This window comes from Thermobia domestica, chromosome 16 (genome assembly GCF_964235325.1).
Source record: "Thermobia domestica chromosome 16, izTheDome1.hap1.1, whole genome shotgun sequence".
In the NCBI taxonomy this organism is placed as follows: domain Eukaryota; kingdom Metazoa; phylum Arthropoda; class Insecta; order Zygentoma; family Lepismatidae; genus Thermobia; species Thermobia domestica.
The window spans coordinates 38,379,264-39,268,167 of NC_137469.1; the positions used below are offsets into that span (position 1 = coordinate 38,379,264).

Below are 888,904 nucleotides of genomic sequence, written 5' to 3' on the forward strand. Positions count from 1 at the left end.
TAGCCCACTAAGATTTTAATTTAAAGTCAGAGTAATAGGATCTCCTATATACGGTTGGCGTAATATGGCATCTTAATGCAGTGTCGCTTTTCTGGTTACTTTAATATGCCAAGTCAGGGAGAGAAAGAAGTAAGTCAACAGTCTTGACTAAACCATGAGAAAAAAAAAATAAATAAAATTATCACAGATGATGGTAGCTTCAGCCTGCATTTAGAAAAAAGTATTTTCTTCTTCTACATTTAGCATTGACATTGACATACGATTTATCTAACAACACAAGGTTGATATAATTAATGGAATCGAGGCCTTCTACAAGGATATTGCCCTTCTGAAAGACATCAAATTGTTCTGTCAAACACTACTGGTGCACTGACCTTGTGCCATCATAGAGGCACGAACGGTATCAGTTCTTAATGCGACAACAGGGAAAATAACTATAAATCCATTATTTTAAATCGCATCTTGACTGACATTTCCTTATTATAACGTTTGGAAAGGAAACTATCACACTCACAATTTGTAAGTTTAGATAGACTGATGATTTGTGCTTTCTTTATCATCTTTGCTTTCGCATTATGGCGCCTAGGCATTGAATGCACTCATCTCAGTTAAAGGTAACATTAAGGTAAGCGTGCAGTTTTAGATACGGATCCATAGTATAAGTAGTAGTAGGAATGGATTATCAGCCCCTCAGGGGTTGGTTGGATTTTGTTCTTGACATGAAATGGGCAAATTAAAGACTCGCTCAAATTTTTCTGTAGATTTTACAATCTATGGATAATATAGGTAAGAATGTTATATACTCTTTCGTCTTACGCGGACTCGTTGTACTACCGCTTGTTCGCTGTTAAATTTCGTATCAGTTTCGCCCTTCCATTGCATGGAATTCCGATGAAACTGAATTAATTAGCCAGAGTTGCCAACCTCCTTTAAAATTATCGTATATTATAAAAAGTTATTGTATACTCGTTATGTACATGATACTTGAAGAAACAAATATAATGCTACAAGGTGTCCAATATACAATGCAACCCGGAGTTTGGGATAGTAGAACATTTGAACCTGAAAGGGTACACAAATAATGGTTATACGAAAATGAAGCCTTGTTCATGCATATATTTTTAAACTAATGAGCAATGATTGAAGTACACTAGGAACCACACAGTGTTGCCAGATGTAACCGGAGTTTTTTGTTTTACAAGTCACTTAAATTAACTCATAACTCATATGTATTCATAATTTTCAGTTTGTATAGTTGGAGTAGCTTGGAAACTATGGAATGAAAAAAAAAAAAAGAAATTTTCATTTCCACCGATAATTATTCGGATAAGGCCTCTGTACGGGGTTACTAGGGAAAACATGGTTTTCATAAATTAACATTCTGAATTGGAAACAGTGCTGATGTTTCAGTGCATCAAAAGGTGTGTTAAGGATTTGTCTACATTATGCAATTCCTGAAAACAATGAAAAAGAATCGGCGTTACTGTCTTCCCCATTTTTAAATATCTTGATTAATACTAACGTAAACAAAAACATTTCCATCCCTTCTAAACGTAATTAAATCTAAAGAGTGGATGCAGGGTTGCCATTTGCCAATTCTCAAATTGTTATTGATTTATTTTAGCTGAAATGACTATTAAGAAAACTCAGTGGGTGGGTGTGTTCTATAATTATTTAATACGCATCTACAATTTATTTGTACATTTAAAAACTGCGAAAAACTATGCGTTCTAAAATTATCGTATATAGACCCTACACCTATTATCACAAAGGCATTATCGTATGTAGCATTAAGGCTTAGATTATCGTGTATCACGATAAATTATATTATGACTACATCTGACTACATCTCTACATCTGTACATCATCTGTACTACATTTGACTACACCTGTATGTAATTAGTCCAGTGCTGATGTCGTCACCGCAATGACAGCCGCGGAAAGGTTGTTCTAACGCAATCCAGGTTCTTTGCTGCGAAAGTAAATGCATAATGCGAGAAAAAAGATCTCAGTTTCCAATGTATGGTATGAACATTTAATAATGAGTAGTCTCTTGAAACGTTACTTAAAATTAAAGCTAACAATTCTTGTTGAGAATAACATATATCATGAAGTTTCTAAGTACATCTATATTACGGTCCAAAATATACATCAACGTACAGTACATATAGCATAAGAAGTGAGTTTCGTTTCATAGCCTGAAGTTACGGTAGACTTTCAAACTATGGAGATTCAATACTCAAATTTGAAGTAGTACGTCTATAACTACTTGTTGCAATAGAGTAATAACATCAAAGATATATCATGCTCCTCGGACGCTGAATCCATATCAAAAAGTCATTACTTGCTGTACTTTATTGTTTTGTTTATAATGATAAAAAGTGAAACCGGAAATGGCTAATTTGAACCACTTCCGGATTCAATAGAGGTTTAAGGGAGAGGCGAAACCTATTTTTGGAAAGCTGAATCGATTGCAAAAACTGCATATAGATATCTCTTACAGTTTTTGGTCTAGAAGTGTTAGAAAACTTGAGGAAGAGCTGACACAGGGTTCTTACTTATTTAGCGAACACGAATTCCCTTACTTTTACAGGCTTTTCAGATCTATATATAATGTAAACAAGTGAGTTTCCTTTCCATACTCAAACTTAAGTAGTACATCAATAACTTCTGGTTGCAATAGACTAATAAGATTAAAGAAAAAAACCTGTTCTTTGGACGCTGAATAAATATCAAAAAGCCATTACTCACTATCTCTTACTCCCTTTGCTCTATTGCGTTGAAACCGGAAATCGTTAATTTGAACCACTTCTGGTTTGAATAAAGGACTAAGGAAGGTGATAGAACGTATTCTTGTGAAGCTGAATCGATTGCTAAAAAACCGCTTCTCGATATCTCTCACCATTTTCCTTCACGCAAATTAGTATTGAAACCTCAAAGAGTAGTAAATAACCACTCCCTCTATCCGTAGAGTATTAGGTTTTATGGTGATATGTTCTCTTGACACCCTTAATCGATTGCAGAAAACCACTTGTTTCTATTTAGCACCATTTTTGTTTTATGATTATGTGTGATGAAACCGAAAATGGTTAATTTGAACCACTTATGGCTTGAATAGAATATTAACGGCGGAAATGGAATCTATATCTGGGACACTGAATTGATTGGAGATAACTGGATCCCAATATCTCTTATCGTTTTGCTCTGTAAAAATTAGTAGGCTATTGAAACCGGAAGATATAGTAAAATTGAACAACTTTTGGTTTTGGTAGAGTGTTGGAAATAGTCATGGAATTTTGTTTTCAGACGCTGAATCATCTGCAAAATTAATCGCTTCTCGCTATCTGTTACCGTTTTCGTTATGCAACAGCGAACATTGAAACCGGAAATGGTTAATTTGAACCACTACTGGTTTGAAAAGAGGGTTAATGTAGAAGATAAAACTTATTCTTGGGACAATTAATCCATTGCAAAAAACGTTTCTCAAAATCGCTAACCGTTCTTGCTCTATGGAAATCAGTATTGAAAAAGGAAGTAGTATGTAAATTTGAACTACTCCCAGTTTTGGTATGGTGTTGTGGGTCGTGATTATATGCTATCTTGAGACCGTGAATTTAATGCAAAATACTGCTTGTGAGTATCTATTACCATTTTTGTTCTATTGCGATAAGTGTTCAAACCAAAATTAAAATCACTTCTGGTTTTGGTAAAATGTTGCACATAGTCCTTGTATAATGCCTTATGACGCAGAATCGTTTGCAAAAACCTACTTTTCGCTCTCTCTTAGTTTTCGTTCTTTGGGGATAAACATTGAAACCAGAAACGAATAATTTGAATAACTTCTGGTTTGAATAGAGGAATTAGAACTTATTCTTATGATGCTGAATTGATTGAAAAGAAAATACATCTCGATATCTCCATTTTGTATACAGCTCACTGAACCTTTTCCAACGGTTGTGTTCTAGACTTCCACTTCCCAGTTGCTTAATTCCCGTGTCAGAAATATGTGTACTTCTACCTCATTTCCCGCCTACGGAAATAGATACTTCTCTGAGAGTAGTATTCGATTTTCGGTGAGCAAACTCGGTCGAGAAAAGTGTGAAAGCTTTTTCAGGACAGCCATCCTGAGTAAGGTTTTCCTGGTTTTTTTCTCATTCATACCAGGCAAATGTCGGGATGGTATCTAATATACAGGCCTCAGGCCGCTTCTTTTCTTCCCTTTCCTTGGATAATGTGACCATCGAGGGACGTCATCCCTCATACCTGACGGACTAACATGGTCATAGATGACAAAAATCCATGGGCCTTATGCAGAGTCGTTTTGACGTCTGATTAACACCATACTACGGGGTTGACTAACGGATGGTTATCAAAATTGTAATCAGAGTCTCTCATTAGAACGTAGTATTGGACGAAGTTAATCACATGTGACTAATTAATCTAGAGCAGAGACTAATCTTTTACCCACGGTTTAGTGTGCGACACAACATTTCATATTTCGTAATTCATGTATTTTCATTTTTACAGATTACGCATGCGCTCATCTACTTTTCCGTAGTTGGCACATTTATTTTACTCACCGATACATTGGGGTTCTATAAGTTAATCATACCCAAATCATCATTTTAGTTGTACTCAAAGTTGACTAGTCTGTTACTAACCCTCGATTAACGATTTCTCTCTGAATACCGCCCCATAAATCTAATCCCCAATCCCTAATCTGACAGTAATAGTAGTTCATCTCCCATGCTTTAGTGCTTGATGATTCCACAGTATGCAAAATAGTACACAACACCATTAAGCATTTTTGTGACTAAAGCAAATGGTCCTTGAGAATGTGAATATGTTTTAGTATCAGTCAAGTCGCTATATTATCTACTTCCGGTCATGATTAACTAACTAACTCTATGGCCTATGGAACCCGGAGGTTCAGTGCCGCGTTCACAAAAGCTCTCCACTGACTTCTATTCTTAGCTAATTGGATCCAGTTTCTACTTTGTATTCCTATCTCTGCGAGATCCATCTTAATATTATCCTCCCATCTGCGCCTAGGTCTTCCTAATGGTCGTTTTCCTATGAGTCTACCAGTCAAGACTTTGAAAGCGTTTCTACCTTCTTCCATTCTAGCTACATGACCTGTCCACCTAAGTCTCCTAGACTTGACGACCCTAACAATGTTGGGTAAACCGTATAAACTATGTAGTTCCTCGTTATGGAGCTTCCGCCATTCCCCATTCTCGTTCCTCTTGGGTCCGAATATTCTTCTCAGGATCCTGTTCTCAAATACTTTCAGTCTATGTTCTTCCCTCAGAGTAAGCGACCATGTTTCACAACCATACAGAACAACAGGCATGATTATCGTTTTATATATTTTAAGCTTCAAATTCCTCGACAGAATTCGCGACGACAAGAGATTTTGAACCGAATAGTAACACGAATTCCCTGCTTTTAGTCGACATTTAATTTCTTCGTGAATATGATTTTCGTCTGTTAATATTGATCCTAAATATTTGAAAGTATTCACTTTATCAAAAGTATTATTTAATATTTTAACGCCTCCACAATTTGCCGTATTACGGTCCCGACGCACTTCCATGTATTTAGTTTTCTCTGCATTTACTTCTAAACCCATGTCCCTGCAAGCGTTTAATAATATCTCTGCATTTATTTCTACTGTTCTCCTATCATCCCCTATTAAATTTATATCATCAGCATATGCCATAACCTGGTGAATACCGTTCAACTCTAGGCCCTGGTTGCTATCTTTGATTTTCCTTATGGCGTATTCCAGCACAAAGTTAAATAATAATGGCGACAACGCATCTCCTTGTTTCAGGCCATTTTCGACGTGGAAGCTCGTGGACAAAAATTTTCCTACCCGGACTTTACTTTGGGATTCACTTAAACATATCTTAATTAATCTAATTAGCTTTCTCGGTATTCCAAGCTCTGTAAGAACGTTGTATAATGTTTCTCTCCTAACCGAGTCGTAAGCCTTTCTAAAATCAATAAATAGTTGATGTACCAGGGAATTGTATTCCCACTTCTTTTCGAGTATTTGGCGAATGGTAAATATTTGGTCGATAGTTGATCGATTTCGTCTAAATCCGCACTGATAATCTCCAATAATTTCATCTGCGTATGGGGTCAATCTTGCTAACAGAATATTTGAAAGGATTTTATAGGATGTTGACAGAAGAGAAATGCCTCGATAATTATTACAGTCAGTTTTGTCGCCTTTCTTGTGAATTGGAACAATGATTGATTCTTTCCACTCTTGTGGCAATTCTTCCTTGTTCCAGATAAGGAGAATGAGTTTGTGTATCTTGTTCCACAATTTTTCGCCTCCAGCTAAAATTAACTCAGCCGGAATTTCATCTACACCCGGAGATTTGTGTTTCTTTAATTTCTTTATAGCGGCTTCCACTTCTATTCGATTGGGTTCTGGAATATACGGTTCTGCGGTGTGTATCTCCTTTTCTCCACGCACATTAGTTTTTGGCTGCGTGTTCAGCAAATCGTCAAAGAAATCTTTCCATCTATTTAAGAGGCTATCCGTATCAGTGAGAACTGTTCCGTCAGATTTCTTTAATATATAAGCACGAGGTTGATAGCCTCCGGTCATCAATGTCACTTCTATTTTCAAATTTGATGTGCTTGCAAAAACTATTGACTAAAACATATAATACTCTGTTACTACGAGTAATATGCAGAGAGGTAAACACTTGTGTAAAAAGAAAGAAAAATGAAAAGAAATAGTGTACAAAACAATAAATTTATTTCTGACTAGGACAGTACATTATTTGTTATGTTAATTCATTGTTGACTAGAATTTTATACAACTTACTTAAGTATTCAAATCATATATAAAAATTTCAGAAATATAATTAACATATTTAATTAAGAAATCATATAAATTGTACAAAACAGATAAAAATAACATTAATGTTTATCTATACAATAATGGAGGGACGGATGGATATCAAATGACGATGCCTGTTTTTTTTTTTTTTAATCCTTCACACATCCGTTGGGCCTTCAAGTCCTATCGACTTGTTTTGCTACAATAATCGATTCGAATAAACCAATTTCGACTTGAGAGCCACAGTTCACCATTTTCATCAGTGCCCAAAATTAAAATAGTATGATACAGTAAAATATTACACACAAAAATTGTATGTTGAACTGTAGTAAAATATTTTGATATAACTACAATTAATCACTGACAAGTTCGTTGTCAATACAAATTATTAAATTTTAACTATGTGCGGCACACGAGGTAAATTTGTTCATACAAAATAACTCTTAATGTTGAACAGCTGAAAATGAAATTCACTATTTCAAGTAACGTGAAAATAGAACGATACACGATGCAGCACCTGATGCCCTGTTTTAACTATATTTGCGGACTACAGATACGCCAAGGTTTGTGTAATTCTCACTTACTTAACCTGTACGAGTAACCTCTGAAGTGGATTATAATATGCTTTGTATGTGAAGTGCCTAAACAAAGCGCAGTAAGAACTGAATCCTTCGCAAAATTAATTGTCAGTCGTTTATGTGAATTTATAATGAGAAAAGTGTAGATTGAGATATAGGATGTAGATGGTAGCAAAAATTCGTGCGTCGGTGGAAAAGAGGATTGACCATTGAGGATGAACCTCAAAGTGGTCGCAATGTATCTGACAGACGAGAAGAATTGGGAGTAAGGGTGCAAAATGGATTATTATAAAAGACGATTAATTCACTACGATGCTTTGAAAAATTGAAAGTTTAGGTATCATCCCATAGAGCTCTTTATGTTCTACTCAGAGCTACTTTCAATTTCAACCCGTTTGACTCTATTTTAAAGTTTGATTCGGTCAAGATAGAAAACACATAGAACTTTGACAAACATTTCTGTGCTTCTGTTTTATGTTAGGGGAACCGATCCTGTTTCTTTCGTTCTTTCTTTCTTTTTTCTTGATGGGTTAGTTGTTTTTGATAGTATTTCTATAATCAAAATTTAGAAAAAGGAAAATGTTGAATCTCAACTTGAAGAACATTTTTGATTTGGTTATGTAGAAGTAAAAATTTTGATCTTGGTTTTCTATAAGTTTGGATCGGTTAAGCTGGAAAATTTTGATGGGAATCGTCGTGTGAGAACCAGAGGAACGTAACTCCAAAAATGTTGTTCTCGTTTTCTTCATGTTTTGACATAATTTTGAAAGCCCCACTCGGTGTAAATGGAACGTAACGCCATCTGTTCTCCTTGTCGATCATCTGTTGTAATGTAGCTTAATTAGCTACCATCTTATTAAAAACACATCTTTCTAAGAAAATAACATTTTTGTCCACTAGCCTGTAAACCTACGAAAATGGAGTTACGTTTCTCTGATTCTCATGCGACGGAATGATAAGGAACATTGAATCTAATAGAAAAGGCGATATTTCGCAATGAATTTGAACATAAATAAACAAACACTAGCATAGAAATAGTTGGCTCTGGACGAAGATATTTCGGTAATAGGTAGAAGAGTTGATCGTATTGGCTTTGAAAAATGAGATGACTCCTATTACGGACTGTGAACTGAAAATTAATTTGATTATAGAAAACTTGAGGAAAGATTGTGAATATTATGGTAGATAGATAAACTAAATATATATATAAAAAAGACTAAAACCATCGTGATAGGTACGAAGAAACTGTGGCAAATATACACAGTGCTCAATAGAATTAAATGGAAAAAATGACTATTTTTTAGTATTTATCAGTGTTGTTAATGAAGGTTTGAAATAGACCTAATGAACGGAAAATAAAAGCAAGAATAGTAATTGTGAAAGATAACTTTAGGAAGAAGACATATGTTTTATTTGGGTCACTGAATGTAAAGATGAGAAAAAGCTTATTAAATGTTTCATATGGAGTATATATTATACTATAAGAAGCAGAAATATAGACATCATAAGAAAGAAATGAAACAGAATTAGATGCTTTTGGAATGCAGCTCTGTTGTAAAATCTTCGATAGACTCACTTTTTCCACATTAGTGCATAACTATCCGTAAATAACTGACAAACGCAAGATGAACTGTAGTCCTGTTTGAAACTAGTAACGATTTATGATAAAGTTACACTTAACATGCAGCCATTAGCATCTCTACCTCACCTCTGTAAGTGTTATTTTCACCATAACTTCGGAATAAGGAAGTAATTTCAATATTTTCTCTCGAAAGATTAATTCTCCACATAAATCAATACGTAGGCCAATACAACAAAGATGGCTCACCATTCCTAAATCTGTCATTTCAGATCTAAATTATTAGCGAGAAAATATAGTAAGAAAAGATATAGGGCTATAGAGAAAACTAGCTAAGTTGAATGGAAAACTATTAAAAGAAGTGTTAGAAATGGTAAGGAAGAAAAGTGCAATATTGGAGGCAATTAACATTAATTAGACTAAAAAGAAACTTATTAGGACATTGTTTGGGATGAAATTGTATCCTAAGGAATGTAATAGAAGTAAGGTAGAAGAGAAAGGAAGAAGAAAAGGTTATACGAAAACGACTAATTTCAACCTGAAGAACAAAACATTCGTAGAAGAGTATAGTGCAGAGTAGCTTCTCAGTTCGCACAGAGTAACCTACCAGTAACGACAACATGTTTATAATGATAATGATTACTTAGTTCAATAAAATATATTCACACGTACGCCTATGTCAACACTTATTCAAAATTTTTCCTCATTTACGATACGAACTTTTGTTACAACCCAATATATTACTGCAGAACCATATTTTACTGTTTTATACCTAGAATTACACCTCAGTTTAAAGGTATAGTTAAAGAACAAAGGATATTACATTTTCTCTTCTACAATTTTGCTTTGACCCGATGTTGCCTTTCAGTTTGATACATATTGTGTATAAATTAAGGAAAATCGTAATATTACCACCTTAAAAACATGTATCCATGACTATTTTATGGTAGTTTATACACTGTAAGCCTTATATTTTACGGGTCGACAGCTTCATAGTAATTCTTTCGACACCAACATGTTGGTACATAATAACAATAATTATCATACAGTTGTTCTACTACCACCAATCGCATTGTCACGTAAAATAAGTTTATAAAGCAAGAAATTCTTTACACAAAAAAGTAAAAAAAAAATGTCCTCAGTGTCTGCTTTTTAAACGTGGCAAGCACTTGCCAATTTGTATTGTCTTACCAAACTATTCTTAATAATTATACTTATACACACACGCACATAAAAATATTTCATTTTTTCACTGCACAATTCCAAAAGAGAAAAACGAAATGATATCACTGAAAAAGATTCGATAGTTCAAGCTCTTTGGGAAGTTCGAGGTAGTCTTTGTCTGACCAGTCTTCATCGATACCACCTGACTTCTCAGAGATTTTAGGATTGAGATCTGTAGATAGAGGATGCCCATCTGATCCGATGCTTAAATATTTCACTAAATCGTCGGGAAGAGGGGAGTTTTTGGGCAACGCATTTTGTGGTAAAAATAGATCTTCTATTGTAAATAAACTTCTTCCAAATTTGAAGTTCTGCAAAAGAAAATTGAACATTTAAAATTTAAGCATAGTGTAAAATCTTCACAATGAAACTGTCTTTGGGGAAATATGTGTTTATTTAAAAAAAAACTCATATTTTTTCTCTTAAACATAATTCTATTTATAATAGCAAAACATGTCAATTCCTAATAGCAAACTAATAAGCTAATAGATGTCGCTAGTATGTAGGCAATTCGCAGCTTTAAAACTATTGTGACGATTTAATTACAGCTTAAGAAAACTGCATTGTGTAAAATTCGCTCTTCAAAGTTTTCGTATTTTTGTAAGTATCTACTCTGAATCTCTTATATTTTGACGCCGTGAGACCAGAAGTACATCTGACTAAAGTATAAAGTTTGACGACAGTTGAACAGAGATCTGAGACGTACGCACATGATACGTCTCATTATTGAAATTCAAACGAAGGAAAGACAATTTCATATACGAGGAGCGTTCTATATTGATTCACACTTCATTTTGTTTACACTTATAAGAACCTTTATGCCTCGGCAAATACATCCACTTTCTCAACATTGTTTCCATTGACCCTTATCCGGGCAAGCTATTTTTGTAACGTAGACTGCAACTGGGGCTTGACCAACTCTATTAGCTTACCAACTCGATATGTTCATAACTTTAACTTCGACTAAAGATATAAGAATTCAGAATTTTATGGCATCGAAATATTTATGGTTATTAAGAAATTCGAAGAAAAATATGAAGGTACTGGGCCTGGGAGGCCCCGGTTGCCCGGATAAGGGTTAAGAACTACACACTTGCGCCACCGATGTTTCAACTTCTCTATGTCCTCTGCTCACCATTTTTTCAGAATCTGTCGCACCCACGTCCGGGCACCGTCTTGCACTTCATGGACGTCGGCGAAATGATGTCTACGCAGCAGTTTCTTCAATGGGCCGAATAGGTAGTAATCGGAAGGGGCCAAGTCAGGACAATAAGGTGGTGTTTATATTTTGCAACACGAAAGAATACTTACAAGTTACGATTATGTTTATAGGTATTGGCTTAACTTTAGAGGTGTCTACTAGTGTCTACAAAAAGCACTTAAATCATTAAAAATGTTAGGTTGGTTAGGTTAGCTTTCACTTAGCTTTAGAGTGCCCCTCCAGTTAAAAAAAAATCCTCTTCATCATTCTTATATAATTCAGTAACGTTTAACGCAGAAATATCACATTCAACGCATCGATTCGCCATGCAATACGACAACCATGTTCCTCAAGTTTCGAAACTTTTCGCGTCTTGCAAATAGTACCAACTTGAGGTGGGGGATTCAGGGGTGGGGGCGATCGGGTCGATCCACCGCCCCCCCAGAAGTCGGTCCTGGATCCGCCCCTGCCAAGTTCTACATATAATTTCTCGTATCAAACATAACTTTACTCCCAATCTTACATACATAAAGATCACATAAGAACTCCAAATCACCATTTCTTATTTCCTTTCTCCTGTAAGTTTTCCAAATTTTTTAGTAAAAACGGAGGAACACTACTGTAGTTAACCGTAGGTATTGGTAACTATTTGAACATTTATGACAATGATGTAAATAAGAATCTACTTACCTCTGGCAAACAATGATGTTTGAGGCAGAAGTAGTCATACTTGCCATCGTTATGACACCACGTTCCATCTGGAAAGTATGGGTCCACTCCAAGATCATTCAATTCTATTCTTGGCGTGTAAAAGCTTTTCGTGTCTTTTCGTCGACAAAAGATGGCACACGACATCCACAATCGACCTTCAGAAAAAACAGAACATTTATTACAAAAATATTTCTTTTTTATGTTTATCACTTTATTTTACTAAAATTGTTTTCTTTTCTTTTCTCTCTCTCTTTTTTTTTTTTTTTCAAAATACAACTTAAAATGTGAGCACTTTCGGCTTAAATTCAGAACATCTACTCGTGAAAATATGAATGTGGATCTCATTAGTAGATAGGGGCCGAAAACTGTTCAAATGATATGAATATTATAAACCGTGACTTCGATATAATGTTTCTATTTTCTCACTAAAAATAATATAGGAATAATTTAGTTTCAGAGCATAGGGTATATCCGCTGTATTTTGTGAGTTTCGAACGGGAGTCATACAACAGCAAAACAATGAAATGAAATGAAAAGATTATGTCCTTCAGGCTAATGGGGCGTTTACACTTGGTCGATTTAGTCGCACGGCTAAATCGACTCGTAGCATTTGCGACTAAATCGAAGCAACTAGGCCGAATCAGATCGATGGATGTGTTCAATTGTTTCAACCGAAGTTGAATGCTGCTTGTCGACTCGCTCTCCTCTGGTGGATTCGAAATCTACTGGCAATTTTAAAGATGTTCAAGCAAGCAGTAATTGGTACAATTTGCGGTGTTATAGCAGAAGAAAATAGAACGTCTTTCAATTCAGTTGCCAGTCGATTAGTCGCCTTCGATCAACAAGCGATTAGATTGAAGTCCCGTTTACACGGTCAAATAAGTTGAAAGTGACGTCAATTCAACTAAATCGAACGCAAATCGACTAAGTGTAAACGCCCCATAATGGGTCGTTTACACTTGGTCGATTTAGTCGCACGGCTAAATCGACTCGTTGCATTTGCGACTAAATCGAAGCAACTAGGCCGAATCAGGTCGATGGATGTGTTCAATTGTTTCAACCGAAATTGAATGCTGCTTGTCGACTCGCTCTCCTCTGGTCGATTCGAAATCGACTGGCAATTTTAAAGATGTCCATGCAAGCAGTAATTGGTACAATTTGCGGTGTTATAGCAGAAGAAAATAGAACGTCTTTCAATTCAGTTGCCAGTCGATTAGTCACCTTCGATCAACAAGCGATTAAATTGAAGTCCAGTTTACACGGTCGATTAAGTTGAAAGTGACGTCAATTCAACTGAATCGAACGCAAATCGACTAAGTGTAAACGCCCCATAAGGGAGATGGATGATTAGTGCAAGTGAATGATGATGATTGAAAAAATGTTGGAATGAGAATGTAAGAGGAAACTGGAATACCCCGAGAAAACTCACGGACATGATGTTGTCCAGCACAGACTTCCTTACCCGTGGAACGAATCAGGAACGACAAGTAAGCACTCTATAACTGATCCACCATGCCAATAACATTTAAAAAGTTGATGAAACACGAATAAATTAATCTACATTAATGAGTTCATTTTCCTCTATCCAGTAGATACAGCCGTTAGCTTTGTATGCATCCAATTTCGTTAATTATGATAAGGCGGATTATATTCATAGTCTTGTATATGTTTATATTCTCATGTTGCCGTGGAAACAGGCATGTGAACCCCTGATTTGCTGAACGTCTGGGGTTGAGACTAAGAACATCGATGGTAATTTTAATTAGAGACAGCCGGACAGAAGTTCTGTTTCCGTAAATATTTTGCAATTTTGTTGCTTTTAGCAGGAATAAGGTACGTTACACACCTAAAGTTTAATTAGTAAAATCCAAAAACAAGTATTGAACTGAAATTATCAAAGGAAATCCACTAAATAAAACATTTGGGAAGTGAGCAGATAGGCTATTATTTCAGCAGCGACATAACTCGTTTCATATCTCTGCTAAGTAGTAAATCTTGTACAGTATTGTAAGCTGAAACATTATTTTGGTTTAAAGATTCTTCAAATTAAGATAAAACTAAATGTAACGTTTTGGGCGTTTTAATAGTCCAGTTTAAATTACATTTCTTAGGCAGAAGTTTAATTTTGAGAGCATAGATATAGTAAAATGACTGCATTTCCGAACATTGTACAATATTTTACTACGTATCCAAGAGCCCTATTACCTTAGGCCACTTGGTTGCGCCACCGGTTGTGGAACCAGTGGACGGAGGACATGGCGGAGCATTGAAGTATACAGAGCCTATTACACTAAAGCAACTGGTGGCGGTACCGACTTTTTGGTGGCACCACCAGTTGCAGGTTCAAGAGTTGTTTGATCGTCGGCGCTCGCTCTGTGACTCATCAGACCGCAATACATTGTCATTCTATTTAGTGTAGGTTGTTTCTTTTTATTCGCAAGAAAATGGCAACTGACAATGAAGGTGGTGGCGGAAATGCAGTGAAGAAAACCAGAGGAGAAGACAAAATGCAGGAATTAAGCAAACCGATAGACAATAAAGTGAACACTGAGGATTTTGTTTGTGCAATTGAAAAATATCCTGGAATTTGGGACAGCACAATCGACGACTAGAGCAACAGAAATATTAAATTAAATGCGTGGAAATCAATTATGGAGTTATTCATACCAGATTTTGAAGCAAGGAGAAGCATTCTTTCACTCATTGAGGACATTTCATTTTTTCATGAAAATATTCGTCTTGTTTTGGTTGCACCGCTGGTAGACGATACGCGAGAGTGTAGTGTAGCCACCAATTGCACCATCAGTGGCGCAACCAGTGGCCTAATGTAATAGTGAACTAATCATTAATACTTTGGTAGAATGAAACAGTGTTGGTGAATAAAAATGTAATTTTGTTTCTTTTCAACTTAATGTCCTCAAATTTTTACAATTCCTTCAAACCAATTTTGTTTCGCAGAATAATACATATTATTCCACATAGTCTCAACAGACAAACATTAGGGATGCGCACGAGACGAGTCGAGACACGGCTCTTCCAATAGAGAAATATACATTTTTCGAGTCGAGACATCACTTTTACAGCACATTTTCGAGTTGAGACAGCCACAAATCTTGTCTCGTGCGCATCCCTATCAAACATCAATGGAATAAATACAGTTTAATGGATACTTTTATTTTATTTAGACTGTTCTTTGCTGATGTTTACAAAACTAATTCGAACAAATATTTAGATTACTTTCCTATTTTGATTTTTGTTACAAATACATGCACGGAGCCCGGAAAAGATGGTTACGTGTTGAAACAATTGTTATAAATATTACAATTATATATATGAAATATGGGTTATAGAATATGAATACTAAAGGAAATGTCTATTTATGTATGGGTCAATATTAAAGTAGTGATGTATGTTATTATACATATAGAAAGCACGTAAAGCTATTACCATTTTTTTAAAATTTGAAATGATATTAACATTGGATGAACATAAAATAAGGATTTAATATTTCATAAACTATTCGTGTAAAATCACAATCTTGTATGACAATTTGAAAATTTATTTTATTGAAAATTTGATAATTACGTAACTACTGAAAAACGATTGCAGCTACATCTATTAAGAAAATTGCAAATTAATTCAGATCAGTTGTCACTAGGAGTTCATTGCAAATTTTCTTTTTCTTTTAAAATGCTCATGTGTAATTTGCTGTGAATAGAGATTAACCTCGTAATTACTATACAATTTTATTTCCGTATTTAGCTAAATAATTTTCTTCCATGTTTTGAAATTGTTTCGTAAGAAATCTTCAGTGTGTTTTCGATTATGAGAAAATAGTTTTTTTTTTCATTAGTAACAGCAATAGGGTTCTCATGTGTACAAAGACAAACGTGGAACGTATCTTCTGAATTATAATTTGACAGATTTATGGTAAGATTTGTCGTTGCCAAACAATAATAAACATTTTTTTTTTAATTTTAAATAGAATTTTGTTTTAGCATTTTTAGAGACATATTTCCTAACAGCTGCTACAATGGTGGCCCTATATCAGTGGTTCTCAACCTGATTCCTATCACAATCCCCATTGTATCACATCTTACCAGCGACCCTCTTATAATTTCTGGTTTGTAATAAGCTTGTGTGAAAGTTTCAATATTGCGGAGATCTCATGATATACACCTTTTTCTACAATAATAGAATTTCATTTCTTACATATAGTGGATAGAGTAACTTCCCAAAAACGAATGGATTAAAACCAAAATTTGGTCAGTTCATTTATATTACAAATATCGAATCTGATCCGTTATACTGTTTCAAAATGGAAGGCCCTTTGAAAATTTTAAAACTTCGTAACTCCCTTAAATTCGAGTCATACGATAATAAAGTTATTTCTAATTTGTTTTTTTTTTTAAATTTAAAACAGTTGCTAAAAAATTGAGTATTTTAAATGACTTGATAATGTGCGTCAGGAACATTGAACCGGACATCCAGCACCAGTGAAATCACTCAGTTAGCTCATTATCTTTCAAGTTTAATTATATTTCAATATGCAATTGGATTTTTCTGGTGTTTCAATATGCAGTTCTCATTATTTTCATATCCTACCTGTTCCATTTAAATTGATTTTTAAATAACTCTGCACCTGTTGAAATTGTTTAGAAAACCTACTTTTTGTTGTTCTTACCAGTATGTATAAAAATAAAAATATGCTTATCAGAACAAAATTCAAAATAATATTTAAAAATATTTTCCGGTATTAGATTCTAATTATATTTGTCTCTTCCGCTTATCTTCGCGCTCCCAATTGAACCCTCTTGTGATCCCCGTAGGGGTCGCGACTCCCAGATTGAGAAACCCTGCCCAATATTAAATATCCAATTTACATGAATTATTATACATTTGTTATTATCGGCAAATGTACGTTTTAAGTAAGTACAAGTTTCAACCCTTTACTGGCCGGCTAGCTCATACTTTTTTGTGATACAGTGTAAATGTTGTAATAGAAAATTTATTCGCTATTAAATTCAATCAGGAGAAAATCTACGCCTTAAAATTTAGACTATTCTTAACAGTGTGGAGCATCTACACCATCTTAATTTTTTTTAACATTGATTTAAATGGGGAATTATTTTCTTTTTCTTCCTTAAATGAACTAGATTTTTAATGGTTTTTGTTTTACTGATTTCTTCTTCAAAACTATTTAAACGCCTCCTACTTCGTGAAAATGAAATTTTGTTTTCCATATTTTTTATTTAATAATCGAGTTTAGGGGCCTTAAACACTGTACTTACTGTTTGCTAGTTCATATTTCGTGACAAGTTTGACTTGACGTGACAATTTTTGGCACTGAGAGAGGGTTATATGGTATGTGTTCGAAATGACCACATCGCAGTAGTGGACGCCAGACTTGTAGCTGTTCGTAGTCGATTGGATCTTCGTAGTCGACTGCACATATTTAACTATTCAGTCGGCTTCGACTTTACTGCAAATGCGAGCAATTGCTCGAAATGTTGGTGGCGGTGTTTCAAACTCTTTGTGCCAATGTCATACCTCGTGAATGTTCTTGTACTACCATTTCAGTACAATCTTGCGTTCAACAAACAATAAGCGAACCTCAGCCATTGTTGATGCTCGACTGTTTTCTGCTGTACTGGCTAATATGACTGACTCGTTCCACCAACAACCAGCCGCGCATCCACAGCATAAATTGCCAGCTCCACCAACCAGTACAAATTTAATGCCATAGACTACACTACGCATTAGATTAGTGGGAGTAAGTGTTTTTGATTAGAAATTATTTAATTACAAATAGTGAGTATATATTGGGATCCCTCTGTATATAATACAAATTCATTTTTTAAAAAAGGAAGAGGCATTAAACTAAGCTTAAAAAAGAAATAAGCAAAATCACATAATTAAACTTCCAGTTCAGTGTAAAGAAAACACAATAATAATAATAATAATAATAATAATAATAATAATAATAATAATAATAATAATAATAATAATAATAATAATAATAATAATATAAATCGAAAAATTAAAAAATAAAGGAAGCGTAAGTATTCAAGTCATTTAACATACTAAATATCGAATCGCTAGTCTGAAAAGTTTAGAAATCAGAATATAAACAACTAATTATGTTTACATTTTAAAAACTTGAATTCCTCACCTTGTTCATAAGGAGCTTGCAGTCCTGCAGCGTCCGGGTCTAGATCTTTGAGCAATTTGCTGAATCCTTTGCACTTTTCTGTTGCAAAATCTTCGACAGTCTTCCTTTTGCCCTTTTTACATAACTACCCTCAAACAAAGAAAATGGAGAACAGGATGAAATATAACTCAAGTTGAAACCAGTGGCAGTATGTGATCACCTTATACTATTATATTGAATGATAACATAGTTTCAAGCTAAGTTAATTTGCACAACATTTTACAGAAGAAAAAAAAAAGCTTCACTTTCTTTACTTTTAGTAACGAACCAAATTTCTTACCTCCCTTTTACGTGATCTTTACAGATAATTTCAGAACGAAGGATTAATTTGAGACATAAGCGTGCACAATCACTGGTGGTTTGATTCAAGGGGCAAACCATCTGTAGCGTAACTTAGGCTCACAAATTGCGCCGTTACGGCGTGTGGGGGCGGGGGGAGGAAAACCCAGAAGGCGTACTTTGCTCTTAGGGGTATGTTCTTTTTGGGCGATTCTCTTAAAAGTGACTCAGGAAACGTCCTTTATATTTCATAAATGAATTCATAATTAAATTTTTCGTAATAGCTACATATGGCATAAGCAACAAGAGAAGACTGTTAAGTGCCATTTTCTAACTTTCAAGTAAACTGAAAAAGAACGCTCAAGATCCCCATGCAATTGAATGACGGATACCAAACAAACTTCTCCTGCTGTATGCAGTAGAAATTCCGAACTTAAACTACCTACATACTGTTCTGTGGTCCGATCCCGACCCATTCCACCTAATAACCCAATTTCTCCAGAAGTAGCGCTTACCATTGCTTTTCTCCGAGTCGCTCATATAATTCAATTCAACAAGTCAGATCGAGAAAGTTTAGTGCGATAGTCTTTTATTTATTTCCTGAAGTGCCATTTTACACTAAAATATTGAACATTAAGTACAAAAACAAATTGTGAAAGGCAGCCAGTCAGAGATACTATATTAAAGGTACTATCTTCGTACGTACTGGTGGCACTGAAGAAATCTCGAAAATCTATAGACATAATGCCTGGCTTAGAGACTTGAAGCAGGGTAACCCGATAGGAAAGCGCTAATACTAATAACTACTTATCTACTCGAGTTCAATACTTATAAATGGTTCACTTGATTGATTAATTTATTTATGTATTTTGAATTCGTGTAAATTACCAAACGTCCTTAATTTTATCCATATCAACCATTATACTGGAGTGGAAAAAAAAAATCATTCATCTACATAGTGAGATGCACCAGTTGATGTAAATAGGTGCATATTATATTTTTTGTGTATTTTTCTCACAATGTACAGTTAAAACTAAACAAATAAATACTTTTACTTTCAAAATAACAATAATGTTTTTTTTCTGACTAAGTTAACCATTCTTACTCAATAAATTCATTGTCTCTAACCCTTCTAAAAGAGCATCCATATATACGGGGTGATTATAATTAAAGCCCCTCTTTCAAAATGCTCTAAAAAGAATTACTGGTCAAATTTGAACTGAATATATTTGAAGAAGGGGCAAACGGTATGACATAAGAAATAAACAGTTCCAATGGTGGACAACATATTGAACATGTCATGCGCAAGTCTACCGATAATTAATAGGGGTTTTCATTGTTGCTTTTTATGCGGTTTTTAGCCCAAGGGCAATTAAAAGTCGAATCATTATGGGCTTTTTATGTGGTATTTGGCCGAAGGATAATTAAAAACCAATTTTTCCCATCCAATGTAGTACGACCTTAAAGGAATGCCATGGTCGATGGGCTTTCCACTAACAGTGCCACAACTGTTGAATAAGTTAGAAATAATTTTTTCCGTCACAAAACCGAAACTATCATGCACATTGAACAGTACAGTTGGTTTAATGTGCAACACATGCTAAAGCCGTCGTATTTCCATTCAATATGTAGCCGAATCCACTTTCGTTATGCCGCTTACAGCACCATCTATTGATATATTTTGGAACTTTTTTCTTATGCTATATCGTTTCTCCCTTCTTCAAGTATATGCAGTTCAAGTTTGAAATCATTCGGACCAGTGGTTCTTTCTTTTAGAGCATTTTGAAAGCGGAACTTTAATTATAGTCACCCTGTACATACCTAGGTATATTCACAATCATAGGCAGAGCCAGGATTTTGGTAATGTGGGTGCAGGCTGGGAAGGCATAGTAAGCAATATCAACATGATACGCAATAAAAATTTTTATGTGCATACTTAAAGAAAGTTCATACAAGGATACACGTGTATGTGAGTTATGGGTTTATCAAGGAAATATCAAAATTTTTAAGTGCACAAGGTACTTCTTTTGCAATGGCATCAATTATAAGGATATTCTTATGTTGAATGGAACTATGACTTTAAATTGTTCGATGACATATTCAATATCTATGGTTGCTGAAATCGACTTTTCAACAAAAAGCATCATTATGGAGTTAAATCTCTGTTGAAGCATAGTCGATCTTAGTTTGGACTTGACATAATTAATCTTGGAGAAACTCCGTTCGCATGAGCAAGTAGTAACCGGAATCACTGAAAATTTTCTCATCATTATGAAGAAATTCATATTCACCCTTTCTCTTCCGGATTCTTGCAACCACTTTAGCCAATCAAAAACTGTACATGGAGGATTGTTTAAGCGCCTTTCTCTGTACTATTGTACCTTAAGATCTCAAAAATAATCCCTAAGTTTTAATTAAAAAAAAAAAAAGAAAAACTAGAAAGCTCTGTATGACAGCAAGTAACTTATGAGAGACTTAAGAAGTCCCTCACATATAACCAAACATAGGAAACAATAAATATACGAAATAGAAAGGATTATTGTAGAAAATCTGAAAATCCCAGTTAATGTGGGTGCAGCTGCACCCACTGCACCCACTCTGGCGCCGCCTATGTTCACAATAATATTTACCTTTTCATCTTTACACAAAATGACATCATAGCTAGGTCCATCACATCCTTCGTCCGTGTTTACTGGTTTCGGGTTATCACATGTTCGACTTCTTGGTTGGTAGCCTGGAATAAGGTTTTTAACTTTTGAATAATCATAACGGTTGCGATTTTTCTTAATCTTTAAAACGAATCTACGTGTTTCATTACCCAATATGTTATATATATATATAGGAAGTATACGCATGTATACGCATATAACACAACTCAAAAAAGGGATATATCCAGTGCGTATTGGAAAAGGATGGGTGTCAGAATTCCTTTGAAATGCTCAAGTTTACACTTAATAAAATGGAATTTTAAGTTATTTTAAATTTTATTTTCTGCTTAAACTTCTTATTATTGATTTAGACGATCATACATCGATTTTATTTTATTTATATTTTTGCATAAACAATCCAATATATTTCAATAAAAAAAATCGTGTAGACCTTAATCTGGAGAACTACATATAATGTAGTCAAACCAAAATTATCAGTGAACTCAGTATGATGTACCTATTCCGTAGAAAATACGAAAACTCGATTTAGGGGTCATTCAAAAATTTTGTGATCCCCGATCCAAAAGCTAATTATTGACCAAAATCGCAATCTTTTGATCCATTTTTGGTTCTCCTAAAATTCTTGTTTATTTATTTGGTACTGCCAGAACCAAGATTATTTATTTGTTATAGTTCCGAATTAGGACGATCTTTAAAGAAATAATACAAATAAGTAATTATGTGTAGGCGAATAATAGCTATTTTAAAATGTAATAATCTTGTATATTTTCAAATCAAGTAGTAAATGGTGGCGTTTTTCAGGTTACTTTTGTAAAAAAAAAAAAAAAAAAAAATCGTTACAAGATAAGGGAAGAACACATACAATAATGTCTAATGTCTTAATTGTTGTAAGCATTGACCCTACCAGGGGAGCCGCCGCTCCCAAATGGCCATTGTCTTTAAAGGTAGACAGTCTACATCAGCCATTGGGTTTGGTAATGTACGGTTCATCTCTCTCGTAAGAAGACGTAGTCCCGTATTGTTTGGACGACCCTACCGAAGGAAGGGTGTGGGTGTCCCTTCTAATGGTGGCTTACACGTACCATTGGGATTCGGACAGGTAGCTTTGCTACAACGTGTACGTGGTACCTAAACACGTTAAAGATAGGTAGCCCTGTATTGTTTGGGCGCGCCTACCAGGGGAGACACAGCTCCTCGGGGCTTGGGGAGACACGGCTCCCAAATGACAATGTCTGCCTTGAGCAAACGATCTACATCAGTCATTGGCTCTGGTAATGTACGGTGTACCTCTACCGTAATTAGAGGAAGTCCCGTATTGTTCGGACGACCCTACCGGGAGGGGAGTGTTGGATTCCTGCCTGCAGTGGGACCAAACGGAGGTGGGAGAGGGGCCAATCCCAAGAATCTGGGTAACGGTTCTGATCCTGCCAAAGGGAGGAAAGACTGTGGGATTGGGCCGGCACCAAACTCAAATGGTGACTCAACACGTACCATTGTGTCCGGGATGAGATACGGGAGTATCTCGACGTGTGCGTGGTACCTCTACACGACAAGGCGGTTGCCAGTTGAACGATAGAGGTAGGCAGGGCCGGGATTGAACAAGCCCCCTCGGGCATTGCCTGGGGCCCCGGAATTGGGTTGGACTCTGCCGGGCTGTGGTCATACCGTGGGATTCGGTAGCTTGTGGGAGCCAATCCCAGGAATCTGGGTAACGGTGAACACGGGAGGGAGATAAGCTTGCCTTATAACGCTCGGGCGCCATGCCTGCAGAGCATGGTAGGACTGACTCGCTAGCAGTCTGCCTCAACCAGTAGGTTAACTGGTAGACACTCAGGACTTGGTCTGGCCGCGCAGTGGGCGTATCCCACTCCCTCAGTGAATGGGGGTTACACACTTAGGTGTCAGGGTTAAGGGACAAATCTTGACGGTGCAGGAGCAACAATAGCGTATATTGTGGAACTACGGGCGGGGTGCATTACATTCTTGCGGAACCCGTCCATTAAATAGACCGAACGGTCGCGGGCATGCTCTCCATGCATGCAGTTAAGCGTGGCATAGTAGACCACTAGCTCACAATGTTGTAAGCATATAGCAATAAAAGATTAATTTTTATCAAAGTTATTTTCCTCAAGAACCAATTGTGCTTGGAAAAGAATTTCACCACTCAGCTAGATATACTGGGATTCAGAATTTTGTTTTTTTATTGTCTGGAGCGACATTCGCTTCAGCCAACTCAATTGTTACTGTATAGAAAGAGAAACCAAAGCAACTTAATAATAAACAGAATGTTCGTTTTTCTTCAACGTACCTCGTGACTTCTCAATACAACCTGAGAAGCATTTATCAGGTTTCCACTCACTCCAACCTCCTTTCACCACTTTGTCTGGCTTCTTCTTCTTCATTATTACACAGTCACCTCCCTGGCACCACTGACAAAACAAGGAATATAATAAGTGAATGCTTTTATATATATAAATTAATGAAGGTTTTTACAACGTAGATACTAGGTTAACGTGTTAGCTGTTCATGAGCATTTCTAGTATTTTATAATAAATAAGTATGAACTATATCGGGTTTTCTAAAAATGGCGCCCACGGACTACAGAGCATTATTCTACAAGTTAAAATAAAGTGAAAAATATATAGGGTGTTTCGAAACAACACCGACAACATTTGAGAGGTGATTACTGACACTAAAGATGAAACAAAAAGTATAGACCAACCAGAGTGCACAAATGATTCCTCTCGGAGTTATAGGTTGCCGAAAACATGAAATAATGAACTTTAAAGGTCCATATCTCCATTACCATGGTACCTACCATAGTCGGGTCAAGACTTCACTTACAAAATAGTATGTGCCCTATCCAAATATTCATGTTTCAGAATCCTGCGGTATTTCCGCAACGATGTTTATAGAGGCAATTGGTGAGTATTTCGAATTATATGCCCATAGCCAAACTGTCTTTATAAAACTTGTTGTGTGAGTGCCGCAGAATTCTGAAACATGTATTTTTGGATAATCCACCTATTAGTTCCTAAGTGAAGTTTTGATCCAACGACGGTAGGTCACATAGTTTTGGAGCTATGGACCTTTAAAGTTCATTTTTTAATATTTTTGGGAGCCTATAACTCCGAAAGGAAGCATTTGTGCACCCAGATTGGTCTATATTTTTATCTTATATTAGTGTCAGGAATCATCTCCCAAACGTTGTCGGTGTTGTTTTGAAGCACCCTGTATATAATTGCATACTTTTCGGGTCCTTGTTTGGAGACGCGAATTGCACTATGTGACAACGTCGCAAATAAAAGAACCACAGAGAACATCTACGATTCTATCAAATAGGTACATCGATTCTTTCCAGATGACAGTTAAAGTCGATATTTTAAGTTGACACTAATACTACTTATTACCATAGCAATTGATGTAACTTCCTGATAGATTCATAGAGCAATGCTAATGGTTCCTAGTTAATATGCGACATTATCACATAGTGAAATTTTGATTTCCTATAGCGGCTGAAGGAGGCCCTGAAGGGTATGCCATTATATAGAATTTTCGCTTTATGTTGACCTGAAGAATAGTGTTCTATTGATCGTGGGCGGCATTTTTAGAACAGCCGATATATTCGGTAGAAACCGGAATAATGTATTAAAAGTTAATTTAAAAAATAAAATTTAACTTCCCGTGACGTTACAGTCGAAACTAGAATTGTTATCATTAGGAAAAAGTAAACTTTCGGCAGCTCTAATGTCTTAAATTGCTGACAAGGAACACAAGAGTTTCCAGCTTATAATTCCATTTCGTTCTTTTTCTTAATTTAGGTCCCAAAACATAACTTTAAATACCATATTTCATTTTAAACGTTTTAAAATTAAATCTTGCTTCTATCACTCTCTCCCAGAGCTTAACTGCATGGCTCGTAAGTTTTATTCCTCTGTATTGCCACATTCTTGCACATTCTGCTTTGTTTTTAAAATGTGGTACAATGTAGCTGCTTCTCCATTCGTTTGGCATATTTCCATTATCCCATTAGAAAGTCGAATAAATCACTGAATTCCTTCTTCACGTAAACCTTTTCATGTTTCGATAGGGAGATTATCCAGTTCTGGAGATTTAGTACGGATACTTTTCATCTTTTTCATGGCAGTTTCTACCTCTACCATGGTCACAGGCCAAACCAGTCCCTGATTCGTGGATAGACTTTCGCCTTTTTCCTCAAATTTTCTACATTGAGAAGTTCGTGGAAATACTCCTTGCACCTCTTCTTTATCCTCTCCTCATTATTTTCGTCTTTGATGCAGCATACATGCACATAATTTTTCTTTCTTACCTTCGAAAGTTTGTGTATCATCTTTTCTCCCCGTTTGTTTCCAGGTTGTCGGACAACTCATCATAAACGTTGACTTTAGCTACACTAACTGCCTTCTTTGCGTTTTTCTTCGTTTCTCTGTAATCCATCAGATCTAGTTGATTGTCAGAGTCCTGCCATTTTTTTTTGTATCGTTCCTTTTTCTTCTTCACAGCTGTGTGAACTTCTTTTTTCCACCACCAATTTTCCTTATCAATGAGGCCTCGTCCTTTTGTTTGCCTCACATCTTTTCTTGCTGTTTGCCCGAGTGCTACTGATACTTAGGTCCACTCCTCTTCAACGAGCAATTCTTCTTCCTTTATTTGCAATACTTGGGATGTGGTGATTTCCTCTCGGATCTTTTCGGCACTTGTCGCATCTTATTTTCAGCACTTCGTTCGAACAGGAACATTTTGTCGTTTTCTTCCCACTTCCTCTTTGATGAAGATATCGAATACTACAAGGTAGTGTTGCTCCGTTAGACTGTCACCTGGTATTGCTGTGCAGTCCTTTGCATCATGTAGGTTTTGTCTCCTCCATAAGATAAAGTCGATCTAAGACCTTGCGGTGCCACTCTTATATGTAGTAAAGTGTTCTTCGTTCTTCTTGTAGAAGGTATTCAGGATAGCCAGATCGTATGCTTGTGCCACTTGTATTATGTTTTAGTCTTATTTCTGTTTTCCAATTCATATATCCTCCATGAATTCTTTCACATCCTGATCTTGATCGTCCTACATGCCCATTTAGATCTCCTGCTAGAACAAGCTTATCACGTAATGAACAATTCTGCAAAGTATTATCTAGTTCCATCCAAAATTTTTGCTTTGTCTCTTCATCATACCCAACTTGTGGCGCATTGCCGCTCATTATTAGGGCCCGGAAGTTGAGGAAAAATCCTCTTTTTAACGAGAGCCTGAAGACAAGGCTTAACATATGTTCATTTTGGGTCATTTCAGGCTAGAAAATGATGGATTGTATTTGTCCTTTTTTTTTTTTTGTCTTTTTCGGCATTTTTATTGGTCTTTTTAAAGTTTTTCATATGCCTTAACGGTTTTTTTCTCTTCACCTTTCGACAATAAATTTACTGGCGATTAACTCGAATCAGCACCATCTCTTAAACATCTTTTCTTTAGTAAAGAAAATTCCAATGATAAGACATTCTTCAGACAGATTCAACTACTAGACTGGTAAGACCTGATCTGCAACATTCACAAGTCAGATAAGGAGGCCTAACAATGTCCTCCAGCAAAAGAGGAGCTGAAGTTTTCTTATTTTAGTTTGTACTTCAGTTTGTGGAAGAAGGATGGACCCAGTGCTTAAAGTGACATCAGATGGGGTGACGGTATGGAACAAATATGACCACTTAGAGCAGTAATTTTGACAGAACCCTAAAGAGCATCTCTACTCCTGACAGTTTTGCACCATTTTTGACATGAAGTCTATAGAACTGGAGACAGAGAGAGAGAAAGAGAGAGAGAGAGAGAGAGAATGAGGACTAATATGTAAATGTTTTACTCCTCACTATCATCAGCCTAACAGAAATAAATATTTATAAAATTAGTATTCAATGAATATCGTTCTTCCGTTGTATTCCATTGTATTGTATACGTATTCCATTCAATAATATGGAAACTTTTAATATTGCTAATCATCATAATATTGGATAAATAATTACCAGCACATAATGCAAATCTAGTGAACAGAAACATGTTTTGTGCAGCCGGTTTACCATAAAATAAAATTTTTTAAAAAATGCAATCCACTGTTGTGACAGCGATACGCCAACACTTTAATACAATTTCAACTTCAGAGCTTGGTGACAACTTACACAGCCAAACAGGCCCGAAACCACCTACAGAGGTTTGGGGGGCTATGAGCATGTTAGAGAGGCCAAGTCATCAAAAATGATCTTAAAAATATCTAAATTGTGTTTTTTGTATTAAAGTGTAGAGGGACCACGAAAAGTTTAGGGGGGCCAGGCCCAGGCCGTATCCAAGGCGGTCTAGGGGGGCCGTCTCCCCTAAATTTTTACTGGCCCCTCCTAAAATTTTCACGGTAAATTTACAAGTGAACTATAATATGATGATGAATTATAATGTGGTTGTACCGCACCCCCCAAACTTCGACTGCCCACCCCCTAAATTTTTGGGGTGGCTACGGGCTTGGTCAGGCCCCCCTAGCCCCTCTCTAGTTACTGGCCTGCAGCCAAGAGTATACGAGACAATTAACCAACTGAATGAACTTAAAAGGAAAATTTTTGAATATCCAAATATAAAACTATAAAAGGTAAGAGGCTTGTAAGGCTTAGGTTTACCATTGTTGAACCAGAATTTAAACTTCCGCCGTCAAATTGATTATTGTGCAATAGTGATTACGAAGTGGGTGGGGGAAGCTGAGGCGGTATGCTTTCCAAAGTTTTTGCTTGAGCATATGAGGGGCGTAACTAACGACAAACCTTGCCGTGTGGAAGGGCTCACAGGTACCGGGGGCCCATAAAGAGTAAGAGAAAGATGGAAAGAGAGGCTCAAGAATTAGAAAAACAACTTTTTCTATGGGGCTCAAATACACGTATTAATGCTTGCCCCCCAGAAAAAAATTAAATTACAGCGCTGCTATCTCTTCTCCTGGCGTGTAAGATACAGGTTAGATTTCTGGCGGAGGCCTGTAGAAAAAAGGTTTTCTACCGTAAATTTGATGAAGACAAAACAAAGAAACAAACTGAGTACTCAAACTTTGCAAGGACTGCTGCAAACAAAAAGGCTCTCTTCCAACACCTCATGCTGTGGATTCCCTGTGGATCACTTTCCTACCGGTGGGGTGCTGACTGCCACGGGTGCTGACTGCCACAGCCAATTATTGGTGCTGATTGCCACGACTGGCGCTGATTGTCAATACCAAGGTGCTGATTGAGACGATGCCGTGCTGACTGCCACGAGCCTAAGAGAAAGTTGCTAGACGTAACATTACCGGACGCCAAGAAGCATGAAAGAAACGTGATGAACCTTAGGATCGTGTTGTTCAGACCAACTCCTACCAAAGGTAAGCAGGTCTCTGTATGTACACTCATGTCCAAAATTATTGTCGCATGACTATAAATATGTTGTTCTAGTAATATAATTTGATAACGAATTCGCCCGGTATTTCTTATAATGTTAATATGTATATAATCGGCAAAGACAAGTATGTGGTAAATTTCATGTCAAAAGACCAGTAAATAAGAACAATGAAAGGATCATTATGATTTTCGTATTTATAATTTTTTTCCTATGAAATTTACCACAAATATACATTTCCTGATTATACACATAGTATCAGTATTAAAAGTACTCTGCAGAATCATTATCAAATTATATTCTTACAAGAAGACAGTTATAGATATGCGACAATAAGTTTGGTCATGAATGTACTTTCAGTTTTGTCAGGGAGCGATGCGTACAAAATTGGTACGATTTATATGTTCTCACTTGAACTCCCTATGTCAGTATAAACTGTTTCGAGCAGCTCTTGAAAGTTCCATCAAAAAAGCACTACTGGCTGGGATGTCCCCCACAAGAGAAGTTCAGGAGAAAGCACTCGCCTGCAGAGAAACTAAGCATGCCATTTTTTGAAGCCCCAATTCATGCTGATTACAACAAGCTAATAAAATTCCTGTACGGTTGAGAACGGTTCAAGATATTCAACTTGGAAGTTTATATGAGAAAATGAGGATATGCGCATTTATACACGTTAAGTACAACATAATTAGTAACGATTATTGACATACGAATTGAAAGCTATCGGAAGTAACAGAAAAAAAAGTGTTTCGAAATAACTAACGGGTTTGTTAGATACAATTAGTCATTACATTGTTCACAATAATCATAGGTTAGAGATGAAAATTGATCACTGTTGTTCTTCTGTTTTATGAAGAAATGACGCAGGCAAAAGACTCCCTTGCACCATAAACATTTTAAATGTGCCATTTCGTTGCATCCGTCGAGGGAACAGTTCACAGAACCAAAACAAAAACCAAATTCGATAAGTGAGTCAAAAGTTATAGGCCTATAATTTGTTCGTAACCTGCCTTGTAGAACGCAAACTGAAACAATCCAATATATCGCGATGATCGGAAGTGATTCGTATGGACACGAACTTTATTTGATTGTTTCGTTGGTATATTATAACGTCCGGATGAAGAAGTTTCATACTATGTACAAATCTCCTGCCATAATCTTTGATTGATCGGAATCAAAACATCAAATGGTTGCACAAATCATGTGCAATTCTTTGGTATCTTCTCAACCATTACGTCTTTGCCATCCGTCATGCAACTTGTCTGTGAATAGACCCCAGTGATCAAGCAATAGCAAGTTCAAACCATCAGGCTTCGCCATGGGAGAGAATACTTAACTTGTTGAAACGTGCATCCACTCATTTTCTCATATAAACTTCCAAGCTCAGTATTTCGAACAGTTCTCAACGTACAGGAGTTTTATTACCTGTTGTAATCAGCATGAATTGGTCCTTCAAATGACATGCTTATTTCTCTGCAGGCGAGTGCTTTCTCCCGAACTTCCCTTGTCAGCTGGCTTCAGACCATCATATCCATTAAATAATATAATAAAACAATTAATATAAACAATGAAATGTGCAAATTGTACATATAACAGAAAAGACAATCCTTTTATAAATATCCAAGTGTATGTCGTTCCACTTAGTGAGCAACTTTGTAACTTATAGGATGCCACATAAATTTGCTGTGATGATTACTAAATTAATCCCTAATTAATCCCTACTAAATTAATTAATAATCATAAATTTAGTATGAGGGAATAATTCCTCTCTTTCCAAATACAGTTTCTCCCAGGCTCGTGGCAGTCAGCACCTTCATATTTGCAATCAGCGACAGTCGTGGCAATCAGCACCGATAATTGGCTGTGGCAGTCAGTACCCGTGGCAATCAGCACCTATCCCTCCTACCAGCAACATGTATGCAGATGAAGAAGATTAGTTTTTATTTTTAAGGATAATCATTGATGGTTTACTGTTGTAGTCTTGTAAAAAAAAAATAATCTTCCTAATTAACATCTTTAGATAGTAAGTTGTGTCTCCTGGATTTTGGATTTAAAAAATCCTGATTTTTCAAAAAATTGGTTGGCAATATTGCTACTGATCTTCTGAATAGATACGTAGCAAAATAAAAGCTAGTTTTTACAATATTGTTTCAGTTCTTGTTAATATGAAAATCTTACAAGAATTCTACTATTCTAAGAAATACAAAAAGGAAAGGAAAAAGAGAAGGAAATGGGATTGGACCCGGTGCCAAAATGATATACGAGTTTGCAGTCCTTCATTCTACTCATTCATCCATAAGGCTTCCTTGGATGAGCTTCCTATTTTTTACCATACGTTCAGATTTTTAAGAATTTTCTAGCTATAGTGCATTGCTTTAAGCCTCAAAAGAAGAGTTTTCGTTTGTTTCTATATTTATGTACGAAATCTTGGTCAGAAGTTAATGTATGTTTGACAGACATTCTAGACACCAGATTTGAACCAACATATTTAACATTTTAGTTCCTTCACTCCTCCCTTCCGTCCCTTATCTATCTCCTTTAAGGGAAATTCTGAATTTCCCTTCACTTCTACAATAATCCCTCGAAGTTACGATTGCCACGGTTCACCCAATCGAGCTTAATTTTGTTTTCTCGCTTATATTTTTATAATATTTCAATATTTTTGGTGGCGCGAGGGACATTTTCTTACAAGGAATGCTTTCTATCATTTTCATTTACTAATCACTCAACTTTAGCCAAAGACGAAAAAAAATGTAACAAACGCGAAAATTGTGTATTACAATATACGCGCAAGATTTAGTGTGCATGGGTGTATATCATTGAAAAAAAATTCTTATCTTTCAGTGGGTATATAAAGATTCTCCAATGAGCATAGTACGAGCCAATCACTTGAGGGAGCCCCTGAAAATGTCCTCCTCTCCATCCTCGCGCCACGTTAGATCTGTGGATCAATTATCGCCGCTACTGCCCTACCTTCTATTAGATTTATGTGTATGGCAAGAAAACCGCATTATTTTAGTGTGCAGGTTTCCAGGCTACTTCCGTAATAAGCTTTCTCGGATTGAGCGTCTCCTTTCTACAGCTAACCCAACTAACGCTTAAGTTGTTTGAAACTTTCTTATAAAAATATCCCCTCATAACCAGTGATAGAGTGGATCAATGGATTGTAGGTCAAGATTTGTCGGTGGGTCATGGGTCAACAGAACGTGACCCACTGCGATCCACCGTGACTCACTGACCAACTCTCACCTACTACGGCACACCGACTCACTCTGCTCAGTGCATTGTAGACAGCATCTTCTGAACACTGGTCAATTTGTTTACGTTTTACTTTCAAGGCCTCCATTTCTCTTCCCTTTTCATTTGTTTCTATTTACTTACCTGAGAAGATATATATCTAAGTGAAGAGGCACTTTTGGGTATTGATATTTATAATTGTAATAATAGTAATAGGAATTACTACTTGGCTTTCCCGAAGCAGCCTATGCGTTTTAGAGAAGCTGACTACTGCATAAAATATTTTTTTGAATCACCTGTAATATATGAATTATTATATAGAAAAATGAATGTTACTATGTTTGCGTGATCATCACGGCCAAATGTCAAAGCCAAATGAAATGACTTTTGGTATGTAGGTACACCCTAATACCAACTGGGATGTTATCATATCGCTTTCATTATAATACATATCCTAAGAGACTGGGAGTCCGAATTTTTTCGAAAAATTGAACATCTCAGGAGCCGTTCAACTTAAGGAGCTGTAGTTCAGTATATTTCGCAGCCTTGTTTTATTGCAAGTGTGAACTCCTTAATCGGTGGACAGAAGGGTGTGGATAATGGACCAAAGTTGATGATAATGAGTTTTGGTGGGTGGTCAGAGAGAGTGGGTCGTGTTGCGTCCTGGGTTACGGTGGGTGGTCGGTCAGTAGGACAAGTTGTATTTAACACACGCCATTTCTGATCAAAATATACGGGAATGATGAGCCACTTAAAAAAATTGTTGCATGAATAATACAAGGCTTTACGTTTTTAATTAATAATATAAAGCTTATTAATACCTTAGTTCTACCAAGTAATTATCCTTTGCCCTAGAATTAGGAGTGGTTTAGGCAGTTGCTAAATGTCTAAAAATGCCTAGACTGAAGAATACTTAAGTTTCTTCATTTCATATGCAGACTCTTCTTGGTTGTCATTAATACTTTCGTGACTTATATTGTTTTTATACTGACTTGAGCGTTTGGCTTCTTGCTACAAGACTCCTTGTGCCGCAGGAATAGGAATTATGTAATATGCTCAAATGAACGGCCAGTTGCATGATCTTGTAATCCAGCTGCCTTAGAGGAAATATAATGCAATGGGGAATGGTCTTTATACAAAGCGTTGATCTTAGATGATGGACCGGATTCAATCCCAAGTCGTGGTTCTGAATTCATGACAATGGTGGGTTCTGTCCTTCATAATCCCGGTGTTGCATAGCGATGCATACACAGAAACTCGAATGGAATTAAATGAACATTCCAGCTTCGTATCCCACGTTTATACCCTTTAGGCTAAAGGAGATTGGTGATTAAGGGAAGTGAATGAAGGTATAACTGATGGAATTCCAATGTCGGGTAAACGGGAGAATCCGGAGATCTCGTGTCACCAAGGATCGAACTAGGGAACCCCTTGCACTAGATATTAGCCCTCTACCACTGTACCAACATGCTTCCCTCTCCTCCACACACATATTTTTCATTTATAAAAAGGTAAAATACTCATTTTTCAGTTTCCATATACGTGGAATCCCTTATCCTAATTTCTAAGCTATCCCTTGACTTCGAAGTCACTAACTTCTTCTTTCTCGTAGAATCAAATTACTTAGGAACAAACTGACAACGTTAACCATTCTGTATTTCTCTAATACTCCGCCTAACCCCGCTCGGCAATAGTTATAAAATTTTCCCTCAAGCAGAATACTCATACACAAACATATGTATACATTCATATTGTTGTATTGACCTGTCTTCAATATGTAAATATTTTTAGTTTATTCTTTATGTTATGTCTAATATAGGATATTGTAAAGCATTGTTGATAGAATTAGAGTTTCAATTCTTTTGTTAACTGTTATCGTTACTAAGAGCTTGAAAATTCAGTGCAGCGCTATTGATCTTTGTTAACACACGTACGTTGACACTTGTCTCTAAAAAGAAAGCGATGACTGATTGGAAGAAAACTTCTTTTCTTGCAAAATTCGAGCAATCGTTTCCTTATATTGACGATGCACCCTTGACAATTAGCTGCGAGCGAAGATGTAGAGAATACCAAAGCTACGACAGCAACGGCAACTTAATATATACCTACCGCTTTGATGAAGAAGTTGTAAGACCATCGTTCATATATACTGTAACTGGTTTCGCTGTTTTCTGGTTCTCGCTTGAAGAGATGAAGTTTAAGGGAATCCTTCCGTACGTTAGTGTGAGAACCGATTTACGTACATTTCGTGAGCTACATAAGGATCCCTCAATGCAGAGAATAGATTCCGATCTGTCTTCCACCTCATTGAGCGACACACAGAGTGGCTCCACTTGGTATTTAAAAATAGAAAATGATGAAGGAGAAGAACAGAAATTTGACATATTTCAGTTTACGAAGCTTGTATTTGCAGGGATTCATACACACAATTCCCTTACTACCATTGGATCAGATGATCATATTAACGAACTATCGGAAGATGATTTGAGTGACATCCCGGAATCTGAATTTGACGGAATAATCTTCAACTCCAGTACAGAGAGCTTAAAACCACACCAGAAGAGACCATGGTGGAAAAGACTGTTGTGTTGCTGTAGTGGTGGTTGTCATTAAGGAAACGCTTGTTATACGATGAGAGCCGTCCAGAAGAACTAGAGACGCCTCCAATAGGGGAGAATCTTTGGCAATTGTTAACTACGCCGACAGCAGTAATAATAGAATCCCCTTTATCAAAGATCAGATTGCACTGTTAATCATTTTGGAAGATGAAAAAAGAAGAAAATTATGAATATAGCTGCCGTGCCTTGGCTCACATAACGGACTTTAGGTGAAATGGAAAATATTTACAAAACTTTTCGGCTACTTGTAGACCTATATACAACAATAATTCAGCTCAGTATGTGTAAGAATTTGACTGGAAAGTTAACTTGATGAGATTGGATTCAACAGTTCTCTTAGAAATTACTGAACCAACCGAATAACCTATGCTTAATATGAAATACTACTTTCTTTACTAATGAGGCTACCACAAGTGGACCATAATATGTATTATGTTAAGTTTTAATTGTATAGCAGTTTTCCTGTATAATATTGTTGTGTAAAGAAGTGTTAAACTTCTGTCATTGTTTGATGTATTTAAGGAAGACTTTGTAAATCCATATCCAGATGATTCAAATGAATTGTAAACACATGTGGATGCCCAGGAAATGAAGAAAGTTCTTTAGTTTTGGAAAAGAAAGCGGAGTTTCGAAGAAGAATCTGAAAGAGGGCCAAGAATAGGATGAGAACTGGTTGAAAATACGAGAATCGTAACAGCGTTGAAAAGAATGAAGCTGGAAAAGCATGCTGATAAACAGTTTAAAAGAATTATTGAAGTACCATATATTTTCTTTCGTATGTTTAGATAAACACTGAAACGAAAAACGAATAACAAATTAATAATTGTTTTCCGTAACTGCAACCATATTAGATGGAATAATCTGCGATAAATTTGTCATTTTTATTTTGGATTTTAAAAAGTATTAAAAAACCATACGTTGCATTAACTTGACTTATTATTCATAATGCTTTTGAAATAATGAAATACTGTATCAATTCATTGTATAACAGTGGTTCCCAACCGAGGGTTCTCAATCTTTGTTTAGGGGCCGCGGTGGCTCAGTGGTATAGCATTCACCTCTGGTGCATGGGGTCCTTGGTTCGATCCCAGTTCGCGCCAAGTAGAATTTGAGGTGCACAAACACTGTGTGCGTGGGTTTCTTCTGAATTCTCCTGTTTCCTCCCACTTTCTTCATTCCACCATTTCATTCATTTCTCATCATCACCGTCTCCTTTAGCCTAGCCGGCATACCCGTGGAACGTAATATTCAAAGATTTCATTTCAATCTGTGTTTACAATGTTAACAAGATGTCAGTAAAATTTGATAAAATTTTTAATGACGAATGGCGGACATAGGTTTTGATATGCAGCCAGCCCTCACTTAAATAGATAGTTCAAGAGCTTTGCGCAATTCGAAATTTACGTAAATCTAATTTCTTTTATCATAACCATTTTCGTAAACAAGTATGAAAAATCGACAAATTACGCCAAATTAGCAGTTGTTCCTGTCTCACTCACTAGATTGCTCACAAGATAAAATTTATAAATTTAATTCTATTTCTTATTTCAGATGTAAGTGCCATTCGTAAGCTTTATTATATTGGCAACTTCTTACGTAACTGAATTTGCATATATCGAATTTACAACTCGTGGACTGACTGTACATGTCGGTGAGTGGTATACACAAGAATAGGTATCTTCTTTACAAAGATTTATTGTCTACAGTATGGTGCACAATCGACAGATACAGTGCGCCGCAACTGCTCACAGTGTGAGATTCACACAGACTCCTAAACATGTACTCCAGCTATTAATTTCAGCAGTTACGCTTCTAAAGGAAACGCTGCTCCTGCTTGCACAAGGGAGCGTTTCAGGGACGGAATATCATGTATTACCTCAAGCATATCTTGGCCTCTAATTTTGATCACGGATCATAGTCCAAGAGATTGAGACGAGGGCTCCCATCCCGTCCTTAGACCACTGTGAAAAAGTTGGCAACATGGGTCGACTTGGGAAACGGAGATGAATCCTGTTGAATCCTGTTGTAAAGAAGATGTGATTGAGGGTTTTTATAGAGAAATAAAACATTCCGATTAATTTTTGCTTCAAAATGATTAAAGCTTTCCTACTTATAATTTTTTTTTTCAATTTTTCTATAAACGACATTTTTTTTTCGATTCATGAAAAATTGTTTCACTTGTTCCTACATACTACTGGAAATTTTCTGAGCCATGAAAATTGTCAGATTCTTTAAACAATCTTCCATTTTTAACATTTCTAAACATGAAGTTTTATACATCGTTGCACAAAACCGTTATGATACCACTTGCAGAAGTGAGAGAAGCTGTGAAATAGGCTTTGACTCAAGTTACACCTGCAATGCTCCGCAAAATGTCATATAGCACTTGGCGGTGTATTATTTTTTGTCATGAGAATAACGGTAGACAGACTGATCCTTTGGACACTTCATGTTTCCTATCGCAATAAAAATTTCTCGAAAGCATTGTTGTTCATGTCATTAGCGCGCCATAGACGCACGCACTTGCATTACCAACATGTATGAAAGGTTTCTTTCATCATGCATCTTGAAAGAATTTTTTGCCCACACACGTACCAACGTGCTGTCCAACATACTGAAAGTAGTTTGAGAAATGTGGAGGACGAGGAAACGCGTGCTTTTTCTTTCTGCAACTGCACGACCTTGGCATGCGACGGAGGAGAGACTCACGTGATTTCTTCCGCTGTCGTGATTGGCGGACCTAAATATAAAACAGCCACCTTGCATGAACGAGCCCATACACGGTAAACATGCACGCAGAACGGCAAAAACATCAAACATGTTTTCAGAAGATTTTGAAAACTTTTAACATGAATGAACGAGGCCATACACGATCAACTTGCCTGTGGTTTTATCATTTTTCATACAAGTCGGGCTGTTTCTTCAGGCATGTGTTTACGTGTATGGGCTGCTATTCAGTTCTTTCCGTTAGTTTTTACGTACGTTTAGTGGTTTATGTTACTTATTTTCAGGGGTAACAGGAATTTGTGGCCACCCTGTATAAGTCTCGTATTACACCTCACAACTCATGTGGTGTTAATGTCGTACACAATACATTCGCTTAAGTATTCATAGATTTTATCCTGGACTCAGTGTTCGTAGGTTTCTTTAAAAAAAATTCCCTTGACTGACACAAAATTTTCCCTTTTCTTATCAAATTTTCCCTAGTTTGTTGAGTGTCCAATACTAGGGATGGCCACAAAGTTCCGGTTCCGGCGGAACCGGTTCCGTAAGGAACCGGTTCTCGGAGATCTGGATTTCAGAACCGGTTCTGGAACCGGTTCCGGGCCTGGATCCGAAAACCCGGTTCCAGAACCGGATCTTAGGAACCGGTTCCAGACCTGGATCCGAAAACCCGGTTCCAGAACCGGATCTTAAGAACCGGTTCCAGATCTGGATCTGAAAACCCGGTTCCAGAACCGGATCTTAAGAACCGGTTCCAGATCTGGATCTGAAAACCCGGTTCCAGAACCGGATCTTAGGGACCGGTTCCAGACCTGGATCCGAAAGCCTCCAAAGACCCGTAAAGGAGGCACAAAGTTCACCTTCAAAAATAATGCAAAGAGGACCATGCGCTTGTGCCTTCCCCGCCCAGACCCGCTTGTGCCCCCAGAAAAAAAATTTTGGTCCACCAGTGGGTGTTTAGCCAAATGAGTTGGCCAGTTTGCCTGTTTAGCCAATGAGTTTGCTAGTTACCCAGTTTATTTAGCCAAATGAGACAAGCTGCCACCGCCTGAGGGCCTGCCTGTCGCTTCCACCATTTCATCTAGCATACTGTTCACAGCTTGCCAGCAGCTCGCGTTTAGGTAGGGATGGTAACAAAGTTTCGGTTCCAGCGAAACCGGTTCCGCGAGGAACCGGTTCTGTTTTCAGAACCGGTTCCAGACCTGGATCCGAAGAACCGGTTCCAGACCTGGATCCGAAGAACCGGTTCTAGATCTGGATCCGAAGAACCGGTTCGAGACCTGGATCCGAAAAACCGGTTCCGGAACCGGATCTTCTAGAACCGGATCCGTTCAGACCCGAAAACCGGTTCCACCAAGAACCGGTTCTGGCCATCCCTATCCAATACCTATGACAGAAGATGTGACAAGATTAATTTAGCTATTTTAAATGAAGTGCCAACCACATTGGTTTTATTCATTTGCTTTTTGCTTCTATTTTTTTTTAGTTTACTTTTCATTCACCTTTTTAAAAACAATAGTATACACACAAGACACCCAGCCAACAAAATGAAATGAAATCTTTTTATGCAGCCAATCAGTTTAACGTTCCACGATTATGTATTTAGGCTAAGGGAGACGATGATGGAAGAATGAAAAAGTGGGAGGAAACGGGAGTACCTCAAGAAAATCCACGGACACGATGTTGTTTACCACAAGCTTACTTGATCGGGTATCGAACCACGGACCCCACGCAGCAGAAGTAAGCGCTCTACCACTGGGCCACCGTGCCAACAATGCTACAATGCTACACTGAATGCAAATTATGCTACTTTCAGCACTACAAAATATTGCTGCTGTAATGGTTTATTTCTGAAAAATAAAGAAAACATTAAGCAATCAGTCAGCTAGTGAATTTCCCTAGATTTTTCATGTTTTATAGAAAAATTTCCTTTTTTCCCTTTTTGTTAAATTTACCTATGAAATTTCCCTAGATTAGTGAAAGTTACCTCAAACTATGAACACTGAGTGGAATTCGAATATTCAGTTAAGCATGATCTGTTAAGGGAATAATAATCTAGTTCATCAAAGGAAGTGGGCCAAAGAAATTTAGTTTAAATTGTTCATTTTACTATAAATGTCAACTAATAAGGCAAAATGAAACTTAGCTTTAATATCTCTTCAACGAATAATTATTTTAAGCACACTTAATTACTATTTTCCGGTGTCTTTGTGCTAAATAATCAAAATTAACAACTAATTATTCCGAAACAAAATATTTTAAGGAAATCTTACTGTTTAATAAACATTGTACGTGCTTTTATAAAGGATCATTCTTTTAAAACTCGCGGATTTCATTTGAGTCAAGAATTTCTAACTGAAGTCCGATTTTCATGCGGTTTGTGGCAAACGATCAAGAAAGGATGGACGATTTATGGAACTATATTTACTGGTTTAAATTCATCCGAGTTAATATCGAGATATAAACAACAGTGTGTGGAAGGTGAAGCAAGATAGGCTATTAGTTTTGGAAAGTGTAGTCATAGAGGGTCAATGCAGTGACAAAAATTTGAAAAAAGTAGTTTTCCAAATTTTGCAGTTATCTATACCTTATAGATATGTTGGCTTTAAAAAAAGCTAAAAACGCCATTCTTTGAAAAATAATTACGACGGTCAATATACATAATTCTCTGCTCAATTGTCGCTCAGTGGAAGCGTATGTCTCACATAATCTCTGAGTTATCAGTTTTTCCTGTTTTTCTCGAAACCTTTTATGGAGGAGATGGCGGATTTAGAAATTATACGCCTCATATGTAATGCTCATCGTTACTATTTCAACGAGCAACAATGGAGCATACGAAACCATCGTAACCACTATTCGAAGTAGGGTATTTTTGGCGTTTTAAACGTTAGCATATCAAATTTTTGTCACTATATTGACCCTCTATGTCTGCACTTTCTAAACAAAACTAATATCTTGCATCACCTTCCACGCTTTTGTTTTAAACTATGCAATATCTATATCGAATTTTTTTTTTGTTGTTTCAATTTTAATAATTATGATTTGACATATCATCTGCAGTACCTCTCAGATCTTGATTCAACTGTCGTCAATTTAATGTTATAAGCAGGAGTACCTCTCTTGCAGCGCGGTAAAGTTCTCGTCCTCGTGCCAAAATAAAGGATCACAGTAGATGCTTACAAATATCCGGGATGTTCGCAACTTTTCAGCAGTACTGTATATGTTCATATGCTTTTTCGTCTCGTTTTCAAGGTTTTGTAGGCACTCTCGTCTCGTCTCATCTCGTTTCTAGTATCTAGTATTTAATGATTCTTTCCAATCTCCTGTCAATTTTCAAAAGCTTATTTTGGTCTCGTCTCGTGGTGAACACTTATTTTCTTATAATTGTAAACTCAGAAGCCCAGACAATGTGAAAAGAATAATTTTGAACACCACTTATCCAAGCTTTGCAATTATTGTATAATGTTTAAAAAATGACCAAAGCATATACAGTAGAGCGTCGATTATCCGAACGTCGGTCAACCGAACGACCGCTTAACCGAACTGTGTACTCGCTCGCACCTGTTACTCTCCCACCCTACCGTCCATCATTCCCCTCACTCTCAAACCAAGTTTCCCACAGTAGTCGCCGCACTGAGCCACCGCTGGCGGAACATTGCTTCTAATGGGGCCTTCATAAGGCGCTGCTGACCGGCCAAGCCGCCAGTCGCGGTGTTTCAACAATCAGCACACTTCTGTCGGTTTGGCACTGGCTGTAGAAGTAGCGGCAGTATCAAAGCTGTTCACAGCAACAGCTGCGCCAGCTTAGAGTTGAGGCGTGCCGCTCCGCGCAGTTTGAAGGATTGCGCGCCCCCAAGAAGAGCTTCTCACGGTGCAAACAGTAACCTTCTGTTCTCTGTTACGACCACATATGTGCTTTCAGATATCTGTAATGAAAAAAGTACGTGACTTAGCTGCTCGTAAGCATGTAGGCTTGCTTAGACAGACCAAAATAAAGGATTTTTTAAACGTTAATTTTGTGTACTGTGTGTATTGTTCACGCAAAATGCGTATGTAATATGTACATATTTTTGTTTAATAAACTGTACCACATACTATATATTCCTACTAAAGTTGCCTTTGTACGTTACTTTGTAATACTTAAAGAGATGCCTGTTTTTATGAATAAATTTACTGTACAGTACTTCTTTTTGGCAAATAAACATGTACAGTTCGATTATCCGAACAAACCAGTTTCCGAACACCCATGTCCCCCAATTACTTCGGATAATCGACGCTCTATTGTATTATTTATTAAAAAGTATATGCTTTGGTCAGAATTCGTTTTTAACTTTATACAAATAATTTTGTATTTTAAAAAATGCCATGTTCGGCAGCCATGTTCGGATTCAGGTTAAACATTTTAGTCAGGTGGTACGGTAGTTAGAATTTTTTTTAGGGAATTGCTCGCACAAATGTTGAGAAAAATCAAGCGCATAAATCCTGTCACTTGAATAGGGTGATAGGAACCTGTTATGTACTTTCGAAGCAGCAGCAACGAAATCCTTGATACTACAAACATATTTGTCGACTTAATGCTAGCGTCGTACTTATTACTATGTGTAAAATATGTTTTTTCTACACGCAAAATTACAATTTAGATATGTTATTTTTACCGGTATGCCATACCGGCTGATTTTCTAACTTTGGGATGCATAACCGGCTCACTTTAAGCACTGGATGGACCGTTAACCTACCAAAAACTTGTATTTCTCGAGCATTATATTCATTAAAAATGTAATTTTAATTAAATTCGGTTTTATTTTTACGTTTTTTTCCTTCTTTAGATATCTTTAGGTCCTTCTTTAGATATCTTTAGGTCTTTTTAAAGGTCCTTTGTAGGCAATTTTTTAGGTCTTCAACTTCCGAGCCCTACTCATTATATTCAGAGTTTTCCCTTCTCCTAGCACTATAACAATTCTGTCGATTACTCTCTTCACGTCCACAAATTCCTCCTTCATATTCTTATCCAAGACAATTCCAAAGTTATTCTTTCTGTTGTCCCCGTATATATAACCTTGTATTCATTTCCTCTTTTCTTTGATTTTGAACCCTTCCATTTAGTCTCTTGGATGCATGTTACGCTCACTCTTCTTCTTGCCAGCGTCTCCGATAACTCATAGCTCCTACCTGTCAAAGTTCCAGCATGCCGCGTTCCTATTCTGCTCTTCTGCTGCTTTTGAACTATCTTCTTTAGCCCCCTCCGTCCATTCTTAGAGGTTAGCCCTTGCTCACTTCTCACGGTCTTAAGGCTATGGCGCTTCAAGGATGCGTTTTCGTTTACCACCCGCTGCGAACGCAACACAGTTGGCTACTCGATAATTTTACTTTCGCCAGAGTTATAAATCATACTGTGAGCCAGTCAGGATTTCCAGGTCTTTTTTTTTTATTATTATTATTACCAGCGCCGGAAGGGTAGAATCAGAATAACCTGCTTTAGTTAGTTTCTTGTGACAAGATATAAAGGTTATTGGAGAAGTATTGCTCTTAGCTGCAATTTCTTCTTATGTAAAGAAAAAGACACTGAGGCAAATGCCGCTATGAGGTGCATCCTATTAATAGGCAAAATCTACTGCACGTCGAATTTCATACAGTGCATAATATACTAAGAAGAAAAGAGAAGAAATTTTTCTAACATTTTCTCATGTCGTGTACTACATTTGATGAATTGCTGCGCTCCATTAAAGATGGAATAACGAAAAAAGATTCCAACATGAGAGCAGCTATACCAGCACAAGAAAGGCTTGCATTGACGCTAAGGTAAGTAAAACATGGCCTGGCCTGGCAACACGTCTTTCCTTTTATTCCTTCCTTTAGACATCTCTTGCTGATTCCGAAACAGCAATCGGTCTATTGTTCCGAAACGCACCAAATATGCTCGAGCCTACGAATTCTGCGCGTTTTTATTGCTTTCGCGTTTGTGATTAGCCATCCACATTTAAATACATGGTCAGCGTATTCCATGCGCACGCATGAGACATAAAAACGCGACGCATCGAGTAACTGTAGATTGGCCCGCGTGTCGCTTCTGGGGTACGCCCTAGCCTTTTTCTCACTCACATTCGCTTCTCAATCCATGTTTGATTTGGCAAATGTTTCACAAACCGGGTGCCTACCTGGCATCAACTCCCAACCTGGAGGACCAGGATCTTCTGTCGTGGTTTTCTCCTCTAATTTGAAAGTACTATTTCTACTTTTAAAATTTACCAGACTATGTTAAAATTATCACTAAAAGTAAATCAAATATAAACCTACCGAGTAAGAGAACAATCTACGAAAAACAACTAAAAAGCAGAACAGAATAAATATCAAAATGTATAAGAAGAAAATGAATAAAAATATCAGTAACAGATAAATCTACCTACAGGGGAGAAAATCTCAAACATAAGTCCTCAAAGTACGTTAACCACTCAAATCGCACGAATAGTTAGTAGAAAATGTATGTTTACAGATCTCTTCGAGTGACATTTGTTGGAATTCAACAAGACTCTTCAGCGGAAAACAGATCTTTACTTTGTTATGACGACTGTTCAAAATCTATGAATTCAATCACCTTCAAAGAATAGATTTTCTCCAATGAGTTAAGTGTTTCGACGAAAAGTATTCTTTCAATAAATTAAACAATTGAATAATGATTTTTAAAGCTTGTAGAAATGTCATCGCGGAACTCGGTACATTACATAAGTAAAAATAGCAACGAATTTAGGTTCCTATTCAATGTTTTTTCTGTCTCATCCACTTCCTGACTCACTTCTACATCTAGCTTAAGCCTTTCGATTAAAGGTATATAAAATAACAGGTAGCCCCAGTTCGCGTTTAGCGTTCTGATTGGCTCCCTGTCTATGTGGGCTCAAAACATTGCGATCTTCACATGTAGAAATGTAGTGTGTCTGTAGTTTTATTTTTTATTTAAGTCGTTACTTCAGATTTCTATTATACAACGGTTATATGCTACACGTATGGGTATACTAATACAGAAGTGAGAAAAAATAACCCGAAGTAACCTTTCACAGGTAAAAAAATACCAATCATAAGATATGTATGGCTGTGACGTATGGTTTCACGATTTTAGTGGGATGGGCATATATCCTCTATTATATAACATCCTTGGCGATACCTCCACGTGACATCATCGACCGCAAAGTATCCTGGGCAAAATGAGAGTAGAAAGGCTAAATCGAGAGTCCCCTGTTTCGATCTCTCAATTTATTGCTCTGAATGTATAAGAATAACACAACTTTTCAATTGTTTTACCTTTGTTACTGGTGTTGTCATGGTTAATACCGTAAATGCTTCCTACATGTGTCTAGTACAATATTAATAAACTCTAAGCACTTTGGTTAGAACGCCTTCCACTTATAATTTTTTCTTTAAACAGACAGAATGAAATTCATTTGCTGAGTTCTAAGTAATATTTCAACAATCAAGCATGGATTACGAAGAGACACAGGATGAAAATTCGCAGGAAATCCAAAATATTCTTCAGCGTATGAATAGCGAGGACGTCACGATGCAGGCTGCAGCTGTACAAGATACTCTCGACTATCTGGTGATCAGTCGAAGACCCACCTGGATGATCATAAAATCAGGAATTCTGGAGAAATGTATTGAGTTCTTAAGGGACTTCCAGACTCCAGTGCTGCAGTTATCGGCATGCAAGGTTATATCCTTTGTAGCAGGCGGAACACCCGAAGAATCAAAGTCTGTGGTGGAGTTAGGAGCTGTTCCGGCACTTGTTGATCTTCTGAGGTCTCCGGCTCATCTTGTAGTGAACCAAGCTGTATGGACGTTGACGCTGGTGGCAGAGAGTGGACCTGAGACCAGAGACTTGGTATTGAAAAAGGAAACATTGCCGAAGATCCTGGACATTATTAACACAAATGCACCACGAACGGTATTGATCAATATTATGCAATCCATTACAACCCTACTTGATCATAAAAATTTCACACAACCACTAGAAATTTTGATAGAGTGTATTCCGGTTATCAAGATACTTCTCAATATGGAAGACGATGTCATACTTCATGGGGCATGTCGTTTGCTATCGCACCTCACTTTTGATACCAGTGGCGAATTGACCCCTGAGAAGTGCCAGCGAGTTCAGGCAGTGATCGACGCAGAATTACATTATCAGGTATTAAATCTCCTCTCTAGGCCAGAGGTCAACATAATCGTTGCTGCTCTAGAAGCAGTAAACAATCTAATCACCAGCAGTCACGAACAGAGGGAACAGATTCTTAAACTTGGACTAATATATTTTCTTCCTCAACTGTTGCGTCACGCGGAGAAGAAAGTGACGAGAGAGGCTGCTCGGTTGGTATCCAACATCTGCGCCGGATCTAAGGATGAAATCCAAATGCTAATAAATTCAGATGCTTTCAAGGCCTTATACGAACAATTGAAGAAGCAAGATGAAGGCGATGAGACAACGAAGAACGTAGTCGCCTGGGCAGTGCTCAACATAGCTTACTACGGATCTCAAAAACAGGTCAGAAAGCTGTGCAAGTACTTCGTGAAGTCCGACAACTATCGAGCTCTGAAGCCGCTGTGCAACTTGTTCCTTGTTAAAGAATTGGACATTTTGAAAATGGTTATTAAGAGTTTTAAGAATCTTCTGTCCGCTGCCAAGGGTTTGCATTCCAACGATATCTTAGTGAGCCACATGGACTATTATAACATTGAGAAAAGTATTCGAGATCTCGTAAATCATAAAAATGATGAGATTGCAGCGGAAGCGCGCTCGCTGTTTGTGGAATATTTTGAGAAAATATATGGGTCATGGAATTGAAACTTCCATTAGATTTACTAATGGATAGTTAAAGTGTAACGTTAGATAGCATCTTATATTCTCTTTGACTTGGTTTTGAAGAAAGATGGATACAATTTGCGAAAAATAAATTATATTGTGGAAGAAGCTCCTTAAGTTACTTTACTACGGTAATTACCCCTTGATGGTTCTGGCTCTTGACAATATAGGAAGCCAGAATGCCTCATATTGGAGAGATATTAATTTACGTGTACTACAAGGAACTATCTGCGTAATGAAACCATAATAATACAGTTCCTCCATACGTGGAACCTTTAATCCTAATTGTCAACCTCCACTCCAGCTCTTAATTTCCAGTGCCATAGCCCTATTTGAACTACAAAGGAAAGCTGCTGACCATCCTAACCCTACTTTACTGGCTTAGTACTTCACCCTAGCAGCGTTAGGATCTTCATGATCATCATAGGTATTCTGCCATTATTGGCAGGTCACTTGCTGCAACTGAAAAGCTCCCATGCTCCACGGTCTTCTGCTAACCTCTTCGTCTTCACGTATGATTTTTCTGTGCTGATATCGTCCACTAATTGTAATCTCCTTCGCCTTCTTCCTCTCTTTCTTGCCACCATACCCTCTAGCACGTCTCTCATAATATAGTTCCTTCTTATCCAATCTTCCAACCAGCTTTTCTTCCTCTTCTTAATAATATCTATTTTTTTCTTTTCTCCCCTACCATTTCTAACACCCTCAAATTCGTTTTCCGTTCGAGCTCCATTCTTCTCCATACCCACACTTCGAAAGCTTTCAGTCGTTTCTCATCATTTTTGCGTAATGTCCATGTTTCTGCCCCATACAGTACAATACTCCACACGAAGCATTTTATGAGTCTTTTTTCTCAACTCTTTATTCAAGGTCCCACAAAATAGTATTTTCTTCCTTCTAAAAGTTTCTTTCGTCATTCATATCCCTGCTTGTATCTCACATTCACATGTCATATCATTACTAGTAATACTACCCAGGTAACAAAAACCAGTGTTAGGGTAAGTGGGCTAAACCCTGCCTTCGTGCAGATCATTTGGGCAAACTACAATAGATTCTTTTTGAGCTATATGTCTTCTCGATAGAAGTGAAGATTGACTAAACGAATATGTGAAATTTTGCTTTCTCTAGTTCTCGAACACTAACAAAACAAGTAAATTTTTACTCGTAGTCCATCTACGGTACAATCATTGTTATCACCAACAATGATTATACTACTATCCAATGGCGTATTTAGGGGGGGGGCTTCCGGGCTTAAGCCACCCCCGAAATCTTACTTACTATAGTAAAGTATATGAAATAACTTGCAGAATTTTTACATTTTCAGGCAAAGCCCCCCCCCGAAAGTTAGCAAAGCCCCTCCCGAAACAAAATCGTAAATACGCCACTGCTACTATCCTTTCTACTATCCTTTTGATCGCCTACTAATGCGATTTCTTTTCAAACAACATACTAAACATTTTTTTTTTTTTTTGCCATTTTTACTGTTTCCTGTGTGAAGTGACCCATAGTTATGTGTACTTCGGTCATAATTTGTTAAATTTAATTATAATCATTTAATCAGTTTATTTTCATTTCTTCAAGTAAAATATATTAGAATTATTGAAATCAGCAGTTCAATTAAAACAAAATATTTTATCTGTTATATATTCACAGATAGTTTAAGCAAACATGCATATCCTCATTGCAAAAGCAATAAACATAAGACTAGTTTCCCTTCCTGCTTTCGTGCATTCCCTTCCGCCTTGTTCATTGATTGCAAGAGTCATTGTTTTCGGATTAAACAAAACCATAGAGGATACGTTCACAAGAGGTGTTCATCATGAAAATTCGATAGAGGTTACATCGAGTAAAGAAGCACACTATACCATTAAAGACGGTCTACCTCCATATCTTTTGAGATATTGTTCTGCGGGTTCACTACCACAGACACAGTTTGGCAGAACGCCTGATTTGTTAAGCAGAGATGGAAAGCAACGCTCATCGCAGATTTGATTCAACGCTCCTAACACATTGACAACTAGCTTCAATTTCTCCAGTTACCATCCAGAGAGTGGAAGACGCCGGAAAGAAACATTCGTCATTCCAGACAAGGACGACGCCAGTCACTCAGAAGTTACTCACGCTAGTGCTCATCCTTTATACTTATAATCTAATCCTTACTCTTTTCGCCTCACCTTTCAAACTAGTTTTATTTATTTATTTTTTACAAAATTGAATCTTTTGAATTTTATTTACATTCAAACATAATCCTTAACTTTTAAGTTCCGTGCAGGACATCAGTTTCCATGCTCATGTTTTACATCCCTAAGTTTAATGTTTAGTAGTTGTAACCTGAGTTATTAACTGATGTTCCCACCACGGCACACCAGTTTCTCTGTTGTTCTCTTGCTTTTACGAATACTTCCTAATTAATACTCCGTTCCACAGCCAGCTCAATTTTCTTCATTCTGCTTCATAGCCTTATTTTGAAGACTTCTATTCGTTTTAAGAACTTTCAGTAAGATTTCAAGCATAAGTTGAGGATGCTTGCTGAGAGAGTAGAGATAGATAGAGTAGTCTCAGATAAGCGAGGTTTAAGATACTTCGAGACGATATTCAAGATCCATTTTCTGAATAAAGAATCGAAAATTTTAGTATTGAAAATTGTTCTCTTTAGGAGCCGAAGTTCTGAAAGGGCTGAAACAAATTTTCGATTAATTGCAATTAAAAGTTTATGTGTTACACTTCTTACTTTGAACTTAAACGAATACAACATAAAGTTTCTCTGTGTTAGGAGTCGGATAATTTGTATATTATAGAAATTGTTGCCTTTCCCCATTAGAAGCTGAGTTGTCGAAACATGTATTCTCGTGGTTTTAATTAAAAGTTTAAATACCGAATTAGACTCCTCTAACTTGAGTAAATCGTCACATTTAGCAGTTTCACAATAAAGAAGCGAGATTTGTAAGATAGAAATTACCCTCTTTTCGTTATTTAAGCGAAAATGTTTACAAGGATAGTTTCCTTTTTATATCTCCAAATACAAATCATGCGATTTTGTTGATGTCTCACAAACAAATGTTTCATAAATAACCCTCATTTATCATTTAAAAGTTTAAAAAAAGTATTTTACTTTTGAAGTTGGCTTTTTCTTTACTTTTCCGAAAGCATAATTTTGTTCGAATTTCATAAATAATTTTGTTCCATTGTAGTAATAACTTCAGTATAACACATGGAGGTGCGGTGGCTCAGTGGTAGACCGTTCACCTCTGATGCGTGGGGTTCCTGATTCGATTCAGATCGCGCCAAGTAGTGGAGAAACACCATGTCGGGTTCTTCCGTTTTCTCTCAATTTCTTCACGCTACCACTGCATTCATTTCTCATCATCACCGTCTCCTTTAGCCTAGCCGGTATAAACGTGGGACGTAAAACAAAGATTTCATTTCATTTTTGCAGCGTAACACAATTTAGTGTAATAAAAAAGCGAGTAAGTTCAATATGATGGTCCGTACTTTTTATTACCACACATAAAGGCGAAATCAAACAAATGAGCTTCCGAAAATATTCTTTATTTGCCTATGAAGGTTTATTGGCACATTTCTTACAACCTGTGATCCTAATTATGCTCAGTGACAAAACCCATGTTTCAAATAATAATAATAATAATAATAATAATAATAATAATAATAATAATAATAATAATAATAATAATAATAATAATGTGTATGTAGTTTATGCATGATGATTTATTAATGCTTCACATTCTGAACTTACGGTTTGCTTTTAGTATATAAAAGTACAGCCCACTAAAAAATCCTGCCCCCAACTGACTTCAAAAAAGCACTAAAAATAAAAAATAGAAAGCCCTAAAAACAGCAACTTTTTTATTATTTTATGCTTTTCAGTGCTTTTCTCAATCGGTTCATTTAAAAAAAAGTTCTTATTCTCTTGCACTGGTTCTTTTAGTCCAAGATAATAAGACATCGAACGTTCCAATTGTGGGGAAAAGTCTTACAAAAATAGACCTTCATCATAAAATACTTCTAAAAAAAATAGATACTTAATTATAGCGACGTACCTTACCATTCCCACAGGAAGTACCTTCTAGCGCAGGGCCAGCAAAGTAAAACCCTGAACGATGTGGTGTCTTGCATTTAAGATTCTGACAAATACTCTGTGAAAAATTTAGAAGATTGAATTAGTTTCCACAATACATACTACATACAGTATATTTATTAAAATATATGGTATAGCTGACTTTTCGATTACGTGTTGTTTGTCACGGTGTAGTTCGCCACGACTCGATTTTGGTGTTGTTTGCCACGGTATTGTTCTCTCTGATTTATCTTATATCATAAACGTGATGATTTATAGAAAATCGACTCAGAAGTTGAGGGTTGCCAGAAGACTATATTATAACAATCAAATCTATTATATTTATAAACAGAATACATACAATACTAACGATCCCAAAAACGTTATTGAAATACTGCTCTTATTCCTAACCCTAGTTTTGAGTATTCATTAAACATTTCTCTCCAAAGGAAATTTTGGGAGTGTTTTAGTTTATTCTCAAAATTTAAATTATATATTGAATTTTCCATTTCTGACTTTGACTGTAAGCCATTTTAGTGGATTTATATTTTTGGTCGTTTGACATTAGACAGCACTCGATTGCTTATTAATTTATGTTTTAATGAGTTTGTTTAGGCTGATTCTTTTGAGATATATTTATATTTAAGCATAGTTTGAAAAAATTCAGGATACTGTTACGCGTTTATAGTAATGCCAGGAAATATCTCCATTTTATCAGTCTGAAGTGTGATCTTCCGTTTACATTTATTTTTATTGAGGTTTTCTACATATATTTGCTTGGTGTTGTTTCATACTATCTCATGCTCTCTGGTCAGATTTCAGCTCTCGCGAAATGGGCTTTGTGGTGGGCAAACATCGTGTGCGTGAATTTTCTCGGGGTTCTTCTGTTTTGCTCCCACTTTCTTCAATACACTATTTTTTATTCGTTCTCATCATCATCATCATCGTATCCTTTTGCTTACACAGCATAATCGTGAGACGTAAAACGGAAATATTTCATTTCACTTTTCTTAAGGATAATAACATCTAGTTCTTTAGTCGCGTAGCATAACGAAAAACAGAACAATATGTAACAGGAGATGATATTAAGAAATCGATTAAAAGAGAAAATGCATTTATAGAACTATCAATTTACTAAGCTATTGTGATATTAATGATATTTTATGTTCATTTGTTTGGAGCTTAATGTTCTCTTTCAGCAGTGAGTCTAATGAGATCTCTCTCGTTCCAAAAGCGAGAACACTTTACCACTAGTCCCAGGAAATCAAAAACGAAAGTGTCTGGCAACCCTTCTTTTTACTTCAAGTGTGTGTGTGTATCTTTACGATAATCAGATCTGATAAGATCAGAATGCAAAGATTGTGGCAAAATCGTGGCAAACAACACGAAAATAGAGTCGTGGCAAACAACACGCCACCGACTTTTCTACTTCAATAATGATTTTAGTGGCTGGAACAGCATCTAAACCATAGGATGCACATGAACCCTTAAAATAGGAAGAAAATCCCAGGCAGTGACGCGACGGTAACTAGTATCTGGTAAAACCTATGTTACAATCACAGTTTGACAAAAGCTGCATAATCTGAACTTTGTTATCGGGTTGTGGTTTCGAAACCTCTAGTCACTGCCGCCAACGAGGTAACGCGAAAAATACGGTGCTGAGAAAATAAAATACTGTGTATGAAACGTTGATGGCTGGAAGAGAAAAATATGTCCCCGATCTTTGCTCTTTCCAACAACAGGCCTGGTTCTTGTATGGTGAACACTCAAAAATCGGTTTTCTCCAAACTGCCTGGCTGCGGGTCTGTGTCGATGTCCGATTCCATACGTATTCCATTAGTCCGATTAGTCTCAAAGGACGAATTACAGTAAGTACGCATTATGTAGACAGTTTACGTAACAAGGTACATCCTCTTAAATCGCGTTTCCATTTTACATGAATCTTGTAGCTGTCATAAAATAATCTTGCAACCCGATCTTTCTATTTACTGTTTGTAGCATTCCAGCTACATGGAAATAGAGATTTGTATTGACTGGAATTTTTTAAAAAAATGTAATCCTTGTTTGAACGCAAAATTTGTATTAATAATATCTAATCAAATATTATTGATATTTAAGGTAATTAAATTCAATTATGAAGTATCTGCGTTATATATGGGCCTACAGTAACGTTTATTTAACGTTTATGTGGTATCAGACGTTTTGAAAGAAAATGTTTCTTTTTTTAAAAAAATGAGAGAGAGAAAAGATATAACGAGCGATAATAACGTGAGAGAGAATTTCCAATCCTGTATGGCAAGTCTTGCTTTCGAAGCAGCTGCCTCCTGAGGCTGATTTGCTGTTTTGCCTCCGCTGGTGGAGTTGGACTTGTGTGTGCTTGTTCACCGTGTGTTTTCTCATAGCTTGCATGGCGCGTGTCATAGTTGAATGCAGAGTTAAAAGTGGAGAGAAAAGTGGCCAAAGGTGAAGTGAGTGTATTGAAATGCTTTCAGTGAACATAATTGAGTTCTTTGTTAGTAATTGTGATCTCAGAGAATTTTGTTCCCTTGTGGAAAGTATTATTCTTGAAATTTAACGGAGTTAAACCGGCATCGAGGAGACTGTGCTTGAGTGGGCCTTGGTGGTCAGACAAAGGTGCCCATTAAAGTGACTCCAATCTGCTCCATTTTGTGATTATATTGTTTGGATTTCAATGTTTTGTAATTTTTAAAGCAATCTTTTCCGCCTTTTCCTCAAAATAAAAAAAAATCAATTATACTCACTTCGTCTCGGGCCCAATTTGGCAGAAAGTCAGTACTAGACCATAGGACATAAGCTGTTCCAAGCAGAGGGAAGTAATATTATCTGCAAAGGTAAAATATTACTGGAGCTAAATTGCGTTTCGCTTAATCCTGGTAAGTTCGCAGTTAATTAGTAGTTTGTACATATGGGTTTAGTTGGTTACGTAGTGTCATTAATGAGCTGGAAATGGGTTAATATAACTTGCATTCAATCGCTGACATGTATTCGGGTAATTTCCAGAGTATAAGCGTATTATTTTTAGAGTTTTTGCGAGAAATTGAAAAATCCCCCCCCCCCCAGAATTTTCGACTCACCTCACTAGTAATGCTTAAATGGTGTTTTGAATGGAAATTCTTGGTATGATTGTCCAGTATTCAATGAGTTACCTTTTCTGATGTTAATTTCTTTGATCATAGCTTAGCGTTTAATGCAAACTCTTTCTCACGTCATTATTAGACTCGGAATCAAAGTTTTTTTTTTTGGGTATAATGAAACTGGTCTTCAGAAATGCTATTTGCAATGTTTTGAATAGGCAGAATTGATGAGGCAATTAAGAGGGTTGAAATTATAAATACATATATGTGAATTTAAGAAATTGAATGGGTCAGATTGATTGAACTGGATTCGAAATTTTGGTCCTAAATCGTACTAAGCTGGAATTGATTTCTTTAATTTGCGGTTATATTAGTATAATCTGTGATAAGGACCTCGGGCAAATTTTTACTTTGACTCCAACTGTGACTTCAACCGATTCATGTGATCCGGTTCCCGGAGCAGTTTAGGAATCATTCCTAAACTGCTCCCGGAACCGGATCACATGAATCGATTACAATTACTAACACAGTGAAAGTAATGTACGATGTTAAGAATTATACTATAAGTACAAGGGCCACAATGTTACTATACGATGTTAAGAATTATACTATAAGTACAAGGGCCACAATGTTACTAAACATCAATTCAGGTGAAGCGGTGACTATGAATTTTGAGATCTAAATGGGGGGCTACCGCCCCCAAACCCCCCGCTCAAGTACCATAAAAACATCCAAAATAATAATAAATAATCACACCACTACTATAAAGCTAAGATAATTAGGGAAAAATTAAAAAAAAACACTCGTCTCTAATCATAAATCAGTGCATGACAAAGAAAAAAAATTACATCTCAACAAGACAATAGGACAAGCAGCAGCAAACCAAATACTTTGCCTAATACTCAAATGCTAAATAAATCAAGAATAAAAATAATATGAATTAAAAAAAGAAAACACTCACCATTTCGCCATAGGAGAACACTCATGAATAATGAACTCATAACTGCTGATTCCACACACGAAAAAATAAGATACCAAGAACACATGCACAATACTCAACATTACTGAAAAATGTTCCTTTCCGCACACACGTCGTTTTATTAAACCGAGGACACTTGCTATTATTACAAACAAGAAACCAATAAACGTCCACTTTTACAATACGTCGAAAATATCTTCACTTTACACCACAACTATGATAGGTTTTCTCTAACTCAATTCAACCAATTCAATTACGCGCTTCTCGCATGCCACAAACAGCAGCACACACATACATGCACACAGAACATGTGACTACTAACCAACTACCATATGACTACACAGACACCTAGTGGGAAAAATATGAACTAAGACGTCACACCAAAGGCACGAACAGGCACAAACAGTTCCAGGAAGTAACTGAACCTATAAGAACCGATTAAAGTCACAGTTGGAGTCAAAGTAAAGACTTACCGGACCTCGTTTTGCACAATAAGAAATTGTATTTAAAAATGTCTCGCGGACAACATTAAGAGGTAGAGTACCGAATACTGCAGAGCCATTGAGAAAAAATCAGAAAAGAACTAATATATTTTAGAATATATTTCCTTGCATTTTAAAACATTTAAATGGTTTGAATTTCTTTAATTTGTAATATTGATCAATTAAGATATTTTTTGCTCAAGAAAAAATAATTTTTATCTGAATAGGTGCAAAATATTAAACATTCTTTTTCCTAGAGTCTTTGCTAGTATTGCGAATTGCTCTTAGCTTAAAAATATTGAGAGAAATCTATAAATTCAAGGTTCAATCTGACAGTACTAGATATTTTTAATATAAAGAAAATTTGCGTAATTGCTCTGAAATGTAATTTCATAGTTTGAATTTTTTTCTGGATATTTTAATCGTGTTGGTGAATATCTGTTCTTCAAACGCTTGAGCAAATATTCACCTATACTTATTGTAATAAAATTTGTTATTTGAAAACTGAATTTTGGTTGGTTATTTTTGTTATTGTTTATCCTTATCCCAGAGTGAATACTGGATAATCACAGTCTAGTCACAGGTTAATCAGGTGATCTTGAGCCGCGCGAATCCATCTACCGTAGTCCCTTCTTCGGTGGAGTTCGGGGTTGGTTTAGAATTTTCTTCTTTTTTTTTTTTGTTAAATCAACCTCTGACTCCTGGGGAATGGGGCGTTACAATGACAAAACAGCAAATCAAATTTAATTTTTATTTTGTTATTTTCTGGTTACGTTAAATTTAGAAAATTTTCACTTGTTAATTATATATTGTAGTTTCATAAATATTTGTAACCTCCACCTCCGGTTAAATAACTGATGGTTGTGTTTTGTAGTAATATTATTGGAAATTTGAACAGTATTAATCATTATTTATATTTTAAAAAGTTTCTAGAATTAAATTTTGAAATTTCGATTGGATTAGTAGTTCTTGTATGGGTTGTTTCCATTTGGTCACTGGTAGCTTGTAGATTTTAGTGGTAATTTGGTTGTATGTTAATTATAAGCGAAATCATTTTGTTTATTTTGGTATTGATATTATCTTATCAGCATTGTATCTCAAGGATGGATAATCGAAATTATGAAAGAGAATACGTTAGTATTGATATGCCTATTGATATCTCAGGATTTGTAACCATGGATAGGACTGGCCAGGTAGATTTAGATCAGCATTCGAGCCTTGGTTATGCTAATATGTCTTTTATACCTCCGACTCAAGGAAGCTTTTATATTCGTCATAGGCCTTCGCTAGTTCAGAATAATGAGGGAATGCGTGGAACAAATGATTCGACTTTTGGATTTAGTAGGCAAGCGAATTCCAGTTTAAGTAATGATGGACGGGATTGTCGGCAGGTGACTTTTTCGGAAAGTTTGAATGGACCACCTTTAGGAAATCATATAGGGTGTCCAGAAAGTAATATCGAGGCTCGGAATCCTGAACTTAGTAATAGGTATTTGAATTTGGGTCAATACTATCAAAGAGTTTCAAGGATCAGGAATTCAACCCCTAGGGTAGTTAATACTAGGAATGAGCAACAACCTTATATCAACTATGCTAATTTGAATTACCCAGAATGTTATAATCGTGATTCAGGAAATGCATCAGCAAATTTTGTTTCTCAGGTAGAGAATAAGCTCATGATTAAACATACTTTTAGTAAAACCTCTGAATATTTAGAGAATAAATTTAGAAATTTTAAGAAATTAGATGGAAATGATAGTATTCAGATGTTTGAGGTTATGGTTAGCATCGAAGAAATTTTATTAGATACTAGTTATTCTTTGGGAATGATACTAACAGCTTTGATTTCGCGATGTGAAGGTACAGTCTTGAAAATAATTTTGTCTGCCTTACATGATAACATTGGTTGGGAAGAGTTACGATATTCTCTGTTGACAAAGTTTGTGACACCAGTATGTATTCATACGTTAATATCCGAACGTGTTTATAGGAGGCAGAAATTGAGTGAATTGATTAACAATTATGTTCGATCAGTCATGGTTGCTATGAATGTGTTAGGAATGAGGGCACCTGAGATTGAATTAGTTAATATAATCCTGAGCGGAATGAATCCGAATCAGAGACATAGAATGTTAAATGCGTATATTCCTGTTGATAGAAGAGAACTTTTGGAAATAGCTGATCAGTTCGTCCTGATTAATAAAAATCAAATTGATTATAATAAACAATCGGGTTATATCAAAAATAAATCAAATGTTGTTCTTTCTAGTAGTAATGCTAGAACTAATCGATTGTATGGTAATGAGAAAGATAATTTTAAGGAACATCCTAATAAAAATAATTCGAAATCGAATCAAATGGGGATCGGGTCTCGAAATTCGATATCTTCAGAGTCTCATTCGAATAAGCCGAATTATTTCACAGGGGAGAAACCCAGGCCCAGGGGAAATATTCCGTCAGAACTAAGTGGCACTATAGCATCCTTTGTTATTGGGAAAGTTAATAGTCAATTGACTGATATTTGCGTAGACGGCGGATCAAGTTTCAATTTGGTGACTGAAGATCTTGTGCGTCGTTGTGGGGCTGAACATTTTGTGAAGGAAGCGGATGATAGAACAGTGAATGCTCCGTCTGGGTTGACTTTTTCAACTAATAGGGAAGTGTTACTTAACATCAACCTGTCCGGACATTTCGAGCGAGTTAATTTTCGTGTAGTGAAACAACTTCCATGTGACAGTTTGTTGGGCACTCCTTTCCTGCGTGAATCCAAATCAGTGATCGATTATGTGAACAATCGAATAATGTTGAATAATGGAAAAAAGGTAATTCGCTTGAACTATCGTCGTATGATAAACGATAAAAGGAAGTGGTTGCGATCAGTTGATCAAGGTGACCAGCCCGAAACTCGGAACGATGGTGCTTCGAACTTAGTCTTGTTTTCTGGGCAAAACTCCGGTATGGCTTCGATATTTATTAAGGAGGATGTAAATTATTTGGGAATTGCTAGCAAGGGAATACAGTGTGAATTGGAATGTGAACAACTAGAAACTGAGATATTAAAAATTGAACATCCTTCAGCCTCTCAGTTGTTGAATTTGCGGACAGTGGTTGAGTGTGAACTTGGAAGAAGAGGTGTTCAGGGTCCTGATTTGTTGCCTCGGTCAGTGGATACTGGATTTAAGGATATTGCTTTCGGAGATATTTCGTCGCATCGAGAACTACCTTGGACTTTGATGGAAAATTTAAACAGAAATAGGGATCATCGTAGTTCTGGAAAGATTCCTGTTGATTTGGCATTTATCACAGATAAAATTGAAACTAAAAATTTTGTTTTGAATTCGGATGAAGTGGCAGGTCCTGAAAGTCATGTGGAATGTCCTGTTGGAGGAAATAGTAGTTCTTTCGTGGCAACAACTAATTTGCAGGATGAAGTACCGGTGGAAGAGTGTCGAGCGGATTCTGGTTTTCCTGGTGTTCCCAAAAGACAACGTAGAAGAAAGCGAAAGAAGAAACAGAGTGATTCCAGAGTTGAACCTTTGTCACATGAAGATGATAGCAAACCAGATGTTGAAATTCCTGTTAAAGATGGATCCAAGAAGACTGTTGGAAACTCTTCAGATGCTAAAATGCATGTATCGTCATCAAAAGGGGAAGTGGATAGAAAACTTCAGATTACCGATTCAGAAGCATCTGATGTGGATATGGAACAGTCAGAGAACTTCAAAAAATTAATAAGCCAGAATAGGAAATATTTGCCTCCGGATAACTCATGTTTTAATAAAAATTTGAAATCGGCAATACAGGTGAAAAACCTTGATAACACACAGGTGGAAAAACCGGTGATTCCTAATGAGTCCTGGAGATGTCGGGATTCGGAGACCTTAGCTTTTATTGATTCGTTAAAGGAGAAATACTCCGATGTAATATCGGATCGAATTGGTTGTATTAAGGATTTCGTAGGTAGGCTATATTTAAGTGAAAATAAGCCATTTAAGCAAACACCATTTCCCATCACCACGAAATAAAGAAAAAGAATTTGATCAGCAAATTCAAACTTTGATCCAGCAAGGCATATTGGTGGAAGTTGACCACAGCAATTATGCCAGTAGTTGTTTTCTAGTAAAAAACAAGAATAATACGTTTAGAATTGTGGGGAATTATGTAAAGGCCAACGAATTGATTGTGAATGATGGTTATCCGTCTCCACATTTAGAATCTTGTTTAGCAGGCCTTGCCGATAAAGCAATTCACAGTAAACTGGACCTCCGTAAAGCTTATAACCAAATATATTTGGATGAAAAGTCACGTGAAATAACAACCATCGTTACCCCCAAAGGGTGTTACCAGTATACTCGAGTTCCGGTCGGAATAAAGACTGGTAGTAATATTCTGGCTAGGGCAATGAATAAAGTATTGGGAGATCTAGAGTCAGAAGGAGTAAGTTTTTTTTTGATGACGTCCTAATTTCTTCAAGGTCACTTGAAGAACATAGGAGGGTCTTGGAAAAGGTTTTTGAAAGATTTAGAAAATATAATATAACGATATCTCCTGATAAATGCTTGTTGTTTTATAACAAAATTAATTACCTTGGATATGTTATAAGTGGTGATCAAATGGAGATAGATCCTGCAAGGGTTTCTGCTATTCGTAATATTCCACCTCCGAGAAATAGAAGAGGGCTGATGAAAATCCTAGGACTTTTTAGTTATTATTCGAAGTTCGCTCCTGAGATGCAAGAGATTATGGGACCCTTGAGTTCTCTTAAATCTGTTAATAACAAATTTGTTTGGACAACCGAACATCAGTGTGTCTTGGAGAAATTGAAAAATACACTTATTGAAAATGTAGTTTTAAAGATACCAGACTTGAGTAAGCGTTTTGTTGTTAACATCGATGGGTCTGGGAAGAGCATCGCGGGATGCATTTCCCAAGAAAACAGCAACGGGGAAATCCAACCAATCGCGTTTTACAGTAAGAAACTCTCAGAAGCCGATAAACACAGATCTATTTACGAGATCGAGTTTATAAGCTTGGTAAAAACCATATCCAGGTTCAGGCATTATTTAGTCAAGGAATTTGATATTCTTACTGACAATAAAGCCTTGACATGGATCTTAAATAATTCAAAGCGTCTCATGAAATATGGACCGTTTGTTGAAACATTATGTCAATTTGATTTTAGGATCAAGCACATAAGATCAGGGGAAAATTTGGTTGCAGACATACTTACACGGGTCTATGATCCTTACGAATTTAACATCATGGATAGTCCAGTTGGTTTGGCTACATTTTCCAACAATATGAAGCTTTCCAACCTGTGGCGGTTACCTTTGGTGAAGGAACCTATAGAAGCTCTTCAGAGGGAAGATCCAGAGTTAAATGAAATAATTGACAAGTTGGAGAAAGGTGAAGCTTGCCCAGGATATGTTTTGAATAAGAAGATCTTAATGAAGCGGACAAATTCAGCCATAAATCCTTTTAAGATTGTTATTCCTAGAGATTTAAGAAGACTCTTGATTGAATATCATCATGACGATGAGTTGGTTGGTGGACATTCGGGAACTTACAAAACATTGAAGAAGCTGATGAAAAGATATACTTGGAATAATATGGTGCGAGATGTGAATGAATACGTGAGATCGTGTCAGAATTGTCAATTATCGAAGGAGGATAACAGGAAGAAAATGGGTCATCTAATATCGGAATTCAGCAAGCGTGTTAATTCACACTGGATGTTCGATATCATTGGGGCCTTGCCAACTTCAAAAGGATATAAATTTATATTAATTGGAGTCGATAACGCTAGTCGTTTCGTCATTCTTGAGAAATCGAGGACAATTAGTTCCAGGATCATAGCCAATAAGTTACAAAACGTTTTCACCAGATTTGGTTTCCCAGAGGCAATTTCTACCGATAACGGATCAGTCTTCGTATCGGAATACTTTAGTAAGTTTTTATTTGGGCTCGGGATTAAGCACATCCGATTAAGTCCGTATCACCCAGAAGGGAATCCGGCTGAGAGATTCATAAAAACCCTTCGCTTCGTTGTTATTTTTCGAGTAAACAACATCTTTGGTCATCCTTGGTCCCAGATCTGCAATATACTCTCAACATCAGTGAACATGCTGGTTTGAAGATGTGTCCCATCGAGATTTTTTATGGACGTCCTAATTATACACCTCTTGAGATACGATGGAACATCGCAGAATCAGATTATGGTGGTAAATCTTCAGTTGACTTGTGGACTGCAGCCATAAGTAACATGGAGAAAAGCTGGGAGAGAAGACGGAAGCTAATGATGCAACGAAGACGAGAAGTTACTTTGAATGTTGGTGACAAGGTATTAATAAAGACCCATATTAAGTCATCTCTGAGAGATAAAATCACCAAATCCCTGAGTCTGAAGTGGAATGGTCCTTTCGTAATTAAAAGATTTTTAACCCCAAATACGTTGCTGGTTTCTAACGAAGAGGATACTCAAGATTCATATCGTAAGTCTCACGTTTCTGAGGTTAAGTTGTTCCGGGAGCGTAGAAATTAAAATTTCTCTCTGTAAAATTCAATAATCCAATCGAAACATCAAAATTAAAAATAAGTACCATATTAGAGAATTTATAAATTAATATTTCTAATTAAATTTGTGTTGGTTCTAAAAATTGAATTAAATTATTGAAAATTCTATATTTATTAATATTCGTTCATTTTAACGATTGCTATGGCCATGGTAATCCAAATTCGCTTTTATTTGTTAAACCTAGGTAATTAAATGCAAATATTATTGTAAAAATATTTATAAAGTTAAAACTGAATACTTTAGATTTCAGATCTTATTTACTGTATTAAGGTTTATCTATATTATTGTTATAAATTTGTATTGTTTAATTAATGGTGATTCTTTGTATTTTTTTAGGAAAAAAATCCTTGCGCTGGATTTTTTTGTTGGACGGTGGAGGATGTAGCATTCCAGCTACATGGAAATAGAGATTTGTATTGACTGGAATTTTTTAAAAAAATGTAATCCTTGTTTGAACGCAAAATTTGTATTAATAATATCTAATCAAATATTATTGATATTTAAGGTAATTAAATTCAATTATGAAGTATCTGCGTTATATATGGGCCTACAGTAACGTTTATTTAACGTTTATGTGGTATCAGACGTTTTGAAAGAAAATGTTTCTTTTTTTAAAAAAATGAGAGAGAGAAAAGATATAACGAGCGATAATAACGTGAGAGAGAATTTCCAATCCTGTATGGCAAGTCTTGCTTTCGAAGCAGCTGCCTCCTGAGGCTGATTTGCTGTTTTGCCTCCGCTGGTGGAGTTGGACTTGTGTGTGCTTGTTCACCGTGTGTTTTCTCATAGCTTGCATGGCGCGTGTCATAGTTGAATGCAGAGTTAAAAGTGGAGAGAAAAGTGGCCAAAGGTGAAGTGAGTGTATTGAAATGCTTTCAGTGAACATAATTGAGTTCTTTGTTAGTAATTGTGATCTCAGAGAATTTTGTTCCCTTGTGGAAAGTATTATTCTTGAAATTTAACGGAGCTAAACCGGCATCGAGGAGACTGTGCTTGAGTGGGCCTTGGTGGTCAGACAAAGGTGCCCATTAAAGTGACTCCAATCTGCTCCATTTTGTGATTATATTGTTTGGATTTCAATGTTTTGTAATTTTTAAAGCAATCTTTTCCGCCTTTTCCTCAAAATAAAAAAAAAATCAATTATACTCACTTCGTCTCGGGCCCAATTTGGCAGAAAGTCAGTACTAGACCATAGGACATAAGCTGTTCCAAGCAGAGGGAAGTAATATTATCTGCAAAGGTAAAATATTACTGGAGCTAAATTGCGTTTCGCTTAATCCTGGTAAGTTCGCAGTTAATTAGTAGTTTGTACATATGGGTTTAGTTGGTTACGTAGTGTCATTAATGAGCTGGAAATGGGTTAATATAACTTGCATTCAATCGCTGACATGTATTCGGGTAATTTCCAGAGTATAAGCGTATTATTTTTAGAGTTTTTGCGAGAAATTGAAAAATCCCCCCCCCCCAGAATTTTCGACTCACCTCACTAGTAATGCTTAAATGGTGTTTTGAATGGAAATTCTTGGTATGATTGTCCAGTATTCAATGAGTTACCTTTTCTGATGTTAATTTCTTTGATCATAGCTTAGCGTTTAATGCAAACTCTTTCTCACGTCATTATTAGACTCGGAATCAGTTTTTTTAGGTATAATGAAACTGGTCTTCAGAAATGCTATTTGCAATGTTTTGAATAGGCAGAATTGATGAGGCAATTAAGAGGGTTGAAATTATAAATACATATATGTGAATTTAAGAAATTGAATGGGTCAGATTGATTGAACTGGATTCGAAATTTTGGTCCTAAATCGTACTAAGCTGGAATTGATTTCTTTAATTTGCGGTTATATTAGTATAATCTGTGATAAGGACCTCGTTTTGCACAATAAGAAATTGTATTTAAAAAAAAATGTCTCGCGGACAACATTAAGAGGTAGAGTACCGAATACTGCAGAGCCATTGAGAAAAAATCAGAAAAGAACTAATATATTTTAGAATATATTTCCTTGCATTTTAAAACATTTAAATGGTTTGAATTTCTTTAATTTGTAATATTGATCAATTAAGATATTTTTTGCTCAAGAAAAAATAATTTTTATCTGAATAGGTGCAAAATATTAAACATTCTTTTTTCCTAGAGTCTTTGCTAGTATTGCGAATTGCTCTTAGCTTAAAAATATTGAGAGAAATCTATAAATTCAAGGTTCAATCTGACAGTACTAGATATTTTTAATATAAAGAAAATTTGCGTAATTGCTCTGAAATTTAATTTCATAGTTTGAATTTTTTCTGGATATTTTAATCGTGTTGGTGAATATCAGTTCTTCAAACGCTTGAGCAAATATTCACCTATACTTATTGTAATAAAATTTGTTATTTGAAAACTGAATTTTGGTTGGTTATTTTTGTTATTGTTTATCCTTATCCCAGAGTGAATACTGAATAATCACAGTCTAGTCACAGGTTAATCAGGTGATCTTGAGCCGCGCGAATCCACCTACCGTAGTCCCTTCTTCGGTGGAGTTCGGGGTTGGTTTAGAATTTTCTTCTTTTTTTTTTGTTAAATCAACCTCTGACTCCTGGGGAATGGGGCGTTACATGTTTACACATTATAATTTTCTGAAAGTAAGAAAGATTTCTGCACCCATGCAGCACTACACTCTAGTGAACAAATAGTGAACCTCCTCATTAAAAACGCGTATTTTGACGCGCTTCCCCTTCTGTCCAAAAGATACCGTTGTTTCGGAAGCGGCGAAACTTTTTTTCTTTATGCCAGTGGAAGGGCGATAGCAGGTAGCAAGCAAGACGATCTAGAAAGTTGCACATGGTTTAACTCCTTGCAAGATGAAAAAGAATGTTGTATGTACCTTTCAAGACTATGTTTACATTGAGAAATATTATAGGGTTTCAAGATTCTTTTTATAACAGCTACAAGATTCATGTAAAATGGAAACGTTGTATCTTTAATTTAGTAGTCGGGACAGAAATACTATCTTTACAAGCACTAGCCACAGAATTAAAAGAAGAAGGAATAAGAAAAAATCTAAGTAATATTTGTAGAGTGAGCAATATTTGTAGACTGATAAGGGTATAGGTACTCTCAATCATATTATATTCGAATGTAGTTACTTACAAAAACAGAGATTTATTTTTCTTCAAAAATTAAATTACTTTCTTCGAATGGGTCCATTTTCATACAAAAACATATTGGCAACTTACAATTGGAAAACAATACGAACCATGATGCAATTCATTATCTATAACGGGATAAATTTATTTAAAAAAATACTTAGAAAAATAAATTTTATAGACTAAAATTGTAAGAATGAATATAAAAAAATCATGTTAAATTAAATAATAAAAAAAACAACCTGGCGCTGAAAAAAACTATGAAGAAGGCACTTAAAAGTATGATCCGAAATATTCCTTCATCCGAAGAAAACAGTAATTTAAGTAGAAACAACTGAGGATTGCCTAACAATCTCAACACTTTATAGCCTATTAAAACTTTAAATAAGTTAGAGGCAACTACTGTAACAGTATTAATAGTGAAGAAGAAAGAAAGAAAGAGCAATATTTTTTTAGTAGTACGTTGTTATCAAGAACATGTTTATAATATATAATTGTGTGAAACGCTATTATAATTAGACGTGTAATTTTGAATTATGAAATAAAACAAGTTATCATCATAAAGTACGGAGTTCTGTGAATTCGAGAGAGGTATATGTTTCTTTAAATTATCTTAAATATGAGTAGTGTATAAAATATATGCGAATATATGTACAAACTGAGGTATTGTGTGTGGTTATACTCTGGTGCATACTTATGTTTCCCTTTTCCAAGATGAGACGATGAGTTAATATACACAGGCAGACCTATTTATGTGCGATTTGAGCAACATAAGAATAAACTTCAACACTTACCTTGGTCCACTCAGTTCCCCAACTTGAACATTTTTAAACATGTATGGCTAATTTTAGGGCAGAGAATCCACTATGAATTTCCTGCTCCATTATTGCTTTTGAAAGAGACTGCTACAATGCATACTTCCATGACTCTTCTGGAAGCGATTCGTGAGTCATTTGCCTTATTTTCGCAATGAATACAAGCTATTCACAGACTAAAGCTGGTCAAATACCTTATTAATCAACTAAGTTTCATATCATCAAGGGACTTTTATTATTTTGGTAACTTACGATAAAATATGGATTTGACGCAGTACAATTATTCAACTTATTATATAGTATTACTAGGTGCAGTATAGTTTATTGACATCCCAGATTTCTTGTATTGAACTTGGCCACCAAGTTTTCTTTGTCTATTTTTATGAAAAGCATTAATTTCACTCAATTTTCTTAATTTTATATTGCAGTTTGCTTCTACTGTAATTACAAAACTGGTTTCAAACTTTACAGTAAATCTTTATCGGTTTATGTATAGTTATTATTATTGGTATTTCTTTTTTTTTATGTGAAGAATATTTACCAAATACACAATAAGTCACATGATGAAAGCTTACGAAGATTATCTAGGCAAAGAGCAAAACTTTGATGTTTTATTTTAATGTGAAGGATGTTTACTAAATACACAATAAGTCACATGATAAAAGCTTATAAAGATTATCTAGACAAAGGGCAACACTTAGTGTATCATTTTAATGCAAAGGCTGTTTACTAAATACACGATAAGTCACATGATAAAAGTTTACGAAGGCTATGTAGATAAAGGGCCAGAAATGTGAAGGATGTTTGCTAAATACTCAATATGTCAAATAGTAAAAACAACTTACGTTGAGATTTCCTGGATCCATTAATGTAGCATCTCTATCTCTTAATAGAATTTCACACTGCTTTTTGGCACTCCACGTTTGTCCTGGAGTGCCTTGATATTTTGAGTGGTCTTTATCTTTGGTAGGAGGTTTTGGTTTATCGGTCAAACATTTGGCCCAACTACGAAAGAAAGGAGAAAAATTCTGTTTCAGTACAAATTAACAATGTAAAACTATGTCATTCATGAGAACTCAATGTCGGCCTTTTTGAAGAATTCTTAACCCAAATTTAAGCCGAGACTTGCAAAGTACAAATAACAAGATAATCACATTTTTAAACAATCTTCAAAGAAATTAATCACTTGCCTTCATTTCAGTATTTTTCATGTAATCTTCGTAAATTACAAGTTTCCTTACAAAGACTTGGAACAAAGGCTTTAAAAAGACGAAGAAATATTACTACGTATGTTTCCTTGAATCCCACCTAGAACTTAGGTTTAGAGGTTTGCTTTTGAAGATGATTCTTATTAAAAGTGTCAACAGATTATTGAATTGATTCTACAAATCTATGTAAAAAAATACCTACTTAGTTGTAGTTCCAGAAATGATTGTAAATCTCATAAAATCGATCAAATCATTGATAGAATAATAGTACAACATTGGTTTTGGAAATAGGGACCTGAGATTTGGTTTTCTACTTTTTTCCAACAGGTGTAGAAAATTAGTACTAGATCATGATTTTAAAACCACTAGATACGTATATACAAAGCTGTTATAATGCCACTGATAAGAAATAAACCATTCCTTTATTATACCACACATTTATGTTCATGCAGGGTGCCCGAAAGTTCTTATGTACTGAAAGTATCGCTATTCTCAAATGATATTTTGCAGGCATATACTTATGCACGTTTACATAACAAAGACCTTTTAGGATATAGGATCTATCTATCTACCTACCTACCTACCTATCTACCTATCTATCATTATATACATATATACACATCATTACTTACATAGAAACATACGTTTATATTACTCAGTGATTTCACGGACACCCTATATTAAAGCCAAAAATTAAATTTATTATTAATAATACTCTTCATCTGCAATAGAGAAAAGATGGAAGGAAAGCGTGGAATAGAAAGAAGAAGAACACAACTGATTGATGATTTGAAAAATTAATCAAAAATATTGGGAATTAAAAGAGGAAGTTGAAGATCCAGAAAAGTGAACATACAGCAGAATACTTAATAATAATAATAATAATAATAATAATAATAATAATAATAATAATAATAATAATTCACCAATTATGAATAATTATTACAGTTTTAAGAGAAAAGTGGTGATAGCTTCTCAATAGCTCACCACTGGTGTGAAAGATTGTGGTTCAGTGTGAGCTAGAGGTGAGTATCATCGTATCCTAACCATGAGATGAAAATTTTTCTCGTTAATCAGCAAAATCCACCAGATACGATGGAAAAAACTCTAAAATTGGCAACCCTGCATAACTATAATCTAATAATTTATAATCTGTACTTACTTCATCTTCTTCACAGCATCTGCACTGCAACTGGACCATTGAGTTTCTCCATTCGTTCCTCGGGAGGGCGACATGATATAACCTTCTTTGGGACAACTGTTACGAGTGCTATCATGGTGCATTCCTAGGCTGTAAACAAATAAACAAACATACGTATTACACGACCGAATTATAGTTTAGAGATGCGAATAATTATAAATTTTAGCTGTCATAAATGAGGTATTTACAATGGTGCTGCTCAACCGGTTCGCACCAGTTCGCTAGAACCGGTTGTTAAAATATTTCGAGTTCGCAGAACCGTTTGTTATATCCAGGTATAACAGTAAATTTTAGTTTGCTTATCTTACATATGATCTCTCAAACAATATCTGAAACGCATAGATATCAACAATTGTCGATCCGTTGCTGGATTAAAATCTTCCCAGTACTTATTGACAACCATTATCTAACTTGGATAATTCGTTTCCAAGATATTTGCAGTGCCACCAAATTTCGTCACACCACCTTGTATTAGGTTGCTGTGTAGGTCTCTACTTGCTACTTGTGGTATCTACTAACAATCTTGCTTTTGTTTACCTTGTACTGTTTGTTTCCTAAGAGAGTTATATTTATCCATCTCTATTTTCTCTCTCTCTGGTTAAATATATAGATACAGAACCGATTGTTAAAAAAAAATAGAATAACACCACTGGGTATTTACAATGGGAACTCTTTTAAAATTAGAAAATAGACTTTAAAAACCAGAGCAATAGCTTATATACGAGGTTTTTACATAGAGTACAACCACTGTGGCATCACGGTATTTCTTAACGAGGTATTGGTGAAAACTTCGTTATCATAAACATTAAACGGATTTCTGTATACACAGTTTGCTATCATAGAAGTTCTTCACTTATTAAAGAAAAGAGAGAAATCATTAACGTCGATCTGTTATAGACTATACAGTAAAATCTTAAATGAACTAGAGTACAACTAACGACTCCCCGTCCCACAAAGGATTGCGCCCAACCCTACTAAGCTTATCATTCTACAACCTAAATTTATGTTCTGCTCTCCAAAAGTACATTTCTCTACCAACTTTACCATTTTACTGTTTGATTATACGCATTACAACTAAATTTTCAATGTAATTATATCTCTATTTTCCATCTCTATTTTCGATGAAAAATTATAACTCCGCAAATATTCTCGTGGGCACAATCTTCACCCGGAAATTCACCTGTTGGCACCCCAGTGACTACAACTGAGGTATATTATAAAAATTAGAGAGGGGAAAGTTTAAACTCCTGTTTAGAATAGCAGCACTTATCCAGATGTAAGATAATTTACAATTTTTCATTCTTGTTTTTCTTTGGAAATATAATGGGATTATATACGATTTTATTCAAGGATCTTATAAGATAGAGGATCCGCCCTTACAACAAAATCTTGAAGCCATACGTCACAGTTTCGCCATCCCTACTCTGCCCACTCCGCCCAATAAGGTCGCAATGTTTTGAGCCAACAATCATGGCGGAAACGAAAGTAGTCAATTAGAAGATGGCGGAAACGGGAGTAGCCAATCAGACGTGCGATGCTCGGTTATTTTGTGGCTTCATTGATTTAACAAGATGAAGATACATATGGGCAGATCCTCAATTTTATATCCTTGATTTTATTTACATTTTTCTTGTTTGTTCTTGACATTTTCTATTATTCTTTATAATCCAAACCCACTTCTAAAAAGGGGACATGATGACTCAGTAGTAGTGCTCATCTCTAGCGTGAAGGGTTTCTAGTTCGATCCCATGTTATGTAATTTTGTGATGGATAACACTGTGTCTGTGAGGTTTCTCGGGATTTTTTCCTCTCATATTCTTACTGCACTAATTACTTCATAATAATTCATTTACTCATCCCTCTCCTTTAGCTTAAAGGGCATAATCCTGGGTGTTTAAAAATATTATTTCATTATTTTTCCGGCCGGTAAAGGGATATACTACTCATATATATATATATATATATATATATATATATATATATATATATATATATATATATCTTGTAATATTCGGACAACAACAAATATCGTGTCACTTACTTGTGTCCAATTTCATGAGCCAGAATATAGACTGAAGTAAAGCCAGCTGATGGATATGGTTTCCCAAAGCTGTTTGTGGTTCCAAGTTCTGCTATGACGCAAGAGTATTTGTCAAAACAGACGCCACCCACAGTAGCTAGACCTGAAAGTAAATATAATTACCTTAAATAATCTTTTTCGATGCACTAATATTAAGGTATTGCATGTTGTTAAATTTCGAAAGGCATAGTGATGTATTATCATGATTATCATAGTAAACATAAGTGATCTACCATATTGTTTATGATATTAGTAACTTTAATATTGTTTATAATAGTACAACATTTTCATACTGTTTATGATTTTAGAAACTTTCATGATGTTTACGATATTACAAACATTATTATTGTTTATATCACAAAGCTTTCATATTGTTTATGATATTACACACTTTAATATTGTTTATGATATTAACTAACTAACTAACTAACTAACTCTATGGCCTATGGAACCCGGAGGTTCAATGCCGCGTTCACAAAAGCTCTCCACTGACTTCTATCCTTAGCTAACTGCATCCAGTTTCTACTTTGTATTCCTATCTCTGCGAGATCCATCTTAATATTGTCCTTCTATCTGCGCCTAGGTCTTCCTAATGGTCGTTTTCCGATTGGACTTCCAGTCAAGACTTTGAAATTGTTTCTACTTTCTTCCATTCTAGCTACATGACCTGCCCACCTAAGCCTCCTAGACTTGACGACCCTAACAATGTTGGGTAAACCATATAAATTATGTAGTTCCTCGTTATGAAGTTTCCGCTATTCCCCATTCCCGTTCCTCTTGGGTCCGAATATACGTCTCAGGATCTTGTTCTCAAATACTTTCAGTCTATGTTCTTCCCTCAGAGTGACCATGTTTCGCAGCCATACAGAACAACAGGCATGATTATCGTTTTGTATATTTTAAGCTTCAAATTTCTCGACAGAATTCGCGACGACAAGAGATTTTGAACCGAATAGTAACACGAATTCCCTGCTTTTAGTCGACATTTAATTTATCCGTGAATATGATTTTCCTCTGTTAATATTGATTCTAGATATTTGAAACTAACCACTTTATCAAAAGTATTATTTAATATTTTAACGCATCCATAATTTGCTGTATTCCGGTCACGACGCACTTCCATGTATTTAGTTTTCTCTGCATTTACTTCTAAACCCATGTCCCTGCAAGCGTTTAATAAGATCTCTGCATTTCTTTCTATTGTTCTCCTATCATCCCCTATTAAATTTACATCATCAGCATATGCCATAACCTGGTGAATACCGTTCAACTCTAGGCCCTGGTTGCTATCTTTGATTTTCCTTATAGCGTATTCCAGAGCGAAGTTAAATAATAATGGCGACAACGCATCTCCTTGTTTCAGGCCATTTTCAACATGAAAACTCGTGGACAAAAATTTTCCTACCCGGACTTTACTTTGGGATTCATTTAAACATATCTTAATTAATCTAATTAGCTTTCTCGGTATTCCAAAATCTGTAAGAACGGTTTATGATATTACAAACATTAATATTGTTTACATTTTAAAACTTTCATATTGTTTATAATATTACAAATTAATATACCTTAAATTACAAAAAAAATCATATTCTTTATGATATTACAAACGCTAAGATTGTTTACATTACAAAACTTTCATATTTTTTATAATATTACAAAGTTTAATATTTACATTATTATGAAATGTTCATGTTGTGTATGATAGTATAAAACTTTCATATTTTTCTTTATGAGATAACCTTTAACATTCTTGCTTATGGTATTACAAAATTTTAATATTGTTTATAAAATGCAATCTTTTTTCTTACTCGTCCTCTTTCACCTTCTCTCATACCTTCTGTCATATTCAAAGGAAGGTAATTACTTCTCAAACAATGCTCAAATTATTCTTTTTAGTCCTTTAATACCTATAATTTCCTATATTTTTGTATTTGTTCACCTTCTTTTTGTTGTCTCATTCCATCCACATAATTTTCTTTATTATTCACCATATTAACATTTAGATTGCCTGTCATTTTCCGTCATTTGTGTAATGACCACGTTTCTGCTAGTTTACTAAAATACTCAACATGGAACAGTTTGTGTCCTTTCCTTCGTAACTATTCAATGAGCTACAAAATATATATATTTTTTTATTTCTTCCTAAAAGTTTCATTCATCATTCATACCCAGGAAAGCGAACAGCAATGGAGGAAACAAGACATTGGTTGCACGCGCAACACACCCAGACACAAGTGGGTATCGTTGGCCCGCGATCATGCAGATGGCGCCATCGCAGCTCCTGCGCAAAGCGGAGACGAGTCTCTCTGTCCGAGCGTGCTAGCTATGGAGAGAAGGCGCGTTTTGACGCCGTGGTCAAAGGAAGAAGTGTGAGCGGTTGTCCGCTATGAATGAGCACATGGCGTATCGGGAGCAGAAATCCATAACCGCCTCGTGAAAGTCTATTTGCCTCTCTCTTGCAACTCTTGGGTGAGAGCGCATTGCCCATCCGTCATTCAGTCCTGATCTCGCACCCAGTGACTTCCATCTGTTTCCGGCTTTGAAGAAGGCTCTCGGTGGCAGGCGCTTTCGAAGCAATAATACTGAAGTCATAGAAGTTGTTCGACGCTTCTTCCGTATGCAGAGCCGTGACTTTTTCCTGGAAGGATTTTTGAAGCTTGTAGACCGATATGACATATGTCTCAATGTATGTAGTACTTATGTGGAAAAATAAAAGTACGTCTAATCTTTAATGCCACATGTTATTTTTGGTCTTGCATCCCCACCTTTCTCCACAGTCGCCGAGGAAACTTATTTTTGAACTCCCCTCGTATTTTATTAATAATTTCTATTCAGCAATATATTATTATTGCAACATCAGTAATGCAAAAACAATCAATGCATGCAAAACAAAACTGAAATTTCTGAGGGCTATTTTTCAAAGCTAGTAATACTAAGATTAAACTGGACTAGTAATACTTGTTCGGACATTTGTGATATGAGTGTAAATATACAAGTGTATGCTTCTTGAACCTACAAAAGCAAAATACTAGCTTAAAGTCAGTGAACAAGTCCATGAGCCTGATTTCTTCAATATTTTTGTTCATGTAGTTGCTTTATCTTTGTTTGACAAATTCCTTAAAAAAAAAACGCTCCAAGCAAAGTATCTTCTTACACTCTTTCATGTACAAAATAGTCAAATTTGTTTCTACTTCCGAATGAATTGAAACAGAACCAAAGGAACAGTAATTACAGAAAATAGTCCAACCAGCAGCATGTCATACAAGTACTTGGGGCTTCCTATATACTTATCAAATGACTCGCAGATTTGATCACATGACTAGTGGAGAAACTGCCCTACTCACAAATTCTTGTAGAATTTTTGAGAAAGAGAAATTTTAAGTACTGGTGAAATTTATGTTTGTAGCTTGAAATTTGTGAGATAGTACAATTAGTTTTGAGAAGTGTGTCCCTGTACTGAAGAAGAAGGGATTGCTGTTGAGTTTTAAGCACCGAAGTCTTTCTTTCTCTTTAATGGGTTCTGATCCTTACAGACTACTTCTTTCTAATCATTGTCTCTTTAATCTTTTGAATATTTACATAAATTGACCCTAAATAGAAAGTTGTAAGTATATATATATGTAAGTAAAACTATAAAGTTACTACATACCCATTGTAACTCCACTCCTTCGGCCATTTTCATACGCGTAGAAATCCAAACTGTGAAATAGAAGTGAAAACGAGATTAGAATATATTAATTTTATTTGTTGATTTAGATCTACAAACTTACTACCTTTCTAAGTCAAAAATGTTTTAAAATAATACAGTGGTTTTACTATATGATTTAATTTTGTCACCTTACATTAATCTATCTTTCATTATTTCTGAACCCGACCCGACCCGGTCGGGTCAGTCGGGTCAGCTCGGGTGGGGTTGTCGGGTCAGGCTACTCGGGTCGGGTTGTCGGGTCGGGTCAATCAGGTCAGCTCGGGTCGGGTTGTCCGGTCGCGTTATTCGGGTCGGGTTGTCGGGTCAGCTCGGGTCGGGTTATCGGGTCGGGTCAACCGGGTTCGAGTTATCGGGTCGGGTCAGTCGGGTCAGCTCACTTTGGTCAACTGAGTTTAGGTTGAGCTTAAACTCGGCTGGAGTCGAAAGCTGCTGTTTTTCACTAGCTGCCTAATTAAAAATAGCAATTTTCAATTGATTTTATAGAAGCCATAAATCTATTTTGAACACTTGCAGCTAGTGTTTTTATGGTAAATGCTTATTTTTGTACTTGTGTGTACTTTAATTTGTAAATGTGGAAGATTGATTTTACCAATCGACTGTAATATTAATATCTACGCCAATATGGAGTCTGGATTTAGAACAAAACTAGAAGTTGTTTAACACGTTGCTGCCAAGGGTGAATTTTGTTGTTCACCAGTAGAGTGCCAAGCGTACTTACTTACATTATTCTTGTTTTGTTCATATTTTTTAAACATAATATTAATATTGAAACATAATCTAAGCCATGGTAGTGAATCCGCGTGCATAAAAGTTGGGGGTCCGATCGGACCTACGTGTGTAGGGTCTATATTTTGTTTATGGGCAAGGGGATAAATTACAGTTGAACTGGCAACTCTGTTAGAAAGTTATTTGTTTATTACTACATGTGTGGATATATTCATCTTGCTTTTAGTGCTAATAAGTAATATCTTTGTGCAATGAAAAACGAAGAAATATGCGCAGAACTCGATCTCATTAGTAATAGCAGTGTAGTGATCTAGACTTTTCTGAAAATTCAGCAAATGACAGGGACACTGACATCTTGTGAAAATAAATTAGAATAAATAATGAATCCATTTTTAAACTTTTTAACATGTCACTGAAAAAGCAAAACATAGGTCCAATCGGAACTACAAAAGCAACAAATGCTTGTTACTTGGTATTTAGCGCCCCTAGCGGCGTTAATAATCAATATCAAAGACCAAAACCTACATGTGTAATAAAAACACTACAGTTCAATAACAGTAGAGACAGGATTTAACAATACAAGTACTCTAACGTCAATTCGACGAATTAGAAATTGTGGGTCCGATCGGACCTACAAGAACATTTTCTTAGATCACTCCATTAAGTCCGATCGGACCCACATGGCAGCTAACGTGTTAAGCAAGGCTAAAAGAAAGATTGGATATGGACGACCAAGCCCAAGCACGGCTGCGGTGGCTCAGTGGTAGAGAGTTCATCTCTGGTGCATGGTGTCCATCATTCGATCCCAGCTTTTGCTAAGTAGGCTTTGTGGTGGAGAAACGCCGTGTAGTGGGTTTTCTCGGGGTTCTGTTTCATCCCACTTTCTTCATTCCACCATTTCATTCATTTCTCATGGTCACCGTATCCCTTAGCCTCGGTGCAGAATCGAGGGACCTTAAACTGAATATTTCATTTTATTTCACCAAGCTCAAGGACATCGATACAAGAACAAGATAAAGATTGGATATGCAAGACGAATTGCATAGTAATCTTGCTCTTGGCCTTGTTTTGGTGATCACCAAGTAGCGATGAGCATATTTTCTTGCTTTCCGTATAGTATGAAAGACCATAATCAAAATCACACTTGGTCTTCATTTGTACCGATGAGGCGAGCATTCTTGGCTCTTGTATAGCATGAAAGACCACCAAAACTACGAAATGCAGGACCAAGACTTGACTGCAAGACAAAGAATAAGACGCAGTATTGATGACCAAGACCCAGGGAGTGAATTGTTTGAATTTCATTTGTTGGACTGAAAGTGATGAAATAAAATTAGTACTTTGTAATTAAATATCATACTGTATTTTTAAATTTTAAATTACAAAATTCATATTATGTATCTTCTTACGTGCAACTATATATAATGTAAAATAAGTTTTAATTACCAAGAAAGAAAAATCAAAGTGGCACGGGTCCCGGAATCATAAGAACCTATTTTGGAATGAAAGTTGAAGGCTTGGAAAAAATCACAGGTGTTCTCCCGTTTCCTCAACCCTTATCATTGTAGTTAAACGATTTCCTTTTGTCTCCGCCAAGAGACTCTTGCTATTGCCTTCCGAGAAGACCTCCTGCCACCCAAGCAGGTGAGAACACTGACCTTGAATAAAAATTTCGTCCCATAGAACTAAAGCAAGAAAAAAAATAAACTTCTCCCACGTCGGACATTGGTATCAGTTATAAAAAGAAATAACCAAACCTCAAAAGTGCCAAATATTCATTAAGATGCATATACAAATTCACCGCTTGATCTAGCTAGTGGTTAACGTGTAAGACTTCGGTACACGTGGTCCGGGTTTAATTCCCAATGGGAGTGCATTTTGGCGTTCACCCAGTGTCGTGACCATAGTGCTCTCAAACGGATCGGGTTGACCCGACTCGGATCGGGTCAGCTCGGGTCGGGTCGGGTCAATCGGGTCAGCTCGGGTCGGGTTGTCGGGTCAGGTCAATGAGGTCGGATCACGGTTCGGGTCAGTCGGGTCGGGTCAGTCAATTCGGGTCACGGGTCGGGTCAGTCGGGTCGGGTCAGTCAATTCGGGTCACGGGTCGGGTCGGGTCGGTCTTCAACCCGACCCGACCCGACCCGTTGAGAGCACTAATTGTAAGATTGGAAGCATACCTAGCAGCAACGCAAATGCACGGAGAATTTACATACAACGCCGCTAATCTACTTCACAACCGTTACGTCACAGGTGTATTAATAGTTTATATCCTTGCACTAGTGAAGGATATAAAATATTTACAGACCTAATATAGATACAGATTAAATATAGAGAATTGAAAAACTGGATGCCCCAGGAAAAGGGAAAAGGAAAAGGAAAAGACCCAAGATGAGGTGGAAGAACAAGATACAAGATGATTTGAAAGACAAATGATTTCAGAGAATAGAGGACGCTCAGATTAGAGGAGAGTGGGGGAAGAAAATTAAGACTAGAATGCCGATCACAAATCAACATGGGAAAAGGCACAGACAAATAAGATTAAATATTTACGGAAATACAGTTTTGGATTCAGTAATTTGTAGAGTATTCATTCTTTATTCCTCGAGGATAATTCATATAATTATGCATTATTCGAATATTCGAATGAGAACATATAATTTATGATATTCGAATAATTTTAACAACACTACTGCAGAGCAAACCAAAAACACAAACGCCATCACAAACGTAACAATACTTAAGGCATGTGATTTCTATCCTAAACCATAATATGTAAAATAAAGGTATTCTTGGAATATTAGCTGCATGTTTAATTGTTAGTCTAATTATTGTGACAATAATTATATTTATCATTTTAAATTTTATTTTCAGCAATAATAAAAATCTAAGCATTTCATTAATTGATATTTTAGAAAGTGAAAAAAAAACTTTTTCTTATAGATTAGACTTTTTCAATTATATTATTAATATATCTATACCAAAGTCTCAAACTTAAGAATTTGAAAATAAAACGGTAGTTCTCTGAGGAACAGGACATCAATTAAATCAGATTGCTGAATATAAAGGTTAACAGTTTCATGGTCAGTACCCACTTTGAATTAGAGAAATTCACAATCTACTTCAATTGAGAGAAGCTTTTCTAAGCTAAATTAGATTTCCAATTTTTAATCGATTGTGTCTAATAGAAGAATATCTATCTAGTTCTAGTTATTTTTCTTTTGGGAGATTTATAAAGAAAATCTCAGCCTTATAGCCCAGTGGACTGCTTCACTAAATTAGTTTTAATTGTTTTTTAAAACGTAGATTTGTATAAAATGGCGCATTCCGACATGGACGAATTCGCCTGTTCTAAGTAGATTTGTTTTCACATAATTTGTAAAATTACTTGCGGGCTAGAGGCTCAGGACATATAAAAAAGATGTAATGATATATAAAAATTGTAAAGAAACTAAATTTTGTCAAAATTTAAAATTGTACAAACACAATTGCACAATTGAAGGAGCATAATACTCCGGGTGTAAAGATGTCCGTCGCCATCTTGTTCTCTCTCTCCCCGAAGAATATCTTAAGGCTCACTTAAAATTAAGCAAAGAGACAGTGAGTGTCATAGGTAACTAGATTGTCATTCTTAGCATTGTTTATTTTTCATTATTGAAATATTTTTTGTATTATTGTATATTATCATACATACATTCTATATAATGTAATATACATGATATTGATAAATAGAATTTGATTTCAGCTTGAAAGAATCTATGTAAAAATATTAATCGTTAGAAAATAAGATACTTAGAATAATATTTCTGTTTCATTATTTATGTTAAAAACAAGTTTAAAATAAAGCATAATTGTCAAATAATATGCCGCAATGTGAGTTGCTCTAGTAATGTATAAAGCTTACCCTGAAATATAGAGCCCCATATCCCAGTGGTCAGGGTTCGAGTCTCCTGCAGGGTTATGTTTGGAATGATAGGCACAAAAAGAGTCAAGTAGCTTTGATCGTTCTCCATCGTAGTGAGGTAGATCCGATGGTTGTTGTTTGAATATTTCCAATCTAACTAACGCCAAGTCTATTTGTTGACCTAAGCTTGGATGATGGTAAAGGGCTTGAACCTGGAAAAAGAAATTACCACAATTCTAAGATTACTATTTTATCACCAATTAATTCCAATGAAAGGAAAGATGAAGCGACAACATTTATAGTATTAATTTACATCTATTGGATTTCCATCCTAGGACCATAAGATGTTTCTCCAAAATGTAAGTGACTGAAGAAGGTTTTAGCTTGGGTATCCGTTATGTATACAAGATTAGAAAATATTTGAGCTTAGATATCCATAAATTAGTATATAGTGGACCATATCAAATAATTAAATCCCTAGTTTAGGACACCCAAAACTTAATTGAACAGAAGCAAAACCAATCTAGCCAGTGGACGTCTGAATGACATCCTGTGGAAACCCAGATGATAGTTTATGTCCCGGAAATAAGACTTCCCGTAGGACATTTCTGGGTTCTTTCCAGGATAATCACAGGACGAGGTTTAGAATTACATTTGGAGAATGTTTACATTTTGTAGCGTGTTAAAATCAATGTTTATAGATCAGTAGTATATAGATGGCATATAGATCAGTAGAATTGTTGCATCCAAATTTATTATATCCATTCTTAATGCTACTTTAAGATAATTAATTACGTTGTTTTGTTTGTGACATTATTTAGAACTCAATGATTGTCCAACATCTAGTCTTACATTATCCGTGGTTTCTCCGACAATTTTAACTTTGTTTATGGTTAAAATTGGGGAAATAGCTATTGTAAAATGAAATGAAATTTTTGAGTTTTACGTCACACGGTTACGCCGGTTAGGCTAAAGGAGACGGTTATGATGAGAGATGAATGAAATGGTGGAATGAAGAAAGTGTGAGGAAACGGGAGAACCCCAAGAAAACCTACGCACATGGTGTATGTTCACCACAAAGTTCACTTGGCGGGAGCAGGGTTTGAACCCGGGACCCCAAGCACCAGAGGTGAATGCTGTACCACTGAGCCGCCGCGGCCCCAAAATAGCTATTGTGAACGTTATATAAAAACCAGTGTTGAATTCAAACTTTTGCCCCAAGAATAGCACTCAGAGAAGTCTTTCAAAAACATATCAGTACATCAGTTACCTAGGATTTTCTCCACAAGCACATATATTCATTCTTCATTTTGTGAGGGGACGCATCTTGGCTTCAAAGCTAATTTCTTTTTGCGGCTACAATTGAAATTGTTACAGACGACATAGAGAGGAAATATTTTTTGTGAAATAAACACTCAGCTACGAAATATTCAACATTATCCATTCCTCGCAGCTACTTCTACAAAAATCCATAAATCTCAGGAGAGCGTGTCCAAATCACAGAACTCTTCAGCACAAGAATATAGATACCAGCAAAAGACTAACAATATGAAAGAGCGATACTTAATAACATGGCCTATAAACCGTTGATGATAGTTAATCCAGCAACCAGCAAAATAAAATAAATGTTCAGCGATCAATTTATTTGTATAAATAAAAATGAAATTAACAATATTTGACATTGAATTCTTACTAGACCATTTTACCATTTTGATTATGGTGACCCTTGTCTAACTTATGATTTTAGAACATTTTTGGAAAATGATGGAGAAGAGGCGAAGAGGGTGACAAAAATAATCGAGAACGACCGATATTAGTATCCAATCCATAGTTTTCAGAGTTGCTGAGATGAATAGTGACACTTGAGATGGTATTTAATATCAATCTCTCATCGACATGGTGGAGGGATAGAGGGGAAGTGGGTGACAAAAGTAATCTAAATCAATCGATATTAGTGGCTAATCCATAGTGCTCGGGGTCGTAGATATGAATTGTAACACTGCAAATCTGTTTAAGTCCAAATTCATTCCTCATATGTGTTCTAAAGAGGAAGAGGTTCAAATCCTTTTCATGAACTTATTTTCCCGGTTCGAGAAACGAACATTTCAGCTAATTTAGCACAATTTTCCCTTCAATCTAGGGAAGGATTTATGTTGTTATTGCCCCACAACACTCGTAGAACCTGAACCTATCCACGTCAGTCATATTCCCGATTTAGAAGTAGAACATACCTTCACAGGTGAATTCGGGGCACAAGGAAGCTACATCGCGCCTGAATTACTAAACATGCTTACATACAACACTTCAATTATTTCATTAAACTTATCTGATTGCAGTGTCATAAGCTAATTTCTATTTCGTTGTGTCACTTAGAATAAAAAATTATGGTTATTTTAGTAAAAATAATACTTGAATTACTTCGGGAAAAATAGATGAGTCAGTACGCCAGCCGCAAATCTACACATATCTTTGTTTATGATCATTTATGGGGCGTTTACACTTAGTCGATTTGCGTTCGATTCAGTTGAATTGACGTCACTTTCAACTTAATCGACCGTGTAAACGGGAATTCAACTTAATCGCCTGTTGATCGAAAGCGACTAATCGACTGGCAACTGAACTGAAAGACGTTCTATTTTCTGTGGTTGAAATAATTGAACACATCCATCGATCTGATTCGGCCTAGTTGCTTCGATTTAGTGGCAAATGCAGCGAGTCGATTTAGTCGTGCGACTAAATCGACCAAGTGTAAACGCCCCATTAGAAGTAAGACGGGACAGTGTGGCCCATCTTCATGTAGGCTTTGGAGTGAAGTTGGTTTCTGCAGCATCCTTTCTAGGCTTGTTTTAGGTATTTAGTATTCATTGGACACTTTTCTTGTTGATGTTGATGATAACAGTATGAAACAATTCGGATCAACTGTTATATTCTCAGTATATATTCTCTGGTCTGTTCAAATCTTTTATTTAATTTCGTAATACATTAGTGAGATGGCTGTGCGATATTTAGAAAAACAATCCACAAACATTTTAGTATCACTGGACATGATAATTTTCCACTACATTTGCAGTACAAAAACACGCTGTTTTGAAAATAGTTTATTCATTGTTTCTTAAGTAACTTTTCACTAACAACAGGGCTCGCATAATCTATATCGACTCGCACAAAAGTCTCATATCACTGATGATAATATCAACTGGAAACTGCTGCTCTAGTCAATTAGTTGCTAGTCAAAACAGAATTTAATAACTGTTAGTGCCAACTGACTTTCAGGCCATATGGTGTTTTATTGTATGAATGATATATAATAGAACCTACTTACTCCGTTAAGATACGCAAGAAGCATATCTCTGAGTTGATTATCATCGTTTTTGAAGTAAGGTGAAAACATCTTGTAGCCTGCCTCGTCGAAGAACATGGCTAATTCAACTGTAGGACTAGATGTCGCTCTTGTCTGCCTTTCAAATATGTCGTTATCTTGAAGCTAAAATTTAAAAGAAAAAAAGGCAAAATCACAAAATTAAATACCCTTCCAAATATTAAACTATGTACAACACATAAATCAATATCTTTCCATTACTGTTGCCACTATTTTAAGCACAAACAAACTTTCTCAGTTAGATACTCAGTTTTATTTTGCAATATTATGAAACTATTATAATATTTTATAACATTATACTATTAGTGTGTAGTGATACGTTTATCTCAAACAGAATTACGGTACTAAAACGGTATAAGAGCTGAAAAATAATCCCAAAGATTTAATATACTGTCATATGTAGAAATTACAAGACGAAGTATGAGAAAATTTAAATTCATACCACAGATTCGTTACATGACTACACAATACTGGGTAGAGTTTCAGAGCTGCACAGCACATCTGACCTTTAGTACGGTGTGGAGCCTCAATGGGCTACAATCAGGGCCATGCGTGAGCTCCTTCGTGGCTAAGCGGTTAGCATACGCGCCTTTGGCATGGGAGACCCGGGTTCGATTCCCGGCGGGAGCTCATGTGGTTCGGATTCCACCTTAATAAGTAGGTTCACGTCTCATATAGACTCGCTGCTGAACGGGACGTTAAAATCACCTCACCTCACGTTCGATTACTCCTGCGAAATCACCTATCATGCTGTTTGTATGTGCGTCCACAAGATGTCAACACTGTCTGTTGGAGGATCGTGTTTAACAAGAACAGGCTGATAAACTGTGCACGTATCTATCTCAGTTGTTAGACCGTGAAAATCAGAGAAGTAGCAGTATCTAAAGCAGTGGCGGATCTAGAAGGTAAAAACTGGGGGGGGGGGCAGCTAGTACCCAGACTATTATAGGTATATATAAACTTTCAAAAATAAATAATAGCTTAAATTATTTTGTCACTGAAAAACTGGGGGCCTAGGCCTCCCCGGCCCTGGCCTAAATTCGCCACTGGTCTATCGTTCCTCGAAGAAGATTTGCATATGGGATATTATCTGGGATACATGTGATCAGACAATGTGATGTCGGAGTTGTCTGAAGGATTGGTATGTATGACCTGTCTCTAGAACATAACAGGTATAGCAGTTAATGGCTTGGTTGCCTTTAATCCTAACAGTCAAGCTTATCTCCTCGGAGCAATAAATCGAGATGCTGTTGAGTCCATACATAAAGCTACTCAGCTGAAATTGTACTGGTTAGTACTCATATCTTGCAATACAAATCTTGTGAGTTTAGGAGTTGAGATGCATTTCTGTTTCCATCTTGGTGCTTCAATCTTCACAAACAATATTGTTATTAAAACCATTATAGTCACTTCTAGTTTCAAGAAAAGAAGAATCTGGGCAAAATAAATTCAATAAAATGCAATTTAAATGCCCAGATGAAAATTTTAACGCGCAGAAGCTGTAGCGCTGCCAAACGGCGAGACATCATCTGCAAACGAAAGCACCCGAAATCTGCTAAAGAATAGTTAAACTCATGTAGGATCCAACTTCCCATTTTTCGTAAGTTGGTGAAGGCATTTGTGAATAGTGTCTTGTACTGAAATTAAATGTTTCTTCCAATGCCTTACACGTTTGGTCATTACCGGCCTAATGACTGCCTTGTGTAACCTGTTGACTTTGGTTCGTGGACGCTCCGTGCGGTGCGTTCTGGAAAGATTAAATATTGTTCTTAAAGTTGATAAACTACCGTTATATTTCGTTCATTTACAACAACACTCCCGAATGCTTGCGATTAGACAAGTGTAGGTTGTTTTACATTGGTTTGCGGGGACCCAGTCTGCCGTGTCGTGACAAAACGCTGTAACTTTGGCGGAGCAGTTTTGCGAAAAAGAGCCGTAAAGTTTTCATCCGAAAATGTGATCTGTATCGTGTAGAACCAGTTTATATTGACTTTGGAAACACGTGGTTACATGTAATGTTACGTAAATGCATGTTGTGTGATTAAATTTGGTGAAAATTGATTTGTTGACCATTATTGCCTAGTTACACTAGTTTACACGATACAGATCACATTTTCGGATGAAAACTTTACGGCTCTTTTTCGCAAAACTGCTGCGCCAAAGTTACAGCGTTTTGTCACGACACGGCAGCAGTGTGCATATACTGTTTCAGTTTCTCTCTCGTCATTACAGTTTCGTATTGCAGTCATGTCTCATTTCCCGCAACACTTTTGTCCAGTAAATCATCCCCTTCAGCGGATAGTGTTCCAAAACTTCAAGATCGCATACATTCACTGAGAACTGAAGCGCTTGGAGGATAAAGGTGGTATGTAACAAATTGAATATGATGGGAAAATTGACTTTTACAACTTTGTCCATTAACATTCCACCTTCATCGTTTCTAAATATCTGCACTAGGACGAGGACTCACCAAATAATGTGTTAGGTAGCATGAGTAGCATATAACACGTGCATGAACAGCCAGAATGCAACGTTTCGAAAAATGTAACATAACACCTTTATCCTCCAAGCGCTTCAATTATGCTATCAGTGAGCAAATTTGAATCTGTGCATACAAAGCTCCTTTCAGTCAAGTATCATAGTCCCAATATGATAAAGATCTGATCTTGAAATTTCAGAGAATTCAAAAGACAGTATCGAAATCGTGAGTTTACGTCTTTTACGGTCCACATGGATTCATGCATTAAACAAAGTCATCTGACAGCACAGGCTTCCTCTTTCGATCGCCCTCGTCGTATAAGCTGATGCATTCTTCTTTAAACTTTCTGCATTACTTGCACACAAGCATGATTCCTAAAGGTATCACCACAAATTGTATTCATTCTACGACGAATTATACTCTTCCCATTGGATAAAGGAGATTACATAACCCTAGTTCCCCCTGGCAGAAGTTTTGATTATATATGAGATGTTTCCCACGCGTCCTACTTCGCAATGATGAATGGCAAAGTCTGTCTAGCTAGCAGGGATGAAGAACGACCAGTGAAAAGCACTGCCTTATCTTCATCACATGTGGATCTCCTCTGGCAACATAGAGTTTGAAATAAAATAGCTCTTGTGTTAGGACCAAAAGTCAGTATTGCATGATCAGCACAAGTACTGTCACCGCCAAATAAAGAGACTATTCTCGATTTATTCGAAGAGTGAACGCAAAATTGTCAGACTATCAAATTCACGTAGACTTAAGATGTAAATGGGGGCCGCGGTGGCTCAGTGGTAGAGCGTTCACCTCTGGTGCTAGGGGTTTCGGGTTCAAACCCTGCTCCCGCCAAGTGAACTTTGTGGTGGACAAACACCGTGTGCGTGGGTTTTTTCGGGGTTCTCCCGTTTCCTCCCACTTTCTTCATTCCACCATTTCATTCATTACTCATTATCACCGTCTCCTTTAGCCTAACCGGCATAACCGTGGGACGTAAAACTCAAAATTTCATTTCATTTCATTTTAAGATGTAAACGTCTTCTTCAAAGTACAATATATTTCATTTCATTTCATTTCATTTCATTTATTTGCCTGTTTCATTAGCTTACAAAGCATGAGAAATTCTCATGTAAGCATTACAGTTGTCAGAAAGAAAGAAAAAAAAAACATACAATATTATCAAGTACCAGAAGTATACATCATGCAATCTTTCTAAAAATACAAAAGCACATAATTAGGTAACTGTTTCTACCACACCAGGCATGTACTCACGGGTAAGTATCTGTTTCCAACTCTTCGGTTAATGAGTCATTTAAATATTCTTTAATTGTATAATAGCACTTCTCAGTGAGTAGATTATATAAAGTTTTACCAAGAATGGAAACATTGGTCATATTTTTCAAGTACAGAGGAAGTTTATTATACAATCTGACACAATTCATGTACACGGTTTTGCTTATATTAGCATATTTTTGATGCATCACAAATATGTCACTACCTTGTCTTGTATTATGGCTATGAACATTTTTATTAAAGATAAAAAGATGCTTGTTTTTCACAGTAAAAAGAATAGATTTATAAATGTATAAGCTGGGGAGTGTTAAAATTTTTGCTTCTATGAAAACCTTTTTACATGACGATTTTGTGGGTAACCCAAAAATTATTCTAATCGCTTTCTTTTGCAATCGGAAAGTGCTTAAACTATTTTCAGCAGATCCCCAGTGTATTATGCCGAAGTTAATTAATGAATTAAACTTGGCGTAGTAAAAGCTAAGAAGTGCTTCTCTCGATACAGTACCTTGAAGTTTGTATAAGGCAAAACACACGCTACTTAGTTTCTTGTTTAAAGTGGAGATATGAGCAGACCATGAAAGATCATCACTTATGATTACACCTAAAAGCTTTGTTATGCAAGAATATTGGAGTAAGTTAGAAGATATTTTTATTCTAGGTGATATACGCGGTTTTCCTGGAAAATGAAAATGTAAGAGGATCGATTTATCATGATTTATAATTAACCTATTCGCTGTTATCCATTTTACTAATTTGTCCGTAAAAATGTCAGATTTCCTCTCAACTTCTTCTATTGATTTTCCTGATATTATCATACTGATGTCATCAGCATATAGAATACATTTCGCTGGATGCATAAATTCTAACAAGTCATTTATATATATCAAGAAGAGAATAGGACCCAAAATGGAACCTTGAGGAACACCTCTGACTACAGTTGATAAAGACGAACAAGTTGTTTGAAACCCATCTGCAGTTAATTTTGATATTTGTACCGCTTGTTGCCTACTGGATAAATAAGAGAGAAACCAGTTGTGAGCTACTCCTCTAATACCATAAGCATACAACTTGCTTAAAAGAATAGCATGATCAATTGTATCAAAAGCTTTGGATAAGTCGATGAATAGGCCAACAACATATTTACTGTTTTTTAATTCAAGAGCTATATTGGACATGTAATCAAACAAGGCTGTTTCAATACTTTTCTTATTTTGGAAGCCATGTTGTGATGGTGATAGTAAGTTACATGACTTCAAAAAATTGCAGAGTCGTGACTTCATCACATATTCAAAAATTTTTGAAAACGTGGAAAGAATGGAGACTGGGCGATAATTTCTTACATCATGCATACTCCCCTTTTTATGGAGAGGAATTACTTTTGCCACTTTTAACACTGATGGAAAACATCCTTTCTCAAGAGATAGGTTAACTAAATAACAGAGATGATTTACAATGAAAGGAAAACAAAATTTAATAACAGTCACTGGAACTTCATCAAAACCAGAAGATCCCGAATTAGACATCTTACTCAATATTTTCCGTAACTCCTCTACTGTTGCTGGAATTAAAAAGATGGTATGTGAATGCATTTGCAATTTCATCGAGTCGTCATAACTCGCTTGTATGGGGTCAGGTAATGGTACACTATCTAGAAAATAATCATTGAAGACATCTGCAATCCGCTTAGGTTCTTTAATAATTTCGTCCCCAACTTTAACATACTCAAAGTCGCTCTTTTTGTTGTTTGTTCTACCATTTAGGATTTTCCACATAGTTTTAGCTTTATTAGTAGAATTAAGTATTGTGGAGCTATTTGATAGTAATTTAGCTGTTTTAATTACTCTTCTGTATATTTTCCTGTACTTAAAAATATAATTTCGAAAGCTGTGAGGAAGTGATGTATTTATTTTGAGTAATCTATTATATCTAAATAGGTTACTTTTAGAAATTTTAATGCCTTTAGTTAACCACGATTTAGTGGACGACGTCCGGATTTTACGAGTAACTTTTGGAAACGCCATATTGAAGTAATGTAAGAAAGTTTCAAAGAAGTATTTAAACTTATATTCAGTGTTAGACATATTGTATATGCCATTCCAAGACTCGTGAGAAAGCAAGAAATTTAGATATTCCATATTATGACTGGAGAAAATTCTCTTTGTAACTGTGTATACTTTAGACTTAAGAACAGTGGTATTGTTTAAAGTGATTTTTAAAATAATCGCATCATGATCAGAGAAACCGGGATCAAATACTTCAAGATTATAGGCAAATTGATTTTTACTAATGATGAACTGATCTAGCGCACTTTTATTATGACGTGTCGGTACATCCACTAGCGCTTGGAGATTGTACACATTCAGCAGATCTCGTAGATCGGATTTCTTTTTTGCTTCCACTATCCAATTTACATTAATATCACCACAGATGATCATTTTTTCAAAGTCTTTTCGTATGAAGTCCAAAAGACTTTCGAGTTTCTTTAAGAAAACAGTAAATATGCCGGATGGCGACCTATAAATGCATATAATACAAATGTTAACACTTGGTAATTTAATGGCTACAGCTTCAAAGTCAAATTCACAGGTAAATTTTGTAATATCTATTTCAGAAGCTTTTAAACTGTTGTGAACAAATATGCATACACCTCCACGTTCGTGTGAAACACGAGAGAATTTAGTGATAAGATTAAAGTTTTCAAAATTGACCTCCTTAATAAGTGTATCATTTAGCCAGTGTTCACCAAGACAAATAACCTTACATTCTTTCAAATCATCAGCTAAAAGTACATCAAAGTATTCGAGTTTATTCTGGATCCCTTGTACATTCTGATGAAAAATACTTATTGTATTAGCTATCTTGGATTCGGATTTTCCATCTGGTGTGCTAAAAAAGTTACATTTCTTACGTTATTTTGTCCGGCTGCAAACGATACTGTATTATCATTGCTAAGACCTGTACGGGGGAAAGTAAGAGGAATGGGATCCCTGTTCCTGTTCTGAGCCTTAATCATATTACTTAAGTTTTCACATACATGACGCTTTCCTAGATTATTCAAATGTAAACCATGATGGGTGTGAAATTCTCGTGGAAGACTACTTACATCTAATAACTGTACATTTTTAAATCGACTACAAACTTTACTAATGATGCTATTTGTTTTATGTACTTCTGAGTTAACACAAGAACTCTTCAATAGATCATGCCGGTGTGGCAGATTAACTACTATTACATTTGTATGAGTAAGAGTGCTGAGTGTAGTCTTCAAAACACGGACAGCATCTTCAGACTCATTTTTTGACACATCATTAGTGCCTCCTATAAGTACAACAGTATCAGTATCTGAGAATGATTTCTGGTCCACACATGAATTTACAACGTTATTTAGTTTTGCACCAGGCTTAACAATACCTACTACGTTCATATCATCACACTCCTGCATTAATCTGGAAGCAAGACCACGACCGTGACTATCTCCAACAATGAACACCTTCCCTTGCACTTTTTTTACCCGATTTACTGAAATTGAGTTTCCATTTTCAACACCAAAACATGACTTACTGCTTGAATCCTGTGACGGAAATCTTGGGCGATCCTGCTGGTTTAAACGATCTACACGTCGCACTTGAATAGGCCTATTTCCTAGGCTAACTTGCTTTACACTATCACACTGGCCACTTAACTCACTGAATCTGTTTTTTGTTTCAATATTATAATCGTATTGTAGACCTGATACTTTATTACCCAGTAGTTTACCCTTAGTATTTGAGTTGCACACAGTGTCGTGTCTCTCTGCAGCTTTGACACTCCATTGGCAATTTGCTCTTGCACTTGCGTTGTGGATAGGGCTACAAATGATTTTCGGAGGGCTAGAATTTCCACTATATTGTGATTTCCAACCGGAAAAAGATGGTATCTTCGCGCTGTTATTAGGTTCACTAGTAGCATTTGGGACTTCGGCCGTAATTCTTACGATGTCGCTCCAGGTCTTTCTATTTTGCCTTGTACTTAACGATTCTTGACCCAATTGTTGAATTTTATCTTGGCGTTGTAGTTGCTGGATATCTTGCGCTAAGAGTTCGACAACTTTACGTAATGAATGTAGTTCCTCAAGAAGATTTGAAACAAACTCAGCTGAAATTGATACCTCACTGAGTTGATTGTCATTTGTTTTTTCACAGCTGCTACACGACATGCAAGACCAGCTTAAAATATTGGAATTTTTGTCAACTGCACTGCACTTGCCAAAATGAAAGAACTCCTTGCATCTTTCACACTTTATGCCGTTTTTCAATACTCTTTTACATTTACCACATTTAGTATTAACTGTAAAATTACCTGACATATGGGACCCATTTATACTGTCCAACACACTGTCCGCCATTGCGATAGGCATATATATTAGAATTGTAACAATATAGCTCCAACTTAAATTGAAAGAGCTCTTACAGACAACCCCATCACCATTGATCAATTGGTACATAATGAGTACAAAAGTTTCCGAAACCGTGGAAAATTGAACTATGGAACTAAATATCTCGAAAACTAGTAACTGTACAATTATACTGCGACTTGATTGAATTCACATTTGACCTTGAGAGTTGCTTTCGCGGCAGCCAATCAGATTACTGCAAGGTTGTTAATCCTTATGTAGTTGAGTTCTACTTCGCTAGATATGTGGTATGTTCTTAGCGACACGGAAGACTTCAACGTGTCTTAGTATTCGCTTGCTGAAGTCAATTTGTTGCTGAAAGTTTGACAAAACCGCGTCACACTCTCATTTGCTTATCCCAAGTGTCAATTCGGATGTTGCATGTATAAGGTGGTACATTTTCTTCGTAGATTTGTAATCGTTTAAATAAAAAAGAAACCATATTTCAGACATTCGGTGGCGTTGCAAGGGATTTCATCCAAATGGGTACTGTACTTTTAGAAACGGAGAGTAAGAACAAGCTCGAATGGGTCGAGTAGCTACCGGAAAGCAATAACACATTTATGACAGATCTCTATATCAAACATTTTTGTAAGATGGCAGAGAATTTATGTAGACTATAATTATGCATAATTGCATACCGCTAAGGGTAATAGCCTGTAAGTTCCAAGAGAAATTCTATTTAATGGCTACAAACTATTAAAGAATATAATTCTCCAGTCAATTTACAATGATACACTATGTAACCCAAGCGTTTTAGAGTAAAATTGCGTAAATAACAGCCAAAAAGCAGCATTTGCTTACAAAAGGAGACAACTGTGCCCTGCTGGCTCACTTTTACCGTAGAGTGCTCGTTTCTTGTGTTCAAAAACTTCGACGCTGGACTGTGCCATGGAAATACTGTACTGAACAAATATAACATATTCGAAGGATTTCTTGCATGCCTTCCACTGTCACTTACTTTCTTTATTCCATCTTGTGTCATTATCATTCAATTTCTCTCAGTTCATATCGCCTAAAGGTATAAAGTGGGATGTTAACCGATTTTTTTTTAATTCAAATTATTTTTGAAGTTCATCTCTTAATAAGGATAAAAAGAAACAAGTTTTTAAAATTATTATTAGCCTACATATTTTTTATGAACATATCGACACAAAGAAAGCAGATTTAATATGTGAGGTCATCCTATTCAATTGAACAAATTAACTATAGTTAACAGAGATGAAGGGGGGGATGCAACAGCATACGCAGAAGGGAGGTTCAAGCACCCAATTTCGTACAATTGCGGATGTTTGAATACATATTTTAAAAATATAGTAAATGCTTATTTTTGCCTAATATCTTGTTGAAAGGTGGAAGGTTAAAGACCTAAACTCCTCCCTTGCAGAGGGCAGCGAAGGCTTAGTGGTAGAGCGTTTGTTTGTCTCTGGTGCATAGGGTCCTTGCTTCGATCCCAGCTCGCGCCAAGTGAACTGTGTGGTGGACAAACACCGTGTACGTGGTTTTTTCGGAGTTCTCCCGTTTCCTCCCATGTTCTTCATTCCATTATTTTCTTCATTTCTCATCATCACCGTTCCTTTAACCTAGTCGGCATAATTGTGGGACGTAAAACTGAAAATTTCATTTTATTTCATTTTCCTCTCTTGCAAACGCCACTGGAAGCATATGACTATTCTCACAATAATCTTATCCCCATGAGCTTCGAAATGCACAGATTAAAGTTTTTTTCTTCATTGCAAATAGTTTTGACGTTAAAGTGTAAGTCTACTTTTATTGTGAGTCTACTTTTAATACACAAAAGCAAACTGAAAGGAAGGAATTGGTCTTACCTCATCTAAAAGATAGTCAATAGGCTCAGCAAGAAGAACTGAAAAATGAAGAAAAAAAATTAATTAACTAAAATATGAATATTAGTAATTGGAAAAGCCATACAATTGTTTCAAGTACAGTAAAACCTTTGAATAACAGACATCGACGGGATATGGTACTTTGCTGTCAGTTACAAAGAGGTTAAACAAACGTACATTATTCATAGCTGATGTGTTCATTGTACAGTCATTCATTAGTTGTAAATGTAGATATAGGCTAATGTCGAAATTCTGTATTCAAGTGCTCAAATTACTGGGGGAATTAGAACAAAAAGTATAAAGAAATAAAAGTGCCGCTCCAGGATATAATTATATGAGGTACAAACTACAGGGTTAGCGTAAATGATTCACCGGTTTCAAAGCACTGTTTATTTACAAGTATACGACGGGCGATGCATGAAAAGATACATGCACTCACCAAGTTCCTGGTGCACACTACAAATATTTAATGTGTGCACCCTTGATCACTCGGCACACATCCAAACGGTAATCCAGTTCCGTCCATACGTACATTCTAGCATGTTTCCGTCCGTGTCAGCCATAGCAGTAGTGATGCATTTCTGCAGTTCTTGCAGAATTACTGGTATTGGGGGTACATAAACTTTGTCCTTAACATAACTTTGTTCATAACCAACATCGAAATTTCGTATCTATCATATTGTGATACATATTCCTTGATTTACTTATTATTTAGTATTCAGATCAAGTAGAAACACTGTTAAGAATACTCCTGTATTCGAGGAAGTCGATTTAAAAAGTTGTCATGCTAATATATATATATATATAAAAGGATGGCTTGAAACAACAAACGGGGGAGAATGGCAGAGCAGACCCAGTTAGTGTTCTGCACTCTGCTCGGTCTCGTGGCTAAACGTTTACGTTACACGAAATACATTCACCTTTAGCTTCAAGATATATGCAACTTGCAAAAAAGAATGGATCCTGAAGAGTATGTAAGATTCACAACTAGAATGTACTTTACTATTAGAAGATTGGAAAAGTTCTAGTCAGGCATAAGGTCAGCGAACCATGATGAAGAATATGAAAAGTATTCGTGGGGCTATTCATGGACAAGGAATGTTTGAAAGCGTGCTTATGAGATGGACATACTAACCCTACAAAAAATTTGCGAAGAAATGAAAAAGTGTTCTGACAGAAGTCCGGCTACATCCAAACAACACATTGGCACGAGACAAACCCGTATAGAAAGAGATGACAAGCAGAGATATGGACAAGATGAAAAATTGGCTGTCGACACATCCTCCTTTTCCGGTGATTGATGTGGTTATGTCACTCAGTTCTGGTGTCGTGGGCAGTGTAAAAAAGTCAATTGCCACATGTCGCAAGAGTTATGGATAGCAACAGTTTCCAGAATTGTTGGTGGAAATTTCAGGTCTTTGAAACTAAAAGAGAGGAAAATAGTGACATTAACATTTGAAGTCAACTTTTTGAAAATAGGGTACAATAAAATGACTATTGACCCAATGACATTTCTCTAGGAATTTGCATTTACAAGCAAACACCGAAAGATTTATTAAAGTATTTTTTTTTATATGAGCTGACTCCTTACTTACTACCCCTTTTTTCAGACGACAGGGTGCGTAAGGGTACAAAATCATCCTTATATTCAAGATTTAGAACATTGCTAAACACAATCAAAGTTCCACTCAATCGAACTGTAGTGGTAGACAATGGTTTCCTTTTCCACGAAATTTGTAAAACATACGTCAAATTCATTCGTGATCTTTATGAAGCAAACGTTACGGTATCTTTGATAAGCATCCACTTTATCTTGAGGTGAGAGATATTAAGAGTACTGAAAGGTTCAGAAAATGTCAGGTGAATACATCAAATATAGCAAACGAAAACAACAAACTTCGTTTTATTTCACTACTAAAGAAGGCGGTAATTCAAGATAATGTAACTGTGAAACAAGGAATTGAATGTTGATGTGCTTATTGAACCATCTGCTACAACCCTCGCTGCAGAGTATAATTCTGTGGGGGTCATCGAGGAGGACATTGATTTGCTAATTTTCTTGACAAGTTTGGCTACTAAAGATCTGTTTCTCCTCGTTTATTTTCGAAAACCTGAAATAAAGGATGCTCCTGACAAATTGTTTTCCACACCATCTACAATGAGATTGTATATATCTAATCTATAAATTACTTCCATTTTCTTGTAGTTATTTTGGGCAACGGCGCTTAAAAGTGCACAATTTGTAGATAAGAAGAAGAAGAAAAATGTAGAATATTTGTTGATTTTATATAGATAATCATGTAATGTCAGTTGTTGAAAAGAAGATAGGTATTTGTCTATTGTTGCTATGGCAACATAATAAATATACATAAAATAAGAAGAATTAAAGTCAGAACCATTAAGTTGTTTAATCGTATTTACCAATTTTTGTGATTCGAACTGTGGGCTATAAATGTAACGAATTCAAATATAAAATATAACGTTACACATCCTAAAACTTCTCAGCACCTGAAAATCTACTTCTTCACGTTCTGAGTAAGTGTAATAACACATCATCCTTGTATTGATAGCAAAACCAAGTTCTGCACTTTGTCCCATAGCAAACCAGCATTGTATGAACTCATAGGTATCTTCAGAGATCTTAACATCAGTTCATGGATCGTATAGACACAATCTAATGATCCCTAATATGGTAAAAGTTCAATAAAACAATGTAATATTTTTTATCACTTGAACTACAGATATGATCAGTGTCATGCAATTTCATATATCCCTCGAGAAGTCGCGCTGAAAAAGTAACGCGAGTAGTCGCGCGCGGTCAAAAGGACCGCACGAACATAATGTGTTGCAAATATCGTTTTACACATTTTTCGTTTCTTAGAAACGTAATTTTGTAGATTTTCTGATTAAGAGGGAATAACATTTTTATTATTATAATAAATTTTACAGTAATAACTATTAGAGGAACCTACAACTAGACATGGACTGTTTTTTTTTATTTCTTATTTGGAATTAAATGTTTTCTCGTTATATATTTATTTAGATAGATAGCTACGCACTGGTTTTATTGAAAATTCTAAATCTAATGATGATCTTTTGTTTTTGTCAACTCTGGTTCGTCTAAAATTAGAAATGCAATAGTAAATTAGTAAAAAATATAATATATAAACGTAACACTAAAACAAAGCTTCACAGCGCATTTTACATTCAATTACAGCTCACTCGTAGCTAATCGGTTAGCATACAAGCCTTTGGCGTGGGACTTCTGGGTTCGATTCCCAGTGGGAGCTCATGTGGTTCGGATCCCACGTTAATCAGTAACGTTTTTGGATCCCACGTCTTGCATAGCCTTGATGCTGAAAACAGCGCTAAATTGAAATCAAATCAAATTTACATTGAATTATTATACGGTCCTCTTATTTTGAAACTTCTCCTATACAGCACTACATTGAATTATTTTTGGTTATCTTCAAATTAACACTATTCTACACCTCGTCGTTGCTTATTTCGTCCTCTTCTGCTCTGACTACATTCGGGGAATCGCTGGTCATTTCTGGGTTTAAGATCTTCAGATTCGCTCGCAGACTCCTCACTTCACCTTTCGTGTTCCCTCATATATAGGCTATACACACTTGTTAGCTGTGTCGACCTCTCTTCCGTCTATTAAAATAATATTTATGTTTATAAAGCTTAAAACATCTCGAAAGCAAAGGTTACGTGCAGAGTGGAACACTGAGAAGAAACATTACACGGTTAGTCGCGCGCAGTGGAAAGCACCGCAGAATCACTAAACAATGACTTGTAGTTAAACTAAACAGCGGATAACGGAGTGATTGAGCAGGAATGTTCGGGAAGGTGAGGGGGGAGATTAGCTAGACGGAGAAGTCTGTCGGACAAACAGAATGGACACACGATCGAAGTTAATTTCCCTGCGGTGCTTTTGACCGCGGCGCGACTACTCGAAGGATATCTAATGTTTTGCAAGAAGGGGTTGTAACATATTCACACAGATTAAGAATATGAGTCTACCATATAATACTTATAAATACAGTTTTTAATATCTTCTAATACCATCGGAGATGTATTTTATCCATGCATTTAGAATTTTATTTTGCAGCTTTATGTAGAGATTGACAAGAGTGGTATATAAATGTAATAACTGTACATATGTGTTATACATCAAATTGAGTCCTTATGACTTAAATACTGTTATTCTGATACCGACTTTCCATTTTTACGAGGTTGGTACACATAAGGGAAATTGTTTCGTACCCACCGGGAAGTGTAGAAGACTGAAAGTGCGACAGAGGGCAAATCAGAGAAGTGAAACTGTGTGAGGGCGTCGAAGGGACTGGAGCGGGTGCTATTTACAATAAGTGTAATTTAAAATACCTTAAGAAGTGTATCTAGGTATTGCAAGCGAAGGCAGGATGCTAGCACGTAGAAATGGAAGTGCTATTGAAATCAAGATGACTTAAAATGCATAAAGAAGTATTAGAGAGTTTATATTCTGTGCAATTAGTTCTCTACAGTAAGTTATATGTAATGACGCTTACGATAATTATGCTATTTTTATCTTATTACTTTACTTAAAAGAGTGGCACCTACCTTATATGTTGGTCTTTCTATGCGAAATACTATATTTTATCTGTAAATTTTTCTATCACTAACCTTAATTTTTAAAACCTGTATCAACTAAATACGTAACGCAACTTCATTAACAAAACATACGAAACATTTTTGTCTCTGCATTCTAATACATTACATCTTTCATTTAAAAACTAATAAAGCTTTACATGATGTTGAGAGGACAAAAAAAAAAAAAAAAAAAAAATATTGAGTGCGTCGTGTCTTCATTCTTTAAAAATCCAAATTATTTAAAAGCAAATTCATTTTGTAAATTCTGATTCTTCAAGAACTGAAAAAGAATTCCCCTGCATACGATAAGAAAAGTATTTTTTTTAAACAAATAAAGATGAAACGAGATCTGTTGTTAGTTTATTTTAGTTTTTATGAATGTTTAGCTGATTCATTAAAATATTTTATTTTCCAAAATATATCCTTAGTTATGGCGTTTTCAGTAACCCAAGACAAGCCTCTATTCTTCCGCCTTTATAAATAATAGAAATCCTCACTTACCTTCATCATCGGAGAAGCTGTTGGGCAAAAATGGCGCCCTCATTAACAAATGGGGTGAAGTATTATGAGATGGAGCCAGGAGCGAAGTTAATCTTGGTGTCAAAGGACGAATTTCAAAGGTGTCATTTTGGAGCATAAGAAATCCATGCTGTTAAAATGTAGAAAAGTAAAACATGTAATAAATACACTATATTTATATATGAGTATATAGAATACATAGTGTTAATGTAGATGTGTCGTAAATTTAGGAGATTCATTTTACTAAATTAAAAAGGTTCTAATATAAACGGGTGGAAAAAAATGCTTCCTTGCAGAGTTATAAACTGCCGAAAATGTGAAACGTTACGTTTTAAAAATTCCCTGACTTGAATACCATGGCACCTACCGCCAGTGATTTCAAGAATTGCACAGGAACTGACACGTGGTCTTTCTAAATATCAATGTTTTACAATGCTCTGGTAGTCATGCTATGAGTACTCAATTAGTATTCAAGTGTTTCCCCCCTCAGAGCCGTAGCTAGAGATTTCGGCGCCCGGGATGAAATAGAATTTGGCGACCCCTACACTCAGCTTACCAAGCTTTTCTTCTTTTTATACATATAAGACAACCAGCTTTTGTTGTTATGCTGCGCTGAATTTTTATCTAGCTGTTTGGATAGACTATTGCAACAGCCAAAAGTGATAATTATGTATTCTTTTACAAACAAGAGCTGTTCTCAAGAAGCTTATCATCATCAAAATACCGAACACGTATTTCAGAGTTTGACCTTTCTGATTTTGAAAACGCTCCTGCGTAGACTATGTCATTACTCGGCACCTTGTACATCAATCACCTCAATAACTTTTTAAGGGAATAAGTAAAAACTCGTTGTGACTCTTATTTAAATGTTTGGATTCCGATCGAAGCGAGCAAGAAAAGTTTTAACAAATCTATTTCTTTGCAAACTGACAATATTGGTTTAATAGGGCGCCAATATCTTTTCGGGGCGATGCGTCGTTTACTCATTTCCAACACTTTTTCTTTCTTGTTGCTTGTTCGGCGCCCTTTAGGTGTCAGTACCCGGGGCAACCGCCCGCTCGCCCCCTCTAGCTAAGGCTCTGTTCCATCTACGCCAGCGTACTTTATACAATTTGTGATATCGGGACAGGGGATTGTGGAATATTGATATTTAAATAGACCTCACACTAATTCCTGTGTAATTCCCTGAATGATTTGCTATAGGGCTCATATTTTTCAAGCCAGAAGATTTTAGAACATGTTTCAAATTTTCGGCGGCTTATAACTTTGAAAGGAGGTGTTTTGTGACCCATGCTTATTAGAACTTTTTTCTTTCATCTAATAATATAACTTTTTATTTCACCTTTCATCTAAAGTCTCCAAAATTTATGGAGATCGGCTACGTAGAAATTTGAAGTAGCCACCAACTACCCCTACAAAAATTGTTGCGGAAGTACCATAGGATTCTGAAACATGGATTTTTGGATAGGGCATATACTAGTTTCTAAGTGAAGAATTGACCCAACTACGGTATGTTCCATAGTTTTAGAGATATGTACTTTGAAATTTCATTTTTCCATGTTTTCGGCAGCCTATAACTCCGAAAAGAAACATTTGTGCACCAAGGTTGGTCTATATTTTTTGTCTTATCTTGATAGGAATCACCTCCCAAACGTTGTCGGTATTGTTTTGAAATACCCTGTATATTTAAAATCAATTCTTCAATCATGACTACATGACTTCTTTTAAGGTATGTGTAAAACAATATTGTCATATTAGATTGAAATAAAGAATTATTTTCCTTACCGATAAATTTTCAGAATCACACATACTATGATCTTTGATCTTCAATATCCTTTTTAAAAAATATACCTTTAATTATCGTACCGTCGTAATAATGAAGATAGTGTCTTTTTTTTATATGTGCATATAGTGAATAATTTAATTGTTTGATTTCTCTATAATTCATTGTACAGGGAAAAACAAACCTCATACATAAATTAAGTCTTATCATTTACATATATACTTTTAGGACAATAAAAACTACACACACACACACACACTGCAGGGGTAAAATTGCATCTGAAAAGGTAGGGGAACGGTAGGTAGCGGCATGATGCCACACCGTTCCCCCTGCCTATCTTTGAACATTGTATTTTTTTTAGAAACTGGGGGGACGTTGCACATATTTTTTCGAGTTGGGAGACGGCGTCCCCCATATTCCCCCGCACTTTTACCCCTGTATATATATATACGACGATATAGTCCTTATCTGGTGGTACGAAACGGTTTACATCAAACGTGGAATACCGTTTTTTGTTTTTTAACACTCGTATAACATGTTCGGTATACCCCAGGGGCAGCAGGTTGGGGGCCACTAGTACTTACATCTATCTATAATCACCTTCTTGAGTAATACCTACTTTAATCAGATTCGTTAATTCTTACTTGGCGCTTAGATTGGAGTTTAGTGTGTCTTTTTAGCACCGAGGTTATATAAGACGTGAACCTACAGCTTAACGTGGGATCCAATGAGATCCACTTAGTATTTTAAAAAGCGTTTCCAATAATATGTTTTGATGAATTTCTTCGGCAGCGACTTCAAGATTATAAAATGAGCATAGACTACTATCGTTTAGTTTAAGTATAACTTTCTCAAGAATTTTCGCCTCAAAATTTGTTTCCAAAGATTACTTGTAACACCTGAAACTCAGAAACGACTTTTCTTTATATGCATTTATTTCCACGAGTAGAACCACCACTTCCCAAACTGTACCAGAAATCTCTAAAGGTTCTCACCATTGTTCGTTCCCTACACAAACTGACAGCGGCAACGCTGGTGTCATCACGGTGTAGATAGTGACACACAGGTACAGGCGTTTGAAGGTGTTCTTCTACTTTTCCTATTCGTCGAATGACTTTTAAATTTGGAGACACTAAATGACGATTGGGCTGTAAACGAAGTTGAACTGGCCTGAAAAACAGGAAAAAAAAAATAATAATTATGTTCTATTTCATAAAGTTGATCTTTACATACCCTCATAAATAAATATTTGATTCTCCAAACGGAAAATTGCAAAATGTTTGAACTGTTTATTTCGAGAAGATAAAGATAATCGAATTAATAGAAAGTATTCATAACTTCTTTCTTACACAAGAACCAAATAATACTAGTTTAGCACCATACATACGACAAGCGAACAAAGGATTTTTATTTAGGTCCTGCAACTCTGAGAGCTGTTGCGCCAGAAGTTAGGAACTTCCAAAAGAAAGTTACTAACTTTCATCTTTAGCGGTTAGACTCTGTCAACTCGCTACTAGTTTTAGTTTTTGTTTGTTGTATGGATAATTTACCTCCTTACCCTTGAGTGATTTCAACCACAAAACTAGATGTAAAGCATAAGAAATACACATGTATCATGTATAACAAACATCAGATTTATATAGCCATTTTAAGATATTCCAAGAAACCCAAATGTTTCTAACCGAAAGCGTTGAAATCTTCTACTCAAGAAATGACTGATGAAAATATATATGTATCGAGTGTACCGTTATATGAATGTAAGGCATCGATTCTTCGAGAAGAGGATAGACGGAGAATGGAAGATTTTGAAATGTGGTGATATAGAAGTATGTTGAAGAATGGGTGGTTAACGTAATAACCGAAAGACTGCTGGAAATGGTAGAACAAGAAAGGAGAATGCTGAGAAATATTTCCAAAAGAAGAGATAGGATCAGGGTCAGCGCGAGGGGGGGTCGAGCAGTGCCACCGCCCAGGGCGGCAACTCTAATGGGCGGCAAAATTTGAAAAAAGAAAAGAATATTATCAAAATATAATGCTTCGTTATAGGCCCACATGAAAAAAATAAAATTGTGTTCAACTGAGAATGTAATTGAACTTACTTCACTCACATTCATGAAATTCAGAACATTCCCTTCATTTTCAGTTACCAAACTACTAGCCACAGGTATCTCATTCAATATTTCCCTTGCCGTCTTTCTGCTACAGAGCAAATGACAATAATTGTTCGTTGTGTACAAATTACACACAATAATGGAGAATGCCTCGCAAAAATTTGGTAACACTTTCTTAGTTTCGTACCGATAAAAGACACCACTTGTCTAGGACTGACAGAAGAAATAATTAAACAGCTAAAGGAAATAAACATTTCTATCGAAGACATGAGGGGCAAAGGATATGACAATGATTCCAATATGAAAGGCAAACATTCAGGTATTCAGAAGAGAATTTTAGAAATGAATTCCCGAGTCTTCTATGTTCCTTGCAGTAGTCATTCACTAAACATTGTCGTTAACGATGCAGCCACAGCATCTTAGTACGCCGTTTCATTCATTCATTTATTTATTTATTGTTTGTATAGTTAAAAGTTTGACATATTTTGCGTCAGTTCAACGTTGGACCATACTAAAGGAGCATATTAGTAGTCTCACTTTAAAACCATTAAGCACCACAAAGTAGGTGAGCCGAATTGATGCTCTGACTCTACTTACGTTATATATCAAATAGGGGAGGCTTATGATGCCTTACATCAAATAAGTAACAACAATAGAACAGATAGAATAGTCACCCACTATGCTCTGTGTATAGTAAACCAGCTCCGTGACTTATACTTTCCTTTGCTCACTTGATATCCGGTATGACTTTTTAAACCACGTAAACATAGTAAGCAAAAGTCTCCAAAGCATTCATTCTCATGTGTTGGATGCAGTCGGGTTTATCGAAAATATATCTGAATATTTTGAAAGAGGCAAAAATGATGCAAAGTTTCATTCCTACTTAGTTTATGCTATGGAGTTAGCATCAGCATTGTATATAGATGATCCACGAATAGGTACTACAATCTAAGCTCGACGTCGAAAGAAGAGAGTGTTTCAGTACGAGGCAGAGGATGAAGCAATCGAAGATCCACAAACAAGATACAAGATCGATTTTTATTACAAAGTTCTAGACGTGATTGTGTTAGCTTTAAGAGAGATGTTCGAGCAACTTAAACATCACAGCGAGTATTTCGATTTTCTTTACGATATAAGTAATCTTAAAGATATTATGCTACCTGAATTTTTGTGTGAAAATTTTACTAAACTTGCCAGCATTTTTTAACACACGAAGAATCGAAAGATATTAATCCCAGTGTTTTGGAAGACGAACTAAAAGCGCTATATGCTATAATTAAGCCTAAGTTCACCAAAAGAGATTTAAAGATTAATTAAATGAAATAAAATCTGAGTTTTACCTCCCATGGTTATGCCGGTGAGGCTAAAGGAGGCGGTGAAGATGAGAAATGAATGAAATGGTGGAATGAAGAAAGTGGGAGGAAACGGGAGAACACCGAGAAAACCCATGAGCACGGTTTGTCCACCACAAAGTTCACACGGCGCGAGCTGGGATCGCACCAGGGACCCGAAGCACCTGAGGTGAACGCTCTACCACTGAGCCACCGCACCGAGGTAGTTCAATTTTTTGTTTCCATTTCATACATGTTTTTAAATAGAGCATCTTACTTTTTCGTGACACTTGAACGTCTTCTGTCAAAATAAGGTTTGACACGTAGCCAAGGGGGGGCTCCGGTGGGTCCGGACCCCCCTCCCTTCGAGACTAGAAATGAAAAAAAAATTAAGAAAGGATGAAACAAAATGAAATGAGAAAAAGAAGGATCAGCGTTAAAAATAAAGAAGCTACAGCAAACTTTTGGTTACTCTTTCTTTTGAGGAGATTTGTATTACTTGCAATACATGGTGGCGAGGTGAGCGAGATAACCTAGAAGAGTCAGGGAATTTGAAATTTCTAGAAAAGTTACGGAATTCTCAGAATTTCTGCTACTTGTCCGAGAGATTTCAAGCTTCCGAAAGCATAGTGCCGTTGTGTAAGAGCGTGGACATTTTTTATCATAATTTTTCGTCATCGCATCCTTGCAGTATCAAACATGTTATTTCAAAAACAATTTTCTACTGCTCCTTTAACCTGTCATTTGGAACAGACAGTAGTTGACGGAATAATAAAAACAAAAATTTATGTAGAAAAAGTTGTTAACAGTTGATTCAACAATGAAAGGAACGCAGATATTGTAAAATGTTTTACAAGACATTATTGTGAATGTACTTTTCACAATAGTTGAGGCCATAATGAAAGGAAAATTGTTATATTTGAATAAAGAGAGGAAGGACGTAAATATTGTAAAATCTTTTTGAATACGTTTTCTTATTATTTTACTCGAGATTTCTTCATAGTTTTGTTATTAAAATACTTACCACATATCCTCATTTAATTGTCCTAACTAACCAATATTTGTTAATAGTAAAGTAGTTTAGATTGATGGAGGTTTTGGGCCTTCACAATTTCATTTCTCCCCCCCCCCCCCCGTTGCGAAATCCTGGCTAAACGACTTAATATATGTTACAGTAAAATAGTTTAGAATGATCTAGCCCCTGGTGTGTGATGACCACAGTATTTCATGTTTCGGACCCCCCCCATCACGAAATCCTGGCTACGTGCCTGAGGGGCGGCATGTGAAAGTTTCGCCCAGGGCGGCAAAACTGCTAGCGTCGGACCTGGATAGGATGATTGGATACATTGTAAAACATTAAGAACTCATGCTATTAACTATGAGGGAGTTGGGGGTGGAAGAAGAAAATACCTCGCGGAATGTCACAATTGAAATATATATGGACCAAATAATAGATCAAAAGAGGAAAAGTGAGAAGACACATCAAATTATTCGAAAGATATCTGACCCGAAGAGAAGAGGAAGAAGTTTATCCTAAAGTTTTTTTTTTTTTTTTAAGTTGAGGTGAATTCACCCTTACCCTCGACTAATTTTAACTTATTGAAATAGACTTCATTGGCAAATCTCAAAGACAGCACAAGCCATTTTCCAAGAAAAGTCATGGCTAAACTAACAAGAAGGAGAAAATGGAATAAACTGGCAAGCCAAAGCCACGATAAAAGCAGAAAGCATGCATCATGATTCATGAAAATCTGATAGCTTCTAGGCAAGGTATAGCTTAACATGCAATTATTCTCGAAACTTATCATGAAGTTTAGTTTTCAAAGTTAGGGGAATAAATTAACTCTTTCGTTGCTGATCGATTTTGACCTCAAGCAGTGGGGATGATTGGGAAGCTTGAAAGGAAACATATGACATATTTCATCATAATGGAACAACCTTTTCATGAAAATTTATTGGAAGGTATACTTAATATATGCATTTTTAAAAGACTTCTGATTAATGTTAATCACAAATAATAAAGATAAATCTGAAACGAAACCGACATTATGCTTCATAAAAACTGGTTCTTTTCCAAAATTTAGTGGAATGTAATTTTAAAATTGGGGTAAATTCAGTCTCTCGTTCATAAATCTTTCTCCCTTTCTTCTCGAATTGGCAAACTAAACGATTGAACTGATGTCCTAATTGGCAATGCGATGCTACGCCACTGCCAGGCTACCCCTTCTAGGGAAATAAATGTACAAAGCTGGAGATAGAACTGAGAATTCAATACGTAATATTTGGATAAATATTAATGTCAATTGAATATAAGGTAGAGACCAAAACTTGCAGAGAGTGCCCCAAAAGTAGGTTTACAGACCTGCACCTATCAAGTATGGCATTTTAATTGGTTAAGATAGTGAATTTATTTGCTTTGGTTTGTTCCGAGCTTAAGGTATAAGTGAAAACAAATTCAGAATAGAGAAGGAAGAAACCAAGTCAATACCTGTATGGATAATAATAAGTAAATAATGTAAAATCTCATGACCGATCAGTACAGGAGTGAATACCTACTTTTGGGCCACTCTGTATATTCCCTGGCACAGTCGATCTTAATTAATTTAATAATCCACACTTAAAAAGTCTGCAAAGTAGTCCTTAGTAGGTTTAATAATCCCCAGTTACAATTGCCAGAGTTTACCTGCGTTGATTTAATATCCCACATTTAAAAGCGGCGGAATCGCTCTTAGTTGATTGAATAATCCACACTTACAATCGGTAGAGTCGAACTTATTGATTTAATAATTCACATTTATAATCGGCAGAATCGGCCTTCGTGGATTTAATAGCCTACAATTACAATAGGCAGGGTCTCGACCTTAGTTGAATTGATAATAATCCACTTAGAAACGGCAGACCTTAGTCGATTCAATAATCCAGAACTTGAAATCGACAGGGTTTACCTCACTTCACTTGAATATATACAGTTAAAATCAGGAAAGTCAACCTTAGTCGATTTAATAATTCGCATTTAAAATAGATAGTGTCGACCTTAATCAATTGAATAACCGAACTTAAAATCAGCAGAGTCGATTTTAGTTGATCTAATTTTTACAACTTTCTTACTTCGCTCTTTCAGCTCAAATCGTAAATGTTTGACGCTGAGATGTTATGCTCCCTTTAAATAGCAGGAATATTAAATTGCCCGAATGTGTTAAGATTATGTGAATTCAAGGTTTCAATCGTTTGTATTAGTCCGAAACGGAAGGAATAGAAAGCATAAGAATAACGAGATTGAATAGGTTGAAAGAATAATGCCTATCTCTTCTAGAAATAAAATTCATAAGTAACTCACTGACCGTCCAAACGCTTGGAAGTCGTATCTCAGTTCTTCTGTGCTGGAGTCTGTATCCAAACCACCTTCATCCGGCAGTACAATGAATGGATCGTTCAGGAATATAACTTCGTAATCAGGAATGATTAAAGAGGTATCTATTCCAAAATAGTAGTTTAATTCATCCAATGTCATTAGCTCATGAAGCATCTGAAAATAGAAATACAGTTATTAACTAGCTATACAGGAAGAAGTCAATCTTGCATTCTGGAAATGTGTAATATACTAGTGTACCACTTCCGTAGGTACGTAAATCAAGTTACAGTATAATAATCAGACTATCTATTAGATACATACATTACAATACATATAGACATAGGCGCCAATATTTATTTATTTTTTTAATGGATGCTCACGCTTCGGCACTTATAAAGTAAATTTTAAAAAGCATATATTCTAATTCTTTTAACTGACACAATAGATCGAACTGCATAATTTATACAGTTTACCAACATTGATTAGAGTCATTAAGTCTAGGAGGCTCAGGTGGGTAGGTCATGTTGCCAGAATGGAAGAAAGTAGGAACAGTTTCAAACTTTTAACTAGGAAATTCAATTGGAAAACGATCATTAGGGTGATCTAGGTCCAGAAGGGAGAACAATATTAAGATGACAGAAATAGGAACACAAAGTAGAAACTATATCCAGTTGGCTAAGGATAAAAGTCAACGAAGAGATTTCGTTGAACGCGGCGTTGAACCTCCGGGTTTCATAGGCCATAGGATTAGTTAGATACAATAGATCAGCGATTCCCAAAGTGAGGGACTCTACTGAAAAAGATTCTTCCCTAAGTTCACCCTCACTTTTTAAAATTTAAGTATATAATTTAAAGACAGGGAAAAGAATATTAAAAATGTAAAAGCGAGGTAGTATTTACAAAGTGCTATTGAAAGTAGAAACAGTTTGCAAATCTTTTCTTGCAGACCGGAAATTTCGGTGCGCAATTTAAAACGTTATAATTGCTGGAGCAGCTAAATGTACACGCTATACGAAAGGACTTGGAAACAATCACTAATTCGTAAACTAGTGTTTTGTATACAGGTAAGCAAGAAAGATCTATTGCTTTTTTCACCCACCAACTTCGACCGTCGATGTCACCTAAAACGTATCTGGAAGATCAAAAATAGTCCCAATCAGCATCAACCTTCTGCCAACGTTTTGGAAGGCCATGGATTTCATCGCGATAGAACTTGGTAGAACGTGAAGCGGAGAATGTATAAAGTGAATTTTGCACCTCTACTAGGGATTTGAACTTGTGTCCTCTAAGGTGATTGTCCAAGGAATGGAATAAGTGATAATCAGATGGTGCAATGCTCGGAGAGTATGACGGATGCAATAGTGTTTCCCATCCAAGGCATAGAACGGTGCTCCTGGTCATTCAAGCCACGTGGGCTTATCGTTGTCCCTTTGCGATTCAGAAGTGCTGGCTCCAGAGTTTTGAGTTTTTCTTGATCACGACTTAACTACTGGCAGTACACAGTTGCATTGATGCTCTGATCAGCTGGTAGCAGTTCTCGATGCACGATGCCGCGATCAGTCCACCAAACACATAGGAGGACCTTCTTCTGGTGCAGCGCTCGTTTTGGTTGTTTTGAAACCACTTCATGGGATGCTAAGCAATGATGACGGTGCCGTCGAGCTTCGTATAGGACCCAGTTCTCATCACATGTCAAAACCCTGTCCAGAAATGGCTTCTTCCTCAGACGAGACAGCAAAGGAACACAGGTGTCGGCTCGCGTTGCCTACTGGCCAGGAGACAAATCATGTGGGACACATCGACCCAACTTGTAGTGCTTCCCAAGTTGATGGAGGTGCTGCCGAATAGTTTCTCCACTCACACTGGATTATAATCCCAGTTCCTCACATGTCTGGCCACAGTTCGCCTCAACTGTTGCCTGAAGCTCTTAATTTTGTATGTGTTAGTCTTTCGGCATGTGGTGCGTCTTGGAGTGATTCGTCACCGTCCTTAAACTTGTTAAACGAACCATGCATTGTCCACGTAATCACGACACCCTCAACAAAGGTCTGATATATCTTCCGCCCCGCTGCAGCGGCGTTTGACCCCAGTTTGAACTCGTACAGCATACACCCCTTTACAGCACTCTGTGGACGTCCCATGTTCACTCTATCCTTACTAGTGTCATAAAGGCCTGTAAAAAACCGGAAATTTCGAGTAAAGATCCAGTTTTTTACCGTTTTTTCCCGAGCTTGGAAAAAACCGGAAAAAATTGAAAAATTGAAATTTTCGAATATTTTACTACATTATGCTTTTAAAATGAAAACTATTTTATATTTACTAGTTTACAGTTAAGATCATTAAGTACTTACGTTTCTTGAATTAAAATAGGGAAATTTTGTGGCAACAAATATATTTGTACCACTCCTTTAAAGTTAGTGACAAATATTTTAAAGAATTTAACATGTGATACTTCCGTTCGTTATTAGATCTATTAAAGACTAGCACAATACCCATTAGGGTGGGCCGAAAAAAACTTTTTTTTTCGGAATTTCGATTCGCCGGGTTGCGGAAAGGTTGTCTCGTGTTAGTGGTAGTCAACACACCAAATTTGGATTTTTTTGGTCAACCCCTTCCTCTGCCTCATGGGATTTGAATATTTTTATAGCTGCGGCTATGCAACCCGCACGACATACGGAGAAAATTGTGGTGCACAGCCATTTTTGTTTTAATTTTCGTTTGGCCGGGTTGCGTAAAAGTTGCCTCGTGTTAGTAGTAGTCTACACAGAAAATTCGGATTTTTTTGGTCAACCCCTTCCTTTGCCTCATGGGGCTTGAATATTTTATAGCTGCAGCTATGCAACCCGCACGACACTACGAAGAAAAATGTGCTGCACAGCTATAACCTTTGGTTCTCTTCACACTAGAGCATTCTGAGGCTGAATATAAAACGGAAGAGAAAAGTGAGATGCGATATTTTACCTATGTGGTTAAAAATTATAATCAATTAGACGAAATATATGTTTCAATTTATGTTCTTCATATATAATGTGAAAAATATGTAGTCAACCTTACATTGCAGCTTTTTTTCACGAATATCGTGAACAATTTCTTTTAGACCTGTTTATATTATTATTAAAAAATTTTAAACAAGTAATCTGATATCAAGTAATTTTGAAATCGACTATGCTATAATAGAAAATATATTACCTACAACTCTGTACACGACTATAGTAATAATACGTAAAGCATTGTTTTATATAAGTCGGAAACATTGTAATTTTATACACAGTCCAGCGGCCTGTGTGTTTCGGCGCTGGTCTGACCTGACAAAATAGTGTTAAAAGATATGAGTAATGATCAGCAATACCTTTTGGACATTTGTCGAACCGTTTCAGAAGGTTTGTATCCGCCAGACCTTCTGAAGGAAAAACCTGGACCAATTGTCCTGTCCCGATGGTTGATGATAGCTTCTCGCATTCTCCGATTATACGTATATTTGCACCGAGGATCCCGAAGAAGCATTTTGTTGGCTTGCACAGTATGTCAGCAAAGTATTTACACAAGTTTGGTGTGAAACAAAGTGAAATTCTTCTCTCTCTCACCAACGGGACGCGACACTTGCGGCTACTCGCTCGATCTGCATCCTTTCTTCCAGAGGAATTAAAGAAGAACTCTGTATATTGTGATTAGCTGCAGCGCTTACTTTGCCCATCCGGAAAACTTGTTGTTGGCAATGACCACCGACAGGAACCAGAACATCCAAGTTTTAGGATGAAAAAGATTAAAAGAAAGTATTGACAAAGAAAGAGATCAAGTTTTTCGTGAAATTATTCCGAAAGTAAACTTAGACGCAAGTAAATATGATCTATTGTTTCTCAACGGACATCACCAAGCCACAATTAACAATAGAATTTTCTTCGAACTAGATAAAAGGAAATATTAGTACGGTGGCTACAGCTTCTGAGGAAATTAGATGTTTTCCGTGCCATACAAGTGGTGGAGAGGATGATAAAACTAGTTACAGAAGCGTCAGTATTAGTGTGTGGAGCGGATTGAAAAAAAGGCTTTATGGCAAAATTAGAGTCTCGAAGAAAAAAAATGCAAAAATTGAACTTCCAGCAGGACTATCAAATGTAAATGAGCCAAAAAACGGAAGCAAGTGAGTGGGTGGGTGGAACTCGATTTGCAGCCACCTCCTTGTGGTGTGTTTTGAGGAGTTTCGGGGTGTATGTGCCAAGACGAGCTAAGAGATAAAAGAAAAGGTTTATCAACAATTTTTCATGACCTATATTCATAATTTGTTTTTGGAAACATCAATACAATTTCTTTGTCTAATTGATTATAATTTTTAACCACATAGGAACAATATTGCATCTCACTTTTATCTTGCGTTTTATTAAGATACAAAAATAATATAATGACAGTGTATTACAATTATACAAAAACACAAAAGAGTTTTATTGGCAGTCAGCAAAATTATTCAACTCTCTCCCGAAAGCACTTAGAGATGTCGAAGTGAGTACTTTTAGAAGTAAACTCAAATCACTCTTATTAGATAATCCAATATATGATATAGAAGAGTTTTACGAAATTACAAAGCAGTTAAAGTAAAAAATAACATAGTATTGAAGAACTATGAGAAAAATGAATTGACATGTATAATAGTTATGTATTGCATTGTGTTGAAATCATTATTCTTTGTATTGATTAGAGTTAAATCGAGAATTTATATATATTATATTATGTATTACAATTATATCTTTATATATTTCTTTTCTTCTGTAAAATTCTGTATGCATTTTTTTGAACATTTTGTAAATATTCTGTGTACATTTTAATCTGTAACTTTAAGATCTGACGATTGTAATGCTTTGGATGTCCTCTGAAGATTCTGCAATAAAGAGGATATGAATGTGAATATGAATATTCAACCTCAGAATGCTTTAGTGTGAAAAAGAACCAAAGGTTATAGCTGTGCAGCACAATTTTCTTCGTAGAGTCGTGAGGGTTGCATAGCTACAGCTATAAAAATATTTTAGTTCCATGAGGCAAAGGAAGGGGTTGAGCAAAAAAATCCAAATTTGGTGTGTTGACTACCACTAACACAAGGCAACTTTTCCGCAACCCGGCGAATCAAAATTCCCCCCAAATTTTTTTTTGGCCCACCCTAATACCCATTTTTCACACGGGGATAATAGGTTTTATTTTTAGTATAAAGGGCACCAAAACTGTCACCAATGAACTTAGAGACCCCAAAAACTATGAATTCGACACTAGTATCGGTCATTTAAAATTACTTTTACATGTCACCCTCCCCCTTTAGGAGTACTAATGGGGGCTGAATTTGGATTTAAACGGCATCGGAAGTGTCACTGTTCATCTCAGCCACCCCGAAAACTATACATTGGAAACTAATATCGGCTATTTTCGATCATTTTTATATATCCACCCCTTCTCCCTCCCACAAGTTGCGGCGCTGAATTTGGATTTTAACAGCATCGGAAGTGTTAATGTTCATTTCAGGACCCCCAAAACCATTGATTCAACACTAATATCAGTCATTTTCCATCATTTATATATACGTGATCGCCTCTCCTCTGTCCACCAAATTACAAGGATGAATTTTGATTTAAACTGCATCGGAAGTTACTGTTCATTTCAGCGACCAACAAAAACTATGGATTCGACACAAATATCGGTAATTTTCGGTCATATTTATATATATATCTCCCCGGCCCCAGGTTGTGGAGATAAATTTAGACTTAAACGGCATCGGAAATGTCACTTCTCATCTCAAAGACATAGAAATTGTGGATTCGACACTAATATCTATCATATATATATATATATATCGGGTATCCTAGAAATGGCGCCCACGGACCACAGAGCACTATTCTACAGGGCAAAATAAAGCGAAAAATGTTATATGATGGTTTGCCCTCCTGAGTCTCCTTTAGCTGCTATGGGGAATCAAAATTTCACAATGTGGCACGTCGCACATTAACTTGGATCCACTAGCATCACTTTATAAATACATCAAGCAGTTAAATCGATTGCTACACTTACAAGTGATGCTAGTATCAATGTATATCAATTTTAGCTGCCATCTAGAAACAATCAATGCAACTATTTGATAGATTAGTAGATCTATTTTATACTTCTTTATTTGCGACGTTGCCACATAGTGCAATTCGTGTCTCCAGAGAAGGACCTGAAAGGTACATAAGTATATACATTTTTTGCTTTATTATGACTTCTAGAATAGTGCTCATATATATATATATCCCCTTCCCAATTTGCGGTGATAAATTTGGATTTAAACAACATCAAAAGTGTCACTCTTCACCTGAGCAAGCCCGAAAATTATGGATTCGACACTGATATCGGCTATTTTCAATCATTTTTATATAGTATCTCTGCATCCCCGTTCACTAAGTTGCGGGCCTGAATTTTTATTTAGACAGCATCTGAAGTGTTACTGTTCATCTCAGAAACCCCGAAAACTATGGATTTGACACTAATATCGGTCATTTTTGATCATTATATATATATATATATATATATATATATATATATATATATATATATATATATATATATATATATATATATATATATATATCTTCCCTCCCTTTCCCCCAAGTTGCACTGTTGAATTTGAATTTAAGCTTCATGAGAAATGTTACTGTTCATCTCAGCAACACCGAAAACTATTGGGTCGATACTAAGATCGGTAATTTTCAATATATATCCGCACTTGCTTCCTCCAAGTTGCAACTTCAAAGTGAAATGGTAAAATCCATTATAGGCTCGACCCTAATCTATGTTCAAATTTTTTGTCGAGACCAGTCTAGTGGTTCAAGAGTTGTTAAGTTACAAATATAGTCACTTTCATTTTTACATACATGGATAATTTGTCGCACTAGAAAACAGGTATTTGTTTACATACAAAATTTTGTGCACTCCGCATCAAAAAATTGCGACAGCTAACGTTGTGCAGTTAGGCCACCCAATATACACCTTCTTATCCCATAATCGTGTCAGGTAAAGAGACCCCCTCTCTCTTCTCCTTTCTTCTCTCCCACACTAAAATTAGCTAACATGAACCCAATTCTAATTTCAAACTATACAAGTATAGTTTCTATAAAATGAAATAACAAAACCTATACAAAACAAGATTCACAAGTTGATGTAGAGAGAAAATGAAACACACACAATGAAAAATTGAAACCAATGGATGTCTATTACACAGAGATTCAGAAATGAGGCAGAAAGAGAGAGAGAGAGAGAGAGAGAGAGGAGAGGAGAGGAGAGAAAAAGAAAAAAGGGAAAACAGATAAACTGTGGAGTTCAAACATAGTATACATTATAAAGTTCCGTTTTCACAAATCCAACAGTAATATAGAAATAACGTTTGTTTTAACATATTTTTTCAGAACTATTTGAATTTATAGAGAATGCTTTAAACATTCATTATGTCAATTTTATAATGGATAGCATACTCAATTTCAAATAGAATTGTACATCTCCGACACACATCTACGATCGTCAAAACTTTAACACACATGCTTTGTTTCCGCGTGGCTGGATTGCAAATTCGGTAGTGGTTCATGGACGTTCTGACCCAAAATATATTCTAATATACCCAGTAGTTATATACTCCATTTCAGACTACTAATGCAAACAGAAAAAAAAGAAACGAAACGAAAAGAAAAAGAAAGAAAGAAAGAAAAAAAAATGAAGAGTGCTATTTCACTGCTAAATTTCTATCAGAAATACCCTATATTAAAAGTCCAAAGTGTATCGTAATGAAAAGTTACAAATGTTGGAAAGGAAAAGTTTATGTTCCCCATATATGTAGCATGTTTCAAATTTCAACGTGAATAAAACACATTGAATTATAGGATGGGAACAAATTGTTTGTGGAACTAGTATAAATAAAATTCTGTTTTCAAATAACCAAAGAGGTTGCCATTTTCTATTTTTTCCCGAAATTAATCTGTTCCGAACATCCAGCATCACTTTCATCTCCTCCGGATATAACGTAATTTGCACAGATAGAATGAACACGTTAAGAGCTCAAACGGATCATCGTGTCAGTCGGATGATGTTGGTTAAGTTATAGACCACCACTGGGTCGAGGATTCAAATTCGTAGTGACCCGGTAATTCGACGGAGACTCGGTAATCCAGAGGATAAAAAAGAGATTTTACTTATTCCCTTGCGTTTAAACAGTATTTCTGAGATGACCAGGACTGGAGATGTTATCCCCAGAGCACGAAAAACACTACGCCGATGTTTCCAGTTAATTAGATTTTCCAGACCAGGTATATCGGGCTCTTGCTCCGTTTTAACTTTGGAACATGAAGTGTGTGAGTGTGTGAGAGGGAGAGAGAGAGAGAAGTGAAAGATGCAAAGACAGGATAGGGAAACGTCAAGAAAGAGAGGGGGACGAATATAAATATGAAACATACTTATCATTGCAGTTTATGAGTAGAACGCACACACTGTTTACGCGACGTATCGCCAGTGATGCCTTGTATGTTCTCCATCAGAAGATGAATCTCTGTTTGCAGCCATTATTTTATGCGAAAAAATAATACTAGCTTATGGGGAAACCAACCAAGATTTTCCATTTGGAAGTCTGGCACGTTACCACTACACCAGCGATTACTTTAGCCAAACTTTGTTTAACAAATGATGTAATGTTTCTTTCTGAGAACGATAAAACGAAAGTGTAGACTGCAGATCAATGATGTCTTTGGAATGGCTTGGTAATTCCCTTGCCCGTTCCCAACTAACATTCGTAAATCGTTTCTATCATGATACAGGTGTTTGCTTCCACATTCTTATTTATTGCTTGTCCACTTTCACTCAACTATTCGTGATACAACATAAAAGTATTTAAACAACTTGAACGTGAGTACTCAGCTTAAAGGCATAAGAAACAGAAATAAAATCAATAATTAAATGAAAATACAGAATAATAATAATAATAATAATAATTAAAAAAAGGAGACAGCGAAAAGTTCATTGCAGAACAACTTCCAAAAATCGGCTAAAATAGTGCCGATCGCGATCTGGAGAATAAAGCTTGCGACGTGTACGTCTCAAAAAATCAAAATAAGTGCACGCATCCAGAAAGGTTACATAGCGCTGGAAATAAGCAAGAGTACTGGCTACAAGAAAGAGCACGGCCCGCTGTTTAGCTTGGGGGAAAAAACGAAAATCAGGGAAGAACATATGCTCCACCGTAAACTGAGAGGGCGGACGACGAGTGATACGTCCCACTAGTTCCTGAAAAGCGTGCCAGACAGGAGGGGCTCCAGCACATTAAGTGTAGCGATGAGCCTGAGTGTCCTCTTGGTTGCATGTAGCACACAACGCATCAGGAACGCGTTGAATCGCGAACAAACGCGCGCGTGTAGGGGTAAGCTGGTGTACAACCTGAAACCAAAGGACTTGCATGTACGAAGGTAGTACAGGATTCGAGAGATTGGCCCACACTTGCTGCCATCCGACAGAGGGAAAAAGCTGAACGACGCGCAGTTTCGTTTGAGGATATGTTAACATGGCAAGAGCACAATAAACGAGCGTGCATTGTGTGTCCTCGGATTGAGGATCACCCCGGAATACGTCCAATAACGGATGAAAGTCCGGACATACGCCGGACACTGGGCTGGGAAATGAATGAGAGGTGGATTCATTGGATGTTCATAATTCGGCCAGAAACAGCTAAACCAGTGATTAGTGAAAGAACCAGTTGAGGAGAGCGCGGAATAGGAGTCTGACATGAATAAAGTTTGGCATTTTAAGCGAATGTTGACCAAGCCTAACCCACCCATAGAACGTGGCAGATAAAGTGCGGTACGCGGAAGACGGAAATAAAATCCACGCCAGATATGCCAAAGGAACAGAGATTCAAAACGTTTGGCACATATCTCCGGTAAGGGAAAAACGCGCGCTCGATACCACAGCTTGGGTGCAACATAAATATTGATAAAGTGGATACGGTGGAGTAAATGAAGTCGACGAAACCGCTGGGAATAAAACAAACGGCGGGCTTGTGTTAAAAGAGGTGCCCAAATCTCATCATAGTGGAGAGTGGGGTGGGACGTGAAAGGTATGCCTATAATAGTTAAGGAAGAGACATGCGGTAAATTTGGGGAACCTAGAGTGTTCGCAGGTAACTGAAAGTCATTAAATTGTAACACATGAGTTTTCCGGTCATTGTAGTGAAGACCTGCGCAAAGAGAATAGCGCTGTAGAACAGGAAAGACTCTCTGCAAGGACGCAGAATCCACTCCAGTAATGGTTAAATCATCAGCGTAACCGAAAATATTTTGGCTGTGAAAAAGGTCCCGAGGGGGATAAGGTGGCCAAACGGTAAAGAAGCGGGTCTAAAACTAAGGCAAACAATATAGTGCTGAAACAACACCCTTGACGCAAACCACGCTGTAACGAAATGGGTGAAGATAAATGGCCATTAATTTGAAGACGGGAATTCGCCGTAGCATACAGATTCACTATTACCTGGCAGAAAGCTGAAGGAAAGCCCCAGGCGTCAAGCGTTAGGCGGAGAAAGTGATGATCTACGCTATCGTAAGCTTTGGCCAAATCAACTGCGAGGGCTCCTGCAGGAACCTGACGAAAATGAAAATATGCAAAAAGATCCCGGAGAGAACGAAGAGTGTATTGAATGTTATGAGTCTTGTGTAGCGCCGCCTGGAACGGACTAATTAATCGTTGAATAATAGGAGGAACTCTAGCTGTTAGAACCTTCGTAAATAATTTCAGGTCGACTGGTAATAAGGAAATGGGCCGGTAATCGGAAACCTCACGTGCAGTAGGCGATTTCGGGAGAAGCACCACTATAGCTGTATTGTGCGCAAAAGGGGCACCCGAGAGCAACGAATTAAAGAGTGAAACAAGAGTCACGCGGAGAAAAGGCCAATAACGCTTATAAAAGGAAAAATTCAAACCGTCGACCCCTGGGGAACTACGGCCTTTGGCACGCCGGAGAACAGAAAAGATCTCTTCCTCTGTGATAGGACGCATCAAGTCATGACCGTCACTCTCTGACAGCGTGTGAGGGATTGCTGATAAAAATTCAGGGGCGGAAGTGTAATCCTTTGTTTTTGCGCTCGCAAACTCGGTGTAGTACCGAGTAAATTCTTGTAACATGTTGAGCGAATCAGTCGTGATATTGCCATCCGCCATAACAAGGGATTCGATGAAAGTGGCACGCCGTTGACGCAGCAAAAGATCGACATGATACAAGGAAGATGTTTCCTCCGGAAAACAATGATATAAGTCCTCTGAAAAATATGCCTGAAGCGAGGCATGAGAATCTATCTGTCGCATCCGGCGTTTAAGATCATTGATACTGGCCTGATTGACAAGGGGCGGTGGTGCCGCCCAAAGGTCATAGAGCGCACGGTAGAAAAAATCGTATAACTGACGATCCTGTTGACGTACAAATTTACCACGCCATTGAAAAAAACTACGTATTTTGGATTTGCAATATTGAGTCCACCATGCTCCTACCGTTGGATAATATCGTTGCATTTTACACCAGTACTCAAAACGCGAAGTAAAAGCGTCTACCACTTCCTCTCGTGACATCACATCATTGTTGATGTTCCAATAGGAAGGGCCACGTGGGGCAGGAAGAGAAAACGGTAACTTAAAAGCTACTTCTACCGCTGCATTAGTAGACAGCGGGACGGGAATAGTTAAAACATGTAACACTGCTTTACATAAAGGGTCCGTTACATATGCCCTGTCTAAGCGACTGCGAGTGGTAGAACAGGTAAATGTCATGGCGTGCTTAGAATTAGAGGTGATCAGCGCATCATGTAACTTGAGAGCGCGTACCAGCTCAACTAAGGCATGACACAGAGGGGAAGGGGTGAGAGAGTCACGAGGATCAATCACCGCATTAAAATCCCCCACCACAATACAGTGTTGAACGCCTGGAGGAATTAAAGACGGAATAGTTGTGGCAAAAAACTCTTCCCTTTCTCGTATTTTGAGATATCCAGAAAAAGCATAGATACAGAGGAAGCACATATCTTGAATATAACAGCGAATTGCCCTACCATCAGGGGACAACATTATTCTATCGTAGGTTAAGCCTTTCCTCACTAAAATAGCAACACCAGTAGAAGATTCACAATTAATAATAGCATGATAATCAGTAAGAAAGTCAAATGAATGGAAAGTCAGTTCTGTTAAACAACATACATCCGGGCGACGCCCCTCGATAAATTGCTTGAGTAGTGCTATATTTTGCGCTGAACTAATCCGATTAATATTTAACGTAAGAAGGGTGAAAGAGTTTATCATTGGCATACTCACATTCAAAAAGAAAAAATATACAAAAAAGTACTTACGTAAAGAACCCGGAGGTACACTGTTATAGAAATAAATCAAATATATAACGAAAAACTAGCCCGTTAATAGAGAACAAACTAGGAAAATAAACACAATACCAAGACAAGCCATAACAGGAGACCACGAGTCGCACACAAAACTTCGTTGTCGGAAATTGAAATAAACACACTTTTGCACTCACTACAACTCGGAATCAGAAATTGCCTTCTCTTTCGAGCGGGTATCACGTGATATTGGCTGTTTCGTTCCTTGAGAGGCAGACAGAGAAGCAGTCAGCTCCTTTTTCTTCGTAACTGACCTTGACACTCTTCTTCTTTTTGCTGCGAGGCAGGATCTGGTTCCACAGAAACAACACTTGCTAGTAAAGGGGGGGTAAGAAAGGTATCAGTGCCAGATGATAAAGATTCACTCGTAATCAAAGAAGCGTCTTGATTCGCAGAAATAACAACTGCACGCGGATCTTCCAGTGGTGGCTCGGGAGGGAGCAGCGAAGGCACCGTCATTTGTGGAGATTCCCGCTCTGACGTCGATTTCGTTGATAACTCTGGAGCAACTGAACGTCGGGGTAACTCAGGGAACTCAGAAGTATCGGCGAGACTATTGACCCCCGCGGGGCCAGGGCCGGAGACCAAGGGGGCTTCAGCCACACGCTCCAAGGATCCAGATGACTGCAGGGTACGCGGCACCTTGCCTAATTCAGTCATATTCACAGGGCCCAGGGTGGGTTTCACGCCCACTGGGTTTTTTCTTTAAAGGACACCTGGAGATGGTATGAAATTCACTCTGGCAAAAAAAAAAAAAAACACGTAATCGGTTGCCCGTCATACGAAACACTCACTTTGTTACCCTGCACTATTAAACGGGATGGGATATGTTTATTGAGTTCCATATGGATGATACGGACACCACTATCAATAACAGTAGGGAATGGAGCAGCCAAAAATTGCCGTTCTACACGTCGTACTGTACCATATACATGGAAATGGTCTTCTAATACTTGGAGTGGTGCTTCCAGCAGAAAATCATAAACACGCACCATTTTCACTGGGTTCTCGGCCGGCAAGATCCTCACAATACTCGAATTTCCATCAGCGTGGTGAAATAGCACAGACTCCGGAACGATCGACGCAAACTGTTCATAGTCGTTGACACTCTTGAACTTAATATAAATGCTATAAGACTCTTCATGAAGTTGAAGAGCACAAATTTGCTCGAAGAGACGAGGAAAAGTCTTATTTAACCATTGGTAGACCTGGCTCGAATTGGGGCGTGAACTACGATAACGCTTGTCAAACATAAATTTATATTGCAAGTCCTTTTTATATGACATTGTACTATCTCGGGAACAAACACTAATTACACTGTAATCACTAAAATGGTCACTAACAGTCCAATTTAGGCCACAGAAAACGACCTAACACACAGCGCAAAGGTGTAGGAAAAGAAACTTATTACGTCACACTCCGGAGACTCTGCGATGTGCGTTGCTCGAAGGCTCGAGAAAACTGTTGCACTATCATGCCATCTAAAATTACAAGCCAAATATTAATTACTTTAGCCCTGATCTTTGGAACTAACCGGCTTCTTCCTGTAACGTTATTTGCACCAAAATGCACAACGAAATTGATTTATTCGACGACTTAGAGAGAAATATGTGCCCACTAATAAAGGAAAAACATACAATCGAGGAAAAAATAGAGAAATAAAACATATTTTGCAGTAATTTCGCCGTGCGAGTTCAAAAGTACTCAAATAATAATAATAATAATAACCTATATTATAAAATTAAAAATAACTATGTTTGTGGCTCCTAATCTCTTGAATCACCCGACCGATCTCCATCAAATTTTCAACATTGATAAGGTTCGGGCCTGGGAAGCTTTTTTTATCATTTTATTTTAACGGTAAAACTTAGGGGAAGGAGAAGAGGAAGAGGGTTGATATATAAAAATGAATAAAACGTAATAACTCTCTACCAAACCGATCGTAACCAGACCGATCTCTATCAAACTTTCAACATAGATAAGGTTCAGATCTTTGACCACTTTTATCAGTTCAGTTTGACGGTGAAACGTAGGTGCCGGAGAGAGGGAGGTATATATGTAAGAAAATGAAAATAAAAGTGACTGTCTTTGTGACTTCATCACTCTTGAACCACCCGACCGATCTCGATTAAATTTTTAACATAGATGAGGTTCGGGCCTAAGATGGTATTTATCTATTTACTTTGACGATATAACTTAGGGGTGAGGAGAGGGAGGAGTTAGAACCGGTCGGAATATCGTGAGTTAGAACATATTTTGTAATGTAAAAGCTATTAGCTGGCAGAATAGTTTGAACCGGATCATTTGTTAGGAAACGGTTCAGTATATTGAAAACTCGACGAACACGTATCCCATCATTTTGAAGGGCACACTTTTTAAGGATAAAAGTTTGCCCCAGGGTTCCCCGCAGAGTCCCAGACGGTTTCAAATGGCAAGAGGATTAAGTAACATATCATTTGAAAGGTGTTCTGAAATAAGAGAAGATGGAGCAAGTCTCCACTCTCTACCACAACCCTATGCAAAAAGGTGTCGGGTCAAAATGCAAACAAAAACGTAATTGAAAAGTCCATGGCCACCCCTATAAATCGGAAATGGTGAAGCAAATGTGAAAATAGAAAAGTATGTGTGGCATTATTTTCAAAGTACAACGATTTAAAGTAAAACCGTCTTGTCCCAGGGTCCCCCGCAGACAAGGGCGCCGATCCTGGGAGCCCGAGGCCCCCCCAAAGCTCATTTGGGCCCCCCTACTGTATTTGTGAATATACAATATTTGGCATAATTTGAGTGCAATTCGTCTTAAAATCTTTATATATATGTACCTTCTGCATCTGAATGGACCCCCCAAATTTACAGAGAAATCGACGCCCTTGCCCGCAGGGTACCAGGTGCGGTCCAACTCAAAGTTTTCAAGTTGCGAGTAGGGTTAAGTAGCACTTCGTTTGAAAGCTGTTGTTAAATGAAAGATGGGACAGGTCTTGACTCTCTACGATAACTCTGTGCAAAATGACAGAGGTTCAAATTGTAAACACAAACTTAATTGAAAAGTCTGTCGCCAGCTTAAAACATGTCGAAACGATATGCACTCCAAACTACTAAAGCTAGGAAAACCAAATTTGGCATGAATGTTGATCAGTGGGCGTATATGACGAAAAGATACGAAATGTTCAAAAACGCGACATCTTGAGTTCAAAATGCCCCACTATGTACCACATGCATGTCCAGCTCAAACCACTGGCGCTAGAGAAGCGAAATGTGGTATTTACGTTTATTGTCAATAGTAGATATCCACAAAAAGTTAGACGTATAATCTGTAATCCAATATGGTCGCCATCGTAAAAAATGAGTTTGTATATGAATGCTGACAATTATGTTGCATCTGACAATCACAGCTGACACTTATATTGCGTCTTCATTCATTCGATCCGTTGAAATAAGGAGATCTACGATTGCCACCAGGCGGTAGCTCTAACTGCCGCAGCAGATGATTCGGAGCATCATAGAACGGAGACTACTATTGTTTTTTTTTTAATTTATTTATTTACCATTTCTATTATTTCTTATTTCTTTGTTATTCTTACTTTCATTTTCTATCCTGTTTTCATCATACATAAATTAGTCTGCATTGTGAACTCATCTTCTTTCGTTTCACAACAGGTTTCAAATGATGCGCTACTTAACCCCACTTGCCTTCGAAACTTTTGAGTTGGACCCCACTTGGGACCCTGTTGGGGCTCTAGGACAAGATGTTTTCACTTTAAATCCTTGTATTTTGAAAATAATGCCACACGTGTTTTTCAGTTTTCACATTTGTCTCACCGCTTCTGATTTACAGAGGTGACCATAAACTTTTCGATTAAGTTTTTGTTTACATTTTGACCCGCCGTCATTTTGCGTAGGGTTGTCGTATAGAGTGGAGACTTGCTCCATCATTTTTCTATTTCACAACAGCTTTCAAAAACGATGTGCTTGACCTCCTTTCCATTTGAAACCTTTGAGTTAGGGCCCGGCTGAGATTCTGCGGGGGACCGTGGGGCAAACTTTTTTTTACCTTCAAAAGTGTGCTCTTGAAAATGATGGGATACATGTTCTCGAGTTTTCCACCTACGCAACCGTTTACGAACAAATGACCCGGTTCAAACTATTCTGCCGGCTAATAGCTTTTACATTACAAAATATGTTCTAACTCACGATATCACAACCGGTGGAAAGTTTAACTTTGGAATTCGTCTAGTTATAACATATCAAATTCAAACACACTTGTCTTGTTCGGATCTCAGCGGAGCCAGCGTGACCTTCTCTTGTGAGTGACTGATAAAAATCAAAAAACACACAATCACATCCGACATTCAAGATTCAAACTTAAATACATATTCCTAATAAAAAAAATGCTGAATTATAAATTGTTGAATTATTACGCCGAAATAGCACCAAAGAAAACCGGAAATGGTAATTACATATCAGATGAAAATCCTAACTTACGTTTAATGATGCTGGGTATGTACAAGTAACTATCTTTATTCAACTGAAAATATTACAAATGAAGGGTAAAGGGGGAAAGAAGGAATGTCACAAAACTACATTTTCGAGAAAGCGGCTTTTTAATATTGAAAACCGTGTACAAAATGAATAGGGCTAAATTACACGAACGATCACAATAAAGTTAAAGGTTATTTATTGTCCATTCGTTATTATACGCAGTGAAACAGTACCAAGAGTCACCAACAGATAGGCCAAAGCACTAGATAAAGCACACACACACGGACATTCCTTGTTTTGTTCCCTTACCTTTCAAACTCAGTATCATTGTAATTCTCAAACAAATTTACTCCTAGTCTGGTTTATTCTGATTGCTTGCCAAATTCCATCATTAACGTCATCTTCAGCCGAATCATTACCAAACACTACATGCCTCAACCCCCTCACCATAGTTCTGTCTGACAGCAATTCACACTTTACTCCCAGATTTTGAATTTACTTAACCAAATTTCGGCGGTGTAAATGTTATCCCTAGAGTAGTCTATTCACTCGGAGTAATCACGCCAGCAAACACAATTGTGTCCTTTTCCCGATTAAGTGCATATTTACTTCAGAGTAACAGCTTAATCTAGTTGAGAAAATCTTTGAAATGAAATCTTTTAGTTTAATATCCTTTAGACTAAGGGACAATGATCAAAGCAAGTGAATGAAGATGAAAGATTTGTTGGGATCAGAAAGTGGAAGGAACTGGGAGTACCCCGAGGAAACACACGGACTCGATGTTAATCTACAGTAGTTTGGAAAAACTCGTCCCTTGAGTATTAAATTCCATTCTACTATCGTAATACTAAATCGGAGAGTGAATTTGATTATTATTTTACATTTTATTTCTCTTCTTTTTTATTTGCTCGGTTTTTCTTTTAACCTCTTTTTACTTTTGTTCGTGACCAAAAACGAGTGAAACATGTCTCCCTTTTTGGCTACTCCACTGGAATATATAGATTTCGGGGTTGCAGGAATGGAAAGTGACACTCCTCAAGTCATTTAAATCCATCAGTAGGAACAGAGGTAGCGGGGACCAACATTTATGAGAAAAATTAAATTAAATCTTTGAGTTTTACGTCTCACGCTTAAGCCGGTTAGGCTAAAGGAGACGGTGATGATAATTAATGAATAAAATGGTGGAATGAAGAAAGTGAGAGGAAACGGGAGGACCCCGAGAAAACCCACGCACACGGTGTTTGTCCACAACAAAGTTCACTTGGCAGGGGCTGGGATAGAACCCGGGCCCCAAGCACCAGAGGTGAACGCTCTACCACTGAGCCACCGCGGCCCCGAGAAAAACTTCACGATCACTTTAAGAACTTCACGATCTTGTCAACTCGAGATTTAAAATTTTTATTTAAAATTAACAGAACCGTATCCCTGCATTTTTGAATATCCCCATTTTAAAGAGTTAAAGCCATCTTAACTCTAGAATGTCTGGAGTAAATTCAACCAGATAACATATGATTTACGATCTGGAAAAAATACTGTGACGGTAAGACACCCCTCCCTACCATCCCTAGGAGATGGGCAGAGTGACGAGAAAAATAATCCAAAGTGACCGACATTTGTGTTGAACCCATGATTTTTGGGGTCGCTGAGAAGAATAGTGACAGTCATGATGTGATTTAAGTCCAAGTTTAGCCTCCATCGGCCCTAAGGCTAAGAGAGGGTGAAAAATAAAATGTTCAAAATAGGGTGTCTACTGAAGTTGACGTGAATATTTCCAGTGTTCTGCTAGAAACAATTGCAATACATTCTGGTGAACTAGAAAAAGAAAAGGTCAGTGCCACACACGATTGTGTACTGTGGCATTTAACAGTCTGTAAAATATGCAGGAGTGCAAATTGGTTTTGAGATCGAAATTCGTGACTTTAGTGACTTTAAATATGAAAGTACTGACTTTGAAACGAAAAAAAAAACCGAGAAAACTGTGTCTCCAATATTTACTCTAACACTTTTTTAGTAGCGAATATAAGTTACACACTATCATGCATATATATTGTCCATTGGCCATCATATTCCCCACTGAATAGCTGTAAACACGTGCTAAACTCATTATATTATAGGTATTGTGATCCTAAGGAAAAGCCTCAACAGGCACAACCAGCCATCACTGACCATTTGGCCACTACAGGGCCGTATTTTTTTTAAAAAAGCAGAAAGTAACGATATTCTGGATTTCGGTGGAATCGCTTGAAACCGTGATAGGTTGTAGATATTGTGATCCTGAGAAAAAGTCTCAATGGACACAACCACCAATCACTGACCGTTTCCACTACAAGGCCACTTTTTTTGATAACAGCAGAAGATAACGGTATTCTGGATTTCGGTGGAATTGCTTGAAACTGTCATATGTTGTCGATATTATCATCCTAAGAAAAGCCTCAAAGGCACAACCACGGATCACTGACTGGCTAATACAGGGCCACATTTTTGAAAACAGCAGAAGGTAACGAGATTCTGGGTTTTGGATGGAATTGCGTGAAACTGAAAATTTTTAGATCTTATCCTATCCCACAATCCGGAAAAGGAATTGGAAGAGTAGCGGTCAACACTACTTGAGCATAGATAACATTCCAATGTTCATCTTGCGGGACAAAGGAAAGTTCTGAAAAAATCTATACAAAATGACCAGCCCAGTTCGAACCTCCCGTTGCGAACAAATTCTCTACCAACTGACCTACCGTTGCTCGGTAGCCACAAATTAACACTTTTTCTCAGGATCACGACATCTACAACATGTCACTGTTTCATTCATTTTCACCGAAATCCAAAATATCGTTATACCTGTCTGTTTTCAAAAATCTAGATCTGTAACGGCCAAATGGTCAATAATTAATGGTTGTGCCGATTAAGACTTTTTCTCAAAGTTTCATTAATTTTCACCAAAATCCAGAACATAGTTCCACTCGGCTATTTTCAATCAAAGTAGCCCTGTGGTGACCAAACGGTGGTTGTAGCCATTGAGACTTTTTCTCAGGATCACAATATCTACAACATATCATGATTTCATTCATTTTTACTGAAATCCAGAATATTGGTATCTTGGGCGGCTTTCAAATAAGTGACCTCGTAGAGGCCAAACGATCAATGATGGGTGGTGTGGCCATTGAGACTTTTTCTCAGGAACACAGTATCTACAACATATCACGGTTTCAAGCAATTCCACCTAAATCCAACTTCCACAAGGATTGTGCGGTGTCCTTTCTTATCTCGTCTCGAAACGTCATAAAAATTATAATTTTTCTCGTCTTAAATTTCAATATGTAATTCTCGTCTCGATAATTTCGAGACGAAACAAGAAATTTCGAAGATCTCGAGGATAACACTAAATAAGTTGCATGTTTTTCATGTGTTTCAATTAAATTGAGAAATATCTGTGTGTCTTATCTTTGGAGATTTCTTTTTATTATATGCTAATAGTCATATTGTGGAATCTAAAACTATTACGGAATAAATTTAATGTATACTGTAGAATTCCTATGTCTGGCAAATTTCCTAGTTCCGGTTCAATTTTGTAAAACTTGCTTTTTACAATCTTAAAAAGTATCCTCTCAATATGTCTTTGAACTTGTGGAAATTTTCTTCTAAATTATCACCGTTCCTTTACTAGTAATAACTAAGTTGATCTCTTAATGCAGAAAATTTACTGATTTTGGCTCTATCCTTCCAATATGCTTGAAAAATTTTACACCTTGGAGTTACAAACTGCATCTCGGAAAGCGTATATCTGTTTCTATTAGAGGAGATTTGTTTGTCTTGTCTCGTGGAAGGGCTGCACGTAAGTGGAGGATACTCCGACAAATACTTGTGGGCGGGAACGTAAATAAATCTCTCCCTCTGTTGTTTTTAAGTTCTCTAGCATCAATTGTGAATTTCTTTCGACTTTGGAATCCCCGAAAGCAATAACAAATAATCAGGACTTTTCTCTAAACTAAAATAAAATTGAATTTGAGAAATTGGTGCTGATTAAGAATCTGAGGCCATCAATTGTAAAATTTACAGGAGCAATATGTAATGCTATTTCAAAAGACCAATGCATAAGTATGAAAACTTAATGAGTACCTTACCTCTAACATGTGTTATAATATGGAAAACCGTAATTCAAAGTGTATACTATCGTATTTACCACGTAATACCACATACGGAAGTCATGATGAAGCTAACACCTTTGGCAGGGTGTTATTAAACCATATGAAGTTCCCCCTCTCCTCGCTTTTGCACATATCATATCTTTGCTACGCCCCTGTGCTGTCTCGATTGGATAAATTTTTTCCCTTTTTATAGGCCACCTAGCACAGGTCGGTTATTGGTTTCTGCACAATTGTTTTTATGGCATATGCCAGCGCGCCATATTTGTACCTATCACGGTTAAGCCTTCCTAAGGTGATCCTGCACCCAGGAATGAATCCTCTCCCATAGGAAGAGACGTTTTAAGGTCTTAAGAGAACATTTTGTCGGGAAAGAACTAAGTATGTCATAATATTATGTATTGTCCCAGGTTCCTAACCTGCACCAAGAAATTTTTGATTTAGCGACTGGTTACAAGAATAAGTTTAGTCCATTGATAATACAGGAATTTAGTGACCTTCGATTCGAATTATTACTTGGCTACTTTCATAAAAACGGAATTAGCAACAGTGCTGTCTATCGTTTGAACTTTTGAGGGTGTCTCACAGAAAATTTGTCGGAAGACCCAAGAAATATACGGGGGGCCCAGCTCATAGGCACCTCTAATTGTGGACCTCACAGAGCCTGGCCCCTGTTTAATCTACTAAACCGTTCGAAATATCAAGTTAAATTTTATTAGATGTAAAACAAACAAAGAGAAAGTTTCTCTGTTACTTCTTTTCAAACATTTGCTCTGGCTACACTACTGGAGCTTGATGCAAAGGCGCCGACTTTCCAAACTTTATGTGGGTGCATATCAATGGCGGGGCGTGTCAGCCTATATGCTTTCAGGGAAGTTTGATTGATTTAGTTTAGATAAGTGATAAAGTAAAATATGCCGGTACCATAAGGGTAATTTGGGGCTGCCCTAGCTTAGTCGGTAACACGGTTGACTTAAACGCAAGAGAAACGGGTTCAAACTAAAACTCTTGTGGGTGCGCCGCACCCACAAGATTATTTGTGTGGGTGCCAGAGCCCCGGAGTCCCGAAGCACCCATGTAATCGGCGCGGATGACTTGAAGAATTATTTTCTCCAAGAAAATCCATATTACCCTCCTAATAATAGGTGTTCTAAAAGATAATATTTTAGAGATATAGAAATACTTAGTCAGGGAAAAAATGGATTGTTTCAATCCACGATGGTACATAATTGCACCCAATTTTCTGCGCTTCTATAATTTAGAAGAAATTTTAATATTGCATAAGATACTGTTGAAATTATGAAAAGCAAAAACAAGTTTTAAACAAGACTATTTTCAGCGTGTTAATGAATATTTTCCCTTATCTTTCATTCCAGTTTGAGCCAATGTGCACTTAACTGTATTTGGAGTAAACAATATATAAATGGTAGCGGTTAACTTTTTAGAAAAACAAAACAAAACTGATTATCACTCGTCTGAAAAGTACTATAATCAATGACGAACACAACAAGAAGAAGAAAAGTCATTATAAAAATTTAATTTTAGGTTAAGCAGTGTACTTACATCAGCCACCGAGTTGTAATTATTTGTTTGTTGGATGAAAGCACATAAACTTCCGCTGAGGATTGCAAAGAAGAGAGCACACTGAGCCACCATTGTTACAAACTAAACACTAAACCTGAGGGTCACGTTATATACCGCCATGTTGGTACACCTGCTCTTGAAAATGTGTAAGTGACGCGCGCCATGAACTTGGCACCTGCCACTTAGGACATCGAACTTGGTAATTCTTCACTTTGTTTTCCGAACAACATTGCTAATTGATAAGACAACGGGAAGGCGGCGCTTAGAACGAAAATTCACACATCATCCCCCCTCCCTTCTTCGCTCATTCTGGATTTTGTACATTTATTTTTTCCCTTCGTATTCTTGGTGTTTTTTTTTTCTTAAAGCCAACAGGAAAAATTGGCATTGTGTTCAGAATTGCCATCTTTCTCGTAAAAATAACTAGTGATCAGGGCGCAAATCTTGAATGAACTTAAAAACATGACTTCAATTTGCTAACTAGCACAACCTTAGAATATTAGCTATCAACGGTTTAATGAGTTGAATATCCAAGCCATCTTTATTATTGAAAATGAAATGAAAATATCCCACGATTATGCCCATTAGCCTAAGGGAGACGATGGTTAAGGCTAATGAATGATGATGGAAGAATTGGTGGAATGAGAGTGTAGAAGGAAACGGGAATACCTTGAGAAAACTCACGGATACGATGTTGTTTATCACAAACTTCTATGGCCGAAGATCGAAGCAGGGACCTCACGCACCAGAAGCAAGCGCTCTATCACTGATCCACCATGCCCCATTATTATTATTATTATTATTATTATTATTATTATTATTATTATTATTATTATTATTATTATTATTATTATTATTATTATTATTAATAATAATAATAATAATAATAATAATAATAATAATAATAATAATAATAAATTGCGTTTTATGGGGCTTATATGCAGTAAGGATGATCTACGTAAGTGATTTGATGTTACATGAGATTATATTTGCAACGATTATACTACTATCTCGCTAGCTTATTTTTGCATTAATATTCAGAATGGAATCTTTCGTGCTTTGGTAACTGCGAAAGTTTCAATGATATCCTCATAATCCCAAGTCGATGCTGTTTGATGATCGACAGAAAGAGCTGCCAGATTTGTAAGTCGTCTGTGGCTCAAAGTGGAAAACGAGTACGATTTTATCAGCTTTATTTTACTGAAGGGTCGTTCACATGATGTGACAGACAGAGGCAATGTATGAAAATTTCAAGTTCAGTTGTCAAATTCTTATAGGCTTCAAACCCGATGGAAGACACTATTTCGGGATGCCTTGTGGAGAAAAGTCCAGCTGACTTTTAGCTTCCTGTGCAAATCTTACAAGAAATCCTTCCCAACTGTAAAATAGATACTGCATTATCTGAAAATACAGTAGATAGCACTTCCGAAGGTATATAATATGATCCAAAGTTGTAGATGCCAATGGACATAAATGACGAAATTAGGGATGGCCACATTTTTTCGAAAAATACTTTTTCGAAAACAAAAAACGAAAAACGAAAATTTTTCGAAAAATAAAAAAAATTTCGAAAAACGAGAAACGAAAATTTTTCGAAAAACAAAAAAATTTTCGAAAAACGAGAAACGAAAAATTTTTCGAAAAAATGAAAAAAATTCGCAAAAAGGAAAAACTAAAAATTTTTCGAAAAAACGAAAACCTAAAAATTTTCCGAAAACGAAAAGCAAAAAATTATTCAAAAAACGAAAAGCAAAAATTTTTTCGAAAAAACAAAAAACGAAATTTTTTTCGAAAAACGAAAAGTGAAATTTCCGAAAATCGAAAAACAGATTTTTCGAAGAGGCCATCCCTAGATGAAATTATGGCACTATAATGATTTTTTGAAAAGTGAACCCTTACATTAGTAAAATTTTAAGATGCGGATGGAGACATTCAGTTGAAAAATGTACAAGCTTTTCCAGGCAGATTACGCGTTTCTCTCGACGGTCTTTTACGAGTTACGCAATCATTATGATTAGATACGCGCTGATTCGTATTACTTTTTTCTTTCTTTCTAACATAATTTCCGTTTCTATCACAACCTTCCCCAACTTTGAAATTCTCTTTTCCAGATTAGTAGTTTTAGTTATTTCTAATTCAATTTGTTGCTCGTGATTCGCTAAAGTTTCAGAATGATTCTATAAAGTATCCCTTGTTCTACCAGAAGATTTCTTCCCATTTTGATCTACGTTCATTAACTTATTACCGATCTCTACATTAGATGTCTTAACTTCATCTAATTCTAGTAATTTTACCTAATAAATTTAAATTAAGTAATGTTAAATTTATTTACAACGTAAATTCATTATAAGAAACATTTTTAACTACGGTTAAAGAAGAGAAAAGTAAAATTTGTTGACTAAAAGTGTACTTTGTTTCAAAGAAAATAGACAAACTAATTTCCCTAATTAAATAAAATCAATGAGTTAAGAATTAAAAATTACGTGGACACTCAACATCCTTAAATTCTCAGTTAAAAATAAAATCTCTTCTCTGGTAAGTATTTTCAGGATATTAGTAGGTTTCAGAACCAAGGGAGCATACGAAGGATTACTGATAAAACATTCATCTTCTGTGTGAAGAGTCTTACTTCGATCCCAGATCATTTGATGGGTATCATTGCGTTTGTGGATTTTCTTAGGGTTCTTTCATCGCCCTCACACTTTCTCATTCTACAAATTTTTGTATTTTCCTTCATTTTCATTTATCTTTCATCTCATTTTACCTACAGGACATAAACGTGAGAACAATCCATTTTGTTTTCATCACAGCAAAGTCGTTTCTAGGACTTAATATTAGAGCCAAAACCCCTACCCCGAAAATTTCAAGTTTATTTATTTGTTTTTAATATTCGAGGCTCAGACCGGTAGCCAGCCCAAAAATGTAGGGGGGCCCGATCCAAAAATATTATAGTTCATCACCATATTATAGTTCATTTACAAGCCTACCGTGAAAATTTTTGGGGGGCCCGCAAAAATTTAGGGGGGCCGGCCCCCTAGACCCCCCTGGATACGGGCCTGTCGAGGCTAGGACCACGTAATAGCCACTAAACAAGAGATGAAGCCAAATTCAAGTTTATATTGCATAACATGGAATGTATTACTTTTCTAAAAAGAGTTCTTAATTTTTTATGGTACACCCAATCAATCCCAATTTTTTAAGGAATTTTGGTAATCAAAAACTACTTTATCCCCTGTATTTATCCTGACTATCCGTATATCCATCCATCTGGAAGACAAAAATCTCAAGAATTACATTATTCATTACCATCAATTTTAGGTGTCGAGTTCGTTCATGAACGTAGAGTTAGGGCTCGAGTTCGATGTTGAGTTAGAGTTAAGAGTTAGTTCATGGATAAGAGTAAAGAGTTAAGTTCGATATAGAGTTAGGAGTCGAGTTAGGCGTTCGTTCATGGATGTAGAGTTAGGGCTCGAGTTCGATGTTGAGTTAGTTAGGATGTAGAGTTAAGAGTTAGTTCATGGATATAGAGTTAAGAGTTAAGTTCGATGTAGAGTTAGGAGTCGAGTTACGAGTTCGTACATGGATGAAGAGTTGGGAGTCGAGTTCGATGTAGAGTTACAGGGTTGATCAAAAAATACGGTGAATGTAATTGCATAGTGCCATCTATCGATGTTATATCGATTTCAACTTGTAACCCGGTAGCCTAAACCTTTGGTACAATTAGTATTGAGTTTGAACGAATTGTGAAATGTTAATTGGCTTCCAGAGGCAAAAGAGTAAGAACGTGTTTACAGTGTTTGTCGGGCGCCAACATTAAGTTTTGTTCTAAACTGCAACAAAAGTGCCAAAGAAGCTCACGAAATGTCAAAATCAGTGTATGGCGGCGAAGTGGTGATATTGAATACTGTTTCCAACTGGATGAGCGATTTAAAAGTGGCAAGGAATCGATTGTAAATGAGCAACGATCGAGACGTCCTTCGACTACAAAACAGATTAAAACATGCAAACAGTGGCTCAAATGATTTGTTCAAACAGGCGAATGACTAGTCGAGAGCTTTCCGAAGAACTAAACGCGTATGGGTTGGTGAAAAGCATTTTAACCGCCGATTAAATGGGCAAATGGCTTCCGTCTTTACCACGGAAACGTGACGTGCCACACTTTGCTTTTGATCCGCGAGTTTTTGAGCGGAAAGTGTGTGCCTGTCCGTCCACACTTACCTTATTCACCAGATTTAGTATTATGCAACGTCTAGCTCTTGCCAAAAATTAAAACCATGCTTAAAGGAAAACGTTTTGACATCATTCGTGACATTGAGAGGACCACGACAGAGCAGCTGAACGCTCTTCCAAAAGAAGCCTTCCAGTCACGGATTCAACGTTGAGATAAGTGCATTGCAACCCAAGGACTGGATTTTGAAGGAGATTGAATCAAATTCTATGTATATTTATTACTTTGTTTTTAATAAAATTATTCACCGTACTTTTTGATCACACTTCGTAGGAGTTCGTTCATGGGTGTAGAGTTAGGAGTCGTCGATGTTCAGTTAGAGTTAAAGTCGGGATGTAGAGTAAGGAGTCGAGTTAGGAGTTCGTTCATGGGTGTAGAGTTAGGAGTCGTCGATGTTCAGTTAGAGTTAAAGTCGGGATGTAGAGTAAGGACTCGAGTTAGGAGTTCGTTCATGGGTGTAGAGTTAGGAGTCGTCGATGTTCAGTTAGAGTTGAAGTCGGGATGTAGAGTAAGGAGTAGAGTTAGGAGTTCGTTCATGGGTGTAGAGTTAGGAGTCGTCGATGTTCAGTTAGAGTTAAAGTCGGGATGTAGAGTAAGGACTCGAGTTAGGAGTTCGTTCATGGGTGTAGAGTTAGGAGTCGTCGATGTTCAGTTAGAGTTAAAGTCGGGATGTAGAGTAAGGAGTCGAGTTAGGAGTTCGTTCATGGGTGTAGAATTAGGAGTCGTCGATGTTCAGTTAGAGTTAAAGTCGGGATGTAGAGTAAGGACTCGAGTTAGGAGTTCGTTCATGGGTGTAGAGTTAGGAGTCGTCGATGTTCAGTTAGAGTTAAAGTCGGGATGTAGAGTAAGGAGTCGAGTTAGGAGTTCGTTCATGGGTGTAGAGTTAGGAGTCGTCAATGTTCAGTTAGAATTAGGATGTAGAGTAAGGAATGGAGTTAGGAATTCGTTCATGGATGCAGAGTTAGGAGTCGAGTTTGATGTTGAAAATGAAATGAAATTTGTCGTTTCACGATTACGCCAGCTAGGCTAAAGGAGATGGTGATGATGAGAAATGAATGCAATAGTGGAATGAATAAAGTGGGAGGATTGGGAGAACCTTGAGAAAATCCACGTACACGTGTTTGTCCACCACAAAGTTCACTTGGCGCGAGCTGGTATCGAACCAGAGTTCCCAAGCGCCAGAGGTGAACGCTCAACCACTGAGTCACCGAAGCCCCACAGTTAGAAATGAAATTAAATGAAATCTTTGATTTTTCGTCCCATGGTTATGCCAAAGAAGACGATGACGATGAGAAATAAGTGAAATGGTGGATTGAAGAAAGTCGGAGAAAACAGGGGAACACCGAGGAAACCCACGAGCATGGTGTTTGTCCATCACAAAGTTCAGTTGGTGCGAGCTGGAATCGAACCAGGGACCCCAAGCACCAGAGGTGAACGCTCTACCACTGAGACACCGCTGCCCCTGCCCCACACTTATAGTTAGGATTTAGAGTTAGAAGTAGAGTTAGGAGTTTATTCACGGATTTAGAGTTAGGAATCGACTTCGATGTGGAGTTAGAGTTACAGTTAGGATTTAGATTTAGAAATTAGAGTTATAAGTTTGTTCATGGATATAAAGTTAAGAGTCGAGTTCGATGTGGAGTTAGAGTTACAGTTGCAGTTAGGTTGTAGAGTTATGAGTCGAGATCGTTCATTTAGATTACATTCAAGAAATGAGTGATAGAAATCAATCATTTTCGATTTTAACGTTGAACACTAAGATGGAAACCAGGGGCGGATCCAGGATGGACTTCTGCGGGAGGGCGGGGGGTTGTAAAACTGCTACTTACTCGTAGAGCTACTTTTAAGAGCTCCAAACTCTAGGATGAGTTTTATTTATATATAAAATAAGAAAGTTTGCTCTTCTGGGGGGATCGCCCCGATCGCCTCCCCTGGATCCACCCCTGTCGAAAACGGTTATAGATAGCAAGAGGTAGTTTCCTATAATCTATTAAGCGTCTCAAGGATACATTTTATCTCCATCCTTAACTCTCTACTAATACGGGAAGTGATGGAAATCCTGTACAACTTCTGGTTCCAATGTGAATTGAGAAAAACATATACAAATACATACAAATATATGACAAGTCAAATTCCTTTGCGTGGTGTACGCATGATACTACTACTTTGTTTCTAGCTGTGTCAACCTTTATTTACAGCCAAACTGTTCATGCCTCTCTGTAAACTGTTTTCTGTTGCACTTTAAAAACGCCAAACTAGTAAGATTTGTATAAGTTTAGTTAAAATATTTGAATGGTTTGCAAGCCTGCCTGAGCTTGAACACAAAATATAGAATAGAGTATGTAGGATTCGAAGAAGGAAAATTCATATCCGCAGCCAACATTAAACGATGCCGAAATTTCTGTGCAATGTCAAATAAAAACGGCGTGAAGCAAAAAGTAGGAAGAAGAATGTAATATTAATGAAGTGATAATAAATGTAAAATACTATGTCACTAGCAGGTAGTTCCTTTCCAATATTCCGTTTCCATTAACTATTTAGCATTTTTTTCAAAGCTTTTCTTTTTCCGCTACAACAGAACAAGGAATTTGGTAGAATACCGGTAAAACCCATCTAGCCTATTTATATGTAAACAAAAGAAAAATTGCTTTCTCTTCCGTTTTTCTTCTTCTTAGTAACCGTTTTTTTTCTGTTGGTATTTCCTGACGTGTAAGACAGTCTAAAGTGTATTTTTTAAAATCTTTTCTTGAATGGAAATAATTCTTGTCCTAAAGTAAATGAACAGTTTGTGAGTCAGTGTACCGTACTTTTAAGAGAGAATCATGAATCATAGTAAGACCTCGAAATTGTACTCATACTTACACGGATCTACCCAAAAGCGACTAGAGCAGCGTTTCCCAACCGGTGTGCCGCGGTACACTGGTGTGCAGTGAATGGGCCGCTGGTGTGCCGCGAGGAATCGAAACAATTATTAATTTTATAGCAATCAAATTGCAAAAGGTAGGGAAAAATGTATATTTGTATTTCACATTGCTATGAAACTCTACTGTGAATCTACAATTTTAAGTTTCATACCGGGTTACTGTTCTGTACATTTCTAATGTTGAAAAAAAAATGGTTATCATTGTTATGACCATTATTGCTTCTTTATTGTTGCAGACTATTTCCTAACTTAAAAATTTAAAATATCATTCAATCCTTTCGACAAAGTACCTACATTTGTGTTTTAAAAGTAAATGAGATTTGTTTGTTCGTTCGTTATTTAGTGATCTTCCTTCTTAGTAAAAGGTTGGATACAGTTTTTAAAAAGAAAGCGTATTTTTAAAAACTTGAGTCTAATATTTCATTGCAATTGTTTTCTATTTTTAAATTAGAATGAAAAATAAGCATAATGATTTATCACGAAAAAAAAACAATGATCGAGCTTTCTTCTCTGTGAGTAGGAGACCAATAATCATAGAAAAAATACCAGTTTTATATTTACAAGTAATAATATCTATAAGTGTGCCGTGAGAATCCAAGTAACACCCGTACTGTGCCGCAAGTTGAAAAAGATTGGGAAACGCTGGACTAGAGCCTTTTTAAAATCTGATTGGAAAAAGGACAAAGAAAATTAACTATATTAATTGGAAAACTCAAATAAGCAAATTTTTGGTATAGCGGAACAGGACAGAATAATAATGAATGTAATTAAAAAGAGAAAGAGAAACCAGGACAATTTCATATGTTATAATGAAATATGTGGGTCAAAGAAGAAGAGGAAGGGGGAATGGCATAGTAAACAGAAACCATTAAATCAGATAGTTGATGCACCAAGTACACTGTAAAAAATGAGGTGTTGAAACAACACAAAATGAGTACCACTTTAGCGTGTTACTTGTGTGTTAATTCAGCACCAAACACATCGTCTTCCGAGCATATCAGAAATAACTCGTTACTACCTGAGATAATTTGCATTGATAATTATCGTTTAATACGAGCAAAGCTTTGCGAAATACAGTATACTTGGCACTTATGCCAAGTAACGAATAATGTTTTATGTTTTTTGTAATCAGTCACAATAATATTGTAAATATGTGAATCGTCTGACAATAGTTACATAGGCAACAGTTCTTCTATCTTCTGGTCACAAGTGGCAACAGTTGTCAGCAGTAGGCAACAGTTCTTCCATCTTCTGTTCTGTCCATCTGCTGTTTACAAGATACAAGAATAACAGATAAATAAAACAGATGGAAGCATTGCTATCTGTGAAACAGTTGTCAGATGATTCGCAGATTTACAACAATATTATTGTGACCGGTTACAGAAAACATACAATGTTATTAGTTACTTGCCATAAATGCGAAATATATTTCGCAAAGCTTTGCTTATACCAAACAATAAAAAACAATGCAAATACTTACAGCCAGTAAGGAGGTATTTGATATGCTCTGAAGGCGATTGTTTGGTGTTGATTCCTATTCACCAAGCAGGTTTTCGCCCATCATACTCTATATATGATCAACTCCTTCACCTCACCAGTCTCATCGTAAATCATTATAACTCTGTTAAACCATCCTGCCTACTTCTGTTCGACCTTGAAAAAGCCTTTGATAAAGTTTGAAAAAGCCTGTCACTTCTTCATAAGTTTGCGGTTGGTACGCACACATTGAAGCTGTAGTACAAACACAAAATACATAAATACCTTAAGAAAAATATTGTCCATCGCTAGCCACCACTTTCGCCCATCTGTCAGGCAATGTACGGATTCCGTGGCGAAAGAAGTCCTCATCCTTGGAAGCGATCCAGTCAGAGACCCATGTTTCGATATCTTCTGAAGAAGTAAACCGCTGTCCAATCAAATCGTTGTTCATGCAATCGAACAAGTAGTAGTCCGAAGGAGCAACGTCTGGTGAATACGGCGGGTGGGGTAAAACTTCCCATCCGACATTTTCTAAATAGGTTTTGACCGGTTTTGCGACATGTGGGCGAGCGTTATCATGTTGAACAATAAGTTTATCATGTCTGTTCTCCCATTCTGGTCGTGTTCTGGCCAGAGCTTGCTTCAAACGCATTAATTGTCGTCGATAACGTTCTCCATTCATAGTTTCACCCGGTTGCAGCAGCTCATAGTACACCACACCTTTCATATCCCACCATATGCACAGCATAACCTTTGCACAGTGAATATCTCGTTTTGGTTGTGATGGACCTGGTTCACCTGGTTTCACCCAGGCCTTTTTTCGTTTAGGGTTCTCGTAATGGATCCACTTCTCATCACCCGTAATAATTCGATGCAGAAACCCCTTTCTGCTCTGTCGTTGAAACAGCAATTCGCAAATGGTTTTTCGTCTTTCAACGTCTCTGTCTTTCAATTCATGTGGAACCCAATGTGACATCTTTTGAATCATTCCCATGGCTTTCAAGCGTTTGGAGACTGTTGTTTGATCAACGCCTAATGCTGCTGCAAGTTGTTCCTGCGTTTGACACGAATCCTGCTCGAGCAATGCTGTCAATTGTTCGTCTTGAAATTTTTTTGGCTGTCCAGCTCGCTCTTGGTCTGCCAAGCCGAAATCACCACTTCTAAACCGTGCAAACCACTTCTGACACGTTCGCTCAGCTAGAGCATGGTCACCATACACTTCCACCAAAATACGATGACTTTCAGTCGCACTTTTCTGCATGTTAAAGTAATGCAGCAGGACACCCCGCAAAAACACTTTATCAGGCACAAATTGCGCCATGTTCACTTAACTACAAACTGGTGTTGTTGACGCTTTAATCCACTGCCCTATACTACGAACGATACGCGATGACAGGGGTTTGCAACACATGTGTGGATACACGGAACTGTGGGACGCTCCGTTCGTTGCGCCATCTCTTGTCCACCCGCACGAATTAATTCCTAGACCAAATATATCTATCTTTTTTATCTATTTTCTGTGGTTACTTTATTCCTATTCTTCATATTTTCATCAGTTTATTTAGGTTCATTTCATTCTTAACGTAACAACTCATCATTTAATTAATATATAATTGTTTACCTTAAAGCAATTTTATGATTATGATCGCAAAGATCATAATGTCCAGGTTTGTGATAATAAAAAAAAATAATAAATATACAAAATCACTTAGCCCATGAATCTGCTAATCCTTGAGCCGTATCACATAAACTCATCCACCTAGAAGAGGGTGTAGCCCTCTAAGAGGATGCTAGCCTCTGGCTAGCAAGAAAAGAAAAAAAAACTTGGTGTTGAATTAACACATAAGTAACATGCAGAAGTGGTAGTTATTTTGTGTTGTGTCAACACCTCATTTTTTGCTGTGTATATTTTAGAGAATTATAACAATATTATGGCGATTCTTTTAGGGATTTAGGATTTAGATTTTTGGGCTTTAGGCATTTACGGCCATGTTAATCCGTCATGTATGAGGGATGACGTCCCTAGGCGGGCACACTATCCAGGAAAAGGGAAGGAAGGAAGCGGCCTGGAACCTTTAAGTTAGGTACCACCCCGACATTTACCTGGTGCGAATGAGGAAAACCCAGAAAAATCTCATTCAGGAGAATTTTCATTCTCATTCACATCTCATTAAGCTCTTTACACCTTTTCGACCGAATGCAGGGGTGCCCACAAGGGGGGGCTATGACGCAAACTGCGTCATTGAAATATTTGGGGGGTTAAAATCTATATAAATATGTTTGAGAGGGTGTAAAAATTAATCGAAAAGATTTTTTTTCATGGAAGAACCCCTACGGATAGGCAATTGAGGGGGGGGTGCGTCATGGACATGAGGGGGTGGGCACCCCTGCCGAATGCCATGACCAGGAATCGAACCCGGGATCGCTCGCACCGAATACGATAGCGGTAGCAACTGCACTACGCGGGGTCACATTTTTTACATGCAATACCCTGGAAATTTCCAGTGAAATATCTTACATATTAAGACCCTCACTGTAAACATTTTACACATTGTTGAGCAAAAGTTAAGGACGTAAGTAACTTTCGCATGCTGTGTCACTTCGAAGTAGCATAGATTGGTGAAACTTGCACTATACTTAAAAATTAGTGCTACAGTATGATATAGGAAACAACAAACAGAAATACATGATTAGAATAACAAAAACAGAACCTCTATACAGAGAGAATAACTTACACTGAAGGCATTGCTTTTCATGATGACTCTTTAGACATTCCTCTAGAAATGTGAAATGATCCTTATAAGGATGTATGATGACCACGTATAGTGATGCTTGCTTTGCAATGTGCTCCAATGTGCTATTTTGTACCCAACGCTGCTCACAAGGTTGGTAATGAGTTTTTGTGGTACGTATGGACTTCAATTCCTCCACCAGCGCTGTTGGTAACTGCTGCATGATCCTTGGTACATCTGGACTTTCTGCAAGACATCTTCCCATGACATCCCGTAGCTGGATGGGATGCAAGACGGGAGGATGGACAGGCCGATCTATTCGCTGAATATTCTCTCGTTTCAAGAGCTAAATAATCTGATTTGTTCAAGGCGTCACGCATTATCATCCATAAAGACCAAGTCAAAACGTAATCTAATTATTTAATTCTTTTTAACTGTTTTTCGTACGAGGGACCTATTCCATAATGGTTAGCGTCAACACAACGCAAAATCTGCATTTTAGTTTGCGATACTAATCATCGCAGTTATAATGAATTTTTGCAAATTTTAAGTTGCATGCGCTGCGCAATTTTTGCGAAGGCTGGTAATACGGAGTGAGTCCCTGGGAGTCATATAAAAGCAGAACTACCAACGTTAGACCTACTACAAAAATTAATACGTATTTTTTTACTCTTACGAAATTTAATTTACGATTTTACAAAATAACATTGCAATAATATGAGGCGAGGAAATAATTATTTCTCGAAGAGATGTTATTTCTATGACATGAGTAGCGGATGAACTTTGACGAGAGTGGGATTTCCTCTCATTCTCCCGTTAATTCAAACACTGATAATGTTCGCTTCTTCTTTCTTGGTATCCAGTCATGCATTACTTCGGTTCATAAATTTACCTTCCAACATATCATCTTCTTATATGGCCGCCTTTCTCATTCCTTGTACACCGAAAATTCGCAATTTTAATACTAAAGATACGGATATGATTCCCGGTTCGGAGTATATGTGATTTTAATATTCTTCCCATCTGATATACTGTACATAAACACCATATATATTCGTAGCTTCTTTGCTGAAAAGAGACGTTAAACTTTCAAATCAACCAATCACCTTTCAGAATGGTGGGAAAGTGTAGCCACATGGATGGAGATAATGAGAACCCTACCCCCCTAACTGGGTTTGTCTATGTTTCTTAGACTTGTTTAATATTTACAGGAAAACTAATAATATTTAAAATATAACGTAATAGAGAAGCGTTTTTAAAAGAGCATTTTATACCACATCAACACGTTAAAATAAGTAGAACAACTAAAATTAATTAACAATTTTGTACTCTAATTTGCTTAACTAAATGCACTTGAGTTTCACCTCTCTTAGTTTTAAAAATAATTTAGACATATATACACGCAAAAAATTGTCTTTCCTAAAAGAAATATTGTTTTCTTATAAATAACTTACTCGTATATTTCCTTCAACTTATGTTTCTACCTTTACTATAAAGTACTATGTTTCAAAACCAATACTGGAATAATAATAATAATAATAATAATAATAATAATAATAATAATATATATATATATATATATATATATATATATATATATATATATATATATATATATATATTATTATTATTATTATTGTTATTATATTATTATTATTATTATTATTATTATTTTATTTTATTTTATTTTATTTTATTTTAAGTGCTATGAACAGCTCATAGGCAAAAATACAGCACTATACAGCACCATTATATAATCATTTTAAACAGACCAGAAAATGTATAATATAGAAAGACTATTAGATCAGGTTAAGGCCTTTGTCAGAAGGTTAAGGTATTAAAATTATAAGGTTCAAACTGATATGTAAAACAATTTTTTTTAAAAAAAGCAGTCAATTTCATAATATACGATTAAAAGAACTATGCAAATTAGTCTCATTTAACTACCATTTAAAAGAATGAAACATTACTTAAAATTGCACATCTAACATGCAAAAATCTTGGTCATTTATTGTCATATTTTAATGTAAAAGACTGGTTCTTTCGATAAAAGTTTATAACTAGAGACCGAATGTTTAGGCATTAAAACCCTGGAAAATAGACAGTCAAATAGGCACTTAAAATTTTTAAAAAAATTAAAATTTCAAAAATTTTAATTTTTTCTAAGAAATGCTCTGATATTTCTCCTAACAAATGTTCATTTTAAATTGTACAACATTGTCATCCTTCTTAGTATTTCATGTTTTGAATTTAATGCAACCAATGTCGATCGATTCCTAACACTATAAATTGGCACTCTTATTCCTATGTTTTCTTAGTAATATTCGCTACTATATTTGTTATCCAACACCATTTGAATAAATAATTTATCCATAACTTTCCTCCTTTCCGACAGGGCTTGAAGTTCCCAAAATTTTAAGTAAGTATTTAATTTTTAGCAATTTTAAGTAATAATAATAATAATAATAATAATAATAATAATAATAATAATAATAATAATAATAATAATAATAATAATAATAATAATAACGCTGCATGTGTATAATATGAATGAATGTATATATGTATGGTGAGTTCTTAATGTTTTCGTATTCCCATAGAAGACTTTTAGTGTGTGAAAAACCTAGGCCTCCTGAAAATGTCATGTGCTTTCCTTAGAACAAGTTGGTGGTACAACAGTGGAAAGATGGGAATGGAATATTCAGGCCTAGAAAAGACTTAGACCGTCATGATATGTTTATTTACATCCTACTTCTGTCTTCGTTTTAGTTAGTAATAGTAATAGTAAAGTATTATAACAGAAACATGTAAATAACCGTTTTCTGTTACAACTGTTTGTGTATTCTCTTACATTTTACAAGGTTATGAGGCCTTGTACTGAAAAGATTTTTTATTACCTGTTTTTTTAAGTCTGAGGAAAACAGAGAAGTTAAGAATTCAAGGTAAACCTAACATTTTTAAATAAAGGAAAGATTAGCGAAAGTGTTATAACGGTTGTCACCGCCTGCTACAAAATTAGCACCTTAATACCTACTTGCAAAATTTTCTTTTCTTTCTTTTTTATTATTTTTTTATACGTGCTGGTTTTCTACATGAAAAGTTCCTTTCGTGCTAAAATAAATATCTATATATTAAAATGCTTCATATGTTTGTGGTCAAGAAAAGTGTATATTTTTGTGCACGTTTATATATTTGTGTCCAATCCTCTCTACAGCGAGTTGTTAGGAACCATAGGCTCTAGAAAAATGCCGCTTTCACTGATCGATTTCAAATTTTGTATAGATTGTTTAGTTCTAATTCAATATGTTTTTAAAAATGGCCCTTATTTCTTTATTATATCTTTTGGGGGCATACTAGAAGTATTAAAATTTTAAAAAATAAAGCATCATATCCTACGAGTTATACATCCCAACAACATATATTTGTATATGGGGTTAGTATATCTCTTTGGCGTTTGTTTCATGGCTAAATGATAATGAAAAACGAAGGATAATCATTTCTCCACTCCAAGCTGAATCTTTATTGTTTGGAGTGTTATGCCCAAGGAACACTATATATCACGGCATTATAATTAATTATGAGTGTGTAATGTATCTGCTTATTACATACTGCATCCAAGAAGAAAGGAAACACTGATCTTACATGAATTAGAAACTCGAACCGGAAGTAGGCTCCAATCTTGCAAACTGTGCGAGATATTGAAAAAAATCTCCCCTTTAGGTACCCCTTGCCGATTTTTATAAGGACGTGTTTTGCTTGTATCTATAAAGGGACACGTACGGATGTTGTGAGGAATGACAATGACATTCATGCTCATATAAATTGTGCGCTGTGTAGAGAGAGCAGGTTCAGCTGGTAAGTAAAAAAAAAAAAAAAAAAAGCGAAAGTTCCCATTTAAATTTTAATGAAATTGTAATTTAACGAAAACTCCAAGATTTTAATTAAAACAAGAGCAGTGTGTGATCTTTCAAGTATATTAGGAATTACTCTTAACAGCTAATACTGTTTACTTTCAAGAACGGAACCTTATACAATCAAGAAGTTCTGAATATTTTCTCTCAATTGTCTGTATCGTGCCTCCATGTTTGAAAGTAATCAAGTGTATATTTTTAACGTATAAGTTGAGACTAATCCAGGGGCTACATTACATACGAGTTTGCTTCTAACCAACGCAAAATTTACATTCCAGTTTGCGATAATCGGCATTACTTATTGATTTTATGAGCTATGTGGTTAGTATCGCGAATTCGGCATGGGAGACCCAGGTTAAACTACCGGCAGGTGTTCATGCGATTCAGATCCCACGTTAAGCTGTAGGTCCATTATTCATATGACGCTAAAACTCGGCATCCATCCATTAATTATTGATTTTGTGAATTTGCTTTATCACGACATAACGCAAACTTTACGTTTTCCATTTATCTAATCTCCGCAAGTTTTTTTTTTCTTTTTTGTTAGCGAAAGATCCAATATATTTCAATCAAAAATTTCACGTCCACGTTAAACAGTACCCTACAATCAACAATAATTCTCATTTCGATTGGTGTCAAAAAATCTGATACAAAATTTATAAATTGTAATGCAAATTTAAGTTTATTTCCCAAATTGCAAAATCTAAAAAACAAAGCTTTATATATATATATATATATATATATATATATATATATATATATAGATAGATAGATAGATAGATAGATAGATAGATAGATAGATAGATAGATAGATAAATATAGATAGATATAGATATATAGATATATAGATATAGATATAGATAGATATATAGATAGAGATAGAGAGATAGGTATGTATATATAGGATTTGTGACGTAAAAAGCAGAAAATTTTACCCCTCTTCTCTCCTTAGAATACGCATTTTCATCAAAGCAACAATATATAAACACAGTTCGAAGTAGGTACTAACTGTATTCAAAATTCATTTTAAACAGTTTAGCCGTTTTCCCGTGGTATACCTAGGTATTTGGTCTAGGAATTAATTCGTGCGGGTGGACAAGAGATGACGCAACGAACGGAGCGTCCCACAGTTCCGTGTATCCACACATGTGTTGCAAACCCCTGTCATCGCGTATCGTTCGTAGTATAGGGCAGTGGATTAAAGCGTCAACAACACCAGTTTGTAGTTAAATGAACATGGCGCAATTTGTGCCTGATAAAGTGTTTTTGCGGGGTGTCCTGCTGCATTACTTTAACATGCAGAAAAGTGCGACTGAAAGTCATCGTATTTTGGTGGAAGTGTATGGTGACCATGCTCTAGCTGAGCAAACGTGTCAGAAGTGGTTTGCACGGTTTAGAAGTGGTGATTTCGGCTTGGCAGACCAAGAGCGAGCTGGACAGCCAAAAAAATTTCAAGACGAACAATTGACAGCATTGCTCGAGCAGGATTCGTCTCAAACGCAGGAACAACTTGCAGCAGCATTAGACGTTGATCAAACAACAGTCTCCAAACACTTGAAAGCCATGGGAATGATTCAAAAGATTTCACATTGCGTTCCACATGAATTGAAAGACAGAGACATTGAAAGACGAAAAACCATTTGCGAATTGCTGCTTCAACGACAGAGCAGAAAGGGGTTTCTGCATCGAATTATTACGGGTGATGAGAAGTGGATCCATTACGAGAACCCTAAACGAAAAAAGGCCTGGGTGAAACCAAGTGAACCAGGTCCATCACAACCAAAACGAGATATTCACTGTGCAAAGGTTATGCTGTGCATATGGTAGGATATGAAAGGTGTGGTGTACTATGAGCTGCTGCAACCGGGTGAAACTATGAATGGAGAACGTTATCGACGACAATTAATGCGTTTGAAGCAAGCTCTGGCCAGAACACGACCAGAATGGGAGAACAGACATTATAAACTTATTGTTCAACATGATAACGCTCGCCCACATGTCGCAAAACCGGTCAAAACCTATTTAGAAAATGTCGGATGGGAAGTTTTACCCCACCCGCCGTATTCACCAGACGTTGCTCCTTCGGACTACTACTTGTTCGATTGCATGAACAACGATTTGATTGGACAGTGGTTTACTTCTTCAGAAGATATCGAAACATGGGTCTCTGACTGGATCGCTTCCAAGGATGAGGACTTCTTTCGCCACGGAATCCGTACATTGCCTGACAGATGGGCGAAAGTGGTGGCTAGCGATGGACAATATTTTTCTTAAGGTATTTATGTATTTTGTGTTTGTACTACAGCTTCAACGTGTGCGTACCAACCGCACGAATTAATTCCTAGACCAAATAATTACAAACAAGATCCCTTACAATTTTAAATAACTTTGACCGTTCCAATATTAAAGGTGCAGTTTTTTGATCTTTTTTGTCTGTTTAAAAGATGCATGGAAATTCCATCAGGATATGATGGATGAAACAGTGAAGTCTGTTAATATTTCGTTGTAAAAGGGTTCTTGTTCCTCAGTTAGATTTCTACATCACAAAGCCAACATAGAGAGTATAGGAGCTACACCCAAGCATTAAAAAATTCAATTATACTTTCTGTATTGTCTGTATCAACCTGTGCTCTTCACATTGCAGTTATCAAGCCAATATTATTCCGTGCAAAGCTATCTAGAACGCAACAGGTGAGTCAAGGTTGGTGAACTTGACAATTATCATTCGAACCCTCTTCCCCTTTAAACACATTATTTATTCTCCACGCTGTCTGCAGAGGATAAGGCATGTTTATATAATTACCCGCTTCTAAACTCAGCAGGGTAATGTTGATAGTATTGTGTAACAGAGAATTGTATACGTCAGAATAATATGATTAATTTTTACGAAGTTTCGTCAGTAGGTAAATGTCAGGATTAGGATCCAGACACATCCTTTGAGTTTGATACTTGCAAGGTATTGACGTTGATGTATATGAGAATATGATTTATTGTTGTTTATAGCAGTTCATGCAGGGGGGGGGCGGTTTTGAAAATCAGTAGTGGTGCTTTACTACGCAGTCCACAAAGCGAGGGATCTGGAGTATGGAATACATTAGGGGCACACCCACAGGCAGGCGCGGATCCAAGGGGGCTATAGGGGCTATAGCCCCCCTTGATGCTCCGGTATATAGTGGATAAAATGGGCTTCAATCCTGCTTTACACTGGATAATGCTGCAAACTATGGTTTAGCCCCTCCCTTGATCATATCCTGGATCCGCCACTGCCCACAGGAGTCTACCGTGTCCGGACCTCCCAAAAACTTCCTAACTCAACTTACATTTGTACACTTTCTTAATAAAACTATATTTGTTTTACATGGAAATGATTAATGTAGCATGAACATTTGATCTTACACTTCATCTATACTCTTTCTCTTGTAAAAAACTATCTAGATACATAACTTTTTTCTGAAAACATAGGTGGAAGTATTTTACAATTAGTTATCGGGTACAGAATAATATCCTTTCAATATTACATAGATGGAGTGGCAAGTAGTACTGGATACTCCCAAAGCTCGGAACCCTCCAACAAAAATTTTGGGTACGGGCCCGTAATACACCCAAAATTAACGGGGTCCGGGGTCTGCCAGGGAAAAATCATGAAAATTGATGCTCCTGAAAATGTAGTTCTAGGTATTTTTAAAAAAATGAAAATAAAGATATTTTTGTTTATTTTTTTCCCCACAGTGTAAAGTATTATTGAATAAGAGCTTGCAGTGAGGGCGTAATCAGCGAGGGTTTAGATTTCTAACCTGCCTTCCAGTGTTCGAAGTGGAAAAAAGCAGAGGCGGTATGTTTTATTGCGATTTTTCTCGGCTATCTAAATATTGAAATACAGTGAGGGAATGTAACCTAAAAGATTGCGTTTCTATTTACATAATGACTAAAAATCATCGGAGAGTTTCTCTGTAGTTACGGGGGGGAGGCGGAGTACATGGAGAGACTTTGATCCTCCGGCAACAACTCTCTGAAAAAATTTTAAAAATATCCCCTTATGTTGTATTATGGAGAATTATACACGAAAGTTCTCAAAAACCGAGTTTTTATATTAACAATTTCCTACGGGAAAACTGCAGGAACCCCCACTCGACTGAGGGGTATTCCAAACCTCCGGAAGATCCTCCCTTTACAGCAGACAAACCCTAACTTCGCCCATGCTCAAAACGCGACATACATACGCATTAAGACAAGAAGCCACACACATACACAAGAAAGAAGCAATTCAATACGGCATAACAAAATATAGACTAGATTAACTTTTTAAAGACACCTCATTTTAAACACAAAAGTTTGGAAAAGGATGAAAAATATGTCGGTGTTGTCAACCTAGAAATTATTTCTACATAAGAAATAAAAGCTATTCATCAATTACTGTCTCATCTACTCTCCAGTGACGGTATATCTTGATCACTGGAAAACCAGAGGCGGTATGGCATACCACCGCATACCGTTTCACTTCGACCACTACTCCCTTCCATAGTTATCATCAGGCTATTGTGAACTGCAACCTTTGGATTTACAGAATTCGAAAGGGCAGATAGCAAATAAAGGTAATTAATAGAACAAAATTTAAACCTATATTTTTATGTGATGATAAGATATTCAATGCAGCGAGTCGAAATTTCTCTTTTCACATTTTTCTTCTCCTCTTCTCTCGTTTTTTTTTTCTTTCTTCTCTTTTGCATGTGGATGCTGAGTACCACCACAAAAATTCTAGATGGTACTCGAGCACCAAGCATTCCCGGAGTAGTTCTTGCAAGCAGTCTGGTTTAACCACTATGTAAAATTAATTCCTTAATTATGTTTTTAAAAATTAATCATAGTGTTTATGCTCCATTGTTTAATTAACGATTTTTCTATGTTTTATAACACTTAGTGCGTGTTGTGTCATGTCAATTTTATGTATACATTTAACCCGAGACAGCCCAAGGAGTGCTTCGGAGGCACCCTGGTCAACTTGTAATGCCATTTTTCTTAATATGTATTTCATGTCGTGTCCTGCGCTCTAGAATTCTCCTATCTCTTTGAAATACACCCTCTGATTGCGTTTCCTAAGCTCTTTTTTTTTTTTTACCTCAGAAAAAATAGGGTTATTTTTTATACTAACGTAAAGGCCCAAGGGGTGCCTCTGAGGCTCGTATTGAAATATGTACTTTTCTAATTATTTGATACTGTTCATTGTTTATTACCATTGACAAATGATTTCATAGCAAAGTAGTGACTAGCCTTTCCTATTATTGACGGAAAATACAAATGATCGCAGTGGGTTCAGGTAGCTTGTATATGCAGCAGGGATTTTCAGAGGCACCTCTTGGGCCTTTTAAGTGTAAAATTAGCATGGGCTTTCTCGGGTTAAATTTGTAAATTTTTCAACCGTACGTGACAAATTACCAGTATTCTGTAAAGGACAGAAGATATAAAATCAACAAATTCACTCGAAAGTGATCCGTAATTGAACACTAATATATATTAATTAATTTCTCTTGACTGAGTAATATTAATTGTTTAACTTTAAATTTATAATTTTCTATTATTTTTAATCATTATTGATATTTTAACATCCACATAATATTATAGTAATGATACAAAGAAAAAGGCTAAATAGTGATTTAAATCGTTCCAAATTATAGGGGAGTTAAATAACACTTTTATTTTTACGTAACAAATTCACCAATTTGCGTGAATTCGTCGGTATTTTTTTTTCAGTAAACGTTTGTTATAGAGATTTACTTACCTGTATTATTATAATATAAGAGTATTATAACATTCCAAATCCTAGTGTTTCAAAATTTTAGTTTAGAAATAAGGAGAGAACACAATACAGGAAGTAATCATTAGTTTCAGCGAAAATAAATTAAAATAAATAAGAAAAAAAGAGTTCGAAAGTCAACGTAGTGTTCACTATTATGAAAATAGCTGCATGATTTCAGGGAACTACGAAATGTACCTCTCCCCCTGGGGGGGGGCATTAACCTGGGTTGCCAGTATTTTCGCAGTACTTTCACCTCTCGTTTATTCAGAGATTTTTTTTTTTAAATCATCACTGCCTGCAAATGATAAGTTCTGTCCATACTACCTGAAGCGGTCGAATTCTGTAGCGTACGCAAGAAGGGTTCTTGCGTTAAACCCCCCCCCCCCCCATCTTGAGCGAGATAGCATGCAAAAATCAAAGATTTAGCACATTGAGATATACTGTATAAAGAAACACCTAAAATGATATGAATTTGGGAGCTTCAACAATTTCCCCCATGATGAAATTCTGCGTACGCTATAGCTAACCCAATTTATTTATTTATTGTTGCGTTCAAAGGAAAATTTCAAACAAATTTCAAGATTTTTAATGAAATTTCTTTAAAAAGAGATCAATCAAAAATTGCTGATATTTTCTTCTGAAAATCTATCAGCGTCACCTATCGTAGGTCACCGTCAGGGGTGTCCGGGCCGCGGTGGCTAAGTGCAGCGTCCACCTCTGCTGCTTGGGGTCCTTGGTTCAATCCCAGCTCGCATCAAATGAGCTTGTGGTGGAGAAACAACATGTGGTCAGTTTTCTCGGGGCTCTTACGTCTCCTCCCACCTTCTTCATCCTACCATTTCATTCATTTCTCATCACCACCGTCTCCTTTAGCCTAGCTGGCATAACCGTGGGACGTAAAACTTAAAGGTTTAATTTTTCACCATCAGAAGACCAACTGTATAATGCGCAACAATCACATTAAGATGAAATATGAGATACCCTTTGCAGGGTAATCGATGATCCATATTGAGGTTAAGAAAGAATCCAGAGCAAGGTCGTACACCAAGAAGGAAGCCAGCCAGAAGTAAAGAAGGAAGTGTGAGAACAGCTATGCGCTTTTAGCAGATGCAATATATGATACGTATGCCCTACATATCCAACTGTTCAACCATTTACTATAGTGGTAAATGGTAAATTTACTTCCTAGTGATATTTTTTTCACTTACTTCTTACTTGAAGTTGGGCTATATAATCTTCTTCAGACAAGGAACTGCTTATGCATGTAGGCACACACAAGCACAATATTGCTTTCTACATCGGTTTCTTTGATGTTTTCACAAGAATTTCCGTTCTCACAAAATAGTTAAATAACTTATTTTTCTCTGCATAAATGTCATTTTACATAATGCAATTTACATGACCAAGAATATTGCAAGTTAATTCTTTCTCCCTTTGGGTTAATGCAAAGAAGTAATGATTATCATTAAAAAAAAAGTGACTAACGTTAATTTCTGTTGAGTTCGCAGTGAAGTGACTTACTCACACACTTCACATTTCTGTCAACTTCTTTGTTTCGTTTTAAAAGAGAGTTGACTATATTACTATTTGAACATATGTGTAAGGTTGGATTTTAAGTCTAGTATTGATATAATACTTAAGCATAGGGAATAGAAATTTAGACAACCAAAACGTTATTAATAATTTCTTTGCTGGAAGCTCGTGTGCTTTGAATCTTAAGTTATTCTACAGAATTTTCAAAATTGAGAAGGTAGGTGAGGCGATCTCTGGAAGTTATACCTACGGTATGGCAATAGTTAAAGTAGACTCACCATAGCATCGCCTGAAATTCAGATTTTGGGATATTATTATTATTATTATTATTATTATTATTATTATTATTATTATTATTATTATTATTATTATTATTATTATTATTATTATTATTATTATTATTATTATTATTATTATTATTAACTGATTGCAAAATAAATTTTTCTCCTGTCCAGACGAGCATACCTCTGACTGCAGTTTAGCCCTTTCAGCTCTGATTCTTTTGTTTACTCTCCGATTTTATTTTTGTCTTATTATTATTTTTGACTTAAGAAATGAAATACAACCGTCAATTTGTTTGCGGGTGTCATATTTAGAGAATTATGGACGAAACATTTTGCATACACTAGCTTTGAAATACGTATGTATAATACAAAAATTCCATTAATCGAAAACATCACTGTGATCTACATAGTTTAGAAACTCAAAACGCATCACTAAAACAGAAGGAGAATTTATTGCAAATAGTTTGTTTCGCCAAGAATAAAATAGCGTATGTGGCTGAGCTTTGTCCATCGTGATAGCCCCTGCAAGTACTCTACAAGAAATGTGCGTTGCTTCCTGACAACAGATGAAACAGGCACGTAGCCAAGGGGCGGGGGGTCTGGACCCATTCCTTCGAGACCAGAGATGAAAAAAAGAAGGATGGAACAAAATAAAATGAGAAAAAGATCAGCGTTAAAATGAAAAAAAAAAAAAAAAACTACAGGAAGCTTTTGTTTACTCTTTCTTATGAGGAGATTTGTATTACAGTAGGACGTCGATAATCCGAAGATTGTCCCTAGAAGCTTTTTACATTTTGTCTTAGTACTAGCGATAAACAAACAATAGGGTTGTCCGTCGGCGTTGTGTGAAATCAGTGTTTTTACAAAAGCTCATTAATATGTAATTGTTTGTCATGCATATTTTTATTTTTATTTTCCCTTAGGCCTAAACAGATTAAGTTTTACGTGTGAGTTACAAGAACTGTGTAATTTAGTGTACGAGCAGGTTCTTCAGAAACATTAAAAGTAAGTAGCCTTACGTACGGTATTGTAATTACTGTATGTACTGTATAACCACTGTATCAATGAAAGAGCATACCGTACAGTATATTTAAGCCTAAATAGCATTTTCTTGGTTATTTTAGAAAATCCGAACAATTTGAAAATCCAAACAACCTGTGGTTCCAATTAGCTCGGATTTTCGACTTCTTACTGTACTTGCAATACATGGTGGCGAGGTGAGCGAGATATCCTGGAAGAGTCAGGGAATTAGAAATTTCTAGAAAAGTTACGGAATTCTCAGAATTTCTGCTACTAGTCAGGGAGAATTCAAGCTTCCGAAAGCATAGTGCCGTTATGTAACAGTTATGGAAATTTTTAAACTTAAGTTTTCTTCATCGCATCCTTGCAGTATCAAACATGCTATTTCAAAAACAATTTTGTACTCATCCTTTAACAGGTCATTTGGAACCGACAGTAGTTGACGGAATAATAAAAACAAAAAATTGTGTGTTAAGAAAGTTCTGTTAGCATTTGATTCAGCAGAGAAAGGAACGCAGATATTGTAAAATATTTTGCAAGACATTATTGAGTATGCACGTTTCATAATAGTGAATATGTACTTTTTATAAGTTGAGGTCATAATGAAAGGAAAATTGTTATATTGAATAAACAGAGAAAGGACGTAAATATTATAAAATCTTTTTCAGTACTTTTTTTATTCTTTTACTCGAGATTTCTTCATAGTTTGTTATTAAAATACTTACCAACACATCCTCATTTTATTGTCCTAACAAACCAATATATGTTGATAGTAAAGTAGTTTATATTGATCAAGCTTCTGGACCTTCAGAATTTCATGTCACGCCCCTCCGCCCCGTTAAGAAATCTTGGCTAAACGAACCAATATATGTTCCAGTTAAATAGTCTAGAATGATCGAGCCCCTGGTGTGATGACCACAGTATTTCATGTCACGGACTCCCCCCCTTCACGAAATTCTGTCTACGTGCCTGGATGAAAGCACCAGAGAAATAGCGGAAAGTGATTTAGAAAGTTCAAAGAATACTGACATGAAAACCCAGCTATTTTGAATCCTCCACAGTAATAATATTAATCTTAAAATATGATGTACACAAATGTTACCACCAGGTCCGAAAGGGTTAATTGATTCTGGGACAAAACGTTGAAGAAATGTCACTGATAGTACCCATAAATTTACCTCATTGTACTCATTTAGTTCAGAATCTTTCTGTAGAAACCGGTGGAAAGAGGGTAGAATGGTAATTGCTCTCACATGGTTTTTCAGTGCTATAACCAACTTGTTTCCTGCAGCCGACTGGTTAGTAAGCGTTCCTTTGACAAACATGATCAAACATGATACATGATTGATTTCTGTTAGGGGTATCGAATTTAAAGGATTTCTTCTAACAGTAAGTGAAAAGTCATTAAGGACCCTAAAACGAAAAGGAAAGGGGGCACCTGGTTTCGCCGTCATTGCCCATGTGACCTCCCTCTTAAAGAACTCTGGTGCCACCACTGACCGGCGTTTCTCACATAACGAAACTAAAATCTATTTGTTGGTCCAATTTTGTATAAGTAACTAATTCTATGGCCTATGGAACCCGATGGTGCAATGCCGAGTTCATGTACATATTTTATGTATTGTAAGGATAAGAAATTTTGTAATCAGTGACGTACGCAAGGAGGGCTCCATTTCCCCCTCGACCAACACATTATGCAAAAATAAATATATACCTATCTATGCAAATACCTAAATTGATAGGAATTTGGAAGCCTGAAGTTCTACCCCCTCAATCTTCATGAATTTCTACGTACGTCGCTGTTTGCAATTACAAATTAACCTTGTTTCTTAGAAAGTAAAGTAACATTAACACATTTCTAAAATATTACTTTGCTTACTAAGAATATTATATATTACATTAAGTATGTTATGAGTACATAATCATATCAGTGAGTTGCCGCCTTATTGACACTCAAAAAAAAAAAAAAAAAAAAAAAAAGTTGTGATCGTAACCAGAGACGTCCTCAAAGGGCGGGTTTTCGGTGTTCGGACACCTCCCCCGAAATCAGGGTTGGCAAAAACCATGTTTTTCTTTCGAAAAAAAAAACTGTTTTTTTTTTTTTTTTTGTTTTTTTGTTTAAACCCGGTTTTTACGGTTTAAACCAGGTTTTTGGTTTAAATGATTTGCTATATGTGTTTATATTACATATGGACAGAAATAAGTTTGTTTCGCCTTGGTGTTATTATGCAACAACGGGGTTATGCTGGAAGGAGTCACATAAGCTTAAAGCGGAATCCAAACCGCTTCTCAGCTTACATCCGGGAGAAATTGTCCTCCATTTGAACTCGACACCGGGACTAGTTGACCTCAAATACGATGAGTCTGCCGACTCACTCACGAAGCACTCCTGATGAAAATACGTTGTACTGGTCCTTACACACTTGTAATATAATCATCAAGAGTCATTTCAGAAGGACAAAAAGATAAACAGTTGCACAAATGAAACCATTATATATAAGTCAGGAAACTCTCGCCTTAGCCATTGGAAAAATCCCGTTATTGCTTGGTATGTAAAATTTTAAGGTAAACGTATCATAATCAGTAAGTTAAAACTGAGGGATGAAACTACAGATTTAGTATGTAGATATCATTCAATAAAATTAAAACTGAAAGTCCAATCCAAGCTAATGTTGGAAGCTACGTAGGTAGTCGATAAATTTTACCAATTTCTATCAATATATTTAAGCAACCTTGGTTTCTTTATAAAACAACAGACATTCAAGCAAGGAGAAATATACAATTTGGTGTCGTTTCGTATGTTTAGGCTTAATATCCTTATGTAATACAGAGGTTATCAAGGCTTTCGCTTAAAGTGTCACCCGAATCGCTACTTGGTTTACACTTGAAAAAAAAAAAAAGGATGAGGTTCGACCGAGAATTGAAAATGGGGCGCCTGATTACAAAATGAAAATGAGATAAAACTAATGCAGATGATTTGATATGTGGAAACGTCATCATGAAGTTCACAAGATTTAAAGCATTTTTCGTACATTTTTTAATAGTTTAAACCAGTTTTTTTTTTTTTTAACACCCAGCTGGTTTAAACCCTGCCAGGAATCCCCACTTTTCGGTAAATTTAGTCTAATTTTAGGAATAATTTTACAAATTTATCCTCATATTTCGTGGGACTTTAAACTGAAAGAATGCATTTCATTTTCATTTGTATCCTCGTACTAGCGTCAATTAGCCGCTTCACTGGGTTAAAATACGAAAAATTAGTAATATGTTTTGTTACTCAGTCACTTTTTAGCAGAGCTCATCCGTGGCTAAGCGGTTAGCGTACGCGCCTTTGGCGTGGGAGACCCGGGTTCGATTCCCGGCGGGAGCTCATGTGGTTCGGAATCCACGTTAATCAGTAGGTCCACGTCTCATATAGCCTCGCTGCTGAAAGGGACGCTAAACTAAAATCAACTCAACTCAACTCACTTTTTAGCATTACTGAAGCGATCTCTGATATCAGTCATTTTCGATCATTTTCTCCTCCCCCAAGCTGCGGGGCTGAATTTGGATTTCAAAGGCATCGGAAGTGTCACTATTCATCTCAGCGACCTCAAAAACTATGGATTAGGCACTAATATCGGCCATTTTCGATCATTTTTATATCTTCCCCTCATCTTCCCCTAAAATGCGGGACTGAATTTGGATTTCAAGGGTATTGGAAGTGTCACTGTTCATCTCAACGACCACGAAAACTATGAATTCGACACTAACATAGGTCATTTTTGATCAATTTTTATATCTTCCCCTTCCTCCCCTAAGTTACACAAAGTGAAATCATAAAAACTATTCCAGGCCCGAACCTCATTTATGTTGAAAATTTGATGGAGATGGATAGGATGGTTCAAGAGTTATTAAGTCACAAACATGGTCACTTTCATTTTTATTTATATAGATTTAATTTGGACTTCCCCCTAAAAACAAATTCCTGTGTACGTCCCTGATTGTAAGTATATGTAGGGACTAGATAGTGCTCTTTTGTAGTGTGGATATATTGTAGACACGGAGTTAAAATATCATTATTTTGAAATCTGTTTTATAGATCTGGATATCAATACGTCATAATGTTTATTTTTAAAAATAAACTTACAGTGTGTGTGTGTTTTCACTAAGAACAAAGGAATGAAAGCATCCGAAGAATAAAGATACATAAAAGATGATATAATCAAGAGTGAAAAGAAAGGAAGGAGAAAGATTAAAATAAATCCGGCAACATGTGGCGTGGCAGAGTAAAGTTGAAATGTTGATATAGCCAAAAACGAAACTTTTTTTTTCTTTCTTTAACATAGTCACAGCTGTGTTGGCATGTTTAAACTAACACAGAGCGACCACATAAGCCCCTTAGAGCAACATACTACAAAAAAAAAGCATATATGTAACTCTAAGTAGCTATTGGCTTCTTTAAAACATTCCCTTCGCTCTAAAAAAAAACTACCATATCATCAACCCCTTCCACGCGTGTATCAAGACATGACACATTAGTCTTTCGTTCCTTTTTTTTTTGTGCGCCTTCTGAAAGATGAAAAAAACACTTACAAGGAAGATACGAAGAAGAAGGGAAGACAGTAGATCCTTCTATGTTCTGTAATTGATCCGCCCCCAAGTTTTCTCTCAAGAAATTAAATTCTTTTCCTTGTTTTATGGTATAACCCTCTCTCTGCTCTGCTCGTTATAAAGTAGAAGCGATTTCGTCATAGCAACCATAACAGCTTGTTGATGTGTGATGTATTCCTTCGAGAACAGATGAAATAGAGAGAGAGTGTGTGTTCAGTATAAAGTGATCTTAAAAACACTTGAAAGCAAAATAGTTAGTTAAGAAAATTGCATCATCATTAATGCATTTTTAAAAGAAAGTTTTTTTCGTTTCAAATTAACAACAAAACAAAGTAAACACGTTTGTTAATATGAATGATACATACACAAATGGAACTGAATCACCTACTACTACTTGTGCGGACTTAGAATACCACACAAGCACAATCGTTGCGCCGGCCATTTTATTTGTTTACATTGGTGTTGCTATTGGATGTGGTGTTATAGGGAATTTACTAATATTAGCCTCTATATTGTGTGGAAGATTAATTGGCAATACGGGTCCGCCATATCCTTTAATAATGAACGTTGCAGCAGTGGATTTGTTAACACTAACTCATCTTGCCCCTTTTGAAATATGGACCATCGCCGAGGAAGGTGTCTGGAGATTCCATATGGGATATTGTAGACTCTTTCTTGGACTGGACATGTTGTTAAGCACGGTGAATGTGTACGGTTTAGCAGCAATCAGTTTACACAATGGCCGATCTCCTGTGATGCTAGTGCTAATACTAATGTGGCTTTTAGGCGTTTCTTTAAGTATACCAGTGTTTATGTTTGCCGGAAGTGTTATGTACAGATCAAAAGTGCCTTTGTGTTCTTTACTGTTTCCACCATCTGATTCCCAATACAACCAAACACTACTAGTGAAGTTAAGTGGTGCTATATTTAATGTGTGTATTCCTGTGCTGTTATTAATATCCGGAACTGTTGTGGCTACGTTAAAACTGTGCGGTGCATCGCATCACTTACAACCACCAGTGCGTGATGCACTAAAGTTAACTCTTGTACTTGCCTTATCGTACGCGATTCTATCTCTGCATCGATCTATTTTTTCAATTTTATATGTGTTTCTTAACACATCTGAAGCACCGTATTTCCATGTGACGCCATTTGTAAGTGTGACGTCTCAATTGGCCACGCTGATATTCTCGATGCTTCATTACATTGCATGCTGTGTTCGTCCATTGTTTTACTATTTTATCAGCGCAGACATAAAAGCTGCTGTTAAGCTCATTGTATTCAAGTTAATAGCACATTGCTGTTGCTCAAAAAGTAAACAAAATTCTTAGAAATAACGGATAATGACAATGACTTCACGTATGAAGTTCAGCATTATATAATAAATATGAAAATCACTGATAATAAATTAGTTACTTGTTTTTTTAAAAAAAATAAATTATAGAAAAGAAATGTACTAAAACTCTATATATGTTGTGTAGTCTTACAGTAATGTCTTCTAGAAATAACCGTATGTTAACTTATTAGCTGACCAGCTGAAATGTCCCTTCTTCGCATGGGGAAAAAAGTGGAACAGTAACGGATCTAAAAGTTAAAAACTGGGAGAAGGAGCCAGAACCCAGACTACCATAGATATATAATGAGTTTACTATAAACTTTCAAAAATGTATAAATACTGTATTAGCTTCAATTATTTTTGTCACTCAAAACCTGAGAGGGCTTAGGCCCCCAGGCCCCTGACTAGATGCGCCATTGTTGTCCAAGTATTTAAACACCATCCTCCGTTAGGGTACACATTTCAATGAAAGTATAATAATAAGAACTCTATTTTCGGGGATTTAAGTTTGATCTCCTCCACCCACTTAGCATACACTTTTTTTTTTTCATCAAAGTGACTCGATAAAATTCCAATTTAAGGTAGATACTAACGGTTAAAAATTTATTTCCAGCAGGTCAGCCGACTTTTTGTGACGTGAAAGCGAACAACAAATAACGTTAAATTCAATACGGCGAAAAAATATATATAAAAAATGAGAAATTTCGCTCTCCCTTAAAATGAGAAATTTCAAAAATTGTTGAACACGTGCCCGCTTATTTTTAATGAATATTATATATATATATATATATATATATATATATATATATATATATATATATATATAGTTTCGTGCATAGGCGCCGACTTGAAGAAAATCGAGGGCGGGGCAAACGGTCATCGTATTCAGCTGTTTTCTATCAACTGCTTGGTGAAGGCCCCCTTTCCTCCCCCATATCTCGGTCCTTTACTGCGCTGCGAAATTCACGACCCAAGTCAAATTCGTTTAAAGCCATTAAAACAAATTCAAGTTCAAAATTTGAGAACTTCACTGGATCTTTGCGAACCACATTGATCTTTATTTTTCATATCAGTGCTGCCAGAGTGTTGGTTGAAGCCTCAGTGCTCTATTAAAAGCACCGTTTTGAAAACGGCATTTTCTATCGGATAAGAAGGCTTTTCCTAATATTGAATTAAAGCCATGACGAAGTTTATGATAGAAATTATTGCTGCTCTTTGCTAATTCTTCCTCGACTGGATTTTATTGAATGGGCGAGGACCCCACTTATAAATATTGTGGGGGGACCAAAAGTGTCCTTTCGCCCCAAAGTCGGCGTCTATGGTTTCGTGCTCATTCCTTGAAGGACTCGTGAGATGTTCTATTTTGCGCATAAATGTTGACTTTTGCATATCCCCATAAGGATATGCCCTCAAATCAAAGTGACATGATGTGAACCTATCTCAAGATAGGTAGTAACTATGATCTAATATTCTTTTTCAAATTGTTCAGCCGTTTTCCTGTGAGGCAATCACCAAACGTCTCTTTTAATGTGTCGAAAAACAAAAGTAAGTAAAATACCCCCTTCGCTCCTTAAGACAGAAGATTTTAGAAACTCTAGGATACGAGTCCGTTTATTTGTAATGGAGTATTTGTACCGAGTTTCACCGTCCTACTGTGTGCGCAAGGAAAGGTGGCTTCTGACAGTTGGGTAGAGCACGTGAAGTACTGGAGACACTGTTGCCAGAAGCTTCGTAACAGAGACAGCAGCTCTGGCGACAAACATAAGACATTTAACAAGTCGTCTTAACTACCGACAACAGCGCGGTCAGTGACCTTCGTTGCCTAGCAACAGCGTGAAAGAATACCGCTGTGATGGGCGATCCATTCTCCCTTTCGTTTTGTTTACGTGTGCTGCTATTATCTGTCAGAGGCCGCCTTTCAGTAACTCGATAATAATTTGATGGACTCATGAAATACTAAAATTTCCTCATAAATTGTGGCACCCTGCTTCCCTCACTTAGAATAGTCATTTTAATGAAATTGAAATTATGGAATCCTACGTTAAGCCATGGTACACTAACGTACCAAAAAATTATCAAAATCGGTACGGCGATCTAGGAGAAGTTAGCCCCCAAACATCGTTAAGTTCATTTTTACGTGCTTTTCTTTTTTTTAACTTACAGTTGTTCAACCCTGTCCTCAAATTCTGAAACATTAATTTAACTCATTTCCCTTTGTCATGCAAAATTGTCATTTTATACAGCGACGTACAATACATGTTTCCACTGCTACTTATACATATTTCTAAATATTTGCTTAATTACTGTAATTATGTTATAAATAATTGCTCTCCAATAAATATATCCTGTTCTGTTATACAACCAAAAGTGCTCTGGAGTTGGCACGTATAGTATAACATCCAGAGGATCGTAAATTACGTTTCAGATCGTGAAAGTACGACAGAGTTTAAGAACTAATTGAAATGAAATGAATTATTTCAGTGTAACGTTCCACGATTATGTCCCTTTTTCAGGCTGAGACGATGTTTAAGGCAATGATGATCGAAGAATTGGTGGAATGAGGAAGTGGAAGGAAACGGGATTATCCCGGGAAAACCCACGTACACGATGTTGTCCACCACAAACTTACTTGGCTGGGGATCGAACCAGAGACCCAACGCACCAGAGGTAAGCAGGCTGTCACTGAGCCACCGTGCTCTGGCTGATAGGTCTCTTTCAAGTTTTAATAATTCTCTACAGTAATCTAAGTAAACCACTCAATATTGTAGAAGAAATTAAACATTAATATGAAATATGACTGGGGTTGCCGATTCTGGAAAATGAAATTGAAGATACCCTCTCACAAATTGCCTATATCATATCAATCATATCATATCATATCATATCATATCATATCATATCATATCATATCATATCATATCATATCATATATCATATCATATCATATCATATCATATCATATCATATCATATCATATCATATCATATCATATCATATCATATCATATTATATCATATCATATATCATATCATATCATATCATATCATATCATATCATATCATATCATATCATATCATATCATATATCATATCATATCATATCATATCATATCATATCATATCATATCATATCATATCATATCACATATTGCCTATATCATAGGTGTGTCTTAATCAAATTAGCAGATATACCGCCGGTCCCACTGGTAAGATACCGGCTGGTTGGCAGCCTTACACGTGACAGAAAATTATTGAGTGGGATATGTCCTTCCTCCTCCTCTAACGATACCCGTGGTTTAGAGGACCTATTTTGCTTAATATGACTTTCACGTCCTGCAGTGATGACAATTACTCGCCGAACACCCTGTATATTTCACATAAATTCTAACTGCTTCAGCTGAATGTATACTTAAAAATCTCTAAATGTCTGATATTTTTTCTCTCCAACTATATGATCCTACATGCGAATCTTTAATTTTTGTATATTCGTTTTATGAATTTTAATATTCAACAAAATTATTGTTCGAAAAATTTATTCGGAAACTAATTTATTTTTCTAATAATTTATCGATTAATCGAATTATTATTTCAATATATACTTGCTCGAGTAACGAATAATTATTCGATATAATTACTACATCACATGAAGGAATAATTATTTCAGCAATGCACAACTTTTTAATATTTATTCGAATAACGAATGATTTATTTTTAATAATTACTAAATAAAGAAATAATTATTGGAATAATCTTAACAGCAGTAGTACAAATATCTGTAATAAATAAGCATTTCTTCCAAAGGATTTTTGAATCTAAAAGCTTCCGAAAAGACAGTTACAAATTAGTAATAAGCTATTTAGTTAATTCAGCTATTATTAGTGCTAATAGATCACTGAATACTCCTGTGTACATCAGTTAATCTGATGCATTGGCATGCATAAATGACAATCTTTGTTTATGTAGATTGCTCGTGTTGTGTGCTTTTTTTGTTACGCTTTGTGTAAAAACCTTTCTTTATTCTTTGTATTAGCAACATGCTGCTTGCTGTGTTTAGAGTGGGTCGCAACGAATATGTAAATTGCATACGATGTACGAATATTGTTTCTTTTTCATTATTTCTCGTTTCTCTTCCTATATATGATTGTGTACGTTATGCACATACATACTGTTCACTGGTGCCATTAGCTTTCATATCTTGGGTGGGACATGCTACATTTCACATGTGCAAGTTATGTTTTAACTGCACTTCATGGTTTCGTTTGGTTTAATTTGATAAAAAGAAATTTAAGGATTTATGGTAAACACAAGCATTCAAGACAAATTGTCATTTATAAGCATACAAATACACAGGGGCGATGCATTAGCGACACTATTATAACTCCCAAGGAATATGTAAATTAGAGTATTGGCGGACAAGTTGTTTCTAAGTATTCTATAATTGTCATCTTACGTATGACTTGTACCGATAATTTATTACGCCATTACTGACTACTCTGTATTACAAAGATCTAGGTATTAATATCTAATATTAAGAGCATATATATGGTAAGGATGGGGCAGATGGACGGTGGGGGCAGACCGACAGGAGTTAAGAAATATAGTAATAGGAAACATGCTAACCTGGCAACAGTGAGTCTAGTCGTGCGTGGTGTTTGGTTATAGTTCGTGCTTCATATCGCAGGAGTAGAATTCACTGAATATCGTGTGTATACAGCACTATTGCGAAGAAATTGGCAACAATTGCACAGAGGCAAGTGTCCCAAAACGTGATTTCTAAAAACTCGACTTCAGAAATTAAATATTTGGCAACGAAGGAAAGTTGCTAAACATTCGCGGAAGGAGCAGCAGACAATAGATGGATAGTCACACGCACCACTAGAGTAAATGAATGTTGCGTGCCATCTATTGAGTAGGATCAGAAATATTTCAAACCAATGTGTGTGCGGGGCAGACGGACACTCAATTAGCGGGGCAAACGGACAGTGACCTAAATGGTTAGTATGAAGTAGAAAAACAATATTTCTGTGTATGTATATTTCTTATTAGTACTACCATTTTTTCCAAAGATGGTACGTTATCGATCTCGCACAACTGACAGATGAAAATAGGAAAATGAGTCCATAGCCGCTGCTGTTAGAGCCGTACGTGAAGACAAGATGGCTCTGTCAACTGCAGCGACAACTTACAGTGTCCCTCGTAATACACTACGACGACGCGTAACGTCATCACACATAATGCGAAAGTTTGGAAATCATACTCATTCTCAGTACAGCACAAAATGAATAGGAAAAGCGTCTACTTGCCTTGGACGAAATGGGATTCAGGTTAACTACGCGAATTACGAAAGTTGGCGTACAACTTTGCTGTTGAGAACAAATAAAAACACATATTCAATAATGATGCAAAAATGGCTGGTAAAGATTAGGAGCATGGTTTCGTACAACGCCACAAAACACTTCGTGCGCTTTTAGCGCAATCATTGTCCTATGCTACAGCTAGAAATTTAACTCGTGGAAATGATATGTCGAGGGAGAAGACTGGGTAATGTGTACAGTTTTTTTTTTTTTCTGGTTCCACGTAGAATGCGATACAAATGGTCGTGATGCATACTTTGTATGCATTCATTGTAACAGTGTTAGTGGTTTCTAAACTGTAACTGTAACTGTCCGTTTGCCCCACCCCATGGGGCATATGGACATCTTGCACCCTTGTATACTAATTGTTCAATTTATCCTTGACTAATTGACAAACTGATTTCTTTGTTATATCTTTACTTTGCAGAAAGTTTACTGGTTTGTAAGAAAAATCTTGAGTTCTCTTCGGCCATTCGTATTCATACAAGCAACAGAAAACTGCTTAGCATGTCCGTTTGCCCCGTCTGCATATCTCCTCTTTGTCCTCCGATAGTTCCGCAACAATTTTTATAGATGTAGTTTGTGAGTACTTCAAATGATATGCCCGTAGCCAAACTCCCTCTATAAAAGTTGTTGCGTGAGTACTTTAGGATTCTAAAACATGTGTTTTTGGATAGCGCACATATTAGTTCCTAAGTGAAGTCTTGACCCGACTACGGTAGGTCCCATAGTTTTGGAGCTATGGACCTCTAAAGTACATATCTTCATGTTTTTGACAGCCTATTTAACTCCGAAAGGAAGCATTTGAACACCCAGATTGGTCTATACTTTTTGTCTTATCATGGTGTCAGGAATCACCTCCCAAATGTTGTCGGTGTTATTTTGAAACACCTTGTATATCAATATTGGAAAAAGATTCTAATGACTTTCGTGAACATTGGTGGAAACTAGTTTTTGGGTATGAGAAAGTGATTTACCGAGGTTTCATCGTTGGGAAAATTCGCACTTAAGTGTCTCCGGAAAATAAAATATTTATTTTCTGGTGAGGGATGGACTCCATTATATCTTAGAAACGAATCTATAATTCCCATGACATACATTTTCTGATTGCATTTTAAAGCAAGTCGCACAAAGAGGGTAGTAACGATAGCAATATGAAGAGAGCTTCAATTATATAGTCGTAATGACTAGTCATGAAATGAAGAAAAACGGAGAATTAGCTCTTACAGACAGTAGCATCATTTCAGATTTGGCTTGGGGGGAGGGCCAAGACTACTTGATATAAGTAAAATGTCGCGTTTTTCACTGACTTAATACTATTCTATTGATAAAATCTACATAAATTTCAAACTCGGGGAGGGGGAAAATGCCCCTCCCACCCCCTAAATGAACCCCTGCCTACAGAATGTATAAAATAGACCTTGAAATCTTAAAAAAAAAGTTATTTGAATTTTGTGGTCTGACACTTTATGTGCCATAGTGCAAACTGGTTAACATTGTTATTGAAACAATTAGAGTATGGTCATATAATGCGTTCATGAGAATATCCTCGATTTACGACAGAATTATCAGTCTGTGAAAAAACAATAATACTCAAATTTAATTCAAAACTCTACTGTAATTTGCAAAAGTGCTCATACGTAACATACCGTATATAATTTAGTACTGATTAAGAATATTCCGTCACACAAATGGATATTTTACTCTTAAAATAAGTGAGTGCATATGAAAGGGGCTTGCATAGGATATTAAATTCCACTGTCGGAGGAATTTTTCATAATGTAGCAAACCGATACGTACCTCATGTAAGTATTTTATGTTTACAAATGTGTATCGACAGCCAAGGGCGTCAATCAGGGGGGGGGACAAGGTGGGGCGCTCGTCCCCTAAGAGGAAATTGTACTTGGAAATATCGAAAACCCAATAGAATTTTTACATTAGTTACAGCAAAATCTGAAACTATATTTGAAACGTCGCGGTTGCTTATACTTGCCCCCATTCCCCTTGGAAACCACAACATGGGCGTTCTTGTCGACAGTCACGAATGTACAACCGCGAGCGCCATATTGAGTACACTGTTGGACAATGCATGAAGGGAAATATAGTTGTGGAAATGTTTGGTTGCTGAAAAGTTTAGATGACGGCGCTGTTCAACCAATAACATGTCAGCTTTCAAAATATTACAGTAAATGAGAAAAAAAATAACAAATCTATATGATGTTATTCACAAATATCAAACGAAACTTAAAAAGAAATTTGGTAATCAAACTATCGGCAGAGGATGATCATGATTATTATTATTATTATTATTATTATTATTATTATTATTATTATTATTATTATTATTATTAATAATAATAATAATAATAATAATAATAATAATAATAATAATAATAATAATAATAATAATAATAATAGTATTAGTATTAGTATTATTGTAAGGAGGCTATTCCGAATCAAGCCTTCTTCCTTTGCCTTGGCTCACATTGCAAGTACGTGAAGAAATTTTGTATGTTAGGTGGGTTAATGTATGTAAGGGAAAATGTGAAATGTCAATCCCGTAACAAAGATAGGGCGATACTGAAACGCAGCAAAAGAATGGATCAATTATTGTGGATTTGTGAGAGAACAACGATAGAAAAGAAGAATAGGAAAAGATTGTAAGAAGGTGCAAGGAAAGAACAAAGTATTAGATGTATATACAACTCTTGGTTCTCAAGAAACAAGCTAACAATTTTTGAAAAATTAATATTAACATGCGAACTATTTAAAGAAACCGTAACACAAAGGATAGAAGAGGAATACAATACAATTTTTCCCACAATAATAGATTAGAAGCAGTTTGTTTAAGAAGTGTTGGTGGAATACATTTGTGACAACAGCAAGAAAGATGATGGGAAGGGGAAAACAATTGACATAGACGAAAGTAAGTTTGTCAGAAGAAAGTACAACGTGGGAAGAGTGATGGAGGGGCAGTAGGTTTTTAAGAGATGTGGAACGAGAGTCTGGAAAATCCGTTTTTATTCCAGTTGACAATAGACAAGAAAAAACATCAGTATCTACAATAGAACACTGGATAGAGAAAGTACAATTATTGCAAGCGACTGTTGGACAGGATATAGAAACGTATCCAGTAGAGGATACACACATTTTATAGAACATAAACATACGTAGAACATAGCTAAAACAAACGTAGAATGTATTCAATATGGTGTATTTAAATGTATTAGTTATTTGCGATTATTTCTAGTAATCTTTCGATTTCCTATATTTTTACAAAAGGTGATAGACTTGAATCATGTAATAAAGAGCCCTTAATAAAAGTATTTGTGCGGAAGAGGGCTGAAAAGAATTCTTCAGGAAGTCCCTGAAATTAAAGTTCTGTTACTGAGTTAGAAACATCTCTCTCAAATAAGGAATATTAAGGAGTGTATTTTCTCTACTGGCACTGCTTTTCCTTCAGTTCCTGACAATCTAATAGTCACTCATTGGTTGTATTGGTTGACACACACTTCAATACAATACAACCAAGTACAGCTCTTTCATTTTCCTGGTAAAATCACAGTAGATTATTAACACGTTACAGCATGCAGACATTAACACATTACGAAGAGAAACAGACAGAGCGAGGGAAAAGTTTTACAAAAGAAAATGCGAGGACATAGAAGAATTAGAAAGAGTTGGGAAATATGAGAAAATGTACAAGGAGGTGAAATCTATGGAATTTCGGAGGAAACAAGGGAGTATTATGATGGCAGTAGAAAATAAGAATGGGAAGGTAGTCAGCGAGAGAAATGAGGTCATAGGAAGGTGGAAAGAATACGTTGAAGACTTATATGAGAGTAGCTGATAGACCGTGTAGCCTAAATGTTGAAGTGGAAAATGAAGTAGGCGAGGATGATAAAGGATTTAGTATTCTTCGGAATGAGTTTGAAAAGGCTATATCCGAGATTAGGAATGGAAAGGTAACAGGAATAGATAACATACCAATTGAATTCATTAAAAATATAGGAGACAAGGGAAAGAAAGAATTGTGGCGACTATGCAATGAAATATATGAAACAGGAGAATGGCCAAGAGACTTTCTGAAAACGATCATGATACCGATGGCTAAGAAATCGAACCCAAAGAGATGTGAGGATTATAGAACTATTAGTCTCATATCTCATGCAGCTAAAATTCTGCTCCGAATACTGAACAGAAGGTTATATGGAAGAACAAATAAAGATGTTGAGGAAGAGCAGTTCGGGTTCAGAAGAGGCAAGGGCACAAGAGATGCTATTGGATTATTAAGGGTGATCGGTGAAAGGTTTATAGAAAAAGGGAAAGAGGTGTATGTTGTATTTATTGATCTAGAAAAGGCTTTTGACCGCGTGAATTGGGAATTGTTGTTGGGAGTTCTAACAAAGATAGGGTTGGAATGGAAAGATAGAAGACTCATAAGAAACTTATACATGAACCAACAAGTAAGTGTTAGGATAGGGGAAGAACTGATGGAAGAGAGTGCAATTGGAAGGGGAGTTCGACAAGGATGCTGCCTCTCGCCAACACTATTTAATGTCTATCTAGAAGAAATAGTGAAAAAGAGCCTACATGATGATGATGGCATTTCGGTAGGAGGTAGAATGATTAGATGTATAAGATTTGCAGACGATATGGCGCTTGTTGCGGAATCTGAAAAGAAAATCAATAAAATGTTAGAAAAAATGAGAAAGGGCTTTGAGGAAGATGGGATGAAAATAAATATTAGAAAGACAAAAGCCATGGTGATTGGAACGAAGGGGTCTGTGTCAAATATAAAAGTAGGGGGGGAGAAAATAGAACAAGTGAATAGTTTTCGATACCTGGGTAGTGTTCTTAGTAATGACATGAAATGCGAACGTGAAATAAAAGCAAGGATAGGAATGGCGAAAGAAGCCTTTAAAAGAAAGAAAAGTCTGTTTTGTGGGACCTTGAACAAAGAGTTGAGAAAAAGACTCATAAAATGCTTCGTGTGGAGCAGTAGCGTACCCAGGAATTTATTTCGGGGGGGGTTCAAATTAATATGAAGCTATTTTATATTAAAATTGCTAAAATTGCCCCTAAAATTAGTCTAAATTTTTAAAAAGTCGAAATTTCGGGGGGGGTCCGGACCCCCGTGTCCCCCCCTTCCGTACGTCCCTGGTGTGGAGTGTTGTATTGTATGGGGCGGAAACGTGGACATTACGTAAAGGTGACGAAAATCGACTGGAAGCCTTCGAAATGTGGGTGTGGGTCGAGCGGAAAACGAATGAGAGAGTGTTAGAAATGATGGGTGAGAAAAGAACACTTTTAGATATTATTAGGAAGAGGAAGAGGAAGAGGAAGGTTGGGACATTGCCTAAGAAGAGATTGTATCATGAGGGACGTCTTAGAGGGTATGGTGGCGGGAAAGAGAGGGAGGGGGCGAAAGAGACTACAATTAATGGATGATATTAAAACAGAAAGATCATACGCGAAGACGAAAAGGTTAGCGGAGGACCGAGGAGCATGGAAGCTTCTCAGCTGCAGCAAGTGACCTGCCAATAAAGGCAGAATACCTATGATGATGATGACAGCATGCAGAGAAAGAATAGTGCATGGGAAATAACGACCTCTCCTGACTCACATTTAAGTAGTTGTCAAGGCATGGTGACTACTATTCTTACTTATTGAGTAAAAATACCTTTAAAAAATACCTTTAGAGTAAACGAGCAAAACGCAACTGTGCACCTATTGTACAAATTATTATTATTTTAATGGTAAAAAATATATATATATAAACATTACTTTTATACGTTATTCATACACAGATACATGTTACAGTAAACATTGGAAATGACCTTCACATGCATCTTAACACACATTGACTGGAAGACCAATCGGAAAATGACCATTAGGAAGACCTAGGCGCAGATTGGAGGACAATATTGATATGGATTTCGCAGAGATAGAGACAAAGTAGAAACTGGATCCAGTTGGCTAAGGATAGAAGTCAGTGGAGAGCTTTTGTGAATGTGGCATTGAACCTCCGGGATTCATAGGTCATAGGGTTAGTTTTAGAATTAACTAGTTAGCCTAACGTTCACGGATATTGTTTTGCAGAGGATGAAGTTCAAACTCATGTCTTCTCGTGTATACAGTAAGTGACCATATGAACAATGAGAGTAGTCATTAGCGTGAAGATGATCCATCAATAATTTATTATTTACTATTACATCCGCGTTTGTAAACTAAATACGAGAACGGAATGGTTAAGGTCCGCCAAGAATCGGATAACGAAATTAAATATTTTTTTCTTTAAAATGAACTGAAATTTTAATTGTCATTTCACTGATTTCTTCTTTACGTCTAGTAAAATGTTCCTTGCTTTTTTATTATATTTGGATTATTTATAAATTTAATATTTACTTAAATTAATTTTCATTATTAAATATTGAAAGTACAGGATGTATCAAAAAAGACTGCAATTTTGAAAACTCATGTTGATTTATTTATTTAGCTTACACCCATAGTTTTGGTGTCATTTTGTAGCAAAATACATTTTTTTTACCGTATACCTAAAGAGGTTTAATGTGGCTTCGATTGCTAATGTGGTAATCGGCTCCATCTGAAGTCGATTACCTGCAACATGTTAGCTGTGACTTGTTCAATTCTGAGGTAGATCCTGGCTCTGAGCTCTGGTAGAAAAGTCGGTGAGGGTGGAACAAACACGATGAACCCTCGAGAAGAAATCAAGAGCTATCAGATCCGGTGAACGTGGGGGGGGGGGAGGCGGGGCCATGCAATTGACCCACTTCAGCCGATCCACTTATCTGGACCAGTAAAGGCAGGCATCTTTGTTCCAACTGCCGCCAAGTGCTTGCAGTGGCTTGTTTCTGAACTAGTGTACTACATCAGTCAAGACTTGATGTGTTTTGCTACAAAATGACACCAAAACCGTGTCTGTAAGATAAATTAATAAACCGATATAAGTTTTCAAAGTTGTAAAGTCCGTTTGGATACACCCTGTATATGTTACAAAATTTAACTTTTAAAAAACTAAGGAAAATTTGAATACATTTCAAGAAGAAAACAATAAGATCAAACCATTAAAATTCCAGCTTATTTCAAAGAAAACAGAAAAATAATTCTTCACATAAATCAATGAGCTAAAAAAGCAAAGATGGCGCAGGTATTCCACACCGTTAAGTATAGATTTCATTATAGTAATCTAATCTTAACGACAAGACATTATATACTACGATGACATTTTTTTTTAAAAAAAATGCCAAAAATATTCCCTCATTCTAGCATGTACGTGGCAACCAATTGGTCATTACTTATTAACATATAAAGGGAAAACATAAATAAAACCAACTAATATTAAAAAAAATACAACAAATAAATTCGTAAAAAAATTGGGAAAAAGTAGGTAACGTAATGCGTACAAGATCTTCGAGAAAGAATGGTGGGGTTTTTGAAGTGCCTGCTAGCATATCGTATATTTTAATCACGCTCGAACCTAGCTATAGGAGCTAAATAAACGGTTCTGCTTGGTTCAAAGTATCCGTTTCTCGCCACGTGTAGCATATATATATATAGCATAAATCAAACGCCATACGCTGTAGGTTCTAGTTGTCGAGCATGCTACTGAACGGGGCTAGTAATAAAAATTGGTTTTGGCGTGGGTTCAAACCCGGCCCAAGGAAAGTTTTTTTTTAATTTTCATAACACTTTTATCATTGAAATAAGATGAAAAAAATACTTACTTGCTCTTGTACGTAATATACAATGCATAAAAAGTGATTTACTTACGTTACGAAACATAGCTGAGTAAGCGTCAGCGAGCGAAGGGGGTCAGAAGCCCCAAGGGGCTCGTTTTATTCCACCTTTGCCCCATGATAATACCACGTGACATTACGTCATGATTGAATGGTACAACTTCAATGTAAATCTAACCTCACTCACTTCCTTATCACGTGAAAAAAAATATGCGTGCTGCTATGTAGGAATGATACCACTTGAGTTGTTGAATGATACACTGTTACGTTAAACAACTCAAACAATTTATTCAGTGCAAAAATAAATATAGTGCTACCAGAATCCTCTATACTGTGAAAATTTAATTAAAATGTGTTTACATGTCAGTATATTTCTATCCATATCAGTATATTTCTATGTATGCACCATTTACAGCACAACAAATGTTCAAGCGAAAATCAATTTCATTCACAGTGTTAAAATCGATAATGTGAACCATATGAAAGCAGGAATCAACGAGGAAATTCGCATTGTTACCAAATACAGGGTGCTTCAAAAAACAGGAAATTTTGAAATTTAAATAATTTCACGAAAACAAATTTTTAAGAAAACTCATTTAATAGTAAAAATAATGCCATTTTTAGAATACACAAAAAGAAATCACAAGTTTACAAATCAGGGGATCAGGGAAGCCATTGAATGCCACCATTTTTCGAAATTGCATATTCCCCCAAACAATTGGCGTACAGCAGGAATCAATATTCGTGCTGTGTGGGACGTTGATCTATCTTGTTGAAACCAGGCTGTGTGAATAATGTGTGGAAGTCTCTGTAGTTGCTTTACAACAAAGGTTGCAAGTATGGCGACGTAAGGATTCGATTTGACTGTAATCGCATGGCCATTCTCGTCCTCAAAGCAATAAGGGTCCATCACACCGTATGATGACATAGCACACCGTATAGTAACTTTGTTGCTGAGCAATGGATGCTGGTGTAACTCCATAGGATTGTCTTATGTTCGTGGCGCCCAAAATTAAAATGGCGGCGGAATTCTCTATTTGCTCCCTATACACTGCCATTGTTCTTGTAAAACGTTTTGATCGCGAAAGTACGTTGCGCACCACTCCAAGCATTCATGATAACTAAATGGCAGGGTGTCGTTGACAGGCTGGTGTATGTTTTCAGTGTTACCAAATGTTCACTGTTGCCAACACAACTTTCAAAATTTCTCGTTTTTTTGAGTCACTCTATATATTCTCGATAGGATCTGGTCTGAAATTTACTATCTTCTGGTCGTGTGTCGTGTTGCGAGTGGTGTACACATAGAATTGCTATCTAAACGCACTTTAATTAATTTTTCACAATATAACGGACTCTGGTAGCACTGCATTTGTTTTTGTACTGAATAAACTATTTTAGTTGTCAAGTAAACCTGTATATTCAACCACCCGAGTGCCAACACTTGGCTTCACGAAACCCCACCATTTTTTCTCAAAGACCCTTTATTAATCTCAATTTGTGTATATAAGAGTAAAATGTTAAAAAACTTTCTATTAAAAGATAAAGTAAAAAAATGAAAACAAATAAAATATAAAAACATATGTTATTGACAACGAAATATACACTATTACTCAACAAAAGAAATTCAACTATACAAAGGTAATTTTATTGTGAATATCTTTGATAACAGTTACAGCAATGCACAAATGCTGAAACATGAAACAAGGTTAACATACGTTTTATTTTTTCATTTTCCTTTAATTTGTTTTTTCGAGTTTATTTCCTTCTTCTTCTTCTTCTTTTTTATTTTATTCCCTTGTACTACAACAGACAAAGAACCAAATCAGAAGTAACAGTGCATAATTTGAACACAGAAAGAATACAAAAATTTACTCACTTTATTATTTTTTTCACGCATTCAGAAGCAAATAGATAAAGAAGTTTGTATTTATTGTGAATTTGTTTCTCAATATTCAACCCTTGTATGCATACATCTTGTAACCCTTGTACATGTTTTTTTTCTTTATGTCTTGTATGTATTGTCATTGTTTGTTTTGTAAATGTATAGTGTATTTGTAAAATGGGTGCGTACTGGTATGCATATAAATGAATGGAATTAAATTGTATCTGCTGTGTATGCGTTCATTCTTTTGTTACTAAGTTTTGTTTTAGTATCAAACAACAACGAATCACCGAGAAATCTACATACCAAATAATCTATTCATTTTCGTTTTTCTTTTTTTTCTTTTTTTTTTCCTTTAGTATATCAACATCCATTCTTATTTTAATTAGGTTATAGTTTCTTTCAAGATTATAGGGACAGTAGATTAAAATTCTTTTAGAAAACGTTCCTCATGTATTATTAGCACGGTATGTAAAGCAAAAACCGCAATGCAATCAATGCATTCACAATTATAGATAATACGTATAGCTATATATATCTTTTTGAAACTTCTTTTCTTTAAGAATTCATTATTGTCTAGTCTAAAATTGTATTAAATTTGTTGAAAAATCAAGAGTTTTTTTAAAAGAATACTTAAATGAATTATTTACAAACAAACACACAGCCTTTTTTGTTACTCTCTTCTTCATGGCAAAGAAGAAACACAAATCTTAGTTCAAATGCAACAAATTAAACAAAGATATTTATAAAATTCTTGTGTAAATTTAAATGTTAATTATAGATTCATATGTATACGGTTAAAATATCTTGTAAAATGCGAATTAACTTTATTTCTAAACTGTTTCTACCATACAGTTTACATCTCTAACTTTCAATATGATCATTATTCTTTGTGATATATCGTGCAAATTGATTTTCCAGACTCAATTAGGTCAATATTTTGATAGCACCTTCTTGCAGCAAGACGGCACAACCTACAACCTACTACTGATGTAAGATGGTTTCTGAATGTCTTTTCAGACAAGTGGATCGGTAGGGCTGGACCTATTGCTTCATTATCGCATCCGCCTGATCCGAGATACATGAATCTCACGTTTAAGCAAGGTTCTTTCAGTAGCAGTGACATCCTATAGATGAGTTTAGGATAAGTTCAGAATTAAAAAAGGCAGTCAGGTAATCTTCAAGTAACAAGTAACGGATATTTTCAATAAATTGAAAAGTTTGAGTGGAGAGCACCGACTGCAGAATTCAGAGAGTATTTGGCTGTTTTGGAAAATGGACTGAGTGGCGTAGTTGTTAACACATCGGCACGGTAAGCCGGAGATCACGGATTCGAGTCTCGGTCCAGTCCAATAATTTTGCCCACTCTTTGTAAGTTAAGGAATTGAAAAGTAGTTTACCCAAAGGAGAGCAAGTGAAATGTTAGACATGTGAACTGTATTGCAGTGAAACTTTAGAAATAAAGTTTGAATGTGAAAAATGAATATTTATATGATGGATCTTCCCGCTCTTTGTAAATTAAGGAATTGAAAAGTAGCTTACCAAAAGGAGAGCAAGTGAAATGTTAGACATGTGAACTGTATTGCAGTGAAACTTTAGAAATAAAGTTTGAATGTGAAAAATGAATATTTATATGATGGATTCTTTGACATTTAAAATTGCACAAGAACTTAATATTTACCCTTATTAAACAAAATAATGACAATATGCTGACTTAGATGTACCAAAAACAAGGAACAGATCACATCAAAGCAGAATATTGATTACTGTACCATAAAAACATCAGTTTAACTTTTTTTTTTTCGTTTTTACACTGGAAGAATGTAAATAAATCGAAATGTTATTGTTCATGTTAATAACTACTAGAAATTGTTTCTTTAAAATCCTTTTTTTAAAAAAAGAAAAGAAATGGCATGTTGTCTTCAAAATGTAAATATAAAAATACTGTTACTTAAAACATATTATTATTATTATTATTATTATATAAATAGCAGAAGATTTACCATTTAAAAATTGGCAATTAAATGAAGCAATAACCTACGCTATTTAACTATACAAACGTTAGTACTTTGTTTATTGTCAAGGCCCATTACACACTCGAGTTTAACAAGCATTCTTCTTTTACTTCATTTATTAGGAAACAAAAGTAACTTAAAAAAAAATAAAACAAATAAATTTGTAAATGTGTGAGAATTCTGATTGGTTTGAAATCGATTTATTGAAATGTCTACGCTTGGTCCTATTCAAGGCTTTAATATAATGTTGATTTCCTGCAATTTAGACACTCAAAATACTTTTATCCCTTTCTCTGATTTTGTTTACATAAAGAAGATAGAAATAACTAAATAAAAATTAAGTAATTTCATATTTCAGTCTTTCATGCTCATAGGCAAAAATAGTAGAAAACAATACTTAAATATAGATATATATATATTTTTTACGACTTATTTAAAATGTTTTTAAATGGGTTAAAGACAAAATTAGAATCAAGCATATCCACATTAGTGTCAAAATTGTAATAAAAAGTTCACAATAAAATAAAAAATTAATAATTGTATAAACAAAATAAAAATATATTATTTGTCTATTGTTGGATTAATATCATACTCTCCCTGCAGTCACTTTTTATAGGATTTCTTTTTCGTTACTACAGTTCGATCTAGTATTTTTTTTTAAACTGCAAGTACTACCCTATAAAATTCTTAGTACATTAAGCTATCAATTCCTAGTTAAAACTTGGCAATAAATTCAAATTACATACATTTACAATTCATTTTTAATGAATTAATTATATTTTTTTTCTTTCTTACTGTTTTTTTAAATATATCCACTGGCACAGTCCCAAAACTTCAAATTTGTAAAAGTTTGTTTGAAGACATTGCGACAAAGCTTATCTGAATATGATACCAAAATAAAGTATTTAAAACCTGTGCCAACCCACTCTACATCATCTTCATTCTATTGCTTACTACATATTTAAACGCTACTGATTTTTTTTTTTCTGATTTGAATGGAAGACTCATATACGCGTTTGAAATCGCAGTTATCATATACGTATATATACACCCTTTAACAAGAGGTATATATATATATTCACTTTCACCAATTAAGGCAACCAATGCAGTTGGTTATAGATATATATGTGTGTATGTATATATATATTTATATGTGTGTGAATAATATTTATCTTCTTTTAACCATACTACGCACCATCACATTTTTTTTAAACTTTCGTATTTTTTCTACTTGGTCGTCTCACATCTTTTGCACTTTGTTTAAACTTGTCTTCATAGCATGTCGTAAGTTGAAATACTTGACAAGTTGAATATGATAACCATTTAAACTTAGGATGAGGAAGTTGCGTTCCTATTTTTATGCTTTCTTGTTAATTCGTACCTTCAGCACAACACAAGGATGTTCTTGCTGGCTTCTTCCTTTTCTTCTTCAAACACAACACAACACTTTCTTTTTTTTTAAATGTAATTTTAGTCTTTCTGTTATTTAAAAAGTATATTAAGGTTTATATATTCCTTTGGCTCTGTAAACTAATATATATATATATATAATGTGTGTGTGTATTTTTTTCACACATTCACCCACCCACCCACATACACACATGCTTCATTTGTCAATTAAGAGATATTTTTTTGTAGTTTTGTTTTCAAAATCATCCTGAGTCTTCAAGACCTACAGGAATTGTTCAGCACCATATTTACCCATCTCCAAGTCTTAATGTACACTACATACAAGTCCACACATATTTAGAAGAAAAGCTATAATTATTTTGCTTGCTTGCACAGTACCACAAAATATAAAGAAAAAAGTGTATTGTTTTCAGATTACGAAGGATAAAAAAACATTATTTTTTACCGCAAGTCATCATATTTATGCATTAAGAAAAAAGTACTCACATATAGTGAAACACATATGTGCTGGACTAATATTTATTTTAATGGAAGAAAATGTAATTCATATCAGACATACAGTAATTTTTTAATATACTTTTGTTTAAGTAGTATTGTGTTTTAATTATATGTGAAGTAAGTGTGTGTGTGTGTGCACGAAACCACAGAGGTATGTATGCATTTAAACTTTTACATTCGTACGTCATGATATACCGAAACACATTCATGCTTTCCTTTTTTTAACACACCCAAAAGCGTAAACATTATAGTAACATTCATACAAATAATAGAACTGTGAAGGTCTATTATGTATACAATATTAGAATTATCACGGTATTGTATTGTGGTTTATATTTTTACACACACGCACACAAAAGCACGAAAGTTATGAGTCGAAATGTTTCTGTAAAATCGAGATGCTTTGGTTCTTAATTTTGATAACGAGGATATTGTGTTTAGTTTTGGCACCATACAAAAAAAATACATATGTAGACGAAACGTAATAAATTACAAATACTTAAATTATTGTTAAATTTCTTGAAGTAAAATTACTGGTTTAATAAATTAGGCGAACAATATAATGAGGACTACTACTATATACATTCTAATTTATGATATGGAATAGTTAATCTCACTACTCAGATTTCTCTTTATATGTTTGGAATGATATTCATAAATAGAAGTTCTAAGATAACGTTATTTTTCGTAGCAAATTGATTATTGTGTTAGGATATTTAACAAATGATATGGCCATATTTCGCAGTGTTGGTTTCCACTTTGAAGAATATTTAATTTTTGAAGAATACTTATTTTTATATCTTCAAAAAATGTACAATTTTAATTAGTGATATGTGCACGGGTTTATCAACATAGAATGATAATTGAAATAATGAAAAAAAAAACATTCTTGGAGTTGAGTAGATATGGAATTTATAGAAACTTACACTAACATTAGTTTCAAACAGAAATAAACAAATGAATACCAGAAACTTAAGAATTAGTAAGTTTTTTTTTAATATTTATAGTAGTTTTTTAACTCCAGATATGTAAAGATTTTCTAAAATTTTTATACTTGTACCATATGTGTGTGCTGATGAACATTTAAGAGGTACATATAGAGAATTAATATCTAATATTTACTTCTCATCTCAATGCCTTTCAGACAAAGCTTTGTAATCCCTGATAAAATTAAAATTGTCTATTGTTCTTTACGTTTTTTTTCATATTCTTCTAAATTACTAGTATTTACGTTGCCCTGTATCAATGTTTAAAATACACTAATTGTCAAGAATTATTTGGACACATGAATATCGAACACTAGCAAGTACAATTTTCATAACTTGCTTACAAAGACTTCTATATTTATATTTATATTTATATATATATATATTCATATATACATATATGTTCAAGTATATGTGTATATACCAATGTGTATTTACAAGAGCACAAATCAACATTGTAAAACAATATATTTTATATTTATATATATTTATATACAAAATACAACTGATTATCTGGTCTTACTCAGGCTTTTAACATCTTACGTACTTTTCTACAATACATCAAACCGTATCAATTAAAAGAAACGCGATGACAAATCTCTAACAGTTTTTATACAAATTGAAGTATAAACTCAATGATCACTTCTGAGCATATCTTAGATTTTTGAAATTCCCTTCCCTATTATGATTATTGTTTCGGTTACTTTTACGCTTAAAAATACCATGAACTTGTGGGTACTTTTTGATGGTATTTATATATATATATATATCTCAATATATGCAAACAACTTGAACATGATAAGTATTTCCCACAACGTCAAGATATGTATACCTTTCGATATGGTATTACAATATGTATTTGTTTTCTTTTCTTTCCACTTATTATTTATTATATTCGGTTGGGAAAGTTTTGACACAAAAGCAGCACTTCCATTTAACAGACGTCATAGTAAACAAAAATTTTCATTTTTTTAAAAAGAAAAACAAAGCAAAAGTAGGAAAAATGCAGCACAAAGTACATGCTTTCATCTGAAAAATAACCAGCATTTTTTTGTAAAAAAAAGAAAGCAAAATTTCGCTCAGCAACTTACTCACTTACACACACATACACACACACAAACAAACAATCTACAAGATAATATTTTTTTTTTGCAATATCACACAACAATGCCATGGCAAATATTTCTTCCTTTTCTGTTTGTTTTCATAATTGAAAAAACAAAAAAAGAGATTAGTGTCTTCTTCGTATCATTCTGTTAAACTTTTTTCTTTAACTATTACAAGAAAAAGTTCCACACACACACATCTTAACCACATAATAGGATACTGTGCACAGCTAGCTTTCACGGACACCCACTGGGATGATAAGGAGAGAGGCACGACAAATATTTTTGGGAACACCAACAAGCTCATAACGAGAAAAAGGATTTAATGTCCTTTCTGTTTTGATACTTTTTTTAAATATATATATATAGAAAAAGAGTCAAAGTATGTTTTATAGTCACAATTATTAGTTTTTTGCGTAGAACTGCAATTCTTTGCTATTTTTTTAAAAAAAGTTTCAAATTCTGTTGTTGTTTTGTTTTATTTTCAAATACGGCTTGGTGCTTGTATCATTTTTGTTTATTCATTTTTTTTCTAATTGGAAACACACCTCATCTTCATTCCATCTATTTGAGTTTATGGTTTTCCTAGTTTAAAATAAAACTGAGATAATTTCAGAAGTAAGTTTTGGTCTATTTCTCTTCCACCAATCTATGTTAAATCCATCAATCTTATTTTCTTGTTGTTCGCTCACAAATAAACGTGGTATTCCTGTTGTACATTCCGTTTGCGCTCATCTCTATATATATTTATCGTATGTTATACGAGTGTAAATGTCTTTGTTACTTTGTGTATGTATTGTGTGTGTATGTGTGTGTGCGTGTGTGTATACTCCTATATACAAGCAAGCGTTTGCCGTCCATGTTCTTTTTTTTCGTTTAAAAAAAAAACTCATTTGTTTTACTTCTTTTTCAATCTTTCCCCTATTTATTGTCCTATCGTTTTTCTCTCTCTACTTGTTTTCTGTTTTCGTTTTAATTCCTTTCTGCTATGATTTTGCTTCGCTTTTTACCTTTCTCCATTGAAATTTGTGTCTATATGCCTGATCACGAAAAATGTGCTCCGTTAAACAACCACAAAGATATACTGAACACTAGCAACCAACTAGATATTTCTATTGTTCCACATCGTGCACATTGTTTGATCTTGATTTCCTGCAAAATAAACAAATAGGATTTTGTAAATAAATATCAAAAGTACAATAATATAAAGAAAATACACAATCATTGTAAAAGATGCCCTCACACTAAGTTAGTAATTTATTTTTTACGTTTGGAAGTTATCGGATGCATATTTATTATTAGAAAAACATGAATTTTACCTTACATTCTGGATATGAGAATATATTTCAGAACTTCTATTGTCCCTTTTTCAATTCATATAGAACTTATGGAATATTTTAGTGGACAGTGTAGTGGTACAAGATGAATTGAAAAAGGAACCAAAGAAGTCCTGAAACAATATATCGTTATGACTCTCATGCAACGTAGGGGAGGCGCGGTGGCTCAGTGGTAGAGCGTTCACCTCTGGTGCTTGGGGTCCCGGGTTCGATCCCAGCCCCCGCCAAGTGAACTTTGTGGTGGACAAACACCGTGCTCGTGGGTTTTCTCGGGGTTCTCCCGTTTCCTCCCACTTTCTTCATTCCACCATTTCACTCATCTCTCATTATCACCGTCTCCTTTAGCCTAACCGGCATAACCGTGGGACGTTAAACTTAAAGATTTCATTTCATTTCTCATGCAACGTAAGAGTATTTTTTCGAAAAAAAAAACTATGTTTTTTGCATGGCTTTTATGCCTGGGAAATTTTGAAGTTTTTAAAAATATTTCAACTCTATTGAAGAAGTAACGGTACGTTGTAACTTTCATTTTCCATTGTGACTTTTTAAATAGCATTATTATTTAATTTTAATAACTGTATGTTAAAACTATTTTGTTTATTACAAACCACATACAACTATTATTTAAAACAATAGTTCACAGCATTCTAACACAACATGATACATAATCAAATGCAGTTGAGTTCGTTCCTCAAGTCGCTGCCTTAACTTAGATTTTGGGGGAAATGTTATTTTGGCAAAACTGTAATTTCTATAGGTGGCAACACTGTAATTTCTATGGGTCGCAACACTAAAAATTCTTCAAGTTCATATTTTCTGTTGTAGAATAACATTATCTATGATTGTAGTAAGTTGTATTTCATTATCCCCTTTCACTTATGAAAATGAAGCAAAAGAAAAATGGAAAATTTTGTATTATTTTCAGTATCTCAGGTCTATCTTTATTTTCATATTTTTAGTAAGTGACATTTCATCGTGTTACTATCCTGTGATTGCATTTAAGATGAGAAGTCATTAGAAAACTTCCTTATTTTATTTCATTACAGCTTCTTCCAATCTTATTAGTTTTATACAAAAGTGTTCATATCTCTTCTGCCACATTTGAAGTAGCTCTTCCTTACCTCTGGATGATAATTCATGCACTTGGGAGGCCGCCTTCTGTACATACTCTCCCTGGGCTTTTGACATTGTGTTGAAGAATTGTAGTCCACCTCTTGAGGAACAATGCTTAATACTTTGCTGCCACAAGGACACAAAGTATCCACCACTAACAGGATTAAATTAGTATGTGGGATTTTCTGTACACTGAATGGCCTGTTGAAGAAAGAAAAAAAAAATCATACATCATTCTCAATCAAAATTATATAACTGATAAACATAGCGTCCTTAACTAGTTTGGTGATTCTATCAGACAATACATGACTTGTACATAACGAAACGTGTGTTTAATTAAAAAAGAAAAGAAAGAATCATGTATAATCTATATTTTTAAAAAATGAAAGTGACTTTATTTGTAATTGAATAACTCTTGAACTGCCCGACCGATCTCGATCAAATTTTCAACATAGATGAGGTTCGGAATTGGGATTATTTTTATTCATTTCACTTTGACGGTGCAACTTAGGGGAGAGGGAAGAGGGGATATATAAAAATGATCGAAAATGACCGATATTAACGTCGAGTCCATAGTTTTCGAGATCACTGAGATGAACAGTAACACTTCCGATGCCGTTTAAATCCAAATTCAGTCCCGCAACTTGGGGCAAGAGGAGGGTGGAGATATTTAAAAATTATCGAAAATGACCGATATTAGTGCCAAATTCATAGTTTTCGGGGTCGCTGAGATGAACAATGACACTTCCGTTGCCGTTTAAATCCAAGTTCAGCCCCGCAACTTGGGGGAGGGGGAGATATATAAAAATGATCGATATCAGAGAGCGCTGAAGCTATAGTAAAAAGAGACTGACTAACGAAACATATTACTAATTTTTCTTATTTTAAGCCAGTGAAGCTGGTAATTGACTCTAGTTAGCTATAAAACCTGAATTAAACAGAGCTTACCGCACTCAGAAACGAAGAGCTTTTATGCCTTAGAACAGCAGAAAATTTTATGTGCCGAAAATACAGTATTTCATGTTCCTTTTTTTAGTTTTAGGTTATTTTTACTTCCTAATAATTGTATTCGTAAATTTAATTTCCTGTAAAGAGGATAGGTGCTAATGTGCAATAGTTTCTTTGTTGAAGTTAAGCTCTCCTTTTCTGAACCGAGGCGATATGAGACGTGAATCTACAATTTGTGAAATCCAAACCACCATAATATGTTCAAATGTTCTCTCCAACCGTTAACCAAACTCGGAAGTTCATTTATCAAAGATGCACACGCTAGCTACTAGAACAGTGAGATGGGCTAAATGCATAATAGAAACGATATACTTATATGTCAATAACTAGAGGGATTTAGCATATGATCATTGCGTTTTCTCAGACTTTAATTCTGATTTTAGTCTCAATAAAATTATTCGAAGAACAGTCATTTTTTATTTATCTCTAAAATTTTGTGCAATCTTTATAGATATAGACTTACATTTAGCGTACATGAAATACGAACTAACAAACAATAGTAGTAAAGTATTTATGTTACACAACTTATGCATAACAAAATGATACTGGTTATTTGATTTTTTCTGTTCCATAGTTAATACATTATTGCACACAATCGATATACAGCATCTTGTATTAATCGGAAATTTGTCTGCAACAGAAATTAGTTACAGTATCTTAGGATTTAGTTAGGCATACTTTTACTGTGCAGATCTTATTTAAGCATTTTCTTGTATAATAGATGTTAATATTTAAGGGAAATATTAACATCTATTATACAAGATAATGCTCCTCAAAAAAATATTGTAATATTACTGAAGTTAATTGGTAAAAGGTAAATGATATTTTATTAATCTTGATATTAATATTATGTAGATTTTCATATTTTAAATGGACTTAAATAAAACTCAATTTACACTCTGGTGTTGTAAGGTCGTTCACATATGTAGAGCAATTAAGGAAGTCTCGTAACAACTCAAAACTATGTCTGGATAAAAACATTCATTTTAACAGGAAATATAACTTAAGTTATGTAGCAATGTGTCAACTCAATAACAAACACTTCCTACTTCGAGTCATGAAGAAATTCTTATAAATGTAATTGTAAGCGGAAGAATTGAGGCTACGGAAAACTAGGAAGAAAAGATAGGTTAACAAAAAGAGTAGTGAACTCGAGGGATCTTTGAAGTGACCATCACAGAAGAAGATTCGATCTATTAATTCTTCTACGATTAAATCTTGGTGAGTACATGCTGGTTACGATATCGATAATACACTTCTGTTATTCGACTTCATACCAATTTCACTCATATCAAAGTTTTAACTCCTAATTTAATATGACAGTCATTATTAATTTTGTCATAAGGCCACAGCACCAGTTTCGGGTAATTATCTAGTCTGATGTCTCTAGTTTTATTTATCCAATTAAGACATTACTATCTTAACAAATTAATGCTCTATCTAAATAAAATGGTTGAGTTTATTATGAGATTATACTTTAAATTGCCCTCATGCTAACATTTTCATTATTATATAAGTTAAGTATGGATGTAACTTCGTATGTCGACGTTCGATCCAATAAGTTGGCATACGTTAATATTGTACACATACTGCAAATTTCGTTGAATAAAGAAAAATGTTCTTTTCGATCATTCCGACAGCGTTATTTGGCCGTCATTATTAAGATGAAAGATCCATGAAATTATCTTAAAAGAGCTAAAATTAGGATCCTATGAAGAGTTAATCAGAAGAATAACTATCATAAAATAAACTGAATACAATGTAGCGCTGAAAAAAAATGTAAATGCATTATGAGAAGAGAATGGAAATATTGCCAACTTAAAAAAAAAAAAAACTTTGTGAAAAAAGATTCTTGAAATTTCAGCAAGATGATAAGTTGGCAACATTTCGTTTGGTTTCTTCCTCTCGCTATGATATACGTATAGCACTTGATACATGATGCTTGTATGACACATATCAAAGGAAAGAAAGCAGTTTTTTCATCCATTACTATGTCAAGAACCCTGTATTTTATCCATGAAAAGCATAAAATAAGAGAAATATGAATCCTAGACATTGTGCAAAGGAATACAGTATTAAACTGATTATTATTTGTCTCTCATAGTACTTCAGTAATAAGAAGTGAAAATCTAATAAAAGCAGCTTTATTAACAAAAGGAAATATTACTACTACTACTACTACTACTACTACTACTACTACTACTACTACTACTACTACTACTATTACTACTATTACTACTACTACTACTACTACTACTACTACTACTACAACTACTACTACTACTACTACTACTACTACTACTACTACTACTACTAATACTACTAATACTAATACTAATACTAATAATAATAATAATAATAATAATAATAATAATAATAATAATAATAATAGTCTCTACAAAATTATAAATGTTTTGAAGATAAGTTTTTTCACTTAAAGACATACAAGCAATTTCTATGATAGTACCGAGTGATTTAATCGTAAACTTTACTAACATTGAAAAAAACTGAAGAAGGAAAAACCATGAACTCGGTTTTCTTTCTGTTGAGCGGAAGTTAATGCATAATAACATGAAATTAAAACTTAGAACAAATCAATAAAAATATTCGGAATTTTTTTTAGAGAACAAAGTGTCTTTATATAAATATTTTTTTACTTATATTAGCGAATTAAATTTAAATTATTAAGTTGTGTCATCTTTGTTACTCAAACAACGATTGTGCTTTCACCTGCAAGCGGTTCAGGATTAGGCCAATGAAGATAAGGTCCATTCCATAAAAGCTATTTTGGCTAATTGGTACACGTCTCACGTACTAGTCACCGACTTTCGTCGCACCTATTTCTGTTTACTTCAAATGCCAAATTGTCCGTATAATGAAGACTATATATCTTCTCGCTGAGTATTCGGCACGTTCTTGTAGAACGTTGGGAATTCTGAGGCATTAGAAAACGTTTTAGGACTACCTGAACGGTTTTAGACGATATCACTGTTTATAGTGACCAAATTCTCGTTTTTCCGTCCCATTAGCATTCTCGGGAAAGGGGGGGGGGAGAGGTAAAATAACGACATGTAAAAATATTTGAAACAACCGATATAAGTGTTGAATTCATAATTTTTGGGGTCCCTAGTTGAGTGGTGATAGTTTTAGTGTCCTTTAAGTTTAGGCTCAGCTCTCAGTGAGGGTAAGATCCTCGATCACACCCGGGGCGAGCAAAAGGAGTAACTTATAAAACTGATCAAAAATTACCAATATTAGTGTGGAATTCATAGTTTTGGGGTCGCTGAAGTGAATCGTGGCATTCTGTATGCCGTTTAAGTCCGAGTTCAGCCTCCAACAGCACCCCAGGGTGAAAAAGTGACATGTAAAATAATCGAAAACGACCGATATTAGTATGAAATCACTCGTTTTCGAGGGCGATAATTTAATTGGTGATATTCCCAATGTCATTTAAGTTCAAGTTTATCCCTCAGTAGTGGTAATAACCCTAGAGTGTGTAGGAAGGGGGAACGTGTAAAAATAGTTAAAAAAAAGATCGATATCAGTGTCTAATTCATAGGTTTTAGGATCTCTGAGATGAATAGTGACAGTTTCGATATCGTTTAAGTTCACATTAAGCTCTCATTAGTACCTCTAGGGGTTTGTGAAGTAGGTAATATGTACAAATAATCGAAAATGACTGATATTAGTGTCAAATACCTAGTGTTCCGGATTGCTGAGATGAGTAGTCACATACTGTATACGTTAAAGTCCAAATTCAGGAACTATTAGTACTGGGATGAGAAAGAGTGAAAAATAAAATGTCTAAGATGACCAAGATTACTGTCCACTCTATCGGAGTTCATCGTCGAGTACTAAGTTTTCCAGGTCTTTATGTTTTTAGGTGTCAATCCCAATGATATATATAAGCTTTAGTTTAGACAAGAACGGTCATATGTCAGCTAGCTTGGAAATTTGCAGGGGCGACGCCGAAGGCGTTGTCAGTCGTTATTTGTTCCACTTAATTCTTTATTTTGTGATAGGAGCAACGCTGTCGGCGTTGCCCTTTGTTATTTATTCTACCCAGTTCTTTATTTTCTGAGCGGGGCAACGCTCAAGGTGTGGCTCATACATCTATATATATAATGATGTGTATGTATGTATGCATGTTCCACGATAACTCTGAAACGTATAAAGTTATTTCAACCAAACTTAGTACACGTAGTATTTCCAATCTGAAAAAAAAAAAAAAAAATATGTGGAGTAAGATACCCTTAGGTCTACTAGGGGTTAGGGTAGAAAGAGGTAATATGTAAAAGTAATTGAAAACGACATACATACATTAATATTGAATTCATAGTTTGCGGAATCGCTATGATGAACTGTGATTCTGACGCTCTCGATGCTGTATTCAAGCCGCATCAGCATAGTAGGTTAGAAGGGGGTGAAAAATAAAATATTCAAAATGACCGAGAATGGTGTCGAATCCATAGTTTTCGGGGGCAGGAAAAGGACTGACTCATTTGAATTTTTTTGGAACATAGTTAGTATCTACCTCTAGATGGGATTTTTTTTTTCATGCAACTTTAAAGTTCGTATTCTACATGGATAAAGTATTTCAAAATTTATGCCATAAGTAGAGTATCTTACGGATTAATATCATTAGTTTCATTGATACGCGTATCCTAAGGGGAAAAGGATTTGAATATTTCCCATACATCTTTTCTCCCCGTGCAAAGAACGGGTATTTTAGCTAGTATATGTACGTTGTCGTATGTATACACTACCGCTCAAAAGTTTTCGAACACCCCAGATTTTTGTAAGCATCTACTGTGATCCTATTATTTTGCCACGAGAACTTTATTGTCTTGCATCAGATGTACTCCTGCCTAAAGCATAGAATTTGACGACAGTTGAAGCGAGGTCTGAGAGGTACTGCAGACAACATGTCGAATTATAATTCTTAAAACTGAGGCAAAAAAAAAAAGGATATTTCATATATAAATATTACATACCATATACACAACTGTTCAAGTGCGAGGCAACAAATTAGTTTTGTTGATCGATATAGCAACAGTGGGGAAATGCAGTAACAGAAATTTGAAACAAAAATCAGTTTTCCAAATTTTGCAGTTCTCTATACCTTATGGATATGCTGACTTAAAAAAGCTAAAAATGCCATTCTTTGAAAAATATTTACGACGGTCAATATACATCATTTTTTGCTCAACTGTCGCTCAGTGGAAGCGTGTATGTAATGCTCGTCGTTACCATTTCAACGAGCAACAATGGAACCTACGAAACTATCGTAAACACTTTTCAAAGTATGGTATTTCTGGCGTTTTAAACATTAATATTCAACAAGGTATAAAGAACTGCAAAATTTGGAAAACTAAATTCTCTTTCTAATTTTTGTCACTGCATTGACTCTCTATGTTTACACTTTCCAAACAAAACGAATACCTTGCCTCACCTTCCACACTTTTGTTTATACTATGCAATATCTATATCAAATTGTCTTTTTTGGTTTCAATTTTAGGAATTATAATTTAATATATCTGCAGTTCTTCTCAGACCTCGATTTAACTGTCGTCAAATTTGATGCTATAGCCAGAAGAACCTCTGATGCAGGGTGGTAAAGTTTTCGTGCCAAAATAACAGTATCATAGTAGATGGTTACAAAAATCTGGGGTGTTCGAAAACTATGATTGATATTAGTTGTTTGCAACAGGAATAGTGAAGAAAAAATAATATCGAATAAAAATAATGCACAAAAAAATTATATATATATATATATATATATATATATATATATATATATATATATAAACTTTTAGAAACATCTTAAAAACCTTGGGGGGAGGTATGGAAAATTGACCTATTAACCTTCTCCTCCTACTACATGGTAGTGAAACAGATACTTTCTCCGAAATCCGGTGTTGCCAAGAAATTCTAGCTAGCTGACAATTCTCGACCAGAAGAGTGCGTATTCCTCTCTGTCACTAGAGATAGGTTTTGGCGAAAAAGAAGAAAAAAGTAGCGTAGAAACTCCTAATGGTTTGTGTTGTTTTGTTATTTGACACTTTGAGTGGATTTTTTTTTTTTTTTTTTGAGAGGAACAAAATTCGAACTGGACGGCAGCTCTCGGCAAAAATAGGGGGTGAGCAAAAGCTGATCTTCTCCGTCACATGAATAAGGAATGGAATGTCTTAAATGTTTTGTCGAAGAAAAAAGCAGTCTGGAAACTCCGAGTGCTTGATGTTGCTTTGTTATTTGAAACTTTCAACCTGATTTCAACAGAATATTTCTTTTTCCATTGAGAAGGAATGATCTATATATGCAGGCAAGTTGGTCAGTGTTTGTTTATTTCCCCCTTCTTTATATAGAAAGAAAGAACCCACATGTGTAAGCCATTAGTCACAGTGTAATGGGGACCAAAGCTATGGCAACGTCGTTGAACATAAGTTAAGTTACAATGTCACTAGTAAGAGGATATGATTGTTCGGACAGTTCCGATTACCACCCACTAAGGTTTTTAAGGCTCTGCCAGTTCTATATATATATATATATATATGATCCATCTTTCTGTATATCACCACGTAGGTAATATTAAGTCACACTTCCCAATATATCTTGCCTAGTACCCCTTTGTAAGCCCTAGAGATCCCGCTCACTGGTTAATACAGTATATTCTCTTATTACATGAGATTTTACGTTCGATTTCTGAGTATTTTTTTCCTCTTCTTTACTTCATATGATAAAATCTCTCAGTGTCATCTCTCCATTTTCTGGCTTCTCACACTCTTGCCTTAAAGAGGCATCTCCAGTTCGAGAACCCTGTACCAATTGAATATCAAGGGCTTCGTATCGAATATACTGCTATAATTATAATTTGGAATTATATTACTAGATCTTTTGCATGACAATTATTTACACGCCGAACGTTGGATCTTACTTATGAATCTAAAAAGTATACAAATAAACACATAAATAAGCAAAAATATACACACTTAATAATTTCTGTGTAAGAAAGTAATTATTCAGATATACCTTTCACATCCTGTAATGTGGCAGTTCGTTAGTTTTCCTTTCAACGGATTGAACGTTCCGCTAGTATTCAGCCTATCAGGTTGAAGAATGTACAAATCAACCTTCTTGTCGCAGGGTCGCATTTGGCTCTTGCTAATTGGAGTAGGTTCAGTGGCTGTAAACGAAGGTCCTTCATCTGGTGCTACGTACTGGTTGGTTTCGTAATCATCTGAATATCCTGTAGCTGAAAAGTATATAAATAATGCACAATTATTATAATTTTCAACTTCAATTAGTGACGGAACTTAAATTTCACTGCCTTTATACACCAATTCTTTGCAGAGTCTCACGTAAAAAAAATATAATTAATTCCCTTTCCCAATATTTATCAGGATTTCTGGAAGTAATTGCACATTTTGTGTTTCATTAGAACACGGAAGATCGAAAATTAGCCACAAATTGCTAAAAATGAGCACAAAGGGATACTTTTTATGTGGTTAGAGCTCCTACATTATGTATCATTATCACAGTACTTGTAAAAACTTGAAGTTCAAATATTTAGCTTGAGGTTTCTCTTAATGATTCTCTGATTTAAAAAAAAAAAAAAAAAAAAAAAAAAAATGCTGTTCAGGAATCTGCGAACGGTCCACTTATTTCGTAAGTCTTTTCATGACTGCAGGAATACCACTGCTGGTTGTTCCACTAATAATAATAATAATAATAATAATAATAATAATAATAATAATAATAATAATAATATCAGACGCTAAGTTGATTTGGTTGTACATTGCCCTGTCCGTCTCAGTGGGCGTATTTACTGTTGGGTAGGCCTCCAAAATTTGGATAGTTATGATATTGTAATATCTTTAGCTTTCAACATTGAATAATACATGTGGAATGTGGTATTGTGTGTTCATTTCAACATGTAGATTTGAAATATGTAATAATCTGACACAGTGCCATTAAAAAAAACATTGTTTTTGTTAGGTTGGCAACACTGCTAATCTGGTTATACTGCAGAGTGTAGCAAACAAATTCCCCTTTTTTTATACTTGCTTCATACAAAATTACAGACAAGTGATTAATGAAAATGAATGATTATGACCTGATGGAATAGGAATGGGAAGGGAAACGGGAGAACCTAAACAAAACCTACAAACTGCACCACAAACTTATGAGGTCTGAAATTTGAGTTGGGTTGAGTCGATTTTAATTTAGCGTCCCTTTCAGCAGCGAGGCTATATGAGACGTCGACCTACTGATTAACATGGAATCCGAACCACATGAGCTCCTGCCGGAAATCGAACCCGGGTCTCCCTCACCAAAGGTGCGTACGCTAACCGCTTAGCCTGGAATTTGACCAGGGATCCCTAACAGAAGAAGTAAGTACATATTTTTTCTTTATTACGTATTGTGTGTATTTTTTCTTGCTCTCTTTTTCGTTGTGTGTGTTTGTGTATTCTTTATTAGTAAATGTATTTGCATTATAAATTGCAACATGCTAACTACTGGAAGTTCAGACAACAAATAAATAAATAAACAAGGCAGACCATAAGTAATGAGGAGTTAAAAATTAAAATGTATTCACTTTGTATTTCACTAAATATAATTTATTCACTTCTTTTGGAGCAAAATAAATCACCAAGATACAAATTAATGTTTTCATGTATCTAACAATTTATTTGCGGCAGGTAATTACAACAGTGTTACAAAGTGCCTTTCTTCATTCATTTTCCTACTCTTTTTTCACATAGTAGCACATCTTACTGAACAAGGGTGTAGTAAATTGTGAGAAAACACTAACAACTTTTAGTGTTACCTCCTAACCAACCCATCATGAGTTTAACTGCACGAACTCTTTTCTAGAATCTCTAGACAAAAAGTCTGGAGGTGTCAAGTACAATAATCAGATAATGTAACTTAATTCACTGCTAGATTGAATACTAACAGAGCATAATAGCACTGTAAAACGATGGTGACTCATTTATTGTAATTGTTTAGTCAAAGTTTACCAATTAGATATAGCTGGAAGAGATACATCCAAATGATGATCACCTCTCTGCACTGATATGTAATATTAAATATGGTCTGTACATATCATTAAATCTCCACTATTGTATTTAATCTTATAAGAACATCAAAATATGATTTAAAAATGATATAAACATACCATCCTCATCATCTTGCGCTTTTGCCCAGTTTGGGTCCCACAGTTGATATAAATTCGTTTGTATCATAATCCATGCAATTTTCCCAAGGATCCAATGAAATAACCACTGAATTTGATGGAGAGGCTAGAAATATATAAATACAATTTATACATATAGAATGATGTAGAAACATTTTGCCACCAGTAGGATCAACATTCTTTAAATTCGTTTGACTCTTGTTAAACTAACAGAATGCTACAAAAATCTAAACGACTTCAAAAATTAAATGCAACAAAAATGTAAGCTAAACAAGAAAACTCATTAGAACGAATTCAATAAGTTGGTGAAGTCATTGGTTAATATGTAGCAACGATTATCTTATAATAAAATAATATTTGCTCTTTATTTATTCGTAAATAAAGTCACAAGTTTTACAAATATAACGCAATGATATTCAAATGTTGCAAGTAAAATCTTACCTTAACTTTCTAACAATATTGATAGTAATAACTTTCCTTTTAACTAATGGAAATTGTTACTAACATTATCACACAAATTTTTGTTGTATTCTTTATTTAAAATTGTTTCCTACAATTCTTTCTCCAGTTTGCATTTTTTTTCAATCGAATGTTTGTTTTGTAAAAATAACATGTTTATTTGTCACTCTTTTATTTCTAGGCTTTTCTAAATTTAAATAACGAAAGGACAGTAAATTTATATATATATATATATATATATATATATATATATATATATATATATATATAAACAAAAATGAAGTAGTAATCTAAATTCTAATCATTTTAATGACACGCTCAGAAATTCGAATTATCATTCTATTTACAAGTTTATGCAATTTCTGAAAACTATTTGCACTGTCAAACATTCGAATTCTGTCTGGAATCTTGATTACGGAGGATAAAAACAGGAGAAAGCAAAATTAAAACATCAGGAAAAAATAAGGAATAAACTTACCAAGGTGGAGCAGTGCTAGCGACACTTTGTCAAAAGCAAAGATCATATGTCAAATGATGGAAGCGTGGGTTCCAATATGGCGAGGTTAAATTTCACTTTCTTTTGTTTATTAGTGTTAATTAGTATTGGTATTTTTATTGTTACTCTAGCTGTATCGTGTACAAACTTTGTAATTACTGCTTCCCATTCATCATGTAACCATCCCCTATTTTTTTTTTTTTTTTTTTTAATGTATAAACAAATTTTCAAAAATGAGTCTTTTTACTTCATTTCTATCCCCAAGAAAATTTTTTAATCTTCTATTCTGTGTAAGGTTTCTTCTAAATGTTTCGACAGAGCCAATACCGGAGTTTGCGATTTAGCATCCCTAACATGTTCCTTCACACAGAGTTTGAGGTTTCTTTTCGTCTTGTCTATGTAACTGTCATGGCAACTACATTTTATTTCATTGATATCTGATTTATAATTGGAATCTGTGTAAATTGTGTAACTTTCTTCTCTAAGATTTTGGAGGGTTTCAAAGCTGTACAGAAAACTATGTAAAACTCTTCTTGGTACTACAGAAATTCGAACAATTGTTTAAGGTAGACTTCAAATATACTCCCAACCCCAATAAACCTTCGACAGGCGAATTTATTTCATCTGTCGAGACGACATTCCAAGTGTTAAGACCAGAATGAGAGCGAAAAGTTTAGATATCATTGTGTTGCCGCAATACATCTCGGCTTAAACATTCTTAGTGCCAGTAAAGAACAAAAAGAAAAAATATTCTAGGCTTATGACGCAGTTTAGGAAATAGTTGACATAGCATAAGAACTGGTGTATAAAGGCTAACAAAGGCAACAAATACAGTAATTATATCAAGGAAAATGTACAAGAAGATGATTTTAGAGGAAGTAGGAGATATTAAATTAGAATCTAACAATTTGAAAAAAGTGGTGATTTACACCAATAGAATCATTGTCAAGTTACATATTTTAGCTGATGCAGCTGGTAAAGCTCTAAACATTTATGACCCTGGACAGTGTTCGAAGTGGAAAAAAGCAGAGGCGGTATGTTTTATTAGGATTTTGACTCGACATACCACCTATCTAAATGTTGAAATGCAGTGAGAGTATATTGGCTAAATGATCGCATTTCTATTTACATATTGACTAAAAACCATTGGAGACTTCTTTGTAGTTACGGGAAAGGGGAGGGGCATGGAAGGACTTTGATCTCCGTCAACAACTTTCTGGAAAAAAAATCCCCTTATGTCGTATTATAGAGAATCACACACGAAAATGCTCAAAAACCAAGTTTTTATATTAACAATTTCCTACGGGGAAAACTCCCGGACCCACCACTTGACTGAGGGGTATTCCAAACCCCCGGAGATCAACCCTCCACAGTAGACAACCTCTAAATCTGCCCATGCTCATAAAACACAACATTTATATGCATTAAAGCAAGAAGACGCACACATACATAAGAAAGAAACAATTCAATATGGCACATCAAAATATAAACTACATGAACTTCTTTGAAAACACCTTACTTTAAAAATAAAAGGTAGGGAAAAAATAACAAAAATGTCGGTGTTGTTAACTTAGATATAATTTCTACATAAGAAATAAAATCTTTTTACGTGCAAAGCTATTCGTCAATTACTGTGTATAAAAATGGATTTATTAAAGGTATTTATCACCTACTCTCCAGTGACGGTATGTCTTGATCACTGAAAAACCAAACGCGGTATGCCTTCATCACTGAAAAACCAGAGACGGTATGGCATACCACCGCATACCGTCTCAATTCGACCACTGACCCCGGAATATCCATAATTTATATCTTACCAAACATTTACGAAGCCGATTTTCCTGTCAGATTTATTATTCAAAGACAGCGCTAGCCCACGTACAAATTAGCTAAATGGTTAATCAGTTATTTCATTCCTCTTACACATTGTATTAAGAATATTTATGAAGTGGAACAACAAATTTGTAACCCCAACCATATTAAAATGGGCACATGTAATCAATATGCACCCATCCATTCCTTTAAAGTTGTATAGGGGGCGCGGTGGCTCAGTGGTAGAGCGTTCACCTCTGGTGCTTGGGGTCCCGGGTTCGATCCCAGCCCCCGCCAAGTGAACTTTGTGGTGGACAAACACCGTGCTCGTGGGTTTTCTCGGGGTTCTCCCGTTTCCTCCCACTTTCTTCATTCCACCATTTCACACATCTCTCATTATCACCGTCTCCTTTAGCCTAACCGGCATAACCGTGGGACGTAAAACTCAAAGATTTCATTTCATTTTTTCCTTTAAAGTTGGTGCACAAACTGTAACAGTCGTTTTATACAGCAAAAATCTTAGTTTCATTGAAGCAAACGAAATACTCAGGCTCCTTGAAAGTTGCTTAGTATGTAATGTTTTCTCTTTTGAACGTAATATTTACAACCGAGTTAAAGATTTAGCTATGGGGAATCCATTATCACCTTTATTAACCAATTTGGTACTCCAAGGGTTTGAAAGTAAGATATAGAAAGAACAGGTGTTGGGTACGGTACGCTATTACAGATACGTGGACGACGTACTTTTCTTGTACAAAGATAACACACAGCTTTATTTTTCATTTTTAAAAAAATGAACAGTATATATAGTAATTTGAGATTTATGGCAGAAAATGAAATGGAAGGCAAACTTACTTATTTAGATATCAATGCAAGGAGACACAACCTTAAGTTAGTTACTAGTATCCATCATAAGCCCAGAGCCGGTACTCAATACAGAAGTATACTCATTATAAATCTGCGCATTATGCATTGATTAAAGTAAATTTTTGGAAGTAAATCTGACTTATAGATAGAAATTTATCATTTGTTGAAGCTTAGTAGTGTGAAATGGTAGCCAGTTGCATTATTAATAAATTGTTATATCCAGATTAGAAGGAGTTCACTTTTCAATAGGTCAAAATGAAAATCAATGACCCAAAATGGCTGGGTTTACCTATTTTTCCAGATTGACAACAGCAGAAGAGTTTTTCACCTCACATTTTCCTTACAGATTTGAGGCCTTCCAAAACCTTAGAGAAGAACATCACCCAAATTAACAGGTTGACTGATTACTGATACTGATTTGAGGGCACTGGTCCCACGAGGCCAATACAATTTCCTCTTACCTTTGGCTCGATTATGGATAGTTATATCACATTTTTGTCGCGATATTTTGTTTCTCTCGAAAATGGCCAATGGGAGGTAAGCACCATATGTGATGTTCATGGCCTCTCACAGTAATTTGTGACAATGAGCATCATATATGGTGCTCATGGCCCCACACAGAAATAAGATGAGCACTACATATGATGCTCATGGCAGTCAACCTGTTAAGAGCTATTACACAGGTCCCAATGATAAATCAGATATCTATGAAATACAATGCAGTTGCCATGACAGTTGCATAAGTAAGATCAGGACGAAAAGAAACCTCCAAGTTCGTGTGAAGGGATACGTTAAGGATACTAAATTGGAAACTGGTGTCAGGTCTTTCGAAACATTAGAAGAAACCTTACACAGGATAGAAGATTTTAAAAAAATATTGGGAGTTAAAAGTGAAACAGAAAGAGTCGTTTCTGAAAATATGCTTATTTATTAACAAATGATGAAATAAATTTAGATCGGGCATGGCTATATGATGAATGGGAAGCAGTTATTACAAAATTTGTACAGCATTGCCATAGCAATAAATATATCAACATGAGTTGGCAACTTTCCACCAATTAACAAAAGAATGCGCAACCCACCATATTGCAACCCGCGTTTCCAGCATTTGATGTTTAATCTTTGGCTTTAACAAACTATCGCTAGCACTGCTCTACCCTGGTAGCTCCTTTCTTTCATTTTCATGATGTTTTAATTTTTCTTTCTCCTGTTTTTATCTTCATTGACGAAGACTCTAGGGGAGAGTTGAAAACTCGGAAGCGCAAGTTGTATTCAGGAATTGCATAAACACGTAAGTAGAGTGATAGTAATCTAAAATTAAACAATATCAAATGGAACTTAAAAGTATGAAAACAAAGAATTGAAAAATCAAACAAATTTAATGTTATAATAAAAGTATTCGATTATGTTGTTTCCTAAAGATAAGATAAAAGTGTAAAACAAATGAAAAAAGAAACACGTTTAGTGAATAGATACAATGTAAAACCTCGACGAAATGATCGGTAATATTTTTATCATTTGAGTATACAGATAAATATATTTTTGGGATATTTGAAAATAAATGTATAATAAAATTTGTTTTTTATTTATAAAAGTTCTTTCATCATTAAGAATAAAAAGATAAGAATTAATTGCATTGCTATTTTAGAATTGTACCACTATCTCTGATGGAACTATTCAATTATCCATTAGTTTGATAAGTTTAATTTGCATATCTAGAATACTAATTTCTTAATTAGAAAAAAATACTTTTTAATACTAATTTCAGTAGTAATTACATAATTTAATATTAAGCCAATGGACCTCTCCGAAAAAGCTGCTCTTCTATTAAAAAAGTACATATTATTCAATATATAATCGTGGAAATATAATTTACTATATTTTAAGATAACAATATTATACGTTATTACTTACAGTAACCATGAATCCAGTATCACTGTACGGCGATTTTGAATCAACACAAGCACCTTGATAATCAAAAACAAGTACTTTCTTGTAAATTCTATCTTGTACTAAGGAGTCCATTATTGTACCGTCAATCTGACCAAAAAATTTTCCTGTGTGGTCAGCGTTTTCAGAAATTATTATAAATCCATTATTGTCAAGCACATAACAGTCTAATTCATCGGAAGCACAAGTTTTCTTACAGCCTGTTCGGTCATCGCACTGGAACAAACAAAATTATGATAATATAATTACAGTGTACGTACACAGATAACATCAATAATCTCAGAGCTTCATTTGATGCAATGAATAATGTATTCGTAGCTTAATTGTGCTCAGTTCATTCACTATTTACTAAATTTACGCTAAGATAGACTAAAGAATTAGATACTCGTAAAATATGAATTTTAGGTTATTTTTCTTTCTCAGTATACATTGTCTATTATATGCAAACACAGATTCTAAAATGCTGGAACTGGAAGTATTTATAATCCCTGATAATAATTATTAGTTGTAATGTTGTTAAATAAGAGTTAGCTTCAAGCAACAAATTAGAATCTTAAAATCCACAAACTGTAGTTGCGAATTATGGCAAACGATTTGAGAATCTCTAAGATAAACTGCTCTCTCTCCGCTGTGAAGCTGTAAACAGTAGATAATTGCGGTTTATCGTTAATTTTCATTCTGTTTCTAGAATGTGTCGAGGTCTTCACGCCTCTAACAAACTCAACTCAGTAGCAAATTGAAGATAGAATATGTGTGCAAAAGTATAAAAAGAATGGCATCCCGCAGATATCATGAGAAAAATAGCTATTACTACAAGATGGCACCAGCTCGTATCTGCTCGCTAGCAAGAAGAAATCTTCAAATAACGCATCTGAAAGTTTGGTATCAGAACCCAAGTCCGTTGGAACAAAAATCTCCACTCACGAACCAGACATAAATAGATATTAAATAACGACAATGACAAAAAACGTTAAATTTCTATATGCCCATATACTGTATAGCATTATGTACCCTGTATTCAAAAGAATATTACAATGCACAACTGAAAAATAATAATTATTATTAACAAGAATTTACATTAGTTGAGTTTAAAATGAAGTTAATAATATAATTTTGCAGAAATGCCTAATTCTTCCCGGATGATGCATTTCTCCTACGTATCAGATGATTGTCATCTCTATAAGATTCCCAGATAAGCACTTTAATTCTCCCTTGTTTAGGTTAGATTAGGGTTTGCAGGAAAGTATACTAGATAGATATATACCATACATTTAACATATTTTAGCATGCTTTTTGTATTGTATTTAGGTATTTGCATTCTCCCAATATGTTTTCAGTAAAAAAAAATCCTTTCCATATTTTGTATTATAATATACATTTATTCACTTGGATGTATGTATACTCTTTTACAAGCCTACTGCTAATATTAATTAATTTTAGGACTATGGTATAATTTTACAACAATATAAAAATATTTATAGAAAGTGATATAAAAGTGTATGTGCAACTTCTTTCTATTTTTTGCCTTACACAAAGGTATTTTGGTGCGTATAATTCGAGGGTCATTTGAAAAGTTTTTGGAATGAGGTGCACGACAGTACTGATTTACCTATTGAAAACTGTTTATTCTTCACCATATAATATCCTTTAATATTATCACTCCTGATCCAATGATGTCCTAAGTAATTCTGATGGAGATAAATCTGGTGAATAAGGTGAATGTGGCAGCAAATCATGAATGAAGTCATTGATTTTGACCATTACAATGACATCAGTCTGGAGAAGAGTGTTCTGATACAAGATAAATTTCTTGTTTGATAAATCCGGCCTTTTTTCGTCACTGTTTTCCTTATTGCCAGTTGGTTCAAAAACTTTGCATACTATTCAGTGATGGTTTTACCAAGTAGAAGATAGTCAATAAGGGGCATAACTTTTGCCTTAAAAAAATTGAAGTCATGATATTGACTGAACTTTTCAGCACACATTATCTTCTTTAGAGATGAATAATCATGACGTTTCTATTGTTTTGACTACTGTTTAGTTTGTAGAGTGTAGAAATATACCCACTTTTTATTGGTGGTTATGAACTGACACGTAAGATTCACATTTTGATTCGTTTCTTGTCAAGTATCAACAGTTGCTTAACTACCTTGGACATAAGTATCAGTAGACCTGCCTCTGCAGCTTGGAGAATATCTTATTATTCGTGAATTATTTCGATGATCTCTGTGATCTTTGTTCCCATTACATCCGTCTCTAATCTTAAAATATTTAATTAGTTCGTATTGATGTTATTCACTTCTAAAATAAATATGGAAACCCTTGCAGACAGTTCCTTCATTCATAATCCATCCTTGGGTCAAAATGTTAAATACCTTTTCACTTGAAATGGCTGCAATATCATTTTCTATTAGTCGACGGTCCTTGAGTACCAAATCGTGCCCTTTTTCAATACTCTCTCTGGTGCAGAGACTTATTTGGTCTTCTTCTTTGCGGATCATCTTCCAGACTTTTACGACTGGGTTTAAATATCAGATGTCTATTTGGCAAAAATTGAAAATGGCCTAACCGAGTCTTCTAGAGTACTTGTCATATTATCAGAGCCAGATTTCCATGTTTTGCGCCCATGGCGCCTAGCGAAATTGCCGCCCCTAACCACACCAATCGCACCCCTCTCCAAAACTTCCGTTCTCCTGGATCTACGTCTTAAAATGTTACTTTTACGTTTGCTACTAAATTGTAATTATTACTGTTACTAATTATTACTATTACTAGTTATTACTGTTCTTATTTCTTATTACTCATTTTAAGTAATATATTTTAATTCCTATATCTGGCCAGCATTTGGAGAAAGATTCATTAAAACTTACCTGGCTTCTGCCTAACCTATTCAACATTACATGGTGTGAAAGACGGCAAATTATACAACAATCTTAAATGATATAAAGAGTTATATTATTGTACCTAAAAATTTACAAAATGACGTTTCTGAAACTTTTGTGGGTCAAAACTGTTTACGTCTTGCTTTGACATTGGCAAAATCATTAATAACGTCATCAAAATCAAGTTTAAAAGTCAAGTCATTTCCGATGGCTAAAACACCTAGATGAACCAGTCTCTTCTGAGAAAAAGTAGATCTCAAATAGTTTTTGATTCTTGACAGTGTGAAAAATGATCTTTAAGCTGCACAATTAGTTCCTGGTGTACAGCTAATGTAGGCCATACTGCTTCAAACCGAGCGAAATAGCTCTGTTTGTAGAGCGTTGGGTTCGCATTCGGAAGGTCGTGGGTTTGATCGTCACCGCCGACCATTCTAACTGGGATTTTCCCTATTTCTTTTCCTCGTTGTTATATATCCAGTGTAAAATGGCCTCCGGGCTGGCTGTATCTGATATTTGTTAAATAAATAAATAAATAAATACACGCCAATTTGTGAAAGTACGAGTGTCGAGCTGCCTACAGTCACCCTGTCCACCGACAACTGATCAAACCACCATAATAACCAACTGACTTATGACAATAAGTGCTATCTAATTGCTGCTACAATATTATTGTAGTCACGGCCATTTAAAAAAATGGCTTTCGATTATTTTATTGAGTCGTTGAAATGTGTATTTTCAATAGTTTTATCATTTTAAAGTACTTTTTAAAAATTGTCGCCCTGGTCCCGGGCCCGTATGGCCCATGCCTAAATCCAGCCCTGCATATTATTATGTATTCTGTTGCCTTCATACTCCTCTCCATCAAACATTTAATGAACGCTGAGTGTTTATCATTTTATTTAAACACACATGCACTGCAGTTTAACGTCAACAAGCACCTATAATTTCGGGTGTTCTTTACTAATCCAAAAAATAATCTACGGTTATCGTAACAGAAGATCTACATAATAATAACGTACTTGTTTTGAGCTGGTGCTGCCATCCGTAGGAATTCCTAGTAATTTTCAAATGACCCTTCGTTATCAAATAGTATAACTAGTCAAAGTATAGTGCCTTGAAATTAAACCTTCAGTTTACACGACCAATATGTCAATTGCCTTTCCTCATAGGTTGGAAAAACTTCTGAAATACACAATTATTTTGTGTTTTGTTTAGTAGATTGCTCAAATTCATTTAATAGACTATTCACCTTAATGTTCGTGACAGATCTTTCCGTGTATTGGAAAGGTGAATTTAAAATCTTCGCCTCTTTGCGAGTAAAGACGCAGTATCAGATTTCTTCAAAATATGTATCGTTATTCATATTTGAGTACTATCACGATGACAAACTTTTATAACTCAGTTTCAGGTAACTATAGTGATACATTAGTTTCAAGACGCCTTTTATGTTCCAAGTTGTTGGCGAAATACTTTAACTGATAACAAGGGTTATTAGTGAGAAATCTTTGTGTTATTAATTCTTTATTAACTTACCGCTGAAGTTTTGTTCACAAAATGTGAGAACAATGCTGAGTGTAAAAGTTGGATTCCTACAACTCCAACAGGGGCTTGGTATCCATTATGATCCACAAAAATAGCATGAGTTGCTGTTACTAAGGTATTTTTCCTATTACCTGAAACAGAAACAACACGTGAATTATATGCCTAAATTAAAATGTGCAGTGGTTAATCATTATTATTACAAACGCTTTTTTCTTTAATTTTTTTGATATAGTATTCTGTCTACGTTAGTAAAATCATGATCTAGTATTACTTTTATGCTTTGAATCTAGTGAAAGTTTCGCTAATTCAGTTGTAAACTAATTATTAAGAAATTAAGACATAAAATAATAATTGTTATTATTCTTTGTAATAACAATTTTTTAAGGTAGTGGCAGAAGAATGTCTTGAGATGAGGAAGGAAAACTGATCTCGATACACCGACTTGCTTCGATTGATTGACTTTGGACTACTTTCTTAATACCGTTGGAGGGAATTGAAGAAACAAACAAACAAACAACAAGGAAAAAAGAACCACTTTAACACAGAGTATAACAATAACAATAATGAATATTTTGTACAAACTATACGTTAGAAACAAACATATTCATAAGAATATAACGTATAAATCCATCATTTTAAATTGTTTCCTCCAATGTTTCGAAGAAAAACACCACAAGAACTTACTGAAAACAATTCTAAAGTTAGAATAAACAACGTGCGTCTGTACATTAATTGTGTCGGTATTTAGTAGACATGTTGAATATCTACACTACAACATTACAATATTTTGTATATACTACAAAATTTTTTAGAAAATGTTTTTTGTTTCGTTGTTATCATTAAACAATGTGTCTCTATAGATTAATTATGTTATCAGCTGATAAATATGTTGAATATATGTCTCTATATGCTATATGCTATACAGACATATATATTTATGTCTCTATTGTAACGTTTTGTAGAATATGTTCTTTGTTTCGTTGTTATCATTAAACATTGCGTCTCTATAGATTAATTATGTTATTAGCTGATAAATATGTTGAATATATGTCTCTATATGCTATATGCTATAAAGACTATATATATATATATATATATATATATATATATATATATATATATATATATTAGGGTGGTCCTTAATTTTCGATTTCCGAATTTCTTTGCTCCCAACCCCTAAATTGGTTCCATGTCGGACCAAATTAATCTGTGAAAAAAATGGGCTCAATCGAAGAATATTTAACCGACCCCCAAGCGACCTAAACATCTGAATGCATTTACAATGTATAGTATATGGCAAAAGTTTGTAATAAACTCTTGTAACTTAAAAATGGCTGAGGGAAAAGAATCATATCTTGGATAGAGGTTGTAGAAGTAGATCTATATCTGATACTGAGACGTAGTTTTTGAGACGTAGTTTTTGACGACAAGCAGACGTCTGCCTTTATTTTCCACTTATCTCTGAACATGTAATAATTATCAACTATGGAAAATAAAAGCTGCGAAGTAATAAAACTTAATATTCTGTGAGTTTATATCTCTGTACGGGCTGCAGATTTATAAAATTGTTGAATAGTTTCCCTTATTTGAATTAAACTATACAGTAAAGAAAGAAATGCACATGCCCATCTACTTGGAAAGAAGATGTGAACTTTCAACGTCGGTTGATTATATTGAAAAACATTGTGGTGGTGAATGATGTTGCAGAGAGAGGTGTGAAACTGATACAAGAATACGGGAACATTTTAACAAAGGACGAAAAAAAGAAACAATACATATTGCAGATAGTCATTGAACACAGAAAAACGTATCCAGATGCTACAAAAATTGGCTTAATGATGCAGTAGAATTTGGCTAGTTATCCACAGCCTTCAGCTTTCTTTTATTATCATTTTAAACATTCATTATATTATTTATGTAATTTCATTTCGTGTAAATAATTTCAGTATAGGCTGGTGTGTATTTCGACGGGATCTAATTATATAACAACATGTATAATTATTTCCTTGTTACATGTATTTAATAGTTTATTCATATTTCAGTAACCTATGAAGAAAAAAGCAATATTGAAAGATAATAAACTATTATTTCAAAGCTAAAAAGAATTAAATGACCAGAGATAAGTTGAAAATATAGGAAGATATGTTTTTGTAATGAAAGGTTACCCAAAAACGATGTCACAAAACATAATTTCCATTTAAAATTTTGGGTCCGAATACAAAATTGCGGACTTCAAAATGGCCGCCATCACGCTATTTCTCAGGGTCATATGTGGATTACTTCCAATCCCTGTATCCAAGATTTGGTCCCTTTCCCTTCAGCCGCTTTAAAGTAAGAAGGGTTTATTCCAGACTTTTCCTATATATTAACATATTGGATATGCATTCAAACTTTAGGTGGTCGCTTGGGGGTCGGTTAAATATTCTTCGATTGAGCCCATTTTTTTCATGGATAAATTGGGTCCGACATGGAACCAATTTAGGGGTTGGGAGCAAAGAAATTCGTAAAAATTTTTTTTGCCATGTAATTAAGGACCACCCTAATATATATAATAACAAAAAATATTTTAAAATAATTTAATATCCTCTATTTGTAATTACCATATTTCTCTCAGTTTCTTTAAGCATTTATACTAAAGCTTACATCAAGACAGTTAAGACAATTTTCTTTAGAGTTGAGTTCAGAGTTTGATGCCCACTTACTTGCCCCTTAACATATCTATTGATTAAGTGATTTAAATAAAAAATATTAAAACAAAAACTGGTTGCAATAATTATTCAACACTAATTTTAGTGTTCAGATTAATCACTACAAAAAAAGAAAGTCTAATTAACTGCAAAATATATAGTTTTAAATTTATGGGACTGAAAAAGAGAATGTTTCTAAAAAAGAGAGAAGTTTTAGAATTTCTAAACAATGTTCATTCTGTAGAAATGGGTTTCGTTTGTTGTTATCTAAGTTCATTGTGAAGGGAGTTCATATTACCACTGCTAAATATTTTAAATCTTTTTTTTTTTTTTTTAGTTCTAGCATTTGTTTATTTGGAGAGCCATGGACATGAAACAGTGAAGATGGATCATAAAACTCCCGTAACTTTTTAATACGTTTAAATATTTTAGTTTTGTCTGGGCAATGGGAAGTTTGAAGTATGAATGAAGATTACGAGAGCGTTTACTAGTAACTGTTGTACATTGACTAATCTTCAAGTAGCGCTAGCTTTACTAACATTCGATCCTCACAATAGGGTAGCAATATACTTCAACTTAGGCCTTATAAAAACAATTAAAGTATTTTACTTAAATTTGGAGTTGAAATATTCCATATTTTACTGAAGATGTGAACAAAAAAGGTTTGTTTCGGTAAGACATATTGGATATGTAATAGTTACTAATACGGACACTAAAGTTTAGTGTAGAATTTATCGAGATGTTGGGGTATTTTAAATTTTTATGTAACTATTTTAAATTTTTATGTAACTATATTCTCTGATTATTTAATTTGATGAACTTGCTGCTTATTGGTAATCTATCAGCTTCTAAAATATATGCTATGGAAGGGAACATACTAGCTTCTAATTTGCTAATGAGAAAAACTAAACCAAACTCTTAGAACAACAGCCCTTAGAGGGTCAGGCCCTACCAGCCGACTTCTGGCACCCATGCCTTTGGGGTGATCTGTGATCAGCGCAACTACTCTTCTTGCCGTTAACACTGCCTTTCAAGACTAAACTTTATTACGTTCTACTTTTAAGTAGTTCCGTGTTTGTCCTCACGATGCTAGGTGCACGCCGCAATGCCAACACAATCTGATGAGTACGAACTGTCACTCATTTTTACCTCTGACTAGACCTACACTTCATGACTTCTCTGAGCTTACAAAAAGTGGTATTTCGGGATGGCTAGGACATTGACTTAGTTTGTTAATAAGTAAGTATATTATAATTTTAAAGGTGAATAAATAACAAACCATCACTCATGTGCAATACATATTGACAGAAAAGTGTCAATCAGTGTAACATCTCTAAACTTGTTAAATAATTTAGGACTCAGTATGAAGATAAGACCCTTGTTATTAAAAGACAATTAGCGTCTCAATTGATATTTTTCTGCAACTTTTGCACTCACTTTCAGTTAAAGAAGTTTAAAACCAAAATAGTAACATATTATGATTTATTTTTTAAAGAATATGTGTCAATAATGTCAAATACTTGTCAAATGTTAGGCTCATTATCAGTACTACGTACCAGTTTTTAACAAAGTGAATATCTTCTTTCTATTAACACTAAAAAGTCAAAATCAATTAAACTACAAGGCTCATTCAATAAGTAACCGGAAAAGTTGTATAAAAATCTAAAATATAACTGTGATTGTTATATGTTTGTTGTTTTGTAGCGGCATCCTTGAGCTGTTCATCGCTGAGGCTGGCACACATGCGTTGCGCATGGAACACTGAGAAACAGTTACACAAGGTGCCGACACGCTTAAATGATTGCTCTAAGCTGAGACAGCAAAGTATCGTTAGATTTCTGTTGAGTGAAGGTGTAAGATGAATAGAAATTGATCGCCGCGTGGCAGTTCAATATGGCGATAAATGTATTAATTGAAGACAAGTTTATGAGTGGTGTTGAAAATTCTCCGGTTCCAGGTCACTCTTTCTCCGCAGTCACGGGAAGCAACATTGCTAAACTGGAAGATCTGATACTTTAAAAGCACAGTATCACTGTATGTAAAATTATTTCACAAATGGAGGTAAGTGAAGATCTTCCTCCATGTGTGAACTGAAGTTTAACAAATGAGTTTCTAATGGTGTGCTTTTAGTCCATGACAATGCGAGATCACACACTGCCAGTGTCAAGGACCTACGATTTGAGTTCTTACTCTATCTTCCATCTCCGATCTCGCACTCTTTTATTTATTTAAAAATGCACTAACTGAAGAAGGTTCTAAAATGGCAATAAAGTCCAGTCAGTGATACACGAATGATTACCCACATGTCCAAAAGATTTTTTTTTTCATGTGGATAGCGTATACTTTTCAAGCGCTGGCGCAGATCCATTAAACTAGGGATGTTCTATGTTAAAAATAATAATGTAGCTATTTTGGTTCTTGTAATATGATCTGATATTTCCGGTTATTTATTAATGAGCGCTGTATTTACTTACTTTATGTCAAAAATAAACTACTACATAACTAAGGTATTTCCTTACCAGCATCAAAATCTACTGAGAATACAAAACTTTGTGGATCAACAGTATATTGGTCAACAGCCCTCTTGTACCATACTTCATCAATTGCTCGCTTGTTCACTTCACTGAAGTGCCTACGAAAGTAAATATTTAAATATTATTTGAACATAGTACATTTCAAAATGAATGAATCTGATCTTATTATCTACTATAAACATCCACTAACATTTAAAAATAAACATGAGGCATATGCGTAAAGTAAGGTTACAATCTCTGTAAGTGGACAAATCATATTTCTGTGCGTAAGTTGGCTACGCTCGCTTTCACTGGTAACCTTCCGCTTCCTTCCCGTGGCTGTTTATCATTACTACGTGGAGTCTATTGCGAATAAAACGTGTTTATAATGGTGTCGACAATTCAGAATCCCATCAAATATAAAGTGCGGTTCGTCATACGTTTTCTTTGGATACAAGGATGTGTCCAATTCATGAAGTACTTTTTATCGTCTATGGAAATATTGTGAGTGGACAGCGTCTAGCTGGACAATATTTCCACGACGATGAAAAGGTCAAAAATGAAGTTGAAACCTGGTTCCAGGAGCAGGCGCTAAAATTTATTCACAAATGCCAATATCCCTTACAATGACTGAGCCGATTAAGAATCCCACTTAATATTTCAACGATAATGTTTATATTTTTCCATCCGTGTATATCAGGCTTAAGAATAAATTTGCTTCTCAATTATACATCCATTCCAAAAGAAAGAAAAAGAAGGAGAAATAATTTATAATGTTAAACTGATTCATGTTGATTGTGTGAATTTATATTTTAAGCAAGGATCTTATAAAAAAGAGGATCACAGTTTCGCCACCCCTACTCTGCCCACTCCGCCCAATAGGATCGCAATGTTTTGAGCCAATAATCATGGCGGAAACGAAAGTATCCAATCAGACAATGGCAGAAACGAGAGTAGCCAATCAGACGTGCCGATGCTCGGTTGTTTTTTGGCTTCATCGATTTAATAGGATGAAGATACATATGGGCAGATCCTCTATTTATAACATCCTTGATTTCAAGCTTGTAATTTTCTTTTCCCATAATAACGATTCGCTTTTGTTTATGGTTGCTTAGCAACCAAATCAAGAAGAGCTGTTTATTGAATGTAGTGTACTCAATATCGAATCTTATAAAAGAGTAGAAACTTGTGTGAGTTCAAATAATCTATTTAAAACTAATATATGAAATTTTGAACACTCTGGCATATGTTTTCTTTGCATTTATTGTTTAAACAATTTTTAAAACGATAAAAGGGCAAAATAGCGAACTGAGTAAACTATTAAGGTTATAATATGAAGTGCACTCCATCATATGTTTTCTCCAGACACAAGGTACAGTCAGTTAAGTAAGAGCGTGTTCGGGTTTACGCACAGAAATATTTATTCAAAATCTTTTTTAAATACATGAGTACATTCTATAAGATTAGAACAAAGATGCAATCCTGTCAAAAGGTTGTCCAATCACCATCAGTGTCGATGATTGCCTGACATCTGCGAGGCATGCTTTCGACCAAGCTCACGGCGTATTCATTGGGCAAGGACTCCCAAATGCGACGAATTTCTCGCATTAGTTGCTTCAAGGTAAATAATTTTCTTTACTTGATGGTTAAATTGGTATGGTATGGCAAATAAAACTAAATTGGAAGCATAGTTCATAAATACCTGGGTACATTTAACAGGATATGACGTTGCACAAATGTGCTCAAATCTAAATACGAACAATATGGAAATGAAATTATAAGTTTGAAAGGTATTGATTGACTCCAAGTCAGGTACTACCTTCCAATTAATAAAAATGTTACGTTTTAACACAGGAGTGGCTTCGATCCTGTACACTTACTTTTCTTGTAGGAACATTACAGTTGAGGCAAACGAGTTTTCTTTTATTTGGCATCGAGAGAGAAAGAAAGAGAGAAGTCGTGGTTGTAGACGTGAGAGAGACTACATGAATTCTCCATTATTTAGTACTCATTAAGATCTTAAAAACTAGGTTTAATCCTGAATGCAGAAGTACGTAGCTATCCATTTACTATTCTCTAATCCACAAGATGGGCAGATTTGTTAGGAACGTTTAGGTTTTAGAGAATTCCATTTAGGATAGGTTTTTGTGTTTTATTTATGGTTCCTTCAAGTTTTAGTAAAAAAGAATGTCATTCGAGTCATAAAACCGATTAGCTTGTTCTATTTTTCGAAACATAACTTCATATTCATTTTGTGCATGTATTTACGTACATATTTTCAAGGCGATATGCTCACTATCTTGTATCTTGTCTTTGTGTGTATATTTTATTTTAATTTGACTACATCTTTCTCCTTCTACTATAATATGTTCAAAAGTCTTATACATTATTACACGTAAAGCATAAAGTAAAGCGTAAAGCATCATATAGAGAATTAATATTTTATAGTGATTTTTATTATGAACCAATTTTTAGAACATTCATTTTATTTTGTGAAATGAACTTAAAAGAAGTACATTTAGTTTTCATTGTTGCATTTACATTCATTTTTCTTTACAATAGTCTCTTTGTTAACGTTTGAACCTCATCTGTGGGAACCAAAGCGATAATATACTCTTATAGCCTTTGTTTATACGTCGTAATAATGTTTGAGCCAATGAGAGTGGATGTGCAGACGAAATTAATAAAATTTTGTATGAAATGAGGGTTTCGACAGTACTTTTTACGCTTGGGTTCTAGATCCATGGACGGTGCTTCGTCTGAGAAGCTGGAAGAACGACATGTCATTGCAGAAGATGGCCGATAAATAGAAGGAAAATATATTTTTCTTTTACTTTTTTCATTTAACCTAGATACCGTGATGTAAACATGTCGATGTGTACGTATTAAATAGAGAAAATACAGTAATTGAATCATATATGTAATTTCTTCAGTATTTTCCTCGGTGCTTGTTATGTGTATAGACCTTGTATACTAGGTTTTATATTATGTTCTTTACAACGATATCAAGTTACTGAGGTTATGCTTTCAATATAACTCTTAGTATTGTGGTTTATTGCGGTTGTTTGTAGTTAGGTTGGAACAAAACTTCTATATTTTGAATCACATCACAATTTGCATTGTGACTGCGTTTGTGTGCAGATAGCTTTATATGCATTTAGGTTGTTATTGGCGAAACTGTCAATGCACAGGCACTGAAAGGATCTCAAGTTCGATTCCCGAGAACTTGCTTATTACGTTCGTTTCTTTTGCCATCCGCAGTAACCATAATATTTTTATTCTAATTGATATTATATCAAATCTCGTACTTAAATGTCTTATTTAATAAGAACTCAAGCAACTTTTGTAAAATTTTTATTATTTACTCAGAAAATTCTCTTTTAAAAAATCATAGATGTTTTGAAATATTTACTTACGGTACTTGAGGATTCCTTTTGAATTCCGATGTACCTGGATGATCTTGCCACCTGAGAAGTCCACTTCGAGTTGCAACGAACGTAAGAGTATGACCAAAGAAATCATACCCATGACTGAAAATAAAATTCTTTAATTAATTACTTGAAAAGGAATTATGATTTATGAGGTCTATGCAATCATTTTTAACCGATTTTTTTTAATTTCGAATATAAATTTTCGTTTTATAGGGTGGAAAGAAAATAACCTGAAAAATTAAAAAAAATATATATATATATTAGTATGATCAATAATAATTGCATTAGTAAAACATTTATGATACTTCAAAGATAAAATACATCTTGGATCCTGAGATTAAGAAAAAAATAAATATGTACTTAGTCCTTCTATTGTAATAATGACAATTAGCCAAACTACAATCTACTAATATATGTTCACAAAAGAACAAAAAAAAAAAAAATCTTCTCTATGTAGAATCTACTATTTTAAATATAGTATGCACACGATGAAAAATCTATTGAAAATAAAGCTTTATGAAGATAATGAATTGAGAAGTAAGAAAGTACCTGTTGAAAAAGACATTTTATTCCAGTTAATAGTAAAATATTCTGTCCAGTAAATAGTTGTGTTCTAGCACCAAATTATTACAGAAATACATAAGGTAAAGTATTACTATTATTATACGAACTGTAACACCATAAGATTTGGAACGAATGCCTAGTGCTTGATTGGAATCATGTATGTACAGTAATTGTGTTTATCCACACTTTTATGAATGTGTACGTATATATTAAGCTGATTGAGTTGTTTACTTTCTTGCTATTGAAATTAATTGAATCAGTAGTTTTGAAAAGATCATAAGTCAGAAAATGACAATTTTGCTTTAATTCAACTTTTTATTATTTTTTATTTTGTAAAACCGATTGCTCACAAATTGTTCATTTCATACAATGATAAGAAACCTCTACTTTCTCAAACAGATGTCGATCATTTCATATCTATCAGAATTTTCAAAAATTAAGTTTTTTTTTTTCGATATTCTCAAAACTTTACTTTTCTGACTCATGACCTTTTTAAAACTACTGATTCAATTGGAATCTGCGTGTAAATCTTAGAATAAAGAATAAGTGGATATTTAGACTAGAATGTCAACATCTAATTTTGTATGAAAATCGGTGAAACTAGTAGTGAAATGTGGATCTCTTGCAAGTGGTATATGGTGAGAATGCTTTAAAAAATGTCAGGTATCATCGTGTGATAAGAAAATCAAAGATTAACCAGAAAATCTTAGAAAAGAAACCACAAAAGTGAAAAGCTTACAAAGTTTGACACTGTCTGAGTATGCGATTATGGTTGATGAATCGTAAAATCGAGAACCAATTTTAACTGAAGAATCAGATATGCTAAAATTTCTGCATAGTATGTGCCCCAACCCTACGCCACACTGCAACTACGATGAGTAAGTTTCTGGTAAATATAAAAACCCCGTTTAAACTTGTAAATACATGTATAAAAATGCTATCTGGAAGGCGATAATAGCCAGTAATGTGTAACCCCAAACGTAAGTTTTTAACAAGCTGTTTCTGGAATTGAACAATATCACCTCGTATTATTTATGTTGCACAACATAAATCAATTGAAATCTGATTGTAAAATACACAGAAAAAGTACTTAAATAAAGCTCAAAGTATAATTTTCAACTCCATTTATTTTATATCAATAGACAAAACATGAGGATGGAACAATGAACTCCTACCAAAATTAAACCAGGAATTATGAGCATAATAGGACAAATTTATTAGTGATGTAATCAAGACTGTGGAAGATAGAAACATAAATTAGTTGTGAATAAAACCAGTCTTTTTTTGGGGAATGAAATTAAGTTTTCTAAAGATCAGAAATTGCCTTGCTACAGTGCAAAAGAAGGGAATTTATGGATTTTGGGACAAGACGTTAATAGCAATATACAATTTATAATAGTTAGAAAGTAAACGAGATTCACAGAGATTGTTTACGTTACTCAAGCTTCGTGAGAACTTTTTGCTTTTAATGATTATATATTTATTTCTACAAGATTTTGAAGATGATTTTTCAAGACAATGTGTTAAACATTCTCTGCATGAAATAAAGTTTCATATATATATATATATATATATATATATATATATATATATATATATATATATATATATAGAGAGAGAGAGAGAGAGAGAGAGAGATAAAATAGCCTATCTTTTCTTGTGTTATAATGCTTCGTTACTCCCTATTAGCGTTCTTTGGTTGGAATTACCATATTTTAATTTGTGAAAAATGTAAAAATTTAGATAAATTGTATATTTTTGTAAAACAAAAATTGAAGGTAATAAAATATTGTCTACGAACATTCACTGATACAGTCGATTCGATTGAAAATCAAAATTTCTAAGAAGAAAGAAAAAAAACTCTGCATCCTGTTTCTCATTAAAATGGTGAAGGGCAACAGATAAAAGAAAAAATGTTATTTTTTAAAGAAAAGTGAGACAGGGAAATGATTTTTCAATTTTTGCATAACTCTTGGATTTAGATCCTGTCTATTTGTGATAAAATACTAAGAAAATGTAAACTCAAAGTTGTCAGGGTATTTTGTATATTGGGTTGTTTATTATGAATATTGAAAACAACTTAAGACTTTAAAAGTAAGTAACTTTTATATAAGAAACTGAAAAACTAAGGATAAAACATTTCTTAAGCGATAAATGAATATTAATTATGTAAAAACTATAGTATAGTTTGAAGTACCTGAATACTGTTGGCTCCACCTACAATATGAAAAACTAAAACAACTTTGTATGTTTGGAACTAAAATCAAGTATATAGCAAAATTTTTATTAGAAACAGATATGCAAATAGGTGACTAGTGTTTTAATTTAACTAAGTTTTATAGTGCAAATATTCATTTTGATACAAATCGTTGAACTATGACGTGTATAATCCGAGAACTTCTTTCTTGTAATAGTTTATAAAGAAGAAAATAATTAGCCGCAAACAAACAAATCAATAAACTTTACAAGCATATTTTTTCGTTAATGATTTGCTTTGGTGCACTGAAAATAACAAAAATACAATATCAGAGGAAAAGATTACAACAATAGCATGTATTTATTTCTTTTGTCTTATTTCATTCGCAATGCAAAAATACTATTTTATTTGGCACTAGCTACAAATTAGAAGAAGAAGAAGAAATGTTATGAAAAATGTCATGAATAATCTTGATGTGTACATGTTTTATTTTTCTGTCGCTAAATCTAAATGTTTATTTACTCGTCATTAGGACAGTAATCCGGTTGTTATTGTAACAGTTTTCGTTACCAGGGATTTGTTTATAAGTAATTGTCAATATATGTAAGAACGTTTAAAACAACATAAAGATGATGTAAGAATGAAGAGAGACACTAATGCCATTTACAAACACGTCGATGAAACAGGGCACGAAATAAACTGGGAAGGAGCGAAAATATTGGAATATGAAGGGAGACAACTGGTTAGAAAATGGAAAGAAGCGAAGAGGATAAAAGAATTTTACGATAAAGCTATGAACTGGAATAGTGGTGTGAGTATTAATGAAGAGTGGGAGGACATTTTGAAAAGAGAAGAAAGAAGAAAGAAGAACGGTAGAATATAAGGAAAATATAGGGTTAAAATTTATTTATGTTTTTTTTTTTTTTCAATAATCAGGTAGTTAATTAGTATTCAATATTCAGGTAGAAAATATCAATATTTAGGTAGTTAATTAGTATTTATTTGAGTTAATATATGTTAAAAGAAATATAAAGATTTGTTAACAATGTATTATGTCTGTTAAGAATTTAAAATTATCACAACAATGGACATATATATTGAATTTTAATGAAAAGTAATTCCTAATTGGTAGAAATAACAAATGATGTCATGTTATTTATGATTTCAGTTGGAGTAGTAGTCTGAAGAAGGAAGTGATATACTTCCGAAACTGTAACATTTATAGTTGATTTATAATAAAGATTATAGACAGTCTTGTAAGAAAGTGTGTTTAGTTTGTGTATATAATTCAAGAAGCCATATAATATAGAAAGTGTATTAAATTGCTGTAAAGCAATTAATAATTATTTTGAAATATAGTGCTTTCTAAGTGATCAAAAACTAGTGTGTAATCCTTGTATTATAATCGTAGTAAATAGGAACAAATATTTTATATGAGTATACACTACGATAAATCTTTAAATAAGTAAATATTCGAATTGAGGTTATAAGATAAGGAACAAAGTAGCCAGAAGCAAAGTGACAAAGTACAACAAAGTAGCTTCAGATGAACTTTTCCATTTTGTGAATATCTTTATTAATAAAGCAAAATCTTAGCAATTTCTATTAAATAGAGAAAGTATTAATTTAAATAAATCATTGGCAATGTAGAATTAGAACAGCAAGTACAGGTATCTATAGGTTCAATTTTCCATTTACTTGAGTTGCTAAAAAAAATCTTGATTCCAGTATATAACTAATTAATAAAGTAAAGAAATTAGTTAAAAACAACGTTCACATCATCGCTTGTAGGCAAGTACTTTCCTGGTAATATTAAAATAGTCTAACTAGAATCAAAAATTGAAAAGTAATGTTTCAGTGAATCTTTAAGTAATGTAAATTGGCAATCATGAATCCAAATACGCATCTTGGTAGTGATGAAAATTATTAATGTAAAATTCATTAAAAGCAAATAAAGTTAATAAAGTACCTGCAAGAAAAAAGTTCATTATCATTTTCTAAATCTAATAATATAGTTCTACAAAGTTTTCAATGCGCTAAAAAATAAAGGAAAATAAGGATGTAAGTAAAAAAGCTGATTAAGTACATTTTTCCGGATAGCTATAAAATATAAGGAAAGATCAAAGATTAGTTATCTAAGATTTGCATGTTGATTGTTAAAGAAAACAGTATGTTAGTGGAAAATAGTTATAAATTATACAAAAGAAAATTAAAGAAATTAATACTAAGTTTACAAATCTTAAATACATAGACATTTGAATTAGCTTTAAACTATTTGTTAAAATCATTGTAATTATTCAGTTATATCTTTTTAACTTTCTTTTAAATGTACAGTTTAGTGCAAACATTATTTCTCCACCTCTGGAAACTAAAAGGTTCTCTGATCATAATATAAAAAATAGATTTTAAAAAATGCGTATGTGATATTGATTTGCATAGAGAAAGTTAGATACATCGTAAAGATGTTCTATGATGCCTGAAAATCGTGTTTACTGAGCATTGAAATAAGCTGCATTACACTTTCATCAGAGATATTATATATATATATATATATATATATATATATATATAATTTTCAAAGTAAAATGTTTTCAAAATCATTCGATAAAAGTTTAAAATTTTATTTTCGCTGTGGATTTATTTTAATATCTTCTTCAAAAAATTTTAATATTTCTGGAAGTTTAATAGAACATATTTATTTATTGATTTATTTTACTTCTCAATTTCTTCTTAGGAACATTAGGTGTTAGTTTACTATCGTAGATATATATACATAAAGTAAATTAATTTTCTGAATAATTCTAATTTTCTGGATATTGAAAATGGGTATAATGTCTAATCATCTCTCATTCATAACATTTGGTTATTTTATTTATAATATTTATAAAAATTACTATGTAATACTTGTTTACGTGAAATTTGAGCTTCGAGAAACTTGCCTTATAGTTTCATCAAAAAATAATGTTTTTTCATATATATAATCATTTTTAATGTAAAATTATTTAAAATTGTTTGACCAACATTCTAGCCTAATTGTATCAGTGCCCTAGGCACTGGCCTACGGGTATTTGTTGATCACCGAAATGAAACAGTGCTGGGTCTGGTCAGTCTAGCCGGATGGGTAATCGATTTAAAAAATCAGATAAATTTGTGTATACTGCGTTCACCCAGCATCGTGAAGATAATTGGTAGCTACCTAAAAGAGAGGTGAAGGATTCCCACCAGAAATGTAACAACAAGGCGTCGATACATGCCATTTACTGACAATACATCTCGCAATTCCAAATTGTCAGTTGATCGGCCTATGCCATTTGGAACTTCATAAAAGGGTTTTGTAATTTTTAACTATCAAATTAAGACTTTTCAATTAATATCGTCATGATCTCACATTATATGTATGTACAGCCTGGGAAAAGAAAAATAACATATATATATATATATATAGGGGCGGATCCAGGATATGATCAAGGGAGGGGCTAAACCATAATTTGCTGTTTTATCCAGTGTAAAGCAGGATTGAAGCCCATTTTATCCAGTGTATATCTGAGCGTCAAGGGGGGGTGCTATAGCCCCTATAGCCCCCCTTGGATCCGCCACTGTATATATATATATGTTATTTTTTCTTGTCGACGAATGTATAATTTTTTTAGTATTCGTTATAAGAAATTAAATTCTTAACTAACACATTTTAAAAATGCATTTGAAAATAAAATAACACCTTCCCAAATATAATAGGAGAATCAGAAATAATGTTTTTGTCTTTTAACGATTTTTATTTTGTTTTAACTTCTTTAAATTTGATTTTTTTTTGTAAGTTATCTTGAAATTGTTCATAATTTCGCACTGATTGACTTCAAACCATCTCTTGATCGAATATAATTAAATAAATCCGTTTTCTTTTATATAAACCTTTATTCTAACACCATGCATATATAAAGATACCGTATTAACAATAAGAAATAAACTGTTGACTAAAACCTTTTTTTTTTCATACACAAACTTAATTTCAACAATGTACTTTACCTCCTTAACAAAGCCAGCAGCGTGGCTATTGGGCTTTATTGCATAGAACAAGAATTTTAATTAGTGAAAAAATCGAGGTTAAGTGCATTAGATAGAACATGAGTTAAAAAACGTATTCAGATAACTTAGAGATATATTAACTGATCTCCAGCAATATTAAAAAAGAAGAAACTTAGAGAAAAAAATAATAAAAAATCTTTGGTGCATAAACTATAGCTAAAAAAATATTTTGAAAAGTTTATCGAAGGAACACTAGTAAAAAACAGGTATCGAAGTCAAAACTTCAAAAGTTTACATTCTCTAACTACTTAACTACAATGCTATGTCAGTAAAATACTATTATTTAATACCGTAAAATACATTGCACTCTTTGTTTCTACGGAATTTACTTTTAATATTATATCAGTTAGATAATAGTGTAGTCAGAAAAATAAACAGAACTTTTCACTCTTTATTTTTTTTTTTCTTTATAGTCCGGTAATAGTAAATCATCACAAAACAGAGAACATTTTTTATATTAAGAAAAAATTGGTTACTTACCAATAAATCCTTCCGTGGGGAAACTAAACACTCTCCACACGTATCGGAACAACGAGCTAGTTCCGTCTTCAGGGGTAAGGTAACAAAGATAAAAATGTATTAGAGGGAAAAAAAGATGTAGAAAAAAGAATAATACCAGAGAATGAACAAATATAACGTAAATGATGCTAAAATACCACGAGCAGACTACAGTACGAAAGAATGAGCTGAGTTGAAGGAAGCATGATGTCTATGTTACATCACTATTGCCAAATTTAAAATATACATCAAAGGTAGGTAACCAGATTTTTATCAATATTGCCGAAATCCAAATTTAAGATCGGTTTATATTTATGAATAAAGAATGATTCTTCAATCTCCCGTTGTTTCTTTGTTCTTGCTGCTAAACCTATCACATTAACCTGCTTTATATTGTGTGTATTTTGTTTTAAGTGAAGCGCCAATCCCAACATGCCCTCTTCTTGTGACATTTTTGAATATCTAAGAGAAGTAATAAGAACATATTAGACAATCAAAAAAGTCACAAGAAGAGGGCATGTCGGGGTTGGCACTTCACTTAAAACAACAAACACACAATATAAAGTAGGTTAATGTGATATGTTTAGCAAAAACAAAGAAACAACGGGAGATTAAAGAATCATTCTTTATTCATAAATAGAAACCGACTTTAAATCTAGATTTTGATAATATTGATAGAATCTGGTTACTTACCTTTGATGTATATTTTAAATTTGGTAATAGTGACGTAACATAGGCATCGCGTTTCCTTCAACTCAGCTCATTCTTTCGCACTATGCTCTGCTCGTGGTATTTTAGCATCCTTTGCGTTATATTTATTCTGTAGTATGTATTCCTCTTTCCACACACACTTTCTTTTCTCTCATCCGTCTTTGTCCTTGTCCCTTACCATTGGAGACGGGACTAGCTTGTTGTTCCGACACGTGTGGAAAGTAGTTTCACCACGGGAAGATTTGTTGGTAAGTAACCAATTTTTTTGTTAATTTGAATCATCCTCTCATGCGCCTACATAATAATTTTACATTTTTAATACTTTATCACACTAATTATTATAATGTCTTTCACAAAACGATGACTATATTGTTACCGAATCCTATAATTATGATATTCACACTTGTTCGTGCGTAGCCAAAAGGCACAGAATTCCTGGTGTTAACCCAGTATCATGAGGTAATTGGAGAGTACTTGAATTTAAGAGCAAGTGCACTTCAGCCTAAAAAGCGCACAAATAACACAGACACACATACACAAAATAAAAAGTTCCGTGTACCGAACCCCAGGATATGGATTCGATGTATTTTGTTATGAAGAATCCAAATTTTGAAATACATCGAATCCAAAATACATTCATACACTGCATCGAATGTAAAATACATCGAATCCATACCCTGGGGTTCACTACACAGAACTTTTTTTTCCTGTTACGTGTAGCCTCCCTATCCAAAATCGCTCAATTTTTCGCTCATAACAAAAAATTTACAGGGTCAATCGTCCTGGGGTTTCGAAATTTGGATTTTGTGTAACAAAATACATCGAATCCATACCCTGGGGTCCAGTGCACAGAATTTTTTTTCCTTTGTATTGCTGAGTTACGTATAGCCTCCCTATTCAAAATCACTAATTTTTTCGCCCATAACAAAAAATTGACAGGGTCAATCGTCCTGGGATTTCGAAATTTGGATTTTGTGTAACAAAATACATCGAATCCATACCCTGGGGTCCAGTGCACAGAATTTTTTTTCCTTTGTATTGCTGAGTTACGTATAGCCTCCCTATTCAAAATCACTAATTTTTCGCCCATAACAAAAAATTGACAGGGTCAATCGTCCTGGGATTTCGAAATTTGGATTTTGTGTAACAAAATACATCGAATCCATACCCTGGGGTCCAGTGCACAGAATTTTTTTCCCTTTGTATTGCTGAGTTACGTATAGCCTCCCTATTCAAAATCACTAATTTTTTCGCCCATAACAAAAAATTGACAGGGTCAATCGTCCTGGGATTTCGAAATTTGGATTTTGTGTAACAAAATACATCGAATCCATACCCTGGGGTCCAGTGCACAGAATTTTTTTCCTTTGTATTGCTGAGTTACGTATAGCCTCCCTATTCAAAATCACTAATTTTTTCGCCCATAACAAAAAATTGACAGGGTCAATCGTCCTGGGATTTCGAAATTTGGATTTTGTGTAACAAAATACATCGAATCCATACCCTGGGGTCCAGTGCACAGAATTTTTTTCCTTTGTATTGCTGAGTTACGTATAGCCTCCCTATTCAAAATCACTAATTTTTCGCCCATAACAAAAAATTGACAGGGTCAATCGTCCTGGGATTTCGAAATTTGGATTTTGTGTAACAAAATACATCGAATCCATACCCTGGGGTCCAGTGCACAGAATTTTTTTTCCTTTGTATTGCTGAGTTACGTATAGCCTCCCTATTCAAAATCACTAATTTTTCGCCCATAACAAAAAATTGACAGGGTCAATCGTCCTGGGATTTCGAAATTTGGATTTTGTGTAACAAAATACATCGAATCCATACCCTGGGGTCCAGTGCACAGAATTTTTTTCCTTTGTATTGCTGAGTTACGTATAGCCTCCCTATTCAAAATCACTAATTTTTTCGCCCATAACAAAAAATTGACAGGGTCAATCGTCCTGGGATTTCGAAATTTGGATTTTGTGTAACAAAATACATCGAATCCATACCCTGGGGTCCAGTGCACAGAATTTTTTTCCTTTCTATTGCTGAGTTACGTATAGCCTCCCTATTCAAAATCACTAATTTTTCGCCCATAACAAAAAATTGACAGGGTCAATCGTCCTGGGATTTCGAAATTTGGATTTTGTGTAACAAAATACATCGAATCCATACCCTGGGGTCCAGTGCACAGAATTTTTTTCCCTTTGTATTGCTGAGTTACGTATAGCCTCCCTATTCAAAATCACTAATTTTTCGCCCATAACAAAAAATTGACAGGGTCAATCGTCCTGGGATTTCGAAATTTGGATTTTGTGTAACAAAATACATCGAATCCATACCCTGGGGTCCAGTGCACAGAATTTTTTTTCCTTTGTATTGCTGAGTTACGTATAGCCTCCCTATTCAAAATCACTAATTTTTTCGCCCATAACAAAAAATTGACAGGGTCAATCGTCCTGGGATTTCGAAATTTGGATTTTGTGTAACAAAATACATCGAATCCATACCCTGGGGTCCAGTGCACAGAATTTTTTTCCTTTGTATTGCTGAGTTACGTATAGCCTCCCTATTCAAAATCACTAATTTTTCGCCCATAACAAAAAATTGACAGGGTCAATCGTCCTGGGATTTCGAAATTTGGATTTTGTGTAACAAAATACATCGAATCCATACCCTGGGGTCCAGTGCACAGAATTTTTTTCCTTTGTATTGCTGAGTTACGTATAGCCTCCCTATTCAAAATCACTAATTTTTTCGCCCATAACAAAAAATTGACAGGGTCAATCGTCCTGGGATTTCGAAATTTGGATTTTGTGTAACAAAATACATCGAATCCATACCCTGGGGTCCAGTGCACAGAATTTTTTCCTTTGTATTGCTGAGTTACGTATAGCCTCCCAATTCAAAATCACTAATTTTTTCGCCCATAACAAAAAATTGACAGGGTCAATCGTCCTGGGATTTCGAAATTTGGATTTTGTGTAACAAAATACATCGAATCCATACCCTGGGGTCCAGTGCACAGAATTTTTTTCCTTTGTATTGCTGAGTTACGTATAGCCTCCCTATTCAAAATCACTAATTTTTTCGCCCATAACAAAAAATTGACAGGGTCAATCGTCCTGGGATTTCGAAATTTGGATTTTGTGTAACAAAATACATCGAATCCATACCCTGGGGTCCAGTGCACAGAATTTTTTCCTTTGTATTGCTGAGTTACGTATAGCCTCCCAATTCAAAATCACTAATTTTTTCGCCCATAACAAAAAATTGACAGGGTCAATCGTCCTGGGATTTCGAAATTTGGATTTTGTGTAACAAAATACATCGAATCCATACCCTGGGGTCCAGTGCAAAGAATTTTTTTCCTTTCTATTGCTGAGTTACGTATAGCCTCCCTATTCAAAATCACTAATTTTTTCGCCCATAACAAAAAATTGACAGGGTCAATCGTCCTGGGATTTCGAAATTTGGATTTTGTGTAACAAAATACATCGAATCCATACCCTGGGGTCCAGTGCACAGAATTTTTTTCCTTTGTATTGCTGAGTTACGTATAGCCTCCCTATTCAAAATCACTAATTTTTTCGCCCATAACAAAAAATTGACAGGGTCAATCGTCCTGGGATTTCGAAATTTGGATTTTGTGTAACAAAATACATCGAATCCATACCCTGGGGTCCAGTGCACAGAATTTTTTTCCTTTGTATTGCTGAGTTACGTATAGCCTCCCTATTCAAAATCACTAATTTTTTCGCCCATAACAAAAAATTGACAGGGTCAATCGTCCTGGGATTTCGAAATTTGGATTTTGTGTAACAAAATACATCGAATCCATACCCTGGGGTCCAGTGCACAGAATTTTTTTCCTTTGTATTGCTGAGTTACGTATAGCCTCCCTATTCAAAATCACTAATTTTTCGCCCATAACAAAAAATTGACAGGGTCAATCGTCCTGGGATTTCGAAATTTGGATTTTGTGTAACAAAATACATCGAATCCATACCCTGGGGTCCAGTGCACAGAATTTTTTTCCTTTGTATTGCTGAGTTACGTATAGCCTCCCAATTCAAAATCACTAATTTTTTCGCCCATAACAAAAAATTGACAGGGTCAATCGTCCTGGGATTTCGAAATTTGGATTTTGTGTAACAAAATACATCGAATCCATACCCTGGGGTCCAGTGCACAGAATTTTTTTCCTTTGTATTGCTGAGTTACGTATAGCCTCCCTATTCAAAATCACTAATTTTTTCGCCCATAACAAAAAATTGACAGGGTCAATCGTCCTGGGATTTCGAAATTTGGATTTTGTGTAACAAAATACATCGAATCCATACCCTGGGGTCCAGTGCACAGAATTTTTTTCCTTTGTATTGCTGAGTTACGTATAGCCTCCCAATTCAAAATCACTAATTTTTTCGCCCATAACAAAAAATTGACAGGGTCAATCGTCCTGGGATTTCGAAATTTGGATTTTGTGTAACAAAATACATCGAATCCATACCCTGGGGTCCAGTGCACAGAATTTTTTTCCTTTGTATTGCTGAGTTACGTATAGCCTCCCTATTCAAAATCACTAATTTTTTCGCCCATAACAAAAAATTGACAGGGTCAATCGTCCTGGGATTTCGAAATTTGGATTTTGTGTAACAAAATACATCGAATCCATACCCTGGGGTCCAGTGCACAGAATTTTTTTCCTTTCTATTGCTGAGTTACGTATAGCCTCCCTATTCAAAATCACTAATTTTTCGCCCATAACAAAAAATTGACAGGGTCAATCGTCCTGGGATTTCGAAATTTGGATTTTGTGTAACAAAATACATCGAATCCATACCCTGGGGTCCAGTGCACAGAATTTTTTTCCCTTTGTATTGCTGAGTTACGTATAGCCTCCCTATTCAAAATCACTAATTTTTCGCCCATAACAAAAAATTGACAGGGTCAATCGTCCTGGGATTTCGAAATTTGGATTTTGTGTAACAAAATACATCGAATCCATACCCTGGGGTCCAGTGCACAGAATTTTTTTTCCTTTGTATTGCTGAGTTACGTATAGCCTCCCTATTCAAAATCACTAATTTTTTCGCCCATAACAAAAAATTGACAGGGTCAATCGTCCTGGGATTTCGAAATTTGGATTTTGTGTAACAAAATACATCGAATCCATACCCTGGGGTCCAGTGCACAGAATTTTTTTCCTTTGTATTGCTGAGTTACGTATAGCCTCCCTATTCAAAATCACTAATTTTTCGCCCATAACAAAAAATTGACAGGGTCAATCGTCCTGGGATTTCGAAATTTGGATTTTGTGTAACAAAATACATCGAATCCATACCCTGGGGTCCAGTGCACAGAATTTTTTTCCTTTGTATTGCTGAGTTACGTATAGCCTCCCTATTCAAAATCACTAATTTTTTCGCCCATAACAAAAAATTGACAGGGTCAATCGTCCTGGGATTTCGAAATTTGGATTTTGTGTAACAAAATACATCGAATCCATACCCTGGGGTCCAGTGCACAGAATTTTTTCCTTTGTATTGCTGAGTTACGTATAGCCTCCCAATTCAAAATCACTAATTTTTTCGCCCATAACAAAAAATTGACAGGGTCAATCGTCCTGGGATTTCGAAATTTGGATTTTGTGTAACAAAATACATCGAATCCATACCCTGGGGTCCAGTGCACAGAATTTTTTTCCTTTGTATTGCTGAGTTACGTATAGCCTCCCTATTCAAAATCACTAATTTTTTCGCCCATAACAAAAAATTGACAGGGTCAATCGTCCTGGGATTTCGAAATTTGGATTTTGTGTAACAAAATACATCGAATCCATACCCTGGGGTCCAGTGCACAGAATTTTTTCCTTTGTATTGCTGAGTTACGTATAGCCTCCCAATTCAAAATCACTAATTTTTTCGCCCATAACAAAAAATTGACAGGGTCAATCGTCCTGGGATTTCGAAATTTGGATTTTGTGTAACAAAATACATCGAATCCATACCCTGGGGTCCAGTGCACAGAATTTTTTTCCTTTCTATTGCTGAGTTACGTATAGCCTCCCTATTCAAAATCACTAATTTTTTCGCCCATAACAAAAAATTGACAGGGTCAATCGTCCTGGGATTTCGAAATTTGGATTTTGTGTAACAAAATACATCGAATCCATACCCTGGGGTCCAGTGCACAGAATTTTTTTCCTTTGTATTGCTGAGTTACGTATAGCCTCCCTATTCAAAATCACTAATTTTTTCGCCCATAACAAAAAATTGACAGGGTCAATCGTCCTGGGATTTCGAAATTTGGATTTTGTGTAACAAAATACATCGAATCCATACCCTGGGGTCCAGTGCACAGAATTTTTTTCCTTTGTATTGCTGAGTTACGTATAGCCTCCCTATTCAAAATCACTAATTTTTTCGCCCATAACAAAAAATTGACAGGGTCAATCGTCCTGGGATTTCGAAATTTGGATTTTGTGTAACAAAATACATCGAATCCATACCCTGGGGTCCAGTGCACAGAATTTTTTTCCTTTGTATTGCTGAGTTACGTATAGCCTCCCTATTCAAAATCACTAATTTTTCGCCCATAACAAAAAATTGACAGGGTCAATCGTCCTGGGATTTCGAAATTTGGATTTTGTGTAACAAAATACATCGAATCCATACCCTGGGGTCCAGTGCACAGAATTTTTTTCCTTTGTATTGCTGAGTTACGTATAGCCTCCCAATTCAAAATCACTAATTTTTTCGCCCATAACAAAAAATTGACAGGGTCAATCGTCCTGGGATTTCGAAATTTGGATTTTGTGTAACAAAATACATCGAATCCATACCCTGGGGTCCAGTGCACAGAATTTTTTTCCTTTGTATTGCTGAGTTACGTATAGCCTCCCTATTCAAAATCACTAATTTTTTCGCCCATAACAAAAAATTGACAGGGTCAATCGTCCTGGGATTTCGAAATTTGGATTTTGTGTAACAAAATACATCGAATCCATACCCTGGGGTCCAGTGCACAGAATTTTTTTCCTTTGTATTGCTGAGTTACGTATAGCCTCCCAATTCAAAATCACTAATTTTTTCGCCCATAACAAAAAATTGACAGGGTCAATCGTCCTGGGATTTCGAAATTTGGATTTTGTGTAACAAAATACATCGAATCCATACCCTGGGGTCCAGTGCACAGAATTTTTTTCCTTTGTATTGCTGAGTTACGTATAGCCTCCCTATTCAAAATCACTAATTTTTTCGCCCATAACAAAAAATTGACAGGGTCAATCGTCCTGGGATTTCGAAATTTGGATTTTGTGTAACAAAATACATCGAATCCATACCCTGGGGTCCAGTGCACAGAATTTTTTTCCTTTGTATTGCTGAGTTACGTATAGCCTCCCTATTCAAAATCACTAATTTTTTCGCCCATAACAAAAAATTGACAGGGTCAATCGTCCTGGGATTTCGAAATTTGGATTTTGTGTAACAAAATACATCGAATCCATACCCTGGGGTCCAGTGCACAGAATTTTTTTCCTTTGTATTGCTGAGTTACGTATAGCCTCCCTATTCAAAATCACTAATTTTTTCGCCCATAACAAAAAATTGACAGGGTCAATCGTCCTGGGATTTCGAAATTTGGATTTTGTGTAACAAAATACATCGAATCCATACCCTGGGGTCCAGTGCACAGATTTTTTTTCCTTTGTATTGCTGAGTTACGTATAGCCTCCCTATTCAAAATCACTAATTTTTTCGCCCATAACAAAAAATTGACAGGGTCAATCGTCCTGGGATTTCGAAATTTGGATTTTGTGTAACAAAATACATCGAATCCATACCCTGGGGTCCAGTGCACAGAATTTTTTTCCTTTGTATTGCTGAGTTACGTATAGCCTCCCTATTCAAAATCACTAATTTTTTCGCCCATAACAAAAAATTGACAGGGTCAATCGTCCTGGGATTTCGAAATTTGGATTTTGTGTAACAAAATACATCGAATCCATACCCTGGGGTCCAGTGCACAGAATTTTTTTCCTTTGTATTGCTGAGTTACGTATAGCCTCCCTATTCAAAATCACTAATTTTTCGCCCATAACAAAAAATTGACAGGGTCAATCGTCCTGGGATTTCGAAATTTGGATTTTGTGTAACAAAATACATCGAATCCATACCCTGGGGTCCAGTGCACAGATTTTTTTTTCCTTTGTATTGCTGAGTTACGTATAGCCTCCCTATTCAAAATCACTAATTTTTTCGCCCATAACAAAAAATTGACAGGGTCAATCGTCCTGGGATTTCGAAATTTGGATTTTGTGTAACAAAATACATCGAATCCATACCCTGGGGTCCAGTGCACAGATTTTTTTTTTCTTTGTATTGCTGAGTTACGTATAGCCTCCCTATTCAAAATCACTAATTTTTTCGCCCATAACAAAAAATTGACAGGGTCAATCGTCCTGGGATTTCGAAATTTGGATTTTGTGTAACAAAATACATCGAATCCATACCCTGGGGTCTTGTGCACAGAAATTATTATTATTATTATTATTATTATTATTATTATTATTATTATTATTATTATTATTATTATTATTATTATTATTATTATTATTATTATTATTTGTGACTGTGTAATTAATCTGGTAATTAATGCGCTCATCAACATCACCTAAACAGAATCTGTGCCATCTGGGGAAGCCTTTCATAGACTAAAATGCCAGAAAATTTAATTTGAGTTTACTATTGACCATACACAAGAAAAAATCACACTAAACTTATCAATTGAGTTTCAACATATGATACTTGAAAAGAAAACTATTGTTGTGTAGAATTTATTTGTTTCAGGCTTTATTTTCGTATTATATATGTATCGATAAAGAGTGTAAAGTTGAATGATCTTACTTATAAATTGCTTTTCTATAAAATTGTAATAGAGTTATACTGAAACTTATAATTAGGTAGGATGATCCACGACTCTGCAACTTTGCCAATGAAAATAAAATAAATTAATACTATGAATTATTAATAATTATGCATATCGAAGGCATTATCTGTTGACGTGTTTTCGAGAAGACCAAGATACAATTGAATCAGTTATTATGAGAAAGTCATGAGCTCATGAATTTGATTTTGAGAATTGGGAGATAAAAATTTTGTTTTGTTTAATTTTTTATAGTTTCCTTGTTTCTCTTTATAAATGTATAAAACTAGAAACTTATTAGTTAAGAATATTTCTAGACATTCATGTCAAAGAAAAACAATTTTGGTAAAGAATTGAATAATGTAATTAGAATAATGCAAAACTGAATTCATTACTCTTCTATAACTGATTCAATTTTTAAAATCAATTCATTAACATAGACTACACTATAAATTTTCAGTATGTAAATTCTTCTGCTTTAACGCAGGTATTTTTATATGTTCCATGTTGGAACTTTATTCATTTCTACATAGATATAATTATTTCATTCTTTACATATCCACATTCACACATGTTTACACGCTTTCGTAGCCATTTTTATATATGGTAATAATTACCATAAAAGCAGCAGAAACATGTTGAGAGTCAATGGGATTGAATTTTAGCTTACAACTTATAGAATTAATACTTAAATTAAAGTTATAAAGCAAATTGCTGGCAATTTGCATCACGTAACTTTCGAGTGATAAATCATAATTTGGTAATCGAATTTTATAAGTGAGGTGCATAGAGATAACCCACAAAATAATACATGAGCATATCAAAGTAATTTCTCTGAAATCGGAAGTTAGTAATTAATTAGGTAAAAAAGTTTGAACAAAAAACATCATTTGCACAAAATTGGATAAAGTGTTTCAAACAGACGATACTTCCATGAACTGACTCGGAACAAAATTGAAAATCAGGTCTCTTGGTTTAGAATATGTTAATATTAACCCACAGGTAAACATTGCTTCAACAAGTTTCAGAGACATCTTATGAGAAAATACGTTTATTATCGTATTTCAAAAATATTTTACAGTAAGTATATTTCGGAAGTAAGTTTATTTCGACATCATAAATCCTCTTTCCTTAATATAAATATATACCAAGAAACAATCATAATAGTAATGATAAGCACTTTGTTTTTTATACAAAACACTATTAAAATGTATTAGTGGTGTCACCAAAATATTTTAGTTGGAGTGGCTTTGGCTATAGTAATTCAATATTAATGTTAACTTATTACGTTTCTATATATATGAAAATTCCTTTTTAAAGTAATTTATTAAAATATGATTGTCTATTGGTTTTAATAAATATTATTGTTAAACAGATTTGATCAAAAATATCGCCGCCTCTTAATGCAAGAAGTAATTTTATTTGAGAACAGTAGCAAGAGAATTGATATTTATCTTTCTCAATTTGTAAATTTATCCTCTAACAATAGATTAATACTTTCAAAATTAAAGTTCAAAATCAAATTCTTCCATTAGGAACTTCATTTATAAGTAAATACCAAGAGAAGACGACTATTTGAATCCATATTTGTGTAACTAAAAGACAGATGTTCTCTCCAAGTTACAGTAAACTAGAATCAGATCGGTTCACTCAGTTTGAAGTTACTGAAGAAAGAAATTCTATAGTTGGTTATTCATTTTTGCTGGTAACTTTAAATAAATATCATGATTTGTAGGCAAATAGGGTGGTGTTCACTATGTACAGATTCTTAAGCCTCTCTAACAGAGTTTGGTGACTCCACTGAATTGTATTAAAATTTTGTAATTTATATTGTGCAACATTTAAGCTAATTGTTTGTAATGTTCAAACTTTTTTCCTTTTTACTTGAGTTCCTACTTTACCTTCTCCAGTGTGCTAAAAAATAATGATTTTTGTTATTAGTGTGCACTTACCTTTGTATCCTGTATGCTGTATTAGTTTGTTCATAATTTTTAACTTTTATATAAGCCTATGTTCTACTACTTGCACTAACTATTACAAACAAACTTAGTAATAATTTATTTCTCCAGATAATTCAGTGAAAATTGTTATATATTGAGCGGCTCGGTGGGGAGATAAGTGCTATAAATGTCACTTTCGGCGAAATTGAGTTATTAGGTGGAATGAGTTCAAATCGGATCACAGAACAGTATATTGGTAGTTTAAGTTTGGAAATGTACCCACAGAAAGGCAGAAACTTTATTGGCATGTGTCATTGCATTGCATTGCACGGGAATGTTGAATTTTCTTTTCCAGTTTACTTGAACTTAAAAAATGTCGCTTACTATGTAAGTTCGGAAATGTACCCACAGATGGCAGAGGAAACTTTATTGGCATGTATCATTGCATTGCATAGCACGGGAATGTTGAAATTTCTTTCCGAGTTTACTCGAAACTTAAAAAATGTCACTTACCAATTAAGTTCGGAAATGTACTCATTGATGGCAGAGGAAACTTTATTGGCATGTATTATTGCATTGCATTTCTGATTCGAATGTTGAACTTTCTTTTCCAGTTTACTCGAAACTTTAAAAATGTCGTTTACCACTACCTTCCCCCGAACCACTCATTATATCTACCTCATTTTGATAGGGCCTTTAAATATAAAATCTTATTTATAATTATATGTGGGATGTAGAATTTAGAGTGATATTTAGAAGCATGGAAGTTGTTTCTCTAGATCGAAAATTACTTTTTGCATAAATCATAAGGAAAATAGCAACCAGTGATCATGCTACTCCTATTTTTCCTGACTTACATTCACCTGAAGTGTATGGAGAACTATCACCAGTGCCTTGGAGAGGAAAGTTAAATATATACTTTATCAAGTCTACAAAGATAAATAAATCATAGTGGCTCTTCAGTGATTATTATTTCAATAAAGTATACTGTGCTTTAACTTGCCTATTTATTCCATTACTAATTAAGAGAAGTGATGTTGTTATCTGAGGGATCCACACTAAGATAGGGATGAGACCCAGGTGGCTCAGTTGTAAAGCGCTCACTTCTGGTGCGTGATGTCCCTGATTCGATTCTAGTTCTTGCCAAGTGGGATTTATGAACAAACACCGTGTGCGAGGGTTTTCTCGGTCTTTCTCCCGTTTACTCGTACTTTTTTTCATTCCACCATTTCGTTCATTATCATCAACATTCCCTCCCTTAGCCTCTGAGCATAAACATGGGACGGTGTAAACTAAAAAACTGCAACATGATTTTAGATTTATTTATAATAACTAAGAAATCAAGAGATCATTAATAGCGCGAGAAAAATCGAAGGAATACTTGTTTGAATATTATTTGCTTACTCTTTCACACGTTTATCTTACTAGTGAAAACACTATTCCCTTATGCGTTTTTAGTTTATTTACTCCTCTTTATTATTATTTACTGTTAGTGGTTACATGATTTACGGTGTTACATGAATAATAACTGATACAGTTGTTATATGGTTATATGTTTTCCAAACACTGCAAAATATAACGTGATTATGCAAGTATAAAATATTTTATTTGTCTTTTCCCTTATGTAGCAAGAAATTAAACTGTGATACTTTATGTTACTTTAAGTTAAAATATATTAAGTATTATAGATATAAAATTATAATCTTCTGAAGTTTTGTATGTGATATTGAAAATAGTAAAACATGTACAATGATGTGTACATCTTTTACTGGTACTCTAGTTCACGTGACTAAATAGGCAGATATTACACTTACATGTAACAGAAGTTTCAAACAAATCTGAAATTAAAAAAAAATAAAAAAAAAAATGAAACAATATGAAGTCTATATAAGTTAAATTTGTTCGGAAATGAAGTCTCAAATTTCCTTTTCAACGTAAGATAAATTGATTATTTTGGTTTATAAAACAAGTCTTTTTATCCGGGGAAAATCTTATAATCGATCAGGCTTTCTCGCCGCAAGATTTTCAAAATTGTGGAAGGAGGCGTTGAGTGAACTCTGAAGAGGTGAGTCTACAGTCTAGACTGTAGAAAAATTGGGTACTTGGGCACTTTCCTACTTTTTACAACTAAGAGCACAGTCTATTCTACAGAAAACAATCCAGATTACAGCGCCATCTATCCAATGCCGTCCAAAACTTTAAACTAGTTTTCTTGTGCACTACCATTTAATAATAACTAGGTACACTGAAGACTTATGTTGTTTGAACGGATATACGATATATATATATATATATATATATATATATACTTTTTCAAATAAGTGCATAATACATCGAACTTTATAAGGCAGTGTTTCTTGTTACTCACTCAAAGGCACCGAAATTATCGAATGTAGCAGCTGTAAAATCGATTAAAAAGACAAAGTCATTCGTGCAGAGCGGGGTAAATGGGTTTAAAAGAATTAGAAATGTAAATGACTTGCCAAGAGGATCAGTTCCTGCCATGACGGAGAAGTAAAACAAAATGTCTTTGATTTTATAAATAACATTCTAATCTAATTACAAAAGTCTCAGTTTTTGTTTTAAAAGTGGAAATTAGATATTGCAATAAATACTGCCAGACTACTTAAACGAAATATCTACAATTTAGAAACCTCTTTTAATCAGAAAAATATGCTGAAAATGCATAAACATGCAATAATTTGGATTGTAATTGAGACAATGTAGTTTTGATGGATAAAATGTTTTATCTGGGTATATTTTTCCCTCACAAGAGTTAACATCCGGGTCAACATTTGAGTAATATGGTACAGCGTACCATGAAGCTCCCGACAGAAGTCTACCTAATATGATAAAGCTAGACAACCTAATATATGATAAAAGTATAGAAGCAATTACTGTCTTACGTTAAATGTTTTGATCTGTTTGACATGAGATTACCATTTTAAATTTCTGATTATAGAACTCATCACTGATCCCATAGACGGTCCTTGCTGATATTTAGTTTGTGAAGTGCTAACTTGACTTTGGTCGTGCTTCACTTCCTGAATTGAGAGAATGCAGGAATTTGTTTGAATTGTGTTCAGAGTTAAAAGGGAAAAATCATTCGTGTTCCTCTAAATACTTGTTCAATCAATTGAGAAAGGGGAAATCACACATATAAAGAGATTGAACAATGACCTGACTAAAGTCCAGAAGGTACAACGTCGTTGCCTTCCCGCGCTTGGATCTGCTCGTCACGGGGATGTGGTAAGAGGATAGCCAATCATATTCCTTGCGATAAATAAGTTAAGCAAATCTGAAGGATGGTGATTGGCTATCCTCTTACCACACCCCCAGTGACGAGCAGGTTCAAGCGCGGGAAGGCAACGACGTTATACTTTCTGGACTCTAAAGATACACTAAAAAACATCATAATTAATACCTAAAATTTTAACTTGACTGAAAAAAAATGTCTCTCGGAATTACGAAGGGGAAATATTATTCTTATAAATTATATTCTTCCCCCAAAAGGAAAATTACTTTGGTAAAAAAAAAAAATTATAATTAATTGATTTATTTCGATTCAGATTTTTTGAAACTTCTGGAAGATAATTATAATAATAAAATTCTTATTATATAGTAACCATTAAATTAAATTGAGAAACAGATAAAGTAAAATAGTAGATAATTTAAGTATGTATACTTAGTTCCTAAGTAACAAAATAGGAAATGAACTTCTATATTTAGAAATATTTTGAATTTATATTTTCAGTTACAACGCGAATTAGATTTTAACATTACATTTGTGCATATAAAATAAGGTATAAACAAAAAGAGAAAAAATTAAAAATATGTCTTAACTTACATTACATTTTGTCACATTCTTTACTGCTTTGTCATGTAATTAATTTATAATAAAGATTATAGACAGCCTTGTAAGAAAGTTGTATTTAGTTTGTGCTTTGTCACGTACATACAAGTGAATATTACAAACAAATGACACACGACCGACACGATTGATTTTATAATCCTCCTAGTACTGTATTTTCTGATTTTTGTTAGAAATTATTTTAACTAGTTTATGAGAACTTCACTGCTTAAAGCTCCAGATTTAACTTGACCGCAAACTTCCTTAGATGGTATCTTTCCCGTAATCTCCTAGCTATGTCTCTTCCTTGGCTGTCTGAATATATACTTATTGTTGTCCTTCTCTCTAAAGTTTACATTTTGTATCTGACCTGGCTTTTCCTCTGCTTGTTTCTACTAGACTATTATAATTGTCAAATTTTGGGATTTGCGAATTGACTACTTTAGTTACGGTATCAATATACACACTACTTTTGTCCTTGTTCTTACTGTTTTTCTGCAACATTGTTTTGTTTATGTACTTGCTTTGTTTTCCTGATGTGTAATTTGTTGTAGAGAGTGGTTCAACAGTATTATTCACTTGTAAGGTTGCCTCTTTGTAGACTTAGAAAAAAACTGTCACTGAGGAGTTGAGACCAAAATCATATCCACAAAGAAATTGAATGTCAGCTGAAAGGAGGGAATTCGTGTTATTCTTCAGTTCAAAATCTTTTGTTGTCGCAATTTTAGTCAAGGAATTTGGAGCTTAAAATATATAAAATGATAATCATGCCTGTTGTGCTGTATGGTTGCGAAACATGGTCACTTACTTTGAGGGAAGAACGCAGACTGAAAGTATTTGAGAATAAAATCCTGAGACGTATATTCGGACCCAAGAGGAATCGGAACGGGGAATGGCGCAAACTTCATAACGAGGAAGTGAATAATTTATTTGTACCGTTTATTAAACATTGTTAGGTTCATCTAGTCTAGGAGGCTCTGGTGGGCAGGTCATGTAGCCAGAATGAAAGAAAGTAGGAACGCTTTCAAAGGTTTTACTGGAAATCCATTAGGAAGATCTAGGCGCAGATGGAAGAATAATATTAAGATGGATCTCGCAGAAATAGGAATACAAAGTAGAAACTGGACCCAGTTGGCTAAGGACAGAAGTCAGCGGAGAGCTTTTGTGAAAGCAGCTTCGAACATTCGGGTTTCATAGGCACATAGGCCACAGAGTTAGTTAGTTAGTTATGAGAAATTGTAATGCCTGTTAGATTGGTTAACAAATAAGGCTTTATTAGATTGGTTAACAAATAATAAATGAGTTATAATATTTAATAATCAAAGGTTCTTAAATATTCCTTGTTCTCTCTCATCCCCTTCAATTGGCTTTAAGATTTGTAACTACCTAGTATTAAGATATGATTCTTGTGAACAGTGCCCTCAGCAACTTTTTATTTTTCCTGATATTTTTCTCTTTCCCTGTGAGGAAGGATCAACAAAATTACAACAAAGTTTTCTGTTATTTGTATTTGTGTGATAATGCTAATTTTTGGTAAGTAAAATTTATTTACCTACATCCTTTCCTTTGTTTACCAAATATATAAATATATTAATACTTGTATTATTGAATTAATGTATTTAAAGAATAATATAAAGAATGACAAAATGTATGACTGGATTGGGATTCGAACTGGGACTAAATTCACACCTATAAAGGATTTATTGTGATATAAAATTGTCTATTTCCTCCACTTATCATTCAAAGAATATTAACAAGACAAATTGCATGAATGAAAATTTTCCTGCGGTACAACTATAATAGTTACGTAAAAAGTTTTACCAAACAGTATTTCTGTCGAAGTTCATTTCCTGTAACTTATTATATCAATGATAATAAAATGCTGGAGACCAGTTTTTTTTTAAGATATTAAGGAAGTAAAAGAAATAAATGTGTCGTCATGCACTGCATGCAGTTGTAAAACTAAGCCATAAGTATAGTGCTCAGAAAATAATTAATTAAATAAATGCGTGTGAAAAAAAAAAAAATGCTGAGTCTTATATATATAGAAATATATGTATAATAAAAGTAAGAAATACTGTATTTCTTTTTCGCAAGAATAGATGAAAAATATTTCTTGCTGTTTTATACATATATTATGAGAATTATGAATTTACCTCTTATTTTCTTTAACCGAGACTGTAACATTGTCTAGTCCTTTTGTGACATAAGCGTCAAAGACCAAGGATTGCAAAAGACTTTTATCACCTAGAAAAAAAGAAAATAAAGAATGCTGTTAGAATTTTTTGTCACTATAGCAAATAAATGTAATATATATTTTTATACACTATAACGCTTGATGATTTTTATCACATGATTCTTTAAAATTCTGATAAAAGAATCGGAAAAATGTCTTCATGTGGAAGATCTTACGAACACACAAACAATTTAAAGTTTGGTCCTGTATTCTATCCATTTTTCATACTTTTATTTTTGTACATGAAAATTGTTTATCATATGATTACTTCTAAAGTAAAATATATTTTGTTTATAATTAATGTGGTTACCTTTGAAATAAATACTTATCTCACGTGATTGAGACAGAATTGTGAATATAGTTTAATCATATATTATAATCATTTTTCATTCTTTTATTTTTGAAAATGCGAACTGTTTCTATATAATTATTTCTATAGTATTGTGATTTTTTAATATTGTGTAACTTAATATGTGCATCACTTTCTTTTATAGTAAAGAAGAAATTTCATACTTTATATCTTTCAATATTTACCTTTTTAATCCTTAAACAAGATGTTAATTACATTTTGATATGTTCTAAATCTAAAAGCAATATAGTATACTATATACACAGTTTTCAGATATTAATAATACTGTATATATACACACAGATGTATATTCACTTTACAACTTAAATTTGCGAATATACACCACTTAAACAAGCTAACACTTCTTAAAACAATCTTTCATATCCCTTCTAATCTCTAACGGACTACTATTATTGTGAACTGAATTAGAATGAATAAATCCTAGATACAATAAAAATGTTTGTTTTATTGATATTTTTTGAAGAGAATACCCTTTATAGAAGTTTAATCACACGTTAATTTTGCTTCAGTTAAGAAATAATCAAGAAAGTAAACATATTTGTCTGTATAATATTATACAACAAGGATACATTCATTTCATTATGTATACATTTTCCCTCCATTCTTTGGTTGGAGACAATTACGCAATAAGACAGCTTAAGTATATTAAGACTTTCAATTACACTGTATAAGTCGTTAGTGGTTCGACGAAACTATTTGTAGGTTTCTACAATTTTTAGGACTATCATAGATAATTTTTAACTAAAAATACAGCATACTTGGTGTTTACACTCAGTTATTGATATTTTATTTAATTCTTTCATAGGTTACTTAAAGATGTAAGAAGTAACTGTCATTTATTATCAAGTCTAGATTTAAAAACAGTTGAAAATCTACCTGTCACGTATAAGTTATACTTCTTAAATAAGGAGTCCCTTTGGGAATTCCTAGAAAAATCTCACTTCTTTCTTCAATGTCTATTTAAATCTTTTACATATTTTTATATGTTTATGATTTATATCATGTTACTAACATACATATACAGGATTAACAAAAAGGTACGGCAAAATTTCAGGGATGAATTCCTTATGGGTAGACAAGCAAAAAAGTTCATATGACCATATGTCAGGAAATGTATCGTTACAGAGTTACGGCCATTGAGCCGTCTGATGCTGTGAAATAGCCACATTCAGGTCGCCCTTTAATGTGATTCAATTTAAACCTCAATAGCTCACCCCCTAATTAAGATAGGAAGGCAATTTTGGTATCAATGTGTTCCTGAAGGATGAAGCTTTCCGCCGATATGTATTTCATGTTTGTGGATGCTATCATGGTGGACGGGGAGGGAAACTACCTGTTTGTTTTTTTTTTCATCACGCAGTTACCCTCCCCCGTTCACCGTGGTACCCTCCACATACATGAAATACATATCAGTCTAAAGCTTCATCCTTCAGAAATACATTGACACCAAAATTACCTTTCTAGCTTAATTACGGGGTGAGCGATTGAGGTTTAAATTGAATCACATTAAGGGGCGACCAGAATGTAACTATTTCACAGCATCAGACTGCTCAATGCTCGTAACTCTGTAACGATGAGTTTCCTAACATATAGTCAAATTAACTTTTTTGCTTGTCTACCCATAAAGAATCTACCCCTGAAATTTTGCCGTACCTTTTTGTTACACCCTGTATATGATTGAAAATAGTCAATGAATAAATGTACATATATGTAAAATCAAGTTTCAATTCGAAACAGAAATTCTTCAAAGTGTGAAAATGTATTAAACACTAATCTTATTTTTCATGCCAATCATAAAATACCAATAAATAAAACGCTTAATTAAGATAATATTTTAAATGAATATTCACTTATTAGTTTTTATGATGCTTTTGAAACAAGAATAAATGAAATAAAGAAAGTTAGATCCTATAGAATTTAGTTGTACTTACAGTAATAAGAATCCTTGTCCATTTTCTTTTTGTCATTGTGCACTACAAAAAGAAAAAAAAGTGATCAATATTTGCTTTACACTCAACCGTTTAGCAAAATATTTTTAATCAGTATTTTTTTTAAAAATCCAAATAAAATGTCATTATTATATTAATAGTACGTATGAGTAGTGTTTGGTCAATAAAGAGATAGTTAACCTTTCACTTGCCATTAGCGTATTACAACGTTTTGAATCAACACGGGATTTTTAAGTTCTTTGAAGAAAGACGAATTGAAGTTAAAATTACATAAGGAAATCCTGCATAAGTCCGTGCACGTGCAGATAGTGATTTCACAGAAGTAAATTGCCTCGGAGGCTTCGTCTTCACATTTCTTTACGGTAGTGCCTGGCAGTACCAACATTGCGGTACAGGAAAACGTAAAGACGAAGTCTCTGGGAAAATTTATTTCTGTGAAATGCCTATAAGTGGGGCTGATTCATGCAGATTTTTCTTTAAAATTTAATTCTGGCTCCTGTTCCTTCAGAAACCTGAAGAATCCCGTGTAGCTTCAAAACATTGTGACGTTGTTGTTAGTTCCAGAAATACAGAAATAAAAGTACAAGAATAATTATACATTTGTCAAGAAAATATTTTAGTATTTGAATTTACTTAAACAAACTAATTGGTTGTAGTGCAACTGCGTGTATAAAAATAATGTTTAATAATTAACTCGTTGTCTTTCTTTCGTACCTTATTTCTTGGTAGAAACTATTTCCTTCTAACACTACAGAAAATCAACTGCTTCTTGCAGTTGTTGGGCGATGAGAAACAGAGATAAGTTATATTATTTTTATAAATGGAGGTTAATGATAATGTATAAAGAAGTCGCTTAAATATAATTACATTAGTTACATAATCAAATACTCATACGATAATAAGATATTATTGTACCTTTGTTTAATTAAAATGTTGAAGTGGCTTGAAAAGTCATTTATGAGCTACGTTGTTTTGACCTTCGTAATAGCTCTGGGTGAAGCAGTGTTATCAGCAGGGTTAGAATTTTTAGGTGCGCACTTTTGTTTTCGTTTAGAGTGAAAATGAATTCTACCAAAGCTTTCGAGGTGCCAAACATTGCTTGCGGCTGGAGATAGAAAACTTTCTAGCACCTTGTTTTCAGTTTTGGGTCTTTTACCCGTTTATCTTCTTATCTGCCCCCAATCTTTCTTTCTCTTCTTTCCTCTTCTTTTACTGTTACGCTTTAAAATTTTATTCTAAATTTACCAGTCATCTGGATAAAGAAAAAAGTGCAAGAGTTTGTTGCTGCCCACAAGGACGGAAAGAAGGTAAAATCAGATCCTTGTAATCTTACTGGATAGCAATTAACACAACACTATACCGGTGTCGAATTGAAAAATCTTACCAAAAAGACAAGCAGAACTTCAACACAAATGTGTAGAATATTCCAAAGCAAATCAACGAAAGGTACAACAAACAAAATTCTCTCAACTCAACAAAAAGTGCAAGGACAAAAGCGTTGTACAGTTCCAAATATAGACAACTGTGTAAATTGTGATACAAAGGAGAAAATAATAAAAGTGTTATTAATGAACATCAACTATCTTCAAATTAAAGTGAAATAAAAAAAAAATTAAAGATGACCAAAGCTCTCTCACCTGATACCACACCCTGGACGGAAGTTATAAAACAAAGCACAAAAGTATGATGCCACCCACCCTCAGAGACAGTTTTTTTTAAGTCTACAAAGAGGCAACCTTACAAGTAAGCAATACTGTTGAACCACTATCTACAACAAACCACATATCAGGAAAACAAAACAAGTATATTAACAAAACAATGTCGCAGAAAAGAAATGAAATGAAATCTTTAAGTTTTACATCCCACGCTTATGCCGGTTAGGCTAAAGAAGACGGCGATGATGAGAGATGAGTGAAATGGTGGAATGAAGAAAGTGGGAGGAAACGGGAGAACCCCGAGAAAACCCACGAGCGCGATGTTTGTCCACCACAAAGTCCACACGGCGCGAGCTGGAATCGAACCAGGGATCCCAAGCATCGGAGGTGAACACTCTACCACTGAGTCACAGCGTCCCCCTCGCAGAAAAACAGTAAGAACAAGAGCAAAGGTAGTGTACATCTTGATACCCTAACTATAGTAGGCAATTCTCAAATCCCCAAAATTGACAAGTATAATAGTCTAGTAGAAACAAAGAGAAAGGTACATCAGATACAAAATGTAAAATCCAAGGAGAAGCCACTGCAATAAGTATATATTCAGACAGCTAAGGAAGAGACATAGCTAGAAGATTACGAGAAGGTATACCATCTATGGAAGTTTGTGGTCAAGTTAAACTTGGATCTTTAACCAGAAAAGTCCTAAAAAGTGTTTAGAATGTGAGTGGAAGTGTCGAAATTGCATTATCAATATGATGCAAACGACGTTGGCAATAACAATGCACAAGCAGTTATTTCTGAAATGCAAAGGTCATTTGAAGGCACCTCAAATTTTAAGTTTATTGTGGATACCTCATCGTCATGATTTAATGGGTAACACTTGTATGAAGCTTTGTAAACTTTGTATGGAATTTCAAAATTGTATATATCTTGGTTATAAGAAAGTTAAACAGAGAGAGCTATACTACTTTTGGGTTACACCTAAATAGTAAAGGGAAAAACCAACTATTGTTGTTAATTAAGGATATCATTCTAACTAAGATGTCTTCGCAAATAGTCGAACAAAAACCTATTCCTCTATTTGTGTTAGAGCAGGGAAACTAGTTGAGTGTTCTAAATTTGACGAATACATCGATCTGATTCAGAATATCTCGACTACAATTAAGGAACAATAGATTTGTAAGAGAAGAATATCAAGATTGTGGTTCATTTATTTAGTCACTAAGAAACTGTGACTAAGATGGAATAAACATGAAAACAATTGTGGAAAGCGTACAAGTTGTTTAAGAGGAGGAGAGAGTTTAAAAGAAGAATTCAGAACTAGAGAAGATGGTGTTGGAAATTACAATCGAGTGTGTTGAAAAACAAAGGGTCGAATCGCGTTCATGTATTGGAAAAACATATTAAGATAGTAATTGTAGATATTAAGCTATAAAGACTAAGATAAAGTATATTTCGAGCAGTTCAGTTTTTGGAGGAAAAGATATACATTTTGAGTCTCAGTAATATTACAGTAGGATGATTGTCATTTAGAGGTCCGCTCAAAAGGACATAACTCACAACTGACTTCTCAAACTACTTCAAATTCTAACTTACTAATTCTCTAATTTAACAATACCGCAGACCGTTAAGTAAGTTACATTTTATTTTCTTCTTCTATGAAATCTCTGTTACATTAACCCTAACTCCTATTTATCACAATAACATAGCATTGTATTTCCATCTCACTACTCTACAAGGACACTGAAACTATTTAGTTCAAGTTTCACGTTAAAATATTATCTTGAAAATAAGATATATGAGAATAAATTATATTTGGCATTTTTGTTAACGCTTTCAAGTCTTTGAGAGCTTACAAAACTATTTCTCAATATCTACCCAGTCAACATACGAATATTTTAAACTTTTTGTTTGTAATGCGTTTTCAAAAATGTCCTGGTACTCTTAAGTATTAAGCCATACCTAATAAATTTAATGTTCATATTGCGCACCTCCATTTTTAATAGAAATCCTGAGTAGAAATTTATTTTAGAATTTTGTTTTATCTTTGAAGCTAGTAAGCAATTTATAGAACCTACGTATATAGCAATTAAGACCCTTACTCATTGTCTGGGATCTCGGTCTTTGAGACATCCACTTCCATCCGGGCTTTTGAGTTCTCCCAATAAAATGAAGAACTTGTTCCTCTGGGGTTTTGAAATTGTGCTCAGATTCATAATTGTATTCGCAATACACCCTGAAATGAGAAGAACAATAAAAATTTGATTATACAATAAAAGAAAACGATATTAAAATTATGAGACTTTTTTTTATGAGTTCACTTAATGTAAACTAATCACCATGGACTAGAATTTTCGTAATTACGATAACACACTAAAATACTATTTACTGTAAATCGTTGTTTACATGGGCGTAGTGTGGTGTAGTGAAACCTTTCTATGTTGGAGACCGTTGGTTTCATTGAGAACTTGCCAACTTAGGCAAAAATTATATTTTAACATGGAAACCAGTGGCGGCTAATGTTTGTGTTGCACCGTTGCGCAACGACCAAAATTTTTCAAGAAAAAAATATTAGCAGTAGTAGTAAAGAGGTGAAGAATTTTCTTTCTATTACTCCTTTACATACCTTAAATAACATTTTTTACTTCTATAACTGTAAAATCCATTAATCCGTTTTAAAAAGCAGAAAACAATCCGTCAGAGAATGTCTAACTTAAGTTGCGTTGCAGCCAGCATACAACGACCAGATTTCTACAACACGAACATTGGAGCGAATGCTAAGTCTCTTTTCCCCTATCTCAGGAGTTAAAGACCCTGGTCGTTGCAGTGCTCATGCAACGCGGGACGGTTTTCAGTGAACGAGAAAAGAAGACACTTCGCATTAGATAAGATTTTTGAATATTATTTCATTCTCAATTAACAAGTGGCATTCATTTTTATGGATTCATAATTATATTTAAATTATGGAATTGTGCTGAAGAAAACCAGTATAATAATACAAATTAGTTTTTTTTAAATAAGGTGATCGCAGAATTACAAAATAAGAAAGAAAATATGTAGTAGTGCAGAACACAAATGAAAGTAAACACGCATTTGTAATTTAATTATTAGTTTATATAGATAATGAAGGCTTTTTGTACGGTAATTTGTGAACCAAATAATAATAATAAGTCAATATATAGTATTATATTTCAAGAATTATTATGATTCATTCATTTCTGAAGACAACGAAATTCGTTGAACAACAACCTGGGTGCTTTTGCTTCTGACAAGAATTGCAGAAATTCTAGTAATCCTTAGAACCTGAGTTGATGTAATGAAAAATAATAGGAATACCAGACTTAAGCGAGTTGTAATAGAAAATTTGCTGCAATCAAAAGGAGGAGAATATATTTTCTATTTAAATGAGTAATTAGATAAAATGTTCTAATTTTTAAGTTTTATTGCCATAATTATATTTATTTTCACATATCACATAGTATGTGCGTCTAAATTTATACTGATTAGTTAATGAATCCAGTTTCTATCTTCTGTCTCTGATCATTCGTACTGCAACACTCTAGATCAGCATCCACCAGCCGCCACTGACGGAAACGATGATAGATTATAATTCTCCTCAACAATTGCCGCTAGTGTTTAATCATTAGAACCCTGGGTACTGGTGCCAAAGAAGTGTGTAAGGAGTTGGAGTAGAATTACACTCTTCACTAGCACAGTTTTTCTTTCTCATAAAGTAAGATGAGCCAAGCCGGGAGGACAAGATTTCATTCCATTCCTGAATTGCACTAGTTATTAGTTCCGGGAGTGCATGTGGCATTTCAGCCAAAACCTGAACTTGGCAGGGCAAGGATTGTAGCCCTTTCCTGCTTTTCAGGGAGCTCTCAGGTCTGGGTTGCTCTCTGCCGGGCTGATCATACCGTAAACTTCGGCACTTTGCGGTGTCGAGACGTCTCCTAGCACCGAAAGAGAGCGTGATCTTGTCTTAAACGCTCCGTAGCCTACACTGGATAAGCCGGTAAACTTCCTTTATCTACGGAAGGTTCTGTCATTAATAGGTATAACTAATAGATGGACTTTGCTCCATTGCAATAATTAACGTATCACATTACCCTTCCTCGGAAGGCTCTGTAGTAACTTGTCAGGCTTTTGAAAAAAGCAGTTATTGCCCACAACAATTATTGCCTAGATTAAAGTGCTGAGGAGCTGACTTTTAAGGTGGCATACATACCCATTTCATCATGTGGAAACAGATTCTACACTATAGACTGTAACATAGCTACAGGTATGTCTAAAGTCCTAATTTAATTACTGAATACTGTTGTACTTCCAAACTGTGCTATGCATAAGTATAGGAAGTCTTACAGAACGGCTATGTCCGTCTATCTGTCAACAGGTATCAGAACAAAAACGGTAAGAGTTATCGAGAAGCTGTTTTCTTGAATAGATAGGTCCAAAAAATGGCTTCTGTTTCCTCCATTAACCCCCTATTCAAACCAGAAGTAATAGAAATTTAGCATTTCCGGTTTCAACATTCTTCGCAATAGAACAAAAACAGTAACAGATAATGATAAGTTGTATTTTTGGAATCGTTGCAGTATCCGAAGAAAAGATGCTATCTCTTTACTAGAACCAGAAATGGTAGAAATTCACTACTACTTCCGGTTCCAATATTGATTTCCGTAGAACTAAAACAGTAAGAGAGAGCAAGTAATGTTTTTTTTTTTTTTTATATATATATGTGTTCAGGGTCCAAGAAACAGGTTCTATTTTTGACCCTATTCCACTATTGCGACTAGAAGTTTTAGATATACTACTTTCAGTTTTAATATAGTTTGAAGTCTACCGTAGTTTTATACTATGAAACGATACTCAATTGTTTTGCACTTCATAAATAACGTATATATAAATATTACCTGGTATTTATTTTAATTTACCACTCGTACACTTTTATTATAACTTTGAAAATTGAATATGTTCATTTCACACAAAATACAACGTACGTTTTTTTCATTTCTTCTGCTTAGGACAATAAGTGCAGGAATATACTTTGCAAACCTATTTCAGTAGAAACTACTGTAAGTGTTATCCAAAGAAAACTGCTTTAATGTGAAACAATCAAAGAACAACCATCCTCAATAAGTGTGTTCAACTATTTGAAGTAATTATCAGTTGTGTTGGTAAGAAAGAAAAAAAAAGAACCTTAATTGGGAATTGTGCCTCTATGTTTGTACACTTAACAACATTAAATATTAAAAATAAATAATTGAACCCCATCTCTATACTATATCTTTTGCAGAAATAACTTTCCTTGATATTCTTCCGACACATTGACTTTGAGTTTATTAATCCTCTGAAGTATAACAATAGTGAAAAGTATCTAAGAAATAGAAAAATATGTTTGTTTTCATTGAACATTTGACTTCTATGTCCAATGCTGTGAGAATCGGTAGATAAAATGGGGTGCGTAGTGGCTGAGTGGTAGAGCGTTCACCCCCGGTACTTGGGATCCCTGGTTCAATCCCAGCTTGCGTCGTGTGGACTTTGTGGTGGACAAACACCGTGCTCGTGGTTTTTTTCGGGGCTCTCCCGTTTCCTCCCACTTTCTTCATTCCACCATTTCATTCATTTCTCATGATCACCGTCTCTTTTAGCCTAACCGGTATAACCATGGGACGTAAAACTCAAAGATTTTTCGATAGATAAAAGATAGAGATAAATTTAATATGGAAACTATAGGAATAAAATTATCTTATTGCGTTCCAATTACAAAATAAATAGATGAACAAGTGTTAGAGTAACGTGTATTAGTTATCTTATAGGTAATTGTAAGTTCCACAAAAATAAGGTAGGTTCAGTAGGTTTTACGGTATTCGAAGTTCATAGCAAATCTCAATTAATACGCGATTTTTGTAATTCCTCTGGTTACCACCAATCACGCACATATCTCGACATATATATCAAAAATCATACATTTGCCGCTTGCGGATGTTGCAGCTATATTTGGTAAGAGGAACTAAATATGCCACTGTGACTTTGTTCATAATGTAAACAAAGTATTACTTGCAATATGAATATATTTATCCTAAATTAAGTCATACTGTCTGCGAGCAGTTTTATAAGATAAAGTGAAAGGTCAGATATAGCTTTGTACAGTGCATCTTCAGATTTACTATGGTACTTTTCTGATTTTACCAAATATTTTCGGGTTTCAAATAGTTGCATCATTTTTTTTAAAAAAAAAAGCAATATCTATTATGTATATCTGGTGTAATGTGAAGGTGATTTGAAATATCAAAGAAATAGGTGAAATCAGTGGACTTCGTTTTTATTTAGTTTCAGAAAACATGAAGTTTGGGGGAAAATAATATAGATTTTTGAAGAAAATAACAATAAATACTTGCAAAAATTAAAAAAAAAATTAAAAAATCTAAGTCTTTTCTAATAATAAAATAAGGTGCGTCGTAATCACTTAACACTCTATATATTTGTATATTAAAGTATCATATGATTGTTAAAATTATTACTTAGAAGAAATTGTCGATTGAATATTTTTAAATCTTAACACTGTTATTTATACTCAAATTTATTTTTATTTACACATCGGGTGGGCACAATAAATTAGCAAAGAATTAGAAAAAATAAATAACATACCACAAATGTATTACTTCAAAACAAATTTATTTTTATATATGGATACATAAACGTAGTCATTATTCTTTATATTGTTAAAAAGGAATTTCCATTTATTGCAAGAAGAAACTCGATTCGACTTCGAAGTTTTGAGCACATTTTAATTAAGTTTTCTTTATTCATGAACATCATAATATTTTCAGTTTTAGCTTTAATATCCTCTCCATTGAAATGAGATTATTTAACAACATCTCCTTCACAAACGCTACATCTTCTCTCGGGCAAATTCCTCTCATCGGAGAAGAAAATCAGAAGTTTAATTTATTTGGGATGTTCTTATTGTGATAGGTTTTTTTTTCTTTCTTTCAAAGTTCCCTACCTTTGCGGTATCATAAACTGGCTTATTTTATGAGCATACGATTTGTATCTTATATCTTCAGCCACAACAATGCAAATTGAATGCTCAGTTCTCTTGCTATGGAGCGCATTGGCTTTGCAGGATCTTTATTGATCATTTTCATTGATAATTTTTATTGACTCTGTGGACGATTTTTGAAGTTGTGCGATCCTTGTATATCTTATGCTTTTCTTTGTTGATGCGGTAACATCAGAATCAGCATCGCACACGTTCTTCAAGTTGCAAACTGTACGTTAAAGAATATTATTGAAGTTAGCAATTTACCCTGCACTCAATCATTAAAATTACTGTTCCATTAAGATTGCGTTCCTTCCACATGACAATTTCCATCAGTATTTAACACTTATATCTGAACAAAATAACGTTTAATCATAATTTTAGAAACATTATTTATGAAAATTAATAAGAACAATGTAAAGTAATTAATAAGAAACATGTAAAAAAGGAGATGCAAAGTTATTTACCAATTTGTCGCGCGCATCCTGTGTTTATTTATAATTTCAAAACACTAGATACAAAATTCCACTACAGTCATAAATATAAATAATTTATAATAATTATATAATGAAATAAATATAGCAAATGTTAGTAGGACTCACCAATCAGGATGAACAGTCCAATTTGTTCCTTTGAAGTAATCTGTGACTGCATGAAAGCATTAATAATAACAATATTAATAAAAAATACTCATAGTAGTATATTATTCTCATTATAAAATTGTTATTTATAAAATATATCATTCAAAGACAGAAATGTGTTCCTAAAATATCATAATAAATGAATGAATACATATACACTCATTTCTCGTTTCAACAAATAAAAAAGAAGAACATCAATCCGATATTGTCTATTGCCTGAAAGTTCCGACATCCCATAATTCCATTACGAAAGAAAGAGAAATAATACAGTACTACGCTTTTAATTAAGTATGCCCTCGTTCTGACAGAGTAAAATACCAATACATTATAAATATGCACTATAATACAGTAAGTCCAAAGTGACGGTCCGCCAACTAGCAGTCGGCTCCCGAAACAGTGGCTAGTATCCAATGTTGTCACAATTCCATTCGTAGAAAGTAAGATTTTCAAATTGAATCGACTGCTCTAGACTTTGTTGCTTCCGGTTTCCTTAAGACCGAGAGATGAGTGTTGTTAAGGTTAAAAGATTGTGATTGGAACGAAGGGATCGGTGTCAAATATAGAAGAAGAAGGGGAGAAAATAGAACATGTGGCTAGTTTTTGATGTCTGTTAGTATTATTTGTAATGATATGAAATGTGAATGTGAAATAAAAGCAAGGATAGGAATGGTGAAAGAAGCCTTTAGGAGAAAGAAAGGTCTATTTTTGTAGGGTCTTAAATAAAAAGTTGAGCAAAAAGCTCATAAAATGCTCTTTAAACATGGACATTACGCAAAAATGATGAAAACGACTGGAAGCTTTCGAAATGTGGGTGTGGAGAGGAATGGAGAGAATTAGCTGAGTCAAGCGGGAAACGAATGAGAGGGTCTTAGAAATAGTGGGGGGAAAAGAAAATTTAAAATATTATTAAGAAGAGGAAGAGAAACTGGTTGGGTCATTGGATAAGAAGGGACTGTATCATGAGGGACGTGCTAAGGGGTATGGTGGCAGGAAAGAGAGGGAGGGGACGGAGACTACAATTAATGGATGATACTAAAACTGAAAAATAGTACGTGAAGACGAAAAGGTTAGTGCAAGACAGTGGAGCATGGAAGCTTCTCAGTTGCTGCAAATGACTTGCCAATAATGGCAGAATACATATGATGATAATGATTTAGTAGTGTAAGATACATATATACAGTGGCGTAGGGAAGGGGGGACCCAGAGAGGCCGCTTCTTCCCCCCAAAGAGGTCCGAAAATGTACTTTGGTACTTTGATGTTTGTAATTTTTATATATTTTTATGTTTATATATTTTTTGTTTGTAATTTTTCTATATGTACCTATAACCGCACTTGCCCTCCCCCCAACACACATCCTGGCTACGCTACTGCATATATACGAGCGTAAACTCCTACTTCCTATTATAGTGACTGTAAAAGGTTTCTTATGAGGTTTAATTTCCTTAACTTTTGCTGTCTTTTCCTCTTTTTTTAATGATAATCGACTACAACCAAAAGCAGAAGTGTAATCAAGAGGGAACGGCATCCACTTTTTCACTCTTTTTTTTAAAAAAGCAAACTTAGTATTTCTCAATTTCCTCCGTTATTTATTAACCCTTTAAGACACCTCATTTTTATTTGTATGTTCAGTGACCATTTATTAGTTTTAGTTTTACAAAATATCTATGACTATAACTACAAAAAATTACTATAAACATATGAAAATATAGATAGAAAATTTAAAAAAAAAGTAAGCATTCTGTTCATAGTATGTATCTCACCAAGGAATTCCCTTTATCTTCTTTAGCTAAAATCTATCCAAAATGTTTCCTATTTGTCTGTCTCATGACTACATTTCTGATTGAGAACTTTCATATTGTGATAGCTAGTAAAATATTGTATTATTTCTTCTCCCTCAAACCCACTTACAATATCTAGTTAATGAACTATAAATAATTCTGCGACATTAATAACAAACTAGATAAATCTTGACAACGTTATTTTGAATGACATAGCCAAATTTATTTTGGCAAGTGTTTTCTTCAGTATACAATACCTAGATATGATATGAAACATTAGGCTTAAATGACCATATGACTATGATACCCACATCACAGACTCCCTCTCCGCTTTCTCTCAATTCATCGTAATGGAAACATATCGTCGCATGAGAACGAGAAGAACGTAACTCCATTTTCGTAGTTCTACAGGCGAGAAGACAAAAATATTACTTTCTTAGAAAGATGTGTTTTTAATAAGATGGTAATTGAGCTTCATTACAACAGATGATCGACAAAGAGAACAGATGGCGTTACGTTCCATTTACACCAAGTGGGGCTTTAAAATTTATGTCCAAACATGAAGATAATAAAACCCGCATTTTTGGAGTTACGTTCCACTGGTTCTCATACGACGATATAATCCAAATACTGTTATCAGTAAACAGCAATAGCATCAGACTTCGTAACTATCTGTCAAAGTCATCAAGATCAGTCATTTCGAACTAAGTGCTCTGTTACGTCATGGTCTGTTGCTTCCTTTTCAGTAAACGACCTAGAGAGGGGAAGGAACTGGCAACTAACTTCACGTTGCTTAAAGACGTGGTGATGGCAGGCAAAGAAAAAGAATCGATAGCAAAGTTAATTGTTTTTGTAGGCATACTACGCGTGGATTTATGATTACGAATACACTACCAATACTTCCAGTATTCTCCTATCTTTCCCCCCACCTTTTCTTTTCTTATTGTGCTTTCCTCTGTTTTTATCATATTATAAAAGAACATTCTTACATCATACATTTGCTAGTCAGAAATGACTGATCTAGATCTCTAAGCATCATCAGGTGAACAAAAACTTTAAAAATTTCGAGTTTAAATATTAAAAAAAAAAAAAAAAAAAAAAATCTAAAGCTAACAATTGAGGAAATTCAGTCATACCTTCATCATCTGTCTGTTTTATTTCAAGCTCTTTCCTGGCTTCGTACAGGCCATAGTTATCTGGTATTGCGATCCCCAGAGAAAAGGGAGTGCCTTCTATTTGATGGAAGAAGTATTTATGTCTCCTAGTTACTACCCGTTTCTGAAAGAGAAAAGAAAGTGTACGAAAAAAAGTATTATTAAACAAGAAATACAATTTTTCTCTCTGATGGACCAAGTGAGAAATTAAATAATTTTACACTATTTATTTTTTTATGGCAAGTGCACAAGAGCAGAACAGGGAGGGGCAAACATATGGCTAGAGGGACAGAAAGTCGAAGACGTTAAGACGTTTGTCTATTTAGGAAGTCTAATATCCTCGGACGGAAGAAGTGAAAAAGACGTAAGTACAAGAATAGCGCAGTCTAAACAAGCATTCAATTGGAAAAGAAGACTGCTAACATCAGGAAATGTGTCGTTGAACGTTCGAAAACTATTTGAGGCGTTCAGAAGCCAAACCGATTAACTCCATTTTTTTTGTTATTTTTTAATTCTACACATTTTTACTTGGAAAAGGTGCATTATTTTCAGAGACAAAATCGATTAACTCCAAAGTGTAACAATTTGCCCCTAGAATGCGTAAACGTTCTGACCACTCTCATTTAAATACATTGTACCTAAGTTACTAAAATGCTCACTACTGAAAAGTCTCGTTTGGTGGAGTTAATCGGTTTGACATCTGAACATCTAATTTATTAAGACTGGTATGGAGCGTGGAGCTTTACGGATCAGAGACGTGGACATTGAGAAAAGCTGAAATATCCAAGCTGGAGTCATTTGAAATGTGATATTGGCGCAGAATGCTGAGCATATCATGGACCAAAAGTAAAAGGAATAAAGACGTACTAAAGGAAGCTAATGAAGGACGACATCATGAAGATAATAGGAAAAAGAAGAAACAGCATGCTTGGCCATCTTATTCGGCACTGCGATTGGATCACCGTGCTGATAGAGGGAAAGGCAGAAGGAAAACCAGGAAGAGGAAGACCAAGGATAGAATATCTAGATGCAGTTACGAAGAAGAGACCTTATCAAAGTACAAAACAGCTCTCCCAAGGGAGAAAAAATTAAAATTTCGTGTTGCCTACCAATCTATGGTTGAGGTGAGAAAGAGGAGACTGACTATCATTATAAACATAATGGCTGAAATTTTATGCACTCAAGTATACAATAGAACCACTCAGTGATCAAATAAGATGCTTATCGCATTTCTTTATTAATGAATAACCCTTCTCATGGATGTAAGGTGGAAAGTTTATCTCACAGAGATGTCTTAATAATAAACAGAAACATCTCAGTCTTGAGTCACGCTGATCGTAATAATAAATAATCACTCGCTACCTGCGCTATGGGATATTAAACTGTGCAGATTTGCCTATTAGAACTATTATAATATCTTAATTGCAACTAAAAACTGTATTGTTTCAATTTTATTATTTCAAAATAGCACAAGAACTGCAACTATACTTAGGTTTGAGCATTAATTTGATGAGCAAACTCGAAAAATAAATAAATTAAATAAAATGGTTAAATGTAACAAATTAGACCTTTTAATTAAGCACGATTTTAATCTATAGTGAACAGCGAGCGGGACAATTAGTTAGAATAATTACTAAATATTAAAAGTGGTCATAGAAAACTAATTATTGATCTAACAATAATGAATACAGTATCATATAGTAGGAAAGAAAAGATACTATAAGTACTTTCGCTATATATCTCATCTGATAGACAGAAGAAGACGTAAGGAGAAAAGTGAAAATATACTAAACAATGGAGAAATAGATATGTGAAATGTCCAGTGACTTCTCTGTTCTGTAATTTTTCTTTTATTTTCTCCCTACTTCCCCAACTATCTGATAAAGCACTTAGCGAAAGAGCTTATAGCGTACGATATCTTAGTATTGTGTGATAGTAGTCCTTATTTTATTTCACTAGAAAAATATTGTTCACAAAGGATAGTACGAATATCGTTTGCCTCGTATATATGTCGTGCGCGATCAATGAAACTCGTCTAACTTTTACTAAACTTGGCATGATAGAAGAAAAGCTATGAAATGACTATGTGGTTAGCATACGTGCCTTTGGCGTGGGAGACTCGGGTTCGATTCCCGACAGGAGGTCATGTGGTTCGGATTCCGTGTTAATCAGTAGGTCACGTCTCATATAGCTTCGCTGCTGAAAAGGACGTTAAACTCAAAATCAATTCAAGAACTTGACGAATTTGGATCAAAATACACACAGGTCTTTGGTTTCCCAAGTTACGAGGCATGAAAGTTGGGGTTGGGACTTAGTCAGATTTTCACGAAAAAATCTCTAATTATTATTTAGAACGAAAATAAATGGAACAAACCTAGAACTACCATATGAGAGTAAAAATTTCCGTCCACATACATTTTTCAAAATTCCTCGATTTGTCTGCATTTTCTAAGCTCAAATGTATTATTAATTCATTTCGGACATTTTAAATGTAAAAATATATTTGACTATTTGTATTCAAAGAAGGAATTGTCTAAAAGAAACGAGATTAGATCTACTGTAAAATATGAACAAAGAATTCTCACATACTTATTTGTATTTTACAGTAAATCTGATCTCTTTGGCAATTCCATCCTTGGATGCAAAGTCAACAATATGATCCTCTGTAAGCACTCTTGTTAAATAATTTCATTTCAATTGTTTCGTCATTCATTTCAATATATTTTTCACAATGTTTCATAAGCGAACTTGAAAATAAAAGATAAAAATTATCATTATTGTGTTGAAAGTTAATGTTCATGAAACGACTTAGCAAGATGAAAGTGTGACCGCATTTTTTTTTTTTCAGAATATGGTAACCCGAAAATAATATCTTAATCGTTAATTCAAGGTATAAGAAGTATATGATGAGACGGACGGTTGATTAGCTATGTTGCAAAATACAGATTTCTTATAAAAAAAATCAATGAAGAACAAATTGTTTCTTCGAGTAAGAAACTTACTAATTTCTTCTATTTTTTTGGTTACTAATTACTTTTTTATTTCCACCGCTTGCGATCTCCTTGTACAGTAAGGGACACTTCTGGATGGTACACCCATATGGAAATTTACGGCAAAAGTGTACCATCCAGAAGTGTCCCTTATTGTACCAACTAATATTTTAAAATATGATGCATCATACTAGAAATTGCTAATCCCTTTTAAATTGTTTTCAAAATAAGAGAAAATACAAAAGAATGTCAAAAAATTTTAATAGAAAACAATTACTTACAAAACTTTAGCTAAGTAAGCCACAGTGTCGTGCTTTCAAGACACTGCTTATCATCCTATATATAAATTTTCTAGTTCACTGGCAAATTACTCCCCATGTCGATCACCAATATCTCGAAGCTACTGTACCCTTTGTTTTATATTACTTTGTAAATAGGTGAGACCGGCGACAAAACTAATATAGTAGAACTACAAAAGTGTTTTATAAAAAAGTTGCCAAAAAAAAAAAAAAAAAAAAAAAAAAACTTCAGTGAAAAGCAAAGTATGGTTTGCAGTTGTGGTTTTGTCTACTGTAAATACATTTCTTTAATCATATTCTTTCTTTCCCGATGTTTTCTAGCTGATTAAAAAACGCCAGTTTGCAAATTTTGTAAATGTTAAGAAAAAGGATGTACCGGTATTTTGTTAATGAGTTTTAAACGATGGTTAAATGAAATAACTATAACATTTTCATTTTATATCACTTTACTATATCATTTTATATCATAATTTTATATAAGTTTCTGCTACCTTCAGCAATTATTCGTCTTTTATTTTAAATATTAATAGTCTTCATGATAGTTTTATTTTAGTGCAACAATGTTTCAGATTGTTAAAAGTTAGAATAATGTTGGTTGTAATAATAGTGAGCAGAAAGTCACTTAGAAAGGCATTACTCGCTTTAAGAAGAAGACGTCTGTGAAGTCTTTCAGTGATTGGTTTAAATTGGAATTTGGGATTAATTTTTTCAGAGTGGAACAAGATGGCGTCAGGTTAGGATGGATAGTGTTTAGTATCAAAATGATTTTTCTAAATTTTTACAAGCGCTATCTCAATTAATTTAATATTTATGAGTTTTTATTTGCTACAAATGATTCATATAAATATTAATAATTACATAAATATAAACTTAAACATTACTATATAATAATGTAACTTACGGATGAACTTTCTAGAAGTTCACCATACTAGAACATGTTGAATTTCGCATACTGAACATTTAGACACTTAAAAGTTAGATACAATTAATATGGGAAAAATGCTCAATTTAAAATATTTAACTAAGGATAATTTTTTCTTTGTCTTCCCTGATGATAACAAATGATAAAGCGACAAATGATAACTAATGTACAGTATTATGATTTGTTATGAGGATTACGATTTGTTACTAATATACGAGGATGGAAGAACATAGTACTTTTCACTATGAACTGAAAGATTTTTAAGTTGTGACAACTCATAAAGTTGAGATTTGCTTGCCTTTACTTATCATGTTTTGTCATCCTCATATAAATTTATGAGAAATGCAGATTATGACAATATGACTTCCAATGAGCGAAAAGAAAGGATTGGAATATATATATGTCTACAATTTCTAATCATACAAATATAAGTTGAAAACAAGAATCAGTGACATAAGCATCTGGGATTTACTGTCTACTAGCTGTTCTTAGGTGGAATGGAGGAACAGAGTATTGTTTTTAGGAAACTGAGGTTGATTCACGTACATTGAGCTGAATTTGAATGTGGCACTTAACTAGGAAATGTCGTGTTTCCACTAGGGATGGCCACAAAGTTCCGGTTCCGGCGGAGGTACCGGTCCTCGGAGATCCGGTTTTCAGAACCGGTTCAACCCGGTTCCAGAACCGGATCTTAGAAACCGGTTCCAGACCTGGATCCGAAAACCCGGTTCCAGAACCGGATCCGAAAGCCCCCAAAGACCCGTAAAGGAGGCACAAAGTTCACCTTCAAAAAAAATGCAAAGAGGACCATGCGCATGTGCCTTCCCCGCCCAGACCTGCTTGTGCCCCCAGAAAAAAAATTTTGGTCCACCAGTGGGTGTTTAGCCAAATGAGTTGGCCAGTTTGCCTGTTTATTTAGCCAAATGAGACAAGCGGCCACCGCCTGGGCGCCTGCCTGTCGCTTCCACCATTTCATCTAGCACACTGTTCACAGCCTGCCAGCTGCTCGGGTTTAGTGTAGGGATGGTCACAAAGTTTCGGTTCCAGCGGAACCGGTTCCGCGAGGAACCGATTCTTGGAGATCCGGTTTTCAGAACCGGTTCCAGACCTGGACCCGAAGAACCGGTTTCAGACCTGGATCCGAAGAACCGGTTCCAGGCCTGGATCCGAAGAAAACTGTTCCGGAACCGAATCTTCTAGAACCGGATCCGTTCAGACCCGAAAACCGGTTCTGGCCTCAACTGACTATTGCCCGACATGTGAGTTTCCATTGCAGGAAGCTGTGTTGCAGTTGGACTACAGGTATTGTATCCCACTCCTCCTTACAGGCTTTCTACAGGCTGGTGATGTGCGGGAGAGGCACCACTTGAGGAGTCCGAAAGCACAATCCATTGTACTGGTATCTAGATTCTTGACAGGGATATCAAATAACTGAATTGTTGAAATTCCAGTTTCCTGTTCCATGCGGCGATAGAATTCCAGCGATGATCTCGCCGTGTTGCTGGATGCCTTGTCTTTGATGCAGTTCAGTCTGGTTCACGTCTTGTCCATACAATGCTGGGATTTCATACTGGTACATTAGTCAGGACATGAGTCTGTAGCATGCAGCACTGATTTTGACGTTTCGCTCCACCTTTCGGAGACAGTTTGTCCCTGCACGAGAAACTTACCACGTTCATGAACTCTTTTAGAAAACAGTTTTAGCTGATCACGTCGGTGTGGTGGGCCCAGGACATTGTGCCCAATATTTCCGTACAATACGATTCACAGTGGCACGATCAACACGAATATTGTGCACTTGACACATTTCTACGACGCGCAACGCCGTGAACTTAGCGTTGGAAAAGGTCACAAGAAAAGCCTCCAAGAATCTGTTCAGTTTGGGTGGCATCAGACTACATTCGACCACACTGCCTTACTAAGTGACTAACGAGATACTGTTGCTTGTCTCGTGGTAATCTCACGTTGATGGGTTACGCATGCGCAGTAGAGTTGCACATTGACTTCAGCTCAATATAAATGAATTAACCTTTTTATAATGATGTTGTTGGGTTGGAGAATGAACCAGAATAATACACGAATAGACGTTAGATAAGAGAACACAAAGTAATATTAAAACGAAAGGTAGGATTCTAAGGAAGGGAATTTTGACAGATGTAGTCTTGTTAATAATAATAATAATAATAATAATAATAATAATAATAATAATAATAATAATAATAATAATAATAATAATAATAATAATAATAATAATAAACAGATACCCATCTCTCTTTAAAAAGCCCTGTACTCTAACCCTGAGAAGTCCTGTACTTGGAATTAAATCAAACAAATGTGTGTGGTTTATTTGACAGATTAAAGTGTTTATTTCAAGCCTAAGTATTAGAATTTCTTACATACGATTGTCGGAACATGTTCCTTTAAATCAAATTGGGTGGCCTTATTTTTTTGAACAAGACTATGTAAAGCTAGAGGATGTTGTTGGAATGAGAGAGCAAATTATGTACAAGAAGTAGTAAAATGATTAGGTATTCAATTTGGATTTATTTTATAGTATTCTATATTTATATATTTAAAATTATATGTTATTACTATTTTCTATATTTAAAAGTACAGATATTTTTGAAGGATTGTCTTAAATCAAGCCATATCATTTAGAGATGTAAATTCTTATCAAAATTGTATTAAATAACATTTTGGTCTCTTACATACTTTATTACAATTGTTAGTTAAACTCAGAAGAAAATATAATGTAGCATTAATTCCTAGTCATGATAATGTCTTTACCGATGCCTTAAGATGTTATTGCAAATTATTTCCTACTGGGCTCCATTGTAACAGAATACATATGGTCAATAAAGCAATAATATATTTACAACACATCATGACTTCTTCGTGATTCAATTTTTAATTTGATTTAGAATAGTATCACTTTGTATTTCAAGTTCACAAATGTAAAAGTGATCGAACACAATTTAACAATTATTGAAATTTATTCATTTCTCTCCTGAAGTAATCACTATAAGACAATCGTAATTTATTGCAGTATTTAAACTTACCATATCATCACAGTGTACTTTGACATTCAGCTCTGCTTCACCCTCTTTCTGATCTATCATATCGTGTCGTAGCTGAAAAAGATAAGCATAATTCATAATTCATATAAGGATCAACAGACTTAAATATTCATACTTAAAATACAAATTATTTTCGCCCTATAATAAAATATTTGATTACATTTTACGAAATAATGTAATTTTCTTGTCTTTTATGAATATTATATACACATTTCCATAAATTTAGAGGTAAAAAAGTGTCAAATTCCCTTGATTAGGCGCAACCTGTGTTACAAACAATGGATATTAAAATATACTTTTTAACGGAAATTTTCAAGTTCCGGAATGCAGCATTTAGAAAATTTTTAGATATTCTGTGAGAGGTTATGAACTATGTTGTCTGTTAAGGTCTTCGTTTTCTTGTTACCCTAGATACTGTGCGAGTTTTTGAACGAAGTGCAATTTTCATAGGGTTATTTAAAAAACCAGTAAAACATTCTGTAGCCGGTCTAGAGATATGGAATACGAGGCATAAATACACAATAGATCAAAAAGAGCCAAAAGTAGAGGGAGGAGCGTTGAAAAGGGCATAGTACCTACATTTTGTCTTGGCCTTGGAAACAGATCCATTCAGCTGTGCGATATTTTCTATTTGGAATTTTAACTTGCTCAGAATTTTGTCCAGTTTTGTCCATTTTTGTCCAACAAAGAAAACATTTTGTATCTTTCAAATTAACAAAGTAGTACCAGTTCAAAATTTGATCCACTTCGATCACCTGTAATGCGACATCTTCAGAATCGAATTTTAACTAGTTCAGAATTTTGTACATTTTTGTATCATCAAGATAAAATTTGGTACCCTTCAAATAAACGGGAAAGGGCCGTTTCAAAATTTAGCCACTTCGATCTCCTGTAATACGACATCTTTAAATTCAAATTTTAACTAGCTCAGAATTTTGTCCAACTTTTGTACAGTTTTGTCAAACGAAGAAAATATTTTGTACCATTCAAATAATGAGGAAGGGTCATTTCAAAATTTAGCCACTTCGATCAACTGTAGTGCGATATCTTCAAATTTGAGTTTGAACTAGCTTATAGTTTTGTCCAACTTCTGAAGATGTCACACTACAGGTGATCGAAGTAGCTAAATTTTGAAATGGACCTCCCTAGTTAATTTGAATGTTACAAAACTTTTTTCTTGGTGGTACAAAAATGTACAAAATTAGTACAAGACTCTGAGCTAGTTAAAATTCAAATTTGAAGATGTTGCACTACAGGGCCAAATTTGTAAATGGCCCTCCCTCGTTTATTTGAATAGTACAACATTTTTTCTTGGTGGTAAGAAAATTGGACAAAATTCTGAGTTAGTTAAAATTTGAAACTTCAAAATGTTGCACTACAACTAAATGCATCCCCCAAATTTTGAATATTACAAAAAAAAATCCTTTGATAATTTGAATATTACAAAAAAATTTGCTTGGTGGTACAAAAATGTCCAAAAATAGTACAAAATTCTATGGTAGTTAAAATCGAATATGAATAAATTGCACTACAGATGATCGAAGTGGCTAAATCTTGAAATGGCTCTCCCTCACTTATTTGAATGGTACAAATTTTTTCTTGGTAATACAAAAATGTACAGAAATTGGACAAAACTCTAAGCTAGTTAAAATTCGAATTTGAAGATGTCGCACCACAGGTGAACCAAGTGGCCACATTTGTAAATGGCTCTCCCTCGTTTATTTGAATAGTACATTTTTTTTCTTGGTGGTAAGAAAAGGTACAAAATTTTGAGTTAGTTAAAATTCAAATTTGAAAATGTCGCACTACAGGGCCAAATTTGTAATGCCCCTTCCCCGTTTATTTGAATAGTACATTTTTTCTTGGTGGTAAGAAAATTGGGTACAAAAATTGGACAAAATTCTGAGTTAGTTAAAATTTGAAATTTCAAAATGTTGCACTACAACTAAATGCACTCCCCAAATTTTGAAGTGGCCCTCCTTTGATAATTTGAATATTACAAAAAAAATTTGATTGGTTGTACAAAAATGTCCAAAAATAGTACAAAATTCTATGGTAGTTAAAATTCGAATTTGAAGATGTCGCATTACAGGTGATCGAAGTGGCCCTCCTTTTTAATTTGAATGGTACCAAATTTTTCTTAGACAAAATTCTGAGCTAGTTAAAATTTGAATTTGAAGACATCGCAGTACAACTAAATGGATCCCTTGGAAACGTATGTAGGCTTTTCTTTTCTTCAGTTTCATGTGTACTAATTTGTAGCATAAAATAAAAGCTGTAATTGAATACGGTATGTACAACTGTTTATTTTATTTCATTATGTCTATTATATGTACATTATCATAGATCTATCTTCGTTAACCTTAAAATCTTTGACGGAAATTTTTGTGAGTCCTGCTCAATTTTGGTGCTAGGCAGGTTTTACTGTATGCTTGTGCCCGAAATGTTTATTTACTTTACTGAGTATATTTATTCTTTATTTACAGATACTTGGCGCATTCTAATCTTTTATATTTGTATATAACATTGTAATATACGAATTCTAATTTTACATTCTGAGCTGTTTGTACGCGAAGAAGCCAAATGTATACAAGGAACCGTGGACGCCTGCATAGCTGAAAACATTAAAAGCAAACTTGCGTTTATCAATACTCATTTCAGTTTATTTTCAAAGATCATAACGAGATTAGAAGAGTGATGATTAGGACTTCGTAGTGCATTTGAGCTGTTTGATTCAATAACGAAACAGACTCCGACAAGACCAATCGGGCAAAGATGCACAGTCAATAAACGCGAAAAATTCTGGCGTAAAATTCTTGTCTAATGTAAATAAAGTGTTTCTGGGAACAACGACGCATGAATTTCCAGATTCATCGGCAAGTAACTTTGCTTCTTTGAAATACTGTCCCTTAACGACCTATTACACGGAAGGAACATTTTCGATGTTCTAAAATGTTTTGACTGACAAATGCAGGATGTTGCCAGAAAATACCGAAAACTACATAGGTGTATTGTAGCATTAATGCATCGTAGTTATACACCAAATATACGTAGTTCAAGTAATACAATTTTTTTCTCTAAAGATAATAAAATTTCTCATTTAACTTTAGTTTTTGATTGGTGCATATTTACTCTTTTTAGTGCATATTCGCATATTTTCAGTGCATATTTTCATGACTTTTAGCGCATATTCTGCCGTTTTTTAGTGCATATCTGTCCGAAGTCTAATATATGTATATATATATTTCAGAAGCCTGCGGTACTTCCGCAACAATTTTTATAGAAATAGTTGGTGGATACTTCAAATTATATGCCCGTAGCGAAACTCCTTCTATAAAAATTGTTGCGTGAGCACCTTAGGATCCTGAAACATGTATTTTTGTATTGCGCACATATTAGTTCCTAAACGAAGTCTTGACCGGACTACGGTAGATCCCATAGTTTTGGAGCTGTGGACCTTTAAAAGTTCATTTTTTCATGTTTTCGGCACCCTATAACTCCGAAAGGAAGCATTTGTGCACCCAGGTTGGTCTATACTTTTTGTCTTATCTTGGTGTCAGGAATCTTCTCCCAAACGTTATCGGTGTTGTTTTGAAACACCCTGTATTGAACTAATTTCGAAAACTTAATACTCCTTCACTATAGTTTCTAAATTAACTGAAACAAAAACTTCCGTTGTTAAATGGTATCTCCATGTGTATGAGCAACACAATACCAAACCTTTGAATTGAGTGGCTATTGCATGTTCTTTTTGTGTACCTAATCTCTGTTTTGATCTCTAATAAAAGTATTAGTTACTTAAAAAAAGTAACCCAAAACTTATCTCTAGAAAAATGAGTTACCTAAAAATTAAAATCTCAAAAGCTATATTTAAAACCCGATCAGGAGATGATGATATTTTGTTTAAGTACTCCTTAATAGCTCCGTATTAGAGAAACTATGTTTAAATTTGAAAACAGGATAGCTTATAAAAATACATTTAAAATATGTCTTAAAATATATTTTATTCTACTTTATCCTTTCAAATTTCATGTTTCTCCACAGGAACCTAAAACTACTACATTACCCTTCTACACGCAAATATAATTTTTGCAGTATTTTCTACTGTTATCACAACCTATTTTATTTTACAAATTACTCTTGGACTTGCTTTAATCATTAATACTCTGTATTAATATCAATGGTTCTTAGGCAACTCAATACTATATCGCACCCACAACAAAGGTATAGCAACAAAATTATTGTCTGTGACTGATTTCCCTTTCATCTAATAGTCTGATTGCCATGCACTAAGAAATAAGCTTTATTTGCTCATTAACAAAATAACGTAGTACCATACTTTTACTTCGTCAACAAGGGATATATATGTGGATCCCAAGTTACACTATCGGTCTCATATTATAATTTCGTCGTTAAAAGAAACTTTAAACTTCAATAATAATAATAATAATAATAATAATAATAATAATAATAATAATAATAATAATAATAATAATAATAATAATAATAATAATAATAATATTGTGCTCTTATTTCCAAATTACTTCTAGATAGTGCTAGTCATAAAGCACCTCCCTAAAAACTGCAATACTTATTTATACAGAGCGTTCAAAAAGTCTCTATACACCTGAATTGTCACATATTCAAAGCAACGAGAAAATTATTTTACTCAAAATTTATTATATTTTATGGCATAAAAGCACTATGTACAGGGCGTAGCATATACACACACATTTTAACACACATTTTCACAGCAAATGTTGGAAGTGTCCCCCATGAGCCTCCAAACATGCTTGCACACGATTTTGATCAACTGAACATCTATATACACAACTGTTTAGAGTGAGTTTGGTGTTTTTTTTTTTACCAACAGTGTAATTACTATTAATTATTAAAAATGCATTTTAAAACATTATGAAGCATCAAATAAACTTTGCAGCACTCATTTAGACGCATTGTTTGTTTGTTTATGTTTGTGGTGTGTGTGTGTATGTATGTGTGTGTGTGTGAGTGTAGGTGTGAAGTAATACTTACATGCAATAGGAGGGTATTATTTTCTCTAGGACCTCCATCACTGTCCACCAATTCTACTTCCGTTATATCAACGCTATTGTAGTTTGGCTTGAGGGATTCCTGGAACTAATGAAGGAAATATTGTTTTATTACATTTTCATGTCAAAAATTACAAAAAAACTCACTTTTACTACTATTAATGGTGTAACTAACTTTCGTATAATAACTTAGTTTAGAGCTATTATATTCAACAGTGTTTCTACGGAAAACTTTGTTCCTAGTCTACAGAGGCTAGGGAAGATTACCTACAGTGTATCAAATACTAAAATTAGTGAGTCCATGTTGATAAATTTGATCTCGGAAATGAGCGTAATGATCATGAAATGTAGTACATCTACTTTTCAGATACGACAAAATAATTTAACTAGATCTTGATCTTGGGGAAATATAAATTAGATGAATGGAGTGGAGGATTATGGAATGATGATAAGTTTATGGAATGAAGTGGATTTACTGTTTTTGGACGATACATACTGTTCTTAATAGAGATTTCTGTGCCAATTTTTAGATACTCCTTTCTAGTAATTTTTATCGATACTTCATATTTTCCTTTGCTTATGTATGCTTTTGGAGTATAATCTACATAATACATGTGTTGAAACAACATAAAAATTAGTAACTTATGTTCATTGTTCTGCTACTTATGATCAGAGTTTGAAGGCCGGTGTTTTAGATTCGTACCGCAAAGATCGGTATTCAATACATTACACTTCTATCGAAACTCACCTGTTTATTATTCTTGATAGAAACCAATAGCATTACTGATATGTTTTGCATTATTATTGTACAATCAGGGACAAAAGTTCTTTCCATTTGATGAAATTAATTTCATAAATAACTGGAGAATGGAAGGATAATTTGAGTACTGTTTTCAGTAAAATAAAAAGAATGCAGTTTTTTGTAAGTTACCATCACCGTTATTCTCAAAATACCAGCTATATTACCGTTATTCCCAAAATAAATTTTACCAAGCGGAAAGAATTTTTGTTGCCGACTGTACATTCACTTTAATCACTTCATTTAAAATGCACCGGCTTAAATGTTTGTCGGCAATGTCTACTAATGATAATTGTGTTGGTATTATTTCTAATAACGCCTTATTCCACGTACATTCCCCATATCATTAAGTCTTCTTTGCGTGAGAAAATGATTTTTTTTCATACAAGTATTACAACATCATGTTGTTTTTCTTGCTTTCTTATCCAATAGCAAACCAAAAAATATCCATAATTTTTCTCGGTATCTTTTAATTTTATACATTTGTAATTTTTTTTAAAAAAAATGATATAAGTAGATCTAGTCAAATGGATCACACACACGGATAATGCTAAAGCAAATGGTCAAACAAATCCCAGCATGAATTGGTTGATTGTTGTCAAATACAAGAACTCAATTCTCGAAAAGTAGCGAACACCTTTTCCATTTAGTTAGTTATCACAGTTTTGATATGAAAACTAGTCTTGTCATTGTCACAAACAAGTTTCTTATCATTGAAGGTGAAAACAAGTTGTTTTATATTATTTTTTAACAGGTGTAGAGGTAAAATCAAGAAATAAAAATAAAAGAGCTAGTTTCACTGGAATTGCAAACTGATATATTGAGATTGAAGCTCGATATTGAACTCTATAAAAAGGATTTCCTCTGCAGGTGTGTTTGCTTTATTATTTTAAGAAAGAAAGAAAAAACAAACACAACGAGGTTGTATTTGTGGTGTTTAGGTCTTTCTGAGTGCAAGTGCACTTTCCTTTCCTTCGCTGTTCATGAAGAGGTAGCATACTTAAAATCATGGCTTTTAAGATTTATTCTTTCTGGAGAAAGTAAGGGGGGGGGGCATTGCACAGTGCAGCAAATTACCTAGGGCCAGCCCTGCTATCAATGATAAATAGCATAATGTAGAAACAACAAACAGAAAATTATTACATAATAATAATAATATTCGCTCCTATTTAAGTTATATTAAATTTTTATTTTGTTTCCTGTTAATTATTTTATATAATCCTGCAACTATTAAAAGTGAAACTCAAGTATTTTGAGAAAAAATCATTACACTGTAACTTAACAATCAATGCTCATAAGTTTTAAATAATACGAAAAAGGAAGAGATGATTAAAAAGAAAATAGAAAGTAAGTATACTTACTTTGCCCTGTGATTTACTGATCTGCATGAAAATAGATAGTAAATAGAACAGATATTAGTAATTGGAACTAGTGTTTTTTACTGTTGTGTAAAAGGCAATTATATAAGCATTTTTATGTTACTTTGTCTATTGCTTTAACTATAAACAGAAAAAAATAATAATTTGTTTCAGATTAGCAGAACGTACTTAATAGAATCATGGAGATAAAAAAAAAGAAAAGAAAAAGAAAAAAAACAAAAGTTAGACTGGAAACACTCTGTATGAGGGTCAGAAGAGGAATGAAGAAAATAAACAATGAGAAATTGTAAACCAATGAGGAAATGCAAATAAAAAAATGAGATGGAATCAAATATTAGGACAAACAGAAAGAAAGGTAGGAAGGAAACTAGTTGGTAGACTTACTAGTAATACTACCCCAAGAATATATATTTACCTTATGTAATGATTGTTCTTCTCCTATTATCAAAACGCTGGTAATAAGACACTCAATTTCTCAACAATAGTACTATTTTCTTCATCAGTAGTGATTTTAAGCAAACATATATCGTTAATTTGAAATATTGGCAACTTTGAGAGATATATAGAAAGAGTGAAACTTCGGAGTATATATAAAAAAAAAAGAAAGAAAGAAAGAAAAGCTATTTGCAAATAGCCGTCTCCACTGGTCTAGTTGCTAACGCACGAAGTTCCGGGCTCGATTCTCGGTGGGACAGCATTGACCGCTTTACAGTGACTCAGATTCCACCGTAAACTGTAGGTCCACCTCTCATATAGTCTCGATGCTGAAAGGTATGCTAAACTTCTATAAATAAACAAAAACAAAAAAGAAAGCTCTAATATATTGTTTCTGTTGCAAATTTGTTTTCTTTGTTTCTTTGTAGTTCAATATCTTACCTTTGAATATATCTCTCAGAGTGACAATTGATCCAAATTATTCATATATGTTTTCTTAAAATTATTCTTGATAAAGGAAGTAACAGAGTTTCGGAAAACTTAAAGTGTGTTTTATTACCTGTGTTCTCACAACGGAAGAAAGGATTATTATAAGCTATGTATGTATATTTTTCGTTAGGATACTGTTTTAATCACTAACTGGTTCATACTGGCTTTGCTACTTTAAATAACTTACATTAAAAATACAAATCACTGAGAAAAGCAACGTTTATTTAAAAAAATAATAAATATGTGACAGTTTTGCGACTAACAGAACATATTGGCTTCATCAAACGCTGTGCAAACTGTCACACATTTATTATTTTTAAAATAAACGTTGCTTTTCCCAGCGATTTGCATTTATAGTGTATGTTTGTAATGAAAAGTATTGAGAATGGTATGATGAAATAAAAAAAAAGCGTTGTAAAAACTAGAGAAAGAAGGTACTAATTAATTCTGATAATTAAATGAGGTGATTCTTATGCCAAAACTAGGGTAGCAGAAGAAAATAGTGCATAGCAATTTAGAATAGCAGTTATAACTAATTATGGGATTACTGGAAGTAACATATATGCAAATATATCTTAAATATCATATATATTCAACAGCCAACCATTATGACCATCCGTCCTTTCTTTTAACGAAGTCGCTGGGCTGGCCTAAGAGGCACGGGGCATAGCAGAACTACTTGACAGATAATAACGGGGACAATACTCGATCAGTCAGTGTGATGCTTATGTGTAGAATGAGGAAGGCCGGCGATATATCAGAATTTGATAGGGCAAGATTGTGGGGCCCGCTAGGAACAAGCATCTGGAAAACAGAGAAAGCCTTATGTTAGAGTACCTATGGGCGTCAAAAATCTTAATCAACCCCTGCCTTCCAGCAGGATAATCACACCTTCAACTCCTTGTCACAAGGCGTACGTTATGCTACAGTGATCCGAGGAGCACAGTAGTGAATTTCAATTGCTACAATGGCCCCAAATTCACCCAGTTTTAACCCAATTGTACCTCTTTGGGGGTCATTGAAAGTCAGGTCCAAGTTCATCGACCCTGTTCGCGGAATTTCAGAAATTAAGTGCCTTGTGAATTCAGATGTAGTGCGCAATGCATCTAGCCACCTACCAAAGTCTCATTGCTTTCAAAACGCATTGCTGCTGTTCTGTGAGCCGAAGACAGATATATAAAGCAAATATTAGGTAACTGATGATAATGTTCTGACTGGTCAGTGTGTGTGTGTGTAAAAAAAAAATCTAATAGTAAATGCTACTCTTGTACAATTAATTTTATAAGAGAAACATTCAATGTGAGAAAGGACCAACCTACATTTCAGTTATTAAAGAAATATGATGAACGGCAGCAATTCAAAATAATTTCTTTATATAAATTATTTTCGTTATTGAATAAAGATTGCAAATTACTTACCTAGATGTGCTAAAATTGATTTTCCAGTCAATATTTCGACTGCTTTGCTGCAACCTTCCACAGCCTGCAACCTTCCTATGAATAAACCTTTATTGAGACCAAAATCCCTTTCATATCCTAAAGTAACTTTTTCTCTTTAAACAGAGTAATGTGGTCTAAACATCGTTGAGGTTATTTATAGATCATTCAAGAACAAAAAGAATCTTTTAGATTAAATAAAACTGTACAAATATTCGAAAATGTAAGAAACACTACTAAGCTTACATTGTCGTCATTACCATTAGAAAATAAATTTATAGGTGTATCTTATATTTTCGGATGTTTGTACAATTTTTAATCTAAGTGATTCAATGTATTCTTGAGAGGTCCATAAACAAACTCACCGTTGTTAAAACCACGCTACTCTACTTAGGTCAGTACTTCAGGATATGGAGGAGCGTTTGGTTTCAATCCATATCTGTACATAGACAAGCAAGGGATGACTGCAGCAGGGCAACAGAAATATGTCAGGAAAATCAGTTTAAGCGCATTTAGACAATGAATTTATAATTTTTATTTATTAAAGCTACGCTTCCCAATTGATATTTTGTTTCTAGTATATTCCAAAATTTGGCCCAAAATTAGCATTGTCCTTTGCTTTCCAAACATTTTGAAAACTGTGAAAATAAAACTAAGAATCTATAGAAACTACAGTATGTCTTGTTAATGATATTGTAATGGAATATCAAAACATCTTGAATAACGATTCTGTTTTGGCTAATTTCTACAGGAGGTATTGTAACATTCCTACAAATATTTGATTGTAACTTGTTCTTCTTTTCGTCCATTTGTTCTCTTTTCTTCCATTAAAAAAATTTTTTCATTTTCATCAAGGTGAACTATCATTTTCTGCAAGGGAAGCAAGCAAGATGAATATTTTTGCCATCCAAAGAGAAAAAATTGGAACTAGACCTCTAGCCGAATATGTCTCCAGCTTAATATGTGCTAACCACCCACTACCCAATCCTTCTTATACCAGGTACGTATATTTTCTTTTGAGGCTAGTGGTGAGCCTTCATATCATATGAAAGTATGTTACTCTGGTTCTCATTTAGATGAGGTTCTATTCCTAGCCTAGTCACACATATTTTAGATTTAGATTTCATGCACCATTGGAAGATAGGGAATAAAAGAAAATGGATTTTTTCCTTCATTCATCAATATATATGAGCATAACGTTTTTATTTCCTGTTTTCCAAAAGATAAACTAAGTAAATGATGTAGTTAATAATAGTATAACAACTTTTCAATATTTGTATTACTATTTGCTCTGTTGGTTGGTCACATTCTATGTTTATTCTATTCAAAAGAAGTCTTATTTCAATTATGTTCACAACTAATAGTACTAAATTTGTCCATTATCACATAAAGGAAATATCAAAGTATTTTACACTGCTTTGTAAATAACGGACAGTGTTGTGATAATCCGCAAGGTTCTGTCAAAAATATAGTTGCGGAAAAAAGTTAACATGAAGCATATAACGGATGATGCATTAAATAATTACATGACTGCAAAACGTCACGATATTTTGGTTTAAAGAAAAAGTCAGGGGAAGAATACTCCTGAAAGCCGAGTGTCGACAATCTCTCAAATTAATTTGGAAATCGAAATAAAACGGAACTTTTAGTAGTATTATTATAAGTCATGGCACAATATAAGCCGTTTCTCGTTAATTTATTTATTTCGGATGTGAAGTCTTTCCTACTTTACTTATAAGAATTTTAACATACATTGAATACAGGGTGTATCAAAATGGACTTTATAACTTTGAAAACTCATATTGATTTATTTATGTAGCTTACAGACATGGTTTTGGTGTCTTCGTGGCAAAATACATCAAGTTTTTTTTTCACCTTATACCCGCGGTCAAGAAGTTTGCCGCCGTTGATTTTGTAGGACTGTTCACAAAGCTTTGTCTCACTTGCTCTACAACGTCTTTAGATGTAACGGGACGACTTGAAGATTTGTTGTGTCTAACCGAATGTTTTATTGAATATCTAGTTTCAATAAAACATTTATGCCACTGATAAATAGTAGGCCTACTGGGAGGATCTTTACCATACTTCGTACGAAATTACGTTGCAAGTTGTCCCAGACTTGCATTTTCAAACCAAAACACACCGCTAGCACGCTCGAGACCAGTAAAGGCAGCCATCTTTACTACAATTGCCGCTAGCGCTTGCGGTGGCTTGTTTCTGAATTAGTGTACTACGTGAGTCAAAACTTGATGTATTTTGCTACAAAATGACACCAAAACCATGTCTCTAAGATAAATGAATAAATTAATATGAGTTTTCAAAGTTGTAAAGTCCTTTTTGATACACCCTGTATAAATTTCAGTTTCCTTCTTTTAATTTTTTTTTTTTTTTAATGGATCTTAGTTTTGATATTTTAGATGGTATTCCTTACATTTCCAGATGACAAGAAAGTGAAAGATGATTGGTTGAATATAACTTCGGGCTTTTCACTTTCTCTTATTCAATGCTTCAGATTTCTATTACAATTGAAATGTACTTACCAGTGGTCGGAGGTCCGGATGATAAAGGACGTGGCCATTGTTATTTATTATAAAAGAATATCCGTTGACTCCAAGCTGTAAAAAAACAAAGAGAAATGATCATTACTTAATTTTGAAATATGTACTTCAAATGTTCATTTTTAAGCAAATTACATTTCGCAAGATAAACGTAAAGTGATAGCATTGCATTAAGAAACGCTAAACTTAATTAAAATGTGAATATGAACCCATAGAGAAGATAGTTGTATTTCTATGTTTGGCTGTTTGTATTTTGATGATCCATTAGTAATGACTAATAGATTAAGGAATAATAGTGTAATAGCCTTACGATGATGACATAATAGTTCAGTCTAACAAGTGGTAGAGTAGATAGATTGTATATAATTGCACGACGTTGTATACACCACTACACTATTTCACCTTCGTATGGCTATATATGTTTACAAGATTAAAACAACAATCCTGAATAAAATGCTAGGATGGATGCAAGACGGGAAAATGTAAAATATAGTTATCTTAAACTTTGTGAATTTTCCTACAACAGTTGTTGGAATTGGGCAATTGTTAAATGTGTAAATGTCATTAATCTATAGTAAGTATATATTTCATAATTAGTAGTAGTGAAGACTTATGTGTTAATTTATGATAGGGCGTCTAGAGTTTATGGGTAATTAACTAGAAGATTAAAGTTAATAGGCATTATAAAAGACTTATGTTTGCACTCCCAATTCGTAAGATCTTTGTGAGTGATACTTAGGAATACATCACAATAATGATAGTTGTCATGCTGAATTCTACCAAGGTAAAAATTTACTGTCACGAAACTTGAATAGAGACCGATGAATGGGAGACTCTTCAATTAAATATCAATATGACTATATAGCTGAATTATGCCAAATATTCTTTGATCTTGCGATTTCAGAAAGACAATATCGACGTGGGCAGAAGAGAACCCACTTTTGTATCAAGAAGAGATTCATAAACCCAGAAAACAAAACTTTTCCTGGACCTATTTTTTTCTGCTATAAGCTCAAACTCAACACAAATATTTTCTTAATAAATAAGATACAACACAGTTCTGTGATGTGAACAATACTGGCATGTGAATGGTTTTTGTCAAAGAGTTATTTGAGTAATAATGCCAAAACATTTAACAAGGAAATACCATAATTTTAAGAAATACTCAAGAAACAGAATGATGTAGAGTGAGGATATTAATAAACGTTAACTTGCCAGAAACATAACTACCTCAAATAAACAAGGAGCGGGTAATAAGTTTAATTCATAGAATAATGTTTGGAAGTTGTTACGTAAGCGTGTTTTTTTTTCAATTTAAGAAAATCTTAGAACACTTTAATACCTAAGGAATCAATAGACAACTTGTCCCTTAAGTAAAATGTAGCATATTTTAAAATGTATCTATGTAAAGATATTGAAGTTTACAATCCAACTCAGATAATTACTGGGGAAAATATATTGTAAAGATTAGTGAGTGTAGTTTTCAACTAACTTGTGTAAGACACAGTGTATATTATATTGTATTTCTACTGAGTGCATTTAAGTCAACAATTTGTAGTTCAGGATGAAAATTAATTTACATTTAAGTTCTTCTTCTTTCTGTTATTAGTTCCAATTAATTAGAGAATTGAGCCTCTCGGGGGAACATAATGGTAAACGCCACTTTTAACGAAATTGAGTTATTAGGTAGAATAGGTTGGAATTGAACCACAGAATAGTATGTAGGTAGTTTAATTTCGCATATGTACCTGCAGATGGTAGAAGAAGTTTGTTTGCTATGTGCCATTGCGTTAAAGTGCATGGGAACGTTGATCTTTTTTCCCCAGTTTTCTCGAGTTAGAAAATGTGACATACCATTATGTTCCCCCTAGTGTCTCTATTAGTAATTAATTACAGAAGTTAATAGTAATTAAAATAATTTCTTCCCTGACTATTAAATTTTAATGAAATTTCTTAATTCAGTGTAATGTAAGCATATCTCTAACTTATCATCTCTAACTTTTCGTTATCAGTTTCAAGTTCAACACTCATTTCCTGAATTTCCAGGCCTATGACAATATTTATCATACATTCAGTTTATGATAAACAAGTCTTATCATTACTTATGATAAATATATTTTGAGTTTATGATAAACAATTCTGTTATTTATGATAAACATTCTGAGTTTGTGATAAATAATTGAAAATATTAAATGGATGTTTAAGTGTGACCCGATACCCATTGTAAATTTATTTTTTTATATGTTTTTCAACTTACCTTGTATGGTGGTACCAATTTTTTTATATGTTTTATTGGCACGTCAGTACCAACCACACCAAGCAATTCGGCCATTCTTTCATCATTCTGAAGTAAAAGAAGAAAAGATGTTAATGAAAGCATAGTAACATTTTTATTTATTTAAACAAGATAGTTGCGTTTCACATTGTAGACTTCTAAATTTACGAATTCAGTTTTGAAACTAGAAGTGTTTTACTACTTCTAGCTTCAATAGATGAGATAAAGTGGAGGTTGAACCTATTCTAGGGACGTAGTATCCATAAATAATAAGAATTCTGCCATCTCTTGCTGTCTTTGTTCTATAGCGGTTTAATATTGAAACCAGAAGTGCTTCATCCATGACTTCTGGTTTCAATAGAGGAGACGAAGATGGAGGCAGTGATACCAATATAAAACGTTATTAAATCCCATTTCTAGAGGCAGAATTTCCCATTTTGCTTTTTAATTTCTCATGTTATACTAATTACAAAATTGAAAGAAAAAGTAAAATGAGAGAGAGAGAGAGAGAGAGAGAGAGAGAGAGAGAGAGAGAGAGAGAGAACTTGAATATATGAAAAATGAAGTTATTGTATGTCACTCATTTTCTTCAATATATGCATGAACTATTCATAAACTTCGGACTTCCACATTTATCAAATAGTTTATGAATAAGTATTTTCCTTAATTGAAAAAGTAAATTGAAAAAACAATGAGGCAAACAAGTACAATTTATTGTCAGGATTTATTACTCACACTATGCTTCAGTCATTTTGTATGGAACGTTTTCCAACTTGGTTGTTTCTTATTTCGCATTTTACTTCTTTTTCGTAAATTATTTCCTTTCGAAAAATACCAGAGCATTATTTAACTTTCCTATTATCTTCTGGTCTTATGGACATTTTGTTAAGGTACTTCTGCACTAGTACGCCTTTTCCGGTATTTAAAAAAAAAAAAAAAAAAACCTTATCTCATGTTTATTGAGGACTCATTACAGTAATCTACTTCCCATCCATGAGACTTTTATTGTTGTCGATGAAGTATATATACGAAAAATTCCATATGTGTTGCCAAGTGCAACAAGAATTCTCTTTGTGTCTTTTTCAAGAAATTAATGTAAAAAATTTCCACAAAATGGGATTTTTCCCACGGGTTAGCATCACTGGATAGAGGTTGAACCTATTCTAGAGACGCCGTATTCATAAATAGTAACAATCCTGCCATCTTTTGCTATCTTTGTTTGTTTGAAACTAGAAGTGGTACATTTGTAGCACTTCTGATTTTCAGTAGTCTCTAGCAGAAATATAACCTGTTGTTGGTAATTGAATCTAAAAAGAAAACATTCTCACCATTTGTTGCCTTCTTTGCTTTATGGGGCTCCAATTTCAAGAGTGTGGAAATCTTTACTACTTCCGTTTCAACAGAGATAAAGGCCGAAATAAAAAAGAAAAGAAACAAAGAAAAGAAAAGAAAGAAAAAACAAATTCTCACTTCTTTTATATATATTTGTCGTCGGACAGAGGATAGAAGCGTTCTCTAAGACTTCCTACAGTTATGTATACAATAGTTTGGAAATCTCAAAGCCAATCAAGTGAAGAAGGCACTATATGGAGTCGAAGAACATTCTCAACATATTGTCAAAATATCCACTGTCTACATGTCGGTATACAATACTCTGCAAAACTGAAATTCACATATAGTGGTTGATATAGTTTACTGTAGCATATTAAGCTTTTCATATCTTAAGCATTGATGAAGAGATGGAACGCTAATTTACGTTTTTCTTTCTTTCTTTTCTTTCTTTCTTTCTTTCTTTCTTTTTCTTTCTTTCTTTTTCTTTCTTTCTTTCTTTTCTTTCTTTCTTTCTTTTTTTTTTTTTTTTTGAAAATCTGTGCTTAGTTTAAATGCGGTAATGTATATATGAGATTTAAAACATTTACGCTTCCTTTTTTTTAATTCAAAATTTAGAATCAGAACAAATTTTACGTGACTGTAGAAGACGTAAATTACGTTTCACTTTTATATGAAAATGAAATCTTTGGGTTTTACGTCCCACGGATATGCCGGTTAGGCTAAAGAAGACGGTGATGATGAGTTGAGTTGATTTTGATTTTGAGTTTAACGTCCCTTTCAGCAGCGAGGCTATATGAGACGAGACCTACTGATTAACGTGGAATCCGAACCACATGAACTCCCGCCGGGAATCGAACTCGGGTCTCCTACGCCAAAGGCGCGTATGCTAACCGTCTTAGCTACGAAGGAGCTCTGGTGATGAGGAGAAATAAGTAAAATGGTGGAATGAAGAAAGCCCGTGGAAATACACGCACACGGTATTTGTCCACCACAAAATTCACTTGGCACGAGCTGGGGTTGAACCAGGGACCCCAAACACCAGAGGTGAACGCTCTACCACTGAGCAACCACGGCCCTGCCACTCTTATATGAGGATCTTATTCTCTTTCACAATGTCTGATATATTACTGTCAGTATTTTTGACTAAAGAAGTAATATTATGGCTTTATTGTAATTAAGCATTGACATTTAATTCATATTCTTAAGACTTAAGCTGATAGTTTAACTTATTTTTGATATTAATATCTTCATGTAACTGTGAGCAAAAACATAAATACAGTACTACTGAAATACTACTGACCTCTGTTAAAATTTTTGTGGCACCAGATAATTCCCACGGAAACAAACCTACCTCTTACGTTAGAATGTTTTAAAAAATATATACAAGTTTTCAAAATAGAAATTTTATCTCTTCCATTAAAGACTGAAAATAATTTCCCCAAATTTCCTTTACAAAACGGATTTATTTATCGTTATTAGTGTTCTGAAATAAGGCATACGATGAAGACATTTACAGAGAAGTCCAAACATTATTAATACTCCCTTTTTCCGAATTTAATCATCTTTAAGTTTTGTATGCATATCGGAGAATAAAATGTCCCATCTTATTTGTGAAATGAGTACTTTGATCAGCTAATATATATACAGGGTTTTTCAAAACAACACCGACAACGTTTGGGAAGTGATTCCTGACACCAAGATAAGACAAAAAGTATACACCAACCTGGGTGCACAAATGCTTCCTTTCAGAGTTATAGTCTGCCGAAAATATATATAAACTTTAAAGTCTATAGTTCCAATACTATGGGACCTACCGTAGTCGGGTCAAGACTTCACTTAGGAACTAGTATGTGTCCTATCCAAATATCCAAGTTTCACAATCCTGCGGTACTTACACAACAATTTTAATAGAGGAGTTGGTAATTACTTCAAATTATATTCCCGTAGCCAAATTCCCTCTATAAAAATGGTCACGTGAGTACCTTAAGAATCTGAGAAACGTATTTTTGAATAGTGCACATACTAGTTCCTAAGTGAAGTTTTCACCCGAACTACGGTAGGTTCCATAGGTTTGGAGCTATCGGCCTTTAAAGATCATTTTCTCTTGTTTTCGGCAGCCAATAACTCCGAAATGACGGATTTCTGAACCCAGATTGGTCTATACTTTTTGTCTTACCCTGGTGTCAGGAACCACCTACCAAACGTTGTCGGTGTTGTTTTGAAACACAATGTATACATAACATATATAATTATTGCTAGAACTGAGTACATGAAAACGAAGAATCAAATTGTAGGGGGTACCTTTTCAAAAGTAAACGAAACACAACTTTATACATTTTAATGTAAATGTTTACCCACCCTGAGGACAAAAGGAAAGGAAAAAATAAAACTTATTTACACATAGAGACACATAAGAAGAATATTTGAAAAACTGTAAAAATTCCAAACTTAAGAGACACTGTCTTTGTCTTGTGAAAGGGGTAAAGGTTTCTGTTTAACGAGGTATATTGATGAGTATTTTCCTGTTTAGTCTCGGGAATCTTGATAACACCTCCCCCCAAAAAATAAACTAAATTACCTTACGTGCATTAGTATGTTTCGTAGAAAATTTTGATTTACCTGCTCAGAGAAGTTTCTTCTATCGAATACAGGTGTAGACACGGATGTCATAAGCTGATACTCTGGGTCATACTGATTTCTTGAATGAATCCCCTAGAAAAAAGAAACATATTTGGCATGACAAATTTTTTATTAGAGGAGAAGTCGATAATAATAATAATAATAATAATAATAATAATAATAATAATAATAATAATAATAATAATAATAATAATAATAATAATAATAATAATAATAATAATAATAATTTATTAGGCTACTGTATTTTACATTAAAATCGTTATTACTCACATAATTATGAATATTGTTTTACCTATTAAATGTAAACTAACCACTGGCGTGTAATCTAAGCCTACTCCAACCAGGGCGGATCCAGGGGAGGTAATCGCCCCCCAGAAGAAGAAACTTTCTTATTTTATATATAAATAAAAGCCATCCCAGAGTTTGGAGCTCTTAAAAGTAGCTCTAAGTAGCAGTATTACAATCCCTCCAGAAGTCCGTCCTGGATTCTCTCCTGACTTCAACGACATCTCTTAGCGACCAGCAGAACTGTATTCAGTCTTGTAACAAACACATAGCCAGTGCGTAGCCTCAACTGGTGTATCAGAAGTTCTCTGGACTTGTTGGTCGTTACATCTTTTATTCACATGACTACTCAGTTTGCCTCACGATGCTGAATGGAAGCCGAAAATTGGGTACACGGGCCGGAAATCGACCCCAGGATCACGCGAATGTGAGTCCAACGCTCTAACATTGTTTAACTTTTGAGATGGTTGATTTCCACTACCTCCATGAACGAATTCGATTTCAGGTTTTTGACTCTCTACGTCCTGGACAGATTGATGATAGTTCTTGATATTGTTTGTCTCCCGAACGGACGCACGGACAGACAGAGTACATATATAAAGGAGTTTTCGTAAATTAAACCCCTTTAATAAATTAGCTTTTATGCCCATAAAACTTCCATTGGTACACATGTATTAACATATCTGTCATTTACATTGAACCTTTGGGTCATTGTTGAGCTATTTTACCAAAAGCTTCATAGACTGAAGATGCCCATGAAACTTCTATTAATACAGCTGCATTAACATATGTGTCTCTTATATTGATTTATTGGTAATTTTATGGATATTTTACCAAAAGCTTCGTAGCCGGAGATGCCCATGAAGCTTCTATTGGGACAACTGCATTAACGTATATGTCGTATTCATCAAACTCTTTGGACCCCTATGAAGCTTCCATCGGTACCGCTGTATTAACGTATCTGTGTCTTGTCTTGTCTTCTTCACCAATTATCGGTGTTTTTAATAGGAGCATCAGCTTTATTAGCCAAGTATGCTAAAAATGTGTGTAAATTGAAATGTTTTTATTGTTATTGTATCTAATTTTGCAAATGACATAAGCCGCCATTTGCATTTTTCTGGTCGACTTCCTAGTCGTATTTCCTGTTACATATAGTATTAAATATGTTTTTAAGTATAAATTGTTAGTCATGTAAGATATGGGTAAATAGAGAAACAATTAGTCTTATCCAGGTAATAATTGAAATGTCTTAGTTAGGTATAAATATGGTCAAAATCGGGAAAGAGTTTCAGCAGGAAGAAGAGGGCCCGTTACCCAGAAGATCGGGGTGAAAATATTGGATAAAGTGAAATATAGATGAAATGAATGCGTGTAAAGTAATTGTAAATGGTATAAATGTTTTCGTGCTTAAACGTGATGTGTGTAGATGATGAATATTTTTCACTTTAACCACTTCCTCTTCAGCAGCTCACTATCGGAGGTGTTCACACTTTCATAGTCACCGCGGAACTCCTAGAGTCAAGTCGGCCCTGTCACTAAAGTTGCCTTTTGCCTAACGTATCTGTGGCTTACAGTATATTGAACTATTCTGACATTTTAAAGAAAATAAGTTAATAAAAAAATAAAAATTTAAAAAATAGACCCGAGATTTGCCAAGAAGCATTTGAGAGTCTTAATTTGAGAATCTAATTTGTGTCTTAATCTCTATTGGCTGTATCCACTTCTGTCTCTCTTAAGCCCTTCGAGGAAGTTTAATAGTTTGAATGAATGTATTCATGTAACGAAGCTATATAACTACTCACTTCTTGAATAAATTTGCATGATATTCCTAATCCTAATTTTCAATTTATTTCTTCACCTCAGCTTCCTAACATAGAATCCCATAGCCGTTTAGAACAGGGAAAAGATCTGATCCGTAATAAACCAACGTATTGGTTTAGTTTCCTCGCGTAGCTTTTTCTACATGCAACCACACAGCTACACAATTGTGTGATATATTGTCTGGTAGCATTAAAAAGTAAATACAGTTCGTATATTGTTAACGATATCACATTCCTTATATCCTACTGTTTTGAATCTTATAATTTACTTTTTCCTAGTATCTTTCAATTAAATATACTGTGTGTAGGCATATTTAGTTTTTTTTAAAAAAAGCAAATTAAACTAAATAAATTGTATAATAAACTAATAATACTACATACTCTGATATCTGCATAAACTGGTGTCCATTGGATTGGATGGTCATTTTGGTACATCACCATGGGTCGGGCCATTACATAGATGTAGTTGAGCACGGCTTCTCTGGCCTCATCTGGGCTGTTCACTTGAATGTAATACCCTATAATAAACATGAGATAATTAGACTTACGTAATGCAATAAATTACATAGATAACTTAATAAAATAGTCAACGTAGTTTAGATTATATTTGAAAAAGACTGATAATGTAAGATATATGTATATATTTTTGACTGAATCCCATTTTAATGAAGTACCATCTACTGCCAATTTTCTTGCAGAAAAACTTTGACCAACGAGGCAAAATCAAAAAGTGAGGGGCTCTACTAGACACTATTTGTTAAAGGACGTGGTCTGCACAGAAGTGGCATAATCGCAATTTAATTTACCTTAGTTCCTGAAATCATTTTTGAGGGAACTGACATAAGTTCACGTCTAATGCCTAAGAGCTATATTCCAACAAACAACTGAACGTTTCACGGGAACTGAAGATGGTCGTAGAGGAGATCAATTTTCCTGCCCACCCTCTAACTACGAGCCTCTTAATGTACTTTCAGAAAAACCTGTAGCTATCGTATATTTTTTTATTACTCCCTTTAGTATGATGTTCACGAATAATATGTTACTTATCCCGCATGCACGACCTACCCTACGTTATTGCATTCAATGAATGTCTGTGCGACCACTCCTATACTTCATGAGTGCATAATCTGTCTATTTAGGAAGGAGATAACGAACCCGCATAATATGGGTGGAGTTTTCCAGACTGGCGTTAAACTATGTAGCACAATGCTAGCTTTTATAATTCACTAAGTCAAATACACGTCACTTTTTAATTATTTGATACCACAACTTTCCTATGAATGTGTTCCAAACGTTTAGGAAAATTTACCCATTTACTTTGCACCATTCACGCACAACGTAGGGAACATATTTCTTATAGAACAGTTTCTATCGAGCCAGAATTTAACTGATGATTCTATTTGCAAAGTTACTAATTTTCCGTTCGTTACAACTTGCCACTCACTTTCCTTCTCCCCCATCTGGGCCCCCGCGCGAACTACAGTACCACGCGATCTCTCTTGACTTTGCCCTCTTTCAGTTTAATGTCCCACGTTTATGCCCTTAAGGCTAAGGGAGACGGATGATAAAGGTAAGTGAATGTTGATGGAAGAATTAGTGGAATGAGATTGTGGGAGGAAACAGGAGTACATACTTAGAAAATCTACGGACACGATCTTGTTCACCACAAACTTAATTGGCTGGGGATCAAACAAGAGATCTCACGCACCAGAGGTTAACGCTCTACCACTGAGTCAACGTGCCTCGTCCAACTTTGCCCTATGATACAAACAGTACATATACAATATACAATGATACAACATACAATGATGCATAGATTTACAAATTTAAAAAATATGTGTAAAGACGTACAATTTTTATTGGTTTCAGATCTTTCGTATTCTTTTTCATATCCTAGGGTGGAGACAGTCCAAAGAAATCCAGATTTTCATTTTACGTATAAATAAGATAAAGAGTTAGTTATTTAGTCATTTACGTATCCATGTACTTTTATTATTATTATTATTATTATTATTATTATTATTATTTTGTAAATAGAAAAATGAAATCTTTGAGTTTTACGTCCCACGGTTATGCCGGTTAGGCTAAAGGAGACGGTGATTATGAGAAATGAATGAAAGGGTGGAATGAAGAAAGTAGGAGGAAACGGGAGAATCCCGAGAAAACCCACGCACACGGTGTTTGTCCACCACAAAGTTCACTTGGCGGGGGCTGGGATCGAACCCGGGACCCCAAGCACCAGAGGTGAACGCTCTACCACTGAGCCACCGCGGCCCCATTTTGTAAATAGAATGTGTAAAAGTGCCAAGTAGGAGGGCGATCGCATTTTCTTCCGTCTTCCCGCTCTCATATGAACGTACATGTCTGTTCCTAACACAATCAGTCCTGCTGTACACTATGAGATAAATCCTAGGGAATATCTTAGGACAAATGTTATGGCATTTCACGTACGAAATCCTACCCTGTTTGTGCCATACACGTGAAGATTTTTCCTGTTTCAATCCTCCGAAGACGTGTCAGGTCTCACAACGCATACTCGGCCATCAATATTTTCCAATGCCTTCTGCCTTGCATGTCCGTTATGATGATAGAGCATTGAAATGCACTATTAAGTGCGCAAATAGCATCTTCGCTAGCGGGGAGAAAACAAATTTGTTTTCACTTTCTCTCATCTGATGTTGCTTAAATCGAAATCTTACGAATTTTCTTTCCAAAATAGAGCGTGCTCTAAACAAAAGAAATCTCATTGGATCTGGTTCAGAACATCGGAAATGACATGCGATATGATGCCATACACGTTGAGATTTTGACTCTAGCGAAATCGTAAGATATTTCCTAGGATTTATCTCATAGTGTATAGCAGGTCTTACTTGCAAATACTAGGTTAAAAAAAAGTAACGGAAATACGGAAACGTAAAAAGGTAAGACGATTCTTTTCTTCTCTTCCTTTTTTTAAAAGAAGAAAGAAAAAGAAGGCTAAGTATTCAAATCGCATGCAAAGAATTCATAATAATAAAACAATCCTGCAAAGAAGTAAGTTTTTATTCTTCTATCGCTGACAATATAATTATCGGCTACTACTGCGTTTATGACTACAGAGTCAGAATACAAAAGTATATAATCTTGCGCAATGTTGATATCTCTATCGTGAGAAAGCTCAATATATTCCTGCCCATCCCTATTACAACACGCGTACCTCAGGTACCTCAGCTATTACGTAACAGGTTATATATATATATATATATATATATATATATATATATATATATATATATATATATATATATATATATATGTAATCGACGACCTCGATGAAACAGTAGGAATTTAAATCTCTCTAAAAACTTATCACAGTATTCACACTTGCATGATAACGATAATATTAACAACTAACTTGAGTAATGTATATACATTTTCTCTATGAATAAGTATTTCCTTAAGTTTGTAACACAGATATACAATTAAATATTGCGGTTCCAGTTCGTTTAACCCTTCGGGGATCCGGGGCTTTTGGGGTATTTTTTAGACTTTCAGTCAAGCAGCTACAGCATCGTCACTATTTATCCTAGGATCATGGTTCATACCTCATTCTCTTCAGAATGAAGCTAGCTTTCAAATGGTACCACTTGCATGCCCATATCATATACCAGAAGAGGGAAAATTGATGTCAAAGGGAAAATTTCGGAGGGAATTTTTTCACACTTTGGGCTCCTCTGGAGCGGCCCTGTGTGAACGTAGAGATCTAAAAAAAATTGATAAATAGTACTTGGTAGACTCAATGTGTGTGCCAATTTTCAAGTTTCTATCCTGAATACTAAGGGCGGAAGAAATTTTATCAAGAATCCCCACAATGCCCCAAATTACCGCAAAGACCATGATCTCAGGTAAAAAAAAATTCCTGAGACATCCCTAATTACCCTAGAATCATGTTTCGCCAATCATTCTCTTCAGAATAGAACTGCCTTTCAGACGGTATGACTCACGTGTCTCCATCATGTACCTAAGGCGGGAAAATCCCGAAGAAAGGGATTTTTTGGTCAAAATATTAATTTTTTCAACCTTTGCCCCTCTGAACCCCCTGTTTTAACGCAGAAATCTGAAAAAAAATGGTAAATAGTACTCGGTGGACTCAATGTTTGTGCACAATTTCAATCTTCTACGTGCAAAAATAAGCCCACCAAAAAAATACCGAAAATGTCCAATATTCCCAAATTATGTTGGCCTGTAGAACAGTGCTCTGTGGTCCGTGGGCGCCATTTTTAGAACACCCGATATATATATAATTACGTTAGGTAATGTTTGCAATAATAATTTAAAGCAGACCTCCTTAAATTTTCATTGTTACCCCCAGACTATGCCAATACTGGAGTATAAGATAATGCAATTTACAACAATTTTAACATTCGCCTCGTATATTTTATGTTCCTTAAAAATGACATTTTCGGCATAATTTTTATGAGTTTGGAGAGTGAGAGTAAAAGAAAGCCCTCCAGTACCATGCATCATCAAAACATTAAACAATGATTATGAAATTATAAACTTTGTAATCTCGCACCAGAAATCGAACCTGGGCCTCGTGCAGCAAAGGTGCGCTCCATTTAATACTTTGTTTAATAAACGATGATACAATCAACAAATTTTGTTTTCGAAAGCAGTCTTTACAGGCGGTTGGAACTTCCAACTCTTCCATTAGAGTTTAGCCCTTTCAGCACAGAGGAAATTGTTAGGCATTGTTGTGTTGTAGTAGTCCTCATTCCGCTTCCAACCCACATACAAGCAAATATACTCAATGAACAGAAGAATTTATTCTTGGAAGCAAGTTGACGTTTATATAACTCAATCTCATTAGATAACGATGAGGTGGTTCCAGGAATATTAACAAACGAAATATCGAAATTCCATACCACTTCTAACCCTGTTGTGTTGAGATTTCTTTTTCCTACAGTTTATATATTCCACGTTATATAGGCCTATTTATTGGTTTGCATAAAAGTATAGCTTTGAAGTCATCCATGATTTTACACTTGGTTTTATGATATCTTCAATTGAAACCGGAAGTCAAACAAAAAGTAATTGATGTAGGCGGTATGACAGTCTTCATTATTTAAGTATTCACTGTGTAGATTCTCAAAAGAATCCACGTGGTTGGAGGACTCATATTTTCATAAAACATTATGATATTCCTGGAATATTCCATGCTATTTGTGTGGTTAAGGTGAATATATATACTATGGGGCCAACCGTAGTCGGGTCAAGACTTCACTTAGGAACTAGTATGTGTCATATTCAAATATCCTTGTTTCAGAATCCTGCAGTACTTCCACAACAGTTTTTATAGAGGTCGTTGGTGAATATTTCAAATTTTATATCCGTAGCTAAACACTCTCTATAAAATTGTTGCGTGAATATCGCAGAACTCTGAAATATATATTTTTTGATAGCACACAGATTAATTCCTAAGTGAAGTGTTGACCCGACTACTATAGATCCAATAGTAGTGAAGCTATGGACCTTAAAAGTTCGTTTTTTCATGTTTTCGGCAGTCTATAATTCCAAAATGACGGATTTCTACTCCCAGGTTGCTTTATACTTTTTCTTTTATCATTGTGTCAGGAAACATCTCCCAAAAGTTGTCGGTGTTGTTTTGAAACACCCTATATATATATATATATATATATATATATATATATATATATATATATATATATATATATATGGGTGATTCCACGAAAAAGGGAAATTTTCTGTCACGGGCATTTCTTCATACTACTACTAGAAAGAATCACCTCATTTTTATTTTGTTTGGTAGTAACCGTCACAAAGTAGGTATGCCATGTATAACAGTTTGCAAATATAACACGAAACATACGTAAAAAATTAATTATTACCCAGATTTCTCAACTCCATGGGCTGTCACAGACTACAGTTGACTGATTTTAATGAATAAATTACAACTGAAGTCGCAAATCAAACATCATTTAATAGTAATTAAATGGAAGAGAACATTTCAATCTTTCGGTTTTATGGAAAGTAAACCTTTATAACGATTATTTTCGAAAGCTTGACTATGCTTCGTTTCTGTCACCTCTATTTCGTCTCAACTCCATGGCATGAGAAAAAATTGTCATTGCTCTCAACAGATAGCATGATCGTCCACATTGGCAACATCCACAAGAAGACAAGGCAGACATGTTTGACTGAAGAACAGAAAAAGTTGTGTGCATGTGTTAAAAACTATAGGAAAAATATTTTTGTGTGTGGAAAGGAGGTGCGTATATTAATTGATACTCAACACCATGGTATTTATTACTGAATGTATTTGTATGGTATATACCTACTTTCCCTTGAGAAACCTACGCCTTAACGTAGAAAATTCGTACACAATTACTCACATGTACTGGTTAAAAAGAGGGCCGGTAAAGATAAATTATATTCGATTCTCTACTCCATGGTGCTCAACTCCATGTCTATCTGAAAACTAAGGAATCCACGGTGTTGAGACAAGTTCACGGAGTTGATAATCCTATAGTGTTGTTATGCTCATGCTCTTCCAAATATTTGTTCTTTCAACATAATGATTGAATTAAAGCTTGTTTATGGTCTAGTGACTAGTACGCTCGCCTTTCGTGCGTGGTTCTGGGTTTGTTTCCCGGTGGAAGCTAAAAAATTAATGGTGTTTACTTCGCACAGTGAGGCAATTGAAAAACTCATTTGAGTAGAGATGTACTGAAACCTGATCGCGCAGACCATCACAACGGCCGTAGGAACCGACACGCTGACCACGTGTCATTCACACTTAAAGGCCGGCTGGTGGGTCCTAGCCCATTTAAGGAGAGTTTCGCGGAAGTTCAGATTTGGGGCTGTCAGGTAGCCGGAGGTAAAACTTCAGTCAAGTCGAGATGGATGGTGTCTGTTTTTAACCTATTGACGTCTCAATCTATAAGTATTATGCGCACCAACAAAAAGCTTTTAAAGAAGCAATAAGAAAAATATTTTTGTGCATGGAAAGCAGATGCGTATATTAATTGATATTGGTTTATTTCCTCTCTTGATTGATTGATATTGGATTATTTCTTCTTAACTAATTTGTAACTTTTTCCAACTCATTATTGTCACACATGAGTCTCAATAGAAGTTTATTAAAAATTCCGAAAAAATATATTCGGTACGTACAACTTGGTACGCAGGCGTTTAACGAAAAAAAAAAACATCAAAATCTTTCAATATCAATGTATTTCTTATATTTCTAAATGTTTCTTGTGTAATAGTCTATAAGAAATAACATAGAACGGCAATGTACGGCCAGTCAATTTTATGACGCGGATCGGGAGGAATTTCTCCTGGCCCACTAAACCTGACGTTCAAAAAGTGTTGGCAGTTGACATTCTGTGTAGATTAGAACAGCCCTTCCCTGTTTCCTCAAGACATTTCCTTCATTGGAGTGGAAAATGTGGGTTACTTAACAAAGAACATCGAATTATCCAAAGAAAACTGAGAAATGATGAGTGCCTTACACTATCATTTAGTGTTCATTATACAGGGTGTTTCAAAACATCACCGACAACGTTTGGGAGGTGATTCCTAACACCAAGATAAGACAAAAAGTATAGACCAATCTGGGTGCACAAATGCTGCCGAAAACATGAAAAAATGAACTTTAAAAGTCCATAGCATAAAACTATGGGACCTACCGTAGTCGGGTCAAGACTTCACTTAGGAACTAGTATGTGCGCTATCCAAATATCCATGTTTTAGAATCCTGCGGTACTTCCACAACAACTTTTATAGAAGTAGTTGGTGAATACTTCAGATTATATGCCCGTAGCCAAACTCCCTCTATAAAAATTGCTTCGTGAGTACCTCAGGATTCTGAAACACATTTCTGGATAGTGCACATATTAGTTCCTAAGTGAAGTCGTGACCCGACTACGGCAGATCTCATAGTTTTGGAGCTATGAACCTTTAAAATTCAATTTTTTTTAAAAATGTTTTCAGCAGCCTATAACTCCGAAAGGAAGCAAGTGTGCACCCAGGTTGTCTATACTTTTCGTCTTACCTTGGTGTCAGGAATCAGTTCCCAAACGATGTGTGTATTGTTTTGAAACACCTTGTATATATACCAAATATACAAATAGACTTACCAAATGTTGAAAAAGTATTGCACTTTCGACGTGTTGACCTGATCACACAGAGAAGACAGACGGTTTACATAAGCTCAGAAAACAAATGAAGTAGACAATAGACAGGTTTAGTGACTACTTCATTTGTTTCGTAAGCTTATGTAAAACGTCTATCCTTCCATACGATAGTCAACATATTGAAAGCGCAATAATTTTTCAATATTTGATAACTGTATGTGTATTTCTTTTTTTCTTATTGTACGTCACTTTGGAACCTTCATTAGATATATTTTCATATGTTTGCAGTATTTTCTGGAGTATTTTTGTATAACAAATTATGATACGTGTCATCTAGTTTGTTAGAATTTTATTCAATATAAGGAGAATAATTCTAACTTACAAAAATTATTGGAAAATTATTTCAATTTTTATGTAAATTATAAGATTAATCACTTATAAACCAAAACTTATCACCCAGATGTATCATGTTTCTCAACTCCACAGCAATTTTCAACTCCGTGTTAACTAATCTCAACTCCGTGTCCTATGGTCTCAGCTCCGTGGGTGCTGAAAAGTTTATTATTTTTTATTTACTACACCAATAAGGATTCAGCGCTGCTGAACACCTAATTTACATGTACTTAGTAGTAGTAAGTGCATCTGAAATTTTTTTCAAAATAGGCGACCTTCAACGGAACAAAAATTTTCCAATTTCCCATATATATATATATATATATATATTGCTGTCATTGGAACATCCTTTACTTTTGGGTAGTACCTTTATGACTAGGAATGTTGGAACCTCCTATTATTTTTGAAAACTCTACCATATAATTTTCAAAGATTTTCTTACATTCAAAATTCAGAAGATTCAATACAATATTTATGCTACTTGAACTTAGTATCTTGAAAAAAAGCAATGCAGCCAGATGAAAAAAAAAAAAAAAGAAAAGAAAATGATTAAAGAACTATTGTACCTTTGTTGTTACATGCGATTGACTTCATTTCATCAGAGTTCGTTCCGTCTCGTCCTACCAAATACGTGAACACACGAACAGGAATATGAGGCATGTTGTGTTGTCGAAATATTTCTTGAAACGCTGATGGAGGACCGTCGGTTATAAGCATGATGGCTTGATTACATTGGGATCCCTGGCCGGTACGATTGTACTGAAAAAAGACAAGAAAAAGTGATACAATAGATAAGGTTTTTTTTAATTTTTTTATTTTATTATTTTTACAAGTGAATATGTAAATGCATGATTGTGCTGTTAAAGTCCTGGTATACTAAAAATAATAGAAAATTTACCATTTTTCTTTTGCTCGTTTTTCGTAAGTAAAAGGATATAGTATAATGAAATGTAACCTACCATAATCATAGACAATGTTATTCTTCAACAGAAAATATGAACCTTAAGAATTTTTAGTATTACCGTCCATAGTACTTACAGTGTTGCCAGAATAACAGCGACTAGGGGAACAAACTCAACTACATTTAGTTACGTACCATGTTGACTTGGAATCATGTGTAATACTTTTTAAATAGGTCTAATAGTTGTATTTAGTTTGTAATAAACAAAATAGTTTAACATACAGTTATTAGAATTAAATAACAATGTTATTAGTTCACAGGATACAAAAACAACATGATACGTAATCAAATGCAATTGAGTTAGTTCTTTTAGCCTTTGCCTTAACTTGGATTTTTTTGGGGAAAATGTTATTGTGTCAACACTGTAATTTTTGTAGATGGCAACACTGAAAATTCTTGAGGTTCATATTTTCTGTTGTAGAATAACATTATCTATGATTGTGGTAAGTTGCATTTCATTTATTTCCTTTCACTTAAAAAAATAAAACCGAAACATGTCAGGCTCTTAAGAGGATGGGGTTTATAGCTTAAAACTTTGCCTTGCACACCGTCACTGATTCTGTTACCTTGCTAGTGTTACAATGAAAAGTTTATAATATATGTGTATTTCAGTTTCAGTTTCATATTAATAGATGGCGTTGTTTTATAGCATCAAAATTTAGGTTTCGAAAATTACGCATGTGGATTTATATTCAGTTGCATAATTTTGTTCCGGTCAATGAGGTCTATCGGTTGGTGTGTCATTTTTGGACATTCCCCCCCCCTTCCCCGTTGAACACTAATAAGATTGCAGAATTTTAATAACTTATTCATATTCAGATTGTTAGTAAATATTGTGCTACATATTAAAAGAGTACGAATCAATATATCATTCGCCAATATGTGTTAAAAGTACATCGCTATAGTGTATTCCATGTTAGTAAAATCGCTCGGGAATCGTTGCGTGACCGAAAGAAATCAATCCACATAATAAAGGCGTTATTTCCATACTTTTTTTTTATTTATTTTTTTTCTTTCAGCAGAAGAAGAATGTAACTTCGTGCTATCTGTACTTACAAAGCATTTTCGTTTTTTTTTTTTTTTTTTTTTTTTTTTTTTTTTTTTTTTTTTAAAGCTAAAGCGGAAAGATGCATGAATCCATCTGACGACACGGAAGCTTTCACGTTCAAATAACTGATTCATTTCGTCTTCTTTTTGATATTTACTGAATATGGCACAGGAAATAGTCTTTGAGAAATACACAAGATGTGGCGGTGAATCTTTTTTTTTTCTTTTGAAACTTGTGGCTCTTTCATTTCTTATATGTCTTAAAAGTTTGCGAAGTGGAGGAATTTCTCATGGTTCACAGACCCTGTATAGAAGTGCATGTACTGAAGAGGGAGAGGTCTGGATAAGAAGCTTTGACAATGTACCAAATTATCTGAGTTTTTAACTTTTCTTTTTAATTAGTGGCAAATAAGTAACCCAAGATTTGTTATATGCATATCTAAACATATACGAATATATATAGGGTGAGCCAAAAGTCTTTGAAGAGCTTTACATTTTGGAACTTAAGAGGAAAGTGTGAGATCTGTTGATGGAAGATGGTAGTAGAGGGTAGATCTAGGATACGTGGCTACTATGGCCATCATCATGAAACCTGCCATCGTGAATGGAAGTTCGAAATTTCAAATGGGATGTTGAGTATGTCGCAATTCAAGTAATACTGGAGTGAGCTCAGGAATGCAAAGATCCAACTGTTTCTTTTATATCTTGTATGGTTTGTACATTACGAACCCTAAAATTTGAAAATAATCTACGCGTAGCAGTACCATAATACAGCACATGTTCTATATGCTGGCCATCCTGTCTATTGTAGAACTGAAATCTTTTAAGTTTTACGTCCCACGGTTATGCCGGTTAGGCTAAAGGAGACGGTGATGATGAGAGATGAATGAAATGGTGGAATGGAGAAAGTGGGAGGAAACGGGAGAACCCCGAGAAAACCCACGCACACGGTGTTTGTCTACCACAAAGTTTACTTGGCGAGAGCAGGGTTTGAACCCGGGACCCCAAGCACCAGAGTTGAACGCTCTACCACTGAGCTACCGCGGCCCCACTATTGAAAAACTGAGTGGTCGTATCCACTCCTACTACACACGCAACAGAATTCAGGTGAAATGTGGTTACACGCATGCATTACCTTATGCATGCGCATGCACGCACACATGTGTGATTTCCTTATAACGCGTGATTTCTCAGAATACACCATCTGCTTCAAATTAAAGGTATGAGGTCAGGGGATTTGAGTAGCCAATTCACTGTATCATGGCGATCATTCCATTTGTCAGGGAGTTGTGCATCGAACCACTGACGGGTACTAACGCCATAGTAGGGAGGGGCAGCATCTTGTTGAAAATAAGAATAAAAGTTGCCGTTTGGGTTCGGAAGGGAAGGAAACGTATGTTCCTACAGAACGGTCAGGTACTGTTGCACCGTTAAAATAGTGTCAATGAAAACTTCATCAACTATGCGGGTGTCCGACATGCCACTCGCAGGACTATGTTCCTTATTCCAATTAACCTGGCTGAGATTACTGTCATACTAATACCACAATTAGTAGGTATTTTCCAATTGATTTCCCCATTCAAATAGAAACAGGTCTTGTCGCTGAAGAGTATGTCAGTGTAAACGAAGGATCAAATTTAAGTTTGTAGGTCACGTGTAGAACTCTACCCATCGACCTGGATAATCCTTTATTTAGTTTACGTTGCATGTGCAGCTTTTAAGGAAGGATGCCAACGATTAGTATGTAATATCTGGAGTATGTAGGACACCACTTTTCAGTGATAGACGAGGAATACTGTGTTCTTGAGTCTTCACAAACGTTACATTCTTATCTACTTCACGTCTATTTTGCTTTTTCTTTCTTTTCTTTGTCAATGATCGGAACTTGATTTGAAACATATTTCTAGTTTTGTTAGTGATTTCTAACAAGAGAAACTATGTGGAAATATTACTTCCCTAATATATACATCTACAGTATATGAGGACATATACAGGGTGGGCCATTTATCTTGATACATCTTTGTAACTTTTAAACTAATAGAAAAAAAAATTGAAGTTTTGTACCGTGCAAATATCGACAATGAGACATTGTTTGATATATTCTGTAATATCACCAGATTAACAATGTTGCCAACTCAAAGTTAACTTTTTCAAATGGCACTAAGTCAGGTTATTAAGTCAGGCACTAAGTCAGGTATATTTAAAATCTACATGTTAAACAAAAACTTATCAGTGTTACTAACTAAGGACACTACAACATCCCAAACATCCATTTTGTGGGCCTTTATAACAATAATAACGCAAGTGAGACATACGGAGCAGTCCACGTTCAAAGTACTTTACTATGTAACACTGTGATCATGATATGACAAGTTTCGAATAAATAGGAAAAAAGATATAAGTGACTGAAAATTTTACTTTTTTTTAAAAAAAAATGCTTTATTTCGAAGAATCGTTTGGATAAGTACCTTATCCAATTGCATAGATGACTTTAAATGTTATATGGAGATCAAAATGTCATTTAGAGCAACTTGATATTTCAAACTATTTAGGAGAATGGTAAATACTGGCAAAGTTTGCAACACTGCTTAAATTATGTAATTCTGAGAAAGTGTTGCAATTATACCTACCGAAAACTATTGTTGGAATGTTATATAAAAATTAAAAATTGTTTTGAAAAAAATGTCCCACAAATAAACCGTTTTAAGCCATATATATCAACTTTAACCGTTTTTTTCCTATCTCCGGAATGGTTTGAGGTATAAATTGCTGTAAGCGGCATTATGATTTTATGTCAATTGAAAACCATCTAAGCAATTGAAAGCCAGCTATACACTACGAGATAAATCCTAGGAAATATCTTAGGATTTATCTTACGAAAAATGTTACGACATAACTCGTAGGAAATCCTACCCTTTTGTGCCATACACGTGAAGATTTTTTCCTGTTTCATATTCTCCGAAGTAGTGTTAGGTCTCAAAACGTATACTCGGTCAGCAATGTTATGGTGTGCCTTCTGCCTTGCGCGTTTGTTGTGATAGAGCGATGACTTTGTATTATATAAAAATGTATGCTCCTCGCATGCACTAATAAGTGTGCAAATAGCATCTTTGCTGGCGAGGAGAAAACAAATTTGTTTTCACTTTCTCTCACCTGTTGTCGCTTCAATCGAAATCTTATGAATTTTCTTTCCGAAATAGAGCGTGCTCTAAACCAGAGAAATCTCATAGGATCGTTCAGAACATAGGAAATAACATTCGACCTGATGCCATACACGTTGAGATTTTGACTCTAGGAAAAAGCGTAAGATACAGTATTTCCTAGGATTTATCTCATAGTGTGTAGCAGGTCTAAGGATCCTACTTCTTTATCCACTTTCTTGAAATAAAATCCTTTAGAAAACGTCAAATTTTCAATTTCTTCAATTCCTTTCATTTTGTTTCTACCTGTTCGAAATACGTGAGATGACCATAGTATTTGATAATAAGGTAGTTTGGATCTGCGTTACTGTCTGTGTCAGTTCCATTATTACTGTTGTAGAGCCTTCCAAAATTTAGTAATTTTTCGATGTTTTTGATACTGTAGCATTCTTGGTTTGCAGGTGTGGAATTGTAAGCTTTAGTTTTACATGTAGATTTGAAATATATAATAACCTAACGTAGTGTTATTTGAAAAAAATAAAAATTTATGTTGAGTTGACAACACTGTTAGTCTGATGGTATCACAGAGTATTTCAAACAATATCCCTCTATTGATATCTATGAGTTATGAAATTTCATTGTGTTGTATCTATTAGTTTAAAAAAAATTAGCAAGGCTTATCAAGATAAATGAACCACCCAGTATATACGAAGTGTGTTCAAAAAGTATTGAATCTAGTTGGCAACAATACATTTATTGATTTGGAAATCCGAAACACTAATCCTTTTCAAAATAGTCTCCTTGGTAATGCACACACTTCTCCTAGCGCTTCCGCCTTTATTGGAAACACTTCAGGAACGCCCAATGTTGAGCAACCGTGCCGTCGCATTTCGCATGACGTCTTCTCTTTAATCAAATCGGGTCGCTTTTAGTGGCATTTTCAGCTTGGGAAATAACCAAAAGTTACACGAAGCCCTGTTGCGTGAATAGAGAGCCTGACGACACACAGGAATGTTCTTTTGGATATGAAAGCCTGAATCAAATTTCGCGGACGCTCTTCTCATGCCCAAATTCTCGCTCAAAATTGAATGTACTGATCCGATCGAATGGTTTCCGCTGGGCATCGCCAAGCTTTTGGAAAAATCTGATACAATATCGCTGCTCAAATTTTACAAAATCTGTTTCTATTTTTTTTTTTTTTTTTTTTTTAAAAGAAAGATCCGACGATCGCTCACTACACTTTTTCACTCGTTGGCAGAAAGAAATTCGTGACTGCGCAAGTGTCCTCTCTACGTCTACACTGAAGTAAGTCTCCCGCGCTTCATTGGTTTACACGAGAAAAAAAATTAGGTCCCATACTTTTTGAACACACCTCGTATACATCTATTAATACATTACAATCTATTCTTGTCGTCCCGCCACAATACTACGTCTAAATACGTGTTCACAACTTCTCCCCTTTTTGCTTTCAGTGATTACAGTATCAGATGATAACCGGAAGGGGGAAGAAGAAATGTCCATTTCTAACGAGATTGTTGCATGTTTTAGTGCATAGTCCGTTGACGCAATAACTTAGAGCCATTCAACCTTTTATGTTTTCGTAACTTTTTCCTTCTTTTTGCTTGGAAAACTACAGTCAAGCATAAAATAGTGAACAGCTCTGAACTTGTTTGCGATCTATTATTTAGAGAACATATGAAGGGTAAGGGGAAAAAAGGAGGAATGTCACAAAACTGGATTTTCGAGAAAACGGCGTTTTTATACTTTAAACCGCGTAATAAAGAATAGGGTAGTCAAATCTTTTGCCCCGTGTTACATGGACATTTCGACCTTAAGGCATGCATGGCATATACTGTCAAATAGTACTAAGAGTCACCAACAGATACGACAAAGCACCCAATAAAGCGCAGACATGGACATTCCTTTTTTTTTTTCCCTTACCCTTCATATGAAACAAATTGACGAATTTCTAATTTTAATTGAGATCGTACTTAATACTGTGTAATTTGATCAAACACGAATTATGGTGTAATAAGGGATTGAGAAACTTTTCTTTTGTTTTGAAGATCACATTGACAATGTCCACTGCACAAGAAAGCTATATAATGATAGTTTTGAATAGACCTAGTTTTTGTAATTATTTTATAGTCAAATACTATCTAGGATCAATAGTAACAGATCAAAATCATATCCACGAAGAAATTAAATGTCGACTGAAAGCAGGGAATTCATATTATTATTCTGTTCAATTTTTTTTGTCGTCTCGAATTCTGCCTGAATGCATAAAACGATAATCATGCCTATTGTGCTGTATGGTTGCGAAACATAGTCGCTTTCTCTGAGGAAAGAATGCAGACTGAATGTATTTGAGAATAGAATTCCGAGAGGAATATTCGGACCCAAGAGGAACGGGAATGGGAAATGGCGGAAACTTCATAACGAGGAAGTACATAATTTATACGGTTTACCAAAAATTGATAAGGTCATAGGCTCAGGTGGGCAGGTCATAGCCAGAATGAAAGAAAGCCGGAACGCTTTCAAAGTTTCGACTGGGAATTCAATCGGAAAATGTCCATTAGCAAGACCTAGGAATAAAAAGTAGAAACTGGATCCAGTTGGTTAAGGACAGAAGTCAATGTGTTCAAGTTTTGTGAATGCAGCATTGAACAGATCTAGAGAAAAACAAAATCTTTAGGTTACATAAATCATTCCTTTGTCAAAGAAACACAGTTGTGTTAAGACAGTGTTCAAATACCGGTCGAGTTGCCTTAATTGGACAAATCAGGCGCGCACTCAGAATTTTTTGGGAGGATCCAAACTTTGGGCAGGGGTGTAATACTACAATACACTATGACTATATGTTATTAAAATGATGCTATTCTGCACCCGAAAAGACTATAACTATTGTTAATTATTGTCATCTATATGTACTCTCAACGAAAATATTAGAACTAAATTGCTTTCATAAGAAAAGGAAGGGTAGAAAGTAAAGTGTAAGATCAAATATTTATACTACATCAATCATTTCCCTGCTAAACAAGTCTATTTTTATTAAGGAAGTATGCAAATGCATACCAAATTATGAAGTTTTTTTTTGGGGGGGGGAGGTATGGACCCGGTGAAACCCCAGCGTAGATGAGCCTCTGGACGCGATTCAGACCGGTTGAACGCCCTGTGAGTGCACCTCTACTACAGACAGAAGCAAGTATATTATTTCAAAAGAGTTTTGGATGGTCCGAACCCAGTGAAACCTTCTCTGTTGCGCTCCTGCGTCACACTTTACACTGTCTGACTGAAAAGTTCGACGTCAATGAAGCAGTGCAAATTACCAGCAATCCTACACATTCCTGATAATATAGTACAATTAGCGTTCACAGAAGTTTTTGAACATGACTGTGAACATTGACTGAAACAAAGGTAGATGAATCTTGTCTGATTTTTGTAAAGATTGGACAGGATTGATGATAAGAAAAAAAAAGTACATAAATTTCTTAATAAGCCATAAACATGCAATGAACGTTTATTGCTCAAAATCACGAAACTTGCGTTCAAATTGAGGCAGTATGCTTCATTATGCACTTTCTTGTCCTTTTTTTCCCTCAAACATAAAAGCACGCCTTTGCACCTTTGGTCAGCTTTTAAAACTCTATAATATTTAGCGTTTAACGAGATAAAGATAGGCTAAAGAATCTGAAGAGAAGATCAATAAGATGTTAGAAAACATGAAGAAGGGCTGTGGAGAATATGGGGTGAAAATAAATATTAGAAAAACAAAAGCCATTGTGATTGGAATGATGGGGACGGTGTCAAAAATAGAAGCAGAAGAGAAGAAAATAAAATAGGTGACTAGTTTATGATACCTCAGTAGTATTATTAGTGATGATATGAAGTGTGAACGTGAAATAAAAGCAAGGATAGGAATGGCGAAAGAAGCCTTTAGGAGGAAGAAAATACTATTTTATGGGACCTTGAATAAAGACTTAAGAAAAAGACTTATAAAATACTTGGTGTGAAGTATTGTACTGGATTCGGCAGAAGCATGAACATTACGCGAAAAAAAAAAATGAAAAAAGGATAGAAGCTTTCAAAATGTGGGTGTCGAGGAGAATGGAAAGAATTAGCTGGGTCCATCGGAAAACGAATGAGAGGGTGTTAGAAATGTTGGGGGAAGAAAAGAACAATTTCATATATTATTAAGAAGAGGAAGAGAAACTGGTTGGGACATTGGCTAAGAAGGAACTATATCATGAGGGACGTGCTAGAGGGTATGGTGGCAGGAAAGAGAGGGAGAGGGGTGAAGGAGACTACAATTAATGGATTATATCAAAACAGAGAAATCGTACGTGAAGAAGAGATTAGCGGAAGACCGTGGAGCATGGAAGCTTCTCAGTTGCAGCAAATGACCTGCCAAAAAGCACCATCTGCATCAAAAAGTACCACCTAAAATACCGAATAAACGAGAAACGCTAGCGATATACGGTATGCGGTAAACAGCAATATCAAATGGAGCTTGTCAAATGGAGGTATGGTGTGGTGCGAAAAACATCGATAAATGAGGCGTCAAGAACGAAGTGATTTTTTTGTAATGGAACAATAGACAGAAACATAAATAATATGAAGTGATACAAGCGGAGAAATACAATGCCGTTTGTCTCATGCTTCTACTGCACATACTAACGGAGATATGATCATGGAAATAGTTGTAAAAACAGAATGACAAGTGGCTAGCTTGACGCCAGTACTTCGGTAGTATGGTATCTGAGGTGTTTGACAGAATTCTAAATTTGGGAGAAGAAGGGTAAATTTGTGGGCCAAGAATGGTAAATTTGGGGGAGAACGGTAAATTTAGGAGAAAAAGGTGGATCAAGAATGATAAATTTGGAGTAAATTTATGGGTCAAGAATCGTAAATATCGGGAAGAATGGTAAATTTGGGAAGACAAGGATAAATTTGTAGGTCAAAAATGGTAAATTTGGGTGGAGAAGGGTAAATTTGTGGGTCAAGAATGATAAATTTGGGGGGAGAATGGTAAATTTGAGAGGAGAAGAGTAAATTTCTGGATCAAGAATGGTAATTGTGGAAGAGGGGTAAATTTGTGGGTCAAGAATGGTAAATTTGGGGGAGAATGGTAAATTTGAGAAGGAACATGGTAGATTTGGGGCTAAAATTGTAAATTGGGGGAGAGAATGGCAAATTTGAGTAGTAGAATAGTACATTTGGGAAGAAAGAATGGTAAATTTGGAGGAAGAAGGGAAAACTTGTGAGCAATAGAGAATTTTGGTGGTTGCGTCCAAACCCATGGGGATATGGGCACCCTTGCCACTAAAACATCAATCTTAAGAAAAAAGAAAGAACACAGAAGACTCACCTTACTCAAAATTTCAAATGCAGCAATCAGACCGGAGGAAAAATTGGCTATATTTTCAGGTTTCATAGAATTCAATGCATTCTTCAGTTCTCTAATATTTTCAGCATTGGCCTACAATAGAAAGAAACAATAACTATTACTTTAATAATCATATTTATATTGGCATAAGTATTAGCAATTAGCATTTTCTTGTTTCACATTGCTCACAAGGAAAGACCATGAACCTGTCAACGGGACTTCCTAATCAAACCTAGTCCATTCGATAAACATCACAAAGATATGTTCATACACAAAAAATTAGGTGCCATGGACAACAGAGTAAGTCCCTGGGGCCCATTGACCCTGTTACTATAAAGAAAATTGTAGTCTCGCTCAAAATATTGTCACTTTTTTTTCTTTTTTTTTTAAAGAAAGGAATGTCGCCCTACTCAGTAGCCTCCCTAAAACCATTTCCTCTTTCATTTAGGACTGTCACTCTACTCACTAGTCCTACTCAAACCTTTTCACTTTTTAAGAGGAATATTGTCCTATTCCGTAGCCACATTCGAAAAAGCTTTCACTTTCTATAAGAAATGTCGTTGTACTCAGTAGTCTTACTCAAACCTTTTCAACTTTTTCAAAAGAATATTGCCCTATTCATTACCTTCACTGAAGTTGTTTCCTATTTCTTTAAGTAAAATCACCCTGCTCAGTAGTCTCATTAAAGCCGTTTCCTCTTTCTTCAAGCAATATCACTCTGCAGGGTGGCCTCAAAGTCCCGTTACTCTTGGGTAAATACTAATGTAAGTTTTCCCGTTACCTCTTGATAAATGCTAATATAAGTTTTCCCGTTAAACCTTTATAAATGCTAATGTAAGTTTTCCCGTTACCTCTTGATAAATACTAATGTAAGTTTTCCCGTTAAACCTTTATAAATGCTAATGTAAAGTTTTGCATTGTTTCAGATTGTGTGAACGATGGCTGGTACTTCCAGTTACAGTATTGAAGAACGTATTATTGAAAGTTGTTGGTTGAATGAGAGAAACCACACAGGTCAGACACTGGTAGAAGTACGTGCAGACTTTCAGACAAGATTTCAACGAGATCCTTCCCGGAAACAAACACTTTCACGATGGTTTCACACACAAAGCTTTCACTCAAGTTACACTTGCAATCCTTCTCAAAATGTCTCACAGAACCTGGCGGCAAATTATCCTTGGTCATGAGAATGACTAATCCTTTGGACACTTAATGTTGCCTATCTCAATAAAACTTCTCGAAAGCATTGTTGTTCATGTCATTCAGTTCTTTCCGTGTAGTTATTTACGTACGTTTAGTGGTTTATGTTACTTATTTTTTTAAGGGGTAACGGAACTTTGTGGCCACCCTGTACTCAATAGCCTCACTCAAACCATCTCCTCTTTCTTTACAGAATGCTGCCCTACTTAGTACCTTCACTCAAATCGCTTACGTTTTCTTTAAGAAATACAACCCTACTCAGTAGCTTCATTTAAAGCGTTGACTCCTTCTTTAAGGAATGCCGTTCTACGCAGTAGATTTACTCAAACCGTTTCCTCTTTATTAGCGGAGTGTCGTTCTATTCAGTAATCTTACTCAAACATTTTCACCCTTTAAGGAATATAGTCATTTAAATAGCCTCACTCAAACCATTTCCTCTTTCTTTACAAAATGTTGTCTTACTGAGTGTGCCCACTCAAAACTTTTCGTCTTTATTTAAAGAATGTCACTCTACTCAATAGCCTCACTAAAACCATTTCCTCTTTCTTTAAGGATTGTCATTTTACTCAATATTCTTACTCAAGCCTTTTCTACTTTTAAAGAGGGAATATTGCCTTATTCAATAGCCTCACTCGAATCATTCCTATAAGGAATGCCGATGTACTTAGTAGTCTTACTCAAAGTATTTCCACTTTTTAAAAGGAATATTATTTATTCTATTTCGTAGCCACACACAAACCGTTTCTTCTTTCTTTAAAAGACGTCACTCTAATCTATAGTCATTCTCAAACCATTTCCTCTATCTTTAAGCAACGTCAACCTAGCAAATAACCTTACTCAAACTGTTTTCCCTTTTTTTAAAGAATATCGCTTATACTCAGTGGTTTTAGTCATACCTTTTCCGCTTTTTTTAAACAGGAATATTGTCCTATTCAATAGCCTCATTCAAATCGTTTCATCTTTCTTTAAGGATTGTTGTCCTACAGTAGCCTCACTCAAACAGCTTCCTCTTTGTTTAAGGAATCCCGTTCTACTCAGTAGTCTTCCTTAAATAGTTTTCTCTTTCTTAAATGATGTTTTCCTAATCACTAGCCTTACTCAGACTGTTTTCGTTTTTTAAAATAATGCTGCCCTACTTATTAACCTTATCGAAACCATTTCTTCTTTCTTAAGAAATATCGTCCTATACATTAGCCTTGCTCAAACCGTTTCCTCTCTTTTCGGAGGAATACCGCCCTTATAAGCAGCCTCCACTCAAACCGTCTCCTCTTTTTCAATAGAATATCGTTATATTCAGTAGCCTCTCTGGAAAAACAGGATTGTACTTCAAAAGCAGTTATGTTTTCTCGTTTGATAATAACCTGGTTTAACAACTCTGAAGTGAAAGATATTTGACAGAATGCATTCTATGCCAAACAGAGTTAAAGAACCTATCAAATCAAAAGCTGCTCACGCTTCATACCAAATTTAGCATTATAAATATACTAATGAACAAAAAACATGTTTCTGAATCTGTGCTCACATTAATTTACACTCTACCGTTCCATCATTCACTCTGTTTATTTAAAATGCAGCTTCTACCTCTGTACGTACCTGAACTAATGATTCCTTAAAACATGGAACTAGTTCCTCCGTGACATCCGTGAATTTGTAGATGTTAACGAAGTCATTATTTCCCAGAGTATCCAGAATATTATAAACAATGGCTTTGGCAATTTCCTTTCGTGGCCCTGTCATAGAGCCTGAGGTATCCACTAAAATCACAACATCCTTTGGACTCGTTGCAGCTTCAATGTACCAGGAACTAGTGCGGAAGTCATATAATTGCTGTTTCATGTCGTTTTGAGGCCATTTTATTGCTGTAAGAAAATAACGAAACACATTAAGTTTTCAATGTGGTTTTATTTAATTGTCTAGTCTCAAACGTAGTATATTTCTAATTTCATGCAAGCTATACGACAAAATGTTATTAAAAATAAGAAATTAGACATGTCATTATGTACAAGATGGTTCAAAAACTATTAAGCGATTTACATTTGGCGCCACGCCGACATCTTTGTAAGTGGGGCGGTGAAACATCATTGAGTAAAGCCGATTGAAGCCTTTAGTCATCATACAGTGTTGGTCAAAAGAGCATCGAGTTTTTGTTTAGAAACGTTTAAAAATAACGATTCCGTTACAGTAACGCATTGAGTTTTCGACGACATTTTGACACTGGAAGAAGTGAAAAGATTCTGACGCGTCAAACAATATTGCATTGCATCATATAATACAATTGAGGTCTAATGTATCCATTGTCAACAAGAAACCTCGTGGTCGCCCTCGAATAGACCGAGCACCAAAAGACGTACGCTGAGTGGCACAGTCTTTTAAGCAGAATTCTCATTGTTCTTCTCATCACCATTCACCTTATACTTAACTCCTAGAACCATTAGACGCATCTTACATAAGGAATTAAAGTCCCATTCATTTAAGATTTAAATAATGCAACAACTTTTTTCCTTGTGATTTGAATCAGTGGAGTGAATTTGCAGGAAATTCTTGCAAATAATAATAATAATAACCCGGCGTGATTCCTGGATCACCTGATAATGTAAGACGACGAACGATGAGGACTGCGCTGCAAAGTTTGTGTCACTCTGCTTACGTTTACTGGCGCTCGCACAGTTCGAGGGCTATTAAATGACTTCTTGTTCACAACGGATGCACTAGATTCCAATTTTGTCATCCAATTCAATATCGTTTGGCGGAGTCTTTCCATTCCTTTCAATATCAAAATGTTGTTGGAAAGCTCGCTGCGTTACAGTAGCAGAGTTGTTGTTTATGAAGAACGTTTCCACAGCAAAAGCTCGATGCTTCTCCGACCAGCGCTGCAATATGATGACCAACGCTTCGCTCAGCGTTGAGTGTTTCGCCGGTCGTCAAATTTAAATCGTCTAATTATTTGTTGAGTTGAGTTGATTTTGGGTTAAACGTCCCGTTCAGTAGCGAGGCTATATGAGACGTGGACCTACTGATTAACGTAGAATCCGAACCACATGAGCTCCCGCCGGGAATTGAACCCGGGTCTCCCACGCCAAAGGCATATACGCTAACGAGGGAGCTCGCCAAATTATTTGTGCCCTACCTTGTATGTCCTTACTGTGAATGTTGCAGTCACCATTCATTTCACCTTAAATACAAGTGGCAAGTTGGTTAAATACAGTTAATGGTTGTTTAAGTCAAACAGTCTGTAAAATTATCATGATTTGCTAACCTAAATAACTGGTCCTATTGTAATCAATGATTTTTCTTAGACGATAAGCATTGTAAAATGTTGGGGACTTATATCAGGCCTTTTCACAATAAAATTTGCCATAAATTTCAGGCACAGCTAGATTTAAATCAGTGAAGAAAGGTGAACGATAGCCAACAAAACCGGTAAATGTTCACATATACTTAATATCCGTACTAATCAGTGGTCGAAGTGAGACGATATTCGGTGGTATGCCATACTGCCTCTGGTTTCTGAATGATGAAGGCATACCATCTCTGGTTTTTCGGTGATCAAGACATACCGTCACTGGAGAGTAGATGCTAAATACCTTTAATAAATCCATTTTTATTCACAGTAATTGACGAATAACTTTGCACATAAAAAGATTTTATTTCTTCTATAGAAATAATTTCTAAGTTGACAACACCGACATTTTTGTTACCTTTTCCCTACCTTTTGTTTTGAAAGTAAAGTGTCCTCAAAGAAGTTCATCTAATGTATATTTTGATGTGCCACACGATTTCTCGTACAAATTTCAAACAACAGATTTCAAATTTTTAGAGAAGGAACTTCATAACCTACCGAAGGCAACACTCCGTGCCGATTTGTTGTTTACAATTTCCTTCATTGTTGAAACAGTATATGGTTAAAGATTTGGATATTCAATTTCAAAAATTGTCATTTCAACAATGAAGAAAATTCTAAATAAAATAATCGTCTCGGATTGTTGCCTTCAATAGGTTATGAAGTTCCTTCTCTAAAAATTTGAAGTCTCTAGGCTGAAATTTGTAAGAGAAATCGTGAATTTTCGGGAAAGGTAAAAAATACATGAGAGAGAGACGAAGACTAGTCAAAAACTTGTCTCTTTAAACCAACTCTAACGCATACAAATGTCGTGTTTTGAGCATGGGCGGATTTAGGGGCTGTCGGCTGTAGGGCGGATCTTCTGAGAGGATTTGTAATATCCCTCAGTCGAGTGGGGGTCCGAGAGTTTTCCCGCAGGAAATTGTTAATATAAAAACTCGGTTTTTGAACATTTTCGTGTATAATTTTCTATAATACAACATAAAGGGATATTTATTATTTTTTAAAAGAAAATTGTTGGTAGGGGATCAAAGTTTCTCCATGCCTACCCCGCGTAACTACAGAGACGATCTCCAATGGTTTTCAGTTATTTTGCAAATAGAAATGCAATTTTTTAGGCAACATACACTCACTGTATTTCAATATTTAGATAGCTGGTATGTCGAGTCAAAATCATAATAAAAAATACCGCCTCTGATTTTTTTCCATTTTGAAAACTGGTAATGATTACTTACAGACAACTAGCATATCTTAATGAAGTATCATTAAATGCAGGATAAATAAATGTTTATTATTTTCATATCTTTACTTCAGTAGTTGTGATAAATATGGAAGATTATCTTATGTCCTTTCATATTTATAGTACAGTGTATACGGAAGAGTTGTTTCTTTAAGTGCTGGTTAAATTCTCAACAATACACACCAATCCGCTGCACAACATATAGGAGAACAGTTACGTGATAAGTGTGTTCATTTATCTTTTAAGGTTGGTTCAAAAGGACAAGTTTCGCCGATCGATGTCACTACAGTCTTCGTATCCCTTTCCTGTATTTCTTACCTTTCACGAAAATTCACGATTTCTCTTACACATTTCAAGATACAGACTTCAAAGATTTAGAGAAGGAACTTCATAACCTATCGAAGGCAACAATCCATGCCGATTTTTTATTTAGAATTTTTCATTGTTGAAACAGTTTATTGTTAAAGATTTGGATATTCAGTTTCAACAATTAAGCCATTTCAACAATGAAAAAAATTCTAAATAAAAAATCGGCATGGATTGTTGCCTTCGATAGGTTATAAAGTTCCTTCTCTAAAAATTTGAAGTCTGTAGCTTGAAATTTGTAAGAGAAATCGTGAATTTTCGTGCAAGATAAAAAAAAAAAAATGCATGAGGGAAATATGAAGACTGTAGTGACACCTATCGGCAAAACTTGTCCCTTTAAATCAACCTTAAGAAAAGCTTTTGATATCGTAAATAACAAAATATTACTGAAATGATATCTTTTAAATTTGCGTCTCACGCTTGTGCCTTGTATGCTAAACGAATGAATTACGAAAGAGAATGATGATGAAATAATTGTTGGAATGAAAATGTGGGAGGAAACGGGGAAAACCTCTAGAAAACCCATTGATAGGATGTTGTTCACCACGAACTCACATGATCTGGGATCGAAAAAGAAATTCCTAGCACCAGAGGTGCGTACTCTACTACTTAGCCACTGTACATGTTCAGTTGAACTGAGTTGAGTGACTATATCAGGCGTGGATCTACTGATTAATGAGAAATCTGAACCACATGAACTCCCGTCGGGAATTGAGCCCGGGTCTGCCATACCAGAGGCGCATACACTAACTGCTTAGCCACGTAGGAGCTCTGTACATGTTCAGGAGGATATTTTTCAAGCATATTTCAAAATGGCTGACATATCACTACTCGCTACTACATAATTCATTTACACTAGTGCTACAATATTTTATTAAATACTTCAATTCTGCGCATCAATATAAAAATATATGTTGTTTGTCTGGGAATGTCTATGATTTTAATTACTGTGACGATAAGTGAGAGGGCAATATAAATAGTATCCCCCAAGAGACGAGAAACCATATTAAATTCGAGACGAGACAAAGCGAGAATTTCATCGTGAGTCGTGAGCAACACTAGTTCACTCAGGACTCAGATCTCAAATCCTGTTTTAGTACTACATGATTCATGGTATAAAAGCTATAAATTGATGTGATTGGGCGAACATAGTGATTTAAGATTGAAATTTCTGGACTTTCGGCATCTATGGACATGTTAGCCCGTCACGTATGAGGGATGACGTCCCTCGGCGAGCACAGAATCCGGGTAAAGGGAAGGAAGAAAGAATTGGGGGAGGAAAGAAGCGGCCTGGGACATAAGTTTGGTACCACCCCGGCATTTCCCTGGTGTGAATGAGGAAAACCAAGGAAAATTCATTCAGGATGACTGACCTGAAAAAAACTTTTTATATTTTTTCGATCGAGTGCCCCCAATGAAAATCGAACTCGGGACCGCTCGCGCCAAAGGCAAGAGAGTTAGCAACCACAAGCGAAAATAATAAGAATAATCACTTATCAACGTTTTAAAGATACGCAAATCCTTATGTAATATACTCCAATAATAAATAAAGCAAAAAAAAAAAAAGTGGATTATTTTACAAAATGAGACGAGGAAAGCTTTCTGACAATCGAGACGAGACGAGAAAGAATTCTCTAAGTATAGAAATGAGACGAGACTTCTATAAAATTTGTGAGTATGACACGAGAAAATCTTATTTCCCATCTCATAGGCCAGTGGTTCTCAAACTTTCCGATAACGCGGACCCTCTGTTCATTCGGAAAGTGATTTATGGACCCCCTTGCAATGCTATCTGAAATTTCACATGGTATTAAAAAATTTACTAATTAGAATTACCACTGACTAGAAAAGGATCAAGAAAAATAATGCAATAAGTAATTTATTCTAAAGATTCATGATTGTTTCCTAGTGAACAAAATTTCCATTGAAAATAGAGTAACTTTCAAGACTTAAAACCAATGTCTTTCTTTTTAAGGAAATCGACTTGATAAACATGTTTTCAAATGTTGGGTCACTCATGTGAAGAAAGGTTTTTATTTTCATAATTGCATTGAAATCTGGAATAAGTTTAGTGTTGCCACGAGACGAGACGAGACGAGACTTCAGACTGTTTCGTCTCGTGCAAAGCATGTCTCGTCTCGTGTCTCGTCTCGAAAAAATGTGCTCGTCCCGCCTCGTGTCTTGTCTCGAGAGGTTCTGTCCCGTCTCGTCCCGTCTCCTTTGTCTCGTCTTGTCTCGTAAAAATATAGCAGCATACCATGGGAACGAAAGTAAAATGTAGCAGGCTGCACCAAACTAATCAAGATACAACTAACAAGGGAAGAGAGGGAGATTATATATCGAAGTGGAAGATGGTTTATACACCAATCGAAAGCACTAATGACGCCTATTACAAAACTGTAATAAAAATTTTCCGAATGCATATACTGTGCGAGTTATATGAATATACAGGGTGTCCAGAAAATCCATTTCCACCCCTTGAAATCGCAAACGATGAGACAGATGCTAAAACTGGAAAACACGTTTTTGATCATTATAAAAGTACAATGTATCAAAGCAAACATTGTTGTCCCAGGGCCACCCGCAGAGTCCCAGGCGGGATCCAACTCAAAAATTACAAAAGGTAAGGGGGTCAAGTAGTATATCGTTCGAAACTTCTTAGGAAATGAAAGAAGACGAACAAGTCCCAACTCTGTAAAATTACCCTGTGCAAAATGGCGGCCGGTCAAACTGTCAGCAAAAACGTCATTGTAGAGTCTATGGCCACCCTCCAAAGAAAGAAAAAAAACTGAAACGGTAAGACAGATGTCAAAAAAGAAAAAGATTTGTGTCATCTTTTCAAAAGTACAATGATTGAAAGTAAAAATGTTTGTCCCAGGGTCCTCCACAAGGTTCCAGACGGGGTCCTACTCAAAATTTTCAAATGGCAAATATGGTCAAATAAAGCTGTTGAGAAATAAAAGAACACCGAACAAGTCTCGATCCTCTAAAATTACCCTGTGTAAAATGGCGGCCGGTCAAAATGTACATCTTCATTTCGATTTTCTGAGCACGTTCACTTTCCATTTTGCAATCGGCACTTGTTTTCATTCTGAGACATTTGTACGTATTTACTCTTCCTGGTGCAAGGAATTCTTTCGTTTGAATCATTTTATAATTGATAAACCAGATAACGAGCATAAGTACCACTGTTGTGCAGTCATAAACATAAATAAGTAGAGGTAAGAGTCTTTACTTCTGATGGCTCCAACCTCTACTTATTTATGTTCGTGGAAGTACATTATATGTTAACTAGTCAGTTCTATACTCAAAGATGTCAAATGTTGTCGTTTCTTTTCTTTATGTCTTAATTTGCTTTTATTTTATTATTTTTTTTCTTTATTTAGATATTATTGGGCTCAAAGAGCAGAATCTCACAGTAGGGGCATTTCCTTCCTTTCCGTTGAGTACAAGAATTAAAGTGAAAAAAACTAAAACCCGGTTACAGAAAGAACAACTAAAATGCAAGATGTTTGCACAGTATTATCGTAGAGCGTCCATACTTGTTCTTTCTACTTTCATTTAATAACAGCTTTAAACGATGTGCTACTTGACCTCCCTTGCCATTTGAACAATTTGAACATGACCCCGCCTGGGACATTGTGGAGGACCCAGAGACAAATATTTTTACTTCCAATCATTGTACTTTTGAAATGATGACACACATGTTTTCCTGTTTTGACATCTGCCTCACCATTTCAGGATTTTTTTGGGGGTGGCCATCGACTTTACAATGACGTTTTTGCTGACAGTTTGACCGGCCGCCATTTTGCACAAGGTAATTTTAGAGTATTGAGACTTGTTCCGTCTTCTTTCATTTCCCAAGAAGTTTCGAACGATATGCTACTTGACCCCCTTACCTTTTGTAATATTTGAGTTGGACCCCGCCCAGTACATTGCGGGTGGCCTTGTGACAAGAATTTTTGCTTTGATACGTTGTACTTTTGAAATGATCAAACACATGTTTTCCAATTTTGGCATCTGTCTTATCGTTTGCGATTTCAAGGGGTGGTAACGGATTATCTGGACACTCTATATATCCATATAACTCGCATAGTATATGCATTCGGAAAATTTTTATTACAGTTTTGTAATAAGCGTCATTAGTGCTTCCTATTGGTATATAAACCATCTTCCACTTCGATATATAATCTCCCTCTCTTCCCTTGTAAGTTACAAGTATTACCCAGAACACACAAGACAAGAAATGTCACGGTAGCTACACCGTGAAGCCTTCACCTCTGGTGTATGTGGTAGCTGGTTCGATCTCGGTTAGTGCCATGTGAGCTTTGTGGTGGACAAACATTGAATGTGTGTGGGGACCGCGGTGGCTCAGTGGTAGAGCGTTCACCTCTGGTGCTTGGGGTCTCGGGTTCGATCCCAGCCCCGCCAAGTGAACTTTGTGGTGGACAAACACCGTGTGCGTGGGTTTTCTCGGGGTTTTCCCGTTTCCTCCCACTTTCTTCATTCCACCATTTCATTCATTACTCATCATCACTGTCTCCTTTAGCCTAACCGGCATAACCATGGGACGTAAAACTCAAAGATTTCATTTCATTTTTCGAATGTGTGTGTTTTCTCGAAGTTGTCTAGTATCCTACCACTTCCTTCATTCCACTAATTTTCCCATCATCATCCATTCGGCCAAGTTGCCTAAAGGTCTTAAAAATAAATTCAAATAAGCTCACAAGGCAAGAACAAATAGTTTACAAGATAATATATCTCTGCTGTTAGTTGTCTGAGGCTTCTTTTTCTTTTCATTCTAAAACATTGAAATTTGTTTCACCAGTTTCAATACACGAATATACAGTAAATTGCTCATAGGTACGTCGAAGATGAAGACACTAATGTTAAATAATGTTTACACGACAAGCAAAGTTCGATGTCAAGGTGTCATCATCCCCGACACTATCGTATACTATCAGCCCACTTGCTTTATAGTATCTGTATATATATATATATATATATATATATATATATATATATATATATATATATATATATATATATATATACAGAGAGAGAGAGAGAGAGAGATATGGAAAGATATAGATAAATAGAGAGATAGATATGTGTGTACACTTTGATTTCATATATTCCAGCCTTTAGGTTTCACAGTGTTAACCCATAACAATCCAAAAACTACTTTCCATTTTAGCATATTTAGATTTGTTGCAATTATTAAAAAAAAAAAAAGCTCGGAACCAAATAATTTTATTGAGTAATGGAAAGTATTTGATTGAAATTTTATATGTTACTGCACACTAAGCTCTACTTAAAGTGCCATAGTAATGGGAGCTGAACGACACATCGGACGAAAGAGTGCTTGGGGCCAGTCTTCACCTCCATGGTTCAAATCTGTTCCCATAACTGCGGGGTGTGTGCTACTATGTGGTGCTTGCCCCGTTTGTGTAACAAACTCATGACAGTACACCCAGATTAGCTAATGGCTAAAAAAAAAAGTTGATTTCTGGGTGGCCATTTTGGATTAAAGTTCCTTATACTGTCGGGATCTATTCGCAATCATACAACGTACATCTTCATACCAAGCCGAGCGGTCTGTGGCGATAGACCATCGGCTTGAAGGCCCCGGGTTGAGTCCCGGAAGGGTCATGTGTATGGATTTTAACAACATTTGTTTTTTCGTACCGTCTGGAACAAGGAAGAATTGCCACAAGAGTGGAAAGAGTCAATCATTGTTCCAATTCACAAGAAAGGCGACAAAACTGACTGTAATAATTATCGAGGCATTTCTCTTCTGTCAACATCCTATAAAATCCTTTCAAATATTCTGTTAGCAAGATTGACCCCATACGCAGATGAAATTATTGGAGATTATCAGTGCGGATTTAGACGAAATCGATCAACTAACGACCAAATATTTACCATTCGCCAAATACTCGAAAAGAAGTGGGAATACAATACCCCGGTACATCAACTATTTATTGATTTTAGAAAGGCTTACGACTCGGTTAGGAGAGAAACATTATACAACGTTCTTACAGAGCTTGGAATACCGAGAAAGCTAATTAGATTAATTAAGATATGTTTAAGGGAAGCCCAAAGTAAAGTCCGTGTAGGAAAATGTTTGTCCACGAGCTTCCACGTCGAAAATGGCCTGAAACAAGGAGATGCGTTGTCGCCATTATTATTTAACTTTGTGCTGGAATACGCAATAAGGAAAATCAAAGATAGCAACCAGGGCCTAGAGTTGAACGGCATTCACCAGGTTATGGCATATGCTGATGATGTAAATTTAATAGGGGATGATAGGAGAACAGTAGAAATAAATGCAGAGATATTATTAAACGCTTGCAGGGACATGGGTTTAGAAGTAAATGCAGAGAAAACTAAATACATGGAAGTGCGTCGGGACCGTAATACGGCAAATTGTGGAGGCGTTAAAATATTAAATAATACTTTTGATAAAATGGATACTTTCAAATATTTAGGATCAATATTAACAGACGAAAATCATATTCACGAAGAAATTAAATGTCGACTAAAAGCAGGGAATTCGTGTTACTATTCGGCTCAAAATCTCTTGTCGTCGCGAATTCTGTCGAGGAATTTGAAGCTTAAAATATATAAAACGATAATCATGCCTGTTGTTCTGTATGGTTGCGAAACATGGTCGCTTACTCTGAGGGAAGAACATAGACTGAAAGTATTTGAGAACAGGATCCTGAGAAGAATATTCGGACCCAAGAGGAACGAGAATGGGGAATGGCGGAAGCTTCATAACGAGGAACTACATAGTTTATACGGTTTACCCAACATTGTTAGGGTCGTCAAGTCTAGGAGGCTTAGGTGGGCAGGTCATGTAGCTAGAATGGAAGAAAGTAGAAACGCTTTCAAAGTCTTGACTGGTAGACCCATAGGAAAACGACCATTAGGAAGACCTAGGCGCAGATGGGAGGATAATATTAAGATGGATCTCGCAGAGATAGGAATACAAAGTAGAAACTGGATCCAATTAGCTAAGGATAGAAGTCAGTGGAGAGCTTTTGTGAACGCGGCACTGAACCTCCGGGTTCCATAGGCCATAGAGTTAGTTAGTTAGTTAGTCAGGGGGGGAATCGTACGGGATAAAAGGATTTCAGTCTGAAAAAATGGAGAGAATATCCTCCCCAGGATACTTTCATGGGAGTAAGGAATTAGTAAAAATATAGGATATACATTTTATAGCAGATTTAAAAATATGGTTTGGGTATCCTATTTCTTTTCTGTTAATTATATTCTTCAATGTTCGAATTTTGATCATTCTCATGATATTTTCTGCTTTCAACGGAGTTCCATGAATATTATACCAAATGTTCTTTACACTTATCAAGTTCGAGACGTTTAGTGCACCTGTAAGAAACAATTTCTGAAGATAATTCAGGTCCTAATGAATATTATTCACTAGGAAAGGGAAGTATTCCCCTCCTCTCGAAGCAGAGGGCAATTTCGCACTCTGGTCAGATCAAACATTTCCGCGTAACAAAACGAAGGTCCCCCTGTAAAACTTCTTTACCTAAAGTGTTATTATTAGTATCATAAATTTGCTAAAAGCAAACAATTTGAAGGGTTCGTCGATAATATCTTTGCTTCTTTTGTCATCCGCCCGCCTTCCAAACGAAGAAGTGAATTTTATAACATGACTGCTGTATAATAAGCGAGCGATTCGTAAAATGGTAAAAGTGTGTTTTTGTGTGTGTGTGTGTATGTGAGTGTGTGTGTGTGTGAGAGAGAGGGAGAGAGAGAGAGAGAGAGGGGGGAGAGAGAGAGAGAGAGAAGACAAAATTTTAGTTGCAAGATGACATACTTCAATTGCCGTTTTCGGTTCATATAGCAAAAAGAATACCGCCACCAGAGAATAAAGACAAGTGTAGACCTTACCCAGTTTTCAAATTGAATAGATGGTGGTGGTAGTTCGGTTTCTTGACCTTGTAAAAATCTTTCCTGTCTTTGATTTGTTTGTCATCATTCCAGCCAGAAATGAAAAAAAAAAAGAGAATTCCTCAGTTTACAGCAAGGGGAATTGGGGACAAGACATTAAGGATGATATTCCTGGAAGCTCATGTATCACGATTGTTTCATTCAATAGACAGAGGACACTTTTCTATGAAGGCTTTTCAACATGTTTTCTCACAAAGGGGATTTTCCTTTTGCAATCTATATGACCAATAGCAATTTCAATCTTGGCCATTCCCGCCAGCGTTTTCATTTTCGAGACGGGACAAGCAGTCTGTCTCGTCTCGTGTCTCGTCTAAGAGGGTTCTGTCCCGAAATGTCTCGTCTCGTGGCAACACTAAATAAGTTTTTGTTACCATCAATCTTAGGTGCGATTCCACATTAAGACGATTTCGCTTTAGGGTTTTATTTAATACTGCAAAGAGCAGAAAGGTCTGGTCACATAATTAATTGGTAGGGAAAGGCATCAAATGTTGCAATGTCTTTTTAGACAACTCTTCATACTCACAGTGCATATGCAACAAAAAGCTACAAAGTTCATCTTCTTTGAATACGTTTTTCCATGAAGTATCGCAGGGTAGTTCCAACAGCTGTTCTTGTTTTGTGTTACAGAAATTAATACCTTGCATGTCATAAATTGCTACATTAGTGAAAGGATTTCAATCCAACCATTAACAGGTTGTGGGACAGGGAAATATTATCGACAACTTGCAATTAATGCTTTCAAGTGTCCTACAAGTGATTTGTGCACTTCAGCAGAGAGTTTTCCACCTGACGAATCACTGAAATCCTGGAGCACTGGAAATGATGAATATTTATTTATTTTTACTCTTACTGCCCACAGTTGCAGTTTCTTAATCTTAAAAATACTTCTTGCATAATAGTTGTGAGTTCCATTTTATTACATCACATTTCAAATTTAGGCGTCGCGGACCCCCTAGCTAGGTTCCGCGGATCCCTGGGGGTCCGCGGACTCTACTTTGGGAACCAAAGCAACATGAAATATAAAAAGAAGATTCTTGTAAATGAAGTGAAATGAAATCTCTCAGTCTAACGTTCCATAATTATGCCTTTCAGGCTAAAGGAGACAATGATTAAAGCTAGTGAACGATGATGGAAGAATTGGTGGAATGAGAATATTGGAGGAAACAGGATTTTGGATTTAGATTTCTGGGCTTTCGGAATCTATGGTCATGTTAGCCTGTCATGTATGAGGGATGCCGTCCCTCGACGATCACGCTATCCGAGGAAAATGAAGGAAGAAATGATTAGGGAAGGAAGGAAGCGGTCTGGGACCTAAATATTTGTATTAGGTGCCATTTCGGCATTTGCCTGGTGTGAATGAGGAAAACCTTACTCAGGATGTCTGGCGTAAAAAAGGTTTTTTACATTTTTTTCGACCGAGTGTCTCCACCGGAAATCGAACCCGGAACCCCTCGCACCAAAGGCAATTACGCTACACGGAGCCACTTCGGAGGAAGACGGAATGCCACGGACACGATGTTGTCCACCACGAATTTACTTGGCCGGGGATCGAATAATGGACCCCATGGATCAGAGGTAAGCGTTCTACCATTAAACCACCGTGTCCTCCCTTGTAGAAATGTGATAGTGGGGGAATTTCCCCTCTGAATATATGAATCAATAATATAATTTTCCAATGACCAATTTCAACTTTTACTTATAGGCCACCTTTTGAACAATCTTGTCCCTCTGCACCCCCGCTCATGTGGTTCGGATTCCACGTTAATCAGCCCCCGCCAAGTGAACTTTGTGGTGGACAAACACCATGCTCGAGGGTTTTCTCGGGGTTCTCCCGTTTCCTCCCACATTCTTCATTCCACCATTTCACTCATTTCTCATCATCACCGTATTCTCTTTAGCCTAACCGGCATAACTGTGGGACGTTAAACTTAAAGATTTCATTTTCATTTTTTCCTTTAGCCTAACCGGCATAACCGTGGGACGTACAACTTAAAGATTTCATTTCATTTCATTTTTTCCACGTTAATCAGTAGGTCCACGTCTATATAGCCTCGTTGCCGAACGGGACGTTAAACTCAAAATCAACTCAACTCAACCCTCTCGACCCTCAGAAAAGCTTGAATTGACGCTGTTGATAGATGAATTGGCTTCGCACAGGATGTGATCAAATCATTCTTTCGGCGATAAACCTTCAAAATTGATTGGGCTTCTTGCTTTAACCAACATTTTTCCAGAAGCAAAACTCTAGGAACATATAGATACTGTCAGTGTATTTTTTTTACAAATTGTAGTGCTTCAATTCACTGTTGGTGATTCTTCGCGTTTTTACGTGTTATTGGAAAAAATGGGTGATAAAAGGACCTCTTAATTCCTATGTTGATTCAAAAACTTCAAAAAACGTGTAAAAGACAATAAAGGTCGATGTACGAAACAAAAAAATCCGACATTTTTCTTCCTATCTGAAACTTTCTCTATCCGTTACCTTTTCTTTGTTAAAAAAAAAAAAAAGAAAGAAAGCATTATATTCGCATTGCAGATCTCAATGTGTTATTAGTGTTTCATGCAGAGTTATCGTCAGTCAATTGGTGGCAGCCAATTACGAGCGTCGATATTGCAGTTGAAATATTTTGGAACGTTGCCAGTTTGTACGCTAAGCGAGTTCTACTCCCTCTATTAGCGCTAGGGGGCAGGAAGTGGCATATATTATTCTTTTTTTTTAAAAAAAAAAAAAACTTTGCTTTCCACACTGAACGTGTTTTCATCAATACCCCACTTATCCCATACCTTACCTAAACCATGTAATTTCTTTCACAAAATCATGTCTAAGCACGCTATTTCTGATATGATTATGTTTCAAACTATTGTAATTTCACGTTACTGAGAAAGAAAGTGATGAAAGCAAAAGAAGAGAGATTAATATCTATGTACGGAAAAAGAAAGCATTCCTTTCGTTTTCTTTGTTTCAAGGGATTGAGATTATACATCTTGATTTTGTATACCTGTCTATTTATTTGGTTTCCAAGCATCCTTGGTTCTTTCCCGTGGTCTAGTGCAGTGGTTCTCAACCTAATTTCTATTCATGACCCCCCATTTCTTCACATTATCTTGCAGCGACCCTCTTATAATTTCTGGTTTGTAATAAGTGTGTGTGGGATTTTTAACACACCTATTGCGGAGATCTCACAATATCCATCTCTTTCTATAATAGTAGAATCCATTTCTTGTATATACTACTGGATACAGAAACTTCTCTAAAAGCGAATGGATTAAAACCAAATTTGATCAGTTCATCATATTACAAATATCAAAACCGATCCGTTTTACTGTTTCAAACTGGAGGCTGTTTGAAAGTTTTAGAACTTCATATCTCCCTTAACTTTGAGTCATATGATTGAAAAAGAGTGATTTCTAGTTTTGGTTTTTAAAAAAAATGTGGGACAGTTGTTAAGATAGTTATTGACTATCTTAATTTTCGAGAGGCCACCACTTTGAGTTACCTCATGTTGTTGTGAATTTGATACATTGTTGCGTATGTGTTCCAAATGACCAAAACCTGTTAAAAGTAGGGATGGGCAAAACCGGTTTTTATAAAAACCGAAAACCGGTTTCTATAAAAACCGAAACCCGAAAAACCAACATTTCGGTTTTCTCCAAAACCGGTTCGGTTTTTCGCCGAAACCGGTTTCGGTTTTTCTCCAAAACCTGTTCGGTTTTCACCGAAACTGTTTTCGGTGAAAACTTTTCGAAAACACATAAAACTATTTATGTGGAAATGGATTCGGTTTCCGGAGAACAACGAAACACCATTCTGGTCAGAAATAGAACAAATTTTGGAAAAAAAACGGAATCGGTTTTGAAGAAAACCGAAACCGGACCAGGTAAAATAACCGAACCGGTTTTGGAGAAAACCGATAACCGGTTTTGGTGAAAAACCGAACCGGTTTTGAAGAAAACCGAAACCGGTTTCGGTGAAAAACCGAAAACCGTTTTTTGAAAATTTTCAAAAACCGGTTTCGGTTTTCTCAAAAACCGAAAACCGGTTTTTGTGCCCACCACTAGTTAAAAGCAACTTGTTTACATTTAAATTTTAAAAAAAAAGAAAAAACAAAATGCCACACTAAAAATCTACCTTCATTGTAGCGAGCTTGCTAGAAAAAAGACTATTCACTCACACCCACATACGTGTACAATTCTCCAAAGAACACAAAAGGATCCTAAACAAAGCAATTCCTTTTATTGCCGACAGAATAATTTGTCCATTGTTGATTTTTCAATATGCAGGTTTTGTTGCATTTGTATTTTTCTGGTATTTCGTACCTGTTTTGTTTAAATTGATTTTTCAACAATTCTGCATCTATTGAAAATGTTTAGTAGACCTATTTTTTGTTCTTAATAGTATGTATAAGAAAAAGTATGCTAATCAGAACAAAATTCAAAATAATACTTAAAAATATTTTCCGGTATTAGATTCTAATTATATTTATCTCTTCAGCTTATCTTCGCGACCCGCATGAAACCCTCTCGCGGTCGCGGCCCCAGGTTGAGAAACCTCGGTGTAGTAGGTAATGCCTTTGGTGCACAAGATCAAGGGTTCGATTCCTGGTGGGAGGGCATTGTACGCATTCGAGTTCTAGCATAAACTGTACGACCACGTCCCATATAGCCTTGCTTCTGAAAAAGGGCGCAAAACTTCAGTGAACAAATAAACAGACAATGTAAGCATTTTTTAACCCTTTATTGGGCAATGTTGCTCTCAAGCAACATCGAATTCTATTGCGTTATCCGCACGAATTATAACTTCAGTGATCATTTAATTGTCATTATTGCTTTCATACAATATTCATATACATGATTTGCGGGTAGCTTGTTTAGATATTTCTAATCTTCGTCAACAGGGGGCAGTCAAATTCTATCTCCTATTCTATTTCCGCGAAAGTTCTTGTCTTCATTTTCTTTATTTGTGGTTTCTTGATCTGTAGGAAAATATTTCAACGAAACTGTTGGTAATTACTGAGAGTATACTTATAATATTTTACCATAATAGGGGATTGCTGCTTAGTAGCTACACATAACACCTATTTTATGACAATGTTGCTTTGAAATAAACACCCTGTATTTTGTAATCAAAGTACAAAAATACTTTAAAAATTACTAAATTATGATCTAGAAGACATGGTTCAAGCATAAAAGCAAACTAAATATTTTAATGGTAATGCTATCAATGTTTGCCCATTAAAATTCTTAAATGTAGCCAATAAAGTACAACATTCCCCGTTTTTCTTTTTTGGTAGAGATGTGATAAAATTCTTCGATTGAACTACTAGCAGTAATGACGATCCTGCTGATCCGGCTTTAGGCTCCCTCTATTTATGAAACTCGATACATATTGAGCTTGCATTTTAGTTCTGCGGGAGAGTCCTACAGCCTGTTTCGCCGCCACTGAATTGGACACATACTTATGGAAGTCGTAAAGTAAGGTATGAGAAGCATTTAAAATACATATAAAGTGGGAAGACTGTCTTAAGGGATGAGCCCGATAGTTATTTGGCCGGAAGCCCCAAGAGCAGAATTACATACATCACGTGTAAAATTTAGGTAAAGGGGGTTCCAGCACACTGGCTTCCCCGGGAGGCGGGCTGTGAAGACGGTTCTGTCAAGTGGTTCCGCCCCATGGAAACGAAATGGATGGAAATTTGGCCAGATCGTTTGGTCATTGTTTAATCATGATTGATCGCCAACAATCAGCGTTTGATCACTAGGCGTAGTGACGTAAATGAGGAATTAACAAGTTATCCTGTTCACCTCCAGGAAATCAAAATTAATGGGAATTGGACCAGATCATTTGATCGTTGTTTTAGCAATTTGATCACTGACGGTCAGTGTTTAATCGCCACGCATAAAGACATAATAGTTTCATACTATTTTTGGGCTAATATGCTAATCTTATTAGCCCCCACGTAAGCAGATTCGTTGAAATTATGCCAGATAGTTTGATTGGTTTGATCCCGTCTGATTGCCAATATACAGTACGTATTTGATAGTCAGGCATAGTGACGTAATAAGATATCTGTTATTGCAAAATAGCAGAAAGCAAAATTGATTGGAATTTGAGAGATCATTTGATCGTTGTTCGTTCACTACGCATAATGACTTAATACGAATATCTTGTAGGGATCTGACAAGTTGATTTGTTGAGCCTCATGGAATCAAATTTAAAGGAAATTGGGTCAGATCGTTTGATCGCGATTCATCTTCGACAATCAGGGTTTGATCGACATGCATAGTGGGGTAATATGCATATTTTTTGTAGGTGGCTATTCCATTAGACTTCCAATGGAATTATAATCGATCAGAATTGGAGTCAGATCGTTTGACAGCAAAAATGAGTGTTTGATTGCGACGCATAGTGACGTCATACGTATATTAATCGCAAGTAGGCAGGATCATTTAATTGTTATTTGTTCATCGCATTTAATCGCCTATACAATCAGTGACTAAAACCAATCGAGAATGAGTAGCGAATTTAGCCCTGTTTATGAAAGGGGTTAGTCAGTGTTCGAAGTGGAAAAAAATGGCAAAGGCGGTATGTTTCATTACGATTTTGACTCGACATACCTTCTATCTAAATGTTGAAATGCAGTGAGGGTATACTGCCTAAAAGATTGCATTTCTATTTACATAATGACTGAAAACCATTGGAGAGCTTGTCTGTATTAACGGGGGGGGGGGGGGGGATATGTAGAGACTTTGATCGCCCGCCAACAACTTTATAGAGAAAAATAATAAAAATATCCCCTTATGTTGTATTATAGAGAATTATGCACGAAAATGGTCAAAAACCGAATGAGGATATTAACAATTTCCTGTGGGAAAACTCCAGGTCTCTCACTCGACTGTAGGGTATTCCAAACCCTCGGAAGGTCCGGCCCCACAGCAGACAACCCCTAAATCTGCTCATGCTCAAAACATGGCATTTGTGTGTATTAAGACAAGAATACACAAACATTCATAAGAAAGAAACAATTCAATATGGTACATCAAAATATAAACTAGATGAACTTCTTTGAAGACGCTTCATCTTAAAAACAAAAGGTAGGAAAAAGATAACAAAAATGTAGGTGTTGTCAAGTTAGAAATTATTTCTACATAAGAAATAAAATCTTTTTACGTACAAAAGCAATTCGTCAATTACTGTGTATAAAAATGAATTTATTAAAAGTATTTAGTATCTATTTTCCAGTGACGGTATACTTTAATAATTGAAAAACCATAGACGGTATTCCTTCAAAGATGAAAACCCTGAGGCGGTATGGCATACCACCGGATACCGTCTCACTTCGACCACTGGGGTTAGTGCTTCCCTGAATAAATATAATATGTTCCGTGAAGATTCGCTTTTTTTAAAAGTGTAGGCTTTTAATTCAATGTGAGCATATATTTTTTTAGAGCCTTCACAATAATTCCTACCACTTGATTTAAAATCAATCAAGTATTTGAAAGTTAACGTACATTTTTCCACCTTCTGTTTGAAAATGTGCTGTATTATTATTTTCATTTTAAAAAATATTCAAGTTTGACATAATATAGTGTATAAATAATGTTGCCCATAAGATTCGAGAGATTTCGATCAAACGATAAACGACAACCAAATGATCTAGCCCAATTTCGCTCAAGTTTACTTGCATAGGAGGTTAACAGGTTAACCTATTAGGCCCCCCCTACAAAATTATGCGTATTATGTCACTACACGTAGCGATCAAACACTAATTATTGACGATCAAACGCGATCAAACAATCTTACCCAATTCCGATCAATTTTGGTTCCAGGAGGGAGAGGCTAAAGGGAGCATAGACACACACACACTTGCATGACCAATTTGCATGAAAGATTTGTTTCATCATGCATGTTGGAAGAATGTTTTGCTCACACACGTAGTAACTTGATGACCTTGGCATTACGGAAGAAAGTGTCACGTGATTTCTTCCGCTGTCGTGATTGGCGGAACTAAATATAAAACAACCAATCACGCAAGTTCACAGAAGAGCTTGGAAACTTTCAACATGCATAAACAAGCCCATACACGATCAACTTGCCTGTGGTTTTATTAATTTTTCATGCAAGTTGGACGGTTTCTTCATGTATGTGTGTGCGTGTATGGGTCCTATAACAGATCACCGGTCTTATCGAGATCTTTATCTGTTCATACCTTACGGAACATTTTCAAGTGAATGAAATATGAATTTACTTGCTGACAATTGAAAGCTTAAACTTTATAAGTTCAACAAGAATTAGTGAAAAAGTTTCTACTACATGAGTTTTAAAGATATGTGCTATGTGCATGTCCTGGGGATTTCATATCCCTAAAGTTGCATTACATTACACGTAGGATCAGTGGCGCAAATCTATTCTCATTGGAGGGGGGGGGGGTTGAACGGGTAAGACCGTTTCCATAATCTATTTTTTTAAGCGATGTTCAAAATATTTATGAATTTGAAAAGCAATGTTGTGGAGGATCAGGGGAGCAGAGTTGTCTCCAACATTGGGAGGTGGGCAGATTTGAGGCTTATTCTGGGGGGGACATCGATTTCATCTCACTTTCCTTTGTGGCAATCGGACACAAATCATCACATTCCCCCCCCCCCAAAAAAAAACACTTTCAAATTAGATTATTGGGGGACAGTCACCCCAGTTCCAAGATTGGAAGTAACATATTCCCTCATCTCCCCGATATTTGCGCCAGTGCGTAAGATTCAAATACTATTTCCCATTTCACCTAAAATGGCGGATGTAATTTAATTTTTACAGTGAATGACAGCTGATAAAGCGATAGGCAAAATGAGAAGTATGTGAATTGACGAATGACTTGTTTCTGAGAAACAGAAGTTCGCAGATGTATGTATAACACAGTGTCTTGCTCTGGAAGCCACTAATAAAGTATTTATTTTGAATAATTTATGGCTAATTTATGGTGTAAGAACAATTTCATTTGTAAGTGGATTTGGTGATTAAAGAAGATTAATTGAGTATATAATAAAGATTATACACGAATATTGAAGTTGACAGCTTGTGTTTAAGTTAGTTTGCAATGTAAAGAAGAAACTGTTTCCGTTATGTAAACGCACATGTTGAATTAAGAGATAAAAAGAATACTGGACAACGTGTTATTTTCGTTATCACGCCATTTTAACAAGCAATTTCCTTCAAGCTTCCGCTGAAAGCAAGAAAATCTCTTTCGTTTTCTTCCCCTTGTTGCATATTCTTTTATTCTAATGCACAACACAACACATATGCGAGTGTGTGTGTGCATTTATTAAAAACAAAAAGTAAGTCTCCAATAAAGAACGAAGTTTTTCGCGTTTTGCGTGCAACATAGGGTTGCCAACTGACCGGTTTTTCCACCGACCTGGCCGAAAATATTGCTGTTATTTTGTTTAAAACCAGTAACCGAACCGAAACAAACTTCTTACCAGCCCCTTTATGACCGATTTTTTCAAATTTGCATCTAGTTCGAATTATCTATCTATCTATTAACATGCTACGAACACTACAAAAACGGTTCGTTCGTTCGTTCATAGCTAGTCATAATGACTAGCACCCTTTTAGAGAGTTATGCACTCTCTTAGGGAAGACAAAAACGGCTGAACTCCAACGTCTAACTTTGGATTTCAAACTTTCGATTTATGGTTATTTGTGATTTCAGGTTTTAAAAAGACAATATTTTAAAGTGCGTGTACTTTAAATCAATTATTTCAACACATCTTTTTTTATATATATATAGTTTATGTTTTAAAACTATTGTTCAAAGCCTCTGTATTTTAATAAGCCTTCTCCAAAATCAATGCAAATGAGTTGTGCTGCCATCTTTGGAGTTTATTTAAACTATGTGGTATATATGTTTGTGGTCAATCCTTTCGACAATGAGATCTCGGAAACTACAAGGTCTAGAAAGATGATGTTTTCACTGATCGATTGCAAATTTTGCCTAGATTGTCTAGTTCTAATTGAATATTTTAAAAAACTTGACCATTATTTCTTTATTACATTTTTACGGGTACACTGGAAGTGTTGAAATTAAAGAAAAAACTAAAGCATCACATCCTACGCATTATACATTCCAACACTACATAACTGTATACAGGAGTTGCATATTTCTCAGGCGTTTGTTTCATGGCCAAATTAGAATAAAAAAATGATGGATAACCATTTCTCCAGTCTGAAATGAATCTTTATTGTTTGGAGGTTTTGCCCAATGAACACCATATATCACTGACATGATAATTAATTGTGTTTGTAATGTATTTGCTTATTACATACTGCATGCAAGAAGAAAGAAAACACTGATCATACATGAATTAAATCCTCAATCGGAAATAGGCTCAAATCTTGCAAACGGTGCGAGATATTGAAAAAGTAATCGAAAAAATGTTCCCTTTACTGTATCTCTTGCCTATTTTTATCAAGACGTCTTTCACTTATGTCTGTAAAGGAATATATACAGACAGATGTGTGGAATAACAAGGAAATTCATGCTTATATGTGAATGATGCGCTGTGTAGAGAGCGCAGGTTCAGCTAGTAGATTTAAAAAGTAACTTTCATTCTGTAAATCCAAAACTGTCACCTTTCACCATCTATCAACGATTAATATATTTTGTTCATCTGTTTAAATAATTTTAAAGAGATGACACGGAATGTTGTATCATCGAAATTTTGAAATTTACTTGTAAGAAATGTTACACATTTATTGAGAATGAAAAAGGACTTCTTAAAGCAATTTTCTGTAGTTAAAGTATAAGTTTAAAATTTCATTTTTCCAAATGCAAAATTGTCACGTAAAGATTAATATACTTTCGTTAATCTGTTTCGATAATTTTAAAGTAAAGATGAATATACTTGTGTTAATCTGTTTCTATAATTTAAAAGAAGTGGTAGATATGGGTAAATACAATAAAATGCTCAATACCGATTTCAGTTTCTCATTTATAGCACAATGTATCTAATAAGCTTATTAGTGAATACACTAAGGATATGCAGAATACGAGCGCTAATGCATTTTTTCTACGATAGTACGTTTCCTTCCTATGGATGGGTTCGAACAGAGATACTTCACACTTAGACTATATCATAGGGTTATTTTGAGGAGGGTGTCGTTTTTTCATTTTCCAGAGTTGGCAACCCTAGTGTTGCATGAAAAAAGAGTCTTAGACCTGTCACTTTGGTGTATTACCTCCCCCCTTATACCACGAAATATACTCTACATGCAGAACATACGTACACTTCTGTAGCTTTTATAACCTATTCTTTCTCAATGTTATTTTTTACCTCCCATTGCACCAGCTTTAATTTTCAAGCTGATGCGTTTCAGTTAAACCATGAAATTACTGGTGTGGCAAAACGAAAAATATGATTTGTGCTACATCAAAGATGTGGACACACGCAATTCAGGCAACACGTTTACTAATGCATTTTGCTATAAACTATATAACCATTAGTACGGCATGAAAAGAGCAGTTTGATATGATCATATGATACCATCGATTTATTAATGTATACGGCGACTGGCTTATTTTCCCACTTTATGCACGGCGGTTGCAGTTCATATCTCATGAATACTGGACAGTTCTGAGATCGTTACAAAAGATGATATGTGCACTTTGATGTTATATATGCGATAAATATTTGCCATGAATATTATCAAAACACTTTAGTGTATGTATATACTAAAGGTGTAAACTAAATGTAAGGCAAATTTTCAGGAGGTGTTTTGTTAAATATAACGTGATTATTGACGCCACTAGATTCAAATAAGTAAGAGCTATCTATAAACGTTTTTTAAAAATCTAAGGAGACTAAAATTTTACCATTGATGTAAATACACAGTGCGGCAATTTGAAATTGAGACTAGAGCTCTAGAAAGAAAAAAGAGAGAGCTCACATAGAAAGTTTTAAAGTACGACCCTCCTATATCTACATCTTTACGTCCTGTCCGTCAGTGCATAGAAGTCCTTTTGTGGATTGCTGTTGAAAACTCTTGTCGTAGCCCTCTTGATAGCAGTTACGTCATCAAGATACGAACCCTTAATTGCAGGCTTAATTTAGGAAATAGAAAGTAATCGCACGAAGCCAGATCTGGTGAATAGAGAGGGTGGGACAATATACAAATTACCTTTTGGAACAAAAAGTCTTGCACAATCACTGCCTTGTGACTTGTGGCATTGTTATGGAGCAGACGCCACTGAACTTCCCGATACTTGAGCCTCCCACTTGAGATACGTTGCAAAATTCGCATTAATACTTCAAGGTAAAATGAGACATTAACAATTAGTACTGTAAACTCAAATTCCTTATGCACAATGCCCTTACTATCGTATAAAGAACAAAGAGCAAAAGCTTGATTTTGGATCTTAATTGGCACAGTTTTCTTTTTTTCTTTTCTTTTTTCTTTCTTTCTTTCTTTCTTTCTTTTTCTTTTTTCTTTTTTTTTTGGCTTGTGGAGAGTTAGGAGACTTCCACTCTGGACTCTTGACGTTTTATCGACGGGTTATACTGAAAGACCCATGTCTCATTCCCAATAAAAATATTCAGGAGTAGGGCCGGATTTCCCAATAGACCCGGTAGGCCCGGGCCTATGGGCGCAAGCTCCTAGGGGGCGCACGGCCGAGAAAAAAGAATAAAAAATATCTAGAAATAAAAATAAATAGCCATAACTTAACATTTTTTGAATTGATTAAAAAAAATGATTTAAAAAATTGCATCGTGGAGTGGTGTTTAAGCAATTAACGTATACGAGGCCTGATATAATTTTTTAATAAAGGTTTTTAGGAAAGTAACTTTAACCAGACTAGGGGTCGGAAAAAATTATTGGGCCTAGGGGCGCCAAAATGCTAAATCCGGCCCTGTTCAGGAGGAAGTTAGGGTCCTTATTGGCCGTAGCGATCAGTTCTTTGCAATGATCAATCCTGTCTCTTTGTTGGTCACTTGTTAAGGAATGAAGCACGAAACGAGAACAGACCTTCCTCTTGTTGAGATCGTGAGTTATTATTTGCCGCACAGTATTTTTATCTACGTGAAACTCCTCAGCAAGGATTCGCAATATCGCATTTATGTCTTCTGTGATCAGTGTCCTCACTTTCTCCACAAATTCCTGTGTTCTCACTGTTCTTGCTGCAGCCAGATATTCGTCATCTTCACTTGACTAATGTTCCTTCTTGAAACGCCTGTGCTATTCAAATACATGCGCACGGAACAAACATGTGCCCCCATACATTTGTTGCAACATTTAATAGGTTACTGTAGCAGTCTTACCCAGACGCGCACAAAACTTAATGTTCACTCTTTGTTCCATGTTAATCTTACGATGCAATTTAACAATACCCATCTACACTCACCATGCCCACACACGTAACTGTCAGTCAAGATTCATGTACTTTATTTAAGTTACTAATGAAACATTTCTCCTTTCTTTGCACCAGAGTTCACTTGTACAGCTTCTGAGCTACATGTTGAGAAAAAGAAATCAGCCTCGATTTCAAACTGCCGCACTGCATATTAATAATAATAACATGACAAATTATCTTAATTTCTCTTGCTGAATATAAATTGTGTTAAAAGTAAATAAGACATGGAAGTTCATTTAACGTGAAAACTAAACTACAGATGTTTTCACCTGAGGAATTGAACCTAGGTCTTCCCACTAAAAGTGACCATCTTGTAGATGTTGTTTATAAGATTCGTTTACAAAAGTTAAAATATTTTGTATAAATTACTGTATTTTTGCATTATTTGCTGTTAATACCTGTACAATAAATTATAATATAGTGATGAAATGTCGCATTTCCAACCAAAAATGTTAATGTAAAAGATTTTTAAATGTTAGATCAGTTATTGTAAGTAAAACAAGTTTTATACCTTGTGAAAGATTACTATTTTAAAATGTGCTTTAAATACTAATAAATAAAGAAAAAAATTAAACGAATAGTTTTCTAAGAATTTTTTAAAAAATGAAAAATACTCCATCTACTGGGAAAAAAATGGATTTAAAATCCATCCGCAGGGAGCTAATTCAGGAATGCTCAGAAACTGATTAAATCTTTCAGAACCAAGGGCGCCGATCCTGGGGGGCTGCGGGCCCAGGCTCCCCAAAGCTCATGTGACCCCCCTATTGTATTTATGAATATACAATATTTGGTATAATTTGAGTGCAATTTGTCTTAAAATCTTCATACATATACCTTCTGCATCTGAATGCCCCCCCCCCCAAATTTACAGAGAAATCGGCGCCCTTGTTCAGAACCTAGAAAACTCATTTCATTACCTTTATTTGACCGTAATTTGTTCAAGGTAATCACCTACCCCATAAGCATAGAAAATAATTAAACCTGAAATTTTCCAGCTTTATGCCCTACGCTTATAGGCCTATTCTTTAGACTGATTAATGAAAGTAAATGTTATGGAATGATAATGCGGGAGGAAATGGGAGAATCCCGTGGAAAACCCACGTACACGATGCTATTTATTACAAGTTCACTTGGTTTATAAAACTCTTAGCATCAGATGTAAAGGCTATCGTATATTCAAAGCGACTTAGTCTTATGAAGGATTCACATAATGGTAATGGCGATCAATATCAAACGATTTCCGGTAAACGTTGGGATTCATTTTTTTAACTAAAGTTTCTTTAAAGGACTTTTATCGTCTATTAACAATCAATTTTATTAGGGAAGATATTTTGAAAAGAAACTTTTTTTCATTTTATCAACATCAGCTAAATCATGTAGTCGTAGCTCGTGCCAAGTGAACTTTGTGGTGGACAAACACCGTGTGTGTGGGTTTCCTCGGGGTTCTCCCGTTTCCTCCCACTGTCTTCATTCCACCATTTCATTCATTTCTCATCATCACCGTCTCCTTGAGCCTAGCTGGCATAAGCTTGGGACGTAAAACTCAAAGATTTCATTTCATTTTTCATGTACTCGTACTTTTTAAAATGTAAATTATTTGTTTTTTTTTTCTCAAATATTAACATTACGTTTATATTTCACAGATGTTTTTTTCACTATCATTTCACGTTCTTTTGAATCAAAACCTTTTTCCGTCGTACTTTTGTCTAATCAAATACTGTAATTTCTCCTCTTACTCAATTTGAACACAAGGACCGCGGTGGCTCAGTGGTAGTGCATTCACCTCCTGTGCTTGGGATCCCTGGTTCGATCCCAGCTCGCGGCGTGTGGACTTTATGGTGGACAAACACCGTGCTCATGGGTTTTCTCGGGGTTCTTTCGTTTCCTCCCACTTTATTCATTCCACCATTTCGTTCATTTGTCATTATCACCGTCTCCTTTAGCCTAACCGGCATAACCGTGGGACGTAAAACTAAAGATTTCATTTCATTTTTCAATTTGAACACATTCCATCTTCGTGGCAGTTGGGAACAACCAATTAGAATGCTTGCTTCCATTCCTATACGAACTAAGTGTGATTGGCAATTATGCTTTCCCACAGTAATGATTTCAAGGGGATCCCGGGGAGGGGTAATTTCCCCCGAAGTCACGAAATATCACCCTGGGGGCTATATCTTCTGTCGCCCTCAATGTTGATTCCCAATATTTTTACAGTACAATTTCTCAAGGGCGCCGATCCTGGGGGCCCGGGCCCCCCAAACCTCATGTGGGCCCCCTATTGTATTTCTTAATATACAATATTTGGCATAATTTGATTGCAATTTGTCTTAAAATCTTCATATATATACCTTCTGCATCTGAATGGACCCCCCCTAAATTTACAGAGAAATCGGCGCCCTTGCTATTTCTCACCTTGAGTGTATTGAAATTCCACTCTGGAGAAAATTCTGAGGAGAGAGTCATATATGGCCACAAATTTGAAGTAAATATTGTATATTACTACACATTGTAGAGAGAAATGGCGAATGGTATATGAAACTTGAAGCTTCATTTTATCCATTTGCAATAAGATTCATGAGACCGAGCTTACGTCATAAGCGAAGATGGCGCTGGACATCCAGCAGCTGGAAGTTACACCGTAGATGATTGCATATTAGAATGATCTTGAGGCCGTGAGACTGACGGACGTGATTTTAACTTAACAGAGCTGACGGCGACTGTTGGAAAGTGGAGAAAAAGTTTACAACACGAAATATTCCGAAAAAAGAAATACTTTCTGGTAGGCCTAGCAATAGCAGCGACGCTGCAGTATTGCCAACTACTGACTATACATAGATGTAAACGGAAGAAACCTGAGTCAACAAAGTGAGGCTGGTTGTTATGGTTTTACATTGTTCCTTATAGACATAATAGTGTCGTCACACGACGCGATCGAATGTGTAGCCATATTTCTGACTCATCCTGTAGATTCGGACGCCTAGTAGATTCGGCAACTCACCTTAGTGACCAATTGCAAAGTAACTCACTTGGTTTTATATTTTGCTGAGGACTGTACGAGATCCATTGTATTAATATTGGATCAAAGCAGTTATGCAACACGAAAATATACATTTTGGGATTACTTGCAATATTGGAAAAAATATGAAAATGGCAAAAAGTAATTATTTCGGGCCATTTAAAACCTTTCGTACAATTATCCTACCTTTTTAAAGTAACTACTAAAACCGCATTGCTTTGTTATTATGTTAATATTTATATGAAAACATACAGAGAAGAACAAAGAGAGATGACATTATGTCATCTAGGACTGGATACTTTTTGTTTAGTTTGAAATGGTTCATTAACGATATACGAAGATTATTGGTTTAAGTCGTAGCTCTGTAATTTGTGATCTCTTCAATGAGTGAAATGTTATTTGATTGCAGTTTATACGTAGTTAGAAGACTAGAAAGTTAAGAATTGATGGTTATGGCTTCCCACGAGATTCAAAGACGCAAATATAAATAAATAAATAACAAAGGTCCTGCAGGACTGCAAATGGAGTCACGTATTCTTTGAACTTATGTTTCACTAGCTACTCTTCCGGAAGTACGTGGAATATTTTACGGCTGAACAAGTCGTGAAAGATCGAGTTTTCTTTTTACTTTAACATAAGCTTCACTTCAATGAAGAAATTCAATACATTCTGTACATTACACGTTGCCATATTACCCGATTTTAGCGGGTACCACCCGATTTTCAGGTCCTATATTCGTCCCCCGCTTAATCATCCCTTAATCACGAAAAACCATCCGCTTTTTTGGATTGGAGGAAATACATGATACAATATGAAAGACGTATCATGAGTAGAATTTTATGATAATATTTCATGCAATCGACATTTTTTTAAAAGAAAGTTGAAAAGAGTGAAAAATATGTTTAAAAAAAGTGGCATAATCATACACATTTTGGTTCAATCCATGAATACTAATGTATGATGTCATGGTTGCATATTTCTTTGATGACCATTCTGTCCAGTTCAGCTGAACAAGTCTATGTTTCTACCTAGTCTATGTGTTCACCTATTCTTTATATACCCAGAAATGATTGCAAATTGAATTACGGTATTCTTAGCATTTTGTTTAGATTAGATTCATTATTAATATTTTTCTTTCAAAATGTTTATGCTGTATTTCATATATTGTCAAACCGTGATAATTTTGTATGTTAGTACGATTTCAAGTAGAAATCTTTCAAAAGTAATTAGAAATTTTATACGAGATGGACCAAGACTCCTAAATACTGTATGTTTTACCTTTCATATGATAAAATTTTAGAAATTATTTTGTGTTTCTTGGAGAGAAAACCGTATGAACAATATCTGCCATATATGATTTTTTTTTTTTTTTGAAAACTTGCCATACAGATATCTTACAATTATAGATATCTTACAGTAGTACTTTACAATTCGAGACTCACATTTTTGAATTCAGTAGAACATTAAAGGCAAAAACTAAATTTGCTTTACTTTAGTTTCGTTATAAAAGTATATTGGAAGTGTCACTTAATAAAGAAATAACTTTGAAAAATAGTATGAAGGAACCCAGATCAGTATTTGTAATACACAAGCTCACATCAGTACTTACGGTTTAGAATCCCGCGCTTTTCTAATTTTAAAATATGGCAACCCTACACTTTGTCCCGGAGGAACCTATGCTATAAACAGTGGCGGCTAGTGAGGGAAGTCACAGTGGTAAAAATTACATGTTATCGCTATAAGCTAAAGCCACCACGTGCCTCTGGTGCGTGGGGTCGCTGATTCGATCCCCGACCAAGTAAATTTGTGGTGGAGAACATCGTGCTCGTGAGTTTTCTCGGGGTACTCCGTTTCCTCCCACTTTCTCATTCTACCAATTCTTCCATTATCATTCCCTTGCTTTAATCATCATCTCCCTTAGCCTAATGACATAAACATGGGACGTAAAACTCAAAGATTTTATTTCATTTTTCGCTTTAGATTGCAGATAATTACTACATAGCTTGGAAGAATGTTTGGAATGATAATTCTGTGCTAGCACATAGTTTCTGCTTCAAATCCACGTTCCTCATAGAATTCCAGGCCTCATTTAAGAGTCCCTATCACTGCGAAATTAAAATACCGCTAATTTTACAGTAATTATGTGATATCTTCGAATAGATAAAAGATAATCGAAAAGTGGATCAAGACCACCATAGACGATGTTATTTTACATGAGGTACCGTTATCACGAGTCACCTAGTAGCTTTCCGTTTGTAGTTATTTAGAAACGCGAAAATAAGTGTCAATTTTCTAAATGGCTGGAAATCGAAATAAAAGCAGATAAATGAGTTATGATAACGGTATCTCACGCAGAATAATATTGTCTAGGGAGGTCTTGTTCCACTTTTCGATTATCTTTTATCTATTGAAAGATATCACATAATTACTGTAAAATTAGCGGTATTTTAATTTCGCAGTGATGAGGCATCTTAAACGTTGTGTACAGGCGCAGGCGCGCACCCCAGAAATTTTTGTTATGAGGAGTCCAAGCTTTTTCTTGGGGGGGGGGGGGTCCAATACTACAAGATAACTACACAGTATATCTATGTAGTATTCAACGTATATTATTCTGAATCCGAAAAGGCGATAAGTAATTGTAAAATACTTCCACTTATATTTTCAACGAAAAGGAGATAGAACTAGATTGTGTTTATAAGAGAAAGAGTACAGATGAAGTGTAAGATCAAATTAGATTCGTCGGTCCAGAGTGCCTTCATCCATTGTTCATCGTTCCAACCTTTATTTTATTTTATTTTTTGGCCCAGAAATATCTTTTTGTAATGTTTCCTGGTCGATGGAATGATTTCTTTACCGCAATCCTACTCCCAAGTCCATGGATCTGGAGGTGCTGGGGGAGAGGTTCTATTTAATACCAATTGGAAATGACTCTTCCATATGTCTATTGGTACTTCTATTCTGTTTACTTGTTTTTCCCAGTGAACTTGTCTTTAAGAGAAGTTGTTAGTGTTGGACGATCAGTGCGTTTCCGTGTAATATTTACACCATTTTGTGACTATCTTTCAAGAGTCCGATGCACTGCTCCGCTCGGTTGCTGAGCGACTTTTTGCAGAGGCTATTGAGCACGTGCTTTGACTTTTAGTTAACAGTTTGTCTTCCGCATGTTGTATAGTGGAAACTGTAGGACCGGATTAAGAGTATTCATCCCGGCGAAATTAAAATACCGCTAATTTTACAGTAATTATGTGATATCTTCAAATAGATAAAAGATAATCGAAATGTGGAACAAGAGCGCCCTAAACAATATTATTTTACATGAGAAACCGTTATCAGGACTCACTTATCTGCTTTCGATTTCGAGCCATTTTGAAAATCGGCATTTATTTTCGCGTTTCTAAACAGCTGAAAACGGAAAGCCACTAGGTGACTTGTGATAACGGTACCTCACGCAAAATAATATTGTCTAGGGCGCTCTTGTTCCATTTTTAATTATCTTTCATCTATTTGAAGATATCACATAATTACTGTAAACTTAGCGGTATTTTAATTTCGCCGGGATGAAGACTCTTAACGTTCCTACTGTACTTTCACAGGCGAAGTCAGCAGGGGCCATATATTTTTTCAAGTCTCGGGCCTCCAGATGGATTAATCCGGCCCTGGGAAACTCGAAGCTGAAGGAAATACGTAAACAAAACAAAAGTTCCTTTTTTTTTTTTTTTTTTTTTTTTGGAATCAAGGTTCGAATTATCAAGGTGGCCATAACAAAAGTTCGAGATATCGAGATACCGTGTTCCTCATGTAAAGTGACTATATAACCTCTATAAACTCGAAATTTTATTCATTCAACTTCTAGTACTCGAACTTGTGCAAGTTCCTTAAATAAGATGAGTAGTAAAAATATTGTATATGTATTGTTTTGGAAGGGGCTTTCATGTCTAGACATGAGTAAAAGACAATACGTGAGCAACAATGACAGGACTACCAACAATGACAATTACGTAAAATCATAGATTCATAGCTTCGAGTTATCTAGGTCATATCAAGAGAAAATTTCTGATTTAAAATATAGAAGCAAAATCAATTTCGATTAAGAAAGGTTTTTAATTAGAAGCCACTGGCTTAGGCATTTAAATACATTGCATAATTGCTGATAGCAAATGTGGTAAGTATTCCGCCAAAATTCCTTAGTATGAGTAGCGTATGGCGGAAAATATGTCCAAAAATGACACCAATCAATATATCTCAATGAGCTCAATAAAATGACAAGCATTAGTATAAATAGTCATGAGTAGTTTTTAAGAAAATCGAAGAAAAGCTAATTTTTGTAAACCTAAAATTTAATGTTGTACGACAACCACGCCATCTATTAAGATGAAACTACTCCTAGAGCCTTACGAAGGTTTTTATCGTGATACACGAAAGACGGCAATACACAATATGGTTAATAATAGGGATGGCCAATTCCGGAATTTTTACTTTCCGGAATTCGTAAAGTAAAATCGATAAATTCCGGAATTCGGAAAAGTCCGGTTTTCGGAAGAATTCCGGATTTCAGAAAAATTCGGAAAAAATCCGATTTCGGGAAAGTGAAATTTCCGATTCTGGAAAATAAATTTTCCGGAATCCAGATTCCGGAAAATTTTGGCCATCCCTAGTTAATAATATGTAACCCAAAATTGTTATTAACTTTTAAACTTTAATCTAAAACATTATTCAAGGATGACACATGTATTAACCGATACATCACATTGAGCTGAACCAAAATCACATTTTTAAGGAGAAATCCTCATGCGTAATTTTTGAGAAAATTGAGATAAACGTCTTTAAAGGCGCTAAAAAATGTATGTTCTTCGTTGCCATATGAAACAGATTATTTATTTATTTATTTACTGTATGTGTAAAAATATACTATTAACTAGCAGATTTATCTATTTTATTTGTCTTCTCCTAACGATGACACACATATTCCTAACTATGACAAACATATTCCTAACGATGATACACATATTCCTAATGATAACACACATATTCCTAACGGTGACACACATATTCTTAACAATGATACGCAAATTCCTAACGATGACACATATTCCTAACGATAACACACACATTCCTAACGATGCGAAACATATTCCTAACGATGACACACATATTCCTAACGATGACATATATATTCCTAACAGTGGCACACATACTGCTAGCGGTGACACACATACTTCTAACAATTACAATGGAAACAATCCCCAAATATGTCAAATGTCGAAGGAAATACAATAATTGTTATCATTAGTTAGTTGTGACGTAAAGAAAGGACCAATATAAGTAAGATATCTTTACTATAGTTTCTCACTATGCACATGCTGTTTACCTATTATGAAGTAAGTATGGTCTTTAATCCAATCTATTCAGTGACAGTTCTTTTAGGTACTTTGTAATAGCTAGGACATGAGGGCATTAGCAGGTCAAGAAAAGTCATTTAGAAGGGACGGATCACCTATTGGACAATTAATGACATTAAAATACGGAGTTATACATCAAGTCAGAGTAAAATAGTGCAATATTTTATATATAGACCTATAGAAAGGTCGGTCGCCCCCTACAGCCTTCTCTATGAATCAGCCAGTGCATGAAAGGGTTTTTCTCTTCATCATTTTCTGTCAATTTTTCCCATTTTTCATATGTGGTCTCAGATTTTAATGAGTTTTTCCAGGACGATCTCTATTCCAACTGTTCCTCCAGATTTTTCTTTCTGGTGTCATCTTTGATCCCCTCCTATTTACGTTGTCTTCTTCGTCGTTTCTCGATTTCCATAATCATTACTTTTCTTAGCACGTTCTTTTTGTCCATTTCTCAGAATATGATCAAATTATATCAGCCGTCTCCTTTGCATCATTTTCTTAATTTTACCGTGGGTATATCGCTTATTCATTCAATCCCCTTTCCTCATTAAAAGTCTACCGTCTATCATTATGAATATTGCATTTGTACATGTATCATGTACTGTACTGCCTATTTTGACATATAAATCAGCGACATGAGCACTAATAAAATCAAACATTCACAGCACGTATGCTACACAACGAATCATATCGTAAAGATAGGAAAAGATGAATTAAAAAGATGTCAGGAGTGACGAATATTATCGTGAAAATAAAGTCATTGAAATAGTAATGGGCCGGACGTGTTAGAAGAAGAAATTATGATCCTTGGTCGCATACTAAGAGACAATAAAAATGGGCTTGGAAATTCCCTCATCCTCATACAAGATGGTAACAATTCAAGAAACACTTTTTAGTAAGAGAATTACCTGTGATAAATGATTATGGAGAAGAGTTGGTGAGATCTTCATCCAGCAATGGTTATATATATATATATATATATATATATATATATATATATATATATATATATATAATCTTAATGCAACATCTCAAAGTTTCATGTGGTTTGGATCCCACGTTAAGTTGTAGGTCCATGTGTTGTAGCCTCAAGTTTTAATAGAATATATAGAAAACATAACATTATATAATAAAATGATAGTGTTGTAGTAAGCATACATAGCGTTGTATTGACATGATTTACAATTTAACTAAGTTTTGCTCGAAAAATTAAAAAAAATGTGGCAGAAGGCTTATTCTAATCATTGCTCGAGCATTTGAGGGATTGAACCTAAATCAAGATTTAAACCTGAGAACATACACTTCAAAATCAAGCACGCTGACCATAAGGTTTTTCTGAAACAAAATCACGTATGTACACTGACCGACCGGAATATTATGACAACCTACCAAATATTTGGTATGTCCACCTTTGGCTCGCAGGACACCAGCAATGCGGATCGACATGGAAACAATGAATCTTGGTAGATGGCTGGAGGTATGGCGTACCATATCTGCACACACAAGTAATTTAATTCCTGTTCATTTCGTGAAGGGGGCGATGAGTTCGGATCTGACGTTCAATGACACTACATCGGTGTTCGATTGGGTTAAGATCGGGCGAGTTTGGGGGCCATTGTAGCAATTGAAATTCACCACTGGACTCCTCGAACCACTACAGCACAATATCGGCCTTTTGACAAAGTCCGTTGCCCTACTGGAAGCATTTATAACTGGAAGCATGACCAACATGAATGGGTACGTGAGCAGCAATGATCTGAAAAGAGCAAGGAACCATCATGGTGTTCTTCACACGCACTACCGAGCACATGAATGATCAGGTGAAAGTTCCCGAAATCATATTCAAGCATCACCGGCCTGTCATCGTCCTACTGTGAATGTCTCAAGTGGCTGTTCTGAAAGATGACGAACTCGAACAGGGCCATCGATCTTATGAAGGTAGTATCATGATTCATCGGACGGTACAACGTTGTGCCATTGTTCGGCGGTCCAATGACGATGAGCATGTGCCCATTGCAGTCGTTATCAATGATGTGTGTTTAACATTGGTACATGTGTGAGACGTGGCTGCGAAGGTTCATATCTTACAGTACACAGTGAAATGTGTGCTGAGACACATTCGTGCTTTTTCCATTGTTAAAATCCGTTGTTAACTGTATCACAATTTGCGCTCTATCCTATTGAACCAACCTTGATAGTCTATGACATTAGACATCTTTCATGAAGTTTGGACATCCCATTTCTTGTGGTTTGGTGTTGTTTTTACCGTCATTTTTTCACTTTCGGCAGACACTAACCACGGCAGCTTGCAAACGTCCAACAACTCGCTCTGTTTTCGGGATGGTCATTTCTGGCCGTCTTGCGTCTTGCCATCACATTCTGGCTCTTAGCAAATTCTGATATATCGCAGTCCTTCCCCATTTTCCACGTACTAGCATCACATTGTCTGATTGAATGAAATCCATATTACCTTCTGCTGTGCACCATGACTTACGTCAGCCCAAAGAAATCGTTTTAAAACTAACGAGTGGTCATGCGTTTTGGCTGGTCATTGTATTACTACTTAGGTTTGAGTAACGATTGCCCATCATTTCATCCAGATATAAGTAGATAATCGTGATATTATCAAATAAATTTGTTTCCAACTCTGTTATTCAACAGTTAATTAAATGGAATTTGAATACAGTTTCCTTATCTGATTACGACAAGGTAATATCTCTGTTTGAAAAAAAATCTGTTTTAATTCTTGAAAGTCGAATTCAATTCGCGTTGAAAAACTTGTTCGCATCAGCTTTTAAACAACCCCGTCCACATACAATTACCAGTAGACGGGGAAATCACTTGCTTCCTTCCCTCTTCTGCAATTTTCACTGAATCAATCGCAGAGGGTCATTTTGAAAGATTGATCGCCAGTTTATGCAGTGTGTGTGTGTGTGTGTGTGTGTGTTATTAACACCATTTTGTTTCAGATACGTACTACAACAGTTTCAGTTCAATTGCTTGAAAGAAATGTGTTTCGATTAATCGATTGTTTTACAGCATTCCGTTAGTATCGACAACATTGATTTCCTAATCTCTCCTTTTAGTAATATGTTTTTCCGTTATGGCTACGTTGTATGTACACTATTTTGGCAGCTTTCACCATTGACAGATCATCTTTATATCGGAAAGATGAAATTATCTAAAAAAATATTACTAAACCTCGAAACTTGGTATAATACAGGAATTGTTATATATATATATATATATATATATATATATATATATATATATATATATATATATATATATATATATATATATATATATATATATATATATATATATATATATGTATATATATATATGAAATTCTAGGTTTATATGTTCGTGGTCAAGAAAAATGTATATGTTTGTCTCCAATACTTTCGACAATGACATCTCGAAAACCACAAGTGCTAGAAACGAGCCAATTTCGCTGGTCGATTCAAAATTCTGTGTAAATTGTCCAGTTCTAATTGAACATAAAAAAAAAAAAAAAAAAAACATGGCAGTCCTTTCTGAATTACATTTTTAGGGAGTACACTGGAAGTGTTGAACTTTTAAAAATGTAAAGCATCATATCTTACGAGTTACATTCCAACATCACATATTTGTATACAGAAGTTGCATATCTCTCAGGCATTTGTTTCATAGCCAAATGATAATGAAAAACGAAGGATAACCATTTCTACAGTTTAAGATGAATCTTTGTGCTTGGAGAGTTGTGCTCAATGAACACCATATACCACTGACATAATTAATTGTGTATGTAATGTATTTGCTTATTACATACTGTGTACAAGAAGAAAGAAAACACTGATCATACATGAATTAGAAACTCCAACTGGAAGGAGGCTCAAATCTTGCAAACGGTGCGAGATTTTGAAAGAAAATAATCGAAAAAATCTCCCCTTTGTAGTACCCCTCAGTGTTGGGTAAGTTACTTTAAAAATGTAACGCGTTACAAGTGACTTTACTTTCTTTTAAAATGTAACGCGTTAGTAACGCGTTACTTGCCCCAAAAAAGTAATTGTTACTTTACTTCGAAAGTAACGCGTTACTTTTAGGCCCGAAACTTTAAAAATCTGAAAAAAAAATATGTTTTCAATTTTCCGTACTACTACTACACTACTACTACTACTACTACTACTACTACTACTATTATTATTATTATTATTATTATTATTATTATTATTATTATTATTATTATTATTATTATTATTATTATTATTATTATTGCACGTTCTGCATCGCTTTATGTAAATGCAAGGACAAATTTTTACTTGATATATGAACATTTATATAATGTAACATTGATAAAATGCCATACTGCGTTACTCGTAGGGATGGACACGAGCGAGTTCGAGCGAGTTTTCTTTGAAACTCGATCCGACTAGGAACATACATCTTTGAGCTTGACCTGAGAACTCAACTCGAAAAATTTCCTCCAATTCGACTCGAATTAGGGTCGAGTTTCGAGTCGAGTTGAGCCAAATCCGGTGTGCAGTTTCGAGTACATTCTTCAAGTATATTACATAGACAGTATAATTATTATCAATGACACTACTACAACTTTTATTATTATTATTATTATTATTATTATTATTTATTATAACAAGACTGTATATAAAAATGAAAGATAAGCGGTTTGTATTTGAATACTAAAAAAACTAGTTGATTGCCAACCTCGGTAATCGTGAGGTCTAGGAGTCAAAGACATTGTTCAACACGAGCTTCTGAATTTGGGTTGAGAGTCTAGGTTGAGTATTCGAGCTCGAGCCAAACACTGTTAAAAGTTATAGGGCACTGGCCAAATATCTTCAAAACTGCTCGGCCCGGATTTAGAATTGTCAAAGACTCGAGCAGCTCTGCTCACAGCTCATTCACTACCCGAACCGAGAAGTGAGCTGAGCCAACAGCTCACCCAACCGACTCGGCTAGAGCCCTCGGCTCAGTTGAGCCGAACCGAGCAGATGGCTCATCCCTACCAAGCCAGCTCGAGCCGATGGTTCACCCCAAGTGAGCCGGCTCGAGCCATCTTCTCAGTTGAGCCGAGCCGAGCTGAGCTTGTTATTAAAAAATCTCTTGTGGTTCACGAGACGAGCTGCAAACAGTGTCTCGTCTCGTGAGCAACACTAAAAGTATTCCATATTACTGTTTAGCTTACATTTCTCATGGCTTTCGTTTTCCAGTGTAATCAGGCCATGATTTCAAGACGAGTTAAGACGAACGAGCCATTTATCAAACTCGACTGGACTTGAAACACGACGCGAAAAACTGAATCAACTCGGAACTCGACTCGAGGATATTACCTTTCACTTGACTCGAAACTCGACTTGAATTCGAGTCGAGTCTAGTTTTAGCTTGACTCGTACTCATCCCAATGCGTTAGAAAAAAATGGTTGCTTATTATTATTATGCTAAACTAATTATATAATAATAACAATGTTGTTATGTAAAATTAAAAATACAGAATATAGAGAAACATTACACTACAACTAATAAAATGAGAACACATGAACTGGGAGTGAACCAAAACTTGCTAGTAACTCTAAAATCGATACATGCTTTTTAAAGCAAGTTTCAAACTCTATAATCAACGGGACTTTAGGATAAGCAAACTGATCTGAGAGAACTCCAATATTACATACCGTCAGCCAGTGTTGGGTAAGTTACTTGTAAAAATGTAACGCGTTACAAGTTACTTTACTTTCTCTTAAAATGTAACGCGTTACTTGCCTCAAAAAAGTAACTGTTACTTTACTTCGAAAGTAACGCGTTACTTTTAGATCCGAAACTTTGAATATATGAAAAACTCTTATTAATTCATTTTTCCGTACGACTATTACTACCGCTATTATTATTATTATTATTATTATTATTATTATTATTATTATTATTATTATTATTATTATTATTATTATTATTATTATTATTATTATTATTATAACTATTGTAGCAACACTGTGTATAAACATGAATGATAGGCGGTTTATATCTGAATACTAAAAAAGTAGTTGATTGCCAACCTCGGTAGCCGTGAAGTCTAGGAGTCAAGGACATTGTTCACGAGCTTCTGAATTTGGGTTGAGAGTCTAAGTTGAGAATTCGGGTTCGAGCCAAACATTGTTAGGAGTTTATAGGGCACTGGCCAAATATCTTCAAAACTGCTCGGCCCGTGTTTAGAATTGCCAAGGACTCGAGCAGCTCGGCTCACAGCTCATTCACTATCGACCCAAACCGAGAAGTGAGCCGAGGCAACAACTCACCCAACCGAGTCGGCTAGAGCCCTTCTCTCAGTTGAGTCGAACCGAGCAGATGGCTCATCCCAACCAAGCCAGCTCGAGCCGATGGTTCACCCCAAGCGAGCCGGCTCGAATCATCGGCTCAGTTAAGCCGAGCCGAGCTAAGCTTGTTTTAAAAAATCTCTTGTAGTCTCGCTATCGAGACGAGATGAGATGCGAGCAGTGTCCCCTCTCGTGAGCAACACTAAAAGTATTACATATTACTACTTAGCTTACATTTCTCATGGCTTTCGCTTTCCAGTGTAATCAGGCCATGATTTCAAAACGAGTTAAAACGAGCGAGCCATTTATAAAACTCGACTCGACTCGAAACTCAACGCCAAAAACAGTGAATCGGCTCGGAAATCGACTCGAGAATATTACTTTTGACTCGACTCAAAACTCGACTTGGATTCGAGTCGTTTTAGCTTGACTCGTGCCCGTCCCTATGCGTTAGAAAAAATTGCTTATTATTATTCTGCTAAACTAATTATATAATAATAGCAATGTTGTTATGTAAAATTAAAAATACAGAATATAGAGAAACATTACACTACAACTGACAAAATGAGAACACATGAACTGGGAGTGAATCAAAACTTGCCAATAACTCTAAAATCGATACATGCTTTTTAAAGCTAGTTGTTCCAAACTCTATAATCAACGGGACTTTAGAATACGCAAACTGATCTAAAATAACTCTAATATTACATACCATCAACATTACATCAATAAAGTAGACCTGCTCATCAGGACACAGTTTATTCATATTAACCCCTTACTGTATGTCGTTAATTATGGTACCCAAGTTGTTGATAAATATTTCCCGCCGGGGCATCACCTTCAAATTCTGTTCACCATCATCTTCAGCTTTTAAGAAAAAGTATTCTTTCAAATGTTCAAACGATAAAATATTTTCGTTCTCCATCTTTATAAAAACAACGTCAATCAAAGTAAAATAGACTACCATTGCACTCGTAGTTCACTCACTGAATGTATTGATTTAAAGCTGTCAAAATCTTCCAAGTGCTTGCAATCAGTACATGTGATTTTCCTGAGGCTGTCCTCATCTTCCAAAAAGAGCAAGTGACACTATATTTTGTTATATAAATAAACAAATCAAATTGTATCTACGAATGTGTTTGCAAGCCTACAACATAAAGTTCGTAAGGCGAAACGGGAAAATGTACATCGAGATTTCCCGTTCCGTCTTACATTAAGATGAAAAGTGATAACAGGTTTTATATGCAAATTTCATTGCTAGAGGTCATAAGGCGAAACGGGAAAAGGCGAACATTGTTCCATTCTGAGAAATTCACTTCACAGGAAAGAAACATTTGTTTCCGAAAAATATATATATATTGTAGTTACTCATCCGAAATGTAACGCTAAAAAAGTAACGCAAACTAGGTACGTTACTTAAAAATTTGTAACGCGTTACCGTTACAGTTACTTTGGAAAAAATGTAACGCGTTACTAGGAAACGTTACTTAAAAAGTAACGCGTTACTTGCGTTACGTTATTTCCCAAGACTGCCGTCAGCAAACTATTTTCTAGTAATAAAGTAGGCCTGCTCATCAGAACACAGTTTATTCACATTAATCCCTTACTGTAAATCGTTAATTATGGCACCCTAGCTGTTGACAAATATTTTCCGCCGGCGCACTTCAGACACTTTACTTTTGAATTCTGTCCACCATATCCTCAGCTCTTAAGAAAAAAGTATTCTTTCAAATGTTTGAACGGTAAAATATTTTCGTTCTCCATCTGTATAAAAGCAACACCAATCAAAGTAAAATAGGCTACCGGTATCATTGCACTCCTAGTTCACTCACTGAATGTATTGATTTGGAGCTGTCAAAATCTACGACAAAATCTTCCAGGTGCTTGCAATCAGTACACGTGATTTCTCTAAGGCTGTACTCATCTTCAAAAAACAGCAAGTGGCACTACGAACTTATCTGTTTCTCTGTGTGTCTATGACTGTCGGTCACTGACATATGTAGTTCATGCTCGACTGTTTCATTCTGAGAAATTCACTTACAGGAAAGAAACACTTGTTTCCGAAAAACATACACATATATTGTAGTTACTCATCCGAAATGTAACGCGAAAAAAGTAACGCAAAGTAAGTACGTTACTTAAAAATTTGTAACGCGTTACCGTTACAGTTACTTTGGAAAAAAGTGAAACGCGTTACTAGGAAACGTTACTTAAAAAGTAACGCGTTACTTGCGTTACGTTACTTCCCAAGACTGGTACCCCTTGCCGATTTTTAAAAACCCTTTTTGAAATGACGGTACTTAAAAGTCCAACGATTACCTAAAGTAATAATATATTACATAACGAACACAATAATGTCTTCAGCCCAACTAAACTCACAAGTTTCTCTTCACGGCGCATTATATGATGCACCCCAGGTGGCAGTAGTATTCGGTAAAACTATTTGTCGCGGCAACAGTCGAGAATTGGCGGGAATGCTGTTGTGAAGTACGCATTTTACAGAAACTGAACATCACTTCGTGTTTTCGTCATTGTTGTGAATAGATTATTGCAGGTATGAGCCTCGTAAGTTTTATTTCGTTCTTAGAAGCATTTAATAATAAGATGAAATAGTCATGGTTATCGAAAAGTAAGAAGTTGATATTTTACGTGGGAAGGTTGATATTTTACTTACAAAGGGTAGGAAAATAGTAATAAAGCGTGGAAGACCAAGACACGATTCGCATATATATATATATCTACATCTCCACCAAATGCTCCAGTGAAGAGAAGAAAGACTGGATTTTCAGTGAGTAATAATATTAGGTTAGAAACTCTTGGAGCCCACTCGGGGCAGTATATGTCCAGAAAAAGAGGCCGGTGTAAATTTTGTCACCAAGAATATCGAGTCAAGACCACACTCACAGTACACATTATGTAAGGTATTTCTCTGTCAAAACGAAAAAAAAAAAAAACTTTATTCGAATTCCACCACGTGTAAACAATTAAAAAAACATTCTTTTGGTAATAATAGACTTTCTTTATTAGTCAATGAAGAGAAAAAAACCTTATCTCTAATATTGCAGTATTTCATCTATATTTTCTTCGAATTTGTTATGCCTGAAAGATACTTTATTTTATTGGGAATAAAAGAAATGTAAGATTATTTACTTGTAAACAAGACTCTATTAATGTTCTCACGAATGTTTACTGTAACACTTTTGTGAATAAAATAGGTAAAATTACGTAAAAATATATTTGTAAAGTAACCTGCTTTGAGGCAAATGCACGCAAATCATTTTGACAAATTTTGTGGAAATAAAAGGTAATGCTTTTCAGAAATTTGCAAATTTAGAGTATTATTCATTAAAATCTGACGAAACTTTTAAGTGTGTACGTGGTTCCCATAATGTACAAAAACAGGTAAAACACTGATTTCAATTATTATCCTGTTTAAGTATGCTATTTATGTTTCAAATATGGTAAAATAAAAATTTTCGGCACAAAAACAAAATTCAGGTCTTAAAAAGAGTTAAATCAATACGTATTTCATTTGTGTCTGTAAAGGCAGGTGTAAAAGTGAGTGGTATTGTGCGGGGGGGGGGACGCTGTCCTCCCACCTCCAAAAATATGTACGGCGTCCCCCCAGTTCCTAAAAAAAATAACAATGGGCAAAGATAGGCAGGGGCGGCAAGACGTAATCCTGCTACAAACCGTCCCCCTATCTTTTCAGATCCACTTTTATCTCCGTGTAAAGGGACATACACAGATATTGTGAGGTTGATAATGAGATTCATGCTCATATGTGAATGATGCGCTGTGTAGAAAGCGCAAGTTCAGCTAGTTTCTGCAGTTCACCGATTCAAATATTAACAAGTCTCGTTAAAACTAAAGAAAAAAAAAGAATCTAATACTCAAGGTTTGACGTTTTTAATGTAATTCTTCAGATATTAATTTTCTTGCAAAAGCTAATTCATAAATGTTCATAGTAAATAGGATTATTATATTTCGGGTTTCTAAACCTAGGGATGGACTCTTAGGAGGGTCCGAGGAGAGGTAAAAAAAAAAAAGGTAAAGTAATAACAATCTAGTGGGGGAAAATGTTTTTAAAGAAAATCTAGGTTCCTGAAAAAAAAATGGTTTGTTTTATTGTAACAAGAAATTCCTTTTCTGTGTGTTTCTCTTAACTAGGACTAAGCGGTTAGCATACGCGCCTTTGGCGTGGGAGACCCGGGTTCGATTCCCGGCGGGAGCTCATGTGGTTCGGATTCCACGTTAATCAGTAGGTCCACGTCTCATATAGCCTCGCTGCTGAAAGGGACGCTAAACTAAAATCAACTCAACTCTCTTAACTAGGAGGCGTAATATTGAACTAAGGAAGTTGGTCAAGTACTATATATGAAGCATTGGACTGTATGGTTCAGAGACTTGTACATTAAGGAAGTTAGAGAAGAAATATTTAGAGAGCTTCAAAATGTGGTGTTGGAGGAAGATGGAGAAGATAAAATGGACAGAGAGAGTAACAAGTGAAGGACTTTTGAAATTGATAGAAAAGGACGCTTCTAGCTATTATCCTATTTAGGAACGCCAATTGAATTGTACACTTATTATATATATATATATATATATATATATATATATATATATATATATATATATATATATATCGTGGCGGATAATTTGCAGCTTTATCCTGTGTAAAGCAGGATTGAAGCCCATTTTACCCAGTGTATATCTGAGCGTCAAGGGGGCTATACCGCCTATAGCCCCCATTGGTTCCACGCATAACACACAATTACAATTTATAATATAAGTTAATACATACCCGGATATTGCCGAAGAAATCCAGTGGCACTCCCAAAATACTGCCAAGATAGTGACGGATCCATATCATAGTTGTTCTCAAACAAAGGGTCCAGGAATCCCGACCACTTGATAGCATTTTTGACTTTAGGATCTACAAGAAATACAGAGAAGAACAATTAATTTTAATTATTGAAAAGAATAAGAAAAATACATATAGAGAAATTTTAATTGTCCCTGAAATAACTTATTAGAGAATCTAGTTAAATTAAACAAGTAAATTTATTAAAATTTGTGTATCAATTAAGTTCATAAGCTGACTAGCTAAGTGTCCCGTGCGTGTGCCCGCTCGGGATAGTGAATAATTTTAGATGTTGATTTAGCATCGTGAGGTAATCGGCGAAGCTAATTGAATTAAGAAGTAGTGCATTCTGGTCTACAAAGCCAGAAATGGCAGTCGATGTATTGACAGCACATCTCCCAAATACAAGTCATTTGGCCATCCATAGCCCTTCATAAACAATAACACCAAGGTTTGATTCTACTTTATTAATTAATTTTTTTTAAAAAAAAGTGATAGTAACTCATTCCGAATATGTTTTCTACTAAGTATTTAGTTCCCCTAATGAAGCAAAAGTTGCACTGCTAAAAACACAGCACTGAAGAGATTAAAGAAAGAAATCAATCTAGGACTAAATTAAGCTCAAATAAAGGGCAGAACAGTGTTTTAAAAAGTTCAAAACTAGTTAGTCTCCTACTAAAAATAGCCTATATTTATGTTAGTGAAGCTGATCAAACCTCAGAAATTGTTGATTATACCCCATCAAACGATGATGAAACGATTGACATGAAAATAAATTTAAATTCAGCGTGAAGGAGTGGGTGGGTGGATAACGCAGGTCTTCCTACTACAATTTTTGACACTCCGTCTGTATACGATATCTACAGTATATACAGCATTTCAGCTAATATATAGGGTGTTTCAAAACAACACCAACAACGTTTGGGGGTGATTCCTGACACGAAGATAAGATAAAAAGTGTAGACTGACTTGGATGCACAAATGCTTCCTTTCGAAATTATAGGATGCCGAAAATATGAAAAAATGAACTTTAAAGGTTCATAGCTCCCAAACTATGGAATCTACTGTAAAAATGAAATGAAATGAAATCTTTGAGTTTTACGTCCCACGGTTATGCCGGTTAGGCTAAAGGAGACGGTGATGATGAGTAATGAATGAAATGGTGGAATGAAGAAAGTGGGAGGAAACGGGAGAACCCCGAGAAAACCCACGCACACGGTGTTTGTCCACCACAAAGTTCACTTGGCGGGGGCTGGGATCGAACCCGGGACCCCAAGCACCAGAGGAATCTACTGTAGTTGGGCCAAAACTTCACTTAGGAAGTAAAATGTGCGCTATCCAAAAATGTGTGTGTCAGAATCCTAAGATACTCACGAAGCAATTTTTATAGACGGAGTTTGGTTACGGGCATATAATTTGAGTTGAGTTGATTTTAGTTTAGCGCCCCTTTCAGCAGCGAGGCTATATGAGACGTGGACCTACTGATTAACGTGGAATCCGAACCACACGAGCTCCCGCCGGGAATCGAACCCGAGTTTCCCACGGCAAAGGCGCGTACGCTAACCGCTTAGCCACGAGGGTGTCCCCATATAATTTGAAGTACTCTCCAATTACCTCTATGCAAATTGTTGCGGAAGTACCGCAGGATTGTGAAACTTTTATGTTTGGATAGAACACATACTAGTTCCTAAGTGAAGTCTTGACCCGACTACGGTAGGTCACATAGTTTTGGAGTTATGGGCCTTTAAAGTTCATTTTTCATCTTTTCGGCAGCCTATAACTTCAAAAGGAAGCATTTGTGCACCCATGTTGGTCTATATTTTTTGTATTATCTTGGTATCAGGAATCACCTCCCAAACGTTGTCGGTGTTGTTTTGAAATTCCCTGTATATATATATTCCTTCCCAGCTTTTAACCTTTTAATTGGCAAGCATTGATAGCATTACCATTAAAATATTTAGTTTGTTTTAATGGTTGAAACGTCTTCTTGATCATAATTTCGTAATTTAAAAAAATATTTTTGTACTTTGGTTGTAAAATACAGGATGTGTGTTTCAAAGCAACACTGCCATAAAATAGGTCTTATGTGTTGCTACTGAGTAGCATTGACCTATTATGGTAAAATATCATAAGAATATTTTCAGTAATGAGTAGCAGTTTCGTTGAAATATCTTCCTACAGAGCAAGAAACCACAAATAAAATAATAATAATAATAATAATAATAATAATAATAATAATAATAATAATAATAATAATAATAATAATAATAATAATAATAATAATAATAATAATAATAATAATAAAGAACTTTCGCGGAAAGTAGGAGATAAGCTTCTACAGTACTAAATTTGACTGTCCCCTGTTGCCAAAGATTAGAAATATCTAAATAAGCGACCCGCAAATCATGTATATGAATATTGTATGAAAGCAATAATGGCAAGAATGCGATGTTGCTTGTAACCAACAGTGCCAAATAAAGGATTAAATAGATTATTCAGACATGCTACACTTGAGAAAGGACCCGTCAATTCTCTACAGCATTTGATCAATGGTAATCTGCCAATGTATAAACACAGTTCGTTCCTGTAGCATATGGTTAAATCCTTGTTAGAAACATAAACTTTGATTTGTGCTGACACAATCTGATATGAAATGAGGCCCTGATGATTTTGTGGTTTGGAACTCACACAGGTGTTGTTGCTATGTAGCAATGGCCAGAAGAAATGTGTTTTATTTAGCGGAAAAATTTGCTCCAAATCGAAAAATTGCATGATTTAAGACGGGAAATTTGATATTATGAAACTGACAACAATGTATTACAGTTCTGCCATATCGTTAACAAACACTGATCTTTTCGTAACGATTATGATTTGTTTTAATTCCTGCAGTCAGGCCCGTATCCATGGGGGGGGGGCAAGAGGGGGCCGGTCCCCCCTAAATTTTGGCTGACCCCCATAAAATTTCACGGTAGGCTTGCAAATGAACTATAATATGGTGATGAAGTATAATATGATTGGGTCGGGCCCCCCTAACTTCTACCGCCCCCCCTAAATTTTTGGGCTGGCTACGGGCCTGCCTGCAGTGTAATAGGGCTTCATGTCTAGCTTTATTTCTCGTACAACACTTTCGGTTGCTTATTACTGTAATAATAATACTACTACTAATATAAATATACAAATACATATACATACAAGCTTATAATCATGTATTAATAATATTAATACTGTCTCTTTAGTTTACTATTCATAGAACCAGTTAAATGATTTGGATATCACCACTGCTTAGATTCGAAACAATTAACTTAATCTAACCTATCACTCAAGATAACCTAACATTATCTAACCTAAGCTAACCTACTAGGGAAATGTTCTGAATACAAATATTGAAATTAGTTTTTTTTTCTAAAATTGGAAAGAATCCCTGAAATTAAAGACTCGGAGAAATTCTTGTAAACGTAAGGAAAAGTAAATACGAGTGGCATTAGGTCACTCTATGCAGATACTGTACTCATCAAAAATAATTCGTAACTTGCATGATCCATTAACCAACGATGTTGAACTGATTCTACCAGCCTCTGAAAGTTACAAAACTGGTCCTTATTTTATGTTTTGTCCTTGTAAATTAACCTCAAAAGTAAATCTTTTTTTTATTGTATTGTTCTAACCGAACAAAGAACAAGTAAAAAACAAAGGGGGGAATAGAATGGTAAAGTTCTTTCTTGTTGTGGTGTCTGGCGGGTTGCTTGCGTGACTGAATGCTGTAGAGTCAACAAAGATTAGCGCGAAACACGCGCGCAATGATGGTTGGCCACAAACGGCTGTAACACGACATCAGCTTGTCTTCAAAGATAAAACGAGGAAGAATGAGTAGTGGGGGGAGATTAGTGGAAGAATCGTCTGTCTGTATTTTATTTGAACAGAACGCGAGATTTCACCAAGCATGGTCTTGTTCCTGGCAGAATTAAAAGAAAAATCAGCGATGTAAACATATTATATGGTTTACAAATGTCATAGAAGCTTAACAATACCACATTTTAAGTATTTTCGTAGTTCGTTTTCAACTTGCGTAGTAATTACTTTATTGTGTTATAGAACTTTTTCAATCTACTTCAATTGTTTGTTTTACCAACACTGGTGCGAATCCCCGGGGAATGAAGGGGGTCATGTCCACCCCAATTTTGGAACTGGGGGACAGTCCCCCCAATAATCCGATTTGAAACATGCTGTTTTGAGAAGAAATGTGATGATTTGTGTCTGACTGCCACACACAAAGGAAAGTGAGATGAAATTGATGTCCCTTGCTGTATAATATACAACACGTTCACTTCAGAAATCAGATTCATCTCCCGTAATATGAGTCTCATCTCCTCTTCAAGAATAAGCCTCAAATCTGCTCTCCCTCCAATGTTGAAGACAAGTCTGATCCCTTGATCTCCACAGCATTGTTTTTTAACTTCGTAAATATTTTGAACATCACTTTAAAAAAATATCGGAACAATCTTAGCCCCCCCACCCATGTTGAAGACAGATTTGCGCCACTGTTCACCAACAGTTATTAAACGATGTTAGATGTAACATCTCAATATGTAACAATTGTTAGACGTTTCATAGACGTTTGTTGTTAAGTAATCAGTGGCGTATTTAGGGGGGCTTCCGGGCTTAAGTCCCCCCCGAAATCTTACTTACTATAGTAAAGTATATGAAATATCTTGCAGAATTTTCATATTTCCAGGCAAAGCCCCCCCGAAAGCTAGCAAAGCCCCTCCCGAAACAAAATCGTAAATACGCCACTGTAAGTAATTCATTAGATTCATCAACCCTGGAAGTATATACATACACACTGAGGTCTGTAGAACCCTTTTAAATTTATATTGTGAATTAATTTTACCAGACTGATGAAAGGAAAGGAAGATCTCATTCGAGTGGAGGCGTGCTACGTAAATATGGTAACTTCCAGGCCAACGTGCCGATTGTAGGAAACAGTACACACTTAACGTAGAGAGTTGTCTGTAGAACATGTACACTCATGTCCAAAATGATTGTCGCATATCTATAACTGTTTGTTTGTAAGAATATAATTTGATAATGATTTTGCAGGGAACTTTTAATACTGATACTATGTGTATAATCGGGAAATGTATATTTGTGGTAAATTTCATAGGAAAAGAATTATAAATACGAAAATTAGAATGAGTAAAATAAAATGTTGCTAAATGGACAAGAAATTTTTATTTTCGTTCTATTGTTCCTATTTACTGCTCTTTTGAGATGAAATTTGACACATTCATGTCTTTGCCGATTATACACATACTAACATTGTAAGAAATACCGGGCGAATTCGTTATCAAATTATATTCCTACAATAACATATTCGTAGACACGCGACAATAATTTTGGACATGAGTGTACCTACCCAAGATTGTAGAGAATAGGCTACCATGTGGATACTGCACGACAAATGAACTGTAGGCATAACAGGATGCTAGGTTTAAGAGAAAAAACTTATTGGTGGGAGCTGGGATCGAATCAGGGACCCCACGCGCCAGAGATGCTCACTCTATCACTGAGCCACTGCAGCTCACAATTTGGGAATTAAGGAAGAGTAGTTCTAAGCTAATAATTTATTTTTCGAAAGAGAGAATTATCAAAAACTTTCTAAGGGAAGTCAGTGCTGTAAGAAGTATAATCCGCGTCTAAAAAAACCACTAATATTTGTAATAAATTTAGTACTGTGTCTCCTACGACACAATCAATCGGCAATCAGTAAACACAAAACGTTTATCTCTGTGCCAAAGTCAATCTCACAATCACAGTGGGGAACAGGACGTTTACGTAACAGTAACGGAGGGAAGGAGTGGGACATAGGCAACTGTCTGTAGGCTAATTACGTCAAAGACATTTCACTTACCACCATGGGCGGCGATTAGAGGAAGCAAAAGGGGGCAGTTGCCCCCGCACTTTTTTGAAGTAACCCATTAATGTATATAGTTTCATTTAGAAAAGTAAGTTTTTGTATGTATTTACTAGCTCATAGAAAAAATTGGTGCCATATATTTGCCGTTCCGTGAGTATGTATTGGTTGTCATTCCCGTGGAGTAAAGAAAACTACAGGAATTGCGTTTTAATTGCCACAGAAAATAACCCCAAAATTAACTTATTGAAGCACAACAATTTCAACATACTTTCACTTCTTACAAGGGCTCGATATATTAATCAGCCGCTTTGAAACTAATTCAGAGAGCATTTCGCGAAAAAAAAAAAAAGTCTTTCACAAGTTATTTTTTAATTGCACAAATATTGACAGTTCCTAAAATGTATTTTCTTCTTTCTAAAGTAAGGGGAAAAAGCGTAATAAGAAACAACTTCTATCTTTTTCATTGTTTTGTAGCGCAATATATGAGTAAAGTGGTGTGTTAGGGGTGTACGAGTGTATATACAATTAAATTTAGTGAATTCAACATAATTCTAGGTTTTAGTGTTATTTTGTATAACTGGAGTATGGAGTGATTATAAGTATTGTTGTGTTTTGATGTGCTCCAAGAAAGTGAAAACTGCACCAAATGGCAATGAACATGTTTCGGGAAGTTGCAGAAGCAAATATTTCTTTAATAGCATGTGTGGAATTAAAAATTAAGTTGTTCATTAGTCCCTGTTTCAATATGACTTTTGCAAAACAAGCATCATTATTTATTACTATGATTAATATTATCCTTTCTATTTATTTGTTTTGCAAATTTGTTATTCAATAATTTGATCTCACAGTTTTCCAGACAGAATTTAAGATGTTCATGAGCAAGGAATGAAATGTCTTCTTGCACTTTCGTTGTTTAAGAGTACAAAGGGTTACTACCTACTGGCGTTGCTCTTGCTCTTGTCAATTTACTTAATAAAATATGAAATACTATATACGGTATTTTAACTGAAAAAGATAGTATCCTCTTAGTTATACAATCTTTCGTCAAACAAAATATTAGAAACAAGCAGGGAAACTAACATTTATATGCAAATATTCAGATCATGTCTTGCCCCCACCCCGCACTTTTAACGTCAAACCGCCGCCACTGCTTACCACAATATAAGGTTTACAACAAGTACTATGTTTCAACTGTTGTATACTATAGTGTTACGTATGCATTCTCCATACATACATCCTATTCATGCATACACAATATGTAACCACAGAAAAGTGATAAAATCTAGCATGCAGGTGCATGTTGTGATACCCTTCCCATAAGTGGTATTGGATACGGATAACATAAGATTCATATTGGTTTAAGCAAAAATCCCATGTTGTCAGTATATAACCATAATTTCCACCAAGACCGTAGACAACATTTTTGTCAGTGTGAGATCGAGACTTAATGTAAATTCAGCTTCCCAAAATATTGTTCATATATGTTAAATTTCTATTTTGTAACGAGCGTGTGTGCTTACATATGTTTTCTGCAATACAGTTAAGTTTATTTGGGATCGAGTTCAAATGATAGGCCTGCTATCTTCTACGCTAAAAGACTGCCTATTTAGTACCTTCCTACACTAAGATACGGTATGTTCCAGTCACACAGCTTAATTAAACACTTCCAAAATCTTATGTAAAATCGTCCAAGTTTTCTGGGGCGTGCCAAACTCCTGTGTGTACTGTGTATACCAACAAATAAGTGCGTATTTGCAAGATAAAATTGAAGCTTTTGTGTCTTCGAACGACACATTTAGTTACCGTGTGCCTCCACTACAATGGAATGCCGATGCGAATTTTGTAGCATGTCTGTAATGAATGAGATTGCCTCTACTGCTTTCGACTTTCTAATCGTGCAGACGACAGTGGCGGATCCAGGGGGGTGATCGGAGCGATCGCCCCCCCCCTTAGAAGAGGAAACTTTTCTTAGTTTTATATATAAATAAAACCCATCCCAGAGTTTGGAGCCCTTAAAAGTAGCTCTAAGTATAAGTATTACAACTAGGTCTGTAGCCAGCCCAAAAATGTAGGGGAGGCCCGACTGAAGTTAGGGGGGGGGGGGCATTCAACCATATTATAGTTCATCACCATTTTATAGTTCATTCGCCAGTCTACCGTGAAAATTTTAGGGGGGCAGCCAAAATTTAGGAGGGCCGGCCCCCTAGACCCCCTGGGTACGGGCCTGATTGCAACCCACCGCCCCCCAGAAATCCGTCCTGGATCCGCCCCTGGCAGACGAATGAGGAAAACGCAAATGCGAACAATCCTCTGAAATGTTACGAACGGAGCATCATCTGCAGTGGAATTGACGAAGTTTCCAGGATAGATATGGCTAGGTAAAGTAGTGTATTAAAAAAATAAGAATGAAAATTAAATGAAAAAAAAATTCAGTTTAGCGTCCCACGATTATGCCCTTTAGGCTAAGGGAGGCGGATGATTAAGGCAAGTGAATGATAGTAGAAAAATTGGTGGAATGAGATTGTGGGAGGAAACGGGTTTACCCCGTGAAAATTCATGAACACGAATGTTGTCCACCACAAATTTACTTGGGAAAGAAAAAGAAAGAAAAGTACACCAACTTAGGTTAATTATTTCGGATCTAAATCGATAAAGTATACACCATGAGTCGTTATAAAATGTACTCATAAAAATATACTTAATATATACGTTATTGTCCATGTAGGTCACAAAGACTGAGTTTAGACAAACTGTTTGTTGAAATATTTTTTTTCTATTGGCTTCGTTCCAGTATTTAATTTTTTTTCAGAACAATACCTCCCCCCCAGAAAAAAATTTCGGGAGAATGAATTTGTTTTAATAAAAAATGGAAGAGCACCTATTACAGAAACCTGGAAATTACTTAAAGCACCATTGCAGAGGATTTCTCATTGGCCTCGTGTCATTCAGGTTCACAGTAAGAACTTTGAAGAGCGTGAAATTATGCAATGTATTTTATTGAATTCCAATGGAATGTGTCTGTCAGGAAACAAATTTGGTTGCCCAGAATGTCCGGTGATTATATCACAAAAAGTCCGGAAATCTCCAACAGGAATCCTACTGGGAAAGCCGTTTCCGAGATATAAACGGATATATGGATTTCCATAGGTTGTCCAAGTGGCTTTCACTAGCAGAAATGGGACTTCCCTAGACATCTGGATGTCCCAGGACTGACGTCCCATGGACATCCAAGGAACGTACGAAGGTATTTCAGAAGTCTTTGGCCTGACACTAAAGTATCGCGCCACTACTGGTAATAAAGCCGTTCGTGGCATGTAGTGCCATCTATGGAAGAAATAATGTATCAGTTTAAACTATCTAGCTGCATCAGTTCGTTGGAGAAAGCTAAATCTGTACTGTAGGGAGGAAAAGAGTGCTGAATCCATTCGAAGCTACAATTTTTAACTGCAGCCTTGGCAACAGCAGTCCTGTGGACTGGAGCTTTATCATGCAGTAAGCGTGCTCATCCCACAGCGATTTATTCAAATGACTGGCTCAAAGAACTGATGCAGCTACATAGTTGAAACTGATACATTATTTCTTGAACAGCTTATTTAGTATATGCCTTGAACAGCTTATTGCGAATAACTAGATATTTCATGCAAGCCCGGAAACTTTTCGAAATACCCTCGTATGGGTTTTATCCCAGTATCAATTTGAGAATTTTAGCGATGAGTTATTGACCTTAATCTACTTATTATTACATGCAAATAATCAGAAAATGTGTTGATAGGACATGGTAGGTAGTACTCTCTCAACAGGAAGGAAGATCCACCTGGATCATTGGTTGTCTGCATAGTTTTCGAGCCAGACTGCCCCCACCCCCCTTCTACCACACTCCATTTTCATCAGCTTATAACTCTGGAAGAATGAGTTTTTCAACCTATGTTCATTAGAATTATTTTGCTTATATTGAGTATGAATTTTCATCATTAAATTTATGTCTACCCTATATAACAGACATTATGAGCATGTTTAGGCTAGGACAAGCACAGTAAGCCGTTTTCAGGTCAGGAATAAACTGTCCATTATAGTGATTCAGTGCAGCGGCAGAAACATCAGCGATCTGTGAAGTGCATGTATATATATATATATATATATATATATATATATATATATATATATATATATATATATATATATATATATATATATATGTCCTATATACTACACAGATATACACAAACACATTTATATAACATCCAACAGCGACTGTGCTGCCCTCTGTGATCTCTCGTCTTGTCTCAGTGGATGATGCTGGTGGGTACTCTTCTTCTAGAAAGCAGATAACTTGACTCCGCAGAGAACAGAAAAGAGACAAGCGGGGGGAGGAAGGGAAGAGACCAGAGATACTATCGACGCTTGTGACGTCATCTACCCGCGTATCAACAGTTTCCTTTACAGCCGCTATTTTCCTTCATTCTCTACTCTCTTTTTTTGCCCCCTCTGTAAAAAAGAAATAAAAAGAAATATAAAGGTAATAAGGATAACTTAAAGAGAAAGAAAGAGAGAGAGTTTTCTTACAAGACATGGAACCAATAAACTAAAAGCAAAAGACCTTATTTGTTGAAAAGATGTTATGTAATTATTTTGACGGGTGAATCTGAGGAATAAAATCTTTTTTATATATATATGTAAGAAAGAAGGAATGTATTTCTGTCTCCTTTTGTTTCGAAATAGGTATCATAAAAAGACACTTACATTACCTTTTGATATACAGTTCTTTTTTCTTCTTTTACTTTCTTACCATTTTGATTTTTTCACACTTGGTTCTTTCATGTCGTGAGTTGAGGAATTGTAAGGTTGATTAGAATATTTAAAGAAGCAGAAAAAATTAACGAGATAAACAATAACTACGAAGTCTTCTAATATTTCTATCACTACAGATAACCAGATCGAAAAATTTTAAAATGAAGAATCAAATGTGTGTAGAACTGACATTTTCCAGACTTTAGACGACAAAGATTGCAGTGTCTAGATCTGATGAAATATCTAGCGAAAGAGGTCAGGAAGAAGCAGTAGAATACTTTTACTTCAGATAACCAGATAAACAACAGTTAAAATACTTTCTTGGAATATATCTGCCACCATGAGATAATTAGATAAACAATCTAATGTCTATCACCAAAAATAACCAGATAAGCAACAGGTAAGAATACTTACTTTGAATATGTCTATCACCACAGATAATTAGACACACAATAGCTAAGAATACTTTTTCCTATTATGATTATCACCACTTATAAACAATAGTTAAGAATACTTTCTTTCAACATGTCCGTCACTTCAAATAAACAGGTAAATAATAGCTAAGAATACTTTCTTCCATTATGACTATCATCACATATAACCGGAAAAGACATAGCTAGGAATACTTTCTTTGAATATATCTATCACCACAGTTAACCAGTTAAACAATAGCTAAGAATAGTTAAACAACAGCTATCACCACAGTTAGCCAGTTAACCAGATAATCAGATAAACAATAGTTAAGAATATTTTTCTAGAAATGTCTACCAGTACAGATAATCAGATATGCAACAGGTAAGTATACTCTCTTTTAATGTTTGTCAGTACAGATAACCAAATAAACAATGGCTAAGTATACTTTCTTTGAATATGCCTGTCACCACAGATAACCAGATAAACAATAGCTAAGAATACTTCCCCTATTATGCTTATCACTACAAATAGCCAAATGAACAACTGCTAAGAATACTCTCTTCTAATATTTCTATCACTACAGATAATCAGTTAAACAACAGATAAATTCGTATTTTCTTGTAATGTTCTTGTACTGGAAATTTTGTCTCATTCAAATACTTTTAAAGTTCTTTTTGAAATAAAATTAATTCCTGTAATAGCGTAATTTTGCTTTAATGTTAAAATTCTATAAATGATAAATAAATATATATAAATGGATCAAAATGAAATCTCCAATATTATATAGGCATATAATTATAAGTAAAGCATGCAAATGACATACCTCTTATTCTGGAGAAAGGAAAGACAAGAAAAGCAAGATGTTTAGTATGACTGGCTTCAGGAAGAGGTAAAGCAATTCCTTTCCTGTTCGGCACTAATTCATTTTGCCTTATCATCTGTACAAAAAAGTGGAAAGTTCTCTTTATTAATCAGTGAAAGAAAAATCTATGTTTGAGATTTACAGTATACTTTTCTGGATTTCAGAAAGACTGCAGGAGATATTTCATCTTGTAATTCTGAATTGACTCTTTCTCTCTCTCTCTCTGAGAAGAAGAAGGAGATCTAAAAGACACGTCTTGAAAAGTCGAGAGTGCTCTTGGTTCCGATATTACTTCTAGGGTTACATAACGAAGTAAATATGCTTTTAATATTCTACTCAGGTAGAGATCCACTTCTTATTTAATTGAAATGTAAAGAAAGTGGATTTTTTCTGTAAATTCTGGACGCTTTCCCAGGAAATGTTAAGTTTTGTAAGACTGAAAACTGTATTTTTTTAAAAAAGAAAATCAGTAATTATACGATTCCTCAAAGTACGATGGAAAGTAAAGTATCTGCAATGTGTCTTCTGGAAATGAATGTTAAAGGTTGAATGTGCAAGTTTTAACCATTTTTTCTTTCCTGCATCAAAAAGAAATTATTAAAAATACTGAACTGAATGTGCATTAATATGCATAGTTAATTGTGTACCATAGAAAATGTAACCCCTCTACATGTTTCGTAAAGATAATTACTTTTGAAACCCTCATGCATTGGAACACTTATTGCATATACATATGTCCTCTATATCGTTAAATATAACAACTAAGTGGAAGACAAAAATACTGGAAACGCTCTTTTAAAGAAAAGCTAAGAATATTGCTTTTTGGGTTGGTTGGAATTTAGCGTCCGTGTTCAGTATCGAGGCTACATGAATCTGAACCTTCAGTTTAAGATGGAATTCCAATTATAGTAATTCTTTTAGATTTCAAGGTTCTCCCATTGGACGTGAAACTCGGGAAGCTGTCCAAAGATGTACGTCTAGTCAGTAGATCGGCTAGGAAGGCCGTAAGAATATTCGAAACAAGAAGGAAGAATGTGTGTGTATATATAAGTATGTAAATTTATGTTACAGAGCCGTGGCTTTTGCTCAGGAGACACGGGTTTGACTCACGGCGGAAGCTCATGGGATTTGGATTTCACATTAAGCTGTTAATCAACATCCCATGTAGCACCTTGATAAAATAAATGCTAAATTCCAATTCAATCCAACTCATAAAACCGATGGCGGCACAGGTGGTATGCCTAGCAACTTGGCGGCCCCGGCATGATTTTTGGTGGAAGCGGGTGTTATTCTCGTTCTACCATCGTTCTCGCGAGGTTCAGAGGTTCATTCCAGCCCCTATAAAATAGAAGTGAAGGGAAATGGAAATGAGCTATAAGTCCTCATATGCCAAAATATAAACAGTATGGAAATTTATTTCACCTTTCCCAACACTTCGGCTTCTATGTCCTGTCCCATGCGATGGATTTCTTCTCATGTCACAGTAAATGTTGGAATCGTAAGCTTCATGCATTTAGGCAAGCAAAAGACTTTCACAACTCTAATGGTGATATGTTCTTGATGGGTGCTTTAATATTTACACCGCCACGCTGTATAACGATTAATATATATATACGTATTTGGGAAACTTTTCATAAATTTATTTTTCACTTCTTCCGTACATTCACCTCTACGTCAGAAAGAATTGCTCTATCAAAAATACTTGAGTCTCCAGTAAGAAAACCGTGGCCAAAGCAGTTATGCCCCTAAATGTTTATCTTTGCAAGTCTGTTTTTAAAATACTTGATTTTTAGACGATTTTGTTACATTTTCCTCTCAATTTGCAGATCCAGCATGTGTTGGAATTACCAAACGCTTTCCGCTCACAATTTCAAGCTATACGAAATTTTGGACATTTGATGTAGACAGAGGTAAAAGTGGATCTGAAAAGGTAAGGGAACGGTAGGTAGCGGCATGACGCCACGCCGTTCCCCTCCCTATCTTTACCCATTTTATTTTTTTAGGAACTGGGGGGACGGAGTACATATTTTTTGGAGGTGGGGGAACGGTATCACCCCCTCACTTTTACCCCTGGATGTAGATTAATTTTTTTTTTAAATGAAATGAAATCTTTAAGTTTAACGTCCTACGATTACGCACGTTGGGCTAAGGAAGATGGATAATTAAGCCAAGTGAATGATGGAATAATTGCTAGAATGAGAATGTGGAAGGAAACGGGAGTATCCCAAGAAAACCCACGGACGATTAAAATAAAGAGAACGTTACTAATAACTGAGATATTGTTGCATATAATAATAAAAACTCTAAAAAAACCGATATTTAAAAAACTATTGTAATTGATATTATCTTGAGATTCTAAAATTAAATATCTGTAGTGTGCCGAAGGCATGATGGCGCACTACATCTTCTTGCAGTTTCTTTTTTTTAACGCGTACTTACAGTGGATAAGTAAGACAACCCTGTGTATGTAGCAAAGAGAAACTTTCCCATGCATAGTGTAAGTATATAGAATGACCTTTTTGTTCGTTCTGTGTCTTCTATAATCTTATTTTTATTAATTTAAAAAAAATGGCACCCATTTTGTTTTACTGTAGAAGGCAGTATTCTGACAACCGCATGTAGGAAATTCTAATACTTAGGCTGTAATTAAAGATTTCAATTGGCTAAAGAGAATCAACATTTATTTTGATTTAAATCCAACTTTAGGTAAGAGAGCAGGCGTTTTCAGAGAGAGGTAAGTGACCAGGATTGTTTTTTGAATAAGACTGTCTACATACTGTTTCAGCCCATGTAATTCATAGTACAAAGTATACAGAGTGAAGGGGAAAGGAGTATGATAGGACAAATTGGATAGGGTAAAAGTTAAAAGATATGAAGTGTAAGTCCATTTGGTGGCATTGAGGGTGTCGAGTTGGAGGAAGGGATAGTAAGATATATGAGTAACTTAGAAAGCTTGATGGAAGAAGGAAAAAAGGAGAGAGAGAGAGAGGAGGAGGAGGATGAGGAGGAGGGAGGGAGAGGATGAACAAGTCGCCAGAGAACCCTTCTTAATTTCCAAGGTTTGTTTGAGGAAGGAGTTGAACTGTAAAATCGATGTAGAACCATCATCAATCTAGTGGAATAGAGGGAAGGAAATGCAAAGGCTAGTTTTTGGTTGGAAAAGAAAAAGGAGAGAAGTTTTGTAAAGAGTATAAAGTAAAGGAGGGAGGCAAAAGTGGAAAAGAAAGAAATAGAGAGAACGAATGTCTAGAGGAATGGAAAAGGAAAGAGTGAACAAAGATATTTCTTTGTGTGTGTGTGTGTGTGTGTGTGTGTGTGTGCAGAAGTTGAGAACGACATAGAAAAAAAAACTCGAGAAACAGAAAGCAAGGAAACAGAAAAAGTAAATCACAGCAAAAGGGGTTTCACGATCTGAGTTTAAAGCCATTTAAAATAAGGATAAAGAAATATAAGATTTCTGTCTGAGTGCATGAGCGAAAAAATAAAAGATGCAATGCCAAGCAAAAATTTTGCATGTTGCTAACTTGTGATACGAAGAAAAATCCTAAAGAAACCATAAGCAATACGACTCCCATATTTCAGGATTAAAAGAACCAAGACACTCTCTGAAGATTTAGATTTTATTAAAAGTTATGAGCTTGCTCCTTTCTGAAATATCAGAATTAATTAAATAATACGTCAATGTCTACCAAGAGCTACGTCACTATTGATAATTAGGGTTTGTTGAGTGACAGAGACTAGATTATTGATAATCAGTTGAGTATCGATGACTAATAAGACCCTTGTTTTTACATATCGCACAAATGACATTAACTTACGTTTTGGAGGAAGAAAACCGGGACAATTAGAGTACCGTACAATTTCTTTGGCACAGGTAGACAGATTATGTAAGAATGTAAGGTATGTGGGATTGTCCCGGCTCAATCGGGACATCTTGGAGCGCTAAGTATGACGACATGTACAAATGCTTTATACACTAGTGTAGTGTAAGAAAAAAGTACTCTTAACTAACAGGCTTAATATTGGACTAGTGGAAAGAAGTTGGCTAAGTGTTATATATATGGAGTATTGGAATGTACGGTTCAGAGACTTGGACACTACGGAAGTTAGAGAAGAAATATTTAGAGAGCTTCTAAATGTGATGTTGGAGGAAGATGGAGCAGATAAAATTGACAGAGAGAGTAACAAACAGTGGCGGATCCAGGATATGATCAAGGGAGGGGCTAAACCATAGTTTGCAGCTTTATCCAGTGTAAAGCAGGATTGAAGCCCATTTTATTTCGTGTATACCTGATCTTCAAGGGGGGCTATAGCCCCTATAGTCCCCCCTTGGATCCGCGTCTGGTAACAAATGAAGATGTTTAAAACGGATAGGAGAGAAGAAGATGCTTTTAGCCAGCACCCTTCAAGGAAGGCCAATTGGATTGGACACATCTTCCGAAGAACTTGTCTTCTTCATACCGCCATAGAAGGAGAGATGGAAGGAAAGCAAAAAATAGGAAGAAGAGAAACGCAAGTAATCGATGAATTAAAAAATAGAAGAAAATAACTGAAGATCGAGAAATGGAAGAAACATTTCCAGGTCCAAAACTTAAAAAAAAAAAAAAAACTCCCATGGCTCCAGAGTTTTGATGCACCCAGTATATACAAAGAACAAGTATATAGTTCATTTATAGATGCTAATCTATATTTAGTTCCATTAAGGAAAAGTGATTTTCTTTTACTATCTATATATATATAATATGAAAGACGAGGATTATTAATTACAGAAGAAGAAGAAGAAGAAGAAGAAGAAAAAGAAGAAGAAGAAACCTTAGTTATGAAAAGTAGCAGAGATCGGATCTGGAAATGACACTACCGCATCCAGACGTCACTGATCGATGTTCTCCAAAACCCACTTGGTTATACTAACAAACGTTTAAGCCCGCATCAGCTGTATGGGTTGCTTTCATTGGGATCTTTCGTATTCTCTTTCTGCACAAGAAGTGTTTTCGATTAAAATGAAAAGGTTTAAAAATATATATATATATATATAGAAAGTATTAATAGAACAGTTATGAAGTTTTCGTCAGAGAATACAACAGCGGATGGGTGTAACTTAGACAAGTGTAAAAAAAAAAGTCCAAATTTTAGGAGAGTACTAGTACTGTTAAAATTTGAATAATAGATTCCCCGAAAATTCTTTATTCGAATAATTTTTCGATAATTATTGGGGTGATAAATAACGAAAATAACGGATAACTAATAATTATTTAATCACTATTGGGATAATGAATAAAGAAAACAATGGATAACAAGTAATTGTTCGAACGAATAATTGTTCCAATAATTAAAGTGGCCAGAACTTTTACTTTCCAAAACGGGACGCATAAGAATCGGTGACGAGTGGTATATATATATATATATATATCTTACTTCCACATTGCATTTTGGGACTCAGCAGTGTTTTCAATTTGCAAAGTATACTGTACAAGTAAGAATGATAACACAGCGTTTGTAACTTAAGTACAACCCAACAATACTTAAGTACAACAATACTGCTTGAACACTCACAATTCCGACTCAATTTCCGCCTGAAGCGCAGAACACTCAATTCCCATTTGAACATTCAGAAGTTCCAGACACAGCTGAACCTTCCCAATGAGTGTTCGTACGGAAGAGTGTAGAATTTGCATTGACCATTTATGTTTTAAATAATAATTACTTGACACCTAGGTCATTTTTGCTTAAAGACGGGATATTTAGGAGTCTCGTTTGAGAATCAGACAAAAACGGAACAACGGTGGAAGAAAGGGACTGTCCCGGCTGAAACGGGACGTCTGGTCACCTTGCCAATAATGAATAGTTATTCGATAATTATTGAGATAATGAATAACGAAAATATCGGGTAATGAATAATTACTCGAAGAATTGGTCGAATAATGGATAATTATTCGATAATTATTGGGATAGTGAATAACGAAAATAACATAACGAATAACGGATAACGAATGAAAAATAAGAAAACAAAAAAGTAGTTAATGTCGTGGCTTAATAACCAAAAGATTCTTGGTTCGAAACTTAAATCCGAAGTCTGTGATATTTTTAATTTCTCATTCTCCAAATGTTAATATCTTTCTTTCTCTCTCTCTGCACAATTATCTGATGCTTCAAAAAGAGTTATCCACTTTAATTCAAGATATGTGATGTTCGTAGATTCGATTGTGAAACTTTGATTCTTATGTTGCACTAAGTCACAATTTTCCTCAGAATATGAATGCTTTCCAATCTTTAGTTTCTCCAATTCTAAGCTTGCATACGTGAATATATCCCTCTCTGTTCCCATATTTGACTCTCTCTCTCTCTCCAAGCTTTCTCTCTCTCAATGTCGTCCGCCACGAACTCACATAACATGGGATCAAACATCCGACTCTTGAAACCAGATGTTAGCCTTTACCAATGGTCATCGTGACTCCCTTTAGGTTTTTTTTTTTTTTTTTTTTTTTTTTTTTTTTTTTTTTTTTTTAGTAAGATGCGGTTATGCACTTTTAAATAGGAAACATGGTCACAAAATCAGTAAAACAATCACTTTCGTCCTAGGAATTTCGATCCCTTAAGATGCTTCTCGCAGTAGGAGACCAATTACAGAAAAGTTTATGATATTATGGCAAAAGTTAAGCAAGACCGGGATGTAAACAGTCATTTCAACGCCATTGATCTGAACATTCATCACTAGTGTTAAATCATTCGGAGAAAGTGAACTGGAAAGTGCTCTTAGCCGTTTTATTGCATGCAACCAGCCTTACTTTGCTGAATTTCTGGTTGCAGTGTATTTTAGGATATGTTTTTATGCAGGAATTGTTTTTTGTTAAATAATTAGTTATTACTTTTTAAATTTTTTGTGTGTATAAACTTTTCTTGTTAATAGTTCATTAGATTGGTGAAAATCGTACCGAAATATAACTAACGGTTCTCAAATATACAAGCATACATGCATACAGGTCAAATTGAAAACCTCCTTTCTTTAAAAAGGAAAATAATCAGTTTTAGTGGAATTTCTTTCCAGATCATGTTAATAGATGTCAAGTGACTATGACTGTATCAAACTCCGTCAAAAGGTAAACCAGTAACTATTTCCTGTCTTTTATTAACTTATGTCGTAAAAAAGCAGAAACAAACGCTGGGGATGGGTCCTGGGGGGTCCGGACTTCCAAAATCCCGACTTTTCTGTAAGTTTAGCCTAATTTTAAAGATGATTTTACAAATTTTCATATAATTTATCCTCATACTGAACCCACAGAAAAGCTTTAGACCCCTCTCGAAATGAAGTTCTGGTTACGTGCCTGGTTCAGAGAATACCAATCGGTTTTCCTAGAAATAATAGTTTTATAGTACCTAATTTACTGTATTTTAAATTTTCCTGAGTGAGGTTTTCACTTATTCACACGAGGCAAATACCGGGATGGTACCTAACATAAGGTCCCAGACCGCTTCCTTTCCTTTCCTTTCCTCGGATAATGTGATCTCCGATGGACGCCATCCTTCATATGTGACGCTCTAAATGGCCATAGATGCTGAAAGACCAGAAATCTAATTTATAATCCTAATCCAATGAACATATAGGTTATCGCGTTATTTCTCATTCTAATAACGAAATATTTCAGTTGGGATCATCTGGTGTTCAAGATGGACACCAGATGGTGCTATCAATAGGGTAGACTTGATTTGTACTATTTACTTCTCTTTTAATTCTCTGTAATATAGTAATAGGCTTTTATAAGGACTGAATGAAAATCAGGTTTAAAAGGGTTAAAACAAAGTAATCTTATTTTAAATGTTGTCGTGCATTGAAGACATTCTTACCTTCTCTAAAACTTTGATTGAATAGAAAAGGAAACGAAGAAAATTACAAATTCCGTCTTCTTTGGTATTATTTAAAAACTTTGGTTTGATGAATATAGGTAGGGAGCCTTACTTTCTCTCTTTCTAAAATGTTCGTGAATTTGGCGTTTTTGCTTGAAATTTGGAGAAAGTAAGATATCTTTATAAATGTATAAATTTAAGAGTTAGTTTTCTCTCTATTTTTTCTCTGTCTCTCTCTCGTTCCTAGCTTTCCAAACTTTCTAAGTCACATGAATTTCTTCTTTTTTTAAAACTTTTTAGAAATCCCTGTTGATTTGTGTTTTATTCAAAAAAATATAAGAAAGAAGTGAAATTTTTAATTTGGCTTCTCACAAACGCGCCGTTTTAGATTAAATGACACAGAAGATTAATGTAAATGAATAATTACGAAAGAATTGATAATATTAAAATGTGTGGTAGGACACGGGAGAACCTAGAGAAAAAGCCGGGACACGATATTGTCTACCACAAAGTCTCGTAGCCTGGCAGGGGTAAAAGTGGATTTGAAAAGGTAAAGGGAGGCATGACGTCACGCTATTCCCCGGGAGATATCTTTGTCCATTGTAATTTTTAGGAGGTGGACGGATGTCAAAGATATTTTTTGGAAGTGGTGGAATGATATCCCCCGCGTTCCGCCTCACTTTTACTTCTGCCTGGGTCCAACCAGGGATCCAGCCATAGTAAACCCATTATTTATTCTTAATTTTTATTATATATTTTTTACTTCGTTGTAAAGTTACGCTTTCCTTTTCAAAAGAAGGAACTGGTATTATGTACGTATGTACTCATGCCGTACACAAGACTTTCATCAACAGAAGGTTCAAGTATCCATGATTATATCAGGAGCAGGATCAAGCATCCAAAATCATATCTCTTCAGAACACCAGCGATGTTTGTATTCACACATTAATATGATAAATACACTAGATTATCGTTAATCAAGCCATATCTTGCAAAGAAGTTGGCTAGATTAGCGAAAGTACTGGATGATTGACACTGTCTGAAATTGAATTTACCATATACAGCACGATACTTTATTAAAAGTTATGTACATTATCACAGAAAATATAGAGAAAACTTAATGCTTAAGATTGTATTAGGATTATCACTCACTATGAAACATGTTGCACATTTTCAGTTGTAGCAATGAAGATCCTCGACGGCAGCATGCATGATCACATAATCACTTTCCAAGCAATAATAAACGGAAGCCACAATAGTAATGTATGTAATTTTTCTCAGCTATAGTATAAACTTCGACATCTGTGTAGTATTATTAGTGATGATATGAAGTGTGAATGTGAAATGAAAGCAAGGATAGGAATGGCGAAAAAAGCCTTTAGGAGGAAGAAAAGTCTGTTTTGTGGGACTTTGAATAAAGGGTTAAGAAAAAGACTTATAAAATGCTTCGTGTGGAGTGTTGTACTGTATCGGGCGGAAACGTGGACATTACGTAAAAATGATTAAAAACGACTGGAAGCCTTCGAAATGTGGGCGTGGAGAAGAATGGAAAGAATTAGTTGGGTCGAGCGGAAAACGAATGAGAGAGTGTTGAAAATGGTGGGGGAGAGAATAACACTTTTAGATATTGTTAAGAAGAGGAAGAGAAACTGGTTGGGACATTGCCTAAGAAGAAATTGTATCATGAGGGACGTCTTAGAGGGTATTTTGGCGGGAAAGAGAGGGAGGGGGTGAAGGAGACTACAACTGATGGATGATATAACAACAGAAATATCGTACGTGAAGACGAAGAGGTTAGCGGAGGACCGTGGAGTATGGAAGCTTCTCAGCTGCTGCAAGCGACCTGCCAATAAGGGGAGAATACCTATGATCATGATGATAGTATAAACAAATGCAAACTTCGATAGATTGTTGCAACATTATGCGCCAGACGCCAGATGTCGGGACCGGATTACTGAGAGGATGGACTACTGAGGGCTGGATTGGCGAGCGTCTAGTGTATTCATTTTTAAGCATAACATATTGTAGGAACAGGAGTTAAAACCCAGTAACTTCCTTTAGGTATGACATTGGTATGTACTGTATACACACAATATATATTCATTTAACATAAAAACTTAGAAAATCATTCAAATGTTGTAGTTTCCTGTGATTAAATTGCGTTAAAAATATACACAGATTTTTTTAAAATCTTAGAAACTAAATTATAGTTCGAATTCCGTACAATATATGAGTAACGAAAGAAGGAAAAAAGAATATCATCGTAATCTTTATCATTGATATTCTGCCATTATTGGCAGATCAGTTACCCAGACTGAGAATTTTGAATCACAATCTTCAGCTAACCTCTTCGGCTTTACATAGGAATTTTCCATTAATACCGCCAATCTGTAGTCTCTTTCACATTCTTCCTATTTTTCCTTTCTCTGTACCTTCTTAGTACGCCTTCCTCATGATACAATCCCTTCCCAGCTAATATCCCAACGAATTTCTCTTCCTATTTTCACTAATTACATCTAAAATTGTTTGTTTTCTCCCTCTACTATTTTTTAACACCTTATCATTCATTTTTCGTTTGACCCAGCTAATTCTCTCCATTCTTCTCCATACTTATATTTTTGAAAGCCTCCAGTCGATTTTCGTCGTGTTATTGTTACATAGTTTACAATGCTTCACACGAAACATTTCGTGAGTGTTTTTCTTAAGTTTATTCACGGATCTACAAAATATCTGTTTCTAAATTTCCCGTTCACCCTTCCTATTCTTGCATTTATTTCACGTTCGCTGTACTTCATGTCCTCACTAATATTATAACCAAAGTTCCCCCAAAAATGACATCTGTTACAGTTTTCTCGCCTCTGTACCGACTGTTTTGTTCCGATCACGGTGCTTTTCTCTTGCTCTTCTAGATCAGTTTATTTTCATTCCATATTCTTTGCAGCTCTTCCTCAAGATTTCTAATATCTTATTAATTTTCTTTCAAGATTCCTAAAGAAGCGCCGTTATCATCTGTAACCCGTTGTACACCTAATTATTCTACCCGGTATCGAAACACTGTCGTCATTAGGCAAGCCAGTTTTTACTATTTCTTCATCTAGATACTTATGAAAATAAAATTGGCGAGAGATATCTCACAAGGAACCGGGAGGGGGAGATGAGAACTGATGGAATGTGATGGCACCCGTTACACCAATATGATTCTACAAAAATTCTTTAAGAGTGGATACCTAGCTGAATGCCCTGAACGGTTTGTAACTCCCAAGGAATTCGCCTTCGATTTTGATGGTGCGAACATTTGTGATTACTGTGCCGCGTAATTTATCATTCGGTGTTCATGGTGCAAGTTAATGGTTAGTTTTGAACATTGCGTGAATATCGATGATATCCATTTTGTGAAGTGTAATACATACATCCCATAGAAGGTTGATCTCTGTACCTCTCGGACACGTATTTTCTGTCGCCCTCCTGATGCACATGGTAAGTCATTACACTGAGAGAAATGCATACTCCAGTCGGCATGTAAATGCTGTTTTTACCAGGTTACGCGCGTCACCTCATTAAGTAATGTTGTTTCATCCGTAGTACTGTCTACACCACCGTCCAGCGAAAATTTTGTATTGTAGGACCACCATTTCAAATCTAGAATTAACGCCATACCCATTCCGACGGTGGTAACTTACGTATATAATGTTGTTACCACCTTCCTACGATTGTTCCCTCCTGCTTCTTTCTAAATCTGTGACTCCCTACCTTACGAGAGTAATAGTTTTCAACACGAAACCAATCATGTGAATAAAATTATCCAATCACAGCGAGTCTAGTTCGACGCCGAACTCCAGACTTGGCATGGTGTTCCCACTTGCTGTACTTTTATACATGAAATTACATTACTTAAGGAGTGCACCCGCGTAAATACGATGTATCCACACGGAAATCCTAGTCCTTTTTTTCTCAGTGTAGCAGCTAATATTTTTCCTGTCATCATTGTTCGCACTATACTTTCAAATGAGCCTTGCTAGAGATTGCACTTGCACTCAAGGGGTTCCTTGCCAGTACAACTTCCATTCTTATAAGAAACTGAACATTTTACTATAAGTTCCTTTGTTATTTTTGATATTCTCTATAAATCAGCAATGATTCAAAACTTTCGGGACACCCTGTAGAATATTTGGAGCAAAATCCTTGATCCTTACAATAGTAATTGTCACAAAGTGAAATGTTACTTTTCCCTCAATCGATTCCCACGAATTTTATTGTCATCAAGGAGTAATTTCTGAAACTTTCGTGAACTAGTTTATGTAACAGAGATCCAGTTAAAACCTAAAGAAATCCTAGAAACAAATAAAGTGACTTGTTCTGTTGTGGTTAAGACAAGATTAAAACTGACTTACCTGAGTCTTTAGTATCCGGTGGCAGGAGGACGGAGCTGAAGCTGGTGTTGACCGGGAGGTTGTCGAAATGACTGTTCGGGGTGAGAGTAACTTCCTGGTAATCCTTCAGGAGCTTCCCGTCTGACGCGTACTCGTTCAATCGCCTCGAGTTGTAATAGTTCACCGAAAGTTTCTCGTCGAACTTATGCGATAGAGCTGCTTGTTCCGCGGAATCCATTATTCGCTGCAAAGAGAAATTAAAACAAATAATGTAGTTATTGAAAGAAATACGTCATTTTTTATACATAATATGCAGTGCTCTTTCTCTAGAAAAATAGTGCCTGTACTAACCATAGCTGTGATGATAAGAGTCAAAATTAAAGCGTAAAAAATTGTTATGTGCTGCCATCTATTGATTGCGTATACTCTTGTTCCAGTCGTCAAAACGATTTAAATTGAAATATTAATTTCGTAAATACATCAATGTCATAAGTATTCTGTCATTATTGGTAGATCATTTGCTGCAACTGAGGAGTTTCCATGTTCCACAGTCTTCACCTAACCTCTTCGTCTTTACGTACGATTTTCTATTGTGATACCATTTATCAATTGTAGCCTCTCTCGCTCTTTTTTCCTGCCACCATACCCCTGGTGACACAGTTCCTTCTTAGCCAATGTCCCAACCAGTTTCTCTTCCTCTTTTAATAGTAAGTATCTAATATTGTTCTTTTCTTTCTCACCATTTTTAACACCCTTTTATTCAGTAAGTGTCCTTGGGCTATCTGCAAGGTGAAAATATTGACACCCGGCATTTCGAATGCAGATATTACATGCATCTTCAGGGATTCTGATGAAGAGGCTGGGAATATATCAGCATTGACAATGCAGAGCACATGAGCTCGTCCTTCGTAAAGAGAAACGCTGGTATCTTTACCGTAAAAGAGAAACCAGAAGTAGCTCAAGTGGTAGAGCGTTGGCTTCGCATTTGGGAGGTCGTAGGTTTGATTCCCGCTGCCGACCATCCTAACTGGGGTTTTCCAGGGTTTCCCTCAGTTCTACCAGGCAAGTGCCGGGTTGGTACCTACTAAACAGGCCCTGGCCGATGTCTTCCCAAATCCTTTCCATTGTTGTTGTTGTTGTTGTTAGATATTCAGTGCAAAATGGCCTCTGAGCTGTATCTGGTGGTTGTTAAATAAATAAATAAATAAAGCAACATATTCATGAGATCTCATAGTGTCCCAGGAGATGCACGTTCACAGTTGAAACTATAAGGATGATGATAATATCCATGACATTCCCCTTGGATTTCAATAAAATGTACCTTAACGGGACAATGGGCGTCCAGAGGTCAACCTTTGTGATTTTCTCAGACAGAGTTCAAAATGCACCATCATAGGAAACCCGTATGAAGTCTCGTTTCCAGGACATAATCGTTTCCATACCTCCACAAGATGTACACGGAACGCCTGTTGGGAAAACTGGATATCCTGGGGACATCCCAGTATCGTAGACTAACATCCTTGAACGTCCAAGGATGTTTTTGTGCTATGTGGGGTACCACATAAAGCAGGTACGCGGGACGTTCTTTGGACTTCCCACAGACACATACTTGTCCTAGGACATTCGGGTTAGCAGCAGAAATTTTAAGGGTAATGAAAATATCCATGGAATTTTAATGAGATATGCCTGTCATGGGAAAAGATTTTGAAGCCCAAAAATTCTTTTGCGATTATCCTACAAAGAACCCAGAAATGTCCCACAGGAAATTATTAAATAAACTTAAGATCGAATCTATCATACGAGGTGTAGATAATTAAATCGAAAGAAATAGACCCTGCCGATTTTTGGTATAGGTTGTAAACCGGCTAAGAAGTGCCGAATTGAAGGGTAAATTATTAAATCGACTAGGATCGTCTCTGCCGATTTGAAGTGTACATTGTAAAAAAAACAAATAAGGTCGACAATAGACAAATACGAAAAGATTATGCCAAAAACGAAAAAAATGCGATTGTTTCATTATCAACGTAATTAATTTTTAGTTAAATGTAATTGAAATTCGTACGTATATAGAGCAGAGCGAGAATTTATACAATATTTAGAATAACCATACTGCCGTAGATGTTAATACAGTACGAGAAACGTTCTAGTGTATTACATCTATAACAGTATGGTTATTCTACTATTACTGCCTACCCTCATTCAGTCATGGAACTGACAACCTTTTGTTCGAACGACCCACAAAGAATCATTGTTCTCGCGTCTCTTCTCTCCTTCTCACACTGCCTCCCCTCCTCCCCTTTTATACCATTGTGTTCCCCATAATGTGATATACCACCAACTAAATTGCTCAAATTCAACCCTTGCTATATGCAAATGCTTCCCAAGAATATGCTAGCTATTAAATACAGTGTGCTTTCGACTGAAAAGGGAGGTGATGGTATGTACACTGTTTCAATTACGAAATGTCCGCCATATTGTTGGGAAATGTGAAATCCTATCTAAGCACTGAAAACTGATATTTGATTTACTAGGTAGTAACAAAATGTGCATTAGTATAATACACTACATTGTCTATCTACTTAGACACAGTAATAAAAAAGTAGTAGTGTCATGTGTACACCACGTGAAGGAGTTTGGTTCCTATGGTTCCAATTAATATTGAAATCGAAAGGGGTAGTAGATTTCTACCACTTCCGGCTGCAGTAAATGTACTAGAGTGGAGACGAAATATATCCTTGGAAGGCTTAATTGATTGCAGAAAAACATTTCTCGCTATTGTTACTGTTTTTACTCTCTTAACGATCAACGTTAAAACCGGAAGTGGATGTTTGCTGCCACTTCTCGCACACTTCAAGAAAACTTGATACATGGCGGAGGAGAGGGGGCGGAATTTTTAGATGAAATGAGGCTGCCGTGGAACATTATTTGACAAAGAACGTGCTCTGCTCAAGAGTATTATATAATGGCAATTTAATTTATCTTAGTCCTGGGAAGAGATGAATGTGATTATAAACTACGGGGAGCTAATAAAGGAATTTCGGGAGAAGGCACTCGCCTGTAGAGAAACTAAGCATGCCATTTTAAGGACTAATTCATGCTTATCACAACAAGCTAATAAAATTCCTGTTCGGTTGAGAACTGTTCGAGAGATTCAATTTGAAAGTTTATATAAATAAATGAGTATATGCACATTTAAACGCATTAAGTACAGCATTATTGACAGACGAATTGAAATCTTCGGAGATAACAGAGAAAATTGTTTTGCAGTAACTAACGGGTTTGTTAGTTCAAATTAGTAATTATACTGTTCACAATAATGATAGGTTAGAGATGAAAATTGATCACTGTTGTTCTTCTCTTCTATGAAGAAATGGCGCTAGACAAAAAAAACTTCCTTGCATCATGAATATTTGATATGTGCAATTGCATTGCATCCGTCAAGGGAAGAGTTCGCATAACCAAAGCGAAGGTGGTTCAAAAGGTATATAATTTGTTCGGTAACCTGCCTTGTGGAACACAATCTGAAACAATCCAATGTATCGCCTTGATCGAAACTGATTCGTTAGCATGGACATGAACTTTATTTGATTCTTTCGTTGGTAGATCATAAGGTCCGGATGAAGAAGTTTCATACTATGTACAAATTTCCTGAATTGGTCGGAATAGAAACATATCAAATGGTTGTATAAATCATGTGTGCAGTTCTTTGATATATTCTCAACCATTATGTCTTTGCTATCCTTCACCCAACTTGCAATAGACAATTTATCTGTGAATGGATCCCAGTGATCAAGCAGTAGCAAGCTAAAACCATCAAGCTTCATCATGGGAGAGAATACGTAATACGTTTAATTAGACATATACTCATGTTTTTTTATATAAACTTCCAAGTTGAATCTCTAGAACAGTTCTCAATCGGAAGATAACAGAAATTTAGTCAGAAAATACATCTCTTTCATTATGATAATTATAAATTAATGCAAAACTTAACCATTGTAACTTCCATATGTAGCACATTTCTATCTGGGAAACAATTTCGGAAGAACTGTCGAACACATATTACTCTTGATCCATCTATTCTAAGCGTTCTTTTTTTCTTCTTCTTCTTCTTCTCGGGTAAACAAGACTTTGATAGATTTGACGTAACTGTAGTTTCTCCTACCCTGAGCCAGACTTCTACTTTTCTTGTAGATTTTCTTCCCTATATCACGTGTTATTTGCTCCACGTATTTCAATCATTTTCTTCCTCTTGGTATTTTCCCTTCTGTCATTCACTTCATAGCCGACAGCATGATTCCTCTATGTTTCCTGATGTGTCCAATCACCCTATCTCTCCTTTTCGAAATATTATTCATTATACAGGGTGTCCAATATACAATGCAACCCGAAGTTTGGGATAGTAGAACTTTTGAACCTGAAGTGATACACGAATGATGGTTATAACAAAATAAAGCCTTGTTCATGCATATACTCGTATTTTTAAAGTAGGAACCAACGATTGAAGTACACTAGAAACCACATAGTGTTGCCAGATGTAACCGAAGGTGTAAATCATTTTTTTTTTTTCAAAACATGTAAATTGACTCATAACTGATGTTCTGTCATTAATTTTCAGATTGTTTGGTTGGGGTAGCTTAGAAACTATGGAGCAGAAAAAAGAAGTTTTCATTTCCACCGATAACTAATCGGATGAGGCCTCTGTAAGGGGAAACTAGGGAAATCGTAGTTTTCATAAATTAACACTCTGAATTGTCAACTTCGTTGATGATTCAGCGCATCAAAAGGTGTGCTAAAAATCTGTATACATTATGCAATTTCTGAAAACAATGAAAAACAAACTTTGAAATTATCATGATAAAACGTTTACTTACATGCACCCGGCAACACTGCTACTATCAGAAATGAGTTACCAGCTCTACAGCGGATGCTGGGAGTGTCCCCTGTTTTGATTCAAACACTGGTTCACACGTTTCACCAGGTTGGCAGCAACTTTACGAAGATTAGAAGTGTTAATGTTCTCAATGGCACTGCGAAAGTTCGTTTCCAGGTCTTGAATAGATCGAGAATTGTTCTTGTATACCTCTTGTTTTAAATTGCCCCATAGAAATAAATAGCAGTGTTGCCGGGTGCATGTAAGTAAGTGCATATCGGGTCCTACTTTAAAAATATATATGCATGAACAAAGCTTCATTTTGGTATAACCATTATTCGTGTATCACTTCAGATTCGAAAGTTCTACTATCCCAAACTCCAGGTTGCATTGTATATTGGACACACTGTACTTCTTTCTTCTTCTACCATTTCGAACACTCTTTCACCTGATATCTTCTAATTTTATCATTTTTTTTTGTAGTAACACATTTCAAAAGTTTCCATTCTCCGTTTCTCATCATCTCCTAGAGTCCGTTCTTTACATCCATACAATCTCTCTCTCTCTCTCTCTCTCTCTCTCTCTCTCTCTATATATATATATATATATATATATATATATATATATATATATATACAGGCCCGTATCCAGGGGGAGTCTAGGGGGGCCGGCCCCCCTAAATTTTGGCTGGCTCCCTACAATTTTCACGGTAGGCTTGCAAATGAACTATAATGTGGTAATATGGTTGGATCGGCCCCCCCTAACTTCAGCCGGGCCCCCCTAAAATTTTGGGCTGGCTACGGGCCTGTATATATATATATATATATATATATATATATATATATATATATATATATATATATATATATATATATATATATATATATATATATATATATATATGCTTTTGTAAGCTTTAAGGGGTGATCAAAAACTAAGGTTACAAAGCCTGCAGTGAAATGTGTATACATTATTTCACACAACCAATACAACCAACAGACAGTAGATACATTAGATTATTTTTCGACATAGTCTCCATATTGGTTGAAGGCAATTGTCGCATCGTGGGATAAGTTTGAAGATTCCCTCCTGATAAAAATCCTGTCCTTGCGTATTCAACCACGTTATCACGAAGTGTTTCACCTCCTTGTCTGAAACAAAGCGACGGCCTCCTAGATGTTTCCGAACGACATTTCTTAATTCTGTTATCAGATGCTGTAACGCTATCTTCCTGTTGTCCTAAATCAGCTCCTGAACGCGAACTGTGTTCAAATCTGTAGATGCCATGCTGGGTCGGCCAATGAGCTACTCGTCGGTGACGTTTTCTTTACCAGCCGCAAACTTTCGACACCATTGTGCGACATGCTGACGTTAAGTTGCAGTCTCTCTGTACACCTCTATCAGCTTCCGGTGAATTTCAGCCGCGGTTACAAGTTTTGCCCACAGAAATCGAATAACTGAGCGTACTTATTCGATTTTCTATACGAGTCGCCATTTGTGTTTACCTACAACTAACGCCGTTGGTGGCAGTTAACTGAAACTCTTCACAGTTACCAACTATATGTATTCCATTTACCGCACATTCCTCACTGCTGTATAGCAGACGAAACTCCAGAAATATCGGTTGTAATCTTAGTTTTCTATCCTCCCTCGTATTTCCGTTCTATGTCAATATTTCCATCAGAGGTTGTAAATTTTCTTCTAACGTATACGATTTTACATATATATATATATATATATATATATATATATATATATATATATATATATATATATATATATATATATATATATATTCATTTTAACATCTCTCGATTATGCACTGTTGCTAAGGGGGACGATGATGGTGATAAGGAATGAAAAGGTGGAATAACGAAAGTGGAAGAAAACGAGAAAACCCCGAGAAAATTCACTCTCAGGAGGTGTTTATCCGAGTTTGGCAGAACCAAAAATCACATGCATCATAGGTGAACACTCTACCGCTAAACCACCAAGGGTACATATTATGTCTTCTTTGCACCTATTAGATATTATTATTTTAATCCCTAACTAACAGATCTTCTGCATTTTTCCTGCATTTTTATTTAATGAAATGAAAATGCATAGTAAATATTGACGCATGTCTTTACCCATTTCTTCTTCACACATACATTAAATACAATCCCTTTTTTAGCATTCTTTTTGTACAAAGTTAAAGGGAAAAAGTACCAAAAAAGTAAAAGAAAACTAAGTTCTTGTATAATGCAGAGGCAAATTCATCAAATATACATTGTGGTCTTAAAAAGAAGCCAGTTGAGTGCTTTTTAATGATCGGCATCTCCGATGGGACCTGTTTTCGTGTCGAGAGCAAACGTTCGGTGAGAGTATCTCTATTATGGGTGAGAAATTCAGTAAACAGAGATAGTAAAAGCTTCTCTCTCTCGGCCGGTCCCTATAGATAGATCGTTATCACGTCGTGTAGAGAACTCCAAGGAGAGAAGCACTCAAAAGGGTTTGTTCTAAGCTGAGAGTTGGAACAGATCAGATGCCATTTTCCTCCAACCTTACTCGTAATAACGTTTTCCCTCTCGCTTTTAACTTTAAATATATATGTGAAATTACATTGGAATACTGGCAACGTGTTGTCGTAATATCATATTTAAAATACATTGAATTCTTAATGCAAGGAGTTGAGTTGAGTTGATTTTGAGTTTATCGTCCCGTTCAGCAGCGAGGCTATATGAGACGTGGACCTACTGATTTACGTGGAATCCGAACCACATGAGCTCCCGCCGGGAATCGAACCCGGGTCTCCCGCGCCAAAGGCGCGTACGCTAACCGCTTAGCCACGGAGGAGCTCTCTTAATGCAAGGAGTTTAATCTAATATAAATAAAATAAAATGTTTGTGTGTCTGTCTGTGTGCAGCCTGGGGACCAGAAGAGTGGACCAGGAGTTACCAAATTTGGGTTACGGGTATTTTGGTCCAGGCCCCAGACCACGACAAAGCGTTTTTTTTTTTTCAAATTTCGAACCAGCGGGTCTCAGGTGGGGCCTTTATCCGGACATATAAAAGTAGTAGAAAATGACCGATATTAGTGTCGAATTCATAGTTTTCGCAGTCGCTGCACATTAACTTCCAAATTCACCCCATTCTGCCACCGGGGGATACCGAGACATTTTAAAATAATCCAAAATGACCGATATTAGTGTCAACTCCATAGTTTTCGCGGACGCTGAGCTGAATGGTGATACTCCCATAGGTGTTGACTTCCAAATACAGCCCCCATGCGAAGAATGGGTACTTCAGCTAGTATTAAGTAAAATAACGACTATATTATGAATAATGAATTTTATTTCAATTCCAGCTATGACATTCATTGAACTCATATCTAAATGACTAGTGCTTTCTGTATACTGTCGCCAGTGCGATTCTTGTTGAGCACGCTTGTCTCGGATATCAACCCAAACAGTGGTTTGGATCCGAGTTTAAGCTGTAGGTCATACTTCATATAGCCTCAATTGTGAAAAACAAATTTGAACACCAATCAATCCATTTATTTAATTGCAACAGTATTTCCTTGTGTTACACGTCATCCTGATTTATCAATGATTTGTGAAGAATTTATAAATGATTTGGGTTTTAAAAAGTGGTTGTGTGGGCAGAAATGTCTTCTTTTTTGTTGGGGGGGGGGGGAGTTCAATAGTTTCAACAGTCGTGTGTTCGTATATATAGGGCCGGATTCAGGATTTTCTGAAGAGGGCTGCATCGAGTTTTTGGACGCGGGTGGTGGCGTTGGAAAGATCCGGGTCTTCCAAACACAGAGATAATGGCAGAAATCAGGCTCTGGCCCCGAGGCTCTAAAAATGAGTACCGAAGTGTAGGAGTCGGGTTGTCTCTATTCGCTTATTAGACATGCAGTTGTAGTACGCAGTGGTGGTGTTGAGAAGGTGTTGGTCCCTTGAGCTCTATGGTGATGTCAGAAATCAGACCCGGACCCCAAATTTGTTTTACACATTTCTTGTAGCTCAATCTCAATACCTGAGTGCGCAAGATAAAAGACAACAAAAAATATAGATCCACCTAGGTGCACAAATTCTTCTTTTCGGAGTTATAGGCTGTCGAAAACATGAAGAAATGAACTTTAAAGGTCCATAGCTCCAAAACTATAGGACCTACCGTAATCGGGTCAAGACTTCACTTAGGAACTAGTATGTGTCCTATCCAAATATATAAGTTTCAGAACCCTGCGTTACTTCCGCAACAATTTTTATAGAGGTAGTTAGTTAGAGGTACTTCAAATTATATGCCAGTAATCAAACTGTAATTTAGTTTGTCACATGAACAATGCTAAAGCAAATGGTCAAACATCACAGCATGAATTGCTTGAGTGTTTTCAAATACAAAATCTCAATTCTCGAAAAGTAGTGAACACCTTTTCCATTTAGTTAGTTATCGCAATTTTTGTTTGTGATTGTTTGTCACAATCAAATTCCTTATCACTAAAAGTGGAAATAAGTTTTTCTTTAAACTAACAGATGTAGAAGGAAAATCAAGAAATAAAGATTAAAGAGCTAGTTACACTGAAATTGCAAACTGATATATTGAGATTGTAGCTCGATATTGAATTCTATAAAAAATGATTATCATTTTTCCTCTGCAGGTGGGTTTGCTTTATCTTTCACTAACATAATAGATTATTATTTAAAGAAAAAACGGACACAACAACGCTCTACCTTTCTGAGTGCGAGTGCTCTGTTCCTCCCCTTCGTTGTTCATAATGGGGTAACACACTTAAAATCGTTGCTTTTAAAATTTGTTCTTTCTGGAGAAAGGGGCGAAAATTGCCGAGGACCGGCTCTGTCTTTAAGATACTCATAACCTGGTTCAGTGAGTCGAGATTATCGAAAAGGTATGATATATAAAATTCATGTTTGTTCATCTATTCTTAATATGTAGCGAGAAGTTCTAAATAGCCTTTAGTCTCTTCCCGACAGTTACCTCGAAGTATTTATGCCATACGTATAATTATGCAAGGCTAACAGCATGAATTTGTATACCAGACAAATAAATAAAGAAATATTCAGTTTTACATGTAAGATTTCTCTCTTTCTCTCACTGTCTCTCTGTGTATGTTTCCCTATTTCCTCGGCAATCTGCTTCTTTTACGGGAAAAAGTGGTCTGTTATACAGACCTTTGATAGTTTCACAGAGCATGAAGAATGCATAGGGTACTAAACGATCACGCTTTACATCCACAAACACACCCTGTCTGCAAGAGTATTAAGGAAGTGTTTTGGACCTTGCTTGCTTATCAAATATTGAGCATATTGGAAGCAGTCAGCAGGTAACAAAATGGAGAGCGAGAGAAAGGTACCTTGATTTTTATTTTATCATTTGAGAAGAAGGAGGAGAGATGTTCGGAATTTCACCTCATCCTACTATTACTAGCATGTTTCAGCTTCTTTGCTTTTTGCTTGGGTCCCTCGCTAGCTCGGGTTGTGTCTTTGTCCCTGGGATTTTCATCTGGTCTACTCTCCTCGATGGGGATATGGAAGGAGTAAAGAAGGAAAGGGGGGCCGATGCGAAAGCACTAGGGGGGAGGGAAGAATCTCCGTAAACAGGCCGTAGCCAACAGAGACACACAGACACTCACACACACACTAGTCAAAACAACGTAGTCCCAGAATCCCATACTCAGCATCTACTCCCAACAACAAATCAATAATTCTGAGGACTCACACACACAATCACTCACATGCACATATACTATTTCTTATTGTTTTACTTTTCTTATTCCGAAAGAGGGAACCATTTGGACTAGAAGCACTATTGGCTTTCCTACACAAGATAAATCTTGTCACTATATATATATATATATATATATATATATATATATATATATATATATATATATATATATATATATATATATATATATATATATATATTAGTATATGTGTTTTACCCATAACTCACCTAAGTTACAGCTTGTGCTTTCACTTTTTCTTTAATACGAGAGCTACTGTCAATTTTTAATGTACGGTATAGAGTTGACAGAGAAATGTGCTAAGAATACCTAATTTCACTTTTGTTCAGACTTTTCACTATGTTTTGAATATACTATTTAAAAAAAGTACTAAAAATGTTAGTAACTTGTTAAAGTAGATATCATATTACTTACAAAATAGTATAAATCACCGTATAGGAAATTAAATTTCTAGTTTGACATTCCACATTAGGGCTATAAATTGAAAGGAAGTGCGAATGATAAAGTTTGCTAAAAGACAGTACGGAGGATCACGCGTATATGTATTTTAATTTCCAGAAGTTTCAATTTCATTCGGTAGATGTCAACCGCTGAAGGATCTTTGCTGCCATCTAGTGACGCGATGTGTATACTTCTAGCATTCTACAACTATACATCTTTGTTTCAATAATAGAAAGTGGGATTGGATAGATACCATTACCTATAAAGGTATTAATAGGCGTATCTAAACACATTGTAATATCATAATCTTATAAGGCCCACTAGGGTTATCCTAATAAGATCACATTGTGTAGAATTAAACTATGGATATTTCGCTCCAAAGTACACAGAGAAAAATCCGTTCTCCGGACAGCGGTATATTGTACATATATACGGTATCCTCTTGCTTACTATAGAAATCAGTACAAAGCATACGTTATCCGTATGCTTCATAGGCACTACCCTTAGATGTTACATCATGCCGTTGCAGCATGTCTGACATCTAACAGTTTTCCGTATATCACATGCATATACTTATGTTACCTTCATCAGCTATATGTTATATACGTCCATTTGTATGTGAGATCCTGACCGCCTACATTGCCTCATACAGAAAGTACCTATAGATGGAACACTTTATAAAACATACGTTTTCAGTTATACGTCTGCTGTACGTTAAGTCCAATACGCATGTAACCTATATTTTAAGTACGCCACCTACAATTTTTTTTCTCAGTGTACGATAAGTGGTTGTATGACAATGAATGCACACGCATTTCTTAAGATAAAATTGAATTGGACAAACGAAGAATCTTGAAATACGTCACGTACAATCAGTGGCGTATTTAAGGGGAAGCTTCCGGCTTAAGCCCCCCCCCCCCGAAATTTTATTTGTTATAATAAAGTAAATGAAATATCTTGCCGAATTTTCACACTTCCAGGAATAAAGTTAGCAAAGCTCCCCCCCCCCCGGAAACAAAATCGTAAATATGGCACTGCGTAAATCATGGAACCCGAAACAAACTTTGAAAATATCACCAACAAGGATGCCACTACAGAATGTGAAATGTACTCTATCCGTAGACATCTAAGGCTCAATACCGGCTTTATATCTGCTCAAGAAAAGATTCAATTATCATCAACGCATTTGGCAACATAACAGAACTGAAGAACTTCATACCCCGTCATCGATGGACTGGTGATGACGGACTCAGTGCAGAACAAGAAGAACCAAACTAATTTCAAAGAGTAGTAAAGATAAATAAATAAAGGAAGCGGACTATCTTACAAACATAAACCTTGATTCAGTGAAGAATTTAAAAATGAAAAAAAAAAAAAACACAGGTAATAGGTAAGATTATAATTAAAAATACTGAAAGATACGAGAATAATAATCGTTTTGGATATTGCAACAGAAGATTGCTGTGAATATAATACAGTATAGAAACGAAATCCTTGGTGATATCTGCAATGTTTTAGATGGTTGGAAACGGTAGTTCTATAGGGTGTCCGCAAAGTTACGCAACCTGAACTTGGAAGCATCAGAACTTTTGAACCATAAGTGTGAATGAAATGAAACTACCACCCAGAAAAGATCTGTCTGTGAATATTTTTTGAGAAATAAACCACAGTGAGGAAGTTCAAGAATCATCTTCTCGATTGCCAAAAAACATACAATGTGATGAATTTAAAAAAACGCAATGTAAAACATCAGGAATTGAAGAGAGGTTTGACATTGTTTGTGGACAAATAGGAATTTAATGGATAAACTGGGTCGGAATGTATAGTTCTGAAACAATATCCATCCATATTGACACCAAGTTCAGATATCTCACGACCGTGATAATCCCTTAGCTTAATGGGCATAAAAGTTGGACGTAAAACTCAAGAAAAATCATTTTGAAACGATATGAGACGAGAAATAAAGCTTTCCCTCTCGTCTCGTCTCGTCTCGGTTCACGAATTGTCTTCTCATCTCGATTGTTGAGGAACTTTTTTCTTGTCTCATTTTGTAAATTAATGTACAAAACTTGTGCCCTGAATTTTTCCTGATTTTATCTAAAAGTTACCCGAATCCTTCCGCGCCACAAGAGGCCCACGAAAAGTGTGTTATACCAACATGTAAACTATATTTATTATTAGAGTGTATTGTGTAATGAATTGCATATGTTTAAACCGTAATAAATGCTTTGTCTTCATCTATTTATAGTTTTCTTTTTTTTTTAATATTATGAATCATGTAACATGACTTGGGTGACTTAGCGTTGCCCATGTGACCCGTGAAATATCTCGTCTCGAATTTGAGAAAGTACTTCTCGTTACATGGGCAACTGTAGCACCTTCGTGCTTCATGCATAAAACAAATTTTCCGAGATATGGTTGAAGTATTTCTGATATGGAAAACTGGGGACTTTCCCCACCCTATCCTCAAAATTTTACATTAGTGATGCCGTGACGCAATTACATATCTGTCAACTGTTGTCAAATTATGAATTTTCAGTGACTATCTAATCAAGATAGGTATCGTCGGAGAAGAGTAGTTAACCCAGCAACAAGGAGATTTCTCATTTTAAAAAAAGAAAAATATCAACAAGATGTGCGAAATATATCATCCTGTTGCAATCATACTCGTTACGTGAGATTCTTCTCTTGAAGAAGTATCATTAACTAAAGAGATTGATATTCCTAGATGAAATACCGCGTTAACGGGGCGGTTAAAAGTTCTAGAATGTTATTAGCATTTAACGAAAAAAAAATGTCTACGAGAAGCGATATTTCCAGGGTCTAACTTGTGGGGGAGCAGGAGGGGCAACTGTAACCCCCAGGGAAGCTTCCCGCCGTTTGAGGGGGGCCCACAATAAGAAACAATGTTCTTATTCCATATTCGATATGAACATGAAATTCATCAAAGAAGTTCACTACACTACGTAAACAAAACAGCACACAAAAATTAAATAAAACAAAGATGAGTCGTGGGCCCATTTCAGTAAAATATGTCTACTATTAGGAATCCTAGGAATAATAATTATTCTTATGGCTTTGAGATTTGTCAATATTGTCCCCTGAATTAATTTGTCATGTATGGATTGGGTCCAGGGGCGTAACTAAAGGCCATGAATTCCTTGCGTGCGGACGGCCCATAGCCTCTTGGGGGCCCATAAAGATTAAGACAAAGATGGAAAGAGGGGGTCTAAGACTTAGAAAAATAACTTTTCAAGGGGGCCTAAATACGCATATTAATGCTTTCCCCCAGAAAAAAATCTAAGTTACGGCTCTGTATATACCAATTTATAGATCTCATTAAGCTGAACAAAATTATATTGGTGAGTGCAAAACCTCATGAGCAGTTTTTGAGAAAATCCAGAAAAACGAATTTCTTTGTAAACCTAAAAATTGATGATGCATGAGATACTAAGGTGAAATTGATACGGCAGTATATACTTATGACACCAGGACGATGACAGTACATGGTATAGTTAATGAGATTTGGCTTCCAATTATGATTTACGCTTAAATTCTAATTTCTATTTAACTAAAATGGGGTCCAACGTTGATACCTATAGGATTAAGATTAGGAATTAGATTTCTGCGCTTTCGGCATCTATGGCAAATGTTAACCCATCACGTATGAGGCATGACGTCCCTCGGCGATTACACTGTCCGAAGGAATTGTGGAGGAAGAAAGGAATGGAAAAGGCTGGAAGCGGTCTTTGGGAGCATTATGCTAGGTACCATCCCGATATTTGCCTGGCATGAATAAGGGGAAACCCAGGAAAGCTTCTCTCAGGATGGCTGACCTGAAAACGCTGTTACATTTTCTCGACCTAGTTTCTACCGAGGAAATTAAACAGGAACGCTCGCACCAAAAATGAGAGCGTATAGCGACTATGCTACACGGTGCACCAATATTAGTCGATAGAAGACATAAAGCTTACAGAAAACAAAAATTTGCAAGTAGTTTTTTAGAGAATTTGGAACAAAGTATTGTAATATCCCGTCATATTACTAAATAAAATCACGTGCTTCGGCACAAGCACCAGCAAGCAGCCGATAGATGCTGTCACCGATGGAATACGACACGTCGACGGAATTCGAGATGTCCGCACGAAGAGGATTCCTTCAAACCCCTCCATAAGCTTTACTTCCAAAGACTTGATATATAAACAGACATCTCGAGGCAGAAAATATCAGTCTTTAACTGGTCATATCCTACCTATTTCTCCAAGCTGCATCGGGCGAGAGAGACTCCTCTAACCTTATCTCTGAGCTGCAACGGGCAAGAAATATCCTCACCTATCTCCAAGCTGCAACGGGCAGCAGAGGTTTCTTTAGACCCAGCTGCAACGTGCAGGCTTGTTCTTAAGCAACAAAGCTCAAACTTTGAGCTGCAACAGATAGGAAGTCCAATTATAGAGGAAAGGACTTTTTTCAAAAAAATGTCTTATTTGTAATCTGGTATATAAACTATATAACGTCTTTTATACGAAAAAAAAAGGCGAGGGGAAACCTATGTACCGTTCCTTTACCGAGTATTGCATTATTTTTTTAGAGCTAAAAAGAATGTCATTTGCTGCTAATAATAACTGGATTTTTTTTTGCTAGAACATGTTGAACTAGTCAAACAAATACCTTGTTAACTACACTATTGTTGTTTGACTTTTTCTGGCAATAATGTACATATTTCTAACTGTTATACACATACTACTTGTAATAAAAAGTACCGGCTACTTTACTAATATTTCTCTTTCATTTTTAAAATAGATCTTTTCATCATTCAGTTATTAGTCTACTGATTTTTTTATTTATGAAATGTGAAGAAAATTATATAATTTTCTCTGAAAAACTTCGAAGAAAGCTCATCTTTAAGAGTAAACTACCCAGTGGCGTGTTTAGGGGGGTGGCTATCGGGCTCAAGTCCCCCCCGAAATAAATTTGTTATATACACAACTTCATTAAAATTTGTCGGCACCCAGAAGGAAGAATATAAGTGCTTATTCATGTGTTGTGCATAGCTCCCCCGAAACAAAATCCTAAATACGCCACTGAAACTACCCCTTGTAATTTTTTTAAAAAAGAAAAATAACTTATACCATACTGTAGGGTGGTCAATGGAGTATGTATTTCTAAAATATGAGCTCCACTGTGGTTAAACGGTTAGGATACGCGCCTGTGACGTGCGAGCCCCGAGGTTCGATTCCTGGAGGGAGCTTATGTTTATCGGATCCTACGTTAAGCTGTAGGTCCACGTCCCATATAGCCTCGCTGCTGAATGGGACGCTAAACTCAAAATCACATTTTTGAAGTATGAAGGATATTCTTTGAACTGTTTTCAGAAAATTGTCCGGGAAAACTCACCCCAAGTGTAAATTACACTTTCTGGATTTCTTTCTACAATGCAAATTGCTTACAACATATTACAAAAGTTGCTAATTGAATATTGATTTATGAAATACTAACAAAATCATTAGAGTAGTTAGTGGGAAAATAGTAAATTTTGTTTCTAATCCTTTAGTAAGTTACTAATATTTTGGAATGCAGAAAGAAAATTCGAAGAAAACAAGGATATTTTTAATGAAAAAAATTAGCATAAAATTTAGTACGGATCAGGGGTAAAAGTGCGGGGGAACGTTGGGACGTTGTCCCCACACTTCCAGAAGATATCTGTGCCGTTACCCCACTTTCTAAGTAAAAATTACAATTGGCAAATATAGGCAAGGGCAACGACGTGACGTAATGTGTCCCCCTACCTTTTCAGATCCACTTTTACCCTTGGTACGGATACATTAAAGTACTTTGTATAGTTTCTTGACGCTTGTTAACACGTCAGACCGAATGAATGAACCAACGAAAAGGCATCAAAATTTTGAATTCGATATAGTTTCTTCTCTTTCATCTTCGTTCATAAGCAATATGGATCAAACAAGTAATATTATCGCAGCCAGTATTACACTTTTGACAGATGAGCAGTCAGTGGCGTATTTACGATTTTGTTTCGGAGGGGGCTTTGCTAACTTTCGGGGGTGGGGGGCTTTGCCTAAAAATGTGAAAATTCTGCAAGATATTTCATATACTTTACTATAGTGAGTAAGATTTCGGAAGGGGGCTTAAGCCCGGAAGCCCCCCCCTAAATATGCCACTGTGAGCAGTGATTTCTAACTTATTCGTATACTGTATATAGGCCTTTATTTCTCTTTAGCTTTCAGCCAACATAGGAGTGAAGAAAAGCTTTGCTAATGATAAAGGATAAACACTTTCAATATTTCGATGGATTTATAATGTTACATGGTCTTTATATAAGTTTACCAAAAGAGAAAGTTATACGTCATTCAACGGATCTTAACCAATATTCTAATTGAGATTTTTCTTATTTTTAGCTCCCGATGTAAGCAAATGTGAAGGAATATACAAGGTCTGTATGATAAGTAATGAGACTCGCCGCGCCGCGGCGCGCGTGTCGCTGGAGCGGGTTTGTCGGTGATGGAGGATGTAGGGGGGGGGTCCGAGCAAAGCAACGCACCGCGCGTCAGTTGGCTCCGAGCCTTAGTGGAGCGCGGACAAGCCTTGGACAAAGCCCTTGTGAACATTCTTGTCACGGCGGAAAATCAACAAACATGGAGGGTTCCATCGAACAGCGTTATGCGATCAAATTTTGCGTTCGCCTGGGGAAAACGGCTACTCAGACGCTTTCTCTCATCACGGAGGCCTACAAAGAGGAAGCCCTATCCAAAGCCCAGGTGTTTCGTTGGCACAGTGCGTTCCGGAACGGCCGGGAAAGCGTTGAGGATCTGGAGAGGGCTGGACGCCCGACAACAGTGACTACGGACGAAACTGTGGCAAAAGTGAGGGATCTCCTGAACTCAGACCGTCGATTATCGTTGAGATTGATTGCTGATGAACTCGATATGAACCACACAACAGTGCACAAGATTGTGACGGAACAATTGGGAATGAGAAAAATCTGTGCGAAACTGGTGCCGCGAGTGTTGACTGACGAACAAAAGCAACGACGTGTTGATTGTTGTCAGGAACTGTTGAACCTCATGAACAGTGACCCTAACTTTGAAGATGACGTCATAACAGGTGACGAGTCGTGGGTGTTCCAGTACGACCCTGAAACGAAACGTCAAAGCGCGGAGTGGCACACTCCTGCGTCCCCGCGCCCCAAGAAGGCCAGAATGTCGAAGTCAAAGGTGAAAACAATGTTGATTGTTTTTTTTGACAATGTGGGGGTGGTCCACAAGGAGTTTGTACCCCAAGGACAAGCCGTCAACGCCGCCTTCTACAAACAAGTCCTTGAGAGACTGCACAGGAGCGTCAAGCGGAAAAGACCGGCGATCGCTAGCCGGTGGAAGTTGCATCACGACAATGCCCCTGCCCACACCGCCTTCTTAGTGACCTCCTTTTTGACCCGGATTGGGGTGGAAGTCCTTCCACAACCACCCTACAGCCCAGATGTGAGCCCGGCCGACTTCTTCCTCTTCCCGAAGCTGAAGCCACGCTTGAAAGGAACCCGTTTTGCAGACGTCACAGCCATCCAAGCAGCCGTGACCACATTTCTAAAGGACATGCCGGCTGCTGACTTCCAGGGGGCGTTTGCAGCGTGGAAACATCGATTGCAGAAGTGCATCGACGCAAGAGGAGAGTACTTCGAAAGCTTTTAAGTCCCTGTACAGATCAGATCAATAAAACAATGTTTCCAGACCTGGTCTCATTACTTATCATACAAACCCTGTAATTTCACCCCAGGCGTGTTGGTGTGTACGTACCTATGAGGTACTTTATATCTCAAAAACTACTGGTCTAATCTAATTACACCAAATTCGGTACGTATGTAGCCCATCGTCTAAGGAATAAAGATCGTAATATTTGATGGCTGTGCTCTACCAGGGACAGGCTCAGCGTGGCTTGAATGTGGTACTTTATTTCTCGGTATCTACTGGTCAGATCTGATCAAAATTTGGCGGGCAAGTAATCCGGCAACAGAAGCTGTGTTCCACACATTTGCACGCCACGAACTTCTGAGTCCGGTTCAACAACTGTCTTCCACGTTTCACTCTTTCTGATATTGCAGTTCAAGGGAGGTCATAGTCACTCGGATGGTTTCTAGCTGGGCATCATTTTTGAAAACGGGTATTTCATTGTCATTATTTTTGGCTTTCTAGAGTGGAGTTCACTATCTCTTAATATAAGCAACTCTTTAATTACTGCGTAATGTTGGATACACTAAATTCTGTGCTCTTATAGGGAATCGAACCGGGGACGTCTCACACAAAAGGTATGGATGTTCATTGTTCGGATTCATTGAACCATGTACTATTATTATTACTGCTAATAATAATAATAATAATAATAAGAATAAGAATAAGAATAAGAATAAGAATAAGAATAAGAATAAGAATATCTGCTTCTTTTTTTCGAATGGATATACAAGGTCCCTCCCATGTGGAACAGAGATATCCTTTGGACGTCCAAGAATGGTCAGTTTCGGTATATCCATAGGACGTGCCATTTTTACCAGTGGACGTCCCATGAACATGCTATGCAGATCTAGAATTCTGATTATGTCTCGGAAACGTGATTTCTGCAAACTCCGTACTCTTTGTGGGAAAATCATAGGAAGAGTTTTGGACATTGAAATATTGCACTGTGACATGCACATAATTGAAATCCAACGGAAATCTAGCGAATATTTCCATTATCCTTAAAGCTTCGACTGTGACAGACACATCGCACTGAAATTCAACGGAAATCTCCTGTATATTTCTATTACCTCTAAAGATTATTTGTAACAGACACAATCCATTGGAATCCAACGGAAGTCTCGAGGATATTTCCATTATTCTTGAAGGTTATATTGTGACATACACCCATTGAAACCCAATGGAAATTTCATGGGTATTACTACTTAAAGATTCTACTGTCACAGACACAACCCATTGGAGTTGAACGGAAATCTCGTGGTTATTTCCGTTATTCTTAAAGTTTTCACTGTGACACGTGCATCCCACTGAAATCCAACGGAAATCTCGTGGATATTTCTATTATTCTTAAAGATTCTACAGTGACAGACATAACTCATTGGAAAATGAAATGAAATCTTTAAATTTTACGTCCCACGGTTATACCGGTTAGGCTAAAGGAGACGGTGACGATGATAGATGAATGAAATGGTGGGATGAAGAAAGTGGGAGGAAACGGGAGAACCCCGAGAAAACCCACGAGCACGGTGTTCGTCCACCACAAAGTTCACACGGCGCGAGCTGGGATCGAACCAGGGACCCCAAGCACCGGAGGTGAACGCTCTACCACTGAGCCACCGCGCTCCCCTATAATTCATTGAAGTCCAACAGAAATATTGTAGATATTTCTGTTATTCTTAAAGATTCTAATGTGACAGACATTTCCCATTCAATTCCAACGGGAATTTCGTGAATATTTCCATTATCCTTAAAGTCTCTACTGTGACAGACACAACCCATTGGAGTCTAACGGAAATTTCGTAGATACTTCTATTATCCACAAAGATTATACTAATTCGAGTCACATAACTAATTCGAGTCTAAAGGAAATCTCGACGATATTTCCTTATTCTTGAAGATTATAGTGTGACAGACACTCATTGAAACCCAATGGAAATTTCATGGGTATTATCCTTAAAGATTCTATTGTCACAGACACAATCCATTGGAGTTGAACGGAAATGTCGTGAGTATTACTATTGTCCTTCAAGTTTCTACTACGTCAGACACATCCCATTGAAATTGAATGGAAATCTCGTGAATATTTCCATCCTTAAAGTTTCTAGGGCGATAGTAAATGTCCCGAGAATGTTCGAAGAACGTCCTGTGGACATGTGTTTGTGGGCCGCTTTGATTCCTTTTATAATCTATTATTATTATTATTATTATTATTATTATTATTATTATTATTATTATTATTATTATTATTATTATTATTATTATTATTATTATTGCAATCATGAAGAACCGGCTAAGTATTCTACTGGAATCTAAGAGGCACCTAACTTCATTTAAGTAAAACCTGAGGAATAGCTCTGAGAGCAGCTAATAGGCTAATGATGTAGCTATTATCTGGTAGACAATGCATCCTCTGGTCCGTCATTACTTTAGTTGGTTAAGTAACGCCAGCAAATGAAGCATTATTTATTTATTACACGTAGCCCCAGAATTAGAAGAAAAGCTATTTTACACCAGAAAACAATGGTCATAGTGAAACATGCGAAGCCACTTCTGGAGATGGCCAAGACCTATATTAAATGTATACGACACGAAAATATAACTGAAGAAAATTCGACCCTTTCTGCTGGTTTGGCAGCTCGTGTGCGCGCCTTTGGTACAGGGTTTCCGGCAAGAAAGAAAAGAGATTTGAACATATTGTGGTAGTCGGATTTGCTGATCGTTTCCTGTAGCCTTGGCGCTGAACAGGGACGCTAAACTCCAAACAACTTACCAACAGAAATTCGGATAAAACTTAATAAGGCTTTTTGTCCGCAGAATACGAACCCTGAACCTCCGGGTTTTAGAGAGATAACTTATTACTTCCATCAACATCCACTATACGTAAAGTGTAGTTTTAGTTCAATAATCATAATAATAACAAAAGAAAATATTAAATATGATTGTCTCATAATACTCAAGAAATTTCTTTAACAATAATTTATTTAGCCTACGTTTATCTCGCACGTAATAGCATCAGTGTAAATTTTGGTGACGTTACAGGAGAGATTGACTCTAATTGGCTTTCATTTTTCTAACACACACATACACACACACACACACACACACACACACATATATATATATATATATATATATATATATATATATATATATATATATATATATATATATATATGAGTAGTAGTATTTTGTTTCTTATAATCGTATCGTTTGCAGGCAGGTGGCACCCTACTCGGGGACCCGCAGCGAATGAAAAGCAGAACCCACCAAATCGATCGCTCTAGAATCTCGGTACCAGCCACTCTTCAAAACCAGTGTGAAAAACCCTTTCGTTTCTCCTTCTTCTTTCTATCTATCTTTCAAAATGGTTGTGTGTGTGTGTGTGTGTGTGTATAGATGCTTTGAAAGGTATAGAAGAGAAGAAGCATAAGTACAAAGGGAAAAGGAAAAAGAAAGAAAAGAAAGGGAAAAGATGAAGTTATGGATACGAAATTGCCGATCAATGCGAAAGTTCCTTCAAAATCATTCAACCTTATAATATTTCCTTCTTCTTCCTTTCTTTTTTATCTATTTTTATTCCCTTTTTGTGTGCGTTTTAGATAGAAAGAAATGTGTCTTTTTCTTTATAAATATAATATTTAGCTAAATTTTCCCGTATTGTTCTCATAGAACTCATTTTAACCTTTTACCTAGACAGGGTTTTCCCGCCAAAATAAGAAGACTGATCCTTTAATTGAACTAGAAACAGCACCCAGACTTTTAAAGACAAAATATTTAACAAGAATTTTAGGAAAACTAAAAATGAATTAAAAAATTGCGATCTTGGCCAATAATTAGTTTTAGAATCAGGGTTCACATAATTTTTGAACGGCCCCTAAATTTTGTTTTCGTAATTTCTATGAAATAAGCACATCATAATGAGTTAACTAATAGTTTGGGTTTGGCTACACTATATGTAGTTCTCCAGATATAAGGAATGCAAGGACATTTTTGATTGAAATATATTGGATCTTTTGATTCAAACGAAAAGTATTTTACGTATTAGGTTGTTCCATATGAAATGACTGTTCTAGTACATGGGTTTTATTTATGTGATAAACACAAAATTTCTGAAAATGTTTAATCAAAGTATGCTCCATTCACAGTATATCAATACACTTCTCCCATCGACTACAAAGTGTTTTTTTTTTTTTAGCCAGTTTCAAATAACACCTTAGTCTTAAAGTCAATAAATTATTTAAAGACTGTTACAACAGCTTTCTGATTGACAAAGTGTTTGTTCAACAATTTAAAGAGATGATACGCAGTAGGGTACAAGCCTTGTGATAATGATGAATGAAGCAAAATTTTAAACTTAAATTCTTTAGGTGTCTGTAAGTTGACAGGCGAACATATGGTCGTGTATTTTCGTGGAGAAGAATTATGCTTTTTCTATTTACCAAAGCTGGCTCTGAAGACAACATTTTTTAATGCATAATATCAATGTTTTGACAGTAATACTGTATATTTGAGGAGTAGGCTTTATGGCTCAGTGGTAGAGCCTTTAAATCCGGAACATGGGATTCGTGGTTCGCTCCCTGCTCGCGACAAGTGGGCATTATGGTGGATCCGTGTTAGTGGATTTTCTCGGGTTCTCTTACTTTATTCATTCCACCAGTTTTATTCTTTTCCATCATCACCGTCTCCTTTGGACTAGCCGCCATAAACGTGGGACGTAAAGCTGAATGATTTAATGTGTATTTAAGGGTTTCATTCACTCCTAAGAAACTGTAAATGCATAACTCCTCTTTGATTTCACCAATCTCTCACTCCAAGCTTATAAAGGAGTGCACTTCATCTTCTTTTATTCTGAAAGGGATCACTAAACTGAAACGAAACTTAATTTATATCTCATACAATGGACGTCTTTTAATTATTACGTAGAAACACTGTTATTTATTTATAAATACTATAGTTATTTATGTTTTATTGATGTAAGTAATTTTCAAGAAATGCATTGTCAAAGCAGAACGATTACAAAAAAAATGTTCGTAAACTTTTAAATTTTATTTTAAACATTGAACGCTCTAAATAATTGACACTTTAAATATTTAGCGAGCTAAATAATTAACATATTATGTTTAACTCTCTAAATAACTAACGCTTTAAATATTTTACACCAGGCGCGCACCCAGAAATTGTTGTTGGGGTTCCAAGCTTTGGGGGATCTAATACTACAAGCCACTAGGTCTATCTACAATTAAACCGGTATCTTTCTGCACCCGAATAATAGGTAATTGTAAAATAGGTCTACGTCCATCTATGTTTTCAGAAGAAATGATAGAACTAGATTAAACTAACTAACTCTATGGTCTATGGAACCCGGAGGTTCAATGCCGCGTCCACAAAAGCTCTCCACTGACTTCTATCCTTAGCCAATTGGATCCAGTTTCTACTTTGTATTCCTATCTCTGCGAGATCCATCTTAATATTGTCCTCGCATCTGCGCCTAGGTTTTCCTAATGGTCGTTTTCCGATTGGTCTTCCAGTAAAGACTTTGAAAGCGTTTTTACTTTCTTCCATCCTAGCTACATGACCTGCCCACCTAAGCCTCCTAGACTTGATGACCCTAACAATGTTTGGTAAACCGTATAAATTATGTAGTTCCTCGTTATGAAGTTTCCGCCATTCCCCATTCCCGTTCCTCTTGGGTCCGAATATTCGTCTCAGGATCTTGTTTTCAAATACTTTCAGTCTATGTTCTTCCCTCAGAGTAAGCGAACAATAAAAGAAAGAGTACCGTAAACTGGGGTTACTTGGAAAATCTGGCGCTATTCGGAAAACTGACATTTTTGTGCTAAATGATATAATAATGAGAGAACTATGACAGATATTTCGTTTCCTTCCAGACCAATGAAAAGTAGGCACTTAAATGAAGCAATATGGATGGTTATATATGCGGTGTCCTATTTGGAGACTGGTATAAAAATTCTCACAGCAATTTATACTTTTTTGTGTTTTTTGAATTTTTTGTAAATTGACCCTGTGTTTCCGCAATGAAAAGTGATTTTTACCTGGTTTTGCTATATGTAATTACTTTCAGTAGTTTCCTAATGAGACAAATTAGTTTTACATTTCCACTTCCTTTCTGGGACAATCTGTGGCCGTTTTGTTATTTCCTTCTGTTTTTCTACTAAAAATGATGATATTGATCAGGGGATAGACAACGATGACATTATTGAAGTTTTGCCTAACCTACCTACAACTACAGAGAACAAGTTATTTTTCCATGTGACTGCAGCAAAGAATTTCAATATGTGAATTTTTGTCCTTATCGTACTGTGTTACATTTTTTATTATTATAACAGTACCATATGATATTTTTGCAAAGAGTCGACATAAATGTACACTTGTAAAAATGGTACCATGTAATTTTGTAAACCAATGTAAGGCAATTACTGATTTGATACATACATAAATTTCATCAAATTATGTAGGGCATGTTTTAGTGTCTTAAAGAAGTCTCAAGAGCTTACGCGTGTATGGCATTTGTCAAAATTTCCCTTGCATTGTTTGAAAAAGTACCGTTTATAAAGCATGTTGTAAAACAGTTTTTACTGGTTCTGTAGGTCTTCAGGAAGACAAGCTTACTACTGTAGTTAGTTTAGATTGGTTCAACAATTTATTGTGTTTAACTAAAAGGTTGTGCAAAAGGAAGTCTCTTTTTTATTTAAAACAACCTAGGAATATATTACTATAAAATAAACAAAGGCATGTTGCATATCAATCTTCTCAGGAAAGTGTGATCTTGCAAGTGGTTCTTTCCATATAGTCCTATCTTTCACACAGTCCTTATCAGTATGAAAATACATATTTTCCAAGTAGCCCCAAGAGCGGGTCTACCTTGAAACAGCACATTCTGGCTCCTGGGAGGTTTCAGTCTCAGAATAATTTTGTTATGACTGTAGGAAAAGGGAACATGAACTAAGCTCTAGAAACATCACAAGAAGAAGAAAAATTAATTGCAAAAAATTACAAAGGTAATATGGAAAAGAAAAAATCGAAGTAATCCCAGTTTACGGTACAGATGAAGAGTAAGATCAAATTTTCATGCTACATCAATCACTTCCCTGTTACACAAGTATAGCTTAGAAAATGTAAAAATGTATGTTGAGTTAGGAAGTTTTTGGGGGTCCCGACCCGGTGGCCCCCCGTGAGTTCACCCCTGTTTTGCACTGTAAATAATAACTTTGTAAAAATTTAACATTCTAAATGATTAACATTTTAGACATTTAGAGCTCTAAAATATTTGACAGTCGAGATGAGTTAGGCTTAGAAATGAGCTGAAAATCGTTCTAATCTCAACAAGTACGTTTTACGAAAAAAAATAATCGTTGAATTGATTTAGTAACGTTTACAGTAAAAAATTTGTGTACCAAATGTTTGTTAAAAAACGTCATTACTTTTAACGAGCTGGCAATAGCGTTTTATTAGGAGTGAATGAGCTACGGGGAAACAGGTATTATTGTGTTGTATGTTGAAAAATGGCACTAAATTTGTTTGAAACACCCCCTTTATGTTCTCATCATATCCTTAATTTTTTTAAAAAAGGAAGGTGTGTGATATTCTTTCGTGACTCTTAATCCAGTAATAATTGGTAAGAAATAAAATACAACACAATAAAAATTTTTTTTAGCACTTTCTGCTAGTCAATTTTCAATTACGTTAAAAAATAAATGACTATTTCCTTTCTTCTATTATCACCATAACGTTGTGTTCCCCTTCTCCTCCCAGCACCCAACGAAACCACTTATCCATCTTATAATACATCGTTTCCTGGAAATACTTTTCTTTGTTCTGATGAATTTCTTCTGGTTACTTTTTTTTGGTTCCCCTCCCACTTACCCCCTTGGTGTGCGTGGAAATTAAATCAAGAGACCACCACAGATAGAGAATCCACCTTTTCTTTTCTTTTTCATCTTTTCCCCCTTTTTTTCTCTCATTCAAACACTGAAACACTTTGTGTGTGACCTCTCTTTATCTCCCTTCTCAGGGGAACAGTTTATAAGAAAATCCCGACCACAATACCTGACAGACTTTTTTTCTTTTCTCCGTCTTATGCACCTGACCTTTTCCCAGGACCTCTGAGAGGGAAAAAAAGAAAGCGAAAGAAAACGAAAGAAACTCCTTCATTCTATCTATCTGTCCATAAGTTTATTGCATTTCTTTCCTCCCTTTCGTTTTGTCTTTTCAAGGAGCTAGCTAGTAGGTTTAGTGAATTTCACCATCAAATCCTATGATTGATATTACTTGTTTGCAACAGGAATATTGAAGAAAAAATAATTCACAGAATATATATATATATATATATATATATATATATATATATATATATAACTCTTCTTACATTGTTTATACTGACCTGTATTTTATTGTTATGCTGTTCTGATCATGCTATGAAAGTTTGATCCTAATTCCTCCATTTGTCTTCCTTTTGTTTTATTGTTATGCTGTTCTGGTTACATTATGAAAGTTTGATCCTAATTCCTCCATTTGTCTTCCTTTTGTTTTATTGTTATGCTGTTCTGGTCACACTATGAAAGTTTGATCCTAATTCCTCCATTTGTCTTCCTTTTGTTTTATTGTTATGCTGTTCTGGTCACACTATGAAAGTTTGATCCTAATTCCTCCATTTGTCTTCCTTTTGTTTTATTGTTATACTGTTCTGGTCACACTATGAAAGTTTGATCCTAATTCCTCCATTTGTCTTCCTTTTGTTTTATTGTTATGCTGTTCTGGTTACATTATGAAAGTTTGATCCTAATTCCTCCATTTGTCTTCCTTTTGTTTTATTGTTATGCTGTTCTGGTCACACTATGAAAGTTTGATCCTAATTCCTCCATTTGTCTTCCTTTTGTTTTATTGTTATGCTGTTCTGGTTACATTATGAAAGTTTGATCCTAATTCCTCCATTTGTCTTCCTTTTGTTTTATTGTTATACTGTTCTGGTCACACTATGAAAGTTTGATCCTAATTCCTCCATTTGTCTTCCTTTTGTTTTATTGTTATGCTGTTCTGGTTACATTATGGAAGTTTGATCCTAATTCCTCCATTTGTCTTCCTTTTGTTTTATTGTTATGCTGTTCTGGTTACATTATGAAAGTTTGATCCTAATTCCTCCATTTGTCTTCCTTTTGTTTTATTGTTATACTGTTCTGGTCACACTATGAAAGTTTGATCCTAATTCCTCCATTTGTCTTCCTTTTGTTTTATTGTTATGCTGTTCTGGTCACACTATGAAAGTTTGATCCTAATTCCTCCATTTGTCTTCCTTTTGTTTTATTGTTATACTGTTCTGGTCATACTATGAAAGTTTGATCCTAATTCCTCCATTTGTATTCCTTTTGTTTTATTGTTATGCTGTTCTGGTTACATTATGAAAGTTTGATCCTAATTCCTCCATTTGTCTTCCTTTTGTTTTATTGTTATACTGTTCTGGTCACACTATGAAAGTTTGATCCTAATTCCTCCATTTGTCTTCCTTTTGTTTTATTGTTATGCTGTTCTGGTTACATTATGAAAGTTTGATCCTAATTCCTCCATTTGTCTTCCTTTTGTTTTATTGTTATACTGTTCTGGTCACACTATGAAAGTTTGATCCTAATTCCTCCATTTGTCTTCCTTTTGTTGTAATGAAATGAAATCTTTAAGTTTAACGTCCCACGGTTAGGCCGGTTAGGCTAAAGGAGACGATGATAATGAGAAATGAGTGAAATGGTGGAATGAAGAAAGTGGGAAGAAAGGGAGAACCCCGAGAAAACCCACGAGCACGGTATTTGTCCACCACAAAGTCCACCAGGGACCGAACCAGGGACCCCAAGCACCGGAGGTGAACGCTCTACCACTGAGCCACCGCGCCCCCCTTTTGTTGTAAGATAGACCATGGCCGCTCCATTAGAAATTTGTACCAAAGAGGAACTACGAGCAGTGATCCGGTTTTTGTAGTCGGAAGGTGTATCAGGAGAAGAAATCTAGCAAAGACTTTGGGCACAATACGGGAACAGTGTCTACAAATAAAAATTCCATAATGGTCGCACAAGTGTTACGCACGAAGAGGGAACCGGACTACTGGTGAACCGTTTTTGAATTTTTCAATAACATCAAATTGTATGAAATAGTATAGTTGGCAGGTTCAATTCAGGTTTAGCGTTCCTTTCAACACCAACACTATACAAGACATGAATTTACAGCTTAACGTAGGATCCGAAACACATGGACTCTCACCGGGAATTGAATCCGTGTCTCTTACACCAAAGGCACTTACGCTATGCATATGGCACGAGGGAACTCTAAGCAGATAGTGGTCTTTTTCTTCGACTTTCGAGTTTTTAAATCTCATCTCCTAAAATCAGGGGTAAAAGTGAGGCGGAATAAGGGGAACGTCGTTCCCCACTTGCAAAAAATATCCATGGCGTTCCCCAGCTGCTAGAAATTACAATTTGGAAAGATGGGCACGGGGGATGGCGTGATGGCGTCCCCCTACCTTTTCAAATCTACTTTTACCCCTGCCTAAAATGGTTTCATATCAGATCAAAGGAACCCATGAGAAAAATTAGCTGAATTGCATAATATTAATGCAAAGTGACCTCTAAGCTTTGAATGCATTTACAGTACAGCCTACAATAAGAGGTAAAGGTACATCGTAAAGACAGTTATAACGTAATAAATATATATTACAAAGGTAGTAACTATTAAATGATAAAAATAAGTTGGAAATTACGTTAGATGTGTATTTACGGGGAAAACCTACCCCAAAACGATGTTAAAAGAATAAAGAAAGTAGGACGGAAGAACACCGAGAAAACCCACGCATAAGGTGCTTGTCCACCATCAAAGCCACTTGGCGCGAACTGGAATCGAATCAGGAACTCTATGCAACAGAGGTGAACGTTCTATCACTAAGGCAGCGCGACCTCCTGTTTAGGAGGCAAGAGGTGAGTCGAAGGGACACGATAGCACAGTCGTAGAGTGCTCAACAACTGTTCGAGGGGTTCTTGGTTCGATGCCAGGCTACTTCGTGTCCGTGAATTTAATCAAGGGTTTCTCGTCTGCTCTCAAATTCGACTTCTTTAGCTGCAAGAGCAAAATCTAGAAGCGTAAAACTGCAGATTTCATTTAAATTTCATTTGAAAAGTTGTGTCTGTCTCGTCTCGCAAGGATATGAATGTGATGTCTTGGAAAGTATTTACATGTTTCTATTGGAAACGGTCTGTCTAGTAATGTTGCCAGATCTGAAGATGAAAAGGCAGCGAGATTGTGATCCAAAGGTAGCGCATTTAAACATAAAAATGAATTATTTTGCAGCTATAGGCTACACTTTTACTAATCATATATATACTGTATATGGTGGAAGCACCTGGAGTTCGAAATACGTCAGTTATCTGGGTTGGCTACAGTCAGGGGAGGATAGAATAAAATATATGACCTTTTTGATTTTCAAGGAAATATGTTTGCTAAAAAATTAATTTCATACGCTCTGAAATACACTTTTCAACGTTTACAATATTCTTTTTCAGTGTTATTGATCAGTTTTTAGGTTCAGATGCTAAATTCTTTATCTGAGAGCTATGAATTTTGAAAAGTTTTATTGTAACCAAGGGCGCCCATGTTGTGGTTTCCAGGGGGGCAAGTATGAGCGACGTTTCAAAAATAGTTTCAAATTTTGCTGTAACTAATGTAAAAATTCTATTGAATTTTCGATATTCTGAAGTACAATTTTCTCTAGGGGCGAGCGCCCCCTGCCTCCCTGATGGGCGCCCTTGATTGTAACTCCACTTTATTGTCACTGTATTATCCATATTAACATAATGAATAACTTTTTTTATCTCAACTTACTCATTATGTTAATATGGATAATAGAATAACACAATTAAATGTGTGATGTTCATGTTTACAGAGCTCGGTAACACTTATAAGCCTAGGCATTAACTGAGACAGCAACACGATCAGTGACATTGCAACAGCACAAACTCAATAAAAGTCTAGGGTTGTCAGATCAGATTAGGAAGTACTAAAACAAGAATTGAACTAGTATCAAACATGTTACTTTTATTAAAACTATTGTTCATTGTGAATAGAATACGCAACAAACGAAACTTATTAAAATTAACAAAATAAAATTAATAATTTGTGATTTCCTAGCTCATTCTTAAGAATTATAACCGGCAGATAATTAAAAGTAGCCCCAAAAAATAGCTTGTCGCCCAACTTGTAATTTTCGTAGGAAGAACACCTAAAAAAATATCCAATCTGCTACTTGTTGCTCAATCTGGCAACATTGATATCTAGTTTCGTCTTACGGAAAACCATAGCCAGTGGCGTATTTAGAGGGGCTACCGGGCTTAAGCCCCCCGAAATCTTACTTACTATAGTAAAGTATGAAATATCTTACAGAATTTTCACATTTTCAGGCAAAGCCCCTCCCCCCGAAAGTTAGCAAAGCCCCCCCGAAACAAAATTGTAAATACGCCACTGACCATAGCTATGATAATATGTCTCTATCTCTCTGCTAGCCAGGATTACATGGACAAGACTGTACGTAAAATTATCCCGAAAGAGGCAAGAAAAAACATTGTTTTCTCTCTTTATTTTTACTAAAAAATTTTTTTCGCTAATCCAAAACTGAAAGAGACAAAAAAGAGAAGATATTACGTGTTTCTAGTTACTTCCTTAGCAGCACGAAATTGCATTCAACAGAATATATATGGAAGACCAAAGGACAATGGACGTAGATATTTGTACTATTCTTTATATGTATTGTTGGTCATAAATTTTAACGTTTTACTTTTGTTATTTATACATTGATAAGGAAACAAAACTATGCATAAAATATATATTACAACAACATTACAATATATTCCATATTTGTGTGTGTGTGTATGCGCATGTAGAAAATATCGGATTAGTTAGAAAAGCCAGTAAGTCATGTCAATTTTTCTGCATTACTTTCTTTATATTTTATGTTTTCCTCACTCAAGGTCAATCGAATGGGAAATAAATGCTATATTTAAATGCAAGAAATAGAAACGTTGAACGGCAAGAGAGAGAGAGAGAGAGGGAGGGAGAGAGAGAAATAAAACTATAAGAGTTGTGAAATACTTTCGTTTCTTCGTTTTATAAGAACAATTTCTTTTTAAAAGAATATATATTATTTTTAATATCGAATGTTACTGGCTATTATTTTAAAATTAATGTCACTTCAGGTTTTAAATCATGGTTTCTTATACATGAATACCTTGCATAAATCGGTTTTAAACAATTTGCATTTTGCTTTTTTCTATTACACATTTAAGAGTTGCCAAATTGGAGTTTTAACCACTAGAGAATACTCCATGAGCATTGCCAGAACGAACTTAAAAAAATAATTAATTTTTCTTATTAATTTCCATTGGCTTTATGCTAATTGTTCTATGCACTTTATTATTATACTCATTAAACAATTCTTGTGATATATCTATCCATTTATAATTTGCTTGAGTACTAAATTTTTTCCACATGCTTTGTTTAAGAGTTCTGTTAAAACGTTCTATGACATTGTTTTACGAAGACACATTCTCAAAATGGAGGGCTCGAAATTGAACAATTCGCGAAATATGATTTCTCTATGAATTACGGTTCGCGAGATATGGCTCCTTAGATCTCCCGAAATCCGAAATTTTGACCAATATCTCTGGCGCGAAAACTCTACGGTAAGAGTGGCGCGAAAACTTCCATTGATATTTTTTGCTGCTCTATCGAATATAGGACTTAAAATTTAAAAAATCTCAAATAAAAGACACACACACATACATAGGGACGTACGCGGAGGGTGGGACCCGGACCCCCCGACATTTCGACTTTTGTGTAAATTTAGCCTAATTTTAGAGGCAATTTTAGAAATGTTAATATAAAATACCCTCCTATGGAGTTTGGATCCCCCGAAATAAATTCGTGCGTACGCTACTGTACATACACATAGACATAGAGAATTCAGTAAGGAGCTTTTTAAGTTCGTTGAAAATAATCAAATAAAAACAGTAATAGCATATATAGATGGAAATACTGTAGAAGTATAGTCGATCTGATTTGCTTTGATTTTTAGTTTAGTGTCCTTTTTTCAGCAGCGAGGCTATATGAAAAGTGGACCAACAGTTCCACCTGGAATCCGAACCACATGAGCTTCCGCTGGGAATCGAACCCGTGACTCCAACGCCAAAGGCGCTTACACTAACCACTTAGCCACGAGGGAGCTCTGAAAAGTCTAGTCGAGTATTGGCTTGTGATATGATGATATTAACTACAATTTATAAAAATAAAACACGGTAGCTCAGTGGTAGAATGCTCACGTTTGGTGATGAGAGGCCCCACATTTAATCCCAGGCCATGTGAGTTTGTGGTGGACAACATTGTGTCTGTGGGTTTTCTCTAGATTCTTCTGTTCATCCTACATTCTCATTCCATCGTTTCCTTTTAGAAACATCAACTTTCTTTATTCATTCGCTTTATTTAGTTTACCGAATATATGTTGAGGGCAGAAAAGTTAAAGATTTAAATTTTATGTACAAATGAAGAAATTCTGTATATATTTAATTAATAACTTAACACTATGGCATAACTAATTTGTTCTGAAAGTCTACGAGGTGCAGTTTATACTTGGGGATGAGTTTTCTCTTAAGATTTTCTCAGAAACGACTCAGACGATTCTCTTCATATTTCATAAATAAATATTTTATTAATAATCTGACAATATAGTATAACCCACGTGTCCTGAAAAAAATCTATGAGGGCTAGTCTATTCTTGGGGTGAGATTTTCGGACGATTCTCTCAAAAACGACTCATGTCTATTTGTTCATATTTCATTAATAATTCTATAATATTCTGTAAAGTATTCATTCCAAAAGAAAGTCAAAAGGGGTAGTTTAATCTTGAAGATGAATGTCTTTTTAGATACTTTCTTAAAAAGAACCCAGGCGAGTTAGGTCCTACTTCATAAATACATATTTCATTATTATTCTTATAGTGCTGCATAAATCAGTTCCGTGGCATAAATCAGATCCTCGAGTTATACGGAATATTGGAATTGCTCTGTTTGGTGATCGTCGAATTATAGGAATATCGAGATTGTTCTGCTTGATGATCGTCGAGTTATACGGAATATAGAAATTACTCTGCTTGATGATCGTCGAGTTATACGGAATATAGAAATTACTCTGCTTAATGATCGTCGAGTTATACGGAATATAGAATTACTCTGCTTGATGATCGTCGAGCTATACGGAATATAGAAATTACTCTGCTTGATGATCGTCGAGTTATACGGAATATAGAAATTACTCTGCTTGATGATCGTCGAGTTATACGGAATATAGAAAATACTCTGCTTGATGATCGTTGAGTTATACGGAATATAGAAATTACTCTGCTTGATGATCGTCGAGTTATACGGAATATAGAAATTACTCTGCTTAATGATCGTCGAGTTATACGGAATATAGAATTACTCTGCTTGATGATCGTCGAGCTATACGGAATATAGAAATTACTCTGCTTGATGATCGTCGAGTTATACGGAATATAGAAATTACTCTGCTTGATGATCGTCGAGTTATACGGAATATAGAAAATACTCTGCTTGATGATCGTTGAGTTATACGGAATATAGAAATTACTCTGCTTGATGATCGTCGAGTTATACGGAATGTCGAGATTGTTCTGCTTGGTTATCGTTGAGTTATATGGAATGCAGAGATATCGTAAATCTAGTTACCGGTAGTCTGCTATAACAATCTAGGGCAACGTAAGAACCAGTATAAAAAATAATGGTTAAAAAATAATATAAAAAATAACCACACTCATTGATACTTTTGTGTTATTCGTTGCCATACGTCGAGCTGTATGCCACAATATTATAAATAAAAAAATAACCAATTTCAAAATATTGTAAGTTGAAAATATTGACAACGTAAAGTTCTAATGTTTCAGTTCACAACACTGCATGTGTAAGTCAAAACCTGTATTTTTCAAAATGAATAGAGGTACTACCTAACTTATTTCGATAAGTTAGCGGATATGAGTGCTTCTATCCAGACTTAAAATGATTCTTAAAATAGATATTAATTTTTAGGAGAGGCTTTCTATTCAGAAGGTGCCTTTGTATTCGAGTAAACGTAATATTACTTGATTTATAGCATACTACCTAGGTTACGTTCTACATTTTTCCTATTCTTCATTGTATTTGCGTTATTCCTTTTCTTTAAAAAAAAAAAAAAAAAAAAATGGGCAAGTGAACTTAGCAAAGAGTGTTAAACGCGTTATGGAAGATATTCTTGTGTTTTACTTTTTTTTATACATTACAGATTTTTAGTTTTCCAGCCTACGGGTGTCTGTGGCTGGTATGACAGACTTTAGCTTAGTGATATGTGGCCAGTCCATCGACTCCCGTACACATTATTTAAAATTTTGGTAGAACGTGAGTTTGAAATCTCTTAATTTATGTAGCTCTCAATTAGCTTTTGATGCTACATGAGCACCGTAAATTCCGAGCCTTTATTAAGAATCAAAACCAGGAACAAGCGCACCAAATACAACACGTTAACTACATTTTTTTTTTTTTTTTTTTTTTTTGCGGAGTATCCAACTACACGTAAAAATTCTAGCGAAAATCTTAAATCTTATGCAACCTGTATAACAGTACTGCTTATTTGGTTGCATACTCAGTACCTAACAAGTACAATTAACGGTTCTGAGGAAAATAAATTGCTTAAAAGATTGTCGTAGCTCATTTTATGAAAATGAAATCTTTCAGTTTAACGTCCCACGATTATGCCGTTTTAGGCTAAGGGAGACGGATTATTAAGGCAAGTGAATGCTGATGGAAGAATTGGTGAAATGATAAATTGGAAGGAAACGGGGGTACTCCCGAGAAAACCCACGGACACGATGTTGTTTATCATAAACCTACTTGATCGAAGATCGAACCAGGAACCCCACATACCAGAGGTAAGCGCTTTACCACTGAGACACTGTACCCACCAGCTCATTTTATGAGATATCGAGTTATGGGCTGCCAGTTCGAAAGAAAAATTATCTGCTTTTGAGGGTGAAGATTATCATAATATTCGAATGTAACCATATTGTTCACACTTTTGTTTTTTTCTATATGTCTAATTGTTATTTGTTTGTTTATTCTTGAATACGTATTACACACACAGTAGCATTCAATTTTGACAGGGAGGGGAACAAGATCGTTCCCCACCATAAGCGTTTTATATTTTTCTTAGTATATTGGTACACGATTTATTAAAAAGGTATGTGTTTCTCAAACCCTGGCGGAAAGGGGGAATTGCCCAAATGATTTCCTTGTACACTCGTTACTTGTATAAAAGTTATAAATGTATCAAAATAAAGTGCATCTTATATCAAACGTTATTATATTATTATTTAATTTTATAGAATTTCGAATATAACTCTTGGTGGCATACATTAAAGTTGGTGTCTAATAGAAGAGACTGAGCGAACATACTTTAATTGCTTGTTGTATTACAATTATACACTATCCCTATCAAACTTCTTATGTAAAGAAATCAAACTTAAAACTTACCAAGACGGCGTTCATTTTTATATCCATCATATTCTTCACTTCTTGCGCCATCTCTCTGATTAGTAACAGCCCGTCCTTTCTAATGACTTCCACATCATCATGCTTATATTTCTGCAAATATATATAAAAATGTTAAAATTATTAATTGTCCTGATATTAATATACATACTAAAACAACATTATGTAAAAACTTATTTTACAAAAAGATGCGTATGCTTAGAATGATTTTATAAAAAAAATGGGAAGAAATATTTGAACTTTCATGTACTTTAATTATAAATGTGATCATATAGTAGTACAAACAGTACCGTGCCTTGGGGAAGGCGAGCGGTGCGACGACCCCCGGCGCCGAAGTAATGGAGCTCAAAATTCTGGAGAAAAAAGGAAAAAAAAGATAGGAAAAAATACTTGGAATATATGTATGGGGCGGCGGCGTATATTCTCGCCCCGGGGGCTGATTTTCCACGGCACGGCGCTAAGTACAAAGTGGACAGTACAATCGTAAGTCAAATTAAAAGAAACTATACAGGATGCAAGTGGCGTATGCAGACTCCAGTAGGTTATCTGAACACGTCACATGTTAATAAAAGAACTGAAGAACAGCGCATCTCTTAAAGCCGGTTATCCATAATCTAATATTGTATTAAGTGTTTGAGCAAAGTGGAATTTGAACGTGTACGATATCAAGTTGTATGGAACTTTTGGATTGGTTACAACATTTGATACAACTGTTCTAAAATAAAACATGTTCTATTTCTATCCAAATGTGAATAAAATAAACGAAACTCACTGTGCGGTGGCACTAAACGTGAACACGAGAAGCAGTTGAAATGCTTATTGATGCCTACAAGCAGTAACTGTTTTGTATAACTGTAAACTAAAACAGTATTAAAATAAATACCACCACCAAGAATCCTTGTAAAAATTGTGGTTGTAGTTGGGCTGGCAAGTCCAGAAACTACAGTTTGGTGAGCGTTCACATTTCACATGCACGGTTCATATTTCCAATTGCTCCTTTATTTTAGGATTTACGATTTAAACTGCTTACTTTTAAATAACTGCCTCAAGCGAGTACCGAGTTGTGCACTCTATGTCTACCAACAAATTTGACAATTGAATGAAGAAATGTAAACAAATGAGCAACAAAATTAATTTTTGTATTTGATCGTTTGTAATGTATGTAAAAGTTTTAGCCAAATTATTTGTCCAAATGACTATCAAAAGATAAAGTTGATACAATATTTGATGGAAAACTATGACCGTGTATAACTGGCTTAATGCGAGAAGTGGCCCACTTATTATCTAACATTCTTAACCAAGGATCTCATGAAATAGAGGATCTGCCCCATATATATCTTAATTCTATTAAATAATAAAGCAAAAAAACAACCGAGCATCGGCACATCTGATTGGTTATTCTTGTTTCCGACAACGTTTGATTGGCTACTTTCGTTTCCGCCATGTTAGTTGGCTCAAAACATTGCGATCCTATTGGGCGGAGTGGGCAGAGTAGGGGTGGAGAAATTGTGACGTATGGCTTCAAGATTTTGTTGTAAGGGCAGATCCTCTATTTTATAAGATCCTTGTTCTTAACATTCTTCTTCAATGATTCTATCATGTTTCTTTGAATTCTCTTTTATAGTTTTTATTATGCTCACCTCCAACATTTTTTAAATTTTGCTGAATAACTCCTAGACAATGAAGAACTTCGAAAATTTGGAAATATAGCCAAATACTATTTACAAATTGCTATTGAACAAACTAACTAGCTATTCATAATTTGCAAATTTGAAGCGAAACGATTGACCTTTATTAATTATATTCTTAGAATGTTTTAGTGCATTAATTGTTTTTGTGGACGAACACGACATGTAAAGAGTTAGTTTGTTTGGTATAGTTCGTTAACATCCTGATTTTATTCAATATTCTACGGTTATGTCATATTTCAACTCTATGATCGGCATACTATGTTCAAACGCCCTTCCAATGGTGTAGCGATTAGCGTGTGCGTTTTTAGTACACATGGCCCAGGTTCGATTCCCTGCGAAAGAGTACAAAAAATTTACTTTCACAATCATTGAATTTCATTACTAATCCGTCTTCTTTAGCCTAAAGCAGGGTTTCAGGACATGTGGTACTTCTACGATGATGGTACGTGATTTGCTGATGGCGGTATTAATAATAATTAATATGCTTTGGTGGTGCATCAGTGAAAAAAAAAAGGCCTAAAGGGTATAAGTGTGGGACCTTAAACTAGACATTTCATTTCATTTTTAGAGGACATACTTCATTCATTACTAAAATATGGATCATAAGGCTTAAAGTCACTGGTGGATCTATCCCGGAGCCGGGAGGCCTAGATCAACCACGAGGGATGCGCACAAGACGAGTTGAGACAGGATTTTCATGACAAAATTCGAGTCGAGACACGGCTCTTCCAATAGAAAAATATACATTTTTCGAGTCGAGACCACTTTTTCAGCACATTTTTGAGACGAGACAGCCACAAATCTTGTCTCGTGCGCATCTCTATCAATCATTTTTTTCGGGGTTACATAAATAATTTAAGCTATTATTTAAGTTTTTGAGAGTTTATAGTAAACTCATAATATACCTATGGGTTGTGGCTGTCCCTCCACATTTTAAATTCTAGATCCACCATTGCTTAAAGTATGGAATAATTCATTTATAATTATAAAGGGACAGGTGGCTCAGTGGTAGAGTGCTTATCTCTGATGCGTGACATCCCTAGTTCGATCCCAGGCGAAGTAAATTTGTGGTGGACAACGTTGTGTCCGTGGGTTTTCTCGGGGTACTCCCGCTTCTTCCCACTTTCTTATTCCATTAATTATTCATCATCATTCATTTGCTTTAATCGCCCGTCTCCCTTAGCCTAAGGGGCATAATCGAGGGATGTTAAACTAAAAGATTTCATTTAATTTCATTTTTATAACTACACAGTTTAAATACTTGATTCATATGTTACAGTCTATGTTTTAAAAGATCAAGAAAAAAAATTTGATTTTAGTCTCGGGTTCGATTCCCGCTGCCGAACTGACTGGGATTTTCCAGGGGTTTTCCTCAGTCCTACCAGGCAAATGCCAGGATGGTACCTACTAAACAGACCCTGACCGATATCTTCCCAAATCCTTTCCATTGTTATTGTTGTTGTTACATATCCAGCATAAAATAGCCTCTGAGCTGAATCGGGTGATTGTTAAATAAATAATAATAAAAAAAAAACTCTCAATGAGACACGGGCTATAAGTTGAGAACCATTGAATTGGTAGAATAAACTTTTACCTTACTTGGGTTGCTTGGATTGTTAGTCGCATTGTATTGTGAAATATATATATTTTTTCAAATCTATTTTTCTATTATTTCTTGGAATAACTATTTTTATGAAGTTCAAAGGAAAAGTTTGTTGCAACAATTCACTCACAAACACAAACTCAATCAATCTGTTTGTTAGACATAAAAGAACACAAACGTACTCTTATTTTGTTACGAGTATTTTATAGGCTTGTTTCTGATTACTTATTGGTGCTCGTTTTTCTGCCCAAGTCGCAATAAAGAACCTTTAAACGCACAACTGTAAACTCTCAGACAGCGCGGTGCGGCGTGGGAGTTAAGTGTTGCGTTTCCTTCTATTCATTTATTTGTTTCTAAGTCTGAACTGTTAATGCGTTTATGTGTGTATCTGTGTGATGGCTACTCAATGAATATTTGCACGATAAAAGGTTTCTTCAATATCTATTTACGAAGTTTAAATTGAACTTGGTAATTATACGTGCCCACGCTTGGATACATTTCTTTTTGTGCGATTTTTACACTGATATGAGGACGTTGAATCAAAATAAATTATTTCTAAACGTATCTCCACATGACGTCACAAGAATAATGACCTCGAAGTTGGAGTATTTGAGGTACTGCTTAAGTCAATAGTAAATGTGCCCACCCTATGAAACATTTGTAGGTATTACGTCACAGTGGTCCGCACAAAAGTACGAAGACAGAAAGGCGCAAGTCAAAATGGCCCCGCGAAGAAACGGCCCGGGTCAAAAGGCCCTCACGACAAAAGGGTCCGAGTCAAAAGGCCAACACGACAAAATCGCCACGCGTCAAAACGGCTCTTGTGAAAAGCGCCTGAGTCAAATGGCCAAGGTTACAATGTCCCCGCATTAAAAGAGTCCCATTAAAAAAAGGGGAGCTCCACGTCAAAAAAGCCTGAGATTAAAGTATAAAAATTCATATTAGATTAAAAACATTTTGTAGCCAGTACGTGATTTATTTGTGTTGAAAGAACATACATATGTATTTGTATACAGGGTTAGTTAAAACTATTGTGATAGTCCTATAATAACGATATATCTGGACGGAAGAAAAGCAAATGTTGCATGTGGGTATTGATGTGGAAACTGCATTGAATATGGGCGTAGACGATTATGGCAGATACCTTGGATATCACGCAATATTTTTGCCAACAATATCCACTTGCAACATTTACTTTTCCTTTGTCCAGATGTATGATTATTGTTTCACATCCTTGACTGTCACACAAGCATCTAAGATGACCAAGCTATCGAATGAAACTCTAGAACTAAGAAAACAGCAGAGCCTAAGCTAGAGGGGGGTGAAAGGGGGGATTGTCTGTAATGTAGAAACGCCCACATGGGAGATTTCTAGTCTGAAAAATTCCGTACCTGTAATATATAGCTACAGGGAGCTAAATATGTTATCCCTAGCCTCTAAGCCGACTCAGAATCAAGTTTACTCAATTTAGGCGTTAATCTGGGCCTATCGCAAATCACAAATGCCAAAGGTAGGGTTGAGCACGAGACGGGACGAGACAGAATTTTCCTAACAAAATTTGAGTCGAGACACAGATCTTCCAATAGAGAAATATACATTTTTTCTAGTCGAGACAGCACTTTTACAGCAATTTTTCGAAGACAGCCTCAAATCTTGTCTTGTGCGCATCCCTAGCCGAAGTCATATTCACCACTTATTCCACCATACCGGACTAAATGCAATTGATTTTGATTTAAAGTCCATTTTTTTCACTAAACTAGTCAAAACAGGTCCTCACTGTTAAAAGTGGGTTATGAATTAATACTCAAGTTTGTAGCTGAAACAAGTACCTCGCACTGAAATGACAAAGAGGCAGTCAATAACACAGCAACACTAACATAGTGAAAAGGGAACATAAGTCATTAATGATAAAATACTATGACTATACTTGCCTTCATATTTGAATGGAGTACGAAAATAATGATAATAAAAACAGAGAAACACCTTATTATCTTCCTTAACCGCTATTAGTTATGAAATAATCTAAAAGTTTACTGTAAAGTTACAACTAATTTATGTCAAGTCAACTGGCAAAAAATCACTGTTAAATTATACTACTGAAGTTCAGTAAGACGAGTACTATTGACAATAGAGGAACAAAATAAAAATACAATCAACAAAAGCAAAAATAAATAAATAAATTAAACTTTTCAGTCGTATTTGTAACAAACGTTTCAGCATCAAATAACAAATCATTTTTCTTGGAAAGTATAGGCCTACATCAACATGTTGAGTTGAGTTGATTTTGAGTTTAACGTCCCTTTCAGCAGCTAGGATGTATGAGACGGGACCTACTGATTAACGTAGAATCCGAACCACATAAGCTTACGCCGAGAATCAAACACAGGTCTTCCACGCCGAAGGCGCGTACGCTAATCGGCTAGTCACGAAGGGGCTCCGATACATTAATATTTATCTGACAGCACCAATATGTAATTTCATTCAGATCAGTACGATCTATCAATTCGATAGGTCTATGTCTCATCATTGGTCATACTGTTTTCGTTAAATCTAATAATATTGTGGAATTAATACTAAAATTATGATAAATTAATGTTTACATTCAAATGATGATGGATGGTTGGTTGAACTAAGAGCTTAGAGTCCCTTTCAGCATCGAGGCTATATGCGACGTGGACCTATAGCTTAACGTAGGATCTAAATCATATAAACTTGAACGGAGAATCGAACGCGGATCACCGCGCTAAATGCGCGTAAGCTAACAATGTAGACACAAAGAATCATTTATTCAAGTCGTATGCAATTTGCCACTTCCACCTTGAAATTTTGTTTTAGAAACGTGTACTATCGAAAAAGTCGTACTTAATGAAATCTTCTCGGTTAGCGAAAAGTATCATTTCAGTGGTCGAAGGAACCTTTCGATGAAATGAGAGTAATTGTAGTCTCGTGTGACAATGGTGGTTTACGTATTGGGAAAAATTCCTTTCCGAAACAAACAATGTGAAACAAGGTTTGAGAACGGTTGTTTGTTTTGATCCACAAAACCTAATAGAAGCCATTCCTTAGATGCGTTTTAATTAATAGGAAGGAAGTATCACTTGATACGAGACAATCGTAAACAAAACACTTAAAATGAAGGAAGAGCCGAAATTGAAAGAATTTCAGGTTACTTAAAATTGAAGAACAGGAAATACTTTGAGTATCTGTGACAATACTATGGTTACAACAATTTTCAATGTATCTAGCCAATACATTTTAATATTAAAGTTACTTTAGTTTTCAATGTGGAAAGTTATGCTCTCCAATAACTGTGTTATTAATATGGTGGCAATATCCATATGGCTACTCTCCGCCCTTTGATCAAGCGGCTAGCACACGTGTCTTTGGTGTGAGGGGCCCGGGTTTAATTTCCGATGGGAGAGTACTGACCGCATTGCACCTTAAACAGTAAGTTCAAGTCTCATATAGCCTCGTTGCTGAAAAGGGAAGCTAAACTTCAATGTACAAGCAGACAAATACTCGTGCGTCCCGTTCAAGGACTAACATTCAGGTTTGGAGTATTGGAAATACACAAAACTGTATTGCAGAAACTAACTAACCAGGTTGCTATTTTTGCAATTTAGTTTAGTTCTTTTCCACCAGCGAGAGTGTATGACAGTACATAGCGTAAAAAATAGGATATGGGCAATTACTCGATTTTTTATCCAAGACGAACATATCTACTGGGAATCGAACCAGAGTTAACAAGTGCTGACAGCAGACACATTTATTAGTTCGGGTATTCCATCAAAAGTTTACAACCTATCTTCAAAATGACTACAATCATTATCATCAAAATTCTCGTTTACAACTCTCGTTCAAAGGTCTAAAACACAGAGTAAGTGTTCCTTTCTTGCGGTATTTACTAAAAATCGTGCTTTTTTCCATTATATACTAAACAAAAGCTAGCGTACTTTAGAATCCATGGTTCTTGCTTTAATGCAATTCAGTCAGAGAACTAAAAATAAATAGCGCTAATAAGTGAACAAACTAACATTATTGTTTATGTAACATTATTGTCATTTCTGAATTTGGATCCAAACCTCGCCATTGTCACTAGAACTTCTCGTACGCGGACTTCTTGCCAATCGTACCTGAGGAATATTTTTTTACTTTATTCCTCCTAGCCAAAAATTACTTCCCATTTACTACTAAATATTGGACCTTTATTATTACATAGATTAAATAACAACATAATTGCGGAATCACAGTAATAACTCTACTTTTAACGTCTCTGGTTTATGCCTTGCAAAGTAAAAATAAGGCATGTTAACTAAATACGAAATTGAGTTGAGTTTGAGTTTAAAGTCCTTTCCTGCAGCGAGTTTATATGAGACGTGGATCTACTGATTAACGTGGAATACAAATCATATGAGCTAAAGCGGGGAATCGAACCTGGATCTCCCACGCCAAAGACGAGTATGCTAACCGCTTAGCCACGAAGGAGTTCAATTGAATACGAAAGATGATGGAGAAAGCAACGGAACAAGGAAAGTCTATGAATCGGGAGAATCCCTAGAAAAAGCACGAATATGATACTATTTACCACAAGCTTGTATGATCTTGCGTAATGTAAATATTGTTTTAATTTAATGTCCCACTATTATGTCTGGCAATGAATCAAAGCAATTACTATGAAAGGATTAGTAGAATAAGAGTGAATCCTGAGAAAATCCACAGACACTATGATGTCCACCGCATTCTTAAATGGTCTGGGATCAAACCAGGGACCCCTTACACCAAAGATGAACCACTCTACCACTGATCCACCGTGCTCCTTTATATAATTTGGAAACAAACCACAAATGGTTATTACCAGAGGTGAGTGCTTTACCATTGACCCACCTCTATGTCAAGGGAAACTAATTTGAAATATTCTAAGTATGCGATGTACTTCTGCTATATCCTGAAAGTAGCTTTTTCTACCTTATTTGTAACCTTGAGACATAAACTCAGACTTATGAGCTCATAATTAAAACATTGTTTTAAATTGTTTATTCCATAAGGATACGGCACACATTACTAAAGAGATTATGATAAAACCACCAACTGTGGTGCTATCTCTGACACAAAATTACTTAAGCACTCATCGCGTATGTATCCCAGAGGCCTTCTTGTAGCTCCAGATTAACTTCTCGGCTCCTCGCTCATTACCTTCCCTGTGGTGGGATCACAAGTTCCACCGCGTCGCTCCACACAATGGGAGAGACAAAATTATCCCTTAATTGAGTCTTGCCTTCCAAAATGGCCGCCTCTCGTTTGTTCTTACTTTGCGAAAACGTAACCCCTTTTCTTCGCCATTTCTGCTATCGTTGGACCAGAACCTTTGCCATTTCCCGTAATCACATTGTTGTCTAGGTAGGAATCGTGATTTCTATGCCGCCTCCTAGCTTAAATGAAATGTTATTAAATTTTGATTCCAGTACATGTATACAGGACTTATGTACGGTCTCTCTTTCGGATTATAGATGTACTGTAAATACATACATACATAGGCTTGCTTATAAAGCGTCATACAGTTCACAAACAAACAGCAGAATCGATAAATACACCCTACGTCGGCAGGCACAATACAGTGTATAGTTAATGTTTATCAGAGAGCAGTTAATCCTAGCAGAGAGCAAGGAACTGTTTAGTTTGAATACTCTACAGCAGTGGTTCTCAACCTAATTTTTATCACGGCCCCTATTTTATCATATCCTCTTGCTAGCGATCCACTTATAATTTCTGGTTTGTAATAAGCTTATGTGAGATTTTTAATATACCTATTGTGGAGGTCTCACGATATCTATCTATTTCTATAATAGTAGAATCCATTTCTTGTATATAGTAGATGCAGCAACTTCTCTAAAAGCAAATGGATTAAAACCAAATTTGGTCACCTCATTCATATTATAAATATCGAATCCGATCGGTCATACTGTTTCAAAACGGAGGCCGTTGGAAAATTTTAAAAACTTTACAACTACCTTAATTTTGGGTCATATGATAAAAAAAAAATCAAGTGATTTTTAATTCGGACAGTTGTTAAAAAAAAGTTATTAAATATTTAAAATGACTTGATAATGTGCGTTACGAAGATTAAATCGGACATTGTCGCACTAGTGAAATCACACCAATGCTCAGATATCTCATTGGCTCTCAATTTGAATTGTATTTTAATATGCAAGTTTTGTTGCATTTATACTTTTCTCGTATTTCAATCTGCAGTTCTCATTAGTTTCATATCGTACCTCTTTCATTTAAATTGATTTTTAAACATCTCTGGATCTCTTGAGAACGTTTAGTAGATATATTTTTTTGTTTTCTCAACAGTATGTATAAAAATAAAAATATGCCTATCAGAACAAAATTCAAAATAATATTTAAAAATATTTTCCGGTATTCGATTCTACCCCTGCTTTACAGTATCACCTCATCTATTGGTAACAAGGAATGTTTTAGGATTAGTATTAGGAATTAGATTTCTGGGCTTTTGGCATCTATGGCCATATTAGCCCGTCACTAGGATTAGGAATAGAAATTAGATTTCTGGGCTTTCAGCATCTATAGCCATGTTAGCCCGTCACTAGGATTAGGAATAGAAAATATATTTCTGGGCTTTCGGCATCTATGGTCACATTAACCCGTCTCACATATGAAGGATGACGTCCCTCGGCTATCACACTACCCGGAGAATTAGAGAGAAAGTAAGAAATGGGGAAGGAAGGAAGCGACCACGGATTAATTACCATCCCGGCATTTGCCTGGTATGAATGAGAAACCCCCGGAAAACCTCACTCAGATGGCTGGCCTCACAAAGCTGTTACACCTTTTCGATTGGGAATCGAACCCAAAACCGCTCACAGTAAAGATGAGTGTGTTAGCGATTACGCTACGTTGCGCAGCGGGGCCACAAGGAATGTATTCAAAATAAAAATTGGTATTACATTACGACTATTTTAAAATTATTTAACAAGCTTGAAAACTTTATTTATTTAAGTCTAAGTACCTTATTTAAGTCTGAGTGATTTAAGTCCATTGACTTATATAGGAAATTACAAGACATAAGTTAATAACTGTTAAGATTGTGTGTGTCTGTGTCATCGTTCTGAGAAAACATTATAGTTGATAATGTATTCTTTTACATATATAGTACATAAATACAGTATATAGATTCTAGCCACTCCTTTCTGAGTGGTAGAAACCTTGTCAGAAAAAAAGTATTCACGTCACACGCCACGCTGTCAACCGACCCAACTGGAAATCTTTGCATGTGTCCCCCAAGGACTCACACAAGATTCACCATTATGAATAAAATTCGATCCCAAACTAATTTTGCAGTGTGGGGGGATGAGAGAAAAATAACCTCTTTTCCTATTTCTCTTTGTGGAACGAAGAAGTCGGTAAAATCCAACCAATAAAATTCGGGCCCATTTCAAACAAAGAAGAAAAAATACTTTCTTAATAGCTAGAGAAAACAAAATGTTGCAGGAATGGCGTATTTACGATTTTCTTTCGGGGAAGGACACTTTGCTAATTTTATTCCTGGAAATATAAAAATTTTGCAAGAGATTTCATTTACTTTAAAACAGTAAATAAAATTTCGGGGGGAGGAGCTAAAGCCCGAAAGCCCTCCCTTAAATACGCCACTGGCCTGCAGGTATTGGACAGCTTCTTCTTTTTTTCAGAGTATAGACCGGTTCAGAGTAACTATATAATATGTTAACTTTTCCTTCAATTTATTGACCCCCCTTGTTACATGAAATCCATCATCACCTCTGACCTTTCCGCCGTGTAATCAATTCAACTGATTCATTTGTTGTAACCATCATACGGTACCCTAATTTAATAACGGTCTCGGTGCAATTTAATTACAAGAGAAATGTGATTCAATTATTACGAACATTCGTACATTCACTTTCACTATCATTATACGATAATTTATCAAAAGGCTATTTTAAAAGAGAAGCCCTTTCAACGTTTACGAGTTATAGGTTAAACACAACTATTATTATTATTATTATTATTATTATTATTATTATTATTATTATTATTATTATTATTATTATTATTATTATTATTTCATGTATTTATAAATAAATTTTTGTATTATTAGGATTGTGTGTGTGTCACAGTTAGCGGAGTACCTTCAACGATATACAAAGGGAGTTTAGGACAGATGGGTATAATAATTTAATTATAAAGGTAACCAAGAAAGTTCTGTCGCTTTTTCACCCACCACCTTCAAATATCGATATGTCACCTAAAATGTATCTGGAAGATTAAAAATAGTCCCCATTAGTATCGAGGACCTTCTGTCCACGTTCTGGATTCCATCGAGGTAGAATTTGGTGGGATGTGAAGGAAAAAAGGTATCAAGAGTATTTTGCACCTCTACTAGGGATTGAACTGGCGTCCTCTAAGGTGATTGTTCAAGGAATGGAACAGGTGATAATCGGACGGCGCAATGTCCGGGGAGTATGGCGGATGCAATATTGTTTCCCATCAAAGGCGTAGAATGGTGTCCTGGATCATTCTAGCCACCTGGGGCTTAGCGTAGTCCAGTAAAAGGAGGACCCCTTTGCGATTCAGAAGTGCTGGCTTCAGAGTTTTGAGTTTTTCTAGAACACAGTTCAACTGCTGACAGTACACAATTCCATTGATGCTGTGACCATCTGGAAGCAGTTTCTGATTCACGATGCCATGAGCAGCCTACCAAACACACAGGAGGACCTTCTTCTGGATGCCATGAGCAGTGCTGGTTTCGGCTGTTTTGGAACCGGTTCATGGGATGTTAACCAATGATGACGGCGCAGTGTAACTTCGTACAGGACCCACTTCTCATCACATGTGACTACCCTGTCCAGAAATGGCTCATTCCTCAGACGAGACAGCAAAGAAACAAAGTGTCTGCTCGCGTCTCCTTCTTGCCCAAAGTCCAATCATGTGAGACCCATCGACCCAACTTGTAATGTTTCCCAAGTTGGTGGAGATGCTGCCGAACGGTTTCTCCACTCACACTGAATTTTAGTCCCAGTTTCCCATTTGTCTGGCCACATTCGCCCCAATTACTGCCTACAGATCTTCATTTTGTACATTTGTTGGTCTTCTGGCACGTGGTGCGTCTTCGAGTGTTTCATCACTGTCCTTAAACTTGTTAAACCACCGCTGCACTGTCCGCGTAGTCACAACACCCTTACTAATGGCCTCGCATATCTTCCGCTCCGCTGCATTGCCGTTTGAACTCGTACAGCATACACGCCCTTATGACGCTTTGTGGAAGTCCCATGTTCATTCTGTCCTTACGCAAGTTCACGGTGTAACTGAATTGCACAACCAGGTAGTATGTTGGATATACCCATACCAACAACTGACCTTCGCTTTATTTCCGTTCGCGATCAACTCACGGTGTGAAGGCCAATTGAACAGAACTTCCACAAAAAGCGACAGAACTTTCTTGGTTATCCTTATAGTTGCAACATAATGATGAAATTTTAGGTGGACATACGCTGGCCCTTTGGTTTCAAAATGGTAAATATTGTTGTTTACTAATGTTCACAGGTAAACCACAATGGACACTGAAGTAGATATTAGGATCCATCAACGGTAGGTAATGAAATTCCTGTTCAAAACCGGTAATGAATCAGACACATCAATGTATAGGAAGTTGCTTCCGGTTTATAGGATCACACAATTAACCTCACCAGTATCCCATGGGGGGTTGAACCGGTTTGGAAACCTAGACTTTCGTGAATAGATGAATCAGGCAGATAATCATCAACTCCTTTTTCTGGGATCAATGCGGTGTTATTTTTAAAGACTTCTTAGAACATGGCTACACAACTAACAAGGAGCATTATTTTTGGTCACTGAATAAGGTACGACGTGCTCTCCAGACCAAGAGACCGAAGCTGCAAACTAAGGTTATCAAACTCCATCATGATAAAGTCAAGCTTCACACAGCCATCGCGACAGAGAAGAAAATCATGAAAATGAGATAAGAAGTTGTTCCTCAACGATAAGGTAGTCCGGAATTGGATCATTCGGATTTCTTCTTGTTTGGTAGTCTGAAAGCCTAACTGCATGTAAAACCATTCGATAGCGACAAGACCCTCATTTCTTGTGTGAAACAATGGTGTAAAAATCAGTCACAGTACTTTTCTTTTTGAAGAATAAGGAAAGGATGCATGACTAGAAGTTAAATTGATTCAAGAGTCCGCAATAGAATGATGATACAAAGAGAAAAATTTCACACATGGTATCAAACCTGGGTCTCTTAGTTGATAGACATACACCTTACCCGCTACACTACTGCGCCTGTTTTCAAGACGTAAAGTGTTTCTTAGAATGTAAAAAATACTACTTTTCATGGAAACAGTAATTGAAGAACTGCAAGACAATGCTAGTTTAATAAAATGTTAATAAAATCATGTTCTCACGCCACTTCTGTGTCAAACCGGGCCAGTGTTGACCGCAAAACTGGATCTTTAGAGTTGAAATAACGTGCTAAAGTAGTAGCTATGATGGGGCACTGGTCTTTCTTAAAATTGAGTTGTATTAACATAGCCATTTTCGCTATGTAGGCAAGTGACGGCCTTCTTCCTTGATAGCTGAGAGCTTCCAGGTTCGAATCTGTTTACATACTATCCTAATAGATTCTTCCAAAGATTTCTCTTGGTTCCGCCAGGTGACTTTCGTGATGGTAGCTTCTAGTATTGAACTGTTGACTTCCATTCTATTATAATTGCGCTTATATGATTCCCTAGTACCAGAGACAACTTGCAAACCACTTGCTGTAAGCTAGAATTGCAGGTCGGCGAAGCTTGCATCCAGCTTGATTGTAAAAGTTGCAAGCATGCCGCAAGCTGGATTCTAGTAACGAAGTTACATGGGGGCAACCTTGCATTCAGTGTTCCATTCAAGCTTGACGCAAGCGTTTAACAAGTAACTCAAGTGAACCAATGAACGGCCAATGGTGCCATGTCGCTCTGCAAAGGGTCTAAAGCATGACTTGCAAGTACAACAAAAAGCAGATTGTATGAAAGCATGCGTTTCAAGTGCAAGCGTGGAAAGCCAAAAGCCAACCACGCGCCAACTGACCGAAAGCTTTCTTGCTACTAGGGTTGTCAATAATTTCATTGTAATTTGACTTCACGGGATGAAACTAAATTTATTAATTAAATTAATAATAATTCGTAGATAAAAACAACAAAGAATCTGCAACTAGGAATATCAGTGTACCGTAATATAAGTAAAACACACATAAATCTATTTCTCGGTTTCTTTAATATCCATGCTTGCCGTTTGGAAATGGATGTGGCACTAGGAATCCCTTTCCTGTAAAGCGACAAGAATAGGGAATAATACCAGGACATATACACATACACAAATACATGCTGCGTCAAGTTCTGCCACGCACCCTATCCTAGTTTTCGATCCATAAGAGTCCGGCTTCAACACAGCATCTCTCTCTCTCTCTATTTCTCTTTTGTGTTTGTCGCTGTTCTTAGATGGAATGTGAATTCCATAGTCGGCTCTTCTGTCGTTTCCCCGACGTGTGAATGTGAATCCTTGCCCCATCCTACTTTATTGTTTCTCCACTGAGATTACTTCCCATCACAACCAACCTACTTCCTTTCCTTCTGTCTCTCTCTCTCTCTGTTCTTTCCTCTCTCACACACACACAAGCGGTAATATTAATGCCACATTTTGCTTTGGCTGATTTTCACAATGGTAACAACAACTCTAACCAAAAATCTGCTTCCTTCAAGAGAATTTCGCATTAGTTTCCACCAGATAATGATATACTGAGAGCTATGAGTGGTCCTTATTCCGTGTGATCACAGTAGAATTCTCTGATGGCTTAGCTAACCCTCTCTGTTGGTCTAAATCCCGGCTCGAGTGCGTTGGTTGGAATCCCCCGCTAAAGGCCAACGAGATTCCAAGGTAAGGTGGAAGAACATTGAAAGTATTAATGATTTGGATTCTACCTTAATTCTACTTTTACCTTAAGTTTATGCACAAGCGGTGAAAAACGACTGAAAGCTTTAGAAATCTGAGTGTGGAAAAGAATGGAGAGAAATTCATAGAGGAAATGTTAAAGAATAGTAATGTAGAATGGAACAATTTTAGATGTAATAGAAAAGAAACAGAGAAGCTGTTTGGGGACATTTAGCTTAGAAGAAACTGTATGATGAGAGACGTCAGGAAAACGAGGAAGAAGTAAAACAGGGTATGGTTAATGAAAGGTACTGAAAAATCGTATATGAAAACTAAGAAGTTAGTTTAAGACTGTGGTGTATGAAAGCTTCCCAGCTGAGGCACGCGACTTACAAATACAGTGAAACCTGTCAACCTGGCCACCTCTCTAAGTTGGCCACCTGCTTATCTTGGCCTAGTTCGTCTTGAACCTGCATATTCCCATAAGACATTCGTTACTTACTACTCTATAAGTTGGCCACCTGTCTATCTTGGAAGTTGGCCACACTGAAGCAATGTTTACTCTATGATGATAATGATAAATTTACCTGCGTATCTTGGCCACGAAAAATACAGTTTTGTTATTTTTCTTAACTCTTTCGAATTCCCATATGAGAGGCAGATGTTCTATATTTGTGACTGGATACAAAGAAGCATAGATTCGCACGATTTGTTCTTGGAGGTTAATGGCAAGAATACTACCCTCATAAAAGGGTGGTGAAGGAAGATGGGAATAAGAAAAAGCACGTACAGGAATTCAGGAAATGGTTGTACGTATTTGTTTACCTTGTCTGTTTTGGTAAAACCATTAGCTATATCGGCTCCTTTCATCAGTGGGAAGCTTTAGTAATTCCGGAAAATTCTCAAGGTTAAAGCTCAATTGTCATTTATTGGCACCTGACTGCATGTCAAAAGGTAGCGGAGGTTTTGAGATGTGAATTCCCTCAAGATTTTCTCAAAACATCTTTTGGTCCGAAGGAAACACTTCTATGTCATTAACAAGAGGTAGTTAACTACGATATTAGAATGTGCATATCTGCCAAAAAGAATAAAGCAAATATGTGTAGAATGAACCACCATTCAGTAACAACTGAAAAGAAGTCTTATAAATTGCATATGAATTTCTCAATTTATAACTTAGCTTTTCTTGTTTTCAATCTGAATAACTCAGTGTGCTATAATATCAATTTCAATAAACTGCGTACATACACTTGTATTTCATGGTTGTTTGTGTTATTGTGTTTTCAATCCGAATAATCCAATGTACCAGACTAGTTTTCAGGAAGAGAAAGGTATGCATATATATTAAACATACTATCAAAAGCGCCGATCCTGAGGGGACCGAGGGGGCCCGGGCACCCCAAAGCTCATGTGGCCCCTATTTTATTTATGAGTATACAATATTTGGTATAATTCGAGTGCAATTTGTCTTAAAATCTTCATATATATACATTCTGCATCTGAATGCTCCCCCCCCCAAATTTACAGAGAAATCGATGCTCTCGCATACTATAGTAATATTTTCTAGTACTTATATTTTTATAATTACTCTATATACATTATTTATAAGTAGCTGTCGTGGCACTGCTTATTAAAATTTTACAATCAAGTAATACTAGAAATCCTATTCTAAAAATACACAAATCACACTTATTTTCTGTAAGTTGGCCACCTGTCTAAGTTGGCCACTTTTCGATGGAACCGATGGTGGCCAACATAGACAGGTTTCACTGTAATGGCAGAATACCGATTATTAAGTCTATGTATCACATAGTCTCGGTTCTGCAAGGAATCACTAAATTTCCACAAATAGGAATATTATGATATGCTGTTGCACAAGCAAACTATACCAGCTATATCCCCTGCTCGCTTGTCCAATGGCTTAACTTGCATGACCTTGTTGCACGGGATCCTGAGTTCTACTGTAGTGAAAGAACATCGAGCTGTAGGTCTCTTCAATGTAAACAAAGGACGTAAAGGCAAATCCATAATAAATCTTCTAGTTATGTCCAACTCTACACTGTAAAAAAATCGTTGTGTTATTTCAACGACATGCCTATGTGTTAACACGATTGTGTTAAAATATAACACAAACAGGTAGTTAGAACAACTCATTCTGCATTTGGAGTTGTGTGTCAAATGCCGGTAGGTGAAATGACACACAGCCTGTGTGTTAAATTAACACAAGTGTAGAATTTTTCGGTGTTGTTTTTTGCGTGATTGCCAAATATGTTGGGCATCTAATTATAAAGGCTTATGAATTGAAGCTACAGACAAACACAGTAGAAAGAAATACTTAAACAAATCAAGGTATATGCAAAATTTTAACATGCAAACCGCGCGCTGTGTTTTCAGTTGTTTCACGTAATGTTTCTGAAGAAATACGTCAAGAGCGAGAAACAATATCGTGTTACTGTGTCACTTCTACACTGTTCTAGAGCTCACCAGTCAACACCGGGGACTGTGCTTAAATATGGCGGAAAACAAGTTGAATCACGATTAAGAGGCAAACATATTATAAGGATATAGGTAAGTTTTTTATCATTATTGAACAAGATGTTGGTGAAGATTGTGTTTGGCACCATAAAGAAATACGTTACAATAAATGTTGGGGAGAACGACAAAAATTTTTATGAAGAGTTTCTATATGAAGTGTTTATTACTTTTATTACTTTTATAGTTTATTACTTTTATTTTAAAATTAGAATCTTCGATAAGTGTAAGCATGCACACCACATGGTTTCCCAACACACAAAAATTGTTACATCAACACCACACAGGGGTTATTTCAACACTGAAATAGGTGCTCATGTGGTTCGGATTCCACGTTAATCAGTAGGTCCACGTCTCATATAGCCTCGCTGCTGAACGGGACGTAACGTAAAACTCAAAATTACCTCACCTCACTGAAATAGGTGCCGTAGTAACACAGAAGTGGAGTCGAACTAACACCAAAAATGGTGTTAATCTGGTGGTCTGACCTTGAATTTTAACACAGGGAGTGTTGAATTAACACTAAAACGGTGTTACTTACACGGCTTTGACCTTGAATTATGACACAGATTGTGTGTTGAAATAATAAGAAAATGATGTTGAAGTAACACAGAGACTGTGTTATATTGATACTTGACATGGTGTAATGTTAACACAAAAGAATTAACACACTACACACTGTGTTACTTTCTTTATGTTGGTGCGACACCGCCACAAGTAACATTCAACACTTTTCTCCACACTACCGACCCTGACATTGTGTCGAATCATCACCGAAAATACTAACACAGATCCGAATTTAACACCGGTTGTGTGTTAAAGACGTAACACACCCCGTGTGTTAAAACGCCAACACCGTGGAGTCTGTGTTGAACTAACACTGCATAGTGGTAGTCACGCTGGAACCATTGCCCTGTGTTAAAATTGAGTTGAATTAACACAACCATTTTTTACTGTGTATGTTGTGTGGCGTCATAATTTGGTTCTCGTATTCTCAGTAAATACAAGCAATACGGAGTGTTTCAAAACAACACCGATAAAATTTGGTAAGTGATTCCTGACACCAAGATAAGACAAAAAAGTATAGACCAACCTGGGTGTAGAAATCCGTCATTTCGGAGTTACACATAACGAACATAACGAACTAATTTTAAATCTGTATAGATCCAATATTATGGGACCTATCGTAGTCGGGTCAAGACTTCACTTAGGAACTAATATGTGCGCTATCAAAAAATACATGTTTCAGAATCGGTAGGCCTACTCAAGGAGCAATTTTGATAGAGGGAGTTTGGCTATGGGCATATAATTTAAAGTACTCATCAACTATATGAAAATTGTCGCAGAAGTACCGCAGGATTCTGGAGCATAGATATTAGGATAAGGCACATACTTGTTCCTAATTGAAGTCTTGACCCGACTATGGCAGATCCCGTAGTATTAAAACTATGGACCTTTAAAGTTCATTTTTTCATGTTTTTGGCAGTCTATAACTCCGAAATGACGGATTTCTGCACCCAGGTTGGTCAATACTTTTTGTCTTATCTTCGTGTCAGGAATCACCTCCTACACGTTGTCGGTGATGTTTTGAAACACCCTGTATAGGGAGCAGAAACCAACTTCCAAGCCGCACTGATAACCTATAAAAGTAATTTCAAACTCAATGTTCTGTGACGTAATAATCTGCTTCTCAAATTCTAAGTAAATACTACAAACAGTGTAAGGAACAGACAGAACAACTTTCCCGTTATACTGATGACCTATGATAGTCATTTTCAACTCGATGTTCTGTGACGTCATAGTCTGCTTCTCTCAACCGCAGTAAACGCAAGAAGCAGTATACGGATCAGACAGAACAACTTCTACGTTGTGGAAGCGGTAGTAAGAAAGAAAAAAAGAAATTGAATACAATCGATGTTCTTTACTTTTTTTTAACCCAAAGTCTGCTATCTTCAACTTAAATAGAGTAAATAGTAATACTGTGTTTGCATAATTCTTGTGACGAGAATACGAAAATATTAACTCGAATTATTTGTTTACAACCAGCTTAACTTCTCAGTACCTCTTTCAAAATTGTATTTTTATAAATGCTTCTTTTTTAAGTGTCTTTTCGGTACTCTTACGTCCGAGGGAAACAAACATTTCTATACAACTTTCGAAATACAGTATATAACGTCTTTTTTTTTTCAGAATTCATCTTTATAAAGTCCATATATTGATGTCAAGGAATTTGGTGATATTTTCATATCTTTTTTCAATTCAGCGTTTTGGAAAATTCCAAACATTACATAATTGCATTGTACACAATTCAATGTTTGTTTTTTTTAGGAACACCAATTATTAATTATTTGAGAGGTCTCAGAACAGGAAATAGTGTAAAATGAAATGAAATCTTTAAGTTTTACGTCCGTGTAGACTAAAGGAGACGGTGATGATGAGAACTGAATGAAATGGTGGAACGAAGATAGTAGGACGAAACGGGAGAACCTCGAAAAAACCCACCCACACGGTGTTTGTACGCCACAAATTTCATTTGACTGGAGCTGAGATCGAACCGAAAACGCCTACACCAGAGGTAAACGCTCTACTACTGATCCACCATGGACTCCATTATGAATAATTTTCTATAAATGAGTCTGAGATACACGCAGACGCTAAGGCTATTTGGGGAAAAAACGAGGCGGAACGAAGTGGGGTCAGTATTAAATTAGTGGTGGGCACAAAAACCGATTTTTCGGTTTTTCACCGAAACTGGTTTCGATTTTCTTCAAAACCGGTTCCGGTTTTTTCCCAAATTTGTTCTATTTCGGACCAGAATAGTGTTTCGTTGTTCTCCGGAAACCGAATCTGTTTCCACAGAAATAGATTTATGTGTTTTCCAAAAGTTTTCACCGAAACCAGTTTCGATGAAAAACCGAAACGGTTTTTGGAGAAAACCGAAACCGGTTTCGATGAAAGACCAAACCGATTTTGGAGAAAACTGAAATGTCAGTTTTTCGTGTGTCGTTTTTTCTAGAAACCGGTTTCCGATTTTTTAAAATAAAAACCGGTTTTACCCATCCCTATATTAAATACACCAAATGCAAGCCCAACTGAAAATGACTTTAGGTAAATTGAGGTAAACTTAAATATATTATTTTGATGCAGTGAAAAGAATTCGAAAAGGGTGGCAACGGTATTATAGTATCATACACTAGCAGGCCTGTAGCTAGTGGGCTACGCAGAGAGAAGCTGAACCTTCCCTTGCACAGAGGCATACACGGGAGTCCAAGGGACCCGGACCCTCCCCCGAAATTTCTAATTCAGCTTACATTTGTACACTTTCTCAGCAAAATTATACTTGTTTAACAGAGAAGTTATTGATGTAGCTTGAAAATTTGATCTTTTACTTCATCTATACTCTTTCTCTTTTAAAAAACAATCTAGCTCTATATTTTTTTCTGAAAATATAAATGGAAGTATAGACGCAGAATAATACCCGTTCAATACTACATAATCGTAGGGACTTGTAGTGTTGGACCCCTTCCCCCAAAGCTTGGACCTTCTAACAAAATTTTCAGAATTCGTCCCAGCCCCCCTCTATGACCATCTTCAGCGCCTTGAAGCCTCCAGTGTTTTTGTTTTGACTCAAGAAAAATAAGGTGAACTCAAAACTCCCGTCGTACGCGCCTTTGGCGTGGGAGACCCGGGTTCGATTCCCGGCGGGAGCTCATGTGGTTCGGATTCCACGTTAATCAGTAGGTCCACGTCTCATATAGCCTCGCTGCTGAAAGGGACGCTAAACTAAAATCAACTCAACTCAACTCAAAACTCCCGTCAAAAAGTTATAGTAATCTCGGTTTAAAGACAGTCACTTGCTACAAAGAGAAACCACCCCCGTGTGCGGTTTCTTTTCATACTGTCCTGTTCAGTTTTTCTCTCCCTTCAAAACTAACTGACAGGTAATAAACTGAATCCAAGGTGTTGTCAAATCTTTGCCAACTATTCTTTTTCTTTCCTTCTTTCTCTTAAACAGCGGCTTCCCTTTGTAAGCAAGTGGCTACCTTTAGACCGAGGCTACTATACCTAGGCTCATTTTTCTTAGTGTTTTGAACAGTGGAGCCGGGGAGCCTAGGCCCCCCCAGGTTTTGAGTGGCAAAAAATTGAAGTTATTATTTATAAATTAAATATTTTTGAAAGCTTATAGTAAGAGTTGCCTTTTATTCTTTATTGGAGAATTTTTGAAACATTAGATATAGAATCAGTTTTGCAGTTTTTCTGTTCTCCAATGTGTAAAACAATACTTGAAGTCCGGAATGTCAACGCCCAACGCAGCCATAATATCCATCGGGGGAGAGTTAAGGTGGGAACATCTGTAAGACCCATGAAAAATTATAAATTCATGATATACTATCATAGTCTGAGTTCTGGCTTTCCCTCCCCAGTTTTTAACTTCTATATCCGCCATTAGTACTGGGGCCACGACGGCTCAGTGGTAGAGCGTTCATTTCTGGTGCATGGGGTACTTGGTTCGATCCTAGCTCGCTCCAAGTGAACTTTGTGGTGGACAAATATGGTGTGCTTGAGTTTTCTCTGGGTTGTCCCATTTCCTCCCACTTTCTTCATTCCACTATTTCCTTCATCTCTCATCATCACCGTCTCCTTTAGCCTAGGCGCCATAATCGTGGGACGTAAAACTCAAAGATTTTATTTTTTCCGGCCACTGGTACTGATTTTGGGCTTGATTCCTATTCTCCCTCTACCTACGCCTATGATTCTGAAATATCTTCGATTGTCTGTTTACAGAAATAATAATAATAATAATAATAATAATAATAATAATAATAATAATAATAATAATAATAATAATAATAATAATAATAATAATAATTACTATTATTATTATTATTATTATTATTATTATTATTATTATTATTATTATTATTATTATTATTATTATTATTAAGAATTCTACCTTTGCCAGATTCTAGGACTATTTTTTTAATTTTAGGTTTGGACATAGAAATGATTCTTCTATGTTTCTCGATTTTCAGCTTCCTCTTTTATCTCCTAATACTAGGAATACTAGGACTCCTAGGTCACTACGAAAGTTTTGAGATGTGAAAAAACTTACATACTTAAAATCAATTTAACACTTACATTTTCTCGAAGTATTCACAATTACACTGTACATACTTTTGCATCCTCGAAAACCACTTTTGGAAGCAGTGTTGCCAGTCTTTTTCTTCAAGTGTTGAAAGTTCATTCTCGTAAGCCAGTACAGCTTCTTCAGGGCCGCAAAATCTCTTCCCACGCATGCGATCTTTGATCCTGGGGAACAGAAAAAAATCACACGGGGCCACGTCAGGGCTATACGGCGGATGAGTCATAAATTTGACCTCCGTAGATTCTAAACACTGAATTGTGATGTTGGCCGTGTGTGCGGACGCGTTGTCATGATGAAGCAGGATCCCATGCAATCCAGTTCTTGGACGCCGTTCCCGAAGCTTCTGGAACACTTTTGTTAGGCAAACAGTGGTCTACCACTGAGCAGTAACAGTCCTTTGTTCTTCAAGTGGAACAGTTGCAACATGGCCAGATCTGGAGAAGAAAGTTGCGACCATCTTCTTCCCCACACTCCGCGGTCGCTTCACTTTCGTGGGTGGATTTTTGTCTGGAAAGATCCAAATTGTAGACTGGCGTTTATTTTTAGGGTCAAATTGATAGATCCAAGTCTCATCACCAGTAACAATGTCAGAGACTCGTAGATAATTTCCTCCATCAAATCCTGCAAGCATTTCTTCACACCATTCCACACGCATGCGCTTCTGCTGTTCAGTCAAAGTGTGAGGCACCCAACAAGATGAAACCTTCCTGAGCCGAAGATGATCATGAAGAATTTTTGTTACTGTTAACGATCCAATGTTCACTGTAGATTCAATGTCCTTGAAAGTTGTTCGAGGATTTTCTCGAATCATTTGTTCCACAGCGGCAATGTTTTCATCTGACACAGCTGTTGCCGGACGTCCAGCTCTCTCTTCATCTTTAAGCGATGTCCGGCCTCTTCTGCATTCACCAAACCACCGAAAAATTGTAGCACGGGAAGGAGCAAGGTCCCCAAATGCCCCCTGCAAACGGTCAAGGCTTTGTGTCTCGTTCAAACCACTTCTGAAATCGTAAAGGATCATTGCCCGAAAATGTTCCCTTTCGAGCTCCATTCTAGACAACCGAATACTGCTCACATCAACAAACAAGTGAAGGCGATACGGCCACGCCGATAAGCGAGGCGAGTTGAAACTTGCTTCGCTTCTTCGCTCTGGATGCCACTACAGAACGCAATTTTTGGAATTCAAATACTGTGCCACAACAATGCGTATCTCAGAACTTTCGTAGTGACCCTCGTATTTTCTATTTTTCAAGTCATCGATCATGTGTGTTATTCTTCCTACTCCTCGCTTTCCTTCCATCTTTCCTTCTATGGCGGTATAAAGAAGACAATTTCTTTGCAAGATATGTCCAATCCAATTGGCCTTTCTACAAAGGATGGTGGTTATAAGTGTTCTCTTCTCTCCTATCCGTTTTAGAACGTCTTCTTTAGTTACTCTTTCTGTTCATTTTATCTTCTTCATCTTCCTCCAACACCACATTTCGAAGCGCTCTAAATATTTCTTCTCTAACTTTCGTAATGACCAAGTCTCTGAACCATAAAGTCCAACTCCACATATACCACTTGACAAATATCTTCCTTAGTTCAATATTAAGACTGCTAGTTAACTGTAACCTTTTCTTGTTGAATGCTTCTTTAGCTATGGCATCTCCCAACCTGATCTCTTTGGTGCATCTCTCTCGTCAAAATACTTCCCAGATATTTCAAATGGTCGACCTCTTCAAGTACTCTTTGTTCTACTTTGATCCGTAAGGGCGCATTTCCAAGGGATATTCTCATGAATTTCGATTTTTCGATGTTAATTTCCACTCCATATAGTTTCCCAGTGTCAACTATTTTGTCAATCATCTCCTGTAGTCCTTCTTCGGTTTTAGCTATTATAACCGTATCATCTGCATACCTAATCTTGTTAATGATCTGCCCTCCAATCTTGAAATCTCAAATTCCCTTTAACGCTTCCTTCATGAACCATTCACTGTAAATGTTTAATAATTGGGGTGACATACTAATTCCTTGTCTGACTCCTGTTCCAATCTCCACACTATTGGTTTCTCCTTCATTTAAACGTATCTTTTCTTACAGAAATAAGGAAAAAATAAATGAGTTAAATGCTTAAACACCTCTATTGCTTGGTTATTTAAGATACGTTATATTGATTATGTTCGTAAAGAAAGTAAAATTGAATGATTCTTTTACATTAGTGTGAAGTAGCTATTGGATCCTTTCAGTAAACGAAGACTAAAAAAAAAAAAAAAAGACTGAAATCCTGTTTTTATAAGCTGTTAAACGAAGGCTAGTTACGTCATCGTTGAAAAGGAGGGCGAAGGAAGGGGAAAAGGCAGACGAGTGAAAATTGGGATTAATTTTTTTTTAGTGTGGCTTTTTCACTGTTAAGTGTGGTGTTTATTCAGGCAACGTGTGGGTGTAAATGTGATGACGACCAAGTGTGTTTTTATTGTTACAAGGTAGGTGGTGATTTGCCCCATAGATCTGGCACTACTGAGGTCTACGCAGTCAGAAAAGATGAAAGCTATTTTTAGGATGACTATATGCGTATAGATTAGCATCGTAAATAGCAATATTCGTATGGATTTATGAATATATTCAGTGACTTTTATATAGGAGATAATCTACCGTGTGAATGGATTTTTTTAAAAAAGAAAATATGTATCACACATAAAATATATTTACACGCAAGCACGCAACACGCACAACTTTAAAATTAAAGCTAGAATAGTATGGCGCCATTTTATCTCTATATTAATATAGGTCCATCTACTTAAAAACTTCTCCGTTACCCTGAGATAAAAAAGTAACACGAAAGTCGTATATATTTCATGCTAGAACTGAAATTCTTTTGCAACTAACAACGCAACGCCTAAAAAGAAAATTGGTCACTTATTTCTTACCTTCATTTGTTATTTTTTCCTTTCAAAAATTAATCACAAGGACAGCATATACCGTCAAGGACGTATGCATGGGGTGGATCCTGGGGTCCCGGACGCTCCCTCCACAAAATAATTTATTTTCTGTAAATTTAGTGTAATTTTACAGATGATTTTTACGAAGTTTAATATATTTTTTTCTCATATTGACTTTGAACCTCCCCAAAACGTTTGGACCCATTCGAAATAAATTTCTGCTTATAGGTGCCTGTCATATGCGACCTACAGGTAGGGATGCGCACGAGACAAGATTTGAGGATGTCTTGTCTCAAAAATGTGCTGTAAAAGTGATGTCTCGACCTGAAAAATGTATATTTCTCTATTGGAAGAGCTGTCTCGACTAGAATTTTGTCAGGAAAATTCTGTCTCGTCTCGTCTCGTGTGCATCCCTCACAGGTCTCATCCGACCTTCACGAAACTTCAGATGGAGGTAGATTTTGACTTGGTTTATATACATGCGAAATATTGTCTTGTGTCGACCTTTGACTCCTTGGTTTTTTCCATCAAAATTGGAGTTCGGACTTCAGAATTGAACATTGTCAAAAATAAATAAAACTAAAAACAAACGTGTTTTTTGCATAGTTTTTCCACCATTTTATTGCCCTGAAGGTGAGGGCTCCTTCAAAGAATCCTTTGCCAAAGTTGACAATTTTCCTTTCTTTTGCGTCCCTTCCGCTTCTGTTGTTCTTGGCTGCTTCGATTGGATCCATTTCGGAATAGAAACACCAAATATATCTCTGTAACAGTGCTTCCACTTCAACGACTCTTGCACAACATAGTTACACTCAGCTCGCGGTAGAGAGCGCTACCGGTAGAGAGCGCCACTGTGTGCGGCCAGTGAAGCAAGCACTGATAGATGCGAGGTTTTTTGAGCCCGGAAAAACACGTTTGTTTTCAGTTTTATTTATTTTTGACAATGTTGTCATCACTTTTAGGCACCGAAAAAAATGTATGTCGTACCTAAGGGTATAACAAATTTTTAATCAAAAAATCAGCGACGTGTCCCCCCCCCCAAATTTTTCCTACAATTTTTTGAAATTTCAACACGCAAAAAAATAAAGAAAATACGCGTCGATGATTTTGGAAAAAATTGCACATTTACATCTAAATAGTATCTACAATGTGAAACTTTCAAAATTTTTCGTTCACCCCACCAAAATTTAAAAATATTCAATTTTGAGCATGTATTTTACGATAATTCGGTAACGGGAGAGGGTGGGTGTCAAATTTTTTTTTAGTTAGTTTTAGGTCAAGGGTAACTTTTTGGGTCAATAGCGACCCAATTTGGATCAAGGGCCGATTTCACTATCTTACTAGGAAATACCCTTTAATGGCTCTATAAGTGATCGCGAGAATTATAAAGCTTGACCTAGATTTATCAATTTCACCCCCAAAAGAACACGAGGATTTGTCCCGGTGGTCAATCGCCATCCATCAAATTTTGCCACTGTCGTCTCTTATGTTATACGGAGAGCATCTCCCGAGAATACAGGATTGTTACCAAGATTCATTTTCCTTACTTTTGCTCTTGTTATTTTACATTTACCTTCCAACAATTTCGTGTATATTTCATATATCAATGTTTCACTAACAACTCTATAATATGGCAAAAGTCATTTATCTAGGAAAACTCCACAAATAGTAGTGTATTCTTGTGGGGTAAGTTTTCGACCATGCAGAGTAAACGACCGTGTTTCACAACCATACAGTGCAACAGATATAATTATCGCTTTATATATATTTTAAACTTTAAATCTCTTCAGAATTCGCGACGATAAACGATTTTGAACTGAATAATTACATGAATTCTCTGCTTTCAGTCGACAGTTAATATCTTCGTGGACCTGATTTTGGTCTGTTAATAACTCTTAAGCGTACCATTTTGTTAAGCTCGACCTGATCTATCAACGTCTTATCTTTCGACAATATCATTAAGGGCTATATTTTATTAACCACACTATATACTGTCCACAGATGAAGTAGGTCAGTGGGTCGTGAGTCTACAGGGCGTGACCTACTGAAACCCACCACCCATTGTGATCCACTCTGAGCCACCGACCCACCATGACCCACTCTGCTCAGTGCATTGTAGACAGCATTTTCTGAACACTGGTGAATTTGTCTACGTTTTAATTTCAAGGCCTCCATTTTAATTCCTTTTTCATTTGTTTCTATTTACTTACCTGAGATGACTATATCTAAGTGAAAAAAGAACATCAGACATTTTAGGATATTGGTATTTGTAATTGTAATAATAGCAATAGGACTTACTACTTGGCTTTCGAGACACAGTCACAGTGAGTAATGGTGGGTAGTGAGTCAGTGGGTTATGAGTCAAGTTTTCATTGATCGACGTTATCACGGATACTGTCGTCTTGCTAATACGATAATGAAGATATTTATAACCTTCAGTACCAGTCTTACCTTAATAGGTGGCGTGGTTTTCGCACAGGATCAATTTTTAGGTTCAATAAGATTTAAAAAAAAAAATTCTCGAAAACTACACATGAGATTTTACACTCATGCACATTATTTTGTTTCACTTAATGAAAACTATCGATTGGTATATGGATGATCTTTGGATATTTTTCTTTTCGTTCAACGTTTATGATGTTATACAGGGCGATCCGGAAGTGGGCGTACCCTTCCTTTAGTTTCAACAGTATAGTGTTAGTTATTGTAGAAAGTCTGTACAAAGTTACCTTCAAGTGTTAAGAGTCTTAAGAGTCATAAACATCGATATGATCACCATCCATGTCGTAACACAGCTGAGTTCTGTGCCAAGTTCTCGCAGATGTTTTGCGGAGATACTCCTGCGTCACGAGAGTGAAGGCGTGTTCCACAGCTGCTGCGTTGTGTGACAGCGAGTGTTTCTTACTTGTTGCTTTATGAAACCCCAGAGAGCATTGTCCAGTGTCGTCAGATCGGGACTTCTTTTCTTGGAGGCCAGGCAAAGGGAGCTGGCGAAGATGCACAACCTCTTCCAATCCAGCGGTCAGGAAACGTCTGATGTTGCAAACAACTGTTACCAAGCAGAAAACAGCACAAAACAAATGAACATGGATAGCAATGTTGTCAGACAATGCCAAGCAATGTTACCAGATAATGCCAAGCAAGGTTACGAAACAAATGTGGGTAAAACCTAAAATCGTCAGAAAACACCAATTAGGAGTACGCCCACTTCTGGACCACGCTGTAGAACCCTCACTTCATTGGAAAAGTGTCTGGTGAGCCCATTCTATGTATCATTAAGTAAATTGATTGGAACACAAAGAAATATTTTTCTATTTATGCGAACCTTAATGGTAGATCTTTTACTGAAATGGGCCTAGGTCACATATTCATTTAATTTATAATGAGAAAAATCCGTTATCCGGACAGTGGTATATTGTATAAATATACGGTATTCATAAGTTTACTACGGAAATCTATACGGAGCATACATTAATCCATATGCTATTTACGTATTGTTCTTTTCTCGCTTAGATGTTACATCATACAGCTGCAGAATATCTGACATCTAACAGTCTTTGGTATATTACATACATATAATATATTACATACGTCAGCTATATGTTATATACGTCCATCTGTATGAAAGATCCTTACGGTCTATGAACAATTCCTTTTTTCATACGGAAAGTACGTATAGATGGAACACTTATACGAGAAGTATTATCAAACACGCTTTCAGTTATATGTTTGCTACATGGGTTACATATAGTCGTATGTTAGATCCAAAAACTACAGGATTTACGCATGCAACCAACGTTTTTACTTACACTACATACGTTTTTTTTCCTCTGTGTAAGAGGATACTTTTGGGGAGGTGAACCTATTCCATGTTTCATTTATACAGTTGTGGTGTTGTATCATACGGAATAAGAAAGTTTTATATTTAACTGGGCCATCTGAAAAAAATGTGGAGCTTAAATGAGGGCACAGTTTCCACCCTAGCCCGCTCACAAGTTACAGCACTGAATGTAAATATCGTAAGATCAATATAAATGTTTGTACAACTATAAACGCATAAGGTGTACGTATTACTATAATGATGGAACTTCGAAGCAGCGAACACTATATGGAAGTTACATCTTAAATATTGTTTGATCAAAATTTCTCCCATAAAAAAAATGGAAATTTAGAAATCCCATCCTAATGGTTAGTCTGTAACTGCCACGAAAAATTATACTGCTTTGATACAAACGTAAAATGAAGTCCCAGTTGGATTCACTCAATTGATTCATTGCTATCAGTTAGCAAAAGAGTGTGCTGAATAAATTATTAGAAGCTGAGAGAACATTGCGTGACGTAATGCGAGACTCAACTTTTACGCTGCAATCTGCAACATCTACCACATTCGATGCTCATTTGTCATGCTCATTGTTGCCCATCAGCCTTTTTGCTTTTTTTCTCCCTTCCCCCCTAACGAACGAACGAAAGAAAAAAAGGAAGTAAAAGTCAGAAAATACAATCCTGAAGAAGTAATTACTGAACACACACATTCCTATTAGTCGAAGCATTAAAAACGTTTTTTATTGCGGACGGAACAACGAGGGAACCACACGAAACTGTCGTAACAAAAGACTGCATGATCACCTCGACTATTACGCACGTATTCATAGCATGTAATCATCTGTCCATAAGATTTGTCGTGCATGAGTTTTTCATGCACCACACTGACGAATTGGTGAAATAAATGTTAGGAAAGAAAGGAACACATACAAAAAGGATTGACAGAAATACAACTTAAGTCATAAGTTTATTCGTAAATTGTGGATTGTAGGAAATTCACTATTGGACTGCACATATATAAGGTGAGCCACATTGAAATAACATCTTTGAGTTTTACGTCCCACCCATATGCCGGCTAGCCTAAAGGAGACGGTGAATAGAAATGGATGAAATTGTGGAACGAAGAAAGTGGAAGGAAACGGAAGAGGCTTGAAAAAACCCACGCACACGGTGTTGTCCACCACAAAGTTAACTTGGTGCGACCTGAGATCAAACCAAGGACCACATGCACCAAAGGTGAACGTTCTACCACTGAGCCACAGAGACCTCATAAGTCAAATGTTACAAGCCAATTTCCCGTCAAGTAAGCATTAATTGGAGGAGTAAAGTGATAAGGGCCAAAATTGAAGAAGACAGAAACTTCAATAAAAAAGTATATGGAAAGCAAATATCCCCAGATACCCCATCAAAATTCCTCTAGGGCCAACTTGAAAATTTCAAAAGGCAGCAGAGGCCAGAGGGGTCTAGTAATACCTCGTTCATTACACCTGGAAAAGGAAACAACTTTGGTAGGAAACAAGTATCAATATGGGGAACCATTTACAAAATAGCCGCAAAAAAATGGGTCCAAGAAGAATAAGATTTATGGGAAATATTCGAAAAGGTATATTTGAATCCCCTTTTATCTCAGTTAGGATACTATTTCAAACTGAAATGATGAAAGCACAGCTTGACCAAATATTGATTATGTTCAAAAATTAATTTCAAATTGAGTCAACCAATTCATGCAAATAGTAAGTAAAATTGAGTAGTAGTAGTATTATAGAACCTGTTCCTCTGTGGACTTCCCCTCTTGTTTCGAAAATGCTGAAACTCTCTTTTCACTATTTTTTTTTTAAATGAGGATTTTATATGTCGAGTTTTATCTCCCTTACTTTAGGGACTGGAGGGATGTTCTATATACTCGTAATCTATTTTTGTCATGGGGCCGCGGTGGCTCAGTGGTAGAGCGTTCACCTCTGGTGCATGGGGTCCCGGGTTCAAACCCTGCTCCCGCCAAGTGATCTTTATGGTGGACAAACACCATGTGCGTGGGTTTTCTCGGGGTTCTCCCGTTTCCTCTCACTTTCTTCATTCCACCATTTCATTCATTTCTCATAATCACCGTCTTCTTTAGCCTAACCGGCATAACCGTAGGACGTAAAACTCAAAGATTTCATTTTTTTTCTATTCTTGTCATACAACTAGAGCACCTTCCCCGTTTAGTATAGGAATTACAATCAAAGTGAAACAATGGAAAGTAAGCTCAACCCAAACATTAGTTCAAAATTTATATTCAAATGGTTCGGCCATTTCTTCACCTACTGCATTTTATGGATACAATGTTCAAAATTACAATATTATAGAAATCGCCCATCTTTTCCCTTATATGTAGACGGATTTTTTCGAAAGAGGCTGGGACATTATTCTTATTTATCTTTAGTAATATGTTTTCATGTTGAGTTTCATTTCCCTAACTTAAGAGGCGCATGCACTGAGAAAAAAAATTGTAGGTGGCATACTTAAAAAGATAGGTTACATGCGTAATTCCTGTAGTTTCTGGACTTAACGTACAGCAGAAGTATAACTGAAAACGCATGTTGTATAATACTTTCTGTATAAGTGTTCCATCCATACGTACTTTTCGTATGAAACAATGTAGGCGGTCAGGATCTCACATACAAATGGACGTATATAACATATAGCTGACGAAGGTAACAAAAGTATATGCATGTGATATACGGAAAACTGTTAGATGTCAGACATCCTGCAACGGCATGATGTAACATCTAAGGGCAGTGCTTATGTAGCATACGGATAACGTATGCTCCGTACTGATTTCTATAGTGAGCAAGAGGATACCGTAAATTTGTACAATATACCGCTGTCCGGAGAACGGATTTTTCTCTGTGTGAGATATTCTATTTTTGGCATATAATTGCACCCTTTATCCAGGAATATTCCGACAGCACATAAGGTGGGGTGTAGTAAGTTAATGTGCCAAGTGGATAAGTATGATGTGTAACGATATGTAACATCAGAAGTTTGGATTCTGGGTTCGAACCCCAGTTCAGCCTTTCTGAACTATTTTCTACTTTCTTGCAGTTAGGCCAATAGTCTTTTATCTTATTTCTTCACTAATATACAATTTTAGATTACATATTGCATTTTCTAATTTTTATTATGAAGATTTCTACATATATTATTTCATAACATCAATGTAAAACACAAACACAGACAATGTTTACGCCTATCTGTAACAGGTGAAAATAGGAAATTACTTTTAATAAACCCTGTAGTTGGTTCTTTGGGAAAGACTGATACTTCCTATCTAATTTGTGCTAATTAATGTGTCAGTTTCCTAAGTAGAGTGTAAAATTAACTAATTACTGAAGCAAACTTTATACGGTATTTGTTTTTATCAATCCGTGCGATGTGATTCTGATTTAACACGCTACGAAGTAATTGATGATTGTGGGTTGATTCTACGCCGATTTTCTCTTTCACCAATCATGTAGCCCCCCTTTTTTTTTTCTTTGGAGCGGAAACCCAGAGAGACTAACATCTCTTGTCATAATTTTTCATTGATAAGATCAGAAAGAGTGACTGAATGACTCATGAATGAGATGAATAATTGTGACAAATGAATCACGCGACTTCAGTCTTTTTAGTTCTTCTTCTTACCGCTAGTGGAAAAGGGAGAACTGAGTTGATACCAGAGTGGCGGCCCTTGGGGAAGTGACCTCGCTTTTTATCACTACAATTAAAAAGGAATTATTATACATTTTACCGTTACAAGTTGTGCATAATAATTAGTATACATTTTAAGTTTTATTCCCTTATTTTACAGAGAAAAAAATAACTTTTACCATTGTGACTTCCCTCAGGAGCATCCACTGCTTCCTACATAGAGAAAGTGAGGGAAAGTGCTACATATAAATAGTATTGGCCAGAATAGATGACTTACCACCTGGGGCGAGAGTATACGACAGCACCCCCGTACATATGAATAAGGTCGACAGACCAGCCGCGAAGCGCCGCCTTGGTTGACGCGAAGCGTAAGAGAAGATTAAAAAATAAACCCTGCTTTCCTTTGATTTTGAGCACTTTTTTCCTTTCATTTTATATATGTGGACATACATTTTTCTAACATGAATAATATTTTTCTTCTCTTTTTTCCTTTCCTTGTTTTCTTTTCTCCTCCCGAATTTTGTGCCCCCTTACTTCGGTGCCCAGGGCCTTCGCTCCGCTCGTCCTTCCTCCACGGCACGGCACTGTGGTTGATGATTTGTTTGTACTATTTGTAGCCTAATGCTCTCCGCTTAGCATGGTCATGCAGTTCTGCACTCTATCTACAAGGCTATGATTCAACAAACGGGTTAAAGTTTTTTACACCATATATATAGCAATTTATATATATATTCAACAGAACAGAATAATAAATATATCTACATTTTTTATTTCTTTTTCTTTTTTTTTTCCAGTGCAAGTCGCAAAGGAGAATTTCTTCTTCGTTTTGAATACTCGCTCTCTTTCTGAGAGGAAGATATTGGAAAGAATAACGAAGAAGAAATGAAAATAAGAGACAGAAAAAAAATGATTTCCTACAAAAGACCTCGTGATCAATAAGGCAAAAGCTAAAAAAAAAAAAAGAAAAAGAAAAAGAAAAAAGAATTAAGCCTTAAGTCAAAAAGTACAAACGAAACAAAAAAATCTTAAAAAGCAAAGCAAAGAACGGAAAGATAAGGAAGAAGAGGAAAATATAGATGATTAATGAAGAAAATTATTGCAGGAACAAAATCGCAAACTTTTGTCTTAGATTTCGTTTGTTTTTAGAGAGAGACCAGGAATGAAAAATTACTCTCTTTTTTTCTATTTTTGTAACATCCTATAATCAAAGGTAACTTGTTTGTTTTTCTTTTTCTAGACCTCCTCTTCGCCTTATTTACCTTGCTTTATTTGAAGAAGAAGATGAAGAAGAAAGAAAGAAATACAATCAATTTTCTGTTTCTTTCAGTTGCTTCATTTGTATGGTTTATGGATAATGAAATTTAGTTTGTGTGATTTACCCAATCATTCTATTGAGAATGAAACTGGCAAGAACAAGACGTCAACTCATTCCATACTTCTTAACTTGACAAAATGATGTTTTATTATAATTTATGTTAAAAAGGTGCCCTATTTACTATAAAAACTATTCCTATTACCTTAAGTTGAATTTTGTCAAACGGTAGAACCAGGCTTGTAGCTAGCCCAAAAATGTAAGGAGGCCAGTTAGAAGTTAGGAAGGCCCGATCCAACCATTTTATAGTTCATTCGCAAGCCTACCGTGAAAGTTTTAGGGGGCCAGTAAAAATTTAGGATGGCCTGGCCGTCCTAGATCCCCGTGGATACGGGCTTGGATAAGACATGATTTTATGCTTTACAACTAAAAATAAATAAATAAAAAATCATTTGCTTGTTTCTTTTGTGTAGGATACAACTAATATCGTAAAGAGGCCTTTTCATTTTACAAGAACTTACAGCTGTCTTAAAAAAAACTTGAAACACTATCTTTCTATTTACTGTGTACATATTACAACTTCTTGAAAGCAAGAAAGGTATTTCCACCTATGCAGCACTGCACTCTAGTGGACAAACAGTGAACCTCCTCATTAAAAACGTGTATTTTGGCGCACTCCCCCTCCCTATCCAAAAGAATCCGTTGTTTCGGAAGCGGAGAAACTGTTTTTCCTTTATGTCAGCGGGAGGGCGATAGCAGGTAGCAAGCAAGACGTCCCAGAAAGTTGCACACTGTTCAACTCCTTGCAAGATGGAAAAATGTTTTATGACCCTTTCAATACTATGTGTACATGGTGAAATACGGTAGGGTTTCAAGATTTTTTTAATGACAGCTACAAGTTATTCTAACGTGGCAACTCTCTTTAAAACCAAAGACAAGAATACCTGAAACCACATTGCCACGTTAAATGAATCTTGTGGCTGTCATAAAAAAATCTTGAAACCATACCATATTTCACCATGTAAACATAGTCTTGAAAGGGACACACAACATTTTTTTCCCATCTTGCAAGGAGTTAAACCATGTGCAACTTTCTGGGGCATTTTGTTTGCTACCTGCTTTCGCCCTCCCGCTGACATAAAGGAAAACACAGTTTCGCTGTTTCCGAAACAACGGATTCTTTTGGACAGGGAGGGGAAGTGCGCCAAACACGTTTTTAATGAGGAGGTTCACTGTTTGTCCACTTGAGTGCAGTGCTACATGGGTGGAGATACCTTTCTTGCTTTCAGGAAGTTCTAACATCTAAACATTAAATAGAAAGATCGGGTTGCAAGTTTTTTTTAATGACAGCTACAAGATTCTTATAGCGTGACAATGTGCCTCGCTGTTTCTCGTATTACGCATATTTGCGAACTGGCGACAGGTTTCTTAATTACTTTTTTTAAAGGACTTTCGTAACCAAATCTCTTTTATATAAAAGGTGTCCCATAAACAATGAAACTTTTGAAATGCCTGACATTTCTGTTCTAGTAATTTGGCAGCACTGAACGAAACACAATTTTCATCTGTAGTTTTCGTGGTTAGTAGCCACGGAGGCCCGAATAACGCATGACCGTCATCCTTCTTATGTACTGGAAGGAATAAAGTGCTTCACGGCGGAACAGCGTATGGTATAAAGCGCTCCATTCCTACCTGTACAGAAAATAGACAAGAAAGTTCTTGAAAATTGGTGGTTTTCAATCTAAGACATGGAATTTTTCCATTCACACCTGCCGTTTGGGTTACACTTTGGTATGATGCCTTATCTTAAATGAAAAACCAGCGTTGCCAGTTCAGCAGGCCCTTTCATTGGCTCTCAACATAACAATGATGCAGTACCATTGGGAAACAGATTTTAGGTATTCTAGGTTCTCTTACAACAAATGTACTCTTTTAACCGTGTCATTTTTGCGTGCTTTTACGTTTCGTTCGAACAGCTTTGCTGAACTGAAAACGTTGCCTTTCCATTTAACACAGCAGTGCCGTGCATTGAGGGGAGCGAGGGGGATGATGGTCCCGGGCGCCGAAGTAAAGGGGCGCATAATTCGGGAGGAAAAAAGAAAAGAAGGAAAAAGTAATAAAAGTGCTGAAAATCAAGCAAAAGCAGGTTTAGTTTTGAAAATTTTCTTACGCTCTGCGCCAACTATGGTGGCGCTTCGTAGCTGGTCTAGCGACCTCACCCATATGTACGGCAGCGCCGTTGTATACTCTTGGCCCGAGCGCTGATTTTCCACGGCATGGCACTGTAACATAGGACATTTTAGCAGCGTTGAGCTCAAACAGCTGGAGCAATTGGACAAATTCTATCATTTCAGATTTAAAATACATCTTTCTAACAACTTTCCTCCTTTTCCATTTTTTTCGTATTATTTCTCGTAACGGAGTTGGCCTATGGCCCCGAAGTTTTTATATACCTGTAGTTTAAAAGGATTTTTTGTTATTTAGTATACAAAACAACTTTCTTTTAATTTAAAAACTTGTTTATTATCCTAAATTTTAGCGATGAACAAATTCAATTTAAATCCATTGCAAACAGACCTTGAATAATACGGTTTTGCATAGAACGAACCTTTTTGGAACAAATAAACCCGCGAAAATGTAAAATATTTCTTTAAAAGAAAGAATTAATTGTCGAAGAGAGACTGAAAATGCGACATATTTCTTTAAACGGACGTGTAAATTTTCGGAGACACAAAATGAAAGGCATTCCTTTTAATGCACTTGTAAATGGTCAAAACGAGACAGAAAATGCAAAGTATTTCTTTTAACGAACGTATAAATTGTTAGAAAGAGACTGAAAATGCAAAGTATTTCTCTATAACACACATGTAAATTGTCGGAAAGAGATAGAAAATGCAAGGTATTTCTTTTAAGGAATGTGTAAATTGTCGAAAAGAGACATAAAATGTAAGATATTCCTTTCAATGCACATGTAAATGATCGGAAAGAGACAGAAAATACAAGGTATTTCCTTTAACGCACGTGTAAATTGTTGAAAAGAGACTGAAAATGCAAAATATTTCTTTTAATAAACGTGTAGATTGTCGGCAAGAGACAGGAAGTGCAAGATATTCCTATATAACGCACGTATAAATTGTGGGAAAGAGAAAAAAAAACTTTTTTCGCCTTACTATTCTTGTAGTACGTCCCCTTCATACGCCTCACCCACCACTCCCTCTTAAATACTACTACAGATACTACTAGTAGTAATACTACTACTAATTCAACTACTAGTATTACTACTATTATGACCTATTGGGTTTGCCAAATATCTCACAACACCACGTGTACGGTATACATCACGAAAGGTCAACTTCTCTCATAATATGGTTAATTGGGGAGAGGCGGTTATAATAGGCTTCGAAATTTATGGATCGAGGGAGAGAGTACAGTGGTGGGGTAGTAAAAAAAAAAAAGCAAGCAAATCGTACGGCTTATACGGGGCTGATGACAAAAGCGGAAAGTACTTCTCTTCTGTATTGACATAACAGTGGAAATTAAATCAATGTGCGAAGCCGTTGATATTACAGGCTGTATTATACGGATATATCACATTAGATAGACGCATGTACAAACGCATACTTCATAATTGATTGGATTATGAGTTTTATCTTTGAAAATTTGTGGCTTACGTACAGATTAGTAATTGGAATGGGAAATTACATTTCTGTTATCAAAGTGGATTTTTTTTAGATGCAGGAACGTCATTTACGTGGATGGGGGAGTTCCATTTTTCCTTCCCCCTGAGCTCAAGAGGTATACATATTTTAATTAATACTATACTAACATACTAATAAAGATTGTAGACCACTTATGTCAGTGGAGAATTTTTTCCATCACTTCACCATTTTTTTCCAAGCAAACTCGAAATGAAGCTACTGTCTAGATAGTACAGAGTATTGTAAATATTTCCTTTTAGATTTAATACATCAAAAATAAGAAGATAACTTACTTTTTTTCTGAGAAATGCCTATCTTAATAGTAAACTATTGGTAGTCAACAAACATTTATTATTGACTGCCAGATTTTATTCGCGACTATTTAAGTATCGGGACTCAGGAACAACTATCAGATTACCTCTATTTGCTGGATTTTGATTGACTCATAATATTACTCTGCTTGCTGGAAATAATCTTTTCTCTAACAGTTAGAAACTTTCAATTAACTTAGCAGCGTTCTACCTACGGTTACCAGTTGTCTTCTTTTACAACAACATGTCGTACTTTTGGGATGTGAAAATTTGTCCGATCGAATTTTAAGCAAATATAAAAATGTTCTTTTATTTCGGAGAATAGGAAATGCTTATATTATAATGGATGTTCAAAGACAAACAGTTATAGTCTACGGATATGAGACTCTTAGTGATACTGTTGCTTTTTTCCTGAAGTGGGACGAAGTCCACTTTGAATAATCTTCACTTAATCTCACGTTTATGCCATCCAGTAGGCACTCAAAAGTTCTTCAAAGTGATGAGGCGGGGAAGAGGGCGTTGAAGCTTCAAAGTTGGTATAATTACAGGAGTGTGTATTTATAACGGATAATCTCAAAACTAAGATCTCCTATCCTTTTTTTTTAAAAAATACAACGAAACATTTTCAAAAATGTTTATATTATTTTAAAGCTTGTACATTCATATATTTTTTCTACACAAAAGTCGCAAAATTTGCTATTTTTCTGCGTCGTCATGTTGGTCGATGCATTTGTGAAGGCGCTGTGACAGTTTTTTTTAATGCCCAGATCATATCAGCTCGGCCCCATGTGTTTGAGGATATGTTAAGCATAATTTTGTACCTTGTCATCGTCGCTGAAGTGTATTCTGGTCATTTTTTTTCAACTTATGAAACAGATGCTCTTTACTCAACCTTTGCGATTGTCTTACCGAAAAATTGAGGTCTCCTGCTCTTTCCTCCGTCGTGAATTTCAGTGCGACTAACTGCAAAACTCCCTACACCACTTAACGACCTTTTTTGACATCCATGTACGACTCGCCAAAAAACTTCAGTGAACTGCCGATTGATTTCAATAGATTTAACGCCTTTTGCATTGAGAAACCGAATAACTATGCTAACTTCGTATTTTCCGATAGCACCAAGCGGGAGCACTATTACAAACGACTGCCATGTCATGACTGAGCGTTCTATTGAGGTGCTCGCAGGTTTGTTTGGAAATAGGGAAACAACAAATACAACAATGTTGCCAGGAGCCGCACGAACAATTCCCTACTACTCGAGGTTTGAAGACGTTACTTTTCAGATCCCTTCATATATATGGTGAATGTTTATTTTGCATATTATTTTGCTCAATGAGGAAAGTTAAAACCTCGAATATCATCTTGCGTACATCATTGACACCATCAATTTGACATCACATTTACACCATCAATCGCAATATCAAAATTTGCGTAGCAATTTCCTGTTATTCCGAGGGATTGCGCTTACAGGATTTATCACTGTCACTATGCGGACATTATAGGTAATCATGTGGAGATGTTTCCAACTATTGACGCACACTGAAAAAAAAAGTATGTGCCATAAAAACGTAGGTTACATGCGTAAACCCTGTAGCTTTTGGACTTCACGTACAACCCTATGTAACATCGTGCAGCAAACATATAACTGAAAAAGTTAGTTTTATACGTACTGTCCAAATAAATATCCATCCCATATGAAAGAAAGACACATACAGATGAACGTAAATAACATACGTATAGCTAAGTATGTAATATACTGAAAATGTTTAAATGTCAGATATCCTGCAGCGGTATGATGTAACATCTAAGCGATAAAAGGGTGGCTCGTATGTAGCATATGGATAACGTATGCTCTGTAAAGATTTCCGTAGTAAAATATGGTATTCCTATATTTGTAGTACAATATATCATCTGTCCGGGTAACGGATATTTCTCAATGCCACTTTCCAAGATAATAATGCATCAACTTGCATTGCTGCAGATGTTGAAGCATTGTTCCATCAATATCAGGATGAATTAGAACAGCTAAGCTAGCCTTTCCAATCCCCAGACTTAAATATTATTAAACAGTTGTCTTCAGTTCTGGAGCTCAGACTCCAAAACAGATATCCCCGGTTCGATCCTGGGTCATATCAAATTGTCGTGGGCACTATTGTGTCCATGGTTTTCTTATAATTCCCCCTTATTCTCCTACATTCTCATTCTACTAATTCTTTCACAATCATACAGTTTCAATAATCATACACCTCCTTTATCTTAAAGGGCATAATTGTAGAAACTTAAATTAAAAGTTTCATTTTTTTTTAAGAAATTAATTTTCTTGGACTACAAAAACTACCTTTTCCACATGCTTCTGTACTGCAGGTCTAGATATTTCGTGAGGGTACTGCACCCTCGTAATCTTAAAAATCTCTATGGTGCAATTTGATATTATGTGGTATTTATTGTAGAGTATTGTATAGTGCAACTTCTACCATACATTATCTTGTTTTATGATTTAAATAGGTGTCGAAAGTAGCGTTAAACCACAGGGTGGGGCAAATAAAAGTGGCCCTGACGAGTGGATACGATTGGACGTGAATGTATGCATGGAACCACAGGACGTGACGCGTTCAGATCTTAGTGTAGGCTGTGTTAGTGTGAATTAAGCAGTGCATAGGTGAAGATGGTTCTCACAGTGTGGCAGAGGGTGTTCGTTGTAGAAAGTTAGGTGAAAACAAATTCGTGGAAAGAGTGTGGTTAGTAGTTGTTTGCTCATAAATTTCATGATGTCAAAGTGCCAGCGAAGACTGCAATGCAACGATTAGTCAGAAAATTGCGTCAGACAGAATCTGTTTTGAACAAGACATAAAACATTCCGAAACGTGCCCGAACACATGAAATTGTGATCATGTTCATTCATGTAGTCATTCAAAAGATGCATGGTGGTTATTTTCAACATCTGCTATAACCGGGTTAGCGAACTATTTTCTTTCCTTTGCTGTGTTTCTTTGTATCCTGGAACTCTGTTCTCTCCAGGCATCTTTTATTTGCTCCACCTTGTATAATATAACCAATCATTTGCTTTTTCTCTGCCTTCTTTAAAACTTTACTTTCGAAAGTCCTCAGTAACGGCTCAACCTATTCATCCATACAGTACTGCCAGAAAAATTATGTTTCTGTATTATTTTCACGAGTGCTTTAAATTTGTTAGATATTGGTTGCAACAATAAAAGCTTTTGTGGAGGACGCAAGGCTCAGTGCTAAAGCACTCACCTCTCGTGATAGAGGACCTTGGTTCAATCCCTGGCCGTGCCAGTTTGTGTTGTCAACATTATCTATAAGTTTTCTAGAGGTTCTCCCGTTTTCTGCAACATTCTCATTTCACTATTTTTCTCATAATCATCCACTATGATTAATTATAGGGTATCGTATAGGGTATAACCATGAGATGCCAAAGATTTCATTCTTTCAATTTCAAAAAGTTTTGAATATAGTACTAATATGCATTTCCACAATTGGTCTATTTCTTTCTTTTTTTTAAAATTTTATCACTAGTTTCGTTCCTAGTTGTTATCACTATTTTTAAATACAGTATGTCCCATTCACTATGGAGCCTATTGCTTTTCACTACAACTCACACTTATAGCCACAAAAAAATTTAAAAAAAAATAAAATTCCTGGCGCAACAGACCTCAGGGGGCCAGAACCTGTTAATCGATTTGTGGTGTTTATACTTTGAGATGATGTATGGTCAACACATACATTTTTCCATCGCCAATATAGTGCTTACTTTCTAGACTATAGTTCGATAATTCTTTTTTTTTCAAGTGAGTTCCCATTTGTACTCACGACGCTGATTAGACACGGCTATACCAGTGTTCGTAGGTTTACTTTTAAGAAAATTTCCCTCGACTGACACAAAATTTTCCCTTTTCTTATCAAATTTCCCTAGATTGCTGAGTGTCCAATTCCTATGATAGAAATTATGTGATAAGATTAATTTAGCTATATTAGATGAAGTATCAACCACATTTGTTTTATTCATTTGCTTTTTCCTTCCGTTCTATTTAATCTTTTCCTTCACTTTTTTTTTTACAAAAAAAAACACAAATACACCCAGCCAACAATGAGTACAAATTATTGCCAAGGGCGCCAATTTCCCTGAAACTTTGGGGGGGGCATTCATTAAAAAAATACATGTAACAATACATATAACAATAAAAATATATATAAAAATATATATTCATAAAAATACATGGGGCCCACATGAGCTTTGGGGGACACGGGTCCCCTTACCCCCCACCAAGGATAGGCACCTTTAACTATTGCTATTATATTGGTTTATTTCTGAAGAACAAACAAAGATGTATGCATTAATATTGGTCAATTAATCAACCCAAGAATTTCCCTGTATTTTCATGATTTATCGAAACAATTCCCTTTTTCCTTTTTTTTTGCTAAACTTACTTACGAAATTTCCCTAGATTAGGCAAATTTTCCTCAAACTACGAACACTGGGCTATACTAACATCATCTGGTGAATATGAACGGTTACCCATCTTTTCTCTGACAGGATTCTACATAGCTTGACTTTACTGACTCATGAGAAGCACTATTCCAGCGCCGATATGGGAATTAAAATACACATGGACTCACTTTGGTTTGTGAATTGACTGTTAACTATATTAAGCATTGAAAGTGGCCACCATTGACCTGCAGAAACACTTGATCGTGATGTTACATATTAACGAAAGTTTTCATCAACTGTGAAGGAGTTACCAGTTCAATCTCGTTGCTTAAATTCCCTTTCAGTGCTGTGATATTATATGGATTGTCCCGATACACACTACTTTTCAGGTGCGCACCTAGATTTTTTTGTTGAGAGGAGTCCAATAGTGCAAGCCACTACTTCGTCTATGTCGTATTGAACGGGTATTATTCTGCACCCAAAAAAACGTTAGTACGTGTAAAATACTTCCATGCATATTTTCAGAACAAATCTTTAAACTAGATTGTTTTTTTTTTTTTTTTTTTAAAGAGAAAGAGTATAGATGAAGTGTAAGATCAATTTTTAATACTACATCAATCGTTTCCCTGTTAAACAAGTATAATTTTATTGAGAAAGTTCAGTTGATTTTAAGTTTAACGTCCCGTTTAGCAGCGAGGCTATATGAGACGTGGACCTACTGATTAACGTGGAATCCGAACCACATGAGTTCCCACCGGGAATCGAATCCGGATCTCCCACGCCAAAGGCGCGTACACTAACCGCTTAGCCACGAAGGAGCTCTTTTATTGAGAAAGTGTACAAATGTAAGTTGAGTTACGAAGTCTTGGGGAGGTCCATACCTGGTGGACTCCCTGTGAGTGTGCCCCTACTGCTTTTCAATATACCAGCACAAACAACAGACAAGACGATACTGGTTTCCAATACTCAATCATAGATAGAGGCCGATTGCAAGTGAAAGACACTGTATTTATTTTATGACTTTTCCCGTCTTTACGCTGTTAAAATATTATCTTTTTCTTACACGTGGTCACGGGTTCAAATCCTATTGAGGGTACAAGGTATAGGACACAACCCTTAGAGATGGTTTGGATTCTATATTTAATAATAAGTCTCCTCCTGCATAATCTCGTTATTGGTAAAACGACAATCAGAAATAGTTTGTAACTGTTATGACGCAATAGTACGCGAAATAAATCAGCACAAATAAAAAAGGAAAGAAAAAAATATAAATAAAATACAGAGGCGATTAAGCTATGACATAACAAAAAGCACAGAAGTATTGATTTTGTAAATATTGGAAAAGCACGATGAAAATCTATATCCAAACATTATAGGGTGTCATTCTCTATGGGGAAAACTGATCTCTTGCTGAGTTAGAGCAACTGTTTTCCAATAGTGGGATGTGTTGTGTGTGTATATGGATGGTTTATTCAAAAGCGCTGCCGGCGCGACGTGGTGACTGTGTGGGAGGCAGAGCAAATATATCTATTGTTTGGCTGTTACTCGCTAGCACATGTAGTATCATTTCCTTTCGGATTATACAAACCCGCTCAACAGTGATGTACATCCTGGTTGTATAATATACAAGGATATAATAGCGTATTAATTTTAAAACAAAAGTTATGCATTATCTTCCTTCGCACACAAGAGATTCATTACTCGCATTACTATTTGTAAATTGTAGTCGAAAATATTAAGTGCACTTCAACTTCAACGGGTCTTATTAAATGATATATATTTAGAAACAATCTGTTCGTCGAGCTTAGAACGAGAAATCTTCAAGCTTATTGAAGAGCCAGAAGTTAAATCCGGAGTGTATTCCTTGTGTTCTTTATGAATAAGCTTGTAAAACTATATTACTCTGAAGTTTAGGAAAGAGCAGGAGCGCATTCACGGAGTATCCACCGGGTACGGACTCCCCCAAAACTATCTAAGTCAGTATACATTTACACATTTTGTCAATAAAACTACACTCGTTTAACAGCGAAATGATTGATGTAGCATGAACACTTGATTTTACACTTCATCTGTGCTCTTTCTCTTATAAAATCAATCTAGTTCTATTATATTTTCAGAAGAAATACTCGCATCTATTATGAAAACTTTATACTTGTATGTTTATTTTGTTATATTAACTTAGAACATACAATCATTTAAATATAGGATTGCGTGTGTCTGTATCCTTGAATATTATGCAACTGGGACATACATCTATGTTCAACGGGTTTGTATAATTGCATATATTTTTTTGGGGTGCAGAACAATACCCGTTCAATACTACATAGAGGTAGTGGGTTGTAGTATTGGAATTCCCAACCTCCTCCCAAAAAGCTTTGACCTCTCCCAACAAAAATTACTGAGTGCGCGCCTGGGAAGTACTGTACACGACTAAATATTTTTTTTTTTAGTCAAATGACGTCACGTCTTATTTCCATTTTTCTTACAATAATCATCGTTACTTTAATAAAACTTCAGTTACAGTTAAAAATTGGGTCCAAATATTTCATCTAAATAAAACAGTTTGGAAACACAAGTTTTGAGTAATGAGTTTTTGTGTTTTGCGTCCTTGTGCAACACCAGGTTCATTAATTACGGGCCATACTATTAACATGGGCTCCGAGCGACTACTGTTAACTGGCGTACAATCCCTCATATAATATCAAAACTTACGCTCAGTATATGTCTTTCCCCACTACACTATTTCGCCTATAAGAGAGCTGGACTTACAGGAGATTGCTACTGGGTCTGGCTTTATAAATAAACGTTTTACCGTAATTTGCTTTCTTTATTTTTCCTTCTTAGCAGCCTGATTTGTAAACTCAGCAAACTCTGATTAAATGCCACACTTGTTTTAGAACGTCTGATTAGACTTTTAAATGTCAAAATATGTTGAATATTATTTCTTATAGTTTCCTTTAGCGTACATGGTAAAATATTTCAGTAGATTGCGTCACCGCCTTCGTTGCGGTATGATTTTTTTTACAAGTGGAGAATCACTATTCTAAACAAAACAAAACAAAAAAATGTTCATCATCATCATCATCATCATTGTCAACCATCATCAATCAATTGCTACATATAGGTCTCTCCATAACCGTCTACCTTGGCCAATTCTTTCCTACATTACTTCAGAATGCTTCCATATATATACCGTACTTCAGAACATATATGAATCGAAGTAATAACGTCTATCTTTATCATGAACAATCATTTAATTTACTTACTAGTCTCCAGTATTAATGAGTGTATTTAAAAAAAAGAATGAACTAAACTGAGCTGAAAAGTGTAAGAGGACCTGGAAAAGAATATAAGAATATTATAGTAAGAACACCCTGTCTTCTACATTGTTTGAAATGAAATTGCACTACGAAAATGTGATATAAAAGTATAGTAAAAGATAAGAAGAAAACACCCCTTTCCAAAACAAATGTATATAATTCCCCTTTCCAATAAATAAATAAATAAATAAATAAATAAATAAATAAATAAATAAATAAATAAATAAATAAATAAATAAAAATAAATAAATGAATAAAATAAATAAACAAATAAAATAAATAAAGCTTCCCACCAATCATCGATTTACGGATGTTGGGACACTTTAACAGCATCGTTTGATGGGAAAAGATCCATTGAGAACAAAGACTGTATTCTTGTTTTATAAGAGCACGATCCCTCACTCTACTAGTCAAGTGCCTAACAGTTCACTGTCAGGCTCATAGATGTCACTAGCTGCGCTGGATTGTACCTAACGGCAAGAGATGTCGCTAGCGTGCAGACAAACCAAAAAGGCTGTAATTGACAATGTTAAAGAGGATAGGCCCTATCTTAGGACGAGGAAACTGTATTGATCTACTAATCACGGTTGAATATCTGACGATTAAACGAGTTTGAAAACTTAATGCATTACTTTTTACTTTTTTATTTTATTTTATTTGATTTATTATTAAAATGAATAACTGGCGGCTAAGCTGATACATACATTTGTTTACCACTAAGAAATTGAAAACCATGTTCCCCATGGCCGGTGTAATCGATGGCTGATCAGCTGAATGTTAAGTATTAACCTACTATTTCGGCGAGACGGTGGTAAGCATCCTCGTGTGTGTTCAAATGCTACGTCAGGAAAATAAATTGATGAAAATCAGTTCACAATTCTCTACCGGTAGCCAATGCTACAAGCCTACTACTCTATTGTGAAAAGTAGATGAAAACTTCTATTCTCTTGACATTGTAATAGATCCGCCATCTAATATAAAAACTTTATATTTGTAATATGTGTTTATCTTGTCATATTAACTAATACTATATTAGAAAAGAACATCCAGCAATTTATATAAAGGACTAGCCTTTGGCTAGCTGGGGGCTTCGCTACCAGACCTCTCCATTTGCTCGGCCTACGGCCTCACACCTCTTAAACGCACAATTCTACCGTATTTCAACTATCTAAAAGATAAGATGTTATATCCCAAGAAAACGCCCATTTAAATAACGTGAGAATTATTTTCTCTCTCCTTTAGACCCTTTAAAAACTAGAAAAATTCACTTTTGTGAATTTTCCTGTGAATTAGGTCCGAAAGACAACAATCATGCCAAATTCCAACATTCTTATCTTGTCGGAAGTGCTTAAACATTTTGGGGTCTACAAGATGTCCCATATAAATAACATGGAAAAAATTTTTCAGTTCCCCATAAAATCACTCTACAGTTGAAAATGTTTATATTTGGTGATTTACTTAGGTAACGCTAACGAAAAAGTACAAGCATACTGAACTTCAAGCTTTTATTCCAATTCCAAGTACCTATAATAAGAGATTATAGATAAAAAAAAAAGACCCATTTAAATAACATGAGGAATTTCTTCACTCTACCTTTAGATCCCCTAAAAATTAAAAATATTCACTTTTGGCAATTTTCCTGGGGTTAGTCCCGAAAATCTACAATCATGACAAATATAATCATTATAGCTTTGTAGGAAGTACCCAATAATTTTAGGGTGTAGAAGATTTTCTATATAAATAACATGGGGAAGATTTTTCAGTTCCCCATAAAACTACTCTAAAGTTGGAAATGTTTATTTTTTACTGATTTACATAAGTAAAACATACAAGCATACCGAATTTCAATTTTTTATTCCAATTCGAAGTACCTAAAATATGAGATTTTAAGTCCCCCAAAAAAGGCCTATTTAAATAACATAGAGAATTTCTTCATCCCCCCTTTAGACACCTTAAAAATTAAAAATATTCACTTTTGGCAATTTTCCTGTGGATTACTCCTGGAAAGCTACAATCATGCTAAATTTCAACTTTCCACTTCAACCAGAAGTACCTCGTTGTCAGCTCTTGTAGTTTTATATACAGTTAGGATTAGGATTATCCTTAAATATTATGCAACTGGAGTATACATCTCGGTAGAACGGGTTTGTATAATTGCAAAGGACTTGTACTGTCAGTAGAACGGGATATTGTAAAAAGAAAGAAAGAAAAAATACGACTGTATTCATTTGATGGATCCATTTTAGCCCTGAAGTGAAAACAAAACGGAAAAGAACAAAATGAATTAAAGAAGAGAAGATAAAACTCTTCATGTATTGCATGTTGCAGCATTTCAGGATAACCTTTATAATAGACACTTTTATCAGAAAACGAGCAATCTAGCCACATCTTTTCTTCTATCTTTTTTAATGTTTGTGTGTGTGTATTGCGAATGTGTGGTCTAACGGAGGTACAGTAGGAGTATGGGGAGAGAATGAATGTTAGTCATAAAGAGATAGGTTGGTCACGCTGTCTGTGTCGTCAGGAAAGATCTAGGAAAGCTGTGGAACATGGAAGCGAGTCGTTCTCTCTCTCACTTTCACTCTCATGAAACATTCAAGTGGATTGCACGTGAACCTGTCACTCCTTGTTAGGGCTCATCACGCAAGAGAGAGAGAGAAAGCATATAGGCTCTTCTCTGTCTATTTCTCTACTACTCCTTCGGCCAACTGTTGCTTTGCCTCCCAAGAGAAGGACAGGATAAGACAGAAACATTACTGGGCATCCCATAAGCAAAATTTACATTTATATTTTATATCTTTATGTTCACAAGGAAAAAACGCATGACAGCTGACCGTTCACCTCTTAAAGTAACCGTATTTAGTAAAAATTTAAATTTTGTGTCCCTTTTAGCACTCGCTTACCCAAGGGTTCCCACAGACGGCTTTAGGGCACAGATTATTGTCATGAAATCGTTTTGGGGGATATACATTTTCATTTTTTTTAAATGTAAATTTGACGAGGAAATTGTTAAATTTGAAACGCAGAGTGGTATATTTGGGGCCATAATGGTATATTTTGATGGGAAATTGGTTAATTGAGGAGCAGAATGGTAAATTTGAGGCCATAGTGGTAAATTTTGAGGGGGAAATTGGTTTATTTGGTTCAGAATGATAAATTTGAGGGGAAGAATGGTAAATGGGATCATAATGGTAAATTTTACGGGGAAATTGATAAATATGGGATAGAATGGTAAATTTTAGGGGCAGACTGGTAAATTTGAGGGACACAGTGATAAATTTGAGGGACAGAGTGGTAAATTTTGAGAAGAAATGGGTAAATTTGGAGTCGAATGGTAAATTTAGGGGAGAACGATAAATTTTTGGAGGAAGAATGTCAACATTGGGAGATTGCTCCCAGATCCTACACTTAGTCTTAGTCCTGTAAAATGTGTAATTAGGTAAACCTGAGAAGTAAAGAGGCAAGAGTGTCTTGCGATTACTTCACCTCCTATATGTAAAATGGAATAAAAAATTTCTAGTTCTAAGTCCAACAATTATACTCTTTACGCTAGAGGAGATGGGTGATTAATAAAGGTGAATTATTATGAAAATTTAATGGAATGGAAAAGTGGGAGGATATGGGAGATTCACGAGAAATCCCACAGACACAATGTTGTCCACCACGAACACACATATCTCGGGGGCACAACAACCCCTCGCATCAGGGGTGGATGCTCTACCACTGAGCTATGTGCCCAGTGGCGTATTTACGATTTTGATTCGGGAGGGGCTTTTCCTCTTTCGGGGGGGGGCTTTGCCTGAAAATGTGAAAATTCTGCAAGTTATTTCATATATTTTACTATAGTAAGTAAGATTTCGGGGGGAGCTTAAGCCCGAAGCCCCCCTAAAAACGCCACTGCATGTGCCCTCTATCTCTAATGTGTCTTGGTGCCAAGTAAACTACTGTCTTATCTCGATACCACATCATTGGAGTGTCTCAAATGTAAGAGTGGCGTACCTTTATCTTTAAAAATGTTCAGATAAATGTGTCGGAACTTTAAAAGAAAAATTGGTAGCCAATAATTATTCAAGAAGAGACTAAATATACCAAATTACTTATTGTCTTCGGCACCTTTCACAAAATCATGTCCACTAAGATAAACTTATGTACTGAAAGCTTAAACCATGACGCCAACCTTAGTCCGTCACTAATGCCATATTCATTAGTACGACTCATAAAAACAATCAAATTACCTAAGAACGAAATTTGCCTTACGTAGGGTACTTAAATAAAAACTAACTAAATGTTAAATGAGTTAAGAACATTTTTCTCTTTATGTAAAATTTATTCATGAAATTGTAACTGTTGCAGTTTCTCTTTCTTCGTTTGCAAAATAGGTTACGTTTGACATTTGTGAAACTACAGTATAGTTTCAAACTACAGGTACTCAATACTGAAACCCGGAAATGGTTAAAGTACCACTTACTGGTTGCAATAAAGTAACACTTACCGATGAAATATGCTCTTACGACACTATCAAGAAATGGTTTCTCGCTATTTATTTTGCTATCCCTTTTGCCCTATGAAGAATATTGAAAGTAGAAGTTGCAGCAAATTTTAATTACTTTCGGTTTTGATTAGAGTGATAACGGTAGAGAAAAGGTCTTATTCTGGAGAGTTGAGATGCTGAATTCAAATATATATTGTTAGGGACTATAGCCTCCCTTATCGCTTAGGTATACACTGGATAAAATGGTCTGCAGTCCTGCTTTATACTGGATAAAGTGGCAAACAATGGTTTAGCCCCTCCCTTGATCATATCCTGGATCCGCGTCTGGATATATAAATATACAGTGGCGGATCCAGGATATGATCAAGGGAGGGGCTAAACCATTGTTTGCTGCTATATCCAGTGTAAAACAGAATTGAAGTCCATTTTATCCATTGTATACCTGAGGGTCAAGTTGACGCTATAGCCCCCTTTGGATCCGCCCTTATGTATATATATATATATATATATATATATATATATATATATATATATATATATATATATATATATATATATATATATATATATATATATATATATATATATATATATATATATATATATATATATATACTCTAGTAGCAGAGAGAACTTGCAAACCGCTTGCTGAAAGCTTGAATTGCAAGTCTGCCAAGCTTGCATCCAGCTTGATTGAAAAACGTGCAAGCATGCCACAAGCTGGATTCCAGTAACGAAATTATATGGGGTAACCTTGCATTTAGTGTTCCATTCAAGCTTGACGGAAGCGTTTTACAAACCAAGTCAATCCAATAGCTAATGAACCACCAGTAAATGCTTTGAAACTCTGCGAATGGTCTAAAACATCGCTTGCAAGTACAACAAAAGGCAGATTGTATGAAAGCATGAGTTTCTAGTGCAAGCGTAGAAAGCCAAAAGCCAAGCGCGCGCCAGTTGGCCAAAAGTTTTCTTGCTACTAGGGTACGATTAACTTTAAAACCTGAAGTGGTACAGTTCTACCTTTTCCGGTTATAATAAGAAATAGGAACCGAGATGGATTCTATTCTCTGAAACCGAATTTCATATTTTAAAAAAACATTTCTCATTATACCTTATTACTACCATTTCTTCATGTGAATCAATTTTGGAAACAGAAGCTGCAACCATTTCTGGTTTTCCGATAGAAGGAATTCAACCATTTCCGGTTTTATAGTGTCCGCGACGACTCGTTAAGCTTAGGCTGTACACGAATGATAGAACTGCTTTCTCTCACATGTGATGCATCGGATAAATTCAGTACGATTTGTGGGGATGCCTTCCGAGCGCACACTTGAGAGCAGCAGAAGTACACCAACAACGTTTCCAAACTTAAAATATATGGCAAACGAGCGACAAGAAAAAAAAACGCACCTAATGAACACTAAAAATTATTGAACTAAATGGTAACAATAGCAGCAAAAATATAATAATAATAATAATAATAATAATAATAATAATAATAATAATAATAATAATAATAATAATAATAATAATAACAAAATGAAACTTAGCTGCTATCTGATAACATTGTACCCTCAGGAGATGTTCTCCGTACAGCACGAGACGACAATGGAAAAAATTTCATGGACAGGGGATTCACGACCGGGACACACCGTCGCGTTCTATTGGGTGGTGAAATTGGTAAATCTAGGTCAAGCTTCACGAGTTCTCGCAATCACTATAGTAGGGTAAAAAAGGCAGAGAGTGGGTTTACACGGAGAGAGACAATACCCTGCAATCTCGAGGGACCGTACGTTAATCTGGTAACTTCTAGACCAAGTGCCCAACCTAGAAAACACCATGCAGCGAATGAAGAGAGTTGCCTTTAGGAAACATATATACCCAGGACTATAGGGAATATACTGCAACCTGCAGTGCTCATGTACTGCAGGACTTACGAAATGTACTAAAAGAAGGACGTTGTGGTGGGTAGAAAGAAGTTGTTGATGGATGATTGGATCGATCCAAGGACCCCACACGCCAGTGGCGCGCTTTCTATTACTTACACACGATAACTCACAGTAAAGGGAGTAAAGAAGCGAGTACTTATAGGCGAACATTGTATTTGTCGAGAGAATGAAAGCTGTCTGTGCTTGAAAGTGTATTTAATTATGTTTAGAACGCCAATAGCACCTTACACCAGACGACAAGACAAGCAATACCAAATGGTTACCTGTGTATCAACGTCATTTTCTCAATCACAGCTGGAAGAGAAGTATGTTCCGTGGCAGTATCAGCGGAAAGGAGTGGGGGAGGAGATAACTGTCTCTATAGTTGCACGTATGTCTAACATTCAGCAAGGATGTTTCTTACGTTTTTTTTTCCTGCCCGATTACTCTTCCTTCTTTCCTTATCAATCTATCGGTATATTTTTGTATTATCCTTCTATACAACCTTTGTATACGTATAACGTCTATATCAACATGATTCTGAGGAAAGAACGTATATAAGACAGCGGTAGGATGGCGGGTCCACCCTCCAAATGGTGTGGCATACTGGCAACGTATAAAACAGAGAATTCCGCACATTTCTTATGGAATCCAGATATTTGTATATCTGAATTTTCCCGCCAATACGTACATGACATTTTTCTCCGTATATCCTTGGTGATGCTAAATCTAACTAGATCAGAAAACCGTTTCTCGTTATCTATTACCATTTTTGCTCTACAGCGATTATCATTCAATCCGGAAATGGGAGATTTCTACCACTTCAGGTTGAAAGAAAGAAATTTGAACGAAGATGGAGCCTATTCTTTGGGCTCTGATTCCATATCAGGAAACTGTTTTTATTACTATTTTCGCTCTGATATAAGTCAATAGAGTATTTTGCGTTATCAGGAGTTCCACAAGGCTCCAACCTAGGCTCTTTCCTATTTCTATTATTTATCAAGGATCTTCCAGATCGCATACACAATAGTGAAAAAGTGTTAGCTGACGATCTCAAGAAAAAAAAGATAAAATCTGTTGAGTTGATTTTGAGTTTAACGTTCCGTTCAGCAGCGAGGCTATATGAGACGTAGACCTAATGATTAACGTGGAATCCGAACCACGTGAGCTCCAGCCGGGAATCGAACCCGGGAAGATAAAATCTGTGTATGATTGTCTTGATTTACAACACGATTCAGTTAATAAGCTTGGAGTAAATATACGCAAACGTAGTGTATTATCATTCAGTAGAAACAAAAGTACCTTTCAATATGATTATAAGCTTAATAATACTTCTACAAGTAGACCTAATACAGTTAAAGATCTAGGTTTTACATTTGACCTTAAATTAACGTTCAATAAGCATATCGAAAATGTTACTCATGATGCGTTTATATTATTAGGATCCATGATTAGAAGTGGTAAGGACTTCAGAAATACTCTTTAAAATGTATTATTTATATACAGGTGGTGATCAGAAAAATGGAAACACCCGTAGTTGGCAACACGTCAGATGTATGGGTTGGCAGTGGTGTCGTGGCGCCCGCAGCGCTGGACCGCTGGTGGTGGTGTGTTAGGTCGGTCTCCATACTAGGTCAGGCGCAGTAAAACAGCAGTGTCCAGTGGCTGTAGAGACGGAGATAGTGTATAATGGAAGACCTCTCAGATTTTCAAAGAGGGCAAATTGTTGGTGCGCGGTTATGTGGAGTGAGTGTGACGGCAGTGGCTACTGTGTTAGGTGTGTCGCGTGGGACAGTGTCGAAGGTGATGACGGCCTACACAACCGACGGGAAAACCACATCGGGGAAGCGGAACAGTGGGCGGAAGAAAATCATGAGTGACAGGTCACGCCGGGTATTAAAGCGCATTGTCACGCAGAACCGTCGTGCCACTGTGGAGCAAGTGACGGAGGAACTCAATCAGCACCTCCCCCACCCTGTTTCGACAATCACAGTCCGCCGCGAATTACATGACATGAACTTACGGGGTCGTGTTGCACGGGCCAAACCGCTCATCAGGGACCACAACGCTTTCGCACGCCGCAAATGGAGCCGCGACCATGCAACTTGGACCGTTGAGGCCTGGAAACGTGTGATATGGTCGGATGAGTCATCCTTCACCCTATTCCCAACCACGGGCCGTGTTTATGTGTGGAGAACGCCCAAAGAAGCTTATGATCTGCAGTGTCTCCGCCCAACTGTGAAACATGGCGGCGGCTCGGTGATGCAGTGGGCCGCCATATCATGGTTTTCATTGGGTCCTGTGGTCACACTTAGCGGACGAATCACTGCCAACGATTATGTAGCAATTTTAGGAGACCACTTGCATCCTATGGTTCGGATGTTGTTCCCGGACAATGACGCCATCTTCTAGGATGATAATGCACCCATTCACACAGCTGGCGTTGTTGCAGCGTGGTTTGAGGAACATCGGGATGAAGTTCAGCACCTCCCCTGGCCCGCCCAATCCCCAGATCTCAACATAATTGAACATCTGTGGTCCGTCTTGGAAACACGACTCCGGCGACGATTTCCACCTCCACCCTCTCCCACAGAACTGGCCGATACCCTGCACGAGGAATGGTGTAAAATTCCACTTGCTATCATTCACGACCTCTATGCCTCCATACCACGTCGCATCAAGGCTGTTCTGAAGGCGAAAGGTGGCCCGACACCATATTAATCTGATAAGTTTCAATTTCGTTCAGGTGTTTCCATTTTTCTGATCACCATCTGTATATGCACCAAAACGGAATATGCTGCCGTGATTTGGAATCCCACACAACAAAAGTATCTCCAACACATTGAAAGAGTTCAATCTAAATTTCTAAAGTATTTGGTATACAAAATAACTGGAATTTATCCCTCACTTGAGTCATAGTACACTGATAGACAATTTTCATATTTGCTCATTAGAACAAAGGCGTAATATTGCCGTTCTGGTATTTCTCAAAAAAAAAAAAAAAAAAAAAGTTCAAAATGAATTCGATTGTTCAAACTTTATATCTTCGTTATACTTTCATGTTGTTTCAGTTACCACTAGAACCAATAATACAGGTCTCTTTTACTGCAAAAAGACTAGGACCAACATAATGCTGAAGTTACCAATCTGTATAACATGTTCTTTCAATAACAAATTATGTCATAAACGTGATGAAATTGATATATGTACAATGTCCTGTCAAACACTGAAAAAAAAAAAAAACGGTTGTAAAATTAATTATAATATTTCAACCTTCTAACTGGGCATATGCCTGTTGTGTAGATAAAATAAATAAAATAGACACAGACTAAAGGATTAGCCGTTCTACAAGACTTATGTTGTAGTGTTTGAAAGTCTAATAAAACGTTTAACACAAATTAATCATAATTCAACATGACGATAAGATGTTGAAATCTCAACTCAACATGTTTGTACTTGTTAACCTATGAGATACAAATGTTAGAAAATATTAAATGCACGAAGACGTCTACGGAAAGATGTGGGAGTGGGAGGAGAGTGTAAAACTTTAAGTGCATACGAGAAAATGAAGTTGAAACGTTAAATAATTGGCCTTTTTTGATCACAGTTGAAAATAAGATTTAAAGGAAAATTATAGGTTATTAATTTCCTATTTCTTGAAAGAATATCACGCTCGTTTCGAGTTAACAAATTTACGATTATGTCCATCTCAAGCAATCTAAAGTTCCTGCCTGTATTTAGCTGTTTGTGCGTGCGACTGTATGTCTGTTTGTGTGTGTGCACTCGTGCATCTATGGATGTATGTTAACAGCTTTGAAAATGGCTGAATAAAGAGATTTTTGCACGCACATACATTTTGTTCCCTCCCTGTTTTTCATGCATGCAAACTGTAGAAAAGAAGGAACATATATATGTATATCTACAAATACTGAATCCTCCCTTTTCCCCCTTTTCGTGGTTTTCTGAGACATGCATGTAAACCATCCCCTCACAGGTTGTCAGATACAATCACTTACTTTGTAGGGTTACTTAGTCCACTATACTGGTATATGTATTTATCTTCTGCTTGTATGAGTCTTAGGTGTGGAATTTTGCTTCTATTTCTTTTTTTTTTTTAATTCCGGCTTATCTCCCCCTATTTCCCTAGGCAAGCGCGAAATTTGCTCAAGCAACACGCAAATACCCGAGGAGAAGGGACAATTGGCAGCTTTCAATTCGTTTCCCTAGCAGAAGGAACGCTGAGCTTTTTGATAAAAACGCTTTCAGAACTGTCCCTTCAAAACTTACTTCTCCTTTGCATAAAAATATTTAATCAATTCTCTATATCTGGAGTTCCAATTGCAATTTTTCTTTCTTCCTTATATGAGAGAAAATTTCTATTTTTCATGCGTCGAACAGGACCATACGCTGTTATATAACATCAAGTTAATAAATATACCCTAATATACTTATCAACTATAGCATCTAAAATTTGAAACAGTCATACACAGAGGCGGCATTTAAGGGGTTGGAGTTCTAATTTGCTCCCATGAGTTTTTATATGTGAACAGTATACCCTGATGAAATATACTATGGAAACCGTAAAACTACTTATCTCGGTAAAAAAAAAAAAAAAAATGAACCTCTACCCTACCCCTAAACAAAACATAAAATATGGATATTTACTCTATGTACAGCAGTAGACTAGTGATTAGCGTTCTTATGTTGTAATCGGGAAGTTCTGGTTTGAATCCAGTGACAAATCGAATAACTTTGTTTTGGAATTTTTCTTAGTTTTACGAAGCAAAGCCTCGGTGGTAACATTAAATACAGGCCATGGACGATTCCCTTCCACTTCTTTTGTCTTTGTTATTTCTTGTTATCAATTATTACTATAGTATAAGTCAGCCTTAAGATAGCTGAAAATATTTACTAACTAAATATTTCAACTTTGTTGTTTATCGAAATCGAAAACAAAATGAGCTATTTGCTTGAGTACATGACTTGAAGGATGGTAGACTATGTAACAGCATAGTATCTATTTACTCGTTGGAGGTTTGGTGGAATAAAATAATGTTATGCCTAGATTGAACCATTTAAATATAGGAATATTTTGTTCATACAACACTTTCATAGCAAAGTATGCGGGGAAAAAATGAAACGAAATCTTAGAGTTTTACGTCCCACGATTATGCCGGTAAGGCTAAAGGAGACTGTGGTGATGACAAACGAATGAAATGGTGGAATGAAGAAAGTGGGAGGAAACTGGAGAACCCCGAGAAAACTCACGAGCACGATGTTTGTCCACCACAAAGTCCACATGGCGTGAGCTGGGATCGAACCAGGGACCCCAAGCACGGAGGTGAACGCTCCACCACTGAGTCACCGCACCCCCCCCCCCCCAAAGTATGCGGACAAAAAGTTTTGTTCTTGAAGTGCGGACATATTTGCATAAATGCTGCTATATATGGTAACACCAAATACACCTTCTTTTATAGCTGAGAAATTATTTCTGTCAATCAGAATTTATTGCTAAACGAATGACAATTGACATGAACGCAAATTAGAATGATTTCAAGTCGAAAATATCTTCTTTCACACTGGTTTTGCAACTAGAATTCTATAGTCTATGACCACGTATATTTGGTATTCAAATGACGTGTGTTTCCTATCCTTATCTTATTATGCGTATAATATTCCGTGATATTACGAAGCTTAACACTGTAACTTTGTTCATATTGTCTAAAATGGCTCAAATATACGTAATTCGAACATGAATGAAGTTTTTTTTTTATTTATTTATGAGATGAAATGAAATGAGATAATTCAGTTTAACGTCCCACGATTATTCCCGTTAGGCTAAAAGATACGGATGATTAAGGCAAGTGAATAATGATGGAAGAATTGGTGGAATGACATTGTGGAAGGAAACGGGAGCATCCCGAGAAAACCCACGGACACGATCTTGTCTACCACACACTAACTTGGCAGGAGATCAAACCAGGGACCTCACGCGCCAGAGACAAGCACTCTACCACTAAGCCACCATGGTCCTTTTTGTTTCATTATGTTTCTTGAATCCTTCTCACACCATGTGCGTGGGTTTTCTCGGGGTTCTCCTGTTTCCTTTTACTTTCTTCATTCCACCGTTTCATTCATTTCTCATCATCACCGTCTCCTTTAGCCTAGCCGGCATAACCGTGGGACGTAAAACTTAAAGATTTCATTTTAATTTCGTTTGAATCCTTCTCAGTTTATCGTCAAAATTAAATTAGGCGAAGGTGCAAATGAGAACATAGCAATAGTGTCAAAAACATTTCCTATTGTGCATTTTGTTTTTTCTAAATTCTTCCTTCTTTGGAAATGTATTTGTGTTTTTTGCTTATTAACATTTTATTATATAAAACATAGTTTAAACATGAGAAATTCTAAACAAAATTCCTATGGTTTTATATTATTTGAGAATGAGATCTGTAATTGCCTTATAAATAATTATTTTAAAAATTGTACTTACTCTTTTTATTTCTTCTACTTTCGTCAACTGCTTTCCCACTTCCCAGAGTTCCTCACCTAATTTCAGCGCCCAGTTTTTTACCCTGTAATTAAAGAGAAATAAATTTTAATTAACTTATGGTCCACGTTATGGGGCTACAACTTACAAGAAATATAAATGTAATCAGTTAGGGACTAAAATAATGTTTTGGAAATAACTATTTCATTATTTTTTTTTTATCTCCTCAGATAATTTCATTTGAATATCTACATAGCTAACGGGTACATCATTACATGATTAATGGGTACCTTATACTCACCAATTAGATTTTCGATTTGAACACGAAGTACTTACTTAGAGTTTATTTTTAAAAAAATCCGTAATATCAACTCTAAGTAGTAGATTATGTATCAAAACTTTATTGCTGAAAAGGAACGTTAAAATTAAGTCAATAAATGACTCAATGTCTGCTCACTGTTGCCTCATAATCAAGTCAAGATAGTGAATTTAGCCTACCGTCGGATCTTATACAAAAATATGGTGTTAATTAGAGATGCAAAAAAGCCGGCTTTTTTGAATCGATGGTTTTTTTCACATAAAAAGCCGGCTTTTTTGGGAAAAAAACGAGAATTTTGGAAATTTTGGCTTTTTTCATTTTCATGATTTTTCTATCTAAATAGCTTTCTTATAGTATATTCTATACTTAGATAAGAATTCCATGACCTAAATGCCATATTTCGCTCTAAAATTCACCATCAAGATGAATGGAGCACATGTTTTACGAATTAAAGCTAAAAATGAAGAATGTAGTATTTGAGGGCAATTTTAGAGGCTATTTAACTTTATTTTAACTTTTGAGTTATAGATATTTTTTCTTCTCGATATCATTTCAGTTTGTCGTCTGTTTCATTTCTAAGAGCTTAGTACTCTAACTTCTAACGCAGAAGTTAAACTTACGTTTTTCTATATATCCGTCAAAGTGTACGTTTTTCAATATATCCGTCTAACCGTACTTCCACATTTCTGTTATACTGTAGCTGTGCAACGATTTAGCAATAATTTTCCGGATACAACCTTGAATACTAATTTATACAAGTAATCAGTAGCGGATTTAGAAACGTACTTTGGGACGGGTTTCTCTGATTGTTTCATTTTCTAAAATCTCCTAATCTTATTTGGGAGGAGCTTGAAGTTTATGAGTACAGGCATAACTAATACTGTATTTCGTTTCGTTTATATATTTAGCGATAATCTTCCGGATACAACCTTGAAAATCATTTTATACTGAGAATCAGTGGTGGATTTAGAAAAGTATTTTGGGAGGGTTTTTTTTCTTACTAATGTTTAGTTTTTCTAAACATTCGTAATTTTTATTTGACGGCAGCTTAAAGTTAATGAGTAAAGGCATAACTAATAGATATTTCGTTTGTTTTAGACATTCAGTAATTTTGGGGAACAGGCTTCATTCCGAAAGACCGCCCCCCCTAACCCTCGCAAAACCGTCACTGCTGGTAATTAGTAATAATAACGATTTAAAAACAATAAGAAATGAAGTCAGCCAACTCACAGTACACGCACTATTTCTACTTCATAGATGGAATGAAGAAAAGTTTTGTCAGAATGGTCGAATGCTGAGTTGAATTCCGGACTTCTCGATAGAAGCGCAAAAGCTCCAGTCAATCATGTTTGTTGTGCAGTTTAACTTAAATATATTCCGTAGTCCTTTTTTTGTGTGTGTTGGTGGGGTGGGGAGAGTTCCATAATGATATGAAGGGTGTGAGCCAAGAACATGGTAACTTACAAATTTTCAATTGCTGAGTTACGCAGCATCAGATAGGCAGCAACGCATACCGCTTCGTTTAATCCCTCAGGTATAGACTTATGTGAAAAATCAGCTTTCCGATTTTCAAAATGGATTGTGCAGCAGAAAATTTCTAATTTCTTAAAATGGTAAAATTATGGGTTACCATGTTCTTATCTCACACCCTTCATGTTCAATCCCTCTTGTTAAAAATACAGAAAACTTGATTACTGAATAAATCGTGATGGTGCTTATATAAAACTGTAGAATTTCAAGAATATACAAAACCAAAAGCTCTAGGTGTGCAGCCTGTAAGTGTATCATATAAATCTAAGTATTTTTCTTATGTTTTATTTTAATTTTATTTTGTTCCAAAAAGAGGGTATGGAATATTTTGAAGTAAAAATATTACATAGAATTTTGCTACTTATTTGAGTATTTTTTTAAAAAGAAGTATTTACTTTTAGGGTTGGCTGGTTTACACCAGCTGTTTTTCTTCTTTTTTTTAAATAAACAACTGGTTTAAACCGAAAAAAAATAAAAGGTACGAAAAATGCGAATCGTGTGAACTTCATGGTGACGTTTCCATAGATCAAACCATCTGCATTAGTTTTATTTCCTTTTCACCTTTTAATCAAGATGTCCCATGTTCAATTCTCGGTCGAACCACAACCCTTCTTTCATGCGTAAACAAAGTAGCGGTTCGGATGTCATTTTAAGCGAATTCTTCTCCTTGATAACCTCGGTATTACGTAAGGATGTTAAGCCTGAACATACGAAACGAAACTAAATTGTATATTTCTGCATGCCTGAATGCCTGTTGTTTTATAAAGAAGCCAAGGTTGCTTAAATATACTGATATAAATTGACAAAATTTATCGATTGCCTACGTAGCTTCCAACATTAGCTTGGATTGTATTTTCAATGATATGTACGCACTAAATTTGTAATTTAATACCTCAGTTTTAGCGTACTGATTATGATACGTTGACCTTTAAATTTTACATGCAAAGCAATAACAGGATTTTTTCCGTTATTGTTTTACATTTAGAGTAATGACGGGATTTTCCCGATGGCTAGGGCGGGAGTTTCTCAATTTAAGAAATTTACTGACCGGACTTCTTTAAGCTTATGTGACCTCTTCCAGCATAACCCCGTTGTTGCATAATAACACCAAGGCGAAACAAACTTATTTCTGTCAATATGTAATATAAATACATAAAGCAAAATATCTAAACCCAAAAAAACCTGGTTTAAACCAAAAAAGCCTAGTTTAAACTCCCCCCCAAAAACGGTTTTTTTGGCATTTTCAAAAACAACCATGGGTCTTGCCAACCCTGCTTACTTTTGTATGTAGGAGGTTAAAAAAATCTTATTATATACATTGGTTAATCCTTTGGAATTCATAATGTAAATATGTTGAGAAGTAAAACTGTTTGAAATATCTTTTCGAAATTCATGGTTTATTTTCGAGTTTTTATATTATTATCGGCATCAACCACTAATTAAATGACTTTTTGTGTTGTAGAGAAGCGAAACAAAATCTGGTTTATCAATTTAAAGCAGAATTTTCAAAAAAGTCCAAAATTTCCCAAAAAAAGCGAAGCAGAAAAAACCGAGTTTTTTTCCAAAAAAGCCGGTTTTTTTCCCGAGCCCTTGCATCTCTAGTGTTAATACAGTTCTACTTTGATATCAGCATGACTACTATTTTAGCATCTTATTTCAACACCAAGGATCCAGTGTTGAGGCTAACACAAACCAGTGGTTCTTATCATGATTACCACTGTAACATTCAATTTCAACACCAAGGGTCCAGTGTTGCGGCTAACATAAGCCAGTGGTCCTAGCATGATTACCACTGTAGCATGTTATTTCAACACGAAGGGTCCAGTGTTGCAGTTAAACGAGCCTGTGGTCCTATCATGATTACCACTGTAGCATTCAATTTCAACACCAAGGGTCCAGTGTTGCGGTTAACACAAGCCAATGGTGCTAGCTAGCATGATTACCACTGTAGCATGCTATTTCAACACCAAGGGTCCAGTGTTGCAGTTAACACAAACCAGTGATCCTAGCATTATTACCTCTGTAACATGTTATTTCAAAACAAAGGGTTCAGTATTGCAGTTAACACATGCCTGGTGTTTTCGATTTGAAACAGAACTGGTGATGAATGATTGAATTAGACGACGGTAATAATTTTGCAGTGTAAAAATAAGACCGTGGTGGTGTTAAAAAAAAAACTAGTTGCAAGGTAAACGCAACTCATTGAGGAGCTACTGAAATGCAACATTAAAATCAGGTCAATCAATGACTCAATGTCTGCCCACTGTCGTTTCATCGTCGGGTCGACATAATGAATTCGCCCTACTGTCGGCTCCTATACAAAAAGATAATGGTTTTAATACAGCTCTAATTTAATACATACCACTGATCCCAGCGTGACTGCCACTTTAGCATGTTATTGCAACACCAAGGATCTAGTGTTGCGGTTAACACATGCCTGGAGTCACCGGTTTGACACAGAAGCAGTGTTGAGTAATGTTAATTTAGACAACGGTATTAATTTTTCAGTATATAAAAAAAAAGACCGTGACGATGTTAAAGAACTAAGAGGTTACTTACTAAGAACAATGACTTAAAAATGGTATCAAAGCTGCTTCAAGATCTTGTGTATCAGACAGATGCATTTATAGTGTAATTTTTTTTAACGTGTTCATTGCCTTGGAGAAACGTCATAAATTTCTAATTTCTATTGAGAATTTATTTTAAGTTTAATTTTGAGCTAAGAACAAAGCTTTGCGCGGAAAATTTCACATTTATCCCTAGTAACGAACAACGTGCTATATTCTTTGCAATTGTCACGAAAATGACTTTGATGGTGTATGAATTTTCCGACAAAATTTACATTAGCAGAAGTCTGTATACGTACGTTGTATTACCGTCCGTCAAACCTAGTTGCACACGAATGTACTCACAGCAGGAGCGCACGAAACAAGAGGACATATTCAATCCAGGAAGTATTTGGCATGAGAAATCCGGATTCGATCCCGGCGGGAACTTATGTGGTTCAGATTCCACGTTAATCAGTAGGCCCACGTCTCATATAGCCTCGCTGCTGAATGGGACGCTAAACTAAAATAAACTTAACTCAATCCAGCAAATTAAAAAAAAAACATTATTGCACGTTTTCCTTTTTTTGTTTCCTTTAAAAATATTTAAGGTAATTGCGTAGGAGTCGAAAGAAATATTTTTCTCATGACTGTGCAGTGCATGTACGTATAGTTATTTTCACAGTAATCTTGTGGGGTGATGTGAACACGAATATTAAAGTAATTTAAAACTGTTTTTCAGTTGTTCATTACTACTAAATTTCTAATGTGTGTTCAACAATGCAGCTAAACCAGAGAGAGCAAGTTGATGGATGAGATACATTTGGAAGCAGGAAAGGAGGAGGGGACCGCCATGAGATCGTAGGTTTGAAACGCGTAGGAGGTAGATGGCGAGACGAGAAAGTTAACATATTTGTCCTTGGTTTTAACTTTCTCTGCACGAACTCATTTTCAGCCTTTTGCGACAAGTTCTCGAGGAGATAAAGAGGGGAAAAAAAGTACAGAAAAAGTTCAAATAACGATTATATAACAGTTGGGTTTGCTGACGTCATATAAAGAGAGGGAGGACCATAGAAGTGACCGAAAAGGTTATAGAATCGATATGGGTCAAGATGCGAAGACTGGATCAAATTGTATTGGAATTTCCTTTTTAACGTTATGTTAACCTTTCGCACCCAAATTTGTCAAATATTTAGTTTTTCCTTCTTGTTTTCAAAAAGCATTTTAAAAGCATCTATAATTTTTTAAAATATATTTGTTTGATAGAGTGCAAACAAGTTTTTTTACACTATAATTTCTATGGACGACAACAGTAAAAATTCTTCAGGTTCATATTTTCTGTTGTAGAATAGCATTATCTATGGTTACGGCAAGTTGCATTTCATTATCTCCTTTCACTTATGAATAAACAAGCAAAAGAAAAATAGTTTTTTTTTTTTTTTTAGCAAGGCAGACTCTTAAGTTCTAAATCTCTCTTTTCAACGGCGAGGCCATACGAAAGTTGGGTCTAGAGTGTAACGTGGGATCAAAATCCCCTGAACTGTCATCAAGGATCGAACCCAAATCTACCGAACCTAAGTTTGAAACGATGCCAATTGAATCATAAGAGATCAATCACAATTGAAACTAATTTGAGAGGAGTGACAAACAAAACTAAATTAATCAATATGTATCTGATATATAGGGTTATTTTCATTTTTGGACAGTAGACAAATATCAGTTCTATGGTCCGAAAGTGAAAACACAACTCAACCGGTTTTAGAACTCAACTATTCAATTATAGATAAGATTGGTTTTTCAGATAACTAATGTATATGACGAAAAAATTTAATAATAAAGAGAATAAGGAACGTTTCTACGTACAATAAAGGGAGTAAGAGACTATTGAATGTGTTACGAATGAGGAAGAAGAAAACAGAAGGAGAGGACTAAAGAAGAGAAGAGCTGATGGAAATAAGAGAAATGGTTTACAAGATAAGATGCAGTGATTGTAATAGTTGTTATATTGGTGAAAAGGGAAAGGAGAAAGGAGAAGGAGATTAGAAGGAGAAAGAAATACCATTTTTAAACACATGAGGGACATGGGACATAATAATAATTGGTACGAGATTGAACTGTTAGCACGGAAATAAAGGACGTTAATAAGAATGTGGAATGAGGCCAGATTGATTGAAAAAGAGAAAAGCTGTGTTATGAATTGAAATACAGGACTTAACACATTGATCACCAGAGCATTTATTTTCTAGTTTTACTGTCTGCGCCAAGTTGATGTGTATCAAAAATGATACACGATGCATAGGTGGAATACCTACTTAAAGGAAAGTATTCAACTGACGCTAGAATTATTACTGCAACATGATTTTCCAGCGCCCTGACTACAGGTAAGATGTGTTAAATATACCAGCCTGTATATCAAATCGTATACACGTGGCGATAGAAAAAACGTTCGTTGTGTATCAGAAATGATACACGAAACGTAAGCGGAATACGCCGTGTGTAACACCTGTGATCAATGTGTTTTGACGGACAGTGGGGCAAGTTATTGGAAAGACTTAATTTGTAGCTTAGTTTTCTACCGGACGAGAGGGGGAAAATGAATATGTGATGTTTAGTTTCACTTTTGTCAACTTTTGTTATGATTGACTGCATTCGTTCTGATCAGCCAATTAGCATTCAGAACCATTTTCCGGGATCCTGTTATATTGAGATGCTACTCCCTTTTGTTTTTACAGTGTCTGATGAAGCCATTATCTTCAGTTAGTTGGCGAAACTGCCACACAGATATTATTTAATAATAAACGTTGCTTTGTTCAGTGACTTGTTTTTCTAATAAACGTTGCTTTGTTCATTGATTTGTTTTTCTAATAAATGTTGCTTTGTTTATTGATTTGGTTTTCTAATAAACGTTGCTTTGTTCATTGATTTGTTTTTTTAAATAAACGCTGCTTTGTTCATTGATTTGTTTTTCTAATAAACGCTGCTTTGTTCAGTGATTTGTTTTTTAATAAACGTTGCTTTGTTCAGTGACTTGTTTTTCTAATAAACGTTGCTTTGTTCTGTGATTTGTTTTTTCTAATAAACGTTGATTTGTTCATTGATTTGTTTTTCTAATAAATGTTGCTTTGTTCATTGATTTGTTTTTCTAATAAATGTTGCTTTGTTCAGTGATTTGTTTTTCTAATAAACGTTGCTTTGTTCAGTGATTTGTTTTTTTTAATAAACGTTGCTTTGTTCATTGATTTGTTTTTCTAATAAACGCTGCTTTGTTCATTTATTTGTTTTTTTAATAAACGTTGCTTTGTTCTGTGATTTGTTTTTCTAATAAACGTTGCTTTGTTCTGTGATTTGTTTTTCTAATAAATGATGCTTTGTTCATTGATTTTTCTAATAAACGTTGCTTTGTTCTGTGATTTGTTTTTCTAATAAACGTTGCTTTGTTCATTGATTTGTTTTTCTAATAAACGTTGCTTTGTTCATTGATTTGTTTTTCTAATAAACGCTGCTTTGTTCATTGATTTGTTTTTCTAATAAACGTTCCTTTGTTCTGTGATTTGTATTTCTAGATAAAGTTATTTAGAAGGCAAAGTTAATATGAACCAGATAGTTTAATGCCGTTTTCAAAAATATAAGAGCATGTTTTGTGCATCTATAAAACACAGAAGATACAGTATAAGTGCATCTACTGTGTAGGTATAATATACAGAAAACATATAAGAACATCTACTGTGTAAGAATAATGTAAAAGAGAGATACATAAGAAAACCCCCTCTGTAGATATAATACACAGAAGATAAATTTTCAGCTAGAGTGCTGGATGAAAACAGCGAATAGACAATGCGTATCGAAGCATTCAAGCAGCAATGGAAACGGTATGTCAGGAGGAAAAATCATGAAGGGAAGTTGTAGAAAGAAAAATACTGTAACTTGGAATGGGAAAGGGGAAAAAACTGGGATGAAAGACAACAGAAAGCAAACGACGGGGGAGTTAGGTCGACAGCAAAAGCACAGAAGAAATGATTGAATAAAGCATAACGGTGGACATAGAGAGACACTCAAAAATCTTCAACTGTTTTTTCCCTTCCCCTCGATAGAAAAAAAATATATATTTCCATATATATTTGTTTCTCTCTCTCTCTCTCCCTCTCTCTCTCTGTCTGTCTGGAGACCATATCTGAAGAAATGCTTGCTTTGTGTTGATTTTTCTTTTTATGTTTTCTTTTCCTTTACTCTTTGAGGGAGAGGGTAAGGGAAAGGCAAGGAGAATGGGTACCTTTTGAAACGGCTAATGCTTCCATGTTTCCGCTTCCTGAGTATATCCTACGACAAAACTCTTTCATCAAATATGTACGAAAAAGAGAGACCAGAGAACTTGCAAAGGGAAAAAAAGACGGCAGAAAAAAAACACTGTAGAAGAGTAGTTGTAAGCGAAAAGAAAACGTCACACCTTTTTCTTTACTCCATTTTTTTCTATTTATACATTCAAGTCTTTCTCCCACTTTTTTTTTCATTCAATCAGTTGTGACTACATTTATCTTTTCTTAATTTTCAAAGTCGTCTGAATTTACTCAAATTTACTGACGGATGATTCAATGTTATCCCAAATCAAACAAATCTTTTTAAACTAAAATTATTTCTTCTAAACAAACAACAGAACAGTTTTATCTTTCATTCATCTTACATTCAGCGCAAGTAGTACAAATATTTTTAGTAAACCCAGTTGAGAATGCTCGAAAAATTTTGCCAGAACGAACTTAAAAAGAATTAATTTTTTTCAATACGTATACGAGTTATTGATTCAATAATGATTGCGCCTGACTCAATAATCATAGAATCAATAACTGGCCTTAAGCAGAGTGTCAAGTTACCCGAGAGGATAAGATAGGATGACTTCACTAAGAAGTCGGGCAGAATGACGGCAAGGAAGCTCGGAGCTCTGGGCCCTAAGATATTGCGGACTCCGTCTGTAAATACGAACGTGAGGAACCCAAGAGCAAGGAGAATGTCCAATTGGGTCAGTCAGGCCTAGGTAATTGCGTACTCACACCATGTGAACCACAACCAAGTGACCTCTTGGACGCAAGGTGCCGATAAAGCCTAAAACAGCAGTTTATAAAGGGCTCGGAAAGGTTTGCCTTTGAAACAAGTTGGTGGAAAACCTAACGGGCGCAAAAGTTGCAGAAGACTCTAAAGGTTAAAGCTTTGGCATGCGTGGCAAAAAAAAAAAAAAAAAAAAAAAAAAAAAAAAAAACAACTGAGAACGAACGAAATAGTTGTTACCATCCTGAAAAGAAAGTTGATTGGTCTGCGCACAGCACAAGGGCCGAAGTCAAGTTGAGAAAAGTTCATCTTGGTGCAAGCAAAGACGTTGTATATATCTGAGGAACGGTCGCCAGTTGGCCAGTGGTCACCGCTTACTATTTGGTACCAAAAGGTTCACCATCCAGATGTTAGGTATTGATCAACACTCCGGTATCATTTCTCTATGACTTACGGTTACGGTATGAGATATGGCTCCTTAAATCTCCCAAAATCGGAACTTTCTTGGCCAATATCTCGGGAACGGTGAGAGTGACGCGAAAAAATCCATCACTTTCTCAGGTAGTTTTTTATCTCTTTCAAATGGAAGGCTCAAAATTTAAAAAAAAATCGCAAATATCTAAGAGAAAGAAAGACAAACAGACAGACACACACACACACACAGAGAGAGAGAGAGAGAGAGAGAGACATAGAGCATTCAGTAACGAACTTTTTAAATTCGTTGAAAATTTCTATGAATCATTGCGAAACAAGTCACAATAATGTAAAAAAAATATAAGTTAACAGAATTCGAGGGATACGATTTGTCTATACACTATAAATAACAATGAATTTGAGGTTATCTGTTACATGATTGCGGAAAACGACTCAACTGTCTAAAATGATTTTTTTTAAACATAATGTGTACTTTGGTTCTGTAGATTTTTTAAATCATGTCTCTCATTAAAATGTGTTCTCTACGGAATGGGGTAGGTTCAAAATTTATGTCAAAAATAGCGTTACTTACAAGACCTTGAAGTTGAGGAGGTGAAACTTGGTTTATAAGTGTACTCATATCCAAAATGATTGTCGCATATCTATAACTGTCTTCTTGTAAGAATATAATTTGATAATGATTTTGCAGGGTACTTTTAATATTGATGCTATATGTATAATCGGGAAATGTATATTTGTGGTAAATTTCATAGGAAAAATAGGAAAATTAGAATGAGTAAAACAATATGTTGTTAAATGGACAAGAAAATTTTAATTTCATTTTATTGTTCTTATTTACTGCTCTTTTGACATGAAATTTTCCACATACATGTCTTTGCTCATTATACACATACTAACATTATAAGAGTGATTATTATAAGATTTATTATAAGAATTCGTTATCAAATTATATTCCTACAACAACATATTTATAGGCATGCGACAATAATTTTGGACATGAGTGTACATTCGCTTTTTTAGGGGGACGCTTTGGCTCAATGGTAGAGCGCTTACTTCTGGTGAGTGTGGTACTTGGTTCTATCCCCAGCCAAGTGTGTTTGTGGTGTCTATAGGTTTTCTCGGGGTACTCCCGTTTCCTCCCACTTTCTCATTCCACCAATTTTTCCATCATCATTCACTTGCCTTAATCATCCCTCTCCCTTAGTCTAAAAGGGCATAATCGTGGGACGTCGAACTAAAAGATTTCATTTCATTTTCGTGAGAAATATAATTAAATCTGGGTTCGATTCCCGGTGGGAACTCATATTGTTCTGATTCGATGTTAAGGTGTAGGTTCACGTCTCATGTAGCTCAGTCCTGAACGAGACACTACAACCAATCAATCAATCAAATCGAGTTCTATTAATCTTTCAACTGTGCTGCTGTAATATTTCTGTTTTCGTGCTTCTGTCTAATATAGCAAATTAGAAAAAAGAAAGAAAAAGAATAAACCAAGGGGAACCGGGTGGATGGAAGATCTAACTTTCGTAGTTTCGAATTCTTTCCAAATATTATGGGTGTTATATATCCTTTCATCATTCATTGAATTACCGTAATCCATTCGAACTGAAATCTTTCAGTTTAACGTCCCTCAATTATGCCCATAAGGCTAAGAGGAACGGAGATTAAGGGAAGTGAATGATGATGGATGAATTTGTAGAATGAGAAGGTGCGAGAAAACGGGAGTATCCGAGGAAACACACGAAAACGACGTTGTGTACCATAAACTTACTTGGTCAGGGATCGAAGCAGATACCCCACACACCAGAGGTAAGCGCTCTACCACTGAGCAACCGTGTCCTCACAATCCATTCGAAATCATCTCCTTTAGTTTAAAGTATATTAAAGTTTACCCTTTGAAGGGGTAGGTAGAGGTAGGGGTAGGTATTGTAGTATTTCACAAAAATACTACAATATAATTATCTCTCTCTCTCTCTCTCTAATGTGAGGTAGAAAGTAAATAGCCCAAGACCGTGCGGCCTTGAGACAGGATCTCTACAGAGCACCGGGCAATCCCAATGCTCCGAAGCAAGCAGTGAGGGACTTAAAAGTCACAGAGCTTCGAAGCAAGCTAAGTAACTCACAAGGGAACCTTCCGAAAATGATAGTTGCAGTGAAAGATGTGACCTATGCCAATTGAAAGAGCTGTAACAGAGATGTTCATTTCCAAAAAATTAGCTGCCCATAGCAATAGGTTCAAAAAATATAAGGGGCGGAAGTCCGGGAAACAACAAGGTTGGACAAGAGGGGGAAAGTGCAAATTCCGCAAAAGAGGGGGGCACGGCAAAATACAATGCTGACAAGTGATGTATAGAAAGAGACTTGTCACAATAGGGAACAAATGAAGGCCACCAGTGGGGTTAACAGTGTTGCCAGCTGCGATGAAAAGTACATGTTTTGCAAAGAGCAGTATATGAAGTGAGTGCAATATTCAGTGTCAATCTGTCATGTAGAACATAAGATATGACGTGTATAATCAGTGGTACAATCTAACAAAAGAGAACAGAAAAAACAGAAGTATGAAAAATACGGGAAAGACGGAGTTGGCCATAATGCGCCACATTCGATCATGAGCTATGCATATTAGAATGAACAAAACAAGAAGCACCAACTATGCAGGAAACCGACGTCCCTAGAGTCGAAAAAAACGAGTTCCAAAGTTGGCAGCACTGGCCATGAAAATCCAGACAATTCTAATATAGTTAGGCCACTCGCTTCACACAAAGAAAATTTCGGTAACAGGCATTCGCCTCCGCATCATTTGTACATGCTCGTCCACATTGTACGTGCAATTGTTCGATGAGATAGTGGTCCAAACCGAAGATACATTTGCAGTGAGCGCAGCGGAATACTGCCAATCCGTCACACATGGTACAATGTTCTACATGTATCGAAACAGTACTCTAGAGGGGTCGGAACCTTTGGTGGTCTTTCTATCACATATCCACACCTATAGAAAGCAAACATAATCAAAGGCTCGATCTGCTGTGTGTTGCTGTCGCAGTACTATCACCGCCTATATGATATATTCAGAGTGTCCCACCTAACTCTGCGACTGAAATAGTTTCAAAGCGAAAAAAAAAATGTGACACGTCCAGTTGTGCAGGAATGTACCCATGTCAGCGGGCGACAAACTTCTGTGAGACTCAAGTGCCGCGAAGTCCCCCATCATAGGGTCCCAGGGGCCAACTTCAAAATTTCAAATAGCACCATCGGTCGAGTTATATTTCTTTCGATAACTTGGAATATGCCACAACGCATATCAGAAATATTTACTATATGGGATTTCAAAATGACCGCCAAAAATATCTGCTCGGTGACAAGAACAACGCGCATTTTTGGCGGCCATTTTGAAACCCGTGCTTCATATAGCAAATGTTTCTTATAGGCGGTGTTGTATCTATCCAGAGAAATATCATCCGCCCCCTGTTCCCATTTGAAATGTTGCAGTTGACCCCTCGAGCCTTATGATGGGGACCCTGGGGGATTTGCTTCTTACAAAGTTTTCTTGGCCCTCGACATGAGTAAATTCCTGTGCAATTAGATTTGAACATTTCTTTTCGCTTCGCAGCAATTTGAGATCACAATGTTCCATGCCATGTTAAGACACAACATATATTTGTGTTGGCCATTTTGAAAAACATGTTTCATATAACAAATGTTTCCTATAGGTGTTGTTGCACATTCCATGATCTATCAAGAGAGTTACCACTCGGTCCCTGTTGCCATTTGAAAGTTTGAAGTTGGCTCCTGGGGTCCTATTATGGGGATCCTGGGGGCACTTGCTTCTCACAGACTTTTATCACCCCCTGACATTAATACATTCCTGCATAACTGGATCCGTCACATTTTTGTTCGTTTCGCAAATCTTTCAGGTCACAAAGTTTGGTGGGACACCCTGTATATTCCCACATACGACCCAACCATGACATAATGCTCACTACTTCTATTATCGGTTGTTGGCTCAACCCAACCATTTCATGTTCCCCGACTTGACATTGCCTCAATCACTCTAGCATTGATGCATTCCGAGTGATGCCTGTTGCCGGAATTTTCTTTTTGTGAAGCGAGTAGCCTAACTATATTAGACTTGTCTGGATGTTCATGGCCAGTGTTGCCAACTTTGGAACTCGTTTTTCTTTTCGACTCTCGGGACGTCGGTTTCCTGCATAGTCGGTGTTTCTTGTTTTGTTCATTCTAATATGCACAACTCGTGATCAAATGTGGCGCATTATGGCCAACTCCGTCTTTCCCGTATTTTTCATGCTTGTGTTTTTCTATTTTCTTTTGTTAGATTGTATCACTGATTACACACGCCATATCTTATGTTCTACATTACAGGTTGACACTGAATATTGCACTCACTTCATATAGTGTTCTTTGCAAAACATGTACTTTTCATTGCAGTTGGCAACACTGTTAACCCTACTGATGGCTTCCATTTGTTCCCTATTGTGACAAGTCTCTTTCTATACATCACTTGTCAGCATTGTATTTTGCCGTGCCCCCTTTTTTTTGTTGCGGAATTTGCACTTTTCCCCTTGTCCAACCTTGCTGTTTCCCGAACTTCCACCCCTTATATTTCTTAAACATATTGCTATGGGCAGCTAATTTTTTGGGAATGCTCATCTGTGTTACAGCTCTTTCAATTGGCATAGGCCACATCTTTCAATGCAACAATCATTTTCGGAAGGTTCCCTTGTCAGGTTGGAATCCCGACAGAGCTCCGAGCAAGCCAAGTCAGGTGGAAGGTAAGCCAATTGTCCCGCAGCAGACTAGAGGCTTTGAGGTTTGGTTTCTCCTAGAGCTCCAGGCAAGCTAGAGCAGAGGAGACCACGAGAAGACTGGTGACTTCCCGTTGAATGCTCTTCATTATATAGGCGCTCTGGGCAGCGGTGGCGCTGCAGCTCCCTTCTTGTCATGTGACTTGTTGGTAGTGCTGGTGCTCCGTAGTCTGCTTCTTGTAGTAATCAAAAGTGAAGTGTAGTACTCCATCGTAATTGCATGTAGTTGATGTTTACAAACAGGAGCAACTGTAATTGTTTATAAACACAAGCACGTGATACATTACAATACAGACAATGCCCGTAAGACTCAAAAATAAATACTACCGTGATCAGTTGTGCTGATCCTATAATACGTTTCTGTTGAGAACAAGATGATGTGATGGGTAACGGCGTTGAAGGTTAATTTTACCTGATGATTTGTGCATTCGTCAACTACACCGGATTAGAATCCAGGTGGTGATTCAAGACCCATGTTAATATGGTAATAGGTCCAGTCCTTTACAATCTCAATGTTAGATAAGCACACAAGCAGTGACGACGCCAGCTTTAATTTCTTGGGGTGAGGGCAAATGGAGGAATAGAGCTATTTTTTGTATATCAAAAATAATATTGTAACCGCGACGATTCATGAAGCCTGGGCTCTACACCAATCATAGAACTGGTTTGTCTCACGTGTGATACATCGGAGGAGTGCGGTATAATTCGTGGAGCTGCCTTCCCAACGCACACTTTTGTAAACTTGAAACAGCATAATTGTATCAGCAATGTTGACAAACTTAACAGACATAGTGGACGAGCGATAAAAAAAAAAAAGCTGCACTTAAAGAACTATAACACGAACGATGAAAATTGGATGGTGTTATGCATCAATTGACCAGTGCCATTTTTCGATTTTCGAGATTTTTACACCAGTGTGTAGGAGACAATACAAATAAAGTAAAAAAAAAAAAAAAACGTTTCAAACCTTACTATTTGCTTAAACGTTCAGGAAAAAGCTATTCGACCAAGCACCACGAACAGGATTGTAATAGTAACATGTTTGTGTTTCCTTCAATATCTCAGAACCATGTTTTGGCGCTTAGTCAATTGATGCATAACACCGTCCAATTATTCGAATTAACAGTAACAATAATAATAGTAAGAACATAAAATGACTACAATAATAACAACAAAACAACGATTAGCTGCAATTCGACCACACTGCACCCTCAGATCTTTTCTGTATAGAGCGAGAGTCCACAGTAGCAAAATTTCATTGCTTGGGACCAGTGGTGTATTTACGATTTTGTTTCGGGGAGGGCTTTGCTAACTTTCGGGGGGAGGGCTTTGTCTGAAAATGTGAAAATTCTGCTAGATATTTCATATACTTTACTATAGTAAGTAAGATTTCGGGGGTTGGGCTTAAGCCCGGAACCCCCCTAAATACGCCACTGGTTGGGAGTGACTTCTAGGACACACCCTTGCATTATATTGGACGCAGAAATTGGTAGATCTTAGGTTGATCTTCACGACTCCGTACGATCACTACAGTTCAGTGTTACTTGATCTACATTACAATACAACATCTCTGGGGTTGGCGGTGGGAGGTTGCCGCCCCTCGTACCTCACTCTAGCGTAGTCACTGAACATAAGACACACACACAAAAAAAAAACTACAAACAATGCAATTTATTCATTTGTTGTTGTGTGCACACATATAAGAGTTCTCTAACTAAATATTATAAAAATTGAATAACAGAAAGAAAACTTTTGGAATACTGCGATTGAAGGTTAAAAGGTTTCCTTTTTTTTTTTTTTTTTTTTAACAAAAGTTCAGTCCTACTTCACTGCTTAAATCACAAAAATTTTATTTGCAAACAATTTCTCCCTTTTTAAAATTTTATTTCTTATATATATATACATATTTTTTTTTTACCTTTTCTTTCCTTTTTATGAAGAAACGTCAAACACTTTCTTGCATTTTCTTTTATGGTGCTTTTGATGAAAAAAGTTTTCCTCTCCGAAGTTTTGGATAATTTATTTATTTAATTTTCTAGCAAATTTTGTATTGTTTACTTTCTTTGTATAAACATTCTTTTTTTTCTTCGATATTTTTTCCTTCTTCTTTGTAAAGCAAATTAGAAATTTAGTTGCTTACATTAAGTTTTGTTTCTTTTCTTATATTTTCTAACAAAATTATTACACGTTTATATTAGAGTGTTTATTCAATTTACAAGTTACCTTTTTTTTAAAAAAAAAGTCTTTTTGTGTAACATAAACAAGTTTCCCTTCTGTTAACAAAATTTTATGACGTTACAAAACTGAAATAATGAAGTTGTTCCTTAGCAACAACTGAACTTTCATAAGAAATCAAGCATTTATATGGAAAATATACATATTTAAGGTATTTTCTACATTTTCCATAATTTTGATTTTAAAAATTTATTGAGTGATTTAAACACAATAAATAATAATAAGAAAAAACAAGTAGCTGTGTCACGTGTACATCACGTGAGGGAGTTTGGATTGTATAGCGAGATATTTTTTTTCAATTAATATTGAAATCGAAAGTGCTAATAGATTTCTACCACTTTCTTTAGAGCAGAATTACAAAATACAAATATAAATGATATACAGTGAAATCTCGTTAATTCGAAGTCGAAGGGGACACGGAGAAAATTCGAATTATCCAAAATTCGAATTAACCCAAAAAAAACTCATTTTTAAGTAAAATAAATAGTACAAAATAACTGTACTGTATATGAAAAACTAATTAACATCCAATGCATCTTATGTTTAAAGCAACAAATTTTCCTAAGGAATTAGAATACACGCCGGCTTCGACATTCTGCATAATGCACACCAATAGATCTCAAACGAATCTGCTAACTTTTGTGTCACTGCTTTTAGTTCAGTTAAAAGGAACTGGACAAATGTATCGTTCTTACATGTCATTTAGTAGTTGAGGACAGGGTTCAAGGTCGTTCACACTTCTACAGAAGGGATGGACACTTCCAGCTTATTGAGGAGAGATGCATAACCACCTTTTGCTGGATTCTCTATACCCGGAAGGAGTTCAGTGGAGGTGGTATAAACAAACAAAGCTTTCCCTTTCCTATGGTAACCTCTGGATAAAATAACAGGTAAACAAAGGTCAGTTGAAATTGCATTGTTCTGTTTGCAATCTCTCGAACACTTCAAATTTTTCCAGTGTAAATACTTCGAATTATCCAAACAGGAGGTTCAAAAGTTCGATTTACCCACAATTTTTTATCATTGTTTTTAATACAGTTTTCAAGGGGAATAAACTTTTGTTCGAATTATCTAAGTTCGAATTAGAAAGAGTCCGCTGTATTATCTAACAAATCGGTGTATGAGAAACTCCAGATTTTGAGTACAATAGTTTCACAAATGATGAAGGAACGCTTTGTAGTGGAAAGGAGAGGAAACCATAACTAAAGCATAGCTACCCCCTTCTCTCAGTTGTTGCCATATCAAGAACCATAGGTCAATGCAACAAAAGCATGAAAGACGAAAAGGATTAAAAAAAAAAAACCGAAAGTGATTACTGTATGAGTCTAATAAGGTAGTTCTCCAAACTTCAGAGTGATTAGGGTCCGAAATCTGAGATGTTTCCGGAAGTCCGAAATATGTGCATTTGGGCCACTAGTGTATGTGTGTATATAGAAATGACTACAAGTGTGAGTGCATGGTAATGGGAAAATGGTTAAAAAAAAGATTATGCGCATATGTTGAAATTTACATGAATATTAGTCAATATAATTTATACAAGTGTGCAAAATTATTTTAAAGAACCTAACGAAGTAACCATAAGTTAAAATAATTATTTAATATGTATTTTTAAAAATGTAAATATATATTATTAAGAAACAACTTGCAATTACATGTTCAAATAGTGTTTTTAACTGTAAGAGCCAGGATTGTAATAATAAAGACTGTAACAAAGAAATGTCTAAAGGGATGTTTTCTACAAGACTTTTATTGCAATTTAGCAGATGAACGGAACACACATCTTCCGTTATTTCTAACATTTTACTTATTCGTGTTCATGACATGTTTACAGCCGTTACCACAATCAGAGAAGGTTTGTAGCTTTGAGAGTCACTTGATCTGTAGATATCTATATATATAAAAGAGAACGTACAAATCCTTTGTGAACTCATCACGCTAATACGGCTGAACCGATTTCTTTCATTTTTGGGGGGTTGTTAGGATTTGGACCCTAGATGGTTTTTATCATATCACTTTAATTTTTAATTACCAGTGTCTTGAGATAATGGACCATTCAAGTCTCCATAGTTCATCATAGGTAAAAATAAACGTATGTATATGCAACCCGCATGACCACGTGACTCGGCGGGTTAACATAAATGACAGGCGCTTGCAATTTGAAAGCGAAAAAGTAAAAATTATCTAAGTAACAAAGTTTATTGCGTTCCGGGGTGACCGCAGCGAAGCGGGGTGAACGCTGCTAGTCTTCTTATAGTTTAGGCAAATTCTTGAAATGAAAGATGTACATGTACACAGTGTTGAGCAGACCTAGACTAATATCTCAGAGTTTCTAGATAGCATAGTTGCGACTCCATTTTAGGCACGTACGCGCCTTTGGCGTGGGAGACCCGGGTTCGATTTCTGGTGGGAGCTCATGTATTTCGGATTCCAGTTAATCAGTAGGTTCCATCTTATATAGCCTCGCTGCTGAAAGGGACTTTAAACTGAAAATGGATCAATCAATCAATTTTTGATAGTTTAGCAAGATGATAAACTTTCATTTTCTTCCTTAATGCATTTAACATGCTTTGACTTTGCAAAATAGACAAGCAAACAGAAATAAAAGAGACAGTGCCGACTATACTTTTTTTCATAAATAATGTTTACATTTATAGTAAAGATTACGTTGATGCGTGAAATGTTTTCCATTTCGTTCGAAAAAATGATTGAATTATTTTCCGGTTCAGTCCTCTCAATTTGTACTACCGGTATGATATTTTGTCCCCTCGCTGGGCCTTCTTTCAAGGTTGAGAATACCTAGGCAGCTGTTTAGTTTCCTGAAGGCAGAAGTTTCTCCGTTGCTATTGAGGAATTAAAAGATAATATCAAAGCAAGAGACTTGACACTTGCCTACATTAATATGCCTAAATGTACTCACATCAGAAGATTAGAACAGTTTTCATGTCAATCATGGGCGGTCGAGTTTGGTTTTCACGTCAACCCTGTAAATAGTACTTTATAACAAATAAGCATAAATTGGGGTTATGTTTAGCAGAAAATGTCCAGAAGCACGTAAAAAAAAATACAAAATTTAAAGGAGAAATGGATGATGCAAGTACTTAGGCCTAACATAATGTAACCAAATCTAACCTAATCTAACCTAAGCTAACCTGAACTAATCTAAACTAACCTAATATTAGTAGAAATAAGCGAAATTTTATCATTGTTTGTAAAATTATGCTGGATTCCGACACAAACATAAATTAACCTAACCTAAACTAAACTAAACTAACCTGATTTGAACAGAAATTGTAATGTTTTTTAGAAAAAATTGCTGGACCCCTTCTGCTAGACATAGGTCCATAAATTAAATCTCGACCGTATCTACTTTATGTTTAAGCAAATTAAACTTCCTTTTCACCCATTAATTACGTTCATCTTTCTTTTTTATAAAGGAAGTCCCAGCCTTAGGGCCTTGTGGACTACGTCACTATATTCGTTTTAATTATAAATTGTTTGAAATAAGTAAATGTACTAAAATCGCCGATTCTTTAGTACCTCAATTTGAGTTTTATATTTTCAGGTACAGACTTAAATCCTAGTCACCTATGTCACTTAATATTGTTCTTAATAATTGTTTTACAAAATACAAATTGACATTTTATACAAGTCTTTTATTGGAAAATGTTCAAATATTCCAATTCTCAAAATTTGGAAACTGCTATAAATTTGATGTTTGACCTGTGTTCTTAGTTTGTTACTTCAGTTCAATAATATGTGTCATAATGTTTGTTTCCGTGATCTGTTAATACCAACTTAAAAAAAAATAATTTCAACTACTACAAGGATTTGGTTTGGAAGTGTACTTGCCAGAACCAGTAGCTTGATTCTGTAATACTGGTTTAATTATTTCACATGATTAATTATGTAAAGGTAGCGGCCACTCATACTTGTATATTAACCATTTACATTACCTAAAATTTCCTAACTTGTTCCTAATAAAAGCTCCGTAGAAGACAACAACAATCGAGTAAAGTAATCAAGTTTATCAGCTTGTCAGTTCATCAGTAACATCATTGAATTGAACATAAGAAAGTTTATTTTATTTTAAATAATAAGTGTTCCTACATTTGTTAAAACGTTTGAATTTGTTTATTAGAAAGATCTGAGACAACAGCTCCACAGTTATCTGTTGCATTTCCTGGTGAATTCAAGATGGCAGCAGAGTCGACTACGAGAATTGAAGATTCATCTCTGAGAACAAATAAGACCAAAATTCAATTCCTTTTGGAGCAAGCGGAAGCTCTAGATAAGATGGAAGAGACAAAAATATGCGCCGACGCAAGTCTTAAGGCTCATAAATTAGCAGTAGTTTACGAATTAAGAAGACTGCCTGTTCTTCGTATATTTCTTTTTATTATATATATATTTTTTTTTCAAAAACCGGTTTTGCCCCTATGCACCGCTTTAACCCCGTCATACCCTATATTTTCTACTTGCAAAGCATAAACTCGTAAATAATGCATGAATTTTCAGTCTCTTGACAAGATATTGAGCGGGGTTTTTAGGGATAGAGTTAAGAAGGGAGGGGCTAAAAATCTAGATAGAGGGAAGGAGCAAGAATAACGCTTAGGGAGGGGGAAAGGAGATATGAAAAGGAAAAGCGTACGCAGGAATTTTCCGTTCCGTGTCAAACAGCATTATACGCATGTCTGAGCCAACGTGACTAATTGCCTTAGTAATTGCTGCTGACACCTGAAGCCTGCGATTGCGTTCTACTTTTCTTTTCTTTTAGCATAATATCTTTCTTATTTCTTTTTCGTTCTCCATCTTCTCGCTTATAACATTTTAATTTCTTTCTAATTATCTGGGTACTAAAACTCACAGCATTAGAAATGTACTCCAACTGGATAAATCGTACATGTAATGTGAAAGAATTTCTTCTTTGTTTTTCTCTTTTTTAGTTTAACGTCCCGCAATTATAAGGAAGTTGGTGCGATGATAATGAACGATAGGGGAAAGAAAGTTAGGATTTAGAATTTAGATTTGTGGGTGCATCTATGGTTATTTAGCCCGTCACGTATATGAGGGATGAAGTCCGTCGGCGAACACACTCCGGGGAAAGGGAAGGAAGGAAGCGACCTAGGACCTGTATGTTAGGTACTATCCCGGCATTTGCCTAGTGTGAATGAGGGAAATGAAAGAAAACTCTCACACAAGATGGCTGGCCTGAAAAAACTGGTAAACTTTTTCGACCGAGTGTCCCCACCGAGAATCGTACCACTAAAGGCGAGAGCGTTAGGGAATACGTCATGCAGGGCCACGTATTTTTTCTATGCGTTTTCTTAGTTTAACGTCCCACAATTATGCTCGAATGCTAAGGACGTTGGTATGATGATAATGGAAGAAACGGGAAAGAAAGTGGAAGAAAACAAGCGTATTCCGAGAAAACCACAGAACACGGTTTTGTCTAACCCACTTGGCGAGAGCTTAGGTTGAACCAGAGTCATTAAACCCCAAAGGAGGGTGCTCTACTACTAAGCCACCGCAACGGTCCTCACATTTTGATTGTAAAAATCTTTCAGTTACCTCCCATTGTTATGTCGGCTAGGCTAAAGGAGACAGTGATATTGAAAAATGAATGGAATGGTGGAACGAATGAAATGGGAGGAAACGGGAGAACCCCCGAGAAAAACCCAACGCACGGTGTTTGTCCACTACAAAGTTCACTTGAAGTGAGCTGGGATAGAACCAGGGACCCCACGCGCCAGAGGTGAACGCTCTACTAGTGACCCACCGCAACAGTATTTTCATTGTACTTCATCGATTTCAATTTTGGTAATTCTTGCGTCAAATTAATTGATTTATTTGTACCTAGGTATTTATGAACTTTATTAGTTTGGTTTGATTAATTAGAATTTAACGTTCCTTCTTTCTATACCAAGGCTATATGAGAGGTGGATCTACAGCAATGGTTCCCAACCTAGGGGTTCGCTTCTTTGGAGACCGTGAAGACCAAGCAAGGGAGCACAAGTTATGACAGAAACAACATATGAAATTATGAATAAAACATAACTTTTAATAACAATTTATACTTTAGCTTTAACAAACTTCAAAACGCTATATTATGTTTGATATTTTGTTTTTTCTATTCCTATTCAAGGTTTCTACTTTATTAAAAACTAAATAATTAAACAAATTATTTGTTTCTTTTTTTCAAAATTATCAAAAAAATTAGTACAAAATGCTATTTCAGTATATAAGATGGATTAAAAAAACTTATCAAGAAGAAGCAAATGAGAAAAATCAGTGTGATGGTTGATATTGATTTTTTTTTTCACGAGTTTCTTGATATTTGATGATAAGTTCAACAAAGCACACCTGAGACAATTTTCCACTTCCAAACAGTTGCCACACTTTATTTTATTGTGGTCAACGTCGAAAATCTTGATTCACAGAGGTAAGTTGTGGATAACTGAACAAGAACTTTTAAGGCTTGTTTTAAGGCTATTCTTAGGTAAACAGGCAGGAACAAACCCAAATTCAAAGACGTAGACTGAAATACCTAAGTTTGTGGTGGACAACACCGTATCCGTGGATTGTCCCGTTTCCTCCTAAATTCTCATTCCACCAACACTTCTATCATCAATCACTTGCCTTAATCATCTGTCTCCCTTAGCATAAAGGGCATAATCGTGGGACGTTATACTAAAACAGTTAATTTTATGTTGTAAAGTTATTTTTTTTTGGGAGATCAAATATTGGTCCACATAAGGAAAAGGTTCCCATAAGCGAGGTGCGTATTTGAAAAAAAAATCCCAGCATTTCAGTTTCGCCAACCCACATACACACACACAGACTTCTTATATATATTGATGATTGATTTCTGTTTACGTCTTTTGTCAGCATCGAGGCTATATAGGACGCGACCTATAGTTTAAAAGGAGAGCTGAACAACTGTAGTTACAGATATTCAATATTATCATATTTTATGTATGCGTATATCATAGATGTGTATAAAATCTAACTTTCAGGATAATCAAATTAAATATTAGCTGAAGAGGGTAAATAACGAATGTGCTTTCCTCGACCTACGCGACTATTCTTTTTAAAAGGAAATCGGGCTTTTGAAATCTTTTTAACAATAGAAATCGATTGCCCTATGCAGGGAGCAATTGGATACGGGCCAACGTGTCCGGAAAGGAAGGCGAAAAAATATCTACGTAAAGCTCACAAGAAAAGGGAAAAAGCTCTTTCCGGTACTTAAAGTGAAAAGAAAACTGATGTTTAAACATTTTGTTGTTCAAATACTTACCTTTCGATTTTTTTAAAAGAAGTACTTATCTCGTTATTTTTACAGCTAAACTGTTCATATCATTTGCTTGGCCACAAACATAAAGAATCTTATGACTTCTGACGTAAATTCAAATTCATCGGATTACCAGTTTCCCTGCGTCCTTCTCTCCCCTGAAATGTCATTTCTAAACTATTTCTCTAAAAGTTGGGAAAAACTAAATAGCTTTCTTGCACTCGAAAACTGTTGGTTTCCTTTTTCTAAAGCAGTACTTAGGCAAAATATCATTCCTAAATAGCTCCAGCAAAGTAATGTCTTACCGAGTGTGAGGTATCATAACAGTCGAACTATGGGATAGGGGGGACAGAAGAGACAGAATTACAAGAGAAGAAAACTCTTCGCACTAGAATATTTCGACATGCAAAGTTCACATATTTGAACATCCATAATTTCTAAACTATGTAAAATTAGAGGGATAGCGTTAGTCTAGTGGTTAAAACATTGGAATCACATTCGAGTTGTGTCAGGTTCGAGGCTCAGTTTTATCCACAGTCGTGAGGCAAACTTGGGAGGCACCTGAATAAACGACGTGACAGCCACTAACTCATGAAAGCTCCCGATAAGCCTGTTAAAGACAGTACGACGCAGCGCGTTGACCACGTTTACGTAGGACTAGCTCGGGAGAGTAATGCTTCCGGAAGTAGGAACGAGATACACGGTTCTGATTGGTTGGCGTTATCCATTTCTTACCACGTAGCCCTCATATAGCAGAAATCAAACGCTTGCTGCTGCTGACCTCGTGGCCGAGCGTCCTAGTAACGTAAATTGCTTTTGGCGTGGTTCAAACCCGACCCAGGGAAAGCTTTTTTAAATTTTCACAACACTTTTTTATATTTAAATAAGATGAAAATAATACTCAAAAAAGTGATTTACTTACGTTTGTGCAGATAAGAAGTAGGAGGAGGAGGAGGAGGAAGAGGAGGAGGAGCAGATTAGAAGCCCCGCAGGGCTAGTTTTGTTCTACCTTGACCCCATGATACACATTTTGTGACCAACTTAAAACAACTGGCTAGGGTAGTGCGTAAAACAGCTGGCTAGAGTAGCGCGCGAAAAAGAGTACTTCTGGGAGCATTACTGTACCGAGCGGGTCGTGTTTAAGTCACTACTCTGGCCTTAATTCATGCCGGCCGCTAACAGATGGTGTTGAAGCAGTTCAGGCCCTTGGCTAGTTATGTAAGATTAGAGGTACCATTAACTAATAGTTCACTCATTATATGTGAAATATATGTTAATTGTTTTTATACATAAATTACTGTAATTACTTTTCAACCTTCCGACAATAGTATGGTGTTATTTACCCTCCAGTCAATTTTTAGTAAGAGGGAATTTTCTTTTTAAAAAATTAAGTCGGGAAGAATCTCAATCAATTCCCGAAGATTTCGCATCTTGGCTTACTTAAACCAGTTTCTCGCATACGAAAGCTTAGATTTTATCGCAATCTCGAATTTTAATATTTTTGACACTTTTATTATTGTAATGGCAGTGATGTAGGTTAGCAGGATGGCTCCACGATATGTTTTTGCATTTATAGATAACATATGTTTGCATGATAAATAACGTTCTAGAGATTTCTTGTAGAACACGCACCATATAGATGATTTCAATTTTATTACGTACACCAAACACTTTGCTGATTTGAAGTCCTACCGTATGGCGATTCGTTCTTCAACAATTTCCTCGACCTTGTAAATTCGAATCGAATTCTCTGAAAGCACTAAGAAATAACGGTCCTCGTTTTGATCTTGGAAACAAGTTGAGTGTGTTGATCGTTGGATCTTCTGCCAATATTTTGACGAGTACGTTATCACGAATAGTAAAGTTAAAATTATATACTTGTAGACTTTATAGTTAAAGAGAGAGCTATAATACTCAGTAAGCATTTGCGTAATTTCATTTTCAGGAATTTCTCTCATTAGTGTACTTTGAACTGTAGTATTGAAAGTGTAAAGAATAAAGGGTTATATGGGCTGATCATGAAGATCTTTGTTGTGCTTATGATGATGATATATGTTTCAGATGTTTGTGTGTTTGTTACGATTTGTATGAAGGCGAAGTTTCTGTTTCCATGTCTGACAAGTAAGAGTTAGACATATTTGCTGTGAAATGTCTTTAAACAGACGAATATTTATGCTTCTTCACATAAAACTCTTTTGTTCGTCGTAAGGACGCGAGCGGGTTTGTGCTTTCAGTCGCGCTTTGGCGGCAGGATCTCTCTTTAAGGGCGTTATTTTTTACAACTTTACATTGAGTTTATGCTCCCGGCCTCGGTCCTAGACGTGAAACAAGCAATATTCTAAGTATTGTTTATTTCTTTAATGAACTTTAATGACCCTTTCTCAGGAGTGAAGCTATGTGAAACATGGTCCTACAGTTTAATGTGAAATCCGAATCACCGCAATTAATTTAATGCTCTTTCGCCGAGAATCGAACCCAGAAACACTTGCGTCAAAGGCACTCGGGCTAGCCACAAAATAAGAGAATAGGGTGAGAGAATAGGCTAGCTACAAGATAAGAGAAGAGAATAGGGTCTATATTATTGAAGTAAGATAACTTATGTGAGTTTAGTGTATTTTTCAAATTTAGTTCATTTATAAGCGTTACTTAAGGTACTTTAGATCGGTAGTTCTCAACCTTTTTTGATTAACGGCTCACTTTACTGAATGTCCAGGACTTTTTTGATATTTTTATTATAAATAATAATAATAATAATAATAATAATATCTATTATAATAGTAAAACAAATTAATTTTTATACCCCATGCCGTAAACGCGCCAACATCTAGTGATCCACTTGCTGGTAAATGTTGATCGTTGATATAGCGTTGCGTCGAGGGATTGCCGCTAGTGTGCCAGTGACGGCAGGGTTTTGTCAAGTCGAAACAGATATCTAGAGTTGGGGTGTTGAAGTTACCACCACGTAGCAGCGAGGACTTTATTTTGGGTCCGCACTCCTTCGATTTGTCGCAGAGAATCGCGAAGGGACCGACACGAACTATCACGAGTCATATGCATGCGTTTATTATTATATATTATGTTTTCCTGACGAATTGTTCCTAAAGTAAGCTACGGGAGTCAAGAGTAACCCCTGCCTCTACATCATGAAGTGAAAAATCTTGAGATGAGTGTGTATAATTGTATGAATTTAGATGACAACTGCCGCCAATCATTAGAAACTGAATATAGGAGAACAATAAAATAAAGTAAATAGATGCGCGTCATTTTGTTATAAAATTACATGGCGAACACATTTTATCTGATCCCAAACAGTTATCGTCGAATATGAACAGTTAAAGGAGCAATCTTATTACCCAAATTAAAAAGACCTCAACAATTTACCTCCTCTACAAGCCTGCATGGCGAAGTTGGAAGAACACGCGGCTAGTAATCATAAGATTGGTGGTTTGTGCCCACCCCGGGATAGCTACTTTTCCTTTTTATAGAGTTTTCTAGACTCACCTTAATGTAAACAAATCATGCATATAGGCGATTTAACATATTTTGGGGTAATAATTTTGTGGTTGATTGGCGTTTGGTCGTGTCTCTGCCGCTGGTGGTATAATTTTCAAAACGGAAGTGGAGCCATCGCGGATCGTCGCTGCGGGGCCACCAATTTTTGGTGAGATGCCACTAGTTGCCCATCGGTGGTCCACCGACTGTATAAAGCACTGACGATTATTGGTAGCGTTAGAGGTGTTAACTAGTACAGTCTGTATCGATTTTAACTAATTATTATTAAATTCTTTATGACTTTTAAATGCTAAAATTACCTACACACCGTAGGGGATTGCGTGACACACCAGCGTGTCGCGACACATCGGTTGAGAACCACTGCTTTAGGTAACAGACTTGTTCATGTTCCCTTGTTTTCGAAATAATTTAATAGTATCAGCCCAACGATACTATCTCTAAAACATTCAAGAAAGAAGTATTTACAAAACAGAACAAGGGAGAACAACACATAAAAACATAAAAGTAGGTAAGTTTGATTGCAAGAGAAATGGTACGGTAGCACGTCATTCGTAATGTCACTTTTTGGGGGGCCAAAAAAAGAATAAAAAAACTTGAAACGTATTTTCCTTCCTAAAACTACTGCTAGCGATGCTTGGCAGTGGAAAGATCGTATAATGAAGAGAGTGTTGGATGCGATCGTCCCTTTCCCCGGATAACAAACACTTCCATACTTTTACGAGACATCAAGTCTCGGCCTTCTTGTGACGAGACATCGAGTCCCATCAAACGACGACAACAGCAAACACAAAACGACACTAGGAGGAAAAAAAGGAGGGCGAAGCCACTGTTGAAAGACGAGTTCAAACTTGTCGTCTACTCAAAAGAGGCTATAGCTTGCAGAATGGGCGTTTTGCTACAAGAAATATATTGGTGTTTCTAACGAAAGAACATTTATATAGTGGATATATATTCGAAGGACAACTAGCTTCATTGTCTCTAAAATTAAGTAGCATCGTTAGTTAATTACATTGTTTTCTTTTTCTTTAAACTGTAATGTTCCGATTTATTGATTGATTTATTTGTTTGTTTCAGTGGCGGTTCTCCTAGATATATATTTGGTGCAAGTTGAAATGAAAATCGGACGGTGTTATGCAGCAATTGAGGAAGCACGAAAAAAAGGTTCTGAGATATTGAAGGAAACACAAACATGTGACCATTACGATCCAGTTCCTGGCGCTTGGTCGAATAGTTTTTCCTGAACGTTTAAGAAAATAGTACGGTTTCAAACAATTTTTTAAACATTATTTACATTGTCTTCTACTCACTGATGTAAAAATCTCGAAAATCGAATAATGGAGCTTGATTAATTGATGCATAACACCGTCCAATTATTTTACAGCATCACAGTACTAGATATGGATCTTATATACGACGGATTTACATTTTCGTAAAATTACAAGAACTTTTGGAAAAGTCAAAGGTTCGTGTTCCGATATCATTGAAATTTTACGAGTGGTCAAGAAAAATTCAGTTGTAGCAACAAAACATAAATGTAATCAGATAGACAGCATCAAATTTAATACACAGACAGATCTTCTCCAAATCTAATTCTGTATGAAGCCCTTTCTCGATACTTGGCTCGAAGTTCGGATTTGGAGGGTTGAAAATGTATGTAGAAACTTATGCACATTTCTAGCGGTTTCTAAGGACGTCTTGTGTGTCATTACGTCATAGTTGTACGGATTTACATAACAGCAGAGGGTAAACTCCAGGGAATTGAGTAAAACATTAAGCACTGTTCTAAATTAAGATCCGACAACGACGAATGCATAGAGCTAGTTATTTATGCAAGAACAAGTTTTAACCAATGCTTTATCTCTCTCTCTTTCTCTCTCTCACTCTCTCTCTCACTCTCTCTCTCTCTCTCTCTCTGTGTGTGTGTGTGTGTGTGTAATGAAAGAGAGCATTGCAGGTCAGAATTCTTGAGTGAATATAAAATGAGATATTACTTTTTGGAAGAACATATTAGAAGAAAATTTAAGGAATGTACGCCATGGAACATTGGAGGGAATTAGTTTTCTGGGGGAAATAATGAGCTGATTGAAAGCTGTACAAGCTCTTTCCCTACGTACACTGTAAAAAATCGTTCTGTTATTTCAACGACATGCCTATGTGTTAACATGATTGTGTTAAAATATAACACAAACAAGTGGTTAGAACAACTCACTCTCCATTTGGAGTTGTGTGTCAAATGCCGGTAGTTGAAATGACACACAGTCTGTGTGTTAAATTAACACAAGTGTAGAATCTTCGGTGTTACTTTCTGCGTGATTGTCAAATATGTTGTGCATCTAATTATAAAGGCTTATGAATTGAAGCTACAGACAAACACAGTAGAAAGTAATACTTAAACAAATCCAGATATACGCAAAATTTCATCTCCGACATTTGCTGCATGTATTGCTTCTTTTTCCTTGCGATTGTGTATTAGAAGCAACAAACGCATCAACTTTATTAGATAGCAACTGTCGCCGATCATTTGAAAGTGAATATGGAAGAACTATAAAATAAAGTAAATACACAGTCGCCATTTTGTTATAAAATTAGGTCTACATGGGGCGCAGACTTTATCTTATCCCAAACGGTTATCGTCGAATATACGCAGCTTAAAGGAACACTCTGATTAGCCAAATTCAAAAGACCTCAACAATGTATCCCTCTACAAGCGACGTTTTCTTCATCGCCTCCGTGGCCAAGTCGGAAGAGCACGCGGCTAATAATAGAAAGGTGGGTGGTTCGTACCCTCCCCCCGCAACTGGAGTATTTATTGTTTTTTTAGACTCAGCATAATGTAAACGCATTATGCATATAGGCGATTTAACATATTTGGGGGAGTAATTTTGTGGTTCATTAACCCTTACGGCACGGCTCAACACCGGTTGTGTGTTAAAGACGTAACACACTCCCTGTGTTAAACGCTAACACCGCGGGGTATGTGTTGAACTAACACCGCATAATGGTAGTCACGCTGGAACCACTACCTTGTGTTAAAATTGAGTTGAATTAACACAACCATTTTTTTACTGTGTAGGACGATAAATTAAAGTACCCAAATAATCAGAAGTAGTACTTCTTTTGTCCATAGTTTATTTTAAATTTTAACAACTTCTCGCTATCTATTATCGTTCTTGCTTTGAAAGGATTAGAATTGAAACCGGTAACATTAGATTTGTTCTAATTACCGTTTTGGTTGGACAGATCATTATGAGAGATGAAACAAATAGTTTTAACACTAAGTCCATTAAAAAAACTCTTTTCGTTATCTATTACCGTTTTTATTTTACCGTGATCAACGTTAAAACCGGAAATGGCTTATTTTTATAATTTTCAGTTTGAATAGTATGACAGGACCTAGTTTTAGGACACTGAAATCATAGCGAATTATAAAATTCCCATTGTCTCTTACTGTTTTTATTCTGATAACTGTCACTAGAAAGACGGATGAACGGATCTAGCCGTTCTATGAGACTTCTCATACTTATGCATAGCACAGGTTGGAAAACTATTATTACTAATTTATTTGGAAATATAACAAAACTTACTTATTAGTGCTTTTGTTTTCTTTTCGAATTGGGTAGATTTTTTTTTTCAACATAATCTCCTTTTAGATTGACACATTTTTCCCAGCGTTTCTCCAACTTTGTTTAAGCCGTCTAAAAAGTAGGAATTCGGATGGCCCTCAAAATAGACATGTGCTTGGCGATGACCTCCTCGTTCGACGTGAATCATTTTCCGCCGAGGCGTTTTTTTCAGGTTTGGAAATGAAACAAACCCACTGGGGTCAAATCTGGAGAATACGGTGGATGTTGTAATAATTCTAATTTTAATTCCGTAATTTTCGCCATCGAAACTTGTCTTGATGCAAGAGATTTTTTTCTTTGCCAAATGAGGACACTTCTTCTTGATTTCTTCTCTCAACCGGTGCAATAATGACACATAACCGGTACATCCCAAAAAATTGTGGCTATCACCTTGTCGGTCGATTTCACCATATTCGTCTTCTTCAGAGCTGGATCGCCTTTAAAAACCTACTGTTTTGATTGTTACTTTGTTTCTGGGAAGTAGTAGTGTATCCATGCCTCGTCCACTGTTGTGTATCGACGCAGAAATTCCTCGGGATTGCGACGTAAAAGTGTCAAACCAGCCTCTGAATTGGTCTACCCATCTTGCAGAGATTTTGTTTTTCAAACCCAATTTTTCGTGCAAAATTGAAAGCGCTCTCCTTGTGATATGCCTGTGACCTCAACTATTTCGCACACTTTGATTCGTCGATCACTCAGTACCATATTGTCAATCATTTCGGAAGAAGTCACTTCCACTGAGCGTCCCGAACGATGTTCATCATTTTGTGGATAACGGCCACTTTAAACTCACTCACCCAATTGTAAACAGTCGCAAACAGAGAAGCAGATGTATCATGAACTTTATGCAACTCCACTTTGATCTCTTTCGATGTTAAACCTTTTAAATAGATGTGTTTAATAACCCGCACGAAACTCATTTCTTTCCATTTTTCTAAATAAGCATAAGTTTGTTTCTTCATGACAATGAAACCACGTGACGCGTATAACTGAAACTTTAACAACAGTCTAATGAGGAATGATACTTACCAAAAGTAAACCTTTTTTCGATACTGTACGAATATCATCTTTCCGATTTTCTAAGGATTTATTGAACGACCCTCGTATGATCCAATACATTTCATATTGGCAGTATTCCATGTTCAACGTAGAGAAAGTGTAGGGTAGAAAAAGAACAAGAAGATACTCAAGCTCCCGTTCAGGAGCTATTGCTATTGGCTGGAGTTTGTTCTAATGTCCAATAGAGAGAGAGCCATCATCTTTGTCCAAACACAGATAGTTCTTCGAGGGAGAAACGAGCGTGTTTAAGTATCTCTCTTGGATGACAATAATTATTATCAGACCAAAAGGCCTTCAGAAGCAGTGTTTCCATACTCAAAGATCGTGCTTTGTCGCAAGAGCAGAAATAATAACAATTTGTCAAAAAAAAATTATTAACTGCAAACTTACTTAACGACATCAAAAAACAATTATTATTTTGGAAGTAGACGTTTAATATACTTATGCAATATTATTAAATAAACTACACTATTTACAAAATCAAAAATTCTCAACTAAAACACGTATTAAGATGTTCTTACTCCTTATTTTGGTGCTGGTTTACTTTTGCCACACTACATTTTGGAAGTTTTACAGGTAAAATTCAACACTTCGCCTGAAAAAACATATTTATAAACATCAAATTTTTTTTAACAAAAGAGACACTGACCAAAGCTTAAAACTTTACTTTATTTTAAATTATAATTTGTAACTGTTTCGGATATCTAGCATATCCTTCTTCAGACGCGATCGAAATTAATGAAAATACTTACTATCAAATTTCTGCAGGCGATAGAATTAAATACGAAGTAATACAGCAGTATTTTAGGTTTACAAGTGTAGGGTTACTAGTGTGAAATCGTTACAAGTGCTTTACGGTGGATAAAATAAATGAGTGAATATTAGTATTAAATACTATTTTTCATAGGCGCTATATATCTACACTGTGCATATAAGCTCTATTGTATGTTTACAAATGCAGCGCTACTAGTATGAAACCATGACAAGTGCTATTGAAATTCGTATCATTGCCAAAACCCACTTGTTTTCACTACCCTCGCTTACGCGTATACCTACCCTCGCTGATGCGACTGCTCCCTTCGGACGCACTCCCGCACTATCGGACGGGAGCACCAGTTTTGTCCTGCCCTGACTCGGTTAGATTATAACATTTATGCATTTAGTAGCAACCCAGCACAAGTTTGTTTGTATTTTTGCACTGTTTTTATGTCATACATCCTGATGCCGAATTTATAAGAAAATTGTAATAGAATTGTATTTTTTCAACAATTACTTCTGATGGCCTCCTTGAATTTTATTTGTGCCTAGAAAGATATGTTCATGTCGCCCATTGCAAATAATTTAAGACATAATAAGAAGGAAATTAGTAAAAGAATTATAATTTTTCAACAATTATTTCCAGCGGTGTGTGAAAAGTAAACCTGCACGCTTATTTTAAATGTACGATGTCTCAATCTGTCAATCACGCTAACTTCACATACAGTCACGTTAATAGATGTCGCTAACTGTATCCTACATATTGCAAAGAAATGGAAATGCCACTAGCCTGCAGGCAATTTGCAGATGAGCTGAAGGCTTGGGGCAGCCAACTAGCCTTTATGAAGTCCGGCACCCCGTAATTATATGAGAAACTGTAACGTGAGAAGTCTGAGCGATAGAGAAAAGATTTAGGGCCCTATTTCGTAACAATTTGAGTCAACGAAACACAAAATTTGGTTTTAGACAGCGATTATAGACATTAACAGTTATAATTGAGTTTTATGCATGATTTGGGTTACATTACGTTTCACAGTTTTTGCTCAGGCTTGTACTTAATGGACCTTTTGTAACTGCCAAATAATTAATTTAATAATATTTTTACACAGAAAAAGACGTATGTTGCATACGTTAAAATCTAGGTTACATGCGTAAATCCTGTATTTTTTGACTTAATCTACGGGTATATGTAACATCTTGCAGCAAATGTGAGAATGTATGTTTCAAAATACTATCTGTATAAGTGTTCCATCTATATGTACTTTCCGTATGAAAGAAAGAACTATAGGCGGTCAGCGCCTCACATACAGATGAACGTATATAACATATAGCTGACGTATTTAACATACGTGTATGTATGTAATACACGAAAGACTGTTAGATGTCAGACATCCTACAGCAGCATGGTGTAACATGTAAGCAGGGAGAAGATAGTACATATGTAGCATATGGATCACATATGATCCGTACAGATTTCCGTAGTAAACATACGAATGTCATATATTTGTACAGTCAGCATGAAAAATTCTTTCCGTTTGATGAAATTAGTTTCGTAAATAACTTCAGAATGGAAGTAAAATATGAGTACAGTTTTCAACAAATTAAAAAGAATGCAATTTTCTTGGACGTACAATTGTACGTTCCAGTTATACCATCGTTATTACCAAAATAGATTTTACCAAAGACTGAAAGAACTTTCGTCGCTGACTGTACAATATACCACTTTCCGGATAACGGATTTTTCTCAGTGTACAAGTATTAAGAACTGCTGTGACTCAATGGTAGAACGCTAGTCTGTGGTGCGTGTCGTGTCTATGTGCATGCTAACTCATTCCAAGTGACTCCTTTAGCCTAGCCGGCATAAACGTGGGACATAAAACTCAACTCACTCCAAGTGAGCTAATGGTGGACAAGCACTGTCAGTTTAATGAGATGTGCGTGATTTTCTCATGATTCTTCCGTTTCCTCCCATTTCCTTCCCTCCACTATTTCATTCATTATCATCTGTTCTATTTTCCTTAGTGTCGGAGCATAATCATCGGACGGTAAGCTAATATATAAGTAAATAATAAGAAGGATTAATTGTGTTAAATTTGAACATGATTTTAGATGTCAATATATGAAAGCATGCACTGGATTTTTAACAGAACGTAAAATATTAGTTAAATTATATTAGATATTGTATCACTGGTAAATGGAAGGGGAGAATGGGGAAATCGAACAGCGATAGGTGCTGAGGAAAGGGGGGGGGAAGAAAAGGGTGAGATGGACAGCGACCAGATGAGAAGACCAAAGACAAGGAAAAAGAACTTAAATGGAGTGGTTGAGTAATCTTGGCTGAAAGGGGTCCTCGTCCAATTCGCCGCGAGTGGGCAAAGTCGATACCAGTGGGGAGAGAGATGATCTGTCCCCCTCGTTCCCTATGTTTTGTCCTTTTCCTTTCTGCGGACACAGGTCTACCAGCCGTGTGACTCCAAGAATTCCACAGTTTCCTGATTTCTCTATAGTTAAATCACATTGCATATATCTCTTTGTTCCAGTACCTCTGTCACTGCATAATTCTTAAATAGCATTTTGGAGAAATTCTTTTGTAAGTAACATGGATAACACAAGAAATTTTCAGCGAAGGGGAAGTTTAATATAAAAGTATGTGTATTCCCATGTTGGTAATTAGTTTACAAATTGAAAGTGGGAAATGTTAATACCAAGAAAGATCAAAATACTGTCTACTTAAAGAATGAAATTCGATTTACGTGATACACATAGTATTATATGTCAAAATTCAGAATACAACAGTTATTGGAGTAGAGACTAAAAGTAAATTCCAAAGTAGATATTAAAAAACGTTTAAAATTTTAACATATATTGATATTTTAACTCTTTACAAGTAGATGTATGTCACTATTAGGACAATGTGTGTCACCTATAGAGGAAGTCTTACAAGAATACACACAATCTACTACTTAAGAGTGGATTTTTATATATTGCAAGGTTCTACCTGTGCTCTCAAAACCACGTGCTAGCTTTGATTAACTTCAAATGCCAACCACGAAGGAGAGTCGTTAGCCATCGCCAACGATCGTCAAGTAACGAAGATTAAAGAAGACAGCAACATTTCTGGATAAAAGAGGCCAGAACACCACAGAAGGCACCAATCTCCACCGATTGATTACAATCTCCATTCTCTAGGATACCTGGTTTCTGAGAGTTCCTTTATCTTTACCACTCTCTAGAACGCCTAGTCTCTTAGAGCTTCTTTTCTAGGATGTCTGGGCTCTGCAAACATCTTACCACTCTCTAGAACGCCTAGTCTCTTTGAGCTTCTTTTCTAGGATGTCTGGTCTCTGCAAACATCCTACCATTCTCTAGGACGTTTCTAGCGCTTCTGGCCTCTGCAAATATCCTAACACTCTCTAGGATGCCTGGTCTGCGAGAGCTTCTTTTCTAGGATGTCTGATCTCTGCAAAATCTTACCACTCTCTAGGATGCCTTTTTTTCTGAGAGCTCTTTTTCTAGGACGTCTGGTCTCTGAAAACATCTTACCACTCTCTAGGAGGCTTGGCCTCTGAAAGCTCCTTTTATAGGATGTCTGGTCTCTGCAAACACCTGCCATTTTCTAGAACACCTGCTCTTGTAGTTTTATCCTCCTCTCTAGGACACTCGGTGTCTGAGAGATACCTACACAAACACTCTTTGACCACAAAGAGTCTTGGATAATGTGACAGTAGGACACTTGGTCCCTGGATTCCTACAAATTCACCAACAAACCACGAAATATCTAAGAGGAACTTGATATTTGAGCTGTAATTATTTACACACACACACACACACAAACACACACACACACACACACACACACACACACACATATATATATATATATATATATATATATATATATATATATATATATATATATATATATATATATATATATATATATATATATATATTTAAAAAATCGGTGTACCATTTTATGCTCTACCCTAAAGACAGAATTTTACAATAGGTCCTATACAGTATAAAAATAAATAAGCAATATATTCAACCAGAATATAAAGTATTAATTATTATTGGCAATGAAAGACATGCTTTTTGGAGCCATAATTATTAGTTTTTTAAAATATATTTTTCGAAAATTAAGCATGAGAATTTACCCTCAACTATCTCATTTTTGTTTAGTTCGTTGTAATAGGTATATCTAATTTTTAGACAATATTGTAGCTAAATATAAATTAAAGTCTAAGAATTAACCGTAATTTTCGGCAATATTTCATTAACTATACACTGTGTTTTGTCGTTTTGCAAGTATCACAATGTAAAGTTTGATAATAGGATAGATAAGGATCAGATTTATCGTAATTGATGGCGGGGTTATTATAAAGTATCAAGTTTGAATTTTTAACATTTTTCCCATAAAAGAGATAAGCTGAACCATCCAAATTTAAATAAATAGTATTCTTGTCCTAAATAGCATTTACCAAATTTTGTTTTTTCCACAATTCCTAAATTTAAAGGTGGACCTATGTACCCCTCCCAAAAATTAAGCGGAATACATCAATGTACACCCATGTCCAAAATGATTGTCGTATATCTATAACTGTCTTCTTGTAAGAATATAATTTGATAATGATTATGCAGGATACTTTTAATAGTGATACTATGTGTAAAATCGGGAAATGTATATTTGTGGTAATTTTCATAGGAAAAGAATTACAAATACGAAAATTAGAATGAGTAAAACAAAAAGTTGCTAAATGGACAAGAAAGTTTTTTTTTTTTTCGTTTTATTGTTCTTATTTACTGCTCTTTTGACATGGAATTTATCACATACATGTCTTTGCCGATTATACCCATACTAACATTATAAGTAGTACCGGTCGAATTCGCTATCAAATTATATTCCTACAACAACATATTTATAGACATGCGACAATAATTTTGGACATGAGTGTACCTATGTCATATAAAAGAGAATAGATCCTTGTATTCAATCATATAATAACATAACGTGTTAAAACCTCATCAAAGAAAATATATTAGGTCAATAAAATACCACGTAGTACAATGTATTGGTTACATTTATACTTTTCGGGAATTTTTTTACCCATAGGAGAGGATAAGCAGGCAAATCAAATTTATAGAAATGTATATTAGGGTCTTAGAGAATATTTACCAAATTTTGTTTTTTGACAGTTCTCAAATTTAAGAGGTAGGCAAACACACCCTTCCTAAGTTTGAAAATTAATCATCAATGTACTCATGTCTTATGAACGAGAGTAAACTCCTGTACTTACCCATATAATCACATAATGTGTTAAAGGCCCATCAAAGAAGGTAAACTAGATCAATAACCAAACACGTGGCAATAACATGACAATACTAATATTTGACCATTTTTAACCTACAGAAGGGAATAAGCAGAACCATTCAAAATTATATTGGATCCTAGAAAACATTTACCATTCTTTTTGGCAATTCCCAAATTTAAGGAGTGTGCCAGTGTACCTCTCCTAAAAATTAAAAGAAGTATACCGATGATCCCGTGATCTATAAAACAGAATGGACTCCTATACTTAACTATTACCCGTATAACGTGATAAACACACATCAAGGGGCCGCGGTGGCTCAGTGGTAGATCGTTCACCTCTGGTGCTTGGGGTCCCGGGTTCGATCTCAGCCCCCACCAAGTGAACTTTGTGGTGGACAAACACCGTGTGCGTGGGCTTTCTCGGGGTTCTCCCGTTTCCTCCCACTTTCTTCATTCCACCATTTCATTCATTTCTCATAATCACCGTCTCCTTTAGCCTAACCGGCATAACCGTGGGACGTAAAACTCAAAATTTTCATTTTATTTCAAACACACATCAAAGTAGATACAGTAGATCAAAACCACCAAAGTTTGAGTTTTTGGCAATTTTATACTCGTAAAAGGGAACAAGATGAACCACCCAAAATCATAGTTGTTTATATTTGAAATCCTAGAGAACATTTACCAATTATTGTTTTCTTGACAATTCCCAAATTTAATGGGTGGTCCTATGTACCTCTCCCAAAATATAAAGTACCCCATTAATGTGCCCATATCTTATGAAAGGGAATAGACCCCTATACACACCCATATAATCGTATAATGTAATGAGGCTTCATCGAAGAGAACAAAATAGGTCAAAAACTTCCGAAATCTGAATTTTTGGTGACTTGTTACCCATGAAAGCGGACGAGATGGACCCCCAAATTTACAGAGATACACACTCCGATCCTATACTACCATACCAAATTCTTAAATTTGGCAATTTCGAAAATTTAAGGGAGTGGCCTTATGTACCTCTCCCATCCCAAAAACTTAGGGGAAGGGCCAAGGCACCCCTTCTAAAGTCGAGAGGTTATGATACTATGACATCATACCACGTAATTAGGTAATGTAATGTACCTAAGCCAATCAGATAATCGTTCGCCTATCTGTCGCCAATACTTGATGATTAGCCGGATTCTTAGTGTGCGTGACCCATGACTCTATTACCAGTGAACCACTAAAATATTTCTGTGTTGACCTAGCGCCATGAGGTAATTCAGGAGCAAGTCCATTAAGAAGTAGCGAACTGCAGTCTGCTCACCTCTTTGGATTGAAATAAGTTGTGTGTTGTGTGTGCTTCAGGAACGTGGTTACTGTTAGTCTCTTCCATGATGTTTCTTTTTTTTTATTTGGCTACTTAATTGTTATGGATGTTTGTAAGTAATGTGAGTTCCACATTTGTTATTGCTAGAAATGTGGAGGTTGTGTAGTTCGAACCTCGAGTTAAATAGTAGATTCATGTCTTATATAGCGTCGGTGCTGAAAACAGACCATAAATTCTGACCCACAACGTCAGCTTGATCGATTGATTGAATCAATGACTACCCTGAGAAACCTTAAATATTTTGCGAAAGAATCTTTAGTCTCGCTAAAACCATCTCAGGAATCTACGGTACATTGGATATTATTCTTTTCAAACGACGCTGTATTTTACTTTTCTTTATAGAATCAGAAACAATTCAAGTACGATTTGTAGTTGAAAACATGTGTTAAAAAAAACTTCTTCTTCCACTGGTCTACTTTCCTTTCCTTGTCCATCAACTGAAATTCTCTTTCATGACTTTAACATCTGCCGGATGTTCGAGGTCGTATATCACTAGACGGACCTTTTCATACAGCACCGTTTTTTATTGACTGTTTTATTTGCTCTTTCTCTCTTGCTCCCTTTTATGGTCAATTTCTGGTCAGGAATCAGTTTGAAAGAAGTCACCGCTGTCGTCACACGCAATTTCGAAGCAAAAATAAGAACTGCGTGAATTGTACATTGCTTTATGTAGAGCAAACATTTTTAAAAAAATACTTTATTGCATGTATGGCACTTGTTTTCAATCTGACGTTATATAGGAAATATAAACAACATATACAGCATTATCGTTGCATTTCTTGCAATAATATCAAGAAGCCAGATCCTTGACAGCAGGGACGTACGCAGAGAGTGGGTCCTGGGGGCCCGCTCCCAGAATCCCGACTATTTTGTGAATGTGATCTAATTTTAGGGGGTGATTTTATAAATTTTAATATAATTTATCCTGATATTGAATTTGGACCACCCCCAAAATCTTTGGGGACCTCCCGAAAGAAATTTCTTTGTGCTTTAAAATATTGCACATAAATATGTACTAACTGAAATTACTTCATAAAGAAAGAAACAACATTGAAACGAACTGTCGTTTCGGAAATCTCTTATGTAAACTTTCAAAACATTTAAAACAAATGGTAGTAAATATAGGATTACAAATGAATAAACAAAAAATATTTGTTGTTTATTTAACATTAGCTGAAATACTTGTTTTTTGCATAGGAAAATTATGATTTATTGAAAATATTTCAAATGTGTTTGAACTTCCTTCACCCCTTAGAATATGTACTTCAATCAAAGTCAAATATTAAAAACACCAGCTCGACTCAAGTTCTACTCATGTTCAAAAATACATTTCAAAGAATTTACCTGTTTCCTCTTGTTGCTTTCACCATAGTCACGAAGAAATTAAATGTCTGCTAAAAGCAGGGAATTCGTGTTATTATTCAGTTCAAAATCTTTTCTCGTCACGAATTCTATCAAGGAATTTGAAGCTTAAAATAAATAAAACGATAATCATACTTATTTTTCTGTATGGTAGCGAAACATGGTCGCTTACTCTGAGGGAAGAACATAGACTGAAAGTATTTGAGAACAAGATCCTGAGACGAATATTCGGACCCAAGAGGAATGGGAATGGAGAATGGCGGAAATTTCATAACGAGGAACTACATAATTTATACCGTTTACCAAAACATTGTTGGGGTCATCAAATTTAGGAGGCTCATGTGGGCATATCATGTAGCCAGAATGGAAATAAGTAAGAACGTTTTCAAAGTTTAAAGTAGAAGTTTAATCGAAAAACAACCATTAGGAAGACCAAGGCGCAGATGGGAGGACAATATTGAGATGGATCTCGCAGAACTGGGAATACAAAGTAGAAACTGGATCCAGTTGGCTAAAGGTAGAAGTCAATGGAGAGCTTTTGTGAACGTGCATTAAACCTTTGGGTTCCATAGGCCATAGAGTTAATTTAGTCACCTTCACCACCTCCTTAGAAGTGGAATTTTAGAAAATGCTCAGACGCGTATTCATTTATTTTTGATGAAAAGTTTATAAACCGAGTTTTATTTTCCTAACTTCAGGAAATCGTGAGATACTCTATTTTTGGCATACGTTTTAAATCCCCCTCCCTTAGAATACATATTTTGGTCAAAAATGATAGAATAAAGTACCGGACCGAGGATAGTGCTAATTACGTTCAAAAATTCATTTGAAACGGTTTGGCTGTTTTCACAGTAAATAGTGAAGTACAACATCTTTTTTTAAATTTATATATTTTCTCACATCAAAATCAGAAAAATCGTTCATATGGGCATGTGAGAAAAAGCGCGTAGTTACAACTAGGACTTATTCAAAAGCATGAAAAGCATACATCGCAGCAAGTGTTATTTCCATATACAAGAAACCGTGGAGTAGGTAGTCCCTAATAATCCTGACTTCCTGCCGATACATTCCATGTTCACTTATGTAAAGGCTTGCTTGCCTTTTTTTTTTTTTTTTTTTTTACTTTGGATCCTCCTTTGAGTCCATCCCGGCGAAATTAAAATACCGCTAATTTTACAGTAATTATGTGATATCTTCAAATAGATAAAAGATAATCGAAATGTGGAACAAGAGCGCCCTAGACAATATTATTCTACATGAGATACCGTTATCACGAATCACTTATCTGCTTTCGATTTCGAGCCATTATGAAAATCGGCATTCATTTTCGCGTTTCTAAACAGCTGAAAACGGAAAGCCACTAGGTGACTTGTGATAACGGTACCTTACGCAAAATAATATTATCTAGGGCGCTCTTGTTCCATATTTCAATTATCTTTTATCTAGTTGAAGATATCACATAATTACTGTAAAATTAGTGGTATTTTAATTTCGCCGGGATGAAGACTCTTAAGTATAAGCAAATTTGGGAATTCTGTTTGGAAAATGTCTGGGAATTAGATCCTGTGGGGAATTCCTTGCATATTATTTAAATAGGTATTGTTTGGTTGACGTACACAGAGAAAAAAGATGTATGTGACATGCATAAAAAAGGTAAGTTACATGCGTAAATCCTGTACGATTATATGTAACATCCTTCGCAAATGTATAACTGAAAACGTAAGTTTCATAATATTTTTCGTATAAGTGTTCCATCTATACGTACTTTTGGTATGAAAGGAAAACTCTATGTAGGTGATAAGGGTTTTACACACAGATGCAAGTAAATAACATATAGCTGACGTAAGTAACTTACATATACATATGTAATACACGGAAGACTGTTAGATGTCAGACATCCTGCAGCGACATGATGTAACATCTAAGGCACTATGTATGTAGTATATGGGTAACGTATGCTCCGTACAGATTTCCGTACTAAACATATGGCTTCCGTATATTTGTACAATGTAGCACTGTCCATACAACGATTTTTTCTCAGTGAATTAGTGACATCTTTTATAATGGCTGATATGAACCGCCACTCCACGATTCATCGTTTTTTGAAATAATGAGTGATACTATGTATTTTTTTCAATGCTTTTGGACGACCCTAGTTCTGAAATTATACAGTTTTGTCAACAAGTCAATATGAACTTTCATCATTTTTTTTTATTATTTTGACGTCAGGAATAATCTCTTACTAATAGTCGGTATAGTTCATACACCCTACCAGGCCGGTAGCCAGCCCAAAAATGTAGGGGGGCCTGGTAGAAGTTCGGGGGGGCGACCCAACCATATTACAGTTCATCATCATATTATAGTTTATTTGCAAGCCTACCGTGAAAATTTTTAGGGGGGCAGTGAAAATTTAGGGGGGATCCGGTTCACCCTAGCCCCTCCGTGAATACAGCCCTGCACCCTACATCATAGTGAATCATTCGTTATATCAATCAATGAAATAATTTTATCACTAAACTAACCGGAATAAATAATCCTGGTTCCTAATAAGGTGAATAAGTCACTACTGAGCTAAATAAGTAGTTTTCTATTTTTATTACCTATTACTTAATCTTCAATTAACCAGACATCATTCATAGATATTGTTTCAGAGAGGGATATGCTATCATTCTGCAAAAAAATTCCTGTATTGTTCCATATAAATTGAGATTATGTGAAATTAGGTGTGCCGAAAAACCATATTTCACGGTTTGGCTGTAAGAAATAAAAATTTAATTTTTGTCCACCACCACGGCAATTATTTCCGTTGCTCTTAAAGAAGAGAATAACATAAAATCTGCCTCTTCCTAATTCAGAAAGGACGTATGTTGGGCTTTTAGATCTGTTCTCTCTTTGGTTATATTTTTTTAAAAATATTCATCCTTCTTTATTATTTTTTTAACCATTAAAAAGTTTTTCTCCATTCTTTTTTCAAGCGCCTTTCACGCACTTGGACGTTCTCGTTGTGTTTTGACGGTTACTGTGTGGTGGCGGAAGGTTTAGATAGGACATTCAGCGGGAGAAAGAATCTTCACAGAAGGTCAAGTGATGTATTACCTGGCGAAACCGCTGAATGCCTTTGCCAGGCGGGAGATTCTTCCGTTCTTTTTCGCCTTCTTTTCCCTTTCCTGGCTTCAACAGTCGATGATCTAACGCGACGCGACGAATCTTGAGGAACTCGCTCGATACCCGGTCCGCTCACTTATCGATCGGGCGTGCCTGGTCCGTGCGGCGCAGGATGCCTTAGTTTGGAGTTGCTCGGATAGGCACGGTGCAGCTCGGAAGGGAAGGCTCGTCACGGTGCGTCTACTGGCAACCAGGTCGGTTGGTCCATTTCCCTGCTTCCCGAAACCGTTTCCATAGCAACAATACTAATCTCGCTATTACTGCATCACCCTCCTACCGTATCCAACTCCCCTTTACACACACACATATATATATCTATATATCTATACGGATATACTCATACACACGGACATCGTAATACGTTGCAGAGATTTTTTCCCTACTTTTTGTCGAATAGTTCAATTTTTGGGGTAGACATAGGTATATCCTTGGTTAGGGCATGAAAAAGAAATTGATCGAATTTTTTTGTGAGCCTTGTCTAGCGAGAGACAGTATCCTGAAAGCTATGCCAAAGTACAGACGCCCATGTAAAACAAGTTTGCAGAGTTTAGTTATTCCTAATTGCATTTTGTGACTAAAACCATTTTTAATTGACATGGTTAAAGCTCTCTGAATGTCAGAGGGTTTTTTTTTTCATTCTGAATACCTAAAAGAGAGGAGGGTAAATGCATCGCCCCCTGCATTGTAGGTAATAACACACATACATACATATTAGGTCTTTTGCTTCTAAAAGGGAGGGATGACGCACTTTAATAGGGTACGATGTTTTTAGATTTACAAAACAGGTAATTTAGTTGTAAGGTAGAATAACGGCTTGGTAATAAGTTTAAAGCAGATAGAAGACTGGGGGAAAAGAGGGCGTTTCGAAGACATTTAAAATAGGAGGATTAAATTTTTATATTTATGAATTATCCTATAAAAGAACGTTTTATGTAAGATAAAACCATTCTCGTTTTCTCATTATTACTCAGATCTTTATACGAACAAGCTTTCTGCTTTAAGTGTTTTATACAAAAAAGAATGGTTATGAGATTTGCGGAACGAAGGTAGTAAAAAAAAAAAAAAAATAGCGTAAACGGAATGTCTAGGATAATTTCTGATGCTGCTTATACTCATACCAAATATCAAAGTAATTCAGAATCAATTAAACAAATTCTCAAATAAACAATACTAGCCAGCTATGTGCTATATTCCCTCAGTAAAAAAAGGTACGGAATTTTCTATTTTCTTACATGTAGTATGAGTATCACTATTTGGATTATGTGACAATAGATCAGGTGCGCACTAAGAAATTTTGTTTGGGAGGGGTCCAATCTCTGGGTGAGGGTCAAATACTACAAAACACTAAGTCTAAGCAAGTATATTTTTTGGGGGGGATAAATGCGCAAATATATGTCGAGTTAGGAAGTTTTGAAACAGGACCCGTACCCGATGGACACCACGTTGGTGTGCCCCTGCAATAGACACAGTCTGCTACTTAAGCGTATATATATATATATATATATATATCATATATAGAGGGCGCGGTGACTCAGTGGTAAAGCATTCACTTCCGGTGCTTGGGATCCCTGGTTCGATCCCAGCTCGCGCCGTGTGGACTTTGTGGTGGACAAATACCATGCTCGTGGGTTTTCTCGGGGTTCTCCCGTTTCCTCCCACTTTCTTCATTCCACCATTGCATTCCTTTCTCGTAATCACCGTCTCCTTTAGCCTAACCGGCATATAAGTGGGACGTAAAACTCAAATATTTCATTTCATTTCATTTTTTTTAATTTCATATACAGTGTTAGCAGAATTAAATGGTACATTATACACTTGAAGTGTAATTAGTGAAGCCCAAAAGGAAGTATTGAACTAAAATCGTGGAAGAAAATGCTCTAAACGAAACAATTGAAAAAGCATCTCAAGTGCAAAAATACCTAAATTCTTGTAAACAGATAAACTAAGATTTCATCAGTGACATAACCCGTATCATCTGCTTGCTGATTAGTGAATCTTGTGCAGAACCTTAAGCTGAAACATTATTTTGGTTAAGAGTTTCTTCAAAATTGAGGTAAACCTAGATATAACGTTTTGGAGATATTAATATTGGAGTTCAAATTACTCTTACTAAACAGAGATTGAATTTTGAGAGAATGGCAAAGGCAACGAACATGATTAGTTGGTAGTTGTATGTTAGTTCCTCCTCCCACAAAGTGAAATGAGTGTATTTCCAAGCATTGTACAATATTTTACTACATATCTAAATTAATAATTTCTTGGTAGAATGAAAGAGTCTTGGTGGTGAATAAAAATGTATCTTTTTTTTTTTAATTTAATGACTCCAAATTTTTAGCAATTCTTCAAACCAATTTTATTTTGAAGAAAAGTACTTATATTGCACACTAGCAGCGTTCACCCCGCTTCGCTGCGGTCACCCCGGAACGCAATAAACTTTGTTACTTAGATAATTTTTACTTTTTCGCTTTCAAATTGCAGTAAATGTTAACATTATAGCGCCTGTCATTTATGTTAACCCGCCGAGTGACACGGTCATGCGGGTTGCATATAAATACGTTTATTTTTATACCTATGATGAACTAACAAAGGATTTGTACGTTATGGACACTTGAATGGTCAGTTATCTCAAGACACTGGTAATTAAAAATTAAAGTGATATGATAAAAACCATCTAGGGTCCAAATCCTAATAACCCCCCAAAAATGAAAGAAATTGGTTCAGCCGTATTAGCGTGATGAGCTAACAAAGGATTTGTGCGTTCTCTTTTATATAATAGATATCTTTAAAGCAGATAAATATTAATGGAACAAGTACAGTTTAATAGATACTTTTATTTTATTTAAAATAGTTCTTTCCTGGTGTTTACAAAAACAATTCCCACAAATATTTACACCTGATTATCTTCCTATTTTGATTAAAGTACAGATGTACGGTTAATGGCCCAGAAAAGGTGGTTAAATTGTGATTTGATATTTGTTTTTAATTAAAGTGGTGAAATGTGAATTACAGAACATAAATATTACTCGAGATTTTTATCTACGTGTGGGCCAATATTAGAATAAAGAAGTGATGTGTGCTGTATGTAATATGTGTAAAAAGTATGCAAACCTATTACAATATTTTTTATTTGATATGTACAGGGTTTTCATAAAGTCTGGACGGATTTAATTTGCTTATAATTTTCATAAAAATGCTCATAATGAAATCAAATAAAGTGCAAACGGTAGCGGAAGGATTAAATTTTTAGTTGGGAACACTGTTACCGTATCAAAGATGGCGTCGGTGAAAGAGAAAGCGCAATGTGTTCTGTAGTACGCAGAGCTAAAATCACCAATTCTGGTGTGCCGAAAGTTCACCAAAGAGTTGAAAAAGCCGGCACCGACTGAGAGTGCAATCCGAAAGTGGCATGCTAAGTTCTTGGAGACAGGAAGCGTCCTGGACCGTCCTCGAAGTGGGAGGCCGCCAACATCGCCTGCAACAGTGAGCAGGGTAAGGGAAAGCATCATCAACAGCCCACAGAAGTCAATTCCTAGACGGTCCTACGCGAATGTGTGGACGTAAATGGCGCCCAGTTGGAGGTGTGGCGGTGAATGAACTGAGCTGGTGCAGATTACAGGTAAAAATTTAATCCTTCCGCTACCGTTTGCACTTTATTTGATTTCAATATGAGCATTTTTATGTAAATTATAAGCGAATTAAATCCGTCCATACTTTATGAAAACCCTGTATAATAACATTGTATGTACAGAAAATAACAATTTAATATTTCATGAAACATGTGTGTAAACACCTAAGTACAACCTTATAAGGAAATATGGAATTTATTTATTGAAAATTTGATATTTTTTTAAAAATCTGCACCTTAATATATTTTTATTTCAATAACGATTGCTGTTTAAATATATAAAATACAATTCAATAAATAATTAACTTCAATAATAATACAATAATAAATGTTGGAATTTAAAAGTAAGTGAATAAATAAAACGACTCCATGTCTAGAGCGACACTTTCAGCAAAATAATTCTGCTGATTTCTCGTGGGAAGCAGCAACCTAAACACTTCCAAATACATTGAGACTAATGTTTGAGAAATGGTCAATGGTTCCTCGTAGAGAGACGATAGATAATCCTTCAGTTTGTTCTATTTTGTCATTCATAGTATCTTTCATTTTAATGTCTTACAGTAAGAATACTTCTAGTTCTTTGCCTTTGGGTATGGTACCCTGTATTAAGGAGACATTGCCTTTTAGAACTGCCATATTTATTCTTTGTATAAGGAAGGTGCTTGCTCTGTCATCGCCAGATAACTGCGTGATACGTCTGCCTATTTCTTTTATAATTACTTAACTATTGAAAACCGATTTCAGCGACAATGAATTAATTGACATCAGTTGTCACTAGAAATTCATTGTAAACTTTTATCTTTTGAAAAGCCCATATATAATTTGCTGTGAATAGAGGTTAACCTAATTACTATATAATTTTATTTCCGTATTTAGCTAAATAATTTCTTGTAATTTAGAAGATATTTTATAAGAATTCTTCAGTGTATTTTCAATTATGAGAAATTAGTTTTTTTTTAAAAAAAAAACTAATAACAAAAGTAGGATCCTCACGTATACAAAGAGGAACGTGAAACATTTTTTCTGAGTTACAAGTTGACAAGTTTAGAATAAGTCAGATTTGGAGTGTCGAAAGAATAATAAATATTAAATTTTTATTTTAAGTAGAATTTTGTTTTTAGCATTTGTAGAGTGGCCTTATATTAAATTTCCAATTTACATAGTTCATTACACATTTGTTGTTATTATCAGCACATGTACGTTTAAGTAAGTGAAGTTACACATATTTATTTATTTATTTATTATCATTTATCTTTTATTTATTTATTTTTGGCGTTGTAAATGATTTTCTGCACAACTAAAGGTTCTCGTTTTGATAGGGTGCAGGAAGATGTGATTTCCAGTAGGAGTGCGTGTAATCATGAGGCTTGCATTCCACGTCAAGTTCTAGAATTACATTCTATATCGGAGGCTACAACTTATGAGCCTTGCTCTCGAGGTCAAACGGACTCAGATTCTGTCAAGGAGCGTGAGCTCTATAAGTGGATTGCATCCAAGTAAGAATCGAAGATAGAGTCAGCTCAAATAAAGTAAGTAGGTGCGAAATAGAACGAACATGAGCCTAATAGACCCTAAGCTTGAGCGAGTATGAGCCTGGGATAGCTTAAGTTTCATTGAGAGTATGCTAAGGGACAGCGTTTATGGCATTTAAAAGATCTGCGATGTTGCCATGTCTCTGCTATCTGCTCGCGCTAAAGTGTGAGTAATTAAGAACTAATTATAACTTTCTACATTTTTTAAAATAAATTTTGTAGCGTTTCTTCACATAGTCCCACGTTTATTCACTGAGGCTAAGAAAGATGGTTGTGATAGGATGGATGATAATGATGTAATGACGAAAGTGAAATAAAACCGGAGAATGGATAGAACGTCCCACGCACACTCGTTGTCCATCACAAAGCATGCTTGGTGAGAGCAGTAATCGAACCAGGGATCCCACGCGCTAAACCTAAACACTTAAAAACTGAGCCACTATGGCCCCATTTTTATGTTAATAACTTCCTTGTCAGAAAGTTATTAACTAAAATTCCGAAGAGTGAATCTTCTCCTCGGTGGTTGAGCTATCATGTCTGTTGCAAACGGTTCCCAGACTATATGAGTTATGATAAACAACATCGTATGTGGAGAGTATCCCGATTTGATTTTTAAAAAATATCAAATTTCCTCTGTATTCTACGGAAATTGGGGCCAGGTCTACGTGACAAATAATTAATCAGTTCCTTGTTCTTCGAAACAATTTAGATGTTGAAGCCTAAGCAGATATTGTCAGACAATGCATAACCTGGCTGCGAAGGAGAAATTTGACTACTGCATGACATTAAGAGACCAATTCCCAAAATGATGATGATGAAAGATTTCTTTTGCGAGAGAATCATACCTAAAGAACTGGTCACCAAGCGCTATGTCCAGACTTTAGCATTTCGGGGATGCTTTTGTGGGAACATTTGAAACAGGTTATGTACGAACATAATCCACATAGTCTGGAAGGGCTTAAAGTGAACATCACTCAGAGTTAAGACAACGAAACTTTCAAAGGTTGCGTAGAACAAGGAGAAATTTAAAGTCAAATGTATTGAAATAGACGAACACGATTTCCAACAGTTACTGTTATCACGTTAGATTAAAATCTTTAATGTTTTCTGTTCTTATACATGGTGTTTCAGAACTACACCGATAACGTTTGAGAGATGATTCCTGACACAAAGATAAGACGAAAAGTATAGACCAACCTGAGTGCACAACTGTTTCATTTCGGAGTTATAGGCTGCCAAAAACATGAAAGAAATTAAATTTAAAGGTCCGTAGCTCCAAAACTATGGGACCTACCGCAGCCATGACAAGACTTTATTTAGGAACGAATATGTATTTTATCCAAATATCCATGTATCCTGCGGTATCCGCAACAATTTTCATAGAGGTAGTTGGTCAGTACTCCAAATTATATGCCCGTAGTCAAACTCCCTCCATAAAAATTGCTGCGCGAGTACCGCAGAATTCTGAAACATATTTTTGAATAGCGCACAAATTAGTTCCTAAGTGCAGTCTTGATCTGACTACGGTAGGCCCCATAATTTTGAAGCTATGGATCTTTAAAGCTCATTTTTTCATGTTTTCGGCAGCCTCAGGTTGGTCTGTATTTTTGTCTTATTTTGGTATCAGGAATCACCTCTCAAACGTTGTCAGTGTTGTTTTGAAACATCCTATATAACGTTGAGATTAGGAAGAACGGTATCTATTACGTATTAACCTGGGCTGCAAACATAGTTCAGAGATTAAATCCGGTGCAGTAGTTTGCGGGAGCACGAACTATCATGCAAAACCAAGCGACAGAGCTTAGGCCATTGTCTATCACCATCCTATCTTGTCTCTAAGAGAGCTGGACTACAGGACCAAAACCGTCGACCCAGATACTGTAGCCAAAGGACGTATATTCTGTATAGCAGCAAAGGATTCTTCCTTAACCAACAAAAGGTGTCCCATAAAGAATGTAACTTTTGAAATGCCCGCCATTTCTGTTCTAGTAAGTTGGCAACACTGAACGTTACACGATTTTCATCTATTGTCTTTGTTGTAAGTAGTCACGGAACGCGATCGTCGTCTGTTTTCTGTGCGGAATTGAGCACTTTACGACGGAACAACATGTTATCGTAGTAAAAACATATTACAAATGTGTTAAATGTTGTGCAGAAACTGTTCGCAACTTACGCTCTATTCGGTGCTCCATGACTACTAACTAACAAAGACAATAGATAAAAATCGTGTAACGTTCAGTGCTGCCAACTCACTAGAACAGAAATGGCGGGTATTTCAAAAGTTGTGTTCTTTATCGGATAAACCTTTATCCCGTTTTCGTTACTAGCCGTGCTCGGTGTTCCACAACAATAGTAAACATTACACTGTTATAGAATACAGTACCGTACGTCACTTATTATTGTAGTGTCAATTGTATTTTAACAGTTTGGTGTTTTTCCTCCCTGTATAGCATAGACCGTAAATAAGTGTGGTTCGTGTGATAGTATATTGTACTTTATTCAATATACAGTATTTCGTTGAAGTACTTGTCACTCAAGCACCTTGTGATCGAAACTTTTGATTTAAGTGAATTATATTTAATGAATTAAAATGTAACCTTCTTTCTAAACAAGAGCTACTATACAATTTAGGAATTTTGAAATTGTTGTTTTCATTTTAAACGATTTTTTCGCTATCAGACCAGCTTCCGGTCTAGCGAATAACGATTAAGTAGAACTCTAGTGTGTGTATATACGTATATCTTTGTGATTACGTCCAAACTGCTTTTTTCTATGAGTACGCTTTTAAATTGAGCACCCTGTAGAATGAATTGAATTTTCCTTGTCCGCCTTGGACACCATGAAAAAGCACTTGAACTGCCATTAAAAATACCGGTCTCTCTTTTCTCCTCTCCATATATCTATATGTATTCCATGAGGTAGTCACAAAAGAATCATGACGCCACTCTGGCACTTTTACGAGTGACTTGGTTGGTTATTCGAATTTTCTTCCCAGTCACACGAAAAAGCGGTGAATTTTCCTTAGAGCTAATAAACTTTCCGCGAAATGTTCCAATCACAGAGAAGAAAGGGCTTTGAGAAAGGTAGGGGGAGGGAAATTCCCTGTAAATCATAAGACCGTACTTTTCTTTCTTTCTTTTTTTCCTTAAGTTTTCATGTCGGCGCTTGTATACAGTCTCTACCTTTTAGTATGACAATAGACTGTTGTTTCACCGTTAATGGTGAAGGACGTAAATATAATGCAATGTACAGGTAATATTGTTATTATACTTAATTTTTTGTTTATAGTTTTCTTACATAATCAAATTGTATGTTTTTCTTTGTTTCATTTAGTAAAATTCAACTTTTATTAGGAATTAGATTTCTGAGTTTTCGGCATCTATGGTCATTTAGCCCGTCACGTTTTGAGGGACAACGGCCCTTGGCGAGCACACTGTTCTGGGAAAGGGAAGGAAGGAAGCGGCCTGGGACCTATAAGTTAGGTACCACCTCGGTATTTGCCTGGTGTGAATGAGGAAAACTCAGGAAAACCTCACTTAGGAAGGATGGTCTTAAAAAAGCTTTTTTACGCTTTTTTCGATCGAGTGCCTTCCACCAGGAATCGAACCCGGAACCGCTCGCACCGGAGGCAAGAGCATTAGCGACTACGCTATGCTCGGCCACAATTCAACATTTATGTAACATGTGTGTATGTAAATAAAATTCTAAATACAAATAATATGGCTTCATACCTATAAAACAAAATGCTTTTTAAAAAAAAACTTTCGTGTATCGAAATGCGTGTATAAATGTCAAATACTGAGATATACACCCATCAGTTCATCTCGTTGAGCCGAATAAAATTATATGCGCGAAAACAAATCCTTATGTGTGTAGTGCTTACAAGAAAATAGACTAAAATAATTTTTTTGTACGTCTAAACAAATGAATTTCGTTTCACAGTATGAAATTGCAGTAGACTTTCGAACTATGGGAATTCAATACTCAAACTTCAAGTAGTAAATCTATAACTACTGGTCGCAATAGATTGTTAAGACCAAAGATCATAGATTATTAAATCACAATAGTTTACTCTCTCCTTGTCGATTGATTTTAAATCCTTGATAGTGTAGGTGATCCTGAGACAAATATTCGGACCCAAGAGGATCGGGAATTCGGAATAGCGGAAACTTCATAACGAAGGACTACATAATGTATACCGTTTATCAAACTTTATTAGGGTCATTAAGTCTAGGAGGCTCAGGTGGGCAGGTCATGCAGCCAGGATGAAAGAAAGTAGGGACTCTTTCAAAGTCTTAACTGGAAGACCAATCGAAAAACTATCATTAGGAAGACCTAGGCGCAGATGGAAGGATAATATTAAGATGGATCGCGCAGAAATAGGAATACAAAGTAGAAACTGGACCCAGTTAGCTAAAGACAGAAGTCAGCGGAGAGCTTTTGTGAACGCTGCATTGAACCTCCGGATTCCGTAGGTCATAGAGTTAGTTAGTGCGATGATTGTGAAACCTAACAGTTATTATGAAATATATATTATTTCCAAATCGAAGGGGAGAGGGTAATCTCCCTACATGCGGGGAAGACATTCACTGCTCACTGTTGACATTTTTTAATCCCAAACATTCAGGTCTGTTGGAAAATCTCCAAGAAAATGCTCAAATATTCTGACAAAATCAAGTAATGTTTATGAAAGTTATTCTGATTTTTTAAAATCGTGTAGTGGAGTCTAATCCACCCTTTGCTCTTCCCTGATTTTAGGTTTATTCAGAGAGATGATTCGGAAACCCCAACGAAAATATTCAACATCTTGCTTGGCTTAGCGCGTAGTGTAATTATACCATAATAAGAAAAAGTTAATTATTTTGGGCAAAGTGACTTTTGTGCCACTCTGTTCCTTAAAATTGATGATTTGATTTTCATAAGTGTTTTTGATAAGTGTTTCGCACTTTTGATGTGAACTCGTACTTCTGCCATTTTAGCGTAATACATTTTGGAGCATTCTACAAACGGAGTTTCTAATATTTCATGAAGTGTTTTTATTTATTAAAATGGGGCAAGTGTTTGTAGCTAATTTTTCTGTCAATTGAATATAAATGTATATAAAAACTAGCTTTTTGGTTATTTTTCATTAACTACGTACTACTTCTACCTGGAAAGTATTATTTCGACTTAATTTTCTTAAGAGGCATAACTTCGCAACATAACATAATAGCATTTTTTACATATAATTAATGACAAAGTAAAGTTGAATATTATACGCATGTTCGTAGTGGAAAAAAATATATAACTAACTCTATGGCCTATGGAACCCGGAGGTTCAGTGCCGCGTTCACAAAAGCCCTCCACTGACTTCTATCCTTAGCTAATTGGATCCAGTTTCTACTTTGTATTCCTATCACTGCGAGATCCATCTTAATATTATCCTCCCATCTGCGCCTAGGTCTTCCTAATGGTCGTTTTCCTATGGGTCTACCAGTCAAGACTTTGAAAGCGTTTCTACTTTCTTCCATTCTAGCTACATGACCTGCCCACCTAAGCCTCCTAGACTTGACGACTCTAACAATGTTGGGTAAACCGTATAAAATATGAAGTTTCCGCCATTCCCCATTTCCGTTCCTCTTGGGTCCAAATATTCGTCTCAGGATCCTGTTCTCAAATACTTTCAGTCTATGTTCTTCCCTCAGAGTAAGTGACCATGTTTCGCAACCATACAGAACAACAGGCATGATTATCGTTTCGTATATTTTAAGCTTCAAATTCTTTGACAGAATTCGCGACGACACGAGATTTTGAACCGAATAGTAACACGAATTCCCTGCTTTTAGTCGACATTTAATTTCTTCGTGAATATGAAAAAATATATACAGAAAATAAGGTTTCTTTAAACAAATCTACTTTATCAGGTTTTACCCACTCAAAGAGGATTCTGTCCTAGTGTGTCGTCTTGTATATGACCCACCATGCTACTATGATGTTTGGGTTGCATATGATGCAAGGGGTTTTACTACAAACCTGGAAACTTCTTTAATATCTTCCGTGCATCACACTATTTTTTATTTTGTATAGTATTAATTTAATATAAAAATCAGAATTTAGAAACATAGAAAGGCAAAACAAGCTTTAGCAGGAATAAAAACATACCTGAGACTCATTTTAGTATGGAAAAAAGTACAGAAATTGCCCAATTCAAATGATTTAACAGTTTCAATTCTAAGCCGAGTAAGACTCAGGGTACATTTTTAATGCAAATGGACGAAGGCGGAGTCTAGCTAGAGCATTACAGATGAGTGTCTCGGATACCTTACATGGATGGTGGTCAGTTCACGGTTGTATGTTGAGGCTCGCACCTAAAAGAAAATATTATTTGCTTGATATCTTGCGATGTTGGACCTAATTCGCCCAGAGTGAATTATTACCAGGGTAGGGCATTTGGATTTCTACACTTCATTGTTTGGTCTTCATCTGGGCATCGCAGTTTTACTACACATTAGAATGTTTTACTATACATTAGAATGTTTTACTACACATTATAAGAAGCAAGCTTTTCTTAGCTTGTTGAGTTCTATCCATCTACAAACTTCAAAACTTGTAACGCTATTATTTTTTTTTTTGTTTTTTGTTTTTTCTTCTTTCATAGGCCTAAGCCTGGAATATTTCCTGTCAAGAATGCTAGAAGCTGATGTGGCAGGAAATTATTACCCCCTCGAATTCCCATTTATTTGAAATGTTTAAACAGAAAATCATACTATAGCAAAAGATACATCAAAGAAACACCTCGACGAAGGGGGGTAATAATTCCATACGGCATCATTACTCCCTACACGCGGTGTTTCTCTGATGTATCTTTTGCTATAGTATGATTTTCCGTTCAAATATTTCAAGTTAATGGAAATTCAAGGGATGCTAAAGTTTCCCTGATAAACTGAGAACTAACATTTCACGACCACTGTACGTTCCTTAAAAGACTAAGCTACCTGTGATATACCTAGGACCTAGATTGAAGACTTTGCCCAGGACCGAAGCGGTGCCCTAAAATGTCTACTTCTGGTAAAATTATAAAGATCTTGTATGCTGAAAGCTGTTGTCAGAATTCCTTGTTTTGCGGTACTTCATTTAGAAATGTTGATGAACGTGTTGTGGTAAGGTCATATTATTATTATTATTATTATTATTATTATTATTATTATTATTATTATTATTATTATTATTATTATTATTATTATTATTATTATTATTATTATTATTATTATTATTTGCAAAAATACATGAAAGAGTGTAAAAGAATGAAGAAAAATATCAAACTTTGTAGCAGTTTGACGCTACAATATTATCAAAAGAAAATAAGTTTTGCATCTTTTCCACATTATGTTTCTGTTGTAAGAAGTTCTCATAAGAAAAAGAGCACTTGTTTTTGTCGTAACAATTTCACCGAACAATACCAGTTACTTTCATGCTAAAATATAATTTTTAAAGATTTATTTGCTATGAATTTCGCATGCCCACTTTTTTTTGTTTAGTACTTCATAAACATCTTTTAAAAATACACTAAACTGTCAGGAAGCTGGAATTTGCATTGCTATTTCAGGAGCAAAAATACCAAATGATTTTTCAAGATTCCGTGAACGCAAAAAGTTTTAAATTTTTTTAACGTACCAAAACCGTTCTAAAAATCAAATAAAAGCATATATAAATCAACCAAAAGAAATTTCAATTAGTTCAAAGTTAACGTACGATTATATTTGAAATCTTAATCAACAAACGACTGTTATCAACCGTATCAAAAGCTTTTTACACATCTTGTAAACTTTCCAACGAAAAACCTTGTGAAATATTATACCATGTCATATGGCGCCTGTTCGAATAGGTAACGACGTGTGGACAATGAATAGGCTGCCAACAGCATTAACTTCTGGTTTTAAGACAGGAGTCCTCTAATTCGTAAATTAAATAGCTTTTCCGAATTTGCTTATATGATACTCCGTTAGCAATAAAAATTCTATGCTTAACCGGGATCAGAATCCAGAATTAGGCGCACTAATGACCTAAACCGCAATTATTCACCTATAAGATAGATTATTGTTAATATAATTATCTCATATTATAATGATGTATCGTGCAAATGAATTGGGTTAATGAAAACGAAATGTCTATTAATGAAAATAAAACGAAAACAATGTCATAGACGAGGATAGCAAATTGTGCAGTGACCAGCTATTGTATACACAAGGAAAACAGAGAAAACATTATAGTTCACGTCACCTGAATTGGCGTATGGCGTCAGTCAATAAGCTCGCAGTGTGCTGATTTCAAACCTTTAGTGAGGAATTTAATCTTTCGTAATTGATTTTGTTCATATTTATAGTAATTTATGAATGATTAGATACCTCACTGAAGGTTTGGCAACATCACACTGCAAGCTTATTGATTGACGCCATACGCCAATTTGAGTGACGCAGACTATAGAAAAGTAAAATGTTTGGGAGCAATATTTGACGAAAGGTTTTTGTTTGATGAATATATGAAATGGTAATACTAGAGATCTCACAAAACTTTAAAGTTTTCTATTAACTCAACATAAGAATATTAATTATATTGACACATATTATATAACATTTTAGTAAGACCAAAATTAGAATATGCGTGTCTAGTATTGGAACTCTGTAGCTGAAGTTCCTTTAGAAAGAATACAATATAAGTCATTAGACACTTATCTTTTAAAATTTGACACGATTTTACAGCTTATAGTTATGGACAACGAGCAATATTTTAAAACATTTTCATTGAGAAAAACTAGACTCGTGTTACATGACCAGACACTAGTACAAAACTTGAAAAATAATAAATTCTAGCACTTATTCAGTTCAGAACTTTACTGAATAGTTCCTAATGTTAGGACAAGACAAAGTAGTACAAATATTACACTATACTAGACATACTGGTTTTTTAGGTATATTTTTAAGAAAGTACAATTAAATATTACGATAATTCTATTTTGAGGCATTTATATAAAACAACAGTTTATGCGATTTAATATGACAATTAAAACTGTAAATTAAGGTTGATTGTAAATTTAACTTAAGTTTAATTGAAAGCAACATGTCAAGCTGTAAATTAAGATTGGTTCCAAGGTGTAGGATACTGAAAATTAAGATTGATTCGAAGCTGTAGGTCAAACTGTAAATTAAAATTGATTGCAAGTTGTAACCTATGTTTAATTGAAAATAATATGTCAAGCTGTAAATTAAAATTGGTTCCCAGATGTAGGAAACTGAAAATTAACATTGATTCGAAGCTATAGGTCAAACTGTAAATTAAGTTTAATTCAAAATTGTAGATTAAGCTGAAAATTAAGTTTGCTTGTAAGCAGTGGGTGAAACTTTAAATTAAGATTGATTCCAAAATGTAGTAGAAAGGAAGTGAACACTGTATTTATTAATTCATTTATTTTTGAACATTAATGTTTCGAATTTCTAAATTTGACCAAGTGCTGTATTTAACTGATCGCTAATTCTAACATTATAAATAACACATTATTATTATTATTATTATTATTATTATTATTATTATTATTATTATTATTATTATTATTATTATTATTATTATTATTATTATTATTATTATTATTATTATTCATGGTACGGTTGGCTTTCCTTTCATCTTTTAGACTCTCAAAGGCATGGAAAAGAAATCGTCACATAAAGAGACAAGTTTTGCAAGAGTCTCATCCGTGAAACAATGGTGTTTGACGATCCCCTTTTGTCACTTGTGAAGGCGCAATTTGAGCATCTGCAAAAGGGTCTGAAACCACAGTTGTCTGGTTAACGGGAAGTTTTCAACCCGAAGAAACTTCTCCTGCGGTTTACACAGCAACTTTTGTTTTCTCTCTTTTCCTTTTCTTTCTTACTCCTTTCTCGTCTTTCTCTTTATCTTTCTTTCTTTTTTTTAGACGTCAGATTGCGACGTCTGTCTCCACTTAAACTTTCCAAAAAATCTACAATATTATTAATGGAAAAAAATGTTCAAAGATTAGTGTTTAGGTTCGCACATAGCCTCTGTGAACCTAAAATTTAATGCTGTGGGATAACTACACCATCAATTAAGATTAAATTGATATTGAAGTATACACAAATCAAGAGTTTTTCGTCATGACACTAGCATGAAGCACCCCTGACGATCCGATTGGGTCCTCATTTGGAGACGCGAATTGCATTAGGTGGCAACGTCGCAGATAAAGAACCATAAGGTACAACTACTACTCTATCAAATAGTTGCGACAATTCTTTCCAGATGACAGTTAAAGTCTATAGATGTTGACACTACCACCAGGTATGAGTGTGACAATCGATGTAACTGTTTGGTGGGTTCGTAGAGCAATGCTTATGGATACAAGTTAATCTGCGACGTTGCCACATAGGGAGACTTTTGATTTGCCGTAGCGACTGAAGACAGCTCTGGAGGGTATGCCATTATATAGCATTTTCACTTTATTTGGACCTGAATAATGGCTCTCTTTGTCCGTTGGTTTGTACTCCTCTGAAGATTTTTTTGCGCTTGGGCATATTATTATAATAATATTGTAATCCCCACCCCTTTCTCTTCTCAATCCCCTTTTTTCCCGTCTGGGTCAAAGATCAAAACCGCTGAAACACATGTCTAATTATTTTAAGTGAAAAGTACATATATTAAATTTCATGTCTCTAACCCTTAGAGATTCCGACATACGGACACTTAACATCATAACAAATTCCACTCCTATTTCCCACTTTCCTAGTAAAATTTCCAAAACTTCTTTCTTAGTGGTATCTTACGTCCGAATCCCATGCACTGTCCAAATTTTAAGTTTCTAGTTTTTAAGGGATTTGTCCCAGGCAGTGGCGTATTTACGATTTTGTTTCGGGGGGGAGAGCTATGCAGAACACTTGAATAAATACTTATATTTTTCCTTAGAAATGGTAAGAAAGATTATTGTTGTACGTGGAATTTCGGGGGGGAGGCTTGAGCTCGATACCTACTCCCCTAAGTACGTCACTGGTCTTAGATGTTGATTAGTTAATCAGTCTTCTTATACAGAGATTATTATTCCGTTCGTCCGGGAGATAAGAAAAAACTAATCAGAAGAATCGCCCGGTGGATCACCATCAAACTTGGCCAGGGTGTACAGAGTCATAAGTTAGGAACCAAGTTCGCTGATTGGAGGCGGTATTAAAACCGGAAGAGAAGAATTCTACCATTTCCGGGCTTTTATCCATCCCAGGGATACATGCCATATCAACCCTTAATTTTCTACTAAAATCGGAAGTGATACAAATTCCCTACAATTACCGGTGCATAGAGCGGAAATGATAAAAGATTGAGAGAAACGTTTTTCTGTAGTCGATCTAACGTTCTGAGAATAGCTCATATTTTCTCTCTTAACTCCATTCAAACTGGAAGTGACAGAAATCAACCACTTCAAAATTTAACGTTGATCGCAATAGAGTAAAAATGGGCATAGATAAGCAAGAAAAGGTTTTTCTGTAATCTATTCAGTGTTACAAGAAGTTATTCCATCTCCACGTTAATCTCATGTGGTGCAGTTTATTTCTATCACTTTCAGGTTTAGTAGAGAGTTTATGGTGGGGATGAAAAGTATTCTTGAGAAGCTAAATCGATTGCAAGAAATTGCTTCTCGCTATCTATTACCGTTTTTCGTTCTATGTTGATCAGCAATAAAATCGGGAATGATTGATTTTTACGAGTTACGGCTAATGGATTATTACATGCATCAATGAAATCGGATTTTATATTTCGATCCTCTACATTCTAGACAAAATTGGTTTTGATTTATCAACTAGATTTTTTTGAAATATCTTTTTGTCTCCCGGGCGGATGGACACTCGAACAGATGGGTTAAACATTAAAAAGTATTGGTTTCAAATTACTAGGAATGGGCAAAACCGATTTTTAAAATAAAAACCGGAAACCAGTTTCTAGAAAAACCGAAACCCTAAAACTGACATTTCGGTTTTCTCGAAAACAGGTTCGGTTTTTCACCGAAACCGGTTTTCACCAAAAACCGGTTTCAGTTTTCTTCAAAACCGGTTCGGTTTACACCGAAAGTGGTTTCGGTGAAAACTTTTGGAAAACACATAAAACTATTTCTGTGGAAATGGAATCGGTTTCCGGAGAACAACGAAACACTATTCTGGTCTGAAATAGAATAAATTTTTAAAAAACCGGAACCGGTTTTGAAGAAAACCGAAACTGGATTCGGTGAAAAACCGAAACCGGTTTTTTGAAAATTTTCAGAAACCCGTTTTGGTTTTTCTAAAAACCGAAAACCGGTTTTTGCGCCCACCTCTACATATTACCCTCATTGTCCTGTTTTGAATGAAGGAGTTCGAGCGGCAAAATGTCTCAGTGGTAGAGTGCTTACTTCTAGTGCGTGGGGTCTCTGGTTCGATCCCCGGCAAAATAAGTTTGTGGGTGGACCATATCGTGCTCATGCATTTTCTCGGGTACTCCCGTTACCTCCCACTTTCTCTTTTCCATCAATTCTTCCATCATCATTCACTTGCTCTAATAATCATCTTCCTTAACCTCACAGGTATAAACGTCTGATGTTAAAGATTTCAGTTCATTTCATTTCTCCGAATGAAGGATGTACCTTTACCTTCACCTTTTACCTAAACCAAACCATTTGTTGAAAAAAAGTATAGTTTTGTTCTACTTTTTAATGATTATTTAGACAATTGAAACCTTAGATCTACTGCGCTTACAATTAAAGTAGCCAGCTTTCTGGCACCAATTCAAGATTCTCGCACAGGTCTTTGCCACCACTACGAATAGTATGCGATTGATTCATTTGTTGATATAGAAGGACATATCTCGCTTATTTATCATGATTTTACGTAAATTGATGCATAATCGTAACAGGGAAAGGGAACCTTTAATTATCTGTATTGAAAATGTTCAAATTACAAGTAATAGCGGTAACGATAATTGTGAACGATTTAATGAGTTGGTTAAAAAGGGGATATTCTTCGCCACCAACATAAAATACTATAGAATGCTGGTGGTTACCAAGAAGTGTATATTATTTACATTATGATAAAGGCGGGCTGGCTCAGCCTGCTATCCTGCAAATACAGGGTGGGTCACGTTATATCTCATTGAGCATACAAGCATGAAAAATTAACTTCTATCTTTATAATCAATATCAATATATATAATAAAAGTAAGTGTGGTTTGTCCGTGCGTGCCACAAAGGCTCCGAAACCAAGACCCGGAGCCCCATGGGAGTTATATGGTATTGTATCCCTGTATCTCCCATCCATGAAGAGGTTTGACCAGCAAGGGCCCTAGAGGGAGAAAACGCCCTAGCAACGGTGTTACTGTGATAAAAAAAAATGGGCTAAATTTTAACAACAATGCATGCATTTCCTTATTTCCAATTTTAATGTTGCTTTTCTTTCTACACAAATCATTATTGATCGAATATTCCAGAATGTTCTAGAATTATCAACAATCTTGGTAGAATTTTCAGGATGCTCTAGAACCTTTTAGAATGATCCAGGAAGTTCTAGAATGTTCCAGAGTGTTCGAAATTGTTGTAGAATGTGCCAGCATGTTATATTATTTTCCTATAGGTTCGAAAATGTTTTAGAATGTGCACCACTAGGGAGGTACACATTAAGAATATGAGGTCATTTTTATTAAAGTTTACAGGTATCATTATCATTATGCTCAGGTTCTTCTCAACCTATTTAATGTTTTGAAAGGAAAATGGTGGGGTTATATCTACGTGATGATGGGAGCCAGACAACAGAACCTACCTTAACCTAACCTTACCGAATCCGAGTTACTACTACTATTTGTACTACTACTAGCACTACTACCAACTACTATTACTACTGTTTCTACTACTACTACTATTTGTTCTACTATTACCACTGCTACCCTATTACTACCAACTACTACTATTACCATTTGTACTACTACTTCTACTAAAGGCTGCATTCCATATCTAAACACAATCATCTCAGAGGCGCCCATGAAATTTACCTGTTCAAGGTTGAGTATCGCCATGCGCCAACACAAGAAGAGTCTTATAGAGTAGCGACACTGTTTCCACAAAGAAACGAGTTTCAGAGTTACGGTAAGAATTACTTATTCAGAAGCATAATTAACTAAAATTATAGATTACTGAGAAACATCTTTTCTGGGAGGTACATTGGCAGAAAGTTAAATACATGTCAGTTTCATCTTCAAATTACTTAATGCTCTTTGGCACCAGTGTGCTCAAATAGCACCAAAGAAAGTTAACAGGCAACGATGGACTGAAGTCTGAGCCATTACATTTATTTACAAGTTTGTTTAAAAGAAGAAGATATAATGTCTACAGACATAGTTGAAAATACATCGATGCTTTCAGAATTATCACAAAGCACCTAAAATGTCCGTTCTTCGCACAAGGAAAACACGTTTATAGGAAATGAATTACTCTCAATAAATTGGAAATTAAATATGTGCCAGGGAAGCTTTTAAAATATAAGATCGGATCAAGGAAAAGTGAAATTGCCAGACAGTAAATTGTATGCCAGTGATATGTTTAAAACGTAACAAGTGAAAGTAAATTGCTGAAGGTGAAACTTAGTGAACAGTGTATTAAATGGAATTTAAGAATGTTAAGTAATAATAACGTTAAACAGAATGCCGAAACGTAAAAGAGGAGGTAATCTAGCCACTAGATAACAAATGTAGTTTATTAGCAAGTATTATAATAAAACAATTTAGTTAAGTACGAAATAAAATGAAAATAACATTAAATACAAACCAGACTTTCCTTTCACTACAATTTTCTTCATTCGAATTAATAGCATTATTGTCGCTTTTCTTTTTAAATGAATTTCCGTTCACCAAATTTTCCATTCTTGCATAACCGTGCACTTCATACATAAAAAGTATGAAACTTATTAAATAGTCACAAATCAATTTATAGCGAGTCACTATCTCTTATAAACATATTTCCCCCGTGCGAAGAACGGGCATTTCAGCTAGTAAACAAATAAATAAAAATAGTGTTACATTTTTTAAAACTTTTTTCTTCATGTTTATCGGCATTAAAAAGTTCCATACAGAATTGGGACCTCAAACATTGGGAGTCCTCGAACGTTAGTACATTTTTGAAGACATTTAGCTTACGTATTAATATACAGGTTATAAGATAAATTGATATTTGGAGAAGCATATAACCAATGTAAAATACATTTTTAACATATTAATACTGTGGGCCCTCGTTATACGGTGAGTCCTCAGTTGTAACATATTAATACGGTGGACCCTGTGGCTGCCAGCCACCTCTTGCTTATAGAACTATTTCATACCGAATGAAATGAAATCAAACAATCCGAGATGAGCTGGATTTAAAAGCTCCCGGCGTGGCAAACTGAGCAACACAGATCCTGTTGTCGAGCCGAGTCTGTCCCTTGCCACACTTGAAGGAACAATTTCATCTCCTTCTGAGTTTCTCTGCGACAGTAAGATCGACCTAATAGGAATGTGTTACTTAACAGGTTTTATTTCTCTCTATTTTATCGCTCTAGATCTATTTTAATATTGAATTCGGTTAGTTTGGAAGTCTAGCATAGTTTCAACAACTATGAAACAAAACTTACTTCTTTTCCATACTTCTTAAGATTGTTCCACTTGAAATAGCGTAAGATTCAACGGAACGTTTGGTTCTGCGGCGATGAATCTTCGGTTGTCTTAAACAACGAAATTAGTTTGCTCTCAAAAAAAAAATAATATTGCAAAAGAATCTAGAATAATCCTCTCGATGCACGAATATATATTGAGAAGATATGGATGAGAAACTAATCTCTTTTTGTGTACTGCATTAATACAGAAGAATCAAAAGACAAAGTATTTATCAGTATATAAACACACCTCTGTGGGTTTCGTATTGTTAAGGCAAGAGATGGGTTGGGGAGAGAATGTGAAGATTTTGCTATAAACCTTCCAAAACACAAAGACAGGACGGCTCAGGAATTGACAATACGTGATGGTATTTCTCTTATAATAGGCTTTTTCTTCGTTTCCTCAATTTCCAGTCGGTCAGACATGCCACGGATCGTTCGTTTGGAAAAGGCCTTGTTTTCTCTCTTTTTTCCTTTCTTTTCTCCTCTGCGAAAAGGATTGCCTCTTGGTGCTGCGGAGTACAAATACAAAGAAAACATACAAACGCGCACGGCAAGTAAGGCAAGACACAGAAAGGAAAAGGGAATTGGACCAAGTTTGCTTCAATACTACAAACAAGAACAACAACACGCTGTAACATCAGTTTTACAATTTTCTTCTTCTGTTTCTTCTCTTTATTTGTTTGATTTCTTCCTCTTCTTGTTTTCTTCTTTTATCTTTCCAAAAAGGTAGAGTTTTGTAAACTGAAATCAGAAGATAGAAATGTAATGAAGTAAGTTCTATTCTATATTTCTTGTGCCTATGTGTGTATGTGTGTTTGAAACGAAAAGTACGGGGGTGGTTCTGTGCCTATGTGTGTATGTGTGTTTGAAACGAAACGGACGAAGGTGGTTCTGTGCCTATGTGTGTATGTGTGTTTAAAATGAAACGTACGGGGGTGGTTCTGTGCCTATGTGTGTATGTGTGTTTAAAATGAAACGTACGAGGGTGGTTCTGTGCCTATGTGTGTATGTGTGTTTGAAACGAAACGTACGAGGGTGGTTCTGTGCCTATGTGTGTATGTGTGTTTAAAATGAAACGTACGAGGGTGGTTCTGTGCCTATGTGTGTATGTGTGTTTGATACGAAACGTACGAGGGTGGTTCTGTGCCTATGTGTGTATGTGTGTTTGAAACGAAACGTACGAGAGTGGTTCTGTGCCTATATGTGTATGTATGTTTGAAACGAAACGTACGAGGGTGGATCTGTGTCTATGTGTGTATGTGTGTTTGAAACGAAACGTACGAGGGTGGTTCTGTGTCTATGTGTGTATGTGTGTTTGAAACGAAACGTACGAGGGTGGTTCTGTGTCTATGTGTCTATGTGTGTTTGAAACGAAACGTACGAGGGTGGTTCTGTGCCTATGTGTGTTTGAAACGAAACGTACGAGGGTGGTTCTGTGCCTATGTGTGTATGTGTGTTTGAAACGAAGCGTACGAGGGTGGTTCTGTGCCTATGTGTGTATGTGTGTTTGAAACGAAACGTACGAGGGTGGTTCTGTGCCTATGTGTGTTTGAAACGAAACGTACGAGGGTGGTTCTGTGCCTATGTGTGTATGTGTGTTTGAAACGAAACGTACGAGGGTGGTTCTGTGCCTATGTGTGTTTGAAACGAAACGTACGAGGGTGCTTCTGTGCCTATGTGTGTTTGAAACGAAACGTACGAGGGTGGTTCTGTGCCTATGTGTGTATGTGTGTTTGAAACGAAACGTACGAGGATGGTTCTGTGCCTATGTGTGTATGTGTGTTTGAAACGAAACGTACGAGGGTGGTTCTGTGCCTATGTGTGTATGTGTGTTTGAAACGAAACGTACGAGGGTGGTTCTGTGCCTATGTGTGTATGTGTGTTTGAAACGAAACGTACGAGGGTGGTTCTGTGCCTATGTGTGTATGTGTGTTTGAAACGAAACCTACAGGGGTGGTTCTGTGCCTATGTGTGTATGTGTGTTTGAAACGAAACGTACGAGGGTGGTTCTGTGCCTATGTGTGTATGTGTGTTTGAAACGAAACGTACGAGGGTGGTTCTGTGCCTATGTGTGTATGTGTGTTTGAAACGAAACGTACGAGGGTGGTTGAGAAAGTAATGCCTCGAAGTCTCTCACTAGGCGTATAGTAACTCAAATATTCTGAACTGTTTTCCATTAATGCACTGATGTTTAAACTATAGAACGTGACTTGTTTCACCCCCCTATCTCTTCTCGTTTCAGAGTAATGGAGCAATCCATGATATCCAGTGGTGAAGTCCGGTTAAAACAGCGGACTGTCATTGAATTTCTGACTGCGAAAAGTTGTGCACCTAGGAACAATCATAGCCGGCGACGAGTCGTGGATACACCATTACAACCCGGAAACGAAGGATCAGTCGATGGAATACCGCCATACGTTCTCTCCTCCGCAAAAAAAAAAAATCAAAGTTGTCCCATCTGCAGAAAAGAACAATTTTTGATAGTGTTAAGAAGAGGAAGAGAAACTGGTTGGGACATTGGCTAATAAGGAATTGTATCATGAGGGGCGTGTTAGAGGATATGGTGGTAGGAAAGAGAGGGAGGGGACGAAGGAAACTACAATTAATGGACGATATCAAAACAGAAAAATCGTACTCAAAAGACGAAGAAGTTAGCGGAAGACCATGGAGCATGGAAGCTTCTCAGTTGCAGCAGGCGATCTGCAAATAATACAGAATACTTATGAAGATAAAAGGAATGGAGCACTTAACTCATCCTTTGATATTTTTTGTTTTAAACTAACAAAAATATCAAACACTTCCGTTTTAATTTATTTATTTTGAACTAATTGTGCCATTTAAACCGATCTTTCAAACGTGTTCATCCCAAAGGACTCAAAAAGTGGAACACTTTTTTTTTAATTATTTGATCTAAAGGAATTAAAGCATGGAACACTTCCTTTGAAATTCCTTCATTTCAAGGGGGCACGTCCATGAAGAAATTCGTCAAAATTCTTCATTTTAAGTTAATAAAAGCATTGAACTCATTATCGAAATTCTTGGGTTTTTAAAGGTTAAAAATATCAAACACTTTAATTTGAATGCGTTGATCATAAATGAATGAAATTATTTGAGGAACTGCTCCTCAAAATTCGTTCATTCTAAAGCAGCAAAATTATGAAACTCTCTTCTGGAAATTTTTTCGTTTTAAAGGGATGGAAGCATGGAACCCTTTCCTTGAAGTTCGTTCATTTTAAGGGAATAAGGGGATAAACCCATAAAACATGCCCCATGAAATTTGATTTTTTTAAAAAGATGCATATAACGAATTGGTCTCATTTTAAGAGGAAAATTTGTTTCTGTGGAATTTAGCAACCCTTTTCAGTACCAACATATAAGAAAGTGGATTTACAATTTAATGTTGAGTGCAAGCAAAGTGGACTCACACTATGGTCCAAATCGGTTTATTTTAACGGAATGTAACCATGGAGAATGTTTCTTTTAATTTCTTAATTTTAAAACAAAAGAAACAATACAGCGTGTTTGTTCGAATTCATTTATTTTAAGAGAATAACACACTTTTTTTTAAGAAAGTGTAAGTTTGATTTATTTTCTAGCTGTAAGCAATCGTCGTTGCTCGATCTTAATTCAGAACCTGGATAAATAGAGAGGAAGACAAATGTCTTTATTATTCCATTGTTCGGTTATTTATCCTCTGCTGTTATGTAAGCCCGCAGAACAAACAAGTAATGGGGGTTGTATATGGAAAGGCGTTCTCAGAAATAACTAGAGAGGAAATGTGGATCCCTTTTGGCTCTCCGCCCCCTCCCCGAGTCGAAAATAGAAGAAACGGCTTCTTACATGATTAGATCTGGTAAAAATATATATGTATACCAAAATTGGTAGCTCAAGGTTACTCCATTATAGGCTTCGCAAACACACATATACACAACATTATTTTATGTATATCAGGATAGATACAGATTTATTGCAAGACACCACCTGTTGATTGAAGAATCCAATTTCAGTGACCGTAACATATACAGTACTTAAGTATTTAAACGGTATTTATATGTTTACTATTTCTGTACAATGAATTCTCTTATTAAGTACATTCGTTCTGAACCTCCTATGTTGTTTCAAAGAAATACTTATTATAATATTCTTGACACATATTCTTTCATTTTTGGGTGGAACTGAGTGGAAACATAATTCATTCTCTAAAGTAACTTGAAGAAAACATATTAACTTCTTTTAGAAATATTCAAATGAATATGCGTAAAATTTAGTAGCTCAAATTTTATTGATTTGAAATTTTCTTTAAATATTATGTTCTTTTCTTTAGATTGTAAAATTGTAAAATTTGTGAAAAATGTTGAATATTTTAATACTTGTAGTGACAACACAAATATTTCCGTGAGTAGTGTTTTTTTTTTTTAACCTCAAGAAATAATTATTTAAGAAATACCTTCTTATACAGTCTTGTACTAAACAACCTGTCCAACTAACTTTCTTTGAAATGCCTGTTCACTCCTACCCACAGTTGCAATTGAATCCACATAAATGTAATATAATAATTATGTTATATAAATTATATAAATGGTACCTTATTCTTATAAAGTGAATATTGGGTAATTTTGATTTTCGGTCAAGGCTTAAACCAGATTGATCTGGGTGTCCGTAGTCCCGTCTGTTGTGGGGTTTTGTCTTAGGATTAGTACAGAGTGACCAGTTAATATATTTTGTTTATATTTCTTTTAATTGTTTTGACTGCTTGTGAAGTGTTCTGCTTGACTCCTGACGTATGGGGACGATATTAGAGTGACCGACATGTAGTTGCTACAATATGCTCTGCTAAGATGGTGGCAAGCAAAGTAGGTGGCCAAGATTTTTGAACAAGACTGTACATTCTTGTGAAACAGGAAAAGATGATTCCTTATAAAGAAAAAAAACGTGAATGAATCCTAATCAAGTGAAATGTAAAGAGAACGCACAATTTTAAACAGGAATTTGCAGAAACTGATCATGGGATAATTTCAAAGATAATTTCAAAGATAGTTTTTTTTTTACGTTTGTAAGTTAATCCAAGGATAGGATTAAATTTGACAAAGAAAGAAAAAAGAAAAGAAAGAAAAAGAGAAAAGAAAAGAAGAATCAATACACTAAGTTTCGAGGAATTTCTTTTTCTTTTACTTCCGTAGATTGATCAAACTAGTCGTAAAACAAACGTAAAGACACGATTAGAGAGATAGAACTTTGGTAATATAAGAATAAACTAAATCATTGGAACATGTTCTTTGGCTGACTATTATTTGACGTGCTACAGCTTCATTATTTCTTGGTTTCATTTTGTACTTATTTAATGCAAATAGAATTCCCAAGTAATATCCTCACAGTATTCGGTCTACTGTAGAAAATCTTAGGTCGTCCGAAATTTGTCAAAGAGAGTGTATTACCATTTGGCTTAACAGAAGCTGTAAAGAGAAAACTTTTGCTGAGGTTTGATAGAAAATTGTTGTAAAATAGGGGGGAAAATTCTGGAGATTTCTTAGATTTTCTAGTACAAAAGGAAACATTTTTTTGAGAATTTTTTACTTGTTAGTGAAATTTGCAATAAAAGAAAGTGATTCCTTTAATCATAAAATGGGATAGGAAAGGTAAAGTTTTGTGGTTTTGTGGCTTAAACTTCGAAATTAAGTTCTACTAACACCACTGGACTTAGGTAGGTAGACACAAACTCTGTAGTTCATTGTCCTCTTTTGCTACACAAAGCTTCACATCCTGAGACAAATCCTCTAACAATAATAGCACCACCACCAACAAGGACTCTGTCTAGACTGTTTGACCAAGGATGGTTGCAAGAAGCTCTCATGTACGCCCCTTTTTTCTTTCCTATGTTGCCGTCTTTGTTATCATGCGACAAAGCTACTGCAAGAAGATTGACTTATCTCCGAAAATCAAAACAAAACTTACTTTTCTTTTCTTTTTTTAAGTGAAGTTAATAGGAAAACGAAAACACGCCGGTGAAGAAAAGTGAGCAGTCACGTTTTGGTACTAAACTGACATCAATCACAGGAGAAATGACAGTTAAGAACGGAACAGAGGATAAGTCAAAAGAAGAGAGATGATCATGTAAAAGAAGAATCAAGAAAACAGGAAGAAACAAACAAGAATAAAATTACTTCTAGCGTAGAGCAGAGCAATAAAGGAAAGGAAAAACATGATGACATTAAGGACAATTTATTTTTTAAAAAATAAAATTTCTTTCATTTACATAAAGTATTTACTTACAATTTCAAGATTTATTTGAATGAAGAATACTTTTTTTTCTGATTACCCAAAATGGAACATTTGCAAATAGTTTAATTGCAGAAAACTCACAATTAGTTTGACACACTGAATTGTTTGCTACTTAATATACGTAATTATATTCTACCCCTTGTCACTCTACAACCAATGTTACAAATCTTTTAAGCACGATTGTATAATATTGCAGGATAATATGACCCATAGACTGACATGGTTTCGTTGTTGTATTAGAATTTAGTCTGTCTTTCAGTAGCTAGGCTATATGAGATGTGAATCTACAGCTTAACGTGGATCAAAGCACATGAGCTCTCACCCGGACTCTAACTCGGTTCTACCGAAAAGAGGATTTTCATACGTTTCTCAATTATCCATAGCACGATATTAATGTATTTATCGAATATTATTAACGACTGCATGTTATCATTATTTGTTTTGAATAGCCAAAATGAATGCTTTCATGAGTACTTGAAATGATATTTTTTTTTTAAAAAAAATCTTTTTATCCTCGCACAACTATAGAAGGGAAGAAAATATGGTAATTGTGAAAACAAGCAGAATTCAAGATTTCTACGTTTTAAATCATTTCATGACCCCTACATACCGAAAAAAGTTATTTTCGAATGTATATTCATCCGTTTCACTAATCCCAATGTGTGTGCACTCATCTGGAGGTCATCCCGTTCAACATGTCTCGACTAATTTTGAGCCTGACATACAAAAAATAGTACAAAATTTATTATTTTTCTTTTGCTTGTTTTTTCATAAGTGAAAGGAGATAATGAAATACAACTTGCCGTAACCATAGATAATGCTATTCTACAACAGAAAATATGAACCTGAAGAATTTTCAGTGTTGCCATCCATAGAAATTACAATGTTGCCAGAATAACATTTCCCCCAAAATCTATGTTGAGGCAGCGACTAGAGAAACGAACTCAAAAGCATTCAATTACGTATCATGTTGTTTTGGTACCTTCTGCACTACTTTTTAAATAACATTATTATTTAATTTTAATAAGTGTATGTTAAAACTATATTGTTTATTACAAACTAAATACAACTATTATTTAAAAAGTAATTCATAGGATACCAAAATAACATGATACGTAATTGAATGCTTTTTAGTTCGTTCCTCTAGTCTCTGCCTTAACTTAGATTTTGGGGAAAATGTTATTCTAGCAACACTGTAATTTATATAGATAGCAACACTGAAAATTATTCAAGTTCATATTTTCTGTTGTAGAATAACATTACCTATGATTGTGGTAAGTTGCATTTCATTATCTCCTTTTCCTTATGAAAAACAAGCAAAAGAAAAGGTGGTAAATTGTATTATTTTTAGTATGTCAGGCTCTTAAGGTGTTTATAAGAGTTCCCACGGAAGTTTTTTTTCTAAGTTTTCTTCCAATTTTCAAAAAATAAAGGGAAGTTGATTTTTACTAAAGGGTGAAAATGAAAAAAAAAATCTCTTCTCGAAAACGATTCTAACATTTTTTTTTTTTTTTTTTTTTTTTTTACATTTCATACATCTATACACATTTTATTGTCAACACTAGAGTCACTGTGAACAAAGCTGTTAGTGAGGTGAAGTGGATAATGCTAAGGAAAATTAGAGCTGGGAACACAGCAATTGTTTGCATTGAGCAAATAGACTCACTCATCAAAGCCAGTAGTTACTTAAAGTGGGTGGTCGAGTTGTATCTGGCTTCTAGCAAATACTATAGGCAGCAGGCGTCTTTCATTGAGAGAAGATAAGTATCAATGGCTCTTATTACTTCGTACGCAAATCAATATTTATTAATAATTAGTGGCTAGAGCAAAGTTCCTGTCATTGAGGCATTCAGGAAGAGTTTTGACATAATTAGCAGTTACGTTAGAAGCGGCCTCGAAAAGAGATGGGATAATATAAAGCGGGTAACCTAACCAAAGACGGGAGGAAGTAGATATAATAAAGTTACATGTTAGAACATAACGAATCTTGAATGTTATTCAGCAGGACAGAAATAAAAAGTAATTTTGCTGTTCAGACATATTTTCTTAATATTTTCTTAATTTACATCAAATTTCTAATGGTAAGCTTCATGCACTGTTTTGCTTCTAATGACCGCTATGCAGTACATGAGTCCTTTTAAGCAGTACTTGAATGAATTGGTAGTGTCAGGTTTAATATCACTGGAATAATATCATTAAAATAAATTGGCATATTTGAATACAAGATTGTTGAAATCCATTCATCTAATGATAAATTTGAAGGCCTAAATGAAAAATCTATAAGAATAGTTTACTCTTCCGGTAAGTTTTATCGAACTGTTGTCGAATAAGACGCAGGAGATTTAGTTCGTATTTTATAAATAAGTACAGTGAAGTCCCGGTAATCCGAACACGTTTAATCCGAACATTCGGTTAATCCGAACAGGTCCGAAAGGAAAATTTAATTTTATTTATTTATTTCTTTATTTGTCTTGAAAATATGCAGTTTTAGGAAATTAATAACTAAAGGATACAAATGGATGCATGTCTTCTTAGAAAACGAAGTAAACTTTTGTTAAATACAGTTTTTTCTTTAATATCTGTATTTAAGCCTTAAGCCACAATACGACAACTACTCAAAGTTTGAAATAAATACAGAAATACTGTACAATATTGAAATTTGCTGTACAATATTGAAGCTTATAAGTTTAGTATGAGTGAAATACAGTAATGTAATAGAATAAGTACTGTAATAGGATAATAATAATGCTCCTAACGAAGAGATTTGTAACTACTGTACGTGACAAAATAAAGGCATCAACTTTTTCCAACATTTTTCCAGTACAGTACATATACTGTAGTCAGAAAACGTGTTTTGAAATCGATGCGCTATGTATTACAAACAATAGACCCGTTCACGCGCTACAAACCGCGATTTTACTGTTATTCCGGCTAATCCGAACAATCACGTGATCCGAACAGGGTTCTGCTCCAATTAGTTCGGATTAGCGGGATCAAAACTGCGTAAGCGATTCCTCATTTTAAAAAGTCCACAACGAGCAGTTTACTCTTGGAGGTATGATTTTCTTTCTTTTGATCCTTTTTAGAAATATGACCCTGGCAATTTTGTTCACATTTTATGAATATATTAGCCTTTGGCTAGCTGGGGGCTCTGCCCCCAGATACCCAAGTATGCTCGGCCTACGGCCTCGCATTTCTTATCTATCGGCCTTTGTTCTTCATATTTTCTTAATCTGCCTATCCGGGGGCTTTGCCCCCACACGCTGTCTTTACTCGGCCTATTGATACGCACCTCTTGAAACCACAAATCTATCGTTTCTTTTCCTATTTCAACTATCTAAAAGATAAGATTTTATATTTAAAACAAAACGCCCATTTAAATAGCATGGGAATTTCTTCACCCCCCTTTAGACCCCTAAAAAATTAAAAATATTCACTTTTGGCAATTTTCCTGTCAGTTAGTCCTGGAAGGTTACAATTATGCCAAATTTCATCATTCTAATCCTGCCCGAAGAGCCTAAACATTTTTGGGGTGTAAAGACGTCCCATATAAATAACATGAGAAAGATTTTTCAGTTCCCAATAAAACCAAACCACTCTTCGATTGGAAACTTTTATTTCTTGATGATTCACTTAGGTAACGCTAACAAAAACGTACAAGCATACCGAATTCCAAGTTTTTATTCCAATTCTAAGTAACTAAAACATGAGATTATAGGTAAAAAAAATGACCCATTTAAGTGGCATAGGGAAAATTCTTCATCCCCTCTTTAGACCCCTCAAGAATTAAAAAAAAAATCACTTTTGGCAATTTTCCGGAATTATAGGTTAGTTCCGGAAAGCTACAATCATGCCAAAATTAATCATTGTAGCCCTGTAGAAAGTGCCCAATAATTTATGTCAGCTCATGCAGTTTTATATATAGTTAGGATATTTTATTAATATTCATAAAATGTAAGTTATTTCTTTATGGAGAAAAGCCAGGAGTAGTTTACTTTTGGTACGAGTTCGGAAAATGACTTATAATTTTTGTTCACATTTCATAAATAAATATTTCAGTAATAACTCTAGCATAACATGATTTAAATTAAGAAATTTGAGCGAGAAAGTTTAGACTGGTGGCATGTAACTTTTATTTTGAAACCCCCCCTCCCAAAAAAAAGTTACTCTAATCTTTATTTCAAATACTCAGAATAGAACACCCAAATTTTACATTTCTCCGCTTCGATAAAAATAACTGCTGGCAACAAACTTGCACTGATCAATTTTATTTATACTATTTTTACGAAAAGAAGTTTAAATCTTCTTTTTGAGCGTAGTATTATTAGTAACACGTAACTGCTCAACATGAAGCTTAATGTCTGTTTGTTTGTTCTGTATAGAAGTCCCCATTGTTAGCCTGGTTCAATTTTAGGTATCTGTAGAAAAGTATCTGTATGTTATTTAGAATTTTTAAATGTATGTTCTAAGGGCCAGCAGCTTCAAAATTTAGTAGAAACCCCTGAAATTATACAACCTACATAACTCTATTATATTCCTGATTGCATGCTGTTCAGGATGCACTTTTGGTACTAAATTCTGTCCGCATTAATACAGAAAGGTAGAAATATTTCCAATCAGTTGAGCGTAAATTACGTACTTATGTGTAAATTGAGCCAATTACTGAAGTTTCTTTAAAAATTACTAGTATAAATGATTTTTTAAATGTGCAAACTTGCTGGTACTCCGCAGTAATATTAATACTGAATTTATAAATCCAGCAGAAACAGGTGCACACTAGCTTAAGAAAAATAGGCAAACAAATAATGTGATGCGTCCTATCCAGTATTCTACTATTATCATGGTACGGTCATTTCTCACTTACCCACCCTGTACAAAATGGAATAACGATCCGAACAAATTTTCTTCCGCCAAACCCTTGACTGGTTATGTCTCCATCTTTATGAAGAGCTGAGAAGCCCAAAAAGCGTTCCATCCACCACGTCTAGGGAACGCCAAAGCGTTAGAGAGGTAGAAGGATCCAGTCTCTTCCGATGATATATTTTCCTTTAAACAATCATCTCCCTCACCCCTTTGTTCTGTTCTTGTCTTTGTTCCTATTCAATGCGGTTCATTAACTCTGTGAGAAGAACGACTTTTAAGAGGGACACTGCAATAGAGAAATCAGCCATTGGCTGTTCTGTTCGCTGCCTTTTATGAAGTTAATATCCACTGAACCTCCCTGCCACGATTCTTCAACGATTTTCTTAAACGCTGCTATATCTAGCTTCCCATATAGAGGGTGATTCTACTACATTTGCCTGAGTAACAGCATTTAGACTTGGGCGAAAAATCGGTCTGTCCGCTGTACTCCTCTCACAATCAATTTTTGAAGGACGGAATTGCAGCATTCTTCCGATTAACGCTGTACTTCATATTTCAGTGAAATCAAGAAAAACGAAGAAAACTATAGCATACTTGCATATACAGTAGTGCTCAATAGGACGTTTGAAAGCGCACTATTGTCATATTTTGGACCCTGAAGAAACCAGCATTTCAGTATATATCAGTCATGCTCTGTACAGCATGACTCCACCGATAACCAAGGAAATTCCAAAATGTTCCATACAGCATTTTTGGGGGGAATACTTCAATTGTAAACAGACTTTAAACAAATCACGGCATACCGTTCACTTTAACCAATTTATAAATCCCCAGCACCTATATGGCAACTAAGCATTGACATTTCTCAACAAACCACTAAGAGCCAATTTGATTGGCTGACTGGCCTCACCTGCGCAACAAAAGTACCTAAAAAGTCTATTGGATTATTGTACATACACGTGTTCTATCAACAATTATATAATACTGCTTTGGCGGGAGGAAGGTAAAATCTCCTCGATTCTGCCGGGAAGATAAATATTGATTAAATTGTATGTAACAAATATTACGAATTACTATTTCAGACCCATCTCATGTGCCATGTGGTCAAAGAGGTTATTGATTTTTGGGTTTTTGTTTAGCATGGTTACGCATAATTATGTTGTTTTTCAGAACGAAGTTAGCTCTTGATTTCAGTACAGATAGCTCCCCTATCGCTTCACGGTACTGGATTAACACTGAAATTCCTTTCCATTTATTGTTGAATTTAACTTTCCTTTACAGTAGCAAGTGATATTTAGATATAGACTTACAGTTCAACATAGAACCCGAACTGTATTTACAGTTCAACACAGAATCCAAACTTTATTTACAGTTCAACACAAAATCCAAACTTGATTTAAAGTTTAACACAGAATCCAAACTTGATTTACAGTTCAACAAAAAAATCCAAACTTTATTTACAGTTCAACACAGAATAAAAACTGTATTTACAGTCTTAATTTTAAAACAAATCTGTCCAATCTTCCCTCTTTGACAAGTCCTATACTCTTATCCATAGTTGGAATTAAATAAAACAAAGATGAATTTTATTTGACCTAATTGAGATCTCTGTTTAGAGCCAAAGTATTAGATTTTCCTACGTATGGTTGCCAGAATATTTTTTTTTCTAAAGCAAGATGTGTGGCCAAGATTTTGGTATAAAGCTATACTTCAACTGGATGTTTCAGATCAAAGGCGAGAGGCATTAAACATTGGACTTCACAAGATACGTGAGGACGAATGGGACGGTATCTACAGCATAACATGGAATTCGAATCACAAAGCAAGTGTACCGGGCATCAAACTCGAAATCGTGAACAGAAGTATCATTACATTTGAAGCTATTGAAATGGTCAGATTGCTTCACGTACATTGTGAAACATTCAGGGCAACAGACTTTGGACTAGTTTTAAGAAGTAAAAAGTGAATTTCCCGACAAAAAGGGGGTAAAAATTTTACTTTTCTCTCCGGCCATTGATACTTACAGTACTTGAGAAAACTTAAATTCCATTTCCTCTCGGATGGTTGAGTTTCTCTCTCATCCTTCCCTTGGCTTTCGTCTAACACGCAGTAATCTTTTCTAAAGAACCCTTTTTTCTTTTTTCTTTCTGTTTTTTATATAACATTCTGATTCACGTTAGGAGGTTTTTAAGAGGAGTCAAAAGAAAAAAAAAGAGAAAAAGTATTACCCTTCCCCTTTAGCTACGAAAAAGTATGAAAAAAAAAGTAGAATCTGCTTAGCTCCATGGAACAATTTCCTACACCTGGTACCCAGTTTCTTGTTGGCCCAGTTTCTTCTTCCACGTCTATTGGTCCTTTCTCTTACAGTCTTTCCTTCGATTCTCGCACTCACACACATACACACATAATCTAAGAAATTGTATCAAATACAATTAAACAGAAGGCTTATTTGGGAATTAATTTCTTTAATTTTTTTTTTATAATTCAAACCGAAAGGTTTTGCATAGGAAATTTCAATCCTCTTTTAGCTCATAATATATACAATCATGATAATTTTATTCCCATACTTCTATTTCAGAAAATAAACTTTTATTAATAAAACAATTGCAGCAAATACATAGGTCTATGTCATGTTCGTTCGTGTGTAAACACGCTTGATATACAAGGTAAGTTTTTTTTTAAAAAACTTGGGATTGAAAAAATTCTGGAGAATTAAGCATCGTACGAAAAACAAGGGACGAAATAATCTTTTAATTTTGGAAGGGAAAATTCATTTGATGTTATTTCCTTAAAAAACCGTTGTGTATTAAATAGTTACGATATGGTTCGCACCAGTGGCGTAGGGAAGGGGGGCCCAGAGGGGCCGCCTTCCCCCAAAGAGGTCCGACAATGCAGTTTGGTACTTTGATGTTTGTAATTTTTTTTATATATTTTTATGTTTATATATGTTTTTGTTTGTAATTTTTCTATATGTACCTATAACAGCACTTGCCGTCCCCCCCCCAAACACACATCCTGGCTACGCTACTGGTTCGCACACATTGGTATGAAGATTGATTCAAATTGCTTGTGCTAATCATAAATACTAATTTATGATTTTTATCTATACTTCAATAGCTTGTAGCTTTGAACGGTGGAGTTATTTCTTTCTTTTTTATTTTATCCATTGTTTATTAAAACATTTTCACTTATTTATACAGGGCGATTCACGAGGAAATGTATTAATTACGGGAGGTGATAGAGAATATGATTGTGAGCATATGAGTATCTATACGTATCTGTTCTAATGTATAACTAACGGTTTTCACGTGAGAGGCAATTAATTTTTTGGGGCTCATTTGAAAATCAACAACACCCACTAAAACATTTATAGAATATATTGTAATTAGTGTTTCTCACGAGACGAGATTCTCGTCTCGTCTATTAAATTCTGAGGAAGTCTCGCCTTTTGTGTGTGTGTGTGTGTGTGTGTGTGTGTGTGTGTAAAATTAAGCACAAAATTTATGCCCTGATGCTGTCTTAATTTAATCTCTAGAACTTATCAAAATCCTTCCTCGTCACGAGAGAATCACGAATTGTGTGGTGCAACAAAACATTTTAAAAAAATATATTTATTATTGGAGTACATTTGGTAATGACTTGCATATCTGTAAACGTTGATAAATCATTTTCATTATGTTCGCAGAATCACTTTATCTATTTATAGTTTTTTTTTTTTTATAATAAGACTCATACAACACGTCTCGTGAACAACAGGAGTTCTGTTGCTGTAAGGATATCAATTCATGCATCATACGAATGGTACTGAATTTGGCTTTCAAACTGTATATACAGTACGTTATAATAATGTTAAGGAAGAAAAAGGAATAAAAAAAATACTTATTAAATTTTCTCGGAAAACGTCTCGTTTTTACTAACTTTTTTTTTTTTTACTTGTATTGAGTGGCAACACTGACACTGAAAGCTGTTAAATATAGAACACACGTGATAGGACTTATTTTTTAGTCCGAATAAAATCCCTATCTTATTTCGTGATTATGATTTTCCTCCTGATTCACGCTGTATATGTTTACGTTGTGTCAATTGTAAAACAAAAAATAATCCATTATGTGTTCTATGTTATACAGTAAAACCTGCCTTCAACGGATCCTTTATTAAACGGAAAACTGTCTTAAAGGGAAATATTTCATGGTCCCATGGATTTTGGAGTAAAAGACATGTAAAAGTCCCTTGATTAAGCGGAAACTGTGTTATGCGGACAACGGAAAGCAAAATAAACCTTTAACGGAAAATTCTGAGTTTCAGACTACATCGTTTAGAAAATTTTTAAACATCCTGTAAGAGGGTAAACATATACTGTCTGCGATAAATACTTTGTTCTTTTGTTAAATCTTTATGGGCAGTGTTGACCTTCGTCAATCACTACTCATATTCAGCTCCCACAATTTTTCGCTAGTCCTACGTAGCATGTCAGCTGTCAGTTTTCTTTGTAGGCGTACTTCTGTTCCGCTTGTGTAGCAACTAGCGATAGCCAACAAAAATGAGAAGAAAACTGACAAAACAAAGTTCTGGACTAAAGGAATTGAGGTAAAGCAGAAGTTATATATCTCCATCACGTGTCGTGAAAACAAGGAGGAAAGAGTTCAGAGGACTTTCAAAATTCCAGAGAAAGCTTTTCTGTGTCCTGAAGTATACCGCAGCCAAGTAGTAGCAATGTATGCAAAAAATCCTGCTTGACTATTGGGAAAAATAAAGGAAAGTGTGCATAGCATATTTTGTGTTTATTTTAAGTTTTTTTGAGTATTAATCCGTAGAAGGAAAAAGTACTGTACCTAATTGAACAAGTTGCGTACATCAATATATTTTCTCATTATGTCCGTTATAAGCATATATATATATTTTAACGGAAAGGTCTATCCCCATTAAGCGGAAACCTGTCTTTAACGGAAATTTTTGCGAGTCCCGCTCGATTCCGCTGAAGACAGGTTTCACTGTACTTTGTTAGTTGGAAATATACAGTAAATCCAGGCTTTGTAGCGAGTTGGCAACAGTTCAGTGAATTTAGACGCAAAATATACAGCTGTACTTCCGTCGCGTTATCGCCCAACAGACTGTAGAGAGGCAAGGGGGTCACTAAGCTTGCAGCCAATAGGTAAAGACCCTCTTGCAACTCTTCTTTTTCCTTCTTTCTCTCTTACTTTGCCATTGGTAGAAAACATCTCATACACAACCCCATGACCTTCGACACTTTCTACCAAGTTGGCGAAGTACGATTCGATTCCAGAGTGTTCTATCTGAGGGTAGGTAGGAAAAGATAGATACGGTAACATTGTATTCTACATTAAAATTCAATTAAGTGTGTTTGACAATATTTACCTATACAAGTTACTAGAAACTAATTAAAACCGTAAATATTACTATTTTTTATAACGTTTTCTATCTATATACACTAATCGTTACGGCTAAGTCTTTTGCCCACTGTTATACATTGATATTTATACAGGATGTTTCAAAACAACACCGATAACGTTTGGGAGGTGATTCCTGACACCAAGATTAGACAAAAAGTATCGACCAACCTGAGTGCACAAATGCTTCCTTTCGAAGTTATACGCTACTGAACACATGAAAAAAAGAAAAAGTCCATAGCTCCAATACTATAGGCTTTACCGTAGTCGGGTCAAGACTTCAGTTAGAAACTAGTATGTATCCTATCCAAATATCCATGTCTCAAAATCCTGCGGGACTTCCACAACAATTCTTACAGAAGTAGTTGGTGAGTACTTCAAATTACAGTGGCTCAATAAAGAAGTCGGACACTGTAACAGTATGGATTGGCTTGGATTTTTAAATCAACCCTCGTATTTCCCCAGCGTCAATTCTTAGAAATGATACGCAACCAGTTAACATTTGGAGGAGAACAATGCTTAAGAATTTGTCACCCAAAAGGTGCCTCACTTTTTCAAACAGTCTCGCTTCCTCCCGTCAGCCCATATTTGGAGGAGGAATTTAGCTACTCTCGTTTTGAACGCCCACGCAGTGAACTCTCATGACGATGACAGATTTTTACGTGACAATGTGAAAACTATCAATAATCGTCAGTTCCATAACTTATTGGAATAATCAATGTTTTTAATGTGATTTCTATTAATCTATGAACCATTCATTATATATTATTAGCAATAGAATAAAGTAAAAACTTAATGTTTTCTACGAACTATATTTTAATTTGTCAGTGTATTCTTGCGCTGCTAACTGACAACTATGTGACGCAGGAAGAGGACGGGGAGAGAGGACATTCTCTTTCAAGATGTGAAGGTGCAAGTGTTTCTACTTGGAGAACAGACAAGATTGTTCTCCAAATACTCTCAAAGGAGAGAGTATCATTCTTTCAAGATGTGAAAATCAAAGTGTTTCATAATGTTATAATAATACTAAGTATCAAACTCACACTATCCAATATTAATTCGCATCATATAAAAATGCTGTAAAAAGGAAGAAATGCAATGAAAATTTGTACTATACAGGTCCTAATAGTTTACTGTTCAAATAATAGTTTTTACGCCTCCTAATGAAAATAAATATATTTTGTGAACTTTATACAGCGATCGAAATGAAGAGTTTGTAGTGAACTGCATAGCCACTAACCGATTCATCATATTCGTTCGGTCGTAAACTTCGCGTATTATTTCGGTATCGTATCGGTTCGTATACCACAGTGATTGGGCCTTCCTTTTTTATATAAGTGAAATCTTGTGTTTTGTGTTCTTATACATGTGTAAATGTTTTATATTCATTGAAGTTAAAAGTTAAATATAAGTGTTTTGCAAATATTTCTTTTTTTAATATGCAATGAGAAACAATATTTAATAATTTCAAAGTGTGTGACCTATATTGTCTTTCTCAGCGAATGGAGGATATTACCTTCTAATAGTGTACATGGCTTAGAGTAGAATTAAACAGGTAAGGTATTTCTAATCAGTGGAGGTCAAACATTACTTTCGTTTCCCACTATCCATCTGGCGTAAAGCATGCATTGCTGTCCCACTTGTATTCTTTTACAGGTATTGACCGAAGTTTCTTGGAGCTGACGTACCAGCGACGGTGGGTATACGGCTTATGCCTGTGATATGTATAACGCCCGAATCCCAGGGCCGTGGGAGTGAGACTCTTTGTTTACTTGCCAGTTCCTTGTTGGATCTATTAGTCTTTTACAAATGAATCATGTTCTAAGGGAGACTCCAAAAGAGATCCAAGGTTCGAATCCCAATATTATTGTATCTGGCTTTCGTCACGGAACCCAGCACCCTTATAGCTGTCGCTCCAAACAGAAACACACTATAATTAACAGTAAAATGTGTTTCGACCTCCCAAACTCATTATAACACATACATATTCACACATTCAAGAGGGAATAGACATTCGAAGAGTAGGCTTCAAAGAACAAAAAATATATTTTAAGTACTCTATATTATTTACTTATGGGAAATAGAAACATCAATGACAAAACTCAATTTCATGACTACAAAAACTACAAAAAATGATAATACAGCTAAAATCCATGTCAAAAAAGAACTCGGACAGTTAGCACCACTCTCTTTCTTTTTTGGGCTTAATAAGGGAATTTCCAAGAGTTTGTCTACTTGACAGTTTTAGATGTCCAAAAGAAGCGAGTTGAAGCCGCACTATTTTTACGTGGATGAAACTGTGTGTTTAAAAGTTAAAATGGGAAGTCAACGTGGGCAAACATCTTTAGCAGTAAGAGAGCTGTTTCAAAAAATATATAAAGAGGGAAAAATCAGTTCGTGATACTGTGAAAATAGTAGATAGGTCACTGTCCACAGTTCATGATATTATTATACGTTTTAAATCAACTAAATCAGTGGAAAATACACCAAACATTGGTAGATCTAGAGTGTTTTCAAAATCATACGAGAGATGGATTGTACTATAAGTTAATAAAAACTCCAAAACAAGTGTCCTAAACTGGCCAAAGAAGTATCAGAACATTAAGATAAAAGTTTGCATCCCGAAACAATAAGATTTGTTTTAAGGGAAGCAAGTTACATGGAAGAGTAGCCCGTAAAATACCGTTCGTAAGCAAGTGCAATAGCCAAAAGAGACTTAGTTTTGCAAAAGCTTATAAAAATAAAGATTTTTCGTTTAGGAGCACTGTGTTATTCGCGGACGAAAGTAAATTTAATTTGTTCCGCTCAGATGGTTAATGTTACCTCTGGCGAAAACTTAATGGAGAACTCAGAGCGAATAATCTACGATCCACTGTGAACCATAGAGATGGCTCGGTAGTGGTTTGGGGCTGTATGTCCTCTGCTGGTCCAGGTAAACTTTGTGTAATCGATGGTATTATGGACCAAATAAAGTATTTAAATATTCTGAAGCAAAATTTGGTACAAAGTGCTGAAATATTGGGAATAATAGAAAACTTCCATTACTACCAGGATAACGATCACAAGCACAAAGCACTCAATGTGCGTTTGTGGTTCCCGTATAATTGTCCGTATGTGCTGGAAACACCTCCGCAATCTCCTGATATTAATGTTATTGAGCACTTATGGGCTTATTTGGAAAACCAGTTAAAATATCATACTATTAGAACAAAGGAAGACTTGGAATCAGAACTTCAGACTGAATAAGCAAAAGGTGATCCTTCCTTCTGCAAAAAAAACTTGTAAAATTCATGCCAGGAAGATTGAAAGCGATCGTGAAAAATAAAGGATTGACTACAAAATATTGAAAATATCTAATAACCTTCTAAACTTTTGCTACAAATTAAGTGTCCGAGTTCTTTTTGAACATGGATTTACGCCATGTTTTCACTTTGTGTAATTTTTATAGTCATGAAACTGAGTTTTGTCATTGATGTTTCTATTTTTCATAAGTAGATAATGTAGAGTAATTAAAATATATTTTTTGTTCTCTGTAGAATACTCTTGGAATGTTTATTCCTCATGGAATGTGTAAATATGTATATGTCCGACTTCTTTATTGAGCCACTGTATATGCCCGTAGCCCAAATCACCTCTGTAAACATTGTTGTGTGAGTACCTTAGAATTCTGAAGCATGTTCTTTTAGATATCGCACATATTAATTCCTAAGTGAAGTCTTGATCTGACTACGGTAGGTCTCATAGTTTTGTAGCTATGGACCGTTAAACTTGATTTTTCCATGTTTTCAGCAGCTTTTAACTTCGAAAGAAAGGATGGTCTATACCTTTCGTCTTATATTGGTGTCATGAATCACCTCCCAAACGTTGTCGGTGTTGTTTTGAAACACCCTGTATATTCCTTAATTAAAAGATGTAATTGCTTACATTTAACAAACTTTTTTTATTTATTTATTTAGGAGTTGCTTTGCCAATTATCCCAAAATATATTTATTGATTATATTCCAAGCAGAGTAGAGGTAAAAGTGGATCTGAAAAGGTAGGGGGGCGCATGACGTCACGCCGTCCTCAATGCCTATCTTTGGCCATTGTAATTTTTTTTAGAAACTGGGTAGACGCCATAGATATTTTTGGAAGTAGGGTAACGGCGTCCCCCCGCGTTCCCCCGCGCTTTTACCTTTGAAGTAGAGTCAATCTACAAAAATCGTCAACAGTTGGTGAGATTCCTACGCAAACATTGCTCAATCTGATTAAGTACTTGATTCACTTTTTAAAAAAAATATTTTTTGTAAATGTTTTAAGGTTTTAACTAGAAGAGTTAATGTTCGTATCGATATTCAGCATTCAACATTAACGGTACAGCAGTTCTGTGCCGTGAAAAATCAGCGCCCGGGGCGAGTATACGACGTCGCCCCAATATATATATTTCAAGTATTTTTCATCTCTTTTTTCCTTCTTCTCCCAAATTTTGCGCCCCAGTTACTTCGGCGCCCGGGGCAGTCACGGTGCTCGCCCTCCCCACGGCACGGTACTGCGGTAAAGCGAAGTTTACTAGTACATGAAATTATTATGGTGCAGTCACTATAGATAGTAATCGTCTTCAAGCATGATGTACTATACTTTGGTCAGTACTTCCGGCATAATTCACTTCCGGTTAATTCTAAAGGAATGTGCTACATATGGAATTTACAGTGGTTATATTTTGGATTGACCAATAAAAGAGAGTTACCATATTTCTACTATTTGAAACCAGGGTAGTTTGGTGTGAAGTAAATACTCATAATTTAAACCCAATACTTTGGTGTGAGCTTTACTTTAAATCCTTTCATTGTAGAAAGTACCTTGTCAGTATAATAGTTCTTTTATTTAATTCCTGTTAGATGTATCAGTAATGATGCTAAGGAAAGTAAAACGCATCTTACAAGGAGAGAGCAAACTTTGGTAAATGAACTTCGGGATCATCTTTTGCGAGGTACGGTAGTAGTGCACACTTAAAGTGTTAATATTACAAACTGGGAGAGCGCAATAGCCACAAATAGCCTTCAAAAAGCGTCTTAAAGTTTTCTACTAGCCACATATATGATACGACGCGTAAAGTTATCAAGTGACGGCGTAGCAGAGTGAGAAGTATCTATAGCTCACGTGAAAAGAGTCTCGGGTTCAATTCCCACTCGAGTTAGCTTTCCTTCCTTTTACCAATAAAGTAGTCATTTGTAACTACAAGTAATATATAAATTACAAGGGGGGATGAGGGGGAAATTGGTAATACTGGATGTATGCTATAGCCAAAGGGGATTTCCTCCTTGCAATTCGCACACTGTGCACAGATATAAACACGGAGCGTCAAGAACATTTTTACATAACGACTGTAGTAACCATAATATAACTCGTGATATCAATATATTTACGGAATAGGTTACATTTTGTTGCTAGTTAACATGGAACATTGAAAGGTTTTACAATTGATTTCAACATTTCTGTTGTTTTATGCATTATAAACATATGGTGAATTAATATTTTACTTGAAGTTACAAATGGCTACTTTGTTGGTAAAAGGAAAAAATTGACCCGAACGGGAATCGAAGCCAAGACCCTTTGCGCGTGAATTATAGATGCTTCTCACTCTGTCACGCAGTCACTTGATAATTTTATGCGTCGTATCATATATGCATCGAGTCAAAAACTTTAAGACGCTTTTCTAGGCTACTTGTGGCTAGTGTGCTCTCCTAGTTTGTAATATTAACACTTTAAATGTGCATTACTACTTCGCGAAAGAGGCCCCGAAGTTCATTTACCAAAGTCTGCTTTCTTCTTGCTAGGTCCAAATATTTTATATGAACTCTGCAAGCGTGATGTGGTGTACTCTACAAATATCCCCTATTACTATAAGTTAGGTTTATATTGTGTCTCTTAATAACATATAGTACCGAAAATAATGTTTTAGAAGAATAAAAAGATTTTTCAATACTGAAAACCGGGACAAAATGATAATCAACGGGGCACACGGATAAGATCCAACAAACCGGGACTATCTTGGTCAAAACCAGGGGTAAAAGTGGATCTGAAAAGGTAGGGTGACGGTAGGTAGCGACATGCCGTCAAGTCATTCCCCCTGCCTATCTTTGCCCATTGTAATTTTTTTAGAAACTGGGGGGACGTCTTACATATTTTTTCGAGGTGGGAGGACGGCGTACCTCCGCGTTTCCCCTCACTGTTACCCCTGCTCAAAACAGGATCTGTGGTAACTCTACCTACAAAAAATATTGTAAAAAAGGGGATATTGAAATTCCTGTCTGATTTGGTATCTTGTAACCACATTCCTATAAGCAAACAGAAATGTTTAGCGCACACAGATGCCGCTGAATACAGTACCTAATCAGATGTTTTCAACTTCGTTTGTTATTGGGTCAATATGGTTTATAAAGCCGATGTCTACATTTAAACGCTATCGTAAACAAATCATTATTCCATAGCTTTGCACATTTCTTTAACTAAAGCACTATGGAATAATGATACGGTTACAATAGCGTTTAAATGTAGACATTGACCTCTTAAACTATATTGACCCAATAACAAACGAAGTTGGAAAGATCTGGTTAGATTCTTATTCAGCAACAACATTTGTTTTTGCTAAAAAAAATTCTGTTTGTTTATAGGAATGTGGTCACAAGATATATAATTTGCATTGAAATTCATGAAAAATGAAATGAAATAGTCCCTTTAAATTTAACGTCACACAATTATGCCCTTTAGGCTAAGGGCGACATATGATTAAAGCAAGAGAGTGATGATGGAATCAATGTTGGAATGAGAATGTGGGAGGAAACAGGGGTACCCTGAGAAAAATCACGGGCACAATGGTGTCCATCACAAAATTACTTGGACGGTGATCGAACCAAGGACCCCATGCACCAGAGGTAAATGCTCTATCACTGTACCACCGTGCCCCCTCCCCATTATTATATGAAGATATTTTGTAAAGAAGGAAAGACATTCAATCAGTTCTGTAACAAAAATCTTTCGGCCTTCATTAAGAGATGGTATTTTGGAGCCGTTAATCAGCATGTTGGCTCCGATGTAGGAGGGTATCTGGAGACACCCCAATCAGTCTGTTGGTCCCAGTGTTGGAGAGTATTTCGGGGTCCCAATCAGCGAGTTGCCCTTAGTGTAAGAGGGTTTAGGAGCCACCAATCAGTTCAAGTCCCCCATCAATGAGTTAGTTCCGGTGCAGGATGGTATTTATGTTTCTCCCAAAAATCAGTGAGCTATTTTGAAGATCTTGATCTTGCCTAAAGCCATAGCAACAGCCTCCTGTGTTTTGAATATATGTATATATGATTTCTCGTTTGGTTCTGTTGGATCTTCCCTCCTCGGAACAAGTAACATCGTTAAAATAAAACAAGATAGCCTACTAGACCTTTCAATTTCAACAAAGGTATATTACACATAAAGTTCTGATAATAATCATAATGATTTACCGTAAAACGGGGCTACTTTGACAGGTTTTGGACTAATTTAGATGTGTACACGGGACACTTTCTGCAACCAATGAATGATACTATTCTCATTATAACAATAGGTATCTAGGCTATCACATCCACTACTAAACCTAAGTCTCTACAAGTAAGTTTAGGCGGGAATAAATTAAGAAATACCGGTCAATCTAGCCGCGGGGGTGGGGCTACTTTGACATCTTATGTATTTGCTCCATAAGGTCAAAGTTACCCAACGTATGGAGTTATTTTGACATGGAATTTATGTAAAGTGTATAAAACACTGTTTTGGTCATGTGTAAGGTACGGTATGCTGTATACTTGAAAAGCACGAAATCTTTATTTTGTTGTGGTACATCATTGTACACCACTATACAAGTTTTTCTAAAGTTTTACTTTTAACATCTTTTACTTTGAACATCACGGTGCTTTACTTTACATTCTTACTTTATTTTTTAATCTACTTTACTTTTAACATAATTACATATGTACCGGTATGTTATCTTTACATGTAACAATGGAAAGAAAAACCTTAGTCGTCAACATCACAGTCGTAACAAGCATACTGAGGATTTTTTGATCCACCATTACAAAACCCACACACCCATTTTTTGCACAGGACACATTGAATCCACTCTATTCCACCCTTCCACGACACGTTGATATATATCGTCCGAGTGCGAATTAGATTATTCATTTTGGGGGGAATAAACAGTAGAAGTCCTTATATTATATATTGAGGGACAGGAAGGATATTGAGAGGGGGTAGAAATACAATGGGAGAAATCCCTCATCCCCTCCGGCAATTCGCACCGTGGACACATATCAGCCTTTATCTATGAAAGTATATGCAACAATTCTCACAGGAAGCACGAATTGCTCATCTGTCAAAGTAGCCCCACTCTATGTCAAAGTATCCCCGGCATTGATAATTGGTTTCGTTGTCGTTCTGGTATTCTTCAATCAAGGGCTCAGCCTAAGCTCACTACTGCAAGATAGGTGTGCATTGTAGCCTACAATGTTAATCGTTTTAATCATTTTAATCGTTTTAATCATTTTAATATTTAATGAATAACCGGGAAATTTGAGAGTTCAGAAATATTTAATAAATAATGAGAGTTTCAAACAGAAGGCAGGATCTCTTCATCTGGGAGCTCCGGAAGTTTGCCCTGAATGCACTACCGATTCTTTCGGTGTGAAAAACCTTGTCATTGCGCTATTTTGCACTATTTTCCTGAAGTGACTAATTTAAAACTGAACATTTTTTAAAACTTATCGAGAAGATTATTATAATTAATCGAAAAAGTTACATACTATTTGTAGTGTGTTCATTTTCAACAATATAATACGAAAGCAAGAAATAGATTCGGCAATTGGATAATTTCACCGCGGAAAAGTGAGTATACCATCAATTTAAGTAGCGGAAAAAATGAAATTTCTCTTTCCTCTTAGTGGGAAAGAGTAGAAAAGGAATTGTTGAAGTAGGTAGAGCCATCTGTGGAGAAGGAAGGGTAAAAGGTGATTAGGAAGAAACTGCTTTCACCCTAACACTCTAAAGCCTCATCTTGATCCGACAATTTCTCTCATCCAAAAACCCCACCCCTTTGAGTGTAGAATCTCGCGACAGATGGCGGGAGTGTAGATGCTACAGCGTGTTAATAACCTCCAATGATGCTTTAGACGTGAAATGTTGAGATGAGCGAAAAGCAAGTTTGAATAAAGACGGAGACGGGAAGATAAAGGTTCAGATAGAAATTAGAAAAGTAAAAGTGCTTCTATCCCTTCAAAGACAGGTATTTTAAATCAATCTTTCTACGGAAACGAAAAAAGACCTAAAAAAAACAATCAAACAGAAGTTTTATTATATTCCAATACATACAAGGACTTGCTTCACAAATTAAACGTAAATGTGGTTTATAAACTATATTTGTCCTATTGGTCCGAATTTCGTGTTTATACACCACACCTATATTCAACGAAACCATTAGGTGTGTGTTTATATGCCACGGTCATCCGTAAAAGATTAAAAGTACCTTTTACGGATGACCGTGGCATATAAATTGCACAGAATATCTCAGCAATAATAATATTTCATTACACCAAAATATACTGTACATTCTATTTAGAAAGATATTTTAAAACAGTGTACATTTAGGGATACCATACGCGCCGTTTCGACTGGGACAGTCCTGCTTAGAAAACCCTAGTCATGATGTTCCATCGGTTTACATTCTGTCCCAGTTTTCAGTCGTGACGATCGGTTTATTTTTGTCTCAGCTTTCAGTCTTGACGGTCGGTTTACTTTTAGTCCCAGTTTTCAGTCGTATCGATCGGTTTACTTTCTGTCTCAGTTTTCAGTCGTAGTGATCGGTTTACTTTTGGTCTCTGTTTTCAGTCGTGACGATCGGTTTACTTTTGGTCTCAGTTTTTAGTCGTGTCAGTCAGTTTACTTTTAGTCCGTTTCAATCGTAGCGATTGGTTTACTTTTTGTCCCAGTTTTCAATAGTAGCGATCAGTTTACTTTTAGTCCCAGTTTTCAGTCGTGACGGTCTGTTTACTTTTGGTCTCAGTCTTCAGTCGTAGCAATCGGTTTACTTTTTGTCCCAGTTTTCAGTCGTAGCGATCGGTTTACTTTTTGTCTCAATTTTCAGTCGTAGTGATCGGTTTACTTTTTGTCCCAGTTTTCAATCGTGACGATCGGTTTACTTTTTGTCTGTTTTCAGTCGTAGCGAACAGTTTAATTTTTGTCTCAGTTTTCAGTTGTAGCGATCGGTTTACTTTTAGTCCCAGTTTTCAGTCGTGACGATCGGTTTACTTTTTGTCTCAATTTTCAGTCGTAGCGATTGGTTTACTTTTTGTCCCAGTTTTCATTCATAGTGATCGCTTTACTTTTAGTCTCAGTTTTCAGTCGTGACGGTCTGTTTACTTTTGGTCTCAGTCTTCAGTCGTAGCAATCGGTTTACTTTTTGTCCCAGTTTTCAGTCGTAGCGATCGGTTTACTTTTTGTCTCAATTTTCAGTCGTAGTGATCGGTTTACTTTTTGTCCCAGTTTTCAATCGTGACGATCGGTTTACTTTTTGTCTCAGTTTTCAGTCGTAGCGAACAGTTTAATTTTTGTCTCAGTTTTCAGTTGTAGCGATCGGTTTACTTTTAGTCCCAGTTTTCAGTCGTGACGATCGGTTTACTTTTTGTCTCAATTTTCAGTCGTAGCAATCGGTTTACTTTTTGTCCCAGTTTTCAGTCGTAGCGATCGGTTTACTTTTTGTCCCAGTTTTCAGTTGTGACGATCGGTTTACTTTTTGTCTCAGTTTTCAGTCGTAACGGTCAGTTTACTTTTTGTCCCAGTTTCAGTTGTGACGATCTTTCCACTTCTTTTTTGAGTACTCTGTCCTAATTGCAGTTTTCTAGAATAATATTTTAGGTACGCACTTTTCCTTTAACAGCTACATATGAGGCCTTAAATATCTTTAATGTATTTGAATATTGGTATAGTTTGTGTCTTATAGTTCCTACTTTGAACCTAAAAGAGATTTTGCTTTCCTAATTATCATTACAGATACAGCGAATAGGTATTAAATAAAAGGTATGGGCCATTGCAGTAAACTTTCTCTCTCCAATATCTTAAACTAAATCATGCTTTATTTTATTTATCATTCGCCGACAACGTTTGGGAGGTGATTCCTGACACCAAGGTAAAACAAAAAGTATAGACCAACCTGTGTGCACAAATGCTTCCTTTCGGAATTATAGACTGCCGAAATCATGAAAAAATGAACTTTAAAGATCCATAGCTCCAAAAGTATAGGACCTACCGTAGTCGGGTCAAGAATTAGTAAGTGCAGTATCCAAATATACATATTTCAGAATCCTAAGGTACTCACGCAAAAATTTTTAAAGCGGCTACCGACACATAATAAATTTGAAGTATTCACGAACTACCTCTACAAAAATGGTTATAGAAGTACCGCAGGATTCTGAAACATTGATATTTGGAAAGGACACATACTGGTTCCTAAATAGTCTTGACCCGACTAAGATAGGTCACATAGTATTGGAGCTATGGACCTTTAAAGTTCATTTTTTCACGTTTTCGGCAGCCTATAACTCCGAAAGCAAGCATTGGTGCACCCAGGTTGACCTATACTTTTCGTCTTATCTTGGTGTCAGGAATCACCTCCTAAACGTTGTCGATGTTGTTTTGAAACACCCTGTATATAAGTACTTACATGCATACATATTTGAACACGTATACAGATATATTCATCGCTAAGATTTAATAGCGTACGTCGATAATTAAAATTCCATTTAATTTGAAAGAAAACAAAAAATAATTTCCTCCCTAAATCAATGGAATTTAAAAAAAAAAACGAATATGCTATTCACTCTGTGGAGTGAACTTTCTCGTACTATAAAATAAATGACATAATCTACGGTATATTAGTGAAATATTGACTTGTGCATGTAAATATATATTTATAATAAAGTCATAATTACTAACTTCTTGTACGAATTCCATATCTAATCCTAAACTATCCCTTTAAACCGTCTTCCTAATTTCCAGTTTCCTAAATAAGTTGCCGAGTCCCAGAGGAAAGAAAAAGTGACCGCCATTGCCTTTTGTCTAACGGCTTAGTTACCCGAGTATCTATGCTACGTGGGTGAACTCATACCTGTTTTCGGGCACTAGACTCAGACAGGACATGAACACTCGAATGTTCACAACACTTAATTAATCCTATTTGTAATTGGGTGCATGTTAGCTCAGTGCTAGAGCGTTTAGTTCTGGTGCGAGAGGTTAATGTTTCGATCACAAATCATGTGAATTTGTGATTTTTAGAACATCATGTTTGTGATGCGTTCTCTCATCTTCTCCCACATTATCATTCCACTAGCTATTTCATAATTATTCACTTTCATAACATGTTTCTTTTAGCCTACAAAGCATAGTTGGGGACGTTAAATTGAAATTTTCATTTCATTTTTACTACAAATACAGTAAAGCCCGATTATTCGCGGAATTGAGTGGCAAGTAGTGCTCTCAACGGGTCGGGTCGAGTCGGGTTGAAGACCGACCCGACATGACCCGCGACCCGAATTGACTGACCCGACCCGACCCGACCCGACTGACCCGAACCGTGATCCGACCTGATTGACGTGACCCGACAACCCGACCCGAGCTGACCCGGTTGACCCGACCCGAATAACCCGACCCTAGCTGATCCGACTGACCCGACCCGACAACCCGACCTGAGTTGACCCGATCCGAGTCGGGTCGGGTCGGGTCACGGGTCGGGTCTGGTCAACCCGATCCGTTTGAGAGCACTAGTGGCAAGAGCACCGCAGATAGCGAAAATCGTGGATAATCCAGAAAAAGACTAAAAATTAGGTGCAAATACAAAATCTACAGCCCGCGTAGCGTAGTCACTAACGCTCTCGCCTTCGGTGTGAACGGTACCGGGTTCGATTCCCGGTGGAGGGCACTCGGTCGAAAAACTGTAAAACGGTTTTTCAGGCCAGCCACCCTGAATGAGTTTTTCCTTGGTTTTCCTCATTCACACCAGATAAATGCCAGGATGGTACCTAAATTATAGGTCCCAGGCCGCTTCCTTCCTTCCCTTTCCCCGGATAGTGTGCTCGCCGAGGGACGTCATCTCTCAAAACATGACGGGCTAAATGGTCTTAGATGACGAAAACCCAGAAATCTAAATCCTAAGTCCCTAAAAAAATACAGTATTTAAGTACAAAAACTATGTTTTATTATTTGCATTGTTCAGGTCATTAAGGTTAATGGTGACAGAATGTGAGAACCATGACCAAAACAAAAGAGAAACAGCCTTCCACTCATTCACAAATCCCGAGAAGGCCTATAGGATTACGATGCACAATAAAGCTGTCAATAATAGAAGACCTCGGGAGAAAATAACGATAACCCTCAAAATCGTGAACAATAAGTGAAACAGCATATGTTGCTTGACGCTGGTGGATTTTTTACCCCTCGAAGCGCTGCCGAGTTTGTTCAAAAGCTGACAGAGATATGGCGAATTCCTTACAGGTTTCTCAATTGTGTCACTCACTACGTACCCAAACATTCAAAGCATTGTATCCAGTGGCGTATTTACGATTTGTTTCGGGAGGGGCTTTGCTAACTTTCGGGGGGGGCTTTGCCTGAAAATGTGAAAATTCTGCAAGATATGTCATATACTTTACTATAGTAAGTAAGATTTCGGGTGGGGGGGCTTAAGCCTGGAAGCCCCCCCCAAATACGCCACTGATTGTATCTCAAAATCAAGTCAGTGAGGGATATCATTATTTTCCCCCGAGGTCTTCAATTTTCGAACTTCGCACTGTAGGCAGGCCCGTATCCACGGGGGGATAGGGTGGGCCGAGCCTCCCCCTAAAATTTTCACGGTAGGTTTGCAAATGAACTATAATATGTTGATTAACTATAATATGGTTGGGTCGGGCCCCCCTACATTTATTGCCTGGCTACCGGCCTGACTGTAGGGGCTATTGTATATTTCCGGTTGTTAGCTTGGATTAATTTTTTTCTCGGTTCGTAATTCAGTGGTCGTCCACGGACGCGCAGTGAATAATGAATGTAATTTACTACCACGCAAATCACTCTTCCCAATTCCCGTTTTCCATACCTTTGCAATAATAATCGACTACTGCTTACCAGAGTAGAGTTGCACTTTACAACGTGCACTATTGTTGGAAATATTGATACTTTTTTTACAATATAATTTATTTTTTATGTTTTAGAACATACAGTACTGTTTGCATGTGTAGTATTAGTCCGCGGCGACTACTTATGAAGAATAACTAACCGCGACTGCAGCAGGCTTGAAAAAAAATGTTTCGCGGTGTTTGCGGATAACCAGCACCGCGGACCATCCACTCCTGGATAATCGGGGCTTTACGATACTTGTAAATTTTTAAATATTAAGAACCTAACTTACTAAAAATAATACAAAATTTACCATTTTCCTTTTGCTTGTTTATTCATAAGTGAAAGGAGATAATGAAATGCAACTTACCACAATCATAAATAATGTTATTCTACAACTGAAAATATGAGCCTGAAGAATTTTCAGTGTTGCCATCCATAGAAATTACAGTATTGCCAGAATAACAACGCCCCTAAAATCTAAGTTAAGTCAGCGACTAGAGGAACGATCTCAAGTGCATTTGGTTACGTATTATGTTCTTTTGGTTGCCTGTGAACTACTTTTTAAATAACGTTAGGTTAGGTTAGGTTAGTTTTAATAACTGCATATTTAAACTAGTTTGTTTATTACAAACTAAATACAACTATTATTTGAAAAGTAGTTTAAAGATACCAAAATAACATGATACGTAATTGAATGCTTTTGAGTTCGTTCCGCTAGTCGCTGCCGTAACTTAGATTTTGGGGAAAACGTTATTGTGGCAACACCGTAATTTCTATGAATGGCAATACTGAAAATTCTTCAGGTACATATTTTCTGTTGTAGAATAACATTATCTATTATTGTGGTAAGTTGCATTTCATTTTCTGTTTTCACCTACACAGTAAAAAATGGTTGTGGTAATTCAACTCAATTTTAACACAGGGCAGTGGTTTCAACGTGACTACCACTATGCGGTGTTAGTTCAACACATACCCCGCAGTGTTGGCGTTTAACACATTGAGTGTGTTACGTCTTTAACACACAACCGGTGTTGAGCCGTAACGTAAGCGTTAATGAACCACAAAATTACTCCCCAAAAATATATTAAATCGAATATATGCGTAATGCGTTTACATTATGCTGAGTCTAAAAAACACTTTAAACAAATAAAAACACGTATACCAGGGGTGGGGCACTAACCACAAAGCTTTCAATTACTAGCCGCGTGCTCTTCCGACTTGGCCACGGAGACAATGAAGAAAATGTCGCTTGTAGAAGGATAAATTGTTGAGGTCTTTTGAATTTGGCTAATCAGAGTGCTCCTTTAAGCCGCATATATTCGACAATAACCGTCCGGGATAAGATAAAATCTGCTCGCCATGTAGACCTAATTATATAACAAAATGACGACTGTCTATTTACTTTATTCTATAGTTCTTCCATATTCACTTTCAAATGATCGGCGCCAGTTGCCATCTAATAAAGTTGATACGTTTGTTGTTTCTAGTACACAATCGCTTAGAAAAAGAAGCAATAAATACATCAAATGTGGGAGATGAATTTAGAACACCTAAATGGCACATGCCTAGCACATCTTGTGCTGTTAGGGTTTCTTCAGAAACATTATGTAAAACAATTGAAAACACATCGCGCGGTTTGCATTTTGAAATTTTGCATATACCTGGATTTGTTTAAGTATTTCTTTCTACTGTGTTTGTCTGTAGCTTCAATTCATAAACCTTTATAATTAAATGTCCAACATATTTGGGGATCACGCAGAAAACAATACCGAAGATTCTACACTTGTGTTAATTTTACACACAGACTGTGTGTCATTTCAACTACCGGCATTTGACACACAACTCCAAATGGAGAGTGAGTTGTTCTAACCACTTGTTTGTGTTATATTTTAACACAATCATGTTAACACATAGTCATGTCGTTGAAATAAGACAACGATTTTTTACAGTGTGTAAATAAACAAGCAAAAGTAAAATGGTAAATATTGTATTATTTTTAGTAAAGCAGGCTCCTAATAACCACGTACTAAACTTTACTAACTCCTTATTCCAATTTATTATTGAAAAAATCTCGTCATTATTTAATTTATTAAAATATCAGCGATTTAAAACTAAACTAAACCCTTGGTTCTACAGCTCACAAAGAGCAGACTATGCATGTTCTGTTGGGACTTACATGGTACGCGCATCGATTCCTAATGCCATTATTTCTAGTTTTCCAGTCCGAAGTTCACTAACTTCTTCGTTCAGATAGACTTTCAAACAACTTACAATAACAGTGAACATCGAAATTATGCAAAATAAAATGAAATAAAATATTCAGTTTTACGTCCCTCGGATACGTCGCGTAGGGTAAAAGAAGTAGCGGTGATAATAAGAAATAAATGGAGTGGTGGAATGAATCAAGTGGAAGGAAATGGGATAAACCCCGAGAGAATTCACGAGGATGGTGTTTGTCCACCACAAAGCGCAGTCGGCCTGAGCTGGGATCGAACCAGGGACCCCGCGCACCAGAGGAGAGCGTTCTACCACTGAGCTACTGTCATCCCTTCAAAAGTATGTGCTTACATTTAAAAGCTAATAGTAGATAAAGCAGTTATATTATTACATGGTTGACTTCAGTAAATTGTACATCATATTTGAATTAACCTTTCGTTTTTCAAATGACATTTGGAGTTTCTTCGTGGCTAAGCGGTTAGCATGCGCGCCTTTGGCGCGGGAGACCCGAGTTCGATTCCCGGCGGGAGCTCATGTGGTTCGGATTCCACGTTAATCAGTAGATCCACATCTCATATAGCCTCGCTGCTGAACGGGACGTAAAACTCAAAAATCAATCAATCAAATGACATTTGATCAAAATAGCTAATTTCAACTATAAAAAATTACTATCTTCTCAATTAAATTACTTTATTGTCTATAAAACTGTTATTCAGTAAAGTACACGCATATCTTCAGGGATAAACGATGAATTATTAGGGAGATCGTAAAATTTAAAGTAACATAGTTCTATTAAATTTATAGTATGCTGATCCTGTTTACAGTAATACTCGATCACTTAAGTGAAAAAAATTCTATAATTTATTTTTAATATAGTTACTTATAATTTGAATTAAGGGTAGTCCAAATCGGAGAGTTTATGCTGGAACCAGGAGCGTCATTTGAAGAGGGCAGGGAACAGCTTGTGAAACAAATGCTTTTTAATAAATTATGTACTATTATACTAATAAAAAACGTGAATTTCCTGTATAGGTAGACAACTTGGTTTGAATAGAAATGTATTGTTAGGAATACATTAAAAAATCATGATAAAATGGATAACACTTGTCTATATTTATGAAATAATATCCTGCGAATTATACTACCCCATGTACAGATCTCTTACGCGGGTTGCCATGTAAAGGATATTTTAAAAATACAATGATGCATTATAATAATAATAAATTGGCATACAGAATACTAGTATTTGACACAATGTAGCATCCTTCGCTTATATATAAGGTGTATATGTATATTTATCCTGTGAATGTGTGTGTGTCTACTCTCGATTAGCTTTGCATCTTCATTCTTTCATTTTTTTTCTCTGTATGTGTGTACGAGTGAGTATGTACACATATTGAGTGTGTGTCTCTTAAACATCACGCTTTATTGCATTCTTTTGCTCTTTGCCTGGAAGTTGTTTGCAGCGAGTAAAGTTGCCTTTGTGGCATCACAAGGACACCCCCTTCCCCTCCTTATCGCTTCACCTTCTCATGTTCCTATCTAAAGAGAAATTGCCAAGAAGATTTTTTTTTCAAAAAAAGTACTATTACTGTTGTTGTTAGTGGTATTGTTGTTGCAACTATAAACTTTTATAGAGGAAGAGGAATTTTAAAATGTTTCAGCGCCGACAGCAAAGACAAGTTTAAGCAGTTTTACCCCTCAGAATTCTCAAGTCGACTCGACTCGAGTTCGAGATTTTGGCCTGAATTAAGGTCGTTGACCTCAATCCGGTCGTCGACGGTGGTACGTTGTGCATTTTTCTCCCTCCAGGATCTCTCTCTCTCTCATCCTCAACCCATTTCTCCTGGAGACATGAAGAGAACGAGAGGAAGAGAGTATTTGTACGTACTACATTGGAGCGCGCCGCCGACTAGTAGAGCGCGTGGATGGAATAAAGTAGTGGCAGTTGTTGTACGCGGTAGGATATCCTGGAGCTTAGTAGAAGGTGAGAAGCATTTCCGATTGGTCGGTTGGTATGGGAACACAGAGTGAAGAACTTCCCTTTTCCACCACTGTTTTCGATTACTCTTTCCCAAACTAGTTAAAATTCCAATCAGCAAATTTTATAGTAAAATCCTCCTCTTCATTTTTTTAAAAAAAAGAATGATCATTTTTACTGGTTGTCTCTGTCGATAATTGTACCGTCATTTATAGTTACTAAACCCACTTTTCTTACTTAGATGTCCAGACACCTTTCTTATTGCCATAAAGCACGGTCACTTTCAGTTACTACATAACATTCTTGACACTTTTCAATATCGTAATGTCTTTCGAATCGCCACCAAGTAGAGTTTATTCCAGCTATTATAACCTTCCTTATTTATTCTCTGATTACTTTACCGTGATGTTGAATCTTTTCAGCTTCTCAGTAGCGTAGCCAGGCTGTATGTTTTTTTTTCCGGGGGGGGACAAGTGCTGTTATAGGTACATATAGAAAAATTACTAACAAAAGATATATAAACATAAAAATATATTTAAAAAATACAAACATCAAAGTACCAAAGTACATTGTCGGATCTCTTTGGGGCGGCCCGGCCCCTCTGGCCCCCTTCCCTACGCCACTGCAGCTTCTATACCTTTGTCACTCACTCCAGTACTCTCATTCCTTTCTTATCACCGTCAACTAGAGCAGGCACGTAGCCAGGATTTCGTAATGGGGCGTGGTCCGTGACATGAAATATTGTGGTTATCACACCAGGGGCTCGATTATTATAAACTATTTTACTGGCAACATATATTGGTTCGTTTAGCCAGGATTTCGTAACGGCAGGGGGAGGGGTGACATGAAATACTGTGAAACTATTTTACCAGCATATATTGGTTTATTAGGACAACAAAATGAGGATATGTCAGTGAGTATTTTAAAGCAAATTATGAAGAAATTTCCAGTAAAAGAATATAAAAAAAGTATTGAAAAAGATTTTACAATATCAATGTTCTTTCCTCTGTTCACTTAAATATAACAATTTTCCTTTCATTATGACCTCAACTATTATAAAAAGTACGTATCTAATAATGTCTTGTAAAATATTTTACAATATCTGCGTTTCTTTCGTTGTTGAATCAAACGTTAACTGAACTTTCTTTCCACATAACTTTTTGTTTTTATTGTTCCGTCAACTACTGCCTGTTCCAAATGAGAAGTTAAAGAAGCACTAGAAAACTGTTTCTGAAATAACTTCTTTATACTGCAGAGAAGCAATTACGAAAAATTATGATAAAAAATGTCCACACTATTATAAGACGGCACTATGTTTTCGAAAGCTTGAAATTTCCCTGACTAGTAGCACAAAATTCTGAGAATTCCTTAACTTTTCTAGAAATTTCAAATTCACTGACTTTTCCATGATATTCACCTCATTCGCCACCATGTATTGCAAGTAATTCGGCAAATGCGTTTTTCCTAAGGCTGCAGTGGAGAGGAAACAATGAGAAGGGCATATGCCGACAACACTGTGCTCAAGTTTGCCTATCATTGGTTACTGCTTATTTAACTTGTTATTTGGTGTAACCAGTGGCCTATTTAGGGGGGGGGGGAATCTTACTTACTATAGTAAAGTATATGAAATATCTTGCAGAATTTTCACACTTTCAGGCAAAGCTCCCCGAAAGTTAGCAAAGCACCCCCGAAACAAAATCGTAAATACGCCACTGGGAGTAACCAAACGCTTGCTGTAGCTTTTTATTTTATACGCTGATTCTTCTTTTTCTCATTTCTTTCTGCTTCATCCTTCCTTAATTTTTCATTTCTGGTTTCGAAAGGGAGATCCGGACCCCCTTAGCTACGTGCCTGAAGTAGAGTCTTTTTCAGTTACTATAACCTTCTTTGCTCACTCAATACTCTCATTCCTTTCTTGTTATCATCAAGTATAGACTTTTTCACTTACTATATCCTTCTTTACCTATCCCGATAATTTCATTCCTTAAATTGGATTGATTTGAATTTAATGTCCCGTTTTCAGCTCCGAGGCTATATGAGGCGGAACTTTCATTCCTTTTTTTTTTATCACTACCAAGTAGAGTCATTTTCAGTTAATTCGCTTCAGAATTTTCATACCTTTTCTACCACCATCAAACACAAAGTTATATTCAATTGACTCAGTATGAAACTCATAATGAAAACAAAGAAAATAAAGGAAAGAAGGGTATTCAATATATATCTTTTCTTTCACTGTTTTAATTTAGCATGTTGTACAAATAGTAACGACGAAACCGAAGATTGTCCAAGAGAGGGAATTGTGTGACATTAAATACAACTTACAGAGATGGAAGGAGAAAAATGTTCCAAGGGTAACTATGAGGACATAGTGAAGTCATTTATGGACTTGAAATAGCTATACACAATTATATTCGGCGCGATAAAATTAGTCTACAGATTACCAAAATAATAAAGTAAATTATTATTGTCTTTAACACTTTCAAGTGTAAGGTCAGAAAATTGTTGCCAAAATGCTTACTCACAATATTGATGAAAATTTAAATTGAGAATGATTATTTCAATTATCGACTCTATCTCTCATTAACGACCAGGTTATACTGTTATAGCTTGAAACGTCAAATTTTGCGTAACATTTATAATAAGAGATTGTGTGCTAAAAATTATAAAAGGAGGGACTTCGAAACCAAGTATATAATATTGTATGACACTTTCTTCTTCCCCCTCTCTCACCCTCGCTCCATAGGTATATTCAGAGGTAAAAGTAGAATTGAAAAGGAACGGTAGGTAGCGGTATGACGTCACGCCGTCCCCTTGGCCTATCTTTGAACATTTTAATTTTTAGGAGCTGAGGGGACGCCGTACATATATATTTTCGAGGTGGGAGGACGGCGTTCCCCGCGTTTACCCGCACCTTTACCCCTGGGTATATTGGAATCCAAGACAAGAGATGGCTTAGAAAATGAAAAACAAAGATGGGTTTACAAAATCAGGTAGACAATAAAAGCGACAGACAGAAAGTTGGGGGGGAAATGGGAAAGCCCCGAACCCAACAGTGAACTGATTACTTGATAAAGCTAAATTTTGCACATCACATATGTATACACTGAGAAAAATCCGTTCTCCGAACAGCGGTATATTGTACAAATATACGGAATTTTCTTGCTTACCACAGAAATCAGTACGGAGCATACGTTATCCGTATGCTACATACGCACTGCCCTTAGATTATACATCATGCCGTTGCAGGCAGGATGTCTGATATCCAACAGTCTTCCTTATATTACATACATATACCTATACTTACACATATGCGTCAGCTATATGTTATATACGTCCATTTGTATTTGAGATCCTGACCGCCTATATTGTTTCATAAGGAAAGTACGTACAGATGGAACACTTATACAGAAAGTATTATAAAATATGCGTTTTCAGTTATACGTTTGCTGTACGTTAAGTCCAAAAACTACAGGATTTAAAAATGTAACATACGATTTTACGTACACCACATACAATTTTTCTTCTCAGTGTAGATTATGTGGAATAATCAGCAGTGATTATAAAGAATGCATGAGGGTGCCTTAGTGGCAAATCACTAATCTCTAATGCAAGGGGTACGTATCTCGATCCCTGGGCACGTGAGTTTTTGAAGAACAACATCGTGTCCGTGGGTTTCCTAGAGGTATTCAACTTTCCTCCAAACTCTCATTCCACCAATTATTTCATAAACGTTTACCTTCATTGATGATTATGTATATTTAATAGAAGGTGACAGGAGAACAATAGAAAGAAATGCAGAAGTCTTACTAAACGCTTGCAGGGATATGGGTTTAAAAGTAAATGAAGAGAAAACTAAATACATGGAAGTTCGTCGGGATCGTAATACGGCAAAATGCATTAGAATATCAAATAATACTTTTGATAAAGTGGATACTTTCAAATATCTAGGATCAATGTTAACAGACGAAAACCATATTCACGAAGAAACTAAATGTCGACTAAAATTAGAGAATTCGTAAAATCTCTCGTCGTCGCGAATTCTGTCGAGGAATATATAAAAAGGATAATCATGCCTGTTGTTTTGTATGGTTGCGAAACGATGTCGCTTACTATAAGGGAAGAACGTAGACTGAAAGTATTTGAGAACAAGAACCTGAGACGAATATTCGGAACCAAGACGAACGGAAATGGGGAATGGCGGAAACTTCATAAAGAGGAACTACATAATTTATACCAAACATTGTTAGGGTCATCAAATCTAGGAGGCTTAGGTGGGCAGGTCATCTAGCCAGGGTGGAAGAAAGTAAGAACACTTTTAAAGTTTTAACTGGAAGTCCAATTGGACACTTAGGAAGACATAGGCACAGATGGGAGAACAATATTAAGATGGATCTGGGAGAAATAGGAATACAAAGTAGAAACTGAATCCAGTTGGTTAAGGATAGAAGTCAATGGAGAGCTTTTGTGAATGCGGTATTGGACCTCCTGATTCCATAAGCCATAGAGTTAGTTAGTTAGTTACCTTGATTGATTATTCGTCTTCTTTAGCCTAAAGAGCCAGGGGGGGCACGGTGCCTCAGTGGCAGAGAGAGCTCACCTCTGGCGCAAGGGATCCCTGGTCCGATCCCAGCTCGCGAAAAATGAAGTTTGTGGTTAACAATCACCGTCTGCACGGATTTTTCTGGGTTTCCTTACACTTTCTTCATTTCACAATCATAATTCATCTCATAATCATCGCCTCTCGTAGCTTTCGTGCATAATATTGGTATGTTAACCGATAAATAAATAAATAAATAAATAAATAAGGAAATAAAGGACAACGGCTGACACGTAAAACTAGCAATTTCAATCATTAATCATTCAAAGATACCATGACGCAAATTGCGACAATGACATTTTATATTGGGGCCGCGGTGGCTCAGTAATAGAGCGTTCACCTCTGGTGCTTGGGGGACCCGGGTTCATTCCCAGCCCCCGACAAGTGAACTTTGTGGTGGACAAACACCGTGTGCGTGAGTTTCCTCGGGGTTCTTCCGTTTCCTCCCACTTTCTTCATTCCACCATTTCATTCATTACTCATCATCACTGTCTCCTTTAGCCTAACCGGCATAACCGTGGGGCGTAAAACTCACAGATTTCATTTCATTTTCATTTTGAAATTTTATATTACGAAACAGAATATCCATACATTCAGATTAAGAGCAAAGTACAGAACAGAAATAAAGGACAAAAATCATCATTAAAAATAAGGATGATTTATATCTTTTATTTCTGTCCTGTTACATATATCGCTTTTAAAATGGAAGGTATATTTTACCAGAATGTGCGGGGAATGCGATTTAGATCTCGGAGAGGATTAAAATCTCTGGGTTACATATGACAAAATTGGGTTAAGATGGTGACAGGGAAGGAAGAAAATAGTCAAACGAATGTCAAGACATTTAGTGATATTTTTTTAAAAATTTAAACTCTCAAAACGCATTACGTCATTTCTTATGATCATTACTTTGTAGAACTCATTAGTATAATCATTTCGTCTCCAAGTTATGTGAGTTGAAAAGTAACTAATTTCCTGAAATTACGTTCGCTTAAGAAGCTGAGTTACGATTTAAACTTGAGAACTTGTTAGGCCTTAAGTTACACTCCAAGTCAGAACGGTATTATGAATGACACATATTGACAATATCTCTGTATAAAGAGTCTAACAATTAAGACTTTTTTTTACAAAGTAAGTTAAGATTTTTTATCTTTAAATTTTTTGAGTGTATAAAGTAAAAGAAATGCTTACATTTTCTGGTTTAACCTAACTACGCCTATTGATTCCCTTATCGTCATCTACTATGATCAAAAAGGTGGTTCTTTCTACTGAGATTTCTTGTGATTATATGATTAGTCAACGAGCTTTCGGTACAAAAGATCCAGATTCGATTCCCGGTGGGATCTCATGTGTTCGGATTCTATATTAGGTCTACGTATCATACATATATATAGCTTCGGTGCTAAAGAAATATCAAACTTGAAATCAACAAATAATCTCCCTACTGTACATTTCATCGTTATATCTTCTGTGTACTCACAAAAAATTAAAAGAAAAAGTACAGTTTATCAAAGTTATAAGCAGTATTGTGTCACTGTTAGCGGAATTTGTGTGTATGTGTGCAACCGTTACATGGCGAACAATATTAGATACAAAATCCGCTATAGTGATCGCGAGGATTCGTGAAGCCTGGACAATACACGAATCATAGAACTGCTTTCCATCACGTGTGATCCATCGGAAGAATTCGGTACGATTCTCGGAGCTATCTTCCGAACACACACTGAGAGAAAATGAAATGGCAGAAGTGCACAAACAACGTTGTCAAACTTAGAAAACAATGCAAACAAGCAACAACAACAAGAAACGTAAAGAAATATGACACGAAAACTAACAATTGAATCACTTTTTATAAAACGATACGTGTCAGAAAATCCAAGTTCTGAGAAAAATGAGAAAAACTAAACTGCACAGTATAGTTTCTCCAAAAATGTCTATTTATTTATAATATACCAAGTGTAGACAACAGCTTGACAGGTGTAGATGTCTTACAAAATGTGTATCTACGCGTAGCAAAACACAATAGTATTGGTAACTTCGTGTCTGACAAAACTTGGCATGTGTCGCAGTAGTTCTTTCAGAAAAAAAATGTTCCGGGAGGCACACTTGGTATTCTGGGGGGGGGAGTGCAGTGCTGATATCATTCTATTTATTATTATATTATAGACGTATTAGTTTGGTCGCCTCCGGGGAGCACTCTCAGAGCTCCGGGGGCAGTGCCCCCCAAAAAAATTCATGTCTGGGAGAAACACTGATGTGTCATTTTACAAAAAAAAAAAAAAAAAAAAAGATTCAATTATTCGTATGAAATGGTGACAATAAGAAGAGCAAAAATATAAAATAACAACAAAACGAAACTTAGCGGCAATCTGACAACACTGTGCCGGCAGAAGATGTTCTTCGTACAGTGCGAGACTCGATATTGGCAAAATCTCATGGGTAGGGGTTGACTACCGAGGCGCACCCTCGCGTTTTATTGGGTGGTAAAATCGGTAAATTTAGATCAAGCGTCACGATTTCTCGCGATCACTATAGTTAACAATATATTTTACATAACCCTATAAGGTACATAAACTCAACAATATATTAGCGTTCAAGAGAAAAAAGGAGAAAAACAATATTAGAAATTTAAAGAGAAAATCGAACCGATAGTATTTGAAAAGAAATTATATTATAAGAGATCTGATTGAAGATGTGGTGAAAGTAAAAATAAGAAAATGTACAAGATTGGATTAAGGGGTGTTCTAAAAAAAATATTGTTTAAATATTGAATATTTTGAATTGTAACTTGTGTTTGGAAGTGTAAATAGGAAAGTTGTAATCGTGTTCTATATTGAATTTATTTCACGAATCCGGAAAGGCAAATATGTTTTTCGACAGTTATTTCTTTACTTTCCTTTTTGACTGTTTCTTTCTCCGTAGCCTCTTTTCTTCATTGTTCTGTTTTTGTCATATTTTTGCTTAATATTTCTCGCATTCTCGTTTTGTGGTTCTGTCTGTTGATTCTCTAGCCATGCCAGCGCAGCTGCGCTAGTCATTTGTTCGCGTCCGACCTTGCGGTATTAGTTGGTTCCGCGGCATGTGAAGACAGCTTCGCTCCTCTCTTGCTTTCTTTCCAGGCAGACACACACACACACATACACAGAGAATATCGAGCGATTTTGCCTGGCTGGGGCCCGCAAACCGTGACGTCATTCTCAAAACAGCCACTCTTTACGGTGGTTACAACCAAGTTCGGGACCAGGCGCGAGTGAGTGATCACTTCGATACAAAAATTCGCATTAGTTGACGTCAAAACCAAAATGGATGGCTAAAGGAAAATCTCTTTTCGTTGTTTTCCTTCTATCTGCATCTCCACAGATGTGAAGAAGAAGAAGAAGAAGAAGAAGAAGAAGAAGAAGAGGAAAAATAAGAAAATAAGCATAAATTATGATCCTAGAAGACAAGTGACAACAGGTTTATTAACAACTTCTAGTGATAGTGTGGATTTTTTCCTTGTTTATTTTATATTTAGAAAATTGTTTAAAAAACAATTTATACATGGACCAAAATTTAATTAGAAAATCTCAGATGTCAACGTTATACAAACCTTTTTCTTACTTATGACTTTTTGTACTACATTTTGAAGAAAATGAATCAAAGTAAAATATTTTAATTTAACGTCCGTTGCTTATGTCTTGAGATAGACTAAACAAAATAGATGACAAATGGAAGGAAATGATGACGGAATAATTTATGGAATTAGGTTATTGGGAGGAAATGAGAGAAACCTAAGAAAACCTACAAACACAATGGTTTCCACTACAATTTCGCATAATCTAGGATTGAACCGGGGATCCTTCGGGGCTAGAGGCAAGCTCAATACTACTTTTCCAACCGTGTCCGGTATTTTCAAAAACAAGTTTATTAGTAAAATAAGCTAGAATGTGAAATGTATTAAATGTATCACAGATATACCATTTAGACTAATAAAGTTCTATAGTTCGACCCCAGCTCGCGCCAAGTGGGCTTTGTGGTGTACAAACACCGTGTTCGTGGGTTTTTCTCTGATTCTCCCTTTCCTCCCACTTTCTTCATTCCACCATTACATTCATTTCTCATTATCACTGTCTCCTATAGCCTTGCCGGAATATGCGTGGGGCGTAAAACTGAAACATTTCATTTCATTTCATTTAGTCTAAAAAAAAGATGGAATGATTATAAATGAATGGAATGAAATTTTAAAAAAGGAATGATTATAAATAATTCTTAGCAAAACCCACTAGCATGATGTCGTCCTCCAAAAAGATAAGCATTTTACCACTGAGCCACCATGCCCTCAAAATTGATGGAACACATACAATGTAGAATATAATGATTTTGATGATTTCATTTCTATCTGGTGAGATCGAATGGTCTAAGACGTTTAGGTTGGCTGTTGGAAAACTTATCTGTTGCGTGTTCAAATCCAGTTTATCGGACCGCGGTGACTCAATGGTAGAGCGTTCACCTCTGGTACATGGGGTTCTTGATTCGATCCCAGCCAAGTGAACTTTGTGGTGGACAAACACCGTGTGCGTGGGTTTTCCTCGGGGTTCTCTCGTTTTCATCCACTTTCTTCATTCCACCATTTCATTCATTTCTCATCATCAGCGTCTCCTTTAACCTAGCCGGAATAACCGTGGGTCGTAAAATTTCAAAATTTCATTTCAAGATGTCAAATCCAGTTTACGACATGGGCGGAATTTCATTCTACTAATACTCTAAGTACTCTAATACTTTATATACACTCATCCCTCAATTTTGCGGACTTGGATTTAATGGATTTCTGAAAGAACAAAATCTACAGCAGCCAATTCAAATTTGAAACTTATGATTTTAAATTTAAACTGTTGAATATACTATATAATTCTCCAATTTGCAAGACCTGATTTTTAAACTAAAAATGCTAACTGTTGAATAAAAATGTGTTTACAGCATACAGGTATTTTATACTCTCAGAATGGATAGTGTATTTCTCAGAATGTACAGTGGAAATGAATTTTATCCTCTTTCTTTCGTAATGTGAGTTGAGTTCGTTTTGAGTTTAACGTACCTTTCAGCAGCGAGGCTATCTGCCACGGGACCTACTGATTAACGTGGAATCCGAAGCACATGAGCTCCCGCCGAGAATCGAACCGGGGTCTCCCTCGCCAAAGGCGCATACGCTAAGTCACGAAGGAGCTCTGTCTTTCGTAATGTAATAGTGTATATTAGCCACTGCAGACTTAGTCTCTGAAATCATGGACAATCTGCAACCTCGGACTCCTATTACTTCTTTTTAGTGTGCTAAAACGAGGAAAAGTGTACTCATACAGATGTAATGATTGCAGGAGAATTACAGAATGAAGGAATAAATATTTATAGTAAGTATTAAATTGCAAAAGTCATATATTCGACAATAGATTTACTTTATCATTACCATTGACCGCTTCTGATGGGGAGAGAGGGAGAAGAAATAGAAACCCAATGAGGTTAAAATTAACTGTACACATCACGGAAATAGTGTAATAATCACCTATTTTTTCTTATGTTTCTTAAAACTGAATTAAAACCTTTGTTTAGAGAAACGAATGATTCTTTAAAAGCATTTTAGCATGTTTGAGTCCTAAGCCCTGGTAGAACTGGAGAAACATTAATGTAAACGAAAGAAGCACGAGTCTAGCCCGGATACTATGTACAAGTCTTTCAAATAATTTATCATGCATATGACCCACTCAGTGCCGGATTTACATATAAGCTAAACAAGCTATAGCTTAGGGCCCCACTCTCTTGTGGGGCCCCCAAAATAAAGGAAAAAACTGGATTTACATTTCTGGAATATAAGAGAAATAGTAAATAAGATAGAATCTACGTATAGCAACAGTGCTTCATGTTGTGTAGGTCCTATGATGTAAGTAATGGGGCCCTTTTGCTAGTCTGCTTCCTAAAATTACTAGTTTCTTCATTTCTGTATGTAGGGTGCCTACATTCATCTCGATAGACCCTACTTAACGGGTCCTATTACCTTAGGGCTTAGGGTTCCACCAAACCTAAATCCAGCTCTGGACCAACCGTACCGTTATAATGTTTGGGTTGCACATAAATCAAGAGGCTCCGAAGATACAGAAATATAACATTTGTCAGCGTCTTTTTTGTATTTATCTACATTTACTAATTACACACTGTACTGTATTATAATTTCTGAACAGAGTCACTTTTATAAGGCTTTCTATCCTTGCGCATAGCAGAATTTAGAATTTTTAAAGATAAGCTTTTATTTCACCTGTTACCAGGTTAACTGTTTTCACAGAATTTTACCCTTTTTGAAACCATTTTTACGCTCCTGTTAAGGGACCCGATCCTAGGGGGCCGCCCCCCCAAAGCTCATGTGCGCTCCCTTATTGGATTTATGAATATACAATATTTGGCATATATATCATTTAACTGACTTAGAACGGTAATTGGACTTCTAATCATTCCAATTCCATTCTGATTTGAACGCCATTTGCCTTAAAATCATCATATATATTTTACATACCTAGCTTCCTAACACACAAGTTCTACCTTCTGTCAGTTTAGTGACTTTTTAAAATATGTATATCAGGTAGCAAAAAATAAATAAAAATAGATAGATATGCAAAATACAAGAAAATACAAGGCGTGATCCAAAAGTACGGTGAATGTAGTGGCAGGCCCGTAGCCAACCCAAAAACTTAGGGGGGGCCCGGCTGAAGTTAGGGGGGCCGATTCAACCATATGATAGTTCATCACCATATTATAGTTATTTTGCAAGCCTACTGTAAAACTTTTAGGGGGCCAGCAAAAATTTAGGGGGGCCCGGCCCCCTAGACCCCCCTGGCTACGGGCCTGTGTAGTGGCACAGTGCCATCTATCAATGTTGTATCCATTTCAACCGGTAGCCTAAATCTTTGGTATAGTGAATGTCGAGCTTGAACGAGTTGTGACATGTTAGTTGGCTTCCAGAAGCAGAAGAGTAAGGAGTGTCTGTCGCGTGCCAAAGCTGCAAAAACAAAAAGTGAATAAGAAGCTCACGAAATATCAAAATCAGTGTATGGCTATGAAGCGGTAGCATTGAAGACTGTTTACAAGGGGTATGAGCGATTTTAAAGGGGCATGGAGTCTGGTGAAAACGAGCAACGATCGAGACGTCCTTTGACGTCAAAAACAGACGAAAATGTGGAAAAAGTGGCACAAATGATTTGTTCAAACAGGCAAATAACTATTCGAGACCTTTCCGAAGAACTAAAACATCTCGTATGGGTCCGTGAAAAGTATTTTAACCGGCGATTAAATGGATAAATGGTTTCCTTCTTCACCACGAAAACGCGCTGTGCCACATCTTGCATTTGATCCGCGAGTTCTTGGTTGAATAAATATTCCTGCCTGTCCATATTTGCTGTGCTTTCCAGATATAGCACCATGCGACTTCTGGTTCTTCTCAAATATTAAAACCGGACTTAGAGGAAAACGTTTTGACACCGTTCCTGACACTGAGAGGGACCACGCAGAGCAGCTGAGGCCCCTTCCAAAAGAAGCCTTCCAGGAATGCTTCTAGTCATGGATTCAACGTTGGGATAAGTGGATTACTAGCCAAGGACTGTACTTTGAAGGAGATTAAATCCAATTCCGTGGGAAGGTTATTACTATATTTCTAATAAAATTATTCACAGTATTTTTGATTACACTTCGTACACGACAAATAAATCTTGAAACATTCTACTTTAAGATAAATAGAATATTCATTGATATTTTCTCAGAAGTTTATTCGTATTATCATATAAATCTACAATTCTCTCAATTTGTTCTAATTACCACAGTAATTAATACTATAACTTCAGCCAACATATGGGTCATACCTAGGGTTGACATATGTAAGTATTTTGTACGGACTGTTCGCATTTTTAGACCCGTGTCCGTATTGTACAAAGCATGAAATAGGAAAACGTCCGTATTTCACAGTTTTTGGAGCTGCCTGAAAATTTCCGAGTCGGGAATCGCTAAAATCTCGGGTGAAAAGAATTGTTTTCATCATGTAACTTATTTTTTAGTTACCATTAATAAAATAGCTTACGCTTTTAAATTGTCATTTTTCCATTCCAGTTTCTTTTTTTAGATTTAATATATGTAATTTAATGATGATTTATTATATTTGTGGTAATGAAAAAAAAATATAAAACATATTGGTTTCCAATAGTGTTTTAAGTATTATCGTAAACAATTATGTGATAACCTAAAAAGGTGATTTTTAGGTAAGAAATTTCAAAATATTTGTTCTGAGTTTGGGTACCGTATCTTTGATAGGTCATTTCAAGGTTTGTCAGTATTTTGCATCAAAAAATTATGGCAACCCTACTCATACCCCTTACAATCTGATCAGCCACTTATAGCTCAAATTCCGACATTGACAAGAGTTTCTCTATGAACGACTTTATACATACAATAAGCATAACGCAGCAACGCTACTCACTTGTCATTCAATCTCTTAACACTTTGTGCGATTATGCTTAATCTAACACTTTGTCAGACATCTTACAGCTCTAACTGTGTTACAACAGAATACAAGTAAAATTACCTTAACACAACACATTCATCTATGTTCGTTAGCGAAGTGCCGTAAAACAACCACACTGCAAACAGCTTTCAGGGTACAAAATCTGTACAATTTCACCTCTAGATGTCAAATATATAATGTTTTGTTGTTTTTGTGTGAGTACGAATTAATTTCCCATTTAACTGAGGACCGGCAATTACCCTCGGCAAGTATCTGACAGACTCATACGTAAGACTCGAACTAGACTGGGGCTTCTTCCGTTTGGGTTAATAAAGTATTCCGAGTCCTACTCGAGCTTAGGATTGAAAGTGTTGAATCATTTGATTTGAATTAGATTAGAATTTGAACTTAGCGTCCCGTTCAGCAGTGAGGCTACAGCAGACGTGAATCTACAACTTAACATGAAATCTGAACCAAACAAGCTCTGCGTGATGTTATATCAATCGAGTTGTTGAGTTGATTTCAGTTTAGCGTCCCTTTCAGCAGCGAGGCTATATGAGACGTGGACCTACTGATTAACGTGGAATCCGAACCACATGAGCTCCCGCCGGGAATCGAAGTTATATCAATCGAATTGTGCAACTTAAATACTTATTTTTTGATATATATATATATATAATTCTTAATTCAATGAACCTTAAATACGTTTTTCTTCTTATAAGATTACTAGATGTCACAAAGCAACTGGACGGAAAATAAAGCACTTCGTTTAAACTTCATATAACAATTTGTTCTATTGTTAGAAAAGAGAGAACAAATGCTCACCAACAATTGAAATGCAGCTGTGTACCATAAAAGCTATCTCAAGTCATACTGCATGATAAGAGCACCTGCGGTAGTAATGACAGAATGAGGATCACATAATTTTGCGATCGAAACAGCTGCCACAAAACAAAGTGAATTATATTTTCAAGCACCACAACTACTTACAAGAAATGTCCTAGCAGCTTATCTCTCATATTTTGAGATAATACTTACTTCAAAATACGAGAAGCATAAGCAAAAAAGCGTGTTGGGGTCAGTCTCTGATTCCCTCCCCCCCCCCCCCCCCACTGATATTCGAGTTTTATTACTACTTGTGCATACAGTCATATAGATTATGATGCATCGCTATTGGACGCAGTTTCACATTGGTTTGTAGCATTTTTAAAATCCCCTGGCCTTATATGCAACCCAAACGTCAGAACGGTATGGTGGGTCATATACAAGATAAATTATTTGAAGATATGTAACACACAGGCTAGATTAATGCTTGCTTCTTTCCCTTGCATTAATAAGATTCTTCACTCTCCAGTCTTATCGGGCTTAGGACTCAAAAATTCTAAAATGCTTTTAAAGAATTATTCGTTTCCCTGAACAATGGTTTTTCTTCAGTTGTAAGAAACATAAGAAAAAACATATGATTATTACATATTTTGCGTGTTTTGTTCAGTTCATTTCAACCTCTTTACGTTTCTATTTCTTTTCCCTCCATCTATCCAGAAACAGTCAATTTAACGATAAAGTTAATGTATTGTCGGATATACGACTTCTTCAATTTACTGCTTGATATAAATAGTTATTTCTTCATTCTGCAATCATTACAGCTGTATGAGTACACTTATCCTCGTTTTAACTGACAAAAAATGGGTAAAAGCTGTCCAAAGCTGCAGATTGTCCATGATTTCTGGGACTAAGTCTGCAGGGGGTAATATCAATAATAACCAGCGTTTCTTTCAGAAAACATGCTCCGGGAGGGCACACTTAGTATTCAGAGGGGCACATATTATTTTCACGTGTTATTATTATATTATAGACATATTATTTTGGTCTCCTCCGGAGGGGCACTATCCGAGCTCCAGGGGAGACAGCGCCCCCCCAAAAAGAGGTCTGGAAGAAACACTGATGATAACATTACGAAAGAAAGAAGGGGATGTGTATGTCCACTAAACACTATCCATTCTGAGAGTATAAAATACCTGTATGCTGTAAATATATACACCTTTATTCAACATTTAGCATTTTTAGTTTAAAATCAGATCTTCCAGATTGCAAATTATAAATTGAATTCAACGGTCTTAATTTAAAATCAGGTCCAAACTTGAATCGTCTGATGCAGTTTTTGTTCGTTGCTTCAGAAACCTGTTTAATCGAGATTCGTAAAACCTAGGGATGAGTGTATGTAATGATTTGTATTAGTAGAATGAATTTTTTATCGCTTGTGTATTAACAAAATATGCTAAGTATTTGTGCTGGAATGTTAAAATTATAGGCTACATATATTTGACGATACATGCAAGTTGAATAACAGTTATCCCATTTATAATACAAAAACATGTCAGTCTGTGAGTTACGTTACTATCCTGAATGTTATGCAACCCTGCTTAAGAAATGCTGCTTGTAGAAATACAAGGAGTACAATATTCGTATTATAAACACAAGTTTGTAACAGTAAGGAGTCATGTTAATAGACGTTGCTAAGTGCGGTATCACTTGCCTGTCTGACGCTGATAGATGTCACTACCTGCTAGATTGTTGTGTGTAACGAAGTCCTTGAATACTGAGTAAAGATGTGGGAGCGAGTTACGGGTTATTGGTGGGAAAATTAAAAGAAAAAATGAAATCTTTGAGTTTTACGTCCCACGGTTATGCCGGTTAGGCTAAAGGAGATGGTGATGATGAGTAATGAATGAAATGGTGGAATGAAGAAAGTGGGAGGAAACGGGAGAACCCCGAGAAAACCCACGCACACGGTGTTTGTCCACCACAAAGTTCACTTGGCGGGGGCTGGGATCGAACCCGGGACCCCAAGCACCAGAGGTGAACGCTCTACCACTGAGTCACCGCGGCCCCCGAAAATTAAAAGAAAATAGCAAATTAATATATTAAATATAACCAATTAGAGCTTTGAATTAAGCACTACTTTGACCCAGGGGTAAAAGTGAGGGGAACGAAGGTGGACGCAGTTCCCCTACTTCCAAAAAATGTTTATTGAGTTTCTCCACTTCCTAAAAATTACAATAGACAAAGATAGGCACGGAATAAGGTGTGAAATTATGCGTCTCCTTACATTTTTAGATCCATTTTTACCTCTGGTTTGACCTATAGTGTACAGTGGGTCGAAGTTTCGGGAAGCAACAACAGGTACAGCTAAATATTACATGTTCAGTGAACAGATGAGAAACGCAACTTGAATGTTAATACTTGTAAAATGGTTAAAAATATGTTTGTACTGTACACATAATATGTGTATACAGATTATTATAATCGTATGGTATCTAAGACGAATTTTCTGAACAAAGTTAGAGGTAGCGAAAAGTATCTCAGGAGTGCAACATAAAAGAAATTTGTCCAAAATTCCCTTGGTTTTCTTTTTAATTTGACAATATGGTAAGTTTTGACAATTTGACATATGTAGAATCTTGTTCAAAAATTATTTGCCGTCCACCTTTCTTTGGAACCGATATCTTTACAACTGTACATAGAAAATTCTAATAATTGATTCTTCTTCTTCTTCTTCTTCTTCTTATTATTATTATTATTATTATTATTATTATTATTATTTTTATTATTATTATTATTATTATTATTATTATTATTATTATTATTATTATTATTATTATTATTATTATTATTATTATTATTATTATTATTATTAAGTGTTCTGCCTTTTGGCAGGACCTGAAACTAATGACTCTTTTTTTTTTAATTTTAGATTTGGGCCTGGAAATGTTCTGTTATCCACTTTTCTCAATGTTCAGCTTCCTCTTTTAATTCCCAATATTTTCTTCTATTATTCAAATCTTCTATCACTTCTATTCTTCTTCTTCCTATTCCTCGCATTCCTTCCATATTTTCTTCTATGGCAGTATGAAGAAGACAATTTTTTCGCAAGATGTGTCCAATCCAATTGGTCTTTGTACGAAGGATGGTGGCTAGAAGTGTCCTCTTCTCTCTTATCCGTTTTAAAATATCTTCGTTTGTTGCTCTCTCTGTCAATTTTATCTTCTCCATCTTCCTTCAACATCACATTTCGAAGCTCTCTAAATATTTCTTCCCTAACTTCCGTAATGTCGAAGTTTCTGAACCATAAAGTCCAATACTCCTTATAATACAGTTAACCAATTTCTTTGTTAGTCCAATATTAAGGCTGCTAGTTAAGTGTGACTTTTTCTTGTTGAATGATTCTTTGGCTATGACAATTCCCAATCTGATCTCTTTGGTGAAGTACGCGCCTTTCATTAAAATACTTCCCAGATATCTGAAATGATCAACCTCTTCAAATTCTCCTTGTCCTACTCTGACTTGTAAGAGCGCATTTTTACTGGATATTCTCATGACTTTCAATTTTTCAATGTTAATTACAATTCCATATAGTTTCCTAGTGTCAACTATTTTGTCAATCATCTCCTGTAGTCTTTCTTCGGTTCTAGGTATAATAACCGTATCATCTAAGTAAAGATTTCACCTGGGCGGCCAAGTTTTTCCGAACAAGACTGCACACTCCCACATATATATTTCACATTTTTCTTTTTAATTCATCAAGTCGCTATCGCTCTCGCCTTCGGTGCGAGTGGTCCCGGGGTTCGATTCCCGGTGGGGGTACTTGTTTGAAAAAGATTCAATAACTTTTTCAGGCAAGCCATCCTGAATGAGTTTTTCCTCATTCACACCAGGCAAATGTCGGGGATAGTACCTAACTTATAGGTCCCAGGCCGCTTCCTTCCTTCCCCAATTCTTTCTTCCTTGACTTTCCCCGGATAGTGTGCTCGCCGCGGGACGTTATCCCTCAAAACGTGACGGGCTAAATAGCCATAGATCCCTAAAGCCGAGAAATCTAAATCATAAATCATTTTAATTAATCGAAAATCAAGTTGGTGATGATCCTTCATAATAATTGACTATGTAATAAAAATTATATATATATATATATATATATATATATATATATATATATATATATATATATATATATATATATATATATATATATATGTCCAATCGCGTTTTCCTAGTTTCTAAAAGACAAAAAATACAACATAAAACAAAAGGATGTGAAAATGAAAGTGGAGTACTTAATTACAATTCTTTTGGATCGCTTCCAAAAAAAAGTAAGTAAAAAATACACACATTTCGTCTTCTAAAATGTACCAGAATCAACTCATTCGCTTCTTCTTTCTATGGCTTCTTGACTTCTACGTCCTTTTCATTTGCATATACTTCTTCTCTTTTCTCTCATTTCTTCTTTCGAATTCATTTCTCTGCACTTCTTTATGCACTCTTATATTTTCCTTTTTTTTCTTTTTCTTCCCCTCTTATCCTGGTTTTTAACAGTGCTGTACTCATCAGTTTTTTTTTTTGAGAGGCGCTCAAGTGCCTTGACTGCGTAATGCGGTAGCGGTCTTCTGTCTTCAAATGTCCAATTCAATTTACATCTTTTCTACCCCTTTAATATATACATTCTTGTCGTCTTACTTTCTTCATTAAATTGATTTTTTTCGGAACTTTTTCTTTCCTTAAAAGAAAGGGATACTTACTACCCGCATAAGGATTAATCAACATACTAATGCAATGCTAATTTTTGCTTCTTTTTTTTTGCTAAAGTTATATATGTAGTCGTTTCTAGCTAACCAATAACGTGATGGCCTAGTCAATTTATCTACCTATTAGAAAGAGCCTAGAATACATTTTCTTGTTATGGTGAAATTTAACTATTTTTCGACGCTTAATTATTTAATTTTATTGAAAAATGTAATGAAATGATTTTTTTCAGTTTTACGTCTCACGGTTATGCCGAATAGGTTAAAGGAGACGCTGATGATGAGAAATGAATGAAATGGTAGCATGAAGAAAGTGGGAGGAAATGGGAGAACCCAGAGAAAACCTACGAACACCACGGTGTTTGTCCACCACAAAGTCCATTTGGCCCGAGCTGGAATCGAACACAGTACCCCATGCACCAGAGGTGAGCGCTCTACCACTGAGCTACCGCGACCCATTACCGATATTAGTGTCGAATACATAATTTTTGGGGTCGCTGAAATGAACAGTGACCTTCCGATGCCGTCTAAATCCAAATTCAGACCCGCAACTTGGTGGAGGGGGAAGATATATATATATATATATATATATATATATATATATATATATAGTTAGTTAGTTAGTTAGATAGATAGATAGATAGATAGATAGATAGATAGATAGATAGATAGATAGATAGATAGATAGATAGATAGATAGATAGATAGATTAATTAATTAATTATTAAGCTAAAACCGATTTAAACAGAGATACAGAAATACCAATAATAATAATAAGAAGAAGTACTGCAGAATGAAATATGAAATCTTTAATCCATGATTGTATCCTTTAGGCCAAACGAATATAATGATTAATAAAAATGAATGATTTACGTATGAAAGATTTGGTGGAAACACTGATTTAGGAAAAATAGGAGAACTCCAGAAAATCCCATGGATATTATGTTGTTAATCAAAAAACTCACATTTCTCAAACTAGAAAAGAGGTGGCTGCTCGCTCTACCACTAAGCTACAGTGTTCCTCCTACTAGCAGAATAGGAGAGATTTCTTTCTCAAAAGTACAAAAATAGGATTACACTTAGAGGAAAGGAAATTCCTTTACTTTTTCACTTAAAAATAAAGCTTTAATTTAATAATATTGCTTTCGAATAAATTTTAAGTCATGTAATTATATTTTATATTAAACCAATAAATATATGTCAGATTTATATATATATATATATATATATATATATATATATATATATATATATACAGGGTGGTTCAGTAATGTTGGACAGCCCTGAATAAATCGGAAACCAGAAGAGATATTAGCAAGAGTGTGGTGGATCCAGATACTTGTGGAAGGGGGACGTCTTTTGAGGTACCACACAATGTTACCAGGTCAACAGTGTTGCCAGCTCAGTACAAAGTTGTATTTTTTTAAATGGAACATATAGAAGTTTATGCCATCAAAAGAATTAGTACAGAATGTGAATACCAACAAGCAAAAGCGCATCTGTCAGTGTTGCCAAATAAGGAAGTTATAAAGCTTCAAAGAACAAGAAATTAAAGTGTCCGTAGGGCAAAACTAGCAAAAAGGCAAGAAAAATAATACTACGGAATGAAAAGGAGTAACAGAAAGAGTAAACCAAAGAACGCACAGCATCCAGTGAGTAACAGGGTTGCCACAGCAAAGGGGGAAAAAATTGAAAATTTTGCAGTTGCTATAGGAGGAAAAGTGCCCATATGACATAATGCTGGAAACACCATAGAAAGTCTATGTAAGAGTCAGGAATCCTAATAGCGTTTGTTCGAAAGCGATATCTCTAACCGTTTTCGAGATACACCAAAGGTGCGCGGGGTTTGCAACACTGCATAATTGATTTGACGATTAGACCCGTGTAGTTCTTACATTTTGTTGGGCGTATCATTTTCATTACTCGTTCCTGTAGTTTGGAGGGCGAGGGAATTATTATGCAGTGTTGCAAACTCCGCACAGCTTTGGCGTATCTCGGAAACGGTTAGAAGTATGGCTTTCGAACAAACGCTATTAGGATTCCTGACTCTTACATAGACTTTCTATGGTGTTTCCAGCATTATGTCATATGGGCACTTTTCCTCCTATAGCAACTGCAAAATTTTCAATTTTTTCCCCCTTTGCTGTGGCAACCCTGTTAGTCACTGGATGCTGTGCGTTCTTTGGTTTACTCTTTCGGTTACTTCTTTTCATTCCGTAGTATTATTTTTCTTGCCTTTTTGCTAGTTTTGCTCTACGGACACTTTAATTTCTTGTTCTTTGAAGCTTTATAACTTCCTTATTTGGCAACACTGACAGATGCGCTTTCGCTTGTTGGTATTCACATTCTGTACTAATTCTTTTGATGGCATAAACTTCTATATGTTCCATTTAAAAAAATACAACTTTGTACTGAGCTGGCAACACTGTTGACCTGGTAACATTGTGTGGTACCTCAAAGGACGTCCCCCTTTCACAAGTATCTGGATCCACCAAATTCTTGCTAATATCTCTTCTGGTTTCCGATTTATTCAGGGCTGTCCAACATTACTGAACCACCCTGTATATATATATATATATATATATATATATATGTGTGTCTGGCTACTTGTTATTAGTTCTCCAGATTGTTCAATAATCATGCAAATTGCATTTGATACCCCTATCAATCGTCATTACATTACAATTATAACCAGTCGTTGTGGGGATATCTCTATCCCCCCGGTGCCCCTTGCTTCAGCTGCAGGAAGTATTAGGTACTGGGAATAGGGGTTGGGGGATTATATATCGGACGGATAGAACAGAGCGAAAGAGACAGATAATATGTATGGGAAGGGAGGGGAGGAGAACTAGAATGGTGGGAGAAAGAGACGAAATTATACTAGAAGAGACCCGAGAGAGAGAGAGAGAAAGAGAGAGAAACATATTTGTAATTACGATGTGATGCAGACCGATTCAACTCCATCATCGGTACTCTTCCCTTTATATTCCAACATTACGGCGAGAGTTTGTCGACATGTGTGAGAAGATGTGTTACAACGGAGCAGTTTCTGCTTTTAATCAATAGATGGCACTGGATTTGGTGGCTATATCTACTAAAGTGTTCCCAAAAGTAAAGATAATATAATCGCGTATATACCGGATTTAGGACTTTAAGTTAGATTGTATGTGATTGTTTTCTAAAGCAGTGGTTCACAACCTTCTTTGACTAACGACACATTTTACTGGGTTCAGGACATCGCGATACGTTTGTTTGATATTTTATTACAGATAATAATATATTATAATAGTGAAACCAATTAGTTTTTATAACGGTTCTTCATAGCATTATTATTATCACTGGAGGTGTTGACTGGTATAGTCTGTCTCGATTTTAACTAAATAATTTTTAAATTCTAAAATTTCGCGGCACAAATTAGAAGACTACGTAACACCAGTGTGTCGCGACATATCGGTTGAGAACCACTGTTCTAAAATATATTATTATCAGTATCGATCGGCCATATACTAATGCTTGGCAATCTCGCTTCACAGTTTGGAGGTTCCTGGTTAAAACTCCACATCTGACTAATTCAAAGTTCAACGCTGGCAAGTTATTGTTACATACAGGATGCTTCCAAAGCCACTGATAACACGTTTGGAAGATGATTCCTGACACCAAGATAAGACTGCAAGTATAGACCAACTTACGTAACCAAAAAGTATAGTTTAGATAAATGATTCCTTTAAGTGTTCTGTCTAGTCGAAAATTTGTTCAAAAATATTGTAAAGGCAGACATGACTTGATAACAAAATGTCGGATCATCCATAACTCGGGTCGGTAAAAGGAAACGTCCATAACTTTTAGTTGTAGATTTTATTAAGGCGGTTGCTACCTCTTCGCTGAGTCGAGTTTTCCCCTATCTAATAACATTGGAACTTTTTTCGTATTTTTCTCAGCAAGCAATGAACAAATCCTTACGAAAATTTGCATGAAGTCAGGTCGATAATAAAGGATTCGTTATATGAGCTTATAAATTTACTAAAAACCTCCAATTAAGTTATTCATTCCCCCCTTTTCTTTCATGTGAATATTTGCAACAGTGCGATCTCTGTTTCTCCCTGTTTGTGTTAGCAGCGTGAGGGAAATTCGGGCTAGCCATTTAAAACAGGTTTTTAAACTCTGTCCATATCACCTCTGTGGAATGAAATTTTCTAGCCCTCTCGTCTTTTTCGGGGACAGATTTATGGCACTGAGAAGGAGTGGGCACTCTTTATTTTCTTTGCTAAACCTATTTCTTTTAGTATATTCGTCTAGTCTCATTCGAAGTGTTTGTGGTTACTTTCAAACGTAGCAAGGTGCCTCTTGCATTTCATGTATTTCAGTCTTACACCTGGTAATTGGTAATACAAATATAAATTAGCAGACGGTTGTGATAGCAGATAAATTTCCTGTGTGGGGGCCGGTGGCTCAGTGGTAGAGCGGTCATCTCAGGTGCATGGGGTCCTTGGTTTGATCCCAGCTCGCGCTAAGTGAACTTTATGGTGGACAAACACCGTGTGCATGGGTTTTCTCGGGGTTCTCCTGTTTTCTCCCACTTTCTTCATTCCACCATTTCATTCATTACTTATCATCACCGTCTCCTTTAGCCTAACCGGCATAACTGTGGGACGTAAAACTTACAGATTTCATTTCATTTTCAAATTTCCTGTGTGAAATAATAATAATAATAATAATAATAATGTGACATTCGCTTTCGTATACATTAAAAGTATCTTTATTCAATAGAGACAGTTCGCATCTAATTGCTTATAACTATCTATACTTGACGGGGGAAAAGCTAATGTAAAGAAGAATGGATCTGTTCTCGCTGTGTTTATATTTTTCTGCTTTCAGCAAAGAAAACGTACTCCAACGCCTCCTCACTGAAATGCCATAAATATGTCATTGTTGAAAAGGGTCCCCTCACAGCTGTGGACAATGTTCAAACTTCAAAGAAACCCTCAGTTACTCGCCGCAACCTGCTAGAAGAGAGAACGCAGTGTCGTCAATGCGTTGCTGCAAATCTTCACATGAAAAATAAGGGGGAATGAATAACTTAATTGGAGACTTTTAGTAAAATTATAAGCTCATACAACGAATCCTTTATTATCGACCTGACTCCATGCAAATTTTTATAAGGATTTGTTCATTGCTTGCTGAGGAAAACACGAAAAAAATTCCAATGTTATTAGACAGGGAAAAACTCGACTCAGCGAAGAGGTACCAACCGCCTTAATGCACAAGTGGACGTGTTGCACAGGTAGTACAAGGCTAATCTCAAAAGAAACTGCAAGTCCCTGTGATATAATGCCAATGCAGTACGGTAGTTGAAAGAGAAAAGTAAAAAAAAAAAAAATGAAGTTCAATATTTCAACGAGCAGAAGTTAACATCGTTCAAGTTAGAAGATTGATCCGAACTGTAGCAATGGCATACTGAGTTAGAACTCTGATTGCCCAGGATAAATTTTGTTGTCATTCTAATTGTTACTCGGCACTAATTATACAATTATCTGCACAGACACGTATGCAGGCTTTAATTTTGAGAGAGGTCCAAAGCTGTTGTGGGAGGTCGAAATTTAATATGAGGATAAATTATATTAAAATTAGTAAAAACCACTCCTTACATTATACTAAATTTACAAGAAAAGGTTCGAAAGGATTTCGAGGTGAGTCCGGACACTCAGGACTCACCCATGCCTCCATATGTCCTCTGCACAAAACTTAGGTTTATTTGGAATCTAGCACCAATGATAGGTGTTCTTTGCGACTCTCTAAGCTAGAAATTTACGAGGGCCGTTCGGAAAGTAACATCCGATTGGTTAAAAAAAGAAACAACAAAATAACTAAGAAGAATTTATTATATACATCTGAAAATTACTTTTCTGCTCTATTTTTTAAACACAATTTCCATAAATATTCAAGCACTTATCACATCTCTGCACTAGCTTAGAAATTCCATCAGCATGAAAAATCTACCGCCTGTGTCTTGAGCCACAGTACTTCCTGTAGCCTAACCTCTGTGTCACTACTTCGTATAACACAGTCCTGGAAATGCGTGGAAATTCATCGTTAAGCTCTGAGATTGTGAAACGTCGATTTCCAAGAACTTTTCCATCAATTTTCTGAACGAGCTTATGAATGTTTGTTCGTCCACTTTTAAATGAACGAACCCGTTCACAAACAACTCCTTCACTCATTACACTTGGTCCATACACGGCACAAAGTTCCCGATGAACTGTTGCTGCCGAATATTGGTTTGCCGTAAGAGAAAGTATAAGAACTCGCACCTCGCACTTGGCGGGATTTTCTATTGCAGCACACATTTTGTGACGCTACAAAAGTGCAATTAATGATTAGAAAACCTTCACTCTACCAAGGCTGGGTGCAGACTGGTCTACCGCGCACGTCTTTGCACAGCAGCGTTGCCAGACTCACAGCTCGGAATTAATCCAAAACCTGATCGAAATTATGCTAGACCCTCATAATTACTAATTCAGGAGTTTTAAAAGAAAAAAAACGAAGTAGAGATACGATAACGTAACTTAAAATTCGCAGAGCGCAAGAATGCGTGGATAGAACTCAATACTTCACGCACCAATGCATTAAATCAACTAAACTAGTGCAGTCGTTGCCAGACTCAATGGCGTATATATCATATAAATGAATGCAAAGTGTTTGTTTACATATTTTGAAAGAAAATTACCTCGCAGCATAAGCGGAGTTGGGAATTGTCTGCTGGGGGTCAGATTTTTGGTCGGTCTCGGACCTTTCATTTCAGGAATAAAGATGATCATGAAGTCAGAAATAAAGATGGTGAAGTTGTCAAAAAGTTGGGGAGAGAATGGCCCCCATAGCTCCGCCCATGCCTCGCAGTTAGAGGATTAGAAAACCCTGGGTGGAGCCACAAAAAAAGCCCAAAGCTTTTGTAACTTACTTCGGAAAATGAGACTGCCTGTATGGTTTACCGACTGTGTGAATCAATGGGAGAGGATACATTTCTGCCGTTCTTTTTCTTCCCACGACCAACTTCTTTCTCATCTCCAGGTTTTGCGGCTTTTTGATAAACTTGCTGAAATTATGCTAGATTTGGGCAGGATGCTAAAAGCAAGATGCTAGATGCTAAAGACATGTAAGTTATGCTAGATCTGGCAACGCTGTTGCAAAGATAGTAGCGCTGCCCCCACTACCTCATGTACAGTGACCAATCGGAGGCTAGGCCCTACTTTCCGAACGTGCTTCGTGCATTTCTCGTGCATTATATCCTTCCAATATAAGACATTCGAGCTGTACAGTCTTTATTAAAACCTTTAAAAATAAAATCATCCAAGGACTCCAGAGTCAGCCAGAAACCAGTGTGTACTTTGAACGTAAATAAAATATTTGGTGGAGCAAAATTACAATAACTTCAGATTATTTGCAAAGTAACAAAGACAATAACAAATCTGTGTAAATGAGATTTACAAATGTTTCCAAAGACAACGATGACAAAGAATCCAGTTGACTTCATTTCCTGTTCTTTTATTGGGAGAAGACAAACCTCTCCAGCTTTAAAAGATCAAGGACAACAAAGGGAAACAAAATAAAGTAACAAAGGCAAAGGAATAACAATAAAAAGAAGCAAAGGAAGGGAGAACATTCGTTAACTATTCGTTTCTCTACAATAACAGAAAAAAATCGTATCGCGTCTTGTTTCCACTCCAAATGAAAGTTGTTCCACTTAAGCCTGTGAATGGATTTTGTTAACTGTCCTCAGCGAAACACAATCTTCTAGCTTACAGCAGCAGCAGAGAAGGCTAACAATATCTAAAATCCGCTTCCTTTGGATCTGTCTATGTGGAAGGCGTTTCGAAGGATTAATTGCAGGACAGCAGTCCTTCTCCACCCACGGTCTCTCTCTCTCTCCTTATCTTTCTATTGTTGTTGTTATTCTTTTTTCTGTCCCGGTTGGAAGCCATTTTGGTTTGCTCTTTCTTTTGTTTCAATTTGTCTCCAATGTAAAGATTGTACTACTACTACTACTACTACTACTTCCTTCTGGTACTACTGATTCAACACGCTTTCAGGAAAGAAGCAATTTTCAAATTTACTTGCTAACCTGTAGATAGACTTAAGAAATGTCGTTAAACATTATTTTTAACCCTCATACACACGCGCTAAATTTTAGGACTTAAACACACGCGCGGGGTGTTTACACCCCACCTATTATATTTTTATTACATAAAATTTATTGTATGTATTTGGGATATAAGACTAAAATTATGTAAAATCAACCTTTTCTATTAGATATAATTTTTACCGGTAGATTTCTGATTTCATCGCCATTTTTAAAGAAAAAAATATTTTTACCCTGTTTTTAAGTTTCACATTTTATACGTTGCTATAAAAATTTTAATATATGTCTTTAAATTTTTAGTGAGTGTTTCTAGTGTTTGTATATGTTAAGAGCATGAATATATTAAACAATCGCATGTATTTTTTCGTATGTTCATTTCAAGCGTTTTTTCAGAAAAATAGCATTAAACATTCATTACTTACAAATATTCAAAACAACATGTATTGCAACTTTCTCCACTAAATGAATATAAAAATGTTATTTTAATATCATGTAGAACAAAAATAGAATAATATCATATGCCATGAAAATAGAAATTAGAATTTTTTCTAACCGTATTACACATTTAGTGTCGTTTCCCCCACGCATCAAGTGAAAGAGCAAAGTTTTAATTGAGGGCACACTCTTTACAATATACAAGTCTGTACTTCCTGGAGATCAATTTGTTGCAATTGCAGCATGAAGATTGGGTTTTCCTGTCCTTTTGACGCGGGCATATTTCACACCCTCCATAAGTTCTCTTTTCTTTTACCTTTTAGAGTTTATCTTCAAGACTACTGATGCGCTTGACTGCTGCTTTCAGATAAGGGGGAGGGAATGTAGAGATAGCTTAGATGCAATGTGGACCTGCAAAGCTGCAAACTCAGTTGCTTCCCTCTACTTGGTTTTGCACTCCAATGTTTGTTGTTTGAAAATGGCAAGAGCAAATACCTGGCAACGTTTGTCATGTCAAAAAAAAAAAAAAAAAAGCACTTTAAGTGGCTAACGCTTACACTTTCTTGACACAATATGCGTTCCGCACAGCTTCTCAACAACACCAATTCCGCCTATATGTAAATTATAATCAGTTATCATAACAGTTTTTCCTCACCTGTGTCTGGATCAATTTTGTTCTCATTGAGCATAAGTTCATGCCGCAACAACTCTTCCGGGTTTGGGAGCATAAGAAATGATAGTCATATCCTTGGAAAATGCGAATAGGCTTGAATATTTCCTTCCTTTTTCTTTCTGCTTTTAGTTTCTGCGGATCGTACCCGTACAAGTTGTTCTCACTCTTGTTCAGTATTTCTATCATGTCCGCTTTCATGTAGATCATTATCTGCGTCACTAGAATCGTTAGGAATCAGTTCTTCATCACTCCCAACAGAATCAAAGAGGTTCCTTATTCTCTCTTCCTCTTGCGCAACGCTGTCTATTTTGTGTCCTCTCCTTACGGTAACTTTTTTAAAAGTTTATCAGAATAATATTGGTCTATATAACTATAACTATAACTATAACTATATATATATATATATATATATATATATATATATATATATATATATATATATATATATATATATATATATATATATACAGTGGCGGATCCAGGATATGATCAAGGGAGGGGCTAAACCATATTTTGCCGTTTTATCCATTGTAAAGCAGGATTGAAGCCCATTTTATCCAGTCTTAAACTGAGCGTCAAGGGGGGCTATAGCCCCTATTGCCCCCCTTGGATCCCCCACTATATATATTAAACACACGGTTTTGGAAAACCTAGATTTAAAACTTGACAATAAATATTACACAAACACATACGTGGGGTGGATTTCACCCCAGCGAAAATTCTATGTTCCATATACCACAACCGCTTAACGAAAACTAACTGAATGTTAGGTGAATACAATTAGCAGTTGCAGCCAGAAAGGTATATATAAGCTGAGGACACTACAATCGTTCTTCTTTTGTTAGCATAGAAATAAAATGGTTTGGGGTGGATTTTACCCCAGCGCGTGTGTTTAAAGGTTAACAGAAAAATACACACTTATTTCTTGGTATACAAACTACATGGAAGGGTGGATGGCACACTGACTCAGTGTCAGTGTTTACATCTGGTGCAATAGGTTCTTGCTTCGATCCCTGGCCATGAGAGTGAGTAAATATCGTGTCCGTAAAGTTGTAAACCCGCCTGACTTTTGATGGGACACTGACCAATTGAACAGGTGTCAATCTTTGAAAAAAAAAAAAAAAAGAAACATAGGTGACTTTCCAAACAAATAAACAGTTTTTGACATTTCACTTTTGGATATATATTTATGTGCTCCTAAATGTTTCTTTTATTGAATGTCTGATGAAGACAACGATAAGTTGTCGAAACTGTAACACTTTATTTTAATTTTAACACATAATTATATTAAACTCTGGTCATAAAGTGTTAGTGATTCATATACTATCACTAAAATCGGCTACAGTTTGCAGAAACCATTATGGAATAGAATGACAGACCCACACACAATTTATGTTGAATCAAATGGCATATAATAGTACTGATTCTCACTTCAATAATAATAATAATAATAATAATAATAATAATAATAATAATAATAATAATAATAATAATAATAATAATAATAATAATAATAATAATAATAATAATTTATGTTTATATACAGTTTTATCAAAAATTACTGAGGTTTCATTGAATCAATGATCATTTCTATTCAATATTTCGACTTTTCTTAAATAAAAATAGCTAGTTTTTGGCCCTCTGTACATAAATCGTGATTAATTAATAGGTCTAATTCTTTAGTCCTCCTAATAATAAATATTCCTATAAGCAGAAAAACAGTTTAGTACCATTACTATTCATTTTCAAATAATGGTGCTTGGAGTTCCGAGTTTGATCCCAGCCCCTGCCAAGTGAACTTTGTGGTGGACAAACACCGTGTGCGTGGGTTTTCTAGGGGTTCTCCCGTTTCCTCCCACTTTCTTCATTCCACCATTTCAGTCATTACTCATCATCACTGTCTCCTTTAGCCTAACCGGCATAACTGTGGGACGTAAAACTGAAAGATTTCATTTCATTTTCATTTCATTTTCAAATAAATTGAAATACAACAGTTTAAAAATAAAGTAACATACGAGAAAAACGAAATAATGTCCCACGATTATGCCCTTAGGCTAAGGGAGACTCATAATTAAAGCAAGTTAATGATGGAAAAATTGGTGGAATGAGAATGTTGGAGGAAAGGCAGTATCCCGAGAAAACCCAGAGGCCGGGGATCGAACCAGGGACTCCACACACCAGAGACAAGCGCTCTACCACTGAGCCATCGTTTCCACAATAATACAGTTTAAGCTGCAAATTAAACCGTCGCAATATATTGGTGCAGAAAAACACAAATATCTAATGCTCAAATCTGAATACACAGTTACGACCCTAATTAATTTGAAATAATTTAATCTCATAATACGAGTTATTTAACCCTTTAACGCGCAATTTTTCTAATCAGACTGATTTTTTTAAAATTTGGAATGGTTTCTGTGTAGGAAACACGGGATTTTTTTTTTAAAAAAATAATGCAAATATTATGGGGTCTATGGGACATTTTATGGTGTTTGCATATAGGGTCTATGCAAAGTTGCGCTTTGACATCTGCTAAGTCCACTAAAAGCATATGAAACTAATAAAACGCGAAGAATTGTCAGCGTACTTGCTCGTTTACACTCTTTACACTTCTGTCCAACACAGAAACAATCAACAGATCAAAATTTGTCCACCTTAACGAGCAAAGAAAGCTCAAAGACGACAAGATAACAACTCCGCGTGCAGCAAGTAAGACAAAGGGACCAACATTGGCTTACTATGACATCTAGCTTCAAATTCAGAACTTCATTAGTGAAAGGGCATCTTAGCTGATATGCAAAGTCGAGCCGGATCCAGGATTGTCTAAGGGGGGTGTACAAATAACTACCAAAATAACCAATCACACTGAAACTCTTCAAAGTGACATGTGGCTTTACACAATAAGATGACACAAGGATATTATGTAAATTCTAAATCCTGACGATAAAATGTATTTTGTTTTTCCCATAATTTCCAACTGTCTCTTTGAATTAAGAAAAAATAGTTATCTATCAGCTACTTGATAAACGTAAAACATCGAAATTTACGGATATCTTAGTTACATATTGAAAATGTGTGACATACAATAGTTTCATTTTTCATTTTCATTTTGTAATTAGTATAAAGTGGAAAATTCAAGAGCAGAATGAGTTGAGTTGAGTTGATGTTAGTTTTAACGTCCCTTTCAGTAGCGAGGCTATATGAGACGTGGACCTGCTGATTAACGTGGAATCCGAACCACATGAGCTCCCACCGGGAATCGAACCCGGATCTCCCACGCCAAAAATTTCTGCCTCTCGAGATGGGATTTTATAATATTTAAGGCTGGTATCATTGATACCAAGTCGTTCAATCGATTTTCCACTCGAGGGGGATTGAGGGTCCACACGTTCTGGAGGTTCAGAAAAATAGAGTATCTCACAAGCATTTCAAGTTAGACAACCAACAACATTCTCATGTGCTTCGGGTTGCATACTGTTCAGGCATTACAAAGAATTGTCACATTTGCTAAGCGGTTCACACATTCTAGAGGTTCAGAAAGTAGAGTAACTCAGAATTTTTCATATTAGGCAACCCACGCCACTTCTTTGTGTTGCAAGTTGCATACTGTTCAATCATTACGAAGAATGCAACATTTGCTAGTAGATCAAGTGTTCAGAAAGTACACAGCACCTCAGAAACCTTTCAAGTTAAATAGCCCACAACATCCTCATGCATTACGGGTTGCATACTACTCAGTCATTACGAACAACTAATACTGTATTTTCTAGAAGACACTGCACAGCATTTTGGCCTTAAAACAGTAATTTCCGACTAGCCGATGTATATTGTACTGGCAAAGTTTTTACCCTCAGACCAGGGTCAGAGAGAAATAAGTAAAGCAAAGGAGAGAAGAGGATAAGATTAAAGAATGGAATAAAGTAGTCTATCATAGATTCACGGGTAGCGTATCTATAAAAACCATCACCGTTTTTGTTGGCCTATCATTACTACCTTTATAAATGCCAGGTTTCCTTTCCTGTCTCCTCCTTGTTTTCTCCTTGCGTTTTTACTGAAAATAGGAGCAGCAACTGTGATGTTACACAGCATCCAGTTGGAAGTGGCTAAACGAACTTCATTGACCTCATTCAGATACCAGTGAGAGAAAGACGGAAGTGAAATTTAACCAGCGATACCTTGACGTGGACAAATTTCGCACAACTTCGTTCAAGGAAATAGGCATTGTTAAGGGTGCCGATCCTGGGGGGAAGCCGAGGGCCCTCTTCCCAAAGCTCATGTGGGTTCCCTCATTCTATTTGTAAATTTACAATATTTGGCATAATTTCAATGCAATTTGTCTTAAAATTCTCGTATATGCTTTCTGCATCTGAATGGGCCCTCTCAAATTCTCAGAGAAATCGGCGCCCTTGGGCATTGTGATGGACAAGAAGATAAAAAAGTACTATAAAATCGACAATGTTGGTGATGACAGTATTGCCAAAGATTGCTTCGAGACCACAGAAACCCCAGTGGCGTCACTCTGCTGTCAGTATGTCACTCTGACATCATTTTCCGCATTCCCACTATGCAGAGGTGTCACTTATACAAGCAGCAAATACTGCGCAACCTGAATGAAGACGATGCGGGCCCCGAATCAGTTTAGAAAGCGGTCTTCATTTTGAAACATGATCTTCATTATTTTGTAAGTGGCATTTTTTTTTTTCGCTGATGAAATGCAGTGGGCAAGGTTAATTGATAAGGTAAAACTACTAAGTAAAAGCTAATTCTATGAGAAACTTGGGTTCTTCAAGGCATGGTAACAGATCTCCTCACTACATCTTATTGTATATACAGCAGGACTGGGTAATCCGAATGAAATTCTGTGTCACACAACGAGGCATGAGTAACAAGTATGCCTTTTGAGATGTTCTCTTCATTTGTGCCGCGTGACTTTTGGGACACTCTGTGTTATTTACTTATAATGATTGCTAAACAGCGTGCCAAGCATCTTGTCATTTGAGGGCGGCGCTCCAAACCCCTTTAAATGCTGCTAGCAAATGAGAGTCCAGCGGTATTGCCACGTTTATTTTGTACACATCCACGTCTATCCTCTGCCATCTGATCACGCTGTAGTTCGTCTGCTTAGCCATAACCACACCCCTTAGCAGTCGGCAACATCGCGTCAGAGCTTGCGTTGTATTCGTTTATCTGAAATGCCAGGATGTTTGTCACAGGCTTTAGTATCATTTTTAATGCATGTAATAAAAAATACATTATTGTATTTAAAATTAAAGCTGCGAATATAAAATGAATATCTGAAATGTATATGTCTAAGCCATGTAAATGGCAAAAGAGAAATATTCTCCCTGTTAGAAGTTATGACTTAACGGCATTTAAATTGTCAAAAGTATTAACATACTTGTAGAAATGTACGTCTTAACGGCATTTAGAAAGGAAAAAAGCATGCTAGTAGAAATTTATCACATAACGATATTAAATGGCAAAATTAGAGTTTCACACATACAATCATATCTTCTTTAATCAAAGCTACTATTATTGCGTGTCAAGGAAAGTTATCACATGCTACCTACGGCATATTATAATTGAAAATTGAATTAAGGGGGGGGGGGGTCTTCGGGAATCTACAGCCCCGGGCCTCCAGATGGATAGAGCCCTTCACTCTGATTTTAAAAGAAAAAACTCAACTGGCTATCTAGAAAGAATCATGAAGATACAATCATCATAAAATAAAATATGACCAAAAATATGAAACATATTTCCTTAACGTTCCTACTGTATTTTCACAGAAATGTATTAGGTGAAGTCAGCAGAGGCGACATATTTTTTCTAGCCGCGGGTCGCCAGATGAGTTAATCCAGCCCTGAATGTGTAATAAACGAAGGCAAGATGATGAACTTTTAGTGGACATCCGCCTTTTTACAACTGCAACAACTCTGAAAGTAATAGGCTTCGTGAGAAATAGATACACTAATAAGCCTCCTGTACTTAATAATATATGGTAAGGTAAAAATAAAAAGTGCAGAAAATGGACACCCGCCATAGTGAAGATAAGAAAACGATATTTTGTTTAAAGCTTACGAAACACACTAATCTACGATCACACATTATAATTATAATAATATATTTATTTTTTCAACGTCTTTTTGTAACATATATAAAAAGTTAAAACCATCCCTCAGACATCGACACATCTCCAACCACCGACGTAACAGCAACGTATACCCGAACCAAAACGTTGAGTTTCGCAAATGATGGATTGTTTGTTGAGCGACATAGAACAAAACGTATCGATTCCTGTACAACCAATGTTTCTGTCACATGAAAATAGTTTAGTTTGATTTGTGTGGTGCATGAAAAGAGGGAGGGGGAGTTGTCTCGTAAAGAGGGTGGTATGAGAGGGGGTTATACTGTGAGGTGTGGTGTGGTATGGTAGTGGAAATGGGGGAGGGAAATTTTCACGGGAGGGGATATAATGAAAGGTAGGATAAAGACACAGCAAAAACAAGAGTGAGAGTGAGAGAGAGAGAGAAATGTGGAGAAACAAGAAGGGGTTGAAGCAGGGAGGGAGAAGAAAGATTCAATAAGATGACGTCACAGGGACAGAGTTAAAGGAAACGTCTTTGGCGATCCTTGGAGATGTCGCTTCAGGACCTCGCGTGATCGCATCGACCATGGGCGGGGCCAAAATCAGGGTTTCGAAAGGGGAACAGAGGAGTAGAGTAGAGATACGGGCCCAGTTGGTGCACCGCTTTACCACGCCCACAATAACTAACAACATATACACAAAGTAATACCAGTAGTACTAGTATAGAAGGTATGCTTTTAGCAAGCTAATATACTCGCTAAAGGAACTTTTACCTACACAACTGCAAATATCCGAGGAATTCACCGCCTATATCCCAGGTACCATACTGAAGGAATTTCCTAGCTTCCTTCGCCAATTCTTACACGTTTCTAATTACAATTTATCTCGGCAAGAATGAAGAACAAATATAAATTAGGGATCAAATAAAATAAAGAGTACGAATTTCCGAGTGCAAAATAATCGCAAATTTTTGTACTAATAATCACGCGTTCAAAAATGATTCATTTAGAACTGAGAGTTACCAAAAATGATAACGAGTAACTTAGAAAGCTATAAAATACAATCTAGTTAATTTGAACACGTTAATTTCTACATGCATTAGAAACGTTTCTGGCACTTACAGGCCGTTAAAGCATACATATCAACTAGCATAATTTTTCTCTTCTACTATTTAAATGTCGTTAGAGCAAAATTCTTACAGTAGGACATCTAGATTTCAGCATTAGAACACAGTCATTATGTATTTAATATGCAGGTGTAATTTTGCTCTTTTGCCGTTTAAATGTCATTATAACTAATTTATGAAAGAATAATGTCAATCTTTTACGATTTAGCCGTCGTTGGTACATTCTAATGGCTTTTAAGGAGTTTGGGCTATCAAAATTAGCCTCCGTACTTACCCTATATGTATCCGTCCATCTGTCCAGGAGACAAAAAGAGATCAAGAAAAACTTGAGGGTCAAAACTTACGAACCGTGTTCTTGTATGAAGACGATATTCAAACCAAGAGAATAATTCAAACATTTTCGGGCTTAACTGATTACTATAGAGTAAAAAAACGGTAGTAGATAGCGAGAAGCGGTCTCTTGTGTCCCAAGAACACATTTAAATTCTATTCATAACTGGGGGCGCGGTAGCTCAGTGGTAGAGCGCTCACCTCCGGTGCTTGGGGTCCCTGGTTCGATCCCAGCTCGCGCCGTGTGGACTTTGTGGTGGACAACCACCATGCTCGTGGGTTTTCTCGGGGTTTTCCCGTTCCCTCCCACTTTCTTCATTCCACCATTTCAGTCATCATCACCGTCTCCTTTAGCCTAACCAGCATAACCGTGGGACGTAAAACTTCATTTCATTTTAATATTCATAACTGGGAGGAGACGTTGGCTTAGTGATAAAGCGTTTATATCTGGTGTATGGTGTCCCTGGTTCGATCCCCGGTTAAATCTTGTCTGTGGGTTTTCGCTGCGTACTCTCGCTTCCTCCTATATTATCATTCCACAAATTCTTCCATTATCATCCACTTGCCTTAATCATCCGTCTCCCTTAGCCTAAAGGACAAAATTGTGGGACGTTAAACTAAAGCGAAAACGACAAGATATAACGAAAAATATTTTCTTGTTTTTTTTAAAAAAAAATGATTTAGCATTATTCAAACACGTACTCTCTCTTAACCCTCTATTCATACCGGAAGTGACAGAAATCAACCACTTCTGGTTTTAACATTTATCGCTATAGAGTAAAAAAACTGTAATAAATAGCGAGAAGTGATTATATCTACAAACAATTAAGTGTCATAAATATTCATTATATCTTCACTCTAATCTCTGTACTAAAACCGGAAGTGGTATAAATCCACTATAATTTCCGGTTTCAATATTAATTAACAAAAGTATCACGCCGTTCAAACTAAATGCTTCAAGTGGTGTACACGCTGTTTATTTTAGCTCCAGTAAATTCATCCTTGTCTTTAGAGCAACGTAAAATGCGAAATATTTGTAAGGGATAATGCTTAATAATGTGTGGTCAGCATGTTGCTAGTCCAATCGTCGTTATTCTTGATTTTCCTTATACCAAACTCCCGCAACTTCTTTTCGTAAAAGTAACTCTTCGATTGTCCTCACGACGTTACGTAAACTCTGCTGGAAACACCATCTCTCGTTAGTGTTACCAGAACTGATTGTAGTCCAAAAGTAGCGGATTTGAACTATTTGTAGCCAAAACATAAAAAGTCACATGTCGGGTTGGAAATGGTCAAGCGGCGATCGGAGTTTCGGAATGTTAGTGCTGGTCTGTTATAGAGCTAACTTCATACTACGTCAGCTGCAATAGAACTGCAGTGGGCAATGAACTGGGCAGGTGGTCATAATATAAAATAGTCGTCTTTGCTGCTTTTCAAGAAGACGAGTTTGTTTAAGTTAGTTTTGTGGGCTCTGAAAAGCATTTTGCAACGTTTACAGTATGTTTATTTACTGTTATTCCTCACTTCTTTAATTCTTTTGCTAAATTATTTATGTGGGAGCCATGCATTTTCGAAGATTAATATTGTAATTCCACTTACGCTACGCATTATGTTAATATGAACAATACAATAACACAATTAAATTTGCGATGTTCGCGTTTAGACAGCTCCCCATTACAATAAGCCCACTCATTAACTGAGACAGCATTACAGTCATTGATCCTACAATAGCGTAAACTTAACAAAAGCCTAGAGTACGTTTGTTTTATCTTGGCACGCTTCACGCCTAAAGGATGGATCTGTCCAGGCCCGTAGCCAGCCAAAAAACTTAGGGGGGGGGGCTGAAGTTAGGGGGACCCGATCCAACCATATGATAGTTCATCACCATATTATAGTTCTTTTGCAAGCCTACTGTAAAACTTTTAGGGGGCCAGCAAAAATTTAGGGGGTCCCGGCCCCCCTAGACCCACCTGGATACGGGCCTGGATCTGTCTGCAACGCATTGTTGCCATGCCACGGTTAAGTTGACAGTTACAATATGCTAGGAAACAGTAAAACGCGACACCACTCACAAGTCCCTGTAACACAGTTGTTCGCGTGTGGCAACTAAGCATTTCAAATTCCCACCAAATAGCAATGACCTGATTTGATGGGCTGGCTCACAACTAATGTCACCTACACGACAAAGCCAATAAGACGGCTATTGGATTAAAACGTTCACGTGAGTGCTAGCAGAAAGTACTTTAAAAAAGCCAACCAAGTGCGCTGGCGGGAAGCGTGCTAAGATAAAACAAACATACTCTAGTGTAGTCAACAATAATTAAACTAATACCTAGGTATAGAGCATGTTAGCTTTAGTAAAACTATTGTTCATTCTGAATACTCAACAAATAAAACTTTTATTGTATTATATAAAACTAATAATTCGTGATTCCATACAGGGGTCAAAGTGGGTCTGAAAAGGTGGGGGGCGGTAGGTAGCGGCATGGCGCCACGTCGTTCTTCCTGCCTATCTTTGCCCATTGTATTTTTTAGGAACTGGGGGAATGCCGTATATATATATTCGAGGTGGGAGAACGGCTTCCCACCGCGTTTCCCCGCACTTTTACCCCCTTGATTCCGTATATAAAAACAAAAAAGTATGGCATTCTTAAGACTTATAGCCTGCAGATAATTAAAAGATAAAAGTAGCTCAAAAAAGTAGCGTGTTGCCCAATTTGAAATTTTAGTAGCGAGGACACTTTTAAAAAATCACCGAATCCGCTACTTGTAGCTAAATCTGGCAACATTGATTCTCTAGTGATGACCTATATCTAAGTGTTGACTGGATGCTATATGGAAACTGTGTGTCACTCTTAAGATTGTGTATGCCACAGTTGGGACTTTGTGCATTGTTGTTAGAGGGCAATTCAATTTGTTACTTAAAAGTGTACTTTTTTCTTACATACACGGTAAATATGAGGGCAAGTCAAGAAAGACTTGGACTGATTTTTTTCCCGGCAGTTCTGTTAACGCTGGAGCTTCATAGTTTGGCATACAAGTAGGGTGGGTCTTGCTGTGCATATATATAAAATGTTGTTAAGGAATCATTGCATGTTTGGTAACCACGACTTTTTATTGCAGGTGATGTTCTGCGCCGCCTCTAGAAGTCGCCTGTAGAAGAAATGAAGTCATTACGAGATGAACAATTTGCTATACGGTTCTGCTATCGCCTGGGGAAAAGTGCAACAGAAACTCTAGGAATGTTGAGAGCAGCCTACAAAGAAGACGCTCTGCCACGAAGTACCGTGTTCTGGTGGTTCAAAGAGTTTAAAGAGGGCCGAATGACAATCACGAAAGCTGGTGGACCAGATGTATCAGCGTCAGCTGTTACTGAGGTGAACATTAACACGGCAGCAGTCATTGTTAGAGAAGATCGCCGCATCAGTATCGACGATCTGGCAGCCGCACTACGCATATCTCATGGCAGTGCCTTCAAAATTTTGCATGACCACCTCCACATGAGCCGAGTGTGTGCGCGATGGATTCCGCGACTCCTGACACCAGAGCAGAAGGCCGTTCGAGTGGAGACTTGCAGGGAGCTGTTGCAAAGGTTTGGGGATGGTGGAGACGCCTACCGCACCGTGCGACTTTTTTCTATTCCCTGCCCTAAAATCCAGACTGCGTGGACGCCGCTTCTCCGATAATTCCGAGGTTCTGAAGGCATCGGAGGCGGTTTTGAAGGACCTCTCAAAGAATGGCCTGCGACACGTGTTTGAGGACTGGAAGACTCGAATGAAAAAGTGCATTCAAATGGGCGGGGACTACTTTGAAAAGGATCATGTGCCTGTTGCTGAGTAATAATAAATTGCCTAGAAAAAAAAATCAGTCCAAGTCTTTCTTGACTAGCCCTCGTAAATAAATAAATAAATAATCTGTTCCAGCATTAATTACAATTGGCAAAGAACGACATACTTTTTAATGCCATAAAAATTCATTTTTCTCGATTTTTTTTTCAAAAACTACACATAAGAATTTGCCCTTGATGGTTGTTTCATGGTATGTGGTGGTAGGATTTGGAGTAGAATGGTAGTTATAGATACTAATTAAACATGACGTTTATAACGGACAATAAATTTTCTATTCATAACTTTCAATACGGTATTTGTAAAATGATCGGGTGTTTAAAAAGTTTGTCAACTTTTTATGTGGGGTGAGTGAAATGTGTACTGTATTGACGTTACGATTTTTTCCCTCATTTCTTTTGAGACGGTTATGCAATCAGATAGGCGATTTTAAAGCGCCATATCTGGCAATATTGGGAACTACTTGTTCTGGCTCTATACCTCTGGGTGACGTTAAGGTCATTCAGACTGAAATGAACAAAGTGGAGTGTTTGATTCCAGAAGTTGGGAAAGTGTTTAAATCGTTGCAAAAGTTAGATGGGCAAATTTAAAAAGCAAAATCGTATTGCATTCGGAATATATAGAAAAGAAGTTATTCTTGTATTTGAACTGAATTGCAGTTCGTTATTCATTAAAAGTATTATATTTCATGGTGCTATTATCGCGAGAAATTATATTTTTCGATATTAGCAAGTGGTCTTCAAATTAAAGCGTATATGAGTGCACATATTACAATCTCCTTGGTGTAACATGATCATGGTGAGTTTGTTTTTTGAATTACACGTATGTTTCGAAGAAATCAGTTTTATTGACAAACAGGGTTAATATTAAAAATAATAAGTGAATTATTTCGGAATATTGTAGCATTGAAGACGTTAATGTTTGATTATGAATTATGCCAAGTGCTTGTTTAAATGGAACAGTATATAGTTCTTGTTAAATGTGTGTAATGAGAGGCTTTTCGTATCTTCTTTTTGGAATATATTTTGAGGAAGTTTATAAAGTTATTAGTAAAGAGGACTTAAATATCTTATTATTTAAAAAATATACTTTCGCCTAAGTTTATGGCTGCCCTGTGTTTGTTGAACAACTTTCTATACTCTGGAGTCGTCTTACCATTGATGATTATTACAAAAGGTACGTATATAGACAAATTTAATTTTTACGTGAAACGTGTCCTAGACTATATTAAAATAGCTAGAGCCTCCACGAACGAATTTTATATTTATAACGAGAGCACGTTACAAGTTTTGGTTGCAGTTTTTCTGTTATGCAATGTGTAAAGCAATACTTGAAGTCATTAATGTCAACGTTCAACTTATAGCCACAATATCCATCAGAAGACAGTTAAGTTGGAAACTTCCGCAAGATCTACGGGGGAAAAAATATAAATTCATGATGTACGTATCAAAGTCTGGATTCTGACTGTCCCCCACTTTTACCTTCTAAATCCGCCACTTCTGATGCGATTGGAAAAATTCCATTACTCTAGATTGAAGACCACCAATTTCCAACAACTTTTCATATTGGTGAAACATACAATACGATATGTTGATTCAAAAGATGAATAGAAAGAAATTTGTTTAATTCTTTTGAAATTCATAAAACCTAAAACAGTATGACTTCATTCATATCTCATTTCTTCCTTAATTTTGCTTTAGAATACAAAGATTAGGGAAATTAAAGATGGCAGCACGGAACTACTGCTTATTGGTCTTGTAACTGGCTGATAATAATTGGATTTGATAAATGGATATCAAGGCAATACAAGAAAACGTGATTATCTTCCTCGTAGCATGTAAAGAAATATCAGTCTAGAAATGAATGATAAAAAAGACAAAGTATACGTGTTGACAAATGGAAAGCGTATTCGCACTTCAGCGTATTTTAATCACGCTCGACCCTAGCCTTAGGAGCTAAATACTCGGTTCTGATTGGTTGAAGTTACCCGTTTCTCACCACGTACCATACATATTGCACAAATCAAACGGCAACTGCTGTCGATCTTCGTGTCCGAGCATGCTAGCGCACGTGTTACTAATGAAAATTGTTTTCGGCGTTGGTTCAAACCCGACCCATGGAAAGTTTTTTTTTATTTTTATTTAATTTAATAACACTTTTATCATTAAAATAAGATAATACTCATTTGCCCTTGTACGTAATATATAATGCATAAAAAGTGATTTTCTTAACGTTCCGAAACAACTGAGTGAGCGTGGCTAGGGTAGCGCGTGAAAAAACACATCCCTTCAGAACTAGCATAAACATTGTAATCAACAGTTGATTTACATTTCACATTGTGAAACAACGTTAGACCTAATTTTAAAATCGTAACTGATAGATTTGTCAGTTCCAGTTGCAATGAACGAATAAAATTGGATACGTAATATATGGAGACGCTGAACCCTATATAAGAATAAATTCTCTCTTTATGTTATCCTTTTCGCCCGGAGACACAACCTAATGACATAAATAAACTACATTCGTAATTACAAATATTACGAATATTGGTAAAAAAGAAAAGAAAGAAAAAAAGAGAAACGTTGAATTAAATGCCATACAAAGACAAAATAACTATCGAGTAAGAACTATAATAATGTCAAGAACAAACTAGATAAAACGCTTTCAGTTTTACGTCTCACGATTATGCCATGTAGTCTAAAGGAGACGGTGATGATGAGAAAACAATGAAATGGTGGAATGAAGACAGTGAAAGGAAATGGGAGAACCTAGGAAACCCACATATACAGTGTTTGTCAACCACAACGTTCATTTGGTGCGAAGTGGGTCGAACCAGTGATCCCATGCACCAGAGGTGAACGCTCTACCACTGACCTACTGCGGCCCCAAGTTGCTTAAAAATACAGCATTATAATGCTATGAATAAGTCTTCCTGGCAATGAATATAAATTAGTGAAATTATTATTATTATTATTATTATTATTATTATTATTATTATTATTATTATTATTATTATTATTATTATTATTATTATTATTATTATTGCTGTATCTCGGTTTAAACTGGCTTCAACTTAATAATCTGACAGTCTTCTCTGGCAAGTGCAGATTATTTGAAGAGTTTTTCTTCTCCAAAGAACTTTCTGATCATATGACAGTTGTCTAGTATTACTGATTTTCTTTTTTTTAAGTTTGTTAAAAGGTATTCTGCGTTTATCTGTACCAGTTTCATCACAGTGCCTTTAGGAACAATTGCTATAGCTGAGATAATGATTGGTCTTACTACTGTAACTGCCTGACATTTCCATAACTTTTTGATTTTGCTTGCTAGGTCTTTATATTTGCTTATTTCGTACTCAATGTTGTACGTATGTTATGAGTCAATGGTACTACTTCGTCTATGAGAGTTATTTCTTGGTCCGTTTTATTGATAATAGTGATGTCGGGTCTGTTTGCAGGTACCTACGTTACACCCGTTCTGATTTCTCGATTCCAGTAGAGTTTGTATTTATCGTGTTCAAGTACTGGGCTTGGCTGGTATTTGTAGTATGGCTTAGTATCGGTGATTAATTCTATGTTATGTGCCAAAAACTGGTGAATATTTTTTAATGTTTTTGTGACTTCTTAGATAATGTATGGCAGCTATTATATGGCATGAAGCTGTGATGTGTTCAATTGTTTTTTATGTGTTCCCGCATTTTCTCGACTTTTCACCCGATATTTTCTGCTTTAATATGTATTTTCAATAGATTCGGGTTGGTATAACTCGGTCCTGTATGGTCATCATAAATTCTACTGTTTCAGAAAAGAGTAGTTTTTTTTCTTTTCTTTTTTTTTTTTTTTTTTGTGCCTGGCAAGTTTGTCTGTGTCTGTCCTCTAAAAGATTCTTAAATGTTTCGTGGAGTTCTTTTGATTTCCATTTGCTATGCTTTTGTTCATTTGATTCATAGTTTGACCATGAACTTTGTCATAACTAGATTATTATTATTATTATTATTATTATTATTATTATTATTATTATTATTATTATTATTATTATTATTATTATTATTATTATTATTATTATTATTATTATTATTATTATTATTACTGAAGATTTGAGATTTGAATGTTAATATCAGATCGTCCAGAATAGCAGATGTCAGACAAAAAATAAATACGACCAACGAACGGGAAGGAATGGGGCGTGAGGTGTGCAGGGTATACGAAGAGGAAGACAAATTAACAAAATTAGGAATCTGTTCGAAAGGGGGTTCAGTATTTTAAAGTGGAATTTGTAGCAGTCTGCTATAGTTTCCATTTTAATGCTAGAAAGATAAGAAGTGAGGTAGTGTCTTAACGCCTATATGGACCACAGGTAATATACTTGGTGGATGAAAAATAAGTATTTCTAATAGTCTATGAAAAAATATAATTTTACTCATTACATTTTGAAAACACTACTGTAATATAAAGTATTTTTTATTATTTCACATTTCTTGGTTCACTTAGTTCGATCGTTAACAGTTGGAAGTAGCAAAGTCAATTTAAACAAACATGGCAAACCGATTATCCGTTTGTTTCTGGCCGTTGGCTTTCATGGTGTGGATCTCACGAATGGCCAACAAGAAATCCAGATCTTATTACTCCGTGTCATTTCTTCTTATGGGACTACACTAAGAAGGAGGTGTACAAATATAAACCACCCACAGCGGAAGAATTGGAGTCACGAATTCAAAGAGCTTATTACCAACATCCGAATTGACTTCCTTCACAAAAGTATCAATTGTATCCCTGGCCGAAAATTTCTCTCTATTCTCTCCTAAAACTACAGTTTATGAGTTCACCCTCAAGTATCTAATTTTGTTCAGTTCGATGTGTGATCTATTGAATCACAGTGTCCATCTCATTTTTAAACAATATTATGGCTAAACAAAATTTCATGTTCCTGAACTAATCTTAATTTTGATCTATATTTCATTCATTACACCAGTAGTTCAAGAAAGTGGGGTCCATGGGACCAGCCAAGGGGTCCGCGACACCTAAAAATTGAAATGTGTTGTAACAAAATGAAACTCACACCTATTACACAAGAAGTATTTTTTTCAGTTACTAAAGAGAAAACAATTAGAAATTATACCTACGTTTATAAATTTAAGTGTTTTCCTACTTTACCAAATTTCTGCCCTGAAGTTCGTCAACCGTTATACAGGACTACTTCAAAGTGAGAGAAATTTCTTCTTTGTTAGGGCAATTTTTCAAAAACAGTTGTACATTAACTGTACGACGCCTCTGAATTTCATGGATTTCATCTTCAAGTGGCGGAAAGCTCCCACCACTACCACCAATTCCAGATTTTTTTTTTTAAGTAAATGTTAGTCATTCCTGTGCTTATAAACATCAAGCCTCCTCCCGATTCTGGGATTTCTAAAATTCTGGGATTCTGGGATTAGAAACCGCTGCCAAAATATGTTCCTACATGTGCCACTGCGAGTAACTCTTGACTCAAATTGGTTTGCATGTGCACTGTGAGTACCAAGAGTTGTCTAAAAAGGCATTGCAACGTTTGATGCCTTTCCCTACCACTTACTTATGTGAGCAGACGTTTTCTGCTCTTTGCAGCATTAAAATCTTAAAGCGAAATCGTCTTAATGTGGAATTGAAACTAAGATTGATGGTGACAAAAATTATTCCAGATGCAATGCAATTATGGAAAAACACAAAAGATTTCATTCCTTACATGAGTGATCCCACATTTGAGAACATTGTTTATCAAGTGAATTTCCTTTTTAAAAAATTAGTCTTGAAAGATAGCATTGGAAGAGGGTCCGCAGATCGCTTCTCGAATGAACACGGAGTCCGCAGATTGACTCCCGAATGAACAGGGGGTCCGCAGATCGACTCCCGAATGAACAGGGGGTCCGCAGATCGATTCCCGGACGAACAGGGGTTCCGCATTATCGGAAAGATTGAGAATCACTGCATTACACTATGCACTGTCATCTTGCTATTGGGATATTGAAAAGCTTGACAAAAGAGTGTATATACGTATTTCATTATCAGTTTCATTTTAGTGCTGAGGTTATAGTACAGCATAAATTTCCAGGTTACCAAAAAAAACTCGATTTTCTCGAAAACTACGCATGATGATTGACACTTACCGAGCGATTTTGTTCACATCAAACAATTTGTATCTGTTAAACGCTAATGTATTGTAAACTTTATGTACTGTGTATGCACAGTATGTGTATACAGGTACACTTTTAACTAACGGATTCTATTTATCTTGGTTTGTATTCTTTCAATTGTAACACTCATATCTTCAATACAGTGACACACATACTAATACATACGCGCGTACTACTCGTAATAATAATAATAATAATAATAATAATAATAATAATAATAATAATAATAATAATAATAATAATAATAATAATAATAATAATTATTATTATTATTATTATTATTATTATTATTATTATTATTATTATTATTATTATTATTATTATTATTATTATTTTAAGACTGGCACGATTGCTCAGTGGTACAACACTTACCTCTGGTACCTGGGATCGCTGATTCGATCCCCAACCAAGTAAGTTTGTGGCAGAAAACATTGTGTCCCTGGATTTTGTCAGTGTACTCCCATTTCCTCTCATATGCTCATTCCAGTAATTTTTCCATCATGATTCACTTGCCTTAATCATAATCTCCTTTAGCTTAAAGGGGGTAATCATGGTACGATAAACTGAAGTATTTTGTTTCATTTTTATTTGAAGAAGAAGATGTTTACGATTTCTCAGTGGAACGCTTACTTCTACGCGTGGGGTACCTGGTTCGATACCCGGCCAAGTAAATTTACGGAGGACAACATCGTGTCCATGTGTTTTTGCGGGGTGCTCCTGTTTTCTCCTACATTCCCATTTCACCAATTCTTCCATCGTGAGGGGCCGCGGTGTTTCAATGGTAGAGCGCACTACTCTGGGGCATGGGGGTCCTCGATTCCATCCAAACAGGCGCCAAGTAAGCTTTGTGGTAAACAAACACCGTGAGTGTGTTTTTTCTCGGGGTTCTCTCGTTTCCTCCCACTTTCTTCATTCCACCATTCTATTCATTTCCCATTATCACTGTCTCCTTTATTCTATCCAAGCGTATCCGTGGGACGTAAAACTTAAAGATTTTCTTGCATCATGATTCACGTGCCTTAATCATCGTCCCTTTTAGCTTAAAGGGGATACCCGTGTGATATTAAATTGAAATATTTACTTTCATTTGAAGTAGAAGAAAAAGACGAAGAAAGGTAGATGTGATAGAGTTTTTATATCTTACATGTATAAGAAATGCCAAATAATCCTGTTGAAGAGTAATTAATTTACCCACATTTATAATTCAACGCACAGTAAATAACTAAATAATTATAAATGTGGATAACAATTTAGTATTATATCCTTTTACTTTCCTAAGTAATTTGTATTTAGGAAAGTAAAAGGATATAATACTAAATTGTTATCCACATTTATAATTCAACAGACAGTAAATAAGTAAATAATTTGTATTTAGGAAAGTAAAAGGGACATAATACTAAATTGTTATCCACATTTATAATTCAACAGAGAGTAAATAAGTAAATAATTTGTATTTAGGAAAGTAAAAGGATATAAATACTAAATTGTTATCAGCATTTATAATTCAACAGACAGTAAATAACTAAATAATTTGTATTTAGGAAAGTAAAAGGATATAGTACTAAATTGTTATCCACATTTATAATTCAACAGACAGTAAATAAGTAAATAATTTGTATTTAGGAAAGTAAAAGGATATAGTACTAAATTGTTATCCACATTTATAATTCAACAGAGAGTAAATAACTAAATAGTTTGTATTTAGGAAAGTAAAACGATATAGCACTAAATTGTTATTTATGTTCACCCTTTTAAAAAAATGAAACTGGAGTCAGTGTGTGAAATAGCCAAGAAAGAGAAATGGATAGTCGTAAGAACACTTTTGAGAATCACGTTTTTTTTTTGGGGGGGGGGTAAGAGATAAGAGAGAAAGGCATGTGTGTGTGTATATATATATAAAAGAGATATGAAACTCAGTATTCAAAAATTCATGAAAAACTTCAACATCTATTCAACACCAGTGGGACCATTCCTCTTTCCGTTTGCCCAACTCGAAAAAGAAGTTAAGAGAGAGAGAAAAAGATGATCGAAACATAGGGGAAAAGTTTCAGTAAAGAAAAAGAAGAAGATACTAAAAAAAAGAAATGAAAAAGTATATTAAATTTGTTTCTTCCTGGAAAGGGATCAGCTCTTTATTAAAAATTGAAGCTAAAACGTCCACACTTTTCGTGAATGATTCTGTTTGAAATTCTCTTCTCTCCTCCTTTTAAACCTATTTCGTATACTTTCCTTTCTCTTTCTCTTCTCATATTAGGTGATACCAGAAGGAAAAGAGAAAAATGTATCCAGTCTGGGATTTCGGATTTCTCATGTTTGAAATGATTCTCACGTAAGTCAATGAAGGAATATATATATATATATATATATATATATATATGAAGAGATGTGTCTGTTCTCTATTGGTTTGTGTCTGCAAGAGTTGGCTGCTAAAATAATAATGAAGCAGGTTCTCAATGTGTCCGTCTATATAGAAACCATCTGAAACCGATACCCGGAGTAGCTACACAAGGCTGTAACCGTCTGCTATGGGCCGTAAAAGGCCGTAGTTAAAGGGGGTACAACAAGACAGCTATTTCCCATGGACCAGGTTCCCAGCTTCTCTGTCTCATTTGAACACTAAAGAAGAAAAAAGGGGAAGAAAATCCACTGATGTTGCGACTTGCAGTTTCGTCTATTAGTATTTGTTTTTTATTCCCTTTTTTACTGTCATTTATCGTGGGTTTCCTCTTTCAACGCTGATTCTTGTTGTGTATATGTAGTGTAATACAAGTCTCATCATGTTTGTAACAATACAACATCAAAAACAATTTTCTTTTTCGTTTCACTTTTTTCTCTTCAGATTTTTGACCCGTAAAACATTATATGAAGTTGATCGAACGCATGGGTGGGGAACCTGCGGTCTTCAGAGTTATAAAGTGCAGCCTTCTAGGTTTGTTGTGAAAAATGCTAAATTACACGCACATAAGAAATACGAATTATACCAGAGCTTCCTTGTGGCTAAGCAGTTAACATATGCGCCTTTGGCGTGGGAGACCGGGTTCGATTCCCGGCAAGAGCTCGTGTGGTTCGGATTCCATGTTAAGCTGTAGGTTCACGTATCATATAGACTCGCTGCTGAAAGGAATGCTAAACTCAAATGCTGGGAGACGATGGATTCTGATCTGGCCACTGATTTGATAAATGCAGTATCAGATTCATCGTTGTGCCATTGCTCTGCAATCCAATGACGATGTGTACATGCCCATTTCAGTCGTAATAATGTGCCGTATAGTTAACATTGGGACATGTGTGGGATGTCGGCTGCGGAGGCCCATATCTAACGGTGTGTGGTGAACTGTGTACTCAGACATGTTCGTGCTTTGTCCAATGTTAAAATATGTTGCTAATTATACATCAGTTTCCGTCTATCTTGTTTAACAACCTCGACAGTTTAAAATATCGGATATCTTTATTGAGATGTGGCTGTCCCATGCCTTGTCGTTTAATGCTGGTTTCACCCTTTTCTCACCTGTGGAAGACACTAACCACGGCAGCTCGCGAACACACGACGAAGTGCGCTGTTTCCGAGATTCTCGTTCCGACTCGTCTGGCCATCGTTATCTGGTCCCCATCAAACTGTAATATATCGCTAGCTTTCTACATTCTACGCACAAGCACTACTGACCATAGATGGCCATTTTGCACTGAGCTCACTCAGGATCACGTTCGCTTCTCTCAACTGGACTCAGGCTCACTTCTTTCAAATGGGTTCGGGCTCATTCGGACTCGCGCTCATTTCTCTCTCCTACGTTCGCATTCATTTCTCCCAACTGGACTCGCGCTCACACGAACTCGGCCTCACTTTCTTCAACTGGGGTCTCTCTCAGCCGTCTCAACTGAGTTCGCGCTTACTTCTCTCAACTGGGCTCGCGCTTAATCGCACTCGGGCTCACTTCCCTCAGTTGGGCTCGCCCTCACTTATTTCATTGGGGTTCGGGCTCACTCAGGCTCGCGCTTAATTATTGAGTTCAAGCCCGATTAAGCGCGATTGCCAAGCTCGCGAGCTTCGAGCTCGTGACTTTGGACACCTATGCTACTGACTGATCGAGTGAAATCCGTGTCCCTGTTCCTTCTGCTGTTCCCCGTGACTCTTACATCAGCCCAACGACTTTGTTCATAAAGGATAAGCTAGTGTTCATAATAGTTTGACTCATCTTTGTGAAATATTATAATCAAGCACCAATTAAAATTTAAGAGCATAATTTTAAGCTATACCTCATCATAAATAGTGTGTATTGCCATCTCGGTAATGTAATTATGAAAAGCTTGATGCGGGTATTCTTAAAATCAATTTCATTATAATCTAAAGTTAATAAGTTACTTCTACGGCAATACATAAAATTGCTTGTGTCCTTCCACTATTCAACAGATAAACTACTCCCTATTTTTTCGTACTTGTAAACGGCAATACACAATATTATTTGTATTTTTCTTCTGTTGAAAAGATAAACTATACACTGTTCTATCTTACTTGTAAATGAACATAAACAAGCAGTGTTGGTAGATTGAGATAAATTCCCTTAATCCAGAAAAAAAAATTGGTAGTAAACTTATGTAAATGTGTTAAAAAAAGGGGGGGGGGGGAATTTGTAAGGCAAAATCCAAGAAATATTCGGGTTAAGTTAAGACCAAATTTTACGGTTCTGTTTTCCTTCTATTTTCACGCTGAGACTAATCGATAAAACTCTCAAATCTATTCAGTTCTATTCGAAGTCTCATTTTTTTAAAGATATTGGCAAATGACCAACTCCCTCCCCCAAGACTCTGTTCTCCTCTTGCTACTCTGAAGAAGAATGGAAATATTGACAGAGTAAGGGGTCAGAGGGATATCACAGAAATTGATTAAGGTTAAAAACCCAGATTTGTTACTCAAAGTCAATGTTCTCTCTTTCAATTAAGAAACAATGAAGTAAATCATTGACGAAGGTGCACAAATACCTTTTACAAATTATGGAAAATATAAGGGAAAAGGGGAATTTTTGTATCATTCTTGGAGGGATGCAAATAATTTTGTCTGCTGCCATTTAGAAATACAGGTTGTAAGACCGAACAAAGAGTAGTTAGTAGCACAAGCAACTCATATGACTTGGTGTATGTAGACTGAGGGAAATTTCTCTAATGTATGGAAGGGTAGTGGCAAAATTTACCAGCGTGGGAGAAAAAGTTATTTGTGTGGCAAAATTCAGAGAAATAATCGGATTTTGTTGTTCTGTTTTCCTTCTACCTTCTATTGAGAAGAATCGATAAACCTCAATTCCCTTTGAAGTTCCACTTTTTTTGAGGTCTTGGAAAACGACCCGCCTGTTCTCCTGTCTCTACTGTGGAGAACGTTTACAGTAATGAGGAAGGGGACAGATCACAGAGGCTACTTAAGGTCAAAGGTCGCGAGTTATATGATTCGTATCTGCTTTCATGGTCCTAATTGTCCTGTGCTCATTAAGTATTCTTGATGAGTTGGTCAAGTGTAGGCGTCTGTGAATTGTGGTGCTTTTTCTATTTCTTTTTGTTTTGAATAGAGGCGACTGTTTGTTCTAGCGAGTCTCAGAGCACAAGGAAATAAGAGGAACATCCTGTAATGCCACAAAAAGTATGGAATTTTAGACGAGAGCTGATCGAACAAGAAAACCTTTTTAATAAGAAGAGATTTAAAACTAAGTGGTTGGATGCAAAAGTCCAAGGGTTTAAAATTCTAAATTGTGTATGGTATATTGAATGTGTTGGAATGAAGTAGGTTTAATTTAACTGTATTTGAATGAAATGTGTTCAAATTACTGTATTTGAATGACATGTGTTTAAATTTTTGTATTTAATTGAAATTTGTTTAAATTACTGTATTTGAATTAAGTGTGTTTAAATTACTGTATTTGAATTAAGTATGTTTAAATTACTGTATTTGAATTAAGTGTGTTTAAATTACTGTATTTGAATTAAGTGTGTTTAAATTACTGTATTTGAATTAAGTGTGTTTAAATTATTGTATTTGAATTAAGTGTGTTTAAATTACTGTATTTGAATTAAGAGTGTTTAAATTACTGTATTTGAATTAAGAGTGTTTAAATTACTGTATTTGAATTAAGTGTGTTTAAATCACTGTATTTGCATTAAGTGTGTTTAAATTACTGTGTATGAATTTAAGTTACTGTATTTGAATGAAGTGTGTTTAAAATACCGTATTTTAATGAAATATTTTGAAATGACTTGATTTGAATAAAGAGTGTTTAAATTACTACATTTGAATAAAATGTATTTAAGTTACTGTATTACGCGCATAACTATCCATTGTAGTTAGGATATGTAAAGTACCTCTAAACTTAAAAGCTAAACTCCTAGCGCAATAGACATTTTGGGTCCCTGGGTCATTGGGGTGATGTGTGGTCAGCACACTGGCTTCTCTCGCTGTTGGCTTTCTAAATCGGACTTCGTTGCTTCTTTCTTTCAAGTAGCTCATCAATTTTTCTCACGACGCCGGATGAGCGCCACAATGACCAAACCATCTATAAAGTACGAAGTGTCACCCATCTTTCCTCTGACCAGACGCGACACTGCTTGACTTCGTTGATCTCACGAGACACGACATTCCAGCACGGGTAGGACATTGGTTACAACACCCTCCTATTGGAATAAAACGGGAACTGTAGATCTGGACCATTTACGTCAATGGGACAGTAGTGACACTACACAGCTCAACTCTCAACTAGTTGCGTTTACTACCGACAGTAACGACATCATACGGCGCAACTATAAAGTATTTTTTATGCCACCGAAGTTAATGGCAGCATTGTCAGTCCTTAGCTGATTCCATAATAGATTCCATTTATTGTATGTCGGAACATTTGTTTTATTTTACATTAATTCACAAGTTAACCCAGCGATCCTCGAGTAAATAGAATAAATATACAGTGGCGGCTCCAGACTTTTATAAGAGGGAAGTCACATCGACAAAGGGAAGAAAACAGACTCTTACTCTCCTCCCTTCAAGCCCTCTCCTCCCAACTTTGGGAACATCAAGTGAATTTTGTTTTTCATTTTAAAGTCATTCTTTAAGTTCTGATGAGAGTTACAAATAAAGGGTGCGGCAGAAATAGTTAGACGATGTAAAATGAACATAGAAAACGTAACCCGATAGATAACGTGCTCATTGTTGTTTTGTTTTGTAAAGTGGTTCAAAGCATTGTGTATGCATGTAGATTTGTTCGGCTGTTCGGTGCGCATGCTCAGTATTGGAAGAATTACGTAAGCCTTCCGTCAGTAGCCATGGAGCGTTTGTCGGACGAACATCGCGCTTTCGCAGTGGAGTGTTTCTTCACGAACAAAGGCTCTGCAACAGTTACGCAGTGTAAGTTTCGGAGTCACTTTAACATTGCCAGAAATGAACAAATACCAACACGACAAACTATTCTTAATTGGGTGAAAAAGTTCCGAGCTCCGGCTTCTGCAAGATCAAAGAAACCCCCAGGTCGTCGACGTCAATGAGAACACCAGGCAACATAGAGAGGGTTCGAGAAGCATTAATTAGAAGTCCAAGGTGTTCAGCTCGTCGGCATGCTGTGTCACTTGGCATGTCAGATAGGAGTATGCGGCGAATATTACACCAGGACCTACACTTCCACCCATTCAAAATTCAGATGATTTACAAGTTGTTCCCTGAGGATTTTAATGCTCGTGTACAATTCGCCAATACGCTGTTGCAAAGGATTAGTGAGAACCCAAACTTTTTACAGAGGTTAATCATGTCCGACGAGGCTCATTTTCACATTGATGGGTGTGTAAATAAGCAGAATTTCCGTTACTGGGCACCAGAAATCCAAGGTTGTTGCATGAAGTGCCCCTTCATAGCCCTAAAGTAACAGTATAGTGTGGTGTTTATTTTGATGGGATTATTGGACCATACTTTTTCAACGACGAAGATGGTAACACTGTAACTGTCACGTGTGCTCTATATGTGGACATGCTCGAAAACTTTTTACTCTCAAACTGTGACGGCGTCGCCTTAGGCCTACCGCTCACTGGCGACAAAACAGTTGCGCAACTATCTCGTCGCTGTCGCCTGCAGTGAGCAACTTTACGAAGACAAAACAGTTTTGTTGCCATACCCTCGCTCACTGGCGACGGCAACAGAAAAGTTGCCGAGCATTTGGTATCACAATTTACATAATCGGCAACCGGAACAGTTCATATAATCGCTGGTTTCGGGCATTTAAAAAAACTACAGCCCATTAGAATGGTGAAATAAACAAATTTAAATAAATGAAATAAGACCTTTTTGGATAAATTTCAAAATCTTCCTTTTCTACTAATTTCAAGACGTTCAATCCAATATAACTATATTCTTAACATGTCCCTCTCTGGGGTCTCGAGAAAAATAATCTCAAAATTGGGTGGATTGAGCGTCTTTAAAATAGTACGAAAGGTCTATTAGACATGTACCCTATCGTGGGCACCCTTACCATTTACATGAGTTTTTTTTTTCTAATCAATTCACACTCGGAATTAGCGTGCACAGGTTTTCGAGCGTGTTAAAGGTGTATAAGTTCAAAAAAGTCATGAGTAGAACTAACAATGCGGAACTAAATAATTTGAAAAGATTAACTATGAGGACGGGGGATGCACTCAGATGACATAACATTATTATAACAAGATCTTCTAAAATGTTCTTGCAATTTTTAGAAGTAAGGGGCCATGGCTCTCCAATAAATTGTCCTAAGTACACTAATGCTATCAAATTTTGGAAGGTAGCGTCAACAGGGGCGTCATTTTAAACTTTGCTTGAGGGGGGCAAGAGTAGTACCGACATAAGACTTTCACGTTTTGTACTAGTATATTAACAGACAATAGATTAGAGTATATATATATATCAAATTCTTGGGGGAAATTGCCCCCTCCTTCCCCCCTAAATGACGTCCCTGAGCGTAAATGAGTGACAAAAATAACAGCATTATGTAAGCTAATACGAACGGGAACAATTATTCGAATCAAAAGATAATAATAATAACGAAAATATAAAACGACTGGAAATAACTAACAGAACGAAACTAACAAAAGCGGCAATCCGACAACACTGTACCGTAACTGTACTCTCAGATGTTCTACGTATAGCCATAAAATAAAATTTTACTTTCTTTGCTCTTCCCGCGTATTCTTCACGTTTTAAAACCGGCCATTTTTATACTGTACAGTTTTTTTTCTTTTTTATATTTGAAATGGAAAGAAAATTGAGAATGATAATTTTATCTTTATTTCTTCTAGGTGTGGGAAATTAACGGAAGTAGTAGTGTGTAATGATAATGACAGCGATATGTCATTATTAAATAAAGTGCACTCATGTCGAAAATGATTGTCGCATATCTATAATGTCTTCTTGTAAGAATATAATTTGATAATGATTTTGCAGGGTACTTTTAATATTGATACTACGTGTATAATCGGGAAATGTATATTTGTGGTAAATTTCATAGAAAAGGAATAATAAATACGAAAATTAGAATGAGTAAGACAAAATGCTGCTAAATGGACAAGAAAGTTTTATTTTCGTTTTATTGTTCTCACTCTTTTCACATGAAATTTTGCACATACATGTCTTTGCTGATTATACACATACTAACATTATAAAAAGTACCGGGCGAATTCGTTATCAAATTATATTCCTACAAAAAACATATTTATAGACATGCGACAATAATTTTTGGACATGAGTGTACCTACCTGTGTTGTTTTTTCTTGGCTGGAAAGGTCATTCTAGTTTCTCACAGCGGTAAAACACACTTCCTTCAACAATTTCTTCTTTATATATATTTCTTCTTTAACGCTGGGCGTTTCTCTATTTCCTCAATTAATTTTTCATATCTTTATCACTAATTAAAGACATGCTAGTTACTAATCAAAGAATGTGTTAGTTTCCTTTGCGAACACTTCTTTTTCACGCGCTACACACGGAACGAACTGTTACGTGAAAAAACTTGTAGAAAACATTTATTTTTTTTACCTTTCTACTTGGCGGTACCTCGGCAACTTTTCTGTCGCCGTCGCCTCAGTGAGCGGACTCCCATAAGACTCAATGCATTTTTAGATGTTGCGCAACTGTTCCGTCGCCGAGCTGTTGCCCTGCTTGGCGACACCTCGGCAACTTTTCTGTCGCCGTCGCCTCAGTGAGCGGACTTCCATAAGACTCAATGCATTTAGCCAGAGCAACAAGATAGTTGCCCGACAAAATGTTGCCAGTGAGCGGTAGGCCTTAGACAGATGTGGTTCCAACAAGCCGGGACCACGTCACGCACAGCAATTGCATCGATCAACATTCATGGGAGAATGTTTCCAGAACGGGTTGTCTCTCGTCGCGGCAATGTTCCTTGGCCTGCACACTCGCCCGACCTATCGACATGTGACTTCTTCCTATGGGGTTACTTGAAGAATTAAAGCTATACAAGAAATAGGAAACAATTTTATGTTGCTAGCAACGTGCAACCTATTTCTTCAATTTTAATTTCTTAATTGACTTTGAAAAAAAAATCACTCGGTTACATATGCACTAAAATACGAAGAGTGTAATTTGAAAATGATACATAACCTAGGTACGTACTTGTAAGTAATGGTAAAAAGTTAACAAGATTTTTTTTTCGTGTAACATTTATTAACTTACAAAATAGGGACATGATGAGGCATTAAAATAGGGTGTATTCAATTTCGATTGTTTCTAAAAACAAATTAATAATTTTTGCAACCATTCTTTTTTCAACACCAAGACGTAGACCTAGTGTTCAATGTAAAATCTGAATCATATGTACTCTTGCCGAGAATCGAACCTCAGGATTCTATGCTGAAGACAAATGTGTTAACCATATATGTACAAGGAACGTCAAAATTTGCATTGGGTTCCGCAAATCTACCAGGGACCAAAGTTACTAGGCTCCCTTACTTGTTCTGCGCCTTAAACATGCCTTACATTATAATTGACCCAAACCCACAATAATTCTGACCATCAGGCTAGTAGAACAATAGAAATTTGTAAAATTTGAAACTTTAAATATCTTTGCAAAATTAGGAAACACAAAGTATTATCATCAATATTTTGCTTTCTAAAATACGGAAGTAACTTTAAAACATAAAACTTTAAAAGAAATATCTGGGAAGATGAAAGAACAAATCATGGCATTTCATGTGTGTGTGTGTGCGTAATAGTAATGTACAACAGAAAGAAAGAAATATTACAATATTTGTGAGGGTCTAGATCATTTGAAGCCGATATTGGTATTCCAAGGATAAGCAAGTGAAATATTTTTTATTTGATTTTGACTGAAAACGTGATTTACAGAATTATATATATATAGAAAACCTGTAATATAGATAGATAGATAAAAGTATAGATAGATAGATAGGAGTGTGTGTCTTATTCGTTCCTTAGATGCTTAGAAAAAGAATGAAAGGAAAAGAAAAAAGTTATACATATACCCTACATTAGTTAAATTCGAAAATTCTAAAGTGCATTAAAGTTATTTTAATTTTTTTTTTTTTTTACTTTATAATAATGCATATGGACGTCGTAAAGCAAGCACAAACCTTAATTGAAAACCTATTGCAGTGAACTTTCTCGACCTTGAAACAATATGACTCATTCTTCTCGGAGAAGCAGAACAAAAAATTCCTTCTTCGCGTACCTCCCTTCATGCACGCAAACAGCTACAGATCATAGACTGAGGCTCCACCCACTACCCTGCCTCAAGGAGGTAGCAAAAGAAAATTTTCTGTCACAGAAATTGTGTGATTACATTGTACGTAATACCAAGCGTTTAAAGGGCTGTTCTGTAACAGCTGCGTACGCTAGAAAGACCCAAGTCAGAACACGTGAACAAAAAATGACATCAAGTAAAACATTGTGACTTAACGCAATGTTGCATTAATCAGGGTTGTAAACTCCATATTAAAATAACTAAAATTTTATTATTCGTATACAGAAATGAAGGTCCATAATTGTTTGTTTTTTTTATTTTTTTCTTTGTATTAATTGGGAAGGGACTTGACTTTGTAACTACATTACATAGCCGCCCCTGATAATATATATTTACTATATATATTCTCAGATAAAATAGTGTCTACAGCTTACTTTATGTTCTTAGCAATACCGATATTATCAAGAAAGTGATATACACAGTGCAGTAATTGGGATAAAAGATTTAGTCTGTAAGAAATTAACGAATAACACGTGGAACCATCTTATCTCGTTTTATTCAAAGTGGGAGGATATTATATCCACATACTCTTCATAGTTCAGAAATCCATTAAATATCTTCTGAAAATCCTGTATCGTAATGGTGTTCAAAATTCTGGTCACTGCTTTCTGGATAATAGAAAAAAAACTTCAGTTGTGTTTTTAATTTGGGGAAAGGATTGCGGACTGATCTGGCGAGTACACGACATGCGGTAATAAACTTCTTTAGACCAAAAGCTCACCAACAATTTCTGCGTACTGTGCTGGAACAACGATGCACTGTTTCCAGTTTCTGCTCCTCCGATAAGGAATGAGTTACGTAACGTGCACACAGTTTCCGTTTCATTAAATCATTCGCTATTGTTTGGTTGGCGAACAGTCTCATTCATCCCTACAAAGTGTGATGTTATCATGAAGCTTGCCGTTTTGTCATTCCAAATTATATTCCGAACTTGTCAATAATTTCAACCATTGTGACAGACCAGCTTGGGCATGAGCGCTTCGTCACCTTCTACAGACTCTCTGCCAGCACTAAGACAATTCAGAAATACGACAACGAGAAAGGCAATTGTCTCCATAAACTTTTTTCAACATTTCAAGTTTTTTTCGTTGGAGGGAGCTCTTTCCTAAGCGTGTACAGAAGTTGATACTCACTCTTTGTTCCACTATTAAAACGATTATGAGTAACCACAATACTAGTCCATATTTAGCCACATCAAGTTCTCCGAGCTCCAAATTTCTACAAGTGTTTCCAAGATCATACCCAAAATTTACCACCATGAAAAACTTCCGTGCCAAAAAAAAAACTAATTTTGCAGCAATATAATCAGTCTCCTTTCCTAATTGCCGCACTGTGTATTTCTATTGTGAAATTCAAGTCACGCCGTGAGTTAAATCTAGTGAAGTTGGCGACTACATAATGTAAAATTATCTCCCTAAGACCACACTCTCCCTACGCCACCATTTCACCTTCAAGAAAGCTGAAAATGAAATGAAATAAAATCTTTAAACTTTAAGTCCGACGTTTATGCCGGCTAAGCTAAAGGAGACGGTGATGATGAGGAATGAATGAAATGATGGAATGAAGAAAGTGGGAGGAAACCCGGAGAACCCCAAGTAAACCCACACACGGTGTTTGTCTATCACAAAGCTTACTTTACGCGAGCTGAGATAAAAAAAACGACCCCATGCACCAGAGGTGAACGCTCTACCACTGAGCCACCGCGCCCCCCTCAAGAAAACTGAGTTACACACTTCGCAAGTCCCACTTAATCTCTTTGATATTAATCAAAACGACCAAAACTTTTGTAAAGGCCCCCACGCACCATAGTCGAAACTCTCTCGCCTTCGGTGTGAGCGGTCCCGTGTTCGATTCCCGGTGGGGGCACTCAGTCGAACACGTGTAAAAAGCTTTTTCAGGATGAATGATTTTTTAATTGGTTTCCCTCATTCACACCAGGCAAATGCCGAGGCGGTACCTAACTTATAGGTCCCAGGCCGCTTCCTTCCTTCCCCAATCTTTTAACCTTCCCTTTCTCCGGATAGTGTGCTCGCCGAGATACGTCATCCCTCATACGTTACGGGGTAAAAGGCCATAGATGCCGAAAGCCCACAATTCTAAATCCCAATTCCTAAATAAAAAATTTTGTAAGAAATAGCATGTTTTGTGTATATCTTGTAGACAACAGAAATTTCTTGAACAGAATCGCACCGAATCTATTATAAATTCAAAGAAAATTATGACTTCAAAATATTCTATTCTAGCACCGTGGCTATAGTAAACATGGAGCTATAGCATAATGTAAAACCACAAGCATTATGGATTCTAGTGACAGAGTGCCATTGAAAGAAAAAAAAGAGAAATATCCAAATTAAATTATAGCAGCGCTCTCTTTTTTTCTTTGTACCGTATTACTCAAATATATAAATAGCAGCATATTGCAATTACTTTTTTAAAAAAAAAAAACTTAAGCAGATCCTATTTAATTTATCTGTTTCAATATCCGGCGTCCCTTCTGCATAAAAGCTTTTTACTGATTTTCTGTCCTCCGGCAAGGATTGAATAACAAACCTGCCACCCACGCCTTATATTTTGCCAATAAAATTTGTGTGTATATTGAATTTGTGTGTGTGAGAGCGTTTTTTCTCCTCTTGTTTGATTTTTCCCATGAATACACTTTGAATATGATAGCACAACAACTAACATCACGAAATAAAGGGATGCTCATCTTTCTCATGGTCCAAGACGCACCTCCCAAATTTTCCTACTCATTACCTTCTCCCCACAAACTTTTTTTTTTAAAAAACTTCCAAACTTACTCGAAGTTCCCAACTTCCAATGTTTCCCCTCCACATTAGGAATTTACTCAAAACATCTTTTCTTATATAAAACTGTAAAGTTACTGTAAGCAACGGAGTCTATTTTTAGTGTGGGAGACCCGGGTTCGATTCTCGGCGAAGTATCATGTGGTTTGCGTCTCATGTTAAGCTGTAGATTCATGTTTGATACAGGGGCGCGGTGGCTCAGTGGTAGAGCGTTCACCTCCGGTGCTTGGGGTCTCTGGTTCGATCCCACCTCGTGCCGTGTGGACTTTGTGCTAACCAACCGAGAACATTTTTGTAAACCGCTTTATTCCGGCAAGAACTGGCAGTAATGTGCTTCATTCGAAATTACCCATGCAATACTCAGGACCTTTCTGAAGAAAAGCATAGGGATTCTTCGCGTGACAGACCGAAACCCAACTCCCAGTTATACCTACTGATGGAGGGCACTCCCCTACCGAGCAAGAGTCTACCTGAATCTCATATATCGAGACCAAAGTGCTTAAGGCGAGCTCATATCCTGCTTTCGGTTCCAGAGGGCATTTCGGTAACCTCAAAATACCTGATCCCATGACTACAATCCAACCCATTTCTGGGAACACCTGGAAACCAGGATCCTACTTCTGTCTACTTCAGGGTTATTGCTGAGATAGCTACCACATGCACGACAGGACCCAATGACTTGTACAGGTCGCCTATTTCGGAGTATTACAATCTCTCCACTCCCAGCAGAATCTCCCCTGGCACAAATACGTCTATCTTTATGAGAAAAAAAATACAAATATTACGTTTTTTGAAACACATCCCCAGGAAAATATAGGAGGTCGCTTCATGGATCTTAGGGTCAACAAGCACTTTTAAATTTCATGACAGTTGTATACATGTTTCGTAAAGTAAAACTACAAGAATCTTCAAAGAAGACTTATTGGTATACATAAAAGTTCTCATAGGACCACTACTAAACAAACATTACTTGCAATGCTTCAAATACCAAAGATTTGGGCATTCGCAAGTAACTTACCAAGCTTTGCCTCGGTGCGTCAAGTGCGTTGGCTTTCATGAGAAAAGAAGACCACAGATACACCAGCGAAATGTATCAATTGTAAAGGCGCTTATCCTGCTGATTATTTCGGATGTCCACGAATTCAACAAATCGTACAAACAAAAAGGAAAACAACATCAGCAAGCACAATCTAGCATTCAATACCTCTTCAAGACACCACTGCTACATCCACTTCAAGACCTAAGCCTATAATATCACGCATCATCACAGCTTCAACACCGAAGACGTTCCCTGATGATAATTCATCCTGTGAAGACATCATTCAAACTATTAAAGAACTTCTTCAACTTCTGAAGAATTTGAACCTGACCAACAAAGTACATACCAAAATTACCCGTTCAATACTCAGAACCTTTCCGAAGACAAGTAAGAAGATTTTTAAGCGCGACAGACCGAAACCCAACTCCAAGTTATACCTACTGGTGGAGGACACTCCTTTAGTACCCGGCTATTTGAGGCGATCGCAAAGCGTATTTATTGCTCATGCGTACTATTGGAATACGCTGACCATGTATTTAAATGTAGATGGCTAATCATAAACGCGAAAGCAATAAAATCGCTGAGAAAACGTCAGCTCGAGCGTATTTGGTGCGGGTCGGAACAATAGACCACCTGCTGTTTAAAAGATTTCAAAAGGAAGGAAAAAAGGAAATACGTGTTGCCAGGCAAAGGGATTGTAGCAAGAAACAGCTGCTTGGAAGATGGTTTGTGCAGAGTATTGGAACTCTGCTATTACACACCTGGACCTGGCAAAAAGACCTGGAAATCCTGACTGGCTCACAGTATGAATTACACATCTGGTGAAAGTAAAATTACTGAATAGCCACTTTGGTCGCGTTCGCTACAGGGTGTAACAGGGGGTAAGACTTACGCACCTACATGTCAAAGCTGAAAGCCGCTCCAGGTCTGCTCAGCAAATTTATCATGCTCATGGATTTCTCTGAACTATTACCATGAAATCAAGAAACCTTTTCAGCACTTCATTGCTTGTTATAAGATGCATTCTTCTTGTTTTATTTTGAATTGTTGTGCATTTTTGTATTTTGTAACTTTATAGTGTACCAGCCAACCACATCAATAAATAAATAAATTTTTGTTACCCATCTCCAAATGAAACTACATTAAATGAATACTCATGGTCATAGATAACGCGTTACCTTGTGCGGCCGCCCATCTTCAGATGGGAATCAAACTGCACGTTTTAAAAAAATATAGTTTTATACATGTTTAATGAATTATCAAAAATAAGACACCAGCAACACGATATGCGTAAGTTTTTTTTTTTTTTTTTTTTTTTTAGAAAATGGAGAAAAACTTTTCTTTTTCCAAACCTAAGAATTCATTTGTATGAGAACAAGGACACTTATTGAGATGAAATTGATACTGAAATATATTTTCATTAAACTCTTCATTGTGACTCTAACAAAACAATGGTACATAAGGTATAGTCTGATATTGTCTGTTAACTATTACATAGGTTGGATAAAAAGTACTGGCAACCCTGCCGGCACGCGCCAGTCTAGTGACGGAGAACCGCGAGGTGGCAGCACCGGAGAAGACAATCTCAGTTGAGGAACTTAGGTGAGTGGAAACGCTGTTGAGTCAGTCAACGAGAGCAGTGGCGTCAAATTGGTATCGCGAGTGGAAACGCTCTAAACACAATGTTCACTAAACATGAACAGCGTTCGTGGATCAAAATTGAAGTGGCACGTGGTTGTAGTGCACGAGAATGTTTTCAGGGACTGCGGGAAGCCTGTGGTGATGCAGCGTTGCCATACCGCACCGTAGCTCGATGGGTTAAAGTGTTTCGTGAAGGCAGACAGAACGTGGAAGACCGCCAACGTTCTGGACGACCTCCAGTGGACATGACAATTCAGCTCTTTGCATCCTTGCTGGACGTGGATAGACGGTGGACTGCGCGTGAGTTATCGGCAGAGGTTGGGGTGTGCCATAAAACTGTGCTTCACATTTTGAACGACATCCTGGGTTTTCGCAAAATTGCAGCACGTTGGGTTCCACGTGTCATTACCGAGGTGCAGGAAATGGTACCGATATGCACTGGCACAAGAATTGCTGGACCGCCACCAGAGGGAGGGTGACAATTTCTTGGGCAGGATCGTTACAATTGATGAAACCTGGGTTCGATCCTACGAACCATGTTTGAAGCGCCAATCCAACGAATGGAATCATCCCGGTTCCCCTCGGCCAAAGACTGTGCGCCCTAGTCAGGGAGGAGTGAAGGTGATGTTGATAGTGGCGTATGATGTCCAAGGGGTTATCCTGCACCATGCTGTACCAGCAGGGCAGACTGTGAATGCGCCATATTACTGCACGTTCTTGCAACACCATCTGCGTCCCGCACTTCGGAGAAAGCGACCTGATCTTTTGGCACGGACCCCAATCATTTTGCATGACAATGCACACTGTCACACAGCTACCGCCGTGACGGACCTTTTACATGCCTGGAACTGGGAGATTCTGGAACATCCACCATATTCGCCGGATATGAGTCCGTGCGATTATGACCTGTTTTCCAAGATGAAGCAACCACTTCGCGGAGAACGATACAACACCAGACAGGCCATCCTCAATGCCGTAGGGCGGTCGCTGCGAGACATAGCCAGAGAAGAACGTGCTGACGGAGTACGGCGCCTTCCATACGTGTGGCAGAAGGTTGTGGACATGGGGGGTGATTACATTGAAGGAATGTAGAACGTATTTTCCCTTCTAATACAGTCATTTGTAAATTATAACAATTTTGCCATTACTTTTTATCCATCCCTTGTAAATATTAATTTCTGTTTAAATTAAAATTATTTTTTTTAGTTTAACGTCCAACGATTATGCCCGTTAGACTAAGGGAGACGGATGATTAAGGCAAGTGAGTGAGTATTAGTGGATTAGGATTTAGGATTTAGAAATTAGATTTCTGGATTTTCGGCATCTATGGCCATGTTAGCCCGTCACGTGTAAGAGATGACGTCCCTCTTCGATCACATTATCCAACGAAAGGAAAGGGAATGGAGAAAGAAATGGGGAAGGAAGGAAGCGGCCTGGGACCTATAACTTAGGTACCACCTAGCATGTGTGTGGTGTGATGGAGGAAAACCCAGGAAACCTCACTCAGGATGGCTGGATTGAACATGCCTTTACACTTTTTCGACCAAGTGTCTCTACTGGGAACCGAAGCCGGGACCGCTCGTATCAAAGACGAGAGCGTTAGCGACTACGCAACGCGAGACCACTGAGAATTGGTGGGTTAAGAATGTGGGAGGAAACGGGAGTACCCTGAGAAAACTCACGGACACGATGCTTACTTGGCCGGGGATCGAAGCAGGGACTTCACCCCGCCAGAGGTAAACACTCTACCACTGAGCCACCGTTCTCACAGTATTGCTCCTTAAACCCTTTAGTGAGCAGCTTTGCAGATAAGCAAAGTTTACTTTGAAATTGTATTACATCATGTAGTTTCTAGTTCGGACATAGAAAATGCAGCTTTGCGTATCAGCTAAGATGCCCTTTCACTAATGAAGTTTTGAATTTCCCGCTAGATGTCATAGTAAGCCAGCGTTGGTCTCTGTATTACTTGCTGCCCGCGAAGTTGTCACCTTGTCATCTTTTGAGCTTTCTTTGCTCGTTTACGTGGTCAGGTTTTGATCCGTTGATTGTTTCTATGATAGACAGAAGTGTAAAGAGCGCAAAAGTGCAAGTACGCTGACAATTCGTCGCGTTTTATTGGTTTCATATGCTTTTAGTGGACTTAGCAGATGTCAACGCTCAATTTTGCATAGACCCCATATGCAAACACCATAAAATGTCCCATAGACTCCATAATATTAGCATTATTTTTTTTAAAAAAATAATTTCTGTATCTCCTACACCGAAACCACTCCAAATTAAAAAAAAAAAAAAAAAAAACAGTCTGGTTGGAAAAAGTGCACATTAAAGGGTTAAGTATAACATTTGTCCAAAGATTAGAAATATATAGATCAGGTATTAGATCACATCGATTGAAGCGAAACGAAACGCATGAGTGTAATTCTCATGTGTAATTTCTGAGCAAATAAAAACAACATGTTATTGGCGCTAAAAAAGCATATTCGTTGTCAATAATAACTCATAATCTTTATTTTACTAAAATATTGTTTATTTATTTCTGTACTGAATATACAAAAAATACATGGTTAAGTAGAAGATTGTATTTATTGTTGTGAGTCTCCTTCTATCGGTGACATTATGTACTTTTCACAGTGACAACAGTGCTATCAGTGATGTACACAGATTTAACAGTGACACAGGTACGCTGGTCATGTTATTACGCTTAAATAATAATTTAATCGGAAATTGTGGGAAAAACGAAATCTGACTAATGTAATGAATAGAGGCACGAGTTTTTCGCACTAAGAATTTGAAATTTTCGCGTTTCGCTTTTCATATTTCGCGTTTTGTCGCATTTTCCAAATAAAGTTTCGCATTTTGTAGCTCTTGTGGAAAAGAATTCCCTGATATTTTTACAATTGTTCCTTTTATTCATAGATCACTATAAAAATAAACCATTAATTACCTAAAAACAAAATACACTGAATATTTCACTTGACAATGTCAATCTCATTTATAGAAAATTATATTTTTTTCACATTAAACTGAGGAAGATCAGTAACTAAACTTACTATGAGTAGGAAAGTATTCCTGTCTTGAAAACACACAGGCACAAGTTGCATTTAAGCATTAAACATAAGCATGTTACCTGTTTCCACATTTTCCTCCTTCACTGTTGTACGTTTGTCACTTATCATCAGTCCATACTTGGAAAAAACCTCTTACAATTGGCATTGCTTGTTGGAAGCCACACATATGTAAGTGCATTTACAACAAACAATCATCACTTCGGAACTCCCCATCCAGCTGCGATGGTGATAGCTAACGGGCAACATGTTCCATATAGTCGTATCCTAATTACCTAAAATGCACAGTTCATGCCCCGTTCTACCGTTTTGTCAGTGGAAAACTAGCGTTTTAAAGTAATGAAAACGTATTTTTAAAATTTCGCGTTATATCACGTATTATTAGAAATTTCGCGCAAAACTGCCAATTTCGCGTTTTATCGCGCAACGGAAACCAATGAAAATACACACAGAATATCATAAAACGTCAAAAAACTGAAAATTGCTTAATTTTGGCACATTTCGTTTTATCGCGCATTGCGAAAATCTCGTGCCTCTAGTAATGAGTTAGCTTACAAATTACAACGATACTGTACAGAGCCGAGGTCTCCAAACTACGACTCGTGGGGCAACACCGCCCAGCGAGCACCACCTGTATAATTCGTCTAACCAAGAATAATTGGTGTTTTTCGTAATTCTGCCGCTCTCCAATAGGTGGTGTTGATCTACAGTATGTTCGTATTATGAGGAAGCTCGGTCCTGGCTCTTGAGACTTGTGGGGAAGTCATTGTGTTCTTAAGCTAAAAAGTTTAGAGGTCCTCTGCTGTACAGCATAATCAGAAGGTTATCCTGGTTGGATATTCACAAGGCATTGTTTTCCTTAACTCTGGAGTTACGTATATTATTTCTAACCAACCAATGCTTTATCCTCAGTTACAGAACTCTATGCACAAATACAAATGATTAATTGTAGTTTCATATCCAAGAATGCAGTAGTAGCCAACGCGTCGATCGCACTCTCCTAAGATGTCCGTGAGAAGTAACCCGCGATGGTCTATGTCATCCTCCCTATATTTTCATTGTTCTTGTCTTATTACTCCCTCTAGCAGCCTAGCCCTCAAGTATGAAAAATGTTGTCCAACCTTGCAATAAAGGTTATATTTTTACCTTGAGTGCATAAAAGGAAGAGTAACAAACAAGGAAAGAAGAATAAAAGGTTTACAAGGAAGATTAATTGAATAGTTGAGTTCGAAAACCGGTCATCTCCGTCGAAGCTAATTTGAGAGGAGTGACAAACAATACTAAATTAATCAATATGTACCTGACATACAGGGTTATTTTCATTTTTGGAAAGTAGAAATATGTCAGTTCTACGGTCTGAAAATGAAAATAGCCCTGTATGTCATATATATATTGACTAATTTAGTTTTCTTTGTCACTCCTCTCAAATTAGCTTCGATGGAGATGATCGGTTTTCGAGCTCAACTATTCAGTTATAATCTGTATTCGGATGAAACACATCAATTTTTTTTCATTTTTTTAAGTTTAACTTTCCATAATTATGCAATGTCAAATAAGACGATGATGAGATGGATAATAATGGAAGAATCAAGGAAAGAAGAAGAAAGGGAGGAAACGTAGTTTGTTGCAGTGGAAATTGCGAAGTCAGGCGATAGTCCATGATACAAGTGATCCGATAGAACGTAACCGTTGGTACCAGAACGTATTTACATCTGGTAAATACGCTTTAAAAATCGGTCACTTTATTTTGTTCGAAGTGAGGGCTAGGTTTCACTCAGAGTCTGTTGAATGAGTAACTGAGGAAGCCTGGAAAGTCGAAACGGCAATAGAGTGATGTTGACCATATAATTTCCGCTATATGCCGAGGTCATGGAAGTGTAGAACTTCACCTTCATACCACTTGTGAGCTAAACTCGTTTGTCTGGAGTGAGAGTTTACCTTTGTCTTAACTTTTTTATTTTCCTATGCAGCAACTAGTGATGAAGTATAATAATTTTCTAGATCATGAGACCAAATATGGTAAATTTATGGATATAGTTGACTATTTTTTTTTAAGGAGTTTGGTTTAAGAAAACCTTCTGTATACATTTACTCTGTCCAAGTGTCTGTACTGGAGACACAAAATCCTCAAGAACTACTTGATGGATAATCATCAAATTTGGTCACGGTGTAGATAATAAAAACTTAGGAACCGAATTAATTTATGGATGTGAACCCTTCAGTTCTTTCCAAGATATGGACAATAAAAATCAGGCTCCTCATATATTTCTATGAGAGTAACTGGATTATCCTTGCTTCATAGACTACCCGCAGTGCTTATGTAAATTAGCGGGATGGTATAATGCTTAGGATACAAAACACTAATGTCTCCATGGAACACAACGTTAAAATGAAACTAAATTACTTTTGACCAAACTTTTTCACGTGGTGTACGCTATGACACTCCTACTTGTTACATATATAAGCTCGAAACAAAATAGAAAATAAAGAGAGAAGACTGGTAAGAGACAACCTATAATAAAGAAGAAAACATACAGTAAAAGAGACAGTATATACAAATAAAAAGAAAAGAGAAAAAATGTCACCGTGGGTTCGATAATTGCCTTGTGGTTTGTCATATCACGATCCGTTATCTTGTGTAAGTGTGTGTGTGTGTATGTGTCATACGGACTGGCTTGTCAGTCACACGACCACACTATATGACATAGTATACGTACGACACAGTTTTAATGCCATTCAATACCGATGTTCTCTTCGTCGTACCCTCCCATAGTCACAGGGAGGGAGAAGTAATAGCTTGTTTGGTTGGTGGAAAGGGGAGGGAGGAATGAAGGAAATAATCATACGTGTACACGCATTGTCGTTCAGAGCATGCGCTAATTCGTTTATGAGTATGTTTGTAATAACCTTCCCATCTATACAGTACACACATATAGAGTGAGCCCAAAATATGACAACTTTAGAGAGATAATTCTTTGCATATAGTGGGAAAGAAAACATAAAAGTTTATTTGCTTTATGATTGATATTGAAAAGCTTTAATGAGGAGCCAATAAAATTAAGTTGTTCTAATGTAATTTATTGAGAGAGGTGAAGTATATCATAAGTTGTATCTGTGCCATTAGATCTACAGAGTCTGTCAAAGAGAAAAAAATGTATACATTAATGGAAGAAAATTATATTGTGAGTTAATTATACAAATTTAGCATATATTACAATAAACTGTGCTAAACACAGTGAAAAGAGGGCCGCGGTGGCTCAGTGGTAGAGCGTTCACCTCTGGTGCTTGGGTTCCCGGGTTCGATTCCAGCCCCCCCAAGTGAACTTTGTGGTGGACAAACACCGCGTGCGTGGGTTTCCTCGGGGTTCTCCCGTTTCCTCCCACTTTCTTCATTCCACCATTTTCATTCATTACTCATCATCGTCGTCTCCTTTAGCCTAACCGGCATAACCGTGGGACGTAAAACTCAAAGATTTCATTTCACAGTGAAAAGAATCACATGATTCCATGTATGCGACATGAGATATGGAGAGCCTCTTTTCTATGTATCGTTTTATTATAGGCACCCCACGTTTTCTTGCTACTATGCAGGATGCATAGAATCTAGGAAATATTATAGATTTGAAACGGAACATGGATAGCCTCCGTTACTCTGAATATCTTAAAGGATTGACTCCATTTAGCGAACTTGGTAGAGATAGGCTAATTACAGCAAGAACACCAGCATATCCTTTAAATATAGGCAACTAGCATTTCTTTGTTACTGTGCAGGTTGCATAGAATGTAGGGAATGCTAGAGATTGAAAATGGAGCATGGCTAGTCCCTGTTACTCTGAAGATCTTAAGTGATTGACTCCATTAGCGATCTCGGTCGAGATAATTACAGCAAGAACACCAGCATATCCTTTAAATATAGGCAACCAGCATTTCTTCGGTACTGTGCAGGTTGCATAAAATGTAGGGAATGTTAGAGATTGAAAATGGGCCATTGCTCGTCCCCGTTACTCTGAAGATCTTAACTGATTGACTCTATTAGCGAACTTAGCCGAGATAATCGCTTCAGCTGTCCACTACAAAAAAAAATAATAATAATAAAATAAAATAAAATAAAATAAAATTAAAAAATTCGCTTTCGTTCAAGATTTATAGGCTAATGAGGACGGACGGACGGACGGATATACTAAAATAAATTTAACTGCATGTTCCTAATAAAGCACAACACAAGTTTTCTCCAGCTGTACTGTATAATTACTGAAAGTGGTCACAGTGTTTGCTGTTAGCAACCTGACATGTCCAGGGGTGCTCATCGCCCATCACCGTAACTTGGAAGTTTTTCTAGGGGGGCAAAGGTTAGTATTTGGAATACCTAGAAAATATGAAGTTGAGCCCCAATATTTAAAAAATGAAATTTGGGACCAACTAAAATTTAAAATTTTTGGGACATTTTTATTGCTCCTAGGAGCGCCACTAATGTATGCTTCATCTGCAGGAATTATATTTTGTCTAGCTTAGCAACATTTTGAATTATTTTCAGCTCTTTTAGAAATGGTGTGCTGGGTTCATTTCATGTTTCACAAGTTAAATTTAGGCGAAAATATTTGATTCAACTTAAAACCTTAAGATATATATGTATTATTTCTGAAGATCCTAATAGACATTTTACTGAGTTAGTCCCAGATCTCATTTTTGCTTCATTCAGAGTTTTTCTTTGAGTGAGTAGTGCGTGTTGTTTTTCAGGATCTTGTGAACCTATTCCATTCTTCATTTATACATTTGTGTTCGTATCATATCATATGGAGTAAAAAGCTTTTATCTTTAAGTCAACTTCACGAACACTAGGAGCTTAAAGTTAGATCCCCGCAGGGACGGCCGTGCCATCCCCACAAGAGTTTGGGTATAACCCCCCAAATTTACCAATCTCCCCCGTAAATATGCCTTCCTCCCTCCCCTGCCTATTGACACCCCTGCACAGATGACAATGGTTGCTTAAGTAATTTCCTGGAATACATGACACCTTTTAAGATCTCGCTTGAAGGGGATTAAAAGTTTTATAAGGTGGTAAAGTTGAACATGTAGGAAGAACGTGGGAGGTTCTGTTTCAAACTCATGCCTCTACTGTCGTTAAATTTCAGCGACATTTTCAAACTTGAAATACTAGTTTATAATGAACTTCCGGTTCTCAAATGTCAAACATATACCATTCACTTTGTTTCACTATCGTTAAGTCATACATCGCTTGTTACAATCATGAAAGTACCGATATCTGTTGAGGAAATACTAAACTATATGTTGTAGTTATAACAGAACTTACAAGTTAGAAAATAATATGTGGTTACCATCTACATAAAATTATGTGTAGCCTATGTTTCTTACTTCTAGGAGGTCCGGTTGACGTTTTGACTGAAGTAGGGTACAAATTACATTTATACTTCATCTTAGGAAAATATCTTTGTTCAGATGATGGAGTAGCAGCAAGGGCTCCGATTTCTCTGTAAATTTGGGGGGGGGAATTCAGATGCAGACGGCATATATGAGGATTTTAAGACATTTTTTTTTTCAAATTATGCCAAAAATTGTATATTCACAAATACAATGAGGGGGCCACATGAGCTTTGTGGGGCCCGCCCCCCTGACCCCCGCAGGATCGGCGCCCTTGGGTAGCAACAGTATTTTAAATTATTTTAAATTCTTTTGGAACAATACGATGCTTTACAAATTAAATTGAGAGGCTAATATTTGACACAAGCCTTAAGAAAGTATTTCTGGAGTCCCTAATTATAGACTTTTACTGAAATGGACTCGAATCAAAATTTTTGCTTCATTTAAGAGATTTGACTTTCTCTGTTGTTTTTCAGACATGATAAACCTACTGCATAGTAACTCGTTTATACATTTATGTTCGTATAGTACAGGGGCGGATCCAGGACGGACTTCTGGGTGGGGGCGGTGGATTTTAATACTGCCACTTATAGCTACTTTTAAGAGCTCCAAACTGGGATGGGTTTTATTTATATATAAAATAAGAAAGTTTCCTCTTCTACTGGGGGCAATCGCCCTGATCGCCCCCCTGGATCCGCCCCTGGTGTAGTATTACTTGGAGTAAGAAAGTTTGATCTTGAAGTGGAGTTTTCTTGAAAGGCAGAGAACTTGATGAGTTGTCCCTTCCCCCAACAAGTTACGATCCTGGTAAGCACCAGTGATGGAACAGAGGTAGAGCACTCAGCTCTCAAGCAAACGGGTCTCTGGTTCGATCCAAGCCCAAGAGAGCTTGTGCTAAACAACATCGTGTCCGTGCGGGTATTCTCGAGGTTATATTCCGGTTCCTCCCACATTTTCATGCTATAGATTATTTCATACTCATTCACTTTAATTAATCATCCTTCACTTTTAATATTAAAGAGCATATCCGTAGGATGCAAAACGGCAGAGTGAGAAGAATCAGCGAATCAAGTGCAAAGGGTCCCAGGTTCGATTCACGTTCGAGTCAAACCTTTTTCCTTGTTTTTTGCTTCAACTAATAAAGTAGGCATTTGTAAGTATAAGAAAATATTAATTAACCATATGTTTATAATGAATAAAACAATAGAAATTTTCAATCAATTGTAAATTCTTTTGATGTTCCATGTTAACTAGGAACAAAATTTAATCTCTTCCGTAAATATTATTGTTACTGCAGTCGTTGTGTAAAAAATGTTCTTGAAGCTTCGTGTCTACATCTGTTGACAGTGTGAGAATTACAAGGGGAATGAGGGAGAAATCTGCTTTGGTTATAGCAACATCCAGTACCGGTATTAGCAAAGGGGATTCCCTGCTCAACTCCTTTGTAAATCGCACACTGTCAACAGATGTAGACACGAAGCATCAAGAACATTTAATACACAACGACTGTCGTCAAGGGCGCCGATCATGGGGGGCCCGTCCCCCCAAGCTCATGTAGGCCCATGTATTTTTATGAATATGTAGTTTTTATTGTTATATATATATTGTTGTATGTATTTTTTATGAATAGCCTCCCCCCAAATTTACAGAGAAATCGGCGCCGTTGACTGTCGTAACCATAATACAACTCGTGATATCAGTATATTTACGGAATAGATTAAATTTTCTTGCTAGTTAACATGGAACATTGAAAGATTTTACAAGTGATTTTAAAATTTATGTTGTTTTATTCATTATAAACATATGGTGAATTATTTTATTTATAGTTACAAATGATTACTTTATTAGTTGAAGCAAAAAACAAAACAAGGATTGACTCGAACGGGAGTCGAACCCTGGACCCTTTGCTTCTGAGTTGCATACTTTACTCACTCTGCCACGCCGTCAGGTGATAAATTTGCGCGTCGAACAGTATATGTGGCGAATAGAAAACTTCTGAAGACAGTTTTTCTCCCTTATTTTTGCCCATTGCGCTCTCCCAGTTTGTAATATTAACTTTTTAAATGTAAGCTACCTCTTCGCAAAAGATGGCCCCGAAGTTCACTTACCAAAGTCTGCCTTCTCCTTGTAAGATGTACAAAATTATATTAAAACCCAAACGACTTGACGTGACAGCCCTTTGTAGACCTGAGCCGCTTCAACGCCATCTGTTAGCGACCGCCTGAATTACGTCCAGCCTAGAACTAACACGTGGTGAGCGTATCTCTAACAGACGTATCAGGACCTATCCAAACTTACTGGTCGTCAAGTCTTTAATTCACGTGGCTTCCCAGTTTGCCTCACGACGCCAGGTGGACACCACATAGTTTTGGAGAAAATTAAAAAAAAAAGAATTTGTTTGTAAACCTAAAAATTGATGCTGTACGTGAAACCAAACTACTTATTAAGGTGAAACTGATACTGAGTATACGATCATCAAGCTGTTCATTATGTACCATCAAGATAACAATAACGGTTATTAAGATATAGGACAAAATTATCGTTAACTAGCGTTACCCATGAGATGAGACTAAACAACATTTTCTTGATGAGATACGAGACAAAAAAAAAGTGTCTTCTGATACAAAAAAAAAAAAAAAAAAAACTTTCGAGACGAGAAAGCATTTTGACGACACCTTTTCCCAAATCGTGCCTAATGGGCGACACATCTTGTATCGTTAACATTTAATCTTAAATTTCTGTTTAAGAAATATATTGTTCACAGTCCATACACAGGCCCGTATCCACGGGGGGGCAAGGGGGCCGGTCCCCCTAAACCTTGGCTGGACCCCATAAAATTTCACGGTAGGCTTGCAAATGAACTATAATATGGTGATGAAGTATAATATAATTGGGTCGGGCCCCCCCTAACTGCTACCGGCCCCCCTAAATTTTTGAGCTGGCTACGGGCCTGCCCACACATATCAGTTGATAGATTACGTTAAGCTGAATATAATTATGATAAGTTTTAAGTCATATATCAGGTGATATAGATGAAGTAATGGTACATATTATACGTGAATACATGCATTTTTATAATTAGTATGTTTCTACTTAGGCATCCACAATGATCCATATTAAAATTTTAGGACACTTGTTTTATAGTAATATAAATAATGACTTCCGCAAAACTATGAAGAAAGAAAATCAGTTATGTATGACGCAACAATACTCCTTTTTGAGCAAAATGATGATAATCTCAATAACATTATAGGAATCGTAACAGGAATTAAACAAATAGCTGAAAATAGATTAACAATAATTAATGACAAATTTAATGTAATTAAGTTTCAAACCTTTACATTATTAAGTGGAAATGGGAAAGATAAGAGAAATCAATTTCATCTCACTTTCTTTTGTCACACTCGGACACAAATCATCACATTTATCCGCAAAAAGCACTTTTCAAATTGGATAATTGGAGGGACAGTCTACCCAGTTCCAAGATTGGGGAACATGTCCCCCTCATCCCCTCGTGGATTTGCACCAGTGAATATGTGGCAAGTGTGACCAGATACAAACTTATTTAATTCGAAGATATGGTAGATAAAATTACATTTGTTTATCTGGTCAGATAATACTTTGCAATTTTGAGTTAAAGCTCTTATGATCTTCAAATAAATTTGTTTCCACGTAATTACAAGCGAGGGCTCCTTGAACCCACATCCGTAAAATTACGTACTTTCTAAGCTAAATTTGAACTACTTTTTGTTACATCACTACAACAAATTGTTTAAGTAACCGTAACTAATAAATACATGAAAAAAAGAACGATTGTCTGATAATATTTTCTTGAATTTTTATTAAAAAACATAAACTACCTTGTTTCTTCGAGGATTCGAAGAGTCATATAAACTGATTACGGTTGCGGAACACATAAAACAAGATATTACAATGTTTTAAGTTTTTAGAAGTTTCAACTTCGTCCGTTAGATATCAACCGTTGGATGACATCTGCCATCTACCACTTCACAATTACATATATTTCCAATAGTAGAAAATGTGATACGAATGTCTATCGTTACCCATGAAGATGTTAATGGATTGATTCCATTAACAAGTTTCAATTGTAGAAAATGGGATCTGGATATCTACCGTTAGCAATGAAGATATTAACGAATTGACTCCGTTAACAAGTTTAATAGTAGTAAATGGGATCTGGATATCCACCATTAGCAATGAAGATATTAACGGATTGACTCCATTAATGAGTTTCAATGGTAGAAAATGGGATCTGGGTATCCACCGTTAGCAATGAAGATATTAACGGATTGACTCCGTTAACGAGTTTCAATAGTAGTAAATGGGATCTGGATATCCACCGTTAGCAATGAAGATATTAACGGATTGACTCCATTAACGAGTTTCAATAGTAGTAAATGGGATCTGGATATCACCGTTAGCAATGAAGATATTAAAGAATTGACTCCGTTAACGAGTTTTAATAGTAGAAAATGGGATCTGGATATCCACCGTTAGCAATGAAGATATTAACGGATTGACTCCGTTAACGAGTTTCAATAGTAGTAAATGGGATCTGGATATCCACCGTTAGCAATGAAGATATTAACGGATTGACTCCGTTAACGAGTTTCAATAGTAGTAAATGGGATCTGGATATCCACCGTTAGCAATGAAGATATTAACGGATTGACTCCGTTAACGAGTTTCAATAGTAGTAAATGGGATCTGGATATCCACCGTTAGCAATGAATATATTAACGGATTGACTCCGTTAACGAGTTTCAATAGTAGAAAATGGGATCTGGATATCCACCGTTAGCAATAAAGATATTAACGGATTGACTCCATTAATGAGTTTCAATGGTAGAAAATGGGTTATGGATATCTACCGTTAGCAATGAAGATATTAACGGATTGACTTCATTAACGAGTTTAAATAGTAGTAAATGAGATGTGGATACCTACCGTTATCAGGGGGTAAGAGTGAGGGAGAACGAGGGGGCACGTTGTTCCCCCGCTTCCAGAAAATATCCATGATGTCCCCCTACTTTCTAAAAAATTACAATGAGCAAAGATAGGCACGGGGATGCGCGTGACGACATGCGTCCCTTCTACCTTTTCAGACCCACTTTTAACCCTGCCGTTACCCATGAAGATGTTAACGAATTAACTACATTAACGAACACGGATATCGAAATAATCGCTCTAGCAATCTATTGCAAAAACTATTCAAAAATTCGCAATCGTCCAAAAGTCTACGTGCGGAGTAACGGATAAGTAGATGCATGCACTGCCATTACAACATTATTAGGCACATTAGCGTCATCCTAATAAATGTTTGGAAACCTTTTCCTATAGAGGAAGAATTTTGGTGTACAATTAATGACGTCTCAATTATTGACCACCAAATTTTTACACTATACAGAAGATCTTGGAAACAATTAACTAGCTCATATAATGACAATTTGTAGATACTACCTGTCTTTCTTTCTACATTTTAGAAGTCCCTTCATTGTTTTTATGTTATTTCCTAATAGTAAAAAGAAGTTAGGATGAATTTAGGGGAAAGTCTTTACAAAGGAGGTAACAAAGTTTTATCTCTTATTCGTTTAAGCAAAGTAAAAGTAAAAAAAAAAAACTATTATTACACTTCCAAACTATATATAAAACTACATGAACTGACATAAATTAAAGGGGTACTTCCGGTTGACGTGGAAAGTTGAAATTGGACATGACTGTAGCTTTCCGGGACTAACCCACAGGACAATTGCCAAAAGTGAATATTTTTATTTTTAATGTGTCTAAAGGGGGAAGGAAGAATTTCCCCACAATATTTAAATGGGTCTTTTTTTGACCTATAATCCGATGCTTTTGGTAACTGAATTAGAATAAAAACCTAAATTTGGTATGCTTGTACGTTTCCGTTAGCATTACCTAAATAAATCAGTAAAAGTAAATATTTTCAACTTTAAAGTGGTTTTATGGGGAACTGAAAAATCTTTCCCATGTTATTTATATGGGACACCGTTTACACCCCAAAATTATTGGGCACTTCCTGTAGGGCTACCATGGTTAAATTTGACATGATTGTAGCTTTTTAAGACTAACCGACAGAAAAATTGCGAAAAGTGAATATTTTTAATGTTAAGGGGTCTAGGGAGGAGATGAAGAAATCCCCATGTTATTTAATGGATCTTTTTTGGATCTATAATCTCATATTTTAAATACTTGGAATCGGAATACAAGCTTGAAACTCGGTATGCTTATACGTTATCGTTATCGTTACCTAAGTAAATCAGTAAAAGTAAAAATTTCCAAATTTAAAGTGATTTTATGGGTAACTGAAAAATCTTTCCCCATGCCATTTACATAGGACGTCTTCTACACCCCAAAATCTTTAAGCACTTCCGTCTGGATTAGAATGAAGAAATTTGGTATGATTGTAGCCTTCCAGGACTATCCGACAGGAAAATTGCTAAAAGTGTATATTTTTAATTTTTAAGGTGTGAAGGGATGAAGAAATTTCTATGTTTTTTAAATAGGCGTTTTCTTGGGATACAAAATATTATCTTTTAGATAATTGAAATAGGAAAAGAAATTTCCTATCAAAATACACATTATCTGATGAAGGCAAAGTTAATTTGCCGAAACTGTAATGCTATTATTTATTAGTTAATATATGCTTTGGTCAGAATTTGTCTGTTAATTTATACAAAAAATCAAAAATAAAATGGAAGTAAGACAAACTTTTAGAAGCTCACAAATGATATATGCTTTTGTATTTTCTTTTTCAAAAAAAAAATTCTTTTCTTACTGCTGTAAAGAAAAGAAAAATCCTTCCCAACCATAGTGTTTTAACAGAAGAAGAAAACGAGTGATTTGAATTTACATTTCTTTCCTCACATGTGAAGTGAATAAACTTTTTTTTTTTTTAAAAAAAAGTTAATACGTAAAGGGCAGAGAAAGACAAGAACGAAAACCATCAATCTTAATCAAAACCATGTGACACAATGCATGTTTGCTTGCGTGTTACCTGTACATTCCAAAGAAGACTTGAAAGATGCATAATTTATATAGGCAGTTTATATTTTAAGATGGAAGTTTGTTCTTCTTCTTGTTCTCCATTGCTTCTTTTATTTCACTGTTAAGAACAAACCGTGAAAAGACTAATGGACTTAATAAATAGTTTCTTTTAGAAAGGCTATTAATAAACCATTTAACATCAAAAGGAAACACCTACACATTTAATCATTTGTTCAATCTTGTTTTTGTATTTACTTACAACATGATACATTACAGTTGTTTTTATTAAGTGTTTAGTTGAAAGAACATCCCTTAAAAGTTTACATTTGTCAACTTTCTAAAGTTTAAAATTTATCAAACCAAGACAGTGGCGGATCTACGGGTAGGGCCGGCCCTAGGCAATTTGCCACCCCGTGCAAGGCATTATTTAAAGCGTTCCCCTATCTCCAGAAAGAACAAATCTTTAAAGCCACAATTTAAGCTATTCTACCCCATCATGAACAATGAAGGGGAGGGGAAGGGCACTCAAACTCAGAAAGGCGTAAACACTATAAATGCAATCTCGTTGTGTCTGTTTTTCTCTTTAAATAATAATCTATTATGTTAGTGAAAGATAAAGCAAGCACACCTGCAGACGAAAGATGGTAACTCTTTTTATAGAATACAATATCTAGCTTCAATATCAATATACCAGTTTGAAATTCCAGTGCAATTAGCTCATTTATCTATATATCTTGATTTTCCTTCTGCATCTGTCAAAAAAAAATTAAACTCTTTTTCCACCTTTAATGATAAGGAACTTTTTCCTGACAAAGGCAAGACTAGCTTCCATAACAAAACTCTGGTAACTAACTAAATGTAACAAGTGTTCGCTACTGTTCGAGAATTGAGTTCTTGTACTTGACAACAAACATGCTGGGATTTGTTTGACCATTTGCTTTAACACTGTCCATGTGACCTTAAATTAATGGGACCTAAACATGATTTATGAATGCGGTATTCAAATAGAAGGTCAGCTTAGTAAATGTAACTACCATCATTATGAAATATGTTTCCAACATGAAATATTTGTTTTAAATAATATAGGTATTACAGATTTTGTAGCCTCTCGAAACTTGCCATCCCCTGCAAATGCACGTGTTGCATATATGGTAGAGAGCCGTCCCTGTTCACAGGAAGGATGGAGTGGGCAAATGTATCCCTCTAAATAATAACTTTTTAGAAAAATCTAAGATCAGTGTGTTTGCGATACACAGAATTAGTAAACGTCCCTCACTCAACTAATGTTAGTTTAATTAATAGTGATCCGACTAACACATATGTGTCTGAGTCATTCAAATACATTATAGGGTTCTACACAGACTTATAAGTTCCTGTTTTAATCTTTAAACCGTATATGTATGTATATTTCAGTATAACTCTGGTATATCTGAAGCAATTTCGACAAAGCTTTGCATGCACATTGAGAAAAGTCCACTATCCGGACAGCGGTATATTGTACAAATATAAGGAATCCGTATGTTTACTAAGAAAATCTGTTCGGAGCATAATTATGTTATCCATATGCTGCATATGTACTGCGTGTTTCGCGTTTAAATGTTACATCATGCTGCTGCAGGATGTCTGGGATCCAACAGTCTTCCGTATATTACATACATATACGTATGCTAAATACGTCAGCTGTACGTTATATATGTCCATCTGTATGTGAGATCCTTACCGCCTATATACAGTGCTTTCTTTCATACGAAAAATACATGTAGATGGAACACTTATACGGACAGTATTATCAAACATACGTTTTCAGTTATACGTTTCCTACAGTATGTTACATATAATCATAGTTAACTCCAAAAACTACAGGATTTACGCATGTAAACCATATTTTTACGTACGCTACATAGTTTTTGTCCTCTGTGCACATGACTTACAATCTAAAAAGAACTGTTGGATAAGACATCCCTAACATGGTAGGAATGAGTTAGCATTTTCAATGGTATTTACAAGATGATAAGTTTATTCTAAAGCTGGAGGAGATGATTCTATTCATATCATAGCTGCACTGCTTCCCTTCATAAATTACAGGGTAGCACTGAAGTTCACTAAGAAAAAGTTCAAAGCTTCAATACAAAACTCATTTGAAACCAGTTAGGAGAAATAACAAAAAGATCAAAACTTTAATACAAAACGCGTTTGAAACCAGTTAGGAGAACTAATAAAAAAAACTCAAAACTTTAATACAAAACTCATTTGAAACCAGTTAGGAGAACCAAGGAAAAGTTTAAAGCTTTAATGAAAAGTTCAAAACTTTAATGCAAAAGTCATTTGAAACCTCTTAGGAGAACGAATGTAAAAGCTCAAAGCTTTAATGTAAAACTCGTTTGAAACCAGTTAAGAGTACTAATGAAAAATTCGAAGCTTTAATGCAAAATTCGTTTGAAACCAGTTAAGAATACTTATGAAAAGTTCAAAGCTTTAATGCAAAACTCGTTTGAAACCACTTAGGAGAACTAATGAAAAGTTCAAAGCTTTAATTCAAAACTCGTCTAAAACTAGATAGGAAATCTAATGAAATGTTCAATGCTTTAATGCAAACTTGTCTAAAACCAGTTAGGAGAATTAATGAAACATTCAAAGCTTTAATGCAAAACTCGTTTAAAACCAACTATAATTAATGAAAAGTTTAAAACTTTAATGCAAAAGTCATTTGAAACCACTTAGGAGAACTAATGTAAAAGCTCAAAGCTTTAATGTAAGACTCGTTTGAAACCAGTTAAGAGTACTAATGAAAAGTTCAAAGCTTTAATACAAAACTCGTTTGGAACCATTTAGAGGAACTAATGAAAAGTTCGAAGCTTTAATGTGAAACTCGTTTGGAACTACTTAGAGGAACTAATGAAAAGTTCAACGGTTTAATGCGAAACTCGTCCAAAATCAGTTAGAAGAGCTAAGGAAAAGCTCAATGCTTTACTGGAAAATTCGTACAAAACCAGTTAGGAGAACTAATGAAAAGTTTTCAAGCTTTAATGCGAAACTAGTCTGAAACCAGTTAGGAGAACTAGTGAAAAGTTCAAAGCTTTAATGCGAAATTCATCCAGAGCCACCTAGGAGAACTAATGACAAACTCAAAGCTTTAATACAAAATCGTTTGAAATCTGTTAAGAAGACTAATGAAAAGTTCAAAGCTTTAATGTAAAACTCGTCTCAAATCTCCTAGGAAAACTAATGAAAAGTATAAAGCATTTTAACGCAAATTCGTCTGTAATCAGTTAGGAGAACTAATGAAAATCTCAAAGCTTTAATGCAAAAGTCGTCTAAAACCAGTTGGGAATACTAAAGAAAAGTTCAAAAGCTTTCATTTGAAACTTGTCTGAAACCACTTAGGAGAAATAATGAAAATTTCAAGGCTTTAATGCAAAGTTCGTCCAGAATTAGTTAGGAAAACTGAAGAAAAGTTTCAAACCTTTAAACGAAAACTCGCTCCACAAAAGTATAATCGATTCTCACAGAGTTTTCGATTAGATTATTTAAATTATATAATAAACTAGTGCAATTCTGAGCGAAAGTACATTATTCGTAAACGTTAACTATCATGTTCTCACAAGGAAGGGACATGAACCTGTCATCCGGACATGGAAATCAAACCTAGTCCATTCGATAAACATAACATATATATGTTCATGCACAAAGTCCCTGGACGGGACGGAGCAAGTCCCTGGATCCCAATAAACCTTTTAGTATAAAGAAAATCGTAGACTCGTAGTGAAATAGCTATTGTATCACCACTGTCCATGGGAAAGTCATGGTTTATAGTTCATTGTCTTCAGCATGAAACAAGTTTTCCAGAGGTGCTATGTATTGGGTCCATAACGTACTTGAACAGGGAAAATTGGGAGAATGTGGGGAAAATTCCCTCCAGAAATCCCTCTCATCAACTTCGGACCCATCTGGAGTGCCCCGGGTAAAGGCACTCAATCCAAATGTATCTCAAAGAATATTATAGGGAATAAGAAATAATTGTAATAAGTTTTGCATTGATCGACATAATAGGTATGAGGGAAAGCGTGTATTAGTATACAAGCTTTTTCCTCATATATATCCCGTTAAGATTCTTCCAATTTTCAGAACTAAGGGGCCATGGCCTCCCTAGGAAAATAGTTACGCCAATGCGTAACGAGTATAGACACTATTAAATATGTCGAATGCAAGCTTCACTAAAATTGTTATGCGTAAAATGAGGTAAATTAATAACATTATTTTCGTCAAGTAGAAAAATTCTGGGAAGGGTCAGCTTTGCTTCTAGGGGGACCGGCCATCCCTGGCCCCCTTCTAGTTCCGCCTATGCCCCTCTCCTACCCACGTTGCGGGCCACGGCATCGAAAATGCCATTGTTCATCTCAGCGACCCCAAAAAGTATGAATTCGGCACTGATATTGGTAATTTTGATTCTAAGTTTTATCGTCAAAGTGAATAGATAAATACCATCCCAGGTTCGAACCTATCTATATTGAAAATTTGATCGAGATCGATCAGGTGGTTCAAGAGTGAAGTCACATAGACAGTCACTTTTATTTTTATTCTTTTTACATATATCTCCCTCCCCCACCAATAGGTTCAACCGTAAAAGTGAAATAACGAAAACATCCCAGGCCCGAACCTTATCTATGTTGAAAGTTTGATGGTTCAAGAGCTATTAAGTTTCATTTATTTTTAAAGATTTCTCCCCTCCCCTTACCCTCTTCTAAGTTCTACCGTTAAAATGATATGATAAAAACCACCTCAGGTCCGAACCTCATGTATGTTGAAAATTTTTTAAAGATCGGTCGGGTGGTTTAAGCGTGATGAAGTCACAAAGACAGTCACTTTTATTTTTACTTTTTTTGACATATGTCTCCCCTCTCTTTCCCCTTCGTTGCACTGTAAAAGTGAAAAGAAGGAAACATCCCAGGCTCGAACCTTATCTATGTTGAAAGTTTGATCGAGTTCGGTCGGATGATTCAAGAGTTATTAAGTTTTATTTATTTACATATATTTCCCCTCCTCCCCTCCCCCTTTCCTAAGATTTACTGTCAAAATGAAATGATAAAAAAAACAACTTTGCAGCTTTGAACTTCATACATGTTGAAAATTTGATTGAGATCAATCGGGTGGTATAAAAGTAATTCATTCACGGACATAGTCACTTTTATTTTTCTATTTATTGATTTTTGTATATCTCCCCCTCCAGACCCTTCGAACCTATCTAAGGGTCTACGTTGCTCCGTCAAAATGAAATGATAATCATCCCAGTCCCGAACCTCATCTATATTGAAAATTTGATCAAGATCGGTCGGTCGGTTCAAGAGATTAAGAGTCATAAGCATAGTCACTTTCAATTTTATAATATAGATTAATAAATTACATTAATATCCACATGATGGTTCCATCAATATCGTTTCATTAACATACAACCTTTGTCATTTACACTGAACTATCAACTATTAAGCCATTAAAAGAATCTTCAGAGACCAGACATATACAAGCGAGAAGTATTTAGGGTTAAATCGTGATTCTTAATCCATACTAGCTCTCCAGCTCTTTCTTAACACGATGAAATGAACACAAGCAAAGAGTATTCGGAAGCAAAGTCTTGAGGAAATTTTTAATAGATGAAGCGAACGAGCAAACGGATGATTGGAAAAAGGTACATAACGCAGAACTCCACAATATGTATACAAGTCAAAAGGTAATATAACTACTATTAGGTCAAGATGTCTAACATGGGCGGGACTCGCCACCCTTATGGACGAACCATAGGGTAATATATGAGGTATTAGGCCAAGACGCTTAAGATAGGCGGGACATATCTTTCTTATGGACTAAACATAGAGTAATATTAAAGTTATCATGTCAAAACGTCTAAGATGGACGGGACATATCTCTTATGGACGAGACATAGAGTAATAGAAGAGTTATTATGTCAAGTTGCCTAAGATGGACGGGACACGTTACTCGTAATGACGAGACATAGAGTAATAGAAGTGTTATTATGTCAAGACGCCTAAGATGGGCGGAATATATCTCTTATGGACGAGACATAGAGTAATATAAGAATTATTAGATCAAGATGTCTAAGCTGAGCGGGATCCTCTCATGGACTGAGGAGATTTATGATTGGAAAGTTTTGGGTGGGAATTCCCTAAGTAGTCGAAAAAAGAGATGGGAATGAATACAGTATAAAACAAGATCCTCGAGAAGTAGGTAGTACCAATCCAGGCTGGATTGGTTTCGAATAGAATAGAACCCATTGGCATTCTTTTGTTTTTGTTATTATCCTTCGGAATCCTTATTCCATACAGTTAGTTTAGCGTAAAATTTCGTATTCTTAATGATAACTTTATATATAGTCAACTAAAAAAAAGAAGAGATTATATAAAGAGAATTCTTATGATTCTCTCGAAACTTCTAATCGTCTGTATGCACGTAGTATGGCGTTTTTAAATTATTTACTTTTAATATTTAGAATTTTGAGAAACTCATTCAAGAATCTATCTTACATTTCTTATCTTAGTTAAGATGCAGATTGAGTCTACATGCATGCAGAAAGGATATAGATAGTTTTCTTTCTTCAATAAGAAAAATAATAAAAGCAAGGTTGAAACTTAACTTACTGAGGATATACGAATCTGAAATAAATTTAACAACCGTAGAAAAACCTAATCTATGCTAAACCAATCTCCCCTACACTTACCAAACTTAAACTAACCTCACCTACACTTACAAAAACTAAACTAATCTCACATATTCAGTAATTATCAAACCTAAATTAACCTCACATACACTTACCGAAGCTAAACTAACCTAACATACATTTCAAGCTGAACTAACCTCACCTTTACTTAAAGTTAAACTAAACTTACTTACACTTACTAAAGCTAAACTAACCTCATCTACGCTTTAAAAGCTAACTTAACCTCTATTACGTTTAACAAAGTTAAAATAACCTTACCACAGTTAAATTAAACTCTCTTACACTTACCAAAGCTAAACTAACCTCACCTACACTTAGCAATGCTAAACTAACATCACGTACACTTAAAGCTAAACTAATCTCACCTACACTTAAAGGTAAACTAACCTCATCTACCTCATCTTAATGCTAAAGTAACATCACTTATGCCGAACAAAGTTAAAATGACCTTACCACAGTTACTAAAGCTAAATTAAACTGTCTTACACTTGCCAAAGCTAAACTAACCTCACCTACACTTAGCAATGCTAAACTAACATCACTTATACTTAAAGCTAAACTAACCTCACCTATATTTAAAGGTAAACTAACCTCATCTACACTTAACAATGCTAAAGTAACATCACTTATGCCGAACAAAGTTAAAATAACCTTACCACAGTTACTAAAGCTAAATTAAACTCTCTTACACTTACCAACTAACCTCACCTACACTTAGCAATGCTAAACTAACATCACTTACGCTTAAAGCTAAACTAACCTCACCTATACTTAAAATTAAACTAACCTCATCTACACTTAGCAATGCTAAACTAACATCACTTACGCCTAACAAAGTTAAAATAACCTTATCACAGTTACTACCAAAGCTAAACTTACCTCATTTACACTTAGCAATGCTAAACTAACATCACGTACACTTAAAGCTAAACTAACCTCACCTACACTTAAAGGTAAACTAACCTCATCTACCTCATCTTAATGCTAAAGTAACATCACTTATGCCGAACAAAGTTAAAATAACCTTACCACAGTTACTAAAGCTAAATTAAACTGTCTTACACTTACCAAAGCTAAACTAACCTCACCTATACTTAAAGGTAAACTAACCTCATCTTCACTTAACAATGCTAAACTAACATCACTTACGCCTAACAAAGTTAAAATAATCTTATCACAGTTACTAAAGCTAAACTAACTTCTTTTATACATAACAAAGTTAAACTAACCTCGCCTACACCTAACAAAGCTAAACTAACCTCACCTACGGTTACCAAAGCTAAACTAACCTCAGATAAACTTCACTAATCTAATGTGACATAAGTCTAATGTACAAGTAGCCAGAAAAGCATATTTATTATATACAAAAAGCACTTACATTTCCGTTAAGCGCGCTTCTAAATAAACCTTAGCTGAGGAGTGTAACGTCGCTTCTGAAGTACAATTTCTTACGCCACAAGAATCATGCTTATTCCAAGAAACTTCAAATTAATAGCTACATTCTTGTTACAGACGTAAAGAAACTTCCACGAGAGACAAAGGAAACATGATGTTATCTATTACTTTGATTTCTGTTTAGTGTAACTTTATTTACCGTAAAACATCGATAAGATACATTTTGGTGAGAAACTCATGTCTTTTAGTTTTAACTGCACTAATACTGTAAATTCTGATAAAACCACGCAAAAATGCACAGAAGTATTTAAAAAATAAATGCACAACTGTATTAAGCAGTCAAATCAAGTACTTGTACTGCGTCATAAAAGACGTACGTGTTAAGAAAAATTTCAGAAAAATTTTTAAAAAAAATGTGTTTTGATCACGCTTCTAGTATTTGCCTAATGAAATGTTTCCAGTGTGTAGATTCTTCAGACGATATACACCACTGTGGTACTCAGTGGCGTATTTACGATTTTGTTTCGGAGGGGTCTTTGCTAACTTTCGGGCGGGGGGCTTTGTCTGAAAATGTGAAAATTCAGCAAGATATTTCATATACTTTACTATAGTAAGTAAGATTTCGGGGAGCTTAAGCCCAGAAGCCCCCTAAATACGCCACTGGTGGTACTAGAGTGCCTGAAGTTGTCCTGGAAATTTTCACAGCTTCGAAAATAAGGATAGATGCCATTTTTTGTTTGTCCCATAAACAACATAAGATTTCTACTCTTATGATTTGTTGATATCGTACCCGAGATGCTGATAGTGTTGATGCGTAATTATTTTGCAGCCATGTATTGTTCAAAAGCTCAGCGTAGTTTGTATAATCTTACAATTACGCTTTCAGTTAGTAGCCTTCTTCTTCTTTTTTTAAAAATTATGACATCGGAAACATTATCCCGACTCTTTCTGCAAAAGAAATGGCTTGTCTCGTTGAGGCTTTTTGTAATAAACAGTATATGGTAAAAAAAAATCAAATATGTATGGAACGAGAATGCCTAGAAGTTAAAGTCAAAATAGTGCAAAGGTTGCTTATTTCTAGTATAAAATTACAGAGGTATCAACTTTACGCATGCTAGAAGCGTTTCGAATTTCTGTAACGATAGTTGTTGAAAACAATTTTGATAAAACCTTTCGACAGAATCTTGTTAAAGTTTCTCGAAAGATAACTCATCTCTGTGAGACTAATGACAGTTTCCATTAATGACAGTTTGATATATTTTAAGAAAAAATATTAAAGCATAAATTATGTTTTCTTTATTCAGTTAACCATTTACAAAAAGAATTACAAATTTTCAAATCCCTGAATAGTATACTACTAACGTACATGGGCTTAGTATTATGTAATTAATCCATAGGTAAGTTTATTCGTCCTAACACTGTTTTCTGAACACAACCAACTTCTTTATTTAAAAAAATAGTTTTATATCAATCTGCTTTTTTAAAAAAAATCAATTTATATTTACTTTTGAAACGAAGTAGATCTCCTAAGAGTAATCATTGATTAATCCTATTTGGCGTACTTATGTTTGTAATGACATGAAAAGTCTGAATTACAAATATACCAAGTATCTTTTCTAATTCACTTTTCCGCTTTCTTACTTTTTTGGATGCCACTGTTTTTTGGGTCAGAATGGATATTCTGCGCTAGACCTACTGAGAAATCCAAAATTGTTGTGATCATTAGAAGTAACTTCTGATTTTTATGCTAGACCATAAAGATAAATTTTACATAAGCTTTACACGATAAATCCATTTATTATCCTTGGTATAATAAAAGGAAGTTTTATATTTGTGAAAAACTCAAAGTCGTTCATTTTGACATTGACTTGGACGAAATTTTGTGCCGGAAACGATCTCAAAAAAACGTTTCCATTGTAGCAACATACGGTAATATTGGCACGTACTGACAACACAACATAGTCTCACTAATATATTTCAACAATAACAGAAAATAGGATCTCAAATTGAGACAGATACATGATAAACATCTTCGCTTACAGTAGAACAACTTCTATCTGTAAAATTCCCGCTTTGCGAAACACAACAACCTGATGTGTCACTTATTTTTATCAGCCCTTGTGACATCTAGAGGAATGATCTACAAAGGAGTGTTGCCAAGCCAAGAAGGGAAAATTCTCTAATAAACAACGCTTTAGAAGAGAAAATTGCTACAAAAATTTACGGATTTTGGAAAAAACTAAATTATTTTTTTTTTTTTGTTATTTAAAAGTCTTCTTTTAAATATCCTTATTTTTACGTATACAAACTACTTTAAATACATTAGAATCAGGGGAGGATCCAGGACGGATTTCTGGGGACGGTGGGTTATAATACTGCTACTTAGAGTTACTTTTAAGAGCTCCAAATTTTGGGATGGGTTATATATATAAAACTTTCCTCTTCTGTAGGGGCGGTCGCCCCGAACGTCCCCCTGGATCCGCCACTGATTAGAATTGATAAGTTTAAAACAAATTTTGAGTTTTAAATTAATTAAATTAAAGTGTGAAAGACCCAATTGCATATATAGAAAACTCAATTGAGAGTTTTTATGTTTTTAAGCAAGAAACCAACTTATTTGAAAACTTTAAAATCGTTTAAAATGCCAATTCGTTGCATGTAAATTTTGGTGGCAGTATGGGTATTCAGTCTCCAACACCGATCATCTAAATATAGCCTTTAGTACACCTTATATCGCCCTGTAGACAAAGAGAATTCGTAAAACGAAAGAAATTGAATTAAACTAATTTGGTAGCAAACTAAATGAAAGGAAGCCTGAATAGAGAACAACACATGCTCACAGTATTTGCCCCGCTATAAAAGTGTAGGACCCAATGCTCTACCACTAAGCCTCAATGATCCCTTAACATCTTCTAATTTGTAAAGAAAATAGGTAAAGTTATGACACTAATAGGAATTGTTTCTCAGCACCAAAATTTAGATTCTTTTTGGTGAAGTCTAGGATTGCTAATTTGGATTATTTCAAGGTAGATTTAATTTTGGGGGGGAGGGATAACTAGCCAGCACCAGAAAACCAATAATCTTATGTGGTCTTAACATATGGTGTTCTTGGTTCAATCCCAGCTAGTGCCAATAAAACTTTGTGGTGATAAAATTGTTCACAAAAGCTCTCCATTGACTTCTATTCTTAGCCAACTGGATCCAGTTTCTACTTCGTATTGCTATTTCTGCGAGATCCATCTTAATATTGTCCTTTCATCTGCGCTTAGGTCTTCCAAATGGTCTTTTACCGATTGGATTTCCAGTTAAAACTTCGAAAGCTTTCTACTTTCTTCGATTCTGGCCACATGAGCTGACCACATGAGCTGACCGCCCTAGTCTTGGGGATTTTATGACCCTGACAATGTTTGGTAAACGGTCAGTTTTTTTCTGGATTTTCTAAAAAAATACGCATGAGGTTTTACATTCACGCATATGATTTTGTTCAGCTCAATACTTTATATCGATTGCCTAAATGTTTTTCATCTTTAGGCTTTTTTCGTTAAACGTTGATAAGTAGAATTTGGTTGCTTATAGGCCTATTTCCCTGAGAGCAAACAGCAGTTCTCATGTGCGAACTATTTGTTGTGACTCTTCTACTTTCTCGTTATAATCCATTTTTAACTGTAGTACAGTATGTTTTGGCGTGGAAGGTTCGGGATTCGATTCCCGGCTTCAGTTCATGTGGTTCGGATCCCATGTTAAGCTATAGGTCTACATCTCATATAGCTTTGCTGCTGCTGAAAGGGATCCCAAGCAGGGCGGTGGCCAGCCCAAAAATGTTGGGAGAGACCCTGTAGACGTTAGGGAGGGCCGATTCATTCATATTATAGTTCCTTCCCATATAATAGTTGATTTGCAAGTCTACCGTGAAAATTTTAGGGGAAAAGCCAGTAAAAATTTAGGGGGGCTGGCCCCTCTAGACCTCCCTGGATACCGGCCTGATCTCAAGCTCAAAATCTAATCAAATCAAGCTGTGTAGTACAGCACGAACTTGTACAAATAAATCAAAGAAGAAAAAGACACTATGGAATAAGGCACCAGAAACAAGATTAGTGCCATGTTTTCAAATCGCCATTTCAGCACCTTCGAATTCTCTTTATAAATGCCATGATTTTAAAAGTAACCTTGGAGACAACTTTTCTTGTGCTATCATTTCGGGAGTATTTCCTATCATTCTGCGAAAAGGAAACGAATCATATTTCGTTTTCAAAACCCAATCCCTTTTATCTGGACCTATCAAGTCCAACTATCGATTGTTAAAAGATAAAAAAAAAAAAAAAAAAAAATCAAAAACTGTTAAAATCGCATTAACAGCGTAACTGCCAATTTGTGACAATGTCAGTGTTTCAATCATAAAATATAAAATGTATGGACTGTAAAACGTTGACAGCGTATTAAATGATGTAGATTTAAAAGAAGTATTAAAATGATTATTTTGGCCCTATGATCTAGCGGAATTTTAGCAACCCTGAACAGTTTCTTTTGTAAATTTATTCTCGACAAATGTTTTGCCTTTTGTGCCTCATTATAATGTAATTTCTTTCCGTATTTCATTACGAGCAAGGGCACCCAAGCTGGTTGGTTTCCAAGGGGAGCAAGTATAAGCGATATTTCAAATATAGTTTCAAATTTTGCTGTAACTAATGTAAAAAATTCTTTTGGGTTTTCTATATTCCCAAGTACAATTTCCTATAGGGGGGCAAGCGCCCCACCTTGCCCCCCCCCCTTGATTACGAGTATAAACTTTTAAGTAATATTAATTTTAAAGCATATTATTTCTATTCTAAACCACATGTTTCCAAAGGGTCTACATCTCCTTTAGGTTCATACATGCACAGAACGTCACACACACATTTCATATTAGAATGTCTTTAATTTTCAACTTTCTGTCTATAAATGGCCCGAAACAATGTTTGCCTTCTTCAAAGTCTACTCTAGCAGCTTCAGTTTCGATATATTTTGTCTCATTATTTCTTTATGGCGTTGATTATATAATAATATCAAGATATCAAGATCTGGGGTTGCCTAAAGTTAAACTCTGCCATAGAGCTTCTTGTGACACTCCCTTCATTTTTGTTTTAGCGACCATATAGATTTTCAAGACTGGAAATTCCAGCAGCTAGTCTAGCATGAATGCAACCGGCTTCATTTCAAACTAACAACCAGATTGAAAGAAATAATAAAAATTTTTGTTACGAAATTAAGTGCATTTGGTAGCTGAGAGAATTTATTGGATGCAACGTCTCCTAGTTCGATTTCGGTAGGGGACATCAGAATGTCCCTCTTTTTTTTGAATATAAAGGTAGTGAACAAAAATGTTGAAACTGACTTAACAAAACTGGAAACTAGTTTCGTTAAACAAAATAATATATTAGCTAAAAAAAAATATTGTCAAAGTTTACGAAAATCTTGAAATATAATCGTGTAGTAATAGGTTCCCAAAGACGAAAGAAAAAAAAAAAAAAAACTTTATAGCGCATGCAAGAATACAAAATCAAGTCTCAACTTGTTGCTGAGAGAGAAAACAGCGATAACTGATAACATGCGATATTAGAGAATAACGAATCAACGCGTGGGCGAGGTAATACTTTAAAGTTAACATGGATTTATTCTGGCTAACCATTATTGTACACAAGATGAGGAGGGAGGTATACCATTAGCGCGCAGGCCCTACTCTCCTATCAGCCGTATACCATCATTGAAAATTTTCACACACGCGTAGTATCTGACAGTACACTCAGTGACAAAATTTGATGAGCTCTGAATCACATTTTTAGGATTTTAGAAGAAATATTTATCAAAAGTAAGTAATGTTGAAAAATTACCGAAAACGAAGAATAAAGATATAATATTTACATGTTTTTCTTTTACACTCCTTTACAAGTTCACTCCTACCTGGAAAATAAAGTAACTTGAGCAGAGAAATCACTGCTTGATCAGAACTTCTTATTACAAAGTGTAAGTTTAGTGTGGTACTTACTCGTTGTGCGGTATATCTTCATCCTGTTCCAACCCTACAGCGAAACATATCGCCAGGACAAGTAGTAAGGTCCAGTGGCGCGCCATGTCCGCCAAATTTTTTTTCGTTTTCTTTTTAGAACAATAATTGTTGCTTTTTTTTTCACGCACACATACACACGAATCAAGCGTCCCGCATTGCACCCACCATCCCACCGGAGGGGTGGTGACTATGTTTTTTTTAAATATATATATAAAAAAGAAAAAACACACCAGACGAAAAAGCAGGCGAGCGGCACGGCTTCAACCACTAAACACACACACACACCCAGCTCGAGTCTTCAGTCGGTTCGGTCGGTAGGTACAAATCCCGGGCAACTTGCGCCAAGAGAACGCGCTGCTATTGATTAGAGCTAAGCGCAGCAGTGTTAGTAACTCCGGAACATAAAGAGTAGCTAACCATTCAGTGTGGAACTAACTAACTTGTTTGGCGCTGTCCAATCGTAAGTCTTCCTTCCTTGCTTCGGGATATCGTTCGTCTTTCACGTTAATTTATCTTTGAACCCAACGCATTTTGTTTTACTTTTTTTAAACAGAACCTCAAATCTGATTATAAATATCTACATGCTGTTACAAAAGGTAATATAGATTTAATTAAAATATTTGTTTTAGAAATTATCTGTTTAATAATTTGCTAATCAATCAGTAAACAAATAATAAGACACATAGTTTAAATATACAAATGAAGTTTTTAAAGAAGTATTAGTAGTCCTTCAATCATAAAAGCGAAAATGTCTGGACAGAATACTTTAAATACTATCACGGACATTTTAGGGACATCATTTTAGAATTCCAAATGAGAGTTAACTTTTAATTTTTTTTTAAAAAAAAACAATGCTTTCTTTTTAAAGAAAGAAATAACAAACAAAGCAAATCGTGTCAAAAGTAATGATAAAAAAGTTCAGATTTCAAGAAAATTTCTTTCTTTTTGTAGTCTGCTTATGCATGACTAAAAATAAAAATATGAGGAGCGCTCTAACATATAATTAAATTTATAAATTCTTCAATTCTCTCATAAATTGAGTAATTATATAAGCAATCATTCATTATGTTTTTCTTTTTAATCACTCATAAATACCTAGGTAGATTACATTTTTTTTTTTTTTACATCTGCTTATGCATGACTAAAAACACAAGCATAAGGAGCGATCGCATATATAACTAAATTTACAAATTTTTCAATCATCAAATAAATTAAGTGACTGTATGTGAAAGCATTCATCATACTTTTCTTTTTAGTCTTCCTTTTCTTATAGACTTCCTTTTTTAGTAAATTTTCTTAAAAACAGAAATATTTTTTTTTTTACTTTTTAACACAGTCTATTCTGTTTCTTAATTTAAAAAAGAGAGCGCGCTTTTTTTATAAATACGTTATTTTATTTTCATATGTTATAAAAAATCGTGAACATTTAAAAATGTTCAAACATGTGAATGTTAAGCACCTGTGTTCTAGATAATCCCGCCTTACTCTAAAGTAAATCTGGTTTGCATACGAAAAGGCATATATCATGTTTAAAATCTAAGAAATATATAGAAATATATCAAAGTAACAATGTAATATTGTACTGTCACGCAGCTTATGTTGCTGTGCAAAATATCATTATTGTATGACGTCCGGAAATGAGTCAAAATTAAGGTTGCAAAATATGAGGACACGGTTAAACCATTCCAATTAAAAGGAAAAAGTGTAAAAATGGTAATTTTTGTGTTAAAAAAAAACTGTATCACCAATCAGTTGCATCTTTTATTACTGCCATTTTGCAATTGGGCTTCAGAGCTCGCACTCACTAACTTTACTGAGGCTTTGAGCTCACTAATCACAAAGGAGCTCACGTTATCTCTCACTCGCACACCCTATCCTTAAGATGAGGGGCGCGTAGCTTTGCCTTCTTCCTTTCCCGTTGTCCGATTTCAATAAATTTTGCTTTGTTTGCATGCTACATGTTTCCATATGTTTGTGACCCAAACTCAAAGCACTGAAACTAATGAACAAATTTTTATTGCCAGTAAAGACTGAAGATGGCGAGTCAGTAAGAACAGTTCAATGATGTTGAAACTAGACCAGTCATGACACACGCTTCTTTTAGGGGGAAGTGATTAAACAAACGCAGTACAGAAACAAGAAATGTGTCGGGGGAATATATTGAATAAATCCATCATAAAACTTTAACTTCTTTTTCTTGGGAAAGCTAAATAGACTTCTTAAGAACACTCACGTTAGCTCCACCTTGTATTTACCAAACTTATTGCACTCTCGTTTGCTAAGACCTCGAGCAAGAAATATTGAATAAGCCTTGCATTTGTTCGTGCACTCGCTTACTGAGATTTATGCTGGCTCGAACTGGAGTCCTGGCTCACTATTTATTCATAGAGGTTGTCCTCACACTGAATTTGAAATTCTTCAAAACCACCATTGCCTCCAGTTCATTGTTCTCAATGCTATTCTTTGGAACATATGTAACATTTTGTAACTAACTCTATGGCCTATGGAATCTGGAGGTTCACAAAAGCTCTCCACTGGCTTCTGTCCTTAGCCAACTAGATCCAGTTTCTACTTTGTATTCCTATTTCTGCTAAATCCATCTTAATATTGTCCTCCTATCTGCTTCCTAGATCTTCGTATTGGTCATTTTCCGATTGAATTTTTAGTTAAAACTTGGGAAATGTTCCTATTTACTTCCATTTTGGCTACATGACCTGCCTAACTGAGCCTCGTAGACTTAATGACCCTAACAATGTTTGGTAAACGGTACGAACTATGCAGTTCCTCGTCATGAAGTTTTCACTACTCCCCCATTCTCGTCCCTCTTGGCTCCAAATATTAATCTCAGGATAATGTTTTCAAACATTTTCAGTCTGTGTTCTTCCCACAGAGTAAACGACCATGTTTCGAAACCATACAGTACAATAAACATAATTATCGTGTTAAGCTTCAAATTCCTCGACTGAGTTATTCGTGACGATAAAAAGATTAGGACTGAATAATAACAGGAATTCCCTGCTTTTTGTCGACATTTAAAATAGTACATAAATTAAAATAATTACGTCTAATGGCAAATTTAAAGCTTTTATGATTTTTGTATTAGAAGAAGATAATATTCCTTCTAACTTATTTTTCTATCATTATTATTTTCTACATTTGACAGATCATATTTTGCAAAATCTCGGCATATTGTAGATGCATCAGATTCCTTTTTACTAATCATCTTGTTTTTGTGACACACAGAGAAAAATTCGTTCTCTGGACAGCGGTATATTGTACAAATATACGGTATCCTCTTGCTTACTAGAGAAATCAGTACAGAGCATACGTTATCCGTATGCTACATAGGCACTGTCCTTAGATGTTACATCATGCCGTTGCAGGGTGTCTGACATCTAACAGTTTTCCGTATGTCACATACATATACTTATGTTACTTTCGTCAGCTATATGTTATATACGTCCATTTGTATGTGAGATCCTGACCGCCTAAATTGTTTCATATAGAAAGTACATATAGATGGAACACTTATACAAAAAGTATTATAAAACATGCGTTTTGTTATACGTCTGTTGTACGTAAAGTCCAAAAAACTACAGGAATTACGCATGTAACCTCTCTTTTTAAGTACGCCACCTACATTTTTTTTTCTCAGTGTATCATTCCTGTGGCAGCTCTAATGCTTTATATAGCACTTTGAAGATCTAATTCATAAAATGAAGCTCATATCAGTGCTTTGTGCGCAGGTCATTTGAGACTCCATTGACATGTAACGCAAGTCTTGTTTATCTAATATATATCAAGAAGTAGTATGTGTGTTCAAGAGCAACGAGAATGGGGACTGGTGTAATGAGAAACTGCATAATTTATACGGTTTACCACTAACGTTGTTAAGGTCATTAAGTTTATGAGTCTTAGGTGGGCAGGTTATGTATCTACAATGGAAAATAAAGTAGAAAAACTTTCAAAAATTTAACTGGAAATCCAATCGAAAGAAAAAGAACATTAGGTAGACGTATGTGCAGATGTGAGGACAATATTAAGATGGATTATAATTAGTAAGTAGTGTTAAGTTTCGTAATTTGAGCACTAATTTTGGGGATAATAGTCTGATAGAAGTATCTACAAACAACAAAACCAAATTTTATTGCTTAAAATAAGATAACATATAAAATATATGCTGAAACACACAATGACCAATAAAAAAGATGAAAATGTAATCTTTCAGTTTAACCGTCTTACGATTATGCTCTTCAAGATAAAGGAGACAATGATTAAGGCAAGTGAATGATGATGAAAGAATTGGTAGAATGAGAAAGTGTGAGGAAACAGAAGTAATCCGAGAAAACCCACAGACACGATGTTGTACACAACAAACTTACTTGACCGGGGGGTCGAACCAAGAACTCTACGCACCACAGGTAAGCATTCTACCCCTGAGTCACCTTGCCCCCAACAATGAGGGATGAATTGATTAATTATTTAGCGTTTGATTGTAGAACAGGAATGTTACAGTGAAATGAATTGATGAATTATTTAGCGTTTGATAGTAGAACAGGAATATTACAGTGAAATGAATTCATGAACTATTTAGTGTTTGATGGTAGAACATGAATATTACAGTGAAATGAATTGATGAATCATTTACCGTTTGATTATAGAACATGAATATTACAGTGAAAGGAATTCATGAATTATTTAGCGTTTGATGGTAGAACAGGAATATTACAGTGAAATGAATTCATGAATTATTTAGCGTTTGATGTTAGAACATGAATATTACAGTGAAATGAATTGATGAATTATTTAGCGTTTGATGGTAGAACAGGAATATTACAGTGAAATGAATTCATGAATTATATAGCGTTTGATGGTAGAACAGGAATATTACAGTGAAATGAATTCATGAATTATTTAGCGTTTGATGGTAGAACAGGAATATTACAGTGAAATGAATTGCTGAATTATTTAGTGTTTGATGGTAGAACATGAATATTACAGTGAAATTAATTCATGAATTATTTAGCGTTTGATGTTAGAACATGAATATTACAGTGAAATGAATTCATGAATTATTTAGCGTTTGATGGTAGAACAGGAATATTACAGTGAAATGAATTCATGAATTATTTAGTGTTTGATGGTAGAATATGAATATTACAGTGAAATGAATTGATGAATTATTTAGTGTTTGATGGTAGAACATGAATATTACAGTGAAATGAATTGATGAATTATTTAGTGTTTGATGGAAGAACATGAATATTACAGTGAAATGAATTGATGAATTATTTAGTGTTTGATGGAAGAACATGAATATTACAGTGAAATGAATTGATGAATTATTTAGTGTTTGATTGTAGAACATGAATATTACAGTGAAATGAATTCATGAACTATTTAGTGTTTGATGGTAGAACATGAATATTACAGTGAAATGAATTGATGAATCATTTACCGTTTGATTATAGAACATGAATATTACAGTGAAAGGAATTCATGAATTATTTAGCGTTTGATGGTAGAACAGGAATATTACAGTGAAATGAATTCATGAATTATTTAGCGTTTGATGTTAGAACATGAATATTACAGTGAAATGAATTGATGAATTATTTAGCGTTTGATGGTAGAACAGGAATATTACAGTGAAATGAATTCATGAATTATATAGCGTTTGATGGTAGAACAGGAATATTACAGTGAAATGAATTGATGAATTATTTAGCGTTTGATGGTAGAACATGAATATTACAGTGAAATGAATTCATGAATTATTTAGCGTTTGATGTTAGAACATGAATATTACAGTGAAATGAATTGATGAATCATTTACCGTTTGATTATAGAACATGAATAATACAGTGAAATGAATTGATGAATCATTTACCGTTTGATGGTAGAACAGGAATATTACAGTGAAATGAATTGATGAATTATTTAGCGTTTGATGGTAGAACAGGAATATTACAGTGAAATGAATTGATGAATTATTTAGTGTTTGATGTTAGAACATGAATATTACAGTGAAATGAATTCATGAATTATTTAGCGTTTGATGGTAGAACAGGAATATTACAGTGAAATGAATTCATGAATTATTTAGCGTTTGATGGTAGAACATGAATATTACACTTCGTAGGAAATTATTTGGCTCAGCTAGTTCCCTATATGATTCATATTGTATGTATTAATACAATGTAAAATATTTAAAATTTCTTTTATTGTATATCAAGTGTCTGCTCAAGATCTCAAATTACCTCAGAATATACTGCAGTTCTTTTATCAATAGTTAACTTTTTTTAAATCCATAAGAAAGAAAGCTTCTATATCTTTACTTTATGAAGAGACAGTGTAATGTTTAATTTTTCAACTAATTTTCATTTTCCAAATGTCAATTTCTTAGTTGAGTACACTAAATATAAGATGATTTTGAAAATAATTTCAAATCAATTTTAAAGTTGATTGAAGTTCGGATTTCTAAGGTGGATCACTAGGTGTCCTCGGTGCTATGCTAAACGCTGCTTGAATAGTGCGGCGTTGCCAGGTAATGTCGAGTGTTTACGGGTGCCAGATAATATAGGAAGTAATCATGGAATTTTGCTTGGATACTTACTGGAGAAATTAATTTTCGACCCTTACCGCAATTCACAGCTAAGTTCCGCTTCTCGAACTGCAACGCTAGAATCCAGGAATTTTCTTATTGTGACTATCACAGTAAACGTACAAATTTGGCAACAACGTATTATGGCGTTCTGCACAAGTTTCTTTTCAAAATCTATTTCGTCAAATGTAAATTAATATTTAAATAAAATGTGAAACATAACATGAAAAACGGTCAAACAATATATCTATTTCGTAATAAGATCATTACTTTAAAGTACTTTACATATTCAAATAAACATTTCATAAAATTAAGCACTTCTAGTAAGATCTAACAGTAACTGCCATCTTATGTGCTCATTGTAAAATGGATCGAACATTTTCTTTTATTTGTTCCCTTTTTCGATATCAGAAGACACAACCAAATGACCCAGTCAGTGTCTTGTGTACTAGCTGAAACATAACTTTATCTTATAGTATAATATTTATGCTATGTAACGTTTCATTGCGCAGTAGTTAAGAGAATGAGCTAAAATATGTACTGACTTCCGGGTGGTGATCCACCTTAAAAGATCTCATACAATGGACGAAATTCGAATGTGTTTATCTTTATATTATTATTATTATTATTATTATTATTATTATTATTATTATTATTATTATTATTATTATTATTATTATTATTATTATTATTATTATTATACTTCTCAACTATTCTATGCATAAGCGTCGGAAATCTTAGAAAATGACTTTGTCCATCCATCTGTCTGTCGACAGGCATTAGAGACAAAACGGTGGTATTTTGCAATCGATTCAGTGTCCCAAGGATAGATTCCTTCTCCTTTGTCATCTTTATATTCAAGCCGGAAGTGATTCAAATTAGTCATTTTCGGTTTCAAAGTTTATCACCATAAAACGAAAACGGCAACAGATAGCGAGAAACAATTTTTAGCAAATGATTCAGCGTCCCAGTTCAACGTATCACGACTATCCCGAACCACTCTACCAAAACGGAAGTGGTTCGTATTGATTATTACTTCCGGTTTCAATACTGATTTCAACAGAGCAAAACGGTTAAAGATATCAAGATACTGTTTTCTGCAATCGATTCAGCCCAGCGTCTCAAGAATCGGTTCCCGGATGTGGTTCAAATTAGCCATTTCCGATTTTAACATTTATCGCCATAGAGTGAGAAAGATAACATATAGCAAGAAGCTGTTTTTGCGAACGAATCAGCATCTGAAGGCAACGTATCATACTCTCGCATTACTACTATACATACTTTACGAGTTGATGCCTTTTCCGACGCACCGTATAGATTTCTACACTTGTCACTCAACATTCTGACAACGATATATATTCACACATTGAATTTGGACGCAGCAGAAAGAGATATCTTTGTCTTTTATATCATTCATGTACATCTACCTCACATTCCGCCATCTTAGCATTTGTTTTTCGTCCATAATTAACATTAGGCTTCCATCCTGTCTATATCAGACTCGAGTTGCCCAGAGATATAAGATAACCCCATCATGTGTTTAAACTATTATGATTTTGGTGTGAACGTACTTAATTGCATTTATTCATAACCATATCATATTAAGTATATATTTACAATTTCAGAGTATGTTTAAGCTATAACGTAGTCAACAAGAAACGATGGCCACGTTGTTATAATTAATTACGTATTATTTTTCACCTTAGCACTTTGAATGCATTTCTGAACTTATTTGTTTCCTCACTATTATTATTATTATTATTATTATTATTATTATTATTATTATTATTATTATTATTATTATTATTATTATCCTATTTTCTTTATAATTAATGTATATTTTGTTTTTTCGTCAAATATTAATATAGTTATAACTGCACTTAAACCAACTATAATTGTTTCCAAATCGATAAAACTTACTTTAACATCCGCCAAGTGAACTTTGTGGTGGACAAACACCGTGTGCCTAGGTTTTTTCGGGGTTCTCCCGTTTCCTCCCACTTTCTTCATTCCACCATTTCATTCATTTCTCATCTTCACCGTCTCCTTTAGCCAAACCGGCATAACCGTGGGACGTAAAACTCAAAGATTTCATTTCATTTTTTACTTTAACATCTGCGCCAAAAGGAAGGGTTAACCTTTTAATGGTTAGGAGTTGAAGTATTTTCCTAAACGATAATATATCACTATCTAAAGTAGAAGAGAAGAAGTATAGTGAAGGGTAAGGAAGTGAAAGAGAAAGAGGAGAAGTATTTTCCCTAAACGTTTTATATCCTAAACGTGATTATTAACCGTTTGAAATGAACTTTTGCACGTAGTACCTGCATCAAGCCAGGTTTTTATCATATTTCTTTCTTATTCATAGTTTAAGAGAATAGTGGAAATTCGAAGTTCGTCGGGATAGTAATAACGCAAACTATGGCTGCGTTAAAAGATCGAATAATATAATACTATTGATAAAGTGGATCAATACTAACAGACATAAACCATATTCACGAAGAAACTAAAAGCAGGGAATTTGTGTTACTATTCGGTTCAAAATCTCTTGTCGTCGCGAATTCTGTCGAAGAATTTGAAGCTTAAAATATATAAAACGATAATCATGTCTATTGTTCTGTATGGCTGCGAAACATGGTCGCTTACTCTGAGGAAAGAACGTAGTCTGAGGGTATTTGAGAACAAGATCCTGAGACAAATGTTCGGACCCAAGAGGAATGGGAATGGGGAATGGCGGAAACTTAATAACGAGGAACTACATAATTTATACCATTTACCAAACATTGTTAGAGTCATCAAGTCTAGAAGGCTCAGGTGGGCAGGTCATGTAGCCAGGATAGAAGAAGTTAGAAACGCTTTCAGTCTTAACTGGAAGACCAATGGGAAAACGACCATTAGGAAGACCTAGGCGCAGATGGGAGGACAATATTAAGATTGATCTCGCAGAAATAGGTATACAAAGTAGAAACTGGATCCTTAGTTAGCCAAGGATAGAAGTCAACGGAGAGCTTTTGTGAATGCGGCATTAAACCTCCGGGTTCCATAGGGTATAGAGTTAGTTAGAGAAAATTAAAAATTTACCTTATAAATTAAGTATCTTAGGACCTCCTCCGTTTAGGCAGATAAAACTCGGTATACAACTTCGTACTGCAAGTGGGTAGGTGGCCAAGCATTTCTAAAAATTCCTCTTTTATGGAAGGGAAGAAAGGTATTTTTATCTTTGTTTCTTGATAGTTAAAAATGACGCTGAGATTGCCCTCTGGTTATCACGGGAAAACGAGTATACCGTTTTGAAATGAATTTCTACCTATATTTAGCACTTGGTTCGGACCAGTTTTTCATGCTACTTCCATTAAAATACATATCCTAAGGGGAGTAAAGAGGATATGTATAATCCAAATATAAAATATCTCAATAATCTCTCATCTTGAAACATAGGGAAACTTGACAGATAAACTCATCAACAATATGTGACCACGTGCACCATCAGTTTCAAAAATTTCGGCTGTAAGGAGAAGGAGCGAATACAGCATCATCTAAAATATCTTAATTTCCAACTATATGTTTATGAAATGGCGAAAGCGAGGAAACATTGAAACTTTTTTCAACATGAATTTTTGATCATTGCACATGCGTCAACCTGCAATTTCGTTTTGAACATTTTGCGTTGAAATGTTTGTCCTAAGAGGTTGAGGGGGTTTAAATTTTTCGCAAGTTAATTATTTATAAACGTATTTTCCTCTGCGAAGAATGGGTACTTTAACTAATATAGCAATAAGACATTCAAGAGTCAAGCATATATAGTTGCAGGGGTGGCGATTGGAGGGAAGCAAGAGGGGGCAATTGCCCCCACTTTTTTGAAATGATCCCCCAATGTATATAATTTCATTTGGAAATGTAAAGTTTTTGTGTGTAATACTGGTTCATAGAAAAAATGGTGCCATATAATATTTGCCATTGCGTGAGTACGTGTTGGTTATTTGTCTTCCCATGGAGTTAAGAAAGCTACAGGAATTGCGTTTAAATTGCAATTCAAAGCAATTAATATTGCAATTGGGTATTTCTTTAAATGTCGTAGCATTGCTTGTACTATTTATGGAATTAAAATATAAGTTATTCATTAATCCCCAGTTTCAATATAATTTAAAAAATAAGCCTCATTATTCATTACTATGATTAATATTATTTTTTATTAGTATCAAATTGGCCCCACCACTTGAAAGAAAACGAAAAAAAATAATAATAATAAGAAAAAATAATAATAATAATAACGTGCAATGTACTGGAGAGAAGTCGCTAAAATTAATTCTCTTTAACGAGGACGATTACGAAACATTACCTACTAATTGAAATCCGGATTATTTTCTAATAAAGTAAATTCCAATAAACTTTCTTGTTATTGTTGATTATTCCATATCGGACTCCCGAAGAAAACTCATCTAAACAACTTATTGACCGTGCCAATAGCGACTACTCTCAATCATGACTCCGTTTTCTTTCATTTAGAAATAGAAAAGAAAGAGAAGAAAGTAGAAGGGTAAAAGAAGGAGGTAGGAAAAGAAGAAAGAAAAGAAATAGGGTATTTTAATAAGAAACAGATTACTGGATAATTCCGGAAATATAGTAAAAGGTCGGGAAAGTCGTTGAAAGATGAATCATTCTAAATGTTATTAACGACTAATCAATTTTGGAATGCTTCGGAATAGACACATGTTCCCTCATACCACCCAGACCTAGCTCCAGGCACCACGATCGTGGGATTGCCCAGACCTAGACCTGGAAATGAGAAAAGTGAAATCATTCTTTGTACTGTTATTCTAACCGGTGATTGATAACCATCCAGCATCTGAACTCTGTTCTCTAGGATCGACCACACATATGAATTAGCCAAGAGGGGGGAAAAAAATCAGACTTATAAATTCAATATGAATTTATGTATCGTATCGATAAGAGTCTCAACTTCCTGGAAGAAAGATGTCGTATTTAGGCTTATCCTGCTATTTCCGTTTCACTCTTAGAGCCGATTTAAACCATTAGTAGCGGTCCTTCATGACCTAGGTTATTTACCTTAACACATATATTAAAACATGACACATATATTATAGATGTTAATACAACAAATGATATCACTAAAATTACTTATATTAAATCTATCATGCATTCACACGCTCACTCACTCAGGACAGTGTATATATGTTTAAAGGAAAATCAACTAGCTACAAGGGTACAAATAGTTTATTACATTCATAGTGAAAAGGAAAGACAAAACAAGTAATTATGAAGAAAATATTAAAAGCACAAGTTCTTGGTTATATATTAATAGAGTACATAGTGTTATATTTTAGTAAATTTTTGTATATTCAATCATATTGACAAATGGAAAGAAAAGAAAAAAAATATAATTACATGTACCATATCTTAGGCATGCTAAAGCAAAATTATGATTTGCGACATACGCAAAAAGACACTTATTTCACTTACAAAAAAAATTGGACAAAGAGGAAAGAAAAGAGAAAAACAACTTTTAGATGTATTAGAACTTATATGAGTCTCTACCTCACATTGATCAATAAAATATTAATAATTTTGAGCGTTCAAATCACAAATCACGCACTAGTCGTAGTGTCCAAAACATTTCGCTCCATTTAACTTAGTTGGTGTTTATATATATATATATATATAAACACCAACTAAGTTAAATGGAGCGAAATGTTTTGGACACTACGACTAGTGCGTGATTTGTGATTTGAACGCTCAAAATTATATATAATTAACAAAAATATTGTATATTATATAAAATTATATATATATTATACAAAATTATATATATATAGTGGTTTACAACACACCATTCATCGACTATATTTGGTTTGTAACTCTTAACAGTTTATATCTGCAATCGCACACTGCTACGTTTATACCCCTCTAGGGATTTCGAGAAAATCACTTACACTAGAGGATGTTTCTCCTCTTAGACGGTCTATTTCCAAACTCTATAATTGAATAATTTCAAATTATTTATCCAACACTGGGACACGTCACGAGACCTTTCCTTTGTCCAGGGTCACTTTTGTATATATGTATACATGGTTCGGATTAAAAAAAAAAAAGAAAAACAATCTTCACAGGTGTACGGAGTATGATGGTTTAAATTGAGGAAAAAGGAAAAAAAAAACTGGTCAAGTCACAGGATACATATGCAGGTGAGAAGGATTCAAGGTGCACTTTCCACGATGGTTTTAGGTTGGTAGTTCAGGGATAATATTCATCATGATGTGGGTTACGTTTAGACCTGCCGTTACTTTTTAATACATGCCATCAAATAATTACATAGATTATCATTCACATCGATTCAGAAGAAAAGGAAAATTACGTGAGTGCACGGCGGTATTCTTGACAAAATCTACATTCTTAAATTCGTCGGAAAACTTACTGGTAAACTATAGCAACCAATACACGTTTAGGGGGACAGACACGAGCGCTCTTACATATATTCATAATACATTTAATATCATACTTTTACTTTGAAATCATATTCACATACTAAGTACATATACATTTCGACGTATTCATTTCTCTATATATATATATATATTTATAATAAATGCGCACACATTTAAATTAATCACCCCAACAATAATTTTTTTTAAAAGGTTGCAAACATTGTCCAATTAAACAAATGACTTCCGACATTACATATGAAAAAGAAAATCGATTTTTTTTTCCTGATACCGCGCGTCTATAAATTTCAACTTTTATATAATCAATTCGTGCTTAAATAATAAAAAAAACTTTGTGAGGCAGGCACGTAACACAGAGCATTCCTAAAGATATAACTAGATAACCTAAAATACAATTTCTGGGCCCAGGTCAACTACAAGGTAAACAAAAACCAAAACAGAAAGGAAAGTGACCAATGGATTAAAAAAAACTTAAGAGGGACGACGGTGAAAGAACGTAATTTAAGTGTCGTCAACTACGAAGTCTTTGTTCATTTTGGCGATAGGTCAAAATGTGATGGAGGACCCAATCATTATCTACTCTATCCATGAATTATGTATTGCAACATCTCAGCTGGTAATATCAGATCAGAGTTGTACGTTAAATAAATCGTAAGCGACAAGTTCAAAATCGGGGGGGGGGAGGTTGAAAATTTAAAAAAAAAATCTCGAAGTAAGAAGGAAGAACGAGACAAGAGAGAGAAAGCGGCGCCAACGAAAGGAGAAAGATTAAAGTACTACTCACTACTCAGAAGAGTGATCGAATTTAAATATATAACAACTCATAGCCAAAAATATTCACATATGCCGGAAAAGGGTGGTTTACTTAAATACGTAAACTAAAAAGGAGTCCCTGCTGCCAAGGATGCAAGTTCTGTGTCCATCAGATCCCAATCCCACAAGAATTTGCTTGTAAGATTGAAATCCGATCCCCGTATCCGGCCCAGACCAGCAGGATAAAAGGAGAGGGGGAAGGGACCAGGTAACTGCGTCCCCAGTTTTGAAATCTCTAAGTAAGAAAAAAAAACATTCGACCCCTCAGAAGAACTAAAAAGGTTCAAGGACAGTAAAGAAACTAGAGTAAAAGTAATAGCTAAGATATCCCTAATTAGTGATTTGCCAAAATAAAAAAAACTAAATAAACTGAATTTTGGATCGGTGATTTCAATGACCAAACATCACCGATAGCTACCCTGCGCAGACACGCCACAGTCTGGGATGTCGCTAATTTCCCTCGTCTAATTAAACTAAGAAAAGAAATGAAAATACTTAAAGGGACTAGGGGTCGACATCCGGGTACGCGATAATAAATTTCAATAATTAATTGTTTTGATTCTGTAACCCTGTCAGAGCTGTCGCCTCCATGAACATTGTAAGCTAGCCCGAGTAGGTAACGTGAAGAAGAAAAAAAAATCTCACGGAGCAGGATATTCTATTTTTAAAACCGACCAGAAAATATAATTCACTACAGCCCCGTTGTATAACTATTGTCTTTCCGTAATTTATTATTCAATATGTCTAGTCAGCGATTATATGATGCTACCCATTCTATCAGATGGTATTACTATGGTTGATTATTATTATAACACATTAAACTACAAAGTATTACCATAGTCCGACTATATATCGCCCTCCGGTCCGCGTGATATTATGGTGCAGGGGTCAGAACCTGAGATGTTTCTAGCTACACGTATCTACTCAATACGTATACAAATATATATCAACACCTGGCGAAGTATGCACTGAGCTACTATATATATAACTATATGGGTGTTCTATCATCTATATTCATCTACTACAATATTCATATAATTCATATTCATATTCAAATAAATATTCATATCATCATCTTTTTCCATTTACTACGACGCTATATTCTACAAACACCCTGTCTCCTCTATCTACGCCCAGCCTACATACACATTTCATCATAATACTTTAAAATCTATAGTCACTACAAACATTTCCCATTCCGATCACTGCACGACAACCTCACTCGAACTCAAGACTTTCACCACACACACAATACTATGTAATACCTGGTAGCTTTATTAAGAAAGAAAAAAATCATACGTATGTTCACTGAAAAATAGAATTATCTGCGATAATATTTAATGTTTATGAAATTCTGACAACAATGAAATTATTCTGCAGCCACACAAAAAAAGAAATGAACATTTAATATAATTTCAAAGCGAAGAACTAGCATCATATCGCCCGACTTCTGTTAAGAAATTACATATTGTTTATTTACTTAAATATTTCGATTTCTAGACTAAGTAGAATGTTGTAATTTTCGGAAAATATTAATTTTGGGTCACTTAACCTAACTGTATATGCATATGAGCTGGGAATTATATTTTCTAGGTTTTATTTCGAAAAGAAAGGTCAATTCCATGGAAACTAAATCACTAAAACATCGACATAAGAATGACGGTTAATACTGAATTTTGACACTAGGAGGCTAGCGACGATATGATCGACCCTTGAACCACCGAATGTGACCTTGTACCCGGAATTTTGATACTACGACACTCTCATTTTCCGATATTACTATAGATTGATATGTTGCGTTTAGCTATTGATCGTATACGAATGATACACTGTCCATAGTTCATTATTCCACACACTCTTTCATCACTTAACTACAATTGCTAATGATACTACATTACAAACACATACATGCCACATCCATGACTACAAACTACATTAATACATGTTGTACTAATAAATAAACATTCAGATTTTCTTTTTTTTTTAAATCGGCTCTATGAAAGGTAACGAAAGGAACGGAAACAGAGCCAGTTGGCCCTTGTATTCACCGATTCACATTCTTTAAACTGTTTAATCAATGCCCCCGAGGGGACATATCAAAGTGTTGACTAACAATAGGACCCCTGCCCTGAAGGGGCAGGAATCCGGAACAAAACTACATGTTCAAACTCATCCCGCTGGAAGCCGTACTCCCAAGTCAGGAGTCAGATAGGAGCCCTCTTGAAACTTTACACGTGCATTATGATCACTATCCTAACTACAAAGAAATTAAATACCGCCATGTTACTACTAAATAAGTACAAAAAGAAATCACATTTACTACATACACGAACACAAACGGCAGTGGGGCAGGCCTAACGTAACTCTAAAAGAAATAGTTTTACAGATAAAAGTATTTTAAGGGAGAAAACACTAATCTTCCGAAACTGTTTGTGGATATTTAAGAACCACTAGCAAACTGATGCACTTCGTAGAACCTGTCCATCACTAATTATATCTGCTCAACATGGCGTTACTAAATTATGCTTCCTATTTTTGCTTTTTTAGTCCAGTTTTGTTCTGAAAACTTAATAGTTTTACGGCTCCTTGAGACCTCCAGCGATTTTACATGTTAATAAAATCCAAATGTTACCTATATTTGCAGCTTTTCTAGCTCCTTTTTGACTTTCTGAGCTAGGAGATCCGAATCTGGCGTCTTCAGTGAAACTTCCCGGCATGGAATGGAAATAATTGCGCCCTAATATCATAGCGTGGGTTTATCATCCAATCAAAATAAAGCATTTTGGCGGTGGGGCTTTGAAACGAATAAAATTTGGTAAAATCTGGATTAAACTAGTTTTTAGAAGGACCTAGGTATCTAAAAGAGAGGTGAAGGGTGGTCCTGAAAATTCTGTCGAATTTTAGATTGGTTATTTAATCTGAAAGTTCCGTCCAATAGTGGATCTATATTTTCAGATAGCACTGACACCGTAAGAATTGTAATAATCCATTTACACATCCATATACAAGACTTATAACTAATTTAATATATAAATAAAGATATTGATTCCCAAAACTATAATCCGTAATGAATTTTTTTTTTACAGTTTTCCATGTTAATTTGAAATAGAATAACGAACAATATTATGAATTATATGAACAGCCAGAAATTTTTTTTTTTTGTTGAACGTCAAGTACAGTCGGTACAAAAAAATTTCGGGCACCCTCCTGTTAAAACATAATCTCATTAGACTGTAATGGCATATTACACACTTTTGGACGGAGAAAAATAAATAATGCAATTCGTTTGTGCTACGTAAGTGCTGGTTAGTGTTGTTCAAATAACGCCGGTATAGTGAAATTAATTTCCGTCAAGTTGGCCCTGCTTTTTCCCCTAATTGAGGTAAAATTGATTTTCTAATGACAAACGTTTGTGTTACGTTAGTGCTTGATTGTGCCTCAATTTGTCCGCTGGTGGTGTTGAAATTACACGTCCGTGAACTTGGAGCATGCACTTAACGCACTAACGATAAAATTAGTGTCTATCGTTATTGCATCGTTAGTGCTTCTTAGTGGACTAAGCCCTAACATTAGTGCTTCTTAGTGGACTAAGCCCTAACGTTAGTGCTTCATTAGTGTACATTTTACAAGTAAAAAGCCTTTGGCAGCCAAATTAACGCTGGCCCCACTTTAAGAACTAACGAAATAATTAATGCCATTCGTTAGTGCATCCTTAGTGCTTCTTAGTGCACCATTCCCTAACGTTAATGCTACCTTAGTGTAGACTCTAGAGCCAAAACAACGGTACACGCTGGTACCCCTACTTAAAGCAGTAACGAAGAAATTAGTGCTATTTGTTAGTGCATCGTTAGGGCTTCTAGAAAATACTAATAGTTTCGTTAATGCTTTACTATTAATGTAGATATAGCCAATTATATGTCACGAAACTCCCATAAGAAATGCATGGGGAACTTTTCATTGTGTCAAATTCCCGACAAATTAAAAAGCACTGATGACCTCTTCTAGTGTAATCGTTAGTGAATCGTTAGTTCTTCTTACTGTACCAACCCTTAACGTTAGGTCTTCATTAGTGTCGATATCAATAAGTAGATATCGAAACGCAATAAGTAAAAAACCTTTGGGGGTGATCTTGGTCCCTACTTGAAGCACTAACGAAGAAATTACGTTAGTCTTTTTACTGCACCAACCCCTAACGTTAGTGGTTTTTTAGTGTAGATGCTACAAGTAAGAAACCCGTGGGGTACCAAGTTCATCTCTCTCTAGTGTATTCTCTAGAGCCGAAACAATGATAGGGAGTAATTACACTATTACCCCCCACTTTAAACACTAACGAAAAATTAGTGCCATTTATTAGTGTATCGTTAGTGCTTTTGAAAACGCTAATAGTTTCGTTAGGGCATCATTATTGTCGTAGATATAGCCAATTATATATCACGAAATTCCCTTAAGAAAAATATGTTAATTTTTCTATGGGTCAAATTCTCGCCAAATTCGAAAGCAGTAATGATCTCTTCTAGTGCAATCGTTAGTGCTTCGTTCGTGGCTGTTAGTGCATCAACTTCAAACATTAGAGCTTCTCAACGTGAATGTTTTTCTAGGGAGGAGGTAGTGTGTAGTTAGCATCCCCTAAGTTTTATTTTATAGCGTCCATACTATTGAAGCACTAATGCTTGGAGTTCTGCAATAAGTCCTAGTAGTAACCATTACACTACATGTGTCATTATTGCTTTTAAATTTGGCGGTAGTTTTACAAAATGAAAGATTCTACGGGTCTAAAGTTAGCTCCGCACGGTTCTCAAATGCTACTAAAACCTTTTACATGTTTAGCGCTTCTTTAGTGTACATTAGTGCACTAAACACTAACCTTAGTGCTATACTACTTTATTAGTTATTAAAGAATAACTCAGTCAGGGTTAAGTTTAGATTTTTCAAGTTTTTCACAATTTTACAGTAATTTTTCCACAAAAGTGGGACTAACACCAGCAGTTAGCGCATTGTTAGAGCTCTATGAAACAGTAAGCCCTAAGGTAAGTACTATCATAATTTAGGAGTTATAAGTGAATAACTCACTCAGGACTAAATTTAAATTTATCGAATTTTACAACAATTGTCTCACAAAGAATAAACGTCGAAGGTTCGTGCATCGTTAGTACTCCAAAAAATTTTAACTTTAGTCCTATTTAAGCTCTAAAGTTAGTGCTATCGTAGTTTGGGAGTTACTGATGAATAACTCGTGGGGGGGGGCTAATTTTAGATCTTTCAATTTTTGTAGAATTTTACCCTAATTGTCAGACAGAAATAAGATGAACACCATCGGTCACTCTATTATTGGACGTAAATTAAATAGTAAGCGCTAACGTTAGTATTATCACAATTTAGGAGTTATTCTTAAATTACACGGACGGTACAGAATTGAAACTTACTGAATTTTACACTAATTCCTCCATAAAGGTAGGACAAACGCTAAAGATTAGTGCATCGTTAGTGTTACATAAAAGACAAAGCACTAACGTTAGTGTTATCATAGTTTAGGAGTTATTAATGAATAACTTGGATGGGACTGAATTTAAAATTATCAAATTTTATTCTGTTTCACAAAGGTAGGAAAAACGGTAAAGGTTAGTGCATAATTAGCAGTCAAAAAAAAAAACTATGTACTAACGTTAGTACTATCACATTTTAGGAGTTTAATGGATAACTCCAGCGGGGCTATTAATTTTACACTAATTTAGATTAACATTAGAGTTTTCACTTACACAATTTTATACTAATTGTCCCACAAAAGTGGGAGAAATACCAGCGCTTACTGCATTGCTAGAGCTCTATAAAACACTAAGCACTGTCGTTGTATTTTCATGAATAATTCAGACAGGACTTAATTTAAATTTGTCAAATTTTACTATAATTGTCCCACAAAGGTGGGATAACCGCCAAAGGTTAGTGCACTGTTGGTGCTTCATAAAACATTAATCACTAACGTCAATGCCGTCACAGTTTGGAGCTTTAATAAATACCTTGGCGGGACTAAATCAGGTTTTTCAACTTTTACAGAATTAGTGTAAAATTTAATAAATTTTAATTGAGTTTCATCCGAGTTATTCACTAATAACTCCTAAACTATGATATCGCTATCGCCAGTGCTTACTATGTTTTAGAGCACTAACAAAGCACTAATCTTTAGCGATTATCGTACCTTTTGATTGACAATTATTGTAAAATTCTATAAATTTAAATTTAGCCTCCAGCGAGTTATTCATTAATAACTCCTAAATTGTGATAATACTAATATCAGTGCTTAGTTTATGGAGCATTAAGCGCTGGTTTTGTCTCATTTCTGTCTGACAATTAGTGTAAAATTGTGTAAAAATTGAAAGGTTTAAAGTTAGCCCCGCCCGAGTTGTTCATTAATAACTCTAAACTACGATAGCAGTAACGTTAATGTTTAGTGTCTTTTGGAGCACTAACGATGCACTAACCTTTGAAGTTTACTCCACCTTTGTGGGACAATTATTGTAAAATTCGATAAAACTAAATTAGCTCGAGTGAGCTATTCACTCATAACTCAAAAAACTATATTAGCACTAACTTTAGTGCTTGGTGTTTCGGTAAGGAATAACGATGCCCTAACTCAGCGTTTCCCAACCGATGTGCCGCGAATGGACAGCTGGTGTGCCGCGAGGAAATCGAAACAAAATTATTAATTCTATAGCAACCAAATTGCAAGACAGGAAAAAATGTATATTTTTGTATTTCACATTACTATGAATTTCTACCATAGAAAAAATTACTGTAATTGTAATATATTATTCTACATCTATTACTGTGTAGCAGACAGTATTTCGGCTCGTACACATTTCCACGGTTAGCTGCTATGCTACGCTTCAATTGAGAGTCATGCTAACACCGAGAAATGGAAGCACTTGTACGATAAATATCAAGTGAACGTTCGTAGAACACTCATTTGCACGTGAATGACAGAACAACACTTTGTTCAACAGCTGTGTTTCGACTTCGACACATCGCAAGCTGTGTGATTGCAATAATATGCACCGGTTTTGGTTAAAACAGCAAAGTTAAAAGTACCAGACATTTGTTTGTTCGTTCGTTATTTAGTGATCTTCGTTCTTAGTGAAAGGTTGGATACAGTTTTCGAAAAAGAAAGCGTATTTTTAAAAATCTGAGTCCTATATTTCATTGCAATTGTTCTCTATTTTAAAATTAGAATAAAAAATAAGCATAATGAATTAGCATGAGGAAAAACCAGTGATCGAGCTTTCATCTCTGTGAGAAGGAGATCAATAATCACAGAAAAAAATATCATGGTATTTTATATTTGCAAATAACAATATCTATGAGTGCGCCGCGAGAATTCAAGTTACACCCGTAATGTGCCGCAAGTTGAAAAAGGTTGGGAAACGCTGCCCTAACTGTTGACATTTATCCCATCTCTGGAGGACAATTATTGTAGAATTCAATAAATTTCAATTTATTCCCACGAGAGCTATTTACTAATAACTCCTAAATTATCAAAACACTAATATTAGTGTGTAATGAACGAAGCACTAACCATGTGAAATGTTTTGGTAGAAATTCAGATGCGTGCGGGGCTAAATTTAGACAAGTGACATTTTCCATCTTGTAAAATTCCCGTTAAATTTAAAAGCACTAATGAACATAAGCAATGGTAACTGTTATATTAGGGGGTCTTATTGCAAAACTAGTGCTCCAATGCTCCCATTGTATGGACACTAAAAGATTAAACATAGGGGAAGCTAACTACACGCTAGCTCACAAAAGTATTCACGACAAGAAACACTAATGTTCGGAGTTGGCGCACTAGTAAACACTAACGTTTGCATTAGAAGAGATCATTACTACTTTTGAATTTGGTCGGAATTTGATCCAATGAAAAATTTCCCATGAATTTCTTATGGGAGTTTCATGATATAATTTGCCATATCTACACTACTAATGAAGCACTAACGAAACTATTAGTGTTTTCTAAAAGCACGACCGATGCAGTGGGTTTCATCGTTAGTGCTTCCTCGGGAGGCTAACATGCAGTTAGACCTCCCAAAGTTTTTTTCCCTTCTGGCATTCAAACTATTGAAGCATTAATGTTGGGAGTTAATGGTCTAAGAAGCACTAACAATTGTACTAGAAGAGATCATTAGTGCTTTTTAATTTGGCGGAAATTTGAGACAATGAAAAATTCTCCGTGTCTTTCGTAGGGAGTTTCGTGACATGCAATTGGCCATATCTACAATAATAGTAAAGCACTAGCGAAACTATTAGTGTTTCTAGAAAATTAATGATTCACTATCGATTTCACTAGGTTTCATTATTAGTGCTTTCTTGGGGGCTAAAGATTTTTGCTTCTAGCGTCCAACCTATTTAAGCCCTAATGTTGGGAGTTGGTGCTCTAAGAAACACTAACGAAGCAATAACAATTGCATTAAAAGAGATCATTAGTGCTTTTGAATTTGACCAAAATTTGAGCCAATGAAAAATTCCCAATGTATTTCTTACGGGAGTTTCGTGACATGTAATTGGCCATATGTACAAAAATAGTGAAGTACTAAGGAAACTATTAGTGTTTTCTAGAAACATCAACGATGCACTATCGATTTCACTAGGTTTCATCGTTAGTGCTTTCTTAAGGGCTAAGGTTTTTTGCTTCTAGCGTCCAAACTATTAAAGCAGTAATGTTGAGAGTTGGTGCTCCAAGAAGCACTAACGAAGAAATAACGATTGCACTAAAAGAGATCATCAGTGCTTTTGAATTTGGCCAAAATTTGAACCCAAGAAAAATTCCCAATGTATTTCTTACGGGAGTTTCGTGACATGTAATTGGCCATACCTACAAAAATATTGAAGTACTAGCGAAACTATTAGTTTTCTGGAAACACCAACAATGCAATAACTATTGGCGCTAATTTTTTCGTTAGTGCTTGAAGTGGCGGCCAGAGTGTAATTACATACTATCATGCTTTGGCTTTAGAGCCTGCACTAATGAAGCACTAACATTAGGAGTTTGTGCACTAAGAATCACTAACAATCCACTAACGAATGGCACTACTTTTTTCGTTAGTGCTAGGATGGGGGCAGCCTATACTTAATACCTACCACTGTTTTGGCTCTAGAGCCTACATTAATAAGTGCTTACATTAGTGGTGATTAAGAAGCACTAACGATGCACTAAGAAACGGTAGTACTTTTGTTAATGCTTGAAACGGGGCAGTGTAAACTTGATCCCCAAAAGTTTTTAATTGTAGTACCTACACTAATGAGCACTAACGAATGGCACTAATTTCTTCGTTAGTGTTTAAAATAGCGACCATGTTCACGCTGGACCTCCAAAGATGTTTTACTTGTAGTACTTACACTAATGAAACACTAACGTTAGGGGTTAGTGCACTAAGAACTAATAACGATTGCACTAGAAGAGATCATAAGTGTTTCTGAATTATGCGAGAATTTGACACAATGAAAAGTTACCCATGTGTTTCTTATGGGAGTTTCGTAATATGTAATTGGCCATAATTACACTAATATTGAAGCACTAACGAAACTATTAGTATTTTCTAGAAGCACTAACGATGCAGTAACGAACGGCACTAATTTTTTCGTTAGTGTTTGAAGTGGGGGAGCCAGCTTGTACAATTGTTTTAGCTCTAGAGCCTCCACTAATGGAGCAGTAACGTTAGGGGTTGGTGCACTAAGAAGCACTAACAATGCACTAACGAATGGCAATAATTATTTCCTTAGTGCTTAAAGTGGGGGCCAGAGTGAACATGGAGCCCTGAAGGTTTTTTCCTTGTAGCACGTACATGAATGAAGCACTAACATTAGGGGTTGGCGCACTAAGATGAACCAATGATTGACACTAATTTTATCGTTACTGCGTCAAGTGGAGGCTAAGTTCACGGACTTGCAATTTCTACACCACTATCGGACAAATCGAAGAACGATCAAGAACTAACGTAGCACAAACGTTTGACACTAACTAACTAACTCTATGGCCTATGGAACCCGGAGGTTCAATGCCGCATTAGCAAAAGCTATCCACTGACTTCTATCCTTAGCCAATTGGATCCAGTTTCTACTTTGTACGGTGTATTCTTATCTTTGCGAGATCCGTCTTAATATTGTCCTCCCATCTGCGCCTAGGTCTTCCTAATGGTCGTTTTTCAAGTGGTCTTTCAGTTAAGACTTTGAAAGCGTGTCTACTTTCTTCCAAACTAGCAACATGACGTGCCTACCTAAGCCTCCTAGACTTGATGACCCTAGCAATGTTTGGTAAACCGTATAAATTATGTAGTTCCTGGTAATGAAGTTTCCGCCATTCCCCATTCCCGTTCCTCTTGGCTCCGAATATAATTTTTGAATAATAACGTTTGATACTACTTAAGAGTCTTCATCCCGGCGAAATTAAAATACCGCTAATTTTACAGTAATTATGTGATATCTTCAAATAGATAAAAGATAATCGAAATGTGGAACAAGAGCGCCCTAGACAATATTATTTTATATGAAAAACCGTTATCACGACTCACTTATCTGCTTTCGATTTCGAGCCATTTTGAAAATTGGCATTTATTTTCGCGTTTCTAAACAGCTGAAAACGGAAAGCCGCTAAGTGACTTGTGATAACGGTACCTCACGCAAAATAATATTGTCTAGGGCGCTCTTCTTCCATATTTCAATTATCTTTTATCTATTTGAAGATATCACATAATTACTGTAAAATTAGCGGTATTTTAATTTCGCCGGGATGAAGACTCTTAATGGAATAACGTTGACACTACAAAATTAAATTCTACCTCAATTAGGGAAAAAAGCGGGGCCAACTTTATAAAAATTATTTCGTTATACCGGCCTATTTGAACAGCACTAACGCTCAAATTTGGGCACTAACCAGCATTTACGAAGAACAAATGTTTGGCATTAGAAAATCAATTCCATCTCAATTAGGGAAAAAAGCGGGGCCAACTTGACGGAAATTAATTTCGTTATACGAGCGTTATTTGAACAGCACTAACGCTGAAATTTGGGCACTAACCAGCACTAGCGTATCACAAACGTTTGGCATTAAAAAAACAATTTTATCTCAATTAGGGGGGAGAAAGCGTTATTTGGCCCCGAAATTTAAATTGTTCATCACATTGTTATTTTGATAGCACAAATATTGAAATTTGGGCACTGACTAACACTAACGTAGCACAAACGAATGTCATTTGGTTTTTCGTCCAAAAGTGGTGGGTCCAACTTGATACTAATTTATCCTTTCCATTTATTTGTTTTGCAAATTTGTTATTAAATAATCTAATCACACAATCTTTCAGACAGAATTCTAAGATGTTTATGAGTAAGGGAATCAAATATCTTCTTATACTTCCGTTGTTTAAGAGTACAAAGTGCTACTACCTACTTGCGTTGCTCTTTTCAATTAGCTTAATAAAATGTGAAATACGATATACGATATTTTAACTGAAAAAGATAGTATCCTATTAGTTATACAACCTTTCGTCAAATAAAGTGTTACAAACAACGAGGAAAAATAACATTGATATACAAATATTGAGATTATGTCCTGTCCACCCACTTTTAACATCCAAACGCCGCCACTGTATATTTGTATACGTAGTTAGAAATTGACACCGATTATTTTACCTTGCTAAGCTCTTTCTGACCTGATTACTTCTGCAAGTGAAAAAAAAAACAAACCTATATTTCAAGTTATTTTGCTTCAAGTTTAAGAGGATCGTGACAGAACAGCAAACAGCTGCAATCTATCGGCAAAGAATGGAACTACAACGTACGCTGACAATTGGAAAAACTCGCCTCGTAATAATTATGGACTGTGAGACTCACAGTGAGAGCGACGAAATTTTGTCACGGCCAGAACTTAAAGGTCTGCACGGGCCGGGAATTTTAACCCGGGGCCGGCCCGGCTCAACCTGTGAATTTGCAATGAGGCCCGACCCGAGTCCGAAATATGTTTTGGCATTTAGGCCCTAGCCCGGCCCGAGCTCATGTGATAATCAAATGAGCCCGAAATCAGCCCAAATTACAGAAATTTAATATTTAACGCAAAATTGTATTTTTATTTACAGTAATTAGAGGTTTAATTTTGCAGTTGTGCTTTAAAAGTTCTGCAGAAAGAACTGTCCAATAAATATCGTTGTACAGTGTATTTACAAAGTTAAGTCCGAAAAGGCCCGAGAAATATGGTTGTACATTACAAAATTTACAGCCCGAGTCCGGTCCGGGCCCGAAGTGATATATGCTTTGTAGGCCTGATTCCGGCCCGCTGGTCAGGTCGGGCTTAAGCCCGCAAGCTCGACCCGAGCCCGTGCAGACCTCTACCACAGCTAGATTTAGGTTCTACGATGCCTTTAGGCAGCGTTTTCCAACCGATGTGCCGCGGCACACTGGTGTGCCGCGAATGGGTCGCTAGTGTGCCGCGAAGAAATCGAAACAATATTATTAATTCTATAGCAATCAAATTGCAAGACATAGGGAAAAAGGTATATTTGTATTTCACATTACTATGAACCTCTACTGTGAATCTACAGTTTCAAGTTTCACCTTGTGTTACTTTTCATACTGTGTTTCATACTAAGTTTCACATTGTATTAGCAAAATTTTTTTTTATTATTATGACCACTATTGCTTCTTTATTGTAGCAAATTATTCCATAACTTGAAATTTTAAAATATCATACAAATTACCTAAATTTGTGTTTTAAAAGTACAATATATTTGTTTGTTCGTTAGTTATTTAGTTATCTTCCTTCGTAGTGAAAGGTTGAATATTTTCGAGAAAGAAAGTGTATTTTTAAAAACTTGCGTCCTATATCTCATTGCAATTGTTTTCTATTTTTAAATTAAAATGAAAATAAGCATAATGATTTATTACGGGGAAATACCAGTGATCGAGCTTTGTTCTCCGTGAGGATGTCAGTAATCACAGAAAAAAATGCCACGGTATTTTATATTTACAAATAATAATAATAATAATAATAATAATAATAATAATAATAATTCTATAAGTGTGCCGCAAGTTGAAAAAGGTTGGGAAACGCTGCCCTAAGCATTTGAAAGTAAAAAAAAAAAATGAAATGAAATCCTTCAGTTGAACGTTCCACGATTATGCCATTTAGGCTAAGGAAGACGGATAATGAAAGTAAGTGAATGCTGATGAAAACATTGGTGGAATTATAATGTGGGAGGACAGGAAGTACCTGAGAAAACTTACGGACACGATGTTGTCTACCAAAAACTTACTTGACCAGGGGTCGAACCAGGGACCCCACGCACCAGAGATAACCTCTCTATCACTGAGTTACAGTGTCCCCCTCCATTTCAAAGCAATGGGACTATATGTCCAGTTGTTCTTTGTCAATGACAAATTGTCGCTGTTTTTTTTTTTTGTGTGTGTGTGTGTGTGTGTGTATTGAATATACTGTATATGTTAATTTACGGACTTAATAGGTATGCAAAAAGTAGGCACCCTATATATATAGAAATAAGCAAACTAGCGATATTTTAGGGAGCAAGTTAGCAGGAAGCCTCATAGCTTACACCATAGGATTTTACACAACACGGAACGTGTTATTGGTTTCATTTTATTACCTTATATTATGGAAGTACATTCAGATTTTTCCTTTAAATTTTTGGGGGGCCCTTAAGAGATTGAGGCCATAAACAACATCTTGTTTAACTTATAATTAAATCCGGCATTGGTCATGGTCCTGTGCCTCGCACGCTGTGCCCCTCACATCCACTTTCCAGAACACCTCTACAGGACGCGTGACGTCAGATTGAAACTGGATACGGGGTGCTGATATGAAATGTGCAACGTCTGTTGAAATGTCTTAACCACATAACACTTGGAGATGAAACCGAAGCAAAGGTTTGAAAATGTATCGGCTAAAATTATTTCTTGAATTCTTAGAGAATGATCCAGATCGCCGATTACAATTCTGAGAGATTATGTTGAATGCAGAAAGACAAGGTGATTGCATCATTCGAAAAATGTGTTGATATGGGCGTAACTGTATCTATTACGCAACAGAAAATTCTCATGTAATACTTGAATAACAATTGAATGAACCTGAGGTTACAGTTTGGGCGAGACTTTTATGTAAAGGGGTCATTGGACCTATCTTTTTAATGGAACTTTTACCTACGACCTGAATCTTCACATGTTAAGGGACATTGTTATTCCACAATTATGGTGACATGATAATTACAACTTCTATGTACAGCAAGATGGAGCACCTGTCCACTATGCTGTAGCAGTGGACTAGTTTGTTAACAAGGAAGTGACGAATCGTTAGATAGGTGAACGAGGGCCAGTTGAATGGTTACCACCAGTGGCGTATTTAGGGGTGGCTTCCGGGGTTAAGCCCCTCCCCCGAATTCTTACTTACTAAAGTAAAGTATATGAAATATCTTGCACAATTTTCACATTTTCAAGCAAAGCCCCCCCTCCCGGAAAGTTAGCAAAGCTCCTCGAAACAAAATCGTAAATACGCCACTGGTTACCACGATCACCAGACTTGCCCGGAATGGACTTTTTCTTTTGAGGTTTTGTCAAAGATAAAGTATTTTGGAGGAAACCACGCTCTATTAACGTCTTGACTAATTTCATAAGAGAAACGTGCCAAGAAATTAATGAGAATAAAAACGTCTGTACCAAAGCGTGCTTGAGTAGAAACTAGACTCCAAGAATGTTTAAATGATGAAGACCGGCACTTTGAGAACCTCCGAGGTTATAATTCCCATGTCATCCTAATTGTGACCTCATAAAGTTATTGCTTTTTATACTCATTACTAATGCGTAACTACTAACAATGAAAACAAGCATATCTCTTGTAACTGCATAACTACTTCTGCACTACCTGCATATATATTAGTCTCACCCTTTAATATAATTCTATATCAGACCAGAGTAGCCCATGAGAAAAATTACCTCAATTAAATAATATTAAAGGTACCCCAAGCGACCTCAAGTTTGAAATACATTTACACTATACAATATGAGGCAAAGGTATTTTGTAACTTTGGAACAGCTAGAGGGAGTGACATCATAGCTTGGATAGGGGTATAATAGAGGTAGAACTGCATCTATTACTATATATTATAATCATAGAGGCCATCTTGAAGTACGCCACCTTAAATTTAGATCCAAAATTTTAATAGGAAAGAGGACATGTGATATCGTTTTATTGTTGCTTTTCATACCTTCAATTTATGTTTAATCATCTAACAGTTACTTCTTTCCTAATATCTGTTCTTTAACTTACAATTATATTTTCGAACTACAACAAGGTACTTTTGCTTACTATACCTAAGTTGTTTTGTCTATGTTCAATTGTAACTTTTCAACGAATGAAGAAATTTGTATAGCCAGGTATCTTCTTCTTTCTCACCTCAACCATATGTTAGTGGGCAACATAAAAATCTTAAAACTTTTCTTTCCTTTGGGAGAGCTGTTTTATACTTTGATAAGGTCTCTTCTTCGTAACAGCATCTAGATATTCTATCCTTGGTCATCCTCTTCCTGGTTTGCCTTCTGCCTTTCCCTCTATCAACATGGTGACACAATCGGAGTGCCGAATAAGATGGCCAAGCGTGCTGTTTCTTCCTTTTCCTATTATCTTCATGATCTGTCGTCCTTCATTAGCTTCCTTTAGTACATTTTCATTTATTTTTCTTTCGGTCCATGATATGAGCAGCATTCTGTGCCAACACCACATTTCAAATGTTTCCAGCTTGGATATTTTAACTTTTCTCAATACCCACGTCTCTGACCAGTAAAGCGCCATAATCCATACCAGGGTCTTAATAAATCGTTTTCGAACGTCCAACGACACGTTTCTTGATGTTAGCAGTCCTCTTTTCCTATGCTGAATGCCTGTTTAGCTGCGCTATTCTGGAACTTACGTCTTTTTCACTTCTTCCTGTCAACGTCTTAACGTCTTCGATTTTCTCTCCCTCTAGATATACGTTTGTCCCTTCCTGTCCTGCTCTTGTGCACTTCATCACTTTGATTTTCTTCTTATCTATCTTCATTTTGCACCTTTTTTCAGTTGGATGTTCAAGTTTAAAAGTGCTTCCTGTAAGTCCTTTTCATTCTCCGCTATCAGTGCTATGTCATCGCCAAATCTTATTATGCTGAAAATCTGTCCATTAGCTTTTATTCCTTTCTCGTTTTTATCAAAGAATTCTTTCATATCCTCTTCTATATAGACGTTGAACAGGAGAGGTGAAAGTCCACATCCTTGCCTTACTCGTTTACTTATTCTTACTTCCTCCCGATTTCTTCCTATAACAGCTTTCTGGTTCCTGTAGAATTTGTATATTATTCTCCTGCCTCTGTAATCCACTTTCAAATTCTTCAATTCTCTCAACATGATATTCCAATCTACGTTGTCAAAAGCTTTTTCTATATCTATATATGCTATCACAATTGGTTTGTTTATTCGGATGTGCTGTTCCATGATCCATGCAGACTTAGTATTGCTTCCCTTGTTCCCCTTTTCCTCCTTGATCCAAACTGGTCCTCCATAACTGTTCTTTGATTTACCCTTTCATTCGTTGTGCGATAATTTTGCACAGTATTTTTGATGCAAAACTTAATGTTCTGTGTTCTTCGCATTTCCATGCGCCTTTTCTTTTCGGAATAGGTACCATATGCTTTTGTCGAAGTCTCTTGGTATTTTCCTCGAGATGTACATTTTATTAATAAGTTTAAATAGTTTCTTCTTTGTTGCTATTCCGAAATTCTTAATCACTTCCGAGATTCTAATCACGTACTTGGTCTATTCCTGGGACTTTACCATGTTGTATTTTCTCCAAAGCATTATCGACTTCGCACTGTAAAATTGATGGTTCTAATCCATTTTCATCGACGTCTTCTTAATTCTCTATATCTTCTTCGTTCACTCTGTCTCCTTTGTAGAGTTCTTCAGTGTATTTCTTCCATCTTCTTGTTATCTGCTCCTCTTCTATTAGCGTTGTCCCGTCCTTGTCTATGATGATGTCTGTGCGTTTCTTTTTCTCACCAAACTGTTTTCTAATCTTTCTATATACCGTTTCTGTATTACCTTTGACTATATTTTCCTCAATTTCCTTCCACAAGTTGTTTATCCAGTTTTCTCTGGCCTTCTTTACTTCTCTGTTGATGTGATTTTTGCACCTGCAGTATTCCTCTTTGTTATCTTGAACTGTCTTCTTTTCTCCATCATTTCCAATATTTCTGCTGTTATCCAGTATTTATATTGGGTTCTCGGTTTGCTTCCTATGTGCTCGTCAGCTACCTTTATAATCCCTACTTCCCATTTCGAGTTATGCCATCACCCACTAAAGCTGCCTTAGGCATCTCTTTGTCTGTCGCAGTTGCAAATTCTTTTTTCGTGTTTTCATCTCTCCTTAGCTTATTTCTGTTCCATCTTTTGTTTGGTTCCGCCACCCTTTTCTTCTTAAGTCGGAGTTCGCTCTTCATCAAAACTAAATTATGGTCTGAGTCAACGTCTGCTGCTGGGTAACTCTTACTGTTCTTCACTTGATTTCTAAATGCTATTCTGTTTGGAATCCTATCTTTCTTTTTCTACTGATCTTGTCAATGAGTATTTTCTTCTTACTGGTTGTTCGAAAAGAGTATTTGTCACAGTCAGATTATGGCTTTTGCTCAACTCTCTCGCATTCCTTTCTCCTAGGCCGAAATTCCAGGTTACATTCTCTGTGCCTTCTCCGACTACTGCGTTCCAGTCACCCATGATGATTAAATTGTCCTGGTCTTCAACTTTCATCAATACTTCTATTTGATCATAGGTTTCTTCCACTTCCTCATCTGTATACCTTAATGTAGGCATATATAGTTGGATTATCGATTCCTCGGTACTGCTGCTATCTTCAACATTACTATCCTTTCAGATATAGTTAACAACTAGCTGGTATAGTTAATAATACTATTACTGGTTAGGTATAGTTAATAATATTTATTAATTTCTGGGTTTGGCGCTCTCTTTGAATTATGTATTTTAAGAGTTGGCAATTCTATTTCATGCCATACAATGGGACAAAAGAAAATCAAGAAAAATGAAATATTAAAATATGTTTTCATTGTTTAAAAAATGTATTAGCGTTCACTTCTGTTATTTATGTATGTTGTTTATTAATTTGTGTCCTTTGGATAATAACTAATATTTAAACGTTAGAAAACGTTAATCTTATAAAGAGTCAGAGCGTGTTTGTTTTTTTTAATGTGTCATGCAAGCAGAAGACGTACCTAGAGAAATGCAACAGGTTGTCAGAGTCCGAGTACCTATAAGCGTGTAAGTATTAGGAACATTTCGATCAAGTTATTTCATACTGTACTAGTATATACTGTATATATAGCTTTATTCTTGATCAGATATCGTATACGTACCTGAGCACTAACGAATTTTAGTTTAAAATGCAGCATTAGCTATAATGCTTAGACTTTCGCAAAACTTCGTTATTGACTTCCAAATTTGACCTTCTAGGTACTATTTTAGGTAACAATTTGCAATAGAAGTCCTAAAATTTGGAAAATTTACTGTTGGAATGTGTAAAAGTGTAAAAATGGATCTGAAAAGGTAGGGGGACGGTAGATAGCGGCATGATGTCACGCCGTTCCCCCTGCCTATCTTTGCCCATTGTAATTTTTTAGGAACAGGGGAGATGCCATATATAATTTTTCGAGGTGCGGGGACGGCGTTCCCCTTGTTCCCCCTCACTTTTACCCCCTGGTTATTTCTAGAGCTTCCAGTCGTCTCGGATTTACATCGTCGGTTTTTTCAGTAATTCTTCGGAGTTTCAAATGCTCCAGTTTCCCTCCAAGACATAAATCAAGGGTTAAGTTCCAAAGTTGGTCGTCCATTTCTAGCAAAATTTTGAAAATTTACCGGGGAAGAAATTGATAATTTGCTTGTTTGTATACTTGATAATATGTAAGAAGAGCAGAAGTTGTGTTTATTTTTTTATAAGCGGTTATATACATGTACTATATTTGGCAAGCGGAAGGAACTATTTGACATAACGTTACCACATGGTTGGATTGTGGGAAAGTAACGAGCATTTGTATTCTGAGCATGGCTGGAAGTGTACAAAGACGTTCCATTTGGTATCCTTACTCAGAGCTGAGAAATTACACTCTATTAATGTTAACAAACTGGTCCAAACTTCCTTAACCCAAAACTAACCCGACGTGACCCTACCCTACTTATCCCTACCTTACTATACACTACCCTACCCTATTCAATTATATCCTTTTTTTAAACAGTCCTAAAAATTTTTGATTTTTAAATTTTCGCTGTTATTACACCTTTTGTCGAAAACCAGGCGGACGACCAACTTCGGAATAAATGCCTCAGTCAATATTATTTGTACGGTAATAAAAAATAAAATTCCCAATTTTACTAATCATCAATACATATTTGATAATAAAGGGGGCCGCTGTGGCTCTGTGGTAGAGCGTTTATCTCTGGTGCTTGGGGCCCCGGGTTCGATCCCAGCCTCCGCCAAGTGAACTTTGTAGTGGACAAACGCCGTGTGCGTGGGTTTCCTCGGCGTTCTCCCGTTTCCTCCCACTTTCTTCATTCCATCATTTCACTCATTCATCATCATCACCGTCTCCTTTAGCCTAACCGGCATAACCCTGGGACGTAAAATTCAAAGATTTCGTTTCATTTCATCTGATAATGAATAATCCATCTACACTGTCACTCATTTTTGGGAGTCTTGACGATTAATTAATTCTCATATTTCAGCAAGAAGCACAAGGGATGTACCGGTTGTTCAGTCTAGAAATTCGCTAAGTCTAATATTATGCCATAGCAGACGAGTGTTTCATTATGCGTGCGTCATATCTGTAATGCAGAAATGTAATGGGGAATATGCTGCGTATACCCACCTAATACTTTTATAGTACAGTGTAAACTCATCTTAAATTTACGAAAGAACGAATACATGGGAGTGGCTATACAATGTAAATGTTTGAAACTGTCGAATTAATACCCACCAAAAATTCTAGTATTATATCACTGCTGTAACGTAGCAAATATTGAAGAAATCGGAGAAAAATGAACAGTATACGATATAATCTTCCGTAAGTCAACCATTGTGAAAGTCAAGGATGAAGAAGTTTTAGTTTTTTCTATTCAAATGTACGAGGTGAAACAAAGAGAGTGTAATAAAATGAGCACTGACCACTTGAAAGATAGAATGTATGTCTGTTCAGAGAGCAAACCGAGTAGCTTAATGGTTAAGGCTTCGGAACCAAGGGCGCCGATTTCTCTGTAAATTTGGGGGGCTCATTCAGATGCAGAAGATATATATATATACTCGTGCTCATAAATTAAGGATAATGCGGATATATGGTGAAACAACGCTCTGGTGGGCGGTTTTCGGTTGGAAATCACCTCGGGGTATGACCATGCGGTGCATTTGACCATTCGGTGCGGTGCATGCAGTGCGGTCGTCGCACGGTGGCGCTGGCAGCAATCCAAATACGCATAGGGGTTTTGGTGCATGTCAGAGTACGGTGCAGCGTGTAAGTGTGCAGATGTTGTCAGACGTGTTAATGGTGACTGTGTGTTGAAAATGGCTCAAAGAACACATATTGATGACGTTATGAGGGGTAGAATAATAGGGCGACTCGAAGCTGGTCATACACAGCAGGTCGTAGCACGGGCCCTCAGTGTACCACAAAGTGTGATCTCAAGATTATGGCAACGATTCCAGCAGACAGGAAACGTGTCCAGGCGCTACAGTACGGGACGTCCACAGTGTACAACACCACAACAAGACCGATATCTCACCATCAGTGCCCGCAGACGGCCACGGAGTTCAGCAGGTAGCCTTGCTCGGGACCTTGCCACAGCCACTGGAACAGTTGTCTCCCGACACACAGTCTACAGACGACTGAATAGACATGGTTTATTTGCCCGGAGACCTGCAAGGTGCATTAAACTGACCCCTGTTCACAGGAGAGCCCGTAAAGCCTGGTGTCAGGAACACGGTACATGGTCAATGGAACAGTGGTCCCAGGTTATGTTCACGGACGAGTCAAGGTATAGTCTGAACAGTGATTCTCGCCGGGTTATCATTTGGCGTGAACCAGGAACCAGATACCAACCCCAATGTCCTTGAAAGGGACCTGTATGGAGGTAGTGGTTTGATGGTGTGGGGTGGGATTATGATTTGGTTCACGTACACCTCTGCATGTCTTTGACAGAGGAACTGTAACAGGTCGGGTGTATCGAGACGTCATTTTGCATCAGTATGTTCGCCTTTCCAGGGGTGCAGTGGGTCCCACCTTCCTCCTGATGGATGATAACGCACGACCCCACCGAGCTGTCATCGTGGAGGAGTACCGTGAAACAGAAGATATCAGGCGAATGGAATGGTCTGCCTGTTCTTCAGACCTAAACCCCATCGAGCATGTCTGGGATGCTCTCGGTCGACGTATCGCTGCACGTCTTCAAACCCCTAGGACACTTCAGGAACTCCGACAGGCATTAGTGCAAGAATGGGAGGCTATACCCCAGCAACTGCTCGACCACCTGATCCAGAGTACGCCAACTCGTTGTGCGGCCTGTGTACGTGTGCATGGTGATCATATACCATATTGATGTTGGGGTACATGCGCAGGAAACAGTGGCGTTGTGTAGCACATGTGTTTCTCAACTTATCACCACAATACCGTGGATACTGTGGATATCACCAATACCGTGGTACTGATATGTTTCGTTTGTTCGTATGTTGTGTTCACTATGTGCCTATGCTATTAGCCCCAGTTTTGTGTAATGCCACGTTGTGTAGTACCACAATCTGCAATTATCCTTAATTTTTGAGCATGAGTGTATGTATGAGGATTTTAAGACAAATTGCATTCAAATTATGCCAAATATTGTATATTCATAAATACAATAGGAGGGCCCACATGAGCTTCGGGGGGCCCGAGCTCCCCCGGCGCCCTTGATCGAAACAGAAAGTCAGAAAAGAGCTCCTTCGTTGCTAAGTGGTAACCGTACGTGCCTTTGGCGTGGTAGATCCGGGTGAGATTCCCGGCGGGATGTCATGTTCGGATTCCACAGGAATCAGTAGGTCCCGTCTCATATAGCCTCGCTGCTGAAAGGGACGTTAAATTCACAATCAACTGAACTCAAGAATGCCGGGTTCACCAGGTCTACTTATGATAGATATGTTTGTGAGGAATAATATATTGCAGAACCTAGAATAATTCCTGTCCGTTATGAAGAGTTATTGAAACGTCTGGGAGGAACAAGGACTGTCCGCGTCCGTATCTGAGAGTGTCCGTAAAAGAGAGGATTTTGTTCCATAAGGGAACATATATTTTTGCCGGGACAGAAAAATGTGCCGTATTATAGAGGTGTCCGTTATTGAAAGGTGTCCGTTAAGGGAGGTTCCACTGTAATCTTTAAAAATGAAAATTTTCCTCTACTAGATCATAAATAGCCTACATTTCTCCTTTTCATCTCCCTTCGCGACTATGGCGTTGAGAGATCACACTGTACAGTGTGTTCAGAATTGAGAGATCATTTAGCACTTAGTGGCTTTTTCTCTGATTTCCGTCAAGTATGGAGTGTATTTTCCAGACCCGAAACCAGCCATAGAACTTTGGGGGGGGGCGGGCATGAGTATGTTAGGGGAGCCAAGTCATTAAAAATTCTCTTACAAATATCTAAATTGTGCATTTTGTATTGAGATCTGGAGGGGCCATGAAAAATTTATGGGGGCCAGGCATCCCTAGCCCCCCTCTAGTTGCGGGCCTGGTATTTTTTGTGATGCCTAAGAATCAATCATCGGTACACTTTAAGGTTGAAATTAATCTTTTAAAAAGCCACGAATTCACCTTTCAACTTACGAAAACATCTTATGCTTGTTTATTATTATTATTATTATTATTATTATTATTATTATTATTATTATTATTATTATTATTATTATTATTATTATTATTATTATTATTATTATTATTATTCGTTTCTGTTTATGTTCAAGAGTTATTTTTCCATGACTGCTTGTGTATTAGTTATATTATAATTAAATTGGTTGTTGCACCGCCAGCCAACTACACACTGTAGGCTACTTTTCCGAGAAGTGGAGTGATGTGATTTTATATGTTATGTATAAAAGATTTTTAAGAACTTAGGTAATAAAATACAGCATATCAATTTGAAATTGAATACACATTTATTTGAACATGTAATTAACGTGAATCCTTAAAAGTATCAGAGGTATTAATTAAATTACTCGAAACCTTACGTGAATTTATGAAATATCACGTAACCTTGGGGATGTTGTCAACTAAGGGTAAGAGATTGTTTATATTGATTTTGTGTATTATTATGTTTAAACCAACGCCATAGCTGTTCTTATCTACTAGTTTCCCGAATATCATCAAGTCAAGCAGCGCTGCGGGTGGTCAGTAATTGAAAGTTGTCCTTTGGAGAAAATTAGATGTCGTTGAGAGTGCAGCGTTAACCTAATATCATGAAGAAAATTGGGGGAGCAACTTCAAGGAAATCATAAACCGTTTCCGATCAAAAGAACAAGAAACAACAGTGATAGAACCCGTGACGCTCTGTAGTCCGCCCCTACACATTCATTAATTTAAAATTACTGTGTGATTGCGTTAAACACTTTTAAATTACGTGCCTGGAAATTTCCTATGCACTCACACTTGTTTATTGAGTTTTGCAGGTATATTAGTACTATTGGCTCCAGTGATGATTTCAGAACATTTCCCCCGGCAGGAAATTTAAATATGCAAGGGGTAGAAGTAGTACTGCGATATCTTTTCTCAAGAAACAACATCGATCGACTTCAAAGAAACGCCAAAAAGTAGAAAATAATAAAAGACCTAAAAAAAGAAAATATTATTAATAAAGCTCTTAAAAGCAGAGAATAATGATAAAGCTTATAAAAGCAGAAGATACTACTACTACTACTACTACTAATAATAATAATAATAATAATAATAATAATAACAATAAAGCAGAAAATAATTATAAAGCACTTGAAAGCACTTAATTCATTACTATTATCTATAAAAATACTTTGGAGTCTATGGCAAACCAAACAAATTAATACCTAGATTTTTGGCTTCGAACAGACTTCAAACTTTTTATAGAGAATAATAATGAATTATTTTCTGCTTTTAAAGCTTTATTATTATCTGCTCTTTAGCACTTTTATCTTTTTATATTTTTTGGTGCTTTTGTTGAAGTCGGTTAGTATTCTTTTTTTAAAAAAGAAAAAATGTTTGTTTTATTGCGCTTTTTTGCTAATTTTGCTAATTTTCTTCTAAGTTTATTTAATTTTTCCACTTCTTCATTTTCTCAGAAGCTTAGGTACCTAAATTAAAAGTAGGGCATTAACTTCTTATAAATTGCGTCAGCTTCCGAAAAATGAGTCTGAAAGAATGTCGCCCTCACACTCGCAATTGCAGCAGTGCTTTTTTTTTTTTTTTTTTTTTAAATAGGAATTACTGTAGGATATTAAATTGGTTTGGCAAATGCTTTGCAATCCTGCCGATTAAATCGTAGGGCCAACGTTGACATTTAGTTGGTGTGCCGTTTCTCACAATTGAGTCCACAGTGCTGCTAAGGCGCCTACATTTTTTGTTTTTCCATTCATACTTCCATGTCAAGAACATTGTATAAAATACTTAATACTATGCTAGGATCTAAGAAAAAAAATGAAATCTTTGAGTTTTACGTCCCACAGTTATGCCGGTTAGGCTAAAGGAGACGGTGATGATGAGTAATGAATGAAATAGTGGAATGAAGAAAGTGGGAGGAAACGGGAGAACCCCGAGAAAACCCACGCACACGGTGTTTGCCCACCACAAAGTTCACTTGGCGGGGGCTGGGATCGAACCAGGGACCCCAAGCACCAGAGGTGAACGCTCTACTACTGAGCCACCGCGGCCCCTGCTAGGATCTAAGAGAAGTGGAATCTACTTTCTGTTACGGTATTGTTAGAATGGAGAGGTTTTCCGTACTCACATATATTCTTCTCACTCTTCCCTCGAAACAGTTGCATGATTTCACGATTTGTCAGGGAGATACGAGTAAGATTGTCCATCGATATATAACAGTTTCACGTTTTATAGTAGTATACTACCAGAATACCCGTTCTTTGTAACAGAAGAATATGTTTCATTTTCAACATAAAGGGCTGAATTTAAGTTTAAACGGCATCGGAAGTATCACTGTTCGTATCAGACCCCGAAAACTATGGATTCGACATTAATATCGGTCATTTAGATCATTATATATATATATATATATATATATATATATATATATATATATATATATATATATATATATATATATATATACAGTGAAACCTCTCTAAAGCGGACAACCGTGGGGAATCAAAAATTGTCCGCTATAGAGAGGTGTCCGCCTTAGAGAGGTTTCAAAATTTTCTTACGTAAATTAGTAAACAAGGTAATATGTAATTAGAAAAAATATTTTTGCATGAATCTTGTATCTATTTACGAATAATACAAAAATGTTACTGTACCTGCATGTCCTCCGCCATCCAATAATCTATCCATCCAGGCACAACATAGAAATAAGATATTATAGTTTTCTGCACTTTACATTTATTACTACTTACTACGTTTTTAGTATGTTGCTTTAATTTATGTGTTAATTGCAGTCCAGTGGTGTTTTTTTTTTTTTTTTTTTTAAGACAATATGCATATCCACGGGCAAAAAATACCAAACTTGTCTTCTGCTTGGTTAGAGATTCCAGCAGGACAGTAGAATAACGTGTCATCCCAAACGACGGGCAACTGTCAATCACTTTTGTGTCTAAAACAGGTTTGGAGGGAGTGGAATACAAGCAAAGGACATCAGAGTGTTGTTAAACACAAACACTTCGTCTAGATCGCTGAGCAGACAGTTCAGGAGGCAAAATGTTGTCTACTTTTCAACTTGTTTCTAGAGAAAGTGTCCGTAATACGGAGTAAATAATACCTATACAAGACAGAAAAGACTGTCCGTGTCCGTACTAGAGAGTGTCCGTGTCCGTACTAAAGAGTGTCCGCTTTAGAGAGGTTTGTCAATACGTTTTTTCCTATTACAGTGTTTGGGGATTACAAAATATGTCCGTTACGGGAGGTGTCCGCTTTATAGAGGTGTCCGTTAGTAGAGGTTTCACTGTATATATATATATATATATATATATATATATATATATATATATATATATATATATATATATATATATTCCCTCCCTTTCCCCCAAGTTGCACCGTCAAAGTGAAATGATAAAAAATCATTCCAGGCCCGAACCTCGTCTATGTGGCAAATTTGATCGAGATCAGTCAAAGTATGTGCTTTTCAAATAGGGAGGTATTTTAAAGAATGTGTTTTTTCAAACTGAGGAAGGGACAATTGACCCTACCAACCCGAAATAACAACTCTGTCTCAAAGTTGCGCAAATTCATTTTCGACATTCTTGAAGGTATGATAGAATCACATTATGCAACACCACAGATAAACCAACGATATGTGTAGAAGTTTCGTAAGGATAACAAGGAAAAGTTACTGCAACGGATTTACAGGGTAACAATGAAAAAAGAAGAAATGTGAGAGTAAAAATTGTAAATAGTATTCATAGTGATTTTTCCTACATTCGTTTTCCGAAAAGAAAGAAAAAAGTACTAGAGTTATGGAAAAATATTGTTGTTGGAATTACGGCACGTAGTAAAATGTCGTGTAGTACGGAACGAAGCAAGTACGAATTTGAGAATGAAAAGCTACTATAAGGCATAAAAATCCTCTAAATGGATTTAAAATAAAACTAATGAAAACATGCCATCTTGTAAGCAATAATAGTAAGCAAGACTTAAGGATTACATCAAATCAAACAAAAATTGTCTAATTATTTTAACTTTCGCATTTCTGTGATGGTATTCAGTTCTCACATCGTGATTTAGTGAAGTTCTCAATGACTGTTGCCGATAATTTATATTTATTTCAGTCTACATATGTCGAAGGTTGCTACACTGCAATTGCTTCGCCGCGCGATTCTGCTCTTCACAGCTTTTACCACTGGAGAGCAAGTGGCGCTCAGTATCGGACAAAAGTACTAGTTACAGAATTGACAATTTCACCAATGGTTTGTTAAATAACTTAACAGTTGTTTAGCTGTGACAGTTCGTAAAATTTTAAAGACACTTTGAGTTTAATTAGTTAATATTATATTATTGTGATGAAACGGCCAGTGCTCTAAACGTCATATTACATAGTATGTAACGATAGGTTAATTTTTAGTGAGAGATCTTTCAGTTTTATGTCCCACGATTGGGCCGTGTAGGCTATAGAACATGGTGATGATCAGAATTAATAAAATGGTCGAATAAAGAAAGCGGAAGGAAACGGGATAATGCCGCACATTGTGTTTGTCTACTAAAAGAGTTCACTTGGCGTGAGCTGAATCGAGCGACGGACCCCACGCACCAGAGATGAACGCTCTGCCACTGAGCCACCGCGGCTCTACCCCAGTTAATTTTAGTGATCTTTATTGAATTATTTCCGGCAATTATTGTTAAGATTATAAGACGTTCTTGTTTCTCAATCTGAAAGACATGGGTTCAATTCCCGACAACGAAGAGAATTATCTAAGATACAAGGATTGAGGCTGTCTCGTTTCAAAAAAAAAATATTAAGAAAATTATGTCTCGTCTATTACATACATCGACGTGGAATAAAAATAATAATTTATGTGCGAAAATGGCTTCGTCCATTTGCGAGATTATAAATTTGGAACTTAAGTGTCTACAACATTGAATAGTAAATATATCAAGTAATTTTAAAAGTATTGAGTCTTTTGGCACGAGATGACATTAGTGAATCAAATTTCAGGGTGTGAATTACAGCGGAACAAACTTAAGGTGGATCACTACCCGGAAGTCAGTACATATTTTAGCTCATTGCCTGAACTACTGCGCAATCAAACGTTACACATTATAAATATAGTACTATAAGATAGAGTAATGTTTCAGCTACAGCACAAGACACTGATTCATTTGGTTGTGTCTCCTGATATCCAAAAATGTAACAAATAAAAGAAAATACTTGATTCGTTTTATAATGAGCACACAAGATGGCACTTGCTGTAAGATCTTACTAGAAGTGCCCAGTTTTATGGAATGTTTATTTGTATGGGTAAAGTGTTTTAAAGTAACGATCTTATTACGAAATAGATATATTGTTTGACCGTTTTTCGTGTTATGTTTCATATTTTATTTAAATATTAATTTATATTTAAGGAAATAGATTTTGAGACGAAACTTGCGCAGAACGCCATCATGCGTTGTTGCCAAATTTGTATGTTTACTGTAGTAGTCACAATAAGAAAATTCCTGGATTCTAGCGTTGCAGTTCGAGAAGCGGAATTGCGGTAAGGGTCGAAAACTAATTTCTCTAGTAAGTACCCAAGCAAAATTCCATTATTACTTCCTTTATTATCCGACATCAGTAAACACTCGGCACTATCTGGCAACGCCATACTATTTAAGCAGCGTTTAGCATAGCACTGGGAACACCTAGTTACCAACCTCAATGCAATTTGACAGTTGGCAGTTAAAGCTAGTAGATACGAAAAATGTGTTGCAATCATTATAATCAGATTAATATATTGTGCTGTGCAGATGTGTGAAATTTTCTTAAAACTGCACTACATTTTACAATTTCATTCCATTAAAGGCGCAAATGCTGCACAGACTCATGAAGAAATTTGTTCTTATATAAAGGTAACCAAGAAAGTTCTGTCGTTTTTTTTCACCCACTACCTTTTAATATCGATATGTCACCTAAGACGTACCTGAAAGATCAAAAATAGTGCCCAACAGCATCGACGACCTTCTGTCAACGTTCTGGAAGGCCATGGATTTCATCACGGTAGAACTTGGTGAGCCGTGAAATGAAGAAGGTGTCCAGTGCATTTTGCACATCTACTGGGGATTTGAACTGGTGTCCTCCAAGGCGATTATTGGAGGAATGGAACAGGTGATAATCAGACGGTGCAATGTCCGAGCAGTATGGCGGATGCAATAGTGTTTCCCATCCAAGGTGTAGAATGGTATCCCGGGTCATCCTAGCCACGTGGGGCTTAGCGTTGTTCTGTAACAGGAAGACTCCTTTGCGATTCAGAAGTGCTGGCTACAGAGTTTTAAGTTTTTCTCGAACCCTGCTCAACTGCTGATAATATACAGTTTCATTGATGCTCTGACCAGCTGGTAGCACTTCTCGATGCATGATGCATAGTACAGTCCACCAAACACACAGAACATTCTTCTGGTGCAGGTTGGTTTCGGCTGTTTTGGAACCGGTTCACGGCATACTAACCAATGATGACGGTGTCGTGTAGCTTTGTTTAGGACCCACTTCTCATCACATGTCAACATCCTGTCCAGAAATGGCTCCTTTCTCAGACGAGACAGAAAGAAACACAGGTATCTGCTCGCGTTGCCTTCTGGCTCAGAGTCAAATCATGTGGGGCCCATCAACCCAACTTGTAGTGCTTCTCAAGTTGATTGAGGTGCTGCCGAATGGTTTCTCCACTCCCCCTGAATTGTAGTCCCAGTTTTCCACATGTCTGGGCACTGTTCGCCTCAATTGCTGCCTGCAAATCTTCATTTTGTACACGTGTTGGTCTTCTGGGACATGGTGCATCTTGGAGTATTTCGTCACCATCCTTAAACTTGTTAAACCACCGCTGCACTGTCCGCGTAGTCACGACACCTTCATCAAAGGATTGGCATATTTTCCGCCCCGCTGGAGCGGCGTTTGACCCCAGTTTGAACTCGTACAGTATACATGCCCTTATGACCCTGTGTAGAGATCTCATGTTCATTCTGTCCTTACGCAAGTTCACGGTGTAACTGAACTGCCACAAGCAGGTATTATGTTGGATATACGCATACCAAGAACTTACCTTCGCCTTATCTCCATTCACATTCAACTTACGGTGTGAGGGCTAATTGAACATAGGCTTCCACAAAAAGCAGCAGAACTATCTTAGTTACCTTTATAATAGGAAAGATATGTTATAGAAAAAGTAACAACTACAATATGGTTTAGTGGGTTTCGCTTTTGAAACTTCGATGTCCAAATCAAGTGATGGTATTGTGACAAAAGTCGAGTTAGTGTATAGGAAGTCATAACATCACAAATGGTCTAAGCACCCATCACCGAACAGTGATATATCTTATTTGGAGAAAGCTGGCTACAAGAAAGAAGCTCGATGCTTGAGTGATATATGATATGACTCGAAAACATTTACTCGATCGAATTTCTATTGACAAATCTCTACTGTAACTAAAGATATTACTGAAACACTTGATCACCCCAGTTATAAAAAGTGGAAAACTTAAAATGTGAGAAAACGTTCGTTGTTGAAGTGAGGAGAATCTCCGCAGTTTGTGTCAAAGCCTATACTGACATCCTGGAAGTTTATATTGTGCGTTTGATGGGATTGGAAGTTAATAGTGCATCCCGAACTGCTGGCGCAAGGTGGAATGGTACACTCGAATCTGTACAGTGGACAACTAGCTTGAGCGTACTTAGTAGTTCAAAAGAAACTGCCGGAACTGATCAACAGAAAGGATGTCCTATACAACGCTGACAATGGCAGACAGCATGGGCCGTATGCAGAGTCGTTTTGACGCATGATTAGTGCCGTACTAAAGAGTTTTACTAACATATGTTTCCTGCAGTAGTCAGGCCTTTAGTATGACGCTAATCATACATCAAAACGACTCTGCATAAGGCCCCATATATCAGTAACGACCTGTCAGAAGTTGGCAGAACTTGGCTGGATGGCGACTTAACATATATCCCGGATCTAGCACAGTTAGATTGTTTGCTTCAATCTCGGCGGAATACTAAGAATGGTGTTAATTTAGTTTGAAACGAAACCGGTAAAAACCATGGGTCACATCTCTTTTAACCAGAGACAACAGAAGTTCTATAGCGACAGGATTATGGCAGATTATAGAATAAAAAGGTGTATATGTAGTTTCATATATATATATATATTTAAATGACAATAAATGTCTTCTTAATTTTGACCTGCAACTGCTCAATTCTTTCTAGACAACCTGTTATTACCAAAGACGAAGTTACATATACTCTAGATTACTTTTTTATCTACGACATACTGTGCCATTGTTATTGTGTTAAGTCGATTAATTAATTGGGATTTAATGTAAATTTCCAGCACTATATTTTAGGTATAAGAGTGGACTTTAAAGTGCAACACAAAGAGGTACTCGAGTTTAAATTCGAGTTAAGCATCTTTCTACCTAGGAAATCGGTTTTAACACAATCATTATAACAAGAACAACGTAAATATTTCATCAATCAGTTCCACAAAAGTTATGATTTTGCCATTTCAAAATGTATAGCAAACATAAATGAACTGTTCTACTTGATAAGAGCTTGCGGGAATGCCATTATGTTAATAATCAGAGGATAATAGACTTACGTCAAGTTGGCGACCATACTTGTAGCCACCACACTAATATTAACATTTCTTTGTGCTAATTTATGCTGCAGTTATCAGAAGTAGTTCTTTTTATTAGAGTTTAGTGTCCTTTTCATCAGTGCATCTATGTAAGGCTTGGACCCACAACTCAACGTAGAGTCTGAACCATAATAGCTCCTATCGAGTGCTGAATCTCGAGACTTGCGCTCTAGAGAGTAATAATAGTAAATGAAGGTACTTAATATGTCATTTTCAGTTATGCCATTTTATATTTACAATTCATATAATAGAGGGTGAGTCAGAAAAGGACTTTACAGCTTTGCAAGCATATAGAAATTTATTGAGATTACTTAGAAGGACGAAAGAGGTGTCAATTTGTAGCAAAATTAACATCAAAATCTAATTTTGGTTTAATGTCAAAGCCGTTGGTGATGTGGCAAACATTCCATCGGAACTTAATTTCTTCCCACACTCGTTCCAGTTGATCGGTGTGACTTCTGCAACGGCAGCATAGATGCGATTTCTCAGGCCTGCAAGATTGTCTGGTAGGGGGCGGAACATACACTCGATCTTTAAGAAAATCCCACAGGAAGAAATCCATAGGTCTCAAGTCTAGGGAGAAGGTGGTCATGCAATTGAACCCGCACGGCCAATCCGTAGATGTGGAAAGTGAATATTAAGGAAATCTCGAACTTTCTTGAGGAAATGAGGAGGTACACCGTCTTTCTGGTAGTAATAGGTCACATCTTGTTGTTCGTATTCATCTATTTGATGAACTGCTTGACAATTTCGTGCACTACTTGAAATTTGGGTAAGATGGTTTTCTGTTTCACACTAGGATTTGTTTACAATCTGATATAACTGAGTTTGCGGTGTATCTTTAGAAGTGATGTCTATAAATGTAGTTTTCGTACAAATCATGTTTTCACTTAGATTGAATCCATGAAATTATGGAGTTGGAACTATCATTTAATAATAATAATAATAAAGCAATGATAGAATTACAAGAAAAATTAGTAAATAAGATTTTTTTGAAGAAAATTAATTAAGTCAACTAATGATCATCTTTTAACACAGACCTTAGTGGCTCATCTAAACTTACTTAAAAGGCTTTTAACTAGTTAACAATTTTAGGGCAATATCAAGTAAGTAATCGGCGTGGGGAACTGATTAACACATTGGCTTTCTACCAAGGTGGTCTGGGTTCGGATTGTTTGCAGGTCCGATATTTTTAACATACTTCAATTTTAATCCATACTCAGCGTGATAAGCAAGATCTTGTTCTGTGGAGAAGGAAAGAGATGTTCAAGTGGCAAGATTGACGGGAAATTCGGGTCCAAGAAAAGATACAAGATTTACAAACTTATTTCCTTCAATTGTTCCAGATTTAATACTTTCAGTTAATTTTAACTATATTGTAACTAATGCGTGATCAGTGATTTTTCTCTCTTCTCACGTATAGTATGTAGTGGAATAGTCCCACATACACACAAGGAATTATAATGTCATTGATATATGACACTCAATGAAAAACGCGCTCCAAACAATAGAGATTAATCTTAAATTGGAGACATTACCCGTGCATCAACTCCACAGCAAAAGCTTGCTTCAGTGCTCCACAGGGTCACCAACTGTCGTCTCCTGGTGTAAATTGGGTTACATCTGTCCAGTCGCTTGTGATACCAACAAAAGTATTGGATCTGATCTTATGAAGTTACAATAGTCAGGGGGAGATATTTTCGGTATTGACTATACAACAACAGAATTTTGGTTAAACATATATATAAATTGCGACATAGCCCTAGTAGCAGAAACAACTTGCAAACCGCTTGCTGTAAGCCTGAATTGCAAGTCGGCCAAGTTTGCATCCAGCTTGATTGGAAAGCGTGCAAGCATGCAGCAAGCTGGATTCCAGTAACGAAGTTACATGGGAGAAACCTTGCATTCAGTGTTCCATTCAAGCTTGACGCAAGCGTTTTACAAATCAAAGGAGACAATAGCCAATGAACGGCTAGTGATGCTATGGCGCTCTGCGAAGGGTTACAACGATCTATATATATAAAAGAGAACGCACAAAATCCTTTGTCCGCTCATCACGCTAATACGGCTGAACCGATTTCTTTCATTTTTGGGGGGTTGTTAGGATTTGGACCCTAGATGGTTTTTATCATATCACTTTAATTTTCAATTACCAGTGTCTTGAGATAATTGACCAATCAGGTGTCAATACGTACAAAAAATCCTTTGTCCGCTCATCACGCTAATACGGCTGAACCGATTTCTTTCATTTTTGGGGGGTTGTTAGGATGTGGACCCTAGATGGTTTTTATCATATCACTTTAATTTTCAATTACCAGTGTCTTGAGATAATTGACCATTCAGGTGTCCATACGTACAAATCCTTTGTTATTAGTTCATCATAGGTATAAAAATAAACGTATTTATATGCAACCCGCATGACCCTGTGACTCGGCGGGTTAACATAACTGACAGGCGCTATAAATCACTTGAAAGCGAAAAAGTAAAAATTATCTAAGTAACAAAGTTTATTGCGTTCCGGGATGACCGCAGCGAAGCGGGGCGGGTTGGGGTGACCGCAGCGAAGCGGGGCGGGTTAACATAAATGACAGGCGATATAATGTTAACATTAGTGCAATCTTCTATGGTTTTTATCATATCACTTGAAAGCGAAAAAGTAAAAATTATCTAAGTAACAAAGTTTATTGCGTTCCGGGGTGACCGCAGCGAAGCGGGGTGAACGCTGCTAGTATTGTATATATGACATCTGTGAATTACTTCCATTTCTAATTGTAGCTATTTTGGGCGACGGTGCTTAAAAGTGCACAATCTGTTGTGAAGAAGAAGAAGAAAAAGGTAGAATATATGTGGAGATAGATAAAATAATCATGTAATGAGAGTTGCTGTAACAAGATATAGTTATTTCGCGTTGCTATGACAACAGAAGAAAGATTTTTCATGGAGTCTTGAGAATAAAAGTTAATTGTGATATGCATTTGATGTGCTTAATTTCTCTTGCAATTATGAGTAAAAATTAAGGTGCTGGATCGTGTTGACTTACTCGGACTGTGGGCAATAATTGTAACAGAAAGGTAAAAGAATTTTAACGGTAAGTTAAAAATAAGAGTGAAACGTTACATTATTTAGATTATGATATCCGCCAAGGACCCTTGAGATTTGTTTGAAGCAAAGTAAGCAATCTCATAAATAACCGTCAACACGAAGTACACTTTATTAAGAAGTAAAAGTAAAATTTATGGTAACATTAAAATTGATATAGCCAGAGTCGAAAGTGTTAATGATGAAGTTGGTAATATTGAAACATCAGGATCGGATACATCAACGAATGTGGCTGACCTTATAAAACAGTTAGGTTAATCCTTATCACAGCGAATGAAGCAAATGGATACTACATTTGAATAAAAGTTCCAGCAAATGGATAGCAAATTTGAACAAATTACACAGTCCATGACACAGCAAATGGATAATAAATAAGAGCAAATAACAGAGCAAACTAAACTAGAACGAACAGACTGTAGGATGGAACAAATGTTGCACAGATTTACAATTGTACAAAGTTCGGTGGAAGTAGTTGAAACTCAAGTTAATTAGTATAGCAATCAGATTAGAGTTATAGGAAGAAATTAATACTATCAAGGAAAAGATTATCACCATCAATTATAATACTGATCCGATCATCAGCAGAGACCATATGTCAAATGAACCCAGATTAGCTATAGAAGAAAGTGAAATACCGGAAAGCTATTCTGAGAGAGATGATAGTGCCTCTAGCATTGGGAAAGAAGAGAGAAGACCACATTCATCACATCGTAGGAAAACCAGATACGTACAGTCTAAACATTTGAAACAGCCTCATAATAATCATCATATCAGATTTAGTGAAATAAGGTCTTTGACCAAATTTAGTGGAAGGTCTGAAGACATACCAGCAAGTGCAGTTTTGGAGAAATTCGAAGAAGAATGTGACTTAATTGCTGTAGATAGATTCAAATTACTTAAAATTTTACCACACGTTTTACTACCTCCTTGCTCTGTTTGGTTCAAAGCGATTAGGGGGAATTTACGTAATTATTTAGATTTCAAGAACGCACTGCTTTCAAATTTTGAGAATGCTTTATGCTGGCAAACCGAGACGCTTTGGTTCGAAACAGACGTTATGATCCAAAATTTGATAAGAATCTTACTGATTTTGTAATTTCCGTATACAATGAGTTAAAGTTAATTAATCCATACCAACAGGAATCACGAATTATAGCATCGATCCGGATATTGTTACCTTTTAGGTTGCAGCAAATACTGATTTCTGCACAATACATTAATTTCAATCATCTAATTATGATAGTGCAAAATTTTGAAAACCAATCAATGGTGGAAAGTAATACTAATCGAAACCAAACTAATAATAACCGAAACCAAGCCAATCATATTCCAATCCGGAATATTAATGTGCGTGAAGACTGTAGTCCTAATGTAAGAAGTAATGATAGATTCAATTATACCAGTAATAGAACCGAACCCAATTTCAGAAGAAACAGAATTAGTAATCGTACAACATTTAGAAATCAGGCAAACAGTATATCTAATTTTTCTCGAAATGGATTTCGTAATAACTTCATAGGTGGCAGAAATTCTCAAAATAGAAACCAAAGAACTGGAGGAATTCATAATATACAGAACGGTATTCAATATTGTGCGATTCAACGCAACCTAATTGAATCTTTTGGTAATGTAACTTCAGCTACAGTTATGGAGTCCGTCAAAGTATACCAAAGGTAAATGGATACATTAGTTCCTTCAGAAGTTTTATCTAAGATTAACATATATAATGTTGAGTTTTCAGATTGATTTTTAATATAATAATTTCTTTATTTGTATTATTCCTGTTAATGATATTAATCAAGTATTGTTTTGTTTCACTTTAAGTATTGTTATGATTTCTTTGCGATTCGCTTAACTTACCAATATTGTGCTTTCAGAGTATTTTATAATTATCTTAATTATGCCCAAATTGAAGAAATAAGTTATGTAATATTTCAATATACCTTAATTTAATTTGTCTATTAGCTCCGATGATATTGAATTAAAGAATCTATTTTAGGATCTAAATGATTAGCAAAAGGTTCGCATTTTTGAATAAGTTCTCTTCGTCGGTAATTTCCTTGAATTAAAATGAAATTGATTATTAAATGAATGTAAGATTATTGTTAAAACAAAATTAAATTAATATACCTGTATTATAATTTATGTGTGTGAGGGCTATTCGGAAAGTATGGTAGCAATGTATGTAAGATATGTAAAGGTCCAAGATTTTTTCTTCAATTATAACCAATTTAAGAAGTCCTAGTCGGGAGCCATATATACAACGATATTGTATATATGACATCTGTGAATTACTTCCATTTCTAATTGTAGCTATTTTGGGCGACGGTGCTTAAAAGTGCACAATCTGTTGTGAAGAAGAAGAAGAAGAAGAAAAAGAAGAAGAAAAAGGTAGAATATATGTGAAGATAGATAAAATAATCATGTAATGAGAGTTGCTGTAGCATGATATAGTTATTTCGCGTTGCTATGACAACAGAAGAAAAATTTTTCATGAAGTTTTGAGAATAAAAGTTAATTGTGATATGCATCTGATGTGCCTAATTTCTCTTGCAATTATGAGTAAAAATTAAGGTGCTGGATCGTGTTGACTTAATCGAATTGTGGGCAATAATTGTAACAGAAAGGTAAAGAATGTTAACGGTAAGTTAAAAATAAGAGTGAAACGTTACAGGGTCTCTAGAGCATCGCAAGTACAACAGATTGTACGAAAGCATGCGTTTCAAGTGCAAGCATAGAAAGCCAAAAGACAAGCACGCACCAACTGACCAAAAGCTTACTTGCTACTAGAGAACTCAATTCGCATTTAATATTTTTATTGCTATACATTATTTGTACGAATTTTATCATTAACATTGTTAATAAGGGTTTTGGTAAATCCATCAGAAAATTAAAATTTGAACCCAATTATTTAATTTACTGATAATACTTTGTAGTATCATCAGTAGGGATGCACGCGAGACGCGAGAAGTCTCGTCTCGTCTCGCATTTGCGAGACTAAACCATGTGAGACGAGACGCGAGACGAGACTCCATTAAGTCTCGCACGAGAAGTCTCGCGAGACTTCTCTCAGTCTCGCAACATTTATGAATTACATTTAATTGTATATTTAGTGATTTTACATTTATTGAGTTTTCTAAGTTGAGCGTTAATGTCTCCAGTAACAAGAAAGTGATTGGGGCAATAGGCATTTTATGAGATTTATTATTATTCACGGTTGATTTTCAGAATTAAAGCCTTCTTTAGTTTCTAAACATCATTAAAAAAGAAAAGCTTTGTAAATTGGAAATTTATTACAGCATCGATTTAGGACTTTATTTTGCGACACAAACACATACACGCGGGCGCGCACGAATACATGAACTTCTGTTTTTGGTTTGAAAAGCGAATAAGACTCCCTATTGCTGCGAAATGTGATATTTCTGTTGTTTCTTTTTCACATTACTGCTAGCGATTAATGTTGGGAGATGGCGGAGAAATCCCTCTCGTTAAAGTTTATCCCCGGTCCGGATCGCAGAAATAACATAATATTTTTACATGGAGTAAGTATTTTTTCTATATATTTATCAAAAACATCCTCCTTTAGTACGGAAGTTTAATTCAAACACTGGTTTGGTAGGATGGCCCTATAGGTTTGGTGGGAGATGGTAGGAATGGCCCTATATCTGTCAGTAATTTTATTTTCTAAATCTGGCAACACTATATAAGTTGAAAGCGAAAGTTGATAAAATGCGATAACGCAACATTGCTATAAGCGCGAACGAACCAAAAGAATTGGGTCGTATTGTGTTGTGAGGAGTTCTTTTGTTATCTACAAGCGCTTTTGGTGGTATAAAAACATGTTTATAATGGAAAATCACCCTTCAAGGAAACGACCAAAACGTGTAAATGTTGATAGTGGCGACGATATTTTAGAAGAGCCAAATGAGGACCCAGTTGAAAGTGAAACGGATTCAGGTACTGTTTCTGCAAGTTCGAGTCTTGATCCATTCGAAACAGCAGGGCGTAAAAATAAGTTCCAGGATTACTTTGAAATTGCGACGAATGCTGAGTTGGCTATTTGTAAATTATGTAAGCCTAAAAAGATAGAATTGAAAATACATTCTCGTAATATAACGCGGTGAAGAAACACTTGCAAAATATTCACAAGAAAGAGTACGCGATTCTCTACCCCGACCGCGACAAAGATCAGAAGAGTAGCTGCAGGAAGGAGGATATAACAATATATTTCCCTCAGAAGAAGGAAACTAAGGTAAGTGCATAGCATACTTGACAGTGTCTAAAGTGTTGAAAATTAATTATCACTATTCCCCGCGGCGAGCCATTGATATAATTGTTATTAGTATATAACATAATTATGTTGTATATCAGTTATTTAGGTTAGTATATTAGTATATGTTATCCACAAGTCCGTTCACACAAGTAATGTTATTCCTTGGTGGCTGGTGTAAAAGGAGATAGGCGACAATAGATGGCAGCACTGTTCTCCTACACAAGTAACGTATTTTTATATTTTCTCTGCTGCTTCCACAAATTTAATGCTAGAGAGTTTAAATGTTCTGAAAAGAAAGTTAAAACCTATTCTAAGGGAACAATCCGTGTCAATTTTGGATATTGTGACGTTAGAGCATTCCTCGGACTAGAAGCAGGCAAAGACAAGGTTGAAATCCGGTTAAATAAAGACGAAGAAATTTACATATAGATTACCACATTGCGCTTCGACAAAGCCGACTGGTCAGGATATCGAAATTACCTTAGTAGCATTTTTGCAAACTCAACCCTATCAGAAACGGAGGAAGATCTTCATAATTCTTTGGATAAAATAACTACAGCACTCCATGACGCTACCAGCCGTTTTATACTGACTAGTACATCCCATAGTTATCGCCCAGCGCTCCCACCCCATTATTTACCACTTATCAGACGTTCACGAGCACTCTACAGAGATTACAAACGTACAGGAAATCTAGAGTCATTGCATTTACATCGTCAATTTCAACGCACAGTTCACAATTATGTTAAAGCATATAAACTCCGTCAATGGATAAAAGCTTGTAATAATTTGGGATACGATGCACACCCATCCAGATACTGGAACCGTTTCAACATGCTTACTGGTCGCAAGACCCACACTACCTATCCTCTCCTAGAAAATGAAAATCCTTTTCAGACAGATAAAAAAAAGCAGACGCCTTCGCAACCTATCTACAATCTATTTTCACGACGTCTGAAGCAGCCATTCCTCGCAGGCATCCCACACATACCTTTAACATAAATTCACCAGAACTTCAACCCAGCACGTCTCATGTTTTACCCGACCATCCTCTTGCTACGCCTATCACTGTAACAGATATAAACTCCGTCACGGCTCGCAAACGCAATACTGCCCCTGGTCTGGACTCACTCACTTACCGCCATGTCAAAGAAGAGCCTCTCCTTACTACACCTTTTAGCAACTATATTTACGTTTATTCTCCGCACAGGTTATCTTCCCCCTCAGTGGAAGACTTCCAAAATACTCATGTTTGCTAAGCCACACAAACCACTAAATTCCGTATCATCTTACAGGCCCATACAATTAACTCCGACTTTCAGCAAAATATTGGAACGCATCCTTGTCAAAAGACTTCACACTCACTTAACAGCGAAAGAATTTCTACCTTTACATCAAGCTGGTTTCCGACCAGGATATAGTATTAACGATCAGTTACTTCGCCTCACCAACATGATCACTAATCATTACAATTTTTCCAAGCCTGCCTGTTTAGTTTTATTCGATCTCGAAATGGCATTTGATAAAGTATGGCACCTGGGACTTTTATTCAAGCTTCTGTCTTTCCGTCTTCCTATCACGTACATCCGCTTCATCTTTAATTTTCATTCAAACCGCCTGGCTTACATCTACATCAATGACAGTGTCTCTTATCCTGTTTTTCTTCATAGCGGCGTTCCTCAAGTCTCTGCCTTGTCCCCACTGCTGTATCTGCTTTATGTCGCTGACATGCCGTCCTTACCGCAAAACATTCATACTTTTCACTACGCCGATGACACGGCTTTCCTGGCGTTAACGAAAACTCTCTCTCAAATAAACAATGCGATGAATGAAGCTATCCGTAGCTTTAGCGATTGGTGTCGAACGTGGCCATTAACAATAAACGCTACCAAAACTCAGACCATAGTCTTTATTCCACCAAAACGTCGATCACGAGTTCATCGAAACCCAGCTCGTCTTGCCCTTACCGTCAATGATACTGCCATACAGCACTCAAAGACAGTGAAATACTTGGGTATAACATTTGATCATCATCTTACGCTCATCAACACCTACAAGGTCTTCCTCCGTCCCGTTCTTACATATGGTTTTACCTCATGGGTATCAGCAAGCGCAAAATATTACGAAAAGCTGTTAATAATGGAACGACATGCTCTCCGCCTAGCCTACCGCATTAAATTACCAAGTCCAACCCGTGAATTGTACGACCGTATCACATTTCCTTACCTTCTTTATCATATTGAAGCTCTTCGTATTAAATATATAACTCAACGGTATGACAGCGAACACGCTTTATTTTTTGAAACCGTTTACAGCGACGCTCCTCACACTCACAGCCATCACCACGCGTCTACACCTCTCTTACTGCTTTTCGCATTATATAAATATACCGTACCTCCAAATCATCCGAACTATAACATCATCAGTATCCTCAGCACATCACACGTACCGGCCCATATCTCACCTTCATATCATGCACAGTAAACCCGCTTGTTACTAACAGGACCTCCTCACGTATAACAAAAATAAATAAATAAATAAATAAAACTTATGGATGTTTAATAAAGTTAATAAATGTCTCTTTGCCAAACAGAAATTAATTTTTTTCGCCATAATAATGTTAAATCTCTTTCCCAAATAGAGGGTGTAGCCCTCGCAATGGGTGCTAGCTACACCATAGCTAGCTAACTTTAAAAAAATACATATAGATATAGTAAAAGGATCCGGGTTTGGTTCAATGAGTTCAGAAAAACATATACGGAAACGTTATATTCTTTATATCCTAATTACATTGGCGACTTTTTTTGGGGGCAAAAATGTGCCCGCATCGCATACTGGAAAATATTGCTGGAGAACTCTAAGCTAGAAAACAATGTTGGATCCAGCAAACAATTTATGCTGGTTTTGCTGTAAATTATGCTATGCGAAAATTAATGGTCCAGCAATCAAATTCTAGCTCAACTTTTCTTTTAATTTGGAGCGGAGTGGACACAAGTTCGGATACCATGTTGAACTCTAGGTTCCGTCTCCTTAGGATGTTATGGACATTCATCCCATGGAAAGCAATGGCAAACCACCATGGGTTCACCTTGCCAAGGGACTTTTAGGTCAAATATCTGCCTTCGGACAGAATATCACATCATCATTCATTAACAGCCATAGAATAAAACATTGCAAAATTTTAACCCAGAATATATGAGAGACTGCGAGACCATGCGAGAAAGTCTCGCGCGAGACGAGACTCAAAATTTTATGTGAGACGAAATTTCACATTTGCGAGACGAGACGAGACTTTCCATTTCTCGTCTCCTCTCGTCTCGCGTGCATCCCTAATCATCAGTAGTAGAAGAGAGTTTATTAATAATTATTTTGTACTCTGTAGTAGAAGGGAGTTCATTAATAGTTATTTCGATTGCTGAAATGTTTTATTCTTATTATTCAGTAGAAATCGATTTGTTCATGTAAAGTTGAGAGAAGACGTACTAGAAATTCCAATCAGGAGTTTGTACAGGGTATACTACTTGATATCGGCCTCATTACTTTCCACTGCTAGTCATCAAACAGCAACATATGGAAATTAATATATAAGTTGAACTGTTTCGATTCATAAGTTGACTGTTGATTACGGAACTGTTGCAAATGTCCGCCATTGGTCTGATGACATTTTTGGACGCGACAATACGTGTGAAAAGGTGCTCACTAGTTGAAATTTAAACATGTCGCATTAAAGTTGATCGAAATTTCTCAAATTTTGATTTGGCCCTTCTCCCTTTATTTGAATGGTACAAAAGATTTCCTTGATCAGGGGCTTACCAAGAGCCGGACAACCCGAGCAACTGCCTGGGGAGCCACACAGTCTGGTCTATATTCTTGTAAAGTAGCGTCAATTACATCATCTTTTTCCATTCCACCACGAAAGAAGAGAGTTTTAACTTATAGTACTAGGGGAGCTGTATCAACAAATGGAGACATGGCATAGAAGTAAGAGTAGAGGGATAGTTGGTATTGCTTATAGCTGCCATGTTCTTTGTGAACTTTTCCCAGGCAATGAATATTATTTTGTTTTATATATGTTACTCTCTTAAAGTAGCAGGGAAGGAGGAACTGTATATAATACTTTTGATTTCTTAGAACGATACTGCCGCGCCAAACTGACGGCTTTTGTTGATAATAGTATCTAGGAGATGTTATTGCTTCGCTATGTACAGTTCTTGCCAAATAATTCATTTTGAAAGTGTTCGTGAAATCGAATATACCACTCAGCAACAACATAGGACGGGGTTAGAAGCGGCACTACTTAAAAAAAAAATCAGCAAGTACCTTTGAATTAGGGATGGCCAAAATTTTCCGGAATTCGGAAAAATTGCGATGTCGGAAAATTACGGAATTCGGAAAAAATCCAGTATTTAGAAAATTTCAGAATTCAGAAAAATTACGGATTTTTTCTGAACTCCGGAATTTTTTCGATTTAATTTTCCGCATTCCGGAAAGTAAAAATTCCGAAACTGACAATCCCTACTTTAAATCCTTCTCCCCACAGCGTAAAACACGTTCAACATATAAGAAATCTATTTATTGGTATTTCACATTATTAGAATAGATTGTTACAAAGTTGCATATATGGTACATGACTCTTGATGTTATAAGCATTACAAAGCAATTTACAATACTGCAGTAATCATGTCACTATTAGTAGTATTCAAAAAGTGCTGTTCGATATTGTTTGTGTTTATACATAACAGTACATAAAAATAAAAGAAACTCAATGTAATTGATACCATATACCTATACTAAATATACCTATATCATCAATTTAAGTATGAATTTCTCTTTTAGAAAAACAGATTTAAAATATTAAAATCACTGTAATAAAACGTAAAAAATAGACTAGGATTAGGGGGGTGCCAAAAAGTCACTTTGTTCCGGTGAAAATTTTGCCCTAGTCTGCCCCTGTCATTGGTGGTAAAAAAAAAAACACACACACACACACAAACTATCACAAATTTGTGAGCTAGCTAAAAGACCGAATTTGAAGATAGCGCACTACAACTAAATGGACCCGAGAACTTCTTTAGAATTACTACTCAAGAATTATTAATGCATTATCTTTGGCCAGGATGTAGAGAGGGTTAAAAGTTAGGGGCCGAGTTCGCTGAAGGGATGATATTCAATCCGGAAGTGATAGGAATAAACAAATTTCCTGTTTTAACATTGACCATTATAGAGCAATAATAGTAATAGATATTGAGAAGCAGTTTCCATCAATCGATTAAACGTACCAAGAATACATTTTATGTCTATTTTTGAAACTCTACTAAAACAGGGGGTCTATTGGTCACGAAAGTCACGAAAGTCATGAAATCAGAAAACGGTCATGAAAGTCAAGAAAAAGTCACGAAATTGAGCTTTTGGATCACGATTTTTTGTTATTTGTATAAATATAAGTATAGACTGGAATATTTTGTTCAATAAAACATCAAAATGTCTATGGTCACCAGTAGACGTTACTAAATCGTAAGCAAATCATCCTTCTATTGCATGCATGAAAATTCGGCCCAATTCGCAACCAAATTCGCTCTTGAGAATGTTACTAAATTTTATAGTTTGGAAAAGAAAAAGTCACGAAATTTCATTTTGGAATTTTAGTATACACTCTGTAAAACCAGAAAGGATGGAAATCCACTACAACTTCCGGTACATAGATGAAAAATGATGAGATAGTGAGAAGCTTGCTTCTTTTTTAATCGATTTAGTGTTCTTAAGTGCTTCTCTTTAAACTTTCTATTCAAACTCGAAATGGCAGAATTCAACCATTTCTGGTTTAAAGTTTTCTATAGATTAAAAACGATATTCGATAGCGAAAAGTTGTTTCGTGTTACAAGTTAAGTGTCTTGAGATTGTGTTCAGTCTCCATTCCCTATTAAAACTGGAAGTGTTAAAAATCCAGCACTTCCGGTTTCAATATTCAATGACAAAATATCACATTTCTCTCCATGTTTCTTCACGTTGTGTACATAGCCACTCGCACGTCTTTATATCTGTGCTAAATCGTACGGGATCGATGCGACCCGATCTGAGCTGTATCATTTAAGTTACGTACCCAAACTTTTATTGGATGATTCAAAATTGAAAGTGTTTGGGCCGGTTGAACCCCTTGTGAGTGCGCTCTTGGAGAAAGCAAAAATTCAAGTAAATTACTTAGAGTAGCAAGAACCCGGTGCTATCACATTTTCATTGTGGCGGGCTTTTAGCTGTTTCAACCTAAAATTGCCCATAAGGCTTTTACTACGAGCAGCAATGACAAATAAAGTAAAAATGAGATCACAACTTTTCAGTGTAGGAATTCGTCAGTGACAACCTTCAAATGCATATCGTCTCTCCGTGGTGGGCTGTATGGAGGAAGGTGATCAAGGAAGATACTTTCTTTACATATACATTATACTTAAATATCTTCTTTTTACACTTACTCGTTCATACATACCCTTCTTCTTTTATATTATTCCTTTTTTCATTATATATTTCTAACTTTTCCTACCTTTTTAGCCCCGTCCGTCTGAGTACTTAGCCCCCTTTCACTGTCGGAACTTCTCTCTCGATTCAGACCTTTTCCGGATTTTAATTTTTCTTTTTTCTGATTGTGGCCTTTACTTTTCCTAATTATGACCATCACTTTTAAACAATTTAGTTTTCATTTCAAAAAATCCTTCTTGTGAGATACACTTAAGACAAGTTTGACATGTGTAGCCTACATGACATATGGCCGAGGCACACAGTGAACCATTAGTGGTCTAGGGAGAAGAAGAAAAACTTTCAGCGTGTGCGCATGGCATGTGAATTTTATGTTTGAAACCTGCAAACATAACTGCGTGTAAATTGTATATACCTGTGAAGTGCGTGAATTGTTTTAGTAGAAATGGATGACGATTTATTTAGTGTATTTGAAACAAACACCACACCAGATGAAGCGGAACGAGAAGTGGAACAAGTCAATTACGTAATTAAGAGCGATATATGGTATGTTCCGTATAAGGCATTTGTGGAATGAGAGTAGTTCTAACATGCTTCGCTTACCTTGCTTGAGTAGCATGTACTTTTCGAATATGTGTGCTCGGATAGTGCTTTTTATTTGTCTGTTTTATTAGTGGTTTGTTATAACAATTGATGTTTACTTGTAATTGGAAGATACATTTACGCGCGACGTATGTGCCCTTGCACTTTTTACCATGCAGTTTTACGGTATGGATCCATAGGAGGAGTAGGAGTAGCAGTAGTAGTAGGAGCGGGTAGAAGCCCAGCAGGGGTTCGTTGAGTTCTGTTCTCGACATAAAATGGGAAAATAATAGACTTCACCAAATTTTTCCGTACTTTTTACGATCTATGGATTCGTATAGTAAAACTGCACCTTTTTACAAGCAATATATACGATGTCTAATATAAAATAGTTCCTCAGTTGCATAGGTTCTTAAGTGAATTTTTTCGTGTTATTCATCGGGAATAATGGCTACATGTAGAGTGTATCGTCTATTATTATCCCAACGGGAAGTATTTATATCGTTAGTCATTAACATTGAACACGATTTAGTTTAATTCCTTCCGAAGATTTCGCGTTCGAAGTCCGGTTTAATAATCAGTGGGAGATTAAGTGGTTCAGATCCCACGTTAAGTTGTAGATCCACGTCTCATCTAGTCTCGCTATTGGATGGCTAAAGGTCAAAACAAGATCCTTTGCACTATTTTTTGGCATTACTCGAACAGACTGTTCTACCAAAGTTTCACCCATTTTAAGGTTTCTTTTTTACAGAACATGCACTAAGTGAGGAGCTAGTGCGTAAACCACGAGCCAACTTGTGCAAGGTAGCCACTAAAAAGCATGAATGCTATCTAACCAACTCCAGGCAGGAGCGCAGCAGGAAGGCCCGGGCGGAGCGATGGGGTGTGTCCGTAGAAAGAAGGCGCGTCAGCGACGGGGGGTATACACATAAACGAGGATAGTGGAGACTACATTAAATATCCGCTATAATTTTCATCTTCAAAAACACTTAAATAATCGTAATAATTCTTACCTTTAAAATGGTTTCCCGGGTACAAATGGCCTGCTGCGAGGAGAAATTCTTCTGTTTTAAATTCGCACAGTTGATTTTAGGTTTCAACATACCATGATGTTGCAAAAACTTTATAATATGACGCTCTTTATCACACAATTCTTTGAAATAAAATCGTATGTTTGCATTATCCGTCGCAAACGTGCATTGCTAACACGAACAGATCCTTCTCGCCGTTTCTTTCCACCTTCTTCGCATTCTTGTATTCTTCCGCTTTAGTAAATAGTTATACTTAGAATACGTTCACTACCATTCAAAATGTATTTCAATATGATATCTAATGACAGAAATTCCTTATATTCACGTCCTACTTTATTTACGAAAAGTGTTTCACATCGTAAATTTTATTTTCAGTAGAACCGTCTGCTCGAGTGAACCGTATTTTTTTTTTCTTAACCCACGTTTATACTCCAAGGCTAAGAGGGGCGGTGACGAGATGGATAAACCACGATGGATTAAATTATAAAAATCGGAGGAAGTGGAGATCCATGCACATGGAGTTTGTCTCACAAAGCCCAACCAAGTAATGTAGAAGTTTAAAATGTGTATATGAAGTTAATGATTGAGAATAGGTGTACTAATATTTGGGTAAGGTGCATGTGCAGAATAGACCGTCAAATTAAAAGAAAAAAAAATACTGATTTTAAATGATTTCCTAAGACGTTCTGAAGTATTAGTATGATTAAATTTCTACTGATGCCGCTCTTCCCTCCTCCTCCGTGAATGGAGAAACTTGAAGCTGTTTTAAACGTTATTTTCCTAATTACTTATAGGCTTCTTAATATACCTTACAATTCGTGCCGTTTCATTTTCCTATTTCAGTTGTTTTCCTATTTAACAAATATTTGTTAATTTTCTGCTATTTTTACTCTTTACGGGTTAAGTGCCGCAGATGGTGGCCCCGAAACGCAGAATTTACGGAGTAATGAACAGAATCAGACGAAATGGCAGCACGAGAGTAACAAAAAAGGGACTAGGTTCACTTTTAACAGATGGTTCTACCAAATAGAAACTTTATAGGTAAAATACTATGTGGAACGTTTTTCGTGAAGGAATGAATGTGTGAATAAAAGTTACTAGTGTCAGTGCACAGCATACAGAAATGAATTTTACGTGATAGTTAATTTGTTTCGTGTAAGTGTGATCTACTATCCTCATTTAATCGTATACCCTCCGTTGTCGCTCGGGCCCTCCTGCTGTTCTCCTACCATGATTTGGTTAGATAGGACTCGTGGTTTTTAGTGGTCGTCTAGCACAAATTGATACGTGTGTTTTGCGCTATAGTTTTTAGGCTGTACCTCTACACTGTATTAATACTTAGCCTCCCTCCAGTCTGGAAGTAGCAGTGGGGCTTCTCATCCAGTGTATGCTCTGCTAAAAGATATACAAAGCTCTAGCCTATCCTGAAAATGTGTCATCATTTGGTAGGACCGCCTGCTCGAGTAATGCAATTTTCTGTTATCTTTCCTCTTTACGGGTTAACTGCCGCATGTGGTGTCCCAGAAATACAAAATTTATGGAGTAATGAACAGAATCAGACGAAATGACAGCATGAGAGTGTCAAAAAAGATAATAGAAGTCATCCGTGTATGGTGTTTAATTAGAGAGAAGATCGAAGTTAAATTCTGGACTATATAAGTCTACGTATTGATGTGATACAAGGTAAACAGGCAATAAAACAATTGGCATATGGCATTGTTCCAAATCCACTGTCTTATTAATTAACCTTGGACATCTTATTAACTATCAGAGATGTAGAGCGGAAAGCAGGGGGGGGGGAATCATGATTTTTAAAAAAATGATTTTTTTTTTATTTAAATCTTTCTCCTCGCATAATACAAGTCGCGAACTGAAGAAAAAGCATTAGGAATTAGTATTAAATGCTAATTATGCCATTTAAGTGAAAGTATTGGGGTTGAATTTTGAACTATCCCCAGTCGTTAATCTATATCAATCCCAAACAATGTTTCTTAACCCTTTTAAATTATGGCTCTTTTTAAAGGTAAATTGTAGACTTTCAGTCAAGCAGCTACAGCATCATCCCTATTTATCCAAGGATCATGGTACATGCATCACTCTCTTTAGAATAGAACAGCTTTTGAAACGGTAACATTCACATTTCCCTATCATGTCCCTGGAGCGGAAAATTTTGAGAGTAATCGGCTTTTTTTATATATATCCTCTCTGGATTCCCCTGTGTTAACGCTCAGATCTCAAAATCAACTGGGAAATACTAAGGGGTGTACAAAATTTCAAGCTTCTATCTTGAGTAATAAGGGTGAGGAAACTAACAATGAGTTAAGAACATTCCCACAGTCCCAGATGACCCGGATGTAATATAAAAATTTCCTCATCCATCCATCCCTATTTATCCTAGGATCATGATTTGTACATTATTCTCTTCAGAATAAAACAAATTTTCAAACGGTACCCTTCAAATATCTCCATCATGTATCTGGGGCGGGTAAATCACGAAAAAGGAATTTTCTGTTAAAAATATATGTATATTTTAAATTTTTACCTCTGTGGACCCCTCCCCCTGTTTTAAGGCAGAGATCTGAAACAAATCTGAAAAATACTGAGGGGTACACTGAGTAAATGTGCAAAATTTCAATCTTGTAAGTCAGGGTGTCTATCGGTCACGAATGTCACGAAAAAGTCACGAGATCAGAAAACGGTCATGAAAGTCACGAAAAGTCACGAAATTTAGCTTTTGGGTCACGATTTTTTTTTAACTGTGCAAATGTAAGTACAGGTTGGAAAATGTTGTTCTATAAAACGTCAAAATTCACCATCAAAAATGTCTATGGCGGGCTTTAGACGCTACCAAATCGCAAGCAAAGTACGTTTCTATAGTATGGATGAAAATTCGGCCTAATTCTCAACCAAATTCGCTCTTGAAAATGTTAGGAAATCTTATGATTTGGTAAAGAAAAGGTCACGAAAAAGTCACGAAATTTCATTTTGGAATTTTAGTAGACACCCTGTAGGTGCAAAAGTAAGCCCGCGAAAGATAATATTCCCCAAATACCCCAGATTCCCGCATAAAACAGGATCTCAGGTAACAGTTTCTTGAGACATCCCTATTTATCCTAGAAGCATAGTACGTACATCACTTTCTTCAGGATAGAACAGCCTTTCAAACGGTACCATTCATATTTTTTTCTATGTCTCCATCTCAAGCGGAACAATCACGAATAAAGCTATTTTTTGTTAAAAATATCCTTTTAAACATTTTTGTCCCTCTGAACCCCGCTGTTTCCACGCAGAGATCTGAAAACATCTGAAGATTATTAATGGGTGCACTGAACGAGTGTGCAGAATTTCAGTCTTCTGAATGCAAAATGTAACCCGCCAAAAAATAATAATATTACGCATAACAAAAGATATGTTTTTTTTAAATTTATGACGTCATCACACACTATCCCTCATCACAGAAAGGCGTGAAAGCATATGTAACGTGTTCTAAAATACCTCCAGTCTTGAAGAAAACGAAGTAAAAAACCTTATTGGTACTTTTTTAATCGAACAATGAAGATTCTACCCTATCACCTAAAAATGGGTAATATAATTTAAAAGGTTAAGCATTAGGGAAAATGTACACTTTTTTCACAAAAGTTACTGATATTTGGCAGGGGCCTGTTTTTAAAAACTCAGAATTAGCTTGCGGCATGAAATACATATATTTCGCGTAAAGTTATAAAATTAAAAAAAAAAAAAAAAATGGGGAGGGGATAGAACCCCTCTAAATACGCCCTATTATCTGGGAACAAACAAACCGGCACGCACAAACAAGAATTTTCGTCTTAAATGTCGATGGTGATTTCCTCGTTGGAATACTTAGCGATTTGAAAACCCAAACACAATGTTACGAAAAGAAGAAAGCAGGATTGCTCCGTTACCTATTCAAAACGTAAAGTTCCCTAATCATCCTCTGCATGACACTTGTTTTCATACTATACTGTACATTTGAGTCTCATTGTATTATGATTTTTAACTTCCATAATCAAAATAACAGAACAGAAACGGGATTTTACTTATTTTCACTTTAAATTAATTTATTTCGGAATTCGATTTAAGTCAACGATTTTTATTAAAAAATCAGACTGATTTAAATCAATCCACCCTGAAGAAAAGTAATAAAAGGGGAGTTACATCTAAACCAAATGTGAAATATGGCAAAATTTGGGTGCTATCCCATTCGGTACGTGACGTTTGGGCCCCGCCATTTGGGCACTGGACGTTTTGGCGCGAAGCCATTTGGGCGCGAGTTAAATTAAAAAGTCATTATGTTAGGCGCTGAGTACTAAGTTCGAATCAAGATATCACAAGGTGTCTACTGTAATGGAAGTCCTTGAATTGTACTGGATTTTGTTTTACATACTAGAAATACTGGAATTTGAAAATTCTAAAAACTGAATTAACAGTTAAATTTTGTAAATTTAAGTTTCAACCAAAGTTAAGTGTACTTTTTATTTGATAATTTTTCAAGCCAAAGGTAAGTAGACCAGGCTAGATATGATTGACTGTATTACGTACATAGTGAGCCTATTCCATTAAAAAACTTAAAGCAGGACTTCTACTGTAGTTATGCAATAAGTGTGAATGTCAAACACATTTCTAGTGGCTAAATGACCAATATATGTACACTTAACTATTATTTTTCACTTTGAAATCGTTCTTTTTTTCCTTTCGCCACTTTCGTTAGTGTAGATTAAATGCTTACAATGGGACGAAAAAAAAGTGTGTTAATTTTTGATTTTTATATTGGAATGCTAATAAAAGCAAGTGATACCAGAAATACGGCATACTACAGTTCCTAAACTCAATATCTTAGGCACCCTGTATTAACATCTTTCCCTCAACTCGATTAGGAATTATGATTTTTAGATTTCTGGGCTCTCGGCATCTAAGGCCCGGCCGCTTTTAGTGGCCCATTAATTATTAGGTACCACCCCGGCATTTGCCTGGTGTGAATGAGGAAAACTTCATTCAGGGTGGCTGGCATGAAAGAGCGTGTTACATATTTTCGACCGAGTGCCCCGACCGGGAATCGAACCCGGGACCGCTCAACTCGAGTGCGCGGAAATCTTTTATTGGTAGTTCTTTATTGGACTTAAGGAAGAGAAGAGTTTGGCAAACGTAATACGAAAGAAAACAAATTTTAATATTCATAAGTGTGTAATTATTAACTTTAAAAAAAATACAAAAATTAAATCAATATGTTTTAATTAGCATTAAGAAAATTATTAACAGTTCGTCTGATTCCTTCATTTCCTAGCTTTCTTATATAATACAAAAATTAGATCAATATTAGATCAGAAGTACAAGAATCGTGAACAAGCGAAAAATTAATCCATGACGAGATTAGGCAACAAATGCTACAAACGCATTAAACTACTTAATTTAGATGAATAAATAAGATAGAGATAGAAAATAGATAGATAAATGAGGTTAGATAAAGATAGAAGTGTAGGAAATGTATATATCTTGATTCGCGGTTAGTTTTCAGTTCCTAGCTTACTTTATATTTCGTAAATTGTGATTTTTACTATGTATCTCGCGCCCAAACGTCTGGCGCCGAAACGTCCGCGCCCAAATGGCGGCGCCCAAACGTCCTGTCCCGATCCCATTTTATGGGGCCTTAGATTTGTAAAATGCACGGAAGAATTGTTACTTGATTTCACAATAGGATTGTAGAAGTAATCAAAGTGTATCGAGATCGTATTTGTTACATTTATAAGAAGGTAAAAATACGAAATAGAAAGTGTGCTCTTTACTACGTAGTACTCCAGCGGTAAAATATAAAGTGAAGTACTATTTGAAGACAGTGTGCAGAATGATCACAAAGTGTTGCAAAGCTATGGCACTCGCAAGACAAGTATTTTTATGGCATATAATTAGTTTTTCTAGTATCCTCGTTTATTCATGTATTCACCCTCGTTGGCGTGCCTGACTCCATTAGATAGCATTCGTGCTTTTTAGTGGCCACCTTAGCATGAGTTAGTTTGTGTTAGTTTAGCGTGAGTTCATTCGTGTTTTATACACTGCAGTTTTTATACCATATGTGCACACGCTGTTATACTCAACCCTTTCAGTACTTATTAATGCACCCCCCCCCCCTTTTAAGAATCACTTTCTGAAACAAGTACGTTAGTGCATTTCCAGCTAAGAAAAAACTATATTTCATGAATATAAGAGTACTGTGTGGCAATCTAGTACAGGAGAGGAGTATTTTCGTATAAGTGTTTTGTAATTTTTAATGTGCCATTGACGTGTATTTGATAGGGAGTTCCATCCCCTCTACAAATTTATGTAAATAACACTGTATTAGGGTGTTGTTATTTTGCTAGTTGGAAATATGAGAAGGTAGAAGTTCGTTGTTTTCATTTTTTTTAATAGTACGTAGTATGCAACACTTATTAGTTGAAAGGTACTTATTTTACGCAGTAATACAATACATATAATTATATATCTAGTAAAGAGCAAAGAAAGCAGTTATGTAAGAAATATTTGTGATTAACAGTTAGAGTGAACGACGGAAGCGAAAGAAAAGTAATTCTAGGTAAGGTATTGTAAAAACTAATACAACGTTAAGAAAAAGGTTCGTGTGAGTCTAATCCAGGGCCGCTGTCTGCATTAACAATCTTCACTTAACTACCTCTGCATTCATGTTTTGTTACTGCGCAGAAGTAGTACCTTTCAACTGTTCAATGTTGCAAACTGTGTCATATGTTCCGAAATTACGAAAACATTGTTTCAATGGAATTATAAACATGTTTCCATAACTTATCACTGTCAGGGAGGATCTAGCTTGGCATAAACACTACATTGCATAAAGCATGAACAGGGTGTCTATCGGTCACGAAAAAGTCACGAAATTTAGCTTTTGGGTCACGATTTTTTTAACTGTTCAAATGTAAGTACAGATTGGAAAATTTTGTTCTACAAAATGTCAAAATTCACCACCAAAAATGTTTATGGTCGGCTTTAGACGCTACCAAATCGCAAGCAAAGTACGTTTCTATTGCATGGATGAAAATTCGGCCTAATTCGCACCCAAATTCACTCTTGAAAATGTTAGGAAATTTTATGATTTGGTAAAGAAAAGGTCACGAAATTTCACTTTGGAATTTTAGTAGACACCCTTATGAACCAACTTGTGCTAAGTGACCTATAAAAAGCACGATTCCTATCTAACCGAATCAGGTAGAAAGAGCACACGGGGAGGCCCGTGCAGGTGCATGTCCATAGGGAATAGGTGCATCAGTGATGGTGGGTTTACGCGTAAACGAGGATTGTGGAAAAACAGTGCATACAGATATGGTATATAAACCAGAGTTGGCAAAAACCATGGTTTTTATTTAAAAAACAAAAAAAAACTGTTTTTTTGGTTTAAACCAGGTTTTTATGGTTTAAATAATTTGCTCTATATATTCATATCATATATGGACAGAAATGAGTTTGTTTCGCCTTGATGTTATTATGCAACAACTGGGTTATGCTGGAAGGGGTCACATAAGCTTAAAGCGGAATAAAAACTGCTTCTCGAGTTACATCCGAGAGAAATTGTCCTCCATTTGAACTCGGAACCAGGACTAATTGGCCACAAATGCGATACGTCTGCCGAATCACTCACGAAGGAATCCTGATAAAAATACGTTGTACTGATCTTTACATGCTTCTTAATATAACTATCAAGAGTCATTTCAGAAGGACAAAAAGATAAACAGTTGCACAAGTGAAACCATTACACAGAATTACATATGAACAATTTCAAAGTACTACAGAGTACAGAAGAACTAATTTAGTTCAAGTTAGTTAACAACGACTTTTATTGGTCCAAATTAAAGAAATACACCGACTTAATCTGCATATCAATAAGAAAAGTGAATAAAGATACGAATTATTTGAGTCCACTTTGGCTCAGACTCATTTATACATAAATAGATACCAAAGATACTTATTTCACTAAATGCCTTTCGTGAGGTCTGTATGACCCCCCCCCCACACACACACACAAAGTACGGCATTTTCGATGTATTTTATCAATAGTAAACATTGAAACGAAACAATATTTAGAATTTTTCTTCGATTGCAATTACATAACAATAATAACAACTACAAAAAATCACAAAATAAACATTTATAAACTTAAAAAAAAAAAAAGTTGCTTTTGTAGTATAATCTTTTTGAGTAATGAATGGGGAATTTAGGTCTGAATATAATACGAATAATATACGGGAGTGAAACGTGATAACCCACAAATGTGTGTTCATCAAGATTTTACAAACACACTTTTGCGAACATTTTTTGTTTTTTGGTTTAAACCAGTTGTTTTTTTTGAAAAAACCAGCTGGTTTAAACCTTGGTTTAAACTAGCCAACCCTGATATAAACACATGCCTTGTGTGTGTGTGGCACAGCTTTGTAGCACTTCTATGATCACTTTGTAGGCTATCTTCACATAACACTTCCTTTCATGATGTCTTCCTCGTGGAGTACAACGTGGTAAGGAGCACACTGCATTTCGTATTCCTACCTTATCCATATAAGACTTAAGATCCCGATATATTCTGATCACTTACACAATCCTGTTGTGAAATCAATTCACATATTTCTTCCGTAGATTTTACAACTTTATACCCTCCTAAAATAGGATATCACCGAGCTCCGAATGGTCGAAAGTTGCGAGCATTAGTGCTGTTAGAAACATTCGGCACCTTTTTCTCCCTCTTCCAACACATACTACCTAGATTAGTTAATAAGATAGTGGTATATTGAAACACTGACACATTATGTATTATTGTAAGTTTACCTAATATGACTTCGCTACACATCCATCATATAGTCCAATATTGAACATTTTTCTCCATGATTAGTCCCCGTCAGTGATGACCTTTATCCTTTTTCTTTGTCGGATGTGTAAATTTGATTCAATTCTATCAATTTTCCCGTAAATTTTATAATTTTAGGGGCCACCGGCAGAACTTGACCCGTTATTGCTGTGGATTGATACAGATTGATAATATACATGTAAACTGTTGTGCTTCCAGACGTATGCCATAAATATTTTGCAAAGGACACAAACGAACTTCTGGTGGTTGGTCACTGAAAGCGTGAGTGCTATCTAACCGAGTTAGGGAAGGAGTCCAGCAGAGAACACACACTGGGATGCATCTGTACGTAGCAAGGCGTCAGCGACGGAGGATATGCGCATAAACGAAAATAGTACAAAAAAACACTTGATACCTTATAAAATCACGTAGGTAGAGCACTTGTAATGGTTTCACACTGATATACTTGTAAACATGAAATAGAGGTTTTCTACATCGTGCAGAAATACTCTACTGTTGGAAATTAGTATGTTACACAGTCTCCTTTAATACCCACTCATTTTAACCCCATAATAGCCCTTGTAATGATCTAATGCCAGTAACAAAATCCTTGTTTCCTGCATTATGCAGAAATACTCCGACAATGGAAATTAATATTTTAAATGATTCATATGCACTCGCTCATTTTAACCGTAAAATTTTCACTTTTATGACGGACTATCGTTCACCAATGCCGTAAAGGAAATTTACAGGTAAAAAAAAAAAATATTGCCTAAGTATGTAATTTATTCTTACTACATACCTTTCAGGTAAGTAATATTGGAGCATTTTAGAGGACGAGAATGTACTACTTTTGAGTAGATTGCAATTTTTCATAACAAATGCATTGTGGGATGTGAAGGATTTTTTTTTTTTTTTTTTTTTTTTTGTAAACATTATTTAGGCCTACCTTGTAGTTTGCAAGGTATGAACCAGTAGTGAAAGATTGCATGAAATGTCATAAATGTTATGAATATATGACACTGATCACAAGAAAAGCTCCTTCATAGCTAAGTGGCTAGCGTGCTTGCCTTTGGTGAGGAAGACCCGGGTTCGATTCCCGGTGGGAGCTCGTATGGTTCGGATCTCACGTTAAACAATAAGTCCTCGTACAGCATATCTCTCGCCTGTCGATTCTGAAGGTATGTGTCCAATTTTGTAGCATTTGTAGCCAAACTTCATCTACTCACGACACTCTGAGAACAAAATGTCTCTGCACCCATCTTCCTCAGTGTGTTTATTTTTATTTATTACTAGCTGAATATACCCATCCTTCGCATGGGGGCTGTATTTTTAAGTCAACGCCTGTGAGAGTATCACCATTCATTTCAGCGACCGCGAAAACTATGGATTTGACACTAATATCAGTCATTTTGAATTATTTTTACTTGTCTCGGTACTTCCTCCCACCAGTGACCCCCGACCCGTATACAATGGTAGATGAATTTGTAAGTCATCGCTAATGAAAGTGTCACCATTGATCTGAGCAACTACGAAAAGTACGGATTTGACACTAATATCGATCATTTTCTATTACTTTTACATGTCCCGGTAAATGCCCCCTGAGACACCCCTGGTTCGAATTTTGACGAAAACGCTTCGCCTTGGTCTGGGACCTGGATCAAGGTATCTGTAAGCAAAATTTGTTAATTCTCGGTCTGGTCCCCAGGGCGGTTCCGGTAGACGTCCCTCCCCCTGAGAACCCCCTGGTTCGAAATTTGAAAAAATCGCTTTGTCTTGATCTGGGGCCTGGACCAAGGTACCCCTAACCAAAAGTTGGTAACTCAGTCCACTCGTCTGGTCTCCCTTCCGCACACAGACAGACAAACAAACACACAAACAAGCTCTTTATTTTATTTAAATTAGATTATTACTGTTATTTGTTTTTTCCGCTTACATTTTGATCCACTTGACCAAGACTTGAGCAAGGAACTGAAAGTTAGAAAACGCCAGGATTCTGCAGGAACTAAGTATAGTAAGAAATTAATCTATGATTAACCGGCTTTCCTTATGTTTGATAACGTATAATTAGCTAGATTCCTGTGTGAGCTCCTATGGTTCAGATCCCAGGTTTAGCTGTAGGTCTGCGTCTCATCTATTTAAGAATTGCTATTCCTCAATAACCGCAACTTGATAAGGAGACTTTTGAGTTGTCTAAGAACGAGAAAAAGTTGTTTAATGTTATAAAGTAAAAGAAGAACTCGCCAGTCATGATTTCGAATTAATCTACGATTACTGTTTCCTGGATATTTGGCAAAATGAAACACATCATCCCGTGTAATGTAACAACAGTAGTTTTGGACTGTAGTGTAGTGAAGTTGACAGCAAAAGTGGATATTATCCCCTTTACAATTTTTTGCTTTTAGAAACTTTGAAATAAATTCACATTCTAGTATTCTTCTGAATAAATTGGAGGAATTCTGTTTTTCTTTTTTGACTACTACTTTTCGAAGTTGCTGACGATTAGTTCTACTGGGGATGTTGACTTCTGCTGACAACTGTACAAGTTGCTTGTAGTTTCTTGAAACCTACATTTAGTTGCTAATTGTAGTATGCATTGTCAACTAAACCCTACGACTCTATGTTTTGTTCATTTCTAGGGTTTAATTTGCAAGTTTGAAGCAATTTCTTGGGATGGGTGTGTCGTCTTCAAGTACTTTGTATATATCCTTATTTTCTGAGATGCTGCCTCTTGTGTGTCGTGCAGTCGACAGACTTAAGTATGTTCGCTTGTAGTGTTCTTGTTAGAAATTATTGATCAAGGAGTAGCAACTATTTATAGTGAGTAATGAAAGAATGTCTCCGAAGATATGCGAGAAGTATCATCCTAAGACCAAAAAATTAATGCTGATATTGAAGTATTCTGTCAGTTTGAGTAAGAATAATAATAAAATCCGACGAAAAGTTTCAAGAGCTAGAGTTTCTGTCTGCGGAAGAAAAACATTTGTATTTCATTCCTAGTAGTATAATTTGTTTTATTCGTGTACATTAATCCAACCTTGAGCCTGAACATCGTGTACATTAATCCAGCCTTGAGCCTGAACATCGTGTACATTAATCCAGCCTTGAGCTTGAACCTGTGTACATTAATCCAGCCTTGAGCCTGAACATGTGTACATTAATCCAGCCTTGAGCCTGAACATCGTGTACATTAATCCAGCCTTGATCCTGAACATCGTGTACATTAATTCAGCCTTGATCCTGAACATCGCATACATTAATCCAGCCTTGAGCCTGAACAAAACTTACGTCTTTGGTCTGATGTAAAAGGAAGTCATGATATTCACATACCTAGAATAACTATAAGCAAAATAGTGGCACTTCTTGTATATATATATATATATATATATATATATATATATATATATATATATATATATATATATATATATGTGTGTGTGTGTGTGTGTGTGTGGTGAAATATTGATGTTTTTGGACTATTTTTGAAAGTCACTGTGGGCGAACTGACTAAATTATGTACAAAGAAATGATTCATTTCTGTATAATTGTGCCGCCGCAGTGGTTGTGGTAGAGCATTCACCTCTGGTGCATGGAGTCCTTGATTCGATCCCAACTCGCGCCAAGTGAGCTTTATGGTGGACAAACACCGTGTACGTGGGTTTTCTCGGAGTTTTCCCGTTTCCTCCTACTGTCTTCATTCCACCATTTCATTCATTTCTCATCATTACCGTCTCCTTTAGCCTAGCCAGCATAACCATGGCACGTAAAACTTGAAGAATTCATTTTATTTTCTTTTTTCTGCATAATATCTATAAGGCTTCTTAATGCAGCACTGAAGGTAAACCCTACACAAAAGAAAACTGATTTCTCGTTGTCTTCTCAAACAAAACTGAGCTGATTTTGAACTGTTTTTTATTATGAGAAGATAATAGTGTAAATGTGCCCTGAAGCGTCCAGCAATCTTGCTCCGAATTATAGCAGTTTTAACCGTGCCCTTAACCATAAAATACCATTTTTCAGAACCATAACTTCGGAGACACTGAATGTTCGATATATTTTTGTAGTGTGTGATGTACTTCTCTCATAGCAAGCTAGTTTTGTAATTCGTTGCATTCATTGAATTTATTTTTGTTGATAAGATATTGACAAATTAATTATATTTTTATAGATTTAACAAAGGAATCCCGGAGTGGATGTAAAGTAAATCAATGATTGTTAAGCGTGAGCAGGAGTGGACATGGGTATTGTGGATTAAGAGCTTCAATTTAACATGCGTCATAAACACTGTTTACAATACAGGGTTCACAATGACCTTAAGTCAGGAAAGTATACTATATTTCATCGGCGTCGGGATGTGGCGCCCCCATCGCCCAGTTCTTCGGAACTGCAATCAGCCACTGGTCCTCCAGGTTGGGGGTTGTGCCGGGCCGATCACCCGGCATTTAAAACCTGCGATCGAGCGTCGAAAAAATATAAGCCTCGGATATGGACTGCTCTTTCTAGAAGACAACCTTGCTATGGACTGGTTTTGCTTTTGGATTTTCTTGGATGACGCTGGACCCGGGGCCGTGGGACGGAGGAGTGCAGCGCATGCGCACCCAGCAGGACCGGAAGGAGTGATGCCCTGAAAGGGAATGCTGGGAGTCTGCGGTGCGGGAATCTCCAATGAACCATTGGTCCCTCCCCTTACACGGTGGGACGTGGGTCCTCTCAAAAGTACCCATCAGTCGGCGGTGCAAGTGGCTCTGCCTCCTTGTCATTTTGACTTGGTGTCACAGCTTAGCTTGCTGACAAGGGTCATGCAGGTAGGACCTGTCAGCCTCGTTGGCCGCTTCGAACCACGACGAGGAAGCTGAGAGGATTTTGGGCTTTCTTCAGTTATGGCTTCGCATCAACCACCCACCCAGGATAGAGAGAGAGAGAGGAAAAGCTTGGTCTTGCACCAAGATATTTAATTATCAAAGACAGATCAACTGACACAGTTGGAGCCTTAAGTAAATTGTCACCCTTTATAGTTCATCGTCAGCTTCATCATATAGCCACAGGAACGTTTCCTCCTGGACATATTCGTAAATTACGAAATGGGACGCTACTTGTTCAAACGACATCAGAAAAACAGTCTCAATTACTTTTAGCTAGTACTCAGTTAGGACCTGTTCCTATTCTGGTTGAGTCTCATCGACAGTTAAATACTAGCAAAGGAGTCATCACATGCTTCGATTTGAGAGAGTTACCGGAGGCGGAAATATGTGCCGAACTTACGGATAGCCATGTGACAGACGTCCATCGAATTACTACGAAGAGAAATGGTACAGTACAGCCCACGGATTCCTATATCATTACTACTTTCGCTCTACCTGACCTTCCAACGCATTTGAACGTTGCTTACCACCGTTTGAAGGTCCGCCCTTACATACCACTACCCTTACGGTGCTTTAACTGCTAACATTTTGGCCACTCAGCCCCTTCCTGTCATGCCTCTGCCATCTGTGGCAATTGTAGTTCCGCAGCTCATGGTCCGGCCCCATCGAAGTGCGCTAATTGTAAAGGTGGCCACCCAGCTTGGTCACGTGACTGTCCTAATTTTATGGCTGAGAAGAAGATCCGTGAACTGATGGTAATCGAGAAGATCTCCGCAGCTGAGGCTAAACGAAGGCTACAGCCGAAAGTTACCTTCGGCACCAGTTTCTCTTCCCTTCTACGGACCAGCAGATCACAAGGTACTCAGACAGTCAATTCTGCTACCCAGACTGACATTGAGGTTCCCAGTGCGCCAGTCTCTTCCAAGGCGTCCCGTACCACTGCTTCTTCTGTGAACCCAGGACTATCCCGCACGAAGCACCGATCATCATCCGCTTCGCAGCCTAAGCTTCCATTGAATGATCATTCGCCTCCACGAATCGTTAAGCCAATTCCTGCTTCTCAGCCTCCTACCGCTCCGGCAGCTGGCTCTATCTCGTCTGCCCCTAATCACTCCATAACCCAGTTTTTGAAGCAGTCAAACAGCCAGCCTCCTACCAAACCCCTCACTAAGAAGGAACGGTAAAAACAGCTCCAGGCTCAAGCTTCCAAGGCTGCCTCTCCCTCCTCCACAGCTGCTTCTACCAAGGCATCGAAGAAATCTTCACGCACCCAGTCTTCTAGCCCACCTGGGGCGAAGAAACAGAAGCATACGTCACGTAGTCCACCTAGTGATGATGAGTCTCTTATGGATGATATGGTGGAGGAGGAGCTCGATAATTTTACCCTTGTGGAAGGCCGTGAAAAAGGCAAGCGCAGTACCTCGCTTCTTGTTCTCGATGCTCGTTGAACATGTCTCTTCTTCAATGGAATTTAAATGGCTATTCCACTCACTACGAGGAATTTAAGCAGTTATTGACATTGTTTCATCCTACCATATTCTGTCTTCAGAAAACGCATTTTACCTCTACTAGCAACTCAGTTCTCTCTGGTTACACTGTATATCGTCATGATCAGCTTACTGCAGGTCGTGCAGCAGGTGGTGTAGCAATCAGGGTCTCTGATGCTTACCATTCTGCTCTCATCCATGTGAATAGTGCTTTCCAGCTTATAGCTGTTCGTGTCTTCTTAAGACAACCTGTTACTTTTTGTTGTATCTATCTTACGCGTCATGACGTCTTTACTGCTGTCGATCTTGAACAGATTGCCCGACAGCTTCCATCCCCTTTTCTGTTTGTGGGTGACTTTAACTCCTACCATGCACTGTGGGGCTCTCCTCGTACTGAGCCGCGAGGTCAAGAGATTGCCACTTTCCTTGGCAACACAAACTCATTGCTCCTCAATGATGGCAGTCCCACACATTTTACTACTGCTACTGGTACCTACTCTCATTTGGACCTCTCCATTTGCAGTCCTCAACTTGGTGCCCATCTTACTTGGCGCGTGCATGTTGATCTCTGTGGCAGTGATCACTTTCCTATTCTTGTGCATGGTCTTCCGCTCATCCATTTGCTCCGTTCACTGCCTATAATCTACGTCAAGCAGACTGGGATCATTTTTCCGCCACTTTTCATTTCACTTTAGAACCTCGTTTTACTGTTGATGGTCATTGTGAGGCCTTTCAGCAGAGTATCCTGGCAGCTGCACATGACTCTATTCCTATCTATGCTGGTTCCCGGTGTAAACGCACCGTTCCCTGGTGGTCTGAGGAGATTCGTGACGCTATTCTGGCCCGACGTCGAGCACTACGTACTTTTCATCGTGCTCCTACAGCTGATAATTTGGCTCAATTTCGTCTTGTTCATGCTCGAGCCCGCTCTCTGATTAAGCAAGCTAAGCGTCATAGCTGGCGCACTTATGTTTCTTCTCTTACTGCTGGCAGCTCCATGACAGCGGTCTGGTCGCAAATTCGTCGTCTACAGGGACATGTTTCCTCCGTTGCGGTTCCATCCCTTATTATCGATGGTGTAATGGTCACTGATCAGGACAGAATTGCTGCTGCATTAGGTCGTCATTTTGCGGATGTATCCAGTTCTACTCACTACTCGGCTGGATTCCTCACTTATAAACAACGCACCGAACGTACGCCACTTCAGTTCCGCTCTGCAACCGCTGAAGCTTATAATCTGCCTTTTACTACTGCTGAACTTGCTGCTGTTTTGGATTCTACGAAGGACACGGCACCTGGTCCTAATGGCATCTGTTATGCTATGCTCAGGCACCTGCCTGAGGATGGCAAGCAACATCTTCTTGACCTGTACAATCGCATCTGGCTTGAAGACTCCTTCCCCGATGCCTGGCGTGAAGCATACATTATTCCTATTTTGAAGCCTGCTAAACCTGCCACGTCCAGTGGAAGCTACCGCCCGATCGCCTTGACTAGCTGTCTGTGTAAACTTTTGGAGAAGATGATCAATACCCGCTTAGTCTGGTTTCTTGAACACCATGGCCTCATTTCCAATCTTCAGTGTGGCTTTCGGCGCTTCCGTTCCACTACTGATCATTTGGCGCATCTTGAAAGTGCTATTCAGGATGCATTTCGTCATCAAGAACATCTAATAGCCACCTTCTTTGACCTTGAAAAGGCCTTTGACACCGCTTGGCGATATGGCATTTTGCGGCAACTCCATCTCTGGGGCGTACGTGGCCACTTGGCTCTCTTCATCCAGAATTTTCTCCAACAACGTTCTTTTAGAGTCAAGCTTGTAGCTACTCTTTCTGCTCCGTTCCCACAAGAGAATGGCGTTCCACAGGGTAGTGTGTTGAGTATCACATTGTTTGCTGTTGCAGTGAACAATGTGATGTCGCAGCTCTCCCCTTCTGTTCATGGGCTGCTTTATGTGGATGACTTTACTATCTACTGTCGCTCACGTGATCTCCGTACAGTTACTCGCCAGTTGCAGTTAGCGCTCAACCGCCTTCACCGATGGTCTACCACTACTGGTTTCAGCTTTTCTCTCACCAAAACACACTGCGTACATTTTTGTCGCCTTCGTCACTGTGCCTATGATTGTTCCTTGGCTGTTCTCGATTGTCCTATGTGGATAATGTTCGTTTTCTGGGCTTGGAGTTTGATCGACGACTTACCTGGGCTGTTCACGTTCGAGACCTGAAGTACCGCTGTCTCCGCTCCATGAACTTACTACGTTTGGTGTCCCATCTTTGGTGGGGTGCTGACCGTGTGGTGATGTTGCGTCTATATCGTAGCCTCATCCGCTCCCAATTGGATTATGGCTGTGTTGCATATGGTTCTGCTCGACCTTCCATCCTACGTCATCTGGATTCTGTTCATCATCTTGGCCTTCGTTTGGCGCTTGGAGCTTTCCGAACTAGCCCTAATCCTAGTCTCTATGTCGAGGCTCATGAACCATCTCTTTCCCACCGTCGGGACTGCCTGCTCCTGCGCTATTACATTCATATCCGTGCCGTACCTGACCATCCTTCGACCTTTGCCCTTGAGGCTGGTGCTCGCTATGACAGATATCAAGCACGACCTACTGCTACCCGGCCTTTTGGCATTCGTGCTATAGACCTTGGGGCTTCTCTTGGACTCGATGTCCCTGCCATATATTCATTGGGCCTCCTGCCCATTCCTCCATGGACAGTTCTTCCACCAGTTGTCAGCTTTCATCTAACGCAATTTACGAAGTCTGTTACCAGCAATCAACAATTTTGTCAGGAGTTGTTCTCTTTTCTGGATACGTACCGTACCTACGCTGCCTTCTACACGGATGGTTCGAAGCATGAAGATTCTGTTGACTGTGCCTTCGTCACGGATGATCATAGCGCTGGCTTGAAGCTCCATCCTACTTCCACTGTGTTCACTGCTGAATTGGTTGCTATTCTGGAGACTCTGCATTATATTCGTCGACGCCATCTCCGACATATTCTCCTGTGCTCTGACTCCAGCAGCGCTTTACATAGTCTCACGGATGTGTCAACTGTGCACCCTATAGTTCAGCAAATTCTACTCTCTTGCCATTCCTTACGACTTGCAGGTTGCGATGTCCAGTTTTGTTGGGTGCCTGGCCATGCTGGTATTCCAGGGAACGAGCGTGCTGACCGTGTTGCCAAAGAAGCTGCCCTTACAGGACCTGAGTATCCGTCACCGCTCCCCAGCTCTGATATTCGCTCTGTAATCAACCGTCTTCTCCTTCAGCGCTGGCAGACAAACTGGGATGAGCACCTTCAGAATAAATTGCATGCTGTCAAGCCGCGACTTGGTGTTTGGGCCACGAGTTCTCGTCCTTCAAGACTGGAAGAACGACGATTGGCACGAATACCTATCGGGCACAGCCATCTGACCCATGGCTACCTGTTACGTCGTCAGAACCCGCCTTCGTGCACCCAGTGTGGTGCATTCCTGACCATCCGCCACCTTCTTGTGGAATGTGTTCCTCTTGCTCCTGAGCGAGCCCGCCTTGGCTTACCAGCTGATCTGTCTACCTTGCTTGGAGACGATGTCCAGATGATCCAGCAAGTTTTCACCTACTTGCAGCTTTTGCACGTCTTGCGTGATCTGTGAGTGCATTTCTCACATTTCTTTTAATTAATTTATTTCTGCTTTTATCTACCGTTCGTGTTTTTTCATGGTGGTTTTATGCTTGTCATAGCATTTCCTTGCTTTTATCTTCTTTACTGCACTGTCATATTCATTACTAATTATGGGCTGCCCCACGTGTGTGCACCTATTGCCGAGCTGCCCTGGCAGAGAAGATTAACATGCTGTTGTGTACTAACCCGTCCTTGTGTTTGTGGATCGAGTTTGCACATTTCTTGAATGCTATGACATTTTAATTCATAAATGACCGAACACCTTTTACGTACTCCAGACTTTGCTTTTACTTTATTATATCTGTGATACTATGCTTTTTTGTTCTTGGGTACTTCATTTTTCCTGTCAGAGAAGGGTGCAAAAGACCTCGATGTCGACGCGCCCATATAAACCCTTTCAATCAATCAATCAATCTACTATATTTCATGGAAGAATCCGGTATTTTTTTTAGCATCCTTCGAAGATATGAACATTAGAAACTAGTGGTATACTGACCACGCTTAATACATACATGGGGAATGTTCAGCCTGTTTAATGGACCGGTTCCACCAACGTAGGTACCCAGCCCGTAGTTCCTCTATCTTGGACAGTTGTTCTGATGTACGAAGTGCACCCTCAACTTTGGTTCGCGAATGTGATGTAACCCTTATTCTCTAAGAGAGTGGGATATGCCCATTCCGCGGCCAGACCGGAGTCCTGAGTGCCTACCAGTAGCCTACTGATGGAGGCGGTCTTGCTAGCGAGTCAAGGCCTCCCATGCTCACCGTTACCCAGGGTCTTGGGATGAGCTCACACAGGCCACGGGCGACCACAGCCCGGCAGAGTCCAACCCAGTTCCGGGATCTTCAGGCATGCCCGAGGGAGCTTGTTCATTCCCTGTTCTGTCTATCCCTATCGTTCCTTAATTACCATTTTTTGTGTAGAAGTACCGCGCATACGTCGAGATATTCCCGGATCCAAAGGTACGTGGTAAGTCACCATTTGCGTTTGATGCTAGTCCTTATCTTGAAGAATTTGCACCTTTTTCCGGGATCAAAAACCCTTGCCGAGATACCTGAGATGGGCACTTTTCCCCAATCACCGTTCGGTCTTCGTGCAGGCAGGAATCTGACATTCCCCTGACGGTTGGATACGGGATTACTTCTAATTATGATAGAGGTACACCGTACATTACCAGAGTTAATGACTGATGTAGACTGTCTGTTTTCCAAGACATGGTCATTTAGAAAAGGAAATCTCCCCCTCCCTGGTAGGTTTGTCAAGCAATACTGGACTACCTCGTTTTTTATGTGTTGAGGTACCACGTTGAGACACTCGTATCTCCTCCCAGACCCAATGGTAAATATAAATCACCATTATTGAGAGGGACCATGCCGACTGGCCTCCCCCGGTAGGGTCGTCGCGAAGGAAATGTATACGAAGAACGCCTAAAATAATGAAGATACGCTGTAGAATAAGTTAATAAGAAAAAGGCTTTTAAAAGCCTTTAGAATTAAAGAAGCTTTGAGAAGCGCCAAAGGGTGTTAAAAGTTTAAGCTTTGAAAACGGAACAAATTAAATCAAATGCTGAAGAAGGAAAAAAAGTTAGGTTTGATAGTAGTAGATAATGATATATATCGACATATTGTGTTTCAATATATTAAAGATATACAGAATGCCGAGATATTAGAGCTACTGTTAGTGCACATCTACTGTTTAACACACTGGTTTATTGTTTCCAAATGCAGGAAGTTTGACGTACATTAAATATTCACAGTAAGAAAATTAGCTTATACTGCATTAAAAAATAAATAAATAAAAAGAGCTTTTGATGGCTATCGGAATGGTTGAGACAAATTAAAATAATGTTTATTCTTTCTTGCTTGTTGTCTTTCTTCCTTCTAAAACTGACTGTACAATGGGGACAACTTGTCTTTCAAGCCTCTAGCGGCTTGTCGGTGACATGTTGAGTGGCAAAGAATAAAGAAAGTGTTTAATCTTATGCACTGTCAGTCATTTTGAATGCTATAATGGAAGGAAGTGTAGTCAGGTCAATATAAGTGTAGAAAATTCAGAGAGAAGAGGAAGCACTAGAAACGAGGGAGCTTCGCACAGAAAGTTCCTATAAAAAAAATCACTTAAATTATGGGAAAATAAGAAAGTAGCGAACCGAAATACAGTAGACTCCCGAGTATCCGACCTAATTTGGTGGAAGGACAGACCTGATAACAAGAAAGCCGGATAGGCCGGAGTTTTATGAACTCATTTCTTTATGAACATTAAGCATATCCCAAGGACAGTTTATGAATACTTTACTGTACGCACAGTTATAATCAGGAATAGCGGCAAACGTACTATATTGAGGTCCGTTACACACTAATGAAACAATGAACAAGGAACAGAACGCTTGTCTTTGTTGTCACAACTTGTATTTTGCACATGACACGTAGGAGGATTGTAGCAGACGCCTACTTCCAATGCTTTGGCTATGTTGCCAATGCAACGCCTTGCCTTCCTCATTTAATTACGAGAAAAGAAAACTAGGCGGGCTAGTCGCGAACAGGATACTCGGGAATCTACTGCAGTATTAAAAGAGCGAGGATGTGGTTGAAAAAAATTGGAAAGTGTGGATGAAGGGAGTTGAAAATGAGACGAGTAAAGCAGAAAAGGCCAGAAACAATGGAATAATTATACATAACAACAAATTATGAGTTGGCTTTCAATACGTGATTGAAATCCTCAAAGAATTAGTTGTTTACCATATATATTTCTATTAGAAAATATATTATAAAGAAACTGTTATAAATAGTTAAACCCTCAAAATACTTTAAGCCTTACCACATGCTTTGTGTGCGAGTAAATGTAATTTCTCAATATTTATATATTTGCATCCTCATCGCGTATCCTGAAAACATGTGTGAATCTTGTTAGAACGATTGTTATATTCATTTTGATATATTTATTTATTTTTAATCACTGACTTTATTTGTTGGCATCGATATGTTAATTTATTTGCAGCCGTGTTGCTATAATTGTTTTATTCGTATTTATACTAATGGTATACGTAAATGATCACTAGAAAAATTTTAAATAAAATTTTATTAATTAGAAGTATCAAGTTGAGCTAAAATTTAATAATTAATTAAGGATATTATGTGACGCATGTTCATAGCCATTTGTAAACGTACTCTTTTCTTTACCGGTTCTAATGTTTCCTATATTGTTTCGGTGTTTCCTGACACCTTCAACAGATCTGAGCAATTCATGTCACTTCTTAGAATGTTGTCTTGTACTACTGACGGTACACGGTAAGCAAGGATGATGTAAGAAGAAAATAGAGATGTTAATATGATAGTGTAATTTCCGTGCTCTAGAATCCTCTTTTTTTTCGAGGGTCTTACTTTTGTTCTAAAACTTTCGTAAGAGATTTTATGAAGACCTATAATTTTGTGCTAGTTTGTATAAATCGTGCTTACTACTATCAGGACTTTGTGAAGATGCTAATATAGCCTCTTCTTTGAACTTTGATGATTACGCACTTTTTCCACTTGCCGAGGATTTTTCAAAACATACAAATGTTCACATTATACAGTAAATACTTAGGCAACTTCTTACGAAGGACCACTATAACTGTAATATTTTAAATGTGTCTTCTTTTTCTGTTTGCTGGATTGGTGAAAAATCTTTTTTCAATTATTTGTTTTACCAGGTCTCCTTGTCGTATGCCGAAGTTTCAGTTAGTACCTAAAACTTCACGTTTTTGAGTTATGTTGCTAAACAATTTTCTGGATTCTGAGGAGTGTGTTCAGCTTCCAAAGTGACTAACATAACGTTGTCTTTGTTCTAACCGTGTGCAATGTTTACGCCATCTATTAAGTTAAAGATTCTTATTTGAATATTGAAAAATCATTATTATTGGTAATGAAATCCCATTCCCTATCCAATCTCCTTTTGTCAGGGTTCAAACTAATTCCGTGTTTTGATAGAAAATGATTCATATAAGTACACTTCTTCATGTTTAAGACGACAAACTAGTAACACTATATGCCTTTCCAATAATGTGTTTAGGTGAATGAAGGTATTTCATATTAAGAAGTTTTTGACCTCCATCATTGTTTACCGTCGCACAAAATGATGCAAGTTAAGGTTCTGAGAAGTGATTTGAGTTCCCCAGATCTCCTAAGGAAGGTGTCAGGGAACGTCGAAACGGTCCAGTTAATAGTATGTTAAATATTAGACGCAGTGAATAGGGAACACGTTTACAAATAAGATAGTAGTGTTTAATTTAAGTTCGAATTAGTTATTCAGTTGTATTATACTTCAACCTTCATCGCTACTTTTTGTTACAAAATATTATTTTACAATATTCTTATTTTCTGAGCTTGAAATTTTGTTTTCACAGAACTCCTCGAAGAGTTCTCAGTCTAATAAGTATACTGTTAATAGCACATAAAGAAGGAAAATGAGAATGACTGGACGGAGACTCAAATCCGGAATCTCCTGCGTACCGTGCCGATGCGTAGAACAGATACACCACTTACTCCTGAAGTCGGTGCTTTTCGGTTAACGTATCGGCACGGTATGCCGGAGGTCCTGGGTTCGAGTCTTAGTCCAGTCATTTTAATTTTCACTCTTTGTGAGTTAGTGAATTCGCACCTACATAGAATCTGATGTGTAAAAAATTCGGTTATTTCCTCCTTTATGTATAGTGTTAATAAATTTATTAGATCTCAGAATAACTATTTTGAACTTATTAGCTGCTGTATTAGTACGGTGCTTATTCAGCACAACAATATAAAAGAATTCTGATGTTAGTGATTGGATCTGAATAAATAAATAAATAAATAAATAAATAAATAAATAAAAAAAGAACACTACTCGATTATTTTGATACATAAGTTTATAACATAGTCAAGCACTCATCCATCGTAACATATTTATATATTATAAAAACATCTGAAAAATGCAATTTACCATATTAATATGACGTTGGATCACCTTTCGTCCTCAAAACAGTTCTGATGTGACGTGGAAGTAGTCATAGAGGTCGTGAATGGTAGCAACAATTCCGCGAGATAGGTTGGAGACGGAAATATGCGCCGAAGGGGGATTGTGCGGGCCAAAGTATTCAACTTCATTCCGATGTTCCTCAAACTACGCTGTAACAGCTTCAACTGTGTTATTGGTGCATTATCATTCTGGAACCAACATCTGGTCCGTAGGACGCACATGGCCTTAAAATGGCGACGTAATCACTGACAGTCGACCAGTAAGTGTCACCTCAAGACCCACTGAAAACCAGGATATTGTGACCTACAGCGTTACAGAGCCGCCATGTTTCACGGTTGGGCAAGAAACACAGAAGACCATATGCTTTTTAGGGCGTCTGCCTCAAATAAGCACGACCGGTAGTGTGAAATAAGGTAAACGATCACTCATCTGCCTTATCACGCGTTTCCAATCATCATCGGTCCATGTTACATGTTTGCTGTACCATTGGCGTTGTGCTATAGCGTTACGGTTCTTTATCACGAGTTTCACTCGTGCAACCCGATCCTTTATCTCCATGCTCTGTAATTCGCAGCGAACTATGGTTGTTGATACAGCTGTTGGAGGTGCAGCTTCAGTTCCTACGTCACTTGCAACGCAGTCGCATGACAGTTCAGTGATAATCCGCTTTAATGCTTCGCGGACCTATCACTGTGGGTTTTCTTCCAGCCACTGTTCCTCTTCGCCGATACGATTTTGCCATGATTTTTGTAGGACATCATCAAGTTCGACACCGTCCCTCGCGACATACCCATTCACCACTTTCATAACGCTGTCACCACATAATCAAGTGCAAAAATTCACCCCTTTTGGAAATCGAGGAGGACAAGGAGGAAGAAAATATGATTTTTTTAAGAAAATAATTTTTGTTGATTTTTTTTTTTATTTAAACCTGTTTTTCTGATTTAAATAAAATCTTTCTCCTCGCATAATACAAGTCGCGAACTGAATAGAAAATATTAGGAATTAGTATTAAATGTTAATTATGCCACTTAAGTGAAAGTATTGCGGTTGAATTTTGAATTAATTCCCAATCGTTAACCTATTTCAATCCCAAACATTGTTTCTTAAGCATTAAGGTAAAAGTACAGCAACGTTTATATCAACATGACTTTTTTTTTTTTTTTTAAACAAAAGTTGCTCCTATTTGACAGGGGCATCTGTTAATAAAACTCGGAACTAGCGTACGGCACGAAATACATATAAAATACTGAATTTCACCTAAAGTTATAAAATCTAAAAATATTTAAGTTTCGGAGAGGGGATCGGGTCCTTCTAAATACGCCTCCATTATTTGGGAAAAAACTAACAAACGCGCACAAAAAAGAATTTTCGTCTTAAAGTCCATGGTGATTTTCCCCGTTTTAATAGTTAACGATTTAAACCCCTATGCTTCGAAGAGGAGAAAGCAGGATTGCGCCGTTACCCGTTCAAAACAGGATTTTCCCTAATCATCGTCTGCATAAAACACTCGTTTTCATATCTTCCATAATCGAACAGAAACGGGATTTTACTTATTTTCACTTTAAATTAATTTATTTCAGAATTTGATATAAATCAACGATTTTTTATTTTAAAAATAAAGTGATTTAAATCAGACTGATTCAGATCAGTCCACTGTGCAAGGAGGTCTCCTATTTTACACGGTCACTGTTTGCTCGGTTTACTGCACACTGCCGTTCTGCTTCTTCTCACGTAGTACGTAGTTTGTCCAACGCTAGCATACCGCCACCAACAGTTCGGCATTGTTAACCTACTCATTGATGTGTTTCCAACTCCAGGTATTTCCATTAAATTGATAAATATGTCTAAAAGAAGAGAATGTATAATATATGGATTGTTAAAATGCACTGTCCTTATGATAATAAGTAGTATTGTACGTAAAGGATTGCTGACATGTTGCAAATTTAATGTATATTTATAAATCACTTAAATGAGAAAATTGTGAGAACATTATTATCCAACACTAAGAAGTTACATTGTATGTGCTTTCGCTTAACGTATCATCAAATAGGGAGTGGAAGAAGAGAAAAATTAAAAGGAAGAGAAAGTAACTGATAAGTATCTAATTAGACGCCAAGGTAGAATACAGTCATGTGACAAGTGTTGCTGGAGTGTACAAGAAAAACTTTCATACGAAAGTTATTTAGGGAAACAGAATAAAACTTATTTAAGAAAAATAATAGAAAACATTGAAAGAAAGATAATATATATTTCCGTCTGTATTTTGATATAGACGGAAGACACTTACATTACTATCCATCAGAGGGTCTAGTTTGTGGATGGGTAATGTAAATATCTACTTATCTCTGAGGGATGTGGGTCATTCCATGTCAAGTTACCTAATTTTAGAACATAACCGTGCTTCAATGTCTCAGATTCTCATCATTTTTTTTTTTTTCATGCATAAATACCAATGAAATTATACTAAATTAATTTTTTCAGATTTTATGGATGAGAAATGGGCTGGGGAGAAATTTTTGAAAAGTGTGAATTTGGTGCCAACTTTACTTTCTGCCACTCAGCATTGTGGAACTAAAATTACCATAACTTCCTTATTTTTTAAGTTATTGAGCTCATCCAGGTGTCAAATGGAAAGCTTAATTTTTGCTCTTTCATTGTGTATGTAGTGCACCCAACTAGCCCTAGCGAATTTTCATGTATCCGCTTTAATGGCTGTTAAGATGAGCACGGCACGAGTAAATAGTGATACACTAATCCTAAGTACCTAGTGTACCTAGAATATACTCTAGGCACGTATACATTGTCTGCATTTAAATTCACATGTCATTGTTCTATTTAGTAGAATAACTCTTGCCTGAGAAACATATTCAACTTTAACGAAAATACGAGGGGAAGACAAAAAGTAAAGAACCTGAGAAAAGGTACATTTATTCTAATGATAGAAAACTGAAACATACACTATTTTTCTACATAATCTTCCTGCACTTCAACACACTTTTCCCGACATTTCACAAGTTTGTTATTCTATTAAAAAAAAAAAAAAAAAAAAAAAAAAAAGTTGTTGCACCTATAACCAATTTTGCACCGCATCAATGACTCGCTGATGGTTGATGTTTAAATTTTTTAACTTCTGGTGATGATGGGTGTTTCCAAACCATGCTTACAGCCTTACTTTCCAGTTCGTAATGATGTACTCAGGTTTTATCTAGTAACGATTTGTTGTAAAATAAATCCATCTCCTTCGCGAAGATAACGGGCCAAATGTTAAAGAGAGAAATGTCCAACTTTTGTGCCTTGTACTTCGCGATAATAAACAGCTGTCGCCATACTGCGCTTGCATTCGACGAATAATTTCCGCAGGTTTAATACATTCTGCAAACAAAAAGAGAATCACTGCTCTCATTTCCTCCCTGGTGCAGATCGACAATGGAGCTGCCATTTTTAACGGTCTTCTACACTCCAACGACTAACGCGGGAATCATAGTGACACGCTGCATAGAAGTGTTGCAGACGACACTAAATCAGCGCTGGATATTAGCAGTGTTACCAGACCTTACTGCGAGAAATTGCAGAAGTCCCTTTACTTCTCCCCGTATATCTAAACTTACATGACGAACAACATTGCACAATTAAAAATACCACTTAGAAACGGATATTAGATAAGAAGAATCACAGACAGACACTATAGATGTGAAAGTAGAAACAACATATCAACAGTAATTCTTGTCAAGCCCACTGTGTCTGTCCTACCTTTCACTTCTCCCTACCTTTCATTTTGTTGTATGCTTTGACCTAATTTTCCGTACTATGTAGTTTCAAGAATTAAATTCCTTACCGTAAATGTTGAGGGTTAATCTACGTCAAAAGTTTGCTATATATAATCTTTCAATAAGTTTTTACAGTTGTAAAATGCTTGTGTTGTCTTTCTTTATAGATGCTTATCTCATTTGTAGGTATAAATTAATAAACAACTTTTAAATGTCAAATTGTATTCTCGTATTTTTCAGTACGGGCTCCGAAGATTTGATTAGCCCGAAAACAAAAAGAGCATTAGACGATGATTCGACACCCGGATCAGAGAAGAGGCAAAGGACCGAATCAGTTTTAGATGATATAAAGTAAGTCTTTATTTGTTGTTATCTAACTTAAGAGTAGTTTAAACAATATTCTCGTAAATGTAAGTAGCTTATACGTAAACTTTTACAGTGGGCATATAAAGTGTGTATGTCTAATATCAGAGAGAGACTGTGAATTGTAGCTGTACATAAGGGTGTAAATAAAGGCTATCATTAGGTACGAATGCAGCTATATTCAATGTAAGTGCAAAATCATCTGATGGTTCTAACATATTCATAATGTTTAATGGTCGATATTGTGATGGTATGCAGGCTCTGGATAATGCTGTAAAGTTGTTATTAAGATACTGTTAGTAGAAAAAGAAAAGAGCAAATATTACCAAAATTAAATACATTCTTTAAATATACTAACTGAACCTGTGCTGTTTACACAGCGGGCAATTCTAATATGAGCATGAATCTCCTTCCCACTTCACACTATATCTGTGCAAGTGCCTTTATGAACACAGGCGAAGGACAAAAAGACTAAAAGTGAGTGAATTGCTATAGACAAACATAAACGTAGTATTTTAATATATAGAATGTTGGGGTGAGTTTGTGGAAAACTTGGATAAGTAATAGATGATACCAAATGCAAATATTTTTTCTTATAAGTCCATATCCGAGTCCACCTCACTGTGGGTTCACAAGCCTTCGAAGGTGCCAGCTTGCAATGTTGCAATAGGTTTTGTCATTCAGATTAAAGCAAAGTGCCTAAAATGTCCACCAACCCGATATACGAAGCACATCTACTGATTGCCTTTCACAAGGGTATCAACCTTGTAGCATTATTAAACTAATAGGGCCAAAACGATGCCTAAAATGGTGGAATAGAAAAATAAAGAAAAGCTTTTTTGAAAATTTGAATGAGAACTGGCAACTCTACACAAAATTTGGAATCGACCAAAGGAAACGGCACACGTGGTTTTCGAGATCTCATTGTCGAAAAGATTGGCCACAAACATATAAACGTTTCTAGCACTTTAATATATAGATACTAAGAGACCCACTCATCAACGCTCATACTATACTACTATAGGTATAAACGTGAGTTTTGGGCAGAATACTCCCTTTGTCACGGAAGTAAGGTATAGAACTTTTTTTTTTTTTTAATTCTTATTGTAAGATGGGTAAAGTTTTTTTTTCTCAATAACAGAATAACTACGAATCCATGAAGTGAGGAAAATGAAACTCTGTGTATAAACTGCATTAAAAATAACTGAACATGTATCGTATCTCAACATTCTCGAAATTCCGCTCCTAAGGTGGTAATATGTGTCCATTTCTATAATACTTAAATTTCCCCTTTTTCTTTGTTCAGAAAGTGCCCAATGTGTGAATTCCTTTAAAGTAGGAATAGTAAAATTCGGTATGTAAACTCTTCATGAAAAATATGGAAATACGTATTTCATCATTTTCGAGAATTCCAGTTGTAAAGGTTGTGGCCCCGCATGGAGTAGTCGTTAACGTTGTCGTCTTTGGTGCGAGCGGTCCCGGGTTCGATTCCCGGTGGGGGCACTCGGTCGAAAAAGTGCAATAGCTTTTTCAGGCCGCCATCTTGAATGAGTTTTTTCCTGGGTTTCCCTCATTCATACCAGGCAAATGCCGGGATGGTACCTAACGTAATGGTCCTAGGCCGCTTCCTTCCGTCCCTTTCATCGGATAGTGTGCTCGCCGACGGACGGCATCCCTCATATACGTGACGGACTAAATGGCCTTTGATGTCGACAGCCCAGAAATCTAATTCCTAATTCCTAATCCAGTTCTAAAGGGTGCATTTTCTATAGTTAAATCTCCGATTCATTATTCAGAAAGTACCCAATATGAAAATTTGGTTATGTTGGAGTTGTGAAATTCGTTATATGATTTCTTATAGTACGGAAGGTATAACGTCGTTGCTTTCCCGTGAAAAGTTGTAGTGACGTTTATGGGGAGTGACCAGCGTGGTTACTCGTGGCTCGCTGAGCGCGGTAGTCGGTTGGTGGTGAGGGCAGTAGAAGGTTACCCTCTTACCACACCCTCTGTGTCAAGCAGATCGAAGCGTGGAAAGCCAACGACTTTATACCTTCTGAACTATAATTAGTAGTAAGGAACTATGTATTTCAGCGCTTTCGAAAATTACGCTTAAAGTTGAGAAAGTGGGTAAGGGCATTTTCCACAATATTCAAATTTCTGGTTTTATAGTTATTAAACCTTATTCTTCCTGTGCGATGAATAAACACGTTTGCTAATCGATTTTTTAAAATATAAAAAAATAAAAAGCTTTTTTGTTTTCTTTTTCAATATGGAATTTTTAGTAAATCCACTTACCTCCACTGTAGCCATTCGTTTTAAAGATTAGAAAGAATTCAGTTTTATTATATTTTCATGGCATTAGTCAGGTCTTGTCATAGCTAAATGTTTTAGTGCACACAGTCTGTGTTTAATTCTCACTGGAAGCATAGAACAGCCAGTGTTGACGCTGCGTCGTGAAGCAATTGGGGAGCTGTTTTTAATTAAGAGGTGCGGTAAACTTCTGTCTGTAAAGCCATAAATAATGGCCATAGGATCCTATGATGTTTGCTGCACTTAACTCAAAACTGCCGTGCCGGTCATAATCTTTCGTGAACTGTAATACCAGAGACTGAAAGCATATTACAACCTTCTTTAGTCAGTATGAAACCCAGCATGATTATCACAATTTAGTTAGTTTTTAACTTGATCTGCTGTCTGTAATGGGTGTATTGGGATCAAAATCGCATCTTCGGCTGCCTGTCGGAAACAGTTTTCGGAGAAAACATGTTCGTAAATACACTGCTCCACAAAACTTAAGCAACCCGAGAGAACGTGGTATAAGTGACGTGTGTGTCCCATTCAACACTGGTTAGTGGCATGCACATACACAGAGACACACAGGCGAGTCGAGCACCCACTCTATCGCATAAGCAGCATCGTTGCAAGCGCGGTGAACAACTTATGCCATGATCCGTACACCACAGCCCAATAGTGTTCGAGGCTCCAAGCATTGAGTTAGTGGTTCTTGTGTGGGGTACACACCTTGCAATGGCTGGTAGACGACATTTGAGTGACTTTGACCGCGGGCAAACAATTGGGCGGTGGAATTCGGCCGATCGCAAATGAAAGTGGCGCAGGAATTCAACGTGAACAAAAGTGTTGTGTCGAGGCTGTGCAATCGCTTTCAAAATGGAGGTGAAGTCAGTAGACGTCATGGAGGAGGCCGTCCGAAGAAGACGTCGGCCGTCGAGGACCGATTTCTCACAATTTCTGTCAAACGTAACCGTCAACCTTCATGCTCTCACCTGGCCAATGAGTTGTTTCAGGATACAGGACAACGCGTGAGTCGTTAAACTGTTCGTCGGCGACTCAATAGAGCAGGACTGTATGCAAAACGGCCTGCGCTGTGTGTGCCATGAAACTGGAGCACAAACGTGCGCGTTACACATGGTGTCAGGAACATGTTGTATGGGGGAAACACCAGTGGGCGCGTGTCATGTTCTCCAATGAGTCGAGATTCAGCCTGTCGTTACATTCTGATCGGACTTTAGTGTGGAGAGAGCCAGGAGCACGCTATCATCCAAACTTCATTGCTAAATGGCCCTCCTATGGCGGTGGTTCCATTATGGTTTGGGGTGGAACTATGCTGGACTGGAAAACGGACCTCCATATTGTGCAACATGGCACTTTGACAGCACAACGGTACCTGGATGAAATTCTCAATACACATGTGCGCAATTTCCGCGCAGCATTTGGCCCAGACTTCCTATTCATGGATGACAATGCCCACCCACACCGTGCACATCGTGTGTCCGAGTATCTGGAGAGCGAAGGCATTACGCGTATTGCATGGCCTGCATATTCGCCGGACTTGAATCTCATCGAGCATGTGTGGGATGCTCTTGGGCGGCGAATAGCGCAGCGCAGTTCACCAGCACACACTCTCCCTGACCTGCAAACAGTTCTCCTCGAGGAGTGGCGCCATCTGCCACAAGACTTGATCAACACTCTGATTTGCAGCATGGAGGCCAGATGTCGTGCCTGTATAGCTGTTCGTGGTGGTTACATACCATATTGACTGTCTATGCTCTCGCACAACCCAGCTTCACCTGTTGAGGTATCGTAGTGCTGAACTTTTTGGTCACCCTGTACATCCTAACTGTATAGTTCGTCTTCACTTGCGTTGCATTGTGCATCTGGACCGTTTGTTTGTTCATTATACTTGGTGCAGTGATCGTGTCGTTTTATTTTCTGCCACTTTCTTCGAGTTGCTTAAGTTTTGTGGAGCAGTGTAGATGCTTACCAAAATAATGAAAACACCTAAAGAAAATTCAACTTCACCGGATTTGTATGGCGTGAGACCACCGTTAGCGTACAGTGCAGCTCTTGATTCGTCGTGGAATGCAGGTATGTAAGTCATAAACAGTTTCCAGATAAATAAGACTCCTATCCTTCTTATCTAGGCACTTAGCTAAGCAGTTTTTAGAAATAAGCCTTTTGAAAAACGCCAGATTTTCAAATTGCAGCTTTGTTCCTTCGAAGTACATCATATCATGATCATAGTATTCGATAGAAAGGTATTTTGGATGTTTATTGTCCTGTCCGTTTCACTTGCGTTATTACTGTTCCAAAAGCTTTCAAAATTTGGATATTTGATAATGTAGCGTCCTTAACAATTGTAAGTTTGTAAGGGTGAATAATAAATACGGGATTGTAAGTTTTCATGTAACATAAGATTTAAATTTTGTAGCAACCTGACGTAATGCTATTTGAAAATGTTAGGTTGACAACATTGTTAATCTGGTGGTATTGTAGAGTATGACAATACTCCCTGTCCATATTTGCATGGTACGAAATTTCATATATAATATTAATTTTAAAGCTCCAAGGACGTATCAAGATAAATTATCCACTCTGTATATGCCATTCGGAAGTAATGAGTGCCTCAGTCAAACCCTGCTAAGTGGTTAATATATGTACTTGCTGTGCGCGGTCTCGTTTTCAGTTTCAATGAGAATACTTAGATGCAAACCCTAGTATTCAGATCCCTTTTTAAGCAATAGGCCCTATCCCATATTACAATATTGCAACGGTTCTGGAACAAACTAGTAATGGGCAGTGAAACCAGTTTTCGGCTTTTAGAAAAACAGAAACCGGTTTTTGAAAACTCAAAAACAGTTTTTTAACAGTTCGATTTTCTATTAAAACCATTTTTTTTTTTAAATCAAAACCTGGTTTCGTTTTGAACCGTTTCGTGTTTTCTATCAAAAAACTTATTTTGTTTTAAACCGGTTCGATTTTTTCTATGAAAAACTTGATTTCGATTTAAGCTGGTTCGTTTCTTCTATCAAAAAACTGGTGTCGTTTGAATTTTTTTTTTTTTTTTTTTTTTTTTTTTTTTTAATGAAAAAGCTGGTGTCGTTTGAAACAGGTTCGGTTTTCTCTCAGAAACATTTTACGTACTAACCTGTTTGGAAATGAGTACTACAAGAACAAGAACACCTAATTTGCTTCAGCGAAAATCACACTGGTTTCAGTAAAGACCCAGGCGTTTTTTTTAAAATGCTATGACGCCACTGGGGAAAGCTGAAGATGTTTTCGGTTTTTCTGGAAACTTGTGTCCGGTTTTCATAAAAATCTGTTTTGCCTATCCTTAGAAGGAACACTTAACACCAATCAGTCAGTCAAAACAGGATCATGTTTACAGTTTTGCACCAACCAGCAACTTTATTCACAGTGTATGTTAATTTATCTGCACAAAAATGTAAAATATCTGTGTAGACTTCTTCCACAATCCACCCAAATTGTGAGAATAGGGTAGTAGCATTCATGAAATTAGCCTAATATGTGTTTTCCAACTTATTTTTGGTAGCGAGGTAAATAGGAAAGAAGAGTCATAACAGACAGGTCTTTCGATCACCAGCCTACGGTTGAAACTGCTGAACAATGCTGGCCGACTAGAAAAGATTTGAGAATCAGTAAACTTAAGAACAAGTATCCTTCTGAACTTTCTTATGCTTCACAAGCTAAGGCTATATATATAAGTTTCCCCAGTCGTCTGTGGACAGAGGTGGGGATGCAAGACCAAAAATAGCATGTGAAATTAAAGATCAGACGTACCTTTATTTTTCTACATAATTACAGCGTACATTGAGATGTTTGTCACACCGGTCTATAAGCTTAAGAAACTCTCCCAGGAAAAACTCAGGTGCCTCTTCTGCGCACGGAAGAAGCGTCGAATAGCTTCTGTGACTTCCGCTGTGGTTCCAAAACGCCTGCCGCGTGGAGTCTTCTTCAAAGATGTAGTGGCCGTGCACGTCCTTCCAGGTCTCTGCATGTTCAATACTTGCTGCTACCCCTCACTGAATTGACGATACCATCTCCGCACCATTTGTTTCGACATCACATCAGACCCATAGACTTCCACGAGGCGGTTATGAATTTCCGCTCCCAATATGCCGCGTGCTCATTCATAGCGGACAACCACTCGCACTTCCTCCTTTGACCACAACGTCAAAACGCGCCTTCTCTCCATAGCTACCAGGCTTAGACTGAGTGACTTGTCTCCGCTTTGCGCAGGCGCTGCGACGGCGCCATCTGCAGGATTATCGGCAAATGATATCTACTTGTGTCTGGGTGTGTTGCGCTTGCAACCGCTGCACAGTGGTTCAGGACGAGCAAAAAGCTGGCCAAAACCCAATTTTTGAAAATTGCGTTAGAATGATACTGGTTTAGTGTATGATTTAAGAAGTATCCAAAGTTTACTATATACAAACAATAAACCCGAGTAACATGTAATGGGTGAGTTAGAAAGGGTGGAAGTTAACCATTGTGAACATGTCTAAAATAGTTGCCGAATAGAGTATTTGACATTCAAGTTCATAGAAACACTTGTTGTATATGGCACCAATATACGTTTCAAGCACTGCATCTGTCCAAAGTAGCTATGTAGTATCTTCTATATGTACGTTTCCCCAAACAAAATATGTTAATGTGACAAAATCTCATTTGTGTTAGCAGAAGATCCACAAAACTGCAAAGATTTAGTATAGTGCCCAGCGTTCCCCAGCGGAGTTGTTGAAATGGCCTGAAAGAATAATCCATGATGAATTGTTTTTCATGAAGTTTAGGTGCGAATATGTGCGAATTCGTGAAATACATGTTTCTTTGTGATTGTGTGTGGTGACAGTACACCGAAATTAATAATTCTTACTTTTTACTTGCTGGACGTCTATAGTTCATCATGAAGCTGAAACACATCCAGTTCTATGAGAAAATGAGAGAAATGAAAGGACATTGCCAGAGGGAACAAACACGGCATGTCGAGACCTGGTTTTGACGCAATTGGGCATTGGTGGTCACCCAGCTCACGGTAGTGAAGATATTCGAAGAACTCTTTCCAGGTTTTGCAGCAAGTGTACCAAAAACTGTGTAAGAGTGGCAGAAATCATTACATCTTTCTGAAGACACATACATGGCTTAATGTAGAACTGACGTTTACAATTCAGGAACAGATGGAACATTGATCAAATCGTGGAGGAAGGATTTCAAAGAATCTAGTGACCGAACCAAACGGAGAAAAACGGAAGACTTACGCACATCTGCAAGTACACTCATGTCCAAAATTATTGTCGCATATCTATAACTGTTCTCTTGTAAGAATATAATTTGATAATGATTTTGCAGGGTATTTTTAATACTGATACTATGTGTATAATCGGGAAATGTATATTGTCGTAAATTTCATAGGAAAAGAATTATAAATACAAAAATTAGAATGAGTAAAACAAAATGTTGCTAAATGGACAAGAAAGTTTTATTTTCGTTTTATTGTTCTTATTTACTGCTCTTTTGACATGAAATTTGCCGATTATACACACACTAATATTATAAGAATACCAGGCGAATTCGTTATCAAATTATATTCCTACAACAACATATTTATAGACATGCGACAATAATTTTGGACGAGTCGTCGGGCACCAGGACAAGAAGATGCAGCAAAAGTACTTCGTGAGGTCAGAAACAACTCTGATTAGAGCTCGTAAGATAAGACAAGCGTTTATGAGCGCAAAGGACCAGAGCATTTAACTCAAACCGTACACCAAAGAAGAGGTGTTTGCATTATTTCTCGATGTTAAGTTAACCAAAACCCAATGCATCTGTCTACGTGTTGGTGCCAAAACATGCAACGCAAACATTTATCCAAGTTATCACCAATTACTCACCGAAACATGAGATTCAGAAGCAGTTTAGAGAAAAAGTAGGCCTTAATGTTGATAGACCCAAAGCACGAGACAGTGGAACGAGCAATGGTGGAACAGTGCTAGGAGATTTTTTGCGGACCCACACCAATCTCCGCAAATAACGGAATTTCTGAACAACTGATTACACGTTTTTCGGTGATTCTATCTGTAATCAGCGCTGGACTTGATGTTGATCCCAAGACTTTTGACAGTTATTCACTAGAGACAGCCAAACTGTTTGTTCATCTTTACAGTTGGTTCTGTATGCTTGCTAGTGTCCACAAAATACTTGTTCATGGTTCGGTTGTGATACAGAACGCCGTTTTACCAATAGATCAGCTTTTCTAACAGGCACAGGAGGCACGGAATAAAGACATACGAGCATTTCGGGAAGATCACTCACGCAAATTCTCTCACACGATCAAGAATCGGGACATGCTGCATATGCTTCTAATTATTTGTGCTGTATTTCTTTCGAGTATTAGGTACGTGGCTACCGGAAAGAAAAGACGGTGCTTGTCACACGAAGGACGACTGCTGTTGAAGACATCGAAGCGTGGAGGGGAAGGAGCCAACGCTAGATCCAGCATCCAAAATAATGAAGGCATCCCATCTGCATTCAGCGATATTGTTTGTGACTGTGATGACTGACGTACAGATTTGGTTGACAAAATCAGTTCTCGTTTTTCATTTGTGTATGAGTGTAATGAAGACTTGTATGTATGAGTATAGTTCAGTATAGTATGTGTGAGTGTACTGGCATATTGCACACGAATACACAGTACTTTATTAGTGTTTACAGTCATTTCCTACTAACTCTCTTGTGCATATAGGGCTAGTGCAACCGAACTATAAACGTGTTCGTTAATTCTTAGTACTATAAATATACAGTTCTCACATATTTGAGACTTTATAAGCATTTTGTACATTTTTATAATCAATTATAGTTTTTGGCCAGGTTTTTGCTCATCCTGAACCACTGTGCGCTGTCTTGTTTCCCTCATTGTTGTTCACTTTCCTGGGGAAAACGAGAGGAGGAACTTATTTTTGAACTTCCCCTCGTATTTACATCGCAGTGGATACATTTTCTATTGCGAAATTAAATATCCACAAGTATCCTGTCTTCGTTAACGGTAGGCTGTATTTCAACTGCTAAGGGCTGCTGCAGCCAACTTTATGGTAGGGTCAAAATTGAGTTTTTATTTATTTAGTAGTAGAATTTTTACTTCTTAAAATAATCATTATATTTTATTTTATTTTTCAGCTTTGAAGAATATGTTCCTCGGATAAAGATACATAAAGTGGAAACTCTTGAAGCTTGTCTACATGAAGTAGCTGTTCCTCCTAATATGGAATATATTCCCCTGAAGACTCCAACAGGGACGCCAGCGAGAACATATAAATTCATTTTAGATCCATTTCAAAAGGAAGCCATTTTGTGTGTGGATAATAATCAATCTGTTTTGGTGTCTGCCCACACATCGGCTGGGAAAACCGTTGTTGCAGAGTAAGTTGTTATACTTCAATAGCGTATTTAGCTATGAAAAATAAAAATACCACATTACGTGTAAATCAGATAGATTACTTTGATTAGCTTTAATTTAATAGTCATATATATATATAACAAACTCGCGTACAAATGGCCAAGTTTAGCACTTAAATTTTCAGTAAATGCTATGACGCCACTGTCAATCGATTCTATTTGTCTACTATTCTCCAAACTATTGCCTAGCATTAGATTTCCACTGAAGCATATTCCTCTGCAAACAGAAAGCGGATACTTGTCTCCTTCCTTGTAACAGGCTTTCCACAGGCCATAAGTAATGGACGCGGTTAAAGGAACGCGTACTTTTGACGAGTCCAAAATAATATATATATATATATATATATATATATATATATATATATATATATATATATATATGTGTGTGTGTGTGTGTGTGTGTGTGTGTATGTATGTATGTGTGTATGTATGTATGTATGTATGTATTGATTGATTGATTGATTTATTTATTTATTTATTTATTTATTTATTTATTTGAATGCATGTTGTATTCACCCAACGAAGTAGCTCAAGTGGTAGAGCGTTGGCTTCGCATTCGGGAGGTCGCGGGTTCGATTCCCGCTGCCGACCATCCTGACGGGTTTTCCTTAGTTGTATGAGGCAAATACCGGGATGGTACCTACTAAACAGACCCTGGCCGATACCTTCCCAAATCCTTTAGATTGTTATTGTCGTTGTTGTAGATATCCAGTATAAAATGGCCTCTGAGCTGTATCTGGTGATTGTTAAATAAATAATTAAATATTCTTACGCACTTGGTACTGGAATCGATTGCCAATGAGAGAGAATTGTTGGTTTTGATCCAGCTCCATGAAGCAATTTGATAACCCAAAAACATCCTTTTCTTTCTTTTTCTTGGTAGAACCCATAATAAAACCCGAAAATACCTACCTCCAGACATGTACTTCAGATCTCGGATTGAAATGATAACCTTAATGTGGTTATAGTTACTTTCTTCAATTGTGTTTCTCAATATTTGCCTAGTTTCAGAAGTGACTCAAAATATCTGTTTACCAAGAGGATATACTCATTGTTTCCCATAGATTATAGCCTCGATCCCCACTTAGAATATACAATAAATTTAATATCACAAGATCCTTGGAACACCAAAGATTTATACTTATACCAATTATCACTTTAATTTGCTCAGTAGTTATTCCGTGATGCGATCCAACAGAACAGAAACTCACATTCGTTTTTATATAATCGATGTATAATAACATGAATGCATAAATGGTATTTTAAGTATAAATATTCCTTTAAATGTACCTACAACATTTAATAAAATCAAATTTTGTCCAATAAAAGTCACTAGGCTGGGTTTTCCACAACACTGACTTCGAGACAGGTAGCCTAAAAATTTACAGATAATCAGTGTTCGAAGTGGAAGAAACCTGAGACGGTGTGTTTTATTATGATTTTGACTTGACACACTGGCTACCTAAATGTTCAAATGCAGTGAGGGTATGTTGCCTAAAAGATTGCATTTCTATTTACACAATGACTGAAAACCATTGGAGAGCTTCTCTGTAGTAACGCCCCGGGGGAAGGGGGGGGGGTCATTGAGAGACTTTTATCCCCTCCAACTCTGAAAAAAATACCCCCTTGTGTTGTATTATAGAGAATTATACACGAAAATGTTCAAAAACCGAATGAGGATATTAATAATTTCCTGTGGGAAAACTCCCGGTCCCCCACTCGACTGTGGGGTATCCCAAACACTCCAAGGTCCGCTCCCACAGCAGACAAGTCCTAAACCCACTCGTGCACAAAACACAGCATTTATATGCATTAAGGCAAGACACACACGTACAAACATACATAACGAAGAAAGAGTTGATTATGGTACATCAGAATGTAAGCTAAGTGAACTTCTTTGCAGACACCGCATTTTAAAAACAAAAGGTAGGAAAAAGGTAAGAAAAATGTCGGTGTTGTCAACTTAGAAATAATTCCACATAAGAAATAAAACCTTTTACATACAAAGCTATTGGTCAATTACTGTGTATAAAAATGAATTTATTAAAGGTATTTAGCATCTACTTTCCAGTGACGGTATGTTTTAATCATTGGAAAACCAGAGACGGCTGCCTTCATCAGTGAAAAACCAGAGGCGGTATGGCATACCACCGCATACCGTCTCACTTCGACTACTGCAGATAATGGCATTGGAAATCCATGTGTGGTTGAAGGTTTGGCCATAGTACGCATTTGAAGTTCTATTCTAGTATATTCTCCAGTTAGTCGTGGACTTCGGTTAGGATTGCGTAGTGCTAAGTCGACCAATTGGTAGCCTAATATGCAGGATAGAGTAAAATATGATGGTATACACTATTACGAATTAAACAAATTAAATTATGTTCATAGACTCAGTTGCATTACTTTCGTCTTCGTATGAATAAGCGTCTATAAATATCAGTAAATTTGTTTAAAGTTCACACTATTAAATTTCTTACGAGTCCTGATCCAATGTAACTGCAACCATACATATCACAAAACACAACCAAATGTATTTGTTCGATTCCCGATGTGGACAATCGGTTGAGAAAGTATAAAAGCATTTTCAGACCAGCAATTCTGAGTGAGGTTTGCCTGGCTTTTCCTAATTCCGATAATGCTCCCACGCTACTTGTTTCGTTCCTCCCCAATTCTGCGTGTGATCACCGGAAGACGTCATTACTCATACCTGACGGGTTAACATGGCAATAGATGCTAATTGCCCAGAAATCTAAATTTATTCGTGTACAAGTTTTACATTAATGCGCACAAAATCGAAATAACAATAATAATAATAATAATAATAAGTCCATTTAACCGTATTGTAATACTTAGTAATAGCTATATAAGCGAGTCTGTTATTTTCTGTTATGTCTGTTATGTCTTTATTCTCAATTTTCCATTTGCAGGTACAGCATAGCCATGTCCCTACGAGATAAACAGAGAGTAATATACACAACGCCAATCAAAGCGTTAAGTAATCAGAAATTCAGAGAATTTTTTGACGAATTTAAGGATGTTGGCCTAATCACTGGGGATGTAACTATAAATCCGACAGCTAGTTGTCTTATAATGACTACAGAAGTAAGTACTACTATATTTTCACCTTTAACGTTTGGTTAGTGCTAATGAGTTTAAACTTCATCAAAATTTTCACATTAAAACTTGAAGTTTCCGATAATTTAATATCAATTGAGATAGTGTTCTTTTTACGTCCGTGTATGGCCTCGATTTTGTTATTTTGACGACTGAAGCGTAACGTACTGTAGTACTTTTTTTTTTTTAATTCCTTGCAGGCAGTAATGTTGTCCGGTTTCTTTATACATATGTATTACACTTCTTTTTCCCTTTCTTTCTCTGTCTCGTCGAGTGGTAATTTTTTGAAGTTGCATTATACTTGAATTTAAAAGGTTCAGATGTCCTGATTAGTAAAGCAAGGTTTTTTTCCCCATCTGTCTTATCCCCACTAAAACTTTTTTTTTTTTCTTTTGTTATCTATCCCTTATCAATGCTAACAATAGTCAACGAGAATTTAATGTTTAACCTCTTAACTTAAAATTCCGAATTGTCTCGGACTTTTAGTTCTTACGAAAAATTAAAATCTCAAGGAGATTCAAGAAAGTTGAAATATTCTGTAAATTTTGTTTAAACCAAAAATTTTCTCGTTTTATTATATACTACTCTAGTTCTAGGTAGGTATATATTCTAGAAGCAATAAAACCTAACTAGTATGTATTATTCCAGTTAGGTTTATTGCTTTATATAATTGCACCACTGGCAATGTTCGTTTTCATAATGAGCTTAGAAACGTTTATTGGCACCTCGTTCTTAGCTGTGTTCCTTAATCTGTTTTTCTTGGTTGTGTGAAAGAATTTTCATTTTATAAATTACAGTAGAACGAAAAGTGAGAATACTGTCAGAGACAGTGAGAAAACTAGTATTCTCGGAATTTTAAAGTAGCTTATCTTTAAGCATTGTAAATGGCTTGAAATGTAGTTCCCAGTTTGTATTTTCCTGCACAGCTTTAAAGGGTTTTTGATGATAATTTAGTGTAAAATGCCCACTTCAGGAATTAATTTTCAGTTTGTATATTCATATTCCGACAAAACAAATATAGGCCTATTCAAAATTTCGAAGTGACTTCTTTTTTTATTTATTGTTGGGCATAAACCTTCAAAATTACATTATCAAAATCTTAAAAATAAAATAGTTTAATTTTACTGACATGTGAAAAATAAATGGTAAGTGAAGGGGTTAATGTGATTTTTCTAAACAAATCCGTAACAAGGTACAGAAGAGTAACACGTTTAGAGTTTATGTATAAAATATATTTCATGTTTGTTTACCTTACATTTCCGGATACTTGTACAATTTTTACGAGGATAAGTCAAAAATTATCCACAATGTAGCCATAACTTTTTTTTTTTTTTTTTTTTTTTTTTTTTTTTTTTTTTTTTTTACATTGTTCATACTGACTTCTATCTTTGTGTATTTTATCGTTATGTTATTGTGGTCATGCTATGAAAGTTTGATCCTAATTCCGCCATTTGTCTTCCTTTTGTTGCAGATAGATCATGACCGCTCCATTAGAAGTTTGCATCGAAAAGGAACAACGAGCAATGATCCGGTTTTTGTGGTCGGAAGGTATATCGGGGGACGCAATCCATCAAAGACTTTCGGCACAATATGGGAACAGTGTATTGCCGCAACGGAGTGTTTATAAATGGATTGAAAAATTCAAAAATGGTCTCATCTTGACTTGTCCTCGTCATTTGTGACCGTAGATGGTCGTCCGGCTCCTTCCTCGTGCGTAACACTTGTGCGACCATTTTTTAATTTTTCAATCCATTCCTAGACACTCCGTTGCGGCAAGACACTGTTCCCGTATTGTGCCGAAAGTCTTTGATGGGATTTCGGCCCCTGATACACCTTCCGCCCACAAAAACCGGATCATTGTTTGTTGTTCCTCTTTGGTGCAACCTTCTAATGGAGCAGCCATGATCTATCTGCAACAAAAGGAATACAAATGGCGGAATTAGGACTAAACTTTCATAGCATGACCACAACATAACAATAAAATAAACAAAGATAGAAGTCAGTATGAACATATAGCTACATTGCGGATAATTTTTTACTTACATTCGTAAGATGAATTTAAGAACATTTATAAAAGCAGTTCATAATTTTTATCATTAGGTATACATACAGTGCGAATCTTAACCTTAATATATTGTTGTTAGTGATCATTTCAAGAATGTAAATAATGGTAAACTGAATAGCGATGAGCTCTAATGGGCTGATTTTTCTTTTTCAGATTTTGCGAAATATGCTTTACAGGGGTTCGGAGATAATGAGAGAAGTAGGATGGGTTGTATTTGATGAGATCCACTATATGAGAGATAAAGAGCGAGGAGTTGTTTGGGAAGAAACGTTAATTCTTCTGCCTGACAGTGTACATTTTGTCTTTTTGTCTGCCACCATACCCAATGCGAGACAGTTTGCGGAATGGGTGGCTCATCTACATAAGCAACCTTGCCATGTTGTGTATACAGACTACCGACCAGTACCTTTGCAACATTATATTTTCCCAGCTGGTGGAGATGGAATTCATCTTGTAGTGGACGAAAATGTAAGTATATAGCCCCTGTTTCCAGAAAGCTTAAAACTATAATTACAAGACTGAAAAACTAAAAAGGCACGACTGACCCGAAAATCAAACCAGTGCGCCAACCACTACGCTACTCCGTTCAGCTTCTAAATACTGTTCATTCTGGAGATTATTGTTTACTTCTTGTTTACGATCTCAGCTGAAATCGGAAGACCACACTTCAAAATTGCTTATTCTACTGTATCTTGTTCGCGAATCACTCTCCTGATCTTAACAGTCTCTAACACTTTACCTCATTATACTGAACCCGATTCCTATACACTTACTTTTATCTTTAACAATACTTAATTTTTACTATTTTTCCTACTTTTATTTCTGTTATCTCCCATTATTTTTATTATTAATATTTACCATTCATAATTTATGTTCTTTTATTAATTTATAATCTTATTTTTCAATTATTTTTTTCTATTGGTTATCCTTGTTTCTCTTTTACTCTTGACTAGCTCACCCATCTTCAAAACTTTTTTCTTTATTTTTTTTTTTTTTTGTTTGTTTGTTTTCCCCCCTCTCCCTATCTGATGAATCATTTAGCGAAAGTAGAGATCTTTCGTGGCTAAACGGTTAGCGCACGCGCCTGTTCCGTAAGAGACGCGGGTTCAATTCCCGGCTGGAGCTTATGTGGTTCGGATTCCACATTAATCAGTAGTTTAACGTCTCATATAGCCTTGCTGCTCAACGGGACGATAAACTCAACTCAATTTAGCGAAAGTTATTGTTCCTTTTGGTTACAATGTGTGTGCAATTATATTTTTATTCATCATTCGGTTTCCATGACCAAGTCGGAATTCTTTTGTTTCAATTTCTAACCTGTGAAGACTTAGGAGTCTTAATCGTCAATCTTCCTCATACAGTGGAACTAGATTTTGGAAATTGCCAGGCCCTTTGCACAGGAAACCATTTATCAGACTACTTTTATATAAGATGACGAGGGGGCAATTATGGTAGGTAAGCGTAAACTTCTTATATCCCAAAATAATATATTGTAATATACCAAATTTTGAAAAGAAGTTCTTTGTTACGAGAATACTATAGTATTTAAACTTGATTATTTCTTTCATCTTAGATACTTTGACATAGAAAACTCTTATTGGTTTGGAAACTGTTCGTGTGTTACGTTAATTTCTTCATAAAGATATAGAGTAAAATGAATGATGACCTTTTCTAAAACATATCAGACCTTTCTCTAATATGTATTGTATTTATATACGGTAAAAAGTTTTCGTCAGGTCAAAAAAAATTTCTGTTTCGTGATCACTCAAATGTGGGATTTGTCATTTTCTCACTAAGCTGCTCAATTAAAATAATTTATAATTACTGTCCTAGTACGGTCATATTTCCAGTACATCAATCATTTGAGAAAAAAAATTTGTGCCTTGCAACGATTTTTCACGGGGAGTATTCTGGCAACTTTGCATAACTTAAAAGTGCGGAATGATCTTGCGTAGGATTTAAGGAGTATTTCATCCGAGTCTAAAATGAAAAATTCCATCATATGATACGTTTAGGTGCTCAGCTGAGAGAGTCACACCGAAAAAGAGGCAAGCGAAGTCTTGGAACATTATGTGTTACTTTATATTCAGAATGTAAAGTGAGGTGTTTTTATATTGTTGAATACTGTCAGTTTACTCTTATCTCTTTCTTTAAACTAGGGTGAATTCAAAGAAGACAACTTCAACACGGCTATGTCTGTTCTTCAGAATGTTGGAGACGCCGCTAAGGGAGATCAGAAAGGAAGGAAAGGAGGATTTAAGCAGACTCCAAATTGTTTCAAAATAGTCAAGATGATAATGGAACGGAATTTTGCGCCTGTAATTTGTTTCAGTTTCAGCAAAAAAGATTGCGAAGCATACGCATTGCAGATGTCAAAGCTTGATTTTAATACGAGTAAGTCAATGTTGCTTAATCTTCGACTTGTGAATTAGGTATCCTACGCTGCTGTACATGCTGTAAACTAAACGAAGGGGAGGGGTCGCGGTGTCTCAGTGGTAGGGCGCTCACCTCTGGTGCATGGGGTCCCTGGTTCGATCCCAGCTCACGCCGAGGACACAGTATGCGTGGGTTTTCTTGGGGTTTTCCCGTTTCCTTTTACTTTCCTCCTTCATTCCACCATTTCATCCATTTCTCATCATCGGCATGTCCTTTAGCCTAGCTGGCATAACTGTGGTCTCGTAAAACTCTAAAGTTTTATTTATTTATTAAACGAAGGAGAGGGTTGTTCACCAATAACTGCAGATTTTTCCAGGCTGTTTCTAGGTAGCTAAGGTTACTAATTACTGTTTCCGGCATTGAATGTTGAATCTTTTGTCAAATATTCCAAGTACTATAATTTCTGTTATTTGAAAACCATATGTTATAAGTAATCTTTTCTTATAATTACGGTTAAAGAATTATACTAAACGTTCTATGCTTGTCGCCAGAACTGGTGCCACTATTGTTACCTTACTGTTAGAGGCAACAGCGCGTCTAACGCACCACATGTTCTGCCCAGCTATCAGACACCAGCTTCTCTTAACCACACAGTAAGTAGTTTAATAGGTGTACAACCAAATCATAAGCCTGGTTTTACAATGTATAAGGTTTGGAAACTGCTATCAGTTAAGACAGTTTGCATTAAAGGTTAAGTGGCCAAATTATTAAATTGGTTTTGCAGTGTTTCAGATCATGAAACTTCCATCAAATTAATGCAATTTGTGTTAAGGGCTTAATTTGCTCTGTGGCCCGATAAGCTAAATATTTCATTTTCAAAAGAAAGTAATACGAATATTTGAGCTTAGAAGAACAACAAAGAATACAATTTTAAAACAAATTATAAAATATATTTAAATGAAAAGTAAGTGAGGGAAAAGAAACTTGTAGAGAAAGAAACTGAAAGAAGTTAAATGAGTGGCAATAGGTGTTGGTTTCAGTTTAAGGTAGAAATTACGATCTTTTTTAAGTCTTTGAGTTCAGTGAACGCATGCATGTAAATGACACTGATCTCTTTGAAGTTTCAAATATAAATTTTTATTTTTTTATTCACAGGGTTTCATACAGCACTAAGCCAATTGACTGAAACTGAACAACATAACAATAACAAGGAAATAAAATAAAAACAATAAAAAAATTAATACACCTCAATAAAAGATTCACCTCAAAATTTACAGTGTTCTCTTTACCTGAGTTCTAAAGTTTTGTTCAGAAGTAAAAATATTACATTCTGTTAGCAATGTATTGTAATCATGCTCTAGTCTGTAAAACAGGGAGCGTTTTACAATTGATAATCTAGGTGTCTCGTAAGTTAGCAAATTAAGAGAACGAGTTCGCCAGGGAGGAACTTGAAAGTTAATCTGTGATAGTAAATATTCAAAATCAATTTTACCGTGGATAATCTTATATAGGTAAAGTAGATCTGCAGCTTGGCGTCGGTTTGTCTGAGGTATATAAGTTCATTAAAGACATTATTTCTTGTCTCGTGTGGTCACGTAACTCGGGAATTGTAAATCTAACTATGGTTATAAAGAAATTAAAGACCGAGTCAGTGCGTGATAGATTAGTAGGTACTACCATATTCTATACATGTGAGCAATATTCAATGACCGGAGCAATATAAGCCTTATAAAATCTTGCAAGGCCATGGAGACTTCATATTTCAGGAGATCTATAAAATAAACCAAGTAATTTCGTAGCTCTGGATGAGATCGAAGATATGTGAGTCGTAAAAGATGGGTTTCTTTTTTTTTTTTAAGTCAGAAGAAGTACATTCTTTTTTAACGAGATAGAAAGGATAGAACATTTGTTGGGGTTTAAAGCTAAATTCTAGTTAGTATATCAGTTACTATGTCAGTTTGCTATGTCAAAGTATAAAACAGCTCTCCCAAGCAAGAGAAAAGTTTTAAAATTTCCATGTTGCCCACCAACCTATGGTTGAGGTGAACAAGATGATGATGTCCGCTTGCAGTAATAACTTATAATAGCAACATTTTTTGAAGTAATATCTTATAATAGCAATATTCAATTTGAAAATAGCTTTATTATGAACCGTAAAAATGAATTTTCCCTTTTTGTAATAGTGTTTGCTTCTCTGTCTTTTTTTTAGTTGAAGAAAAAGTTCTTGTTGATGAAGTATTCACCAATGCCATGGAAGTTTTAAGTGAAGAAGATCGTAAATTGCCGCAAGTAGAAAATGTTTTACCACTGTTACGTCGAGGAGTTGGTATTCATCATGGAGGTGAGCTCTTGCTAATCGGTGTTTATATTTTCTGGACTCTCTCCCTTCGGAGAACAGCAAAATTACAGTTATAGACGTCCAAAAGCTCATGACTTAGTTAACTTAGTTAAGTGCTGAAGAGAATCAGAGAAGGTTAATGGAGGCACGGTGGCTCAGTGGTAGAACGCTCACCTTTGGTGCGTGGAGTCCTTGGTTCGATCCCCGGCCAAGTAAAGTTGTGGTGGACAACATCGTGTTTGTGGGTTTTCTCGGAGCAGGGTGGAAAAATCAGGATTTTTTTTTTAAAAAAATCATTTTGGTTGATTTTTTGGATTTAAATCGATTTTTTAAATTTAGATCAAATCTTTCTCCTCGTATAATATAAGTCGCGAACTGAAGAAAAAACATTAGGAATTAGTATTAAATGTCAATTATGCCATTTAAGTGAAAGTATTTGGGTTGAATGTAGAATTAATCCCCAATCGTTAACTTATTTCAACCCCAAATAATATGTCTTAAGCATTAAGGAAAAAGTACAGCGACGTATATCATGATTTTTTTTTTTTTTTTTTTACAAAAGTTCCTGATATTTGGCAAGGACATGTTTTTAAAAAAATCGGAACTAGCTTGCAGCTCGAAATACATATAAAATACATAAATTTCGCCTAAAGTTATAAAATCCTTTAAAAAAAAAAGTTTCGGAGAGGGGAGCGGACTCCTCTAAATACGCCACTATTAACTAAGATCAAACAGACAGACTCGCATACAGAAGAGTTTTCGTCTTAAACGTGCATGGGGATTTTTCGCGGTGGAATAGTTAATGATTTAAAAACCGTATGTTACGAAGAGAAGAAAGCAGGATTCCACCCTTACCCGTTCAGAACGGGATCTTCGCTAATCAGGCTCTGCATGAAACACTCGTTTTCATACTGTGCTGTTGCTGTACACACATTTGGATCTCATTGAATTATGATTATTATCTTTCATAATCGAAATAACAGAACAGAAACGAGATTTTACTTAATTTAATTTATATATATATATATATATATATATATATATATAATATTTCAATTACAAAGTGTATATTACTATACTACAGCAACGAAATGTGGGATCAAATTAGTTTCGTTGAACATAAAGTACGGGACAAGAATAAACGACCAAAAACGCCATTGAAACTAATGGTGATTTTAGTCGTTTATTCTTGTCCCGTAGTTTATAGCAAAATTTGTTAAACATTATCTGGAAGTTCCACATAATTGGCACAATAATGTGTCAAAATAATTGTTATTACAACTATTGCGGTATAAAAATTGTTCAGTCAGACAATAGAACAGTAAATTTCCATTAAATTAACTATCTTCGGTCCCATGTATAATCTTTTCCCATATATAATATATAATCTCCCTGATACAAACATATGTGTTTCACTATGTTACAATCATTTACTTTCCAATTACCATAATGACCTTATTTGTATAGTATGCCGTCCAGTTGTATAAATGTTCAGTGTTGTCCTTTGTGTTAGAGAAGAAACACCTCATCTAGTTCCTTTCCATGTGGTAAGATGCCAAGAACCGACGACACGTTGCCACGTTGGATAGCAATAGATATGCGTTGAATTAGGAAAGGGGTTGAACGAACATCTCCAGTAACGATAGAAATATGTCTGCCTACTTCTCTAATAAAATCAAGGCTTGCAGATCCCCAAGCACCACTAGTCTCGATGGCACTTGGAGCAAAAATAAATTTATCAAGGAGGTTGTTATATTTCCTTCGCTTTTCTACCTCTATGACTAGCAACAGCTCCAGCATTCATAACAGCTAAAGGGAGACTTGAATGGGCAAATGTATCTGAACACGTAAAGTCCCATACTAGTGATTTGTCTCTCAACCAAGGAACTAATGTCATGCCATCAGGTCGTTTACCATCTGAACGACAACATCCTTCAGGTTCATGTATGGAAGAAATTCCAGCTGTGGTAAGGGCTCGTAAAATAATATCATTCACAGAGAAATGTCTAGCTTGTCTATCCATGCTCTTCATGCATGAAAGGCCATGCAGGCCATGTTGGTTAACTTGATCCCCGCAAGCTGGACAGTAATGTGGCTCACAAATACCTGAACCTAATCTTAAGGCGACAGCGATTCGTAATGCTTCATTAGTCATATGAAGACCTAATGGTGGGGATTGCATTCAACCATGCCCCAGCATGTAGGGATGAGGCAGCACGAATCCTGGCTTTATCCTCTGAAGCAATAACTGACTGTAAGAGAAGTTCATGAAAATGCGCTGCAATTGGTGTATACCAAGATGCCTGAGAACCTCTTTTGTTAATTTCTGGAAGATCTGTTAAATTTTTTCATTTGGTAGAGCCTTTTTGAACTGTGCCATCTTGGGTCTAGGTGGTAACCTTGCGGAAGGAGAGCCTCGACTAAACGAAGAGATCCGTGGTAGGAAGGACGCTAAAAAGAAAGGAAAGATTTTACTTATTTTCACTTTAAATTGATTTATTTTGGAATTTGATTGAAATCAATGATTTTTATTTAAAATAAAATCAAGTGGTTTAAATCTTGATTTAAAGCGTGATTTAAATGAGACTAATTTAAATCAAACCACCCTGTCTCGGAGTACTCCCTTTTATTATTCCACCAATTCTTCCATCATCATCATCATCATTCACTTGCTTTAATCATCCGTCTCCCTTAGCTTAAAGGGCATGATCGTGGGACGTTAAACTGATTTTTGAAGGTTTAAAGAATTATGAGAACGATGCAATGTAGTTCGGTCACCTGAACCAAAGTGTGTCACCGGGTTGATAGTTTCAAAGACGGTGGAACAAGTTTAGAAGGCGACGCACGCGGTGGACGAATTACTGCGATAAATGACATGACCATTACTTCTGTAGAAAAACAGTTGATGAACAAGAGGCGAGTGAGTATTGATAAGATTAGCGCTAGTAGAGACATTGGTAAACGGCTAATTTATGTGATCGTGTGCAATCATTCAGGTGGAAGGTTTCAACTCGTGGGGTACCTCAACTATTGGACCCAGGATGAAAGCTTCGTATGAGTCTTGAGAAATAAGAAAATATTAATCTTGGAGTTGCTTAACACATTGACTGCCGGGCATGAATCACGTAAGGTCGTGCACCGGGCCGAGGCCTTTTTCAGGTATACACTGTCTGCAATATGTGTATCAGTTTTACGCACATGGCCTGCCAAGGAAATCACCTTGTGTATCAATTTGATACACATGGCAACCAATGTGTTAAGCATCCATAAAATTAAATTTTTCATATACGTTTCAACGACTTCGTGTCATTATCCCGGATCTATTTAAGGAATTTTTACATTAATTCATGGACTTGCATTACCGAAAACATTCCTGTCGGTAGAGAAACTCTTTGTGTGCTTCTTTGACCTTAAACAATCCTGAATTTAGTTTAGAAGAATCCATTTGAAGGGTTGATGTATTTCAGTATCACACAATTGAGTGGTCTCCTTGTACGTCTTTGGTTACTTTTTTCTGAGATGAAGAACCGGTTTATTTTAAATCTGCACCAATAATCCCCAAAATCCCCTTTGTTAGAACTCTCGAAATAATAGAATATTATATATATATTACCCTAAAAAAAATGTTCTTCAATGTCCATTTTCACATGTTGTAAGAACTTTTTGTTAAAAAAAAAAAAAAAAAAAAGTAGTACTCAAACCAAATTCCAATACTAACAGTTAAACAGACACTTTAAAAAACTTTCCTTTTTTAAAAGATTTTAAGAAAATATAGATAAAAATCCAAACCACTGATTTTGAAACAAGTTTCTATTTCGTTATGTTCTTGGATATTCATCTTCGTCTCTTTGTAACAATAATCGGAAGTCAAGATTAATATTTTATCATTGAATATATATCTTATTAGTTCATCAAGTGTTGAGAAAGTTCCTCAGAACTCGGATAGGGCAGCACTATTCCGGTAGTGTATAGAAAATGGTCAGATTATAAGATAGGCTATTGAGACTAGTTCCTCCAATTGTTCTGTAGAAAACAATGGGATTCAGAGGAACTTTTTTCCTTGACGTTGCCACTGATATTAGTCCAGACTGAATGCTTGTAACTTGCCAATACAGAAAGAAAGGAGGAGTAGTATTTTTAAATTTAGTATATTTAATCTCCGTGTAATGACGTAGATTGATTGTTTATCCGGATTTATTACGTGTGATTGATTGTTCATATTCATATAATAAAATCAAACGGTATTTATCATTCGTCTGGCCACAACTTTTAATACGACGTTTCAAGTTCTTGCGGAAATATTCAGTTATGTTCAGCAAAATGTATAAAACAATAAGAATAAGCATAGATAAAACCATAAATAGTACTACGTGTAAATATTACTGTAATTTAAGTTTGTTGACACCAGAAGTAATTAAATTTTGCTCTATTTTTTACTTTAATTTTCCTATTTATTATTTTTGTAGGTCTTCTTCCAATTCTGAAAGAAACAATCGAAATTTTATTTTCTGAAGGTTTGATAAAAGCCCTGTTTGCTACAGAGACATTTGCAATGGGTCTTAACATGCCTGCGAGAACTGTATTGTTCACTGGAGCGAGAAAATTTGATGGAAAAGATTTTCGATGGGTAAGTGCATTCATATTGAAGGTTTTAACATCAACAAAGGAATTTTCAGTTGAATAAACGAAAATATTAGTATAATATGAGAGTCACTACGAAAGTTTTGAGATGTGAAATTACATATTAAAAATCAATTTAACACTTACATTTTCTCAAAGTATTCATCATTACACTGTACACACTTTTGCATCCTCGAAAACCACTTTTGGAAGCAGTGTTGCCAATCTTTTTCGTCAAGTGTTGAAAGTTCATTCTCGTAAGCCACTACAGCTTCTTCAGGGCTGCAAAATCTCTTCCCACGCATGCGATCTTTGATCCTGCGGAACAGAAAAATCTCACGGGGCTAGGTCAGGTCTATACGGCGGATGAGTCATAAGTTTGACCTCCGTAGATTCTAAAAACTGAATTGTGATGTTGGCCGTGTATGCGGATGGGTTGTCATGATGAAGCAGGATCCCACGCAATCCAGTTTTTGAAGGCCGTTCCCAAAGCTTCTGGAAAACTTCTGTTAGGTGTACCGCTGAGCAATAACAGTCCTTTGATCTTCAAGTGGAACAGTTGCAACATGGCCAGATTTGGAGAAGAAAATTGCGACCATCTTCTTCCCCACACTTCGCGGTCGCTTCACTTTCGTGGGTTCTGGAAAGATCCAAACTGTAGACTGGCATTTATTTTCAGGGTCAGATTGATAGATCCAAATCTCATCACCAGTAACAATGTCAGAGACGCGTCGAGAATTGCCTCCATCAAATCTTGCAAGCATTTCTTCACACCATTCCACACGCATGCGCTTCTGCTGTTCAGTCAAAGTGTGAGGCACCCAACGAGATGAAACCTTCCTGAGCCGAAGATGATCATGAAGAATTTTTGTTACTCCTGGCGATCCAATGTTCACTGTAGATTCAATGTTCTTGAAAGTTGTTCGAGGATTTTCTCGAATCATTTGTTCCACAGTGGCAATGTTTTCATCTGACACAGCTGTTACCGGACCTCCAGCTCTCTCTTCATCTTTAAGCGATGTCCGGCCTCTTCTGAATTCACCAAACCACCAAAACATTGGAGCAAGGTCCCGAAATGCCCCCTGCAAATGGTCAAGGCTGTGTGTCTCGTTCAAACCACTTTTGAAATCGTAAAGGATCATTGTCCGAAAATGTTCCCTTTCGAGCTCCATTCTAGACAGCCGAATACTGCTCACATCAACAAACAAGTTCAGGCGATACGTCCACGCCGATAAGTGAGGCGGGTCGAAACTTGCTTCGCTTCTTCGCTCTGGATACCACTACTGAACGCAATTGTTGGAATTCAAAATACTGTGCCACAGCAATGCGTATCTCAAAATTTTCGTAATGACCCTCGTATTAGACTTGCCTAAGACTGCATCGCTATATTAAATTACCGTACAGTTTTGATAGGATATCACATCATCTCAACTAAAGCTTTTCTGTTTCAAGTGCGCCCCTGCTAGCGCTGCTGTCGATGTGTATTTTTCCGTACCTTCCCCGAAAGAGGAAGGACAAGTTGATATGGCCAAGTTCCTTCAATATTTGGATACGGACAGAGTTCTTTCCTCAAAGCTGAGGGAAGATTTCTTCCGTGAGAGAGCGGCGGGGATGAAGCCAAAGTATGTTTCACATATTTTCCGAGGGCACACTTGAAATAGAAAAACGCTTTATATCGAAACCTGAATGTTGTCACTTCTCATTTGTGGTGTTAACCGTAACTTCTTGACCATTTTTCACCAATAACGTTCAGACTCGTAAAATACATTATTGAAATTACTACGTTATTGAAAGGAAGAAATTAAACGTGACAAATGATCATCCTGAACAAGACGATGATCACGTAAGCTATATGAAATGGCTAAAATATCGGAAGGATAAAAGTTATTAATCTTTTTTTCTGTGTAATGTTGATGTTATTTTATTGTATTGATTTAAGCCTTCTCTTTTGCTTGTAGCTCCGAGGAGGAGAATACATTCAGATGTCTGGTCGAGCTGGCCGTCGAGGCCTCGATGAGAAAGGAATAGTTATATTGATGATCGATGAGCAGATGAGTCCTGAAGTTGGTCGAGAATTGGTCAAAGGTCATGCAGACCCAATTAATTCAGCCTTCCACCTTACCTACAATATGGTATTAAATTTGCTGAGAGTTGAAGAAATTAATCCAGAATATATGTTGGAAAGAAGTTTCTTCCAGTTTCAGAACTATGCGGAGATTCCGCAATTGTTAGAAAGTGAGTTGCTATTAATTTATTTATTAGTTGGTACAGTTGTCAACAAAAGTATGTTCTTCTTTCTTCATATTCTTTTTTTGATAGTGTCTTTGAAAAGAAATTGGATTCAGTTTTTGGTATTGTACAGAGATTTGAATCCTCTCTCCTTCAACTGTTCTCAAGATGATAAGTTTGTTCATCAGATATTGATAAAAGACCATACAAGAGAAAGATGTGAACTTTTGCTAGTGTCTGTACAATAGTCAGTGCAATGTAGCATAACGATATTATGGATCCAAAACATGAGTTGGACAGTGTCTAGAAATTAAATATTTCCTCTCTATTGCTGTTTAATGTTTTATTTTAGGATGTGGTTTTAGGCGACCTCAGTGGTCGAGCACTCACGTCTGGTCCTTGGTTCTATCCCAGCTGGGGCGCCTAGTGCTAGTGTTCTTCGAAGTAGACAAATACTATATAGGCTTTCTCGGGGTTCTCTCATTTCCTCCCATTTTCTTCATTCTACCACTTCGTTCATTATCATCATCACCGTCTTCCTTATCCTTGGATCATAAACGTGGGACGTTAAACTAAAAGACATTTGACGTACATTTATATAATTAGTAAAAAAAAAAAAAAAAAAATGTCTAGATGCATTTTAATTGCATTAAACTGTTTCAGTAATCTCTGTTGTTTTCGTCAGCAGTTTTGAGATACTCTCATAAAAGTAGTCGAAGGCAGCAGAAATCGCTGAAACGTTTAAGTGCATTAACACAATAATTTACATATATTTATTACAAATTATTTAATATTTTCTTATTTTCATAATAAAAGATAGATCTATTCTGGGGCAATTTGTTAACATTTCATTTCAGTTACATTGACTCCTGATTGAAGAAACTTTTTTTTTTTTTTTTCATATAAAAAATTAACCTGGCTTTACGTTTGAAAATAGTGTCTGCAGAAATTTTTTGAACATTCATGCTCAGTTGCACCAATCGATGATTAAGATCGAATAAGGTAATCTGTTGATTATTAATATCTTTGGATAAGAACCTTACATCGTTGCACCAACAATTAGGGAAAAAAGGATTAACTTATCCACGAATAATCGGAAGTTGCATTAAACCATGATGTTTATGGCATAACGTCTTGCAATATCATACGTTTGTTTGGCTAAAAAGTACGTGTAACAAGTGAAAACTGATTCGCGTAACATGAAGCAACTCTTGTTAGTAGATTTGGAAAGAAAGAGAGCGAAAAACTTCACTCCTCGGGGAGGCGAATATGTCTTAATGCTGATATATATATATATATATATATATATAATATATACTGAAAAAGAAGCTGCATTTGTGATATTTCAGAATATATAAGTAGGGGCGCACAGTTTTGTGTTATGGATAAGTACGATGGCGTGGGAGGTCCGGGTTAGATTCCCGGCGGATCTCACGTTAAACTGTAGGTCAACGTCTCACGTAGCCTTGCTGCTGAAAAGAGACAGTGATCATACATAAATTATAAACTTCAACCGGAAGTAGGCTTAATCTTACAAACGGTGCGAGATATTGAAAAAATAATCGAAGAAATCTCCCCTTTATGGTACCCCTTGCCGATTTTTATCAAGACGTCTTTCACTTGTGTCTGTAAAGAGACATGTACAGATGTGGTGAGGAATGACAAGGAGATTCATGCTCATATGTGAATGATGCGATGTGGAGAGAGCACAGGTTCAGCTAGTTGCTTATTAAAATAGCATTGGTCAAATAACTTGCAGTTTTCAAAATTTCACGAAGACTTAAAAGAACAACTTGCCATTTTGCGAGGTCAGACTCTCAGTCGATCTCAATGAAACTCGCGCTTATTAACTGCACTGGGTTCGTGCTTACTAACGACCAGGCTCACAATCCTCAAGCGAGCTCTCGAGCTCGCTATCCGTTGGGCTTGTGCTCATTTATTGCGCCTGAAGACCGGGTCCATGGGTTTGGACACTTTGGCTACAGACTATGTTGAAATTATGAGAAGTGTGGGACTGAGCCTTCGTGTTTTTCTCTCTCTCTCTGTCTCTCCATAGTAGATCACTGTATAACATTGTAATCAACCTTTATAAGCTTGAAGGATATGATGACTCTATGTAGCCTTTTGGATTATCGTGTAAAAATATAAATTCATTTTTCAGATTTTTCACCTCAGTAAAGTACTCAGTTCTCTAAAGAATGTGGGCTCAGTGGTACAGCGCTCACCTCTAATGTGTGGGGTCCCTGGTTCGATCCCAGCTAGTACAAGTGGGCTTTGTGGTAGACACACTGTGTGCGTAGGTTTTCTCAGGTTCTTTCTTTTTCTTCGACTTCCTTTAGTCCACCATCTCATTTATTCTCATCATAATCGTATCCTTTAGTCTATACGTCATAACCGTGAGATGTAAGTTTTTCATTTTTCGAAAGAACCCAATCCTTCAACAACTGCAAAGCTGCAAATCGTGCGGTTCAGATATAAACTCAATTCTTGTAATTCACAGAGTTTTTAAATGAAGTGTGTTTAAACTCCTGTATTACGTACTTAGCTATTCATTGTTGTTAGAATATACATCACTTCTATTAGAATAAAGGGGGGGGGCGGTGGCTCAGTGGTAGAGCGTTCACCTCCGGTGCTTGGGGTCCCTGGCTCGATCCCAACTCGCGCCGTGTGGACTTTGTGGTGGACAAACACCGTGCTCGTGGGTTTTCTCGGGGTTCTCCCGTTTCCTCCAACTTTCTTCATTCCACCATTTCGCTCATCTCTCATCATCACCGCCTCCTTTAGCCTAACCGGCATAACCGTGAGACGTAAAACTTAAAGATTTCATTTCATTTTCATTTGTATTAGAATAAAAAAAGAACTGTTAACTTTGCATTTTGTACTAAGAGAAGCGAGACCATACGACGTAACATTAAAGCTGTTGATTCCACGGAAGTCGACAGTGATAAGCTCTGTCCTTAGCCGATTAATATATAGAAAAGATATCTTATATAAGTATTTACCTGGGTATATATCCTTAATAGTAGCATTTACATTTCTGAGACCATTTTGTAAATGTTACACATTGATTTGTTTATTTCTAATTTCAGAATTGAAGAAATGTCAGGCTAATTATAATAGAATAAAAGTTCCACGTGAAGAAGAAGTGGCTTCTTATCACAGAATAAGGGAACAATTGACCATTCTTGGAAAGCAGTTTCACAGCTATTTGACAAAGCCAAAATACATAGTACCTTTTCTTCAACCTGGAAGAATGGTGAAGGTAAGGCAGTATTATTCATAATTAAATCATTATGTTCTGTGGTTAATCGAATGAAAAATATGTAATTCAGTTTAAAGAAAGGAAAGAAAGCCACCTTTCTTATAGTTCAACAAGTTTTTTTTTTTTTTTTTTAATAATAATAATAATAATAATAATAATAATAATAATAATAATAATAATAATAATAATAATAATAATAATAATAAGCTATTAATAACAGGTCCAGATTTGTGATTAGGCTGAGTAACTGGAACTTGGGGCGGTATATTTGGCCTCCACTTCCCTCTTGTATATTACAGAATAAGTGAATTTATTGCTTAAAAAATAAAGTAAAATAAAATATCATGGAGACGTTTCTGCATTACTAATTATAATATGATGCATCTTTTCGGAGTGATCCTGGCGTATCTCTATATATAAAACAAATCTTGACTGATTGAATAACGCTATGTCAAACTGCTTAACCCTTTTGGGATTTTTAAGATAAAACCTTAGACTCTCAATCAAGCAGCTACTTTATCATCACTATTTATCTGGGATTTTTGTTCGTACCTCATTCTCTTCAGAGTAAAGCAACCTTTCAAAATATTGATAAAGTTTGCAACACTTCTTAATTCATGTAACTGCGAGAACTTGTAAAAGCTTTTGCTGTAATGTTATAAAAGAGAAACAAAAACCACAACCGTTGTAAATATTTTTCACAAATGCGTTATTTTCACCAGTGTTACGAACTTTATCAATGTTCATCATATCTGCGGAACTGTTCGGGATATCGAAGTGCTGTAAACGGCAAAATGATTTGTTCGCCAATTGCAAATGATACTAGTAACTAGATATTATACCTATCTAATCATTTTTTTAAAAAAATAAATCCTTCAAAAAAATTCAAATTTTCAAGCCCTTGTAACTTCGTTCCAATTTATTCGAAACAAGTCATACCATGACTATGGTATCCAACGCTAAGGTACTTTCGATGTGCATTACAGGCTTTCCAATGCTTCTAGATTCCCTATTTTTCCTATATATTTGCATCTCTTCCTATAAACTCCTATATTTCCTACATTTTAACAAAACCACCTATATTTTTGTGGCTTCGCTACTTCCACTTGTGAAAATAACATAAGGAAATAAGGTGTGGATGGTTGGAGGGCCTTTTGTCTCCACAGTAGGGTGGTTGAATGGAGACTCTTCTGTGTTTCATCCTTTCCTGCTTATTGTCTAAAGACAATTACATCAAACAATATACAGTTAACGCAAAAAGTATTCATACACCTACAAAATTGAACAAAAAATAAACTAGTTTCGTCATATTCGTTAAGAAGTTCCATGGAGTAGTGATTTTAAATACGTCCAATTAATTTATTTAGGTATATCAATACTTTTTGCACTAACCGTAGGCAAATAATTGTAGAATATGTTACACATAGTAGAATATCTTACCTTAAAAAATTTATCTTGTCTTACAAATACTGATTTTCTGATGCAGATCATTTTTGCACTTTCCTTATGGTCGTTACTTAGTACTGGTGAGCTACGTACGAAAACACTAAGAAACTCGTATAAAATTTTGCAACAAGATAATTACCTATTTAATTGTATTTAGAGTAGAATGTATGTTCATATAACAATTAGTGTAATTTCCATTTTATTTATTTATTTATTTATTTATTATTTCTACCTATTGGATAATTGAAATATTCCTTTTTCACAGCTTCACGAAACCTATATTTTTTCGTCGCGATTTTTTTTTTCTTTTTTTTTTTTTTTTTTTTTTCATTAGCATTGGAAAGCCTGACATTATCGTGTCTATCTCGGTTGTGCTATATGTGTGATAGAGGCTTTCAGACTTTGGATGTTTGTGATACTATAAATAACATCCTTAGTTTACAACACTGAATAACAAATGTGGTATTTTAAGTTTTCGTTTGACATGTCGATTTGAAATATGTAATAATTTGACGTAGTGCCATTTGAAAAAGATAACTTTATATTGGATTGGCAACACTGTTTGTTGGGTATTTGTGTTTAACACCTGAAAAATATGTCCCCCTCCTTGTAGTTGGTTCGTGCAAAGTTTCGCATTTTTCTCTCTTTTGGTGTCCCCATTATCACGATTGGACATTATATATGATGCACGCTGTATATAAGGAAACTTCTCCCGGCGACCATCTTCTTAATGTATTTCTTTCTTTGTTCAGGAACTAATGTAGATTCTCATATGGTGAATGTGTTTTGAACTCCTGTTTAACCTGGCCACTAGGCGATAGAAGGAATCACGAGCACCGTATCGTAATTGAATACTTTATCTATGAAACAGATATTAACAGCAAACATTTTGCCGAGTTTTTCCTCGCCCGATTGCTGCCTGGAAGTGCTTTGTTTTCAGGAATTAGCCGAGAACGAAATATAACTACTGTTTTTCGTTTGTCAGGAGGTGTTTCATTTCCTACGTTTATCTGAAATATCTTGGAGCAAGATGAAAGTGAAAGTGCTTTGTGTCTAGAAAGTGTAAAATTCTGAAATTGGAATGAACTTGTCAATTCAGAGAATTAAAATGAATTCCAATATTAATGCTTTTCGTAAATTGAATCGGATTAAACCTAACTCAGATGACTTTATTTTGTACCAGGGGTAAGCTCCTGTCTCCGTTCCCCGAGTAATTGTCACTTTCGATGGTGGTAGTGATTGTTGTTTTTGTTGTTAATTGACTGCTGTAAAAAGATTTGGCTGCTGTAGAGAAATTAACTATGAAACTGTTGTTTTCTTTCCAGATAAAGAACGAAGACGACGACTTCGATTGGGGTATCATAATCAATTTCAAGAAACAGAATTCCAAAGACAACCCAACCAAGGATGCCACATACGTTGTAGATGTCCTACTGCATGTAGCCAAGGGGTCTGTGTCAAAATCCAATCCGAAGCCAAAACCATGTCCTCCTGGTGAGAAAGGAGAAATGGAGGTGATACCAGTGTTGCTTCCGTTGATTGACCAGATTAGTTCTGTCCGAATCTATTATCCAAATGACTTACGGCCTGCAGATAATAGGATGTCAGTTCGGAAAACTATTGAGGTAAGAATGTATAGTACCTAAAAATCCTAATCACTGCAAAATTAAAAATACCGCTAATTTTACGGTATTTATGTGATATCTTCAAATAAAAGATAACCGAAATGTAGAACAAGAGCGCGCTAGACAATATTATTTTGCATGAGGTACCGTTATCACGAGTCACCTAGTAGCTTTTGTTTGCAACCATTTATAAACGCGAAAATAAATGCCGATTTTCTAAATGGCTGGAAATCGAAAGTAGATAAGTGAGTCGTGATAAGGTTATCTCATATTATGTAATATTGTCTAGCGAGCTTTTGTTTCACTTTTCGATTGTCTTTTATTTATTTGAATATATCACATAATTACAGTAAAATTAGCGGTATTTTAATTTCGTGATGGGGCCTCTTAAGAGTATTAGTCGACTTACGAGACAAGTCTGCCAGATTTCAGAAAGTTACAATAATCAATATTTTTACAGTAGGTTTTTTTTTTTTTTTTCTTTCTTTCTTTCTTCCCGAGTAGCTTAATTTAGGTCAGTGAATTTTGTGGCAGATTTCACATATTTCCAACTACTGCATAAAATAAAACTATAATAAATTTTACATCATCTTTTATTAATACCGTATTTACGCAAATATAAGACGCACCACCAATTTTCGAAGGAAAAAATTGGAAAAAAAATCCTCGAATGTAAGACCTTGGCGAAATAAAAAAAAAAAAGCCTACACTGCATTGATTTTAAAGAATGAAAAAATAATAAACATGAAAAAACAAATAATCTTACGGGGAAAATAAAGAAACATTGAACCTATTGCTGGAATTTACGGTATATTCATGTGCATCTGCTAGTTTTCTTTTCCTAATGTAATTACAGTACAACACTTGCTTGCATCACTTTTATAGCAATCTGTTATCGGTGTCATGTTACCATATTATACCAGTATGTATATTATACTGGTATGCGGGCTAATTTTAAAGGGTTTTTTTATTTCGCGTAAAATGCACAAATAGTTCTGCTTTCTGTTCGTATACACAAAATACACATTTTTTATAGAATCGTGACTAACAAGATTAGCAATTTTTAACAAAACTCCATCTAATCTAGCCTAAGTTTGCACAACTCAAATCTAAGATGCACCTTGATTTTGGAGGGGAAAAAATCGACAAAAAAAGGTATGTCTTAGAATCGCGTAAATGCTGTATTTAGTGCTATAATCAAAAACAATAGTTTTCAAAACGTGTTTGTTTTGGAATAGGTGGAATAAAGCCTAAACATAGATAGGTATTAAAGTACTTGATACATGAAAGTTCCTCAAACACTGGAAATAACGCCCGAAGACAAAACTGGATATAAACATACGTTTGTTGGCTATATATGTGGTATTATTTTATTGCACATACATATTCATAATCAAGATAAAATTATAAATTATCACTCACTAAGACATTTGCAGCAATAATTAGTGAGTGAGTACATTGTATAGTCAGGTTCAAAAAATCTCGGGATATTGACGTATGTTAAGTAAGCTCTGGAGATTTGCCCGTATACAGGATCACCACGCACGTCGTAATCACTCTTTATAAGCTTGAAGAATATGGTAACTCTATGTAGTTTATTGGAGTATCCTGTAAAAATATAGATTCATTTTTCAGTTTTTTTCACGTCAGTAAGGTACCCAGTTTTCTAAAGAATCTGGGCTCAGTAGTAGAGCGTTCACCTCTGATGCATGGGTCCCCTGGTTCTGATCCCAGCTTGCGTCAAGTGGTCTTTGTGGTGGACAAACACCGTATGTGTAGGTTTTCTCGGATTCTTTCGTTTCCTGCCACTTCCTTCATTCCACTGTTCCATTCGTTCTCATCATTATCGTCTCCTTTAGCCTACACGGCATAACCATGGGACGTCAAACTGAATAATTTAAGTTTTTCATTTTTCGAAAGAATGACACTTCAACAAATGCAAAGGATCACCACACTACACATTTTTCGTCCCATTGAGGCCATGCTTTTACAAACTTTTATATCAAAAATGTTATTTATTGAGCCACATGGCTGTACATGGTTTTACAATGTTTAAGTCAGTCTTTCAAAATCTTCAAAAAGCGATGAAAAAAAGAAAGAAAGAAAAAATATATCAGAGAATATCAAATAAAATTATAGTTTCTCCGTATATCAAAGGATTAGCATATACCCCAGCGTACTACTGCAACTCGTATTTTGTTTCTCCTTCAGCTTTCATGCAGAATTCGTCTGAACTCTGAAGACTCGCACGAAATTCGAACACCTTGTATGCCCCATATATCGTACGGGCTTCTTAGTGAACCACCCCAGGTCTTTTTCTTTTTTACTTCAAGTATAAACAGAAACACTGAGATGAGTGTTGAATTATTTTAAATGTAAAGTAGAAATACAAAATTTCATGTCTAATTTGAACGGATTCCGAAATATAAACATCTTGTTATAATAATTCCAACCCCATTCTATCGTTTCAGATTTCGAACATTTCTTTCTTCCCTTATAGCTCAAATGTCAAAATGCGCTTGAGTCCAAGTACCAGATTTCATGCTTGTAATCCTGAAGAATTCCGTGATATGTACGTCTTATTATAGTAATCATTACCCTCTTCCATTCTTTACGAAGTCCAATTTCCAAAGTAGTGGTATCTTGCGTCACAAATCCTACGTATTGTCCAAGTTCCTAGCTTAAGCTGTTGGGCCTAGGCGTTGATTGGCCGGTGTCAATACGGACTTCTTTTATATATAAAGGAACTTTGACAATTATAGGTCGTGGTTGAATCAGTATTATGGGAACATGGTGGTTATCTAGTAAAATGTTAGTAAAATAAATGGTAATTGCTTTACCCTGAAATGCTAATTAATAACTATAATATATTGTTTTTTTCTTTTTCTTCAGGAAGTAAAGAAGAGATTTCCCGACGGCGTCCCTTTACTGAATCCAATCGCAGATATGAACATAAAAGACAGTGTATTCCAAGATGTAGTTAAACGGATAGAAGCATTTGAAGAAAGGCTGTATTCACATACCCTTCATAATCACGAAGATCTGGATGAGTTGTACGAGAAATATACTAGGAAACAGAAAGTAAGTAAATATCATGTGTGTATGTGTGTGTGTATACTAATAGCCTGCTTTGAAACAGTGAGAAGAAATTACTTCGTAATTCTGTTGTAGGCTTGGGGGAAATAATCGACAGTCATCTTAATCGAATCTAGGACTCAAGTACTGTGTGACTTTCTTAATTATAGAGTGTTATTACAAATGATCCTCCCATGTACAAACCTGAACAAATTTTCCTGAACAACATTCAGACACGTGAAAATGATATCGATGGAAACAAAAACTCAAAAATTTTCAGTAGCTGTTCAAGTTATCTCATCGTTTTTGTCACTAAGGCGATAGGAGAGAAAGTAACTGGCAATGAAGACAGGGATTTCAAAAGGCACGATGATGAAGGCAAGTGAATGATGATGGAACAATTGGCGGGATGAGAGTGTGGGAGGAAACGAGAGTACCCCGAGAAAACCCACGGACACGATGTTGTCCAGTACAAACTTACCTGTCCGGGGATCGAACCAGGGACCCCACACACCAGAGGTAAGCGATATTTAATATTTTCAGACTGAAGTAATAGTGTTTAAAATGCTTATTTTATATTTTCGGGTTGAACTAATAATCTTTTAAAAAACTTTTTTTAGGTGGAACAAGAGCTGAAAGGCTTGAAACAAGAATTGAAGAAAGCAAAGTCATTATTGCAGATGGATGAATTAAAGTGCAGGAAGAGAGTGTTAAGAAGAATGGGATACTGCACTGCTTCAGACGTCATAGAATTGAAGGGTAGAGTTGCGTGTGAATTGAACAGGTATGTACTTAGATACTTTTTTTTTAAATACATATTACAATTATTTTTGTTTAATCCTCTAATGTAAACATTGATGTTTAGAGTAGACTTTCCTAGTATCTGCTCTGTACAGCTCCTTACGAACTTTGGCGTCCCTAACTGTGTCCTTGGGTTTCAGATGTCCTCCAGCATTTCTTCACTCCTAGTCGGCATAGATGTTTTGTTACATCATTAATCCATTCGATAATCTAGCTTCCTTCCTTCTTGATGAATATATCGTCTCTTGCATTCTACTTTTCTACTTTCTTTGTCCAGTGAGCTTAGACAAATATACGGGGTGTCTGAAAAGTCTCCTGACATAGGGTAGCTCTGAACTTATCAGAGTTACAACAAAATATAAGAGGGGAAACCGTCTCCAAATATGTTGTTTTCAATCTAAAGTGAAGGAATTTTTTTTAAAATCGGATGAGCCGTTTGGGCTGTACACTCTTTACGCGCCCAATGTCAGATGAAAACGGAACGTTGCGATTTACCTGGACCTATGACATAAGTGAAGGAAGTGACTGTCTTTTACGCTAGCATGTCGATATCCAGCCTCCATTTCAAACATGCCCTCATTGACTTTATGTAGTGGATCAAAGTAAATTGCAACGTTGCGTTTTCATTTAACATTGGGCGCATAAAGAGTGTACAGTGCAAACGGCTCCTGATTTAAAAAAAAAAAAAAAAATCCTTCACTTTAGATTGAAAACAACATATTTGGAGACGGCTTCCTCCTCTCACATTTTGTTGTAACTCTGATAATAACAAAGTTACCCTATGTCAGGAGACTTTTGAGACACCCTGTATGAATCTCTGCCTTCACTTCCCAATATGTTGGAGACCACGGTGTCTCAGTAATAGAACGCTTACCCCAGTGCAAGGCGGGTACATTGTTTTCTCGAGGTTCTCCAGTTTCCTCCCACTTTCTCATTCCATAATTTTTCACTTTAATTAATCATCCATCTCTTTTAGCCTAAAGAGTAAAGAGTAATTGTGGGACGTTAAACTAAACATTTTACTTTATTTCATTCCCGATTTGTTGCTAATTTCATCATTGCTTTTATTCTTCAATTGTCATCTTCTTACATCGGTTCTTAAATCTCTCAAGCACTGTGGCTAGCTCTGCTATGCTAACCACCCATTTCTGTTTGTAACTGAAAGGTTAGCATAACGCCAATTACATTTCCCTAACATGATATAGTATTTGTTTGCCCACTAGTTGTTAAGAGCATACCATTATCAATATGCCACAGAAATTCTTTTCTTGGTGAATTATAGCAAATTGTTGCTGAAAATTCGTATTAATATATATATATATATATATATATATATATATATATATATATATATATATATATATATATATATATATATATATATGTATATATATTGAAGCCTAACTCTTGTTTAGGGAGCGTAGATGGCTTATCTGCACAGTGCTTGAAAGAGTTAAATATTGCGTATTACTCTTTCGAATCGTATTACCCTAATGCTTCTTCTCTGTTTTATGCTGCTTTAGTGTCTAACTGGTATGCATTTAGTGCACGAAATTCCGGGATGGATTCCCGTGGAAGAGCACAAAAACTTTAATTTTACAATCTTTTACTTCCATTAATCGTCCGTCCGCTGTAGCCTAACGAGTATAATCATGGGACGTTAAACTAAAAAGAAAGAAAAAAAAATCATTTTTCTATTTTGTTGATTAGAAATGCCTCCGCTTCATAGATTATTAACAAAAATACACGCACGTTCTCCCTTCTTTTCCAGTGCTGACGAACTTTTGATGACAGAAATGATCTTCAATGGAGTGTTTAACAATTTGACCGTACCTCAAAGTATTGCCCTTCTGAGTTGCTTCGTATGCGACGAGAAATCAACATCCAGTGTTAATATAGAAGACCTTACAGGACCTCTTCGGCAAATGCAGGTACGTACGTTATATATTTAAATTTAGTTATTTATTGAAGAGTTTATATTATTTCTTAATGATTTCTATATACACTGTGGCTTGCTCGATTTCAGTTAACTCCCAGTTGGCTCACAATGTGGCCACTAGGAATCGAACGCACATCGTTATTTCATTAAAGGTATAGATGAACATTTGGCATTCTTGCAGCATTCGCGAAATCCTGGCTGAGAATTTCCCGACCGGTCATCCTAACATCTTCTTTTCAGGGTTCTCAACAATTCCAGTCCCTCGAAGTGAATATCAAAATGATTACCTAGGCCTTAGCCGACTTCCTCTCTTCGCACCTTCTTATGTTAATACGTCTAATATGAAATGTCCTTTTAGCTGTATCTGCAACATAATAAATAAATAAATAACTTTAACCAATTTACTTTTATCTCACAATTTTGGTATTTTTTACCCTCAGTCTTACTCAGTGAATGTGTAATCTTTGTCTCACGTAGAGAAATAACAAAATACAGGCAATTAGTACTAAGTTCAAGATGTGGTTCTGTAATCCAGCTTCTTGTATGCGAAGTAGGATGATGAGATACGGTCTATACTATGAAGGTTACGGGCTCCTACCACCAGGCACACCATCAGTGCGGACCTGTACTCACAACAGTTACAACAGGTGTAAAATTCAGTGCAGCAGAAGGAGCCAGCGTTGATTAATGGCAAGTGTCCACGACAATGTGAGACCATACGTGCTAAGGATGACCAGAAATACCATTCAGCTACTTGGCTAAGAGCTACTGTACTATCCACCGTACATGCTGGATCGAGCCGTTTCATTGCCTGGTTAACCTCCTGCATGACTTCCACAGTAAGGCAGACGTGCGACATGCACTCAGGGACTTCTTTATATCCAAGACTCCTGAATTTTATCGCCAGGGCATTGCGCAGTTCCAGGAATGTTGCAAAAGGGAGGAAATAACTTCCAGATTACTGTGCGTTTAGTACTATGCGCCGTATGTCTATCTGTTCCTTTCAATCACGAACGACAAAAACTTGTTTGGTTATCTTATATAAAATTCATTTGTCGTAAATATCTGATATTTGATTGTCAAAGCTCAGCAAATGTTAGTTGTGGTACAGTCAGTATGTTCTGGTTCAACACGAGCATCAAAGAGTGAGAATTTGTGACTAGTTTAAGGAGGGTTGGTGTGGTGTAGTGGTAGGATAGAAATAGGGGAAGGTAGTACACAGTGGGTCAATGTTTAAAACTCTCAGTATAAATCCGTTTAATGTAAGTATTACTGGAATTTGTTCTGTGTAGAACATGGGCACATGTCTCCATTACATTCGTAAGTAATTTATTAATGTGTAGCGCTGCTCTATATCTTAAAGTTACAGTTAAGGATATTTTTTGTAAATTGGTTCACTGTGTACCACTATCGTATACAGTGGATTATATATACGTACACAGTGGATCAAAGGAACAAAATATTGAAAGTAATGAATAAGAACGCACGATAAAGGAACCCACCATCTGAACATTTCCAAATCTACATAAAATTGTAAGCGTTATTGTCAAAACCTGTACCATTACTCATAATACAAAATAAATTCTAAAATTCTAAATAGAAGTTAGAATTGAAGTATTACAAGCGTCTTAATAGCATACTATTAACTTCAGGAATTGATTACCAAAATAAATAATGCAAATAGCTGTTATGAAACAGACTTTTTAGACAAACTGATATCTTGTCCGGAGAATTATTGGTTCTGGATTAGTAAATTTAGTAGTTTAAGTAAGTAAGCATAGCATAAACAATTTGTTACAAAAATAGAGAATATATCTTTCACTCTCTGCGTTGAATTCAACTAATCTGGTTATGCAGATTATTAGTTTTACTATGACAAGAAAAGCTTATAGGTCCAAGTCGATATTATCATCCTTTGAAACTTCAAAAGATTAGCGGAGATCAATTCCCTGGAACTCTACCAGCAACCTGATATTACCAGACAGTATTTTATTATTCACAACAAGAGGTTTTGGAAGCCCTCTTACTATATAAATATTGTATATGGGTGAAATATCTGGATTATTTGGTTGGACGAAACTTTTATGCATCTTCTCACTTCTCCTTAGAGACGAAATCTAAAAATCATCATCATTGTCTTTCCTAGTCGTGATTTGACCAACATAAATTATTAATGTATCCGCGAAAGAAATCTTACAAGAACGTAATCACCAGGTTGAAGTTCTCTTTGGCCCTGTTCCAAATCATCATAAATAGTAGTTTTTGTCTCTAAAGTATCATCGTCCGTCTCCCTTAGCCTGAGGGACATCATCATGAGACGTGAAACTGAAAGATTTCGTCTTCTAAAATAACATCATCATCTGAAGAATCTTATGATACAATTGGCTGAAAATCATCATTCTCTGTTGAACTACCGCTTTTCTTTCTCTTTCTTTAGGGCGGAGGGTCTTTCTTTTACCTTTCTGTTTCCGATTGCTGCTGAATTTGGACTCCCTTATTCACTGGACGGCTTTTGCCTTTCTTTTTACGATGTTTCTTGAGGTGACAGAAAAACACTGTAAACGTTCTTCTTTCCAGAAAGCATTTTCTCTCGGATCTGCATCTATATTCTCTACTTCTTGAATTACAGGATTGTTGCTTGAGGAAGGTGCATTGATTTGGTCTTCTGTGTCTGCTTTTGCGTACATACAGCGTAGAAAAGAGAATCAAGGTCTGTAAATATATTTTGATCGTAAGAAAACATTCTTGTCTTTCTAAAACCTATTTTAATGTTGGTTGGAATCACTGCTCGTGTAAATGCTATTCCGAAGCATTGAGCTATTTCGTATATTGACATGGGTACGATTGGGTTTTTGTAACAACTAGGTATGCGCTTTCCATGGTCCAAATACAGGCACATCCAGCGGTTGTATTGTATTTTATTGCTAGAATGTGGTAACAATTCTTCATTCATCCATCCTGATGGAGTTCTGAAACTGAGTGTGTTAGGTGATATCTCATTGATCATGTGTTGTTTAAAATATTTCGTAGGGTAATTCATAGCTGGTGGCAAAAATATACCCGATGCTCACAGTCACACACGTCGTAACGTAGATCCCTTTTTTGCCACTCGCACAGAGATTTAATTGCTTGGCTTCTTTCTGTGTTATTACTTTCTTAGATGTCTGAACTCTTGTAGTTCCTGTCTCATCTAAGTTGAAAATATGTGAAAGGTACAGAATTTGGGATATTTAGTAGATAAGTTACGTAAATTATTAAAGAATGCCTCAATATTGTTTTTGAATGACGTTAATCTTAATGAGTCCAAGATTGACGCTATTCAACACACCTTATGGATTTCGAATACTAAGATCTTTATTATGCTTCACTCTAGATCTGAAATTTTTGCTTTTCCTCCACGAAGCAGGTATCGATATATTGTTGTTGTTGGAAATTTCATACACCAAACGCTCCACGGCAATCGTAGACTAACAGTAACACATTTTGCTGCACGTTTTTATATATTTCACAGGTAAATGCTCTAACTCAAAGTGAATATTTGTCATACAAAATAATTTGGCTCTTGGCTCCATTTTATTGTCACCTGGTACTTTCTTAATTTTTGGCACATACCTGTTCAAAATTGTGTAATCAATGTTCTTCAATTTGCCAACACTGCTAGTAAAATATCCCTGCTCCATCACTAATTACACTGCTTCTCTCATCTAAGTGTCTTTCACGCTGCCTATTTTGCGTGTATTTCCTCGTGGTCAAACCATTAATCTGTAACGTGTAACATGATAGTAAAATCTCCGTGAGATACCAATACTATGACGTGTTTCTAAATGAGTATGCCAAATACATTGAGCTTCTATAAACACACAATGAGGTACAGAGTGGATCAGTCCACTATGTAGCACACCGATGTGATCCACTGTGTACTTGTTGGTGTCAACCAAAACAATTACCCACAACAAGAAACTATTAAAGTAGAAGAACAAAATAAACAATCCTATATCACAAATACATTCTTACCTACTTCCTCTGTCTGTAATATTCTAAATTACAAGATAAATTACAACGTCACAGCACTCGCTTTTATTACTCTATTTTTTACTTTAGCACAAGCGAAACAGATTTCTCACCACAAGTGAGAAGCATACATTGTAGTTGACATTTCGTTAATAGGTGAAAACAGAGCAGCTGACATGCGCTAGGTGAATTTGTGTAATAAAGAGAGATTGGATGTTCAGGCATTAAAAACCTAGAAAATAGGCAGGCAAATAGACACTTAAAATTTAAAAAATAGGCAGTAAAATAGGCACTAAAATGTAACTCGAAGTAATGAAGATCGGCAGAAAAGTTTTACGGCATTTTTTCACTACAAAGAGCACTCATATTTCTCGGAAGTCAGAATTCTTTCTTGAAATACTAAATTATATATTTTTCCTAATGAAATCTTATTTTGAAGAAAATGTATAGAATAGGCAACATTTGGCACTAAAGCAATTATTTAGGCAGGAAGGAACGAAATAGGCAAAATGAAATTGGTTTAAATTGAAACTATAATCCCTATATAAACTTTAAAACGTTATTTTACATCATATCTTTAATATTAAAGAATAGGCAGTTTGCGTAACATCCGGTCTCTAGTAATAAATAAATTAATAACGTCTGATCCACTGTGTACTACCTTTCCCTATAGGTTTGATTCTAGGTTTAGTCTCATATTTTCACTGTTTAAATTTCGTGTTAAGTTTTACTGATTAAAATTTTGTATTTGTAATTTCCAGGAATTGGCTCGTCGAATCGCTCGCGTGAGTGCTGAAGCCAAGTTGGAAATTAGTGAGGACGTTTACGTCGATCAGTTCAAACCGTTCCTAATGGAAGTGGTCTACCAGTGGTGTAAAGGAGCATCGTTCTCTGAAATATGCAAAATGACAGATATATTTGAAGGTACCATACGTTTATTTCTTTATTTACTTTATAATGTACGCGTTTCTTGCTATGCGAATAGTTTCCAAATTTTATTTTTTCCCTTTCCAACTTTGTCTTACACTGACTGGGCATACTAACTCACTCACTCTATGGCCTATAGCACCCGAAGCTCACATTCACAAAAGCTCTCCTTTGACTTCTGTCCATAGCCAACTAGATCCAGTTTCTACTTTGTATTTCTGTTTCTGCTAGAGCGACCTTAATATTGTTCTTCCATCCGCGCCTAGATCTTAATGATATTTTTCCGTTAAAATTTTGAAAGGATCCCTACTTCCATTTTGACTACATGACCTGCCACCTGAGGTTTCTAGGCTTAATGAGGGTCAGTGTTAAGTAAATTGTATAAAATACAGTTCCTCCTTATGAGGCTTTCGCCACTCCCCATTCCCGTCCATCGTGGGTCCGAGTATTCACCTCAAGATTTTATTTTCAAATACTTTCAGTCTGCGTTCTTCAAAGTAAGCGATCATGTTTCGCAACCATACAGCACAGTAGGCATGATTATCGTTTTATATATTTTAAGCTTCAAATTCCTCGACAGAATGCGCAAAAGCAAGAGATTTTGAACTGAATAACAACACAAATTTCCTGTGCTTTGAGTCAACAGTTATTTATTTATTTATTTATTTATTTTCGTGGATATGATTTTCGCCTGTTCGTTTTGTCGAAAGTATTACATGATATTTTAACGTATTCATAGTTGGTAGTATTACGGTCACGGCGAATTTCCATGTATTCGTTTTCTCTGCATTTGCTTCTAAACCCATGTTCCTACAGGCGTTTAGTAGCAGCATTGCACTTCTTTGTTGCCCTCATGCTTACTTGATTTGGAGTTTATCGTCCTTTTCAGCACGAAGACATAGATCTGTAGCTTAACGTGGGACCCGAACCACATGAATTTTCACCGGGAAACGAACTCAGGTCTCCTACGCCGAAGGCACATACGCTTAACCATATAGCTACGAAGGAGTTCTCTATTATCCACGTATCATCTATCAGATTGACATCACCGGATTAGTCATACGGTTTTACGAAATATAATATTCTTCGAAAATACTGTGATATCTATCTATCTATATAAATAAAAATGAAAGTGATTATGTTTGTGACTTAATAACTGTTGAATCAACCGACCGATCTTGATCAAATTTTCAACATAGAGGTTCAGGCCTGAGATGTTTTTTTATCATTTCACTTCGACGGTGCAACTTAGGGAAGGGAGGAAATATATAAAAATGACCGATATTTTGACTCTATATAGTTTTCGGGGTCGCTGAGATGAACAGTGGCACTTCCAATGCCGTTTAAATCCAAATTCAATCCCTCAACTTGGGAGGGGAGGAGGGATATATATATATATATATATATATATATATATATATATATATATATATATATCGGGTGACTGGTAATTCGATGCATTCCTTGCAAGGGGATATTCTACAGGTACTTTGGGACATTTTTGCCCATATGAACCGGTAGTCGCAAATCAATAGTTTCTGTGTAATTTGAACATGTGTGATTTCTTTGAAATTTGCCGGCAAACGAGAGGTATGCAAGAAAATTTTACCCCGACCCACTTTCACATATCGTAGAGCTATGAAATTTAACATGTGTAAGCCTGCATACCTATGTAGGTCATATGGTATGTACGGCTCGTTACTCTTCACCGTTGCTATGTTATAGGTCCGAACATGAAGTAAGGCGTAGTGATATAAAATCCATTATTGCACCTAAGAAATCAGCGTGGCAATATTGCAGATGTATTTACCCCTAGAAAATGAATGCATGGTTGGGACGAGGTGAAACGAAGATGGTGTGCGGTCAAGAGAAATCGCTATTACGGATTTCATGCCCAGGGTCGTACATCTGTCTGACCAAGATTCGGGCAATGAACGGGTACGTTGTTTTCGGACACCTTTCGTCAGCATTGCACGCTCTGGGATTTCACAGAAATCCGTAACGAACGTAGGCATAGTATATCCTGGTAATTGTGGTACCCTGGAAAGCAAGTAGTAATACCCCATGTTGATCGCAAAGAAATGTGTTCATCACGTTGGTCACTCTGAGTTGAACGTAGACTTTCTTTAGTGGTGGTACGTCGGCACGCTGTCATTGGTTTAATTAGGTTTTCCCTCGTGTCCTTCACTCCCACCAGGCGAAGGCCGGAATTGTATCTTCTAGGAGGACAGGACTAGTTCCTTCCCATGTCGTAGAGCCATCTAAAAGACCGGTGTGACCCCGAAGTTTGAGGTTCGAACCCTTCCTTGAGTAATTCCCTTGCATAAATATATGTATAAGTACCTAGTCAAAAAACTGACAGCATGCCGATGTATCACCACCAAAGGAAGTCTGTGTTAAACTGTAAGCGACAAAAGAGATGATCACGTTTATTTGCGATGAGCATGGGATATTACTACTTGCTTTCCAGGCAAAAGGGAACGACAATTCCCAGGATATACTGTGCCTCACTGCAGCGTGCGTTGTGAGATTCTGTAAAATCCCAGAGCATGGCATGCTGAAAAAAGGTTTCCGCCTTCTCGAAAACAATGCTTCCGTTCACTGCTCGAATGTTGGCCAGACAGATGAACGACCGTGGGTATGAAATCCGTAATAGTTCGCGTTTTCTCTTGATCACATACCGTCTTCTTTCCACCTCTTCCCAACCATGCAGTCATCTCCTAGGAACAAATACTTATGCGATGATGCCGCGCTGCTTTGTGAGGTACAGTAATGGATTTTATACCACTACACCTTACTTCACGTTCAGACCTATAAAACAGCAACGGTGCAGAGTTACGAGCTGTACATTACCACATGAACTACATAGGTATGTAGGATTACACATGTAAAATTTCATCGCTCTACGATATATGAAAGTGGGTCAGGGTAAAAGTTTCTCGCGCACCTCTAGTTAGCTGGTAGATTTAAAAGAAATTACACATGTTCAAATTACTCAGAAACTATTGATCTGCGTCCCCCGGTTCATAGAGGTGAAAATGTTCCAAAGTACTTGTAGAATATGCCCTTTGCAGGAATGCATCGAATTACCAGTCACCTTATATATATAATGATCGAAAATAATGATGCTAGTGCCGAATTCATAGTTTTCGAGGTCGCTGAGATAAACAGTGATACTTCCGATGCCGTTTAAATCCAAATTCAGCCTCACAACTTGGAGGAGGGGGAATATATAAAAATGATCGAAAATGACCGATATTAGTGTCGAATCCATAGGTTTTGGGGACGGTGAAATGAACAGTGACATTTCCGATGCCGTTTAAATCCAAGTTTAGCCTTCAATAGTATTGTTTAATTTTTATTTATATAGATTTTCTGATTTTGCATTATATTTTCTTTGTTTCTGTCAATTTGAGAGCGCTTTAGTAACAGTAAAAACTGACTGACTAACGGAACATATTACTATTATTTTTCTTATTTTAACCCAGCGAAACTGGTAATTGACGTTAGTGTTAAATATTGCCTGTATTGCGCCGACAGGCAATCTCTTTTATATCTCACCCTGCTTTTGTGATATTTGCAGATGCCGCGAGAATTGGACGAAGTATAGTGTAGCTGTAGTAGTATATATTGCGAGCAGTGATAATAGTCTCATTAGCAAGTAAAAGACGATGCTCCATACTCACCGCTATAAATCACAAAACAGTAGCACTTTAGAAGGATGGGTCCTCGTCTTCATCTGGTTGCTGATTTGAGTCTGAAAAAGGCTAAAAAGTATTTTTTTAAAAAGTCAAGTCCGCTGAAGGTGGGGGCCGTGTCCGTTGAAAGTGCTACTGTTTCGTGATTTATAGCGGTGAGTATGGAGCATTATCTTTTACTTGCTATAGTGTAGCTTATTAATATATTCGATCAAAGTAATTGAGCTGTGAGCAACATATCCATAAAGATGTTGCTAGTGTGTAGGCAATTTGCGGACGAGCGGGATTTGGGGGGGCAGAACTAGTATTTATAATGTGAGAATTTTCAAGATCCTTTTGTTCCCTTTTCGATCACAATTTACGAAAAAAAGAAACTAACAGCAAAACAAAATTCACATTCTTAATAATCAATCAAAATTCAGTGCACAGATTTTGATCATTATGAATGTGAATTTTGTTTTTGTGGCTGACGAAAGATTTCTGAAATTTTTCATAGGATAAATATACAGTCAGTTTTATTATTAGGATCACGCAATGGGACTTACAGAATGGAAATGAAATGAAATGAAAATGAAACGAAATTTTTGACGTCCCATGGTTATACCAGTTAGGCTAAAGGAGACGGTGATGATGAGAAATGAATGAAATGGTGAAATGAAGAAAGTGGGTGGTAACGGGAGAACCCCGAGAAAACCCACGAGCACGGTGTTTGTCCACCTTAAAGTCCACACGGCGCGAGCTGGGATCGAACCAGAGACCCCAAGCACCAGAGGTGAACGCTCTACCACTGAGCTACCACGGGAAGTGAAATGAAATCTTTTAGTTCAACGTCCCAGGACTATAGCCGTTAGGCTAATGGAGACGATTATTAAAGCAAGTACATGATAATGGAAGAATTGGTGGAATGAAAAAGTGGAAGGAAACGGGAGTACCCCGAGTAAATCCACGGACACGATGTTGTCCACAACAAACTTACTTGGCCGCGGATGGAACCAGGAACCCCACGCACCAGAGATAAGTGCACCACCACTAATCTGTTAAAATCTTCACGGTAACTATCCATGTTCCATTTTAAATCTATAATATTCCCCAGCTTCTATGCAACCTGTACAGTAGCAAAAAAAATATTGGTTGCTTATAATAATGGGATATGCAAGTTTTTTTTTTTTTCTTTCTTTCCTGCAAGATATCCCTCCGAATACTCCATATATGGAATCTTGTGAGTCTCTTTACTGTCTTTAGCAGAGTTTATTAAGTTAATATAATGTGCGAGACACTCTCCGTATAATATTATTTATTTGTTTCTTTCAGGGAGTATCATTCGTTGTATGCGTCGTCTAGAGGAAGTATTGAGGCAGATGGTGCAGGCCGCCAAAAATATTGGGAACACAGATCTCGAGAATAAATTCAGCGAAGGAATTAAGTTATTAAAGAGGGACATTGTCTTTGCTGCCAGTTTGTATTTGTGATTGTGCACGACCATTGATTTGAAGCAGATAATTAGTTATTTTTCCGTGCAACGTCGTACGCGTGTACGTATTTATGTGGTGTGTGTATGTGAGTGAGTGCTTGTGTGGATAATTGAGAAAGAGATAAAATAGGTATAAAAGAAAAATGATTAAAGTATGTTTTTATGTGTTTCCGCATTTGTTAAGAAAAGACTGAAAATGAAATGAAATAAATTTGTATATATAAAGTGATCTAATTTAGTGTTTAGCCCTATATAGGCGTGTGGTAGTCTTACTCACGATGGCTACTTTGAAATTGCAGCTCACTCGAGTTCGCGTAGTTTCAGGCTCATGCTCGCTTAGACTCACACTCTTGCGAGCTCAGACTCGCTATTCTCAATAAGGTTCGCACGTACTAGCCTCATTGGGACCCGCATTACATTGAGCTTGGGCTTTGGCCTGCTATCTACTTGTAGGATACGTGCTTACGTGGACTCACTCTCATTTATTTTGAGTGTGAGGCTAATTGAAGGTGAGAGCCATTTTCGTGACTTCGGTCATCTCGGATACATACTGGTTTTAAACACGTAAAACTTGGAGAAATGAATTAATGCGCTTCTACAGGGTGTTTCAAAAAGTGTCACAGTATTTTGAGAATAGATTCCTTACATCAAAATAAGAAAGACGAACCTGTGATTGGAAGCCTTATTTTATTGGGCGCCGAAAACATGAAAAAATGAACTTAAAAGGTCCATAGTTCCACTACTATAGGACCGATCGTAGTCGGATCAAGACATCATTGAGAAACTAGTGTGAACTATCTAGATATCCATCTTTCAGAACCTTCGGTACTTGCACAATCATTATTAGAGAGGCTGTTTGGGAGTACTTGATCATTCTCCACCTACTTCTCTAAACATTGGTGTGCAGGTACTGAAGCATTCTCAAACATGGTTATTTGAATAGTTCACATGCCAGTTCCTCAGTGATGTCTTGACCTGACTACGATAGGTCCCATATTAGTAGAGCTGTGAATTTTAAAAGTTCACTTGTTTCAAGTTTTTAACACCCTATAACTCCGAAACTGTTCACTTTTGAGCACAGGTCCATATGAACTTTTTCTGTTCCCAAAATATTGTGACACATTTTTGTTAACACAATGTATATTTATAAATATAAAATGGTACAGACACCCGAAAAAGTCCATACTTCTTCCTTATATTTCTGTTAAACGATAATTGCGCAATAGATGAGACAATTAGAATACAGTAGTCATTGCCAGTACTTAATGCTAGAATTCTTGGTGGGTATACACTCTACCGTTTTCAAAAATAAAACGTCCCGACCCCCCAGTTGCAAACGTTCTTTCGTAAATTTAAGGTGAGTACACGCAGGTATATTAAATGAAATGAAATGAAATCTTTGTTTTAGTCCCATGGTTATACCGGCTAGGCTAAAACAGACAGTGATAGTAACAAATGAATGAAATGGTAGAATAAAGAAAGTGGGAGGAAACGAGGGAACCCTAAGAAAACCCACGCACACGGTGTTTGCCCACCACAAATCTCACTTGGCGCGAGCTGGGATTGAACCAAAAATCACATGCACCAGATGTGAGTGCTCTGCCATTGAGCCACCGTGGCCCACGCAAGCCTATGAAAATAATAGGTTGGTGCGTATACGCCGTATACTCTCATGTATACCCTAGTATGTCCGTGGTTTTAATGTACAAAGAATGTACACCATAATGTTCTCTTTTACATATCGAGAACTATATTCAGGTTCTGAAATTATTGAGGACGTGTAGGATAAAGGTAATCACATTTTCTAGTGAGTAAATATAGTTAATATGATTAACTGAAGCAGACTTCTACCATTCCATTCAGTCGGTATTTGTGTTTCTGTTAGTCCCGTCCTTATAACGTAATTTTTTTAATAAGGTATGACATGTGCCCCTTAATTACTTAAAGTTAAAATCTGTGAATAAAATGGCGGGAAAACTTGTTATTTGTTGAAGTTTAGCGCCGACGCTAAATGAGACATGGACCTACAGAGTTTAAGGTTAGATCCGAAGCGCTGTAATGCGTTCAGGTTTGTATGCTTTTCCAGCGGGAATCAAACCAGGGACCACGTGCATCAAAAGCGCATATATAAACTACTAGACCAGCTGGGAGGGCAAAGAAGAAAAAAAATGTAAGTAAATTCATTCGAAACTTGGAACTTTCTCCATGTTAATTACTGTATATGAGGTAATTTTGCAGCTATTTTGATTATATATTTTGAAAGATTACGAATCATTGTTATTACTTGGATTTAAATCGATCGGGAATGAGAGGTTCAATATATACCACTCCTCGATTTATCTTTAAACGCCCTTGCAAGTTTTAAACTAACACATGAAATTTAATGAAAATTTGTCACATACAAATATCTAGAAGAGAAGAGGGGGATGATAAGTTCTCTGCCCGACTCCCTTCCGCATATGTCATCGTGTAATCATTCATTGCATTTGAAACATTGATCTTTTGTGAGTTTGAGTGCCAGCTGGAATGATCGCAACACTAACGGATTTTTCTTTACAAAAATGTGGAATTTACCAAGGAGGAGTTGCGAGGTGTCTTGAAGTTGTTCTTCCTGTAACAAAAGTCGCTTAAAGAAATCCATGATTGCATATAGACACATTGGGTATACATTACCCTTCGAACTCCACTGTGAAGAAATGGTGCTTAAACTTTGAGTGTGGCGGTTTTTCAACAAAAGATGGTGAAAGACGTGAAAGGCCAGTGTTAGTGTGAACTCAGGAAAAAGTTAATCAGGTTCATGATTTCATTTGGAGTGATAGACGAATTTTACTTTAAGCGATAGCTGAGACTTTGCATATATCCAAAGAACATGTGTGGTCAGTAATCCATGATCAGTTGGCCATGCACAAGCTTTTTGCGAAATGGGTTCCCAGACGTTTGAACACCTATCAGAAACGCATACGTGTGACGTCTTAGTTGATTTTGCGGTATCTTGGTGAGCTCAAAGGACGATTTTTTTAAAATTGCCTTGTTACACGTGATGAAAGTTGGTTTTCCTACTTTTATCCTGAGATTAAACAACAGTCATGCAAGTGGTGCCACTCAGGATCTCCAGGCCAAAGAAATTCAAAGCACGGAAGTCCGCAAACAAGGTGCTTGTCTCAATATTCTGGGATAAGGATGATGTTTTATCAGACTACCTTCTAAAGGGATAAACAAACCGTAACATCAGAGTATTACTGCAGTCTTCTGATTATTAAAGAAAAACACCAGGTAAAGCTGAGAAAAGGTGTGTTGTTCCTGCAGGACAAAGTTCCCGTTCACAAGACTGATAGAACAATGAGTTTTCTGAAGTATCTAGAGTTTCGGTGCATTAACCACCCACCTAACTCGCAAGACCTTGCGCCTTTTTATCTGTTCCTTAGACCGAAAATGGTTCTGAAAGGACAGAAATTTAGCTCTGATAACTAGGTTATAGCAGCTGCAGAAGTTTTTAACAAATTATATATATATATATATATATATGTTACAGAAATTGGAGCAATGATGTACCAAGCGTGTGGACCTTTGGGAAGAATACGTTGAATAGGCTGACACTTTCGTGCCTGTAGCTAAAGTCCTTCCAGGTAGGGCCGAGAACTTATCAGCCTGCACCCGGCGTCGGGATGTGGCGCCCCCATCGCCCAGTTCTTCGGAACTGCAATCAGCCACTGGTCCTCCAGGTTGGGGGTTGTGCCGGGCCGATCACCCGGCATTTAAAACCTGCGATCGAGCGTAGTTACAAATAAAAGCCTCGGATGTGGACTGCTCTTTTAGAAGACAACCTTGCAATGGACTGGTTTTGATTGGATTTTCTTGGATGACGCTGGACCCGGGGCCGTGGGACGGAGGAGTGCAGCGCATGCGCACCCAGCAGGACCGGAAGGAGTGATGCCCTGAAAGGGAATGCTGGGAGTCTGCGGTGCGGGAATCTCCAATGAACCATTGGTTCCTCCCCTTACACGGTGGGACGTGGGTCCTCTCAAAAGTACCCATCAGTCGGCGGTGCAAGTGGCTCTGCCTCCTTGTCATTTTGACTTGGTGTCACAGCTTAGCTTGCTGACAAGGGTCATGCAGGTAGGACCTGCCAGCCTCGTTGGCCGCTTCGAACCATGACGGGGAAGCTGAGAGGATTTTGGGCTTCATTTAGTTATGGATACGCTTCAACTACCCACCCAGGACAGAGAAAGAGAGGAAAAGCTTGGTCTTGCACCAAGATATTTAATTATTAAGGATAGATCAACAGAAACCGCTGGAGCATTAAGCAAATTGTCACCGTTCCTAGTACATCGTCAAATTCATCACATTGCCACAGGAACGTTTCCTCCTGGCCATATTCGAAAATTACGGAATGGGACGCTCCTTGTTCAGACGACCACCGAAAAACAGTCACAATTACTTCTCGCTAGTAAACAGTTAGGACCTGTTCCTATTCTGGTTGAGCCTCATCGACAACTAAACACTAGCAAAGGAGTCATCACTTGCTTCGATTTGCGAGAGTTACCAGAGGAGGAAATATGTGCTGAACTTAAGGATAGCCATGTCACAGATGTCCATCGCATTACAACGAAGAAACATGGTACCATACAGCCCACGGATTCGTATGTCATTACTTTCGCTTTACCTGACCTTCCAACGCATTTGAACGTTGCTTACCATCGATTGAAGGTCCGCCCGTACATTCCTTTACCCTTACGGTGCTTTAACTGCCAACATTTTGGCCACTCAGCCCCTTCTTGCCATGCCTCTGCCATCTGTGGCAATTGTAGTTCTGCAGCTCATGGTCCGGCCCCATGTGTGGCCCCATCGAAGTGCACTAATTGTAAAGGTGACCACCCAGCTTGGTCACGTGACTGTCCTAATTTTATGGCTGAGAAGAAGATCCGTGAATTGATGGTAATCGAGAAGATCTCCGCCGCTGAGGCTAAACGAAGACTACAGCCAAAAGTCAACTTCGGCACCAGTTTCTCTTCGCTTCTAAAGACCAGCAGATCCCAAGGTACCCAGACAGTCAATTCTGCTACCCAAACTGACGTTGAGGTTCCCAGTGCGCCAGTCTCTTCCAAGGCGTCCCGTACCACTACTTCTGTGAACCCAGGACTATCCCGTACGAAGCACCGATCATCATCTGCTTCGCAGCCTAAGCTTCCCTTGAACGATCGTTCGCCTCCACGAATTGTTAAGCCCATTCCTGTTTCTCAGCCTCCTGCCGCTCCGGCAGCTGGCTCCATCTCGTCTGCTCCTACTCCCTCCATAACTCAGTTTTTGAAGCAGTCAAACAGCCAGCCTCCTACCAAACCCCTCACTAAGAAGGAACGAAAAAAACAACTCCAGGCTCAAGCTTCCAAAGCTGTCTCTCCCTCTTCCACTGCTTCTTCTACCAAGGCATCGAAGAAATCTTCACGCACCCAGTCTTCTAGCCCACCTGGGGCGAAGAAACAGAAGCATACGTCACGTAGTCCACCTAGTGATGACGAGTCTCTTATGGATGATATGGTGGAGGAGGAGCTCGATGATTTTACCCTTGTGGAAGGCCGTGAAAAGGGCAAGCGCAGTACCTCGCTTCTTGTTCTCGATGCTTGTTGAACATGTCCCTTCTTCAATGGAATTTAAATGGCTATTCCACTCACTACGAGGAATTTAAGCAGTTATTGACATTGTTTCATCCTACCGTATTCTGTCTTCAGGAAACACATTTTACCTCTACTAGCAACTCAGTTCTCTCTGGTTACACTGTATATCGTCATGATCAGCTTACTGCAGGTGGTGTAGCAATTGGGGTCTCTGATGCTTACCATTCTGCTCTCATCCATGTGAATAGTGCTTTCCAGCTTATAGCTGTTCGTGTCTTCTTAAGACAACCTGTTACTTTTTGTTGTATCTACCTTACGCGTCATGACGCCTTTACTGCTGTCGATCTTGAACAGATTGCTCGACAGCTTCCATCCCCATTTCTGTTTGTGGGTGACTTTAATTCGTACCATGCACTGTGGGGCTCTCCTCGTACTGAGCCACGAGGTCAAGAGATTTCCACTTTCCTTGACAACACTAACTCATTGCTCCTCAATGATGGCAGTCCCACACATTTTACTACTGCTACTGGTACCTACTCTCATTTGGACCTCTCCATTTGCAGTCCTCAACTTGGTGCCCATCTTGCTTGGCGCGTGCATGATGATCTCTGTGGCAGTGACCACTTTCCTATTCTTGTGCATGGTCTTCCGCTCATCCATTCTGCTCCGTTCACCGCCTACAATCTACGTCGAGCAGACTGGGATCATTTTTCCGCCACTTTTCATTTCACTTTAGACCCTCGTTTTACTGTTGATGGTCATTGTGAGGCCTTTCAGCAGAGTATCCTTGCAGCTGCACACGACTCTATTCCTATCTATGCTGGTTCCCGGTGTAAACGCACCGTTCCTTGGTGGTCAGAGGAGATTCGTGACGCTATTCTGGCCCGACGTCGAGCACTACGTAGTTTTCATCGTGCTCCTACAGCTGATAATTTGGCTCAATTTCGACTTCTTCGTGCTCGAGCCCGCTATCTGATTAAGCAAGCTAAGCGTCATAGCTGGCGCACTTATGTTTCTTCTCTTAATGCTGGCAGCTCCATGATAGCGGTCTGGTCGCAAATTCGTCGTCTACAGGGACATGTTTCCTCCGTTGCGGTTCCATCCCTTCTTCTCGATGGTGTAATGGTCACTGATCAGGACAGAATTGCTGCTGCATTAGGTCGTCATTTTGCGGATGTATCCAGTTCTACTCACTACTCAGCTGGATTCCTCACTTATAAACAACGCACCGAACGTACGCCACTTCAGTTCCGCTCTGCAACTGCTAAAGCTTATAATCTGCCTTTTACTACTGCTGAACTTGCTGCTGTTTTGGATTCTACGAAGGACACGGCACCTGGTCCTGATGGCATCTGTTATGCTATGCTCCGGCACCTGCCTGACGATGGCAAGCAACATCTTGACCTGTACAATCGCATCTGGCTTGAAGACTCCTTCCCCGATGCCTGGCGTGAAGCATACATTATTCCTATTTTGAAGCCTGCTAAACCTGCCACGTCCAGTGGAAGCTACCGCCCGATCGCCTTGACTAGCTGTCTGTGTAAACTTTTGGAGAAGATGATCAATGCCCGCTTAGTCTGGTTTCTTGAACACCATGGCCTCATTTCCAATCTTCAGTGTGGCTTTCGGCGCTTCCGTTCCACTACTGATCATTTGGCGCATCTTGAAAGTGCTATTCAGGATGCATTTCGTCATCAAGAACATCTGATAGCCATCTTCTTTGACCTTGAAAAGGCCTATGACACTGCTTGGCGATATGGCATTTTGAGGCAACTCCATCTCTGGGGCTTACGTGGCCACTTGGCTCTCTTCATCCAGAATTTTCTCCAACAACGTTCTTTTAGAGTCAAGCTTGGAGCTACTCTCTCTGCTCAGTTTCCACAAGAGAATGGCGTTCCACAGGGTAGTGTTTTGAGTGTCACTTTGTTTGCTGTTGCAGTGAACAGTGTGATGTCGCAGCTCTCCCCTTGTAGAAGGCCCATGTCCTTCTCCATCATCTGCATATCGAAATGCAGATGAGGGGCACATTTGCCTATTAATATGTAAATATAATGGATTTTGTGGTATAATTATTTGCTTAACATTAGCATATTCTGTGCATATTATTTCGATATTATTAGTAATGAAGTGTAAAACACCAGCATAGTACGTAAATATTAATACAATATTGTATTATATTGTATTTATTTCATTTGTGTTTACTGCAATTATAGGCATTATATAGTGTATTAATGGGTTGCATATATTTACTGCGTCGTTGCATAATGTATAGCGTACAGGGGATTATGGAAGGAATAATATTACAAGCATAGATGAAGAATTAATTAAATTGGAAATGTGAGGTTCTATAGGAATCATACATGATTTTCAGTACGCTTGGAAGAGAGCTAGCGCTGAGAAAAGTTTTTTTTTTTTTCTTTCCCGACTTGCTGTCGCCTAAACTACATGATGTGAGGTCTCTCGCAACTCAACATGGAAAAAAATTACCAAAATTGAAACAAAATAAGTATCTCAATACACAGGAAGTAGCCACGAACTTCCTTGGTAAATCTACACTGAGTTTAATACAGTGTGTGGAAACAAAGTGTTTGTATTATTTCAAAAGCCATAAACTTTTTCGCTTCTACATGCGAAATTTTAGCTTTCAATAGGTGTGATTTCCAATGCACCGAGTCAAGCGTCCTTTCCTCCCCCCCTTCTCACCAGAAACCAGTAACCTGGCTAGCGAGCCTTTTACTTAGTTCCCGAAATGCAACACCAATTTGAAATTATATACTCTGATTTAACTTATTTTCTGTGTTTAATATTAATATTTACGTACTAAGCTAATACACGTTCTTGGAAATACCGCACAAAATTCTAATTAATTTTAACAGCGTGTTTCCCTTATCGAACAAGACACTTGGATCTTGTATTTGTGAAAAATAAATAATTAACAAAGATGTTTCCTTCAATCTTTCTCCAAGCAAACATGGCTGATTATTAGCAAACAGTTTGAACGACAGCCACAGAAATTGGGTGTACTGCTGCTTCTGAGAGAGATGACAGTTCATAAATGGTATAAATATGTATTCTTTGTATGTTTACCTTTATTTTGATGTATAATATCATATGTTTCTAAAGTTTATTTGTATGTAACAAGTAAAGAAAAACAAAAAGTGTGCGAAAAACTTTCATAGTTTCTGCTGCAAGCAAAAAGTTCAGTGTTGGCCGTTGCTCAGTGTAGGGGCAGCACGTGTCAGCCAAAAAAGGGTGAATTTGGCAACGGATAATGGCTAAACAAGTGCATTGTGCAGGTCGGACCACACGCAAATCGCCTCAGGGCAGAGAACCTTTTGTCAAAGGTTGCTTGAGAAAGCGAGTTTCTTCGTTTCCTTGTTTTTGCCAAAAACATATACTCGTTTTCCTAAGAAAACGAGGTAGTTCAAGTCAAATTCGTGAAGCAACAACATATAGTTTTCGGTTCGAGGGAAGTCACCTGACTTCACTAACAAAGTGTTCGATACCCAGAACAAGGTGTAAGCAAATTGTTTCCGGCTCCCCTGGATTTGTCCTGTAAACAACTAAATACGCAAGTGCTTAAAACTCAGGTTTTTTTTATAAAGCTATTATCATATTACTAAAATGTGTAAAACCTACACATATCTGCAGTTTCTCATCAGTGGTGCTCAATAAAAACAACATATTTAAATCTTGTTGCACCTTCCAAATTTTAATATGGAAAAACTCAGTTTTTCAAACATAAAAAAAATACATACTTTACAATATCTCAGTTAGAGGTATAAAAACCTAGGCCAGCAACGTCTCTAAGCTGGGCCTGTCCTTGGACATTTAGTACAAGGTTTCAGCAATTATATTTTGCTTTTTAAATAGGAGCTATTAAAAGTTCCTTCATTGAACGTGTAAAGTCCAGCTTACCATATCCCCTACCAAACATTTTTCATTTTAATGGAATGGAAATCTAGGAGGACACTGTGTAATACCACATGAAACTTGTGAACAGCGTGTGAATATTAAAACAGTAAACCAGTATATTAAATTGTGTTTATTTTTATCTTCACTCTGTGTATTTATATCACAGATATTAAAATATGTTTCAGTAAAATACCTCACTCCTCTAAAACTGTTAAAAACAAGAAACTAAAAAATTATGAGGAAATAAAAAATGTTGTAAATATCTCTCTCTCTATATATATATATATATATTTTTTCCTTTTGAAAGGTCAAACAGACCTTTATTACTTTAGGTTCATCCTACCTTCTCCTTTTTGTTATTTTTAGTGTGTTACCATTATCTAGCATATATATATACCGGGTGCACCATTTATAATGTCCCACCTTTATAACAGAGGAACTAAGACAGTTAGAGAAGCGAAACTTTGCACGAAGCAACTACAGGGAGGGGGACATCTATCCATGTATTGGGTAACATCACTAGGTGAACAGTGTTGCCAACCCAATATAAAGTTATAATTTTTTAAATGGAATGACATAAATTTAATACCATAATTCGAATCAGCAATGAAAACAAAGACGAAAGAGATGACACTCGCAGATCAGTGTTGCATACTTTTTGAGAAATATTGTAAAACATATGTCAAATTTAAACGCCTTTAACACACACAAGGAATGAAGTAGTAACTATTTGTGCACATTAAATGAAATACTGGAAAGAACTCTTTAAAATGACTTCAAGTTTAGAAGGATCAGTTAAACAGTGTTGCCACAACATGAGAGAGAAAAAATGAGTTTGGAAATAGTGCAATAACTTGGAAAAAGTCCCTAGTACAGTATAGGTTCAAATGCATAAAGGAAATCAGTATGTCATAAGGAGCATTGTCACGTTTATTTGAGATCGATAAGTCAAGTACTTACCAAGATATTCGGTACTCTGTAAAAGCTGAGAATTTTGTGCTGTACAAGATGGTAACGCTGTTTCAAAATTCCCTTTTTTCCCTCAGCGTTGGAGAAATCGTGAAGAAATGATTAAAATGAAATAAAACATTAACCAATGGACATACAATGAAATGAAACCCATTTGAGTCCTTGAAGGGACTAATTAAACGTAATGTGAATATAAATTGTTCTTGAGTGAGTAAATCAATTCAAATTTTAACAGGATGGTAGAAATACGTTTACGAGACCTACCTAATAGCTATTTCGTGCAGTGAATATACTTATTCTCGTGCAACTTTAGGGGAGTAATATCGAAACAATAATATTATCCGTAAATATTACCGACTTGTTATTATTTCTTTTTTAAACACGAATGAATGAAATAAGTAAGAGTGTTCCAATTGAAGCAATACAAAGGATGATTTGTGAGCACAATTTCTTTGGCTGTATTGTAGCTGTTGGGTGTAGTCAAGTGGTGTAATCAGGATACTTATTCACTTTCTTCGTTTGCACGTCTAAGAGGATCATTCGAAAGCATTGTGCAAGAAATTGTTCATACAAGAAATGCAAGAAGTCATTATAACTGCTATGCCGATGATCACTAACAAAATGTTAAATATTGCTTTGCGTTGACGTAACCCATATCGGAATAGTTCCCCAAGTCTTTGGCATTACCCATCAGGTCACGAAACAAATTTCTTTGTGTGGTATAGTTTGTACAGATGAACTCTCACTTAGGAACTTAAAATTTTAAAGTCATTGGCCCTAACTGACAATTTTTTTTTATTTATTATTATTTTGCTACCATATTATAAATCGCTACAAAGGTTAGCTGTATGAGTTGTAGCCTATATGCACCAATGAAATAGGCATTTTTTTCTGGAAATACCTATTTATATGTACCATAAAATTCGTGTATTTTTTAAATTTCTACTTTGCCGCCAACTTTTCAAACTGCCCGTTATCTTTTGTATTTGTCAGCTCATTTATTGAATGTATAGTTACAAATCATCGAATAAGTTTGAAACGCGCTACTGCCTTTCATGTGAAGCTCGACATAATGTTTTAAGTACATTTTTAGGAAGATTTCTCGTGCAGCCTTACTTTTGCCGTACAACTCGAAATAATTGTTCAAAATTTACAATTCTTTACAAATTCCTTATTATTGTTTACTAAATGATTTGCGCTGGCCGACATGGAAACATGTTAAATGGAATAGTTAAATTTCAAGGGGACCATCATAATTGTTGAAAAATTAAAATTCTTCTAGGATTTGCGTGTAAATACGGCGTCCGGATGTATGCATAAAAACTGCAATGCAAAAAACAAGAAACAACCTTTGCTAGTAGGCCACTAAAAAGCACGAATGCTATCTAACCGAGTCACGGCAGGGCGAAACTGAAGGGCATCTCTAGAGAGGGGGTGAGTCCGAAGGGAGCAGGTGCGTCAGCGAAGGTTGCTATATGCAAAAATAAGGATAGTGAAATGAGTGGATTTTGGTAATGATATGAGTTTCAATAATACTTGTCACGGTTTCATACTTGTAGCGTTCCACTTGTAAACATAAAATACAACTTAGGTACACTGTGCACAAATACAGCACCGGTGGAAAATAGTTTCTAATACAACCATCATTTATATGCACTCACTTATTTTATCCCTAGTAAAGTACTCGTAAGAATTTTACACTATACACCGCGCCACCCGAATTGGCGTGTGGCATCAACCAATAAACTCACAGTGCACTGTTACTAAACCTTCAGGGAGGAATCAAACCATTCATAATTAATTTTGTTCGTATTTGTGGACAATTATGAATGAATAGGTTCCTCCCTGAAGGTATAGTAACAGCGCACTACTATCTTGTTGGCTGATGCCACACGCCAATACGAGGGACGCGAACTATAGTAATCTGCACTTGTAAACATAAAATACAGGTGTATTACTTTGTGTTTAACTCTAACGCTTGCAGAAAATTGTTCTTTATGTCTTTTCATGCAAAATACGGACTTTTACCTGTAAATCTTTAAAAATTTGTTGCGCCAAAAGTAAAAAAGCACCATATTTACTATAAATTCAAAGGTAAATAAATTGACCAAAATGCAAGTACTAGCAAGTAGTAAGACTGACGTAATGTACTGTATACTGGCTCACGCACAACAATGCGTGATATGTTTGTAATATAGTGCTGATGGGATTCACTAAAATTTTACTTAGGTGATTTTTTCTTTCTTTTTGTCCTTGAACATAAAATATGAGTTAGGTTACGTAGGTTGGCTTTGGTTAGCTTAGTTTAGTATACATTTAGTCAGTCTTGGGAAGTAACGTAACGCAAGTAACGCGTTACTTGTAACGCGTTACTTTTTAAGTAACGTTTCCTAGTAACGCGTTACATTTTTCCAAAGTAACTGTAACGGTAACGCGTTACAAATTTTTAAGTAACGTACCTAGTTTGCGTTACTTTTTTCGCGTTACATTTCGGATGAGTAACTACAATATATGTATATTTTTTTTCGGAAACAAATGTTTCTTTCCTGGAAGTGAATTTCTCAGAATGAAACAATCCAGCATGAGCTACGTATGTCAGTGACCAACAGTCACCGACACAGAGAAAGAGATAAGTTCGTAGTGCCACTTGCTGTATTTGGAAGATGAGGAGCCTCAGGGAAATCACGCGTACTGATTGCAAGCACCTGGAAGATTTTGTCGTAGATTTTGACAGCTCAAAATCAATACATTCAGTGAGTGAACTAGGAATGCAATGATACCGATAGTCTATTTTACTTTGATTGGTGTTGTTTTTATAAAGATGGAGAACGAAAATATTTTACCGTTCGAACATTTGAAAGAATACTTTTTTCTTAAGAGCTGAGGATGATGGTGGACAGAATTTAAAAGTAAAGTGTCTGAAGTGCCTCGGCGGAAATATTTATCAACAACTAGGGTGCCATAATTAACGATATACAGTAAGGTGTTAATATGAATAAACTGTTCTTGATGAGCAGGCCTACTTTATTACTAGAAAATACTTTGTTGATGGTATGTAATATTGGAGTTCTTTCAGATCAGTTTGCTTATCCTAGAGTCCCGATGATTATAGAATTTGAAACTAGCTTTAAAAAGCACGTATCAATTTTAGTTACTGGCAAGTTTTCCCCCAGTTCATGTGTTCTCATTTTATTAGTTGTAGTGTTAATGTTTCTCTATATTCTGTATTTTTCATTTTACATAACAACATTGTTATTATTGTATAATTAGTTTAGCAGAATAATAATAAGCAACCATTTTTCTAACGCATAAGGATGAGCACGAGTCAAGATAAAACTCGACTCGACTCGAATTCAAGTAGAGTTTCGAGTCAAGTCAAAGGTAATATTCTCGAGTCGAGTTCCGAGCCGATTCAATTTTCCCATCGAGTTTTGAGTCCAGTCGAGTTTGATAAATGGCTTGTTCGTTTTAACTCGTCTTGAAATCATGGCCTGATTACACTGGAAAGCGAAAGCTATAAGAAATGTACGCTAATCAGTAATTTGGAATACTTTTAGTGTTGGTCACGAGAGGAGACACTGCTCGTATCTCGTCTCGTCTCGATAGCAAGACCACAAAAGATTTTTTATAACAAGCTCAGCTCCGCTCGCCTCAACTGAGAAGATGGCTCGAGCCGGCTCGCTTGGGGTGAACCATCGAGTCGAGCTGGCTTGGTTGGGATGAGCCATCTGCTCGGTTCGGCTCAACTGAGCCGAGGGCTCTAGCCGAGTCGGTTGGGTGAATTGTTGGCTCGGCTCACTTCTCGGTTCGTTTCGATAGTGAATGAGCTGTGAGCCGAGCTGCTCGAGTCTTTGACAATTCTAAACCCGGAGCGACCAGTTTTGAAGAGTGCCCTATAACTTTTAACAGTGTTTGGCTCGAGCTCGAATATTTAACATAGACCCTCAACCCAAATTCAGAATCTCGTGAACAATATCCTTGACTCCTAGACTCCACGACTACCGAGGCCGGCAATCAACGAGTTTTTTAGTATTCAAATACAAACCGCCTATATTTCATATTTATATAGAGTGATGTTATAATAATTATTATTATTAATAATAATAATAATAATATAAGTTGTAGTAGTAGTAGTGTCATTGATAATAATTATATTGTCTATGTAATATACTTAAAGAGAGAACTCGAAACTACACACCGGATTTGGCTCGACTCGACTCGAAACTCAACCCCAATTCGAGTTGAGTTGGAGGAAATGTTTCGAGCCGAGCTCTTGGGTCAAGCTCAAAGATGTATGTTTCTAGTCGAATCGAATTTCAAAGAAAACTCGCTCGAACTTGCTCGTGCCCATCCCTACGAGTAACGCAGTATGGCATTTTAACAATGTTACATTATATGAAAATGTTCATATAACAAGTAAAAATTTGTCCTTGCATTTACATAAAGCGATTCAGAAGTGCAATAATAATAATAATAATAATAATAATAATAATAATAATAATAATAATAATAATAATAATAATAGTAGTAGTACGGAAAATTAAAGTAATATTTTTTTCACATATTTAAAGTTTCGGACCTAAAAGTAACGCGTTAGTAACGCGTTACTTTCGAAGTAAAGTAACAGTTACTTTTTTGGGGCAAGTAACGCGTTACATTTTAAGAGAAAGTAAAGTAACTTGTAACGCGTTACATTTTTACAAGTAACTTACCCAACACTGCATTTAGTAAACTCCTTCTATGATACTGCAGCAAACGTAAAAATTTGTGAATTTTGCATTAATATCACAAAAATCATTGGTTCAAGTTTTCTCTTACAGACACAATTGCTAGGTCGTAATTACTGAATGTCTTAAAATGTTTTATACGGCATTGCATGTTTCATTCTGCAGTGAATTGTGTTAACGAAATTTAAAATATGGCTTTTTTTCGATTATCGGTATGCAATAATAATAATTATTGCATCGTTTCTGCGTTCGTTTGCGATTCGCAAATTTTGCGAACATTATTACGAAATTAGACTCATATACTGTTATTTAGCGTGGCACATAGACTGTTATTTGTTATGGTACCAATAGCTTCTAATGTTTACAATTAGTATTTAGATGTACCGCTACGTACAACATTATGTCCTAGCAACTGTTCGGAAAATTTTTTGCAATATATTGTACGACAGTCACTTCGAAAGTTCTGCACACTGAAAGATGTTATGCAAGCTAATAATTTATTGTACAAAATATCTTTACAGGCGTTCAATACAATCTTCATACTTGTTTGTGACAACTTCCCAACATTTGGCAAATTCTGTATTCTGGATAGGGCACCTTCATTGTTGAGGAGTCTGATCACTCGGGTCACCTCACTGAAAGCTTCATCAATCGAATCAAAACGTTTTCCACAGAGTGGTTCTTTTAATTTGGGAAACAATTCAAAGTCTGGTGGGCTCAAATCAGGATTATATTGGGAAGAAAAGTATTTCCCATCCATACTTGTTAAGTGTCACTCTTACTTGTAGAGCAGTATGCGGCCTTGCATTATCGTTCAGAATACACCAGCTGCAAGAATGTCGGGATTTCTTTCAATACTTTTTGGATGCAAAACATTTTGCAGAAACAACTTGTAATATACGCCTGGTATAGACGTCCCCTATGTCACTCTATTGTAGCCATCTCTCCATTCGTATCATACGCGAAGATCATCGTGAGTAAAACGTTTGATTCTTGCTAGCAGAATTTCTTCGGGCGTGAAGAGTCTGAACTGTTTTAATGTGACGACTGAAACTTCAGTTCTGGTTCAAACTCTCGTATCCAGGTTTCATCAATTGCAACAGTCGTTTGAAAAGCTGATCTTCTGTTTGATAACGTTGAAGCAATTTTTCTGCGATTCTTTTGCAACATGCTTTCTGCTCTTTACTCAGATCATGCAGAACCCATCTCGTCTTCATTTTCAGCTTTTCAGTAATAATTTTGTAACGTGAAGTGACAGATATTTTGGTCTCATATGCAATTTTCTTACATATTTTCGTCGACCCTCTCTCAAAATGTCATTCACAATAATCTCAGGAGTGTAGTCTGTTGCAGTTGATGGTCTTTCACATCTTGAGGTGTCCGCAATGATTACACGACCTTCACGGAAACGAGCTGAGCACCGAAATACAGTGCTATGATCCACTACACTATTTCGACAAACCTCCCGCAAAACATTGTAAGTATCAGTTGAATTCTTTCCACATAGAGTTTCGATGTTGATATAGGAACGCTTATCATCATGCGCATATACGCTGTCGCTGAAATCCCTCCTCCATACGGACAAAAGCCCGTGTGAGTTTGCAACTTCGTTCAGTTCAAATAGATGAAATGACCACCATGCATGGGTTTGCACGTATTTTTCCGAGAACAATCGCTTTTCAGACATATCATTTTGCAGTATATCATAATTCTGTATTCAATTATTGTGAACCATTGTACAAAAAACAAAAGATTTTGATTGAATTATAATAGGAAAATACTGTGGTTAAGCCTTCTTAAAGTTAAACTGCGAGGGCACGGTTGCTCAGTGGTAGAGCACTTACCTCTGGCGCGTGGGGTCCCTCATACGATTTCCGATGCAGTAAGTTTGCGGTGGATAACATCATGTCCATGGGGTTGTCGGGTACTCTCGCTTTCTCTCACATTCTCATCCCATTAATTCTTCTATCATCAGTCACTTGCCTTAATCATTGTCTCCCTTAGCCTAAATGGCATAAACGTGGGACTTGCCTTAATCATTATCTCCCTTAGCCTAAATGGCGTAAACGTGGGACGTTATACAGAAAGTTACGCTGCGCTAAGTAGTACGATGTCGTATATAATTTGCAGAAGAACTATGGAATATTCTTTACACAGTATGTTTGCACTATTTTGTTTACAAGCATACCCACCTTTGCTAACGCGCCTGGTCCCTATAAACACCTTGATTTTCCACTACTTTGGCCCAGCCCTGACTTGGTTAAATACTTCCTTGTTTTTTGTGGCCATCCAGCATAGATTTGATTTTTTTTACACTCTATTCGTTTACTCGTCAACTCACTACGGATCCAATCGTTCATGGACCCACCAGGTTCTCCATTTCCGATCAGATACATTTCCTGTTTTTAATGGACATCTAACAGGGGTTGTTTGGTGTTTGTTCCATTATAGCTTTTATGGCATATTTCTACGTGCTGTACTTTTACTCGTAACGTTTGGGTCCTCATAAGGGAGTCGGCACCTATGAATCCATAAATGCAACTCACTTCTTAAAAACAATTTATACATTATTTGTAGTTAATTTCTTGGTGAATGAAATACAAAATAAGTTGTGTATGGTCCCCTAAAATTGGTCAGTACGTATAAATATTGGATGATCTGAAAAATTTGGCTACCATTTAACAGAACTTAGCCTATGTATTTTCTATTCAAATTTTACAACTATTAATATCTACGTTTTATTGTCTTTTCCAACTTATATTCAGGAGAAAGAAATTAAATTAAAGAAATATATGTTTATGATGATCAAGAAACAATTATTTGTAACATACATTACAAAATTCATGAAACAGAAAAAATATTCTGTTTCCTTATTTTAAATATTTTGCTTTGATTCAGCATGTCACAGAATATAACTTGTGTCACAGATTAGTACTTTAATTTTTCTCCAAGGCAGTGGGAAAAAAGGGAATTTTGAAACAGCGTTACCATCTTGTACAGCACAAAATTCTCAGCTTTTACAGAGTACCGAATATCTTAGTAAGTACTTGACTTATCGATCTCAAATAAACGTGACAATGCTCCTTATGACATACTGATTTCCTCTGTGCATTTAAACCCATACTGTACTAGGGACCTTTTCGAAGTTATTTTACTATTTCCAAACTCATTTTTTCTCTCTCATGTTGTGGCAACACTGTTTAACTGATCCTTCTAAACTTGAAGTCATTTTAAAGAGTTCTTTCCAGTATTTCATTTAATGTGCACAAATAGTTACTACTTCATTCCTTGTGTGTGTTAAAGGCGTTTAAATTTGACATATGTTTTACAATATTTCTCAAAAAGTATGCAACACTGATCTGCGAGTGTCATCTCTTTCGTCTTTGTTTTCATTGCTGATTTGAATTATGATATTAAATTTATGTCATTCCATTTAAAAAATTATAACTTTATATTGGGTTGGCAACATTGTTCACCTAGTGATGTTACCCAATACATGGATAGATGTCCCCCTCCCTGTAGTTGCTTTGTACAAAGTTTCGCTTCTCTCACTCTCTTAGTTCCTCTGTTATAGAGGTGGGACATTATAAATGGTGCACCCGGTATATATATATATATCTTAAAAGTGTGTGTGTAGTGCACTACGGAAATGGTAATAATTATTAGTGTATCAAAGTTTGGATATCAATACATCCATCCTATTTTATGTTCCTAATTCCATTGTGGAAAATAAAACTGCCAGCTCTTACCAGAACAACTGTGTATTCAATTTACTATATGGTAAGTACCTGTACTAATAATATGTTTGTTTTCAAAAGTGTAATTCAAGGAGGCATTTTCCCCTTGATTGTATGTGTTTAACCACCTCTCTGTATGGGGCTCAGAAAAAATTCTGCCTAAAAAACTAAATAACAGTCATAAAATAGTAAAATAACATACAGGGTGCTACCTGTAAATTTTATTATCAAATTTATATATTTTTTTTAACCTTATTTAAAATATATAACTAACTCACTATTTTAACATCTTTAAGCATGGCTGTTATGCAAATTGCCCTAAAATCTACTGTTTTACAAAACATTAATAATATTGCTCTACCAACTTCATAAGGGAATGGCGGCCCTTACAGGAAAAAACCATATCTCCAAAAGGGAATAAATCATTTTTACCTAGTTTGTATCTTGCATTCTATGCAAATATTGCAGTTAATTTAAATATTCCCAGCCACTCTCCTTCATTTATTTTTTTTTATGTTGTGTTGGTGTTCTTAAGTAAACAGTAGTTTCGGCTCTGGCTACCTAGCACCTCACACCCTTCTGTTCATGGGCTGCTTTATGTGGATGACTTTACTATCTACTGTCGCTCACGTGATCTCCGTACAGTTACTCGCCAGTTGCAGTTAGCGCTCAACCGCCTTCACCGATGGTCTACCACTACTGGTTTCAGCTTTTCTCTCACCAAAACTCACTGCGTACATTTTTGCCGCCTTCGCCACTGTGCCTATGATCCTGATCTGTTCCTTGGCTGTTCTCGATTGTCCTATGTGGATCATGTTCGTTTTCTGGGCTTGGAGTTCGACCGACGACTTACCTGGGCTGTTCACGTTCGAGACCTGAAGTACCGCTGTCTCCGCTCCATGAACTTACTACGTTTGTCCCACCTTTCGTGGGGTGCTGACCATGTGGTGATGTTGCGCCTATATCGTAGCCTCATCCGCTCCCAATTGGATTATGGCTGTGTTGCATACGGTTCTGCTCGACCTTCCATCCTAAGTCATCTGGATTCTGTTCATAATCTTGGCCTTCGTTTGGCGCTTGGAGCTTTCCGAACTAGCCCCATTCCTAGTCTCTATGTCGAGGCTCATGAACCATCTCTTTCCCACCGTCGGGACTGCCTGCTCCTGCGCTATTGCATTCATATCCGTGCCGTCCCTGACCATCCTTCGGCCTTTGCCCTTGAGGCTGGTGCTCGCTATGACAGGTATCAAGCACGACCTACTGCTACCCGGCCTTTTGGCATTCGTGCTATAGACCTTGGTGCTTCTCTTGGACTTGATGTCCCTGCCATCTCTCCATTGGGCCTCCTGCTCATTCCTCCATGGACAATTCTTCCACCAGTTGTCAGCTTTCATCTAACGCAATTTAAGAAGTCTGTTACCAGCAATCAACAATTTTGTCAGGAGTTCTTCTCTTTTCTGGATGCGTACCGTACCTACGCTGTCTTCTACACGGATGGTTCGAAGCATGAAGATTCTGTTGGTTGTGCCTTCGTCACGGATGATCATAGCGCTGGCTTGAAGCTCCATCCTACTTCCACTGTGTTCACTGCTGAATTGGTTGCTATCCTGGAGACTCTGCATTATATTCGTCGACGCCATCTCCGACATGTTCTCCTGTGCTCTGACTCCAGCAGCGCTTTACATAGTCTCACGGATGTGTCAACTGTGCACCCTATAGTTCAGCAAATTCTACTCTCTTGCCATTCCTTACGACTTGCAGGTTGCGATGTCCAATTTTGTTGGGTGCCTGGCCATGTTGGTATTCCAGGGAACGAGCGTGTTGCCAGAGAAGCTGCCCTTACAGGACCTGAGTATCCGTCACCGCTTCCCAGCTCTGATATTCGCCCTGTAATCAACCGTCTTCTCCTTCAGCGCTGGCAGACAAACTGGGATGAGCAACTTCAGAATAAATTGCATGCTGTCAAGCCGCGACTTGGTGTTTGGGCCACGAGTTCTCGTCCTTCAAGACTGGAAGAACGACGATTGGCACGCTTACGTATCGGGCACTGCCATCTGACCCATGGCTACCTGTTACGTGGTCAGGACCCGCCTTCCTGCACCCAGTGTGGTGCATTCCTGACCATCCGCCACCTTCTAGTGGAATGTGTTCCTCTTGCTCCTGAGCGAGCCCGCCTTGGCTTACCAGCGGATCTGTCTACCTTGCTTGGAGACGATGTCCAGATGCTCCAGAAAGTTTTCACGTACTTGCAGCTTTTGACCGTCTTGCGTGATCTGTGAGTGCATTTCTCACATTTCTTTTAATTAATTTATTTCTGCTTTTATCTACCGTTTGTGTTTTTTCATGGTGGTTTTATACTTGTCATAGCATTTCCTTGCTTTTATCTTCTTTACTGCACTGTGATATTCATTACTAATTATGGGCTGCCCCACGTGTGTGCACCTATTGCCGAGCTGCCCCGGCAGAGAAGATTAACCTGTCATTGTGTACTAACCCGTCCTTGTGTTTGTGTATCGAGTTTGCACATTTCTTGAATGCTATCACATTTTAATTCATAAATGACCGAATACCTTTTACTTACTCCAGACTTTGTTTTTACTTAATTTTGTCTGTGATACAATGCTTTTTTGTTGTTGGGTACTTCATTTTACTGTCAGAGAAGGGTGCAAAAGACCTCGCTGTCGACGCGCCCATATAAACTCTTTCAATCATTATCAGCCTGCATCGTACAGAAGGGGATTGTTTAACATACTCAGTAATATCACCCGGTTAACACTTGTCACCAACCCAGCGTGCTGGTTTTTTTTTTTTATTTTTTTTTATGACTACAACTTATTACATATTTTAAATTTACATGTTAAACGAATAGTAACAATACTATATTTGTTCTTATTGTTATGCATTGATACGTTTGTCCCGTTTGCATTATTACTGTTGTAGAAATCTAAATTTGGATGTTTGTTATTCTGTAGCGTCCTTATAACTGAATACTAAGTATGGTACTGTAAGTTTTCACTTTAAATGTAGAATTGAAATATGTAATAACTTGGCGTAGAGTCAATTTAAGAAATACAAGTTTATTGAAGTACTTTGAACAAACAGATGGCGTCGCCATGGATTCTCCATTCTCACCCGGAGTAGTTAGTTTCTACATGGAGCACTTTGAACATGAAGCCTTGAAGAAAGCACCACTTGTACCCATATATTTCTATAGATATGTTGATGACACCTTTACTATTTGGCTACTTGGGCCGTACAGGAATTCCTGCAGTTCCTAAACAACTAGCATCCGAATATTAAATTCACTATGGAAATTGAATAAGAAAGTCGTCTCCCATTTGTTGACATCTTGGTATACAGAAGACCAGATGGCAGCCTAGGCCATAGCGTATATAGGAAACCGACATATCAAGACAAGATTTATATCTGAACGCCAACAGTTTCCTTCACAAAGCTCAACGGTGAGGAGTTCTCAACACTTTAGCACACAGAGCATTCTCCATTTCCGATAAGGATTGTCTAACAGAGGAACTTAACCACCATGCTCCAGAATGGATACTCAATTAGAGATATAAATATGGCCCTTAAAAGAGCCAAAACGAAGGATATTAATAAGGAAAAAGTACAGTAGAATCTACAAATGAAGAACGGAATAACACAATCAGTCTCCCTTACACTGGCAACACTTCTGGAAAGCTTAGCAGACTATTCGCCCAGTACAGCATCAAAGCAATACATAAATCTCCAGCAAAAATAAAAACTTATTGCGACCAGCCAAAGACGATCTGGGCATACCGCATTCCTTGTGAATGTGGCAAGGCATATATTGGACAAACAGAAAGGACCATTGAAGCCAGATGCACAGAACATAACAGTTACATTAGATTAAACCAACAGAAAACCTGGGATGGCCGAGCTGAGTATCAATCAGAAACATAAAATTTTATTCACAGATACTAAAATAATAGCAAAATGCTCAAGAGTTTGGGAAAGAAGGATAAAACAAGCTGTTGCAATCACGAAAGGAAGAAAAAAAACTCAACAAGGATACAGGATTCCAACTGAGTCAAACATGGACACCTGCCATTTCAAGCAGCAATCAGAAACCGCCATTTCAACCATCAATCAGAAGAATCCAAATACGCACACATGAAGTATATATTCCACGCTCTCTTTTTGCCCTATCATATTTGCCTGAAGATGAGGACAATGCAAGCCCTCGAAACGTTGCAAGATACAACAGTATTTTACCTGGCTGCTAACCTGAGAAAATCTGTTACAATACGTCGCCAGGAAATCTTCAATAGATATTTTAAGTTTATTCAACTTATATTATTATCCTTTTTCAGTCGTAATTAAACTCGATAATTAACTTTTAGATAATGATAAACTTAACTATTTTTTATATTTATTATTTGGTACTTCACTCTGAAATATATAAGGCAACAGCACTGGAGCGCTGACACATTACGTTTGATATTTGCCTTCTTGCCGATGTAGAAGTCAAGCATGCAACGTACTGTCAGTATACAATGGCTGACTGCAGAAGAAGTATCTTGCTCTTCTGTCCGTAGCTCACAACTAACTTGGATACGTTGTCATAATCGAAAGAGGAAGAAGAGGCAAATAACACAGGTTTGCGATAACTACAGTTATAGATAAATAGGAATGGTAATAAAACATCACCACAACAGCATTATCACATTTCCGCATTCGCCTTACTCACAAGATGTGACATCTTAAGACTTTTCATCTTTGAGAATATAAAATTTACCTAAACAGTCACCACTTGAACAGCTTGAAGAAAATCCAGTGCAAACTGCAGCAGATCCTTGGTGCGCTTCAATAGAACTTTTTAACACACGTTCCAGCAGTGGCAAGAACACTGGAATCTATGTATCACTAGCAAAGAGGAATGATACTGCCCAATCCTAAATCAGGTAACTACATTCTAGTCTATTGGTTTTTTTAGCCTTGGGATTTTATTTTTGTATAATCCTCGCGATTTGTATGCAGGACAACTTTACTGATACCAACTTCATATCACTGAGCAGTAAGAAAGTACTTTCGAAAGTTGTACGAGGATGTAAACAGTTCTTCGTTATTATCCATTTTGTTTTTCAATAGTACGAAGCACAAATGTTACGAACAGGTAGTGCATCAATGGTTGTTTAATTACAAGCACAAAGATAATTGTTTCAGTAGAAAATTAAATATAAGTACGTTAAGTTTTTCAAAATGTTCGGGACTAGTAGTGGTATTTCTTCCGAAATCCACTTGACTCGGTTGGTCGCCATTGCCCTCGTAGCAGTACCCATCTTGTCGCATAGATTTGTCCAGAGGATCTGCCATTTTTTAAATGTAACCAACTTGGAATCTATGTTCGGTAATGATGTCCAACGCAGCTTTCATTTCTCCTTGGATTATCTTGAATAAAATCATGAGCAATTGAAGTTCGTCTTTACTGTGAGAAAAAATAAATAAATAAAATTACAAGGAGCTCAGTTAGACGAGTAGGATTGGTGGGTGAACATTTTTAAAGTAAAAAGTTGGAATGAACAAGGACGTTAGCATTTTCAGTTGTAGGTTTCAATATTATGTCATTATTCTCGTTTCGTTATTTACGCACAAAATATACAGTTTTCTGGAAGTCTCTGTGTGAAAGTGATGGAAATCATTATGATGATTTACTGCATGTTTTCGAATGAATACATTTTTAAGAGCTAAATTGGGACAAACTGATTTATTTGTTTCAATAACCTTAACTTTATCTAATACATTAAGGTGAATAATTATCCCTATAGTTTAAAAGGGACTACTTAGTGTATTACTTTTATTCAACATGTTATTATTACGGGATTATTAATGATTGCCAGTATCCCAAAGTACGAGAAATAGGGCTCAATGTAGTTGTCTTTCTCAGTATAGCTACCTTCCGATAAGTCTGAATTGTGCCTTAAGCTTAAACAAGACAAAACAAGAATTTTAGGAATAAACCAAAAAAAAAAAGCATCAAAAGATTGCGATCTTGGCGATTAGTTTTGGATCAGGGGCCATAAAATTTTTGAACGGCCCCTAAATCCAGTTTTCATATTTTTTATGGAATAAGCACATCATATTGAGTTAAGTGATAGTTTGGGTTTGGCTACAATATATGTAGTTCTCCAGATGTAAGGCGTACAAGAAAATTTTTGATTGAAATATATTGGATCTTTTGATGCATTTTTGGATCAGGGGCCACAAACTTTTAGAATGATCCCTAAACTTTTTTACACGATAAGCACATTATACTGAGTTAAGTGATAGTTTGGGTTTGGCTACACTATAGGTAGGTCTCCAGATACAAAGCCTAAAAGAAAATTTTTGACCGAAATATAATGGATCATTTGTTCCAATAAGGTTCCTAGTACGGAATGCAAGTTTGCAGCCTGCCATTGAAATATCACGCCACTAAACCTTATGTCATGTATCAGTTTCAGCTGTCTAGCCGCGTCACTTTATTGGAGGAAATTATTTGATAGTTTATATGAGGTTAGGGTCCCGTTCAACAGTGATGCTATATATGAGATATGGACTTACAGCTTAAAGGGGAATGTGAACTATATGAGTTCGCACCAGAAATCGAAACCGGGTCTCGTGCATCGAAGACGCGTACACTAACCTAGTGGTGACAGTAACGGTAACGGTTTCGAAGGTGAGATACGTAAATCTAGTAGGTTGATTAAGAAGCCTATGGTTGAATTAACTACTCGATTTAACTAAATCTCACTATTTCAAATGTGTTCACGGAAATCGATTGTGTTCACCATTTCTAATGGGAGGACGCGTCCTGTCACAAGCTACGAGGGAACTCGACAGTCATTTAAACAAGTCGCTGTTGTGCATTAAGTACGCATGCAGTATGATAATGTTCCAAACCACACACTGATGTTGCCAATTTTGCAGTGGACTCAGTACCCTCTCTACAGCACAAATTTATTGCTGTAATCTTCGTAACAACAGCCGTGTGGACTAGAGCATTCAAATGACAGCCTACAATGAACTGATGTAGCTACATGGTTGAATCTAGTGGTGCTATTTAGCCGGTTATACCCAGACATAATAGTAAATTTTACCCGGTTATACCAGAAACAGTTTAGAAATTCTTACAGCTACAGGGTTAAACATCTACCGCCTTATGCAGAGTCGTTTTGACGTACGACTAGTGTCATACTAAAGACTTGACTACTGCAGCAAACATATGTTAGTCGAACTCTTTAGTATGGCACTAATCACACTTCAGAACGTCTCTGCATAAGGCCCATGGGGTCTTATACTGCTTGTAGACGATCCAAGAAAGCTTGAACAAGACTCTTGTTCAAGACCATTCAAGACTATTTGATGAAAATGACGTCAGCACTGACGTCATTTTTCTCTTGAATTCAATAGTTTCGTTCAAGAAATTTCGTTTTGGCCCTGTTTTAAACAATCCAATTCAAGAGCATTCAATAGCCAATCAGCGCTCGAGCTTGAGTGCAGGAAAATACAAAACAAGTATGATGGTGTTGTGAGACAGAGCTGCAGTTGAATAAATATCTTTTCGTTCCTCTTTTCCATAATTATCTGATATTCCAAGTGTGTATTATAATAAACAAAGCTAATATTTGCGCCGAAAGATATTATTAGTATTTTTTGTTGATAATATTCACGATTTATATAGTTATAATGCTTGCATGCCCCAGGCACGTAGCCAAGGGGTGGGTCCGGACCCCCTACCCCTTCAGAACCAGAAATGAAAAAATTAAGGAAGGATGAAACAAAAAGGTACGAGAAGAAGAATCAGCGTTAAAAGTATAAAGCTACAGCAAGTGTTTGGTTATTCTTTCTCATGAGGAATTTTGCGTGGAGGAAACGGGCAGAGGGCAGGTTGAAAATTGATATTATTGTAACGGAGCATTCCGAATTCCATCTAGCTCCATGCTAATGCTATGGACTACAAATGACGATCGATCTATGGTTCGATCAGATAGAACTTAAGAAATGCTCACAATCACCAATAATATGAGCCTGGCAACATAGATTCCAGTTACATTTGTTAAAGAAATTTTTAATCTCGCGGCAACACTAATACATTTTATAGGATGTCTTTACTACCGACAGAGATCTCGTTGCTATCTTTGACTACATTAAACGAAGATAAGAAAACGAAGAAGAAAGAAGGCAAAAAGAATCGAGTTCGAATGACCCAGGAAGACTATATCTTTCTCAATATTTTTTAATATTCTTTTACTAGAGATTTCTTCACAATTTATTAAAATACTTACTAGCATATCCTCATTTTATTGTCCTAACAAACCAATATGGGTTTGTTAACAGTAAAATTGTTTTGATTGAGTAAGCCCCTACAGTGTGACCACAGTATTTCTTGTCACGTACCCCACCCCACCCTATTACGAAATCTTGGCCCACCCTAAACGAACCAATATATCGGTATGCTACCAGTAAAATAGTTAGAATGGTCGAGCCGCTGATGTGATAACCACAGTATTTCGTCACGGACCCCCCCCTATTACGAAATCCTGGCTACGTGCCTGCATGCCCATAACTTTTGTTAAATTTTGAGGCAATGAGAAGTATAATTATTAATTTGAGAATTTAATATACAAGAATACCGGGTGTAGATTAAGTAAGAAGAGTCCATTAAATAAAAAAATATAACTGACTTTTCTTGATTTAATAAGACGTTTTATACTGTTATTAATCTCTGATAATATCAAATAATTGCGTACAGATTGATAATATGCTCGCAAACTGAAGTATCCTGGAAATGATTACATGTTATCCTACTGTAATCTAATTATTTTATCACGAATCCACACGTAGTATTTGAGAAGTTATTTCTTAAGGTAGAGGTTGCTTTCACGCGTGCAGATTAATTTTACTAGTGCTTTTCCGTAAGGAGAGATATAAATCGTACTCTCGTGTCACAAACCTGAGTGACTGTGTCTTCTTTTCTTTCTTTCCTTTGCCCAGAGATGTTACATATTGAAGTATTTGTTCTAACGTAGAATCTAATTCGTCAGTTATACGTGCTTGCTTTTGAATTACTTTCCGAAAGGACATGCCATTAATAAATTTTGTTTGAATCGAAACCAAAAAACCGAAGATGCATTATTTTAATTCTGGTGGTGTTGGGATCGAAGCCAGATCAAGACAATTGAATAAAAGAAAAACTAAAACCGCTAAGTTTTCTTTAGAAATTTTAGCGCCTCCACCATGCGGTGTTGCTATGAGTTATCTATAATTTACATAGAACTGGACGTATGCAAGAGGTGTCATAGTGATAACCAAACTTTCTTAATAATCTAGACATCGATATTTTGTACACAAATAACCGTGATTAATCTTTTCTGTTAAAATAAAAGAACAGGATTTGTGAGGAATGTTTCTAATGTGTATGTAATTTTGATCAGTAATGTATATTTGAAACTTCCCTAGCACTGATTCATGACACGGCATTGACAAATATGAAACAGGTACATACCTTCTGCTTATTGATGTCGTCTAGATGAACAATATAATACACACTAGTAACAATGTGTTCCTCCTGATAGATCTGCGATGCTACTACTGCCCTGACTTCTGAAAAGCCCAGTAGTTTTGTTACTCGACTCGAGGCGAGGTTATGGAACTTCTTGTACTCGTGGTGAAATACGTAAAGACGGGAATCTCCGAAATCCACTTCTGGCATCATATTTGTCAATGCATGAATTGAATTGTGAAAGCTAGCTGACTTCAGTGCTGGGCAGCGATTTCAAAGACGGAATTAAATAGCAGTTTTTTTCAGATAAAGGATACATTAGTTAATCACAATTTTGTTTTGAAATATCCATAATATCCTTTCGCTGTTCGTTGAATGTCATTTGAAGCATATTGAACTAAAAGTACAATCACGGGCAAAGTTTAACGATGATATCGATGAGCGTCCGTGACAATATATTAGATAAATTTTATAATTCGCACGCTCGGTAGTGATTTTTACCAGTACTCTGGGCTACTGGGGTTCATTATTGGCCCTAGGGCTCGCGCGCACCTAACGCTGCTTCTGTTCATGGTAGACTGTGTTGATAGGGATTCTGGACTCTTGAAATGAAAGAAATAAATTTTCTAGTATTAGGTATGTACTATACAGAACGGGTTGTTAAAAAAATTACAATAACATCACTGGTTGAAACTGGTATATTATTTTTTCGTAGATGGCAATATATGACAATACGAGTGGTGCGATGTTGTGTGAGATCGGAAACTTTCGCAAATATCCTCGTATATTCTGAGTAATATTGCTTGAGAAGTACAGTATAATTATGAGTTAGTATAATCTGTATGATAATTATACGAAATATATACGAAAACTGCACATCATGTCTAAATAGCTGTTCTCTGTGCGAACAGATTGTGAATTAAAGTATTTGTAAAGTGTTACATGAAATTAGATATGAAGGATGATAAAACAAAAGTTACAAAGCATAAAAGTTTTATATTATTCACTGTAACTTAACGAAAATTTATTAGTAGATTAATAACATAATGTCTGTTTTGGTGCAGATTTGAAGACATCGGGTTCTAGTAGCCGAGAAGTGGACATTAAAAATGATGACTCGTCTCGAAAATTGGTCAACAGTAAAAGTAAGGTTAGTGGTGCGGTTCCTGCGGGCCTAAACCACTACACCTGCTGACATTCATAGGCAGATTGTAGAGGTATATGGGAAGGACTAAATTTCAAAGTAACATGTAGGGAATTGTTGTCGTGCCTTCAAAGAAAGACGATCCAATATCGTTAATGATTAACCTTGGACACAGCGGTAGACCCAGTACTTCAACCGCTAACGTTACGTTTGGAACGACTTGAGCACCTTTTCTATAGCCCTGACCTAGCCCCAGTGACTTTCACCTTTTCCTTGTTCTAAAATAAAATATGGCTGGCTACCATTATCTGGCATGTGATTATGTCAAACCCGCTGCCTTACGGTGGCTACAAGAACTTGACACGTATTTCTATGCAAATGGTATAGAAAATTGTATCTGGCGTTGTGATAAGCGGTTGAACAAAAACTATGGTTACATTAAGGACTATAGTTGAGTGTCCTCTATCATCAGGTGTGTTGATTTTCCACCTGTCACACGCTACAAGAACTTGACACGTATTTCTATGCAAATGGTATAGAAAATTGTATCTGGCGTTGTGATAAGCTGTTGAACAAAAACTATGGTTACATTAAGGACTATAGTTGAGTGTCCTCTATCATCAGGTGTGTTGATTTTCCACCTGTCACACGCTACAAGAACTTGACGGGTATTTCTATGCAAATGGTATAGAAAATTGTATCTGGCGTTGTGATAAGCGGTTGAACAAAAACTATGGTTACATTAAGGACTATAGTTGAGTGTCCTCTATCATCAGGTGTGTTGATTTTCCACCTGTCACACGCTACAAGAACTTGACGGGTATTTCTATGCAAATGGTATAGAAAATTGTATCTGGCGTTGTGATAAGCGGTTGAACAAAAACTATGGTTACATTAAGGACTATAGTTGAGTGTCCTCTATCATCAGGTGTGTTGATTTTCCACCTGTCACACGCTACAAGAACTTGACGGGTATTTCTATGCAAATGGTATAGAAAATTGTATCTGGCGTTGTGATAAGCGGTTGAACAAAAACTATGGTTACATTAAGGACTATAGTTGAGTGTCCTCTATCATCAGGTGTGTTGATTTTCCACCTGTCACACGCTACAAGAACTTGACGGGTATTTCTATGCAAATGGTATAGAAAATTGTATCTGGCGTTGTGATAAGCGGTTGAACAAAAACCATGGTTACATTAAGGACTATAGTTGAGTGTCCTCTATCATCAGGTGTGTTGATTTTCCACCTGTCACACGCTACAAGAACTTGACGGGTATTTCTATGCAAATGGTATAGAAAATTGTATCTGGCGTTGTGATAAGCGGTTGAACAAAAACTATGGTTACATTAAGGACTATAGTTGAGTGTCCTCTATCATCAGGTGTGTTGATTTTCCACCTGTCACACGCTACAAGAACTTGACACGTATTTCTATGCAAATGGTATAGAAAATTGTATCTGGCGTTGTGATAAGCAGTTGAACAAAAACTGTGGTTACATTGAGAACTATAGTTGAGTGTCCTCTATCATCAGGTGTGTTGATTTTCCAGCTGTGTCTCACATATAAGTCATAATAGGTTTTATAAAATTTTTTCGACTATTCCTCGTGCAAAATTATTTTTGAAAAATAAAATTTAAAATAATCAATTTCTTATCTGTGCTCGCAGAACGAAACTATTAGTGCTAAAACTTGAGTGTCAAATATAGTTTATTAGAAATATTTTACATAGATATTAATTCATAAAATAATTTAATAATTTTTTGTGACTTCTTATTTTAAAGAAATTATGGTCGGCATACGGGTCTTCCTCCTGAGCATTTGCATGTGTTCCCACTTGGATCTATACACGCTCCATACTGTCTGCATATCGAAGGATAATAAAGGAGATTGCACACTGGAACTGGAAAAAAGAGAAATATGAAATTAAGTGTGGCGTATGTTCAAGAAATTGACACAATGCCAATTCCCATGTACTATGCTGTTCGATAAAGAATGACCGCACTCTTTATTGCTGTTTTGAGGCAAAAATTTTATAAGTCCAACTTCGGGTACCTTCGAATGAAAGTAAACAATGTTCGAACCTCCAAGCCAACCTTTGCAATCGGGAAAAGTTGTGCAGATGTGTTTTTAGTTTCTTTAAATATAATAAGACTTGTTACTAAATGTAGAAAAAGTAACATTGATATTTAATGATACAATATTTCAAAACCAAGTATTCATGTCAGCACATGCTTGTTTGTCATTTAGCTTTCCATACATAAAAGAACATTTAGATATGTAAAGGAATCTTTCCAATGAAAGGAAACAGAGAACATAGTTCTCGCATACATAGTAAAGTTAAAAAGAGAAAGGAGAGAGAAAGCCACAAAATTTGCAACGGATAAGAATAGGGTTGTCAAATGTCCGTATTTTGTACGGTCTGTTTTTATTTTTGGGTCCATGTCCGTGTCCGTATCGTACAAAGCATGAAATAGGAAAATATCCGTATTTGACAGTTTTTGGAGCTGACCCAAAATCTCCGAGTCGGAAATCGCTAAAATCTCGGGAGAAAATAATTATGTCTTTATCATATAATTTACACTTTTAGTTACTATTAATAAAGTAGGTTATGTTTTTAAAAGTCTCTCATTTTTTCATTCCAGAGTTTTTTAGGTTAGATTTAATATATGTAATGTAATTGCATGATTTATATTTGTGTTAATTGAAAAAAATATGTATAAAACATGTTAGTTTCCAATAGTGTATTAAGTATTACTGTATACAACTGTATGATAAGCTAAAAAGCTGATTTTTAGGTAAGAAATTTCAAAATATTCATTCAGTGTTTAAGTACCGTATCTTTGAAGGATCGTCATTTTAAGGCTTGTCCGTATTTTGGATCAAAAAATTATGGCAACTCTAGATAAGAATGACATTGTCTTGAAACTTCAGTTACATGACGTTAGAAGGTACTTGGCCAGGATCGTCATGTCAGCTCAGTGGTAAACAGCGGGACTTCAAATCGTGAGTTCGATTTCCGTTTGGGTCAAAAGTTTTTTGTATGAAATTCTATTTTCTTCAATGTATGAAAATTATATAAATAATTACAATAAAATAAATCAGTTGTATATATATATTTATATAATCATTTCAGGACATAAGTAATTATTATGTTTAAAATGTAACAACTGGGATGTTGGAGGTGTTGACACAATGTCTGTATATTATGTGTGAATTTTAAATATAAATTAAGAAAATATTGTAATAGAAATAAATAAGTTATGTAGTGTATTTATCTTCAGTTACTTGCCATACGGGGGTTACTTCACAATATCCTCATTACAGCAAGAGATTTACGTTCTTGAAAGGAAAAGAGAATATGCGGTTTAAACAGAAATTATCCAAACTCGAATCTTGGTTTCAGACACAAAACTTACGATCCCCAAAACCATATAAACAGGAAATCTACTAACACCAAGTCATGTCTAAGTGACTTATTTATACTTTAGAAAGAAGTCAGAATAGGATTTCTTTGTAAAGGATTTCAGTTCAATACTCTGCAGTGCTTTTGTATATGGAAGTGGTCTCTCTCTCTCTCTCTCTCTCTCTCTTTTTCTTTATCTATATATATTTGACGTTATGAACACGTACTGTATTTTCCTTAATTAAAACAGAGAATTGAAAATGCTGATGAAAATAAGTACAATTTGTTCATTTTGTGTTATTTCAACACCTCATTTTTTACAATGTACAATTAACGTTCTTGGCGATTGTTTTTTGAGATTCACAATTCACTTCATAAATCACTTTAACAATAACGTCCATTTTATAGTAACAAAATTTGACAATTAGCATTAACTTCGCGTTTATTAAAGATTTGTTTTTCTACTCGCCTATAAACAATTTTGTTGGCACTAGTGGAATAGATATTTGAAATATCCCTTAAATCCTGCCTATTTTAACAAAAATTACCTTTATCCCATTTCGAAAAATCGTTGTCAAAATATCCCACAATATGGAATTTTATCCCACTGGTTGGCATCACTGAATGACAATGGAACGTTATATTTAAATAATAATAATAATAATAGTAATAGTAATAATAATAATAATAACGCAATCCTTTGCTCCTTCACGTGCCCATTTCGAAATTTGCATACATAGCAATACACGGTTTATTGAAACCACGGATCACTAAGTAACGTGTGCACTCACAACAATGCAACTTGGCAGACTATGATGCATCTATCCGGGGAAATTCGAACTTCTACAGGTTGGGGCTTAGTATTTAATTTTCAGCAGCACCTGGTATTTTCCGAAGATAAAAGTAGGCTATTATTACAAAAATTAATTTCTAGCATTTCCGGTCGGTTGATTTCTTCCATTTCCGGTCGGTTGCTTTCTGCCACTTTCGGTTTGCATGGAATCTTGTAAGTGCTGACTGTATGTTCTCTTGAGACACTAAATCGATTGCAAAATTGCTTGTCGCTATTGGAGCCTATTCTTGAAACTGGGAGCACTAGTAAATTTCAACTATTTTCGTCCTCAGTAGAATATTGCAGATGATATATTTTCTTCAGACACTAAATCAATTACATAAAAAGAAATCTTGTCGCTATCTATTACTGTTTTTGTTCCAGCGATAAGCATTGAAGCCGGAAATATAATTAATTTCTACAACTTCCGGTTTCAATAGAAGGCTAACGGAGAAGATGGGGTCTATTCTTGAGACGATCAATCGTCAGCAAGAAACAGCTTCTCAATATTTTTCATTGTATTTGCTTTTATCGTGTTTCCGTGTGGAAATCAGTACTGAAACAGGAAGTACTAGTAAATGTTAACCACTTCCGCTTTCAGTAGAGTGTTGCGAGTGGTGGTGATGAATTACAGAAAACCGCGTATCGCTATTTATTGCCGTCTTTGTTCTATGGTGATAAACGTTGCAGCCCGAAATGGTTAAATTTGAATCACTTTCGTTTTGAATAGAAGATTAACGGAGGAGAGGGAACCTATTCTTGGGACAATGAATTGATTGCTTAAAACAGATTCTCGACATCTCCTACTGTTTTTGCCCTGATACTTGTCAAGAAACTTACGGACGGACGTAACCGTTCTGTAAAATATCCGACATTTATTGCTTATGCATGTTAAAAATAGTACTAGTCATTTTATAAAGAGACGCATACGACAGACAGTAAAAAGTTCCCGGAATGTTGTAGATTTGACATTTGTGATGCAGTACAGTCCTTAGATTGCCTAATTATGAATTTAACAAGTTTTAACAGGTCATAATAGGCAGTGTACGAGTAGTGTCAAGGGCGCCCATGTTGTGGTTTCCATAGGGGGGCAAGCAAAAGCGACATTTTAAATATAGTTTCAAATTTTGCTGTAACTATCTTAAATATTATATTGTTTTTTTGATCTTTTGAAATACAATTACCTCTAGGGGGCAAGCGCCCCATCTTGCTTCCCCCTGATGGGTGTCCTTGAGTAGTGTAGCTGAAAGTTGGTGTAAAGAGACAAGCTTTCCCTGTAGATATCACTACAGTCTTCGTATCTCTCTTAGGTAATTTTTACCTTTCACGAAAATTCACTATTTCTTTTACAAATTTCAGCCTAGAGACTTCAAATTTTTAGAGAAGGAACTTCATAACCTGTCGAAGCCAACAATCCGTGCGGATTTTTTATTTAGAATTTTCTTCATTATTGAAACAGTTACATTGTTAAAGGTTTGGATATTCATTTCAATAATTAAACCATTTCAACAATGAAGAAAATTCTAAATAAAAAAATCCGCACTGATTGTTACCTTCGATAAGTTATGAAGTTCCTTCTCTAAAAATTTGAAGTTTCTAGGTTGAAATTTGTAAGAGAAATCGTGAATTTTCGTGAAAGGTAAGAAATACATGAAAGAGAGATACGAAGAAGACTGTAGTGACATCTATTGGCAAAACCTATCCCTTTAAACCAACCTGAACTGAGGTGTGTGGTAATCAGTTGGTGCAATATCGCAGTTCGAACAACACGCAAACATTAAGTTCATGTGAAAATTGGGGAAATCCTGCTTCAGAGACTGTTATCCTTAAAAATAAGTTAGCGGCATCGGATTTTTGTTTACTTTTCCCGAAGCCATAAATGGGTCTAAAAAGCATAGATGTTCATTTTACTTCGACCTCACTCACCCTCGCCTTCGCAGTAGCAGTTGGCCCTCGCCCTCGTTCACCCTCGCCCTCGCGAACGGAATTGTCCATCGCCCTCGTGCGCCCTCACCCTCGCTGTCGAAACTTGTCCTCGCCCTCGCGCACCCTCGCCCTCGCCGTCGAAGCTTGTCCTCGCCCTCGCGGCCAAAACTTGTCCTCGCCCTCGCGCATCCTCACCCTCGCCATCGAAGCTTGTCCTCGCCCTCGCGCACCCTCACCCTCGCCATCGAAGCTTGTCCTCGTCCTCGCGCACCCTCGCCCTCGCTGCCGAAACTTGTCCTCGCCCTCGCGCACCCTCGCCCTCGCCGTCGAAGCTTTTCCTCGCCCTCTCGCACCCTCACCCTCGCCATCGAAGCTTGTCCTCGCCCTCGCGCACCCTCACCCTCGCTGTCGAAGCTTCTCCTCGCCCTCGCGCACCCTCACCCTCGCCATCGAAGCTTGTCCTCGCCCTCGCGCACCCTCGCCCTCGCGATAGGAGTTGTCCATTATCCTCGCTCGCCCTCGCCTTCGTGCTCAAAACTTTTCCTCGCCCTCGCGTACCCTCGCCCTCATATCATTGAGGGCGAGCGTAATTGATGGTGAGGAGGCCTCGAGAGGGCCTCCTTCGTGAGGATCAGAGCATCAATTATTCAATCTATTTGTTGAATTATTTCCTTATCGTCAGTGGCGGATCCAAGGGGGCGATCGGGGTGATCGCTCCCCCCCAGAAGAGGAAACTTCTTTATTTTATATATACAAATAAAACGCATCCCAGAGTTTGGAGCTCTTAAAATTAGCTCTAAGTAGCAGTATTACAACCCACCACCCCCACCAGAAGTCCGTCCTGCATCCGCCCTTGCTTAACATACGTCCTAAAGAAAGGAAACTAAACATATCATCGTATAACTTACTGTGGAACACCTAAAATGTAACAACTGTTACAATGGAGATCTCGGTCGATAGTGACGTTTACATCATTTATCAACAGTATCCAATGCCTTTACTTCAAAATGTTCCTTGAACTACAATGCAAGCATAAGTATGCAGCCACACAAGGGCGGCTCTCATGAGGGTGAGGGTGAAATCAAGGTTTGATGAGTGGCGGTAGAGTGACTGCCGCGAACTATCTGTCAGAATTTGACAGTCAACACGTTGGCAATCCCTGATGTATGTAGCGTAACTAAGGAATTTGAACAAATTCAAAGGGAAAGATCTAAAGAGCTTAATTTTGAAACTCCGTCAGCAAACAAATAAAATACTTCAGAACACTATTGTTGAATTATCACTCGGAAATATATACCCACTCTAACCTATAACATGAATGACTTCATTGATTTGAATGTGAATCTAAGTTAATTGGTATTTTAAAATATAAACTGAAAAGTGTCAATGTGCTTGTAAGGTTAATTTCGATGCTCAAATATTGTTAATATTCACCACTAATTTGTCCTACCTTAATGTTAAAATTTTAAACATTTTCTATATATTTTACATCCCTGGAGTTGGTGGCCCCGCATCGTGGAGGTTGTGGGGACATTATCTAAGCCTTTGGTCAAGTGACCTTACATGTGGAACTGTCAAGTGACCTTACATTTACATAGATTACTATTGAGATAAGTGGGCAAAACTGCATTCAGGTTTACACCTATAATTTCATGATTCTTAGTGTTCATCCTCCCGAAGGGGAACTTTCGAAGATGTCCTCAATTCTAACTATAGAGAAACGTTCTCACTAGAGATGCAAGGGCTCGGAAAAAAACCGGCTTTTTTGGAAAAAAAACTCGGTTTTTTCTGCTTTGCTTTTTTGCTTGGGAAATTTTGGGCTTTTTTCAAAATACTGCTCTAAATTGATAAAACAGACTTTGTATCGCTTCTCTATAACACAAAAAATCATTTAATGAGTGGTTGATGCTGATAATAATATAAAACATCGAAAATAAACTATGAATTGCGAAAAAAGTATTTCAAACAATTTTTCTTCAACATATTTACATTATGAATTCCACAGGATTAACCAATGTATATAATAAGAATTTTTTAACCTCCTATATACAAAAGTAAGCAGAGTTGGCAAGAACCATGGTTGTTTTTGAAAATGCCGAAAACCCGTTTTTTGGGGGTGGTTTAAACCAGGCTTTTTTGACTTAGATTTTTTGCTTTATGTATTTATATTACATATTCACAGAAATAAGTTTGTTTCGCCTTGATGTTATTATTCAACAGCGGGTTTATGCCGGAAGAACTCCCTTAAGCTTAAAGAAGTGCGGTCAGTAAATTTCTTAAGTTGAGAATCTCCCGCCCTAGCCATTGGGAAAATCCCGTCATTACTTGAAATTAAGACAATAACGGGAAAATCCTGTTATTGCTTTGCATGTAAAATTTAAAGGTCAACGTACCATAATCAGTACGCTAAAACTGAGGTATTAAATTACAAATTTAGTACCGGTACGTAGATATCATTGAAAGTCCAATCCAAGCTAATGTTGGAAGCTACGTAGGCAATCGATAAATTTTGCCAATTTCTATCAATATATTTAAGCAATATTGGCTTCTTTATAAAACAACACGCATTTAGGCATGCAGAAATATACAATTTGGTTTGTTTCGTATATTTAGGCTTAACATCCTTACGAAATACCGAGGTTATCAAGGAGAAGACTTTCGCTTAAACTGACATCCGAACCGCTACTTGGGTTACGCATGAAAGAAGGTTTGTGGTTCGACCGAGAATTGAACATGGGGCACCTTGATTAAAAGGTGAAAGGGAAATAAAACTATTGCAGGTGGTTTGATATCTGGAAACGTTACCATGAAGTTCACACGATTCGCATTTTTCATTCTTTTTATTTTTGTGGTTTAAACCAGTTATTAAAAAAAATAGTTGGTGTAAACCAGCCAACCCTAAAAGTAAACACTTCTTTTTAAAGAATACACAAATAACTAGCAAAATAGTATGTAGTATTTTTACTTCAAAATATTCCACACCCTCTTTTTGAAACAAAATAAAATTAAAATAAAACATAAGAGAAATACTAAGATTTATATGATACACTTAAAGGCTGCACATCTAGAGCTTTTGGTTCTGTATATTCTTGAAATTCTACAGTTAAGTTTTATAGAACCACCATCACAGTTTACCCAATCCTCAAGTTTTCTGAATTTTTAACAAGAGGGATTCAACATATCATTACGGAACTCCCCCCCCCCCCCCAAAATAAAGACTACGGAATATATTTAAGTTAAGCTAAATACAACTGCACAACAAACATGACTGAGTGATTAGCTTTTGCGCTTCTATCGGGAAGTCCGGGATTCAACCAGCATTCGACCATTCTGACAAAGCTTATCTTCATTCCATCTGTGAATGTAGAAATAGTGCGTGTACTGTGAGTTGGGCGACTTCCTTTTTTAGTAGAAATAGTGCGTGTACTGTGAGTTGGGCGACTTCCTTTTTTATTGTTTTTAAATCGTTATTATTACTAATTACCAGCAGTGACGGTTTTGCGAAAGTTAGGGGGGCGGTCTTTCGGACTGAAGCCCGTTCCCCAAAGTTACGGAATGTCTGCAACAAACGAAATATCTATTATTTATGCCTTTACTCATAAACTTTAAGCTCCCGTCAAATAAAAATTATGAATGTTTAAAAAAACTAAACATTAGTAAGTAACCCTTCCCAAAATACTTTTCTAAATCCGCCACTGATTCTCAGTATAAAATGATTTTTAAAGTTGTATCCGGAAGATTATTGCTAAACATATAAACGAAACGAAATATTAGTTATGCCTGTACTCATAAACTTCAAGCACTTCCCAAATAAAATTAGGACTTTTTAGGAAACGAAACAATCAGAAAAAACCCGCCTAAAGTACTTTTCTAAATCCGCTACTGATTATTTGTATAAATTGGTATTCAAGGTTGTGTCCGGAAAATTATTGCTAAATCACTTCACAGCTACAATATAACAGAAATGTGGAAGTACGGTTTGAAGGATATATTGAAAAACGTACGCTTTGACGGATAAATAGAAAAACGGGCAAGTTTAACTTTTGCGCTAGAAGCTAGAGTACTAAAAGCTCTTAGAAATGAAACACGGATGACAAACTAGAGAAGAAAAAAGATGTCGATAACTCAAAAGTTAAAATAAAGTTAAATAGCCTCTAAAATTACCCTCAAATACTACATTCTTCATGTTAGCTTTAATTCGTAAAACATGTGCTCCATCCATCTTGATGGTGAATTTCAGAGCGAAATATCACATTCAGGTCATGGAATTCTTACCTAACTATAGAATATACTATAAGAAAGCTATTTAGATAGAAAAATCATGAAGTTGAAAAAAGCCAAAATTTCCAAAATTCTCGTTTTTTTCCCAAAAAAAGCCGGCTTTTTATGTGAAAAAAACCATCGATTCAAAAAAGCCGGCTTTTTTGCATCTCTAGTTCTCACACAACAGAATAAACATAATTTCAAACCGTTCATCATCTATATTTAGAAAAAAAATAGCACTCTACTAACGTAATTTGCTGTTTTGGAAAATATAAGTTTTACTTATGAATATCTGGGAATCAGTCGATCTGTCTGTATTCTGACGTATTAGAGTTCGGATCCCTTTATAATTCATCACCGATGCCGATGCTAAATGGTACGTGAATCTATAGTTTATGGTAGGATCCGAACCACCATAATGCGTTCAAACTTCACTCAAGGGAATCGAACCTGAGACTTGCTGCAAAGCAGACATGCTTGCTAGACACTATACTAACTTCCTTTGTATATTTCAATATCATTAACTTTCAGTAATCACCGGTAATCGACCTATAACCAGAGTCGAAGTCTAAGAGGGAATTATTGAAAATGTTTAATTATCCTAATTTTTATGTAAATATTTCACTTTAGAATATTAGCGCTTAAATACTCCTCTCCAGTGTGCGAATTAGATAATCTATATTGGGGGGGATAAAATTAGGCCAAAGGACATAGTCTGAAGGTTCAAATTTCAAAATGAGACAATAAATGCCTTACCCCCATTATATATATATATATATATATATATATATATATATATATATATATATATATATATATATATATATATATATAATGTGTGTGTGTGACATCTGTAATAAATAAGAGATTTATTAATTTAATAAATCTACCGACAATAACTATGCATATATATATTGTCTGACATACACACCCCACTAAACCTTTCTGAACGTGTTTTAATGTTGTACTAACTCTTGTCCCCGTAGCTCTCTAAGGTTTATTTAGTTAATAATTCGGCTCGAGCGATAGCCATGATCACAAGCATATGTTAATTTTTCCACTCATATTGAAAGCTTCCACTTTGCATTAATACATACAGGTTGCAAAAAGAAACCTACTTCAGTCTTATGAAAACCACTAAAATTATCAGTTAAACCGGACATATCTTTTAAAAAAAAAAAAAAAGAAAAAAGAAAAAAAAAGAAAATCTAGATATTAGCCTATCAAATAAGAAATGGATTGTTGCTGGTCCCGATTTTTCACATCAAGGTCAAATCGAAGGGCAAATATTTAAAATCTCTCAATTCAAATTTCGAGCTTGTGCTTCTACTTTCCGCTAAAGCTGTGTTCATCACGACTTTTTTCTCCAAATATCGATTCCGTGATGGGCACAGAAAGTCAACACTTAAAAATTACTTTACTGTTAGGTTGAAGATGAGTTGATTCACTATGGGCTACGTTATTCAAATAAAGTAAAACATTACACTGAAGTTTTTCAGACAACATTAATTGCGTGGACAGCAAACTGTACAGCGAAAAGATGGAAAAATGAAGGGTTAACTTTAAAAATAAAAACCGCTCCAGTTGAAATGCTTATACAGACACGGAGAATGACACGGAGAACCAGCCGTATTAACAAATGCTAAAAAAAAAAAAAAAAAAAAAAAAAAAAAAAAAAAAAAAAAAAAATCTTGAATTATTCGCTTATTCACCTAAAAATCACCTTCATTACCATGTCTGCTCACTAGGAGCGTATCCCCCAGCGTGTACGTTAACATATACTTATGAGAGAATACCTATATCTCAGATTTTGAGTACAGTTTCAAAAGTTCATTTCCGTAAACTGTAAAAGCAGTGATTACTATGCTAATTATCACAAATTAAATGCAACTTTTGAGTTGCATACACACAACCTACTAGGGAATGAAGACCATGTGCTAACAAAGAGTACACTGGAAAATGAAATAACATGTTATAACAAAAATTAAAATAAGATGATAATCGATACAAATATAGAGGATGAATATGACATATCCGAACTTCGCAAAGTATGGTAGAAGAAGCTATTTGTTTACTTCTTCTTGGCCAACCGCTAAGAACATTTATAAATCTATATGTGGCTTTGTTATACGCAATTAGTACATTCAAATTCACAAACGATGACGAACTGAAGGGTACGAAGGTACAGTTGCAAGTAACAACCGTAGTCATAATAATATAGTTCTACTAAACAACGTTGAAAATAGTGGGTAATTAGGTGGTAAGTAGAAATGACCAAAACTGAACAGTTTACATCAATCATTTCGAAATACAGTTAGAAGATTAAATTTACAAGAAATAACAAAAATCAGTGAAATTTGGAGTTATACTAAGCATAGTTTGAGGGGGAAAGCGAGCATCCCCGGTGGGGATACTTCAGTTGACTTCTTTGGGGGGGAACAAAATGTGATTGAGGGGGAAAATCCCCCTCATCCCCCCCGGTAATTCGCACCCTACTCCTCTCCCCCATACAACCATTACACACGCTAATACTATGTAACAAACAGTAACGACTACATATTATCAGGTGCAACATTTAATCAATCAACATATAACATATAAAGCTTATAAAATTTTAATTAGTCAGCTGGGTTACATCTTATGAAAAAAGTTGAATAATTTCCACCTCATATGTTAGTTGTTTGACGTAACGTAAGCATGAAGGTAAGCTTAGATCTTTGTTCGAAATTCACATTGAAATGATATTCGCAAAGAATCTTCAGTGGGCTGAATCTCTTTCGTACCAGGTTGGCTACAAGACTGCGATAATCGTAGGACGTAAAAATGAAGATTTTATTCCCCAGTCAGAATTTTTAAACTATCCTATCTCTTCAAGTCAATAATTGTCTGTTTTGCATTATTACTTTTCAACCACAGAGCAAAATAATTAAGTCACTCTACTCCTGTTTTAATTATGTATGGCAGCGTGTAACAAATTGTTGCGAGGTCCTGGGCAAGAAAAGTTTGTGATCGCCCTTTCAGTTTTTAATTGCTAACTATAATAAAATTTCTGGAAATCAATTAATCTACACATTTAATTATTTGTGCTAAAGAAAATAAAGGTTTGTTTTCTTACTTTCCCGTTCCACCATTTCTTTCATCATCATTCACTTGCAATTTCATCCATCTCCTTTAGCAGTTACATAACTCTGGGGCGCTAAACTAAAGATTTCATCTTTTCCTTCATTACTACAATCTTAAAGTTTTCACGTATTAAAGTTTGCACGACATTATTAATTGTTGAATTGGTGGATTTATAAAAGTCAGTGCTAAATCATTTTAGGCTCGATAATCTTTCCAAGGCCCCTGGAGGCACTAAGCTCTGAGCGTGCCATTTAGGGAGGAACGGTGGCTCAGCGATAGAGAAATTACCTTTGATCGAAGGGTCGCATGTTCGATTCCCGTCCAAGTAAGTTCGTGGTGGAGGACATCGTGTTCGTGGGTTTTCTGGGGATTCTCCAGTTTCCTACCACATTCTCATTCAACTATTTCTTTCATCATTCACTTCTGTCCCCTTTAGCATTTAGCTTGCATAATCGTGGGATCTTAAACTAAAGATGTACCTAAAACAATCGTAAACTGGTAGGACTAGGAAAAAAAATTCATACTCAGAATTGAACGCGAGACCTCTTCGAAGGTTTACTCTGTTATGTATGACAGCTTCACTAGTTAAATATAACCCTTCTTTTCCTTCATCGCTTTGTGGTTTATGATCAACGTATCTGTTTCCATCCAACAAAATAAGAACGAGCTTTCTTATCAAATGAATATCTAATTGTTGAAATTTCTGTATTCAAACAAGCATCACATGATTTTACGCTTGGACGCACTTTTATTCACAGAAGCACTTGTATTCACAGAATTCTTTGGTCTTGGCAAATTCTAGGAATTGAATTATCCTCAAAGTGACACATTTGGTAGTCTCAGTCTCACTATTGAAGAATGAATTGCAGAGATGTGAATCAGATCGCTAAAAATATTTCCGACAAAGGCATAAACCTCTGCAAATCCCTGCTAGCTACTATTGAGATATTTCTACCTGAGATGGGAAGCGACACAAACAAGTACCTCTGAACCTTAAACGAGTCATTGGAAAATTCCACGAACAAAGAATAGTGTGACACCCAACAGTTTTATTTTTTTACACTTTGAAAAAAAAATTATTCTGTTCACCTGTTAGTTACATTATTTTCCTTCTAAACGCAGAACGTTTTTAAATATGGATATATTAAATTACACAAAATACAGCCTAACTCCCTCCCTCGTGGCTAAGTGGTGCGGGAGACCGGAGTTTGATCCCCCGCTTGGTCATGTAGCTTTAGCAGTTGCGATTATAAGTCCTGTAATTTCATGAATGTTGAATACCTGTAAAGTCTCCTTAAATTTCTAATTATAACTCCAAAGGTTCGATCTCATGATATAAAGCTGTCTTCTAAAAAAAAAAAGTTAAAAACAAGAGATATTTGTGCGTAATGTTTGATGTCTGTTATGTCCAGGATAATTGTCTGCTGATAGACAAGCATCCCAGAAGAGGTAAATATGTTCAGTATTTGGGCTATGATGCAGTGCCGGCGGTTGGACGTTAAAAGTAGGGGGCCAAGACATGATCTCAATATTTGTAAATCAATGTTCGTTTTCCTGGTTGCTTCTAACATTTTTCTTGTCGAAATGTTGTATAACTATTAGGATACTGTCTTTTTCAGTTAAAATACCATATATCGTGTTTCATATTTTATTAAGTAAATTTACAAGAGCAACGCAAAGTAGATACTAGCGCTTTGTACTCTTAAACAACGAAGGTGTAAGAAGAGGTTTGATTCCTTGCTCATGACTATCTTATAAATCTGTCTGGAAATTTGTATGATCAGATTAGGGGCCTATTTAATAATAAATTTGCAAAACAAATAAACAGAAAGAATAATATTAATCGAATAGTAATGAAAAATGAGGCTTGTTTTGTAAAAGTTATGTTGAAACTGGGAATTAATGAACAATTTATATTTTTTAGTTCCACGCATGCTATTATATATTATTACTCTTAGAAAGACAGTAAATACTACAAGCGTATGCTGCGACATTTAAAGAAATACTTTTGCAGCTTCCCAAAACATATTTATTGCCATTAGGTGCAGTTTTCACTTTCTTGGAATATATCAAAACTCAACAATATTTAAGGGAGCGCGGTGGCTCAGTAATTCACCTCCGGTGCTTGGGGTCCCTGGTTCGATCCCAGCTCGCGCCGTGTGGACTTTGTGGTGGACAAACGCCGTGCTCGTTGGTTTTCTCAGGGTTCTCCCGTTTCCTCCCACTTTATTCATTCCACCATTTCACTCATTTCTTATTATCACCGTCTCCTTTAGCCTAACCGGCATAACCATGGGACGTTAAAAAAGATTTCATTTCATTTCATTTCAACAATACTTAGAATCACTCCACACTCCAGTTATCCCAAATAATCCTAAAACCTAGAATTATGTTGAATTCACTAAATTTAATTGTATATACAAAATTGTATATGTACACCCCTGAACTCGTATATTACACTGCAAAACAATGCCGCAACTTTGACGTGGGAGACCCGGGTTCGATTCCTGGCGGGAGGTCATGTGGTTCGTATTCTACGTTAATCGGTAGGTTCACGTCTCATATAGTCTCACTGCTGAAGGGATATTTAAAAAAATCAAATCAAATATTCCTTACTATTAGAAAGAAGAAAAGACATTTCAGGAACTGTCGATTTTTGTGCAATTACAGAATAAGTTGTGAAGAGTGTTTCTTCCAGACATGTTTTTTTTTGGGGGGGGTACTGCCCCCCGAAGCTCTGAGAGCCTCCCCCCGAAGGAGACCAAAATAATACGTCTATAATATAATAATGAATAGAATAGTACCTGCAGTGCCGCCCCGGGATACTAAGTGTGCCCCCCCCCCCCAGAACATTGTTTCTGAAAGAAACACTGCTTATGAAGGACTTCTTTTTCTGCGAAATGTTATCTCAATTAGTTCCAAAGCGGCTGACTAACATATCGAGCCCTTGTAAGAAGAAATGAATATGAAAGTACACTCGGATAGGTTAATTTTTGAGCCATTTTTCGTGGCAATTAAAACGCAACTCCTGTAGCTTTCTTAACTGCACGGGAAGACAACTAATACGTACTCACGGAACGGCAAATATTTTATGGCACCATTCTATGAACCTTAATACATACAAAAACTTTATATTTCCAAACGAAACTATATAGCGACATTAATGGGTCATTTCAAAAGAGTGGGGAGTAACTGTCCCCCTTTGCCCCCTTAATCGCCGCCCATGCTATGATGTGTGGCACATTTGTGCGAAATTAATAATAATATGATTAAACTGTTTACCCACAACAAAATCCTGCTCGTTTTGCTGAAGTGGCTTTTCCTAAGTTTTATATGTTTCATATATCCTACAGTTTTTTTCAGGCTTTTTTTTTAATTTGTCCAAATTTATATTTCTCCTTGTACCACACAATCGTTCAATACTTGCACTATAATATTTACAATCAGTATCCTGTAACGTATTTTATTCCTAATAAAAATCATTGAACAACACAACATACGAACCCTATCTCACTGGCTTGCACGCGAACCTTTGGTTCATGGGGTCCTGGGGACAATTCCGAGTGGGAGAACATTGAACGACAGTGGATCGAATTCCGCGTTAAACCTATAGGTCCACTTCTCATATAGCCTCGCCGACGAAAGAGACGCTAAATGGCAATCAGTCAACAGTTGCAAATTTCGGCTGCATAAACAACTTATGTCTTGTGGAACTTATTAAATTTATTTTGTTAAAGCAGCTCTTTTAACAAAATTTCAGTATTAACGTGTCAGATATTTCTATTTAAGGACAAGAAAAAACATATTATTTATTTTGTAACTAAATGATAGCTCTACCCACGTAGATTATAAAAGCAGAAACAATGAAAATCGATACAATAGTGACTGACATTATTTTAACAAATATTGATTCAGATAATAGTTTGGGCTGTCACAAAACTATGAAAAGTTAAAAATTCCGATTAATTGTAACAACTTCATCAGTGGTGGACATTGGAGGAGGATGTATGCTATTAATCAGCCCATTTCATGGGCATCCAAACTCACGAGCCCAACACTCGCTAGATCGGCATTCGCGCTCAACCGTTCTCGGGTTCAATAATTAAGCGCTACCCCGAGCGCCAATGAAATAAGTCAGCGCGAGTCCAACTGAGGGAAGTGAGCCCGAGCACGATTCCCAAAGGAATAAATGAGCGAGAGCCCAATTGAAAAAAATGAGCCCGAGTCCGAGAGAGTCCAGAGCAAAATGGCCATCTATGAACCATAGTCATTCCATCAAGTCTTGATCTACTGCATTCTGATGGTTCTCTCATTGATTGTGTTTGTTCAGATATCAGCGTTCTTGTCATTTACTGCTGAATGACGTGAGTGACTGTCTGTCTGTCTACCAACACTCTTTAAACATGACAGTGTAGTAGACACTTCTTATCTAAAACGTCTCCAGCACAGGGAGGGCAAAAATGAGGCACACTTACTTCTTAATGTAGCGCTATTTCTACCCGGAAACTTTCATGGGAAAAATCAAATATTATTCTTATTTGCGTTATTATTTTTAATAATTATGTACGTACGCACGAGAAATTGTCTACTGCAATTAATTGAAAGGAAAAATACGATTAATGTATAACCTTGCTATGACACTAACTTTTCATCTAGGGGACATGGCAGATGATATTTTAAATTTTGCCTCTCTCCAAAAGAGGTCAAACAGCAAACTCCAAAACAGTTGCTTTTAAGGAAGCTTGTCCTCCTCCCTCGCGTGCCCTCGTTCTCCTGAAGGAAGTTGTCTCTAACCATCGTTCATCCTCGCTCCCGCAGTAACACTTGGCCCTCACCCTCGTTCACCCTCGCCCTCTTCGTCGAAGCTTTTCCTCGCCCTCGCGCACCCTCACCCCGCCATCGAAGCTTGTCCTCGCCCTCGCGCACCCTCGCCCTCTTCGTCGAAGCTTTTCCTCGCCCTCGCGCACCCTCACCCTCGCCATCGAAGCTTGTCCTCGCCCTCGCGCACCCTCGCCCTCGCTGCCGAAACTTGTCCTCGCCCTCGCGCACTCTCGCCCTCTTCGTCGAAGCCCTTCCTCGCCCTCGCGCACCCTCACCCTCGCCATCGAAGCTTGTCCTCGCCCTCGTTTACCCTCGCCCTCGCGAATGGAATTGTCCATCGCCCTCGCGCGCCCTCACCCTCGCTGTCGAAACTTGTCCTCGCCCTCGCCGTCGAAGCTTGTCCTCGCCCTCGCGCACCCTCGCCCTCGCGGCCAAAACTTGTCCTCGCCCTCGCGCACCCTCACCCTCGCCATCGAAGCTTGTCCTCGCCCTCGCGCACCCTCGCCCTCGCGGCCAAAACTTGTCCTCGCCCTCGCGCTCCCTCGCCCTCGCGTCACTGTGGGCGAGGGAACTTGAGGGTGAGGATGCCCTCGAGAGGGCCACCCTCGCGAGGGTGAACATCTCTGCTAAAAAGTATCCGTTTTTTTCACCGTAGAAGAAATCAAAACCAACACGAACTTTGGAAGATGTCAAGAAAGGACTTTCGTCGGTGTTTCCGAGAATGGGAGGAGCGGTGGAGCAATTGTGTGTGTATATGTGTGTGTGTTCCGAAGATGCCTACTTTAAAGGCGAGTTGAGTTGAGTTTAACGTCCCGTTCAGCAGCGAGGCTATAGGAGACGTGGACCTACTGATTAACGTGGAATCCGAACCACATGAGCTCCCGCCGGGAATCGAACCCGGGTCTCCCACGCCAAAGGCGCGTACGCTAACCGCTTAGCCACGGAGGAGCTCTACTTTAAAGGTGATTAAATAAAAATGTGCACTTATGTTGTGGTAATGAAGACTTACAACTAAATTCCGTGTACTTTGTAATTGATTAAATGCTCTCTCATAATATACTTCGGCTCCTAAGTTACAAAGTATATTATATGCAGACAGTTTCAGTGAAAAGCTAGAAATCTCACGTGACTAGTTCACAGTAGCACCTCTTGCTTGCTACGAAGAAACTAACTTTTCATCTGACGTTAACTGTGTGGAAATTTTTGAATCTAGCCTTCGGCTAGCGTCTAGGGAAGGTGTCGTAGGCTCGTAGTGCGTGCGCACAGTAGAGGTCTGCATGGGCCGGAATTTTTAGCTCGGGCCCGGCCCGACCCGTGAAATTATAATGTTATAGACCCGACCCGAGTCCGAAACATGTTTTAGAATTCAAGTCCGAGCCCGGCCCGGGCTCGTGTGATAATCAAATGAGCCTAAAGTACGCTGAATTACGGAAAGTTAATAATTAACGCAAAATTGTATTTTTATTTACAGCACTTAGTGGTTTAACTTTGCAGCTGTGCTTTAAAAGAACGGTGATGTATTGTTGCAGACTACATTTACAAAATTAGACCCGAGAAATATGGTTGTATATTTAAAAGTTTACGGCCTAATCCCGGCCCGGGCCCGAAGTGATATATGCTTTGTAGCCCCGAGCCCGTGCAGACCTCTAGCGCCTAGACAACAAAATATACAGGAAAGTTAATGTTCAACCCTAAATACAGTAGTCCAAGAAAGTGAATTATAAGAAGTGTGTACGTGGTTGCTTTTTTGTAAGTTACTAATATGTACAATAGTAGCAATAAATAAGTAGTAGAAAGGTATGCAGTAACGCGGATTTTCATGCAAGAGTCCGTTGCGTTCTTTGCTTGTGATGTGACTGAATAGCTAATTGAGAAAATTGTTTAAGTCAAGGATGTTATAAAATAGAGGATCTGCCCTTACAACAAAATCTTGAAGCCATATGTCACAGTTTCGCCACCCTTATTCTGCCCACTCCGCCCAATAAGATTGCAATGTTTTGAGCCAACAATCATGGCAGAAACGAAAATAGCCAATCAGACGATGGCGGAAACGAGAGTATCCAATCAGACGTGAAGATGCTCGGTTGTTTTTTGGCTTCACTGATTTAATAGGATGAAGATACATATGGACAGATCCTCTATTTATAACATCCTTGGTTTAAGTACGGTTCTACGTGTTGTCTGCACACAGAAATCGCAAGCAACAGATGCTTGCATGAAAATCCGCCCGTATACTTAATTTTCTATCTGGAATTTCCGCATTGAATCTACTATCCATAGACGATCGAAACGAATTTACTGTTAGCGAAGCAGATGAAAGCATGCTGATACTCGTGGCTTGTGGCAATCAATGACGTCACATGCGAAAACTGATGGCAGCGCCAACTTCTTGCGACGAAATTGGACGTCGATTGGTTCTTTCTCCCCGTGCAGACGATCAAAACGGATTTCAACATGCATATAGGAAGACATTTGTCTGTTCTGTGTATATTCTTACATAACCCAAGTTGGTGCATTTTTTCCGTTTTTTTTTTTAAACTTGAATTAGACCTTACTCGCAATAAGAGCATTGGTAGGTCGAAGTACCTCTTTACAGAATAGCGCTAAATTACAAATTCTTATTAAATATTTGTTCTTTACAAAAGTAAATTCTACATTTAAAGTAGAAACTTACTGTTTTTAGTCATTACATAAGTTACAGTTACTACTATGACGATACAAACGAAGATAATCTTCATTCTTAGACGGTGGTCCAACTAAAACCTATAAAAGAGTCGAAAACTCATTAGTATCATGTACCTTATATGTTTTGATATTTTCAGTGAACTTCATAGTTATACCAACAAATTACTAGTTACCAATAGTAATAATAATGGTAAATCTGAAGATCGTTGTTAAGTATAGGGTAATTTGGGGCATAAGCGGCGCCAGGATCTTGGTAATGTGGGTGTAGGCTAGGATGGGACAACATATCCTAACATTGTTGCCAGAACGCTCTGCAGTATTGAGCCTTAAGATCTCAAAAGCAATCCCTAAGTTTTGCTTTTTTTTTAAAAAAAAAAAAAAACTAGAAAGACCTGTATGATAGCAAGTAGCTTATGAGAGTCTTAAGTCACTTAAATATATCCAAACATAGGAAACAAGAAATATACAAAATAGAAAGGATTATTGTGGGAAATCTGAAAATTGAAGTTAATGTGGGTGCAGCTGCACCCACTGCACCCACTGTGGCGCCACCTTATGATTTGAGGTAATATGAGCAGTAAAAGAAAAATGTTAAAATTTCTCATAGATATTAAAATATAATTTGACAACGAACAGTACAGCAACGTAGACTGATACATTCTGTTTACTCTCATAGAGTTTGCTTTCAAAAATATTTAAATGGTTGTCAAGAAAACTAAAAATGCTAACCCATATTTAACAAAATGTATGTGTACTATGGACAGGTATTATGAATAAAATGAGAAGGTGCCTCTCATTGGTACTTAAAGTATCCATGAGAAACTAAGAGCAAAATATAATAATGGATGAAATAGTACTAAATATTGAACAAATTTAAGCCGTACAAAACACTATAAAATACATGAAAGCATTAAAAGGAAAATACACAGTAATATTCTTAGCTACTTGAAAACTAGAATGTTAAACACCGAAACCAAATGTGATAAACTTAAGTGTATATGATATGCTAAAAGTAAAATATAGTTTTTGCTCATATGATTCATTTTACTTCCAACGTAAGCGTCATTTGCTATTGCATTAGGGTTAGAAAGGTAGAGCGCGGAACCCGTTGACTGCCTTTGTCATATTTTCGATTTTCACCATGCTTGTTATAAAATGTGGCAAACCCCAAGTTTTGTTAAAGGTCGACCTTTGTGATCACACATTAAAATGCTTGGCACTTTGTAATGTGTATTTTTCAGTGGTCTTAAGGGAGATTTGTCGGTTGTAGCCAATTATTTGAAGTCAGACAGAGGCGTACTTTGAAGTAAAATATAATTTTTGCGCTTACAATATTTTTCAAAACATTCTCTTTCAAGATGAAAAAGGTATGTACATAGTGGTCCGGAAGTGGGCGTACCCCTAATTGGTGTTTTCTGACGGTTTTAAATTTTACTCACATTTGTTTGGTGACATTACTTGGCATTGTCTGGCAAATGGTATCAAATACACTGTTCTGACATGGCAGGATTGAGCGCCAGCGCACTTCGCGCTTCACGTGCCTGAATCAGACGTTTTCTGGTCGCTGAATTGGAAGAAGTTATGCATCTTCACCAGCTCCCTTTGCCTGGCCTCCAAGAAGTTCCGATCTCATGACACCAGACAATGTTCTCTGGGGTTTCATAAAGCAACAAGTAAGAAACACTCGATTCACACAACGCAGGAATTACGAGCAGCTGAGGAACACGCTTGCACCCTCGTGACTCCGCAAAACATCTGAGAGAACTTGGCGCAGAGTTCAGCTGTGTTACGACATGGATGGTGATCATACCGATGTTTATGGCTCTTAAGACTTTAAGGTAACTGTGTACAGACATTCTACCATAACTAACACTATACTATTGAAACTAAAGGGAGGCGTACGCTCATTTCCGGACCACCCTATATAATATGAAAATGTTTCATTGTTTAACTGATAATTGTTAATTGTATGTTTATTATAACTGCCCATTTTGTTCAAAATAAATATGCCCATGTAATGACAATGTTTAATAATTTCCAGCACTGCAGTTAGAATGTAATCGGGCAGCTCCATCCTTTGGCTGTGTAGTGATAATGCAATGTCTGTAGATTACCATAAATGAGCTGAATTTTGTATTCAAAAGATTACAGTGCATGAATTCCTTATATCCATGATACTGAAATTTATAAACAACAAAATGTGCAAATCAAATAACGACAATTATTTATTTGCCTTTGTTCTTTTTTATTTTTCAAAATAACACAAAATAACAGCTCAATCGTCGTGCACATTTACCGTATATCCAGCTTTTAACTGGTGTACACAATGTTATGAACTAACAAATTCAGTTTTAGATTAATTATGGTATGAGTAATACTCTGAAAACCTTAGTTCTGCCAATATTACCCAAAATTACTTTATCAATTATTTTTGGAAATACTGTCAAAAGAGTTCACTTTTGTATAAATAATAAAATAACTTATGTAATGTATGTATGTTTGGAAATGTGCTTCCAGATTTTATTTATAATGTTGTTTTTTTCTTTCCTTAATGGCATCCTATATTTACATTCTCCATTCAGTGGAAAAATATGGCAACCATAGGTAGGCAAAGATCTCAATGCTACTTTTTTTTTTTTTTTTTTAATGAATACAGTAAGTTTACAACAACTATTTGCCGCCGTTATCGATATCATTACATTTTCGCTCCTTGTAAAAGTAATAGCCTGCCCTGTTGACACCAGTGTTGGGCAAAATCAATTGAAATCAATTGCAATTGATCAATCAATTGAAAGTAATTGCTCTGAAAATCAATTGCAATTGATTTCAATTTGTAATTGACAATTAATTTCAATTGCAATTGAATTCAATCATAAAATTTGCAAATAAATTTTCGTCAATTGTTAATTGTTAATTGGTCACCAGGCAATTGAAACTTTTAATTGTTAATTGTCAATTGCAAAGGGTGCAATTGAAACATTTAATTGTTAATTGCAATTGACAATTGAAACTTGTAATTGTTAATTGTAATTGTTAATTGTAATTGAAATCAGCAATTAAAACTGAAGATAAGAAGATGTGTGTGTATTGTGTTGTCCACTTGTTACTGTTTTATATATTTCAAATAAGGTACTTATAAGAAATGCTGGATACCTACCATCCCTTCCCCCCCCTGGGAAGAATCCAGGAAACTAAGTATTTTTTAAAATATATTATGTTTATGGTTCTATCCCCCTCGAAAGAACTCTATATGCCCGTCATGCATACAATAGGAATGGGCACCAGCGAGTTCGAGCGAGTTTTCTTTAAAACTCGACTACACTCGAAGCAGACATCTTTGAGCTCGACTTGAGATCTCGGCTCGAAAAATTTCCCCCAACTCGACTCGAATTCGGATCGAGTTTCCAGTCGAGTCGAGCCAATTCGAGCTAAATCCTTTGTGTAGTTCCAAGTACTACTATCTTCAAGTATCCTACATAGACAATATAATAATCAATGATACTACTACTACTACTATAATTAATTATCATTATAACACCGTGTACCTGTATAAACATGGAATATAGGCGGTTTGTATCGGAATACTAAAAATTAGTTGACTGTCGATCTTGGTCGTCAAGAAATCTTCAGAAGGCAAGGACATCGGTCACGAGGTTCTTGGTTTGAGTTCAGGAGGAGCAAGTATTCGGGCTCGAGCCAAAAATTGTTAGAAGTTATGGGACTCCAGCCAAACATGTTCAAAACTGCTCGACCCGGGCTTAGGGTTGTCAACAGCTCAAGCGGCTCGCTCACAGCTTATTCACTTATCGAGCCGAACCGAGAAGTAAGCCGAGCCAACAGCTCATCCAACCGAGCCAGCTCCAGCCGATGGCTCACACGAGCCGAGCCGAATTGAGCTGATTGCTTACCCCAACCGAGCCCGTTCGAGCCATCGGCTCAGTTGAGCTGACTCGAACCCAGCCTATGGACTCGTTTCAACAGAGCTGGTTCGAGCCATTGGCTCCAATCGAGCCGAGCCGATGACTCGTCTTTACCGAGCCGGTTCAAGCCATTGGCTCAATTGAGCCCAGTCGATGGGTAATCCCAACCAAGCCAGCTCAAGCTGTACGCTCAGTTGAACCAAGCCGAGTCGGTTGACATCACTATTCCGGTTGGGCTTCTACTTTGGCTAAAAAATTGGACCGTGCAGTTCTCAGCCTTGATGGTAAGAACTACAAAAAATGATAAGAAATCTTTAGTTTTACGTCTCACGCTTATGCCGGATAGGCAAAAGGAGACGGTGATGATAGGAAATGAATGAAACGAAGAAAGTGGGAGGAAACGGGAGAACCCCGAGAAAATCCACGAGCACGGTGTTTGTCCACCACAAAGTACAAACTGCGCGAGCTGGGATCGAACCAGGGACCTCAAGCACCGGAGGTGAACGCTCTACCACTGACCCACCGCGCCAACTGGTAAGAACTACAGTATATACTTATATTGGTGCTCACGGCGTCATTAACTTGTTCCGCCACCAACGAATTTCAAGGTACTTTGTTCTGCATCTTTTGTGCGTGTTTTGTGTCGCTTTATGCGCCTATTCCCACATTTTGTGCATCACCGGAAGTGGGTCAAAATGGGCCTACAAATATGGCGGAACAAGTTATTGCTCTTCTGCCACCAATGAATTTCGAGATTGTTTCCTTCACATCGTTTTGTGCCGTTTTGTGCGTCTACTTCCGTTTTGTACGTCGTGGGAAGTGGGTTAAAATGAGTCCCCAAGGTGGGACGAAAACGATCAAGAGTTCCGCCACTATTAAATCTCGAGGTCGTTTATTTCACATCGCGTACCCTTTTGTACGTTATAACGACTCACCAAGGGTAGTCGTCAACCTGGTCCGTCTAAGTAAGATATACAAATATTGAGTGGTAGTATTAATTTGCATGTAAAAATTATCTTTAATAATTATATAGCATTATTCTCACCTTTTCTATTAAAATGATAACGTCGATGAACGTTACTAAAATGATTTATTAGCTGATATACTTTATAATATATTTTCCTTCAAACTGTCAAGCACACAAACTTGCTGACTAGGTATCCATAAAAAAATTTACATCGTAACAACTATCCCATAATAATCATTTACATATCTCAAAAACATTCTTCTTTTGTTATTATCAAATTAACATTCTATTAAGTATAGTTCACATGTATTAGCACTTTCTGCCCAAGGTACAGGTAATTATTAATCTATCCAAAGTATTTTGTTATATAAAATGTCGCCCGACAATTGGACTGAATATAAAAGTCATGAGTGAGCTTGGCTTTTATCTTCAAGAACCACTGGTCCGTTTACAATAGTGCTCTTACTTTATATATGTTCTTCATATTTTGATCACACCTCTTATATATCTTTATTACATTTCATATATATATAGATATATTTATAACAAATCGTACACTTCAATAATACTTATCTTTTATTACATTAATTATATTTATTTCATTATTATCAAAAACATCGTCGCTTATTAATATAATTAACGAGGGTGAAACACAAATTACTATAATTAATAGTTTTGATCCTTATTAAAACAGTGAAGTTATAAATAATGTTTAATCTTTCAGGGCGCTTTAAATAACAAATAAGTTAGATGTTGCATTCTAATGTATACATCGTGATACTAAAAGGTCATAATAAAGAAGAATCTTGTTCGGATAATATATAGGATAGCTCATAAAAACAGTCGTCGAATAATTAATTTTATAGAATAGATCTTCTTCTTAACATAATCTTTGACAGTTAAATTTTCAACACAAACTGATATAATGACAACAATTCTTGTACTTAATCAATCATGAATTAAATTATAATCCTTCACGTTAATAAGAAAGAATTCAAATCATTGAAAACTTATCGTTGATTAATGAAAATCAAAAAAAAATATAACTGAACAAAAATCAAAAATTAAACAGAACCTACGTTTGAATAACCAAAAAGGAAGAAAATAAGTCTATTTTTACATAAACAGAAAACACCCTTCTGGTATAATATATTTTTTTTTCTTTCAGTCTTCTTCATTTCTATTTATTTGAGCAAGAATGTCAGGCGCAACTAACTCTTTCACTAGATGCATCCATTTTTCCTTTGTATACTGAGTAAACTTCCACACCTTTAACTCATCTATATTACGAAGTCCAATTGACGTACCTGTTTTAGCGTTCAACAATTCGAAAACTTTAGGATTTATTTCCTTAAAACATAAATAAGGACCTGAGAAAATGTCACAAAATTTATAAATCTTCTTTAACAACATATTACTTTGTGGATGTTGTTTAACAAAAACTAAGTCATTGACCTTGATCCGATATTTTCCTTCTTGCAAAGACTCTACTTGTGAATTACGTTTCAAAAATTTGTTATGTCTTCGGATTTTTACCATATTCACTAAACTGGAAGAATCCATAATTGTCGAATCTTCTAATTTGACATCAAAATGTTGTTCCACAGGGAAAACCAAATCAGAACCATTATGCACATTAGCAGGAGACACACCTAAAGTGTCTGATATAGAATGATTCAAAAGGTATGTGATTTGACTGACATGTTTAATCCATTCGGCATGTTTATTTTTACAAAAATGTCGAAACAACATACCAAAATTGCGATGTACATTTTCTACAACAGAGCTACTGGGATGGTACGGAGTTACAAAATGAATTTTAATGTTAGCCTTGTTCATGGCTTTGAGGAACACATCACTTTTAAATTGTGAACCGTTATCGCATAATATATGTTCGATAGGGCCACAATGTGGAATATATACATTCATAATTTTATTTACGATAGCAGCGGAAGTTGCTCTACGCAAGGGATAGGCTACTACATATCGTGAAAAGATATCCATGGTTGTTAACAAATAAGTTTCTCCAGTAGCTGCTCTTGGTAACGGTCCATATAAATCGATCGACAGAAATGAATGTGGTCTCTCAGGCGTTATTGAGAGCATTGGTTTTTGTATAGCTTGGTAATTGTGTTTAATTCGCATACACTCAATGCAGTCATTGATATAATTTTTGAAATCTTCAGAAGGCAAGGACATCGGTCACGAGGTTCTTGGTTTGAGTTCAGGAGGAGCAAGTATTCGGGCTCGAGCCAAAAATTGTTAGAAGTTATGGGACTCCAGCCAAACATGTTCAAAACTGCTCGACCCGGGCTTAGGGTTGTCAACAGCTCAAGCGGCTCGCTCACAGCTTATTCACTTATCGAGCCGAACCGAGAAGTAAGCCGAGCCAACAGCTCATCCAACCGAGCCAGCTCCAGCCGATGGCTCACACGAGCCGAGCCGAATTGAGCTGATTGCTTACCCCAACCGAGTCCGTTCGAGCCATCGGCTCAGTTGAGCTGACTCGAACCCAGCCTATGGACTCGTTTCACCAGAGCTGGTTCGAGCCATTGGCTCCAATCGAGCCGAGCCGATGACTCGTCTTTACCGAGCCGGTTCAAGCCATTGGCTCAATTGAGCCCAGTCGATGGTTAATCCCAACCAAGCCAGCTCAAGCTGTACGCTCAGTTGAACCAAACCGAGTCGGTTGACATCACTATTCCGGTTGGGCTTCTACTTTGGCTAAAAAATTGGACCGTGCAGTTCTCAGCCTTGATGGTAAGAACTACAAAAAATGATAAGAAATCTTTAGTTTTACGTCTCACGTTTATGCCGGATAGGCAAAAGGAGACGGTGATGATAGGAAATGAATGAAATGAAGAAAGTGGGAGGAAACGGGAGAACCCCGAGAAAATCCACGAGCACGGTGTTTGTCCACCACAAAGTACAAACTGCGCGAGCTGGGATCGAACCAGGGACCTCAAGCACCGGAGGTGAACGCTCTACCACTGACCCACCGCGCCAACTGGTAAGAACTACAGTATATCAGTGTTGGGCAAATTTCAATTGAATTAACAATTAACAATTAATTTGTAAATTTAATTGTTAATTGCAATTAACAATTGAAATAAGTAATGGTTAATTGTTAATTGCAGTTGGCCATTAAAAAAGGAGAATCAATTGCAATTGATCAATTGATTGAAAGTAATTGCAGTGGAAAGTAATTGCAATTGAATTCTGTAATTCAATTGCAATTGAAATTAATTGGCAATTGATTCAATTGCAATTGATTTCCACAGCAATTACTTTCAATTGATTGATCAATTGCAATTGATTTTCACTGATTAATTTTCAACACTGTAGTTCAGAGAGGGCGTGGGGCAATGAAAACTTTAGCCACGACCAATTGACTCACCACCCGTCGTGACCCACGACCCACCGTGACCCACTCTGACCCACCACCCACCATAAATCACTCTTACCCACTGTGACCCACAGACCCGCCAAAACCCATTGTCATCAACTCTGACCCATGATTCACGCCCTCTTCTCTACTGACTAAAGAGTTTAAACTTGTAATAAAACAAGCCTATAAAATTATCACTCATCGGAGTTTGAATTTCTACGATCAATCGCTCAAGCATCGCACTAATACAATAACAGCGGATCTGACCTTTCTAATATAAATAAAATAGTTTGTTCGTGTGTCTGTGTGTCTATCTTTGTGCGGCCTGTGGACGGGACGAGTGGACCGAAAGTTTTCAAAATTTGGTCACGGGTAGCTTGGTCTAGGCCCCAGACCAAGACGAAGAGGTTTTTTTTTTTTTTAATTCCTTACTATGGGGTCTCCAGGAGACGTTTACCGGGACCGGCCTGGGGACCAGACAAGTCGACCGAGAGTTACCAAATTTTGGTCAAAGATACATTGGTCCAGGTTTCACACCAAGGCAAAGCTTTTTCGAAAAAATTTGAACCAGGGGGTCTCAGGGGGGCGTTTACCGGGACATGTAAAAGTAGTAGAAAATGACCGATATCAGTGTCGATTTCATAGTTTTCGCGGTCGCTGAGATCAATGGTGAAACTCCGATCGCATTAACTTCCAAATTCACCGTATTCTGCTACGGGCCGTGGGTCAATGGGGGGGAGGGGGGAAATACCGAAACGTACAAGTAATCCAAAATGACCGATATTAGTGTCAAATCCATAGTTTTCGCGGTTGCTGATATCAATGGTGACACTACCATTAGCGATGACTTTCAAATTCATCCACCGTTGTATGCGGGCCTTGGGTCACCAGAGGGGGGAATTCCGAGACATGTAAAAAAATAATCGAAAATGACCGATATTAATGTCAAATTCATAATTTTCGGGGTAGCTGAGCTCATTGGTGAAACTCAAGACCGCGTTTACTTTCACATTTAGTCCCCATCAGATAACAAACGGGGGCATTATGAAGGGGATCACGAGACATGTAAAAATAATCCACAATGACCGATGTCAATTCCGTAGTTTTCGCGGTGGCTGAGATTAATGGTGATACTTTCATTAGCGATGATTTTCAAATTTAGCCAGCATTGTATGCGGGCCGGGAGTCACCGGGGGTGGGGAATTGCGAGACATGTAAAACTAATGGAAAGTGACCGATATTAGTGTCAAATCCATAGTTTTAGCTGTCGCTGAGATGAATGGTGATACTTCCACAGGCGTTGACTTCCAAATACAGCCCCCATCGGCTGCAGACCAGAGGCATTGTTTTTTTCAAAATTGGAACCAGAGGATTATAGGGATTTTTACAGGCATATGTAAAAAGTAGTAGAAAGGGCAGATGTTAGTGTCACATTCATAGTTTTCGTGGTGTTAGTTGGGGGTTGGTGGGGGCCAGAGGAGATTGTTTCACAATACGAACCAAGGGGGTCTGAGGGGGTGTTCACCGGGACATGTAAAAGTAGTAGAATTTGTGTCGAATCCATATTTATCGGGGTTGCTCAGACGTATAGTGACACCCCCGATAGTGTTTACGTTCAAATTCAGCCCCATCGGCCTTCCCAATGAAAGCACATGTACGTTGTTGGATATATATTCACACAAAATATATCCAATGTTAGAAATGTTTCTTAATTGTTCTCCCGTTGTTCAATTTGTTTACATTGATATTTTATCTGATCCGTGCGACGAACGGGTATAACAGCTAGTACGAAATGGTAAAGTGTTTGTTATGGACCAAATTACAGTGAATTCAATTATATATAAATAGATAATTATTATAATTATAAGTAATAAATATTTCCTTGTTGAAGCATAGAGCTCCTCCGTGGCTAAGCGGTTAGCGTACGCGCCTTTGGCGTGGGAAACCCGGGTTCGATTCCCTGCGGGAGCTCATGTGGTTCGGATTCCACGTTAATCAGTAGGTCCATGTCTCATATAGCCTCGCTGCTGACCGGGACGTTAAACCCCAAAAGCAACTCAAAATCAAATCAACTTGTTGAATTATACATATTTTTCAGTGGAAAAATGAATACAATTTAAAAGTCCCAAATCAACGTAAAGTAGACCAACTTAAAGGAAAAATGTATAAAATTTTCCATATAATTAAGCTTACAAACTTAAAATTTCCATGTAATTAAGCTAAATTACCATTTTTGTGTCGTTTTGTGCGCCTATTTCCTCGTTTTCTGCGTCACCGGAAATGGGTCAACGTTATCCTACAAATATGGCGGAACAAGTTAATGTTGTTCCGTCAGGAACAATTTCGAGGTCGTTTCCTTCACATCGTCTTGTGCGTGTTTTCTACCGTTTTGTAAGCCTATTTCCACGTTTTGTGAATCAATGGTAGTGGGTCAAAATGGGCATTCAATGTGGGAAGAAAACTGATCCACTCTCCCACCAGTATCGAATTTCAAGGTCGCTTTTTTCGCATTGTTTAGTGCATATTTATGCCGTTTCTGCGCATACTTTCACGTTTTGTAGGCCAACGAAAGTGGGTCAAAGGTGACCTAAAAATATGGCAGAGAAAGACATATTCATTCCACTTTCAAGGTCCATTTTGACCCTCTTCCACTGATGCACAAAGCGACACAAATCATGTATAAAAAGTGTGAAGGAAACGACCTCATTTGATGGTGACGGAACAGCATTAAGTTATTCCGCTATACTTGTAGGCCATTTTGACCCATTTTTGTTGTCGCACTAAAGTGGAAATAGAAGCACTAAAGTGGAAATAGGAGCACAAAACGGTACAAAGCAGGCACTATACGATGCGAAAGAAACGACCCCCCAAATTCGATAGTGGCGGAACAATGGCTCTAGTTTCTCGAACCATTTTGACGCATTTCTGGTGATGCTCAAAACGTGGAAGTAGGCGAACAGAACGGTACAAAATACACACTAAACGATGCGAAAGAACCAACCCCGAAATTCGATAGTGGCGGAATAGTGAGCCATTTAACTCCCACTTTAAAGGCCCGTTTAACTCACTTCCGGTGACTACAAGACGAGGAAGTAGGCACAGAAAACTTTTTAAAAAATAATCACTAAACGATGCGAAAGAAACGACCTAGAAATTCGATAGTGTCGGAACAATGGGTCATTTTGGTCACACTTTGGACGTCCATTTTCACACACTTCTGGTGACGCGCAAAACGTGGAAATAAGAGCACGAAACGGCACGAAACATTCACTACTCGACGCGAAAGGAAGGACCACGAAATTCGGTAGGTATAGTGGTGGAGCAGTGGGTCATTTTCGTCCCACCTTCGAGGCCCATTTTGACCGTCTTCCAGTGACGCACAAAACGTCGAAATACGCGCACAAAAGGGTATGCAATGTGAAATTAACGACCTCGAAATTCCATAGTAGCGGAACTCTTGGTCATTTTCGTCCCATCTTGGAAGCCCATTTTGACCCACTTACGGTGACGCACAAAACGTGGAAATAAGGGCACGAAAATCCACTAGTCGATGCAAAAGGAAGGATATCGAAATTCAATAGTGGTGAAACTCTTGGTCATTTTCATCCCACCTTCGAGGCCCATTTTGACCATCTTCCAGTGACGTACAAAACGTCGAAATAGGCGCACAAAAGGGTACGCGATGTAAAATTAACGACCTCGAAATTCGATAGTGGCGGAACAGTGTGTCATTTTCGTCCTACCTTGGAAGCCCATTTTGACCCATTTCTGGTGACGCACGAAACGTGGAAATGGGGGCACGAAACAGCACGAAAATTCAGTAGTCGATGCGAAAGGAAGGATATCGAAATTCGGTAGTGGCGGAGCAGTGGGTCATTTTCGTCCCACCTTCGAGGCCCATTTTGACTGTCTTCCAGTGACGCACAAAACGTCGAAATAGACGTACAAAAGGGTACGCGATGTGAAATTAACAACCTCGAGATTTAATAGTGGCGGAACTCTCGGTCATTTTCGTCCCATCTTGGAAGCCCATTTTGACCCACTTACGGTGACGCACAAAACGTGGAAATAAGGGCACGAAAATCCACTAGTCGATGCAAAAGGAAGGATATCGAAATTCAATAGTGGTGAAACTCTTGGTCATTTACATCCCACCTTCGAGGCCCATTTTGACCATCTTCCAGTGACGTACAAAACGTCGAAATAGGCGCACAAAAGGGTACGCGATGTAAAATTAACGACCTCGAAATTCGATAGTGGCGGAACAGTGTGTCATTTTCGTCCTACCTTGGAAGCCCATTTTGACCCATTTCTGGTGACGCACGAAACGTGGAAATGGGGGCACGAAACAGCACGAAAATTCAGTAGTCGATGCGAAAGGAAGGATATCGAAATTCGGTAGTGGCGGAGCAGTGGGTCATTTTCGTCCCACCTTCGAGGCCCATTTTGACCGTCTTCCAGTGACGCACAAAACGTCGAAATAGACGTTATAACAAAATACTTTGGATAGATTAATAATTACCTGTACCTTGGGCAGAAAGTGCTAATACATGTGCACTATACTTAATAGAATGTTAATTTGATAATAACAAAAGAAGAATGTTTTTGAGATATGTAAATGATTATTATGGGATAGTTGTTACGATGTAAATTTTTTTATGGATACCTAGTCAGCAAGTTTGTGTGCTTGACAGTTTGAAGGAAAATATATTATAAAGTATATCAGCTAATAAATCATTTTAGCAACGTTCATCGACGTTATCATTTTAATAGAAAAGGTGAGAATAATGCTATATAATTATTAAAGATAATTTTTACATGCAAATTAATACTACCACTCAATATTTGTATATCTTACTTAGACGGACCAGGTTGACGACTACCCTTGGTGAGTCGTTATAAAAATTTTGGTTTACCTCACCCGGGACCTTTTCATAAATTCTATACCCCGAAGTAAAGTAAGGGTGAATTTACTTTTACAATTAATTTAATGAATACAAATTTGACCATATTGAGAAGTGGTAGAATAATCATAAGGAAAATGGACACTGAAATAATGGAGAATGAATCCACTAATAGTGACAACGGTGAACCTAGTGTAACATCAAGAATGACATCGGAAGACCGAATCTTGCTAGTTTTACAGCAGCAATTGAGTCAGATGTCTACCGAATTAAAGCAGACGATGAAGCATAACTCTGAAGAATTAAGTAGACGAATAGAACAGAAGTCTGATGAATCTAACAAGCAATACGAAGAATTGAAGCAGACGATCGAACAGAAGATAGAACAGAAGTCTGATGAATCTAACAAGCAATACGAAGAATTGAAGCAGACGATAGAACAGAAGATAGAACAGAAGTCTGATGAATCTAACAAGCAATACGAAGAATTAAAGCAGACGATAGAACAGAAGATGGAACGGAAGTCGGATGAAACGAAACAATTAATTATCCAGACGATGAGCGATATTACCTCGCAATTCGAGGAAAAGTTAAAAGGGATATCGGAGGAATGCCAGGGTAATCACAACCACCTGAGCCAAGAAATCAGTGATATAAAAAAGGATTTAGAAGTAACTGAATCTTCTGTTCAACAACAAAAGATCCAGGTCATCAATAATGCTAACAACATACGAGCAAATACGCAGTCGATAGCTACGTTACAGGAAGAAATTAGAATGCTACAGGTTAAGGACAACACATACCGTAATAACATGTGTAGTGATCGCTTGGAGTTTCCCCACTCACCAGAGATGAACTCGCCTTCGCCGGTGTCTGATGATGATATTATATTGGAAGAAATACATCCAAAGAGTACAGATGGGCGAAACATAGATGGTGTAACGACACATCATGTTATGGATAAGAATTATCACCCAATAAGTACACGGAATGATAAAAGGAAGGTAAAATTAAGTGTTAAGATGAGTGAAATTCGAGCTATGAGCAAATTCAGTGGTAAGTGTAACGAGAATGCTACTTCTTTCTTAGAGAAATTCCAGGACGAATGCAATATTATGTGTATAGATAGATCACAATATATGAAATTAATTCCTCATGTATTACTCCCACCTTGTTCATTATGGTTTAAAGCTGTACGTGATCACATCCATACATATGATGAATTCAAAGCGGCACTAATCGCAAATTATGAAAATGACTTTTTGCTTGCGAATAGAGATGCTACCATTAGAAATCAACACTTCAATCCTCGATTGCATAAATCTATTGTTGAATTTGTTGTAAATACATACAACGAATTAAAGGTCGTTAATCCATTGCAATCGGAATCGAGAATAATCGCATTGATTCGAAATTTGCTTCCATTTAAATTGCAACAGATCTTATTTTCCACACAGTGTATGAGTTTCAACCATTTGTTAATGCTTGTCCAATGCTATGAAACTCAATACCATGCCATGAATCAACAAGCAGGAATGGGTAAAAATAAGAATAATTCAGATCATTTGGTGCCTGTTCGGAATTTAAATATCCGAAGTGTGAATAATACGGAACATAACCTAAGCCGAGTATACTCTAGCAATCAAAATGAACAAAATAGACAAAGTTATGTAGGGAATCCGCCTAACCCAATTAATCGTAGTAATCCATATGTTAGACCCTATAATCAAAATAGGTTTAACAATAGACGAAATGTATGGCGAAATTCTAGGAATACAGCGAACTACGTGGATAGACGTAATGGAAGGACAAGAGATGGCACTTCGCATCAAGATCCAGGTATCGAAGTAATTTCTGTACAGAACAATAATACGGGACATTATCACGATTGTGCTGTGCAATGCACTTTATTAGAACCCTACACCAGTATGAATTTAAACTAATTACGGCTGATGTGGTAGGGGTTAAACCCATATCAGCTGTAGATTCTCTTGAACATTTATCTAAAAATTTAAGCGATAATTCTTATGAACATTTATCTTCTAATTTACATGTTCATGTTAATGATGAAAATGATCTTTCACATGACGTCTCTGTAAATAATTATTCAGAAATAGCAATTAATAGATGTCAGTACTAATTTATACCTGTTGTAAATCGTTGTTGGTTCGAGGATGATACTGTCAATGATGGTTTTAATATTGAAGAAAATTTTGTATTTTTAAAATCTTATAGTACAGCTAAAATACCTATTAAAGTCAATGGGTTAAGCACCGAAGCTTTACTAGATACAGGAGCAAATGCCTCTCTATTATCGTATTCATTGTGGAAAGCAATTACTAGTAATTATTCGAATCCCAAATTACAAAAGGCTGAGAACCTTATTATAGTTGATTTTACCGGTAAACATAAAAACAGAGTAGCTGGAATCACTCGTGTGACAATAACTATTCAAGATTTTGAAATATCAATTCCTATTCTGGTAATAAAGGAACTTAACGAGAAATTAATTATGGGTTTAGATTTATTATCTCAATTACGTGTCATGCTTGATTTTAAAAATCAAACGTTGACTATACCGGGTATACCTCAGGAAATCGTGCAGAAACTGCTTCCAAAATTAGATAATCTTGCTTGTCAATATAATGATATTTCTCCTGTAGTGAATAATGATTCTGTTAGTGCTGAAAGTGGTAAACTAAATGATCAACGAATGGAAGACACACGAAATGTGGTGGATATAAAGGACGATGTATTATTTTCTGAGCGTGTTAAATCACTCGAAAGCAGCCTTGACTTTACTGATAATACAGTAAAAGCTAACTTTAAGGATATCTTATATAAACATAGAAATGTCTTTTCCGAACGTCCTGGGCGTTGCAAGGATTTTGTTTATTCTTTTAAAGTTAAAACAGACAAACCCATAGTAACCAAGCCTTATATAATTCCATATAGATACAGGGAGAATGTACGTCAGCAAATTACAGATATGTTAAGAGATGGGATCATTAGGCCTTCACGAAGCGTCCATCTTAATCCATTACATGTTGTTCCAAAGAAAAATGGTTCTCTACGTGTGGTATTAGATTTGAGACGCACGAATAGTCATATTGATCTGGAACAAGTGAGGTACCCTCCAGTGGAAGAAATACTAGCTTCCTTACAAGGGAACACTGTATTCGGAAATTTAGATCTAGTGATGGCGTATAATCAGGTCGAATTACATGAAGATTCTAAACCGTACACCGCATTTAGTTTTGAAGGTCACATACGAGTACAATCGTGTAGTCTTTGGGCTTATCAATGGTAGTGCGGCGTTAGCATCCTCCTTGAACAAAGTTCTAGGTCAAGACTTACGTAGCAACGTGATAACTTATGCTGATGACATCTTAATCATGGGAAAAAATCCACATGAATACTTGAAGTACTTAGACATCGTTTTAGACAGATTGGAAAGTTCGGGCCTTACTATCAATCTACAGAAATCCAAATTTCTGCAGAACTCTATAGAATTTCTTGGGTACCAAATTGATGTCTCTGGTTTACAATTCAGTCCATCTAAAGTACAAGCCATAGAAGATCTGCCTGCTCCAGTAAATGTGAAACAGACACGACAAATATTAGGGCTCTTCAATTGGTTTCGCAAAGCCATCCCGCGATTTGCTGAGATAGCCCAGCCTTTATTTATGATCATAAAGAAAGGAGTACCATGGCAATGGGGTCCGATCCAAGAACACAGTTTCAATAAGTTGAAGGAATGCGTGAAGCAAAATATCCATTTGAACCATCCCAGATACGACGTTCCTTTCTATGTTCAGTGTGACGGTTCTCAACTTGGAATCTCTGCAGTACTCTGGCAACCTAACCCAACTATTCAGGAACCGGCTGTTATTTATTGCGCTAGCCGTACTTTAAAGAAAGCGGAAAAGGGGTACACCACAACAGAGATCGAACTTTTGGCTGTACGTTTTGCAATACAAAAATTTGCTCCATATCTTAGCGGATGTCATTTCATAGTACTTACCGACCATAATTCATTGCGATACCTTAACAGCGTACAGGGATATAATAACAGATTACTTCGCTGGTCGTTAGATCTTCAAGCTTATGATTTCGAAGTACAACACATTAAAGGGGTAGATAATGGACCCGTAGATACATTATCACGTCTGTTTCCTGGAGAAGAACAACATATTTTGTCCATTAACGAAATTAAGATCTTACAGGATGAAATAGCTACCATTTCAATAGAAGATTTACGAGAACATCAAATGAAGCATCATGAATATAAACAAATCATGAAACATTTATCTTCATGCGGTGAAGGATGCAATTGTCCCAAACAATGGAATCTCAGATTTAAATTATCTAATGGAATTTTACTCATTAAAGATTTTAAATTCAAATCTAGGAACAAAATTTGCGTTCCACCTACGTTAACAACACGCGTATTAAAGGCCTACCATGATGATTTCGGACATTTTGGGTACGTAAAGGTATGTGCCTTGGTTAATAAATCCTTTTACTGGAAGGGAATGAGAGCTCAAATCAAAAATTATATCAATGACTGCATTGAGTGTATGCGAATTAAACACAATTACCAAGCTATACAAAAACCAATGCTCTCAATAACGCCTGAGAGACCACATTCATTTCTGTCGATCGATTTATATGGACCGTTACCAAGAGCAGCTACTGGAGAAACTTATTTGTTAACAACCATGGATATCTTTTCACGATATGTAGTAGCCTATCCCTTGCGTAGAGCAACTTCCGCTGCTATCGTAAATAAAATTATGAATGTATATATTCCACATTGTGGCCCTATCGAACATATATTATGCGATAACGGTTCACAATTTAAAAGTGATGTGTTCCTCAAAGCCATGAACAAGGCTAACATTAAAATTCATTTTGTAACTCCGTACCATCCCAGTAGCTCTGTTGTAGAAAATGTACATCGCAATTTTGGTATGTTGTTTCGACATTTTTGTAAAAATAAACATGCCGAATGGATTAAACATGTCAGTCAAATCACATACCTTTTGAATCATTCTATATCAGACACTTTAGGTGTGTCTCCTGCTAATGTGCATAATGGTTCTGATTTGGTTTTCCCTGTGGAACAACATTTTGATGTCAAATTAGAAGATTCGACAATTATGGATTCTTCCAGTTTAGTGAATATGGTAAAAATCCGAAGACATAACAAATTTTTGAAACGTAATTCACAAGTAGAGTCTTTGCAAGAAGGAAAATATCGGATCAAGGTCAATGACTTAGTTTTTGTTAAACAACATCCACAAAGTAATATGTTGTTAAAGAAGATTTATAAATTTTGTGACATTTTCTCAGGTCCTTATTTATGTTTTAAGGAAATAAATCCTAAAGTTTTCGAATTGTTGAACGCTAAAACAGGTACGTCAATTGGACTTCGTAATATAGATGAGTTAAAGGTGTGGAAGTTTACTCAGTATACAAAGGAAAAATGGATGCATCTAGTGAAAGAGTTAGTTGCGCCTGACATTCTTGCTCAAATAAATAGAAATGAAGAAGACTGAAAGAAAAAAAATATATTATACCAGAAGGGTGTTTTCTGTTTATGTAAAAATAGACTTATTTTCTTCCTTTTTGGTTATTCAAACGTAGGTTCTGTTTAATTTTTGATTTTTGTTCAGTTATATTTTTTTTGATTTTCATTAATCAACGATAAGTTTTCAATGATTTGAATTCTTTCTTATTAACGTGAAGGATTATAATTTAATTCATGATTGATTAAGTACAAGAATTGTTGTCATTATATCAGTTTGTGTTGAAAATTTAACTGTCAAAGATTATGTTAAGAAGAAGATCTATTCGACGACTGTTTTTATGAGCTATCCTATATATTATCCGAACAAGATTCTTCTTTATTATGACCTTTTAGTATCACGATGTATACATTAGAATGCAACATCTAACTTATTTGTTATTTAAAGCGCCCTGAAAGATTAAACATTATTTATAACTTCACTGTTTTAATAAGGATCAAAACTATTAATTATAGTAATTTGTGTTTCACCCTCGTTAATTATATTAATAAGCGACGATGTTTTTGATAATAATGAAATAAATATAATTAATGTAATAAAAGATAAGTATTATTGAAGTGTACGATTTGTTATAAATATATCTATATATATATGAAATGTAATAAAGATATATAAGAGGTGTGATCAAAATATGAAGAACATATATAAAGTAAGAGCACTATTGTATACGGACCAGTGGTTCTTGAAGATAAAAGCCAAGCTCACTCATGACTTTTATATTCAGTCCAATTGTCGGGCGACATTTTATATAACAAAATACTTTGGATAGATTAATAATTACCTGTACCTTGGGCAGAAAGTGCTAATACATGTGAACTATACTTAATAGAATGTTAATTTGATAATAACAAAAGAAGAATGTTTTTGAGATATGTAAATGATTATTATGGGATAGTTGTTACGATGTAATTTTTTTTATGGATACCTAGTCAGCAAGTTTGTGTGCTTGACAGTTTGAAGGAAAATATATTATAAAGTATATCAGCTAATAAATCATTTTAGTAACGTTCATCGACGTTATCATTTTAATAGAAAAGGTGAGAATAATGCTATATAATTATTAAAGATAATTTTTACATGCAAATTAATACTACCACTCAATATTTGTATATCTTACTTAGACGGACCAGGTTGACGACTACCCTTGGTGAGTCGTTATAACGTACAAAAGGGTACGCGATGTGAAATAAACGACCTCGAGATTTAATAGTGGCGGAACTCTTGATCGTTTTCGTCCCACCTTGGGGACTCATTTTAATCCACTTCCCACGACGTACAAAACGGAAGTAGACGCACAAAACGGCACAAAACGATGTGAAGGAAACAATCTCGAAATTCATTGGTGGCAGAAGAGCAATAACTTGTTCCGCCATATTTGTAGGCCCATTTTGACCCACTTCCGGTGATGCACAAAATGTGGGAATAGGCGCATAAAGCGACACAAAACACGCACAAAAGATGCAGAACAAAGTACCTTGAAATTCGTTGGTGGCGGAACAAGTTAATGACGCCGTGAGCACCAATATAAGTATATACTGTAGTTCTTACCAGTTGGCGCGGTGGGTCAGTGGTAGAGCGTTCACCTCCGGTGCTTGAGGTCCCTGGTTCGATCCCAGCTCGCGCAGTTTGTACTTTGTGGTGGACAAACACCGTGCTCGTGGATTTTCTCGGGGTTCTCCCGTTTCCTCCCACTTTCTTCGTTTCATTCATTTCCTATCATCACCGTCTCCTTTTGCCTATCCGGCATAAGCGTGAGACGTAAAACTAAAGATTTCTTATCATTTTTTGTAGTTCTTACCATCAAGGCTGAGAACTGCACGGTCCAATTTTTTAGCCAAAGTAGAAGCCCAACCGGAATAGTGATGTCAACCGACTCGGCTTGGTTCAACTGAGCGTACAGCTTGAGCTGGCTTGGTTGGGATTACCCATCGACTGGGCTCAATTGAGCCAATGGCTTGAACCGGCTCGGTAAAGACGAGTCATCGGCTCGGCTCGATTGGAGCCAATGGCTCGAACCAGCTCTGTTGAAACGAGTCCATAGGCTGGGTTCGAGTCAGCTCAACTGAGCCGATGGCTCGAACGGGCTCGGTTGGGGTAAGCAATCAGCTCAATTCGGCTCGGCTCGTGTGAGCCATCGGCTGGAGCTGGCTCGGTTGGATGAGCTGTTGGCTCGGCTTACTTCTCGGTTCGGCTCGATAAGTGAATAAGCTGTGAGCGAGCCGCTTGAGCTGTTGACAACCCTAAGCCCGGGTCGAGCAGTTTTGAACATGTTTGGCTGGAGTCCCATAACTTCTAACAATTTTTGGCTCGAGCCCGAATACTTGCTCCTCCTGAACTCAAACCAAGAACCTCGTGACCGATGTCCTTGCCTTCTGAAGATTTCTTGACGACCAAGATCGACAGTCAACTAATTTTTAGTATTCCGATACAAACCGCCTATATTCCATGTTTATACAGGTACACGGTGTTATAATGATAATTAATTATAGTAGTAGTAGTAGTATCATTGATTATTATATTGTCTATGTAGGATACTTGAAGATAGTAGTACTTGGAACTACACAAAGGATTTAGCTCGAATTGGCTCGACTCGACTGGAAACTCGATCCGAATTCGAGTCGAGTTGGGGGAAATTTTTCGAGCCGAGATCTCAAGTCGAGCTCAAAGATGTCTGCTTCGAGTGTAGTCGAGTTTTAAAGAAAACTCGCTCGAACTCGATGGTGCCCATTCCTATTGTATGCATGACGGGCATATAGAGTTCTTTCGAGGGGGATAGAACCATAAACATAATATATTTTAAAAAATACTTAGTTTCCTGGCTTTCTTCCCAGGGGGGGAAGGGATGGTAGGTATCCAGCATTTCTTATAAGTACCTTATTTGAAATATATAAAACAGTAACAAGTGGACAATACAATACACACACATCTTCTTATCTTCAGTTTTAATTGCTGATTTCAATTACAATTAACAATTACAATTAACAATTACAAGTTTCAATTGTCAATTGCAATTAACAATTAAATGTTTCAATTGCACCCTTTGCAATTGACAATTAACAATTAAAAGTTTCAATTGCCTGGTGACCAATTAACAATTAACAATTGACGAAAATTTAATTGCAAATTTTATGATTGAATTCAATTGCAATTGAAATTAATTGTCAATTACAAATTGAAATCAATTGCAATTGAAATCAATTGCAATTGATTTTCAGAGCAATTACTTTCAATTGATTGATCAATTGCAATCGATTTCAATTGATTTTGCCCAACACTGCAGTATATAATTATATTGGTGCTCACGGCGTCATTAACTTGTTCCGCCACCAACGAATTTCAAGGTACTTTGTTCTGCATCTTTTGTGCATGTTTTGTGTCGCTTTATGCGCCTATTCCCACATTTTGTGCATCACCGGAAGTGGGTCAAAATGGGCCTACAAATATGGCGGAACAAGTTATTGCTCTTCTGCCACCAATGAATTTCGAGATTGTTTCCTTCACATCGTTTTATGCCGTTTTGTGCGTCTACTTCCGTTTTGTACGTCGTGGGAAGTGGGTTAAAATGAGTCCCCAAGGTGGGACGAAAACGATCAAGAGTTCCGCCACTATTAAATCTCGAGGTCGTTTATTTCACATCGCGTACCCTTTTGTACGTCTATTTCGACGTTTTGTGCGTCACTGGAAGACGGTCAAAATGGGCCTCGAAGGTGGGACGAAAATGATCCACTGCTCCGCCACTACCGAATTTCGATATCCTTCCTTTCGCATCGACTACTGAATTTTCGTGCTGTTTCGTGCCCCCATTTCCACGTTTCGTGCGTCACCAGAAATGGGTCAAAATGGGCTTCCAAGGTAGGACGAAAATGACACACTGTTCCGCCACTATCGAATTTCGAGGTTGTTAATTTTACATCGCGTACCCTTTTGTGCGCCTATTTCGACGTTTTGTACGTCACTGGAAGATGGTCAAAATGGGCTCGAAGGTGGGATGAAAATGACCAAGAGTTTCGCCACTACTGAATTTCGATATCCTTCCTTTTGCATCGACTAGTGGATTTTCGTGCCGTTTCGTGCCCTTATTTCCACGTTTAGTGCGTCACCGAAAGTGGGTCAAAATGGGCTTCCAAGATGGGACGAAAATGACCGAGAGTTCCGCCACTATTAAATCTCGAGGTTGTTAATTTCACATCGCGTACCCTTTTGTACGTCTATTTCGACGTTTTGTGCGTCACTGGAAGACGGCCAAAATGGGCCTCGAAGGTGGGACGAAAATGACCCACTGCTCCGCCACTACCGAATTTCGATATCCTTCCTTTCGCATCGACTACTGAATTTTCGTGCTGTTTCGTGCCCCCATTTCCACGTTTCGTGCGTCACCAGAAATGGGTCAAAATGGGCTTCCAAGGTAGGACGAAAATGACACACTGTTCCGCCACTATCGAATTTCGAGGTTGTTAATTTTACATCGCGTACCCTTTTGTGCGCCTATTTCGACGTTTTGTACGTCACTGGAAGATGGTCAAAATGGGCTCGAAGGTGGGATGAAAATGACCAAGAGTTTCGCCACTACTGAATTTCGATATCCTTCCTTTTGCATCGACTAGTGGATTTTCGTGCCGTTTCGTGCCCTTATTTCCACGTTTAGTGCGTCACCGAAAGTGGGTCAAAATGGGCTTCCAAGATGGGACGAAAATGACCGAGAGTTCCGCCACTATTAAATCTCGAGGTTGTTAATTTCACATCGCGTACCCTTTTGTACGTCTATTTCGACGTTTTGTGCGTCACTGGAAGACGGCCAAAATGGGCCTCGAAGGTGGGACGAAAATGACCCACTGCTCCACCACTATACCTACCGAATTTCGATATCCTTCCTTTCGCATCGACTACTGAATTTTGTGCTGTTTCGTGCCCCCATTTCCACGTTTCGTGCGTCACCAGAAATGGGTCAAAATGGGCTTCCAAGGTAGGACGAAAATGACACACTGTTCCGCCACTATCGAATTTCGAGGTCGTTAATTTTACATCGCGTACCCTTTTGTGCGCCTATTTCGACGTTTTGTACGTCACTGGAAGATGGTCAAAATGGGCCTCGAAGGTGGGATGAAAATGACCAAGAGTTTCACCACTATTGAATTTCGATATCCTTCCTTTTGCATCGACTAGTGGATTTTCGTGCCCTTATTTCCACGTTTTGTGCGTCACCGTAAGTGGGTCAAAATGGGCTTCCAAGATGGGACGAAAATGACCAAGAGTTCCGCTACTATGGAATTTCGAGGTCGTTAATTTCACATTGCATACCCTTTTGTGCGCGTATTTCGACGTTTTGTGCGTCACTGGAAGACGGTCAAAATGGGCCTCGAAGGTGGGACGAAAATGACCCACTGCTCCACCACTATACCTACCGAATTTCGTGGTCCTTCCTTTCGCGTCGAGTAGTGAATGTTTCGTGCCGTTTCGTGCTCTTATTTCCACGTTTTGCGCGTCACCAGAAGTGTGTGAAAATGGACGTCCAAAGTGTGACCAAAATGACCCATTGTTCCGACACTATCGAATTTCTAGGTCGTTTCTTTCGCATCGTTTAGTGATTATTTTTTAAAAAGTTTTCTGTGCCTACTTCCTCGTCTTGTAGTCACCGGAAGTGAGTTAAACGGGCCTTTAAAGTGGGAGTTAAATGGCTCACTATTCCGCCACTATCGAATTTCGGGGTTGGTTCTTTCGCATCGTTTAGTGTGTATTTTGTACCGTTCTGTTCGCCTACTTCCACGTTTTGAGCATCACCAGAAATGCGTCAAAATGGTTCGAGAAACTAGAGCCATTGTTCCGCCACTATCGAATTTGGGGGGTCGTTTCTTTCGCATCGTATAGTGCCTGCTTTGTACCGTTTTGTGCTCCTATTTCCACTTTAGTGCTTCTATTTCCACTTTAGTGCGACAACAAAAATGGGTCAAAATGGCCTACAAGTATAGCGGAATAACTTAATGCTGTTCCGTCACCATCAAATGAGGTCGTTTCCTTCACACTTTTTATACATGATTTGTGTCGCTTTGTGCATCAGTGGAAGAGGGTCAAAATGGACCTTGAAAGTGGAATGAATATGTCTTTCTCTGCCATATTTTTAGGTCACCTTTGACCCACTTTCGTTGGCCTACAAAACGTGAAAGTATGCGCAGAAACGGCATAAATATGCACTAAACAATGCGAAAAAAGCGACCTTGAAATTCGATACTGGTGGGAGAGTGGATCAGTTTTCTTCCCACATTGAATGCCCATTTTGACCCACTACCATTGATTCACAAAACGTGGAAATAGGCTTACAAAACGGTAGAAAACACGCACAAGACGATGTGAAGGAAACGACCTCGAAATCGTTCCTGACGGAACAACATTAACTTGTTCCGCCATATTTGTAGGATAACGTTGACCCATTTCCGGTGACGCAGAAAACGAGGAAATAGGCGCACAAAACGACACAGAAATGGTAATTTAGCTTAATTACATGGAAATTTTAAGTTTGTAAGCTTAATTATATGGAAAATTTTATACATTTTTCCTTTAAGTTGGTCTACTTTACGTTGATTTGGGACTTTTAAATTGTATTCATTTTTCCACTGAAAAATATGTATAATTCAACAAGTTGATTTGATTTTGAGTTGCTTTTGGGGTTTAACGTCCCGGTCAGCAGCGAGGCTATATGAGACATGGACCTACTGATTAACGTGGAATCCGAACCACATGAGCTCCCGCAGGGAATCGAACCCGGGTTTCCCACGCCAAAGGCGCGTACGCTAACCGCTTAGCCACGGAGGAGCTCTATGATTCAACAAGGAAATATTTATTACTTATAATTATAATAATTATCTATTTATATATAATTGAATTCATTGTAATTTGGTCCATAGCAAACACTTTACCATTTCGTACTAGCTGTTATACCCGTTCGTCGCACGGATCAGATAAAATATCAATGTAAACAAATTGAACAACGGGAGAACAATTAAGAAACATTTCTAACATTGGATATATTTTGTGTGAATATATATCCAACAACGTACATGTGCTTTCATTGGGAAGGCCGATGGGGCTGAATTTGAACGTAAACACTATCGGGGGTGTCACTATACGTCTGAGCAACCCCGATAAATATGGATTCGACACAAATTCTACTACTTTTACATGTCCCGGTGAACACCCCCTCAGACCCCCTTGGTTCGTATTGTGAAACAATCTCCTCTGGCCCCCACCAACCCCCAACTAATACCACGAAAACTATGAATGTGACACTAACATCTGCCCTTTTCTACTACTTTTTACATATGCCTGTAAAAATCCCTATAATCCTCTGGTTCCAATTTTGAAAAAAACAATGCCTCTGGTCTGCAGCCGATGGGGGCTGTATTTGGAAGTCAACGCCTGTGGAAGTATCACCATTCATCTCAGCGACAGCTAAAACTATGGATTTGACACTAATATCGGTCACTTTCCATTAGTTTTACATGTCTCGCAATTCCCCACCCCCGGTGACTCCCGGCCCGCATACAATGCTGGCTAAATTTGAAAATCATCGCTAATGAAAGTATCACCATTAATCTCAGCCACCGCGAAAACTACGGAATTGACATCGGTCATTGTGGATTATTTTTACATGTCTCGTGATCCCCTTCATAATGCCCCCGTTTGTTATCTGATGGGGACTAAATGTGAAAGTAAACGCGGTCTTGAGTTTCACCAATGAGCTCAGCTACCCCGAAAATTATGAATTTGACATTAATATCGGTCATTTTCGATTATTTTTTTACATGTCTCGGAATTCCCCCCTCTGGTGACCCAAGGCCCGCATACAACGGTGGATGAATTTGAAAGTCATCGCTAATGGTAGTGTCACCATTGATATCAGCAACCGCGAAAACTATGGATTTGACACTAATATCGGTCATTTTGGATTACTTGCACGTTTCGGTATTTCCCCCCTCCCCCCATTGACCCACGGCCCGTAGCAGAATACGGTGAATTTGGAAGTTAATGCGATCGGAGTTTCACCATTGATCTCAGCGACCGCGAAAACTATGAAATCGACACTGATATCGGTCATTTTCTACTACTTTTACATGTCCCGGTAAACGCCCCCCTGAGACCCCCTGGTTCAAATTTTTTCGAAAAAGCTTTGCCTTGGTGTGAAACCTGGACCAATGTATCTTTGACCAAAATTTGGTAACTCTCGGTCGACTTGTCTGGTCCCCAGGCCGGTCCCGGTAAACGTCTCCTGGAGACCCCATAGTAAGGAATTAAAAAAAAAAAAAACCTCTTCGTCTTGGTCTGGGGCCTAGACCAAGCTACCCGTGACCAAATTTTGAAAACTTTCGGTCCACTCGTCCCGTCCACAGGCCGCACAAAGATAGACACACAGACACACGAACAAACTATTTTATTTATATTAGAAAGGTCAGATCCGCTGTTATTGTATTAGTGCGATGCTTGAGCGATTGATCGTAGAAATTCAAACTCCGATGAGTGATAATTTTATAGGCTTGTTTTATTACAAGTTTAAACTCTTTAGTCAGTAGAGAAGAGGGCGTGAATCATGGGTCAGAGTTGATGACAATGGGTTTTGGCGGGTCTGTGGGTCACAGTGGGTAAGAGTGATTTATGGTGGGTGGTGGGTCAGAGTGGGTCACGGTGGGTCGTGGGTCACGACGGGTGGTGAGTCAATTGGTCGTGGCTAAAGTTTTCATTGCCCCACGCCCTCTCTGAACTACAGTGTTGAAAATTAATCAGTGAAAATCAATTGCAATTGATCAATCAATTGAAAGTAATTGCTGTGGAAATCAATTGCAATTGAATCAATTGCCAATTAATTTCAATTGCAATTGAATTACAGAATTCAATTGCAATTACTTTCCACTGCAATTACTTTCAATCAATTGATCAATTGCATTTGATTCTCCTTTTTTAATGGCCAACTGCAATTAACAATTAACCATTACTTATTTGAATTGTTAATTGCAATTAACAATTAAATTTACAAATTAATTGTTAATTGTTAATTCAATTGAAATTTGCCCAACACTGGTTGACACACAGATGTATCTTTCCTTGCCATTTGGTAAGCACGATCTTCCTATAACTATTGTTCGGATGCTCGTTTTATGAAAGACTCAGGCCCGTATCCACGGGGTGTCTAGGAGGCCCGGTCCCCTCCCCTAAATTTTTGCTGCCCCCCTAAAATGTTCACGGTAGGCTTGCAAATGAACTATAATACGGTGATGAACTATCACATGGTTGGATCGCCCTTCCCCCTAACTTCAGCCGGGCTCCCCTACATTTTTGGGCTTTCTACGGGCGTGGAAAGACTGCACCCCAATCTGGACCTCAGCATCCATTGCAAATTGGCAACTGCAAAGTTCTTTCTTTTACATCGGAATGAGCCAGAAATTGCATGGGGCGAGGTCTGGGCTGTAGAGTGGTTGCAAAAGTACCGTGATTTTCTTCTGCTTGTTGTTGTAGCGTGTTGATTTTCTTCGTGAAAGTATTTACACCAACGAAATATTGTCCTAAAGATTCTTATTTATAGACTTTCTTTATTTTCTCCGTAGTTACTGAGGCCGATAAACCACGTCCAACACCTCGAATTACACAATGTTGTTCCGTTTCTATACTCATACTCACAACGCGAGAGAACTTCAACTGTGTTATTCGCACAATCACGGTTGCTAAACGTAAACTACTGAACAAAACGCCTGGGACGGTCACAAGAACTTGTTGGGTGCGGGTGCATATATATAATATGAGGACAGGGACGTACGCATGGGGTGGGTCCTGGGGGTCCGGATCCCCCCGAAATTTCGACTTTTGTGTAAATTTAGCCTAATTTTAGGGGCAATTTTAGGAATTTTAATATAAAATACACTCATATTGAGTTTGGACCCCCCTGAAATAAGTTCCTGCGTACGCTACTGTATGAGGTCTATCCAAGAAGTCACTCACGTTACGGCGGGGTGCCGCTAGGGGTTTCTGGGCGAGTGCCGCCAGTTTGTATAGCAACTTTCGCCCGTTCAGTGTGTATCCAACTGTGGATATGTGAAGTTCGTGTTGCTTCTGCTCTGTTCGAGACATTGATAACGAGAACATTCATCGACAACTCTGTTAAGTTTATGGTAAAGACCAAGGATGTTATAAAATAGAGGATCTGCCTATACAAGAAAATCGTGAAGCCATACGTCACAGCTTCGCCACACCTACTCTGCCCACTCCGCGCCACTAAGATCGCAGTGTTTCAAGCCAACAATCATGGCGGAAACCAGAATAGCCAACTAGACGTGCCGGCTCAGACGATGCTCGGTTGTTTTTTTGGCTTCATTGAGTTCATACAATGAAGATACGTATGGGCAGATCCTCTATTTTATAACATCCTTGGTGAAGACGTTATGAATGGAAGTGGAGTGAACCGTTGGTGCCTCATGTTTAAAGATGACCGCACAACCGTTTACGATGAGGATCAAAGTAGGCGACCAAACATTGTGTTAGATGAACTGGCCGCAAAACTCAATGACAAGATTCGTGGAAATCTCCTTTTAACGATAGCAATGCTTTCGTTTGAGTTTCTACAGATTTCATGGAGCTTACTAGATGAAGCTGTGGCCCAAAAGTTAGGCTACTATAAATTCTGTGCAAGAGGGAATCCGAAAATATTGACCAAACACACAACTAAGTAGATGGTAGCCGCCTTGAAATTCCTTGAGACCTATAAGACAGGGATTCCTGTATTGATCGTGTCGTTACTGGGGACGAGACTTGGGTTAAGCAGATTGATTGTGAAACAAAAAATAGTCCATGGAGTGGAGACATACCAGTCCACTTAAAAAAAAAAAGAAACTTGCAAATCATCTCTGCAGGAAAACTTATGGCTTTTTTTTTGGGGGGGGGGGATAGGGAAGCTATACTGCTAATCGACTTTTTCGAACGTAATACAACACTGGTGAAAATATTGTGAAACATTACAAAAGTTGCAAGGAAAAATGAGTGCAACAGTCAGGGGTGTAGCCAGCAGGTTTGTGTAGGGGGGCCCGTCGTTTTTGAGGGGGGGTCAGCTACAATGTACAAAAACAAAAAAAAAATGTGTTGTTGCTAGTGTTTTTGAGTCTTGAAAGAAAGGAAAATTTTGGTTTCCTTCTGGAAAACTAAAAACACTATTTTAGCTTCTTCTTCTTCTTCTTCTTCTTCTTCTTCTTCTTCTTCTTATTATTATTATTATTATTATTATTATTATTACTATTATCCATAAATTATATTCAAGATAGTTTTTATTATACTTAATCAAGAACTACTACCCGGGACCAAACGCTATACTTTTCTGCATAACTATAAAGGTAACCAAGAAAGTTCTGTCCCTTGTCGTGGAGGTCTGTGTTCAATTGGACCTCACATCGTGAGTTGAATGCGAGTGGAGATAAGGCGAACGTCAATTGTTGGTGTGGGTATGTCCAACATACTACCTGGTTGTGGCAATTCAGACACACCATGAACTTGCGTAAAGACAGAGGGACCATAGGACATCCACAGAGCGTCATAAGAGCATGTATGCTGAACGAGTTCAAATGGAGGTCAAACGCCGCTGTAGCGGGACAGAAGATGTGCCAGGCCTTTAGTGAGGGTGTCGTGACGACGCGGACATTGCAGCGATGGTTTAACAAGTTTAAGGATGATGACAGAACACCCGAAAACACCACGTGCCAGAAGACCAACACATGTACAAAGAGGCACCGAGACTACCATTCAGCGTGTGGAGAAACCATTCGGCAGCACATCCATCAACTTGTAAAGCGATGGGTCTCACATATTTTGACTCCGGGCCAGAAGGCAACGCGACAGTCGCCTGTGTTTATTTACTGTTTCAGAGCCATTTCTGGACAGGGCGTTGACATGTGATAAAAAGTGTGTCCTATATGAAGCTCCACGGGGCCGTCATCATTGGTTAGCGTCCCATGAACCGATTTCAAAACAGCCGAAACAGCACTGTACCAGAAGAAGGTCCTTCTGTGTGTTTGGTGCATCGTGCATCGGGAACTGCTACCAGCTGGTCAGAGTATCAATGCAACTTTGTAGTGTCAGCAGTTGAGCTGTGCTCAACAAAAACTCAAAACTAGGGAGCTATCACTTCTGAATTGCAAATGGGTCCTCGTTTACGGGACAACGCTAAGTACCACGTGGCTAAGATGACTCAGGACACCATTTTCCGCCTTGGATGGGAAACAATATTGCAACCACTATATTCCCCGGGTATTGCACCGTCCGATTATCACCTGTTCCATTCTTTGGACAATCACCTTAGAGGACCCCAGTTGAAATCCCTAGTAAAAGTTCAAAATGCACCTGAAACTTTCCTCGTTTCACGGCCCACCAAGTTCTACCGCATTGGATTCCATGGCCTTCCAGAACGTTTTCAGAAGGTCGTCAATGCTGATGGGAACTATTTTTGATCTTCCAGGTTAGGTGACATATCGATGTTCCAGGATAGGTGACACATCGAAGGTGGTGGGTGAAAAAGCAACAAAACGTTTCTTGGTTACCTTTATAATTAAATTTAAGACCTTGTATACAGAACCTATCTACACAAGATTGATTTTCTTTGAAATTTCACTTAATTTCTTTACGGTTTCCTGACAAAAATATTTATTTATTATTCGTAACTAAAAAAAAACATAATTATTTTATTACGCTGAGTAGAAATAAAAGAGAGCGAATGAAATCCAAATTGAATAAAAGCATTGTTTCTCACCAAATTTTCCATACTCTATGCCTTTTAAAACACTTGTTAGAGCATACAAAAATATACTGTACTTACAAATCAGTTTAGTACCTTTGTTTTATGGCTGTATTTGTAGTACCTTGCTAAAACGTTTGTCTTCAAACTGTCAAATATAAATCGCAGTAATTGTGTAATCTGCTGTCAGAAAAAAATATCTTATTTTTCGATCGGTGCAAGGAAAAGATACTATTCTATTTTTCGATCGGTATGGAAAAACAATATTTCTCCATACTATTTTACCATAAATTATTAATTGTCAATAAACTTTGTTACTTTTAAATGAATGAAGCGAAAGAATTTTACTATGATGTTTTAAAAGCTGGTCATTTGGGAGGGCCAGGAAACCATTTGGGGGGCCTGGCCCCGATGGGCTCCCCCCCTTGGCTACACCCCTGGCAACAGTCCTACTGTTTCACGACAACGCCCGCCCGCACTCAGTCAAATGAACTCAGGAACTTTTACAGGCCTTTTGAGGTTTTCAATCATCAGTCATGTAACCCGGATCTCACACCAAGTGACTATTACTTGTTTTCCTACATGAAGATGTATTATTATTATTATTATTAAAACTAAATCTATCTCCCTTGACTAACATATACAAATGCATATCTATCTATTTATCTATCTATCTATCTATCTATCTATCTATCTATCTATCTATCTATATATATATATATATATATATATATATATATATATATATATATATATATATATACGCTCCCCAACAAAAATACAAAAATACTGCCTACTCTACTGGTTGGCATAATAATTTCTGCCTCTACTGTTTCTACTGGAAATAGAAAACTGCTGATCGATCGAAGTTCTTTGACCTTGTTAAAGAAAATGCCTCTATAGAAATATGTCAACCGAGAATATTTATGGCTCCACTGTCTACCTGGCTCCTATTTTAAAATTTGAAGACAGGAAAAAGTTTCTTTATACAACAAATATTAATCGGAATACTTGAAAGCGTGTGTTGTGATAATGCTAACATATTTCTGAATTACACTAGGAAAACAAAACCATGGGAAAAGTACCCATCCAGGGGCGTCATTTCAGACTTCGCTTGGGGGGGGGGGACAAGAGCGCCACCGACGTAAGACTTTCATGTTTTGTACTAGTATATTAGTAGGCAATTTATTAAAGTATATGTATTCCTCAAACTCTTGGGAGGGGGGTAATTACCCCCTTCTGCCTTCCCCCTAAATGACGCCCCTGTACCCATCGTCATCTCTCGACTGAGTACTGTTTCCATTCCGTCCATTTTTAGGTTTCTGATTTATTTTCATACTTAAATTTACATTTATAATTTAGTAAGATGAGACAACTCTTAAAATTATTGAAGACATTTCGGGGGGATTTGAACTCCATGGACCCCGACGCAAATAGGGATGCGCTCGAGTCGAGTCGAGACAGAAGTTTCCTGACAAAATTCGAGTCGAGACACAGTTCTTCCAATAGAAAAATATATATTTTTTGAGTCGAGACATCACTTTTACAGCACATTTTCGAGACGAGACAGTCTCAAATCTTGTCTCGTACGCATCCCTAGACGCAAATACTATTAGTAATGAAAGATCTATAGCAGTGGTTCTCAAACTTTTCTATAAAGCGGACAACCTCCCCCACTGTTCATTCGGAAAGTGATCTGTGGACCCCTTTACAATGTTATCTGAAATTTCACATGGTATTTAAAAATATACCAATTAGAATTACCACTGACAAGAAAAATAATACAGTAAGTAATTTATTTTAAAGATACATGATTGTTTCCTAAAAACGAAATTTCAATTAAAAATACAGTAACTTTCAAGACTGAAAATCATTTTTTTTTTCTTTTTTAAAGAAATCCACTTGATAATCAATGTTCTCAAATGAGGGGTCACTAATGTGAGGAATGAAATTCTTTGTGTCTCTCCATAATTGCACTGAAATCTGGAATAAGTTTTGTCACCATCAACCTTATGACTGAATGTCCGATTCCACATTAAGACGATCTCACTTTCAGGTTTTAATATTTAGAAGAGCAGAAAAGGTCCCCTCAACAGGGGCGTAAATAAGGGCCCCGCAGACCCTGCATTGCGGGAGGGTCCCAAGCCATCACGGGGCCCCAAATCGTGAAGTAGGACGTAAAGAAGAGGCCCCACTCCACGTTGTCTGCGGTGTGGCCCCCAAACTCTTAGTTACTTCTCTGCCGCTCACATCAGTAGGCCCTAAGTGGTAGGAAAATGTGTTGTGTTGTTGCGATGCCTTTTTAGACAATTCTTCATACTCACAGCGCACACACAACCAAAAGCTACAAAGTTAATTTTCTTTGAAAACGTTTTTCCAAGAAGTATCGCAGGATAGTTCCAATAGTTGTTCTTGTTCTGTGTTAGAGCGATTCATACCTTGTTTGTCATGAATTTCTACATTAGTGAAAGGATTTTCAATCCAACCATTACATGTTGTGGAACAGGGAAATATTCGCGAAAACTTGCAGCTAATACTTTCAAGTGTTTTGAGCATTTCACTAGAGAGTTCTTCACCTGAAGAATCATTGCAATCCTTGAGTACTGGAAATAATGAATAGTTGTTTTTTTGTACTCGTACTGCCAACACCTGCAGTTTCTTAATCTTAAAAATACTTCTTGCATAACAGCTGAGAGTTCAATTTTATTACAACACATTTCAATTTTTAGGCGTCGCAAACCCCCAGGGGTCCGCGGACCCCACTTTGAGAACCACTGATCTATAGCAAAGCTATGAAGACTTTGCAGTTGCATTTATTCATTTATTTTAGATACAATTTCCGAAGGCATAGAACTCTCCTATGTATCCTATGACTTCCATAAATAAATATATTAAAAGCTATTGGAGACTTACCTATAGCTAGAATTCAAATTGCTGCTAAGACAATAATTGATTATGTGTGGAAGAGAATCTTCCAAAACAAACTTCATGCGATGTTGCGCATTCTTGTGTGATTATATCCGCATCACAGTTAATCAGCTGGATGTGTATCATGTCCTTGATTTTATATCAGTACGCGAAGTGTCAATAAGCAAAAAAATGAATTTCTTTCATGGACCGTTAGGGTTGCTAACTTTCGAAATGAAAATACCGGATACACCTGCCTGGAGTACGTATAGGCCTACTCTTAAGATTGTGATATCATTGTTTGTCAATAATGTAAACAACCTGAAAATTGAAGGATTTAGAGTTCGAATTTAATAACTTTAGTTACTTTTGAAGCATTTAATAAACTTAATTATTCCACTTTTGGTTGAGGCGGCACATGTAATTTTTGTAATCTACCATCAATAGTACAGCTCACAAATGACGAGAAGAACCCTAAAACAGGGGTAGCTGGGAAAGGTCAAGTCCATTTTCGGTTTTTGAGGTGTGGTCTATACTTAGATGTCGTCTGCTACTCCGGATAGTTATCTGTGTGCTATTCCGTGGTGTCATTTGAAACCCCCGTACGAAAAGTGGGCGAGCCCATACATACGTCAAACTACTTCTGCTAGGGTTCTTCTCGTCATCTGTGAGCTGTACATTGTATTTAAAAAAGAAAAGCAAATATAACTGTCAGTATAAATAGGGGTAAAAGTGAGAGGGAACGCGGGAGGACGCCGTTATTCCACTTCCAAAAAACATCTATCCACTGCCTAAAAAATTACAATGGGCACGGTGGACCGCGTGACGTCATCCGCCCCCTTACCTTTCCAAATCCACTTTTACTCCTGAGTATAATTATAGCATGCACAAAATATATTGAAAAATAAATTTTCCAGCTTCGCTGAGGCTCGTTATGCCTCATAATTTCTACATACCTTTTTTGGATCTGGTGGGGGGCGCAGTGGCGCAGTGGTAGAGCGTTCACCTCCGGTGCTTGGGGTCCCTGGTTCGATTCCAGCTCGCGCCGTGTGGACCTTGTGGTGGACAAACAACGTGCTCGTGGGTTTTCTCGGGGTTCTCCCGTTTCCTCCCACTTTCTTCATTCCACCATTTCATTCATTTCTCATCATCACCGTCTTCTTTAGCCTAACCGGTATAATCGTGGTACGTAAAACTAAATATTTCATTTCATTTTTCAAAGATTTCATTTCATTTCATTTCATTTCACTTTTTCTGGATCTGATACATTCTTCAATTGGAAGATATAGCTGAAAAAGAAGCAGTTGCTAGAGCTGTGCTCATAAAAATGTGCTTTTGTAGACCTTTACGAGTTTTGATAAGTTCAGTAAATTTTGAATCCAGGTTTATTTAAGAATCCAGATTCAATTAAATCTACTTTCCATGGAATTAAAAAAAAATACTCTGAATAGAACAGAGAATAGGACTAGTAAGGGGAAAAATTACCGGACATTAACGTCCGGTTTTGAGGACGTACCGGACACCGGATGTGCGAGGTCAAAAACCGAACTGTCCGGTAAAATACCGGACGGTTGGTAACCCTATGAACAGTATGTGTTCGATGAAAAAAATACAAGTGATACGAACACATTTGATAAGCTTGTTTACAGCCAAAGCATTGTACATGTTAGTTGTTAGTGGAATGTATTATTGAAGGCAGGAAAGAAGTAAGCATTCATTTATTATCTAGCTTATGTATAGAATATTTTTACTCCCAAAGGTTTCGCTTTGATTGTTGCACTGAACTCTTAACGGTGTTGAATAGGTTGCCCATCTTTATTTCTTATAGTACCTTTTTTATATATACCCGCATTGAAAAAGGGATGAGAATTACAATTATTATATGATGTACATATCTCGGAATATTTTAAGATTAGCGACTCTATGGACTTCTCATTTAAAATAATAATTAGAAAAGTCTTTCACTGTTCTTTTTTAATATTTGCCCTAGAAAGTGAGAAAAAAGACGGAAGAAAAGGGGTGGGGTTTAAATTGTTATAATTTGATGGTCGTATCTCGAAATTTATTAAGGTTAGGAACATTCATTTGGTATGAGGGTTTTTCATTTAAAATAATTGAAACATGTTTCAGCAATTTAATAATAATAATAATAATAATAATAATAATAATAATAATAATAATAATAATAATAATAATAAATTTCCCGTATTACAAATGAAGAAAAATGAGAAAAAAATAGTCGGAATTGTAATTGTTAAAATGAGATGGCTATATCTGAAATTCCTTAACAGCAGACATGTTAATAAAATACAGGGTGTCCGAGAAGTCCTTCCTTGATTACAGAAATTGATAACTCAGGCTAGAAATAAGATAGAAATATGAAACTGGTGTTGAATTGTTTACAAACTATAAAAGTTTTTGTCTGTGTTAGGTTTGTTCTGTTTTACCAAGTCTCAATTTTGTTTGTTTTAGGTTTGTAGGACGTAAGTAAGAAGCCCAAGAAGCCATGCCAACCAACCAGGAGAAGGCACAGTGTGTCCTGTGGTACCATGAGACACGATCACCAACCACGGTGCAGAGACAGTTCCAGACAACATTTGGGAGGACTCCACCTGATGTCAAGAGCATAAAGCCTGGTATGAGAAGTTCAAGAACACAGGGTCGGTTGCTGACCTTCCGAGGTCTGGTCGACCAAGAACCTCAGCAGACACGGTGGAGGCTGTGCGGCTGTCTTTTCTGAGAAGTCCTAAGAAATCGGCGCGCAGGGCCTCACGTGAATTACAGATGTCAAAAAGCTCTATCCATGACATTTTACACAAACGTTTATTGTTTCGTGCTTACAAAGTGCAACTCGTTCAGGCCTTGTTGCCCGACGACGGTACACGTCGATATGACTTTGCGGTCGAAATGCTATCACGTATTGCGGACGATAATGGTTATCTCAGACGAATTGCCTTTTCCGACGAAGCGACATTCTTTGTCAGTGGAGTAGTGAATCGCCATAATGTACGCATTTGGAGTTCAGAACCCCCCAGGGAGGTCAGGGAGTTCACCAGAGGCAGTCCAAAGGTGAATGTTTGGTGCGCGTTATTGCACGATCGAATTATCGGGCCATTCTTCTTCGCTGAGGATACCATCACATCTGCAGTGTACGTGAATATGTTGCAGCTGTATGCTGTTCCTCAGCTGCTTCAGTATCGCCCCGATGTCGTTTTTCAGCAAGACGGTGCACCACCTCATTGGGGTTTGGACGTCCGTGCCTATCTCGATAGGACATTTCCTGGGCGATGGATTGGTCGTGATGGACCAACAGCTTGGCCTCCACGCTCTCCTGACATAACCCATTAGACTTCTTTTTATGGAGTTATGTCAAGGATGAGGTCTACCGAACACGTGTACCAGATCTTGAAACCCTGCAGCAACGAATAACCACAGTCGTTGCATCGATCCCTCCAGTGATGTTGGCTAAATGTGTGGATGGAAATTGAATATCGCCTAGATGTGCTACGTGCTACCAAGGGTGCTCATGTGGAAGTGTACTGATGTGACCAAAACTTTTATAGTTTGTAAACAATTCAACACCAGTTTCATATTTCTATCTTATTTCTAGCCTGAGTTATCAATTTCTGTAATCAGGGAAGGAATTCTCGGACACCCTGTATGTTTCAGTGTGTGTGTGTGTGTGTGTGTGTGTGTGTGTGTAGTTCCCAGTTGAGTTTATTCGATATTTCAACTCCGAGAAAGATAGCAGTTTCTGCATATTTAACTACTTTAATCTATTCATTATTGTATTGGTTTGATTACTTTTAACTAGAGATGCAAAAAAGCCGGCTTTTTTGAATCGATGGTTTTTTCACATAAAAAGCCGGCTTTTTTGGGAAAAAAACGAGAATTTTGGAAATTTTGGCTTTTTTCAACCTCATGATTTTTCTATCTAAATAGCTTTCTTATAGTATATTCTATAGTTAGATAAGAATTCCATGACCTGAATGTCATATTTCGCTCTGAAATTCACCATCAAGATGGATGGAGCACATGTTTTACGAATTAAAGCTAACATGAAGAATGTAGTATTTGAGGGTAATTTTAGAGGCTATTTAACTTTATTTTAACTTTTGAGTTATCGACATCTTTTTTCTTCTCTAGTTTGTCATCCGTGTTTCATTTCTAAGAGCTTTTAGTACTCTAGCTTCTAGCGCAAAAGTTAAACTTGCCCGTTTTTCTATTTATCCGTCAAAGCGTACGTTTTTCAATATATCCGTCAAACCGTACTTCCACATTTCTGTTATACTGTAGCTGTGAAGTGATTTAGCATTAATTTTCCGGACACAACCTTGAATACCAATTTATACAAATAATCAGTAGCGGATTTAGAAAAGTACTTTAGGAGGGGTTTTTCTGATTGTTTCGTTTCCTAAAAAGTCCTAATTTTATTTGGGAAATGCTTGAAGTTTATGAGTACAGGCATAACTAATATTTCGCTTCGTTTATATGTTTAGCAATAATCTTCTGGATACAACTTTAAAAATCATTTTATACTGAGAATCAGTGGCGGATTTAGAAAAGTATTTTGGGAAGGGTTTCTTACTAATGTTTAGTTTTTTTAAACATTCGTAATTTTTATTTGACGGGAGCTTAAAGTTTATGAGTAAAGGTATAAATAATAGATATTTCGTTTGTTGCAGACATTCCGTAACTTTGGGGAACGGGCTTCAGTCCGAAAGACCGCCCCCCTAACCTTCGCAAAACCGTCACTGCTGGTAATTAGTAATAATAACGATTTAAAAACAATAAAAAAGGAAGTCGCCCAACTCACAGTACACGCATTATTTCTACATTCACAGATGGAATGAAGAAAAGCTTTGTCAGAATGGTCGAATGCTGGTTGAATTCCGGACTTCCCGATAGAAGCGCAAAAGCCAACCACTCAGTCATGTTTGCTGTGCAGTTGTATTTAGCTTAACTTAAATATATTCCGTAGTATTTTTTTTTGGGGGGGGAGTTCCGTAATGATATGTTGAATCCCTCTTGTTAAAAATTCAGAAAACTTGAGGATTGGGTAAACTGTGATGGTGGTTCTATAAAACTTAACTGTAGAATTTCAAGAATATACAGAACCAAAAGCTCTAGATGTTCAGCCTTTAAGTGTATCATATAAATCTAAGTATTTCTCCTATGTTTTATTTTAATTTTATTTTGTTTCAAAAAGAGGGTATGGAATATTTTGAAGTAAAAATACTACATACTATTTTGCTAGTGATTTGTGTATTCTTTAAAAAGAAGTGTTTACTTTTAGGGTTGGCTGGTTAACACCAACTTTTTTTTTAATAACTGGTTTAAACCACAAAAATAAAAAGAATGAAAAATGCGAATTGTGTGAACTTCATGGTGACGTTTCCAGATATCAAACCACCTGCAATAGTTTTATTTCCCTTTCACCTTTTAATCAAGGTGTCCCATGTTCAATTCTCGGTCGAACCACAACCCTTCTTTCATGCGTAACCCAAGTAGCGGTTCGGATGTCAGTTTAAGCGAAAGTCTTCTCCTTGATAACCTCGGTATTTCGTAAGGATGTTAAGCCTAAATATATGAAACAAACCAAATTGTATATTTCTGCATGCCTAAATGCGTGTTGTTTTATAAAGAAGCCAATATCGCTTAAATATATTGATAGAAATTGGCAAAATTTATCGATTGGCTACGTAGCTTCCAACATTAGCTTGGATTGGACTTTCAATGATATCTACGTACTAAATTTGTAATTTAATACCTCAGTTTTAGCGTACTGATTATGGTACGTTGACCTTTAAATTTTACATGCAAAGCAATAACAGGATTTTCCCGTTATTGTCTTACATTTCAAGTAATGACGGGATTTTCCCAATGGCTAGGGCGGGAGATTCTCAACTTAAGAAATTTACTGACCGCACTTCTTTAAGCTTATGGGGGTTCTTCCGGCATAACCCCGCTGTTGCATAATAACATCAAGGCGAAAAAAACTTATTTCTGTGAATATGTAATATAAATACATAAAGCAAAAAATCAAAGTCAAAAAAGCCTGGTTTAAAACATCCCCCAAAAAACGGGTTTTCGGCATTTTCAAAAACAACCACGGTTCTTGCCAACTCTGCTTACTTTTGTATATAGGAGGTTAAAAAATTCTTATTATATACATTGGTTAATCCTGTGGAATTCATAATGTAAATATGTTGAAGAAAAATTGTTTGAAATATTTTTTCGAAATTCATAGTTTGTTTTCGATGTTTTATATTATTATCAGCATCAACCACTAATTAAATGACTTTTTGTGTTATAGAGAAGCGATACAGAGTCTGTTTTATCAATTTAAAGCAGTATTTTGAAAAAAGCCCAAAATTTCCCAAGCAAAAAAGCAAAGCAGAAAAAACCGAGTTTTTTTTCCAAAAAAGCCGGTTTTTTTTCGAGCCCTTGCATCTCTACTTTTAACATTATAAAAATTTAAGACATGTTTTATTTGCATTAATAATAAGTCATTTTTATTAATCCAACTTGAAAGTTGGTTTATTGCAGTTTGGCAATTACAAAGTTTCACACGAACTGTTAACACGAGGGTCGTTCCAAAATTAATGCCTCCTATTGTCTATGTTGACTTTGTATGTCCGTGCCAGATGTCGTTGGTATAGTGCTAATGCTTCAACCTTCCTCCTTTATTTGCACCTGGTCCTGTTGTTCTGAGGTAGTTGGTGCCAGCATAGGAGTGTTCCAAAATGGAGCCAGATATGGACGTGCGTATAAATCGATGACGTGTGATTGAATTCCTCACTACTGAAGGAATTGCGCCGATTGAAATTCATTGAGGCAGGGGCGAATCCAGAGGGGGGCGATCGGGGCGATTGTCCCCCCCAGAAGAGGAAACTTTTATTTTATATATAAATAAAACCCATCCCCGAGTTTGACGCTCTTAAAAGTAGCTCTAAGTACCAGTATTACAACCCACCGCCCCCCCCCCAGAAGTCCGTACTGGATCCGCCCCTGGGTAAAGGTTTATGGAGACGATACAATAGACATGAGCAATGTGAGGCGATGAGTACGGCATTTTCAAGGTGATAAAAATGTATGTTCATGACAAGCCATGGCCCAGTCGACCCTGCACAACTGTCATCCCTCGCAATAAAGAGCGTCTTGATCAACTCATTCCTGCTGATTGCCAGATAACGACCAGAGAATTGTGTACAAAGCTGACTGGCAAATGTTTTCAAGACTCGGAAGCTGTTGTCAAAGCTGTAAGGAAGTGGTCAGCCTCAGCTGGTTCCGGTTTTTACAAGCGCGTCATGCAGGCTCTGGTTCATCGTTGGCAAAAGTGCATAACGAATTGTGGGAACTAGGTACAGGGTGTTCAAATGTCGAGTCCCTCCAATGACTCACTATGGAAAAGTGAATGGAAATGTTGAATATTACAAAAATAATACAATCAAGTGGAATTATACCTTTGCAAATACATTTATACTAACATAGAGAATGAAATCAATCAACATTTGAGGTTATTGGTTTGTCAGTGTTGCCAACCTAGTACGAAGTATTATGTTTTCAAATAGTGCTAGTCATCAACACGTTAGCATATGATTGCTGACATCAAAACGTTCCTAAACATGGCGCAGATTCCGCTTGGTTTTCGAAAGACAAAGTGTGCAAGTGTGAAGTCAATTAACGGCCCACAATAGGAAATAATGGTTCATAGATTACAACTGTTGCGTAAAAGTGTTATTGTGTTGTTACAAACGAATGCACATGAGAATAACTTGTGCATGAACCCACATAGTAATTAAATGTTAAAAGCCACAAAGTAATGTTATTGGGTAGCAATGTTGTCCACTTCGAGTGAACGTCCAGTGCTATTTGAAAACATAACTTTTGTACTTGGTTGGTAACACTGACAACCCAATAGCCTCAAATTTTGATTAGTTTCATTCTCCATGTTAGTGTAAATGTATTTCAACAGACATAATTCCACTTGATTATATTATTCCTGTAATTTTGAACATTTCCATTCACTTTTCCCTACTGAGCCATTGGAGGGGAGAGCGTTCATCTCTGGTGCTTGGGGTCCCGGGTTCGATCCCAGCCCCCGCCAAGTGAACTTTGTGGTGGGCAAACACCGTGTGCGTGGGTTTTCTCGGAGTTCTCCCGTTTCCTCCCACTTTCATCATTCCATCATTTCATTCATCACTCATCATCACCGTCTTATTTTGCCTAACCGGCATAACCGTGGATTTCATTTCATTTTCCATTGGAGGGGCTCGACATTTACACCCTGTATCTCCGAAACGAAGCGGCATCGGATCATCGGACCATAGGAACATTTTTATTTATTTAGATGTCCGCAATCATCTCGTCACTTTTGGTCATGCATTTATGTTACACCCTGTATAATTCTTTTCGGTCCAACAACTTTCTACAGGTTTCGAAAAATTGCCTTCTCAGTGGATTTTTCTTTTTTAAAAAAAATGTGTGCTGGATAAAATAGAAAAATAAAATCTTTGAGTTTTACATCCGACGTTATGCCCGGCTAGGCTAAATGAGACGGTGATGATGAGAAATGAGTGAAATGAAAAAAAGTGGGAGGAAACGAGAGAACCCCCAGAAAACCCACACACACGGTGTTTGTCCACCACAAAGTTCACTTGGCGCGAGCTGGGAACGAGCCAGGGACCCCATACACTAGAGGTGAACGCTATCACTGAGCCACAGCGGCCTCTGGATAAAATAGAGTATTTGTGAAATCCATTACCCGTTTGAATATTATTTCCTCCAGAACTTTCCCTATTATGGGGTGGAAATGATATCGGTCTATAGTTTTCTATTTCGTTGTGTTTAACTTTTTATTTAACAGTTTAATTTTAGCAAATTTTAGTTTAACAAGAAAATTTCCTGTGGTGAGTGAAATATTTGAGAGATAGCATAATGGTTTAACTAAGTATTTGTAACAACTTTTTACCAAATTGTTAGATATTTCATCAGCCCCAGACGAATTAAGATTAATATATTTTTGTTCTCAAACGAATAATTTTTTATATATTTTAATGGATTGGGGATTGAATACATCATGCAATAGTTTAAACATTTCTTTACAAAGATTTGTTTCCATTAGATCCAGTTTCTGCAGTAGCAGCCTAGCTGTAGGCCTGTATTTGCAAGTATCAATAACTGTCTTTGTCACGAACATCCACATTTGACAAAGTTTCATTTGTTGAATTTGAAAGACATTCTTTTGTCACTATCTGGAATCTATATTTGACGTTTCTAAGCTTGCTGAAAAGGAAATGGGCAGTAGCATATATAGGTCCTAGAAATTCCGTACCGTCTACCAAATCTGAAGTATGATCTCCATCTCTTGAGTCACTAGATTTTTAACAAAATAATGATATTTCGAGATTTTGTTCGTATATTGGGTGAAATTCTGTGGTATTTCGCGATTCAAATACAGCAAGAAAGTGTCCCTTCAATGTTTGTAGATCTATTTATAAGATTTATTTTTGCTTCTGCAATTTTTCCTTTTTATCGTTAAAACGAAAAGTTCAGGTCTCTACATGTAAATCGTGAACATTTTCCAGAGGAACATTGCACCATTCTTCATGGAGTACAACATTTACACTGAATGCTCACCGAACTGCGACCATCTATCTGATACTTTGTTGCTCCACCTTTTGCTCAGAGGACAACCTGAACACGTCGTGGCATGGATTCTGGTATTTGTTGATATGTTTCCACGGGGATCTGACACCATATAATTCCTGATGGCATCCCACAACGAGCCTACAGATGTCGGAGCAGGAGTCATGGTACGAAGAGCTCGTTCCACAACATCTCATAAATATCTATAGGATTAAGATCCAGTGAGTTAGGGAGCCAATTCATATGCTACAGCTCCGTGGAATGTCCCTTAAGTTAAGCAAGTAGAGTCCTAAGTTGATAGCATCGTGCATTGATAGCATCGTTACTTTTTCAAAATGGGCTCCTAATTTCCATCAAATCCATTTTAGGGTTTTCTTGAAGAATGCAGTTTGAGAAATTGAA

General features: G+C 36.3%; 4 protein-coding genes across 8 annotated transcripts; 2 read left to right on the forward strand and 2 right to left on the reverse strand.

Moving 5' to 3' along the window:
• Positions 1 to 6,785: 6,785 nt before the first annotated feature.
• LOC145673030 (A disintegrin and metalloproteinase with thrombospondin motifs adt-2-like) lies at positions 6,786 to 128,066 on the reverse strand. The gene is made up of 17 exons (XM_081742352.1): positions 127,878 to 128,066; positions 105,267 to 105,451; positions 99,479 to 99,653; positions 96,683 to 96,830; positions 91,526 to 91,563; positions 81,436 to 81,597; positions 78,114 to 78,325; positions 73,427 to 73,476; positions 69,739 to 69,880; positions 67,659 to 67,787; positions 66,134 to 66,293; positions 50,201 to 50,296; positions 23,623 to 23,743; positions 21,276 to 21,379; positions 18,328 to 18,451; positions 12,135 to 12,310; positions 6,786 to 10,554 (listed from the first exon to the last, which is right to left on the reverse strand). The coding sequence occupies exons 1-17, from the start codon at positions 127,968 to 127,970 to the stop codon at positions 10,306 to 10,308; spliced, it is 2,364 nt and encodes a 787-aa protein (XP_081598478.1). The 5' UTR covers positions 127,971 to 128,066; the 3' UTR covers positions 6,786 to 10,305.
• On the forward strand, positions 44,609 to 46,244 carry LOC145673031 (uncharacterized). Its single transcript, XM_081742353.1, has one exon. It carries the CDS (start codon positions 44,763 to 44,765, stop codon positions 46,122 to 46,124), a length of 1,362 nt encoding a protein of 453 aa, XP_081598479.1. The 5' UTR covers positions 44,609 to 44,762; the 3' UTR covers positions 46,125 to 46,244.
• A 44,401-nt stretch (positions 128,067 to 172,467) lies between the features above and the next one.
• On the reverse strand, positions 172,468 to 656,333 carry stol (voltage-dependent calcium channel subunit stolid). Of its 2 annotated transcripts, XM_081742354.1 has the most exons (29): positions 656,019 to 656,333; positions 463,561 to 463,642; positions 404,197 to 404,307; positions 367,802 to 368,024; positions 343,531 to 343,662; positions 299,274 to 299,539; positions 296,463 to 296,573; positions 286,513 to 286,705; positions 277,797 to 277,933; positions 275,290 to 275,382; positions 271,321 to 271,407; positions 269,046 to 269,120; positions 264,128 to 264,148; positions 261,951 to 262,055; positions 256,899 to 256,970; positions 249,611 to 249,752; positions 246,657 to 246,702; positions 241,112 to 241,245; positions 237,337 to 237,378; positions 234,956 to 235,046; positions 216,819 to 216,851; positions 210,020 to 210,133; positions 206,610 to 206,722; positions 201,395 to 201,534; positions 196,944 to 197,195; positions 191,378 to 191,501; positions 189,229 to 189,451; positions 181,200 to 181,392; positions 172,468 to 179,893 (listed from the first exon to the last, which is right to left on the reverse strand). In XM_081742354.1, exons 1-29 carry the CDS (start codon positions 656,102 to 656,104, stop codon positions 179,786 to 179,788), a joined length of 3,549 nt encoding a protein of 1,182 aa, XP_081598480.1. In that variant the 5' UTR covers positions 656,105 to 656,333; the 3' UTR covers positions 172,468 to 179,785. The 2 variants fall into 2 exon arrangements, with proteins under 2 accessions (XP_081598480.1, XP_081598481.1); XM_081742355.1 differs by lacking the exon at positions 216,819 to 216,851.
• Positions 656,334 to 688,180: 31,847 nt separating this feature from the next.
• On the forward strand, positions 688,181 to 793,970 carry Mtr4 (exosome RNA helicase Mtr4). Of its 4 annotated transcripts, none has more exons than XM_081742359.1 (16): positions 688,181 to 688,260; positions 744,849 to 744,959; positions 754,461 to 754,703; positions 757,667 to 757,841; positions 760,072 to 760,386; positions 762,078 to 762,312; positions 764,504 to 764,635; positions 769,099 to 769,259; positions 771,211 to 771,487; positions 774,571 to 774,743; positions 777,515 to 777,814; positions 780,707 to 780,895; positions 781,510 to 781,673; positions 783,462 to 783,621; positions 788,402 to 788,564; positions 793,577 to 793,970. In XM_081742359.1, the coding sequence occupies exons 1-16, from the start codon at positions 688,196 to 688,198 to the stop codon at positions 793,732 to 793,734; spliced, it is 3,021 nt and encodes a 1,006-aa protein (XP_081598485.1). In that variant the 5' UTR covers positions 688,181 to 688,195; the 3' UTR covers positions 793,735 to 793,970. The 4 variants fall into 4 exon arrangements, with proteins under 4 accessions (XP_081598485.1, XP_081598483.1, XP_081598486.1 ...); XM_081742357.1 differs by lacking the exon at positions 688,181 to 688,260 and adding an exon at positions 715,682 to 715,910; XM_081742360.1 differs by lacking the exon at positions 688,181 to 688,260 and adding an exon at positions 726,195 to 726,262.
• The last annotated feature ends 94,934 nt before the right edge of the window (positions 793,971 to 888,904 follow it).

Bases quoted from the DNA above. Each gene is read 5' to 3' on its own strand.
- Mtr4 (XM_081742357.1), top strand. From the start codon at position 715,810: ATGGATGACGATTTATTTAGTGTATTTGAAACAAACACCACACCAGAT. The intron at 780,896-781,509 runs GTAAGTAAATAT...AACTTTTTTTAG, and splicing joins AATATACTAGGAAACAGAAA to GTGGAACAAGAGCTGAAAGG. The intron at 781,674-783,461 runs GTATGTACTTAG...CTTCTTTTCCAG, and splicing joins GTTGCGTGTGAATTGAACAG to TGCTGACGAACTTTTGATGA.
- stol (XM_081742354.1), bottom strand. From the start codon at position 656,104: ATGGCGCGCCACTGGACCTTACTACTTGTCCTGGCGATATGTTTCGCT. The intron at 286,706-296,462 runs GTGAGTCTTCTG...GTCTTTTTTCAG, and splicing joins CATTTGAAATTTTGAGTAAG to TACAATCGTACCGGCCAGGG. The intron at 256,971-261,950 runs GTAAGTATTACT...TATCTTTTTCAG, and splicing joins ATAATACCCTCCTATTGCAT to CTACGACACGATATGATAGA.
- LOC145673030 (XM_081742352.1), bottom strand. From the start codon at position 127,970: ATGGTGGCTCAGTGTGCTCTCTTCTTTGCAATCCTCAGCGGAAGTTTA. The intron at 73,477-78,113 runs GTAAGCTTTATA...TCTATTTCACAG, and splicing joins ATGGGGCTCTATATTTCAGG to TTTGGATTTCTACGCGTATG. The intron at 50,297-66,133 runs GTAAGTTGTTTT...AATTTTTCACAG, and splicing joins TGGATCCAGGAAATCTCAAC to AGTATTTGTCAGAATCTTAA.
- LOC145673031 (XM_081742353.1), top strand. From the start codon at position 44,763: ATGGATTACGAAGAGACACAGGATGAAAATTCGCAGGAAATCCAAAAT.